General features: G+C 48.1%; 2 protein-coding genes across 3 annotated transcripts; both read right to left on the minus strand.

The window, feature by feature from the left end:
- Positions 1 to 293216: 293216 nt before the first annotated feature.
- Positions 293217 to 792507, minus strand: METTL16 (methyltransferase 16, RNA N6-adenosine). 2 transcript variants are annotated; one of them, XM_086954516.1, is made up of 10 exons: positions 792407 to 792507; positions 755899 to 756029; positions 608524 to 608723; positions 566434 to 566574; positions 558943 to 559058; positions 557891 to 558033; positions 502131 to 502200; positions 478592 to 478681; positions 309034 to 309207; positions 293217 to 295384 (listed from the first exon to the last, which is right to left on the minus strand). In XM_086954516.1, the coding sequence occupies exons 2-10, from the start codon at positions 756024 to 756026 to the stop codon at positions 294764 to 294766; spliced, it is 1683 nt and encodes a 560-aa protein (XP_086810642.1). In that variant the 5' UTR covers positions 756027 to 756029; positions 792407 to 792507; the 3' UTR covers positions 293217 to 294763. The 2 variants fall into 2 exon arrangements, with proteins under 2 accessions (XP_086810642.1, XP_086810641.1); XM_086954515.1 differs by lacking the exon at positions 792407 to 792507 and adding an exon at positions 791881 to 791993.
- Positions 775866 to 791980, minus strand: LOC147729629 (zinc finger MYM-type protein 1-like). Its single transcript, XM_086954514.1, has 2 exons — positions 791881 to 791980; positions 775866 to 782602 (listed from the first exon to the last, which is right to left on the minus strand). Exon 2 carries the CDS (start codon positions 782560 to 782562, stop codon positions 780163 to 780165), a length of 2400 nt encoding a protein of 799 aa, XP_086810640.1. The 5' UTR covers positions 782563 to 782602; positions 791881 to 791980; the 3' UTR covers positions 775866 to 780162.
- Positions 792508 to 1153433: the final 360926 nt, after the last annotated feature.

Consider the following 1153433-nt stretch of genomic DNA (forward strand, 5'->3'; position numbering starts at 1 on the left):
TGGTGGATCTATGGATGCGCGGAACTGCGGCGAGGGCTTAATTGGAGGATCTTAGTTGGCGGGTAGGAGTGTAGAAGGACAGTCGTGTGTTGAGGCATTCGGGTCCTAGTTTGTAGAGGGCCATGTGTGCGTGGGTGAGGAGACGAAACGCGATTCTCTTGTTGACGGGAAGCCAGTGGAGGTCTTTCAGGTGGCCGGTAATGTGAGCTTGATGCGGGATGTCCAAGATGAGCTGGCTGATGCGTTTTGGATGCGTTGGAGTTTGTTCTGTAATTTGGCTGTGGTTCCGGCGTAGAGGGTGTTTCCATAGTCCAGTCGGCTTGTGACCAGTGCGTGGGTGACAGTCTTTCTCGTTTCGGTGGGGATCCAGCAAAAGATTTTTTTGAGCATACGAAGTACGTTGAAGCAAGAGGATGAGACGGCGTTTACTTGTCTGGTCATCGAGAGGGAGGAGTCTAGGATGAAGCCTAGGTTACGTGCGTGGTCTGTGGGTATGGGTGCCGTGCTCAGGGCCGATGGCCACCATGAGTCGTCCCAGGCAGAGGGGGATGATCCTAGGATGAGGACTTCCGTTTTGTCCGAGTTAAGTTTTAGGCGGCTGTTTTTCATCCATTCGGCTACTTCTTTCATGCCTTCATGAAGATTGTTTTTGGCGGTGTTAGGGTCTTTGGTAAGGGAAAGGATCAGCTGGGTGTCGTCAGCGTAAGAGATGATGTTAAGGTTGTGTTGTCGCGTGATGGATGCGAGGGGACTCATGTAAACGTTGAAGAGGGTGGGACTGAGTGAAGATCCTTGTGGTACTCCGCAGATGACATCGGTGGCCTCTGATTTGAAAGGGGGGAGCGGACTCTCTGGGTACTTCCGGCGAGGAATGAGATGATCCAGTCCAAAGCTTTTCCTTGTATTCCGATGTTGCTGAGGCGTTGTATGGGGGTGCTATGACATACTGTGTCGAAGGCGGCGGAGAGGTCGAGTAGGATGAGGGCAACTGTTTCTCCGTTGTCCAGTAGTGTTCGGATGTCGACTGTTGCTGCAATAAGGGGGGTTTCGGTGCTGTGTTTGGCTCGAAAGCCGGACTGTGAGGAGTCGAGGGAGTTGTTGGATTCAAGGAAGGCGGCGAGCTGTCTGTTGACGGCTTTCTCAATGACTTTGGCAGGGAATGGAAGGAGGGAGATGGGGCGGTAGTTCTTAAGTTCAGAGGGGTCTGCCGTGGGTTTCTTCAGGAGGGCGCTGAGTTCGGCGTGTTTCCAGCTTTCCGGGAAGGTAGCGGAGTTGAAGGAGCAGTTGATGACGTCACGGAGATGGGGTGCGATGATGGAGTCTGCTTTGTTGAAGATATGGTGGGGACAGGGGTCGGTTGGCGAACCTGAATGGATGGAGTTCATTAGGCGGATGGTGTCTTCAGTGGTGATTGTGTTCCAGGCGTTAAGGATGTTAGAGTGTGGTTTAGGTTCGGAGGTGGGTGGAGTGGATTGTTCATTGGAAATGTTCTCAAAGCTGTTATGTATGTCGGCGATTTTGTTGTAGAAGAAAGAGGATAATGAATCGCAGAGGTCTTGGGAGGGAGTAATGTCGTTTGAGGCTGCGGAGGGGTTGGTAAATTCTTTAACGATGTTGAATAGTTCTTTGCTGTTTTGGGCGTTGTTGTTGAGTCGATCCTTGAATGCTGATTTCTTGGTGGATCTGATCAGTTGTTGGTGTTTTCGGGTGGCTGTCTTAAAGGTGGTCAGGTTGTCAGTGGTTGGGTTTTCTCTCCCTCAGAAAATATGTTTTTGTAAGAGAAACACTGCTAATAACAACACTATTCTATATAATAAACTGAGTATTTCCAAGTAATGTAAAAGACTCTAATTGTAGGTTAGACTACACTTTCATGAACTCTTGACAAGAAAATTGACCAATGGTAACACCGTCTGTTCAGTAAACAAAAGAATTCCATCAGTTCCTCCTCTACTCCCAGCAAGATATCTTTCCTGCTGAGGCAGCTAAAATATACAAAGACTGTGATTTAGGCCATTGTGGACTGACCACCGAGCCACAGATCACGTTTGCGCAACTTTCTTTTTGACAGCCAACCACTACATATACGGTCCTGTCCTAACCTGGCCCCTATCATTGGAACAGGCTACCCTTGCATATATGGTCCTATCCTGACATGGCCCCTATCATTGGAACAGGATACCCCTGCATATTTGGTACTGTCCTGACCTGGCCCCCCATCATTGGAACAGGCTACCCCTGCATATATGGTCCTATCCTGACCTGGCCCCTATCATTGGAACAGGTTACCCCTGCACATATGGTCCTGTCCTGATCCGGCCCCCCATCATTGGAACAGGCTACCCCTGCTTATACTGTCCTGTCCTGAGCTGGCCCCCATCATTGGGACAGGCTACCCCTGCATATACGGTCCTGTCCTGACCTGCCCCCCCCCATCATTGGAACAGGTTACCCCTGCACATACGGTCCTGTCCTGACCCCCCATCATTGTAACAGGTTACCCCTGCATATACGGTCCTGTCCTGACCTGGCCTCCGATCATTGGAACAGGTTACCCCTGCACATACGGTCCTGTCCTGACCTGGCTCCACATCATTGGAACAGGCTACCCCTGCATATACTGTCCTGTCCTGAGCTGGCCCCCATCATTGGGACAGGCTACCCCTGCATATACGGTCCTGTCCTGACCTGCCTCCCCCCCATCATTGGATCAGGTTACCCCTGCACATACGGTCCTGTCCTGACCTGGCTCCACATCATTGGAACAGGCTACCCCTGCATATACTGTCCTGTCCTGAGCTGGCCCCCATCATTGGGACAGGCTACCCCTGCATATACGGTCCTGTCCTGACCTGCCCCCCCCCCATCATTGGATCAGGTTACCCCTGCACATACGGTCCTGTCCTGACCTGGCCCTCATCATTGGAACAGGCTACCCCTGCATATACGGTCCTGTCCTGACCAGGCCCCCCATCATTGGAACAGGCTACCCCTGCATAAATGTTCCTGTCCGGACCTGGCCCCCCATCATTGGAACAAGCTACCCCTGCATATATGGTCCTGTCCTGACCTGGCCCCCATCATTGGAACAGGCTACCCCTGCATATATGGTCCTGTCATGACCTGGCCCCCATCATTGGAACAGGCTACCCCTGCATATACGGTCCTGTCCTGACCCCCCATCATTGGAACAGGTTACCCCTGCTTATACGGTCCTGTCCTGATCTGGCCCCCATCATTGGAACAGGCTACCCCTGCATATACGGTCCTGTCCTGACCCCCCCATCATTGGAACAGGCTACCCCTGCATATACGGTCCTGTCCTGACCTGGCCTCCCATCATTGGAACAGGTTACCCCTGCATATATGTTCCTGTCCGGAACTGGCCCCCCATCATTGGAACAGGTTACCCCTGCATATATGTTCCTGTCCGGAACTGGCCCCCCCATCATTGGAACAGGTTACCCCTGCACATACGGTCCTGTCCTGACCTGGCTCCACATCATTGGAACAGGCTAGCCCTGCACATATGGTCCTGTCCTGATCTGGCACCCCATCATTGGGACAGGCTACCCCTGCATATACTGTCCTGAGCTGGCCCCCATCATTGGATCAGGTTACCCCTGCACATACGGTCCTGTCCTGACCTGGCCCTCATCATTGGAACAGGCTACCCCTGCATATACGGTCCTGTCCTGACCAGGCCCCCCATCATTGGAACAGGCTACCCCTGCATATATGTTCCTGTCCGGACCTGGCCCCCCATCATCGGAACAGGCTACCCCTGCATATATGGTCCTGTCCTGACCTGGCCCCCATCATTGGAACAGGCTACCCCTGCATATATGGTCCTGTCCTGACCTGGCCCCCATCTTTGGAACAGGCTACCCCTGCATATACGGTCCTGTCCTGACCCCCCATCATTGGAACAGGCTACCCCTGCATATACGGTCCTGTCCTGACCTGGACGCCATCATTGAAACAGGCTACCCCTGCATATACGGTCCTGTCCTAACCCCCCATCATTGGAACAGGCTACCCCTGCATATATGGTCCTGTCCCGACCTGACCCCCCCATCATTAGAACAGGCTACCCCTGCATATACAGTCCTGTCCTGACCTGGCTCCCCATCATTGGAACAGGCTACCCCTGCATATACGGTCCAGTCCTGACCCCCCATCATTGGAACAGGCTACCCCTGCATATATGGTCCTGTCCTAACCTGGTCCCTATCATTGGAACAGGCTACCACTGCATATATAGTCCTGTCCTAACCTGGCCCCTATCATTGGAACAAGCTACCACTGCATATATGGTCCTGTCCTGACCTGGCCCCTATCATTGGGACAGGCTACCTCTGCATATATAGTCCTATCCTGACCTGGCCCCTTTCATTGGAATAGGATACCCCTGCATATACGGTCCTGTCCTGACCTGGCCCCCATCATTGGATCACTGACATAATATCGATTACACAAATATAGAATTACCAAAATATCGAGGAAAAAATATAGAATGCATAAAATATCGAATTCCTATCTCCAAACAGGTAAGTACAAAAATATCGAATCAAAAATGTCGTTGTAAAAATATAGTTAGTCAAAATATCGAATTTTTTTAATGTCTTAAAAGTAATTGAAAATTAATGAAATAATAAATATAATTAACTTAAACATACTTAAAATACTTAAATAACCTTAAAATTAATAAATAATTAATGTAAGTTAAAAAACAAAACATACAATTTGATTTTTTAATACATATATATATATATGAACGTAATATTAATACAAAATATACAATATTTTTACCGTAGGATAGCGGGAGGGTAACATTTACTATTACCACTCCTGTGAGTGCAACAATAGAGAAAGCGTTGGATAGTGTAGGGGTAAAAATTACTATTCCCACTCCAGTGAGTGCAACAATAGGGAAAGCATTGGATAGCGGGAGGGTAAAAATTACTATTCCCACTCCAGAGAGTGCAACAGTAGGGAATGCGTTGGATAGCGTAGGGGTAAAACTTACTATTCCCACTCCAGTGAGTGCAACAGTAGGGAAAGCGTTGGATAGTGGGAGGGTAAAAATGAATATTCCCACTTCAGAGAGTGCAACAGTAGGGAAAGCATTGGATAGCGTAGGGGTAAAAATTACTATTCCCACTCCAGTGAGTGCAACAGTAGGGAAAGCGTTTGATAGCGTAGGGGTAAAAATTACTATTCCCACTCCAGTGAGTGCAACAGTAGGGAAAGCGTTGGATAGCGTAGGGGTAAAAATTACTATTCCCACTCCAGTGACTGCAACAGTAGGGAAAGCGTTGGATAGCGGGAGGGTAAAAATTGCTATTCCCACTCCAGAGAGTGCAACAGTAGGGAAAGCGTTGGATAGTGTAGGAATAAAAATTACTATTCCCACTCCAGAGAGTGCAACAGTAGTGAAATAATTGGATAGCGTAGGAGTAAAAATTACTATTCCCACTCCAGTGAGTGCAACAATAGGGAAAGCGTTGGATAGCGGGAGGGGTAAAAATTACTATTCCCACTCCAGTGAGTGCAATAGTAGGGAAAGCGTTGGATAGCGTAGGGGTAAAAATTACTATTCCCACTCCAGTGAGTGCAACAGTAGGGAAAGCGTTGGATAGCGGGAGGGTAAAAATTACTATTCCCATGACAGAGAGTGCAACAGTAGGGAAAGCGTTGGATAGCGTAGGAGTAAAAATTACTATTCCCACTCCAGAGAGTGCAACAGTAGAGAAAGTGTTGGATAGCGTAGGAGTAAAAATTACTATTCCCACTACAGTGAGATTAACAGTAGGGAAAGTAATGATTTAATACATTATTAAAAATAAATTAAATATCAATACCAATAAAACATTAATTACAATTAATTACCAATTTAATATTATGTAATAATTAGTTAATTAGAAATTCAAATAAATATTAGTTATTAAAAATCAATTACCTATTCATAAATAATTAACAACTAATTAATTTTCAATAACAAACACGAATTATTAATAAAAATTAATACCAAATAATAATTAATTAACAGTAAATTAATTATCAATACACAAAAAGTATTTTTAATATGTAATTAATTACAATTACATTACTTCCCAGCCTATTCCCCTATAAGATGCTCCGGCGGATTTCAAGATCTCAACCAAGAGTAGATAACATTTTTGTATTTTTGAAACAGTAAAACAGACCGCATGTGGGTAAAATATTCTACATTAAAGTGCAAAGCTCTAATGCCCTACAGACAACAGAAGGAAGTGACTTGCCCGTGTTGGAAGTTTGGCTGTAAGGTTAAGCACATAATTAACTACCCATTTTAGAAAAGGTTCCAGGGCTGAACTCACATAGTAGTACAGAATCTTTGCACTTGTGCAAAAAACAATTGATTTTTTTGCTTATGTAGTAGGGGATGAAGCAAATACATTTTGTCAATTTCCACATTAAAGAGCAGAACTGGAGAAACTGGGTTACAATGAAGGTTACCATTACATTATTTTATGTGCTACAGAAATTGCAACAAAGAAATCATAGTTCAAAAATAACATTGGGTCAAGAAACTTTGAGCAAACTGATGTTACACTATTTTTGCTACTTATTTAATAAAAATGTATTAAACTGAATTTGACATAAGAAGCACACATATTTTACAGTTCTAAACTTCAGACATCATAGGTTCTCCATTTACTATATTAATACAGCAAACATAGGGGTATATTCACAAGGAGCCATCGCCAAATTAATGGCACAATATCGCAGCCAAAGTCGTGATAATTTTACCTCACCATTTACAAGCCGGTACTAATAACTCACAGCACCAGTTTTCCCGCGATAGTAGCCGCAAAAAACATCGCCACAGAGGACCCCCGCAACTATCGCTAATGAGATGAAGAGTAGGCATTCCGTGCAAAAAGCCGCGACAATACCACACCACACCATTCACAACGACCAGACAGATCGGCGATAAGAACACAAAACACGCGATAAGGAGCGTTAGCAGCAGGAAATTTATACCTACTCTGACCTGGTGTAAAGTCGAACAGCAGCCTGCACCACAAAAGGGAGCCCAGCTCAGGGCATCATCGGAAGGGCAACAGATGCAGGGAGACACTCATCATGCAGCCCGGACACCCAAGAGGGCCACAACACCCACCCAGCACACCCTCCCCCCCTTGACCACCACAGAGGCAGCGCAGACAAAGACAGCGGCCCCCCAGGAAACGCACCTGCCTCACAGGCCCAACATCTAACAATGTCACTTTCCACTACAGGCTGAAAGGGACAACCATCCTACGCATCCTGGCCATCATCGCCTAACAGGCCTACGGCACCAACACAGCGGACAACCAACATCCCTCCCCACACCAAGCTGCTGGTGGTGCTGCACCTGTTGGCCCCTGGCACACCCCAACCAACAACTGCCCGAGTCACCGGAGTCTCACAGCCAGCCACATACAAGTCCCCCACACCTGTCCTGGACATCACCAACACCCTGGCACCCCAGGCTCCATATGTCCAACACAATGCGCAGGAACCGCTGGAGACCAAGCAAGGACCATACACCATAGCCGGATGCACCCACGTGTTGGGGTCAATCCACTGCACACATGTCCCACCTGTGCCCCCTGATGACGCAGCACACAATCAGCGCAACAGGAAGCACATGTCACACATCAATGTGCAGGCAACATCAGAACACTGTGGGACCTTCACCAATGTCGCCTCCAAATACACAGCCAGTGTGCATGATCTCTTCACCCTCCGACAGTCCTTCCCAGGCTGGCACCAAGGGAAATTCACAGTCCCTTGGCAAGTTCCCAATTACCACCCCAGTCACGTCAAATCCACAACCATGCAATCCACAACTCTGGCAATTCACACGACACAAATTCACAACCAATATGCACAACAACATGCCCACCCACCAGACACGATAGAACAACTTACAATGGAAACCTGGGCAAGCCGTGAACATGACCAATCAACGGCATGGCACCCCAGCCACACAATACCCGAATGTGGGGAAAGGTGGCAAGCAGGCCTGTGTGAAGGTTGCAGTCGAACCATGATTGGGAAAGTACACAATGCCAAGAGTGGCGGCGAAGTGCTGGACAGACCGCCGTATGCAGAACACACCCATATCCACGGCGACATACACCTCTGGTGTATGGAGTGCAGTAGACAGTGGACTCAATCATGTCACCCCAGCCAGTGGGGGTCCCTGCGGAAATGTTCCCTGTTATGCTTCCCCTCCATATGCGTGAGCTACGCCAGGCCAGCGTAGCACGTAGCCCTGGGTGTGGTCCTCTTCCGGAAAGCCCAACGTCTCTGCCAGGGTGGTGCCTCCCACCCCGCCATGAGGCAGGCACTGTCCTCGTTAGCAGAGTTGCCTGAGGTCCTGTGCGCCTGCCATACCCCGGCCCGCTGGCCACAAACCCGTCAGGCCCGAGCCTACGCAGCCAGGCCACACTGATCTGCATCCAACAGCGGCATGTGTCATGGAGAGGCCACCACGAGCTTGTGTAAGCTCCAAGCCCGAGGCCCGTGACCCTGCTAGCCTCTCAGACCATTGCTGGCCCCGACACGGGCCCACATTACTCCTTCTCGTTGACATATTCTACTGTTCTCCTCCGCGGCCCAGTGGGTCACATATGTGTAACTGTGTGAATGGCAGTGACCCCAAATCCGGCCCAGCGGCCACAGCACCAGACCCCTCCCGATCAGTGAGGCATAGTTCCATATGGGCATCTTGTGACACGTGGTGCCATTAACCCTGTTCAAAGCCAGTCAGCGACACGTGCTGATACAAACCCTGTTCGACGCCAGCTGGCGACACGTGCTGCCACAAACCCTGTTCAACGCCAGCCGGCGACACATGCTGCCACAAACCCTGTTCAATGCCTGCTGGTGACATGTGCTGCCACAAACCCTGTTCAACGTCAGTCGGCGACCCGTGCTGCCACAAACTTTGTTCAATGCCAGCCGGCGACACATGGATGAGGGACCAGGACTACCCTGCGGACCAGTAGGTCTCACATCCAGCACCTAGTCGCCAATTACGAAAGGCAGATTCCACACCAGTGGATGCACGGAGAGGAATAAGAGGAAGATGCGGCTCAGTCCGGACGAAAGCCGGGTCACAGTCTTGGAGGTGACTGAACATGTGGTGCCACTGAACCTGAACTACGCAGGCCAGTGGGGCCACCAACCTATGCCGATGACACTCGGTGACTTGCCCGTGTTGACCGCTGCCTCCGGCCTACTCTGTGGTCCAGTAGGTCACAGAGTCATGATTCTGCAATGGCGGAGTACATTTCAGTGTACCGGCATCATCGCAGACTGCATCCCCACTTAGCCCTGGTGCCACTAAGTCTGTTCCCCGACATTAATGGACACTCTCTAGTCGATCTTTGGTGGCTTCTGAGTCTATGGTCTAGGGGGCAGTTTGCATCCCCATGTAGCTGATAACGAATTGGTTGTGGCAATGAGGCTGTCGCATTCCACTCCTCCATTTGCTGCTTCTGGATAAAATCAAACCTTTCGGCGTTTTGCCCTGGAGGACACCTTCCACTGTCCCCTGAAACCCTCCGCAACATACACCTTGGACATTGATGGTGACCCGCTCAGGTCGCATGGCCCATCTGATTGCACGGCAAGGCACCGTCCCATGGCTGGGTGCCTCTGCCAGCCGCAGTGCATCCGAGGCCACTAACTCTGTGCTGGTCAGGTCCGGGACCTTGTCTCCGGAGACATTGGCTGGCCCCTGAGCGTACTCCTTGGGGTCATCAACGCCATTCCTCTGTGGCCTTGAGCTGTACGCAGCCTCCAAGCCCAAACGCGTCCCACCAGGGCTCACACACCAAAGCGAGTCCAGACCGGCCCGGATGACGCATCACCCCAGGAGGCAAACGCAACGGCAAGGACCACCTCCAACCGTCATCTGCCAGAGTTGAAACGGTGGTCCTGACAGACTTACGGAGTTGCTCAGGCCTGTGGTGGATGGCATCATTGGCCTGATACCCTGCTCAGCACTCCAGGTGCCAACGACTCAGTGCACCGCAGGCCATTGTCCATTGCAGATTTTGTATTGTGTTGTGGAGCGATTGCACAGGTATGTCACCTCAAACAGTGTGGGGGCCCTGAGATGTTGATGGGAAAGATGATGCAGGTCTAGCAAGCACCACTGCAACTGCATCAGGAATATGTCGAAGTGACACAATCCGAGACTTTTTCTTCACATGAGCGTGCTCATCTCTGGTGTCCAAACCCCAGTGCACTGCAACTCACGGACACTTCTGTTTGCATATTGGCTGTCCTCTGGACTTTCTCCGGCTCCCTCCATGTTGCTCAGCAGTTGACTCTGTATTGCATGTGTTTTCTGTTTCCGTTGCACTGGTGTCCAATGTTCAAGTGGTTGCCAGCACCAGACATTCCGTGCGGAATGGCTTTCACTCACCCCACATACATCCAGCACAGGCGTCACAGTACATGTGGACCTGCCAATAAAGGTGCCGGGCGCATGTGCCCGTAGACAGTTCTACATGATATCTGCGTGTGTCCCTGTGGTCTTGTAGTATGCATGTGGACCCTGGGCCCTATGACATTACATTGTGCTGTGTACATCGGATGCAGACATGTCACCGCAGGCAGCGGGTTGGAGCTTAGACATGTAGCTTAGTCGTAACCCACTCAATTCGTTAGGGGAGTGGCCAGGGCCGTCGTACCAGTGCCAACATGGGTGTGTGACTGCTATTTGAGTGCCCCTGGGGTTGGTTCTGTGCTGCGAATGTGCAACTGCATGTGTCTCTATGGCAGTGTGGGTCTCCTTAGTGGGGTGTGGTGGGCCCTGAAGGGTGATGGACCCCTAGGTATCTGTCCTGGTTCACATACCATGGGTTCGCCTCCACTCACACCTGTTAAGCCACCTCCTTTTGGCGTGCTGACACATGGCATTGGGGTGCCATGTGTGGGTGGGTGAAGAGTCGTGAGCCAGCTGTGCTTGCGGGTGCTTCCTGCTGTGTGGCCTGTGCAGGCTCGGTTTTCCCCCCTGAGTGGCTCGGCTGGCCGGGTCCTGGTGGAGGGTTGCGTGAGATATCCATGGGCTGTTGTAGGGTGTTGGTGTCGACAGTGTGGTGGTCCTTTCCGGCATCACTGATGTGTTGTGTTCTGTGCTCTGCTGGAGGTGTTGTGTGCCCCTCTGCGATGTGAAGGGGAGGTGCATGTGGAATTTGTATTTACGCATTGTGCTGGTTTGCATGCAGACTGTATGGTAATGTACATTGTGACTGTTTGGGGGGTGCTGGATTCTTCTTGGGGACAGTGTACATTTGGACTACATGACGGATGTGAGGTCGTACATGTACATTTCCATTTCACTGTTTCCGACACTGTCAGATGCACTGGGCATGTTTCTGTGCATGTGCGGAGCCAGTTGTGTCCTCTGTTCTGCAGTGTCAGCTATGCGCATTGTTCCACGTTGTCCTCAATGTGGGTGTGCTGCACGTGCTACGTGTGTGTGCTGCAGTGTGCCAAGGGGATCTGGGACATGATCCTGGGTATTTGTGGCTGTGCAGTGTCCTACGCCTTGTTTTGCATGTATGCCATTGTGCCTATCTCCCCCCGTCCCCCCGTCCCCCTAGTCCCTGTTCTTGGCACTCCCTGTTGATGGTGAGTCGGGTCCTCTCGCGCTGTGTCCGTACTCCCTCCTCCTTGCACCATCTCCACACTGATGACTGTGGCCTGGGTTTCCTCCAACTCCCCAGGGGGCGCTGGACTGCCACCTCCTGTCGCCGTTGCTGCCTTCCTGTTGGAAGCGGGTTGGTGCCTGTTTTAGGTAGTCACGTCATGCTGTCGCCTATTGACCTCCTGGATTGGACTCCTCGGCACTCCGACTGCAATCCAGGTGGTCTGCTAGTAGGTCAATTGCTGGTAGTGTTCTGTCACCTCCGTGACGCTGGTCTTGTTTTTCTGTGGTCTGCACCCTGTCTTCCTCCCCCTCTTCTCCTTGGCCTTCCCCGACCCCATTGTTCGTTGCTGGTAGTCTGTGGGGGTTGTGGGGTTCGAGTTGGCCTCTGCGCTGGGTCAGGGTGCATCCATGTTGCTCAGGCCCCCTGTCCCCAGTCAATATGCATTAAAGGGCCGGCCCAGCGAGCGAAAGGGAGTGACACCTCTGCTGTTGATAAAAGGGAGGTAATGGACAGCCATCTACCCCCAAAAAGGCCAATCAGGCACCGACTGTACCGCTGGTGGCATTGAACAATGCAGAAACTGCCCAAATCGCCCCCCCTCCCCCCAGGCTGCTCAAAAAAGCAGCCCACAGCTGGAAGTCGGACACCGGCCCCTTGGGCATTGCTCGAGTGCCCGCGTTACCAATCCAACACTGGCTGACCTTTCATCAGTTACTGAGCAGTAAGTCCTACCTTGTGAGACAGCTGAAGTGGAATCAGGGCCGGACTGGCCGTAAAGGGTATCAGACGTTTCCCCGGGAGGCTGGAAGGGTGGGGGCCATTTTTGCACTGGTAGGGGGCCAGCTTTGTTACTGGGGGCAGATGTTACAGTGGTGCTGCATTATTGGCCCCCAGTAACAAAAGCAGCAAGCAAGCATTTCCAGGCTCCTGGGGTGAGGCAGTGCTTCCCCAGGGGCTGATGTGGTAACACTGCCAGGGCTGCTTTGGGTTCCCAGTCCGGCCCTGAGTGGAGTTTATACTCTTTGCCATGTACAGACCTACCAGTGCCTGTATTATGTATAGAACGCCCTCCCTGGTCTGAGCCACAGTTCACCTTTAACTGGGTGCACCGGTACAGACCAGGTCTGTGCACCCTATTACATTTAATGTGCTGCCCTAGTACAGCCACAATCTTGCACATGCCCTGAGGGAAGAGCATTAGTGAAAGGTGCACTGGCTATTTGAAGCTGCCGGTCCACCTATCACTACTGGCGTTATTCAGGCCTCCATTGCCAAAGGAAGCGGAGAGCCCCATGCAGGCGAATGCAGCGAGTGAGTCATATGTTAAATGTTGTTATGTTATGTTATGTTACATACTTTTGTATTGCGCACAGCTGCCCCAGCTAAGGGGCGTCCTGGCTCATGGCAGGTAATATGCAACACCTACAGGGAACACAACAGAAAGAGAGACAAAGGCGAATTATTAAAACAGAAAAGTTTTTAAAGCTTTGCGAAAGGCTAAAAGATCATCTAGCAACCGCATCTCTACTGGAAGAGAGTTCCAGAGCTCGGCCGCTCTGACCCGGAAGGATCGGCCACCGACCCGACACAGCCTGTATCGGGGGATCACAGTAAGTGCTTGGCCCAAAGATCTCAGGGACCGGGTAGGCACATACCAGGACAGAAGGTCCGCAAGAATTTGAGGACCCCCACCCCTCAAAATCTTGAACGCCAAACACAGCACTTTAAACTGGATTATTGCCCTGATAGGCAACCAATGCAGTGATCTCAATGTGCCGGAAACGGAACATGTTCGGGGTAAGCCAACAATGGCTCTCGCCGCGGCATTCTGAACGCGTTGGAGGCGGGTAACCTCAGCCAGATTGGTCCCTACTAGAAGAGAGCTGGCATAGTCGAGGCGTGATAACACTGTAGCCTGGACTATCAGCTGCCTGGTGCGATGGTCAAAAAACTTCAGGACGGGACGCAGCGACCGTAGGATACCAAAGCAACAGGCCGCGGTTTTCTTCGTATGGCCCACAAAACTGAGGGAGGGATCCATCCATACTCCTAAGTTCTTTAATTCTGTGACCGGAAGGGGGGCCGGCCCCAGCTCCGAAGGCCACCACCTGTCCCCCCATAATTCCGACCTCCTACCGACGATCATGATCTCCGTTTTCTTTGCATTGAGCTGGAGACAGTTGTTCTTCATCCAGCTCGCCACCGCCCTAAGTCCACTCTGAAACCTGGGGGCATCCCGGTCCGCATCCCCGCTGATCGTAACCGCTAGCTGAGTGTCGTCAGCATATGAGACCATGGTCATGCCCCATTGCTTGACGACCTCAGCCAGCGGTCTCACGTATAGATTAAACAACGTGGGACTCAGCGAGGAACCTTGCGGCACCCCCTGTTTCAAAGGATGGAATTGGGACTGGAACGGTGGAACGGCAACGCTAAAGAACCGATCGTCTAGGAAAGACCGGAACCACTGGAGGGCAGGGCCACCCAGCCCAATCTCCTCCAGGCGATGCAACAGGATGGGATGCGAGACAGTATCAAACGCGGCGCTCAGATCTAATAAAACGAGCGCCGCTGTCTGCCCCGCATCCATCACCGTGCGAAGATGTTCAGCCATGGAGAGAAGGGCGGTCTCCGTGCTGTGACCAGCACGGAACCCGTTCTGGGTGGGATCCAAGATGTTAGCATGTATAAGGTGGGCCGAAAGAACTTTGTTGACATGGGCCTCCAACACTTTGGTCGGCCACGGGAGCAAGGAAATAGGCCAATAGTTTTCAGGTTTCTCTGGGTCCAGAGAAGGTTTCTTTAAAATGGGAGAAACCACCGCCCGCTTCCAGCTAGCAGGTACCGTGCCTGACTCCAACGAGATGTTAATCAAGGAGTGTACCACGGCCCGGCCCACGAACGACTGATCTCTAAAAAGAGTCGGTCTGAGCGGATCAGCGGGGGACCCCGATTTAACCTGCTGAGCCAAGAGGTCAAACCCCTCAGATGTCAACGGGGGCAGCACGTGCAAAGTGGTATCTCCATAGATGTTAATCGGAGCCTCAACTGGAGGCCCTGTATAAGGGAACGTCTTATAGATGTTTTGGACCTTTTCCAGGAAAAATAGAGCAAGAGCCTCACAGTGAGTGGTGGAACCAGTCGTCGGGGCACAGGCTCGCTTTGCTAAAAGATCCTTCATCACTTTGAAGATGGTTTTGGAGGGGTTGGAGCTGTTGCCGAATTCAGCAGCGTAATAAGCTGCCCGAGCTCGGCAAACAGCCCGATGGTAAGTTTTGACGGAGGCGAGATAAATAGCTTTTTTCCCGTTATCGTACGCCTTCCGCCAAGCCCTCTCCGCTCGCCTACAACTACCCTTGAGTGTACGTAAGGCGCCATCGTACCACGGACTTGAGTCCCTGGAGCTGATCTTACAAGCGGTGATTGTAATAAGGGCGTCAAGCGCCTTGTAGATCCAGGAGCAGAACCTATCGTAACCTGTGTCAACAGTTACCAAAGGTTCTGATGGCTCCGCGGCGAGGACACGGTGTAAGTCCTCTAGCCGTAGTTTACTCCAATGCCGCCTCGTGAGCAACTTTGCAGGGGGAGCAGTAATCATTCCCGGCAAGGGGGTACAGATGGCAACCAAAGAGTGGTCCGTCCAGCCAAGGGGTGTAACGGCGGTGACAGAAGCGTCTGCCAAGTTGGTAAAAAAAGGATCTAAAGTATGGCCACCTGTGTGAGTAGGCTGCCGAACCAATTGCACAAGCTGGAGGGCCTCCAAGTCAGCAAGAATACCGCTTACCGTAGAGATGTTGAGATTATCGAAATGTAAGTTAAGGTCTCCCAAGATGGAAAAGTTGGGGCAACCTACCGCCAAGGAGCTGACAGGTCGGGGAAGGCAGCTCTAAACGCCACATCACTACCAGGGGGGCGATAGACCACCATCCCCGAGAGTGAAAAATGTGGGGTGACCAAAATCTTAAACACCGCACTTTCACACCCCGCAATGGTCAGACCAGACCAGCTACAAGTGAAACTGGATCGCATGGCAAGAGCAATGCCCCCTCCCCTAGTAGATCGATTAAGGGTAAAGACAGAAAAGTCAGAGGGGAATGCCAGATTGATAATAGCTGCATCGTCATCCTTCAGCCACGTCTCTGTGATGGCCACGATGTCCGGGGCCTCTTCCTGTATCAGGTCAAGCACGGCCTGATGATGCTGCACCAGAGACCTGGCATTAAGACTGAAAATGCAAAGGGCATGCTCGGGGCGATTGCTGCAAAGAGCAACCGTTGGATTTTCATGTAGGATCAAGGTTGGAGGATCCAAAGTCCACCTGCCACAAGCCCAATGATAGGGGCCAACTAAAGGATGTATAGGAGGAAGACTACAACTTACAGTCGAGCGTCCTATGTCCCGCAGAGTTTCGCTGGAGTACACGAACATGGCAGGGAGTGCCACGACCACCTCTCAGAGACAACAGGTGCCCGCTGAGCCCTGCGCGTCCTTAGCGCGGACGGGCGCAGACGGGCAGGACTCAGGCACGACTCCGGCTAAGCGACGGCGTCCCACTGCGCGTTCCCGCTGCGCGGAAGAGGACGACTTTAAATAGGCGTTCCTTGGAGCCGAGCGAGCGTCGATACGCTCCAAGATGGCGCCCGCCAAAAACGCCAAAGCCTTAATCCAAAATGGCGCCTAAAGCTGCGAAACAGGACCACCCTTGGGACCCGGAACTGCCAAACGGCGGTGCGTTTTTCAATTTTTATGTGCGGTAAGAGGGAGGTGGGGAATCTCTACCCAGGTCCTGCTAAAAGCAGGGGAAAATAGAACCAAAATACAACCAAGATACAAAACTGGAGGAATTAAAAACAGAGCGCTCGTTGCAGCGAGCTACAGCAAGGTGGTAATAGCAGTACCTGACCAATGTCCAAAAGACCGAGTCCGCCTTAAATAGGCGTTCCTTGGAGCCGAGCGAGCGTCGATACGCTCCAAGATGGCACCCGCCAAAAACGCCAAAGCCCCAATCCAAAATGGCGCCTAAAGCTGCGAAACAGGACCACCCTTGGGACCCGGAACTGCCAAACGGCGGTGCGTTTTTCAATTTTTATGTGCGGTAAGAGGGAGGTGGGGAATCTCTACCCAGGTCCTGCTAAAAGCAGGGGAAAATAGAACCAAAATACAACCAAGATACAAAACTGGAGGAATTAAAAACAGAGCGCTCGTTGCAGCGCGCTACAGCAAGGTGGTAATAGCAGTACCTGACCAATGTCCAAAAGACCGAGTCCGCCTTAAATAGGCGTTCCTTGGAGCCGAGCGAGCGTCGATACGCTCCAAGATGGCACCCGCCAAAAACGCCAAAGCCCCAATCCAAAATGACGCCTAAAGCTGCGAAACAGGACCACCCTCGGGACCCGGACCCGCCAAACGGCGGTGCGTTTTCAATTTTTATGTGCGGTAAGAGGGAGGTGGGGAATCTCTACCCAGGTCCTGCTAAAAGCAGGGGAAAATAGAACCAAAATACAACCAAGATACAAAACTGGAGGAATTAAAAACAGAGCGCTCGTAGCAGCGCGCTACAGCAAGGTGGTAATAGCAGTACCTGACCAATGTCCAAAAGACCGAGTCCGCCTTAAATAGGCGTTCCTTGGAGCCGAGCGAGCCTCGATACGCTCCAAGATGGCGCCTGCCAAAAACGCCAAAGCCCCAATCCAAAATGGCGCCTAAAGCTGCGAAACAGGACCACCCTCGGGACCCGGACCCGCCAAACGGCGGTGCGTTTTTCAATTTTTATGTGCGGTAAGAGGGAGGTGGGGAATCTCTACCCAGGTCCTGCTAAAAGCAGGGGAAAATAGAACCAAAATACAACCAAGATACAAAACTGGAGGAATTAAAAACAGAGCGCTCGTAGCAGCGCGCTACAGCAAGGTGGTAATAGCAGTACCTGACCAATGTCCAAAAGACCGAACCCGCCTTAAATAGGCATTCCTTGGAGCCGAGCGAGCGTCGATACGCTCCAAGATGGCGCCCGCCAAAAACGCCAAAGCCCCAATCCAAAATGGCGCCTAAAGCTGCGAAACAGGACCACCCTCGGGACCCGGACCCGCCAAACGGCGGTGCGTTTTTCAATTTTTATGTGCGGTAAGAGGGAGGTGGGGAATCTCTACCCAGGTCCTGCTAAAAGCAGGGGAAAATAGAACCAAAATACAACCAAGATACTTGCAAAGTGCACAGCTGTCCTAGCAAAGGGGCGTCCCGGCGCTGTATACCGCTGGGGAACCCATCCTGGCTTTACCTGTGAGATGGTCCCTCCTGGGCATCTCCAAGGTGAAAACAAGCATCCCTGGCGCTGATGGGGCCGTTAGTAGAGATTAAGCAAGCTATTGCCCAGAGTTGCTGAGTGGGACCCATGGTTGGAGTAGGCACCGAGGCGAGAATTATCGAGTCCGCTGACCATGGCCCAAGACCCTGCCGCGTCGGGAGTCGAACCCTGGTCCCGGGCCGACCTCTGCTTCCGGGTCTGCCGCCTCTAACCAGTGAGCCACACCACTCCATATCACTCTCATGTTGTTTGGTGATAGATCACCGGACGGATTACAGCATCATTTTCATCTAAACAGAATTATAACAAACTGCCCTGGCTTCTGTGAGATGTTTGTGCCTCACGTAAGCAGGAGATTGCCTCTCAGTACCTCCCCTCACCCCCAATATCTTGGAAGAACATTGTGATTACATACACAGAATGTCTGGTCTCAATCTGCAGGTAGATAAGCATATAAAGCCGTACATTGAACCATTTGAGTATTTAGAAAACGTTAGAAAATAAGTAAACTCTGGAAAATGAAAAATAAATGTTAAATCCATTTATTGTAGGCATGATTACTGATGACCAGAGCCGAAGGACACGTTTTCGCAGACTGGTATTTGTACTAGAACACTTCAAAAAATCCACCCCTCCACCCATTCATCCTTTCATCCACCCAATCCATAACTCACCCATCCATCCATTCATCCATCTATCAGTCCGTCACTACCTACCTTTGGAGTTGAAACTGACCCCTTGCAAGGCTATCAGGAGACTGGCAGATGGTGGCAGTATCTTAATGCATTGCGAATAGATATTTTAGCCTGAATACCTGGCTTAACCCAATCTACTTGTGTATCTTCACTGTCCCAATCTCTGACCAACCGTTTCCTGCGCACCCCAGAAGCAACTGACACCTCTTTAGCACATTTCTGGATCTCTCCTGCAACTACGGACTACAACAAAAACTGTTACACTCCATTCCTTCTACCACCCATCTAGTTCTAAACCTATATATAACTTTTAGATATCAGACTGCCCTACAACAGACTCAACTAGATATTTCAACATCTTCCCTTTGTTTTTGAGTCTTCCAAGTGCTGCACCAACCAAAATCACAAAGGATGCTTTTTCTGACTTGCTGGCCACAGCTGACTTTGCACAATGTCTGACACTGACTTTATCTGCATCATCATGACAAACTTCACCTGTCACTCACTGCATACGTCAAATGGGCTCACCACATTGCGCTGTATCACTTTTAGCCCACTCAAACAGCTCTAACCCACAAGTCATCTGAAGAACAATAAAGATGGTGAGTGGGTCCTTCAAGAACGTCCCTATAGATGCACTCTACAACAGCCTACTGGCACTGGAAGCCTCATCCAACCCCAACACAAGATAAGGACTCCTCCTCCAAAACTTCAACCACATTCTCTAGATAACTGCTGATACAAATTCCCAATCACATCTCCAACCATGACGTCCCATACGTCAGCTCTGTGGTAGATCTAGCAGCATGTAGACGAGATGTGCCATCAGACAACAAGAAAAGAAATGGAAGCAACCACAGACATAAAATGACCTGTCAGCTGCGAAACTCATCTGTATTTGACAGAGGAATCTCATCACTAAACACAAGACCATCTGCTACAAACACATTATCAATGACGCTTATGTCAATAGACCTGGCTTGGCAGTTCAGGCTGGACTGTTCCCATGAGAACCAGCGTCAAGACTGATTTGCATATGGCTGAGTCCAAACTGAGGTGGAGTGGTGAGCAAAAGAATGATCGATTAAACCCAGATCTTTGTGACGGGATGAATGTTTGCATTGTTCAGCCATTCGTCCATCATTTGTTCCTTTTGCTTATCCAGTGTTGGGGTATCATTCACAGATTCACATGCTTAGAATCATCCATGCCGCGTCTATGGCCGCCTGTGGACAAACAGGATAATAAACTGCCTTATTATGCTGTTTGTCCACAGGTGGCCATAGACGTTATAGAGCATGCGCTACGACACAGTGTTCAGACACTGCTGCCTGAAGTAGGTTGCACGCACGCATGCGTGAAGGATCAGCGCTGTGTTTAGCCGCGACGGAAGCTTTCATCATGACAGCGGCTTAGTGCGAAAGGGAAGGGAAGGAGGGACATGTGATATTACTTTAGTCCCGAACGCCGTGATAGGCGGCAGATCCAAGCAATCCGGATATTTAAATCAGGTGGGTGATCCCGTCGGCACCTTCCCTTCCGCTCGAATTCAGCGTGGGGTAACAACGGATAGGTAAGCCAGCAGATGCTTTGTTTATCTTTGTTTATCACTGGAATAAGGCGCCGTCTTGAGTCTGACATACATATCTAATATAAGTGAAGGATATCTAGGTGCTTATTTCCTCAGCTCTTTCAATAAGAACAAGAGACTAGGGTCCTATTTGCCCACATAGATATGGTAACCTTCTTCTTTTTCGGCACATGTTTACAATAATGCTGTGCCTTGCAGATTGCTGCATAGTGTGACCTAGATGCTCGCAAGTGGCCATATTTACTACACGACCAGAGCTAATTGTCAACTCTGAGCTACTGGTATGGGCCGTGTTTTTGAGGTATATATATAGAGGGGCAGTTTGGTGTCTATCACACGTTCTTTGGGGTAGATGTGTAGCACAATTTGGTGGGGTACAGAGGCTTTGTGCGTTGACTGTGCCCTTTCTTTCCTACACATCAGAGCGGGGCCTCTACTTCCAGAGCGGTTGCCGGGTGAGGTGAGGTCGTCACCCACACAAAGCTGGGTGAGTATCACTAGGAGGAAATGCCTCCGTGTGATTGAGCTAGTATTTTCGTTGTTATGTGGAACGCAAATTGTCTCCGCATGTGTGTCTTGTTTGTGCGGTGTCTGTGAGGTTATGTGGTTTTATGTGTACAATTTAATGTACGGTGTGTACTTTCTGTATTTTGTTAACAGGAAGAAGATTACCTTCCTGTCTCCAGCGGACCTTGAGGCTCCAAGTTCCTGGCAGATACTGATTCTTCCAAGTACACTTCACGTTATTGATTTTGATGCAAATATTTTTTTGCAATCTCACATATTTAGTATAGTTTGTTGCAGTAGCTTATTATTCATTAGGTCCTGATGAAAGCTGGAGTATTTTTCCATCAAGCTGAAACTAGTTGCCCACTCTGCACAGCGCCATAGTGTAGTTTTACTCCTCAACTACTAGGCGTGTTTTTAATCTTGGCACCCACACTTGTCCTTATTAATTATTATCTTGAGTTTGGGTAGTTATTCTTAGTTAGCACTATCATTAGAGCACTGCACCCATTCAGCATTACCCATTGAGCAACACTGTGGCCTAATGCGTCGCTTTCCTCTTCCGCACCGTCAGTTGATGGTTGGGCGGCATTTGGAGCGAATGCTTATTCCCATATGATGTAATTCCGCCACGAGGGTGGTCTGAAGGGAAATTTAATAGCCCAGTGCGACTCAATTATTGTCACACATGCATCCATGTGATCCTGTTTGCCGCACATTACAGCACACCACAATAGACCTGGTCTTCTTTCTTGTATTTGTGTACTTAGATAGAAGGGGCGTGAGTAGACAGGTCTTTAAATTATTTCCCCTTTGACCCCCCCGCACATTTGTTTATAGTATTAAGAGCAGCTTCTGGCTGCGGGTCTACCTTTCCTGGTTGTAAACTCAGGTTTATGTTTACACGAATTGCTCTCGCCAATCAAATTGTGTTTGACTCTTTCTGCCCACTATGTCTAACCTCAGTCTTGCGGACACTAGATGTATGCCACGGAATAGGATGCAGCTCTGTTCGACATCTTACTACTTAGTCCTGTCCCCAACTTAGCATTATTCCAATAATGATCTAGCTCCTTCATTTGGAGTACTGTAGACTTAACAGACACGTATATATCCCAATTGGGACTATGTTACTATATCCATCCTGGTGATTGATTGCCCATTGTAATGTGGTGAGGTGGTTTTGTGAGCTCCACCTTACATTGTGGGCGTTACTAGGGATTAGCACCACCGCTGTCATTTATTTACTACTTCTCACAATTACACGAAGAAACGTTATTTGTGTGCGTTATTTTCTATGCGTGTAGACTGGGCAGTGTATGGCACTTATCAAACGTGCTTCAAAACAAAAAGGGGAAGTGTAGAGGCAGTGATAGAATCACCCTCCTAAAAAATCTTGTATAAACAAAGAGATTCTATCAACGTGTAGTGGTTTTTATTTTTTATATTTTTTATGTTTATATTTTCAGTGGGACAGCTCTCTCTTAAACAATGGAAAGATGAGAGCGTTTATGTGCTTTTAAAATACCCCTCACACACTAAAAAAATCCAGTAGTGTCATGCTTCATCATGGGGGTCTTCCCGTCCCTCTACGGGGTGGGGCGTGCTGCGACCAGCGGACTACGCGGGAGCACTAGATATTTATGACAAAGGCTATGTGTAAGTGCAGAAAGTGTCAGTGAAGTGTAGGGACCTAACTAGTGAAAGTAAAAAATGGTTTTAAAAAAAAGGGTTAAAAAATTCCCTGGCTAGTAGAAAAAAATTATTTATTCATATCTCTAGCTGGGAATATTAAGAAGGGGGTTTTGTGGTAGAACAATTAATTAACTACCTGGTCAACATGTTTCCTAGACAGTCCCCTACTGTCTACTCATCAGGACCTTCTACTGGTCCCTACAGGAAATGCTCGGTTATAAATATGTAAGCCTATTGTCCTACAAACTAGCAGCAAAAATAAGCTGCCAGTTTGGACTAAGGGGCATGAGCTGGCCCCGTTGAGAGATCAATAGTTATCTCGTAGTTAAGTCAAAAATATTGAGTCAAAAATATTAAGTCAAAAATATTGACCTAATGCGGTCTCTGTAAAAGAAGAATGGAAAAAAGGGGGAGAAACAAAGCACAATAGATTACTGCGTGTGTAGGATGTCTATATCCTAAACTTTGTATCCAGAGAAAACCATATGGTTGCAGAATTGCACATAGGAAGCACACACTACAGGCTTCACATGTAAAGGAATGGAAATGTCTCACTCCTCTGTTGCATCATATTGTTTGCTTCATTGATATGAAGAGTATGTCAACTCCAAATCCACACACACACGTCACTCAATGCAAACAGACAGCACCATTAAAAAGGAAGAGTTCAGAGTAACGGAATGCCCTCTCAGTTAAAAAGAGTATATACATGTACATCCTAAGTTGATGTGTTTCACAATCCCTGTCCAAAATAAAGATGTTGATACATACTCATTAGACATAAGAGTCATGCCCCATGAGTCGGCAAGCGAAGGGTTTCTCATTCTGTGGTCTGTAAAAGAAAACCGCACCCTTCAGTGAATCGCCGATCTCTGCATAGTTAAACTGTTGCCACCATGACCAAAATTGTTAAAGACTCGTGGTCAGAGTCTATTACTTACATACACCTCCCGAGTCCAATGCCTCATTCCTACCCTTGTGCCGCTCCGTGAGTTACTGCCATTGCGCTGTTCACGGGTATTTGAAAACAGAACAGATCGTGTTGTCTGCCTCGTGTCAGTGAGAAACTAGACCGCTGACTCCAAAATGGCCGTCTGGAGTGGAACAGCCGGCGCGTGGATGCTTAGTTCCCGGAAGTCTTTCTTCTTCTTTTTTGTTTTAGAAAAAATTGTTATTGTTTTGCAAGCGCGACATACAAAATAATAAAATGATATTCAGGACCCACTAAAAGTGGAACGGACCATGATGGTTGAAAAAGGGGTCGCAAAGTGAATAAATACAGCTGATGTATTCTCAAATACTCAGGGGAAATGAGAGGAAGATGGTCTTTGATAAATACAGTGAGTTCCTAAGTTGACAGGCATTGGTTTATTCATGTCATTTATCGGCCTCACAAATATAGTGATCTAAAATCTCGGAGTGGGACCAAACAAGAGGATAAGTAAAAATAAAAATAAATAAAAATAGGATGTGCCAGAATTGTAGGTGAGGCATTGGTGAAAGTGCTAGTGACCTACACAGAACGATCTTTCTCTGGAGAGGTTAAAGCACAGCAGAGAGGGGGGTTATTTGTTAGAAATTGTGAAATCCACATTGTTAGATCATTCATGTTGCGGCCAGGTGCGGATGCTCAGGCAATAGTGATTTATGGCACTCGGTGTTACATATTGTTTATGATACAGGGATTGAGGTCAGCGCACACACTTGGAGACACTGCAGAATCCAGGTATCAAACTCGGTTGTGGCACCTTGATATTATATGTTATTTTTGATGCAGAAAAAAGAGTTAGACACAAGCAGATGAAATCGCTGCGGGATCCGAATGTCAGGTTAAGTTTGTGGCACTAGGAGGTACATGTTGTATTTAATGCAAGAAAAATGTTCAGCACAGGCAGATGAAGTCACTGAGGACTCCGATTTGCAGACTCGGTCACAGTTGGCCCCATGGTATTTCGTCGTTCAGACCATTCTTGTTGGATTTAATACGGAAAACCCATCTCTGTTCTTTTTCGTGAAGGTAGTTCTCACTTGCCACTTGCTCTATGACAGTCCAAGAGATGTCCTCAGGTCTGTGGCCCTTCTCTAAGAAATGGTTAGTTAGTTTTGTGCTGTTTTTTTTTGCATTTTATGGTGCTCTTGTGTTCGCCTATCCTAATCTTCACGGCCCGGCTAGTCATACCCACATATTCCAGTTTGCACGGGCAGGTGATCAATTACACGACATTCAGACTGTTGCAATGGCTGAAGCCTCTCTGTTCCCATTTCGTTCCATTATTGAAAGTTAGTGTCTTACTTTTTCTAGTTAGGCAGCACACCTTACATCCCCCACACGGGTAGTGTCCTTGTACAAAGTTGGAATTTCTTGATAAGTTGATCCTTTCCATCTTTGGTCTGGTATGGACCAGAATATCTTTGACACTTTGCGCTTTCTTGTGGGAGAAAATAGGTTTCGGTATCTCTAATCCACCACTGTTTAAGATTTTCCAATTCTTTGTAATGATTTTAGTCACCTGATCTGAACTTGTGTTGTACGTGGTGACACAGATGGGTCTGCGGTCCTCCTCTTTAGGTATCTTTTCTTCAAGGAGGCTCTCTCTGCAACTGTTTCTTGCCCTCTTGTAGGCCTGATCTATAATCTTGTTTGGGTATCTCCGAGTTTCCAATTTCTTTAGCAGGTCCTTTGACTGTTCCTTAAAATTACCTATTTCTGTACAGTTCCTGCGGAGGCGCAGGAACTGGCCATATGGTAGATTATCCCGTAAATGTTTCGGGTGGAAGCTCTGATACATGAGCAAACAGTTTTTGGAGGTGTTCTTGAAATGGGTTGTTGTCATCAGTCTGCCATCTTTTGGAAAGATATTTAGATCTAGAAATACAAGATTGCTGTTGGAAGTGACACTGGTGAATTTTAGAAATTCATCTTGGAAGTTCAACCAGGTTAGGAACTGTTTTGCGACCCTCTCATCTCCATCCCAGATGATAAGGATATCATCGATGTATCTTTTCCAAACCCTGATGTTTGTTCTGAAAGGGTTACTGTGGTGTAGTATATTTTTGGCCTCCAATTGATGCACATACAGACCAGCTATGCTGGGAGCAAATGTGCTCCCCATGCTGGTCCCGTGTCTCTGGAGGTAGAGGGTGCCATTGTACTCGAAGAAATTCTCTTTGAGCGCCAGAGAGCAACACTCAGCAACCACATTGCGTGGGGTTTGGTAATCCCAATCGTCTTCAAATAAGACGTCTTCGATTATCGCAAGAGTCTCATTGTGGGGCAAGCTCGTATAAAGACTCTCGACATCGCAACTGATTAAAAGTTGTGTGTTTGGGTCAAATGTCAAATCTTCAAGTAAGTTCAGCACATCCTTCGTATCTTTGAGATACGTAGATGTTCTTTGGACAATGGGTCTAAGGAAGGCGTCTGCGAACCTAGATACAGGTTCTAGTACCGACCCAATCCCTGAGACGATCGGTCTTCCCGGAGGGTTCTGCAGATTCTTGTGGATCTTTGGTAGGGTGTATAGATATGGTGTTTTCGGTTTCTTCTGACATAGGAATTCTCCCTCCTTTTGCGTGATCCAATTGTGGGTCAAGGCTTCCTCCACCATTGTTTTGATCTTGATGGTTATATTTTCGGTGGGGTCATTGCAAAGGACCGCATAATTGCGTTGGTCTTGTAACAGTCTGGTACACTCCTTGTCATACTGTTCTCTGCTCTGTATCACGATGGCTCCCCCCTTGTCTGCTGGCTTTATTACGATATTTGTGTTGTTACTCAGTTCCCGCAGTGCTTGTCTTTCTTCATTGGAAATGTTCTGGAAATTTTTTCTGTCTCGTGGGTCGAGGTCATCGAGGTCCTTCATAACCGCTTTTTCGAAGGTAAGAAGTTCGATGGGGAGGGTGTTATCCATTGGAGTAAAAGTAGATTTGGGTTTCAGCCCAGTATCACCTTGTTCGCTGTTATCCTCTTTGTCTTTAAAGAAGACCTGGAGTTTTAATCGTCTTATAAATTCTTGGATCTCTTTACAGAGATGGAATTTATCCATGTTGGCAGTGGGGACGTATCCCAAGCCTTTCTCCAATACTTTCCTTTGAGGTTCAGTTAATTCAGTGTTGGTCAGGTTGACCACTAGACTCATTTCTGGGTCCTCAATGCGCCCGTCATGCTTCTTGTTGACACCCTTGGGGTTTCTTCCTCTCCGGTGTTCCAATGTACAGTGGACCCCCTCCGGTTCCTCCCCTTGTTCCTTCCTTGGCGCGATCCTAAAAAAGGAGCCGGTTGGTCAAAATAGCTGAAGTCTTGCTGTTGGTATCCCCATTGTGGGAAAGATCCATGAGGATGTGGGAAAGGAGGTGGCCCGTATTGTTGTGGAGGGTACATCATAGGTTGTTGGTAATTATTCCAGCCCCTCATACCGCGGTAGTTGGGGCGGGTGAAATTTCTTCGCGGGCCTTGAAATCTTGGACTTTTATTTCTGCTCGAGTTTGAGCTGTTAGATCCAGTATCTGATGATTCATCATCTGTGGTGTTGTCACGTGATGGTTTGTAGTCATCTTTAATGTAAGGATATATCCTCTCCTTTGTCCATCGGCTGGTGTCTTTTTTTAGTTTCTCGTATTTGTTTTCTTTTAGTGTGATTTCAAATTCATTCAAGGTCTTGTTAAGTTCATCCAAGTATTTCTTCAAATTGGCGGGTGATTCGTAATTTTTGAGTCGTACTTCTATTGTTTGTATCTCTACCTTGAGATCAGTTGCCAGTCTGCTAGCTGTTTTTATTATGAGTACGATCCAGTCTCGTGTGCAGCGCCACGAGATTTGTGACCAGTCTATTTTAAATGTTTTATCATCAAGGAATATAAATGGTTCATTGCGAACTAATAGGCCCGCTGGGGCAGTGTTAACCTTTAAATATTCTGACATCAATAGCCCATGAATTGCGGTTTTGATCTGGGTTCTTCTTAACTCTTCCAGTTCATCCCAGTCATTATGTCTCGGTGATGGACCTGCTGTACTAAGTCCCTCGAAAGTACCCAACGTAGACATCAGATTAGAGGTCTCGTCTTCGGTAAAGGCAAGGCCTAGGTCGTCCATTGTTAAAAGAGAGATGCAAATGTTCCCCGACTCTTCCCTGGATCAGATGCTGCGGAAAGCAGAGTCACGGAGTGGTCATTGGAGTGATTGATTCCAATGGACTTCCACAGCTGCACGCTGCCAGTAATTCCAAAACAAAAAGGGGAAGTGTAGAGGCAGTGATAGAATCACCCTCCTAAAAAATCTTGTATAAACAAAGAGATTCTATCAACGTGTAGTGGTTTTTATTTTTTATATTTTTTATGTTTATATTTTCAGTGGGACAGCTCTCTCTTAAACAATGGAAAGATGAGAGCGTTTATGTGCTTTTAAAATACCCCTCACACTCTAAAAAAATCCAGTAGTGTCATGCTTCATCATGGGGGTCTTCCCGTCCCTCTACGGGGCGGGGCGTGCTGCGACCAGCGGACTACGCGGGAGCACTAGATATTTATGACAAAGGCTATGTGTAAGTGCAGAAAGTGTCAGTGAAGTGTAGGGACCTAACTAGTGAAAGTGAAAAATGTTTTTTAAAAAAAGGGTTACAAAATTCCCTGGCTAGTAGAAAAAAATTATTTATTCATATCTCTAGCTGGGAATATTAAGAAGGGGGTTTTGTGGTAGAACAATTAGTTAACTACCTGGTCAACATGTTTCGTAGACAGTCCCCTACTCTCTACTCATCAGGACCTTCTACTGGTCCCTACAGGAAATGCTCGGTTATAAATATGTAAGCCTATTGTCCTACAAACTAGCAGCAAAAATAAGCTGCCAGTTTGGACTAAGGGGCATGAGCTGGCCCCGTTGAGAGATCAATAGTTATCTCGTAATTAAGTCAAAAATATTGAGTCAAAAATATTAAGTCAAAAATATTGACCTAATGCGGTCTCAGGAACTGTACAGAAATAGGTAATTTTAAGGAACAGTCAAAGGACCTGCGAAAGAAATTGGAAACTCGGAGATACCCAAACAAGATTATAGATCAGGCCTACAAGAGGGCAAGAAACAGTTGCAGAGAGAGCCTCCTTGAAGAAAAGATACCTAAAGAGGAGGACCGCAGACCCATCTGTGTCACCACGTACAACACAAGTTCAGATCAGGTGACTAAAATCATTACAAAGAATTGGAAAATCTTAAACAGGGGTGGATTAGAGATACCGAAACCTATTTTCTCCCACAAGAAAGCGCAAAGTGTCAAAGATATTCTGGTCCATACCAGACCAAAGATGGAAAGGATCAACTTATCAAGAAATTCCAACTTTGTACAAGGACACTACCCGTGTGGGGGATGTAAGGTGTGCTGCCTAACTAGAAAAAGTAAGACACTAACTTTCAATAATGGAACGAAATGGGAACAGAGAGGCTTCAGCAATTGCAACAGTCTGAATGTCGTGTATTTGATCACCTGCCCGTGCAAACTGGAATATGTGGGTATGACTAGCCGGGCCGTGAAGATTAGGATAGGCGAACACAAGAGCACCATAAAATGCAAAAAAACCAGCACAAAACTAACTAACCATTTCTTAGAGAAGGGCCACAGACCTGAGGACATCTCTTGGACTGTCATAGAGCAAGTGGCAAGTGAGAACTACCTTCACGAAAAAGAACAGAGATGGGTTTTCCGTATTAAATCCAACAAGAATGGTCTGAACGACGAAATACCATGGGGCCAACTGTGACCGAGTCTGCAAATCGGAGTCCTCAGTGACTTCATCTGCCTGTGCTGAACATTTTTCTTGCATTAAATACAACATGTACCTCCTAGTGCCACAAACTTAACCTGACATTCGGATCCCGCAGTGATTTCATCTGCTTGTGTCTAACTCTTTTTTCTGCATCAAAAATAACATATAATATCAAGGTGCCACAACCGAGTTTGATACCTAGATTCTGCAGTGTCTCCAAGTGTGTGCACTGACCTCAATCCCTGTATCATAAACAATATGTAACACCGAGTGCCATAAATCACTATTGCCTGAGCATCCGCACCTGGCCGCAACATGAATGATCTAACAATGTGGATTTCACAATTTCTAACAAATAACTCCCCTCTCTGCTGTGCTTTAACCTCTCCAGAGAAAGATCGTTCTGTGTAGGTCACTAGCACTTTCACCAATGCCTCACCTACAATTCTGGCACATCCTATTTTTATTTATTTTTATTTTTATTTTTACTTATCCTCTTGTTTGGTCCCACTCCGAGATTTTAGATCACTATATTTGTGAGGCCGATAAATGACATGAATAAACCAATGCCTGTCAACTTAGGAACTCACTGTATTTATCAAAGACCATCTTCCTCTAATTTCCCCTGAGTATTTGAGAATACATCAGCTGTATTTATTCACTTTGCGACCCCTTTTTCAACCATCATGGTCCGTTCCACCTTTAGTGGGTCCTGAATATCATTTTATTATTTTGTATGTCGCGCTTGCAAAACAATAAAAAAAATTTCTAAAACAAAAAAGAAGAAAGACTTCCGGGAACTAAGCTCCCACGCGCCGGCTGTTCAACTCCAGACGGCCATTTTGGAGTCAGCGGTCTAGTTTCTCACTGACACGAGGCAGACAACACGATCTGTTCTGTTTTCAAATACCCGTGAACAGCGCAATGGCAGTAACTCACGGAGCGGCACAAGGGTAGGAATGAGGCATTGGACTCGGGAGGTGTATGTAAGTAATAGACTCTGACCACGAGTCTTTAACAATTTTGGTCATGGTGGCAACAGTTTAACTATGCAGAGATCGGCGATTCACTGAAGGGTACAGACCACCGAATGAGAAACCCTTCGCTTGCCGACTCATGGGGCATGACTCTTATGTCTAATGAGTATGTATCAACATCTTTATTTTGGACAGGGATTGTGAAACGCATCAACTTAGGATGTACATGTATATACTCTTTTTAACTGAGAGGGCATTCCGTTACTCTGAACTTTTCCTTTTTAATGGTGCTGTCTGTTTGCATTGAGTGACGTGTGTGTGTGGATTTGGAGTTGACATACTCTTCATATCAATGAAGCAAACAATATGATGCAACAGAGGAGTGAGACATTTCCATTCCTTTACATGTGAAGCCTGTAGTGTGTGCTTCCTATGTGCAATTCTGCAACCATATGGTTTTCTCTGGATACAAAGTTTAGGATATAGACATCCTACACATGCAGTAATCTATTGTGCTTTGTTTCTCCCCCTTTTTTCCATTCTTCTTTTACAGAGACCGCATTAGGTCAATATTTTTGACTTAATATTTTTGACTCAATATTTTTGACTTAATTACGAGATAACTATTGATCTCTCAACGGGGCCAGCTCATGCCCCTTAGTCCAAACTGGCAGCTTATTTTTGCTGCTAGTTTGTAGGACAATAGGCTTACATATTTATAACCGAGCATTTCCTGTAGGGACCAGTAGAAGGTCCTGATGAGTAGACAGTAGGGGACTGTCTACGAAACATGTTGACCAGGTAGTTAACTAATTGTTCTACCACAAAACCCCCTTCTTAATATTCCCAGCTAGAGATATGAATAAATAATTTTTTTCTACTAGCCAGGGAATTTTTTAACCCTTTTTTTTAAAACCATTTTTCACTTTCACTAGTTAGGTCCCTACACTTCACTGACACTTTCTGCACTTACACATAGCCTTTGTCATAAATATCTAGTGCTCCCGCGTAGTCCGCTGGTCGCAGCACGCCCCGCCCCGTAGAGGGACGGGAAGACCCCCATGATGAAGCATGACACTACTGGATTTTTTTAGTGTGTGAGGGGTATTTTAAAAGCACATAAACGCTCTCATCTTTCCATTGTTTAAGAGAGAGCTGTCCCACTGAAAATATAAACATAAAAAATATAAAAAATAAAAACCACTACACGTTGATAGAATCTCTTTGTTTATACAACACTTATCAAACGTGTACAAGAAAATATCTCTTCCTCCTCCTTATTCGCAGGTCTATCGGGGCATTTCTGACAACTGTTGTGATGTGTCCTCATAAGACACGTGACTTCTGAATATCAGCCCCAATTGCAAACGTCTATCTAGGATGTTTTTTTGTCATCAATACCACTCCGCCGTTGGGGTCAATGGCAGACTCTGCCTTATTATCCTGTTTGTCCACAGGCGGCCATAGACGTTATAGAGCATGCTCTACGACACAGTGTTCAGACACTGCTGCCTGAAGTAGGTCGCACGCACGCATGCGTGAAGGATCAGCGCTGTGTTTAGCCGCGACGGAAGCTTTCATCATGACAGCGGCTTAGTGCGAAAGGGAAGGGAAGGAGGGACATGTGATGTTACTTTAGTCCCGAACGCCGTGATAGGCAGCAGATCCAAGCAATCCGGATATTTAAATCAGGTGGGTGATCCCGTCGGCACCTTCCCTTCCGCTCGAGTTCAGCGTGGGGTACCGACAGATAGGTAAGCCAGCAGATGCTTTGTTTATCTTTGTTTATCACTGGAATAAGGCGCCGTCTTGAGTCTGACATATATATATCTAATATAAGTGAAGGATATCTAGGTGCTTATTTCCTCAGCTCTTTCAATAAGAACAAGAGACTAGGGTCCTATTTGCCCACATAGATATGGAATCCTTCTTCTTTTTCGGCACATGTTTACAATAATGCTGTGCCTTGCAGATTGCTGCATAGTGTGACCTAGATGCTCGCAAGTGGCCATATTTACTACATGACCAGAGCTAATTGTCAACTCTGAGCTACTGGTATGGGCCGTGTTTTTGAGGTATATATATAGAGGGGCAGTTTGGTGTCTATCACACGTTCTTTGGGGTAGATGTGTAGCACAATTTGGTGGGGTACAGAAGCTTTGTGTGTTGACTGTGCCCTTTCTTTCCTACACATCAGAGCGGGCCTCTACTTCCCGAGCGGTTGCCGGGTGAGGTGAGGTCGTCACCAACACAAAGCTGGGTGAGTATCACTAGGAGGAAATGCCTCTGTGTGATTGAGCTAGTATGTTCGTTGTTATGTGGAACGCAAATTGTCTCCGCATGTGTGTCTTGTTTGTGCGGTGTCTGTGAGGTTATGTGGTTTTATGTGTACAATTTAATGTACGGTGTGTACTTTCTGTATTTTGTTAACAGGAAGAAGATTACCTTCCTGTCTCCAGCGGACATTGGGGCTCCAAGTTCCTGGCAGATACTGATTCTTCCAAGTACACTTCACGTTATTGATTTTGATGCAAATATTTTTTTGCAATCTCACATATTTAGTATAGTTTGTTGCAGTAGCTTATTATTCATTAGGTCCTGACTAAAGCTGGAGTATTTTTCCATCAAGCTGAAACTAGTTGACCAGTCTGCACAGCGCCATAGTGTAGTTTTACTCCTCAACTACTAGGCGTGTTTTTAATCTTGGCACCCACACTTGTCCTTATTAATTATTATCTTGAGTTTGGGTAGTTAATCTTAGTTAGCACTATCATTAGAGCACTGCACCCATTCAGCATTACCCATTGAGCCACACTGTGGCCTAATGCGTCGCTTTCCTCTTCCGACCGTCAGTTGACGGTTGGGCGGCATTTGGAGCGAATGCTTATTCCCATATGATGTAATTCCGCCACGAGGGTGGTCTGAAGGGAAATTTAATAGCCCAGTGCGACTCAATTATTGTAACACATGCATCCATGTGATCCTGTTTGCCGCACATTACAGCACACCACAATAGACCCGGTCTTCTTTCTTGTATTTGTGTACTTAGATAGAAGGGGCGTGAGTACACAGGTCTTTAAATTATTTCCCCTTGACCCCCGCACATTTGTTTATAGTATTAAGAGCAGCTTCTGGCTGCGGGTCTACCTTTCCTGGTTGTAAACTCAGGTTTATGTTTACACGAATTGCTCTCGCCAATCAAATTGTGTTTGACTCTTTCTGCCCACTATGTCCTACCTCAGTCTTGCGGACACTAGATGTATGCCACGGAATAGGATGCAGCTCTGTTCGACATCTTACTACTTAGTCCTGTCCCCAACTTAGCATTATTCCAATAATGATCTAGCTCCTACATTTGGAGTACTGTAGACTTAACAGACACGTATATATCCCAATTGGGACTATGTTACTATTTCCATCCTGGTGATTGATTGCCCATTGTAATGTGGTGAGGTGGTTTTGTGAGCTCCACCTTACATTGTGGGCGTTACTAGGGATTAGCACCACCGCAGTCATTTATTTAACTACTTATCACAATTACACGAAGAAACGTTATTTGTGTGGGTTATTTTCTATGCATGTAGACTGGGCAGTGTATGGCACTTATCAAACGTGTACAAGAAAATATCTCTTCCTCCTCCTTATTCGCAGGTCTATCGGAGCATTTCTGACAACTGTTGTGATGTGTCCTCATAAGACACGTGACTTCTGAATATCAGCCCCAATTGCAAACGTCTATCTAGGATGCTTTTTTGTCATCAATACCACTCCGCCGTTGGGGTCAATGGCAGACTCTGCCTTATTATCCTGTTTGTCCACAGGCGGCCATAGACGTTATAGAGCATGCGCTACGACACAGTGTTCAGACACTGCTGCCTGAAGTAGGTCGCACGCACGCATGCGTGAAGGATCAGTGCTGTGTTTAGCCGCGACGGAAGCTTTCATCATGACAGCGGCTTAGTGCGAAAGGGAAGGGAAGGAGGGACATGTGATATTACTTTAGTCCCGAACTCCGTGATAGGCGGCAGATCCAAGCAATCAAGATATTTAAATCAGGTGGGTGATCCCGTCGGCACCTTCCCTTCCGCTCTAGACTGTGTAGACTGTGTAGACTGGGCAGTGTATGGCACTTATCAAACGTGTACAAGAAAATATCTCTTCCTCCTCCTTATTCGCAGGTCTATCGGGGCATTTCTGACAACTGTTGTGATGTGTCCTCATAAGACACGTGACTTCTGAATATCAGCCCCAATTGCAAACGTCTATCTAGGATGTTTTTTTGTCATCAATACCACTCCGCCGTTGGGGTCAATGGCAGACTCTGCCTTATTATCCTGTTTGTCCACAGGCGGCCATAGACGTTATAGAGCATGCGCTACGACACAGTGTTCAGACACTGCTGCCTCAAGTAGGTCGCACGAACGCATGCGTGAAGGATCAGTGCTGTGTTTAGCCGCGACGGAAGCTTTCATCATGACAGCGGCTTAGTGCGAAAGGGAAGGGAAGGAGGGACATGTGATATTACTTTAGTCCCGAACGCCGTGATAGGCGGCAGATCCAAGCAATCCAGATATTTAAATTAGGTGGGTGATCCCGTCGGCACCTTCCCTTCCGCTCTAATTCAGCGGGGGGTACCGACGGATAGGTAAGCCAGCAGATGCTTTGTTTATCTTTGTTTATCACTGGAATAAGGTGCCGTCTTGGTGCTTATTTCCTCAGCTCTTTCAATAAGAACAAGAGACTAGGGTCCTATTTTCCCACATAGATATGGCAGCCTTCTTCTTTTTTGGCACATGTTTACAATAATGCTGTGCCTTGCAGATTGCTGCATAGTGTGACCTAGATGCTAGCAAGTGGCCATATTTACTACACGACCAGAGCTAATTGTCAACTCTGAGCTACTGGTATAGGCCGTGTTTTTGAGGTATATATATTTAGAGGGGCAGTTTGGTGTCTATCACACGTTCTTTGGGGTAGATGTGTAGCACAATTTGGTGGGGTACAGAAGCTTTGTGCGTTGACTGTGCCCTTTCTTTCCTACACATCAGAGCGGGGCCTCTACTTCCCGAGCGGTTGCCGGGTGAGGTGAGGTCGTCACCCACACAAAGCTGGGTGAGTATCACTAGGAGGAAATGCCTCCGTGTGATTGAGCTAGTATGTTCGTTGTTATGTGGAACGCAAATTGTCTCCGCATGTGTGTCTTGTTTGTGCGGTGTCTGTGAGGTTATGTGGTTTTATGTGTACAATTTAATGTACGGTGTGTACTTTCTGTATTTTGTTAACAGGAAAAAGATTACCTTCCTGTCTCCAGCGGACATTGGGGCTCCAAGTTCCTGGCAGATACTGATTCTTCCAAGTACACTTCACGTTATTGATTTTGATGCAAATATTTTTTTGCAATCTCACATATTTAGTATAGTTTGTTGCAGTAGCTTATTATTCATTAGGTCCTGACGAAAGCTGGAGTATTTTTCCATCAAGCTGAAACTAGTTGACCAGTCTGCACAGCGCCATAGTGTAGTTTTACTCCTCAACTACTAGGCGTGTTTTTAATCTTGGCACCCACACTTGTCCTTATTAATTATTATCTTGAGTTTGGGTAGTTAATCTTAGTTAGCACTATCATTAGAGCACTGCACCCATTCAGCATTACCCATTGAGCAACACTGTGGCCTAATGCGTCGCTTTCCTCTTCCGCACCGTCAGTTGACGGTTGGGCGGCATTTGGAGCGAATGCTTATTCCCATATGATGTAATTCCGCCACGAGGGTGGTCTGAAGGGAAATTTAATAGCCCAGTGCGACTCAATTATTGTCACACATGCATCCATGTGATCCTGTTTGCCGCACATTACAGCACACCACAATAGACTTCTTTCTTGTATTTGTGTACTTAGATAGAAGGGGCGTGAGTAGACAGGTCTTTAAATTATTTCCCCTTGACCCCCCGCACATTTGTTTATAGTATTAAGAGCAGCTTCTGGCTGCGGGTCTACCTTTCCTGGTTGTAAACTCAGGTTTATGTTTTCACGAATTGCTCTCGCCAATCAAATTGTGTTTGACTCTTTCTGCCCACTATATCCTACCTCAGTCTTGCGGACACTAGATGTATGCCACGGAATAGGATGCAGCTCTGTTCGACATCTTACTACTTAGTCCTGTCCCCAACTTAGCATTATTCCAATAATGATCTAGCTCCTACATTTGGAGTACTGTAGACTTAACAGACACGGATATATCCCAATTGGGACTATGTTACTATATCCATCCTGGTGATTGATTGCCCATTGTAATGTGGTGAGGTGGTTTTGTGAGCTCCACCTTACATTGTGGGCATTACTAGGGATTAGCACCACTGCTGTCATTTATTTAACTACTTCTCACAATTACACGAAGAAACGTTATTTGTGTGGGTTATTTTCTATGCGTGTAGACTGGGCAGTGTATGGCACTTATCAAACATGTACCAGAAAATATCTCTTCCTCCTCCTTATTCGCAGGTCTATCGGGGCATTTCTGACAACTGTTGTGATGTGTCCTCATAAGACACGTGACTTCTGAATATCAGCCCCAATTGCAAACGTCTATCGGGGATGTTTTTTTGTCATCAATACCACTCCGCCGTTGGGGTCAATGGCAGACTCTGCCTTATTATCCTGTTTGTCCACAGGCGCTTAGAGCATGCGCTACGATACAGTGTTCAGACACTGCTGCCTGAAGTAGGTCGCACACACGCATGCGTGAAGGATCAGTGCTGTGTTTAGCCGCGACGGAAGCTTTCATCATGACAGCGGCTTAGTGCGAAAGGCGAAGGGAAGGAGGGACATGTGATATTACTTTAGTCCCGGACGCCGTGATAGGCGGCAGATCCAAGCAATCCGGATATTTAAATCAGGTGGGTGATCCCGTCGGCACCTTCCCTTCCGCTCTAATTCAGCGTGGGGTACCGACGGAGAGGTAAGCCAGCAGATGCTTTGTTTATCTTTGTTTATCACTGGAATAAGGTGCCGTCTTGAGTCTGACATATATATCTAATATAAGTGAAGGATATCTAGGTGCTTATTTCCTCAGCTCTTTCAATAAGAACAAGAGACTAGGGTCCTATTTGCCCACATAGATATGGTATCCTTCTTCTTTTTTGGCACATGTTTACAATAATGCTGTGCCTTGCAGATTGCTGCATAGTGTGACCTAGATGCTCGCAAGTGGCCATATTTACTACACGACCAGAGCTAATTGTCAACTCTGAGCTACTGGTATGGGCCGTGTTTTTGAGGTATATATATTAGGAGGGGCAGTTTGGTGTCTATCACACGTTCTTTGGGGTAGATGTGTAGCACAATTTGGTGTGGTACAGAAGATTTGTGCGTTGACTGTGCCCTTTCTTTCCTACACATCAGAGCGGGGCCTCTACTTCCCGAGCGGTTGCCGGGTGAGGTGAGGTCGTCACTCACACACAGCTGGGTGAGTATCACTAGGAGGAAATGCCTCCATGTGATTGAGCTAGCATGTTCGTTGTTATGTGGAACGTAAATTGTCTCCGCATGTGTGTCTTGCTTGTGCGGTGTCTGTGCAGGGGCGTAAAAAAGGCCCCCGCAGCCCCTGCAGTGCGGGGGGGCCTCCCAGCTCCAAGGGCCCCCTCGGGCCCCCCTCACTCAGTTTCAGTGGATCCTCAAGTCTGTGTGCGCAGGCGCACCATTTAATTCATGATTGAAGTTCAATCATGAATTAAATGGTGCGCACGAGGCGGCCTCCCCATTATTTAAATGGAGCGGTGCAGTTTTGGTACCGAGGCTTCTAATTGTTTGGTAATGGTGGTGCGCATGCGCACGCCCGGTCCCCGGCGGGGTGGGTCCACAAGGAACTTTCACCTCTTGGCGCGCGCGGGATGGTGAATTCAACTGTGGAAGAAGAGTCGGACTAAAAATGAAATGAAGCAACAGCGGACCTGGGGGGGCCCTGGCCTGGAATTGCTGCCGATTCACAGGTAAGACAGGTAGAAGAAAACTTAGTAGAGGATTGCCAACGCCTGTTCCTTCACAAAAATGACAAACTCTTCCGATATGAGAACCGCTTTAACTTATTCCAAGAGCGAGTGGGCAGGTATGATTGTCTGCTGGCTAACTCATATATATCTCAGAGGATTTGCGTCTGACTTTCCTACTTTGCCTCTGATGTCCGCTGCCTGATGATGCTCCAGCTGCCAAATGTTATTGTCTGTCTGCTTCCCCCCCACCCCCTTTTTACTCTCTGAGTCTTGCTTCTGGCTCTGAAGCAGCAGCAGGAGGAGGGAGGGGCGGCAGAGAGACATTCGGAGGACCGAGAAGGCAGCTGAGAGGCCACCCGATGAGGGAGGGGCAGGAAAGAGGCCAACATCGGAGGAGAGGCCAGCTGATGAGAGAGGTAAGGCATCAGAGAGTCCAGTTGAGGAGGGGAGGGCCTCCAGCCAGGGTCAGGTGAAAGTAAGAGCAGCAGAGAGGCCATTTGAGGGCCGATAGGTCAGCTGAGAGAGAGAGAGAGAGAGGTCATTTGACAAGGTACAGGGAGCAGGTCAGTAATGAGAGGCCAGCTAATAGGAAGAAGCAACAGCGAAGCAAATGGGAACCAAGAGGCCAGCCATAGTTGCCAAGGTTTCAGATTGCTATATGTGACATTTTCATAATTCCAATGCAATTATGAGTGACATTTTCAACGACTATGAGTGACACTTTCTTGTAATCAAAAGTAAGCAATTTAGACAACGGAAACATAAATATCACAAATGATACCCACTGGAGGAACGAGAAACTCCAAGAAGATTTTAAATCTTCAGCAAAGCATCAGGAATGGAAGAGCACCTAGATGAGAATGTGCAAGGCACTCTGCTTCTAAGGACGTCATGACACTGACTGACCCCTGCCATCTCCAACCCTCCCTGAGTTCTGAGGCGCTCCCTAAGTGGAGAGAGAGAGCGGAGAGAGAGTAGAGAGAGCGGAGAGAGAGTAGAGAGAGTGGAGAGAGAGTAGAGGGATTGGAGAGAGAGTAGAGAGATTGGAGAGAGAGTAGAGCGAGAGAAGGGAGATTAAAGAGAGAGAGAGGGGAGAGAGTGGATAGAGTAGAGTGAGTGAGAGGCAGTGGAGAGACAGTGGGGAGAGAGACAGTGGAGAGAGAGGCAGTGGGGAGAGAGACAGTGGAGAGAGACTGGAGAGAGACTGGAGAGAGAGTAGAGAGAGTGAGAGAGTGGAGAGACAGTGGAGAGAGAGACAGTGGAGGGAGAGACAGTGGAGATAGAGTGGACAGAGTTGAGAGAGAGAATGGAGAGAGAGAGAGAGATAGAGTGGAGAGAGAGTAGAGACTGACTGACTCAGAGTCTGAATACTGACTGACGGAGAGACTGACTGGCTGAGAAACTGACAGAGAGAGATAGAGACTGACTGACAGAGAGACTGACTGACAGAAAGAGAGAGATAGAGAGACTGACAGAGAGAGAGAGACTGACTGACCGAGAGAGACTGACTCACAGAGAGAGAGAGAGAGTGTCTGTGATGGAATTGGGGTCAAAGTGTGTATGAAGCTATGCAATGCCTCTTAAGATTGCTATTGTCTACTAATAAAAATTTATTATCAAAATTTGCTCTTTTTTTAACCCCTTCGCTGCGGCGGCAATTCCGCCGCAGCGCTAAGGGGGAGGCGAGGCCGCGCAGCGGTCCCGTGCTCGAGACGGAACCGCTCCGTCACGGCCCTAACGTGAGCTGTGCTTGTGACGGAACGGTTCCGTCACGTACCCGCCCGCCCATTAGAATGTCTGCACAGGCGCGGAATTCGGCGAGCGGGCCGTGACGGAACCGTTCTGTCACCAGCACAGCTCACCCGAGGCTCGTGAGGGAATGGTTCCGTCACGAGCATGGGAGGGGTTAAAACAGAAACGAGAAGGAGCAGTGGATCCACTTTTGTCAAAACTGAACGATGAGTGGGCCCGATGTATATCATGACAGGAGTCTGCATCAGGAAACCCACCTAAAATTGGGCAAACTTCCCCGGCCTACTAATGGCAGGGACCCTGTAATGAATGGACCACCACCTATGATATCCTGCTGGCAGACTAAGCCCAACCTTTAACTCCATCGTCCAGTGTTAATTATAACTGCTGTAAAGGTGACAGTAGTGTAACAATCGCCCCGCATCCCCTACAGTATGGCGGGTCGCTGGCCTGAGAGATCTAGACTGGCACGGAGGATGGGAGGGGGGCCCCCTCCATGTAGTTTGCAGGGGGGCCCCCTCAAGTTTCGTTACGCCACTGTGTCTGTGAGGTTATGTGGTTTTATGTGTACAATTTAATGTACGGTGTGTACTTTCTGTATTTTGTTAACAGGAAGAAGATTACCTTCCTGTCTCCAGCGGACATTGGGGCTCCAAGTTCCTGGCAGATACTGATTCTTCCAAGTAAACTTCACGTTATTGATTTTGATGCAAATATTTTTTTGCAATCTCACATATTTAGTATAGTTTGTTGCAGTAGCTTATTATTCATTAGGTCCTGACGAAAGCTGGAGTATTTTTCCATCAAGCTGAAACTAGTTGACCACTCTGCACAGCGCCATAGTGTAGTTTTACTCCTCAACTACTAGGCGTGTTTTTAATCTTGGCACCCACACTTGTCCTTATTAATTATTATCTTGAGTTTGGGTAGTTAATCTTAGTTAGCACTATCATTAGAGCACTGCACCCATTCAGCATTACCATTGAGCAACACTGTGGCCTAATGCGCCGCTTTCCTCTTCCGCACCGTCAGTTGACGGTTGGGCGGCATTTGGAGCGAATGCTTATTCCCATATGATGTAATTCCGCCACGAGGGTGGTCTGAAGGGAAATTTAATAGCCCAGTGCGACTCAATTATTGTCACACATGCATCCATGTGATCCTGTTTGCCGCACATTACAGCACACCACAATAGACCCGGTCTTCTTTCTTGTATTTGTGTACTTAGATAGAAGGGGCGTGAGTAGACAGGTCTTTAAATTATTTCCCCTTGACCCCCCGCACATTTGTTTATAGTATTAAGAGCAGCTTCTGGCTGCGGGTCTACCTTTCCTGGTTGTAAACTCAGGTTTATGTTTTCACAAATTGCTCTCGCCAATCAAATTGTGTTTGACTCTTTCTGCCCACTATGTCCTACCTCAGTCTTGCGGACACTAGATGTATGCCACGGAATAGGATGCAGCTCTGTTCGACATCTTACTACTTAGTCCTGTCCCCAACTTAGCATTATTCCAATAATGATCTAGCTCCTACATTTGGAGTACTGTAGACTTAACAGACACGGATATATCCCAATTGGGACTAATTTACTATATCCATCCTGGTGATTGATTGCCCATTGTAATGTGGTGAGGTGGTTTTGTGAGCTCCACCTTACATTGTGGGCGTTACTAGGGATTAGCACCACCGCTGTCATTTATTTAACTACTTCTCACAATTACACGACGAAACGTTATTTGTGTGGGTTATTTTCTATGCGTGTAGACTGGGCAGTGTATGGCACTTATCAAACGTGTACAAGAAAATATCTCTTCCTCCTCCTTATTCGCAGGTCTATCGGGGCATTTCTGACAACTGTTGTGATGTGTCCTCATAAGACACGTGACTTCTGACTATCAGCCCCAATTGCAAACGTCTATCTGGGATGTTTTTTTGTCATCAATACCACTCCGCCGTTGGGGTCAATGGCAGACTCTGCCTTATTATCCTGTTTGTCCACAGACGGCCATAGACGTTATAGAGCATGCGCTACGACACAGTGTTCAGACACTGCTGCCTGAAGTAGGTCGCACGCACGCATGCGTGAAGGATCAGCGCTGTGTTTAGCCGCGACGGAAGCTTTCATCATGACAGCGGCTTAGTGCGAAAGGGAAGGGAAGGAGGGACATGTGATATTACTTTAGTCGCGAACGCCGTGATAGGCGGCAGATCCAAGCAATCCGGATATTTAAATCAGGTGGGTGATCCCGTCGGCACCTTCCCTTCCGCTCGAATTCAGCGTGGGGTACCGACGGAGAGGTAAGCCAGCAGATGCTTTGTTTATCTTTGTTTATCACTGGAATAAGGCGCCGTCTTGAGTCTGACATGTATATCTAATATAAGTGAAGGATATCTAGGTGCTTATTTCCTCAGCTCTTTCAATAAGAACAAGAGACTAGGGTCCTATTTGCCCACATAGATATGGTATCCTTCTTCTGTTTCGGCACATGTTTACAATAATGCTGTGCCTTGCAGATTGCTGCATAGTGTGACCTAAATGCTCGCAAGTGGCCATATTTACTACAGGACCAGAGCTAATTGTCAACTCTGAGCTACTGGTATGGGCCGTGTTTTTGAGGTATATATATAGAGGGGCAGTTTGGTGTCTATCACACGTTCTTTGGGGTAGATGTGTAGCACAATTTGGTGGGGTACAGAAGCTTTGTGCGTTGACTGTGCCCTTTCTTTCCTACACATCAGAGCGGGGCCTCTACTTCCCGAGCGGTTGCCGGGTGAGGTGGGGTCGTCACCCACACAAAGCTGGGTGAGTATCATTAGGAGGAAATGCCTCCGTGTGATTGAGCTAGTATGTTCGTTGTTATGTGGAACGCAAATTGTCTCCGCATGTGTGTCTTGTTTGTGCGGTGTCTGTGAGGTTATGTGGTTTTATGTGTACAATTTAATGTACGGTGTGTACTTTCTGTATTTTGTTAACAGGAAGAAGATTACCTTCCTGTCTCCAGCGGACATTGGGGCTCCAAGTTCCTGGCAGATACTGATTCTTCCAAATACACTTCACGTTATTGATTTTGATGCAAATATTTTTTTGCAATCTCACATATTTAGTATAGTTTGTTGCAGTAGCTTTTTATTCATTAGGTCCTGACGAAAGCTGGAGTATTTTTCCATCAAGCTGAAACTAGTTGACCACTCTGCACAGCGCCATAGTGTAGTTTTACTCCTCAACTACTAGGCGTGTTTTTAATCTTGGCACCCACACTTGTCCTTATTAATTATTATCTTGAGTTTGGGTAGTTAATCTTAGTTAGCACTATCATTAGAGCACTGCACCCATTCAGCATTACCCATTGAGCAACACTGTGGCCTAATGCGTCGCTTTCCTCTTCCGCACCGTCAGTTGACGGTTGGGCGGCATTTGGAGCGAATGCTTATTCCCATATGATGTAATTCCGCCACGAGGGTGGTCTGAAGGGAAATTTAATAGCCCAGTGCGACTCAATTATTGTCACACATGCATCCATGTGATCCTGTTTGCCGCACATTACAGCACACCACAATAGACCTGGTCTTCTTTCTTGTATTTGTGTACTTAGATAGAAGGGGCGTGAGTAGACAGGTCTTTAAATTATTTCCCCTTAACCCCCGCACATTTGTTTATAGTAGTAAGATCTTAAAAACTTCTTCCTCTGAAGTAAGTCTCTTCTAAGGTAAAATCTAGAGATAAGGCGAAGGTTTCTCAGAAAACTGCCTCTAAATCTCTTCAGGGCCCTCCATTGATGGCTAAATCTTTTTCGTCGACGAAGAAATCACCACAGAAGGTGAGTGGATCTTCAACGTCGAAGAAAAATATACCGTCGACGAAGTCTCCGTCGTCGGCGACGTCGACGAGTGCCCCTTCATCGTCGAGAGCTCTCACCGAAGATTCTCCCGTTGACGACAAGCCTTCCGCCGTCGACGAGTCCGTCGATGAGCCTACCATCGACGACGACCTCACCGTCGACGATGATAATTGTTCCCTCATCGGCGTGTCCACCGTCGACGACGACTTCGACCATGACGTCGACGACCACCTCGTCGACGATGTCTTTTCCGTCGACAGCGATTATGATATCCACGACGTCAATGCCAATTGTTACTTCTATATCTGCAGAATATGAGTCACCGTCAACGTATATTTCTGCTACGATAAAGCGTGCAAGACCTGCGCCTTTACAGTTTACACCTGTTTTGAGCTCTAAAATGTCATCCAATAGACAATTTTTTCATGATGTGTCACACATTTCACCCTTGTCTCCTAGCCATTATTTGGAGGAATCTGAGGATGACTATGGTCCTTATGGGCAGGCATGTGACCCTTCCCAGCTCAGGATAAAGTATCATGAGGAGGAAGAAGAAGAGGAATATTACGAGCCTTGTGAGTCGTTTAGAGGGCCACAAGAAACTTTCCATCAGGAACCTATGGTTCAAATGCCAGCAGCTTTGCTACAAGATCTTTCGGCGATGCTTAAAGACTATAATAGTCGTTGTCCTCCAACTCCAGCTCCGCAACAAGTTTCTACTCCTGTAGATATACAACCTATAACACGTGCAACACCAGTTTCTGAGCCCCTGGTGACAATACCTTTGCATTTGTCACAGGATGAAGATAGAGACACGGTAGCAGAGGAGGGAGAAATTCCTAATTCACCAACTACCGTAGATGAATGGGTAGAGTATCTGATCCCGGATTCAGCTTCGCCTATTCCTCCAGCTGCAGACTCTCCTCCTGAGGACATAGGAGGTTTTCACGCCATCATGGAGAGAGCAGCTACAAGATTTCACCTGACCATGCCAGTACAAAAGACAGAGTGTTTTTTGTATGATTTTATAGACTTGAACAGAAAGTTTACTCGTTCCATTCCTATAATTGATCACATTTGGGAAATAGGAATAAAAATCAGGAAGACCCCATTTTCCATTCCTGCAATTCTGCCTCGGATTGCTACAAAGTACAAGGCACCAGCTAATGTCCCTGCCTGCCTTTCAGGTCACCCTAAAGTGGATTCAGTAATTTCTCAGGCAGCGCAGAGAAAATCTAGGAATCCTTCCACTCCTATAACAGCTCCTCCGGATAAAGATGGAAGGCGCCTTGATAACATAGGCAAGCATTTTACAACCATGGCAGGTGCTACAGTTCGGGCGATGAACTGCTTGGCCATTTTAAGCAGATATGACCGACAGTTATGGTCGGACATCTCGCCATACGTAGAGTACTTACCCGAAGACAAGAAAATGGAAGCACGGAAAATTCTGATGGAAGGTGAAAGATCAGCTTCTGAGATCATAGATATCTCTGTGGATATAGCATCGCTTGGATTTCGTTAGCTCGCTGGAGCAGCTACATTAAGACGACAAGGCTGGCTTAAGTCTACAAATTTTCGACCTGAAATCCAAACAAAAATACTTGACATGCCCTTCGATGGTGACCTCTTGTTCGGCAAGCATATTGATGATGCTCTTCAAGAGATAAAGAAAGACACAGATACTGCTAGATCTTTGGGTGCTTTGCAGTATAGGAAGACACCTTTTCGTGGAGCAAGCGGCAGAAGGTCTCACTCCTTTCGGGGAGGATACCAAAAGTATCAACAGCAAGGTAACCAAGGTCGTTATGGGTACAATTACCAACAACAGCAGCAAAGCTACAAAAATCCTCCGGCGGCTGCCTACAGACAACAAGGCAAGAGACGTCAGGCTCAAGGCAGAGATTCTGCCAGAAGGCAGTGACATTCTTTTGCACCTACACCAGACCTAGCTTTCAAAATTCCCAAATTTCTCAGCATTTGCACAACTGGAAGAAAATAACCAAAGATAAATGGGTATTAGATATCATAAAATTTGGACACACCCTGGAATTCACCAAATTTCCTCCTCCACATCTTTCTCTTCTCAGGAAAGAAGTGGAAGCTACGCTATCAATAGGAGCAATAGAGAGAGTCCCTCATTCTCAAAAAGGAAAAGGATTCTATTCTCGCTTTTTCCTGATAAAGAAAAAGTTTGGGGATTGGAGGCCAATTTTAGATTTGCGGATGCAGAACAAGTACCTTCAGAAAAAATCCTTTCCCATGGTAACACTCCAGGAAATTCTTCAGCTTCTGAATCAGGCAGATTTCCTGACAACCCTGGACCTCCAGGATGCATATTTCCATATCCCAATTCCTTACAAGCATCGGAAATTCCTGAGGTTCACTGTGGCAGGTGCACATTTCCAGTTCAGAGTTCTTCCATTCAGCCTACGTTCGGCTCCAAGAGTCTTTACCAAATTTCTAGCCCCTGTAGCAGCTCATCTCAGGCTACAAGGCATACAATTGTTCCTATATTTGGATGACTGGCTAATAAAGGCTCCATCCTTTCACCAGGCATCTCTGGCAACGACAAAATGCCTGCAGGTGTTTCACTCACTGGGACTATCACTGAATGCCCAAAAGTCAAGCCTTTATCTGTCCCAAGTAACACAATTACTGGGAGCGAAATTGGACACTATTCAAGACAAGGCATTCTTGTCCGCAGAAAGGATATCTTGCCTTCTCTCTCTGGCATCGAACTCCCAATAAGAAAGTCTGCTTCAGTGAGAATGATCAAATCTTTTCTGGGGATTTTATCGTCAGCAATCCTGCTAGTGCCTCAAGCAAGGTTAAAGATGAGACCACTTCAAGAGGAGTTGGACAACCAGTGGCTCCAAATATCGGGGTCGTTCGACGATATTGTTCAAGTGACTCCTGTTATGAAAGAAACGCTTTCTTGGTGGAGAAGTTCCAAGAATGTCTACGTAGGGCTCACTTTTCAACCTACATTTCCAGATTATATCATCACCACAGATGCTTCCCTAGAAGGTTGGGGGGCCCACCTTCAAGACCCCAGTATAAGGGGAAAGTGGTCTTCATCGATGGCAAAGATGCACATCAATTTTCTGGAACTTCAGGCAATTGCACTAGCCCTGCAATCTTTTCTTCCCAGATTGGGAGGTTCAACAGTTCTCATCAGAACCGACAACACCACTTGTATGCATTACCTGAACAAGCAGGGTGGTACGAGGTCTCACATTCTGTCTCAAGAGGCTCAGAGCATATGGAAGTGGCTTCTCTTGCACAAAATATCAATCAAGGTGGAACATCTACCAGGAGCACAGAACACCTGGGCAGACTGTCTCAGCAGAACAGCGAAATCTCGCCACGAGTGGGAACTGGATCAATCAGTGCTGGACAGCCTCTTTCAGAAGTGGGGCAAGCCGAAGCTGCAACTATTTGCCACCAGGAGCAACAGGAAGTGCCTTTTCTTCGCAAGCTGGGAACTGGAGAAGGGTTCTTGGGGAAACGCATTCATGATGAGGTGGACGGGAATCTTTGCTTACATATTCCCTCCCTTTCCTCTAATCCCGAGAGTTTTGCACAAAATGAAAAAGTAACCATGTTGCATGATTCTGATTGCTCCAAAATGGCTGTGTCAACTCTGGTTCACGGAGCTTCTCCTACTCTCCAAGTGCAAGCCGTTCCGCCTTCCGATACAGCTCAATCTGCTATCAATGAGCGAAGGTCCGATTCTTCATCCTTGCCCAGCTCAACTGCAACTCCATGCTTGGTTCCTGGACTCACAGATTTCAAGTACATAGAGATTCCTCAAGAATGCAGAGACATTCTAGACAGAGCAAGAGCCCCTTCCACATTGCGGACCTATGTCCTGAAATCGAAGAGATTCTGTCATTGGTGCTCTAATAATAAACTACATCCGTTGGAATGTTCCCCTGATAAGGTGCTACCTTACCTGTTGTTACTCTCTAAGTCTGGTCTAAGGTTCGCCTCGGTTAAATTGCATTTAGCCGCTATTTCTACATACAGAAGGTCTTCAGGGATGGGGTCACTTTGTCCAAATCGTCTTATTAAGCAGTTCCTGAAGGGACTTTTCAAGACTTTCCTGCCTGTTAAGGCTCCTCCTCCAGAATGGAAGCTAAATGTGGTTCTACAACAGCTCATAAAAGATCAATTTGAACCCATTCATAAAGCTGATATCAAATATCTCTCATGGAAAACGGCGTTACTGTTGGCACTCACCTCTTCTCGAAGAGTCAGTGAATTACAGGCGTTCACTATAAGGCAACCATATCTGAAATTCACTAATGATTACGTCCTTTTGCGGACTATTCCCACATTCATTCCTAAGGTTCCAACTTTATTTCATCTCAATGAACCTGTGGTATTGCGGACTTTCTTCCCCAATCCGTCTTCAGCGGCGTAGAAGTCATTACATACTTTGGATGTCAAGAGATGCCTAAAATTTTACATATCTCGGACTGTGTCCTTCAGGAAATTTGATCAGTTGTTTCTCTCGTATGGGGGACCCAAAAAAGGATCTGCTATCTCAAAAGCTACCATCTCAAAGTGGATTTTGTCTGCTATTCAATTTTGTCATTGCAAAGCAGGTCATCCATTATCAAGAAAACCGAGAGCTCATTCTACCAGGGCAATGTCTTCTTCTACGGCATTGTTTGCTGGTGTCTCCTTGGACAAAATTTTCCGAGCTGTGACCTGTAAGAGTGTACACACTTTCACCAGGGATTATTGCTTGGATCTGGCAACAGAGGCTGAATCGGCAGTTGGACAAGCAGTACTACGAAACCTTTTTAGATAAGGTAAGCCTGATGGCAAGAATGGATTGTAACTAATATTGTACAGTGTAATGTTATATATGACCATTATTATGTATAAGTATGGTTTGCTTTTTCACACAAGATGAACATGTTTGTGAATTTTGCATTGGTCTTGGCATGGTATCTCTTACACCTCTTATGATAACCACCGTCCACTATGCATATGAGTATTATTTACTGCTAGCTATTCTGGTTCTAAGCATGTGAATCTATGAAAGATACCCCAATACTGGATAAGAAAACAAGTTACTTACCTGTAACTTCAGTTATCCAGTATTGGTATCTTTCATAGATTCACATGCGACTCACCCTCCTCCCCGGAGAGGCTTACCTTATCATAATGAGATACTATATCACTTGTGCTACGAAAATATGAGGGTTTGCCTCTCTGTGGGGGTGGTTCTAGAGGGTGCTACTGCCTGATTGGCTGGTTTCCAAAGTGTTGTTCTTTTTACAAAAAGACTGAGATAGGCTATTGTAGTGACTTTTCTATACACTGTAGCCTATAGTATAATGTTATTATCACTATAATGTATGTGTTTTATTGTTCCGCGAGACTCCCACCTCGTCGGCGGGGATGATTCTAAGCATGTGAATCTATGAAAGATACCAATACTGGATAACTGAAGTTACAGGTAAGTAACTCGTTTCTTTTGTCGCCTTAAGTGGGAAGGGTATGCTAAGATGTGGGTCCCGTACCTACTGCGTAACTGGATTCAAGCTAGCATGGCTGATGAGGGGCGATGGCCCGAAACCGGTTGAAAGATGCATGTTTACTGTCCAGGGTGGACCTGGCTATGCAGTTTGGGCAGGACTGTTCCCATGAGGAACAGGGTCAAGACTGATTTGCGTATGGCTTGGTCCAAACTGGGGTGGCGTGGTGAGAAAAAGAATGATCGATTAAACTGAGAACTTTGTGACTGCGGGTGAATGTTTGTATTGTTCAGCATTCCGGCCATCATTTGTTCCTTTTGCTATTGTTGCCCTAAGTGGGAAGGGTATGCCCAGACGTGGGTCCGGTGCTCACTGCGCCACTGAATTTAAGCTCACCTGGCTGATGAGGCGTGATGGCCTGAACCTGGTCAGAGCATGCTTGTTTCCAGTCCAGGGAGGACCTGGCTCGGCAGTTCAGGCTGGACTGTTCCCATGAGGAACAGGGTCAAGACTGATTTGCATATGGCTGGGTCCAAACAGGGGTGGTGTGGTGAGCAAAAGAACGATCGATTAAACTCAGACCTTTGTGACTGGGGCATATGTTTGCATTGTTTAGCATTCCGTCCATCATTTGTTCCTTTTGCGTATGTGAAAAGAAAAGTACACTTTAAGGGCATGAAACACTGCAGGAACAACACAATAGACCCACCACTCACCCAATTCAAGTTGAAGTACAGAGCCATCTGTAGGAGAGTGGGGTCTGCAATCCTGTGGTCACCCCCGATTTTTGCTTTTTGCTTCACTGGTTTACGACTTTCCCTGGCTGTGGGCCTGCTAATAAGACCCACAGCCTAGCTGTCTCTCTCTAAATTGACAACCATGTACCTTAGGTGCATATCTAATTGGATACTGAGTCACCTTATCAGTCCCTGTACAGTGTACCCTAGGTACCCAGGGCATAGGTGCACTCAGGGCCTACCAGGGGCTGCAGCATGTATTATGCCACCCCTGGCTGGCCATCCAAATCTGACACAACTGGCTGATCAATCAGCTGGGGCAAGGTGGTGTAATCACCCTTTGCTTTAAATATAGTATCCCTATATCTAACCCTAAAATGGACACATATCCTCCCATCAGTCACTCCTATGGCAGGCCTTATCAATCCTGAAGGGAGAGTGCTTGGAATTATGTGAGATGGTGCTCTGGCATGAGCTGAGCCTGTCTGCAGCTTTCGGAACCAAGTCCTTTAGCTGTTTCCATGATAACGCTATTCCATATACTCTTAAGTGCACTATAATCCTCGCGGTTATTGCCAATTTTGGTATAGCATTATCAAAACATGTCGAGTAAGGTGTCATACGAATTGGAATACTACCCCCTCGCCAATTCTGGCGACGGCGGTAGCATTCAACCCTTCTAGAGGGACACGACATATATGTAACTGTGAACCCCGGTTAAAGTTAACTCGAGCCTCAGCATCACAAAATGGATGCTGCCACCACAGACACAAGTCTGACCTCCTGCTGCTGGGAGTCCTTCCAGCGAGGGAGGCTTGGACAAAGGGTTTCCTGCCTTGGGAGGTGCTAGCACCACCCCAGACAGGATTTTGTGTATTAGGTAGGACAGGGCTGAAAGGAATGAGACATGCCTGGGGCACACAAGGTGTCCCTGTGCATACACCGGTCTAAACCAGTTCCTGGGGCACTCCTGCCCCAGAGCTGGCGCAAGACAGGACAAAGGATAAGGGGTGTAACCACCCCACTTCCTGGTCCCACCCAGAGGAGGGACCTAGTCGTAGTACAGCCCCCTTTAGCCGGATAAAGGTGGGAGCTGGTCCCATTCCAAATTAGATTATCCTGAACAACTTTACAAGTAGAAACTCTGGACTTCGACGTTCTGCTCCACAGAAGACAGAAGAAATCTCCCTTGTGGGCAAGGAGTGTCCACCCTGCACAAGCAGGCACCATCAGCGTCCAGCGGCTTCCCTTTGTCGTCTTCCCTCGAGGATCCAGACTTCAGAGCCCGACGAGACCTGGATTCCCAGACCTCTCCGACCTCTACCTACATCTGTAACACAGCTGAGATCCGTGGGTGCGACGAGACACGTGGAGACCGGCCATCTTGAAAGAAGCAGCACTTCGCTCCAGCACGACTTCTGAGGTAACCTCGTCCAAGTGCTTTAGGGACTGAGAAGCCCCAACCCCGAGCAGCTCCTGCACCGAAGACCAGCCCTCCAGCATCCACGAGATCTGCGTGGGGCCCTTCTGCCTGTTTGCTGCTCAACGCGTTGTCTGGTCACTTGCCAGCTGGCTAGTGACCTCCTAGACGACTAACTCCGAAATCTTCACTCCTGGTCTGGTTGCTCCAGACTGGCCCTTGCTCCCTTCCAAAAGAGGAGCACCCCGGACCCTCCTGGTCCACTCCAGACGCCGTTTCCACTCATCGCGTGGGTTGCCTTTGCCAAAGCCTGTTGACTCCAAATCCGAAGCTGACACCGCCGACAGCGAGAGCCTGCGTGGGACAGCTTGTGCCTCCATCCTGGTTGTCGAAGACACCACCTGGTCCACGTGGCTGCAGAGACAAGCGTCCATCCTCACCTGATCGCTACGACAACATCTGGTTCCACTCCTGGTTCCACTCCAGTCACTGGCTAGTGACTTTGAACATTGTCCCCTCTGCTTTCAGGTTCTTCTCTTCACTGATCCACCCTTGGATCACACCGGACATCTTCCTCCTGACCGCCTGCAGCATCTTTTCTTCCAGGCTCCATAGACTTCAACGCCGGAACCCGACACGACTTGGCACCTATGCACCCGCAACCTGTGGGTGAGGTAACACAAGCATTTCGGTGCTCAAGGGTAGCTTGACTCTCCTAGTGTCCAGTTCCACAGTCGTTTTGGTTCTACCTAGTCAGGATTGTCCGTACTCACCTTTTTCTTGAACTGTACTGTCCATAGACACTGTTACACATCTCGCGTGTGAGTTCATACTCTGCACACGCGTTCCGCGGGCCTCCTATTACCTACCTAGAGTTAGTATAGCGTGGTCCCAGCGATCCTACAGCCTCTGGACAGCTCCATTCCTTTTATCGACTTTCACATTCCACTTACTTAGTATATGGTTTGTCGTGCCCCTAGGGCACCATTGTAATTTGTGCAACTTAAACGTATTTTTCCTAAAAGATTGTCATGTGCTTAGCCCTCTGATCTCATAAAGAGTTCAAAGGTGTATGTTAGTTAATAAATATATTGTTTATTTTCATAACAACCTGTGTGGTGTCCTTTCACTTGGTATTCAAGGGGTTATATGTGGTAAAACAGCTGGCTTCACATGACAAAAGAGTTTAGCCTAAGAATGCTTTATCCATGCTACCATTAGGATAGCTGGTCTATAAGGTTGACTTACAACCAATCACCATAAGGGTTGTTTGGACTGATACAAGGTGATCACTAGAACTAGTGAGCATCATATATCAGGCCAACTTCTCACATTGGTGTGCAGCAGTTGGGATTTTAGCTTGCTGTTGTTTTTGCCAAATATAATCTTGAGATATCATTTGAAAGATCACATAAGGTACCATAGGTACATATAACAAGCTTAGAAATACTCTGAGTTCTACTGAACCAGCTGTTGTAGTAGAAAGGGAGTAGCACACCCTGACTACAACTCTTAGCAAGGGATCAGTAGGAAAACCCATAGTGTAGGTAAGTGCACCACTTACACCTCACTAGAAAAGCATGTCTATCACAGGAGAGAGCACAATGGCTCCCCTTGGTGATATTGACCCTCCACAGGTCATGTCAAGATATGCAGCCCTTAGCTTCCAGGAGGTGAGACAATTGTGTACCTCCAGGAAACTAAAACAGGGTTCTAACCCTACAATTCCTTTTCTGATAGGTCTCTTAGAGACATTTGATGCCAGAAGAGCTTCTAATCCAGGCCCATCTCACCCTACAGGGGGAAACATACCCCCAGTAGAGGAGGACTCTAATCTCCCTGAAACTGATGAAGTGGAGGAAGATGGAGACTCATCTGATGGTGAGGTAAACCATGGTCAGGGAGGAGTCAGCAGACTTACCAGGGCCAACTTAAGCATACATGAGAATGGAACTGGGGGAGCCCCAGGCCTATCCTCAAGCAGGCTTAACCTTGGGAATAGACGAGTTAGGTCTCACTCCAGAGGCTCTAACAGATCTATTCACACCCATGTCTCTCAGGCATCTTCTCAGAGAGGGATGACATCCCCTCAGAGAAGAGAGCATGAAGCTAAGATGAGGGAAGTCAATCTGAGGATTGAGAGGGAAGAACTTGCCCTTGCCAAAGAAAGACTTGCCATTGCCAGAGAGCAGAAATTGAGTGGGGCAGACCCCACTGGTGGCAGCATTATCCCTAGAGATAAAGACAGGAGTTTTGATACTAGACACCTGAGTAAAATAGTGCCCCCCTTTAAGCAAGGGGATGACATCCACAAATGGATGACTGCTCTGGAGAGGGACTGCACTGTCCAGTGCATCCCCCAGAGTCAGTGGGCAGCTATATTGTGGCTCTCCTTTGAAGGTAAAGGTAGAGATACGCTCCTCACTACTAGAGCTGAGGATGCTAACAATTACCAAGTCCTGAAGAATACACTGATTGATGGGTTTGGCTTAACAACTGAGCAGTAGAGGTTGCTGTTCAAAGACACCCAGAAAATTCAGTCTCAGGATTGGGCTGACTTTGTTGATTGTGCCACTAAGGCTTTTGAAGGCTGGTTACTGGGAAGTAAAGTTACTTATTACACAGGATTGTATAATCTAATTATTAGAGAGCAAATCTTAAGTAATTGTCAGAATCAGTTGTTGCATCAGCACCTTATTGACTCAGATCTGACCTCTCTCCAAGAATTGGGAAAGAAGGCAGACAGATGGGTCAGGACAAGGGTCAAGCAGCAGAACCAGAACCAGGGTGGTGGCCAGAAGAAAGCAGACCAGAAGGGTAATGAGAATAAGCAAAATGACCAGAAGTCTTCAACAGGGCCCCAACAATCTAAGGAGGGTGGGTCCCAGAATTCCCAAAAGAAGAAGAATGATGGTCAGAGGAAACCATGGTGCCAATACTGTAAAAGTAAGACTCACTGGTTTAGTGAGTGCACGCACCAAGAAAGGCCCAGCTCCTACCACTACTGCCCCTAAGGCACCTGCACCCCCTAGTACAGTTAGTAGTGGTAGTGCTCCTCCCAAGGCTATAGTGGGGTTAACCCTGGGAACTGAGACGGGCTCTGACTTAGTCAGGGTACCTACTCAGGCTGTTCTTGTTTGTACTGGGGACATGGATATGACCCCTACAATAAGTCCCAGTACTCAGGGCAAGTACAGGCAAACTCCTTTAATCAATGGAAAGATGGCTCAGGCCTACAGGGACACCTGTGCCAGTGTCACTATGGTGACACCAGCATTTGTGGACCCTGGACAGGTAATACTAGGTTCAGACTACCTAGTGACCAATGCTAGCAATGTCACTACCAACCATAGTATGGCACTTGTTAATTTCTCCTGGGGAGGGGTAACTGGCCTCCAAAGGGTTGTAGTTAGTTCAGACCTCCCAGTGGACTGTCTTTTGGGCAATGATTTGGAATCCTCCTTATTGTAAGATGTGGAGTATAGGACTCTTGTGGAAATGTTAGGTTTGTCAGCACATGTCCTTGCTGTGACTAGGTCACAGGCCACAAAATGCCCAGCTGAACAAGTGCTGGATCCTGGAACAATGGACCAGGCACTTCCCAAGAGCAAGAGCAGTAGGGTTAAGGCAGTGCCGTCCCCCCTGCCTCAAGGTGAGGATCCGCCCTCTCAGGAGGCTGACCCAAAGTCCCCAGAAGGAACTGTCCTAGAAGAACTTGAACCTGAACAGGTTGAGTTTCTTGGGACAGGGGGACCTCCAGGGCAGACTTGAGGCACGCAAAGTTAGACTGTTCCTCTCTTGAACCCCTCAGACAGCAGGCTGCTGCTGAGGCTGCAGGGAATGCCACAGGTACCCACAAGGTGTACTGGGATGATGGACTCCTTTACTCTGAGGCAAGAGACCCCAAGCCTGGTGCTACCAGGAGGCTGGTCATCCCCTTGTCTCTGAGAGGTTTCCTTCTTACCTTGGCCCATGAGATTCCCCTTGCAGGTCACTTAGGCCAGAACAAGACTTGGGACAGGCTTGTCCCTCACTTTCACTGGCCCCATATGTCTGAAGACACTAAAGAGTGTTGTCGCTCATGTGTCACCTGTCAAGCCAGTGGCAAATCAGGTGGTACAACAAAGGACTCCCTTATACCACTACCTGTGGTGGGGGTACCCTTTGAAAGAGTGGGGATTGACTTTGTTGGACCAATGGACCCTCCCAACAGCATCTGGGCACAGATTTATACTGGTAGTAGTGGATCATGCCACCAGGTACCCAGAAGCTATTCCCCTTAGGACCAATACATCTCCTGTTGTGGCCAGGGCCCTACGTGGAGTTTTCTCCAGAGTGGGGTTTCCTAAGGAGGTTGTCTCTGACAGAGGTGCAAACTTTATGTCAGGATACTTGACTGCAATGTGGAAGGAGTGTGGTGTCAATTACAAATTCACCACCCCTATCACCCACAGTGCAATGGGCTTATGGAGAGATTCAACAAGACCCTTAAAGTGATGATAAAAGGGTTACCAGAAAAGCTTAGGCGAAGATGGGACATCCTTTTACCCTGCCTTCTGTTTGCTTACAGAGAGGTCCCACAGAAGGGGGTTGGCTACAGCCCTTTTGAGCTTCTATTTGGGCATCCTGTAAGAGGACCCCTGTGTCTTGTGAAGGAAGGATGGGAGTTACCTCTCAAAAAGCCTAAGCAAGACATAGTGGACTATGTACTTGGTCTCCGCTCCAGGATGGCAGAGTACATGGAGACGGCATCTAAAAACCTTGAGGCCAGCCAAGAACTGCAAAAAGCTTGGCATGACCAAAAGGCTTTCCTTACTGTTTACCAGCCTGGACAGAAGGTGTGGGTGTTGGAGCCAGTGGCCCCAGCAGCTCTCCAAGACAAATGGTCTGGACCCCATACTATCATTGAACAGAAGGGAGAGGTCACCTACCTGGTAGACCTTGGAACTCCCAGGAGCCCTCACAGAGTAGTTCATGTGAACAGGCTCAAGGCATTTGTCAACAGGGAAGACATGGGCTTGCTCATGGCTACAGATGAGGGACAGGAGGAAGAGAGTGACCCTTTCCCAGACCTGCTCACTCCGAACCCTGATGATGGGTCAGTAGATGGTGTAGTCTTTTCTGACAGCCTCTCTGAGCATCAACAAAAGGATTGCAAACAAGTTCTTCAGTCCTTTAGACAAATGTTCTCTCTGACACCCAGTCAGACAAACTGGTGCACCCATGAGGTGGACACTGGTGACAGTCTGCCTATAAAGAGTAAAATCTACAGGCAACCTGACCACGTCAGGGACTGCATAAAACAAGAAGTACAAAATATGTTGGAATTGGGAGTCATTGAACCCTCAAAGAGCCCTTGGGCTAGTCCTGTAATTCTAGTGCCTAAACCTCACACCCAGGATGGTAAGAGAGAGATGAGGTTTTGTGTAGACTACAGGGGTCTCAATGCTGTCACTAAGACAGATGCCCATCCAATACCAAGAGCAGATGAACTCATAGATAAATTGGCTTCTGCCAAATTCTTGAGTACATTTGACCTGACAGCTGGTTATTGGCAAATCAGCTTAGCTGAGGATGCCAAGGCCAAAATAGCATTTTCTACCCCAGGAGGTCATTACCAATTTGTGGTGATGCCCTTTGGTTTGAAAAAATGCACCTGCCACTTTTCAAAGGTTGGTGAACCAAGTTCTCACTGGGCTGGATGACTTCTGTGCAGCATATCTAGATGATATTGCTGTCTTTAGCTCCACCTGGGAGGATCACCTGATCCACCTGAGGAAGGTTTTGGAGGCCCTGCAAAAGGCAGGCCTCACTATCAAGGCTACTAAGTGCCAGATAGGGCAGAGTCAGGTTGTGTACCTGGGCCACCTTGTAGGTGGGGGCCAGGTTCAACCATTGGAGAGCAAGACACAGGCCATAAAGGACTAGGCTCCTCCAACCACCCAGACACAGGTCAGAGCTTTCTTGGGCCTGTCTGGTTACTATAGGAAATTTGTCAGAAATGATGGAACCATTGTGACTCCACTTAATGACCTGACAAGTAAGAAAATGCCCAAGAAAGTTCAGTGGACAGTTAGCTGTCAAAAGGCATTTGATGACCTAAAGCAGGCCATGTGCACTGCGCATATTCTCAAGAGTCCAGACTACTCCAAACCTTTCATTGTCCAAACAGATGCTTCAGAGTTGGGTGTGGGAACTGTTCTATCTCAACTGAATATTGGTGGTCATGACCAGCCCATTGCTTTTAGAAGTAGAAGGCTGACCCCTAGAGAGAAACGTTGGTCAGCTATTGAGAGGGAGGCCTTTGCTGTGGTTTGGGCCTTGAAGACGTTGAGGCCATACTTGTTTGGAACTCACTTCAAGATTCAGACCGACCATAAGCCCCTCTTATGGCTAAATCAAATGAAGGGTGAAAACCCCAAACTTCTTAGGTGGTCCATTTCCCTACAGGGGATGGACTTTACAGTGGAGCACAGACCAGGGACTGACCATGGCAATGCAGATGGTCTCTCCAGGTACTTCCACTTAGAACAAGAAGACTCACCTGGTCAAGGTTAGTTTAATGTCCCTAAGTTTGGGGGGGGGGTTATGTAGGAGAGTGGGGTCTGCAATCCTATGGTCACCCCCGGTTTTTGCTTTTTGCTTCACTGGTTTACGACTTTCCCTGGCTGTGGGCCTGCTAATCAGACCCACAGCCTAGCTGTCTCTCTCTAAATTGACAACCATGTACATTAGGTGCATATCTAATTGGATACTGAGTCACCTTATCAGTCCCTGTACAGTGTACCCTAGGTACCCAGGGCATAGGTGCACTCAGGGCCTACCAGGGGCTGCAGCATGTATTATGCCACCCCTGGCTGGCCATCCCAATCTGACACAACTGGCTGATCAATCAGCTGGGGCAAGGTGGTGTAATCACCCTTTGCTTTAGATATAGTATCCCTATATCTAACCCTAAAATGGACACATATCCTCCTATCAGTCACTCCTATGGCAGGCCTTATCAATCCTGAAGGCAGAGTGCTTGGAATTATGTGAGATAGTGCTCTGGCATGAACTGAGCCTGTCTGCAGCTTTCGGAACCAAGTCCTTTAGCTGTTTCCATGATAACGCTATACCATATACTCTTAAGTGCATTATAATCCTTGCGGTTATTGCCAAGTTTGGTATAGCATTATCAAAACATGTCGAGTAAGGTGTCATACGAATTGGAATACTACCCCCTCGCCAATTCTGGCGACGGCGGTAGCATTCCACCCTTCTAGAGGGACACGACATGTATGTAACTGTGAACCCGGTTAAAGTTAACTCGAGCCTCAGCATCACAAAATGGATGCTGCCACCACAGACACAAGTCTGACCTCCTGCTGCTGGGAGTCCTTCCAGCGAGGGAGGCTTGGACAAAGGGTTTCCTGCCTTGGGAGGTGCTAGCACCACCCATAACAGGATTTTGTGTATTAGGTAGGACAGGGCTGAAAGGAATGAGACATGCCTGGGGCACACAAGGTGTCCCTGTGCATACACCGGTCTAAACTAGTTCCTGGGGCACTCCTGCCCCCGAGCTGGCTCAAGACCGGACAAAGGATAGGGGGTGTAACCACCCCCCTTCCTGGTCCCACCCAGAGGAGGGACCTAGTCGTAGTACAGCCCCCTTTAGCCGGATAAAGGTAGGAGCTGGTCCCATTCCAAATTAAATGATCCTGAACAACTTTACAAGAAGAAACTGTGGACTTCGACGTTCTGCTCCACTGAAGACTGAAGAAATCTCCCTTGTGGGCAAGGAGTGTCCACCCTGCACAAGCAGGCACCTTCAGCGTCCAGAGGCTTCCCTTTGTCGTCTTCCCTCGAGGATCCAGACTTCAGAGCCCGACGAGACCCGGATTCCCATACCTCTCCGACCTCTACCTACATCTGCAGCACAGCTGAGATCCGTGGGTGTGACGAGACACGTGGGGACCGGCCATCTTGAAAGAAGCAGCACTTTGCTCCAGCACGACTTCTGAGGTAACCTTGTCCGAATGCTTTGGGGACTGAGAAGCCCCGACCCCGAGCAGCTCCTGCACCGAAGACCAGCCCTCCAGCATCCACGAGATCTGCGTGGGGCCCTTCTGCCTGTTTGCTGCTCAACGCGTTGTCTGGTCACTTGCCGGCTGGCTAGTGACCTCCTAGACGACGAACTCCAAAATCTTCACTGCTGGTCTGGTTGCCCCAGACTGGCCCTTGCTCCCTTCCAAAAGAGGAGCACCCCGGACCCTCCTGGTCCACTCCAGACGCCGTTTCCACTCATGGCGTGGGTTGCCTTTGCCAAGGCCTGTTGACTCCGAATCCGAAGCCGACACCGCCGACAGCGAGAGCCTGCGTGGGACAGCTTGTGCCTCCATCCTGGTCGTCGAAGACACCACCTGGTCCACGTGGCTGCAGAGACAAGCGTCCACCCTCACCTGATCGCGACAACGACATCTGGTTCCACTCCTGGTTCCACTCCAGTCACTGGCTAGTGACTTTGAACATTGTCCCCTCTGCTTTCAGGTTCTTCTCTTCACTGATCCACCCTTGGATCACACCGGACATCTTCCTCCTGACCGCCTGCAGCATCTTTTCTTCCAGGCTCCATAGACTTTAACGCCGGAACCCGACACGACTTGGCACCTATGCACCCGCAGCCTGTGGGTGAGGTAACACAAGCATTTTGGTGCTCAAGGGTAGCTTGACTCTCCTAGTGTCCAGTTCCACAGTCGTTTTAGTTCTACCTAGTCAGGATTGTCCGTACTCACCTTTTTCTTGAACTATACTGTCCATAGACACTGTTACGCATCTCGCGTGTGAGTTCACGCTCTGCACACGCGTTCCGTGGGCCTCCTATTACCTACCTAGAGTTAGTATTGCTTGGTCCCAGCGATCCTACAGCCTCTGGACAGCTCCATTCCTTTTATCGACTTTCACATTCCACTTACTTAGTATATGGTTTGTCGTGCCCCTAGGGCACCATTGTAATTTGTGCAACTTAAACATATTTTTCCTAAGAGATTGTCATGTGCTTAGCCCTATGATCTCATAAAGAGTTCAGAGGTGTATGATAGTTAATAAATATATTGTTTATTTTCATAACAACCTGTGTGGTGTCCTTTCACTTGGTATTCAAGGGGTTATATGTGGTAAAACAGCTGGCTTCACATGCCAAAAGAGTTTAGCCTAAGACTGCTTTGTCCATGCTACCATTAGGATAGCTGGTCTATAAGGTTGACTTACAACCAATCACCATAAGGTTTGTTTGGACTGATACAAGGTGATCACTAGAACTAGTGGGCATCATATATCAGGCCAACTTCTCACACCATCAGCAACCTCTTTAAGGACAGGATAGATAAATTCCTCCAGCACATCAACTGCACACTGACAACCATTGTCTCCATGGAGGTCCCACCCTCACAATGCAGCAATTTGTTCCCCCTTAATCCACCTCTCTGTTGATGACCTGCCTCACCTACTTCAACCTCTGACCACCACAGAAAATGTCCTCCTGTCATTATTGGTGAAGGAACTTCCAGTAAAGCCGTGACACAGCTACTGAGCATCCTCAATGAGTCCCTCAAGGATGGTGTTGAAACAAGTAAACAAGGTACAGTTTATGGAAAGAGATCTGGCACTGGGCACCATGTTAGCAAGGGCCCAGTGCTCTTTCAGTCGAAATCACATCATGTTCCAGACAAAAAGTGGGGGCTAACTGTGCCAAAAGATTCACTTTCCTACACTGACTGTTAAAAATATAGCAGCGACTTCCCCAGGGCAGACGTCAACTGTCATCATTCATACCTGCACTGGGGAGAGCACATTGTTCTGTAACTAGGTGCTCTGTCTGCGCTAGGTACACTCAATTAAAGACGTACGTCCTTTCTCCAGCTTTCAACACCAAGTCCCCATTGAGACCCTGAGTGCCTGAAGGGGCTTCTATGGCACCAATCGGCAATAGATTCAGTTATATAGCAGAGCCTACCAGATGAGCTCCATACACATCCATGTAACATCCCAGTGCTCCATCTTTCTGCCAGTCATTTTCAGTTTGTACATTGTAGTATTCCCATTAGTTTGTGATTACTGCACATGCTTGTAGAATGTGATGCACATGCTTGTAGAATGTGATGCACATGCTTGTAGAATGTTATTGTTCTCTCTGGGGTTAACATTCCATGAGTGGGAGTTGGGAGTAGGAGGATGTTCTTCATGGATTGTGGATGTACAAGCTGTCTGTTGCCATTAAACTTCATCTTCTTCATGAACACTGCTTATTGATTACAGCATACATGGAGCTCCTAGGATCCCTAGTGACATGTAAAGCCATCAGCATCCACCAGCACACAGATGAAACTCACATTTACCTGAAGGCCTCATCCTAATACATCATCAACCAAGTGAAGAAAAGCCTTGCTAGCATCAAATCCTGCTTGTCCAAGGCCTACCTCAAGCAGAACCTCCACCAATATAGTTAGTCTATATTGCCAATAATAGAAAGCTAGAGGTCCAGAATTGGCTCTTTTGAGGTAAATAAGGACAGCTTCAATCTTGAACCTAATTACAGTGGCTTCCACGTTGATTCCAAACATCTTCACACTGCACACTGTGTAAAAAACAAACACAGCCTGACACCATTTGGCCCTGCTCTGCAGAGTGAAATCCTTACTAAAAGCAGTGGATATTACAACTGGTCCTTTTTTTCTTCTGTATGGTGGCAATGTTTCTCTGGCTAGAATCCCTAAAATGCATCTGATACGCCGAAAGAGGATTATTTCTAATCGAGCTCTCTACAGGAGCTCGATTAGATCTGTGTGCCTGCCTGATTTCATTAGCCAACCCGAGGCTACCATTATGCGATAACCTTTTATTACTGCCCCAACATGCAGCCCTTTAAAGAATGTACACTACATCATGAATAAAAAAACATTCTAATAAGAACTTTCAAAACAGCATATAACTCCATGGTAACTAGGCATCTTCCTCTTTTATTCACTGCTCCTCTGCAGTTTAGTATGCCTTCAATTGTTTTAGCTTAGCTTGTGTTCATACTAATTATAACCGGTTTCTTACCTTAGATTACTCAGGTTGTTGTTGTTTTGTTCTTTTCATTTCCTTCCAATTTTTCGTAGGGTTAGTATTGTGGTTTTTATGAAGCATTTTGTGGTTTTAAGCCTCCCTATTTCGATTCAAAAGGGAATTTTCTTGACAATCAGCAGAGTGCTCTGGGCGCCCGGGCCGTTACCATCAGTTTCTGGCTATCCTCTCTTTTCCGGAATGCTTCCATCAGGGATGCGCAGGCTATAATCAAACCTCCCTCAGTTTCAGAAATCGGGAGGTAGAGAAAGCGCTGCGGGGGCCTGGGCTATTTCCCGTGACTTCCCGCTATTCGCTTTTCTTTAGCCGGCACGTCTTTCAAAGACTCGCGGGATATAGTGAAACCTCCTGGATTTGGGAGGCAAAGGAAGTGCTCTCGCCCCACTTTGGCAGTCAGCCAAGTGATCTGGGGCTGGGTTTTTACCCACAAACCTTTGGTAATCTGCCGTTCTCTACTGCACATCTTAAAAGATGTGCGGTCTATAATGGAGTGTTTTCAAACATTGACATAAAAACAGGACTACATTTATAGCAGCCATGTTTTCTCGGGCTTAGGCCCATTTAGCAAAACCTTCAGCGTGTAATGCGTTGCCATAGCAACGCGAGCTGTTAATCGTCTGTGAGGTGGCGCCCCCGCGGGCCTCCCAGGACGGCTGTTCTACCCCGCACCTACCTCGGTCTCTTCCACCACCAGGACTACAAAAGCGCACACCATATCCTATGGTAAAGACAGAACTCGGCAATCCAGCCATAACCCACGAGGCTCCGCCCTTCTCTCTTCCCCAGGGACCAACCAGAACCACGAGCCCGGAGGAAGTATATCCCTCCGACCCCGGAAGTCCCGCCTTAGCGGCAGAGTCAGCACAGGATAAAAGCGGGATCCGAGTGGAACACCCCGTCGGAGTTTTGTGGCAGGAGATTCGGACTGGAGCTGAAGAAGGAGAGCAGACGTGTGACGGAGAGGTGTGGACCGAAGAGTGGTGGAGCCCACAGGAGGTGGCTGAAGAGCGGCCGTAACTCACTTGGAGAGTTACGGCGGACCGGGTGAGTGTCTTAAGCCTTCCTTACCCCTACTCATTAGGAGTCCTGTTAACGCCCTGTAAATAAACCCTTCTCTTTAGCATCACGTACCCCACACTGTAGTATAGTTGTATAGCACTCGCACTGTTGGAAGTGGCCCCGTGTCCCCGTTCCCACACATCCCTTCCTGACACCCTTTCTAAAAACCCCCTTGTGTTCCGACCTCCCTACACCCTCCTTTCCTCACGATATCCTTTCTCTTCCCGCCCCCTCACGACCCGGGTGACGGTGTTCGGTATAACATCTGATCAAGGATAAGACTAACGGTCCTTTGTTTCTTCTCTTACTGCCCTCCGTGGATCTCACCTACACCGGAGGTGTCGGAGAATCCCAGACCCAGGACTACACCCAAGACCCGGAGCGGACTACGAACCCGGAACCCTCCTTGCATTCCTTTTGTTGTGACATTGATTCTGCCTCCTTGTATAAATAAACCTACAGAATAGCACACTACATACGGCCTCCTCGCCTGCTTTTCCGGCCCGCAGATCGCCCAGCATTACATCGTCCCAATCAGCTTGTAGTGTAGTTCCTATATTCCCAATAGGCTCTGCGCATTGGAATAGTATATACTATAGATTACACGTAGGACTAAGGTCGATTACGTCTCTATCGAATATACTAAACTTAATAGTGAGTGCCAGCTAGCTCAGAGGTCAGTAGAAACTTTCTTGAATAAACAAGAAGGGATTAGTTTCTGACAACTGCATAAACATGACAACTTTGTTTCCCAAGAATAAACGTATCTTCAGAGTCGTGGAAACAATAGATAGATATTTCACTCAGTCAATCGTGCATGCTTCGTTTCATCAGAGTTACAGAGAAATAGAGAGACGGGCGTTTTCAATAAAAGGTTTATTGAACAGTCTTCTTTCTCATGCAAAAGAAATGAACTGCTACAATTGTAATACTGGCTGCAAAGTATAATACGTACAGCAAGAAGAGTATTATGAAATAATACTGTAAAAGCATGGTATGGTTTCTAAGCCATAAAGTACATACATAAATAACAAAGACTAAAAGTACTCAACTGGTGCTTCTAAAATACAGCAACCCCAATGTACCTAACCTAAGTCTAGTACGAGGAAAGAAGTAAGTATTGTGTAGCATAGGTTTAGTTTTCTTTGCCAAGAATCTATCCAAGATTTCTCTTAGGGTCAATCAGCTCCATACCTTGGTTTTAGAATGAAGGAGGTCTGGTATCTCTGTCTAGTTTGACGTAAAGTCGGACATAATAACATCATCAAAGAAGCCCAAGGGAATGGTATTTCTTTGAAAACTCCATGAGTTCTTGGACAAATCAATATTCAAGCAAGGGAAGGTTCTTTAGCAGCTTAAGCCGATTTTCCAAGAAATCGTTGTGGCTTTTCGGAACTGGTGGAAGTAGCAATGCCTGTATTTGGACTGCATGGGCTATGTCTAAATATGGGTAGGATTTCTATGCCTATAATAGGGCAATGTGAATTGTACCTATATAAGGGCATGAATCGGGAAAATTACACTCGGGTCCTAAAACGCTACACAACAAGCTGAGCCGGTAGCAGACAATCGTTACTGGCAGCTGACTTTAGCATTTTGTGATTCTCTTAAAAATAAAAATAAATTATGGAACGAGTTAGGGGAAAGGAAAATGTTTATTCCGAAAGGCAGATTCATCCTTTGGTCCCCTTTATGGTAATTCTGTTTGATTAAGACATCATATCTGAGAATGAAATGCGGGGAACTGATGATCTTCCCCTCAATGAAAATATGTTAAGGAGGTTTTTTGAGAGGGATTTTTAGTCCTCCCTGAAGGAGGCAGTAGAAGCCGTTCTGAGTAACAGGAAAAGGCTTTCTCCTGCTTAGGAGGATTCTTTAGTTCTTTCAGAGGAGGAAAACCCTTTACTTGGAATAGGACATAGGACCTTAAAACAAAGGCCAAGCACATTACTAGTGAAGTGGTTTCTGTGGGCAACTTGAGCGCTTTAAAAGAGCGAGAACAATCTTTGGGTAGCCTGAGCGCTACAGATAACCCTGGTGTCAATAGCGGCACTATTAGTAAGAGCAGCCATGTTGGTACAATTTGCATGGGGGTCCCCCGTGGTAAAAAAAGAATGAGTGACCTTCATGGCCAAGAGACCACAGTTTTGAAACTGATAATGAGAAATATCCACTTTGAAAGGAGTTTGAGGAAGATGCTGATGAATATGTTTTCAATCCACTATAGGCCTTAGCTAATGCTTTACTCAATGAGGATCTGGACCAGCCTTCTAGTTCAAAGGCAATTAAAGACCCTTTGGGTGTTGCGATGTTTATTCCCACCCTCATCACATATCCAAGAGGGTTAGATTGGAGGCCTATGGACCACGTAACATCTTTTTTTACGTTTTGAGTTTGCAAGTCCCTTGATAAGGAGACACGAAATCTAATGAGAGTAGAGTGTCCGAGGCCATTCCTTGATAACATATCAGGAATGATGCCTAATGTAGATTCAGAGATGTTGATCTTCCTGTTTAAATGAGGAAGAGACCCTAAAAAAGGTCTTGAGGGCTGTCTTATGCAGTGTCAAAATAAAGTTTTAGACACTCTGGGTCCACTGACCAGAATACTAGGGGGCAGATTTACAAGCCCCTTCTGTCAATTTTGCGTCACTTTTGCATCACTTTTCCATGGTAAAGGTGACGCAAAAGTGGCACAAGGGGCTTGTAAATCTGCCCCTAGATTTGGCTGAAGAGGACTCATTTAACCCCTTCGCTGCTGATGACGAGCTCAGCTCGTCATCAGCCATGGGTAGCATGTGCTGATGACGAGCTGAGCTCGTCATGTAACGCGGTATTATGAAAAAAGCCGCACAGCGCAAAAATCGCTGCAGCAGCGATGCGGTTAAGGGCATCCCTGTGGACACTGAGCTTCTCCATGGCTGGAGCCATTGGGCTTTATGCCTCCTCTGGAATGCCAATGCTGGCTCAACTGCTGAGCATAGGAGGGATATTCTAGTGAGAATAAACCCAAAATTAGGAGCCCTTGCCAACAAGGGAACCCAAGGGGACCTGAATGGTCTACTCTACAGATAGAATATGATCAAGATACTAGGAAAATATGTCACGCCATTTTCTGCCTTCAGTAAGGCACAAACAAACATGAGGTTCATGTTCAACAATAGAGGTTGTGGAAGGGCTGACAGGACGGGACTGGCTGTCAGCCTTGGCTATCAAAGGTCCCAGTACTACCAGTAGGGCCAGCAGGGTTACAGAAGGAGTTTCTGTGCGAACAGCCGTTTCTTCCTGCAAAGAAGTTGCGCCCCCCACTCACGAGGCACCAGGGGCAGATTCTAGGGAGCTGGTCATCAAGGTAAGAGCCTCCATCCAATTGGTTCTTCTCACTCAAAGGTAGGGGGAAGGTTACATTTTTTAGCCCAAAATTAGTCAGCCATAACAAACGATTCTTGAGTGTTACAGACCGTAAGAGGTTTCAAGATAGAGTTCTGCCAGGCACCTTACCAAAGGTGTCAGCCCAGGAAGTTGGTCCTAAATCAGTAGAAATCAGCAATGGTAGATTCAAATATGGTACAATTGTTGCTCAAGAGAGCAATAAGCAAGGTGTCCAACTCAGGAAAGGGTTTTGTAAGTACTGTTTCCCTAGTAAAGAAAAAGGACAAGGGCTGGCGTCCAGTGATAAATCCGAAGGAATTGAACATGTTTTTAGTTTACAGGCACTTCAAGATGGAAGGAATCCATATTTTGAGGGACATTTTGCAAGAAAAAGACTGGCTTGTGAAGTTGGATCTAAAAGACGCCTACTTCATAATTCCTATGGACCCACATTCTCAGAAGTATTTGCAGTTCAGTTAGAGAAGTATACTTTATCAGTTTTGTTGTCTTCCCTTTGACTTTCTTCAGCCCGTTGGTGCTTCACCAAATTCCTATGGCCAGTAGTTGCCTTCTTGAGAAGGAGAGGTATACGTTCGGTGATTTACCCAGACGACATGCTACAGATGTCTCAAGATCAGGGTAAACTGCTGAAGCACATGAAGTGGACAGCGTATCTTTTACAAGCTTTAGGGTTCATTATCAATGTGAACAAGTCTGTTATGATTCCTACTCAGAGTTCGGAGTTCCTGGGGTTTCAGGTCGATCCCATTATGACTCAGTTGCGGCTTTCACAGAAGACGTTTTCCAAGATCAAGAAGGTGGTAGCTTATGTTCTATCAAAGGATTTAGTGAGTTTGCGAGGTCTGGTAAGATTGGTTGGCCTTCTGTCCTCTTCAATTCAAGTGGTTTTCCCAGGGCCATTGCATTACAACGATCCTCAGAGGCTGAAATCCTAGGGTTTAAGGAAAGGTCTATGGTACGCAGACACAATTCCTCTGTCTCAGGAAGCTCGGGAAGACCTTCTTTGGTGGTGGAGCAACCTGGACAGCAGGAATTACAAGGCCTTTTTTGGAAACGCCCCGGATTATATGGTAGAGTCAGATGCAAGCAACCTTGTTTGAGGTGCAAATCTAGCACAGACAGAAACTTGGGGGAAGTGGTCCCAGGAGGAACCTTCCTTACACATAAATTGCTTAGAAATGATGGCAGGTTTAAACGCTTTGATGAGCATCAGAGCCACTCTAAGAAATAGTGTTGTATTTATCCAATTATTTTATGGCAGAATCTTATATCAATCACCTAGGTGGTGCAAAGTGAAAGCAGCTTGCAGACCTGGCCAAGAAGATTTGGTATTTATATTGGAGTCAGAAGATTCTGTTGAAAACACAGTTTATTCCCAGTCATCAGAACAAGACAGCAGATTGGAACTTTAGGGTTTTAACTTTTAAGGGATTCCAGTGATTGGAAGCTGAGTCCAGGTTTTTCAAAAGGATTCAGAACCTGTCAGGTCCGTTTCAGGTAGACCTGTTTGTTGGCAGACTCCACCCAAGACTTTGGCAGTGGATGCTTTGCTTCAAGTTTGGAATGGAAAAAATTGTTATGTCTCCCCTCAATTTGTGCTAATGCAGAGGGTGTTACTTAAGGTACAAAGGAAGCAATGCAGCATCGTCTTAGTTACTCCGTTTTAGAACACTCTGGTTTGGTTCCAGGTGTAATGAAGTTGGCAGTGAGGATTCCACATTTATTCCAGTTAATTCAGGCCTTTTGGTAGGACAGCAAGAGGAAGAGCATCCTCTAGTGTACAAAGGAACCATGAACCTTCTTGTTTGGAGACTTTCAGGAGATCTGGCAGATAATCAGGCCTTTCATGAAAGGCTAGAGCCTACTTGATGTGTCGTGGGCACCAGGAACAAGAAAGAGATATACTTAAGTGTGGAGAAATTGGTGTAATTGGTGCTTGGAATGGTTGTTGGTCCCCGTGGAGGCTCCTGCAGTAGATATAGCAAATTTCCTCGCAGGTTTGTTCAAATCAGGCCTGTGCTATAGAATGACTTTGCTATTGGTAGTGATCCTTTGATCGCAGGGTAACAAAGGGAATAAGGTTTAGACATCCTCCTAGGGCTAGGTATCGGTGCAGAGAGAATTAATCTCTAGCGTTCGAAGTTGGCAGAGCAGTGTTCGAGCGAATCGAGCGTTGCAACTTCAAACGCTAGACATTAATTCTCCCTCCACTGATCACTGTTGGATCGGATAATGGATCTTCTCCAGTATTAGGGGTGTCTTTCATAGATTCACATGCTTGAATATTCCCGTCGTCGAAGTGGGAGTCCCACGGTAAATAAAATAGCAATAATGCTAATATATATATATATATGTAATATCATAATACATAATAAAACAGATAAAAATACACTGAAAAACCTCAACAATGGTTCCTACATAGGAATGCATTAGAGAGAGAAAACTCATTTGCAACATATCAGTGTCATTATGTTAGTCCAAACTGCAGCCAATCAGGCTCAAGCACCCTCTAGAACCTTCTCCTCAGAAGCTCAAGCCCTCAGATTTTCTACCGCACGTCGTGTGAAGGGAGTCTCCCTGAGCTCTGCTCAGTTTTCTTCATATCTACTCTTCTACTCAGTGTTTTCTCAAGATGTCAAGTAAGAAGTCTTTATTTAGACCTTGCTCTTCCTGTGGGAAACTGCGTTTATTTGAGAAGGACCCCCACCAAAAGTGTATTTACTGCTTATATCCAGAGCACAAGGTGGCTGACTGTAAGTTCTGTAGAAATTTCCCTGCTAAAACCCTCAGAGACAGGGAGGGTCGTCTGCTGTTATGGCTGAAGCGCCTTCAGGATAAGGACACAGTTTTGTCAGACGCAGAAAGTTTCCAGTCAGGTCCTTCTACTGTGGCTTCCAAGCGTGGCAGTGTTCAGGAGTTACCATCTCCTTTTCTAAAGAAGAAAAAGCTGGCCTTGACTATAGCTCCAGTAAAACCTACTGCTACTTTGACTGCTGTGTCTACGCCCACGAGACCTGGCTCTCAGGCGTCTTTTCCAGCCTCTAAGTGTTGTTACACTTATGACAGCGCGGTCGTGGACGGGCTCGTCGACGACCATTCCATCGACGAGATTGGCTGCTGTGGCTTCGTCGACGACTACTGTCACAACAACGTCGGCGTCGTCGAGGTTATCGTCGACGGCTTTCACGACTACGAAAGCCTCTACCTCTTCAGTCTCGTCGACGATTCCTATTATATCGTCGACGAAGAAGCCAACGTCGACGAAGAAGTCATCGTCGACGATTCCGTCGACGTCGAAGATCCCGTCGACTGCAAAGTTCCCGTCGACGTCGAAGACACCGTCGACGGCGAAGACCCCATCGGCGTCGAAGACCCCATCGACGTCGAAGACCCCGTCGACCAGCTCGTCGACGACAGCTTCGTCGACGGCGAAGATATCATCCAAGGATTCGACGACGATCCCGTCGACGAAAACACCGTCGACGGTTGTATCAAAGCATTCGACGTCGACGACTTCATCCAAGACATCACCACCTCCGACGACTGTTTCTAAATCATCGTCGTCGACGCAAATGTCTACGTCAACGGCTATGTCGACGACAGCTTTACCTTTACCTTCAGGGACACAGCAAGAGGACGCAGCATCCACTTCAGGATCACTGTCCTTCGCCAATATGCCCTTAGTGCCTTTGGACATTTCAGCCCCTACAGTCATTACGGAGTCTTCTGTCAGCAATGTTGAGGATTCTGCTCTCAAATTGCCAACTCCTACTCTTCAGCCACCTTCTCCATTGTTCGTAACAGACCATGAAACGGAATCCGTTCCGGACGACACTGTTTATGGTGATGCTCAAAGTCCATCGGATTTGATTATCAAGTGTCAGGACACTAGTTCTGAAGAGGACGAGGATGAGGCTGTAGACCAACAAGAAGAACAATATGTGCAGGTTCCTATGGCGACTTTTTCAGTATCGCTATTTTCCAACCTCCAACATATGTTGGATGATTACAATAAGAGATTTCCTCCTACCCCCCAGGGTACTCCGGGACATGTTACCTCTGAGACCACAATATCTTTTCAGCCTCAGCAAACTCCTCCTAGGCAGGCTACTCCATCAGAAGAGCCACGTCCAGCTATCCCCACTAATTCACAACGAGATGTGGATGATGAGTCGGAGCCGGAAAGAGAGGAAGGGGAAGTTAATCAAGATACAGATGATGAACAGGATCCAGATATGGCAGAATTCGATGACTATCGAATACAGACACCCTCGCCACAACAGGGCGATTCCAGTGATTCACCTCCGGTTGACATCGCTAGCTTCCATAAGTTGATGGATAAAGCGGCAGACCGCTTCAAATTACCTAGAGTGCAGCGAGAGGAAGACTGCTTTCTTTATGATTTTAAGAACCAGCCTTATAAGCACGTCCATACCATACCAATTATCGAGTTTGTTTGGAAGGAGGGAATGAAGATCATGCAGGCTCCTAACTCCTTGCCTGCTCAAATACCTCGATTAGAAAAGAAATATAAGGCCCCAGCGGGCTCGCCTGCCTGTTTGCTCTCGCATCCTAAGCCAGATTCCGTAGTGACTCAGGCAGCGCAGCGTCGGGCGCGCAACCCGGCAGCTCCTATCACTTCCCCTCCTGATAGAGAGGGTCGACGTTTGGATGCAATTGGGAAAAAAATTTCGTCCATGGCATCTACTTCAGCCCGTGCCGCTAATGCTTTGGCCATTTTAGGTCGTTTCGACCGACAAATGTGGTCAGACATTTCCGCGCTGATTGCGTTAATTCCGGAAACATCCAGAGCGGAAGCGCACCAAATCCTTCAAGATGGGCAAAGGGCTTCGGAGGAAATAATTGACTGTGCTGTGGACGTTGCGGGTACTGCCTTCCGTATCCTTGCCAGTGCTGCGGCGCTCCGACGCCAGGGTTGGCTGGAATCCACGTCGTTCCGACAAGAGGTCCAGTCAAAAATACTTGACATGCCGTATGACGGAGAGTCTTTGTTTGGTTCTCACATCGATGAGTCGTTAGAGTCCATAAAGAAAGATACCGACACGGCAAAGTCGCTTGGGTCCTTACAGTTCAAGAAGCAGCCTTTTCGTGGAGCGCGTGGACGGGGCACCTCGTCCAATTTTTCACGAGGAGGACAATCACAGTACCGCCAGTACAATCAGGGGAACCAGCGTTACTCAAACCAACAATCTTCTCGTCAGCAACACTCCAAGCCCTATAGAGGAAAGTCTAACTATAGAGGATCCAACAACAACAACAACAAACGTCAATGACTTTCAAGTTCAGCAGAAAGTTGGAGTGCGAATCTCGCAGTTTTACTCCCAGTGGTCTCTGATAACATCAGACCAATGGGTTTTGGACATTGTGCGCAAGGGTCATGCCTTGGAGTTCACAGAGATTCCTCCACATTCTCCGCCTTCGGGCCCGCCACCTCCCCATCTAGAGGAACTGCAGCATCAAGTTCTTCTTTTATTAACAAAGGGTGCAGTCAAAGTGGTTCCTGTCTCTCAGCGAGGGAAAGGTTTCTACTCAAGGTTTTTCCTCATTCTAAAAAAGGCGGGGGAGTGGCGACCCATTATGGACTTGAGAGCTCTCAATCTATTCCTCAAACAACAATCTTTCCGCATGTTGACGTTATCGGAAGTCTTACGACTTCTCTGCAGCGGAGATTTCTTAACGACAATAGACCTGCAAGACGCCTATTTTCATGTGCCAATTATCCATCAACATCGGCAATACTTGAGGTTCAAGGTGGGTCACGTTCACTATCAGTTCAGAGTCCTACCTTTTGGCCTCCGATCAGCTCCTCGTGTTTTAACGAAGGTTCTGGCTCCAGTCATGGCTCATCTACGTCTTCAGGGAGTTCAGATATTTCCTTACCTGGACGATTGTCTTCTAAAATCCCAATCCTTGCTACAGTTGGCTCACGACACACGTTTATGCCAACACCTGTTCAAGTCTCTAGGGTTGACCATCAATGTGGAGAAGTCACACTTCCCACCTCTGCGGAAAAGGAACTTCCTCGGAGCAATCCTAGACACAGACTTGTCAAAAGCCTTCGTCCCCATCGAACGGCGCCAGAAGATAGTTCATCTGGTCTCAATCATCAGGTCAAAGCAGTCAGTTTCTGTGCGAATGTTAAAATCGTTTCTGGGGATGGCATCATCTTGTATCGCACTGATCCCAAATTGCAGGTTACGTACCCGTCCTGTACAGGAGGAATTGGACCTGCAATGGCGGCAAGTGTCGGGGTCGTTCAACGATCAGGTGACGGTCACACCCCGCATGAAGACCAGTCTGCTCTGGTGGGAACAACCAGCCAATCTAGACGAAGGGATTTCTTTCCTTGCCCAGTCTCCGGATCTGACATTGACCACGGATGCGTCCATGGAAGGTTGGGGTGCTCATCTCCTGGACCTTTCCATCAAGGGAAAATGGACGGCGATTCAGCGAACCTGGCATATCAATTGGCTGGAGTTGATGGCAATCTTCCTAGCGCTCAAAGCATTCTTGCCCTTAGTACAGGGGGAGTCGGTGCTGGTTCAAACAGACAACACCACCAGCATGCACTACATGAAAAAACAGGGCGGCACAAGATCTCAGCCACTGTCTCATCTAGCTCAAAGAATTTGGGAATGGGCACTTCGTCACAACATTTCTTTGACGGCAGTCCATCTGCCGGGGGTATCCAACATACTGGCAGATTCCCTGAGCAGGTCCGCGTCATCCACTCACGAATGGGAGTTGCATCAACCAACTCTAGACCTGGTGTTCCGCCGATGGGGTCATCCCAGGATAGACCTCTTTGCAACCCCAGTGAATCGGAAGTGCCAATCTTTCGCAAGTTGGCATCCTCATCCAGAATCCAGCGGAAATGCCCTACTCATGGATTGGAGCGGACTGTTTGCTTATGCATTTCCACCGATCCCGTTGGTGCCAAGAACGTTGTGGAAGATGCGCAGGCAACCCTGCCGCTTGATTCTGATCGCCCCACGTTGGCCCAGACAGGCTTGGTTTTCGGAACTCCTTCTACTGTCACAATGCTCGCCCATTCATCTGCATCCACGTTCGGACCTCCTGACGATGGACGACGGTCAAATTTGCCATCCAGACCCATCGACGCTTCAATTGTCGGCATGGAACCTGAGTACGTTGAATTTGCCTCCTTAAGTATGCCCCAAGAATGTAGAGACATTCTAGCGTCTGCTAGAGCTCCATCAACCATCAAAACATATAAGCTAAAGTGGAAGCGTTTCTGTCATTGGTGCGCTGCATCCAATGTTCATCCAATTGACTCCACTCCGGAGCAACTTTTGCCTTTCTTTCTGAGCCTCGCTCAGTCTGGTCTCTCTCATGCCACCTTGAGAGTTTTTCTGGCGGCTATCTCACGCTACCGCCATGATGGCTCAACGTCTCTCTGTTCATCCAGAATCATCCGACAGTTCTTTAAGGGACTTTTCAGGAAGTTTCCTCCGATAAGGCGCCCTCCTCCGGCATGGCACCTCAACGTGGTATTGTCACAACTTATGAAGCCTCCATTTGAACCAATTCACCGAGCACACATTAAGGGGTCGATTCCGATTCGGGAAAAATCGCTCCGAATAGCCGTTCGGAGCGTTTTTCCCGTACGAATCGTACCCTGCAACGTCCCCCGTACGTACGACGAAGTACGATTCGTACCAGGAGCTGTACTCCGTACGAGTCGTACAAGACACCGTACGACTCTAATCTCCGTACGATTCTCCCTCGGAACCTGCTGTACGCGACATCTGTACGGTTCGCGGCTGGTTTTTACGACCCAGCAAGTACGATACGTGTTGGGTACGCACCTTGCGACCCTTTTTCTACGGGAGCTGAAAACAGCTGTAAATGCAGAGTTTGTGCCGAAACAGGTACGGAACGCCCCCCCGGTATGGTGCGTATCCCCCATGATCGCAGGGGTATGCACCGTACCCCTGCGATCATGGGGTGTACGAGCCGTACCCCCATTGTACGATCGGTGTACGAGCCGTACCCCATGTACGATCAGTGTACGAGCTTTACCCCCATTGTACGATTGGTGTACGAGCCGTACCCCATGTACGATTAGTGTACGAGCCGTACCCCATGTATGATCGGTGTACGAGCCGTACCCCATGTACGATGGGGGTACGGCTCGTACACTGATCGTACATGGGGTACGGCTCGTACTCCGATCGTACATGGGGTACGGCTCGTACACCGATCGTACAATGGGGGTACGGCTCGTACACCGATCGTACACCGATCGTACAATGGGGGTACGGCTCGTACACCCCATGATCGCAGGGGTACGTGCCGTACCCCTGCAATCATGGGGGGTACGCGCTGTACGGGGTGTATGTAATCGTGCGCTTTTCCGTACGAATCGCCCTTACCTGACGTGGACCGTACGAATCGCGTCCTGATTCCCCGGTCAGGATCGTACTCGTTGGGTCGTACGGCGTGTGTACGAGTCGTACGGTTCACAGTCTCAGCCTTGCAATACGTACGGATCGCGACGATTCGGACGGATTCACGGAATGCGGATCGTACTAAGCGACTCGGACGGACGGGTACGATTCGTACGGAAAGGGCTCCGAATAAGATTCGTACGGTGGATTTTTTTACCGGATCGGAATCGAGCCCTAAGTATCTTACCTGGAAGGTTGCTTTACTTTTGGTTTTAACATCGTCTCGTCGTGTAAGTGACCTTCACGCTTTCACGATCAAGCCTCCGTATTTACAGTTTAAGCCCGATGGAGTGTCACTTCGTACCAATCCTTCGTTTTTGCCGAAAGTACCTACTGACTTCCATTTGAACGAACCTGTCTTCTTAAAAACTTTTTTCCGGATCCTAAATCTCCGGCAGAACAACGACTACATTCTTTAGACATCAAGCGTTGTCTAAAATTCTACATTTCAAGGACCACAGTTGCAAGATGGCTCTCTTCAGCCATATCCTTTTGTCACCAGCAGGCTGGCAGGCCTTTACAGCGTCCAGTGAAGGCACATTCAACGAGAGCGATGGCGTCATCCACTGCGTTGTTTGCGGGGGTGCCTCTACACCAGATTTGTCGGGCAGCGACATGGTCCAGCAGGCACACCTTTACCAGACATTATTGTTTGGAAGCTGTCAACGAAGCGGATACCGCAGTGGGGCAAGCAGTGCTTCGTCATCTTTTCAATTAAGGTGAGCCTCTGTTCCCTCCTCCATTTCTTTTGAGATTGCTAATGCTTTTAAGCTATATGTTGTTCTTTTCAAATGTTAAGAATATATTGCAATCTCAGCTTCTAAGGAGGTTACTGCTATCTATTCTATTCAAGCATGTGAATCTATGAAAGACACCCCTAATACTGGAGAAGAACAATTGTTACTTACCTGTAAACAGGTGGTTCTCCAGTATTGGTGTCTTTCATAGATTCACATGCGACCCTCCCTCCTCCCCTCAGAGGCTCTTTTTTTCTCCTCATACGCTTTTATTACTTGTGCTACGAAAATCAGAGGGCTTGAGCTTCTGAGGAGAAGGTTCTAGAGGGTGCTTGAGCCTGATTGGCTGCAGTTTGGACTAACATAATGACACTGATATGTAGCAAATGAGTTTTCTCTCTCTAATGCATTCCTATGTAGGAACCATTGTTGAGGTTTTTCAGTGTATATTTTATCTGTTTTATTATGTATTATGATATTACATATATATATATATATATATATATATATATATATATTAGCATTATTGCTATTTTATTTACCGTGGGACTCCCACTTCGACGACGGGGAATATTCAAGCATGTGAATCTATGAAAGACACCAATACTGGAGAGCCACCTGTTTACAGGTAAGTAACAATTGTTCCTTCCTACCGGGGCTCCCCTTGCCATCCAGATTCACCCGTGCCCTCAGGCCACACGCGACCATAAGGATTTAATGGATTCACAACTTTAGCATGTCTGAAGTCTCTGCCAGCACTGACCCCAACCCGACCCAGTCCTGATGAAGATCCCGATTAATGAGGATCGAAACGCCGTCGACCTCTCAGCGCAATCATAGGCGCTACATTCAATGTGGTTTGTCAAAACTACAGCCAGCCCAAAGTAGAATCAAACTCCACAATTCAGCTGGAACCATATTGTTTCGTCTATTCACTGTATATATTTATGCACTAGTCACCATGCGCCGTTTATGCTGATCACATTGTTACTTGCGTCGCCGCCGTGTATTTGAATAATGAATGACTACGCACTTATATAGCGCATGGCTACCCGTAGGGCTTCACTCGCAGCAATCTGAGCACCAAGTACAATTAGGGTTGTTTTATTTGTTTACTGCAGTGCTGCTACAACTGCCATTTGCCCTTTCTTATTTCTATATAAAAATGATGCCATGAGCACATGTAATAATTTGACAGAGTCTCCTGGTTTCCTTTCTGATAATGTTGTATACATATCCTCTCTAATTGCCTTCAAAAAAGACCAGTTGGGATATCATATGTTTGTACCATATTCTCTACCCCAATCCCAACACGGTTGATGGGTTTTTGCTCCTGTGGTTTATACAAAAACCACTCTACTCTATGCCATCGCACTTTACTCCACTTTCCTCTACTCAGAGAATGTACTCTACGCCATTGCAGTCTATGCCAATCTATTCCACTCTGCGGCATTCCACTCTACACCACTGCACTCTAAGCCACTGCAATTTACTCTGCACTATCCCACTCCACTATACCCTACTGCGCTCTACGCCACTCTATTCTACGCCACTACACTCTACGCCACTATACTCCCTGCCACTTTACTCAAAACCAGTATACTCTCCGACACTCTAGACTGCATCACTCCTCTCTATGCCACTCTAATCTATTTGTCACCCCTGCACTCCACGCCACTTCACTCCACACCAGCATTACCGCACTTTACACCACTATATTCTGCTAGCAACACTCTACTCTACCCCTTTGAACTCTACAGCACTGCACTCTGACACTCTACTCTGTAAAGCTGCACTCTTTGCCACTGAACTCAACGTCACTCTACTCTGCATCACGGCACTCTACTCTGCACCTATCAACTCCACGCCACTGTTATGCCCCTGCACTCTACTCTGCCTCATTCAACTCTATGCCACTCTCCTGCACTCTACGCCAATGCCTTCTACTCTGCATCACTCCACTCTAGTCTGCACCACTGCACTCCAGTCTACTGCATCTACACCTCTTGACTTTATACCACTGCACTCTATGCTGCACCACTCCACTCTACCCTGCACCACTCCACTCTATGCCACTTCACTCTCCTCTGAAACAGTGTACTCTACGCCATTGCACTCTATGCCACTGCGCTGTACTCCACTCCAGTCTATGCCATTGCACTCTATGCCACTGCAATCTACTCTGTACTACTCTACTCCATACCACTGCACTCTCCACTATTTTACTCAAAACCATGCACTTTATACCGATCTACTCTGCACCACCGTACTTTACGCCGCTTCACTCTAGTCCACTCTACAACACTCCCGACCACAATAATTCACTCTATGACGCATTGCCCCATTAAATCTACTCCACTATGTGGCACTCTACTCCACTCTATGCCACTCCACTCTACAACACTATACTCCACTATGTGCCACTCTATGACACTAACCCCTCTATGACGCTCTATGCAACTCCCTTTATGCCACTTTACTCCACTGTTGTCTATAACGTGTTACTCCACTCCACTGCTCCACTCTACCCCACTGCATTTCATTCTAAGCCACTCTGACAATCGATGTCACTCCACTCTACAACACTCTATGCATTCTACTCTTACACTACTCCTCTCTATGCCACTCCACTCTACGACACTCTATGCTACTTCACTCTACAACACTCTACTCCACTCTGACACTCTATGATCTTCTACTCTAGGACACTCTACTCCCTCCAAGACACTCCACAGCACTCTACACCACTCCACTCATTGTCACTCCACGCCACTCATCTCTACAACACTCTACTCCATGCCACTCCACTCTACTCCTCTTTACAGCACTGAACTCGCCTTTAGCCGACTAACTTTTAGCAATACTGAAGAGCAGCCACGCTAGTGTACAGCATGGCTATAGCATATTGGCAAAGCCAATAGCTGTTGATTAGGCAAGATCTATTGACTTTACCCAATGCATGTTACTTGTATGCCTTCCTGGAGGATGGTTATTGGCCCTCCCCAGTTAAAAGTCTGTTCAGTTCCTGAAGTCTCTTGGGGAGAGGGAGAAATAGTGGGTGTGCGGGAGAGAGAAAACAGAAAGACAACAGATAGATAAAAGAAAGAGAGGGAGATGCAGAACGAAATAGAAGAGAGAGTGATGTCACAGAGCATGAACAGTCTGACAATAACAGGAAGAAGCACGGGTCCAGCGGCCGAGCATTCAAACATTTAAACATAGCAACAGGTTGTAGAATCTGACTTTCCACTTTGGCCACTAGCAGAGAATAAACACGTTTTCCATAGCATCATTCTGCAGATTGTATGGACACACAAGGGGCCCCAAAACATTTGTGGGCAGAGATATTTCCAGTAAGTGAATCAGGGTTGGGTTGCTGCTCTCCTTTCACCCGGTCTTGCTGTTATCACCTGAGTTCTTACACCACCAAGCTAACACCTCAACCATACTTGAGCATTGCCATCAAAGCCCTGACTAAATCATCATTCCTGAGGTATTGTTTGAGGATGTCTGCCACCACTTCCACTTCCACCACCATGGAGCTCTGCCGACTTTGCAGAAAAGTTCCTGCGACTTTGGTCTACCAAATCTGTACATGCAAAGCAGACATAAAAGATCAAACTATCCTAAAAAAGAGCGTGGAACCACAGGGGGAACGCCACTGCAGAGCGATCTTAACTTGTTTTATTTCGACGGACATACAGCTTAGCTGCAACCTTAAAAAAATACCTGATTAAACTTGACCAGAAAATTAATCTATCTGACACTATAACCCCTATGGCTACTCAAGTCCCCTGAACAAGCTTTTCAACAGATCTATGGCAATTCTTCAGGATCAGATTACCTAATCTATGACATAATTCATATGTTTTATTTCAGGTCACGTTTAGGGTGCGAAAATTGCCTACAATATGCAAGAGGTACAAGTTCTTATGCCTTGTTGCTCACTAATTAGGGTGATGTGATATGAGGGGACACTAAATAGATTTAGCATATGACACGCCTATTCGTAAATTTGGTGATCTGGTCCTAAAGAATTGCCATAGATCTGTTAAAAAGAATACGGTAAGAAACATGTCGGCCTTTTAGGTGGATTTAGGGGGATTATTTCCCAATTTATTCCAACTTTGTTTTTAACTATTAACAGGGACGTTTGCTATAAAGTCATTTCAGGGGGATACCTAGTTAATTTTAATATTTGATTTATCAGTCTACTAATTCAATCAACATTGGGTTTCTGAGAGATTTCTCAAATTTAGACAGAACACACAGATCTCTGGCAAAGAGCCTCTATTCCGGGGCCTGTTGGGCACTGGCACGCCGGCACATAGAGCAGTTAGCCCGATTATGAAGCATTCCACCTTTAGTAGTGAGTGAGGGCTCTTTCTTCGATATTTTCAATATCCCATCCAACCAGATCATCATTAGGGTACAAATGGTGTTAACCTTAATTTTCTGGAATGAACAGCACATTTTTCTATTGTGATTATATGTTTGGAATGTATGTGCTGTACCTTGATTACTCTCAGTCCCTCCGTCTTTGCTGACGGCTTCATATCCAACATAGCCTGAGTTCACTACCATACCAGAGACTGGAAGAGAGATCTGGGCATATTAATTAATGAGTGCAGAGCATGAGATTCCACCACATCCTTTAGGAACCTGTTATCTGTCAGTTTACAAACCAAGGGTAACACTATGTACCACCCTCACACCCAAGACCTAGGCATGGGCATGGTTGGCTGGTCTTGTAGTTGCTCGATCATTGTTCTGCGATCAGAGTGACACTGGAAACATTCATACAGCTGGAAATTGCAATTGAACATCCCAGTTGCTCATATATTATTATTCTGAGTTTTGTATAGCGCCTGGTTACCAATAGGCATCCCCGCGCTCACCAGAGAATAACACTACTAGAATAATGCAGGGGTTAAGCAGAAAACAAAAAAGTTTTTAAAAGTTTGCGGAACCGAAGAAGACAGGCTTCCGAACGTAGTTGTAGGGGAAGAGAATTCCACAGGGTGGCCACATTTATCAAAAACCTTCTGCCACCCGTTCTTGCCTTCTTCGCCCTCCCAACCTGAAGAAGATGTTGGTGGTCAGAACGGAGAGAGCGGGGGGCCTTATAGGGCTGGACCATCTCCCCCAGAATAGGTGGACCTACCCCATGCAGGACTTTATGGGCGATACAGAGTGACTTGAATTTCACCCTGTCCCTAACAGGGAGCCAGTGCAACGCCCTCAGCGCCGGGCGAGCAGACTGACGCTTGGGGAGACCCGTCAAGAGCCAGGCGGCCGCGTTCTGCACTTGCTGCAGTTTGTTCAGGGTAGATTCAGGTGCACCCAGGAACAACGCGTTGCTGAAGTCCAGCCGCGAGATAATAAGCCCCTGGATGAGAAGCCTCCTGGTGAACGCTGGGAGCAGAGGTAGAATCTTCCGGGCTGAACGGAGCAGGCCAAAACACACGCCAGCAGTCTTTTTAGCATGAGTTTTAAACGAGAGGTCCTGCTCAAGCCACACCCCCAGGCTCTTGATCTCCTGCTTGGGGGTGGGTACAGGTCCCAGACAATCGGGCCAGCTGCTGGGGGACAAGGATGGAGAGAAGTTCCCCAGCAGCATCAGTTCCGTCTTGGAGCCGTTTAGCTTTAGTGCTGAGCTGCACATCCACGTGTAGATCTTCTCCAGACACGAGTGCAGCCGGTCGGGATGGTGAGCCGACTGGGAAAGGCCTACCACCAGCTGAGTATCATCAGCATAACTGATGATTTTAATACCCAGCGGCAGTACCACGCTCTCCAGGGGGGGCATATAAACGTTGAATAAAGTAGGGCTCAATGAAGAGCCCTGTGGCACACCACACTGGAGAGGGATTGAAGATGATTTTTCATGGCCTTCCCACACCTCAAATGTACGTCCTTCTAAGAAGGAAGCAAACCACTTGAGGGCCAAACCAGTGAACCCCAACCCCCGACAGCCGTTGGAGAAGCACCTGATGGTCCACGGTGTCGAAAGCAGCACTGAGGTCCAGGAGGATCACTGCCACTGATCCCCCCGAATCCAGAATGCTCCTAGCATTCTCCACGACCGCCAGCAGGGCGGTGTCGGTCCCCTGACCGGGACGAAAACCCGTTTGGGAATCGCCCAGGAGGGAGTTAACCTCCAAGAAGTCGGACAGGCGACTGTTCACCACCTTCTCAGCCACCTTACTGAGACCCGGCAGCAGGGAGATAGGCCTAAAGTTGGCAAGGTCGGCGGGATCCAGGTTAGGCTTCTTCAAAAGAGCCTTAACCACCGCCCCTTTCCAACTAGGGGGGACTACCCCTTGAGTGAGGGACAAGTTTATGAGGTCCGTCACTGGGCCGCCGATGGTAGAAGCCACCTGTTTAAGGTGTTTAATAGATGCTGGGTCTTTCGGGGAGCCACTCTTCATGGTCCTCAGAACCGAAAGAGCTTCCTCCATAGTGACAGGACCAAGAGAGGCCAACTCTACTGATCGCATCCTAAGCTGAGAACTGGAATTATCATCCGAGGAAGATACCTCACCTTGCCGGGGAAGGGAAGCCAGTATGTTGTCGATTTTAGTTTTGAAAAAGGAAGCCAATTCTGTGCATTTTTTGCGCGGGTCCTCGTGGATGACCTGAGGTTCGGGGGTATTCAGTAGTTCCTTAATGACCCTGAATGACTCTTTAGAAGAGCTGACCGCAGAGCCTATTCTCTCTTCAAAGAATCCAGATTTTGCCACCCGAATAGCAGATTTGTACCTGCTCAGAGCCGCACGATATTTTTTCCGACTCGTTTCACTCCAGTCTTTCCTCCAGGACCGCTCTAGCCTCTTGCATCCCTTCCTCAAGGTTCTCAATTCAGACGAATATATGGCAATCTGAAGGAAAAAGTCAAACACCCACCATTCCCTATAAGCTTCTACTTGCAACTAAATCCTCAAATAAAGATTCTCAAACTGACTTCCATACCATTGGTGTAATGGAAGCAGGAATCCTGTCCTGTCTGGGGAAGCAAATTTAACAATGAATGTCCCTCAACCACTGTGAGTTTGCACTAGCGAGTTTCCTCCCAGCTGTGGGGGGCATTTTGAGAGTTTTTGTCAGACTGAAAGGGCACTGATAGAAATGGCGAGGGAGAGTTTGCCCATAATTGAGTGGCCCCTCCAATGCTATTTCCACCAGCGTCAAGTTCCTGGACATGGTGTCCCTGATTGCCGATACTGTGGTGGGCTGCCATAACGAACACCACTCTCCCCCACACTCGACATGAGGAAGGGGAGGCAAACGTGGCTGTTTGGGACACCCTTGGCTTTTTGGCGAACCCCATGTTACCGACCACCTTCAATTGAGACACGGAGTCGCTATCTTGAAACATGTCATTCTTTTCAAGAAGGGTTAGGCTCGGTGCAGGGAAGGTGAGGCTTGGATTTGCAGAGCCGATAACCTTTCTTAAAGTCACTGGCTAGGTTTGTTTTATGTCTTGCACACACTCAAATCTGACTTGTCTGACTTGAGGTCAAGTTATTAGAGTAGAAATTGAAAGATTGTACTCAGGTTCACTCCAGGCGTGGCATAATATTTTTTTCTAAATTCATAGAAGCATTCTTGGGAGCACTGGCCAATAGAGACACGTCCTCCATGCTCCACCATACCCAGTATTACAAAAACATAAATAGGTTTATTCCATGTTCAGGAGTAAGAACTGACTGCTCCAGCTTGTCATGTGATTTCCAAACACAGACATTGAGGAAGTTCCTCTGCATTCGATAGTGATCATGCTGTGTTCGGAACTAGGAGTGTTTAGTTTAATGTGTTTGGATTTGCTCACCGTGGTAACAGACTAACTGCCACTCGTTACTGTGGGTAGCAGCCTCACCTGAATGAGGGCTTCGCGGGTGCATGCACAAGACACACCTTAGGCCATCCGAGGTGAGCAGCAGAGAACTAGGTCAGAGAATGTAATAGTGAGCAGGCATTGCAGCATCAGCTGTACACCACAAAAAGGGAACATAAACACTGATGGTAAAGCTGGTAAATCTACATAGGTCTGAATTAAATCAGGGGGATATTCTGTCGAGCTAGAGGGGCAGGAGAGAGCCAATCATAGATTGGGATTTGAGAGCTGTCCAACCGTTTGCAATGAGTGTGTCTTGACTTTGAATACCAATGCCTGCAATTCAACTGGCTGTGAAACAAAATTACAGAGGAGTTGACGCTACCAGCAGAGATCCAGGTATAGGCTGTTTCCCCTTAAAAGTTCATTAAACAGGTCATGGTCTGACTCTTCTCCCAATTGATGATTAAATCAAGAGTAGCTGCCCAATATATTTAGCATCCACTGTAGACCCTCAGTAGTCAGAGCACATTCTAGCAAATCATCATTATAGTACAATGCATTCACCGCGCACCGTGAGGCCACTCAAATCGGTGGATGGAGAGAGGGGGAAAGCCAGCATCCTAAGGGGACAGGTTGCTATCGCACAAATAAATGTTGACAAGGGTGAGAGCTAAGGCACATCCTTGCCTAACGCCGGAATAAGATGGTATCCTGGGGGCCAAAGCTGGTGCATTAAAAATGGGAATGTGGTTCTAAGTATTTAGGTTATCCTCTAACCAGTCTCAGTCTCTAACATTGAACTAATTTGTGTTTTCAGTGTCTTGCCACTGTGCTTAACCTACCCGAGCTGAAGGTTTTCTGTCAGTACCTGATTTCTTCACCTGGCAGTCTTGCATGACCCGCTTTCACCAGATCTTTAGTCAGTACCAAAGCCTTCATTTCGCACGATCTGTCTAGCCAGGTCTTTCGTCAATATTTGATGTCCTAACTTGGAATTAATGCCTAACTTGCCTCTATCTGGGCTTACGTCTGTCCCCGATCTCTTGCTTGAATTTTCTGTATAACTTTTTTTGTCACGACCTAAGGCCTTAACTACTTGTGCTGTCTCAACGAGGTCTTTTGTCATTCCACAATGACTTAATGTCAAACTGTTGCAAGGCCTACGTCTGTTCTTTGCCTTTACATTGCTTGTCATTGTGACCACCAACTATTGCTTAACCTGCTTTTAGTCATAATCTGATATTGATACAGGACGCCTACTGCTTGACATCTTCAGACAGCTCTCAAATCCCAATCTATGATTGGCTCTCTCCTGCCCCTCTAGCTCGACAGAATATCCCCCTGATTTAATTCAGACCTATGTAGATTTACCAGCTTTACTATCAGTGTTTATGTTCCCTTTTTGTGGTGTACAGCTGATGCTGCAATGCCTGCTCACTATTACATTCTCTAACCTAGTTCTCTGCTGCTGGCTGTGCAATAGTTCTATTAATCTTCATTCCATGCTGTATTTCTGTAAAACTCTGTTTTTTCGCTCAGACCGTCGATTCATAAACCTGGCTGTAAAGGCCATGACATCATTATTTGTAATTTACCACAGAAAACGTTGTCTTGGAATTCTTTATTATATATATATATATATATATATGTATATGATATGCTTGTCAGTATTTTAAGCTGACAAATCAAACATTTTAAGTTAGACAAGAATGCAAGTTATTTACTGAAAATCAAGTGCAGGTAACAAAAGGAACATACGTGTACACGCCCCTGGAGGCAGTCAGCTGATGCACACACAGGAGAGTGTGTGAAGCTTTTCAGCGAGAGGCAGCTTTCACACAGACTACAGCCCTAGGAAATACACCACCTCATTTAGGCCACGGCATGCAGACAAGAGGAAAAATTAACTGTTGGGCGTGGAAGCTCACCTAGACAAAACCTCACACTCCAGCAACTCACCACATCCCTGGCACACTGGCATCACACAGCTGTGACATTGGCATGTGTTTTTGTGCTGTGCGTGATGGACCAAGCAGAAAAAACAACATACTATGCCACCTGCACATTTGGAAAAATCTCCCAGCTCATCAGAGAAAGTGAGTTTACTATTTCTAAAAAGATACTTCTACTGTGGCAAGCTCTCTTTAGCAAATTGAAGTAAATGATGGCTGTTCCATCATGGTGCTGTGGCCTGACAGAGGGGCCATCATTTTGTGTGTTTTACAGGAAGTGCTCCTGCCTTGTCATAGTGATCACTTTAGCCTTTTGGTAAAAAAAAGAAAAAAAAGAAAGGGCATCCGCGCTATCAGCAAATACTAGATTTGAGATGTGGCCTGAAGTGGCTTAACCGATGGCACCACCCAGTGGGTGGTTGGCTGGCGGATCAAACCTTCATCAAGCCCAAATTGGTCAATTTAGAGCAAATATTGCCACATGCTTTGTCTGCCAACTTGGCTATATATACTGGCCTATTTAGAGTACCTTTGGAGTGGTTGGTGACCCTGTGGTATCGCTGCCAAGTCCACCATTGCTTCACTGTTCAGTTGGAGAACATATTGCTGTCTCACGGCAGACTTCTCTCTCTACTAAGAGCAGAAGATCTACCAGAGGAATCATGGAGATCTGCCTCAGCTGGTTCTCTGCAGATCCACCACAGTTAGGATGGAAGAAACAATTTAAAAGGGTAGGTATGAACTAGAAAACACACAAAAATCAGAGATCACAACTGAGTAGCTAACCGATTGTCTGCTGTTGTTAACATCGAAAGGTAAGGACTGCACACCAGCAACACAGACAGCCTCAAGGATCACTCATACTTAGCACACATCTATTATGACCTTTTTATCAAAGAGAGAAACAGGATTAAAAAGCTGTAAAAATCCATCACAGAAATACCTGCGTAAATTCTGTAGCAGAGACGTAGATGTTCTGTAAGAGTACTGCACTGTCTTAGGTACAGTCACAATCAATCAAGGCTTTCGTGAAGGACGGAAAATCACTAATTTATTAATTTTATTTATTTATTTATTTATTTATTGCCATTTGTAAAGCGCGACAAATACCCGCAGGCGTCTTGGCGCTAAGCAATATTTGCATAGGCAATGCTCAGTGCGGCTAGCAACGTCAGGGATCGTTTCAGGGCAGGCACTATTGGTTAAACAACCAGGTTTTTAGTTTCTTGCGAAACTGCAGGAGAGTCGGGCTTAGTTTAATATCCTGCGGTAGAGTGTTCCATAGTTTGGGTGCTGCTGTCAAGAAACGACGATCACCCCAAGATACTGTTTTGGAACGGGGGATCATTAACTGGTTAAGGTTAGAGGACCGAAGCTGTCTAGGGGGGAGATATCGGACCAGCTGGTCCTTCAGAAATTGGGGGCCTTTATTATTTAAGGATTTATACACTATGCCTAGTGATTTAAACTATTCTGGATGGCCAGCCAATGTAATTGTTTTATTGTTCCGGAAATGGCAGCAAATTTTGGAGTTCCTGAAAGTAGGCGTGCTGCAGCATTTTGTATTGATTGCAGCTTTTTTAAAACCTTGACCTGGGTGTTTAAAAATAAGCCATTACAGTAGTCAAGTGCCGAGAGTACCAAGGAGCTAACCAGCGTTTTGGTGGCAGCTGCTGGTAGAAACTGACTTATTTTCCTGATCAAGCGCAACTTGTAGAGAGCTGTTGATGCCACTTTATTTGCATGGTCCATAAAAGTAAGGCCCTCGTCAAAGATGATTCCTAGGTTTCTGACCTTAGCTACTGGTGTAGGAGGTGCTCCGAAGGTAGATGGCCACCAGACCAGAGACCAGATGGTTGAAGTAGTCCAAAAATGACGACCTCAGATTTTTCCGAGTTGAGCTTTAGGCAATTTGATGCCATCCACTCTCCTATGTCCAACATGCCCCTTTGAAAGCGCTGGGCAACCTCCAGACCGCGTCGCCTTTTATGGCCAATACCAATTGCGTGTCATCTGCATATGAAGTTAGGCTCATCCCATCAACTCATGAGGGTCTCAAGGCGCTGGAGTTGCTGATTACTTCGTGGTGATCCGTTTATTCAAAGAGACATTTGTTACATGCAAATGCTTGAAATGTTACATACATAAAGCATGTCTGATGAAACAATAAGGAAACATTTGTGTAATGATATCCTGAGCTGACTATGAAGAAGAGTCGCTCTGCACATCAACACAACATCAACCACAATCACCTAGATGACAGCACACAGAAATGTGCCCATGTTAAAAAACAAAGAAACCAGGGACTTCTAATAATCACCACCACAAGGTGAAAGACAGAATGACTTCAGGGAACAAGATACCAACATAGGGAACTAGAACAAATCACTGAAACACCAGAAATATTATATTAATTCTAGAAATGCTCAAGTGCATGTGTCAACAATTTATACAGCGCTCCATTCCTACCTTACCATAACAACGGGGTGAATTTTTAGGAGTTGTCTCCCTGGTGGGCTTCTGGTGAACAAAGAGGCTTATTGTACATGAAATGACTGTTGAAGAAAACGACAACCTAGGACATGAAACAGAGTTAACATCAGACCCCAGAGCACCCAGCATTGAGTGTCTTGCACTATTGACCCACGTCATGTATCATCAAAACATGGTACACCAGTCCTCCTCAACTTCACACAAACATACATGCCATGCACATGTACCACAACCCTCCATGTGTCCAAACAGCACACACAACAATTAGAAGTAACACGGCCCAAAAAAGGCAACATTATTTTATTGTCAGGATGCAGTAACCTTTTGATCCGAATGCAGTCTTCCATCACACTGCCTCCACCAATCACCACATACACAGGAATGTGTGGGCAGCTGGTAGATAAGGGGAAAGAGGAATGGGATAGGAGGGAAACCAGCACTGCACACCAGCACTGTGACTCCTCACTTCTGCTGCCCAAGAACAGGTAAAAGGCCTCTTTTAGTAACTTGCAATAAAAGTTTTACACTTGACTGTAACTGTGAATGGAAGTATCTTAGCAATATCTCTGTCTAACTCACTATATGTACTTACATGTGAAACGTATGATTCCTCTAAACTAGGCGTATAAAAAATGAGTAACTGAAGTACATGGATGCTGCACTTTTTCCTAAGGCTTGATTAATTACCTAATTAATTAATTGCTTCGTCAGCAAGCTCTCTCAGTGGAAGACGAGTTATTTTTTTCAACTTGACTTGCAGCTCTGGGTGATAATTAACAGTGTTAATATTGTGCTACTTCCTAATTTTTCAATTTGTTCTAACATACTAGAACCTAATATTTTATACATTGTCCATACTAAGAACCCTCCTCTTCCATCACTGGATAAGTCTTAAAAATGTAACAATCTCAGTCTGGAAGAGTTTGCCTGTACGTTAAAAAATAATTCGTTGTTTGTTTCCATTAACAGTACAATATACCGAAATACTTTTCTGCATTTTTCCAATGGCCTTCACTAAAAATCCACATAACATCAGGTAGTTCTTGACAAAGAAATTCAAGACCTGCATAGCAAGGTCCCGGCATCAGCAACATTAGCTCACGATTGCCTAGCAGAGATGATGTGGGCCATAAAGGATGTTACCCGCGATTGTCAGAACCATATTAACCTACACAAGAGTTCATAGCCTGCTGGGAATTGTAGTTTATTGTTGGTACGTTTCTTTGTAGCTAGTTTTAAACAAGCATTTACAATGCAATGGTCTCGGCAATATTATAGGTAGAGCTATTGGTATTGCTCATTATTTTTGTATCTTTTTTGTATCCCTAAATAAATGGCATTGTCATTTGTATTGGCATTAGCTTTGTTTTTTGCATATGTGATAACTATTGCATTAGCAGAGAGAGTGAGGTAGTGAGATAGAGAGAGCAAGTGAGGTATTGAAATAGAGAGAGAGTGAGGTAGTGGAGAGAGTGAGGTAGATAGAGAGTGAGGTAGTGAGATAGAGAGTGAGGTAGTAAAGAGTGAGGTAGTGAGGGAGAGGCATGTTGTGAGGTAGTGAGATATAAGCATAGAGTGATGTTGTGATGTAGTGAGATAGAGAAAGAGGTCGTGAAAGAGAGTAAAAGTGAGTTAGTGAGACAGAAAGAGTGAGGTAGTGAGATAGTGATTGAGGTAGTGAGTTAGAGAAAGAGAGTGAAGTTGTGAGGTTGTGAGCTAGAGAGTGAGGTAGTGAGAGAGTGAGGTAGTGATGTTTTGAGAGAGAGAAATTGTGAGATAGTGAGGTAGTGAGATAGAGTGGAGTAGTGAGGTAGAGAGTTATGTAGTGAGAGATAGGTAGATAGAGAGTGAGGTAGTGAGAGACAGAGAAAGTGAGGTAGTGAAAGAATAACGTAGAGGGATGTTCTGAGGTAGTGAGATACAAACAGTGAGTGAGTTTGTGAGGTAGTGAGATAGAGAGAGTGAGATAGTGAAAGAGAGTGAAAGTAACTTAGTGAGATAGAAAGAGAGAGTGAGGTAGTGAGAAAGAGAGTGAGGTAGATAGAGTGAGGTAGTGAGACAGAGTGAGGTAGTGAAAGAGTGAGTTAGTGATGGAAAGTGATTTTTGGTGGTAGTGAGATAGAAACAATGAGTGATGTTGTGACGTAGTGAGATAGAGAAGGATTGAGGTAGTGTAAGAGAGAGTGAAAGTGACTTAGTGAGATAGAAAGAGAGAGTTAGTGAGATAGAGAGTGACGTAGTGAGTTGGAGAGAGAGAGTGAACTTGTGAGCTAGTGAGATAGAGAGTGAGTCAGCGAGAGAGTGTTGTAGTTATTTTTTGAGTGAGTGACTTGTGTTATAGTTAGGTAGTGAGAGTGATATCGAAATAGAGTGATGTTATGGAGAGAGTTAGTGAGAGAGAGAGTGAGATAGTGTTATAGATATAATTTGAGTAGTGATGTAGTTATTTTTGTTTTGTGGGAGAGTGAAGTAGATATAGAGTGAGGTAGTGAGAGACAGAGAGAGTGAGGTAGTGAAAGAATGAGGTAGTGAGGGTGAGAGTTGTTGTGCTGTAATGAGATAGAAACAGAGCGATGTTGTGAAGTAGTGAGCTAGAGAGAGAGTGAGGTAGTGTATGAGAGAGTGAAAGGTTGTGTATTTGAGAGAGAGAGAGTGCGGTAGTGAGATAGAGAGAGAGTGAAGTAGTGAGTTAGAGAGAGAGTGAAGTTGTGTGGTAGTGAGAGAGTGATGTAGTGAATTTTATAGAGAGTGTGTCGTGATATAGTGAGAGAGAGATAGTGAGATAGAAATAGAGTGAGGTAGTATATAGAGAGAGTGTGAGGTAGTGAGATAGAGAAAGAGTGAAGCCGTGAGTTAGAGATAGTGAAGTTGTGAGGTAGTGAGATGTTTTAGTGAATTTTTGAGAGAGTGTGTCGTGATATAGTGAGGCAGTGAGAGTGAGATAGTGAGATAGTAATAGATAGAGTGAGGTAGTGATGTAGAGAGAGTGAGGTAGTGAGATAGAGAGAGTGAAGTTATGAAGTAGTGTGTTAGAGAGATAGTTACTGTGGTAGAGATATTGTGATGCTGTGAGAAAGAGAGTTGAGTAGTGAGATAGAGATTGAGGTAGAGAGAGAGTGAATGAGAGATAGTGTAGTAGTGTGAGAGATAGTGAGGTAGTGAGAGAGATAGTGAGTTAGTGAAAGAGAGAGTGAGGTAGGGAGAGAGAGTGAGGTAGTGAGAGAGAGAGTTCGAAGGGACGGTATAGTGGAGCTGAGGAGAGAGTGAAGGGATGGTGCAGTGAGAGGCTGAGGAGAGTGCAGCAGTGAAGGGACGGTGCAGTGGGGATGAGGAGTGAGTGCAGTAGTGAAGTGACGGTGCAGTGAGAGGCTGAGGAGAGTGCAGCAGTGAAGGGACGGTACAAGGAGAGGCTAAGGAGAGAGTGCAGCAATAAAGGGACGGTGCAGTGAGAGGCTGAGGAGAGAGTGCATCAGTGAAGGGCCGGTGCAGGGAGAGGCTGAGGAGAGAGTGCATCAGTGAAGGGATGGTGCAGGGAGAGGCTGAGGAGAGAGTGCAGCAGTGAAGGGATGGTGTAGTGAGAGACTGAGGAGAGTGCACCAGTGAAGGGACGGTGCAGGGAGAGGCTGAGGAGAGTGCAGCAGTGAAGGGACGATGCAATGGGGGGCTGAGCAGAGAGTGCATGAGTGAAGGGACAGTGCAGGGAGAGGCTGAGGAGAGTGCAGCAGTGAAGGGACGATGCAATGGGAGGCTGAGCAGAGAGTGCATCAGTGAATGGACGGTGCAGGGAGAGGCTGAGCAGAGAGTGCAGCAGTGAAGGGAGGGTGCAGAGTGCAACAGTGAAGGGACGGTACCGTAAGAGGCTGAGGAGAGAGTGCTGCAGTGAGTGATGGTGCAGTGGAGGAGTGAGGGCTGCAGCCTGGATGGGGGGGGCTGAGCAGAGAGTGCAGCAATGAAGGGACGATGCAATGGGGGGCTGAGCAGAGAGTGCATCAGTGAAGGGATGGTGCAGGGAGAGGCTGAGGAGAGTGTAGCAGTGAAGGGACGATGCAATGGGGGGCTGAGCAGAGAGAGCATCAGTGAAGGGACGGTGCAAGGAGAGGCTGAGGAGAGTGCATCAGTGCACGGACAGTGCAGGGAGAGGCTGAGGAGAGAGTGCATCAGTGAAGGGACAGTGCAGGGAGAGGCTGAGCAGAGAGTGCAGCAGTGAAGGGATGGTGCAGGGAGAGGCTGAGGAGAGTGCAGCAGTAAAAGGACGGTGCAGTGGGGGGCTGAGCAGAGAGTGCTGCAGTGAAGGGACGGTGCAGTGGGGATGAGGAGTGAGTGCAGCAGTGAATTGACGGTGCAGTGAGTGGCGGAGGAGAGTGCAGCAGTAAAAGGACGGTGCAGTGGGGGGCTGAGCAGAGAGTGCAGCAGTGAAGGGACGGTGCAGTGGGGATGAGGAGTGACTGCAGCAGTGAAGTGACGGTGCAGTGAGAGGCGGAGGAGAGTGCAGCAGTGAAGGGACGGTGCAAGGAGAGGCTAAGGAGAGAGTGCAGCAATAAAGGGACGGTGCAAGGAGAGGCTGAGGAGAGAGTGCATCAGTGAAGGGCCGGTGCAGGGAGAGGCTGAGGAGAGAGTGCATCAGTGAAGGAATGGTGCAGGGAGAGGCTGAGGAGAGAGTGCAGCAGGGAAGGGATGGTGCAGTGAGAGACTGAGGAGAGTGCACCAGTGAAGGGACGGTGCAGGGGGAGGCTGAGGAGAGTGCAGCAGTGAAGGGACGATGCAATGGGGGGCTGAGCAGAGAGTGCATGAGTGAAGGGACAGTGCAGGTAGAGGCTGAGGAGAGTGCAGCAGTGAAGGGACGATGCAATGGGAGGCTGAGCAGAGAGTGCATCAGTGAATGGACGGTGCAGTGAGAGGCTGAGCAGAGAGTGCAGCAGTGAAGGGATGGTGCAGGGAGAGGCTGAGGAGAGTGCAGCAGTGAAGGGACGATGCAATGGGGGGCTGAGCAGAGAGTGCATCAGTGAAGGGACGGTGCAAGGAGAGGCTGAGGAGAGTGCATCAGTGAAGGGACAGTGCAGGGACAGTGCAGGGAGAGGCTGAGGAGAGAGTACATCAGTGAAGGGACAGTGCAGGGAGAGGCTGAGCAGAGAGTGCAGCAGTGAAGGGACGGTGCAGTGGGGATGAGGAGTGAGTGCAGCAGTGAAGTGATGGTGCAGTGAGAGGCGGAGGAGAGTGCAGCAGTGAAGGGACGGTGCAAGGAGAGGCTAAGGAGAGAGTGCAGCAATAAAGGGACAGTGCAGGGAGAGGCTGAGGAGAGAGTGCATCAGTGAAGGACCGGTGCAGGGAGAGGCTAAGGAGTGAGTGCATCAGTGAAGGGATGGTGCAGTGAGAGACTGAGGAGAGTGCACCAGTGAAGGCAGGGTGCAGGGAGAGGCTGAGGAGAGTGCAGCAGTGAAGGGACGATGCAATGGGGGGCTGAGCAGAGAGTGCATGAGTGAAGGGACGGTGCAGGGAGAGGCTGAAGAGAGTGCAGCAGTGAAGAGATAGTACCGTGAGAGGCTGAGAGAGAGTGCAGCAGTGAGTGATGGTGCAGTGGAGGAGTGAGGGCTGCAGTGTGGATGGGGGCTGAGCAGAGAGTACAGCAGTGAAGCGATGGTGCAGTGGGAGGTTGAGGAGAGTGCAGCAGTGAAGGGATGGTGCAGTGAGAGGCTGAGGAAAGTGCAGCAGTGAAGGGACGATGCAATGGGGGGCTGAACAAAGAGTGCATCAGTGAAGGGACAGTGCAGGGAGAGACTGAGGAGAGTGCAGCAGTAAAGGGATGGTGCAGTGAGAGGCTGAGGAGAGAGTGCAGCAGTGAAGGGATGGTGCAGTGAGAGGCTGAGGGGAGTGCAGCAGTGAAGGGACGATGCAATGGGGGGCTGAGCAGAGAGTGCATGAGTGAAGGGACAGTGCAGGGAGAGGCTGAGGAGAGTGCAGCAGTGAAGGGACGATGCAGGGAGAGGCTGAGGAGAGTGCAGCAGTGAAGGGACGATGCAATGGGGGGCTGAGCAGAGAGTGCATCAGTGAAGGGACGGTGCAAGGAGAGGCTGAGGAGAGTGCATCAGTGAAGGGACAGTGCAGGGACAGTGCAGGGATAGGCTGAGGAGAGAGTGCATCAGTGAAGGGACAGTGCAGGGAGAGGCTGAGCAGAGAGTGCAGCAGTGAAGGGATGGTGCAGGGAGAGGCTGAGGAGAGTGCAGCAGTAAAAGGACGGTGCAGTGGGGGGCTGAGCAGAGAGTGCAGCAGTGAAGGGACGGTGCAGTGAGAGACTGAGGAGAGTGCACCAGTGAAGGGATGGTGCAGTGAGAGACTGAGGAGAGTGCACCAGTGAAGGGACGGTGCAGGGAGAGGCTGAGGAGAGTGCAGCAGTGAAGGGACGATGCAATGGGGGGCTGAGCAGAGAGTGCATGAGTGAAGGGACAGTGCAGGGAGAGGCTGAGGAGAGTGCAGCAGTGAAGGGACGATGCAGGGAGAGGCTGAGGAGAGTGCAGCAGTGAAGGGACGATGCAATGGGGGGCTGAGCAGAGAGTGCATCAGTGAAGGGACGCTGCAAGGAGAGGCTGAGGAGAGTGCATCAGTGAAGGGACAGTGCAGGGAGAGGCTGAGGAGAGAGTGCATCAGTGAAGGGACAGTGCAGGGAGAGGCTGAGCAGAGAGTGCAGCAGTGAAGGGATGGTGCAGAGAGACGCTGAGCAGAGAGTGCAGCAGTGAAGGGAGGGTGCAGAGTGCAACAGTGAAGGGACGGTACCGTAAGAGGCTGAGGAGAGAGTGCAGCAGTGAGTGATGGTGCAGTGGAGGAGTGAGGGCTGCAGCCTGGATGGGGGGGGCTGAGCAGAGAGTGCAGCAATGAAGGGACGATGCAATGGGGGGCTGGGCAGAGAGTGCGTCAGTGAAGGGATGGTGCAGGGAGAGGCTGAGGAGAGTGCAGCAGTGAAGGGACGATGCAATGGGAGGCTGAGCAGAGAGTGCATCAGTGAATGGATGGTGCAGGGACAGGCTGAGCAGAGAGTGCAGCAGTGAAGGGAGGGTGCAGAGTGCAACAGTGAAGGGACGGTACCGTAAGAGGCTGAGGAGAGAGTGCAGCAGTGAGTGATGGTGCAGTGGAGGAGTGAGGGCTGCAGCCTGGATGGGGGGGGGGCTGAGCGGAGAGTGCAGCCCCCCCCGATGCAATGGGGGCTGAGCAGAGAGTGGGTCAGTGAAGGGATGGTGCAGGGAGAGGCTGAGGAGAGTGCAGCAGTGAAGGGACGATGCAATGGGGGGCTGAGCAGAGAGTGCATCAGTGAAGGGACGGTGCAAGGAGAGGCTGAGGAGAGTGCATCAGTGCAGGGACAGTGCAGGGAGAGGCTGAGGAGAGAGTGCATCAGTGAAGGGACAGTGCAGGGAGAGGCTGAGCAGAGAGTGCAGCAGTGAAGGGATGGTGCAGGGAGAGGCTGAGGAGAGCGCAGCAGTAAAAGGACGGTGCAGTGAGGGGCTGAACAGAGAGTGCAGCAGTGAAGGGACGGTGCAGTGGGGATGAGGAGTGAGTGCAGCAGTGAAGTGACGGTGCAGTGAGAGGCGGAGGAGAGTACAGCAGTGAAGGGACGGTGCAAGGAGAGGCTAAGGAGAGAGTGCAGCAATAAAGGGACGGTGCAGGGAGAGGCTGAGGAGAGAGTGCATCAGTGAAGGGCCGGTGCAGGGAGAGGCTGAGGAGAGAGTGCAGCAGTGAAGGGATGGTGCAGTGAGAGACTGAGGAGAGTGCACCAGTGAAGGGATGGTGCAGTGAGAGACTGAGGAGAGTGCACCAGTGAAGGGACGGTGCAGGGAGAGGCTGAGAAGAGTGCAGCAGTGAAGGGACGATGCAATGGGGGGCTGAGCAGAGAGTGCATGAGTGAAGGGACAGTGCAGGGAGAGGTTGAGGAGAGTGCAGCAGTGAAGGGACGATGCAGGGAGAGGCTGAGGAGAGTGCAGCAGTGAAGGGACGATGCAATGGGGGGCTGAGCAGAGAGTGCATCAGTGAAGGGACGGTGCAAGGAGAGGCTGAGGAGAGTGCATCAGTGAAGGGACAGTGCAGGGACAGTGCAGGGAGAGGCTGAGCAGAGAGTGCATCAGTGAAGGGACAGTGCAGGGAGAGGCTGAGCAGAGAGTGCAGCAGTGAAGGGATGGTGCAGGGAGAGGCTGAGGAGAGTGCAGCAGTAAAAGGACGGTGCAGTGGGGGGCTGAGCAGAGAGTGCAGCAGTGACGGGACGGTGCAGTGGGGATGAGGAGTGAGTGCAGCAGTGAAGTGACGGTGCAGTGAGAGGCGGAGGAGAGTGCAGCAGTGAAGGGACGGTGCAAGGAGAGGCTAAGGAGAGAGTGCAGCAATAAAGGGACAGTGCAGGGAGAGGCTGAGGAGAGAGTGCATCAGTGAAGGGCCTGTGCAGAGAGAGGCTGAGGAGAGAGTGCATCAGTGAAGGGATGGTGCAGGGAGAGACTGAGGAGAGTGCAGCAGTGAAGGGACGATGCAATGGGGGCTGAGCAGAGAGTGCATGAGTGAAGGGACGGTGCAGGGAGAGGCTGAAGAGAGTGCAGCAGTGAAGGGACGATGCAATGGGAGGCTGAGCAGAGAGTGCATCAGTGAATGGACGGTGCAGTGAGAGGCGGAGGAGAGTGCAGCAGTGAAGGGACGGTGCAAGGAGAGGCTAAGGAGAGAGTGCAGCAATAAAGGGACGGTGCAGGGAGAGACTGAGGACAGAGTGCATCAGTGAAGGGCCGGTGCAGGGAGAGGCTGAGGAGAGAGTGCATCAGTGAAGGGATGGTGCAGGGAGAGGCTGAGGAGAGAGTGCAGCAGTGAAGGGATAGTATCGTGAGAGGCTGAGAGAGAGTGCAGCAGTGAGTGATGGTGCAGTGGAGGAGTGAGGGCTGCAGCGTGGATGGGGGCTGAGCAGAAAGTACAGCAGTGAAGCGATGGTGCAGTGGGAGGTTGAGGAGAGTGCAGCAGTGAAGGGATGGTGCAGTGAGAGGCTGAGGAAAGTGCAGCAGTGAAGGGACGATGCAATGGGGGGCTGAACAGAGTGCATCAGTGAAGGGACGGTGCAGGGAGAGGCTGAGGAGAGTGCAGCAGTAAAAGGACGATGCAATGGGGGGCTGAGCAGAGAGTGCATCAGTGAAGGGACGGTGCAGGGAGAGGCTAGTGAGATAGAGAAGGATTGAGGCAGGGTAACAGAGAGTGAAAGTGACTTAGTGAGATAGAAAGAGAGAGAGTGAGTTTGTGAGATAGAGAGTGACGTAGTGAGCTGGAGAGAGAGAGTGAACTTGTGAGCTAGTGAGATAGAGAGTGAGTCAGCGAGAGAGTTGTAGTTCTTTTTGAGTGAGTGACTTGTGTTATAGTTAGGTAGTGAGAGTGATATCGAAATAGATAGAGTGATGTTATGGAGAGAGTTAGTGAGAGAGAGAGTGAGATAGTGTTATAGATATAATTTGAGTAGTGATGTAGTTATTTTTGTTTTGTTGTAGAGTGAAGTAGATATAGAGTGAGGTAGTGAGAGATAGAGAGAGTGAGGTAGTGAAAGAATGAGGTAGTGAGGGTGAGAGTTGTTGTGCTGTATTGAGATAGAAACAGAGCAATGTTGTGAAGTAGTGAGATAGAGAGAGAGTGAGGTAGTGTATGAGAGAGTGAAAGTGAGTTAGTGTATTTGAGAGAGAGAGAGTGCGGTAGTGATATAGAGAGAGAGTGAAGTTGTGTGGTAGTGAGAGAGTGATGTAGTGAACTTTAGAGAGAGTGTGTTGTGATATAGTGAGAGAGATAGTGAGATAGAAATAGAGTGAGGTAGTATATAGAGAGAGTGTGAGGTAGTGAGATAGAGAGAGAGTGAAGTAGTGAGTTAGAGAGAGAGTGAAGTTGTGAGGTAGTGAGAGTGTTGTAGTGAATTTTTGAGAGAGTGTGTCGTGATATAGTGAGGCAGTGAGAGTGAGATAGTGAGATAGTAATAGATAGAGTGAGGTAGTGATGTAGAGAGAGTGAGGTAGTGAGATAGAGAGAGTGAAGTTGTGAAGTAGTGTGTTAGAGAGATAGTTACTGTTGCAGTGATATTGTGATGCCGTGAGAAAGAGAGAGTTGAGTAGTGAGGTAGAGAGAGAGTGAATGGGAGATAATGTAGTAGTGAGAGAGATAGTGAGGTAGTGAGAGAGATAGTGAGTTAGTGAAAGAGAGAGTGAGGTAGTGAGTGAGAGAGAGAGAGGTAGTGAGAAAGAGAGTGAGGTAGTGAGAGAGAGAGTGAGGTAGTGAGAGAGAGAGTTCGAAGAGACGGTATAGTGGCGCTGAGGAGAGAGTGAAGGGATGGTGCAGTGAGAGGCTGAGGAGAGTGCAGCAGTGAAGGGACGGTTCAGTGGGGATGAGGAGTGAGTGCAGCAGTGAAGTGACGGTGCAGTGAGAGGCTGAGGAGAGTGCAGCAGTGAAGGGACGGTGCAAGGAGAGGCTAAGGAGAGAGTGCATCAGTGAATGGCCGGTGCAGGGAGAGGCTGAGGAGAGAGTGCATCAGTGAAGGGATGGTGCAGGGAGAGCCTGAGGAGAGAGTGCAGCAGTGAAGGGATGGTGCAGTGAGAGACTGAGGAGAGTGCACCAGTGGAGGGAGAGGCCGAGGAGAGTGCAGCAGTGAAGGGACGATGCAATGGGAGGCTGAGCAGAGAGTGCATCAGTGAATGGACGGTGCAGGGAGAGGCTGAGCAGAGAGTGCAACAGTGAAGGGAGGGTGCAGAGTGCAACAGTGAAGGGACGGTATAGTGGAGCTGAGGAGAGAGTGAAGGGATGGTGCAGTGAGAGGCTGAGGAGAGCGCATCAGTGAAGGGACGATGCAATGGGGGGCTGAACAGAGAGTGCATCAGTGAAGGGACGGTGCAGGGAGAGGCTGAGGAGAGTGCAGCAGTGAAGGGACGATGCAATGGGGGGCTGAGCAGAGAGTGCATCAGTGAAGGGACGGTGCAGGGAGAGGCTGAGGAGAGAGTGCAGCAGTGAAAGGATGGTGCAGTGAGAGACTAAGGAGAGTGCAACAGTGAAGAGACGGTATAGTGGAGCTGAGGAGAGAGTGAAGGGATGGTGCAGTGAGAGGCTGAGGAGAGTGCATCAGTGAAGGGACGGTACCGTAAGAGACTGAGGAGAGAGTGCAGCAGTGAGTGATGGTGCAGTAGAGGAGTGAGGGCTGCAGCCTGGATGGGGGGGCTGAGCAGAGAGTGCAGCAGTGAAGCGATGGCGTAGGGAGAGGCTGAGGAGAGAGTGCTGCAGTGAAGGGATGGTGCAGTGATAGGTTGAGGAGAGTGCATCAGTGAAGCGATGGTACCGTGAGAGGCTGAGGAAAGAGTGCAGCAGTGAGTGATGGTGCAGTGGAGGAGTGAGGGCTGCAGCCCTGATGTGGGGGGGGCTGAGCAGAGAGTGGAGCAGTGAAGCGATGGCGCAGGGAGAGGTTGAGGAGAGAGTGCAGCAGTAAAAGGACAGTGCAGTGTAAAAATAAAAATATGCCTTACCTCTAACATAAACTAAAATCAACATACATACCTGTCTGAACAACTCCGTGCACAGCGGTGCACATGGCTAAAGGGAATCACCACGGGCCATGTTGAACCTAGAAAAGAGAGAATAAACATAAGATTAGAAAAAAAAAATGGCTTACCTCTGAACGAAAACAACAACATACATACCCGTCTAAAGAACTTGAAATATAAAACAATTTACCCTGACCTGTAGTTCGCAGCACAGACGATGAAGTCTAGAGTCAACTAAAGATATCGCTACATGGAATTGAAATGTAAAATGTGCAAACACAGTCATATTAAATGCAAAACATTACTATCTCCTAAACACTTTGGTCCTGAGGAATCAATTAAAAAAATAGCTAAACAATAAATGTGCACACACACACACAGAGCCACCCACACAGAGCCACCCACACAGAGCCACCCACGCACAGAGCCACCCACGCACACACAGAGCCACCCACGCACACACAGAGCCACCCACGCACACACAGAGCCACCCACGCACACAAAGAGCCACCCATGCACACACAGAGCCACCCATGCGCACACAGCTTTCACAGCCCACACAGCTTTCACAGCCCACACAGCTTTCACAGCCCACACAGCTTTCACAGCCCACACAGCTTTCACAGCCTTCACAGCCCAAACAGCTTTCACAGCCCAAACAGCTCTCACAGCCCAAACAGCTCTCACAGCCCACACAGCCCACACAGCTCTCACAGCCCACGCAGCTCTCACAGCCCACACAGCTCTCACAGCCCACACAGCTCTCACAGCCCACACAGCTGGTATGCCTGAACCACTAGATGTGAGATTTCTAGTCACTTTAGTCTGAGCCCTGGCAGACGCTAGAGTGCTCTCACAAGGGCTGAACGGTGTTCTTAATAGCGTACATACTATTTATTAGACCCTTACTGCAAACAGGAACAATTCTCGTTGCACATGCATTCTTTTCTGCCCCAAAAAGCTTTTACAAGTCGAAATTTCAACCACCGTGTTGACAAATTAGTGAGCACTGTGCATCAAGGTCCATTAAACGACAACTCCAGCAAAGGAACGTCAGCCCTAAGTAAACGCATATGGGGACCTCAATCTTCACCTTGGATCTACCAGTAAAACCTGGTTCCTCCCTAGCCCCATTGTTTCTTAAACACCCATTTTAAGATGACATGTTGTTACAGGCACCTGATCCAAAAAAAGCTGCAGTGCAAGTAGTGTTTATCGATCCATCCAGTGTAGATGATTTGATCAATTTCCCATCTCTCAACTTTGACAGGACAGAAGTCTGAACAAAATGCAGGCTTATCAATAATGTTACGGTTAAATGTACCCATAAAGTACCAAGGAAGAGCACATACGCAAACAAATGAGAAATTGTGTACTGGTGGAAGTACCCTTATCGTTGGATACACATAAAAGGGGGGGTGGGGGAAGAGTATGTTGTGACGCATGTTCCGTTGGGTAAAACTGCTGGTATTCATTATACAGCACAAAACAATCTGGTCTTTAATCATGAACAAATGACACTCACCTGTCATGCGTAGCTAATCCATTCGCAGAATAGCGAACATCCTTGTCATACTTCACGACCAGGCACTTGTACTGTGCAATCTGAAAGCGGCGGACTCTGCGCATCAGCTCTGTACTGAAACAGGTGAGGTAGTGAAATCACGTTAAAAAGATGTTCATGGCTTCGGCAGCAAAATAAGCGTTCTATTTATCAAGTTTCTCAGACGGTATGCCTTGCCATAACATATGCCATGCTACATCCCACTTGTGCAATGGTAGTAGCCTTCCGAAGTGCTGTCTAGGTGGCACGACCAAAAGTGCCAATCGGGAGAGATAGGGGTATTTCTATCCCCAGCAGCAACCATAGGGCCAGCAATAAGACAGTCATGGCATACACGGCTCGAGTAGGTGGAGTTAGAAAATAAAACTCAACATCGTCTGTCCATCCGGCGGAAGATAAACACAACGATGGTTTCTATCGCTCAGAGGGGGCTACCATAAACAGGAAGTGCATGCAAGATATTCACCCTCCCCAGATGGGGTAACTGGCCCATCCCATCGACCATAGGCAAGAAAGAACGGTGTTATAGTTCCCAAGTAATACAAATGAGGCACAGCCACATAATGCATGGCTTCTCAATGACCTTATACAAATGGCGGGTATTTTCAACAGAAACCATGCAAGGAGGCTGAACTGGAAGCAAGCCACTCACCTCTTGCCAGAGAACATGGGTCCAAAAATCACCTGTAAAAGAAGGACAATCATTTTGGTTAACATTCGTGTTATCAGAAGTGCCGGTGCAAACTAAGCCCAACCACCCTCTGAATTATATGCAAATCCACCATTTACAGTCTGTGCGCCTTTTCGATTTTTGTAAATGGCAATGCTAAGCAGGACCGCACCAGCAGAGCGTCTAGCATCTACTTAATCGTCCTTCCCGCCCTAACACAGCCCTTGCACAGACTACACCTGCTAGTCAGAATTTCCTTGGTACCATAGTGTAGCCCGAATACAGAGATTATTGAAAATGAAACATTTTCACACCAACGTCGCAATTCCTTCTGATCGGCAATTATATCAGTACTACTCCATTACAAAAAAAAATAGCGTTAATCAAGGGAGTTTTTCATTAAATTACAACAACAAACAGTGTGAGAAATGAATTAAAACCTTCGCTTTGATTTCGATTTACTGCAGATTTCAAAACATAATCCAGTGGCAGCAAGAATTTTAGATCACCCAGCGTGGCAAAGTGAGCTAAAGGTAACGGACCACCCTCAACCAAGTATTTTACAAGCAGCCAGACTACTATCCCTCACGGGTGACCACTCCATCCCAGCTCCATTTTTTCTGATCAGTGCCCTTTCCTCTTCTAAACTCATCCCTTTTCTGGGACGTATGCCAGCTCCCGCTCTACCAGTACCTGGATCTATCCTCGGACCTTGCTGGGGGAGCCGGGGGTCACCTCGGGCATGTTAAGGCAGTTCATCCTGAACCGGAATCTGATCAGCTCTCTTGAAGTGGCGGACTCGGCTAAGCGCGCTCCTTTGATTGCAAGCTACAGGCGCAGCAATGGACTCAGGGAGCAGATTTTCCTCCTTTCCAACTTGCACAAATGCCCACTTTCAAAAAAACCCGCGCAATGCTCCCATATACGGAAACAGCCAGCCAATCGTTGGGCAGGCTGGCACTTCCTCAAAGAGAATGTGACCAATCAGCGCAATGTAAGGAAGGCGGGGTCCGGAAAGTTTTGGAAGTGAGAACTGATGCCCTAAACAGAATAGAAGAAAGACTAGCAGGGGTATGCGGTATTCCTAGTTTTGTTGCTGACCTGCCCCTTCACAGCACTTTCCCCCATTCAAAATTACTAAACAATCCTGCACCACAGCACCCACCAGAAACAGAAAGAAGGGACGAATAATCAACCAAGGCACACGCAGGACGGGTAACCACTAGTGAGAGCTTTAATCATCCATCGGACGCATTAGAAGCGGCGCCACGGCATTCACTTGGAAGAACCAATCATTATTTTTTATGAAAACTGTGTGAAACTGTGGCTAATATCGTGCTGTGATTGTCCAACATATAATAGTCAGGGCCACTGGCTTTATGTGCTTGCGCGACGTTCGCATAATTATAGATATGCCGCATTTAGGGGGGCGGGAGGGGGGCGGGAAACAGACAGGGGGAGACGCAGAGACGCCCACCGAAACAGACAGGGGAAAGAAGGCACAAACGAACAGCAAAAATACACGGAGAGCGGGAGGGGGGCGGGAAACAGACAGGGGGGAAGAAGGCACGGAGGGAAACAGACACGATCTTACCTTCACTGCGAAGGATAGAAAATGGCGGACACAAGCTTCCGGATTTTGAGGATTTGGGGGCGTGGTTTTGCTGTCCTGAGTGACGGACGACGTCACAGGGCTAAAGAATGCAAAAAATTACGCCCCCAAATCCGAAAAAGACGGGGCTTCTTTGGAGGGATGTCTCTCTCCTCCAATGGCTGGCCTCCGTTTAGGAAGCCAGCCAATGAAGGAGAGACAGGGCAGGGAGGCGGGACCTTCTGCGCTACTGAGAGTCATTAAATCTCCGGCCTAAGACTGCGCAAGCGCAGCCTTTTAGGCCTTCGACCTAAAAAGCATGAAGCCTCAGCCCAGATAGCGCCAACACTCTGCAGTGTCTGCCAGCCTTTCATTTCCTGAAAGTAGCTCAGCGTAAGTGGGTTTGTAGTCACTCCCCTGCGTTTTGATGCCGGCTTTAGGGGAGTGTGACCGGTGCAACCGCACCTTGCGCTGACCTTGGGAAAGGGGGGAGGGGTGCTGTGTTTAGAAATAACTATGGGTTTACAAGCACCTGCTGCAGGTTTTACTGTCGTCTAGAAGATTTCCGTCAACAACAAAAATGTCAAGATACATTTTCCTTCTGGAGAGAGATTGCAGATTTTTCTAGTGCAGTCTGACTCATCATAAACTAGTAGAGAGGGGGGCGTGGCTTGGACGGTGATGCGGACTGGTGTCTGAGTCCGAGACCACCTCCGCCCTGTTGCAAATAACAGCGAGCTAAGCACCGAAATAAGACCACAGTCAGCCAACAAACCACGGATCCTGGTGTCTGAACATCCCTGGCACAGATCGGAGACACGGAAACAGCCTGAAATAAACAGCGGAGACAAGTAACTTGAAAGACGGGAAGAGGCGGCGAAACCACAGAGACAAGGACAAGATGGCGGCAACCCGTGAACGGCGCTAAGAAACGAGCAGCACAGAGGATACGTTGGGGATAAGAGCAACCGGAGGGGGCCACACTCCCATCGCAAGCACCCCCTGCCCATCAAGAGCACTTTGAGGCGCCAGAACGGCACATAAGCGCGAACAAACAAGCTGTGACAGTAACGGAATCGAAACTGAAACCGAAGCACAAGGAAGGAAGGGGCCATCTTGCTTTCAGCCACTCCCACGAAAAGAAAGAAGCACAACAGCGGATAGAGAGCCGGAGGCGCCAGCAAGAAAGGAAATAGGAGGATACGCCCCGCCAATACCGGCACTCCACCATTTGAGAGGTAACACAAGCGGATGCACCCAAACAATAAAATACATAAATAAGAGGGGAAAAAAAGTGGAAAAAAGCGTAACAACCGCAGAGGCAAGAACGAAACTGGAAGCACGCTCGCTGGGGGCAGCCATCTTGGCCAGGACCCACACAAAAAGCGCGAATAAAGCATCAGGCAGAACTTTGGCGCTACCAAGCGATAGTACAGTTAACAACAAGATAATCAATAGTGGTCAGAACCGCAGAGGGGAAAACGGAAACAGGAAGAGCGTTCGCTGGGAGCATCTGCACTAACACACAGGGGGAAGCCTGAGAGAATAGTGACACCCGCCACAACACCAATAGGGAGGGGACCATCACCAGCAGGCCAGGATCGTGCGAGTCAACTCCCTAGACCCCCCAAATCATCACCCCAAAGGGAGGAGAGAGATGCGATTACAAGAATACAGGCCAGCTCCACAAGAGTAAACTAAGCAGCAGTAGGGCGGGAGGACCGCACACCGTGCTCACGGCACTCCCCGACCTACACCCACACTAGAGGCCCACAGGCTGAGCGCAAACATCAAACATCAAAAGGTGAGGAGTAAGTCACTACCAGCGAGCCAACGAGCCAAAACTCTCCCTACACAGGGGGCGTGGCTTGGCGGGCACGCATGGCGGTCGCAGCCTGAACGAGCTCCGTCCTGCCCGCTCATAATCCGGCAAGTTATCCTGTCCCCCCCACCCTTGCAGCTGCCTGAGACGACGGGGTGGGGAGTTCCTTGACCCGGAGATCCTCGGGTGGTGTTTCCCGGGCGCTGGGACCTCCCGGTGACGAGTGGCGGCGGAGAGCACGCTGTGGCCTAGCTGGACGCGGCCGAGCCGGGACTTCGATTTTCACGCTCCCCGGGCCGGAGGTGCCGCGAGCGGCCGCGAACATCGCGACCGGGCCCGGGGTGCGGGAGTGGCCAAGGTTGTCCTGGCGACTCGTGTGGAGGCATCCGCAGACGGATACCGGGCCTTCACCGGTGGGGCGTGTGGACCCCGAACATCGTGGTGAAACTGTGGAGGATTTGGAGCGGCTGGGCCTGGCTGCACATGTGAGGCCTGGAGATCGATTTTGGAGACGCTGAGTAGAGGTCCGGGTGACGACTGCCCTGTCCTGGTATTGTGGGGGCAGGGACACTGGATGGTGCCTGGTGGTGGACGACTGGTGCTTGACCCTGTGGGAGACTCAAGTGCACATTGATCCGCAGATAGGCTGCGGCTGCGGTAAAGGGCCCCCAGAGAGCGACATTGTGGAGAGGGAGCTTGGAGGGTACTAGGTGGGGCCAGTGCCTTGTACTACGTGCTCATCCCCTGGAGGCCAGTTGACACCGAACCTTGCTGTGGTGGGGCTGAGTGGTCCGAAGCCCAGTCGGAGTGGAAGAGGGGGCAACCTGCGGCGGTGCCATTTCTACTCTGCCGACTGCATTGCGAGGTCGGGGGTCAGGTCGGACCCCGAAGGAGGCGGCGGGAGCGCACACACCAGGTGCAGTGGACGCTGTTGACCCTAGGGCAGAGGTCTTCAAACTGTGGGGCGGGACCCCCAGGGGGGCCGTGGAGCGATGCAAAGGGGGTCGCGCCTTCACAGTGCCTCCAGGGCTTCAGCCCCCCTCCTACCCATCCTGTGTCTCAGCCCGGGCTGCTGCAGTGCAGCTCGCGCTCCTGGGACCTCGGCTGGTCAGTGTCTGGAGTCTTATCTCGGCTCAAGTTTTTCACAGGTCTTTAAAGACCATTAGCATATTTACATGCATTTGTTAACTGATTACCAAAGCTTAGTTTTTTTATGGTTCCAGTACCTCCCTCCCCCCTCCCCCCGGGGCCCCCACTCTGACTATTCCTTACATTTGTCTTTTTACACTTACTGCTATAGTGTGAGAATGCATTTCATGAAAAGAAATATAAAGTTGGGTTGCCAAAAGAAACATACCTGCTATGTGTTGTTTAAAGATCCTGCAGAGGCCTACTCTTGACACTAAATTGAGTTATAAATAAAAAAGTATGTATTAATTAGTTATGTGACTTTTCTGTCTCTTTAATTTTTAGTCATGGATCATTGAGGTATCCCTAGAACACAATTAAAAGTGCTTTCTATTTATATTTGCTGTTCTAAGTATTCACAAATAAGTGCAAAAAATACAGCTGTAGGTGACTGCTTATTTTTTGGGCCATCAAAATAATGAGCTGGTAACCCTAATCATTAGATGGGAAGTTTGTTGCAGCATCAGCACATTATTTATTTTCTCCACCCTCGAACCCTGATTAATGCCATTATAGCAATAGTTTAACTTATATCTGAAACCCTACGCTCCAAGTTTCTGGGAATGCACCCTGCTTTCAGTCTACTCACTTCTCATTTTCGCCTTCACTTTCACGTTCACCCTGCACTCCCAGCAATCACAATGCACTCACACTGATCACCATGCACTCATAGCGATCACCATGCACTCATAGCGATCACAATGCACTCACACTGATCACAATGCACTCACACTGATCACCATGCACTCACAGCAATCACAATGCACTCACACTGATCACAATGCACTCACACTATTCACCCACTCACCCTGCACTCACACTGATCACCATGCATTCACACTGATCACCATGCACTCACACTGATCACCATGCAGTCACACCAATCACCATGCACTCACACCAATCACCATGCACTCACACCAATCACCATGCACTCACACCATTCACCCGCTCACCCAGCACTCACAGTGATCACAATGCACTCACACTGATCACAGTGCATTCACACTGATCGCCATGCACTCACAACATTCACCCACTCACCCTGCACTCACAGTGATCACAATGCACTGACACTGACCACAATGCACTCACATCATTCACCCGCTCACCCTGCACTCACACCAATCACCATGCACTCACACCATTCACCCGCTCACCCTGCACTCACAGTGATCACAATGCACTCACACTGATCACAGTGCACTCACACTGATCACTATGCACTCACATCATTCACCCGCTCACCCTGCACTCACACTGATCACCATGCACTCACACCATTTACCCGCTCACCCTGCACTCACAGTGATCATAATGCACTCACACTGTTAACAATGCACTCACACTGATCACAATGCACTCACAACATTCACCCACTCACCCTGCAGTCACAGTGATCATAATGTACTCACAGTGATCACAATGCACTCACACTGATCACCATGCACTCACAACATTCACCCGCTCCCCCTGCTCTCACAGTGATCACTCTGCAATAAAAATGTGCTTGCATTGTTTACTCTGTACCTCACCCTGCAGTCACACGAGCACACTTCTCACCCTATACTCATGTGACACTCCACTCACCTCCCCCCTTACTGCTCAATCTGTAGCTCACTCAAACAAAGCCATCACTAACCATGCACTAATTCATCCCACTCTGCACTTACAGCCAAACCCAAATTCATGTGGTCACCTCACTTACCCTGCAGTTACTCCTTTTACTCTACTCTCACACTGTTGCATTGCTCACCGTGCAGTCATATGGGCACTCTTGTCACCCAAACAGTGCAGAAGTTTAAAGTGCCTGGTACAAAGAAGATGTACCATGCACATCACAGAACTGAGTGTGAGTAAACTATGAATAGCGCTATAAAAAACATGAAATGTTTGTCAGACAGGTGCTATAGAGAGATGAGGTGTATTGTTGCTGAGTGGTAGTGAGGGAATTCATGGAGAAGGTGGAAAGACTGTTGCCCCGTGTGCGACCAGTGCTTGGACAAGCCCTGGCTGGGAGTGTTAACCCCCCCCTGAGTTCGGGCCTAGTGGATCCCCTGCTGCTGCCTAATATTTACATTTGTAATGTGCTTCTGTTACCAAAAAGTGTCCTGGGGCTAATAACCATCTGCATGCAATGTGAGAGAGGGATCCGGGGAGTGAAGAGAGGGATGGAAGGAAGGGGGTGAGAGGAAAGGGGCATGGGTAAACTGCTTAACTCTGCACAAGAGCGCCACGGTTTGAATGCACCCTTGCTGCTCCCGGCCATGGCCAGGTGAGCTTCTAATGTGGCAGCGCGTATTCCTGCGGATTGGGAGGCCCTTCACAGAGGTTGACTAGACATCTTTCTGATGTTAATTGCAGTATTTTGGTTATAAACTGGTACTGATGGGGTGAAATCTTTCCTCAGTATTACTATGTTTAAAAAAATTCTAAATAATAAAGCAATGCTACCCCAAAATATGCTGCATTACAGAACATTATTTACATTTTATACTCACACAATTTAGTCAAGCCTGTCGCATAATTTGGTCCTCACCTTCCTCATAACCTAGAGGTTTAGAAATGTTTGTCAGGAGGGGGTCCTTATGTTTGAAAATGTTGACAGGGGGGTCTCGGCATCCAAAAGTTTGAAGACCTCTGCCCTAGGGTCAGAAGGAATCCGGAGGAACACACAGACACTTATCCGAAGTGTGGCCCAGAGCTCCCCGGTAGAGGCCACAGGGGATCCCCAGAGGCGGGAGCGTTAAAGGGACCGGACGACGCACCAGCACCTGCTTGACCCTTGGAGCATAGCTCGGCAAACCAAACACCTGGTGCAGGTATTCCGAGGCGCGGACGATTCCTCCCGTGACCAGCGCCCCAGTAGCCGCTCACGATGACAAGAGGCGGGAGTGGAGGTGGGACCTCGAAACAGGGTCCCATAGACAAATTCACGGGGCCGAGCGGGAGTGCTAGGGCCACTATGGGGCCAGCAGGGCTCGGGCCGGACAATGCAGCCCTGATGGCGGCGATCACTCAATCCCAGGATATGCTGGACCCAAAGATTGGCGCTGTGGGAGCGGATGTTACACTGCTACGTCAGGACCTGCGGAATGCAGTGGCCCGCATCACGGAGGCGGAAGCACGGATCTCGTGTGTGGAGGACGACGTGGCGACCCTAAAGCGAAAGGTAACAGCCATGGAGGGGATCCAGAAAGGCCTGACACTCCGGGCGGAGGATGCCGAAGGGAGGGCCCGGAGGAACAACCTGCACTTTGTGGGCTTCCCGGAGGGTTGCGAGAAGGGCAGTATGGAAAAGTTCCTGACTCAATGGCTGGAGGGCTGGATCCCACCGGACTCCCTCTCCAAATGCTTTGTGGTTGAATGTGCGCATAGAGCCCTCACACAGAGGCCGCCGGAGGGAGCGCGCCCAAGACCAGTGATTGCCAAATTGCTGAACTACCACGATCGGGACACCATCCTACGACAAGCCCGAGTAAAGGGACCCCTTATGTTCGAAAACCGACCTATCCTGATCTTTCCGGACTACACTCGGCTTGTACAGCAGCAGAGACAATCCTTTACAGCGGCCAAGGCACGACTGCGTGATCTCAAGCTTCCGTATGCTTTGTTATTTCCGGCCCGTCTAAGAGTGGTGTATAAGTCCCACACGAACTTCTTTGACACCCCGGAGGAGGTGTTCCTTTGGACGGATGAAACAGTGAGAGTGAGAGCACATACCCCTCCGGGCCGCGACTCAGATTCCTCCTCAAGCGGGACACGGAGGCAGGCCCCCAGACGCTCACGGAGTGCAAGCAATTACAGGTCCAGATCTAGGAGGGGCTCCATCTCAGGAGAGGCAGCAGATGGGAAGAAGAAAACTCTGGATCCACCACAGACTGATCCTTGAACAATTGGACGATGCCTAAGAAGTGTGGTGGCAGATATGGACATCAGTGATGCCTGGTAGGATGGGACTGTGTTGGGACGAAATGCTGGCACTGTCTGGAGAAATGGACAATGATTGCTGCATGAATGAGACAGTGTCCGATAAAGGTGGCGACTAAGGGTGGGGGGGAGTGGTCTTAGGGGCAGATGGATTCCCCCTTGGTTAAAGTTCACTTTTGGGGGGGTTGGTGGGAGTTGAGGTGGACTGTTCATGGGGATCCATTGGGGTAGGGGGTCCTCGGCCTCCCGTTGGGGGCTAGGCACCTGCTGTCCCGCGACAGGTACTTCAATGGTGTTGCTGAGGTATGGGGGGGGGCCTGGTGGGGGAGTTGATGAAGAGTTGAAGGCCGGGGTGCTTCAGTTGGTTTGCTGGGGAGGGAGGGGTGGGGGAAGGGGGGGAGACGGGAGGTTGAGGGGCTAGGGGGAAGGGAGTTGTACTGCACATGGTTGTCTCGAGTGGTGCTGCTGCTGTGCTCAAGCTTGCTGTGCCCGTTGCTGTGCCTGATGTTGTGTTTGCGTCTCGATGGTGGCTGAGGTTCCTGTGCTGAGGCCCGCAGGTGCCTCCATGAAGGTGTTGAGTTGGAATGTGCGAGGCATGCTCGATAAGATCAAGAGGAGTGCGGTGTTAAGGCTGGGGAAAAGGGAGAAAGCAGATATACTGTTGTTGCAAGAAACGCACCTACTGGGCAACAAAACGCTCAGCCTGCAGAGGTATGGGTACGACCAAGTCTATCATGCAGGGTTCACGAGGGGATCACGGGGGGTGGCGATTCTGGTGCACCGTAGACTGTCCTATGTCCACACGAAACAATGGCTTGACCCACAGGGTAGATATGTTTTCATACAAGGGATGCTGGGCACGGAGCCGCTGATAATTGGGAGTGTGTATGCCCCGCCCCCGCTACAATGGGCCTTAATTGAGAAACTATTCACGATATGGGCCGAGATCCGGGAGGGGCTGGCAGTGATTGGAGGTGATTGGAATGACGTTATGCAAAGCCGAGTGGACCGGTTTAGGCCCGGGGGCGAACCTCATACAGACACTCCCACCAAACTGGGTAACATGGTACAGAGCATGGGATGGGTGGACACATGGCGCTAACACCACACAGATGAACGTGAATATTCGTATGTCTTGGCGGTGCACAACTCGTTTTCAAGACTAGATTACATTTTTGTCCCTACCGCCGCGATACACAGGGTTACCTCAGCGTCCATCCTACCACGTGGACTGTTGGATCATTCCCCGGCCACGATAGAGGTCACTCTTGGCAAAGAGAGGCAGCCATTTAGATGGCGCCTCTCGCCTTGGACCCTACTGCAGGAGACCTATCAGCAGAAGATGGGGGAGGCTATTGCACACTACTAGGACGAGAACTGAGGTACTGTGTTAGACGCGAGGACGGTTTGGGAGGCCCTGAAGCCGACACTCCGAGGGGTGGACATAGCCTGGTGTGCGGCAGCACGCCGAGAACAGAAAGAGAAACTAGTCCAGGCCGCAGCGACCGTTGAATTGTTAGAAACCCAATGCGGAGTGGCGGGCCGTCAGGAGGAAGTGGGTCAGCTCCTTCTGGCACAGCAAACGTATGCGTCACTGCTGATGGATGAGGCTCGGCAGGTGTGGCTAGCAACGAGGAGCAGAATTTACCAGTGGGGCGACAAGTCCAGCATGATGCTATATAGACTCTGTCAGGCCACCTTCCAGGCTCAGGCACTACCGGGCCTCAAAGATAATACTGGGGCCACAATCTCAGCCCCGAGGGATTTGGCGGAGAGCTTCGTGCGTTACTTCGTGACCCAATATGCCCTGCAGGAACGTCTCCCAGCGCCAGACGTCGACAAATTCATAGTAGACCTTCCACCTGGAGTGCTCCCGGACGATATACGGGAGCGCCTCGAGAGCCCCCTGTCGGTGGAGGAGCTGGGTACTGCATTGGGGGAACTTAACACCGGCAAAGCCCCAGGACCTAATGGGTTCCCAAGCGAATTTTTCAAACGATACCATCTCCAGCTCAGATTGCACTATAGGGCGGCCCTGGAGGCGGCGAGGGAAGATGGCCTACTGCCAGCAGACTGGAGGCATGCGGAGATTGTGGTGTTCTGCAAGCCTGGGCGACCCCCGGACCGACATGAGTCTTATCGACCGATCTCCCTTCAAAATACTGAGGCCAAAATATTGGCCAAAGCGCTTGCGAATCGCCTCCTCCCTATATATCACGGACCTGATCCACCCGGATCAGGCGGGATTTATGCCTCACAGAGCAACAAAACATAATATTAGACGTGCCCATGTGTCAGTAGAGGCGATGAGTAGGACTGGGGACCAGGCGGCGCTACTATTGGCCGATATTGACAAGGCTTTTGACTCTTTGAGCTGGACATACTTGTTCGCTCTCCTGACACGGCTCAACCTAGGCCCACACTTTATATCATATATACGGTTGCTATACACCGATCTGACAGCATCTGTGAGGGTGGCTGGAGCAACTTCAGCGGCCTTCCCAATAGGACTAGGCACCCGACAGGGATGCCCGCTCTCGCCATACCTGTTTGCTCTCGCTATGGAACCGTTGGCGGCATGGGTCCGGGTGGACGCGCAGCTGAGGGGCTTCGAATGGCAGGAGGGACCGTCTGACAGAATAGCATTATATGCAGACGACGTCCTGTTTTTCCTTACCAACGTAAATAGATCTGGGCCTAGGGTTCTGGAGGTAATGAAAATCTTTGGAGAGGTTTCAGGATTGTACCTCAACCCCTGGAAATCCACACTTTGGGTGCTGGATAACGGCATGGAAATTGGGCCGTGGGCATCGCCACTGCAGATTGCGATAGGAGGTCTTCAATACCTGGGGGTGTTCCTGACGGTCTCACCGACAATTGCTTGGGAACGTAATGTCATCCCAGTGTGGGATAGGGTACAGCAGGATATGAAGAGCTGGTCTCGTATGCCCCTAAACATATACGGCAGATCAGCCATTTTTAAGATGGTTGCCCTCCCGCGCCTATTATATCAATTACAGAATCATCCATATTCAATTCCGATGCAATGGTTCCGACAGGTTAACTCGGCGCTGGGCCGATTCCTGTGGGCCGGAGGAGCGGCACGAGTGGCCCTGCGTACCTGTTTCTTGTCCACGTATTGTGGTGGCCTGGCGACATCGGATATGCTGTCATACTATCAGGCTTCCCACCTCGTAATTCTGAATGAATGGTGGTACAATGACAGAAGGGACCCTGCATACGCCCTAGAGAGATATCTGATGGACCCAGATACACTGCACACTATTCTGTACTCGGCAAGGCTGAGAAAGAGGCTGCCAGGGGCGACCCAGGTGGTCTTCCAGATATGGCGGCAGGCACTGCGTCGTATGGGATGGTGGGGGAAGCTGACGGAAGAGACCCCACTATGGCACAATGGGCAACTGCCGGCACTAACACAATTACGGGGCTTTCACGGATGGGACCTAATAGGGATATCCACACTGGGGCATGTCTTGGGGGGAACAATGCTTAAATCATTTCAAGAACGTAGCGAGGAGTTTTGTATGCCACGAACACAGTTCTTCAGATATTTACAATTTAGACATGCCATCGCACCTACACTGGAGGGATATGACACCCTGCCCGAATTCAGCCCAATAGAGGCAAAGCTGTTCATGGGGGACCTGGGGGAGAAAAAAAAATCCAGAATATATCAGACATTAATTATACACTGCTCTTCCGATCTATAGACACTGCGTGATCGCTGGGTGAGAGATGTGGGGGAACTAGAGGAGGAAGACTGGAGAGAAGCCCTTGAATCCCCCAGGGGAGCGGCTATTGCCATGCGCCTGCGCTTTATACAATTTAAGTATCTCCATCGCGCTTATTATATGAGGGAGAGGCTATGGAGGGCAGGCCTGATTGAGTCCCCGACGTGTCTGAGATGTAATCACGATCTAGGGGATTTTTTGCATACAGTGTGGGATTGTGCTGGTCTAGTGAGATTTTGGACGGGTGTGTGGAACCGTTTGTCGGAAGTGCTGGGTTGGGACCTCCCCCGTACACCTAAACTAGGCCTACTTCATGTCCTCGAAGGAGTTGGGGGTAACATCTATAAGAGACACCTACTTCTGTTGGGACTTACTGTGGCGAAAAGAGATGTGGCCCAGGCGTGGAAAGATCCCAGTGCTCCCAAAGTGATTGTGTGGAAAAAGGGCCTGGACTTCTGTATGGGTCTTGAGCGGCCGATATTTGAGGCCAGAGGCTGCCCCATGAAACATTATAAAATCTGGAAAAGATGGGCGGACTACAGAGGCCTGCGGCTGGAACCCCCGGCACCGACTAGAGATGTTGAAGGGGCGGAGGCGACGGGCACATGAGGGAGATGTTTAATATCTTACTGTCATGTATGTACACTAGCTGCAGAACGAGAGAGATGCATGGGATGGGTAAGGGAGGGGGTGGGTCAGGATAGGTGGGGTAAGGGGCTGGGGGTGGGGGGTTTCTTTTCCCTTTTTTCTTTATATATTACTGTAAACTGAATCGCTGATTGTGCTGTACTGTATTTGCCACAGCTCCTCCGGTGTACGGAGAGCTGTATCTTCTATGCGATTTGTCAATAAAAAGAGTTGTTAAAAAAAAAACTCTCCCTACACAGTGGAGTAGGGGGGGCGCACAGAACAAGAAAGAAAGGAAAGTACAGAACAAACGCGCAGAAGGCCCAAAGGTGGAAAACACAGCCGTAAGGGCCGGAGGAAGTCGAGCACCACACCACATGGTGAGGAGCAGCCACCCAGGCGAAGAGCCGGAAAGAAGCCACGGCAGCATAGCAGAGAAGCCAGGGGCACAGCACTAGGTGGGGAACTGGCGGGGGCAAAAACAAGAACAAGGTCCATCCGCGAACCCTGCAGATACCGCCTGGACAAGCAAAACACGGACAAGCTAAACCCCTCATACCTGGTGAGACGGGGCTTCGAAGAAATGGCAGGGCAGGATGGGAAAACAGCCAATGAGAACAAGAAATACAGGAAAGACCCACCTGACTCACCCTCAAAGCTCAAATCTGACCTCAAGAACGAAATAACGCTAGAGACACTCCTAAAAAAGATCAACGAAGGTAAGGACCTGGCCAAAGCAAAAAAGCAATCCATTGACAACATGCAACTGGAACTAGCAGCCGTAAGAGCAGACCAATGCAAAGAATTAGCGACATCGAGGACACCAGCTCCCAAACCCACAGGTGCCTAGCAGCTGTATCCAAAACCTCTGCCAGCCTTGAGAAACAACTTGCTGAACAAGAAGACCGCCTCAGAAGGGGCAACATAAGGCTCCTGGGAGTTCCCGAGGAAGAGGAAGATAAACCTGGGTCCTGTGCCGCTCTAATAGAGGAGCTAATACCCCAACTGACAGGCATCAAGTTCAACAGGCAGTTTGAAGTAGACAAGGTTTACAGAGTACTGGCGGCCAAACCACAACACAGCCGAGGACCACGCCCTATCATCCTCAAACCCCTAAGAGCGAATCAGACCGAGGCAATCTTTGCAGTGGCAAGGAAGAATCAGAACCTAACATGGAACGAGAGCAAGATAATAATCACACAAGACTACTCTAGACATACAGTGGAGATTAGAAAGGGATTCCTTGCATTAGGAGACAGGCTACGGAGAGACAATATAACATTCACCTTCGCTGGACCAGCAAGACTGAAGATAACAGATAAATGGCGCTCACTGACTTTCGACGACCCAAATGACCTAAAGAAATACCTGCAAGGGCCACCACCAGAGAACATGGAAGCCCAAAATACAGGAACAGGAAACGGAGAGCTCCCCTAGACAGCACTGATGCGAGCAACGGGAATGAGACATAGCAAGTGCCTAAATAGACGCCATAGGCACCCAACAATCGACCCTGAAACACCGCCAGCCTAATCAACCGACCTAACTGCAGACAACAACTACCACTACCTCAACCACTACCCTAACGGCCCATATAGAACAGAACATGGTACGAAGGGACCGGCAGAGACCACTTCCAACAGACCTACCTCAGTCTTCGGACAAGAGCTATAGACTAAACTGGCACACAAAATCCGGAGGACTTTTGTACAGAACCATAACCTTTAAGAGACTGTGATCACTATAAACCTTGGGGGAGAGGAGGGAGGGATCCTCACGGTCGCACGCCCAGTGGACAGTATGCGGGGGAGGGTGAAGGAGTGGGAGGGGGGATGGGGAGGCCGGGGGCATGCCAGGCACAGTTCTTTTTCTTTCCTATCTTTCTTACCTTTCTTCTCTCGACCTCACTCTTGAGGACACCCTATCATCTCCAGGACAGGGGGAGGCGATCACAGGAACAGGCAGAACGCCAGGGCCGACACGACAATGGTCAGGTATTGAAAAAGACTAGTGAGAAACAGACAGATATGAGTTACAAGTGTACGGATCCCCAGAACTTGGGCGACATCAAAGATAAGGGATGACACCGCCAACACACACATAAATACTCTCTGACATCAAAGTCGTTTCACTTAATGTCAAGGGCCTAAACCACCCGGTCAAAAGAAGGAAGGTGATAGAATATTTATCGAAACTAAAGAGCGATGTATGCGTCTTACAAGAAACAAAGCTCTCCGCAGAGGACGCGTTATGGATAAGGGCAAATTGGATAGGAGATCAGGCTTGCTCACCAGCAGTACACAAAAAGAGGGGAGCCATCACTCTGATCAATAAAAAAGCAAGACTTACAATATACCAGTCCTATGCAGACGAAGAAGGGAGGCTCCTGATCACCAGCCTTAGAAGGGGGGAGGACACGATCCACATAGCCAATATTTACGGGCCTAACTCGGACGACAAAGAATTTTGGAAAGACGCAGAAACCAAACTAGATAACCTCCCCCAGGACGACCTCCTAGTGGTGGCGGGAGACCTCAACCAAGTATTAGATCAAACACTAGACAGACACTCGCTTAGAACGAAGCTCGGAGTCCAGATACCAAGCACCCTAAAGAACTTATGTACCAAGCTCCAGCTTAGTGATCCGTGGAGATTGCAAAACCCAGATGCCAGGGACTACACATTCTACTCCCACCCACACAACTCGTATAGCAGGATAGATTACATCCTCATGTCAACCTCCCACACACACCTGATAGACCAGACAGAAATATCACCGATAACAATATCAGACCACGCACACATCAGCCTAACACTTAGTGGGAGACACAATGAGAGACCCAGTGGAAGATGGAGACTGAACAGCGACATACTCAAACACCCAGAAAATGTCAAATGATCAAGGGGGCAATTAAAGAATACCTCAAGTTTAACGACAACGCAGACACAGACAAAAGAACATTGTGGGAAGTCCTGAAGGCCACATTAGCCACATTAAGAGGGAAAATCTTAAGCCACGCTGAAAGACCCGAATATTGGGTCTCCACGATCAGAACGCGGATGCTCATCGCCAAAACTACCTCCACTCCTCATAGCTGTAAATTAACCGTGATTCTCCCGTTTAGATCAGTTGGTAGAGGCTATACAACCGTGACTATCTTCATCAATGGCACAGTCCTCATCCAAGCTAACAATGAGAACCTGGAAGCCTTCGACTCCCTATTTCCCTCACTTAGATCAGTCCTCCCTACCCGTCCCCACCTCGCCTCAACGCCCTCACCGACCACTCCCCTAGTTGACAGAGAAGACCTCGACACGCCCTTTATTGATCCACACACAGCCCGCCAGGCTCTCCCTCCCCCGCCATATCTCATCCCCCACGCCCAGCCATCCTCCACCAACAGGAATCGCAATTCTCACCCCTACCCCTCCCCCCAACCACCTCACCTCCCCCAGCCACAGCCACGACACCTCCTACGACAATCACCTCCCTGCCATCAGGCAGTCCCCAGCCAACGAGCCTCCCCTCGAGTCTCTCCCCAAATCTCAAACCTCCCCTATCTAATCCTCCACCTGTCCCTCTCCCTATCTCTCCCATGTCTAAACCTCCTCCTAGCCCTCTCCCCACCCCTCCCCCGCCCTCTACCCTCTACCCTGATCCCTATCTCCCAACCCATCCTCTCGAACCTTAACACGCTCGGCCCCACTCCAGATGCCCACAACCCCTCCCTTGATTCCATAACAAAGCGGCTCACAGCCCTTGAAAACCAGGTCGACACTATCACCCAAGGCTTAATAGAAACCCTCTTTAACCTTGGTATAGCCTGTAATCCCCACAAACCCCCTCTCCGAAGCCCCCTCCTCGCTAACGCCAACATCACCCAGGGGCCCACAGAAGCCCTCAGTGCCCAGCCTATCGATCCCTATCCCAAGGGCCTGGGTTCCGGTCCCCAAAAATCCGAATCAACCAGAGCCCCATGCATCAGGCCCTTGACCTCAATCTCTTCTTCCACCCTAACGGGCTCAAAACACCTGACCTCCAGGCCGCTTAGATCAGAAGCTCCCATGTCAGACAGGGAAGCAACCCTACTAGCCGCTACCAACGACTCTCCCATTTCAGATTCACCTAAATCTAAAATCCAAGTAATCACGGGTCACCGGAAAGATCCACCCACTCTCAAACAACAGAGATTGCCAGTCCTCACCGCTATACCTAGAGAGGCTAAAGACAAAACCACCAGCAATCAGGAGAAAATCACCAACTGCCTCCTAATCAATTGCAGATCGGCCTCACTACACGCAACGGACTTAGCCGAAGCTATCCTCACACATGACATTGACGTTGCGTTCCTCACTAAGACCTGGCTAAATAAGACATCCCCTCCCTGCCTAGACATGCTGGTTCCACCTGGTTTCTCCCTCATCTCCAAAGACAGGATAGAACAACGAGGAGGTGGGGTCGCTATCATCCACAAGGACAGCTGGAGCATCACAGAAACCTCCCCCTTTGAGTACGACTCATTTGAATGTCTATCCGCTGTCATCAAGACCAAAGACAACGACTCTCTACTGTGCCACCTACTCTATCACCCCCCGGGCAGAAACAACGAGTTTGGAGAACAACTATCCAACCTGATTGCACAAGACGCACTTGGCGATTCCAAAAACGTAATTCTTGGTGAGCTGAACCTCCGATGGAACAAAACTCATAACCCTCTAATCAGATCGCTATCCAGCCTCCTCGCTGATAACAACCTTACTCAACACTGTACTGAGGAGACACATTACAAAGGAGCCATACTGGACGCCATCATTGCACAAAAGAACTCAATCACGGTCAACCACATACTTCCCGTTGACTGGTCAGATCATCATATGATCTTATTTCACATCAATCACCCCACCATCCCGCTTAAACCTCTTCAAGACCCCCCCCCAAATGGTCGAGAAACCTCTCCCAAGTACCCCAAGACATCCTAGAAGGTCAGCTAAGTTCACTTCTGCCAGACAACTCTCTGCACCTTTCGACCAATGATCTCATTGACCACTATAACTCCGAGCTAGTCTCCATTCTCGACAATCTAGCTCCTCTAAAGCTCAAAAGAAGCCGTGCCACCTCATCTAGAACCTGGTTCAATCCGGACCTCAACGCAGAAAGAAGAACCCTGAGAGCCAAAGAAAGAAAGTATAGAAACAACCCAACAGCCATCCTTCGCTTACAACTAAAATCACCCGCAGGAAGTATAACAACCATATCAAAAACAAGAAATCCAGCTTCTTCCGTGAGGCACTAGCCAATTCCAAAAACAAACCCGAGGAGCTCTACAACATAATCAGACATCAAACATCCAAGCCTCTGTCCACACCCCTGCAGGCGTTCAAAGAACTATGCGATAACTTCGCCAGCTTCTTCAACGATACGGTCTTAAAAATCGAACTATCTCTAGACATCAACAACTTACACCTCCAGAAGAGCAACGCGGCTATCCCACAGGCCCTTCCATCCGGCTCCTCTCCCCTCCTTTGGCTAAGCTTCCGCCCCGTGCAGGAAACTGAGATAATCTCACTGATCTCGGCCTCCAAACCATCAGCACACATCTCAGACCCCTTTCCTCCCTCACTAATCAAAAAAAAAATGAAGCTCACCTTAGCACCTATCTGGGGCAAAATCATAGACAGCTCTCTACAAAGCAGAGTGGTCCCCGACTGTCTAAAAATGGGACAAGTCACCCCTCTGCTGAAAAAACCCGGTCTTGACTCAACTGACTTGAACAATTTCAGATCGATATCTAACCTCCCTCTGCTCGCTAAAACACTGGAACGCTGCGTACTCCTGCAATTGACGCATCATCTGGACAACATCAATCTCCTGGACCCCCTCCAATCCGGCTTCAGACAAGGCCGCAGCACAGAAACCGCGATGCTGAACATCATAGACGACATTCACGGTTCTCTTGACGCTGACAAGTGCTGCCTCCTCATACTCCTTGATCTATCCGCAGCTTTCGACACAGTGGACCACAAGCTCCTCATCAAGACTCTGCAAGTAAGAGCTGGCCTCGGCGAAGTAGTTCTTGAGTGGTTTTCCTCCTTTCTACATAACCGCTCGCAAATAATAAAAGTAAAGAACTTCACCTCCGAAACTCAGCAAGTCAACAAGGGTGTCCCCCAAGGATCAGTACTTTCTCCTCAGCTCTTCATCATCTATATGGAACCGCTTGCCAAACTACTCAGGAAAGCCAACATCCACTTCCACCTCTACGCGGATGACACGCAGATCTACCTGGAAACCTCTTCTCTTAATGTCATCCACAGACTAAATGCTGTCCTAAATGATGTTCAAGATTGGCTGACGAAGAATCACCTGAAACTCAATCCCGACAAGACCGAAACTCTTCTCATCTCAAACAAAGAAAACAACCCTCAAATCATCAAGTGGCTGAAGTCGATCGATGCTCTTAAAGGTACTCTCACGCTAGCTGACTCCGTAAAATCTCTGGGTTTCACCCTAGACCCCAAACTAACCTTGACAAACCACATTAAGAACTCGGCAAAAAGTGCATTCTTTAACCTCAGACTTCAGAACAAAATCAAACCTTTCATTCCCAACAAGGACCTTAAACTAGCCATGCAATCTCTAGTCCTATCCAGACTGGACTACGGGAACTCAATCCTAACAGGCATCCCCAAATCGCACCTGGCCCCACTAAAAACAACACTTCATGCGGCAGCGAGAATGATCACAGGATGCAAAAAATCTGACCACATCTACCCAGCACTCAAAGAACTCGATTGGCTCCCGGTGGAAATGCGTAGTACCTTCAGAACAGCCTGCCTAACCCACAAGGCCCTCCATACCGGAAAACCAGAATACTTGGCAAACAAGCTAAAAAAAAGCAGGCCAAGCTAGAAATTTGAGAAGCTCTAACTCCCTGCTGATCATCCTACCAAAAACCAGAAAGAAGAGAACTGCGGACTGCTCCTTCACAGGAAATGCCCCCAAAATATGGAACTCTATCCCCCCACACATCAGAACCATACCGTCCTATGCGGAATTCAAGAGCCAACTCAAATCCTTGTTCCTTATCCGTTCCCTAGGTCGTGGGTAACTAGGATCAGCAAGCATCCTCAGAACTATGTGGTATCTCTGTATCCTATTACCAAGAAGTCCTACTGTACGAACTTTTCCTCCCCCCAAATTGTCTTTGTTGATCGCCTTTACTTGTTACGTGTCTTGTTGTTCACCTTTTCATTCCTTTTACTGTAAAGCGCTCTGCTACCTTCGGGTCTTGTTAGCGCTATAGAAAACTTCTAAATAAAATAAATAAAATAAAGAATGAATAGGGAAAGAAATAAAAAAGTAACAGACCTAGAAAACCAAATTAAGGATCTGGAAAGTGGGCACCGCGCCAACCTAAAGGATGGTAACACCCTCACCTAGCTAACAAAGAAGAAGTACGAACTAAACAAAATCCTGAGCGAAAGAGCGGGGGCGTGGATTAACAAATACAAAGCAATAAACCTCTGCACGGCGAATAAAGCAGGGAAGGCGCTAGCCTCCTACCTAAAAAGCAAACAGAGACAACACGCCATTGCCGCCATAACAGATAGCAAAAACAAATCACAAACAGCAAATCAAGAGATCCTCAAGGTCTTCAGAGACTTCTATGAGGGGCTCTACAAAATAGACAAGGACCTCAATCCAGATGGGGGTGCAAGCCTTCTAGAAAAGCTAAAACTACCCAGATTGACAGTGGACCAGAAGGCATAACTAGAAAGCGACATAACGGGAGCAGACATCGAGAAGGCAGTCGCTTCCCTCAAGGACAACAAAGCGCCTGGCCCAGACGGATACACAGCCAGCTTCTATAAACACTTTCTCCACCTCCTGATACCCACGATGGTGGAGGTTTTTACGCACTGTATCCAAAAAGGGAGCCTGACACACTCCATGGCTGAAGCCAACATAATAGTCATCCCCAAGGAAGGCAAAGACCCACTGCACCCACAAAACTACTGCCCAATCTCCCTAATCAACGTAGACTGTAAGATCTACGCAAAAGTAATAGCGACAAGGCTAAACACGCAGCTCCCTAACCTGATCCACAGCACGCAGGTTGGGTTCCTCAAGAACGGATGGCCAATGACAATACGCGACTACTATGCCACCTAATCAACCATACCACGAACACTAGGGCCCCGGCAGTCATGATCACACTGGATGCCGAGAAGGCGTTCGACAGAGTGTCGTGGCCCTTCCTGGATTGCTGTATGACAAAGTTCGGGCTGGGGGAAAATTATAGGAAGATGGTTATGGCACTCTACAAAGAACCGAGAGCTAGGGTGGTAGTCAATGGAGGCACGTCTGAGCCACTGACACTAGGTAGAGGAACCAGGCAGGGATGCCCACTGTCCCCGGCCCTCTTTCTACTGGCTCTCGAACCACTGCTGACCATGATTAGGGACAATTCGGAAATAAAAGGCATCCCAATACGTGACACCACGGTCAAGCTGGCAGCATACGCAGACGACATACTAGTCACAACAGAAGACCCGGGCCCATCCATAGCAGCCCTAATGACCACCATTGAGGAATATGCGCAAGTCTCAGGATACAAGCTGAACAAGGACAAGTCGGAATGCAAGCCCATGAATATCCATACTACCAAATCAGTCCTAGGGAACTCAGGACTCGCCTGGCAAATGAAATTCCTGAAGTACCTCGGCCTGTACTTTGGCAGAGACCTCAAATCCACGCTGGACCACAATGAAAGCACCCTACTGAACAAACTAAAAGGGAAATTAGACACTTGGTCGCCGAGGTTTATTAGCTGGTGGGGAAGGGTAGAGTCAATAAAAATGATGATAACCCCCATGGTCAATTACATGCTCAGTATGCTCCTGCTCACGCCAACGGTCGACTTCCATAAACAGCTGGATAGATGATTAACAAATTCATATGGAGGGATAAAAGGCCCAGGATAAGCCTGCAGAAACTCAGACTCAACAAGAATCTAGGGGGACTCAACCTCACCGACTTTAAAACTTTCCACACCGCATGCCTGGCCAAACAAGGAATCTACTGGGTGGCTCCCGGAGCAAGAATACACGCCGGTCTGGCTGGCACTAGAGAGAGCATCCCTAGAAGGCCTTGACCCCATAGCTATGCTAACAGCAAACAGACACCCGGTAGCCAACAACACCATTCTCAAGAACACAAGGGCCGCCCTCCTCAAGGTAGACAAGAAAATGGAGAAAAGCATCAGACGCACGGGATGGGAATCCATCTGGCATAACACTGGGGCAAAATACAAAGATAGGACACTAGACATGAAGGCCTGGTACAGTCGGGGGATCTCCACCCCCCAACAGCTAGAGAAACAAGGCACACCACTTTCTTTCGACACACTCAAGCACCTGCACGACCTTCCAGACATGGAGTTCTACGCATTCCTAAAAATCAAAGCTGCATTATCTAGGGCAAACCTTAGTAAGCATTACCCAACCATCCTAGAATACATGGCCAACCTAAACAAGACTGGCCACCAGACAGACCACCTTTACAAACTACTCAGCACCATAAAAACGAGACTGACTGCTAAAGCCCTTGAATCCTGTGAAACAATGCGAGGCAGAAGCTCAGAAACTCAGCAGTCAAAAATAAAGTCTCCCCCAACTGGCACAAACCAAATACTGGCTAATTCACAAAGCGTTCTGGACCCCGGCCCGACTAGCCGCGGCCGGGATTCGTGAGAACGATACATCCTGGAACTGCCACAAAGAGAAGGGGGATCTAGCGCACCTGATCCTCAACTGCTCTAAAGTCAAGGCATTCTGGGCCACGGTCAGGGAAATCATAGGTAACATAGTGGGCTACCCCATACAAGATAACTTCATAGGGTTGATCACCGCATTCATGGATCCTGTACCCCAAACAGAGTAGGACAGAGACCTGATCGACCTCCTGCTCACCTCTGCAGTGAAAACAATTCTCACAAACTGGAAAGACACCGGGAAGGCAACCTTCAAAGGTTGGCTCAACTAGGTCACCTTCCTCAGGGGGGCAGAAAATATAACAGCGAACTACTCACCCAACCATTCAGCAAGCGGCGACATGTGGTGCGCCCTGGATAAACACCTGGTTTCTTTCAAAACCCTGTAGACAAGCCATACCATCACAGCACAAAGCCCGGACGCCCGGCCTACAAAGACCGAACCACCGGTCCTATCCCCCCGCCCCCCTCCCCACCACCTTTCTTTCTTCTTACTATCTTTCATCCTCCTCTACCTGAGGGTAGTACTGTAGCTCGTCATAGCTAGCCCTGTCAGCATGTCGCGCAGAGGTGCAAACACAGACCTATACCATGCTCCTGCAACACTCCTATTGTAACCCCAACGGCGTGAAATGCACAGCTGTATTACCCTCACTTTATAGACACTGTACTGTAAATATAATAAGCTTTTAAATAAAAATTGTTGAAATAAAAAAATAAATAAAAAACTAGTAGAGAAACAATGTGTACTATGCAGATCACAGAACTGTGGGGCAGATTTACAAGCCCCTTGCGCCACTTTTGTGTCACTTTTCCCGTGTTAAAAGTGACGCAAAAGTGGTGCAAGGGGCTTGTAAATCTGCCCATGTATTTTTTGTGGATAGCTCAGTGGGTTCCTGCTTTTTTCACAGAGAACCTTTTTGTACTTGCAGTTCATAAGTTACAATCCTAATATAGCACAGTGATTTATGAAAAGTCATCCACGAGCTGCATTCAAATTACATAGTATAGGTTAGGATATTATATTTTTTCCCTAGTCTTTCATGATCTGTTCCTAATGTTGCTGAAAACGTTTTGTTTTTAGTAGAAATGTATTCTTATTAGTTAAACCAAACCCAACCAGAGCTTTAAAACAAATGAAATGTATGTGAGAGAGGGTCTATGAAGAAATGAGGGGCACTGGTGGAGGTTGCTAGTGGGGGAATCCGTAAAGATGGAGGGCAATGGTTGGGGCGCCAAAAACAATTGTCGCACTGGGCGCCACCAGCGCTAAAATTGGCCTCACCTGCACTCCTGTTTGGAGAGGTCAGATGTAACTCCAGCCCTATTTACTGACATTTATGAGGACACACAAAGCAGCTTGACAACCCAACAAAAAAACTGTGGGTGCGGAATCAAAAAAGAAACAAAATAGAGACCATACTACTTGAGCAGAGGAATGGAAGTAGAAAATCATGAAAGCAGAACCAAAGAATATTATCTCACAAAACAATCAAAAAATGACAATGTCACAATGAAAGTCACAATGAACAATAAACTAAGTAAAAAAATAATGTCCAATACAATTAAAAAGTATAAAGACTCCTCAACAACCCTCCGATTAGTGAATGCTGTATTCCTGGCAATCAGTTTTGTTTTTGATGATGACCTGCACAAACTCATCATCAACAGGGTAGTTGTCCTGTTGATCCAGGACAAGTGGCACCACAGAAACCCGAGAACGAAATAGAAAGGGAAACCTGGGAGAGTAGAGTAATGACACTGCGACAGAATAATAGAATCAGAGGTCTGGTGGGAGGTTTCTGCATCTTGGGAGGTCACAATGCTACATCCAGCTCTGTACTGTGCATCATTAAAAGAATAGGATGGCCATTCCCTGGTTCATTCTATCCTTCATCGTGCTGTAACTCTGCAGAAATAGTGGTTCTGTCGGAACATAGAACAATTTCTTTGTTATGCTTGATTATTTTCGATAATAATTGTATATTTCACATTGTTATTCATGGAAATACTATGTGGAACATTTGTACATAGGAACACACACCACAGTTTTAGCTTTTGCAATGGTTTTCTTATTTTTAGATGTCTTGCATGAGTTAATCACAGGTAAAAGTAGGTTGTCCAAAGCAATAGTGATAAGGAATCATAAATTAGGTGAGGTGCTAAGGTGAGTGGTAGTGACAGGTGATGATCTAACTATGCAGTGACACAATAACATATAAAGACATAAATTAACATCAGTCCATAATTTGAAGTCACTGGTTTCAACAAAAATGAATACTCATTCTTTTCAGTTGAAACTTAGTATGGACAGATTGAAAATACAAAGCTGACGTTTCGACCCTAGTAATTGGTGCAGACTTTTTGGCAACCATATAGGGTCTTCATCAGGACTAGGAAAATAGGACAACCTGATGATTTTGAAGGTATATAGGTTTCTTTAGTAGCCTGTGCGGGCGGGGTGCCAGCCGACACCCTTGCAATAATTTCTCAATTCGTGGTATCTTTAGCAATGTATGCTGATTTCTTCACCAGCCGGTGAAGAAATGGGGGGAAGATGAGTGCCGCAAAAGCGATCACTGGAGAGTTGAACAGCAAGCGTCTGTCTCCGTCTCGAATCGGCGAACAAGGCTATTGTTCGCCGATTCGAGACTGAGACAGACGCTTGCTGTTTAACTCTCCAGTGATCGCTTTTACGCTTTTACCCCCCATTCCTCTGATCCCCAGATTTCTCAGGAAGCTCAAAGCAGAACCCTGCAAGATGATTCTGATAGCTCCTGTGTGGCCCCAACAGTTTTGGTTCACAGAACTGCGCCTTCTCTCTCTGGACCTTCCAGTTCCGCTGCTGCCGATTCCTTCGCTGCTGCCGATGTCCTAGAGCCAGTTTTGGCATCCGGATCCGCAGTCTCTACAGCTCTCAGAATAGCTCCTGAGCAGCGAGAATTTCTTGGTCTAAATCTTTCATCAGAATGTAGAGAAGTGCTTTCTCAGGCAAGAGCCCCAAGTACCAACACGACATACAGGTTGAAGTGGAAGCGTTTCTGCATTTGGTGCCAGCAAAACGGTGTCCATCCTTTTAAATCTGAACCACTTGAATGTTCTTCCATATATTCTTTCATTGGCAAAATCGGGGCTGGCTCACTCTTCCATCAAGGTGCATCTTGCGGCCATCTCTTGCTTCAGACGCACGTCTTCAGGCCTTTCCTTCTGGTCAGAAAGAATCATTAAGCAGTTTCTCAAGGGCCTTTTCAGAGTTTTCCCTCCCCTCAAGCCTCCTCCTCCTTTCTGGCATCTGAACTTGGTTCTCGCCCAACTTATGAGGCCTCCTTTCTAACCTATTTGCAGGGTAGAGTTTGAAATTCCTCTTCTGGAAGATAGCTCTTCCACTAGCTTTGACTTTGGCTAGACGAGTGGGGTATTAACAGGCTCTCACCATTCAGAAACCCTTTCTCCAGTTCAAGAAAGGTACAGTGATTCTGCATACCAACTCAAAATTCATACCTAAAGTACCTTCAGGAGAGTGCAATATCATCAAGCTCCATAATTACTTGCGAGACAACTTGTTAAAATTCCCACGGAATAAAATAATCCTTGGTGATTTCAATGCACATATCTGTGGAAATCCAACCGAGACAACCCTGGATTCTTTGGGATGTGGAAATAGGTCAGGACTTCATTTTGCTCATTGTCCGCGAGGTACCAACGAGAATAATTTAACAGATGACCTGAACCTGAGTGTCGCTATGTCCTTGAAGGATGACTCCTTTATTTTTGAAGTACCAACTTACAAAGGCTCTGAGCACGGCTCTTTCATAGACCATATTCTTCTCTCTGTTGAACTGGCAAATTTAGCCGTAAATTTCAAAATACACGAAAGCATCTTTAGTGACCACAACCCAATCTCAGTTGAACTAGGAGAGGGTCTTCTTGAATTACGAAAAAATTATAAAGACATGGGTGCTTTAAAACTGATCAACAGAAATTGCCGTTTGAAATGGTCCATGATAAACAGTGATACTTTGTACAAGTCTGTTATAATGAGCTGTACACAGGAACTCAATCTTTGTGTCTCCGATTCCACACCACCTGAATCTATTTTATCTGCCTTTGCTGTTGTAGTTCAAAGGATCGATCAACTGCTATCTGTTCCAATGAAAGGCCCAACTGTTTATCAACCAAGATGGTTTGACCACGCTTGTTCAGCAGCTAGTCGAAATTTGAAAATGGCTCTCAAGAAAAAGCCAAGGGATTCCGCACATATTAAAATCTTGCGATCTAAATATAAATCAACCTTGGCATCCCGCAAAAAGGTCATAAAAGCAAATATCTGGGAGTCTTTGCTTGACCCATCAACTCTGAGTAACAGCTCCAAGTTTTGGAGCATAATTAACAAGCCGATGTTTGATGACCCCAACGCTGCCAGCCTTAGAACTAATATACCCGAGAATGAGTGGGTTACCCATTTTAGCTTAATCTTTAAGAGCGATGATCAACAGATGATACAAGAAACTACATTTTCAGAAGAAGCATCCCTGCATTTCACAGTTGAAGAAGTCGAAATGGGGATCCGTAGCTTAACCAGTAACAAGGCCCCGGGCCCAGATGGCCTTCCCCCAGATTTATTTAAATCAAACATCTCACTTTGGGCCCCAATCCTCACCGCGGTCGTCAATGCTGGTGTTGTAATTGGGAGCCCAAAGTCCTGGGGGGCCTCAACTATAGTACCCGTTTATAAGAAGGGGCGCAGAAGCAATGCAGCATGTTACAGGCCCATTTCCCTGATAAACTCAGTTGCCAAAGTAGTGGGAGGAATAATTTTAAATAGGTTGACCACGTGGGCAAAAAACAACAACGTAATGTCGCCCGTTCAATATGGGTTCAGACCAGGGCACTCAACAATAACTCAATGCCTGAATCTATACCTAATCAGTGGCAAGTATACTTTGGCTAGAAATGGAACTATATACATGGCTTTTATGGACATTTCATCGGCCTTTGATTGTGTAGATAGAAATAAACTCTGGGATGTCTTATTAAAAATGGGGGTTGAGAAGAATCTGATTAACTTTTTAGCCGACCTCCATAGTGACACGCGAGCACATGTTCGTTATACCAAAGATCTGAAAGTTACTAGAGATTTTAAGATAAATCGGGGGGTTAGGCAGGGCTGTATTTTAGCGCCATTTCTTTTTAATTTATATATTAATGGTCTTGAGGAGCACCTCTCAAAAACAAAAACTGATTACCCACACATAGGGAAAAAGGGCTTACCTGTTCTGCTTTATGCAGACGACGCCGTCCTTATTTCCAGAACTGCACTAGGCCTCCAAATATTACTTGACTCTTTCTTCCAATTTATGAAATCACGGGGCCTGAGTGTGAGAAGGTGGCCTGATATGCAGTGCTCACTATTCTAGTGAACACTATGTATCAGTCCAGCAACCCTTATTGATGATTGGTTGTAAGTCAACCTTATAGACCAGCTATCCTAGTAGCGTGGATACGAGCAGTCTAAGGCTAAAGACTCGAGAGGGCGTGTTAAGCCAGCTGTTATACCACACATATACCCCTTGAACACCAAGTGAAAGGACACCACACAAGTGTTATGAAAATAAACAGTGTATTTATTAAAATCACAACAGCCCTGTACTCTTTATGAGGACAGGGTACTAAGCACAAAACAAAACTCTTACGAAAATACTTAAGTTAGCACAGTATACACAAATGCCCGAGGGGCACGGAAAACCATATACTCTGAAAGTGGAATGCGAAATTACTAGCAGGTAAGTACAGTACTAATAGGCTTTGGAATTGCTAGGACTACGTTACTGAACCTTCAGATTACTAGTAGGAGGCCTAGGGGACTCGGGTGCAGAGTGTGCACTCTCACGCGGGATGCGGGACAAAGTCTATGGTAGCTAGATTTCACAAAGTTAGTGTTCTCGGGCGAACCCGACCTGGTAGGAGGAAAACGAAAGTGGATTCTGACCCTTGGATAGTGAGGCTATGCTGGGGCACCGAAATGCCAAAGTCACCTAGCCCAGGGGCTGCAGCTGCATAGCTCTCAAAAGACGTCGGGAATCCTCGTAGTCGGACCAGGAGCCTGGAAGAAAGATGCTGGCAGGCGACCAGTGAAGAGAGTTCGAAGTGATCCAAGCCTGGATCTTGAAGACAGATGACACCTGAAAGCAGAGGGGACCAAGTTCGTGACTACTAGCCAGTAGTCAGGTGGCACCAGGAGGGCACCGGATGGTAGTCACCTCGACTAGGTGAGTGGGCGACGCTGTGCTCTGCAGATCTCACGGACCAGGAGGCGTTGTCGGCGACCAGGATGGAGGAGCGAGCTGTCCCACGATGGATGAAGCTGTCGGCGTCGCTGGACCCAGGATTGGGCAACAAAGCCTTGGCAAATTCAAGCCCACGCGGTGGACCTAAAATGGCGTCTGGAGTGGACCAGGAGGGTCCGGGGTGCTCCTCTCTTGGAAGGGAGCAAGGGCCAGTCTGGAGCAACCAGACCAGCAGCAGTGATGTCGTCGGGCGTCGTTAAGAAGGCCACAAGCCAGCGGGCTAGTAGCCAAACAACGCGGTGAGCAGCAAAAAGCAGAAGGGCCCCACGCAGATCGTGGAGATGCTGGGAGGCTGATCTTCGGTGCTGGAGCTGCTCAGGGTCGGGGCTTCTCGGACCCCAAAGCACTCACCAGAGGGATACTCGGCGGGCTTGTTGTGAAGAAGTCGTGCAGTCTTGGCGATCGTCGGTCCCTCGAGGTCTCGTCGCACTCACGGTTCTCAGCTTGGCTGTAGAGGTGAGTAGAGGTCAGAGGTGCCAGGGAAGCCGGGTCTCGTCGAGCTGTGTCGTCGGATTCCTGAGGAAGGACTTGCAGCAGACCGCAGTGTTCTTGATGGTGCCTGCGGATGCAGGGTGACTACTTCTTAGCCACAAGGGAGAATCTTGAAGAAGAAATCTTGATGTCCTTTCGCAGAAAGTCGTGTCTTGATTCCAAAGATGATCTAATTTGAACAGGGGGCCCGCTCCTATCTTTATACTAAGAAAAGGGGCTGACCCGGTGACTAGGTCCTGCCTATGGGTGGGACTAGGAGGGGGGTGGTTACACCCCTCTCCCATGCCGGACATCCCCCAGGCCAGGGGCTGGTGTGCCCCTGGAACTGGTTCTGACCGGCCTATGCGTAGTGAGCACCGGGGTGCCACTCAGCAGTCACCTTCCTGTAAATCCCTGCCTACCCAGGATACACAAAACCCTGTCTGGGATGGTGCTAGCACCGCCCCGGACAGGAAACCCTTTGTCCAAGCTCTCCTTGCTGGAAGGACTCCCAGCAGCAGGAGGTCAGACTCGTGTCTGTGGTGGCAGCATCCATTTTGTGGAGCTGAGGCTTCGTTTAACTTTAACCGGGGTTCACAGTTACATACATGTCGCGTCCCTCTAGAAGGGTGGAATGCTAACCCCGTCGCCAGAATTGGCGAGGGGTTAGTATTCCAATTCGTATGACACCTTACTCGACATGTTTTGATAAAGTCATACCAGAGATAGCATTTAACCGCGAGGATTATAATGCACTTAAGAGTATATGGTATGCGTTATCATGGAACAGCTATTAGGACTTGGTTCCGCAAGCTGCAGACAGGCTCAGCTCATGCCAGAGCACCATCTCACACGATTCCAAGCACTCTGCCTTCAGGATTGTCAAGGCCTGCCATAGGAGTGACTGATAGGAATCTGTGTGTCCATTTTTAGGGTTAGATATAGGTATACTATATCTACAGCAAAGGGTGATTACACGACTTTGCCCCAGCTGTCATGCAGCCAGTTGTGTCAAATTTAGGAGGCCAGCCAGGGGTGGCATAATACATGCTTCAGCCCCTGGTAGGCCCTGGGTACACCTATGCCCTGAGTTACAGGGTCTGATAAGGTGGCCCAGTACCAATTGGTAAATGCACCTAGGGTACATGTTGTAATTTAGAGAGAGAACAGCCAGGCTGTGGGTCTGATTGGCAGGCCCACAGCCAGAGAAAGTCGTAAACCAGTGAAACAAAAGCAAAAAATCTGGGTGATCATAGGATTGCAGACCCTACTCTCCTACATGACCCCCCCCCAAACTTTGGGACAAAAAGTTAACCTTGACCAGGTGAGTCTTCTTGTTCTAAGTGGAAATATCTGGAGAGCCCATCGGCATTGCCATGATCAGTACCAGGTCTATGTTCCACTGTAAAGTCCATCCCCTGTAGGGAAATGGACCACCTAAGCAGTTTGGGGTTTTCACCCTTCATCTGATTTAGCCACAAGAGGGGCTTATGGTCGGTCTGAATCTTGAAGTGAGTGCCAAACAAGTATGGCCTCAGCTTCTTCAGGGCCCAAACCACAGCAAAGGCCTCCCTCTCAATAGCTGACCAATTCTTCTCTCTGGGGGTCAGCCTTCTGCTTATAAAAGCAATGGGCTGGTCTTGACCATCAAAATTCAGTTGAGATAGAACAGCTCCCACACCCAACTCAGAAGCATCTGTTTGGACAATGAATGGTTTGGAGTAGTCTGGACTCTTGAGGATAGGTGCTGTGCACATGGCCTGCTTTAGGTCATCGAATGCTTTTTGACAGCCTGCTGTCCACTGAACCTTTTTTGGCATTTTCTTACTTGTCAGTTCATTTAATGGAGTCACAATTGATCCATAGTTCCTGACAAACTTTCTGTAGTAACCAGTCAGGCCCAAGAAAGCTCGAACCTGAGTCTGGGTGGTTGGAGGAGCCCAGTCCCTGATTGACTGTATTTTGCTCTCCAGTGGCTGAACCTGGCCTCCACCTACAAGGTGGCCCAGGTATACAACCTGTGTCTGCCCTATCTGGCACTTGGTGGCCTTGATAGTGAGGCCTGCTGCTTGCAGAGCCTCTAACACTTTCCTCAGGTGGACCAGGTGATCCTCCCAGGTGGAGCTAAAGACAGCAATATCATCAAGATATGCTGCACAGAAGTCATCCAGCCCACCGAGGACATGATTCACCAACCTTTGGAAGGTGGCAGGTGCATTTTTCAGACCAAAGGCATTACCACAAATTGATAATGCCCACCAGGGGTTGAAAATGCTGTCTTGGGCTTGGCATCCTCAGCTAACCTGATTTGCCAATACCCAGCTGTCAGGTCAAATGTGCTTAAGTAGTTGGCAGAAGCCAATCTATCTATAAGCTCATCTGCCCTTGGTATTGGGTGGGCATCAGTCTTAGTGACTGCATTGAGACCCCTGTAGTCTACGCAGAACCTCATCTCTTTCTTACCACCCTGGGTGTGAGGTTTTGGCACTAGAACTACTGGACTAGCCCAAGGGCTATCTGAGGGTTCAATGACTCCCAACTCCAACATTTTCTGCACTTCAGTTTTGATGCAGTCTCTAACATGATCAGGCTGCCTGTAGATTTTACTCTTGACTGGCAGGCTGTCACCAGTGTCAACCTCATGGGTGCACCAATTGGTCTGACTGGGTGTCAGAGAGAACATATGTCTGAAAGACTGAAGAACCTGTTTACAGTCTTTCTGTTGATGTTCAGAGAGGCTGCCACAAAAGACAACACCATCTACTGACCCATCATCAGGATTCTGAGTGAGCAGGTCTGGGAGAGGGTCACTCTCTTCCTCCTGTCCCTCATCTATGGCCATGAGCAAGCTCATGTCCTTCCTGTCGACATATGCTTTGAGCCTGTTGACATGGAGCACCCTGTGGGGGCTCCTGGGAGTTCCAAGGTCCACCAGGTAGGTGACCTCTCCCTTTTGCTCAAGAATTGTGTGGGGCCCAGACCATTTGTCTTTGAGTGCTGCTGGGGCCACTGGCTCCAACACCCACACCTTCTGTTCAGGCTGATAAACAGTCAGGACAGCCTTTTGGTCATGCCAAGCTTTTTGGAGTTCTTGACTGGCCTTAAGGTTTTCAGATGCCTTCTCCATATACTCAGCCATCCTGGAGCGGAGACCAAGTACATAGTCCACTATGCTGGTTGCAGGCTTTTTGATAGGTCTCTCCCATCCTTCCTTCACCAAGCACAGGGGTCCTCTTACAGGGTGCCCATACAAAAGTTCAAAAGGGCTGTAGCCAACCCCCTTCTGTGGGACCTCTCCGTAAGCAAACAGAAGGCAGGGAATCAGGACATCCCATCTACGCCTGAGCTTTTCAGGTAGTCCATGAATCATCCCTTTTAGGGTCCTGTTGAACCTTTCAACAAGCCCATTGCATTGTGGGTGATAGGGTGTGGTGAACTTGTAGTTGACACCACATTCCTTCCACATAGCAGTTAAGTAGCTTGACATGAAGTTTGCACCTCTGTCAGAGACAACCTCCTTAGGGAAGCCCACTCTGGAGAACACTCCAACTAGGGCCCTTGCCACTACAGGTGCTGTAGTGGTCCTAAGTGGAATAGCTTCAGGATACCTGGTGGCATGGTCCACTACCACCAGTATAAACTTGTGCCCTGATGCTGTCTGGGGTTCCATTGGACCAACAATGTCAATCCCCACTCTTTCAAAGGGCACCCCCACCACAGGCATTGGTATAAGGGGGGCCTTTGTTGTGCCACCTGACTTACCACTGGCTTGGCAAGTGACACAGGAGCGACAAAACTCCCTGGTATCCTCATTCATGTGAGGCCAGTGAAAGTGTGAGACAAGCCTGTCCAAAGTCTTTGTCTGGCCTAAGTGACCTGCTAAGGGAATCTCATGGGCCAAGGTAAGGAGGAAACCTCTCTGAGACAAGGGGATAACCAGCCTCCTGGTCATGCCAGGCTTGGGGTCTCTTGCCTCAGTGTACAGGAGTCCATCTTCCCAGTATACCTGTGGCGTTCCCAGCAGCCTCAGCAGCAGCCTGCTGTCTGAGGGGTTCAAGGGAAGGGCAGTCTAACTGGTCCTTCCCCAGGTCTTCCCTTGAGGGGCCACCTGAACCCAGAAATTCAACTTGATCAAGTTCGAACTCTTTAGGCTCAGTTTCCCTCAATTCCTGTAGGTCAGCCTCCTCTGAGACTTGATCTACAACCTGGGGCAAGGGGGAAGGCAATGCCTTAACCCTACTGCTCTTCTTCTTGGAAGGTGTCTGGTCCATTGTTCCAGGATCCAGCACCTGTTCAGTGGGGCATCTTCTGGCCTGTGACCTAGTCACAGCAAGCACATGTGCTGGCAAGCCTAACATCTCCATGTGAGTCCTCTGCTCCACTTCTGACCATTGTGATGACTCCAAATCATTGCCCAACAAACAATCCACTGGGAGGTCTGCACTAACTACAACCTTCTTTTGGCCAGTTACCCCTCCCCAGGAGAAAGCTACAATTGCCATACTATGACTGGTAGTGACATTGCTTGCATTGGTCACCAGGAAATCTGTACCTGGCATGATCTGTCCAGGGTCCACAAAGTTAGGTGTCACCATTGTGACACTGGCACAAGTGTCCCCATAGGCCTGAGCCATTTTTCCATTAATGAAAGGTGTCTGTCTGTATTTGCCCAAAGTATTGGGACTGACATCAGGGGATATATCCACATCCCTGTACAGACAAGGACAGCCTGAGTGAGTGTGCCAACTAAGTTGTCATACCCCTCAGAACCCAAGGTTAACCCAACTAAACCCTTGGGAGGTGCACTACCACTGCTGACTGTACTAGGGGGCACAGGTGCCTTAGGGGCTGCAGTGGCAGGAGTCTGCCCTCCTCCTTTCTTGGTGCACTCACTAAACCAGTGAGTTTTACTTTTGCAGTATTGGCACCACCTTTTAGATTGGCCTTCTTGATTCTTCTTTTTCTGGGGAGCCTGACCCCCACGCTCTTTCGGTTGTTGGGGACCTGTGGAAGACTTCTGGTCAGTTTCACCCTTAGAATCTTTACCCTTCTGGTCTGCTTTCTACTGACCACCTTGATTCTGGCCCTGGTTCTGCTTAACTCTTGTTCTGACCCATCTGTCTGCCTTCTTTCCCAATTCTTGGGGAGAGGTCAGATCTGAGTCAACAAGATGCTGATGCAACAACTGGTTCTGACAATTGTTTAAAATTTGTTCTCTCATGATCAAATTATACAATCCTGTGTAATCAGTAACCTTACTGCCCAGCAACCAGCCCTCCAAAGCCTTAGTGGCACAATCTACAAAATCAGACCAATCCTGAGACTGAGTTATCTGGGTATCCCTGAACAGTAACCTGTACTGCTCAGTGGTTAGGCCAAACCCATCAATCAGTGTATTCTTCAGGATTTGGTAATTGTTAGCATCCTCCACTCTAGTAGTGAGGAGCTTATCTCTACCTTTACCTTCAAAGGAGAGCCACACGATAGCTGCCCACTGACTCTGGGGAACACCCTGCACAGTGCAGGCCCTCTCCAAAGCAGTAATCCATTTGTGGATGTCATCCCCTTGTTTAAAGGGGGGCACTATCTTATTCAGGTGCTTTGTATCAAAACTCATTTCCCTATTGCTAGGTATATTGCTGCCACCAGTGGGTTTTGACCCACTCAATTCTTGCTCTCTAGCAAAGGCAAGTCTTTCTTTGGCCAGGGCAAGTTCTTCCCTTTCAATCCTCAGATTGACTTCCCTTTCCTTAGCTTCATAGATTCTCCTCTGAGGGGAGGTCATCCTCCTCAGAGCAGAGTTCTGAGAGCCATTGGTTTGAATGGATCTGTTAGAGCCTCTTGATAGAGACCTAACTCGTCCACTCCCAATGTTAAGCTGGCCTGAGAGGGGTCCCAGGGTTCCCCTAGTACCATTCTCATGCCTGCTTAAGTTGGACCTGGTTAGTCTGCTGACTTCTACCTGTCCCTTGTCTGCCTCATCCCCTGAGAGATCCTCATCCTCTTCCCCTTCATCAGTCTCAACTGTGAGGTGGATTAGGTCAGGATCACCTCGGGTTCCCTCTAGGGGAGGCATGTTCCCATCTGGATTAGAAGGGTCTGGGTTACCAGCCCTCCTGGCATCATAGGTCTCCAAGAGACCAATCAGAAAGGGAATTGTAGGGTTAGGACCCTGTTTTAACTTCCTGGATGTGCAGATTTGCCTCATCTCCTGGAAGCTAAGAGCAGCATATCTGGAAGTGGCCTGTGGAAGGTCCACAACCACAAGAGAGGTCTCTGTAGACTCTCCGAGGTTAGACATGCTTCTAGTGTGGTGTAAGTGATGCACCTACCTACACTATTTGTTTGCCTACTGATCCCTTGCTAAGAGTTGCAGCCAAGGTGTGCTAAGCCTTGAGGAGCTACAACAGCTGGTTCAGTAGAACTCAGAGTATTCTAAGCTAAGTTATATGTACCTGAAGTACTTATGTGATCTTTCAACAAGATATTCTTAGGATACGTGTGGTAAAACAACAGCAAGCTCAAATCCCAACCGCTGCTCACCAATGTGAGAAGGTGGCCTGATATGCAGTGCTCACTATTCTAGTGAACACTATGTATCAGTCCAGCAACCCTTATTGATGATTGGTTGTAAGTCAACCTTATAGACCAGCTATCCTAGTAGCGTGGATATGAGCAGTCTAAGGCTAAAGACTCGAGAGGGCGTGTTAAGCCAGCTGTTATACCACACATATACCCCTTGAACACCAAGTGAAAGGACACCACACAAGTGTTATGAAAATAAACAGTGTATTTATTAAAATCACAACAGCCCTGTACTCTTTATGAGGACAGGGTACTAAGCACAAAACAAAACTCTTACGAAAATACTTAAGTTAGCACAGTATACACAAATGCCCGAGGGGCACGGAAAACCATATACTCTGAAAGTGGAATGCGAAATTACTAGCAGGTAAGTACAGTACTAATAGGCTTTGGAATTGCTAGGACTACGTTACTGAACCTTCAGATTACTAGTAGGAGGCCTAGGGGACTCGGGTGCAGAGTGTGCACTCTCACGCGGGATGCGGGACAAAGTCTATGGTAGCTAGATTTCACAAAGTTAGTGTTCTCGGGCGAACCCGACCTGGTAGGAGGAAAACGAAAGTGGATTCTGACCCTTGGATAGTGAGGCTATGCTGGGGCACCGAAATTCTGAAGTTACCTAGCCCAGGGGCTGCAGCTGCATAGGTCTCAAAAGACGTTGGGAATCCTCGTAGTCGGACCAGGAGCCTGGAAGAAAGATGCTGGCAGGCGACCAGTGAAGAGAGTTCGAAGTGATCCAAGCCTGGATCTTGAAGACAGATGACACCTGAAAGCAGAGGGGACCAAGTTCGTGACTACTAGCCAGTAGTCAGGTGGCACCAGGATGGCACCGGATGGTAGTCACCTCGACTAGGTGAGTGGGCGACGCTGTGCTCTGCAGATCTCACGGACCAGGAGGCGTTGTCGGCGACCAGGATGGAGGAGCGAGCTGTCCCACGATGGATGAAGCTGTCGGCGTCGCTGGACCCAGGATTGGGCAACAAAGCCTTGGCAAATTCAAGCCCACGCGGTGGACCTAAAATGGCGTCTGGAGTGGACCAGGAGGGTCCGGGGTGCTCCTCTCTTGGAAGGGAGCAAGGGCCAGTCTGGAGCAACCAGACCAGCAGCAGTGATGTCGTCGGGCGTCGTTAAGAAGGCCACAAGCCAGCGGGCTAGTAGCCAAACAACACAGTGAGCAGCAAAAAGCAGAAGGGCCCCACACAGATCGTGGAGATGCTGGGAGGCTGATCTTCGGTGCTGGAGCTGCTCAGGGTCGGGGCTTCTCAGACCCCAAAGCACTCACCAGAGGGATACTCGGCGGGCTTGTTGTGAAGAAGTCGTGCAGTCTTGGCGATCGTCGGTCCCTCGAGGTCTCGTCACACTCACGGTTCTCAGCTTGGCTGTAGAGGTGAGTAGAGGTCAGAGGTGCCAGGGAAGCCGGGTCTCGTCGAGCTGTGTCGTCGGATTCCTGAGGAAGGACTTACAGCAGACCGCAGTGTTCTTGATGGTGCCTGCGGATGCAGGGTGACTACTCCTTAGCCACAAGGGAGAATCTTGAAGAAGAAATCTTGATGTCCTTTCGCAGAAAGTCGTGTCTTGATTCCAAAGATGATCTAATTTGAACAGGGGGCCCGCTCCTATCTTTATACTAAGAAAAGGGGCTGACCCGGTGACTAGGTCCTGCCTATGGGTGGGACTTAGGAGGGGGTGGTTACACCCCTCTCCCATGCCGGACTTCCCCCAGGCCAGGGGCTGGTGTGCCCCTGGAACTGGTTCTGACCGGCCTATGCGTAGTGAGCACCGGGGTGCCACTCAGCAGTCACCTTCCTGTAAAGCCCTGCCTACCCAGGATACACAAAACCCTGTCTGGGATGGTGCTAGCACCGCCCCGGACAGGAAACCCTTTGTCCAAGCTCTCATTGCTGGAAGGACTCCCAGCAGCAGCAGGTCAGACTCGTGTCTGTGGTGGCAGCACCCATTTTGTGGAGCTGAGGCTTCGTTTAACTTTAACCGGGGTTCACAGTTACATACATGTCGCGTCCCTCTAGAAGGGTGGAATGCTAACCCCGTCGCCAGAATTGGCGAGGGGTTAGTATTCCAATTCGTATGACACCTTACTCGACATGTTTTGATAAAGTCATACCAGAGATAGCATTTAACCGCGAGGATTATAATGCACTTAAGAGTATATGGTATGCGTTATCATGGAACAGCTATTAGGACTTGGTTCCGCAAGCTGCAGACAGGCTCAGCTCATGCCAGAGCACCATCTCACACGATTCCAAGCACTCTGCCTTCAGGATTGTCAAGGCCTGCCATAGGAGTGACTGATAGGAATCTGTGTGTCCATTTTTAGGGTTAGATATAGGTATACTATATCTACAGCAAAGGGTGATTACACGACTTTGCCCCAGCTGTCATGCAGCCAGTTGTGTCAAATTTAGGAGGCCAGCCAGGGGTGGCATAATACATGCTTCAGCCCCTGGTAGGCCCTGGGTACACCTATGCCCTGAGTTACAGGGTCTGATAAGGTGGCCCAGTACCAATTGGTAAATGCACCTAGGGTACATGTTGTAATTTAGAGAGAGAACAGCCAGGCTGTGGGTCTGATTGGCAGGCCCACAGCCAGAGAAAGTCGTAAACCAGTGAAACAAAAGCAAAAAATCTGGGTGATCATAGGATTGCAGACCCTACTCTCCTACACTGAGCATCAACAATACTAAATCATTTGTTATGAAGTTAGGATCTGGTTCAAAAAAGTCTTATCCCTTCCATGTCAACGGGGAAAAAATACCAATAACTAAGACTTTTTCATACCTTGGTGTATTGTTCGACCACAAACTGTCATGGGGCCCTGCAGTAAGAAAGAAGAAGAAGGGAGAAATAGCAAGGACTAATGCTGCAATAACTGATTTCGCGCGTAAAATGGGAAATACACCAGTGGTTGCTTTAATGAAACTGTACCAAGCTAAAAGCATCGCTGTGGCCTGTTACGGGAGCGATCTTTGGGGCTTTGTCTCCGTGGGCGACCTTGTAACAATTGAAAATAATTTCCTAAAACAAGTATTATGTCTACCCAAAGGCACAACCAACTTTTCTATTCATGAGGAATTGGGTATGCCTCACTTAGGGGACAAGATTGCTGTAAACCCCTTGCTGTGTTGGTTAAACTGCTGGTTGAACGATGAAATACCATTTACCCAAAATATCCTTTTTGAAGCACTCAACTGGGAAGCGAAATTTAAGATACCCTGGTTGAGATATATCAGAAACTGCCTTCGAGATCTGGGTCGGTTGGAACTTTTTCTAGCATCACAGCAAGTATCCAAACATGATGTAACCTATGTAAAGGACACCTTCCTGTTGAATCGACAGCTTGCTAGGGAAGAGTTAGAGTTGAAAAAGGGTAGTGTGAGGAGGCATGTCTTAACAAAATCATGTTTGCAAATTGAACCCTACCTATCCTGGCCCATTTCCAGATATGAGCGTTTCCTGCTGTCCAGATTTTGCTTTGATTTATTTCACTTGATGCTAGCTGTGCCTAATGGGGCCCATAGGGGACAAGTGTTGCAAGCTTGCGGCTGCGACAGTAAGTCTCCGCAAGATCTGGCTCACTTTTTATTTATATGCTCCTACTATATGATACCACGGAAAATGTTTTTAAAACCCCTTTTTAAACAGCTGAACTTTGTGCAAATAAGACCTGCATTACTCTATCTTCAAATGCTGCACTGTGAAAGCACCTTGTTTTTATGTAACTTCCTAAAAACAGCCCTGAAATTTAGAAAAAGTATGGAAGGTTAACCGCTTTTTTAATCACTCTTCCCCCGGAAATATGTCTTTGATAAACAGTATACCTATATTTGTTTTAGATATTATATGCTCTTCTGCGATTTCTTGCTCTTGATGAAATGTCTTTTTAATCCAGTTATGTATACATACGCTTTTTTATTGTACTTTTATGACTGCATTGCATACAGTCGAATAAAGGAATTTTGAAATTGAAATTGAAATTACCTTTGGACTTTCATTTGAATGAGCCGGTGATACTAAAAACTTTTTTCCCTGAACCGGCTACTCCGCAGAAAAGGCACTTCACTCTCTGGACATTCAGAGGTGCTTAAAGTTCTATCTCCAACCTACTAAGGGCTTCTGAAAGTGTTCTCAACTGTTTGTGTCCTTTAGTGACCCTTGTAAGGGTTTCCCCCTTTCCAACCAAAGGGCTTGCTCGTTGGATTACCATCGCTATCCAGTATTGTCACAGAGCAGCGGGCAAGCCCCTGGAAGGTCGAGTCCTTGCTCATTCCACAAGGGTGATTTCTTCTTCTACAGCCCTCTTTGCTGGAGTTCCTATTCGGGATATCTGCAGGGCAGCGACCTGGAGCAGTACCCATACGTTTACAAGGCTTTACTGCCTGGATTCTGCAACGCAGAGTGACCCAGCAGTCGGCCAGGCAGTCCTGAGGAGCCTCTTTCAGTAGTGGTGAGCTTTCCCTTTCATCCCTCCTTCCATGTTACTGTTTTTTCAGCTCTTGCGCATTTTTGAACCTCATGTGTTTATATTTTCTAAAGTTTCTAAGTATGTTATTGAGCATTGAAAATGTCATTATGGTGAATATGCTATTTCTTTGTTCTTGGTTTTATAATGGTCATGGTTCCAAAAATGTGCTGATAACTGCTAGCTACTCTGATACAAGCATAGGAATCTATGAAAGTTCCAATACTGGAGTAAGAAAACAAGTTACTTACCTGTAACTTTGGTTCTCCAGTATTGAAAACTTTCATAGATTTCCATGCGACGCACCCTCCTCCCCTGGGAAAGCTCAGCCTCTTCCATCTTCAGTGGTGTGGTTACCCAAAGGCTATGAAAATCTGAGGTTCTGAGCTTCTCTCAGGAGGGTTATAAGGGGTGAGGCTAATCTGATTGGTTGTTCATTTTTTTGGGGTCTCTTTTACAAAAAGAGGTGGATAGGTTGCAAAACAAGAATGGGTGTAGGCCTAGGTTCTGTTTTGGTAATGGTTTCTATTGCTATTTTATGTATACTGGGGACTCCCATTCCGATGACGGGGAATGATACAAGGATGGGAATCTATTAAAGTTTCCAATACTGGAGAACCAAAGTTACAGGTAAGTAACTTGTTTTCCTATTTCTCCTCGTTTTGTCCTCTTTCTATGTGTGATGCAGAACGCAACACACTTAGAAAGAGGAAAACACCTCTAAGGCTTGTTTGTTGTATAGGAAGTTGTCCCTTCTTGCACAAAAACAATCCTGCCTATAACACAGGCACCTTTGCATCATGACAAGGGTGCAGGCATTGACGCTAGGCCACTGAGTGCACCAGCGCAAGGAGAAGACAGGAATGCTCCATATCTATTAATATATGGTGCATTCCTGCTCTCTCGTTTGATGCAGCGCAGCAAATTAACTTGCTACATTGCGCTGCATCAAAGTTTATTAAATCAGGCCCCATATCACTAAGGAGAGTAGAATATCTGGTAAATTCTCTGCCTTCCAGAGTTGGCAGAGGATCTGTCAGAGTACACTGTTGCCCCAATATTGGAACTTTCATAGATTCCCATGCTTTTGTATCATTCCCCGTCGTCCGAATGGGAGCCTCGGTAACAAAAATAACACAGCAGTAGGTACAAAAGAGAAAGAAAAAGGCCTAGGCCTCATTCCCTTTTGTAGCATATCACCCTCTTTGTGTAAAAGAGACCAAATTAGGCAACAGCCAATCAAAAGAGCCTCACCCCTTAAAACCCTCTTGGAGGAACCTCAGAGCCTCAGATTTTCTACCGCACGTTGTGCTAGGGAGTCTCCTTTGAGCTCTGCTCAATATCTACTCTTCAGAAGTTTTTCTTCAGGTTTTTTCTTCAGGTTTTTCTTCAGATTGTTCGCTGATCCTTCCAGGATGTCTGACAAGGAAAAGAAGAAGGCCCTTTTCAAGCCATGTTCTACCTGTGGCAAGAAAAGACTGTTCATTGAGGATACGCATAAAGACTGCATCTATTGCCTCTATCCTGACCACAAGGCTGCGGACTGTAAGATCTGCCGCACCTTTTCAACCAAGACCCTCCGGGACCGTGAGGGTAGCCTTCTGACATGGCTCCAGAAGTTGAAGTCCAGGAAGGAAACTGTCTCCAGTGACAGTTAGGACTCTACATCTGCGTCTTCAACAAGAAGGTCAGTCAAAAGGGGTAGGGGTTCCCCTTCTCCTTCTGTGGAGCATCCTTCTAAGGCCTCAAAAAAGACCCCCAGAGAGTCTGAGAGCCAAGGTCCAGGCGAATCTCCTCACTATGGTGAAAAGGAGAGGGTGGGACCTTCTACGCCTTCTAAGGGTTTGAAGATTGAACCAGCCTTCAAGAAACCCTCTTCCCAATCTTCTGACAGGAGTTCTAAGTCATCGACGAGGAAGGCGTCGTCGACGGAGGCTCCGTCGACGAAGAAATTGAAGCCTAAACTGAAACTGGTTCCGTCGACGGGCTCGTCGACGGAACAATCGACGACGACGGGATCGTCGACGAGGGGGGAAGCGTCGATGACGGCTACAGCGACGTCGACGAGGAAGTCACCGACGGCTACAGCGACGTCGACGAGGAAGTCACCGACGACGGCATCATCGACGAGGAAGTCACCGACGACGGCATCGTCGACGAGGATGTCGATGACGGTAGCGGCGACGACGACGGTGTAGTCGACGAGGGCCACGACGACGACAACATTAACAACGACGACGGCTGGGATGTTGACAGTCTCGTTGTTGACGGCATCGACGATGCCTAACTCGTCGTCGATATTCTTGTGTCGACGATGCATGTTCCGTCGATGAAGCTGGCGATGGCTGTGTTTTCAGTACCATCGTTGACTGGAACGTCGATGATTTTGGCATCGGAGAAGAGAATCACTATCTCTATGACTAGAATTACACCTGCCATGACACTTCCTAGGAGGGTAACCCCCTTGCCACCATCTTTGCTATTGGATGAGGATGATTCAGATGAGGATGATCAGGACTCATATGGCTATGCTGACAGTCCCTCTCAACTTCAGGTCAAGTGTCAGGATACCGACTCTGAAGGAGGTTACGACCAAGAGGGTGGTTACCATCATCATGCTGCCCAACCACAGCAATATTCAGGTCAAGACATGGTTTCGGTACCATCTTCTTTCCTACAAGACCTGCATAAGATGCTGCAGGATTACAAATCTAAAGCTGCATAGCCTGCTCCGGCTCCAGTTGCGCAAGCCAGGCCTGTTTCGGCGCCTGCCTCCAAGGCTGTTCCTGTATTACCAGCTCAGGTGTCCCCTCAGCCACAGGCATCAATTTCACAAGAGCCTTCCAGACCAGCAGACACCCATGATTATTGCTCGGATGAGGATCATGATTCAGATAAAGGAGCTGATCAAGCTTCTGAATGGGATGAATACAGCATTCCGGACCCTCCATCACCATGTCCAGATCCGGTGGATTCCCCACCAGCGGATGTAGGGGGTTTTCATCAGCTGATGGAAAGAGCGACGGGCAGATTCAAGTTGGCAATGCATGCGGTGGCCTCCGAATGTTTCTTGTATGATTTTAGTTAACCTCATAGGAAAACGACAATGTCCATACCAATAGTGCAACATCTGTGGTAGGAAGGCCTTAAGGCAATGAAGAATCCAGCGACGGTGGTCCCTGTACTACCGCGTCTAGATAAGAAGTACAAAGCGCCGGAGGATGGTCCAGATGCCTTGACGGGCCACCCAAGAGCCGACTTGGTGAATTCTCAAGCGGCACAGATAAATCCCGCAACCCCTCAGCTCCTTTAACAACTCCTCCAGACAAGGAAGGAAGGAGATTGGACAATGCCGGGAAGAGATTCTCTTCAATGGCGAATCTTCTGGTGTGGGAAGCTAATGCCCTAGCAAGATTGGGCAGATACGACCGCCAACTTTGGTGTGATGACGCACCGTTCCCGGATCAGCTTCCTCCAGAATCGAAAGCAGAAGCAAAAAAGGTCTTGCAGGAAGGAGATGCGACATCAATGGAGGTCATTGACTGCGCCATGGGTATTGCCACGACGGCGTTTCGTTTGTTGGCTGGAGCTGCGGTCCTTCGTCGCCAGGGGTGGCTGAAGGCGACCTGGTGTTGACCCGAGATCCAAAATAAGGTCCTAGATCTTCCTTTTGATGGAGAAGCTCTATTCGGGAAATTGATTGACGACACTCTCCAAGGCATCAAAAAAGACACTAAGACCGCCAGATCGTTAGGTACATTTCAGTACCGAAAAACTCTTTTTAGAGGGTCCTGAGGCAAAAGTACAAGCTACAGAGGATCTTACCAACAACAAAGATACTCATCCTACGGTTCAAGTTCCCAACAATACCACCAGCCTTATCAACAAAGGCAGGGCCAATCCTCCAATTACTCCAGGCCTAACAACAGGGGAAAGCAAGCTCGCCAGGGACGTGATACGTCCAGGCGATAATAGCGGTTACTGGCTCTTACTACTGTACCCTCCTCCAAGAAGTCATCAGTTGAAGGAAGGGTGTCCCAATACCTTCAAAATTGGTCCAAGATAACATCGGACCGTTGGGTGCTCAACATCATTCGAAAGGGCCATACCTTAGAATTCACTCAAATCCCGCCAACCAAGCCCCCTGTATCCCTTCCATCAAAACACCTGCGTCTTCTGAGGCTCGAAGTTCATCAAATGCTCCTGAAGGGGGCTATAGAGCCGGTTCCCTCTGACCAAAATGGACAGGGATTCTATTCCAGGTTCTTCCTGGTAAAGAAGACGCTAGAGAAATGGCGCCCCATTTTAGATCGCAGGGAGCTCAACACCTATCTCATCTCCCTGTCTTTCGGATGGTCTCTCTTCAAGACATCCTGCTCAGGCTTGTACAAACATGTTTCAGAATCTAGGTCTCAAAACTCTCAAAGGCTTTTCCAACCCTAGCTGCAGACCATGGCCCGGGACTTACGAAAAAGAAGGCGTCTTTCAGTACGCCGCTACAAATCTCTGCTGGGGGTAATTTCGTCATGCATACCTCTGATTCCTCACTGCAGACTACGAATGCGTCCTCTGCAGGAGCAACGGAACATCCAATGGAAACTATTTGAGTGTGACTCCTGCAATTTCTGACTCTACCAGCCTTTGTCTTAAAACAGAGTGGAATACAGTATCAAAGGCTGCGCTCAGATCCCGCAGAATCATAGCTGCTTAGTCTTTCTGATCCAGAATTGCCCTCGAGTTCCACTGTGGCTGCTAATAGCGCAGTTTTGGTGCTACTACCAGGCCTGAACCCTGTGTGGGTTGGGTGTAAGATAGCGGGTGTCTCTGAAAATGAAGACAGGTGCTTCTTGACGCACTTGTCAAGAGCTTTGCTAACCCTGGAAGGAGGGAGATTCTATAATTCTCTATGCGCAGAGGGCCTGCAGAGGGTCTCTTCAGTAGGAGCGTGACCACTGCGAGTTTCCATGCAGAGGGTACACTCCCACTTTCCAGGGAGTATTTTAAAATGTCCGTCAAACTCGTCAGGATTGTATTGCTCCCTTTCCTAAGTATGTCTAATCTACATAGATGGCATAATTTTGTTCACCAACATGATGAGCAAGTCACCTGATGGAACCTTCACACAACAATTACACCAATACACCAGACACGCTTCTAACATTACACACTACCCAGTCTAACCAAAGCCACAGGGCACCGAATGAGCCCTGGCCACTGTTACCCTCAAAACACAAGAATGGAAACAGTAAAGTCTGCAGGCTTATCACTCACACAGACAGAAACAAGCATGAAACTAAAGAAAGTGTCCAGCGAGCTAAGGCATTACAACATCCACTCAGTGGATATCCATCAAACCCCACAAAAGATCTCCAGCGAGCTAAGGCATTACATAGTCACTCAGTGGATATCCATCAAACACCATCAATGCCCTTGTGAGGACGTGCAGTACTTGGAGGCCCTGTTAGAACACTTGCCCACTTATTTGTCTTCATCTTCCCTTCTATGTTTGCAGCCCATCTCTGAGGACTACTGTTCCTTTAAATCCCTCGGCTTTCCAGATCATGTGACAGAGTCACATGACTTCAGCGCTTCAAGACGGAAGACGCCGGAAGAGGAGGTTGTTCATTAGGACCCACCTAGACAGCGAGGCAGGAGGAGATGCTGGTAGAAACCTTCATCGTGAGGCCCTAGAAGCAATCTGAATATCTTCAGGACATCGAGGACGACGCAGGATGCGGAGAAGAACGCCTGAATCTGGAGGTGACCGAGGGAGGAACAGACGGGCAGCCAGACCCTACCTGGCAACGCGGAGACTCCCGCCACGGCCCAGGAGGGTCGTGGCTATACAAGGTACGGGGCGCCTAGGTTTTAACTGGGGGCGCATAACTGAGAACCCGAAGGGAGGGGATGTCGAGGAAGGAAAACCCTAACACCGTAACTGGGCTCCCTTTCAAAAGACCCCACGTGCATGAGAAGACACTGGTGACGGTAGTGGTGAGAAGCCTCCCTGCACCCCTTGCTTCCTGCGGCGTTCCGTAGAAGGCAAAACACCTTCCTTACAGTTTTCCCTTTCTTTTCTTTTTCCCCCACGTTCCTGTCTGTTAACGAGTTTCTGCGAGTCAAGCCACCCCTTTTACTGGATTACAGCCGACATCTTGAACCCACCAGTAAAGAAAAACCAACGACAGGACTACAACTCCCAGAATTCCTTGTGTTGCCTGAACTGTTAAATTAACCCAACTAACTTACCCTACCCACTTGTCCTGGTCTGCTTCTCCACCGCGCCACAGCCCTCCAGGAAGCTAAGGCATTACACAATCACTCAGTGGACCTTCATCAAACCTCATGAAAGACCTCCAGAAGCTAAGGCATTGCTCAGTCACTCAGTGGACCTTCATCAAACCCCATAAAGGACCTCCAGCAAGCTGAGGCATTGCACAGCCACTCAGTGGATATCCATCAAACACCGTGTACGCCCTCCATGAAGCTAAGGCATTACACAGCCACTCATGGACCTTTATCAAACCCCCTGAAAGACCTCCAGCAAGCTAAGGCATTACACAGCCACTCAGTGAACCTTCATCAAACCCCATGAAAGACCTCCAGCAAGCTAAGGCATCGCACAGTCACTCAATGGACCTCCATCAACCCCCATGAAGGACCTCCAGCAAGCTAAGGCATTGCACAGTCACTCAGTGGACCTTCATCAAACCCCATGAAAGACCTCCAGCAAGCTAAGGCATCGCACAGTCACTCAGTGGACCTCCATCAACCCCCATGAAGGACCTCCAGCAAGCTAAGGCATTGCACAGTCACTCAGTGGACCTTCATCAAACCCCATGAAAGACCTCCAGCAAGCTAAGGCATTGCACAGCCACTCAGTGGACATTCATCAAACCCCATGAAAGACCTCCAGCAAGCTAAGGTATTACACAGCCACTCAGTGGATATCCATCAAACACCGTGTACGCCCTCCATAAAGCTAAGGCATTACACAGCCACTCATGGACCTTTATCAAACCCCCTGAAAGACCTCCAGCAAGCTAAGGCATTTCACAGCCACTCAGTGGATATCCATCAAACACCGTGTACGCCCTCCATAAAGCTAAGGCATTACACAGCCACTCATGGACCTTTATCAAACCCCCTGAAAGACCTCCAGCAAGCTAAGGCATTTCACAGCCACTCAGTGGACCTTCATCAAACCCCATGAAACACCTCCAGCAAGCTAAGGCATTGCACAGTCACTCAGTGGACCTCCATCAAACCCCATGGAGGACCTCCAGCAAGCTAAGGCATTGCACAGCCACTCAGTGGACCTTCATCAAACCCCATGAAAGACCTCCAGCAAGCTAAGGCATTTCACAGCCACTCAGTGGACCTTCATCAAACCCCATGAAAGACCTCCAGCAAGCTAAGGCATTACACAGCCACTCAGTGGACCTTCATCAAACCCCATGAAAGACCTCCAGCAAGCTAAGGCGTTGCACAGTCACTCAGTGGACCTCCATCAAACCCCATGAAAGACCTCCAGCAAGCTAAGGCATTGCACAGTCACTCAGTGGACCTCCATCAAACCCCATGAAAGACCTCCAGAAGCTAAGGCATTGCACAGTCACTCAGTGGACCTCCATCAAACCCCATGAAAGACCTCCAGAAGCTAAGGCATTGCACAGTCACCCAGTGGACCCCCATCAAACCTAATGACAGCTTTCCAATGAGCTATGGCATTGCACAGTTAGTAACCCACCGGAACTCCATCAAACCTAATAAAACCCCCAGGGAGCTAGACATCGCATAGTCACTCAGTGGACCTCCATCAAACCTAATAAAAGCCCTCCAGCGAGTTAGGGCATTGCACGGTCCCTGAGTCCATCAAAATAAGTGTATTCCCGCCCACAGAAACACTGCAAAGGAGAGCTGCAGTACACATCTGGACTTCTACACCCGCCACTGATCATAGACACACACAACAGATCTTATGCTTTTTCTGAGGCACCTGTCCATCATTCGCACTGATAGCACCTCAATCTGCAACGTGTTAATCGAAAACAACCATGTTATAAACAATACTTACATACACTCTCTTAAGGGGTGAAAATTACAAACGCGCATTCTTGTTTCGTATTAAATGGGGTCATGCTAATATCTACATTTTCCCTTCAATCGACGGTGGAGTTTGCAGGTGAATATACTCTGATAGTCAACTAGTTTAGTATTCTTCTATGGAATTTTATCTATGTAAGAAGTATTAACATCCCACGTATCATCTTCAACACTTAAGAATCTGTTTTTACTACAATACTGCTAGTTTGTTTGATTATGCGGGCCAAGGTTGCCACCTACTGGACATACGTGAAAATGGTGTCTTTAAATTGAGGAAACATTGAGCAAAGAACTAGGATTGGCTATGGACTCACAGCGCCGTTGGAGGAGTTTGGGAAGCTTTATGTCCGGATCTTGAAATTCCAGTTTTCTCGTAATTTGAGCTGGATCATTGTTAGTGCGGAGGTGGGGATGGTATTGGCAGCTTACATGCACATGTTTGGTTGGATGTGTTGCAATGATTGGTGTTGTTTGGTATGAATGTAGTGCGAGTTTTTTTTAGCACATTTAATATAGCGCATACTCGACCAGAAGGTATTGGAGCGCTTTACATGAGCACCAGTTACGTTCTTCACCCGTTGAGGTACTTGTCATTGGACAGGGTTCCTATGAACGCTGTCCGGTTTTAAATAGGTTTTTTAGGGAACTGAGATATGGATGACCAGACCTGTGGAGCAAAAAAACGGGACAGGTCAGACATACGAATAGGATTAAAGACCTTACTTACAACTGGAATTTCCAGAATAAAAAAAAAAATGTTTTTATTTGTATTTTGCTAGAAACCAAAACGAAAAGAAACCATGACAAAATTGGTTTCAGTCATGCAGAAACATACATATACCGCAGCCAGAAACCTTAGACAGTGGATCGATGACTGCGCCAACACCCTCGCCCCGCTCAAGAAACCCTCCAACAGCCATGCCAACAAGAGAGCCACCTGGTTCACCGACGAGCTCCAGACCTCGAAACGCGCATGCCGGAAACTGGAGAAGACATGGCTCCACGAACGCACACCGGACAACCACGCAGCCCACAAGGACGCCACCCTCAGACACCACCACCTCATCAGATTAGCCAATAGATCCTCCTTTAAAGACCGCTTGGATAACAACACACACAACAGCAAAGAGCTCTTCAGCATTGTCATGTCGCCTCGCCTGATCCTGGCGTTGGTACAGGGCAGGGGGAGGAGGAAGGGAGGAGCCGGGGGCGGAAAAAGAAAAAGGCAGTATGGCGATCGCACCGGGAGAATGAAGCAGTGTTATACCGAGCTCCCATGTGCGAGTCTTCCTTGGGGGCAAAACGTTATACTGGCGACTAGGGTAGGATCCTGGTGACCCACCGCTTCTGCCCCCCTCGCTGCAGCGTCATTTGGTGAGCGCGCAGCTGAAGACCGGCTCATCCAGCGCGCCAATGTGGAAAAAAAGCGCGAGACGCGATCGGAATCACGTAGAAGGCAGCGCGCTGCTCGAGCGCCGCGTCAAGGGACTGGAGCCACGCCAAAGGGTGAGTCCAAATCAGCGACTGCCCTCATGAGAAGCAGCAGAAGAGACTCAAACAAATGCCAGAGATAAAGACCTACGTCCTTCCCGGCGGCCATCTTTGAGTCAGGCACCATGCATAGAATAACATTAGCTCCTACCACGGCGGCCATTTTGAAGTCAGGCAGTCATAGAAAACCTCATACAAACCTGCAAATTCCTGCAAATAAAGCCTTGCATGGCCAGTTGAGCCTGTATCCTCGCTCAAAATGTCAGTAGAAGCCGACACTTCACGTGCATCTGCCACAGGATCCACCCAGCAAGTCCCGCAACCGCATCCAATGCTGCTGGGAGTGTCATACCTGCGCCCGCCAGAGCCTCTAGAGTTGACGTCTGGGAACAGCACGGGGCCTAAATGGAAGAGTTGGGCTGAAGATTTCGAGGATTTCATGACGGGGTCTCAAGTGCAAGACTCTAAGCAGAAGCTGAAAGCTCTGCGAAACTTGATAGAAAAAGACATTGCACAGATCATTAAAGAATTGCCTGCTGCCAATGCCACCTCATATGAAGATGTGAAAGGAGCTCTAGATCGGAAGTTCCTTCACAAACGAAACTTAGAGCGGTATACGTTTAACCTTGCTTCGCTAGAAAAGGACGCGTCAATGTGTGACTGGACTGCTCGCATTCGGCGCCTAGCCCGATATTGTGAGTTCGACACTTTCAACACCGAAGATGCGCTTCGACTGCGCATTATTGAAGGGTGCCAGTCAGTATCACTACGCCACCGATTGTTAAAGAAACACTATACGCTTGAAGAAATAGAGGAACTCACTCGTATTAATGATCAAGCAGAAGACCACGCCAAGAAGATGGAAGCCAGCAAATCTGAAAAAAAGGAACAAGCCTTCCGAATACAGTCTCACACAGACTCGAAGCGCTGCTCCGACCGCCGCAAGTCTGGAAGACCGACGCAGGCCCTCCATGCGACCTCCTCGCGCAACGGAACCCGAAGCAGTCAGGCAAGCCGACCAGCCTCAAAATGCTACAGATGCGGCCAGGAATACCCACACTCAGGACAGTGTCCCGCCATAGGACAACAGTGTCACCGCTGTGGAAGAGAAAATCATTTCGAAGTGGCCTGTCAAACGCGACGGTCGGAAATCAAGACATCCAAGTGAAGCTCAGAAACCCGCCACCATGCAAGAGCAGTACGGGGAAGGAAAAGCCGCTCATCCAGCTCATCAAGGTCGAGCGTACAGTCAGTCAGCTCATACAGATCCCGGAGGTCGACGTCCTGGGAATCATCGTCTCACACACCTGTCTCGCAAGATAGCGACGAATATGTGTGCATGGTGTCAGATCCCGACAGACTAAAGAAATACCCAAAATTGAACATTGAAATAGGGAGCCACCCCGCCAACTTCATACTAGATTCAGTAGCGTCCCTGAACTACATCTGCGCCATGGAATATCTAAGCATGAAACCCCAGCCAAAACTGGAACCAGCCGCTGTCGGAGTCTACACCTGGATGTCCAGGAAACCCCTACAATGCCTGGGACATTTCCGCACGACTCTGACCCATAAGGACCGACAGATACAAGCCTACATCCATGTGATTGAGGGTCCTGACGCGGCGGATTGCCTTCTCAGTTTACCGACAGCAGAACGCCTCAAACTTGTCGAGCTTTTATACACAGTGGATGACTCCCCGGACATTGTCAACAAGTTTCCAAATCTCTTCAAAGGTCTTGGGAAGCTTAACCAGTTCAAAGTCAAACTACACATCAACGAGCAAATATCATCAATAGTGCAGCACCACAGGAAGGTGCCATTTCACCTGCAACAGGCAGTGGATGACGAGCTACAGGACCTGCTGAGGACAGATATCAGTGAACGATCCACAGGGCCCACTCCCTGGTAGTGCCCAAGAAAGGACAAGACAACAAAGTACGCCTGTGTGTGGACATGCGTGCCCTGAATACAGCCATTGAGAGGGAACGACACCCCGGACTCCTCATCAGTGATATGATTGCACGTCTCAATGGAGCAACTGTCTTTTCGAAGCTAGATCTCAACAAGGGATACCACCAGCTAGAACTACATGAGAAATCCCGCTACATTACCACCTTTACCACTCATCAGGCCTGTTCCGCTTTAAGCGCTTAAACTTCGGAATATCTTCAGCCGCTGAGATCTTACAAGTAGCCATCGGCGGGTAATCCAGGGCATCCCAAACGCTTTCAATTATAGTGACGATATCCTGGTCTTTGGGGAAAATCAAGCGGAACATGACAAAACCTTGGACTGAGTGTGCCTCGCCTTACTCAATGCTAACCTCACACTCAACCCGGATAAATGTGAATTCCACAAGTCTACACTAAAATTCTATGGACATATCTTTTCCAAAGATGGCATGAAACCATACCCTGAGAAAGTGTCTGCCCTTGCGGACACTCCACAGCCAAAGGACATCAGTGACCTCAGCTCTTTCCTGGGGATGGCAAGTTATTGTGCCCGCTACATTAATGACTATGCTACCATCAGCTACCTGCTAAGAGAACTCACTCGCCAAGGTCAGCAATTCCTGTGGTCACCTGCGTGTGAACATGCGTTCAATAAAATCAAGAAGGCAGTGAGCACCGCTATCAACTTAGCATACTTCGACACCAAAAGAAAGACTGAAATCACTGTGAACGCCAGTCCTGTAGGCCTGGGCGCCATACTGGCACAATACAACAATGAAGCAGACCAAAGTCATGTTGTCGCCTATGCCAGTCGCATACGGAGAAGGCTTACTCGCAGCCTGAGAAAGAGAGCCTCGCGGTTGTGTGGGCCTGTGAACACTTTCACCTGCTCGTATATGGGAAGCATTTCGCACTCATCACGGACCACCAAGCTCTTATCACTATCTTTGGCAACCCACGGGCGAAGATGCTCCCACGGATAGAAAGATGGGGTCTGCTTTTGCAAGACTATGTTTACACTATCGTCCACAAACCCGGGAAAGCGGAAAACCCAGCGGCCTACATGTCCGGCACCCACAGGCTCACACACTAGAACAATGCTCTGCAGCGGAGGAATACATCCACTTCATCATTGACAATGCATGCCCTCCTGCAGTGCCACAGGAGGCCATTCATGAAGCATCTGCTCAAGATTCCACCATTCAAGCCATCATGGCCCGGATACGCACCAACTCATGGAGACACCTGGACAACAGTCACCAGGACACAACCGTCGACACTCAAGAACTTGTAGCATTCAAACATGTCCAAGAAGAACTATCAATCAGCATGGATGGTCTATTACAGAGAGGGGTGAGGATAGTCATTCCTCAGCGATTGCGACAGGGAGTCATCAACTTAGCCCACGAAGGGCATAGAGGAGTCTTAGCCACCAAGAAAGCACTCCGGGAACGCGTCTGGTTCCCATCACTTGATTAAATGGTGGAGGCCACACTCAAGGACTGCGCCTCATAGCAGTTAGTGGGTCGAGACGAACCACCGGCCCCATTGCAGATGTCTGAACTACCAGAGGGGGTGTGGCAACAAGTTGTTATTGACTTCTTTGGTCCGCTAAAATCAGGCAAATATATCATTGTCATTATGGATGAATACTCTCGCTTTCCCATTGCTGTCATCCCTGTCATCGATGAAACGTTTGCAGCATGGGAAATCCCCATAGTGGTGAAAACAGATAACTGGCCACCATTCAACGGCCATGAATTTGCTGAGTTTGCAAAACATCTCAACTTTAAACATCGGAAGATCACCCCCTTATGGCCTCAAGCCAACGGAATGGTTGTACGATTTATGGGGACTCTCAAGAAGACTGTTCAGCAAGCAGAACTTGCACACCGCGACATTCAGCAAGTGTTAAACGAAGTGCTGCGAGCATACCGGACCACGCCGCACTGTACCACAAACCAATGCCCTGCCACCCTGATGCTTGGGCGAGTTCCCCGCACGCGGCTGCCCGCTGGGAACGCCGTCATGCAATCTCAAACCGTGACCACTGATCATGACACTCTGGGGAAACTTTATCAAGAAAAGAAGTCAAACATGAAAGGCTATGCTGACCAACGCAGACATGCATGACGGACGGACATTCATGAAGGGGACTGGGTACTGGTAAAACGCGACCGAAGAACAAAAGCAGACAGTCGCTACCTCGCACACCCATTGCAAGTCTCCAATCGGAAAGGGACTATGATCACAGCTGAGTCTGAAGGCAAACGGATAACACAGAACATATCCCACTTTAAAAGATGTCACCCCTCTGTCTACACTCGAGTCCAAGACTGTGGCTGAGGCACGGACTCGTCGAGTCAAGGAGGAAACAGTGATGGAGAGCGTCCCAGCTCAGTGATGCCTTAAGATGCAAGGGACCGCTAAGCTCCTGAACAGGCGCGAGCCAGCCGTCCACTGAGAACAACCAAGTGACCTGTTCGACTCATTGAAGAACTCTGAGAGACAGTAAGCACTATTGTACAAAAGGGGGAGGTGTCATGTCGCCTCGCCTGACCCTGGTGTTGGTACAGGGCAGGCGGAGGCGGAAGGGGAGGAGCCCGGGGCGGAAAAAGATAAAGGCAGTATGGTGATCGCACCGGGAGAATAAAGCAGTGTTATACCGAGTTCCCGTGTGCGAGTCTTCCTTGGGGGCAAAACGTTATAAGCATCGTAAAGGAACTCTCCAACCCCAGTGCCAACACCAACGACATCCCGCCCTCACAAGAACTGTGCGACTCACTAGCCATCTTCTTCCACCGCAAGATCGCTGACATCCACGACAGCTTCAACACCACGACCGCCCCGACTACGCCAGACTCCACCTCCCCTGTGAACACCACCAGCGCCAACCGTCTGACCTCCTGGTCCAACGTCAACGACAACGAGACATGCAAGGTCATGAACTCCATTCACTCAGGATCTCCGTCTGACCCGTGCCCACACCACTTATTCAACAAAGCAGACGCAGCCATCGCACCCCAACTATGGACGGTCATCAACATCTCCTTCAAAACAGCGACGTTCCCGAAAAGTTGAAAGCACGCCGAAATCAACGCCCTCCTCAAGAAGCCCAAAGCGGTTCCCAAGGACCTCAAGAACTTCCGGCCCATCCCCCTTCTCCCGTTCCCGGCAAAGGTCATCGAGAAAATCGTCAACATGCAACTGGCCTGCCACCTCGAAGACAACAGCATCTTGGACCCGTCCCAGTCCGGATTCAGACGAAACCACACCCCCGAGACAGCCCTCATCACCACCACAGACGATATCAGGCGCCAACTAGACAACGGCGAGACATCAGCCCTCATCCTCCGGGACCTGTCAGCCGCCTTCGACGCGGTCTGCCATCGCCCTCTAAAGACACGCCTCCTAGAAGCCGGAATCCAAGAGAAGGCTCTTGACTGGACCACGTCCTTCCTCTCCGGCAGAACCCAGAGCGTCCGCCTCCCACCCTTCCGATCCGAAGCCACCGACATCATCTGCGGCGTCCCCCAGGGCTCATCCCTCAGCCCAACGCTGTTCTACATGGCCCCCCTCGCACAAGTGGCCCGCCATCACAACCTCAACATCATCTCCTACGCTGACGGCACCCACCGACCATGCACGCAATCTAGGATTCATCCTCGACCCCTCCCTCTCCATGTCTAAGCAGGTCAATGTCGTCTCCTCCTCCTGCTACAACACCCTCCGCATGCTCCACAGGATCTACAAGTGGATCCCGACCGAAACAAGAAGAATGGTGACACAGGCCCTCGTCAGCATCAGACTGGACTACGGCAACGCACTCTACACAGGAATCCCAGCCAAACACCTACGACGACTACAACGCATCCAAAACGCCTCCGCCTGACTGATCGTCAACGTCCCCCGCCGCAGCCACATCAGCCCCCACCTGAGAGACCTACACTGGCTCCCCGTCGACAAGAGGATCACCTTCAAGCTCCTCACCCATGCACACAAAGCACTCCACAACGCCGGACCAGCCTACCTGAACAGCAGACTCAGCTACCACACCCCCACCCGTCATCTCCGCTCCACCAGCCTCGCCCTTGCAGCTGTCCCCAGCATCCAACGAACAACCTACGGTGGCAGATCCTTCTCCTACCTCGCCGCCAAGACCTGGAACACCCTCCCTACCCACATACAGCAGACCCAAGACCTACTCGCCTTCAGAAGACTCCTCAAGACCTGACTCTTCGAGCAGTAGCAGCACCCCCCCTCCCCTCAGCGCCTTGGGACCCTCACGGGTAAGTAGCGCGCTTTACAAGTACTCTGGTTGATTGATTGATTGATATACAGTCCATACATCATATAATTCCACATCACACCCTCTCAAGCCTTCGTGCACCTTCAAGTCCCACCCACTCACATTTCTCTGTTGTAATGTCCCATGTTTCCTCCCCGTCTGGAATGCGTAAAAACTGGAGAGCCATGACTTATTTTTAGAGTTAAAGGAGGGACCCTCAGAGGCCCGCTATCCATCACTCAGCCCCCCATCTAGGCCATAATAAGTCCTCCATTTGCCCCACACCTTGCAGAATTTCCTCAGGCACCCTCTTGCCTTATAGGTGACCCTTTCTGTCGCCATGTACATATCCAATCCTGCTTTCCACTCTCGGAGTTGGGGCGCAATTGCAGCCCCCCAAGATCGCGCTTCATCCCGTTATGCCACCACCAGGGCTAACTGAGTGAATATGAGCTGCGGTCGGCCCAAATCTACATCTCCGGGTATACCCAACAATATGAATTTAGGATCCAGTGGAAGTGTTGTGTCTAGAATCTTGCTCAATTCCCCCAAAACCTTCCCCCAATATGTGTGTATGTCGGTGCAGTCCCAGATGACATGATCGAAATCTCCCTGTTCATAGCCACATCTCTGGCAACTAGGGTCGCTAGCACGGCCCATTCGTTGAAGTTTGGCCCTATCATAGCAGACCCTGTGGAGTATTTTAAGTTGGATGAGGAGGAGACGGGATTTAATAGCCACCTCTCAATGGTGCATCAGGGCTGCTTCCCAGTCTATGTTTTCGAGTGCGCCCAAATTAAGCTCCCAGGTCTCCTTTGGCCTGTCTTGAATATGATGGGAGAGAGTGGGGGTTTGTGGTTCTGGGGGAGTTGAGGTGCGTGCATGTGCGTGCGTGCGTGCGTAATATATCCCCACATTTACAAGCTATGGCTACATAACATTAGCTACGGCATCACCAGTGGAGGAGTGTGGCTCACTGATTAGAGCGGCAGACCCTGATGCAGAGGTCTGGCCCAGGACCAAGGTTCAATTCCCGACGCGGCAGGGTCCTGAGCCCAAAAATGTCCACTGACTCGATAATTCTCGCCTCGGTGCCTACTCTAATCATGGGGTCCCAAGCTGCAACTCTGGGCAATAGCTTGCTTAATCTCCACTACGGCGGCCCACCCGCTGCGGGATGCCTGGCTTTCACCTTGGGGATGCCCAGTAAGGGTTATCTCACAGGGAAAAAGCCAGGACGGGTTCCCAAGGCAAGCGCCTTGATGCCTTCGGGTGATACGTGCGCTATATAAGTCGCAATACATTTACATTTACACCTTTGCCCGCACTCGGTCTCCGTCTTCTGCAGACTGTTTGCACCCTATCTCCTTCTCTGCTGCTTAAAACAGGCAAGTTACCTAACGAGCGCCCACCTTTCACTTCTCCTTTACAGGTTGACTTGACCTTGTCCCAAAACCGGGACATATATTTCAAATTGAGAAAAACGTTGGGACACCGGGACAGTACTCGGAAAACCGGGACTGTCTGGAGAAATCTGGAACGTCTGGTCACCCTAAACTGAGCGTGAGTTATGTTATGTTATTTTATTAGATCTTGTATAGCACACGGCTGTCCCAGCAAAGGGGCGTCCCCACGCTTTCAACAACAGAGACTAATCCTGGGTGCCACAGCTGAGGGACTCTAATACAGAAAAGATGGCAGAACAACTATTGTGATGGAAAGAGATAGGTTTTAATAGCTCTCCTGAAATCCGACAAACCCTCCAGGCCACGAATCTGGACTGGCAGTGAGTTCCATAGTTTGGCCGCCAAGCAACGGAAGGAATGTCCTCCTGCTCGACAGCGCTTCACACGGGGAACCGCGACCAGATGTTGCCCGAAGGAGCGCAAAGCTCGAGATGGAACATACAGGGTCAACAGATTGCAAAGCAGCATGGGCGCAGCAAGTTTCAGTATCTTAAAGGAAAGACATAGAGTTTTAAACTTGATACGCTCCGCCATAGGAAGCCAATGGAGTTTCCGAAAGTTGTCAGTAATGGAACAGAACCAAGGGAGCCCCAACAAGGTTCTAGCCGCCACGTTTTGGATACGCTGCAATTGAGCAATCTCAGCTTGATTGGCCCCCAAAAGCAGGGAGCTAGCATAGTCCAGTCGAGATAAAATAGTTGACTGGACTATCAGCTGAAGCGTTGAGGGTTCAAAAAACTTTAGAAGAGGTTTAAGACCTTGCAAAAGACCAAAACATGTACTGGCAACTTTTTTAGTATGGATCCGAAAGCTGAGGGAGGAGTCCATCCACACCCCCAAGTTCTTAACCTCCTCCTTAGGTTCGGGAGTCTGGCCTAAAGCCGTCGGCCACCAATGTTCACCCCACAGGCTTGCATTCTCAGTTTTACTTGCATTTAACTGTAAGTAGTTGGTAGTCATCCATTTCGCTACGGCCGTCAGGTGGTCTCTGAACCCAGAAGCGTTCAGGGTGGAACCTTCTATCAATGCCACCACCAGCTGCGTGTCGTCCGCATATGAGATGATGGAAAGGTCCCACTGCCTGGCGACCGCAGCCAATGGCTGGACATACAAGTTGAATATTGTAGAGCTCAGAGCCGAGCCTTGCGGCACCCCCTGTTCGATGGAATGCGCCTGCAATATAAAAGGGGAAGCAGTGACTCGAAAAGATCTTCCGGACAGAAAGGATCTGAACCATTCCAAAGTCAGGCCCGTAATACCTGCTTCCTCTAGTCTTTGTATCAGTATGCCACGTGAGACTGTGTCAAAGGTGGCACTGAGATCCAACAGGATCAGTGCGCCGTCTGACCCGCATCAAGAATGGTCCGCAGATGCTCAGTCATGGCCAGGAGAGCAGTCTCTGTACTGTGGCCGGATCTGAAGCCATTTTGCGACATATCCAGAATGTTATTGGACTGTAAAAAGTTAGTTAGTGTGGTGTTAACATGTGACTCTGCCACTTTCGCCACCCAAGTAAGGAGAGATATGGGCCTAAAGTTTTCAGGCTTGGCCGGGTCCAACACTGGTTTCTTAAGGATGGGGGACACCCAAGCCTGTTTCCACCATGTCGGCACCATGGCTGAGGAAAAGGAAGAGTTAATTCTCTGGCAAAGAGGGGCTAGGAAAAGCGAAAGAGACTCTATAAAATGAGCAGGCTTTAAAGGGTCAGCTGGGGAGCCTGATTTAATGTTTGTGCTTAACCTAATCAGCTCCTCTTGAGAAATCTCAGGGATAACCATGAGACTGGAACTGAGGCCTGGCCTTGAGGGAATCGGTCTGACAGGAGAGTTCATAGAAGGAAAGGACCTATAAATAGCACATACTTTTTCTACGATAAAGTAGGCCAATTCTTCATACTCCAATTCCGATGTAATTTTAGGCGCCGTATTTTTCCTAACTCTAAGGTATTTTAAAATCTTGGAGATACATTTAGCAGAATTAGGGCTGAGCTTAATCTCATTGGTGTAATAGGCCGCCCAAGCTTTACAGACAGCTCTATGATAAGATTTAAGTTTGGCCAAGTACTGTGCTTTTATTCTGGGGTCATACTCTTTCCACCATAGGTAAAACTGAAGGTTTCCTAAAGGGGGGTTTTGAATGATAAAAGGAAAGGATTCATCCTTTTGTAAGAAACCCCTCACTCACCAACCTAGTGGTGACATGCTTCATCATCGGGGTCCACCCTGGTGGCCTAGCGTCACCAGGGTGTGCTTCAACACCTGAAGTACAGTGGAGCAGGTTGTGAATGTAGGTGCAAAAAAGGCATGTTAAAAATTGTCCTGGTTTAACTTATAAAAATGTGAATTTTATTTTAAAGCAACTGGACAATGTTAAAAAGGGGTGGCGAGATACTGGGAGGGAAGTTACGACCAAAGTATCTCTATATGTGTATTGGTGGGTTGGTCAACATGTTTCTACCATAAGGGTGAGTACCCGGTATTCATCAGGACCATGAACAAGGAGATGGATGGTATGGGCCCACTAAAAGACACACCCTATCCTAAATCCTCGTGTACCTATTGGCAAAATCGCCAATGGTAAGATGCTCGATCAAAAATGGATGAGCATGAGTAATAAAAAGCAAAAGACCTGTGGAGAAGAGAGAAAGTAAACAGTTGTCAGGCCTGATCATTCTTACTTGCCTGAGGGCAAGGGTTGCACACTCTATGATGAATTGTTTCGGCGTGCGGTGGTTCCAGGTGGCGTCTTCCAAGGTTTTCTTGAGAACATTTATGGTTGCATCTTGCGGTATGTTGGTATAGAGGCTTTCGATATCAAAGCTCACAAGGATGGTGTCTTCCTCCATTTTGATGTTCTCTAAGAGTACCAGTAGGCTGTTGGTGTCCTTCAGGTATGTAGACTTTCCCTGTACTATGGTTTTGGAAAGAAATCGCAGAATCTGGATAGGGGTTCTATTAGTGAACCTATGCCTGATACGATCGGTCTGCCAGGGGGAGTAATTTTGCCTTTGTGCATTTTTGGAACCACATAAAAATATGGGATTTTGCCTTCAGTTTTGCTCAAATAGTCTGCTTCTTGTTTTGAGATGTGGCCTGCGGCTTCTGCTGTTTCCACCAAGTTTATGATTTCAATGCGTAGGTCTTCTGTCGGGTCCGATTGGAGTGGTTGGTAGTTCCTGGCATCTCCTAGTAGGCGTCTACATTCTGCATTGTAATCTGATTTGTCCTGGTTTGATTACTATGGTGTCGTCTGGCATTTTACCGCGAACCATTGCTATACCGAGGCTGGCACTCACCACGCCCCTCGGCTGTTAGCGGATCCGTCTCTCACTACCAGTGCATATTCCATATTATTACAGAATATGTTCCACTGCTTGATGAGCCTACCCCCTGCCCGCCGAAGCATTTGACAGCACTAAAAGAAGTAAGCCAAGTAAGTCATGCAGTACTTGTGTGCCTCTCTATGTTACATGTTTGTTAGTCCTTGTGTGTTATTTATATATACGGGCAAACTTTGCACTCCGATTTTCCTGACCACCATAGTTGGGTGAACAGAATGAGATATCGCGCCGCTTTTTGTATTAACAAGAATGAGTGGGATTGCGATAAAAATAATGCATGCGATAGAGCACGCACCTATTGATAAGCATACCTGTCCTGGCACTACAATAAGCCCCCCACGGACACCTGATTACCATGATTTTGATCACAAGAAGCTTTCCTAATTACAGTGGCATGAAGTATGAAAGCACAGAGACACAGCACGACGTAACAGGCTAGTAAGAATGATCAGGCCTGACAACTGTTTACTTTCTCTCTTCTCCACAGTTCTTTTGCTTTTTATTACTCATGCTCATCCATTTTTGATCGAGCATCTTACCATTGGCGATTTTGCCAATAGGTACACGAGGATTTAGGATAGGGTGTGCCTTTTAGGGGGCCCATACCGTCCATCTCCTTGTTCATGGTCCTGAGGAATACCAGGTACTCACCCTTATGGTAGAAACATGTTGACCAACCCACCAATACACATATAGAGATACTTTGGTCATAACTTCCCTCCCAGTATCTCGCCACCCCTTTTTAACATTGTCCAGTTGCTTTAAAATAAAATTCACATTTTTATAAGTTAAACCAGGACAATTTTTAACATTCCTTTTTTTACACCTAAATTCACAACCTGCTCCACTGTACTTCAGGTGTTGAAGCACACCCTGGTGACGCTAGGCCACCAGGGTGGACCCCGATGATGAAGCATGTCACCACTAGGTTGGTGAGTGAGGGGTTTCTTACAAAAGGATGAATCCTTTCCTTTTATCATTCAAAACCCCCCTTTAGGAAACCTTCAGTTTTACCTCTGGTGGTACTCCTCTCTTTGTTTTACTCAGTCCTTGACCAGGGGAATAGGAGTATTCTCCGTTCACCCCGGGTGAACACCATCCCTTGCTCTCCCCCCTGTTTTCAAGCGTCATACTCTTTCCTCCATGCATGTTCTGTTCTTTTGCAAGCCTTCCTCAACATAGACAAAGCTCGTTATACCAAGGACTAGACTCCTGGGTGCGACCCTTGCACCAGCGCGCCAGAATACGTAAGGCCTTTTGTTTGAGTGAAGAATATCCCTTTAAACAAGATAAGATGTTTGGTAGGATTTGATTTACTATGATTTGTTGCTAAAGACATATACATAATTCTTTATGAAGTGTAGTGCTGTTGTGAGGTCCAATTATGCGGTGCTTCTGAGCCGTATTAGATGTGAATGGATTCTTCTGACTATTGTCTCCAGATACGTCCGCAGGACACCAAGGAGGCTATTCACAATAGTAACTTACAATTGTGAGCAATTTCCTCAAGTAATTTACTCTTATACTTTGGAGTAACTTTACTACTTTGAGAAATTAATAAAATCAGAGTGTAAAGTTACTCAGAAGTGTACATTTACATGTCTCCACCACCTGAAAGAAGGAGTGGGGCGAAATTCACAGGTGTAAATTACTGTTGCCAAAAAGTAACAGTAGTAAGTCCATCACCACACATGTGCAACCACTGATACTGAAATAGCCTACCATAGAAAATAATGGCGATAGTGGCTTAAAACAAAACCATAGGAAAGAATTTATTAAGATTTAAATGATTTAAAATTGTTAAAATATAAATACATTTAATCTAATGTTAAGGAAATCTAAGAAAAAATAAAACATGTTATTTGATTATAAAATATTTTAAGAAATGTTTTTGAATTAAAAAACGTAACATTACATTTTAATAGAATATATTACTTTAAAGTTAATGATATCAATCTTTTAATCATTTTAAATGCTTTTAATTACATTTTGTAATATTTATTTATTTATTTGCAGGTTTATAACGCGCTAGGATCACCTCCCAAAGGAGTATCTCCGCGCCTTTGGCAACCTTCCAACACATAAACAGTGGGTATATAAAATTTACACTAGTTTTGGAATAAAAAAGTTTTAAACTGTTTTCTGAACGGGAGATACTCCTTGCAAAGTCTCAAGGAAAGTGGGAGGCTGTTCCACAGCGTTGGGCCAGCAATTGAGAGGGCTCTACCACCCTGTCTAGCCTTTTTTGCTCTCGGAACCTGCAACAGAGCTTGTTCACTAGATCTCAAGGATCTCAAAGGTTTATAGGGGAAGAATCTGTTAGACAAATACACAGGGCCTTTCTTCTGGAGACACTTGTATATAATGCAACAAGTCTTGTACTTCACCCTTTGCTTGATGGGAAGCCAATGCAGGGTGTTCAGGAGGGGTTTGGAGGGGGTGCGAGGGGGCTGATTTAGAACAAGACGGGCCGCGGTATTTTGGACTACCTGCAATCTGGCAGTTACTCCCTCATTTGCTGATAGAAGCAACCCATTGCAATAGTCTAAGCGACTCAACACTAAGGCCTGCACTAACGTCCTCCTGGTTGAGTTAGGGAGCAAGGGAAAATCTTTCCTCAGCATTCCGATGACATGGAAGCAGGACCCCACCACTTGCTTGCCATGTTGCTTCAGGGACAGCTCCTGGTCCAGACGCACACCGAGATTTTTAACCACCTGCTTGGGCTCTGGGACTGGGCCAAGATCTTGCGGCCACCAGTCGGGGGACCACAGGAGTTTGGCCTCACCGAACAGCATCACCTCCGTTTTTGCAACATTGCATTGCAGGAAGTTAGATGCCATCCAGTGGGCCACTGCCTTCATCCCCTGGGAAAAGGAGTTCCTGACCTCATCCGTAAAGTATTTAAAAGGAAAGAGGAGTTGGGTGTCATCCACATATGACACAGGGATAAACCCATGGGACGTCATGATGTTCGCTAGGGGGGCCACATAGATATTAAAAAGAGTGGGGCTCAAACAAGAGCCCTGTGGCACCCCCTTCGAGATCCCCAACTCCTCTGACCGATAGGCACCCAAGGTGACTGTTTGGGTGCGATCTGTCAGGAAACTCCTCAACCACGCTAGAGCCCCACCTTCCAGGCCGATGTTAATAAGCCTGGTGGTCATGATGTCATATGACACGGTGTCAAACGCCGCAGACAGATCCAACAGAACCAGGATAACAGAATGACCTTTATCCTGGAACATGTGTAGATCGTCTGCGACTGACAGCAAGGTGGTCTCGGTGCTATGTCTCGGCCTGAAACCCGACTGGGATGGATCCAGTCCATTTGTCTCCTCAATGTATCTAGACAAATGCCTATTAACAAATTTCTCTATCACTTTACCCATATAAACATCAGCAAAATAACTTATTTATGTAAATTAAAGATTTAATTCAAAATTAAATTAATAGTGCATTCGCGTGCTTTACCCTTTGGGCCACTGCGAGTATCTTGAATTTTTTCTTCTTGAGAAAAAATTAGAGAGTGCAAGGTCTAAGATACGATGAAGGCATCTGTCCTTCGGCAACAGGAAATAACAGGTTTCCATTTCCAATACCGGGACCCTCTCAATGGCTCCTTCGTCCATAAGAGCATGGACTTCCTTCTGTAAAATGGACAAGTGGTCCTCCGACAGTGGCACTGCTATAAGTGATATATGCAGCAGAGTTGAATGGAATGGTACTGCACATTCTTTTTTTTTATTTTTATTTTTTTTTATTAAAATTTTAAAACATAAACAGTAAAGAAACAAGGCAATACAATCATTCAAATGGGGAAGCGTCCTGTGAGGGAGGAAAGCATACAATTTTAATACGATCAACAACAGTACGGGATGGGGGAAAGTGAGGGGAATTGCAAGTCAGGAGGCATTTTAGCTGAAACAGCAGTAGGAATGTCGGGTCAGGGGGAACATGTGCGAAGGGAGGTGTACATATTTCTCCTCGGTAGGAGTTTATTTATTTATTTATTTTTTGCACTTGTACTGCGCAACGGCTACCCAAAAAAGGTTTCCCCGCGCCAGGATACTCCCCAGTAGCAGAGCGCGCTATAAAATGGTTTATAATAATAATAATAATAATAATAATCTTTGCTGTTTACAGATGGAAAGGGTCTTATTTATCGAATAACCAAGTTTTTAGCAACTTTCGGAAACTGGGATAGTTAGGTTCATTTCTCAGTGAAATGGGGAGAGAATTCCAGTGGGACGGGCCTAAGTAGGCAAAAGATTTTCCTCCTATGCGAGTGCGCTTAAATTTAGGGATACTAAAGCGACCCTGAGTGGCTGATCTGAGGTTCCTGGATGGGGTATAGCTATTTGCCAGTGAACAGAGGTACTTCGGAGCTATGTTGGCTTTTATTTTATACATATAAGTGAGTGCTTTAAATTTCACTCGATTCTCAATGTTAAGCCAATGAAGTTTACGTCGGAATGCAGGAACTGATTCCCTTTTTGGTACCTTACATAGTAATCTTACTGCCGCATTTTGGGCCATCTGTAGACGATGGAGGTTGGCCTTATTTGATCCTAGGTAAAGGACATTTCCGTAATCTAAGCGGGATGTTATTAAGGCATTCACCACCGTTTTTTTCGTTGATTCCGGGAGCATCCAGCAGATTTTCTCAGCCACCGTATGATAGAAAAACAGGTGGCTGCCACTCTAATTGATTGTGCATGCATGCTCAATGTATCATCTAAGAGTACCCCTAGGTTACGAACTTGCCAAACTGGGTTTGGGAGGTTGCCCATTTTCTCTGGCCAATGTTGTTGGCTCCATAGATGTTTCTGTTTCCCTAAGATGACAACCTCTGTTTTTTCTCTGTTAAGTTTTTAAAAGTTTTCCTTCATCCAGGTTGCGATGTTGTTCAGTCCAGTTTTGAGCGTGGAGATGTCATTTATATTTTGAGCCGCCAATGAGAAAATAATTTGCGAATCATCGGCAAAGGAATATATTGTGAGTCCCGACTCTTCAACTAACTCAGCCAAAGGCTTAACATATAGGTTGAAGAGAAGAGGACTCAGGATAGATCCCTGTGGTACGCCGTGACTGAAAGAATGCTTTTCGGAACATGCATTTTGAGAGAAGACTTGAAATGTCCTATTAGAAAGAAAATCCTGGATCCATTTCAAAGCATCCCCACTAATTCCTATGTCGCTCAGAGTGTTTAAGAGCACTTTGTGTGAGATGGTATCGAAAGCAGCGCTCAAATCCAATAGGATGAGCGCTACTGTTTCTTCTCTATCCAATTTCTGGCGGATCGTCTCTGTCACGCCCAGGAGAGTGGTCTCCGTTGAGAAACCCGCCCTAAATCCGGATTGTGACTGATGAAGCAATTGGTGAGTATCCACATATTGTGTCAACTGAAAATGAATATGTTTTTCCAAAATTTTTGATAATATTGGAAGTAAGGAAATGGGATGATAGTTTTTCGTATCCGTTGTATCTGCGTTAGGTTTTTTCAGCAAGGGGTGAATCATGGCATGTTTCCAAAGTGAGGGGACTTTGGCCTCTTTAATTGACATGTTAAGTACCTGTGTTATATAGTAGGTATCACCGATGGGTTTAACTGCTTAAGAATGTTGGCTGGGATAGGGTCTCTTGGTGACCCAGATTTGATTGAGTTTAGTAGGTCTTCAACCGTGTTCATAGTTAATAGGGGCCAATCTTTTAGTTCATATTCGATCTTTCCTCGGTTGGGAGTCTTCATACTATCTGATGCAGCGACCTTTGGTCTTGGGGCTTCCGTTTCCTGTAGGATGATATCTTGATAGATACCTTCCACTTTATTTATGAAGAAGTTCGCTAGTTCTTCACATTTAGATTGTGACAGAGTAGGTGGTTTAGCTATTGCATCAGATTTTCACTGTGTTAAACAGTATTTTTGCACTGGCCCCAGACTTTCCCCCATTTTCGAGGCCTGCCACGTGCAACGTATACCGTCTTCTCTCTGAACATACACCAGTCCATATTTTCCTTCCATGCCAGAATATTGGGCTGCCTCTGGGATCCCCATAATTGCGCTATATCTCTCTTGGCAACCATATTTCCGAGGGTCACCCACTGGGTCTGCACCACATCATAGTCAGTTGGCTCCCAAACATTCAACAAGCATCTCCTAGCTTCAGGCAACAATACAACACCCGTGACCTCTTCCATAACTTCATGCACTCGATTCCAGAAACGCACAACCCCCGGGCACTTCCAGAGTATGTGGAGAAACGTGCCCAAGAAGCCGCACCCACGCCTACGCATCCAGTCCAAGGAATATCCCATGCTAACCAGGCGAGGACCAGTCACGTAGATCCGGTGAAGGATTTTGAGCTGCACAAACCGAAGACGGGCCGGAATTGCAACCTCCTTTTTCAGCCGACTGCCAGTCCTCGTCGTCCAACTCCAGACCATCGTTGGTCCAGGCCTCTCTGAGACGATGTAGGAGGTCAACCCTATTATTTATCAGTTTTTTGTAAATTAGCGAGATCGTACTGTCGGGGACATACCCATCCAGTACCCGATCTTCAAGTGGGGATGCCTCCGGGACAGTAGTACCCGATGGAAAAACCGATGCCAGTGCGTGCTGAATCTGCGCATAGCGGAAAAACTCTCTGTCACTCAAATCATACTCCACCTTCAACTCCTCAAAAGTCTTGACCCTGTCCTTGGTCCATACGTCATTCACCCTGCATATACCAATCACGTCCCACCTGTTGAAGCCTTTCGTCTTCCACAGGGAGCCCAGTCTCTCGGACGCGTAAAGTGAAGTCGCTCGTGTCAATCTATCCTTCCATCCCATTGCAGCATTTGCGCGATACCATACTTGCACCGCTATCTTGGTTGGACCCGTGAGCATCTTCTGGCAGATTTTGTATAGAGCGCCCTGTTGTAGCCCCCGCCAGGCAACAGCCACTTGTCCATTTCGAACGCGGGATTCGACGCGGGACCATACGTACCATGATTAATCGCTCCCAGCTGGGAGGCTCAATAGTAGCTCTTAATATCCGGGAGTGCGATTCCACCATCGTACCACGGGAGTGTCAATTTGGCAAGGGCAATACGGGCTCGCCCGCCCCATATCAGTTGTCTCTGTAGACTTTCCACCTCTCGAAAGTAGCTTGCTGGGATAGTGTCAAATGTATTCTGTAACGCATATAAGAACCGGGGTAGCGACATCATCTTGAATAATGCCATTCGTCCGAGAGGGGACAACGGAAGCTTGCGCCATGCCTCAACATCGGACCTTAGGCGTTGAAGCGGGGGTAGCAAGTTACGTTCATAGCGGACCACAGGATCTAGGGCGATAAAGACCCCCAGGTATTTAAACCCCACCTGCACCACCTTTATGGGGCACCCACGTGGCAAGAGAGTTGACCCACCCGAAAGGACATATACACAGGACTTCGACCAGTTAATTACGAGGCCGGAGTTTTTCCCAAAAGAATTTAATACATCAAATAACACTATAAGCGACTTCCGAGGCGACGTGAGATACAGCAGGATATCGTCCGCATAGAGTGACACTCGGTCCTCGAAGTCCGGGGTCCATCAAATACCCTTCATCGATGGCTCCCACCTCAGCCAGGCTGCCAAGGGTTCCAAAGTGAGGGCAAAAAGAAGCGGAGACAACGGGCATCCCTGGCGCGTACCCCTTCCGAGGGTAAACGAGCCAGAAACTCGAACATTCACGACCACCTGGGCCAATGGTTCCTCATACAGTAATTTCACCCAGCCGATAAAAACAGGGCCAAAACCAAACTTAGCAAGGGCTGCCCAGAGGTACGGCCACTCTAGCGTATCGAACGCCATTGTGGCGTCCAAAGAGGCCAAAATGGCCGGCTCACGTAATGACGCCGCCCTCGCGAGGTCGCCATGTAAGCGCCGAAGATTCAATGCTGTGTTACGGTGTGGAATGAAACCGGATTGATCTGGATGGATCAAGTGGCCAATGACGGTTATCAAGCGGTTTGCGAGCCCTTTTGCGAGGATCTTGGGCTCAGCGTTTAAGAGCGAAATGGGTCTGTACGATGCACAACGATCTTGCGGCTTCCCCTCCTTGTGAATCACGACAATAGATGCAAGTCGTTGATCAAGAGGGAGGGAACCCGCCTCTAGCGACTCTAAAAACATTGATCGAAGATACAGTGCTATTTTATCCGAGTGCAGCTTGTAGAGCTCAATGGGGAGTCCATTAGGGCCCATGGCCTTTCCCGACCACACAGAGCGGACAGCAGTCGCCACCTCCTGGACGGAGAGCGCTGCATCCATCAGTTCCCTGCCTAAATCCGATAAGCGGGGCAGTGCGATGTCTCGTAGAAGCAGATGAGAGTCCCGCTCAGGCCTGTCTGATACAGGGGAATTATACAGTTCGGAAGTATTCCGAAAAACACTCCACAATCTCAGTGGGGTCAGTTACTCTCACTCCATCCACTATCTCAATCAAAGGAACCACACGACTAGCCCTCTCCTTCTTGTCAAGCCAAGCAATCAACTTTCCCGCCTTATCACCCACATCATACAGACGTCCTTGCGGCTCTCTGCTCATCACTTTAGCGGCATCCGTCACCAGCGCTCTATAGTCAAGTTGGTTAAGGCTGAGGAGGTGGACCTTGTCCTGGGCAACACCAAATTCCAATTCCCTTTCTCAAGTCAAAGGACAACTGCCTCGTATTTACGTTTCTTAGCGCTATTGATTAATGATAGCGCCTGGCCACGGATAACAGTCTTGTAGGCTTCCCATAGTGAGACAGAAGATGACCCAGACCCCACATTTTCCATGAAGTATTGATCCAGTGATTTGACCAACTCTGCACGGATCTGTCGCGGAGATACCAAGGGTTAATCGGGGCTACCCGGCCCTCAGTTCCCTGCCTTGTTTCCATGACTAGCCATAAAGGAGAGTGGTCTGAAATACCCCTGGCCAAATGTCTGATCTCTCTGACAGAAGAGGCCTGTTTCGCGGGCATAAGTATGTAATCGAGTCTCGAGAGACCACCGTGAGCACCAGAGTGAAAGGTGCATTGCAACTGCCCCGGATGAAGCGGTCTCCAACAATCTATTAATCCCAAAGTATCCAGGAAGCCACCCAGCTAGGACCGAGACTTCACGAGTTCTCCGGGGGGGTAGTGGTCGCTATTTCAAGGATACTACCGAATTAAAATCACCACCCACCACCAGGAAGCCTTCCGGGAGCCCCAGAATCACTCTCCCCAAGTCGGCAAAGGTCGTAGTCTGGAGGCCAGGCGGGACATAAACAGAAAGCAGGGTGATAACCTTCCCCTCCCATCTTCCAATAATGGCGGCATACCGCCCCCTATCATCAAGGATGATATCATCGACCTCCAGAGGGAGGGAACCCCTGACCAGGATACCCCCCCCCCCCTAGAGCCGGTAGTGAATCCAGAGTGCGCCAGAAGACGGTAGCCCCGTTGATTCATAGCATGGCATGTGTTTCCTATCAGGTGTCTCCTGCAGCAGCACAACATCAGGGGAGAGGCGTCTTAATAGTTGTAACACCACTCCACGTTTTATCCTGTCCCCCAACCCATTAACATTCCAACATAATAATTTCAATCCCCTACCCCCGTCCCAGGAATGATTGCTGCATCCACCCCACAACGAACGCAACATCCAAGTCCAGAAGTCTATCAATACATTGCCTTGAAATGAACCAAACATCAACAACTCCCCCCCCCCCTCCACCCTCCAACAAACTCCCAAAACCAGACCCACCACCCTGCACCTCTGCGTTAGACTCAAAAGCCACCCCAACTTGCAGTGTGCCTGTCACCCTAACATATAACTAATCTACGAGAAGAAACCCCAGAGGAGGAAGAGACCCCCCCCGCCACCCCTGGGTAACCACCTCTATCAAAGCAAGTTTAAGAATCATCAAACCACAGCTGGAAGGTCTATATGTAGTCCAGAGAACCAAGTCTGTTTCTCATTCCTGCTCCAACGGGCCACCTTCAGCTCCTCTAGAGTGTTCAGAGTGTTCCTGCTGCCTGGGCAGCGTGTCAAGCCAGTCACTCGCAGCCTCGGCATTATCAAAAAAGAACGTTCGATCTCCATATTCCACACGTAGCCAAGCTGGAAAGAGCATTGCGTATTTCATGTCCTTGTCTCTCAATCGTCTCTTCACCCCCTGGAACCCCATCCTTTGTTTCTGCACAAGCTGGGTGAAGTCCGGGTAAAAGCTCACCGTGGTGTTTTCGAATTTCGCAGGGCCACCCAAGCGCGACGCCTGCAGGATAGCGTCTCTATCGCGAAAGTTGAAAATCCTGGCGGTTATGGGCCGCGGGGCAGCACCCTGCTTAGGTTTACCTCCCGGCACCCTATGTGCTCGTTCCACAGCAAAGAAGTTGCTCAGGCCTTTAGGTGCAAGATGGTTTACGATGAGGTCCTCCACGAGGAGGTCAACAGTTGGGCTTTCTGGTTTTTCAGGGACACCCAGAATACGAACGTTATTTCGTCTTGCACGACTTTCGAAGTCCTCCAGTCGGCGAGAGAAGAAATTTTTTGAGGACTGCAGATTGCGGACCTCCGTTTGTAGATCGGAAACATCAGTCGTGAGGCTGGAGGTCTTCAAGTCCAGGGATTTGACTTTTTCATTGGTCTTAGCTAAATCCGCCCTGATCAAATTGACGTTGATCGCCACAGTATCACGTTTTTTGGGCCAGAGTCTCATATTGTTGGCCAATAGAGGTCTTCATGCCAGCAATGGCACCCATGACATCACGTAGAGTCAAATCATCTCTGGCCGTCGAGTCGTTGAGTGTACCTGTCCATAACGTTAGATTGTATGGTACCCCCACGGTGGACAGACTTGGTCTTTCGCCTCTCGATCTCCGGTTTGCCGGCCATCTTGAAAGCTGCGCCCCCGAGGGGACCTTGAGACCTGGTTAAAATGGCTACGTTCAAATCACCCAAAGGGGTTCGCTAGAATAACAGGTTACCACTCGCCATACAATGAACAGTGACATTCAATCACGGCACTAGAGCAAATTTGCGGAGTTGAGTAAACCCTGGGTATCAGGAGCAAAACCGATGTTGGGGAGGGTACGAGGCCAAAAGCGAAACCGAAAGCTAAGACCTGGGTAGAGAGTAGGATCAGGCTGGCCGATGTTGTTCAATTACTGCCCGGACAGGCCATTGACTCGAGCCCAGGGCAGTTCTGTGGAGCAGGCCACAAAAGTTCAGAGTTTCGTAAAATCGGTTCCCGGGGTCCAAATCGATTTCTTGAAACAGCTATCATATCAGCTGGGTTGCGTCTTCAATGACCCGTCGTCGTAACCAGGATAATAGTCAGGATAAGTGCTGTAGGTGGCGAAGGTCCGGGAGCCCTGTGCTCACGCGGCCATTACGGTTGCGCGCGAAGCTCCTCCTCCCCGGTACTGCACATTCTTGCTGAATGATTTGAAGCACTGATCTGTCGGATGCTATGCTCTGCCATCCAAGGAGGTAATATGTTATCCTGCCTCCAGCAGGATGGCCATGTGCCACAAAGGACAAGCTAAAGTGCTTTGGTGGTAGTGGCTCGAGAGATGGGGGACTGAGCAGTACATTGCCCCCGAGGGCCTGAATGTCGGTTGCCGGATCCCCGACCTAGTAAGGTCTAGGGGTATTGTTGTGGAGGTGCAACATTGCATTATTGCTGTGTCAAGCCTCGTATGGGTTGAAACTGCTTGGGATACTGCTGCATAGGCACAGAGAGGTAGAAGAGGGTGCTATGTGGCCCTTATCTCTTTGAAGCACTCCAGGGGCATGTGTACTTTGTCTCCGAAGAGACAGGTGCCATATAATTACATGTCCATAACTGATGTGTGTATATGTCCTCCAAGTCCACCCCTAAATTCTACTCTGTGACTCTCAGATGCCTTAAAAAAATACAGTCTCTACCAGATAAGGTGTTACCAAAGGTAAATAACTTATTTATTTGATTGAGAATTCTAGCTGCAGATGCCTTGACCTAGAACAGATACAAAAGCAATTCCTCCCTGCGGGTGGGTCTGTGAAGGGGTTCAGACCAGAAATTCCTGAAGGACTGAAAGGGCAAAGTGCCTGTCACGATGGACCCGACTGTCAAGGCTGTCGTGTTTGATAAACATGTGCAAGGACGACCACGTCGCAGCCTGACAGATGTCCAGGACAGAAACTCTGCATCCTAAAGGAGTGGATGCAGATTTGGCTCTGGTGGAATGAGCCATCAAGGGATAGCTTATTGGCAAAAGCTTAGCAGATCTTAATGTATAGTGCAATCCATCTGGAGATGGTCTGTTTATGAACTGCTTTCCCCTTGTTCACTCCAGTGAACCAAACAAAGAGCTGATCATCCATCTGGTTTTCTTTGGTGTGATCGATGTAGAATAATGCTCTTTTCAGGTACAAGCGGTGGCTGGCGTGGAAAGGTGTCACTACCTTTGCAAAGAAAGGGCCACCGGTGCAGAGAACCAGTTTGTCTGGAAAGAAGATTGTTAACACAGGGCCGCTGCAGCTCGCGGACATACCTGCCCAACGTGATGGCCATCAAGAAGACTGTCCTGATCGTGTGAAATCTGAGTGGGCACATATACAATATGCAAAGTTTCACTGGTTGAACACATTAAAAAAGTTTAAACCAAATTATGGTCCCATTGGGCATAGCCAAATGTTTGGGGAGAAAATAGATGTTAAAGACCTTTTAAAAAGCGTGTCACAACAGTTGACTTGAACTGGTAGGGTTGATCTGGCAACCGCAAAAATGCAGAGACGACTTAGAGATGCCCCTTAAAAATGCCCAGAGCAAGGCCTTCCCGGTCTAACGAAAACTCAAATTGCAACACTTCAGACAAGAGTGCAGAAAGATGGTAAACATGTTTTTCAATGCACCAAGCCACAATCTTGTCCCAACAGCAGGCATATACTGTCTTTGTGGAGGGACATCTGGCCACCAAGATGACCTCACAGACTTTGGTAGGGAGATAAAAGACTCTCACCTGCTGCCACTCAATCTCCATGCATAGAGGCAGGTTCGGGTGCAGACTGTGCTCTGTTGATGTGACCGTAGATCCTGCAGAAAAGACAGCCTGATCAAAGGACTTATGCTCATGGTTAGGAGTTTGGGATACCATACTATTCGTGCCCAACCCGGAGCCACAAAGATGATTTGGGCCCGGTCCATTCTGATCTTCCGAACTTGGGGCACGAGTGGTAGCAGTGGGAAGGTGTATTAGATTCCCGAGCAACAATCAAGACGAAATGTGTCTCTGAGCAAGACAAGCCTTGGAAGCTCCTGCATGCAGAGGTTCTAACATTTCCCATTCTCGGGGGTGGCAAATAGATCTAATCATGGTTCTCCCCAGTCATGGAAAAGACCTTGCACCACCTCCAGGTGTAGATGCCATTTGTGATTCGTGAGACATCGATGGCGGAATTTGACCAACAGTTCTTTCTGGACCAGGAAACTGTCCTGATATTCCAGACATGCCCGGAAGTGGCACAGGTTCCAAGACCCCTCCTGTAGGAAGCTGGCTCTTTATATTATATACTAAAAAGAGGTATATTGTGTAGGGAGTCCAGGTATCCCTTATGAGTAGACAGGCGCTTGCTTCAGCAATCCCAAGGTGCTCTCAAAATAAATCATTAATATCTAAGATGAACTTGAACTATCAAAATTAAAAAAAGGACTCTCCAGATGCTGTGTTCTCATGGGCTGATGAAGAGAACACACCTTAAACCACACTCACCGCCGCCGTTGGAATCAGACTTTTCCCAGGGCTCACACAGAGGCAGACAGAACAGAGGCAACTCGAAGTGACAGTACAGATCTCTTTCTAACTGGAGGTTTCCAAACCAGGATGTGGCGGCAGAGGGATCGTAGATGAGAAGGACTTTGAGGCATGATGCTCGGCCTGATGCATATGTATGCATTGTTTGCTGTGCAACCTTGGGGTCCATTACAATGATTTTTGGCCAGGAACGGATTGTCCATCCCCCGGAAATTTGGTGTTATGTTACATAATATTGGGATAGTTGGGCTCTTTTGGAGGTGCTCCCTGGGTCTTCCCGGTTGGGGCCCCAGCGAAGTTTCTGCCGCAACAGGTACTCCTTGTTTTTGGAAGTATTGGGGAGAGGGGTAGTGGGATGTGATGGGATTTGTTGGTTTTACCCTGTTTGTAAAGTTGTAGATGCCGAACACGTAACTAGAACATACATTGACGCACAAGTAATTGCGGACAATTACTCCATAGTGGCTAGATGACACATCACACACACAATTCTCCATTTGGGGGGACTGAACATAATATCTTGGAATGTTAGGGGGCTCTTGAATAAAATTAAGCGGAGAACTGTGCTTCATTTAGCAGAGCGGTATAAAGCAGATTTTCTCCTGCTCCAAGAGACCCATCTTCTCGGCAACAAAACTCCATTCCTCAGCAGGTTTGGATAAGGCACAGAGTACCATTCGCGGTTCACACACGGCTCTCGGGGTACGGCAGTCCCTATACATCGCTGGCTGCCATACATAATCTCTAAACATTGGATAGACCCAGGCCGACGCTATACTGTGCTTACCGGCATGGTTGCTGGGGAACAGTTAACTACTGGTAGCATATATGCCCCGCTCTCCTTGGGACAAACATTTGCAGACAAAATCACACAGCTATGGGGTCACCTTCCTGAGGGTTTGAAGATTCTAGGTGGGGACTTGGAATGATGTTTTGGCATCCCAGGACTGGTGGCTTGCCGCGAGACAGGACCCCCTTCCCACCAAATCCAGATTAGACATCCTGGCTCATACATTGTCGTGGTTGGATTCCTGGCAGGCCTTTAATCCCTCGACTAGTGGGTTCACATATACATCGGTGGTACACAACATGCTTTCATGACTTGATTACATATTCCTTCCCCATAGTTATATACACAGGGTGTCATACACGTCCATTCTATCCCATGGTCTTTTTGACCATTCGCTGCTTAAGCTGCGGCTGAAAGTTTAACAGTCTACATACCGATGGTGCATGTCCTACAGGCTCCTCCGGGATATTCGCTATCAGGAGGTTCTACGGCAGTCCATCACGGATTACCTTCCGTTCAACTTAGACACAGCCCAGTCAAATATTATTACCCTGTGGAAGCTCTTAAGCCTGTAAAAGGGGAGTGGATATAAGCTTCCGAACTGGTGAAAAACACGAACACCTAGCCCAGATACTGAAACTGTCTTTGCAGTTTTCTGCATTATTTTGACAACTTAAGAGATTATTTTTGATTGCCGGGGTCCACGCACATGGGCGGGACTATTCACTAGATTATGACTATAACAGAGATACCCCTACTACAGAACTGGAGTTACAGGACAGAAACTACTCCTTCTGTTTGACATTCCCCCCGTAAACTTTCCGATCAAGTTAGAGACATACTGGATGCCCCCATAACCTTATACAAATTAAGAGCAGCACTGACTAGTACGTACCAAGGTAAAGCGCCGGGACCAAATTGATCCTCCAGCGACATTCTGCGGTCGCATATGATGACCTTGGGCCCACATCTCTTAGCAGCATGACACGAAGCCCACGAACAGCACATCTTACCCACTGATTGAGGACATGCCGAAATTGTAGTTTTTCTTAAGCCTGGCCTTCCTCCTGAGGACCCGGCCTCGTATCGTCCTCTCTCATTGTTTAGTTTTGAGCTCAAACTCCTGGGCAAGGTCCTTGCGGACCGCCTTCAGTCATGTATCCAGGACCTCATTCACCCCGATCAGTCTGGTTTATGCCGCAACTTTCCAGCAGGCATAATATTAGGCGAGTCGATAACGCAATTGCAGGGGCTCATAGGTTTGGCCGTCCAGCGGCAATTCTGCTAGCTGACATCAACAAGGTGTCCGACTCCTTAAGTTGGACATACCTCTTCAAACTCCTCCATGCCATAAACCTAGGTCCCCGCTTCTTAGTGTACATACAGCTGCTCTATACATATTTATCTACATCAGTGTGAGTAGTGGGACATCAGTTGGCCCCCTTTCCCATCCTTCGGAGCACGCAACAGGGCTGCCCCTTATTTCTTCTGCTCTTCGCTTTGGTCATAGAGCCCCTGGCGGTGTGGGTACAACAGGACCCTCTGATCCGTGAGTTTAAATGGAATCAAGGAACACGCTGATAGAATTGCGCTTTACGCCGACTGTGAGATGTTGGCCTGATATATGATGCTCACTAGTTCTAGTGATCACCTTGTATCAGTCCAAACAACCCTTATGGTGATTGGTTGTAAGTCAACCTTATAGACCAGCTATCCTAGTAGCCTGGACAAAAGCAGTCTTTAGGCTAAACTCTTTATGGCATGTGAAGCCAGCTGTTTTACCACATATAACCTTTGAATACCAAATGAAAAGGACACCACACAGGTAGTTATGAAAATAAACAGTTATTTATTAACTAACATACACCTCTGAACTCTTTATGAGGTCAGAGGGCTAAGCACATGACAAACTCTTAGGAAAAATAAGTTTAAGTTGCACGATTTACAATGGTGCCCTAGGGGCACGACAAACCATATACTAAATAAATGGAATGTGAACGTCAATTAAAGGAATGGAGCTGTCCAGAGGTTGTAGGATCGCTGGGACCACGCTATACTAACTTAAGGTAAGTAATAGGAGGCCCACGGAGCGCGTGTGCAGAGTGTGAACTCACACGCGAGATGCGTACAAACGTCTAAGGACAGTACAGTTTAAAGAAAAGGTGAGTACGGACGTTCCTGACTAGATAGGACTGAAATGACAATGGAACTGGACACTAGGAGAGTCAAGCTACCCTTGAGCACCAAAATGCTCGTGTTACCTCACCCACGGGCTGCGGGTGCATAGGTGCGAAGTCGTGTCAGGTTTCCGCGTCGAAGTCTATGGAGCCTTGAAGAAAGATGCTGCAGGCGACCAGGAGGAAGATGTCCGGTGCAATCCAAGGGTGGATTGGTGAAGAGAGGAACCTGAAAGCAGAGGGGACAATGTTCAAAGTCACTAGCCAGTGACTGGAGTGGAACCAGGAGTGGAACCAGATGTTGTCGTCGCGATCAGGTGAAGGTGGACGCTTGTCTCTGCAGCCACGTGGACCAGGTGGTGTCTTTGACGACCAGGATGGAGGCACGCACTGTCCCACGCAGGCTCTCGCTGTCGGCGGTGTCGTCTCCGGATTCGGGTTCAACAGGCCTTGGCAAAGGCAACCCACGTGGTGAGTGGAAACGGCGTCTGGAGTGGACCAGGAGGATCCGGGGTGCTCCTCTTTTGGAAGGGATTCAGAAAAAGGGGTGGTGATGAACAGAGTGTCTGAATTAAGCAGACCACTCTTACCCAGTCCAAAGATCAGGGCTTGATCCATCACCGTTATTTAGCTCACTGCACCATCCCAGCTCAGAACCTGGCTACATGCAAATTAGTCTGTCCCTGGCCCAGTGCAACATGGGAACAGGGCAGACCAGACTACCAAGCCAATTCTTCACTGGAAAGGAGACAAGCTTCCGGGGACCGGTTTCTGGCATTTTAGCCGTCGTCGGCCCGGCTTGCTTGAATCCTGATGGTGCAGTGAGCAAGGGACTCATGTCTGAGTATACCCTGCCACACCTATTGTGGCCAAAAACGATTCAGAAAAGGGGGTGGTGATAAACAGAGTCCATCACCACCCCCTTTTCTGAATCGTTTTGTCCACCATAAGCGTGGAAGGGTATACTCAGATGTGAGTCTCTTGCTCACTGCACCATCAGGATTCAAGCAAGCCGGGCCGAAGACGGCTGAAATGCCAGAAACCGGTCCCCGGAAGCTTGTTTCCTTCCCAGTATAAGAATTGGCTTGGTAGTTTGGTCTGCCCTGTTCCCATGATGCACTGGGCCAGGGACAGACTAATTTGCATGTAGCCAGGCTCTGAGCTGGGATGGTGCAGTGAGCTAAAAAACGGTGATGGATCAAGCCCTGATCTTTGGACTGGGTAGGAGTGTTCTGCTTAATTCAGATACTCTGTCCATCACCACCCCCTTTTCTGAATCGTTTTGTCCACCATAAGCGTGGAAGGGTATACTCAGATGTGAGTCCCTTGCTCACTGCACCATCAGGATTCAAGCATGCCGGGCCGAAGACGGCTGAAATGCCAGAAACCGGTCCCCGGAAGCTTGTTTCCTTCCCAGTATAAGAATTGGCTTGGTAGTTTGGTCTGCCCTGTTCCCATGATGCACTGGGCCAGGGACAGACTAATTTGCATGTAGCCAGGTTCTGAGCTGGGATGGTGCAGTGAGCTAAAAAACGGTGATGGATCAAGGCCTGATCTTTGGACTGGGTAGGAGTGTTCTGCTTAATTCAGATACTCTGTCCATCACCACCCCCTTTTCTGAATCCTCTTTTGGAAGGGAGCAAGGGCCAGTCTGGAGCAACCAGACCAGCAGCAAAGTTGTCGGTGTTCGTCGTCTAGGAGGTCACTAGCCAGCCGGCAAGTGACCAGACAACGCGTCGAGCAGCAAACAGGCAGAAGGGCCCCACGCAGATCTTGTGGATGCTGGAGGGCTGATCTTTGATGCAGGAGCTGCTCGGGGTCGGGGCTTCTCAGTCCCCAAAGCACTTGGACGAGGATACCTCAGAAGTTGTGCTGGAGCGAAGTGCTGCTTCTTTCAAGATGGCCGGTCCCACGTGTCTCGTCGCACCCACGGGTCTTAGCTCGGCTGCAGATGTGGGTTGAGGTCGGAGAGGTCTGGGAATCCGCATCTCGTCGGGCTCTGAAGTCTGGATCCTTTGCAGGAAGACGACAAAGGGAAGTCGCGGTACGCTGGTGGTGCCGCAGATGCAGGGTGGACACTCCTTGCCCACAAGGGAGATTCTTTCTGTCTTCTGTGGAGCAGAACATCGAGGTCCAGAGTTTCTTCTTGTGAAGTTGATCAGGATAATCTAATTTGGAATGGGACCAGCTCCTACCTTTATTCAGCTAAAGGGGGCTGCACTATGACTAGGTCCCTCCTCTGGGTGGGACCAGGAAGGGGGGTGGTTACACCCCCTTTCCTTTGTCCGGTCCTGCGCCAGCTCCGGGGCTGGGGTGCCCCAGGAACTGGTTTGGACCGGCATATGCACAGGGACACCTTGTGTGCCCCAGGCATGTCTCATTCCTTTCAGCCCTGTCCTAATACACAAAATCCTGTCTGGGGTGGTGCTAGCACCTCCCAAGGCAGGAAACCCTTTGTCCGAGCCTCCCTCGCTGGAAGGACTCCCAGCAGCAGGAGGTCAGACTTGTGTCTGTGGTGGCAGCATCCATTTTGTGATGCTGAGGCTCGAGTTAACTTTAACCGGGGTTCACAGTTACATACATGTCGTGTCCCTCTAGAAGGGTGGAATGCTAACCCCGTTGCCAGAATTGGCGAGGAGTTAGTATTCCAATTCGTATGACACCTTACTCGACATGTTTTGATAATGCTATGCCAAAGTTAGCATTTGACCGCGAGGTTCATAATGCCCTTAAGAGTATATGGTATAGCGTTATCATGGAACAGCTATTAGGACTTGGTTCTTTGTGTGCTTTTTACTTTTCAGAAATTGATGTAATGCCCTCAATCTTTTAATGTGTCTTCTTGATAAATTGTTATTTACGTTATCCTTGGCCCTGAGGAAGGTGGCTCTCACCGAAACGTACGTCGGCCTAACATCATTTGTCTTGGATACAAACTAGTTAACTCCATCACAACTAGCAGAACCTTACCATCTTGGTTCCCATGTGTATTCAACTTAGTACACCTTAGAGTTGCCATTTGTATTAGTCTCTTGTTTTGTATCATTGAGTCTTTTGTGTTTGTAAGGATAGATATGCCTTTTTAGAATAGATAACAGTATGACTGATCTGTGAGCGTGTTTGTATGATTGCTTAGACCAGTTGTCATTAGAGGGCACTCTCAATGCTTCTTTTTTCAAAAAAGTATGTATGCAAACCTGATTTATTTCTTGCTAACTACATAATGAACAATTCAGTTGCAAAAATGTGTCTAAAAAATTCTCTTTTATAAAAATGTGAAAATATTAATAAAATTGTTTAAATAATTACTTTCAGTTTCTCTCTCTGGCATCTTTCATAAAAATTGATTAGATTTATTCTATGTAAAAAAGAAATATAGGTCTTTTATGAGGTTCTGTACATTTGTGCTTGGTTCCGCAAGCTGCAAACGGGCTCAGCTCATTTTTTTTTTTTTGAAAATAATTTTTATTGTAGTCATACCTGTAAGGGCCTTTACATACATAAGCAGCGTCATAAAATTGAGCAGATATACAATATGGTTTGTTGGATAGTACACAGCCGTTATGCCCACAAACCGGGGGTTGGGCGGCGATGATGTCTCTGCTCTTCCATGCCTGACGTTCAAGACAAAGGAGTAGTTGTTGTCCGGATCTTGTGCATGACTACTTTTACAGTCCTACCCAACTATGCGCAAATCCCCAACTCCCACCCCCTGCGCTAACCCTAAAACTCCCCCCCCCCTGCCCCACCCCACTCACCACCACCCATCTAAGGCTCTTATAGCGGACATTCCTGGAGTACTGGCGATAGCCCCCCTGCATGTCTGCTGCTCCTAGGTCCTCAGCTAGCCTCCACCTCCCTACCTGCCTCGGGGGCCTCCTCCTCCTCGTCAGCCTCGCTATCCCTGAGTGCTTGCACCATCACTTCCCACGAGGTCGCAGTGTCAGCCGCAGTCTGGCTAGGGGTCCTGCGCGCAAGCTGGTACCTATGTGTGCTGTCAGCCGCCGCCCATTTTAGGAATTCCTGCCGCCACCTCCGTGGAGTTGGCCCCACCTTCGCCTTCCAGTTCCTAGTGATCTCCCTCTTAGCCACCATCAACCCCATATCAATAAACTTGCTCGTGAGTTTGTTTTTGGGGGTATGGGGAAACCAGTGCAAGAGACATTCCGCTGGTCCATAGTCTATGGCCCTTTCTGTCACCTCATTCAATACCTCCCCTATGTCCTGCCAGTAACCCCGTAGGGCTGGGCACGCCCATAACATGTGCACTAATTCAGCCCCTTCCTCCGGGCATCGGGGACAGGTCGCTGTTACCGCACCGAAATACTGCCTGATCCTTCCCGGGGTCATGTACGCCCTGTGTAATATGTAGTAGTGGATTAGTTGGAATCTAGCGTTTCTCGTGCTGTTGCGAGCCCTACGGATAAGCTGTGCCCACGTTGTATCAGGTATGTCCTTACCCAGGTCCGCCTCCCACTTGGCTTTTAGGGTTGTAAGAGGAGGGACGGCCTCTCTAACCATTCGATTGTATAGGCACGTTACTGCCTTGATCGTGCCCGCCGCCATCATAGTGTACTGGCACGCTGCTGCCGTCTCAGGTTCCTCAAGTCCCGTACCCCAGTGGGCCTGCATGGCCCTGGTTACTGCCGCATGAAGCAAAAATCCCCCTCTCGGGATGCCAAAGCGGTCCATTAACTCCTGGAACGGGAGCAGCGCGCCATTTTCGTAGAGGTCCCCGACCACCTGCACTCCCGCTTCCTCCCACCCTTGTAGTTGCGACCAGTCGCCGCCATGTGGTAAGGCTGTTAGCATGCCCAGAGGGATCTTCGGTGCATACGGGCGCCGAATACCCGCCCTCCTCTGCGCCCGGTTCCAGCATTGACGGTACGTGCGCTGTTCAAGCGACAAATCCCGACTGTCCAGCCGTTGCTGGAGGGTAATATACGCCAGGACGTGTCTGGGCGTTCCCCGCAAGCTGTCGTCCTCCGGGCCCCGATACACTCTCGCTACCTCCTGCGTGAAGATCTGCAGTTGGGCCGCTAGATAATAAAGCTCAAAGTCCGGCACCGCCAGTCCCCCCTCATCTTTCGGGCGAGAAAGCGTGGCCAGCGCCACTCTGCACCGCCCCGCTCCCCAAATGAACGTCGTGATCAGAGATTTAAGTAGCCTAAAGAAGGAGCTAGGTAGCCAGATTGGGAGCGTCCGGAAGTAATACAACAATCTCGGCAGGGCAATCATCTTTAGCAAGGAGATCCGGCCCGCCACCGATAGCGGCAGCGTGGCCCAAAAGGCCATGCAGCCCCTCAGTCCTCGCACGCACCTCCCCAGGTTGCCCTCAAGCAAGTAATCCGCCTTATGGTAAATATGGACCCCCAGGTACTTAATACAGGTAGGTTCCCAGGCCGCCTCCGACCGGTGTTGTGGCTGGGCTGCGCCCTCCAGCAGCGGGAACAAACTTGTCTTGGGCCAGTTAACCCTCAGGCCCGACATTTCTCCGAAGCTCACTAGCAATGCTTCCGCTCCCTGCAAGTCCTCGACACCGTCGCGGAGGAATAGCAGTAAATCATCGGCATATAGCGAGATGAAATGTTGCCCGTCTCGGGCTCGCACTCCACGGAAGTGCCGCCCCGTCCGGGCCTCAGCCGCCAGCGGTTCTATAGCCAATGCAAATAGAAGCGGCGAGAGGGAGCAGCCCTGCCGAGTGCCTCGTTCTACCGGGTAGCGGAGGGACACCGTCGATCCCACCCTCACCCTTGCTATCGCCTCCGCATAAAGGACCTTCATCCAATGAATATAGCCCGCTCCCAGCCCAAACCGCTCCATTACAGCATAGAGGTAGTCCCACTCCAGGCTGTCGAAGGCTTTCTCAATGTCGACCGAGAGGACCAGCTCCGTCCCAGCCCCGCCGTCCAGCCCGTCCATGAGACGGACAAGCCTTCTGATATTTATTGTGGTGTTGCGCGTCGGTATAAAGCCGTTCTGGTCTTCGTGCACAAGGCCCGTCATGTGAGGTAGGAGCCTCGCCGCTAGTATGGAGCTCAGGATCTTATAATCTGCGGTGAGCATAGAGAGTGGTCGATAGGACGCGGGGTCACTACTCTCTCTGCCGGGCTTCAGCAGTGGAACCACTAATGCCTCCCGCATTGACTGTGGTAGCCGGCCCGCTGCTTTGGCCTCTTTATAAACGTCCAGTAGTCGCGGCGCCAGAGCATCTAGGTATTTGCTATAGAACTCTATGGGGAGCCCGTCAATACCCGGCGATTTGTTCCGTGCCATGCGCCGCACCGCCGACTTGATCTCCCCCAGTTCAATGTCTGAGCCCAGGTCTTTCGCCTGTTCTGCCTCCAGCCGTTGCAGGGGCAATCCAGTCAAGATGGGTTCCGCCAGCCCCGTCCTGTCGCCTGGGGAGCTCTTGTATAGTCCCTCATAATACTTCTGGAAGCCGTCAACTATGCCCAGCTGAGTGTGTTGCACCGCGCCCGCCGTATTCCTCAGTTGAAGTATGGGAGCGCACCGTCGAGTGGGGTTCGAAAGCCACGCCAGGAGGGTGCCCGCCTTATCGCCTTCCACGTGGGAGCGCAGCACATAACGCTTAGAGTCAAAGGCTCGGAGCCTCTCCACTTCAATGGCTACCGCCTCCCTAGCCGAGCAGAGTGTCTCCTGGAGTTCTGGGTGTCCTGGCCGCTCCCTCTCCGCCTCCCTCAGCTTGGCATCCGCCTTAGCCAAATCGCCCAGCAGCACCTTCCTCACGCCCACATAATCCCTAATACAGATACCCCTCACCACTACCTTAAAGGCGTCCCATTCCGTCGCCCTAGAGGACGCCGTTCCTTCATTCTCCGAGAAATATAAAGCCACCCCCTCCGCCAGGGCCGCCTCGAATAGGGGGTCTTCCAGGGTCTTGGGCCGCAGTTTCCAGATCGGGACCCTGGGTGTCTCCGCCACCCACGCTAGTCGGATCAGGAGTGGATTATGGTCTGAGATCGTTCTCGTCAGGTACTCAGATCCAGTAACGTATGGTAGCACCCCTCGGGAGCAGAGTATCGTGTCCAAACGGACATGCAAGTCATGTAGCCCGGAGAAAAATGAGTAATCCCGGTCAGTCGGGTGTTGCCCGCGCCAGACATCTGCAAGTTCCCAGCTCTCTTGCCACTCCCTTCTGCCTCTAGATAGCCTGTGGACCGGGGAATCGTGTAAGGGGGGGTTGGACCTATCCAAAGAGGGGTCCGCAATGGAATTAAAGTCGCCCCCCAGAGGGATCGGGCCCGCCAGGGAGTGAGCCAGCTTTATTGATAGTGTTGCGAGGAAAGCCAGCTGGTCCGTATTCGGGGCATATATACTAGCTAAGACAACATCTCTACCTTCCAGCTTCCCCTCCACCACCACATACCTCCCTTCCTGGTCCACCCATTGGCGCGTGAGCTGGAAAGGTGTGCCTGCTCTAATCCATATTAGCACCCCCCTAGCATAGGCTGAGTAGCTGGTGTGAAAAACCTGTCCCCGCCATCTCCTCTGTAGCGCCGCCCCCTCCTGTCGTGTAAGATGTGTCCCCTCCGCACTAAGTAGGCATGTACCTTGTGTCTGCGCTGCATGGTATGTAGGCCCCGCACATTCCAGGTAATACAGCTCAACTTATTCACATTAGCCATTGTCCCAGTGATCCGGTCGAAACACTCCCTCCAGTTCTTGCCCTTCGATGGTGGTGGTGCCCCCCCTGAACAAAACAAAGCATCTCAACAGTCCTACCCATGGTGTACCCAGGGTCAATAACTTCAAAAAGAATAAACAATCCCCAACTGTGGGACCCCCCCCTCCCCCAGAACAGGCCCCAATACCGAGATATCAGTCCCCATCCAAACTCCCATACCTGATTGACCCAGGTCTCAACTACACAGCCGCAGCTTAAGGGCCTACAGAGCGCGGCCTCGTCCAGAGGGGGGCTGCGCCGCCTAGCTCCTCGCCCCCTCCCCAATTACCCATGCCCTCCCTGCTCTGAGCACCCCGTTGTGCCCCGACCCCCGCTATGCTCGTAGGCATGGGTTCTCCTCCCAGCTCCCAAACATTACCCATCGTCTTCTGCCAGCAGTTCAGACATTCAGGATCTCGTCCGCCGTTTGCGGTGTCACCAGCGGCCCTCCAGTCCGATGAATCCCAGAGAGGTCCGACTCTGAGCCCGAGGCCGAGACATGAGTGTCCGATTCCGTGGCCCCTCTAGAGTCGGGGCCCTCCGCCCGTCCAAGCTTCCCCACTTCCAGTAACGCGGCCTGCCGTTCTGCTTCAGTCTGGGATGCCGTTGGCCCCAGCTTCCCCCGCCCCCGCTTCCTCAGCCTCTTCGATTTCCGCAGCCGTGTTGGCGAGCGTTCTCCCTCCTTCTCCCGTTCCTCTTGCGCCCTGGCTCCGTCAGTCCCAGCCTTGTATGTCTCCCACCAGTCCCAGGCCTCCGCCGACGTGCTAAAGAAGATCGCCTTGTCGTCTACCACCACTCGTAGCCTGGCAGGGAAAAGTAATGAGTAGGCAATACCTTCAGTCCGCAGTTCCTTTTTGATTGTAAGGAAGGAGGCCCGCTGCTTCTGTGTCTCGAAGGTGAAATCCGGGAAAAGTGTGACCCTGCTGTTCGCAATCTGAAAGGGGCCATCCTCTCGAGCTTTCCGTAGGAGGAGATCTCTGTCCCTGTGGTGAAGCAACTTGGCTATGATCGGTCTGGGCGGGAGACCCGGGCTTGGGAGGTCCTGAGGGGACTCTGTGAGTCCGCTCCAGAGTGAAGAATGGCGAAAGCCCTTCCGGTGCCACCACTGTTTTCAGCCATTCCTCCATGTAGGCAATCACGTCCCTCGTCCCCTCCGTCTCCGGCACGCCTACGATCCGCACATTACTGCGCCGGCTTCTATTTTCTGCGTCCTCCGCTCGCTTTTCCAGGGTGCGTATGCGGTCCAGGGCCTCCGTTAGCTTTCCCTCCATCACCTTGTGAGCTGGCGCTAGATCCTTGATCACCGTTTCAGCATCCTTGACCCTGTCCTTTAGTTTGTCGTGGTCCGCCCGGAGCAAGCCCAGCCCTGACGCCACCTGCGCTATATCGTTGTGGAGCGCGTCTCGAGTGGCCGTTATGGCATCCAATATTCGATCCTGCAATCGCTGCAGGTCCGTCTGCTCAGTGGGGCCCCCCTCCGCCGCACCAGACGTCGCCGCCTCCTCCGCCTTGGCTTTCGGCTTCCCCATCGTTGCAGGCCTCGCCGCTCACGTCCTTCTCAGTTGCTCGCGTCACCCCGGGCCTCAGCCACGTGGCCCACTCCTGTGCGCTATGGGGTCGCGCTGCGCTGAAACCGCATACCAGAGGAATCGCCTGCCTTGCTGCTCGTCCCCCGGGACCTGTAGCAGTCTGTCCTCACCCTCCTGGGTTAGCGTTCCTGGTGTGACGCGCCTCAGGGAGCCTGGCGCCGCCGAGGTCCCTCCGCTGGTCTTTGGGCTCCTCCGCTATGTCCCCATACACATCGATAGCCTCCGCGGCGGGGCGAGGGGGGGGGGGAGGGGGCCCCGAGATGTGTCGTGCCGTGCTCCGTCCCTCGAGGTCCATTGCTCAGAGTGGCCCCCTCTCACCTGCTGGTATGACTGGGGCCCAGGGCTGGGTCGCTGTTCGACTGCTCGCTCTCACGGCAGTGGGGGCCGCCCGCCAGCTCCGCCTGCATCGGCTTCCCTGGGCGGATTACCTCTTCCCGATTTCGCGGCCGCCGCGCTCCGCAGCCGGGGGCGAAGGAGCGTCTTCCGCTATGGGGGGTATCGCCGCTGGAGACGCCCGAGCCGGCGATCGCGCCCCTTCCGTAAGCTCCGGTAGCGCGGACCGCTATCTGGCCCCCGGACTCTCAGGGCTCCGCCGTGGCCGCCATCTTGCGCGCCGCTTTCGTTTTCTCCGCTCTGGCGGCCGCTGCGATCGGCGGTCGTTCTCGCCTCTGCCTTGCCGCTAGCAGCTCAAACTCTGCCCAGCTAGTCACCTTCAAGTTTTAGGTCGGCGCTGGGGCACACACGGGCTCTCCGGCCCCTTTTGCAGGATTATTGTGGGGAAGAGGCACGGAGCTCCGGGCTCACGCCGCCATTTCCCTCGGCGCTCAAGCCACGCCCCCAACGGGCTCAGCTCATGCCAGAGCACCATCTCACATAATTCCAAGCACTCTGCCTTCAGGATTGATAAGGCCTGCCATAGGAGTGACTGATAGGAATATATGTGTCCATTTTAAGGTTAGGTATAGAGATACTATACCTAAAGCAGAGGGTGATTACACCACCTTGCCCCAGCTGTCGTGCAGCCAGTTGTGTCAGATTTGGATGGCCAGCCAGGGGTGGCATAATACATGCTGCAGCCCCTGGTAGGCCCTGGGTACACCTATGCCCTGGATACCTAAGGTATGCTGTACAGGGACTGATAAGGTGGCCCAGTACCAATTGGTAAATGCACCTAAGGTACATGCTTGTCAATTTAGAGAGAGAACAGCTAGGCTGTGGGTCTGATTAGCAGGCCACAGCCAGGGAAAGTCGAAAACCACTGAAGCAAAAAGCAAAAATCGGGGTGACCATAGGATTGCAGACCCTACTCTCCTACACCGACGATGCCCTATTTTGTACGACTGACCCGTGGTCCCCGGGACCTCGCGTTCTTCAGATACTTCGGATATTAGGGAAACTACCGGGCTGGGAACTAACCCCTCCAAATCCACATTATTTCCTGTATGTGGCGACCAGGGAGGTCAGGCCTGGGCTTCACAACTATCCCACGCTACAGAAGGTTTTAAACACCTGGGTGTCTTTATATAGCCCTGTCCTTCGATCTCGTGGACACACAATATCATTCTGTTGCACCCCGCGGTCTGTAACAAGACTACTATATGGTCCCAGCTTTCCCTATTGCTGTGCGGGCATATGATGGTATCCCTACCACGTTTTTTATATCGGCTGTAGAACGTTCCATACAATATCCCCACTTCATGGTTCACAGAACTAAATGCGATCCTGAATAGGTTCTTATGGCAAGGAGGGGCGTTCCGGGTCGCATTCCAAACGTGCACACAATCAACATACTCTGGTGGCATTGCGGAGGTAGATATATATGCATATTACTCTGCCTCTCATCTCCTTGTAATCAATGAGTGGTGTTACGGGTCTCATTCCGATCCAGAATATGCAGTGGAGCGGCTGGCTATGACAGGCACTCCCTTGCAGAAACTTCGAGCGACTCTGTCTCCCCATGATGATTTCCTTGTGCGAGGGACAGTTAAAAGGCACGCAGCAGAGGATCGCAGTAGTCTACTAGGGGTATAACGCCCTAGGGACCTTCTTAGGAACTTAGGTCCTGAATTATTAACCGCTCTGTATGCTATACTGAGAGCTTTTAATTTATTTCGATTACTAACTGGCAACCAATGAAGCTGGCGTATTACAGGAGAAATCGATTTAAACTTTGGTGTGCCAGATAGAGTTCTTGCTGCTGATTGAGTACTTTTTCCTGAGCATTTAAAAAAAGACCATTACAATAGTCGATCTTGGATAAGATTAAAGTGCACATCAGGGTTTTCCCTGCATTCGGTGGTAGAAAAGGAAGGAGTTTTCTGATCACTTTGAGAGTGAAGAAGGATGAAGACAAAGAGACATTGCACAGAAATGGAAGGCATTTCGCTAAACAAAGACATTGGGGGTAAAGCTAGAGCCCCGTACTCACCCTGACCCAGGACTTGCTTTTCTGCCTGCCTGCCTGCCCGAGTCCTCCCGCTGCCGCGCACACCATCTCCTGCGGCCGCCGAGCGGAGGACTCGGTTAACCATCGACCCCTGCGGCGGCGCCACCTGAGGACGTCATTCAAGGCGCCCGAAAGCGCTTAAAGCCCGGGCCTCCCCAGCAGAGCGCTGCATTTCGCTAAACAAAGACATTGGGGGTAAAGTTAGAGCCCCGTACTCACCCTGACCCAGGACTTGCTTTTCTGCCTGCCTGCCTGCCCGAGTCCTCCCGCTGCCGCGCACACCATCTCCTGCGGCCGCCGAGCGGAGGACTCGGTTAACCATCGACCCCTGGGGACGTCATTCAAGGCGCCCGGAGGCGCTTAAAGCCCGGGCCTCCCCGCAAAGCGGGACGCGAGCGGGATGCCGGGCGAAGCCCGGGCCAAGGGAGGGCCCGTTTTAGCCCGTTATAGACTGGTAAGACTGGACTGGGCCACGTCATTTGCATTTTCCATTCCAGATCTTTTTCTGCTGTCTAAAGCCTGATATCCCTTCCACCTTGTTACTTTGCGACAGCATAACTCTGTGTATCATCTCTTGTGTTTAGTCATGACCAGAGGGACCAGAAGTAAAACGGCATTGAGCGCTGCACAGATAACAGGCCCAATAGATCTTTTTATCACTAGGACAAACGAGGTGATAGACCAGAGTATAATTATGTTGGAGCGTAGGGTATCCCAAGAGTTGGCAATAGCGAGAAGGTCTTCTATGAGTCCTCTCGCTTCTGCCCTAACCCCGACTCAGCCAGGGCCGATCACCCCCCTGTTATTGCCATCTGAAACTATAGCAGAGATCCACACTGTTCCTAGCACTGTGGATCTCTCTGCCACTCAGTTGTCCCTCGACTCGCATCTAACTGATGATTTAGAAAAAACACCTGATTTACATCAATGTCAAACTCATATAGAACCTCTGGAAAAAAATGCTAAGGGGAGGAGGGAGGGCGCCATAGCAAAACGGGCAAAGAAAAAGAAGATTAATCCCAACCCAAATAAATCCATATCTTCCCCAAACATCCACACACTGGGCTCAAACCAGCCCATCCAGTGTCCTTTAAAAGTTAGCAATAGCCCTTTAATTAATATTTCAGGAATGCACGAGAACCTAAACACCATGGGGGCGGTGGGGGGCACATGTAAAGTATGCGTATCTAACACTCAACTACTAAAGAGTGTGGGGGAGCTTCTTAAACGCCATTTACACCCAGTGGAACGAAGCCTAATGAATATTGAAAAACAACTAGCGAAGCTGAACACACCACCTTTCACCCGGAAAACATTAGGCCCATCTAATGCAGGGGGGGTGGAAACCCAAAGTCATCAGTACACCAGCCCAATCAGCTCAATCTGACTCCCGCGCAAAACCGATACAAGCCGCAAAAGTTGCAAATGTGCAACCACAGCGGAAAATAACACAAGATACCACCCAGGCTCCTTCAGGAGCTGGGCAGGCAAAGCCCAATATAACTCAAGACATCTCCCAGGCTACCCCTGGCTTGTCAAAAGGTCTAACTCAGACAGCCAAGTTGAAAGCTACACCAATCATACCTACTAAAGAGTTGGTTCCGCAGCCCTTGGGTGATGGAAAGACGGGAGTGAGGTTCAGGCGTCCGATACATCTACCACCTGAGGCGACCCCATATACTGTCATCCTTACTGGGGTCCCAGAGCTGCCTGAAAACACAGTCGAACCTTCCTGGTCCCTTCGAAATAAGGTGCTGCAGTGGTTGAGTATAAATAGACCTCTTCAACCACCAAATTCCAGCAGAATCTCTTCGGTACGAAGAGTACCGTGGATTGGTGAACTAAGAAAAAGCATACAGGGTGACTGCGTTATAATCAACTGTGACGATCCCGCCACGGTTGATTATATCTGCTCCTGGCCTACCCTGGCAAAAAAGGGAGGGATTGATGCCCACCGCCTCTCCTTTTTTTATCCACCATCGAACATCTTTGAATATGGAGAAATCCCAAGCTGGGAGGAAGGTCCAGATTGGACCTGGAACCAAGCAGGCCGTTGGAACAGGAACAGGAATAGGACTAGAGACTGGGAAGCTCGGTCTTGGTTTCCTAGAAGAGAACAGTTCAACTTGGAAGGCTGGAGGGACATTTCAACAAGAAATAGATACGACTGCCTAGATATGGTCGACTGACCACTAGGGTATTCAATCGGGGTAAAACAGGATCATAGATTCTTTTCTGCTTTTCCAACTTTAGGAAGAGCATCCAACCCGTGCAATAAAAAACACTCTCCCTGTCATACTAGCGTAACCCTGCCAAATACCAATCTTGCCCTCCCTCGGGCACCAGCATCACTAGCATCATCCTCTTCATACCAATTAGCTACGGGCTCCACATCTGTGGGGCCCGATGTTATAGACGCCAATGAGGAATATGACATAGCCTTCCTTGATGAAACAAACATAGGAACTCTAGATACGATAGGGCACATTGTAGGTAATAGTGTGAACCCACATTCACTGGAAAAAGATCTAACACAAACAGTGAGGAGAGCCAGTGTGAACCTAACATTGTGGAACATTGCGGGTCTCTCCAAGAAATCGAAGGACCAAACATTCCTATCCTTTGCCGATAAATTTGACATTATATGTCTTCAGGAGTGTTGGGATCAGGAGGAGTCCCATATAGAGGGTTTCAGTTCCCTCTTTACCTTGTCTATTCAGGGTAATCGAGGTAGGGGCTCTGGAGGCCTCTGTACGTATGTCTCTAATCTGGCAAACTTGACAGTGAAGAGATTTGAGAATAAGGGGGTCAATAATAGGGAGTGTAAATCCCTGCAGGGTTTTTCTGTTAAAGGGAAAGGGCGGAGCTTTCTTCTGATCAATTTATATAATAACGTCATGAAAGAAGAAGCCAAAGCACTCATAGACGATTTAACTCATATCTTAAATAGAGGAACTGGAGAGGCTGATTGTATCCTTATAGTGGGAGAATTTAAATGCCACTTATGCCCTCATAGTGGCTTAGACATTTGTGGCATAACAAATTTAAAAGGGGAACCCAGCACACATTTTGAACACACCATTTTTGGTAATATGCTAAACCAATTAATGCATGACTGGGACCTAGGCTATGCTAACGAACTTTGCGAACCTATGGTTGATTTTCAACCAACTTTCCATGGCCGAGGGTCAGGTATCATTATAGATTTTATGTTGCTGTCTAACAGCAATCAGGGATCTGTACAGGGCTGTGAAATAGAAGATCTAGGGCCAGATGTAGGTGGCCGTTTCAGGCCATTTAGCGATCGGTAACGGCCAATTTTGGCCGTTACCGATCGGTAAATGGGTGACAGGTATGTAGGGGGCATTTTTTTACAGATTCGGTAAAATTACCAAATCGGTAATTTTACCGAATCGGTAAAATAAAAATTCGGTAAATTTACCGAATCTGAGGCTCCCAGATGTAGGTGGGACTCTTCTGAGTCCCAGAGGCCTTACAGAATCGGTATTTTACCATCAAATCCAATTTGATGGTAAAATACCGATTCCGGTGTGCATGCACATGTGTGCATGCACACCTATGCCATGTGACAGGCAGACCTGCCCTTAGGGCATGTATGCCTGCCACATGGCACCCGTGCCTGTTTTGGGGGTGCCAGAGGGTGTCAAAGTGACACCCCTGCACCCTTGTGGAAATCGGTATTTACCGATTTGGTAAATACCGAATCGGTAATGCCCATTCATTCCTATGGGCTTCAAAGCCCATAGGAATGAATGGGCATTACCGATTCGGTATTTACCGAATCGGTAAATACCGAATACTTCCGATTCGGTATTCCAGCACATCTGGAATACCTACATGTCCACAGCTTAGATTTACCGATTTTTAATTACCGAATCGGTAAAATTCGGTAATTAAAAATCGGTAAATCTATTTTACCTACATCTAGCCCCTAGTAATGAGTGACCACTTTCCAATTAGTATCAGTCTTGATGCGGGCATCCATGATAGCCATGCATCAAGACTGTCTGAAACATTATATCGTCATTCAATTTCCCTGATCAGAAGAAATGGGTATGCCATTAAGTGGGCTAAGGTCGACCCTAAAAATTTCTTAAAGGAGGTAATCATGGAAGACCGTGAGCACTTCATGACATGTCTGGAACAATATCCCAATCCCCATAAGATCAGAGCGGCCTATGACAAGATAGTAGCCACTATTAATGATAAACTGACCAGGAAACGAAAAGATGGTGAAACGGTTACATCGAACGGCTGGTTCAATTCTGCCTGCACTAGAGCCCATAAAGCTCTCCTACAGGCTGTAAAGACCCTGCCGAAAGACATTAAGTTAGTCAGAACAGCCAGGCTGGACTATAAACAGGCACTGCAAAACAGGAAAAAAGAACTCAAAGATCTTGCCTGGGAGGCGTTAATAAAGGCTAGCCCCCTTCGGGACAATATTTCCTTTTGGAGAGAAGTCAATGCCCCGTTCTTCGCAGAGAGAAAGACTGACTCTTTGGAGGTAGCTATAGCTGAGGACGTTTGGGTGAGTTATTTTACGGCATTATACAAAAATGATGAATTACCTGCGGTAAACTGCCCTGCGATACTATCACACAACGCCTCTGCCCCGCAGTCTGAAGCATCACACACCATAGACACCTTTCCACTGAACATAGTCTTTTCTCTACTAGAGGTTGAGCAGGCCATTCGAGAGAGCGCTAATTCCAAAGCCCCAGGGCCAGATGGCATCCCTATTGACTTATTTAAAGAAAACATGGATCTTTGGGCCCCGCTCCTCACAAATGTTTTAAATGCCTATAGTCAAACAGGCTTCCCAACCACATGGCAGGAAGCCATTGTAATTCCTATCTTTAAAAAAGGAGATAGACAGGACCCTAAATGCTATAGGCCAATCTCTCTGCTCGACTCCTTGATGAAAGTAGCAGGGAGAGTTTTTTTTTTTTTTTATTTTATTTATTTTATTGGTTCACAACATAATACATCTCAATAACCTTATACAGCGATATCAAAGAAAAAGTGGAATAACTAAATACATTCAGACAAAGCATATCAAAAAGAAAGCCCCATAAATCATTTGAATACACAAAACAAATACAATTTTGGACTACATAACATTGAATGGCAATATATCAATCTTCATAATAATCTGAGAATGCCCCCCAAATTTTCTGTCCAATTTTTTTCCTTTTTCTGGACCCGGAAACCGAGAACAGGCCCCACTCCAGCTTATATAATTTGTACATTCGTGCTCGCCATTGCTGAAATAAAGGTGGATTTTCCTGAAGCCATTCTGAGGCAATACAGATCCGTGCAACAGTCATAGAAAATAAAACAAAATAACGAAAACTATATAGTCCATCGACAGAATTGTCTTTTGGGGTATTCCCCAGCAACAGCATTGAGGGAGTGAGCACCACTCGGACTTTAAGAACCAAAAACAAAAATGTTTCAATATCCTTTAAGAACCCTCTTAATCTAATGCAAGAAAAAAACATATGTAAGCTATCTGCATGGTCTGCCTTACACCGAAAACATTTTCCATCATAGCTATCTCCCCATTTAGACATACGATGTGGTGTGTAGTATAAATCAAACAAGGATTTAAAAAATTGCGCCTTTAAGTTAGCGGACATTAAGACTTCTTTAGAAAGTAGAATCAAATCTTCCACATCAAGCTCAGTATCCGCCAACTTATCAGCCCATTTTACCCTCGTTCTCTCCAAGTCGTCCGGTTTCTTCTCCACAAGCAGTCTATACATTGTGCCAATCTTCACGCGGCAATCTATTGCCTCAACAGCTTGACACTTTTGTAAACCAAGTTTATGTTTTAGGAGAAAATCTCTTATTTGTAAAAATTTAAAGAAATAACTTCTTGGTAAACTAAATTGATCACTCAGCTCCAAAAAAGATTTACACTTGCCATCCACCGAATAAAAATCCCCCAAGCATGTCACTCCCTTTTTTCGCCAATTCAAGGCCATGCCATCCATAAAGATATTAGGTAACAATCTTGGTGCACCAAATGGGGTATAATACGACAGCTTCCCTAAACCAGTAGTGCGTATCAACCATCTCCAAGTCTTATGAGCGCCTATCAGGATTTTAAATCGAGTCCGCTTGTAGTAGCTCCCATCTATTTCAATGAAAAAACTTTGTTTCACTTGTGTTCCCAACAAAATAGCAGGGAGAGTTCTCCTTACCAAATGACAAACCTGGGCCAAAACTGAAGGGGTTTTTTCTAAATTCCAATATGGGTTCAAGAGTGGGCTGGGCACAGTCGAGCAGGGACTCAATCTGGCACTAATAACCAGTAAATACATGGTGGTTAAAAAAGGGAATTTATACATGACGTTTGTCGATTTAAGCTCGGCTTTCGATTGCTTGAACCACAAAGTGTTATGGAATACCCTGACCAAGATGGGGATAGACCCACTTGTGTTGAATTTTATAAAGGAACTCTACAGAGGTGCAGGAGCAACAGTCCGCTATGGTAAAAATGGAGAACGCACCAAGAAGTTTCCTATAGAAAAGGGCGTTGGACGGGGCTGCATCCTTGCACCTTTTCTTTTTAATCTGTACATTAACGAAGTGGCAGACTTTTTGATTAATTTGGAAGTTGACTATCCCAAAATCAACGGCTCGGCGGTACCAATACTACTCTATGCCAATGACGCTGTAATAATGTCACGAACCCAGGTGGGCCTCCAGAAGGCATTAACCGGCTTTTCAACTTTTATGGGCTCTAGAGGTTTGAAGATAAACGTGGGAAAAACCTTTACCATGTGTTGCACGTCAAAAAATAATTCCAAAATAGACTGCAAAACTTTCGTCAACCAGACAAAGATAGGCTTGATCAAAACTTTCTCATATTTAGGCATCACTTTTAATAATAGAGGAACTTGGACCACAGCCATCGCTACACGCAACCTGGCCTTCTCCCGCACCATTGGCGCAGTAAAACAATTCGCTAAGAGACTGGGCGGAAAACCCATAGACACTCTGCTTAAGATCTATGCAGCTAAATGTATCTCTACTGCGACCTATGGGGCTGGTATTTGGGGCACGGCAGATTGCACACAAATCCAACTAGCGGAAAATGCCTTCTTCAGGTATTTGTTAGCTGTCCCAAGATCAATCTCTACAACCATATGTCATAAAGAACTAGGGGGCATATTATCAAGCCTGTGCGCTAAAATTATCGCCGCTTTATCGGCCGAAAACGGCCGATAAAGCGGCGATAATGGGCTTGATAATATGCTCTATGGAATTCCAATCGAAGCACATGTTAGATGTGAAGACATCTAACATGGGCTTCGATTGGAATTCCACAGAGCATATTATCAAGCCCATTATCGCCGCTTTATCGGCCGTTTTCGGCCGATAAAGCGGCGATAATTTTAGCGCACAGGCTTGATAATATGCCCCCTGATCGGGTTCATATCACAGACCTAATCAAGATAAGACCAGTCATGTTGTGGCATAAGATATGGTCCTCTAAGGACGCAGCTTTCAGCAGGGATGTGATTCAAGACTGTATGAACCAATCAGCGGTCAGCAAGTTTACCTGGCTTTATTATGTTAAAAAATTCTTGAATTCCATTGGCCACCCAGAACTTTATGTAACCCCCTGCTCATGTGCACTAATGTCGAAAAAAGTTTTAAAGGAAACCCGTCTTGAGCCGTTAGAAGATAGGCGGTGGTATCTGGATGGAAATAAGTCTACGATCATTTCTCATTGTCGCATTCTATATGGTCCAGGTCTACACTCATACCTGGCCCCGGTACTTCCCAGTTACCCTAGAATGCTGCTTACAAGGATGAGGACTGATTGTTTTTATAGGCTGTTATCCTTTCCCGCTCCAAATGACTGGTCTGCCACGCTAATAAACTGTCCTTGTGATGATTCATCTACTCAGTCAAATATTCACTGCATCTTTTTTTGCAAATACTACGAATGGGGCAGAAAGAGGCATCTGTTGCCCCTCCTAAAGATGTGGGGATTGAGACAATGTAAACCAGCTTTGATCAGACTATATATGTTACAAGATGAACTTACCATGGTCGCAGCTGTTACATTTCTGAAATATGTAGTAAGATGTAGAGGCTCGATGGCATAATGATTGTATGATTGTACTGTATACCAACATACTCAATAGTATATATTAATTATCCTGGACTCTTCCAGTGCTTTTAAAGAAGGTTTAATGTCCCCTTTTTTAAAGTTTTATGTAAAATAATGTATCAAATTGTACCATTGTATATTGTGGATGAAATAATTTTTTTAATCTTTTATGTGCTTTTATGGTCCATTAACAAATACCGAATAAAGCTATCTTTGACTTGACTTGACTTGGAATGCAACCTTCCCACCAAGCACAGCGGGGTGGAAGAAGGCAATGGATAGGTGTATGGGTTGTGAAATTCAGGTCTTTTAGGCGAAGGGATGCCCACAGAAGCACAGAAATATCTGGTCCCGCTGGGCGACATATAGTGACTTTGACTAACCCCCATTACCACATTCAGACTTTCCTAATCCCACTGAGTAATTTTCCACAACAACAAAACTGACCGCTAACAGACATATTTTTAGCAACACACAATTACAACTCTCTAGATGGGTTTGGTGTAGTTTGTCTGGTGTTCTACGAGCCAAGCTGTTATTGAATGTTAAAATCAGGTACTGTATGTCTTTTGCATCATATATAATGTTTTTGCAGGACTCAGCCCACTGTGTACGTTCCAAAACGAATAAAATTTGTTGTGAAAAAAAATCCCCAAAAAACTGCATGCTGCATCCCCCAGGTAGTGAGCCACAGTTGGAACCTCTTTTTACTCCAGAGTCTATAGATCAAGAATCTAACTTGCTCAAGGTTTTTCCATCTCTTACCCGAAATGGTGTAACAACGTCTTTTTTATACTAAGCCAGACTGAAATCGTACAGACCTGCAGTTTTTTACACAGTGGCTGGTACTGTTGCATGCCCTCTTGTGTCCTTAATGAAGAAAGCTATCTCCTCTGGTTGCTATCCGCGGCTTTGGTAGGAGGTGGTGATCAGGCCTCTTCTTTAAAGGTCCAGTCTTGATAACAAAGATCCAAAAAACGACAGTTCGATCTTGCTATTCCAGCTTCCTGGCAAGATTTTTGAGAGACACCTCAATAGCCACTTGATGGGGTTTGTGAAAGATCAGGGACAGTTGGACACATCTCAGTTCAGTTTCCGCATTGGTTTCAGCCCCAGACTACATTAAGCAGCTAGTGGCGGAAGGGCAAGGTGCGGCTCTGATTCTGCTAGACTTATACGCGACCTTCAATACCATCTCCCCTTCTCTACTGATTGAACGCCTACAAGAAATGAGTATTACAGATAGGGTTCTGGCACTGTTGTCCTCCTTCCTTAAGGACTGCTCTCACAGGGTGATACTTAATCAGTACTACCCGGACATATTTTCTTTGCCAGTTGCAGTACCGCAGGGCTCATCTTTGAGCTCTTCATTATTTACTCTTTACATCTCTCCACTTGCTACAATTATTCATTCTTATGGGCTGTAAGCAATATCATATGCTGACAACACATTGATCATTTTATCGATCTCCAAGAACTCGCCAGCTACCGCAGATCATTTTTCATATTGTATGTCTGCAGTTGCAGTTTGGATGGTGAAAAGACTAAGGCGTTGCTTGTTAGGATGCAAGCCTCAATTTGGAATGACAACTGGAGGCCGGACACTTGAGATACTCTTCCTGTGCCTGCTGAGAAGGCCAAAAATCTTGGGGAGATCCTAGATAGCGAACCTTCGCTTAGTCGGCAGGTGTAGCGTACGGTCGCGATCTGTTTCTGGCTAATAAGAAAGTTGAAGAAAATCTTCCCCTTCATCTCTTTTTCGGCATGGAAACAGGTGGCTCTGGCATTGCATGTCCAGAATGGATTATTATAATACCCTATATTTAGACTCAAATATTAGTACTGAGGCAAAACCGCAGGTAGCTCAGAACACTCATGTCAACATGTTTAGGTAATTTCTGTTGACTTGACATGCCTTCCGCCAGGATGGATGAGGACGACGTAGGTCAAGTTGCCGGGGGCCCACCGATAAACAGCTGCCATGATGCCCCGGCCTCACTGAGACCTATGTTGCAGATCAGAAGATCATCCAGAGATTATAGGCTCAATGAAATCCAACATTACTTTCCAACAGTTTATCTGAATGAAGACATGTGAGTAGTAGTCTTACGAGTCAATAGAAATTAAACAGTAAGGGACACATCAAACTTAGACTTTGGTCCTGAAAAAAGGCCCAGACCTTCTTGGGTAATAGAGGCCGAAACATGTTAACCATGACTGTTTAAGTGTATGTTTAGGACAATTAAACACGTTAGTATAACATTACCACTTCACTTTTTAATCTTACCCCTGTTTACCTCACCCATATTAAAGAATTTTTTTTAGTTTCATGATGTTCTTTTACACATCACCATATGGATCCCACCAGTACTTTCCTTCGGAAGGAGGTGGAATTCACCTAGGGAAGCAAGTACCTAGGTGCAAAACCCAATGATGATGGAGACCCAAAAATACATCATAGTGGTGATCATTTAACACCTCCTGTGGCAATAGAAATATCCAGACCCCACGGAACCAGCAAAGCTCACTCTCCTTTGATTATGGGTGCTAAAGGTATTGACAATTGGGGGAACAATTGGACAGTTTAGGGAAAAAGACCGGACACTGTGGACTTTGATAGCAGAAAGCCAGTGCACTTCTGTCAAAATGACATCAGATAGCAGTGGTGGTGACCAAGTCAAAAAGGGGCCCTTTCCTACACCACCCTATCCTGTTTGATGCAGTACCACATGGCGGTGTTGTTGTCCATGAACACCACAACAGGCCTTCCCTTAATGGAGGGGTGGAGTCCTTCATTGGCAAGTGAAGTACCCTCAACTCCAGCAAGTTGATGTGGAGCTGAGACTCCACTGGGGACCAGAGTCCTCTGAGCTCCACCTCTCGAAGATGGCCGTCTCAACCCAGAAGCGCCACATCTGTCACTACTTAGGGATATGGGTAGGGAAGGGAGAGGGGTCTACTGCTAACCCAATAGTGGTTCATTAGCCACCATTGTAGGTCTTTTGCAGTTCCCTCTGATATCTTGACCCGGTCAGAGAGATTCCCCTGATACTGCCCCGGGCCTGGGATGTCCGGTCTCACTGCAGAGCCCACATATGTCAGCATGCATGCTTTACCAGCAGAATGCAGGATGCAAAAGTAGACAGCAGCCTCAGAGTCAGTCTCCCCGAAATCAAGGCGAGAGGCTGAAACATTGGTATCATTATCCTGAAAATCCTGGACTCAATGCTCGGGAGGATAGGCACAGAATTGCAGTGTGTCCAGAATTACTCGGATGAAAGGGTGCTTCTGAGTGGGTGAAAAGTGCAACTTTGGCAAGTTGATAGTGAACTCCAACGTATGCAGTAGGTCCGACCTGGTATGGAGGAGGGTGAAAAATGCTTGACTCGTGCCTGCCTTTAACAGCCAGTCATAGAGGTAGGGGTAGGCTGGAATCCTTTACCTTCGCAGATGGGCTGCAATCAAAGCCATCACTTTCGTCAACATCCTAGGGCCACTGGTGCGGCCCAAAGGGAAGCACAGGGAACTGAAAATGCTCATTAGCATAAAGATAGGTCCAGAACAGGGAGCGCATCCAAAATCCAGTCAGGAAAACGTCCGCATCCATGGGGCTTAAAAGTGCTCCAGAGGGGTCTGCTTACCCAAAAATGAGGTGGAGTCTCACAGAATTAGGAAATTCTGGGAGGGCCGGGGCAGACTCAGTCTTAGGCTACGCGGTGGTAGTGTGGAATTGAGGCCTAGATTCTTGGCATCGTTCCCGGGCGGTAAGCAATGTTCTGCCGAACGTTGGTTAAATTAAATGACTACCTACTCAAATTTGAATTTTGCCGGTTATCGCAGTATATGGTAAATCCAACCATTTGATGGTGGCTCCACAACTGATAATATACAACAATAGCTCGCCACAAAGCAGGTGGTAAACCCTCAGAAATACCACCAGAAAGAGACCCAGTCACTTAAATCAACATGTCGGCAGCATCAAATACAATTCAAAAGGCTGCTGAATAGCTGCAGTGTTACTACATTCTGTTATGCACTGGTCCCAATCCACGAGTTTTCATTATTTTGAGTGCATTTGTTGAATAGCACACTTGCTTCAGGGGGATCTGGCACATACACTAATAGCAGTCTAGTTCCTAATTGTGAAAAGAATTACAATATTAACCTGTGAGGGAAGAAAGAACTAACAGACACTTACCAAGATTAAAAATATAGCGTCTCTCTTCCCAACAGCTGTCAATCTCCAGCACACAAGTAAACAAGCATTTACAATGCAATGGTTTCGCCTTTGGAAAAGTTTGAGCTATTGGCATTGTAAATGACAACATTTGTATTTATGTGTTGGTTTTGAAAACAGATAAATAAATGGCATGGTCATTTACATTGCCATTAGCTTAATCTCTCGCAAATGTGAGACCTATTGTACCCTACGGACGAGCTCAGTAGGCAGCAATTACTACCACACACACACACCCAGAACCAGCAACACACACACACACCCAGAGGCAGTCAGCAGGGCCCGGTGCAGCTCTTCCTGGCTATCACCTCCTTTCCCTGCTGGTCTTTCCTCCCCACTGACCTTCTCCTGGTTGGCCACAGCAGCACATATTCTCCAGTGCCAAACGTGGAAAGCTACCGGCAAAGAAGGACCAGTCGCTGACAATAATCTCTTCCAGTTGAGAAGCGAGGACTTCTCAAAGTCCAGGTGAAGCACCAGTTACTGGTGCAAAGACACTGATAACTATCCTACTTTGGGTGTGCAAAAGTCAAAAAATCAACTACCAATTCGGAGACACAGAGCCCTCATCGCCAGGCAACAGCCAGTAGTATAAGAAAATGAAGTGATTTTACCACACTCTCCAGTAAACTTTTACAGCAGTGAAAAGGAGGAGCTCTTCACACACCCTGATTTAGATCTAAGACAGGAGTCACACCTTAAACGAACTTGAGTACTGTTGAGCGGATGAATGCAAAAACAAAGCAGATCAGCGAAAAAAGTCACTTAGGACAGGACTGCCGTACTGAGAGGGTCTAGGTTCAGCAGTGCTTCCAGCAAGAGTCGCTACCCAGATTTGGTTTCTAGTGTGGTAGGATCAGCCAGCCTTACTCTTTCCCTGGAACTCCGTATTGCCTCAACTGTAAAATACAGCTAGGTCTGTGGACCTGAGGGAACCTGAATCAAAGTACTGGATACGCTGCCAAGTGCATACCCCCTGAGATACCCAGAACTAACCTTAGCTCTCTGGCATCTGCATTTGTTTTAGGACGCGCCACAAATCAAAGCACCTCATGATCAGATCATGCCAGGGCTACGGCACGATGAAGCACTCCTGATAATGTTTCAACCTGCTCAGGCACAGGAGTTTATTGGGACCAGACTCTAGTATGTATTACTTCAATTTACACAAATGAATGCTAAAGCCAGAGAATATCATGTTAGACTAATGTTCTGATGTGTTACCTTTGCCTCAAATTGTAAAGCGCTCTGATATTCTTCTGGATCAAGTTCGCGCTATATATAAAACTTTATAAATAAATAAACTTTGCCTTTCAGCCACTATCCTATTCTGAAGAGCAGACTTGTGGTTGGCCAGCTATCGGAAAGAGCACTGATAAATTTAAGAAGCGATTTGTCTCACTTTGTGCTCAATTGCTGGAGACCGATTTCGCAGGAGCTTGGGTAAAGCTAATAGATCTGTTTCAGACTGGGCTATCAAACTCGGAATCATGACAAGCCACCATACAAGGGAGAGAATTTCGAAATAAGCACTCAGTTTAACTGAGAATTACTAAAGTCTCCTTATTACTGGGGTAATGTGTTATCTTTTGTCAATGCCTGAGAGCAGTCTGCTAATTGCATTTGGTGGACATTTTGTAGTTCCAACAAACTTTACAGTAATTGACATTTAACCATTGCATAAAATCCATACTGATTATTTACAACCAACACTTCTAATTTTTCTTCAACCTAATGGGTGAATACAATAACCACTACTACGCAACATGTTTCTCTCCGTTACTGACACATCAGATCATTTGATTACGTTTAAAAACAAATTTCCTTTTGATTTACATTGTTTTGAGTCTATGGTCGATAAAGTCCGTGTTCAGTAAACGTGTGTCGCCTGTCGCCCCTCTTTGTCTGGTGGCGGCTCCTCCTCCCCGCCCACCCAGCGCCTCGTGCCCACCGCCAGCCGAGCTGGAGCTAACTGAGAAGCTCCACTCTCCACCTTAACCTTGCGCCCAATCCTTTAACAAATTAATTAACCCTAATGAATTAACACTTCATTTATTTAAACGCGCTACAGTTCATGAATTAAATTTTTATGCAGTGATTAAAGCCTGCTAAAATATGCATGATTTCGTTAAAATTTTATTATAAATCAGGGCAATGTGTTACATGACAAGGCAACTTCTGCTTCTGGGGCCCCTCTGTGTGTGCCTTGGTTTGCAAGGAAGGAAAATGGCACTGTTTTAGGGAAGTGTTTTTATCCGTTGTGTTTTTACCGCTCGAATTTCACACTGTGCTCCTTCTCGGGGCTAACACGGCTCTCGCTGTCGCTCTCATGCATTTGCTTTCAAAATGTGCTAATGTGAAATGGACGCATTAGTTATAAGATTTCTCTGTTCTAAGTCATTACGGTGTCAACGTAGAACAGGGGATTCCGTGTTCTAATCCCGGCTCACAATGTACCCAAAATGTGTGATCCTGGTCATTGCACTATCTCGCCGTACCTCGGTGGACTTAGCAAACGAAGCGCTTAGAATCGGTTTAACAACGTTGAATGAAAAAAAGAGGCAAATGTACTTGTTGTATTAATGCCACATACTAATGTCATTTGGGGCCGAGAGTGACCCAGCCGGCCATTCCATTTACGTGGTGAGGGAACTCCGAAATGAAAGCGAATTGGGACCTAGACTGGGCAAACACGTAGGCTTTATACTCGCCTAAGTACCAACGTCACACGTGTTTTGATTAAAAACCTGTGCTTGGAGTGGGCAGGTATGTCGGAAACGGAGCACCTGTGCTTCAGTAATTTGGAAGGGAGGACACCTGGACACCCCCAGCCAGAGCGCTGTGCCTTTAATAAGAGAGTACCAGCACTTCTCAAGTGCCCTGGCACATTGAATAATAGCACTTTTCTATGGTCGCCAGTATATAGGTATTATAACTTTTTAACCAAGTCTGTTCTGTTCAAGGTGCCCACGGAGTTAAAAACAAGGACATTCGCGTATTTATCCTGCCTCCAGTGCCCGTAGAAAACAAAAACAGGTGACGAACGTGCCCCTACCTCTACCGAACCCCGAGCAGACATCTCCCGCCGGCGCCACCGCCGACCTGCTGAGGAGAGAGGACCTGAAATCCGGCGGGGGTCTGACCGGTCAGCACCACGGGCTACAATATGCAAAATTCCCTCGAACAGCAGAAGCGGCATCAAAGGAAGTCCTTCGGGTCTGGGGTGTAACTGCGGGGCAGGGGATTAAGGGAGGGGTTTATACTTTTCCGGTCTCCCTCTCCACACGGGAGACCGGCAACTAACCACCAGCAGGCTTCCCCCGGGCAGGGGGAAGCGGAAATGGCCGCCTCGAGGCCCCGCCCACGTCGCACCACTGCGTGCCTGGCTTCCTGCGCTGAGGGCCGCCAATGGCAGCGCGGCCCTTGGCAGGGAGGCGGGCGCAGCTCCTCTTGCTCGATCTCCGGGCCAGCGGCGGTGAAATCAACACGGAGCAATGCCGGGTGGGCACCGGCCTCCAATAATTAAATAAAAACGGGGTGGCACCCGTAAATAAAAATATAATAACAAGCGGGAGGGGGCGGGAAAGGGGGAGGAGAGACGCTGACGACGGAAGGCGGGTGCCGGCAATGCCGGACCAGACACGGGGGCGTTCCCGGCGTCGCGTGACGTCGGCAAAAGCCAAAGAATCTCGGGAACGCCCCCGTGTCTGGTCCGGCATTGACGGACGCCTCTCTGTTCCAATGGCTAGCCTCCATTTATGGAGCTAGCCAATGAAGCAGAGAGGCGGGTTAAAGTCACCCATACTAGAAACTACAGATTTCGCTGGAGGAGGAGCCTAACGGCTCCGCCCCCCAGCGAAACCTAAAAAGGTTGTATTGGAAAACAAAGGTACCCCGTCAAATGAACCAGGGGTTATAATGTATTTAAAGAAGACAGTGGTTCAGTGGTGGCCTAAATAGGTCCTTAAGTACAAGAGAAGCATTTAGTATTGATATTAAATCAATAGCGGAGCAGAATATTTAGGGCAGAAAGTGACATTTTTAATAATTTCAAATGTATAAATATGTACAGGTGCTCACATTGGTGGTGGGGTGCATATCGTGACTTAAGTGAATACAGTGAAGTAGACGAGATATCTCAGATACAACAAGGGGTGATCCACAGAAATATATACATGGAGGAGATTTTCCTTGGGGCAGTTGGGTTTCTCAGCGATAACAAAGGAAAGACCTCTGCTCAGTAGAGCAATGTCCATTGAGTTCAACTGGTGGCGGGAAAGGTTGAATATCCGTATTGATTCCATATTGTTCTGCTTTTGGATCTCAGGGTCTAGTATTGGTACCCCCACTGATAATACCTGTACAGGTACACTAAGATCCAACCCACTACTCATTTGTCGTCTAAATTACAAGTAAGCGGAAAATTAATACATACAGACGCCTACTGCTTGCCCTGTATGACTGCTTCCACTAATAGTACTAGCACCAACTAGAATACCGAGCTAATCGTTTTCTTTTACCCGCAGGACAATTAGTGAAGTAACTGCAGTGACTAATGAACGGTCTACTAGGAATACTCCTCAAACTACTTAAACGGTGGCATTAGAACCCTCCTAAAGTAAGGAATTCAATTAAAACTGTTTAGTCAGTATAACTCGAGTGACCATTATGACTTACTGCAATTCTCCCACATAATAGGTCAACTCCTAAACTACAGGAAAGCAGCTTTTACTGAGACTGAGTGTCTTCTACACTCCCATTAAATGGCTCTCATGAATAGTAAGTCTTACTAATTCTAGAATTATCCACCTTTTTAAAAAGCGCGCCACTTGGACCAGAGTACTTAATTCCCAGTAGACACCCTGCAAGCCCCAACACGGTCCAGAAGTATATATATATATATGTACAATGTGCATGTAAAGTAAACCTATTATGCCACTGGGAGCACCAATTCACCTAGTTAGAATTAAATAATTAGGGCCAAATGCTAATGTAATCCTACTTACTCCAGTTTCAGGATGCCTCCCCTGTCCTGAGGATGATCTTGAGTAAACAAAGATCGAAACGTCGTCGACTGCCCAAAGGAACCTCTCCCACATTGTATATATTTCTGTGGATCACCCCTGTTGTATTCTGTGGTATCTCGTCTACTTCACTGTATTCACTTAAGTCACGATATGCACCCCACCACCAATGTGAGCACCTGTACATATTTATACATTTGAAATGATTAAACATTTCACTTGCTGCCCTAAATATTCTGCTCCCCTATTGATTTAATATCAATTTTAAATGATTCTCTTGTCCTTTAGGACCTATTTAGGCCACCACTGAACCACTGTCTTATTTAAATAAATAGAAAGTAGAAAAGGGTCAATTTCTTCGAATTGATCAATAGTCTCAATGCCATTACCTGTTAAAAGCAGCTTTTCCAGTGTTTTCAAAATACTGAGGGTGAAAGTAATCCCTGACAGTTACAGGAGGAAATATTTTTGCTTCTCCATCATCCAACACCACAGCCATGGCAATTCAATGGCATTCAGATGGTATTTAGCAGTATAGAAAGTATACTGACTAAGGGAGTTGTGAAGACTGTTAAAAGATCTATCCCTGCAAATCTTTAGGATTGCACCTTTCACTACATTCACCGCAGCTAATAATAGTCCTGATATAGTTTTCTGGCGTCCTTCTCTGGCAATATTCAAACATTCTAGATGTTGCAGTCCTTGGATATCAATCGGAAGACCTAGGAAGTTTATTCCTTTCTAAACTTGTGCCAGCAACCCGCGAGCACAAGCAGACACATTGCCACTTACCTTGGAATTTGGTATTTATTCCAGGGTTTCCAGAATAGGTTCATAGTTTTCGAATACTTTTTCTATAGCTTTTACACAGACCATCCAGCGAACTGGACACAATGGCTTTATTTTCAACATATTTGCAGGGCCTTCAATACACAAACGTCAAACATTTGTTGTCTAATCTATGAGAAGAGTCTTTGCAGACGGATTACATAAGAGTAGAGGAGATTCAAACTGCATATCTAGCACACAAGCATGAGAAGCCTTATGAGACAAATTTGCAGTAATAATAGGCTTCATGTTTGAGATGTTTGCAAAAATGAGAACAGTGTTTGCGTGGAAGAGAGATGCTTAAAAGAGCCTGCTGTGCAAGACAGATACGCATGAAGTGTTGTAAGGTATTTGCTCGCACTGAAGATAGGTATGGTGAGATATGCAGCCAGAGATGTTTGTGGGAGAAGCTCAGTAGTGAGTGTTAGTGAAGAACATAAATGTGAGGGGGTGAGTGTGATACTTTTAAACACTAGAAAATTGTGTTTGTGTGTGTGAAGCTTACAAATTATTGCAGAAGGCGGAAGGTCACAAATGAGTATTGTGTGGGATGCTCTAAAGCACAATAACTTATTATGTGGGATTCACACAAAAAGGAACAGTATATTATATAAATGCTGATTACAATGTATGATATCTGCAAATATGAAAAGCATGCCACATGAGATACATGCATACACAAGAAAAAGGGCACACACACAGGTATTCAGATTCAAAAATACCTTATTTAGACAATGAAGTCTGTCAAAGTGCATTAGTGCCAAATAGAATTAAGGTGATAGTCACAATTTTTCATAAGTGTAGATAATTCACCAGATAACCCATAGTTCATCCTCAGGTTTCCTCAACGGTTAACATTTTTTAGGTTTAAATCAATTTTATTGCAGCAGCACAAGAAAACATAACATACATTGCACAAGAGATACACATCTGCGATGGTTAGAAGCGTGTACAGGGTACTGAAGCTTCCTAAACAACAGTCTACATGAGTCCAGCCAGTAGAGTGACATAGACATATATATATATAACGTGTTGCAAGACTATATGAACCCCCCCTGTTAACTCCCCCGTCCAAACCCCAAACTCCCCTGACCCACCCTCCCCTCCCACCCTCCGTCCAGTGCGTAGGTCCATCTCACCCCTTTCCTCCCAGCCGCTACCCAGGGGCAATGTCTTATCCGAGGTCCGTTCCTGCATCTGTCCGCTCAGGTGCAGTAAGCCATAATAGGCGAAGATATTTCAGGCACGTGATTCCCCTAAATTCCGTGACCAGCAGGGAGTGGAACAGCTGCCAAAGTTCATCAAACTGATCTATATCACCAGCTAAGGTAAGGGACAACTTCTCCATCCCCTGTGCGTGCCACAACCTATGTAGCCATCCTGTAAGGGAGGGAACTGTGGGGGTGCGCCAGTGCGTGAGGATGTTCTGTACCGCAGAGCCCAGGGCGATGGCAATCTGTCTCCCCCTGCGGGAACGCAATGGGTATGTCAATCAGTTTGGAAGCCCCAGGAGAATGTATGCGGGAAATCGTGGCAGCTCGGTCCCAAAGTGCGTGTCAATGTCATCTATCGCCTGCTTCCAGTAGGAGTGCAGACGTGGACAATCCCATAAGATGTGTGATAGTGTGCCTACCTGCCCGCAATCTCTCCAACAGGTGTTATCTTTACTTCGGTCCATCTCATGTATGCGTTCTGGGGTATAATACCAGTAGGTCGTCACCTTGGTGAGTGTCTCTGTGAGCCCTGTGTGGTATGCAGAGTGACGAGCCCTGTGTGATATCTGCTCCCAATCTTTATGACTCAACGTCCTACCCAATTCTTGCTCCCAGTGTTCTCTTCCCGGGTTGTGAAGGTGTGTGGGCGGTGGTTGTAAGAATTTGTAGAGATCAGAGATCAGTTTTGCGTCTGATGTGCGGGTTAAGAGCCACCGTTCGTAGGGCAGCAGTGTCCTATCAGCCGCGTCCCTTACTTGTGGGTGCAGTGCCCAGTGGCGAATTGCATGTAGTGCAATCTTTCGGTCTCCGGCAGTCTGTATTCTTGCCTAAAGAGTGTGAAGGGAATGACACCATCTGGGCCATACATGTGGCATAGTGCTCGACACCCCGCAGGGCGCCAGTGTGTGAAGCCCCCTTCTCCATCCCCGGGGTGAAATCAGGGTTATCAACTAGTGGAGTCAGCGGGGAGGGAAAGGTGGTAAGCTCATGCAAGGTGTTAGTGGCGTCCCACGCTTGCAGGGGAACCTTCGTGATAAAGGAGGCATACAAATTAGCTGGTCGGTGGGCTTTGTGCAGAAAAGGTATGTCCTGTAAAAGGCGTCCCGCTACCGCCTGGTCCTGGAAGAGCCAGTGCTTATCCGATTCCCACCTCCACTCCACCAGGTAGCGCAACTGAGCTGTCTGAAAGTATTTCTTCAGATCCGGTATCCCCAGCCCTCCGGCCTCCGGGGCTAAAGTAGACAACGCTCTCTTCATTCTAGCTTTCCGCCCTTGCCAAACAAACCGCGAATGGTCTGCTTGTGTTTGCTGAAGCCACCCCGTAGGGGGCTGCAATGGCAGAGCTCTAAACAGATAGAGAATTTGGGGCAGAATAGTCATCTTGACCGCAGCTATTCTACCCAACCAAGATAGGGTACCGCGCCACCAACGACCCAACTCTTCTCGTATTTTCCCGCTTAGCGAGGCATAGTTGGCCTTCACCATGGCCGGCAAAGTGGGAGCCAACTGGATCCCCAGGTATGGTACCACGTCCGACGACCACTGCAAGGGGAAGAGGTCTTGTAAGTAGGCCCTGGTGGTAGGAGAGAGCGACAGATCTAAAGCTATAGATTTGTCCATGTTCATCTTAAAGCCTGCAACTCTCGTGAAGGTGTCCAGCTCCGCGATGCAGGCCGGTAGGGCCGCTCGTGGGTTCTCCAATGACAGTATAACATCGTCTGTGTAGAGACTGATGGTGTGGGTAAAGCCACCGAACCTCACCCCTGTCGCCGCCTTAGTCTGACAGATCCTCTGAGTGAGGGGCTCCATGTACAAAGCAAAGAGTAGGGGCGACAACAGGCACCCCTGTCTCCTGCCTCTCTCAATATTGAAGCTCTGCGAGCTGTACCCATTCACGCACACCACTGCCGAGGGAAATTTGTAGCAGTTAAATATGAAGGAGTGGAATTTCACTCCAATACCTACTTTTGTCAGGACCCTGTCCAAGTATGGCCAATGGACTCGGTCGAACGATTTTTCGGCGTCTACTGATAACAGCATTCTCTCTCCTGGGACCCGGGAGGCATTTTCTATGAGATGGACAATCCTCTTGGTGTTATCCACCGTTTGCCGTCCAGGGACAAACCCCGCCTGATCCAGGTCGATAAGTCCCGGCAGATGGAGGGCCAACCGAGCCGCCAGGATCCCAGTGTATAACTTAAGATCCACGTTCAAAAGCGATATCGGCCGGTAGGAGCCGCACTTAGTCCTATCCTTCCCAGGTTTGGGGATGACCGTTAGGGAGGCCCGCAGGAGATCCGGCGGGATAGCGCCAGGTGCCGAGAAGGAATTGAAAAGGCGGTGAGGATCGGTGCCAGCGTCGTGCAAAATGTTTTATAGAAGAGAGTCGTGTAGCCATCCGGCCCCGGGGCCTTGCCTTGTTTAAGCCTGGCAATAGCCGAGATCACCTCTTCAATGCGGATATCTCTATCCAGATACTCCTCCTGCGACGGGGCCAGCGAGGGTAGAGTGACCGAGTCTAGGTATGCCTCCCCTGCGGAGTTGTCTAGAGAGATGCCCATGTAAAGAGCCTCATAGATGTTGTGGAAAGTGTCCGCTATTTGGGCATCTTCTGTGACTAAGGCACCTTCAGGCTTCGCAATCTCCTTCACCAACTGCTGTTGTCGCGCGGCCCGGAGCCTACACACCAAGAGTCAGCCACATCTGTCCGCCCCCCGTATAGTAGGTATATCGCAGACGTAGAGCTGCGTACTCCGCTCGGTCCATATCCAGGGCCGCTAGGAGTTTCCTCGCCACTTTAAGTTGCTTCCTGTTAGAGGGCCTATCTCAGGAGGGGACAGATTTCGCACCTGACCACCCTGGGACCCACCTCTCGTAGGAACACAGCCGAGCACTGGCGGGAGACCCCCAGGCTGAGGACCTCAGATCTAGAATTGTACGCGCTGCGCTAGCACCACTTCAACAGAGAGACACCACACTGGAGATTTTAAGAGAACGTATTCTTTATCTCTTTGAATAAAAATGGATCTTTATGATCCGCAGAGTATTATGTACAGGCGAGCCGGGGCTCAAAGAGTCTTGGTAGGGATAGGGTAGCGGGACAGTCTCAAAGTTCAAGGTATCCGGTGCACAACTCTCAATCCTCGAGCTGGGGGGTACGGGATGATCTTGGGTCCAGCCGGACCAGAGTATTCTCTCGAGCCGCGATCGAATCAGCAGGGCTCACGGTGATCTTCTTGGTTGCAAAGGAGCCGCGAACGAATCAGCAGGGCTCAAGAGTTCTCCAAGTAGCGAGGGAGCCGCGACAGTGTCAGCAGGGCTCGGTGGTCTTCTCGGTTGCAGAGGAGCCGCGAACGAATCAGCAGGGCTCAAGAGTTCTTAAGGTAGCGAGGGAGCCGCGTCAGCAGGGCTCGATGATCTTCTTGGTTGCAAGGAGCCACGAATGAATCAGCAGGGCTCAAGAGTTCTCCAGATAGTAGGGAAGCCGCGACCAGGTCAGCAGGGCTCACTTAGTCCAGGATACAACTAGTTTGATCGGTCCAGAGCCACGACTGATATAGGACTCCCTTCCTTTGATGTCCGGAGTCCTCGCAGGCGGAGGTCCTAGCACCTGGGGGCTGGTTGTTGGGGGTTCCGCCTCTGCGGCTCCTTTCATCCTTTCAAGTTGTGTCTGGAGGGATCCCAGACACTCAGCAGGCCTGGAGCCAGCCCTCGGGAGGCCGGATGGGTGATCGAAACTCATCTCTCGAGGGGAGGTGGAAGGTGTGACCAAGCTACTCCTCCCTCTCTCGCTCACAGGGAGCGCTCTACCCCCTGGCTGGGGATGGCGCCGACGGTCGGGCTGAGGCCGGGGCGGCCATTTTAGGTGCAGGGACATGGGCCTCGGCCTCGGATGTCAGGAAAATGGGGGACGAGGACGGGAAGCCCAGGGTCGGGGATGTGTAACATGGCGGGAAGGGTCGGGTGGTTCAGGGTCTGGGGAAGTTATCTTGTTCAGGGGTGACCACGCCACGAGGCCGGGTCCAACACTTCCAAATTCTTGGAGCCCCCGTTCGTTGATGCATCTGTTCGAGTTCGCGCACTTGCTGGGTGAGCTCGTCTTGCTTGAATTGCCTATCCCTATTTTCTGCTGAGGAGAGGGCCAGAAATTCGCCCCTAATAACAGCTTTCATGGCCGCCCATTGTGTCGCTAAGGACGTGTCAATATTGGCATTGTGAGACAGGTAATCGCACATAGCGTCCTGAACATGCTTCACCACCGCTTTTCTATGCAGCAAGTTGTCGCGGAGACGCCAGACCCTGGGAGGGTATGATGTAGGTGGCAGTTGGAGCGTGGTAGTAACTTGCGCGTGGTCTAACAGGGAAAGAACTCCCATCTCCGTAGAAGTAGCTAAGGTGCCCACCTGCTCCGTGACCAGGAGGTGATCCAGCCTGTTTTGTGCGCATTTGAGTAATACGAATACTCCCTTTCCTGGGGGTGCCTGCGACACCAGAGATCATGAAGAACTAATTCTGCTATCCGGTCTTTACACCCAGGTGAAAACGCCCCGGTTTGGGGAGAGCGCTGAGCGGACCTATACAGGGCCGTGTCAAAGACCAAATTAAAGTCCCCCCCAATTACCATGTATCTATCCGACGTGGCTGTGACGTCCGTCAGGGCTGATTGTAGGAAGTGTTCTTGGTTCTCATTGGGGCTGTATAGAGACCCAATCGTGAACGTGAGGCCCCCTATCTTGAATCGGTAGGCTAATAGTCTCCCCTTTTGTTCAGCGCATTTGTGTAGGACCTCTCCCTTAAAATGTCTTGCCACCATAATCGCCACCCCTGCCGTCTCGTTGTTGCCAGAGGAGAAGAATTACGTCGGGAATTTGTGTGAGCGGAGTCGATGGCAGTCGCAGGACAGTAGATGAGTTTCTTGTAACAAACAGATGTAAGCTTGGGTGCTTTCCAATTGGGACAGTATTGCGCGCCGTTTGACTGGGTTGTTCAGACCCCGTACATTAAGGGTCAAAATCTTAAAGGTTGTAGGTGGCATGTGGGACATGAAGTCAACAACGCTATTGCCCAGTCTGGGCGGTGTCGGGTGCGGATCCACCTGCGGGGTGGTTAAAACCTGCGTGGAGCACTGGACGACCCTCCCTCCCTCCAACTCCCCTTCCGTCCCCTCCCAGAACCCACCCTAGCCCCAACTGCATAGTCCTCAACAACCCCCCCATCCCCAACCTGCCTCCCTCCCATCTCCCTCCCCCCAACGTGAAAACCCTGTTTGCAAACCATAGTCTCGGGCCTGATGTGACCAAGTTCAGGTCCGTAGTAAGTCATCATGTTGGGAGACGTGGCAGTGGCGGCCCCTGTCGTCTCCCAGCCCGTCTACCCCTTTCAAATTAAAGCGTTAAAGGCTGCCCCCCCCATGCAAGGCTTTTCAGGGAGGAGCTGTGGTATCTCTGACCACCTCCTGGACTGCTGCTGCACGTTCCTGTGCCATTGTCGTGGGGTCAGGTTTGAGGCGCGCTTTGGAGTTGCGCCGTCGACTAACCCGCTGCCAACCCTCGCGGGAGTGCTGACTAGATCCGTCCTGTGACCTGAGTGGGGTGACCCCTCCGGACTCCCCATCCTCTGGTAAGTCAATGTTCGATAGGGCACATGTATCGCTAAGAGAGCGGAGCTGGTGCAGCTTCCCCTGCCATTTAAAGATGATGCAAAATGGATGACCCCACGAGTATGGCACCTCGTTGTCGCGTAGAAATGTTGTGACCACTTTGAAAGCCCTTCTTTTCTGTGCCGTGAATGCCGACAAGTCTTGGAACAGAGCGATGGAGTCGCCTCGGAACTGCAAGGGCTGCTTTTGACGGGCTACCTGTAAAATCCGCTCCTTCAAGGGGAAGTCCGGGAGGTATGCCAGAATGTCCGGTGGCAGGGCTGGCGCACGTCTCGCCAGGCCCACTCTGTGCGTCCGATCAATGCGGATGACAAAGTCAGACGTTCCCCCAGTACCTCCCTAAAGAGATCCTGCAGGTAACAGGTGATGCTATTCCCCTCCGCCTTGAACGGTACATTCCTGACCCGAATGTTGTTCCTCCGGGAGCGATTTTCGAGGTCCTCCGCGTGCGCCTGTAGGTCCACTTGTTGCTCCTGTAGGCGAAGGACCTCTTTTAAAGGTGAGCCAGCTCCTCACTGTGGGCATGGCCAGCGTCCTCCACCGCGGCCACTCGCTCCCCTAGCCCGTCAATATCCCAACGGAGTTCCCTCTGCTCACCAGCTATGTCCTGCTTCAATGCCTGGAAATCGTCCCGCAGGGTGTTGAAGATGGATTCCAGGAAAGTCTTTGTGATGGGCGCTTCTCCATCCCCTTGCTGTGTCTCAGTAGTGGTGACTGTAGGTGGGGGGGCGCTTGAGTCTTCCCTCCTTTGGGGGTGGTTTTGCCGAGCATATCTGGGATAGTGCGGTTATTCCTGCGTCCAGCATTAGCCATGCCTCTCCCGGCAGCAGTGGTCCCCAAGGCAGCAGGGTCTCGCACCGACAACGCCAATGGGGGATTTTCCCCCTGGGATGAATGGGCTCGGGTGAAAGGTGCAGCAATTCTGGCGTGATAGCTATCGGTCGGTCGATCCCTTTATGCTGTGAGCCTGGTGCCCCTGGGCTCTGTCAGTACCGACGAGGTCTGTGCTTCCAGCCTTGTCGCCCAACGAGTCTGGGGAGCGCTCCGTCCCCTGGGCTTGCTGTTCGGGTCCACACTTCTCCTTGTTTGCTGTCGGGCCCCCCCCGGCCCCCTCCTGGTCCCGCCTCAATCTGCGCTGCGGGGTTCCGGTGAACTGGGCCGAGCCGGCCTTACTAGGCTCCGCGCCGGGAGCTCGATTTTCGCTCCCCGGTGCCGCGTTATCCCTGTGGGCTGAGCTCCAAACTCAGCGCTGGGCCTCCACGGAGCCCCGGAGCGATCTCGACTTCCCACTCAGTGGCCCTCGGGGATTCTTCCCTGTTGGCACCCGCCTTCACCGCAAGCAGCCGCCCGCCTCTGCCAGGTCCGGACGCTTCAGGCCTGGCACCGTGTGGGCCCCCTTTCTCCTCCCGCCGGGGGCTCGATCTCCAGGCCCCCAGAGCTAGACCCGAATCCTGCTCCTCACCTCTGTGGGGCCTCCCTGGCCAGCGCCCTCCGTGTCTCTCGGCCGTCGTGCTGTCCGCCGGGCGGTCCGCTCTGGCTCCCGCGAAGGCCTGAGCCGGGGCCTCAAGTAGTGGATTCCGGGCCCGCTCGCCGCCACTTCTCCGCCGGCTCAGTCTTGGCGGGCTCCTGCTTCTTTCGCCCTCCGGCCGTCCCTTTGCCACTCGGGTGGCAATCTGCCTCGGGCCAATCTCCCCTCGGGCTCCAACCTGCCCAGGATGGGGGCGCTCGGACCAGGGGGAACCAGCCAGTCCCGCCGTCTCCCGAGATCTTCTCCGGCTCTCTCTGGCACACGCCACTGGGGCCGGTCCCCGGGGCCACACCCGCTGCAATCCGCTCGTTGCCGGGGGCCAAGTGCCTGCGGCACCAGGAGATGCCGCTATTGATAAATAGGGGGGTCAGTTTATCTGTAAAAGGGCGCTAAGGGGGATCGGGGCGAGGAGCTTCTCGTTCACACGTCCGCTCCGGCCGCCATTTTGGCCACGCCCCTAAAAATTTTTAAATACAATTCCATAGACAACTATTAACTTGTTAAAATAGTCTTTGGTTAAAATTTCGCCGCGTCTAGCTAGCTATTACTGTTCTGTCTGTTCGGATAAAAAACAGTACTTAAAAAGAAAAACAACAAAACTATCTATTTGAAGGTAGTCTTTGAGGCTACTGAGATTCAAGGTTCCTCCCCTTCTTCATTTTGGGCTTCTGGGTTTATCCTTAGTTTCTTCTCAATACTCTCCAAAAAGTTGACCAGTTTTGTGATCACTGGCGGCTCCGCGTTGTTCAATAGGAAGCTGACAACAGATGGTAATGTCTGTGTAGCCTCCTTAGCCCACAGGAGCCGGAGCAATCTTCTGTCGTCTTTCAGAAGTATAGGGCATATACAGAGCAAGTGAGTTATTGACTCCTGGAATAGACCGCACAGTCAACATAATTTTGAACCTGGTTTAAACGCCCATTGTGGCGACAGGTCTGAATACGCAAAAGAGCCCATCCGAAGCTTCAGGTATTTCATTTTGTATTTCAATGGTTTGTATTTCAATGGTTCATCGATATATTTTTGTGGGCCTTTTCTGTTGTAACTGCTAAGGACCAGGTGTGCAAGTTCTCTTCTAGCAAGTGCTCTTTGGTCAGATTTAAGAGATGTAATTTTTACTTCTCTGTTCAGGCCTGTTTTAAACTGAAAGTGTGGTAATTTTAAATTCCACAGCTCCATTGAACATCTACCAGGAGCACAGAACACCAAAGCTTCGGAGAGGGCATGTGACCAGGCATTTGGGAGGATGGCACTTTCGGAGCACGCAACTTCGAGCCAGATAAAGTTTTTCAATGATCCTTGCTCAGCAGACCTTGTGGAGGGTTGGTATTTTATTATGCTGGCTGTCTGTACGAACAGTTGGTCCTGTAATGCAAATTCCATCCTAATCTGAGCTGGTGAGGTATTGCCTGGTAATTGTAATAAAGACCTGAACACTGTGCTCTGTGCCCTGTTCAAGTAGGCCCCCAGTGTCCCGGGGTAGGGCTCAGACCCATAATACAATGTTACCCCTAATTTGGCAGAGACTTTTTTCAAAAGTGCCTCAAAACAGAAGTTGTTGGTGCTCCTAAATATTGTTCGAAAGGCACATTGCAACAAAGCTAGTTTTGGTTTTAGTGAGTTCAGATGCAGTAAACTACCTCCTTTTTAGGTTTTGCCTCGCCAAAAAGATGCGCTCTGCGCATCTTTTTCGCGCAGGCGAAAACCTGATGAGAACTGTAGTGTGCTTTGGGTCGGCCCTCGTCATTCATTGGCTGGCTCCGTAAATGGAGCCTAGCCATTGGACGAGGGGCCTGTCCGTCAATGCCGGACCAGACACGGGGGCGTTCCCGACATTCTTTGGCTTTTGCCGACGTCACGCGACGCCGGGAACGCCCCCGAATCTGTCCCGGCATTGAGCCGGCACCCTTTCCTGCTTGCGTGAGTGCTTTGCCGTCCGTGTCCCCTCCCGCCCCCCCCGTAGGGGCTGTTTAATTTTCTGTTCTTTTCTTTCAGGTTGCACAGCGGTGACTTTGCGTCAAGAGCAACTTGGAGCAGCAGGTTTTCGAGGCATTTTCTCGTGGAGCGAGGGATCGGTGGAACCGGGCTGCAAGGGTGGAATTGCCTGGAGCGGCTGGCGAATATCGTATTTCAAACCTCCGGTCTCAAGGAGAACGAGCAGCGTCGTCGTCAGGGAGCCGGGCTCGGAGAGGAAGGAGCCACCTGGTCAATTTAAAGTTAAGTCGCGTGGTACGGGCACAAAGTATCTTGCGGTTTGGGTGCAATACGCTGATATGTGCTGTTAGCAGTGCTTATATTAAACGTAGACAAAACCTCGCACATTCTCTTGCAGACGCTGTTTCAGTAATCTAAATACGCTACCCTTGGTCTTAATAAGCCCCCCTGATAGCTCCGTCGGTAGAGCATCAGACTTTTAAGCTAGGGGTCCAGGGTTCAATTCCCTGTTCGGGCGCATAGCATCTTGCTTCCCTTTTGTCTTTAACTGCCGCAGCCATGTACTTAACAAACGATGGCATGTAATTAACTGCGTAAGTAATGTTTGTTTTCCTACACATGGGTGCATTTTCCAATTAATGTGTCTATTTTAAGGGCTCGTGTCTTCATACACGGAAGAGCATTATTAAGCGTTAAAGTGTGCGGTAAAATAAGACTTCCGTCCATAGCCCCCCATCGTCTATCGACAGTACCTCCCCTGCTTCCCACTCATTCCTTTCGGACCACATCGCCGCCCTCTCTACAGCTGAGGGAGGCTGGGCTATCGATCGCGAGTTTTATGCAGCTCGAATAACGAGCTTGGGTGTTAGGGGAGCGACGCTGGTGAGAGCTGCTCTCCGAGCCCAAAGAGGTTGAGCCATGTGTCCGTGGGGGCCGATTGCCCCCCCCCCCCTTTCTGAGGCTTGCTGGCGGCAACAGGGTGTCGGCCAAGCCCGTCTGGTGTATACCTTGGTTCCTGAGCATGTCCCCCGCGTATTTAAAAATGTAAGTGGAAAATATGCAATAATGGGGCCGCGGTTCGTGGGGGGGATGACAGGTGCGCAGCACAGAACATCTACCAGAGGAAAATTTCCTGCCCCTTTCTCGTTCAAGAAACGTGTCTGACAGAATGAGGGCTTAAAAGGCGCTAGGTTAAGGACGCAGTTAACCCCCTCCGCGTTCTACTCGGACCTCAGCGAATATCAATCCGCTTATAGCCTCTTGAAGGTAATTGCCACGTTTTAATAAAAAATGCTTCGGCCGGTAAATAATTAAAACAGAGCAAATTTAATGATACCAAGCATCAGAGCAATACCATGCATCATAATAAAGCCCGAACAGTCCTCTTATGGGTCACCTGGGGGACGTGAAATGAAAGGGAAAGAGGTAATGTAACTGGTGCTATCTAAGGCGATCTGATTCATGATTCATTTTCACGCTAGACGAACCGGGGATGTAGGTTCGAGCCTCGGTATCGACGCTAAACATCCTGTGAGTCATTGCAAAAATGAAAGGTGTATTTGTGTAATGTAAGGCGCTCTGATTCAGGTTTCATGTTTGCGCTATATAAAACCATAGCTGCCTGGGTTTCAGATTGCTATGTGTGACGTTTGAAACATTGTTCTTTCCACCGCCAGCCATGAGCCGGGCCGTTCTCACAGCAGCCCCCACCGCAGGCGGGGCTGGGCACGCAGAGCAGCCAGTGAATAGTCCTGCGCATCTAATATGTGAGCAGAGAATGGCGAATTGCACACAGTTATAAGCATTATCTTCCTAGCTGAAGCATATGTTGGCTTTTAGAAGAGGAGGAAAGACAGCCACTTTCACCACTGAACTACTGTCTTAATTGCCTTTTTTTAAAAATGAGATTGGCTTATTGAATCCTATTAGTTGTTGGCGACATTACCTGTGAGCAAGGCCATCTGTTCTTTCATTCTTGCTCATTTGTTTGTATTGTTTTCAATCAGTTTGCTATCAAGGAAAAAGCTACAGTGGATGGTTCTTCGCCTAAAAATAAACTAATGTGGATAATGTATAGACATGTTCAACAGTTTTGCTTAATATATGCATAGGAGAAACTTTACAGGAAATATACAACCAACTTTCCACTGTGCTTCGTTTCCCCCATCAAATGTAGGCAACATAGGCCATTGTCCTGGACCCACAGTTCTTCATAACGTTCCCGTCTCCACAGGACTGCATTTGCAAATAGTGCAACGCTTCCAATCTAATATTACGAGGGAATTGATGCAATGTTTATGATTATGGAAAAGCGAAACAGAAGGATGTTATTCATGCAACCGTGTTGGCTGGAGCAACAGCACATGCTCGTCCCAACGCGGATTTTAATCGGAAATCAGGTACAGAACCCACTTCGCGCCTGAGTGGAGGTCACAAGTTTGGTGCTAATGGTGTAATGCGGGAGTGGTGGCAATAGCGTTTAGTTAAAAATGTCCATTCGGTAAAACCGTGCACATATCGTGCTAGAGAGTAGTGTCAATTTCAGGCGTCTGCAATTGCTGCGCTATTCTCCATTTCTGAAACTCACTATGGTGAAGAAAGAGTGCCCCTATCTCACTTCGTCCCTCATGTGGTTTAAAGTGACGTTGGTGGGTGTGGCGAGACGCCAGAGATGGCAGACTTGTTAGCGAGCTCCACGCCAGGGCTCAACATTGCAAGATAACCTGGGATTGGGAACGCATGTTTGGGCCTGGGGACGAAAAAACAAAATGAAGTCTCAAAACCCCGAGAGGGTTGCTGCTGAGGTCCTTACCCATCTGAAGTGGGAGCCGCCAGTCCAAACGACCCTTATAGATGGTAGGTTAAAGACTACCTTATTGGAAAGCTAACCTAGAGGTAGCTGTGTAGAGCAGCCTTCAGGCTAAGTTTTGGAGGGATGTAAATCAGCCTGTGTTACCAATCTAAAGTCTCATGAGTGAGTAGATCACATCAGTTATATAGATGAAAGGAGAACCACATCAGTTATATATAAAATATATGTAGTTCTGAACACATCCCTCTAGCCCCTTTTCAAGGGTAACACCTAAATATAGCAATATGCAACTGAAAGGTCTTTTTGACTACAAGGCAACATCGACTGCTGCACTTTTTGTAACTTCTGATGGTTTGAGCTAGACACAATTGTGTTTGAAAAATCGGTAGAATAGGACCAGAGGCTGGATTATGTGTCAAATACAGCAAATATATAAATGTCCAGCGGCCCGAGTAAGAAGATGCTTTATGGAAACCATTGTGGTATCGGGACAGGAGGACCTACAGTGCTTGACGATATGAAGGTTACTAGAAAGCCTAGGCGATGCGGTTGCAAATATGTATACACTGCCCTGGCTATTGTAGTAGGCGATCATACAGGTTTAGGAAATAGAAGTCCCCAGACCGTCCACTCCTGACTCAGTCCAGGGAGTTATCTCAGGGTCCTTGGAGGGCCTTGTTAACGAAAGCCTTTCCTCATGAGACCCAATCCTTAAGGCTACCTGTTACTTTCCCGAGAATATCCTATGGCCCGATGCCATCCTGGTAAGAGCATCTGCAGTTAGCGGTGACTGTCTGGAGCCCCCCTCGATATACGGTCTAGAATACTGGACTGCCAACCGATATTTGGCATTCATCCAGACTTCCTATAAGCGGACTGCACTTCCAATCTTTGACAGGGTATTGGTAATTGTCTTTAAAAAGTTAATTTACAAACCGAGCATGCGGGTACAGGTTGAACAGTTCTTTGCTCAAGAGAAGCAGATGGTTGATCGCGTCACTACTTTAAGAGGTGATTTAACTTAGCAGAGGTAGCTAGGAGAGCCTCTTACAATGTCCTTCCAAACTGCGTGGGGGGATTATAAAGCTGGTCAGGGCAGCCGTGGTAAGTGACTACTCGTTGTACTCCCAGCAGCAGAGTTTGGAGCCGGCAGTGGGTCTTAGACAGCGTGACCCCCTCCCACCACCTGCCACCTGCCTGGGGGGGGGCTCCTCAGCACTTGAGTCCAGACGGAATTTATTCCTGGTTTATCCACTGCCTCCTCTGTCAGGATTGATTCAATATATTATATGGCAATGCCTCTAGTCACACGGTTTCATAGACTTTGTGTGTGGGTCTCGTAACAGGATCCAAGACCACAGTACAGGCAGGCGAGGGGAGGAGTCAGCCTACCAGCAAGGGTGGTCGATCTTCATACAGGGGGAACAGGGTTCGAGTCTTAGCAAAGAGGCGCAGCATACTGTGATCCTGGGCAGATCGCGTAATCTCCCCGCGCCTAACAAAAAATGAATGTGTTCTCAGGTAACGCAACTGGTACTCATGTAAAACTCTGATGCCATCATGGGCCTGTCTCATAGGTTCTTAAACGATATGTGCGGATTGACGTGTTGTAACGTGCAAGGTAACTCATGCCTGGTGTGTTTCTGGTTTTTTGCAGTTTCTCAAACCTGTCAACGCAGGGGAGGAACTCGCCGCGGAGCATCATCAGGCTTCAACAGCTCAACGAAAGCAGCAAGACGTGCGACGGACAATGGTGACTTGGTTGTGGGCCACTCATGTGCGAGGCGTGCCAAACATGTTTCTTTTTCCTTGCAAGCGAATGTAGGAGGAGGGCGGAACAGAAGGGGTTTCCGTCCACTTAGGGGGAGAGGGGGGGCATACGCCCCAGGCATTTAGTAATTAATTTGGTCTGAGCTACTCTCCTAACAACTTACTCCCCGTCAGGGGTGATACTTCACCTGGGGGAGAATGATTTGGCCAAACTGGGTGGGCACATCCTTATTGAGGAAATCATCTCTGCTGCGTGGTGGGCGGCCAAGACCTGTCCGGGTCAATGTTTTTCTTTCGCGCAGGCGAAAACCTGATGAGAACTGTAGTGTGCTTTGGGTCGGCCCTCGTCATTCATTGGCTGGCTCCGTAAATGGAGCCTAGCCATTGGACGAGGGGCCTGTCCGTCAATGCCGGACCAGACACGGGGGCGTTCCCGACATTCTTTGGCTTTTGCCGACGTCACGCGACGCCGGGAACGCCCCCGAATCTGTCCCGGCATTGAGCCGGCACCCTTTCCTGCTTGCGTGAGTGCTTTGCCGTCCGTGTCCCCTCCCGCCCCCCCCCGTAGAGTCCTTAGCTCCCTTAGTGTGCGAGACCACACCGCTCCTCCTCTTCACTGTTCCGTGTCCCCTCCCGCCCCCCCTCCCCCCGTAGAGTCCGTAGCTCCCTTAGTGTGCGAGACCACACCGCTCCTCCTCTTCACTGTATCTGACCCCAGCCGAAAAACCTTACTGTGTCTGTAGTTCTGCTGCGAGACCTCACACTGGCGTCCTTTTCAGAGCTCGCCCCAGGGCGTTAAACTGCCGCAACGTGCTCTACCGCCCCGTAGGCCCTAGACTTATCCAGGCGCCGCTGCCGTCTTTGGGGGCCCAGGTTCGCGCCGCCTTGCTCCGCCGTTCTGTCTGTCTGTGGTTCCTCCCGCAGCTGCGTCCAGTGTGACCGCAGGGAGACTCCCGTTCTTTGAGGCGTCCACCCTCTCTCCCGCAGTGGGAAGACTCCCGATGATGCCGTCTGCGTGGTGCCCCTGGAGTGTTCCACCAGATACAGCCCCCCCCCCCGTCGTCCATCGCCTCAGTGCCTCCGGGGCTCCACGCCAGCTCAGTCATGCGCCTGGACAATGTCTTTCACCCGCTTCTGCACTCAGCTGCACCGCCGGGCTCCTGGGTCAGATCTTCAGGCCTAGCTTTGTCGGGCCGTGTGGTACCCCCGAGGCGCAGCTCCGGCGATCTGGCTCTCGCGGTTAGGGCTGCTCAGCTGACTGTCCCGTCCCGTTGCTCCCACAGTGATATCGGGTTCTAGGCGGCTGTACTCCCTCAGTGCCTCTGGGTCCCTCACACCAGCTCAAATGTGCGTCTGGACCATATCGCTCACCCGCTTCGGCACTTGGCTTCACCGTCGGGCTCCTGCGTCCGCTCTTCCTGCCTAGCTTGTGTCGCGCCGTGCTTTGCCCCCGGGGCGCAGCTCTGGGTGTCGGCGGTCGGCCGCTGTGCCTCTCTCCCTATGCTGTTGTCTGCTGCCGCGTCTTGGTGGTGTAGTCTGGCTCTCGCGGCTGGGGCTGCTCGGGTGTCTGTTCTGGCCCTTACCTCTCTGCTGGTTACGCGCCCCTCGCCGCCATCTTGGGCCTTACTGCCCCCGTGTTTCCAGGTTCTAGGCGGCTGTATTCCTGTGTCGGTCCTCCAGTGGCGTCTAGACCTTCCGCCGGCTATTTACCCCGAAATCAGGACTTTTCAGGCAATTCCTAACGTCTGCTTCAGATCATCTCTCCGGAGCGGAGATGTGAGTCTTTACCGGCCATGCTGTTGGCAACGCCACCCCCAATGAATCTACTTTTGAGGCATAAAATGTGTGAACCATGTTCTAACGATATGAAGTGTAACCTGAAGAGGTTTTAAAAGCCCCCATGTCCAAAGAATTCCCATAAAGTAACGGGATTTAATTGAAGGCTGGGCCACCATTTTCTTACTGTGGATGGGCAAGAGATGCAAGATTTCTAAGATCCTGAAGCAGAACGTGATCTGCTGGCCAGTGGGAATTTTGAAATTAAAAATGACATTTGAATTAAGGGTCTGTATACATTTTGTGGCTCAAGATAATTGGGCTGTCAGCTTGTGGGTGTCTTTTGCACGTGTGTGCCCCTGTTGTCTGCTTGTGCCTCTGTGTGCCCCTGTTGTCTGCTTGTGCCTCTGTGTGCCCCTGTTGCCTGCTTGTGCCTCTGTGTGCCCCTGTTGCCTGCTTGTGCCTCTGTGTGCCCCTGCTTGTGCCTCTGTGTGCCCCTATTGTCTGCTTGTGCCTCTGTGTGCCCCTGTTGTCTGCTTGTGCCTCTGTGTGCCCCTGTTGCCTGCTTGTGCCTCTGTGTGCCCCTGTTGCCTGCTTGTGCCTCTGTGTGCCCCTGCTTGTGCCTCTGTGTGCCCCTGTTGCCTGCTTGTGCCTCTGTGTGCCCCTGTTGCCTGCTTGTGCCTCTGTGTGCCCCTGTTGCCTGCTTGTGCCTCTGTGTGCCCCTGTTGCCTGCTTGTGCCTCTGTGTGCCCCTGTTGCCTGCTTGTGCCTCCGTCTGCCCCTGTTGCCTGCTTGTGCTGTTGGTGTGTGTGGAGGGCTCTGTGTGGCTGTGTGTGTAGGAAGCTTTGTGTGGCTGTGTGTGTGGAGGGCTCTGTGTGGCTGTGTGTGTGGGGGGCTCTGTGTGGCTGTGTGTGCGGGGCTCTGTGTGGGTGTGTGTGTGGGGCGGCTCTGTGTGTGAGAGAGAGAGATTTGTTTAAATACCAGGATAATTGCCGGCAGCAGCACCCTTGCCGTGTAATGCCTTGTACTACATCTGTGTTAGCAGTCGCCTCAGGCTGTTGTTTTTTTTTATGCAGGGGACGGGATTTGATCATGCCCATTACGCCGTATTGCTTTTCAAAGGCAACTGTTGCAGAGCCAAGTGGGCTGTTGAAAATTGTGTTTTCTCCACCTGCCCCTGTTGCCTGCTTGTGTCTCCGTTTTCGTGCCCCTGTTGCCTGCTTGTGCCCCTGTTGCCCGCTTGTGCCTCCTTGTGCCCCTGTTGCCCGCTTGTGCCTCTGTGTGCCCCTGTTGTCTGCTTGTGCCTCTGTGTGCCCCTGTTGCCTGCTTGTGCCTCTGTGGGCCCCTGTTGCCTGCTTGTGCCTCTGTGGGCCCCTGTTGCCTGCTTGTGCCTCTGTGTGCCCCTGTTGCCTGCTTGTGCCTCCGTCTGCCCCTGTTGCCTGCTTGTGCCTCCGTCTGCCCCTGTTGCCTGCTTGTGCTGTGTTGGTGTGTGTGGAGGGCTCTGTGTGGCTGTGTGTGTAGGAAGCTTTGTGTGGCTGTGTGTGTGGAGGGCTCTGTGTGGCTGTGTGTGTGGGGGGCTCTGTGTGGCTGTGTGTGTGGGGGGCTGTGTGTGCGGGGCTCTGTGTGGGGGTGTGTGTGGGGCGGCTCTGTGTGTGTTTGTGTGTGTCATTTGCGATAGATAAAGCTAGTGGCATTGTAAATGACAATGCCATTTATTTATGTTAAAAAAACATAAATAAAAATAATGTCAAGAGCAATGGCAATAGCTCTAACTTTAACAAAGGCAAAACCATTGCATTGTAAATGCTTGTTATGTCTAACCAGCAGCCCAAGTATTTGTATTTGTTAGTGATAGTCAGGCGATGGTTGTCAAGATGCCAATGATGTGAAGATAACAATATTGTTTTATCATAGTTAATCTTCATCTCATTTGCCAGGCGATTCATATCTAAGGTATGCTCGTATACAGATTAAAAAGGCTGGGTGCTAAAATGCACCCCTGTTTGACCCCTTGCTCCAGGCTGATTTTTTTCCGAAACCTGAGTTTACTCTAGCCCACGTGTTTGAGTAGAGCATCGTGATGCCTTGTAATATTGGCTATGGGAGATTTTCAGGCTGTAAGTTTGGACCACAGTAAGAAATGGTTGACTCGATCAAAGGCTTTACTGTAGTCTATAAAACAGCAAAACAGCTCTTCCTTTTTCTGTATTTGTCTGGTTGCAAGCATCCTTATGGCCACCAGGTTGTCTGTGGCGCGGGCCTGTGTTCTAAACCCAGTTTGGTTGAAGGAGAACAAGTTGTTTGTCGTTGCCCAATCTTGTAAATCGAGTAGTAATGAGGAAAAATATTTTGCCTCAAACACACATGTAGTCTAGCCATGTGACACAAGACACAGACTAGCTCATCAGATCCCATCCTCTTCCCTATCTGCTGTTTAATGAGATGTGCATGAAACAGAACAAAAGGTATTTGCTTGGTGCCAGCTTTATGGTGGTATGACAGGCACTCTCGCAACAGGCAATAAGCGACGGAGGAGTGGGGGGTGCTGCAGTTCAGTTGTCAGTTGACTGGTCCCCTCTCAGTGGAAGCACATGGTGGTAAATCCACTTCTAAAAAAAAACAGCCTTGACCTTCTCTGTTTGAGTAACTACCGGCTGATCTCCCTGCTGCCAGGAGTGTTCAAGCTCCTAGAGAAGCACGTAAATAAACATCTCTCCACCTTCCTCAGTTCCAAAGAAGTCCTCTACCCCACCCAAACGGGATTCAGACCACAACACAGCAAAGAAACCAGGGGCAGCTCCTCCTTTATGGCGGGGAGCGCCGATCCACTGCTTCTAAGCAGTGAGAAAGATAAAATGACAATAACTTGGAGGTATTGTCATTTTATGTTTTGTATCCTGCTGCTTTGCTGCATGTGGGTGGGTGGGGCTGCTCTGCTCACCGAGCAGAGCAGGGGAGGAGTTGTTTGCCCAGAGAGGTGGGTGCATCGGCCAGGGTGCCTGACTCCGGACCATGACGTTCACGGGTTGATCTCCTGCGCCAAGTTAGCCTAGCACCATGTGACTCTAGGCAATAGCTTGCTTAATCTTCCCGACGGCCCCCAGCGCCGGGACACTTCTATGGAGGTAGCGGTGTGCTTTACAAATGCTGGTATTTCATTTATTTAATTTTTCCTAAGTTCACAATGACTGTTTGGTCGGCCGTCTTGGGCCGCCCAAACCAATCATGCGCACTTCCCTGTTTTTCATACATGCTGCATTACAACTTGCATGGAGAACATGCCCACCCCTCCAGTCCCTGGCAGAGCGCGCTGTGATGGCGCTCAGACCAATCACAACGCTGTATCGCAGCGTTGTGATTGGCTTAGGGGAGGGAGCCTAGCTGCCTCCCCGGGAGAGCAGGAGCAGATAAGACGAGGGACCTGGCCTCGAGGTAAGTTTTTTTATTTGCGAGCCCTCTCCCCCTCCCCGTGTGACACCCCCTCAAGCCATGCCGGCCACGACTGACAAAAACTGCTCTGCTGGCTGCAGTGGAGGATTGAGACAGGTACTGGACCAAGGTGGCTCCACAGCTATCATTCTCATAGAATTCAGAGTGGCCGTCAACACTGTTGACCACACCATACAGAGAATATATAATGTCGGCTTTGGAGGAAGAGCACTGAAATGGCTCATCACTTCCTATAGAATAGAACCCTCCAGGTACTAGACCAGCTCTGAAATTCTGATAGTCTGCCTTTGAGCTGCGGGCTGCTGCAGGGCTCGGCCTGAGGCCCCCCTCCCCCTTTATCTTATAAAGGCACTCCGTGGCTGAAAATGTACATTCCTTCTCGGATGTTGTTGGTCTACTACCCTGACGGTACAGTCATGTCAGCCCCCCCGCACCAGGCTCCAGCTCGAATCACCTTCCGTTGGGCCCCTATCTTCTGGAAGTGGCCGGCTGGATGACTGTCCGTTGAAGTTGAACAAAAGACAAGACAAAGCTTATGTTGTTGGGTAACAACATCAGAAGCCAGGCTGTGACTGTCTGGGAAACCGGCAGAACACAACAAAGCCTGCTAAAGTGGGTGGGGATGAGGCTGGATGACCAGCTCACCAATGAGCACGCAGCTAGCTGCTACGCCATTCCTAGACTGATGAGGAAGGTCCTTGACCTCCCACTACCATCCAGAAGGCTGTTTGTGTAGGCCTTGGTAACCTCACGACTCGACTATGGCAATGCCTTGTACTTCGTCTCTCCCTGATATGTGATAAACAGGTTACAGGTTATCCAAAATGCCCCTGCTCGCCTCCTCATAAACATCCTGCGGCACCGGTCTGCTAAGAAAGCCTTGGCAGAACTACACTGGTTCCTGGAGGAACAGGGGGTGCAGTCAGAGGACAGGTGTTCTCCAATGGTTTAATCTGCCTAACCCCAAAATCGCACTCTCAAGCCTTTTCAGTGTTGCATCATATGGGAGGAAACTGCCTGGTGCTTATAATACCCCTTTGTAAGTTTTATTGGATTTAACATCTGCATTTTAAGACTCACACCCATTCAATTTCTCCAGCGGGATTATTGTGCCAACTGTGCTTGGATCCCTTCAAAACAGTTTGTATAAGGCCCCCAGCTTTTGGTTAAATTAGCTCTCAGAGTGAATGACCCAGCTTTCAAGGAAGCTGCACCAAACTCAACTGAGTATGGTGGCTCGATATAAAACATATTAATGAGGTATTTTGATCAATGTTTCTCATAAGGTCCAAACTATCCCTATTGCGTCACTTCGAGTTTTCTTTGTGCAAATGAAAGCTCAAACAATGACATCAGAAGACTATATGCTGGAATTCTGCGAGTCAAAAGTTCACAGGACATGTTCAAAAATATATAGCAGTTTTAGGGTTGGATAAGATTGCTGGACACAAATAAAGACCATCTAGACTGCACACTGTAGTACTGACTGTATATAGTCAGAATTCTGCTGTGAGGGGTCCCTGATGTTGCAGATCAAGTGCCAAGCAGGGCGAATGACATCTGGGGGGGCCAAGCGTACCCTGTACCTCATTGTTTGCTGTTCTTGAGCCTGTCTATTTTTTTGTAATATATCAAGGGCCCCCTGGTAAGGATACAGATCCTGGGTCAGGGAAAAATGCAATGTGAAGGTATCAACCCAGGCTATCTTGAGCAAAGAACCATACTAGCTATGTATTTAAAAATAAAATTATGAGCATAAACTATAACACAACAGAAAAAAGTTGATATAAAAAAGGATATTTTTAATTTAAAAAAGAGAGAGAGAAAATGATTTCATATTTGCATCGTATATACATAATAAATTGATATAAAACATATATTTCTCAAGCTTAAAACATATATGATTAAAAAAGCATTCAACAAGTAATATTGTTGTCTTGTGTATTAAGTGTCAAATAAACAAAATGTAATCATGCACTATAACACTTCAGTTGCATGTAAAAACAAAAACTGAAAATGTCTTGTTTTTTCTAGAATATTGGGCTGCAAAAACTTTTGTCCTGAGGAAGACACCACGGCGTGTCGAAACGCGTTGGCACACTACTACCGCAGCGTTAATACACAAGACAACAATATTACTTGTTGAATGCTTTTTTAATCATATATGTTTTAAGCTTGAGAAATATATGTTTTATATCAATTTATTATGTATATACGATGCAAATATGAAATCATTTTCTCTCTCTCTTTTTTAAATTAAAAATATCCTTTTTTATATCAACTTTTTTCTGTTGTGTTATAGTTTATGCTCATAATTTTATTTTTAAATACATAGCTAGTATGGTTCTTTGCTCAAGATAGCCTGGGTTGATACATTCACATTGCTTGAGCCTGTCTATGACAACTTCTGGGAAGCATAACTCAGTCACATTTTCAACCAGACAGTGTGCGTTTGTTTGCTTCTTTTACTGTGTGCGCTAAGAAGGGGTGGGGTTGGCTTAGCTCACTCAGGTGCGAGACCTTCAGGACTGTAAATAATAAACAGGTCTTGGAAATAAAAGTGAACTTCACCCGATAGCCTTTTAGCAATATGGCAAAACTTTATAGCCTGCTCTGGATCATCTCGAGTTCCTCTAGGACCCAAGAGACGAAAGTCAGCTGATCCTTCGTATGGCTCTAGCCTGGGGCGCCAAGAATTACAAGACAAGGTATTAACCTTTGATATATAAGAGAAGGGAAGTAACCATCTAGTGGCTGAATTCCACAATGTAAAACTAAAAAACCTGAGGTCGATCCCGGCTTCACCGCTTGATCAACCTGCCTGATACCAAGCAGATTTTATTTCACTGTGCCTTCTTTTTTCTGCATTAACACATAAGGCAGCACCTTCAAATATGTGAGCTCAAGGTGTGTGGTGTACAATTAGTTATTGTGATTTAATAGACTATTTCTGTCTCCCCAGCCCCTCTGTGCCTTTGGAAAGATCATAGCCCTACCTTCAGGCCCTATGTACCCAGCCCAGGTCATCTGCCTCTCTGAACACCCACTGTGTCCAGGACACATCACCCCTCTCTGCTCAGAGCCTATGTGTTTGCATCAATCCTGCTGCACTCCTCAAGCAAATTAAAAATGCACTGGAGATGTCAAAAGCGATCAGGTACAACACTTGTAAACTGGCCCCGAGACTGACCCCTACTTCAAGACCCAAACATATCTAGGGCCTGCTATGTACCTTTTGAAGTGGAGAAGTGTGGCTCTCTGGTTAGAGGAGGCAGACCTTGAAGCAGAGGTCAGCCAGGGACCAGGGTTCAATTCCCGGCTCGGCGGGGCCTTGAGTCCTAAAATGTCCATGGACTCGACAATTCTCGCTCCGGTGGATACTCGATTCACACTCTGCGACTCTGGGCAATAGCTTGCTTAATCTCCACAACGGCCCCTCGCGGCGGGATGCCTGGCTTTCACCTTGCGGATACCCTGCCGGGGTTATCTCACAGGGGAATACCAGGACGGGTTCCCTAAGCAAGCGCTTAGAGACCGGTTGGTGATTTGCGCTATATAAATTCATTTACATTTACATTTTATTCCACGCTACTGAAGAGGACAACCCACATATTGGAGTAAGCCTTCTATGCCTGTGATATATATGCTGTCAGTACACAGAGATCTGGCAGACTACAGTACAATATGCCATCTAAGCAATGAGACGGTCAAACTGTATCTTGCTATTTAGGGCCTTTTGCACTCGCTCTTACGGGCTTGGACGGCACTCACTGTAGTTCCCTGTTACATTGTGAAATGTGTGCAGATTTATGCAGAAGCATTGATAGAACCACTGTACTGCTGATGCCTTGTTCGACTATAAACAATGTACCCTGACGTGTAACTGCTATTCTTTTATCAATTTATTTTCTGTCTGTACTCATAAAACTTGAAAATTAATATAATAAACCATGATGCAATTTAAATAAGAATATTAAAAACCACCAGCCGCAAATATGCTCATGTATGTAATGATATCAATAACATAAATAATGCTAGGCAATATCAAAGTTAAACGTGTCTTTTCCGTCACCCGCGCTGTAATCTAACCCTTCATTAATTAGGTAAAAACATTAGGCGTCGATGTTAGAAGGAGATACCCTTCTAGAAGCTGAATTGTGAAGTGTGAAAATGTCAAATCTGGTCCCAATCTCGGCTCCATGTTTCACCAAATGGAGTGATCCTAGGCAAATACTGTCTTTCGCTGAGCCTCCTTTTCAGCCTGCAGGCTTCAAGCTGAGTGGGACTCTGTCCCCTCTTTAGACCTTCTTCATTGCCCTGCAGGGCTCATCTTCAAAGTGGCAGGTGGGGGATACAGCCAAGCAATCAGGAAATACTGCTTTCTCCTCTCTCCCTTTGTACGCAGGCATGCAAAATGCTGGCACCTGTAAACAGCACAAACAAAAGGGCAGAGCGCCTAGGTGACCTCCTGAGTCACCTTCATTCTGTGGCCATCAGAATGGTCACAGATAACTAAGAGCAGATCAGCAGTTCAAGTACAGGCCCCTTGTGGGTAGCACTTTTGCATGCGAATGGCCCTGTGAAACATGGAAGTGAGAGGGGATATTCTTTTATCCCCTCACCCTTGTCCCCGCCCACTCCAAAATCTGGGGGGCTACATCCCCACACTTCCTATCCCATGAACAAAGGGCGGGCTCCAAGCCCGTTTTTAGGTTTCGACTGGGGAAAGGAGCTTTTAGCTCCGCCCCCTGAGAAATCTGTAGTTTCTAGTATGGGTGCCTTGAATACGCCCCTCTGTTTCATTGGCTAGCTCCATAAATGGAGGCTAGCCATTGGAACAGAGAGGCGTCCGTCATGGCCGGACCAGATTCGGGGGCGTTCCCGAGAATTTTTGGCTTTTGGCTACGTCATGCTACGTCAGCCAAAAGCCGGGAACGCCCCCGAATCTGGTCCGGCCGGGCCGTGCTTGCTGCTGTCCTGCCTTCCTCCGTGTCCCTCCTCCCGCCGTCCCCCCTCCCCCCTCCTCGCAGTCCTGTGCACGTTTCCGCCTCCCGTGTCCTCTCCTGCCCCCCTCGTCCTCTCCCGCCCCCCTCCCGCCGTCCGTGTCCTCTCCCGCCCCCCCCCCTGCTGAATCAGAATCCCAAACTATATGTATTTCGATCAAGAGTTGAACGAAGTTCTATTCTCCATCGATTACATTTCAGGAGGTGCAGGGAAGCCCGCTTTGTGCCGCAATTCTGGGAGCCTTTTACAGCTTTATTGTGGCCAGGTGGTTCGTTTTCGTTGGTTTCATGACGCTTTTGTTAAGCCACGTACCATAATCGTTCCTATTAACCCCACGTGGTCCGTCATCAAAGTTGGGTAATAGGTACATGTTTTCAGCCACCCATGCCTGCTCGCCAGTCGAACCCCAGACCGATCTTCAGCGTCGGGCGGTTTGTGGCTCCTTGGCTACTAGTTGCCCTGAATCCCCGGGGTCGTGTCTTGGGTTTCCTTGCCTGTCCGTGCTGCAGGGTTATGCCACGCTCGCGCTGCCTTTCGGGGGCACAGCAGGGTGTGGGTCGCAGCCGTCTAGTAACATCCATCGTGTGTGTGCCGGAGCCCTTCTTGATGTGGGGGGGGGGGGTCGTGAGGTCACACGGGTTTCCTAGTTAAAGCATCTTCCGCTGAGCTTCAGTGAGACCAAGCACAGCCCTTGTGTTGGAAGCGACCCCCCCCCCATCCTGCCGGGCAGCACCTTAGCAGCACAAGCCTGCGCACTGGGCGATCCTTCGTGGTGCAGAGGCACCCCCTCTCCGTGGGGCTGCAGGCCGGCCCTGGGGGCTGAATCCAGCCGGGCGCCGCCTCAGCAGTGCAAGGTTTCGCACTGCGCGATCCTTCTCTCTACAAGGCCGGCCCTGGGGGCTGAATCCGCCGATCGCCTCCTTGGCAGTGCGCGTTCCTTTGCTGTTCAGATGCAGGCCTCCCTCTCTCCCCAGCGGGGCTGCAGACAGTCCCTGGGGACAGGATCCAGCCGGGCGCCTCCCTAGCAGTGCAAGGCTGCGATTGGCACAGCGCTGGCCGGCTGCCACCTGGCCGTCAGAGCCGCTGCCTCTAATCCCCGGGGCCCCGCTTCCCACGCTGCTGCTGTGCGATGGGGCTCGGGCCAGCACTGCCGTGGGCCGCCCTCGTGGGGGTGTTGGGTCTGCGCTACAGGCCACGTCCGTCACACGTGGAAGCTCTGGTGTGGGTACCTGGGGTATACCTGCACACGCCCGACGCGGGCGGGAGATTGACGGCTTTTCTAACCAGGGTGTGACAGGTGCTTTAAGTGTGATTTCGATGGTGGCGGCGGCACGTTTTAATATAGAGGTGTTCCATTTGTAGGCCTCTGCTCTTCTGTCCGCCCCTCTAAAGCTGAAAATCTATTTCCCGGGATCCCATAACGTGGTACTAACGGGCTGCCTACCCTCCTGAAGCTTGCTAAATAAAGTGCTAACAATTCGGTACTTCTTTCGGAGCACGAGGCGCTGTAAGAATTGAGGCCAGCGGTAGGGGGGTGTGTAGTGATCAAATCTACCATGCGAGACTCTTGAGATCAGATCTACAAAAGACACTTTTCGTAGGGTGTTGTATTACATTTTGTGATTGCTCTCGGTTAAATTGTGTTCCTCGTCGCCGTCTGCACAGTGTAGCTCTCACGTCGTATTTGTCTTTGTGATTCAGGCAGAACACGCTTCTCATGTTTACCCACTGCAAAGATCAAATTTCCCCTCCTGGGCTGTGCGTTGTGCCAGCTTGTTCCCCATTCCCTCCTCTTTGATGACGTAAAGCAAGGAAAGAACCAGACCACTAAAGTACCCCCAACTTTTAACAATATCCCAAAATGACGGCGAGTAAAAACGCACCCGTCCACCCTTCCCTGCACCCGTCCACCCAGGCAGGATTCTCACCCCTCCCCCATTGCTCTTTCCCCTCCCTCGCTCCCTTCTTCCCTCACCCCACAGCGCTATCATCCTTTAAGCAGTGGTGATTGGGAGCATCTCCGATCAGAGTCAAAGTCCTTCTCAGGGCGCTATGGACGTAGGAAGTAGTTTTAAACTGGTGGCACAGATATGACGCATCTGGGGAGTGATCAGGGAAGTCCTGTCTCTGCATCGCTCCTTTGAAATAGTTCACCGATCCAGGCATCGCTTGTGTAAATCAGCAGCGCGCGGTTGTTGTTTATCCCGGCTCGGAGAACGTGATATCTGCCCGCCCGAGGCCGCGTGCTTTCATTTGTTTGCATAAAATGCCACGCCACGTTGTGGCGATAAATACTTCTGTGTCGAGCCTGGGGCGAGGTGCGGGTGGACCCGTCCTACGCGCCTAGAGTGAATTAGGGGACCCTTGCAGCGCCGGCCTGCGGGCTGAGGCGTGATCGAGTAGGGTCAGGCATGGTGGGAAATTAGCTTTGTGGGAGTCTATAAAAGGAACTGGTGAATAAACTGCTCGTTACCGTCTATTAGCGGTTTGTAAGTGAGCTCGGAGGGGAGTCTGTCGGGACCGTTTCATATGAGAGCTGTGTTAACACTGATGTATGGTGTGTGGTGTGCAGGCTAGTGGTAGCACGGTGTGGCGATGGGGCAGGGAAGGGCCCTTTTGATGGTCGAACGGAAATACAAGTGTTGTAAAATATGCTTTGCGGAAGCCAATGGATTTGGCATTTCTTTTTTTCTCGTTTTCTGATGTCTCTGGGAAGCCGATGCCTTTGGGCTCATAGCCGCGACCTGCTATTAGTCATTTTCTAGTGTTTTACAGCACTTCAGTGATCTTTTGCATTAGTAGTGCTTGAGTGGAACGTGTAATAGAGGGTTTAAATTAGAATCGCTTTTATTGATGGGCGCAAGGAATGCCTTACTTCCTGTAGTACAGCTATGGTACTCTGCACCCACCCATCCCCTAATGTTCCCCCAGTTGGGGCATTTCAGTCGGGTTTAGTTTAGTTACGGCCGCACAGTGAGTAATTCAGGCATTCCACCCATCACCTTGTTTTTGTTACCCTCAGAGGGGTGGCGGTGCCCTCCCCCCCTCCCCCGTGCTGCTGCCCTCGACTGCCAGTGAGCCTATGTGCCTGTGTTTCCTGGTGTCTGCCTCTGTTGGAGTAAGTGTGAGGCAGGTCCTGGGTGGTGAGCTTCTACGAATGATCAGGGCACTAGGAGGGAGTAGTTGGCCCGTTTGCTGCCCAACCTTTGTTGCCGGTAAGACATATGTTGATATATATTTATAGTCCACCCCAGAGAACTAACTGTTGGGTGTGTGGGCCAAGTGCAGTTTCTGGCTTCACAATTGATTATTACAAATCTACAGTGTGTCAGTGAGTTCTGTTGGGAGTCGTGATTTTCTTTACAAGATATTGAGGTGCTTTAATGCAAACACCTTCGTACAGACGAATGGATGATCAATGCCACATATGTAATTTGGAGAAATTATTTTCCTGAATCTGAGTTAGAAATGAAAGATTGAAGGGAACGCACACAGACAATTGAAGAAACTCCATGAGGCTTCGCCCTCAGCATGTGTGTAGCATTGTTTAATTAAGATCCCACGCAGAATAAGACCAATTTCCCTGCATTTCAGAAGATTTAATGCAAGCAAGGCGCTGGTAGGTTTGAGAAAGTTTAAGATTCCAGCAAGAAGTGTTTCTGGATATCAGTATATGGATTCTTACCCTGACCAAAGAGTATCTATGCGTTCCGAGTCCTGAGCACAACCCTCAAGCCTTTCCAGGGTTCGAAACGAGTCGACAAAGCATTACCCAAAGAGCATGGTCTAAAAGACATTTTGGGCACACAGGGATAATGAAGTTCATGGTGTAAAGAAAACACCCTGTAATGTGTCACAGAATTCAATTGTTTCTGCAATAAGCCCCCCAGTCCGGAGCTATGAAATAGTCGTAATTATTACAGCTTTTATAGATTAGACCAAAACCAGGATACAAACACAGTTATATGTTTACACATAGGCTAAATGGCATTGTAATATATTTTGTTACATGTTATATATTGTGAAATGTGTTGTGGTTTTGGATTTTTCAAAAAAAAAATTGTTTTCGAATGTTTGTCCAACTTCCTTGTATGATGCTGGTGTACATAAATGATTCATTTACTTTTTTTGGGGTGTTTTATTTTTAAATATAATGGGAATTAAACAGTGGCCATGGTAATTAAATTGTGCGGTCATTAAACCAAAAATCGGTGGTATTGTCAAATGATCATCAGCAATGTCATTTGTAGGGCCTTGCTTTGCTGACTGATACAAGCCCAACCCCTGCTTTCTTAATGACATATGTAACAGTCAAATGGAACATATAAACATCAATAAATGATTTTAATACCACACTCGTAGGTCTGTGATCACTCCGTATATTCGTGTTGATGAATCCAGGTTATACACAGAGTATGGGAAAAAGTCTCATATAAGGCTGTTCTACCATGATAGCAAACGTACTGACTTCATGAGAAGGTGACAAAGTGTGAACAAAACAACAATCGCCAACAAATATCAGCACATGACATAAACCTGATAAGTTTAGATCACACGTTATTTCAATCCCGTCAGCTCAAAGTCGCAGTCTGTTGTACTGATGGTTCACTCTTCAGGCTTGATGGCCGAGAGGACCAATCCTGATTATTAATGTTGTCGACGTTTCGACCCTGGGAGTGTTTTTATAAAAAAGCATAACAGGTGTCAAGGACGAAGGAAGTGTGAACCGCCTGGATAGAGGACAGCCAATCAATGGGCTTCCGAGTAGAAATGTTGGAGTGGACCGACAATATCCACAACCTGTCAATCAAGGGACCTCTTGAAAACCTGTGGTGAGGGAGCGTCAAATGTGCAGAGCCCCAGAGGATCCTGGAGGGATTCACTTAAATAACATCTGCCAAATATGCCTAATTGAAAGGAGCTTGGGATGCAATGCTCCCAGCGCAGTCCCATGGGATTCACTCTGTGGTAGCACAATTGGTTAAGCAAGAGTGTTCAGAAATGAAATGCGGTTTATGCTCCATGGCCTTCCTATGGCTTCTTCCTGCGTTAATCTGCTCGCCTGACCCAGGTGCGGTCTTGGCAGCCTGTCAAGGCATTTGCCTCTTCATGTTAACAAGACTTCAATTCAGAGCTCTTTCATCCCTGGTTTCCCCATACAAAGATATGTTGCATGAACTGATTAAGAGCTATTAACGTAAACAAATGCGTACGAGCAGTGTGGAATAATATAAAAGATTACTTTTTACTTCGGTGCAAGGAGTTAAAGTCCATATTTTCATTTCGGGACCCAAAGCAAGAAATTACATAAAATCTTCCAAGTAGTAAAATCTGACTCAGTTGGTGCATGTAAAGTGCCAGGCACCGTAGGAATTTTTTATTTATCCATACCGTAAACACTGTTTCTGATCTTAACATTTTCATTAAATAAGTTGGTTCCTTTTGGGAGTTATGGTCTGGTAGCTTCTTCTGACCCAGTTAATAAAGTGGTTTTATCAAAGGAAAGCCACCACTGCATATAGAGATGCCCTCTCTCTCTCTCTTTCTCGCTTTCATTCTCTCTCTCTCCTTCTCTTTCTCTCTCTCTCTCTCTCTCTCTCTCTCTCCTTCTCCCCCTCTCTCTCCTCTCTCTCCTCCTCCCTCTCTCTCTCTCCTCTTCTCTCTCTCTCCTTCTCTCTCTCTCCTTCTCTCTCTCTTTCCTTCTCTCTCTCTCCTTCTCTCTCTCTCTCTCTCTCCTCTCTCTCTCCTTCTCTCTCTCCTTCTCTCTCTCCTCTCTCCCTTTTGCTTTCCTTCTCTCTCTTTCTCTCACCTTCTCCTTCTCTCTCTCTCCTGCTCTCTCTCCTTCTCACTCTCTCTCCTCTCTCCTCTTTCTCTCTCATTTATTTATCTGTTTCCAAAACCAACACATAAATACAAATGTTGTCATTTACAATGCCAATAGCTCTAACTTTTCCAAAGGCGAAACCATTGCATTGTAAATGCTTGTTGTAAACAGTGTCTTGCAAGCGAGACGCGTGCTATAGCGCAGGCTCGACCCTAAAAAGAATCAAGATCTGAAGAAATCATTGGCAATGTCGAGCATTGGCACATCTGTTCCTAGCACTGAACTGCGCTTCTTTGAAGGACATGTGACACGTGATCCGGCAAAGTGCCATCGTTCACAGTGTAAGAGCAAATGTTTGAGAGGCACGGAGCCACTGTCCCATTTCTATGCTGTGGTGCATGGAAGCAAAATATGTTTGACAGTTTAAAAGACAAATGGATTGAAGAGAGCCTCTCTCTGTTCGTGTATATGTACGCATTTCTTTTATTTATGATTTTTCATTTACATTACACGAGGCTGGTGAGACTTTAAAGCTATTTTTGGGCCCTACATAAAAAGGTAAATGTAGTAATGTCATATTCCTTTATGGAATATGTTGTGTGAACACTGTATATGTAATTATAGAATGCACATGTTGAACCTTGTATATGTCATCACTTGTTCTGTTCTACTGTAGAATGTTATCATTCAATTGGTAATGCAGTCAGCTCCACTTGAGCTGCTTGTTTCCTTCGTTCCTGCAAATTACTTGATTCAATTAAACTGGAATATCTACTCATCTTGACTACATCTATTTCTTCAAGATACTACAATTTTTGGCGAAAGGATGGAATCACACGGATTTAAAAAAAAACTTTGGATTTTTTTTTTTTTTGGACTTGTATTTTCGTGAGTACTAAACCCAATTTTTCTTCGTGTCTACAGTTTAATCTTCACTGATAACATTCAGACTATTATCGATTTAAACACTGGTGTTATTTGAACTTTCTTTGACTTTTTAGCATGTTTTGCTACTCTACACGTGTTTGAAGATCAACAATGTAACTGACTGTAGCTTGAAGATATTGAAGTCCAGACTCATGCCCTTACGATTTAAATGATGTTTGGTACCATCATCTAATTCAACTGTGTTCTTCATAATCTTGGTAATGACCCTTGGGTTAGAAAACTTAGACTCTAATTTCCTAGATTTCCTACTGGACTTGACCCTAACACATTGTCCCACTTTGACACTCACCTCTCTAGTACCATGTTTCGTGTCAAAGTACAATTTATTCTTATCTTGAGACTTAATGATGGCTTGTTTAACATGATCAGGATCCCATTCATACTTCTCACTCCGGCCAATCCAACCTGGATTTAACCTACAATGAGGAAATCTACCTCTCATCAATCCAAAAGGGCTCTCTCCAACTGTATCATGAACAGTGACCCTATATGACCAAATCAATTTGTTAAGCTCATCATCCCAATTTCTATTTCCCTTCTTTGCCAATTGCAGAAGTAATTTCAAAACTCTGTTCATTCTTTCCACAACAGAATTCCCTCTAGGATGGTACAAGGCTGTAAATCTCTGTTCAATCCCTGTGTAACACAAACATTTTCTCATAAGTTCAGGCTTAAACTGCACACTATTATCTGTTAAAATTGAAACAGGAAAGCCTTTCCTAAGAAAACATTTATCCAAAAAATCGAGGACCACCTGTGTATTAACACTAGTGACTACCTCAACTTCAATCCACCTTGAAAATAAATCCACCAGAACCAAAATGTACTTGGAAATGCCATCTTGCCAAACCACAGGACCCATTATGTCCAACGCAACATGCTCCCAAGGTAAATTTGGACAACCTAACGAAGACAAAGGCGGATTAAGAGTCTTTAGTGACTTGTCTGCACTCTCACACAAGATACAGTCACGAACATGTCTTTCAATATCCAAATCGATTCTGGGCCACCAGTACAAAATTTTAATGTTCCTCTTGGTGCGAGAAATACCTTGATGTCCCTCATGACCCAAAACCACTGGAGTTCTGGACTTTTTGGTACTGTCCAGAGGTGTCAGGGACAACACCCGAAGACCCCTGAGTTCTACCTGTCTTGGTGCACAAATAAACAGAAAAACGGGCTTCTCGATGGTGGCGTCAAAGACCAAAGGTTTATTACTGCAGGGACACAGAAGTCACAGAAACTACACACGGGCAGATTCTAGGAGCCTGTTCGAATTGTACAAAGTGGGTTGCTCCTTAAATACGAATTATTTAGCTTGGGGCAACATTCTTCACATGCTAGTACGTTTCTAAACCTTCATGTCCTAAACAATAAATATTTGGCGTTACACAGGAATCGTCAACAATATCTGATGTCAAAACATTACGAACGAGGGGTTCCCACTGTTCCATCATAATCCCATGTCAACTTTTCATTCAAGAGCCGGACCGCCTCATCGTAAATTTCGTTACCTCCCCCTAATAAAGGCCCAGAAGGAAAGGAGAAGAGCCAGGTGCAGAAGATAGAAAAGCAGGATAAGAGATGTTTGTGGGTCGTAAATGGGCAAGGCTACCAGCTTCGGCCGCCTAATCATGATCAGGCCAACGAACACGAGAACCAGTATAGCAGGACTGGCCTCAGGCCGGGGAGGCAGCTTTTGCCGAGTCATGCGGCCACAGCGTTTCTGTCATAAGGTGCACGTGTCACTAGCAAGGTGAATCGCCGGCTAAAGCTTACGTGTCCTTAAGTGAAGTGAATTGATCAGAGGTCACTGTGTGTCCGTTGACTATGTGAGGGCAAGAATACAAAATGGCTGCCATAATCTAAGATGGATGCCATGGGTAAATCAGAAATGTGTTTATAACAAGAGTGCTCTTGCTCGTAGCATAGCGAAAACACCAGGATATGCTAAATGGATCATTTGCGGTTCACTGGTACCAAAATTATGAGTTTACGACAATGTTGAAAACACGGGTTCAAATCGTCACGGAACCTCAGACCCTCCTTTTGCCCTTACATAGGCAATTACTCAGTCTATGTCAGAGTCTATCTCGATGTTCATAAGGTCAGTGATATGTTGTTGTATCATCATCCTTTCTCGTACCTTGCCTCCAAACACAGGCGGTTTTCTGAAACAGGTTGCAGCACATAGGCTACACAGAGCGGGACCACATTGGATAATAAGGCAGCACGAGAACAGGAATACTAGGATAATACCAACGACCACCAGAACCTTCCATCCCCACGCTGATAGTAGAGTCCAAAGCCACTCCATTAAGGACCAATTTCCCTTGTCTACGTGAGTAGAGTCGGAAATCTTGTGTAGCTTAGAGATCGCTTCGTATACTGTCGGAGCATTATTGGGTATAAAAACGCAGCAGCTCGATTGGATCATTCTGCATACCCCACCTCGATCTGCAAGTATTACGTCAAGAACCATACGATTCTGCAACGTCATGAGACGATCCGCCTGGAGCTCAGCTGTTAAGTTACTAAGGGCACCAGCAGTTTCTGTAATAGTAGATTCAACTACCCGTGTTAGCTGATGTAGATTTCTACTATTGGCCATAGGCCCCCAGAACGGAAGAAAACCTTTGAAGAAGTCTCCGGCTTCCTGACCAGCGGTATCTTCCTTACTGAAAACACCTCTTGCTACTCTGGTCTTGTGATAATCTGGGGAAGCAGTGTATGTCGGAGGCAGCAGTCTAGCAATATAGCATGAACCTGAAAAGTCAGCAGGCAGCCATGTATATGCCCTATCCTGACAGATGAAGTAGGTACCCTTAGCAGTTAGGAAGGCAGGGGAGGAGTTCGACGGATACACGTAAGTCTCAACACAGTCACTCCTCCCTAGCCGAGCTCTTGGATTTCTTCCATTACCTTGCAAGCAGAATTGACCTCGGTGAGGTACGACCCAGACTGGAGTTGAGCTTTTACGCTTGCTTTCACCCAAACTAATACTATACTCCGTGGTATTCCAACTCAGATAAACCTGTAGTTCATCTCTAGGGACAGATGGGGAGTTATTGACGTCTTTAATCATGTCAGTTATTCCCTTTATCAAGGCTTTATTCACGGATGTATACCTAGCGGAACGTGGAGGACGCGGGGGATAGGTTTCGAGAGCATAGACAAATACAGTTTGGAAGGCCCGACATGATCCATTATAGCTAAAAGGCAAGACCAGATAGGGAATGCCTTTATCCATGGTGTGTGGTATCAATCCACATACCCAGCAGTCTGTTGTGTTAACTACCAGTTGGTGTTGATGCAAGAGTTGTACAAAGGTGTTATTTATGAATTCTGAGCGTCGAGCTTGCTCATGTTCAGGGAACGGGTGAAAAGAATGATAAGAAGCAACAGTAGAAGAAACAAGATCAAGGGGAGGTACTTTAGTTGTTATCGGTGCAAAAATTAAATGTATACCAAAGACGATTCCACCCACCAATGTTATTAAAACAATCAAAAACGTAATTGCACATTGCATCAGAAAACATTTGTTATGAAGAATCTTGTAGAGTCTATTTCTGCGAACATAAATTACATTCTCTCGGTGCAGTCCAGGAAGCTCCATCTTCTACAACCGCTCGCGACCACTGATGATATGTACGTAGTTGAAAATGCCTCTATCAGCCCTGGGAGTTCCCAGAACTAACAGAAAGACCGGCCTTGTGTCTGGCCCCCGCAGATTCAACTAGGCACAAAGCCACGACCCTACGGCTACCCAGACGGCAAGGTAATTAAAACAACATAATATACATAGAGAAATACAAAATATTAGCAAACTTCCTGGCTGGAGGCAATGTATCAGATTAAAATATGTAAAATAGGCAGTTTCCTGCTTTATTTGTACTTAGAATGAGAACGTAGGTTGTATCTCAATTTTCCTGGAGTTGTTTGATTCGGAAATAGTCTATCTTCAGCAGGGGTTACAATGTTCGAATTCGCAGATGGCAAATGTTCGTTTGATGCAGAGGACAAGTGTTCAGTGTTCAGAGGAGCAGTTTCAGAAGGGGAGTCAGAGTTCGGTGAATCAGTAATCAGTTCTGCATCGCTGAAAGGAACGTATCTAGGAACTGGTTCAGTTTCTGAGGCACCAATTCCTTTTCTCACCCAGTTATCATAAGGAAGTGGAAGGGGTACACGCTTTGCATGTGTCGCGTGGACCCAATTCTTTCTGCCAGTCACACGTATAGCAGTCCTTGTCGCCAAAAGAACTTGAAATGGTCCGACGAACTTGGGTTGGAGATTTCTGGTCCGTCCAAAGTTCCTGATGACGACTTGGTCGCCGGCTTCAGCTGGTGACCTGGACTTTCCGGTGGCTTTGGTAATGCATCGAAAACCTGTTGGTGAATGAGACTGAATTTAGCAGTCAAGTCAAAAAGGTAATCAATTAGCATTGGGTATTCCAGTTGCTTGAACTCCCTCGGTCTAGGTACCCCCCAAACATTTGCAGGCCGACCGAACACAATCTCATAGGGGCTAAGCCCTACTCGAGAATGTACAGTCGCTCTTGTGGATAACAGGGCCAAAGGTAAAGCATCTGGCCAGGACAAGCCCGTGGAGGCTTGTATCTTGGCCAGTTTCAGCTTGAGGGTGCCATTGTAGCCCTCAACTAAACCTGCAGACTGGGGGTGATTTGCGCTGTGAAATTTTTGTTTAATATTCAAACCTGCACACACACTCTGCATAACTTTCCCTACGAATTCACTTCCGTTATCTGACCATACAATCCGTGGCATACCATACCTGGGGAAATATTCTTTTAGAAGGATTTTGGCAGTGGACAAGGCAGTATTGTCCTTTAGTGGATATGCTTCGATCCACCTTGAAAAAGCACAGACTACCACTAGAACGTACTTAAGGTTGTTACAACGATCCATGTGGATGAAGTCTAACTGAATCACTTCGAAGGGGCAAGAAGGAGGAGCGAAGTGACCAGCGGGTGTGGGGATTCCCTTGCCAGGATTATGCATCAGGCATATCATGCAATTTTTCACCACTCTTTCTGCACACTTACTAATTCCATCATTCTTCCAGACTGGAGCCAACATCTTACAAATCCCTTTAGAACTGATGTGCGCTGCTCCATGCGCCATCGTTACTACCGCAAGCACAAACGCATCAGGCAACATCCAACGCTGTTGTTCCGTCAAATCAATCCAACATCCATTCAAATCCAATTTACCCGTATTCTCTTTCCATGCAAGCTTTTCCTCTTCAGTCGCCTCTTCCTGAATTGCTTTCACACTTTCCACTGTATCCTCACACATTCCTGAGTCAGTAATCCATCTTGCAGACGTCGCAACATACATTCTACTCATCGTATTCCTAGCTGTCTGTTTAGCGGTCTCATCAGCAAAAGCATTTCCACGACCAACATCATCCGTGATTGCTCGATGAGCACTGCACTTCACAATCGCAACTTCAGTCGGTAAGGTTAGAGATTCCAACAAGTCATGGACTAGCTGACCATGCTGGATCTTAGTCCCATGGGACGTAATGAAACCTCTTTCCTTCCACAAACGGCCAAAACTATGTGCTACGCCGAACGCGTACTGACTATCTGTGAACACATTCACTCTCTTTCCCTTAGCTAAAACACACGCTCTAGTCAATGCAATTAATTCTGCAGCTTGGGCAGAATTCTGACTCACTCTTGCAGTCTCCACAATCGTACTCAAAGTCGTTACTGCGTAAGCAGCTGTTACATCACCATTCTCCAATTTAAAACAAGACCCGTCAACATACAACGTGCCATCTGGATCTGATAATGGGGTGTCTTTAAGATCAATCCGTCCTTTTGTCTCTTCCTCGGTTCTGAAACAACAGTCATGTGGTTCGGAATCACTCGACTCCTGACTAGTCGGCAACAATGTTGCTGGATTCAATACATTGCATCTTTTAATCTGAATATGACTTGCTAGCAGTGCCAGCTCATAGCCTGATAATCTAGCACTGGTAAGGTGCTGTGTCTTGGTTCGGTTCATGAGCGTGTCCACGGCGTGAGGAACCATGACCACTAGCATGTTATTCATGACCAAACCAGCAGATTGTCGAATGGATGCTGCAGCTGCGGCTGTAGCTCTCAAGCAACTAGGCAACGCTCTGGCTACCGGATCTAATGTTGATGAAAAATACGCACAAGGGCGTTGTTTATCACCAAATCGTTGCGTTAGAACACTCAACGCGCAACCTTCTCTCTCATGGACATAAAGTGTAAATGGCTTACTGTAGTCGGGTGTACCCAATACAGGGGCTGAACACAGTGCATTTCGTAATTCAGAAAAACTTTGCTGACATTCGGCAGACCATGGCACCGGACTCGGAACACCTTTTCCAGTCAAAGCCACCAATGGTTTTGCCAAAAGAGAAAAATTTGGGATCCATTGCCTACAGTATGAGGTAATACCTAAAAAGGCACGCACTTCTCTCTGTGTGCTAGGAACATTCATCTGCGTAATTGCTTTTATTCTCTCTGGGGTCAACCTTCTTCCCTCCTTTGACAAGAGATGACCTAGGTAGGTCACTTCTTGACAACAGTATTGCATTTTTGAAGGTGACACTTTGTGATTTAAATGAGACAAATGATGCAGTAAGGAAATTGTAGCTGCTTTGCAAGTTTCCTTGTCATCGGCAGCCACTAGAAGGTCATCGACATATTGCACCAAAGCAGAACCAGGAGGAAGTACAAAGGAATCTAGCTGACTTTTTAATGCCTGGCTGTAGATGGATGGGCTTTCACAATACCCTTGTGGAGCACGTTTAAACCTAAAGCTTCGACCTCCTAAAGAGAAGCCGAAAATGTCTCTGCTTTCTTCGGCTATCGGAATGCTGAAAAAGGCATTCTTCAAGTCGATGACTGAGAACCATGTGGCTGTAGCAGGAATCAACGTTAACAATGCAGTAATGTCTGGAACCACAGGAAACTGTGGTATTACAATTTTGTTAACCTCTCTAAGGTCTATTACAAATCTATAGACTGGAGGTTTTGAAGGATCAGTGCGTTTTAGAATTGGCAGTACAGGACTGTTACAGACATTTACTCTAGTTTCCTCTATTACGTCTTTCTTGATCAAATCTTGCACGATCATAAGAGCGCACGTTCACCTTCACTAGAGATCTTGTATTGTGGGATTCGTGGAAATTTGACATTTGCTTTCAAAGTTACTACATATGGTGGAATTTCCAAAAGACCTACGTCGTTAGGACCAGTCGCCCAAAGAGTATCAGGGAGAGAACGCAGCTCCAGTGGGAGCGCATCCATTGACAAGTACATTGGGGAGATGATTCTCTTACCCAACGTAAGCTGTACTCCTGACGGAGAACAGTACAAAGTCGCGTACAGGCGTTTTAACAAGTCTAAACCAAGCAGATTTTCATTACAACCAGTCGTCAAAATCAGGGGTGCTTTCAATTGACGAGGTCCAACAGAAATAGACAAAGGACCGGATACGGGGTTGTGAACAGGGGCGCCTGAAAAACCTACTGAAACATTTGTTAAGCCAGACAAAGGTACGCCAGGGAGTTTCGCATGTATGATAGAACTTTTTGCTGCACCAGTATCCAACAGAAACGGTTCGACTACACCTGATGTGGCTACTGCGACATAAGGCCCACTCTGATCTACTGGAACTGATACTACTCCCTCTCTTTGTCCATGGCTGTCCTAGTACTCATTTTGCTGAAATTCCTCACTAACTTCACAGTAGTCTTCAACGTGATACTGTTGAGATCTAGTAGGTTGGGCAGACTGTCCGTTTCGCTGGTCAAAATAATTAGAAGGGCGATCATTCGTTTGTGGAGGCATAGCACCTCGTCCTCGACTTCTAGAATTTTGCGTAGAACCACCACGACCTCTCTGAGCTGCTGCAGCATTATTTTGTGCTAATACTGGACACTCATTCTTATAATGACCTTCCTTTTTGCAGTAAGCACACTGATTCCATTGATATTGCGGTCTCTGAGAACCATAGTCGGTCCTCTGATATGGCCCTTGCTGTGTATTTGTCTGATTCGTGCGAGGCGGATATGCCTGCTGCAAAAGGACTTTAGTTTTTAAATCTTTTGTTTTCTTTTCTGATTTTTCTTTCTCCTCCTTATCTCTATTTTCATAATACTGAGCAGTTGCAAGTATTTGCACAGTCGTAGAGACAGCCCACGCACTTTCAGAATCTTTTAATTTATTACTGAGCTCTGGTAACAGATTGTGCACAAATTTATCAACAAATAGTCTCTGTCCTCCCTCCGTGCTCATATCCTGCCACTGTGATCTACGAAAGTTTCTTCAAACCTTGTGAAAAGGTCGGAAACACTTTCGTCCTTTTTCTGTTTGCATGCGGACAACTTGTCCCAGTTAACGCGCAATGCTGGCATCAGAGTTTTCATTAAATCTATTATTCTACCAGGCAAATCAGCAATTAGAGGTTTGGGTTTAGAACCACCAATTTGTTGACCGTCTGCCGCTATTATAGCTGCCCAGTCACCACCTAGGGCAACCGGATGATTTTCTTTACGAATTTTAGCCCAAATTGGCTGTGGTACTACATTGCCAAATAACATGTCAATGTCCGCTAAGTTCATTACGCAGGCTTCAACCGTCTGCGCCAACTCTTTGTAATATCCAGCTGGATTTTACGCGGATCTGGCAAGGCCTGTTTTACTGCTAACACTTCAGCTCGTTTCCACAGAATGTGTATCCACACTCTCTGGAATTGGGCCGGAGCGGCTGCAATACCATGGACCGCATCAGTTTGCACAGCTTCGCGCCAAATTGGAGGAACTTCTCTCATGGGATATTGACGACCTTGTTTCGTACTAAGTTTGTCTAACTCTCTTGGTGAATGAAGGGAAGGATCGAATCTAAAATCTAAAATTAATTTCATTGCTTCTTTTATCTCCTGACCAACTATCATACCTGCAGCAAATTTTTGTTGAACTTGGATTAATTCATCCGGTACTTGTTCAGATTCGCTCTCCTCCCACTCTTCGCGTAAAAGAGAACACATGACATCAAACACATAGCGCTGTGTCGGTTCCTTCCATTGCATGAATGTGTCTAATACATCTCGTACATTATACCTTCCAACTTTCGAAATCCACCTAAGGGCAGTAGAATCTAATATTCCACGTTCTTCACTACTAGGAAGCTGACTACGTCTCTGAACGGAGTCAGAGACAGGACTCCTAATCAAAGTTTTGTAAAAGGGAGATAGAATGTTAGTGACAGAATCAGTGATTCTCAGACGAACAGAAAGCGGAGTCATATAACTTGCAGAAGTTTGGAGGAGAGTAGTAGTCGGGACAGAAGAAACAGCAACAGTAGGGGTAGCAGGCAAAGTAGCTTGTGAAACAACAGGTATCAGTGGTACAGGCATAGGCAGAGGAGCTGGCAACCCTGGAAGAGGGGGTGCCGGAGGAACATTGACCACAGGAAGTGCAGGAGCTTGATTCAGGGGAGCAGGAGCCGGTATACCAGGCTGTCCAGCAACCGGTAATTGAACATTCGGCAAGGGTGGAGCTGTAGCACCCTGTGCATACGGTGGGGGTGACCTTAACAAATAAGACAACAGGGGATCCTTTTCAGGGTCCTCTACTATCTTAGCTGTACTCGATGGCAAGGCAGGATAGCACTTGTCTATCGCTAAATTACGCTCTCTATTGGCCACCTCCATCGCTTTCTCAGATTCATTGAGTTGCAGCTGCTAGGCAGACTGTTCTAAAGTCAACTCTTGCTCTTTCTGTTCTTTCTTTAACTTTTTAGTTTCTCTCTGTTTGAATTCTTTTCGCCAACAACGGAAAGAATCAAACATTGCTGGCCGGGCTTTCTTCTTAAACAATTTCATTTCTAAATTATCAAGAATTTCGGGTTCAAAACTACCATGCAGTGGCCAACTAAGGACACCATCTTTCTCCGTGTATCGGATCCACACCTCATTATAAGATATAGGACCCACACCATGTTTACAGTACAGATCATAAAGAGGAGTTCCAATCGGAGGAACCAGACATGAGTCCTCCAACCGGGAATCCCTGTTGCAACCAAAACACGACAACATACAATTTTTCCGACTTACCATTTTAAACCGGAACACAGAACAGACACAAACAAAGGTGCGCACTCGAACCAAGAACTTAGGCCTACCAAAGTGATCGATACCCAAACTAAACCAAGAGATTATCGTAACTAGAACAACCAGTGATAATCTTACGAAACCAAACCAAACCAAGAACTAAAAAGGATTATCCAAACAGGAGCAAACCCTTACGAAGTAACCAAACAACTAGCAACCACTCAATACTTAACTGAGGCACCGAAGACGTCACCAAGGAGAAACCCGTCTCGTCTCGCCCTACTAAGGTCTGCACCTCGGGTCCAAGACAGGGCGACAGTCAAGGCAGCGGACCACTGCAGCCGTCCGAACGGGAACCCTCGTGGAAGAGAACGTCGGGCCACTTTTGCGATATGCCGGGATCGATGAAGTGGGGCGCCTCCCTCTGGAATCTTCACACGAAGCTTCTCGAACTCTTCAGGCTTTTGGACCGGTACCGAATGACGTCGCCCCACTTTGGGCGCCAATTGGAGTTCTGGACTTTTTGGTACTGTCCAGAGGTGTCAGGGACAACACCCGAAGACCCCTGAGTTCTACCTGTCTTGGTGCACAAATAAACAGAAACACGGGCTTCTCGATGGTGGCGTCAAAGACCAAAGGTTTATTACTGCAGGGACACAGAAGTCACAGAAACTACACACGGGCAGATTATAGGAGCCTGTTCGAATTGTACAAAGTGGGTTGCTCCTTAAATACGAATTATTTAGCTTGGGGCAACATTCTTCACATGCTAGTACGTTTCTAAACCTTCATGTCCTAAACAATAAATATTTGGCGTTACACAGGAATCGTCAACAATATCTGATGTCAAAACATTACGAACGAGGGGTTCCCACTGTTCCATCATAATCCCATGTCAACTTTTCATTCAAGAGCCGGACCACCTCATCGTAAATTTCGTTACCTCCCCCTAATAAAGGCCCAGAAGGAAAGGAGCAGAGCCAGGTGCAGAAGATAGAAAAGCAGGATAAGAGATGTTTGTGGGTCGTAAATGGGCAAGGCTACCAGCTTCGGCCGCCTAATCATGATCAGGCCAACGAACACGAGAACCAGTATAGCAGGACTGGCCTCAGGCCGGGGAGGCAGCTTTTGCCGAGTCATGCGGCCACAGCGTTTCTGTCCTAAGGTGCACGTGTCACTAGCAAGGTGAATCGCCGGCTAAAGCTTACGTGTCCTTAAGTGAAGTGAATTGATCAGAGGTCACTGTGTGTCCATTGACTATGTGAGGGCAAGAATACAAAATGGCTGCCATAATCTAAGATGGATGCCATGGGTAAATCAGAAATGTGTTTATAACAAGAGTGCTCTTGCTGGTAGCATAGCGAAAACACCAGGATATGCTAAATGGATCATTTGCGGTTCACTGGTACCAAAATTATGAGTTTACGACAATGTTGAAAACACGGGTTCAAATCGTCACGGAACCTCACCACCACCCTGTCTCTAATGCCAAAAGGAGGTACAATTTTCCCAGCTCTACACAAAAATGCACCATCCACACTTAACTCGTCACGGACCTCCCAAAAAGGTCTCAATTTAGGATCCAACTTACAATTCTTACCCCAACCTTGAATGACCTTATCTTTCACTGTTTGTAGAAGTTCATCCTTCATGTTCTCCTCATCCCACGTATCCTTAGATAAACCAGGGGTATCAGTAAAGATAGTAGCTACACACAAGTCATTCCAAGGGTCAGGATCGACCTCTTTGAGGGGCAAAGGAAGCCTACTGAGGAAATCTGCAATGACATTTTTAGCCCCAGGAACATATTGCACATCATACACAAAATTCTGAATTCCCATGGACATTCTTGCAATCCTCGCAGAAGCTTTGGATAAACCCTCCGTGGTGAGCAATTTTGTTAGTGGTTTGTGGTCTGATCTCAGTAGAAACTTCTTACCCCAAATGAACTTCCTAAAGTGTTCCATGGCCCATACACAAGCTAGAGTCTCTCGCTCTATTACTGAATACTTGGCCTCAGCAGGAGACAACGAGCGGGATGCGAAAGCAATGACCACTTCAGCGCCTTTTTCTGAGATCTGAGATAAAACACCACCCAAACCTGTTCCACTGGCATCAGTTGTGACAATATTTTCTGCATGAGGATCAAAACCCTGCAATGCAGGTGCATTCGCTATTGCATATTTGATGCCATGAAAAGCCTTCTGACAGCCCTCATTCCAAAGAAAAGGAACCTTGTTATGATTCAATTAGCCGCTGATTCTGGTTCACCTTTCACAATTGTGTCTTGTGTCACAGCATGTTTGGAAGAGTAAATTTGTCAACAGCATTGGAGAATGGTTGGAACCAAATGACATTGCAGCTGAAGGTTATACTGGTAAAAGCATAGAAATGTTGGGATATAGAACTTTGATCTTCCGCTTTAAGGAAAGACAGTGTACTGGTAAATTGTACATTTCCGAGGAAGGACCATCAGTTTTGGGATGGACGGACCAGAAGATGTTAGACAAAATTCTTAATCCCAATAGCAAGGAGCAGGTTCTGGTTTCCTGTGAAAGTGTAGACACTAAAAAGTGGGTTTTACAGGAGTTTCCTGAAGTATTTGAAAGTCGCATGGGTAAATTAAAAGGTTTCACTCATCAAATTCGCTTGAAGGAGGGGGCTTGTCCTAAAGTTCATAAGGCTAGGAAGCCTACTGAGGAAATCTGCAATGACATTTTTAGCCCCAGGAACATATTGCACATCATACACAAAATCCTGAAACTTCTTAGGTGTGACAACACGTCTTCCCCCCCCTAGTGGATTTGTTAACAGCCTCACCATCCGAAACAACCTGAGGACTGTCATGATGATAAACACCACTAGCAAGTTTGTCATCTCCCACACTAGTAGAAAAAGAATCCACCAAAACACCACCAAGAGCAGGGTGAGGATCAAGCGGATAGGAAGTTCATTTGGGGTAAGAAGTTTCTACTGAGATCAGACCACAAACCACTAACAAAATTGCTCACCACGGAGGGTTTATCCAAAGCTTCTGCGAGGATTGCAAGAATGTCCATGAGAATTCAGGATTTTGTGTACGATGTGCAATATGTTCCTGGGGCTAAAAATGTCATTGCAGATGGCTTCCTTTGCCCCTCAAAGAGGTCGATCCTGACCCTTGGAATGACTTGTGTGTAGCTACTATCTTTACTGATACCCCTGGTTTATCTAAGGATAAGTGGGATGAGGAGAACATGAAGGATGAACTTCTACAAACAGTGAAAGATAAGGTCATTCAAGGTTGGGGTAAGGATTGTAAGTTGGATCCTAAATTGAGACCTTTTTGGGAGGTCCGTGACGAGTTAAGTGTGGATGGTGCATTTTTGTGTAGAGCTGGGAAAATTGTACCTCCTTTTGGCATTAGAGACAGGGTGGTGGTTTTGGGTCATGAGGGACATCAATGTATTTCTTGCACCAAGAGGAACATTAACATTTTGTACTGGGGGCCCAGAATCGATTTGGATATTGAAAGACATGTTCGTGACTGTATCTTGTGTGAGAGTGCAGACAAGTCACTAAAGGCTCTTAATCCGCCTTTGTCTTCGTTAGGTTGTCCAAATTTACCTTGGGAGCATGTTGCATTGGACATAATGGGTCCTGTGGTTTGGCAAGATGGCATTTCCAAGTACATTTTGGTTCTGGTGGATTTATTTTCAAGGTGGATTGAAGTTGAGGTAGTCACTAGTGTTAATACACAGGTGGTCATCGATTTTTTTGGATAAATGTTTTCTTAGGGAAGGCTTTCCTGTTTCAATTTTAACCGATAATGGTGTGCAGTTTAAGTCTGAACTTATGAGAAAATTGTTGTGTTACACAGGGATTGAACAGAGGTTTACAGCCTTGTACCATCCTAGAGGGAATTCTGTTGTGGAAAGAATGAACAGAGTTTTGAAAGGACTTCTGCAATTGGCAAAGAAGGGAAATAGAAATTGGGATGATGAGCTTAACAAATTGATTTGGTCATATAGGGTCACTGTTCATGATACAGTTGGAGAGAGCCCTTTTGGATTGATGAGAGGTAGATTTCCTCATTGTAGGTTAAATCCAGGTTGGATTGGCCGGAGTGAGAAGTATGAATGGGATCCTGATCATGTTAAACAAGCCATCATTAAGTCTCAAGATAAGAATAAATTGTACTTTGACACGAAACATGGTACTAGAGAGGTGAGTGTCAAAGTGGGACAATGTGTTAGGGTCAAGTCCAGTAGGAAATCTGGGAAATTAGAGTCTAAGGTTTCTAACCCAAGGGTCATTACCAAGATTATGAAGAACACAGTTGAATTAGATGATGGTACCATACATCATTTAAATCGTATTGCTTTGTCTGGTAATTCTGGCGTGGTAGAGAAGAGTTTGTGTGCTAAGGAAAGAAACTATTGGTGGTTAGAAGTTTTGCCAAATTTGGAGAAAGGGGATGAGTCTGGACTTTCTGTTGTGAGTCAAAGGCAAGATCTAATTCCTTTGGAGGGTGGAGTTTCTGTAGAGAGTCAAAGGCAAGATATAATTCCTTTGGAGGGTCCGCTTGATCCTCACCCTGCTCTTGGTGGTGTTTTGGTGGATTCTTTTTCTACTAGTGTGGGAGATGACAAACTTGCTAGTGGTGTTTTTCATCATGATAGTCCTCAGGTTGTTTCGGATGGTGAGGCTGTTAACAAATCCACTAGGGGAGGAAGACGTGTTGTCACACCTAAGAAGTTTCAGGATTTTGTCCGTTTCTGATCTTTGTGTATTTATTTTAGGTACTGTTTTTAAATATTGTTAAAGAAAGGGGATGTGTAGTAATGTCATATTCCTTTATGGAATATGTTGTGTGAACACTGTATATGTAATTATAGAATGCACATGTAGAACCTTGTATATGTCATCACTTGTTCTGTTCTACTGTAGAATGTTATCATTCAATTGGTAATGCAGTCAGCTCCACTTGAGCTGCTTGTTTCCTTCGTTCCTGCAAATTACTTAATTCAATTAAACTGGAATATCTACTCATCTTGACTACATCTATTTCTTCAAGATACTACAGTCAACTACATTTCCAGGCCCACTGACTCTCAAAAATGTTTCAATTAACAATCGCAACTACCATCACTGTCCACCATTAAAGTCACTTCCTGCCTGTTTACCTCTCTTCTTCTCCATTACAGGTTAAGCCTAGACTGTGTGCTTAGTACTTAATACTACCCTGGACGAAGATATGTGAAACACAGACACCGGTCCTAGGATGCTTGTTTCAGTCCAGGGGGACCTGGCTTGGCAGTTCCGGCTGGACTGTTCTCGTGAGGTGCAGGGTCAAGGCTGATTTGCATATGGCTGGATCTAAACTGCAATGGCTTTGGGAGCAAAGAAACGATGGATTTAGGCCCAGATCTCTGTACTCGGACGAATGTTTGACTTTGTGCTGCATACTGTCCACCAATTGTTCTTTTTGCGTTTGTCAACCCGAGTGGGATGGGTTTGCCCAGACATGGGTCCCGTGCTCTCCAGGCGCCTGGACCTAGCCTGGCTGATGAGGTGAAGCTCAGAAACCGGTCCCAGGGTGCTTGTTTCTAGTCCAGGGAGGGCCGGACAGGCAGTTCGGCTTGCAGGATGCTTGTTTACAGTCCAGGGAGGGCCTGGCCTGGCCTGGCAGATCAGCTGGACTGTTCCCAAGGGGAGCTTGGTCAAAGAGTGATTAGCATATGGCTGGGTCTAAATTGGAATGGGATTCAAAAAGCATTATTACTTGGTACGGACACAGAGAGGAGAGGTGGCCATCACCTTTCACTTCATGAAATAGAATCTGCAACCCTTCCTCGTTCACAGATGGTGAAACCAGTTTTCTTTCGTAATTGTTTGCCACCAGCTCCCCTCTCCCTCCATCGCCTCTTCCCGGGGATCTGTTTTCACAGTTGTGGACTGTGATATATATTGGAATCATGTGGTTTTGCTGTAAAATGATTTCATTTTTGATGTACACTTTCACAGATGATGGCCTCTAAGTCTGAAATGCACGTGTAAGCACTTCATGTTGAAGGTTTGTCCTCTTCTTCAAAGATGATCAGATCTTTTACGTAAGGTCAAGACGGATTCTCACTTGACCTGGGGTCCTAAAAATCATTGAACAAACTGTTGTTGGAGTTTATCTAATGCAAATGCATTGCCACTGAAGGTTTTCAGCTCTTCCAGTCTATCGACCATCACCTTCTGTTGCACTTCCTGTGACTGGATCACTGAAGGAAACTCAGCCTTGGCACAGCCAGCTAGATCACCATCTACGGCACTAATGCAGCGCTAAATTACCTTTATTCCCGCATTGTGTTCGTCAATATGACTGCCTCTACGTCTCTAATTTTAACAGGGCACAACTTCCACCCACCTCCCTCTTTGACTCAGATGCTGTTTCAAAGCTCAGATACCCAGCAGCATTAGAGAGGCACAGCGGGATGGCAACCCTCACACCTCCAGCCCTTGATGACCTGTTAAGAGGTGCTCGAAGGTGACTGAGCGGGAGGAGCTGTGGCTTCAGGAAGGGGGGAGGGGGCATCCATTCAGATGCAAACAGCCCTGAATGTGTGTCATGGCAATGCAATTTAGAGGGGCCTCACCCATTCCGTTTCTGCACAGGGCCCCAAACATCCTAGACTCGGCCAGATTACACCAAGACAGCACGTAATTCTCTTCACAGCACAGAGCTTAATTACTGTCACTAAATTGTAAGCAAACCTTGGTTCTTCAAACATGCAGCCTATAATGTAATAAAATTAAGAAATGGCACAATCGCACCCACACTGATTAACAAAGCATGGAGGACAATCAGTTCTCTTAGAGTATCACCTGTAAGTACTGTACATCACAGTGGGGGATGGCATTTTGGACAGAGAGCCTGTCTTCTTGTTGTCTTGTGCAGAAGGGGGCGAGGAGCCCAAGATGATACGAGAATACTGCATGCCGACCCCGGGGTCCACCTTGGTGGATCCTGTTACCCCCTACCCCCCGCCTGTGATGGCTCCTGTTCTGCCCTAGGTGGCTTCTGTCCCAGTCCTGCAATGTCTCCTGCACCGAGGGTGAAGTTCCTCATGGGCCTCTTCTCAAAAGGGCTCAGCTCAAATTAATATGGAAAGGTAGGCAAGTAAGTAAGTGAAAGGATGGGTGGATGACTGGATGAATTAGTGAAAGGGTGAATGGATGATTGAATAGATGGATAATGAGAGAGGATGGATTGATGAGTGAGGTGAAGGATGGATGAGAGAAAATGTAAATAGCTGGATGTATAGGTGGAAGGGTAGCTGGATGGGTAAAAGGGTGGATGGAAGAGTGAAAGGATGGATGAGGGGAAAGATGGATGAGTGAAAGGGTAGATGGATGAGTGGAAGGATAGATGGATTAGGGGATGGATGGGTGGGTGAGGGGAAGGATGGATGATGGCTGAAAGGATGAATGGATGAGGGGAAGAATGGGTGGATGAGGGGAAGGATGGAAGGATGATGAGGGGAAGGATGGATGGATGATAAGTGGGTGGGTAGAAGGATGGATGGATGATGAGGGGAAGGATGGATGATGAGTGGGTGGGTAGAAAGATGGATGATGAGGGGAAGGATAGATGATGAGGGGATGGATGGCTGATGAGGGGAAGGATGGATGGATGATAAGTGGGTGGGTTGAAGGATGGATGGATGGATGATGAGGGGAAGGATGGATGATGGGTGGGTGAAAGGATGGATGGATGGGTGGGTGAAAGGATGGATGGATGATGAGGGGAAGGATGGATGGAGGATGAGGGGATGGATAGATGATGAGGGGGTGGGTGAAAGGATGGATGGATGATGAGGGGAAGGATGGATCGATGATGAGGGGATGGATAGATGATGAGGGGGTGGGTGAAAGGATGGATGGATGGATGATGAGGGGAAGGATGGATGATGGGTGGGTGGGTGGATGGAGAGTGGGTGGGTGAAAGGATGGATGATGAGTGGGTGGGTGAAAGGATGGATGGATGATGAGTGGGTGGGTGAAAGGATGGATGGATGGATGATGGGTGGGTGGGTGAAAGGATGGATGGATGAGTTGGTCGGTGGATGGTGGGTGAAAGGATGGATGAGTGGATTGGATGGTGGGTGGGTGATAGGATGGATGAGTGGGTGGGTGGATGGTGGGTGGGTGGGTGGGTGGATGGATGGTGGGTGGGTGGATAAGTGAAATGATGGATGGATTGATGGATTGATAAGTGCAAGGGTGAATGAATGGACGTATGAGTGAAGGGGTGGATGTAAGGATGGATGAGTGAGTGAAAGGGAGGGTAGATGGACAAAAGGATGAATAGATGTGTGAAGGAGTGAAATGATAGATGGATAAGTGATATGGTCAATGGATGGTTCACGAGTGGATGAGTAGATGGATGGATGGGTGGGTGGATAGATGGATGGAAGGAAGGATGGCTAAGTGAAAGGGTCGATGGAGAGAGAAAGGAAGGATGGATGGATGGATGGATGACTAAAAGAGTGGATGGGTGGAAGGATTAGTAAGTGAAAGGATAGCTGGATTGGTGAAAGGGTTAATGGCTGGATGGATGATTGAATGAATGGATGGGATGAAGATTGGATGGATAAGTGTACAGATGGATAGGGTGAATGGGTGGGTGGGTGGATGGATAATGGATGGATGAGTGAAAGGATGGATGAAGGGATGGCTGAAGGGAAGGATGAGTGAAAGGATAGATGGAAGGATACATGATGGATAAGTTTGCAAATGGTTGAATATGTTTGGAAATGGCTGGGCTTACTTATATACTATTGCGCGACCTCTGATGTGTCTGTAAAACTTACCAATTGTCCTGAAGTTATGTCCTGAATTTTGAACTCATGTCCTGAATTTGTGTCCTGAATTTTTACACTCACCGTCCTGAATTTGCACCAATGCCAGTTGGTCACCCCCTAAGGACAAGGAATAATTTGGGAATGCTTCCATCGTGTCTGCTTTGCCAAGCCACAACGAGGATGTACACCTGTTAACTTCAGTTTCCCTTGGGAGGAAGGTGGTGTCTCCCATCGTTGTTAAGGTGGGCAGTACCGAACCCCTGCACAGCCTATAAGGGCCCAGTGGAAGAGGGAACACGCTAACTGTCCAACACTTTCAAGGGGATAGGCATTCAGCATGTTCCTTTGGGCTTTGGCCATATAGCTAGCAGTAGCAGCTCCAATGACGATTTAGGGCAGCCTGCTATCTGGGAATATACGCTACACACTCAGCGAAGAGGTAAACACCTAAGGTTGATTGCAAACTTGCATACATTTCTCATTTTTAGAAAACACTGCTTCACTCGTCAGGAAGGACGGTCTTGGTGAAAATGGTAGACCAGCTCCACTGTCTCTTCCTGTTATAGGGCTGTAGCGTGTGAACCCCAGCTCTACATTCAGGAATTTAATTATGTACTAAAATAATGTATTTTTTTATCTAACCATTTCAAGAATCAAGTGTAACAACGTGTATGGGACGTATGTCGTTCACCAACCCACCATCCCAAAAGCCTTGCTTACCCCAGAAATGTAAATGCTCCTACTGCTCACCATAGCCTTTATTTATTTTAATGTGATTGGCCACCAAGGAAATGATGAATTTGATCTCTCAAATTCATTACGTTACACTGTGAGCCATAAATGTGTCCAATTTACTTCCAAAATCAAATACCATTTTCGCCAATTCACTGGTGCTCTAGTTTACCTCTCTTGATAACCTTGCGATGCAGCGTGGATTCAAGTGTAATCTTGCACAGGGGAGATGGTCAAGAGCACATCGGCCCCTATACAGGGTCCTGTTCAGGAAGAATGATCACAGGTGAATTTTAAATAAACACATTTTTTCTCAGACAGGCTAAACTGCATTCCTTTCCTAGCTTCTCCTAAATAGCAGGGTACAGCTTGAATTTCACCCCACCCAACCTCCAGTCACCGAGTTCAAATTACGACAGGCATTAATTTTCATGGAAGTTGGGGATTCCTGAAAGATCTCAAAGATACAGTTTAAAGGAGGTTCTTTTTACGCCCCCCCGCCCCTCCGCACTCCCTGTTTTTTTTCCTTGTGCAACACTGTACTTATAATTTTCCTGGTTCTCAATTATACCAAAGGGTTCATGGTATCAGGTGCACACTCCATTAACATTATGCGGTCTACTGCACAGAAGCAGAGTCCCTCTCAGGACTTTAAAGGAGGTAGGTGATGACCACTGGCACGCTGTGAGCTCCAGGTACCACTGGTCATAAAGAGAGTGGACAGTAGACCAAGCAGGAGTGTGCAGTTCTTGCAGTGCAGCTCCCCTTAAACTGCTGCACCTTTTGCATAATGAGAAAGATGGGTAAGGGAAATGCATTGTTCGCACCACCCACTCCCAGTAGGCATCTGGAACCACCACAAAGGCACATTTAAATATACATATCTCGGGGGCGTGGCTTGCAGCCGAGTGGAATGGTCGCGCTCTAAAGCAGCTCCTCGGCCCTCGCTGCTTGTCGAGCGTAGATCCTGTGCCTGTGCCCTTGTTTTGCTCTAGACTCAGAGACATTGCTCTGCTGACCACCTGGGCTCCCCCATTCTGTCCCCGCCGACTTGCCTCCGGAGCCCGGCTCTCATTCGGCCCAAAATGGCGGCCGCGATCAGGGGCCGATTTGCGGCAAACTCCGGAGCCGCTGCAGGAGTTTAGCTGCCACCGATCCATCTGCCCAGCCCAATCGAGGCTTGGGGGGGCGATTTTCTGCCAATCCAGCCTGTTCTCTACCTGGCTGGCCCCACGTGAGGCTCAAAAACTAACCAAATCCGGGCCCTCCCTGACGCCCGCGGCCATCTCCACACGAGTCCCCGGCTTTGAGCCTACTGCCGGGGACCGCCTACCGGCTAATTGAAAGACAGGATCCTGCCTGGAAGAGCCGCGGCCTACTGACCTGGTGTGCCGCCTGACTACGCTATCTCCCACCGCCTAGACGTGCTGCTGCTGCCACAAGGGAGATTAGCAAGACTAACAGGGACCGCACAGCAAACATTGACCCGAGGGGAGTTGGGCCCTAAATTGGGGTTGCGGAGTGCGGCGCTTAACATTCATCCTCCAAGGCCTGGTTGTGTGATATCTGCGCCCGCTCCAGCATCTGGTGCCTGTTGGGGTTCGAGTGGCTCTCACCTTGGGGTTTCCTGCCCTCTCTGGGTCGGAGGTGCCGACTGGCCGCTGTACCCCGGCGCCGCCTGCCTGCTACTTTGGGCCTACCCTTGGACTCCATCAGGGGCCCATCTTACCTTCATACCGACGGACGCTTCGGCTGGACCGCCCCCTGCAGATCAAGGGCGCCTTGCGCGGAGAGTTGGCCCCTGGGTGGCCCCCCTCACTCCTCCTGGCCGGACAGGTCGAATCTCCCCCGGATGTGCTGAAAGCTGCAGAGTGTGACCCACACACCGTAAAATCGTGAGTGGAGCTCCCGCTTCCCCCCCCTTCATGAGTCGGTCGCTTTGCTTCACCTCTCCCGGCCCCACGGGGTCCCTAGACTTTCTGGAGGTACTATCCCAGCTGGTGTGGGACTGCCCACATCTCCGAGGCCGCCGAAGGTCCCACCCCGAATGCACGCTCATCGGCCCTCCGCCATTACGACATATCTCACGAACCAGACTCCGTGATGGCCTCCAGTAAATGAAATAGGACATCCAACCAGCGACAGATCAACAAACTATTGTGGGGCTCTAAAGGAGAGCCTAAAGATGCTGGCCCCGATTCCGTATCTAAAAGTGCGACCCCTCCTCCTGCATCGAAGCCCCCCACTCTAGAGCACGTGATGGAGGCTATCGCTGGGGTCCGTTCCTCGTTAGAGACCCGTATCGACTCTATGAACATTGAAGTTACACTCCTACGTGCGGACCTTCGTAAAATGGACACTAAAGTGAAAGACATGGAACTCAAAACCACGGCGCTTATTGATGATACCTCCACCCTCCAGCAACAAGTGGCTCAACTCCAAAAACAGCAGTTGCAAATGGGGGCGCTCCTTGACAACTATGAAGGGTGCACGAGACGCAACAACCTCCGCATCCTAGGAGTCCCGGAGCATTTGGAGGAGCCGGCTACAGATCTCTTTGTGGAGAAATTAATACTGCAACATCTCCAACCGAAGCAGCTCTCCAACTATTTCTCCATTGAGCGGGCACACAGAGTCCCCGGGGGCAGGCCGAAGCCGGGCGCTCCCCCCCACCTTATCATTCCCCGTGTATTTAACTTTCGCGACCGGGATGTCATCCTTCAGACGGCACGCGCGAGACCGCCGCTACGAATAGACAATGCCCAGATCACAATCTTCCCTGACTACACGATGAAGGTCCAGGCTCGTCGGCGCAGTTTTCTTGAGGTAAAGAGGGCACTCCAAGCTCAATCCATCAAATATTCCATGCTGTTTCCCGCTAAGCTGCGCGTTGAATCGGATGGCAAGACTTGGTTCTTTGAATCCCCTGCTGAGGTGTGGGACTGGCTTGAGGGGTGGCGTCAGCCCTCTACCACTCAAAATGGTTGCAGATCGGCGGACCAATCCGGTCCAGAAATACTACCAGAAAGCCAGGATTTATTCACGGAAACTGAACACGGTGACCAGTGATGCTTTCGATCGACTAGACTCACTCCATGGGTCAACCCAAATGAAGCGTCCTATACTTCATGACCAGCCACTTCACTTAGAGTGATCCTACCTCGGGCCTTTTTGGCCTCAATGCTGGGATAAGCTCAGGTCCTGTTTTACTGTGGTGCTAGGAGACAGTCACGCCGGTCATTGTTGACTTCAGTCGCATTGGACAACGCCTCAGCAACGTCGGAATACAAGGAAAAGCTTTGGACTGGATAATCTCGTTCCTCGCCGGAAGAACCCAGAGAGTCCGCCTTCCCCCTTATAGATCAGAAGCCACCGATGTCATCTGCGGCGTACCCCAAGGATCTTCACCCAGCCCCACCCTCTTCAACGTATACATGAGTCCCCTCGCATCCATTGCGCGCCAACACAACCTCAACATTATCTCCTACGCAGACGACACCCAGCTGATCCTATCCCTCACCAAAGACCCAAACACCGCCAAAACCAACCTACACGAAGAGATGAAAGAAGTAGCCGAGTGGATGAACAGCCGTTTAAAACTAAACTCGGACAAAACGGAAGTCCTCATCTTAGGATCATCCCCCTCTGCCTGGGACGACTCATGGTGGCCACCGGCCCTGGAAACCGCACCGAGACCAACGGACCACGCACGTAACCTGGGCTTCATCCTGGACTCCTCCCTCTCGATGACCAGACAAGTCAACGCCGTCTCATCATCTTGCTTCAACATCCTACGTATGCTCAACAAAATCTTCCGCTGGATCCCCACCGAAACAAGAAAGACGGTCACCCATGCACTGGTCACTAGCCGACTAGACTACGGAAACACCCTTTACGCCGGAACCACAGCCAAACTACAGAAAAAACTCCAACGCCTCAGCCAGACTCATCCTAGACATCCCCCGCCAAGATCACATTTCCGGTCACCTGAAAGACCTCCACTGGCTCCCCGTCGTCAAGAGAATTACGTTCCGTCTCCTCACCCACGCACACAAAGCCCTCTACGACCTAGGACCCGAATACCTCAACACGCGCCTGTCCTTCTACACCCCCACCCACCAACTTCGATCGTCCAATCAGGCCCTTGCCACAATTCCACGCATCCAGAGATCCACCATGGGAGGAAGATCCTTCTCCTACTTAGCAGCCAAGACCTGGAATTCCCTCCCCCCCCCACCTCCGCCTCACACAGAACCACCTCTCCTTCAGAAAACAACTTAAAACTTGGATATTTGATAAGTAAGCTCCCCCCCTCCCTCAAGCGCCTTGAGACCCTCTGGGTGAGTAGTGCGTTATACAAATGTAAACTTGACTTGACTTGATTGGACTGCTCTTTGGGCGCACTCTAGGAGTGACCTCTTTGACTGCTCGCTCCATCTCAGCGGTCAGTACAAGTTGCGGTCCTGGGGCTAGCCTGATGAGACTGAGACTTCCCACTCCGGATCAGACTGAGTTCATTGGCTAGTGCCCACTCACGATCTACTCATATCCTTTTGCTGGTCCAGATACTATGGAACATCATGCTTGTTTTACTGTTTCCTATAAGATGCAAATGTTATTCTTGTTTAATCTGTTCTAAAGATGCACAAGGCTAGACAATCCTTTTCTCCTACAGCGAGGGCTCCCTTGGCTCTCCACACACCCCATAGATGTTCGGGAGGGCAACTCTGCCTAGTTGGGGAGTGGATAGTTTCAGGTCCGCAGGCAGGGGGGCAGGGAGGGGGGTCGGGCTGGGTGGGAAGGGGGTTTTAAGGGTTCCTGTTCGGATTTCTATCCATCTTAGTTGGGCCTTTTTGTTGTTTTTGTTGTTTGTGGTTATTGCAGAGTCCTCCTTGCGTATGGGCATAATAGACACAGCCGTCCAGCCTCCATTGCCTTCCTATCCTTTACAGATATCTGTCCTTGGCCCTGGTTCCCGACTGTCACAATTTTTGGCTAAGATCCGTCCCCCACTTCTTTCACTATACAACACAACATGATGCACACCCATACTAGGGCACTCACCCTCATGACGTGGAACGTTAATGGTCTTGGTAGTAAGATAAAAAAGGGGGGTGGTGTTGCAATACCTTAAACGTCACGCTCCTGACATAGTATCACTCCAAGAGACGCACCTGATGGGTAACACATGTCGAGCACTCCATTGAGGGGGGTACAAACTACTGATACATGCGGGGTTCACCTCGGGCTCCCGGGGTACCGGTATCCTCGTCAGGAAAACTCTTCCACTTACATGTACTAAAACATGGGCTGATCCACTGGGCCGCTTTGCGGTAGCTGAGACCACATGGGAGGGGCGACACCTTAACATTATCTTAGCCTACATCCCGCCAGCACTGAGCAAAGATGCCCTGACGACTCTAGAACGACTGTTGGTAGACCTCCCCCTGGGTACACTGGTTACAGGTGGCGACTTAAACATGACGATGGATGACGCTATAGATAGACACCCCCAACGCGGCTCCCATAAACAGTGCTCGGACCTCCTGGAATGTACACGGGCGATGGGTTTGGAAGACCTCTGGCGAGCATCACATCCCGTTGTCCCATATATTACACACTATTCCAACGCTCATAACAGTATGTCTCGTATAGACTATATCCTTTGCCATACGGCAGACATGGGCCTCTTTCGCAACCCAAGGGGCTCCCCCGAGGTATTTCGGATCACTGTCCCCTTACTGTCGAACTCACCTACCACCGACAGGTGACTAGGGGTCACATTGAGGAAATATAGATTTTTGGTCAAGAAATGTTCCCTAACGTGTACCCCACCGTCTCCATGTACTAGCTTGAAGTGCATGTAATTTCCCTCCTGTGCCAGCTATGAAGACGCAAATACATTTGCGTCCATCTTTAACATGTCCTCTTTCAGATCCGCCATGAACGGATTGAATATACAGTCTCTATATATGCTATGCCAATGTCTTTTTGTGGTATACTATACACGTTTTTCAGCTCTGGCGAAGTAGGCCCTGATTCTACCATCGAGCCTCTTTTTCCTGCCTTCTGACTCTGAGGGCCTCGGCCCAGGCTCCCTCTGTACCAGTGACCCCTGCCTTACTTCTTGCGCGGCTCACGGCGCTTGGCTCAGCCTACTGCCTGCCAAGACTGTATTCAACCTTCGAATTATCTGTTCCACTCCTCGAAAATACATTCCTGTCTCGTCGTTCAAGTAAACATCCTCCCAGCTGCAGGAGCAATGGGCCCGGTTTTTCTGTCTCCGTGCAAGTAATTCATAGACTCCGTTGCCATGGTAGGCCCATGCCCCCTCACCTCTCATGCAGACACGTAGACGCGTAGACACAAGACGCTTATACACGCATTCACAACCAGTATAGAATAGCCTCCGTTCGAGAGACCTTTCCCTTCCAGATACTACAGTTCCTTAAACATAAGATATCAGATACGATTTGGGATTAGGTTGATCTGACATCCCAGACTTATGTCTGCACTTGTAGAGCTAAATGTCAAGTCCCCTTCACCCTCCGGTTACACGTCAGTCGCACGTCATGCTGCTGCGCGCGCATTTCTGCCATGTAAATTCTGCTGACACTGTAGGATTCTCTTATGGATCCACCTACTTGTGACCTCATGGTAAATGACGTTTCTCGTACACGCCTTCATGCACGCCTATTGCAACGCCTTTTTCCTGCTACGTATGAGCATTTTATCTCTCTTCTCAGCTGTTACGCCTTCTGCATATGTTTTTACTGTAAATGCATTGACTATATATATATGAATAACTGTCAATAAAATGTTGTCTGTCAGCCCCTTCCCGAACCTGTGTGGTGACGGAATGGTATGCCACCTTGGCTCGAGCCAAATACCCAATTCCTTTTTAAGGAATAAAACCCTTTTGAGTAAACCTCAATATCACGGATTTTGCCTCTTATTTATCTGAGTTATTCGTATTGACTTTACCGTATAAATTAAGCATAGGTAATTAGATTTTACCACAGAACTGGCGCCCGAACAGGGACCCCTCCCCCATCTCACGCGCCGGCGGTGCGTTGCAGGCCTGGCCCCCTGCCACAGCCGGACGGACAACTACGCGTACCCGCAGGATTTCCTGTATCTCCCTCAGGCCAACGGAGGTGACTGAGGCTGCGATCGACACCCAGACGAGGCGGTGAGGAGTGCGGAGGATCCCGACCAGAGCCTAGCTGAGAGAGCAAGATCCGAGGTATACGGAGGCCCACCAGGTTCCGAAAATTCCGAAGTATCTGCGTCACGAGTCGAGTCCGAATCCAGTCCGAGTCCAGTCCAGTCCAGGGTTTCCGAGGCCTTCTGTTTCCGTGCTTCCCGGTGAGTACCGTTGCTAGGGACGCATCTAGACGTGCGCATTAGTTTGTGCCGGTCAAGACAGGTTTGGGTACACAGACCTGGTCTGCACTGTTTAGCAGTGTATCTGTACTGTTTAGCAGTATATCTAGTTTCACGCAGTTAGTAGGTTTTGTTATAATCGTTGTTCGTTGTGAAATGTTTTAATGTGTCATTCAAATGTCGTGGTATGAGTGAATGTTCGATCTTCTTTACTGTGATTATTGTGTTCAGTGTGTTCATATTTGAGTAAGGACCAAGTAGCTAGATTTCAGGATGCCGTTATTCTCCAAATTAAGACAAATAAAAACTAGAAAAGGAGTACTAGAAGAAGCCGTCCCATTCCACCTAGGGACACTCCAGGGTACTTTATGTACCACAAGCATGGCCTAGACGCCGTTTTATTTCTCGACTTATGGGTGGACTACACTAAAGACCTATCAGAGAATCAGAGATGGCCCGCTGCTGGGACATGGGATGCAGATTGTATCATGAGAGTCGAGGAAGCATTATGGAAAAAGAAAGCCAGACAGTCACAGAAAGATGCCATTGAACTATGGCGTAAAGAATCGCATAGACGCACAGAAAAAGCCCACAGACTAGAAGAGAAAAATAAGGAGGAGCCTGAAAAGACCCGAGAAAACGCATTAGTTGAGGAAGGTATCCGAGTAAAATTAGAACAAGTAGACAGACAGCGAAACACACTCATGAATGGCATGTATCCCCTCTTGACTGAGGGTTTGCCTAAAGCCACTGCGGAGGTCCCGAAAAACCTACCACCCCCACTGCTCCCGACTAAAAAGCACCCGAAAACAGCAAAGGACGTTTTCCTTTCTTCCTATCTAGACGATGTAGCTCCTGCATATGTTAATACCGTACCGCCACGCACACCTCCGCCTGGCGGCCAAGATGGTCAGGCACTACCTCCCCGACAAGCTACTCCTCCTCCCGCTGTTCCTCCTGGTCTTCCAATCCTCCTTCCACCTCTTCCTGGACCTGCACCCCTTGATATGGCCCGACTAATCCCTTCGGAGCCGGCGCCTCAGGTGGCGCGTCCGGAGGAGCGGTAGGTTTCCAGACCCCGCCACCCGCCCATCGGATGACTTTTAGAGAACAAGCACAACAACGTACACCTAGAACAGGCGATATTACCATCTATGGAGATCGTCTTGCAGACTGTAGATATGATCCAGTACCTGGTAAAAAGAATGATGAAAGAATGTTGCTCGCATCAGTACGATTGCGGAGAGTCACGAACTTCTTATTAACACTACCTGGAATGATGGATCATCTAGATCGAATATATCGGTTTGTCCAGACAGGAGTAGGGCCCGAAAGTATTAAGGAGGCCATGGCCTACCAGAAAGTAGATACTCAAGCCAAGATATTACGGTTTCTGATAAACTGTTTCATAAGAGAAGTGGATAGGCCGGGTATGAACCCGGATGATGTAAAAGCACTCCACAGGTGGGGCCAGAATATAGCAGATGGGAATCATGACAAACAGGCCTGTATAGAAAATATGTACCGAAGAATCAGAACTGCAATAAATAAAATGCATGAGAAAAGACAGCCACTACCGGAAGTAGATTCAGACAAAATTGAATCCTCAGAGGAGGAGAACGAACAAGAAGAGACACCAGAGCACACACAGTTACCAGCTAGAGAAATGATAGCTTATGTAGGTAAAGGAAGACCATTCAATAACTCAATGCGCCCAGTACGTCCAGAAAGTAAAAGGATTTTTCAGGAAGCCATGTGTAATCCGAGAACCCCCGAACACTTATTCCAGGCCACTGATAAAGTACTGCAAGAACGAATGGGGTACCATGTACTCGATTCTATGGACGAACAAGAACTAGCTAGGTCAGCCGTGCAATGGGCTGACAATTCTGAGAAATATGGTGATGATGCATTAGCACATACGTTTTTGAACCTGACACCGAGTGAACAGCGTTTAGCTGGTATATATATGATACAACACCTGCTCTTATTGTATAGAAGCCAACATTCCGATCCAGGCCCCCTTCCTGATATATTAATAGTACTGCTCATGAACAGATGGAGTGGTCTAGGTACTGATCTAATTAAAGTAATTCTAGAACATCGTCACAAGTATAGTACCTTCTTATGCCCACAGATCAACTCAACACATGTGATGGAAAGAAATATGTATTACATGGACAGACAGAATCCGCTGCGAGAAGTGCACCCAGTACAGAACGCCGACAATACACTTAGGCGCGTGTTTGTGTACACACCCATAACTAAAATGGAATTATTGGAGATGAAGAAATTAGTACCTAGTCATGACAAAGATCCCGCAGGTTTTCACCGTGAAATAAAGGATATGTTATTAATGGGTGATTACACTTTTCCAGATTACACTTTACCAGAATAGTAAAAGAGTGGGAGGTGGGAGATACAAAGATCGATTGGACTGCATTAGAAGGTGAAGAAAATACTCGAGTTCCAGGCCTAGGGCTTGGAGATAAAGTCAAGGCGTTACCAGGGTTGTTAGTTCAAGTATTGCCACGTTTATTGAGTACGAAAAAGGAAGATTGGGGTGCAATCTCAGCCTGCAAACAGAAACCAGATGAAGACACTAGTGATTTCTATACCCGATTTGAGAAATGTTTTGGTATTAATAGCGGTCTGAAAGCAAGTAGCGAGTCATATCCACATCTTTTTGTAACGAAATTAGTCGAGAATTCCCTGCCCCAGGTTAAGAACAGAGTACTGAAAGTAGAAAGCACTTGGCAAGCTAATACTCCTTCACAAATGTTACAAATGTTACAGTACCATCAAAATAGGCTTAGAGAAGAACAAGAACACGAACAAAGACGTATGAAAGATACGAAAATGAAAATGTTAGTTGCTCAGTCGGTTCCTGCCGACGGTCACAAAAAGGGTGCGACCCAGCCCAGTAATTCAACGGCTCCCGTTAAGGGAACATGTAACTATTGTAAGCAGCCAGGTCATTATATAAATGATTGTGCAGTTCTGAAACATAATATCGCCACGGGTAAGACCAAGGAGAGGCCGCGTCCACCCAGACCAGATCAGGTTCAACAACAAGTACCCCAGAATATACAACATATTCCGCCCATGCCAGCTTCATCACAGACCGTAGCGATACCACAACAACAGCCTATCACTGCAACACAAAACACGACACAACAGATGTACCAGTATGCACAAAATGATTATCCCGATTATCAACGATACACATGAAACAGCCTAGAGAGGGAATTCCGCTTGCCTCTCATTGAGGTTCCTGTAGGCCAAAGGGGTCCTTATGTACACAGTCAAGTATTGGGAAAGGACAGAAAGTCTCTCATTGATACAGGGGCAAGCAGAACCACGATAAGTCACAATGAAGTACCAGGGGCACCCCTCTCAGGCTCACAGAACGTGTCCCTTGGATTTTCAGGAAAACCCATTATTAATGAGGTATCACAACCTCTTCCTCTTGCAGTTGGTCCTTTGACACGGACTACAGATTTATTGCTCACGAAATCATGCCCAGAAAACTTGCTAGGCATAAAGACATTGAAAGCTCTAGGAGCCATTATATGCTGTTCTCCGGAAGGAGTACGATTGTTTTTGCGAGATTTCAAGGGCCATTATGTATTGAGAGACATGGATCGCAGGTTACGGGATGTCCCTGCACACTTGTGGGCGCAAGGCCCCACTGATGTAGGTTGTATGCACATTACACCATATCGAGTCACACTCAAAGCAGGAGTGATATTACCACGTATTCGACAATACAAGTTACCTCCGGATGCTGTAGTGGCTTTACTGAGAATCATTGACGAGCTCATTGCACAAGGAGTGGTTGTGGAAACTGACTCCAATGTATGTAATTCTCCTATTATTCCAGTTCTTAAACGTACCGACCCAAATGTACCTCCTGTTTATCGATTAGTTATTGATCTGCGCGAATTGAATAAATGTATTGTACCACAGTATCCTGTGGTCCCAGATATCTCTTCATTACTGACAGCTATTGATTCAGAAGCGACGTTCTTCACTGTAATTGACCTCAAGAACGCCTTCTTCAGTGTCCCGATCGATCCGGAAAGCCAATACTTGTTCGGCTTCAGTTTAAATGGACGATCATTCAAATTTGCACGCGCACCTCAAGGATTCACAGAAAGCCCCAGCATTTATAGTCAAGCATTGAAAAAACAACTCGACAGTATTCACATGCCAGTTAACACTGCCCTGCTTCAATATGTCGATGATCTGCTGATCACCGCTCGAAGCGAACCCGAATGTGAACATGCCTCACTGACTGTCTTGAACTTCCTGGCTGACAAGGGGCACAAGGTGTCCCCTTCGAAGCTACAATTCTGTGTTCAGCAAGTTGTGTACCTGGGTCACTTGCTGTCCAAAGTGGGGAGACAGCTCACTCCTGATCGCATTCAGTTAATTGTAAACATGTCACCACCCAGAACACAAAAGGAGGTGCGGGCTTTCATAGGCCTCACTTCATACTGCAGACAATGGATTCCCCAATATGCATTTCTAGCAAAACCACTCATTCAGTTGACAACACAGGAGGCAGCGACTTCGACTGTCCTCCCTTGGACTCAGGAACATACACAAGCTTTTGAAGACTTGAAGAAAGCCCTATGTCAAGCACCTGTTTTAGCAACACCATGTTATAGTAAACCTTTTACACTTTTCGTCACAGAACGTGAAGGCACTGCCTTGTCAGTCCTCACTCAGGAACAAGCAGGTTCACACAAACCGTGTGCTTACTTTTCTAGCACATTAGATCCAGTAGCCCAGGCCCTCCCGGCGTGTTTGAAATCAGTTGCAGCGACAGCTTTAGCAATTAGACAGAGTGATTCCATTGTATTAGGACATCCATTGACAGTACAGGTTCCACATTCCGTGGAAGTCCTTTTAAATCGAACACAGACTCAACACCTGACCATAGCAAGACTAACAGGTTACGAACTGACATTGTTTCAACCACACATAGAAATCAGACGCTGCAGCACATTAAATCCTGCCACGTTATTACCACTCAATGGAGTAGATCCATTGGCACATGATTGTATTGAAGTCATTACTATTACAACAAAACCCAGACAAGACTTGACAGATGTTCCATTATCAGATCCAGACCTGACACTTTATGTGGACGGTTCATGTATGAGAACAAGTACAGGAGAATTAGTGGCAGCTTATGCTGTCACGACAGACACCGAAGTTATTGAAACCAATTGTATCGACACCTTGTCAGCTCAAGCAGCAGAGCTCATCGCTCTGACACAAGCATGTATTCAAGCCAAGAATAAGAAAGTCAATATATATACTGATTCACGTTATGCATTCGGGGTCGTTCATGACTTTGGAGTCCTCTGGCGAGAGAGAGGTTACTTAACTTCTCACGGTGCCAACATCCAACACGGTCCCCTCATTCAAGCTCTGTTAGATGCAATACATCTACCCACTGAAATCTCTATCATGAAATGTAAGGCACATACAAAAGTTACCGATACCATCTCCCAGGGTAACGACCTGGCAGACCGAACAGCAAAACAAACTGCTCAAAACCAAACTCATGTAACTAACCAGACACGAATAGTAGTACCGACACACTGTATGTCAGTCAGGGATCCCGCACGTGATGTAATTGACATACAAACACATGCCACGCCAGATGAAATTAAGAAGTGGACTGAATTAGGAGGGATCCAAACAGACCAGGGATGGATGACGAAGGGAAAATCTACATGGTTTCTCCCCGACTCTATGGTTCAGGTTATCATTAACACGATACATAGTCCTGCACACCTAGGAGAGAAAGCAATGCTCGACAGCATTCAACACATATGGTTCAATAATAACTTACGAGCAGCAGCCAAGCAGAAAGTGCGTACTTGCATGATTTGTGGTCAGTTTAATCCAGGTAAAAGCATTCCCGTAGAGAAAGGTGGATTTCAGCCTCCCGAACATCCTTTTGAAGTCCTCCAGATGGATTATATCCAGATGGAACGATGTCGAGGATTCAAATATGTCCTCGTAGTCGTATGTGCTCTTTCCCGATGGACAGAAGCATACCCAGTCCCAGATTATACTGCTCCGACCACTGCTAAGCAGCTGGTTCGTGAATTCTTCCCACGGTATGGTTTGCCCCGTATCGTGTACTCAGATAACGGTCAGCCATTCTCATCCGAGCTTGTGAAACACATTACACTCCTGTTAGGCTATCAGTGGAAGTTCCACTGTGTCCGGCATCCCGAGGCAGCAGGTCTCGTGGAGCGCCATAATCAGACTCTAAAAATCCGACTTTCCAAGATCTGTAGAGAAAAGGGTGTGGACTGGATAGTTGCGTTGCCGGTTGCCCTCTTCTATATGAGGATGGTGGCCCATTCTCGAACTGGGCTATCCCCGTATGAAGTGGTCTTTGGCAGGCCACCGAATATGTGGGGGACGCCTATTCCACGTAAAATTACAGATGTTGACTGTATTATGCTGACAGATTACCTTGCCTCCTTGATGTCTGCACTACAATCTTGTCGTTCACAGGTAGCTGCAGCCTTTCCCGACAACACCGAGGTGAAGCCCCACGAGGTGGTCCCGGGGGACTTTGTCTTCGTGCGCAACTTCGATCGGAGAAGTCCGTTGGAGCCCCGCTGGCAAACCCCGAAATTGGTTCTGCTAACAACCAGGACAGCGATAAAAGTAGAGGGCAGGAAAGGGTGGCTGCATTCCAGCCACGTCAAGAAATTTCACGGACTTCCTTCGGACTTGGACTCTAAGCCCTGCCCTCCTACACAAACTGATTCAAAACTCCCTTTGGTTGAGAAAACTGCCTCTGAAGAATATAGACTGAAATTACGATCTAGCAAGTCAGACAGTTTAATTGTTTAAGTCCTCCCCTAGGTGAATCGGTTAAATTAGTTTCTGACATGTATCCCCTAGATCGAGATAGAGAGAGAGATAGACAAAGACAACAAAAGAAGCGTGCATATTGTAAATCACTTCGTAGTCACTGTATAGTGACGCTATTAATTATGTTTTTCTTAAGCCTTCTGATTATTGCTGCTAGTATCTTGCTGCACATCTACTACCCTATTTTCAGGCATGCACAATCTGCTTATAACGTCACTGCTGAACATTCTTTTAGTGAATTACCCCCCCATGAATTGTCTTATAGACTTGCGCTGCGCAACAACACTTTCATTAGTATGTTACATCACTCCCATCAGACTAATAACGCTACCAATTGTTGGATATGTGGCCGACTCCCTCCCTACCAGAAATACAAGGGAGTTCTGCCCCTCTTTCCGTACCCTTTCACTCACAATGGTTCATGTGGCGCATGGTTTAAATTGATTAATTCCCTAGATCCTGATATCGCTGTATATGAAGGAAGCTGGGTTTGGGGAAACCTGAACTTAGTCTTGCTTAAAGCCTGCTACCCGGACAAGGAGGGACTTCCCGTTGGGACAGGAACCGATTTAGAAAATGAAGTGTATGGGTTAGGGAATTACACCGTTAATTTCATGATTCTAACTATTGAATCTGAAGCTGCACCAGTCTTACCAGCTATGTCAGTATTACCAGTCACAGGCGAATTATGTGTCCGGAAAAATGGTTCAGTACATCTAGGTCATTGCAAATGCACTACTGTGGTCGAATTCAGTGACCAAGGCAAATCTACATTTAGAGCTTCACGTCATTCCTATTTTGTTTGCGGCCATACCGCATATATACGCTTACCTCTAGACTGGGATGGTACCTGTTACATTGCATTCCTTTTGCCACCTGTTTTCCTAGCCCCTCCTGATTATCATAGAAATACCAATCTAGTAAACCATCGACTCCGAAGAGATCTCCCGCTTGTCGATTACGCTGAAACGGCATGGGAGCAATATACAGATTTCAATAAAGGTTTCTTCCCCTATCTAGGTGCTGTTTTTAATAGTAAACTGATACGCAGACTAACCAGAACCCTCGAAGCAGTAGTGAATGAGACTACTTCAGCTCTAGGTAATCTAACGGAGGAGCAGTCCGCCATGCGGGTTGTTGTTCTTCAGAATCGTCTTGTTATTGACGTCATCTTGGCAGATAGGGGTGGAGCTTGTAAGGTCATCGGGTCAAGTTGCTGTGTTTTCATTCCAGAAAACGCGCCAACTGTATATAAAGCTATCACACGTCTTCATAAAATTGCAAGTTTGATACACCAGAATCCAGGCACCTGGACTTGGTCCGGTTGGTTTTGGACAACGTTGACTGCTTGGGGATGGAAGATCCTATCCTTCCTAGGCATTGCCCTTCTCATAGTATTCAGTTGCTGCCTGTGTCTACAATGTGGACCGGCGATTTGCGGCCTGTGTGCCACATCATGCATTCCGCATTCAAATTCTCATTCAAAACGCGAAAAGAAGAAAGAAGAACAAATGATGTTACGTGAACAGATTGATCGATTCATGAGGATCGATATATCATGAAGGGTCCGTAGGGAACAAGGAGGGAATGAGGAAATATAGATTTTTGGTCAAGAAATGTTCCCTAACGTGTACCCCACCGTCTCCATGTACTAGCTTGAAGTGCATGTAATTTCCCTCCTGTGCCAGCTATGAAGACGCAAATACATTTGCGTCCATCTTTAACATGTCCTCTTTCAGATCCGCCATGAACGGATTGAATATACAGTCTCTATATATGCTATGCCAATGTCTTTTTGTGGTATACTATACACGTTTTTCAGCTCTGGCGAAGTAGGCCCTGATTCTACCATCGAGCCTCTTTTTCCTGCCTTCTGACTCTGAGGGCCTCGGCCCAGGCTCCCTCTGTACCAGTGACCCCTGCCTTACTTCTTGCGCGGCTCACGGCGCTTGGCTCAGCCTACTGCCTGCCAAGACTGTATTCAACCTTCGAATTATCTGTTCCACTCCTCGAAAATACATTCCTGTCTCGTCGTTCGAGTAAACATCCTCCCAGCTGCAGGAGCAATGGGCCCGGTTTTTCTGTCTCCGTGCAAGTAATTCATAGACTCCGTTGCCATGGTAGGCCCATGCCCCCTCACCTCTCATGCAGACACGTAGACGCGTAGACACAAGACGCTTATACACGCATTCACAACCAGTATAGAATAGCCTCCGTTCGAGAGACCTTTCCCTTCCAGATACTACAGTTCCTTAAACATAAGATATCAGATACGATTTGGGATTAGGTTGATCTGACATCCCAGACTTATGTCTGCACTTGTAGAGCTAAATGTCAAGTCCCCTTCACCCTCCGGTTACACGTCAGTCGCACGTCATGCTGCTGCGCGCGCATTTCTGCCATGTAAATTCTGCTGACACTGTAGGATTCTCTTATGGATCCACCTACTTGTGACCTCATGGTAAATGACGTTTCTCGTACACGCCTTCATGCACGCCTATTGCAACGCCTTTTTCCTGCTACGTATGAGCATTTTATCTCTCTTCTCAGCTGTTACGCCTTCTGCATATGTTTTTACTGTAAATGCATTGACTATATATATATGAATAACTGTCAATAAAATGTTGTCGTCAGCCCCTTCCCGAACCTGTGTGGTGACGGAATGGTATGCCACCTTGGCTCGAGCCAAATACCCAATTCCTTTTTAAGGAATAAAACCCTTTTGAGTAAACCTCAATATCACGGATTTTGCCTCTTATTTATCTGAGTTATTCGTATTGACTTTACCGTATAAATTAAGCATAGGTAATTAGATTTTACCACAACATAGTTATCAACCCTTGGCTCCTGAAGATTCCTGACATCAGGGACAGCCTGCTCGAACACACCGAATACTATTTCGCCGCGAACCTTGGCTCAGTCCAATCGGCGGTTACAATCTGGGATGCATATAAAGCTGTCATTAAAGGGAGGGCGATCGCTCTTAAAATCCGATATCAACACAAGCAGACCGAACTGTTGCTTCAAACCGAGACAGAATTGCTCAACTTAGAATCTGACCTTAACGCTACCCCATCCGTTGAGTCCGCTGCCCGTCTCCAACTGAAACAAATAGAATAAAGAATGCTGGCCTTAGAAAAGGCTCAGGCGAAATTGTTGCAAACTCGACACCGAGTCTATGAGTTAGGAGACAGAGCGGGTAAAATGCTTGCGTGGTTGGAATGCCGCAAACAGGGATCTAGGTGGGTTCCACTACTGATTCGACCTGATGCCTCGCGTATCACAGACCCCAGGACATAGCCGAGGCATTTGCAGACCACCTAGAGAAGGTCTACTCCTCGAAAGCATACTACTCTGGGGACGAATCCCGCCTCCTTCTAGAGGAGATGCAACTACCCACTATCTCCGATTTAGATAGGGAAGCATTAGATGCAGCCCTCACAGCTGAGGAACTTACGAGTACGAGCGCCCTTTTTGCTATCAACTCGGGCAAGGCTATGGGGCCTAACAGTATCCCCATCAAATTCTTAAGGCCCAAGAAGTGATCCCGCACCTAAAAGCTATGTTTGAGGAGAGTCTTGAACGTGGCAGTCTGCCACTGGACCAGTGTCTAGCCTCCATTGCAGTCATTCACAAGCCCAATAAGCCGCCCACTGATTGTGACTCCTATAGGCCGATTTCTCTTATTAACGCTGAGGTTAAGATTCTGGCCAAACTTCTAGCCACCAGACTCCTCACAGTCCTCACCTCCCTTGTGCATGACGATCAGTCAGGATTCCTTCCAGGCGGAAACAAGGCTTTAAACCTCCGTAGTCTCCATAACGTAATGGGCAGGCAACCCTATATACAAGAGGATGCCGCGATTCTGTCCCTAGATGCCACCCTAGCGTTCGATTCCATAGAAATGTCCTACCTTTTTGAGGTCCTGAAACGTTTTGGCTTTGGCCCGGTATTTATCCAGTGGGTCGGATTGCTATACACCGACTTGTTAGGCCAGGTGCGAGTTAACGCTCATCCATCCAGACAATTCCAACTGCATTGGGGAACCAGAGTATGTAAAAAGGGTTTACCCAAACATAGTCACTGGGACCTGGGTTCAATAAGTACTAAGAGGAAGGGGTCCCAGCTAGAATGTGCATGCGTCCCTTGACCTGTGGATGAGGACAGGTCAAGGGACGCATGCACAAAGCGGACCTTCACACACAGGAGCAAAGCCTTGTGCGTGAATCCACCGGGCACTGTTGAAGCCTGGGGACCATAACTATTGGGTTGTCCGGCCCCCTTATCTGTCCTGATGAAGACCCCACAGCAAGGGCACAACTGATCCCTGCATCAGAGGGTCGAAACGTCGACAACCACCCACTGCGTCTTCAACTCCACTCCAACATTTGTTTCATTCATTGTTATCTATGGAGTATGATTTATTGATTCAAATGTGATGAACCTTTGGTCCACTACACTGTAAAAACTTGATAATACAGTATCCATGACCACATGATTTAACTGTCACGTACCTTTATCTATCACCTTATCCTCACCAAAGCACCTATCACTACCTCCTTCCCTACCCTTATTCTCCCTGGGGCACTGTACAACCAATTGTATTATTGATTTGCTCGTATATATATTCAGTATACTTGGTCCCGTTGTGATTAAAACAATGTGGACCCATTTATTGTTTGTGTAATTCATTGCTCGAAATTTTGCATATTACGTCACATTCTAGCTGGGGCCCCTTCCTCTTACTACGCATTGGGGAACCAGGCAGGGATGTCCCCTCCCCCCCTTTTATTTGTGCTTACATTGGAACCTCTGGCCCATTGGATCCGTACGGACGCTTCAATTAAAGGGCTGAAATGGAATGAAGATAGGCTGATAAAATTTCCTTGTATGCGGATGACATTCTGGTATATGTCTCTTCTCCCAGATCCTCCATCAACAGTCTGTTCCATGTCATTGGGAATTTCGGGAAATACTCTGGTTTTTCAATTAACTGGTCCAAGTCGGCCCTGTTTAGTCTCCACGGCCCGCCGCCCGTACTCCCGAGGGGGTTCTCCATTGCTGTGGCCAACGATGGTTTCAAGTACCTGGGTATTTTTGTAACTCCTGATCCCAAACTCTTAATCTAAAGGGTCTGCTCCAGAGGCTCCATAGTGATGTCTCCCACTGGCATACCCTGCCCTTGTCCCTCCCCGCCAGAGCAGCTCTCTTCAAAATGCTAGCACTCCCACTTTTTTTGTATGTCCTCCAAAATTGTCCCTACTCAATTTCTGATTCCTTTTTCCGTGCGTTGGAGGGTGATCTTAGACTCCTCCTATGGGATGATAAAGCGCCTTGTATAGCCCTGCTGAAAAAACTAACTCGGGGATGGTATGATGGGGGTATTGCCTTGCCAAACATTCGCCTCTACTATTGGGCCTCCCAACTCATAGCCACCAACTCCTGGATCCATGGGTTACTTGCCAACCCAGCATTCCATCTAGAACGCTGTCAGACGGGACGGGAGGGTGACTTAGGCGCGTTATATGGCAAATTCCCCCGAAATCGATATGTGGGACCCATGACACAAACTGTAGCTATCTGGCACCGAGCCACTAAAAGCCTAGGTTGTTCTGACAAATTTACTCAGGCCACCCCGCTTTGGGCGTCCCAAAGGCTGGGTTCCCTTTGTCACTTTAAGGGCTTTGACAGATGGGACATGATTGGCATTTCCACTCTAGGCGACTTGATTCATAAAGGGAAATTGTTGACCTTTGCCGAACTCCAACAGAAATACGACCTGGCCCAATACGAGGCATTCAGATACCTCCAGATTGCACACGCTGTCACGACCACTGTACCAGACCTCTCCTCCCTTCCAGACGCCTCTCCCCTAGAGGATAGGCTACTTTCAGAGCCACTCCAGATGAAGGCAATTTTGTGCACGTATCGTAAACTATGCAATAATATGCTTGACTCCTTCCAGACCGTGCGGGATAAGTGGCAGGAGGACGTGGGAGACTTAGACGACGAAGACTGGAGATCAGCACTAATGTCCCCTAGGGAAACGGCGATAAATCACCGCTTCAGATTGATCCAATTGAAAATTCTACACAGAACATACATGTCAGCCCCCCTCCTGGTTAAACTGGGAAGACGCCCTGATGAGATGTGTCTCCGCGGCTGTGGCCGCCCCGGCACCTTTTACCACGTCCTCTGGGAATGTCCAATTATCCAATGGTTCTGGGACAGAGCGGTACGTAAAATGTCTGATGCATTGGGGAAGCCTATTTCTCTTTCCCCTAAGGAAGTGCTTCTTAATATATGGGGTGCTACAGACCTCACTGAGATGGAGCTCAACTGGGTGGCCCTAGGTTTCCTGCTGGTGAAACGTGCAGTGGCAATGCACTGGAGTGCCCCCCAGAGGCCTCTCCTGGTGGGTTGGGTGGCGGAAATGGACAGATGCATGCTGGCAGAAAAATCTATATTTAAAGTCAGAGGATGCCCCAAGAAGTGGGATAAAAAATGGGGACACTAGGATGTCTATATAGGCGGAAATGGCAATGGACAGAGCTGGATCGAGACGATGTAATGATCTTTAAAGTGATTTTCTGTGTATACATGATTTATTGATTACTGACTCTGTATTTTGCTGCCTAATTTGCTGGATGAGGACTGATTTGTTTTTGTTTCTTCAATAAAATATTTAAAAAAATATATATATACATATCTCATAATCTGCACACACCGAGTATGGGATGCGTCACTTCGTTAGCAGCCTCGTGACCCAGTAACTCTTAACCCTAAGAAACAGTCAAATCAAATCAAATCAAAATTTTCTTTATTCGACTGACAGAAAAGCAGTCATAAAAGCACATAAGTACATTGTTATACAATTCATTCAAACAAATTATTACAGCAAACATTTCTAAAGTAGGCAAATCGCGAGAGAATTAAAAGGATGCAGTAGACCAGTATGAGTGTACTTAGTCGAGACATGATTACATATATAGCACAGTTCAACTTGGAATCATCCTTCCATACTTAATCTAAACTTCAGGGCTGTTTTTAAAAACTTGCAAGTAAAAAAAGTGCTGTCGTCGTGCAACATTTGAAGGTATAAAAGTGCAGGCTTAATTTGTACAAAGTTCATCTTTTTAAGCAAAGGTTTTAAAAACATTTTTCTTGGACTCGAATGGTAAGAACACAGGAATAAAAAGTGAGCCAGATCTTGCGGAGACTTATTGTCGCAGCCGCAAGCTGGCAACACTTGACCTCTGTGGGCTCCACTTGGCACAGCTAAGAGCAAATGGTAAAGGCCAAATCGGAATCTGCTCAACAGAAAGCGCTCATGTCTAGATATATTCCATGATAAATATGGTTCGGAGAACACACAAGTCTTTGTTAGTATGTGACTCCTTACGCTGAACTTCTTTAACTCAGTTTCTTCCCTGTCAAATTGTCGTTTTAGCATGAAAGTGTTTTTTACAAAATTAACATCTTTCTTGGTGGTGTGCTGGGGTGTTAGGTAAAGGTCCAATCTGCCCAGATCTTTACAACAGTTTCTAATATATTTAATCCAGGGTATCTTGAGTTGTCCTTCCCAAGTGAGGGCTTCAGCGAGGATGTTATGAGTCAGTGGTATAGATACATTGCGCCAACAGTTTAACCAGCAGAGCAGAGGGTTTACAGCGATTTTGTCTCCTAGGTATGGTGTGCCCAGTTCCTCATGTACAGAGAAATTAGCGATACTTTTTGGCAAACTCAAGACCTGTTTCAGGAAGTTATTTTCAGGAGTCACCAGGGCATCTGCTGGTAAGAAGCCCCACAGCTCACTTCCGTAGCATGCCACCGCAACGCTTTTTGCCTGGTATAATTTCATTATGGCGGACACTGGAGTATTACCCAATTTGCGTGCGAAATCCATTATTCCGGTGTTGGTCCTTAGTACTTCGCCTTTCTTTTTGGTTATGGCAGGGCCCCATGAAAGTTTGTGGTCAAACAATACTCCTAAATAGGAAAATGATTTTGTTAGCGGTATGTTTTCCCCGTTGACTGAGAAGGGGTATCGTTTTTTGGGAGTTAATCCAACCGTCATAACAAAGGATTTGGAGTTATTGATGTTCAGGCCACGTGAGGACATGAATTGGTAGAAAGAATCCAATAACTTTTGAAGTCCGAGTGCGGTTCTGGATAGCAGGACGGCGTCGTCCGCGTAAAGCAGGACCGGCACCCCTGTTTTCCCAATGCGAGGATAATCCGTGTCAGTTTTTACCAAATGATCTTCGAGTCCATTAATATACAAGTTAAAAAGAAAAGGTGCTAAAATACAGCCCTGCCTGACTCCCCGGTTGATATTGAAGTCTCTCGTTACTTTCAGGTCTTTTGAGTAGCGTACATTTGCACGGGTGTCATTGTGTAGGTCGGCCAGAAAGTTGATCAGATTATTTTCGACGCCCATGTTTTGCAAGATTTCCCATAGTTTGCTCCTATCAACACAGTCAAAGGCCGAAGACAGGTCCATAAAGGCCATATACAAAGTTCCATCTCTTGCTTGGGTGTATTTACCACTTATTAAATATAAATTCAGACACTGTGTAGTTGTTGCATGTCCTGGTCTGAATCCATACTGTGCAGGGGTCATTATATTGTTTTGTTTGGCCCAGGCGTTCAGCCGGTTTAGAAGTACCCCTCCCACTACCTTAGCAACAGAGTTTATCAGGGAGATTGGTCTATAGCAAGCTGCTTTTGTCCTGTCACCCTTTTTATATACAGGGATGATAGTAGATGCTCCCCAGGACTTAGGAGCCCCCACTTCAACCCCGGCGTTGATGACAGATGTAAGAATTGGAGCCCATAAAATGATGTTAGATTTGAATAAGTCAGGTGGAAGACCGTCAGGGCCCAGGGCTTTGTTGCTAGAGAGACCAAGTATCCCTAATTCGATTTCTTTAGTTGAAAAATGTAGGGGACTGGTTTAAGGGAGATGAAGTCGTTTTAGTGACTGTGGTGCATCGCTCTTAAAGATAGATCCAAAGTGAGTGATCCAGTCATTCTCTGGTATGACTGTGCCAAGATTTTCAGCATTCGGGTCGTCAAAAAGTGGTTTATTGATTATATTCCAGTCAAAATAACCATTCGAACTCAGTTATCAAAAATAGCTTTATTGCCAGTGTTTGCTCACCAGGATGAAATGTCAAAGTTCAGATACATACAACACGAACACTGTTCTAAGGCGTTTCGTAAATTCCAGCTCAACGTGTAACCAGGTTATTTCAGTTGCATTGTTTACCCGCAATTCTAAGAGGAATGTTATGTGTGTTGCCCCAAAAGCCAAATAAAGGGTGTATAAACTCTGCAATGGTATGACGCATAGGGATGCCTTGCACTGGCCCTGGGAATGCAGAGCTCAAATAAGGCTTTGTGAACTTGGAGGCAATTGAGAAGTGCATGACTAAACGGATCCAAAGAATGGGGAGCTATCGTACGAGGTCTGTGACAAAGAAGACACACAGCCGGGGATGCTTCACGACACCCAACACAAGGGCATTGTAAGGCTGACCCCTTCTTCCCCCTCGCTGATTCAGTTTCCACTGTTCCCCTTTTTCTGTACAAGAACTTGAATTTATTAATTTAATAAACAAATTCAAAAACTGGAACAAAGAGAACTAGGTAAGCAAGGGTAAAGTTGGAGGGTATATAACATCAAGGTAAAATATTTATCTGATTTGGGAATGCCACTCTGTTTACATGCACTATAGCCACTGATTATTTTGTTTGTAACTGGAGGAGTGCTGACATACACTAACAGAGTTTGTATGTGTCTGGTTATTAAATATGTGCTGCCCTAGTCTCGTAGAACTTGCTAAAGAAACTTTCTATGTGCAAGATGGCATTTACCTTTAGAAATCCAGTTAAACAATAGGGTAACTGCAATATTTTTTGGGGGTACCCCAAAAAATGGGATGCTGATTTTAATTGGAAACATGTTTTAAATATTACAATTATGCAATTTCCGAAATCTATTGATGCTATTTTTAGATTTGCTAAAAGACTGGGACATAAACCGATCAAGGAAATTTTATGCACCTACAACAGTAAAAGTATTTCTGTAGTAACCTTTGGGGCCGGGGTGTGGGGACACGTAAATTACAAATCACGCCAAGTAGATGAGAATAAGGGGCCTATTAGGATGGCGGGAGGACGAAAGTCCGCCCGCCACCCTAGCATTACTGGGACCAGCCGCCAGTGGTGTGGCGGTCCCGCACCGGAAATTAGGCCACAATCGCATCCCCCATCCACAACATTGTGGCGGGCGGTACACACAGCACAGCCTGTGTGCATTTGCATGCACAAAATGACAGGTACCGCGCGGTGCCTGCCACTTTGTGCATGCAAATGCTGGGGGGTATCATAGGTACCCGCCATGTGCAGCCCCCACCCCCCCAAAACCCTGGGGGCTTAATACGGGCCCCACATGCAGTAACTGCATGCCTTTCCATGGCGGCAACGCTGCCATCGAAAGGCACATCATCGCATGTATAGTAATATGGATGGCGGTGTCTTGCAGACACCGCCACCATATACAGGCCCTTTTCCGCCTGGTCGACTCGTTGACCGGCAGAAAACTGTCCCCCTGCAATACTAATGTGGCGGGTGGGTAATGGGATGCGGGCGGAGGAGAATCTCGGGCGGATCGCCACCATCATGCGGGCGGTGGCGATCCGCCAGACATTCTAATAGACCCCTAAGTTTCTAAGAAGACTTCTTTCAGTTCCTCAGTGTTCCGCTGTTTCTTTCTGTCATGAGGAAGTTGGTATGACTTATCTGAAAGACTATATAGCGATTCAACTGTTGTTGCTCTGGTTAAAAACCTGGAAGAATCCAGAGGCTGCCCTCTGCAGAGCAATACTGACAGACTGCATGAAACTGGATAATAGCTTAGACATACCCTGGCTTCGGTATATTAAAACGTGTTTTGCTAAAATGGGTGTCCCAGAGAATTATTCAAACCCCGATATGCTAAAAAATGTTTCACCAGTCATTATAAAATCACTGTTTGTCAAAGCTATGTCAGGGCTGGCCCAATATGCAGTAGGACTGATCAGTCAGAGCGCCTCTCACAACTGCAGAGAGCCTGTACTTGACAAATAGGACATTTTAGTTGACAAGGTTGCGTTTAAAAACTTCATTTTTTAGATGCTTTTCCTATCCGAAGCACGTGGTTTGCCTCACTCCCTGTTTGTCCATGTGACAATTGTTCACCTAAAAGCAATCTGCACTTTTTTCTCTTTTGTAGACTTTATACCCCCCAGAGGAAACAGATTATTCACCCTTTATTACTTGCTGCAGGGATTATGAATAACACATTGGCAATGGAGTTTTTACTCTCCCTAGGAACAGTTGACATCATTTACCTTGCTACCGCTTTTAAGATTCGTAGTAGATACTGATCATTTTAAAACCTGTGAATTTCGTGTATGTGCTGTTTTCACATGAAATTGTGTTTGTACAACCTTTCATGGCTCTTTTAGAGTCGAAATAAAGTATGTCTGACTGAACTGCAATATCTTCAAGTGCACTTGCAAAACTTTCCCAGCACTGTGCTAATTAAATCCCCTTCTAGGAGGGGTTTGACACACACACTCTTAAGTATAACAGTCAAAATGACCTCCTGCTCAAAATGGTATTCAAAGACCTGTTTTGGTGTATATCGAGAATGGAAAGTGTGGGGAAAATAAGCTTGCTGAGGCTATAGGGTAGGTTCACTTAAAGAGTTTGACGCTTATGTGTTTGTTCTCCATATTGCTCATATGCCTAAAGGAAGATGGATAGACTAAAAACATTTTTACCATAGGTCAGTACTTAATTTGTGCAGGTGGCTGCTGTGGGGCAACAGTTGCACTCATTTAAGGGGGCTGTCAGTAACTTTTATTTCCATGAAGGTCGAGGACACAGAAGTAGGACTATTAATACAGTGATCATTCACCCTTCAGTGTACTAACAGCTGCTCTTCTATTTCTACAAATCAAAGGTGAAATAAAAGGAGCACTGTTAACACTGTACATGTTGTGCCAATGGGGTGGCAGCTATCATCAGTGACTGAGGGCTCCAAGCGCTGATGGTGGTGCTGAGCTGCTGAACACAAAGTTAGGGACATTAGACCCTCTTCCCTAATTTGGGGGACTGGCACTTTTTGCATAAATTAAGCACTGCCATAGGTACACTGACAATGGAATGTTAATATAATGCCCAGCATCCCAGCTAGGTGAGCCTGGATACCAACATCCCTTGTGCAAATTTGATGCTGTCAGTCTAGGACAGCTCAGTTTGTCTTGCTCTGGTTTCTCAGTATGATTATTGTGTTTTCCAGGCTCCTTCCTCACCCCGAGTCCTTTTGTATAATGTCTTCTTTGTCTTGAACTCTTCTTTTGTATATGAATGTATACACATAACAACTAGATCCTACTACGGCTTGAAAGAACCTGTTTATTCAATAGATGTCTGCATGCCAGACAAGATAAGCTGCAATCGGCTCTAACCTAATTCCAGCTCAAAGGAGACCACGACTGTTGGTGGCTCTCGTTTTTTCTTGATTCCATTCTTCTAATCTTCCTCTATGGATTGACAAAGACATCGACATTGATTTCCCCAAGAATTGAAGAGCAGCCTTTACCTGCCCTTGAACTCAAGTGTTGGAAAACGCAGCTAGTGCAGAATGGGGGTCCGACACAGGGCAAGAAGTCATATTTAGCATCCTCTTCTGCCTCTGCGCTTGCCCCTTGTAGGAAAGAGTTGTTTTCAAGATACTATGTCTCAGACACATGGCCCACTGCGCTCTGATGCTTGCATTTAATGAAGTTAAATGGACTCCGATCTCATATCAGCTCTCGCAATTTCTCTCACCTGACTAATGGTCTGCGTCGTCTACCTGTTCTATAAAATGTGAAACTCTTTACTCTTGCATGTGCAATACACTACTGCTCATACCTGACTTTTGGAAGGTGCATTAAATGTAACCTTTTTTTTTTAAATCGTAGTTCCAGAAAATCTATTCTGTAGCAAGAGTTTCCACCAGGGTCAAAAGACCTTAAGTTGGTTTTAGAGAAAAAGTCACATGTCCCTATTTGCAATTTTCATTACATACAGGCACCCAGATGAGTTATGCATTCACAAGATGATGTTCTCTCATTTGGATGGCTATTTGCTCACAATGGAATCCTTTTACCGTGTGCACGCTGATGCGCCGAAGGCTAGGCAAGCAGTAGATGTGAGCCTTCTGAAATGCACGAGAGGGTTTCAGGGTCCCCTCCAGGAACACAATGTACGATGCACATATACTAACAATGCAGCAGAGACCACACCATTAGGATCTGTGCAAAGGTGTACAAGCCCATGAGAGTTTGCAAATGCCCTTTTCTTAGGACCGTTAAAACCCCCACAATGGTCGGTGGCCCTGTGATTGTTCCGCACATCGGTGCAAGTGCTTTAACACATATGCAGATGATTGTGTGTTTTTTTTTTTTTTTAGAAACGCACACAACCCAATCAGATTCAAGCGTACAAATAGGCCTACTCAACGCTTTGAGATTGTGTTATTTAAAATTTGAGATAAAAATGTAAATATATCAGATACAAGACGAACTCCAATACTGGTAAATTCACAATTGTTATTTTTTTAACCAGCGCTAGAAGCTTTTACCCCTTTAACATGAATGGGGGGGATATTTGTCAAGCCTCGTCCTGGACATGCGCAAAGACCACTTTGTGTGCCGGTTTTGCGTTAAGCTAACCCAGGTAATGCCACTGGAGAAGTAAAGGGTTTTAGAGCTTGACTCAAAGAGAAACGCGCTTGCACCGTACACTTACTTCAAAAACATTTTTCGACGGTTGCAAATGTTGGAATGTCTATACTACATCTTGACAAGTATCAGCCAGTCAAGATTAAGGACAATAGCTTCATGGAAACCACCGCACATATCCAAGCAGCATTATCCTCTTACTGAGACAGAGCTACCAGAGGCCAATGGCAGATTTAGAAGGGTCGAGAAGGGGGCATGACAAGGAACACCAAAGCAAGCCCTTTCTCGCCACTTTATGACTAAAGCAGAATGGCACGAAAGTGTGTCCAGCTGGAGCCTACACCGCTAGCCGTTCCCAGCATCGCACCATAGGGACCAGTGTCCTAAGCAGCATCTCCTAAGTTCTCTGCTATGTGTACAAAGAGAGAGAGGTCTTATGACCCAGAACCCATTCTCACAGCAAACCTGTCTCATTCCAAATTAACTGGATTGCACTTCTCTACCTAGGTTTATCTCTATATTAGGTCATGGTATTAACAGGTCAACATGTAGAAAAACTAAACTAGTAAAAAGCCCCCCAAAAAAAGATAATGGATAATTAAATAATAAACAATATGTAGAGGGTTGGCCAGGACAGTCGGCTTTCTGACACAACAGCATGTAGTAGGGGCACATGAGTATCAGCTGAAGTTATGGTTCTCCAAAAACATGCTGAGGCCTTATACTTGGGAGCACAGAGAGTACCAACCCTCGATTTCAAGGGCACAGCTCATACATTGCAGCTACCCAAACCCCAGAAGAGGCAGACCTCACAGGGCCCTCTATAAGTGACGACAGGTGTCATGGTGGAATCGAAGGCTTGTATCGTTCATATATTTCTGCATTTGATACTAAAGTAGTGGCTCAAAGACTGTCTTTTAGAAGGTTGGGGTTTAGAAACTCAGATAATCTAAACTTCACAAATGAAGTGAACAGGTTGTGGTTATTCATCCTCAAAAATCATTCTCTCTTACAAAAGTGCTTTCAAGAGATTGTCTAGAGAGTTGACAGCTTTTTCATTCTCTGCACCCAAAATGGTCCAGGGGGAGAAACACTTCTCTCAGATTGCTAGCAGTGGTTTGAGGATACTCCTCAAGTCTGATCAACTCTTAGAGAAGTAGCCAGTGCCACGTTTTGTTATGCTACTGGTTTCCTTACATGACTTATGTTAGTCTGCGAAACAACAAATGAACTGGGCTGTACACCTTCTGGTAGGTTGGACTTCCCATGGGCACCAACAGCTTCACGTCCTCTCTGTAGAACACCGTTCTTAGCCATAAAAGTGACCACATCACCATGGAAGTATAACTAGGATTCACTGTAAGGTCATTGTGTGTCACATCTCAAACCCATCTTAAAATATAAATAAGGCAAATAGAAAAGAACCAATGATACAGGTTTGAATGAGAATGTTTATAAAATGACTTCAGCTGCCACAGTGAGTGAGTATCTTTCCTGGAAGTAGCTATAAATAATATGAACACGCATACTGGAGTAATTTCTCACTGCAGAAATAGTGAGGACAGTGAGGCAGGCACATTTTATCTACCGAAATAGGTGCAGAGGCCAAAACTACAGCTAGAATCACTGTTACTGTTAACTGAGGTAATGAAATGCCAGTGGTGACTTTGAAGCAGTAATGTATATGCCTTCACCAGGTGCATACACAGGTACTAGCTAGGCTAACTGCATAGGCTCTTAGGATCCAGGCTCAAACAGGTGTGCCAGTGGTGGTCAATTCTCTGGTTTTGATAATCCTGGACGCTCAAACAGATCACCAAGGCTGGACAGAATTGGGACAGTGAGATAATGGTGTTGTCAAACAAGTGGCCCGCACACACCTCCGCTGTTTAAGGCCATTAACTCTTTGAGTTGTCTGCCATAGACTGGGGAGAGGGGTGTACGTACAGTGTAAACAACATGGGAATGTGGACCAAGTGAGGCTTCTTTAGACGCTGTTCCACCAACACAACTGCTAAACAATAAGAGGAGGTCTAAAAAAAAAGCTAACATTTGACTGCAGACTATGAGAACTACTCAGTATTCGAGGAGCAGAGACGACCCCGTCACTCTTAATGAACCAATGAAGAAGGTAAAACTCAGAGAGAATGTGCAAGAGCTGGTGTGGGCCAGGGGAACGTTTGTGGTGGAAAGCATAGCCATACTATCGATGTTTTATACAATCTTAAAGAATTCCAAGGTCCCTTTCATAGAAAAACATCCAGCTCAAAAAATGTAGATAGATACTGAGATTCCTGCAGGAGAGGACTGGCCTTCCAACTTGCCATCTCCTAAATGCCTAAAACCTTAGCTTCATTCACAGAGGGAGAGATCCACATAGGAAAGCAGGGCATCGAAAAATAGAGCATGGATGAATAGTACTATTTCTTTAGGTTCTCGAACTAGAAACAAGCATTTGAACAGCCTCGTGAGCTACCTCCACTCTGGCGGCGTGTAAAGTATTGCACACAGGATAACCTGAATACTGTTAAAATCAGTGACAGAAGAAACAGGATAAGAGACAAGGAAGGCTTCGGAGTTATGTTTACCTGTAGAAAAACCACCAGTGATGAGCTCAGGAGTCACAAACTCTATTGACAGCAAATATGTGCAAAGTGCGATGAGCTGCATTCTACAACAGAATACAAAATAACACTACATTTGTATTGAGATTCTGCTCTAAGGCACCCTTAGCAACTGATCTGTGAAGAAAGTTCTTAACACCATCTTTTCGAAATGGAAAACTGTGCGAGGTTCTGTGGTTGACAGTACTGAAGCTATCTGGCTCCTTTATGGTGGGGAATGAACCGATGAGAGGTGGCTGCAAACTAAGGAACCTGGGTTTAAAAAGGAGTCTCCAGAGCTCTTATGGTAAGATTGTTCTGCCGTCCAAGACCTTAAAAATGGCGTTATGCACATACTTAGACCCTGGGTAACTAGGATTCCAGTGTGCGCAAACCACACAATCAATGTCTACAAGCAACCATTTGAATGTCTGGCTCACATGAAAAACAGAACAAGGCAAATACCTTGGTTACAACCTGTTCCCTTCATCAACAACAAATGCAAGGCCATCTGTCGTTGTTCTGGCCAAGGTAGCACGATCTCTAGTTCACAACTGCGAAATGCATGTATTCTGGCAAGGAACCACTAGCAGTTACTGAAAGGTTAGCTTCAAGTGAACATCTAGATGAAGTTCAAACATGAATTTCCAAGTTTCCTGAACAGAAGAGGAAGAGCAGGCTGGACAAGAGAAAGCCTTTCTGAATTCCACTGGCTTTCAGAGAAATTACTTATGAAAATCTGGTTTATTTAAAGGGCTTCCAAGTTCATTACATTTGGCTGTAGTTTTTTACATGTATTAATAGCTTGCAATACTTTTATTTTTACAGTTATAAATTCTAACTCCACAGGGAAATGGTATTTAATGGGGTCAAATGAGCAAGGAAAAGGAGGTGGCGAGACAAACATGAAAAGGCTGAAAAAGCACAGGCACATAAGTGGAGTGGTTAGGACTAATGCAGACAGGATGGGATAAGCTGTTCTTCTCCAGTGGTAACCGTTTGTGTTTCTATTCCGTATTTACCAGGCCAGCCTTTGTGTTGCACATTATCAAATATGAATGATAGGTTGACTGTTCCTCCATCTTGGTTTGCACTAGACAAGGAGATGCCTGACCCTACTCTCACAGGGATACGAGGCTAGCTGCTGCTGTGCATAGATCAGGCAAGGTTTCTGCTTTGGAAGAGAATCCACCCTCATTCATATCTGGAAAAACTATTTGGGACGCATGGAGGAATGGAGGAGAGGTAGAACAGGGAAACCCTAACATGGAAAACCCACACAATTCTCCCAAGTAACAGGACAATGGCACTGAACGCTGAAAGTGGATCAAAAAGGAGAAAACAAAAAAAGAACAGGCATTGGAGAAGCCAATAGGTGTCACCTCTGAGATGTTTTAGCTCTACCAATACCTTTGGTTCATGCTGTACAGCATGGATATTGCGGACATTGGCCATGCGGCTGCTGTGGAACGTCTAAAGAAAATTGTACATGTGTCATAGCGCGTTTTAAGAAAAATAAAAAAACGTGCTGTATGCGCTCTATTCTCTCTCGCCTGACCTCTTTCCCCATGCCTCATTTCCAAATCCACACTTTAAACAAAAGGGGAAGTAGGTTGGGGGTTGGGGCAACACAGAGGGATTAGGGAGAGAAGGATCTGGGTGGAGAGGTTGAGCACAGGGATGAATGAGGGTGGGTGAGAGGGGCTGTGGCAAGCACACAGACTGCATAAGGTAGGTGGGAAGGCCTGAGGCACGAACATGGACAGCAGAGAGTGGGTGGGTGAGCCTAGGGCAAGCACCCAGCCAGCATGGATGTGTGGGACTGTGCTAGCAAGCACACAGACAACTGATGGAGAAAGCTTTGGGACAACAGATGGTTGGGCAGGAGAGAAATTGGGGAGAAGTACATGAGAGACAGCTGGAAAACACACATACTCTCAAGAGTGCTTAAACAAAATAAAAAAAAGAAAAGCCTGAAAAAGGAGGCAGTAGCAGGACACGTTATTGCGTCCATTCTCCAGGGTAGGGACAATCACAAGAAGAGGAAGGAAAGCCTACGAAAGCTGAGGAATTAGTAGCAAGCAAACAAGAGTGACATAAAGCCAAGCAATGGTAAGTAACGGGCGGCATCTAAGCCCACTCTAAGGTAACACAGTGTTTTGCAACAGACAGCATGCGCGCTCTCAGAGGTGAGACCTAAAAGCACAAGAGAGAGTACCCTATTAAGTTAAATCAGATAGCTTGAAAACCTCAAAATGCTTTATTCAGGGAGCTAGCTTACCACCATTCTCATAATTTGGTTACGCAAATAAGTACATAACTGGTTCATCAAGTCCCTGTTCTGCCCTTCCAACCAATGCATCTCCACAAGTACATCACAGTCTTCTTTCTTCGCATTTATCAAACACTTAAACAGAAAGTGTCCACCAACGGCTTTAGCACTCTGCTCCACTTCAGCAGTCTTACTGACAACCTCTGATACATCGGTTGCAATCCCTGCAGTAGTGCTGCCTTCGCGGCTCTGCGAGTGTGTACCCTCTGGCATTGCAAGTTTCATGTCCTCCTCCATTTTCTCAGAGTTCTTCTCTGTGTGTAAAGGAACCTCTGTATTGCTGCTGCTTTCCTTAGCTGAAGAGGTGTTGTACTGCGTGACTGAACTGGTTTCGGGGGCTTGAACCTCTCGTTTCTCCAACTCTTGGCTGAGGCTCGATCCCTTCTTAAGATGTCTCTCTTCTTCCACCACCTGCAATAGGTCCAGGGGAGCTCTAGGCAATTCTCTCAACTGCCTGCCTTTGTCCCTCTTCTTTCTTCTAATGTGAACCCAGGAGTTTTCTACAGCTGTCAGAAACAAACTTTTCTCTTCTTTTCCGCAGGGAACATGCTTATGTTGGACCTGTCATGGATAAAAACAAACAGACTTTATTAAATATTAATTATATTATGCGTTCCTCAAAATGATCATTAACATGGCAATGTCACCACCTCTGCCAGCCTCACCAGACCACCTTCATCATTTAAGTAACTTTGCATGTTCTGCTCTTGAGAGGATAATTTGAAGTTTCTAACGAATAGAAGTGCTGTTTGCCAGCCTTGTTTGAAACACACAAAAGGTGATGGGAGGAATACCTTCAAAAAGCATAACTACTCACCGTCGCTCAGGGTAGCCCTGGAACAGTACTCAAACAACCCAAGACCCAAGACCGGGTTCATCATGATTGGGGATTATCAGACAAGTGTAGATTGGCTCCACTGGCACCGTGAGTAGCTGACCCACGACAGGGCATAACCGTGCCACATAGGGCAGTACATCAAACACACAAATGGCAAAGGGAGGAATGTCTGCAGAAAGAGCCATAGCAACGAAATGCTTACTTATCTGTAGGAGTAGTTTTACTGCTTGAAGAATTTTATGGATCAACACTAGAGGTTGGGTCAAAACTAATCTCTTTTAAGCCTTTTTTTGGGAGTAGGCGTGGTCAACCATTTGTCATTTAAACTTTGAGGCATACTTCCTGGCTGGAAACTCCTCATCTCAGGCACCAGTTTCAGATTCTTTTTTTCCCCTTTTACTGGATGCCCTGGCGTGTTAGTGTTATGATGCGATGAAGGAAGCAACAGACATTATCCTTCAAGTGAGTCTATTTATTCAGAGGAAGACTCCAAACGTTGTCCCTGCCAGACACAGCTGAACCAACTGTCAATGATCTCCAGCAAGTGACATCATATTGGAATGTACAATGCATCACAGAGTTGTACCATTCCAGCCTAGCTGAAAGTATCTTAATAAAATATAACACATCTCCCCATCTTACACTAAAACAAAGAACTGAGATAAAACAGAAAAGGAAAAATAGAAATACAAGATACATCATGATAACATAGTAACAAGGAGAACAAAAAATGCATGTAAACAAAATTAAACCACATAATCGCTCAAATACACTGGAGCTCTTCTTTCCCCAGCCTCCCTCAAGACACAAGATGAATCCACCGACCCACCTCCCTCCCTTGCAACTGGACATTCTTCATCAGACCCAGAAGCTTCATCAAAAGACGAACGAACATCAGACTGTTCTCTTGTAAATTCAGCATCAGAGATCAAGAGGGTGAACACACACTAGACTCAGTCTCACGCTCAAAATTTTCATCATGATCACTATAACGCTTTTGATATAATGCAACACGTCTCAAATTTCATGTCTGGCCATTAACCAACTTGACCCAATTTCCTCCAACAGCCTTAACTTTGAAAGGCCCTTTGAATTTATTTAAGAAATTGCTGTGACCTCCAGGCTTAACTTTAACCCAATCACCCACATCAATAAAATGTCTGTGATTTTCTTTACTATCACTCGTATTTGAGCCTCCTAAAAACTGTTTTCTCACGCATCCATGACGGAACTAATTTGGTATGAGCTTCTTTTCCACGCATCATTACAAATGGACTCTTTCCCAAAATACTATTTGCAGTTGTACGATATGCCCAAAGCATATCGCTGACAGATCTATGGACCGGCAAACCTGCACTATGTGCCAATTGCATAGTGCCTTTCATTATTCGATTTACTCACTCAACCAATCCATTTCCCTGTGGATTATACAAAGAACAACATGAGTGTTTTACTCCTACAGAATCCCAAAAATTCTTCATCTCAGATGAAGCCAATTGCGTACCATTATCAGTAAGAAGTATAGAAGGAAATACTTCCCTCTTAAACACATCATGTAAGTCAGCAATGGTAGCAGCAGTGGTAATGCTACTCATGAAAGCAACTTCCACCCACTTTGACTTTGCGTCAACCAACACAAAAGCATATCTCTCATTGTCTGGTAGAAAAGAGAAAGGACCAATAACATCTAAACACACCTTCTCCCAAACCTTATCAGCTAAAGACCCATGTTGAGGCTCTTTTGAAGATCCCAGACCAACTCTCAACCTTTTTTCGGATTCCTTATAACCTTAACACCTCTCCACCCAATCCTTAACCTGTCGATCCATAGAAGGCCACCAATAGCTTTCCCTCAATCTCTTTATAGTCATTGTTTGCTCTAAATGCCCCTCATGCACCTAAGTAATGAATCTGGAACGTAATCCAGAAGGAGGTACAAATATATCCTGACGCATGATCATTCCATTATCAGTTATGGATAATTCATCCACCACTTTTAAAAATGGTCTCACGCCTTCTGGCAAAATGCTGTCTCTCCTGATACTACCTCTCAATAATCGAACCACACCAATCAAAACTGCATCCTCTTGCATCTCCTTGACCCATGTTTTTCTTGGAATAGCATTAGCAAACCCCTCCATAGCATCATCTACATTTGCCACCACTTCTTCAGTAGATAAGTCCGATACAATTGCTTCTTTATCTGGAAGCCTTGACAATCAGTCTGCAACCCTGTTTCTCCAGCCAGGAACATAATTAAGTTTGCAGTCAAACTCTTGCAATCGTACGGCAAGTCTTGCCAGTCTGCCAGAACAATTCTTTATCACTCCAGGACCCAAAACTTTCAACAAAGGTTTGTGATCTGTGCGCAACTTAAATGAACCATCCCACAAGAACACCCAAAGTGATTAGTAGCCCAGGCTGCCGCCAAAGCCTCCCTCTCAATCACACAGTAATTACGCTCTGCTTCAGACAAAGAACATGAGGCAAACACAACCGTCTTCTCTTCCTTGCCATGCCTTTGTGCTAGTACAGCTCCAATACCCACAGCACTGGCATCAACTGTAAGTATGCTATAAACCCCATTCTGAAATGAAGTCAACACGCCTGCATGTGCAATTTCCTCTTTGATCAAATCAAAAGCAGACTGCTGTAATTCTTCCCAAACAAATCTTTTCCCACGTCTCATTAGTACTTTTAAAGGCTCTGTCTTGTAAGCAAAATCCAAAACAAATTTTGAATATTATTCTACATACCCATTAAGGATCTTAAAGTATCTCTGACATGTGGTACTTGTGCATTCACAATAGCACTAACTAACTTTTCTTTTGGTCTTATTCCTTCCTTAGTAACTAAATGACCCAAGTACTCTACCTGTGGTGTCATGAACTTGCATTTCTCTTTAAGCAACGTTAACCCAGCTTTTGCAATCCTATTCAACACCTTAGCTAGAGTCTGATTGTGCTCACTAACATTTTTCCCAAACACTCGAACGTCGTCCTGGAACACAACAGCCTTTGCCACACCTGAAAGGACAGAATTCATTAGTCGCTGAAAGACACTCGCAGCAGAACATAAGCCAAATGGCAATCTGCAAAACTGTAATAAAAGAAGTTAGAGATTTAGACTCTGCACTAAGTTGAACCTGGTGATATGCTCTACTCATATCACGTTTCGAGAAAACCTTTTCACCATTGAGCATCAAAATCAGTTCATTAATATTTGGCAAAGGAACTTTGTCCATTATCACATTTTCATTCAGACTTCTCAAGTCCACACAGAACCTGAGGGATTCATCAGCCTTCTTCGTTATGACAACCAGAGATAGCCATTCAGCCGCCTCCACAGGTTCTATCACTTTATCATCCAAGAGTTGTTGAATGATCTCTTTCACTTTTCCCCTGGCTGCCATTGGAACCCTCTATGCCACATGCTGAACAGGAACCGAGTTCTTTTTTAATTTTATTACGTGTTCATAAGTAGAGTCTATTTATTCAGAGGAAGACCCCAAACGAAGTCCCTGCCAGATACAGCTGCACCAACTGTCAATGATCTCCAGCAAGTGACATCATATTGGAATGTACAATGCATCACAGAGATGTACAATTCCAGCCTAGCTGAAAGTATCTTAACAGGATATAACAGTTTCTCTTCCCTTTGTTGATTTCTCACTCTTAGATTCATTTATAAATACACCTCTATTAGCAGAGGTGGGTCACGTGAATTCAGAAAATTCCTCAAGCCACAAAACCACTTTAACAGGTTAGCAACCATTTAGTTTGGCAATATGATTCTTTTCTGGATTCACCTGCTGTGCATTGAATATGTAGCAGTATTTTACCCTGAGGATAGGCTGGGTTCTTTAGAGAGTACTTCCAAACATATGTTTTAGGTCTCTTTGTCCCACTTCTGCCTACTTGTTGACTTAGATGTCCCCAAAGTAATGCTTTGTGAAAGTGTGCACTGAAGACTATGTGGCTGCCGCACATATATAGCCTAGTGCCACACTTTCTGGGAAGGAAAGCGTTGCTCCCTTTTCCTTGTTGAGTGTGCATGAGGTCTTTCCTTGAGTGTTGCTCTTGCTGTTTTGTGACAGTCTCGCACTGTATGTACTAGCCATCTTGCGATAGTTCCCTTACTAACTGGGGAGCCCTCTCTTGCATGTGCAAAGGATAACGAAGAACTTTTCCGGTTTCCTGATGGGTTTTGTCCTCTCAAGGTAGTACATTATTGCTTGTTGCACATTCTGGTCTCTCTGCCTGTGTCTTTGGATGTAAGGAAAAGGTGGTTAACTCGGTGGCCTAATTAAGATGGAGTTTTGTTACCACCTGTGGTGGGAATCTTTGCTTAGATCTCATTATCACTCTGTCCTTGTATATCTAAAGATTTGGTTCTTGTGTCGTAAGCCCTTTTCAGTGAAGTGATCACGATTGGAACGTCCATCTTGGTAGTTAGGAACTTGAGTTGCTCTTTTTGCATTGGTTCAAAAGGTGACATTATTAGTTGAGGTATCACTACATTGAGATTACAAGTGGGAATGGGTGTGCTTCTTGGGGGTGATATTAACTTTCCTCCTCTAGAAAACATTTTATCAATGGTGTGTTGAAGAAACCTCTCCCTACTACTCCCCTTGTGTAAGCCATAATAGCTTCGAGGTGAACTTTTTAATGAGGCATAGGAGAGGCTTTTGTCCAACAGCTGCGTAAGGTATGTTATCAAGGTTGATTTCTGTGACCAATCTCTGCATTTTCCCTACTTGTTGCACAGGTGTAAGTATCCATGAGATAGGAGAGCCATTTGTGTCTGGCACATTGTAGGGCAATTAGGATTAGAGGGAAGTGTTTACTTCTGCACCTAAGTATTACTAGTGGTACCATAGGAATGGTGGAAAAGCATAGGCAAAGCTTCTGGACCTTTTTGTTGACAAGGCATTTCCCAGCGACCTTGGGTATTACAATCTGGATGCGAAGCTTTGGCATTTCTCGTCCATGTGTGTTATGAATAGGCTATGTGCGATGTCCTACACCTCTGGGAGATCTTTTCCAATACTTCCTGTTTTAGTTCCTATTCGTACATGGTGGTTGCTTGAGTGCTTAGCCTATCCGCTTCAGTGTTTGGTTCCAATAGTAAACGTATCTCTACTGGCAATATTGTGTTCCCTCATCCATTTTCATATTTCTTGGGCTTGTTCCCCTTATTTGTTCAAGTAAAACATTGTATTCATATTGTTAGTTTGGATTAATAGTCTTTCAGTCGAAAGCCTTCAGTGCTAGAGAAATCGTCCTCAATGCCAACACATTTGTGTGTCGTACAGCTTCCTTGGGCCTCCATAGACCCATGATGTTTAGATTATGCATATGAACTTCCTATCCTGTGTGTGATTCATCTGTTGTGATGATCATAGAGGGAGTTGGTAGTTTGAAGGGGTTGTGGTGTTCTTTAGGTTCCACCACTGCAGTTCCTTCTAAATCTTGTCTATAACAATCAATAGATCACCCCAACTCCTGGTTGCATGTGACCATTGTTGTAGCCAGTCTTGTAGTGGTCTCATGTGTAAGTATGCATGTGGCAGTAAGGAATTGTACTGAGGCATCATTTTCCTCACTATCAGGCATTGACACTTCTGGTAGAGGCAACTCTGCCCTATCATTGCCTTGACCCTCTTGTCTACCAAGAGGGCTCTTATGGTGGAACTCGGGATTGCAGGGTAGTTGATGGCGAGCCCCAAGTTGTACAATCGCCTGATGACATTATTCATTATGGTTTTGCATTGTTTGAATGGATTTGCCTTTACTAGCCAGTCATCCAGGTATGAGTACTTTTGTTTGAGGCATGCTGCCAACACGGCTAGGCATTCTCTAAATACATGCAGAGTGCTGACTTTATCCCGAATGGTAAAACCTTGAACTGATAGTGTACTTTGTCCACTATGAATCTCCGAAGAACTTCCTGTGTAGCTTGTTAATCGGTATATTAAGGTAGACATCCTTGAGGTGTATGTTTGCATTGTAGTCCCCTTAGCCTCCTTGGAAGGATGTCATCCTGAAGTTTTGTGTTTTGATTGACCTGAGTGTTCTTAGATCAGGTTTTGTTCTTTGCCCTGAACAGGGTTAGCAAAGTTACTGCCTTAATCACTGAGGCTGACCACATAGAAATAGAGCTTATTTAAGGATTAAAGGTGAAATAAATCATTATTTACAGTTTAGGGAGCCTGTTGAGCTCCGGTGAAGCTCCACATTCATTACACAGGTTAAAATAGCCAGGTAAACTAAATCAACCCTGCTTATGTGCATCTTTGCCAACACCAAATATAATATCCATTCCCTCTGTTTTATTCTGTTTTTCCACGGCTCCATTTCCAAGGCCGACTTGGTTCCTGAAAATGCTGAACCAGATACATGTTACTAAGTAACTAACTAGAAGCTTTTCTCCTCATACCTCGATCCTGGTTAACTGCTGTACCTACATCTCATTTGTTGCGGCCCATAGTCGCCCGCCACAATGTCCTGATTTGCTCCTGTTCTTTATTGCCTGGCTTGTTCACTTCTTTCACTCAGCTATCTTACCAGGTCTTCCACAACCGTATGTAAAGTGCTCAGATACCCGATTGGGTCATGTTCGCACTATACAAAACTTTAAATAAATAAATAAATAAGTAAGTAGGTAGGTAGAGTAGTCAGTAAACACCCCTCTCTAGTGGTGGACAGGTCATCTGCATTTTATAGTATATTTGAATTATCCCCACCCAGAAGTCTCTTTACCTTCTTTTGCCCTATCCTCCGTTGCCCCTCCCATACCTTTGAAGATTAATCTGGCCCTATTGCGAACACTCCACGGGGCAGATATAGCCAGCTCTACGAGGGGACGCGCCCCTTTTTGGTATAGTCTGTTGCTTAATAAAGAGAAAACCTTTGGTATTATTTTCTCTGAAGTATTCTTTCTTACATCACTAGCGACAAGGATAATCAGCTGCAGTTTAAATGACAGCTATCATCACTACTCTGTAATTTACTTTACCACTGTGAGTACCTGATTACTCCTACCTCAGATTATCCTCCCACTGCTTACGCTCTTCATATTATCGCCACAATTGTGCTCCATTATTGGTGTGTTTACACTTCTAATCACTGTTGCTTGTGACAAGCTTCAATGTGCCACTGTTGCAGTGTTGGTGCCTATGGTCTCTGCTTTGGTTTCGAATTTGCCTCCTTGTGACTATTGTGCTTCATTCATCTACCTCCATCTACCCTACCATCAGGCTGCTTAGAGATAGAAGACGTCTTGGTTTCAATTCAGACTGTGGGCCAGATGTACGAAATATTTTTGCATGCGCAAACGGGTTTGTGACCCGTTTGCGCATGCAATAATACCGAAGGGCCATGTTCAAACCCTAATAAGCGTGTCGCAATTTATTTGCGACTCACTAATTAGGATTTACGACGTGCTATTAAGAAGGGGCATTTCAAGGGCTTCCCTTCCTAATAGTGAGTCTGAGCCTTATGTAACAGTCGCAATTTACCACCTGCTTAAAGTAGGTGGTAAAGCCTTCGCAAATGGGAAGAGGTCCCCAGGCGACCCCTTTCCCTTTGGGAATGCATGGGAAAATATTTTTAAGGGCAGGCAACGGTTCCAGGGACCACTGCCTGCCCTGAAAAAATGAGACAAAACCGTTTCATTAAAAATTTTTTTTAAATCCAGCCCATTCCCTTTAAGGAAAACGGGCTGCATTTTTTTTTTAAACTTCTTTATTTAATAGCAGTCCCAGACATGGAGTTCTGCTGAGCCCAGCAGGCCACCATCCCTGGGAGTGCCAGTCATTCCCAATGGGGTCCCAAACTGCGAGTGGCTCATTAATATTCATGAGCCTCGCATTTTGCAACCTCATTGGGAATCGCTAACAGTGTCGCTGACACTGTTGTACATTTGCTTTTGCGCAATTTGCGAGACACAAAAGCAAATGGTCGTACATCTGGCCCCTTGGTCCCAGCTTGATGAAATGGAGAGCAGGAAGACTGAATTTTCCAATTGGAAATGTATCTTTGTCTTGCCCAAGGCAGACAATATAGGATAGGTTAATATTTATAGAGCACGTTTATACCCGAGGGTGTCAAGGCGCTGGGCGGACAGACGAGGAGAAAGAGAATCGCACCTGCAGCCATCTAAGATGAAAATAGCCATGTTTTCAAAAGTTTTTCAAAAACCGGTAAGGAGTCCGCATTGGAAATGAAGTTGGGCAAGGACTTCCTAAGCTTGGTGGCTGCTACAGAGAAGGAACGGCCACCCCATCTGGACCTGCGAAATCTAGGAGACACCAGTTTTTTCTGTGAGGAAGATCTCAAGGTCCTCCCAGGAGTATTCCATTGGAAAGAGTTTTCAGATGTGGCGGACTTTTAATATACATGACCTTAAACACCATGCTCAGAACCTTAAAGGAGATATGCTTCTTGATGGGGAGCCAGTGCAAAGAACAAATCCCCTTCCTGGCTGACTGATGCTTTGGGATATTAAAAATCAGCCTTGCTGCTGTGTTCTGTACCACCTGGAGCTTATTAAGGTAGACCGCTTATCCCCGCGTCAGCCATCATGTTCATGCCAGAGAGCGCAACTGCTCCACAACTGCCCAGCGCAACTGCATTGAGATGCTGATGCTCTAGCTGTTGATCTCCACACCTCTTGCACTGGCCAGCAGCTGTCAAGTTCCTGCTCAGAGTGATTGGTAGGGCACACCCTTTCTGGATGATTTGAAGCTCCCACTTGTCAGATGTTATCATTGACCAGTGGGGCAGGTGGTGCCAGATTCTGCTGCCAATGTGATGCATGAGCTGGATGAAAGGAACACTAAAGAGGTTTTGAGGCAGTGCAGCAGGAGGGAAGGGGGATTGAACAGCACGCTGGGACTGGCTCTCACGTCCTTTCTGGGCTTTGCTGCCTCGTCCTCAGAAGGGCAGCGCATGCTTTTGAACCGGTAATTGATTCGCACCCAACATTCCCCAATCCAGGTCCGCGGTAGGGACGAAAGTATTGCTCCTGCGGATAAGTAAAAGTGAAAGGCCAAGGGATCTAGCAGTGATCCTGCTCTCACGAAAGCGCTCGAGGGCTGCATCAGCCTTATTGCCAAATAGGCGGGAGCCATCGTAGGGCATGTTGATCAGTGAAGACTGGACATTCCCAAAAACTCAGTGGACCCTAGCCAGGCATGGTGAGGCAGTGCTACCATAGAAGCCTTGGCTATATCCAGATAGTCAGTGGTGTTCAGCCTGCAATGTATGGATAATTTTGCAGCATTCCTACCATCAACCACAGCAACCACAGCTTGGTTGAGAATGGCACAGTCTTCTTTGGGCATCAAGGGAAGCAGCTGGAAAGGCTAGTGGAAGAAAAATGGTATTTACCAAGGGTGTTCAGCCTCTTGGATTCCATGTTCTGAGGCCTGTACAAACAGACGCTCCAGGGAGGGGTGCTTGAAAGGAAGGTTGAGTCTCCTGGGTTGAGGTGGTGCTGACAAGCAATCATTGGGTGCACAGGAGCCCCTGTTCAAGGTTTCCTCCAGTTAGTGACGGTTTCATTAAATGGGAGGATTGGTTCAGATATACCCGCCCAGGTTGAAGCATCTCAATCAAGACGTTATGACCTTGGCCTTCCTCCGAACCCTGCCCCGGAGAGAAACCATACAAGAGCCTGAGGAGGTATCTATGCCACTGGCATCGCCCAGCTCCTTATACCAGTTGTCATCAGCATCAGGGCCCTCTAAAGGACTTTACACCTCCTCTTTCCATCACCTCCTTAGGTAAGGGTGAGTAGGGAAGTCCAGGGGATAGAATAGCCTGGGCGGCACCGACCAAGCAGCGCCAGTGGTGGCGCCTGGACAGACAGAGCCAGGGTGGGTGGAAGCACCCGTTTCTCAGTCAGTTCGAAACTGGGTACGGATTCAGAGGGTCTGGATGGCGTCATGGGCAAACCTGCTTTCGGTAACACAGTGGGGGATGCTTTTGCTCCATGGGACCCAAAGACGCTACAGACAGAGTTGGTGGTCCAAAAATGGCATGCTTGGTGCTATAGAACACCGCTCCGGATTTTATCTGCAGTGCCGGCTTCGTAGCACGGTGCTTGGTGGGAAAAGTCAAAGACTGCATCAACTTATTTTTCTTATGCTTCTTTGACTTACCTGAATAGGAAGTAGTAGTCTTGGAGTGATAAGACAACCGTTCAACTCTAAAAATGGACCTGTGAGCGGGCCAGAGAATGGTGTACAGCATCCTTCTGCTGCGCCGTTAGAAGCTTTTTTGTCTGGTCGCGAATTGCCTTGGGGTGCATCAACTTCACTCGCCGCAGGCTGTGACTCAACCTCAGGCCCCAGAGACAAACCAAATGGGAATCAGACATTGACATATGTTGGTAACATTCCCCACAAGGCTTAAAACAGGTAGATTTGGAAGGGGACATGTCCTTGGCTCACTGGGAGCAATAGCTCAAAAAAGACCAACAAATTGCAAAAAAGGTGGTCAAACAGTGACAGAGGTAGCTCTCCAGATCAGCTCTGTTTTTCATAGAACGAAAGGAACTGATGTCAGCGCACAGGGGTTAAGCCTATATAGTCATCGCAACATCCCTTCCAACACAGATGATGCCAACGGGGAGCAGAACAACAACCCCTACCAGCGTAGGAAATATTCTAAGGTGAGGAAACTGCAGTTAGAATTATCTATCAGAATTAAAGAAGCAATATCTATTGCAGAGAGTACTGATAACATGGCTGATCATGGAAAGCAAATTAAGAAACTGTCGATCGCAACAACACAGATTTTCCCAGGGTCAAATGTTTCAGAGGTGGAATTGCAGGCCACCTGACAACCAGAAGAACTTGATATGAAACTGCACCCAAGCAGAACTGATTTGGTTCGGAATGTAGAAGGAACTATATCCCAAAATAATATTTCTGAATTTCCATAGATGTCCACAGAACAACTTGGTGCCTAACGGATTAAGAGGATTGCATGAAGGCTGTTCTTGTGGTACACATAGCTCATCCCAGTCTTCATCAATATGGAACAAGAACTGGATAAACTTTAGAAACAAGGTGTCATTGAAAATAAGAATGTGTGCCAATTTGAGGGATCTTCATCCATAAAACATGAGTGGACAAACATGCCTTGCTGAATACTGCTGAAATGCCAAGTACAATTGAGGAGGCCACTGCCAATGGCCTGTCTTCTGCTTGTTATCAGATAAACTTCTAATGGGATCCCTCTCCACTGACCGAATTCATCACACCTCTTGGAGCATTCATGTTCCGCAAAATGCAGTTTGGCTTGGCCTCAGCTCCTCTAGCAAAAAAAGAATACTGTCCAGGAATGCGTTGTTAATATTTTATGTTTCCATGGTTATATTCTAATCTACGATTGATATATTGAATATCACAATATTGTCTTGGGAGAAATTTTAGTCAGACAGAGATGCCAATCTTACAGTCAGGAAGGACAAACGCCAAATTTGTGTAGGAGCTGTGACCTACCTGGGGCATATACTATATCAAGATGGGGGTCGAGCCACCAGAGGATCTTGTGGAGACTCTTAGGAAGAAAGGGGCACGCTATAATTGGTCTGATTAATATGATGCAGCCTTTAGCTAGTTAAAATATATTATGCGATGCTCCTGCACTAAGTAGATTTGACATCAACAAGAACACAATGCTGACCATCGATATGGCAGTTGTAAGGAGTTAGGGGCAACTGTGTCCCAAGTAGTTGATGGGAAATAAGTTCCAATTGCTCTTGTCTCTCAGTCTGTAAATGGGGCAGAAATATGTTATTCTTTAGTTGAGAGAGAAGTGCTGGGATTGTTTTATGGGCTATTCATCGTTTTAAATTCTATCTATGAAGTATACCATGTTTTGTCAGAATGTACCCCACCCCCTGCAATTATGGGTTTACTATGAAAGGGGTGGAATGCACCAATGCCCGAATCTTCATATGGTTTCTTGGATATTATCCGGTTAATTTCCAGATTGAGAACCTCTTGGAGCCAAAAAACATGGTGGCTGCCTGCCTCACTAGATCGCTGATGAACAAGTGTGAAGAAGATGAGGTGGAGGTTGGTGATGAAGCCATTGTTGCGGTATTATAGAAAAGATTGTCTCCAGAGAGTAGAATAATAGTTAAGCCGAGTATACTGCTGTCTAGCGTAGGTGCCCGATAGATGGCCTTGTAAAAGAAAAGTGGCGGAATCTAGTCTGGGTTGTTGGACTGTCAGGAACGAATTGAGTGTAGGAGGTAGCAAACTATTAACCAGAGGGAAAATTATTTTTGTAAGGCAGAAAAGGAGAGATCTTGACTTTACAGGGCATTTATGACGATACCTCATCAAGAACAGAGTTTGACAGCAGTATGGGTGGCCAAAGATGGATTCCTTGATGGAAAAGGTGGTGAATGACGTGCTGCAAGAGAAAAAGCACATCCTACTCCAAACTTACCTTGTCCTGCTAGGGTGCTGGAAAAGCCTTTGATTAAGGCAGCTCTTAAAATTACTGGTTCGGCGGGTAGGATAGGGGGGTGGAGGACATTTCAGCTTTGTTTATGGGTTGGCAATCATGCTAGGTGAATAGATGTCCAAGTGGCTGCTCAAGCATTGATTGAAGCACTTACTGATTTTCTGTGAGATTTATTTTATGAGAGAGGCATTCCAGAAATGTTGGTTACTCACAATGGTGTTCAGTTCACAGAGGAAGCTATGAAACCTTTTTGAAGGAATATTCCTTTAAATGGGACGAGCATTTTAAATAATTGGGAGACAGCTCTCTGAGGTGCCAGGTTCCCTTTTAGAATTTCTTAAAGGCTTAATAAAGAGAGCCTTTCTTGAAAATGTTCTCAGAATATCCGAATATCTGAGGAAACTAAGGCCCTAACCCCCAAGGGGAAAAAAATCCCTCACTACTGACACAACCAGAACACGAGGTCTTTTTCTGAAGGGTCCCGCCCTAGGGCCTTATCTAAGGGACTATAACTGACAACATCTTATCGGAAGGATCATGAGTGCAAGCCTTACATTTGAGGAACCGTTATCAAAGGGATGAGGATGGCTGTGGGTGATTGACAGTCCACTGGTCTGTCCCAGTTGGCCACTCCTAGGAAAGCGGTTAAGTAGTATTAGATGAAGGATGCCCTGGTCACTGCCTTCCTGGTAGGTGCAGTATGAGGGACTACAGTTTGAGACAGGCCTCCAGTAGAAGGCGCACAACCTGTTCCAGATTGTTTTTACCCCATTATGTTTCTTGGACAAGGAATGTGGCAACAGCCATACGGTCTGCAATCAATGGCGGGTACTCAAAGAGAAGGACAAGACAGCATTCTAGACTTTATTTCAATAATCATTTACCTTCAAATCAGTGAGTATTTTCTCAATCACTGTTGTAACAACTGTGATGTCCTCTGAGTCGGAAGCGCCCAGAGCAGACGCTTTGCCAAAGAGTTTCTTCACAGTGGATTCGAGCACGGTAAACATGATGGGCTTCCTGGCCTTTTCCAGCTTTCTTTTCTTAAACGGTGGAGACTGGGAAGAGACAAGAGAAAAGAACATTAAGACTGATACACACTCAAAAATGAAATGCTCTAAACATCCCAGAGAACGTCAACACAATTCAGTTACCTAATAAATAATTTATAAAATAATCATACCTAAATAGCATTAGTTCCCTCAATGCTCTTAACGCACTATCTCGAAGTGAAGGTCACCAAGCTCTGCTTCACTTAAAAATGCAAGAACATGTGCCTTGCAGAGAGGCAAAGCAAAGAGCAGCTAGCTAGGACCCAGGGAAGCAAGGTACAAGGGGGACCGAAGCCCAGATTTCCGGGCAGTTACAGCAGGAGACACTGCAGTTCTGATCCTTTTCATCACCATCACTTTTGCTTTTGAGTAGCTGGGCACAGGAGAGATGGCATCTGCTCTCCAATAGTCCTTTGGACTGAAGTCCCACTCTCCAGATGCATGTGCCCAATAAACACTGCAAGTGGAGAACAGTATTGCCTTCATCCCATCTGGCAAGTGTGCTGTGGATTAAGGGCAGTGGGAAGCAAGAGAGACTGCATTCTTCAACACCTGCCCCAGTAGAGCTTCGGTCTCGGGAAGTGGTGAGCACAGGAGATTGCAGTACCCAATCTGCACAGTCCGGAGAACTACGGGTCCCTGGAAGGACAGAAAAAGGTAGCCTACACCCACCCAATCAGGAGCACCTTGCATGAACATGCTGACCATCTGTCAGGACCACTCTGAACGGGGTAAGCGGGCACGTAGGAAAGTGCAGCCCTACTCTCTTCGGTGAGATGGCAGATTCCATCACACCTGGCAGCAGAAGTAAGGATTCAGAGCGAATTGGAGGAGAACAGAGCAGCCTCATCCTATCTAGCAAACGTGCTGTAGAACATGGGCAGTGGGGGTAGCTATGAGCTCTTTGTGTCAGAAACAGAACTGACAGACCGCTAAACTACCACAGACCCAGGATTAAGGAAGGATGCACCTCACCAGTACCTCTGCGAAGAACATTAAACTCGAGTGAGGAGGGTACATCCTTTTCCACATCCTGTACAAGATGTGAGGTTTAAGGGAAGGTGGAAACAAAATTGCACCAGTCCACTCTACAAAGATCAGTATGTTGATGATGAAGTAATTTATCACTGCGGATACGTACATATGGTTGTCCTGGCATCAGAACTGATAGATGCAATCCCTGATAGAACTTGAGGAAGTTTGATTCTTGCCAGAAATTATCCAACACTTACGGGCCAGGAACCAGTAGGCTTTTCCTGTCAAAAGCCCCCCGAAGGATGCAAGCCAGAGAGGCTTCACAGCACTTGATCCAGGAGGTACTGAGGATCCTAGTCTACCCCTCTGGCAGGAGTATAAAAGAGTTTGAGGAGGCCAAGACTCCACCTCCAAACTCTCTGCTAAGCTAACTGTACGAGAAGGGGTTAGACGTATGAGTTACTTACCTTCGGTAACGATGTATCTGGTAGAGACGATTCTAGCCGCAGATTCCTTAAAGTAGAATTACCCCCAGGCATGAGACTGGATCCAGAAAACTTTTATGCCACAGCATCCCTGTGCGCCGGGGGGACGGCACCACGTGACTCCGCCCTGACGTCATCCACGTTTGTGACGTCAGACAGGATACATAAGTCTTACCCCGGAGTGCGTACGTAAGTTTTCTTCAGAGAATTTTTCTGCGCCATCACAAACAAAACTGTGAGAATACTGAAAAAGTGTGCGAAGACCCAGCTATACAGAAGGGAAAGAAACGAATGGTGAGGAACAGCACCATCCAAAATAGTGCCCGGTACTAAGCCACTAAGTCATGAATAGAGTGCAGCTACTGCAAGCAAGCTTGAAACCAACATAACAGCCTCCCTGGAGGTAGAAAGCATGTGAAAAAGAAAGGGTACAGCTGACGAAGAAGGCTGAAACCACAGCCCAGGTACAGAAGGGTTCTAGGCCAGAATTGAAGATCAATGAAAGTCATCCCCCAACAACACTGGCAAGGGGGGGGGGGTGAGTTGGGGTCTACCTCAGGGACTGAGGATCGAGGCCCAGCCAGGGGACCTCTACCCCAAGGGCTGTAGAAGTCAGAAGCGTAAGCAACATAAGGTAGCATGACACAACGAACTCCACATTGGAGACCAAATGCATGGGCGCAGAAGTACCCAAGCATTTGCCCACTAATCACCAGAAAGGAAGGAATGGAGCAACAACAACAACAAGGCGAGCATCCCCCTAGGGAGGGAGTAAGAAAAAGGCACTTGCAGAAGACCGCCGCCCTGAAGCAGGCGAGTGCAAAAGACTGAGAAGGGTCCTTGCAAAAACGGGGAGGAAGGGGCGGGTCGTGAAGAAATCTGCGGCTAGAATCGTCTCTTACCAGATACATCATTACCGAAGGTAAGTAACTCGTACATCTGACAGAGACTACTAGCCGCAGATTCCTTAACATAGAATAGATACCCATGCTATACCCAAAGGGGAGGAGGGTCTGCGAGAGGACCTCTCCAGCTCAGACAAGCACAAGACCCTTAAAAGGGAACCAGTCACGGGGACAGGGAAAAATAGCCCCATCCATCACAACAGGGGATGAGTCACAGGCCCGAAGCTGAAAAGAACCTCAACATTGTGGAGGAACACCTGTCCCACAGGGGTCGTGTTAGAACGACAAAAGAGGCAAACCAGGAGAAAGCAAGGGCAAACGAAGGAGGCCAGAACACTGTCAGCCCAGTCAACGTACCAGGGACCTCCACCGGAAACCCCAAGGTACAGGCAGCGCATAGGATGAAGAGCCACCTACAGACTGCAAGGAGAAGAGGAAGAAGCACGGCAAGGCTCTCCACCGGGAAACATAGCCAGTGAAGAGGGCCGCCGAGCCCATCACAGCTTGAAGCCAAGGGACAAGACAGAACAACGCCTCAGCAATAAGGTAGTCAGAAGAATAAGAACGTAATCTCACAATGGCCCCGCAGGACAAAAAAAAACAGGGGCGCCAGGGCCCACGCCAAGGCCGCTGGCCACAGAACAGAAGAGTAGGTGTGGACAGCCAGCCACTGACAATACTATATCAATATCAATTCTTTATTATGTTTTGGAACTCCGAGGAGATCCACATAAAAACCATACACAATACCAAACCCATTCAATGCGAGAAAGACATCTACAATGTTTACAAAAATACAGAATAATCGGACTGACACACTACAAAAGCCATCAATAAATAGCTAAAAAGCATTTAAAAAAGTTAAAAACCTTAAAACAGAAAATTTCATTAGGGGGATTATACAATGTAAGTAAGAAAGAGTTAGCATTTAAAATACCCAATTGCAAACATACAAATCTTAACCACTTACGCCGAAATGGGCACAGTACAGGGCATATGAAGAGAACATGCAAGCGATCCTGGGTTGACAAGTTGCAAAAATTACAGATTTCCGGGGCACCATACCACTTTGCCAAAAGATTGTTTAATGGCAACAAATCCTGTCTTAGGAGAAACCAAAATCGCCGAATGCCATGTGGTAAATTCCAGGCGACATAAGGTTGCATAGCTTTCCTAACATATGAGTCAGTGAGATGGTTAGCTCCCTTCTTAAAATAAATAGCCTCCTTGTCCATTTTAAAGCGAAGATCCCAAGATGCCTCTTTCAAAAGTGACTTTAACTGTGCAGCGGAAATAGTAAAAAGAGAACTCTCTTCCAATTGTAGAAGGGCAACCGCCTTTCTGAAATTCTTAATAATTACAATACTATGAAACTAAACGCCTGGACCACGTTGGGCTTAGAACAAGAGCAAGGCCATTAAACCATCCCGGACAACGACCAAAGGGCACCGCCCCGTACAGAACCGATCTATAAAGCAGTGTGATCCGCTAGAGGATAAGAGGAGAAATAAGTAGGAGGGACCAGGCCGTCAACACAGGAAACTACGCCCTCAGAAATACCTGACAGAGGACAAGACCAAACGGCAGGCAAGGGGCAAAACACCGCAGCACAACGCCATAGATGGCCAAGCCATGCCCTAGTATGGACAAAAGACCGCACCATCATAAGACAGTGACACCAGGAAGGGCGAAGAACCCGCAAGGGGCAGTCCACATCCTTCCCGCGTAAGACAGGCTATACAATAGCTACCGGTACCCCACATAGGGTAGAACACGCCCCACGAAAGCATGGGAACCACTCTTAGGGAAGAAAAAAATCCTGCATCAGAGGACAAAATGATATACCTGCGGCAGAAACCACAGAAAGCTTAGTAATCAGCCAAAAAGCACATTCTTACCAAAAAGGGGGCTGGACAAGCAGCCAACTGAGGAAAGGGGCCAAAAATGGACCCAGAGGGCACAGTATTGTAACAGCCACTCAAAACCAAAATACCAGGGGTAAGTGGGATAACGCCTCCCACCAAGACCCGGAGGATCAGCAAACCAACCTACTGTGGAGGAGGAGGAGGACGGAGCCCCGCAAGAAGTCGCTGAATGGGGGAGTCTGCATGAGTATTAAACAGCAAGACCCCGTCAAGAGGGAGGCCCACCAGGCGCTCTCTAATATTTTCAGGAAAAACAGCACCGCATAGCCAAGTATGGCGAAGCAGAGCCACAGAAGTGGCCATGGCACGGCCGATAGCATCTGCAACATCCAAGGCCGCACGAAGAATAAAAGCGGTCAACTCCCTACCATCCAACACATGGCCCCACAGATCAGCACAGGCACCCTCATGAGTGACATGAGAAAGAAGGGACTCCACAAAGTCCCATAGGCTGGAAGCAGCCCTGGTCAACACACACAAAGTGTTAAGCACCAGCAAGCCAGCACTGGAAGCAGCAAAGACATTACATCCCCATGAACTAAACCACCGGGCCTCCCGAGATGGAGGAAACACCACCACCAGCAAGCACAGAAAGGCATTCAGCAGAAGGTCGCCTTGAGTAGAAGGGTGGAAAGAAAGACAGACCGGGTCGTGCGTAGCAGGACGGTGGTGATATAGTAGCGCCTGAGGCACCGGTCTCCTGTGGCAGGGTGCCCCCATAAGAGAATTATGAAGTGACGCTTCAAAAGGAAGAAACAACTCCCGTCCACCAGAGCCGTGGCGGAGAATCTCCAAGAGGTTGTCTGTAGGAAATGGAGTGACAGGTTCACCCATCCTCAGAATACCAGCAGCAGTGCAAATAGTCAGAACAAAGGCAGCACTGGCCTCAGTAGGGCGCCGCGGAAGTGAAAGTAATTCCTCCATGGGTGAAGGTTGCAGACTGAGCTGCCCATCCACAAGCCCAGGGGGAAGCGGCCAGCCCTGGCATATACGAGGATCCACAGAGGAATGGGGAACCTGAGGGGCCCCGGGGAGGGCGGAGATGCGGGTGGAGAAGCCAGCCACGAGCCCCGGAAGGGTTCAAGGATTTAGGACATGGGGACAGCGAAGAGCCTTCCCTGGAAGATGCCAGAAAAAAGGCAACTACACGGCACCCCGTCTACGGGGAGGAACACACCAGCGGGTGACGAACCTCAGGAGAAGAAGGTACTTCAGGAGATGAATCCAGAACCCGGCGCGACTCCGTGGAGTTCGCCATCGGTGCCTGAGCAGCGTAGACCGGTGCCGGAATGGGCCTACGTGGGGGCCGACTCCTGCCACCACGTGCTCTCCAGGAGAATGGGGCGAGGCAGACGCTTGACCGGCGAAGGCGCGGTGCCGAAACGGCATTGGCTCGACCTCAGATGAGGCAGCCACCCGCGCCGAGAACAGAGAGGGACTCGGTAAGGTGCCCCGGCCTCCAACCGCGACTCCACCGGAGCGGGGGAGGAAGGCTCCCGGCGCCAAAACGGCACCGGCTCAACCTCTGGTGAGGCAGCTGCCTGCTCAGAGAATCGAGAAGGACTCGGGGGCAAGCCCAGAGTCCCGGCGATCACCTGCGACACCAGAGGGAGCCCAGTAGGTATTTGCGGCGAGGCAGAGATGCTAGGTGCCGACGAGTGAAGCCCCAAAGGACTACACCTAGACGACGCCACCCTCCTACAACCTGAAGCCGAAACCTTCGGGCCGGAGCTGCCGGCAACGCCACTGAAGTCCCTGTGCAAGGCAAAGGATCCGCAGACATCACAGGAGGTGGAGGAAGGGCCAAAGAAGCCTGCAGCGCCGCAGCGTAGGCTGTCATTTGGGCCCCAGTCGTCTCCGTGCCGGGAAACCGCATGTAGGGAGGCGCCAGGCGGGGGCACGTGTCCCGGGTAGAGCCGGCGCGCACCGCGGAATGTGGACAAGGCCTCCGAGACATACTGAAATACCTATCAGCCGGTGAGCCACGTCCAAAGGGATGCGGCAAAAGGCGATTCCGCAGACGAAACCGGTGGTTCCTTGCTTCCGAGGTAGGGGACGGACACTGGGACGACACTGATCTGGAGAAGCGCGCCAACAGCAACTTCGTCCGGCGCTCCCGCCGTGACTTAGGCTTCAGGTGTTGGCAGGCGTCGCAGCTCTCTGAGTCGTGGTGCTCACCCAGTCACCATATGCATATTGGGTGAGGGTCCATCGCCGACATGGGACGTCACAGGAGGTACATGTCTTGAAGGACAAAGGCATTCACACACTGTTCCACTAAACACTGAAGCGTAAAAGAGAATGGAAGGCCTGAAAACAGACCAGGACAGTAATCTGGATCCTTGTTGTACGCGGAAAGGGAAAAAAATGACGTAGGCACGCCAGGGTGGGACTTATGTATCCTCGCTGTCGTCACAAACGCGGACGACGTCAGGGTGGAGTTAAGTGGTGCCGTCCCCCCGGCGTGCAGGGATGCTGTGGCAGAAAATTTTCCGGATCCAGTCTCACGCCTGGGGGTAATTCTACGTTAAGGAAGCTGCGGCTAGTAGTCTCCATCAGATTGTATCCTCATGGGGCCCTTGCAGCATTAACCCAATGTACATCCCAACACCTTCTGGTGCATGCGGTCTTCTGATGTTTGACTTGTAAGTCGAGGCGTAAGGCCATCAAACCAAATTCCACTAGTAACGAGACAGGATGTGACCGACCAGAGCTCGTGAACATACTCTACCCACCTTGACATAAGCTTCTGGAACCTCAGGCCTCACCTTCAACATACAGTCTCAGCTTTCTAGCTGATAAAACAGATTGTTTTGAACTGATCTGGTGTCTGTGCCAAAAAGACATTGGAGGAGGGAGGACATGAGATGGGAGGTGGTTAAAGGCAGCTTACTATCCTCTCCGCTTCACTCCACTTCTACTTGGAGTGGACAGATGACAACCCTATTCATCCTCCCTGTGTGGGGTAGAATATAGGCAGTGAGGAACACCTCACCCCTCTGTCCCAAGCACTTTGGACTGTGGTGGGAGAAACAAAAATGCCCCTCTTTCTCTCCTAACTGCTTGGCCACGAGAAATGTGCTCTCAGGAAAGGGATGGGAGGACACGCTCTTACTCCCACTGCCTCAGACTTTATGGACTCGGGGAGGAAGAGAAAACATTCCCCTTTGGCCACATATCCTACTGACTGATAATAGGAGGAGTGAAGACTCAGGATAAGGGGAAACGTGTATTAAAGATTCAGGAGAAGAGAAAAAGTGTATTAAAGATTCAGGAGAAGAGAAAAAGTGTATTAAAGACTCAGGACAAGGGGAAACGTGTATTAAAGAATCAGGAGAAGGAGAAACGTATATTAAAGAATCTGGAGAGGGGCAAATGTGCATTAAAGACTTGGGAGAAGGGCAAACGTGTGTTAAAGACTCAGCAGAAGGGAAAACGTGTATTAAAGATTCAGGTGAAGGAGAAACATATATTAAAGACTCAAGAGAAGGAGAAACGTGATTAAAGACGAACGAGAAGGATAAAATGTATTAAAGACTCAGGGAGAAGTGCAAACATTTATTAAAGTCTGGGAAGAAGGCCAAACGTATATTAAAGACTTGGGAGAAGGGGAACCGTGTATTAAAGACTTGGGAGAAGGGAAAACGTGTAGGAAAGCCTCTGGAGAAAGAGAACCGTGTAGTAAAGACCCGGGAGGAGAAACGTGCATTAAAGACTCAGGAAAAGAGGAAAAGTGCATAAAGTCTCAGAAGAAATGTAAACGTGTATTAAAGACTCGGGGGAAGGAGAAATGTGTATTAAAAACTCAGGAAAAGGATAAACGTGTATTAAAGACTTGGGAGAACTGAAATGTGTATTAAAGACTCGGGACAAGGAGAAAAGTGTACTAAAGACTCAGGAGAAGGAGAAACGAAACGTGCATTAAAGACCTGAGAGAAGGGGGAATGTGCATTAAAGGCTCAGGAGAGGGTGAAACGTGTAATAAAGACTCAGGAGAAGGGGAAAAGTGTATGAAAGACTCAGGAGAAGGGGAACCAGTATTACATATTCAGCCAATGGGAAAACAAGTACTAAAGTGCACCAACTGGGCCTGTGAAAACCCACAATTGACTTAGACGGGTAGAGGGGCTCAAACAGCTTAGAGCCAAGGAAAAGACTCAATCCATTCTTTCTCCGCTGCCACCACCAAGGGTTGCACCAGTCCATCTCCTCAGCCATGTGATTATGGACTCTGAAAGGGGGGGTGGCGTTTCCCCAGTCCCTCCACCAGAAGCACTACTGACTTAGAAGGGAGAAAGCCACACCCCAAGGTCCTTAGCCAGGAGCACTTAGTGCATGGAGGGATTTAGGGGTGTGAGTCTGGAACCCCTAAAAACTACAAAGTGGAGGTTCCTCCCCCTGCTAAACTAGCACACTTTCTTCTAGTTGACATTTTCAATCATCATAAAAGAGGTGCTTCATTGACTGTGTTCTTTGCAAATCCAGGGTACAAAGTGTGCTATCAAAACGTCTTCTGCAGTTTTAAGGAGAAGTAGATCTCAAAATGGGACTTCCTCCTCCCTCACCTGGTTATAACAGATCCACTTGCCTAATTCACTGGCTGGATCTCCAGCATCGATCATGAATACGTAAGCTTCTGAGTTCTCAGCCACTCAATTTATCAACGTTAGCGTCTACATATAGACAAACATCAATCAATCATGACACTTGTATAGCGCAATACTCACCCGGAAGGGTCTCAAGGCGCTGGGGGGGTATGTTACTGCTCGAAAAGCCAGATCTTGAGTTGCTTCCGGAAGGAGAGATGGTCCTGGGTTAGCCGGAGGTGGATGGGGAGGGAGTTCCATGTCTTGGCTGCCAGGTAGGAGAAGGATCTTCCGCCGGCAGCGAGGGCGAGGCTGGTCGACCGTAGCTGGCGGGTGGGCGTGTAGAAGGTCAGGCGGTTGTTGAGGTACTTGGGGCCCAGGTCGTGGAGAGCATTGTGTGCGTGGGTGAGGAGTCTGAACGTGATCCTCTTGCTGACGGGGAGCCAGTGCAGGTCTCTCAGGTGGCCGGAGATGTGGTTGTGTCGGGGGATGTCCAGGGCGAGTCGTGCAGAGGCGTTCTGGATGCGTTGGAGTCTTTTCTGAAGTTTGGCTGTGGTTCCGGCATTGAGGGTGTTTCCGTAGTCCAGTCGGCTGGTGACGAGCGCCTGGGTGACCGTCTTCCTGGTTTCGGTGGGGATCCATCGGAAGATCTTTCGGAGCATGCGCAGGGTGTTGAAGCACGATGATGAGACGGCGCTGACTTGTCGGGTCATCGAGAGGGAGGAGTCCAGGATGAAGCCCAGGTTACGTGCGTGGTCTGTTGGCTTGGGAGTGGTGCCCAGGGCAGGGGGCCACCAGGAGTCGTCCCAGGCGAAGGGAGATGATCCTAGGATGAGAACTTCCGTCTTGTCTGAGTTCAGTTTCAGGCGGCTGTTCTTCATCCACTCGGAGACGTCTTTCATCCCTTCGTGTAGGCTGGCTCTGGTGGTGGCTGGGTCTTTGTTGAGGGAGAGGATCAGCTGTGTGTGTCGTCGGCATAGGAGAGGATGTTGAGGTTGTGTATGCGTGCGATGGCTGCGAGGGGGCTCATGTAGACGTTGAAGAGGGTGGGGCTGAGTGATGATCCCTGTGGTACGCCGCAGATGACTTCGGTGGCCTTGGATCTGAACGGGGGGAGGCGGATTCCCTGGGTTCTTCTGGCAAGGAACGAGATGATCCACTCCAGTGCCTTCACTTGGATTCCGATGTTGCTGCTAGGGTGCGGTGGCAGACAGTGTTGAACGCTGCGGAGAGGTCCAGGAGGATGAGGGCCGCTGTTTCCCCGTTGTCGAGCAGGGATCTGATGTCGTCAGTGGCTGCGATGAGGGCGGTCTCGGTGCTGCGGTTGGCGCGTAAGCCAGATTGCGAGTGGTCGAGGGATCCGTTCGTCTCGAGGAAGGCGGCAAGCTGTCTGTTGACGGTCTTCTCGATGACTTTGGCAGGAAAAGGGAGGAGAGAGATGGGGCGGAAGTTCAGGAGGGCGCTGAGCTCGGCGCGCTTCCAGCTTTCCGGGAAGGTGGCGGTGTTGAAGGAGGCGTTGATGATGTCCCGGAGTTGGGGTGCGATGATGGAGTCGGCCTTGTTGAAGACGTGGTGGGGGCAGGGGTCGGTTGGGGATCCGGAGTGGATGGTGTTCATCGTGCTGGTGGTGCCTTCAGTGCTGACCGGGGTCCAGGCGCAGAGGGTGGTGGTGGGGGGCGTAGGTTCGGTGGTTGGGTGCGTGGTTGTTGCGCCAAAGCTGTTGTGTATTTCGGCGATCTTGCGGTGGAAGAACGAGGCGAGAGAGTCTCAGAGGTCTTGCGAGGGAGTAATGTAGTTGTTTCCGGCGCTGGGGTTGGAGAGCTCTTTGACGATGGTGAAGAGTTCTTTGCTGTTGTGGGCGTTGTTGTCCAGTCGTTCTTTGAATGCTGTCTTCTTGGTGGTGCAGATCCTTTGGTGGTGTTTGCGGGTGGCGTGCTTGAGGGAAGTCATGTTGTCTGTGGTCTGGTTGTTGTGCCAGGCTTTCTCGAGGGTGCGGCAGTTCTTCTTGGAGTTTTAAGTTCGTTGGTGAACCAAGAGGCTTTCTTGCTGCTATGTCTGCTGAGAGGGGTCTTCAGTGGTGCGAGGTTGTCTGCGCAGTTGGTGATACACTGTGTGAGGTTGCTGGCTGCTTCGTTGGGGTCCGTTGTGCTGCTGGGAGGGTTCTGGCTGAGGGAGGTGGTGAGCTGGTCGGTTGTGATTTTATTCCAGTTCCTGCGAGGAGCCTGTTGCGGGTGGTGGTGGGTCGTGGTTTTTCTGAAGCTGAAGTGGACGCAGCTGTGGTCAGTCCAATGAAGTCCGGTGGAGTCGCTGAAGGAGATGTACTTGCTGGAGGAGAAGACTGGGTCCAGCGTGTGGCCGGCGTAGTGGGTGGGGGTGTTCACCAGTTACTTGAGACCAAGGTTGGCGAGGTTGTCCAGCAGGGTGGTGGTGTTGCTGTCCTTGTTGTTCTCCAGGTGGAAGTTGAGGTCCCCGAGGAGGATGTAGTCAGCGGAGGGGAGGGCGTGCGGGCTGATGAATTCTGTGATGTCTTCACTGAATTGTGTGCGTGGTCCCGGAGGTCTGTAGATGAGGGTGCCTCCGAGTGTGGTCTTGGGGTCGGTGTGTATCTGGAAGTGGAGGTGTTCGGCGGCGGTGAAGGCGTCGTCGGAGCTGGTCGTGATGCGGATGGTGTTCTTGTGTATGATGGCAATGCCTCCTCCAGTCTGGTTTACGCGGTCCCTCCGGGTGATCTTGTATCCGTCCGGGATGGCGATGGCGGGCGCTGAGGAGGCGTTCATTCAGGTTTCCATGAGGAAGGCGACGTCTGGTGATGTTGTGTCGAGCAGGTTCCAGAGTTCGACGGCGTGTCTGTGGACGGAGCAGGTGTTGAGCATGTTGCACTTGAGATAGTTGCTGCTGGTGCTCGGCTTGGTGGGTGCGTTGCAGGTCCGGAGGCAGGAGTATTTGCAGGCTTGGCAGGTAAAGGGTCCGTGGGTGCGCTTCGGGGTGGCTTGGCAGCAGGCGGGGATTCGGCTGGCGTTGAGTGCGTTGAGGGTGGCGGCGTCGTAGGTCCGTCGTGGGGCCTGGCGTCGGCGGGGGCCAGGGGTCCTGGCGCTGGGCGCGGTCCAGGCGTAGACGGGCTTACCTTTGGCGCGCCCGCTGCACGTGCGCGCGGACTCCGCCATAAATGGCATAGTGGGAGGGGTGGAGTGGGAGGGAGGAGCAGCTGGGAGGCGGGAGCGGGGTGGCGCGGGGAGGGGATTGGGGTACAGAAGGCAAAAGGGGGGGCGGGGCCGCAGAGGAGCAGCGGCAGGGAGCGGGGAGGGCGAGAAAAGACAGCAAGAACGAAACAAAAACAAGCACTGGTAGCGAGCAGGTAGAGGCAGGTACGAAGACCGGGCACACTCACGGAGAGCCGCGCGGCGGGTGGAGCGACCGTCACCGACCAGGGTCAGGTCAGGTCAGTGCTTAATTTGTAAAAAAAGAAGTGCAGGTGCTGAAAATTCTGCCAAGGAAGCCACCACTCTCGTCTTCCTCCAGTGAGCTCCACTTTCAACACTCTCACTGCCTCAGTCTCTATCTTCCAACCTTGATCTGTTGTCTGTCTCCAAAGACTTTGCTCTAAGAGTCTATCCTCTCACCTCTCTAATTGTTTTCTATCATCTTTGTCACACCCTGTATTTCTGATCTGCCCTCTATTCATTTTAGCCCTGCCTTTTTTCTCTTCACTTTTATCCATGCTCTGCTATCTCCCCCCTTGAGCTTGGCTCTTTACTATCACTCTCTAGCAGTGTATTAGCTGTGACTCCATTTTATCATTTGTCTGCTTTTTTTCCTCTGTCCTGTCCTCCACATTCTTTCATTCTATCTTCTCTCTTCTTAATGCTCTATTCTTCACATCATGGCTGCTTCCTCTTTGTATCTGATTTGCTCTCCTCCTTCTCTTCTACTTTGCTCCGTTTTTATCTCTCTCCTCTCTTGTTGTTTCTTCTCCTCTTTACTCTTGCTGTCTCTCATCTCTATCACGGCTGCTACCTGTGACCCCTGTCGTCAACCTGTACATGTCTCTGCTATTTTGAACTCTGCGTTTTCCTGTTGTCATTCCTAAAAAGGAGGAAGATGACGTGTTTTACTTTCTTACCTACACCGAGTGCAAAAACAAAATGTTCACCAAATGAAAATGCTTTTTTGCATATATTAATCAGTGTTGTATGACTGGGTTTATTGAGGAACAGGCGGCTGCTTGAGCACAGAAGGTCATGTCACTGCTTGCTGCCTGTAATTAGTAGGTCCAGGGATGGCGACGACATCAGCATCCACTGCTCAGCTTGCTGTGACCATGCCTGCTCCAGCACAGGTATTGTCCCGAGCAGTAATGCTGCCAATGCCGGTAAGTATGGCTGTGGTGCACTGGACTCACGCATGCTCAGCAATTACCATGCTGCGGTGCAGCGCACCGATTCTACAAGTGACCCCATGGTGCACAAAGGTTGTGTTGGGCCACAGCCGCATCGAGCACATTGAGGATAGCACCAATGCAGGGCTGCCGGATATGCTACTCTGGCTACGCAACAAGTGGAAAGTCCAAACTTACTTTCATTTATTCTTCTTCAAGAGCCCTCACTCCCAAGTTCCAAATGCGCTCTTGCAGTTTCCTTGCCTCAACTCCGTCTTGAGCCAGCCGCAACTACAGTTATCCAATGGAAGGTTTAGGCTCAGGCAGTGCCAGGGTGCAACAGACTAGGGGAATAGAATGCAAGCCATAGTTTGTCGAAGACTTCTTGGATTTGTGATCAACGTGATGACATCATCACTAACGTGGTGATACACAATCATGCCTGCCTGGACAGGCGTATCTCGGCCTGCCCATGAAATTTACCAGCCAGTCACCATGCAATGTATGTTATTCTTTTTATTTTGAAATGAACAATGAATATTGAGACCACCACCTGCAGGTTCAGAAATTGTAGCCCCGGCCCTGTGAAAGAAGTGCAGGTGCTGAGCACCTGAAAGCACCTGCTCAAATTAAGCACTGGGTCAGGTCACAGCTCCCCGTTGCGATGGAACACCTTAAGTATCCGGAGGGAGGGAGGAGCAGCTGGGAGGCGGGAGCAGGGTGGCGCGGGATGGGATCGGGGTACAGAAGGCAAAAGGGGGGGCGGCCACAGGGGAGCAGCGGCAGGGAGCGGGGAGGGCGAGAAAAGACGGCGAGAACGAAACAAAACAAGCACTGGTAGCGAGCAGGTAGAGGCAGGTAGGGAAACCGGGCACACTCACGGAGAGCCGCGCAGCGGGTGGAGCGACCGTCACCGACCAGGAACAGGTCAGGTCACAGCTCCCCGTCGTGCTGGAACACTGTTAGACCCGGGACCCCGGGCTGGCCAAGGCTCACGCCAAAGTCAGTCAGAGATTACCATGTCTAAGGTCAGGGCAAGGGACTTACACACCAAGATAACCCCTGCTCACCCTCTAGGTAACGTGACGCGAGCAGCAAGGCTAATCTCGGAGGCGATGTGAAAAGCGTTTGCGCGCGCACCCAGCAACAACACCCAAGGTCCACCACAAAGGAAACTCCACACCAGGTTATATAAAAAAATTGCCTTTGTATTATAGTCAAAACACATTAGATAACACCACACACTTTACAATGTGCCAACAGGCACGGGCAGAATTTACAAGGGATTATGTACAGGACAGGGCCACATGGACCACTGTCAGGGGTAGGCACTTGTTAGAAATAATACTTGTAGGTATAACACTTAGCACATAAACATATGACTGTAGCACTAAAATAGTAAATGCAGCACACAACCAGTAATCACTGGTATGGGTAAATACCTCATACGCAACCCTAAACACTGTAGGAAAATCACGCAGGGAACTAGGACCTTATCATCAGGACCCATAGAAGGAAAACCATCACCTAAGCAGGTCACTTTTAACAAAGGGAAGGAAACCTAAACAATCACCTAAGCAGGTCACATTTAGCAAAGGTAATAACATAAACAATCCTCTAAGCAGGTCACTTTTAGCAAAGGGGATAAAACATAAAACACCTAAGCAGGTCACTTTTAGCAAAGGTAATGGGACATCAACAATCCTCTAAGTAGGTCACGTTTAGCAAAGGGGATAAAACATAAAACACCTAAGCAGGTCACTTTTAGCAAAGGTAATGGGACATCAACAATCCTCTAAGCAGGTCACTTTTAGCAAAGGTAATGGGACATCAACAATCCTCTAAGCAGGTCACTTTTAGCAAAGGGGAAAAAACATAAAACACCTGAGCAGGTCACTTTTAGCAAAGGGGAAAAAACATAAAACACCTGAGCAGGTCACTTTTAGCAAAGGTAATAACATAAACACATTGCACATGATGCATTAAAACACATTCAGAGGTGCAGGTAGAACATTTGCGCCGGAATCACATAAGCAAGTAAATCACAAATGTGCAGGGTGCACGTAGCACAACACTAGAACTGTCCCTCAGGCCAACTGGCCTCGCAAGGGCTGAAATGCCCTGAGTCCAAATATCAGGGAGGCTGCGCAGGCAGCCAAGAACACAAGCCTAAACGTAGCAACTGTCCACTAAGTGCTGGACAGTTGTAAATACGGATGATACCAACGTTGGAGCTTCGTGGGCTCAATAACAACGGTGAGGGCAAGTACTGCGTGGGAGCCTCGCAGGGCTCTAACCACACTCGTGTCCCCTAAGAGCCTCGCAGTGGAGAAGTGTGGCTCAAGTGGTTGGAGCGGCAGACCCTGATGGAGAGGTCTGGCCCGGACCAGGGTTCAATTCCCCGCCTCGGCGGGTCTTTGGCTCAAAATTTCCCCGGACCTGACAATTCTCGCCTCGGTGCCTATTCCAATCATGGAGTCCCACTCTGTAACTCTGGGCAATAGCTTGCTTAATCTCCACAACGGCCCCTCGCAGCGGGATGCCTGGCTCTCACCTTGGGGATGCCCAGTAATGGGTTATCTCGCAGGGGAATACCAGGACGGGTTCCCTAAGCAAGCGCTGGGACGCTTCCGGGCAGCCATGCGCTCTACAAATCCAATTTCATTTCATTTCATTTTATTTCATTTCAACGCAAATAGGCACTTAAGAGCTTCAGTGCTCTAAACAATAATGTGGGCTGTGAGCCTCTCTCAGGGCTCAAAGGACAAGGGTGCCGGCACTCGAGCCTCTCAGGGCTCGTACATCTCAAATTGCAGCACTGCTGAGCCTCTCGGGGCTCTGAATCAAACAGTGGCTGGATCTTCTCGAGGCGCGTAAATCACCATTTGCCCCCAGGAGCCTCAGGGCTCTTAATCACAATTGCGGGCTTCGTTGGAGTTCCTCGTGGGCTCAGAAGGGGACTTTGCACGTCAGAGTGGCCCGCTGGCTTCGGGGGCCGCTCTGTCACCCCCGGGATGCCTGGAGCCTCTCGGGGCTCAAAGAACAATGGGGGCCGCCCAGGAGCACCAACGAGGCCCACCCACACTCACCGGCTGCTCAAGGACGCTGGACGGGAGCTCCCTCTCCTCGGGGCTCCGGCGGCGTCCTGGCGCTTGGTCGGCTCTCCTCCTGGCTGCGGCAGAGGTCCGGGGCTTTGCCCTCACTTGGGAGCCCCGGCAGGATACGGCAGACTGCTTCCTGCTCCTTCGGCCTTCCCTCAGCCAATCCGAGCGCGGCGCTGGCGCTGGGGCCAATCCCAGCGCGGCGCTGCTCGTGACGCTGGGGGCAGGCTTCACACAGGCTGGGGAGACTCTGGCTTGCGGCGGTGAACACGGGTCAATGCCGGGTGGGGACCGGCTTTTAAAATAATTAAATCAAACACAGGGCAATGCCGGGTGGGCACCGGCTTCTAATTAAAATATAAAGCGAGGTGGGCACTCGCTCGGCCAGGCAAAGCGCTCCCAAGCACTATAGGTAAAGGAAAGCGCTGTCAGCGCTAGGCAGGCAGGGAAAACCGCTCACAGCGCTAAAAGGCACAAATAAAGCGCTCCCAGTGCTGAGGACAAGGGAGAGCGCTCCCCATGGCTAGGACCAAAAATACAGCGCTTCCAGGCGCTCTGGCAAAAGCAAAAGCTCCAGCAGGGTCTGGAGTCAGACAGGGGGGGCAAGGCTGGGCCCAAAGCCAGCTCACTGGGTCTCCAGGCAGGGAGACAGTCCAAGTAGCGGTCCTCCTGGCCCCAGCAGCAGCAAGAGCCCCCTCAGCTAGGATCCAAAAGCAGAACATTTTGTTAGGGGACACAGTCCCTTCTTATACTGTAAATTCCTTTGTCTGTAGGTGCAGGGTGGGGGGAAACCAGTCGCAGCTGGTTTTGAAGCACCCTTGATAGCCCAACCACCCATTTCATTCACTGGCAGGGCTAGGGTCATCAGTCGCACCACAGGGGCCGGAGCCAGCATTGTGTGGGGAAAGTCCAGCCCCATCAGGGACCAGGTTCACTCCTCCCCAGCCATCAACATGCTAATCACACACTCACCACCGGGCAGACCCATCCAGCCTTCCTGGAGCCAGGCTCACCAGCCAGCTCCAGCCAATCACACGCCAGGCATATTTTACATTAATATGCCAAGTCCTAGAAGTGGGACTTCTACACAAGACACACTCATGCCAAATACATCATCGCAAAGCATTCATTCTCACGAGTTCGCACATACCAAATTCGAGTCTGCACTCCCAACGCATCAGGAACTACCAGGGACAGACACATTCCCCATGCATCCCTATGGGAGAGCAGGCCAGCCTAACTACATGCACACACTTTACTCTGGAACACAGGGAAAAAGTGTGCAGAGACCAGAAAATCATCAACACAGAGCATAGATTAAAACCAAAAAGATTAGGGGTGAACCTGCCAGAAGGGCCAAGTCCAACAAACACCTTAAGTATCCGGAGGGAGGGAGGAGCAGCTGGGAGGCGGGAGCGGGGTGGCGCAGAGAGGGGATCGGGATACAGAAGGCAAGAGGGGGGGCAGGGCCGCAGGGGAGCAGCGGCAGGGAGCGGGAAGGGCGAGAACGAAACAAAAACAAGCACTGGTAGCGAGCAGGTAGAGGCAGGTAGGGAGACCGGGCACACTCACGGAGAGCCGCGAGGCGGGTGGAGCGACCGTCACCGACCAGGGTCAGGTCATGACCCTTTGAATTTTCTAATTGTATTATTCAATGTTTTGCTTACTTTTGATCAGATCAATAGAATTGTGCATCTCGTTCTGAACGTTAAGGATGTCTCCTTATGTCTCCCTATGTATGTGAACATATATCTTGCTCAGGCCACAACGTTCAGATATCTGCCACAACTTTGCTTGTGCAATATGAAAACGAATAAATAAACTTTTGTGCAGCTGTTGGGAATCTGTTTGTTCATTACTGTTTGAAGTTCCTGTTCTACCTCTGCCTCACTTCCCTGCCACCTACTGTGCCACACCTTAATTTCCACAAACACAAGCTCACGACTGCTGTGAAATTTAAACATTTTCATTCTATGTAGTGTTTTCATGTGCCAATGAGAGGTTTGGAAAATACTTTATTGCGGTTTTTGGGAGGTTTCCAAAAAAGATGCAGTTTTTAGGCTTGACAACAGACAGCTTTTGTAGTATGCACAAAAAGCTGACACCAGTAGTTTAAAATATACATAGAATGAGCTTTGGCTTTGGCTTGGCAGATGTTTAGAGCACTCTGTTTCCGACAGACTCTGGATACACTTTTTATTCTCACCCCCATAAAAAGAAAGTGAGGCTGGATTATTTTTTTATAGATGTGCCCCACTTGGCTAAAGTCAGAATGCAGATCTATCCGAGAATTGCATCAGACCATTCACCCATTGTTTTAAGACTACTTGGTTGGGGGGCATTGGGTACTGTAAGGAAATTTACCTTTGACCTAAAATTGTGTCTGAATGACGAGTTTATAGTTTATATGACAAGCTGGTTAAGGGAATTTTTTAATAACAATAGGGACACTGCCCAAATTAACACTGTATGGGATACTTTTAAAGCTTGCTTTAGGGGAGAGGTTTTAAGTTTTGGGCTTGCTCGGCAAAAAAAGTAAAATTAGAGATGGAGATGCTTTATCAGGAATTACAGGCTGCCGAGGAGAAGCTAACGGGAGGATAGCCACTCGGGGTAACATAGATACTCTAAAGGTTCAGGTGGCAAAGAAAAGGGCTACAATTTTGGGAGTATGGGATAGTGAGAATGCGAGAAAATATCTGGCACAGCGGAAAATTTGTCATGAGTATGGGGAAGCAGTAGGACGACCCTTAGCTTTAAAATTATGCATGAACGAAGCTAGCCTAAATATAGCAGCTTTGAAAGGTAACTCCGGGGTGTTGAAGACGGACCCTAAAGAAATTTTGGCCATCTTCCATGAATTTTATTCTACTTTATATAAGACGGAGCAAAGCACTACGGACGAATTACATGTCACGGCATTAGGGGAGTTAGATCCAGCAGCGGCTGACTTATTGGACGCCCCGATATCACTGGACGAGCTAACCAATGCAGTAAAAACGCTGGCAATGGGGAAAGCATCAGGCCCTGACCAATTACCAGGGGAGATCTACAAATTGTTTTTCGAAGAGGTAAAAGAGGTGATGTTGGATACGTTTAGGTCAGCTCAAACCGGGCTAGCGCCAAAGTCCTGGAATGAGGCTATTATTGTAGGCTTCAGTAAGAAGGGTAAAGAGGCTGAACTTCCGGGGTCATATCGACACATTTCACTTTTAAATTGTGATGGGAAGATATATTCCAAGATCTTGGCTAATCGTCTTTCTTAAATAATAGCTTCTCTAGTTTCTCCCGACCAACATGGCTTTATTCCCGGCCTAGGAACGGTGGCACATATAAATAAAGTTACTACTTTATTTGATATTGCGGAAGTAGAGAAACGCAATATGGGGCTGATTCTGCTTGACGCAGAAAAAGCGTTCGACCGCGTCAAATGGAAATATCTATGGCTACTAATGGAGAGTATGGGATTTCCTAGAAAATTCATGATGGCATTGCAAGTTTTATATGAGTCACCGATAGCGAGAAGAACATCCATGGGCATAATCTCAGAAATAGTACAGATTACTAGAGGCACAAGACAGGGGTGCCCCTGCTCTCCCTTGCTTTTTGCACTATATATTAACCCTTTTATTTTAATGCTTTCTAATAGTGGAGTTATTAAACCCTTCTTGGTACGCAATATCTCCCACATAGTTTTTGCCTTTGCTGATGATATTGCGATAACAACGGAAGACCCTGCCTCTGCTTTGAAAGAGATTGAACGGTTGGCCAAGAAGTTTGGCTTTATGTCTGGCTATAAGCTAAATGCTACAAAAACGCAGCTTGTATGTTCTGAAACGGTGATAGTTAATGATCCTAGAATAGTTGTGGAAGCAACCTACCTGGGAGTCAAGATAAGGGCAGTAATGTCTGAGGTAGTGGAGGCAAATTGGGGATCGCTATATAGAAACATAGCAGACTCCTTGAAGAAGTGGGGGAGGTTGCATTTCACACTAATTGGCCGGACAAATATATTAAAAATGAATGTACTACCAAGGGTGCCATATCTTTTTAGAGCATTACCACTAGAAATAGTACCAGCTCAGCTTCAGAAGCTACAGGCTTTGTGCTGTAGATTCATATGGGCCCCTGGGAAGCCGCGTAGAGCTAGGAGGTTAATTACATTATCTAAGGATAGGGGGGGGGGGGCTAGGGGTGCCTGATTTTGTTTAATATTATTACGCTTGCTTTCTTCAAAGAATGAGCATTTTATTGCTTGGAGTGGATGACAGCATTAAGCCCTAGTAGCTCTATTTATCATTTAACCCTAGGAAGGGAAGATAACCAGAGTTTATTTAGGGAGATAGAATGGAGCTACTTTAAAAGAACCAGGTTCAAGGCTGTAGCAACAGCTAGTAAAGTATGGAAGAAAGTGCGCAAATTGATTAATTTAGGAGTTCTCTCGCACTATACCCAAAAAATGCGTTAAAGTTGCTCCCATCCAATTTTGGGGACAATGTGGCTCGGGCTTGGCAAGGAAAAGGCATTAACCTATTAGGGGATTTATATGATCATAGGGGAGCCATTAAACAGTTTGAGATTTTACTACAGGCTCATAAATGATCGCAGTCACAGTTTTTTTAAGTTTTTACAAATTAGGGATTTCTTAGTAAAACGAAAATTGAAGTTAATTTATAATCCCTTGATGGAGGCTTTAAAGTTTAGGAGCAGAATTGGTGGGCTGTACAAAATTTTAAGTACTGGCAAAAAGGATGATCTGGAAAAGCATATGCTACAATGGTTGGAGATTTTGGGAGAAAATGAATTTGATATTCCAATAGAAGAAGCACTTATAGGAGCCAATGTAGTCCTTATGTCAGCAAACTTAAAAATAATTTTTTTAAAAACTTTATTTAGACTTTATTACACACCCGCGCGGATGAAAAAATGGGGCAGTCGGTACGACGGTAGATGCTTTCGCTGTTCTGCAGAAAATGCAGACATTGAACATATTTTTTTTAGTTGTGTTAAATTGCATCTGTTCTTAGAAGATGTGGAACGATTTTTATCCATTATCTTAGGGGATCCGGTCCGCATTACCCCTGCCCTGATGCTATTAGGGATGGGGCAGTTTGTTTCAAAGGGTGGATGTTTGTATCAACATAGATTGTTTTTATTTGTAGCAATGACTATAGCCCGATTATGGGGGGATTGGCTATGTCTCAACCTCTAAGTTTGAGGTTTGGAGGGCGAAAATGTATAGAATAGCTAGTCTGGAATTTAGTTTATACTCATTAAAGGGGGTTAGGAAACGGAAATTGGGCCTTATGATTTGGGATTTTTTTTGGCTCATATGAACAATTGAGGGCATTATTAGGTAAATATGTATGGATGTACGATTTGTATCACAAGACCTATGGTGGATTTAAGTGACAATATACATCATTGTGGTACCCTGATCAATCAATCAATCAATCAAAGACATTTATAGAGCGCACTACCTACCCATAGGGTCTCAAGGCGCTGGGGGGGGGGGGGGGGGGGGGGGTGCCGTTACTGCTCGAACAGCCAGGTCTTGAGCTTCTTTCTGAAGGAGAGGTGGTCTTGACGGGGTGGGGGGGGGGGTGCCGTTACTGCTCGAACAGCCAGGTCTTGAGCTTCTTCCTGAAGGAGAGGTGGTCTTGGGTCAGGCGCAGGTCGGCCGGGAGGGAGTTCCAGGTCTTGGCGGCCAGGTAGGAGAAGGACCTTCCTCCTGTTGTCGCTCTCCGGATGCGTGGGACGGCGGCGAGGGCGTGGCTGGCTGATCGGAGGTGGCGTTTGGGAGCGTAGAATTTGATACGGTTGTTGAGGTAGCTCGGGCCTTGGTCGTGTAGAGCTTTGTGTGCGTGGGTGAGGAGCCGGAAGGTGATTTTTTTGTTGACGGGGAGCCAGTGCAGGTCTCTCAGGTGTCCGGAGATGTGGCTGTTTCGTGGGATGTCGAGGATGAGTCTGGCTGAGGTGTTCTGGATCCGCAGGAGTCTCTTCTGGAGCTTGGCGGTGGTTCCGGCGTAGAGGGCGTTGCCGTAGTCCAGTCGGCTGGTGACGAGGGCCTGGGTGACGGTCTTCCTGGTCTCCGTGGGGATCCACCAGAAGATCTTCCGAAGCATGCGCAGGATGTTGAATCATGTCGAGGAGACGGCGTTGACTTGCTTGGTCATGGAGAGGGAGGAGTCCAGGATGAAGCCCAGGTTGCGTGCGTGGTTCGTCGGTTTGGGTGCGGTGCCCAGGGCGGGGGGCCACCAGGAGTCGTCCCAGGCGGAGGGCGAGGAGCCCAGGATGAGGACCTCCGTCTTGTCTGAGTTCAGTTTCAGGCAGCTGGTCGTCATCCACTCGGCTACCTCTTTCATCCCTTCGTGCAGGTTGGCTCTGGCGGCGGCGGGGTCGTTGGTCAGGGAGAGGATCAGCTGGGTGTCGTCGGCGAAGGAGATTATGTTGAGGTTGTGTTGACGTGCGATGGCCGCGAGGGGGCTCATGTAGACGTTGAAGAGGGTAGGGCTCAGCGAGGATCCTTGAGGGACGCCGCAGATTACTTCGGTTGCCTCTGACTTGTACGGTGGTAGGCGGACTCTCTGCGTTCTTCCGTCGAGGAAGGAGACGATCCATTCCAGTGCCTTCTCCTGGATTCCGATGTTGCCGAGGCGCTGCACTAGGGTGCGGTGGCAGACCGTGTCGAAAGCTGCGGAGAGGTCTAGGAGGATGAGGGCCGCTGTCTCTCCGTTGTCCATCAGGGCTCGGATGTCGTCGGTGGCGGCGATGAGGGCGGTCTCGGTGCTGTGGTTGGCTCGGAAGCCGGACTGTGAGGGGTCGAGGGACCCGTTCGTCTCGAGGAAGGCGGCCAGTTGTTGGTTGACGGTCTTCTCGATGACTTTGGCTGGAAACGGGAGTAGCGAGATGGGGCGGTAATTCTTGAGTTCGGTGGGGTCTGCTGTGGGTTTCTTGAGTAGAGCGCTGAGTTCGGCGTGCTTCCAGCTCTCGGGGAAGGTGGCGGTGTCGAAGGAGGTGTTGATGATGTCCCGCAGGTGGGGTGCGATGACAGCGTCGGCTTTGTTGAAGACGTGGTGAGGGCAGGGGTCGGTCGGCGATCCGGAGTGGAAGGCTATTGCTTGTATGATCTGACTTGGGGCTATCTGGTCTACTTAATTTCCTTGTGATATAGAGGATATGTTTAAATGTATTTTAACTTTTCTTTTGATGCATTAACTCTCGTGGTATCTAATTGCTATGTAATTTTTGTATTTTGCTTAATTCTTGTACTTCGGTATTGATGTACAGAACTTCAATGCAAGAGCATTCTTTTCTTTTTTTTTTCTTCTGTAATGTTTATTATTTATCATGTGTCTGGAAGTGTGGAATTAAAATAAAATAAAAATAAAAAAAGAATGAGCTTTGGCTCCACCCCAGATAAGGATCTCTCTGGTAGTTCAACAGCATGCTTCTGCCTTCCATTGCAATACACGAAGGACTATTTACATCTTGGAAGAAGACTCAATCATCACTACTTTTCTTTGAATACACCTTATTTTGTATTTCTTTTGTTAGCGCTAACGTGTGAGCCTGATCCTTAGATGGCCACTTATAATTTCTATAACATGATGACCTGACCGAAACCAAACACAAAACTCTTTCACTTGTTAGACTTCGGTGGCCAGTTAGATTGGAGTGTGCCCAACACATCCTTTTTATTCTACCGCCAGGCATCTGTTTATCCAGCACTCTCATCAGTTCCTTCTCATCCAGCTGTTTGGCCACTGGTTAAATACACAAGTAAAGGCTACAGCTGTTGCATGTAACTCAAAGTAAATGTCTAACCTATTGGCTTTGCAAATGCTTGTACTGCTTGGGTTACAATAGGAAAGGCTTCCTTTTAAGTGCAAAATGTGGCGTAGTAAATGCCTCTATACGTAGGCCGTACAAAAGACAGTGCCACTCAGTTTCTTCATCAAATTTGCACAGCCCAAGTGTACACTTTTTAGTGATGAGTTTGCCCAGTCTTTATACCCCGTTTGTGGCCAGTCAGGCAATATTTGAGGAAAACTTCATTTTACATCTTACACTACCAAGAAAAGTCTCCCATTTCTACATCTGGAGAATATCCCTAAGGATGGGAAACTCATGACACGGGTCTTTCATTAACCCATAGATAGGAACGGGCTCATACAGTTCGAGAGCTTTCATCCGAAATCATTGAGGGAAGACCTGCCAGTAGGACAGTTACTCCGTCTTCGGAGGAACTGTTCTGACACAGGGGACTTCAAATTAGAGTCTAATGCACTGGCAATGAAACTTCAGAACAGGAAAAACCCGGATAAAATCATCAAAAGAGCCCAGAAGAGAGCTCTGAATTGCAATAGGGGAGCCCTCCAGGAAAGTGTAGAAAAACCATCTGTCAACAGCATCATTTGCGTTACAACCTTCAATACCACTTCGAACAACATCAAACGCATTATACTAAGAAATCGGCGGATCTTAAATATGAATGGCCTTAGCCTGGAAAAACCTCTCTTCTCTTTCAGAAGAAACTCCAATATAAGGGACTACCTAGTCCATAAAAGACCACGACCAGAAACGCAACGTGGTCAACAGAGATTATGAGATCTTCCCCCAGTCACAGGTCATACTAGATGTGGGTCATGCGACGTTTGCAGCCTCACTGAAAATAATAAAAGCATTGATGTTGGCCTGTGCTACCCCATGGAACCCCGCTCCCTACCTACCATATTTTTCCTCGGGCGATCGAGAGGAACTTATCAATAACTTGAGGTGGGGAAGGGGGAGAGGGGGGAATTTGATGAAAAGTAGCATACTTCTACAGTACCTGTAGTAATCCGGGGCATTTGATATATATTTCATCTCCACTTGAGTGGTGGATGACATCACACAAGCATACACATATATACCTATATACTTATTGACTCAAGGTAGCTTACACTTTTATGGGCTGCTTCTATCAATAGGAAGGGTGGCACTGTGACAGGGTTCTAGGTCTCTTGAGCCTTCGTGACATGGTACTTGCAGGCCCTTTGCTGTACTGGGGTCAATGCCATGCATTCAATTAGAAAGAACACTCACCAACAATCCGGATCGGCCACACTTCCAGGTAGCCAGCTACGCTCTAGTCCTTTTTATTGACGGCCCGCATCACGTGACTACCTCTGGGTTCACGTGACGGGAAGCGTAGATGCCGTAAAAGAGAATCCGATCATTTGCTCTGAACCTTCACAGCGTATGGAGAGACAATGTTTTAGAGGCGGACTCACCTTGATGAAATAAGTGGGGATAATCAATAATTGGTTGCATGCACTGACTTAGTCTAGAGCGGCGGAGTTGTAAGTTTCTTTTAATATATGCACACACATGGAGTAGTTATGCACATTTTTTCACTTGAATATATTTTCCTATTCCCAGATTATGTCTGAAGTGTGAATACACGACCCATATGGAAATACAGGGTCAGTCCTTGATCCACTAACAAAAGGGTAGGAAAGGAGGATATGACAACGGGGATCTAGTGGTCCTGATGATAGCCCGAAAAGACACAACAACCAGCTGAAACATGTTGACATATGCAGGGAGGAGGGGTGAATGGTTCATAATTAACCCTGTTCACTACCATCCTCTGTTTCGTTCAAACCTTTTAATCCTGGCCTGGAAGTCCGGGAATAATATCGGGAATTGGATATCCCTGAGCTAGTTTTAACATTGAATTTTCTGCACATATTATTTGCTTGATCCCTACTCTTCTTTAGTATGTGTGCGCTTAGTGGTACTATGTGTATCAGGCGCGCAACACCCATTGGGCTCACGAAGCTTCAGACAGCAGCACTGGGGAGGTAGTAATATTTTTCGCCACCCTCCCCCCCAAATTTGGCTCTAGTTGCCCGCCTGATGTGTGTACTATATGTAGTGATACGTTTACCATGCAAACCTCAATGCGCACTAATGGAGTTTATTAGTAGGGGGATTTACATATTTCACAATGACGATACATTTCACATATTTAAAATTGCTTCAGTGATATGCCCAGAATCTTACAATTTTAAATAATGTGCTTGAGTCATGCCTAGAACCCAGCTCTCCAGAGTCAGCTTATCCACGAGACAGTTCCGTCCACAAGCCAAAAGATTAATACTCCTTCCCAGAGAATTGTAACATCCTACATTGTGCTGCCCGGGTAGCTCTCAGAATAGATGCTTAAAAAACACACACGGTCCCAAGTCCAAGCCAACTGCCACCTCCTACCTGTGGTTTCCTACATCATGCTCATGTGAAACCCCACTCCTGGGTCTATTGGGGAACGATTAGCAACCATCAAACCCGCTAACTATAATAAATCCATTACTTATTCTCTCAGCATCGTGTTGTTCTTGTTTACAAATATAGGTTAATATAACTATCGGGAAAATGATGACTGAAGTAAATGGATGCTCTGAAAATAAAAATTCTCAGCTCTTTTGGTATCAGTAGTACAACCTACACCATGGCTCTCAAAAACAGAAGTTCATTCTATAAAATATAGATTTTTCCTTTAATTAAATGTTGTTTGTGGAGTATAGCAGTCCACATTTCGTCCGCTGTCTAGGAAGGTTTGGAAGAAAGGGTTACAAGGAAAGAGTCCATGTGTCTTCGAAGTCTCAAGATGAGTCAGCTATATTGCAGGGGAAGACACATTATGTGTAGTATGGCGCATGACAGATGTTATTAGCATCCCATCTTTTATCAAGGTAGGGGCGTGTCACGCCAGTCTTGGGTGCTATACCAGCATGACACAGTACAGTACACAGTTCTAGCATTGAAAACAGAGCTCATCCCAAAGTTCCTGTGCAGTCAGTCAGATAAGCTTTGTTCGATTTTAGCATTGAACAGCCGGGCTGGATAAAACCCCTACAGACTCCTTGTTCTGAGGGGAGCCCGCTCAGGCCAATACCCATGCTGCAAGGGGCTGGGAGTCTGTCCATGGGCTCCTGGGACCAAGAAGAGGACAGGAGGTGCGACGTGGAAGGTGGCTGGCGGCTTCAGGTTAGTTTAAAAAAATATATATCTCTTATTAATAGCTCCCTGCATGCTCCTCCTTACGTTGTCCCTTCCCCTGCTCACCACCCTTTGTTTTGGAGGACGCCACTGCACTCCAAACCTCATTCTAATACTATGATCATATAACCCTTTCTAGACTCTTCCATCCTCTATCCATCCTTCACTTACCCACCCCTCATTCTACTACTGTGATCTCCCATATAACCCTTTCTAGACTCTTCCATCCTCTGTCCCTCCTTCACTTACCCAACCCTCATTCTACTACTGTGATCTCCCATATAACCCTTTCTAGACTCTTCCATCCTCTATCCATCCTTCACTTACCCACCCCTCATTCTACTACTGTGATCTCCCATATAACCCTTTCTAGACTCTTCCATCCTCTATCCATCCTTCACTTACCCACCCCTCATTCTACTACTGTGATCTCCCATATAACCCTTTGTAGACTCTTCCATCCTCTATCCATCCTTCACTTACCCACCCCTCATTCTACTACTGTGATCTCCCATATAACCCTTTCTAGACTCTTCCATCCTCTATCCATCCTTCACTTACCCACCCCTCATTTTACTACTGTGATCTCCCATATAACCCTTTCTAGACTCTTCCATCCTCTATCCATCCTTCACTTACCCACCCCTCATTTTACTACTTTGATCTCCCATATAACCCTTTCTAGACTCTTCCATCCTCTATCCATCCTTCACTTACCCACCCCTCATTCTACTACTGTGATCTCCCATATAACCCTTTGTAGACTCTTCCATCCTCTATCCATCCTTCACTTACCCACCCCTCATTTTACTACTGTGATCTCCCATATAACCCTTTCTAGACTCTTCCATCCTCTATCCATCCTTCCCTTACCCACCCCTCATTCTACTACTGTGATCTCCCATATAACCCTTTCTAGACTCTTCCATCCTCTATCCATCCTTCACTTACCCACCCCTCATTTTACTACTGTGATCTCCCATATAACCCTTTCTAGACTCTTCCATCCTCTATCCATCCTTCACTTACCCACCCCTCATTTTACTACTGTGATCTCCCATATAACCCTTTCTAGACTCTTCCATCCTCTATCCATCCTTCACTTACCCACCCCTCATTTTACTACTTTGATCTCCCATATAACCCTTTCTAGACTCTTCCGTCCTCTATCCATCCTTCACTTACCCACCCCTCATTCTACTACTGTGATCTCCCATATAACCCTTTGTAGACTCTTCCATCCTCTATCCATCCTTCACTTACCCACCCCTCATTTTACTACTGTGATCTCCCATATAACCCTTTCTAGACTCTTCCATCCTCTATCCATCCTTCACTTACCCACCCCTCATTCTACTACTGTGATCTCCCATATAACCCTTTCTAGACTCTTCCATCCTCTATCCATCCTTCACTTACCCACCCCTCATTCTACTACTGTGATCTCCCATATAACCCTTTCTAGACTCTTCCATCCTCTATCCATCCTTCACTTACCCACCCCTCATTCTACTACTGTGATCTCCTATATAACCCTTTCTAGACTCTTCCATCCTTCACTTACCCACCCCTCATTCTACTACTGTGATCTCCCATATAACCCTTTCTAGACTCTTCCATCCTCTATCCATCCTTCCCTTACCCACCCCTCATTCTACTACTGTGATCTCCCATATAACCCTAGCTAGACTCTTCCATCCTCTATCCATCCTTCACTTACCCACCCCTCATTCTACTACTGTGATCTCCCATATAACCCTTTCTAGACTCTTCCATCCTCTATCCATCCTTCACTTACCCACCCCTCATTCTACTACTGTGATCTCCCATATAACCCTTTCTAGACTCTTCCATCCTCTATCCATCCTTCACTTACCCACCCCTCATTCTACTACTGTGATCTCCCATATAACCCTTTCTAGACTCTTCCATCCTCTATCCATCCTTCCCTTACCCACCCCTCATTCTACTACTGTGATCTCCCATATAACCCTTTCTAGACTCTTCCATCCTCTATCCATCCTTCACTTACCCACCCCTCATTCTACTACTGTGATCTCCCATATAACCCTTTCTAGACTCTTCCATCCTCTATCCATCCTTCACTTACCCACCCCTCATTCTACTACTGTGATCTCCCATATAACCCTTTCTAGACTCTTCCATCCTCTATCCATCCTTCACTTACCCACCCCTCATTCTACTACTGTGATCTCCCATATAACCCTTTCTAGACTCTTCCATCCTCTATCCATCCTTCACTTACCCACCCCTCATTCTACTACTGTGATCTCCCATATAACCCTTTCTAGACTCTTCCCTCATCTTTCCACCATTCGCTCACCCAAACCTCACTTTACTACTATGATTGTCATAATAACCCTTTCTAGACTCTTACCCCCTTTATCCCTCCTGTGACTCATCCCAAACCTCATTTGTCTTATACGAACTCCCAACTAACACTATCTAGATTCTTCCTTCCTCGTTACCTACTTTATGCGATTCAATCAAACTAACAGCCTTGAATGTCTACCGCTCAAATTAACCCCTTACAGTTCCATATACAAACCCACCACTAATCCTTTGGGTTCCGGAATAGCTTGTTACTCACCGAACAGCACTTCAACGCTTCATCAAGGGTAGTAAGCTCTATATAAATACAATTACAAATGCAACTGTGGATGGTCTAATTATTAAACTCACTGTGAGGCACTTTGATCGAAAAAGTTAGCTTGCAGTTTATAATGTCAAATTTAGATGAGACGCAAAATAAATGAGCAAAGTGACCAGGCATTGCACGCCTTCCTTTTTTACTGCTTTGAGATCATTTGTGGAAGAGACTAAAACAGGGGGAATCGCAATTTCGATGCCGTCCCCCCATCTCCTCTCCCTTCTCAATGACATAACCTGAGGATATATATTAAAGATGAATGGTGAAAACTGTCATTATAGTATGGTAGAATTTAATGGGTGCCTTTTTGTGGCTAACTGCAATAAATAGCAGTACAAACGCGAAATTTGGTAAAATATCAATTCATCCTGCACTCAAAATGTTAAATGTGCGCAACAGTGTTTAAAACAAGCATTTACAATGCAACGGTTTCGCCTTTGTAAAAGTTAGAGCTATTGTCATTGTAAATGACAATTTTTTTTATTTATGTGTTGGTTTTGAAAACAGATAAATAAATGGCATTGTCATTTACAATGCCAATAGCTTAATCTTTCGCAAATGTGAGACCTATTGCATTTGCACCCACACGCACACACACACAGAGCCACCCACACACACACAGAGCCACCCACACAGGAGTGAGGGCGGAGGGATGGAGGGAGAGAGCAGCGTGAATCTCTCTGAATCTAATGAAAGCCCTTCCTAAGCCTGATGTATTGCACCTGGCAGTCACTTGGTCTGCTCTAGCTATTGAATAATTGAAAGGGTCTGATCGGGGGGAGGGGGGACCTTCCCGAGGAAGTGTCTCTACACATGTACATTTCCAGGCGGACCTGCTCGGCTCCCCCTCTCTGGAGCAGCTTTAAGTGTTCCACTCTTGGTTGTGTGTCTTTCCTTCCCTTGTTTATTCGTTTCCTGTCCCTTGCGCTCTTTCTATGGCGGGCGTTTTTGCGGCGGTGGGAGGCGCTGTCTCTTCTGGTGACCAGAGAGAGCAGACACGAGGGGCACAGATTGAGCGAGGAAAGAGGAGGGGTGAGAGGAAAAGAGACGGCAGGAGGGGAGAGAGAGTGAGAGAACGAGAGAAACCGAAACTGTAAGAGGGAAGAAAGAAAGCTGAGAGGGAAAGACTCACTACCAACATTGCATGACTCTCAGTGGAAGAGATTGCGAGACACTTAGGAATTTGCTAGCATACAAGAAAGAAAGTTAGAACCATGAAAGAATGTTGAAATCAGGACCTGAAAAGACTACATTCAATTACCTTGCAGAAATGTACACATTAACATATGATATTTCAGGAAACGATTGTTATGTGCTAGGAATTGGGTACTCAAGAACACAGCAGCCACAACACGGACTATTGTGACCATCTTTGATTATACCACAGATGTTAAGGCTACTTAACACACTAACTAGAAGTAATAGTGACATACAGGTCGTTGACAGAGATGGGTTGCATTAGAGGTATTCCCTCACATACGTCAATTTACATTACAGTCGGTGACAACTAAATAAACACTAAAAAAGTATTTCAGTTAACAACTGTATAGTTCAACTCAAACAAATTTAACAAATAGCACCTAATGTTAAGTAAAGCGGATGCCCAGGCAGAAAGTGAAGTCACCAACATGAACTCCATAATTAAAAAAAAAAAAAAAAAAAAAGACTTGCCGTGCTTTCTACATACATCCTGCCCTGTTAATCAAAAGGATCCATAGTAGGAGTACATGCCGCTGATACGCGGCGTTGGATGATCAAGACTTCGAGCCCCCTGTATTCACAAGTTTTAAAATGTCAGGTCCCAATATGAGCAGCAAGAAAGTGCCAAACAGCAGGGCACTGCACAAGATTTAAATAGCCACACTAATGCAAGTCCCGGGCACTGCCCAGAAAGGTCAGGTCAGAACTGTACTCTGCTTGTCCCGGCTACAGACTTCCTCTCTGCTTGACAAATGAATAAGAAACGTGGGATTACGCGTGGACGAGATTAATTCAATCCATGGCCGGACAATAAAAGAGTACAATCCAAACATACCAGATGGAGTCTGGCAAAGTTTTACAATCTAAGGATTTAGGTTCCGGTTGTTGAAAGAGAAATGACGGTCATATGTGGAATCAAGTTCCGTAAGAGTAAACTAGGAACAAGTTAAAAAAAGAATGATTATTTTCATTCAAAAAAAGTGTTTCCCTCAGTCTTTAATTTAATTAAAACGATCACTTGATTATCGGATAAGAAACGAAAGGCTTTCCTAAACGGGGGCCACAACAGGACCCGCTGAAGGAACCTAGTTTATAGATGACATATATAGTGACCTCAGCCTCAGCAGCCGGCAGGCCAGTGTTCACTCGCTGACCTAAGAGGGCTGCTGGCACCGGCTTGTGCGGGGGTGGGGAGGCGGCAGGCATGCGGCAGTACTTTAGGCAAGCAGACACACAGGGACATACAGCAAGATCGGTAGAGCGAAGATCGATTACATCAACTACCAGGACCACCTCTACCGGGTATAAAAGAAACAGGCCTAAGGCGGGTCGGTTTAAGACCCCTGCGCTACTAAATTTAGTTTAAGAACATTCTACGAAACCCACACTCTGCCAGTACATGCTTTCCCATAATAACACCGGGCGACGGAGGTTGGATGACCCTCCCACTCACTCCGTCCCGAATAGCGCGTGCTACCCCCTCCTCCTATCGGCTAACGAAGACTCACCGGTTCCACGGCCGCCATCTTACATCGATCTGCTCGCGCACACTACGGACCGGGACACCAAAGCATTCAAACCCGGTTGGTTTGAAGCTACCCACGTGACATACAAGGCCGTTGCAGTCGATGACTGAGGCGCGTGCGCGCATGCAGACTACTGGGTAGTGTAGTGCCCAGCGCTTTCTACTTCGCCTCCTGTTGCGTTCCACTTCCACGCGCTTCTCAGAAAATCGTGGCCTGGCGTGTGATCCAGGCGTCATGACGTTATTGCCCGAGTGGTGAAGACGTCTTTGAGACTGGTGTGGGTGATGAATTAAAGCGGCGAAAATATTTTTTGACCAAGAGTGGACGTGAGATAGTTTGCCAAGATAGATTTAAAGTGGCTGAGGTTCCGAACCTGGTGTGATCTACAGCAAAGTAAAGCACGCCGTTGAAAGAATAAAACACACGACCCAGAGCAATTCAAAACAAGCGGGAGGGGGAGCAAGGGAGGTGCCGGCAATGCCGGAACAGACTCGGGGGCGTTCCCGGCGTCGCGAAAAGCCAAAGAATCTCGGGAACGCCCCCGTGTCTGGTCCGGCATTGACGGACGCCTCTCTGTTCCAATGGCTAGCCTCCATTTATGGAGCTAGCCAATGAAGCAGAGGGGCGTGTTCAAGTCACCCATACTAGAAACTACAGATTTCTCTGGAGGAGGAGCCTAACGGCTCCGCCCCCCAGCGAAACCTAAAAAGCAGTAGGATGCAAGATTCCTCTCCATACACAGGCACAATACAGCCAGAAGCACTGGAAATTTCCCTCAGGCACAAGACAGGCAGCAAAAACACAAATCTTCAGAACAGACACAGGTGTCATAAAGGCAGGTATGAGGATAGTAGACTACTGTGGGAGACAGAGTTTATTGTAGGAGGTAGAGTCCTGCTACTGGACCTTTATGCTGGTTGCCAAAAGAGCCCTCAAGTCTGCCGTAGAGATTACCTGCTGGCTCTCAGAGGTACTAAGCTGGCCCTCACAGTGGCTCCGCCATTCCTCACAAACCATCTTCTGTCATCAAAAGCCTTTAACCAACCCTGAGATAGAATGTTAAACTCAACCGAAAGCATCTCATCAGCCACCCGAGAGATCCTCTGCCAGCCCTTACACACCTTTACCAGGCATGCAGACAGTGCTTGGGAACGAACATCCAACCTTCAGAAACTCTCCTCTGGCATTTAAATCCTACACTGGCATTGGGTCTCGAATGATCCTCAGCTGGAGCGGAGACCCACTCTAACTGAGCAGAGTCTATAAATCCCCTCAAACTGCGTTCGAGAGACACCCTCAACTAGGCCTCTGCCCAACGTATAATGCCCTTTACTGGCCTGCTGAGGACTGTACACTCCTTAATCCAGCTAACAGTGACCCATACCTAACTTCCTGAAGACATTTGCGGACCCTCACTTCCCTCGGCTGGCCCGACATCATGAGGAGTTGACCGACACCATCGTCTGGCATGCAGGGGTATGGCTATCAAAAATCTTCTGAAACCAGCCTAACGCTTGGAAGTTCAAAGGTAAGGTACCTGCCGCCAGATGTCTCTACCAGATACAAATGAATGTGCATGTTTTTCCACACTTCTAACAAAGAAAGGATCTAATTACTATTTATCTGTTTGTTCTTCTGGTACATTTTCATATCTCCGTTTATCTTATCGACCGACTTGTGAAGTGGCATGCAATGTGCATTTCTGTTTTCCCCGATGTCCCCATCTGAACTGGCAGTCAGGTATGCCTGATAAGATGGAAACCCAACAGAGCTCTCCCTGGAGGCCCAGCCGGCACTGAAGGCAAGCCATTGTATTTCTTTGACTAGGTGCTCATCCACGTCATAGTACCAGATTGATTAATTAAGTACAAAGAAGCCTGTCTGACATGTCACTCAGTTCACTTGCTGGCTGAGGAACTCTAGCACAAATCCAGGGAAAGCAACGTCACTCCAAGCATCCACCTTATAGAGCTCTTTGCCCCGCCCCTTCATCTGGAAACACACTACACAAAGTAATACAACAGACTGAAAACCTACCTCTTTCATCTAGTTTTTGAGTCAATGTAATCAACCCAATGGTTCTCTCACCTCCTACTTTATCCTACATCAGGTTCCTCCTTCTGCACTTTGAAGCAGTTTCCAACAATGCTAGACCTTTACAAAAACTAAAGAAAGTGTTGCAGCTCCCTTTCACTTTTGACACCACTCTGACAAAATGCATTCACAGACAGCAATTAAAGAGAAGACCTGGGGTGGATTCTTTCGCTACTTTCACTAACCATGGCTCTGGTTCAAAGCATGAAGCAGAGACTTTAATTTTACTGCAAGAGCGGCAGCACACAGCAAGGTGGCTCCTAATGATTCTCGAGCACTCCGCCGGGCCCAGTGCCGGACTGGGAACCAAAACCAGCCCTGGCAAAGTGCTCGGCCAGCCCCCCAGGGGACTTGGGGGTGCGACCGAGCTCTTTGCCAGGGCCAGTTTTCGTCCGATTTATTACAGGGCAGATTTTGTAGGTCCGAAACAAAATGGTCCCAAGGGGCCCAAAACCAGCCCCCACCCTAGCAGCCCACCGGGAAAACGCCCGGTGGCACGCCCAGGGCCAGTCCGGCCCTGGACGTGCCACACTCCAAAAACCATTGGTTAAGAGCCCCTGGATATTAGTTTTTTTCTACACCAAAGGTCTTCAAACTGGGCGGTGTCCCACTCCCCTTCTCCCCAGGGGTGGAGGGGCTTAATTTATCCCAAGGCGCACCAGGCTCTGGTCAAGAGAGGCATCATGCTGATAACCGTCAGTTAGCCACTCTGTAATGGGCCATCACTACCATTTGTTTGTCATTCATATCCTGGCTGCGAGTAGGTGTCAAAGGGGATGAGACTCCAAATAATCCTCAAACCTCCTCACCCTCATTTCCGATAAGGAATCGCATTATGGATACGTTTAGACCTGGATGGCCCGTACAGGATGTTTGGCAATCATGTATTTAATTGCATTTTTAATAGGGATAACATAACTTAACTGCAATGTTTAAATATGTTTAGACAAATTAAAACATTAACGACTTTATAGAATAATAGTGAAAAAATGTTCCAATGGGGGGAGGGGGCATGCGGGATGAGGGGCCATTAAAAGGTTTGAAGGCTACTGTTCTACACCAATTGAATCATTTATTAGAGTTTGAGACTCTTAGAATGCACATTGGTCCAATGATGCCATCGCGGCTGGCACTCTCGCCTACCGGGCTGACCAGATCACCATCTCCAGAAACTCTTGGCACACTCAAAGCCAGGATGCAATCAGAGTGGAGACAAAGAACCTTAAAAAACAACCCTTGCCCCAGTATTGGAACTTTCATAGATTCCCATGCTTTGTATCATTCCCCGTCGTCGGACTGGGAGTCTCGGTAATAAAAAATATCATAGTAGTAGGTACAAAAGAGAAAGGAAAGGCCTAGGCCTCATTCCCTTTTGTAACATATCAGCCTCTTTTTGTAAAAGAGACCAAACTCTAGGCGTCAGCCAATCAGAAGAGCCTCACCCTTAGAACCTTCCTGAAGGAACCTCAGAGCCTCAGATTTTCTACCGCACGTTGTGCTAGGGAGTCTCCATTGAGCTCTGCTCTATTTCTACTCTTTTGAACTCATTTATATAGATATTTCTTCAGATTTTTCTTCAGATTCTTCAGGAAACACCTTTCTTCATCAAAATGGCTGAAGTTGAGAAGAAAAAAGCCCTTTTTAAACCCTGTTCCACCTGTGGTAAGAAGAGGCTGTTTGTGGAAGACAAACACAAGGATTGCATTTACTGCCTGTTTCCTGATCACAAGGCAGAGGACTGTCGAATTTGCCGCACTCTCTCCACCAAGACCTTGAGAGATCGTGCTGGAAGGCTTCTGACATGGTTGCAGAGGCAGAAGGAGAGGAAACATGGAGTTTCCAGTGATGAGGAGGAATCAGTGTCCTGCGCTTCTTCTAAGAGGTCAGTGAAAAGGGGTAGAGGTTCCCCCTCTTCCTCTACTGGGCGCCCCTCTAAGGCTTCAAGGAAGACCCCCAGTGAGTCTGATGGCCGGGGTTCAGGAGGTTCCCCCCACCGCAGTGGGTCGGGCAAGACGGAATTGGTTTCGCCTCCTAAGGGTGAGAAGACAGACCCAGCCTTCAAGAAACCCTCTTCACATTCTTCTGAGAGGAGTTCCAAGTCCTCTACGACGAAGACATCGTCGACGGTGGCTCCGTCGACGACGAAAATGAAGCCCAAGATCCAATTGGTTCCCTCGACGGGCTCGTCGACGGGAGCGTCGACGGCTAAGGCGCCGTCGTCGTCGAAGAAGACCTCGACGACTGCAGCGTCGACGGACAGTATGCCGACGACATCGTCGACGAAGGTGAAGACATCGTCGACGAAGAAGCCGTCGACGGCGGTGGCGACGACGGCGATACCGACGACGACGTCGTCGACGACGGGCACATCGACGACGATGGTGTCGACGACGGTGTCGACGACGGTCATGTCGTCGACGAGTGCTTCAACGACGACAACGATTTCGACATCGACGGCGGGCTCGTCGTCGGTGGCGTCGACGACGACTTCCTCCATTCCTATCTCGTCGACGAGGATTTCACCGGCATCGACGGAGCAGCCTACAATATTGGCTGCAGAGAGGAGGGTGACAATTTCTCTTACGAGGATCACGCCTGAAATGACGTCCCCAAGAAGAGTGCCATCATTGCCTCCCACACTGTTGCTAGACCAGGAGGACTCTGAGGGAGACGGTCAGGATGGCTTTGATTATGCGAATAGCCCTTCGCAACTACTCATTAAAAGTCAAGAAACTGACTCGGAGGAAGCATATGAACAGGGTGGCGGTTACTACCCACAAACTGATGAGCCAAGGGACTATGAATCACAGGGCATGGTTTCAGTCCCGACGTCCTTCCTACATGACCTGCACAAGATGTTGCATGACTATAAATCCAAGGCTGAGCGCCCAGCTCCGAGAAGATCTATTCCATCAACTCCAGTTAGTGACCACTCTTCAATTGTCCCACCTATGCACCCGGTGCAGTCTCCTCCTCAACCACAGCGGCCACTGCCCCAGACTCCGTCTGATCCAGCAGATGATCCGGATAGGGATCATAATAATGACACGGATGTGTCTTCCGATAATCGTCCGGACTCGGATCAGGATGGAGATGAATACAATGATTACGTCCACCCGGATCAGGCATCGCCACACCAGGACCTAGGCGATTCTCCTCCTGCTGACATCGGTAGTTTTCACCAACTGATGGAACGTGCAGCCGGCCGATTTAAGTTGGTCTTGCCTGCGCAAACAACGGATTGTTTCTTGTATGACTTTAAAGACACTCACCGTAAGTCTACGAGGTCCATTCCGATTGTGGACCATATATGGGAGGAGGGGTTAAAGACCATGAAAAACCCAGCCACGGTAGTCCCTGTGCTACCGCGCCTTGACAAGAAGTATAAAGCGCCAGAGGATGGACCGGCTGCCCTGACAGGTCATCCCAGGCCGGACTCTGTAATCTCACAGGCAGCGCAAAGGAAGTCACGGAACCCTTCTGCACCCTTAACGGCCCCTCCTGATAAGGATGGACGTCGGTTGGATAGCACAGGCAAGAGATTTTCATCCATCGCTAGCCTTCTGGTTCGCGCAGCCAATGCTTTGGCGATACTGGGACGATATGATCGCCAGTTGTGGTGCGATATAGCTCCCTATTTGGATCAACTTCCTCCAGAATCGGGGCTGGAAGCCAAGAAGACCTTGCAAGAAGGTGAAGCGGTCTCCATGGAGATCATAGATTGTGCCATGGACATTGCCACTACGTCCTTTAGAGCTTTGGCAGGAGCGGCAGTGTTAAGGCGCCAGGGGTGGCTGAAAGCGACGTGGTTTAGACCAGAAATCCAAAATAAGGTCCTGGATCTTCCTTTTGATGGCGAGGCACTCTTCGGCAAACTAATCGACGACACCCTTCAGGAGATAAAAAAGTACACAGAGACGGCTAGATCGTTGGGAACGCTCCAGTACCGCAAAACTCCTTTTAGGGGCACAAGAGGCAGAGGTGGCACTTACAGGGGCGCATATCAACAACAGCGCTACTCTTCGACCAGCTCTGGATACCAACCAAATCGCCAATCCTACCAGCAGAGACAGGGCCAGTCCTCTGGTTATACACGGCCATACAATAAGGGCAAGCAGGCTGCCCGTGGACGGGACTCATCTAAACGCCAATAGCGGCCTCCTGGCTCTGCCTACTGTTCCCTCCTCCAAGAGATCATCAGTTGGAGGCAGGGTGTCAAAATTCCTTCTGAATTGGTCCCAAATTACATCGGACCGTTGGGTGCTCAACATAATCAAACGAGGACATACTTTAGAGTTTACGGAAGTCCCTCCACCCAGACCCCCATCAGCCATACCATCGCGTCATCTTCATCTCCTACGACTAGAGGTTCAACAGATGCTCCGCAAGGGAGCGGTAGAACCGGTCCCCTCCAATCAACGGGGCCAGGGCTTCTACTCCAGGTTCTTCCTGGTGAGGAAAACACGAGAGAAATGGCGTCCCATCCTCGACCTCAGGGAGCTAAATGCCTATCTCATCTCCCTATCCTTCAGGATGGTATCCCTGCAGGATGTTTTGAAGATGATCAACCCGGGGGATTATATGGCCACACTCGACCTGGAGGACGCGTACTTCCATGTCCCAATTCACCCAGCGCACAGAAGGTTCCTACGCTTCACAGTAGCCAAGAGCCATTTTCAATTCAGAGTCTTGCCATTCGGCCTTCGCTCTGCTCCAAGGATTTTTACGAAGGTGCTGGCACCTGTCGCAGCATTCCTGCGAAAACACCACTTCCAGGTCTTCCCTTACCTGGACGATTGGTTACTGAAGGCCCCAACCAAAACATTAGCGCAGGACGCGGTGCAGGCTTGCACCACTCTGTTCCACAATCTGGGTCTCACCTTGAACAGAGACAAGTCCACGCTGCTGCCGTCACAGAGGGCTCGGTTCCTCGGAGCAATGCTGGATTCGCAGCTTTCCAAAGCCTTTCCTACTCAAGAGAGAATTCAGAAACTGCAGACACTAGCAGGAAACCTTCAAAGAAAAAAGTGTCTTTCTGTCCGCAGCTACAAGTCGCTGCTGGGGGTAATGTCATCCTGTACCCCCCTGATCCCGCACTGCAGGCTCCGGATGCGCCCCCTGCAGGAGCAACTGAACCTCCAGTGGCAACAAGTGCACGGATCGTTCGACGACAAAGTGCTGGTCACTCGAGACATGAAAGATGCAATGCGTTGGTGGTCAAATCAACAGAACTTATGCCGAGGTCTATCCTTCGCAAGCGTTCCATCGCCTCACGTACTGACGACGGATGCGTCATTGGAGGGATGGGGAGCCGTGATGCAGGACCTGCAGGTCAGCGGCCATTGGTCCCCAAGCGACCAAAAGTTACACATCAACCTGTTGGAGCTGAGAGCAATAAGGCTGGCCCTTCAAGCCTTTCTTCCGCGTCTCCGGGGTTCACAGGTGCTAGTCAGGACAGACAACACCACGGCTATGCATTATGTGAACAAGGAGGGAGGGACCAGATCACTTCCCTTGTCACGAGAGGCTCAGCAGATTCTGGAATGGACGATTCTTCACGGAATTTCTCGGAGGGCGGAGCACTTACCAGGAGTGCTCAACGAAGGCGCAGACAGACTGAGCAGACTCACCTCAGTCACTCACGAGTGGGAGCTGAAGCAACAAGTTCTGGATCTAATCTTTCAACAATGGGGCACACTAGAGGTGGACCTTTTTGCAACTCCAACCAACAGAAAGTGTCCAGCCTACGCCAGCAGGTTCCATCACCAAGACTCGTTGGGCAATGCCCTGTCGATAGCCTGGACGGGGAGGTTCCTCTATGCATTTCCACCGATCCCCCTGCTTCCTCGACTCATCAGGAAGATGAAAACGGAACCATGCAAACTCATCCTAATAGCCCCGGCATGGCCAAGACAATTCTGGTACACCGAACTACATCTGCTATCGCTGGTACCTCCGATAACGCTAGAGGACGTTCCGGATCTCTTGGCAATGTCCGGAGGGCAAGTTTGGCATCCAGACCCAAGGTCGTTGCACCTGACCGCATGGCTCCTGACCAGCGAGAATACATGAATGTCCCACTTTCCACTGAGGTCAAAGACATCCTCTCTCAGGCGAGGGCTCCGTCCACGAACAAGACATACAGATTAAAGTGGAAGAGATTTTGTATTTGGTGCAATAAAGAAAAGATTGATCCTTTCATGTCACAACCTCATCAGCTCCTGCCTTACCTACTCTCGCTAGCTAAGTCTAATCTGTCCCATTCTACCATCAAGGTTCATTTAGCGGCGATTTCGAGATTCAGAAGGGCGGACTCGGGTCCTTCTTTGTGGTCTGCGAGAATTGTCAAGCAATTCCTCAAAGGCCTGTTCAGGGTTTATCCACCAGTGCGATCTCCTCCTCCAACGTGGCATCTGAACTTAGTCCTAGCTCAGCTAATGAAAAGACCTTTTGAGCCGATTCACCGCTCAGACCTAAAGTTCTTATCGTGGAAGTTAGCTCTACTCTTGGCCCTCACGTCAGCGAGGCGAGTGGGGGAAATACAGGCCCTGACTATCCAAGAACCATTTTTGCAATTCAAAAAGAACACTACCATCTTAAGGACGAACCCAAAGTTCATTCCAAAAGTCCCCACTGACTTTCATCTAAATGAACCAGTCATACTTAAAACATTTTTTCCGAACCCAGTCACTCCAGCAGAAAAGACATTGCACACTCTGGATTTGCAACGATGTCTAAAGTTCTACATAGACCGCACCAAGGACTTTAGGAAATCTTCGCAATTATTCATTGCCTTCGGCGGTCCAAACAAGGGTCTCCCTCTGTCCAAACAGGGGATCTCGAGATGGATTTCAAGTGCCATTCTGCATTGCCACCAGTTAGCAGGAAAACCTCTGGTGGGCAAGATCCGCGCTCACTCGACAAGGTCGGTGGCTTCTTCTTCGGCCCTCTTTGCGGGGGTACATGTCAAGGACATCTGCAGGGCTGCTACCTGGAGCAGCGTACACACGTTCACTAAGCATTATTGCTTAGAATCCTTGCAGCAGGATGATGCGGCTGTGGGCCAAGCTGTCCTGAGAAACCTCAAGTGATGGGTGAGCTTTCCTTTCTATCCCACCTTCCAGGGGTGACACATTTTGTAATTTCTTGCTAATGTGATAATGTACTGCTTTACAAAATGTGTTTATGATGTTTTACTGCTTGCTATTCTGATACAAAGCATGGGAATCTATGAAAGTTCCAATACTGGGGCAAGAAAACAAGTTACTTACCTGTAACTTTGGTTCCCCAGTATTGGTAACTTTCATAGATTCCCATGCGCCCACCCACCTCCCCGGGGAAAGCTCAGCCTTCAGCAGGTATGGTGTCTAGCACTCTACGGCTACGAAAATCTGAGGCTCTGAGGTTCCTTCAGGAAGGTTCTAAGGGTGAGGCTCTTCTGATTGGCTGACGCCTAGAGTTTGGTCTCTTTTACAAAAAGAGGCTGATATGTTACAAAAGGGAATGAGGCCTAGGCCTTTCCTTTCTCTTTTGTACCTACTACTATGATATTTTTTATTACTGAGACTCCCAGTCCGACGACGGGGAATGATACAAAGCATGGGAATCTATGAAAGTTACCAATACTGGGGAACCAAAGTTACAGGTAAGTAACTTGTTTTCTTCTCCATCAATTCACCTACGACCTAATGTAACACGAGTATCCACTCCTTTAAAGAGCACTACATCACAACGCAGAAGAACCCGGCTATCCCCCATAGTCAGCCCATTTTACCTTTGACCGAGTACAGCGCTTGGCTGACTTTCAGACATGTTAGCGCTGTACAAATACCACAAATACAGTGTCTGATATTCATTTGAGTTTTCCACCCATCACCTTTTCCTTTTCACACTGCGACGCCCTGATTGTAAAATGTCCCACGTGGATGTTGTGCGGACACTATGGAAGAAATCGAGCGGTACGTTACGGATGGGGCCTACATGGACCAGAGCCGTCTGTGCTCCCATCTGGATGGGCACGCTGAGCAGCTCAAGCTGCAAGGACCCTAGTGGAGCAGGACCAGGGCTGAGCTGCATATGGCTGGTCTCTACCTGGAATGGGACAGCGGGCAAAAACATGAAGGACCTAAATGCAGCAAAGTCATTACCAGAAGCTGGGACTGATTCAAGCATTCCGCCATCACCTTTTTAAGTTGAGGCCTGCCAGTATAAAAGAGACCGTATTCCCATGTTCAACTAAGACACAAAGCTTTTTTTTTTTAAACAAGTTACTCGAGGCAAAGAATCTCAAAAAATGAACAATTAGACGGGCGGCAGGCAAGCTTGTGAACAAGGCAATATGCCACGTGCAACAACTTCCACAGTGCTAAACTGAAATACATATCCAAGACGTGGGTCCACGTTTTCTGGGTTATTATTACCTGAACGTTTAATATTAGCAAGTATCAACAGTGAACTTATTAGCAAGTATCAAAAGTGAACTGATTAGCTCCGCTACCAGCCACAAGGTGGACCCAGAGACCACATTAAAGAGAAGCGTGTGCATTTCAATGTTACACTACTGATATGTAATCTCTTAAATGGAACTGCTTTCCCTGTCACTTCTAGCCCCAGGAAAGACCTCATACGAGGGTTAGTGCAATAACTAGCAGATAGGTAAACAAGCATTGGCAAAACCTCCTACGTCGCAGCAAAGGCCTGGAACGGGCTCCCAGTCAACATCAGACGCTCCCCTACTCTGCAAGCCTTCAGGAAATGCCTCAAGACCTGGCTCTTCGACTGATCCGGAGCTGCTTCACCCCCTCCACCCCTTCCCCCCAGCGCTTTGAGACCGTCTCGGGTGAGTAGCACGCTTTTTAAACCACAGATTTTTTGATTAATTGAATGAATAGGATTGGCATTAGCAAGCAGATGAGATGCAGATTTTCCAATGTTCTATTTCAAGCATATGCCACTAAAAGAAAACATGGCACAGTCTTAACATAGCAGTCAAATGCTTACAATAAAAGTGATAGCTTTAAAAATGCAAATATCTTTTAATAGACTTACAGAGTGCATTCCTATGAGGCAGGTGCATTTAGAATAGGTACATAAACCCTTTTTAGTTTTAATACCCATCACATGAAAATATTATTCTTATTGGCACATATAAAATATACTATTGACTATGAATTACTGGAACCTGAACACACAGTTTAAACACAGAAGGATAATTCAAAATGTTAAAGAATAGAACAAAAAAAGCAGATGCAAAGTAATGTATTGATACACCAAGCCTAGCACAGAAGTAGTATTTATTCACAGTGCAAGTGAGCCAATGGCTGCAGGGATTGACACACTTGCCCCTTGCTGTATGCTATGTTGGGTGGAAGCAAAATGTGAATGACAGCTTAATGGGCTTAATGGACCAACAGTTGAAGAGGGGAGACTAAATGGCCCCCTATGTATGAATATATGTATTTGTTTAATAAACGTATTTGAGCACATGAGACTAACAAAATACCTAGAGCTGTCTGGACGCCAGACATAAAAATGAAATGGTAACTAACTCCACCACAAAATGGCCACCAATAAGAGCAGCATTTACTGGAAACACATGTTGAACATACCACGCACCATGACCAAACCTTTGGCTCCACCCAAGGTGGTGGAAGTAGTGCAGGATTGTGGTGCGTAACTGTAGGCCTCTGTGTAATAAAGATTACATGTCCATATTCTGGGAATTACCCTCTCATCCACTCTTCCTAGTCACATTCTTCACAAATAAGGATGTGGCAAGCGAAAAATGTGTTTCCAGGGAGCACATTCATATAGCCAAGTCAGCTCAGAAAATACAATCACAATTACAGTAAAATCAGTCTAAATAGAGCAAGTAGAAAGCACACTCAGTACTGCAACCAAAAATAAACAGCAGACATCCAACTCTTAAAGAGAAACAGAACTAAACAGGAAGAACAATGTAGGAACTTTATAAATGTGAGGCATGGACACTATATGTATATCTCCTTTCTCGAGAAATGGAACAGAACCCCAGTGTAGGAAAGTAGGATATGCTTTCTTGGTTACCCCAACTTTTTGCTTGTGTTCTGTTTTATGACTAGTCGGACTGTGGAATGGAGTAGAGTGGCCTAGAGTAAAGTGGCTTACAGTGGCATAGACTGAAGTGGAGAGTCGTGGAGTGTTGTGTTGTAAAATGGAGCAGAGTAGAGTGTTGAGGAATGGAATTGAGTGGCTGTAGGAAAGTAGGATCTACTTTTATGGTCACCCCACTTTTTGCTGGTGTCATGTTTTGCTGCTAATCAGGACCCCAGTCACTGTGCTTTCTCCCTAAATTTGACAGTAGTAAGTACGTTGGTACTTTCCCAATTGTCCACTGGTGTACCCCTGTGAATCTATAGTATATGGTACTAAGGTACCCAGTGCATAGGTACAGCATGGGTATCCCCTGGGCTGCAGCATGTATTATGCCACCCATGAGGGGCCACTCAAACTGTGCCTACAGGCCTGCCATTGCAGCCTGTATGACTTACAACAAATATGTTTCCGTACATCTGAGGTCACTGCACTTGAAACATATAAGTCACCCCTAAGGCAGGCCTTTCAATCCTGAAGGCAGGGCGCTAGGTTATAAGTGTGAGGGTGTCCTGCATATGAGCAGGACAACCCTACAAACCCTGTAGTCGATTCTCCGGGCTTTGTAAGTGCGGTCAGCCATTTTGATACGTATAGTGGCCATGCGTCATTACGTGGGCTAACTATATATTGGCTGTGCAGAACCTGGGCATGTTTGGTATCAAAATGTTTGAATCATACCCTAACACTGTTACCGGTGTTAGAGGTATGATTCAATGCACTGGGGTTCCTCCGGGCAGCCCCCAGGGTCTGCCAGCAAGCTAGTGCTGCTGCCGACCCCAGACATGATTCTGCCCTCCTGCTACTGAGCCAAGCTCGAGCAGGGGAGGGTAGAACAATAGGTTTCCTGTCACAGGGAGGTGTGACCACCTCCCAGACAGGACTTGGTGTTTTGGGCTGGGATGGGGCGCTTGCCTGCGCCACCAGACTGCTTTGAAGGGAACATTTGGTGCCCTCCTTGCATACTTCCGTTTGAGCTAGATAAGGGAGCCCTGGGCTCCTGCTCTGGCGTGAAACTAGACAAAGGACATGGAAGTATCCTCACCTCTGCCTATCCCCAACACTGGGAGGGGCCCTTGAATCGTTTCAACCCTTTCTCTAGGGTACTTAAAGGCTTATCTGTGGGTGGCTCTTCAGATTCGTTGTGGGACAAGATTCAAATTAGAAACCACTTCAACTTCAACCGTCTAGGCACCCGGACTGTGCATGGAACAGAGACTGCACCAAAGAAGACTCCTTGCTGCTACTGGTCTCGCTGTTCTGCATGTCTTCATTGTCTATGCCTGTGCTTCTTCCAGTGGCATAGACTCGGTCCCCTCTGCTTGCAGGTTCTTCTCTTCAAGAATCCACCCTTGGATTCCACCAGACTCCTTCACCTTCTTCGTCAGCTGCATCTTTCCTGAAGGCCATCGTTGTGATCTACGGCGGTTTCCGACGTCACTGCGCATCTATGCACCCGGCTTCCCTGTTGTAGGTATCCTGGTCTCTTGGGTATCCACAGATGGGGTGACTCTCCAACCTTCTATCATTCACTGGGTTTCTTCAAGGTCCACTGGGAAGGGACCTACTTTAAAATTGAAACTGCGACTCACCAATTGACTTGACTTGAGTACGCGGTTGTGTTCCCACTCTGTGCACAACCTTTGTGGGGTTCCTAGATACTCACCTTGGGTGGTTCCTTGTGTCCCCAACTCTTCTGAGTCTTCTGCTCGAAGTCCCAAATTCGGTTGCAGTTCGCATTCCACTTCTTTAGTATATGGTTTGGTCTCCCCCGTGAAACCACTGTGTATTTGTGCTTACTGATCTGTTTACAATTGAAGTATTGGGTGTATTGTGTTGATATCTCCGGATAGGAAATTTACGAATGTGTTAGTGAGTGTGTGTAATAAATATACTTATTTTATAACTACACTGTGTGGTTCTTTTTAGTTTAACCTATACTATATGATTAGTTCTGGTATAGCAAGCTGCTTAACACTCCTTCTGGACTAACCCGAAGGCTGCTCTCCACAGCTACCACTTAGAGAGGTTTCTATGGTTATCTAAGACCACTAAAATCACCATAAGGGTTGTCTGGATTAGTGCAGGGTGCCTCACTTAAATAAGTGTGCACCATGTACTAAGCCAGCCGCCTAAACCCAGATGCAGCATAAGGTGAAGAAATGGCACTTGAAGAACACAGATGCCCCTTCTGTGTCCTCAAATGTGTCTGCAGCCATATAAAAAAGAGCATTTGTCTAAAAGAATGCATCGGTCTAGCCACATGCTCTTTAACTAAGTGCCCGACTGACATCCAACGAATGAAAGCCCTAACCAGCCAAACAAAATCCTAAGGGACCATCATCTGCAACACTATAGCCTGAAAAATATAAAACGTGATATGCCCAAAGGCCAGAACGCAGTACAAAGAAGAAAACAAAAATATGTCTGTCAACACAGAAAAGCATCGAAGCTCCCCAGTAACATATTAGTTGTGTAGTTCCTATAAATCTATATAAGATCTGAGCGTTTAGACAACATAAACTAAGGGATCGGCGTCCAGACTGATTCCAGATACCCCCAAGGATATGTTAGCCTTTAGACCAGCTAGCTCACAGTGCCACCATAAGCCCCCTAATCTTACAAAGGAGTGAATAGTTTCTGGCAACTATTGAACATGGCAACCCTTGATCCTGCAGGGATTGTGGAAACAGTACAGTACGTTTCACTCAGTCGATCGTGTTCACTCAGTCTCAAAGAGATACACAGAATAAACGGTATCATTCTAGTATAAAACATGCTTGCTGCAACAATAATTAGACAAAAACAGATGTATAAGATTACAAGCACCAACGGAGTAAATAAAAGGTAGAGTTCGACCATGGTGCTAAAACAGTGAATATACGCAGGCATATATATATGACAGTAATCAAGCGTACTCCTAATATGTAGACCCTAACTAAGTGTACCTAGCATGTATGTGCATGTAAAACCAAGAATCCCCTAGGAAAGAGCCAACTCTATTGATGGGAGAGAACAAAGGACCCTGACTTTGCCTCGAGTTGGACACCCCGCAAGGGATGTCAGACCATTGCGTGCTGGAGCTTCTGCGTGCAGGGCCCTCAGCGTCTTGTGTTAGATTCTCCTCTATTTATCTAAGGAAGGTATGGTACTTTTATACCATAAAGATAGCCTCGGGTTCCTTGCACAATCAATATGTTGTGAGAATGATTATGCAAATGAGTCTAAAGCAATACCTGCAATTATGCAAAGTAGTTTTTTCGCCCTAGGATGAAGATGACCATCGCTTTTAGACAGTATGTACATGCTGTTACTAAGAATCCTCATGCATAATAAACGAGGCACGTTTCAAGGAAACCGATCGACAGTTATTCAGCACATTCCTGGGTAAAAGGTCAGTGCTTAGAACCGTTATGCAGAGCAAGGTAGGACTGATATAGGTAAAAGGTTGTGAAGCTACCTAGGCCTACATTGGGGTACATAATGTGTCCTCATATGTTTCAGCAGGCATATAAAAAGAGCATTTGTCTAACAGAATGCCTCGGTCTAGCCACATACCCTTTAACTAAGTGCCCGACTGACATCCAAGGAATGGAAGCCCTAACCAGCCAAACGAAAACCCTAAGGAACCATCATCTGCAACACTATATCCTGAGAAATGTAAACCTGACATGTCCTCAGGCCAGAAAGTAGTACAAAGAAGAAAACAAAAGGATGTCTCTCAACACAGAAAAGCTCCAAGCTCTCCAGTAACATATTAGCAAGATCACACCTGTGAAAAGACACTCATCAAAAGGCATAAATATAACACTCATCAGTAAAATCCAAGAGAATACACCATAGGACAGGCTCTTATAGGGCTAACCTAAACCCACAACAGGTGGGACTTTAACAAGTGGCAAGTTCACTCAATGCTCTTTAAATATTGTTTTTGTTGACAACTGGGCACGCAAAGAAGGTGTGTACAGAGCCAGCTGAAAACCATCATGTATAAAGCACAAGACCCGCAAAGAGTCCCAGACAAAAGAATAAAGATTACAAGTCTAACACCAGAAGCAGAAAGCCAACCAATGTCGTACATAAGTTTAAAGAGACGCTTCGACAGTGGTAAAGCAGCTACCACTTCAATTGACAGCCCTAAATTTGCGAGGCCTTATCTTTTCAACGTTCAAGAGGTCAAACTGCACCACAGGCACCAAGACTGGCTTTCACTAACCACAACGGGAGTGAACCCCTCACAGTAATCCTGAGACCCTTGGTCAGAGGACTCCTCGATGTGCTGAACTAGAAGTCTGAGGGAAAGTCTTGTCCAGCTTCATATCATCCGGAAAGTGTCGACATTGATGGGCCGTGGTCATCTCAATAATCAGCAGAGCCATCAGGCAAGTGCAAAGCTTTACATGCTTGGCAAGAGGAAGAAATACACGACCTAAGGAGGTAATGAACAGTGTTCCAATGAATTCTCTCTGCTGGTAGTTAGATTTTTCTTTTGATTCTAGATCACACAAAAGGCTGAATCTTACGGCAGGTCATGGCCATGTGCAATAGGGCCGGGGAAAGAGCAGTTGCAAAAACTAGCCAATGGTCCAGGTACTGATGCACTGAACTACTCTCACATGCAGGATACCCACCAAAGGGAATGCCACCTTTGTGAACCTTCAGAGCTGACTTTAGTGCAAGAAGCATGACCACTTTCGAATGAAGTGGGTCAAGTGAATTGCAAATTTCAGGAATTTCAGATACCTTGAGTGAAATAGTACATGAAAATAGCCATACTTTGATCACTGGATGTTAGGAAAGGGCTACTATAAGTATGATTTCCTACAGAGACATTATTCACACTATTAATTATTAGGAACAGGTTGGAGAACAAACTCAGACTGCTCTCCTCCAGTGCATCTCGATTGAGTGTCCTCTTGAGCAGAGGGTGCGTCGCCTCTTCTGCAAAGATGCCTTCTAACAAGGTTGCTCAGCAACGCCATTGCCTGCTCCCTAAATCCGTAGACATGCATTAGACGTCTATGATATAGATGCTATGAACCACTTCCAAAACCAAAGCGTAAGAAACAAACTTCTCTTAAACCTGATCGACTGTACAAAGTCAAATACTTGCAGGCGAAATCTTGCACGCTCAGCGAACTATAGTCTATATAGCCATTCTGGCTTCTGCTTCGGGGGAAGGAAGACGGACGTTCACTTACTACATTCCCTGCATTAATAGGAGAAATAGCTTCTGAAAGAAAACTGGTGGGTGAACTGTAACCTGAACTCGGAATACCTCTCGAACAATGCTCGATGATTGGGATGAAAGGGCAAAGTCAAGTTAGCATCCACCATCTCCTGCTTCACCATCTCTTCTGTTGCCTGACCAAAACACATCTAACCCAGAAAAGGAAGCTTGAGCAACATACCTCTAAGTAGTCCACCCAGCCCCATTTGAAGGATTTCGTACAGTATGAGCTGTGCCTTGTCACAAAAGCCATCGCTCTTAGGGCAGATGTTGAAGCTACTTCTAGATACTATTGAAAATAGATCCACACTCATACTCTTTATCTAGGCAATTGAAGCAGGGGGTATCCCAGGGGTCTAGCCTCAGCCCTACTCTTTTTAATCTTTATGTGGCACGGGTAGCTGAGTTCACCGGAAAATATGGGGTGGAAGTTGTGACATATGCCGACGACACTCAGCTGAATGTGGCTCTCACACAGCCAGCAGAGAGTGCCGCCATCAACTTCTCCTCCTGCCTTCAAGATCTGGCGGTCTGGATGGCTAACAACTGCCTCAGACTTAACGGTGATAAAACCGAAGTACTGATTGTGGGAAAGGCTCCCTCTGTCTGGACGTCGGCTTGGTGGCCTCAGACACTTGGGCCTCTTCCTGTGCCCAGTGATCAAGTGAGGAACCGGGGGGTTTGGATCGATTCTAGGATCACATTTGATTACCACACCAGCCGTGTAGCAGGCATCTGTTTTGGCATCTTGCGGGGCCTAAGAAAGATTCTGGATTTACTTCCTATAACAGCTAGGAAAACATTGGTCCATGCTCTGGTAACTTCCAGACTGGATTATGGCAATACCCTTTATTTAGGGGACAACGTGTAAGGCCTACAAAGATTGCAGCGGATTCAAAATGCTGCCGCCCGCTGGTCCTGAGGCTACCCAGGAGAGCTTCCTCACTGAATGCTTTGGAGACGTTACACTGGCTTCCTGTCACAAAGCGGGTACAGTTTAAAGCCTTATGTGTCAGCCACCGGATTATCCAGGGGAAAGGCCCTTGCTTTCTTCTTAAATCTTTTAACGCCCCATATCCCGACTCGGCAATTAAGATCCAGCGGGGCGGGTCTTGTTCAGGTGCCCAAAGTTAAACGAGCCAGAAAGGGGGGCGCTCATTCCGGTTTTTGGCTGCCCGATCGTGGAATGGACTGCCCCTTAAGTTGCGGTTGGTAACCTCGGAAATGACATTCCTTAAAGAGTTAAAAACCTATCTTTTCCCTACAGTACGCCTTTAATGGTAGAGGATGCTGGGTGGGCTGCCTGGGGACGTATGTGAGTCGACACACTAGCGCGGGGACACACTGTCAGTGTAACCCGGCGCTTTAGAAATTCAGTTTACTTACTTACAAGTCCAGGTGAAGAGATTCACTCAGTTGTGTAAGCAGCACAGAAAAGGCGGCAGCAGAACGAAGCCTATTTAAAAAACATCTACTCTCTTATCAGCTGGGTCCAAGGGAGTAGCATCCTCCAAGGACGCAATCATCCGACATGCAAAACGGAATTACTTTGTAAAATGTTAGGAAACTCCTGCAAAGCTCAACAGAGGCTACAGCGTTTACCATGTCTTTGCAAGCACAACCTCCTGGGGTACCACCCATTCTTCACCAGGATCACAGACAGACTGATGATGGCTGAATCCATCATCAACTAGTCCAGGAGCCTCGGACGAGGAAGGAACTAGAAACTATTTAATGACTAAATCGTACTTGATAAGAGCCAAAACCTTACCCAGCACCAATCCTGTAATATCCTTCCCATGGAGTCAACCTCCACTTTACCTTCAGGCTCACCCACTGGAGGCCCAAAATCTCCTTCACTTCTAGAGTCTGCAGTGGCAGGCAGAAGGGCATGCTTTCTGCGGAGAAACCAAAAAGTGGTTTCAATCAACGACTGAAGCGGAGGGCAATGCCTTCTTGACTGCTTGAAAGACCCAGAGACATGCCTGGGCATGGACTTCTAAGAACCTTCCAGAGCGGTGTCACCCAACACCTCACCAAGAACTCCAGCCAAATCAATGAAATGAGCAGAGCCAACGTACGACGGCACCGGAGCATACACGCCATGAACAAGTCAAAAGAGACAGCCTGCCCTCTCCCTGCTGATCCACGCAACTTGGGGTCCCCCATTCGAAGAAACACCCTGCACCTGTGCCAATGACATCCTCCTCTATGCCTTGTATTATGTGCTGGCTAGGAGTCTACAGAGAAGCCATTCATCAGAGAAAAACCCAAGCAACGGCCCAACACAGTGCGTGGGGGGAGTCATGCCGTGGCAAGGGTGAGACGGTCACGCAACTGCGTGCTGGCACTGATTGGCGATTCAAAGTAGGGTCCACACGCCATCAACAGCCAGAAACCATGCTCCGCCTGACAGTGCAGGGGAAGCAAAATATTCACAAAACAGACCACAGAAAACATACGAGTGGGAAATGCCACCATTCCTGAGGTGGCTGTAAATAAGGAATGGGCGACAACCAATGTAAGTGGTTTACCTGCTCGCCTAGGTTAGACTTGGCAGCGCTCGACTGCAGAAGAAACATGCTCAAACTGGGTAAAGGCCAGAAGTGCATGTTATGTTTTGAGATGACTAATGTACTCCCCGTTCCTGGTGGTTTTTCCAGCAGCGGGGCAGTGAAGCTTGTGGCTATCCAGTCTCCGCAGCCATGGGCAGCAGCTAGGAAAACTATTGGCTTCAGCCGCATATCCTATAGCTTGAGGCAGCAGAAAGTCGGACAAGGATAATAAGAAACTCCACCCATTGCGCACAGGGTGACGTTTTCATACTTCACCTGATTTTAGGGGAAAATTCACAGATCCCTATGAAAAGTAGCCTCAAGAACACCTCAAAAAACGAGGAGTCCCTTAGCTGAAGGTCCCAGAATTGTTATAAGGTCCCAACATGGTAATGCAGTGCTCGCCGCTGATCATTACATTACCGAACGGAATGAACATTATTCCACGTCTTCACCATGCGTTCTTGCCACCCTCCTCCCTCCCACCCTCTGAGAAGTAACTTCAAATGGAAACCAGCATGGGTGGTGTTTCTAGAGGGTCCAACTCCGCCAAAAATCAGAAGAGAGATTCTAGCCATCCTGCTGGAGAATGGGCTCCTAAACATAAAGGTCTCGTGTGGCAAGGGACTTCATCGATTGGCAAGTTACCTTCCTCCGTCTAGATTTGTTTAGGCTGGTTCCAGATTTCAGATACCCTCCCTGACGGAGACACGGGTCAGGCTTTGGTACTGTGCATCATCAGACGCGTGACCTTTCCAGACCGCTCTATAGGAACTTCTGCACTTCATTGGCAGCCTGAGAAAGGAAATTAGCAGCCTGGTGGAAAAGGTCATGAGAGACAATTAGGAAGGGGAGGAGAGAGCGAGCAAAACAGCGAGAGAGAAAAGAAGACAGACAGCGAGAGGCAGAGAGAAAGAATGAGACAAAAAGGATGAAGACGACAGAAAAACAGCGAGAGCGAGAAAGAAAGGCACGGAGAGAATGAGAACAAGAGAGGGTAGAGAAAGAGAGAAAAAAGAGAGAAAACAAGCAAGAGGTACAGGCAGGGAGAGAGAAAACGAGTGAGATACAGAAAGAGCAACAGAGAAAGACAGAAAGTGGTATATGGAGAGCAAGCGAGAGAGAGAAAGAGGGAACGAAAAAGGGAGCGTAAGATAGCAAGCCAGTGAAAGAGAAAAACCAAGAAAGTGAGAGTGCCAGAGATATCCTACCCTCTGGGATGACTCTGTCTACTAACCGTAATGATTTCTTTACAGTCCGATTGTGGCCGGATACTAAACCCTGAAACTCGACTCAATTGGTGGCAAACGAATCAGCAGTGCGGTCACCTTCACGGGCAGGAAAAGCTTCTTAGCACTGTTGGTTCATGGAAACATGACCCGACAGCCATTCCTTAGCACCCGCTATAAAACTAAAAGGATGCTTCCAGCGTTGTGTAACATTGAGATGAGGAGAAAAGAAGACAAGCCAACCTCTACCTTTCCACTCCTCTGAACGGCACGGGGACCGGCGAGAAACTAAAACCACCTTTAAATGCCACCTGACCCGGGCCCAAACGAGTCATTCTCCGTTTCCTAGTTACTGCTCATAAAAGCTGACATGAATTCCAATAAAAACCAATCAACCCTCTCAAAAAGCCCATTAATGCAGCGGGAGGTCGTAAAGCGTCCTTCTGTGTCCCGCCGCCTTTCTTGTGTCTGTCGCTTCACTCAAAGATTGTTCACCATCGATGAATATTCCTGTGTGACACGCCCCCTCCCCAAGGATATTGCGATAGCAAACAAATATATTTAGACCGGCTGAGGGGAGGGGCTGTCGAAATCCGACCCTGACACATATAGTATTTTAAGTAGGCCGTGTAAATGCAAAGAATACAAGGAGCACTTCCCTCTATACTCCTCACCAAGGAATAAATTCCTATAAACACACTAAATCATAAAGGTTCAGCACTTTACAATGTAATCATACAACAATGTTCCCAGCAGTGAGCACACGAAGAGAGATCCAAAGTCCAATCGTTTTTATGGCTTGCCTGCTGATGCGCTTGCGCATAGCTGGCGAGCTATATTGCAGCTTAAACAGAGTTTACCCTAACTCGGCGATTTGTTGAAGTGCCTGAAGCGCGTGCACATCGCCACCGCCACCAGCCTCCTCGGCTTCTCAAGCTTCCCCCAGCCGGCATTTCTCCTCCCCTAATTATTCACTGCATGGCCGGCCGGTGTTCTAACTAAATTCGCACCCCCGTCGTTTTGTACACCCCCTACGTCAGAGGGGTGCCGATACATGCAGGTTCTGCCTGTCTATTCGTGCTTCCCCGTCTGTGCACACCCTACACTTGTCAGTCACTTTGCGCATGCTTGTTTCGGTGACTGTTTCCTGATGATGTAAGAGAGATGGTACAACAGCTGCGTGTTTTTCTGTGACTATCTGAATTTTCTTTTATTTTTATTTTTATTATTTTTTTATTTTTCCCCAGGCCAATTTTGTTAACAGGGCAGCAGGCGCTGCCCACCCTTCCCCGCGGGCCTCAGCGCATGGCAGGGGCCTCTCCATGGTATACGGGGGTTAACACTGCTCAAAGATGCCCCTTGGTTCAGCCACCCATTCCCTAGGGTGGGGGTAGTGATAGGGAATGGAGGCAGGGAAGGAGCTGGACCAGCAGACCACAGCACGGGGTCAGCTAAGTAATACATTTCATGTTAGGAATTCGGCAGGGAGATACGGTGGGTCATTTAGGCACATACGTCGGTCACAGGGCTCTCTTTCTCCTGGGAATTGTACCAGAGAAGAGAGGTGCTGGTTCTGCATCCTGTGAGGCGAGGGGTGGGGTGGGAAGAAGTGCCGATGAACAGGGCGAAAGGGTGGGAGAGAAGTGGACAGCTTGCATAGTGTGCTGATGGTCCAGAGCACACAGGCAAGGGGCAGCGTGGACAGTGCGATCGGGGGACGGGGTCTGGGGCTTTTCACTCTATGCAGGCATAGGGGACATGTGGGAAGGCTGTCGGTCTTTCGCCCTCAATCGATTGAGGGCTGGCTAACTTGAGTGGGGATGAGGAATCAGGAGCCGCTAGTGTCGTAGTTCATGCCCACTCTGGTTCAGTTTGCCTTTCACCGCACGCGCCGCAGGGTGTACATAGAGGGTACAGTGCAGTGATCACCACAAGATACGTTTGAAACGCTACAGTTTTACTTTAGTTCAGTGACTTTGTACAGTTTCTAGTTGCTCAAATGGATGTAATCTTATGTTTCCCTTGCCTTCATTGCGTGACTTTGCTCTCATAATGACACTTAAATTATAAAAATGTCACGCACAGCAACTTGAAACCCTGGCAGCTGTGGTTAACGCTGCTCAAGCAGGAGTAGTGTTCGCCGCTGGATCTTGAAAGCGCATGCGTGCAACCACACGCTTGCGCACTAAACGGCCAGGAGAGTGGGGAGCTAAAAAATACACGCAGCCAAGACATGGGCTTTTCACGCATGCACATAAATTTGCGCATGCTTGGAAACGCGGGGGGTGTAAAGACAGATGGGGTGGGTCTATTGATAGTACACCGGCACATTAAAGGCTGCTGCTCCCGGCCCCTATTCTTCCCTTCTTGCCTATCCCCGCCCCCCCTACCACCACAGCAATGCCGAGGGCTTGTGTAGATTGCAGCCTAACCATCTCCCACGCTGCTCTTGTAACAATAACCGTTGTTGGTAATGATATAATTAAAAGCTCTAATTATTTTATCAGGGCCACACAGAATTTTAAAAAGTCTTTTGCTGGCATTTTCGTTTTATGCGGATTGCTATTATTCACCTTTAACATGCTGGCGATTTGCTTCAAAGGAATACATTCATCCTGCATTTCATTACTAGAGCTTTCTCCTCTTCTGCTATATATGGGTTTTAGTTGAATTTCATTGATCTCTTTTTACTAATGATTTATAAAAAGTGCCACCCACCACACAGCTCCACCTACACAGCTCCACCAATGCACCCACCACACAGTCCACCGATGCACCCACCACACAGCTCCACAGAGGCACCCACCACACAGCTCCACAGAGGCACCCACCACACAGCTCCACCGATGCACCCACCACACAGCTCCACAGATGCACCCACCACACAGCTCCAGCGATGCAGCCACCACACAGCTCCAGCGATGCAGCCACCACACAGCTCCACCGACACAGCTCCACCAATGCACCCACCACACAGCTCCACCCATGCACCCACCACACAGCTCCACCGATTCACCCACCACACAGCACCAATGATTCACCCACCGCACAGCTGCACTGATTCACCCACCACACAGCTCCACCGATTCACCCACCACACAGCTCCACCGATTCACCCACCACACAGCTCGACCAAGGCACCCACCACACAGCTCGACCGAGGCACCCACCACACAGCTCGACCGAGGCACCCACCACACAGCTCCACCGATGCACCCACCACACAGCTCCACTGATGCAACCACCACACAGCTCCACCGACACAGCTCCACCGATGTACCCACCACATAGCTCCACTGATGTGACCACCACACAGCTCCACTGACACAGCTCCACAGATGCCCCCACCACACAGCTCCACCGACGCACCCACCACAGAGCTCCACCGACGCACCCACCACAGAGCTCCACCGACACACCCACCACACAGCTCCACCGAGGCACCCACCACACAGCTCCACCGAAGCACCCACCACACAGCTCCACCGATGCACCCACCACACAGCTCCACCGATGCACCCACCACACAGCTCCACCGATGTACCCACCACACAGCTCCACCGATGCACCCACCACACAGCTCCACCGATACACCCACCACACAGCTCCACCGATGCACCCACCACACAGCTCCACCGATGCACCCACCACACAGCTCCACCGAGGCACCCACCACACAGCTCCACCGATGCACCCACCACACAGCTCCACCGATGCACCCACCACACAGCTCCACCGACACAGCTCCACCGATGCACCCACCACACAGCTCCACTGATGCAACCACAACACAGCTCCACTGACACAGCTCCACAGATGCCCCCACCACACAGCTCCACCGACGCACCCACCACAGAGCTCCACCGACACACCCACCACACAGCTCCACCGAGGCACCCACCCCACAACTCCACCGAGGCACCCACCACACAGCTCCACAGAGGCACCCAACACAGAGCTCCACCGAAGCACCCACCACACAGCTCCACCGATGCACCCACCACACAGCTCCACCGATGCACCCACCACACAGCTCCACCGATGCACCCACCACACAGCTCCACCGATGCACCCACCACACAGCTCCACCGATGCACCCACCACACAGCTCCACCGATGCACCCACCACACAGCTCCACCGATGCACCCACCACACAGCTCCACTGACGCAGCTCCACCGATGCACCCACCACACAGCTCCACAGATGCCCCCACCACACAGCTCCACAGATGCACCCACCACACAGCTCCACAGATGCACCCACCACACAGCTCCACCGATGCACCCACCACACAGCTCCACCGATGCACCCACCACACAGCTCCACCGATGCACCCACCACACAGCTCCACCGATGCACCCACCACACAGCTCCACCGATGCACCTACCACCCAGCTCCACCGATGCACCCACCACCCAGCTCCACCGATGCACCCACCACCCAGCTCCACCGATGCACCCACCACACAGCTCCACTGATGCACCCACCACCCAGCTCCACCGACACAGCTCCACCGATGTACCCACCACACAGCTCCACTGATGCACCCATCACACAGCTCCACTGATGCAACCACCACACAGCTCCACTGCCATAGCTCCACGGAGGCACCCACCACACAGCTCCACCGATGCACCCACCACACAGCTCCACCAATGCACCCACCACACAGCTCCACCAATGCACCCACCACACAGCTCCACCAAGGCACCCACCACACAGCTCCACCGAGGCACCCACCACACAGCTCCACCGATGCACCCACCACACAGCTCCACCAAGGCACCCACCACACAGCTCCACAGAGGCACCCACCACACAGCTCCACAGAGGCACCCACCACACAGCTCCACAGAGGCACCCACCACACAGCTACACAGATGCATCCACCACACAGCTCCACCGAAGCAACCACCACACAGCTCCACCGAAGCACCCACCACACAGCTCCACCGAAGCACCCACCACACAGCTCCACCGAAGCACCCACCACACAGCTCCACCGAGACACCCACCACAGAGCTCCACCGAAGCACCCACCACGCAGCTCCACCGAAGCACCCACCACACAGCTCCAGCGATGCATCCACCACACAGCTCCACCGAGGCACCCACCACACAGCTCCACCGACGCACCCACCACACAGCTCCGAGGCACCCACCACACAGCTCCACCGACGCACCCACCACACAGCTCCACCGACGCACCCACCACACAGCTCCACCGATGCAACCACCAAACAGCTCCACAGATGCCTCCACCACACAGCTACACAGACGCCCCCACCACACAGCTCCACCGACGCACCCACCACACAGCTCCACCGACGCACCCACCACACAGCTCCTCCGACGCACCCACCACACAACTTCACCAAGGCACCCACCACACAGCTCCACCGATGTACCCACCACACAGCTCCACTGATGCACCCACCACACAGCTCCACTGATGCAACCACCACACAGCTCGACTGCCACAGCTCCACTGAGGCACTCACCACACAGCTCCATCGATGCACCCACCACACAGCTCCACCAATGCACCCACCACACAGCTCCACCAAGGCACCCACCACACAGCTCCACCAAGGCACCCACCACACAGCTCCACCGAGGCATCCACCACACAGCTCCACTGATGCACCCACCACACGGCTCCACCAAGGCACCCACCACACAGCTCCACAGAGGCACCCACCACACAGCTCCACAGAGGCACCCACCACACAGCTCCACAGAGGCACCCACCACACAGCTACACAGATGCATCCACCACACAGCTCCACCGAAGCACCCACCACACAGCTCCACCGAAGCACCCACCACACAGCTCCACCGAAGCACCCACCCCACAGCTCTACCGAGGCACCCACCACAGAGCTCCACCGAAGCACCCACCACACAGCTCCACCGAAGCACCCACCACACAGCTCCAGCGATGCATCCACCACACAGCTCCACAGAGGCACCCACCACACAGCTCCGACGCACCCACCACACAGCTCCACCGAGGCACCCACCACACAGCTCCACCGACGCACCCACCACACAGCTCCACCGACGCACCCACCACACAGCTCCACCGATGCAACCACCACACAGCTCCACAGATGCCCCCACCACACAGCTACACAGACGCCCCCACCACACAGCTCCACCGACGCACCCACCACACAGCTCCACCGACGCACCCACTACACAGCTCCTCCGACGCACCCACCACACAGCTCCACTGATGCACCCACCACACAGCTCCACCGAGGCATCCACCACACAACTTCACCAAGGCACCCACCACACAGCTCCACCGATGCACCCACCACACAGCTCCACAGATGCACCCACCACACAGCTACGGCGATGCAGCCACCACACAGCTCCACCGATGCACCCACCAAACAGCTCCACAGACACAGCTCCACCGATGCACCCACCACTCAGCTCCACTGATGCAAACACCACAGCTCCACCGATGCACCCACCACACAGCTCCACTGATGCAACCACCACACAGCTCCACCGACACAGCTCCACCGATGCACCCACCACACAGCTCCACAGTACACCCACCACACAGCTCCACAGATTCACCCACCACACAGCTCCACCGAACACCCCCCACACAGCTCCACCGAAGCACCCACCACACAGCTCCACTGAAGCACCCACAACACAGCTCCACCGAAGCACCCACCACACAGCTCCACCGATGCACCCACCACACAGCTCCACTGATGCACCCACCACACAGCTCCACCGATGCACCCACCACACAGCTCCACCGATGCACCCACCACACAGCTCCACCGATGCACCCACCACACAGCTCCACCGAGGCACCCACCACACAGCTCCACCGATGCACCCACCACACAGCTCCACCGATGCACCCACCACACAGCTCCACTGATGCACCCACTACACAGCTCCACCGACACAGCTCCACCGATGCACCCACCACACAGCTCCACCGATGCAACCACCACACAGCTCCACAGATGCCCCCACCACACAGCTACACAGACGCCCCCACCACACAGCTCCACCGACGCACCCACCACACAGCTCCACCGACGCACCCACCACACAGCTCCTCCGACGCACCCACCGCACAGCTCCACTGATGCACCCACCACACAGCTCCACCGACACAGCTCCACCGATGCACCCACCACACAGCTCCACAGATGCTCCCACCACACAGCTCCACCGATGCACCAACCACACAGCTCCACCGACGCACCCACCACACAGCTCCACCGACGCACCCACCACACAGCTTCACCGACGCACCCACCACACAGCTCCACATTAGCACCCACCACACAGCTCCGCCGATGCACCCACCACACAGCTCCGCCGATGCACCCACCACACAGCTCCGCCGATGCATTCACCACACAGCTCAGCCGACGCACCCACCACACAGTTCCGCCGACGCACCCACCACACAGCTCTGCCGACGCACCCATCACACCGCTCCTCCGATGCACCCACCACACAGCTTCACCGAGGCACCTACCACACAACATCACCAAGGCACCCACCACACAGCTCCACAGATGCACTCACCACACAGCTCCAGCGATGCAGCCACCACACAGCTCCACTGACACAGCTCCACCAATGCACCCACCACACAGCTCCACCGATGCACCCACCACACAGATCCACCGATGCACCCACCACACAGCTCCACCGATGCACCCACCACACAACTCCACAGACACAGCTCCACCGATGCACCCACCACACAGCTCCACTGATGCAACCACCACACAGCTCCACCGACACAGCTCCACCGATGCACCCACCACACAGCTCCACTGATGCAACCACCACACAGCTCCACCGACACAGCTCCACCGATGCACCCACCAGAGCTCCACAGATGCCCCCACCACACAGCTCCACAGTACACCCACCACACAGCTCCACAGATGCACCCACCACACAGCTCCACCGAACACCCACCACACAGCTCCACCGAAGCACCCACCACACAGCTCCACCGAAGCACCCACCAGACAGCTCCACCGATGCACCCACCACACAGCTCCACCGATGCACCCACCACACAGCTCCACCGATGCACCCACCACACAGGTCCACCCACCACACAGCTCCACCGATGCACCCACCACACAGCTCCACCGATGCACCCACCACACAGCTCCACCAAGGCACCCACCACACAGCTCCACCGATGGACCCACCACACAGCTCCACCGATGCATCCACCGACGCACCCACCACACAGCTCCACCGAGGCACCCACCACACAGCTCCACCGATGCACCCACCACACAGCTCCACCGATGCACCCACCAGACAGCTCCACCGACACAGCTCCACCGATGCACCCACCACACAGCTCCACAGATGCCCCCACCACACAGCTCCACCGATGCACCCACCACACAGCTCCACCAACGCACCCACCACACAGCTCCACCGACGCACCCACCACACAGCTTCACATTAGCACCTACCACACAGCTCCGCCGATGCATCCACCACACAGCTCCGCCGATGCACCCACCACACAGCTCAACCGAGGCACCCACCACACAGCTCCGCCGAGGCACCCACCACACAGCTCCGCCGAGGCACCCACCACACAGCTCCGCCGAGGCACCCACCACACAGCTCCGCCGAGGCACCCACCACACAGCTCCGCCGAGGCACCCACCACACAGCTCCGCCGAGGCACCCACCACACAGCTTCGCCGAGGCACCCACCACACAGCTCCGCCGAGGCACCCACCACACAGCTCCGCCGAGGCACCAACCACACAGCTCCGCCGACGCACCCACCACACAGCTCCGCCGACGCACCCACCACACAGCTCCGCCGAGGCATCCACCACACAGCTCCACCGATGCACCCACTACACAGGTCCACCGATGCACCCACCACACAGCTCCACCGATGCACCCACAACACAGCTCCGCCGGTGCACCAACTAAGCTCCACCGATGCACCCACCACACAGCTCCACCGATGCACCCACTAAGCTCCACCAATGCACTCACCACACAGCTCCATCGATGCACCCACCACACAGCTCCACTGATGCACCCACCACCCAGCTCCACTGGTGCACCCACCAAACAGTTCCACCTACACAGCTCCACCGAGGCACCCACCACCCAGCTCCACCGATGCACCCACCACACAGCTCCACCGACTGAGGAAATAGAAATTTTTAGGTAGTAGTGTGACCCCCACTCGCACCCTAGCCATGCACCCATGTTCCATGTATGTCATGTAATTCCCTTTCCGTGCCTGCCATGAAGACGCATTTGCATTTCCGTCCAATGTTAACATGTCAGTTAGTGAGCCCTCCATGTATAAAGTACTGATTCCGCATTAAGGCCTATGTTTCCAATGCATTTACATGGTACACTTTTAAATATCGCAAAGCAGCACACGTTCTCCACGTTTTTCTGGCTCAGTCGAGCCAGGCCCTTAATCGAGGCTCCGAGTCTCTTCTGTCTTAGAAAGCTGCAATTTAGGTATGCATCCCTGACCTCTACCTTACTTCCTGCCCAGGCGAGCGGTGCCCGGCTCGGCCTGGCCTGCCTGCCAAGACGGTATTTTGCCTACAGTTATCTGCTCAGCCTCCGCAAAAACACATTCCAGTCTAGTGAAATAGGTAAACATATTCCCGGCTGCAGAGCAAAGGGCCCGGCCTTCCTGTCTCCTTGCAAGTGATTTACTGAACCCGTTACCATGGTAGGCCCATGGCCCCCGTACATTGCATGAAGAACCATATGCACGCACTAGCATTCAGTATTGAGCGGCCTCTGCCCGAGAGACCTTTTACTTTAGATAATACATCCTCTAAACACAAGATACCAGATATGCTATAGGTGCAGGTCGTTCTGACAACCAGTCTCCTCTACTAGTGCTAAAGTCAAGCCCCCAGCTTTCCCCAGTTACACGTCTACACCACGTCATGCTCAGTTGCGCGCGCATATGTGGTAAAGGTTTCTGCTGACCCTGCAAACTTTCTCTAAGCATCCACCCACTTATGACACTTCTGTGACTCATCAAGTGCACGCCTACGTGTACGCCTCCTTACACGCCTTTTACACACATGTACTCTTATCTCTCTCTTTTCACTTGTCACGCCTACTGTATTCATTTCAATTATACAGTTTTACTATATATAATGTGTGATGTTAATAAAATGTTGAATATCCCTTCCTGAACCTTAGTGGTGATGGAACCCGATGTCCAGTGTCTCGAGATACTTAATTAAGGCCCGTATGACTCAGATACCACGGACTCTGCCTCTCATTTTTATTGAGCTATCCTTATTGTCATTTAATGTATAGAAAAATAGTCCCGGTAATTTTATTTACCACATAATCTGGCGCCCGAACAGGCACCCTCCCCTTCCCCACGCGCCGGCGATGTAACGCAGGCCCCTGACCCCTTCTACAGCCGTGACGGACTCCTGTGCACACCTGCGGGTTTTCCTGCTAACTCCCTCAGGCCCACGGAGGAGACGGAGACTGCGACCCGGCATCCAGACGAGGCGGTGAGGAATGCGGAGAGTCCCGACCAGAGCCCGAGCCGAGAGAGCAAGGTCCGAGGTATCCGGAGGCCCACCTGTTCCGAAGCGCATGCGTAGCAGCCAGACGCCGTAGCAGTCCAGTCCAGTCCAGTATCCGAGGCCTTCAGTTTCTGCTTCCCGGTGAGTACCGTTGTTGGGAACGCATATAGACGGGTTCATTAATTTGTGCCCGGTCAAGACGGGTCTGGGTACACAGACCCGGTCCAGACATGTTCACTTAGGTGGATACGGTATGACGTGTCTCTTTATGGGACCGGTATGTCTGTACTGTTTTAGCAGTGCATCTAGAAATTCAGTATTCTAGTATTGTATCTCGAGATTTTCAGAATTGTGTTTTTCTATGTACTAGGTAGTATCTGTCCGAAATGTTTTAATGTGTTTAATGTCGTGGTATGAATGATTGTTTGCAATTCATTACTGTGTTTATTGTGTTCTCGTTCAAGTCAGTTCAAATATGCCGCTGTTTTCGAAATTACGTCAGATAGGAACCAGGAAGGGGATACTCGAAGAGGCAGTTCCCGTCCCGCCTAGGGATACTCCCGGTCATTTTATGTACCATAAACATGGCTTAGATGCCATACTGTACTTAGATTTATGGGTGGACTATACCAAGGATCTGGAAGAGAAGTATAGATGGCCTGTCTCAGGGACATGGGATGCTGAATGCATCATGAGAGTAGAAGAAGCACTATGGAAAAAGAAAGCCAGACAATCTCAGAAAGATGCCATAGAATTATGGCGTAAAGAAGCGCATAGAAGAACAGAGAAAGAAATAAAGAAAGCAGAGAGAAGTAGAGAAGAATCTGAAAAAGCTAAAGAAAGAGAACTACTAGAAGAAGGTGAACGAGTTAAAGCAGAAAAATTAGACAGACAAAGAAATGCCCTTATTACAGGCATGTATCCTGTTCTTGCCGAGGGCCTACCCAAAGTGACCCCGGAAGTACCCTGTAACTTGCCGCCACCATTGGTCCCGACTAAACTGCGTCATAAACAGACCGCAGCGGAAAGTTTTCTTTCTTCCTACTTAGATGACACTGTCCCAGAGTATGCAAATACAAATCCTCCTCCAAATGTTCATCCTCACAACCCTGTTAACACGACTCCCCCTACTGTTCAACCTGTTACCAACCCCCCTCCCAATCCTTTTCACACAGTACCTGTAACTCAGGACCAACCTACAATACCGACACCTACTTTACCAGCACCAATATTACCAGTGCCAGCACTGCCTGCAAGCCCCGGCGGCTCACATCTAGGAGCCGCGGCAGGAGGTTTCTCCACCCCTCCTCAAGTAAAACGAATATCGTTACGAGACTTAGCACTGGAACAAACGCCAAAGGCAACATACGCGACCCTTAGAAAGAACCTTACTGATTGTATATATGATCCAGTACCGGGTGAGGATTCATTGGTCTTACACTCACTACGATTAAGGCGCGTTGCAGACTATTTGATCACTTTACCAGGCATGAAAGAGAAATTAGACAAGATATATCACTTCATTAGAACGGGGGAGGGACCAGAAAGTATACATGAGGCCATGGCACACAGAAAGGTGGAAACCCAACGAATGATTTTACAGTTCTTGATAAATTGTTTGATCAGGGAACAAGATCAACCACACAGAGAAGTGACCAAACGTATGTTAAATTGGAGTGACAACATAGCGGTCGGAAAGCATGATAAACAAAGTTGTGTAGAGTCAATGTACAGGAAAATACGTAAGGAAATTATTGACATACGAGAGAAAGAACGGGCCTTGGCACAGGCCGACGAAAACGAAACTGAGAAAGAGGACGACGAAGTTTCAGAGGACGAAGATGTAACTCCAGCGAACATAAGTAAAATAAGTTACGTAGGTAGAGCAAGGCCTTTTGATAGGCCAATACGTCTAGAATACAAGAAACGTTCTCTCTCTCCCCTTGAACGCATATTCCAAGCCACTGACCAAGAATTGAAAAAACGAATAGGGAGTAGTGAGCTTAGTACTTTGCACGAACGGGAACTAGCCCAGTCAGCAGTTCAATGGGCTAGCAATTCTACCATATATAAAGATGGCGCAGTAGCGCAAACATTCTTGAATCTTTCCCCAGACGAACAACGATTAGCTGGTATGTACATGATCCAGCATCTCATTACACTATATGAGAGTCAGCATTCTGACCCAGGTCCCCTATATAATTTATTGAAAGACTTATTGCTAGCTAGATGGAGAGGTTTGGGTACCGAACTAATTCATAAAATTTTGGAACAACGACATAGATATATGACTTTCCTAACTCCCCACTTCGTTCCTGTCCCTACTCAAAATCGAAAGACTTTTTTCATGGACAAACTGAATCCCTTACGAGAAGTTCATCCTGTTCGGACAACAGGTGGTGAACTTGAACGAGTATTTGTTTACACCCCCTTAACGAAAATAGAACTATTGGAAATGAAAAAATTAGTGCCCTGTCACGATAAAGATCCAGCAGGGTTCCACCGTGAATTGAAAGATATGCTCCGCATGGGGGAGTATACGTATCCCGATATTATTAAAATGTTAAAGGTACTGTTGCCAGCCGGCATTTACGAAAAACTTAAAGAAAAAGAGTGGGAGGTGGGAGAGAAAAAGATTGACTGGGCAGAATTAGAAGACGAAGACAATACACGAATCCCTGGTACTGGTCTTGGGGAAAAAGCCAGAGCATTGCCCGAGTTGTTAATACAAGTTTTGCCAAGATTACTAACTACTAAAAAGGAGGACTGGGATGCAATCTCAGCCTGCAAACAGAAACAAGACGAAGACACTAGTGATTTTTATTCCAGATTCGAGAAATGTTTCATTATTAATAGCGGCCTGAAAACAAGTAGTGAATCATACCCACATCTTTTTGTGACCAAATTAGTAGAGAATTCCTTACCACAGGTTAAAAATAGAGTACTGAAAGTCGAGAGTACATGGCAAGCAAACAGCCCTTCCCAAATGTTACAGTACCACCAGAACCGAATTAGAGAGGAACACGAACACGAACAGAGACGTATAAAAGACACGAAAATGAAAGTACTAGTTGCTCAGTCTGTCCCAGCTGATGGTCAGAAAAGGGGTACGGCACCGCCCGGTCATTCTGCAGCTCCTGTTAAAGGGAACTGCAATTACTGTAAACAGCCAGGTCACTATATAAACGAATGTGCCGTTCTGAGATACAATATCGCTACAGGCAAGACGAAAGAAAGACCGCGTCCTCCTAGACAAGAACATGTTCCACAAAACATCCCGCAGAACACGCAACCTCCACAGAATGCACAACAGACAGTAGCTGTACCCCAACCCCAACCCATTGCTGCCACACAACATGTCACGCAACAAACGTACCAGTATGCACAATCAGACTACCCAGACTATCAGCAGTACTCATGAAACAGCCTAGAGATGGAGGTTGGCTTGCCCCTCATCGAGGTTCCTGTAGATCAAGAGGGTCCCTATGTACATAGTCAGGTATTAGGGAAAGACAGAAATTTTTTGATTGACACAGGGGCGAGCAGAACTACCATCAGTCATGACGAGGTTCCAGGGGCACCCCTCTCAGGCTCACAGAATGTTTCCCTGGGTTTTTCAGGAAAGCCTATTGTTAACGAAGTGTCAAAGCCAGTTTCCCTAGAAGTTGGCCCATTGTCCCGTACTACAGATTTGTTGCTTACGAAATCATGCCCTGAAAATCTGCTTGGTATAAAAACGTTGAAAGCACTAGGAGCAGTGATATGTTGTTCTCCGGAAGGAGTGAGATTGTTTTTACGTGATTTTAAAGGACATTATGTTTTGAGAGATTTTGACCCCAGACTTCAGAATGTTCCACAGCATTTATGGGCACAAGGTCCGACTGATGTAGGTTGTATGCACATTACACCATATCGTGTTACACTTAAGCAAGGAGTTGTACTGCCACGAATCCGACAATACAAATTACCACCTGATGCTATAGTTGCCTTACTGAAAATTGTTGACGAGCTCATTGCACAAGGAGTGGTTGTAGAAACCGACTCCAATGTATGTAATTCTCCAATCATTCCGGTCCTTAAACGAACTGACCCAAATGCACCACCGGTCTACAGACTGGTGATTGACCTTCGAGAATTAAACAAATGCATAATACCCCAGTACCCAGTGGTCCCAGATATTTCCTCTCTGTTAACTGCCATTGATTCCGAAGCTGCGTTCTTCACTGTAATCGATCTCAAGAACGCCTTCTTTAGTGTCCCCATTCATCCGGAAAGCCAGTATCTTTTCGGATTCTGTTTAAATGGTCGAAGCTTCAAATGTGCACGTGCTCCTCAAGGGTTCACGGAAAGTCCTAGTATTTACAGCCAAGCCCTGAAACGACAACTAGACAGTATTCACATGACTACTGACACTGCCCTACTCCAGTATGTTGATGATCTATTGATTACAGCACGGACCGAACGTGATTGCGAACGTGCATCACTGACAGTCTTGTACTTCCTGGCCGAGAAGGGGCATAAGGTGTCCCCTTTTAAGCTGCAATTCTGTGCCCAGCAAGTGGTATACCTTGGACACTTGCTTTCCAAGTGGGGTAGACAGTTGACACCAGACCGCATCCAGTTAATTGCACATCTTCCACAACCCAAGACACAAAAGGAAGTACGGGCCTTCATTGGCCTCACTTCTTACTGCAGACAATGGATTCCTCAGTATGCATATCTAGCCAAACCACTCATACAGTTGACAACACAGGAGGCAGCGACTTCGACTGTCCTCCCTTGGACTCAGGAACATACACAAGCTTTTGATGAACTGAAGAAAGCTTTATGTCAAGCACCTGTTTTAGCGACACCATGTTACAGCAAACCTTTTACACTTTTTGTCACTGAACGCGATGGCACAGCATTATCTGTTCTTACACAAGATCAAGCAGGAAAACACAAGCCTTGTGCTTATTTTTCTAGTACATTGGATCCAGTAGCCCAGGCATTGCCTGCGTGCCTAAAATCCGTTGCAGCAACAGCTCTAGCAATCAGACAAAGCGACTCAATAGTGTTAGGCCATCCCCTGACAGTACAGGTTCCACACTCCGTGGAAGTTCTCCTGAACCGAACCCAGACACAACACCTGACCATAGCACGACTGACAGGATATGAATTGACACTGTTTCAGCCACACATAGAGATCAGACGTTGCAACATTTTAAACCCTGCCACATTGTTACCCTCGAGCACAACTGACCCTACACCACACGACTGTGTGGAAGTCATTAATACTGTAACAAAACCAAGACAAGACTTGACAGACATTGCATTGCCCGACCCAGACCTGACACTTTATGTGGATGGTTCATGTATGAGAACAAGCACAGGAGAGTTAGTGGCCGCATATGCAGTGACCACTGAAACTGAAGTCATAGAAACACATCGTATTGACACATTGTCCGCCCAAGCAGCAGAACTCATCGCTTTGACCCAAGCCTGCATACGAGCCAAAAACTTGAAAGTCAACATATACACAGATTCACAGTACACATTCGGAGTCGTACACGACTTAGGTGTTCTCTGGCAAGAAAGAGGTTTTTTGACTTCTCATGGCGCCAAGATACAACATGGTCACCTCATTCAAGCTCTGTTAGATGCAATACACTTACCTACAGCCATTGCCATCATGAAGTGCAAAGCACATATGAAAGTTACTGACACCATTTCCCAGGGTAACGACCTGGCAGATCGAACAGCTAAACTCACGGCCCAGACTCAAACAGACATACCGACTGACCCGACAAAGACTGAAGTATCATCACAGACACATTGTATGACAGTTAAGGATCCCACACGAGATGTACTCGACATACAGACACATACCACTCCAGACGAAATCAAGAAATGGACAGAACAAGGAGGGGTCCAGACAGATCAGGGATGGATGACGAAGGGAAAAGCCACATGGTTTCTCCCCGACTCTATGGTTCAAGTTATCATAAATACAGCACATAGTCCAGCACACTTAGGAGAAAAAGCCATGTTAGACAGTATACAGAATATTTGGTCCAACAAACATTTACGTGCAGCAGCAAAACAGAAAGTGCGTACCTGCATGATCTGTTGTCAGTTCAATCCAGACAAAGGCATTCCCGTGGAACAAGGTGGATTTCATCCTCCTGACCACCCTTTTGAAGTCCTCCAGATGGATTATATCCAGATGGACCGATGTCGAGGATTCAAGTATGTCCTCGTAGTTGTATGTGCCCTATCCAGATGGACAGAAGCGTACCCAGTCCCAGATTACACTGCCGTGACCACTGCCAAACAGTTGGTTCGTGAATTCTTCCCGCGGTACGGCTTGCCCCGTGTCGTGTACTCAGATAATGGACAGCCATTCTCTTCTGAGCTCATGAAACAGGTATCACTCCTGTTAGGGTACCAGTGGAAATTTCACTGCGTACGACACCCCGAAGCAGCTGGTCTCGTTGAGAGACATAATCAGACTCTGAAAACACGGTTAGCGAAGGTCTGTGCAGAAAAAGGTGTAGATTGGATGGTAGCCTTGCCGGTTGCCCTCTTTTACATGCGTATGGTAGCTCATTCCAGAACCGGACTATCCCCGTACGAGGTGGTCTTTGGGAGACCACCGAATATGTGGGGTACACCTATGCCGCGTAAGATCACCGATGTTGATAGTAATATGCTGACAGATTACCTGGCTTCCTTGATGTCTGCACTACTCTCTTGTCGTTCACAGGTCGCGCCTGCCTTCCCGGACAACACCCAAGTGAAACCGCATGAAATCGTTCCTGGAGACTTTGTTTGTATAAGGAACTTTGACCGCTCAAGCCCTCTGGAGCCCAGGTGGCGGGAGCCGAAGCTGGTGTTGATGACCACGAGGACCGCTGTAAAAGTCGAGGGAAGGAAAGGCTGGCTTCATTCCAGCCACATAAAAAGATTCCATGGACTGTGTCCAGAGACATTTCCCAAGGACTGCCCTGATTCCGATACTGACACTAAGCTCCCCTTGTTAGAAAAAACTCTGCAACAGGAGTATAGAAGCAAACTACGGTCTAGTAAGTCAGACAGCGTTTAATTGTTTAAGTCCCCCTCGGGTGAAGCGGTTAGACAGGTTTCTGACATGTATGAGATAGACCCAAATAGTGAGAGAGATAGACAGAGTCAAGAAAAACAAATACTGTAAGAATCTGCGTAGTAGATGCATTATTTTCTTAATCATTATGTTTTTTCTGAGTATATCGATTATATGTATAAGCTTGATACTACATGTTTTCTTTCCTCCTCTTGGTTCACATGTACATTCTTCTTTTAATAACACCACAGAGCACACATTCAGTGACCTGCCCCCTCACGAACTATCCTATCGATTAGCAATGCGCAACAACACTTTCATTCGTATGTTACACCATACTCACCAGACCAGCAATGCCACAAATTGCTGGGTATGCGGCCGACTCCCACCTTATCAGAAATACAAGGGAGCTCTGCCCCTCTTTCCCTACCCGTTTACACATAATGGTTCGTGCGGAGCATGGTTTGTTTTAATGTCCTCCTTAGACAGTAAGTCCAAAGTTTCCCAGGGCAATTGGATATGGGGGAACCTGAATACAGTCATGAATAAAGCATGTTTTCCAGACGCAGACGGTCTCCCCCAAAGGAAAGGGACCGATCTAGAAAATGAAGTGTATGAATTAGGCAAATTTTTCCCTCAACCTCATGATTCTGAACGTCCAGTCCGAGACTAATTCGGACTTGCCGTTTATAACAGTTCTACCAGTGAAAGGCGAATTATGCGTTAAAAAGAATGGTTCAGTACATCTAGGACACAGTGATTGTAATACTGTGGTCGAATTCAGCGATAAAGGAAAGTCTACTTTCAAAGCTTCTCGCCATTACTATTTTATATGTGGTCAGACAGCTTATGTACGTCTGACCTTAGATTGGGGTGGAACATGTTATATTGCGTTCCTTTTGCCACCTGTTTTTCTAGCACCATCCAATTATCATCGAGATACCCATCTTGTGCATGTTAGACACAAGAGAGACCTTCCTCCTGTTATCGATTATTCCGAGTCAGCATTGGACCAGTATAAGGATTACATCAAAGGATACTTCTGGTTCGTAGGTCCTGTCCAGAACAGTAAAATAATACGCAGGTTAACAAGAACTTTGGAAGCAGTAGTGAATGAGACTACTTCTGCCTTAGGTAACCTGACCGAAGAGCAGTCTGCTATGAGACTTGTTGTTCTTCAAAACCGCCTTGTTCTTGACGTCATCCTGGCCGATAGGGGCGGGGCTTGTAGAGTGATCGGATCCAGTTGTTGCGTGTTTATTCCTAATAACGCGCCATCAGTGTATAAAGCAATAACAAGGCTTCATAAGATAGCTCACCAGATACACCAGAATCCTGGCACCTGGACATGGTCCGGTTGGCTATGGAGTGTGATATCCGCCTGGGGATGGAAGGTATTATCATTCCTAGGAATAATACTGCTTATATTATTCAGTTGCTGTCTCTGTCTGCAATGTGGGCCAGCGATTTGCGGCTTGTGCGCCACTGCTTGTATTCCCCGTCCACGTTCATGTTCCCGTTCCAGAATGAAGAAAGATGAGCAAATGATGTTATACGAACAAATAGATGGTCTCATGAAGATAGATATATCCTAAAGGGCGCGGTAGGGGCCAAGGAGGGAATGAGGAAATAGAAATTTTTAGGTAGTAGTGTGACCCCCACTCGCACCCTAGCCATGCACCCATGTTCCATGTATGTCATGTTATTCCCTTTCCGTGCCTGCCATGAAGACGCATTTGCATTTCCGTCCAATGTTAACATGTCAGTTAGTGAGCCCTCCATGTATAAAGTACTGATTCCGCATTAAGGCCTATGTTTCCAATGCATTTACATGGTACACTTTTAAATATCGCAAAGCAGCACACGTTCTCCACGTTTTTCTGGCTCAGTCGAGCCAGGCCCTTAATCGAGGCTCCGAGTCTCTTCTGTCTTAGAAAGCTGCAATTTAGGTATGCATCCCTGACCTCTACCTTACTTCCTGCCCAGGCGAGCGGTGCCCGGCTCGGCCTGGCCTGCCTGCCAAGACGGTATTTTGCCGACAGTTATCTGCTCAGCCTCCACAAAAACACATTCCAGTCTAGTGAAATAGGTAAACATATTCCCGGCTGCAGAGCAAAGGGCCCGGCCTTCCTGTCTCCTTGCAAGTGATTTACTGAACCCGTTACCATGGTAGGCCCATGGCCCCTGTACATTGCATGAAGAACCATATGCACGCACTAGCATTCAGTATTGAGCGGCCTCTGCCCGAGAGACCTTTTACTTCAGATAATACATCCTCTAAACACAAGATACCAGATATGCTATAGGTGCAGGTCGTTCTGACATCCCAGTCACCAGTCTCCTCTACTAGTGCTAAAGTCAAGCCCCCAGCTTTCCCCAGTTACACGTCTACACCACGTCATGCTCAGTTGCGCGCGCATATGTGGTAAAGGTTTCTGCTGACCCTGCAAACTTTCTCTAAGCATCCACCCACTTATGACACTTCTGTGACTCATCAAGTGCACGCCTACGTTTACGCCTCCTTACACGCCTTCTTTTACGCACATGTGCTCTTATCTCTCTCTTTTCACTTGTTACGCCTACTGTATTCATTTCAATTATACAGTTTTACTATATATAATGTGTGATGTTAGTAAAATGTTGAATATCTCTTCCTGAACCTTAGTGGTGATGGAACCCGATGTCCAGTGTCTCGAGATACTTAATTAAAGCCCGTATGACTCAGATACCACGGACTCTGCCTCTCATTTTTATTGAGCTATCCTTATTGTCATTTAATGTATAGAAAAATAGTCCCGGTAATTTTATTTACCACATCAGCTCCATTTATCACACAGCTCCACCGATGCACCCACCACACAGCTCCACCGAGGCACCCACCACACAGCTCCACCGATGCACCCACCACACAGCTCCACCGATGCATCCACCGATGCACCCACCTCACAGCTCCACTGAGGCACCCACCACACAGCTCCACCGATGCACCCACCACACAGCTCCACCGACACAGCTCCACCGATGCACCCACCACACAGCTCCACCGATGCACCCACCACACAGCTCCACCGACGCACCCACCACACAGCTTCACATTAGCACCTACCACACAGCTCCGCCGATGCATCCACCACACAGCTCCGCCGATGCACCCACCACACAGCTCCGCCGAGGCACCCACCACACAGCTCCGCCGAGGCACCCACCACACAGCTCCGCCGAGGCACCCACCACACAGCTCTGCCGAGGCACCCACCACACAGCTACGCCGAGGCACCAACCACACAGCTCCGCCGACGCACCCACCGCACAGCTCTGCCGACGCACCCACCACACAGCTCCGTTGAGGCATCCACCACACAGCTCCACCGATGCACCCACTACACAGCTCCACCGATGCACCCACCACACAGCTCCACCGATGCACCCACCACACAGCTCCGCCGATGCACCAACTAAGCTCCACCGATGCACCCACAACACAGCTCCACCGATGCACCCACTAAGCTCCACCAATGCACTCACCACACAGCTCCATCGATGCACCCACCACACAGCTCCACTGATGCACCCACCAAACAGCTCCACCTACACAGCTCCACCGAGGCACCCACCACCCAGCTCCACCGAGGCACCCACCACCCAGCTCCACCGAGGCACCCACCACCCAGCTGCACCGAGGCACCCACCACACAGCTCCACCGATGCACCCACCACACAGCTCCACCGATGCACCCACCACACAGCTCCACCGACACAGCCACCACACAGCTCCACTGACACAGCCACCACCCAGCTCCACCGACACACCCAGCTCCACCGATGCACCCACCACACAGCCCCACCGATGCACCCACCACACAGCCCCACCGATGCACCCACCACACAGACCCACCGATGCACCCACCACACAGACCCACCGATGCACCCACCACACAGACCCACCGATGCACCCACCACACAGCTCCACCGATGTACCCACCACACAGCTCCACCGATGCACCCACCACACAGCTTCACCGATGCACCCACCACACAGCTTCACCGATGCACCCACCACACAGCTCCACCGATGCACCCACCACACAGCTCCACAGATGCACCCACCACACAGCTCCACAGATGCACCCACCACCCAGCTCCACAGATGCACCCACCACCCAGCTCCACCGATGCACCCACCACACAGCTCCACAGATGCACCCACCACACAGCTCCACCGATGCACCCACCACCCAGCTCCACCGACCACACAGCTCCATCGACACAGCTCCACCGATGCACCCACCACACAGCTCCACTGATGTAACCACCACACAGCTCCACCGCCACAGCTCCACCGATGCACCCACCACAGAGCTCCACTGATAACCCAACCACACAGCTCCACCGAGGAACCCACCACACAGCTCCACCGATGCACCCACCACACAGCTCCACTGATGCACCCACCACACAGCTCCACCAAGGCACCCACCACATAGCTCCACAGAGGCACCCACCACACAGCTCCACAGATGCATCCACCACACAGCTCCACCGAAGCACCCACCACACAGCTCCACCGAAGCACCCACCACACAGCTCCACCGGTGCACCAACTGAGCTCCACTGATGCACGCACCACACAGCTCCACCAATGCACCCACCACACAGCTCCGCGGAGGCACCCACCACACAGCTCCACTGATGCTCCAACTAAGCTCCACCAATGCACCCACCAAACAGCTACACCGATGCACACACCACTCAGCGCAACCACAGCATCACTCAGCGCAACCACAGCATCACTCAGCGCAACCACAGCATCACTCAGCGCAACCACAGCATCACTGGTTCAAATATGTTCTTTCAATGTTTCATGCTATTTTAAAGCTTTCACGCTTTATTACAAATCACAAAAAGATGTTAATATTTCACTTCTGTTCTTGGATTTTCGTCACAATAAAAAAAACTGAACATAATCTTCACAAAGGTTATTTACAAAAGTTTAAGCTATTGCCATTACAAATTAAATAAATTATTTAAGTATTAATTATTTAAAAAAATTAAAAGCCATTGTTATTTGTAATATCAATACATCTAAGTCACGTAAATACAAAACATGTTGCATTACAAATGCTATAGGTGTCACATTTGCGAAAGTTATAACTATTGGCATTGTAAATGACAAAGCTATTAATTTAGCTATTTAAAAAAAAAATCAGTTATAACACCAATAGTTCAAACTTTCCTAATGCGAGCCCTATTGCATTTCCAATGCTTGTTTCTTTTTTGTCCAAAGGCCGTTCTTTATTACATTTTCATTAAAACATAGCAACATTTCAAACAATGCGGCCTGTCGAAGATGACTCCATTTGCGGAAAGTGTGTTCCGCGCTTCACAATGACGTCACGTGATGCAGAGACGTTCATCTTAAGCACTGGATACAGCCATTGGCCTAACAAAAGAGACAGGGGAAGAGACCGAGAAAAAGACAGGGGCAGAGACAGAGACAGATGGAGACTTCAGGGGCAGAGAAAGATGGATGCTTTAAGTGGCCGGCAGTATTCAGAAGGGCACGGCCTCTTTCACCACAATGTTTATTTATGCAACGATGTGTTTAAAATATATCCTAGTACTAGTAATTCTAATAATTCTGACGTAGGGTCTCATTTAGATCTCGGTGACGGGTTAGTCCGTCACAACGGTGACGGATATCCCGTCCGCAGAAAAATAAATCTCAATATATCCTATGGGATTTATATATTGGCGGACGGGATATCCCTCACCGTTGTGACAGAGTGACATGTGCCCTAAGATCTAAATCAGGTTCAGTCGCAAATGCCCCTCTTAAGCATTTAACCGCTCCCGTGCTCACACACGCGGGGATGATTCCCCTGCTGTGCTGAGCGCTGTATGGGCTCGTTATGAGTACCGGGGTGCTGCGCGCGCCCCCAAGCACAGCGGGGGAATTACCCCCGCGGCAAAGGGGTTAAGCGCCTTTCTGGTGCACAGGAGTCACTATATTGGGAGGCTGCACATTAATACTGAGACGAGAGAACATCGACACCTCAAAGGCAAAATAAAATCCAACAATATAGGCCCCAAATCACGTGTAAAATACGTTTTCCATAAGAACAAAAAGTCTCAGAAGGGGAAATACTGAACACAGTTTGTATTTTGTATAGAGACAAAACTCGCACACCATTTGTCAAGTAGAACTAGCTGAGTAAGCATACCCTGCTGAAACCCATGCGCACGTGCCAACGCCAGTCTGGATGAACAGCAAAGTAAACATTTCTGACAGCCAAAGGGATATATGGAGCCCACTTCGTCGACTGAGATGCACTTTGGATGCACCCAGTAGTGGTAGGATCAGCATCAAAGTGTCAATGGTTGGGTCCAACAGAACCATGAGTGCAAAGACCGTCACCAGCGTACACCACTGGAGATATAGGATTCCTCCATCAATGCCCATGAACAAAGCACTCCAGAGCCAAGAAGAAAGCCGCGCCTGAGAAGGTGACACTTCTAGGTGATGCCCTACAGAATGGATCTGGGAATATATGGAAGACTGCGAAACAAAGGGGCCAGAGACTATTCAAGAGGTGACAGTCAAACGTGTGAGTCAATGTTTACGGGTGAAACTTTTGTTCACCACCAACCGGGTCAGTAGTGCTCAGGTAAAATGTACAAAAAACACAGTTGATGGACAGAATGCAGAACCATGTCTTATATTCAGCCCAGTACAAAGATCTGGGCCTAAATCCATCGTTTTTTTTCACTCCACACCACCCAGGTCAGACTGGCTATATGCAAATCAGCCTTGACCCTGTGCCTCATGGGAACAGTCCAGCCCGAACTACCAAGTCATGTCTTTCCTAGACCGGAATCAAGCATCCAAGGACCGGTTTCTGGCTATCAGCCTTCTTCAGCCTGGATAGCTTGACTCCAGTGATGTGGAGAGCATAGAAAACGAGATAAGTGAAGTGTAGAGGGGAAGGGGGTAATAGTAAACGGGTGGGAGGGAGATACAGCAGAAAGACGAAGGAAAATCTGCGCAAAGTCCGGCTGGGTAGGTGACAGTCGAGGGGGAAGTTCCAAAACCCATCTCCTCTATAGCTATCCGGTAGCTCCAAGGGGCTTCGGCCAAATAGCTAGGTTTCAATTGGAAACATTTACAGATCATGGAGGGAAAAATAAATGGAGCGTAGAGGGGAGGGGACAGGGAAGGTGAGAAAGGGAGGATAGGGGAAGAGATAACAAGGAGAGACGAAATGAAATCTGTCTAAAGGCCGACTGGGTAGGTGACGACCAAGGAGGGAGTCCATGGCCCATCTCCCCTATAGCTAAACCAGGTAGCTCCATCGGGCATCAGACAAAATAGTTCAGTCTCAACACAATGAGAGAGGAGAGAAGGAGAGACATAAATAGAGGGAGGATGCAGGAAGAGATGACAGGAGAGACGAAAGGAAGTCTGGCTAAAGACTGACTAGGTAGGTGACGTCCAAGGAGGGAATCCCCGACCTGTCTCCCCTATAGCTAAACCAGGTAGCTCAATCGGGCATCAGACAAAATAGCTGGATTTCAAATGCAGAGGGAAAATTCACAGATAAACAGGGTGGGGACCAGGGCCAGGACAGGTGAGGGCAGAGGTTAGTAGCAGGAAAGTGGAGAGGAGTAGAGCTGGGAGGGGTAGAGGGTAGGTACTTCGGTAAAAGTTCCCATGAATCTGCTTCGAGTTATTCAGAAAGCAGGCCCGGTCCTTCTCAGGCGCCATCTTGAGGTTAAAACGCCGGGTGAGATTTCACTGAGACTATAAGATGAAGGAAACACACGCCAGTTGCTGCCTCTGAAGGAGAGATGGCATTTGAAATGGACCTCCAGATGGTTTGATGCATTGGGTTTTAAAGCTGGGGTGACAAAGGAGGATGGCGGCACCTTCGCAGTCACGTCAACCGTTGAGGCCTGCAGCCTCAGCTTTGATGTGTCTTCACACTGGGTTCCAAGAGGGGAAGAAAGCCCTGAACTCCACTTCCGGGTGTAGGATGCAGGGATCGCAACAAGAAAGGTGGGCACGTGTGATCGCAGGGGGGTGCCCCAGCCCTGCGAGCTGCACCAGTACCATACCGATAAGCGGTGACCTTTAAATGGATGCTTCTCCCCTCTATCTCGAATGGATCTCTCTGGACACGATATCGCCTCCCCCCTCGCTCGCCTCGGCCCTGGACACCTGTCTGCAGCCCCCGCCGGACAATGCCTCGGCTGGGCCCGGCCAGCGCTCCTCGGCGTCCGGCTCTTGGCTCCTATTGTCTGCTTCTAGGCCCATTACAGCAACTCGTGCCCTCCTGACCTCGGAGGGTCACTCTGCGCAGGCTCCCACGCGCTCTAGGCGCTAGCATGCCACGCCGCGCGCCCTGGGACACACGTGATCACTCCGCCCCTCCGTAGGGAGGGACGCAGGCTCAATGGCTAGATTCCTACCTCCCTTATCACACCAACCCAGTGTGTGTGAATTTTATGTATGAGGCTTAATGTTACGGATACTAATCTATCGCCACCTCCGTTCCCTTCTGTCTGAGCACAAAGCCCCCCCACCCCCTCTTTGCCCCACATCTGCCAACAGCTATCCAATGTCTCTGCTGGAGCTCAGAAATGCAAGGGAAATGTGTTATGCTGCCTAGTGAATACCGGGAATACGACTCCAGCACCAGAGGGTGCTTTAAGGCCCTTCGCAGCGCTAGATAGGATGCCCTCAGCAGGGTTGACACTACTCACTGCCACCAGTTCAAGAAGCACTTTACAGATGACATACCAATCTCAACTGAGGCAGCAGCGGGTCTGTTCGGTTTGGTGTCAGTGAGCACTCGTGAGGGCACACCCTGTGAGACGTGTGGGCACCTCGGAGGTGGCAGGGACTATAGACATGCGAGAACCCACAGACCTGGAAGCAGGGTCTCTGCGGCCGTCCTAATGCGCAGCTTCCCAGCACTGAGTACGTCACGGTGAGGAAAGCGATGCTTAATGTGGCGGGTCTGCAGCTTCAGGCCAGTACCCTGAGTGCTGCCAGGCCACAGAAGGCCGATGGGGGCACCGAAGGGTGGGAGCGTCACTCTGACGTCTGGAAGGAAAGAGAGGGCAGGAGTGGTGGATGACAAGCAGTACTGCCCCCCCCCCCACCCCGTTCCTGTCCATACTTGAGATTTTAACACAACTCAGTGGCTCATGAAGACGCCAAGCTAATGGCAGACTTCAGTGTGGCAGAACCCACTTCGAACCAGTGACGCTGCACGGCCCCAACCATTTTTTCTCAATTGCATTTATATATTTGTTTGGACCATTTCAACTTGTAGTGATATGAGTGGGCAATGTGGCACATTACTGATGGATGACGGGCCTTAGGGGACAAGTGGTACCATAAGGAGTTTATAAAAAGCTGGCCATGGCCCATTCAGGCGTCCTCATGGAGGTGGGTCTTGAGCACTATTTTGATGGGATTTTATCCCTGGCACTTTCCACCGCACACTTCACTGGAAGGAAGGCCTCAGCATTGGTGACCTCACCTTGCGAGCGATGAAAAGCTCAGGTTTGTTTATCATCCCCCCATCGAGGAGGGATAAATAGAATTTATCAATAACATGAAATGACAGACGGATATTTCAGTGGCCATCATTACAACGAACGAAGGGATGACTAACACCAGATATCTTCCTCATGAAACAAAGGAGGACCAGTGTCAGTCATCATGCCCATCAATGGAGAAAGGACTAATGGCTGCCATTGACCCATCAAACGAGTGATGCTCTGGTCCCCATCCAACATCCAAAGACTAAAGCCAGTCATTATTCCGATAGGACAAGGGCTAACTACTGCTGGTCATTACCCCTCGAACGAGGGAGGACTACTGCATGCAATGGTCCCTATCGCAGCAGAAATGACCTGTGCAGTCAGCATTCCAAAGGAAGATGGAATAACCAAAGCCGGTAATCATTCCCTCGAACGAGGGATGACTACTGCATGTCATGGTCCCTATCGCAGCAGAAATGACCTGTGCAGTCAGCATTCCAAAGGAAGATGGAATAACCAAAGCCGGTAATCATTCCCTCGAACGAGGGATGACTACTGCATGTCATGGTCCCTATCGCAGCAGAAATGACCTGTGCAGTCAGCATTCCAAAGGAAGATGGAATAACCAAAGCCGGTAATCATTCCCTCGAACGAGGGATGACTACTGCATGTCATGGTCCCTATCGCAGCAGAAATGACCTGTGCAGTCAGCATTCCAAAGGAAGATGGAATAACCAAAGCTGGTAATCATTCCCTCGAACGAGGGATGACTACTGTATGTCATGGTCCCTATTGCAACAAAAATGACTTGTGCGGTCCTCATTACGAGGGAAGACAGAATAACTAAAGCTGGTCATCATTCCCTCGAACGAGGGGTGACTACTGCATGTCATGGTCCCTATCGTAGCAGACATGACGAGTGCCAGTCATCATTCTGATGGAAGACGTAATAACTAAAGCTGGTCATCATTCCCTCGAACGAGGGGTGACTACTGCATGTCATGGTCCATATTGCAACAGAAATGACTCGTGCGGTCCTCATTACGAAGGAAGACAGAATAACTAAAGCTGGTCATCATTCCCTCGAACGAGGGATGTCTACTGCATGTCATGGTCCCTATCGCAGCAGAAATGACCTGTGCAGTCAGCATTCCAAAGGAAGATGGAATAACCAAAGCTGGTAATCATTCCCTCGAACGAGGGATGGCTACTGTATGTCATGGTCCCTATTGCAACAAAAATGACTCGTGCGGTCCTCATTACGAGGGAAGACAGAATAACTAAAGCTGGTCATCATTCCCTCGAACGAGGGGTGACTACTGCATGTCATGGTCCCTATCGTAGCAGACATGACGAGTGCCAGTCATCATTCTGATGGAAGACGTAATAACTAAAGCTGGTCATCATTCCCTCGAACGAGGGGTGACTACTGCATGTCATGGTCCATATTGCAACAGAAATGACTCGTGCGGTCCTCATTACGAAGGAAGACAGAATAACTAAAGCTGGTCATCATTCCCTCGAACGAGGGATGACTACTGCATGTTATGGTCCCTATTGCAACAAAAATGACTCGTGCGGCCCTCATTACGAAGGAAGACAGAATAACCAAAGCTGGTCATCATTCCCTCGAACGAGGAGTGACTACTGCATGTCATGGGCAACCCCTCCCACTACCGTCCTGAGTCCCTATGGCCCCCCTGTATGGGCCCCCCTCCAATCCCCAAGAATGAAATTAAGAGTCTGGGGATTTGGTTGGACGAAGGCCTCACCTTCTCTGCCCAAGCAAGAAAAACAGTGGGCACCTGCTTTGGTCTCCTACGGTCCTCTAGGAAAATTCTACCACTGCGGCCCCCTCAATCTCAAAAACTCCTGATTCAAGGTCTAATATTGTCTCGCCTGGACTATGGAAACGCCTTGTACCTTGGAGCCCCTAAAAAAGTGATTTCGCAACTCCAGGTTGTACAAAACAAGGCAGCCCGCCTCCTTACAGGCACACGTAACCACTGTTCAGCTAAACCTTCCCTCAAAGCCCTCCACTGGTTACCAATTCAACAAAGAGTGCATTTTAAAGCTCTGTGCACTGTACATAAAATTCTGCATAAAAAAGCTCCCCCGATACTGAAGGAGCTCATTACCCCCCACACAACCAATAGAGTTCTTCGATCATCTCACCTCCACCTCACATCAGTACCCATAATTAAGAGAGCACGCTCAGGCGGCCGTCTCTTTTCCTACAACGCCTCTAAGTTGTGGAACACTCTCCCACTGGATATCCGGGCTCAACCGAACTTGCTCTCCTTTCGCAAACTTTTAAAGACATGGCTGTTTACCTGACTCACTTCCCTCTCACCTTCTTTTCTCACTAGCGTTGGGACACTCACGGGCAGCCATGCGCTCTATAAATCTGTAAACATTAAACATTAAACATGGTCCCTATTGCAACAGAAATGACTAGTGCGGTCATCATTACGAAGGAAGACGGAATAACTAAAGCAGGTCATCATTCCCTCGAACGAGGGATGACTACTGCATGTCATGGTCCCTATTGCAACAAAAATGACTAGTGTGGTCCTCATTACGAAGGAAGACAGAATAACTAAATCTTGTCATCATTCCCTCAAATGAGGGATGACTACTGCATGTCATGGTTCCTATTGCAACAAAAATGACTAGTGTGGTCCTCATTACGAAGGAAGACAGAATAACTAAAGCTGGTCATCATTCCCTCGAACGAGGGAGGACTACTGCATGTCATGGTCCCTGTTGCAACAGAAATGACTAGTGCGGTCCCCATTACAAAGGAAGACAGAATAACTAAAGCTGGTCATCATTCCCTCGAATGAGGGACGACTACTGCATGCCATAGTCCCTATCGTAGCAGACATGACAAGTGCCAGTCATCATTCTGATGGAAGACGGAATAACTAAAGCTGGTAATCATTCCTTCGAAGGGGCAACTACTGCATGTCATGGTCCCCATGGCAACAGAAATGACTATTGCGGTCATCATTACGAAGGAAGACGGAATAACTAAAGCAGGTCATCATTCCCTCGAACGAGGGATGACTACTGCATGGAGTGGTGTGGCTCACTGGGTGGAGTGGTGTGGCTCAGTGGTTAGAGGCGGCAGACCCGGAAGCAGAAGTCGGCCCGGGACCAGAGGTTCAATTCCCGACGCGGCAGGGTCGTGGACCAGGGTCAGCGGACTCGATAATTCTCGCCTCGGTGCCTACTCTAAACAGGGGTCCTACTCGGCAATTCTGGGCATTAGCTTGCCTAATCTCCACAACGGCCCCATCAACGCCGGGGATGCCTGGCTCCACCTTGGGGATTCCCAGTAGGGACCATCCCACAGGGAAAGCCAGGACGGGTTCCCTAGCGGTATACAGCGCCAGGATGCCGACAGGCAACAGTGCGCTTTACAAGTAAAACATTACATTACATGTCATGGTTCCTATTGCAACAGAAATGACTAGTGCGGTCCCCATTACAAAGGAAGACGGAATAACTAAAGCTGGTCATCATTCCCTCGAATGAGGAACGACTACTGCATGTCATGGTCCCCATGGCAACAGAAATGACTAGTGCGGTCATCATTACGAAGGAAGACAGAATAACTAAAGCTGGTCATCATTCCCTCGAATGAGGAACGACTAGTGCATGTCATGGTCCCTATTGCAACAGAAATGACTAGTGCGGTCCCCATTACAAAGGAAGACGGAATAACTAAAGCTGGTCATCATTCCCTCGAATGAGGAACGACTACTGCATGTCATGGTCCCCATGGCAACAGAAATGACTAGTGCGGTCATCATTACGAAGGAAGACAGAATAACTAAAGCTGGTCATCATTCCTTCGAATGAGGGACGACTACTGCATGTCATGGTCCCTATTGCAACAGAAATGACTAGTGCGGTCCCCATTACAAAGGAAGACGGAATAACTAAAGCTGGTCATCATTCCCTCGAATGAGGAACGACTACTGCATGTCATGGTCCCCATGGCAACAGAAATGACTAGTGCGGTCCCCATTACGAAGGAAGACAGAATAACTAAAGCTGGTCATCAGTCCCTCGAACGAGAGACGACTACTGCATGTCATACTCCCTATGGAAACAGAAATGACTAGTGCCAGTCATCATTCCCAATCAACAAGGAATGACAAGTGTCTGTCGTGGTCCCCATCGATCATACCCTTCAAAGAAGTCCTTGTTAGTGCTAAGTTACTCCATCAAAACAGGGGTGAATAACCCTGCACCTCAGACAACAGCAACACAGGGAATACCTACAAAAGCAGACAGTAGATAGACTCACAGCGACAAAGCATAAATTATATAAGGTGGGAGACAAAGCCGGTAAAATGTTGGCCTGGCTGGATAGGAGAGAGACTGGCCCTAAGGGAATACAACAACTACGGACGAGGGAGGGGCGGCTCCAAACACAACCAGAAGACATAGTACACACACTAGCAGAATATTTCAGGGAGGTTTATACTCCGCCTTTGGAAGTGACGGAGGCGGAAGTGGCGGGAACCCTCATAACTATAGAGATGTCAACCCTAACACCAGAAGCATTTTAAGGTCATTAACCAATGGATCCATGTACCTCAGGACGTTCCGACGTATAGGGCAGATAGAGCACAGTTGGGCACCAATAACATGCTAGCCATACTGCTAGCCATACTGCATAACAAAGGGTTGACACAGAGACTGGAGGGACCCACGAAACATACAACCATGTTGTGGTACACGGCTCAGGCAAAGTTGGCATGGAGAGGGACTATAACTAAACTTACGCCGCTCTGGGACAACCCCAAACTAGGGAACCTGCGGCACAGTAAGGGGTTCAAGCAATGGGACCCGATAGGCATCTTCTCGGTCGGGGATTTGTGGGGCAGAGGAACGGTGATACCATTTGCCCAACTTCAGCAACAATATGACCTTTGCCCGACTGAGACATATAGGTAGGTGCAAATAAGACATGCATTACTGGCAGTGATCCCGCCAAATACTGAAGTCCCCGAGGCCTCCCCGCTGGAAGACCGACTACTTAAAGACCACATGCATAAACGCGCCACATCACTTACATATAGGAAGCTACTTAATAACCTACCAGACCCGACAGCTACACTAGGGGGCAAGTGGGCGACGGAAGTGGGGGACATAGATGACTGAGTGGCAGGAAGCCCTGGCATCACCCAAAGAAGTGGGAATCTCTGCTAAGCTGCGGTTGGTACAGCTTAAGATCCTGCATCGAATATATTACACCAGAACCATCTTGCATAAACTACAGAGGGCACAACATCCATATTGCCTTAGAGGGTGTGGGAAGAAGGTACTTTTATACACACCATATGGGAGTGCTCAGCTATAGCAGACTGCTGGCGCCAGGTCTTACGAACTAGATCACAGACAGTGGAGGTGTCACTCCTACCGGAACCGCGTAGATGCTTACTTAACATATGGGAACCTAAAGATCTTTTACGCCACGGACAGATATGGGTCACGTTGGGCCTCATGATTGCTAAAAGGAATATAGTGCAGAAATGGGTGACAGGGGAGTTGCCCTCATTGACAGTCTGGTGTAGAGACATGGATCTTGCTATGATCACAGAACGGACGGTATACGCAACGAGAGGAACCCCCCGGAAATGGACTAAAATCTGGGTGGCCTGGAATATTTTTAGAGGTGAAATATGTGATCCATTGCAAGAACCTGATGTAGATAGTTCGGATGAGGATTCAGAGTAAAGGGGGGATTTTGGAAGGGAAAGAGGTATCGAGGGAACTGTTACGAGATATACAGTGTAATATTGGAACTGTAATTATACTATATTTGAAACTATGTAATCTAAACATGCTATACGAATGTCTGATTGCTGTCAATGTTGCCCATATATTGCTCAACTTCAATAAAAACAATTAAAAAAAAACTGGGGTGAATAGTGTCAATGTTCTTGCACCAAGCAACCAACGACGGCACTTTTCTGTGGATATACTACTGTACTTTAAATTATCTTCCTCGCAACAATGAGAACATTTAACACTTCTAATATAGGATCACGAGCACCAGAGAAATCAATCTGGAGATCAAAACATACAAATGGATGCAAGCTTTGTATCCTGAAGAAGGACCATCTTAAACTAATGTAATAGGCCAAAATAACCAACACTGGCTTAATTTTGATTGTGCGGTCTGGAGTCACTTAAAACTAGACAGTCACCCTCCTTATCAACTGAGGAAGGATCAGTGCTGAGAGCCATCATCCCTGTCAAATGATGCATGAAGTGTTCAAGAGTCCTCTTCCCCTTCATATGAGAGGTGAACAGTGGCTGAGAGTCACCGTTCTCATTAAATGAGGGATGAAAAGTACCCGAGAGTCATCGTCACCATCGCGAGAGGGATGGACAGTAACCAAGAGTCACATTTATGATCAAGTGAGGGATGAACAGTGCATGAGACTCATCGTCCCCATTGACTGATGAATGAACAGTGCCGGAGACTCATCGCCCCCCATTGAGTGAGGGAAGAACAGTACAGGAGACTCATCGTCCCCATTGAGTGAGGGAAGAACAGTACAGGAGACTCATCGTCTCCACAAAGCGAGGGTTGAACAGAACAGGAGACTCATCGTCTCCACAAAGCGAGGGTTGAACAGCGCCTGAAACTCATCGTCCCCAAGTGAGGGATGAACAAAGACTGAGACCCATTGTCCCCATCAAGGGAGGGATGAACCGCGCCTGAGACTCATCGTTCCCACTGAGTGAGGGATGAACAGTGCAGGAGACTCATCGTCCCCATTGAGTGTGGGATGAACAGTACAGGAGACTCATCGTCTCCATTGAGTGAGGGATGAACAGCGCCTGAAACTAATCCTCCCCAAGTGAGGGATGAACAGCGACTGAGGCCCATTGTCCCCATCAAGGGAGGGATGAACAGTGCCCGAGACTCATCGTTCCCACTGAGTGAGAGATGAACAGTGCCTGAGACTCATCGTCCCCATTGAGTGAGGGATGAACAGTGCTGGAGACTCATCGTCCCCATCAAGTGAGGGATGAACAGTGCCTGAGACTCATCGTCCCCATTGAGTGAGGGATGAACAGTGCTGGAGACTCATCGTCCCCATTGAGTGAGGGATGAACAGTGCCTGAGACTCATCGTTCCCACTGAGTGAGAGATGAACAGTGCCTGAGACTCATCGTCCCCATTGAGTGAGGGATGAACAGTGCTGGAGACTCATCGTCCTCATTGAGAGGGATGAATATCGACTGAGATACATCGTACCCATCAAGTGAGGGATGAACAGTGCTGGAGACTCATCGTCCCCATTGAGTGAGGGGTGAACAGTGCTGGAGACTCATCGTCCCCATTGAGTGAGGGATGAACAGTGCCTGAGACTCATCATCCCCATTGAGTGAGGGATGAACAGTGCCTGAGACTCATCATCCCCATTGAGTGAGGGATGAACAGTGCTGGATACTCATCGTTCCCACTGAGTGAGGGATGAACAGTGCTGGAGACTCATCGTCCCCATTGAGTGAGGGATGAACAGTACAGGAGACTCATCGTCTCCATTGAGGGAGGGATGAACATCGACTGAGATACATCGTCCCCATCAAGTGAGGGATGAACAGTGCTGGATACTCATCGTCCCCATTGAGTGAGGGATGAACAGTGCTGGAGACTCATCGTCCCCATTGAGTGAGGGATGAATATCGACTGAGATACATCGTACCCATCAAGTGAGGGATGAACAGTGCTGGAGACTCATCGTCCCCATTGAGTGAGGGATGAACAGTGCTGGAGACTCATCGTCCCCATTGAGTGAGGGATGAACAGTGCTGGAGACTAATCGTCCCCATTGAGTGAGGGATGAAAAGTGCTGGAGAATCATCGTCCCCATTGAGTGAGGGATGACCAGTGCTGGAGACTCATCGTTCCCATTGAGGGAGGGATGAACATCGACTGAGATACATCGTCCCCATCAAGTGAGGGATGAACAGTGCTGGAGACTCATCGTCCCCATTGAGTGAGGGATGAGCAGTGCTGGAGACTCATCGTCCCCATTGAGTGAGGGATGAGCAGTGCTGGAGACTCATCGTCCCCATTGAGTGAGGGATGAACAGTGCTGGAGACTCATCGTCCCCATTGAGTGAGGGATGAACAGTGCTGGAGACTCATCGTCCCCATTGAGTGAGGGATGACCAGTGCTGGAGACTCGTCGTCCCCATTGAGTGAGGGATGAGCAGTGCTGGAGAATCATCGTCCCCATTGAGTGAGGGATGAGCAGTGCTGGAGACTCATCGTTCCCATTGAGGGAGGGATGAACATCGACTGAGATACATCGTCCCCATCAAGTGAGGGATGAACAGTGCTGGAGACTCATCGTCCCCATTGAGTGAGGGATGACCAGTGCTGGAGACTCGTCGTCCCCATTGAGTGAGGGATGAGCAGTGCTGGAGAATCATCGTCCCCATTGAGTGAGGGATGACCAGTGCTGGAGACTCATCGTTCCCATTGAGGGAGGGATGAACATCGACTGAGATACATCGTCCCCATCAAGTGAGGGATGAACAGTGCTGGAGACTCATCGTCCCCATTGAGTGAGGGATGAATATCGACTGAGATACATCGTACCCATCAAGTGAGGGATGAACAGTGCTGGAGACTCATCGTCCCCATTGAGTGAGGGATGAACAGTGCTGGAGACTCATCGTCCCCATTGAGTGAGGGATGAACAGTGCTGGAGACTCATCGTCCCCATTGAGTGAGGGATGAACAGTGCTGGAGACTAATCGTCCCCATTGAGTGAGGGATGAACAGTGCCTGAGACTCATCATCCCCATTGAGTGAGGGATGAACAGTGCCTGAGACTCATCATCCCCATTGAGTGAGGGATGAACAGTGCTGGAGACTCATCGTTCCCATTGAGTGAGGGATGAACAGTGCTGGAGACTCATCGTTCCCATTGAGTGAGGGATGAACAGTGCCGGAGACTCATCGTCTCCATTGAGGGAGGGATGAACATCGACTGAGATACATCGTCCCCATCAAGTGAGGGATGAACAGTGCTGGATACTCATCGTTCCCACTGAGTGAGGGATGAACAGTGCTGGAGACTCATCGTCCCCATTGAGTGAGGGATGAACAGTACAGGAGACTCATCGTCTCCATTGAGGGAGGGATGAACATCGACTGAGATACATCGTCCCCATCAAGTGAGGGATGAACAGTGCTGGATACTCATCGTTCCCACTGAGTGAGGGATGAACAGTGCTGGAGACTCATCGTCCCCATTGAGTGAGGGATGAACAGTGCTGGAGACTCATCGTCCCCATTGAGTGAGGGATGAATATCGACTGAGATACATCGTACCCATCAAGTGAGGGATGAACAGTGCTGGAGACTCATCGTCCCCATTGAGTGAGGGATGAACAGTGCTGGAGACTCATCATCCCCATTGAGTGAGGGATGAACAGTGCCTGAGACTCATCATCCCCATTGAGTGAGGGATGAACAGTGCTGGAGACTCATCGTTCCCATTGAGTGAGGGATGAACAGTGCTGGAGACTCATCGTTCCCATTGAGTGAGGGATGAACAGTGCCGGAGACTCATCGTCTCCATTGAGGGAGGGATGAACATCGACTGAGATACATCGTCCCCATCAAGTGAGGGATGAACAGTGCTGGATACTCATCGTTCCCACTGAGTGAGGGATGAACAGTGCTGGAGACTCATCGTCCCCATTGAGTGAGGGATGAACAGTACAGGAGACTCATCGTCTCCATTGAGGGAGGGATGAACATCGACTGAGATACATCGTCCCCATCAAGTGAGGGATGAACAGTGCTGGATACTCATCGTTCCCACTGAGTGAGGGATGAACAGCGCTGGAGACTCATCGTCCCCATTGAGTGAGGGATGAACAGTGCTGGAGACTCATCGTCCCCATTGAGTGAGGGATGAATATCGACTGAGATACATCGTACCCATCAAGTGAGGGATGAACAGTGCTGGAGACTCATCGTCCCCATTGAGTGAGGGATGAACAGTGCTGGAGACTCATCGTCCCCATTGAGTGAGGGATGAACAGTGCTGGAGACTCATCGTCCCCATTGAGTGAGGGATGAATATCGACTGAGATACATCGTACCCATCAAGTGAGGGATGAACAGTGCTGGAGACTCATCGTCCCCATTGAGTGAGGGATGAACAGTGCTGGAGACTCATCGTCCCCATTGAGTGAGGGATGAACAGTGCTGGAGACTAATCGTCCCCATTGAGTGAGGGATGAAAAGTGCTGGAGAATCATCGTCCCCATTGAGTGAGGGATGAGCAGTGCTGGAGACTCATCGTCCCCATTGAGTGAGGGATGAACAGTGCTGGAGACTCATCGTCCCCATTGAGTGAGGGATGACCAGTGCTGGAGACTCATCGTCCCCATTGAGTGAGGGATGAACAGTGCTGGAGACTCATCGTCCCCATTGAGTGAGGGATGAACAGTGCTGGAGACTAATCGTCCCCATTGAGTGAGGGATGAAAAGTGCTGGAGACTCATCGTCCCCATTGAGTGAGGGATGAACAGTGCTGGAGACTCATCGTTCCCATTGAGTGAGGGATGAACAGCGACTGAGACTTATTGTCTCCGTCAAGGGAGGGATGAACAGTGCCAGGGACCCACCCTCCCCATCAAGTGAGGGAACGGTGCCGGGGATTTATCGTCCACATCAAGTGAGGGATGTGCTGAAGATAACAATATCGCTCCTCCAAAGGACTGATTCGGATTTGTTTCCATTTTTCGTATGTGTGAACTTTAGAAACATAATTACTTCAATCTTTTCGTGGCTTTGGCGCGATTCTGAAGCCCGTCCTCATTTGATCTCGTGTTGCTGTTTATTTATATCAGCACTTTGCAGTAGAGGATTGAGGCGTGGCACTCCTTCTGATTAGTTACACCCTTACAGCGTAGAACCATCGTCTCAGGCACATATGAATCATGCAGGGGCAAGAGGGGGCGTGAGGGTGGCCTGTCATTTAGATTTCCTGACTATATCCGTGACTTTCAGAGTGAGCTCGTCATGGGAAACGCTGCACACTTAACCTGCCCTGCCAGGGGACGTGCAGCTGTCGGGAAGCGCTGCTGACCGTGCTTTGCACTCAAAGTTTTCAAATACTTCTAAACTGAAGAAGCCAAAACTATATATATATAAAAAAACATTTAGGTGGGTCCAGTAAACTGCCATGCCTTCATCCCTCCCTGTGAGCATACTGAGGCGATACTGAAGGGCGCAGGAAGCCTGCTGGCATCCTACAATGCAGACTGTGAGGAGTGTGGGTGACTTAAGAAGGCTGCTGACACACCCCCATCCTTGACTGTGACAACTGCTGGTGTCTGTGTGCTGCCGCACCTGCATCCCTGAGGCCGCACCGAGATGGGTGGATGTGCTGTTACACCCCCATCCTTGACTGTGACAACTGCTGGTGTCTGTGTGCTGTCACACCTGCATCCCTGAGGCCACACTGAGATGGGTGGATGTGCTGTTACACCCCCATCCTTGACTGTGACAACTGCTGGTGCCTGTGTGCTGTCACACCTGCATCCCTGAGGCCACACTGAGATGGGTGGATGTGCAGTCACACTCCACCCTTGACTGTGACAACTGCTGGTGTCTGTGTGCTGTCACACCTGCATCCCTGAGGCCGCACCGAGATGGGTGGATGTGCTGTTACACCCCCATCCTTGACTGTGACAACTGCTGGTGTCTGTGTGCTGTCGCACCTGCATCCCTGAGGCCGCACCGAGATGGGTGGATGTGCTGTTACACCCCCATCCTTGACTGTGACAACTGCTGGTGTCTGTGTGCTGTCACACCTGCATCCCTGAGGCCACACTGAGATGGGTGGATGTGCTGTTACACCCCCATCCTTGACTGTGACAACTGCTGGTGCCTGTGTGCTGTCACACCTGCATCCCTGAGGCCACACTGAGATGGGTGGATGTGCAGTCACACTCCACCCTTGACTGTGACAACTGCTGGTGTCTGTGTGCTGTCACACCTGCATCCCTGAGGCCGCACCGAGATGGGTGGATGTGCTGTTACACCCCCATCCTTGACTGTGACAACTGCTGGTGTCTGTGTGCTGTCGCACCTGCATCCCTGAGGTCGCACCGAGATGGGTGGATGTGCTGTTACACCCCCATCCTTGACTGTGACAACTGCTGGTGCCTGTGTGCTGTCACACCTGCATCCCTGAGGCCACACTGAGATGGGTGGATGTGCAGTCACACTCCACCCTTGACTGTGACAACTGCTGGTGTCTGTGTGCTGTCACACCTGCATCCCTGAGGCCGCACCGAGATGGGTGGATGTGCTGTTACACCCCCATCCTTGACTGTGACAACTGCTGGTGTCTGTGTGCTGTCGCACCTGCATCCCTGAGGCCGCACCGAGATGGGTGGATGTGCTGTTACACCCCCATCCTTGACTGTGACAACTGCTGATGAGTGTGTGCTGCCGCACCTGCATCCACGAGGCCACACTCAGATGGGTGGATGTGCTGTTACACCCCCATCCTTGACTGTGACAACTGCTGGCGTCTGTGTGCTGTCACACCTGCATCCCTGAGGCCACACAGATGGTTGGGGGTGATGTCACACCTCCATCCTTGACTGTTTGACAACTGCTGAGTGTGTGCTGCCACACCTACATCCCACACGGAGATGGTTGGGCGTGCTGTCATACGTGTGTTCTAGACTGTGACCAAGCCGGGACAGGTGAATGTCTTCCAGCTGTCACACCTTCATCTATGTGACCACTCGGAGATGTCAGGTGTGTTCTGCTGTCATCCCTCCTTCTATGACTGTGCCTAGTCCAAGATGTGTGTACAGGACATCAACTGTAACTCCTCCACCATGACTGTGACCATGCTTAGATACACAAATGCACCGTGGCAGTGATCACGCTGTGATGCACAAATGCACCGAGGCTGTGACCACACTGAGATGCACAAATGCATCCAGGATGAGACCATGCTGAGATGCATAAATGTACCGTGGCATGACCATGCTGTTACGCCTCCACCCTGGACGGTTACAATTGCTGATGAGGCTGTGGTTTCAGGAGGCCTGCTGCCACAGTTTCATCCCTATGACCGCGTTGAGTTGGGTGGGGTGGGTGTGCTCAGTAATCCTGATCTCATACCTCTATTCTAGACTGTAACCATGCTGGGAAGGATGAATGTGTTCTCATAGCCACCAGTCATGGCTGTCTCTCTGGCTGTGATCATACAGAGGCGTGTGGTTGCGTTGAAGACATCTGCTGTCACGCTTCAATCTTGTAGAGCAGGAGTGTTCAACCTAGTCCAGGAGGGGAGAATCCAGGACAAATTGTTTCTGATATCCACATAACAAATTTATGGGGGAAAAAAATATAGTTGCTCTGACTGCCTGGCATGGATCCTCTGGACCAAAGCTGGAGACCCCCTGAGTTAGTAGAATACTGGTGCTCCCAATGTGACTGGGTTCCGCATAGGAGAGTCCCTGGTTGAAAGCTATTTAGGTAGGTGCCAACCAGACAGAGCAGCTGCCTGGTTGCAAAGACACCATTAACAATAGTGGGGTGACCCAGTAACCCTCAGAACCTGGGTAGGTATGCTAGCAAAAAAACAATGGTTCTGTTGGGAATCACGTGTAATAGATCAAGTGTATGCAATATGATTTATGGGATTACATTAATCATTTGAATGTTATATAGTAACACACACAACTTAGTTTTAGAGAAAAAACTCTCTTTTTGATTTTTTTTTAACTTTAAGGTTTAACTAAATAAATGCCTGTCCAAACTGTAAAAATACAATGTAGCATGTGGTAGGTGATGTAGTTAGTGACTGGTCGTGATCAGTGACATGGTGCTGTACATAGGTGACATGAATAACACATATTTACAAGTGAGAACGGTATTATACAAGTGTGTCCGACATGAAATGCATAAAGCCCAACAGGATGTAATGATTCCTTATTCTAGTTGGGGAGTTGCATGGACAAGTTGAGCAAACAATGTCGACGTTTCGACCCTAATAGTTAATGCAGATTCGTAATCGTCTGTAGCGGGTCTTCATCAGGACTGGGGAGGGTGAGACAGCCTAATGATTCAGGTGGAGTGGCACAATGATTCGGTGCTCCTATATGCTCTAAGGTGTAAGCCGACACTAGACACTCACTGCAATGGGTATTCTTTATTTACTTGTATTGTTTTCTTCACCAGCCGGTGGAATGATTGATTACATAGGGAGCCGCCTTAGTGATCATCCAAGTAGAAACCCTTCAACGTGGAGAAGTCTTATTCGGTCCGTGTATTTTCTAGAGTGTTGCAAAGACATACTGAAGACATGCTGAAAGTCTCTCTAGGAATCCATTCTGCCAATAGCTTAGCATTGGCTTTGTGTTTTCAGTGATTTAAATTTGCTGCCTTTATTTGTTTTCAGCTCTCCAGCATGTCCCTCTCGTGGAACATGCCATTTACTACCTCACTTGTATTCTTCCATGTGTGCTAGCTTTTTGGGAACTCTTTTTGTGAGGCACTCGACGAGAGTACATTTGTTTTAAGTTCACTTCAATGTAAGCTAGTTCAAAGCAGTAAACATGCTGTATTTCTATAAAAAGGTCTCCTGCCTGCTATCTTTCTGTTTGACGGATTCTCCTCATCTCTGCCATTGCCAGTTTATCAATCTTGCATGCCTGTGCAAACAATGTTTTATCTACGAGCTTGTTTATTTTGTGCAGTGTTCTTTACTAATAGCATAACTTAAACAATCCTCTTCCTCAATTTTATACCCATGCCATAGGTGCTGAAAGTAGGGAAGTGGAGGGTCCTAAAGCATCTGAGGTAATATGAATTTTCATGTTCAATTGTGTCCCCTATCGTAGACCCCACCGGCTCCATGTACGTGCTTTAAGTACATGTATGTTCCCTCCACTTCCAGCTATGAAGACGCAAATTCATTTGCGTCCAACGTTAACATGTCCTCTTTCAGATCCACCATGAATGGGTCAGATATTCCGTTCCTAAGTGTGCCTTGCCAACGTCTTTATATGGTGCACTTTTCATGTTTTTCTAGCTCTGGCGAGTTAGGCCCTGATTCTTGCCATCGAGCCTTTTTCTGCCTTCTGTCTCTGGATGCTACAGCCTGGACCTGCATCTGTATCCATGACCTTTGTCTTACTCCCTGCGCGGCTAGTGGTGCCTGGCTCGGCCTGCTTGCCTGCCAAGACTGTATTCAGCCTTCAAGTTATCTGCTCCGCTCCTCGAAAATACATTCCTGTCTAGTAGTTTACGAAAACATCCTTCCCAGCTGCAGAGCAAAGGGCCCGGCCTCACTGTCTCCATGCAAGTAACTCATAGCTCCCGTTACCATGGTAGGCCCATGGCCCCTCGCATCTCATGTAGACACGTAGTCGCATATGCACGCACTAGCAGTCAGTATAGAATAGCCTCTGCCCGAGAGACCTTTCCTTCTAGATAATACAGTTCCTCAAACACAAGATATTAGTTATGATTTGGGATTAGGTTGTTCTGACACCCCAGACTTCTGTCTCCTCATGTAGGGCTAAATGTCAAGTCCCCTTCACCCTCCAGTTCCACGTCAATCACACGTCATGCTGCTGCGCGCGCATCTCTGCCACATATTTCTGCTGACACTGCAGGATTCTTCTATGGATCCACCCACCTGTGATACGTTTCATGTGACGTTGTCTAGCACACACCTCCGTGTACGCCTTCATGCACGCCTTCTGTTACGTACATATGTCCTTATCTCGTTTCTCTCAGCTGTTACGCCTTCTGCATCTGTCATTACTGTAATGCATTGACTATATATATGATATCCTGTCAATAAAGTATTGTCTATCCCTTCCTGAACCTTCGTGGTGATGGAACATGATTGCCTGGTTCGAACCAATTCCTTTTTAAGGAATAAAACCCCTTTTTAAAACCTCAAATACCACGGATTCTGTCTCTTATTTTTGACTGAGTTATTCTTATTGAACTTTACCGCATAAATTAAGTATAGGTAATTTAAATTTACCACACATCCCAAAAATAAACATGCTGGAGTTCAGAAGTGAATTAACAATAAACAGGCCTTTACATTTTGTTTTTATCTTGTCACATTTGCTGTGTTTTCAAGACCGAGGTCAAATATTAGGCTCTGTCTTCTAAAGAGGTTGGACTTTACTCTTCCGTTTCTGGCTGCAAAGTGAAAGGATTTATGTGACAAACTTGCTGGGTACTGGGAGTTGAAAGGCATGGCTGTGGGATGTTATGTTTTTTCTAGCACGCAACAAAATTCAAATGTCAGTAAATGACCTGTGCAAATATTTCAGAATAGATCAGAATTAGGAAATTACAAACAAAGCATATTTTGTTGTAGTTCTGAAGTGTGCTGGAAACAAAGATTTTAATACTATCAAAACAAATCAATACACTAGGTGATGTTAATTTCCACACATTATCGTTTGCGTGCTGTATAGTTTTATCAGTGAAACTATATATCTGTACAAATCCAATGGTAATTTTAATTGAAAATGCGTTGTCTGTAATGGCAGTTTGCTACAGCACTAATCACCCGAGAAGGTATCCAGGCACTTGGGCAAGGTGTGTAGATGTATGTCCTGCATTGCTTATATGAAGAGGCAGGTCTTCAACTTCTTGCGGAACTCAGTAAGTGAGGAGGGGGCTCTGATGTGTTGAGGGTGGCCTTTCCATGTCCTAGGTGTGATGAAGGAGAATGAATGACCTCCAGTTTTGCTTTTGCAGATGGCGCATGTGTGTAAGTGAGGTAGAGCGTAGGTATCTGGTGGCAGCACCCCCTCTGGACGTGGACCCCGGTTTGCGGATTCCACACTGGGTGGCAGCACCCTCTCTGGACGTGGTTCACACTGGGTGGCAGCGCCCCCTCTGGACGTGGACCCCATTGTGTGGATTCCACACTGAGTGGCAGCGCCGTCTCTGGAAGTGGACCCCTGTGTGTGAATTTCACACTGGGTGGCAGCGCCCCTCTGGACGTGGACCCCTGTGTGCGGATTCCACACTGGGAGGCAGCGACTCCTTTGGAAGTGGACCCCCAGTGTGCGGATTCCACGCTGGGTGGCAGCGCCCCCTCTGGACGTGGACCCTTGTGTGGATTCCACACTGGGTGGCAGCACCCCCTCTGGACGTGGACCCCATTGTGTGGATTCCACACTGGGTGGCAGCGGACCCTCTGGACGTGGACTCCCGGTGTGCGTATTCCACGCTGGGTGGCAGCGCCCTCTCTGAACGTGGACCCCGGTGTGCGGATTCCACACTGGGTGGCAGCGACCCTTCTGGACGTGGACCCCGGTGTGCGGATTCCACACTGGGTGGCAGCGCCCTCTGGACGTGGACCCCAGGGGTGCTGATTCCACACTGGGTGGCAGCGCCCTCTCTGGACGTGGACCCCAGGGGTGCTGATTCCACACTGGGTGGCAGCGCCCTCTCTGGACGTGGACCCCTGGGGTGCTTATTCCACACTGGGTGACAGCGCCCTCTCTGGACGTGAACCCCAGGGGTGCAGATTCCACACTGGGTGGCAGCGCCCTCTCTGAACGTGGACCCCGGTGTGCGGATACCACACTGGGTGGCGGCACCCCTTCTGGGCGTGGACCCCGATGTGAGGATTCCACACTGGGTGGCAGAGCCCCTTCTGGACGTGAACCCCGGTGTGAGGATTCCACACTGGGTGGCAGCGACCCCTCTGGACATGGACCCCGGTGTGAGGATTCCACACTGAGTGGCAGCGCCCCCTCTGGACGTGGTCCCGGTGTGCGGATTCCACACTGGGTGCAGCGCCCCCTGGACGTGGTCCTGGTGTGCGGATTCCACACTGGGTGGCAGCGCCCCCCTCCGGACTTGGTCCCGGTGTGCTGATTTCACACTGGGTGGCAGCGCCCCCTCTGGACGTGGACCCCGGTGTGCAGATTCCACACTGGGTGGCAGCGCCCTCTCTGGACGTGGACCCTAGGGGTGCGAATTCCACACTGGGTGGGAGCGCCCTCTCTGGACGTGGATCCCAGGGGTGCTGATTCCACACTGGGTGACAGCGCCCTCTCTGGACGTGGACTCCTGGTGTGCGGATTATACGCTGGGTGACAGCGCCCCCTCTGGACGTGGACCCCAGGGGTGCTGATTCCACATTGGGTGGCAGCGCCCTCTCTGGTCGTGGACCCAAGGGGTGCGGATTCCACACTGGGTGACAGCGACCTCTCTTAACGTGGACTCCCGGTGTGCGGATTCCACACTGGGTGGCAGCGCCCTCTCTGGACGTGGACCCCAGGGGTGCTGATTCCACATTGGGTGGCAGCGCCCTCTCTGGTCGTGGACCCAAGGGGTGCGGATTCCACACTGGGTGACAGCGACCTCTCTTAACGTGGACTCCCGGTGTGCGGATTCCACACTGGGTGGCAGCGCCCTCTCTGGACGTGGACTCCCGGTGTGCGGATTCCACGCTGGGTGGCAGCACACCCTCTGGACGTGGACCTCCGGTGTGCGGATTCCACGCTGGGTGGCAGCGACCCCTCTGGACGTGGACCTCCGGTGTGCGGATTCCACACTGGGTGGCAGCGCCCTCTCTGGGCGTGGACTCCAGGGGTGCTGATTCCACACTGGGTGGCAGCGCCCTCTCTGGACGTGGACTCCAGGGGTGCTGATTCCACGCTGGGTGGCAGCGCCCTCTCTGGACGTGTAGCCCGGGCTGCTGATTCCACACTGGGTGGCAGCGCACCCTCTGGACGTGGACCTCCGGTGTGCGGATTCCACACTGGGTGGCTGCGAGCCCTCTGGACGTGGACCCCAGGGGTGCTGATTCCACACTGGGTGGCAGCGCCCCCTCTGGACGTGTACCCCGGGCAGCTGATTCCACACTAGGTGGCAGCGCCCCCTCTGGACATGAACTCCTGGTGTGCGGTTTCCACACTGGGTGGCAGTGCCCCCTCTGGACGTGGACCCCGGTGTGCGGATTCCACACTGGGTGGCAGCGCCCTCTCTGGACGTGGACCCCAGGGGTGCTGATTCCACACTGGGTGGCAGCGCCCTCTCTGGACGTGGACTCCAGGGGTGCTGATTCCACACTGGGTGGCAGTGCCCCCTCTGGACGTGGACCCCCAGTGTGTGGATTTGCTGACTGCAGCTTGCGCTGCCAGAGATACAGAGACAGCTCTGTAGTGCCTCCTACTTCCAACGCATCCATTTCCGAGAGCACTACATGTTGCCACCACCAGCCCACCGGGCAGGCCCTGGTTGCCAAGGCTGTTACCATGGTGAGGCGCTTCGCTTACACTAAAGGCGGGGGGCAATGAAACGAGGCCAATACTTCCACCTGGCCTGCTCTGCTCCTGCTCCCGCAGACAGGCCGAGGTGCCCTCTCTCTCCCAGGCAGCAACAAGCACTGAACACCCCCATGTCCCCGGGGAGTCCGCTGACGCGCACTGGAGCTCGCCGGCGCCGGGGCACTGTTGCTGGGCTACTACGAATCAGGGCCCAGCGCCTCCCGGCAGCAGGTTAAGTGCATTTAATGGAGCACTGAGGGATGCATTATTAAGAGGCGAGGCCTATAAACCCTTCTGCTGGCGGCGCGGCTGCAGCCCTGTGCAGAACAAAAAGGACCCGAGCACTCCCCTCCAGACACAGCCTGGGAGACTGGGCGCCCTCCAACCGCTGCTACCCAAACCACTGCTCCCCAAACCCCTGCCCTGGTTCTGCCCAGCCCTCCCAGGGAGGACACCGAACATGTACAAGGCACGTGAGGCAGCTTAAAATGTGCGTTTATTTTTGCTGGCAGTAATGTGCAGACGACTGGAGAAAGGATTGTCTTTAGGCATTGTCAGCTAGAAACTCTCAGGCGCCAGGCTGAAGTAACAAGCATGTGACAGTGAGACCAAAGAACGTGTCCATGTGTCAGATAGAAATCCGAGCCCACAACGAAGGGCTTGTATTCATAGCACTTGTTTACATATTGCAACCGCCCCAGGGCGCTAGCGTCACATGATGACCCTTTTCTAGACTTTTCTGTCGTGTCCTGCAGTACCTTGTTTGTACACGAGAGGGCAGGCTGGAGCCAAGACTGGATTGTATATTTGTGTTACTACCAAGGCCGCAGCAACCGAGGACCAAATAATGAGGTAGAGTTGATAAGATTTTGCAGCAACAAAAAACAAATTATGCGGCGTAATGCAGCACATTCTGTCCGCATTATTGCAGTATTATTCCAGTATTTTGTTATTTTAACACACATTGATAGTCAGTGCAAAAGTTTTATCTAAGTAACACTTTTACTTTTGACTACAGCAATCAGCAACTTACAGGCGACCAAACAACCTTTATGGCTTAAATCTTTTTTATTATTTTGAAATATCAAAGATAACAGTAGTCACCACCTACATCCACTGGCCGGTGGGGAACGAAACAATCAACACAAACTAAAAAGAGAATAAAAGAAAAGGGAGAGAGATGAGCCTGAGCGGTCTAGTGAGAGGAGGCAGCGTCAAGGTGTGGTCTGCAGTGGCCGCCTAGGGGGTTCACAACCCTGAGGGGTTTAGTTGTCTACAGGCGGAAGAGCTTTGGTAAGATACTCGTAGGTATCGCGGGCATGTAAGCTCCAAGAATTCTATGGTGGTACCCTTGGTGTCAGTAAATTTTGGGACGGGAGTGTGTGAGGCCTGCTGTAATCTTTTCCATACCCGCAAGTTCCAAACAATACAGAACATCACTGCCAGACTCGTCCTCGGGGTCCCTCGACACAAACACATCAGCCAACACCTACGCGGGCTCCACTGGCTCCCCCTCGAGAAAAGAGTCACCTTCAAGATACTCAACAACGCCTACAAATGCCTATACAACACCGGACCCCAATCTCTCAACGACAGAATCACCCTCTACGTACCTAAACGAAACCTCAGCTCCACCAACATCCTCCTCGCCGAAACCCTGCGCATCCGCAGAGCCAGAGCAGGGGGAAGATTCTTCTCCTACATTGCAGCCAGGACCCGGAACGAGCTCCCCGCCGACATCAGACGTGCCCCCTCCTTGAACACCTTCAGGAAGGCTCTGAAGACCTGGCTCTTCGACTGACACGGACCTGCTGACCCCCAGCGCCTTGAGACCCTCACGGGTGAGTAGTGTGCTTATAATTCCCCTGATTGAGCGACCTTCTCCCATAATCTGTGCAACCAATCCAGTAGAATCGGCGCCTCTTCTGAACCCCATCTGGAGAACAACGCCTGGTTGGCCGCCCCCAGCGCTAGGGTGATTGCTCTCCCCCGGCAGGAATTAAGGGCATATGTGATGGCATTTGGAGCCCTAATAATATGTAGCTGGGGAATTTGGGAATGTCTGTGCAGTATATGTTGTCTATGTCGTGTAGGATCGAGTCCCAGAATGCCGTAATCTTAGGGCAATACCAGAGAGGGCGCCTTGCATCCTGCATCTGCGCCAACATAGGTCGCTCCCTCCCGGTCTCCATCGCGCAACCCTATCAGGGGTGTAGTGCCAGTAGTGTGCTACTTTTAAAAACCATTCCTTGCCCGCAGTAATGACCGGTTACTCACCGGTAATATTCATTACTCCGAGTCGTAGCCCTCCCCGTCCTTACTAATGAGCATAGCTCCTCCCACCAGAAACTCCCAAGCAACTAAAAACCCATCCCTTCCCTCCAGGCCACACCCACACCCTAAGGCATATAATCATGTGACCCGCCCATCCACATCCTGTACTACCAAGCACAAGAAGCCGAACAGGGAGGGAGGGATGGGAACCAGGACTGGGACGGGGAGGGCTACGACTCGGAGTAATGAATATTACCGGTGAGTAACTGGTCATTACCTCCTCGTCAGCCCTCCCCGTCCCAGTCCTTACTAATGAGCAGATACCAAAGCAAGAATCGGCTTCACATAGCAGAAAAACAGACTCAAGCCGCACAAGCAGAAAGTCACACAACCTGAGCAGAACGCAAGCCAGCGTTCCCAAACCCAGGAGACACAGTCCCACATAACACTCAATGACTACAGGACATAAAAGCATGAGGAGAACACCCAACAGCATCCACACAGAACACGGCCAGGGAGCCCCATCCCGGAAGCAAGCCCAATGAGCAGCTACCCCAGAGGCGAGGAACCTCAAACCGACCCAGGCGTCAACACACCACAAGCCCAACAGCAGGCCGCACAGCCAACACAGCCACTGACGGAGAGCAGCCACAGAAGGCCCCAGAACACGACCAGCCAGCCTAAAGGCAACAAAAAGGGAACACCACCCCATAAAAAAAGGCACAGCAGGAAGGAGGCACACCGCCAGAGCCCGCACAACCGCCAAACAGAGCAGCAGCACCCAAACCCCAATAAGAGGTACAGGACAGAAAACAGGCAGAACCAGAAACTCCAACAAGGAGCAAAGGAACGAAAGAACGGCGCCAGGAGGAAACAACCCCACAACCATCCGGACGCCAAGGGGCGCACCAGCCCAACGCCCAAACCCCGAAAGGCCAACCATCCGCCCACAGAGCTCGCAGGGAGGATACAGGCCGACCCAAGTCGAAGCCAATCACCCAGAAACCCAAGACAAGCCCCGGAATCCAATGCAGACACACCCAGTGACGGCCAGCAATCCAGGAAAGAAAACCCCATGACAGGCACAGGACAGGAGAGGCGAAGGGCTCCCGAACTGAGAAAAAACTCAGCCAGAACACCCCAAAGCCAGGAGGTCCAGACACACCACAGCCAACCCGCAAGTGGACCAGACACCCCGAGACATAGGGTAAACAACAAGGGACCACCGGCAAACACCAGCAAGGCCCCACCGCCTACCACAACAGAGGGAGTCAAGGCCACCCAGACCAAACCGGAGCCACCAGGACAAACGAGGCCCGACCCAGTCCAACCCGCAGCAGGACCCATGGAACCAGCGCAAACGGGGGAAAAGCACACAGCAGGCCTCCGTACAACAGAAGGACAGGGCAACCACCCCGCAGACAGAGCCTGACCAAACCGGAGAACAACCCCAACCCAAGGCACTCCCCGGAGAAGCAAAACAGGCCCAACCACGAGACACTGAACCTGGACAGCAAGAGGCATAATTCGGACAGGGAGGGAAACACCCCACGCAGGAGAGCCGCCCCGGGAAGAAAACCCCCCCGGGAGACGAAAAGTCCAAGGGGCCACAAGGAAGAAACCTCCCCCCCCCCCCCGGCCGAACAGCCGAACCGTCAAGTGAAGCCATCCCAGCACAACAAAGGCGGACGACCAAACACACCACCAGCACACAGTCCGACTAGACCCCCACGAACCTCAGGAGGAACCAAGGCAGAAAGAGGCCAGGTCAACCGAACCGACCAAGGGACAGACTGAAAGCACAGGCAATCAGGCTTCAACCCCAGACCAGAGCGAGCCAGCGCCACCAGAGGCACAAGAGCAGCAACAGCACCCCGGGCCACATGAAAGCACCACCCGAACGCAACAGCACCCGGCATACCCAGGCGAACTCCCAACCAGGCACCAACCAGGCCAGAAACAGCAGAACCCCAGAACCTTCAAACAAGATCAGGTGCAAGCAAGGCCAAAGGCACAAAACCCCCATGGGACACTAAGAAAGCAGAGGCAGGAACGAACCCACCGTCCAGCGGGAGCCTGCGACAGCAGAGGCACAAAACACTCCACAGAGCACCAGAGCCCAGGTCAGAGAACCAACTTCTCTCAGGACCCAAATGGATAGCCCCGCAAGAGGCCCAGTGCAAGACACGCCAGGGGGAACAAGAGCCACCGGGCCCAAGGACAAACCTCACAGCAGCAGGAAACAGCCGCCGAACAAGGAGCCGCCGGGGAGTAGAGGAAGACCGAGCCCCCAACCACCACCGTAGTCTGCGGGGCACCGTCAGGAAAACCCCACCAACCGAGGTGCCGAAACCACCCCACGAACAGCAGCACATTCCAAACCGACGCAGGAGGCAGCAAACACCCATTGAAAGGGCCTAAACCGGAAGGAAAGAAGAGGAAGAACCAACCCACCGAACAAGGCAGGGAACACCCTGAACCCCCTAGTAGGCAAAGAAGCAGCGGGAACCGGCAAAAGAAGAATGTGTCCCGGAGAACCAGAAGGATCGACGAGGGAGACACAAGCGTGCAGCTGCCATAACCAGCACCGGACAGCAGACCCCAGAAGGGCCCCGGAACAGAAACAGGAGCGAGAACACCCCCCGACCCTGCCGAAACACTTGTACCCACAACACCGCCCCCTCAGAAACGAGACCCGAGCCCTGAGCAAAGAGCCCGCCACAGTGCCTGAGAAATGGGAAAAAGGGGCAGCACAGAACACAGCCAGTAGCCCAGCCCAACAAGGAGGGACAAGAAGAAGAGGAAGCACCCCGTAGACCCTGGGACAAGAGGAAGGAAGGGACACCCCGGCCCCATTCCATACCACCAAAGGGCAGGGCCACCAAATTAGAATGAAACGCCGCCCAAAAGCAGGCGCACAATCCCACGGAACCCAAAATAGTAAAGAGCCCGCGAAGGGAAGCACCACTAAGGGAGTCCCCCAAGCAGCACCGTCCTCCAAGGCAAAACCCAGCGAGCAGCCACAGAGGACCCAGCCACCGTCGCCATCGCACCAAGGGCTTCAAAGGAAAAAGACTGCCCAGAAATGCAACTGCAGTCCCAACCCGGAAAAAGAGGCAGAGGGACCCACAACCAGCAAACCAGCACAGAAAAAACGGACAGACACACGAAGTGACCGACCCAAACGCCAGGGCAAGACGCAGCCCGGACCGCAAAACCAGAGGTAGCACAAGCCAGCCTCAAGGTCCCCCATCCCGCAAGACCACAGGAGAAGAAGGAACCTCAACCACGGACACCATCAGGCACTGAGCTGCCACACCAGCCACCGGGATCCACTCGCTACCCAGCCAGGATACCCCAGCGAACCATTGTAAAGGAAACCCCAATCGTCCAGAAACCGGGGAAAGGCATGTCCACCAAACATCCCCCACACCCCCTCCTGCACAGCATACACAGAGATTGAGGAAAGGGGAGGCCCACAAGCCCCAACAGGTGAATGGTGAAAAAGTCCACAGACTGTCCACCCACCCAGGGCCTATGGAACCAAAAAGCGAACCGAACATGGAACAGAAAACCACGAAGGCTCGCCCCCCCCGGACCCAAGCAATCCAAGACAGGATCCACGCGGCAGAAGCAACCTGACCATGCCCAAAGGAAGGAGCAGCGGAAGACCCAGCGACCACCACCTCCCTGTGACAGCAGAGCCCATACATGCCAAAACCACACATCTCGAACAGGGGCACAGAACAGAGAAAGAAGTGCCCAGACCAAGCAATGCAAGATCCACCAGGGCCAATCAGGGAATGCCACCCCCCCCCCCGTTAGGCCAGCAGGCCAGTCCAAACAAGACAGAAAGAGGGAGCCCGGGACACCCCCAAACCCCATGGTCCCGCCAAAGCAGTAACACAAATGTACCCGAAACAACAGGCATCTAAGGGGAATAAAAAAACTGTTGCCAATCAGACCGACACACACGTACCTGAAAGGAGGCCAGACCGCCACGCCACTGGCGAGCAGAGAAGCCAGCCGTGCACAACACACCACCCTTCCCACCCTAGGCGAACATGCCAGGGCAGGGAACCAACCCGGAAGAGGGGAGGCCCCAGCAGGAAGACAAGTCGCGCTACCACCACAGGACACCGCCTCAAACAAAAGCAATGCCCCCAAAAAAGGGCAGAGAGCGACCCACGGCAGGAGAAAGAGGCCAGGGGAGGAACCAAGGACACGCAGCCCCAGCACACAGAGTCCCGACCCCCAAAGGTACCAGCCCCATGCGTGTGTCATGAGGCGCAGCCCAATATCCAGAACACCAGGGCGCCCCCAAACTGAAGGACAACGGAACGCAATGAAATGCATAAGGACACTTGCATAGCGCACTACGCACCCGCAAGGGCTGGAATAGGCACCGAGGCAAGAATAATCGGGTCCGTGGAAGTTTGAGCCCAAAACCCGCCGAGGCGGGCCCTAGAAAGAACAGGCAGCCCAAAACAGGACCGAAAGAGAGAGCAGCTTCCACATGTAAAGCAACCTGCCTCCAAACAGACACGGGAACACGAACTCCCGGACATTCCAAAGGAAGCATACAGGCACAGCATTGCCACCACGGCCCACTGTGTGAACCAAAGCGACGCCCCCTAAAAAGGGGCAGGGAGCGACCCGCGGCCAGAGGACACGAAGCCCCGGTAGACAGAGCCCCGTCCAATTAAATGAACAAAGCGTTTCCCCGCAGGGAAATTGCAGAGTCTGTTCTCGCAGCCGCTTTATACAATGCTCAGTGCGCATCCAGTACGATATCTGCATCGTGTACTGCCTCCCAGGTAACAAAAACAAAAAAGGGAAACACGGGCCCGAGACGAGCACCGAGCCCCCAAACACACCTCCCAGGAGGAGCCAAACCGCCACGCCACTGGCGAGCAGAGAAGCTAGCCGCGCCCAACACACCCCCCTCCCTCCCCGGGTGCACCCGCTAGGGCAGGGAACATACCCGGAAGAGGGGAGGCCGCAGCAGGGAGACACCACCCCACACCAGGCAGTCAAGGCCCCTCAACCCCACGGTCCCGCTAAAGCAGGGACTCAAAAGTACATGACAAAAACAGGTACAACAGGGGAACAAACGGCCGCCCAGCAGGCCGTTTCACACTCACCCGAAAGGAGGCACCGGTCCAGTACCCCCACGACGAAGTTGCCAGGAAATTAATTCCGCAGAAAAAACAAACAGGATGTGGATGGGCGGGTCACATGATTATATGCCTTAGGGTGTGGGTGTGGCCTGGAGGGAAGGGATGGGTTTTTAGTTGCTTGGGAGTTTCTGGTGGGAGGAGCTATGCTCATTAGTAAGGACTGGGACGGGGAGGGCTGACGAGGAGGTAATGCAGGAGGAAACGCTGGCTCTGTGTATGATGTCATGCCATTCCTTAGGAGAGAATTCTCGCTCAAGTTCAGTCGCCCACCGACGCTGAGCAGGGGAATTATTGTACTGTCTGGTAGTATTCAGGAAAGCATATATATCCGACAACAGGCGCCTTTCAGAAGTTCGGGAAATAAACCACCGTTCAAACTTGGTTAGTGGGCGACTAGCATGAGGGTGCACCTGCGGCTGGGTCACCCAGTGTCGAAGTGCAAGATATTGCCAATACGCATTTCGCGGAACCCCGGAGGCTGAGGCAGGCTGGCAAACTCCATCACCCCCTTTTAGTCAAATAGATGCCCTTTTGCAGTTAGTGTCTTTCCGGCGAACATCACTGGTCCCTGATCTCGCCGGGGGGAGGGGGTGGGGGGGGTGTCTGGGTTGCTGATAAAAAGGGGTCAGCGGGGACACGGAGATGTCACACTCTGCCTGCACTCTATCCCACACTCCAAGTGCGGTGCGCAGGACCGGGACACAAATACTCCCGGTGGGCGGTGTCGCTTTGGGAGCCAAGGTACTTTCCAGACGTGGAGACCCGCAATTGAGCGGTTGATAAAGCACCAATGCTTCTCTGATTCCAGGTTAAACCATTCAGTCGTGTACTGTAGTTGTGCCGACACCCCAGATGGGGAACGCCAGGTCCCCCCATCCTCCTGTCGCAGATATGTCAGGCGCTGAAGCATCCGTGCTCTCTTCCCCCCTATATATCCCTCTGAGATGCTGGAGCCGTGCAAGCAGCCTAGGTGGGGGCCGTAGCGGAAGTGTCTGCATTATGTATAAAATACGTGGCGGGATGGACATTTTCAGGGCCTGCGTTTTTTAAATAATAATTTCAAAGCCCTGCTAAAGGTTTCAATCTCACCCAACAGGGGGGACAGCGATGTCATGGGTTCCAACAGGTCATCCGCGTAACGCGATCCAAAGCACCTTTCCAAAGACACCTTTGGGTCGGACATCATGTTCTTTCTCCGTTGATCTCGAAGAGACTGGGGCCTGGACTGTCCCAGCTCAAACTCATCTCGCCTGTATTATCCCTCCACGACACCGCGCCCTTCTTTTTCACGATCGCTCCTTTGAACCGCAGCTGTCTGTCGTTTTATAAAGATAAAGACATATCTCTACTGGTGATACGCACCCGGCACCGTCCATGTTAAGGTTGAAAAGCGCTATATAAAAAAGGGAAATAAGGAAGTATATTGGAAAGACCTTACAACACAACCCCTGAATCCGGCTGCAAGCAACGGGAAGCCAGACTTGTGTGCTCTGTCACGACTGTCTACCCCACACAGGGGTCTGGGCCCCTCCATTACTCCCTCTCCCTTGGCTAGGGCACCCTTCGCTCTAGGGAGGCCAATCTTTACTGTGTGCCCAGGAAACAGCGTGTGACCGAATGGATGTGAATGCATGGATGAATGACTGGATGGATGTGAATGTGTGGATGGAAGCGTCAGTGTTTTAAATGAAAAAAATAATAAGTGCAGGTACTCACCAAAAGGAGTGGTGGACTCGGGGGTGGAGTGTGTGGCGGCTACAGGGGCAGAGCAAGGGGCGGCCTTGGTTTTCGACCTGTCCAAGCTTTATATGCAAACATCTGCATGCATCGCAATGAAGTCAGAGGTCAATTAATCAATCGGGTTTTGTAAAGCGCAGCTACTCACCTGTGAGGGCCTCAAGGCGCTGTGACACTAAATTATTTATACAGCATTTACTAATACGTGTTTATTACTACCCAAAGTGACCCTCTGTTATAGCAAGCTTAAAACAACACAAGATTGAGGAAAAAAACATTACGGCTCCAAATAAATGTCTTACTCTTATGCTTGACGCATGGTCACAACTTACTAAGCTAAGTGGTGAGGAATTTAACTGGTTAGTTGCAGGTAATACAAGGAGATTTTTGCAACAAAAACCGCAACCAACTGAGCTATCTGCAGAAAAATAACTAGTTCGCATGCCATGCTTTCCAACAAGCACATTGACCCTCAAGGCAATTTTATGGTGAGTTGAGCCTTTATTTTTATTTAAATGTATTTATTTATTTGATAAGAATGGGCTGTTCTCTTTCTAGGAAGTGCATGACCCCCCTCCTGAATAGGTGCACTTCAGGCATCAGAAGGGCCTCTAGTGCCAAGGATGCAGACTCTGCCAGCATAGATCTTATCCAGTATCTAACAGATGACAGGGGATAGAAGGATTTACTGATACTCCAGATGAATGAATAGCGCCTATGGCAGAAGCAATGCCCTGAAAGGATTCCTTATTCACTGTAATACAAAAGCCCAAACCATGGTTTTTGTTATTTGGAAGATGCATGTGTACACCAAAAAGATATATGAGCTTATAATGCTTGGTAGCTCCCAAGTGATTCAATGTTACATGACATGCATGTTCAAACCAGCCTGTGATTTTTGCCATCAACGTTCTGCATGCTGGAATTTTTAGAAACCCTTACTTATAATGAGTACTAGGAACTATAAGTCCCAGAATGCAAAAGTATTGCCAGCTAAAACCCAGAACGGTCTGAAAGTGGCAGATGTTCCAGGGAGCAGCGTGCCACTTTTGGGTTAAATCTGGTTTCCCATGCAAATAAGGAAGATAAATGTACCTAACCAATCTGCAAAAAGTAAAAAAAAAATTATATATATATATATATATATATATGTATTGCTTTTAGGTCCTTTTTTTCTTTGAGGTTAATCATAGAATTGGTGGAAAAGACAGGTATTTACATTCAAGTAACAATGTTTAATTTAAATTGCTGATGAGCTAGGATTTTCAGTCATTTAACACAATGGGCATGATAAAAAGCAGTAGTGCCCTGAAGAATGGCCTCACACTCTCGTCCATTAGTTGTCCATTAGATTTACGGTGGGTATGAATGCCTGGATGACTCTGTGCGACTGGATGGGTGTGAATGCATGGATGAATGGGTGTGACTGGATGGGTGTGAATGCATAGATGAATGTGTGTGACTGGATGGATGTGAATTCATGGATGAATGTGCGACTGGATGGGTGTGAATGCATGGATGAATGGGTGTGACTGGATGGATGTGAATTCATGGATGAATGTGCGACTGGATGGGTGTGAATGCATGGATGAATGGGTGTGACTGGATGGATGTGAATTCATGGATGAATGTGCGACTGGATGGGTGTGAATGCATGGATGAATGGGTGTGACTGGTTGGGTGTGAATGCATAGATGAATGTGTGTGACTGGATGGATGTGAATTCATGGATGAATGTGCGACTGGATGGGTGTGAATGCATGGATGAATGGGTGTGACTGGATGGATGTGAATTCATGGATGAATGTGCGACTGGATGGGTGTGAATGCATGGATGAATGGGTGTGACTGGATGGATGTGAATTCATGGATGAATGTGCGACTGGATGGGTGTGAATGCATGGATGAATGGGTGTGACTGGTTGGGTGTGAATGCATAGATGAATGTGTGTGACTGGATGGATGTGAATTCATGGATGAATGTGCGACTGGATGGGTGTGAATGCATGGATGAATGGGTGTGACTGGTTGGGTGTGAATGCATAGATGAATGTGTGTGACTGGATGGATGTGAATTCATGGATGAATGTGCGACTGGATGGGTGTGAATGCATGGATGAATGGGTGTGACTGGATGGATGTGAATTCATGGATGAATGTGCGACTGGATGGGTGTGAATGCATGGATGAATGGGTGTGACTGGATGGATGTGAATTCATGGATGAATGTGTGACTGGATGGATGTGAATGCATGGATGAATGTGTGTGCTTGGATGGATGTGAATGCATGGATGAATGTGTGACTGGATGGGTGTGAATGCATGGATGAATGTGTGTGACTGGATGGATGCGTGTGACCGGATGGATATGAATGCATGGATGACTGTGTGACTGAATGGATATGAATACATGGATGAATGTGTGTGACTGGATGGATGTGAATGCATGGATGAATGTGTGACTGGATAGATATGAATGCATGGATGAATGTTTATGACTGGATGGGTGTGAATGCATGGATGACTATGTGACTGGATGGGTGTGAATGCATGGATGAATGGGTGTGACAGGATGGATATGAATGCATGGATGACTGTGTGACTGAATGGATATGAATACATGGATGAATGTGTGTGACTGGATGGATGTGAATGCATGGATGAATGTGTGTAACTGGATGGATGTGTGTGACTGGATGGATATGAATGCATGGATGAATGTGTGTGCCTGGATGGATGTGAATGCATGGATCAATGTACGTGACTGGATGGGTGTGAATACATGGATGGATGTGTGCTGTGACTGGATGGATATCAGTTCATTGACAAATGTGTGTACATGGATGGATATGAATGCACGGATGAATGTGTGTTACCGGATATATATGAATGCTTTGATGGGTGTGTTTGATTGGATGGATATGAATGTATGGATCAATGTGTGTTACTGGGTAGATATGAATGCTTTGATGAATGTGTGTGACTGGATGGATATGAATACATGGATGAATGTGTGTGACTGGATGGGTGTGAATGCATAGATGACTGTGTGTGACTGGATGGATATGAATGCATGGATGATTGTGTGTGACTGGATGGGTGTGAATGCATGGATGGATGTGTGGGACTGGATGGATATGAATGTCCAATCCAATCCAATCCATATGAATGCTTTGATGATTGTGATTGGATGGATATGAATGCATGGATGAATGTGTGTGACTTGATGGATGTGTGTGACTGTGGATATGAATGAATGGATGAATGTGTATAACTGGATTGATGTGAATGCATGGATGAATGTGTGTGCCTGGATGGGTGTGAATGCATGGATGAATGGGTGTGAATGCATGGGTGTGAATGCATGGATGAATGATTGTGACTGGATGGATATGTATGCATGGATTAATGTGTGTGACTGGATGGGTGTGAATGCATGGATGACTGGATGGGTGTGAATGCATGGATGAATGTGCATGCCTGGATGGGTGTGAATGCATGGATGAATGGGTATGAATGCATGGGTGTGAATGCATGGATAAATGTGTGACTGGATGGATGTGAATGCATATATGAATGTGTGTGACTGGATGGGTGTGAATGCATGGATGAATGGGTGTGTATCCATGGATGAATGTGTGACTGGATGGGTGTGAATGCATGGATGAACGTGTGACTGGATGGATATGTATGCATGGATTAATGTGTGTGACTGGATGGGTGTGAATGCATGGATGAATGGGTGTGAATCCATGGATAAATGTGTGTGTCTGGATGGGTGTGAATGCATGGATGAATGTGTGACTGGATGGATATGTATGCATGGATTAATGTGTGTAACTGGATGGATATGACTGCCTGGATGACTGTGTGCGACTGGATAGGTGTGAATGCATGAATGAATGTGTGACTGGATGGATATGTATGCACGGACTAATGTGTGTAACAGGATGGGTGTGAATGCAAGGATGAATGTGTGTGCCTGGATGGGTTTGAATGCATGGATGAATGGGTGTGAATGCATGGGCATGAATGCATGGATGAATGTGTGACTGGATAGATATGTATGCATGGATTAATGTGTGTGACTGGATGGATATGACTGCCTGGATGACTGTGTGCGACTGGATGGGTGTGAATGCATGGATGAATGAATGTGTGACTGGATGGATATGTATGCATGGATTAATGTGTGTGACTGGATGGGTGTGAATGCATGGATGATTGTGCGTGACTGGATGGGTGTGAATACATGGATGGATATGTGTGACTGGATAGCTAGGAATGGTTTGGTTTGATGGATTTGTGTGACTGGATGCATGTGAATGTGTGAGTTTAGCTGGTTATCCTTCTTGTGTTTTACATTTTCCCACCTTGTGATGGTACAGGGCTCTTGGAGCCACAATGTGCCAATGGCTGTTCCCTGAAGGGCGTGACACTGTTCAACAGCATGGAGCGGCGTACAGTGATATTGAGAAGAACAAGGTAGAGTGACATAGGGTACAGTGCAGTGGCATAGGGTAGTGAGTCAAAGTGGAGAGGCATAAAGTGGAGTGGTGCAGAGTGGCATAGAGTAGAGCAGTGCAGAGTAGAGCAGCATAGAGTGGAGTGGCGTACAGTGGCATAGGTAAGAGTGGCGCAGAGCAGAATTGCATAGAGGGAGTAGCATAAAGTGGCATTGTGTGGGGTGGAGTGGCATAAAGTAGAGTGGCATAAAGTAGCGTGGCATAGAGTGGAGTGGCATAGAGTGGAGTGGCATCGAGTATAGTGGCCCGGTGGTGTAGCGTGGGGTAGGGTAAGTGGCTTAGAGTGGTGTGGAGAAGAGTAGAGTGGAATGACAGAGTAGAGTGGCTTAGAGTAGAATGGCGTAGCAGAGGGACCGCCGCGACTACTGTTCTGTTTCCGCAGAGGGACACAGCTTTAATAATTAATTGGGTGGCAAAAGAAAATCATTTTTGTTTCTTGCACTGGGTTCCTGGACATAAGGGTGATCTGCACTGCAAAAGACAGCTGTGAACAGAACAGTATCTACTTAGACCTTTGCAGCAAAGTTAATGCTATCAAAATGGATTCAGTTTGGAACTTCAGAGGACACAGGTGTGGTAATTGGAAGGTACCCGGCAGTATCTGAACTTGTCCTTCTATTTTCATTTCCCACCAAGTATTGTGGCATAACATGTTTTTTCCCTACCATGCAGGCAGTGCATTGGGGAAATGAGATTAACAACAGGCTACTATTAACAAGTTTATCTTGCCGGGTCCCTGCCCATGACTTTAAATGAGGAACAAGAAAGCCGCAGAGGGCATGTCACATTGCCATGCATGAGATAATGCGTTGTAAACAATTAAAACAGCTCTTCAGCCAAGCTGTGCATCCGATCTACTTTTACACATTTGAAGCTCTTTAGTGAACCAAGTTCGAGTCTTGGCGTCGGCTCAACATCCTGCGATTCTGCTCAAATCTCTATCTCCCCATGCATAAAAAAAAGAATGTGTCCTTGCGTAATGCCACTGGTGCTCTGTAAAGAGCGGGAGGAGGCAGAAATAAGATTTAAACTTATTTATTCTTAATGATACAAATAAGACCCACTGGTGCTAGAGTCCAGGCATCTCTTCAGTTCAGCTCCAACCGCTTCACTGAAGTAGAATCTGGATCACCAGGATACAATAACAGAATTCCATATTACATAGCTAAGAGTCTAACAAGGGAGAAGAACTACAAAACTAAATAAAGTAAACTACAATGGAAGTGGAAGACATACACCACATGTTCCTTTCTAAACAAAATGAAACAAACAAAATAAAGAAAACAAAATCAATCTAACACATAATCACAGAATTTCTTAGGCAATTTTACACTTCTTCTAGATAAAATAGGAGCATCCAGAACAGAGGAATTCAAAGAAATGTCATTTCCTAGATCAGTGCCCACCGAATCAGAGAGAGGTAAGCAAGCAGTGTCAGGAACAGGAAAAGGAGAATTCTCAAGATTGTCACTGGAAAGGACAGATGCAGGATCTGGAGGTTTCTCAGCATTGTCGGTGGAATGAACAGATCCAGGAACAGAACAAGCATTGTTATTGTCATTGGAAAGGGCAATATCATCAAACAAGACACCATCTCCCATTTTAGAAAAGAAACGCTCTTGACCAGGTTTAAGAATTATCACAGAACTCTTGCTCCACCAACCCTTATCCTTAAGCAAAACAGTGGTATTGGTGACATCCTCAACTTGAAAAGGTTCAGAGAACTTAGACGAACCCTTGGGGGTGAAAGATGGTTTAATAATTCTAACCCAATCACCAATAGAAACATTTTTGCCTTTAGAATGATGAGACAAATCATGATAGGCCTTACCAGACACACGAGCAGAATAAATATTGTTCCTAGCCTTAATGATAGAATCCTCCAAACTGATTTTATTAGGTTTGGCACTACCAATTAAAGGCATGAACATGCATCTAGGTTCTCTGCCTCTCATTAAAAAGTAAGGAGATATGCCAGTGCAAGAATTGGGAGTCAAATGGTAACTCCAAATTTTCTCCTTAAGAAACTGCAAAACATCAAGATTGCTTTCTAAAGCGGCCTGAACGCCTTCCTTAAAAAATCTGTTAGCCCTCTCCACCTGACCATTTGAGCGGGGACTGTAAAGGGGAGCTCTGATGGCAGTAACCCCAAACTTATTCAAAAAAACTTGCATCTTACTTGAAACAAATTGGACACCATTGTCCGACATCAAAGAAACAGGTGCTCCCTCAACCCTAAAAATGTTGTCCAAAAAACATACAACTTCATCAGTGGTGGGGTGTTCTACAAAAGAAAAATAAATCCATTTGGAGAAATCATCAATTAGTACAATGAGAAATCTCATCTCTCTACCCAGACACTCAAAAGGTCCCGAAAAATCAATGGAAAGCCTTTGCCAAGGGCCTGTGGGACCATTACCTAAGGACAACGGTTCAGAAGCAACCTTCCAGTGCTTATCAGAATTGATACAAACGGAACAGTTATCAATGAATCTTTCCACTGAAGCATCTAAACCAGGCCACCAGTAATGGCACTTTAACAGCTTCTTGGTAGCAGACACACCAGGATGCCCAGAATGCGCTAACTGAATAATTCTATCCCTGAGGCCAGCAGGAGGGATGAACAAATCTTGTCTTAGCAAAAAATCGTTTTGAATAGACAATTCCTCGGAGACCTGAGCAAAGCTTCTCAGAGGTAACTCTAAATTCTTAACAGAAGGCCACCCATTAGCAACATAAGATTTAACCTTCTGTAAAACACTATCATTAGAAAAATGATGTCTCCAATCCTTCTCCTCAACACCAAAACAACAGAATTCTAAAGCGTCAACAGAAGCTACGACACATTCGTGCAGATCAAGAAGTTCATCACCAGAGTCATCAGCAGGAGGTAATTTGGACAAGCAATCTGCGGTAACATTTTTCCCACCAGAGATGTGCTGAATGGTGAAGTTAAACTCTTGTAACCTCGCAATTAATCTAACTAACCTTGAGGAAGCATTACCACTTCTCACGCCGTCCATCATGTAGACAAGCGGCTTGTGATCAGTTACCAAAGTAAAAGGCCTCCCCCACAAAAAATTCTTAAACTTTTCAACAGCCCACACACAGGCAAGGGCCTCTTTCTCAATGGTGCTGTAGTGAGCTTCTGCACCCCTAATACCCCTGGAGATGAAAGAAATGACACGTTCTTTGCCCTCAACAATCTGAGTGAACACCGCACCCAAACCAACAGTGCTGGCATCAACAGTCACAAAAGAATCACCTTCAGGGTCAAAAGTGTTTAAACCGGGTGCCTTAGCAATGAGATTAACAACCTTCACAAAAGCAGAATCATGAATATCTGTCCACAAAAATTTAGCACCTTTCTTAAGTAATAATCTAAGTGGCTCTACAACCAAGGCATACCCCTTCACAAACTTGGCATAATACTTGTTCAAACCAAGAAATGAGCGCAAGGTATCCTTGTCTTTGGGTTTACTGCAATTTTCTAAACTGGAAATTATGTCTTTTTTTGGAAAGATGCCTTCAGGAGTTATTTTGTGGCCTGAATAATTAATTTCACTGACCAGAAACTTACATTTATCTTTACTCACTGTCATTCCCTTGTTGTTTAAGGTGCTTAAAACCTTTTCCAAGATAACATTATGATCAGAAATGGTCTTAGCAAAAATTAGTATATCATCCTGAAATGATTGTACACCTTTGAGACCATGAAACAGATTCTCAATCAATTTTTGAAAAACACTGGCCGCTGACGCTAAGCCAAAAGGCATTCTAAGAAATCTATATAGACCAAAAGGGGTGATAAAGGCTGTCAAGTCCTTTGACTCCTCTACTAAAGTCACCTGATGATAGGCGGATTTAAGATCAATAATGGAGAAAAACTTTGCCCCATTAACCGCCGCCAACATTTCCTGTATCCTAGGTAAGGGATAGGTCTCAATAACAATGTTTTTATTTAAAGAGCGAAGGTCAACACATAGCCTAATATCATTATTTTTTTTAAGAGCGATAACTATAGCAGAAACCCACTCAGAACTGTCCGTAGATTCTATGATACCCTGAGAACACAGGTCGTCTAAATGTGCTTTAAGTTTATCTCTCACTCCCAGAGGTACCATGCGGACTTTATGTTGGACAGGTAAAGCATCCTTCTTGAGTTTGATTTTATGAGAAAATCCTTTTACCTGTCCAACAACATCCTCAAAAACTTTTTCATGCTTATGAAGAATGGAAGACAGGGAATCATCCTCTAAAATAATACTACTGACAGGCATATCTCTTAATTGGATTGGGTGATCAGAACCTGGGCATAAGTTAATGCCAAGCTTGCCAAGGTCAAACCAACCCACAATATTCTTTCCGTCAATAGCCACGTAAATTTTAGTAAAGATTTGGCGAGTCTCAAATTTTAGAAAATCCTGAAAGAAACCCAACATTTTAATTTTAAAATTACCAAACGCCTTGGGATTTATGTCGGAAATGTTAAGCTTGACACCACTCCAATTTTCCTTGAAAAATACGTCAGATAAAATGGTTACTGGCGAACCAGAATCAGCCATGGCTTCAAACTCAACCTTTCCAACAGAAACAATACCCAAAGGAGCTTTGAAAGGGAGAATAACACTGTTAATATAATTCTCAAAAGTATCATCATAAATGGTGATAATCATATTGTGCATATCATTTTCAACATCAGAAACATAACTGACTGTAGTATTTACATTTCTCTTAACAGTTTTACAGAATGCAGAAAAATGACCATTTTTGCCACATTTGGTACATTTCTTTTTTAGAGCAGGGCAATAAGAGAAGTTCGCTAAATGTGATTTAGAACCACACCTAAAACAGCTTAAACCAGACTCCCTGTTAGTCTTGAAAAGATTTTTTACTTCGAGTTTGAACTGAGCAAATGGAAGAGACACTTGCATTTTTAACAGATTCCGCTTCAATGATTTTAGAAGATTCTATAGATCTTTCAATGCCTTTGGCTAGATCAATCACCTCTCCTAGCGTAGGGTTGCGGCACGCCAAAAGTCTTTCTTGAACCTTCTTTGAGAAGCAATTAAAAACAAATTGGTCTCTGATAGAAAAATCAACAAGTGCTCCAAATTGACAATTGGCAGCTAATACCCTCAAGGCCGCCACGTAATCTTCTACTGACTCATCGGACAATTGTTTTCTTTTGTGAAAAGCATGTCTCTCGATTAAAACATTAGGTTCATCTTCGAACTGCTTTTCAAGTCTGGCAACAGCTTCTAAAAATACATTCCAAACATCTCCTTCACCTCCCGGTGCTGTGATAGGTTCGAGATTTTTAAAAATCTCAATTGCAGCTGTACCTAAATAACTAAAAAGAATAGCTTTTTTCCTTTCTGGTGAGAATTTAGAACCATCAATTGCAACAATATAGTTTTCGAAGGACTCAAACCATTTTTTCCAAGATAACTTAGGTTTTCCAGGAATTTGCAGGAAAATAGAAGGTTGGTTGCAAATTTGAGAAGAAGCCATGTCAAACAAGAAAAGGAAGAAGAAAATATAAGAGAAACTTGTTTTGGTAGAAGTGTGCAAATCACTGAAATTAGCAGAAACTTGCACTAGTAGAGTAAGTGTGCAAATCACTGAATAGATGATTTGCACGTAGAATAAATGTGCAAACACTGGAGGAGAATAAAACTGAAAAGTGTGCAAATCACTGAAATTAACTGAAACTTGCACTCGTAGAATAAGTGTGCAAATCACTGAATAGGTAACTTGCACTTAAAATAACAGTGTGCAAATCACTGAAAAGGTAACTTGCACTTAAAATAACAGTGTGCAAATAGGTAACTTGTACTTAAAATAACAGTGTGCAAATCACTGAAAGGTAACTTGCGCTTAAAATAACAGTGTGCAAATCACTGATGCAAAATAAAAGAAAAGCGCAATGCTTAAAATAAATAATGTCTGAATGAATAACAGTAACTTAGAATAAATGCATGTGTTTAAAAAAAAGTAAGTTAGAAAGTGAGCGAATCACTGTGTTCGCTGAAAAATTAGCTTGAAATCCGCTTTAAATTCGTGATGAATGAAGGGCGAATCAAGGTTCATTGAGAAATGGAAACAAGTACGCGCTTAAAATAAGAGCGTGTGGACAGTTTCCATGACAACTTTGAAATGTGTTGTTAAAATGGCCGCCCGTTGCGTGCAAAGCGATGCGTTTCAATGAGCTCACACGTTCCAATACGTGAAGACGTGACTGCATGCAGCGTCACAGAGCTCAGAACTCAAAGAGACGTAGAAGAGTCTTGAGCGCATGAAGCCAGCGCGAGCGGCAACTAACGGCAAAAGAAAAAGTAAGGGCCGTTTTAAATCCTCAAAGTTAATTAATTCGTAACAGTACTTTAAAACGTAATAAAATTACGGAAGTTTCACACCGGATGCCTGGATCTTCAATAGGAGGACAGTGGTAGCCGGCACAACCACGCAGAGGTCCGAATCAAAGGGCTTCTGGAAAGTAGAAGTCTTCTTTTCTTTAGGATGGCTACACAGTGGGTCAGTAATTAATTAATTAACCTCGTCGCCATTGTAAAGAGCGGGAGGAGGCAGAAATAAGATTTAAACTTATTTATTCTTAATGATACAAATAAGACCCACTGGTGCTAGAGTCCAGGCATCTCTTCAGTTCAGCTCCAACCGCTTCACTGAAGTAGAATCTGGATCACCAGAATACAATAACAGAATTCCATATTACATAGCTAAGAGTCTAACAAGGGAGAAGAACTACAAAACTAAATAAAGTAAACTACAATGGAAGTGGAAGACATACACCACATGCTCCTAAAAGCACTCCAACACTTTCAGGTCGGGTCGTGGTCACGCTATATAAAGATGACAAAAAAAGAAGAAATAGTGCCTCAATCACAGCGCGCGTTGCGCATGGACATGAATTAAGTGAAATCAATGTGTACTTGGTTCATGCTCCACACAAAGAACCGTAAGTGGAGCCGGAAGTGACGCGTTGCACGCACTGCTGAATTAGAAGGCAGCAAAGAAGAGTGAATAGGATGCCAACGAATGTTAAGTAACGGGCGGACCAAGATCGTCACCATAGTGACAGCGCATGCCCGCTGCCTGCAGGCTCGAGCTATAAAGCGCTACAGTCACTTACAGTTACTCTGAATACACACATGGCACTTACAGAAGACTAAGAGAGCGGAGCTAAAACCAAGCACTGGAAGCATCAACTGGATTCCACCACCTGTAAGCATTTCGTTGTTTTTTGTCAGAGCTTGAAGCCTTCTTATTATTAACAAAATGGTAACTATCTGTCCACGTTTCAGGGGTTTGGGAAGCGCAGAAAGCACAATTTGTGTAAAAATTGATAAAACTATTTACGGCAAGAAGCAGCTCCTTTGAAACAAAATTAAAATACAGAAGAATAAGTCAATAGATTTTTTTTTTAATAAAACAAGCTGTGGAAAATACAACTGTTCTGGCTTATGAGAACATGCCTGAATACCTCTATTAATGCTTTACTCATCCACTCACCCATCCATGCACTCACTCACCAACCACGCACTTAGTCAGTCATCATTGCACTTGTGCATCTTTTCATTCACGCACTGACTCCTACTTTCACTCTGCCACTCACCTGTCCAGAACACCAAACACAAACTCACTAGTCAGTCAGGAGACACATTCAGCGGTCAGTCAGACCTCTTGGTTTTGCTGCTAGTCTGTGAGAGTGCTTCTGGTATTGTGAGACTATTGGTCTGAGGGCTGCTTGTATAGTGTTGGTATTTTTCGTGAGTGTTATAGTAGTGCCAGGCGGCTACTACATGAGAGGCATAAAGTTGCTTCCGGCAGTGTGTGACTTGTACTCTTTGAAGGGTGTGTCAGCACTGTCACTATTCAGGGTTTTTTAGGTCGAGGACCTTAGACTGCGCTTGCGCAGTTCGGTCCGAAGATTTAATGTTTTTTAATTAGGGGGCTAGAACCCGCCCCTCTTCTCCATTGGCTGGCTTCCTAAACGGAGGTCAGCCATTGGAGGAGAGGGGCGTCACTCAGTTCAAGCCCCGTCTTTTTCGGATTTGGGGGCGTTTTTTTAAGCTTCTTTCTTTCCTCTTCCCATTGGCTGGAAGTTTACCTTCCAGCCAATGGGACGAGGAGAGAACGAAAACCACACCCCCGAAACTGAAAAAGACTATGCTTTCTCTGAGGCATTTCTGCCTCGCCTCGGAGAAACGTGGACGTGTGGAGGCACCTCTCCTGCTTTTTGTGAATGCACACACAGTTTATCTGGTACTCATGTTTCACTACTGTTCCTATTGTGAAGCGCTCTGACACCTTCGGGTAAAGTCCGCACTTAATAAAAACGCATCAAATAAATAAAATAAATAGCAACGTCATGTGCACACTTTATTTCACATACTGGTGTTTTTTTTTTATTTTTTTTGTTTTTTAATTTCTGCAACACATCGATGTCCCGTGTTATGCCTTCATCCAATCGATTACAATGGGACAGCTCCGTCATCGAATGGTTTTGTGCAACGCATGCTCTGCTTTTCAAGTATGGGCTGATAGGGATGTTCTTCACTCCTACCGTGCCACCAGCTCCACTCTAGCCATCCTTGAAATCGTTGAGTATTTCTATTGGTTAAGGTTAACGTGACGTGGCTAGCTGGCAGCCAATCCGCTCTTGCCACACTCTGGATCCGGGAGTGAGTGTTGATACCTCCGGTGTTCTCGGGCCGCTGCTTTCCCTCTTCTGCAGAGTCCAGAGCTGAGGAAGCGGCGGAGCTGCAGTGACAGGACGGCGCCCCCCTAGCTTGCTGAGTCGTTCACCATGGCCCGCTTCGCCCTTCTACTCCCATCTGCCTTCGCCCTGTTGTTTTTCGGCGTCGCCTCAGCTTCTGACGTGCTCTAGTTCACCGATGACAACTTCGAGCCTGAAAACAAGCAGCGCAGCCTCATCCTGGTCGAATTCTACGCTCCCTGGTGAAGAAGAGCAGTGTGTTGTGGTGGTGAAGGGTCGAGATGGGGGTGCGGGGTTAGGAGTGGCACAGTCTGGGTTTCCCCTTCCTACTCGTGACAGGTGTAAGCTAGGTGCACTTCAACTGAACCAGCACACACGAAATGTTGAAGCAAAGTTCAGTGTTGTACACCGGATATTTTGCGACATAGAGTAATCTGAGAATCAAGATGAGAGGTAGAAAATAACTTCACCTGGGAGTGCAATGAACAGCCTTTGAAATGCCTGCATTTACGTAAGAGACGTCAGGCGAAAGTGGTTCAATGTGAGAGGCAAAAGCCCAATGATGTGAATTTTGTGGCACCTTTCAGACGAGGATGACGGTGGAACTCCAGCGAGGGCCATAAGAGGGTGTGGTGATGGGCAGAGAAACAGCACTTTTATACGTTTTTTTATTTTTATATATTGATCGAAGTGTTAATAGTACATGTATGTTGAAAAAAGTGCATGACCATGTTTGTAAAGTCACGAACCAGATCTATAACAACTTAAAAAGTACATATGAGCGTGAAAGTGTCAGATGTGGTGGCCCGACTAGGAAGCTTGATATAGTCGGTGTGACACATGGAGTGCATTTGGGATGTAACGGGGGCAGTAGTATTCATGCAGAGAACTGCAGGAGCTTGAACTGAATGGGCATTGAAGAGCCCAGAGTGATGGGACCCGCAGAGAGATTTGGGTATTCTGTGGTATTGGAGAGGAGGAACCTTCAATATGGGGCTAAGGCAGGCTTGCAGTAAAAGATACTAAAAAGCGTATTATAAGGGCTATTGCAAGGGCCGCGTGAAATACGAGGATAGGGTGAGCAGCGTGGTTTAAAGGAGAGGAGCATCTAGAGGAAGAGTTCGATATCTTGTCTTGACCGCTAAGGCCTACGGAAAGATCTCTTGACCATGCTACAAGGCCGCCACATAATGTAGTCGCAGATAGGCTATGCAGAGTGAGGCTCAAGAAGGACATTGCATCCTAAGCCAAAGTGCCCATTAGCCATGCTCTTGGTGTTGCGTTTCGCCTTGGGTGCTTCTTGTATACAGGAGACCGACAAAACTGAATCTTCGACAGTCCATAGAATCATCCGGCGACCTTGCATTATACAAATGTGAGACCCGTAAAGCGACAGGGACCTCCTTGCAATTATGTAATGTCCCCGCTGGTCTTTAGATGAAACGTAGTAGCATGTCTTAAATATAATTGAATCCCAAACTGAAATGTACTATTTAATTGTAAACTATTCTTTTCAGCATATCATTCCGTTGTGGAACAAATAGAGCGCTTAAATTAAAGTGCTTTTAGGTACTCATGATATCGTTTGAAGGCCTTTTGTTGCAAGTGGACCGAGCCTTATTGCACTTATACAACCATTCGGACCATGCCATTTTCTGTAAACGCCATGTGAAATGCATGTCTGAAATCAGGTTTTGCTCTGGATGACGTTCGGCCGCTGATTAAAATTGACTGGAGTTCACACTTTCCTTGTTTAGCATTTTCTTGGTGTGTTTAATTCCTAGTGTGTGTGTGTGTGTCTCTGTGTGTGTGTGGCTCTGTGAGTGTGTGTGGCTGTGTGTGTGTTGGCTCTGTGTCGATAGCTTTTTTTGTAGGTGGCTCTATGTGTGGATGGCTGTCTGTGTGAGGGTGGCTCTGTGTAGGTGGCTCTATGTGAATGACTGTGTGGGTGGCTCTGTGTGGGTGGCTCTGTATGTGTGTGGCTCTGTGTGGGTGTAAATGCAATAGGTCATGCATTTGCGATCGATTAAGCTATTGGCATTGTAAATGACAATGCCATTTATTAAACAATTAAGCTATTGGTAATGTAAATGACAATGCCATTTATTTATGATTTTAAAAAAAAATCACAAAAAAAATGTCATTAGCAATGCCAATAGCTCTACCTTTAATAATGCTGAGACCATTACCTTGTAAATGCTTGTTATTTTTAACCATATGAGCTTTAACACTCCCCCTTGAGTTTACATTAAGGTGATGGTGGAGAACACACTGTGTACTTATTACACAATGTGGTGGGGTGTCTTATTCTTGCAACCAGACTAGAGCACAGATGTTACGATGCACTTTAAGGGGAAGACTAGAACAACCGTTCATAAGTAGAGACGCTTGTGACAGCCTGCTTTCTACAATGAAGCTTCAGTTCCACCAGTGAACAGTCTCAGCTCCATCCCCTGCATCTTGTAGTGCTCTTAGACACTCATCCTCTGCTCTGGTACTCTACCTCCGGCCTCACATAAACAGCGCCACAGTGTCCAGGCGCACCTCGCTCCGAGATGATGCTGGTCGCAGTACAGTAGCTACTAACACCACATCATCCTCCCTGCACGCAAAGTGCCCATCAAGGACAGGGTGCATAAGCGGTACAGTGAGCTCCACCAGGCAATATCACTATTCTGTCCATATGACAAACACCACATATTGACACATGCATCAAAGGTGCATGTGGTCCATGCAGCGCTCTACACGTGCACTGAATAAACCAGCATAGCACTGCACAGACAGCATCCACCAATGTCATCATCTACTGGGAAGAAGGGGCAGCAGCTCTGGGGGGTGAGGTGTGCGAGTCCCACTGTTGTCAAAACTACATATAATGTGATAACCGCTGGGACACAGCCTGGGAGCCCGCCACAGGCGGTCAGCTGTTTTTTTGTAACAAACAGAGCTCACCAGCGCACTACACTTTACATCATTTTTCGAGACAGCTGCCATCTTTGGAGTTCAGAACTCAAAGAGCACCATAATGTGTTGTGCCACATATGCCAGCAGCTACCAAACTGCTACAACACACTGCTGCTGTCAAAACCTACCATACAACACAGAAGTCTGGTTCCCAAAAAACCTCTTGTGGCCATTCTTAAAGCTACTGTGGAAATGCATTCTGCCCATTGCTTTGTGGTTTGTAACTCACATTTTTTGATTTCTATTTGCAGGTTTTATTTGTTTTAGATTATTCAGCATGTCTTTTGTCCTTGCCCGGTTTACTGCATTGTTCCACCAGTGCTCACTTTCATGTCCTAAAATCTTGTTCTCATCTTGTCACATTTACTGTTCCTTCAAAGACAGAGGTCAGATGTCAGGCTCTGTCTTCTGGGGAGCTTGGTGTTTACTTTTCTTTCTCTGGCTTCAAGGACGTTACAGACTTCAGGCGGAAGGTCAATAGCTGTCAACTGTCGCCACTCGATCTACACGCAAGGAGGTGGAGGCTGGACAGGTTTGGGTAAAGAACCGTACCCTGTTGCTGCGACAGAAGATCCTTCCGAAGGGGCAGTCTGATCGGAGGATCGATGGCCATGCTCAGGAGCTCGGTGTACAGACTCTTCATGCCCAGTCCAGAGCCACAAGAATGACTTGGGCCCAGTCGCGCTTGATTTTCTTCAGCACTCGGCAGAAGTTGTACAGGAGAAAGGCGTAAAGGATGCCACAGTTCCACTTGTGACAAAAAGAGTCACAGAGCAAGTGCTGCCTTGTAAACTCCAACGTGCAGAACTGCTGACATTGCGCGTTCTCTACTGTAGGAACAGATCTTACTAAGGCTCTCCCCACCGCTAAAAGAGACCTTGCACCACCTCTGAGTGAAGACGTCATTCGTGATCCTACAGGCACCAACAGCGGAGTACGTCCACCCTGGAGTTCAGAGAACCTGCCAAGTGTTGAACCACGAGGGTCATGCCCTGGTGTTCCAGGCATGTCCAGAGGTGAAGAGCCTCTCGACATAGGGTCACCGAACCCACCCGTCCGGTTTGTTGCAGTTCCACATGGCGGTTTTGTTGTCTGCACATCTGCACTACGTTCCCCTTGAGGGAGGGATGGATTGCCTTCAGTGCCAGGCGGATTGCCAGAAACTCCAACAGGTTGATATGGAACCCGGACTCCGCTTGAGACCAGACTCCTCTGATCTCGGCCTCTCCCAGATGGCCGCCCCATCCCAGAAGTGAGGCATCCGTCAACACTTTTAGCTCTGGTTGGGGAAGAGAGAGGGATCTACCGCTGACACAATCCTGGTTCATTAACCATCCCTGCAGTTGTTGTGCAGTTCCCTCCGAGATCTGGATGTAGTCGGAAACATTCCCCTGATGCTGCGCCCACTGGAACTTCAGGTCCCACTGCAGAGCCTGCATATTCCACCTGACATGAATCACTAGCAGGGTGCAGGAGACCATGAGGCACAGCAGCCTCAGGGTCATTCTCACCAAATTCGGGATAGAGGCTCAAACATCAGTATCATAGCCCGAATATCCCAGACTCGCTGCTCCGTAGGATAGGCCTAAAACTGCACTGTGTGCAGAACAGCTCCAATGAAAGGGAGCATCTGAGAGGGAATTAGGTGTGACTTCAACACATTTATAGAGAACTCCAGCGAGTGCAGGAGGTCCACCATAGTCTGGAGATGTGAAATGACAGCCTGGGGCGCACACGCCTTCAACAGCCAGTCGTCGAAATAGGGCAAGACTGGAACCCCTGATCTGCGCAGATGAGCTGCTCCCACCGCCATCACCTTGGTGAACACGCGGGGGACTGGTATGGCCAAAGGGGAGCACACTGAACTGAAATTGCTCATGGCCTGCCGTGAACCGTAGGTAGCGCCTCTGGGCTGGAAGAACTGGAATATGAAAATAGGCGTCCTGCAAGTCCAGCACCACCATCCAGTCTCCAGGGTCGAGGGCAGACAGGACCTGAGCCAACGTGAGCATTTTGAACTTCTCCTTCCGGAGAAGTGGATGAGGGCCCAGGGGTCCAAGATAGGACATAGGCCTTTGTCCTTCTTGGGCACCAGAAAGTAGTGGGAGTAGCAACCACGACCTACTTCTGGCGTCAGTACCCTCTCTATTGCTCCCTAGGCCAGAAGAGCAGAGACTTCCTGGTGGAGAAGTGCCAAATGATCCTCCGACATGTGGTCGAGAGATGGTGGCATGGAGAGAGGGGTAGTCTCGAAAGGGAGGGAGTAGCCCGTGAGTCAGTGGTATCCAGTCCACATGGAATCGTGAATTTTGCCCGGTCTCTCCCATCTGCCACCCTTTGGGAGAGAAAAGCCCGGGCTTCCTCCGGGCACTGAGGCAGCACTTTTGCAACCGTACTCCAGATTGTATGGGAGTATTGGCACAAGAGGCATGTGGTATTCTCGGACCGCAGTGCCAAGCTTGAGGAAGAGAACATACGCTTCCTAAGATGATCCAGCCCTTTGGATTCCCTGTCTAGGGGAGCAGAAGGGACTGCAACCTTAGAAGAAGAGGCTTGGACCACAACGCTCTCTGGCGAAGAGTTTGGGTGAGGAAAACTTGGTCACCCTGAGCCGCGCGGTGGTAGCGGGCAATCGTCCGTTCCACAGGAGCCCCTGTGCTGGGCTTGGACCAGGCGCTCAGAAGGACATCAGTGAGGGCTTTTTTTTTTTTTTTTTTTTTGGAAAACCTTTATTGAAAGTCAAAAGCACACAGCTATTCAGCCTTACAACCCTGAGGCTAGGCAGCATTGTAAAAACGGATAAAAGGTGCGCACAAATCAGGTCAAAGAAACATAGGTTTAATTTTAAATTATAAGAACAATAAACCTATATAATAATAATGAAAAAGAAACACTAAGAGAAAGAAATTGGCAAGGGAAATACTAAAGCGACAACACATAGTTCCGGGAGGTGGGCAGGGCCACACCGCTTCTCAGAGCAACCGTACTGGAAAAAGCGATCAAATATGGGGGGAAGAAAGCCAGGATGTCACCCTAATGGTGAAATGGTTGGAAGGAAGGGCTAGGGAGAAAGACGAACCTCTATCGGATCAGTGTCTTGAGGTAAGCAAATGTCGCCCCTATATGCGTTCCAGGCCCCCCAAACCACTCTCCACCTCTTGGGTTTACCCCGGGCCACGTACACTGTCTTCTCACGGAGCATGCACCAATCCATATTGGTCTTCCACAGTTCCAGGGAGGGAGGAGATGGGGCCCCCCACTTCTGGGCAATATCCCACTTAGCCACCATGTTCCCCAGCGTGACCCATTGAGTTTGAGCATTATTGTAGTCCGTAGGACCCCAAACATTTAACAAGCAGCGCCGGGCCTCCGCTGGCAGGTCTACCCCCGTCACCTCACGCATCACTACATGCACTCCCAGTAAGAAGCTATGACATGACACTCCCAGATGGTGTGTAAAAAAGTGGCCAGTTCCCCACAGCCACGCCTACAAAGACCGTCCACTGAGACCCCCATATGAATCAGCCTGGGGCCAGTCACGTAGACTCTGTGGAGGATCTTCAGCTGAACCAAGCGCAATCTAGCCGAAATAGCCACTTCTTTGGGGGAAGACACCGCACACTGCCAGTCCTCATCGTCCAGCTCAATTCCATCACGCACCCACTGGTCTCTCACACCCAACAGAAGATCCGTGCGACCATTGGTCAACTTTTTATAAATTAGGGAAATGGCACTGTCTGGCATGTGACCGTCCAGCACCCTATCCTCAAGCGGGGACGATTCAATAACCTTCTCTCCAACCAGCAATACGGCCATAAGGGCGTGTCGCAGTTGAGCGTATCTAAAATACTCTGTGGCCCCCAATTGAAATTCAGTTTGGAAAGTGTCAAAATATTTTATCTCCCCCCCTGGCCATCATATCATCTACCCTGGAGATTCCAATGAGGTCCCACCGATCAAATCCCTTCGTATGCCACAGCTTGCCCAACAAGTCAGAGTCATAAAGTGGAGTGGCCATAGTAAGTCTACCCTGCCACCCCAGTGCTTTCGTGATGACCCTCCAGATGTGCACTGCAGTCTTGGTGGGGCCAGTCATTTTTCCATCCAGAGATCTCGAATATAGTGCCCTGTATTACTTCCCATCATCTAGGAGCCACCGATCCATGGCATACCCCGGGCTCTCAGCCGGTCCATAAAAGCCATGGTTGAGAGCGGCCAATTGAGAGGCCCAGTAGTACCTCCGGATGTCAGGCAAAGCGATACCGCCGTCATACCAAGGGATTGTCAGCTTGGCAACAGCAATACGCGGCCTGCCCTCCCATAAGAGGGCCCGCTGCAAACCTTCAACCTCCTTAAAATATTTGGAAGGGACGGGGTCCTGTGTGTTCTGGAGCGCATACAAGAATCTCGGCAGGGACATCATCTTAAACAGTGCCGCTCGTCCGAGCAAGGACAGCGGCAGCCGTTTCCAACCCTCCACGTCGCGCCGAAGGCGAACAAGAGGGGGAAGCAAATTGTTAGAGTATCGTGTACGGGCATCAGTTGATATATAAATACCCAGGTACTTGAATCCCTGCTGCGCAATCTGTATGGCACAGCCCCTAGGAAGACGTGGGGTGTCTCCACTAAGCACGTAAAGGTAGGACTTCGACCAGTTAACGACTAGGCCCGAATATCCTCCAAAAGTACTCAGCACGTCAAAGGCCAAAATCAAGGACTTACAAGGGGAGGTAAGGTAGAGCAGGATATCGCCCGCGTACAACGACACGCGGTCCTCAAAACCCGGCGACCACTGAATCCCACAGATGTCGGGGTGGGTGCGTATCCAGGCCGCGAGCGGCTCAAGCGCTAGAGCAAAAAGCAGCGGCGACAGTGGACAGCCCTGTCTGGTGCCCCAGCGCAAGGCAAAGGAAGCTGATACACGGCCGTTGACCGTTACATTGGCCAGCGGGGAGGCGTATAAAAGCTTAACCCAGCTGAGAAAGTCGGGACCGAACCCAAACCTAGTCAACACTGCCCACAGGTAATTCCATTCAAGGGAATCAAACGCCATCGTCGCATCCAACGATGCCAGGATGGTCGGCTCACTAAGTTCGTTAACACGTGCCATGACCGCGTGGAGCCTCCTAAGGTTGAGGGCGGTGTTGCGATGGGGTATGAATCCCGATTGGTCCGGGTGGACCAGATCAGCGATCACACCCACCAACCGGTTGGCCAATAACTTAGCCAGAATTTTAGGCTCGGCGTTTAGTAAGGAAATCGGGCCGTATGACCTACAAAGGTCCCTGGGCTTCCCTTCCTTGTGAATAACCACAATAGTAGCCAATCGCTGATCCAGCGGGAGCTCGCCAACCTCGCGAGCCTCCAGAAACATACGTCGCAAGGGTACAGCAATGGTATCGGCCTTAATCTTATAAAGCTCTGCCGGAAGAACGTTGGGGCCGGGAGCCTTGCCAGAGCGTAAGGAGCGTATCGCAAGCGCCACTTCGTCCGCAGTAATACCCCTGTCCATGTCATCACGCTCAGTGTCCGACAGGCAAGGAAGCTCAATCCCATCTAGGAAAGAAGCCGATTCCGACTCAGTCGAGTTAGAAACCGACGCGTAGACGGACTCGAAGTAGTCGGCAAAGGCCGTGACTATAGCGCTGGGGTCGGTAACAACTACCCCGTCATCACCCAACACCTCGGGCACCACGCGGGAAGCCATCTCCTTCCTATCCAGCCAAGCAATAAGCTTGCCTGCCTTATTCCCTGCGTCGTAGATCCTCCCTTGTTGTTCCCTGCCCATCACTGCGTCAGTAGCAGTGGCCCGGTACTCCGACTGCTTTAAGGAGAGAGCATGTAACAGGGCAGGCGACGGATCAGTTTCCAGTTGAGAATCAAGATCCTCAATCTCCGACTCCAAACGCACCACATCCTCATCCCTGCGTCTGCGCACCTCGGCTATTAAGGAGAAAGCTTCTCCTCGCAGGACAGTTTTGAAGGCCTCCCATAAGGATAAGGCCGACGTCACCGAGCCTGTATTCTCGGAGAAATACAGGTCAATGGCTTTAGCTAGGAGGTCACGAGTTTTAGAGTTACGAAAATAACATGGATTGACCGGCGCCACCCGAGAGGTTGCCATAACACCAAAATCAAATGAAACCCAGACCGGGGAATGGTCCGATATGCCTCTGGCCATGAGGCGGGCCCCGGAGACGGCCGAAGCCTGGGCAGCCGGAGTCAAAATGTAGTCAATCCTGGAAAGGCTTCCGTGCGCACCCGAGTGAAAGAAATATTGCCGCTGCGCGGGATGAAGAAGTCTCCAACAATCGACAAGTCCCATGGTACTAAGGAAATCAGGGAGCCAAGATTGCGCGCCGCGAAGATCTCTAGATGGAAAACGATCAAGGGCCCCCGACACAACCGCATTGAAATCCCCACCAACTATGAGTAATCCCTCCGGTAGGCCCAAAATGGCGCCCCTCGAGATCTTGAAAGGTCGTTGATTGTAGGCCAGGGGGAACATAAACCGAAACCAAGACCAGGGTACGCCCCTCCCATCTACCCGTGACAGCAACGTAGCGGCCTCTTTCATCAACCACACTAGACTCCACCTCCAACGGGAGAGACATGCGCACCATAATCCCCACCCCTCGGGACCCCGAAGAGAACCCCGAGTGTGCCACCATTTTGAACCCTTTCCTATTGAGCGCTCGGCACGCATTCCCAATGAGATGCGTCTCCTGTAACAATATGCAAACACAACAGGTGATGGACCGAATGTGGATCAATGTCACACACTCACCCCAGTCCAAAGATCTGGGCCCAAATCCATCGTTTCTTTGCACTCCACACCACCCTGGGTTAGACAATGGCGATATGCAAATCAGCTCTGACCCTGTGCCCCACGGGAACAGTCCAGTCCGAACTACAAAAGCCATGTCCTTCCCAGAACGGAATCAAGCATCCGAGGATCGGACCGGTTTCGAGGTAACACCTCTCATCAGCCTGGCTAGCTTGACTCCAGTGGTGTGGAGTGCCTGGGACCCACGTCTGGGCATCCCCAGCGCACTTAGGGCGGAATATGCAAACACAACAGGTGATGGACCGAATGTAGATCAATGTCACACACTCACCCCAGTCCAAAGATCTGGGCCCAAATCCATCGTTTTTTTGCACTCCACACCACCCTGGGTTAGACAATGGCGATATGCAAATCAGCTCTGACCCTGTGCCCCACGGGAACAGTCCAGTCCGATCTACAAAAGCCATGTCCTTCCCAGAACGGAATCAAGCATCCGAGGATCGGACCGGTTTCGAGGTAACACCTCTCATCAGCCTGGCTAGCTTGACTCCAGTGGTGTGGAGTGCCTGGGACCCACGTCTGGGCATCCCCAGCGCACTTAGGGCGGATTATGCAAACACAACAGGTGATGGACCGAATGTAGATCAATGTCACACACTCACCCCAGTCCAAAGATCTGGGCCCAAATCCATCGTTTTTTTGCACTCCACACCACCCTGGGTTAGACAATGGCGATATGCAAATCAGCTCTGACCCTGTGCCCCATGGGAACAGTCCAGTCCGAACTACAAAAGCCATGTCCTTCCCAGAACGGAATCAAGCATCCGAGGACCGGACCGGTTTCGAGGTAACACCTCTCATCAGCCCGGCTAGCTTGACTCCAGTGGTGTGGAGTGCCTGGGGCCCACGTCTGGGCATCCCCAGCGCACTTAGGGCGGAATATGCAAACACAACAGGTGATGGACCGAATGTGGATCAATGTCACACACTCACCCCAGTCCAAAGATCTGGGCCCAAATCCATCGTTTTTTTTGCACTCCACACCACCCTGGGTTAGACAATGGCGATATGCAAATCAGCTCTGACCCTGTGCCCCATGGGAGCAGTCCAGTCCGAACTACAAAAGCCATGTCCTTCCCAGAACGGAATCAAGCATCCGAGGACCGGACCGGTTTCGAGGTAACACCTCTCTTCAGCCCGGCTAGCTTGACTCCAGTGGTGTGGAGTGCCTGGGACCCACGTCTGGGCATCCCCAGCGCACTTAGGGCGGAATATGCAAACACAACAGGTGATGGACCGAATGTGGATCAATGTCACACACTCACCCCAGTCCAAAGATCTGGGCCCAAATCCATCATTTTTTTGCACTCCACACCACCCTGGGTTAGACAATGGACTGGGGTGAGTGTGTGACATTGATCCACATTCGGTCCATCACCTGTTGTGTTTGCATATTCCGCCCTAAGTGCGCTGGGGATGCCCAGACGTGGGTCCCAGGCACTCCACACCACTTGGAGTCAAGCTAGCCGGGCTGATGAGAGGTGTTACCTCGAAACCGGTCCGTTCCTCGGATGCTTGATTCCGTTCTGGGAAGGACATGGCTTTTGTAGTTCGGACTGGACTGTTCCCATGGGGCACAGGGTCAGAGCTGATTTGCATATCGCCATTGTCTAACCCAGGGTGGTGTGGAGTGCAAAAAAACGATGGATTTGGGCCCAGATCTTTGGACTGGGGTGAGTGTGTGACATTGATCCACATTCGGTCCATCACCTGTTGTGTTTGCATATTCCGCCCTAAGTGCGCTGGGGATGCCCAGACGTGGGTCCCAGGCACTCCACACCACTGGAGTCAAGCTAGCCGGGCTGATGAGAGGTGTTACCTCGAAACCGGTCCGGTCCTCGGATGCTTGATTCCGTTCTGGGAAGGACATGGCTTTTGTAGTTCGGACTGGACTGTTCCCATGGGGCACAGGGTCAGAGCTGATTTGCATATCGCCATTGTCTAACCCAGGGTGGTGTGGAGTGCAAAAAAACGATGGATTTGGGCCCAGATCTTTGGACTGGGGTGAGTGTGTGACATTGATCCACATTCGGTCCATCACCTGTTGTGTTTGCATATTCCGCCCTAAGTGCGCTGGGGATGCCCAGACGTGGGTCCCAGGCACTCCACACCACTGGAGTCAAGCTAGCCGGGCTGATGAGAGGTGTTACCTCGAAACCGGTCCGGTCCTCGGATGCTTGATTCCGTTCTGGGAAGGACATGGCTTTTGTAGTTCGGACTGGACTGTTCCCATGGGACACAGGGTCAGAGCTGATTTGCATATCGCCATTGTCTAACCCAGGGTGGTGTGGAGTGCAAAAAAACTATGGATTTGGGCCCAGATCTTTGGACTGGGGTGAGTGTGTGACATTGATCCACATTCGGTCCATCACCTGTTGTGTTTGCATATTCCGCCCTAAGTGCGCTGGGGATGCCCAGACGTGGGTCCCAGGCACTCCACACCACTGGAGTTAAGCTAGCCGGGCTGATGAGAGGTGTTACCTCGAAACCGGTCCGTTCCTCGGATGCTTGATTCCGTTCTGGGAAGGACATGGCTTTTGTAGTTCGGACTGGACTGTTCCCATGGGGCACAGGGTCAGAGCTGATTTGCATATCGCCATTGTCTAACCCAGGGTGGTGTGGAGTGCAAAAAAACGATGGATTTGGGCCCAGATCTTTGGACTGGGGTGAGTGTGTGACATTGATCCACATTCGGTTCATCACCTGTTGTGTTTGCATATTCCGCCCTTAGTGCGCTGGGGATGCCCAGATGTGGGTCCCAGGCATTCCACACCACTGGAGTCAAGCTAGCCGGGCTGATGAGAGGTGTTACCTCGAAACCGGTCCGGTCCTCGGATGCTTGATTCCGTTCTGGGAAGGACATGGCTTTTGTAGTTCGGACTGGACTGTTCCCATGGGGCACAGGGTCAGAGCTGATTTGCATATCGCCATTGTCTAACCCAGGGTGGTGTGGAGTGCAAAAAAACGATGGATTTGGGCCCAGATCTTTGGACTGGGGTGAGTGTGTGACATTGATTCACATTCGGTCCATCACCTGTTGTGTTTGCATATTCCGCCCTAAGTGCGCTGGGGATGCCCAGACGTGGGTCCCAGGCACTCCACACCACTGGAGTCAAGCTAGCCGGGCTGATGAGAGGTGTTACCTCGAAACCGGTCCGGTCCTCGGATGCTTGATTCCGTTCTGGGAAGGACATGGCTTTTGTAGTTCGGACTGGACTGTTCCCATGGGGCACAGGGTCAGAGCTGATTTGCATATCGCCATTGTCTAACCCAGGGTGGTGTGGAGTGCAAAAAAACGATGGATTTGGGACCAGATCTTTGGACTGGGGTGAGTGTGTGACATTGACCCACATTCGGTCCATCACCTGTTGTGCGTGCATATTCCGCCCTAAGTGCGCTGGGGATGCCCAGACGTGGGTCCCAGGCACTCCACACCACTTGGAGTCAAGCTAGCTGGGCTGATGAGGTGTTACCTCGAAACCGGTCCGGTCCTCGGATGCTTGATTCCGTTCTGGGAAGGACATGGCTTTTGTAGTTCGGACTGGACTGTTCCCATGGGGCACAGGGTCAGAGCTGATTTGCATATCGCCATTGTCTAACCCAGGGTGGTGTGGAGTGCAAAAAAACGATGGATTTGGGCCCAGATCTTTGGACTGGGGTGAGTGTGTGACATTGATCCACATTCGGTCCATCACCTGTTGTGTTTGCATATTCCGCCCTAAGTGCGCTGGGGATGCCCAGACGTGGGTCCCAGGCACTCCACACCACTTGGAGTCAAGCTAGCCGGGCTGATGAGAGGTGTTACCTCGAAACCGGTCCGGTCCTCAGATGCTTGATTCCGTTCTGGGAAGGACATGGCTTTTGTAGTTCGGACTGGACTGTTCCCATGGGGCACAGGGTCAGAGCTGATTTGCATATCGCCATTGTCTAACCCAGGGTGGTGTGGAGTGCAAAAAAACGATGGATTTGGGCCCAGATCTTTGGACTGGGGTGAGTGTGTGACATTGATCCACATTCGGCCCATCACCTGTTGTGTTTCCTGTAACAATATGACATCAGGCACACACCTCTTGAACATTTGCAATACCACCCCACGTTTTATGCGGTCCCCCAGCCCATTCACATTCCAACTCAGCACATTGAGCGTTTTACCCCTCATCATCAAAGCACGGCCCCCCCCCCCCCCCCCAGAGAACAGTTACCGCTACATAGCAATCAGAAGAAGGATCACCTTGCCTTGAAAAAGAGGAAGAAAAAGAACCACAAAGAGAACATTCAAACCAACCACCCCCCACCCTGCACCCCTGCATTAGACTAAAAAGCCCCCCCAACTAGCAGTGTGCCTGTCGCCCCAAAAAACTACTCTACGGAAAGCCCCCCAGAGGAGAAAGGAGACAGCCTATCCCCCCCGATCATGAAAGAACAATAATAAAAAGACAATGGTCCGTGACTGATTGCATGTGCAGGCCCATCCATCGAAGGAAGTCCGAGAAAAATCACTCATTCCTGAAGATCAGGTCCGCCCGACGCCCCCTCCGACTGATCCTCGGGGGCACTCCGTCGTTGAGGCAAAGTGTCCAGCCAGTCCCCAGCCGCCTCCGGCATGTCGAAGAACATCGCCCTGCCGTTGTGTTCTATCCGAAGTTTCGCCGGGAATAACATAGAGTACTTCAACCCCAACTCCCTCAACCTACGCTTGACTCCCATGAAGCTTTGTCGGCGCTTCTGCACCGCTTGAGTGAAGTCGGGGAAGAAGTTTACATCAGCGTTTTGAAACTTTAATGGTCCACCTCTCCTCGAGGCCTGCAGGATCGCGTCCCGGTCCCTAAAATTGAAAACTCTGGCAATGATGGGGCGCGGAGAGGCTCCCATTTTCGGCTGGCCTCCAGGTAGTCTGTGCGCCCGCTCCACCGAGAAGAACTTGCTCAGTCCACCGGGAGCTAAGTGATACAGTACAAGGTTCTCAACAAAGAGGTCGGTAGAATCTTCTTCCGCACCCTCCGGCACACCTATAATACGGACGTTCTGGCGCCTTGCCCGTCCTTCGAAATCGTCAAGCCTGCGGGCAACCCGAATCTCCGATTGCAGGTCGGTCACGTCAGAAGTCAAACTCGACGCCTTTATGTCGAGCGACTTGACTCTGTCATTAGTTTTGCCGAGATCGGCCCTGATGATATTGACTTCAATCGCCAACGTGTCGACCTTATGCGTTAACACTTCATGCTGTTTATGCATTTCGGCCTTGATGCCCGCAATGGCTCCCATGACATCCCGGAGGGTGGGTTCAGAGTCGTCCGGTGACACATCTCGCTGTACGTCTTTAGTACGGCCTGAGGCTCCAGGCGATCCCTTCGGGAGGGTGAATCGCTCAGAGATAGTGGTCTGCGAAAGGGATGGTTTCCTGCTAACCCTGGGCTTCCCTTTGTCCGGATCACCTCTGCCCCCCATTTTGGACGACGGGGTTAGCTCAACCCGGATAAGGACCCAGTCACCCCTGTAGCCCCAAGTCGGCAGAAAGCAGTACTCGCTTCCACCGCCACTCCAGCACTTCAATCCGCTGGGTAATCAGGTCCGGTCGCTAGTGCAGAACCGAGGAGTTTCCACCTTGTTCGACTGCCACCGTCGCCCACGTAATGCCAGGCTATTATGGCGTCGTCGTCCCCCAACCTTCCACACGATGCAACTCCGCTTAGGAAGCTCGGATCTTCGATCTGAGAACGGGTCTCGCATCAGCAACAGTTCAGCGACAGCTTCCCACTAATGTGGGACAGGATAGATAGCAGGATTAATGCGGAGGATCGGAGGGTCTTCGGAGCTCCGAGCTCACGCGGCCATCTTGGTTGCCCGCGAAGCTCCTCCTCCAGTGAGGGCTTTGTTGAAGGGCAATTGGGGTTCAGAGGAAGCACCTCTGTCAGGAGATTAGTCCTGACTGCCCCTGAAGAGAGCTCGAGGCCCAAGGCCTCGGCTACCCTGCGCACCACCACAGCGTATGACGCTCCCTCCTCCTGAGCCACAGTAGGGGGAGAAAGCATGTCACGGTCTGGGTTAGTATCCAAACCACTGGCGTCACCCAGGTCCTCTCTCCAATCCAGCTCTTCAAGCTGGCCTGCTAAAGGATCAGATGACCCCTTCCAGTCCTCATCACCACCCTCTCGGCGATAGGGAACACCAAGGATGAACAGGGGGACAAAAGTACCCGCCGGTGTCGGATTAGACGTTGGCCAACGCTAGTCCGGCTCTGTGTCCATCTCAGGGATAAAGAAGGGGACGGCGTCGACCGGGGACGTTGTTGTCAGAATCGGTGCCGGGAAAGATCAATTAAGATTGACCGGCGTCAATCCGGATCCACGTGGGCCATCTGGCACCGGGGACGGAACCGCCGGTATCGAAGATCCAAGACCCCTGACCGGCTCTGTGGGTCCCGAAGGATCGCTGACGGATTTGGGCTGCCCAAAGGTGCGGCGGAGGGCTTCGTAGAACATACCAAATTGGGCAGGGGACGCCCTGGCTGTGGGAAACAGGGGAAGGCACAAAGTCGACCCGGAATCAGGCACCGGCGACGGTGCCTTAGAGCGAAGATCTGGATCCTGAACCGCGTCAGTTGATTGACGGGGAGAAGGTGAAGAGTGACAGTGCTTCTTCACCGCCTTCTTGTGCTTCAACTAACTGGAAGACTTCAAGGACTCACAGTGCGAAGACGTGTGGGGGATCCGCGACCGGTCTTGAGACCTACCCCTCGAATAAGACCGGGAGCGACGCAGAACAGATCGGCGGGTCTCCAAGAGCTTTCGGGACCGCTCCTGTAAAGACTTAGGATTCATGGCCCAGCAGTCTGAGCACTACTTCGGGCTGTGGTCGTGCTCTAGACATCAAAGGCACACGAGGTGGTGGTCCATCAACCAACATCAGCCTGTAATAGGCCCTGTAAGGCTTGTAGCTGGTTCGACGATGGGGTATCCCTCACGCACCGGGAGTCGAAGACTCGAAAAAGAGGTTGAAAAAAAGTCAGAAATGTTTTGTCAAAAAGTGACTATGGTGCAGGTCGAATGCTAATTGTATAACAAGCATTTGCAATGCAATAGGTCTCGCATTATTAAAGTTAGAGGTATTGGCATTGTAAATGGCAATGCCTTTTATTTATGTTTTTGTTTTTAAAACATAAATAAAAGGCATTGTCATTTACAAAGCTTAAACTCTCGCAAAAGTGAGACCTATTGCATTGCAAATGCTTGTTTAAAGGACGCCCCAGACACTACTTCCCCAACCTACCAGCCTTCAGCGATAGGACAAAACGGCAAGCTTATCTTAACAAGTCCATACCCGAATACAGCGTGCTTCGAAGATCAGCACATGCGCTGCTCAGGAGCGACCTAAAAAGTCTCTGTTTTAATAGCATTATACAATATGGTCGGGTATACAGGGAAGAGCCGATTCTGCAGCTAGGATGGCTAGAATGTTCAGGCAGTGTTGGATAGTTGTCAGGGGCTATTCATTTGTTGGCTTTTAGAGGATAAAGAACATTCTTTTCTGTTCCTAAAAAATGTAATAGGTGTCAGTTATAAAGGGCTTTTATGTTAAGCGCTACACATGGAACATTGTTTAATGTAAATGATACCTAGTGTTAAGTGGTCCTTTTTTTCAATGACTTTGTGTGCGTGCGTGTGTATGTATGTATGTGTGCATGCGTATGTGTTTGGGTTTGTTTGTGTATGTTTGTATGTATGTATGTATGTGTGCGTGTTTGTTTGTGTGTGGGTGTGTTTGTATGTGTGTGGGTGTATGTATGTGGGTGTGTTTGTATGTGTGTGTGTGTATGTATGTGTGTGTATGTATGTGTGTGTGTGTGTGTCTTTCTCTGCAGATTATAGGTTCACATCTCTGCTGGGCAGCCTCTGCCTTTCATCCTTTGGGGTAATTCTCCCTCTGACACGTCATTGGTTTCACACGAAGAGTGACTTAATACCACTCAATCTTCAAAATCATTTCAATTGATGACTAATCTTCATGGTTACTTATTTGCTAGGGAATCACTTTAAAATATAATGGCCTAAATCTGCCAAATGATGAGAAATGGCACTGTACCATTAAAAGTACTGCGGTCTTGTTAAGAAATGTTAGTACTGTTAATCAAAAGTATACCAGGCCTCTTGAAACGAGCCGACTGCAAGATAGCTGTGCTATGATAGCTTCTTAAACTTAACTGTACCTGTCAAACTGCCTCATATCACGAAGCCCCATCACCTCTCCTCTCACAATGTCAGTGAAGAGCACCTCCATTTTATTTGTACTGATAGCGCAGGACATATTAGTGGGCATACTTAAAGCACCTAAATTACAAAAATATAGAAGTAACTTGCCCCTCTCTCCCTTAAAGCCAGAAGAAATGCGTTACTTACCTGTAACAGCAGTTATCCAGTATTGGTGTCTTTCATAGATTCACATGCCTGAATCATTCCCCGTCGCCGAGACGGGAGCCTCCGGTACATAAAAAAGTAATGTCCTAAGGACATACATAGAGAATATAGGCCGAAGGGCCTCCCCTTTGGGGCCTTTCCACGTCCTTATGTAAAAAGGACCGAACTCTCATCGTTAGCCAATCAGCTCCGACCTCCCTCTAGAACCTTCCCGGGAGGAGCCTCAGTCCCTCAGATTTTCGTACGCACCCAGATAGGGTGTCGCAATGCAGACATAGAGGTACGTGAGTCCTTACCGGGGAGGCGGGAGGGTTGCATGTGAATCTATGAAAGACACCAATACTGGATAACTGCTGTTACAGGTAAGTAACGCATTTCTTATCCAGTATTTGGGTGTCTTTCATAGATTCACATGCCTGAATCAGAGTAGCCAGCAGTTATACATGCATCGTGGTAAAGCACATTCTCACAACCAGCGGGCCTGCATAAATTACAGACAACGTGAGAAAAACATAGCAATATACAGTCATGCATATAGCAGAACAAAGCCATGAAGAATGTGCATACCTGGATGGCGGGACGAGGTAAGGCTCACCTTATTGGAAGAGATGGCGCAGCACCGCTTGTCCCACTGCAGCGTCCTTCTGCAGTTCGATGTCCAGGCAGTAGTGCCTGGAAAAGGTGTGCGGGGACTTCCAGGTCGCCGCTCGGCAGATGTCCAGGATCGTCACTCCAGCGAAGAGCGCCGCTGACGTTGACATCGCTCTGGTAGAGTGGGCAGCCACTCGGTCCGTCAAAGGCCGTCCGGCCTGATCATGGCAGAAAGCAATCGCTGAAGAAATCCAGCGGGAGATGCTCTGTTTTGTCAAGGGCAAACCCATGCGCGGGTTGCTGTAGGCTACAAAGAGTTGAGAAGACTTCCTGACCTCTTTGGTCCTGTCCAAGTAGAATTTGAGACACCTTTTAAGGTCCAAGGAATGCAGCGCCCTTTCTGCCGCTGTGGAAGGGTTCGCAAAAAATGACTTGAGTACAATTGGTTCGTTCAGATGAAAGTCTGACGGCACTTTAGGAATGAATTTAGGGTTGGGCCTGAGTACCACTCGGTCGTGCCTGAATTGGAGATACGGTTCCTGAATAGACAGCGCTTGAAGTTCGCTGACTCGTCTGGCCGACGTCAGGGCGAGCAGGAGTGCCGTCTTCCATGAGAGATGTTTGAGAGTGGCCCGGTGTATGGGCTCGAAAGGGTGTTTCATTAGTTGGTTGAGTACCAAGTTCAATTGCCAGGTCGGAGGGACTTTCCGAGGCCTCGGAAAGGATCTGTAGAGCCCTTTCAGAAATTGCTTTATCAGTCGACTGGACCATAGGGAAGGTCCAGATGAGGTCCTGGTGAATCTAGAAATCGCAGCCAGATGAACCTTAATGGAGGCGTGAGCCAGCCCCGATTGAGCCAGGTGGAGGAGGTATGGTAGCAACTGTACTGGGGTGACCCGGAGAGGGTGTAAGCCTTGTTCCGAACACCACAAGCAGAACCTCTTCCACTTCAGCGAGTAGGTCTTGTTCGTGCTGCCCGCTCTCGCTTTGGCTAGTACGGCCCTGCAGTCCTGCGGGATCTCTAGGTCTCCGAACTCTCGGTGCTCAGGAGCCAGGCCGATAATTTGAGCGAACGGAGGTTCGGGTGGAGTACCTGGCCTCCGGACATCGTTAAGAGGTTCGGGTGTTGTCGCAGGTGAATCGGGGGCTTGATGGAAAGGCGAAGCAGGTCCGAGAACCAGTGTTGTCTCGGCCAGTACGGAGCAATCAGGATCAGGGTGCACGGCTCCGTCTTCATCTTCCAGAGGAGCCTCGGTATCATCGGGAACGGAGGAAAAGCGTACGCAAACACGCTGAACCAGCCGATGGAAAAAGCATTTCCCAGCGACCCCCGTTGGGGATGCCAGCTTGCGTAGCTTGGGCATTTTGCGTTCCCTGCCGTCGCGAAGAGATCGATCTTCGGGGTCCCCCATTGCGAGAAGACGTGGGCCACCGTGTCGCCGTTCAGCTCCCATTCGTGGGAGAGAGAGGTCTGTCTGCTGAGGGCGTCCGCGATGGTGTTGTCCTTCCCGGGAACGTACTCCGCTTTGAGGGAGAGCCCGTGTGCCACCAACCAGTTCCAGATTTTTTGCGATTCTCTTGAGAGAGAGAGAGATCGCGTTCCCCCCTGTTTGTTCAGGTAGTGCATCGTCGTGGTGTTGTCCGTTTTGACGAGCACCGGGGAAGTCCCGATACGTGGCAGGAATGCCTGCAGAGCCAGATACACTGCCCTCAGTTCCAAGAGGTTGATGTGTAGTTGTTTCTCTTGGGCGTCCCATTTGCCGCTGACTCGAAGGTCCAACAGAACCGCGCCCCAGCCTTCCAGTGAGGCATCTGTCGTGATGACCAGAGGTGCCGGCGGCAGGAGGAACTGCAAGCCGGCCGTCAGGTGTGTCCGGTTCCTCCACCACAGAAGGGCCTTTGTGATGGCCGGTGTGATTGTGATGATGTCCTCGAAGGAGCCGGAACTCTGTTTCCATTGTCTCGCCAGCGCCTCCTGCAGGGGACGCATGCGGAGCCTGCAGTGTGGAATGAGGAGAATGCAGGAGGACATCATCCCTAGCAAGGAGGTGAATGTCCGGACTTTGATGCGAGGCTTCTTGGCCACAGCCGCGGCCAGAGACAGTATTTTGTTGGTCCTGTCCTCCGAGGGGAAAGCCTTTGCGCGCTTCGTGTCCAAGGTAGCCCCCAGGAAGGTGATCCTCGTTGATGGAGTAGTGCAGGATTTTTTGAGGTTGATCGTTAGACCCAGCTGTTGAAAGAGAGCGCTGCAGGCGTTGGAGGAAGCAGTCGCGCCCTCCGGGGAAGGCGCCTTCACCAGCCAGTCGTCCAGGTAGGGGAATACCTGGTGACCCCTTTGTCGCAGGAAGGCTGCCACCGGTGCCAAGCACTTCGTGAAGATACGTGGTGCAGATTTGAGGCCGAATGGCAAGACCTTGAACTGGTAATGTCTGCCTGCTATTTCGAACCGTAGGTACCTCCTGTGCCGTATGAGGATGGGGATATGGTAGTAGGCGTCCTGTAAGTCCAGGGAGACCATCGAGTCTCCTCTTTCCAGCGCCCCCAGGATCTCCTGGATTGTGACCATCCGGAAGGATTGACTCCGCAGGAAGGCGTTGAGCGCCCGGAGGTCTAAGATCGGCCTCCATTTGTCCCCTTTCTGCTGGACTAGGAAGAAGTGGGAATAAAAACCCTTCCCCTTCTGGGACTCTGGGACTTTTTCGATGGCTCCTTTGACCAACATGGCGGATACTTCCTTGAGAAGGAGGTGCAGGCGTTTGTGAGCACGCTTCAGCGGAGGAGTGTTGGGAGGGGAGTTGACCATTTCGAGGGAATGTCCAAATTGAATTATTTGTAGTACCCACCGATCCGTAGTGATTTTTCGCCAATTGTGGAGGAAGTGGGTCAGTTTTCCCCCAATTCGAAAGGATTGAGATGGTGGTGGGACTGGCTGGAGTAAATGGTCACTGGCGGCCGCCAGTGCCCTTCTTGGCGGATTTGCCTCTGAAGGACGACCTCCCATAGGACGACTGTCGGGTCTGTTGTTTGTGCTGGGGCTGGTTCCTGTTGCCGTAAGAGTAGGACGACCGATTTTGGTAGGAACCTCTGTAGGAGTACTGACCTCTGAGCGGCCCCCCCGAAAGGACTGGTTCCGGGACTGGAGGGAGCCCAGAGCCCTCGCCGTATCGGTATCTTTCTTGATAGCCTGGAGTGCTTCGTCTATCTTCTCCCCAAAGAGAAATTGACCATCGAACGGCATGTCCAGCACCTTAGATTGGACTTCTTGTCGAAAGGACGTTGCTTTGAGCCAGCCTTGGCGGCGGAGCACGGCAGCCCCGGCCAACTGGCGGAATCCCGTCATGGCTGCGTCGATGGCGCAGTCGATGATTTCAGCCGCGGAGTTTTGTCCTTCCGCTAGGAGAGCTTTCACTTCGTCCTGGACCGTGGATGGTAGGCCTTGCAGATAGGGGGCTATGTCTTCCCATAGCTGGCGGTTGTAGCGCCCAAGTAGGGCGATGGAATTCGCCACTTTGATGGTCATGGCGGACGTGGTAGAGAACCGTTTGCCAATGGTGTCCAGTTTCCTTCCTTCCTTATCTGGGGGTGCGGACAGCGGCGAGGAGGGGTTGCGGGATTGCTTTTGGGCCGCCTGAGTCACAACCGAGTCCGGTTTGGGGTGGCCGGTCAGGCAGGCTGGTGCGGTGATCGGGGCTTATATTTTTTGTCTAGGCGCGGAACCACCGCAGGCACCGAGGCAGGCGTAAGCATCAGCTTCTTGCCCTGTTCCCACAGAAAGTCTATAAGTGGAATAGACTTGGCCAATTTCTGGCTGTGCTCCTTGAAATCATGGAGGAAGCATTCCGTTTCCGTGGATTCCACCGCCATGTGAAACCTCTTTGCTGCCCTGTCCACCAGTTTGTGGAAACCCCCAACGTCCGCCGTCTCAGATTGGCGCGGTCGCGGGGATGCCGGTGTAGACGAATGGTGTGATGACGCAGCATCGGCATCGTCGTCTCTGTGGTCCGAGTCAACGTCTTGCACTTCGCCTTCCTCCAAGTCCGTCTCCTCCTCCTCGCCTTCCGAGGAGTCCTCCACCTGAGGCTGGGGCCGAGTGCGAGGCTGGGGTTGATTCCGAGGACGGGCCTGGAGAGCGGAAGGGCGCGAGACCGACGGTTGCGCTTGGGTGACCGGCACCTGGGTTCCGCTGTCGGCATCCGGGAACCGTTGTTTATAGTCCTGCACCAGGGAGCGCAAATCGTTGACCAGAGACAGGGGCAAACAGATCATCGGGGTGTTCTCCGTGGTGACGTTCAAGGAGCGTTCCTGATACATAACTTCGTCCTGGTCCTCGTGAACGTCCTGGTTTTCCTCGTCGGACTCCTCACTCTGCAGTGTCACCTGCTCTTGCTCGGGTGCCGACTCTACCGTTGGGGGAACCGAGGAAGTTGGAATCGAGTGAATGGAGACTTCGACCAATCTAGATTCTTTCCAAGATGGCGCCGGGGTCTCTTCCGACGACGTGCGTGAAGATGGCGCGCCCGCCGTGTGTGTTGGTGACTTGAACGCCTCCGTTAGTGTCGATGGCATCAAATTCTGCGGGGATAAGGGAATCGCCGACTTACTGGTGGTAGAGCCTTCGACTTGAGATTTCTTGGGTGAAGGCGGACCCTTTGAACTTGACCTCGACCGTTTAGGTGACGATCCTTCGGTTTGAGATGTCTTCGGCGAAGGCGTACCTTTAGATTTGGACCTCTTAGGTGACGATGACGCCGATGGTCCGGTATTAGTCTTGGATGAAGGCTTCGGAGGAATGGTCGAGGAGACCGGTGCGCCTGAGGACGCAGTGGTGGTCGTTGTGGCCGTCGCGGAGGGCGATGAGGCCGTAGTGGTCGACACAGTGGTCGAGACCGAGGTGGTCCGCTTAGTAGATGGAGCGGGTTTCTTGAACCTCTGGCCATCCTTAACAGACACGGAGGAGGTGGTGGAACGTGCCTCCGAAGGTTTCCTGTGCGCCTTCTTAGGAGGAGTGTCTGTCTCTCCAGGGGACTGCACCCTGGGTCTCTTCTTGGAGACTTTGGAGGTCACGGAGACACTACCCTCGGAAGATTCCAGAGTGTCTCGGACCTTAAGCCTGTCGAGCCATTCGAGAAGGCGAGCCTCTCTTTCCTTAACAGTCTTCTTTGGGAAGGCTCTACACACCCTACACTTGTCAGGGACGTGGTCAGGGTACAGGCAATATAAGCACAGATCGTGCTTGTCCTCCGCTTGAATCCGCTGCTTGCCGCAGGAGGAACAGGCCCTGAGAAGGGCTTTCTTTTGCGAGTCCGCCATGGATGAAGCCTTCTTATTGGATTCCGACATGGGAGACAGTAGTCGAAGATCGGATATGTATATTGTTTGTACAAGGTGTACTTCCAGCGAAGTTTGAGACTTCGAGCAAGAAAAACCTGAAGAGCTCAGGTTGGAGACTCCCTAGCACAACGTGCGGTAGAAAATCTGAGGGACTGAGGCTCCTCCCGGGAAGGTTCTAGAGGGAGGTCGGAGCTGATTGGCTAACGATGAGAGTTCGGTCCTTTTTACATAAGGACGTGGAAAGGCCCCAAAGGGGAGGCCCTTCGGCCTATATTCTCTATGTATGTCCTTAGGACATTACTTTTTTATGTACCGGAGGCTCCCGTCTCGGCGACGGGGAATGATTCAGGCATGTGAATCTATGAAAGACACCCAAATACTGGATAATTAGATCAATCCCCTGTGGAGTTTCTTGATTTCCATTCTTGAGGGAATTTAGCCAGTGCGTTTGGACTGAACTGTTGCTAATTGAGCAGAAGCTACGCTGATCTGCATAAGACTGGGCTCTTCAAATAGTGGGATAGAGGCCAACACTATGGACTGAAATACAGCCTAAAGTAATTTCCAGTGCTGAGTTTAATTCAAGCATTCACCCATCACCTTTTCTATTTTCGTCAGCGCACCGTGTATAACACTAAAGGTATCAAGCTGCTTTTCACTGACAAAGCCGCTGATAAGCCAAAACCGGTCTAGAAGTAGTAATACATATCTAAATACTTATAACTATATATTTAAAATATATTTAGGAAACAAAACATGAAAATATTTTTAAGTATTCTCACAATCTGTCCATATTCCATGTGGCATCCTGTAGTCCGCTTTTAATGTTCTTTTAAGTACTACGTTCAATCTGTGCAACAAAAAAAAACAAGCAATGTCTGCCAGTAACGTCAGACGGTTCGCGCAGTGATGCTTGGCCGTGCGTGCTGCCGCTAGCTCCAGCTAAAAGGGGCTGTGCACGGGAGGAGGCCCTGTCACGGCAGCTGTGGAACCGGAGAGGCAGCCGGGATCGCTGTGCGGGTGAGGGGTGAACGGGGGTGGGGGGCATAGGTCTCGCATTATTAAAGTTTGAGCTATTGGTGTTGCATTATTATTAGCAATGCCAATAGCTCAAACTTTAATAATGCGAGACCTGTTGCATTGCAAATGCTTGTTGGTTGGAGTAGCCTAACCGTGTATATCTGCATTCATAAATAACTGGCGTTAAAGGTCACCTCTCATTTTATAAACCACTTTTTAAACCATATCTTTTCATTACTGAAGCTCCAGGTCATCTGTGCAATCTCGGTTATCAAGTACACTAGTGAGGTGATTCTAGCTACGGACAACCTGCTTTATGTGTATTGTTTATAAAACAATGAATTATACAGATTGTGTACCTTTTAGAATTTCGCCTATTTTGTAGATGATATTGCATTGCAAGGCAAATAGCTAATCGACAATTAGTGCTTCTATTGGAATCCTAATATATAAAAGTATTTATGTGTAAACAGAAATATGATTTCTGTTCATTGAAACACACAACAATTAATACAAGAGAAGCGTTTTATTTTCCCAGCTTTTGAACGTACTTTCAGATTAGACTGGTGTCTGCGGTCTGCGCATGGGGGTTGTCGTTCGGTTAAACGATAGCAATCGTAAACCTGAAAATTGAAAGCTTGCCTTTCACACCGACGCTTCATCAATCACTACTTCCATAAACGCTGGTTTCAAGGGTAGGCCATAGAGGTGATTCTAGCTACGGACAACCTGCTTTATGTGTATTGTTTATAAAACGATGAATTATACAGATTGTGTACCTTTTAGAATTTCGCCTATTTTGTAGATGATATTGCATTGCAAGGCAAATAGCTAATCGACAATTAGTGCTTCTATTGGAATTCTAATATATAAAAGTATTTATGTGTACACAGAAATATAATTTATGTTCATTGAAACCCACAACAATTAATACAAGAGAAGCCTTTCATTTTCCCAGCTTTTGAACGTACTTTCAGATTAGACTGGTGTCTGCGGTCTGCACATGGGGGTTGTCGTTCGGTTAAACGATAGCAATCGTAAACCTCCAAATTGAAACCTTGCCTTACACACTGACGCCTCATCACTCACTACTTCCATAATCACTGGTTTCAAGGGTAGGCCATAGAGGACAGTGCTAATTTGAGCCCGTGGTAAATGTGAAAGCGTGTCTCTGTGCGCTCGTGTGCGTGTGTGTGTGTGCGGCGGCGGGGGGAGGGGGGTGGTGTGGTGGTGTGTGTGTCTCTGTATGTATGCGTGCGTGCATGTATGTGCGCTCGTGTGTGTGTGCGCGCATGCATTTGCGAAAGCAGGGGGAGGTGTGGCTGTGTGTGTTGAAGCTTCCCAGGAGACCGGAGATTTGCACACACGCGCGGCCCGCTCCAATCCCATTCTTGAAGATGCGCGTGGCCATCTCTTGTCTCCTGGGAAGCTGAGCCGGTGACTACAGGTCTCTGGCGAGACCGGGCTTTCATGCAGTAATCGCCACAAGACCTAAAAAAGATTCAAGACCCCAATTTGGAAATAATTATAACCCAGTCACAAGGGATAGCAGAGGTGTTTATGCGTCACTATAAAAATAATTACTCTGCCTCATGTGATACACCATCCCAAGCGGTAAGTAACTGGTTGGAACAGTTCAACATATTGACTTCGGTACGGAAGCAGGGGGAAGCATTGCATAATCTCTTCACTGTAGAAGAGGTAATGCAGACAGAGAATCTATCTATGAATGCAAAAGCCTGTGGTAATGATGGGATTTCCGTTGAAATATATAAAGTTATCGCTCCACAGCTCAATCAATTTTAAGTTAGATTATTAAATAACATTTTGGCTTGAGGAGCAATGCTAACTTCATTCACCAAAGCAGTTATTATCTTCTTAAAAAAGGATAAGCTTAAGCTAGATGGGAATTCTTGTCAGCTTCTTAAACCATGATCATAACATTTTTACAAAGATTTTAGCAAATTGTAAAGCCCTGGTAGTACCCACGATCATTGATAGGGTTCAAAATGGCTTTATTTTGGGGAGACAGATGGTAGACAATACACATTATCTAATTCAGGCGATAGATTACTTTTCAGTACTGAACATCAAGGCGGCTATTATAATGCTGGATGCAGAAAAAGCATTCAATAGCGTCCAGGGGAATATTTTGTTTACAATTTTTGATAGATTCGCTTTTCCAGCTGCTTTCATTTCAGTGGTAAAAAATTCATATGAGGGAGCAAAGGCGAGTATACTTGACAAAACAGCACAAAATATCACTATAAGCTGTGGGACTCATTAGAGTTGTCCCCTTTTGCCAATTTTGTTTCCCTGTTTATTGAACCACTGGCCTGCGTTATCCGTCAGGACTCTAATATCAAAGCACTGAATCATGTGGCATCTAAATTCAAGCTGTTCGCAGACGATATAGTGCTTTATCTAGATGCGGATAAAACTAATGTAGTAAACGTCGAAATAAATAGGAGAGTTTTCTAAATTGGTTGGGTGCAAGATAAATTATACTAAATCAGAGGCTTTTCTTTTTAACTGCACTGTGGATACACTGCCTCTCACTATACGACCTCAGTACTCCCCGGGTACACCTGTAAGATACCTAGGAATATTTTTATCCACTAATATAGATGATTTGTTTAAGCTAAATTTTAAATCCTCCTAGATAAGATTCATAGCATTTTAAGTCAATGGCAGAATGTCTCCATAACAATTATGGGATGAGTTGCACTGGTAAAAATGTGTAAACATCAGTTATTATTATTTGTGTCTGCAAACATTGTGACTAAAGTTTCACAGACATTTGGTATATCGATAGATTCAGCTCTTCGATATTTTATTTGACAGGGTAAAAACCCAGATTAAAAAATGGATGCTATCCAGATGGATCTTCAAGACAGAGGGTTGGCACTGCTACATGTGAAGTGTTATCAGGCATCATTTCTCAATTGGCTTGTGAGGTCAAATTCCAGTATTCCTAGCACCGCCAATTTTTATTTAGAACAAATGGTGGAACCATCTGAAATAGTTTAGCTCCTTTTTTTTTTTTTTTTTTTACAAATCACAAGACTTCCAAAGAGGTTCAGATGTATGACAACACGTGTTATTGTAGAAAGGTTCAATTGGATATTGAAAAAAATGGGACATTCCTAGGCTTCCCCCAGTCGAAAATAGCAGATTGTAGGCTTTTGGGTTTGTGCTTATCTACTCATATGTACATTAGTTGGGGGAGGCTGGGGTTTCAGAGGATTCATGATGATGCTTTTCATAATAATTAATTCTCGCAATGGCATCAACTGATTAACTTGAATTCTGCTTTCAGTCCCAGTTTTTTATTTGTTTTCTTCAAATCAAGAAATTTTGTGCAGACATTGTGATAAGGGAGGGGACTTTTACAGAACTCCTTAGTACAGCCTGTTTCACCTCTAAATTAATGGGCACAGGAAACTAGTATAGATTGCTGCATTCTAAAGGTAAAGACATTTTGATATTAGAGAATTTACAATGAACTGAATCTTCAATAGGGTCTAAGCTGGAGTTTTTGCAGTGGAATTTTTTTATCGTATCAGAGCTAAGGCAGTGCGAGCTGCCAATTTAAGAAGAATTTCTTTTTTTATTAAATGGATGTTGCATTACACTCTGGCGAAAATGCATAAACTTCATCCTGGGGATGAGCCTAAATGTTTTATATGTAAAAATAGGAATGGGGGAATTAGTGTGAAACTTAAGCTTAATATTTCACCAGACCCACATGGAGCATTGTATGGGACACTGGTCTACTCTGGAGGTATATCAATCAGTAAGTGTCAGCTAATATTTATCTCCATGTTGGTGGCCAGATCATTAATATTAGCAAACTGGAAATCTGACACAGTTCCCTCAATATCCCAGTGGATTAACAAGATGCATAGAGTGCATTCATATGACATACTATATGGTGGACGTATTGGGTCTAGCTAAATTTTGGTAAAATTGGGAGGAGTAAACAGGAATTTTGTATTTATTTTAATACTTCATGGAATCTGGGAAGGGATTATTGGAAGGACTGTATGGTATTGTATCATTTTTTTTATATTTGATTTGCTTTGTATTCTTGTAAATTGTAAATAGCTATTTTTTGTATCTAAGGATTCTGCTACATTTATATAAAATACATCTAAAAACAAAATAAAAAAAATAGACAATTGATGTCCAAATCTTGTACATTTGAAGTGAAGTCCGATTGCTAAAGGCCGATTGCAGTTTTTTTTTTAACCTCAGCATTTTCCAAAATTCCTATACAAACTTTCATACTGTTTTGAAGAATAGCGACACCAGTTGGGTAATGGTGTGCTGCACTAGGACGGTGCCTGCTATCTTCAATCTTTTGTGACACTGCTCTGTAGAGCAGGGAGAATGCTTAGCTGTACCGGTCAAGACTGATTTAATGCTTTGTTGTAAAAGGTGTGGGGGTTTCTTTCTGGTGGAGGAGAGGCTCAGTGCCACTTGCCGCTGTAGAACTCTCACAGCCAGTGTTGTGATTGTGAGCGTGGTTTTACAAGAAACTCTGGACAACAGTTGTGGCCTGCTTTCTTTGATTGCATGCCCTTCAATAAAACCCGTAGCAACAAGCATTGGCATAGCCAATAGGTCTCGCCTGTGGGACCTTATAAGTGTTTCGTTATCCAGCACAATATCCTTGGTGCAACAGCATCAAGTGTTGCATGGCTAAACACTTATAAGGTCCCAAAGGCGAGAACTATTGGCTGTGCCAATGCTTGTTTTGAGTGAGTGGCTCGTGCGGGTATGCCACAGAGTGGCTCGTGCAGGTATGCCACTGAGAGGTAGAGATGCTGCAAGTGCTTTTAAAGAGCCCCTGTGACATTGCGCCTCTTCAAAATGTATCTTGGGTCTGGTGTAATACTTCTAGCCCCTATTACCATCTTCTCGCACCCAATGTATCCTTAAATGTCCCATGTACAGCCAGGGTTGACACTCCTAATACCCCTGCCCTCCAGTGACACTTTACCCGTCACGGGTGGTGGTGGACGTGGTGGTGGACATGGACGTGGTGGTGGACATGGAGGTGGTGGTGGATGTAGTGGTGGTGGTGGATGTGGTGGCAGACGTGGTGGTGTATGTGGTGGACCTGGTGGTGGACGTGGTGGTGGTGGATATGGTGGTGGACGTGGTGGGGGTGATGGACATGGTGGTGGTGGACGTGGTGGTGGTAGACGTGGTGGTGGACGTGGTGACTGTGGTGGTGGTGGATGCGGACGTGGAGAACATGGTGGGGGTAGACGTGGTGGTGGACGTTATGGTGGATGTGGTGGTGGCCGTGGACATCATGGTGGTGGACGTGTTGGTGGAGGACGTGGTGGTGGACATTGTGGTGGAGGTTAAAGTGATGGTGGTGGTGAACGTGGTGGTGGTGTGGACGACTATTGGGTAGGAGGGAGCTGGCAGAATGCGAAAGGAGAGGAGGATCTTGAAGGGGGCAGGGGAGATCAGAAAGAGGCCGAATATTAAAAACTAAAAAATGGCGGGTAGATAGAACACAAATCAGATTTAACGGGGTGGTCCCTTCTTATAGCACATGTGAATGTTCCTTAGCACCCAGTTTTTAGTAAACAGGGGGACCATGGGGAGATTAATTGATTAATCACACATGATGATCGCGTGCAATTGATTAATCACGCATGATGATAGCGTGCGGAAGCTGGTGTTACAACATTTAGTAATCTAAATGTCAACAAATTACGTACAAGGTTACATCTGACGGGAGGTGAGGGAAGACCACTGCTTTCACTTTTCAAGCACTCATGCTTGTGGCAGCTTCCACCTTGCGGGTGCGAGCAGTGGCGCAGCCACGTCAATTACCAACATCGCACCGCTGATCGCTTCGCAAGGTGGATGCCGCCACAAGCACGAGTGCAAGTGCTTGAAAAGTGAAGACCGATTGCTAAAGGCCTTCTCCTGGAGCAGCGCATGCACGCTGCCTAGGCGACACCAAAAAATGGCACAACAGGGAAGAGACGCGTGTTCGGCGGGAGGGAATGTTGAAATGTGTTTGCAGTTCATGTGGTAGATTATTAAAACAAAACTGGACCTGTGTCACCCCAGTTGGCTGACAATCAGAAAAATAGGGGAAAACGGCTATCTGCAGGGTTAGACAAGACGACAGGCAGCTGGACCACCCCATGACGGTGGTAGAAGTATGGGGCAAGCCGGCATGGGGGCGCAGGAGGCAGCAGGCGACTGCAGGAGAAGAGTCTTAAAGAGCAGCTTTTAAAGAACAGAGATGGTGCAAGATGGGGACCATAAAACTGCTTCTTATGGCTGCACCCAGTGGGGAAACAGTTGTCCAGTATTACACTGACAGTGTTTTCTATTGGCCCGGCTGAGACCAATTACTGCTGAGATAGGAGCTCTAAAAATCGGGGGCCCAAGCTACCATGGTCAGAGATGGGCGAGCCAACAGCCTGCGCAAACCTGGGAAAGTGTTTGCAATGTAGATCATGCAACACACGTCACGTAAAATATGATAGGGTTTATAAAATACTCAAAGAGTGTATTTCTTTAACATGTGGAAACTTTGATATTAATGCTACTCATATGCGACGACACTGAGAGGTACTTGTTCAAAGTGATAGTTTTTAAAAGTTTAAAAAAAAATGCAAAGAGCCCTTACAGTCGGATGTTCAGAACAGGAGAAGAGAAGTGGCGTTAGGCCACAGCTGTTGACTACATAGCAGGGAAACCGGGTTCGATTCTTGGCACAACATCCTGTGATCTTGGGCAAATCACTTAACCTCTGTGTTCCTAAATAACAAACTTGCCCTTGTGAAAGTACTTGGCGCTCATGTAAAGTGCTTTAATAATACATTTGGGTGGTGTTCCTGCTATATAAAACTGATTAAAAAAGGGACGGAGCGAGTGAACTGAAAACACAAGCACTTTATGGAGTGCTCCAAGAAAAAAAGTAGTGCCCCAAATGGGATCATTGGATGTTTACAAGTACTTGGTCCATGCTCTGAGGGAGGGCTAAACAAAGGCGAGGGAGGGCCAAACAAAGGCGAGGCATGGCGCATTCATGCCATGGACAAATGGGGACAAAGGATTTGAGAGCGATGATGGAGCAAGCAAATGGAAAGCCAATGGGTGGGCTAACGCCCACAGACAGCACTCTCCACATCTCTTCGGGACAGCACATGCGCTGTCTAGCTTAGAGCTAAAAAAGCTTTCAGGGGTACTATAGGAGGGGTTTTGGCTCACCCACTTGTTGGTAGTCAGGAATACATCTTTTGATTGAGCAGAGGTTGGGTGCTACCTCAAAAAAGCACTTCTCCACATGCAGCTGTAATGTTTCTGCTTATTTATCCTGCTGCCTGAGCCAAGGGTAGTATGGCTGCCTGCGCCTGACCTTTCAGGGCACACACAGTACACTGGAATGTTGTTAAAGAACCCTAGATGACCGGGTAATTTAAAGTTGCTCTTGCCATATCCAGGCAACTACTCAAGGCAGTGATTTAGAACACTTCCTTCTAAGCACCACAGGGTTTATTGCTCTGCTTGCCTGTCATATTATTTAAAGCAGCGGCAACTGAGTGGGGGGTGGGAGGGCGGGGGATGGGGGGGGAGGACAGTTTATTATGGGTGAGTTCATTACACAAAAAAATTAAAAATCATAAATAGCCTAAGTTGGAAAACGAGGCAGTATCTGTGCGGCCTGCACAAATAACAGGACTACATTTGTCCCACACTGAGAACCAAACACCCAATTGTAGCGCCTGACTCTCAGAGGGTAGCGTTGGAGAGCAGTCTGAGGCTTACTCAAGGCAGGTGGTGTGGGCTAGTAATTGCCATTTGCAGGTGCCAGAAATAACACTCAATAATTGATTATCCAGTCTCTACTTTTCTTTATAAAAGTAAGAGTACATTTATTAAACACACACACTACTCAATACTGTGCACCAATTTACAAATATATATAAGCTGTTGGAATTACTTTGTGACATTTGCATAACCTCTCCACCCCTCCCGCAGGGGGGTTGGGGTCTATTACCACCACTCCCATGTATGCACATCATCTTGCCCCCAAATGCAGTTAGTTGAACATAACCTGGAGCGAGGGCCCTGTGCACTGGCACCATCCCAGTGGCAACCCCACCAACCCCCATTATCCCAACAAGCATTTAAAATAGGTAACCCTGCATTGGTGACACACAACCCTGACTGTGCATTTCCTATTGACCATGAAGTATACACCTGTACATCTTAACCCCTTGGGCGCGGCCGCGATTCTGCGCCTGTGCGGCAGAATCACGAGTGGGTGGGTTTATGACGGCCCCAGCCTTAATCAGCACACGCCCACCGTAGTGCATGGTGGCTGGGGACCGTCATCAGCATCGAAGGTGTTAAGGGCTAGCAGTCTGGGTCCTTCACCTAAGCACAGCAGCAATACTACATGGTTAAGCATCACTTTAGATTGACAGTACTCATCACATTTGTGGATCATTAGAATGCAATGCAATTACAGCCCATAGAGGCATCACAGGATTACGCATATACAGCCAAACACCCTAGCAGGAATGTATGGCAACATAACCCCACTTTGCTTATGACATCACCTTACACAGGCAGTTCACATTACACATGAGACCTTCAGTCCCTTTAAAGAAATAACATTAGCAAATGCACTAGAGAAGAGTGGAGAAGCGTGGCTCAGTGGTTAAAGGCGGCAGACCCGGAAGCTGAGATCGGCCGTGGACCAGGGTTCGATTCCCCGCCTCGGCGGGTCTCGGGCTCAAAAATCCACGGAGTCGATAATTCTCGCTCCGGTGCCTACTCGACTCACGGGATCACGCTCTGCGACTCTGGGCAATAGCTTGCTTAATCTCCACTACGGCCCCTCGCGGCGGGATGCCTGGCTTTCACCTTGTGGATACCCGGCCGGGGTATCTCACAGGGGAATACCAGGACGGGTTCCCTAAGCAAGCGCCTTGAGACCCCTGGGTTAAAGTGTTGCGCTATATAAATCGAAGCACATTTACATTTACACTAAGGGTGCAATTACACCTCTTCACCTCCAGGGGGTGCCCTTCTTCAGACATTCACTACTCAGCCCATCACTCCTTCATGCGTTTCTCCATACACCCTTAGCTGTAGAACAACAATTCCAGCCCACAAGGTGTTAAAATGCTGGCTGAGCCCTTGATGGGTTATTTCTTGGAAGTCCCCAGGACACGTAGGGTGGGACTTTTCTTCGTGCTTGGGGGAGACTGCGCTTCTCCAGCAGCTCCCCCGGGACCTTTGCACTCGTGTGGTGGTGACCCTGTTCGCCTGGGGCCACTACAAGCAGAGAAAAGCTAGCTTTCCCTTGCAGGCCGGTCCAGGCCAGCAAGGCATTATGGGCCTTTTTGCATTTCTGAACAGCGTCTCTCCCGCTGCTGTGGGGAGAGCCGTGATGTGGGCCTTCGGCCGCTTTAGCTTCCCGTTGGAGGGTCCGGTCCTACCCAGACCCCCAGGTAAGTGCTACGGCTAGGGAGCCCACCCCCCGCTGCTCATGTCCATTTTCGGGACCCCTGCATGCCTTCTCTGTTGGAGGGCAGCCCGGGAGCCCAACCCACTCGGCCAGCAACCTTGCGTGCTGCTGCGGGAGCCAACCCTGCAGTTCTGGTCTGCTCACTCCGGTGGGCAGACACGGAGGCCAGTGCGGCTCCCCTCTCCTCCTCTTCAAGAGGGGGGGGGGGAGGAGGGGGAGGGAAGCGACGGCACCCCCCTCCCCAACTTCTCTACTTCTTCGGGCCCGGGGATGGGTTCCCGGGCCCCTGGGCACATCTTCACGGGGCGCCTAAGAGCGCTCCCTGATTTTATTTCTTCCCGGGCCCCTGGAAACGTTTTTGCGTAGGGTGAGATACTCCCCCGACTTTCATCTTTGTGGGGGGCGCAACGGTGCTCCCCCGCCTCCTTCCACACACGAGGCCCTGAGTTGGGAACCCGGGCCCCTGCCTCTACACCTCTTCACGGGGACTCCCCGGCTTCATGTTCAGCGGGGCCAGGTTGGGCTACTGGCTCCCCGCCTTTACTTCTGTTGGGGGCAGCCCCCGCGACCTGACCCACCCCGGGGGGCAATTAAAGACAGACGGCGGAGCCCCACACGCTTAGTCGTCGGTCTTCTTGGAGGTCAAGGGTCACCTATCTTCTGGGGGCATATCTCAGCCCCCAGGGTATCGATCTGAGCGATTTATGCCTCCTCTTGCTCCTGGTGGCACTATCGAGCCAATGGGAGCACTCTCCTTCGCCCTCTGGGTCTCCCAGAGGATGGATTCTGCAGGCGGCTGTCTTCACTGGCTCACTGCGCCAGCCTTTCGCCTGACTCTACCCCTGGGCCTCTCTTCTCCCTGCGCAGAGGCCCCAGCTTCTGCGCATTGGTCCTGGACTCTTCTCCTGGCACTATTCAGTATCCTGGGGGCAGTCAGGGGGTTCCTCCTTCCAACTGCCCATTGCGCCAAGCTCCAGAACCCTCTGCTTCAGCAGACCACACCCCAGAGAGAGCTCCTCTTCCTGTGCAAGTTCTTTTAAGAAGTTGGGGAGGGGGCTGGCAGGAAGTCTCCGTTGGCCCTATCATACAGCGACACATCACTTCTCTGCCCCTGCTCCCTCCTTCCTCCTTCCTGCCCAGGCCTCTGGGTTGATTCTAGATGGCGTCTTCCAGGGTCTCTGAAAAAGCCCCTTTCCCCCAGAGCTGCCTTTTCCCTGGTGCAGCCTGGTGCCTAGCACCCAGTGATAGCTGCTGATGGATGACCCTGTAGCTCCACCCATCTTCTCCTCCTTGGAGAGGAGGCCTCAGCTCGGGGAAGAAAGCCAATCCAGCCTGCTGAGGTCAGCCCTCAGCCAGGCCCTGGATATGGCTGACTTAGAGAAATATGACATTTCTGGATGACCCAAAGGCAGTACAAATATGACTTAGGACTCTACAGAATACTACTACTCACACCCGTTAAAGTGGACTTTAGTGCGTGTCTGGAATCTGTAGGCCATATGAAAATTAATCTAGCCCATGGGCTCCATATCCCCATAGGGGAATAATGAAGTGAAAAACAGTAAAACACACTGACTTTCCCTGGCATGTTTCTTCCCAGTGTATAAAGCCTTTTCCATATCACCACCCCATTCTGCATAAGTCCTGCTCCTGGACTGCGCACGCTAGGAATCTCCCCTGCGCAGCTCCTACACGTGTGCACACGCATGTACACCTGTGTCTGCATGTAACCAGCCTGGTGTCCCTTACTCCAGCTGCTGCGCAGTGGCCTGGTCAAGCCAGAGGGACACCAGTAAAATCCCAATGCAGTCTCTTTCATCCTGAGTTCACGGTGGGTGAGTCCCAACTTATGAGGCTCCCCCTAAGTAAAAACTCAACAATTAGGTCCTGAAAAAGCAAAATATCCGGGCTGCCCATAGTGTCAGACCATTGGCTAACAGCCTATCACTATTCTGTAATTATTTTGGAAACTATTGCTACATACCAGGCTACTATCATGCTATATAATCTCTTTTGGAATAGAACAATAAAATCTTTATTTAAAAAAAAAAAGACATATGGTAGTGTTTCAGTTAGGGCATAAGATCACCATACCGCGTTGACATTTATTTGAAGTGAAAGTGTCTAAACATTAACTTTAAAACATTCATTAACCCTCCTCTTGACAACACAAGGAGTGAACAAAGTGAACCAATTATCTGGTGTCCCTTACATCATGGCCATTATTATTGTTATGGATGGTGAATCATTCTAGGCTAATAAAACATACAATTGAGTTTTTGTACACAGTTCATTTTAAATTGAATAACTTGAAAGTGCTTTCAAATGTCCGTATCAAGTAAATTCAATACATTAAGAATATAGATTTGATCAATATCACACACTTTAGCAATGCAGGAAATCCGGGATCTGAACAGAAGGTTCCCGGTCACACATAGTGCACGTAAGCCACTGACTAGATTAATTAATGTTTCTCAATCCCCTTTAACTATTGCCTTGATGGTTGCCTTGTGGGAAATATTATGCCCAGTATCGTAGACTGATTTGGTAATGGCAACGAACCAATGACAATAGCTCAAGACTTGATTTGTGTGCAGGGAAATATTATGCCAAATGCCTTACGTACAGCATGTTTATTATAAAATGTTATTACACAGGAAGATGGCCTGGCTTATTTAGTGTGAAAAGCATACGGTAAAGGCCTCCAAAAGTGGATTGTTATCACATTATGTACCATGCCGTAGAAAGGTAATTGGTAACAAGTAATCTCATGGATTACCAAAGTAGACAAGGGTTATGGTTTTAGACTCACACTCTTACTAACTCTGGGAGTAGAATTTTACAGTGATGGTTCTTGTTAAGTTCTATTGAAAGGGATGGTATATTGTTTTGCCAACTATAACTTTGCATATATTTGTAATTTTATAAATGTATGCCTGATTTTTGCCAACTTATCCACATGTCCGCATGCCTGTGTTGTATATGGTTTTAAGCCATTTGTAACGGCTGGAGACCTCATTGGTACATTTGGAAAAGTTATGTCAGAGTACATAGGTGTGATCTGTTAGTAATGAATAGTTATGCCAAAGCAAACATGCTTCACTTACTTACTGTGAAAAGAATGTGTTAAGGGTAGTAGACTTTCAAGGGTGGATTGTTATTTCACTGCGCTAAACCCTGTAGGTAGTTTTTTTTTTTACACATGAAATCTTGCAGATTACCATGGGTAAAGGCCATAGGATTTGCACTAGGGTAAACTTACTAGGCTCTTTGTAGGGATTTTACATTGGTTTGACAACTATATTTTGTGCATATTTGTAATTTTACTATTGTATACCTGATTGTTTCCGTGTGTGAAGGATTATGACCAACACAGAAAGCCTGAGTAAGTCATGGTGACAGGCCAATAATAAAGGCTATAGGCCCGAGCGTTTATAACGAAAAGATACAATAAAGGAAGTAGGCGTGACATATGGATTGTGGAATGCATATGTTAAAGTTAATAGGAATTTGAAGGTATTTTGCTATTACTCTGTATTAAATCCTATAGAGAGGTATTTTGTGACATGAAAATCCCAGATTACCTTTGTAGAGTAGGAGTTTTGTGTTGGTCTTGTCGCCTCTGTGTCAGGGTCGGCTGGCCAGTCCTTTAGCTCTCAATTTTCTCCTTTTAAAGTTTTTTTTTCTTTTCTTTACTTTTCCTCTTTTTCTTTTAATTTGTCTTAAGAAGATACTACAGCTCTCCAAAAAGCCCATACGTCTCGTTTAACTGACTATCATTTTATCTGCAGTGCGCCACATTCCACATGGCCACTTCCTTTAAGCCAGAAGACAATTATGGAATGCTGACGTTCATAGTGCATCATTGTTCACCATTCCAAGATGGCTAACACATTGGTTCTAAATATGGCGGCCATGTTGGAAACTAGACTACTATACCTCTGCAAGATGGACACTCACTGTTATGTATATGCCCCTCGTGTTTAGACAGCAGCATGTTTTCATTTTCCTACTTATATTCTTTTAATTTATCTTGCTTAAGTTGTTGAGACAGTGTGGGATTTATTTTAGTTGTCAGAAGGTGAATGCATACATGAGTAAGTGGATTCCCGACAGCAAAGACGAGTAACTGAATGCATGTATGATTACTGAGTGCCTAAACCCATCAATGACACAAAAGGCACTTTCATTCATAAGCCAGACCTATTAGTATTGCAATGTTTGTTGCTTAGTGTTTTTCTGCACAAGTATAAAAACAGTTTAAGTTTAGAAATTGTAGTAAGGTTGATGCAGATGCGGCTTTTACATTTCTAAGACCTCATTTACTGCTACAATTTTTCATTACTTTTTTATTGAGTAAATTCAAACAAGTATAGCCATATCCCAGAAGTGAATACTGGTAGGGTCGTAGAACAGTCTGGGTGATAAGGCTAAGTTATCATACTAAATCCACCTTAATTTCACCTCTCTAAAAATGCTGCCTTACTAAAGTATCCATCCAGAAGAACAAGGGCACAATGTCGAGACGGGAGAAGGTAAACGCACACAATAGATTTTGCTCCCATACAAAAGAGATAAAAATGCCTTCACCATCCTATTAATCACTGCTCCCCCCAGACTATTTGGGGGGTCGGGGGAGAGGTTGGATGGGCTGGGGAGTTGAACGTGTATTCAGACTTGTCCCAGAGCTGCAGCATCATTTGCCACATGTACACAAGTCACATTAGACAGATTTAGATCACAGTCCTAAACCGTGGAGGTAGATTATAGGCCAAACCCGGGATTACAAAATATAAACATCTCCCCGTCATCATGAACTTGCAACCAGGGTGGAACCCATAAAGAGGCCTCAATCCTATGGCACACGGCTTATTTCTGGATAACATGAAGGTCAGGAATGTGCTTTAGGGTTACAAGGTTGAGATCTGGCGGGAAATATGTGCTTGCTGGAACCCTAGACGGATATACTCCTCTTTGTGACAGCTAGAGTCACTAGTTCTTGCTGTGCTTTCTTTCTTTCCTGTTGAGTCTTTAACAATGCATATACTACAGAGTAGCCAAGTCACCATCAAAAATCCCATTGCTCAGAAGGTGCTGTACCTCTGTCTTTAGGGACCCACTGTCAGTTACAGTGGGCAGACCTTGGATGTCAACCTCTGCACTTTAGTCTTATTTGCTGTAAACCAAACCTTGGATTCCTATCTCAAGCATCTCCCAGCTTCTGCATGCCTTCTCGACTATCATCAGCCAATGGCTCAGGGTCCACACATCACGCTCCATGTCCGCCATATTTGCTCATCACTTTTAGAGCCCCTTCCAATGAAGATATTTTACTCCATACGATACCCAGAGCTCTGCAGTTCCTTCAAAGCGACCCTAATCAAACATTACATGAACGAGAGAAACCCCAGCATTCTCAGATCTACCACACATAAGCCCTAAAAGGCTGCAACTCTAGGGTAGAAACCATTGTCCATACTCCTTGTAAGGCTGCAACTCTAGGGTAAAAAACATTGTCCATACTCCTTGTAAGGCTGCAACTCTAGGGTAGAAAAAATTGTCCATATCCTTGTAAGGCTGCAACTCTAGGGTAGAAAAAATTGTCCATATCCTTGTAAGGCTGCAACTCTAGGGTAGAAAACATTTTCCATATCCTTGTAAGGCTGCAACTCTAGGGTAGAAAACACTGTCCATACTCCTTATTGAGTGTTGCTTACTCTTAAAGGGACCTATTTATTTAATAGATCTGGAGATTACGAGTATTTGAATATCACTCCAATTTTGTCACATTTTGCACTAGTGAGGGGAGGAGCTTACCCCTGACCTGTGACGTGAGCCACCCACCTGAAGAGACCTCACACACAGGCGTATGGTCCAGAAAAAAGCAAGAGGCAATTAAGCCTCAGAAAAAGCAGAAGGTAAAGAGAAACTGAGAGGTCAGTGAGGAACTGGTCACTTACAGTGATGTTTTTAACTCCTGCCCATGCAGGAGGAGGGGTTTCATCACTATTATATCCGTAACATCTCCACTGAACTGGACATACCATGTGGTTATAACGGAACCTTCCTAAAACCTACAAGCCACACCTCATCTATGGGTGGTTTGAAGTGCTCAGTGGAGTTCCCGAGTTGATCAATCTGCCATGTAGGTGGGGAAAGAGATGCACTCCCTGCTTTCAACTTAGTCGCCCCCACAATCCACAGCAGTTCGATCATGCCCAGGCAATAATCTAAGTACTTCTTGATCCATTCTTGATATGACACAAATGCAATCATCTTTTATTCAAAGTAACAACCTTATGTAATGTTTATTCTCCTTAGGGTATTTGTCAAATCAGTGCTTAGTCCTGAGAGCAAAAACCACAGGTGATGGACAGAATGCAGAACAATGTCATACATGCACCCCAGTACATAGATCTGGGCCTAAATCCATCGTTTTTTTGCACCCCACACCACCCCAGTTTGGCAGTTCGGGCTTGACTTCCCATGAGGCACCTGGTCAGACTGATTTGCATATAGCCATGTCTGAACTGGGGTGGCAGAGTGGGCTAAAGAACGGTGATCTTTTGACTGGGTGTGAGTGTTTGATTGGTTCAGATGCTTCGTCCATTACCACCCCCTTTTGTACCGCTAGTCCTGAGAGCAGCTTATCAGTTTTGGAGTTCACGTCCCACTGACTCAGGTCAACAACTTTAGCGAACTGAGTGAATACTATATATGAAAACTCTTTAAAAGGGATCACCAGCTGGACTCCGCTCAATTAGCATTAGATGATTAATCATCAATTAAGCACCAACAAAATAATTTAAAAATCTATTTAGAAATCTTCAACCCCTTGAGAAATAACTATTTAGAAGTACTTTCTTCTTGACAGTTTTAAACGCAAGTTGTCACAAATAATCCATAGTAAATACATTTAAAGCTTTGACAGGACATAAAGATGCTATCAATAAAAATAAACAGATAAAATAAAAATTGCAGAAAAACAAAGGTTGCGTTTGACTTGATTTCTATATGCTAAACACGTCATGACCTCTTTAAAGCAGGCCATCTGGAGAATGATATTACAAAAGGTCTCAAAAACCAGGAAAAAAGGAATATTCTAGAATGCCTATTAATGGGGACTGTTAGAAAATGCAGGAGTGGTTTAAGAAAATGTTTTTTTCTCTGCACTGGAAGGACTCTTTGAAGTCTATCAAGCAGTAACAATGCTGAAGGAGAGGTATGTAAGGGAAGACAAAAATATTAAATTGATATCAGTCATGCACTTAATTGTCAATCCCTTATTGGGATAATTTAATGTATGTGATTTTCAACCACTATCCTTGTGCATTCTACACATTTCAGTCCCACAGTGTGGGCTTACAGGGTTACAATCAGAATTAAACAGGACTATTTTCATGAAGTCACTGTGTTATATAATTACCATAATCAAAGAATAATTTAGTTACATGGCTATAAAGCAGTACAATAAATGTAATGTTGAAGTTACTGGCAGCTTTTTACAAACTATTAAAAAAACAAATAAAGAACAAAGATTTGTTTTCCAGAAGTAATGTGCTGAGATAATACATTTATGATTAAGAGCGGACGCGCTTGAGGAACGTATTTTCTTCATTTGACTAAGAGGAGCACCGGAGAAGGGCTCGCTCTCACCTTTATAATTGTCCTCTTTTAAAATAACTTGTACTTTAAAAAAAACATATTTCGTTCTTTTAAAAACAGAGTGTTGCACTATTTGTATTTCGCACTCTCCTACCTGTCCTTGATCCCCGATCCACCGCCAATTATTTGGTTTGAGTGGAGGGACGCAGGACGAGATTTGGGCTCCGGAATTGAATTACAACTTCCGGTTCCTACTGCCAATCAGACACTCGCAGCTGGCACCCCTCACACTACAAATCAGATGCCTTTCAAGTCGCACAGCGCACAAAAGGTAAGCCTGTCTGCGCCCGTCCGCGCCTGTGGACCACAACCCCTGGTAGTTCGTTGAGAGGCGTCCTTACCTACAGTGCCCTGACTCTGCGGAGCCTGGCAGGCCCTATGGACTCAAAATGCTTGCACTTAACAGACATTGCGACCGGCTCCACCGGCTGCTCCCAATGCCACTTCAAGTTCCAAGCGGGAAATGTATCAGCCCATTCCCCTTGTCCTCCCCTAAAACTGTATCTACTGAATTGCCGCTCTATGGTTAAACACTCAACTGAACTCCTACTAACAATAGAAGACCTCAGCCCGGATGCATTATTTCTCACTGAGACCTGGCTTCAGGATGAGTCAGACCCAGTTGTCACCCAAACCTTACCCCCAGGCTACTTAATCAAAAGAGCGGATCGCAAAACGGGTAGAGGGGGAGGGTTAGGGATAACCATTAAGGACCAGTTTCAATGCTGGTCCTCTACAGAGGACCTCCCGGCCTGTGAAAATATGACTCTTTCTTTAAAATTCTCGCCCACCAACACGTTCTCTGGCTTACTGCTCTATCGCCCCCCAGGACCGCCGGGCCAATTCATGAATGCTCTCCCAACTATGGTCGCCAATTTAGCTCTCTCCCCATCCAATTACACGATTCTAGGTGATCTCAACATTCGCTTCGATAACCCAGCTGATAACAGGGCTAATGAACTTGTATCCAGTCTATCAGCCTTACAATTCACCCCGAAAGGCTCCGCACCGACTCACATAAAAGGTCATCGTCTGGACGCCGTGTTCAGTAATTCACGTCATCTCCAGAGTGATAACCCCGTTCCCCTCCCGTGGACGGACCACGCATGAATCCCCCTCATCTAGACAATCCCAGCCAGCACCTCCCCTATGAGCAACACCAAGACTCATGACAGGAAATGGTCGAACCTCTCCGCTAGCCAGTGGTCTAACCTCCTAGAGAACACCCTATCACCCCCTAGCCCAGACCCAGAGAGTGCTAACAACAACTTTAACCTCTGGATCCAAAGCTATTTAGACACGCTAGCCCCCACAAGACCTACTCATAACAGACCGAACCATAGGCCTGCACCGTGGTTCTCCAAAAAGCTAAAAGAGCTCAAACAAACCTGTAGGAAGTTAGAAAGGAGCTGGAGATTGAACACTACAGAAGAAAGTAAATCAACCTACTGAGAGGCAATAAGGAAATATAAGGCAGATCTAAAAAGCGCACAATCCTCCTTCTATGAGGAAAAGATCTGTGCAGCAGCAAACTCTCCCATGGAGATTTTCCTTATAGCCAAATCTCTGATCACCATACCCCCAAAAATCCTCAATCAGGAAGATGCACTACCCAAGTGCAACAGTCTTGCAGAATTTTTCCACCAAAAAATCAAACTCATTGCCCGCTCCTTCCCTCCATCCCAGGACGACTCTGGGGAGACCGACACTAAGAGCCCTCCTCTCACTCCTCGCTGTTCCCTTGTAAAGTTCCCTTTATTAGATGAGGACTCCCTGAAAGCAATCATGCCCAGTGTGACATCGGGTTCCCCACGTGACCCTGCCCCTCCCCGATTCCTTCCCTTAGTCGCCAATATTATAAGCCCTGTCATCCTGGACACCATAAATGCCTCCATTTCAGCTAACACGGTCCCCCATGCCTGGAAGCGGCCCAGGTAAAAGCCCTGCTGAAAAAACCTAGCCTGGATCCCTCCAATCTGTCTAACTACCGCCCCATATGCCTCATCCCCTGGCTAAGTAAGATGACCGAGAGGCACAAACTCCGTCCTAGTTCAATACCTAGAACTCAATAATCTGCTTCACATATCTCAAACAGGTTTCCGGCCCCGACTAGGGACGGAGACTGCCCTCTTGGCCGTAACCGAAGAGGCCCGAAGACTTATGGACCAGGGTGGCTCAGCAGCTATTATCTTGTTGGACCTCAGTGCCGCCTTTGACACTGTTGACCACAAGATCCTGCTGAGCCGGCTAAAAAATCTAGGAGTGACTCATTCAGCTCTCGCCTGGCTACAATCATTCCTTAAAGACCGGGTCTTTCAGGTATTCGAAGGTAATGCCTTCTCCGATTGCTGGCCGCTCGGTTGTGGGGTTCCCCAAGGCTCATCCTTGAGCCCCACACTTTTTAATACTTATATGGCACCATTAGCAGAAGTAGTTCTACCCTTTGGCATACAAATAATAACATACGCTGATGACACCCAGCTGGTGGTATCCTTGAACCACCCAGAGAGTTCTTCGTGCTCCCTCGGCAGCTGCCTAGAGGCTGTAGCCGACTGGATGAAACTCTCCCATCTAAAACTAAACAGCAACAAGACCGAGCTCATGTTTCTGGGAAAACTACCATCCCCCACATCACCACAGCTATGGCCAATCTGTCTGAATCCAATGCCCACTCCAAAACAGCAGATTAAGAGCCTCGGCATATGGCTTGACAGCTCTTTGGGCTTCGGCCACCAGGCCACTATGCTAGCAGCTGCCTGCTTTGGCCTGCTTAGGATGCTCTGGAAAGTTCTGCCCCTGCTTCCCTTCAAAGCCAGAAGGATCATGGTACAGGCCCTAATTTTGTCACGTATTGACTATGGGAACGCACTGTACCAGGGCGCCCCACAGACAACCCTACAAAAACTCCAGGTCTCAGAACAGTGCAACCCGCCTTCTGCTTCAAATTCCCCAGAGACAATCGGCTAAACCTGCCCTAAGGGCGCTGCACTGGCTCCCCATCCGGGCCAGAATCCAGTTTACATTTTTGTGTCTGGCGCATAGAGCCATGTGGAAAACCGGTCCAGCCATCTCACGGGCCCTTATCACGCCCTATTAACCATCAAGAAACCTCCAGTCCAGTTCAGCCTTCCTGGCCACCACCAGGAAAGTCCGCCGGGCCAAGTGGGGTGGCCGCTCCTTTTCCCTGAACGTCTCAAATCTATGGAATTCCCTGCCCCCCTCTGCGCAGCGAACCTAACATACTGGCTTTCCGCAAGCTCCTCAAGACCCACTTTTTCCGCAGTGTCCCCTAATCTTTTGACATCCTCAAGCAATCCACAAGCGCTACGAGGCTTTAGGGTAGAATACGCTATATAAATACTATTTCATTCATTCATTAGTAAGTAAAATTACCTACCTGAAGAGAGAAAATGGTCAATTTCCTCAAAAATTACAGTGGCTGTAGGCAAGTGAGTTGGGTATTAACGATATAATCACTTTCAACAAAGGTTCAAGTTAGGTTTTGCAAGACACATCCTCCTAGAATACGGAAGGCCCAAGATAACACAAAGATTCAGAGCACTGCTTAAACTACCTGGTGATCCGAGTCCTGAAATAAAGTCATAAAGTTACCACTTGCTGCTAAGCTCTAGCATAAGAATTGATCAGCCAAACCAAATTTGATTTCATGAATAGTGAGTATTGTTGACTTTCAGTGTTTTACCTCCTGCCAGAGACACATTAACCCCTTGCATGCTGATGACGGCCCCCATCCGTCATGCACTACGGTGCTCGTGTGCTGATGACGGCTGGGGGCCGTCATAAACCCGCCCACTCGTGATTTTGCCGCACAGGTCCGGAATCGAAGCAGTATGCAAGGGGTTAAAAATCGAGAGACTCCACCCAACCCCCATATTTTCATGTTGTGGCCTTCTTTCGAAACTAGTGAGTAATACATCAATTTCCTCCTAAAATACCACAATACTGCAGAGGCACTAAATATGTAAGCTGCATACATACCGGTACTTTTACATCATCATAAAAACTCCAAGCCAAAGCCCATCTCATTGTTCGTCCCTGATAAAATTCTGTGTGAGCAACTTTAGGAACCTGTGGAAAAGAAGGGACATTTGTAGCCTTAATTTAGATTTCAATGACCATGGGGCTCATTCGCTCACACAAACGTCTTTAAACTACCAACAAGCTATCACAACATGTAGACTGAGCCAGCACACTCAAGCAGAATCCACTTTTATAAAAATATGATGCTAAAACCAGTACAATGGTCAGGTCAGGCAAATGGCAGCCATATGATCTCATCTTAGTAAGATCAGTAGGGTGATCTAATAAGTGGGTATCATATGCTTGATTGCGCTACTCATTAAAGACCATAGTAGGGTGTGTTAAGGTGGTGGGTGAAGATCTACTGTGGTACTGGAAGTATTAATGAGATGGGTAAAAGTATGAGTTACTTACCTTCGGTAATGGTGTATCTGGTAGAGACGATTGTAGCCGCAGATTCCTTAACGTAAAATTATCCCCAGGAGTGAGACTGGATCTGAAAAACTTTATACCACAGCATCCCTGCGCGCCGGGGGGACAGCACCATGTGACTCTGCCCAGCGGTGTGCGCGTACGTGACGTCAGCGAGGTCACATAAGTCCCACACCGGCCCGCCTACGTCAGTTTTCTTCTGAGAACTTTTCCGCGCAACAACGTGGAGCCAGCAGGCAAAACTGTGAGACTATAGGAACAGTGTGCGAAAGAGCAAAAAAAAAAAGGGGAAAAGGAATGGTGAGGAACAACACCATAAAGAGCAGTGCCAGGCACTGCAGTATCCAAAGGCAGGGAAAAAAAAAAGAACAGAGGCCAGCTCTGCCAGTACGGAGATAGCCCCCCTTGGAGACAAATAACGTATGTAAAAAATGTCATGATGACATGTACCAAGATTATAACCCCAAACACAAAGGGGAACCAGTACGGGACAAACCAGGAACAGCAAAACTCCAAGACAGCCCCATCACAGACTGTGACAACTGTAGGAAGGTGGATACTTGACTATGGTTACCCCAGATTTTTTTCCCTAGTGTTTATCTGGTTTTCGACTTATGTGGCCTGGGATCCTGCTAATCAGGACCCCAGGCTATCTGCTCCCACTGTAAAATGGACTCCATGTACTTTAGGTACATCTCCAATTGGATATTGTGTCACCTTATGAGCCCCTGTATAGTGTACCATAGGTACCCAGGGCATAGGTGCATCCAAAGCCTAGAAGGGGCTGCAGCATATCTTTTGCCACCCCTGGCTGGCCATCCAAACTGACACAACTGGCTGATCACTCAGCTGGGGCAAGGTTGTGTAATCACCCCTTGCTTAGATATAGTATTCCTATATCTATCCTTATATCTAGACACATATACACCTATAAGTCACTCCTATGGGAGGCCTTAACAATCCTGGAGGCAGAGTGCTTGGTTTTATGTGAGATGAGGCTCTAGCATGAGCTGAGCCTGTCTGCAGCTTTCGGAACCATGTCCTTATAGCTGTTCTAGGATATAACCATACCGTATACTCTTAAGTGCATTATGAACCTCACGGTTAAATGCTAACTATGGTTTGGCTTTATCAAAACATGTAGTGTAAGGTGTCATACGCTTTGGAATACTACCCCCTCGCCAGTTCTGGCGACAGGGGTAGTATTCCACCCTTCTAGAGGGAGAAGACATGTTGCTCCTACTAATCCCGGTTAAAGTTAACCAGAGCCTCAGCATCACAAAATGGATGCTGCTGCCACAGACACAAGTCTGACCTCCTGCTGCTGGGAGTACTTCCAGCGAGGGAGGCTTGGATAATAGGTTTCCTGTCTTCGGAGGTTCTAGCACCACCCCAACAGGCTCTAGTGTATTGGGGCTAGGAGGGCAGAAAGAAATGAGACACTGCTTGGGGCACACAAGGTGTCCCATGCATAGTCCAGTTCAAACTGGCGCTGGGGCACTCCAGCACCAGCTCTGGTGCGAAACTGGAAAAGGGGAAAGGGGTGTAACCACACCCTTCCCTGGTCCCACCCATAGGAGGGACCTAGCAGGTAATCCAGCCTCTAGATTTGGTATATAGGTAGGAGCTGAGTCCCAAGACTTTAGATTAATCCCGACTGAAACTTGAAACAAAACTCTGGACCTTCGTCGTTCTACTTGAAGATAGAAGACTGAAGAATCTCCCTTGTGGTCAAGGAGTGACCCCCCTGCACGAGCAGCACCATCAAGCGATCAACGGTTTGCTTTGTCGTCGCTCCCGCCGGAGCCCGAACACAGAGCCTGACAAGACCCGAACTTCCAGACTTCCTTCAGCCCGATCCACAGCCACAGCAAAGCTGAGACCCGTGGAGGCGACGCAAGACGTGGGACCGGGCATCTTGGAAAGCCAGCAAATTGCTTTCCGTGCAACTTCCGAGGCACCCTCGAAGTTGTGCATTGGGGATTGGGTAGCTCCAGCCTCGAGCATCATCCTCACCAAAGATCATCCCTCCACACTCCTCGAGTGCTGCGTAGGGCCCTTTTGCACTTTCCTGCTCGACGCGTCTGTCCGGTCACTTGCCTGTTGGCTAGTGGCCTCTGTGATGAAGAAACCTTGAATCTACACCGCTGGTCTGGTTGCTCCAGACTGGCTCTTGCTTCCCTGACAAGGAGAAGCCAATCAGACCTTGCTGGTCTGATTAAGAAGCCATCTTCGATTCCTGCGTGGGTTGCCTTAGCCAAGGCTTGTTGACTCCAATCCGGAAGCCGACACCGCCGACAGCGAGAGCCTTCGTGGGACAGTCCGTGCCTGACTCCTGGTCGTCGTTGACGCCTCCTGGTCCACGTGGCTGCAGAGACAAGCTTCACGACATCACCTGATTGCTTCGCGACACCGCCTGGTTCCTTCCTGGTCACTGGCTAGTGACTCAGACTCTGTCCCCTCTTTTCAGGTACTCTTCATCCTCAATCCGCCCTTGGATCCAAACGGACACTTCTCTCCTGGTCGCCTGCAGCATCTTTCTTCAAGGCTCCAAATGATTCAGCGACGAAACCCGACACACTTTGACACCTATGCACCCGCTTCCTGTGGGTGAGGTAACGCGAGTACTCCGGTGCTCCTGTGGGTATTAACTAGCCTAGTGTCTAACTTTCAAGTAGCTTTCTCCTAGTCCATCCGGAAGTGACCTAAAAGAACTAGTTTCCAATTCTTTCGTTCCCATTCTAACTCTAAGGTAGCTTGCGTGTGTGTAAAGACACTGCACACGCCTCCCGTGGGCCTCCTACTTCCTATCCTTTAGTAGTACAGTGTAGCCCCAGCGATTCCCTAGGCCCTAGGCCTATCTTTTGTTCATGACGTGGTTCTTATACCACTATTTTAGTATATGGTTTGCCGTGCCCCTAGGGTGCTACTGTATATTGTGCAACTTATTGTATGATAATTAAGTATCTTGTTATGTGCTTGTGCCTCTGATCTCATAAAGATCTCAAAGGGGTTGTTTAGAAATAAATACATATATATTTTATATATACCTGTGTGGTGTCCTTTTATTTGGTATTCAAGGGGTTCCATGTGGTAAAACAGCTGGCTTTACATGCCCTCTGAAGTTTTAGCCTAAGACTGCTTTGTCCATGCTACCTCTAGGATAGCTGGTCTATAAGGTTGACTTTACAACCATCACCATAAGGGTTGTTTGGACTGATACAAGTTGCCCACTAGAATAGTGGACATCGCATATCAGGCCAACTTCGCACAACAACCCTCAAAAGGAACAAAGGGCAAAGGCACAGCCAAAAGACCCCAACCTAGAGGATAGCATAGGGCCCAGAACCCTAGTAATAAAGGGGAAGGAGGGGGGGAGGGAGGAGGCGGGGTGGAAGGTAGGCCCCAACCTGGAGCTACCAGAGCATAAGGGCACCGAAGTACCTATAAACCTATCCTCCAATATACCAAAAGGAAAGGAAAGGGAACAAATAAACAGGACGAACATACCGTCAGAAAGAAGGGAAGAATGTACTCATAGAAGACACAGCCGCCCACAGGGAGGCGAGTGCAGAAGACCAAGCCAACAGTCCTCGCAGAACGGGGAGGAAGGGCGGGCCGTGAAGGAATCTGCAGCTAGAATCGTCTCTACCATATACACCGTTACCGAAGGTAAGTAACTCGTACATCTAATAGAGACTACTAGCTGCAGATTCCTTAACGTAGAATAGATACCGTAGCCATACCCAGATGGGAGGAGGGTCTAAAAGAGGACACCACCCGCCTGGACAGAACAGAGTTCCACAGGGGACGGTTCAAGCGGAAAGGGCGAAGAGCCCTGTCCCCCCACGCAAGGGGAACCCCTACACTTAGAGGACCACCGAGAGCCAGAGGGGACGCGAGAAGACAAGAAAGAGGTAGCCCGTCCTCACTCAGCAGAGGAAAAGAGGGCAAGAGGAAAGGAGGCCAAAGCACCCCACGCTCATACGAGGCAACAGAAAGTCCACCCAAGGCCAAGACAATAAGAGGAGCACCGAGGGTGAAGAATAACCTAGAGACTCCAAGGAAAAGAGGAAGAACAAAGGCAAGCCCCCCCACTGGGAACACATCCAGTGAAGAGGGAAGCAGAGCCTATCACAGCCAGAAGGCAACAGACCAGACAGAACGGCACCGTCAGCAATAAGCAGGCGGAATCAGACAGGGAAACCTGAGGTCACCCAGGAAGAACCATCCAATGCTCCGCAGGGACAGACTGCGCCTGAAAGGGGGACAAGAACACAAGAGCCATTTTATCCCCAGGGAGGAAAGACGGAACTGAATGCAGGGCCCACTGGAAGAAGCGGACAAGGCAAGGATGACTGTCCCACTAACGCGCCAAAAAGTCACAATGGTGCAGAAAGACAGTAGGTCGGCACCAGCAAGCACAACCAGACGCCAAGAGCACCACGGAAGGGGGCACTCAGGGTAAACCAGACATCAGCCGAAGATGGAGAACAAGAGGGCGCAGAAGGGTCCGGACACGCTCCAGGGAGGAGTCCACACACACAGCCCAAAAAGAAGTGGAACCAGACAGAGCCAAAACGCCAGGCCGCAGACAGCAGGCCAGACCAGGCGAACAGCGCAGTGACCCCAGAGAAGACACCCTAGGGCGCAACTCATGCCATTCCAACAAGAGGATTGAATCTGCAACATACTGTAATGCCACGGAGAGTACCGAAGGCGAGCACAGCTCCCTAGCGCATGACAGAGCTATATAACAGCTACCACTGCCTCACAGAGGGCATGTTACGTGGACAACAGAAATACTCGCGGAAAAACCAGCAGAAGGCTTGTCAAGCAGCCAAAGAAAAAAAACACAGAAGGCCTAGTCTCAGGGCCAGCATGGTGTAGAAACCTAAAGCAAAAACACACAGTCAAGAAAGGCCGGCCAGCAGCCAACAGAACCACAGTCCCAAGAAGGAGGACTCGAATGCACATGAAGCACACAGACCACACAACTGGGGGCGACCCGCCTAACGGAAGAACACCTACCAAAAACCAGATCAACTCACAGGTCACTGAGGGCGAGAAGGAGGAGGAGGAAGAGGAGGAGGAGGCCGAAGCCCCGCCAAGAATCTCAGAATGGCCGAGTCTGCAGGGGAGTGAAACAAAACAATGCGATCGAAAGGAAGGTCCACCAGCCGTTCCCCAACGTTATGTTATGTTATGTTATCCGGATTTATTACGCGCATAGCTGCCCCAGCAAAGGGGCGTCCTGGCGCGAGAACAGAACCAAGGGGACCGGACAGAAGGAAAGAACACAACACAACAACAACGGAACTAAGGCGCCAAGGGGAAAAGGAATGTTTTTACCGCCTTCCTAAAAGCGAGGAGCCCCTCGATGGCTCGGATATGGACGGGCAAGGAATTCCATAGCTTGGCAGCAAGGACTTGGAAGGAACGTCCGCCAACCCTAGATCTCTTAAAACGAGGAATTGTGGCAAGATGGAGGACAGAGGACCTCAGAGTGCGAGTAGGCACATAGGGAGAGATAAGTTGCTGGAGAATTGGAGGGGAAGAGAATTTAAGGATTTTAAAAGTCAAAATCAAAGTTTTAAATTTTATTCTCTGTGCCACTGGAAGCCAATGGAGGTTATAGATCGTTCTCCTAGCTGAGCAAAATTTGGGCAAGCCAACCAGAGCCCTGGCGGCAGCGTTCTGAACGCGTTGAAGGCGGGAGAGCTCAGCCTGGTTGACTCCAAGAAAAAGAGAGCTGGCGTAGTCCAATTTGGACAAGATCATGGCTTGCACGATAAGTTGGCGGGTGGGAGCGTCAAAAAATTTAAAAGTGGACCGAAGCTGACGCAAAATCCCAAAGCAAGATGCAGCAGTCTTTTTGGTATGGGTGGAAAAACTCAACTGGGAGTCAAACCACACCCCGAGATTTTTTACTTCAGTAACGGGGGTAGGAGTGGGGCCGAGCTCTTGAGGCCACCAGCTATCGCCCCACAGATGAGTTTGTTTTCCCACAATGAGCACCTCGGTTTTCTTAGCGTTCAATTGCAGGAAATTGTCATTCATCCAATGGGCCACGGATATAAGTCCCTCGCGGAACTTGGCTGCCTCGAGATCGGAAGCCCCACTAAGTGCAACAGCCAGCTGAGTGTCGTCAGCGTAGGACACGATGGAAAGGTTCCCACGCATGGCGACATCAGCTAGCGGCTGGACATAAAGATTAAATAGGGTGGGGCTTAAAGCCGATCCCTGTGGAACTCCCTGGGCAATCGCATGTGGGACACCCCCGCGCCGCACGGCCACCAGCTGCTGCGTGTGCCCCTCAGCCTTGTCCCTGCCGCGCTGCCTGCCTCGCCGCCGGCTGACTCCGTTGCCGTTTGTTTTGTTTTTGTTTTGTCCGACATTTGTGCTAGTCCAACTGTATCCTTGCCCGTGTTAGCGTTTTTTGTTTCCCATTAGTGCCTGTTTGTTTATTTCTCAGCTTGCGTCCTTCCTGTTTGCCCGCCTACCTCGCCGCCCTCCGTCTTCCCTCCCCGCTCCCCGCTTCCCGCCACCACCGCAGACCCCGACCCTTTTTTCCTTCTGTTCCCTCCCCGCTCCCGCCTCCCAGCTGCTCCGCCCACCCGCGCACTTGGCCTTTATATGGCGACCGTGCGACACAGGTAAGTGTGACCCACTTGTGGGACACCCCCGCGCCGCACGGCCACCAGCTGCTGCGTGTGCCCCTCAGCCTTGTCCCTGCCGCGCTGCCTGCCTCGCCGCCGGCTGACTCCGTTGCCGTTTGTTTTGTTTTTGTTTTGTCCGACATTTGTGCTTGTCCAACTGTATCCTTGCCCGTGTTAGCGTTTTTTGTTTCCCATTAGTGCCTGTTTGTTTATTTCTCAGCTTGCGTCCTTCCTGTTTGCCCGCCTACCTCGCCGCCCTCCGTCTTCCCTTCCCGCTCCCCGCTTCCCGCCACCACCGCAGACCCCGCCCCTTTTTTTCCTTCTGTTCCCTCCCCGCTCCCGCCTCCCAGCTGCTCCGCCCACCCGCGCACTTCGCCTTTATATGGCGACCGTGCGAACGCGCAGCGGTCACGCGCAGCGGGCGCGCCGATTGTGCGCCGAAGGCGCGCCAAAGGTAAGCCCGTCTGCGCGCGACCGGATCGCGACCGGCGCCAGGACCCCTGGCCCCCGAAGACCCCGACCGACCCGCCTGACGTACTCCGCCGCCACCCTCATCGCTCTCAACTCCGGCCGACTCACAGAATGCCATCAAGCCACACCACGACGCACCCACGGACCTTTCAGCTGCCACGCCTGCAAATTCACCTGCATCCGGACCTGCCTCGCACCAGCACCCGCCAAGTCGAACACCAGAAGCACCCACCTCAAGTGCATCCTGCTCAACACCCGCTCCGTCCACAGACACGCCATCGAACTCTGGAACCTCCTAGACGCCACAGCCCCTGACGTTGCCTTCCTCACGGAGACCTGGATGAACGCCTCTTCAGCTCCCGACATCGCCATCGCTATCCCAGAGGGCTACAAGATCGTCCGGAGGGACCGCAACGCCAACCAGATGGGAGGAGGCATCGCCATCATCCACAAGAACACCATCCGTCTCACGACCAGCACCGACAACACCCTGACCACCGCCGAACACCTGCATTTCCAGATCCACACCACCCCGAACACCACCCTCAGAGGCACCCTGATCTACCGACCCCCTGGACCACGCACACAATTCAGCGAGGACATCGCCGACTTCGTCAGCCCGCATGCCCTCCCCTCCGCTGACTACATCCTCCTGGGGGACCTCAACTTCCACCTGGAGAACAACAACGACCGCAACACCACCACCCTGCTGGACAACCTCGCCAACCTGGGACTCAAGCAACTGGTGTCCACCCCCACCCACCTCGCCGGACACACACTCGACGCAGTCTTCTCTTCCAGCACAGACATCGACTTCAGCCACGCCACAGAGCTTCAATGGACGGACCACAGCTGCGTCCACTTCACCTTCAAGAGAACGACGACCCACCACCACCAGCAACAGGCCGCCCGCAGAAGCTGGAACAAGATCACAGCAGACCAGCTCGCCACCTCCCTGAGCCAGCACCCTCCTGCCAGCTCAGCGAACCCCAGCCAGGCCGCCGACAACCTCACGAAGTGGATCAGCATCTGCGCGGACGAGCTCGCCCCGCTGAGGACCCCGTCCAGCAGACCCGGAAGCAAGAAAGCCCCGTGGTTCACCGACGAACTCAAGAGCTCCAAGAAGAACTGTCGAGCCCTCGAGAAAGTCTGGAGAAGGGAACCCACACCGGACAACAGGACCTCCTTCAAGCTTGCCACCCGGAAGCACCACCAGCTGATCCGCGCCGCCAAGAAAACAGCATTCAAGGAACGGTTGGACAACAACGCACACAACTGCAAGGAACTCTTCAACATCGTGAAAGAGCTTTTCAACCCCAGCGCAGGAAACAACGACATCACCCCATCGCAAGACCTCTGCAACTCCCTCGCTTCATACTTCCACAACAAGATCGCGGACATACACAACAGCTTCAACAACCAACCAACGCACACCATGACCGAACAACCACCCCCCACCACCACCCTCCACGCCTGGACCCCGATCAGCACCGAAGACACCATCCGCACGATGAACTCCATTCACTCCGGATCACCGACCGACCCCTGCCCTCACCACGTCTTCAACAAGGCCGACGCTGTCATCGCACCCCACCTGCGAGACATCATCAACACATCATTCGACACCGCCACCTTCCCTGAGAGCTGGAAACACACCGAACTCAGCGCCCTGCTCAAGAAACCAACAGCGGGCCCCACCGAACTCAAGAACTACCGCCCCATCTCGCTCCTCCCGTTTCCAGCCAAAGTCATCGAGAAGACCGTCAACAAGCAGATGGCCGCCTTCCTCGAGACGAACGGATCCCTCGACCCCTCATAGTCCGGCTTCCGAGCCAACCACAGCACCGAGACCGCCCTCATTGCCGCCACCGATGACATCCGAGCCCTGATGGACAATGGAGAAACAGCGGCCCTCATCCTCCTAGACCTCTCCGCGGCATTCGACACGGTCTGCCACCGCACCCTAGTACAGCGCCTCAGCAACATCGGAATCCAGGACAAAGCGCTGGAATGGATCATCTCCTTCCTCGACGGAAGAACACAGAGAGTCCGCCTACCACCGTACAAGTCAGAGGCCTCCGAAGTCATCTGCGGCGTCCCTCAAGGATCATCTCTGAGCCCCACCCTCTTCAACGTCTACATGAGCCCCCTCGCGGCCATCGTACGCAAACACAACCTCAGCATAATCTCCTACGCCGACGGCACCCAGCTGATCCTCTCCCTGACCAACGACCCCGCCTTCGCCAGAGCCAACCTGCACGAAGGGATGAAAGAGGTAGCCGAGTGGATGACGACCAGCCGCCTGAAACTGAACTCTGACAAGACGGAGGTCCTCATCCTGGGCTCTTCCCCCTCCGCCTGGGACGACTCCTGGTGGCCTCCCGCCCTGGGCACCGCACCCAAACCGACAGACCATGCACGCAACCTGGGCTTCATCCTGGACTCCTCCCTCTCCATGACCAGGCAAGTCAACAACGTCTCCTCGGCGTGCTTCAACATCCTACGCCTGCTACGGAAGATCTTCCGGTGGATCCCCACCGAGACCAGGAAGACCGTCCCCCAGGCCCTCGTCACCAGCCGACTGGACTACGGCAACGCCCTCTACGCCGGTACCACCGCCAAGCTCCAGAAGAGACTCCAGCGGATCCAGAACGCCTCAGCCAGACTCATCCTCGACATCCCACGAACCAGCCACATCACCGGACATCTGAGAGACCTTCACTGGCTCCCCGTCAACAAAAGAATCACCTTCCGCCTCCTCACCCACGCACACAAAGCCCTACACGACCAAGGCCCGAGCTACCTCAACAGCCGGATCAACTTCTACGCTCCCAAACGCCACCTCCGATCAGCCAACCACGCCCTCGCCGCCGTCCCCCGCATCCGAAGAGCGACTACAGGAGGAAGGTCCTTCTCCTACCTGGCCGCCAAGACCTGGAACTCCCTTCCGACCGACCTGCGCCTGACCCAAGACCACCTCTCCTTCAGGAAGAAGCTGAAGACCTGGCTGTTCGAGCAGTAGCGGCACCCCCCCCCCACCCCCCCCCCACCCCACCCCCCCCCCCCCACCCCCCCCAGCGCCTTGAGACCCTACGGGTATGTAGCGCGCTCTATAAGTGTCACTGATTGATTGATTGATTCGAAGGGGGGAGTGGTGACCCTGAAGGAGCGATCAGATAGAAAAGATCTGAACCATTCAAGAGCCAGCTTGTCCACCCCAGCCTCAACCAGACGTTGGAGTAAAATGTCATGGGAGACAGTGTCAAAGGCGGCACTTAGATCGAGAAGCACAAGTGCCGCCGTGTGACCCGAATCCACCAACATGCGAAGCTGTTCAGCCATATACAGGAGCGCAGTCTCAGTACTATGACCGGGCCTAAAGCCATTCTGCATAGGATCTAAAATGTTCGCAGAATGGAGATGGTTTGCTAGAATGGTATTGACATGAGCCTCAGTCAATTTGGCAGCCCACGGGAGGAGCGAAATGGGGCGGTAGTTTTCTGCTTTTTTGGGGTCCAGAGCAGGTTTCTTCAGAATAGGGACCACCTGCGCCTGTTTCCAGGCATGGGGTACCGAACCCGAAGTCAAGGACAAATTAATAAGTTCACGAAGAGGGGGGAGGCAAAAGGAAGGGGAATCTCTAAATTGTGCAGGCCGCAGGGGGTCTTTTGGAGAGCCTGATTTCACTCTGATAACAAGTTTATCAAACTCCTCCATGGAAAGCTCTGAGAGATGGAATAATGACATAGAGGTTTTAGAAGTAGCTGTGGTACTCTGTCGAGGGTCAGTAGGGTAGGGAAAGGCGCGATAAATACCTTCCACTTTGTCAACAAAGAAAGTGGCTAGATCCTCGCAATGGGAGGGAGAGCAGATCACAGTGGTAGAGGTTCTGCAGGTGGCTAGGTCTTTCAATGCTTTAAAGATAAGTTTGCTAGGGTTGTTGCTAGCATTGAACTCACGAGAGAAGTGGGAGGCTCGGGCCCTACAGATGGCTCTGTGATATTTCTTGGTGGTGGCGCGGTACAAGGCTTTCTTGACCGGATCATATGACTTGCGCCACAGTCTTTCGGCTTGTTTACACGATTTTTTTAGTAGCCGAAGAGTGTCATCATACCAGGGGCTGGAATGAGTGCGCTGTTGTTTGGACAGAGTGAGAGGAATAAGCTTGTCTAACGCATTGGTGAGCCAGCTACAATAAAAGTTGTAGCCGGATTCCACATCTGTAAAAGGGGCCAAAGGGACTTCGTCTAGCAGCTGATGAAAATCATTGAGTTTCAACTTTTTCCAGGGGCGCCTGAGAATGGCGGAAGTAGGGGCGACTGCAGGAGGATCCTCAAGTAACAGATGGCATTCAATTAGGTGGTGGTCTGTCCAGGCCATAGGTCTAGGGGACAATACTTTGGCCGATGTTATGGAAGTAAAAAAAGGATCTAGGATATGACCACCAATGTGCGTATTATGTTGAACTAATTGAGAAAGTTGGAGAGCCTCCAGATCAGCACATGTGCTACTGGCCGCCGAGGGACAGGGAGAGTCAAAATGCAGATTGAGGTCCCCAATAATATTAAAATTAGCAGTTTTCAGGGCCAAAGAACTAACCACGTCGGGAAGGGCAGCCCTGAAGGCAGCATTGGGGCCTGGAGGCCGGTAAATAAGTAGGCCAGAGAAAGTAAAATGCGGATTGACAGAAACTGAAAAGTAGGCGCTTTCGCATCCCGCAATATCCATAGCCTTCCATGTGCATGGATATCTAGTTTTAATAGCGGCAGCGATGCCGCCCCCTCTAGAGTCACGATTGAGGGTATAGATAGTATACTCTGGGGGGAGTGCAGAATTAATAGCAACTGAAGCGTCGTTATGGAGCCAGTTTTCGGACATAAAAAGAATGTCAGGGGACTCATCGAGTAGATCGTGGATGTCAAGGTGGTGTTTAACCAATGATCTAACGTTAAGATGAAAGACCTTAAAGGTTGTAGGCTCTGATGACACGCAGGGGGCAGGACAAAGAGTAGAAATAGGGGTCGGTGGCGGAAGCGTAAAAGAACAATCTGGACAACTGAAGGGGCCATGCAAGGGATAAATAGAATGGGGCAGACAAGGGGCAGGGGTAGGACGGAAATGATATAGATCGGATCTAGAGTACATGACAGCAGCAAAGCTGAAAAGAACAGCTATACGTACCGACCGAGTGCTGAGCCCTGCCCTAGCGCTTCCTCAGCGCTGACGGGCGCAGACGGGCAGGACTCTGGCGCGACTCAGGCGCAGAGAAGGCGCGTCACCGCTGCGCGCTAGAGCAGGGCTTAAGTAGGGCGGGCGGAGGAGGGCCGCAAGGCTAGAGCGCTCGGTCCGGCGTCTCTAGGACGGCACGTCCTCACCCAAGATGGCGCCTATGCAAATACCGGCGAGCTAGGAAACCCACGGAAACCCAGACCCGCTAAGTAGCGGTGCGGGAGCCAATTATGTGCAGTGAGGGCCAGGAGTCCCTATTAAAAACAGGGTAAAGTAAAACACAATGAACAAAAATAATATAAATGCGGTGAATAAAAAGCGCGAAGCGCTAAGCAGCGATGTGTTGCAGCGTCAGGGTCTCAGCCACGCTGTTCGTCCAGAATGATTCCAGCAGGCCAGATAACAATTAGCCTTAAGTAGGGCGGGCGGAGGAGGGCCGCAAGGCTAGAGCGCTCGGTCCGGCCTCTCTAGGACGGCACGTCCTCACCCAAGATGGCGCCTATGCAAATACCGGCGAGCTAGGAAACCCACGGAAACCCAGACCCGCTAAGTAGCGGTGCGGGAGCCAATTATGTGCAGTGAGGGCCAGGAGTCCCTATTAAAAACAGGGTAAAGTAAAACACAATGAACAAAAATAATATAAATGCGGGAACACACTGTCCCGAAGCCAGGCATGGTGATGAAGTGCAACCAAAGAAGCCATGGCACGACCCTGCACCTCCTAAATGTCCAGAGCGGAGGATGAATAAACGCTGCCAGCTCCCAGCCAACCAACACATGGTGCCTCAAATCAACACAGGCACCCTCCTGAGAAGCGGCAGACATAAGGGATTCCGCAGAGTCCCACAAGCAAGAAGTGGCCCTAGCCAAAACACACAGCGTGTTAAGGGCCCGCAGAGCCGCACTGCTTGAGGCGAATATATTGCGCCCCCAGGAGTCCAGCCAGCGGTCCTCCCGTGACGGGGGAGACAACAGCGGCGGCAGAGAGGGAAAGGCATTCTGAAAAAGAGGGCCTCTGGTAGAGGGGTGGAGGGAAAGACACACCGGATCACGCCGCTCCGGATGGTGGCGGTGCAGAAGGTGTTGGGGCACCGGGTCGGCGGGACGGCCCCAAGTCCCCAAAAGAGAAGAATGGAGCGAACCTTTGAAGGGAAGCAGCAGCTCCCTACCACCAGATCCCTGATGGAGAACCTCCAGAAGATGATCCATAGGGAAATGGGCAGCTGGATCACCCATGCGCAAAATTCCCACAGCCGTGGAAACTGTGCGTGCGAAGGACGCACCTCCCTCAGTAGGGTCCAGCAGAGGGGAAAGCAGCTCCTTGATAGGCGACGGCTGCAAGCTAAAGCGGCCATCCCCAAGCCAACCGGAGGAATGAAGGGCCAGGTCTGGAAAGTAGGAAGAGGGACCAAGGAGTGGGGGACCTGCGGCTCCTCTGGCGTAGGCCACGGAGACGGTGAGGAGCCGTCCTTAGACAATGTCGGGGAAAAAGCCACAACCCGTCGGCCTGTCTCCAGCGAGGATGACACCAGCAAGCATCGAACCTCTGAAGAAGAAGCGCCCGAGGATGAGTCAATGGCCCGACGCCGGCCTGGCGCCGTAGAGTCCGCAATCTGAGGCAGGACATCGTCGTTCGACGCCAGGGGAGACGCCGGAACGACTTCAGCCACATTGCTCGGCACAGGAGGCCGGGGCTGGGTCGGAGCCGGGGCAGCAAGGCAAAGGCGCCAGAAAGGCGTCGACCTGACCGACGAGGCAGCCGCCTGCATGGAGGAGCAAGAAGAATCCGGGGAAGGACGAGGGGTCCCCCGCCAACCTTGGCTTGTGACCGGATAAGAAGGGCCTTCCGCCAGCCCCTGTGGCGCCGCTAGGGCAGCAGCTGCCGGCGCTGAAGCAACGTCACCTTGGCCTCGGACGAGGCCACCGCCTGTCCCGAGAACCGAGTGGGACTCGGGGATGCGACCCGAGTTCCGGCGACCTCCTGCGACACCACTGGGACTCCCGTGGAAGTGTGCGGCGAAGCAGAGGCGCCGTGGTCTGACCCACGAAGGGCCGCACCGAACGTTACCACATCCTCCGAACCTGGATTCGAACCAGTCAGCGCCGGAGCCGCCGGCGATGCCGCGGAGGGCCCCGAACACTGCAAGGGATCGGCTGACATCCCAGGAGGGGAAGGAGGAGGAGGAGAAGCCAGCGAGGCCTGCAAAGCCGCCGCATATGTCTCCATCTGGGCTCTAGTCGCCTGCACACGGGGAAACAGCGGATAGTAGGACGACACGCGGGCCGCACCATCCGCGGAGAGTCTGCACCCCCAACAGACCGGGAACCAGCCCTCGGGGACAAACTGCAACACTTAACGATAGGTGAGCGACGCTCTTGCGGCCTGGGAGAAGGACAATGTCGAAGACGGACGCAGCGGTTTCTAGAACCTTCCGCAGGGGCCGGACGAGGCGACGATGCCAACCTGGACATGCGGGCTGAGAGAAGTTTCATGCGGCACTGCCGCCGGGACTTGTTTTTATCTGCTGGCCCGCCTCGCAATCAGTGGAGTTGTGGTGTTCGCCCAAACACCAAATGCAGATGGGGTGAGGATTCGTCAACGACATCAGGCGTCCACAGGACGAACAAGTCTTAAAGCCCCAAGGCATTCGCACACTGTTTTCATACACACGCGAAAGGGAAAGGCCTGAACAGGCCCGGAGCACAATCCGGATCCGCTTTGCAAGCGGAAAAAGAAGAAACTGACGTACTTCGCTGTGTTCAGCGTTATCGGCATCACAAACTCTGTTGTAGCCTCCTAATTCACGCCCCCGGGGCAGCCAATCAGAGCGGGTGAGGGGTGGAGCTGTCATCCACACCGGATACTTATGCCGGTAAAATCACGGGAGCACTCACCTAGAACGTATGTGCTACCCAGCATTCAGGGAGCTACTCTTGCTATTTTAAAACTATGAAAATTGTAAAATCTGTGTGCTTTTTAGGCTGTGCCTGTGTTTTTTAAAATTTGCACTTCGCTGTGTTCAGCGTTATCGGCGTCACAAACTCTGTTGTAGCCTCCTAATTCACGCCCCCGGGGCAGCCAATCAGAGCGGGTGAGGGGTGGAGCTGTCATCCACACCGGATACTTATGCCAGTAAAATTGCGGGAGCGCAGCGGACGTACGCAGCGGGCGCACCGAAGGCTCGCAAAAGGCGAGCCCGTCTGCGCCCGTACCGCGCACAGCGCCAGCAATGCTGCCCGCCCATCTAAGGTACTGTGCTATTCCAGTCAGGCACTTCGGGCGCTAGGTGAGAACGGTGGTGCTGGGGTGGGTATGCCCCTTTTTGAGACCTCGGCTAGTCCGAGGTCCGATTTCATCAGGACGGAATTACTGGTCTGTGGCCTACTTAATGTCAGGTCCCTCCCCAAACATGCGGTAGAGATACAATTACTTACTGAACACCATCTTGACCTGCTCATCATGACTGAGACTTGGTCCAGTATGAACTCTGTGTGCGAGTTAGGACTGGCATACCCGTTGGGGTATAAAATCTTCCATAAGCCCAGACCTACAGGTAGGGGCGGTGGAGTTGGTCTGATGTTTAAAGAAGGGTGGGACTTTGATCCTCTTGAGATTGACGCAGTGGAGGGATTTGAGCTTATGGGCTTTTCCCTAAGAGGTACTAGGGGCCATTTGCTGGATGGTATAGTGTGCTACAGACCCCCGGGTGCAGTGAATTTATCCCAGCTACAGGCGCTGGTAGATGTATTTAATAATATGGCTATCACTCACTCAAAATTGCTTATTGTAGGAGACTTTAACCTCTGGCAAAATGGGATCCTTGATACGGGTCAACATTTGCTAATCCAATCATGCGAAAACTTGGGACTCTATCAGGGGGTGACCAGTTTCACACATATAGGGGGACATATGCTTGACCTAGTATTAACTGAGGAAAGGATTATTGACCGTATGCAGATTCTCCCAGTAGACTGGACTGATCACTACTTGGGTAAATTTCCAATTGCAATCCCTAACCGTGGTGCCTCTGCCTTGAGGACGGCTGGAAGCTTTCTCGGTCGGGACTGGAAGAGACTTTTGGAAACAACGAATCGGTCCCTAATGACCTTCTCTGAAGAGGATTTTGGTGTACATAGCTCAGTGGAGGTGAACTATCTGCTCTTCTGTAATCATATAAATGCCACTGATAATCAAATTGCCCCCCAAAAAGTATGTAAAAACCAAGATAGACCCTCCGCTAGATGGTTCAATGAAAAACTTAAGGATCTGAAACTGAAATGCAAACAGGCAGAGAGAAATTGGAGAAAACACTATGCAGACGAGGATAAACTAGCCTGGAAAGTGGCTATCTCCCTTTATAAAAAAGAAATTGCTGCTGCCAAACAGGAGTACTTCGCTGAAGTTATTTTGAATTCGCCCAATAAGGCCAAATGTATTTTCAAACTTGTCGAGGATCTTGCCAATCCTTAATGTTTACACAATCAGACTTCGCCCTCCCAAGATCTCTGTGATAAATTAGCATTTTTTTTCCAGGATAAAATCACCACCATTATCGATGGGTTAAAGGATGACAGGTCTAGGAGGGGAGAAGGTATGACCCCTAAGGCAGCAATTCCAACGGCTAGCATGGGTATAGTGCCTCATGAAGACCCCTTGAGTGATGATGGGCCCGCTATAATGAGCTCTCTTGATCATTTTGAGCCCCTTTCGGAAGAGGAATTTGATAGGCTGGCCATGGGTGTGTCCTCGGGCTCCCAACTGGACTCTCTTCCACATAGAATCTGGAAGGAATTGGCATCAGAGCTCTTCCCTGGGCTCCGAAAGATTTGTAACCAATCACTCTCCAGTGGATTAGTACCATCCAGCTGGAAACGGGCGATAGTCACTCCACTCTTGAAGAAGGCCACCCTTGACCCCAACTGCCCGGAGAATTATAGGCCTATCTCGCTCCTCCCCTATCCAGTGAAGGTACTGGAATGTAGGGTTAGTAAATCTTTGTCAGCTTTTTTAGAACGCTCTGGCTGTCTGACAGATGTACAGTTCGGATTCCGTCCAGAGTACGGAACCGAATCAGCCTTGGTGACCGTAATGGACGACCTGCGTCAGATGGCAGACAGGGGACAATCAGCAATACTTGTATTGCTTGACTTGTATTGCCGCGTTTGACACGGTCAGCCACGACATTCTGCTGGCGCGTCTAGAGGAAGTGGGAGTAGTGGGCACAGCCCTGGCCTGGCTTTAATCTTATCTATCTGACAGATGTCAGGCAGTGGCCCTTCCCCCATTTCAATCAGCCTTCACAAGTATCTGTCACGGGGTTCCGCAAGGGTCGGCTTTTAGCCCAATTCTATTTAATATTTATCTGAGCCCTCCGATTGAAACCATCTGCTCCTACAATGTGAAGGTAGTGAACTACGCTGATGATACTCAGATCCTCCTATCCTTGGATGGAACCCACTCTAATGCTCTAGAAGATTTTCATGCATGTATGCAGAACACTGCGCAGTGGTTACGTGACAACGCCTTACAATTCAATTCGTGCAAGACCGAAATTTTACACTGCGCAGTTGGGAAGGCTGCCCGGCCTCTTCCTTGTAACTTCTGGCCTTTGGATACTTCCATCCACCTGACGCCATCCACGACAGCGCGTAACTTGGGTGTCATGTTCAACACCAACTTGTCACTGGAGACTCAAGTGAACAAGACAGTGGGATGTTGCTTTGGCCTCTTGAAGGCCCTAAGGAAGATTCTTCCACTGCTCCCAGCGATGGCTAGAGCTTTGATTATTCAAGGCGTTATTTTGAGTAGACCTGACTACTGTAACGCCTTACTATTAGAATCTCCTAAATATTTAATCTAGAGACTGCAGCGTGTCCAGAACACAGCAGCAAAACTGGCCCTGTCCAGACCAAGGGTTTCTTCTGCCTCATTGTGCCTAGCTGATCTTCATTGGCTTCCGGTACACCAAAGAATACTCTTTAAATCTTTGTGTATCGGATTCAGGGCACTGCATGGATTTGGCCCTAGGCCACTGCAGAAGAAAATGGTCTGGTACACACCCACCCGGAGTCTTCGCTCCTCCTCTGCCTACCTGGCAAATGTACCCAGGTTTCACAAGGCCAGACTGGGTGGAAGATCTTTCAGTTTTGCGGCTGCAAATCTTTGGAATGAGCTTCCGGTGGAAATTCGACAACGCAGGACTCCCTGTTTAGGAAAAAAATTAAAACATGGCTGTTCCCGAGAAATTAATTTTGCGGGGCCGTTACACTGCTCATGTTGGCTGCTTTCCTCTTTTAGCCATCTCTCCTGTTTATGCTGTTCTGCATCTCACGTTTCTTCTAGTGCCAGGGTACCCGTAGGGTGTTTGTTGAGCTCTATAAATACCATATACAATACAATACAATACAATACGTAGGTGCGCCAGGGTGGGACTTATGTGACCTCGCCGAAGTCACGTACGCGGACAAAGCCTGGGCGGAGTCGCATAGTGCCGTCCCCCCGGCACGCAGGGATGCTGTGGAAAAAAGTTTTCCGGATACAGTCTCACGCCTGGGGATAATTCTATGTTAAGGAATCTGCGGCTAGTAGTCTCCATCAGATATATATTTCTGGCTACTTTAGTACTTCTGGTCACTTGAGGCTCTTTCCTATATCTGACTCATGGCAACTTACAACGAGTCAGAAAAAGATTTCTGAAGCTGTTAACCTTATGCTCATGCAGCGGAGTCCACTCTTGAATCAGTACAGGTGGTGGAAGATCAATGCTGGCAATCGTAGACAGATAAGGGAGAGTTGTAACATTCCTACACTTGGATAGCTTCTACACCCAACTCACAGGAACAGTCCCAAGCATCATATATGGATACATTTATTCTGCACAGACTGTGAAACGCCATGCGTGCGGCATTACTGACGCTCCCAAAAGAACCTAAGGACTTTCCCCCGCTCACATCAATCACAACGACTGGGGCCCATCTTGTCTCCCGACTTAATCACTTATCTTTGACACTCCAACCAGCGATTAATGCAAGAGGCCGGGCAGCCTGGGAAAGAGATCTGGGAAGCACCCTGCCGGATCAAACATGGTTCTATTGCTGTGAACAGACGTGATATGCCTCATACAATCAGAGGCATACATTACTGCTTTTTAAGTATTTACATCGAGTGTATGTCACACCGAAATTACTAGCTAAAATGGACCTTCCAGATCACACAAATGCTCCGGATGTGCAGCTGAAAAAACGTGATTATTGATGTGTATGTTGTAAAAGCCCTGGATGGTTTCTCTCTTTTCAGTTTTTTACCTTTCCTCACTCTTTTTTTCACTTTAACTGTTTGTTCCTTCGAATGTTGTTCAAGTATTTATGCACTGTTGTGGAAAATTCAATAAACAAATAAAAAAAAAATATACAACTTTATACACTTGGCACGGAACTGCAGGCCTATATTGGCATACTGGAGGGGGAGGTATTTAGCCAAATGTCCCAGATGATGGACTATGAGCTACAACCCACTCCACTGATGGCTTGTTGGGGTATGTTAAACCCCTGAAGGCCGTAATGCGGCGATTTGCTGCTCTAGCTCTACTTATGGCTAAAAGACATATTTTGATATACTGGGGTTGGGGGCACTCCGGTCCAAACGGTTAAAGCATGGATCTGGGAATTGATTTACTGTAACACCACAAGTGACATATTCAACTCACTGCAGTCGATTTCAGCACGTCCAAAAAGCATATGGCAACCATTGAAGGATTACTTATTGATGTATCCAGAGGGAATAGAGTGAAATGTATATAGAATTATACTCCAGTAGAGGATCCTGCATATCCAGTCACACAAATAAAGAAGATCAATTGGCACATCTAACAGGTGAGTCTATATATAGACATAACGGACATGCGGGATATTGGCCATGTCCTGCGGACTTTTAAGCTACCAACTTGTAGAGGTGTATCGCACAAGATGGTTGCGGATGGGACTGGGCCTTTTGTTTGTTGATATCTTTTTTTAAAAAATATTATTTACCATGTGCTTGCGATTTTTGGGAGATACTCTGGCTTCGCAAGTAATTGGTCAAAATCGGTTCTTCTTGTACTCAGAGGGGACCCGCCGATAATCTCTCATACTTGCCCGATATGGATTGAGCCGGTAGTGTTTAAATACCTCAGCATTTATGTAACGCTTGACCCGAAGCTAGAGTTTGCCAACAATCTGGGGCCCCCACTTACTCGGCTGAGGGGAGATGTGGCGCGCTGGAAGGCGCTGCCGCTCTCCCTTCTGGTTAGAGCCGTGCTTTTTAAAATGCTAGCCCTTCCCCCCCTTTTTGTATGTACTCCAAATTGAGATGGACCCAGTCCCAGCCTCCTACTTTAAAGATATAGAGACCCTGCAGAGACAGCTACTGTGGGACGGAAGGCCCTCAATCGCGTTCACTAAGCTTACTCTCCAATGGTACGACGGAGGAATAGGTCTACCAGACGTACGTAAATATTATTGGGCTTCGCAGTCAGCTTCAGTGAACCACACTATCTACGGTCCCCCTGGGGACCCGGGATACGCCATGGACCGCTGGCAAGTGCCAGGGGGCGACTTCACGAGAGCGCTCTATGCCAAGCCCTGTTGATTCCCCCTAGCGGGACCCACGGCACACGCTGTTCAGGTGTGGCATGCGACTAACAGATATCTGAAATGGGAGGGGAGGCTTACACTTGCCACCCCGTTGTGGAGTTCGGAGAAACTGGGCAGCCTGTGGAAGTCTAAGGGCTTCAATAAATGGGACCTCATTGGGATCACACAGATTATAGATGTCTGGGGAGGGGGAACGGTCCACACATTTCAATCTCTTCAGCAGCAGTACCACCTTCACGACCAGGAACACTACCGCTACCTTCAGATTAGTCATGCACTACGCACACATATTCCCAAAGATATATCGGTTCCCGACTCCTCCCCCCTTGAAGACCGGGTGTTGGACGGTCACCTCCCTGAGAAGACCATCTCTTTAATTTACAGGAAACTCATAAATAACATAAAGGACCCGCTGGCACATATTAAAGCGCGCTGGAATGAGGATGGGCTGGAATTCGATGAGGAGGACTGGAGGGAGGCGGTTTCCTCTCCACGGGTGGTGTCAATACAGATGCGGCTCAGGCTGGTGCAATTAAAGATTTTACACAGGTCATATGCTACGGGGCCGAGTCTGATCCGTATGGGCCGTTCGGAGGGTGGGGAGTGCAGGAGGAGATGTGGGGAACTTGGAACGTTTATGCATATTTTGTCGCACAGCACAGGGGTACAGACATACTGAGATAAGATCCATGGTAAGATGCGGGTGGTCCTGGGGGTGGAGATGAGGCCGGAGGCCCGCAGGTGTATCCTAAATGTTTGGGAGCCCACAGATCTGAATACACACAGAAAGCAGTTGGCGAAATTAGCATGCATGATAGCGAAGCGTAATATTGCACAGCTGTGGGGAGCAAGTCAGTCGCCCCAAGTAGAGAAATGGGCAGAGGATTTGGATTGGTGCATGTTTAGAGAAACGCAGTATATGGGGCTAGGGGGTGTCCTGCAATGTAGGGGAACGTTTGGGAGGCTTGGAACCACTACCGTGGAGATATCTGTGATCCCCCGATACGTCAAGACGACGAAGAGGTGCACGAGTCCCCTTGATCCACTTTCACTATTCTGTATTGTATCTCCTGATGTATGGAAAGAAATGATGAAACCTGAACAGTTTAAATTGTCACCTGGTGTCCATTTATTATTAATGTTTTAATAAAAAGTTTTTCAAAAACAAAACTATTATTTACCACTGAACACATACATTTTAATGTGCTGTATCGATAAGCTGAACTGTAGGTGGTAGGTGAATGGTATGAAAATACATGATTATTGCTGTGTATGTTGTAAAAGCCCTGGATGGTTCCTCTCTTTTCAGTTTTTTACCTTTCCTCACTCTTTTTTCACTTTAACCGTTTGTTCTTTCGTATGCTGTTCAAGTATTTATGCACTGTTGTGGAAAATTCAATAAACAAATAAAAAAAATATACAATACAGAGAGTGGAGATATGGACAGAGGAAGGTGGAGGCATGAGGCAGTGGAAAGGCAGACAAGAGAGGTGAGAAAGAGACAGGAATCCTAAGCAAAAGAAATTAGATAGGTCAGTAAAGGTCAAGAGCAAGCTGTAAGAACTGAAGGACCACTTGCTCAGAGCAACCTAAAATTACCACTAATTGTGTGGCATGTCCGCTAGGGTGATACAGGCTGGCATGTCGACCAAGACTAATGTTTGAGGGCTCATTGTGATTCAAATAACACACTTCATACAAGAATAATGTCAAAGCAAGTTCAGTTTACTGCTACCAGACATAACATTGAAACACTCCAGAATCGCCCTCACTGGCCTTCACTCTAGCTCTTAAAATGTGTTTCTGCTTTTATCATCAGAACCGCATGACTCAAGTCTCGTATGCTGTTTCATACTCTTGGCAGTTCGCCATAATAAAATAAAAATAAAATAAAACAGCCTGGCAGAGAACACTATGAGCTCATCAATCACTGTTAAAGCTGCATTCCCATTAGTCACACTATCAATAGGTGTCAACTATGTAGGAAATATTCTACCACTTGGCAACATGAACAGGTCTGACCAATCGTAGGGTCCGATTTTCACACACCCACACACTTACAAATGCAAGCTTACCCCTTGAATTCGAAGTTCTTCTTTCAAAGGGGCCAGGCTACACTTCTTCCCTAGCATGCAACTGTACCACCTGCAAGAAACAAAGAGAAGAAATGATATACTGACCACTGCCAGACAAGGTCTGATCAAATTCACATGGCCCACTGGGACAGAACAGGCCTGTGTGGAGGCGGGTGAGATCTTCATCTGAATAGGAACGGAAGGATACATGTGAGAGCATCAGACAAGTCTGCCTACAGATCTGAGATCCGATTCATGTCTCTCCTTTGCTGAAAAGGATACCTCAGGCCTACACTGATAATGGGATGGAATGACCAGATCAGCGTTTGTAGCAGGAGTGGCTTTACTTAAGAAACACATTAATATCCTGAGTAAGGCATACTGTATCTTACCCACAATGCATGCTGTCACTTTTGGAATCCACTAAACGAAATGACCACAAACTCATGCATTGGTGCATTCAACAAGGTGGATTTCACACAAGACCTGCACTAATCTACATCAGAAGAACATTTCACACTGCAAAGCACAAAACTGAAACTGCATAACTAACTAAACATTAAATCACTAACACTGTTCTACCTTAGAATAGCTTACCACCGCAAAGAGCTTCAGCGCCTTGTATGCCCAGACCATAATATACCTTTGCAAGCTTCACAGTTTTGAGTGACCCCAAATAAGCAAGTGGGAGGAGTCAGAGATGGAACACATGTTCTGCTGCTAGAAGTTTACATCAAAGAAAACCCACTCATTCGTTGGAGCAGTGAAGGGGGTTGTTAAAAGAAGTTGTAAAGAGATGTAGTAAAATAAGAAGTGTCCAAAAGGAATTTGCTAACCTATTCATAGGTTTATGGAAAATATATATGTAGATTTGTTCCCCCATCCATGCCAATATTTTGTTTGGTGTGCTGGAGCCCAGGTGGCTTTCGGGTATGTGGGTAAACCCTCTTAGTTGGTGACAATATGTCATTCCAGACAGACACCAATTAAATGGAAATTAGCCTAAGTTCTGCTTCAGTGAAACCTGTCCAGCTCGATCTCCAAGGTCCAGGTCCCCGCCAGATGTGAACACTAGGAATTCTAGACAGATTTCAGCCTAAAACACAAATTGTTGTGGGGAGCTGTTATCAGCACATACAACAATATGTTTTCTCAAAACTGTTATATCAATTAACATTATTCAATTTTTGGTATAAAACACATATATAAATCCATAAAACATCTCTTCTTTCACATCACACAATCAAAATATGAAACATCTTTATTTATTTTTATTTAAAGCTTATAGAGCGCGCAGCTACCTCCAACGGAGGTGTCCAGGTGCTAGAACGGATAAAAGGAGGTGTAGGCAGATTGCCACAGGCCAAAGGCCAAATAAACCGGTTTTTAGAAGTCCACAAAAGACAGATTTGGAGTTGGCTTTCCTAATATGATCAGGCAAGGAATTCCAAAGACGAGTTGTTCTTATTGTGAATGACCGGCCACCTAACCTAGCTTTAGCAAAGCGGGGTGTGACTAGGAGTTGTTGGTGATTGGATCTCAGGCTCCTTGTCTGATGGTATTTACGGAGTCTTTTCCTCCAGTAATATGGACCCATTTCTCTGATTGCTCTGTATGCGAGAGTCACAGCCTTAAATCCTTTCCTCCTTTTTACTGGCAGCCAATGCAGGCTATGCAGCTGGGGGGATATGTGGTGTTGTAACTGGATATTTCTGATGAGCCTGGCGGCTGCATTTTGTATAATCTTGTGGAAGGGCAGGTCGGATATACAGACCCGGAGGCTGAATATATTTTCCAAAGGGTTGTGTTTTATTGTTAGGTGTCGCAGTATTAGGTTTTACTACCAGGGATGGGTCTTCTTCCTGTTCGGCTTTCTCTCTCTCGTGATGGGGGTGGGAGAGTGCTTGATCCGCTCCTTCCTCTTCAGGGGTGATGTTCAGGGGGGCTTGCTCCAGCTCGTCCGTTGTGCTGGTTTCCTCCCGGAAGTTTATATAGAGGGAAGAAAACATAAGCCGTCAGTGACACTGTAACGAGTGGAGTGAGTAGTAGTACCCATCACCTGCAACCGGGGATGCCTAAGGGTTGTCAGCTGTTCACTGTATCTATTGGTGGACGATAGACAACATAAACGGAATATGAGTGAAGTTCTGTGCTCAATGGGGTCTTGGCGGAAAGGGGTCACGAGGGCCGTAGTAGGAAAAACAACTAGCAAGGACATGTGATTTTTACAGGAAAATAGAAAAGAAAAGGAAAAGACTCATGCCCGAAATACTCTCAGGGTTCTGCTCTCTCAACCCGTGCCAGCTTTCAACCCTCCTCCCGCCTTCCAAGTATCCGCCCCACCTTCTCTTGAACTAGCTTCACTCACCGGCTTCCCCGCAACAATCCTGAGTTGTGGCCAATCTTGAGCCCCCTCCGGTGTACACCACCACTCTTCAGTCCAGCGGTCGTCGGTCTCCTCCTCTTCGGCGTAGGTCCGGTCTCAGTCGTCTCGTTCCGCAATCGGCTCCTCAAACAGCTTGTCTCCTCCACCGGTCAACGACAATCCTTCCTGTTCCTGGTTCCTTTTTAGTGGTTGCGAGCCACCGCTTCTGGGGTCAGCTCCTCCCCTTTTCGGCTCCTCGTCTCGCTGTGGGGAAACACGAGAGGTGGTTGTGGCTATCCTCCTTCTGACCCTTGCAGTTCCGTTCCCGGCTCGAGACGGAGTCTAGTCGCTGTTGGTTCCACACAGCAGGTAAAAATTACACCCCAGAGTCCACCCTCTCACAAATCTGCAGCTTCCTGATAAGGTAGTCTGGCTGACCCAAATACAAAATATCTGCGTAGTCCAGCTGAGACCGGATGAGTGCGTGGCCACCGTTTTTCTACAGTCCATAGGTAGAAGATGGAGAAATCTTTGTAGGAACTTTATTTTCTAAAAACATGAGGAAGAGACATGGCTTATCTGAGTTCTGCATGAAAGAGCAGTCTCAAACTTAAACCCCAGGTTTCTAGCAGAGGACCCAGGTTGAGGGGGAGGATTGAGCTCGTATGGCCACCATAAGTCCGATGGTGGAGGGGATGGCTCGTTAAAGAACAATACCTCCATTTTATCAGTGTTTATCGGTCATCCAGGCTGAGATGTTAGTCAAACACTGTTTAAAGTTCGAAAATGCTGCCTCTGAATAATCCCTAAACACAAACACAAGCTGGGTATCATCAGCGTATGAGATGACACTTACACCGTGCTGTTCAATTAGCGGGGCTAAAGGGGCAAGATAAACATTAAAAAGAGTCGGGCTTAGAGCCGAGCCTTGGGGGACTCCACAAACTATGGGACGCGGGGATAAAATGTGAGGATGCAGCAATATTTTCTGGGACCGGTCTTCAAGAAAGGAGCCAAACAAGGCTAGAGTGGTACCCATCACTCCCAGTTGTCTGTGTCAAACACTGCAGACAAAATTAAGCAGCACAAGCATTGCACAGTGATCATTGTCCGTGGTCTTCCGGACAGTCTCAGCTACTTCAAGCAGCGCTGTCTCGGTGCTGCACCCTGACCTGAATCCCGACTGGGAGTCGTGGAGAGGTTTGTTGGATTCCAGGAATTTGGATAACTGTTTCTGCACTTCCTTCTCCAGGATTTTAGCAGGTGCCAGCAGGAGGGAGATGGGCCTAAAATGTTTCAATTCTGCCCGATCTGCATTCTCTATTTTGAGAATGGGTTGGACAAGTACAGGTTTACAAACCGAAGGATAAATGCCTGTTTCCAGAGATGAATTCCAAAGTAGTTTTAAGTGAGGGTTGTGTAGTGGGGCCAGAAGTTTAAAGAACCTAGCTAGACATGGATCCACTGGAGATCCGGATTTTGTTTTTTCCAGCTGAGTGAGAGAAGCCCTGAGACTGAGGGGTCTAAAATCTGGCCAAGTATGAAGAAGGCGCGAAGGGGACAACGGTGTAGTTTGTAGTTCCTTCAAGGAGAATGAGGAGTAGATGGTTTGAATTTTCTCTTGAAAAAATACTGAGAGGCCTTTGCATAGTGTGGCAGAGGGTACTATATTAATTTGCATCGAATCAGGTTTAGTAAAATCTTGAACAATCTTAAAAATGTATTTTGCTGAGTTATTTGAAGATTTAATTTAGTTTGCGGCATAGTCCCTCATGGACATAAGCTTTAGTCTGTGAAAGTTTTTATAAAGCTATTCTGTACACATTTTAGACTCTATATTATAGGTTTTCCGCCAGACCTGCTCTAGCTTCTTCAATTGAATTGTGCTTCTATTGAGTAACAAATAGTTTCTTAACTGTCGGTGTAGTTTTGCAGCTTGAAGATCTTTCTGGATTCACTATGCTGTGCATTATTCCGCGGTCTAGTGGTTGGGTCATGTAACCCAGGTGGGCGTTGACGTCCCACCTTCTGGTGTACTTCCTGTGACGTCGGCACACTTCCTCCGGAAGCTCCCACCTTTGGGCGCCATCTTCGGATTTTTTTTTCTTGTTTTTTCTTTTTTTTTTGAATCCTTAGCAATGTTTTCAAGTTCTTCCTTAAGGAAATGATTTTCCACTTTGCCTCTTCGAGTGTCTGTTTGCATATTAAACCTTGCGTTTCCACCTTCTTCTCCTGCCTCATCTTTCTGGCGGAGGTGAGTGGGTTCGCTAGTGAATCCAGAAAGATCTTCAAGCTGCAAAACTACAAAAACAGGTAAGAAACTATTCGTTGTGCAGCGTGAATCTTTCTGTCCTCAGTTATGAGGCACAAGAAGTCGAAGAGGCGTCATCACTCTTCCGACTCCCCCCCCCCCCTCCCCTGCCCCCCCCTATCCCGACACTTGCGCGACACAGTCGGGGGTTCGGGCGACGCGGCTCCGCCAGAGCCGCAGGCGTCACGGCCTGCTCCATACCTACCGGTCCCTGAGCAGCACGCGACCCCGGAGGAGATCGAGGCGTTCCTCACGGCCATGAGGTCGCTCAGTCCTCCGTCTGGTTCCGCGGCGCCTTCAGGCCAAGCGGCCCCGACTGGGAGCCCAAGCGGGCCGGGTGCTTCGGCCACGGCGCCGTCGGCGACTTCGGTCCCGACGCCGCAGGGCCCGGCCGGATCCGGTTCCGGATCGTCGCCGGTCGACCTCACGACCTCGCCAGCACCGGCCCCCAGGGTGTCGCCCCCGGCACCGTCTCAGGACAACGTCGTCCCCAGTCCTCCCCTCGATCTGGGTCCGGCGCTGGTGCGGCGATGCTCGACGCCGCTCTCGACGCCGATGGGAGATTTCTACTTCTATGACCCGGCCCCATCATTTGACCCTGAGTACCAGGAGATGGGTGGCAAGGCAGATTGGGAGGGGTCTGAGGACCCTCTGGCACGTGAGTGCCAGCCTTATCAGGACTGGGGAGGTGAGCTAGGGGACGCCAGTGGTCTGGACACCTCGCCAGACACTGGTTTTGTCTCCCCTCCTACCACGGCTTTGGAGGAGGGGGCTGCCTATAGTATGGTGTTTCCGCGGGCGGCCAAGGCTTTATCCCTTGAACTCCCAGTTGCAGCCGTGAGGACTAACCTCCTCACTGATGTCCTTAAACCGCAAGCAAGCTCTTCAGAGCCTCTGTTGCCGTTTAATGAGTCCTTATCTGACGTTCTTTTGGGCACCTGGTCAAGGCCCGCTACAGGTCCCCCTGTAGATAGGAACGTGGCCAGACGCCAGCGCCTGGCTCCGGGCAACCCTTGCTTCCTGTCCACCCACCCCACCCCCGAGAGTCTGGTCATCCAGGCCTCCAACTCCCAGACCACATTCCCGACGGCTTCCCCCGATCTGGAATCCAAGAGGTACAAACAGTATGGCAAAAAGATGTTCTCCTCCCTGAGTTTGGGGTTGCGGTCCGTTAACACCCCGTGCCTCTAGGGCTGTTATACCCACTCTCTGTGGGATAGGGACACGGTCGCGGACGTGGTGCCACAATGTCCAGAGGAGGCCCGGAATAAACTCGCCCAAGCCCTTGCGAAGGGCCGAGATGTGGCACGGTACTCCATCCGATGTAGACTAGATACATCGGACTAGCTAGGTAAAGCAATGGCAACGACGGTGGCGATTTGTCGCCACGCCTGGCTGAGGTCCACCAACTTTTCGGCTGATGTCCAAAACACCCTTATGGACATGCAGTTTGATGGCCGTCGCCCTTTTTGGCGACAAGGCAGACAGTGCGCTAGAGCGCTTTAAGGACTCCAAGGCTACGGCCAAGTTCTTGGGCCTGTCGGCCCACGCCAGCAGCCTGCTGCTTTTCGCTCCTTTCGTGGCCAAGGAAGGGGCGCCCCCAGAAGTCCTGCCAGCCACGGGCCGCAGACTAACATCCAGCGCGGTGGCGGACATGATAACCACTGTGGCGGTGCCCGGGGACAGCGGCGAGGCCAGTCCACATCCACCCCTGCAGCATCCGCTTCAAAGCCCTCCTAGTCCGAGCTTTCAGGCCCACGTGACGCCAATGGGGGGCAGGGTTCGCCATCACCTCCTCCACTGGCGCAACATCACATCGGACAGGTGGGTGCTGCAAATCTTCCGAAGGGGCTACTCCCTCCCATTTGAGGCGACCCCTCCAGCCATGCCACCGCAGTACCACCAAGTGTCGGGGGATCACTTGAATTTTCTACGAGAGGAAGTTACGGCCCTCTTGGCCAAGGGAGCCATCGAGCGCGTTCCTGGGCCAGAAGTAGGGTGTGGTTGTTACTCCCACTACTTTCTGGTTCCCAAGAAGGGCAAAGGGGGCCTACGCCCTATCTTGGACCTGCGGAACACCAACGCTTCCACCGGAAGGAGAGGTTCAAGATGTTGACACTAGCTCAGGTCTTAGCTGCCTGGACCCGGGAGACTGGATGGTAGCGTTGGACTTGCAGGACGCTTATTTCCACTCCCCGTCCATCCGGCCCACCGGTGCTACCTGCGCCGTGCTCCCCTTCGGCCTTACCAGAGCCCCATGGGTGTTCACGAAAGTGATGGCGGTGGTCGCAGCTCATCTGCGCAGTTAGGGGTTTCAGTCTTCCCTTACCTCGACGACTGGTTGTTGAAGGCGGGCTCGCCTCAGACAGTCGTCAGCCACCTCCAGACTACGGCCGACCTCCTGCACCTACTGGGGTTCTCCATCAATGTGCCGAAGTCACATCTGTGTCCCTCTCAGAAGCTCCTCTTCATCGGAGCGTATCTAGACTTGGCGCAGTTTCGGGTTTATCCTCCCGAACAGCGGGTTCAGGATATTCAGGCTCTGATTCCGATCTTTCAGCCATTATCCCGAGTCTCGGTCAGGTTGACGCTGCGGCTTCTGGGGCTGATGGCCTCCTGCATCCTTCTGGTGCAGTGCATCACGCCAGGTGGCGGATGCGGGCTCTGCAGTGGGACCTGAAGTTTCAGTGGGCCCAGCATCAGGGCAAATTGTCCGACCATGTCTTGATTTCGGAGGGCACTGCAATACAGTTGCAGTGGTGGCTCACGAACCACGATTGGGTCAGCTGCAGATTCCTCTCCCTACCCCAACCGGAGCACGTAGTTGTGACAGACGCGTCCCTCCAGGGCTGGTGAGGCCACATGGGAGAGGCGGAGATCAGAGGCCTCTGGTCTCCGGCGGAGTCCCGGCTCAATATCAACCTTCTGGAGCTGCGGACGATCCTCTGGCAGTGGCTGGAACATCAGGGCGTGACCCTGGTGGTTCAACACCTGGCAGGTTCCCTGAACGCCAGGGCGGACGAACTCAGCCGTTGGTGCATGATGGATCACGAATGGCATCTGAACTCGGACGTGGCGCAAGGCCTCTTCTGCAGTGGGGAGAGCCTTGGTTAGATCTATTCGCCACAGAAGAGAACGTGCAATGTCATCAGTTCTGCGCGTTGAAATTTCCAAGGCGGCACTCGCTCTGAGACGCTTTTCGGCGCGAGTGGAGTTGCGGTCTGTTGTACGCCTTTCCACCTATACCACTTCTGCCCAGAGTGCTGAAGAAGATCAGGCGCGACCGGGCCCAAGTCATCCTTGTGGCTCCGAACTGGGCACTGGAGGTTCTGGTATCCCGAGCTACTCAGCATGTCAGTCGGTCCCCCGATTCGTCTGCCCCTTCAGGAGGACCTTCTGTCGCAGCATCAGGGGACGGTCCGCCACCTGAACCTGTCCAGTCTCCACTTACATGCGTGGAGATTGAGCGGCGGCAGTTGAGGCCATTTGACTTGCCCCCTGAAGTCGGTAATGTCATACTGGCAGCCAGGCGTCCCTCCACAAAATCGGTATACGCCTGCAGGTGGAACAAATTTGTGGCATGGTGCACAGCAAAGGCCCCCTTCTGCCCCCCTTTCTTTCTCTTGCCCAGCAGGGCTCTGCTCTGGGCACTCTGAAGGGCTACCTCTCTGCCATTTCTTAAGGCTACCTGATCAGCCCTCCTTGTTCAAGTCCCCAGTTGTAAATAGGTTTTTGAAGGGCATCACTCATATGTTTATTCCAGTTCCTTTTGTGATGCCTCAGTGGGACTTGAACCGTGTTCTAACTTTTCTGATGTGCGCTCCCTTTGAGCCACTTCATAACTGTCCTCTTCGCCTCCTTACTCTGAAGACCGCTTTCCTGGTTGCCATCACCTCTGCCAGGAGTGTGAGTGAGCTCCAGGCCCTTTCTTCTAAGCCTCCTTTCCTTTCAGTCCATCCGGACAAAGTTGTGTTGCGGACGCGACCCTCTTTCCTGCCCAAGGTAGTCACAGCCTTCCACATCGGGCAGTCCATCACTTTGGCCACCTTCTTTCCACTTCCGCATCCCTCGAAAGAGGAAGAGAGGCTCCACCGTCTGGACCCAAAACGTGCGCTCTCCTTCTATCTTGATCGCACATGCCAGTTCCGGGTGGATGACCAACTCTTTGTTGGTTATGTGGGCGCTAGGAAGGGACGGGCGGTGCACAAACGAACAATTTCTCGATGGGTCGTCTTGTGCATCAAGGCTTGTTACTCTTTGGCTCGAAAAGAGCCTCCTGTAGGGCTATGTGCTCATTCCACACAGGCCAAGGTGGCTACTACTGCCCTGGGCCGAGGAGTCCCCTTGCAGGACATCTGTCAGGTAGCTACATGGGCTTCGCTGCACACGTTCGCAAGACACGACTGCCTGGACAGCCATGTCCGGAGAGATGGCTTTTTCGGCCGTTCCGTTCTCCAGGACTTTCTGGTGTGATCATTGGTTCGCAGACCCACCACCGGGGTTGGTATTGCTGGGGTATCTATTCTAAGGTAAGGAATCTAATACTAACCTGTTTCTTTCAAATGCACAAGTTACTTACCTTCGGTAATTATATATCTGTAAGAAACAGTAGTTAGTATTAGATTCCCTACCGCCCCACCCATCCTCCACGTTCTGCGAACCGATATCTAGGGTTAAGGTCATCCCCTTTCAGAGCCCTAGTTTCATGGCACCAGTGTTGGTTTTTATCATGGCTCTGCGTTTCTGGTGCGGAAAAAGCTGTGTATAAGAACTGACGTCAGCACGCGAGGGCGGCGTCTAAGTACTCCGGCGACTTCATCCCGGCGCCCATGACGCCGACGACGGACGCGGAGCCGCAGAACGCCTACCGACGGGCAGGGATACTGCTACGCAAAAGTTTCCGGATCCAGTCTGACGACTGGGGGTATTCTAAGGTAAGGAATCTAATACTAAATACTGTTTCTTACTGGCACAGTTGTGAGCAGCGCAGGGCTATTGTGTTCAGTTAAGGCTACAAGCTAAATTGACAAGTTGCAGACTATTTGGGCCTCTTCAGAGAGATACTGGTGGACTCCTACAGCAAACTCAACACAGGAACCAAATGTGGGCCAGCCCGTCTCACTTAGGGTGTCACAGAGAGTAAAACAAAAAGATGATGGGTGGAATACTTGAATTTATTTCACCCACTGGAAATTACTTGAGCCGCATTTCAGGTCACGTTTTTTGCCCACTGTGCCACTCTCCGGACAAACTTCCAGACCATGCACACCCTGCAGACAGGAACACAAGCAACCGCAGGATGGTTTCCGCCTCGACAGCCCTCTTCAGTGTAAGTAAAGCTGGAATCCAGTGTCATGGTGAGCAGGGGAGCCAAGTTTGGCACACCCACAGCAAGATGAGAGATCTGGACGCCCAGTTTTCAATAGCACTGTCGAGAATGGCCAGTCCGTCCTGTTTGTGCCAAGAATGAGTAATGACTACCCTTTCTGTACAAAATATTTAGTCCTTGATGCTAATCCAGAGTCCTACGATGTTAATGATTTGATTTGTAAGAGTCCCCTTTGAATGATGTTTATTGCTCTCTCTTCTACTGTCAGCGGCTAATAGAGGGGTGCACAGTTTTCAGTGGCAGGTTTGTCCAGCATGTAAGGATCCACAAAGTCAGTAATATGCTTCTGAACAAGTTCTTACTTCATGTATACATCCACTTGTGTGTCAGGGCAAATCATGTCAAACAAATGTTTCCATAGCCTCTGGTTTGCCCTAAGACCTAGTGATGCGGAATGTTATGTTACACATTTTTTAGTTTTGGCCTTCAAGACCTCTTTAGCGCAACAGACTATTGCTTTTTCTGAAAACATCATACATAATATAAATAGTAATAAGGGCTTTTGGTCCGCAGGTTTCATCCATTGACCTGTTAAATTGTCACTCACATTTTGCTTCCCCCTTGAGCAGGTGGCAATGGCTCCGCCCACTTTACCCATTGGCTCTCTTCATTTTGAGGGACTGCACGATGTCTCTGCACATTGTTCACATCCAGAAACACATAAATCCTTTCTCTTTAGTTGCAAATTTGGTTCAAAGTATATTTTTTAATTGTATATATTTTTACATTAACCTGAAATACCAGCTATCCTTTTTAAATTTATGTCTGGTTTACTTTTGGGGAATTGAACAGCTGCATCAGAAAATATTTGCAAACTTACAATTTTTATTGCAGCCATAAGGGAGACTCTTTTAGGTGAGACAGCACACTTTATTTTTTTCCTTGTTCATTTTTAGGGCATGTGCTTGCAATAAAAAACAAATTTTAAAAGTCAACCATTGTACCAGCTTGGCCAGGCTATTGGCTTTGCCAGTGCATGTTGTACAGTGCAAGATGGTCAGTAAATTGGGCTCCCATCGCTTACAAATCATGAGAAGAGATTAGGCTAGACATTGTTGTAAGCGGCAATTCAGAATGAACAAAGAGCCATGCGTTGAAACGAAATGACGGCCTGGCTCGTTAGCTCTTAACTGCTGGCGTGTCCTACAACTGCAAGCCACAATTTGAGACAGGCCGGCTAACGATCATCGAGCATTGCTTCATGCGGAGCCTGCGGATGTACTAGCCCAAGGTTTAATGTCTTTAACACCCACTAGTACTCTGAAGTGGCTGCATAACACTATACAAAATTGTTAAATAAATAGAATATATCTATTCATGGAAAGAGAAGTGTATGCAGGAAATCACATCTAAGCAAAAGCAGCGGATCCAAAACAGGTAATTACATGAAGAAATACCCAGGCAACTTAGCAGAACAAACTGAAAAAAGGCAAAGATAAAGCTGGAGAATAGGGAGGGTCGGCGTGCAAAGAGAAAGCGTGGGAATGAGCAGATGTACCAGTCACGTGGCCTAAGTTGCTTCCATTGGATTTTTGCTGTTAAATATCCACTTAAAGCGTCTTCACATACACCGCAGACCAGGAGTCTCCCACTTTCTCTGTAATAAAAGCTAATTATGTAAAAAGAAAATCGTCCTGAGCTACAAATACTATTAGTGGTGTAACAGGGACAAGGTAGGACAAGATGGCATTAATGGTCACCCATTCACGAACATCAGCAGGGATCATTCCAGCTCGTCTGGCGCGCTTGCCAGCAGTAATATAAACATGGCTTTGTCCATGTGGATGCCTCCATGTGGGTAATACAGAACAGCCACAGCTGCATGCCCCGGGCACGAAGGTAGCAGTGTTTATGATAAGGCTCCCCGACATCGCATGGTTTATCAGTGCCTTGAGATCCTAGCGGGTGGGTAGTAGCGCTTTATAAGTCCTGGAATGATTTATTGATCACTTAAACACCAGCTTTAGGAAATTCAACCATTTTTCTCCAAACATCAGCTTATGAGTTCTGGCAGTACACACATTTCAATCTCCTGTAGTACATGTTTGATTGCTGTATAAGTAAATTAATTAATCCAAGCAAAAGCTAATTTAGTAGGTTGGCCTCTACAGAAGTATGTAGTCCTAGTTACCAGTAACTCAAAAGTTACTCGTTGAAGCAATCTACTCCACGGATAGCATTGCGCCCCCCCCATCCCTGTTCAAAGTCCAATTTTATAAGACACAATTGAAAAGACTGCCTACTAAAACCACACCTTCTCAATAATGGGACCAAGATAGGACAGACCATGCAGACAGATGTCTGAACCTGCAGACGCGTGGCCATAGGTTTTATGTTTTTATTTTATTTTTTGCAGTTTTGAGTAGCAGAAACTCAACCTGAAGGCACTGAATCGCGCCAGTTACAATACACATGGTCACATTCATTTTTTATGCACGAAGAGAGTGATTGTTCAGAATAACAGGATGTTGAGCCGGAGTCAGGACTCGACCCTGGTTCACTAGCTCCAACGCGGCAGCTCTAACCGCAGCGCCACATCCTCTGCCAGATGTTGGACCATGCAGCCGCTGCCTGTGTCTGAAACGGAACCCAGGAATCGAACACACTAACACGTGGTGGGAAGACAAAGGCCGCAGTGCGCTCTCAAGGACCGGTTCTGTGACCTTGGCCTCAGCATCCCCAGGTCTCATCCCGCCTCCACTCCCAGGGCGGCGGTTTACACTCCCCGGCCGGCTCCCTGCAGTTTTTAACGGGGATCGGGGAGTTCCCACCCCTTGGTAAGGATCTCTTCCAATCTCGAGATCTGTGCTCCCTGCCACGTGCGTGGGGATTCCGCACGCGCCTCAGACAGAAAACATGCGCTGCTTAAAACGTCCTCCTCTTCAAACATCACCCCCCCTCCCCCCCCCCCTCCTTGAAAGCAGCCGCCCCCTCGCCCTCCCTGCCAGAATCAAGGTGTAAACCCAATTAACGCCGAGCGGCGCGCTGTCCATCAGGCGCCGCCCGCGGGAGGGCGCCGTCCTCCATAATTAGCCTCCGGCAGGGGACGTCCTTAGCCCCGCGCTGGGGTCGGTCGGTGTGCGGGCTCCCCCTGGCTCCATTACCCTCTGACAGCTCAATGCGCCGCATCTGTTCCTGTGTTGCGCACTCGCCCAAGAACACACATCCGTCAGCGCGGGCACCCGGGAGCAGGCGCCATCTGTGGATTAATCAAAAGGCATCTCGGATGGGTTCTGCTCCATCACCGATCCGTGCTGGTGCCAGCCTCCGGCGGGCAGGACCGGGGATCTCCGACGCGCGGCCTCTGGGGCCCCATGATGACAAGTTCACAAAAACATCAGGGCACTCGAATTCAAAGACGTGGAGATCGTTTTTCAAAAATAGCAAACGTAAAATATTTTTTTAAACAAACTGTAAAAATGAGGAGGAAAAAAACTTTTTGTAAAAGGCATTTAAATAAATAAAGGACTACTAAAACAAGCACGGCTAAAGCCAATAGAACTCACCTTATGTAAATGTAAATGTATAGGCATTTATATAGCGCACTACTTACCCGGAGGGTCCCAAGGCGCTTCGACCGCTGCGAAACCCTTCCTGGCTTCCCTGAGAGATGGTCCCTTAATGGGTATCTCCAGGGTGAGACCAGGCATCCCCGGCGGTCTGGTGGGGCCGTTAGTGAAGATGAGGCAAGCTAATGCCCAGAGTTGCCGAGTGTGATCGCTGATCAGAGTGGGCACCGAGGCGAGAGAATTATCGAGTCCGCTGACCCTGGTCCAGAAACCTGCCGCGCCGGGAATGGAACCCTGGTCCCGGGCCGTCCTCTGCTCTCGGGTCTGCCGCCTCTAACCAGTGAGCCACACTACTTCACTTATGGACCCAGTGGTTCTGCCAATGCTGTGCCGCATCAAGAAAAACAAACGACCTTTTTGCCAGTGAAGTACATCACCAACAAAAAGAAAGAAAGGCGCAAAGGCATGGTCACTATTGACAGTTGCGCCATTCTAAAGGTGACACATGCGTCACCATGTATGAACACAGCCACGCGGGTGCCACTTTTTTTTCTTATTGGCCAATCTAAGATGGTGGGTGCCATCTACACTGGTAAATAAAAAAATAAAAAAAATAAAAAGCTGTGTACAAAAGAAATGTTTTTGTAGAAGCATACCAAGCAGGCAATGGCAGCTACCATGTTCTCCACAAAACAAGCATCAGCAAAGCCAATATGCCTCCGCCATGCAAGAGCTATTGGTTTGGTCTATGTGTTATTGACATGTTGCACTGAAGCACAGTTGCTGTGCAGCATGGCTAAAAAAGAAAGAAAAAAAAGAAAACACGCTATGATGTAACGACAGGGGAGGCAAGCAAGGGAGGGTGGGGGATTGCAAATAATGACAGTAGAGAAAGCAACGACGACGGAAGCGGATGGGTGCAAGCAACAATGGAAAATCGATAAGACGCAAACAACGAGGGTACCAAGAAGGGAAAAAGTACCCGAAACAGAGTGCGTGCAGCGGAAGGACACTAATAAAGAAATTAATCAGTACTTGGTCCATGCTTCATCAAAAGGACAAACATATGAAGACAAAGTGAAACTGGCATGCACCAATGAGAAGCAAGGCAGTGAGAGTGATGATGAAGCCAACCACTGGAAGTAGCTACTGGCAGGCTCTAAGCCCTCCTTACTTTTAAGTTAACAAAAGATCTTGCAAGCAACGGAGCATGCGCTGCCTCAGGCGAGACCTATAAATTCATAAAAGGAGCAATGGAGCACTGGCAAAACAGCACACGTGGGAGAGAGCAAATAGGGGTGGAGGACAAACAGGCAAAAGACAAAAACACGAGGGAGAGAACACTGCAGGTCGGTGTGGGAAGCAAACGAGGGAACAAGCAACACAGCACACAAAAGGGAAGTGAATGTTTGGTGGCGGGAAGCAGCAGAAGAGGGAAAGCACTACAAACACATGCACTCTCAAGGAGGGCTGAAAGAAATAGGAAAAAAGTCGTTCCCTAAATGTGAGCTGTGGAAGGATACAAGCCATCATATAAAAAAGAAAAAAAAGATGGTAGAGGCTATGCTCCTGGGAGGGGCAAACAGAAGAGGAAGGCAAGGCATCAAATAGGCAAGCAAAGCAGAATGGCATACACCCAAACACAGGTAAGCCCTGGATGGCTCCAAGCCCACTACAAGTTTTTAGTAAACCAACAATATGTTTTTGCCAACCAGACAGACTGCACTGCCTGGAAGACAAGACGTAAAAAGGGGTAAATCCCTGTAAAGTCACAGAATAAACAGGCAAACGAAATCAGGCTGATCCTATAAAAATATTATAAAGAACAATAAAAACAGGGTTATTACAGATGGGAAACAGGTACTCTGCTTACACAATTTAAATAACAATAGACAATTATTTACCTTTGGTAAATATATTTCTTTTGGATATTTATTATTCACACATTTTCCTCATCTTATGATTACTCCTTAAAGGCTTCGTAGTGACCTGGAAATTAAAATGTTACTTACCGTTTAAGCATCTGATTGTAGTGTCCTGTGCTGTAGATTTAGATGCTCTTCATACGCCTGCCACCTAGATTTGGGCTTGGACGTTTGCAAGTTGTTCTTCGAAGAAGAGGTTTAAGTTATGAAATGTGATGGGACTCATTCCTTAGTAGAAAATGCGCTTGGACAGACTCCACCCTGAGGGTTTTTCGCACAGCGGTGGAAAGTGTGTAGGGCATGTTGAGTGAGTAGCATGGTGCACCAAGCATATGATGCAATGTCAACTAGGTAATAAAAAAAGTGATCTGCAATAAGCACAGCTTCCGGGGAGGAGGGTGGGCACATATGAACCTACACACTACATGCTACGAAAAGATGCTTACAGGGTAAGTAACATCTTCCGTTTGTAACATGTGGCTGTAGACACACATGCCCTGCACAGAGAGTAAAACAACACCCTTCAAAAGCAGTGGTTAGCGTGAGTACGATGCAGATTTCTGTAACAAAGCACTTAGGACCGTCTGGCCAACCATAGTCAGCTAGCGGGCTAAGATGCCCACCCAGTGGTGCTTGGTAAAGCTGTGTGGTGTTCTCCAGGTGGCCATTTTGTAAATTTCGCTAGCAGGATGTTATCTAAGAAACCTGGTCACCCTTCCCTTTGGGTGGAGCTTGCCCTGGACAGACCAGATCGGACTTTCTTAGCTTCGTGGTAGCATTTTTGGATGCACTTGACTATCCACAGAGCTCTGCCTACTTTAGAGATGGAATGACCTCTACGGGGTCGCACAAAGACTATAAAGAGCTGGTCAGACTTGAGAATGGGCTTGGTCCTGTCGATGTAATTCATAGGAGCTCTTTCGACATTAAACATATAGCTCTCTCTCCGCTACTGAACGTGGCCGCAGACAGGAGACTGGGAGCTCTATAGTCTGATTAAGGTGAAAAGATGATACTACCTCGGGAAGAAATGTAGGATTCGTTGTGCAAATAACCCTATCCTTGTGAAACTAAATGAAAGGTGATTTAAGGGGAGTCCCTGCTGCTCACTAATGTGTCTGAGGGGAATAATAGCCACCAGGAAAGGCACCTTCTAGGAAAGGAACTGTATCGGACAGGAGTGTAAAAGGTTAAATTAGGTTTTTTTTGGTGGGGGGAGCTGTGTCTAAAAATAACTCTTGGTTTAAACCAATCAATCAATCAATCAATCAATCAATCATAACACTTGTATAGCGTGCTACTCACCCGGCAGGGTCTCAAGGCGCTTCGGGGAAGGGGTCTGCTATTGCTCGAACAGCCAGGTCTTGAGTTGTCTCCTGAAGGCGAGATGGTCCCGGGTCAGCCGAAGATGGATGGGGAGGGAGTTCCATGTCTTGGCCGCCAGGTAGGAGAAGGATCTGCCACCAGCGGTGGCTCTTCGGATGCGTGGTACGGCGGCGAGGGCGAGGCTTGTCGAACGTAGCTGGCGGGTGGGCGTGTAGAAGGTCAGGCGGTCGTTGAGGTACTTGGGGCCCAGGTCGTGGAGAGATTTGTGTGCGTGGGTGAGGAGCCTGAACCTAATCCTCTTGCTGACGGGGAGCCAGTGCAGGTCCTTCAGGTGGCCGGAGATGTGGCTGCGTCGGGGGATGTTCAGGATGAGTCGGGCGGAGGCGTTCTGGATGCGTTGGAGTCTCTTCTGTAGCTTAGCTGTGGTCCCGGCGTAGAGGGCGTTTCCGTAGTCCAGTCGGCTGGTGATGAGTGCCTGGGTGACCGTCTTCCTGGTTTCGGTCGGGATCCATCGGAAGATCTTGCGGAGCATGCGTAGGGTGTTGAAGCATGATGAGGAGACGGCGTTGACTTGTCTGGTCATCGAGAGGGAGGGGTCCAGGATGAAGCCCAGGTTGCGTGCGTGGTCTGTTGGCTTGGGGGTGGCGCCCAGGGCGGGGGGCCACCAGGAGTCGTCCCAGGCGGAGGGCGATGGTCCCAGGACGAGGACTTACGTCTTTTCTGAGTTCAGTTTCAGGCGGCTGTTCTTCATCCATTCGGCGACGTCTTTCATCCCTTCGTGTAGGCTCGTTCTGGCGGTGGCGGGGTCACTGGTGAGGGAGAGGATCAGTTGGGTGTCATCGGCGTAGGAGATGATGTTGAGGTTGTGCTGGCGTGCGATGGCTGCGAGAGGTCTCATGTAGATGTTGAAGAGGGTGGGGCTGAGTGATGATCCTTGCGGTACGCCGCAGATGACTTCGGTGGCCTCGGATCGAAACGGGGGGAGGCGCACTCTCTGTGTTCTGTCGGTGAGGAATAAGATGATCCACTCCAGTGCTTTCTCTTTGATACCGATGTTGCTGAGGCGTTGAACTAGGGTGCGATGACAGACGGTGTCGAACGCTGCAGAGAGGTCCAGGAGGATGAGGGCCGCTGTTTCCCCGTTGTCGAGCAGGGTTCTGATGTCGTCGGTGGCTGCGATGAGGGCGGTCTCGGTGCTGTGGTTAGCTCGAAAACCAGACTGCGAGGGGTCGGGGATCCGTTCGTCTCGAGGAAGGCTGTAAGCTGTCTGTTGACGGTCTTCTCGATGACTTTGGCAGGGAAAGGGAGGAGCGAGATCAATCAATCAATCAATCAGTGACACTTATAAAGCGCGCTACATACCCGTAGGGTCTCAAGGCGCTGGGGGGGGGGGGGGGTGCCGCTACTGCTCGAATAGCCAGGTCTTCAGCTTCTTCCTGAAGGAGAGGTGGTCTTGGGTCAGGCGCAGGTCGGACGGGAGGGAGTTCCAGGTCTTGGCGGCCAGGTAGGAGAAGGACCTTCCTCCTGTAGTCGCTCTTCGGATGCGGGGGACGGCGGCGAGGGCGTGGTTGGCTGATCGGAGGTGGCGTTTGGGAGCGTAGAAGTTGACTCGGCTGTTGAGGTAGCTCGGGCCTTGGTCGTGTAGGGCTTTGTGTGCGTGGGTGAGGAGGCGGAAGGTGATTCTCTTGTTGACGGGGAGCCAGTGAAGGTCTCTCAGATGTCCGGAGATGTGGCTGGATCGTGGGATGTCGAGGATGAGTCTGGCTGAGGCGTTTTGGATCCGCTGGAGTCTCTTCTGGAGCTTGGCGGTGGTACCGGCGTAGAGGGCGTTACCGTAGTCCAGTCGGCTGGTGACGAGGGCCTGGGTGACGGTCTTCCTGGTCTCTGTGGAGATCCACCAGAAGATCTTCCGTAGCATGCGTAGGATGTTGAAGCACGCCGAGGAGACGTTGTTGACTTGCCTGGTCATGGAGAGGGAGGAGTCCAGGATGAAGCCCAGGTTTCGTGCATGGTCTGTCGGTTTGGGTGCGGTGCCCAGGGCGGGAGGCCACCAGGAGTCGTCCCAGGCGGAGGGTGAGGAGCCCAGGATGAGGACCTCCGTCTTGTCCAAGTTCAGTTTCAGGCGGCTGGTCATCATCCACTCGGCTACCTCTTTCATCCCTTCGTGCAGGTTGGCTCTGGCGGCGGCGGGGTCGTTGGTCAGGGAGAGGATCAGCTGGGTGTCGTCGGCGTAGGAGATTATGCTGAGGTGGTGTTTGCGTACGATGGCCGCGAGGGGGCTCATGTAGACGTTGAAGAGGGTGGGGCTCAGGGATGATCCTTGGGGGACGCCGCAGATGACTTCGGAGGCCTCTGACTTGTACGGTGGTAGGCGGACTCTCTGTGTTCTTCCGTCGAGGAAGGAGATGATCCATTCCAGCGCCTTGTCCTGGATTCCGATGTTGCTGAGGCGCCGTACTAGGGTGCGGTGGCAGACCGTGTCGAATGCCGCGGAGAGGTCTAGGAGGATGAGGGCCGCTGTTTCTCCATTGTCCATCAGGGCTCGGATGTCATCGGTGGCGGCGATGAGGGCGGTCTCGGTGCTGTGTTTGGCTCGGAAGCCGGACTGTGAAGGGTCGAGGGATCCGTTCGTCTCGAGGAAGGCGGCCATCTGCTTGTTGACGGTCTTCTCGATGACTTTGGCTGGAAACGGGAGAAGCAAGATGGGGCGGTAATTCTTGAGGTCGGTGGGGTCCGCTGTTGGTTTCTTGAGTAGAGCGCTGAGTTCGGCGTGTTTCCAGCTCTCAGGGAAGATGGCGGTGTCGAAGGAGGTGTTGATGATGTCTCGCAGGTGGGGTGCGATGACAGCGTCGGCCCTGTTGAAGACGTGGTGAGGGCAGGGGTCGGTCGGTGATCCGGAGTGGATGGAGTTCATCGTGCGGATGGTGTCTTCGGTGCTGATCGGGGTCCAGGCGTGGAGGGTGGTGGTGGGGGGGGTGGTTGGTCGGTCATGGTGTGCGTTGGTTGGTTGTTGAAACTGCTGTGTATGTCCGTGATCTTGTTGTGGAAGTATGAGGCGAGGGAGTTGCAGAGGTCTTGCGATGGGGTGATGTCGTTGTTTCCTGCGCTGGGGTTGGAAAGCTCTTTCACGATGTTGAAGAGTTCCTTGCAGTTGTGTGCGTTGTTGTCCAACCGGTCCTTGAATGCTGTTTTCTTGGCGGCGCGGATCAGCTGGTGGTGTTTCCGGGTGGCAAGTTTGTAGGAGGTCCTGTTGTCCGGTGTCGGTTCCCTTTTCCAGACTTTCTCGAGGGCTCGGCAGTTCTTCTTGGAGCTCTTGAGTTCGTCGGTGAACCATGGGCCCTTCTTGCTGCCGGGTCTGCTAGGCGGATGGGGCGAAAGTTCTTGAGGTCGGTGGGGTCCGCTGTTGGTTTCTTCAGTAAGGCGCTGAGCTCGGCGTGCTTCCAGCTCTCCGGGAAGGTGGCGGTGTTGAAGGAGGCATTGATGATGTCCCGCAGTTGGGGTGCGATGATGGCTTTGTTGAAGACGTGGTGGGGGCAGGAGTTGGTCGGAGATCCGGAGTGGATGGTGTTCATCGTGCGGGCTGTGTCTTCGGTGGTCACCGTGGTCCAGGTGCGGAGGGTGGTGGTGGAGGGCGTAGGTTCGACGGTTGGGTGCGTTGATGGTGCGCCGAAGCTGTTGTGGATGTCGGCGATCTTGCGGTGGAAGAACGAGGCGAGAGAGTCGCAGAGGTCTTGTGAAGGAGTGATGTCGTTGTTGCCGGTGCTGGGGTTGGAGAACTCCTTGACGATGTTGAAGAGTTCCTTGCTGTCGTGGGTGTTGTTGTCCAGTCGTTCCTTCAGTGATTTCTTCTTGGTAGTGCGGATGAGCTGGTGGTGCTTGCGGGTGGCGTGTTTGAGGGCGGTCATGTCTGTGGTCTGGTCGAGGAGCCAGGCTTTCTCGAGGGTGCAGCAGTTCTTCTTGGAGTCCTTTAGTTCATCGGTGAACCAGGAGGCTTTCTTGTTTCTGAGTCTGCTGGTAGGGTTCTTTAGTGGCGCGAGGTTGTCAGCGCACTCGGACAGCCACTTCGTGAGGTTGCGTGCTGCTTCGGTGGGGTCCGTTGTGCTGGCGGGTGGGTTCTGACTGAGGGAGGTGGTGAGCTGTTCGGCGGTGATCTTGCTCCAGTTCCTGTGGGGAGCCTGTTGCGGGTGGTGGTGGGTCGTGGTTCTTCTGAAGCTGAAGTGGGCGCAGCGTTGGTCGGTCCAGTGAAGTCCTGTGGAGTGGCTGAAGGTGATGTGCTTGCTGGATGAGAAGACTGGATCAAGCGTGTGGCCGGCGTAGTGGGTGGAGGTGTTGACCAGTTGCTTGAGTCCGAGGTTGGCGAGGTTGTCCAGCAGGGTGGTGGTGTTGCGGTCGTTGTTGTTCTCCAGGTGGAAGTTGAGGTCCCCGAGGAGGATGCAGTCGGCGGAGGGGAGGGCGTGTGGGCTGATGAAGTCGGCGATGTCTTCGCTGAATTGTGTGCAGGGTCCTGGGGGTCTGTAGATGAGGGTGCCTCTGAGGGTGGTCTTGGGGTCGGTGTGGATCTGGAAGTGAAGGTGTTCGGCCGCCGTTGAGGGTGTCGTCGGAGTTGGTCGTGATGCGGATGGTGTTCTTGTGGACGATGGCGATGCCTCCTCCAGTCTGGTTGACGCGGTCCTTCCGGGTGATCTTGTATCCGTCCGGAATGGCGATGGTGATGTCGGGCGCTGAGGAGGCGTTCATCCAGGTTTCTGTCAGGAAGGCAACGTCTGGAGATGTGGTGTCGAGGTGGTTTCAGAGTTCCACGGCGTGTCTGTGGACGGAGCGGGTGTTGAGCAGGATGCACTTCAGGTGGTTACTGCTGGTGCTCGTCCTGGCGGGTGCGGTGCAGGTCCGGATGCAGGAGAAGTTGCAGGCTCGGCAGCAGAAGGGTCCGTGAGAGCGTCTCGGGGTGGCTCGGTAGCATCTCGGGGGTTCGGCCGGTGTTGAATTGGTTGAGAGTAGCGGCGTCGTAGGACCGGCGGATGGGTTGGCAGCCTCGGGGGCCAAGGGTCCTGGCGCTGGGCGCGGTCCAGGCGCGGACGGGCGCAGACGGGCTTGCCTTTGGCGCACAATCGGCGTGCCTGCTGTGCGTGCGTGGTGGCGTCATAAGAAGGGGGCCGGGAGGGAGGGTCCGCTGGGTGGCGTGAGCGGGGTAACTAATCGGCTGGCGGGGCCGCAGGGAGGCAGCGGTGGGAAAGCAGGAAGACGAGTGCGGGCGGCTCAGCGGCAGCTGGTTCGCCTGCAGCGGCAGCGAAATTCACATAAGGAGGTAGGCGGCAGAATGAGCAGCAGGAGGAGCGTGGGGGCGACCTGGCCTAGATAAGGCACAGTGGTCGCTCCCGAGTGAGGAGAGGAGTCCCCTTAAGAAGGGAGCCGGGAGGGAGGGTCCGCTGGGTGGCGGGAGCGGGGTAACTAATCGGCTGGCGGGGGGCGGGCCGCAGGGAAGCAGCGGCGGGAAAGCAGGAAGACGAGTGCGGGCGGCTCAGCGGCGGCTGGGTCGCCTGCAGCAGCGGCGAAATTCACAGAAGGAGGTAGGCGGCAGAATGAGCAGCAGGAGGAGCGTGGGGGCGACCCGGCCTATGTAAGGCACAGTGTTCGCTCCTGAGTGAGGAGAGGAGTCCCCTTAAGAAGGGAGCCGGGAGGGAGGGTCCGCTGGGTGGCGGGAGCGGGGTAACCAATCGGCTGGCGGGGGCGGGGCCGCAGGGAGGCAGCGGCGGGAAAGCGGGAAGACGAGTGCGGGCGGCTCAGCGGCGGCAGGATCGCATGCAGCGGCGGTTAAATTCACAGAAGGAGGTAGGCGGCAGAATGAGCAGCAGGAGGAGCGTGGTGGGGGCGACCCGGCCTAGGTAAGGCACAGTGGTCGCTCCCGAGTGAGGAGAGGAGTCCCCTTAAGAAGGGAGCCGGGAGGGAGGGTCCACTGGGTGGCGGGAGCGGGGTAACCAATCGGCTGGCGGGGGCGGGGCCGCAGGGAGGCAGCGGCGGGAAAGCGGGAAGACGAGTGCGGGCGGCTCAGCGGTGGCTGGGTCGCTTGCAGCGGCGGCGAAATTCACAGAAGGAGGTAGGCAGCAGAATGAGCAGCAGGAGGAGCGTGGGGGCAACCCGGCCTAGGTAAGGCACAGTGGTCGCATGTGAACTTCCTTGTGCATCCAGCAGTTTTAAGGCAACAATAAAAAAAATCAAGATAACTCTGCTGATTACTGTTCCTACTGGTGAGAGATCGGAATTTTGTCTTGTGGCATTTTTGGCTTATCATAAAGTAGAGCAGAGGGTTAATGTGCCTGCTGCAAATAATGTGGACCATGCAGATCACAGTACTGAGTGAACTATGAGTAACGCTATAAAAATAGAAATGTTTGTCAGAGAGGGGACATGGAGAGATGAGGGGCCTCGTTGGAAGAAGGTAGTCAGGGAATCCGTGGAGAAGGAGGCCATTGGATGTGTGGAGAAGGAGGCCATTGGGGGTGTGGAGAAGAAGGCCATGGGGGGTGGGGAGAGCACCAAAAATATTTTAACACCAGGCTCCACCAGCGCTAAAGCCAGTCCTGCCATTCCGGACGTATTTGCGGAAAGAAGGAACCCCATACCCAGAGGTCCTGAATCAATTTAAAATAATCTTTGCATCTACAAATCAGAATGTTATTGAGTCTGTTTATATGCACCACATTACATCAAATTCTGGAAATACAGAAGTAACTTTCTGTCATACTGTGACAACACTACGCTACCTGGTTTTGATGGTGACGTTCATTCCATTATTTGTCTACAACCCATTAGGCATACAGCAAACACCATGAGGACTTACATTTTTCATCCACCTATGATATATTGAGAACATTCTTTTGCCTTGGATATTCAAGTGTAGAATATACACCAATATCTACTTTGTCTCCATTGACCGCTCAACACGATTGGTCCTCCATATAACATCATTAATTCGTCAATTGTGTCTACTGTGGCCCTCTTCCTGATGAAGGCACCTCTGCTGTGCCAAAACCCGCGTAGAATAACACCAGACATTGAATTTGTGCCACTAAGTTTTTCACTGAAACTGCCTTTTATATATTCGGTCAATTTACATTGTTGAACAAAATGTTATCATATCAACAATGTTTTAAATTGTTTTCAGTGTGTCTGTGAGTTTGCATGATGGACATGAAAGTGAATGAATGAGTATTATATTTTCTCTAATTGCGTAATACTTAATAAATGCTAATTTTGTATTTTTGAAAAATAAATTGTTGTCTTTGGATCTTTTTGATTTTTTCAGTTTATTGACTAGCTTTAATTTTCTGTTTATTGAATGGTTAGCTTAAATCTATACATTGAGTGATTTATTTCCCTAATTTAAGGAACCTCATTTTAATTAGTGGGGGGCCCCTTCCTTTGCGCTTATCCACTAGCGCTAAAGCCAGCCCTGATGTTCTCTGTTGTGCATGTAGGCTGCAACATCATCTAGGTGTAAGTGTATTGATGAGTATTTTTTATTTATTTATTTATTTTTGAAACTTGTAAAGCACAACAAATTCCCTTGGGCGTCTCGGCGCTATGAACTGAGCAGGATCAAGAGCTAGCTGAAGGATAGATGGCCATGATACACTTCAGCTTACCGGAGAGCAACCGCTTATTGGTTAAACAGCGATGTTTTTATCAACTTGCGGAAATGCAGTAATGTCTGGCATGAGTGGAACTGTGGGGGCAGAGCGTTCCACAGTCTGGCCGCTGTAACTACTAAACGCCGATCTCCCCAAGATACTGTCTTTACTCTTGGGACCTGTAACTCTGTAACTCATAAGCAGTCATTGAGCAGAGTTGCTTATTAGAACAGTAGAATGATAAATGATCTTTCAGGAACTGAGGGCCCAGTTGATGTACAGCTTTGAATGCAATACATAGAGCTTTACATTTTACCCGGTTCCTGACCATTAACCAATGGTAATTCCTAATGACATGGGTTATGGGTGTAAATTTGGATGTCCCTGATAACAGTCAGGGACATCCCATTACAGTAATCTAAGGAGGACATCACCAAAGTACTGACCAACGTTTTTCCTGCAGTTTCTGGAAGATAGGGGATCAATTTCTTAATCAATTTGAGTTTATAAAAAGCAGTTGAGACTACTTGGTTAGTGTGAGATAAAAAATTGAAACTGTCATAAAATATGACTCCCAAATTCCTAGCCTTGGATACCGAGCTAGGTAAGGTACCCAATGGTGAAGGCCACCATGAGTAGGCGTGGCCTGACGTCTGCAGATGTAATCGACTGCATATGATGTTCTATATGTTAGGCCTCAGGTGGTCCGGGTCTTTGGAAATGCAGCAGTGAACAAAGCTCTTCAGCTTTCCAGCATACCAGGTCCAAGTAGTGAGACTACGCGCTATCTGCAGCATGGTCAGGTGTTCTTGAGGAAGATTTAGATCAGGCCAAATTCTAAGATCTTGGGTGCCAGATCAATTGGTCAAGCTGTCTGGGTGTCTAATCTGGCCACATGTCTAGGTGAGAAGGTCCAGCTTGAGAAGGAGCCTCTCGTGAGAGTTATAGACCTCTCAGAACATGGAGTACCAAAGCTGCCTGGCCCAAGTGGGAGCCACCAGGATGAGCATTAAGGGTGCTTGTCTCATTTTCCTCACCATGAGCGTGAGAAGAGGGAGATGGGGGAAGAGTGTAGGCAAAGGTCCCTGACCAATTCCTTCATAATGCATGTGGGAGTGGGTACCTGGAGGTGAAGTTTTGGCATTTTTCATTTCCGGGGGTGGCAAACAGGGCAATTTGGCCAGTGCCCCAATGCTTGAAGTACCAGAGAAAGACTTGTAGGTGAAATTCTCATTCATGCACTTGTTGATGCAGCCTGATGAGAAAGTCTGCAAAGTGATTATCTACTCCCAGAAAAAGTTCAGCTAAGAGCAGATTGCCCCATGCCAAATCCCCTGTGCTGGTGAAAACGGCTGGAGTGAGTGCCATTCTGTTTCTGCAGGTAGTACATCAATTATGCGGTCTTGATGAGAACTACCTTCGAAAGAATGACCCAGAAAAAGGCTATGAAAGCTAGGCATATGGCATGCAGTTCTAGGGAACTTATGTGGCGGCTCGTGCTGAGGGGACCAAAGCCCTTGTACAGTCATGTAAATGAGATGCGTATCCCAGCCTGTGAGAAAGACATCCATGGCAATGGTCACATGTGGAATTGGGTGTGAAAAAGGCCTGCCCTGCAACAAGTTGCTGCTGTTCCACCAATGCAGAGTGGCGAGTGCTGGCCCTTAGCAAAAATAGATCTTCCCAATGACCCTTTGCCTGTGACCATTGCCACAAGAGCCACTCTTGCAGAGGACGTATACGGAGCCTGGCATTGGATACACTAGAGCCCATCATTCCTAGAAGGAGCATCACTGTTATCACTGAGATGACAATTGAAAGGAGGCAGCAGCGGCTGAAATTCCAAATCTCTGGTGGTTGGGGTAGGCTTTACCTTTAACCGCATTCAGCGTGGATCCCAACAAGGGTAGAATCTGTTAATATTGAAGGAGGGACTAGGAGGCATTTAGGTGAAAACCTGAGGTTGAGAAACAGTGAAAATGCTGCTTGCATGTGGTGTGCTACCGCTCTTGATCAGCCAGTAATGGAGGTGGAGAAAGATGCAGGTGCCCCCAAACCCCCTGGCAGCTGTGTACCCATCAATGATCCCTGGTAGGAATTTTGTGAACACTCTTGGAGTTCTGGTGTTCCAGAAAGGAAGTACTTTAAATTTGTAGTGATACTCACTTACCACAAAGCGATGGTATTGGCGGTGGGCAGGGTGAATGGATATGTGAAAGAAGGTGTCATTGTGGTTCTGCGCCATCATGTAATCGCCTTGCTAGAGTAGGGGGAAGTCATTCTGCAGGGTTGTTATAGGGAAAGTTCCAACAGGATATATGTGTTTAGAGGCCTGAATTCTGAGATAGACTTCAGGGAGCTGTACCTTTTGGGAATGAGGATGTAAAAAGAGAAAATGCCTTTTCCCTGGTGGTGTGGAGGTACTTATTGCCCCTTTCTGATGGAGTGCTTGTACCTCTTCTTGAAGTAGGCAGAGATGGTCCCTGCTTAGAACGAGTGTGCAAGGTGAGATGTTGGCAGGGGTAGTGAGAAGTTCTAAACAGTAACCATGGTGAATCACTGCAAAAAAGCACTGGTCTGATGTGATTACCTCTAAGGTAGAGAGGAAATCCTGACGTCTTTCCCCAACAAGTGATGTGATTAGGGCAGGTAGGTCAACTCACTGTTTAGAGGTGGAAGCTCATTTACTGGAACCACATCTGCCATTCCACCTTGTTACCCATCTACGTGCCCGTGGTGTAACCTCTGGCAGCCTGCTGATGGAAGTTTGCTGCTGTCTCTGGTAAGACTGCAGCTGGTCAGGAGAAGTGAACTTGGCTCCTCCCCCTGGCTGTTGCCTACAAAATGAATTTGCAAGGAACCTACAGACTCAGCAATCTCTGTGTAATATTTTATTTTCTTAAGTATCTCGTCAGCCTTGCAGACAGCAAGATGCCCCCTGTCAAACAGGAGGTCGAGGAGATGCTTCTTGACTTAGGATTTGAACCCGGAGATGTGAAGCCGAGCATGTGTCTGAGGAGGATAGTAATGTTGATGTCGCTGGATGTTGTGTCTGCTGCATCGAGAGTGCAACAGATGCCGGTGTTCAAGATGGTTTTGTCCTTGAACGCTATCTTCTCCCTGTTCCCATAAACCTCTAAGAGGTGTTTCACAATTTCCTGCATCTCTTTCCACTTGGACCCGTCATATATCAGAAAACAGCCCAACAAAGCTGGCTATGTGCCAATGCTTGGCTGCCCTTGGCTTGGGCAGAGGCACTCTTGCGGGCAGTGTGGAATACCAAGGAGCCAGGGGGACCGGGCTATTGATGAGGGTTGGGTTATATATTTTTTTCCTAAATGACCCTTGCTTTAATTGGCTCCTTAAATTCTCTACGGAGAATTTGAGTATGTTCTTAAACAAGGGCAAGAATTTCACTGAATACTCTGACTTGTCGAGGGTTTCCATTAAGAAATATCCTTTCACGATGGCCGACTTTATAGTGCTCCCGAGATAATCAGTTGTGCCTGTGCTTAAAGGCTGGTTGTTAGACCTGGCATCTTTTGGCGTGTTTCCTCTCTTTTTGATTTCTGACCTCCTGGTTTTGGTGGTATGCTGGACTTCGTTTTGCTGGTTTAGAGTTTCTGCGCACTTTCTCACTGCTGTTCAGTGTTAAAGTGGAAGTGCTCCTACTGTAAATTGTGTCTGATTGGTGTTTCCATGACTGGCATATTTGATTTACTACTAAGTCCCTAGTACAGTGCACTGTGTGCGCCCAGTGCCTGTAAATCAAATGCTGCTAGTGGACCTGCAGCACTGATTGTGCCACCCACACAAGCAGCCTTTTAAAGGGTATCTCAGACCTGCCACTGCAGTGTCTGTGCACAGTTTTAATTGCCATGTCAACCTGGCAGGTGGACTCACTTGCCAGGCCCTAACCTTCCCTTTTCTTGCATAGAAGACACCCCCCTCAGGTAGGCCCAAAGTACACCTGTGGGCAGGGTGCAGTGTATGTGAAAGGTGGGACATGTACTGGTGTGTTGTACATGTTCTGACTAGGGGTGGGCGAAATTTGCGTAGTCGCAGAACGCAAAGCTCAGCGAAACGGTAAAAAATGTTCGCAAGCACGCAAAAGTTCTGCGAACACGCGGAATTGCTTGTTCCGCCTATTTGCAATGCTTTTTTCCTATTCGCGAACGCTGTGTGCATGCTCGGGGAGAAATATCTTGCGAACTCGCATTTTGAAAGCGCAAACATGTAAAAAATTCTGCGAAGCTGCAAATTGCAGAATTTTTGGCAATTCAGTGTTCTCCGCGGAACGCAAAATTACCCAAATTTCGCAAGCGGAGCGGAATTTACCGCCCAGGCCTAGTCCTGACAGTGTAATGCTGTGCATTTAGTTTTTACTGTTGAAAGGCTATCTGTCCCATAGGTTAACCTGGGGGTTGTTTTGTAACACTTTTACAAATGTAGCTGGCCAAGGGGAGCTGATAGAAAAGTGGAGTTTAGTATGCCTGAACTCAGGATATAAAAATACATCTTTTAGTAAAAATTGTGTTTATATTGCGTGTTTGGAAATACCACTTTTAAAAAGTGAGTATTTCCTTGTCCAACCATCCATGAACCTCTTTCTGTTTTGTGTATTAGCTGTCTGGACTTAAATCTGACAGGACCTGTGCAGCCACACTAGACAGACACAGGAGTAGTTGAGGTGTGTCCTGCCTTTCCTGGGTGACTCATAGCCAGGCTAATAGACCTAACTGCATTTAGAGTACTGGAAGGAGTTGTTGTTTGCACCTAAATGTACTGTGGCTGCTTCTCACAAAGCGGTCTCCTCCTCCTGGAGGGAACCTGGCCTGAACCAGGCAGAACTGATTAATTTATACCAGTGGTACTTTCTTTGTACCAAACGCAAAGGGGAAATGTGGTATAAATATTGGGGACCTGACCCCAGAACTATTTTGGATCAAGAAACCTGCCAAGAAGAAGAGCAGGAGAAGCTGTGAGGAGAGACTATGACTTTTCTCGGCGCCTTGCTGTGTTGGTCCGTAGTGGCTGCCTCTGTCTTGGGCAGTGAAAGGACTGGACTGGACTTTCTGCATCTGTTTTCCCTGAGTTTCTCCAAGGGCTTGAGGTAGAACTTGCCTCCTCATCAAGAGGTCAGGAACCACAAAGACCTTAAGTTTATCTGCTACCTGCACTGACAACTGAGTGTTTTTTGCTGCAACAGAAGAAAAAGCAACCCAACACCATCAACGGCGCTGCTGCGACTTGGAAGGCACAGCAGTGGGCACCACCACACTTTGCACCGCAACCCTGGTCTCACGGACGACATTCGACGCCGCCACCAAGCAGCGGCCTGCAACGTGTTCTGTGGGCACCGCACTCCGCACAACCGCTCAACACACCGTCGCCCTGGTATTCCCATCGACGTTGGGACACCGCCGCATGGACCGTGACCTGTGCACACGGAGCACCGTCCCATGTTGCACGTAGCACTGGTCTTACTAACGACTACGCTCAAAGCTAACACAAACGCTGCTGCCTGCATCGTGGTTTGGGGGCACCGCTTGTAAGTTTAACGCCGCACCATCGCGTCCCACACCGCAGGCTTGGCTCACCAACATCCGTGTCATCGACTACAGTTAGTCAGCCGACGACTTCGCTTTAGCAATGACGATGATGCTGTCAATGACGATGATGCTGTCAACGACGACGACGCTGTCAGCACCGTGACTTGCTAGCGCGGCAATGAGCACCACCCAACTTTCCACGGCAGCCATGGTCTCACCGAGGCCGCTAGAAACCATCACCGAGCCGCTGCTTGCTATGCACCGACAACCGCCGATGCTCCCGACTTCAACTGCACGGAGGTTGACATGCAAACCGCATGACTTCAAGGGTCCAGCAACTCCTGCACCGACCTCCGGAACGACGCCCGCTCTTCGGAGCTCACCATGAGGTCCCCCACACCCTGAATTTCTAAAGGTACTGTTTTGCGGTCCTTTCCAACACTGTAGCTGGCCTGCGATGCCACGGTCAGCCAGAACTGTTGGATTTGCTGGTTCACGATGCTGTGATGCCCTGGACAGAGCTATCGACCTCAAGGAACTGTTTTTAAAGTCTATTTCTGCTTTATGAGTATTTTAAATAACTATATGTTGGATTTTTATCGTTTTGGTCTTGTTTTACACAGAAAAATATGGGCTATTGTTCTAAAACTGGGTGGTGTCCTTTTGTGACGTTTTCACTACTTTCACTACAATACGGTTGGTTATGTGCGAATGCTTTATACACTGCCTCTGACATAAGCCTGACTGTTCTTGCCAAGCTACCAAGGGGCTGAGCAGGGGTTATTTTAATAGTGTAAAACTCCTTATTCTCAATAGGAAGAAGGGTCCCTACTTGGAGAGGGTAACAACCTGGCAACTATAGACCACCATTTCTAACACTAGCCATATGGGTCAATGAGGTTATATAGACTGTGTGGGTCTGAAAAGGTGTGTGGGGACACCTCAGGTGATTCTAGTGGATGAAAGGAAGAGATTAGTGTAATTGAGATGGTGGAGGAGGTTGAGAAAACAGAGGAGGAGGTGAAGGTGGAACATCACAAAGAAGTCTTGTGCCCCTGCCCCTGTGTTTCTTCGGTGCTAGGTTCCGAGGGGCCTCTGAGGGGGGTTCTTCAAAGGTAAGCCCTCCTCTTGCAAGGAAGTGTCTCTGATGACTTCAGCCGAAGTGGTTTCGTCAAGTTCTTCCTGGTGACGGGATGAATGAAGAGGCACTTCTGCGTGGTGTCGAGCTCATCCTGGTGTCACTGTAAAATCAGCACCTCAGATTCCTGCCAAGAGGTTTTTCAGCACTGGCTCTGGGTGTGAGTGGGGATGATTGGCACCCCTTGAACCGTGGGTGAGGGTCAATGCTCTGGGGTGGGGCCTAAATTGACTTTGAAGCCTTCTCTTGGTGTTGGCCAGAGCCCTAAGGCAATGGAGCTCATAGAAGCGACTGTGCCTTATGCTCATTCCCTTATCTTGATGCTAGATTCCTGAGGGAGCAGTGCGCTACTCAGCACAGGGTTTTCCATGTGACCTTGTCTTAGGGAGAGGTGAGGCGCAGTGGCCAGGGCAGCTGACTCCGGAGCGCAGGGCTCACGGTTTGATCCGCAGCGCCGGCGGCAGCGCAGCTCAGCACCATGTGACTGTGGGCAATAGCTCACTTAATCTCCCCGATGGCCACCAGCGCCTTGAGACCCTTTGGAGTGAGTAGTTTGTGCTTTACAAATACCAGATTTAGATTTAGTCGCATGGGTCTCTCAAAGATTGGTGTGACACTCAAGAAACTGGGTGTTAATTTAGTTCGATAATCAAAGGCAATCGGCTTAATGTCCTCCTCTTCCTCATGGTCAGACACACTTGAGGGTACAGTCTCCGGGCCGTGCGCTGCTTCGCCTGCCACCATACCGGATGGGCCTGCAACTTCACCTTCTTCAGTGCTTAAGGGATCTTCCTCCCTCAAAATACTTGAAGTTTCGTAGGATGCCTGTTGAAACATTTTGTGCCTCTCGCCTCTTCCGTTGGTAGCCAAAGATATTCTTCGAACAAAAGGTGAGGAAGGACTTCCAGGTGGGGTAATCGTGGAAAAGACGCATGTATCAGACATCATGAACTGACCATGGATATTTTGAGTTGCTCCATGCGTAATGTTGGAAGGGTGTCCGTTCCATCAACCCCTTCCAGTCTACATTCTCCAGTGTCGGTGGTCAAGGAAGGATAAACACATCCTGATGAGCGCAGGTAGGACCAGATGCCACGCGTCGAACATTGGTCAGCGATCTGCTGAAAGTTTCCAATGCAGTAGCACAACAGAGTAGTCAAGAGGCAGGCTGGTTTCCAAACAGTCAGTGCCGAAATTCAACCATCTAGGCCCAAAAATATGTTGGAAAACTCAACAAAATTAGTGTACGTCCAAACCAAATAACGGCATAAAATAATAAAAAAGTTGATACCCATGCTTAATGTCTACTATGGGACAAGCGCAAAAACCAAAGTGATGGACAGAATGCCGAACAATGTCATACATTCACCCCAGTACAGAGATCTGGGCCTAAACCCATAGTTTTTTGCACTCCACACCACCCCAGTTCAGACATGGCCATATGCAAATCAGTCTGACCCTGTGCCTCATGGGAACAGTCCAGCCCGAACTGCCAAGCCATGCCTTCCCTGGACCGGAAACAAGCTTCCGAGGACCGGTTTCTGGCATTCCAGCAGTCTTCAGCCCGGCTTGCTTGAATCCAGTGGTGTAGAGAGCATGGGACTCACGTCTGAGCATACCCATCCCACTCGGGGTGACAAATGCAAAAACCACAGACTATGGAACAAGCCACAGTACACTATGACTTGAAACGGCATCGAAAGAAAAACTATTTGTAAATGTCCGATTTGGAGGGAGAGTAGTGAGTAACCAGCAGAAAGATTATATATCTATCAGAAATAATTTTCCAATGTAAGGGACATTTTTTTGCAAGATACACCTTCCCATATATTCCTCACCTTATGAAAGACTTCCTAGGAAGAGGGATGAAGTATTTCCAGTTAACAAAAGAAATCATGCAACACAAGCACAGTACCTGTCCCTCACTACATGCTTGAGATATGACGCAATAGTGCATTGCAAAAGTATGTAAGTGCGACCAAGTAATGTAGCCATCTAGCAGTTATCAGCAAACGGAATGCCTCTAGAAAGGACTGTGGAAGCAGCTTTAGCTGTGGTGGAATGAGCACGTATGATCTCTGGAGAATCTTTCTTGCCAGGACATAGCAGATTTTGATTCAATAAATGATGTATTTACCCTTCTTTGCTCTTGCATAACCTGGAAAAACCTAGTTATCTACTCTGACATCTGTGACACTATACATACAGAATCCAGCCAACACAGCAATTCCTCATGTTTTGTTGGATGTCAAAGAGGAAAGAAAGATGGAAGGGCCAATATGAAAGGCAAAACCATCTTGGTTAAGAAGTATGGGCAGATGAGTGTAGCCAACCTAACCAGGTAGAGGAGATCAAATAAGACTAAATAGTCAATCTTGGCAACTGTGCATGAGGCTCAAACAAGTCTTTCATAAAAAACGTAAAAATAGGATTCAAATCCCATGGAAAAAAAATAAACAGAAGGAGTAGAAGGGAACTTGTAACAAACCAGTTACATACCTTCGGAAACACTCTTTCTGGTGGCTACTTAACCAAACCGCAGGTTCCTCACCTTTAGAATAGATACAAAAATGAATGTGTCCTCATATAATGCAACTGGTGCTATGTAAAGTGCTCCGATACCCGATTCGGGTCAAGTTTGTGCTATATAAAACTCTGCAAAAAAAAAAAAAAAAAAAGATACCAAAGCGGTACCGCCCCAAGTTGAGATAAAAAAGTCAAGCAGGACTGAACAGCCAAAATGGCCTTCCTGTAGAATTTGCATGTTGAGGTAGCAGTGCTTTATGAATGTGTGCACTGATGTCCATGTTGCCACCTGGCATAAATCCAGAACCGGCACTCAATGCAGTAGTGGGAGTCTAGCCCTGTTAGAAAATGAGCTCTTAATCCTACTGGAAGCTGCTTCTTCATTATCACATAGACGATTTTATACCATGCGACCCAACTACAGTGGTTTACAAAATGGATGGTGGGGGGACTTCGTAATAGGGAAGCCAACGGGGGCATGGACCCGGACCTAAGACAGCTTTCACGAGTACTGCTCTGGCTCCCCTTGCCTGAAAGAGAGGCTCCGAGGCATCTGTGGGTGATGCGTCAATGTTGAAACCGGGCTAGTAAAAGGGCCAAACAGGGGTCCACATAGGCACCCGAGATTCCGATGCTGGTTTGCGAGATATTGCCACATGGGGGAGACTGTCAGAGACTACGGGACTGGGAAGAGGCAGGAATATCCACTATCGGGGACCTATATGAGGACAATACCCTACTACCCTTTAATGATCAGCTAGAGAGATATGAACTTCTTAGGCGGGACATCCTCTTACATGCAGCACTGACGGCTGCCATTCGTAAGCATTGGAAGAAAGGGATGGAGAAACCGCTGACTTCTTTACCATGCCAATATGTGGCATCAGCGGCTGGGACGATCAAGGCGGTCAACTGCCTGTACAGGCGGCTCACCTAAGAGATCATGTGCCCCTTGGAGATACTACGTGTCAAATGGGAAACAGACCGTGGGATACCTGTGGAGGAGAAGCTGTCGGAAGCGCTGGTAGAAAGGGCAGGGAAGTGTTCCAGAAATACGAGATTCCAATTTTTTGTCCTCCACAGAGCATATCTCAACCCGCACAAAATGAACGATTATTTTGGGACCCGTACAGCCTGTCCGCGGTGTCGGTTGGAAAACGCCAAATTTTTGCATATGTTCTGGGAGTGTGCACTTTTGGAGGGGTTCTGGAGAGCAGTGACTACTAAACTAGGACAAATAACGGATAGAGACAGCTCACTGACCCGGGATATTGCTCATTACACTCGTTTCCTCATGCTGCCCGCAATAAAGTCACCAGCAAATTCCTGGCTAAGCAAGAAATTACCTTAGTCCTGGCTAAGCAAGAAATTACCAGTCACTGGAAGGCGGTCAGTGCACCGAATATCTCATGGTGGCTGCAGGAATTCACAAAATGGGCTGACTGTGAAGGGATTTTTAGATTACAGATGGCACAGAGAAAAGTAATAAAAAAATGCTAGAGACAGCGAGAGCATAGGTGGCGTTGGTGGACCTACTCAAGCACCCGGTTGATGATACAGACCCACCCCTAGAGTGAGGAGAATTATGTGAGGGGTTTGAAACATGGCCTTACCTGAGCAGGTAGCTTGGAGGTTGGCACGCATGTATTATATAGTGGCTCCCTCTTTGCGGACACCCTCCATTATGGAGCTAGATGCCTAACATGACTAGATACTATGGTCCACTGGGAACTAAATGATGGAGCAACATGCCTGACGGGGGTGGGGGCGCAGGGGATGAGGGGGCGGGGGGGTCTTGTTATTCTACTGGTTGCTGAGATAGTTATGAGTGAGGATGGGCACGGACAACTGAGATGCTGATCCCCCTGCATAGGGATATAGACCGCGGCTCTTCTGAGGACTCTGATAGGAAAAACGAACACAGTTGCCCGCTGAGGCGACAACCATGTGGTGAGAAGCCGTGAGCAGTAATGTATGACTATAAATATGATTGTCGCTAACCGCTGTCTGAAACTCATTTATCCCTTTGTAGTGTTCTACTTGATATGCTGAAATTGAAAAAAAATATGTTTACAAAAAAAAAATCACATAGCAGATTTTAATGCAGAGGACTATCCATCTAGGCAAAGTATGCTTCTGCACCACTTTACCTTCTATGCCCCAGAGCACCCGCAAAGGGCGAATTGTCCACACAATGGTCTTTGGTACGATCCATATAAAAACAGAAACACTGAGAACTGGGGTTCAAATGGTGGCGTCTCTACTCGTCTTTTGAGGGCCTATGGGAGGCAAAGAACTTTAAAAGAGTGTATGATTACCTACGTGAAATTAAGCCACAACTTTCATGAGAAAAGCCTCTCTGGTTCCCAGCACAAGCCTGTCAAGAAAGGTGGTGGTGTAAGGTGGCTGGACTGCCGGAGCTTGATGCTCACGTGACATGCTGAAGTTATCACACTGAGAAAAACCATCTTTGGGGTCAAGAGACATAGGGGACAGATGTAGAATGACGCAAAAGGAGTACACATGAGGAAAGTAACGCTCAAATTAAGGTCCCGCAGTTGCATCACAAAAGGTGTAGGGACAAACATGTGGATAAAACCTTTGACAAAACGCATCACATCAGGTGATTTGAACAAGGATGGTTAGTCCAGTAAATGCAAAAAGACAGAGATGAATGAGAAGTAACCTTAATAGTGCCCACTACAAGCCCTTGCTGGGCTACAGACAGAACAAACTGTAAACATATCTGACAGTTTGTGTTGCAATGGGTCTGTGTTACAGGTGCCACACTAAGCCACAAACCTGTCCAAGCATCTGGCATTGTCTATTTTATAGGGCGACGCTTGGCTATCAGGATGATTCAGAAAAGGGGGTGGTGATGAACAGAGTGTCTGAATTAAGCAGACCACTCTTACCCAGAATGACATCAAATACTTTGGGAGGTTGAGCGAATGCTGCTCAACTGCTGCTGCCTAATCTCTATGCATGGAGGTGTTCATTGTGCACGCCTAGGATCAAGATTCTTCCCTCCTTCTGTGGCAAAAGGATTGCAGGACAGGTGCCCATGAATAGAAGTTCCATGTACCCACTGAGCCACACATTGGAGAAGTGTGGCTCACTGGTTAGAGGAGGCAGACCTGGAAGCAGATGTCAGCCCGGGACCAGGGTTCAATTCCCGGCTCGGCGGGGTCTTGAGTCCTAAAATGTCCATGAACTCGACAATTCTCGTTCTGGTGCCTACTCGATTCACGGGTTCACACTCTGCGACTCTGGGCAATAGCTTGCTTAATCTCCACAACGGCCCTTCGCGGCGGGATGCCTGGCTTTCACCTTGCGGATACCCTGCCGGGGTTATCTCACAGGGGAATACCAGGACGGGTTCCCTAAGCAAGCGCTTAGAAACCGCTTGGTGATTTGCACTATATAAATTCCTGTACATTTACATTTACATTTACACTCTCCTGGCCCTAACTGGTGACACTAGAATGGGTTGGGCCTAGTCAATCATAATCTTCTTTGGAACTTTTGGCAGGAAAAGTAGAGGCAGGAAGGCATACAGGAGTCCTGTGCTCCACTTTGGGCAGAATGAGTCTCAGAGAGAGAGCCTGCTTGGGAACTCAAGCACACAAAAGTTTCAACACTGCACATTATGGGCAGGGGAGAGTAGATAGAACTAGGGCTCTCCCCATTGGTGGAAGACATCCTGCGCCACTTCAGGGTGTAGTTGTCATTCATGATCCACTAGACGTTGCTAGCTCAGTTCCTTTACCCTGGCATGTAAAGATCCTGCCAGGCGGTGTATGATTAGAGAGATGCCCTGACAACTTAGCCAAGCTCAGAGGTACAGAGCCTCTAGGCAACAAGTCAAGGACCCCACTACTCTCTGCTTGTAGCAAGACCACATGGTGCTGGTGTTGCCCATGAAGACCTAAACCTGTCTCTACTTGATGGACGGCAGAAGGACTTTTAATGCAAATGAATGGTCCCCAATTTAAGCAGGTTTGCTGTTAAGGAACGTCCCTGCCAGAATCCCCTGAGATCCACCTCTCCACCACCACCTCAACCCAGCAATGACATGTCTGTCACAAATATCAGCTCGGGATAGGAGAGGGTAGTTAGTCAATTGCAGCAGAGCAGCCACCACTACAGATCTTCTGCAGTCTCCTTTGAAACCTCAATAGAATCCGACAGATTCCCTTGGTGCTGGGCCCACTGGGACTTTAGGTCCCACTGCAGAGCATGCATATGTCATCTGGCATGAATGACTAGCAAGATGCAGTGGGCCAATAGCACCAGAAGCCTCCTAGCAATCTTCAGTGAGACCCAGGACTGAGGCTGAAACATTGGAATCATAGCCCGAATGCCCTGGACTCATCCTGGGGGAAGTCTTGGAAGTACGCCATAACCAGGAGGGCTCCAGTGAAGAAAAGAAGAAAAAAAACGAGCGAAGAAGTTAGGTGTGACTTTCCAATGATGTAATGAGGTTTGCCGTCATTTGAAGGTGGTCTACGACTGACTGTGGCAAACCCACCTTCAGCAGACAGTGGTCGAAGCTGGGGAAGACTGGTAGTCCCGACTCTGAAGATACGCTCTGACCATTGCCATCACTTTAATGAATACCAAGGGGCACTAGTGAAGCCAAAATGGAGAACAGCAAACTTAAAATGCTTGTGGCTCACCTTGAACTACAGATAGCTTCTGTGGGCCTGCAGGACGGAGACATGGAAATGTGTGTCCTTCAGGTCCAACTCAGTTTCCAGGATCCAGGGCAGAGAGAACCTGGGCCAGTGTGAGCATATTCAATTTGTCCTTAGTTAGGAAGAAGTTGAGGGTTCCAAAATAGGGCAAATGCCTCTTACTGTTTTAAAAGCTATTGAAAATGGTAGGAGGCCGGGACCCACTGCATGGCTCCTTTCTTCAAAAGAGCTTGAACTTCCTGCAGCTGAATGGACAAATGTTGCTCCGAAAGTAGCTCGGATGTAGGTAGAATTGTCAAAGAGATGTAAAAGAATGGCAGTGAGTAGCCCCTTTGTACTATGTGGTGGGCGCTATTGCTTGCCACTCCTTGGAAAAAATGAGTGATTGTCATCATGTACGACTAAGGCAAACTAAAGTGTCTCGGAGGCTGCTGTTGGAGTGACTGGGGCATTTGTTTCCCATATTGGCCTAGGCGTTGCCTGCTAAATTCCTTACCTCTGAAAGGACTGGGGTACTTGCTGTTGGGGTGGTGGGCCTTGATGTTGGTTGAAGCTAAAGCCCCTATCACAATCAGTGCCTCGAAAAGAGCAAAATTGTGTGGAAATATCAAGGGATCGCAATTTCTCCGTTTTCTTTAAAGCGCTCAAGTGTGGAGTTGGCCTTCTCACCAAAGAGGTGAGACCAATGGAAAGGCATTTTAATGGACGGCTATCAATAATAATAAGTCCATTTGTAAAGCGCAATGGTTACACTAATGCCAGTGTGTCCCGCGCTGCGGTAAAGTCAGCCAGAAATGTTATTATATTATGTTATGTTATTATAAGTTTGTAAAGCGCCTTATCACCCCGACGTATCTAAGCGCTAACAGTGGACACCAGTAGGAACACCACGCCACCCACTACAGTGGCCCCCATGCTTCCAAGAAGAGCACCGTCTTCAGATTTTTCCTGAAGAGAAGATTGGTTTCTTTCCTCAGTTTAGCTGGAAGGAGATTCCATGCTCGGGGGACCGTGCTTGAGAAGGCTCTGCCGCCCTTGGATACCAGGTTGAACCTAGGGTACATCAAGTTGCACGCCTCAGTAGACCGAAGGGTCCTGTTTGGTGTATATTTAGTCAGCCGATCCTTGATGTAGGTCGGGGATGAGCCGTGGACCGCTTTATGTGCAATACAAAAGCTCTTGAATTTAGTTCTTTGAACAATTGTCCGCCAGTGTAGGTCCTGAAGTAAGGGTGTTGCCCTAGTACGCCTAAGCTTATTAAAAATAAGCCTGGCCGCATCATTCATCACCACCTGGAGTCTGGCTAGAAGGTTATTTGGTAGCCCCAAATATAAGGAGTAACCATAATCCAGCCGCGCAAGAACCAGAGCGGAAACAGCCAGCCTAAGGGTGGAAACGGACAGCAGTAGGGATAGTTTCTGGAGCAGGCGTAGTAGACTAACACAGGTGCCTACCACCGCCGACACCTGCTGTGTCATGGATAACAGGGCATCAATTTTGATTCCTAGGCTTTTTAATGCTGCCGCTGGTACTGGACATGGCCCTAATTCAGCTGGCCTGAACAGATCACTCCATGGGTTGGCTGCTGTGGTAACTGCCAGGACTTCCGTTTTGTCCGGGTTGATTTTCAAACAATTGTCCGACATCCAGTTAATCGTAAATTTGAGAATGTCTTGCATTCTCAAATAGGCCGCAGGTGAGTGTTCGATCTGGATCAGAATTTGTGTATCGTCTGCGTAATTGTAGACCCTGCAGTCCATCTTGTTCAGGGCTGCAATCAACGGCTGAAGATATATATTAAAAAGCAGGGGCGAAAGGGCTGAACCCTGGGGCACTCCACATGTCAACTTAGCTGGATTTGACATGAGGTCAGACAGTTGGGCTCGTTGTGAGCGGTCTTTAAGAAAGGAGGTCAGCCAGGCCAGGACTGTACCCTGAATCCCTAAGTCCTCAACCCGCGACAGAAGTTGATAGTGATTCAAGGTATCACATGCCGCGGATAAGTCCAGAAGGACCAGGGCACATGGATTTTTTTTATCAGCCTTCAGTCTCAGGTCATCCAGCACGGAGAGCATCACCAATTCCGTGCTGTGATGCGCTCTGAAACCTGCCTGATTAGCCTCAAGAAGATGATTACTTTCTACGAAGTGTGTGAGAGAGTGCAAAACATGTTGCTCCAGGATTTTAGCAAGAAAGGGTAGCTGGGAGATTGGCCTAAAGTTCTTTAAGTTTTTAGGATCGGCACCAGGTTTCTTTAGGAGGGGGACCACCCGTGCTTCCTTAAAGTTAGAGGGGACAAGTCCCTCTTCTAAGGAGCGGTTCAAGAGGGTGAGGACTTTGTCCTCCATACCAGACCAACCCAGCTTGAAGATCTTGGGCGGACAGGGGTCTGCTGGGGATCCTGATTTCACCTGGTTCATTATAGTGAATAGAGACTCCTTTGTGAGGGCTGGCAACCCCGTCAGGGAGCCCAATATTGGCCCCGGGGAGATGAGGGGTGGCTCAATAGAGCAATGAAAGTGTGGGGTCTGCCTGATCTCTACCATCAGGTCCTTTATCTTATTCATAAAGAAGGCCTGAAAGTCTTGACAATCCTTAAGATTAAAGGTCGGATTTGGACCTTTGACAGTTCGAAGATCATTCAAGACTTTGAATACTTCTTTCTGCGGGTTGACTGCCTCCGAGATAGCAGCTTCATAAAAATCAGCTTTCCTCAAGCGGATGGCATTTTTATATACTGCAAATTGTGCAGTATAAGCATCCCGTGCAGTAGGCAAGCGAGATTTACGCCAAGCTCTCACGCATTTGCGAAGGACTTGTTTTTTTTCTCTAAGAGCACTATTGAACCATAGTGCTCCTTTGCCCTTGTCCCTCAGTCTAATTTTATGGGCCGGAGCAACTACTTCAATGGCCTCCTTAAGTGTAGACACCAAGGCAGTGCTTTCACTTTCCAAATTATCCACCAGCGGCGGGGGATAGTCAGATTGTGACAGAATAGCTGTCAGATCTGCAGCCTTGACCTGGTTCCAGCTACGCAACCATTTCCAGTCTGGTTTAACTTCCGGCCGTTTTATGGAAAGTGGGAAATGACCTTCGATCAAGTAGTGATCTGACCAGGGACAAGGGGAGATCACGAGCGAGGCTAAGAGTGGACAGGAACACCAAATCAGGTCCAGCGTGTGACCCCTCTCGTGTGTAGGTTCCCCCACCAGCTGAGTAAGACCTAGGGATACTAGGACCTCTTCCAATTGTTGAATCTGACCATCTTTCGGGGTTCTTTCCCAGTGAAAGTTAAAGTCACCAAACACCACCAGTCCTTCATAGCGGGAACGAAGGTCGTGCACCACCTTCAAGAAAGGTTCCATGAACCTAGCTGATGTACCAGGCGGGCGATATACTAACAGGAAAACCACACAGTCTGTAGGGGAGCAGAGCTTCACGCCTAGGACATCAGCCCCTTCAATACACTCTGAGCAGAGTAATTCAGTTTTCAGAGTGTCTTTAAAAAGGATAGCAACCCCCCCCCCCTCTAATGTTATCTGGACGGTTGGCATGAATGGCGAAAAAATTGGGTGGCAGAGCTGTCACCAGATCCGGCGTCGAAGATTCATTAAGCCAGGATTCGGTGACACAGAGAAGATCTAGGTTATCCTCCTGTAGGAGGGAAAAGACCTCCAGACAGTGCTTCTGTAATGAGCGAGTGTTGAGTAATGAAAACCTACACCCCTGCTTTGGCGGAGACGCTAGGGAAGGTGCCCTGATTACCAGCTTAGAGCTTACATGCGGTCTCAAGAGCCCTTCCCGCTTAGGTTTCGACAGTATTTTAACGGACAGTGGACTGGCCTCAGATTCCCAACGCAGTAGGGTCTGCCTAGCGTAGACCACCCGAGGGGCAGGGGTCCTGGCCCCTGGGCCCGACCTGGCGCGGACGGGCGCAGACGGGCTCGCCTTTGGCGCGCCCGCGGTGTGCCCACAGCGCGCGTCTGCTGTGCGACGGCGCTGCCATTCCCTCAAATAGTAATCACCCGGGAAGGCCCGCCTCCAAGAGGAGCACAGCTATAGGTCAGTAAAGCCCTCCACTTAAGCGGCAGCAGCCGTGGTGGAACGGGGCGGAAGACCAGAAGCCCAGAGCCCTCACCCAACTATACTTGGGGAAAGAGAAACGTTTTTAATTTTTTCCTGAAACAGCTCTCCTGAGTCTCCATCCGGAGCTCCGTCGGGAGGGCATTCCATTGTTTAGCCGCCAGTAGTCGGAAAGACCGACCACCCATCCTGGCCTTTTTGATAGTAGGAACGCACACCAAGCCTACCCCACCTGACCTCAGCTGACGTGTGGGAACATACGGGGACAGGAGTTCAGACAGATACAGAGGGTACTTTCCCTGCAAGATCCGGTGGCAGACGCAGAGTGCCTTGAAAGTGACTCTTTCTTTTATCGGGAGCCAGTGTAGCGCAGCCCGAGCTGCCCTAGCCGATGACCTTCTCGGGTGCCTCAAGATAAGGCGGGCGGCTGCATTCTGCACTCCCTGCAGACGGAGCAAGCATTTGGCTGGTGCGCCTAGATAAAGAATGTTACCATAATCTAGGCGCGACATCACCAGCGCATGGACCAGAGTTTTCCTAGCCGCCACGGGTAGTAGGTCCAAGGTTTTACGCAGGACCTTCAGAATCCCGAAGCAGTCACCTGCCACCCTCCTAGTTTCATAGTCGAAAGAAAGGCTGGGGTCCAATCAAACTCCCAGGTTTTTTGCCTGCACACAGGGCGTAGGTGTCACCTCCAAGTCCTGGGGCCACCATGTCGATGACCACACAGTCGGGGCCCGACTCACCACCGGCACCTCCGTCTTGTCGCCATTCAGCTTCAGGCAGTTCTTAACCATCCATGCAGCCAATTCTTGCATGCATGCCCTGAAGCTGGAGGCAGCTGACTCCGTTGCCTGGGTCAGGGAGACCAACTGCGTGTCGTCGGCATAGGATACGACCCTGATCCCAAACCCCTATGCAATCTCCGCCACAGGAGCTACATAGATATTAAACAGGGTTGGGCTCAGGGTCGAGCCCTGCGGCACTCCCTAGTTCAGCTTGATGACCCTGGAGTAGTGTTCGCCATGTCTCACCTGGAAGCACCGACCCAACAGGGAAGATTTTAGCCAGTCCAAGGCACTACCAGACACTCCATCCTTCTTTAGACATTGCACCAGCGTGTGATGAGCTACAGTGTCAAAGGCGGCACTTAGATCCAGCAGGATCAAGGCCGCAGTTTGACCTGCATCCACAAGTTGCCTGATGGATTCGGTGGCAAAAAGCAAAGCTGATTCTGTCGAGTATCTGGCTCGAAAGCCGGACTGGGTGGGGTGAAGAAGATCATATTCCTCAATGTAGGCCGTTAGTTGTGCATTCACCACTTTTTCAGCCACCTTTGCGAAGAACGGCAAAAGGGAGATAGGGCGTAGGTTGTCTAAACGATCTAACCCAAGGTGAGGTTTCTTAGGGAGCGGCAGAACCACAGCTTCCTTCCAGCATCCGGGGACGCAGCACGTGCCAAAAGAAGTCGCCACCAAATGTCTTATGAAGGGCTCCAGGCATTCCGAACTCCCTTTTAACCTTTTCGGAGGAGCCGGGTCCCTAGGGGATCCAGACTTAATGCTACTACAGATGTTAATCAGTTGTTCCGGGAGGGGCATCCTCCAGCCTTCCTCCCTTCACCACAGGCTCTCTATCTTCCAGCCCCACCTCCACACCCCTTGCCACTTCCGGGAAGGTGGAATACATTTTTTCCACCTTCTTGGAGAAGAAGTCAGCTATAAGATTACAGAGCACCTCTGAGCCCTCGACCGGTGCTGCTAAGCTGGTGATAGAGGTTAACTCCTTATAAACCTTGAAGAGCTGCTGGCTGAATCGATTCTCTCCAGAAAATGATCAGCCTTGACCCTTCTGATTAGTTTATGGTAACTCCTTAGCTCCTCTTTATAAAGCTCTTTCCCCTGCTCTGAGTAGTCTATCCTCATAGCGCAAAGCTGGTTGCGCCAGGTAATCCAGTATGCTGGACACAAAGCCTTTGGCGTGACCCGGTGGTCTGTAAATTAGGACCCCCTTTACAATGTATCTTTGGTCCACCGCAAGTGTGAAAGACCCTGCCTCGCAATCGGGCAGGCTAATATACTCTAGCGTGCAGTGGACGTTGTGTTTATAAATAATTGCAATACGGACATTATGGACATAGAGCTTTTCTGAGCCGCTACATAGAGTCCAGGACAAATAAAGCTATGATCCAGATTTAAATCTTTTGACTCCGGTATCAGAGAGAGCGGCTACCTGGCCTCATGCAGCCTGCTTGTGGACCACGCTAGGTGGCACATGCATGCTTCTGCAGTGGGATTTGAGGTCTAAGTACAAAGGGAACATTTCAGATCACATTCAGATGTGAAGGGAGACTGCAAAAGACCTGCTATGGTGGCTGGTAAACCGCAATTGAACAGGTGGCAAACCCCAATTCCTACCCAGACCTAACGGTTGGGACAAACGCATCATTGCTGGGTTTGGGAGGGGGTCATTTGGGAGATGTGAAGATCAGAGGGTTCTGTTCTGTGGTGGAAGCCCATTTCCTGATCAACTTGTTGGAAGTGCGGGCACTTGGTACTGAAAGTGTTCCTCCTGTCCATCAAGGGGAAACAGGTGCAGGTTCTCACAGGCAGCACTAATGTCATATGGTACTGCATACTGCAACAAAAAAAGGCTTGAGTCAGGTTGTGGTTTCTGCACCAGGAGAATCTGCACCTTTTGAAGTGGCAGAATCGTCTGGGCATCTCCCTGATAGTAGAACACCTAACAGGGTCTTTAACATGCCAGGGCGGACAAGCTTAGCCAACCTTGCCCAGTAAATGGCGATCTTACTTGGATAGGTCATAGGACGTCTTTCAGCAATAGAGAGAACTTTGGCTTAATTGTTTGGCCACATTGGAGAATGCAAAGTGTTCATGCTTCTGAGCCCCGAGGTTCCAAAGGATGCTCTTGCTTGGAGCTGTCTTTCACTTGGATTGGAGCTTGGGACTCTTGTACGCCTTCCTGCCTCTACCTCTCCTGTCTAGAGTCCTGAAAAATATCAGTCAAGACTGGACCCAAGCCATCCTTTTGGATGTGTACTGAGTGAGAAGTGTGGGGTACCCAGAACTTCTGGCTAAGAGTATATGTCATCCGATCAGGCTGTTCGTTTGGGATGAGCACATGATGTCCCTCCACCAAACATGTTTATGTGGTACTCTGTGATTTTTTTTTTTGCCTTGTGTTCCTCCCTCAACAATCAGCCTTTACAGCTACAGTTTGCGGACATTGTAATTTCCCCCTTCTTTAGCCCAGCAAGGACTTGATATGGCAACAGTTAAAGGAAAACATTTAGCAAGCACACCATTATAGTGATCTGAACACTGAACCTTGAGCATATGAAAGCAGAAAGGGCCGACAGATAGCGCTTATCTGACTACCCCAAGACCCTACAGTGCAAGGGGCAATGCAAATTGCAAGTTTTAAAGATGTTGACGCCTTCATACTAATAACACTGAATAAACACGGCCTCAGTAGTTTTGGTGACAGGTTTGGTGACTGATGGAAATTGTGACCTGGATAGGCAGATTAACTGGCTTTACTTAAACCTCCAGGATTGGCGCCAAAGCGTCTTAAGATTGTGTGGGGTCCCAGACAACTCTGCTGAAAAAGTAAGCTAACTCTGAGCAGGAGAGCAAGAGGTTGATGAATACAGAGTGCTAACAGATCGGTGCACCAGATTTTCCTTGCCCAGTCTGAGTCCATCAGAATTAACAATGCCCAATCATCTGCACCTTTCACAGGCCTTCAGACAAAAGCATGACTGGCAGGAATGCTAACAGCAGACCTGAGACCCAATGAACTTGAAGGCATCCCCCACGAAAACCATTTGGATGGCAGTATATGGAACAATAGTGAAGACGCTTCCTGTTCTTGACCATGGTGAACAAATCTATGAATGGAATCCCAAACTGGTGAAAGTCGCCTCAAAACAGACTAAGTGCACCTTGAGTACGTTTCTGTGCAGATGCTGCTCTGACATGAACCAAAGACCTATTTTGTCCTGCTGCAGAGGACAGCAGCTCATCAAAGAGTTGTTTGCGACCTTTGTGGCCTCAACATGACAGGGTTGAATTGGCAGCCCTGGGTTGGAGGGGTCCATCTACCAGTAAAGATATGGGTGCACAGACTATACATATGTGCCTGAGTTGAGAGGCTTTTACAGGGGCGAGGCTATTGCTAACTCAGAGACCGCTGGAAGGGTCTCATCTGTCATCTGGCTTGGGGCAACAACAGGATCCATGAGACCTTGCAGAGCTGGGAAACATTAACAAAATATTTGCAATACTCTGAAGGGGAGGCAAAGGCCTTGATGTGGGTAGTGTTAAGCACCTCCTGATATAAGTCAATCCAGTGTCATCTTAAGAATTCTGGGTGCCCCAGTGCAAAACATACTTTAGGGGCCTCTAATTGAAATAACTTTGCAGTTTATTACCCATCTTCGGCTAATTCAATTTCCATGATGCCAAATAAATATAAATCAATCAAGCATTTGTAGAGCACACTTAATACCCGTGAGGGTCTCAAGGGGCTTGGGGGAGGGGGGCCGCTACTGATCGAACAGCCAGGTCTTGAGTAGCCTCCTGAAGGCCAGCAGGTCTTGGGTCTGTCGTAGGCTCAGTGGGAGGGTGTTCCAGGTCTTGGCGGCGAGGTGGGAGAAGGACCTCCGGCAGGTGGTTGTTCTTCGGATGCGCGAGACAGTGGCGAGTGCGAGGTCGGCGGAGCGGAGCTGGCGGTTGGGGATGTAGAAGGAAAGTCGTTTGTTGAGGTAGGCTGGGCCGGTCTTGTGGAGTACCTTGTGTGCGTGGATCTGGAGCTTGAAGGATATCCTCTTGTTGACGGGCAGCCAGTGCAGGTTTCTCAGTTGGGGGGTGATGTGGCCGTGGCGTGGTACGTCGAGGATTAGTCGTGCCGAGGTGTTTTGGATGCGTTGCAGTCGTTTGATGAACTTGGTCGGGGCTCCCGCGTAGAGGCTGTTTCCATAGTAGAGCCTGGGTGACTGTTCTTGTATCTGTCGGGATCCAAAAGTAGATCTTGCGGAGCATGCGGAGGGTGTTGAAGCAGGAGGAGGAGACGGCGTTGACTTGCTTGGTCATGGAGAGCGTTGAGTTGAGGATGATTCCCAGGTTGCACGCGTGGTCGGTGGGTGTTGTGGCTGCCCCCAGTGCCATCGGCCACCAGGAGTCATCCTAGGCTGAGGTTTTGGAGCCGAGGATGAGGACCTCCATTTTGTCCGTGTTCAGCTTCAGTCGGCTGGTCTCCATCCACTCTGTGACGGCCTTCATTCCTTCGTGGAGGTTGGCTTTGGCAGTGATGGGGTCCTTGGTGAGGGACAGGATCAGTTGAGTGTCGTCGGCGTAGGAGATTATGTTGAGGTCGTGCTGTTGGGCGACGTGTGCGAGCAGAGCCATGTAGATGTTGAACAGTGTCGGGCTGAGGGAGGAACCTTGGGGTATGCCGCAGACGATCCCGGAGGCTTCGGATCCGAATGGGGGAGGCAGGCGCTCTGGGTTCTGCCGGAGAGTAAGGAGGTGGTCCATTCCAGGGCTTTATCTCGGATCCCAACGGCGTGCGCATAGTGTGCGGTGGCAGACGGTGTCGAAGGCGGCGGAGAGGTCCAGGAACATGAGGGCTGCGGTCTCACTGTTGTCCAGCAGTGTCCTGATGTCATCCGTGGCGGCGATGAGGGCGGTCTTTGCTGCAAAACCCTGACTGGGAGGAGTCCAGGATTCTGTTTTCTTAGAGGTATCGGGTTAGCTGTCTGTTGATGATCTTCTCGATGACCTTGGACGGGAACGGGAGCAGCGAGATGGGCAGAAGTTCTTGAGGTCTCTAGGGTCTGCCTTTGTTTTTTTGAGTAGGGCGTTGATCTCGGCGTGTTTCCAGCTCTCTGGGAAGGTCGCAGTCTCGAGGGAGGGATTGATGGCGTTGCGCAGGTGGGGTGCGATGGAGCTGCTGGCTTTGTTGAAGAAGTGGTGCAGGAATGGGTCTGACGGGGAGCCGGAGTGGATTGTGCTCATGGTCTTGATGATGTCATCGGTGCTCACGCTGGTCCAGGCTAGCAGGGAGTCGTGGTCAATGGTGTGCGTTGAGTCTGTTGTGTTGCTGTCTGTTGGGGCTGTCTGGCTGTTGAAACTGTCATGGGTGTCTGCTATCTTGCACTGGAAGAAAGTTGCGAGGGAGTCGCATAGGGCTTGCGATAGCGGGATATCGCTGGTGTTGGAGCTGGGGTTGGAGAGTTCCTTCACGATGTTTAAGAGCTCCTTGCTGTTGTGCACTGTTGTTGTCGAGGCGGTCTTTGAAGGAGGTCCCCTTGGAAGTCCTGATGAGGTGATGATGGTTGCAGGTGGCGTCCCTGTGGGCTGCGTGGCTGTCCGGAGCCTGTTCGCTGTGCCATTTCTTCTCTAGTTTCCGTCAGGCTCGCTTGGAGGCTAGGAGTTCTGGGGTGTACCAGCTGGCCCTCTTGCTGGTGTTTCTGTGGGGGGACTGGTTTCTTCAGAGAGGCGAGGATGTTGGCGCAGTCGTCGATCCAGAGCCTGAGGTTGTGGGCAGCGTTGTCGATGTTGGAGGGTTCGGTGGGTGGGCTGAGAGCGAGTGTTGCATGTAGTTGATCTGCATTGATTTTTCTCCATTAGCGGCGAGGGATTTGTTGGGCGCGGTGGTGTGTGGTGGGTTTCTGGAAGGAGAAGTGGATGCAGCGGTGGTCGGTCCAGAGGAGTTCAGTGGTGTGGCTGAAGGAGACGTGGGGGCTTGCGGAGAAGATGGGGTCAAGCGTGTGGCCTGCGGAGTGGGTAGGCGTTGTGACGAGTTGTGTCAGTCCGAGGCAGACAAGGTTATCAATCAGGGTTGTCGAGTTGCTGTCGTTGTTGTTCTCCAGGTAAAAGTTCAGATCTCCGTGGAGGATGTTATCGGTGGAGGTCAGGGCGTGCGTGCCGATGAAGTCGGCGATGGAGTGGCTGAACTGGGGTCAGGGTCCGGGGGTCTGTAGACGAGGGTGCCTGTGAGGGAGGAGTTGGGGTCTGTGTGGATCTGGAAATGCATGTGTTCGGCGGTGCTGAGCGTGTCGTCGGTGCTGGTCGAGACCCTGAAGCTGTTCTTGTGGACAATGGCGATTCTTCCTCCGACTCCGTTGGTGTGGTCTCTGCGGGTGAGCTTGTAGCCATCTGGGACGGCTATGGCAATGTTTGGTGCGGAGGAGCCGTTCATCCAGGTCTCTGTCAGGAACGCGATGTCCAGGGATGATGTGTCGAGCAGGTGTGTTTGTGTGCGGAGCGGGTGTTCAGTAGGATGCATCGGAGGTGGTTGAGGTCTTTCTTGGCAAGATGTTTGGCGGCCCTGAGGCTCGTGTAGCTGCAGTTTTGACAGGTGAAGGGACCATGTGTGCGTTTCGGGCGGCCTCGAAGCAGGTGTGGGTCCGTCCGGGGCTGAGAGCGTGGAGTGGGCTGGCATCGTAGCGGTGGTGGTCATCGTGGCGGGTGCGGGGACCAGGGGTTCTGGCGCTGGGGGCTGTCCAGGCACGGACCGCGGCAGACGGGCTTGCCTTAGGCGCACCTTCAGCGTGACACCGGCGCGGCCGGGCAGTGGGCACCATATATGGGGATGTGGGAGGTAGGAGCAGCTGGGAGGCAGGAAGCAGGGACAGCGAATGGGCGGGGACGCAGCGGCAGGATTGGGAGTAGTGAGGGCACCTGAGGGCAACCGGGCTCAATCAGGGGCAGCGAGGGGGAAGCAGAAGGCAAAAAACGGGCCCAAATCTGGGCCAGCGAGGGGGAAACAGAAGGCAAGCAACACGGGCACAGACAAAAATGCAGGCAATACAGGGAACAGACAGCGACAGACATACAAAACCTAAGGTCTACCACTGGCCACCAGGGATGAGGCGCGGGGGAGGGCCTCGACCTCTACAGCAGCTGCAGCGTCAGGGCACACAAGGCAGAGCTGTGTGGTGGGTGAGCGGCCTATCAGCAAGGTCAAGAGTCGCTCTCCTCACCGCGCTGCGGTCGCCATATATGGGGATGTGGGAGAGAGGAGCAGCTGGGAGGCGGGAGGCAGGGACAGCGAATGGGCAGTGAGGGGGCGGGGACGCAGCGGCGGGAAAGGTGAGGGCACCTGAGGGCAACCGGGCACAATCAGGGGCAACGAGGGGGAAACAGAAGGCAAAAACAGGCACAAGGCAAAAAACGGGCACAAATCAGGGGCAGCAAGGGGGAAACAGAAGGCAAAAATGGGCACAAATCAGCGGCAGCGAGGGGGAAACAGAAGGCAAGCAACACGGGCACAGACAAAAATGCAGGCAATATAGCAGCGGCAGCCTCAGAGCACACAAGGCGGAGCTGTGTGGTGGGGGAGCGACCTACCAGCAAGGTCAATGATCGCTCCCCCACCACATCGAATAATACTTTAAAGACTGAGATACAGAAATCGACTGTGGTGAGGTATAGAGAGTGTGAAAGTGAAGGATGGGGGCCCTGGGCAATTGCCACCTTTGTCTATGCCCTAAAACCTTTAAACTGAGTGGGAGAGCGACAGGATTTCGGAAAGTTGATGGCAGAACCCAGGTTTTAATGGAGTCATTGTCCGCTATAGATTCTGCTTGACCAGCAGTGGGGATTCTGCTTTCACCAGCTAGTCATCCAAGTATGGGAATATATGGACCACTGTCATAGTAAAGTTGCCATTAACTACCAGCACCTTCATACAAATGGTAGGACTGCACACTGGTAGTGCTGGGATACTACTGTGAACCTCAAGTAGCACCTGAGAAGTAGGAGAATTGGAAGGTGAAGAAGGCGGCCTCCATGAGGTCCAAGGACGCCATCAAGTCTCCTTAGTTACAAGGCACCAGGACCTGACTCATGGACAAACCCTGTCGGATGAACACGTTCAGGAGGTGGAGATCTAAACAACATCAGCCCTTCTTCCATCAAGAAATAGAGAGTGTAGAATGCCTTGCCCCTCTTATCCAGAGACACCAAGTCTATGGCAAAAAAAGGAAATACGTCTGCCTCTAGGATTGAATTATGTATTGAAAAGCACATTCTGAAGGAAGGAGGATATTGTGAAGTGAAGCAGAGGAAGGAAAGGGCATAGCCACGGAGGATTAACTAGACCTACTATCCGTCATGATTGCATCCCAATTTGCGACAAAATGAGAGATTTCCTCCCATCGGAAAATGGTGCTCTGACAGGGTAGTTATAAAGGTTTAGAAATGGCAGAGTCCTCAGAGGATGGTGAGAACTGGATCTCCTACTGCAGCTGTTGATGTTATACTGTAGATCACTCGTGGCCCAAAAGGAGTGGTAAAGCTGCTGTGATATTTGGATGAGTTGATATAGTTGCCTCCACAACGACTGTACTGTTCTGGAATAGCCACAAAATCTACAGTAATGCTGGGGAGGCTAGGCTCAAAGAGTCCGCCACAGACATGCTGTACTTAAAATGTTACTGGAAGGAATCCCCCTTCGGTATAGAGAGTAAGGATGACTAGAAGTCCTTTGATGGGTTTATAGGAAGTTTTATTGTGAATAGTACTAAAAAAAATGGAGCATTTCAGAAGGAACCAGGCTATTACACTCTACAGGAGGTCTTCAATATAAGAGTACTTAGACTGAGACTGACTACTCAGTTGCCCAGCAGTACTGTCTGACTTTGACTACATCCCGTCCAAGGTCTGATGTTCAGGACTATCCCAGAGGAATGCCTTGAAACAAAGTGATAGACTAGTTGACTCTTTTCTCTTTCGTTAGGATCGTCACCAACACCCACGGTTCGTGCAACAAAAAAAGCGGAAATGTGAGTGAGTGTTTTCCTTTCTCTGAACACCCTTCTCCCTTTCTTTTATCCTTGAAAAGGTTCCTTTCGGTCGATAAGCCCCACCACCAACACAAAAGTGCAACTTTCCTGTGGCCACGGCTTAAACTCAGAGCAGTGGCGTCTAGGGGCTGCTCGCGTTGTATACTGGTGTAATTTTGCCAGCCTTCTACGTCCCTGTCTTCTTCTTCCTCAGCAGCGACTGAGGATAAGTTGCCCTCCTCTACAGTCCTCGTCCCAGGCGGTGCCAACCTCCGTTTCTTGCTCCACCTCCTCATGTGTGCCGCTCCTTTACCTTTGATCTCCCCACAACGCCGAACCGGTGTTCACCTGAAGTTCTTCTTCCCTACTACTTTGCTCTGACGATATTTGGCGTCCCCCGTCAGAAGGTCTGTAAGGGATTCCTCTGGTCTCCCTCGTAGGCCATTTTATACCTTCTCTTCTAAAATCAACTTGCCATGAGAAGGCATGTCCAGACGCGAAAAAATGGGCATCTTCAGAGATGCTAGTGGAACGCATCCAGGCAAGTTGATACAGATTGTCAGCTGCACCAATATATCATGCAAAGATGTCCGCAGAGTGAAGGCCACAACATCATGATCTGTTTAGACACATTTTAGACCATCACTTTCCGAGTCAGAACATATTTTTGACATATGATCCGGCAGGCTGACAACTGTACGTTTTTTCCAACTCCCACAAGCACGTACGTATCAGCAAAAGAGGCATGTGTCATTAGCAGTGTGGAGGGCCAAACTGTCAGAGGAAAAATGTTTTGACCTAAGGAGTCAAGTTTCTTGGATTCCCTGTTCAGGGGTGCTATTGAAAAGGCATGGTGATTCCGCTTAGGCAGCGAAGTCTGAACAGACAGACTCTCTGGTAAAGGGTGAGAAAACACAATGAGAGTATCATCCGGAGCAGGTCTATGGCATCTGGCACTTTGTGGACTGATAGGCAAGAAATGGGATTCTCACAGTCCAACCTGTTATGGTCATTGAAAGGAGGAAATGGCTCTGCTATTGCTGTGGAGGACTTCAAAATCTGTAAGAATGTCCGACTTTACTTCATTGAAGGGCATGTCACCTTTATGGCTTTTTTAAACCTTCCACTGGCAGTCATAAATAATGAGATCTCCTCTGAGGTGGGCCCAGTGGGGTCGGGCATATTACTTCCTAGTGACATATCCAAGCCACTGACATTTTATAAATCAAGATCTATGTCAGCATCTGTATTATAAACTGGAAGGAGATTTGCCGCTTCTGTGTCTGCATAGCCTATGCATCCGTAGCCTTTACTTTCCATGGCTAAGACATCTGAATCAGAGTAAAAAATGTCTTCCAAACAGCTGAACCTCTGACCCTGATGAAGGGCTCTTTGCAGGATATGTGGTTCAAATTAGACAAGACCTTCTCTGTTGCCATATCGATAATTGTGTCTTGAAATCTTGGTAAGCACCTAAGTCCGCTCCAGGGACAGCATTGGCGCCAAAGGAATGCCTGAAGGTCTGGGGGAAACTCCGTAGCTAGGTTGATGTTTGTCTCAGGCGCCAGAGCATGTAGAAATGTGACATCAAGAAGTGTTGGGGGCTGAGTCATGAAGCCCAAAGCACAAAAGTGTTTTCGCCCTTGGGATGTAGCAAAGAAGAAGGTGGACAATACCTGAATATATCCAGCATTGCAAGCTGAAAGTCACCGACCTGCATTGGGGTCAGCCAGAGGGCCAGTAAACTCTGGCCTCATCTTTTTCGACACCAAGGTCTTATCGGACAATGAGGGAGAGTCCAGAGTCTGAGAACGGTGTCAAGTCTTCTAACAGTCCCTGGAGAGTAACTATTTCCTCGAGGAAAAAGAGGACTTTTCCTTTATATGATGCTTTTTTTTATTTTTTTGTGGGAAGATCTCTTAAGATGAAGATTCCTGGAGGCTAAATTAGTTTTCGGAGACGGCGAGTGCTTTGGCATCTCCGTACAGGTCTTAACCAAAAATAGCTTAGTATAATACGGTCCTTCTCCCTGATGGCCTTTAGGTGCACGAATGACGCTCAAATCAGCATTGTGCTCCTGCTCCAATCACAGGCACGACATTCAGATCCCAGAGAAATGTTTTTTGATTATTTACTACTAGTATGAGGAATTTTGCAAAGATAGCTGATCTAATCTCTGTCTGAATGCTGATGAATTTACAAAAACACAGTGTGCCAGATCTTGCCCAATATCCTTCGGTGATGTCACATCCAGAGATGGAGTCGCTGCTAAAGCTCTAAGGCACCACCAGGAAGAACTGGGCAGCCACTGCTGGGGCGAAGTTTCTGGATCAATCAGAAGACTAGAGAGGAGAATTCCAAAGGTAAGGAATCTATGGGGAAAAATATCCATTAGAACCAGTAAACTGGAAACAGCTAGGAGGATGGATTGTTAGGGACATAAACATCTGTAAAATCTGAGAACCTACCCTTCGGGAATGGTGGAGCCCGAACCCTACTGACTTGTCGTTTCCGGCTTCTCCACAGAATAACGAGTGGGAGCGCGGAAACGAGACTGCCAGCGAGTCCGAGGAGCCCTTTAAGTGGGCGTCAACATCCACGGACGAGGCCCCGGCTCTACACGACGTCACTGTGACCACATTGGTCAAAAAGGAGGAAATCCTGTATACCGGGTGTGGAAACACCGCGGAAAGGAAGGAGGGAGCTGGAGAGACGGAGAGCAGAACAGCCGAAGACGGAGACCGAGGAAACGGAGCTGAAGACTTCAGAGGAGCCGAAGGAGGAACCGAGTCACGAGGCGAGCCAGGAGGCCAACGACCCTGCGGACCGCCGTGCCACACTCCCGAGGGAGGAGTGTGGCTGTCACAGGTACGGCGGCGTTGGGCGGCCTGGGTGGGCAAACGTAATGCTAGTGCATAGAGCGTCAGTATACCTTTTGTTCCCGTTTCATTGACCCGTTCCACTCCCCTATTCTACTCCTACCCTCCAAACCCCCCACTTTTTACCTTCTCAATCCCACCTCTCTTACACGGAGCTCTGCAATTATTATAGAGTGTCACCGGGTGTACACCTCACACTCCCTGGGCCCCTGGGTGCAACCCTAATAGAGGACTGTGTCCTAACGGCCTTCCGTCTTGTTGGTCTTTCTCTTACATGTGGCAAGCCCCTCGGTGCCTGGAGCGAAGATCCATATTCCGGGGAAGGAAACCGGTAGAAGACCAGCGCCACGGACCCCAGTACCTTTGCACGGGAGAGACTGACATTTAGGACCAGAAAGACGTTTGTTACCAAACCCTTAAGATCCTTAAAAATAAAACCATCGTTAAACCCTACAGCTGGTGTCACGGTCGTCCCTTCACCCACGTCCACAACATCTTAAGACTTTATATTTGAAACTGTGTTGATCAAGCTCTGGGCTACTGGGGTAAACCCTTAAAAGCTGAGCCATGGTTGGAAATCCTGAATTCTACCCCAAAAACCTTGTTCTTGTCATCACTTACCGCAATCTTCTCTTGAGCTGCAGACTGTCGTGGATGATTCTCTTCACAAACTCCAGTTCTCCGCCTTCAGCCATGATCTCCGTAATGCCTCCAGTGTTAACAGAACTTGGAGGAGGTCTACGTGGATTTCTGGAGTTTTTCCCCTGTCCAGGAAACAAGATATTATATACATTTATAAATTAAGTTCTTTAAACAAAATGCTATTATACTAGAAGGAAAAGGGAAAGTCTCAGTGATAATGTAAAAGAAGTGATATGCGAGCTATAGTTACATTTCCTGTGTTTTAATAGTTCATAGATGGCTGTGCTTTAGGCCCAATGAAAGTCCAATGCATTGGGCTCAATGCTAGTGCAGTGGACTCTGGCTCTAGGGGTCTGCTATGGTGTGATGTGGTTGTCCTTTACATGAACCAACTGAAGAGAACATGCAAAGAACACTACCATAAACAAAGGAATATGCTGAATTCCTTAGTCTCAAGCACAACGCGCACAACTTCTTCGGCTCAGATGACTAGGGTGTGGAGGAATAAAGGATATATGCCCACTGCATGGGACACATTTTTTATGCCCTAAGTTCAGCAATATATCTGTGTATCCTAGTGGGCAGATATGACCGGGTGATTTCAGTCCGAAGAAACTTGAATCGTACAATGGCAGTACTGAACTATGGTTCCATCACAGCTTAATGGTGAGGATAACTTTAGTTGTTCCACCAAAGAGAATGTGTACAAATAATTGTTTACCATGGTATTAAACATGCAAAAATGCTTTTTTTATTCTGAAACCAGCAATGTTCATTAGCAAAATAATAATAAAATATAAACGTTGAAGACTGAAGTAATAGAACGTGTAAAGCATATGTTTATCTGTTCTGGTCTCTTGAAACAAAAGATGCTTTCTGTCACCCAACTCAACGGTACTCATTTTATCACCTTTGGAGGGACAAAAGACTGAGATGACTTGACAGGATTCCAAACTGTGATCAACAGGTCAGACAGAACTCTGGATTGGGTGCTTAGTCCACTGAGCCACCAGACCTATAGAGTACACTACCTTGGCTTCTAGCTGGTTGGCAAAAAAAGGGGGATTGCACATGCAAAAGTCATACACGATCTCAGACTCTTCCTTCAGTGCATCCATTAGCAGGGTCTTCTGCGGCACTTTGACCACTAGGAGAAAAAACAAAGCTGTGTGTGAGAGTTGGCTCAACAGGCACAAAAGGAAAATGCCAGTCATATGTAATTAAAGGGTCATTTTTGCAACACAGTCTGCATGCCTTAAATTTGAATTTAACTCAAAATCCCCAGGTCTGTACTTCCAAGGCACTCAATATTCCCAGGACATGTTTAACCAGCCTAGGCTGTTTATCCAGAATCACTTTGCATTTCAGAACTTCTTGGTATACTTTTACCATTGTAAGGATGGGCCTACAATGTAAAGTCAATTCATTGCTGCTGGCAAAGTAGGCAGATTGACTGGTGGGGTCATACACATTATGTGGCAACCTTGGGTCTAAGTATTGTAGGTTGTCTACACCCACCACAGTGAGCAATCATGCTTATAGAGGATACGCATAGATCCAAGTGTACAACAGTGCTATTCACTAGAGCAGCTTTTGAATCGGTTCCCTGATCTTGTCATTCTACTCATACATGTGAGATATTCGTAATGCAAGTTGGACTTGGAGTTATGAGACATTTTTGCAGTGGTTTTGCCTCACCAAGCTCAAGCTTCCTTCCTCAGTCTCATCCCCCCAACAGATATTATTCATCAGAAAACATGAGGAACTGGAATGTAGGACTACTATGTACAAGAAAATCACAAACAGGCACTCGATACTGCCTACACCCAGGTCTACCAAAAACACTGCCTTGTGGAAATTCAGTCACATAGTCGCCTATGCCAAAAGCCCCAGCAGCAGACAACAACCAGAGGATGGTAAAGAGTGGGCAGGATAATGAAGAGGAAATGGCAGGGTGCATTGCAAGACCCCATTCCAAAGCAGGACTGCTTGCAGGTGGAGCAAGAAAAACACTGCACTCCTGTACATCCCTCGAGGTGTGAAAATTATATCAAGTGTGCATTTAGTTGGTTCCAGAAATGGAGTAGAGATATGGACAAGGGCAGGCGGTAGCAGAGATAAGGCTGCGCCTTGCAGTCCAGTGAAGTTCTAGTGCACTGGCTGTCTTTTGTTTAGCAGTGATAAACATGGCCTTGCTTCTTGTACTGCAATGGTAAAATCTGGAAAAAACGAGATAGAATTTCCATCGAAGGACAAAGAGGACTTTTATCGAGCCAGGCAGAGAGAGGGCCTCATTTCAGTCCCTAAAATTTAAGAGGCAAGCACTGACTGGTCTAGCTGGTGCCCTTGACGGCTGTTTATTAGGGAGCTCTCGCTACAATCAAAATGCGGGAGAAAGCATCAGCACCAAAGAGTTACTAGAATGCATTCAACATATTCTGCCAGTCTGCCCATACTTGAAAATTCTGGCACTCCCACTATTCGTAAACTGTTTTTGGGGGAGTGCCCTTCAAGATCTTCATTTTTTGTGGTAAAATATTTTCGCACTTTTTCCATATGAGAAGCGATTCGCCCTTTGATGCTACTTAGTCTATTAGATATACTAGGTTCTCCCTCCTGTAGTCTGATGTCATGTTTGTAGGATATGGTGTTCATGCAGGTGTCTTGGGTGTACATCTTTGCTTCCATAGACATTACGCTGCTTTGCACTGTCCGAAGGATAGCCCTTATGTCCTACTCTCTGCTTTCTCCAGCACTGTATCTCGCTCCAGACGACTGTCAATCCGGCGCAAGCACTCATCCAGGCCTCAAATTGGAGCATGGTTTCTTTGGTGTCTATTTTGCTCTTTTACGAACGACTCCGCTTTGCTCCAGCGTAATTGAGGGGGTGCACTGACTTATGGATCAGTGGATGAACATGGCACACCGTGGAGCAAAGTCTCTCTCCTCTGCCTCTCCAAATAGTTTCTGTCAATATCATGCCCGGTGGTGCTCTATGGAGTTGCAGGCTGCTGGCGGAGTGGGAGCTCACGTTATAGTCTCCTGGCTCGGCTGCAGGTCTGCATCACCCCATGAACAACCTGCGTGAAGTACCGGAGGCACAGGGGATGAGGGCATGAGCAAGGTCCCAGTAGATGTATTTCCCAAGGCGTAGAGTAAATTTAGCGCATGTATTGTGGGCAGTCCTTTCGCTCTATCAAAGCCCACTGCAAGGTGTAAGATGTAGCAGGCCCGGACATTACCTCCTCCTCCGTCTCGTCTTCCAGGTTGCCCAGTGGTACTCACACAGGTGCTCGCAGCCCAACACCCAAAACACTTCAACCCACTGCCAGAACGTCTGACACCACTAGTCTCCCCAAAGGCTTGTAGATTCCTCTTTTGGGGGCAGCTCCGGAGACTGTTCTGCGAGGGATCTGCCCCCCTCTCAGTCTCAGCGGGCAGCTCCCTAAGCACAGTGCTCGTGTCAGACAATGGAGCCCCAGGATGAAAGCTTCACACCCCAGCTGGCCTGTGTTTGCAGTGCGGCCCAGCCATTAGTCTCGCCAGGCCACTATCTTGGAATCATGTGCGGTCGCGATTGGCACTGCTAACAGCAACATTGGGTGACAATTCTAGACTTAAAATGACAGCATTCAGATTATGCCAGATTGTAGCCGCCAGCCGCCAAAGCCTCACAGGAGTGTGGCAAGTTTGTGCGCGGTGTACAAGGCACCCCCACTGGTTGTCTTTGGGGCTCCATTCAAGGTGTGATAAAGCTGGGGGCTGAAGAAACAAGCTCTAGGTGGGGCTAAACCAGAAGAGCCTGTTACTCTTGCAGCCAAAGGAAGGAAGGCCCGAGGGGAGTATTAACTACACAGGAATGTATGGAAAGAGAGGCCTAGTGTCATAAATACACTAATAACTACCTGTGATCAATAAAAAAAGAGAAAACAGCACAAAGCGACTCTCCCTAACTTTGCAATCCCACAGAGAAGGGTGAGATCTCAGAGGAGAGAAGTGTCACTCAGGCAATGGGTCGAAGGTGCAGCTCCTAAAGCCAATGCCTAGTTCTCTTGGTCAGATTCAAGAGTGGGAACAGCCTTTGTAAGCCCAAGAGATCCACAACATGCAAGGACAAAAAAAGCTCTCTACAAAGAAGGGAGTATATGGAGATAAGTAAATCACATAGGAAAATGACAACATTGGTGATTCCTTGCTTAATGACAGGGGAACAGAGAAGTTGATGCCAGCTGCCAAGCAAAATAAAGAGGTTCAGAAAAGGTGTGCTATTAACTGTGGACTTGTTTGAAGGTTTTAAATGTTCCGAAGAGAGACCTATATAAAACCATTTAAGTGCTACTTAAGATTTGTAATTATGGGTTGTGAGGGAATGTGGTGTATTATATGGTGTGGTGGCGAGACTTCACCGTGCATTACACTCACAATACCATCTTGTGTCCATTCAGGCTCATCTGTGAACTCTTTAGCTCAACCCCGGCTAGCAGTGGCTTAGAGCAGCAAGACAAACAAAGAATCAAGTGTAAAGCATTTAGTAGTATCAAAACAATGAAATATAACAGAAACCCGACACCAATTTATACAAATTGATCTTATTTGTATGAATTTTTTTACACCATAATGAACAAAATACACCAGAAGGTTCCAGAGATTTAGATTTTTAAGTAAATCGTAAATCACTGCAAACTTCTAACAATCATGGGTAAACGTAAAGGTAAGAAACTTTGTAAAACTTTTAAAGAGTTGTGTTCAGCTACTCCAGCCTTCAATGGGTGACCAACTGCACCTTGTCACAAAAGCAGTTTCAATCTTTGTTCCAGGATCAATGGGGAAACCGCCATAGACTTTCACGGAGTGGTCATGATGCAAGATATATAGTATACTGAAGATGCTGTGTGGTCAACGGGGTGGGGTTGAGGGGCTTGCTGGGGGACTTGCCTCGGTCCATAGTCCAGTTAGGGCGACTTTGGCCACAGGAGTCGATGTCAATTAAATTCCTGGTCTAGCAAAACTGGAGTTGCCACTGGTCTACTGCTCTTCGGTCACAGTGGTTCCCTTTGGCGAAGACTAGTGTCCGTCTTGTGCAACCAAACTGCACCCTAGCGAATCTTTGAAGTCAAGAAGACTCAGGTGCAACTTTTGAGTGTTGGGATTTGGTCTTCCTGGCTGCACATAGGCGGTCACTGGTGATCAAGCAATTGAGTCGCCTGACTTGTCAAATCGGTTGGGGGGATAACCTTGAGGAAATTTTGGGATGTAACCCTACTAGAATATGCTGCATCTGCTGGGAAATGCATGCTTGTTTATGGTAATGTATCCACAATGAAGAACATTGACGGTGGTTATTTATCCCATTACTGAATTGTTATGTCAGACCGATTTATTGCTGAGAATATTTTGCTGCACACAAACCCTATCTTATCTGAATGTTCCCAGAGCAGAGATTTACATTTTGTATGTCTTTGCAGTTAAATTAAAAATCTAATGGAAAACATTGTCTGTTTAGATCATGAATAAGAAATGGCTCACAAAGAATTAAACCAAGCATGTCTCTTAACTCCCCTATCTAGTTGCAAGGGAGGGACATCTGTGCTCACCTAATCAGCAGGAAGACCAAAATGGAAGCACTCTATATGCAATTGTGAGGGGAAAGGGCATATTTTTAAAACCATTAAGTAAGGTCCTGAAATCTGTTGGCACCAAAAAGGTGTGATGTGCCTAAATTGGCACATCACAACTAAAGGCCTACACTACAGCACATGTAGTTTCACAATTCATCAATGCATGACTCTTTATCCAAGTAGGGCAATGTTATGTTATGTTATGCTATTAGTTTGTATGAGCGCGACAGCTGCCCCAGCAAAGAGGCGTCCCGGCGCTAGCGATCAATAAAGGTGGTATAGATGGAGCGGGCCAAACAGGGCACGAAGCCCTAAGAAGAGGAGAACAGGAAGGTCTTCACAGCTTTACGAAAAGCAAGCAGATTCCCAATACTGCGGATGACAACCGGAAGGGAATTCCAGAGCCTGGCTCCCAGCACCCGTAAAGAGTGTCCACCCATACGGCAGAGCTTGCTTTTAGGGACAATTGCAAGGTGCTGACCAAGGGAGCGTAGATTGCGTTGCGGGACATAAGGAGCCAAAAGAGGGCGCAAAATGGCCGGGCTCTGAAGCTTGAGAATTTTGAATGCCAGACAAAGTGCCTTAAATTTAATACGAGATTCCACTGGGAGCCAGTGCAATTTTTTTAATCGTAGTTCTGGCAGAGCATCTCGGGGGAAGACCAACCAGGGTCCTTGCAGCCGAGTTCTGAACTCTCTGAAAATGGGCTACTTCAGTTTTGTTGGCACCTAACAGTAAAACGCTGGCATAGTCTAAGCGTGACAAGATGATAGCTTGAACCACAAGCTGACGCATAGCGGGTTCAAAGAAGCCCAAGATGGGGCGGAGGCTCCTTAACAGGCCTACACAAGTAGCAGCCACTCTCTTGGTGTGGGTCTGGAAGCCCAGTGAGGAATCCATCCAGACACCCAAGTTTTTCACTGAAGCCTTAGGAACAGGCATCAGACCCAAAGAGGGAGGCCACCAGTGCTCGTTCCACAAGGCCGTATTCTTCCCCAACAGCAGAATCTCCGTTTTACCGGCATTCAGCTTGAGACAGTTGTTGGTCATCCAGTGAGCAACTGCAGCTATTCCGTCCCTAAATCTTATAGCAGCGACAGATGGACTCTCAGAGAGTGTGACGACCAGCTGAGTATCATCAGCATATGATACCAGTGTCAAGCCCCACTCTCTGGCAATCGCTGCAAGTGGCTGCACATAAAGATTAAAAAGGGACGGGCTAAGTGCTGAGCCCTGGGGGACACCCTGACCGATATGGTGAGACTTGGACAGGAAAGGAGGGGCAGTAACCCGAAAAGATCTGTCCTGAAGGAATGACCGGAACCATTCTAGGGCACAACCCCTAATACCAAATTCCTCCAGGCGGCAGAGCAGGATCCCGTGTGACACTGTGTCAAAGGCAGCGCTGAGATCCAGCAGGATCAGCGCTGCACTCTGACCGGCATCGAGGATCTCTCTGAGGTATTCGGTAGTAGCCAACAATGCAGATTCTGTGCTGTGGCCCGGTCTGAACCCATTTTGAGATGGGTCCAGGATGTCATTTTGGTGCACAAATTGTTCAAGCACAATGAAGCCTTGATCACAACCTCTTCAAATCTATGGGTCTAATAAAATTGTCAACCGTGCATTTCAAAAATGTAAGCTACCTGCTTTAGAAAACTTGTCTAAAGAGGGATGTCCAATTCTTCTCCGCGAAGGTGAGGGTCTTTCTGACCAAGAAAGGAATCTAAACTTTACTAAACAAACAAGTCTTTCATATGGTGTCAATGGTATAAAGATTTGCTAGCGGGACATCTGTCTGGTCTCTGCTCCCCACACACAACTTTCCAAAGTCACTCCCTACAGAAAACGTTTCAGAGGAAACAGAAGGCACACCACAGAATACTAACTCAAGCTGGTTTCTAAACATATCATTTGGGAAAACTATCACTGCACAAATTTGAACCTACTCTCATCATGAAGAAAAGAAGATTATCTGGGGGAAGAGCCCTGATGTCTTTTGGAAGCAAAATGTCCTCTCGTATCAGAATATACCAATACACCCTTGTTTTTCTGGACTTTGTCTGGCCCTACAGTATGATATCCTTGAAAAGGTCCAACTACATTGCTTGGGGGGGGGGGGGAGGGGGGGGGGGGGAGTGCAGAGGGAAAGACACACTTCCCAGATCCATTGGAAGCCTTTGGGGACCCCTGGGATTTTCCAATGAGGAACCGTGAAAAGGTCAGAAGGTGAGAATATTAATGTATGATAGGATTCAGCCAACTCAAGGAGCACTCAAGAGTAGAAGCCATTACAGATTTGATACCTCTGGTGAAATACGTTCATTGGTGGATACAAGACACTGCTCTTGGACGCAGTTGTTTTGCACCCACTGGCAGACATCTAAGAGGTCCCCTCTCTCCCTTGCAATCTAGGAACTGATGGCATCTCGCCCACTCCCGCCCCCAAGTTTCAAAAGACACAAGTGCCTATATTTAAGGTGAAATTTGTGAAATCCTAATACGGAATTAGCACAACCAGTAGATGGAAATGAAGGTTAAAAAAAGTGGGACACATGGAGCACCATGGCATCCCAATCTACCAATCTAATAATTAATTGTAAAATAATAGTGCAATGAGAATACGATCACGTATCCACTACATGAGCAGACCATGTGCAAACCAGCCTACTTTCTGTCAACCTTTTAGGTTTCCAACTGCAATTTACATGGGCTGCCCTGAATTGTGTTTTTAGACCCACAGAGCTGTCAACAAACAAGATAATAAGGACACAATAAAGAGGCCTTTAAGAAGCATCATCATGTTGACTTTAGTGAGGAGAGGCCAACGTCAATGAAAGAACAGAAGGTTAGTGTGCACAGATAGAAGCAGGAGAAGCTTGGGGCTCAGTTAATTTCATGTACCTTTTATGAGGTCAGAGAGGTTGTTCTGCTCCACATTTTTCTTGGCATAATTGAAGCACATGTCGTCTACTTCTGTAGCGAGGAAGAACCAGCCGTTCAATGTGGCTCCGAGCAAAGGGTAGATGCACGAAGCTCCTGTACCTGTGGGAATCACAAGAACGCGGTGAGAAATGTTCAATAAATACGTCATAAACGTGTTGGCCATGATCAGGCTACCTCACCCTGACTCACTAACAGCAGTCAACTAAGGCACCAGAGGGACATTTAATTCTACAAAAGGCAGAAGCACAGATTACTCTGAAGGTCAAAAAACTAGTCCTCATACCCGTAACATGGACTATTACTACATCTTTAACATTGTGAGCCGCTGGCCACCACTACAACACATCATCCCTCGCACCATCATCAGACCAACTCAGAATCTCCTCTCGTCCCTCGATAAACACCAGCTCACATACATCTACACTGTAAAAACTCACACATTGCCCCGCAATAACCTTCTACCGAAATGGGTAAATACTAGCCCTGTTTGGGAAAGTAAACAACCAACCTCCCACCTTAGCAAGCTTATGGCAGACCTCGCCAAACACCAACAGCACTATGCCAGCACAAAACGCATATGAACAAATGAGGGCAGCATGACAATGAAGTAAGACCAAACTCTATGCATTAAAGCCCATTTTATCCTGCCAGCCCAGTCAGTGGCAACGACACCATCCAATCCTCCAAAGCTCAGTACACAGCCTCCAAAGACTCCACTACAAGTGGCAAGTCAAGGAGAACATGCACAGAAAGGTGAAAAGAAACAACTTTCCTTTTGCCTCCTGTTCTCTAGAAGTTAGGCTTGTTTTCCCCATAGAAACAAGGGGTGATGCCAGAGGGCCGCACCTTTGAAGGGGGAGTGGGTTTTGTTTTCACAGTGGCACTGGAAGCTACTGGATGAGCAGCACTGCTCCACAATGAAGCCACTTTCCATACTGATGTATTAATACTAAGGATGCATCACAAGTCTTTGGGGTGTAGATTGGCACAGCAGCTATCTGCTAGACCTATTCTTACCAACTTACCAATTCTTTAAACTACCCAGAGAATGGCCTTTGGCTCCTCCCAGGGGAGTAATATTTGCTCACTCATGCTATTAGCTACATTGTGTATCATTCTGCTCTTCCAGTAAGTGCTTCCGCTGGAAAGAGTATTTTACATCAGAGACGTGTGCTCAACACTTACATTGTTTGTTACATTCAATTCTATATCTCCTATTTGTATTTTATACAAAAACCAATCCTTTACTACCAACATTGGCATAGCCAGTAGGGCAGGTTTTAATGTGAATCAGCATATGCGAATCAATACATTTACATATGTTGGCACATTATGTCAAATCTATTGCCTTTACTAATGAGTAAGAAATTGTTTTTTGATTCTCAAGCACAAACCACAATCCTTGTTAGGGAGAACCACAAAACCCACTAAATTAACCTGTACTCAACCTTCTGGTAGCTTGCACAAAAGCAGTCAAGAGTAACTTAGAGGCACTGTAAAGGGTATTTATGCCTCACACAAACAGTAATAAAGTGAAAACATAACAAGATACCCTACACCAATTTAGAGAAATGGAGTAAAAAATCATTCATAAAATGAGACCAGAACAACAAAACTCCAATTAGGAGAAATGGAGATATGCAATTTTAAAGGTTTAATTAAAAACAACGCCAAGAAGCAGAAATCGCCATCTGTTGGTATCTGGTCATACTTGACTAAGAAAAAGTCAAAGTCACGAGTTTAGGCAGACTGCGACAGAGTGTGGATGGTACAGGGACCAGAGTTAGTCATGCTGAAAGAGTTTTCTTCTCAAAGTCTGGTGCAGAGTTCAAAACTTCAGGATGTCACAAGAGGTGCTCAACTAATGCCAGCCAAAGGTCCAGGAGCAGTTCAGCTGGGAAGTTGCAGGAAGGCCTCATGAACTTGTTGTGTCCCTGTAGCTCAATACAGGAGGGCAGCGAACTGACCCTTCGAGTCACTCAGGTTAGCCTGGGATGAAGGGAGCAGGTACAGTCTTCCTTCTCAGAGAGCAGGGCAGGCCTTAAGCAGTAGGGAAGTCATCTGAAGATCAAGGCAGGCCTCAAGCAGCAAGGAGGTCCTCTGATAGCAGTAGGGCAGTCCTCCGGGGGAACAAGACAGGCCTCTAGGGGAACAAATCAGTCCTACCTCTGTAAGGTCCACAGGCCCCTTGAGGGTCTAATGAGGCAGCATCAAAGAGTGGAAGCCAAAGTCAGATTCTTTTTTCCCAGCATCTGTTTATTTGGTGCTTCATGGTCTTCCTCTTGTCTGTATATTTTTTAAGATCCTTGTTAACTTCTGCTCGCATCATTTCCTGGGGAAGCGGGTGTGTCATGTGAATCCAGAAAATTCTTCAAGCTGCAATACTATTCCTACAGGTAAGTAACCATTTCGTTTTGCAGTGTGAATCTTGTCTGGATTCACATACTATGCCCCGATTTTGTAGCGGTTTTCTGCACTGTGGCGGCTGGGCAAGAGAGGAGGCTGAGCTTGTACCCAAATGTTTCAGTACTCTCTGTCCCACTTGGGCCTCCCTGTTCATCTGCACGTCTATGCAGCAGTGCCTTGTGAATGTGTACTGAGGAAAAAGTAGCTGCCATACATATGTCATTTAATGGAACATTTGCCAGGAAGACTATTGCAGCTCCTCTCTTGCATGTCGAATGGGCTCTTGGCTTAGTCTCTAGTTGTATGCCAGCTGTCTGGTGACACATCTGGATTGGTTGAGTAATCCATCTTGCAATGGTGTTCTTACTGACTGGTTTTACTTTGATATTGTCGGAGAATGATACGAAGAATTGTTTTCCTTACCCGATTGGTTTTGTTTTCTCCATATAATACATTATTGCCCATCAGGTGTCTAGTGTGTGTAAGGCTCTTACAGCCAGAGTCTTTGGCTCTTGGAAGAAACTCAGTATTTGGATTGACAGGTTTATGTGAAACTGGGATACGACCTTTGGTAGGAAACGTGGGTTGGTCCTCTTAACTATCCTGTCCTTGTGTATTTTCATGCATGGTTCCTGAATGGTGAGTGCCTGCCAATCGATGTCATTGCAATTAGAAAGGCGGTTTTAAATGTGCTCAATTTTTAATTGGCCTTGCCGAAAGCCTCAAAGGGTTTTTTCATCAGTTGGGTGAGCACTACACATTTAAGTTCCTTGTAGGTGTTGGGGCACTCCTTGGTGGGGCTATACTTGTGGCCCCTTCCATAAATCTTTTAATACATGGAGTAGTGAAGAAGCTTCTTTCTATGTATCCCTTTGTGTATGCCTTTATAGCTGCCAAATTCACCTTTAATAAAGCATAGGTTAGCTTCTAGTCTAGCAGGTGTGTGGGGTATCTGATAACTGTGGTGTCTCTTGTCCCGTCTCTGGCACCACTTTTGTATCTCTCCCAACTGGCTGTGTAGCATTTTTTTGTCAGTCTTCTTGCTTCGCTGAGGACTGCTAAGAATAAAAAACATGTTTCAGACTTCTCCTTCTTCAATTGTACACCATACTTGGCTGCAGCCCTCTTTATTAGTTGGTTGAACATGGCAATATTGTCCGGATGCGAAGGACTCAACTTGTGTTTATTCCCATCTCCAGGTAATCAGCGTCTATGTCCTGCCATTGTGTCTCGAGGAATTCTGACACTTTAGTATCTTGAACAAGGCCCGGGACTCTGGGTCCTCTTCCTCATAGAAGATCTCCTGATCCTCTTCTTCCGGTGACTCTGGGGTCATTTACGGATCTAGTCCCCCCTCTCCCTCTGAGTCTTTGTCTTCTTGTATGTGCTATGTCAAAGCTTTGGACGGAATCCTGACCGGCGACCTCTGACCCTGCTCTCAGGGACCGGTTGCTCCACGCACCACGCGGCCCCGCCCGTGACTGCGCTCGCGCTGCTCCCGCTGCTGCCCTGAGCCCGCCCTGCTGGTGAGCTTGTGCCGGCTCTGCCCCTTTGCTGTACCCGTTGTGCTCGTGACTCTCTGGTTGTTTAGTCCCCTGCTTCTGCTCTGCCCCTTTGTTGTTCCGTTGTGCCTGTGACTCCTTTGGTTGTTTAGTCCCCTGCCTCTGCTCTGCCCCTTTGTTGTTTCCATTGTGCCTGTAACCCTCTTGGTTGTCTAGTCCCCTGCTTTCCCGCCTGTACACCCTCCCCGCTGCTGCCCCCCTGCGGCCCCGCCCCCTTCTCTTCCCGTGCCAGCTCGCTCCCGATTCGTGGCCCCGCTCCCGCCTCCCAGCTGCCCCGCCTTCCCACTTGGCCATTTATGGCGGAGTCCGCGCGTACGCGCAGCGTTCACGCGCAGCGGGTGCGCAGGTTGCGCGCCAAAGGCAAGCCCGTCTGCGCCTGGACTGCGCCCAGCGCCAGGAACCCTGGTTCTCGACGTTGACAACGCACCCGACAAACCTACGACGCCGCTACCCTCCGCGCACTCGACACCGGCCGGAACCCCGCCAGCTACCTGGCCGCCCCGAAACGCACCCACGGACCCTTTACCTGCCAAGAGTGCAAATTCACCTGCACCCGCCCAGGTCCAGCACCCGCCAAGCCTACCACCAGCAAGAATCACCTCAAGTGCAACCTGCTCAACACCCGCTCCGTCCACAGACACACAGTAGAACTCTGGAACCTCCTAGACACAACAGCACCGGACGTCGCCTTCCTCACGGAAACCTGGATGAACGCCTCCTCAGCCCCCGACATCGCCATAGCCGTACCAGACAGTTACAAGATCACCCGGAAGGACCGCACCAACCAAACCGGAGGAGGCATCGCTATCGTCCACAGAAACACCATCCGCATCTCGACCAACTTGGAAGACACCCTCACAGCCGCCGAACACCTGCACTTCCAGATACACACCGACCCAGGACTACCCTTAAAGGCACCCTAATCTACAGACCCCCGGGACCACGCACTCAATTCAGCGAAGCCTCCCGAGACTACATCCTCCTAGGAGACCTCAACTTCCACCTGGAGAACAACAATGACAGCAACACCACCACCCTGTTGGACAACCGTGCCAACCTCAGACTCAAGCAACTAGTGAACACCCCCACCCACTACGCCGGCCACGCTTGACCCGATCTTCTCCTCCAGCAAGCACATCTCCTTCAGCCACTCCACCGGACTCCACTGGACAGACCACAGCTGCGTACACTTCTCCTTTAAGAAAACCACAACCCACCACCACCCGCAACAGGCCCCCGCAGAAGCTGGAGCAAGATCACCGCCGACCAGCTCACCACCTCCCTCAGCCAGAACCCTCCCACAATCACGACGGACCCCAACGAAGCAGCCCGCAACCTCGCTCAATGGATCACCGACTGCGCCGACGATCTCGCACCACTGAAGAAACCACCAGCAGACCCCACAGCAAGAAAGCCTCTTGGTTCACGGACGACCTCATAAACTCAAAGAAAACCTGCCGCTCCGTGGAGAAAACCTGGCGCCAGAACCAGACAACAGAGAACATGACAGCCCTCAAGAACGCCACCCGGAAGCACCACCAACTGATCCGTACCACCAAGAGAACTACTTACAAACAGTTACTCAGAGTGCGGAAAACGGTGAGGGTTTAAAGACAGCAAAGACAAAAACTACATTTACGTTTACAATATTTAGAAGAAGGATTAATAATCCAAAGTCCGCTCAACACCTCAACTGGATCCACCGGTAAAATCCAGCAATGTCCTTGATGTGTACACAAAGAATTGAGGGAGCGACAGTTCACCACAAAATCAGAAGGTTCACAGATGTGATTTCCAAACATTATCCTTTTATTTGATGATTTTCAACAGAGATGATGATATTCAGATTAGTGGCAAATCTTCATTTTTTCATGATCAGATTCAGATTCTGACGTGTTATTTATCAATTACAGCCCTGATGATGTCCGTCTGTGGACGAAACGCGTCGGCTGTTTATGTTACACTTTGATTCATGAAAAAATGAAGATTTGCCACTAATCTGAATATCATCATCTCTGTTGAAAATCATCAAATAAAAGGATAATTTTTGGAAATCACATCTGTGAACCTTATGATTTTGTGGTGAACTGTCGCTCCCTCAATTCTTTGTGTACACATCAAGGACATTGCTGGATTTTACCGGTGGATCCAGTTGACGTGTTGAGCGGACTTTGGATTATTAATCCTTCTTCTAAATATTGTAAACGTAAAGTTAGTTTTTGTCTGTGCTGTCTTTAAACCCTCACCGTTTTCCGCACTCTGAGTATTTGTTTGTTAGGGCTATCAGCACCACAATAACAAGTGGTGATTTGTATTACTGTTTCTTAACAAAAATGGAAGATGATAGAGAGAAATTGGCAGCAGAGATGTTTCAGGTGAGTAAGGGCGCTACCCCAATATCTAAGAATAAGACAACTGTCAACAGTTTGAGAGATAAATTCCTGAAATTAGAAAGGTTGAAGAAAGCTGAACTTTCAAAATGGTGGGACGGGGTTACTTTACAGAATTACTTAGATTTGAGGAGAATTCCCAGAGGTCTACGGATATTAATTTTTCGACATTTGATGACCTTGACATTGATTTACTTAAAGATTGGCAGGTGTCCTATTGTCTTTTTTTGTTGTACTATGTTTTTTGACTGTCTAAATCTGACATGTGTTATTTATCAATTACAGCCCTGATGATGTCAGTCTGTGGACGAAACGCGTCGGCTGTTTATGTTACACTTTGATTCATGAAAAAATGAAGATTTGCCACTAATCTGAATATCATCATCTCTGTTTAAATTCATCAAATAAAAGAATAATATTTGGAAATCACATCTGTGAACCTTCTGATTTTGTGGTGAACTGTCGCTCCCTCAATTCTTTGTGTACACATACTTACAAACAGTGCCTGGACAACAACACCCACAACAAGGAACTCTTCAGCATCGTTAAAGAGCTCTCCAACCCCAGCACCTGCAACAACGACATCAAACCCTCGCAAGACCTCTACGACTCCCTCGCCTCGTTCTTTCACCGCAAGATCGCCGACATACACGACAGCTTCGGCGCACAGACCAACCACCCTACCACGGAACCAGCGCACCCAACCGCCACCCTCTGCACCTGGAACCAGGTCAGCACCGAAGACACCGCCCACACTATGAGCACCATCCACTCCGGCTCCCCCACCGTGTCCCATGCCCACACCACATCTTTAACAAAGCCGACTCCATTATCGCACCCCAACTCCGCAACGTCATCAACAGCTCCTCTGCATCAGCCACCTTCCCAGAGAGCTGGAAGCATGCCGAACTCAGCGCCCTCCTGAAAAAACCCACCACGGTCCCCCCGGACCTCAAGGACTTTCGACCCATCTCCCTCCTCCCGTTTCCTGCCAAGGTCATCGAGAAGACGATCAACAAACAACTCTCCGCCTTCCTCGAGACAAATTGATCCCTCGACCCGTCACAGTCCGATTTCCGAGCTAACCACAGCACCGAGACCGCCCTCATAGCAGCTAACGACGACATGAAGTCTATGCTCGACAACAGGGAAACTGCCGCACTCATCCTCCTAGACCTCTCAGCAGCCTTCGACACGGTTTGCCACCGCACCCTGATACAACGCCTCAGCGACACCGGAATCCAAGGCGCGGCCTTAGAATGGATCATCTCGTTCCTCGCCGGTAGAACCCAGAGAGTCCGCCTCCCCCCGTTCTGCTACGCGGCTACCGAAGTCATCTGCGGCGTCCCACAAGGATCCTCGCTCAGCCCCACCCTCTTCAACGTCTACATGACCCCCTAGCGGCCATCGCACGCAAACACAACCTCAACATCATCTCCTACGCCAACGACACACAGCTGATCCTTTCCCTCACCAACGACCCTGCCACCGCCAGAGCCAGAGCCAGCCTCCAGGAAGGAATGAAGGACGTCGTGGAATGGATGAAGCTCATCCGTCTGAAGCTGAACTCAGACAAGACGAAGTCCTCATCCTCGGACCATCCCCCTCTGCCTGGGACGACTCCTGGTGGCCACCTGCCCTGGGCACCGCCCCCAACCCCTCAGACCACGCACGCAACCTGGGCTTCATCCTGGACTCCTCCCTCACGATGACCAAGCAGGTCAACGCTGTCACATCGTCCCGTTTCAACACCCTGCGCATGCTCCGAAAAATCTTCCGATGGATCCCCACCGCAACCAGGAAAACGGTCACCCAGGCCCTCGTCACCAGCCGCCTAGTCTACGGGAACACCCTCTACGCCGGAACCACAGCCAAGCTCCAGAAAAGACTACAGCGCATTCAGAACGCCTCGGCAAGACTCATCCTGGACATCCCCCGCCACAGCCATATCTCTGCCCATCTGAAGAATCTGCACTGGCTCCCCGTCAGCAAGAGAATCACATTCCGACTCCTCACCCACGCACACAAGGATCTCCACGACGCGAGCCCCATGTACCTCAACAACCGCCTCGCATTCTACACGCCAACCCGCCAGCTCCGCTCCGCCAGCCTCGCCCTTGCCACCGTCCCACGTATTCCCAAAGCCACTGCCGGAGGAAGATCCTTCTCCTACCTGGCAGCCAAGACATGGAACTCCCTCCCCACCCACCTCCGGCTGACACAGAACCATCTCACCTTCAGGAGGCAACTCAAGACCTGGCTGTTCGAGCAGTAGCGACCCCCCTACCCCCCCAGCGCCTTGAGACCCTAACGGGTGAGTAGCGCGCTCTACAAATTCCATGATTGATTGATTGACATCTCTGAGAGATGTGTTGAAATCCTTCTTTTTCAGAGGTTCGCGGCCATTTTGGCTTCAAGATGCCTTTTCTTTTGTTCAATCTCGATTGTGCGCTCTTCGGCATCGAGTGTGGGTATCAATCTCTTTTTCGATGTTGAGACTTCTGCTGTTGGTGTTTTAAATTCCCCTTTTTTTAGCCTTTTCCAGACTTTGGTCATTATTTGATGTTGGTGTCTTTTCAGCGGTACGGCCGTCGGCAGTGTCCTTAGTGTGGGACCCGAGGAGCTCTTTCTACTTCTGCTTGCCTTCGGTCAGTGAGAACTATGATGCAGAGGCAGTTTTTGGGGTTCTAGAGTCTTGTTGAAGGCTCGCCAGCACTCTGCTTCTTAAACCCTACTTGCAGCGGCTTTGTGTTTCCAATGTTCTCGCTCGACATCGATGATCTCCTTTTTAAACATCTGAGCCCTCTCCCTCAGCGAGGTTGGCCTCCTCCTCGCTTGATAACACCAGGTTTCTCAGCGATGGAGTTCCTTCTGCCCCTGCATGGCGTAGTGTGCTTACCTTTGTTCCTTGCTTGCTCTTAAGGCCTTCGGTTTAATTCCACACAGGCCTAGCAGTTGTCGATGCTGTGGTCTCTTGGTAGGCAAAGTTTCCACAGCTGATGAATGTCCTTCTGGGCAAACTTTTTGGTGACACTCTTGACAGGAGCAAAAAGGTTTGTTCTCCATATCAATCAGAGCAGAGGGGCTCATTGCCTGAGTAATCTCCTGTCATCCTTCGATGTGTAGTCTCAAACTTCCCTTACTTCTCTATGGGGTGGAAAAAAACCTGACTATATTTTCCACAATTGGATTATAGTCTCAATGGTATCCCTCCGGAACTTCTGGGTTGTCTTTGACAAAGCTTTGGTATACTCACCCTTCTTTCAGCGATTTGAGAGTCTTCAGAAATGCTTTCAGACCCAAGGGCAGAGAAAGAATCTGAAGATGGCAACCATGCTTTGATGTTTCCAGGGACTGCTGTCAAGAGAGGTTGAATTAGGCACCAAATGGTGGGGACAGTCGACACCCAATCCCAAAAAAAAGGGAAAGAGAAGAAGGACTCTTAGACAAAAGGAGAGTTCCAGACGGCGGAATAATACACAGCATGTGAATCTGGAAAATATTCATGCTGCAAAACTGCTCTTTCAGAATAGACTGTATGGTGCATCATTTCAAACTCTAGGAAGGACTGCCATTAAAATGCATGGGAGGTTATTTTTTTATTTGTCAATTAGCTTTGTTATTACAATTGAAAACCACCTCTGACACATACAAGGGGTAAGAAATAAACATAGCAATTGGTTATGATGGACAATTTTACATCTAAATTGCACATTCAATCACCAGACTGCTTGCTGCACTGAATTATTTATCTCTAATGCACATTCGGTACAGAAAGCAACTCTTTTTTCCTGCTTCCTCCTCAGCTTTGGTAATGTTAATAGGTCCGTCTTTAACAAGTTAATTGGCATTTGCACATGTAACCCATCCAAACAGCATGAGTGTATGCCTGGCTTTGAAAGTGTTAGCATGTTGAAGGCACACGTATTGCTTTTGCCAAAAGTTGTTTTTACTTGGAGCATCTTAAACTTTGGCCCATGTACCCCATACTCCTCACAAACCGGTCCTAGGATGCTTGGTTCCAGTCCAGGGAGTATCTGGCCTGGCAGTTCGGGATGGACTGTTCCCATTGGGCACAGGGTCCAGACTGATTTGCATCTGGCTGGGTTCAAACTGGAATGGCATGGGGAGCAAAAAAGCGATGGATTTAGGCCCGATCTCTGTACTGGGGTCAATGTATGACATTGTTCTGAATTCTGTCCATTAACTTTTCTTTTTGCATTTTGTCGCCCCAAGAGGGACGGGTATGCCCAGACGTGGGTCCTGTGTTCTCCATGCCACTGGAAGTCAAGCTATCCTAGCTGATGATGGTTGGAAATCCGAAAAACCGGTCCTAAGATGCTTATTTCCAATCCAGGGAGGACCTGGCCTGGCAGTTCAGGATGGACTGTTCTCATTGGGCACAGGGTCAAGACTGATTTGCATATGTCTGAGTTCAAACTGGAATAGCATGGGGAGCAAAAAACGATGGATTTAGGCCCAGATCTCTGTGCTTGAGTGAATGTTTGACATTGTTCTGCGTTCTGCCCATTAACTATTCGTTTTCATTTCCATACTCCTCACAAGGCCTCATCCTGTGCAGCGTGAGTGTCTCAGCTAGTCTGTGCATGTTCTTCAAGCACCTCAAATGATCTGGACGTACACGCCAAGCAAGCTCCTCCCACAGGCTAAACCACCCCTCCCCCTCAAACTGCCAGTCCAGGCCCCACTCCCCTTAAAACGCCATATCATGCCCTTGCAGGCACCTCACGGTATCTGCTATGTACCTCCTGATCATGACACAGCTTGGTTGCCTCAAGCTCCTCCTAACCTTGGCCAGTGTACCTCCATCTCCTCGCGCCATCTCTGGTGGAACCAATGTTATCTAGGGGTGCTGTAAAGAATGCAGAAGCATTTATACAGAGAAAGCGCTTCGAGGAAGGGAACACTTGTGTGTAGGCAAGTCAATAAACGTTCCTTCAGGCCGGTCACGTCTCAGAGGCTGTGACACTGCGCCAGGTGCGTCTGGCTGGGATCACCACATGACAAAGATAAAGAGGTCAGATGGTGGGTACCTTGTTCCACAGACTGGGGTCTTCAATCCCCAAACAGCATCAAGAAATGCATCAATGGTAAAGGCGCCCAGCCAGCAATGAGCAGCGCTCTGAAGAGCGACACGCGAAAGTAGGCGCGCTACAGAATGCAGGAGTGGATCCCACGTGCGGCAAATCACAACCATGACGAGCCACTTACGCACTAAATGATCTCCCTCTTTCAAAATGATGTCAGATAGATTTTGTTCGCCAATTGCAGACAGGAACCATGTCAAGAAGGCTAAGCCCTTCGCGTAAACTAAAGTGACTGGCGGAAGAATTGTAATTTCACACCCTGTGATGTGGCTGTCCATGCCGGTCAGTTCCTTCCCCGCCTCCTTTAGTGCCACAAGCTGCCACTGATGGGGGAGACAGAGTGCGAGCATCAGAACAGACCTTTACAACCGGGGGAGAAACCTTTCTTCAGTTCTAAATGTGGAAGATTCCAACGCAGGGAATGGAGGAAGAGGGGACACAGCGCGGGTGCAGGTTACAGGAAAGTTGGATGTCTTCAATTGTGGGTACCTAGTATGGTAAATGTAGAGCGGATACCAGGGAGCCCGTTCGGCTGCATCGCAGGTGAATGCCATGGGGGCATCCTGGTGCTGCATTGGCTCTGGTGGGACTGGCACAGATGCCTCCAGGAGGAAGGCCCAGTCAATTAGTATCCTTCGATGTGGTTTGCAAACATTCAAATTCGGCTGGAGTCAGCACTTTCTCAGCGAGAGTAAACAATGCCCAAGTCAGCCGAGAGCCCTCCGATGCCTCGTGACATGAAAGCTCCGGCTGAGCAGTCCTGCGGCCTTAGGGGTGGATCAGGACATCACGGGAGGTTCAATCTGAGCCCAGTCTTTGACGCGGCAAAAACACAGAATATCTCCCCGTGCGCCCACAGCCTCAGAGAGGATGGAGACATCTCCCCGAGTGCCCCACAGCCTCAGAGAGGATGGAAACATCTCCCCAAGCGCACCACGGCATCAGAGAGGATGGAGACATCTCCCCGAGCGCCCCACAGCCCAGAGAGGATGGAGACATCTCCCCGAGCGCCCCCACAGCCTCAGAGAGGATAGAGACATCTCCCCGCGCGTCCCACAGCCTCAGAGAGGATGGAGACATCTCCCCGAGTGCCCCACAGCCTCAGAGAGGATGGAAACATCTCCCCAAGCGCACCACGGCATCAGAGAGGATGGAGACATCTCCCTGAGCGCCCCAAGGCCTCAGAGAGGATGGAGACATCCCCCCGAGCGCCCCAAGGCCTCAGAGAGGATGGAGACATCTCCCCGAGCGCCCCCACAGCTTCAGAGAGGATGGACACATCTCCCCAAGCGCCCCCACAGCCTCAGAAAGGATGGAGACATCTCCCCGAGTGCCCCACAGCCTCAGAGAGGATGGAGACATCTCCCCAAGCGCACCACGGCATCAGAGAGGATGGAGACATCTCCCTGAGCGCCCCAAGGCCTCAGAGAGGATGGAGACATCCCCCCGAGCGCCCCCACAGCTTCAGAGAGGATGGAGACATCTCCCCGAGCGCCCCAAGGCCTCAGAGAGGATGGAGACATCTCCCAGAGCGCCCCCACAGCTTCAGAGAGGATGGACACATCTCCACGAGCGCCCCCACAGCCTCAGAGAGGATGGACACATCTCCCCGAGCGCCCCACGGCCTCAGAGAGGATGGAGACATCTCCCCGAGCGCCCCCACAGCCTCAGAGAGGATGGACACATCTCCCCGAGCGCCCCACGGCCTCAGAGAGGGTGGACACATCTCTCCGAGCGCCCCCACGGCCTCAGAGAGGATGGACACATCTCCCTGAGCGCCCCACGGCCTCAGAGAGGATGGAGACATCTCCCCGAGCGCCCCCACAGCCTCAGAGAGGATGGACACATCTCCCCGAGCGCCCCACGGCCTCAGAGAGGGTGGACACATCTCTCCGAGCGCCCCCACGGCCTCAGAGAGGATGGACACATCTCCCCGAGCGCCCCACAGCCTTAGAGAGGATGGAGACATCTCCTCGTGCACCCCACAGCCTCAGAGAGGATGGAGACATCTCCCCGAGCGCCCCACGGCCTCAGAGAGGATGGAGACATCTCCCCGAGCGCCCCACGGCCTCAGAGAGGATGGAAGCATCTCCCCAAGCGCCCCACAGCCTCAGACAGGATGGACACATCTCCCCGAGCGCCCCCACGGTCTCAGAGCGGATGGAGACATCTCCCCGAGCGACACCACGGCCTCAGAGAGGATTGACACATCTCCCCGGGCGCCCCGCAGCCTCAAAGAGGATGGACACATCTCCCCGAGCGCCCCCACGGCCTCAGAGAGGATGGACACATCTCCCCGAGCGCCCCACAGCCTCAGAGAGGATGGAGGCATCTCCCCGCGCGCCCCCACGGCCTCAGAGAGGATGGAGACATCTCCCCGAGTGCCCCCAAACCCTTAGAGAGGATGGAAACATCTTCACGTGCGCCCCACAGCCTCAGAGAGGATGGAGACATCTCCCCGAGCGCCCCCACGGCCTCAGAGAGGATGGAGGCATCTCCCCGAGCGCCCCCACGGCCTCAGAGAGGATGGAGGCATCTCCCCGAGCGCCCCCACGGCCTCAGAGAGGATGGACACATCTCCCCGAGCGCCCCACGACCTCAGAGAGGATGGACACATCTCCCGGAGCGCCCCCACAGCCTCAGAGAGGATGGAGATATCTCCCTGAGCGCCCCCACGGCCTCAGAGAGGATGGACACATCTCACTGAGCGCCCCACGGCCTCAGAGAGGATGGACACATCTCTCCGAGCGCCCCCACGGCCTCAGAGAGGATGGACACATCTCCCCGAGCGCCCCCACGGCCTCAGAGAGGATGGACACATCTCCCCGAGCGCCCCACGGCCTCAGAGAGGATGGAGACATCTCCCCGAGCGCCCCCACAGCCTCAGAGAGGATGGAAACATCTCCCTGAGCACCCCACGGCCTCAGAGAGAATGGAGACATCTCCCCGAGCGCCCCCACAGCCTCAGAGAGGATGGACACATCTCCCGCGCGCCCCCACGGCCTCAGAGAGGGTGGACACATCTCTCCGAGCGCCCCCACAGCTTCAGAGAGGATGGAGACAGCTCCCGGAGCGCCCCCACAGCCTCAGAGAGGATGGAGATATCTCCCTGAGCGCCCCCACGGCCTCAGAGAGGATGGACACATCTCACTGAGCGCCCCACGGCCTCAGAGAGGATGGACACATCTCCCGGAGCGCCCCCACAGCCTCAGAGAGGATGGAGATATCTCCCTGAGCGCCCCCACGGCCTCAGAGAGGATGGACACATCTCACTGAGCGCCCCACGGCCTCAGAGAGGATGGACACATCTCTCCGAGCGCCCCCACGGCCTCAGAGAGGATGGACACATCTCCCCGAGCGCCCCCACGGCCTCAGAGAGGATGGACACATCTCCCCGAGCGCCCCACGGCCTCAGAGAGGATGGAGACATCTCCCCGAGCGCCCCCACAGCCTCAGAGAGGATGGAAACATCTCCCTGAGCACCCCACGGCCTCAGAGAGAATGGAGACATCTCCCCGAGCGCCCCCACAGCCTCAGAGAGGATGGACACATCTCCCGCGCGCCCCCACGGCCTCAGAGAGGGTGGACACATCTCTCCGAGCGCCCCCACAGCTTCAGAGAGGATGGAGACAGCTCCCCGAGTGCCCCACGGCCTCAGAGAGGATGAACACATCTCCCCGAGCGCCCCACGGCCTCAGAGAGGATGGAGACATCTCCCCGAGCGCCCCACAGCCTCAGAGAGGATGGACACATCTCCCCGAGCGCCCGAAGGCCTCAGAGAGGATGGAGACATCACCCCGAGCGCCCCCACAGCCTCAGAGAGGATGAAGACATCTCCCTGAGCGCCCCCACAGCCTCAGAGAGGATGAAGACATCTCCCCGAGCGCCCCTAGGCCTTAGAGACGATGGAGACATCTCCCCGAGCGCCCCACAGCTTCAGAGAGGATGAAGACATCTCCCTGAGCGCCCCACGGCCTCAGAGAGGATGGAGACATCTCCCCGAGCGCCCCTACAGCCTCAGAGAGGATGGAGACATCTCCCCGAGCGCCCCACGGCCTCAGAGAGGATGGACACATCTCCCCGAGTGCCCCCAAACCCTTAGAGAGGATGGAGACATCTCCCCGAGCGCCCCACGGCCTCAGAGAGGATGGAGACATCTCCCCAAGCGCCCCACAGCCTCAGAGAGGATGGAGGCATCTCCCCAAGCGCCCCACGGCCTCAGAGAGGATGGACACATCTCCCAGAGTGCCCCCAAACCCTTAGAGAGGATGGAGACATCTCCCCGAGCACCCCACGGCCTCAGAGAGGATGGAGACATCTCCCCCAGCGCCCCACAGCCTCAGAGAGGATGGAGACATCTCCCCCAGCGCCCCACGGCCTCAGAGAGGATAGAGACATCTCCCCCAGCGCCCCACGGCCTCAGAGAGGATGGAGACATCTCCCCGAGCGCCCCGCGGCCTCAGAGAGGATGGAGACATCTCCCCGCGCGCCCCCACAGCCTCAGAGGATGGACACATATCCCCGAGCGCCCCCACAGCTTCAGAGAGGATGGAGACATCTCCCCCAGCGCCCCACGGCCTCAGAGAGGATGGAGACATCTCCCCGAGCGTCCCACGGCCTCAGAGAGGATGGAGACATCTCCACGAGCGCCCCACGGCCTTAGAGAGGATGGAGACATCTCGCCGAGCGCCCCACGGCCTCAGAGAGAATGGAGACATCTCCCCGAGCGCCCCACAGCCTCAGAGAGGATGGACACATCTCCCCGAGCGCCCAACGGCTTTAGAGAGAATGGAGACATCTCCCCGAGCGCCCCACGGCCTCAGAGAGGATGGAGACATCTCCCCGAGCGCCCCACAGCCTTAGAGAGGATGGAGACATCTCCCCGAGCGCCCAACGGCTTTAGAGAGAATGGAGACATCTCCCCGAGCGCCCCACGGCCTCAGAGAGGATGGAGACATCTCCCCGAGCGCCCCACAGCCTTAGAGAGGATGGACACATCTCCCCGAGCGCCTCCACGGCCTCAGAGAGGATGGAGACATCTCCCCGAGCGCCCCACAGCCTTAGAGAGGATGGAGACATCTCCCCGAGCGCCCCCACGGTCTCAGAGAGGATGGAGACATCTCCCTGAGCGCCCCACGGCCTCAGAGAGGATGGACACATCTCCCCGAGCGCCCCACGGCCTCAGAGGGGATGGAGACATCTCCCCGAGCGACACCACGGCCACAGAGAGGATGGACACATCTCCCCAAGCGCCCCACAGCCTCAGACAGGATGGACACATCTCCCCGAGCGCCCCCACGGTCTCAGAGCGGATGGAGACATCTCCCCGAGCGACACCACGGCCTCAGAGAGGATTGACACATCTCCCCGGGCGCCCCGCAGCCTCAAAGAGGATGGACACATCTCCCCGAGCGCCCCACAGAGAGGATGGAGACATCTCCCAGAGCGTCCCCACAGAGAGGATGGAGACATCTCCCAGAGCGTCCCCACAGAGAGGATGGAGACATCTCCCAGAGCGTTCCCACAGCCTCAGAGAGGATGGACATATCTCCCCGAGCGCCCCACGGCCTCAGAGAGGATGGAGACATCTCCCCGAGCGCCCCCACGGCCTCAGAGAGGATGGAGACATCTCCCCGAGCGCCCCCACGGCCTCAGAGAGGATGGACACATCTCCCCGAGCGCCCCACGGCATCAGAGAGGATGGAGACATCTCCCCGAGCGCCCCACGGCCTCAGAGAGGATGGAGACATCTCCCCGCGAGCCCCACGGCATCAGAGAGGATGGAGACATCTCCCCGAGCGCCCCCACGGCCTCATCTGCGTTTGATATGTTCGAGGCGTGCCGTTTTTTGGAGCGGTTAAAAGCCAATGAAGAAACTTTGCCTGGAAGGGGGGTAGGTCCACGGTTTGCCCGTCGGTGGCTCTTCTGTGGACCAGAGCGGTCTGTACAGAAGGACAGATTAGCCATAATGTGATCTTCAGAAGCGCACCCTGCAATGATACAATGACAGACACAGCAGGTAACAGCACGGAGGGCCCTCGGGCAGAGGGCACCGTCCCCTGCCGGGGCACGTGGCGCAGGCCGTGCCGAGCCATGACAGACCCCTCCCTGGACCCATCACACGACCCCCGAGGGGCGCAGAGGACAAGCGCGCGCATCTGTGTCACATTCCCCAGGCTGAGGTCTCGTGCACCCGGGTCCATCAAACTCCAAGCCGGAAGTGGGATTAGCGCCCCCCTCAGTCCGGGCACCTGCTGCCCTCCACTCACAGGGGACAGGGCGGGGGACCCCACACACGAGGAGCCTTCAGAAAGATGTCCAGGGCCGTGATGGATGAGCCCCCTTTAGCCCCTGCATTCAGCGAGGGAGTCATCAGTTAATTACTGAGACAAGACGCAAGACTGATGTTTCTAACCAGGGACCGCCTGTGTGACCGGCCCTGACAGGCCAACAGGGCCCAGACTGTGTTTACATCTAAGGGCTGCGGGGAGGCTGACGTGCCACGATGTAATCGAATAACTACGGAAGCCCATGAGGAATTAAATGGACAGGGACAAGTCAAAAACTCCAAGCATTAGCGGAACAAAATGGTTCTAAGTTTCAAAACAATCAGCAAACACAAGTACTAGTGAGATAAGTGAAGCCCATTCCGGCTTGCCTGCCCTGGAAGGGGCCCTTGTACTGGACACCCTGTCCTCCCTCCTTAGGGCACTCGTATCTGACTGACTCTTTGCTTTTGAATGAGTGTAGGTCCAAGCTGGCCCCACAAAAAGCCACTGGTCCTGGAGCCACCGAGATGGTTGAGCTCACCCCAGAACCTTCCGAAGCCTGGTCTGGTGGCTTAGTGGACTAATGCGTCCACTGTAGGGGCCTGTGTTCGACCTCATGTTCACAGGTTCAATTCCAGGCAGGTTCACTCTGCCTTTCATCCTTCTGAAGTCGATACATTGAATACCACTGAGCTGGGTAACAATAAACGTGTTACTCAGTGCCCAGATACCCTTAGGTGAGCGTGAGCTTTACTAATACACGTTATGTTATGGAGGCTTATGAGCAGAGTCAGGAGATCTGCCCTGCAGCAGGAGGCTGAGAATAACATGGAAAGTGTGGACACCGTACACAGCTCACAATCTGGTGCTCTTCCTTATCCCTCTTCCAAGTTTGTGTTGGAAAATCCCAGGAAGAGCTAAAAGCGCCCTGAATGTCAAAAGATGGCATTCCCGGTGTCAGGCATCGGGCTCCCCTCCAGGACCTAAACTATGGAGAGTTTGTGTATTTCCATACTCCCTTTTTAGGTTTCGCCTACTCAGCGCTTGCGATATGCTTGTGAAATCTCTTGTATTTAATATATCTTAAAAGGGGGCTCTTATCAGTTCCCATGCCAAATTACTGTTTTCCTTCACTTTTGTGTGGAACTTTTTTGTTGTTGTTAACTACCCCTGGCTGCACGCATTTACAAAACTTCTACTAAAGCTGTTCACACCGTTTAAGCCCCATTTACTGTCAAGGTAAGTTCTTTATTTTATTTTAAAGTATCAGAGCGCTTACATACATACAGTAAACAGCAGAAAGACATTACATTACATTACATAGTAGGCCGGCAGTAAGGGAGCAAACCACAGAATGGGAAATAAATAAGCACTGCAGCGGAGGAGGATAGAGCAATGAAAGAAAAGGCAAGAATGACATAGTCCTGTCACCCACTATCATTGAATGTCCAGGAAGAGAGGCGACAACTGGGATAAAGAAGACTTGGTTAGTTGACGTTGGTCATGAAAGTATTTGTTTAGGAGATGGAGTTTCAGGTCCCTTTTGAAACAGCAGAAGGAGGGGTTGCATCTGAGGACTCCAGGGAGAGCATTCCATATCCTTGGAGCGTTGCCAGAAAACGATCGGTATTGGGTGGTTTTCTTTTTCAATTTCGGAGGAATAAGAAGGAGTGAGTTGGAGCTTCTTAGTGTTCTGGATTGACCTGCTCTAATCAGTTTGTTGTTTAAGTAGTTGGGGGCAGGAGACTGAAGGGTTTTGTGTGTGATGCAGGCCAGTTTATACATACATCTCCCTTCCGTGGGAAGCCAATTGAGGCAGTTGAGAGCTGGAGTGATGTGCTCAAATCTTTTAACTCCAGATACGAGTCGAGCGGACATGTTCAGCACTGCTCTTAGAGGGGCTAGGTGAGCTTATGGAGTCCACTAAGGATGGCGTTCCCGTAGGCGAATTTGGAGAGAACTAGGGATTGGACTACTGTCTTGAGGTCATCGTGGGGTAGAAAAGGTTTCAGTTTCTTGAGGTGTTTTAGAGAGAAAAGAGCACTTTTTTGCAGAGTTTTTGATGTGGGCCTCCACAGATAAGTTCTTGTCAAGGGTGATGCCTAGAGACTTAGCGGAGTCGGATAGGGTAAGGGGGCAGTTTAGGGCAACCAGATTCTTGAGCCACTCTTGGATTGGACGATGGTTACTTTTTGGAGAGAATAGGATTAGTTCCATTTTGTCTTGGGTTGAGCTTTAAGTGGTTAACGTAGAACCAAGTTTGGATCTCGGTTAGGGTGGTATTGAGGAGTTGGATGTCGCTGGGTGACTTGATCCTGAAATAGATTTGGGTGTCGTCCACGTAAAGGTGGTAATTCACTCCAGCTTTTTTCAATATGATTGTGAGAGGCTCCATTAAGAGATTGACGAGGGATGGGGAGAGGATCGAGCCTTGCGGGACCCCAAGTGTGACTTTAGTTGGCTTTGAGAGACAGGAGTTCATTTTAATTTGTTGCAGGAGGTGTTGAAGGAAGGAGGTGAACCATTTTAGTACGGTGCCATTAATGCCGGACCGTTTCGACAGGGTCTCCAAAAGGGCTGGATGGTTTACTGTGTCGAATGCCGCAGATAGGTCAATAAGAATGAGTAGGCAGGCATCAATTTTGTCTAGAGCCTTGTGAATGTCGTCGGAGACGTTGAGCATAGCTGTTTCCATGCTACAGCCTTTTCTGAAACCAGATTAAAAGGCGTGGAGGAGGTTGAACTCATCAATGTGTTTATTGAGTTGGAGGAGAACACATTTCTCCAATGTTTTTGCAAGGAATGGGAGGTTAGAGATAGGTCTGAGGTTGTTACGATCATTAGGGTCAGCCCCAGGTTTCTTCAAAATGGGTGTGATTTGTCCTAGTTGAAGGGAGTCTGGGACACAGCCTGAGGTGAGAGAGGCGTTGATGATTTTTTTCCAGAAAGGGGAAATGGTGCGTTTGAGTTCTTTTATGATTGTGGAAGGGAGGGGATCCATGGTGTGGTAGGAAGGTTTTGGATTGGAAATTATATTGAAGACCTCGTTTACCGACATTAGCTCAAAGTCGGACCAATGCGCATTGTTTTTTAGCTGGAGGAAGGTCTGATTGTCCTTGTTAAGAGCTCTTTCCAAGTGGTCCAGGGAGGTAGAAGGGGGCAGGTTAAGGGGGAGGGTGGTTAGCGGTTTGTAAGAAGGATTGATCAATTTAAGAGACTTTATTAGTGAAGAAGGTGGCAATTTCTTCACATCGCTCATTGGTGGCTTCGATTTCTTGAGAGGGAGTGCAGTTAGTTTGGCTTTTAACAATGTTGAAGAGTTCTCTTGGTCTGTTTTTCGCCAGAACTAGTTGGCTGCGGAAAAAAGATGCCTTTTCACTGAAGATGTGATTTTTTGTATGACCGTCGAGCAGATCTAAGATGTGTTAGGTGCAGGGACGAGGGGTTTTGTCTCCAAGAACTTTCCGTTTGTCTGAGTTGGCGCCATTCATCATTCAGCTCCACATTAAACTAGGGTTTTGATTTGGTTCTCCTCAGTTGTTTGAGTTTGAGAGAAGCTACATGGTCTAAGACCTCTGTCATTCTTGAGTTGAAGTGAGAAGTGAGGTCATCAGCCGTCAATGATGAGGGATGGAGTTGAAGATGGGGATGAATCTTAGCTTCAAGTTCGGATAAAGGTATTTCTTTGATGTTTCTGGTTAACAACACAGATAGGTTGGAGGCTGGCAAGTGTGTCAATCTTTAACAGAATGAGGTGGTGGTTGATCCAGTCAATGGGACTAATCTCTCTCAAGGAGATCAGATCGTTGTTTGTTATGATCAAATCTAGTGTTGCACCTTTGATGTGAGTTTGTTTATTGCAGAGTTGCTTGAGGTTATATATTTCCAGAAGGTTGGAAAGGTTCAGGACAGTGGAGTCTCCTGGGTCGTTCCAGTGGATATTGAGGTCACCCAAGAACACGTCTTTGGTGTCTGTCAAGGGGAATCGTGTTATTAGGTCTGTTAGTTCTTCGGGGAAAAGGGTACGCTCTCCAGGAGGATGGTAGATGGTGTGGAATTTGATGAGTGGGGTGCCCTAGGTAGTGAGTTTGACGCCTAGGTATTCAAACAATAGGTATTCTGCAGGTTTGAGTTTGGTAATCTGTATTCCATCTCTATGAATGATGGCTAGTCCCCCCCGCCCCCCCAGTTTTGATCGGCCTGTCTTGTCTGATGAGGTTGTACCCTGGAGGGATGAGAATGTCAAGATTGGGGGTGAAGTGGGCATTAAGCCAGGATTCTGAGAGGAAGGCGATGTCAATTTTTTCAGCGAGAAGACCTTCAGCAATGTGAGTAGCGTGTTGTACTGCTGATCTTCAGTTTAGGAGCGTGCAAGAGAGAGAGCGGGGAGCCTCGATGATGGGGGAGTTAGTAGGATAGAGGTGTATTGAGCAGGGGGTCTAGGCGAGTGGACAGTATTCGCGATTCTGTTATTGCTGATAATAACAGGGATGTGGACAGGGGCTGACATCTGGTCCAACGCGAGATGGGTGTCGTAGAGTTCAACAGGTTTCGGTACCAAAAAGGGTTGGCTATCAGAGTTGGGACTGAGGGTCTGGCTTGATGATGGGCTGGAGGGTCGAGGGGTGCTCTGTGGGGCTATGTGAGATGTATTGAGTGAAGTAGAAGCACAACACCTCGGGAGGAGGGAGCACGGTGGCTTGGCCCTGTTGAGAAGGGCTTGTTGTACGTGAAGGAAATCAGCAGCAAGGGAGTTAATTTTCTGCTCCATTCTGTCCAGCTGCTGTGCTATAGAGCGGAGGAAGTTTAAGGTTTTAGGCAGGGGCGAGGATGACTAGGGTCTCTGGAGGGAGGATGAGCAGGGGTGCGGGTTGGATGGAGTCCATGGGATTAGGAGAGGGGGAGGCGGTATGCGGGGAGGCGGTATTGTAATGTTCTATTCGAGGAGTTCGGTGTAGGAGAGGTGGGACTGGTGTCCAAGTGAGGAGGGAGAGAAATTCTGGGACGTATGTCAGGGTTTCGGGCATTGTCAGCGAGATTGGTGGTGGAGGCAGGTTGAGAATGCGGGAGTGCGACATCGGAGGGGGAGAATGCAGTGGTAGGAGAAGGGAGAGAGACCACAGGACTGGAAATTACGTTTGACAGGGGGTAAAGTAAGGGTAACAGTGTCAGTGTAGGTGGTAGGGGAAGATTTTTAGGGAGGGTTCCGATTATCAAGGGTAGAGGGGGAAGAGTCTGTGAGGTCCTTGGGATTAGGAGAGGGGAGAGGTTGGATGCAGGGTGCCGGATTAGTAATGTTCCCAATCGAGGAGTTCAGAGGAGGAGAAGTGGAACTAGAGTCCAGGTGGAGAAATTAAAGAAAGTCTATCGGAGTTCAGGGCGTGTCCGAGAGGATAGAGGCGGGTTGTGTATGGGGGGGTGTGACAGCGGAGGGGGATGGTGCAGTTGTAGAAGGGAGGATAGAGACCACTGGATTGGAAATTACTTTAGACCAGGGGGAAGTAAGGGTCGTGGGAACAGGGTCTGTGTAGGTGGTAGGGGAAGGTTGTGGGGGAGGGTTCAGATTCTCAGGGGTGGAGAGGGGAGTGTCTTTGGGGATAACAGTCTTAGGCAGGCTGAGGTTAGAGACCAAGCTGTTAAGATTGGCCTTGGGGGGATTGTTGGCTGTGAGTTTGTTGCGCCTGGAGGGATCTGTAGATGTGAGAATGGTGGGTGTTTGGCGATGGAGAGTGAGAATAGGGGTAGTGTGATTGTACTGAGTGATGGTGGAAGTCCAAGAGTTGATGAGAGGGTCGCCAGGGCAGGGAGATTGGATTGGTTCCATGATATTAGTGAGGGTGGTTGGGGATAAGGGAGAAAGGGGTTGATAGCTCAGTTGAGTTAGCAAGGAGAGAAGTGTGGGGAAGTGACGGTCAAAAGTGGTGAGGTGAGGGTCGGTGGCTTGTATGAAAATGGTTCCACTTCTGTAAATGGAAATGGTGCGATCCCCTTTGAAGGTCGGGGAGATAGTAGTAGAGATTTTTTCACCATAGGGAATTATCACTGACTTTGCGACTTGAAGGTGAAGAGAGAAGCTGTTTTTCCATTGAGCCGGGCGATTAGTGTAGAAATGAAGTTTGTTTTCGTGCTGCCGTTGGTAGCTGAGTGACAATTATCTACAATGAGTGTTTCAGGGTGTTTTAGAATGCTGTGCTTGAAGTTCTTTTTTGCATTACTGGTCATTTTGTTAGGGTAATTAATGTACCAAATGTTGGGTCCGTAGCGCACAAGATTAGAGTTCTGGGTGGGGTTAAATGGGTGCATGATTGAATGGTAAGAATGTTGAGACGTAAATAGCAATTAAGCAGTAGGCTGGATGCACTCTTGAGGAGCCACGAAGGTAGAGTGGAGGAGAGCACCCTAGAGATTATAAAATTTACACAGACTAGAGAGTAACAGCATGCAAAGTAGAAGGTCAACGCAAAGCACGCAAGTTATGTTAGGAAACCGAATGCACATCATCAATAACAAAATCAAATTATACAATAAAATTAAAATAGAAATAAAACTATAAAATATACAGACACTATGGGTCTTTTAAGTTTCAGACAGTGTTAAGGAATGTCTGCTTGTGCATTGTCCTCAGTGGGAGGACCGAAAGAAAGCATTACATCAATTACAAAGTCAATTTTAAAATATAATACAATAAAATAAACAAACAGACACACTGTGTCTAAAAGTTTCAGAAAGTGTTCAAGAATGACTGCTTGTCACTATCAAAGCACATCCTCACTCAAATGAAATGGTCTCGAACAGGCTATTAAGACTAATAAGATGGCCACTGTAAAGGTCTTCTTTCTGTTATTGAAGATAGCTTCAGGCCTAGTCCTCTTTCTATAGTTGTGAAAGTGTGGCATAGTCCTCCTTCAGTTACTATGCATAGGGCAAGAGAGGACAGCTTCCATTGTGCGAGGCAAGCGTCAAAGTGAATGAGCGCCCCAAAAATATAAGATGGCCGTCTTAGAGAGTATCAATCATAGGTTGTATGCAGAGCAGGCGTCTTTTAAATGGCAAAAATAGAGATCACTCCTGTAATCATAATGTCCTGCGAGGCGCTCACATTTCAGTAGAAACATGCAGGCATGTTGGCGGTTTTCTCAGAGCAGGCGAGCCAGGATCGGAAGTAAGGGACTGATGTGAGACGCCCTGGAACATGCGCCCCACTTCCAATTTGTACTTAGTATAGGACTCGCTTGTCGGGACCCCCGCAGCAACCAATGGCCGTTCCAAACACCAGCCGGCTGAATTTCTGGGGCGCCGTGAGGGAAACGGTATCAGCGGCTCGGTATCGTTATACCGCTCTGGTTATATACGGCACCACAGGCAGGCAGGCAGGAGGCGGGCTCAGGTCGGCATTGCATATCCGACTCAGCTCACGTTGAGTGCTTAAAGCTCAGCACCGTAGAGAGGCTGGAGACGACCGTATGCTGGCGGGAAATACCGGCCCCCAGACTTGGCATCAAATGCGGGTGGAGGGCGGGCTCTGTAGCGGCACCCACCCACCTGAGGACCTCGTAACAGGCGCTGCAACATAGAGAGGCTGGAGAAGGCCATATGCTGGCGGGAAATACCGGCCCCCAGACTCTGCATCAAATGCGGGTGGAGAGCGGGCACCGCAGCGGCACCCACTCACCTGAGGACTTTGTAGCAGGTGCGGCCACCTCTTCAACAGGGCATCCCTGAAGAGCAGTTGGACAATCGTTCCGCAGAAACCATCAGAAACACGCAGAAACACCAGAGGCCCTGCTACACAGCAGGGCGTGGCCTCGAATCCGCAATCAGAACGGTCGGCGACAGAGGGAAAGCGGCAACCCTCTCCCGGAGATCTTCGACCCTCTCCAGGAGATCTTCAATCCTCTACGGGAGATCTTTGACCCTCTCCAGGAGATCTTCGATGTAGGTAAGCTCAGGTAACTTGTTGCTCCTCGATCACAGCTTGCAGCATATCCCAGAGTACTGCAGCGCGATAGTAGATGGCAGGGTTATCCGGGGATAAACACCGATTAGGTGATCACCAACCCGGGAGCTCTGAAGCAGAGCTCCTACCTGGCGGCCTAATAAAATGTTGAATCCGTCCGTCTGTAATGTAACTGGTGCTCATGTAAAGCGCCCCGATACCTTTGGGTCGATTTCGCACTATAAAAAACTGCACAAAAAAAACCATTGATGACAAACGGCGAGAATTGCTGCCGCCAGTCAAACCCTTCTCCTGAAGTTAGATCCCACATTGTCACAGCAGGCACTCCACCCACCAGCCTACCCCGGGCCATCTCCGCCGAGCGCCCACGAGGCCAAAAGGGCCCGGTCAGCATGTGGCGCTCGGCGCCTCCTTCAATAAGCGCTAGATTCCTGCAAGGAGCACAGCTGCTCCCCTCTCCAAAGCAGCATGGAAAAGGGAGACAGCTACTAACAGTATTCTGGACTGCTTGCTTTTTATTACTTAGTTGTGTAAAGCAGATGCTTTCGCCTTAGAGCGTTTGTGGTATTTCCTATTCATGCCTCAGTACCTTTCTTTGCACTCTGTAGGCAGTATCAGATAGATTTTTTCAACTTCATCTATTTGGTCATTATGATCAAACTCTAAATGTAGTGATAAACATTGCATGTTAAAGAATATAGTTAATATACAAGAGCTTTAATACATTTTACTACTAAACAGAGAGTCACAATTACAGTTATTTTGCAGGCAACAGGGTCATTATTTCACTGGTGCAGCAGTTGCAGTGGAATCGGGCACAAAAGTTGTTAGAATTCCTCTAAACACCTAATATTACTATATTTTACAACTAAACAGGCAATCATACTTGCAGTTACCTGGCAGGCACTAAGGTCATGATTTCAATAGTGCAGAAGGTGCAGTGGCACCGGGACCAACAGCTCCAGCACCCCACTAAACACCTAACAATGCTACATTTTATCCCTAAACAGGCAACTACAGTGCAGTCACCTTGCAGACAACAAGGTCATGATTTGAATGGTGCAGTAGCACCAGGCCAAAACTTTGTCAGAACTCCTCTAAACACATTATTTTGCTATATTTCACTACTAAGCACCTTTCAGTTAAAAGGAACGTGGTTTGAATGGTGCAGCAGATGCAACGGCACTGGGGCCAAAAGCTCTAGTCTAGGCACTCCACTAAACCAAGATTATTGCTACAAGACAGTCACAAGTGCATTTATCTAGCGGGCAAGAGGGTCATGATTTGAATGTGCAGCAGGTTCAGTAGCACCAGGACCAAAAGCTTTAGGCACCCCACTGAACACCCAATATTGCTATATTTTACTACTGAATAGGAAGTCATAAGCGCAGTTACCTTGCAGACAACAGGGTCATGATTTAAACGGTGCAGCAGGTGCAGTGGCACGAGGCCCAAAAGTTGTCAGAGCTCCTCTAAACCACTAATATTGCTATATTTTACTACTATACAGGTAGACACAATTTCAGTTATACTACAGTTAAAAGGGGCTTGATTTGAGGGCAGTGGCACTGGCCAAAAGCTCAGGGGGCCCCACTAAACACAGAATATTGCTAAATGTAACTACTAAACGGGCAGTCACAAGTGCAGTTATCTAGCAGGCACTAGGGCCGTGATTTCAATGTTGCTGCAAGTGCAGTGGTACTGGGGCCAATAGCTGTCAGAACTCCTCTGAACACCAAATATTGACACATTTGACTACTAAATAAGCAGTCACAAGTGCAGTTACCTTGCAGGCACTAGGGTCATGATTTCAATGGTGCAGCAGGTGCAGTGACACTGTGGCCCAAAGCTCTACGGGGCCCAAAGGTCTACGAGCCCAACTGCACACCAAATATTGCAATATTTTACTAATAAACAGGCAGTCACAAGTGCAGTATCCTTACATGCAATGAGGTTATGATTTCAATAGTGCAGCATTTTTAACCCCTTCGCTGCTGGCGTCGGCCAACGGCCGTAGCACACACTACCTTCGTAGTACTACGCACATACGTTGGCCGACGCAGCCCCGCCCACTGCGCTAAGCCGCCACACTGCGGCGGCACCGGGGTCCAAACGTTGTCAGATCGCTTCTAAACATATAATATTACAAGTACATCAATTAATTCTTTTTCCTTTTTTCATTTGATTTTTCAAAATGTTGCTATTACTTACTCGCACTATACCACTAGTGAACGCACAATACATTGCCTTTTTGATCATAAACAAGTCATAACACCTTAACAGACATTTTGTAGAGGGGGCGTGGCTTGGACGCCGATCGGGATGGCGGCGTGAGCTTGCAGCTCCGCGCCTGATCCCGTATATTCTCCTGAAATCCCTACCATCAGCGCTGCCTGAGGTGCGGCTTCCCCGCACGAAGTATCGGAGGGTCAGAGGAGCGCGGCTGGGGGCCAGCGGGAGACCGAAAATAGCGCTGGAGTCCGATCCCGGAGTCCGGAGGAGCCGAGCCGGGGATAGAGAAAATGACGGCGCGTGGGAGCTGTGGAGACTGCCCGCGGGACGAGGCGGGTCGGAGCTGAGCCGGATTGCGTGCAATCGCCTAACAAGGTGAGCGGAGCGGGAGCCCGGCAGAGAGAGACTCCGGAGCAGGGCTGGAGACGTGAAGGGCTTCCGCCGACCCAGAGAACGGCGGACGCAGCGCCCATCCCCCGCTTCCCGACATGGCGGCCGTGTGACGGACGTCCCGCCCTCAGGCTACGGCCTCTACCTCCCGTGGTTGCATGAAGCCTACCAACGATCCCTCAGGGAAAGGGTGTGCGTAGAAGACGGTGCGGCCGCTTGTACAAAGGGCACCAAACACCAGCAACAGGCTTACTTATAGCCCTGGACGCACGCGGATTCGGAATCTGAGCATCGGTGGGAGCAGCTACTGCCGTGTGTACTGAGCCACGCTAAGTGAACCACCTGAGGCTGCAGGGAGCTGGCGATCAGCGGTGATTCACCCAACACTGTATGGCTCACTGTATGGTGGTGGGGCCGAGTCTGCGAGGCGTTTGGGACTGAGGCATAAGCCTAACACGGCGCAACGCCCGTGGGCGGGCAGCACATCCGGCTCTGGCCGACGCCCGCCTGCTCTGTCGGGTTCATGCTGCTGACTCCTCTGGCATCTGGATTGGACCTTCCCTGGGCCCTGCTGTGGGAGTGTGGTGGGTCCGCTCTGGAGACGGCGCTAAACTGTATGGAGAGACCCCTGGGCCATGAGCGATCTGCGGGTGCACGGGACGAGAGGCGAGTATATAGACGGCCATCTTGGCTACTGAGGCCGAGCCCTTGTGCTGACGACGACTCGGCCTTTGGAGGTGGAGATCACTGCTGAGTGAAACAGTTGGGACACTTAAGCGAAGACAGAGAGAAGAGAGCAGCTTTCCCACGACGGAGGGACGTGGGGACTGGTAAAGCCCCTAGAGGCGACCCTATGGCGACGCACGAGGCGACCAAGATGGCCGCTACTGGCAGTGATCTAACTATGAAGCAAGGAGGCTGAATCTGCGCCTAGACAGCATACTAGAAGCAATAACCGCGACAAAGGAGTCGTTAAACCAAGACATGTCGCAGGTCGCCACGGGACTGGGTCTCCTGAGGGCGGACCACGCTAAGCTCTCAGACGGAGTAAAAGAAAATGAACAACTACTTCAGGAGCTGAAGCCAGCGGTAGTGACCGCGGAACACAAATTGACAGATATCCTTGGCCGCCTTGCAACACTGGAGAGACGTGCAGAAGATGCTGAAAGTCGCAATCGGAGGAACAACGTGAGGGTGGTGGGCCTTCCGGAAAAAATTGAAGGGGATGATGCTGTGGCCTATATGGAGAACTGGTTTAAAACGGTTGTAGCACCGGAGGGTCTCTCTCCCTTCTTCTCCCTCCCTCTATCAGTGTTGGGCCGAGTAGCACTGTTGAAGATGGTGGCACTGCCGCGGTTGCTTTATTACTTCCGTACCCTGCCGATATGGATCCCACAGCGGATCTTCAAAGAATTGAAGATGATAGTAACTGACTTCCTTTGGGGTCACGGACGACGCAGGGTGGCATTGAATACTCTGACCAGACCCAAACTCGAGGGGGGGATGGCAGTCCCCAATTTTGAATTATATTATTTGGCGGCTCAACTGCAGATATTAACACAAAACATTGCCAGAGAGTTCAGGGGCCTGAACCACGAACGAGGGACTGGTATTTAACGTCATGTCTTGTCCTACATAGTCATGCAACAGAAACTAGATATGAGGTACCTCACAATGGAGGAAAGGACTCTCCGGTTGTGTTGGCACAGGAGTCTGAAGAGAGCGAAGAGAGCCCGGCCATATGCGCCAGAGATACCACTGGGGATGCTGACTGCGCTGCCACATGGGGGCGATTGGTCCCCGTTGTCAGAGTGGGAAGAGTTGGGCTTACAGATGGTGGGGGACTTATACATAGATGGGACGTTGGTCCCCTTTCAGACGTTGCAAGATCAGTTTGGCCTACTAGACGGGAATTATCTTCTGCATGCAGCAGTCGTTGCGGCAATCCAAAAGCACTGGAAGGGAGGGCTAGTTGAGCTAGAAACGACCATGGCCTGCCAATATGTGGTGATGGCTGCGGGCACTTTTAAAGCGGTGACCTGCCTCCATACTAGAATGTTACATGAGGGACTGGAACCACTGCAAGCGCTGAAGACGAGATGGGAGGACAGCATAGGTAAGCCCATACCGGACACGGTCTGGGGCCATATTATGAAACGGACGTGGAAGGGAACCAGGAATGCACGTTTTAAGCAGGTACACTTCTTCGTCATACATAGGGCCTACCTGACCCCGGAGAGGATTAAGTGGTACTTTCGGGTACACACCGCAATGTGCCCGAGATGCTTGGCGCCTGCAGTTGCCCTGGATCACCTGCTGTGGGGATGTCCGAAGTTAGGGAATACTGGCCTGAAGTGGGAGAACTCCTGAATGTGGTTACTGACTCGGAGGTGGACTTTGACATATCGGCGTGTTTACTGCTTTGGTTCCCTCACACAACGAGGACGAAAATCACAAGCAAATTTATCGACCTAGGGCTCATATTGGCTCAGAGAGAGATTACCTGGCACTGGAAATCCAAGGAGGGCCCATCAGTGAGGAGATGGATGAATGAGTTGTTGAAATGGTCCGGATGTGAAAGTGTAATTAGAATGCAACAGGGTGCCAGGACTGACAATGATAAAAGTTTGGAGATGGCGAGAGCATGGGAAATGATAGTTCAAGCGTTGCGTGACTACATGATAGAGGGTGAAGATTAGGCACATTGAAAGAATAGGGCACCATGAGGCCTGAGCGAACAATTGCAACACCCGACTAGTGGCGTGCTCCATTATCAGTACAGAATGACTATGCCCGCATCAGCAGCAGTTGGGGGGGGGGGGAGGGATGGTTTGAGGGGGGTTAATAGGCACCGCGGTAATATTATGGAGGGTGCCTGCAGCTGGGACCTAGGGCTGGTTTTACAACAGTGAAGTCCGCGAGCGGGATAAGGCAGGTTCCCGGGTGGCGGTAATTGTCAGACCATGGAGACGGCCACCATAGAAGAGCACTAGCAGGAGCACGTTGGAACGGGCGTTAGAATATCGACATCGCCCCCACAGGGCGCCTGGATGTGCTTGACGGTGTATGGGGGGTGGGAGTTTAGGGGGGTAAAAAAGCAGATACTAACAGTGTTATTAACCAGACACCCGCATGAGGTGGCCACTGTGGCATTTTTCTTGCAAATACGACTTGGTGCGCCGCCCGGCCTCCGGGATGTGGGCTAATTGGCTGTGTACGAATTTACTGTTATTCCTATGCTTTGTGATGTCATGAGTGTAATGGTTGACCTACTTCGAGGTCTTGTTTCTAATTCTGCAATAAAAACAAATTTTAAAAAAAAGACATTTTGTAGCTTCTATTGTAAAACTACACAGCAAGCTACAACAAAAAACCGCCTACTGATAAACAAATAGGCGAAACCTAATGCATTTACCAATGCTTGTTATTTTTGCGAATCATGATCTTCAGGATGTAGGCAAGTTCAAGGCGGACACTAGCTCCATGAGTCCATATTCATTCAACTAACCTCTAGTCAGGGCTTCGCTCCCCCACTAGGCCGCGCGCGTGCTTCCTTGCTTCTTCCAGCGCCCAGAATCTTTCTAGGGGCGCGCTCGGCGCTCCCAGGACGAAAAGACAACAGAGGGATCATTTGCTGACGCCAGCTTCATGTTTACAAAGATGCGGTGGGAGTGAAAACGTCCCTTTCTCTGTTGATGTGTGGCAGGCAGCACTCCAGGAGCCCCGAGACATCCATCGACAACAAAGGGGCCGCAGCTCCCAGGAATGTATTTAAGAATGAAGCGCTTGGGGCGCGCGCGCGATCCCACGGTGGGTGAAATGAACGCAGCAATGGAACTTTGAGCTGGATTATTTTTCATTTCTAGGCCATATCCCCTACAAGAAACATGTTTTAAATGTTCAACTAGATGCAGCTTCAGGGGCCAGTTGCATAGTCCTCTCCTAGACCCGTGCACGCGCCGAGCCCACAAAGTGCTGTTACACAAACAATACAAATATCAGGTAACGTAAGATCTCTTCAAAATTAAAAAATGTGTATTTCTTTACCATGTGGAAGCTTTGACATTAGTACTGCATATTATAGCGCTGCATTTATTATGAGTGATAGTTTTTAAACAAGAACCATTAGTTAACTAGGGGGCAGCAGTTGTTGTGTAAACGTTGTACGTGACCCAGATTATTATAGAGCAACATTATATTCTATTAAATCAAACACAACAGGGTTGTTGTTTGTTTTTTTGTTACAACTGGTACTCCTAAATCACATATTTGAAAGTGCTTATATATGCCATTATGAATAACAAGCATTTGCAATGCAATAGATCTCGAATTAGAAAAGTATGAGCTATTGGTATTGTAAATGACAATTTTTTAAATATGTGTTGGCTTTGAAAATATATACATTAATAGCATTGTTATTCACAAAGCCAATAGCTTATACTTTCCTAATGCGAGTCCTATTGGCTATGGCAATGCTTGTTGGTAGCAAGCAAGGACAGTGCTGTTGTGGTGCTGAGTGATGATGTGGTTGGGCTGAGTGATGTGGTGGTGTGTTAGAGTGATGTGGTGGTGCCCCCGAGTGATGTGGTGGAGTTCCCGAGTGATGTGGTGGTGTCCCCGAGTGATGTGGTGGTGTCCCCGAGTGATGTGGTGGTGTCCCCGAGTGATGTGGTGGGTGGTGGTGCCCCGAATGATGTGATGGTGTCCCCGAGTGATGTGATGGTGTCCCCGAGTGATGTGGTGGTGTCCCCGAGTGATGTGGTGGTGTCCCCGAGTGATCTGGTGGTGCCCCGAGTGATGTGATGGTGTCCCCGAGTGATGTGGTGGTGTCCCCGAGTGATGTGGTGGTGTCCCCGAGTGATGTGGTGGTGCCCCGAGTGATGTGGTGGTGTCCCTGAGTGGTGCCCCTGAGTGATGTGGTGGTGTCCCCGAGTGATGTGGTGGTGTCCCCGAGTGATGTGGTGGGTGGTGGTGCCCTGAGTGATGTGGTGGTGTCCCCAAGTGATGTAGTGGTGTCCCCCAGTGATGTGGTGGTGTCCCCGAGTAATGTAGTGGTGTCTTCCAGTGATGTGGTGGTGTCCCCCAGTGATGTGGTGGTGTCCCCGAGTGATGTGGTGGTGTCCCCGAGTGATGTGGTGGTGTCCCCGAGTGATGTGGTGGTGTCCCCGAGTGATGTAGTGGTGTTCCCCAGTGATGTGGTGGTGCCCCGAGTGATGTGGTGGTGCCCCGAGTGATGTGGTGGTGCCCCGAGTGATGTGGTGGTGCCCCGAGTGATGTGGTGGTGCCCCGAGTGATGTGGTGGTGCCCTGAGTGATGTGGTGGTGCCCTGAGTGATGTGGTAGAGCCCCGAGTGATGTGGTGGTGTCCCCGAGTGATGTGGTGGTGTCCCCGGCCCCCCGAGTGATGTGGTGGTGTCTCCGAGTGATGTAGTGGTGTCCCCCAGTGATTTGGTGGTGCCCCGAGTGATGTGGTGGAGCCCCGAGTGATGTGGTGGAGCCCCGAGTGATGTGGTGGAGCCCCGAGTGATGTGGTGGTGTCCCAGAGTGAATGAGGTGGTGTCCCCGAGTGATGTGGTGGTGCCCCCGAGTGATGTGGTGGTGCCCCCGAGTGATGTGGTGGTGCCCCCGAGTGATGTGGTGGTGCCCCCGAGTGATGTTATGGTGCCCCCGAGTGATGTGGTGGTGCCCCCGAGTGATGTGGTGGAAATTTGTCTGACAAAAAACTTTTTTGCATTTGATCAGCAATATTTTCAACAGGTCAAGGGTACTTCAATGGGGGCTATTTTTGCCCCCAACCTGGCGATACTCTTCATGGATAAAATTGAGACTGATACCATACTGACGCCATCCAACCCGTTTTCGTCTGCCATCTCCATTTGGAGCCGTTATATCGACGATGTTTTTTTAATTTGGAATAACGATTGTGACAGTCTCAACCAATTCATCCATTGGCTTAATAATAACTGCTGTGGACTCACATTTACCAGTACAGTTGACACCCAGTCCATTCCTTTCCTTGACCTCACCATCTATCAATGTGATGGTTCGTTACACACCCGATTATACCGCAAACCCACTGAAAGAAATACGCTGTTATGCTATAACAGCAATCACCCAAGAGCACTTAGGGATTCCCTGCCCTACTCTCAATTTCTCCGTATCAGACGTAATTGTTTTGCTAGAGAGGATTACTTTAGGGAAGCCGCAGTCCTATCTACTAAGCCGAAAAACAGGGGCTATCCAAGTAGATTGGTCAGTAGAGCAGTCAAACGGGCATGGTACTGCCCAAGGGAGGTCCTCCTCTGTCCCAAAGAAAAATAATCCAACTCAAGGATAGCATGTGTGACTACATTCCCACCTGCATCAAATGCTGTGAAAAAGAGTATAATCAAGCATTGGCCTATCCTCAATGCAGGTGCCTTGCTCATTGACCGTCCTTTGTTCGCTTTCAGGAAAAGCTTGAATCTTAAGGACCATTTGGTCAGGGCCCTTCTCCCAAGCCCCCCCACACGTGACACAATAGATTCCTTGTGGACTCAAACGCCGCTGGAGGGGAATGCCAAATGTGGATCATGTAATGTTTGTGATTTTACCATCGAAGGCAAATGTTTTGTATTTAATGATGTCACTGTCAATTGCAAAAGTTTCACCAACTATAATAGCAGCGATGTAATTTATTTGCTCCATTGTCCTTGTAAACTTATATATGTTGGACAAACTAGGCAAAAGATCAAAACAAGGATAGGTTAACACCGCAGTCGGATCCGCTGCAAGACCCCCAACGCTCCTCTGGTTGACCATTTTACGGAAAAAGGACACCGTGACAATGACCTCAAATGGACCGTCCTTAAATCTGTTAAGCTGCCGCCCCGTGGAGGAGACATTGGACATCTACTTAACAGAGAGGAGTTGAAAATGATCCTGCTAATGGACAGCATAAGGAATGGACTAAATCGCAATGAGGATAGGACTTCCATTCTTTAAACATGTACCACTATGTCAGACTATCGACAGCCTGCTTAAGCTGAAATCTCACTGCCTTGAAATTTTAAGAAATGCTCCTTTTCAATGTCACTTGCATGGCCAGTTGTAAATTATTTTATTGCACTGGTATCCTGCGCCTTATTCACTTACTTTCACGCTTATCACCACTAGCGCGTTTATAAACACTATTGCACATCCCCTCACTGTGCCGTCCACTAACCCCATTCCAATATGGCCGCCGTATCTGTAAACCTCTGCCCGTTCCAAAATGGCCGCCATATCTGGTTAGTCCCAGCAATTCAGCCCCTCGTTCTATGGCCGACCGTCTATTTCTATGATGTATGCCCATAGTCCAGCGTCTGACCGGTGCGATTCGGCCCTCCAGACGTCTGCAGCAGTTCCATTCGGAACTCCCAGGTAAGCGCTGTTCTAGATCTTGAGCTTATCCCTTGCCTCCATGTCTAGACACGCGGATATTTAACCCGTGGTTGGTTTTTCTTAACAGGTGCCTCATTGCAGGCATTCACCGCTTGCGGTACATCCTTCTTATCCTTAAATCTAGCCTCATCTGGGAATTCCCTGAATTTTGGGTAAGCGCTAACCGCTTTTATTGCAATTCTATTCGCTTATCCGTTTTTCATTACCGTAACCCCCTGTCCTCTCGACAGCGTTCCTGATCCGGACCCTCCTATACTAAAGGCAGCGGTTCCGCTGTAGATTCCTTCCGCACCATTTAGGTAAGCCCACCCCTTCAGATCCCCTTGCATCCCGGCATGGTTATTCATTGTTTAATTTGTCCCTCATTGTTTGGTTTCCTGTCACTAGATGTCGGAGCCCGGAATCCTCGCGGTCACAATTCCGCAGTTGTTCGAGGCTAACATATAATTGGCCTCCCTTGCTCATCAGCCTAGGTAATTGCACACTGCCGGCTCAGCCCGACCTAGTCTAAAGAACATATCTCTGGTCACCTGAAAAACCTCCACTGGCTTCCCGTCAATAAGAGGATCACTTTCCGGCTCCTAACCCACGCACACAAAGCACTCTACGAAATCGGACCAGAATGCCTCAACACACGACTGTCCTTCTACACCCCCTCCCGCCAGCTACGATCATCCAACCAAGCCCTTGCCACTTTACCTCGCATCAACAAAACCACCATGGGAGGTAGATCCTTCTCCTACCTGGCAGCTAAAACCTGGAACTCACTTCCCACTTACCTTCGCCTTACCCAGAACCACCTAGCATTCAGAAAGCAACTTAAAACGTGGATATTTGACAAGTAATTCCCCACCCCTCTTCAAGCGCCTTGAGACCCTCTGGGTATGTAGCGCGCTATATAAATTCTCTGACTTGACTTGACTTGACCTTATTGTATGTTTGACACTGGTCTGTATGACACTTGCTTGGTAAGCACCTACACGCATGATAGTCCATATCCCAATTCCCCCTTTTATTTACCCTTATATTGACACTTGCGCCGTGTTTGACTGGCACTGAATTATTGGCACTCACCTACACTTATGGCAGTTACCACCTTAAAGCATGGCGTGTAAATCGAAACTGCTCTATGCTATTGTTTGAGGTTAGGTGGTTAATCTATGTTCCCTATATGTTTTTATCTCTCCCTTGCAGGGCTTTAAGTGGGCCGGGTCTCAAGGGGTCTGAGCACCGGCAGTTTTTTTCAGGGGGCTTCAAAACGGGTCTCTATCGGGCTCTGTTTTGAGCCCTGACACAGGCAGTCCGTTTTTTTCCCAGACTGCAGTGACAGCTGTTTGCTGTCACTGCAGTCTGGAAAAAAGTGCCAGGGCGCAAAACAAAGCCTGATAGAGACCCGTTTCGAGACAGCAGGCACATGGATGTGCTCTGCTCACACTGCTCACTTCTCAGTAGTAGAGAAATTACAGCATGACGTCATGCCAGGGGAGCCTTGTGGGGAAGGGAAATCCTTCATTTTCCTTCTGGATTTCCCTTCTCTTTCTGAAACTCAGGAGCAGCAACATTGTGGTAGGGTCACCAGGGATTTAATTGGAAGTTTTGTCAATATTATATACAAGTCAACATAGTTGCAGCTTGTTTATCTTCTGCAAGTAATAACCACTGACAAAGCCAATATCCCTTACTTAATGTAGGTCTGATGTTACTTGTATCAAATATCTGGATGCAATGACAGAAACAGCAAAATACAAGTCGGGCAGCACACTATGCTAAGCACAGATTTTTTGCGTAAGTGATTTAAAGCCACGCCTCTGATTACACTGACCACGCCCCTTTGAGAGACCCCCCAGTTTTTTCATCCCACTTAAAGCCCTGCTCCCTTGTAATTACAGGCTTTTATATCCAAGCAATACATTGGTTGTCCTGATGATGATCCTTGATTTAAACAGGATCAAAACGCCGTTGACGGTAAATGTATTCTGAACATGAGTTCACTATTATGTGCCATAATTGCGTTTTTTCTACATGAGTTAAGCTAAACTGATTCCATCTATTTTCTAGCTACTCACAAATTGTAAATTGCCTGAGAAACTTCCTACCCCTTGTATATTGTTTGTCTAGCCTTGTTGGATACAGGATTGTGTCCCACTGTATATGTTTGTTTGATATTTTTTCATTACCGTATCGATTAAATTTGAGGTCCGGCTGAACTTCCTTTGTATTATAGCGCAGATTGTGGCCTATAATTATTTAACATTGTAACTCCCTTTTCTAAGGACCGTTGTTGCTTATTAATACTAATACCCTTGGTCCTTGCTTACCGAGTGGGTTCTCTTGTTCCCTTCAATACTTTCAGCAAATTGGGGCACAAACTTAAAGTAAAATTCCAACTTCCTGAGATATTTTACCAACTCCTCTTTACCCTCTGGTAAGGGTGAATGATAAGTTCCCAATTGCCTCTACATAGCTTTCCTTGGGCTGAATACCAGTGCCAGTTGTCAAAAGCCCTAAATGCTCTATTTCAGGGATATTAATTTGAATTTTTCACACTTTAATGTCAAACCAGCTTTTTGCTATCTTCCTAATACATCAGGCAACCTTCTATTGTGTTCACCTATATTAGATCCAAGCACAAGCACACTGTCCAGATTAATACACCTTAACACCTCTACTCCCTTTAATACTCTTTCCATAGCTCTCTCTGAAAGACAGTGGCTGCAGATATGAGTCCAAACAGCATCCTTAAATACTTATACATGCCAAAGGTAGTAATAAAAGTTGTTAAATGTTTTGAGGCTGAATCAAGCTCAATCTGATGATATGCCGAACTCAAATCCAATGATGAAAAATGTCTAGCACCGTTGAGAGAACTCAACATCTTATTGATATTGGGCAGTGGATAGTGATCCACCACCACTGACTTGTGGAGTTCCTTCAAGTCAACACACAATCTGGCCTCCCCATTGGCTTTGCGTGACATTACAACAGGCACAAGCCATTCAGAGGATTCCACCTCTTGTATTATACTATTTCTATCAACTTCTCTAGTTCTTTCCTCATGCTCTCCTTGATGGACAAAGGTACATTCCTCACCTTGGCAATCTTTGGTTTAGCACCCGCTTTGACCTTAATTGCATGCACATAATTCTTGAGACAACCCAAGTCCCCTTTAAATACATCGTGAAATTTATTTTGTAACCCATCACAGCCATCTGAGATAGAGCTTACCACTGGCATATCTCTCACTCTGACCGCTGGACTCTCATTAGGATCAAGCTAGGCAAGAAGACCCCTTCGGAGATACCAACTTATAAGGGATCCCCTTTGGTGGAAACATAGATTTTCACTGGTAGGAAACGGTTCTTGAACTCAATGGTGCCGCAAAAAATATCCTACCAATTTTATTGGCTCCCCCCCCCATATATTCTACGTTAAATCCCCTTCCTTTGCTGTTTTTGTTCTTAGAACACCTAGGGTATCTAAGTAATCTTGGCTCCAGAGTCAAATAGAATTATTACAGATTCACCATTAACCTCCACCGTTTCAAGGGGCCCCTCAGATGTGTGATCTTTAGTTTGCAAAACTACTACCTCACCTACAACATCATCTCCTTCACAGTCTATCTCGCTGACTTTCTTTATGCTGCGAGATGTCTTACAGTATTTTTAAAATTACCCTTCTTGCTGCAGTTCCTACACACCGTTTTCCAGCGTTGGCACTCTTGTAATTTACCATGTGACCCACAGTGCCTAAACAAAAACACCTACCCAAAAACACTTTAGCGGGCTTGCTGTGTGTACCCCCTCTATCTTGAGATACCTTACCGGTCACTGTTTTGTCTTGTAATGCATTTCCAACATTTGACCTATTTTGTACCAGTCTAACTACCACCTTTTCACTTTTGGTGACTCGTGATAACTCATTACGAATTATTTCTACACATGTCTTAGAATGCTTGTGAGTCTTTGCCGTGGTCAATACTTTTGACCACATAGATTCTTTGGCTTTTTCCAGAGTACAACCTAACATAAACTGATTCCTTAGACGTTCTTCACTGGATCCGCCAAATCTACAGGTTGAAGCTAACCTGTGTACCTCAGTTCTATATCGCTCAACCGTTTCTCCTTGACTTTGCATCCTGTTCCCAAAGTGATAATGTTCAAGAACTATGCTAATTTTAAGAAGGAAATCCAAGTCAAGTCTCTTGAGACATCTTTCATACTTATTTAGATTTGCTGTATCAGCATCCAACAAGTAAGGCGGATGTTCAAAAACATCTTGACCCTCAAAACCAAGACGGTGAAGCAATAACTACATTTTTCTTTCAGCACTAAGTGATGTGTCACACACTCTCACATAATGCATGAACACCTTTTTCCACTTCTTCCAAGGTATGGGTAGAAGACCAGGTGATACCAGAAAAAAACTGAGGAGCAGTGACATTCTGCATGACTAATAGCCCCTTTCTATTATACCTATTTATCACCTGCACTTTGAAGAAAATTCAATGGCTGAGGATTGTCAAATAAGGATAGCAAGGATAGCCAGTCAGTTAGAAAGAAAACACACTCAGAAAACAAAATACATGCATAAACACTACCATACACGAATTGCCACTTACTCCTGAAGCCTCACTACTCTCCAGTACTTGGCAGTAGAATTGTGTGCATACTAAGTGATTCACACAAAAGCATAGTGGTGGCAATGCCTACTTGCGGATGCACATCTACTAACTGAGTCAACCGGAAAGTCGTATAGACGTCTGTTTAGTAAAGTGTGGTGCTCTCCAGGCAAGGAATCTCTTTCCACCCTCAAAGAGACACACTCTAGAGAGAAACGTCTCCGTAGATTAACAAATGCATACACATATGCAGAGGCACACAAAATTAGTCCATCTTATATCATAGGCAGTAACCAAAGTAGTAATTTTCAAGGTCAAGAGGTATAAGAAAAACGACTGGCACCTTAAAGCACAACGCACCAGTAAGTAATGTGTGAAGGAAGATTCTGTATATCTGTTATCAGACGTAGGTTTTTCAAAACTATACCCCACTCTAATCTACCCCAATCTCAGCCACTCCAGTTTGCCACAACCTACCAAACTCCAATCTACCCCACTTCAATTCACCCAACCTACCCTTCCCCAATCTACCCACCTTCAATCTACCTCAACCCCATTTCCCCCCCCAGTCTCTAATCTGCCACAATCCACTCCACTACGATCCAATCTACCACACTCAAATCTTTCCCACTTCACCCCAATCTATCCGACTCAACTCCGCCTCAATCTATCCCATTCCACTCTACTCAATTTATCACACTCCACTCAAATCTACCCCACTCCAATGTACCCCAATACAACCCACTCCACCCGTTTCCAGTCCAATCTACCCCAATCTAAATTACCCCTACCAATGTCCACTCCAATCTATCCCACTCCACCACCATCTACCCCACTCCACCACCATCTACCCCACTCCACCACCATCTACCCCACTCCACCACCATATACCCCGCTCCACCACCATCTACCCCACTCCACCACCATCTACCCCACTAAACCACAATCTACCCCACTCCACCACAATCTACCCCACTCCACCACAATCTACCCCACTCCACTGTACTGCAATCTACCCCACTCCACCGTACTTCAATCTACCCCACTCCATCCACCCAATCTACACAAATCCACTCTATCACACACCAATTTAATCTTGCACACTCCTAAAATCTATCTACTCCACTCAAATATACTCCAGTCCGCTCCAATCTACCCCACCCAACCCCACCCCAATCCCCCCAACTCCACTCCAATACCCGCTCCAATCTACCTAACTTCAATTATCCCTCTTCAATCTACCCCACTCCAATATACTCCACTCAAATCTACTCCACTCAAATCTACCCCTTTACAATCCAATCTACCCAACTCAAATCCACACTATCTACCCCACTCCACTACTCTTTAAACTACCCCACTACACTACAGTCTTCCCCAATCTATCTCACTCCACTCCAATCTTGACTCCTATCCAATCTATTCAATCAATCTATTATAAGAGACCTACTGGCTTTGCCAATGCTTTTTTTTTTACCACCTTATTGTCTTTAAAACATACTAATACAGTAGTTAATCCAACTTTAGAGCAATCGTTTTAACTTTTAAAACAGTTATAATGGATTTTAATGTCAAATCAAACGCAAAACGTATTAATCCCATTGCCCAATTCAAACAGTCCTAGACTTAGGTGCACAAATACAGCGCTAGCTCGACCAAGTGCCCCTACTAGCATTGGTTGGGCTCCTACATTACCTATGTCAATGCCCCGCCGCAACATTTTCTTGTCCGACTCATGGTGTCCAATCATGTCTTCAACCCAGTGGATATAATTTAGCCTCAGAGGGACAGTAGGAATAAGTCGTTCCACAGGTATATCGATCACAAGTCCGAAATCTTCCTTCAGCAGCGTGCAAGTCAGAGCTCGGACAGCCTCAGGGTTCTTAAAATTTAAGCTGAAAAAACAAACATATAATGCACTTAATTAATTATGGTAAAAGTATATATCATATTAATGAATCATGGACGGCAGAATCTGGTCCTCAAGGGCAGTCAATCGTATAACATGCGCACAATATTATCAGAACCCATGAGTGCTGCATGAAACTGCACTCATGATAGAATCAAACCTCTTTAAACAAAGTGCATCCTGGAAGGACCATGTGCCATCTAACGGGTTAAGTTACCCTGATAACATACAGGGTTTATGATCAAGCAGAGGAGGTAGCACTAGGATCTTGGTAGGAGCTCAACGGATACCAGAATCCAAATAATATAGCTTTACACTATTTTTCCTCATTCGCCAGGACAACGGGCTCCAGGACCAAGGACACCATGCATGGCGAAAGTCTTGTTGAAGCCACTGGCATGAAGGTAGATGTGTTTGTCAATCATCATTATATTAAGCTTTATTCGGCTATATTTAAAACCATAAAAGCAACAAAAAAATACACAGAATATCACTACAATCAATACATTAAAACCTATCTCTACCCATAAAATCAATTCATAGATTCAATGCTCAATATAAGCACAGCGTTAAAAACACAGATCAACCATATTTTTTACGAATAAAAATAGCCTGCCTTATGAAAGTGGCAATTTCACGGCAAATCTTTAATGGACATAGTTACTGAAGAAAAATTAGAGTTGGTCTGCTTTGCCTAAAATTCCTTTACCTTAAAACAGGTGAAACACATTGGCTTCTCTGTACATCATAGTACATACAAACAAACAAAAAAGTGTATTGTGCTTAGTACTGAATGACCAGCACAAGGGTATTCCTAAGTGTAGCGGACCAGTCGTAAATCCCAGTTAATCTTACAAATCGATTAACAGTACTGAACCAAAATCTCGTTAAAACAAATCTGCCCTGAGGGTTATGTGCAATCTCCAAGCTAGGTTTGGAGGCTATTACAAGTTAGCAGTTATTAATTATAGATGGCACTAGGCTTAGCACATTCACTACTGAACCCTTCTACCTCTAGAAAATTCATCAAAAGCTTTTTTAAATCTCAGCTTACTTATTCCACCTAAGGTCTCGGAACTCCAAAAACTCTGCAAAAGTCCCAAAGCGCAAAAGCTTCAATATGCTGTATTCATGGAATATCCGCGGCTCAGTCCAGCAATAAGCCCTCCTCCTCCTGGGTTGTACCGCAAATAAATCCTCTATAAAGGGGAATACCCAGCTCTTGATGACAGCAAATGTTGCAAAGCCCTGGGTCACTGCAAACAAGCTCCTAAAACAGCCCTTTTCTGTTTTTAAATCTAGAAGGTTAGAGTAACCCCAAACCCCTGCTCTGGGCATTACCGTCGATTCGCATTTAACCCAACTCGCAATGGCTTCTTTCCCAGTTTAGCAGGAATATTGAATAATGCCGTAGCAGACTTTAAAAATTGAAGCTCTCTTGCCATAAGAAGATACTTTCAGGACTCTTGAATGTCGAACAGGACCCCAGAGATGTAAAAGTATTAGATTGAGATCATTTGACTTTCCCTACTTTAATTGACAGGATCTCTAAGCTATTATGGTCTCGCTGGGCAACATGCTCACTTTGCCACTGGATTCAAGCAAGCCGGGCTGAAGACGGCTGGAATGCCAGAAACCGGTCCTCGGAAGCTTGTTTCCGGTCCAGGGAAGACATGGCTTGGCAGTTCAGGCTGGACTGTTCCCATGAGGCACAGGGTCAGACTGATTTGCATATAGCCATGTCTGAACTGGGGTATCAGAGTGGGCTAAAGAACGGTAATGGATTAAACCCAGATCTGTTGACTGGGTGTGAGTGTTTGATTGATTCAGATGCTCCGTCCATCACCACCCTCTTTTGTACCGCTTTTGGCCGCCATAAGTGTGGCAGGGTATGCTCAGACGTGAGTCCCTTGCTCACTTTGCCACTGGATTCAAGCAAGCCGGGCTGAAGACGGCTGGAATGCCAGAAACCGGTCCTCAGAAGCTTGTTTCCGGTCCAGGGAAGACATGGCTTGGCAGTTCGGGCTGGACTGTTCCCATGAGGCACAGGGTCAGACTGATTTGCATATAGCCAGGTCTGAACTGGGGTGGCAGAGTGGGCTAAAGAACGGTGATGGATTAAACCCAGATCTTTTGACTGGGTGTGAGTGTTTGATTGATTCAGATGCTCCGTTTATCACCACCCCCTTTTGTACCGCTTTTGGACAACATACCACGGCATAGATTTGCCTCCCCTGCCGTCCCGAGACCCTCCTTAAACCAGGCAATCAAATCAAGACAGATCATAGTACGGTACAATGAGTCGGTCTGTCACCTACACACGTACACCTGAACATTTTTCCTACAGTGAAACATGTAGTAACCTGTGCCAGTTATTGGGCCTGAATGTTCACAGGCAATATTTTTGTTTGAATAAAATTGGTACTATCTCATACAAACTGTATCCGAAATATATTCTTCGGGCACCGCCTATCATGTACCGTAAAACTCAATAAAATCTGTTATTAAAAAAAGTGAAGAAATATGTGAGGCTATCATGGAATAGCATTCCAGGAAACACCAGCCCCAAATAGTATCCGGTTGAATTTTACAAACTGTTTGCTTCCGTACTAATGCCCACTTGCTTGGACTATTCAGAGACGCTATTCAAGACCTGCAGCCGCTGTGGGACCTGTGCAAGTCCACTGTAATCATGATCCCTAAAGCAAGGAGACCCCCAGAAGTATGTTCATCATACCAGCCTATATCGCTACTTTAAGAGATAGGGTTATGAGTTGTGAAGGATGATTGTCCTACACAAGTACTAAATTCACAACGTTCCCATCATTGGGAACCAAGTACCTTTGCTGTAGCACTGGACTCTCTCAGGGTAGAGTACTGCAAGGCTTACATGAGAGGTGGTGTGGGCTACTATCCCCAGCTGACTACTACACAACAGCAACACTCAATAAATCATCATCTAGTCAGTGCTCTTTCTCATAAAAAGGTAAAGGACTTTATTATAGACACACCACTAAATACTACACACTATTTACAAAAGTGTACAAGCAGCTAGATGTAAATAACATTTGTGTCACCCCTAGAACAGTTCACCTCCTCCCCCATCAACCTCTAGATTCACAATCACATCCTCCCACAGTTACCATATCACAATATAACGGGGTCTCATTATCAATAAGACAGGACTACTGGCTTTGTCAGGGTGTTACCACATTAGTAAACGCAAAAACATGTTATAAACCCCCAGTGCAACACCACTGAAATCAAAGAGGATAGTACAAACATTCAATACTATTCACAGAAGCTACAGGACCCACAGAGGTCCCCTCACTCCAGACCTATGTACAAAAGTACAGGATCCAGGAGTGCTTAAAAACATGACCAGCATCTCCTGGGGTCAAAGACGTAATCCCTTGGCAGACTTAGGGCGACTTTCTGGCAGCCTCCCAAACATACTTCTTTTAATTCACTGATGTGTCCCTGCTGGGACATTACAAGAACGCATACACAACGGTTGCAGCCCTCGTGTGGGTGCTTCGGCGCCTGAGTCTTTACTTTGAGATGAGAGGCTTTGCACTGCAACTTTTTCGTCCTTTTTCTCATCTCAAGCGGCTTCATGCCACACTCTTCATTTTGAAAAGGCCTGTGTGATTAGCCCTCTCGTGGGGCACTCACTATCCCACAGAAGGCTCAGCTGTGGAGGGCTGGCATCCTCTTCTGCCTCAGAGCAGTCTGGAGCAGCAGTGCTGAGTGCTTCCTGCTCCTCCAAGACACTGGAATGGAAAGAGGGGGCAGGCACCCACCAATGCTCTCATTGGTTCAGCCCTACTGGCAGCTTCACTGTGGGGAGTGAGATGGCTCTTTTTGTACTCCTGCTGTCCCATGGAGATCAAGACCCCCGGGGACAGGACTTTTGCAGCTGCCCCCGAAGGCGGCTCTGGGGAAGGGGCTTCACGCACACCCCTTATTCATTAAAAAAAATGATGAAGGTTGCACCGACCCCCTGGGTATGGCACTCCCCAGGCGCAGTTGAAGACTTACGGCGGAACGCTATGTACTTGGTTGTCTGCCCGGTCCCTCAAGGGGACCATGCATCTTGCTTCATTTTTGCTGGCTTCGTATGGCCGATTTGCTTAATTGTGCTCCTATGGACCAGCTCTAGCTTCTAGGAGCTCTTCTCCTCAATATTGAGACCAAGATCTTGTTGAAGATTCTCACAGGCAGATTGGTAAAGATAGTAAGAACCCTGGTGCATAAAGACCAACAGTATAGTGCTATGTCTGATGGGGGTACTAACATTGCATTAGACTTCTACACCTAGCTCTGGCCAGACAGCATGAGCTGAATGGCCAATTAGTTACTTCTCCTCAACTTTTAAAAGGCATTTGATTCCGACAATTAGAAATTCCTGTTTCAATTTTTGACCAAACTAACCTTTGGTCTCTGGTTTTTCGCCTGTGTGGAGACTCTCTATTTGGAGCCTTAGGCCGGAGTGAGAGCTAATGGAACTATGCCTGAACCCTCTCCTATTACGATGGGCACCTGAGAGGGCTAACTCCTGCCCTTCTATTGTCTGCCCTATCCATCGAGCCACTGGCAGAATGGATTAGGAGACCCATGCTGGTGTGGGCCTTCAGTACTTTTTTTTATAGGGCCCACCTGCAACAGGCCACTTGATTATGAAATTCCTTGAAACTTATGACTCAGACCTTACAGTCAACTTGGAGAAGTCGATTCTGGTTCCAATCGCAGTAAAGGGAGCAGGGGTCAGGGGAATCTCCTGTAGGAGAGTAGGGTCTGCAATCCCATGATCACCCAGATTTTTCGCTTTTGTTTCACTGGTTTACGACTTTCTCTGGCTGTGGGCCTGCTAATCAGACCCACAGCCTGGCTGTTCTCTTTCTAAATTACGACATGTACCCTAGGTGCATTTACCAATTGGTACTGGGCCACCTTATCAGACCCTGTAACTCAGGGCATGGGTGTACCCAGGGCCGCCAGGGGCTGCAGCATGTATTATGCCACCCCTGGCTGGCCTCCTAAATTTGACACAACTGGCTGCGTGACAGCTGGGGCGAAGTCGTGTAAACACACTTTGCTTTAGATATAGTAGCACTATATCTAACCCTACAATGGACACTCGAGTTCCTATCAGTCACTCCTATGGCAGGCCTTGACAATCCTGAAGGCAGAGTGCATGGGCTCGTGTGAACTAGGCTCTGGCCCGAGCCGAGTCCGGTTGCAGCTTGCGGAACCAAGACCCAATGGCTGTTCCATGATAACGCGTACCATATCGGTAACTTCGGTGTCGCGTTATCAAGACATGTCGAGTAAGGTGTCATACGAATCGGGGTGCTGCCCTCTCACCAACTCTGGCGACGAGGTTAGCATTCCGCCCTTCTAGAGGGACACGACATGTACGTAACTGTGAACCCCGGTTAAAGTTAACTAAAGCCTCAGCTCCACAAAATGGATGCTGCCACCACAGACACGAGTCTGACCTCCTGCTGCTGGGAGTCCTTCCAGCGAGGAGAGCTTGGACAAAGGGTTTCCTGTCGAGGGCGGTGTTCGCACCGTCCCAGACAGGGTTTGTGTATTCTGGGTAGGTAGGGCTTTTGCGAGAAGGTGACTGCGGAGTGGCACCCCGGTGCTCACTACGCATCTGCCGGTTAGAACCAGTTCCAGGGGCGACAGCCCTGGCCTGGGGAAAGTCCGGCAGGGGAGAGGGGTGGAACTACCCCCCTTCCTGGTCCCACCCTTAGGGCAGGACCTAGTCATGTACCCACCCCTTTCTTTAGAATAAAGGCCGGAGCGGGGACCCTTCCAAATTAGATCATCTTTGATTCAAGAACTACTTTCTACGAAAGGACATTCAAGACTCTTCTCAAGATTTCTCCCTTGTGACTAAGGAGTAGTCACCCTGCATCAGCGGGCACCACCTAAGAACCCTGCGGTTTGCTGTAAGTCCTTCCTCAAGGAATCCGACGGCCCAGCTCGACGAGAACCGGCTTCCCTGGCACCTCTGACCTCTACCCACGTCATCAGCTTAGCGGTGCTCTGTGGGTGCGACGAGACCTCGAGGGACCGGCCATCATCAAAACCTGCACGCTTTCTTAACCAGCACGACCATCGAGGTAACTCTCTGGTGAGTGCTCTGGGGTCCGAGAAGCCCCGACCCTGAGCCGCTCCAGCATCGAAGTGCAGTCTCCCAGCATCTCCACGATCTGCGTGGGGCCCTTCTGCTCGCTGCTCAGCACGTTGTCTGGTCACTAGCCGCTGGCTTGTGCCCTTCTGTGACGCCATCCGGAAATCAACACTGCTGGTCTGGTTGCTCCAGACCGGCCCTTGCTTCCATCTTTTCGAGAAGCACCCCGGACCCTCCTGGTCCACTCAAGACGCCATCTTAGGCCCACCACGTGGCCCTGAGATTTGCCAAGGCTTGTTGCCCCATCCTGGGCCCAGCGACGCCGACAGCATCATCCTTCGTGGGACAGCTCGCACCTCCACCGTGGTCGCCGACAACGCCTCCTGGTCCGTGAGACTGCCGAGCCTAGCGTCGCCCACTCACCTGGTCGAGGTGACGGCCAACCGGTGCCTTCCTGGTACCCTCTGACTACTGGCTAGTAGTACGAACTTGGTCCCCTCTGCTTTCAGGTATCAACGATCTCTGATCCAGGCTTGGATCTCTACGAACTATTTATCACTGGTCGCCGGCCAGCAACTCCTTTTCTTCCGGCTCCTGGCTCATCAGCGAAGACCCCGACGCCTGTAAGACTTGTGCAGCCGCAGCCCTCGTGGCTAGGTAACTCGGCATTTCGGTGCCTGCATAGCCTCTTTACTCTAGGGTCCCGAATCCCTCGCTTCCGACTTGCCTTATCGGGTCCGCCCGAGACCTTAAACTTTCCGTGTCCTCGGACACTTGTTTTAATTGTGCACTTGAAGTATTTTCCCAAGAGATTTGGTTTGTGCTTAGTACCCTGTCCTCATAAAGAGTACAGGGCTGTTGTGATTCTTAATAAATATCCTGTTTATTTTCATAACACTTGTGTGGTGTCCTTTCACTGGGTGTTCAAGGGGTACATGTGTGGTAAACAGCTGGCTTAACGCGCCCTCTCGAGTCTTTAGCCTTAGATTGCTCGTATCCACGCTACTAGGATAGCTGGTCTATAGGTTGACTTACAACCAAACACCGTAAGGGTCGTTGGAACGATACATAGCGGTCGCTAGAATAGCGAACGTAGCATATCGGGCCAACTTCTCACATTGGTGAGCAGCGGTTGGGATTTGAGCTTGCTGTTGTTTTACCACACGTATCCTAAGAATATCTTGTTGAAAGATCACACAAGTACTGTTAGTACATATAACTAAAGCTTAGAATACTCTGAGTTCTACTGAACCAGCTGTTGTAGCTCCTCAAGGCTTAGCACACCTTGGCTGCAACTCTTAGCAAGGGAACAGTAGGTAAACACGTAGTGTAGGTAGGTGCATCACTTACACCACACTAGAAGCAGTATGTCGGACAAAGGAGGAAACTCTGAGTCTCCCCTTGTGTCAGTCGACCCTCCACAGGTCATCTCCTCAAGATATACTGCGCTTAACTTCCATGAGTTACGACAAGTATGTACCTCTAGGAAGATTAAGCAAGGGGCTAACCCCACCACCTCCTTTCTGATTGGTCTCCTAGAGACTTATGATGCCAGAAAGGCTGAGAAGCTTCTTAGCCATTCTAATCCAGAAGGAGACATGCCTCCCCTTGAGGGAACCAGAGACGATCCTGACCTCATCCACCTCGCAACTGAGAACGAAGATGCGGAGGACGATGAGGATGAGGATCCCTCTGGGGATGAGGCAGATAAGGGACAGGTAGAAGTCGTTAGACTAAGCAGGTCCAACTTAAGCAAACATGATAGTGGTACTGGGGCGCCCCCAGCGCTACTGTCAGGTCCGCTTAACATTGGGAATGGACGAGCCCGATCTCTGTCAAGAGACTCTGGCAGATCCCTTCAAACCAATGGCTCTCGCAACTCTTCGCAAAGAGGGATGACGTCCCCTCAGCGGAGAGTGTACGAAGCTAAGGAAAGGGCAGCTAATCTGAGGATCGAAAGGGAAGAACTTGCCCTGGCCAAAGAGAGGCTTGCCTTTGCGAGAGAGCAACAGTTAAGTGGGGTAGTCCCCACTGGTGGCAGCAATGTACCTAGCAATAGGGAAAAGAGTTTCGATACGAAACACCTTGGTAAGATAGTGCCCCCCTTTAAACAAGGGGACGACATCCACAAATGGATAACTGCTTTGGAGAGGGCCTGCACTGTGCAGGGTGTTCCCCAAAGTCAGTGGGCAGCTATCTTGTGGCTCTCCTTTGAAGGAAAAGGAAGAGACAAGCTCCTCACCACAAGGGTGGAGGACGCTAACGATTACCAAGTCTTGAAAAATACACTCGTTGAAGGGTTCGGCCTAACCACTGAGCAGTACAGGGTGCTGTTCAGGGATACCCAGAAAACGCAGTCTCAAGATTGGTCTGACTTTGTCGATTGTGCCACTAAGGCTTTTGAGGGCTGGTTGTTGGGCAGTAAGGTTACTGATTACAAAGGATTGTATAATTTGATGATGAGAGAACAAATTTTAAACAATTGTCAGAACCAGTTGTTGCATCAGCATCTTGTCGACTCGGATCTGACCTCTCCCCAAGAATTGGGAAAGAAGGCAGACAGATGGGTTCGTACGAGAGTTAAACAGAACCAGGGCCAGAATCAAGGTGGTCAGAAGAAAGCAGACCAGAAGGGTAAAGATTCTAAAGGGGAACAAAATGACCAGAAGTCTTCGACAGGTCCCCAACAACCCAAAGATGGTGGGGGTCAGGCTCCCAAAAAGAAGAAAGAAGGCCAATCCAAAAGATGGTGCCAGTACTGTAAAAGTAAATCTCACTGGTTTAGTGAGTGCACCAAGAAAGGAGGAGGGCAGACTCCTGCCACTGCAGCCCCTAAGGCACCTGTGCCCCCTAGTACAGTCAGCAGTGGTAGTGCGCCTCCCAAGGGTTTAGTAGGGTTAACCCTGGGTTCTGAGGGGCGTGACAACTTAGTTGGCACACTCACTCAGGCTGTCCTTGTCAGTACAGGGGACGTGGACGTGTCCCCCGACGTAAGTCCCAATACTTTGGGCAAATACCGACAGACGCCTTTCATAAATGGAAAGATGGTTCAGGCCTATAGGGACACTTGTGCCAGCGTCACCATGGTGACGCCTAACTTTGTGGACCCTGGACAGATCATGCCAGGTACAGAATTCCTGGTGACCAATGCAAGCAATGTCACTACCAATCACAGTATGGCAATTGTAGCTTTCTCCTGGGGAGGGGTAACTGGCCAAAAGAAGGTTGTAGTTAGTCCAGACCTCCCAGTGGATTGTTTGTTGGGCAATGATTTGGAGTCGTCACAATGGTCAGAAGTGGAGCACCGGACTCACATGGAAATGTTAGGTTTGCCCGCACATGTGTTCGCTGTGACCAGGTCACAGGTCAGGAAATGCCCCACTGAACAGGTGCTGGATCCTGGAACAACGGACCAGACACCTCCCAAGAAAAAGAGCAGTAGGGTTAAGGCTGCGCCTTCCCCCTTGCCCCAGGTCGAGGATCAAGTCTCAGAGGAGGCTGACCTACAGGAATTGAGGGAAACTGAGCCTAGGGAGTTCGAACTTGATCAAGTTGAATTCTTGGGTTCAGGGGGACCCTCAAGGGAAGACCTGGGGAAGGACCAGTTAGACTGCCCTTCTCTTGAACCCCTCAGACAGCAGGCTGCTGCTGAGGCTGCTGGGAACGCCACAGGTACCCACAAGGTATACTGGGAAGATGGACTCCTGTACACTGAGTCAAGAGACCCCAAGCCTGGCATGACCAGGAGGCTGGTTGTACCCTTGTCTCAGCGTGGTTTCCTACTTACCTTGGCCCACGAGATTCCCTTAGCAGGTCACTTAGGCCAGACGAAAACGTGGGACAGGCTCGTCTCGCACTTTCACTGGCCTCATATGAACGAAGATACCAAGGAGTTTTGCCGCTCCTGTGTCACTTGCCAAGCCAGTGGTAAGTCAGGTGGCACGACAAAGGCCCCCCTTATACCAATGCCTGTGGTGGGGGTGCCCTTTGAACGGGTGGGGATCGACATCGTCGGTCCCATGGAACCACCTACAGCATCAGGGCACAAGTTTATACTGGTGGTAGTGGATCATGCCACCAGGTATCCTGAAGCTATTCCCCTTAGGACCACTACAGCACCTGTTGTGGCAAGAGCCCTAGTTGGAGTATTCTCCAGAGTGGGCTTCCCTAAGGAGGTCGTCTCCGACAGAGGTGCAAACTTTATGTCGAGCTATTTAACTGCTATGTGGAAGGAATGTGGTGTCAACTACAAGTTCACTACACCCTATCACCCACAATGCAATGGGCTTGTTGAGAGATTCAACAGGACCCTAAAAGGGATGATTCATGGACTACCAGAAAAGCTTCGGCGTAGATGGGACGTCCTGATCCCCTGCCTCTTGTTCGCCTACAGAGAAGTCCCACAGAAGGGGGTTGGCTACAGCCCTTTTGAACTTTTGTACGGACATCCTGTAAGGGGACCCCTGTGTTTGGTGAAGGAAGGATGGGAGAGACCTCTCAAAAAGCCTGCAGCCAACATAGTGGACTATGTGCTTGGCCTCCGCTCGCGGATGGCTGAATACATGGAGAAGGCATCTGAAAACCTTAAGGCCAGTCAAGAACTCCAAAAAGCTTGGCATGACCAAAAGGCTGTCTTGACTGTTTAACAGCCCGGACAGAAGGTGTGGGTGTTGGAGCCAGTGGCCCCAGCAGCACTCAAGGACAAATGGTCCGGGCCCCACACCATCCTGGAGAAAAAGGGAGAGGTCACCTACCTGGTCGACCTGGGAACTCCCCGGAGCCCCCACAGGGTGCTTCATGTCAACAGGCTAAAAGCATATGTCGACAGGAAGGACATGAGTTTGCTCATGGCCCTAGATGAGGGACAGGAAGAGGAGAGTGACCCTCTCCCCGACCTGCTCACTCAGAATCCTGACGATGGATCGGTAGATGGTGTTGTCTTTTGTGGCAGCCTCTCCGAACATCAACAGAACGACTGTAAACAGGTTCTTCAGTCGTTCAGACATAGGTTTTCTCTAACACCCAGTCAGACCGATTGGTGCACCCATGAGGTTGACACTGGTGACAGCTTGCCAGTTAAGAGTAAAATCTACCGGCAGCCTGATCACGTTAGAGACTGCATCAAGAGTGAAGTGCAGAAAATGTTGGAGCTGGGAGTCATTGAACCCTCGGATAGCCCGTGGGCTAGTCCCGTAGTTCTAGTGCCGAAACCTCACACCCAGGGTGGTAAGAGAGAGATGAGGTTTTGCGTAGACTACAGGGGTCTCAATGCAGTCACTAAGACTGACGCCCACCCAATACCAAGGGCAGACGAGCTTATCGATAGATTGGCTTCGGCCAACTACTTAAGCACGTTTGACCTGACAGCTGGGTATTGGCAAATCAGGTTAGCTGAGGACGCCAAGCCTAAAACCGCATTTTCAACCCCTGGTGGGCATTATCAGTTCGTGGTGATGCCCTTTGGTCTGAAAAATGCACCTGCCACCTTCCAACGGTTGGTGAATCAAGTCCTTACCGGGCTGGATGACTTCTGTGCGGCGTATCTTGACGATATTGCTGTCTTTAGCTCCACCTGGGAGGATCACCTGGTCCACCTGCGGAAAGCGTTAGAGGCTCTGCAAGCGGCAGGCCTCACTATCAAGGCCACCAAGTGCCAGATAGGGCAGACACAGGTTGTATACCTGGGCCACCTTGTAGGTGGAGGCCAGGTTCAGCCACTGGAGAGCAAGATACAGTCAATCAGGGACTGGGCTCCTCCAACCACCCAGACTCAGGTTCGAGCTTTCTTGGGCCTGACTGGTTACTATAGGAAGTTTGTCAGGAACTATGGTTCAATTGTGACACCATTAAATGAACTGACAAGTAAGAAAATGCCAAAAAAGGTTCAGTGGACAGCGAGCTGTCAAAAAGCATTCGATGACCTAAAGCAGGCCATGTGCACGGCGCCTATCCTCAAGAGTCCGGACTACTCCAAACCATTCATTGTCCAAACAGATGCTTCTGAGTTGGGTGTGGGAGCTGTTCTTTCTCAACTGAATTTTGATGGTCAAGACCAGCCCATTGCTTTTATAAGCAGAAGGCTGACCCCTAGAGAGAAGAATTGGTCAGCTATTGAGAGGGAGGCCTTTGCTGTGGTTTGGGCCCTGAAGAAGCTGAGGCCATACTTGTTTGGCACTCACTTCAAGATTCAGACCGACCATAAGCCCCTCTTGTGGCTAAATCAGATGAAGGGTGAAAACCCCAAACTGCTTAGGTGGTCCATTTCCCTACAGGGGATGGACTTTACAGTGGAACATAGACCTGGTACTGATCATGGCAATGCCGATGGGCTCTCCAGATATTTCCACTTAGAACAAGAAGACTCACCTGGTAAAGGTTAGCTTATTGTTCCGACGTTTGGGGGGGGGGTCATGTAGGAGAGTAGGGTCTGCAATCCCATGATCACCCAGATTTTTCGCTTTTGTTTCACTGGTTTACGACTTTCTCTGGCTGTGGGCCTGCTAATCAGACCCACAGCCTGGCTGTTCTCTTTCTAAATTACGACATGTACCCTAGGTGCATTTACCAATTGGTACTGGGCCACCTTATCAGACCCTGTAACTCAGGGCATGGGTGTACCCAGGGCCGCCAGGGGCTGCAGCATGTATTATGCCACCCCTGGCTGGCCTCCTAAATTTGACACAACTGGCTGCGTGACAGCTGGGGCGAAGTCGTGTAAACACACTTTGCTTTAGATATAGTAGCACTATATCTAGCCCTACAATGGACACTCGAGTTCCTATCAGTCACTCCTATGGCAGGCCTTGACAATCCTGAAGGCAGAGTGCATGGGCTCGTGTGAACTAGGCTCTGGCCCGAGCCGAGTCCGGTTGCAGCTTGCGGAACCAAGACCCAATGGCTGTTCCATGATAACGCGTACCATATCGGTAACTTCGGTGTCGCGTTATCAAGACATGTCGAGTAAGGTGTCATACGAATCGGGGTGCTGCCCTCTCACCAACTCTGGCGACGAGGTTAGCATTCCGCCCTTCTAGAGGGACACGACATGTACGTAACTGTGAACCCCGGTTAAAGTTAACTAAAGCCTCAGCTCCACAAAATGGATGCTGCCACCACAGACACGAGTCTGACCTCCTGCTGCTGGGAGTCCTTCCAGCGAGGAGAGCTTGGACAAAGGGTTTCCTGTCGAGGGCGGTGTTCGCACCGTCCCAGACAGGGTTTGTGTATTCTGGGTAGGTAGGGCTTTTGCGAGAAGGTGACTGCGGAGTGGCACCCCGGTGCTCACTACGCATCTGCCGGTTAGAACCAGTTCCAGGGGCGACAGCCCTGGCCTGGGGAAAGTCCGGCAGGGGAGAGGGGTGGAACTACCCCCCTTCCTGGTCCCACCCTTAGGGCAGGACCTAGTCATGTACCCACCCCTTTCTTTAGAATAAAGGCCGGAGCGGGGACCCTTCCAAATTAGATCATCTTTGATTCAAGAACTACTTTCTACGAAAGGACATTCAAGACTCTTCTCAAGATTTCTCCCTTGTGACTAAGGAGTAGTCACCCTGCATCAGCGGGCACCACCTAAGAACCCTGCGGTTTGCTGTAAGTCCTTCCTCAAGGAATCCGACGGCCCAGCTCGACGAGAACCGGCTTCCCTGGCACCTCTGACCTCTACCCACGTCATCAGCTTAGCTGTGCTCTGTGGGTGCGACGAGACCTCGAGGGACCGGCCATCATCAAAACCTGCACGCTTTCTTAACCAGCACGACCATCGAGGTAACTCTCTGGTGAGTGCTCTGGGGTCCGAGAAGCCCCGACCCTGAGCCGCTCCAGCATCGAAGTGCAGTCTCCCAGCATCTCCACGATCTGCGTGGGGCCCTTCTGCTCGCTGCTCAGCACGTTGTCTGGTCACTAGCCGCTGGCTTGTGCCCTTCTGTGACGACATCCGGAAATCAACACTGCTGGTCTGGTTGCTCCAGACCGGCCCTTGCTTCCATCTTTTCGAGAAGCACCCCGGACCCTCCTGGTCCACTCAAGACGCCATCTTTAGCCCACCACGTGGCCCTGAGATTTGCCAAGGCTTGTTGCCCCATCCTGGGCCCAGCGACGCCGACAGCATCATCCTTCGTGGGACAGCTCGCACCTCCACCGTGGTCGCCGACAACGCCTCCTGGTCCGTGAGACTGCCGAGCCTAGCGTCGCCCACTCACCTGGTCGAGGTGACGGCCAACCGGTGCCTTCATGGTACCCTCTGACTACTGGCTAGTAGTACGAACTTGGTCCCCTCTGCTTTCAGGTATCAACGATCTCTGATCCAGGCTTGGATCTCTACGAACTATTTATCACTGGTCGCCGGCCAGCAACTCCTTTTCTTCCGGCTCCTGGCTCATCAGCGAAGACCCCGACGCCTGTAAGACTTGTGCAGCCGCAGCCCTCGTGGCTAGGTAACTCGGCATTTCGGTGCCTGCATAGCCTCTTTACTCTAGGGTCCCGAGTCCCTCGCTTCCGACTTGCCTTATCGGGTCCGCCCGAGACCTTAAACTTTCCGTGTCCTCGGACACTTGTTTTAATTGTGCACTTGAAGTATTTTCCCAAGAGATTTGGTTTGTGCTTAGTACCCTGTCCTCATAAAGAGTACAGGGCTGTTGTGATTCTTAATAAATATCCTGTTTATTTTCATAACACTTGTGTGGTGTCCTTTCACTGGGTGTTCAAGGGGTACATGTGTGGTAAACAGCTGGCTTAACGCGCCCTCTCGAGTCTTTAGCCTTAGACTGCTCGTATCCACGCTACTAGGATAGCTGGTCTATAGGTTGACTTACAACCAAACACCGTAAGGGTCGTTGGAACGATACATAGCGGTCGCTAGAATAGCGAACGTTGCATATCGGGCCAACTTCTCACATCTCCTAGATCTAAATCCACACTAACAAGTTCAGATACGTCATATATTGCTTGTCTTCACACATGCTGAGGCGCCAATATACCCTCCTTCTTAGGGTACCGAATCAAGATTTGAAAAGATGGTTGGCTGTTCCACTATTTATCCTCAGCAAGATAGCTCTAAATTAAATGATCGCACTTCTCCGGTGGCTATACACCATACAGAACTTTCCATCTAAGGTGGTGCCTCGGACTTTCCACAGAATCCATGCTTCAATGCCTCACTCTGGGATATTCTGTTGGCAGGTAGGCAACTTACGGTATCCATGCCAAATGCACAGTTTCTACCTACACAAGCGGGCTAGGTGCAACAGAAATTCAATTCTATAACTGACCAATTGATCCTGGACTGGCTCTTCAGGGACAGAGATGATCTGGCTCATCGGTTACAGCTAGACCTGTTCTGGGAAAAGAGGGGGCCCTATTTCCTCTATGGCTCCAAGATCCATGTATCACTAACTGAGGCCACGGAAATGACATTACAGACTTGGCATAACACGTTCAGGCATGTTCGTTGGGCGGTACCAAAAACCCCTACAAGAAACCCCACTGTGGTCAGGTGACTATCTTCCATGCTCCACAAAATCATTAGATTTCAAGGGATGGGACTATGTAGGCCTTGCTTAAATGGGAGATGGCTGGGATGGTAGCCATCTGAAGTCCTTTGAGGGGGTTATGTGGTTCAAATCTCAATTATTCTGGTTCCTACACTCTCAAGCCTCTTCAGGGCCTCCCAGAGCTTAACCAACTGAAGACCAAGCTGTTGTTCGAGCCCCGTGGCAACAATGCCATATTGAGAATTTACTGTTTCTTCATAAGCAATATAACCAGGTGTCTGGACTACTACAAGACAAATGTTAGGAAAAGTTGAAAGCCTTGGATAACTGACAACTTGCAGGAGGCCAGAACGGCCCACATGTATTGTCCATTTTAGCCTGTCTTCATCTGATACTGTTCAACCATGTATAAATGGTTTATTACACTCATGAAATGCCTTAGAGAATGGGCACTGAATCCGAACTCACATGTACTAGCTGTTCAATTGCAAAAGGTATATTCTTTCAAATGGTTTGGAACTTCCCGGTTATTCAAAATTCTAGCCCTTTTATGAGGACTCACTGGTACCCATATTGGGCAGGCTCTTCAATTTACACATAAAGTGGCCCTCTTGGATTTACTTAAGGAACATGGGGGGCTCCAGAAGAAGTCATTTCTTGGCGTGGATTCTCACCAGGAGGGACATACTCCGCAGGTGGCGATCCAGAAAAGATCTATCCAAGTATGATGGTAGGACATGCACCATTGTTCCCTTATGGAGAAGGAAGTTTACAAGGCATGGGGCATCCCCAGAAGAATGATAAGATATGTGGAGCATGGTGGGTACACTTTCAGACACTATATTGCTGTTTCACACCTTCTCTGCCAGGACACTACGGGTATTAGCATTTGACAATCCCTTTGCCCACCTCTCGTCTCTCCCATTATGATCCTACCCTTTAGCCTCCGATATATCGCCATGCCTCAGGCCAGACACACTGTAGATGGAGCATTGCACTGACCGAGAGGAGTGTTCATACCCAGATTCATTTCAGGAGTTTACACTTAACTAAGCACATGCAGGTAGCGGCTGCTTTTGATCCAGTTCCTCAGGCGCTCAAAATGTAACCATCTGTCATAGATGTAAGATATGCCTGTCTTGCAGTATTGTTATTGTTAAAAATCGAATAGAAGTTTTAGGACAAGCATTTACAATGCAATGGTCTCGGCATCATTAAAGGTAGAGCTATTGGCATTGCTCATGACATTTCTTTTTTTTTCTTTAAAATCATAAATAAATGGCATTGTCATTTACATTGCCAATACACAGCACTCTGCACTCAACAGCACACAGCACTCTGCACTCAAAAGCACACAGCACTCTGCACTCAAAAGCACACAGCACTCTGCACTCAAAAGCACACAGCACTCTGCACTCACTACTCTGCACTCTGCACTCACTACTCGGCACTCTGCACTCACTACTCGGCACTGCACTCACTACTCTGCACTGCACTCACTACTCTGCACTGCACTCGGCACTCACTACTCGGCACTCACTACTCGGCACTACTCTGCACTGCACTCACTACTCTGCACACTGCACTCACTACTCTGCACACTGCACTCTGCACTCACTACTCTGCACTCTGCACTCACTACTCTGCACTCACTACTCTCACTCTGCACTGCACTCACTACTCTGCACTGCACTCACTACTCTGCACTCACTACTCTGCACTCTGCACTCACTACTCTGCACTCTGCACTCACTACTCTGCACACTGCACTCACTACTCTGCACACTGCACTCACTACTCTGCACACTGCACTCACTACTCACACACAGATCCACAGTCAAATGAGCCACCCAAGTTTTTAGCAGAATTTAACACTGTGAGCACGAGCAACACTACTATAACATCTGGCAAGCGAATAACATACCAGCCTAAACGTTTTATTTTTCATGATCAAGCACAAAAGACGTGATCGCATCTGCAGTAAGTTTTTTTAGGTTTAAAGCCCAAAAAATCCTTACTCGTGAACCTTGAACTGTTTACTCACAATTAAAGTAATGGTTCTGTGCAAATACTCTTTAAAATAGTACATATGTAATTGTGCCATTGACAATCATTCTTGTAATCACATCTGTAGCGTGTGTATGCTTTTTCATAACCACTGCCATGCCTCCCACACACTGAGTGAGGGTGTCTTCCTGCACTAGAGCCTGTCAATAGCGACTGTTACTTTTCTCTATCTATTTGGGAAGAAGCTGCACCCGCCCCTCGGAAATCTACCTGAAAGAAGAGTACAGGTGGATGAGGAACTTGCCGAACGCTTTAATATGCCACCTCTCACGATAGACGGCCCCATGGCTCCGGCCTATGCAGGCCGAGACCTAATTCAGGAATTCATAACATCGGCCTCTTTGCTTTGTTCTCTTGTACAGCTCTAAACCGGACTTCAGTACAAGGATATTTCCTTCCAGCAGATAACACACTTTGCTTTTAGGACGCATTTCCCCTTTTAATAAGAATTTGTTGAAAGTGCGGCGTACCAATCTCCGGCCGGTCAAACCACACATTATCTGGGGCACATGTGCATACTTCACCCGATTAAGCTGCGTCTGTGCATACTTCACAATAAAACGCTTTCAGAAGGAAATGAAACAAAGGCATAGAAGGTGTGCAGTGCCAGGCGGTGACTGGTGCCTTAACTGGGCTCCGGGTTCAAAGTCCTCGCCGCGGCGCGCACCGCTCCCTATCGTCTCTGGTGTCAGGCCGAGAACCAAAGTGACAGAGCGAATGAAAGATGACGCATCTTATACTTCAATCGAAAGCAAGACCGAAATAGGGATGGGCGCAAATTTGTTTTGAGCAAAGGTTGCAAATGCCCGTTTCTTTGAAGTTTGTGAAGTTTCCCAACTTTCGTTTTTCTTTGCCTGTGCTAACTTGTGCTGCTTATTGCATGATAATTTTCACAATACTGCAGATAATTACCATTGTACTAAAACTCAGCCAGATAAAAAACCAGTGCAAGCTGAGAGAGCATCCTAAATGCCCCCGGATTCCCGCCGCGGCCGCCCCGGAAGTCAGGCACGGTCGCCTGTGACGGGGGCGGGGCCACGTCCAGACCGGAAGAGGAGGCAGGCGAAGTCAAATGCGTCTCGCGCCCGGGGCTCCTGTGAGCGGTGTGGAGCCCCGGGGCCGCGCCAGCAGGAGGTTGGGCGCCGCGTGCTGAGAGCAGAGTCCCCGACATTGGCCAGGTAAGTTCCAAAAGGCTGGGGGGGCTTGGTGCACTTGTGTGTGTGTGTGTGCGTGTATGCTCGTGTGTGTATGTATGCGTGCGACGGTGACGGCGGGGGAGGGAGGGCCTCGGTGCACTTGTGTGTGTGCGCGTGTGTGTGTATGTGTCAGGGGGTGGTGTCTCTGTATGTATGTATGTGCGTGCGTGCATTGGCGCTTGTGTGTGTGTATGCACATGCGTGTGTGGTGCTTGAGCTTCCCAGGAGACAGCGCCTGGCCACAGCGCGCGTTCCAGTTTCAAATCGGCTCCAAGGATACGCGTGGCCGAAACTGTCTCCTGGGAAGTACACTCGCTAACAAAAGATCTCGGCGGAGACGCGCTTCCGCGCGTTTAGCCGAGACCTAAAAAGAAAAAACGAAGGATGGTAAAACAGCTACGTTCTTTGAGAGGATCAAACATAAGAAGAGGGAGGAAAGCTATTGGATAAGAAGCAAGCAAACAAGAGTGACAAGAAAGCCAACCAACCATGCGCAAAACCAATTACACGTTTTAGTATGGTCTGCAACAGGTCTTTTCAATGGCAGACAGCTAAAGGCCGCATACAGGCAAGACCTAAAGACCACACCCAGGTTTTCTACAATCTTCGTGGGGATTGGACAATTCTCTAAAGGAGCTGGCCACCAAATAGAGGTCCTTATTGAAGGTGGACCACCATCACCACTGTTTCATAAGAGTTACGTTTTAAGCAGTTTTCGGTCATCCAATCTGCCACTCTATTAGGGCAGTGTGAAAGTTTGGTGGACTTCCTCGTTATTACCATTCAGACTTAGGACAAGTTGTGTCGCATTGGACTTCCAGGACAGATTAAAAGAGAGAATAATCTTGGTCATAGGAAACAGATAAAGATGAAAGAGTTGGCCAGATGGGCAAACTTTTAGGAAACCCCACAAAAAGTGTGCTCAGGTGGACAAGAAAGGCAGTAAAATAACCATCTGACTTTTATTGGAAAGAAAGCACTGCATCCAATCCAAAACCATAGCTTTACTTATACACCTAGACTTAGCAGAAATAGATGATAGGCTGTTGTGACTAGATATTTGGTGCTCTGTTGTGGTGAGGGGGTCACTCGCTATTTCCCATCTCCTCATGACTCACTCAAGCTCCAGGAAAGGTCTGCAGCCTTGGAAGGGGTCAGCATCCCATTTACTAAGGAGCGCCGCCACCACAGGCACAAGTGAGACAGCAGCCTAGAATGCAAAACAAAGACAGGAAAGAAGACACTGAAGAATGACTAAATTCCCCTGTAACAAACTTTTACATCCACTAATGATCAGGCCGTTCAAAGCTGTGGGTGAAGCCCCTTTTGTTCAGAAGCATCGCCACATGCAACGTTATTGCAAGTGGATCAGTATTTGCACATCTGGTTTATTATTGGATTAACCACAAAAGGGAGTTGGATAAACATCAACGGTGTGGAAATGAGAGAGGGTGTAAGCAGACACAAGGTGTCTCAGGCTTACAGAAAAGAACTGGGCAACGAGGCTTGGGAATAGTGTAAAACAAGTTTGGCAGGAAGGGAGATCTCTTCAGGTGGAGTCAGGTGACCAGGAGATTACACTTCAGTTAGGCATTTTTTTAAGAGTAAAGTCTTTTGGAAAATCTGGATTGCCAAGATGTTTCAAAACAAGAGATGCCACTGCTGCAGGAGTTGTGCGACCTACTGCAGATGTTAATCCTGATTGCCAAATAAGGTGGTTTGTATGAGTTTATTTCCTTTGAGGCACCCCAGCAGCTTGGATTCAATAGAATTGTCGGGGGGGGGCTGTACTTCTGAGAAGCTGGGCTGCAGCATTTATTTATTTATTTATATTCTTATATAGCGCAGGACTCGACCCCCAAAAGTGTATCTCTGCGCTTGCGCTATTGCTTAAGGGTGCCCAATAAGGGATTTCCTAAAGATCTGGAAATAGATATTTTGTCTCAATGAATGAGGGAGTGAGTTCCAGAGTGTTGGGCCCTCATAGGACAGGGCTCGAACTCCCTGCCTAGCCCTCTTAATCCTGGGGACATGGAGCAGCAATTGGTTGCTCGAACGCAGGGAACGACCAGGACTATAGAGGTTGAATTTTTCAACCAGGTATTTAGGGCCTGAACCAAAGAGGCACTTGTGTATTATACAGCAAACTTTAAACTCAACCCGTTGCCGAACAGGCAACCAGTGCAGTTTAGCCAGCAGGGGACGTGAAGGGGACCTGGGCAGAGCGTTAAGGACCAATTTTGCCGCGGTGTTCTGGGCCACTTGTAGTCTATTAAGTTGTTCCTCATTGGCCAAGATGAGAAGGCCATTACAGTAGTCCAACCTACTGACTACAAGAGTCTGGACAAGTTTCTTTCTGTGGCTGTCGGGCAGGAATGGGAATACACGCCTTAAGAGTCCGATAACACGGAAGCAAGATCCAGTTACCTGATTAACATGTTCTTTAAGCAATAATGCCTGATCTAACCTCACACTGGTTAGAGGCGGCAGACCCGAGAGCAGAGGACGGCCCGGGACCAAGGTTCGATTCCCGGCGCGGCAGGTTTCCGGACCAGGGTCAGCGGACTCGATAATTCTCTCGCCTCGGTGCCCACTCTGATCAGCGATCACACTCGGCAACTCTGGGCATTAGCTTGCCTCATCTTCACTAGCGGCCCCACCAGACCGCCGGGGATGCCTGGTCTCACCCTGGAGATACCCATTAAGGGACCATCTCTCAGGGAAGCCAGGAAGGGTTTCGCAGCGGTCGAAGCGCCTTGGGACCCTCCGGGTAAGTAGTGCGCTATATAAATGCATATACATTTACATTTACATACACCAAGGTTCTTTACTATCTGCTTAGGACTTGGTACTGGTCCTAGGTCCAGGGGCCACCATTCTGGAGACCACAGGAGAGAGGGCCTCCCCGAACAACGTAACCTCCGTTTTGCCTACGTTGTATAGGAGGCAGTTTAAGGCCATCCAATCAGTACCGCCCTCATACCATCAGCAAAAGATTTTTTATTGCAGGTGTGAGGGACTGAAAGGGGAACAGAAGCTGGGTGTCGTCGGCATTCGACACCGGGGTGAACCCATATGCTCTCACAATGCCAGCCAAGGGCGCCATATACACATTAAATAGTGTAAGGCTTGGACATGAGCCTTGTGGCACTCCCTTGGTGAGCTCCCTAGAGATGGAATGAAGGGAGCCCAATCTGACACCTTGTGACCGGCCTGAGAGAAAACTCTCCAACCAGGACAAGGCAGCGCCTACTATACCCACCTCCCATAGACGGCCGAGAAGAATCTCATGTGACACCGTGTCAAAGGCAGCGGATAAATCTAACAGCACCAGAATCATAGAGCCCCCTCCATCCAGTGCCGTCCTGATGTTATCGGTCATGGAGAGGAGGGCGGATTCGGTGCTGTGATCAGGTCTAACCCCAGATTGTGAAAAGTCCAGACCTTCCGCTGCCTCGATGTATTTAGACAAATGGGTGTTCACATGTTTCTCGGTCATCTTGCTAAGGTATGGCAGGAGGGAGATGGGTCGGAGGTTAGAGAGGTCTGTCCATGGCAGCGCCGTGTTCTTCCGAATGGGATTTACCACCGCTTTCTTCCACTCCAGAGGCACCTGTCCCTGCTTGAGGGAGAGATTTATACACAGATTGAATCTCAGGTCCAAGCAGAGTGCTCAAGGAGGCAACCATTTTAGCGGGCAGAAAGTCATCAGGGGACCCGTTTTAATATAACTGATCAGAGAGGCAAAATCAGAGTAATTGACTGCGGGGAACATCATAAGTGAGTTGTCATCATGTATGGATATTTGAGTGGGGATGGAGGTATTATTCCTTTGACTGGAGGCCTTCGTGATTTTGTCATCGATAATCTCTATTTTGTTCTCAAAAAATAGAGAGATATCATCACAGAGAGACTGAGAAAAGTCATCAGGACTCTCACAAGCTATCGGTTTTACAAAGGCCTGTAAGATTTTATACAGTTCTTTGGAAGAATTGCCAGCCTCAGCAAGCTGCTGGGCAAGATAGTTCTTCCTTGCCAGTCTAATGTTTTTATAATAGCTGGACTGAGCATCTAAGTGTGCTTTCTTACTTTCCTCAGTACGTGTTTTCCTCATGGAGTATGCTCTTCAAGGAGTCTGTTGTGATGCTTCTTACGCTCAGGAAAGCAGGAGACTGGAGGCAGAGGCCTTGTTCAGGTAAGTTTATTGGAAGTAAGCAACCTGGCATCCGACCACCTCGACAGCGCAGGACAACTGTCAACTCTCGAGTGTCGTGTACCAGATGTTCCACACGGAACATAGAGAAAGAGCAGAGCGAGGAGAGAATCTTAAGTACAGGTAAGATTCCAACACAACACATCCTCTACCCTAGAAGAGAGTGAAACAAAGCAAAGCAAAAGCAAAAGATCTATCAAAACATGCAATGAATAAAAAGAAAACCTAACATGAAAAACATGAGAACCATACAGAATCCATCCCATTTCGGTGGAGAAAAAAAACAAACCAAAATATAAAAACATTAAGAAAGGACATAATCATTGAGATAAGCAGGAGTCTTATGCACTCTGGGCCCAACAGGCAAACTCACACTTGGAGGAGGACGAACAAGGGAATCACACGAAGACTCGCGGGCACCAGAAACAGAAGGACCATAGTCACAGACCGAATCTTGAGACAGAGAGTCTCTGAAATCAGAGTCAGGCATGAACATGGCACCCGAACACCCCTCACCACTTGAAGCAGGGATATGAAACGAACCACCCTTCTGGTAAAGAGTGACATTCCTAAGGTTCCACCTGTCACCACCTTCCAGAACAAGAGAAAATTTGCTGACAGAGACAACACGAAAAGGGCCCTTAAACTTATGCAGACCAGCCTTAGTTCTGCCGGACTTAACTTTGACCCAATCGCCAACAGCAATCCTCCCGGACACAACAACGGGAGAACTCACGCCATCGGACAGTACCCAATCCTTTAACCAAGCAGGGACATTTCTAGAACCAGGGGAACGCCCACGCATGACTTGAAAAGGAGACATCTTGGTGACACTGTGGGGGGTAGTCCGGTAAGACCAAACCATGTCCTGAACCAAACGTTTGGGGTCTAAATTGTTGGCTAAAGCAAGTTGGATGGTACCTTTAACAAGGCGATTGGACCTTTCAACCATTCCATTGCCCATGGGGTTGTACAAGGAAGTGCGAGAATGTTTGACACCACACTTCTCAAAGAAACACCTCATCTCGTTGGAGGTTAACTGGGTGCCATTGTCAGTCAAGACCATGTTGGGGAAACCCTCTGAAGAAAACAAATTCTCAAACACTTCGATGGTGGACTTAGTGGTGACATCTCTAAGAAACTCCACACAAAGCCACTTGGAATGGACATCAATGACCACAGCAGCAAAACGCAAATCAAGAGGAAGACCGGACAGAGGGCCAATGAAATCTAGACACAGATTATACCAGGGTTTGCCAGGATCAGAAATGTGGCCTTGATTGGCCTGAAGACCAACTTTCAACCTTTTTTCGCTCTCCTTGCAAAAAGAGCAATTCTCCACCCAAACACGAACAATATCATCCATACCCGGCCACCAAAACTCTTGCTTTATTCTCCTAATAGTCATGCCCTGGCCCAAATGTCCCAAGTGTGCCAGCTTGAAAATGTGAGATCTCAGGCCAGCAGGTGGCACAAAACGATCGCCCCTCATAATGATCTCTGAACCTGCCAGAGACAACTCGTCTAAGAGTTTCCAAAAGGGCCTGACAGCCACAGGCACCATGCTTTCTCTGGGAGCACCTCTCCTAATCAAAAGAATAACTTCTTGGAGGACAGAGTCCTTCATCTCAGTCAACCACTGGTCTTGAGAAAAGGCACCCACCGGAGATTCGCAAACGTCCCCAACCACAGCAACGGCCTCATCCACAGTACACTTTTCAAGATCTTGATCAACCAACTTCCAGTCAACAGACAAGCGAGAAAGACAATCCGCTTGAACGTTTTTCCATCCTTGAATGAAAACAATTTCGTAAGAGTATTCCTGGAGCCTTGCAGCAAACCTTGCAAGACGAGCAGCACCTTTTCCAGCACCACCACCCGATAACATTTTCAGCAATGGCTTGTGGTCGGTCCGCAACACAAACCTCACACCCCACAGATATACACGAAAGTACTCAACACTCCAAGCAGCAGCCAAAGCTTCTCGTTCAATGACCGAGTAGTTCCTCTCAGCTTGGGTAAGTGTTCTTGAAGCAAAAGCAACGGTTCTTTCAAGACCACGCTGAAGTTGTGAGAACACCACACCGATGCCCGTAAGACTGGCATCTACGGTCAAGAAGGATTTGCACTCAGGGTTAAAGGGGGCTAAAATACCAGCATTGTAGATATTCTCCTTGATCTGTTGAAAGGAGTCCTCTTGGGCTTTATCCTCAAACAAACTTGTTACCCTTTCTCAGTAACACTCTCAAAGGTTCGGACAGACAAGCAAAGCCTTGAACAAATTTCGAATAATATTCGACTAAGCCCAAGAAAGAGCGAAGCTGATCCCTGTCATTGGGTGCTGGGGCCTGGCTGATGGCAAGTAACAGATTTTTTTTTGGAGCAATGCCATCAGCTGAGATAGTATAACCTAAGTACTCGATCTTTTCAGTTAGGAAAACACACTTATCCTTGTTCACAGTTAAACCGGTGTCTTCTAATTTGAAGAGGACCTGACGCAAAGCTAAATTGTGATCATTCACACTCTTTCCAGACACTAGAATGTCGTCTTGAAAGTAGACAACCCCAGACAGACCTTTAAGCATGTTAGACATCATCCTCTGAAAGACACTAGCAGCCGAGGCGAGGCCAAACGGCATGCGAGTGAACTGGAAGGTACCCTCGGTGGTAATGAAGGCAGTCAAAGGTTTGGAGTCGGGGTGTAATCTGATTTGGTGGTACGCACTCCTCAAATCGATCTTTGAGAAGAATCTACCCCGCCCCCCCCACAGATTTTAACAACTCATTGATATTGGGAAGGGGAAAGGTGTCAGTAATAATCTCCTGGTTGAGGGACCTGAGGTCAATGCAAAATCTCAACCTCCCATCGGATTTCAACGTAATTACGACGGGAGAAATCCAGGGCGAGGCTTCCACAGGTTCAATCACTTTGGAAGACAACATGTCATGTAACAAATCCTTCAAACCCTGTCTGACAGAAAGGGGAACTCTCCTTAGTTTATGCTGCACGGGAGAAGCATTGGGCTTCAAAACAATTTTATGGAAATAGTCCTTAACACATCCTAACCTGTCAGCAAATACTCTATGAGCAGCATCTAAGATGTCTTTAACTTGAACATCACGCTCAATTGTCATAACCACATCCGGAGAACAGGGATTGATCACAATATTCAAATCAAACTGGTGCATCCACCCCAAGATTGGAGGACCTTCTTTAGCTATGTACACTTTCCCATTGACACTTCTGGATTTAAAAGCGATGACCCCAAACATGTACCCCAGAACATCAATTGGTTTTCCCTGGTATCCCACCGGATCAATGTCTTTTTCAGTGAGGGAAATATTGTGCCACAAGGAAGAAAAGGTAGATTCCGGAATGATGGTGAACAAAGAGCCAGAATCAACCATAAGCAAGACATTTTGACCACAAATAGAAAATATTGCGGATGGTCTAGATAACCTAGGGGAGTCACTTGTGGTACTAACTAAGTCACAACTTAATTGTTGAACAACTAAAATCCTGTTGTCAATTACATTCACTTTAGATTTGGGTTTGTCAAAAGTGTCAGAAGACTTAGCTTTATCAGGACCCTCGTTCAGTTTACACATTCTAAGGTAATGACCTTTGCGACCACATTTTCGGCAAACCTGGTCAAGAGCATAGCACTTCTTAAAATCACCTGAATGAAATTGGCTTCCACAACGCCAACATTCTTTGCTCCTGACCCTAGAAGGAAAATTGTTAGGGTTACTCTTGTTAAAACGTTTAGAGACAGCATTAACTTCATAACCTTCCACACACTCTTCATAATCAACACTGCCAATTTGAGAGGAAGGCTTATCTTTACGCTCTAATTCTTTGATACACTTCTGAGATTCTTCGATAACCTTCGCCATATCAATTGCCTCTTTTAAGGAGGGGTCTTTGGCAGCCCATAGCCTTTCCTGAATTATCCTATGGCGGCATTGTACTATAAGCTGATCACGAACTAACTCATCAGTCATGTTACCAAAACGACATTTGATGGAAAGTTCACGTAACCTGGACACAAATTCATCAATACTCTCGTTTTCAGCTTGAGGGTGAGTATAAAAGCGATATATCGCCATAACCAGGTTGACCTCCTTGGCAAATCTAGTCTCTAGTCTTTTCAGAGCCTCTTTGTATGCGTCATCCATGGGTTGGCCATTGGGACCTAGAGCCACTGGTAAATACTTAAATACTCTTTGGCCTTCATTGCCAAGAGTGCTTAACAAGAGCGCTTTTTTCCTTTCAGGGTTGAAGTTTTTCCCATCAAGCGCAGTGATATAATTGTCTAACATTTCAACCCAGTCCTCCCAATCTATTGATGGTGTACCTGGAGAGGATAGAAACATAGGAGGCATAACAATATTTGAGGCCATAGTGAAGAACAAATGCAAACAATATTAATAGACACTTTAAAAGTAATAATACCGTCAAACTTGCAAGCAAGGGTGTGCAAATCACCGTGAAAGTGTCTGCAGAACGTTGGGTGAATCAGCGTAATCACCGAAAGGCAGTCAGGGTGATGTCATAAAGCCCTTTAGAACGTGAGGAAGAGCTGCGGCGAAGAGCTGAAGAAAACAAAGGGAACTGCGAACGTTCAGTCCTTGCAGACGTAATAATGGAGGCTGACGATGCGTTCCAATGACGAAGAACGGGTGTCAGGAGACGTGGGAACGTCAACACGTCGACACGCCAGAACGTCAAAACGCAAAGCGTCAGAAGCGTTGCAACGACGTCAGATGCGGTGCAGTGACGTGGGGCAAACCGAAGAGCTTGGAACGTTGAAGTTCGACAAGCGAAAGTAATAAATCTTAAAGACAGTACCTTGAAGGTGGCCAAAACAGACGAAATCAGCGAGAAGAAATCCGGAAGGCAGGCGAAGGCAGCCGAAGGCAAACTCAGGGCTGGAGGAGACGTCGCAGAATTACCAGGTTGCTTTCCATACGATGAAATCGAGTGAGGCGGATCCAAGCATCAGGAAAGCGTCGCCAAAAATGTTGTGATGCTTCTTACGCTCAGGAAAGCAGGAGACTGGAGGCAGAGGCCTTGTTCAGGTAAGTTTATTGGAAGTAAGCAACCTGGCATCCGACCACCTCGACAGCGCAGGACAACTGTCAACTCTCGAGTGTCGTGTACCAGATGTTCCACACGGAACATAGAGAAAGAGCAGAGCGGGGAGAGAATCTTAAGTACAGGTAAGATTCCAACACAACAGAGTCACGTGTATCTCAGCGATGCTGACCAGCAGGACGCTGCTTATCCATGCAGGGTAGGCCCAGTTCATGTAATTCTGGTTCTTGTAGAAAGAGGTTCTCTTTTCATATTTGTCAGCGGCACTCATTCAGAGGTGGTGCAAGTCATCAACTGCACAGCCTACAGGGTCTAAATGTACTCTGCTGAAATGGATGAGGAGCATCGTATTACTACCCCACATGCTGCAAACACAATCTACTCAGATTAATCAGGGGAAGTTATTCACACAACCAAGAAAGGGACCAGAGCAGCACCTCACCCAGCACACATCACTGATTACCTGCCACCAGCAAGTGATTTGAGTAGACTTTCCACTTCAATCTACTCAGGCAAAGCTTGAACCGCCATAGAGGAGAAAAAAAAAGAAGTGGCAACATTGTGCCAAGCCACTGAGCCAACAAGCACCCCTGAACACTCTGAACTCTTCCAAATGCTTAGACAAAGCAAAGTCACCCAAGGTGTAGTATTCCATGTTAGTATAGCATTCCATGTCAGAATTGTTATTGTACATTCTCACTGTAACATTCTCTGTGTGGTTACCTGATCAGATCTTACTGGTGTTATGCTGAAGGTGGTTGTCTAAGCTGTCTCTCTGAATAAACTTCTCTACTCATCACTTGGATTCCTTGAAGTGATTTCTACATGAATTTGGCGACGATCGGGATCTATGACCCAGTTATCCAGAGAAGAATCTTGTGTTTATAAAGATTTACTTTGAAGAAGTTTTGAAAAACTGACAGCGTTCGCCTGTACAGCTCAAATTTAACCAGGTATTTACCATTTTTTTTTGTGTATGAAGATTGCACCAGTGGCTGTTTATAGTATCAAGTGCTTTGATTGCACCAGCGGGAGTTATACCCTATTTATTCTGTCTTCCGTTTTTTTTGGGGGGCTCTCTTTGACTGGAAAGCCGTTTTTTTCCTCCCGATATTGTTTGGACGTCTTCCCCGTTTTACACTGCCCCGTTGTGACATTGCGTTGTTCAATTTTGGAAGTTACTGAACACGCGCTGTTGTATTGCACCATCGCTGCATTATTTAAAAAGAAACAGAGAACTCACCGAACGCGCGCTGCGCGCTGCTTCCCGTGCTCTGCCGGCGCCGACCTGCAACGAAGGAACACAACTCTTCTGTGTGACGTCACCACGCATCGCGTCTCTACGCATGCGTCTCAGCGGCCATCTTGGTTATTAGCATTTCATCGTTTCCATAGCAACGAAGCCACGATCGCATTTCTAACCATTTTGACTGATTTTAATCCTTCCTCTTTCTCGTTTTCACTGCAGAGTACTCTGTTTCCTATAACAACTACTCTTTCTACATTTATTTAACTTTTTAAAAAAAAAAAGAAAACAGAAAATTGAAAGACTTGGCTGTGGATGTTTCCTGTACCTTCTTCACTACAGACAACGGTGACTACTTTTGTTATTTTGTGTACATTTCTACTTCTAATTTTGTCATTTTTGATATAGGTAAATATTGTTGATCTATAATGTCTAACAACATTACTTCTCCTGCGCATTTCTTACCTACTGCTGGAGATCCAAAAGTAGAATGGGATCTTTGGTATCCCACATTTTTAGCTTATGTAGATGTCATTGAAGAGGATGGTTGTTCTCCTAAAAGAAAGTTAGCTTTGTTAAAAAACTGTTTAGGTGGTGCAGGACTCAAAGAGTTATAAAGTTTACCTCCCATTGAGAATGTTGGTTCTGGTGACTTAAATGTTTTTGAAATAGTCATAAAACAACTAAGCACTAGATTTGGAAGAAAGATCAACGTTGTAATGGAAAGGTTTAAATTTTATTCCAGAATACAAAAAGATGATGAATCCATAGAAAACTACGTAGCTGCTTTACGCACCTTAGCTGGGTCCTGTGCTTTTGAAACTATAAATTTCTAACAGGTCCTTAGAGATCAAATTATGATGCGCACTAAAAGTAAAAAAATTCAAGAACGTCTCTGGGTGGGTACTGATTCTTCTCTCAGTGCTGTATTAAACATTGCTAAGGGCATAGAACAGTCTGAACTGTTTGTAAATGAAATCAGAAACCAAGATGTCAAAAATAAAGTAGCTATTCCTGAGGTATCTTTGGTAAAAAGTTTCAATAATTTTAAGAAAACTCCCATTCCTTTTAAAAAGGACTTTTCTGGGAGAGAGAATAGATTTCCTATCAAAAAGTCTCAAATTATTTGTTATAGATGTGGCGCAAATGACCACGTAGGCAACTATAGAGGATGTCCTGCGTGGAACAAAATCTGTGTCAAGTGTAAAAAATCTGGCCACTTTAGTAAAATGTGTAAGTCTCCTCAGAAAGTGAACTTTTTATCTTATGAAGAATGTGAGGATGCTGAACAACCTTCCGAAATCAACACTTTGTTATGTGTAGGTGATTCAAAATGCGAAGGGTTTCCCTCTGACATTATTACTATTAATGGTAAGGAGATTCCTATGTTAATAGATTCTTGTGCTTGGTACACTCTAATTGGCAAAAATGTTTTCAATCGTTATTGGCACACTACTAAGTTACTACCTCCTGATGTACACCCTGGGGGGTACACAGGTAAGAAGATTGATATTGAAGGTTACATGTGGGCAGACATCAAGTTTAAAGACAGGACTATTAAGGGGAAAGTTTATGTTTCTTCTAAGGGTGCATCTATATTATGCTGGCCTCATCAACATGATCTTGGCATCAAGCTTGATCCAAACGCTTCACCTCCTGTCTATGTTGTCCCTCCTGAAAATGACTTCATTATCCAATTGAAGCAAAAAATTTCATCCATTTTTTCAGATAATCTGGGAACCTTCACAAACTTCAAACACCGTATCATTCTCAAAGATTCAGCTATTCCCATCCGGCATAGAGTAAGAAATGTCCCTTTAGCCTACCGTGAAAAATTGAAGGGTATTTTAGCAGATTTAGTTGACAAGAAAATCATAGAGCCGGTGGAATCCTCTCCATGGGTTTCGCCAGTAGTTTTGTCCCTCAAAAGTAATGGCGAACTCCGTCTATGTGTTGACCTTCGAAGTCTAAACAAGGAAATTTGGATAGATAGACATCCTTTGCCCCATATCCATGAACTCATTTCTACTTTGTCAGGTGCCTCAGTATTTTCTACTCTAGATCTAACTAGTGCATACCATCAAGTATTGCTCCATGAAGAGTCAAAGTTTTTAACGACATTTATTACACCGGAAGGCATGTTTCAGTATTGCCGAATGCCTTTCGGCTTAGCCAGTGCGGCTTCGGTCTTCCAAAGACTAATGAAGACTGTTTTAGAGGGTTGTTTGGGTGCCATCGCCTTTCAAGACGATATTCTTATCTACGGAAAGAGTTATGAAGAGCATGATACCAAATTAGAAAAAGTCTTAAAATGTGTTCAAGAAAAAGGTTTAACTTTAAAGTTATCAAAATGCAAATTCAGGCAAAGCAAAGTCGAATACCTTGGTCACGAAATATCCTCAGAAGGTATCAAGCCTAAGTTCAATCATATACAGAGCATTTTAAAGGCACCAGCTCCGTTGAACAAGGAACAACTAGTGTCGTTCCTAGGTCTAACTGAATTTTTTTAGTAAATTTGTTCAGAGCTATGCTTCAAAAGTACATCCGTTAAGATCTCTGTTAAAGAAAGATGCAAAGTTTGTTTGGGGTGACGAACAACAACGTGCTTTTGATTTAATGAAGCAAGAAGTAGCAAATGCTCCTTTTCTTAAACCATTCAACCTGGGTAAAGAATGCATAGTATGTGTGGATGCAAGCAACGTAGGCTTGGGTGCTGTTTTAATCCAGAATGACAAAGGGGATGAATATGTAGTCTCATATGCTTCGAGGACACTGCGTGGTGCTGAATATAATTATTCCACTATTGAAAAAGAGCTCTTAGCATGCACCTGGGCCTGTGAGCATTTTAGGCAGTTTATTTGGGGAACTAGGTTCCGTTTAAGAACTGACCATAAGCCCTTGATAAAAATGTTGGCAGCTGGGGGTGGTAGAACCTTAACTGCACGTTTAGCCCGTCTTGCAGCAAAACTACAAGAGTTTCAGTGTATAGTAGAGTACATACCTGGTCGTCTTAATGTACACGCCGATTGTATGTCCAGGTTACCATTAATTAACTCTATCTGCCTCGGACAATGTGATTCTGATGTTGTATTTAACATTGATGATGTTAATGAATGTGGCACCTCTGGTTCATCTGATGGCATATCTGAGACTGCTTGGAGAGAAGCAATGACTAATGACACATGTCTATCTGGGGTGGTGGATTATTTGCAACATGGTTGGCCCCAAGAAAGGTATCTTTCTGGTGATGTTCTCTCGTTTTTTAAAATTAAGGATGAACTTATGTTTGACCAAGGTTTCGTTATCAGAGGTGACAAAATCATTCCTCCTTTTACTTTGAGGGAAAGAATTGTGTCTATGGCACATGAAGGCCACATGGGTATGTCCAGTACTAAAAGACGTATCCGTGAATTTTACTGGTGGCCTGGGATTGACAGAATGGTGGATAAATGGGTAAGTTCCTGTTCCCCGTGTGCCAAAAGTGACAAGACTGTCAAGCCTTTATCCACTAATGTTTCCCCTATCGAATTTGTAACATGTCCTTGGAAAAAACTTGGCATTGATATTATTGGACCTCTTTCTTTGTCTCCCAATAAGGAGGTATTTGCTTTAGTCTTGATCGACTACTTTTCTAAATGGCCTGAACTTAAGGTTGTGGATAAGGTTGGTTCGACACAGGTTATTCAGTTTCTGGATGAAGTCTTTTGTAAGGAAGGAATACCAGCTGAAATTGTATCTGACAATGGTCCACAATTTGTCAGTAGAGAATTTGAATCTTTTCTTGATAGATGTGGAATTGTGCATAAGAGAGTGTCCAATTATAATCCTCAGGCCAATGGTCAAACGGAACGCTTCAATAGGGTTATCAAGGAATCCATTCAACTGGCCATTAAGAGTAACCTTGATTGGAGAAAATCTCTACGTGCTACGCTGTTATCTTATCGAACTTCTCCTAATTCGGTCACAGGTTTGTCTCCTTTTGAGATGCTTAGGGGGAGAAAACCTGGTTCTAAGCTTCTTCCTTGGTGGTTGAAAACTAAACTCCAGTTTGAATCTTCTAATTGTGATGAGGTCAAAGATAGAGTTTTGAAATACCAGGAGAAAATGAAAAACAGTTTTTTGTCCCTAAATAGTCAGAGTAGCAAGATCAAGGTTGGTAACTTTGTACGGGTCAAGTTTGGAAGGTCTGTTGGGAACAAATGGAACAAATGGTCAGATCCTTGCAAGGTGATTGAAGTTTTTTCTAAAGCCATTCGTGTTGAAGGGGGTAAGGTATGGAATTTCAGAAGAGTGTCTTTATGCAAGAATCTAGTTCTGGATGATAATAATTCATGTCCATCTAACCCCTCTTTAGTCAACGTACCTAAGGATCCTGTTGTAGAAGATGGCACTTCTTACTCTGCTATGGTTGATACCTTCTTGCAGGAGAGCCCAGTTCCCAGCGTTTCTATTCCTGCATGTGATCCTTCCCCTCAAACTTCCCCGGTTGTTAATGAGCGTGATGCCAATAATTCCAATGTGCAAGAAACTGTTCCTGTTTCCCAATGTTCCTCTTCCCAACAAAATGTAATTCCTTGTCTAATACAAAGGAAAAGTTCTCGCATCAAGCAAATCCCTGTGAAGTTACATGATTACTTATGCTGAAGTTCTTCTTTCTGCTGAAGTTCTTCTTTTTCTTCTTTTGTTTTTATTTGCTAACTTTTCTAACTTGTTCCTTTTATTTTTTTTGGGTTTTTTTAGGGGGGAAGGTGTGTAGTATTCCATGTTAGTATAGCATTCCATGTCAGAATTGTTATTGTACATTCTCACTGTAACATTCTCTGTGTGGTTACCTGATCAGATCTTACTGGTGTTATGCTGAAGGTGGTTGTCTAAGCTGTCTCTCTGAATAAACTTCTCTACTCATCACTTGGATTCCTTGAAGTGATTTCTACACAAGGCACAGGGCACAGACACGAAATATGTGCTTAACCTTAGCTGGCAAAGAGTCGGTGAGTGTTTTTCTGCTGTTACTTGTACTTTGTAGAGCACGTGAAACACCAGAAGAGAAATAAGTCTGTTTTTAAGAGTTGTCATGCACTCCAGCGATTGATGCTCACCGCACATTCCAGGCTAAAATGAAGCTTCTGCAAGTTGTAAGCAAAACTGTATATTATCAAGTAACATATTTATAACAAGTTCAGCTTTCAAAGCGTCCAAACAGAAACTCATTGTGTCAAGTACTTCTTTGAATCCATTTGTTTGCTCAATGCAAGAAATTATTTTTAAATTGAAAATGCTACTTTGCCCTAGGGGCCAGAATTGTGCCAAAATATTTAAGACATTTATGACCACATGTACGAAGGATTTTTGAGTTCACAAATAGGCAGATTCCTATTTTGTGAAAGCAAAAAGGCATTTTAACATGTACCAAAACCAATATAAATTTGGTTACCTGTTAACGAATTGCAATTTGGGTTTGCGATTTGGTAGTAGGAAGGGGAGTGTTAAGAGGAGTCCCTTCCTTATACCAAATCGCAGTGGTAAGTATGAATGTTTTCAGACCGAAATGAGGACGCAAAACATTTGTATTTTATCAAATGGGAAGGTGTCCCCAAGTGAACCATTCCCCTTTCTGTATGTTTGTAGAAGCATTTTTAAGAGCACGCAGTGGTCCCACAAACTACTGACTACTTAAAAAAAAAATTAAAGAAAACTTTTCATTTTTATTTTTGAAACGCATCCCGTTTTTCTTGAAGGAAAACGGGCTGCATTTTAAATAAAACAATTTCTTTATTTAAAAGCAATCACAGACATGGTGGTCTGCTGACCTCAGTGGCCACCATCCCTGTGATTTTTTTTTGGTTTAAATTTGTTTACTGAGTTTTAATATTTTTGATACAGTTTTACAAGCTTCTGCTTAAATCGCATAACCACCATCCCACTGATTTAAAGGATTTCCAATGGGTCATAAACCAAGTCCTACCTCATTAATATTCATGAGATAGGTCTATTTGCAACCCACTGGGAATCGAAAATGAAACTGAAAAGAGTTTCATACATTTGAAATAGCGATTTACTAATTGAGGTTCACAGGAAATCGCAATAAGTAATCAATATTTAAAACGTTCGTACATGTGGCCCTTGGCACCACATGTGCAAGGGCTTTTTGTGGTCACAAACAGGCTAATTTGCAGATTCTGCCAATTTGTGAACACCAAAAGGCTTTTCTACATGAACAGAGCCCTATTTGTGATCTGGTAACCTATTACCGAATCACAAATTGGGTTCGTGATCGGGTAATAGAAAGGAGTGTCTAGTGCATTCCTTCCTAATATGGAATTTCAGTGGTAAACATGAATGTTTTGCAACCAAAATCCAGCCACAAAACATTCGCATTTTACTGCCTCCTTCAAGTAGGTAGCAACCCATTCGCAAATGGGAAAGGGTCCCTAAGGCACCCCTTTCCATTTGTGAATGTTTGTAAAACATTTTGCCTACTCTTAAATGAAAACTTTTTGTGTAAATAAAAACAGAATGCATTTAAAATAATAAAAGTAAAAAAGATTGCTTTTTTAAAAGCAATCACAGACATGGTGGTCTGCTGACCTGTGATTTTAGTGATTCCAAAGGGGTCGAAAACCGGTTCCTACCTCATTAATATTCATGAAGTAGGTCTTATTTGCGACCCACTGGGAATCGCAAAATGTTTCAAAGATACATTTGTACATTGGTGTTTGAAATAACCAAACATAACCTTTGTACATGTGGCTCCTCGGCATCATGAAAAAGCCGGCAACAGAGGCTGACAGAGGTGACAATTTACGAAAGGGTTGACTGGTCTGCAGCTGTCGCCTGTGGGACTTCTGAGTGATGGTGTGTCCTGTTTTGAAATATACTGGTGACTACACAAATTTGCACTTAATAAAATTGCACTTGTAGGATTTCGAGACAATCTGGTTTTTGTTTGTGTTTTTATAAGGGGTTTAAATAAATAATTGAAACTTGAGTACATTATTGATTATTGAGTAATTCTTGTTACACTTCGCAGCAACTTGTAATTTCATCTAAAAGGTTTAGTCATTGCTCTCTTTAGAGACAATATTAGTAGTTTTGACACTACAAGTACCTATACCACATGATCCAAACCTTGGGTGGGTTTTAACTTCTACTTGCATTTCCATTTTGTTTATATTTGATCTCTTTGAAAAGGGAATTAGTTGTCTTTGTGTTCCACACACGAACGACAAGGTAGACCAGAAATGCAATCACATCATACCTATTTTACAGGCCTTCGTTAGCTGGCCCTGCAGTCCTCCAGCATCTCAAGACTGCCTGTATCCCTATAATATGGCAACAGGAAACTCACCCGCGTACCTAGCCATAAAGAGGGCCACCTCTAGGAGTCAGTTAAACAGAAGAGGCCAAACCACCGCCTGACTCCAGCATCAAACCTAAAGAATGGAAAAGACAGGCACCTCAAAGGACCTTTCTTCAGTGACTTTGGTTCTGAGGGATGCTGGGTCCCCGTTGATGCAGCCACTGGAGTGGGACATTTAACAGTTTTCATGCTCTTGTGGCGCCACTCAAGACTGTAGCGGCAGGCGGACATTTTAAGCCACACAGACTAAAGGGAATGTTCACAAGGTACATGAGGGGAGATGAGCATGTGATGAAGGAACGTCAGGAGGAAACTCGGTTTCCACTTTAACCAACTTTACTGGAGGTACACAATGTATTTATTTCGAGTATACTAGTATGTAAATGCTCAAAAGCAACAGACATCATATTAGCCAATTTCAAGTATCACTGCAGAACCCGATTCTAAGCAACAGACAACAGTACACATGAGCAGAAAAAAACAGATAGCAATGCCCTACAGCAGACGCAGCCATGGACACAATTTCCTCCAGCACACGCTGCCATGGACACAATGTCCTTCAGTGGACACAGCCATGGACACAATCTCCTCCAGCGGACGCAGCCCTGGATACAATGTCCTTCAGCGCCTGTTGCCATGGACACAACATCCTTCAGCGCCAGCTGCCCTGGATACAATGTCCATCAGCCCCCTGTTGCATGGACACAATGTCTTTTAGTGACTGCTGCCATGGACAACGTCCTTCAGCGGACGCAGCCCTGGATACAATGTCCTTCAGTGCCCGTTGCCATGGACACAACATCCTTCAGCGCCAGCAGCCCTGGATACAATGTCCATCAGCCCCCGCTGCATGGACACAATGTCCCTTAGTGCCTGCTGCCATGGACACAACGTCCTTCAGCGGACGCAGCCCTGGATACAATGTCCTTCAGCGCCCGTTGCCATGGACACAACATCCTTCAGCGCCAGCTGCCCTGGATACAATGTCCATCAGCCCGCGCTGCATGGACACAATGTCCTTCAGCGGACACAACCATGGGCACAATGTTCTTCAGCGCCTGCTGCCATGGACACAATGTCCTTCAGCACATGCAGCCACGGGCACAATGTTCTTCAGCGCCCGCTGCCATGGGCACAATGTTCTTCAGCGCCTGCTGCCATGGACACAATGTCCTTCAGCACATGCAGCCACGGGCACAATGTTCTTCAGCGCCCGCTGCCATGGACACAATGCCCTTCAGCGCGCGCTGCCATGGACACAATGTCCTTCAGCACACGCAGCCATGGGCACAATGTCCTTCATCGCCCGCTGCCATGGACACAATGTCCTTCATCGCCTGCTGCCATCGACACAATGTCCTTCAGTGCCCGCAGCCATGGACACAATGTCCTTCAGCGCCCGCAGCCATGGACACAATGTCCTTCAGCGCCCGCAGCCATGGACACAATGTCCCTCATCGCCCGCTGCCATGGATACAATGTCCATCAGCCCCCGCTGCATGGACACAATGTGCTTTAGTGCCTGCAGCCATGGACACAACGTCCTTCAGCGGACGCAGCCCTGGAATCAATGTCCTTCAGCGCCCGTTGCCATGGACACAACATCCTTCAGCGCCAGCTGCCCTGGATACAATGTCCATCAGCCCCCGCTGCATGGACACAATGTCCTTTAGTGCCTGCTGCCATGGACACAACGTCCTTCAGCGGACGCAGCCCTGGATGCAATGTCCTTCAGCGCCCGTTGCCATGGACACAACATCCTTCAGCGCCAGCTGGCCTGGATACAATGTCCATCAGCCCCCGCTGCATGGACACAATGTCCTTTAGTGCCTGCTGCCATGGACACAACGTCTTTAGCGGACGCAGCCCTGGATACAATGTCCTTCAGCGCCCGTTGCCATGGACACAACATCCTTCAGCGCCAGCTGCCCTGGATACAATGTCCATCAGCCCCGCTGCATGGACACAATGTCCTTTAGTGCCTGCTGCCATGGACACAACGTCCTTCAGCAGACGCAGCCCTGGATAAAATGTCCTTCAGCGCCCGTTGCCGTGGACACAACATCCTTCAGCGCCAGCTGCCCTGGATACAATGTCCATCAGCCCCCGCTGCATGGACACAATGTCCTTCAGTGCCCGCTGCCATGGACACAATGTCCTTCAGCGCTCGCAGTCATGGACACGATGTCCTTCAGCACACGCAGCCATGGGCACAATGTTCTTCAGCGCCCGCTGCCATGGACACAATGTCCTTCAGCACACGCAGCCATGGGCACAATGTCCTTCATCGCCCGCTGCCATGGACACAATGTCCTTCATCGCCTGCTGCCATCGACACAATGTCCTTCAGCACCCACAGCCATGGACACAATGTCCTTCATCGCCTGCTGCCATCGACACAATGTCCTTCAGCACCCGCAGACATGGACACAATGTCCTTCAGCGCCCGCAGTCATGGACACGATGTCCTTCAGCGGACACAACCATGGGCACAATGTTCTTCAGCGCTCGCTGCCAAGGACACAATGCCCTTCAGCGCCCGCTGCCATGGACACAATGTCCTTCAGCACACGCAGCCATGAGCACGATGTCCTTCATCGCCCGCTGCCATGGACACAATGTCCTTCATCGCCTGCTGCCATCGACACAATGTCCTTCAGCACCCGCAGCCATGGACACAATGTCCTTCAGCGACGCAGCCATGGACACAATGTCCTTCATCGCCCGCTGCCATGGACACAATGTCCTTCATCGCCCGCTGCCATGGACACAATGTCCTTCATCGCCTGCTGCCATCGACACAATGTCCTTCAGCACACGCAGCCATGGGCACAATGTCCTTCATCGCCCGCTGCCATGGACACAATGTCCTTCATCGCCTGCTGCCATCGACACAATGTCCTTCAGCGACCGCAGCCATGGACACAATGTCCGTCAGCGGACGCAGCCATTGACACAATGTCCTTCAGTGTCCGCTGCCAGGGAGACAATGTCCTTCAACGCCCGCTGCCATCAATACAATGTCCTTCAGCGCCTGCTGCCCTGGACACAATGTCATCGGCACCCGTTGCCATGGACACAATGTCCGTCAGCACCCGCAGCCATGGACACAATGTCCTTCAGCGCCCGCAGCCATGGACACAATGTCCTTCAGTGCCTGCAGTCATGGACACAATGTCTTTCAGTGCCCGCTGCCATGGATACAATGTCCTTCAGCACCCACTGCCCTGAACACAATATGCTTCAGCACCCTCTGCCCTGAACACAATGTGCTTCAGCACCCTCTGCCCTGAACACAATGTGCTTCCGCACCCTCTGCCCTTACCATAATGTTCTTCAGCACATGCTGCCCTGGACAAAATGTCCGTCAACACCCGCTGGCATGGGCACAATGCTCTACACAGGTCCATAACAGAATACTGGTCACCAGAAAACCTACACAGTCCATCACTAAACAATAAATGATTCTAATTCAACGTATCCAGCGACTATCCAATATGGTTTAGCTTTAAACAAAATCAAATATAACTGCATCACCAACACCCAGTCATTACGAATATCAGAACTAACCAGCATTGGCTTTTGCCAGTAGGTCTTGCCTATCTAAGAGCTAGTGGCTTTAGCAATGCTGCTCAGCATCGCTAATCTAGTTAGTGGAGTAAAGGAGAGTTGCATGGAGTGGAGTTTCGTAAAGTGGAGTAGACCGGAGTGTTGTTATGGAGTGAGGTAGAGTTGAAGGGCACAGCGTAGAGTGAATTGGAGTGTCAGAGTTTTGGAGAGTGTAAGGGCATAGAGTGGAGTAGAGGTAGTGTCAGAGTGGAGCATGTGAAGTGGCACAGAGTGTTGTGGAGTGGTGTAGAGCAGAGTAAAGTAGCGTAGAGGGTCTTGTGTAAAGTGGAGTAGAGTTTTGTTGAGTAGAGTGGCGTAGAGTAGATTGTTGTAGAGTGCCGTGGCACAGAGTGCAGTAGTGTAGGAGAGTGGAATGGCATAAAGTGGAGCTGAGCGTTGTAGAGTAGAGTGATATAGAATAGAGTGGAGTGGTGTAGCGTGGAGGAGTGTTTTGTAGAACGGAGTAAAGTGGCATGGATTGGCATATACGGAGTTGTGTAGCTTGTAGAGAGCAGTAGTGCTGCAGAGTGGCATAGAGTGGAGTAGAGTGGAGAGTCATAGAGTGGAGTATCGTAGAATGTAGTGTTGTGGAGTGTCAGAGTGGCCTAGAGTGACGTGGAGTAAAGTACAGTGGTGTAGAGTACATTGGAGTAGAGTGCAGTGGAGTAGAGTACACTGGTTTTGAGTAAAGCGGTGTAGAGTGAATACAGTAGAGTGCAGTGACGTAGAGTAGAGTGCAGTGCAGTGACGTACAGTGCAATGGCGCAGGTATATTGTTGCAGAGTAGAGTGAAGTGGCGTAGAGTGCAGTGGTTCAGTATAGAGTGTAGTGGTGCACAGCAGAGTGCACAGGTGTGGAGTAGAGTGGTGCATAGTACAGAGGTGTAGAGTAGAGTCTGGTGACGTGGAGTGCAGTTGTGCAGAATAGAGTGGTGTGGAGTGATGCAGAGTGTACTGGCAGAGTGCAGTAGAGTTGCATAGAGTTGAGTAGTGCAGAGCTGAGTACTAGGGCATAGAGTAGATTGGTGCAGAGTATACTGGTGCGAAGAGCAGTTGCATACAGTATAGTGGTGCAGAGTAGAATAGAGTGCTAGAGAGCGCAGAGGCGTAAAGCGCAATGGTGTAGAATATAGTGGTGCAGAATAGAGTGGTGTTGAGTTCAATGGCAGAGAGTACAGTCTTGCAGAGCAGATTATTGTAGTGTGCAGTGGCGTAGAGTACAGTGGTGCAGAGTGGCATAGAGTGCAGTGACAGATTGTAATGGTGTAGAGGGGCCTTGACTTAGTGCTACGCTGCTCTAGCGCTGCGCGCATATTGTTCCCTGTCTGTAGAATTTTAAAGCTTACTTGCCTTGCATTGTTTTATGTAAATTGCGCCGAGCGCTTCGCGCTTTTAATTTTTATTTTCTACCGCTTAGGGGGAAATAAGGGAGCCTTACCCGCACCATAATCGCCACATTCCCACATTTGTGGGCTAGAAGGGACTCGGGGGCTCTGCAGCATCAGCGCGCCGGTTGTGAGCGCCATCTTGGAGTGGGGAGAAGTCCTTCCACTCTCAGCGCCATCTTGGTGAGGGAGAGACACTCGCCCTGCCAGGACCCACGCATTGGAGGAGGAGGTATTATAAGTAGGACCTCCTACCCCGTTCAGGCAGACCTTGACTTAGTGCTTAGTGCCACACTGCTCTAGCACTGCGCGCATATTGTTCCCTGTCTGTAGAATTTTAAAGCTTACTTGCCTTGCATTGTTTTATGTAAATTGCGCCGAGCGCTTCGCGCTTTTAATTTGTATTTTCTACCGCTTAGGGGGAAATAAGGGAGCCTTACCCGCACCATAATCGCCACATTCCCACATTTGTGGGCTAAAAGGGGCTCGGGGGCTCTGCAGCATCAGCGCGCCGGTTGTGAGCGCCATCTTGGAGTGGGGAGAAGTCCTTCCACTCTCAGCGCCATCTTGGTGAGGGAGAGACACTCGCCCTGCCAGGACCCACGTGACATCCAGTCGGCCATTTAAGATGGCCGCTAGACAAGTGCGCAGCGACGGTGCGCAGCGGGGGCGCCGGAGGTGCGCCAGAGGTAAGCCCGTTTGCGCCCGTTCACGCAACGGACGCGCTTAGGGCCGCTACCTCTGGCCCCCCCAGTTTAAACCGCATAGCTTACACTCGGAGTGAGCTCTTCGACCTCAGACCTGGTCAGGACCCGGTCAGACCTTCCACCTCCAAGCCAATTACCTGTGGTTTGCTTAATGTCAGATCCCTCTGTAAGCACCACACGGAAATAGCCTTCCTCATTGAGTCTGAACAGCTCGATGTCCTCTTTCTCACAGAAACGTGGACGCGGGAGGACTGTGAGGTCGAGCTGGGCTTAGCCTGCCCATCAGGATATAAAATCAGCCATTCACCGCGCCCACTCAACCGAGGTGGGGGAATCGGATACATCCATAGAGACTCGCTTTCCCTCTCCCAGTTAAAGATTCGAGAGGTACCGGGATTTGAACTGATGGGTTTCTCAGTCAAACAGCAGGAGTCGATCTGCTGCTCGGGTGTCCTCTGTTACCGTCCCCCGGGACCAGCACCATCCATTGCTCTTCTCATTGACCTGATTTATGAACTTGCCAGCTCCCACTCCAGGTTATTAGTTCTTGGAGATTTCAATCTGTGGGCAGGCAGCTCGCTGGACAATGCTTTTTTCTCTCTTAGCCAAGCTTGTACAGATTTCAACTTAGTACAGCTGGTGAACGCCTCCACGCATCAGAAAGGCCACACTTTGGACCTGGTGTTTGCGGATCCTCAATGGGCATCACTCGTGGACATCAAGTGCCAATATTGGACGGACCATTTTCTGATTAGGTTTTCCCTTTGGCCGGAGGACCCTACTTCGCGTAAGGCTGGACTACCTCTAGCTAAGCTAGAGAGACCTTGGTCCCGCATCCTAAACACGGTTCCATTGCCGAACATCTTAGACGAGGACTTCAAACTTGGCAATACAGTCGAAGAAAGTTATACCCTCTTCTGTCAGTCTATAGCCAGCTCGCTGGATAAGTTAGCGCCCCTTCGGAAGTCGCGAGGGAGGGTGAACCGAGCTAGCCCTTGGTACACAAGCGAACTTCGCCAGCTCAAACTCGACTGCAAACGCGCGGAAAGGGTCTGGAGGAAACAGTACCTAGACTCTGAGAAATCTGCATTTAGGTCTGCTATGCATAAATATAAAGCTCAAATTAAGATAGCGAAAGCAACCTTTCTTGAACTCACTCTGAATCAGGCCCCAAATAAGGCTCAGGCCCTTTTTAAAATCGTTAAGGACCTGGCTCACCCTACGTGCGTGGCCAGTGCTGTTCCCTCGTCGCAGGCTCTTTGTGATTCTCTGGCGGATGCCTTTGAGGAAAAAATCCGTAAAATCCTAGCTGGTCTGCAGGACCCACGGAATTCCACCACTGAGGCGGGAGCTCCGGAGGAGTTGGCCAGTCGACCCCTACAGAGGGTTACTAATCTCTGTCAGGAAGCTCCGGTCATGCCCTCCAGTCGACCCCGACCAGATGAGCAGCCCCCCAGCTTGGGAGCTCCGGCGGCGGAAGCCAGTCGACCCCTGCTGAGTAGCCTCCTCTCCTTCTTTTGGATCAGGCCCTCAGCTTGGGAGCTCCGGCGACTGCGGCCAGTCGACCCCAGCTGAACTGTTCTCCCCTCGCAGCCCCCGATCCGGCTCCCTGCTTGGGAGCTCCGGCAATTGTAGCCAGTCGACCTCAGCAGGGTAGCCTTCTTCTTCCTCCTGTGGAGCTGGCTTTCAGTCTGGGAGCTCCGGCGAGCGAGGCCAGTCGACCCCAGCTGAGTGGCCCCTCTGTCCCCACTTTGGATCAGGTTCTCTGCTTGGGAGCTCCGGAGACCGTAGCCAGTCGACCCCAGCAGAGGAGTCCCTTTTCTCCTTCCTTGGAGCCGGCCCTCAGCTTGGGAGCTCCGGCGAGCGAGGCCAGTCGACCTCAGCTGAGTAGCTTCCCCCTTCCATCCCTGAAGGAGTTCGGCGACTTAGCCCTGACGATTTCTTCTGGCTCGCCTTTGGATCCTCTCCCTCCAAGACTATGGAAGGTGTTTCAAGAGGACCTCTTCCAACCCCTGCATGCTATCTGCTGTCAGTCTTTTGAGACAGCCACTGTTCCAAGCTGCTGGAAGAAGGCAGTGGTGTCCCCGCTTTTAAAAAAACCTACGCTCGACCCTGCTTGCCTCTCTAACTACCGGCCAATTTCCCTGCTTCCTTTTCCGGTTAAAATTATGGAAAAGTTGGTCACCCGCGCTCTGTCCAGCTTTCTAGAAGGGAACAGCTGGTTGGATGAGACGCAATTTGGCTTTCGCCCAGCGCATGGGACGGAATCCGCGTTGGTGACCGTGCTAGACAATCTGCGGGCGCGAGTCGACAGTGGTCGGGCAGCATTTTTGGTGCTGCTCGACATGTCGGCCGCGTTCGACACGGTCAGCCATCCCACCCTGATTTCTAGGTTGGAGGAGTGCGGGGTCAGTGACAAGGCCAGGGACTGGTTAATCTCCTATTTGGACTGCCGTCAGCAACGGGTCTCGTTACCCCCCTTCAGTTCAGAGGAGCGGAGAGTGGGACAAGGAGTACCTCAGGGCTCGGCCATCAGCCCTATACTCTTTAATGTCTAACTCCGCCCCCTAGTCCAGCTCATCAAAACCTTCGGTATCTCCGCATTTAATTATGCGGATGATACCCAGCTGGTCTTTTCTCTGGAGGGACAGGACGCAGTCTCATTGGAGACCTTTCACCGGTGCATGCAGGCGACAGCAGAATGGCTCCGGCTGAACTCGCTACAGTACAACGGAACAAAGACGGAGGTCTTACACTGTTCCGCGGATCGGGTTCCTCGCGATCTTCCAGTGGACTTCTGGCCTCCGTCCTTCTCAGAGACAGTGTCTGCGGCACAATCAGCGCGCAATCTGGGCGTCACTTTTGGGCCTAACCTGCAGCTGGATCTACATGTGAATAAGATCTCTTCAACATGTATGATGCTGATCCGCATGCTGCGTAAGGTCCTTCCTCTCCTCCCTGCGCAAGCCAGACCAGAAGTAGTGCGTTGTACCATCCTAAGTCGACTTGACTATTGTAACGCACTACTTCTGGAGGCCCCGGTAACACTTCTGGGCAAGTTGCAAAGGGTGCAAAATATTGCTGCTAAACTCGCCCTTTCTCGCCCCTACCACAGCTCTTCTACGGCAGCACTGCAAGAACTTCATTGGCTGCCAGTTCATCTACGGGTGCGCTACAAAGCAGCGTGTATTGTGTTTAGGGCTGTTCATGACCTGGGCCCCATTCCTTTGCGGCGAATGTTTGCCTGGTATTGTCCAGCTAGAGCTTTACGCTCCTCGTCATCCAGGCTACTGGTAGTCCCGCGATTCCAGAGAGTGAGGATGGGGGGCCGCTCCTTCAGAGTAGCGGCATCCAAACTCTGGAACTCTCTGCCTATATCCTTGAGAAGCCTTGGAGATCTCTTATCTTTCAGAAAGGCTCTAAAAACTCATCTTTTTCCCAGGATAGGCTGAGCTACTGTTTTCACTGAGTACGGGTCAAAGCGCCAGGATGCCCTTTGTGGTGACAGGATGCGCTATACAAGTATGCCACAATACAATACAAAAAGGGGCGCAGCTTACAGTGGCGCAGAATGCAGTGCTGCAGAGTAGAGTTACTTTGGGCTCAGCAGCAGAGAGTGCAGTCTTGCAGAGTAAGGAATATGCTACTTACCAGTATGCATCTGTTCTTGGCATAGAGGGCTGCAGAGTGGTACATTATGAATAGATCGCCATCTGGTGTTGGGCTCGGATGATTGCACTTTGTTTTTCTCTTGGAGAGTCTTTTGTCTCTTGGTGACTCCTCCCTTGGTTGGTAGTGCGCATGGGCATCGGCTCCATCCTTAGATTGTTTTGCCATAGTAGGGTTAGATGGAGTAGTATAGTAGAATACAGATAAGAGTGCCCATGTAAGTGTATCTAAATAAGATAATGTTGGAACAGACACAGGTTTCCGGGGAGGCTGGGAGGGCATGTACCACTCTGCAGCCCTCTATGCCAAGAACAGATGCATACTGGTAAGTAGCATATTCCGTTCGAGGCATATGGGCTGCAGATGGTACATTATGAATAGACTATACAGCAGTTCTCTCCCTAGCGGTGGTCGCCCGTGTCTGTTGCAACTGTCTGAAACAATGTTTTTAATACTGCTTGTCCCACTCTAGCTTGTTGTGTTGTGTGCACATCTACACAATAGTGTTTTGTGAAGGTGTGCGGTGTAACCCAGGTAGCCGCTTTGCATATGTCATCTAGTGGAATGTTTCCCAGAAATGCCATAGATGTTCCTAGTTTACGTGTAGAGTGAGCTCTAGGAGGAACAGTTAATGTTCTCTTTGCCTTTAAATAGCATATTTGAATGCATTTTACAATCCATCTGGCAATGCCCGCTTTGGAGATGGGATTGCCTTTATGTGTGGGAGAAAACGCAACAAATAGCTGTTTTGTCTTTCTGAAAGTTTGTGTTCTTTCTATATAGTACAATATGGCCCTTCTAACATCCAGTGTATGTAGGGCTCTTTCAGCTACTGTTTGTGGTTTTGGAAAGAAAACCGGTAATTCCACTGACTGATTGATGTGGAATGCTGAAATAACCTTCGGTAAGAATTTTGGGTTTGTTCTAAGAACCACTTTATTTTGGTGTAGCTGCATAAATGGTTCTTGAATCGTAAAAGCCTGCAGTTCACTTACTCTTCTAAGTGACGTGATAGCTATGAGGAAGGCTACCTTCCATGTGAGGAATTGTATTTCACACCTATGCATAGGTTCAAATGGTGGCCCCATTAGTCTGGTAAGCAATATGTTGAGATTCCAGACTGGGGAAGGTGGTCTTCTTGGTGGAATGACTCTTTTGAGTCCTTCCATGAAAGCTTTAATTGCTGGTACTTTAAACAGTGACAGATGTTGCCTGTTTTGTAGGTACGCCGCTATGGCTGCGAGATGAACTCTGATAGAGGTATATGCTAGGTTACATTGCTGTAAGTGTAATAAATAGCAAATGATTTGTTTAGTGGATGCGTCCAGAGGGTTGATGTGCTTACTGTTACAGTGTATAGCAAACCTCTTCCATTTTGCTGCATAGCATGCTCTGGTGGTAGGACGTCTTGCTTGTTTAATGATTTCCATGCATTCTGGTGGTAAATCTAAATACCCAAACTCTATGACCTCAGGAGCCAGATCGCTAGGTTCAGTTGTTTGGGATCTGGGTGCATTATTTCTCCATGGTTCTGTGTAAGATGCATGGGTAATAACCTTAGCTTTTGATGTGGTACTTGTGAGAGTTGTAGCAGCGTGGTGAACCACGGCTGTCTTGCCCACGTGGGTGCCACTAGTATCATTGTCATTGAATGTTGCTGCAGTTTCCGAACCAGTAATGGAATTAGTGGTAGAGGAGGGAACGCGTAAGCAAATCTGTTGGACCAATTTATCCACAGTGCATTGCCCTGGGACCTTTGGTGTGGGTACCTGGATGCGAATTCTTTGCATTTTGCGTTCTGATGATTGGCAAACAGATCTATCTGTGGTTGCCCCCATTTTTGGAAGAATGGCTGTAGTATTTGGTCGTGCAGCTCCCATTCGTGTACTTGTTCTGACTGTCTGCTTAGGATGTCTGCTATTTGATTTTGAACTCCTGGTAGGTGTTCCGCTAACAGGTAGATCTTTTGAGGAATGGCCCATCTCCATATGTCCTGTGCTAGTCTGGACAGTTGGAGAGAGTGTGTCCCCCCCTGTTTTTGAATATAATACATTGCAGTCATGTTGTCTGTTCTGATCAGGACTGCTTTGCCTGTTATTTGCATTTGGAAAGCTTTTAGTGCTAGAAATATTGCTAATAGTTCTAGGTAGTTGATGTGCAGTTTCTTTTGCTGCACACTCCACTTCCCTTGTACTGTGTATCTGTCCATATGCGCTCCCCATCCGGAGAGCGATGCGTCCGCTGTTATTATCACTTGTGGAATTGGCTCTAGGAACGACCGTCCCTTGGAAATGTTTTCTGTGTTCCACCACTTCAGAGAGCGATACGTCCGGTCGTTTACCAACACCAGATCTGTAATCTGACCTTGAGCCTGATTCCACTGTGTCGCTAGACACTCTTGTAGTGGGCGCATTTGTAGTCTGGCATGTGGTATTAGCAGTATGTAGGAGGACATCATGCCTAATAGTTGCATAAACACTCGTGCTGGTAGTGAGTGTTGTGGTTGAAATCTTTGTATTAACCCGACCATTGTCTGTACTCTGATTGGGTTGGGGTATGCTATTGCCTTTTCTGTGTCTACTGTAGCCCCCAGGTATTGCTGAATCTGGTTTGGTTGCAGGTGTGATTTTTTGTAGTTCACCGTGAACCCTAGGTGGTGCAGCAATTGAATTGTCTTCTGTGTGTTGTGAAGACATTCCTCCTTTGACTTGGCCTTTATTAGCCAATCGTCCAAGTATGGGAAGACATGTATTTGTTGTCTTCTTAGGTGTGCTGCCACCACAGCTAGGCATTTTGTGAAAACTCTCGGTGCTGTTGTGACACCGAACGGAAGGACTTTGAACTGATAGTGTTGTCCTTCTAACACAAACCTTAGGTATTTTCTGTGGGCTTTGTGAATTGGGATATGAAAGTAAGCGTCTTTTAGATCCAGTGTAGAAAGAAAGTCCCCTTTCTTCAGTAAAGGGAGTACTTGTTGGAGCGTGACCATGTGGAAGTGCTCCGAATTTATGTAAGCATTGAGAGGTCTGAGGTCTAATATTGGTCTTAGGGACCCGTCCTTTTTGGGGATCAGGAAGTATAGAGAGTATACTCCTGTGCCCTGTTGATCTTTTGGGACCTTCTCTATTGCATGCTTTTGTAGAAGTGCTAGTACTTCTTCTCTTAACAATGTCAGATGATCTTGACTCATTGGACGCTGTTTGGGGGGGATGTTTGGTGGGGTAGCTGTGAGTTCTAGGCAATAACCATGTTGGATAATTTGTCTCACCCACTTGTCTGACGTGATGCTTTCCCAGACAGGTAGGAACTGTGATAGACGTCCCCCGACCGGTGTTATGTGGTCTGGGGGGGTTCTATGAAGTCACTGTTTTGGTGTTGAGGCGTTGCGGTTGTTATTATTTCCGCGGCCTCTTCCCTTATTGTTGTTACCTCTGTAACTGCCTCTTGAATTACCTCTGGGTGATGTTGGTGTGAAAGATGTGGATTGCTGATTCGTTCCTGTGTTCTTTGAGCCCCCTCTATAGGTGGATCTACGAAAGGAACCTCTGTGTGTTGGCTGTTGCAATGCTCCCATTGACTTAGCCGTTTCCGTATCTTTCTTCATTTTTTCTAATGTCTCGTCTGTGCTTGAACCAAACAATGTCTTCTGATCAAATGGTTTGTTCAGTAGGGCTGTTTGTACTTCTTGTTTGAATCCTGAGATTCTAAGCCATGCGTGCCTTCTTAGCATGACACTAGTGTTAATCGACCTTGCTGCAGTGTCTGCTGCGTCTAATGCACATTTAATGGAAGTATTGGTTATTATTTTACCTTCCTGTATTAATTGGTCTGCCTTCTTCTGATGTTCTTTTGGGAGATGTGTGAGAAGTTTCTCTAACTCATCGTAATGTGCCCTGTCGTAACGTGCGAGTAGTGCTTGTGTATTGGCTATACGCCAGCTATTCGCTGCCTGTGATGCTACTCTTTTGCCTGATGCATCTATTAACTTCGACTCTTTATCTGGTGGAGGAGCCTCTCCTGTAGATAATGAGTTTGCTCTTTTACGAGCGTTTGAGACCACCAGCGAGTCTAGAGGTACATGCCCTCTAATAAATATTGGGTCCTTTGGAGCCGCTTTGTATTTTTTATCGATTCTTGGGTTTAACACCCTGGCTCTCACTGGGTTTTCGAATATTTCCTCTGTGTGAGTAAGAAGACCCTTCAACATAGGAAGAGTACCTGATGTTCTCTGTGCATTAGGTAGAGTCTCTAACAAGAAATCCTCTATTTGAGGTTCTGTATGCATATCTAGTTTGTGATATTTTGCTGCCCTATTAATGAGCTGCACAAAACCTGTGTTATCATCAGGTGGTGAAGGCTTTGAGGGATATAGCTCTGGGTCGTTGTCCTCATCTGACCCTACATCATAATTTTCCCATGGATCCTCCTCATCTGGGATAGTTTCGTCATATCCTTGAGGTTCTCCCTCCCCTAGATCACTGTCTACATCTGACTGAGGTGTAGCTGGTCTTGGTGTGGAAGGTGTAGGAATATTTTGCCTATTGTGAGGAATAGGAGAAGAGGGTGTTACTCTAGGACGAGGAGAAGCAGGAGGAGTTATATTCGTCCCCATTGTTCTCTTTTTTGAAGGAAGAGGTTTATCTTCTGACTGTTCACTCTTTCTCTTCTTCGTGACCACTTTCCCACTTTGTGGATCAATAAACAAGATCTTTTGTTTGGGATCTGTCTGTTGCTCCTGAATCGGTACCGAGGGTCCTGGTTCCGAGAGGTGCTTTTGTTTTCGATCGTCAGATCTTGTTGTTTTCGACACCGAATGTCTGCTCGATTCCGACTTTCTTGGTATCGAGTGTCTCTTGGGCGATAAGTCATATTTATGTTTCGACATGGAATGTTTCGATACCGAGCTCTCCTTTGTATGTAGCCTCGGTGCCGAAGTCGATGTCGCCCTTTTCTCGGATCCGACATGGTGGGAGTCCGAGTGTTTCGGTTTCAGTTTCGGTTTCGTTGCCGGGCCCGAGGGCGGGGCGTCGGAAACTTTTTTCAGCGGTTTGACCGGGCCTGAGGGCGGGGTCGTTACCGCACGGGGTCGGTTTTTCGGTAAGGGGACGTCGTCACTCACGGTTTGTTGCTCGATGAGTTCTTCAACCTCCGACTGGTCCCCTTCCGACCCCGACTGGTCCTCTTCTTCCTCGATTTGTTCGTCTCCGAACAGCTCCGGGATCGCTTCCGCCTGCATTCTGGAAACCTCGTGTCTTCGAGCTCGACGATTTCTAATCGTTAGCTTGGAGGAGAATGCTGCGCAGGCTTCGCAGTCCCTGGATTCGTGTTCAGGCGATAGACAGAGGTTGCACACCTCATGTAGGTCCTTGTGTGGGAACTTAGCACCACACGTTGGACATTTTTTGAATGGAGTCCTTTCCATGGACTCCGGGCTTGACTGCGTCGAGAAAGGCCTCCTGTTCTTCGACGTAGATCCAAGTTTTTCTCTTCTATTTTGAATTTGTAACGCGTCGGAATGGAAATGAACGCGTTTGAATAACAATACCGTCGAATTGGAAAGGGAATACGCGCCGAAAATCACTTTTTTCTGAAGTTGATCTGGAGCGTCTCGATCTTCATCCGAACCCGATGGCGGAAAAAAACAATCTAAGGATGGAGCCGATGCCCATGCGCACTACCAACCAAGGGAGGAGTCACCAAGAGACAAAAGACTCTCCAAGAGAAAAACAAAGTGCAATCATCCGAGCCCAACACCAGATGGCGATCTATTCATAATGTACCACTCTGCAGCCCATATGCCTCGAACAGTGGCATAGAGTTGAGTGGCGCACAGTAGAGTGGCGCACAGTAGAGTGGCGCACAGTAGAGTGGCGCACAGTAGAGTGGCGCAGAGTAGAGTGGTGCAGAGTAGAGTGGTGCAGAGTAGAGTGGTGCAGAGTAGAGTAGAGTGGCATAGCATGCAGTGGCATAGAGTGCATTGGTTTTATGTAAAGTGGTGTTGAGTGCATTGGCTCCGAATGCAGTGGTTTGGAGTAGCATGGCAGCGTGGAGTAGTGTAGAGTACATTGTTTCAGAGTAGAGTGAAGTGGAGTAGAGTAGTGTGTGCAAGGTGGAGTTGTGCAGAGTGGAGTGGTGAAGGGTAGAATGCAGTAGCATAGAATAGGGGCATAGGGTGGAGTAGAGTGCAGTGGCATAGAGTAGATTGTTTCAGAGTAGAGTGAAGTGCCATAGCGTGGAGTGGTGGAGGGTAGAGTGGAGTAGTTCAGAATAGAGTGAAGTGCCATAAAGTGCTGCATAGAGTGGACTGGCGTACAGTGCAGAGTGGAGTGGCTTAGACAGGACTGGTGTATAGTGCAGTGGTGCATAGAAGAGTGGGGTAGAGTGCACTGGCACAGAGTGGTACAGAGTAGAGTAGAAAGGCATTGAGAGAAGTGGAATAGAGTGTTACACCAGACGCCAGTAGTGGTAAAGTTAACCCTGGTGGTAGGCCGTTGTTGTTTCAGTGGAACACGTTCATCTGTTTTATTGTTGACAACATAAGCATCCAACAAATAGTATAAAAACTACGTTTTACCATAGGCAGGATTTGCCTGGCTGTTGTGTAAATAATATAGTTGTTTCCTGGCTTCCGTTTGTAGCTATCTGGAAAGCAGTAATCTGTGTGGTCTAGGTTTTATGGCACGGTGCTACTGTACGTGTTACACATCCTGAAGCTATTGCTAATTAACTTTAGTTGTGTAAGCTACACCTTTTGGCTTTCCAATCAGTGTTATTATTATTATGGTATGGTACTCTGACTTCCTGACTGTAAACAGAAAAATCATGAGATTCACTTGAGGGTCACATTAAGCAAAAACAGTGGTTTGATAGAAGAACCTCAACATTAATATTTCTTGCCACAGAAAGTGTGTACACATCCTGCCTGCAGGCCTGTTTTATGGGTTATCTTATAGACTCAAACTGGATCACAGGAGGGGCACGAGTGGGCTCCATGGGGAGCGTAATCTCCATTCCTCTTGCTTTCCTATAAACACTCTCCCTTTGAAGTCACAAAAAGAGAAAGAAACACCAAGCTCCCTCGAAAGAAGAAGCCTGATATTTGACCTTTGTGTTTAAATGCACAGCAAATGTGACAAGATAAGAACAAGATTTAAATGTCGGTTTACAGAAAATGAAATCTCTGAAGGATACAGTAAACAAGATGTGGGCAAGAGAAGGGACGAACTCATGCTGGACAGCCTAAAACAAATACAGCCAGCAAATGGAAAGCAAGGAAATGTGAATTCCAAATCATAGGTGTGAGCTGGAGGAGTGGAAGGATGGAGCCTTAATAAATGTACAGGCAGTTGAGAACTGAAGGGGTGTCAACTCAATAGAGGCACAGGCGGGTGTGAGCTGGAGGGGTGGAGGCTCAATAAAGGCACAGGTGGGTGTGGGCTGGAGGGGTGGGCGCTCAATAAAGGCACAAGTGGGTGTGGGCTGGAGGGATGGACGCTCAATAAAGGCACAGACGGGTGTGATATGGAGGGGTGCAGGCTGAATAAGGGCACAGGCGGGTGTGGGGTGGAGGCTGAATAAGGGCACAGGCGGGTGTGGGGTGGAGGCTCAATAAAGGCACAGGCGGGTTTGGGGTGGAGGCTCAATAAAGGCATAGGCGGGTGTGAGCTGGAGGGGTGGAGGCTCAATAAAGGCACAGGTGGGTGTGGGCTGGAGGGGTGGACGCTCAATAAAGGCACAAGTGGGTGTGGGCTGGAGGGATGGACGCTCAATAAAGGCACAGGCGGGTTTGGGCTGGAGGAGTGGAGGCTCAATAAAGGCACAGGCGGGTGACAGCTGGAGGGGTGGACGCTCAAAGGCACAGGTGAGTGTGGGCTGGAGGGGTGGACGCTCAATAAAGGCACAGGTGGGTGTGGGCTAGAGGGGTGGACGCTCAATAAAGGCACAGGTGGGTGTGGGCTGGAGGGGTGGACGCTCAATAAAGGCACAGGCGGGTGTGGGCTGGAGGGGTGGATGCTCAATAAAGGCACAGGTGGGTGTGGGCTGGAGGGGTGGACGCTCAATAAAGGCACAAACGGGTGTGGGCTAGAGGAGTGGAGGCTCAAAGGCACAGGCGGGTGTCGGCTGGAGGGGTGGACGCTCAATAAAGGCACAGGCGGGTGACAGCTGGAGGGGTGGACGCTCAATAAAGGCACAGGCGGGTGTGGGCTGGAGGGTTGGACGCACAATAAAGGCACAGGCAGGTGTGGGCTGGAGGGGTGAAGGCTCAATAAATGCACAGGCGGTGTGGGCTGGAGGAGTGGAGGCTCAATAAAGGCACAGGCGGGTGTGGGCTGGAGGGGTGGAGGCTCAATAAAGGCACAGGCGGGTGTGGGCTGGAGGGGTGGAGGCTCAATAAAGGCACAGGCGGGTGTGGGCTGGAGGGGTGGAGGCTCAATAAAGGCACAGGCGGGTGTGGGCTGGAGGGGTGGAGGCTCAATAAAGGCACAGGCGGGTGTGGGCTGGAGGGGTGGAGGCTCAATAAAGGCACAGGCAGGTGTGGCTGTAGGGTAGGGGCTCAATAAAGGCACAGACGGGTGTGATATGGAGGGGTGCAGGCTGAATAAGGGCACAGGCGGGTGTGGGGTGGAGGCTGAATAAGGGCACAGGCGGGTGTGGGGTGGAGGCTCAATAAAGGCACAGGCGGGTTTGGGGTGGAGGCTCAATAAAGGCATAGGCGGGTGTGGGCTGGAGGGGTGGAGGCTCAATAAAGGCATAGGCGGGTGTGGGCTGGAGGGGTGGACGCTCAATAAAGGCACAGGCGGGTGACAGCTGGAGGGGTGGACGCTCAATAAAGGCACAGGTGAGTGTGGGCTGGAGGGGTGGACGCTCAAAGGCACAGGCGGTGTGGGGTGGAGGCTCAATAAAGGCACAGGCAGGTGTGGCTGTAGGGTAGGGGCTCAATAAAGGCACAGACGGGTGTGATATGGAGGGGTGCGGGCTGAATAAGGGCACAGGCGGGTGTGGGCTGGAGGGGTGAAGGCTCAATAAAGGCACAGGTGGGTGTGGGCTGGAGTGGAGGCTCAATAAAGGCACAGGCGGGTGACAGCTGGAGGTGTGGACGCTCAAAGGCACAGGCGGGTGTGGGCTGGAGGGGTGGACGCTCGATAAAGGCACAGGTGAGTGTGGGCTGGAGGGGTGGACGCTCAATAAAGGCACAGGTGGGTGTGGGGTGGAGGCTCAATAAAGGCACAGGCGGGTGTGGGCTGGCGGAGTGGTGGCTCAATAAAGGCACAGGCAGGTGTGGGCTGGAGGGGTGGAGGCTCAAAGGCACAGGCGGGTGTGGGCTGGAGGGGTGGAGGCTCAATAAAGGCACAGGCAGGTGTGGCTGGAGGGGTAGAGGTTCAATAAAGGCACAGACGGGTGTGATATGGAGGGGTGCAGACTGAATAAAGGCACAGGCGGGTGTGGGCTGAAGGAATGGAGGCTCAATAAAGGCACAGGCGGGTGTGGCTGGAGGGGTAGAGGCTCAATAAAGGCACAGACGGATGTGATATGGAGGGGTGAAGGCTGAATAAAAGCACAGGCGGGTGTGGGGTGGATGCTCAATAAAGGCACAGGCGGGTGTGGGCTGGAGGGGTGGGCGCTCAATAAAGGCAAAGGCGGGTGTGGGCTGGAGGGGTGGGCGCTCAATAAAGGCAAAGGCGGGTGTGGGCTGGAGGGGTGGACGCTCAATAAAGGCACAGGTGGGTGTGGGCTGGAGGGGTGGAGGCTCAATAAAGGCACAGGTGGGTGTGGGCTGGAGGGGTGGACGCTCAAAGGCACAGGTGGGTGTGGGCTGGAGGGGTGGACGCTCAATAAAGGCACAGGCGGGTGTGGGCTGGAGAGGTGGACGCTCAATAAAGGCACAGGCGGGTGTGGGCTGGAGAGGTGGACGCTCAAAGGCACAGGTGGGTGTGGGCTGGAGGGGTGGATGCTCAATAAAGGCACAGGCGGGTGTGGGCTGGAGGGGTGGACGCTCAATAAAGGCACAGGCGGGTGTGGGCTGGATGGGTGGAGGCTCAATAAAGGCACAGGCGGGTGTGGGCTGGAGGGGTGGACGCTCAATAAAGGCACAGGCGGGTGTGGGCTGGAGGGGTGGGCACTCAAAGGCACAGGCGGGTGTGGGCTGGAGGGGTGGACGCTCAATAAAGGCACAGGTGGGTGTGGGCTGGAGGGGTGGACGGTCAATAAAGGCACAGGTGGGTGTGGGCTGGAGGGGTGGAGGCTCAATAAAGGCGCAGGTGGGTGTGGGCTGGAGGGGTGGACGCTCAATAAAGGCACAGGCGGGTGTGGGCTGGAGGGGTGGACGCTCAATAAAGGCACAGGTGGGTGTGGGCTGTAGGGGTGGACGCTCAATAAAGGCACAGGCGGTGTGGGCTGGAGGGGTGGACGCTCAATAAAGGCACAGGTGGGTGTGGGCTGGAGGGGTGGACGCTCAATAAAGGCACAGGTGGGTGTGGGCTGGAGGGGTGGACGCTCAATAAAGGCACAGGTGGGTGTGGGCTGGAGGGGTGGACGCTCAATAAAGGCACAGGTGGGTGTGGGCTGGAGGGGTGGACGCTCAAAGGCACAGGCGGGTGTGGGCTGGAGGGGTGGAGGCTCAATAAAGGCACAGGCAGGTGTGGCTGGAGGGGTAGAGGTTCAATAAAGGCACAGACGGGTGTGATATGGAGGGGTGCAGACTGAATAAAGGCACAGGCGGGTGTGGGCTGAAGGAATGGAGGCTCAATAAAGGCACAGGCGGGTGTGGCTGGAGGGGTAGAGGCTCAATAAAGGCACAGACGGATGTGATATGGAGGGGTGAAGGCTGAATAAAAGCACAGGCGGGTGTGGGGTGGATGCTCAATAAAGGCACAGGCGGGTGTGGGCTGGAGGGGTGGGCGCTCAATAAAGGCAAAGGCGGGTGTGGGCTGGAGGGGTGGACGCTCAATAAAGGCACAGGTGGGTGTGGGCTGGAGGGGTGGGCGCTCAATAAAGGCAAAGGCGGGTGTGGGCTGGAGGGGTGGACGCTCAATAAAGGCACAGGTGGGTGTGGGCTGGAGGGGTGGAGGCTCAATAAAGGCACAGGCTGTGTGGGCTGGAGGGGTGGACGCTCAAAGGCACAGGTGGGTGTGGGCTGGAGGGGTGGACGCTCAATAAAGGCACAGGCGGGTGTGGGCTGGAGAGGTGGACGCTCAAAGGCACAGGTGGGTGTGGGCTGGAGGGGTGGATGCTCAATAAAGGCACAGGCGGGTGTGGGCTGGAGGGGTGGACGCTCAATAAAGGCACAGGCGGGTGTGGGCTGGATGGGTGGAGGCTCAATAAAGGCACAGGCGGGTGTGGGCTGGAGGGGTGGACGCTCAATAAAGGCACAGGCGGGTGTGGGCTGGAGGGGTGGGCACTCAAAGGCACAGGCGGGTGTGGGCTGGAGGGGTGGACGCTCAATAAAGGCACAGGTGGGTGTGGGCTGGAGGGGTGGACGGTCAATAAAGGCACAGGTGGGTGTGGGCTGGAGGGGTGGAGGCTCAATAAAGGCGCAGGTGGGTGTGGGCTGGAGGGGTGGACGCTCAATAAAGGCACAGGCGGGTGTGGGCTGGAGGGGTGGACGCTCAATAAAGGCACAGGTGGGTGTGGGCTGTAGGGGTGGACGCTCAATAAAGGCACAGGCGGTGTGGGCTGGAGGGGTGGACGCTCAATAAAGGCACAGGTGGGTGTGGGCTGGAGGGGTGGACGCTCAATAAAGGCACAGGTGGGTGTGGGCTGGAGGGGTGGACGCTCAAAGGCACAGGCGGGTGTGGGCTGGAGGGGTGGACGCTCAATAAAGGCACAGGTGAGTGTGGGCTGGAGGGGTGGACGCTCAATAAAGGCAAAGGCGGGTGTGGGGTGGAGGCTCAATAAAGGCACAGGTGGGTGTGGGCTGGAGGGGTGGAGGCTCAATAAAGGCACAGGCGGGTGTGGGGTGGAGGCTCAATAAAGGCACAGGCGGGTGTGGGCTGGAGGGGTGGACGCTCAATAAAGGCACAGGTGGTTGTGGGCTGGAGGGGTGGACGCTCAATAAAGGCACAGGTGGGTGTGGGCTGGAGTGGTGGACGCTCAATAAAGGCACAGGTGGGTGTGGGCTGGAGGGGTGGAGGCTCAATAAAGGCACAGGCGGGTGTGGGCTGGAGGGGTGGAGGCTCAATAAAGGCACAGGCGGGTGTGGGGTGGAGGCTCAATAAAGGCACAGGCGGGTGTGGGCTGGAGTGGTGGACGCTCAATAAAGGCACAGGCGGTGTGGGCTGGAGGGGTGTCAGCCTAACAAAGGCACAGGCGGTGTGGCTGAAAGAGTGGAGGCTCAACAAAGGAACAGGCGGTGTGGGCTGGAGGGATGGACGCTAAACAAAGGCACAGACGGTGTGGGCTGGAGGGGTGTCAGCCTAACAAAGGCACAGGCGGGTGTGGGCTGAAGGAGTGGAGGCTCAACAAAGGCACAGGCGGTGTGGGCTGGAGGGGTGGAGGCTCAACAAAGGCACAGGCGGTGTGGGCTGGAGGAGTGGAGGCTCAACAAAGGCACAGGCGGTGTGGGCTGGAGGGGTGTCAGCCTAACAAAGGCACAGGCGGGTGTGGCTGAAAGAGTGGAGGCTCAACAAAGGAACAGGTGGTGTGGGCTGGAGGGATGGACGCTAAACAAAGGCACAGACGGTGTGGGCTGGAGGGGTGTCAGCCTAACAAAGGCACAGGCGGGTGTGGGCTGGAGGAGTGGAGGCTCAACAAAGGCACAGGCGGTGTGGGCTGGAGGGGTGGAGGCTCAACAAAGGCACAGGCGGTGTGGGCTGGAGGGATGTCAGCCTAACAAAGGCACAGGCAGGCTGTCCTGGAGGAGTGAATGGGTGGAAACGTTATAAATGCACATGAACTGTCTGGCCGTGGAAATCTCGAAACAAACTAGATGGAGGTGAAGGGATGCGGCAACTCAAGTGAAGCCCCAGCAAGGCCGGCTTCCATGAGTACACGCAGCGCTGTAGTGTGGTCGGCGGTGCCGGGATGTGAGGGTGGTGGGAGGTGAGAGTCGGTGTCAAAAGATGAGACAACCTGAACCCCAGCGCTGCAAAGACCATGAGTAACCCAGGCAGGCTGGCCAGGAGGCAGCTTCCAGGGATGGGCGGGCTGAGCCCTAAGGAAAGAGCACACAGCATTTTGTATTGGCGCTAGTACAGTTTGTTACGGATCAGAAACATGTCCCTGGGACTCCCTCGGAACACAGAGTACTGGGACGATTTATGAGGCTCTCTTCAAAGCTGCTTTTAGCTGTTTTGGAAAACTGTGCTCGAGGATGACTCCGGTCGCACTGGAAAATCAATAGGTTTGGTGTTTTATGGTGTGTACATCGGGTACAAGCCATACACGTCAAACCTACTCGAAGAGCCGAAAAAAGGACAAAAACATGAAAAAATAACGCAGCAGAAAAAAAGCTGTTTACTTTCTACAGCATTTATTTTCCAGATGCTTTTGACCGCACTCGCTGCTCAGAGCTACCGCCCACTGTCCACTCAGCTCACTTGTAAAATAGCCCCTTGTGAACATCAATGGAGCAAAAGACACACACTGAAAACAATGAAACTGAAATACTCCTATTGCCTGGCCCAAGGTGTGTTCATTGGCTGGAGGAGGCCATGCTCGCCATGAATGCCGTGCCATGCACTCAGATCTACATGTAGGGTGGAAATCTCCTTAAATTCTCCCAGAAGGGGCAGGCACGCCAACTGCGCTTGCTCTGTGAGCTGGGACTGGTAAACCCACATTTTCATGGGCTGCTTTTAGTTCAAGGTCCAAACAGAGAAAATCACAAAACCGGACGGACCTGCCTAGACCACTGCACCCAACCCGGAGCTCGTCGGTGTAAGGGAGGCCATGGCTGGATTCTTTTATGACGCCTCCAACCTCCTTTCTCCCTGGGCGTGTAGCGCCTCGAAGGCCAGGGCAGGCTGGTAGCGGTACAGGCTGCAGGCAGCGTCGAGGCTCCCATCGGAGCGCACCGTGACCGCGGCAGCAGGACAGGGCCTCCCCGGAGCAGGCAGGCCTGTCAGGCCCGGCTCGGGCTGTCACGGTGACGGGGCTCGCCCCCCACCACGGGAGGGACGCGTCTCCATGGAGGGAGGCACGCGCCATCAAACATACGATGGCGGCAGACGAGACAAATTAGTCTCGGACATGTTTTGTGGTAACATGATCGACGATTACACACAGACAGATCAATGTCTATACCCCCACCCCTCCCCCCTCCCGCCCCCCGTTGCAGCTGCACGCTCTAGCAGTCGAGGCTAGGCACCACGCGCGGAAAGTGGACTATTTTACATCTATACAGTCCAAGGAATTGCTCAACTGACCCTATGCTCAGATGGGCGATCGCTCAAGCGTGCAACAAGCTCTTTAAACAAAATTCCAGGTCAGACTCGGTTTTAACGGTATTCGGTATTTTGAGGAAGCTGGTCGTGTTATTTGCGATCTACGAAACGGACTTCAGGATGTGTTTACGGTGCATCTACATGTTAAATGCGTCAGTATTAACACTGATGGTTAAGGACAGTTGGCACTGTGAGTGATACTGTGGCATGTTACTAGGACTAGATTTACCTCGGTATGAAGAAGGAGAAAACTACAATCTGTTAAAAAAAAAAAAAAAAAAAAAAAAACTTACAATCGATAGCAACCACGTTTTTGGAAGGTAGCCGGGCCCTACCATCCAAAAAATTAGAAAAGACTCCACTACCCTCTGTCCCCTCCTCGCCCCGAGTCTTCTTGATTAGTATGCGGATTTCAGTTATACATTTCCCATTTCCTCCATTTTGTTTCTGACTCCCAAAAACCATGGTATTGAATTCGCTAACAAATGTAGAGGGATGTTAACCACAATGGCAGCTGTCTATGTCATGTTTATGATGAATACATTAGTGGGCTTACATTCTCCTGCTGAGCATGCTTCCACTATAGCTAGGCCCAATTCTAATCACTCAGGAGGACAGCGTAGATTCTACATCAACATTTTACGAAGACATGGTTTCAATGGGAATGTTTCTAACCATGTCTACTTTAACCTGTTGCACGAATATTCTCGAGTCATGCGCATACATTGTTATACATGCGCCTATTTACCTACCTCTAACGCAGACTGACTGATCTACCATCACTTACCTCTAATTTATTATTATCTCATAGTGTCATTTTTAGCTACTTTATGATCAGGAACATTTTGAATATTATATTTCAAATTTCAATGTAGCCTTTGATAAAGTGTCTCTTCATAAATATTTGAATCCTCATTAATATGATAAATATAAGGATATGGTATGCCATTTCTTTAGATATCTGATAAAGGTAAATCTTCCGTACTCCCCAAAAGAAAGGCTGTCTTGTAAGTTGACTGGATCTGAGAAGGATTCTATTGAAGAATTGAACAGAAGGTAAGGAATCGAGTTAAAAGCAAAGAGATAAACTAACGAAGAAGAAAAATTAAGATTGCAGGGACACACCCGAAGTTGAGCGTAGACTGGCAACAGCCAGCTTTGTTTTATGATGAACAAGCATTTACAATGCAATGGTTTCGCCTTTGGAAAAGTTAGAGCTATTGGCATTGTAAATGACAAAATTTATATTTATGTGTTGGTTTTGAAAACAGATAAATAAATGGCATTGTCATTTACATTGCCATTAGCCTCTGCAGTCACTCTGCACTCCCTAGCACTCTGCAGTCACTCTGCACTCCCTTGCGCTCCCTAGCACTCTGCACTCCCTAGTCACTCTGCACTCCCTTGCGCTCCCTAGTCACTCCGCACTCCCTAGTCACTCCGCACTCCCTAGTCACTCCGCACTCCCTAGTCACTCTGCACTCCCTAGTCACTCTGCACTCCCTAGCCACTCTGCACTCCCTAGCCACTCTGCACTCCCTAGTCACTCTGCACTCCCTAGTCACTCTGCACTCCCTAGTCACTCTGCACTCCCTAGCACTCCCTAGTCACTCTTTAATCTGCACTCACTACTCTGCGGGTGACAGTGCTCGCCATGTCGGCCGGGTCTAAGGGGTGACAGTGCTTGCCTTGGTGGTATTCTTCATCAGAGAGTTCTTCCCGGCCGTTGCAGAACGAGGCGTGCTACAACCTATGAGATGCATGGGAGCACTGTTGGAAAAGGAATAGGGTATTGAGTGGGGGTAGGGTTAAACTTTAAAAATACCTGCCTGGTACACCTAACACTAATCTGGCTAGCAGCCAGTATGATTAAAAACAGGAAAAATTAGGAAGTCCCAGGGCTCTAGTAACCCCTACTTCCTCTTAGGGTCACCATATTTCTGCCACTTGTGTTTCCAAATGCTCAATCCACACTTATTCCATAATTCTGACGTAACTGATGAATTTAACATACATACGTCAAGCACACCTAAACACCTCTTCCAGGCAGCCCCTTCATCAGACACGCACACACCACCACCAGAGAGCCTGGAGCAGCAGCAACGCGACACCCTCCTCCTCCCTGCTCCTAGGAGCGAATCAGACCCTGAATCCAGCCCTTTCCCCCTGCAGGCCAACTTCTGAAAAGGAGGAGGAGGAAGGGGGACCTCTGAAGAATAGACCAAACCAAGCAATGCAATCGGCCGTGAAAAAAAGGAGGTCACCCTTAGCCCGAGCTTTTCCCAGGGCAGTGTTTTTCTCTCGCTCTCCTATACTGTGTCCCTTACTGTGTTTTGAGATCCAAGTCCACACAGAGACAACACACACTGCACACACCAAACCACCCCTGCCCGCAGCTCTACTACACACGGGATTTTCGCTATACCCGCTTATTAGTCTCTGTTAACCAATTCCTCCCATAAACCACTTCATGAAACACCAGCAGCGAGAAACCCCCCCAACCAGATGAACCATCTCCCGTTTGGACATAAAAAAGCCCTCCTCCCGCCGCGCTCGCTCTCCCAAAGCACGTGGGCTGCATTTATTTATTTAAATACACAATTACCAATCGGAAATCAGGATTAATTGCAAGGATCTTACAAGAGCTTGCCCGGGACGCCCACTGCTGCCGCTGCACTCAGGCGGGCTCTGCTGCTCCTACCGCTTTCTCTGTGGGGGGTTTTTAGCGGCTCCACGCAGCTCCTCGCCGGTGCTTTGTTGTTCTTTTTGAGGCGAGGGGAGCCGCCGGTGAAGTTTTGTGCGCTCGAGGCTTCTCGCGCAGGGTCTGCTCACCAGCGGAGGAGGAGTTAGATCGCCATCTTCCTCTCACTTCCCTCTCCTGATTCAGCAACCCCGCCCACCGTCAGGCACGGGCGCCGGCTCCTCTCTCTCTAAGGAAATGTTATGTGATGTGTTTCCTATCCCCGCTAAAAACGCACAAACCCCTACAGCTGATCACTTTTACACAGAACGGCGAGTTTCTAGTGCGTGTAGGAAACTGTCAACCGCGCTGCACTTCACATTCTCATGTACACCACCACAGGACAACCTTCTAATTGTTACGTACCGCCCTGGTAGCGTCCGCCATACCGCGACATCTTTGCTTGTCGGCTGGTCTCCGCACCACGGGCTCGCTCCTCGCACCCTAATGGCGCCAATAGCTAGTCGGTTACGCAAAAGATATGCGAAGAGCTTACAGCTCGCATGCGCCGAGACGCAGAAGCAGCCTGGCCCCGTGCTCGAGAACTCCGGTCGTTGTAATGTCACGTGACGGGCAATGCTGCGGCTGGTTTCCATGGCAGCGGAAGGGACTGTACCTTTGCCTATAAACTGACATGAAGTTAGGAAGCTTGTTAATTCACACTACTTGGCGGAGAGGCCGAATTGAGAGGGGATGTAGCTTACGCAGGGCTTTAAAGTGCGTTGAAAAATCTGGGGGGGACGTCTCTCAAAGTGATGTGACCGATGTAATTAAGGGCGTAATCAGAGAGAAGCGGGAGGGGGCGGGAAAGGGGGAGGAGAGAGCTGACGACGGCCGGCCGGAGCAGAAGACGGGCACCAGGAACAAGCGCGGGAGAGAACGAGGGGGCGGGAGAGTACACGAACGGCGGGAGGGGGGCGGGAGGGGGGCGGGAGAGGACGAGGGAGGCGGGAGAGTACACGATCGGCGGGAGGGGGGCGGGAGAGGACGAGGGAGGCGGGAGAGGGGCAGCTAGGAACAAATAAGGAGACCCGTCCCGAGCAGCAAGGGAGGTGCCGGCAATGCCGGAACAGACTCGGGGGCGTTCCCGGCGTCGCGTGACGTCGGCAAAAGCCAAAGAATCTCGGGAACGCCCCCGTGTCTGGTCCGGCATTGATGGACAGGCCCCTCGTCCAATGGCTAGGCTCCATTTATGGAGCTAGCCAATGGGACGGGGGGGCGTGTTCCATAGTGCTTACTGTACTCAATAGATTTCTCTGGAGGAGGAGCCTAACGGCTCCGCCCCCCAGCGAAACCTAAAAAGGAAAGAGCTGGAAACCATGAATTGATGGGTTGAAATAAATGTGTGCAAACATTTGAAGGTTTGGGCGATCAAGTGTCCAGTGCAAAGGATCCGGTTATTCCTGGAGATTATTTGTGTCCAGGAAGAATGCTTACTTTCAGCACCCTACAAATTGGGTAGGCAGTTGATATTTAGCGTTAGCGTTCCCTAAGGTGCATCATGTAGATGAGATAGATAAGGGAATAAAGCTTCAATGGAGGGCGAAGCGTAGTGCTTCACAAATAGCTGGTGACATCTTCAGTGCTAGGATTCCCTCTGTAGGGATACTTTTGAATGACCCGAGGATAAGATATGTGTCTATGTTGGAGGACTGTATTACCACCAGTGATGCAGGAGCATTTACAGCTATTTATTATTTATTTATTTAAGAAGCTTATAGAGCGCACAGCTACCCCAAGAAGGGGTGTTCCGGCGCTACAGATTACATACCAATAGAGAAAGGAAAGCTGCTTTATGAGGTAGTAAACCGCAGGTCTTGAGTTTGCGGCGGAACACTAGCTCCGACTCAATGAACCAAGATCCAGTGGGAGGCTGTTCCAAAGCTTGGCAGCAACAACTCCAAACGTTCTGCCCCCGCTCCTGGCACGGCGAAATCTAGGTACCACCAGGTGACGTAGGCTGTTTGATCTCAACGATCTGACAGATAAAGATAGTTTGAGTCTCTTACTCAAGTAGACCGGGTCTAGTCCGTTGAGAGCACGGAAGGCAAGGATCAAAGCTTTGAACTGGATGCGGCGGGAGATGGGAAGCCAGTGCAATTCTTTCCGGTAGGCTGCTACTGAGTGGCGGAAAGGGATATTTCCGATCAGTCTTGCAGCTGCGTTTTGCACAACTTGTAACCTTTCAATAAGGTAAAGGGGGGCGCCAGCATAAAGACTGTTCGCATAATCTAAATGCGACGTGATCAGGGCATGGACAATAGTCTTACGGGAGTACAAAGGGAGATAAGGAAAAATCTTCCTGATCATGCGTAGTTTGCCGAAGCAGGCAGATGTAACCTTATTGATCTGGGCCTTACAAGACATGGTATTATCAAATTGGAAGCCCAGGTTACGAGCTGACTGGACTGGGATCGGAGGGGGATTCAGAACTGTTGGCCACCACAGAGTAGCGGGAGGTGCTGTTTTTTGGTTAAAAAATAAAACCTCAGTTTTGTCAGTGTTCAATACCAGATGGTTAGAGGCCATCCAACAGCAAATGTTGCCAAGGCAGTTGCGAAAGTTGGTAAAATGGGTGTCAGAGTGATCTCTAAATGAAAACACAAGCTGCGTATCATCAGCGTAAGAGATCACTCTGACCCCCCACAACTCAACCACCCTGGCTAGCGGGCCTAAGTAGACATTGAACAAAAGAGGGCTCAAGGCCGAGCCCTGAGGCACTCCACACAGAAGAGGTTTAACCTCTGATTCAAAGGGCAGAAGAAATATCCTCTGCGTCCTCCCTGTAAGGAACGATCTGATCCAGGTCAGTACAGTGCCTCCAATTCCCACTGCTGCAGGCGGTCCAGTAGTATCTCATGGGACACCGTATCGAAAGCGGCGGACAGGTCGAGGAGGACCAACATGGCCTTCTCGCCCCTGTCCACACACTCACGAATCGTCTCCAATACCTCTAAAAGAGCAGTCTCCGTGCTAAAGCCGGTTCTAAATCCCGACTGGGAATCATGTAGCAGCTGGTTAGCTTCTAGATAATAAGCCAGTTGCCTCTGAGCCACCTTTTCCAGGATCTTAGCTGGCTTGGGAAGAAGGGAAATCGGGCGGTAATTACAGAATTGTGAGGGATCCGCATCCGATTTTTTCAGGATAGGGACCAGCATAGCCTGTTTCCAAGCTAAGGGAAATTGACCCGAGCTTAGCGAGGAGTTTCAGATGGAAAGAAGAGAGCAATAAGAGCAATAGATTTGCAGGGCATGCTTGCTATAGACTCTATACTTGCAAAAGAGGATGGAGTCTGCCACTTACGCATCCAACAGTCCTACACATATGTGCCTCACAAGAGTAGAGAGATTACAACTACTAATGCTTCTGATGTTCCTAAATATCTGAACGGGTTAGAAGCAACAGGTGCCTCGGAGGCAATAGGGAAAGGATGTTTTTGCAGTACGAACATGGGTTAGTTGCATTGATAACTGGTTATTGGTGACTATATTGCCCCTTATAATGAGTATTGCTATGTTAGATATACTCATGTTTCTTTTTGTAAGGGGCGTTAGATTGATGACTGGAAAGAAGAAACCAAATGGTAAGGGAGAAGAACTGGTGACAAAGTGAACAAGCATTTACAATGCAATGGTCTCGTCTTTGTTAAAGTTAGAGCTAGTGGCACTGAAAATGTTATTGTTTTCATTTTTTTTCAAACCAATAAATATATGGTATTGTCATTTGCAATGGCAATAGGTAAGCATTAGAAAGTAGTAGAGAGTATTAGCAGTTATTAATAGTTAGTAGAGAGTGACTACTTGATTAATAGAGAGTGTACTTGTATAGAGTAGAGTAGGAGTGAGTTGTAGGCAATAGTAGTTAGTGAGAAGTGTAGATTAGTGGGAAGTAGTATAGAGTGAGTAGTAGATAGTGTGTAGAGAGCGTGTAGGATTTAGTGAGTAGCAGAGAGAGTAGTAGTGAGTAATGAAAAGTAGTAGATAGAAATAGATGTAGTGTCGTGAGTTATAGATATTATATGGAGTAGAATATAAATTTAGTAGAGTGAGTAGCAATTGACTTTTAAAATAGAATATATATTAGAGAGCAGTAGTTAGTTAGTACTTTTTAGTATTAGAGTGTAGTAGAGAGTAGTAGAGTGAGTGTTAAATTGAGTCGTAATGAGTGAGTAGTATTTTGTAGATATAGCTATTAGAATAGTTTGAGTAGGGTATTATAAACTGAGTATTAGAGAGTTAGTAGTAGAGAGTGAGTTGTAGAGTGAGTAATAGTGAGTAGTAGATAGTTTTATATAGTGCGTAGTAGAGTAGTAGTGAGTACTATAGAGTAATAGGTATTAATACTGTAGAATGTTAGTAGTATAATTATTTTGAGTTGTAGAGAGTGTGTAGTAGAGAATAATTAATAGTGAGTAGAGTAGTAGAGAGTATTAGGATTAGGGTAATATAAAGTATTTGAGTGAGTAGTATAGAGTATTTGAGGTAAATCGTTTTTTGTTTTTACTTTTGATCATGCTGCTGTGCAGCACAGCTAAAAACATTGATAAAGGCAATGGCTCACATATTCGAGACCTATTGTATTAACCAATACTTGTAAAGGCCATGATGAAGTGTTCTAGAAGGTCAGTGATTAGGTAATCCAAATGACCACTGTGATAGTTTGTCAGGGAGCCAGCCCTCCTAGGGTTCTGTGTTTAAAAATGTTTGCAGATGCTTTGGAACGATCCGGTGAGTAGTGTCTCCTAAATGAATTAGCACCCACTTTCTCTCGCTTGTTTAATATGTTTATTTATGGGGTAAATCTCTCTTGAGGAAAGAGAAGCGATGGAGCACATCAGCTGCCTGTCATCTATCCTTTTGCCTTTCTGTAGTAGAGCAAATGACATGGCTTAGAAAGGATGTTCAAGGGCTGGGATCAACCGTTATAGGCAAAAGAAAACATGTGTTTCCAGTGGGAAATGCGTGCGGACAATATATATATATATATATATATATATATATATATATATATATATATATATCTATATATATATATTCACTGGAAAAACCATAGGTTATAGACCATATATAGTTAGGAATTAGCATTTACAAAACCTTATTTTACTCACACAAAACCATTGAAATTCGCATATATAGTTAGTTGCAATAACTATATATCGCGCACCCGCAATCCACTGCTGATGATGTCACATATTACATCATTCATGACATGGTCAGTGACATCACTGATGACATCTCAAATGCATCACTGATGACATCACTGATGACATCTCAAATGACATCACTGATGACATCACTGATGACATCTCAAATGACATCACTGATGACATCTCATTTGACATTACTGATCACATCACTGATGATATCAATCATGTGATAATACGATGAACCTCTTCAGACTCTAATATAACCTTAGATACAATCAGTGTAAACAGACACTCACAGACTGTCACTCATCCATGGAGTTACTCACACACCTAGTCAGTCATGCAAAGAATCAATCACACCTCCATTTCCTCAACTATACAGTTATACAAACTTTACTTATTCAAACATATACTAACACATATTTACTCTCTTATATAATCCCTGATACAAGTTCACAATGATCCATACAGCCACTCACACATTCACTGGCTCTTATGCACTTATGTTATTTATATATGTCAACTCTCACATGTACTGTGTTTTACATATGTACTTACTTTGACATGTAGCACTGAGATATCCATTCACTCACCAATACACTCATGCACACAGTCAACCACCCATACAGCTGTTTCCACATGCACTTTTGAACCCATACATCTAGTGAATCAACTGCTCACACATCTTTGCACAGAGTCATACACCTCCCAGCCACTCATACACATACTCAGTCTCCCATACAAATACTTGGGCAACCAATCAATAACCCATATAGTTACTCATATAGCTACTGATTAACACATTCAGCAGTTTACAGAACAACAGACATAATGATGCACAAAATTAAGACAGTTTAGTCACTAACCCATGCACTCAGTGAGACACATTTAATCACTCTCTCATACAATCAGTCATGCACCTACTAAATTCTTCATCCAGACACTTATACATCCACTCATTCTTCAATATGTAAGACATATTTAAACACACAGTCACTGGATGATGTCATCAGTGATGTCATCAGTGATGTCACTGACCATGTCATGAATGATGTAATATGTGACATCATCAGCAGTGGATTGCAGGTGCGCGATATATAGTTATTGCAACTAACTATATATGCGAATTTCTATGGTTTTGTGCGAGTAAATTAAGGTTTTGTAAATGCTAATTCCTAACTATATATGGTCTATAACCTATGGTTTTTTCAGTGAATTTCAATGGTTTTTTAATAGCAAATATGAAAAGCTGTAAAATGTCAAGTACGTGGTAGGTAAAAACATTTTCGTATTTATGCACGCTGATGTGCTTTGAACGCTGCCCCCCCCCTCCTCTTTTCTTTTAAAAATTGGAAGAAACAAAAAGTATTCCCTTCCATAAATAACCCAAGACTTTTATTTTGTTATGGCAAGGGAACGAAATAGAGAATAAACTATAGTTGGTCACCATGGGGTTTAAAGAAGGGATGGTTCTTCACCAGATTAGATATTTTCCCAGACCCTCATTCTCCAATGTGATGAACTAGGCTAAAATTCTTCTGGTGCCTGCACCCTGTCACAGAATATCACCCTAAAGCATGGAATCTCCCAAACACCAAATTGAGTTGAACCCCACAGTAAGCCTTATTTCTTCAGGGCCTCAGAATTTCTTTTGCTTTGCTCATGGAAATTGTGGGATATAGGAGAGATAAGGTGTCACCATTAAGAAAGGGTAGTATTTAAATTTGCATATCAATTATGTTAAACCTTTTAGACATATGATATGCTAGCTTGAACTTATGCATTACATTTGAAGCCGAATTCAACAGCTTAAGTAAGTAGGTTTTCGTAGTTGTAACTTTAAAGGGTGATCTAGCAAGCTGTAAAGATTTTCTAAAACAGTGGAGCGTATTTAGTTTTTTAATGTACATGTTTATGAAACGATTACACAAATGAAACATTTGTGAGTTTTAAATTTCCGGAGCAGTATAATTCACCAATAGCTTTCTCTGTAGATGTTTTTCCATTAACAATCCCAGTTCCATCACCCGCCCAGGATATCACTACTGTTAGTTGTCATTGTTGCTTCTGTTTTAATAAAAAATGTTTTAAGGTGTTTACTGTTTTTGTTACGATGTATATATTTATAAGTTATTAAAGTGTTATAATCCTACTAATTTTTTATCGATTATTGCTCTTTGAGATATTCCCTGTCTACAAACAGAGAAGAATAGGAATATTCTGTCTCCCTTTGCAGATAGTGAAGGATAGGTAATGCGGACTTTTGTCCCCCGTTGTAATCTGTCATGCTGTTTTTCTCCCCACTGATTGATTGATTGGCTGGACATTTATTGTTCAAGGAATAGTTCTTTCAAGGTATTCTCTGTTTGCAAATAACGTGGAATAGAAATATTCTGTCTAGTCTTTGCAAGTAGTGAAGGGTGGGTAATGCGGACCTTTGTCCCCCGTTGTAATCTGTCATGCCCATCTCCTCCCCACTGATTGATAAACTAGTTCCACCCGGACCATTTATTAGAGGTACATCATCTGGCTCAACCGGAGGGTACCCCTAATAAAGAAGACATATGTAAAATACAAAGTAATCACTGTATCCTGTTTGTGAGAAGTTGGCCCGATATGCAGTGTTCACTATTCTAGTGACCACTATGCACCGGTCCAAACGACCCTTATGGTGATTGGTTGTAAGTCAACCTTAGACCAGCTATCCTAGTAGCGTGGATACGAGCAGTCTTCGGGCTAAACTCTAGAGGGCGTGTTAAGCCAGCTGTTATACCATCACATACCCCTGGAACACCTAGTGAAAGGACACCACACAAGTGTTATGAAAATAAACAGTATATTTATTAGAATCACAACAGCCCTGTACTCTTTATGAGGACAGGGTACTAAGCACAGAACAAAACTCTTAGGAAAATACTTCAAGTGCACAATCAATACAAGTGCCCGAGGGCACAGAAAGTTTAGTGGTCTCGGGCGGACCCGATAAGGCAAGTCGGAAGCGAGGGACTCAGGACCCTTAAGTAAGGAGGTTATGCGGGCACCGAAATGCCAGAGTTACCTAGCCACAAGGGCTGCGGCTGCACAAGTCTTACAGGCGTCGGGGGTCTTCGCTGACGAGCCAGGAGCCGGAAGGAAGGAGTTGCTGGCCGGCGACCAGTGAAGAATAGTTCGTAGAGATCCAAGCCTGGATCAGAGATCGAAGATACCTGAAAGCAGAGGGGACCAAGTTCGTACTACTAGCCAGTAGTCAGAGGGTACCAGGAAGGCACCGGATAGCCGTCACCTCGACTAGGTGAGTGGGCGACGCTAGGCTCTGCAGTCTCACGGACCAGGAGGCGTTGTCGGCGACCAGGATGGAGGTGCGAGCTGTCCCACGAAGGTTGATGCTGTCGGCGTCGCTGGGCCCAGGATTGGGGCAACAAGCCTTGGCAGATTTCAGGGCCACGTGGTGGGCCTAAAATGGCGTCTTGAGTGGACCAGGAGGGTCCGGGGTGCTCCTCTCGGAAAAGGGAGCAAGGGCCGGTCTGGAGCAACCAGACCAGCAGCGTTGGTTATCGGATGTCGTCAAGGAGATCACAAGCCAGCGGCTAGTGATCGGACAACGTGCTGAGCAGCGAGCAGAAGGGCCCCACACAGATCGTGGAGATGCTGGGAGGCTGCACTTCGGTGCTGGAGCTGCTCAGGATCGGGGCTTCTCGGACCCCAGAGCACTCACCAGAGGATTCCTTCGGTGGTCGTGCTGGATTAAGAAAGCGTGCAGGTTTTGATGATGGCCGGTCCCTCGAGGTCTCGTCGCACCCACAGATCTCAGCTGAGCTGACGATGTGGGTAGAGGTCAGAGGTGCCAGGGAAGCCGGTTCTCGTCGAGCTGGGTCGTTGGATTCCTGAGGAAGGACTTGCAGCAAACCGCAGAGTTCTTAGATGGTGCCTGCGGATGCAGGGTGACTACTCCTTAGCCACAAGGGAGAAATCTTGAGAAGAGTCTCGAATGTCCTTTCGTAGAAAGTAGTTCTTGATTCAAAGATGATCTAATTTGGAAGGGTCCCCGCTCCGGCCTTTATCCTAAAGAAAGGGGTGGGTACATGACTAGGTCCTGCCCTAGGGGTGGGACCAGGAAGGGGGGTAGTTACACCCCTCTCCCCCTGCTGGACTTTGCCCAGGTCAGGGGCTGCGCGCCCCTGGAACTGGTTCTAGCCGGCAGATGCGTAGTGAGCACCGGGGTGCCACTCCGCAGTCACCTTCTTGCAAAGCCCTACCTACCCAGAATACACAAACCCTGTCTGGGACGGTGCGAACACCGCCCCTGACAGGAAACCCTTTGTCCAAGCTCTCCTCGCTGGAAGGACTCCCAGCAGCAGGAGGTCAGACTCGTGTCTGTGGTGGCAGCGTCCATTTTGTGGAGCTGAGGCTTCAGTTAACTTTAACCGGGGTTCACAGTTACGTACATGTCGTGTCCCTCTAGAAGGGCGGAATGCTAACCTCGTCGCCAGGGTTGGTGAGGGGGCAGCATCCCGATTCGTATGACACCTTACTCGACATGTCTTGATAACGCGATACCGAAGTTACCGATATGATACGCGTTATCATGGAACAGCCATTGGGTCTTGGTTCCGCAAGCTGCAACCGGGCTCGGCTCGTGCCAGAGCCCAATTCACACGGTTCCATGCACTCTGCCTTCAGGATTGTCAAGGCCTGCCATAGGAGTGACTGAGAGGAACTCGGGTGTCCATTTTAAGGTTAGGTATAGGGATACTACACCTACAGCAACGGGCGAGTACGCCACGTTGCCCCAGCTGTCGTGCAGCCAGTTGTGTCAGATTTAGATGGCCATCCAGGGGTGGCATAATACATGCTTCAGCCCCTGGTAGGCCCTGGGTACACCGATGCCCTGAGTTACAGGGTCTGACAGGGTGGCCCAGTTCCAATTGGGTAATGCACCTAGGGTACACACAGCAATTTAGCGAGAGAACAGCTAGGCTGTGGGTCTGATTGGCAGGCCCACAGCCCGAGAAAGTCGTAAACCAGTGAAACAAAAGCAAAAAGTCCGGGTGATCATAGGATTGCAGACCCTACTCTCCTACACTGTTAAACAGAAACTTTAGCATGAAACACACTTGAAAAGGAAGGGAAAGAAATCGAACAAAATCAGTAGGCCACTGATGAGTTTTTGACTTCGCTAGAAATAAGAAACATGAAAGTGGTGAGAGAAGCCAAGCTTGACGTTATGGCAGCCACGAGGTAGCTAGGCTCCGCCACCCCCCCACTGCTCCAAGCATGTCTGTCCCACCGCCCGCCACGCCCAATAACGGTAACATGAAATAGATACAAATCAGCAGATTCCGGAAACTCCCGAATTGCAACAGGTTTGCGGCTACGCCCATCCGGAAGACGAGGCCTTCGGCACGTGTAGGGCGAGTCCTGCTGGCAGCCGTCGGCCGGGGAGGTCGTCGCAAAAGGTGGGCCAGGAGAGGAGCCGAGGCCGACGGGATCCCTCTTCTTTCTTCAATAATGTCTGCGACAACAGGGGGGGGGATGTCTTGCACATGCCACCGACCCCCCCCCCTGGGCCAGGAGAGGAGCCGAGGCCGACGGGATCCCTCTTCTTTCTTCAATAATGGCTGCGACAACGGGGGGGCGGGAGGGGGATGTCTTGCACATGCCACCGACCCCCCCCTCCCCTCGTATCTCCTAGTCTGGCCCCGGCTTGGTTTGAGCTCCCCGTTCGGTCCTAAAGCGGCGCCCTGCAGGCCACGGGGGGGGGATGTCTTGCCTCTGCCTCCAACCCCCCCCCCTCTTATCGCCTGGTCCGGACATCACGGATATCAACGCCAGGTGTCGGCGTGGGGTGCGCTGGGAGGGAGAGGCGGCGCGAACGAGCCTCTCCCACCCCCCCAGGTGGGGGCCCCTCAGCTGCACCCCTAACGCTCCACTCACCCATTAAAAGGTCTCGTCCACTATTGCGAGGCAATGATGCTCCGCTCACCCAGCGGGGGTCTCGTCCACTGTTGCGGTGCAACGGCACTTCTGAGTTCAGCTAGAAAATGAGTCCTGCGTCCAGAAACGTTCTCCTCAACTTTGAAGATTCTATAAGAGCCACGGGGGCCCCCGACCCCCGCAGACACCCCCGATGGGGAATGACTGCCATGATCACCCACGCAACGACCACGACGTAGCAGCGGGACGTCGTCGCCGGCCTCAGTCTTGAAATGACCAAAATCCTGCAAGACTACCAACTTGATCAGTTCCGGTGGGACACCAGTATGACCCGGTAGGAGAGATTGTTGCCTCCAACCCCACTTTGACTGATGGTTCATGTCGCCAGTCCCCTCTGCTACCCTTCAACGAAAACTTTTGGACTGCCGAAAGAGGTCCCGGTCCAACCACGAGTTGGTGGAGACATTTTGACTATACTTGGACCTTCCTGACCTCACCCAAAATGGCGCCGGTACAAATGAAACTCTCAACTCCTTGTTGTGCCCCGATTGCTCAGCCTTGATATCATGAGATATGTATGCAGTTTTTAGCACATGAATTGATATGGGATAAGACTGATTATATGTTCGGACAATGAATTGATCCGGGATGGGTATTGATTATACGTTCGAACAATGAATTGACATGGGACGGGTACTGATTACACGTTCGGACAATGAATTGATATTAAGTTCTAATGCATCATTGATTACTGTATTTATTGAAGGTTCGAATTGTCGACACTTTTGGTACTTGCTCACAATGAATTATCGATATGATTTTGTTGCACTTGTCGCACTTTTTACTATGAAATCAACGACCACTGACTCTGTTATGTTTTCCACAAATAAATACCCCCCCCCCCCCTATTTACAGTTCCAGCCTGCTCCGTGGCCGGCCGACGGGGTTGTAGGCCCGTATTTGTGCACCAACATTTTTATTAAAGGTTTTTGAAAAAGCAAACTTAGTTGTAACGCGTAGATTGGTAAGTTTCGAATAAATGGCCACTGTTTCCGATTTAAAAAAAAAAAAAAAAAAAAAAAAAAAGCAGGTGAAATGAAGCAGCTCGATTAGTTAAGGGTTAAAAAGTATAGTACGCAGAAACATTGCAAATATGAATGGTCCAGGTTTGTTGTATATGTTTTTTATTTTTGTACAGCATAAAGCAATCGATAAAGATCCTGGTATTTAGCCTCTACTTTATATGCTACCTGTATCAGGGAAGTTGTTTTAAATGCCCCTAAGCCACCCCGAAGGAATGTCACCTGGCCCCCCTAGTACGAACGAAAACGACCCCGTACCACTGTAGGTTATCTCTCTTCCTCAAAGGAGAGCACGAGCTCGCCCCCACTTTACACCGACTGCCCTTTGTTTTGACCCTCCCCTGCACACGATCCGTAATGCCACACTTGGGCGACCTATGCTATCCACAGGCCTCCGATAATTATCTCTCCCACATTACCGGTCCCCCCTGGGCTTAAACGCCGAGATGGTAGGGACTGCATCCCGTGGAGATAGGCCGAGTATGTAGTAAGTAAAAGCCTTTTCGGGTTTATGCGCGCTGATATGTTTTAAACGCTGCCCTCGCCCCTTCTTTTTCCCTCTTTTCTGCAGGTCACTTCGGAACGTCGATTAAAGTACGGAAAAATGGTGACTTAACGGCCGATGGGATGAGAAAAGGGTTTGAATATGGTGCCTATACACGACGAGCAAACAATGACTATGTCTCTCTCTGAACCCAGCACTTGGGAGGGCAGCCTGAAGCAGAAACTTGACGGGTTATTACAGGATGACAAAATGTGACTTCGCTTGGCACCCCGAATAATACAACCAAGAATGACGTGCACCAATGAATAAATTCCTACGTTTAACTAAATAGGGAAAGTTTAAGGAATATTCCGAGGTGAGGTTTACCCAAGTACCCTCCGTCTGGAGGACTAGGAATGTTGCCAATGTTTAAGATTTAAAAAACAAAATACACAGGAGAGCAGACAAGGTCTGGAAATAAGGTGTACAGTTATGTTGGCGAATGTGCAACAATGGGTGCATGCGTGAACGTATGCTGTTGAAAACACAGGCTGAAAAAAATCCCATCAGACCACCCTTGATGGTGGATTTCACGTCATGTGGGATGTTTTGCTGATCATTCCATCTCACAACCGACCATATAGTGCCGCTGTAGAAATGGATGTCAGTGATCTAGCCGTGATGTCCATTGTGAAGTAGTGTTTACTAAAGTGCAGTGCCAAAATAACAGTGATAAATTAAAATTGACTACACAGGCGCTGTACAACATTCAAAACGCAATCTATGTGTCAAATGTTAAAACCACGCCGAGTAGTACGACTACCCCATGGCACTGTGCAGGACGGTCGACATGTTTCAGCCTCAGGGGCATTACCCCGGCTTTCTTCAGGACCATAGAACAAAGCTACTGCAACTAGGAATAATGTGTTTGAGTGGAAAGGACAAATGATGTACTAGAAAAGTTACATATCTACCAGGAACGCCCACTGGAAGGAGAGAAGAGCATCTTCTTCCCAGCTTTGTGTGGGTGAAGACCTCACCTCACCCGGCGACCGCTCGGGAGTATGAGGCCCCGCTCTATCCGTCGGTGCCCCCAACGGTGACTCGAGCGGAAGTGGAGGTGAATGTTTAAGATTTACCACCTCCTTCTCGCACCCTCATAGACATGAAACTCAAAGCTGCCCCATTGTTCTCCCGACTGACACCTACCGTTGCCTCAGCCTGGAAACCCATTCGCTAAAAATGATTCGAAGATCCCCCCTGAGTATTAGCCCGACCAGGTTAGTTCCCGACCAATTGGCAAAGGTGTAAGTATTTGCAACCAAAGCCACCAGCAAAGGCAGCCGACGATAAGAGAGAAGAAAAAGGTAAAAAGAGCTCAGCCCCCAGATGAATTAAGTAGGATGCTAAGGATGCGCAGCATGCAAGAAGAGATCTTTTTGGCCAGCAACTGTTCTATGTTTTGTCTTGGATTTTTGTATATAATACATGTACTGTCTCCCCCCGCCCGAGTTTGTGTGTATGTATGTATGTTTTGAAATGACCGGCTCTCCTCATGAGAAATAAAACTCTGTTCTTGTGTTCCTGCTTCCAGCGCCCGTCTCTTTAGTTGGTAACCGTTCAAGATGGGAAGTAAGTGGCGTCTTGTGCCAGCAGCCTGGGCATCGGTTGTAATCTGGGCTGAATTTTCCTCAGCACGGGGTGTGATTCTCAGGGAAGAGCAGCGCACATGGGAGGAGGTTTATGGCCCATGCATGAGAGAGAGCGTGTGTGACCAGTGCATGGGGGAGATGCTTGCGAAGGTGGGGAGCCATGCTGAGGATCGGCGGCGTGCAGAGAATGGGTCTGGTCAAGGCATCTAAAATGGCTGCTGTACACGACAAAAGTGTGGCATTGTTAAAAAAGCAAGATGGCGCAGACAATGTTTATCAATACGGATTAATTTATAACAATTATTTTTAACAATATATTTACTCGCACTGACACAATGGCGGTCAACAATTCCTGATTTCCTTCCAATTGAACGTTAACAGACGTCACACAGCAAAAAAAAAAAAACGCTCGCGCGCAGCCGCTGGAAGACAAGTATCAACATATATGAGCCTCCTCAACCACCCTCAGAAAACATAGGGGGTCAGGATACGTCTCCCGTACCCCCCTTATACCCATTTCTCACATTATTTTTCCTCCATCTTGTAATTTAATTAAATCGAAACACAAAATGGCAAATTCCCGTTTCGCTACCAGTTTGCGACCCGGTTCGCGAACCGGGAAGCGCTTCTACCGCGAAAAATCCAATTTTTTTTATTTGCCCCACGGGACCCTTTAATAACCCCAACATCATTCCTAGGGGGTCAAGAGGGGTCTACCTTCCCCCTTTCATTAAATTCCCCGTTCGTTTTTCTCCTCCTCTTGTCTCTCGATCCTACCGAGAGACAAGATGGCGGCCGCTCCGGACTGTTTAGAATGTTGACAGACACCGGAGAGCCAATCAGCTTCGCTACGCAAAGTTCCGTAACGAGAAAAGTACGCGAACGGGATCGCTACCCGGGACGCTGTCACAGATATATACATTTTTTTAAACGTTAATTTCTCAAAATCCACTGGAGCACATATATTGAGACCCAGCAAAGGCACATCGGGCTAACAGTCCCTATAATTTTGCCAAGTTTCGTGCAAATCCATTCAGCCGTTCGAGCTAAAAGTGAGGCCAAACGCCCTATGGAAAAATGAATGGGAAAAACGCGTTTTGGGACCCCCCTTTTTTTTCGGCCCTCCCTTGACGAAACCCCCCCAAATTTTCAAGGGCTGATCAGAAACAAAATGTGCCATTTTCCTGAAAATTTCAGCCGATTCCGTCCACAAACGCCAAAGTTATTAGACATAGAATTTTCAAAAGTTCCATAGAGAAAAAATCCTGGCGACTGCCAGTAGGATATATATATATATATATATATATATATATATATATATAAATATATATATATATAAATATAAATATATATATATAAAGGCTCCAAGTAGTCCACAAACAAGAGCGCACGCAGGCTGCAGCAACTCCCCTCAGACCTTCACCCACAGCGGGATGTCGCCGACGCGTTTCGGATAGATTCCTTCTTCACAGGCTGGGAACCACAGAACACAGCGTTTCATGCCACATCACTTTATTCAATTACAAGCCTCCTGATAGGCCGGTAAGCCGCTCCAATCAGCAACGTCCCAGGTCTTATGGGACATGTATTGCAGTGATTCTACCCAGTTGGGTGCAGTGTTCTGTGGGTCCCCAATCAAGCCCACGGATTGGCCCCGGAGTGGGAAAGGTCTATATTCACGGTGCTGCTGCCCCATATGCAGAGTTCGACTGGATGTCGAGTTCAAAGGCCCGCTGCCCTTAGAGGCGGTGGTGCGCTCTCCACGGCTGGACTGCCGTGTAAATACAAAGGCTCCAAGTAGTCCACAAACAAGAGCGCACGCAGGCTGCAGCAAATCCCCTCAGACCTTCACCCACAGCGGGATGTCGCCAACGCGTTTCGGATAGATTCCTTCTTCACAGGCTGGTAACCACAGAACACAGAGTTTCATGCCACATCACTTTATTCAATTACAAGCCTCCTGATAGGCCGGTAAGGCGCTCCAATCAGCAACGTCCCAGGGATTTGCTGCAGCCTGCGTGCGCTCTTGTTTGTGGACAAACTTGGAGCCTTTATATATATATATACTTTCACTTTAATTAGTCTTTATTCGATATATTTCAATCATAAAAGACATATATATATATATATATATATATATATATATATACACGTAAATGTAGGACCCAAGACAGTTCGTAAACAACTCGCAGCTGATTTATGTGCACATTAAGGAGAAGGCGGCAGGCAACACGCTCTCCCGTCCCCCGGATCCATTTAATATTGTTTACTTGGACAGCGCATAAGTATCGTAACATTGAGATGACGTGCGAGAAACGAGTCTATTAAATATTAGCTGCCTGTGACACTGAACATGTCACTGTGCTTGGCACACATATCCCTTACCTACAGGCAGGCCACAGTAATCGATTTTAAAGTTAGTTGAGGGGTCGGGGAGGCTGGGGTTAGGAGGGTTCTCACTTATCACCAATACAAGAGGGGCAGCATAGCCAACCACAGAGGGAGAGGATAGGACGTAATGGCCAGAGCAGCTGACTTTAGACCTGGGGAACTAGGTTCGAGCTTGGTGTTGGCTCAACATCCTGTGCCTACCAAAAATGAATGTGTGCTTGTGTAACGTAAGTAACCGGTGCTCGGGTGAAGCGCTCGGGTCGAGCTTGCGCTATATAAAACTGCAAAACCCCCAAAAAACTCTGGCTTTGTCTCTTTGCCTTCACGTGAACACGTCAATAGCGAAGGGACATGTTTATGTTGTATGGCCAGCACTGTGGCTTCTCGCCCGCTCCAGGCTCAAGTCCGTTTAACAGGTTTCTCACCGGCCCACGATCAATCCCAGCTTCTGAAAAGAGGCCGCAGCCGGACTCTTATCGGTAGGAGCAGCAGCAGCAGACCGAGAGGAGCCGGGCCCGGCAGCTGTACAATCAGAGAGCTCTGTGCAAATGCTGTGACTGGCGAAAGGTGATAAGGGGTCCTTGGAGGAGGGGGTGGGGTGGATAGGGAGAAAGAAGCAGGCTGGTTGGGGCAGTGGCGTCTGGGATGGGAGAGTCAGTCAACTGCTCTGCACAGCTCAGAAGGAACCCATGTGACGTAATCTGCCCAAGCAGTGCCAGGTATAGATATGTGCTGGTAACAAAGATCTTGCACAGAATTTAAAAGAAAGAACCAGAATCATAAATCCCCAAAATAAAACTATAACCAGTGACTACTGCTGACCTATCCAGCCATGCAGCAGGCAGCCGCGAGGCAGGCCAGACAGTAATGAGTGCATCATAAACTTTTAGAGAAGTGGCGCTGCCTTTCTGTTTGCTGTCAGGAAGCACAATCGATTTCTGCTCGCTTTACACGCTTCATGGCACACAAACAAAAAAATTAAAATATATGTTACCGTCTGCGTGTGCGAAAAGAATGGCGCCTATACTAATCCGATCGCTATGGATGCTTTGATAATAGCGTTTTAAGCTTGGTGAGCTGCTTTTCTCTCCTGTGGCTGTTTCAATCCTTCCATCTGCTCGGCCCACTCTCCAGGTCTCTTTCCCTTCGCCTCACCAGGCCATCCAGTCTCTGGCCCCCGTCTTACTCCCGCCACTGTTCGTCACGTGTTGCTATGGCGGTTCTCACCACTCCACCGAGTGCTAGGCAGGACACGTGACGCCGCCGCCCGCCCGCCCCTCCCTCCCCTGCCCCTCCCGCCACTCTATTATGGCTGCTCAGAGTGGAGTTATGTAATCCCGGAAAATTACCCACGGCAAGCCTTTTGTTTTGGGAACGGGGAAACGTCCACGCCCGCTGCCGCTGGGACGCGTGTACCTCAGTGCCACCCCAGTCATCCCATCCAGGCCGGACTCCTGATGACCAGCTGGTTCGTTTGCCTATTGTTCTGTCACGCGCCGGTAACTAGCCGTCTGGGCCGAGAGGGGCGGGAGACTTTAGTGCATGCAGGCTCTTGTGGCCACAGTTCGGCTATTAGGGAAATAAACAAGGAAAAGGGCAGCACCGTACAAGCAAACGGAAGAAAATAAGATATTGAATCAGAAACAAAAAGTCAACATAAATCCAGGGGGAAAAACATGGTTCCCCAATCACCAGAGTGATCTGCTGGCAGTGTGCCCAGCGGTGGAAGTAACTACCCTCTACTGAACGCAGATAAAACCACAGGCTAAATAATCTCAACAAAAGTATCCTGAAAAGCTAGTTTTACTGGCGAGGGAGCGGGCTTTACAAAGGGCTCTGGCGCTAAGAGATTTCTCCCGAGATAAACACGCGCTGGCCCTTTGCTCTAAGAACCGTCCTTTGCAGACTGGGGGGGCGTGTTTTTCTTTCTCCCCTCTTCTTCATTAGCTGGAATGTAAACAACGGGCGTGTTCTTGACTTGTTGTTTAGCATTCCAGCCAATGGAGAAGAGGGTAGAACAAACCTAAAAAACACGCCCCCCAATCCGAAAAAGACGGGGCTTAGAGCGAGACAATGACGTAACTTAGACCTCTTCTCCAAAGGCTGGCCACCGTTTAGGAGGCCAGCCAATGGAGAAGAAGGGCGGGGTTAACCCTCGCTACTCAGTCATTAAATCTCGCCAGCGAGACTACGCATATGCGCAGCCTATGCTAGCCGAGACCTAAAAAGGATAAAATGTAATAAAGAAGAATTGTAGCTTGAAAAAATGTTGAGTCAACCATATGATGAGACTTAGAAGAGTCTAGGCATAAAATAAAATTCAGTCACAAAGGAATTTATGAATGTAGAGTGCGATGACTCTTCAAGGCATTAGAGGGGGGAATTGGTGACACTGTCACTATTTTATGCTTTGCTATACACTTACATTAATCTGTTTTTCACACTTAAATATATAAAGCATGATTTTCATGTTAAGTTGGTCATGGTTAATGTAGGCCTCAGTTCTAGTAATCCCTGTTAAATAAAAATGTACTGTGTTTGATACTTATTTTGCGTACTCTCGTTTCAGAAGGCAAGCTGTAGTAGTTCATGTCAATCAAATGTTGAAAATTTTTTGGTTTCTCTGAGAATGTTTTTTCTTTATGTGTTGCATGGAGAGCTGAATAATTAATCTCTCCACCAGTGCTGTGGACAGGCTGACCTTGACGTATCATCCTGCTCCAAGATAACTTCTGAAGGCCGAGCAGCTGAAACCTTCTATTGTGTGATGTATGGAAATGGGATTTGAAATATCTTATCATGTAATGTTAGATTCTGATTGGTTCTCTTTATGTAAAGATTTGCGTGATTTAATTGTGCATTGCAGAGCTAGTTAGATTCAGATGCCCCTTTCCTCTTTCTTGAACCAAGACGCCTACCTTTACTCCTGCTCAAAGAGTTTGACTCCTGAGCAAATCCATTCTTACCCATGACAGAATCTTTATTTGATTCCACCTTATACAGCTTCTGCTTCATTCTTTCTTAAATCACTCGATTCCTTAGTTTAGCAATTAATTTTTCTTTCAACGGAAAATGAAATTGCTCAATTTGCTTCATGATAACTTAAAACATTTTGTCTTTGTATTTGCTGTTTTTGCGTTGAGTTACATTGATTTTGATGTATTACTGAAATATTCTACTGATCTGACTACATTAAACAATGTGAATGTGTAACTTAATGAATCTGTTAATAAAATGTAATGGTTTGCAAATCTACTAATACCTGTCACCATTGTGGGACCTAATGTGCTTCACTGTCATTTGTGAATTTTTAGTCTTGTGGTAGTAATGCCTCATTTTTGGACTAAAGTTCCGGCTGCTCTTTTGCATCTTGTACTTAAGTTTGTACCAATGATCTGCATAGTAGAAATCCACTGCAACACCCTCAAACCCGAACACCACATCTCACACCACAACTTGATGCCGGTGCCTTTTCCATTCTGTGAGCTACCTGATTGTCTTCCTCCCATTGGATTCCCTTGGCCAGGCGTTTGGTAGCCTTGTGCTTGTGGCAAGTGAGAGGACTTTAATTCACCACTCCTTATCTTCTGTCATAGTTCACCGCCAAGACTAGCTGTATGCCAATCAAATGTTGGCCTTCAACCCACAGAGATTATGGCTCGAAAGCAAAGTTCACAATACTGTGGTGTTCCAGAAAACAAAAAAAGAATGCAGTTAGTTTAGAGAACAGGGATAAGGAAGAAGGAGAGGCTGAGATTGTGGGGTAGCAGAAAGAGGTCGAGCAAGAAGTGGAGGCGAAACTGACTAAATGTTGGAAAAGACTATGCCGGAACCTGCCACCACTAGGAGACTTTACACCCGGCGAGACCTCCTCAGCCTCAGACCTTCGAAAAATAACATCTGTCATGCCATACATGACCTAAACGTCCCCTTCACTAGCTGTAACATCTGCAAACCTGGAAACCTTCACCTTCCCAGGACGGCCGCTCCACTCCCTGGACTCAAACTAGCGACACTCAACTGTAGATCGCTCCCCAAGCATGCCCTCCTCATAAATCACCTAATTGACGAACACGAGTTGGATATTCTCTTCTTAACCGAAACCTGGATCACCGGTCACTCTAACTCAGACATTGTCTCAGCCCTTCCCCCGGGATATCTCATCATGTCCCAACCTCGCCCTCTAGGTCGAGGTGGTGGTATAGCCATCATCTACCGAGACCACTTCACCTGCCGATCTACTGAGATCCAGAGCAAGGAGTCGGAGAGCTGCTTGTTCACTCTGACGGTCTCGCCAACCTACTCCCTGTCAGGCCTTCTGGTCTACAGACCTCCTGGACATTTCGGCCCCTTCTCTGCCGCCTTATTAGAATCCGTTTCATCCCTGGCCCACTTAACATCCAACTTCCTGATTACAGGCGACCTCAACATCCATTTCAATGATCCTACAGACACGGGGTCGTCTGACTTAATCAGTGAACTCGGCGCCCTCGGCCTCACCCTGATTAACTCAGGAGCCACGCATGTGAAAGGTCATCTACTCGACCCGGTATTCTCGAATATTCCCTCCCTCCAGTTCACCAATTGCCTCCCCCTCCCGTGGACGGACCACTTCCTGGTCTCGACCCATCTCCCAGGAGCCTTTAAAAACCCCCACAACCCCCCTACTTTCACCAAGGACAGATCCTGGGCCAGACTTTCGACGGACAACTGGGCATTGGCGCTTGGCGCTACTACCCCCAGTCTTGCAGCCGACCCCACTACTGGAGACATCCAGTTCAGAGACTGGATTTCCTCCTCCCTCGACAGCCTCATCCCCATCAAAAATCGGGAGGTGAAAACAAAAACCAAGGGCCATGCCCCCTGGTATAACTCTGACCTTAGAGCGCTCCGCAAAGTGTGCAAGAAGGCGGAGAGAGCATGGAGGAAAGATTGGCTCCATAGCAACAAGGACATCTATTACAACGCGGTAAGACAATACAAAACAGCTTTGAAATTAGCTAAATCAACGTTTTACGATAACAGAATAAAAACCGCGACCAACTCAGCCAAAGAATCCTATCAGATAGTTAAAGAACTACTAAATATCCCAACAGCACCCCCCCTCACTCCCCCCCCAGACAGAAGCAAGGATCTGGCTAATTACTTCGAGTCTAAAATTCTGCGGATACTGGACTCCCTTCCCACCGTCGGCCCCCCTCCCATCCTGGCTACGGCGGACGAAAACAACAGCCCACAGCTGGAGACTTTCAGGGCAGTTTCCCTCACCGAGGTGACGTCCACGCTAGAGAAAATGAAAAGCGGTTCCCCCCTTGACCCAGCCCCGGCTAGATTCTTAAAAAAGGTGTCCTCCACCATAGCCCCAATCATCAAGGACCTTATCAACTCTTCCCTCGCTGGTGGAACGGTACCCTCCAACTGGAAGAACGCAGTTGTGAAGGCTTTGCTGAAAAAGCCCCAACTGAACCCGGACGACATGTCCAATTACAGACCGATCTCACTGCTCCCTTGTATCAGTAAGATGGCTGAAAAACTAGTCAACTCGCAACTATCCCAATTTCTCGAGACAAACAATATCCTGCGCCAATCCCAAACTGGGTTTCGACCCGGCCATGGCACGGACACCGCACTCCTCTCCGTCATCGAGGAGGCAAGGTGTATCCTAGACTCAGGGGGATCAGTGGCAGTGATCCTCCTGGACCTTAGCGCCGCCTTTGATACGGTGGATCATCGTGTCCTTCTACACCGCCTGGCCAAGGCAGGTATTGTGGGTACGGCGCGAGCATGGATCGAATCCTTTCTTTCTCATCGATCCTTCCAGGTGTGGGACGGCAACTCCCGGTCAGAACCTCTTCTACTGAAGAATGGAGTTCCCCAGGGGTCGTCGCTCAGCCCCACCCTGTTTAATGTCTATATGGCTCCCCTGGAAGACGTAGTGGCCCCCTACGGTATAAAAATAATTAATTACGCTGACGATACCTAACTTGTTGTATCCCTGTCCCACCTGGATAACCATCCTGACAGCTTGCTGCACTGTCTCCAGGACATCCATACCTGGATGTGTGACTCGGCCTTGAAGCTGAACGGCGCAAAGACCGAGATCATGCTCCTGGGCAATAAATGGACGACCTTCCCACCCACATCTTGGCCCGACACCTTCGGCGAAATCCCCTCTCCTAGAAAGGAAATCAAAACACTAGGAGTTTGGCTGGAATCTGACCTTACCATGAAAACGCAGGCAGCCAAGACAGCAGGCACCTGCTTCGGTCTCCTGCGGTCCGTACGCAAGATCTTACCCCTTCTTCCCCTCCCATCCAGGAAATTACTTGTCCAGGGTCTGGTCTTGGCCCGGCTCGATTACAGCAATGCCATATATCTGGGGGCCCCTGAATACACCCTGGCCAAACTCCAACGTACCCAGAACGCGGCGGCCAGGCTCATTATGAACCTTCCCCCCAGAACGTCGGCCAAGCCTGCCCTCAAAGCCCTACACTGGCTTCCAGTCCGCCAGAGAGTAGAGTTCAAGGCCCTATGTACCACCCACAAGCTCATCAACGGAGCTGGCCCTGCCGCGCTTAAACACATGGTCACCCCTTACAAAGCCTGAAGACCCCTTCGCTCCGACGCCGAACACCTTGCTACGGTGCCTAAATTTAGGAAGGTCCGCACCGGCGGTCGCCGCTTCTCGGTCAAAGCCTCCACAGCGTGGAACTCACTCCCTCTCAGTCTTCGCCTGGAACCCTCCCACATGGTGTTCCGCAGGAAACTTAAAACCCTCCTTTTCCCCAAATAAAGCACCCCCCTACCCGCCTCTGTATCTTCACAGGTTGAATAGCGCGGGGATGCCTACGGGTCACCAGGCGCTTTAGAAATCGCAAAATAAATAATAAAATAATAAAATAAGAACAAAGAGACGGAGCAGGATGCAGAGGTGGAAGTGGAGGAAGAGGTAAAGTAGGAGATGGTGGTAGAACAGCAAGGCTAACTTCAGGAACAGGATGAACATGCAACTGCAGCTTTAGTTAGTCTGTTCAATGAGGGCCTGCCTCCAAAACCATTAATGATGTTCGAGATCACAAGTGAGAAAATCCCTCTTATGTTTGGAATCAAAGATGTGTCCATTACTGAGTAAGTAAAAGGATCACACACTATTCAGCGCAGGGCATAACAAAGACAGACCTGGCTGTTCCCACCGAGAGGAAAACTCCCTTAAGCTTAGAGGTGGATAACACACTAAACTAGATTTGCTCTGCCTCACCCTCCAAATGCACCCTTCCAATGCACCCAAGAGACAGACACAGCTTTATTGACCTAACTTTTCAAAATGAAGCAGCTTGCAGCGTACGCTAGATTATGCTTAACCACAGCAACAAGGTCACTGCAATACGCTTGCCGCACTCACCCAGTCTTCATGAACAACATAAATCTCTTACCGTTGACGACACATCCACACCCTCAGAATTGACCATAAAGGAATTAGCCGAACATACAAAGATGGTAAATGCACACAAAGTGCAAAGGTAGATCGTACTCTATGCAGCTACAAGTTCACAATGAGATGATTGCAGCACCTCGTCTGACCTCAGGCACAACATCAAAACTCCTTCTGCACAGTCAACATAATAAAACTTAATTCTAATAACCAAGTGCAATGAACGGAGTAGCTTCTAGCTTTAGTAGAATGAAGCGGGAAACAAATGCAGTATGTGCACTCTATGGTGCGGAAGATGACACTGACCACAACTAGGACTCCTGTGAAACTGGTCATAGCTTCGTGCTGCAAGAGTGTGTGTGTGAAATAACAGGAAAGCATCAAGGTCTGCAAGGCTCACCACAAATGACCGAAAGTTCTCGAGATAGTTCTTAAGAGTCCGACAGGTTTGCAGTCATCACAAAAAAAGTCTCCCCATCTTTGGAGAGCTCACTGAAATTTTGGTCCTTAAAACGTCAGTCTGTCGAGGACTTGTTCTGGTTCGGAGAGGCGTTTTCTGAGTTTTGTTTAACCAGAAAAGGTGGAGTAATTTCACAGCATCTGTTGAGTTAGATACAGAGACCTGAACCAAACCAGGCTTACACACCAACCTCCAGTGGAGACGTACAAGTGGCGAGGGGGGGTCTTTCTGTCTATAGGCACCAGCAGCTGTGTACACATAGCATAGTGGAGGAACACAGGAAACAAGTCATTTGGAGAATCTTTGTAGACTGGATAAACTGCTTGCTCTGACAGGACAATTTGTGTGCAAATGTTAACAAAGGAAAACCATTTCTACACGATCCTAAGGTGATAAGTGAGGACAAATAACAACGGTATGGGGGTCTGATGACTGTTTTATGCTTTATTAATTACTATAAATTTTCTTTAAGATTTCATCTGCACTGATAGTGTTGGTTTCTCTCAATGTTCGTTTATTCAAGATAGTGCATGGCTACGAATGGCCATCCGGCCTGGAGTGTTATCGTAATGGACGCGTACTGCAAATGCAAAAGTATATTGAAAACATTTTTGTGCAGTGGGGGTCCACACTGGGGGCATGTGTGAGCTGTTCTTAAAAATTCTAATAATGAAATAGGGAAGGAAAAAACCCCTCAAATTCCTTAAACTGTGCCCCAATGGAAACCGATAATCAATACCAAATCTGTACACTAACATCCGAGGTAAAAATGAAGACTCCATGTGAGTGAAAAAAGGAAACAATTGATGTCAAATAAAAACAAAATTAGGTAATCAGACGAGCTGTGTGACATTATCCCTACTAAGAGTTAGAGGCTTGGCAGATAAGCCCATCTGTGAACATACTCAAGAAAGGCAACTATCAATGTACATCAGTGCCACAATACAGCAGTCCTTAGATTCAAGAGAAAAGGACTAGTGTGCTCATGCACAGGTGACATTCTGAAAAGGTCCGTGACTCCATCAACATTTGCTAGTTATTGGATGCAGTCTGGAACAACACCACAGCTGGAAAGTGGCTACTCTACAAAGTGTCGTGGCTACTTGTGGTTTTTGCAAGTAGGGTCCATCGGGATATCAGACCTTAATACAGGGTCGGATTGGGATCACAATTCGGCCCGGGCACTGACGAAAAAAGTGGCCCACATTCAAGAGGCGTGGCCCATATTTAAGGGGCGTGGCCCACATTCAAGGGGTGTGCCCTTTCATGAAACACCATTTGCACAGACAAGGAATGAAAGTGGGAGGATACTGTTCTTGCACAGGACACAGGGCAAAGGTGCCAATGGCCTACATGCTGAGCAACTAAAAAAAATAGCAAGGCCCCTTTCTGTCGCAAAATTATTCCAGCCCTCCAGCACAGGAGCACCTGAAAAGCAGCAAAGCCCCTGCTATTACTAACCTACTTAGCCCACCCTAGACCTTCAGCTCAGGAGCACATGAACAGGTAAGGCCCCTGCAATTAGTAAATGAATCAGCCCTCCAGGCCTCGCGAAAATGTCCTGGCAGGGGAGCACAAAACACAGCTTACTGGGTCATCCAAGGTAGCCAGGGGGGAGGCTGAGGTGAAGCTGGTGCATGGGAAGTGCCTTCCCAGTGTGTTCTGGCAGTTTGAGTGTTTACCATTTACTGTAGTATTACCCTTGTACCTGTGTATGGTACCCTTTTGTAACTTGCACACGTCACTTTTCTTTGGTATCACACTGTATGCTACCTCTCACTTTTGTTTGCTTTAGATACTTGCACAAGTGCCACCATTGCCGACGTAACGTTTGTTCTTGTGCTGGAGTGTCTGCCATTTATTGCAGTATTACACCTCTACTTGTACTTTGTTCGCTTTTGTAACCTGCACACATATCACTTTTTCCTCCTGTAATGTACCGATTGCTACCTCATGTATTTTGGTTGCTCACTATTGTCACTTTTGATTCATGTAACTTAACTTTTGCTTTTGTAATTTGTCTACTTGTAATTTTTCTCCTCATGTATTATTGCTGTTCCTAGTGTGAAGCGCTCTGACACCTTCGGGTAAAGTCCGCGCTATATAAAATCGCATAAATAAATAAATAAAACAAAAAAAATCCAAACATCACCTTGCCCCCACAGCAAGACCCATTCTTCCTCGCCCACTATGCCCTGAATGTGAAGGGCTGTGGGCGCGGTGTTAAGACTAACACCGTTTCTGGGCTGCATGGGCCCCAGGGGGGCCGAGGTGAAAATGTCTCAAAGGCCTGAGAAACACCTGGCCCCCAGGGAGGCCGATTCTTGCAAACAATCACCCCTCCCGAGCCCAGCCTCAGCTCGATTGCTTGGCAGGGTAGGGGTGAAGGAGAGCCCACAGCTGACAATCGCTGTCCGGCCGCACAGCGAGGCTGCTTTCATTTTCTCTGTCTGTCTCCGTGCACTCTGTGGGCCGGTTTTTTTTCTCCCCTCTCCTAGTCCACTCTCTGTGGACTGGGACAGGGGAGAAAAAAACGGCCCACAGAGGGCACCGGCCCTTCGGCCCATTCCCGAATGCCCGCCTTGCCAATCCGCCCCTGCCTTAATACAATAATAAAGGGCCCGGTGCAGTGCAGAAAGTTGGATGGACAATGCCCAGGATTCGAGGTGCAGTTATGTCCATCAAACTCATGAAGATGTATCAGGGCAGTGGTCCACCAGAGAACAGATACTGGCGTTGCTCACTGGTGGAAGAAGAAAGCATTAGATGGACACAGAAAATGGGGCATTGTGCTGGTGATCTGCTGGCAGAGGTGGTAAATTATGGGATGTATTGGCATATTCCCTCGGCAACACCCAGTGGGTGGTTAGGCTGATGAATGCCTTGTCAAATGTTTGCAGCCTTGTGCAAAAACAAACATGATAACGAACCGAAGGGTTTGGGATTCAGAGAATTTACCAGCCAGGTACTGTATCCGAAATAGCAATACACTAGAAACACCCCATCTGTGCGCAGACAGATGTCTAAATTCTATCTGAAGGCCTTTTTGCAAGGTTTATCTTGACCTTCTAGTCGGTTTCAATCTACCTTGTTCTGTAGTCATTGTTCTAACTGCATTTCGCATGCAAGATCCATTTGGGGAGGAATGGGCAGTAGTTTAAAAGTGATGTGGTGGGGTTAAGCCAACCTACGTATACCCCATCATTTACAATTCCTTGCATACTGGGTAGCTTCACTTATTAAAGATACCTCTTTGGTCCATGAACTTCTAGCCAATATCATTAACTGAAATCCCTTTTCAGTCCCAATGGTAAAGAATTTGGTGAAGGATTTGGGCACCAAAACACTCAGAATTGTCTCTCCCGAACCAAGTCATGTCCCAACGAATCCTTTTAAATCTGCACACTAGTAACAGCACCCCCATAAATTGTTTTAACTTCAGTTGCAAGGTAAATATTATGAATGGATGAGTCCCACTGAAATGCAGTGTGCTTGGGCCTTCTGAAAGCATTAATCAGACAACGGCAGTGTGTTCAGAGTGCATTAGCAGGATTTTATGTAATTCCCGAACCCTATGTCCCTGTCTAACAAAGGCCGCTGCACCCGCCTCCCAACCCACTTCATTCCTACCCAGCCAGGCTCGCGGAGATGTCTACAACCAGGCAGGCTCACTTGGCCGCAGGGGGCTTTCGGTCCAGACAGCATGGCCGCAGAACGAGCTCACTGAATCCATCCACTTCTGAACAGTTAGCCAACATGTGAATGAGTCATCAAATACCCAGTAACAGGACCATGGTGCTTCTACTGCTATTGTGTGAAGTGCCCCCAAGTGTGTACCTTGCAAACTAAATTCAAACACCAAAACCACTTTACATGGAGCTTGAGCAACAGGGTCTGGATGTAAATAACGGTGTAAGGGTTCCACTGGACAGCCCCCTCAGGGAGGAGTCACTCATAAGGGGTGAAAAGGACTAGCATCAAAGGCTGGACCTGTGCTCCTGCCCTCAACATCTTCATATATGCACAGCGCAGGACGAGGACTACATGCTAACTCTGATCCAATCAGATTCATTATCTCCCCTCCATCTCTCCTCCCTCCTTTAAGAGACTAAGGGTCACACTTCATGGAAAAACACACCAATGAACAATGACCAATCACAGTGAGCAGCAAATGAACTAACCAACCCGACACTTTAAGATCATCCTCATCCTTATCCATTTGTAGAGCGCTTTGTGCTTCATTGTGGCGTCACACTTTATAAGTACGCGCGCAAGCTGCACTGTCACCGTTCTACACAAGGAAGATTGTCTATCAATCAAATCTGTGTCCTACTTTCCTGTCTAGCGAAGAGACAGCCAGAGGCCGTCTCTACAGGACAAGAAGCATTTGGTGCAGAGTAATAACTATACGTCTGTTTAGTGCTACTCTAGGGAAGTGCGGAGTATTAACAATGAAGAATAAGAGCCAAGAGCTGTGCCAACAAAGTGACACAATGCTGGCTTCAAGGAGGCCGGGTTCTCTGCCAGATAAAGTGGGCAAGGGATTGTACCATTAGACAGTTTGGTTGCGACAGGCCCTGGCTGGCAACCACTTCCAGACCCCAGCTGACTTGTGAATTGAGAGACATATGGACCAGTCACTCCAGGCAGACAATGTGCAGTGTGCAGCAAAGTGCTGCCAATCACAGCTGCCAATATTTTACTCACAGGCCTCGACCAGGGTACAGCCCGATATCTTTAGGATGGGCAGCTGATGGCACACAGCGGTTCTGACATCAATTTAGCGTAGAACAGTGAATGGTCGCTGCTGACACCCTTTCTTTCCCACAACCTGCACCACTGCACTGATTTTTGAGAGCAGCGTTTTAAACCTTCATCTTAGGAGGACTATTTACTACAAGAAAAGCCGAGGCCTGCAATATCCCTAAACAACAGAAGTCGCAGACTTCGCCCCAGTCTCAAGATGAGACCGAAACCCAATGGGCAATGCACATCAGCAGGACCACAGCTAAAACCTAAATGAGGTGGAAACAATGCAATCTACCCCACCGTGCAAGCCTAAATCAATCATTTCACTATGCACAACAGCCGCTAGCCCGAGGGGCGCAAACACCTCACCGCGTGACGTTAAATAAGATGCATCGATGGAAAGCCTCATCCTACCAAGTACCAAAGCAACTCCCATTCACAGGCACTGAAGAGTAATGTTTTCCAGTCTACAAATCCCTCGAAACAGACCTGGTCAATGCTCACGCCCCACCCAAAAAAACATGTATTTATTTATTTATTTATTTATTTATTTATTTAATGTTGGGTATTGATGTATCGAAAACGTGGTTCCAAGAAGCAGCAGAGCACATTACAAAGAAAGTTTTTATTATACCAGGAGCAGAGCCAACACAAGGTGTTGTGCACAGGATACTGCTGCTAGTGAGGTCTCCTACAGGACACAGGATGAGATGGAGAGGGCGGGAACATGCGCTTGCCACAGTTCTGGACAACACAGCTGTGTTTTTTATATCATAAATAATTTACATATTACACTATCACCACATTTATATTACATTTCACAAATTGAGGCACCAAGAGGCAGTGACTACCCTAGAATTTCAAACATTTTGGGCAAGAACCGGAGTAGGGATCAAAACCCAGCTCCCAAGATCTGAATAAGAAGCTACGTGTTCCCTTAAGAGGTAGAATGAACCAAAAGTGATCTCAACATTTCAACAACTATTTCCTCCAGGACCACAAAATCACCCACCGTGAAACTGCTAGAGGGAGACAAGCTGCGAAAGTGCACGAAGAAACATAACACACAGAAGAGCTGTGGAACAGCTCACGTTACCTCGAACGCCTGCTGACTCTTCCTCTGACTTAGTTCAAATCTGGCACATATCAAGACACATCCCTGTCAGAGAACATCACCCTGCCATGCTCCTCCAGACTCTAGCACAAGCTAACATCATAAAGGAGCACTGAACATCAAACATTTAATAGCCTGTCTTACCCCTGGAGCTCTCCCGTCAGAGTACAAAAATTCAGCAAGCTAGTTAATTGTCCTACCCAGTAGGACACATTTGTAATCAGAATGATAATCTTTAACTCAAGAGTCCATGGTCTTGAATATTCAACCACTAACTTGACCCGAGCCCTCCCAATTCACCCTAGTCAGGATCAATATTACATCACAGAACATAGCGCATCCTCAAAGCCCCTCCCTACACCCCCTCCTACACTCAAAGGCGTCCACCTCAGCCTTTGCAGAGCTCAGAATAAAGTAACCAAACTCACCTTCCAATACTCCCTCAACAAGAAACTACACATTCTATTATCAGGCATACACAAACTAAACCCTGTGGTCCAGGCTTGCACAGCTTATCTTGTCACCTTACTTTAAGAAATCTGTAGGAGGCACTGCTTTCTTTCTCAGTACAAGCCGCAAGGCTCTGGAACTCCCTACTAGCCAACATTAGACGCACCCAGGAGGATATAGACTTCCAAAGACAGTTGAAAACATTGCTATTTCCTAGATAACTGCACCTCCCACATCCTGGCAATGGAGCCCAAAAAACAGTCGCACCTTCAAAAGCAATCCTCTGTTTACAACCAAAAAATCGCCAACAACTCAACCAGCAATCTACTTTCAATATGCAGGTAAGCTAAGAAATGCTGAGCTATGGTTCGCAGTGACATTTTATAGTTATGTGCTTGCATGTAAACAGTTATGGCCCACAATAATGCAGAAACCAAAATATGCAGGAGTCAGCAACAAATTATAACTTCCACCTTTTAAATTGAGGTAAGACATATGTACTAGGAGTGTTGTCCGTCACCAGCACTGTACAGCCAAAAAACAGCCATCACCAAATGAACAGGCATGCAACAACTGAAGGGATCTGTCATACACTGCTGAGAAATTTGGAGGACTTTAATATAGTCCAGCACTACAGGTCCCAATTATCTGAACAATCTGAGTGCTTATTTACATCTCACAAAGACATTCACATATGGAATGAAAATAAAAATGTCCATCCCAACAGATCTCTCCACTTCTCTCTCCCTCCAACAGTCTGAGCTCAGGACCACAACTACACAAATGCTCAGATTGGACAACCCAGTGCAGTAACCAGCTAAGCAGACTATATCAATTTCAATTCAATTTCAAAATCTTTATTCGGATTTCAAAAATCCATAAAAGCACACTTTAAAACAATTGACATTTACAATTACAGTTACAATAGGTGCAATAGACACTATAAGGTACATTATTAGTGCATTTACTACGTCGCGCATTTCAAAAGTGCAAGAAAGAAACAATAGTCATTAATAATTCATGAGTATTCCATACTTCTACGTGCATTAAAAATAACTTTTAAAAAACAGCTTGTCCGAAATATGAGTTCATCATCCTCCAGTTTTAAAAGCATCAAATAAGACTGGTTCAGGGAAATGGGTCTACATTTTTTAAAATATGGAGCTAAAAACCATTTAATGTATTTCATATAAAACTTACACATGAAGAAGAAATGTACATCATTTTGTTTGCTGGTGCCGTCACAGGGACACGGAGTCTTGTCAGCTACGGTGTGTCCCAGAGGAAAACAAAGTAAAAATTTTACCGTTCCTGCTTTCAGTCTAAACAATAAAGATCTTTCCCAGTAGCACATTGGTAGAGTCAAATACAACGGAAGTTGCTGGGTTAATAGACCATTGTTAATATAGGACACAACAGTTTGTTTCTTTATCTCTTCTGACAATCTTTTTTCCCTGTAACTGGCATACAGTTCAAGTTGGACTACCTTTTTGTCTGCCCTCTGTATACAGGATGGGTTTTCAAAGAGGTTGCCCCTGTCTATACTAGACAGACTCTCTTGTATGCCACGGAACCATGGGATCTTATTCCATTTATCACAAGCCAGACATTCCCTCAAGATGTCATGTGTTAGGCTAGCATATTCGTTTACCCAGATAGCTAGCCAAAATAATGCAGGCCTGGCTGCAATAAAGTCACTAATATAGGGTGCATTCAGCTCCGAGTGACAGATAAACCCTGACGATGAAATGGGAGCCCCCAGTAGCTTCCTACAGAGCCGATTTTCTTCTCTTTGTATTGAGGGGGTTTTTACCGACCCCCAAATTTCGGCACCATAAGTTGCCACTGGGATGCATTGGAGCCTATAAATCTTTAAAATTGCTTTAGTTGCTCCAACTTTCCTCGGTTTGGGGAGAGATAAAATTGAGTTTATGGCCTTTGAGAACTTGCCTGTGGCGTGGGCAATATGCCCACTCCACAGGCCGTTCGCAGCAAAGACCATACCTAGATATGGGAAAGTTTTAGTTAGGAGCAACTTGTCAGCTCCTATTGTGATAGAATTTAATTGCTTAGCACCCGGCCCACAAGACATGATAAATGATTTTTTAAAATTTACTTTTAAATCCAAATTCCCCATATATGATGCGAAATCCCTGACTAGTGCCCGTAGGGCGTTGGGTGTTAATCCCATAAGCACAGCGTCATCCGCGTATAAAAGGCACGGTAGTTGCTGACCTTTAATTTTAGGGACATCTTGGGTAGCCTTTTTTAAGGAGTCTCTCAAGCCATTTATGTATATAATAAATAATAGGGGTGCTAAAACGCACCCCTGTCTCACCCCCCTCTCTACATTAATTGGACCAGAGAGTGTACCCTCCATGTCAATCCGTACTTGTGCCTTTGTATCTTTGTGTAAATAGGCAAGGAAGTGTACCAGGGGGGGATCCAGGCCATACGACAATAGAATCGACCACAATTTTGACCTGTTTACCAGGTCAAATGCGGACGATAAGTCCATGAACGCCAAGTAAATGGGAGACGCCTTAGCAATATTATATTTGCTAATTAAGAGGTTTAAATTTAAGCATTGTTCGATGGTTCCCACCTTGCGTCTAAAACCCATTTGGCAACGGTCAAGTACCCCCATTTCCTCAGCCCAATCATTAACTCTATTATAGAGTACCCTACCCAAGATCTTTAAGGTATTGTCCAAGAGCGAAATAGGCCTATAATTTGCGGGCTCAGATCTTTCGCCCTTTTTATAAATAGGCACTATTATGCTCGTGGACCAAGTTGCGGGTATTGGGGCAAACGGTAAACTATTAAAAAGGTTGACAAAAATATTTCCCCAGAGTTCTGGGTTGTGCTTAATTATATCTATTGGGAAGCCGTCGGGCCCAGGTGCCTTGTTGCCAAGGCTCTGATTTATGGCCACGATGACCTCCCCCACAGTGATTTCTAAGGATTCCACTGTTCCTGGGGTATAATCCTCTAAAACCACGCCAGGGCTGGCATATATTTTAGAAAAATGCAATTCCCATTGCTCGCTTGCTATGGTACAGCTGGTCGGAGTTAATTGCTTACCCATATCCCGCATCTTTTTAACGGCAGGCCAAAAGGTGGTGCTGCTCCCCAGGGTGGCAGCAGTTGTTAGTGCCTCCCATTGCTCAGTTAGTAGAGCAGCCTTCCTTGAGCTTGTAGCTGTTTTATAATTTAGTCTAGCGGTCCTCACATCTGTTTTACTTCTCGGTTTACAGTTTAAAGCTCTACGAAGAGCTTTATTTGCTGCCGAGCAGTGACGATCGAACCACCTTGGCTCAGGGGCGGTTTGTTTGATAGGGACACTTAAGAGGGATTTAATAGTAATGCAGAGTTTAGAAAAGTCTTTTACTATTCTGCAATGGTTCCCATCATCCAGAGAACATGATTCAAGTAACGGACCATGGTTGCTTATGATAGTGTCCGTTACTTGTCCACTATTTACCCCCCGCCATTTTAACCTCAATTTGTTAGTTGAAACCGTAATATCCCTTGCCCCCAGGGATCGAACAAGGGCATTCGGGGGGCCTAAGCCAATGTTGACCTCTAGAGCGTTATGGTCCCCAAAGGCAGTTTCAAGGATGCCAACCTTATTAACTCTATCTGTTAAGTCAGAGGACATGAAAATATAATCCACTGTACTAGAAGAATCTCTTCCTCTAAAGGTTGGAATATAGTTAAGTGGCTCCTTTTTGTCAACATCCATTATATCTATTAGGATGTGTTCATTAAGGAAGCATTCTAGTTCTTTGCCCCGTTTGTATGCCCTATCTATTTGTACATTGTTCGTTTTTGATGTTATGAACTTGGCATTAAAATCTCCTGCCAATATTGTCCTGGTGCTTATTTGATAATGGAACTTTTCCTCTATTTTAGATAGTTCTCCGAAAAGATCAATAAAATTCCTATTCGGAGTAGAGCTAAAATCATTATTATAAAAGTTAATAAGATAGTATGGTACCCTTCGAGTATACTCAATTATTTGAATATTTGGATTTTTTGAATGAATCAATTTTATGGATCCTCCTATGCTTATCTTAAACCCTGTCAGTAAACCTCCAATTGGGCGGCCAAAGACAGGCTTTCTGGCATTGATACAATAGCAGTGGAAACCCTCTATATGCACCGCTGTTGTAGCCCAAGTTTCCTGGAATAATATTATATCATTTCCGGAAATAACCTTTAACCATTCAGGATCGGAAACCCTTTGCTGTAATCCAGCAACATTCCAGCTTATGATCTTAAACTCCTTATTATGCTCCTTTGGGTATTCACTACCTTCATGTATTCCCAAATCATGGGGTGTGGCACGTTCTTCTTTTCCATAGAGCACTGGTTGCCCCAACACACCCAATGCATTGACCAATCCTTGTACTGGTGTGGCATATATCTCATCTATTTGTATGCTTCCTGCCTGAGCTTCATTGATATTTTTGTCCCTAACACTGGCATCTAATAGGTTATTTTGAAATTCGAGTGGTAATGGGAGTCAGTCTACCATATCCAAAGTATTAAAGGCATCGAATCTATTGGATGTAGAGAACCCCCAAGTTGGATCCTTTACTAAATGGGGTCTTCGGAAATTCCAATGATTGTTATTATTATTTTGCCTATGGTTATTTCTCCCCCATTCTCCCCAGTTGTTTCTCTGTCCTACCTGGGTCCACCCTTCATCTAAACCACAATCATGATCATCATAGCATTGTTGTCTGGGATTTCCTCTTGGCGGGTAGAAGTATGAAAGGTGCCTTGTCTCAATGCCCTCGGTATATCCCTCATTAACCCAGGAACAAATATAATCCACTGTGCGAGGGTCATTGAAATTAATAATAACACAATCACCTTGAACTCTCTTTTTTTCATGGCCAACCCAAGGTACTCTTCGTACTGTCAAGATTTTACTTACATAGTATGATGGTAAAGGCCTATTATTATTCAGCCAGTGTGTAACCTTGTTAAGAAGCGACCAAGATGGCTCATCTATATTATCGGGGGTCTCAGGTACTCCTGTCATCACTACAACATAGGGACTTGAACCTGGGGGTAGATTGGCTGCAAATCGTTTATTCTTCCCTTTGTGCCACTCATTTCCCTTATTTGCCTCTTTGGCTTTTTCTTTCCCAATGGTGGAATTATCCCCTGCAGTATTTTTGTTATTGTCTTGGGGTTTTGCAGTTGGGGTTTGTACCATTGGTTTTGTTGTCAAGTTCTTAGCCATCGGGAGTGCCTTAGAATTAGTTATGGCAGTAGGGGGTGGATTAGTTCTTGGCGTTGGCTGGGGAATTTTTTGCTGAGGAGGGGGAGGAGGTTTTAGGGGTTTAGCTGGGGGTCCTTTAATTATGGTGCTTAATTCATTCAATTGTTTTTCTATTAGTCCCAGTCGTGTATCTATGGTAGCAAGATGAGCAGTGACAAGTTCCCCAACCTTCATTATTAATTGACTGTTGGAGGTACAATCTTTACACAACAGGGCTAGGCTGGGCATTTCCCCAGCACATACAGAATCTGCAGTCCCTTTTTTACTCCCTTTCTTAAGGCTGTTCTTTGCTTGGTCCTTCCCCTGCTTTTTCTGAACCTGAGGATTCCCCTTAGAACTAGGTACATTTGTGGCTAACTTTTGTGGCGGTAGTTTTTGTACAGCCCCCTCCCTCAGACCTCTCAGATTTCTTGAAGTAATAGTTGAGTCATCCAGAGTATTACTACTGGTAACTATGGGTATGTCAGGAGTAAGGTTAGGAACAGATCGGTCCAAGTTTATGTTTAATGTGTCATTCACGATAGAGGTATTTTCAATATTAAAGATGGCTTGCGATGCCTCAATCATAATTGGGTCTAAACCATTGGCAAGATTTACCAACGGAATGGACTCAGTTACAATATCTAACTGTGTGTTAAAGTCCTCTATCAGATCTAAATTTGGTGACTTCTCCAGACTCAGTTGTAATTCAGATAATGACTGAGTAGCAGATAAATCAACAGTGTTTGGCATGCTGTGTATCTCCACTATGGCAGCAGGTTGATTAAGTATTCCAGGATCTCGATGGGGTGTTTTAGCATTGGCTAGCAGACCCAATGATGACCTTTTTGCTTCTGCCAACTCTAAAGAAACGCGTCGATTTAATAAAGATATACCCTGGTCTATTGCATCGTTTGCTTTCGCAATAAAATTGTCAATGGGTCCAATCACCTTGGCTCCTCCAGCTGCAGTTTTGCTCCGGCTGCCCCTTGTGGACATGGTCGCCGTTTAAACAGAACAAAAGCAGAAAAGTATATGTTACAATGGATAATAAGTTATTACTTATCCTCACAAATCACAGGATCCTAGTGTAAGGGGGGTGGCCCGTCCCGTCCCCGGTCGTCCACGGACGGCCACAGACGGTCCCGCCCTTGTCCCGGGCTTCTCCCGCGCGCTCCCGCGCCGCGGGAACGCTCTGTTTGCTTTATAGTGCCTGGGATAGGAAGGTGAGGGGCGTATCCTGCAGGGAGAGCGCCCAGGTGTGTTGCTTGTGGGCGGGCGGTCAGGCGGGCGCTCCTGGGACAGGTAGTCCTGCGCCTCCGCCTCCGCCTGCTCGCAGCCCTCACAGGATACTTTGGTTCTTCTGCTCGCCCCTTAATTAATCCTTCACAAAGCGAGTTACGACGTGATATGCAGAAACGCAGAAACGGGAAGGTTTTTCTGCAAGTCTCCCCTGTCGATCAGCAGGCAGCAACCAGTGCGCGAGGGTGAAAGTGATCCCGCTGTAGCTCCAATCCGGCAGCCTTTTTTTTACTCCACAGTCAGTTGGGGGCGTATCCTGCAGGGAGAGCGCCCAGGTGTGTTGCTTGTGGGCGGGCGGTCAGGCGGGCGCTCCTGGGACAGGTAGTCCTGCGCCTCCGCCTCCGCCTGCTCGCAGCCCTCACAGGATACTTTGGTTCTTCTGCTCGCCCCTTAATTAATCCTTCACAAAGCGAGTTACGACGTGATATGCAGAAACGCAGAAACGGGAAGGTTTTTCTGCAAGTCTCCCCTGTCGATCAGCAGGCAGCAACCAGTGCGCGAGGGTGAAAGTGATCCCGCTGTAGCTCCAATCCGGCAGCCTTTTTTTTTTACTCCACAGTCAGTTGGGGGCGTATCCTGCAGGGAGAGCGCCCAGGTGTGTTGCTTGTGGGCGGGCGGTCAGGCGGGCGCTCCTGGGACAGGTAGTCCTGCGCCTCCGCCTCCGCCTGCTCGCAGCCCTCACAGGATACTTTGGTTCTTCTGCTCGCCCCTTAATTAATCCTTCACAAAGCGAGTCACGACGTGATATGCAGAAACGCAGAAACGGGAAGGTTTTTCTGCAAGTCTCCCCTGTCGATCAGCAGGCAGCAACCAGTGCGCGAGGGTGAAAGTGATCTAGACTATATCATATAAAATACCATAAAGGGACTTTCAGAGCATGTCGCAGCTACTAGAATACACTAAACCATAAAACTGGGCATCTGTCTCTAACACTTCATCATCCAACACTCTGGTATGTGTTGCGTGTTAACACAATAACTGCACCTCGGAGGTCATCACACATGATGTGGAAACACTTCTCACAAAGGGTCAATAAAGGACAACATCCTTCCAACCACACACCCTACCTACATGATGTAGGAAACTACTCATGTAGGCAAGCGCTTCAGCGCCCGGCATAATGGTAGTAAGCACTATATAAATATTACAGTACCATGCATGAGGAAACCCGATCTGGCAGTAAATCTGATTAATAAATAGCATAAACGGATTTTGGCAAATCTAAAGAGATCAGGCATGAACCTGGAGTGAAAGTGGAAAAACACAAAGATAACAGGGAACAAAAATAAACACAATATAGGCCAGAGGAGTCAGCAGGCCAGCACATAGGAAATAGCTCAATAAATGACTTGAATACCGAAAGTGGGCAATGTACTGTGACATCACAGAGTGTGAGCTCCTAAACGACCCTCACTATGGCTGAGCACTCGAAAAGGTGGGGCCCTCAAGTCAGGAACCAAAGAAACCCACAGCTCTTCACACCGCTGAGCAGTTCAAGCCGCCACCTCACTCCCAATCCGAATAACTCTGTTAGTATTTAGACCTTCAAGCCGCTCACAAGACGCCCAAGCTACGGGGAAAACAAAACTTTCAATGTTTTTAACACAATTACTGGTCATCACATTCATGGAGGAGGACTGACATCCTCATGCCAAACATGACAGAAATGATTAAAAACCTCCCCCAAGGCTCACTACAAATAACTGACAACAGCAAAAAGCGCCCGTCCACCCTTTGCAAGTAAATACAAAACTCACCGCGGATACAACTTGTCTGACAAAATAGCGGCCATCTTCATTCAACCTGCTTACCCACAATCCTCTTTCGAAAACACAAGCACAATTATGGATTAGCAAACGCGCAGGTATTATTTAAACCGAGGAAGCAAAGGAGGAAATCCAAAGCAGGGGCGGCTCTAGGCTCAAGGCGGCCCTGGGCAAAGAAATGTCCTCTTGGGCTTACACCACAGGTGAATAAACATAGGCAAATGCAACGCGCTGAAGGAGAAAGAAACTGAATATCGATCGAGCCTGAAGTTTGCAGCCTTCAAAGAAAGCAATGATATTTTTCCAAATTCTTTATGTTGAACTAAGGGTGTTTTTCACCACTAAATTAGGTGCAGTGCAACTCCCTCTCAACTTAGGCTCCCTTTGCATACAGACATTTATGTGATTTACTGGGAAACTATTTAATGCAGAGGATTTCATTATAGTACTTTTAAATTGTTTTAAAAAGTTGCTTCTTTAACTCAACATATGCCTGAACACTATATATATATATATATATATATATATATATATATATATATATATATATATATATATCCGCCTCGCAAAGTGGAAGGAGTCACAGGGACAGCTTCGGCATCTGTTTTTCATCCAAGGTATTGGAAACTCCAACCCACCGTATCCCTCTCCAGTAGCAGCTGCTGTGCATTACAGTCCGTGACTGCACGGAGGAATTTCAGGACACTGTTTCTGTTAATTCCAGGCTCGAAGGGAAAAGGACTGTTACGGGTGAGGCGTACTGGGGGCCAGAGGTGAGAATCTTTTCTTCAGGGATTGCGCTTTCCAGAGCGCAAGAACCCCGTTTTCTAACTGAATCCAGGACCCAATGAAGGACACTTGCACCAGGCCCAGGTCACGTTCCCAGTTTGCTGTGAGAGGAGCATTCTGGGTACTGTAGTTTGCCGACGCAGCTACAGGGGGCTTTACTGACTTAAACCGGTGCACCTGGATTGTCCACTGATGACAAAACGAGGGGAGGTATTTAAAGTGCCCTGGCGTGAAAAGCAATATCGAAGCAGGCATCTGAGGAAGACATTATATTGAAACGCGTCATGCCATTGCTATATTGAATTAAAGACATCACCTGGAGTCCCCGCTGTGTCTCTCCAGTTCTATTAATTTTTAGAACTTTCGTGGCATATATATATATATATATCTATATATCTATATATCTATATATATACACACACACACACACACACACACACACACACACACACACACACACAGCTATTTATCAGCATTTCATTCATATCCAATACCTTCATATCACAGTGCAGGAGACACTCAATGTACAAAGTTATTTACTTGAAAGCACATTAAGCATTCAAATTTATGAATCACGGCTAAAACCCTAGCTGAGCCACAATTACCAACGTGGTCGCTAGCCACAGCTCCTGCTACGTACAGCTTTGCGGAATACCATGAAACTTCCCAACTGGAAAATTGCTAATAGATGATTAAAAGTTATCTTCCATTTCTTTTAAAAAGTCTAATTTAATGGTTAAAGTAGATTAATTGTATTACTTGGAAGGAAAAAAACAACTTTAAGCAAGTGTAGTTTGCGCAGACTGGAAAAAAACAGTTAAGAACTGGTTTGCCTCTCTGCCCTACTCCTTATTCCTTGCTCCTTACCCTGGCTCCTGGAAGACAATGGCTTGGCCTCTGGGCCCAGGAAGACAGGGGTGTTGTCAACATGCACCTACGTTGCTGGGATTAGGCTTTAATACGCGGCAAAGGAACAGTTGGCAGAACAAAGGGCATCTTTTATAGTCCTTTCTTTCACTTAAAGATGCCAAATGGGGTTGGCACCAACTGAAACCACTCATTCTCAGAGCCACCCTAGACTTTCTGGCTCCAACCCAGCAGAAGGGAGAACCCCAGCTGGAACAAAAGCAGTCTTAAATAGAGGAGGGGGGAGGGGCATCTTATCTCCACAAGTGGGGGGCTAGGGGAAAGACCAAAGCCCCTCCAGGTGCTCGGCTGGAGCCATTTTGTTTTAACCCTGATGGGATGGTTTCCAGTAACCCATGTGAGAAAAGCCTAAAAAGAAGGTGCGATGCTGGGGGAATACCGGGAGAGTCCTGACTATAAAGCGACCTGGTGCCTGGAAGCCAGTAGCGAAGACCCCTGGGCTGTAGGAGAGACCTCGGAAGTGGCTTTCTTGGTTGAGATCTGCATTCAGTCTATAGGCGTGCCAGCTATCAGAGTACACTCAGCTTTATATCCACCATCGATACAATAAAAATAGTGCAATAAGGTTGTTTAGGGGTGCTACCCTGAAACCGGTCCCAGGATGCTTGTTTCCGGTACAGGGAAGACGTGGCTTGGCAGTACGGGCTGGACTGTTCCCATGAGGCACAGGGTCAAGTCTGATTTGCATATGGCATGGTGTTAACTGGGGTGGCATTGTGAGCTAAAGAACAATGATGGATACAACCCAGATCCAATAGTGACTGGGGGGTGAGTGTCTGAAAAGTTTCAGCGCTCCGTCCATCAGCTCTTCTGTTTGCTTTGTTTAACAATAACACCTGGTATTTGCAGCGCCACAAAATTGCAGTAGCAAGCACTGCACTGAAGTACAACTTTAGGACGAGTAATACTACACTAATACACAAATCAGCACAAGTGGTATGAAGTTCTGGTTTTCTGTGAACTGTTCTGGCTGATTTCTTTATTAAAACAAAGAAGGAGGGACTGGGGCTTTTTGAAAGGTCCAGCACATGGGCCAAACCAGTGATGAAAGAATATAGAGAGTGCTGTTCCTGAGTGAGATTCTGGGTCTGGTAGAGGGAGGGGAGTGCTCCTTTTAGGAGCAAAAGGCCTCACAGGCCCCGAGGGATGCTTCATCATCGGGCCTCGTTGGGCCGGCGCGGCAATGCCCAACGCCCCCTTTGAGGGGGCTCTTTACTAGAGGTCTTTTCTTTTTTACCGATGTATGTTAGCATGGACGAGTGGTGAAAAGTGAGTAGAATGGGTGAGTGAAAAGTGTATTAAAATTGGCTAAAGGGATCCAGACAGGAAATTGTTTTTTAATACTCTGGTCCCTTTGTCAAGGTTAAAAGCATGATCTCAGCATAAAATAGATGTAATAATCTACTTAGCTACAAAAGTAGTGCATAGCAAGGTCAACATGTTTCAAGCCTGTTACAATCCATATTGGATCATGGCATTTCATCAGGACCAGGAAGACCTAATTCTACTCTTCACAGGGATGTGGGGATGAGAAATGTGGGAACCATGCCCTGTGAATAATATACAAAAGAAGAGACGTTAACAATGTATCCTGTATACTTTACACAGACACAAGGAAACCTCTTTTGTGGTTAAGCCGTGTCTGTAGTTTGTGGCGGCCCCAGTCGGACCGGACAGAGGGAGCACTGTGCAGCAGCGTGTTGTCGCTGCGCGTCGATTTTGATTTGCTGTACATCAAATCAGAGGCAAAATCAGGAGCTTAGCAAGAACACAATCTAATCTCCCATTCATCCCCTCGGCACGGGCAGTCACACAACAACTTCAGACTACGAGAGACTTAAATAAATGACCTCCGAGACACACAGGACTCAGCCACTCCAGGGTATGGAATCAGCAATGGCAGAGATTGTGTCCCTTTACTCAAGTGAATCGGACACCTTAGAATTGCTCACTTTGGCTGCACCCCACAAGATGCACTCTGGGGTGCCTGCAGAATGGAATAATTACCTTTGCCGTTTCTGAGGAGGAGAGGTCCTGACACCGACCACAGAGGTCTCCTGCTGCTCTTGGGGAATCAGTGACACTGTGAAGTGAGTTTCCAGCGGGCGCGGGACTGCGAGTCCCAGCAGGCGGAGCACCGCTGACACCAGGCGCACCTGCGACTCTTCCCGCCCCTCCCCCGTGGACACCTGAAAACGGCTCGCAGCCCCCGCCTCGCGGGAGCTGCTTGAAGCCGTGTGCGTGTGGAGAGCACTTTCTCCGCTAATTACCTTTGCCGTTTCTGAGGAGGAGAGGTCCTGACACCGACCACAGAGGTCTCCTACTGCTCTTGGGGAATCAGTGACACTGTGAAGTGAGTGTCCAGCGGGCGCGGGACTGCGAGTCCCAGCAGACGGAGCGCCGCTGACACCAGGCGCACCTGCGACTCTTCCCGCCCCTCCCCCGTGGACACCTGAAAACGGCTCGCAGCCCCCGCCTCGCGGGAGCTGCTTGAAGCCGTGTGCGTGTGGAGAGCACTTTCTCCGCTAATTACCTTTGCCGTTTCTGAGGAGGAGAGGTCCTGACACCGACCACAGAGGTCTCCTGCTGCTCTTGGGGAATCAGTGACACTGTGAAGTGAGTTTCCAGCGGGCGCGGGACTGCGAGTCCCAGCAGGCGGAGCACCGCTGACACCAGGCGCACCTGCGACTCTTCCCGCCCCTTCCCCCCATTAGTACATAGGCAAGCACGAAACCGCGCACGCGGGACGCGCGCGGGCGTTCGCCGGGCGAAGCCCGGGCAAAGGGCGGGCCGTCTGAGGCCGTCCGAGGTTGGCCAAGGTAGGGTTGGGCCTGGTCTCTTGGCTCGCTGCCCTGGAGCTGTCGTTGCTGAGCAGTGAAATTTGCCGACCAGACCGTTACGTAAGTTACATTGACTTTGGTTGCTCATAAAGTGCATTATGCCTCCTAAAAAGTTAACCACTTCTACTAATACCATAGAAAATTATCTGGTGCAGGTAGTAGAAAAAATTAACCTCGATAGAAGAGCCTCTTTGGGAATAGATTCATCTGCTCAATCTCCATTTATTGACATCGAGGCTGATGACCCCTTTGGCCTTCTAATAAACAACAGCACTAATAGTGCCACACCTGATTTGTTCCCAGATACCATTACTATACAGCCAAGTGGTACTGTTGCTGGAGTTGAAGATCTGAGTGCCAACGAGGTACTGGCTGATATTACTATTAGCCAGGATCAACCTATTTCTCCTCCAGCACCCGTTCTGGGTAAACGGGAATGCCTCAGGTCAGCCAAGAACAGAGTAGCAAACCCCCCGAGGAAATACTCTGAGGAAGAGGAGCATGATCTGACTAGTGAAGCGTACATTACACTTTCGAATGCCCAATTTAATAAATTACTAGCTTTAATGGACTCAAAAATCAAAGGTGCGATGAAACCCCTGGTTAGCAAAATAGATAAGCTAACTTCTGAGGTCAACCGTTTGGAAGGCCTACTACAAAAATCTATAGACGAGATAGGGAAACTTCCGGAAAGTGTCTCTGCAAAGATAGAGGAATCCGTAAACAAATCAGTAATTGCATCCGTTGGTGGTCTCATCCCTGTCCCTGTCCCTGTACCAAACACCCTAACGGCAAGTAATAACACTCTTCCAGGTGATTCTCATACTACCTCGATCCCTGCTCCTGCTGTTGAAGACCCGTTCATTGAAAATGGGACTTTCGAACTTGTGGTTGAAGCTTCCCCACTGGTACTTGTCCTTGCCAATGTTCCTCCCTTGGCTCAAGGTGAGAGGGAAACAACATCTTCTCTACGAAACAAATCTCTATCATGGTTAACAACCAACATGGTAATTACTCCTTGGGGAAAGCAGCAACTTTCTGAAGAGCTTGTCAAAGCAAGAAGGGTTAAGTGGATCGGGGATAGGGTAAAAAAGTTTAAAGGGGAGTGTGTTGTTCTCCACTTCTCTGACCCTGGGGTCTTGCCTAATATCCTACCAAATATTTTACCACCTCAAAGGCGAACGACTTCAATTGTTCCATTGACTTTGGACTTCTTCTACCCAAGAAAGGGAAGCGGACCAAACTCAAGTATTTTAAGAACTAAATGGAACATTGTGACTAAGAGGGGGAGGAAGGATGTTGCTTCAGTGGACTGGGGTCTGGGGCTAGAAAATCGATTTTCTTCATTATCTAATTTAAGTGATTGTGATTGACAACCATCTATCTGTAATGCTGTGTCTGTGCCTGCTTATGCTAAAAGTTCATCAGGTTTAGCTTGTAACCCTTCAACAACTAGCCCGCTGGGGCTTTTGATTGCTGATTTACCTGGGGTACCGAATGTCACGATTGTAGACCAGGTCACAGGGGGTAAGGTGTTAAACACGCATTCTACAAGCGATGGTATTCCTATGACACCAATTTCAGGGAATCTTCTGTCATGGAATGTGGCTGGTATATCTTCCAAAATGGACAGCGCAGACTGGTTTGAATTCATAAATAGGTACGACCTCTGTATTTTCCAAGAGACTTGGGCGTGTGAGCCTACTTTTGCTTTGGGGTATGTAAACTTTCATGTTCCTGCCATCAAGGGTCCCAAAGGGCGGCCTATGGGGGGCCTTACCATATGGATTAGGCAGTCTTTAAAGATTGATGTAAAATGTGTGGAACTTGACCAAAAAGATATTCAGCTTATACGATTGACCAGTGATCTACCCCTCTCCATGGATATATATAATATCTATGTCAGAAGTGGTAGTAAAGGTAGATCCGAGGTTCTTATGAGCCTTTCTACTATTCTTGAGATCGAATCTGCGGGAAAAAACATCTTAATTGCAGGTGATTTGAATCGGACATTCGAACCTCTAATCACTGGTGATTCTCCTCTGGGATCGGAGGAAGATAAACTTTGGGACATTCCCACACTTGAGTCCCCCCCGATAACTAGATGGACAGCTGACATCTTAGGTCTAAATGCCATGTGCTTGGAGCATGGGTTACGTGCCCTGAACGGCCGAACCCAATCAGACCGTGTTCCCGCCATGACGTTTAACAATGGGCGAAGCAAAAGCCGTATTGACTACGTTATCTGTAGTACATCGCTATGGCCATCCCTTATCGACATGGTAGTTACTACCAGAATAGAAAGTGACCATGACCCGCTATGCGTCTCGCATAATTGGTGGACAGCTAATGTAAACCCCCCAACTAATTGTCACTTACTTGTGCCACCAACGATCACGCAATCCAATAATATGCGTAGGTTAAGATGGTCTGGTGTTAAGACGGACCAGCAGGCCCTGGAAAAGATAGGTGCAGCGGCAGACAAGGCCATTCTGGCACTGGAAAATATCACTGATCTTGCAAATGGACTAGATGATGTCAAAAAAGTTCATACGTCTCTTTTTGACGAAGTCAAAAACTTTTTTTTAAAACCCGCACAAAACAACAGGGCTTGTCCATTTAAACCAGCAAAGTGGTATAACCAAGATTGCAGGATAGCAAGATCGAAATTAGGAGCTGCAATCAAAAATAACAATCTGAGTGAGACTCGGTCTGCTAGGAAGCACTATAAAAACTGTATCGCCAGGGCAAAAAGAGACTGGGACGAAGATCATTGGCAGAAACTGAGATGTGCTAGTGAAAGTAAAAATTCTAGACAATTCTGGCACATTGTCAAATGGGGTCATGATAGATCTCCAGAGCCTCCTAACAATAATGTCCCTCATGACGCTTGGGTTAGGTTTTTTAGCGAGCAGTACTCTTCTAGGGATCAGCTTGCTAGCAATTTTAACCCTACTTATCTGTTCGCAGACGAAGATGTTTTTATGTTAAGCGAAATCCTGTCTGCTTTGAAATCCGTTCATAGGGGCAGAGCCCCGGGTAATGATGGCGTTCCGGCGGATGTCTTTTTAGATGACACCGTCAGGTGGAGTAAGTACATCTGCCTTTTATTAAACCACATAGCCAGAGGTGCTGAAATTCCGGTATCCTGGCGGGGTGCCGTCATTATACCAGTATACAAAAAGGGGGATCGTGCCCAACCCTGTAATTATCGCCCAATCAGCCTAATAGACACGGTCCAAAAGGTGGTAGGACGTGTTATTGTCAATAATCTGCTTGATTGGGCTGAGGAGCAGAACGTCCTATCCCCTTTTCAGGCGGGTTTTCGCAGAGCAACAAGCACTGTAGACCAGGTTTTTCGCTTCCAACTTATACAATGGCGGACAGTGGTACTGGGCGGATGCAGCCTCTACGCAGCTTTTGTTGACTTACGGGCTGCATTCGACCTGGTGCCGAGGGCAAAATTGTGGGAGGTCCTGGCAGCCCTGGGGGTCCCGATGATTATTCTAACCTTGATCATGAGACTCCATGAGGGCACTTATGCTAAGATCCAATGGGGTGGCTATGGTAATGACACTATTGACTTCCCTGTCGAGCGGGGGGTTCGGCAGGGTTGTTCAATGGCACCAACACTGTTTACTCTTTTTATAAACGGAATTGTTCCCCTCATGCAAGCCGAGCCCGTAGATGCTCCCTCTCTTGCTGGTGCAAAAGTTCCAATTTTAATGTTCGCAGACGACACCCTAATTTTATCAAAATCCCCAAGTGGTCTGCAAAAGGCATTGGTAATCTTTGACAAATTTTGTTGTGATCATGGTTTGGAGGTAAATGCAGCGAAAACAAAACTCATGGTTTTTAATCCCAGTAGGAAATATAAATCTAAAATTACCATGAGTGGGCGCTGCCTTGAAGTTGTGAACTCCTTTACTTATTTGGGGATACATATCTCAAACAATAACAGATGGAACCACCACTTGGACTTGGCAATATTAAGACATAAACAGCTTGCTGGTACCATCATTAAGGAGCACACGAAATCTTTAACTAAGCCAATCAAACCGCCACTAATCATATATGAGGCTAAAGCAATAGGGTCTGCACTATATGGGGCAGAACTGTGGGGGCAAGAGAACCTCCAGGAGTTACAGAGGTCAGAGAATAGTTTCCTCCGTAAACTAACTGGCACCCCACAGAGTAGTCCCCTCTTGCCACTCAGATATGATCTTGGTAGGAAGGAAATTTCGGCTATGTGTAAACTTCGACCGATATTATATTGGCGTAGAATCTGGACCACCCCTGAGTTGTCACAATATGCAGAAGGATTTGCTGATGTAATTAAGGCAGACCGATTTCATGAAATTAAATGGTTTAGATCTCTGAGAACTGCACTAAGTGAACTAGGGTTGAGTGAATTGTGGTCGGATCCAACCGGGTCACCCTTTCCATCAAAGTTGTTCATAAAAAACCTTTATTGGGAACATGTTGAAAATATGAGTCTCCTTAGCAATAACAACGGGTCTATGACGACTGCCTTCCTTGAAGCTAAACTGTTTCCAATGTTTGAAATGTACTGGGACATCATAACTAAACCCATGGACAGGAAACTGTTTTTTCAAATGAGGGCTGGCTCTCTACCTCTTGGTAACTTAACATCTAAATGGAGAAATAGAGGTCCAGCAACTTGCTTAGTTTGTGGGGAAGGGAAAGAGACTCTGGGGCATTTTTTGTTTGTTTGTCAAGCATATTCTGTTCCGAGACGTGTCTGGTTGGCCCCCATGTGCAGAAATTTGGGAACTAAAAGCTCCATGGTAGCCTTACGCATTGTTAAAACTACCCCCTTAAACTGGATTATCATAGCGACTGCAAAGTATTTGGGGTGGGCGTGGGTAATTAGGCAGAGATTGCTAGTAGGGTGACTACTCTCTGCCTAGTTGTCCAGAGACTGCTAGTTTATCTATTCTCTGTTCCCATGCCTGGAGTCTATCTGACGAAAATTTACTTAAATTAATTTTTAATTATGTATGATTTTATAATATGAACTTTGCACCTTGATGGTTATAATTTGATGAAATCTGTTTTTAAACTCCCTTTTTAACGTGTTTGTGCTTAAAGTCATGCTGACTCTGTAATTTAATTGTATTTTATTATGTGTTTGTTTGTCTGCTTTTATGAGTAATTACTCGAATAAAGCACTTTTGAATTGAATTGGAACAGGGGAAACCCAAACATGCTTCCAGGGGTGCAACTCTTCCTCGCCAACTGAAGTCATCACTATATCAAGCTCTTTAGAGAAGAATAGCCTTTGCCAGTTCAAAAGCAGCTAGATCTTATCAGCATAATGCCTTCCTACCGGGGTAGTGGGGCATTTGTGTGCAAGAAAACCTCTCTTGATGTAACACTACTGGCCCGCAGGAAGCCACATCTAAACTGCACAAACTGGAATACTAATTCTCCTTACTCAAGGCCCCAAACCACCAGGCTCCCTACCTTCATTATTGAGCATATTGTTGACCTCTGACACCCTGCCATACATAATCAGATTCCCCAAAAGTCCTCTAAGCAGGAACTGACCCCAGAACACACCCTCAGCACCAGATAGGCCCACCACGACCAAGGACCAGCAATCAACCCCCGGGTAAGGGTTCAACTAAGTGCATTTAACCCCAAAGGGCTCCAACCCCTGCAGCCCCACACAGCACCCTGCGCTCCCATTGGTCCAAAGCACCGGTACTCCAGCACGGCTAAGTGGCCAAAAGCCAACATCAATCAATTATGTATTATTATTATCCGCAAAACATCATCAAATCACAAAAAAGACATCATCTACTACAGGGAAAATAATTTTAAAATGCTTTGAATAATTAAAAGGTGTGCCATGAGAAGCACTAGAGACACAACAATCTCCTTAGCTTAATTATAAAATATTATCCACTAGTTATTGAACCGGTTGGCTGAGATGCCATAATTAAACACCATGCACTGGGAGAGCGGGTTGTGTGACAATGTGAGAAAGGTGGCCCTTTATAAACCAAATAAAGAAACACACACATGCTGCATCTTTTTCTCTCTTCAATCAGGAATAATTGGGTAAGATTGCTTCTATACTCGAAAGAAATATGGTAACAGCTTTATTTAAGACATGGTTTACACGTGACACACTTTCACTGGTGTCTATCCTGGCACCAAGGGCTTCACAATTTATGGATAAAGTCTGCGCCTCGTCTGCTTGGGAATGATTCTACGGTGAATGCCACAGATTGCATCAAAGTTACGGCAAAAATATCTGGAAGCTGCACTTGTGATTTGTTGCGCACTATGACATTTCTGGAGAAATCCGATTATAACTTATCATGTTAAACTTATGTCTGGGCGCATATTAATTTACATCACAGTTAGCGGAGTCATTTTGGAAATTTGGTGTTACTACTTTAATGCGAAATTACGTGACTACACCAGTGCGTGTCATTAGGAGTTTTCTGCCAAATTACTCATGCCACAGGATCAACCAACTCAGCGCGCCTGAGCAGCTACTGGCTGCGCTATTCGTGTTCTGCTGCATTTAATGCTGTTTTCTTAATGTAAAATGCATCCCCAGGTACATTTTGGACGCAAGGGTGCACTTTGCACCAGGAAAACAACGTTAAATTCTGGGTAACACGCTTGCGTTCTTCTGTGCTATTGTACATCATTTTGCCGTCATTTTGTGTAGTTACAGCAAATTCTGTGAATTGATTACGCTCACCCCCTATTTAAACCCTTGCTTATGTAAAGGTGCCTATTGGATAAAAGCTCTTATACTATTAGGCAAGGGATGGGCCATTCAACGCTAAAGACGCTCGGTTGCCGCCCAATGATTCAAATAGCCTAAAGGGTATGTTTATTTGATTTTTTTTGTTTTTGTTTAAACACCTTGCGTAGGGAGGCTGCCCGGGACTCTGTGCTCCATGCAGCATACCCCAGAGCAAGGCAAGTTGCTCCAGGACTCTTTATACGAGGAAATGTAAGTGCCCTCATGCAAACAGTCTGCAGAGAGTGGCCGAAGGCTACTGAAGGCAGAGAGAGTAACTACGAAAGACAGATTCCAGGATTGTGGCAATAAGAGAAGGCGAGAGTAACTACAAAAGATGATTCCAAGATGATGCAATAAGAGAAGGCGAGAGTGACTACAAAAATGATTCCAAGATGAAGCAATAAGAGAAGGCAAGAGTGACTACAAAAGATGATTCCAAGATGAAGCAATAAGAGAACACGAGAGTGACTACAAAAGATGATTCCAAGATGAAGCAATAAGAGAACGCGAGAGGGACTACGAAAGATGATTCCAAGCTGAAGCAATAAGAGAAGGCGAGAGTGACTACAAAAGACGATTCCAAGATGAAGCAATAAGAGAAGGCGAGAGTGACTACAAAATATAGATTCCAAGATGAAGCAATAAGAGAAGGCAAGAGTGACTACAAAAGATGATTCCATGATGAACCAATAAGAGAACACGAGAGTGACTACAAAAGATGTTTCCAAGATGAAGCAATAAGAGAAGGCGAGAGTGACTACAAAAGAGGATTCCATGATGAACCAATAAGAGAACACGAGAGTGACTATAAAAGATGATTCCAAGATGAAGCAATAAGAGAAGGCGAGAGTGACTACAAAAAAGGCTTCCATGATGAAACAATAAGAGAAGGCAAGAGTGACTACAAAAGATGATTCCAAGATGAAGCAATAAGAGAAGGCAAGAGTGACTACAAAAGATGATTCCAAGATGAAGCAATAAGAGAACGCGAGAGTGACTACGAAAGATGATGCCATGATGAGAGAACGCGAGAGTGACTACGAAAGATGATTCCATGATGAACCAATAAGAGAAGGCAAGAGTGACTACAAAAGAGGATTCCATGATGAAACAATAAGAGAAGGCAAGAGTGACTGCAAAAGATGATTCCAAGATGAAGCAATAAGAGAAGGAAAGATATAGTGCTAGAGAATATGGGGAGTAATGCTAAAAATTCTCAAAATTGCCCTTAACAGAATTATAAAAGAAGTACAACATTTGTTGGGTAGACCTTTTAGGAGTATTTCAATGTATATTGAGATGTAACTCTTTTTATCTTTTGCTCCAGTGTTTTTCTTTTTTACATTCTGCCTTAAATCAACTGACTGTTTTATGCTCTTTTTAACAGCTGTACATCACTGGACGATCTGTATTTATTATCGTTTTTATAAGGGAATCAATTGTTTACAATGTGTCTGTTAAATTCTCAATAAAAAAATAAAATTTAAAAAAAAGACAACGCAAGAATGACTACAAAAGATGATTCCACGATGAAGCAGTAAGAGAAGGTGAGTGTGACTACAAAAGATGATTCCAAGATGAAGCAATAAGAGAAGGCGAGAGTGACTACAAAAGATGATTCCAAGATGAAGCAATAAGAGAATGCGAGAGTGACTACAAAAGACAGATACCAAGATGTAGCAATAAGAGAAGGCGAGAGTGACTACAAAAGACAGATTCCAAGATGAAGCAATAAGAGAAGGCGAGAGTGACTACAAAAGATGATTCTAGGAATGATGCAATAACAGAAGGCGAGAGTGACTACAAAAGATGCTTCTAAGATGAAGCAATAAGAGAAGATTAGAGTGACTACAAAAGACAGATTCCAAGTTGAAGCTCTTTGGAGAAGACCAGAGTAACTACGAAAAACAGATTCCAAGATGAAGTAATAAGAGAATGTGAGAGTACCAACAAAAGACAGATTCCAAGGTAAAGCAATAAGAGAAGGCAATAGTGACTACAAAAGACAGATTCCAAGATGAAGTGATTGGAGGAGGAGAGTGACTACAAAAGACAGATTCCAAGATGAAGCAATAGGAGAAGGTGAGTGTCAGCAAAAGACAAATTCCAAGGTGAAGCAATAAGAGAAGGCGAGAGTGACTACAAAAGACAGATTTCAAGATGAAGCAATAAGAGAAGGCAAGAGTAACTACAAAAGACAGATTCCAAGACAAAGCAACTGGAGGAGGCGTGAGTGACTATGAAAGACAGATTCCAAGAAAAAGCGACTGGAGGAGGTGAGAGTGACTACAAAGACAAATTCTATGATTTTCTTTAAAACCGAACTGAGTATCATCCAAAAGAGGATTATCCTCAATAAAGGAAGAAAGTTTAAGATTGATGATTTTTTCTGCTAGTTTGGCCGGGTAAGGAAGCGAGCTATGGGTCGATAGCTGTTCGGGTCCAGAATATTTAGATTGGGCTTCTTTATAAGAGGACGCACTGAGGCTGATTTCCAAAAAGGGGGGAAAATCCCTGTGTTAAACATGGTGGTGAAGATAACAAAAAGATAACACGCTATAACTTCTGGGACCAGGTGGACAATCTTCGGTGGGGGAGTTGCAGGGGTCGAGGGGAGATCTTGCTTTTAATCTTTGGAATAAGTTCTGCAATCTGCGTAATGTCCAAAAATTGCTGACTTAGTTCTTAGTTTTGTAGATATATTATCAGAGCAGCTGCTGGGGAAATATTTATAGATTCCAGACCGAATCGAATGGAAGAGGCGAGAAGGACTACTAAAGACAGATGCCAAGGTGAAGCAATTGGAGAAGGTGAGAGGGACTACAAAAGACAAATTCTAAGAAAAAGAGACAGGAGGAGGCAAGTGACTATTAAAGACAGATTCAAAGAAGAAGAGATAGGAGGAGGCGAGAGTAACAATAAACAATAGATTCCAAGAAGAAGCGGCAGGAGGAGACGAGAGTGACTACAAAAGACAGACTGTAAGAAGAAGAGACAGGAGGAGGCTATAGTGACCCTAAAAACAGGTTCCAAGAAGAAGCGACTGGAGCAGGCGAGAGAGACTACAAAAGATAGATTCTAAGAAGGAGGAGAGTGTGACTATGAAAGTCCGATTCCCAGAAGAAGCACCTCAACAGCTTGTTGCTAGGGAAAACTGTAACCATATTTGGCTGCTATACTTCTTATTGCAGACAATATCACAGCTGTCATCCAGGGAGAGGCCTCTGCTAGTTTGGTGGCCACTTTTCAGCTTTGGCAAAGTGAAGATCTCAAGAGGAAGATTCCCTTTGCCTTCACTTGCAAGTGAGGGCGGTCTCTGCCTCCCAGTGGTCATTCAGCTCCTCCTCTTCTGAAATGGAAGCAAAGGTGCTGGAATTGAGCATGCATGCCTCCTCCCAGCAACTGAGAGGAGCCAAACACACTGAAGGGATCAGCTCCTCTGGCAGCCACGCAAAGCTGGGCAAACCCATGCCACAAGACTCGGAAATGTACAGTGGGCACTCAATAACCATTATTGACACCGGGGAAACCATCTCCAAACCACACATGAGAAATTGTATTTTTGTTGTGGCTACCACTGTGAAAAGTAAGAGAGGCTCCCTTCTATGTAAACTGTACTGTGTTTACAACACTGCCAGACAAAAACACGATTCAGGTCTACCCCGATACTGGCAGACGGCCTATGTTTCCCCAGATATTGATGAACATATCATGTGCAGAATGTTAACTTTCTGATGTGATGAAAGTATTCCTAGAACTTTTTCTTTTCAAGTCAGAGCACTGTCTGGACAATGAACTGTTGGCGGTTGTTACCTTATGCGTATGGACTCTTTGATACCACCTCCTTCATTAAGCCTTGCACTGCTCTGCCTACCCACCCTGAGAGTCAAGTGAGAGAGAGGTGTTACTGAAGGCAACAGTAGAGTAAACTCCTGGATCACCAAAGGTAAAAGCCTGCATGGACACAAAAATGAGGACAGGAACCCCTGAATGCTCGGGGACTATGGATAAAAGTTCTCAAAACTGTGTATTTTATGTTTGTACTTTCTGTCTCCTGCAACCCCGTGCCTAGCAATACCCTGGGAAGATAGAAATCTGCACTTTTGCCTGGTAAGCTGTTGATCTGTTACAATGTAATGGTTATTAAAAGAAAAAATGGTATGCACCTAAAAAGTACATGCACATATTATGGAAATGACCTTGTATTCTGTAATTTTCCAGTTAAAATAAGCACAGCAACAAAAGCATTAGAAAACGGACAAAGGTTCGCCCACCTCCACCCCCGCTTCTTTCCTCGTTCCATCAACTACCATGGACCCTGCTCCCTACCAGCTCGCTCATTCACAGAAGAAGATTCCTCCTGGTCTCCCTACTGCCATGGCAGAAGGAGTGCCTATCCCCACTCTCGGTCTAGGCCACATGTCTGCTTCAAAGGCCAGCAGACCCGGTCTGTCTCATTCCAGGTTCTCGAACATCACTCTCTAAAAGAGACCTTGTCGTGGACTCTATGGCAGCGCCCCGGCATCAAAGCAAGGGAGACACTGCAAGGAGATTTTGGGGATACAGATGCAGCTTAGTGACAGGGTAACTTGATGTTTGTACCAAGGGAACATGGGACAAACAGGGAATGCTGTGGTGGACGAAGTATGTGGGTACTACGTTTAGGGACCAGGCACATGTGCTTCACTACTCAGGTTTCACAGGGAGGCTGCCCCACCAACAGGGGAGTACGCACTTTAATTCCTCCTCTATCTCGATTCAAAACTCCTGGGTACGATAAGGAGATATTTGAAGGAAAGGATGTAAGGAAGGAAAAGGAGGTAATCCTAGGCATAAAAGAGCAAACCATATCCATCAGACTGTTCTTCGCTTCTGACCCGCGCTCCCCCTCCCAACCCCCCAAAAAAGCTGATCAACCTCTGATCAGTAAAGATCTCTGCTCTCAGTTAAGACTTGCCACCTTTTGGGGAATGTCTTTAGCAACCCCCCTCCCCCTAACTTCTTCCCTCCTCTTGGCTGTTATTACCAGTTGTGAAGAATAAATGTTGACTGGTCCAGATGATGTTGCCTCAATCCCTTCTGTTTCCTGTCCAACACTCCTCCAGTAGGGTGTAACAATATCTACTCTTTAAAACATTAGACTACCCTCAGTCATTAAAAGCATGTATGCATGTATATGATACTTATAAAAGGCAAACTTAGTTTCTGATAATCCTTGGATCAGCCATGACAGGTTCCAATGGCAGTCACCTACAGTACCTCTTGACGCCATAAGTAATCTTGATAGCCAGTGAACTGTGTTCCCGGGTATGGGGCTGTACCATACACTGTTCAGTATTATCTGACTCCTAACTATCCAATGGCAAACACAAGAACTAACACCGTCATCGAGGTATATTTGAAAATCTGTTATGTTTGATCTTAGAGTACCGACTCTGAAAAACAGCCGCTACTGTGAGCAAAAAAAGACTAAGGCGTCAGTGCATTTGCCAGCATATGCGTTTTAAAAAATGTTGTTACATCCTTGCTTTCATAGGTAGGCGATTACGAGCATTGCCAATAAGGGTACAAGCATATAATGGTCCTGTCTCATTAAGAAAGCTACATTCAAACATTTTGTCCTTTTGTGTTTATCACCCACTTTTATGTATGGGGCGCAGCAGTCTGGGCACACCAGCCCTGGTACTGCGCAATATGTGGGTCTGCAATGGATTCATATTGGTAGCTTCCACTGGTGGCACCCAACAAACACCTCCATATCTAGAACTACAATCCCTTCATCATCACTGTAGCCAAGAGTCAGACAGGTATTACAGTACAGGTCTTCAACTCAGACACACCCTACAACAGAGGGAATCCGATTAAGAAGAAGGGTCAAAGGGCCTGCAAGATCTTGTTCATGCTGCAAGTAACCCACAATAGCCATTGTGCAGAGCGCAGTAGCACATCTGCACGCACAGTGCAGCGCACACCTTAGGATCTCCATGGTAGAGTCGCCTCATGTTTACAATCTCATCTACCTTGCGCTTACAGTCTCCTCCTCGTATAGGAGACACCCGTTTTGTGTCTATTATTGCCTACCTATAATAGGCACCTGCCTTGCGTTTTCTATCTCCTCTGGGACTATGAGAGACACCTGCCTTGCGTTTACAATCTATACACCCGTAGAAGAAACACCAGCCATGTTTACTATCTCATCCAATTGTATCAGTGAATCCTGTATCATAATTAGGGGTCCCGGTTTTATGACATTTATTTTTTTGACTTTTCCATCTGCATTTATTCATATTTATTTTTTGTTAATTGGATCTATTTATCCATATTTATTTAGGAGGTTTGTGAAAAATGAAGCTGAAACAGTTATAATTCCACTTTTACTGACCCAATTAATGTACACTCTTACTTGAATGCCCGACAAGTTCCAGTGGTAGGAACACCCACTGATGATCTAAATACTTAATTGAAAACAAGGAGATTTTAGTAACAAGTTTGTGCAGATCTACTGCTGTTTAAGCCACAATGCTAAAATGTATTCCTTTTTACCCTCTGTACCTTTGAATCCGCACTGCTATTGGCCTGGAATTCATGACGAGAGCATTTTGAATCACTCAAAAACAACCTAATTTCTATTTGTATCCACATTTAAAAATACGTGCAGACAGAAAAATAAATGGGGTTCCGTCTGTATTTATCAGTAAAATGGAAAACAGGGAGCCTAAACCATAATTACCATCTCATCAAACTGTGGAATCATCCAGGCAGGTGTAAATTCAGCAAAATGCACGAATCCTAAATGTCTTAAATCTCCACTTGTGTATTATTATAGGACCAACACCATCCACCCTTGTCAAAGAGACATGCCTTCTAATTCATTCAGTTTTATGAGCCAGACCCACCTCATACCTTTTATGCTAAACAAAAAACCTGGTTATTTTATATCCCATACAATTAGTGAGACCTGACTTGTATTTAATATTCCATTGAGATTTAGGAGTGCAAATGGGACTCATATTTATTATCACATACAATTTTATGGGTCTTGGCTGACATTTTCTACCACATTTAACTGAATGAAAGAGAACGGACTCAAGTTTGCGGTTTCAACTAACTGTATAAGATGGACCTATATCATGTCACAATCTCATCCAACAGAATGAGTAAGACCCACCTATGATGTAGCATCTTCATGACCCACCTATGGCCTTTAAAACCCTCAACGCCTCCTTGAGGAATTCATCTATCCTTACAGACTTATGAACACAACCTTCTTTAGATCTTGGCATTTTACTATATTTATTTTATTTTATTTTAACAACTTGTAAAGCGCACAAATACCCGTAGGTGTCTCGCCACTGTGAGCTGGTGGTACGCAGAAGCTGGCTGGAAGCCTATTGGTTAAAAAGCCAGGTTTTAATTTGTTTTCACAGGTCAAACAATAAATTCCCTTTGGGCGAATTAAAATCAATACAAGGGTACTTACAGACAGACAATAGACTCACCAATACCAAAAAGTAACAGGGAAGCAATGATAATAGTGAAAAATTCAATACACGTGAAAACACTATGGTAAAATTAAATCTTAGGACAATTTATTGACATATATTATATTGGTTAAAAATTGGGAAACATACACAGGACGGGATAATAAATAAAAACAACATTCCAATAAAAAGGAGCTACAGGAAAAAAGGACTGAACTCAAATAAAACAATTATTTTGAATTTTCCTTAGTTTCTTATTCCAAATTTACTCCTTGAGCATCGACGCGTTTCGGCGGTATAGTCAGTATATGACCGCCTGAGCGCGTCGGTTTTCGAGGGACTGCCAGAGGAACCTGTGAGGAGGAGCGCGGGGCAGGCAAGTGAACCAGCGGGGCTGCGAGCTAGCAGGGGACTCCAGTGACCAGGAGCCCCTGCGCGCCCAACTACCAACACCTTGGGCTGCTCTCCCCGCTGGCCACGCCCCCCCGCCAACGGACTAAAAAGCTGCTGTTGCCCACTTGCCTGTGGGACACTCTACCACGTACCTTGCTGTCGAGGGAGGAGCGTGCTGCATTGGCTGCATAGCGGACCTGCTGTTACCTGCTGTTACCCCTACGACTCGCCGGACCCGCTTCGCGGGTCCCGCAGCGCGTCGGTTTTCGAGGGACTGCCAGAGGAACCTGTGAGGAGGAGCGCGGGGCAGGCAAGTGAACCAGCGGGGCTGCGAGCTAGCAGGGGACTCCAGTGACCAGGAGCCCCTGCGCGCCCAACTACCAACACCTGGGCTGCTCTCCCCGCTGGCCACGCCCCCCCGCCTATCTCACAGTCGTAGTATCAAAAGGAGCGCCGGACCCCCGCTGCGCGGGAGCGCGCGGGAGCGACCGGGAGAAGCCCGGGACAAGGGCGGGACCGTCTTAGGCCGTCAGTGGCCGAAGGAGGCCGGGCCGGGCCCACCCTCTTGGTTTGCCATATCGTGCAGGTACTTACAGACTCTATAATTGTGTTGCACCCGCATTGGGTGGCTTAACTAATTGACTGACCCTCCTGGAGCTTAACTATGCCGTCACCGGTAAAGGAGAGCACTCCTCAGAAGCCGGGGGGTGCAAAAAATGGGACTCTTGAAATGTATTTTGCACGGGCTGCGGGGGAGGCGGATAAAGAGGGCAATTTGTCAAGGTTAAGGGCGGAACGGAGACGTTCAGTGGATAACCTGAAAAACACCCCCTTGGGAGATTTATCCATCACACTAAGGGAGGAGTTAACCCGAATTGAGGACGTTCCACTCCTATTAAGGGAGGGTATGAATACCTCCCCTATTGAAATCACGAGCACAGCCCTACCCATTAGTACCAGTCCCGTTAGGGGGGTTACAGTTTCAGCCTCTCAACCGACCACAACCCGTAAAGATAAACATCCCAAACAGAAAGTAGCCACCACACAAGTAATCCCAGGACCCCCTCCAAAAAAACGCAGGAGAAGGGCAAAGGGAGTGCAGGGGGGCAGTAAATCTAAGACTCCACACTTAGACTTTGGGAAATCCTTAATACATCCGGTTCCCACAGCTAAACCATCGCCAGAGTCACACCCTAAATCTAGTGTGCAGGAAGCCATAGCTCCCGTCTTGAGCACAGACGCAGGAACTAGTAGTAATAATGTCCCCCTCTCTGTTGTGCCACTGGGAAACTTGGAATTTCTTTTAAGGTCTCTGTTACTCCCGATCAGTGAAAGCGTAAAAAAGATCGAGATTAGACTAACTATATTGGAGGCCACATTGGGAAGTCTGAAAACCCGCGGTGGTCGGCAGGAAAGTGATTTAACACCTATCATCACCCCTGTAGCCTCCCAAGGGTCATTGCACGGGGCAGTTAATCCAACGCCAGTTCCTCCTCAGGTTGCAAATGGGGTTGTCCCTCAAAAATCGTCAAAACCAAATCCTGCAGCCACCAACTCACTTCACGCTAATACGCCTAAACCCCCCCTTGTATCAGTACCTCAGGTACATACGACAGATAACAACATCCCGGACATCCAAAAAATGCCCCCTATAAGACCTCGCCGCCCTAATCTACCACCAGAGACCAATGATCTCACAGTAGTTATGGCAGGGGTCCCCCAACTTGATGAAGGCGAAGTAGAGGACTTCTGTACTCTAAAAACTAGGGTCATTAAGTGGCTAAACAGAAATAGACCTCTTCCGAGACACCTTAACAATGAGATTATAATGGTAAGAAGGGTCCCATGGGTGGGGAAAAGTCAGAAATCCATCACTGGGGACTGTATATTGGTGAGTTTTAGAGACAAGGGTACGGTGTCGCACATTTGTCAAGGGGAAAACATATCAAGGGAATCTACTATCCATACCCTTCGTGTGTCTTTCTTCTTCCCAAACACCTCAGGCCTACAATATCCACCCCCACGACACGATAGATGGGAGAGAGTCGGAAGAAGAGGGCGTCATCAGGCTTCTCATCCCTGGCCAGTTTTGGGCAGACCGGCACCACTCTTCCCAACCTATAACCGGTTTAACTGTCTAAATGACTTGGAGGGGGTGGATTGACGTACAGATAAGGCCCCTAAGGAGGCCGTAGAAAAGGGCACCCAAGTAGAAGCATTAGTGGGGCAAATGCAACCGGCCCTGCAAACTCAACTAGGCAGTGTGGAGGATTCTATGCCTGTAGATAATGAACAATCATCATATAATCAGACACCAACTGCGGCTCCATTAGGGGAGGTGGAACAGACCCCATGTAGGTTTCTTAGCTGGAACGTGGCGGGCACTAGAGCAAAAAGACTAGATCCCACATGGATAGACTTCATAACAAGTAACCATGTAATTGCCCTCCAAGAAACATGGGATACCGTACCAACCTTCTGGTTGGATGGTTTCACAAGTTTTACTATACCAGCAATTCAAAGCAGCTCTGGTAGAGCCAAGGGTGGACTAGTTCTCCTCTTCTCACTTAAACTGACAGGGACGTTTAAAAAACTAGAGTCTGGCTCCCCAAATATTTTAATGGTAGAATGGACCATTTCACCAGGGCGGGTTTTAGTGGTCTCAAATTTTTATAATTCTTGGGCTAGACAAACAGATACAGCCCATGTGGATCATTTGGATAAAGTTCTTAATGATTATAGTCATAAATCTTGCACTAATTTCGATTTCATAATTTTAGGTGATTTTAATATTCAAAAATGTCCTTTAAATTGTAATTTAGGCAACTTGGACGGTCAAACAGATATTGGTTATCTGCATTTTGTTCACACCAAAGCGGGGGAGGCGCTGGAATTCTTCCTTGCTAGCCTTAATATGTCTGAACCCCTTAGCACTGGTAGTGATGAATCCCTGCCCACTTACAAAGGGTCCGAAAGTGGGTCTGTGATAGATTTTATCTTTGTTTCCCAAGGCTTAAGCTCTAAGATGGGGATCTATGAGGTAATTGCTTCCCCACATAGTGACCACAACCCAGTCTCTGTACAGGTTCACTGGAGTGACTTATGGAGCAAACACCTGGGTCTTCCCAGGGCTTGCACATCGACGGTGCCCAGTGACCAGGGCAGACGACTCAAGTGGGGTAAGGTGGTCCAGGAATCCTTTATGGCTTCCCTGTGTCCAAAGATAGAGGAACCCATGCTTATCTGCTTAGACCAAAACGCCTCCAATACAGAGATCGTTTCAGCCTTTAACTCTATCTGTTCCCAAACGGCTAAAGAACTTACAGTTCCTAATTCTAACTTGCCACCAAAGCCATATAAATGGTTTGATAGAAACTGCTCTAAAGCCCATAAAGAACTGAAAAATGCCCTTAAAGTAAAGCCGAGGGATAGAACCTTAATCTCTAAATTAAGACGAGAGTATAAACTGGTTGTCAAAAATAGGAAAAATATAATTAAAAAAAATGCTTGGAATGACCTGCTGGACGTAGATATTCTGCGGAACAGTAAAAAATTCTGGGAAATTATAAACAACCAATTTTTCTCTGGTGAGACTAATACTATCTCCGACTGCATTATCAGTGATGAGAAATGGGTTGATCATTTTAAAAATATATATGGCGGCAATGACCCTGTGAATAGAAACGAGACAGGACTGACCAGGGGTCTAGTGGCAGTAGAATTTAACGAGGAGGAGGTATATAAGGCCATAATGGACTCCACGAAAAATAAGGCTCCGGGCCCGGATGGAGTCCCTGTAGACTTCTTCATATACGCCCCAACCACCTGGTCTAAAGTTCTCACAAACGTTTTTAAAGCAGCAAATGATGGATGTTTTCCAGAAACCTGGAACACATCTATCATAGTACCCATTTTTAAAAAAGGAGACAGGGAGAACCCGGGATGCTACCGCCCAATTTCTTTGATAGACTCTGCCTTTAAGATTCTGGGCAGAGTACTTTTGACTAAGCTGAGAACAAGCCTGGAGATCTGTGGGGATCTCGCAGAGATCCAATATGGCTTCAGAGAAAAACGGGGAACCTTAGAGCAATGCTCAAATTTACATCTCCTAATATCAAAGTACACGGTGGCCGGGGAGGGTTCCTTATATTTGGCCTTTATGGACCTCTCCTCGGCCTTCGACTTGGTTAATAGGACCAAGCTCTGGGCCATACTGCGCGAGCTCGGTATTGAGGATCCCTTGGTGGCCCTCATAGCAAGCTTGCACCAAGGCCTTACTGCAAAGGTACGGGTAACCAGGGAAGGGCGATGTTCTGACAGCTTTAGTTCAAATAAGGGTGTTCGCCAAGGCTGTATCCTGGCCCCACTTTTATTCACCATTTATATTAACGATCTAGGGAAGTCCCTGTTAGCCGGCAATGCTGATGTCCCGCGGGTAGGTGGGAAGCAGATTCCGGCTCTTTTATATGCGGATGATGCTGTTCTCATCGCCCGCACGGGCATTGGGCTACAGACCCTTTTGGAACTTTTTGGTTCCTTTATGGCTAAACTAGACCTAAAAATTAATGTGACTAAATCGCATACAATGATTGTGGGCCCACAGAAAAATAAATCACATACAAAAACCTTCCTCTGCAATGGCGAGGTTCTCTCCAGGGTCCCGGTCTTTCCTTACTTAGGGGTCCTGTTTGATGAGAAAGGCTCTTGGGTCCCGCAAATCAAGGCCAAACATATTTCTTTAGCCCGGTCCACAGCAGCCCTGATGGATTTTACCAAAAGATTAGGGGCTAAACCGATGGATGCTGTGTTAAAAGTTTATAAAAGTAAATGCATTTCGATAGCCTCATATGGTGCAGCTCTGTGGGGTTATACTAATCTGGATAGTATGCAGATAGTAGAGAATAAACTTATCAGACGAATTCTGTCGGTCCCTAACTCCACACCTACCTACTCCATACATGAGGAAGTTGGCCTACCTTACATTATAGATGGATTGAAAATGGCCCCTTTACTTTTTTGGGCCAATACCTGGTTAAATACCGAGCTGTCTCTAAATCACACAATCCTTAAAGATGTGACTGCAAGGGAGGGGGCAATGAAAATAGCCTGGCTGAAATACATAAAGTCATCATTCACTGCCCTCGGGAGACCTGACCTGTACACAACACCGTCAATAATCAGGAAAGCTGACATTGCATGGATCAAGAAGGAATTCCAGGGGAGGACACGTTTAGAGAGAGAGGAGCTTGAAGCTAACAAACCATTAGTAAGAGCACATCTGGTTTTGTCCTCTTCCCCCTCGATGGAACCATACCTGCAATATGTCTCTAAACCCTTGCATAAATTTTTGCTAACCAGATTTAGAATGAATCTGATCCACTATTCATTAGGCACCTTTCCTATGTGGGGTAAACCGGAACATGCACCACCCTGTGAGTGTGACCAGTTCTCTAACCAGGACACTATCCATTTCTTGTTTTTTTGTGCATTTTACAATAGTGAGAGGAGTAAATATTTAATTCCCCTCTTGAAAACACTGGGCTTCATTCAAGTGAGACCAGCCTTGTTTTATCTCCAAAGATTACCTGATGCATACGTCACTTTTTGTGTAGCAAGTTTTTTAACAGCCGCATACAGAGGTAGAAATAAAAGAATCCCTAGAACTGCATTGTTTTAAACTAAAAATTAATACACTAACTGTTATTTTATTGTATATATCATGGTGATTAATTAAGTGACTCTTCTATGGATACTGTGTAAAAACCAAATGAATTGTGGGTACTTTTTAAAATGTTTTTATATATATGTATGTTTTTGCCTTTTATGATTTTAACAAAAATCGAATAAAGTGTATTTTGACTGACTGACTGACTGACTGACCGCCTTCATCAGGGTATTTGTACACCTGTTTCCCAATACTTCTCGGGCACAAAACAAAACAAATTTTTCAGTGCGTCATAAGGGGTATACTGCCTCCTTATCCTTTGCAGGAGATATTCGTCCAGCGAATTATCTTCTTAGCATATATTGTGTTCTAAATTAGAAGAATGGCGGAAGCATAGTCCTATTTTCACATTCGGTAGCACGTCCAGCTTAATAGCTGAGAGATAAAATTTAAAAATAGTATGGACCCAGCACGCGGTAAAGCAGCAGTAATGTGTCGGTTGGACGTCAGAAGGACCGGATTGTATCACGCGGGACGTTTGATAATTCATAAAAGGAGGACAAGCAAGGAGAAAATAATCCCGGGGTTTTGGCATTCATCCGTTTACCGGAACCATACAACGCTTTAACGTTTTAACGTCTTGGACCTACCGGGAATTATATATTGAGCGCACATTACTGTGAAAGTCCCAGAACCGGAAACCAAACTTGCGACCTCCAAAACGACGTTATCAGAACCACAGAGGCTCCCTGCCTGCGAACTTAGGCCGCCACCCGGGTGATCACGGAGAAGGGAGGAAACGCGTATCCGCTCTCCCGACTCCAGTCCTGGCTGAACGCATCGGATGCTACCGCCAGAGAATCCGGTCTCCAACTGAAGAAACAGGGAAGTTGCCGATTGAGGCGACACACAAAGAGGTCAATGGAGAAAGGGCCCCGCCGATCCTGCAGGGAACGAAAAATCTCAGAATCCAGCTTCCACACACTGGTGTCCCAGAGATAACGGAAGTGCCAATCCGCCACCAGATTCTCCTTTCCCCGGAGATATTCCGCTGTGACGGATATCTGATGAGAAAGACAGAACTCCCAAAACCGTTTTGCCATGTGCCTCCCAGGTGGTTGATGTACCTGACGGCCGACACATTGTCCATTTTTAGTAGGACCAAAGCTTGTACTCGGTCCTTGGTGCAGCACTGGACCGCAAAGGAGCCCACCAGAAGCTCCAGACAATTGATGTGAAGCAGTTGTTCTCGAGGAGACCAACTTCCGCAGGTGGAAAACTCCCCACACCGTGCTCCCCAACCTGCCCGGCTGGCATCCGACTCTATCACCAAGTCGGTGGCGGAACAGAAGTTTGCTCTTCCGTTCCAGGCCTCCATGTGAGAAAGCCACCACTACAATTCCTCGCGCACCTCCTCTGTCAGCGGGATCACCTGCGAGTATGTGAGACCTTTCCGAAGATGGTGGGCTTTCAACAGCTGCAGAGCCCGATAATGCAAAGGGCACCACCAGGTACGCGTCCTTTAGATCCAATCTTACCATCCAATCGAGTGGCAGGAGAACATCTCTGAGCAGGTGAATGCCCGCCATTTTGAAGTGCCTGTACACCAGCCTCTCGTTGAATTCTCGAAGGTTTATAACCGGTCTCCGACCTCCGTCGGCCTTGTCCACCAAAAAGATATTGCTGAGGAAACCAGAGGGGTGAACCGCCGTCCGACACTTCCTCGTCTATTATAGCCGCTTCTGACACGCAGAAAACTATTGGGTGGGGAGGACAGTCTTGGCGAGGTGAACCGTAAAACTCTACCTGGAACCGTCTGGAGTACCCAAGCGTCCCCCGTAAGCGCTTCCCAAGCGGGGAAGAACTGCGCCAGCCTGCCCCCAACTCGCACTTGCGCAGCGGGCAAAACACTCACCATTGGCATTTCCGTCGTTGCCTCTGTAGCCTCGGCCTCAGAAGCGCTGTCCCCTGGTCAAGTAACAGTTGTTGAAGCACTGGTCTGACTGATATTGTCTGCGCCCAGAGCCTTGCCCCTGCCCTGGGGCTGTTGGTTCTGGCCATGGCTGGGCGGGCAGCTACTGCTCCAACCGGCCCGCGGAAAACACGAGGACTAAAGACCCTTTTAATATTTGCCTGCGCTTTGTCCAAGGACATGAACGTGGCAACGAACGTCCCAAGTTCCTTTATGAAAGGTTTGCCAAACAGCCCTCCTTGTGCTGATGCCCCCGCCTCAGAACATGCCAGATACCCAAGTTTGGAGTACACTTTAATCAACAATGATCTACGCCTCTCTGTCGAGAGCGCGTAGTTCGCATTGCCCATAAAACAGATCGCACGTTGCGCCCATGCTGATAAGACCTCAGGGTCAATTAGGTAACCCGAACTAAGGGGACTCCTCAGTCATGTCCAATATCTTAGTCATTAGACCAATGGCGTCCAGAAATTTGTCTCGGCATGCGTGCCACGAACGTTCTCTCTCTTTCTTGGGATCCTTAATAAACTTGTCGAGGAACGTAGCCATTTTGCCCTCAACCTCGGGAGTGAGTGGCACTCAGCTCTCAATCTGCTCCGAGCCTCATTCTCCAAAGGCTTCTTGAGGCGAGACGCCACGTAAAAGGCTGCCTTCTCAGCGGGGACCCATTCCGCCGATCTATGATGTACTATATCATCAGGGTCCAACATATCTGAGATGCCCGCCTTCGGAGGGTCAGTTGGCCCCGATGGCCGCCACGATCGCGACAAGCCTGCCTCGTCGTCAGAAGCCTCCGGAGTATCCCCTTGCTGCGTCCCAGGGGAAGCCGGTGGAGTGTCCTCACACGAAGGAGTGGGGCCCTGAGGAAGTACTATCGGAGCTGTATGTTCCAGAAACAATTGTTTGAGGCGCTCGAAAGCGTCCGTGTCAACCCCCATGTCGCACTTTTTCTCAGGGGGAGGTCCCTGTTAGTCTGGCTGGGCCTGTACTGATTCGCCAGGCGGTCCCGGGGCCGCAGGGGGGGGCTGCCCTACCTTCGCACATAGTTGCCCTATCTTATGTGAATGTGAATGTAATGGTACTTGTATAGCGAACGAATCACCACGAGGCATCTCGGCGCTTGTACGAATACCGCTGAGGAACCCTTCCTGGCCTTTTCCCTGTGAAGTGCCCACTCCTGGGCACCCCCAAGGTTAAGCCAGGCATCCTAGCGTTGTTGGGCCGTTGTGGAGATTAAGCAAGCTATTGCCCAGAGTTGCAGAGTGGGACCCATGATTAGAATAGGCACTGAGGCGAGAATTATCAGGTCCGGGGAAATTGAGCCCAAGAGCTGCCGAGGCGGGAATTGAACCCTGGTCCCGGCCCAGACCTCTGCATCAGGGTCTGCCGCTCTAACTATTGAGCCACACTTCTCCACTTCTTATCGGCCAGCTGTTGCTCCATAGGGGTCATGAGCTCCGTGACTGCCTTGTAAATGGAGTTATCTACCTTAGCATAAAAATCATCGTCCCACTGTAAATACACTGTGGTGAGGATGAGGACTCAGCCACGCTCGATGACCGGAAGTGGAGCCTGTCAGCCGGTGACACTCATGACCTCCCGGAAGTAGCTGCCGGTCTAGTTGTTGTACGAGAAACTAGGCGGGCGGGGAAAGCGAGGAAGGAAGATAAAAGCACGGCACACACAGAGTCCCGGCGGAAACTACAGGAAGCGATTCCATGGTGCCCGGAGGAAGACGAGGAGCCCAGTGGTGTAGGAGAGGAGAGAGGAGCGGAGGTCGGAGGAGCCCAGCGGTGTAGGAGAGGAGCAGAGATCGGAGGAGCACAGCGGTGTAGGAGAGGAGCGGAGATCGGAGGAGCCCAGCGGTGTAGGAGAGGAGCGGAGAACGGAGGAGCCCAGCGGTGTAGGAGAGGAGCAGCGACCGGAGGAGCCCAGCAGACCCGGCAGGAAACAGCGTCTGGAGGAGCCCAGCAGTCACGACAAGGAGCAGCGTCCGGAGGAGCCCAACAGTACCGGAGGAGGTGCGGACCAGAACCCTTGGGAGTACACCCCAAGATTGTACAAGGCGCTCATGCCTGGCGGTCCCAGGAAGGGAGAAACCGCCCCGGGTCCGGACGAACGGCCCTGTGGACGGGCCGTGGCCCAAGGCAAGTGCCATTGAGGGGTGCTTTTCAGTGGGGGTGGTGGGAGTGTTAACTGTGTGTTTCACGTCGGCCTCCTTCCCACACACTCCCTACCTTCCCTTATAACCCCACTATCTCTGGTGACGGTAGCACGTAACTCTTTCAGGTGAAAAGCAGTTTTGACTGATCCCGACCCCTTTTCTTTTTTCTAATTCCTTCCGGGTAGAGCCAACGGTGAACAGACCAACGCCGGAGGAAGACGGTATCCTAGGAGCAGACCAGCCACCACGGAACTGACGCATCCCCTATTCCTGGTTGTTTTGATGAACTGAATCTATAAGAAAGAGAGTTATCCTGAAAAAAAACCAAGAACAAACGTTCCCAATAAAGACTCTCTATACTAAAACCCCGCATGACTAGTGACTCATTGCAACAACCACTCGACCATTCTTACACACACCAAGGAGTCTTCCTCCTCATAATACTCGTGCTCCATCCCCACTGTGATGCCTAAACTGCAACAAGCAATATAAGTAACTTATTATCGATTGATAACAGTCTCCGTGAAACTGGTGCTGGGAAACACCAAGGAGCACTCCCACGCATGGCGTGGCAATTCCGTAACTGAGGGTTCCTCTGGAGTATTTCACAGCCAAAGGAACAGCTTTAATGGGCCTGCAGCCAGAGGACACCACCACTCCCAACTATTCACAGAGAATCTGCCGCCTGTCAGGGTGTCCGTGAGAAACTTGACACGAGGGCCCCCACCCAGGTACGTACCCGAGAGCAATCTGGCATGATGGGACTGATCCCGCAAGGTTCACCGCAACACTACCTACCCACCGAGCGGGCGTGAAAGACATTACTACTAAAGGAACATGTAAATCTGGTGGCGGGAACCTGCTTCAGGACCATTGGGCTCCTAAGGCGTGTATTCCCTTTTCTGGATGATTGCTACAGGAAAACACTGGTTCAGACATTGGTCGTCAGTAGATTGGACTACTGCAATGGACTGCTCCTCTCAGTCAACGAGGAGCAACTGAGCCGATTGCAGGTGGTCCAGAATACGGCGGCCAGATTAGTCCTTGACGCTCCAAATAGGTCCCCGTCCCGCCCTCTCCTGCATAAACTCCACTGGCTGCCCATCCGCCAGAGAATTGAGTTTAAAATCTGTTGTATAATTCACAGATGTCTTTGTGGGTCTGGCCCAAAATATTTGGCTGAACTATTTCAGCCTTATATTCCGACTCGCTCCTTGCGATCTAGCAATCTATCATTGCTGCAGATCCCACGGATTAAGAAGGCAAAACAAGGAGGTCGTGCTTTGTCTTATAAGGGCCCCACTCTCTGGAGCACTCTGCCCCTAACTTTAAGACAAATCACCAATCTTCATGCCTTTAAGAGATCTTTAAAAACTCATTTGTTTCCTGCTGTGTAAGATCTAGGGTACATATGACCATGGCTTTATGATCTGGCATCTTGGTAGAACCTAAAGAGCGGAGATACCTCTTGGGGTCGATTCCGGCGCTATATAAGCAACAAAATAAATAAATAAACATTTGGGGCAGTACTGACCCAGAAAAAACCTGGGCAATTGACTAGGCGGAACGGGCACGGACATACACTAGTGACCAAAGCACGTTTCGTCTGTTTTTGACAGAAAACGCGCCATGGGACCTGAATCGTGTCACCCCCACAGCACCCTCTAGCGGGCGGAGAACCGCACCGCGGTCCCAGTACCAAAGGGAAACAAGCCGCTTAAGGAGCGCACAAGCGTTCCCGCGGCAGGAAGGGGATCTGTGGAGAAAAGCAGTCGGCAATAAAACGATCCCCACAAAACAAGTAAGAAGCCACACTACACAATTATCAGCAGAATAAGAAATGCACTTAATTTGAGCTGCCGAACAGCGAAGAAAGAGGAAGTGCAGGAAGTTACAAGCTGAGTTATGGGCTGATGTTCATGGACAGTGTGAAAGGACTTTGCAGAGACTGTTTTCATTTCCCTAGTGTTGTGGGAAATGTAGTTTTGTTGCTTAATGATGATGAGCTGCTGTTGGAAATTGTTTATAAAGGCGAAGAGAGAAGGAGCATAATCCTCGCCTCCGGTCCTGACATAGAATTACAATTATGTGGTGCCTAATTCCCCATATGAGGTGCTTTACACAGTGCAGCACATTCCCCCAGTTCACAGAGTTAGTAGGATTTTGGTTACTGGGATTAGTCTTGTGCTCTTAAGGAAAACTCCAGTTCCTATGTGGCATACTATATTAATAGGAGTTAGCTGTGATCTTTAGTGGAGAGGTGGTAAGTGACTTCAACCATCCGTTTTTTGGCTTTTTTATGGATGAACGTCCGGAAAAGGTATTGTTACAATGTAGAGGTATGACTTATAAAGCAGAGGCTGTGCTCCTTTAAATGAGGTGCGGGTGACCTGCACAGACACAATAATAGGGGTTGAGGCAAATCATCGATCAGGCTTAGAGTAGGCCCTGCTCACAGAGGAGAATGCAGATGTTATATTATGGGCCATTTGTATAGCGTACATTCACCAATAGGTCTGATGGGGCTGGGTTAAGGAGCCGTCATCTAGTCAGGCCTTTTGCTATTTGCTTGTGAGAATAGCCATGTTTTCAGCATCCGTCTGAAGCACATGGAGTTTCTGCTAGCCTGACTGCATCTTGCTGCTTGGTTTTAAGCCATTTCAAGTCTATGATTTAGATTTTTGGGAAGATGATGGAAAGGAAGGGGAGATTTGTTAAAAAGAAAGTAAAGTTGACAATCAGTAGTTTTAAGTTCAGATCAGTTTTCCTGCAAGGTTTTTATTAGGAATATTGAGGAGGCTTTTTATCACTAACTGCCACGAGACGGCCGCAGCTCCTTCACACACTGTGACGTCTCCACTGCACCATGGAGAGCGACAAGGAAAGAATACAAAATAAAACTAATCGCGACTGCGAACATCTCTCTTGGGGTGACTTTGAAAGGGGTAAAAAAAGCAACTCCTAGCATTATATAATTTGAGGCACTTGAAATAAAGCTTGTAAGTCTAATTACAAGATGTTTGCGTTGTATCCCTGGGGAACCCATTACTCTCCAGGAACTAAAGACAGGATTGTATTTATTATTTGCATTTAACAACCACAAACAGCTGAGTTAATTAGGTGGATACTAATGTACGCTACAAATTCGTATATCCAATACAGTGCACTGTCAATGCTACACATAAACTTACAAACATTAAGAGTGGAGATCAAGTAGTGTAAACCGTAGTGTTACTGAGGATAGCAAATGCAACACAAAAAAAGCACACACACTAAGCTGTCTAGACATAGGCAGACATACCCACACTTTTCACTGCACAAGTAGTGCCATGTGAACCTGACTCTGCCCGGTCACATAACGGGCAGTAGCTCCAATGGTGAAAGGCCCACAGAGAGTCGTTCCCGTGGTAGCCAATCCCCGTGGGCTCTATTATTTTGTCTCTAGAGTCAGCCATTAAGGTTGTTTACCTTTCCATTTGTAATAGAAATGCTTTTCTAAGCATCAGGTACAGATTTGGGTCCACTTCATTCCTTTTTCTTCCTGTCCCTTCCAAGCCAAGTAGTGTTTCCTAGCAATGGGGGTTCCGCTTGGTAACCATATGCACGAGCTCGAATGGACCTAGCTTTAGGCAGCCCAGTCTGTATCTCCTAGTGTTATCGCTGGATCCAAGTCATCTGATCACAAAGGATCCCTCCTATCCTCCTACAGACAAACCGCTCAAATCTATAATCCCTTTGGGCTCTTGTGATGGGGAAAGCAGCTAGTCTTTCTGACAGTCATCCTGGTTGCAGTCTGATGTAATCTGAATTAGCCCATGCTAATTAATCTCACTCTTATATTTCTGCAGCTTCTTAGATCTAAAGAGAGAGGCGCTGCTTGTAATTAACAAGTTGTTGCATTCTGCGTCTCTCCAGACAGTCATCCCTGATACTCCTCTGCTGTGTGAGAACGTCTCTATAATGCTTACCCTAAAAGAAGCAAGATCCAGGAGACTTTCTCCGTTGACGATGACACTACATCCACTGCTCTCTCCTAGGGCTCCTACTTGAGTAAGGCTAGGAAGGCTTCCACTCCATGATGCCATATACCGATTCAATACCGAATCCCTCATCTCCAACTATACAATTCTGTAACGCATGGAAGGTCTTTGTTGAACCTTTCTGGAACAGGAGGGCATAGATACAGACCAGAAGGGTCCACGTAACTAAGCGTTCAATACTAACCAAAAGGCCGGAGAGACCGGTCGCAAATTACAGGTTACCAGAGGACTGTGCTATAGCCACTTGCAGGGCCCAACCAGTCACATACCCGTAACACCAATGTCCAAATATGAAAAAAGAAAGTTTATAACACAGTGAGTATTGTCAAACATCCTTAACTGACGTTTTATAATGGCAACAGTATAAAGGATAACATTATTGCAACCTATCCAGTCAGATCTCGGATTACACCCACTCCCTCTCCACATCTCCAGCAGATCCATCAGATCAAGGACTAGACAACCTCCTGCTACAACCAGCGTAAGCAATGGGACTGAGACTACAGTGAAAGATTACTCAAAAAGCATCTACCTCATCCATCACTCTGCCAAGAGCAGCATTACATAACACGATATCCACACCGTCAGTGGTCATAATGACGTGGAAACACTTCCCATGTAGGCTCAAAGCAAAGAACACACCACCAGCCACACCTCCACCTAATGTAGTACTTGCATCTGTGTAGATGTGGAGAAGTGTGGCACAAGTGGAGAAGTGTGGCTCGATGGTTAGAGCGGCAGACCCTGATGCAGAGGTCTAGCCCGGGACCAGGGTTCAATTCCCTGCCTCGGCGGGTCTTGGGCTAAAAAATTCCACGGACCTGATAATTCTCGCCTCGGTGCCTATTCCAATCATGGAGTCCCACTGTGCAACTCTGGGAAATAGCTTGCTTCATCTCCACAACGGCCCCCGCAACGCTAAGGATGCCTGGCCTCCACCTTGGGGGTGCCCAGGAGTGGACGCCTCACAGGGAAAGCCAGGATGGGTTCCACAGCGGTATTCGTACAAGCGCCTTGAGACCCTTGCGGGTGAGTAGTGCGCTATACAAGTATCAATTTTTTACATTTTTAGATACGCACAACAGTGTCCCGCATAGGCATAGTAAGCCATACACAAATGCTATAGTACAACAGACGATCTCACGTGAAAATAATATTGTTCTTTCGGCATTCTTATATCCTCAAATTGCATGCCATATCAAAAAGCCTCCTCTTATTTTCCTAAAACCCTGCATGAAAAATTGTGCTTGACTTATACAATTGATTGTTTTCCTCTTCTTTCAAGTTACTGTCTCTTTCCCTTCTGTCCTCTAAATGCTTCCACTGTGTAAGTGTAGCTAAGTCAGATGACTGTCTACCTTATTCTCTCTTAGTGTATTTCTGCAATCGCCCATACCCCAGATCTAAGTTCACAACTTCTCCTTCTTGAAACCATCACCTTGAATCCTAAAAAAATGTAGACATACAATATCTATATTTTCACATCACCTTCCACCTGAAATACTTAAATATTCCCTCACTAGTGATCACACCTACCTCCTATTAAGGTAAACGTGCATGGTATGGTTTCACTTAAAGATTAAGACAAATATGAATAACCAACAACAACAAATAACCACTGGAGTAACTACTAACCCTGGGTTCAGAGTAGAGTGCTAGTCAGGACAAAGCTCTTCTGGGTCTCATCAGAGGTAATAAGTGCTATATAAATACAATTAGAAGACAACAGTTGACCTGAGTGATAAACACTGTCCTATTAGACTTAAGTAAGAGGCCTGTGGTTGCAGGTTGCTGCTGTTCTCTTTCTCCACTTGGCTCTTTCTCCCACTGCCAGAGATTTCTCCCACAGCCCGTGTGCAGTTACGGCTTGCATTAGGGACCCCCGCACACACATACACTTGTTTATTCTTCTTGTGTGTGTTTTTTTTCTAACAATAATTCTAGTACATGAAAGTAAAAATGTGCTGCGAGGGAGACAAAATATTTAAGGAACACTGGTGCACAGGGCTACAGTCTTGTGCTTATCGCCGCTTTACGTCACCAAGGTAGGAATGTCACCACTCTCCAGTCTGACGACCACTGCTTTAATGTCTAGTGCTGTTTTAAGTCATATCTAAAGGAGAGCCGCCATGCACCCACATTAATGAACATCCAAAACGTATATCCTGCATGAACAGTTAGCTTGAGAAGACGGGTGCGCTGCGGCAGTCATTGGGACAGGTCTACAGCACTGAGAGAGCATGGGAATCAACCTCTTTTTGAAGCATCGTGAGAAGAACAATTGTTCTTCTCCTGAGTGTGCACTTAGGCAATAGGAGGAAGTAGGGAACAGATGAAGTCCAGGCCAGGGAGAACTGTCAGGATGGTCCTATTTAGAAACAGAGTTCTGCTGCACAAATGCAAAAGAAGTACATTGGCACCCTTGCAAAGAAAACCACTACACCCTACAATTGAGAGCGAGCTAGGTTTTAAAAGTACAAAACATTCTTCAACTGAAGCAGGGTCCGGGGAGGCAGTAGTGGGAACAGATGAGGATAGATAATTTACTAGGGGAAGCCAAAGCAAATCTCGTTTACTTGCTAGGGAGATGGGAGAGAAGTAATTGGTGTCCAAGCGGTGGTTAAAACAAACCACCTTGACTTCCCCTTTGCCTTTTTAGCCCATCATACGTATTTTTCTCTTATTATATTATTGTACATGATAAGCTTGTTTATTTTTCTTCACTAGACATGATTATGCTTGCTGTAAAAATTATCATTGATTTTCTGTTTTTGTAACTCAATTCAGCGATTTTTCTTTATTATGCATTTTTCCTTTGTAATTGCAATTGTTTTTCCCCTTATGATGTATTCTGATCTCATATCCCATTTCCTGTTTCTTCATCCCTCCTCCCTCCCCTCCCCTCCTGATTTCTCTTTCTCTTAAATAAAATCAAACTTAAAAAGTACAAAACATTCTAATATGCATGAGTGTACTTAGAAAGAGGGGTGTGGCATTTATATCATTAATACAGGATGAGACGGGTACAAGATAAGTGGGTCTTGGGGGATTTTTGGAAGGGAAGCCGTTCAGATGAACCCAGAGTCTCTCAGCAGTTCATTCATTACACATGTTCCTTCAGGGATGAAGCTGCACATCCTCCAGGTGGAACCTTACATCTGAGGTTTGGTTTTCTTGTGGTATATCCCAAGTGAGATGGGATTTACTGCTCGCGCCTCTGGAGCCACCTGTGTAGTTTGCTTACTAAAGGAGTAGGCTTCTTGACATAAATGGGAACACAATGTTAAAGGAGGAGGTGAAAAGGGGATTCATTTCTCAATTTTAGTTCCCACAGGAAATTTTGCCAAAGGACAGAGTGAAGATCACTACATGGATTTATGCAAAACATCCATTTAAAGCAGAACTGAAAAACGGCTTGTTTTAATTTGGTGCAAACTTGTTCAGTCGTTTTTGCAATATTCACCTCAAAATAAGATGGCAGGTGGGAATTAGCTGGTTAACACGTTTGTATATCTTGCCGAAAAAGCAGAGTACATGTATTTTCAAATGTGCTCATTTGCTAATAAGTGTGGTGCTGTGTGGTGAATCTGCATAACATTTGACAAAAGCTAGGCAGGATTAGTTTCAATGTTGGGTTAAATTTTGTGTCAGTCTATAAAGGAGAGGGGTGAGAACATTTTCATTTGCTTATAACTTTGGCGCGGTTTCATCAATCTGTGGCAAGTAGTTAACAAGTGATACCGAGTGCACGTATATTAGCTTTCGTTAAGATTCAACGGGGGGGAAAGTTAAGAGGAGGGAGGGGGCAAAGATATTTTTGATTTACAATAACTTTAGCACCATTTGATGGATTTGCACGACATCTGGCATGGACTTCGCACGTTTAAACTTCTTTTGGTACTTTTAGATTTATGCTGATCAGCGTGGGGTTGGCGGGGGTGGGGGGGGGGGTTCAAAATGTTCTTTTTTGCTAACATTGGCACTGTGTGATCTGCACAAAAAGTAGTGGTGGGTGGAGAGTTTTGTGCCAATCCTTCAAGGTGGAGGCACAGTTAAGAGGTGATAAAATTTTCAATGGCTTTTAACTTTAGCGCGGTTTGATGACTCTGCATCAAATGTAGCAGGTAGTTAGTAGGTTACACATAGAGCACGTATTTCAGGTTTTACTTGCAGATTCAACCCAGTGCAAGGCCAATCAAGGGCTGCAGCCAAGCTCCACTGCACACAGCCGCCTGCCAGAAGAGTATATGGCGGGCTGTGTGCAGCAGGCGTTAGGTGGCCGTGGCAGGTAGGACATAGGCTCTAGCCCTGCAGCCAACTCTACCCCTGCAGCGCACAGCCGAAGACCGTGCACAGTGTGGGTTGGGTGCCATGACAAGCTGGGAGCAGGGCCTACTGCACTTGTCCAAAGGGTGCACACAGCAGGGGTTAAAAATGAAGTAAATCGTTAGATAATGACATTCGCTGGAAAAGCACCATTCAAAATTGAATTATGGTTCATGCTCAAACTCGTCAAACAACTGAAATTTTGCAAATATGATTAGCAACATGCACAGGAGTGGCGTGAGTTATGGCCTATGTTGTGTGAGTTGCTAATCGTGGCGAATTCCAGTAGATATCTAAATACACGCTAATTAGAACAACTGTACTAATACATGCACATTTGAACAATAAAACGCTAGAATATTACTGTAGTGCTGTGTACTTGACATGTGAAAAACATTGTTACTGCCTCATAGACTTTATGTTATAATTTCTTTAGGCATGAAACGACTGTGCTAATAATTATGAGGTATAATCAATTTCATTTTACCTTACTGCAAGCATTTAACCCCTTGTATCCTGGTTTTAAGTATCATGTTTTAAAGTAAATACTCCTGGATAACTACCACGGCATAAACAACAAATCACTTGCGCAGGAGCACAGAGTATGTTATTTATTACTATTGTTGAGAGAGGGAAGGGCATCAAGACTCACTTGATGGTTTGCCTTCCGCGAGTCATGGACCCTACCCCACTTAAGAATGGTGAGTGTATATATATATATATATATATATATATATATATATATATATATATATATATATATATATTATATATATATATGATTTAGATATAGATATATGGGGTTTTTTTCACTGAAAAAAACAAAGGTTTGAGTTTAAAATTATTTTTAAAGCGCACATACACCAGCGGTTTCTTGGCGCTACAACTAACAAAGATCTGGGGCCAGAAGACAGGGGAAACTGCAGGGGGTTTAGTCGAAGGACTTCATGAACAGATGGGCCTTGAGGTTTTTCCGAAACTGTGGGTACAGGGTGAGGGTTCGAAGTTCAAGGGGGAGGGAGTTCCAAAGGAGCGGGGCAAGGGTCGCAAATTTCGAGCCTCCCCACTTCTTTCTCCGGTAGCGAGGGATGGTGAGAAGGGACTGGGAGGACGAGCGTAGTTCCCTGGTGGGAACGTAAGGGGTGATCTCAGAAGAGATGAATGCCGGTGCCAAGCCCAGTCGAGCCAGGAAGGTGATGGAGGCGAGCTTAAATTGGACCCGAGCCCGTACAGGGAGCCAGTGTAAAGACTTCAAGAGGGGGGTGGAGTGGTGGAATTTCGGGAGTTTGAAGACCAGGCGGGCCGCCTGGTTTTGGATCTGTTGCAAACGCCGTAAGCTATATGCAGGAATACCTGCATATAGGGCGTTGCCGTAATCCAGGCGGGACACTACCATGGCCAAGATGATAAGTTTGAGAGCGGTAAAGGAAAAGAAACGGGACACCCTGCGTATAGTGCGCAGTGATAAGAAGGAAGAAGAAACCACAGCGCTGACCTGGGAGTGAAGGGTGAGTTGAGAATTGAGTTTTATGCCAAGAGTTTTGACTGAGGTAGAGGGAACAGGAGAAGGGCCAAGAGAGGGGGGCCAGAACAAAGAGGACCAGGGGCTGGATGAACCACCCGTCAACACCAGCTCGGTCTTATCGGGGTTGAGCTTCAAGTGGTTGTGGTTCATCCAGTCCCGGATATGGAGCATGATAGATTGGAAATTTAGAGCAGAAGAGGGGGAAGAGGACAGATTGAAAACAAGCTGGAGGTCATCCGCATAATTAAATACGGCGACCTCCATTTGTTGCAGAGAGAAGATAAGAGGTGCGATATAAAGATTAAACAGAAGGGGGGAAAGGGAAGAGCCTTGGGGGACCCCGCACTGAACTTTCCGGACGTCCGCAGTGAAATCACCCAGGCGGACGGCCTGGGTGCGGTCGCTCAGGAAGGAGGATAGCCAGACCAGAGCGGTACCCCCGATCCCCGCCGCCTTGACACGTGAAAGCAAGATGGTATGATCTACCGTGTCAAAAGCGGCTGAGAGATCGAGGAGCACCAGGGCCTGGGGCTGGTTGGTATCCATACCCTCCCTGAGGTTGTCCAAGACCGACATGACAACGGACTCCGTAGAGTGTGCGGGGCGGAACCCGGCCTGGCGGGGGGCAAGAGCTCCTTGCATCTCCACAAAGGAGCTCAGAGCGCAAGTGACATGGCGCTCGAGCACCTTTGCCAGAAATGGCAAGAGGGAGATGGGGCGGAAATTTGCAGGGATTGAGGGATCCGCACCGGGCTTTTTCAGGATAGAGTGACGTTATAGTTAGGTGAAAATGTCAGTTACAACACACCGTTTTAAATGAACAAAATCACTGAAATTCACCAGGTATAGCTACTAACTCAAGTAACTATAACTCACGCCCCCCGCCGTGCACAATTTTGTCATCAATAATTTCATAGCACATGTTGCAGTGATATGATCAATAATGATATCCCACAAAAGGGCCAGAGGAGATTTAAAGACCTGCACGGGTTGGCTCCCCTACTCGATATATGAATCACAGAAGAAAAGCACGGGTTTATAGAAGCTATTAAAACTGTAGACCTAGTGGAGTATCCCTTTTAAAAGGACTATTTCCCTCATTCTTCGTAGGTGGGATGCTTAATCATTGGGAACCTCTTCGTACGGTGATGCCTAGTCATGGTAAACATGACCCATCTCTGAGAGGGAGGATCTCAGGGATGTTTTTGGGAAAAAGAGGTTCACTAAATACCAGAATGATGAGCTAGGGATGGTGAGGGCAGCAGAGTAAAGTGAAAGTAATAGTTAAAACTAGCTACAGGGTCCGCAAATTCCTTTATTAGTGCATCTCTGGGACAGTATTAAAAACAGGGCATTGCAGGAGAAGATTAAACCTGTTTGTTTTTTTGCTTTGGTTTTTAAAAAAAATTATATAGCGCAAACCCGACCCGAAGATATCAGGTATCAGAGAACTTTACATAAGCACCAGCTTCGTTACAGAGGCACACATTCATTTTTGTTAGGCGTAGGGAGATTAAGTGATTTGCCCAGAATCACAGGATGCTGAGTGGCGTTGCCGAGACTCGAACCCTGTTCCCCAGCTTCGAGGTCGACAGAACATGAACGCTGGTATATTCATGGGATACAACAACTAGACGAGAAGGTGAAATAACATTCCACTTACCCTTCAGGTCAATTCATTAGAATGCATATTACTCCAGCTACAATAGCTGTTGCAGTGTGTCCATGTCAAAAGTGGAGACACAAGGGGGGCTGTGTATTAAAAGATATATTCACTAAGGGAAAATGAAATCCTTCACTTTTGTAAAACTGATTTCTGGTTAAAAGGCAGCTAGGATATCGCAAGCTCTGGTGCATCTTCGTACAATACACAGAGAAAGAAAAGCTGTAGTGGCCAGCGTTCTTACTAAGTTTAAACATTTTTGTAATTTACTGCGGTAATTCAAAGGGAGTAATATTGCCAATATATAAATTGCATAAAGATGGGCCCTGTCAGGGGATAAGGGAGCACACTATGGACACTGAAGTAAATGACATGCTGTGGGATTACATCCGGCGCATGTCCATGAATATTTAACATAGGGAGCAATGTTAGAAGCTGATGTTCAATTGTATTGTACTGTAATTGCATATATATAGCGCTTACTAACCCTGACGAGGAGATCAAAGCACTTTTTCGGAGACTAGCATGCTACTCCAGATCCCATAAAGGTTTAGTGGTGAATTAGTACAGTGAAACTATTAAAGTAATTTGAGTGGTGACTTGTTACTTAACACCAAAGAAGTAGACAATTATGTCACTTGGGCTGTCATGAGCATGCTGGCAATGGCTCCAACTTTCCAAATCTGTAGACCTATCAAAGAGTAAGCGCGTTTGGAAAGAGGTGCATGATCACACGGTACCTGATCACAGAACCACAGAGGGTGGTAGTGCTAGTTCTTGGAGTCTCTTAAGATGGAACCGGATGTGAGCGAATAGCATTTTTGGGTCATTTATTGACATCAGCGAAACAACTGAGTGCCTCTGCATGGAAGCAGACGCTCCTTCCCTGGAAAAGTGGTATTACAGATCACTGTGTGCTCGCAATGGAGAAACTGTCACCTAACAGTCTAGCTGTACCAAGCCTTTTAGATCCATTTGGAGACCAATACAATTTGACACTGCTGATTAAAGACCAATAACACTCGGGGTGATGCATCTGCATTCTTGAGACACATCAAGCTTGTGGTGCTCATGGCCTGGTAGTTTGCGCAGAACATTCACTTAAAATTGGTTGGATACAACCTGTTAGAACTGGGGGTCTCTAGTTGGCAGAGGTAGGTACCACTGTCCAAATAGGGACCCTTGCTTCTAGTCAGGGTAAGGAGGAAACCCTCTGAGATAACCCCTGCTCACCCTTTAGGTAGCTTGGCACGAGCAGTCAAGGCTAATCAGAAGGCAATGTGTAAAGTATTTGTACCAACACACAGTAATACAGTGAAAACACCACAAACTGACTCCACAACAGTTTAGAAAAATAAAAGTATTTAATCTAAACTACACAAGACCAAAATGACAAAAATCCAACAGTTCAAGAATATGATTGCGAAAGAGTTCTTAAGGTTGCAATAAAAATAATCCACTGTTGCGTGAAAACTTCACAGTTGCGTCACATTTAGCCAACAGTACCTTTAGATGAGACAAAGTTCCAAAAGCAGAACCGGATGCGGTAGAACACAAGTGATGCGTTGCTCCTGAGACTTTGGGGAGGCGATGCGACAACCCTGCTGCAGCAGCGGGCGTGTTGCGACGAATCCAGTCTGTATGAGGAGGAAGGCCACTTGTATGGATTCCGGTGCGTAGGTTCCGTAGGAAGTTTGTTCTCACAAAGGCACGATGAGACGATCTAGTGGGGGCTGCGGCGATCTCCGGGGCGACTATGCGCGATCCAGCTGCGATTTCTCTCTCGCAGCTCCTCGATGCGATGGCTCTGCGATGATTTTCGCAGCGATGTGATGCGGTCTGCAAGCAAGCGGTGCGGCGATCTCACCCAGCGACGACAGGCTCAGCGACGACACTCGCAGCGGTGTTAGTCTTCCCGCACCGGTCTGGTGCGTCCTGCAAACGAAGGATGCAACGGCTCTGGCAGCGGCAACAGGCGCTGCGACGATCTCGGCCTTCGTAGCGGCGGGAATTTCCTCGCACTGTCGGGGATGATCTCCGCAGTGAGCGATGAGATAACTTTTCTGTAGCGAAGTCTTTAAATCTTGGTTTCCAGCTTCCCAGCACAGGTACAATTTCCAGATGCACCACACATGGGCCACGCACTCTAGGAAGGACAGAACTCTCAGAGTAGAGCTCAGGGGAAGCTGGGGGTGAAGTCCTTTTGTTCCTGGGACTTCAGAACAGGGAGCCAGCTCTTCTCAGACACTTGGAGATTCCTTCATGCAAGGGGACACAGCACAAAGCAAAGTCCTTCCCCGCTCCTTGGCAGCAAAGCAACAGCAGGGCAATCCAGCAGAGCAACAGCGGGACAATCTTCCTTCTTCAGTTTCAGCTTTCTCCTTGGCAGAGGTACCTTGTTGATTCCAGGATGATCTAATTTTCTGTTGTCAGGGGTCCTGTACTTATACCCCTAAAAGTATTTGTTCCCTTTGTGCAGGAGGGCTCTGAGCCCGGTCTGAACCTGTTCTGGGTGTTCCTTGAGCACTTTGTTTTCGTGGCTTCTCCTTTCCTTTCAGAGTGAGGGGCAGGGTCGTCAGCCGCCCAGCAGGAGGTGGAGCCAGCATTGTGGAAGGCAGGCGCAGCCCTATTCAGGCCCAGGTGCTATCTCCTCCCACCACTCAAGTTGCAAATGCAGTCATTCAGCCTAGGGCTGACTCAGCCAGCCTCCTGGGGAATCCCCAGCCCCTATCACTCTCAAACCAGACAGTCAATACACAAACAGGCCAAGGCACACAGAAAGGTCAGACAAGAGTTTTCTAAAAGTGCTGTTCTCAAACACAGGATTTAAAAACCTTTCCTAAAAGATGTGTTATTAAATTCTGAGTTCAGGGATACCAGACTTTTATGTCCTATCTTGTTCCTATAGGAAGATCTGCTGGTAGCCACTGTAGCCAGCATCCCCATGATAGCCTATGGAGCAAGATAGCCTTGCAGCAGTGAAAAACGAAAATGGCTGTAATTCACTACCAGAGCATGTTACCTGCACAAGTACATGCTCTACCTTTCACATACACTGCACCCTGCCCAAGGTGGTACCTTGGGCCTTCCATAGGGGTGACCAATGTGCACAAAAAGGGACGGGTTAGGCCTGGTCAGTGGGGACACTGACCAGGAGGACATGGCAGTTCACAGACTGCACACAGGCACTGCGGTGGCAGGCCTAAGATACCATTTTAGGGCTACTCATGTGGGTGGCACAATCAGTGCTGCAGGCCCACTAGTAGCATTGGTCATCACCGGCCCTGGCACACCCAGTGCACTTTACTAGGGACTTTGTGGTGATACAAATATGCCAATCATGTATATCCAATCATAATAACCATTTACACAGAGAGCATATGCACTTTGAGCACTTTACCACTGTTGATCAGTGCTAGAGTCCTATTGCCAACAGCTATGGGTCAGAAAAAATAAGGGAGGAAGAAGCAAAAAGTTTGGGGATGACCCTGCAAGAAGGGCCAGTTCCACCACAACCTCACAATACTGGACTGATGGGTGCTTTGGAAAAGAGAGGGCATGGGAGCTGCTCATGTTTTCTTTTGCTTCACAAGCAAGACGAAGAGATGGGTCACAGAGTTGAAATGTTTTAAAATTGGGCTTTTAAGTTTTATCGACTGTTGTGATGTAAAGATTTCACTGTCTGACAGTTGTTTCACATACTGAATCTACATTCCAATAAAATGTGTGTAAGTTAAAATATAACTTTCGCGGAGAGGCATATAACATTGATATTGGATCTAGATCTAAAGCTTTCTAAAATATCTTACAAAAAGCAGTGATATGAACAACAACTATTAAACCATTTGTTATCATGAAAGTAATCAAAATAAGAGTTTCGGCCTCACTTTGAGCACACAGGGTGAGATTCCTACAACCAAATATAAATGTGGTGAGGCTAAAAGACATCTAGCAGGTGACATGATTAGACGTGTAATACGAGGCATGAAAACTGGCCCTGGCCTTCTGATCTTGTGAAAGCATTCTGGTTCTCAGAACTGTCCTACCTGACTTTGCCAGACAGGTTCATTTGCACATGCTGCTTGAATTCAGGATACTTGGAGGCCAAGTGCGCAAAATCTGGAGCTTTGTCCTTGTAGCGGTTTCGTGGATGCATGGATTTATTGAGGGCCATTCTCTGGAAGAAAACAAGAAGGCCAAAAAACAAATGAAGCCATTCCACACAAAGAACACACATTACTGTCTGATATTTGACACAGCTTTATAAATCCATTGAACATTGTAAAAGCAAACACAGGATGGCCCCAGTTCTGGAAAAAAAAAAATCCTCTTGCACTAATTTAAATACTTGATTTATAATATTCTACAAAGGGCAATCAGAAATCCGGCCAACTATATCACAAAATAAAACAAACAAGCATTGCTATTAACTTATCAACATATGTCTTTGTATATTATTGAGGACTGCGGCCACCCGTACAGGATGGGTGGATGCTGCTTTGCTGGGGGGTGAGGGGGGACTGGTGTAATGGGAGACCCACCAGCAAGCCAGGTTCTGCCTCCAGACCCTCTGAAAACAAGTGCAATCTGCCCAAAGTGCTTATTGTACCCACTCAGTGAGGCACTTTACTTTTGTCACCTGGAAAAGCTAACTTACCACACCCATCAAACTTGTAATAATGCTGCAGTGTTAATTTCTGTTTGTGGCCAAACCTGTACTGTGGGAAGTAAGAGGCAAAGGTTCTTTGAATTTAATCTAAATGTCTTGGTTATTTGTGTTGTGTTTTAGTTGGTGGTTGTGTTTTTTTTTAAAGATACATTCACTTCACTTTCCCTACCTGAGTGCAAGGCCTCAGAATGTCAGGTTCACCCCTGTACTCCAGAGGGTAGGTCCCAGAGGAGCCTATCCCCCTCTTGTTCAATTATTCTTCTCAGCTCAATGGGTCGAGTTTGTGTGTACAGGCAAAAAATGGACTGGTTAAGACCATCTTCCTGCAGCGTCTTCCCTGTTTTGGTCTCGAAGGGCCTTAGGCCACATTCTGTCTCTCCCTTATTCACACCAACACCCCACTAGAAGACTGATTCTCTTCCCACTATAGGCTTGGTAGGGCAAATGCCTCTCCTGGGGGTTGCAACTACCCTGCTCCTGGGTAACTGCATAGTCTCTTAAATCCCTGATTTTGTGGGGAAAACCATGGTTCTCTTGGCTGACATCTTTATCTCACAAACCGGACGCCTCTTTCTAGGATAGCATCAACGCCCCTCCTTGATGATTCCACACTCCATAAATGTGCCGGGGTGAGTACTTTGGGAAGCTCCATCTTTTTGTACCAACATCGCTCTTGAAGGTTTATAATCGAATTCCTCCTTCTAGCAATGTGGGGGGCTGCCTCCGGGATTAAGCCTCCGTCGCTCTTGGATTAGTTTAACGAATTGCTGCTGTTTTTGTGGGAAGCTGTGTTTTCCTGAGACTGTACCCATATCACACCTAGGTATACCCATAATTTACAAAATCTCTAGCATGGGAAAGTGTAAAGTTGTGTTTTCCTGGGACGGCACATTCACTGCACCCCTAAAATCCTCATCCCTCTGTGGTTTTGTCTTCCTGACCCTCTTAACCACCCCTATGATAGCCCTTAACAGAAGAAACTTACATATCTCATCCCGGAAAGCTCATCTTCTGAGACATTTCCCTGGCAGATTCCTATTTTCGCCTCTTCTTCCTTACTAATACTTCCTTGACCCAAATGACCCCCTTTTAAGTCCCATCACTATTCCCCCTTTTACCTTCAAACCAACCTGATGTTTCTTATGTTTATATGTGAGGACCCCTTGGAGGATCACTCCGCAACCGGAGACTAACCAACGGGAGGACAGAGAGAATATTGGCTAGCCTCCTTACGGCACCCAGCCAGAAATACATTGGCTTCCTGCTTCCGATGGCTTTGGGTGCAGGAAAATACACCCAAGAGTAGCAAGCTAACGGATTATGGTCAGGGCCCAAACACCACATGCAGATGCACCAAGTATGCTGATAAACTTCAGTTGTTATTTTGAGAAATTCAGTACATAAGAGAGAGCCGTCTTGTGTTGGTATTACACAAAAAAACATGAACAGTCCCCAGCATGCAAGGCAATGCAGTATGTAAGCTTTTGTGTTCACTTCCTTGGTGTGGCGCCAGCTATTATTTGAGGAAAGTACCCATATCCACCCTGGTGCTTCTGGATATTCATAAAGTGAGGAACCTGTAGGAACAAATATCTATCAGAAGGCTCATCTTTAAGGCTCTTGTCAATTCCAAGCAGTGGTTGGTTCACAGGAGAGGGAGGGCACTCCATAGTAGAGTAAGTTACAGCTAAATGCACTTGATGTCTGCACAAACTTTAGTTTGTGTATCCAAAGCTAGCTCCACTGGCTCCCAATAAACAAATGCACACATTTCAAACGCCTCACACACATTCAAGGCACTACACATCCTAGGCCTCACCTACCTAAACAGTTGCATCTCCTTCCACTAACCATCAAGACACCTCGGCTCCACAGGACTTCTACTCACACATATCCCACATATAAAAAGAACCATATCAAGAGGAAAGCTGATCTCTTACATTGCTCCAAAAGTGTGGAATGGCCTCCGACTCCACAGCAAGTACTGGCTTTTTATATTACCGCCCTACGTAGGCAGGGCTAGCCACACACACCTGCTCCGCGGCAGCATACCCTCGCAGGTGATAGTGCACTTCACAAATACAAATAGGATTGGCTTGGACTATGAGGACAACTCCTCATCAAGAATACTGAGGTTTCTGATTTTGTTTTTAATCCTTGTGAGTGGTGGTATTGAGAAAGTAGAAAGCCACTTGAAAGGAGATGTTGGCTACAATATCAGTGCTCTCTTCTTTGAAGCACATGAAGTTCGCATGACTAGCTGACGTGTTTTTAAGCTGAGTATTGTTGGTGTATATGTGGAGGTTTAACAGGTACCACTTGAATAAAGCAGATATGGTAGAAATTTCCCTTAAGGCAATCTTACTTACTTATGTTAAAAGAATTGCACTAACCCAATTGAAACTAGATGACAGGGGTTGGAGTGGAAATGACAGATCTAGAAACTCAGGGCCAGTCCTCAAGAAAAACCCTGGTTTAACACGAAGAGGTGGGTGTGAGTTGTCCAGGACGGGGCAGCGGAGTGCTGGAAAGGGTGGAATGGAAGGATTTCTAAAGCCAAGGTTTACCAGGTTTCCAGGATAGCAATCAGTGGCGGAAGGGGAGGAAAGGGGAAATGAAAATATCATTAATACATTGAAGAGACCACAGCAAATTAGAACTTATTTATTAGTGTGTATACTTGACAACAAATGAGGTAAAATGGCCTTCCAGGTGATGAAAAAAGCTTTAAGCAGAAGGAATCACCCCACAAAAGCCTGTTTACACTCCATCCCATGAACTCCATCACAAGAACCAAAGATATGACGGGATTATTGAAGCAAATTGTTTGAAATGGATAAAACAAATGAAAGTATCAATGCACTACATTGTCATTACCTTCACATCCACTTAGACATCAGCAGACTCCCTGCAGGCGAAATTACAAGCAAATTCAGCCACTGCTTCATAATATATTGAAGATTTTAATTGAAGGTGTTTTTCCTCCAAGTGAGAAATGGAGTGTTCCTCTATATATCCGGAAGTTTTATGTTATAACAGTGATGCCAACCCAAGATGACGAACTGTGTTTACATTACGATTCTTCTTTATTGTTAAACAAATATGTGATTATCAACATTCACTAGACTTATTCATGAAGAAGAGACATGTTCACAGCTATTTTCACTTTCTTGCAGTATTTATTGTGTAGTTTAAATTAAAAATCAATACACTAAATAGAAGATAAATAATCAAATAAATACTAATTAAAAGAAATATGCATCAATCAGCTAGCGGAGAAAAAATTCACTAGCAAATAAGATTGTTTTTTAAACTTTCAAATTCACCATGATCGAACTAAATTATTTCAACTGGTTAGGTCGAGCATGGGCAGAGCATGCGCTGCTCTCTGAGGTATGCTGTATTCGAGTATAGACTTGAAGCTCCTCCAACTCTACACCCATATTTTTCATTGCCTTGTGTCATTGTCCTTTGTAAATGCTGATTTCCTATTCGTTAATTGTCTTGCAAGTCCCTCCTTAGTATCGCCTCATCTTAATTTGTAACCTCCGAAGAGGACTGGCCTTTTTACTTCTTTTGTTACATGATTTGTCTTATTTAGTCTGTAAGCACTATTTTCTTTAAAGAGTTTCTCCAACTGCAACCATGACATGCTTTCCTGCAACATTCAGCGTGCCATGAACGCTTTGACTTTCCAAGCAGCCAGGAACAATGGTGGCCACTTCTTTCAAATGAAATAGGTCTCACATTAACAAGAGTTTGAGCTATTGGCATTGTAAATGACAATGCCTTTGATTTATGTGTTAATTATCAAAACAGATAAATAAAAGGCATTGTCATTTACAATGGCAATAGCTTAAACGTTCGCAAATGGGAGGCCTATTGCACTGCAAATGTTTGTTTTTTTAGATGCAAACCGATCAGTGCAAGAAATGTAGTAGTATACACAATTTTATTTTTGCCTCCAGCAAAACAATACATTATTGCATCTTTAAGTGTTCTTGTATCCGCTTCTCGGAAAAGTGGTTTTGTGTACTTGTTCTGCAAATCCTGTTAAAGATAAACAAAGAATATAGTGTGTCGTTTCTGAAGAAGAACCACAGAAGCAAAGCTGTCTAGTCTTATCAGTAAGATTATACCAAAACATAGAAGGGGGATGTAAGCATAAGAAGGCCTTCTTTATCCATGAATCAGAGTTAGTGTCTATATAAGTTTGCCTTCCATTTGTAAATGTCTCATACTCATAATGGAAATTCTTATATTTGGTTGCAGCAAACATGTTGCTCTCATGTGATGCTGAGGTTCCTAGTCATCTTGAGAAGCACTGCTACGGTAGCTAAGGAAGGCAGATGATAACTATTGAGTAAATAGTCTAAAGAAGTTCTAGTGGCCACCACTCGGATTCTTGGATGTCATTTCAAATCTTCTCTAATAAAGACAATCACATAAGTAATTGATTATATTAATAGGATTTGAACCAGCTAAATAACAGAGCAAATTCAAATCTAAACCGAGGATATGGTGCAGAGGGTCTTAAATTAAAGGTTTGCCGGATAATTTTAATAAAATGGTGTTTACTGCCTCAATCATTTATTCATAAAAAGCTAATGCCCTTATAAAATAACTGGGCACCTTTTCACAGTTGCATAGTAGGGCCAATTGTTCCTCCTCCATATAAACGTGCTAAGCAAGCAATAGCTTGAGCTGTTGGTATCGGTCTATTCATAACCCATTCTTTATGAAGGGACAAATTCAATTTTTAGTTCATGTAACTCCTAAATAAGTATATACCATTACTTGCTCTATTTCCACATCCAGTTGCCAATTAGAAGCAAGATTTTGATTTACCAAACAACATTATTTTTGTTTCACAGTAATTGATGGATAACCTGTTCTATGTGGTGTATTCTCCCATACATTGTAATTGTCCTTGAACACCAATATCGGTGGAAGAAATAAAGACAAGGGCATCAGCACATATTAAATGAGAATAACATTTTTTAGATTTGGGTGGATCGCCATCATCTTCATTGAGGATGAAGTTAAGTTGGCAATGTGGGTTGACCATTTATGTCGACCTTAGATTACGAGGAAGATGGGATGAACTAAGATTGGCTTCGGATTGCATACTGGGAATTACGTACCGCAATAAGGGCATTAATCTAACCCTTGCTAATTTCTATAACGCTATCACTCCTGGACAACCCCTCTTATGTTTAATTGATTTGGGGGCTCGGCTGGCAGGAATGAAGGGGCATCAAGGTCCCAGCTAGTATTAGCGGGGGACTTCAATTGTCATCCGTGCTCTTTTTAAGAATGAATGGGGGGGGAACTGGTCGGCCTGCCCAATGGTAGAGGGGTGGCACTTGAATCATAAAAGGGATGGAGGAGCGCTGAACAAGGTCTTAGGAAGACATGCACTTACACACACCATGGATCTGATTGGCGGGGAGGGAAACAGTATGGTTACCCCAACCTTCAAAGGTAGGGGAAAGGATTCTATAATTGATTTTATTTTTGTTACAATCACATTAAAGTGTCAAGTCACAAGGTTCAAGATAGAGGTCAGCATTTTTAGTGACCATAACCCGTTGCTCCTATGTATTAGAGACACAAACTCGGTAAACCAACTATGCCGAAGGGAATCCGGAGGTATAATTAAAGCCATTGAGATTAAGGTGGGTCAACATTGACAGCGAAGCATTTTACAGAACCTTACTGACACAGGATGAATCCGATTTCCGGAAGTGTTGATGCACTTACACACACCATGGATCTGATTGGCGGGGAGGGAAACAGTATGGTTACCCCAACCTTCAAAGGTAGGGGAAAGGATTCTATAATTGATTTTATTTTTGTTACAATCACATTAAAGTGTCAAGTCACAAGGTTCAAGATAGAGGTCAGCATTTTTAGTGACCATAACCCGTTGCTCCTATGTATTAGAGACACAAACTCGGTAAACCAACTATGCCGAAGGGAATCCGGAGGTATAATTAAAGCCATTGAGATTAAGGTGGGTCAACATTGACAGCGAAGCATTTTACAGAACCTTACTGACACAGGATGAATCCGATTTCCGGAAGTGTTTGGACCTAGAAGTCGAGGGGGTAGACCTGATCAGGATATTGGAGGGCGCCGCCCAACAAATTGATGGTTTACTTAAGAGTAGGAAGATTAATAGGGACTATAGTAACCCCGGGTGGTTTGACCATGACTGCACCCTCGCCCTGAGGGAATTGAAGTCAGCTCTGAAATGTGTACCCAAAGATGGGATGAAGGTGTCGAGTTGTAGGGCACGGACATTGAAATGCCGTAAGACCGCACTGCAGAATCAGGCATGGGAAAACCTGAGAGAAGCAGCCGAGACAAAGGACTCGACTGCGTTTTGGAAAGTCATCAATGAACCATGTTTTCAGGATTCAAATAAACCCAAGTTGGCCTGTCATATTCTCCCAGAAACCTGGTTCGAGCACTATCAGGGCCTTTATAACTATGGTAGTACTGCTAGTCTGATCATAGTAGAACCGGAAAGTGTGAGTCCATCGCAGATTATATTTTCCCTAGGAGAGATAAAGGCGGGTATTGAGGGGCTGACGCGTAATAAGGCACCGGGCCCTGATGGGATTCCCCAGACCTCTTCTTGAGCCAGAAAGAACTCTGGGCGCCCATACTCACCAGGGTAATAAACACTGCAGTGGAGACAACGATGCCAGCGTCCTGGTCTACGGCCACAATAGTCCCCATATTTAAAAAAGGGAATAGAAATAGCCCATATTGTTACCGGCCCATTTCACTTATTGATGTTACCATGAAAGTTTTAGGTAGGGCCATTCTTAACAGATTGCTGGATTGGGGCGGAGGAACATGAGATTATTACGGACACCCAGTATGGATTTAGGCATGGCCGCTCCACTACAGATCAGTGTCTCAATTTATATCTCCTGGCAGCCAAGTCCTCTGTGGCCAGTGAGGGGGACAGTGTACTTGGCTTTCATAGATCTTACGGCGGCATTTGATCGAGTAAATCGGAAGAAATTGTGGGAATTATTGGGGGCTTTGGGAGTCGACCCAGGATTGGTAAATATACTAAGAGCACTGCACCAGAATACCTCTGCACAGGTCAGATATGATGAGGAGTGAAATGTCACTGACCGTTTCCAGTGTTCAAGGGGAGTGAGGCAGGGGTATATCCTGGCCCCTTCCTATTTACTCTCTACATAAAAGGCTTAGCTCAGGCGCTGGTAGCCTTATGGGTGGACTGCCCACAGATAGGAAGGAGAGGGATTCCAGTGTTATTGTATGCGGATGGCGCAGTGCTTTTGGCTCTCACTGCGCGTGGATTGCAGCGCCTTATAGACGGCTTTGTCCAGTTTATGGATAGTCTAGACTTGTCACCGAACCTTACCAAATCATATGTTATGGAGATAGGGAAAGGACCAACTAGGAAAACTAAGTACACAATAGGCACACATGGACTGGAGAAGGTCAAGTCATTTTCATATTTGGGGATCCTATTTGATAGTCGACTTAGCTTTAAACCCCTTGCAGAGGAGAAATGTCATACACTAATTAACTCCACAGGGGCAACTATGAATTTTGCAAAGAGGTTAGGTCGATGGTCCCCCGAGCAAATTTTGAAACTTTACAGTTCTGTAAGCTGTGCCAAAGTCTTATATGGTAGCGAGATTTGGGGCTTTATAGACCCACATAAGTTACAAACAGAAGAAAATAAATACTTGAGGCGGGTATTGAAAGTCCCCCAGAGTACACCTTCTTATGTTGTTCATGAGGAACTGGGCATAGTCCATCTGTGTGACAGGTTGCAGTGGAAACCCCTTGCATGCTGGATCAAAACATGGACAGAGGCGACGTTAAGCCAGCAGATAATATTGGACTGCATGTCCCGGGCCAAGGGCCATAATATTCCGTGGCTCAAATATGTTAAGGAAAACCTGATGGCCATGGGTCATGTTGAATATTTTATACACCCACCAAAATTCTTATCTAAGGACAAGGGCCCCATTAAGTTAGAATTTTTAAATAGAGCAATATCTAATAGGGAAGACAGGGAGCTGATTAAGTTATCAGTGAGAACTCACCAGCTAACAAAGTCATGTTTGGGCTTGGAACCTTATCTGTACCTTATTTATAATCCCCAGGACAGATCTTTTATGACCTGTGTAGCATCGCGCTACAAATAACCACAGACACTGGTTAAAGTTCTACTGGAGCTTTATTCTACACATCCAGCATACACCCTGTCCCTACTCTAACTGTCCTCTTCCTGTGTCCACTCCTCCCCTTCCTCTAGCCCCCTAGCTCCAACCCACACCCAGCTACTAGAATGCACTCCAATACTACATCTCCCCCCTTGTTAACAAAATGAACTTAGCGTCTAACATATTTAGAGTTCCTGGGTCAGCCATACGAGTCCGTGGGCTGTTCGTTTGAGATATGTAGACGCATCTCAGCTTGCGTTGTGTGGCTCCTGCCTCCTCGACGAGAGCATCTTTTATTACAAGAGTGCATCTTTGCACTTGCACGACTTCTCGTGTGATGTGCATATGTTCAGATTCATGGTGGTTTTTACTCAACTTCTGAGTGATCCACTCACCTTCAGTGTCTGAGGTGCCTATGGAGAGCTCAGTTTGATATCTGCAGTCTGTCCTCCTTTGTGACCCTTGTTCAAGTGACGCTCGGCCTCTTTTCTGAGGGGATGTTGTCGAACAGGTGAACCCTGGGACCGGCTGGGTATTTGTGTGTTCCGTTCTCATCCGATGATGACCTGTCTCTCTTGGCAGGTCTGGCTTCCCTTGCAGATCGACTGGTTGGTCCATTTTTATCTGGGTGCTAATGGCCACGATATCTATTTTCCTTTTATAGGACCTTCGTGTCAACCTCGCTGCCCCTATCCGGGGTGACGGTGTAGTATTTGTGTCTTGATGCACCTGTGATTGATATGACAGGTTGTCTGGTGGAGTGATCGAGTGTGCATTGACGTTGGTGTGAGACGTGTCGCTTGGTTCTCTGATGTGTTCGGGTGCTTGGCGCCGTGGCCGTTGTCGGGACCATGACTCCGTCGACTCAAAGGATCGGACCGACATGCTTTCGGAATCAGAGGAGTTCTCCGTCAGTTCCCTCTGAGAATGTTCCTTTGAGAATGTCTTAACGGGTGGTCTTCGGAACTGGGTAGTCCGTGACGAGCTGCTTTGCACACCAGAGCTGTCTTTGAGGTGTTTCTCCGGGCATCTTTCTCGAGGTGTCTTTGTTGTCAATTCACTGGAGGGGTTGTTCGATAACCACGTACTTATGTCTTGAGTTTGATCCCAGGGTATTTCAGTTCTGTCTCTCTCGCATGATGAGAATGACTTCCTCTCAGTTTCTTCATTTGTTTGAGTGTCATGCACGCATTTGTCCTCCTCCTTTCGTTGTCTGGATGAATCAGTCCATCTTGTGCGGTCCACTTCCTCTTCACCCTTGTTTGGTGTACTGACATCTGTGTTACCAGTGTGGTGTGTTTTCCTGTTTGACGTCTCCTCGGACTCGTCTCTCGCCCAGTGAGATGCTAGTGTGTGGTCGTGTATCGATTTCCAGTGTTGACTTGATTGGTTCAGTCTTCTATGTTTTGCCTTTCTTGCGCGTTTGTTGGACAGACTGTCATTTGGTCCTTGGTGCGACCTGAACCACTTGATCCTTTCTCTGCTTCAGAACTGTTTGCACCATCTGTTGACTGACTTCTGGAGATTGAATAACTCCTTGAGGTTATATCAGTGTCACTATCGCAATCCGAACTCATCCTGGTCTTTCGGGTTGGTGACTGAGTAGTTCATGACGCTTTGTCTCTTCTTTTGTCTTGGCTCTGATCTGCCTTCATCTTCCCTTTTTTTGGTTCTGTTTGATATGTCTTTTACTTCGACCCGCACTCAGACCTCGGCCCCTCTGATAATTCTCCTTGGCGACCACTGCCCCTGAAGGATCTTGCGCTTCGTGTCTGCACTTGAACAGCCTTCAATTATCCGAAGTCGAACGGCTTCTTCATTTGTAAAGGTATTGAAGTGGCAGCTGGGTACTAGGCTCTGCAATCGGGCGATGAATTTTGGCAATGGTTCTCCTGGTTCCTGCCGTGCTGTGGTGAAGGCGATGAGAGCATGATCCACGTCTACCAGTGCATGGAAATGGGTACGTAGCTTCTTTTGGAGTCTCTCATAGGTCTCTGTGTCCTTTTCAGGGAATGTTCTGACTAAACTTCGACCCTCATGGCCTACCAGCTGGAGGAGTAGTGTCAGACATTTTCTATCTCTTCGTTCACCGATCGCGTCAAGGAAATCGTCCAATGATTCCAGCCACCGGTTCCATTTGGGGCCCAAACTCTGAACGTCAGTCTGGGTCACTGGGGGCGGTACTTCAAGGCAGGGATTGGGCCGATGAGTTTCTGTAATAACCATGATACAAAATCGTATTGCACACCTTTTTGTCTCAATCCCTTCTTCTTTTTATGAACCCAATGTTTATCTCATGCGTGCTCACCGTTGACGTGCTAAGCCCACAACAACAAATGTAGAATTAAACTCATCAAAACTTGGGGCAACTTTTGCCTCAACATCAGTGGCGACAGCTTTTTTTGAATATGCAGTTGCATCCATTTCTTTAACTTTTCCATTTTTTCAAAACTTTTTTCATCCTGTTCATCCTCTACTTATTATCAATTTCGTTCTTTTAACACCTCCAGCAAGAATCTGCAATTTTCTGGGTTTCTCATGTTACAGCGGGCCATCCGAACCTCTATCCAATAACACGTACTGAGGCAAAGTTCATTAAAAAGCAGTTTATTTAACCCAATGCATTTCAGACCCCACAGGTCCTTCGTCAGGGGTAACTGTAAAATCAATCAAACATACTTATCAGTAAATGCACGAGTATATACTAATTAAATTTCAAGAATTTCTTAAATCAGCATCATGTATTGCACTAATCACCGCAAGTTGTCAAGCTATCGTATTCACGATTAACCTCCCTTTCTTTGTGGCTCCATTCTCCCCTACCCCTTTCTATCTTCCTTCATAACCCACTGTCCCACCGTGAATGTCCTCCCTCCTTGTTCCAACCATTCTCCCATGAACCCTTCGCAGTCGAGCAGCTGAAACCCTGTGCTCAGGAAATTTTCACCTCTCACTGTGGCAATTCTAGTTAACCAACCAACACCCCCACTCTCCCCGTTGACGACAGTATTTACAGTTCCCACTCTCCCTCCTGCGTATATAAACTGGATCGAAATTCCTTTAACAAATCAAACCCTCTTCAAACCCTCGTCTTCCAACACTCCCTCTCAATTTCCACATCGCCTACCTGCTACTCCATCTCTATTCTCACTTCCCCGGCATGGATCGTAGGATGAACAGGATGAAAAAGAAGTTTTGAAAAAATGGAAAAGTTAAAGAAATGGATGCAACTGCATATTCAAAAAAAGCTGTCGCCACTTTCTGTAATCACCGCCATGAGGAAGGAAAGTTTCCGTCTGCTACCGTCGCAGGCTTGTTCACTTTGCTTCCTGCCTTATTTGCTGACCACCTTTGGCCGAGATCCTTGGTCTGGTTGTTTCCTCAGAGGTTGATGAGCTTCGCAACTGCCTCGATCTACGCTCGTTAATGAAGCTTGGATTTCTTGAGTTCCGAATGCCCACCACTTAGCTACACTATGCGTGACTCGTGGCTCGCTTTCTTTAGAGTTGTATGGTAGCTGCGGGTGGTTGGTGACTCTTCCGCGATGGTGCCTGGCACATTTGACATCCAGTTCACTCATGTGTCTTTTCTGGATTCGTGTAGGTTATCCAATCTCTTCGTTGATGAGAGAGGGCTTCCTTGACATTCCTCCACTCGTGCTTCTGGATCATTTATTTTCTTAACTCCCGTTACTTTTAATTGTTCGTCTTCACGTGGTGCTGAACGTTTGCTTTGGCGCTTGTCTTTGCTCGTGCTCGTTACATTCGGGGATCTGTACTTGCTTGTGCTCGCGGACTTCGGAGCTTGTGGTCATCCGTGCTTGCTTATGTTCAGTGCAGTCTTCGCTTGTTTCCGGCACTGGCTTGTGCTTGGCGCGCTGTGAACCGTGTATGTGCCAGTGCTCGTTGCTAACAGTTATTTTTGTTCATTCCCTTTCTTGCCACTTGTATCAGTGCTTGTTCGTGTTCACCGTTTGCTTTGCTTGTCTCTGGCATTTGCTGGTGCTTATTTCATCTGGCTGATGCGTATTCTTTCATTACGTTTGCCACTGCTTGTTCACTTGCGTTTGTCAATGCTTGCTCTGTTTCAGGTACCAGTGCTTGTCTTATTTCCGTTGCACATGCTTGTTTTGCTTCCTTTACCAAGGCTTGCTTGCTTGATACTTGTCTTGTATTTGCTAATGCTTGTTTGATTATTTCTCGTTGTTGCCAATGCTTGTTTGCTCGTTTCTTGCCTCTGCCAATGCTTTTCTTGCATTTACCAATGCTTGATTGCATGTCTCTTGTCTTCGCCAGTGCTTGTTTGGTCTTCGCCAATGCTTGTTTGCTTGTCTCTTGCCTACACCAATGCTTGTTCCATTACAGGTGCCAATGCTTGGTTTCATCAACTGGAGGTTGCCTGACTCCAAAATGGCCGCTTCTAGTTCTCACATAGGGGAATGTCTGTGGCTGCCTGACTCAAAGATGGCCGCCGGGCTTAAAATCTCGTGTCTCCCGAGATTTGGATCCCCCTATTGAATTTCAGCTATCGGGTACTGGCAGGCTTCAGGCACTCACCGGGCGGGCATGGAGGTCCACGCTGAATGCTGGGGTCTTTGCTCCTCTCAGCTCTCGCTCGCTCAGGATCTCCTCACATCAGGTAGGACCGGGGTGGGCTCCCGACGTCTTGCTGCTCTAGCTGCCGCAATCACGCTGCGACACGATGCCAAAGCTCACGCATCGGGCGTAAGATTTCCGATGCCAGCTGCTTTGGAAGCTCCGGTTCCACCGTGCTTGGCTGCACTCACCGCCGGACTTCTTTGGGACCACGTCCTTCACTCGAGGCGATGCTACTGCACTTCTTGGGGCACTGGACAGAGTCGGAGTGGGCTCCCGACCTCTGTTTTCTTCTCACACGCCGGATCATACGCATCCAGCGGGGTCACGTTTCGGCGCAAACTGCTCTTTCCCTTCGAGCGTTCCAGCGCTTGCTGCTGCGCCCCCTTTCAAGCGTTTCAGCGCTTGTTACTACGGCTCCCTCTTCACTCCCTGACCACAACTGGAGGGACAGGGTCACCGGCTGCTGGCCTCTCTCTTGGGCGGCAGGTCCACTCGGCGGCGTTTTCTTTCCTACGGCGCCAAAACGGGACAGGGCACTCTTGTGGGGTTCGGTGGGCTGTATTTATGCCCATCCCACTCTCGTCGCCAGTTGTAGCATCGCGCTACAAATAACCACAGACACTGGTTAAAGTTCTACTGGAGCTTTATTCTACACATCCAGCATACACCCTGTCCCTACTCTAACTGTCCTCTTCCTGTGTCCACTCCTCCCCTTCCTCTAGCCCCCTAGCTCCGCCCACACCCAGCTACTAGAATGCACTCCAATACTACAACCTGTTTCAGGCTAAACTTGTTACACCATATGTTGGCAGTTCCAGCAGGGTATATAACGCACCTGGAGACGAAGGGTCCTTGCGGCTGCGACCAACGGTCTCCGCAGGACAAGCTTCATTTTGTCTTAATATGCCCCTTTTCTGCTTACCCTAGGCGATTATTTTCAAAAGATATTTTAAGAAACGCTATGTTTAAACAAGCCACGGTGGCCCTATTGTTTTTTAAATTGTCTGCAGAGCCTCTAACGCTTTTCTGTACAATACATTTTCTAAGATTGGCAATGAAACTTAGAACCAGCAGAGGGGAGGAATAAAGGTCTGTGTGTTTTAATATCTGTCATTCTGAGAAAGGAAGAGTATCCCTCAGGTATTTACAATTGTTTATCCGTGTCGTGATTCTGTAATTGCTCATTGTACTATATTTTGGAGGAATTATTTATATTTTAGGACATTCTATGGTTGCTCTATGAAATGAACCTTGTGTTTAATCAATTATACTTCATGTATTATTGGTAATTGATTTTTAGCATGGTTTTTAAAAATGTTTGAGATACCTTTTTAACATTGTACTTTTATGGTATTGTTTTATGCCGAATAAAGTAATTTTGAATTGAATTGAAGTTGGCAATGTAAAGAGCAAACAAAAGAGGTGCCAATATACAACCCTGTTAGAGTCTTGAACTTGGTGTTAGTCTGTGGCCCTTGGTTAAACTGACTTGTTTCCAGGTGTTCGTATGGAATTCTATCAATAAATGTAAATTTGAACGATCATCGTCCCGTAGGGAGTGCTTTGACCAGAGTTTATGTCCAATAACCATCCTGAAGGGAGCTGAAAAAGCCACAAAACAAACAGACTATTTCCTATTAAATCTATTGTATGGGAGACTAAAGTATTTAAACAAATATATTGTCCATGGTCGAACAGATTACTGTAAAACCAGTTTGATTAATTGTTGGGCTCGGCTTGCCTTTTGACATAATGAATGACAGTAGGATCCTTTACAGGTAAGTAAAACTTGATCATGTAAGAACGTTTGATATAAAAGTAAACAAAGTATGTGGCTCCAGATTTTTGGAAAAGAACTGAAAACTGCTGCTGGAATTCCGTTTGGACCGGCACTCCAAGAGTCTCGACTGTTCCTTATTAAGAGTTCAACACCCTTAGCTGAAAACATGTAGGACTCAAAGTCTTTATCTTTAGCTAAAGCTGTTGTTGGAACCACAGTGTCTACGTAAAGTGATAAAATAAAGATCTTCTATTCACCACAGAGTATGCAATACCATAAATTGCAGCTAGGTTGTTCCAGTCTATGATTGACATGACGTTTTCTGGTACAAACTGCTGTCTGTAAAGCTAACCAGCTATCGAACTAGCTTTTTCATTCTTATTTGATTAATTCTTCTATTGTACTTCTGTGTTAATCTTTTTATGATTTACAAAGTTATTTTCAATTTCTTTGAGCTTTTACCCATTTCCTTTTCATTATGTATCAAATAATCCATGAAATAGATCTTTACATCCCTTTTGCTTGTTGGAGTAACAGCTCCAGGTATGAAAACAAAAGATATTATCTAATCATGACTCCCAGCTAGCGATCCAGCTTTTCTATTACATTGACAAGGGTGCAATCACTCATTACTTTACAGATATTTATTGAATAGGAAATTCATAATTCAAGATTATTCTTCTACGGGTTCCCTACATCCCTTGGTCAATAAATGTACCATTGTTAAAGAAATGCATTCCCAAACTAAAATTTAACCTTGAAAGTTGTGCTCTTTTTTTAATGATTTGAAAGTCAAAACATTTTTAGAGGTTTGACATATGGATCAGCTTGTAGTCGAATGAGCAGGTGCCAGCTCACAAAAACCTGACCACTGCAGATTAGTCCGAATTGAATCTTCCATACAATTGTTGAAAGCCCAAAGTCCATACCGAGTTATGAATAGATTTCCCGTTGATTGAGGTGTTATTTTTCCTAAAGACCTGCTCATCAAAGACAGTATTTACACTGTATGCTAATAGATTTGAGTTAAAGTCTACTGTTAGTAGAAAGAAGCCAGATTGTGAATTCTCTATTAAGGATTATAAATCTAATATAAATTGATGAATTTGAAGTTTATCCTTAATGGAAGTGTTCACCACAGTAAGCATGGTTTTGTTTTTGAATTTAAACGAAGTAGCTAGAAAATTATTAGTCTTCTAAATAGTCTTGTGTTCTGCAATAAGATCATCCCTTACTAGTGCTGCAAGCCCTCAGCCCAGTCTAGCTCTGGTTAATTGCAAGTAAATCAAACACACTAAAATTAGATAGAAAATAAAGTTAGTGTCTATCTAGGTTTCATGAAAACAAATTATTTGTTTTCATTGCTCTAAATAAAAGTATGAGAAGGTTTCTAACCATTAGAATGATCCAATCACTAAGCATGAAAACATACTAAATGTGATAAAAACACAACAAAAAATTAAGGCAACCCTTACCCCAATCAAAAGTTAATAATGGGAGAGGTATCAGTAATGCGATGAACTCACCAAATGTCTAAAAAGCAGTACAATGTTAGTGCAGTGAGTCCACCTAGAAAACAGAAGGTCTATAGGCATAGAGGTAGCTTTATTGGCCTGTCACTGAAATGTCATTCCATTAAGATTCAAAAAGGCTCATATCAGCATTTAGGACCCTGTGCTCATCATTTACATATAATTAATTCCCATTTATTATGAGCAAGCATATCACCCATAAAGGTTTCAAGGCACTGGGAGTCGTCAGGGAGATTAGGTGAGCTATTGCCCAGAGTCACATGATGCTGCCACCAGAGATCGAACCGTGAGCCCTGCGCAAATGATGATGACGCCAGAGATCGAACCGTGAGCCCCATGCACAGGCGTCAGCCACTCTGACACACCTCACCGGCAAATTAAATCTTCACATAGCACTATTACTTCCGGTGCATATTGTACCAACAAATACAATCAATCATATGGCTCAAGAATGGATGAAGTGCACGAAATTGCACCGAATATCTTTGTCCTTACTTTTTATTTTTACAGTGTACTAGCTTTAGGTGTGCATCTATACTAATATAATAAAGAGAGAGCCCAAACCTTTGAGGCGGGTAATCTCAGGAACCACAGCACCAATCACAACACCCAATACAGCATTGGAAAGGACAGTTGCAGCACATGGTCATAGGCTATACAGCTGCCCACCATATACATTAGAAACGTAAAAGAACCTTACCGGCAAAGTAGTCCCTTGTGGGCGTGGGCGGGGCGTGGCATGACAAAAAAAAACGTTCCTTAAAAGTGTGCGTTGTGCTGGGGGCGTGTGCTGGGGGCGTGAACAAGGCCATTGGGCGCGGCAATTGCAATTGTGCGGCACCAAGGGGTGTGTCCAATGGCGCGACAAACGGCAACAATCGCGCGGCACATCCCCCCAAAAAAACGTGCCTTGAGGGTGTGTGGAAAACAAAAGTGTGCGTTGGCCCGGGGACGTGGCCAAGGCCAATGGGTGCGGCAATTGTGCAGGAGCAAGTGGCGTGGCTAATAGACGCTGCAATTGCCGGGGCTTAGGCGGGGGCAGACGCAACTGATCGTGCCTGTGGGGACAATAACTGCACAGTATCCTGCGCGCTGTCAGCCAGTCAACTCTCTGCATAAAGGACCGTGCCTGAGGGACACTAACTGCAGCGGCTCCTGCGCGCTGTCACACACTCAACTCTCTGCATACACGAATTGACACCAGGCGCACAACATCAACCAGGGCTGGAGCCGGGCTCAGGCGGCGGATGACGCGAGTAAGCACGCCTGCTGGGACACTAACCTTTGAACTGACTGTACTTTCCCACACGCGCAGCGTCTCCAGCACGCGCTGTCACCCACTCAACTCTCTGCATCAACGACTTTACACCACAAGCACAACATCAAACAAAACTGGAGCCGGGCCTCAAGCGGGGAATGACGCGATCCAGCGTGCCTGCGGGACACGAAATTTACAACTGAATGCACTTTCACACATGCTTACCTACGGAAGTGGAGTACATACACACTAGAGACATCTGCTAATACTTCTTACTCCGAGGTACACACAGTATCTGCACACACATGCCTAACTATTGTGACACTTCATGCTAAAAATGTTGTCTACTGCGAGATGTTAAAATAAATTTCCCTTGCCTAATACACACATTACACACATTCCATTTCATACCCGGACAACGTCGGGACGGGCTGCTAGTATGAGCATAAAGAGAAAAACAGTCCAGCTACTAATCATGTTCGCATTCATAAAATAGGAAAAGGTATTATAAAAACATGACAAGTAGTACAAACGCAGTCTCTTGTCTGGCTTTATGCAGACCAAGACAGGCAGAAGCTGCCACACACTGTTTGCAATTCAATTCTATTAGTTGCACATTTCTATAATAGGCTGGTCAACGTCCCTACATTAACATATAATGCATGTGCTGCAGTTAACTAATTTCATGCATTTGTAGGTTGACCAATTTCTCTTTCTAATTCTATTAGAACCCACTGTGTAGATCCTTTAATAGCCTGTTTTTATGCTGTTATAAAAGGATGAAACTCTGAGCCGCAGCACAATTACAGTAACAAATCTTACAAGACTGCTGTCTGTACACCAGCAGTAAAGTCCGTACTTTGTAGTATGCATTAACTTCAAAAGAAGAGTAAGATTTTTAATACGTACTCAATAAAAGAATTAAGCATTGGCAAAGTAAACCGGTCTCTCCTGTACAAGAGCAATTGGCTTTGCCAATGTGGTTTAGCCATGTTTTTCACCAGCATGGCAGAAACTTTGTGTCGCAGAGTGGAGTGTCGCAGAGTGGAGTGTCGCAGAGTGGAGTGCCGCAGAGTGGAGTGCCGCAGAGTGGAGTGCCGCAGAGTGGAGTGCCGCAGAGTGGAGTGCCGCAGAGTGGAGTGCCGCAGAGTGGCATAGAGCGTCAGCGAGTGGAGTGCCATATGGTGTTGTAGATTGGAGGGGCACAGAGTATCGTGGCATAGACTGGTGTAGAGAGGAGTAGTGCCCTAGAGTGGAGTAGTTGGGTTGCAGACTTGCACAGAGTGTCACAGGGAGGAGTAAAGAGGCATACAGTGTCAGGGAGTGGGGCACAGTGCATCCTAGAGTGGGATAGAATGTTGTAGTGTCATGGAGTGGAGTGGAGAGTGGAATGTGATGTGATAGACTGAAGTGCCATGGAGTGATAGTAAATTGGGAGTAGAGTAGAGGTAGAATGGAGTATGAGCAGAATGGAGTATGAGCAGAATGGAGTACGAGAAGATTGGAGCCTCCAAGAGCAAAGAAACGTTCTTGTGCAAAATTACTACCGTAAAGAGAAATAAGCACATTTAGCAGCTGTTCATGAAGTCTAATGAGTGTAGCACTTCCCAGACTACAGGGGACGAGGTTAAAAGGCGACCTATGGTCAATAAAGGAGACAAAGATGATCCCTTCAGAACACACATTTCCAGTGCATCATGGTGAAGAAACACACCTGATCTATTGTGCTCACCCGAGCTCTAAATCCTGTTTGAAGGTCTGAAAATCAGCTTCTGTTCTGTAACCCACCCCTGAATCTTGCCTAGCAGCGGTTTACAAGCCAAAATGCCGCCAATTCTGCAGGTGGAACAGGACATCGCACCCACACCCATTTTTTGGACCAAAAAGAGCAGAGCAAGACAAAAACAGAAGGTTAAGACAGAACAGAAATAAATAAATTGCCTTTGTGCTCCAGTTGTATTGTACAGGTTTTATTTTGATACGTAAAAGACCAAAGGCCCACAGAACAAACCACTTGGGCCGTTACTGAAGGGTGCAGTGGATTCAATTGAGAGTTTACACCGCTGGCGCCTTCATGCTGGACATTAGTCCCTTCCCCTGGCAATTTCCGCTCTCTTCTACTCACAAATACTTGAAGTGTTTTTAAACTATTTTAATAGTCTAATGAAAATTTATACTGAACCATTATACTGCAGAAGATGTGTAATTGTGTGGCTCTTATCAGGAATGCCAATTAGAAGATTTGAAAATAGAAGGACATAACCCCCTAACTTTTTAACTAGCATCAATATTTTCCAGTATTAAAACATCTGCAATTTTTTTAATTCAGCAACTTTATTTACTCCAGTATTATACACTATGTACATAAAATACAAAAGTATACGGTGTTTATTGTTATTTACATTTATACATTTGTGTAAAATGACTATATTGCAAAATACTGTATTTTATTACAGAAACCCTTGATAGCTAGTTCTCTTTTAGTCGGGACCACAGGAATTATGCGATTCTGCAGCCACTGCTTTTTTTTCATAATTAAGATTTGCCGCATAATCTGAAATTTTAACAAAAACATTGTTTCATTTCAAACTGGTCAAAAGTTACTAAAAACTTTGTTCAATATATCCGAAAGCATGTAGTTGAAGGCCCTTCGTAAAGCATAACTGGTCATCTTTCAGTGGCTTATTTCGGCATTTGGTTGATAAACTGGTACTAATGAGGTGAAATATTTGCCCAGATAGTATTACTAGGAGTTAAAATTACAAAATACACAAAAAATTGAGCAATACTCTCAAAAAATGCCATCTAATTTGCCTTTTCTTGCCACACAATTTTGTGCACCCTGCTGCCTAATTTGGCACTCAACAGCCGCATTATTCAGTGGCCCTGCTTTTAAGTAAAGGGCTTTTCTGCTATAAGCACAGTTCAAAAACATTTTAGAAAGACAAATATAAAATATTCTACAAGTCTGCCTCTGGATCGTTACTTCATTGGTTGGTGGTCGAAGATACCCATTGTGTGCGCCTCATTTATTAACATTTTCCAATTTCCAAATCCTTACTTGTCACTCCAAAATTAATAGAGAGGGAAATGGTCTGAAACAGTTCCCTCCCTTTAACAGAGTAGCTGCTGAATAAATTGTGCTACACTATACATGTTGTACTGATAAAGACTGGACTTTTAAGTGACACTCTGGCAAGGTCCTTCATTTGATCTTCTAGTATAAAAACAGAGGACATCCATGTGTACACATGAGCACCTTTACGTCCCAGACGATACCAATCACTTGCAGAGTCCACCAGGCTTTCATCATGTTCCTGGTCCATCTTCAACCTGTAATGCAGCCTGTGGTACTCTACTCACCAACATTATCAAATTTCACCAGCACTGGAACAACACACATCTGTTTGAAAGTCTCCTCTGCTACAGAAATCAGATTTCTTAAACCCTACTTGTACCTCATCGGAACCTGATGCCCAGCACCCACCTAAAGTTGAACCGCACTTAAACAAACAACAGCTAGTGTCTACGACATGAATGAGTACACATCTGAATCCCATCTTTCACACAATGCTAAGTCACTCTGATTTGGCGTTGGGTGAAAAACGAAAAGTCTCGGTAACAGTTAACCCTACTTCAAAACGTGAGACTATTCCACCCAGAAAGAGATTTCAAAATTGCATCACGCCCTTATAGTCTTGAGTCTGGATGCAATGCTTTCCATAATTCCACACTAACTCTTCTTAAGAGCATCCTACATGCTTCAGCACACCTCACCAAGGGACTGAGGAATAAAGACCACATTTCCTCCTGCCCAAAGATAACTTAACTAGCTCCGCTTGTAGGACCACATCATCCTTCAAACCTTCTGCATCATCTACAAAGCCATCACAAAGAGTAATCACCTATCTGACTGGCAAGCTCACCATCTCTGGTGGATCTCGGTACATATGTGGCCAGTACACCATTACATGGGAAATGAAGTGCCCAAAAAGTTATTTAAACAAAAAAACACAAGGAAGCTTCCTTTTTTAATCCAGGATCTGAAGCTACATCCTCATGTCCGTTGGGGCTGTACCAATCCTGCTCCAATGTAGGAAACCTCTCTAGAAACACTTCTTTAAAGGATACTACATCACGAGCACATATATTAAAAAGTCTGCAGTCAGGTGGCTGCTATAAGTTTGCGCAATGTATTTCCAGTCTTGGCCTTGAATACGTTTTGAGGGACGCAAATGGCTATACATTGACTAGAGAAGCAACTATTTGCTTTAATTTGTTGCTATGGTACCCATAACTACGAAAAAGATGCATGTGTTTGGGGGGAAGATTCAAACTTAAAAGTTCTTAATCACCAAATTAGCCTGCAGAAATGCAAAGCATCTTGGGGAACCAGTTTACTGCACTAAAAAAGCAGGGCACTGAGCTTTTCCCGGAAGTAGGTAATATATGCAGGTCAACATATGCACACCAATGGTCTGGAAACAGTAATTTCCAGCCCAGATCATGGTGTGGATTCAGCTCCAGCAGTCAGAGAAATTTCTCTATACTCAAGATTGCAGGTCGGTTTTTAACCAGTCATAAGATCGATGCAGTGGTGCACATGGTTCCTTGTGGACCAACTTTGTCCGTCTCCTAGAAAGTGATTATTAGATTCTGCTACGTGGAGTCGGACTGGTGATCCTTCATGTTTGATGAACACAGATGCAGAGCGGTGGAGCAGTTGGGCTATGACCAGAAGCTAGACTATTCAATCCACAACTACATTCTAAAAATGTTTAGATTGATGAGGCAGAAAAAACTGGTTCTTCACCAACAGGTACTACGGAACAAGGGCACAGCTCGCCTCTTGGAAGGATGCAGGACCACAGACAGGCCACTACACCACTTGCCCCACTCAACGCACTATACAATGCATGCCAATCCTAAGATCGCCCCTCTTCCAACTCAAAGTACCCCTTCATATATCTGGATCTGGTTGGTCTGATCAACAATCCTAGGTGGTGAACATATATATAACAGAAAAATAGCATCATCGGAACCCGACAATTCCAAATTTCATGAGACAAAACACCTAAAGCTACAATGAAATGTACATCAGCAACCAAACTGGGCATGAAATCATAATGTGCGACAATAGAAATTGTAATTTCAGGGTGTCAACGCTGCACAACTTCCACAAAATATATAGCATGAATATCCATTAATGTTGCATGACCTACACACATTCACTGCCGCCTCAACAGCTACTGGGCTGATGCTGTATTTTATCGCATCTGTATTAATACAGCACTGCCCATCCTAGTCCTGCAATAGTGCATCCTCACTGCATTCCTATGCATCATTATGCCATGCCACTCATTTAGGCACACGGTTGCACACCAAGTGATAGCAGTGGGTAAACAAAGTCACTGAATGCAACATCTCACACACTACGCCATGCCAGCAAGTTGGCCTCCAGCCATCAGGAAAAGAGGAGGTGGCTATCAACGCATGGCTGCTACTCAATCAATTAAACCGATGCAACACTTAAATATGAGGCAATAAGATCTTAAATCAGGTAGAGTACGGTTAGCTCAGACAAAGGCTAGTTTCACTGAGGAAAATAATAGTCTCACAGACAATTTGGTAACCTACTACTTATTGCATGCCACAACCCCTGAAAGGTTTACCTTTTTTTAAGGAATCAAAACATAGCTTTTTTAGGCACATTTTCAATGTGTATTAGTAAAGAAGCAATTTGTTTTGGTTTTCAAAGATTGATTAGAGGTAATATTTAGTCCAAACACTACCAAGCCCCAATCACAGAAGAATTATTTCACTCCAAACAAATCTGTGTTCACCAAAAACCACCGGACGAACATCAAGAAACCACGTGGTCCAGAGGAGAATAAGGCCACATGTAGGAATCAGAAATGATAGTTTCTCCTTCCATGCCTAAATGTTTCATCCTTCACAGGTCAGGTGCTCCCCCTTTTGCCTTCACTGGCAAGCTTACTCAATAGGATAGGATGTTCTCTCTCGACATACACCTTAATCTGCCAGATATAGCACTACTGCATTACTCCACTTTGTTGTGCCTCCATTAATTTCACATTTCCTCATTTTTTCTGCTCTCAGTCCATCCTTCCACCCCATTTCTTTTCATGTCAAACTTATCATTTCTCTTGCATTTCCAGTGTTCGCTTCTCTTCTCTTTCTGGGAGTGCCTCCTTTCATTATCTCTTCCCATCCACAGCCATGTGCAGTGCCTACACATGCATGGAATTGCCATGTTTCATCTTGAAAACTTCCACACACTGGTTTAGATTTATGGACTTGCACAAATTCTGCTCCACGGACATCATCAGCAAGGCATCCAGTCGATCATGATACACTGCGGAATGTAACTTTGTTCTCACTAGCGCAAGCTTGGAATTGGATTGTCCTACACTAGTACTGGTGATGGGCAAAGTTAGAAACACACCCATTACTTTTCTGAAGACTGTGTACATTGCAGATGCAGGATTTTTCAAGCATACGAGAAGTTCATCAATCGAACTGTAACTTTCTTCATTGAACAGATTATCATTCCTGATTAACATGATTTCAGTACCTAGGTCACATTGAGAAACATTACAAAATTCAGCAACGAGTCGGATCTTCTGATCTGAAGCACGCCGCTTCAGTAGCACGTGTGCAAAGCCTTCCAAAAGAGAGACTACCTCTGGTGAGAATCTCTCATCGAGTTCGGACAGTGTGTTATTAAGCACCTCATTGTAATCCGGTCTCATACTTTCCTTAATGTTCAAATAGAAGTTTTCATTATCAGGATTCCGGCCATTCCCAAAACTAACGGTTCCATTCTGCACCAATGAAAATCCAGTTGTATCACAATGCTGTACCAGGCTTAAAAACAAAGAATCATATCCATCCCTCATATCATGGAGAACTGTTTTTAGCATGGATACTGCGTGGCAGACACAAAGTAGATCCTCTCTGGCCCTCTGTAATTCTTTGCTTGCTTTGCTAATGGCATTTAGAAGAGGAGCTAGCATTGTTAACCAGAAGAGAAAATTGAAAGACTGCATCGCTTCGTACAAACCTGCTGCTTGAACAGCAGTCTTGCTACAAAATGTTCTGTCCTCAATTTCTTTAAGAGCAACCCCTAAGGCCTGGATATTCCTCGAAATGGCATTAACTGCCTCCGCTCTGCATGGCCATCGTGCATCGGGCAACGGTTTTAGTGGACGAACTGCCTTCATAATGTTTTCAAGAACGCTGTGGTGAGCACAGTTGCTCTCAATGAATGTATACAAGTTTTCAAGGTGCCCAAAAAAAGAGAATGCTGGCCGTGTACATTTCATTGCACCCACCAGCAGAAGGTTCAGACAGTGGGTATAGTAATGTACATATGGAACAGCTCGTCCGCACCATTCAGTCACAAGAGCATGCACTCCCTTGTTCACGCCTTTCTTTGCTGTAACGCTGTCATAACAAAGAGCTACAATTTCTTTTTCTGTAACACCCACTGCAGCAAGGCTTGTTTTCAGTATAGTCATGAGAGACCACGAATCAAGTTCATCAGCTGGCTGGATGGATATCAGAGTCTCGTGGACATTCAGGGATGGATCGCAGAATCTTAGAAGTACAACAACGTGTTCATTATGGGAATAGTCTGTAGTCTCCTCCACCACAACACTAACCCATTGCACATCTTGTAGTTCATTTTTTATTTGATAACACATAACTTCAAATATTACATTTATGAGCTCATTTTGAATCGTTTTAGAGGTGTATGTATAAGAGGATGCAGGTTTGTAATTTGCCAGGACTGTATCAAATTCAGCAAGCAGTTCACACAACTCCAAGTACATCCCATGGAAGTCACAATCTGAAGTCTCCGAGTTCCCTGCAAACACAACACCTTGATGTCCTAAAATCTGTACAATACGAAAAAGGCGCAACATCACATCATGGTTTTCTATACTTTGGCTTTTCTCCTCAATAAGTTTCGTTTTAGTAGATTCTAGTAGACTTGCCAGAAACCTGGGTGATCGCTTGTAGTCTTCATGCAACTGTAAGGCTCGCTGGTGGTGCAGAGAGGTGCTATGCTTCCTAAGGGCTCTAGTTGGATTTGTCCAGTTTTTACATCCAGCAGTTGTGAAAGAAGGATCAATTTTTCCATGGCAATGGCTAACTTTCTGCCCAAAAATGCGACATGTAAAGCAATACATGCATTCAGTCTCAAAAGAATACTCTACCCATGGAAAATCTTTGTAGAATTCAGCCCTAAAACCTCTATGTTTCTCACCAATTTTCTTCCTAGAAAAGGGCCCGATTGGCTGATGTGGGCCGCGGAGAACTAATCTTTGAAGTTCATCTTCAGTTCTTGGGATTGGCCTTGAAGGATCCCAGGGGGATGTAATTGCTGTCTGGGAATTCACCATCACATTTTTTGATTGACAGATTTCTACCGCAGATATCGATAGATTAACCACGGTCGGTACAGACTTTTCACATCTAATGTCACTTTTTTCCATACTTGTCCGCTGTAATTTCTCACAGGTCTCAGATGATACAGCATCACTGTTGTCATCAGTCTCAGTGTTAACTTCAAGTCTTTCTCTTTTACAAAAAATGTCGTCAATTGTTCCCAGGTGTCTCTTCATTTTCTCGGAATTTTGTTGGTCTGAACTCTTGAGTCCAACCCTGGATGTAGATACAAAACGGAGAACTACATAATGAGCTCATAAAAAGGTCAATCATTTCCTAAATATCAAACAAAATATATTACCTACAAAAATGTTTTTTTTTAAATAATTTTGACAACGAAAGGGATGCTGTACTTTGAATGTGAAACAGAAGGTTTGGTATGTATATTACAGTTGAGGCTCACATCCTGGAATCACGGTATTTCCAACTGTGGCAGTCAACATCAGTATTATGGGTGTTAAAACAGGGGTATACCAATGCAGATACCCTGCTCCCAAATTTCGATCAATACAGCATATGGGCTTCTTCTTAATCTCGTTCTCCTCCACCAGAGGTAGACAACCACAGGATCATGCACACCACCATTTATACAGATCCTATTACAGTCTGATACAATGAAATTATTCATCCAAGTAGGTGCTGAGATAAGCACTACTAATGCATTTGGCTGTGCCTCTACCTGCGCAGTGTACCTAACCGAATCTTGAGCAGATGGAAAGAGAAACACCTGTAACTTTCTACAGACAGACAATGGACAATAAGACTGCTTGAGACTTAACAGTAAGATCTGTGCAGTGCTGCAAAGTGGCAACCAATGAATATTCTGTAATACATACAACACGTTTGGGATTTGCAGCCATGCACAACAAAGTGGAAGACTGTCACAGCAAAGGTACAAGAGGTCAGTGTATATCCAAGAAATTGATGAATAACTGCTCTAGGAAATAGGCTATGATTGAATACCCACAGGCAGTTTATCTTCTAAAACTCGATCACATATATTTTATTTTCACCACAAACTATAGATCATGGAGACCATGCACATGTTACGAGGATTTGAACACCATTCCACATGTTAACTGTATGCATCCCAAAAATACCAGTTAAGTTCCAGGGGTAATCGTAAACTGCTACACAGCAATTCATATATTAAGTGCCAAAACTATTCCATTGTTCTGGACATTGAAGTCACGTTCTCATGAACTTAAAATTGCACTAAAACTAGATATGGGAACAACAAAAGAGACTTTGCACTATCTGTTTTTTACGTTTTTATTTCAGAGGCATCATAACAGCTGAAGTCTACTGAAGTTCTGGGGCACTTTGCATGAAGTGCACTTTGGCTGATGTTCATTTACATCGCATATGTCACAGTGGACATCTAGAATGTGCCCCAAACTCTTCGCTGATGAGGCTTGTCTGTACCTTACCGCTGCGCATCGGCTCCCAGTCTCTGGCTGTGTGGGTGCATATACTCCGCTACTCCTCTGCTCACTGCACAGACTTTTACTTCAACCAGTGCCATCAGGAACGTGTTGAGAGGTATCAGGATTGTTGTTTACTTCTATACCTCGTTCAGGGACAGAACATATGTATCCCAAACAAGGAAAGCATACGCAGAAGTGAAGTACAACTAGAGGTTCAGGATGAGGCACAAAGAAGGCAACGAGCGGACACCAGCGGCAATCTTAGATGGAATCATTAAGTACCTTTATCATAAAGTGCCTTTGTGTGGTGAACAAGTTGTAGGTCACATTTTACATGAAATATGTGTTTTCATTTTACAGTGATGTTCCCATGGGAAACATTTAGTGTTTTTTACAGTGATGTTCCCATGGGAAACATTTAGTGTTTACCTAAGTGGGATATGCTTAGGGTGAATTATTCACACATTTTTACTATTAACTACCTTGTATTTCTTTACCATTAGAATATGTCACTACATCTGTTAATGATATACCAATTTTGCTAACAAACTACTGCTACACAAAACACTAACACAGCATCCAGGAAACATGTTCTCCAAGCTCACCACTTTACACTGCTGAGAATTCAGACTCTATGTTTAGACTTCCATATTCAAGCAACAGAGGAGTCACGAGTACCTTGAAGTGGTTTCCCCTGATCTTTCTTCAAAAGCAAACATCTTACAGGTAATCAAATACTGTAACTGCAACATAGAATGCAGCAAAGTGCCAGGACAGAGAAACTGATAATTATAAGTCCCCGGAAAACTGGAGGAAGATGAAAGGAACCATGTATCATCAGGCGGTAAAAACAACCCAGGTTCCATCAATGTTGTGGCACTGTAGCAGTGCTATCAAACATTCAAAGCAGCATTCTTAACATTCAGCTGCTTTCAACACCCTTGATCATCCTATGCCTGTGCTACAGCACTAAGGCAATACCTCACGAAAGAGACCTAAGTAGATCAAAACTGGTTTAGAGTTGCTTCTGTTCCCATCGGGTGGTGACTTGGCCTGGCAGTTGTGACTGGAATGTTCATATTGGAGTAGGAACTAGACTAATATGCATACCAAAACAGCAAGATGCATATACAAAGCCACCCATCAACCTATACCACCAACAACTACGAGACACAAAGAAAAAGGCCCTTTCTTTCAGGCTCGAAGCCAGCACCAACAACAGCAAAAAACTTTTCACCATTGTCAAGGAGTTCTCCAATCCTGCAGCTGCCAACAACGGCATCATACCATCCCAAGCACTCTCCAACGACCTCTCAAACGTCTTTGAACAGAAGATTGCCAAGATCTACAACACCTTCCTCCCTCAGCTTACCGATATGAACTCCCATGACCAGGCAGACACCTCCTTCATCACTAAACAATCTAGAAGACCCTCTTGAATGAAGACCACCGCCCTCATGAATACCATCCACTCAGGAGCCCCCTCAGACCCAGGCCCCCACTTCATATACAACAATGGAAGAACTACCATCTCCCCAACGTACACCATTATCAACACCTCCCTAACTACTGCCACCTTCCTGTCTTGCTGGGAAAAATGCAGAAGACAATGTCCTATTGAAGAAACCAACAACGGACCCCAAAAGATCCATCTTGCTTCTGCCTTTTCCAGCTAAAGTCATGAAGAAAAGCCATCAATACCCAACTTGCAGACCACCTAGAACGCCATCAACTCCTAGACAGCTTTCAATCAGACTTTCACACCAAACACAGCAGAGAAACAGCCTTCATTGCGGCCACGGGTGACTTCAGAAGCATCAGCGACCAAGGAAAAACTGACACACTCTACCTCTACCTGTCCGCAGCGTCTGGTGTGATTTCCCACAAGTCAGTCACCAGAAAGCTTCAGCACTTGGGTATCTGCGAACTAGCCCTCAAGTGGATATCTCCCTTCCTCACTGACAGAGCTCAACGAATTAAGACTTCCCACCTCAGTACCCAAGAAACTCATTTGCAGAGTCCCTCAAGAAACGTTGTTCATTCAAACACTCCTCAACATCTACATGAAGCTCCACCGCGCAGACATCGTCAGTGCCCACAGCATCAACTTAGTATGCTACGCCGATGTCACACAGCTCATTCCCTCCCTTATCGACTCAACCAGCACCGCCAAAGCACACTTAGCCAACAGCTGAGCAACGTCGCTGCTTGGATGAAAAACTGCCTAATTTTCAGCCATCAACCAATGGTTCGCCTCTTGGTGGCTCTCCGAACTTGACCCCCCACCCACCATACCAAGTACTGCAGGATCATCCCAGGAACCAACCTCTCCAAGAGCAGACAGATCAATGCCATCTCCTGATCATACTACCACTTCCAGAGGATGCCACACAAGATTTTCAAGTGGATCCGACTGAACACCAGAAGGTCACCCAGGCTCTTTTCAGAAGTAGAATTTATTTCTGATACGCCCTCTACATCGGAATCCCAGCCCATATCCTACGCCTACACCAAAGAACCCGGAACGCCACCAGACTTATCCTGAACATCCTACAAAATAATCACATCTCTCTACACCTCAATAATATCCACTGGCTATCAGTACAGGAAAGATGTAAGTTCAAGCTACTTACCCATGCCCACAAAGCTCTCCACAACACCGGTCCAGCTTACCTCAACTACAGCCTCTTCTATCAACCCACCAGACACCTTCGATCTGGATCCCAGGCAAGAACACATCTCCCTTGCATTAAGACCAGAAGGGGAGAACGCTCCTTCACATACCTCTAAGCCAAAGTCTGGAACGACCTTCATAATACGTCAGAACCTCTCCTTCCATCATTAACTTTTGAAGGAATCTAAAAAAGTGTCTCCTCCAGACGAAACAGGCATGATCTCCTCCCCTCCCACTGCCCCCCACCCAAAGTCCTGCCCTATAAAGGGTCTGGATACCCTCACAGGTGAATATACGCGCTGTACAAATTCACATAACGAGTCTGTCCAGAATGGCACAGTGGGCGAAAAACTGTAACAGGGCGTAGAGAGACACACAGTCGCAGAGATTAATTTGAGCATTCCTTTCATCGCCATGTTTTTCAGTAGACACCCTGAATACAGGCAGCCAGCCCTATGGCACTTAAGCAGCTGAAACAAGTTTATGAATTGGCTCTGGCTGAGGAACTGCATAAGATATAAACCACAAATGACTATTTTTTTGGGGGGCGGTTTTGTATAGCGCGAAAAAGACCCTTGTAAATGTAAATGTGCAGGAATTTATATAGCGCAAATCACCGAGCGGTTTCTAAGCGCTTGCTTAGGGAACCCGTCCTGGTATTCCCATGTGAGATAACCCCAGCAGGGTATCCGCAAGGTGAAAGCCAGGCATCCCGCCCCGAGGGGCCGTTGCGGGTATCAGAGCGCTTTACAGATCAAATATAGGTAATAGCATATAAACACATATAAATATAAATACAGTGGATTATATGAATACAGTACTGGGAACAATTAAAGATTAGCACATAACTGCAGTAGTGTCTAAGACAAGTTCAAGTGAATTTGGACATGAGAACCGATTTCACTTCTTTTTTTAAAAAGGCCGCAGATGGATTACCGTATTTTCTGGTGTATAAGACGACCCCCTACTTTTCCTTTTAAAATATAGGGTTTGGGATATATTTGCTTGCTTGTAAAATGACCCCGGCGTATAAGACGACCCCCAACTTTTGAAAAGATTTTCAAGGGTTAAAAAGTCGTCTTATACGCCAGAAAATACGGTAAGTCTCGTTTCTGGGGGTAGAGCGTTTCATATCCTGGGGGCCATTCCTGAGAAGGCACGACTATGTTTTTTTCTTGGAGAAACGTTGTGGTTTCAGTAGAAGGTTGTTAGAGCTCCTGGTAGACCTGTTGCTGCCTGATAGAACTAGTTTCTCCGCTAGGTATCTCAGGGTTTTTTGATGAAGTGCCTTATGTGTCATAAAGGCGATTTTAAACTGGATTCTGGCCTCAAAAGGTAGCCAGTTGAGGGCCTGAAGATCAGGGGAAATGTGGCACTCCCATAGTCAACTCTGGGAATCACTAGAGGTTGAACTGCCTGTTTGAAGTCATTTGCAGGTATGAAGAGTTTCAGTTTTCTTAGTGTGTTAATCTGAAAATGTGCACCATTTGTTGCAGCGCTGATGTGTTTCAGCATGTTTAGTTTATCAACTAGGGTTATTACCAGAGATTTAGCGACATCAATGATGAGAGGTTGACTGTCAAGTGCTGTTAGGTGCTCCATCCACTAGCGGATGATGGTTGTTTGGTTGGGAGGGGCGATTAAGAGGAATTCTGTTTTTAGTGTGTTTAGTTTTAAATGGTTCTTAGCTAGCCAGATCTGTGTATCTTGGAGCGTTGAGTTAAGGGACTTGATGTCTTCAAGAGATTGGACCTCAATGCAGAGTTGTATTTCGTCTGCGTACATGTGATATTGGATATTTGCAGAGTTGAGAAGCTCTGTGAGTGGTTCCATAAACTGATTGAAGAGTGTTGGGGAGAGAGAGAAGATCCCTGAGGTACTCCCAAAGTGACAGGGGTGGAAGTAGATAATGATTGGTTGATCTTGAATCTTTGTGTTCTGTTATGGAGGAAAGAGGTGAACCAGTTTGGTACTGTTCCAGATAATGCCATTCTATGCTTCAGGAGGTCCAGTAGGTTGTCGTGTTTGACTGTATCGAAGGCTGAGGAAAGGTCAAGGAGGATTAGCAGGCAGGCTTTGTTTTGGTCCAGTATTTGTAGTGCATCATCAATTATGTGGGTCACAGCAGATTCAGTGCTGTGTCCTGATCGAAAGCCTGATTGGAATTGGTCTAGTAGGTTGAAGCGGTCTATGCGGATACTAAGCTGCATGGACACATTTTTCGAGTAGTTTGGCAAGGGTAGAGATGTTGGATATTGGGCGATAGTTATTCAAGTCAGATGGGTCCCCTGATACTTTCTTAAGCTTTATGGGTGTCAGGGATGGTTCCTTGCATGAGGAAGGAATTTATGATATGATCCTCGTCCATAGAGGCACTAGCAGTGGCATGAAGGTCTTAAGGTGTAATGCTGGGAGGGGGTCTGTGAAATGGTTAGAAGGATTCAGAGAACTGAGCATGTTAAGGATAGTTTCTTCGTTGTAGAGGTTGAAGGTGGTCCAGGAGGCATTGTTTTTGAGGTCGAGTGTTGTGCAGCAGATGGACAGCGGCCCAACTGTGGTCAGTGAGGAAATTGCGTGTGTTTCAGGAAGTGATACTAGATCGTTGAGTAGGTCTGCCTTTAATTTTTCAGCCTCTGTTGTGAGAAAGGAGGCAAGATCCTCACATTTGGGGAGTGTATCCGAGTTGGCTTGGAGGAGGGGGGGCGGGGGGCGGGGGGGGGAGGGGGTGAGTAGTGGACACCCTTAAACTGAGCTTTGATTATTTCGAACAATTTTTGGGGCGATTCGCATCTTGGTCTAGTTGAGTGCGTATATAATCCGCTTTAGATCGTCTCTAATCCTTCTGTAGTTCGCATTTCTGGTGCTCCTTAGTAATTTGAGGTGGGCAGTGGATGGGACAGCTCTCCATTGTCTTTCAATAGTTCTCAATGATCTCCTGTCTTCATTTAGTCTACCATCATAACAAGGATTGGAGTTCTTTGTATTGACTCTTTAGTTATAGGGGGGCTACGGTATCAAGAACCCTGTTCATCGAGTGGAAGTAGTGATTTGTCATAGCCTGAACATCATTGGATCCATCAGGTGGGGGCGCGAGGGTGTGACTAGCTGATGAAAGATCGACCGGAATGATGTTTTCTCTGTTCCTCTTCCAGATTTTTGTTCTCGTGGGTTGGACAGAGAGTAGTTTAACTACTTCCTTGATATGGAAAGTGATAATGTGATGGTCGGACCAGTCGCACGGGAGGATCGTTTCCAGCTGGGTAGTCTGATTTGGAATATAAGACTTTAAACATAAGGTTATACTCCTTAGTGTGCACTGCCATGCCCATATCAATCACAAGTTTATTATATAATCGTATCTTGCATGTCACAGTGTAACTACCACAGTTACAAAGCAGCTGCTGAGACTTTAGAAGTGGAGCACTGTACACGTCCTACTCAGTTAGGTGTCGATAAGCTTGGGTTACAGCTGTTTGCCCTTACGCAACTGAATATGGGCAGTGGGAGGTCTGAATTAGCTAAACAATTGTCACCGACAAATGCGACAATCAAAAGCAGGAATACACTCACTACTGCACTAAAGGACTTAAAAAGAAATTACTGCAATATTATTTTATTGTTCTGATAATAATTGATTAAATACTGGATAGACAATCGCAAGTCGGTCATTGGACCAAGGATAGTAATAAAAGAATAAGATATAAAATTAACGTGCGGTGGGTAGTGCTTAGTGTGTAAAACAATAAGTGCCAGGGCTCTCATTTGCCCCACACATTGCCCCTGCTATGCTACCAGTGATAGTATCAACACAACTACTAACAATCACAATTGGGACATTTCAGACTTTTACAGGCCCCCAAATCTTTAAGAATGGTTTGGGTAGCAGGTAATTGTAATTTTTCATCTACACGAGCACATCAGCCAACACCTACGGAATCATCACTGGCTCCCCGTCGAGAAAAGAGTCACTTTAAAGATATTCTCCCACGCCTACAAATGCCTACACCACACCGGATCCCAATACCTCAACGACAGACTCACCCCCCACATACCAAAAAGAAACCTCCGGTCCGCCAACCTAGTGCTCGCCAAAACCCCACGCATCCGCAGAGCCAAAACAAGAGGAAGAGCCTTCTCCTGCATTGCAGCCAAGTCCTGGAACGAGCTCCCGATCAAAATCAGACGCGCCGCTCCCTGAACACCTACAGGAAGGCTCTCAAGACCTGGCTCTTCGGCTGAACGGACCTGCTGACCCCCGCAGCGTCTTGAGACCCTCATGGGCGAGTAGCACGCTTACAATTCCTCTGATTGATAGTTTCAGTAAACGCAACAGTCAATCCGTTTTTGGCCCCAATATACCCACTGTCCAAGCTCGGTTCCTCAATCCAGCTGTATAAAAGATTTATAGTGTGAACTCTGCTTAAGTTAACGTGGCACAGTGGTGCAATATGTTGCTTCTAAGTATAGTTTTAGAACTTCTTCCTTTCGTAGGCAGTAGGCATTAAAAAAAAAAGTCACGCGATTCTAGTGTGTTATTTTACAAATCGTAAATTGCGTTGTATTCTTTTTAGTATTAAACACTAGTACACATTACTAATTAATAACAATTCACTTACTACTAACTTTGAAAGACAGCAACACGCCCTAAATAATCAGAAAGTGGAAAGTCCTCAAAAGTAACAGAAAACAGAGCAAGGAGTAGAGTAAGTACATACACCGCACAAGTCACCGTTTATAGGTAACCAGTTGCAGTGCACTCAATGTCATATTGGGAAGAACAAGTAACGTCCTCATGATCCACACGGTGTCTTAAAAAATGCACAATTGCCACTCTGACCAGTTCTTCCACGAAGATGTGCACGCAGTAACGCACAAAAAATGAAATATCCAGAAAGGGGCGTTCGTTCCAAAGACCTGTTGCAACCATCGTAGCACCACGTGGTCTTTTAGGCATGGTAGCAAACTGTTCAGATTTCAAAACGTAGTATGCACGAAAAGTAATCCGAAATGCAGCAAAAGCATGCATTTGGAGTTTTAGTGGGAGATGCTTTGGGGAAAAGGATACTAATCAGAGCTCATCGGTGGTGAACTACAGGATTCGCTTACCACTAAACATCAAACTTTACCCTGCGTTAACGAAAGCCGCCAGGCTACAGCCCATAAATTGCCCGACAGCTCTATAGCAGATCCCAATAATCCACTAACATCCGTATCATGGCCTGCTGCTATCAGTTTGTAATCAAGAGAGAAGTTAGCAGTCTAGTTGTTTAATGTTGTGGCCCGAATGCTACAGCGAGTCCTGCACGTGGACTCGCGAGCAGGAGACGCCAGGGTGACTGGCGGTGTCTATGCACATACCCACCCCTTTCTCCCCGTCCCACACACACACCTACCGGAGCAGCAGAACAGCCCGGGCTGTTCGTTTAGTAGAGTTAATGCAGCCGTCTAGCCCCCACTGTGTCGTTCCGTATCCGTCGCGCGGCTCCACGTGACGTCATCAAAGCGCGCACAACAAACGGCGCAGACGGACGGTCATATTTTACGGCGGTAGTTTTTGCTAAGTGTAAAGAGCGTAGTCGTGCTGTACCAGATAACAATACTAACGTGGTACTTCCTGCACCAGACTGTGCTTTCCCGAGCTGACGCTCTCAACTGTGGATAATTGTATCTGACTGTCGGTGCAAGTGGTAAACAAACAAGGCATGGTACTTTACAAATCGGGCCGTACTTAGTTCACTGCGCATGCCCAACACAGGCGCCGCCATGCTGTACGGATTATTTCGCGTCTGCGCACACAACGAAAGAGATGCTGCCACGTCTGATGGAGTAGGAAACCCAACATAAAACGGAAGAAATTTTATAAACTGACATAACAACAGCTACCGGCTAGCAAAGGAAATGCTGAACGTTAACTTTCACCTGTTTCGCTCTCCTTTCGTTGGCTTTGCCGTTATTCCTTTTAGTTTTTTTACAGCTTCCCTTATTTACTGCTTCCTCCTCCTGTACCCTACATGGTAAATAGCTGCAAAGGTAGTCATGAATGGATTAGGGGGGTGGAATATACAATTACATTGCGATTGGTTGAGGGAAAGCTGTATGAAAGCGTCACCGCTCAGGAATGTTTTTCTTTTCTCACATGGTCACAAAATTGCTGTCGTTTCCCTTGTACTCTAGTAATGCACACTGGGTGACGCAAAGTGCTATTTATACCGTCAGCTCTTCGGGGCGGGCATGGGCCATGTGACTGAGTGAAGGTGAGGTCCTATTTCCGGAGCGGGTTTGTGCCTCTTACAGCTCTCACTCTTTTACAGAGCATGCTGCATGGAAGGGGTTGTCTGCAAGAAAACACCCTCCGAGTGCCCAGTAGTATACATGTCAATAGGCCCGATTTGTGAAGAAAAGCATGGCTTCATTTTGGCTGTCTCCCTCATGAAATTGCCCCTGCTTCTGACAGAGCGCGCGGGACCACTAGCTCAAATTTACCACTCACCTGGGCCCATACAACAGTCACACCTTTGAACTAGTAGTCCTGCATAACTAAAATTACTAATTAATCGCCTATCAGTAATTTGAGGTCCCTTTAGGACTTATACCTATACACTATGACTTACCAATCCTTGTCACCTTAGCTATAAGTTCTGTCGATCGTAAAGGGAGTTAGCATAAAACAGGCATTTATTTATAACATTTATCCTATTCTGAAATGTATTTATTTATTTATGCGTTTTTATATAGCGCAGACTTTACCCAAAGGCGTCAGAGCCCTTTACAATAGGAACAATAATGATACATGAGGAGAAAATTACAAGTGAACAAATTACAAAATCAAACGTAAAGTTACATGAGGCAAAAGTGACAATTGTGAGCAAACAAAATACATGAGGTAGCAAACGGTGCAATACAGGAGGAAAAAGTGACATGTGTGCAGGTTACAAGAGAAAACAAAGTACAATTGGAGGTATAATACTGCAATATATGGCAGACACTCAAGCACAAGAACAAACGTTACGCAGGCAATGGTGGCACTTGTGCAAGTATCTAAAGCAAACCAAATGTGAGAGGTAGCAAACAGTGTGTTACAAGAGAAAAGTGGCGTGTGCATGTTACAAAAGAGTACCAAACACAGGTAGAAGGATAATACTGCAATAAATGGCAAACACTCCAAACACAAGAACACACTGGGAAGGCACTTCCATAGTCATGGAGAGTAGAATTTTCAATAATGGGAGTTCTTCCTTCAGATAGTAGAGAGGGCGTGAATTAAATTTGGAGGTATCTTTAGAGGAGGAGAACTATGAGGTCCGTTTTGAAGGCCTGGGAGGAGGTGGTGGCCCGGAGCTGAGGCGGTGGTGAGTTCCAGATTCTCACTGCGTTGCCTGAAAAGGATTGGGTCATCGATCTTTCCTTCTTGAAAGTGGGAGGTTCAAGCAGTAAATTTTCCGCATTACGAGATGGTCTAGAGCTTCCAAAGAGTTTCAGTTATTCGCCAGGTAGCGGGGAGAGGAGGAGTGCAAGGCTTTCTGGGTGATCAAGGCAGTCTTGTAGATAGCTCTAGCCTCGATGGGAAGCCAGCGGAGGGTGGATAACATCGGTGTGATGTGGTTGCTTCTTTTGGCCCCATAAATGAAACGAGCTGCTGAATGGAGAACAGATTTAAGGGGGGACAAGTGGGATTTGGGGAGGCCAGTAAGAAGAGAATTGCAGTAGTCCAGTCTGGAGAGGAAAAGCAATTGCACCAGGGTTTTAAGGTCTTGTTCCGGGAAAAAGCGACAAATTCCCCAAACAAGGCGCAGTTGGTATTGAGCAGACTTTGCAATGGAATTGATGTGGGAGATTAGATTGAGTTTTTTGTCGAGTATGACACCAAGGGATTTTGCGCTGTCGACAATGTTATTTATTTATTTATTTGATTTATATAGCGCGTTATAACCCAGAGGTCTCTAAGTGCTTTGTCAGGATCGAACATCGATTACAGTGGAGAACAGCTAGACAATGATGGGTTTATTTTTAAGTAGATTCATTTGATCCATCCATGATTGAACCGGGGGAGGAGAAAGAGAGGAGGAGGAATTAGAAGACAGGACCCCCCCCCCCCCCCCCCGAATCGAGTCTCCTCAGCGTGTCATCAACCACTTGCAGTAGGGCTGTTTCAGTGCTGCAGTTTTAGATGAAGCCGGACTGACAATTGTCAAGAAGATCATTGTCCTTGATATGACAAGAGAGTTGTTTCGCTACACATCTTTCTGTGATCTTCGCAAGAAAGGGTAGGTTAGTGATGGGGCGGAAGTTGTTGAGGTAATTTGCATCAGCAGTGGGCTTTTTAAGCAGAGGGGTGACCTGTCCAGTTTTGAAGGAGACAGGAAGGGAGCCTTGACAGAGGGAGAGGTTGACCAGAGTGGTCCAATAGGAAAGAGAATGGGTATAGAGGTCAGTGGCAATGGCACTGGGGATGGGGTCCAGAGAATGGTTGGAGGGCTTTGTTTCGAGGATGCAATTGAGAAGGGCATCTTCAGAGATGGGGTCAAAGTTCTGCCCAATGGCTAAGGATTTGCGCTCCTCTGGAGGGGTAGGATGAGCGACCTGATCCACAAGGGATTTCACTTTTTCGTCAAAGAATATAGCGAAATCCGCTGCTTTCTTTGTAGAATAACCACAGACTCGGGAAAAGTTTAAAAGTTTTATCTATGCAGGGTTTAAGTGAGTCTTTGACCAAATCACAGAAAACAAGAAGTTCATGAGCAAGAATAGGATTAATAAAAGGTAAAGTTTGCAAGGAATCACAGCAACACCTTTAGACGTTGGTACCTGAGAATGGTGAGAAAAGGAAATAGCACAAGGTCATGCCACACAGATTTATATTTACCTAGAATAGAGCAATGACCAATCCTGGCCACGGGCTGGGGTAAAACCAGGACCAGGCACCCAACAAACCAGGCGCCCATGGGACAAGACAGGTGCAGTTCAGAACAGGTGACCTCCGCTAAAGTGCAACGCCAGCGTCACACCGCTCTCTCTGCATAAACCAATTAGATACCCTGATCGGGTTCTCGATAATTTCTCACAACCCAAATTGTCTAACAGAGTGCTCCGCCAGCACCTCTGATCTCGATCCCCTATAGCAGTCGTTGGGGCAGAGACAGGCCAGCTATTCGGACAAGTCGGACATTTTCTTTATCTAAACCTACCTTACTTATACCATTTTGAGGGCAATGTTTCACCCCTAAATGTTGCAAATCTATGTGTTCCCCTTTCAGTGATTGGTCAGAAAGACGAGGAGAGGTCATCACCCATACTAAGATAAAATCATTTCAATGATCTTGAATTGACTAAGTTCCCACCCACAATTTATTTTCACATAGCTTTATTCCGCCCATCAATATTATTTCAATTTTGCATACAATGTTAAAACAATTTGATAGTGTTCCTTTTCCCAGGTCAAGAAGTGTGGTTCCCAGGCACATCGAGGGGAGGGCAAGTGTTGGCTCTTGTTCAATGCCAATGCTTCAGCAATTTCGGAGACAGAGTGTGCTTGCGCAGAGCATTCAAAGATGGGGACTCTCACAGTATTCAGGCCCAAGGACGAGCAAGCAGCGAAATCAAAGAAAGACACATTAGAATACAAAAATAAATGATTGCACTGTATACCCCCTATCTCTACTCTAACCCCATCACTTTATTTTAACTTTTGCATTAATAGTTAAGCAGAACGAACAAGCTTTAGTTCAAGCAGCAGCATATGCATAAGTATGAGTAAGCATGAAGCCGCCATCTTGGCACTAGTGTGCAGAAGCAAAGATTTCCCACAAAAGCAAAAGAGGTCACACCTCGTGAGTGTGGCAGACGCATGCGCAGAAAAGTTCCTGCATTTCCGGCGGCCATATTAAGACACTCGGGTTACTGCTAGTAAAAGCACATTGACAAGCTTTTTCTAGATACTAGAAATGTCGTGTAATGTGATTATTAATTGATAAAACATGTTGATTAGTATATTACAAGTTATTTAGAGAGGGCTGAGTACAAGCAAGTTTCGATATATGTGAAACCTTGCTCCATCACTTCAATATGTAATGTAATGTAGTGTAAGTGAACATTTGTAGGAAGGTGGATATCTGACTATGGTTACCCCCACATTTTTTGCCTGGTGTTTAGCTGGTTTTTGACATAGTTGGCCTGGAATCCTGCTATTCAGGGCCCCAGGCTGATTGCTCTCTCCTTAAAATGGACTCCATGTACCTTAGGTGCATACACAATTGGAACTGGTTCACCTTATTGGCCCCTGTAACAGTGTACCCTAGGTACCCAGGGCATAGGTGTTTCCAAGGCCTACCAGGGGCTGCAGCATGTATTGTGCCACCCCTGGCCTGGCCTCCATATTTGACACAACTGGCTGATCACTCAGCTGGGGTAAGTTGGTGTAATCACCTCTTACTTAGATATAGTATATCTATATCTAACCTAACTGGACACATAGTAACCTATAAGTCACTCCTATGGCAGGCCTTAACAATCCTGGAGGCAGAGTGCTTGCTTTTATGTGAGATGGTGCTCTAGCATGAGCTGAGCCTGTCTGCAGCTGTCGGGAACAACTCCCTTAGCTGTTTCGGGATATTGCCATACCATATACTCTTAAGTGCATTATAATCCTCGCAGTTATATGCTAACTTTGGTTTGGCTTTATCAAAACATGTCGAGTAAGGTGTCATACGATTTGGAATACTATCCCCTCGACAGTTCTGTCGACGGGGATAGCATTCCACCCTTCTAGAGGGACACGACATGTACAAAGCCTTAACCCCGGTTAAAGTTAACCAGAGCCTCAGCATCACAAAATGGATGCTGTCACCACAGACACAAGTCTGACCTCCTGCTGCTGGGAGTCCTTCCAGCGAGGGAGGCTTGGACAAAGGGGTTCCTGCCTTGGGAGGTGCGAGCACCACCCCAGACAGGATTTTGTGTATTGGGCAGGACAGGGCTGAATAGATTGAGACATGCCCGGGGCACACAAGGTGTCCTCGTGCATAAGCCAGTCCAAACCGGTCCTGGGACTTTCCAGACCCAGGCCTGGCGAGGAGCTGGACAAAGGAAAGGGGGTGTAACCGCCCCCCTTCCTGGTCCCACCCAGAGGAGGGACCTAGCAGGTGATCCACCCCTCAGATTGGGAATAAGAGTGGGAAAAGTGCCATAGCACCTCAGATCATCCTGAATCAACTTGGAACTAAGAAGACGACTGGACTTCGACATTCTGCTGCACAGAAGACTGAAGAGCATCTCCCTTGTGGCCTAGGAGTGGCCACCCTGTGAACACAGGCACCAACCAGCAACTCGACGTCTGCTTTGCCGCCGCCTCCCGCCCGAGCCCAGAGCCTGACAAGACCCAGACTCCCAAACTTCTCACAGCCCGATCCACATTCCCTGCAAAGAAGGGACCCGTGGAGGCACCGAGAGACGTGGGACCGGACATCTTGGAAGACCCCCGAAAAGCTGACTGCGCAGCATCCGAGGCATCCTCGACGTTGTGCTTTGGGGACTGAGAAGCCCCACCACCGAGCAGCCCTTGCACCGAAGATCAGCCCCCCAGCATCTCCACGATCTGCGTGGGGCCCTTTTGCATTGTGCCACTCGGCGCGCCATCCCGGCCACTTGCCACGTGGTCAGCGGCCATGTTGGCGACGAAACCTTCAACTTACATTGCGGGTCTGGTTGCTCCAGACTTGCCCTCGCTCCTGTAAAAGGGAGCACCCGCTCTGGCCTTGCTGATCCGAGTGGTAAGCCTTTTTCGATTCCTGCGTGGCTTGCATTAGCCAAGGCCTGTTTGCTCCAATCAAGTTGCCGACACCGCTAACAGCGAGAAGCCTGCGTGGGACAGCTCGTGATCGACTCCTGGATGTCCTCGACCCCTCGTGTCCACGTGGCTGCAGAGAGAAGCTACACCTCATCGCCTGTTTGCACCCGACATCGCCTGGTTCCAATCTGGTTCCACGGAAGTCACTGGCTAGTGACTTTGAACATTGTCCCCTCTGCTTTCAGGTCTTCACAACTTCAGATCCACCCTTGTATCCACCGGAACTCTTCACATCGAGCCGCCTGCAGCATCTTCAGCTCCAAGCACCATCGACCAGCGTGACAAAACCCGACACTACTTCGACCCTATGCACCCGCGTCCTGTGGGTGAGGTAACTCAGCAACGCCGGTGTTCCCACACTGGTACATACGTCTAGTGTCTGTGTCTTAAGTTTCAGCTTTCTAGGTCACTCGGAAGGTTCCTAACTAACTTTATAACGTTTACGCACCATAGACATTGCATTGGTGAGTGCGTGCACTTTAAACATTGCACCCGAGTCCCGCGGGCCTTTCCCGACTTAGTCACTGCTAGTCCCGATCAGCTCCTGTTTCCTTTTCGATTGGTATCTCTTATACCACTTTCTTAGTATATGGTTTAGGTGGCCCCTAGGGCTCATCCATTTTGTGCAACTTTTGTGTATTTTAAACTGTGTTTTGTTTAACGCTTGTGCTTCTGTGCTCATAAAGAGTTCAGGGGATATTTATAGTTAATGAATATATATATATTTTCAATATATATCTGTGTGGTGTCCTTTCATTTGGTATTCAAGGGGGTTGTATATGGTAAAACAGCTTGCTTCACATGCCTTTCAGAGTTTAGCCTAAGACTGCTTTGTCCACGTTACCACTAGGATAACTGGTCTATAAGGTTGACTTACAACCGATCATCATAAGGGTTGCTTGGCATGGTACAAGGTGATCACTAGAACTAGTGAGCATCATATACCAGGCCAACTTCTCACAACATTTATAAAGCGCAAACTGTCGGTCCGGAAGGAGCCTCCTGGCACTATGTGGAGAGTCGGAAAGTCTTGCTCGCTGACGCCTTAAATTAAAGATAGGCATAGGCTGTCGGTTACTCAGAATATCTGTGTTTTGATTTACTTTCTAAAAAGGATTTCAGACTTAAGTTGCCTTAAGTCGGATGGCAGTTGGTTCCAGGCCTTAGGGCCTAGGACGCTGATGGTTTTGCCTCCTCTTGTTTTATATTTATTTTTTGACTGCCTGAGGAGGTTATCACACGAGGACCTCAATGTTCTGTTCGGGGCATAATGAATAATTCTTTTTGCCAAATATTTTGGACCAATATTGTTCATGCCTCTGAAAGTAATTAATACAAATTTAAAAAGAATCCTTTTGTGGAGCGGGAGCCAGTGTAGGCTTTTCAGGGCAGCTGACGCCAATGTTCTTCGAGGCAGTTTTAAAACTAGGTGTGCTGCTGCATGCTGTACTGCCTGGAATTTTTTCAGTGTTTGCTTTTTTATGCCTGTGAGGATGCTGTTACAATAATCTAGTCGGGAAAGAATTAGTGCCACTGTCACTGTCTTTCTTGTGGCCCCCGGAAGGGAAATCAACATTTTCTTTTAATGATTTCATAATGTTGAACCAAGTACCTGCTGTGATCTATGCATGGTGATCAAAATGCACTCCCAGGTTCCTTGCTGTGTTAGCTGTTTGTGGTGGAGGTGCAGCCCCTTCCGGCCACCAATCGATGGGATTAAATATCGTGTCTTTCCCGATAGGCACGATTTCCATTTTCTCTGAATTGCATTTTAAATGGTTTGTCCTCATCCATTTGAACACTTCAGAGAGGCATTCTTTAAAATTAAGTTCAGCCTCCGTTGAGTCATTTCCCATTGAGACAATCAATTGGATATCGTCGGCGTAAGACGTTACTTGAATTCCGAATGATTGGATCAGTTCAATGAGTGGGGTCATATAGACATTAAAGAGCAATGGACTCAGGGACAATCCCTGGGGAACTCCGGTTGTGATTTTGCATTCCCTTGAGGAGAAGGACCCAAAATGACTGTTTGGGCCCGGTCCTCAAGAAAGGATTTTAGCCAGGCCAGGACAGTGTCCCTGATACCACAGCTCTCCAGTCTGGTAATCAGAATGCTGCGTGATATGGTGTCAAACACCGCGGAGAGGTCTAATAATATCAGGACCGCCTTCCTTCCTGAGTCAGCTAAGTTTTTCAAGGTTTCTGTCAGTTCGACCAGAGCTGACTCCGTGGAGTGTCTTGGGTGAAATCCGGATTGCTGAGGGTGCAGGATATTGTTAGTTTTGATATATTTTGTAGGTTCCATATGGACAATTTTTTCTGTTTTTTTGCCTAAAATGGGAAGCAGTGAGATGGGGCGTAGATTAGACATAACTTGGTCTTCCATGTGTTGTTTCTTTTTCAGGCAAAAAACACAGTTGATGGACAGAATGCAGAACAATGTCTTACATTCACCCCAGTACAAAGATCTGGGCCTAAATCCATTGTTTTTTTGCACTCCACACCACTCTGGGTTAGACACTGGCTATATGCAAATCAGCTCTGACCCTGTGCCTCATGGGAACAGTCCAGTCCGAACTACCAAGCCATGTCTTTCCTAGACCGGAATCAAGCATCCAAGGACCGGTTTCTGGCTATCAGCCTTCTTCGGCCTGGATAGCTTGACTCCAGTGATGTGGAGAGCCTGGGACTCACGTCTGAGCATACCCAGCCCACTCGGGGTGAAAATAGCAAAAAACACAGTTGATGGACAGAATGCAGAACAATGTCTTACATTCACCCCAGTACAAAGATCTGGGCCTAAATCCATTGTTTTTTTGCACTCCACACCACTCTGGGTTAGACACTGGCTATATGCAAATCAGCTCTGACCCTGTGCCTCATGGGAACAGTCCAGTCCGAACTACCAAGCCATGTCTTTCCTAGACCGGAATCAAGCATCCAAGGACCGGTTTCTGGCTATCAGCCTTCTTCGGCCTGGATAGCTTGACTCCAGTGATGTGGAGAGCCTGGGACTCACGTCTGAGCATACCCAGCCCACTTGGGGTGAAAATTGCAAAAAACACAGTTGATGGACAGAATGCAGAACAATGTCTTACATTCACCCCAGTACAAAGATCTGGGCCTAAATCCATCGTTTTTTTGCACTCCACACCACCCTAGGTCAGACAATGGCTATATGCAAATCAGCCTTGACCCTGTGCCTCATGGGAACAGTCCAGCCCGAACTACCAAGCCATGTCTTTCCTAGACCGGAATCAAGAATCCAAGGACCGGTTTCTGGCTATCAGCCTTCTTCAGCCTGGAGTCAAGCTATCCAGGCTGATGAAGGCTGATGAAGGACTGGACTGTTCCCATGAGGCACAGGGTCAGAGCTGATTTGCATATAGCCAGTGTCTAACCCAGGGTGGTGTGGAGTGCAAAAAAACGATGGATTTAGGCCCAGATTCTTGTACTGGGGTGAATGTATGACATTGTTCTACATTCTGTCCATCAACTGTGTTTTTTGCAATTTTCACCCCGAGTGTGCTGGGTATACTCAGACGTGAGTCCCAGGCTCTCCACACCATTGGAGTCAAGCTATCCAGGCTGATGAAGGCTGATAGCCAGAAACCGGTCCTTTGATGCTTGATTCCGGTCTGGGAAAAACATGGCTTGGTAGTTCGGACTGGACTGTTCCCATGAGGCACAGGGTCAGAGCTGATTTGCATATAGCCAGTGTCTAACCCAGGGTGGTGTGGAGTGCAAAAACACGATGGATTTAGGCCCAGATTCTTGTACTGGGGTGAATGTATGACATTGTTCTACATTCTGTCCATCAACTGTGTTTTTTGCAATTTTCACCCCGAGTGTGCTGGGTATACTCAGACGTGAGTCCCAGGCTCTCCACACCACTGGAGTCAAGCTATCCAGGCTGATGAAGGCTGATAGCCAGAAACCGGTCCTTGGATGCTTGATTCCGGTCTGGGAAAGACATGGCTTGGTAGTTCGGACTGGACTGTTCCCATGAGGCACAGGGTCAGAGCTGATTTGCATATAGCCAGTGTCTAACCCAGGGTGGTGTGGAGTGCAAAAAAACGATGGATTTAGTCCCAGATTCTTGTACTGGGGTGAATGTATGACATTGTTCTACATTCTGTCCATCAACTGTGTTTTTGCAAGTTTCTTTTTCAGGGGCTTACCCTGCACCAGCTTCCACTCCATTGGGACTGTTCCTAATGTTAAGGATGCGTTCACAATTTCATTTATTATTGGGTTGACAGTATCGATGATTTTATGTAAGATCGTCGGCGGGCAGGCATCTAGGGGAGAGCCTGATTTACTAGATGTTATGACTTGTTGGGTAGTTACTAAGGAGGCCGGTGCAAAAGACTTTAGGACCAAGGTAGGTACAATCCTCTCCTGTATTACAGGTATGTTCATCTGGATGTCTTGGCCAAAGTTCTCTTGAATCTTGAGTATTTTATTTTCAAAATAATCTGCTATTTTGTCACAGAGATCCTGTGTGGGGCAAATTTCCTTCTGGAGACCTTTAGGGTTGGAAAACGAGTTTATGATGGTGAAAATTATGGGGGCGTGGCTAAGCAAGCCACGATGGCGGCTGTGTCTTGCTGAGGCTCCGCGATCGGGCTAGCATCCTGCCCATTACTTGTGATCGCCGGGAGCCTCAGCCTCCACGCATATCACCTGTGCTGACCTGGAGCATCCCCCAAGTGACCAGCAGAAGCAGCAGGCGGACAGCGCGCCCTGGGGAGTCTTCTACCGATGCCGTGCGCCGCTGTGAAAATGGCGGGCGCAACCCCGTCTCTCGGACACGGAACCCGCTGACAGCCGACACCTTCAGCGACGGCCACGGACGACACTGCCGGCTGGCGGCGGTGGGGAATCCCGGAGAAACTGTGGATCCGGCCCTCGAGGGTCCGCCTTGGACGGCGCTCAGTCCCACCTCTACACCCCCGGTGCGCAAGATGGCGGCCGCCTGCACCAAGGCTCCGCAACCCCGGCGCTTCCACTGATCAGGCCGTGACACCGACCGACCCGCCACAGCGGACCACGAGGGACCGGCGGCGGCACCGACAGAGCGGGGCTGTTCCTCCGGGGACCCGTGACACTCCTCGAGGGCGGTGAGTGCTACTCGCTCCCCCCCCCTCCCCCCCCCCCCCGGAGCCCCGACGCCGATGCCTGGCGGGGGCCCTCCCCACCAATACGAGGCCCTGCAGGGGTGCGCAGCCCACACAACCGCCGGACAGAGAGATCCGGAGAACTTTGCGCTGGGAGCTGGGTGGAGAGCCTGAGTGCCTGACCCTAACATGGCGCCCACGGAGACCTAGACGCCGGGAACAGCACGGACCTCGCCCCTGGGCCGATACTACCTGCCCCAGCCGGCCGGTCACTAACTCTGCACTCTACATCAGCGGGGGAGAGGGCGCTCCCACGACCCCCTGGTGCCGGGCGCTGCCAGCCCTGACGAGCCACCTCTGACACCCCCGGCCGGTGGGGAGCCCCACTTGAAGCCCAGGTGGACCTGGAGAGACCCACCAACAGTGGAATACCATTTACCCGGGCGCGCAGCGAGGTGAGGGCTGGACCACCGAACGGAGCCCTCTTTCGCCCCGGAGCCCTTACTCCCAAGATGGCGGCCGCCACCCCGGAGCCCCGACGCCCCGAGACTGTGTCCCTACCGGAAGCCTGACCGGCCCACAAGCCCGGACTGTTTGCCGCCGCGGACTACAGGGGCGCTCTGGAGACCCCGCCGGTGCCATCGGTGAGTGCTGTCCTGCCAGTTCCCCTCCTGTTCCCTGAGGATCTCCGGTTGGCACCCCGGTGACCCCCTCTTCACACCCACCCACGAGGACAGCCGCAGAGCACGCTGCCTCCCAACCAGAGCACCCAAGTCTGTGCAGACCTGCCACCAGGAACAGCCACGAGTCCCGCCTTGGGGACGAGAGCATCCCACTTGCACTGGAGACACTGTCGGCGCCTCCCCCGGCTCACGCCACCCGACCTTGCCCTGCCGGTCAGCGTGAGCACTGGACCCCGCCCGGTGAGGTGCAGAGACCCCCACACGGCCGAATCCACCGGCCCGGTAACTGCATACCACCCTTGACGCCCTTGGTGGTGGCCCCCCCCAGGGTGAAACGAACCTCGCCTTGGACCCGGAGGAACCGGAGTGGTGACCCACTCACCCGCCGATACCACGTGACATCGACCTACCACCCGCAGGACACAAGACGACCGAGGGGGGAAAACCCCCCCCCTCCTCCCCTCGGCAGCACCCATGGGGAAGCCGAGGAACACCCAGGGGACGGCAGTCCCAGAAACGGCTGTCGAGAAGATGCCCCAGACGAGGGCGTGGGCACAATCCAATGCGTCGCAAGCCGACCCTACGCTATCAACGAAGCTGGACCAGGTGCTGGCGGCAATAGAACTGTCTCGCCTATCGATGGAGGAGAGATTAGGCACCCTGGCAACAGACATTAGCCTGATCCGGGATGAGCACCGTAAACTGGCGGATAGAGTGAAGGAGGGCGAGCGGATCGTGACTGAATTACAACCAACGGTGCAATCGCAGGCAGCAGATGTGCAGGAGATCCTACGCCGCGTGGCGACCCTGGAGGAACGCACAGTGGACTTGGAAGGACGCTCGAGACGCTGCAACATTCGCGTCCTGGGCCTGCCGGAGGGGATAGAAAACTCAGACCCTCTGACCTACATGGAATCCTGGACTAAATCATTCACCCCGGACTGTGACCGGTCACCTTACTTCTCCATCGAGAGGGCACACAGGGTCCCGGCCCGGGCACCCAAACCTGGTCTTCCCCCGCGGCCTATGCTGGCCAAGTTTCTGCACTTCCGGGACCGAGATGCGGTGCTTCGTGCGGCCCGGACGGCGGGCCCCCTACAAGTGGAGGACCAACACGTTATGGTGTTCCCAGACTATGCCAGAGAGATCCAACAACGTCGATCCACGTTTCTAGAAGTCAAGAGGCGCCTCCGCGCAAACGAACTTCAATATTCCCTGCTGTTCCCTGCCCGCCTCAAGGTGATCCACAAGGGGAAAGCCCTCTTCTTCGACACGGCAGCGGACGCACAGGACTGGACCGAATTTCACTGCCCGCTGCTCCCTGAGCCCGGACCCCGGAAGGCACGCAATAATGACTCCAGACGATCCAGGAGACGTGGCGCTAACCATGAGCGATCTGGCCACCCCAAGAGCCAGAGGTCCTCCCCGGCGGGCTCGCCCGATCTCACCCAAATCATGCAGGAACGACGGGACGCCCTGCGGGCGGTCACTGAACTACATTCATCACCCCCTGCCTCGGACTTGGAAGGTCAGCCACACCTATTCACCCCGGAGAAAGATCGAGACAGCGATGGAACCATGTCGGGATTCGGCCCGATCTCCTCCCCCCTTGCTGTGGCACGAACTCTGGACGCTGCCCTCACCAACCACCCTATCACTTCCTCGTGAACAATTGAACTGTCACATGACATATCCTTTTCTTGATTGCCTGTGATGACGCGCGACGTCTAGAAGCCTAGACTGACCTGCTAGATAAGTGTAAGCGCCAGCGAGCGATAGATATTTCTCCTACTAGAGCCCGACCCGCGCACAGGCCCAGCGAAGACACATGCTGCCACCCCCGCAAATTACTGTTGACCTTCTCCCCTAGTGGGACACTAGTTTGGATATGCCACCCCCAGTGACAAATCCTCAGTATTGGGACAGTTACCCACCCGAAGTTCTAGTTCTTGTTCACCTCCCCGGTTCCCCCCCCACGTTTAAGGAAGCTTGGCGCGCAGGAGCATACACGACACACACACGTAGGCGACACGCGGGAATTGTAGAGGGGCCCCTCCCCCAACCACGTCACCCTAGCAATGGCTGTCCCCCACTCTGACATTAGTATCCTTACACTAAATGTACGGGGTCTGCACACACCCAGCAAGCGCTATTCTGTATACTCCTACATACGACGCATGTCGGCCAACATAGCGTTCTTACAAGAGACGCACATCAACGTTACTGAACTCGCTCGCCTACAAGCCAAATGGCGAGGGACCATTTGCGCCACGCAATATTCAGCGTTCGCACGCGGCGCATTAATCTGGGTGAGGCCTGGTACTCCCTTCCGGGCGCTCCGACGAGTAGTAGATAGGGAGGGCAGATACGTGTTTCTGGAGGGAATTCTTGATGGGCAAGGGGTACTACTAGGCAGCATATACGCCCCCAATACAGATCAGGACCGGTTCTGGGATCACCTTACGGGCGTCCTGGCCCAGTTCACCACTGTCCCGTGGGTGCTGGGAGGCGACTTTAACTGCACACTAGACCCCTCACTGGACCGGTCACATCTTCCCCCCGCGCACTCCCCGGCCCCTCGGCAGGCGGCCTTCTTCAGGGCTTGGACCACACACTGGGCGCTCACTGATGCATGGCGACACCTACACCCACTGGCTCGCATTTACTCCTTCCACTCGATTCCGCACAATCTTCGGGTCCGCCTAGACCGTTTCCTCTGCTCTGCTCCGATCCTCCCTAAGGTTACATCTACAGATTATCTGGGACGGATCCTCTCAGATCATGATGCCCACATACTGCGGCTTACCTGGCGCCCCCCGCATCCGCCGGTTCCCACCTGGCGCCTCCCCAGAGACTGTTTAACGGACCCGGTCTTCAGGGACGCGCACAAAACCAGCATAAGCGACTACTTTATGCACAACGAGAACACAGCGTCATCGGTACTAGTGGAGTGGGACGCGTACAAAGTGGTAGCGAGGGGAGAATGCATCAAACAGATAGTGGGGGTCCGCCGCACCTTGGAACGGTCGCTCTTACAGACGGAACAAACTCTAGCTGCTCTCACTAAACGGCCCGACGACTCGGAGGAACATGCCGTGCTCACGGCAGAGGCCAAAACGGAATACCAAACTGCCTGCGCTGACCTCCGTAAGTATAACTTCAGGGCATATGCCTCGCGGGTGCACAAAGATAGAGACAAAACCGGGGCTCTTTTGGCCTGGATGGCGAAGCAAGACACCGAAATCAAGCCGATCACGGACATTCTCAACCCAGAGGGTGTGCTGGTGCAATCGCAAGCGGAGATCCTCCTAGCATTCCAACGCCATTATGCACGAGTGTACGAAGCCCCGACATGCTGTACCGCGTTTACCGTAGATCAGTTTCTGGACCCTCTGACGCTGCCCACGGTCTCGGACTCCGATAAGCGCACACTAGACGCCAAGATAATCCCCTCGGACATTACCCAAGCGATACGCGCCATGTCCCGAAATAAAGCACCGGGACTGGACGGCTTCCCACTAGAATACTACGCAACATTCTCTCCCCTGGTAGTTCCCCGTCTATCACGGGTGTTCGGGGCGTCACTCCACTTGGGGAAACTACCCCAATCACTACGGGAATCCGTGATTGTCACCTTTCTTAAGCCCCACAGAGATCCGCTGCATATGGGGTCATACCGACCTATCACACTCCTGTCGGCTGATTGTAAGATTCTAGGGAAGATCCTAGCTGATCGTTATGCGCAGGTCATACGCCCGCTGGTCCACCCCGACCAATGCGGCTTCGTTCCCGGGAGGAATACCTCCCAGAACCTCCGCCGAGTCTTCCATATCCAAGATCAAGTACGCGACAGATTTCCCCGCGCTGCCTGCCTCATTATGGACCTAGAGAAGGCGTTTGACACCCTCACCTGGCCCTACCTATTTTCGGTCCTGCGGCGTCTTAATCTCGGCCCGACGCTCCTGGCATACACCCGCCTCCTATACACCGACCTCACTACTCGAGTTCGTATCGGGAAACGTATCTCACCGGCGTTTGCAGTCCGACGAGGCACAAGACAAGGTTGCCCCCTATCGCCCCTCCTGTTCGCGCTAGCGGTCGAGCCGCTGGCGGTTCGACTGCGTCAGGAGGGGATGGACTGGGGAGTGCCGCTTGCAGACGGGACCCACTGTGTGTCCATGTACGCGGATGATCTCCTCATATATGTCCGAGACATTGAAATGGACCTAACCCCCATAGGGGTCACGTTGACGGACTTTGCGACTGCCTCGGGTCTACAAGTTAACTGGGACAAGTCTACGGTTTACCCCCTACACCCGGACCTACCCCCCCGAGACATAGACCTTGGACCGCATAGGCTTTCATGGTCCACGGAGGCTCCCCGATACCTCGGCGTTCGCTTATACCATTCTCCGGCAGACATCTTTGAGGGCAATCACCGCAAGGTACTCGAGAGTCTGCGCCCGACGGTCGCCTTCTGGAATAAGCTGCCGCTGGCCCCTATAGGACGGATAGCCCTTGCTAAAATGGTGATGCTCCCCCGGCTCCTCTAAAATTTCACAAACCTGCCGGTGATACCACCCAGATCCTTCTTCCGCGACGTTGATTCCCTCTTAGGAACTCTCATCTGGGGAGCAGGCCGCCACAGAATCGCCCTGAAAACTCTTCAACTCCCCACAACACAGGGGGGACTCGGAGCTCCATCCTTCGAGGCATATTTCCTCGCAGCACAGCTCCAGTGGCTGTCCTACTGGACGGCGGACCGTTACCCTCAGGAGACGGTTACCCCTACCGGTAGAATCGTGACTCCGGAACTCACCCGCCTGCTCCTCCCGGGCACCAAGCCGCGGCGCACTTACCCCCTCCAGGTGACGATAGCGCGCCGTTGCATGCTACGGATTCACCGGCTGTCTCCTGCTAGACCCCCATACTCCCCGCTGCTGCCACTAATAGGCGGCCCCAAGCAGGATTCCTACTTTGCGGCCCCACTACTCGCCGACTGGTCCCGCTGTGGCATCACAGATCTAGAATCACTCTTCGAGGAGGGTCAGCTGAAACCGCTGGACCGCCTGGTCGCAGAATACGGGCTTCCCCCAGGCCAATTCCTCAGGTACAGGCAACTGCTCGACGGATACCGACCCCATTTCAATCTCCAAAATGGCGAGCCAGACACGCATCCAGTAATACATACTATCCTACATATGGGGGTGGGTCGCCACCTGGTCACATGGCTATACAAATCCATCCGGGAACTCTCACACACCCCCCTGACGACCCTACGAGCCACTTGGGAGGAGGACATAGGCCGTGCGCTACACGACTCGGAGTGGACTAAAGCTCTTGAGGCCCCTAAGCGCGTTTCTAGAAATGCCCGCTTCAAAAATATTCAATATTATTTATTACACAGGGCATATCTCACCCCAGCGCGATTACAAAAGTACTACCCCTCCACGCCATTCCTGTGCCCCAGATGCTGTTCCCCAGTTGCGAACTTCCGTCACATGCTTTGGGACTGCCCCAATCTCCAACCTTTCTGGCAGGGGGTGCACAACACACTACTGGAACTCACGGGTCTCACTACGCTAGCCACCTGGGAATCCAGTACATTAGGCATCCTCCACATCTCTAAACGTGAGCCGGTGCATAGGCGCCTTGTGTCCTTAGCGCTCCTACTAGCCAATAGATGTATAACCATGCGCTGGCGATCCCCAGAGGGTCCCCCCATAGCACACTGGCAGGGGGCGGTTAACAAATGGGCGGCAGCGGAGGAAGACGCTTTAAGGGAAGAAGAAGCCAAAGGCGCGCGCAAGCTTCCCATCTCCATGGAATGGGCCATGCTCCTCCACAGCTTCCGCCAGTCCACACAGGCTGGAGACCCGCCTGACCCTTCCCCTCCCCCCACCCGAGAAGACCGGTAGCCTTCACCTGCAGTGAGCCACCCCAGAATCGGACCCCGAAAAACCCCCTATATCCTAGGCGGACCTCTCGCAGGTCCGGCCATCCATGGGTTTCTCCCCCCCCAACCCCCCCCCCCCCTCGACACCCGCCGCCATTCTCTCCCGACTTAGACCCTGCTAGCGCCTACATGCTTCCCTCCCACAGTTTCGTTACCCCCCTGTTCACTGGTAACACTGCTGTGTGCACAATACAAATCTGGACCCGGCGCCGTAACGGCATGAAAGTACCCATCTGATCTTATTCATCGCCCCTATGGCGATACCGCCCCGTCACCTTTCAGCCTACGGGAGCCTCTACATGATTGTAATGCACTGATTCACCGAAGTCATGTATATGTATACCAGTTCTATATAGCAAGAAAACGTTGCACACATAGCTGTTCGTGGCCGAATGTTGAAGCCACGCCGGCGGTCTGATTATTCTGTGCTGAAATACTTTACTGCAACAATAAAAACAAATTTAAATAAATGATGGTGAAAATTATTTTTTGATTTTGCTTGGATTCATTTATTTTATTGGTGTAATATTCTTTTTTAGCTTGCTTTATCTGAGAATGGTATATCTTTCTATCATTTTGTAAATAGATTTTTTCTAGTACATCATAGTTCCTTCTCCATTTCCTATTGCTTTGTTTGCAGCTTAGATGAGCCTGAGCTAATTCTGGGGTAAACCAGGGGGCTCTGTGTTTTGTGACCTTTGGATTTTTGGCTGGGGGTTCTTGGTTTGTGATGTCATTAATTATTTCTTCCATCCAGGTATGAAATGTCCGAGAGTCGTTGGTTACATTGCCTGAAAGGATTGGTATTGCTGCTTGTGCCCGCAGTATTAAATTAGGATTTTTTGCTATTTTGTCCCAATTGGGTCTGCATTTTTCTTCAATTGGAATTTTTCCTGAGTGAGTTGTTTTGGGGGTTTTAAAGGAAAAGGGTATTACATAGTGGTCTGTCCATGTTTGGGGTATAGGGAGCATAGCTCTTAGTTCTATGAGAATGGAGCAGACCCCATCCAGAATGTGTCCGGCTATGTGGGTCGGACTGGCTATGAGCTGGTTTAGGTTAACGTTTTTTAAGGTTTATAGGAAATTCACCACACTTGGGTCTGTGTGGTCATCTACATGGAGATTGAAGTCTCCTAGGAACGTGAATTTAGAGTACCTGAGTGTGAAATTCCCTAAGGCGTCCCCTAGTGAGTCAAGAAACTGAGTGCATGTCCCTGGGGGTCGATATATTAGGGCTCTTGAGAATGAAAAGGTGCCTGTTAGTTTGATGCAGAAACCCATGCTTTCAGCATCTTTTAGTGTGTCCATATTAAAGGTGGTACAGCAAAAGGTTTCTCTAATTATAATAGCAACACCCCCTCCTCTCCCACTCTGTCTATCTCTTCTATGGAGTGAAAAGTTAGGTGGGACCGCTATTGAAAGGTCTGGGTTACACCACTCTTTTAGCCAGGTCTCAGTTATGAAGAGTATATCGAGTTGATGATCGAGGATCAAGTCTCTTATGTCTTGGGAGTGCCTGGGGAGCGACCGGGCGTTGAGTAGTCCTCCCTTAAAAGTGATGGAGGTAGAGGTGGTTTCCTCATGTGTGGCAGTTGGAGACGGCAGGGTCCATCTACAGGTCTTACAGGGGATTTGTCCTGTTGCTTTGTCCAAGGAGAGCTTGCTGCTACAGGTCTTCTCTATGTTTAACTTTTTTAAGCTTTCTGCATTATAGGTGATTCGTGGGGTGATTGGGGCATGGAGTCCTGCACCTGTCGCGATCTTGGCGCAGACGGGCTTGCCTTTGCCGCGCCTGCTGCGCGCCCGATTGCACAAGGGCTTTTAAGGAATTTGACGAGTGTCCGCCCCCCTCTCCTCGCTGCAAGCAGCTAACCCTGATTCCTCCTCCTCCGCCCTCCACTCAATCGGCACTTGCCGCGGTGGACCGGGGCTCAGGGGGACACACAGGCTAAGAAGCAGTCAGCAGTGCGAGTACAAGTGGGTACGACAACTTTTTTAAATGAAAGCAACTTGTGAGACAGTGCATTAAAAATTACTGGTATTCTAACAGGGAGCAGCAATAAAAGTCAATCAGAGTAATACATTCTCCCGAACATCTTTTTTCTTCTAAAATCCCAATTTTCTAAAATGTTGGCTAAAGACAACGTCTATTTATGCAGTTATAGGCTAAACAACAAAATCTTCCTCCTGTGACTATATCACTATGGGTGATTCATCCACATTATGTTAATAGCTGTCCCGCAGATGTTAGAACATTACAATATTTTATTTATTCATATTTCATTGGTATCAAAAAGGTAAGGCAATCACATATATATCCATAAAAAAATTATTACAAATCTCAAACAAGTGCAGTCAATAAATAGGCAGAGGCCCATTCACAGGAGGAAGATTTTGTTGTTTAGCTTGTGCTTCTTCCCTGCTCTCTTCCTCCCCATTGAGATTTCAGGGACCCTTTGGCTTTTACTTGTGTGTGTGTGCAGTTCTGTATAGCACAGACATTACCCAAAGGTGCTATATCGCTTCACAATAAAACCAAGAACGTTAAAAAAGGTCCAACATGGCAAAATAGCAGATCCTTACCTAAGGCACAAGAGTTGCAGCTCTTCAAAGACAGAGGTAGTATAAGGTACAGCAGTAAATTGGTGCCATGTTCTGCGTAGACTAGAGTCTCATGAAATTGAATGAGTGCAGTAAATCAGAAGCCAATGGTCAGAGGCTAAGACATAGAGATGAGAGAGAACATTCCCACTGGCAAGGTAAGCCAAAATGTCCTTAGCTAAAGTGTCTTCGAAGAAGAAGGGGTTTCAGCTCTGATGTGAAGATCACTAGTGAGGTGGTGGTGCATGTGTTCCGAGGTACGGACCAGGTTACGTTTATATTTTATAAGAGCTGGGTTATATAAATAAACACCAAGGGCCATATTATCAAGAATGGCACAAACATTATAAGGGGCTTGATAATATGCCCTAGAGAATTCCAATAGAAGCCAGGTTTGATGTCCTTGACACCAGAACCTGGGCTTCTATTGGAATTCTCGAGGGCATATTATCAAGCTCCTTATCGCCACTTTACGGAAGTTTCCTGCAGCTAAAGCGGTGATAATATTTGCACCGTTCTTGATAATATGGTCCCAGGTGTGTATATTTTGCACAGTAAAATAATTTGAAATCATTTTCTCAGTTTTTTCTCAGCCTTTTACAGGCCCCAAACCTATAAGAATTGTTTGGGCAGCAGGTAATTGTCATTTTTAATCTACATTGAATTAAGAATTAACTCCTCTGTAAATTAGCCTGACAGCGCCACCTTGTGGCAGACTGTCACAAGCACCGGTGTTGACAATTAAGTGCAAGGTCAAGCACCTGAAACCACTGGCTCAAATTAAGTACTGGCGGTGGGTACAAACCTCAATGGAAGGACCACGTGTAAAGCACTAATACAAGAGTCAGAACTGCATAACTGCCCTTATTTAAGTCTGTTACGACATTATTGTTTCGCTCTTCGCTGTGCCTGCTCCCGCTGGCCAGCTCACTCCAGCCTTTTCAGTGCCCCTCGCTGTGTCCTACCTCTGACAGCACTGTAAGTGTACTGCTCATTTTTTTTGGTGCATTGTTCAATTCTGTTTTAGGTAACTGTGCCAAGTTTTCTGTGCTGACCCTGCTCTCTCCCCGCCACTCCTGTCCCAGCTCTCTCTTTGTTGCCAAATGGCTCTTTGTTACCAAATAGCTGGTTTTATTTATTTTTATTTAATTATGCATATGGGGACGGGGGAAGCTCATATAGGTAGGTGATTTTAATTGTCACCTATATGCTAGTCTGCTAGATCATCGCAATGTGAGTTTGAGACGCATGATTAAGAAGGGTCTCCATATGGCATATAAACCCGAAGGCAGTGCACTTAATACTTTTTTTTTTTTCAAAACCAAGTTTATTGAGCATAGGAGTATCAAGAATGTGGTATCTCCACACACCAAGATCACCACAACAGTATCAATGTAACGATGACATAGACAGTAAAGGATGAAGCAAATGCCAAATAAGCTCAGTTTTAGGAATGCCCCAGCAGCCTACCCTAACCCCCAACTACACCCCCCCGTACCCAACACTCCCCCCCACCACACGTGTACAAAAGAACAGCAAAAAAGGAAATGCACAAAGAATAAGCAGGTATAACGCAACCAGGGCTTTGCCGCTTCAGGCCAGAAGTGTCACTGTGATCAAATGTCCTCCTCCTGCTCCGCCGGGGGGTCCAAGGACAGGCCACGGTAGTCGGCCCACCGCTTCCAGATCTTGAAATGTTTGCGCGGGCAGCCCCGCGCCTCAAAGACCGGCTTTTCCAGGCCCATGAAATAATCAAGCCCAGCCTTCCATGCAGACAGGGGGGGGGGGCTCACAGATTTCCATGCCCGAGCCAGGTCTCGTTTGGCCACAACCAGCCCCAGGAGCAACAGGTGATGCTTATATATGTTGCCCCCAACCCCTTCCATAATATGCAGCAGGCCCAGCCGGTGGGTACGAGGAAGATCCCAACCCAGGACCTCAGCCAGGCAACTCCACACGCCCCTCCAGAATCCAGTCAGGCGACCACACGACCACACCGTATGCATCAGGGAGCCAGGCACTTCCCCACAGCGCAGGCATTCCGGTGACGCAATCAAGCCAGCCTTCCACAGACGCTCACGCGTATAATAAGCACGGTGCAAGTATTTGAATTGGATCAGGCGGAGCCGAACCGCAACGGCGGTGCCGCGCGGGGATTCCATCGCCTCCCTCCAATCGTCCTCATCAAGGGCGCCCACGTCCACCTCCCACGCCTCCCGAAGGGAGCGGAGAGTGGAGGAGCAATGGATAACAAGTGTCTGATAAATCCTGGAGACTTTCTTGTCTCCCAAGTCTCCCATAAACACTTTTGCCTCAATCGGGCTGAACTCCGGCAGGGAGTCGAGGCCGGCAATGCTCGGGGCGAGGGCATGCCGCAGCTGGAGGTAGCGGAAGAACTGGGACTGAGGCATCTGGAACTCCGCGCGGAGTTTCTCGAAGGACTTGAGGGTGGTGCCGGACATGACCTGGCCCAGTTGTGTAATGCCAATAGCTTCCCAGCCCTCAAACCCAGCTAGGGCCGCCAGTTCCGGAAGCAGGCCATTGTGCCACAGCGGCGTTTCAGCTGTTAATTTGCCCCACCAACCCATGCGGCGCAGGGATTGCCGCCACACCGCAAATACCACTTTAGTGACCGACGGCAATCCACGGCGTATGCGAGCCGAATAAAGAATAGTGTGAAGTGTGCGATCTCCCATGAGCAGTCGTTCCAGGGCATAGGCCGGATCACCCCTGTCTCCATACCACCATTCATTGAGGACAAGTAGATGAGACGCTTGGTAATAGGAGAGGAGGTCCGAGGTGGCCAAGCCACCACAGTATGTGGACAGAAAGCACGTCTTCAAGGCCACCCTGGCTGCACCACCATCCCACAGGAAGCGGCCCAGCACCGAGTTAACCTGGCGGAACCACTCCATGCCAATAGGGTGTGGGAAGTTTTGGAGTTGGTATAGAAGCCTCGGCAGTGCCACCATCTTAAAGATGGCCGACCTCCCAAAGATTGTGAGCGGCATTCTGGACCAAGTTTTAACATCTGTCTGGACCCGTTCCCACACCGGCAAGACACCACGTGCCCAGGCCACGGCCCGCGAGTCCGAGAGAAAGACGCCCAGATATTTTAGGCCATCAGTCGTCACACGCAATTCGGCGGCCCACGGGTCAGCAACCACTCCGCCACCCAAAATCCACAGGGTCGATTTGTTCAGATTAAGGTGGAGCCCCGAGACCTCGCCAAACCCCGCATGATCTCCAAAACCCGGAGACCCGAGCGCCGCAGATCAGTAAGGAATAGCAGGACGTCATCTGCATACAGCGCAATCCTATCCGCCAGGTCATCGTTCCAGACAAAGCCACGTAGTTGGGCATCCGTTCGTATCCGCGACGCCAGGGGCTCCATGGCGAGAGCAAATAGGTAGGGGGATAGCGGGCAACCCTGTCGAGTACCACGACCGATACGGAAGCGCCCAGAGACAGCGCCGGCCACGCGGACCGAAGCCGTAACATTAGTGTAGAGGAGACGAATATATGACAGGAAGACAGGCCCTAGGTTAAGGCGGGCTAACAAGGTGAACAGATACGCCCAACTCACCGAATCAAAGGCTCGGTCCATGTCCGCAAGAAGGAGTGCTGCCGGTTCATCCCTAGCACCCATGGCGTCAACCGCCGCCTGCGCCCGTCGGATATTATGCCGGGTGGCCCTGTGCGGCATGAATCCAGCCTGGTCAGGGTGGACCAGGTCAGCAATGTGAGGCAAAAGGCGGTTCGCTAGGGCCTTCGCCAAGATCTTAGCCTCGATGTTGAGAAGGGAAATCGGCCTGTAAGAGTCGTGTCGGTCCGGCGCCCTGCCCGGCTTCAAGAATACCACTATCTCGGCATGACGCCAGTCCGGTGGCAACTCGCCCGAGCCCGTGCCGCCTCCAGGGCGCTGCGAAAGTGGGGTCCCAGCTGGACGTGGAACTTTTTGTAAAATTCACTAGGATAACTGCTCTGGTGCCGGGCGCCTTGCCAGTGTTTAATTGACCAAGGGCCTCCCCGAGTTCCTCAGATGTAAGCGGGGCCTCCAAGGCGGTTCTGGTCTCATCGGGGACTGCCTGCGGGAGCAGGTCATCCAGGTATGAGGCAATCTCGTCCACCATCAAAGGATCACGAGGAGCGTATTGCGCCTCGTAATAACGGGCAAAGCTAGCCGCCAGCAAATCTGGGTCGGTCATGACCGAGCCGTCGTCCGCCGTGAGACCAGGCAGCACTAGGGGCTGGAAAGTCGCCTGGCACAGCCTATGCAACATGGTGCAGGACTTGTCGCCCCACTGGTATACCCTGCTGCGCGTGGCGAGCCACGCCTGTCGGGCCTCCTCGTACAGGACTGAGGCATACATCTGTTGGGCCTGCAGGAGCTGTCTCACGACGCCCTCATCACCCCCGAGCCGACCACGCTGCTCCAACTCCTCAGCGCGGGCCGCGGCAGTCACAATGGCCTCCCGATGTTTTCGCCGCGCCGCCACACACCAAGCTATATCGACGCTCCGGAGCGTAGGCTTCAGCGCCTCCCACACAACCAGTGCGTCGATATCCCCCACCAAATTCTCGCGCCAGAAGTGGTCAATAGCCTCGCGTAAATGGTTCACATACTCCGGCCGCTGCAGCTGCCAGGAGGACATACGCCAGCGAAAAGGTTGTCGTTTAGAGGGGAGGGTCACGGTAGCCAGGACAGGGGAATGATCCGAGAGGCCTCTGGGGAGAATCACGGCATCCTTGACGCGACTCAGGCAGGCACCCGGCACAAACAAATAATCCAGTCTCGAGAAGGACCCATGCACCGCCGACACATACGTGAATGCACGCACCGCAGGGTGAAAATGCCGCCATACATCAATCCAGCCCAGACCACTCGCAGTCGCACACAATCTGGTGGGAGCAGCCGCGGGGGGGGGGATCAGACACAACAGGAGCTCGTCTCAGGCGATCCAGGCCCACATCCATAACCTCGTTCCAATCGCCCCCCACCATGGTCAGAACCTCCGGAATTTCGTCCCACAGCGCGAACAGCCGCTCGGACAAGGCCCACTGCAGGGGGGGAGGGGCGTACACACTACCAAAAACCACTGGCTCGGAACCCAACAGGCCCTTGATAAAGACATACCGGCCCTGAGGATCAATCCATTGTTTCTCATGAACATAAGCCACCCTACGGTGTACCAGTATGGCCACCCCCCGCGACCCCCTCGTGAAGCCCGCATGATACACCTGTTGATATCCAAACCTCTGGAGGCTAAGGGCCTTAGAACCCAGCATGTGAGTCTCCTGGAGCAGGAGCACATCCACCATCTCCCTCTTCCCCCATCGCAGCACAGCCCACGCTTGATTTTATCCAGGATACCCCTCACATTCCATGTCACAACCCGCAGGGTCTTTTGAGGAGACAAAGTCACAGTATCAGCCATTATCATCACAAAGTCTAGGATCCGGCCCTCCGTCCCACCCTGGCGCAACCCGCAATTCAACAAAAATCAAAGCCTCAGACACGTGTGGTCCCACCCCCCCAGCCCATACACTCAGCAACCCCCCCCCAACCCAGAACCCCCCCAACATTTGCAACACAAGAGCCTCCCCCCACACCCCACACCCACCACCCCAATACCTCAGAGAACTTTGAAGTATCTGTCGCGGCATGGAGAGACCCGGGTCCAAAACAGAGGACCCAGGGCCCGCCATACCAATGGATCCCAACAACCCAACCATGACACACACACCACCCCCCCAACAACACTCACATCCGTGAGGGTCTGAGGCCCACAAACGGTATCCCCCGAGCCCCACTGTGGCCCCATGAAAAACAACTGGAGTCCTCACATGGGAACCGACCGGCATACAAAAGACAGAATAGAACAGTCTCACCAGCCAAAGTAGGGCAACTCAGTGTTCAGCAAAAAGAGTCTAGTCCCAGCAATGTTCAGCTGCCCGCATCGGAGTGCTCCGAGTCCCTGGCACCACCCGACTGCGATGCACTGGCGGAGGCCGACCTCTTCTTAGAGCGAGACCTCCGATGTCGGCCCTTCCTGTTCGGGCGATCCGTCCGCTCCGGCGACGATCCCTGGGACCTGCCCGGGTCCAGTCCCGGCTGGGGGTGCGGCCTGAGTGGCACCGCTTCGTCGGTCCAGCGGAACACCTCCTCCGGTGAATCAAAGAAATGGGTCCGGGACTGATACACCACCCGCAGGCGGGCTGGATACAGGAGAGAGTATTGGAGCTTGAGGCCCCTCAGCTTAGCCTTAGCGTCCATGAAGGATTGTCTCTGCTGCTGCACCATCTTCGTGTAGTCCGGGAAAATCATGATGGTATGATTCTCGAAGGCGAGCGAGCCCTTGTTCCTCGCCTCCCGCAGGATAACATCCCGGTCATGGTAATTTAGCAGCCGGGCGATGACTGGCCGTGGGCGCTCACCCTCCGGCGGCCGCTGGGTCAGAGCCCTGTGGGCCCTCTCGATCACGAAGCACGTAGACAGTGCCCCTTCGGGGAGCCAGCTCCCTAGCCACTGGGTCAAGAACCCCACCATGTCGTCCTTCTCGCACCGCTCCGGAAAGCCGATGAAGCGGAGGTTGTTCCTCCGCGCGCGCCCTTCGGCATCCTCCACGCGGGCCGCCAGTGTCTTTTGAACTCCCTCCACCTCCGCCAATAGTTTCTTCAGGGCGCCAATGTCAGCCTCGGTCGCTGTGATGCGGGTCTCAGCCCCGGTGATCCGCTCCACTGCGTTGCGGAGGTCCTGGCGCAGGAGCGTGACATCCGCCCCGACCGCCCCAATCTTGGCATCCAGCATGTCCCGGGACTGGGTGATGGCCGCCAGTATAGCTGCATTGTCCGGTCCAGGGCCACCGCTGCCACCGGCCGCCCCAGAACCGCCACTCGGCCCGGTGAATTTGTCGATGGGGCCATGTTTAGGCGGGCCACCTCCTCTATCCCTGGTCATGGCACACGCCGGGCAGGGCGGACACCACCCCGGAACCGTCGGGCACTGTCGCAAGTCTTGGATGGAACGGCAGCAATGAAGTCTCAAAGGAGAAGGCGGGCCGGTCGGCACAGATCCGGTGTCGCGAAAATCGAGGTCCCGGCTTCACCCAGGTGGGACAGGCCTCACCCACACTCGTCGCCACGAGCGGCCGTCCAAAGCTCAGAAATAAGCTGCGGCTTCGTGATCCGTGGGCAGCCGTAGCCAGCGGGCCGAGCCAAGAGCGGTGTAGCGGACGTCACCACCGTCCGCCAGTCCGTCACCGGCCGCCTCGGAGCTCAAGGACCCCAGTCTCCAGCCGGTCACGAGGCCTCGCAGTGTCGTCGCCCCTCTCCGGTCACACAGGGAAAGAGTCGTCCTCCCGTAGAGTAGGAGCTGGTGGCGCCGTCCCGATCTCCAGGCGATCGTAGCTGTAAAGTTGAGCCAAGGGCGGCGCAGCGGATGCCACCCACACCCGCCAGATCGCAACCGCCACCAGGCGTCGCGAAACTCGAGGACCCCGGTCTCCGGCCGGTCACCAGGCCGCACGCCGCCGTCGCCTCCCTCCGATCACAGGAAGGGAAGAAATGCAGGATCGACACACCAAAGTAGACAGGAGACTTCGCCAGATCGATGCCAATCACTGGGTATCAACAGCGGGCTCGGGGGCCAGGATAAATGATCGGATTAAGTCCGGGCCGGCGGGAGCTCTACAAGGCTGCGACCGCCATCTTCGCCCGCCAAGCCACGCCCCCCACTTAATACTTTTTACAGATTTATAATTTGGTCTTTGCCCTAGAAAAGCTGGTAATATCAATTAATCCCAATATTATCCCAATATTCAAAGGAAGGGGTTGTGCGTCAATTAAAGATTTAATTTTTGTTTTAGATCCTTTGTTTTTGTTTATTTCAAGTTTAAGTATAATGCACAGCCCCTTCAGTGATCATAATCCTTTCATTTTATGTATTGGAGGTGTTAGATGGAGCATCAACCCATTACCGGCGACACAGGCTGGGGCCACCATTGTAGATCAAGGGAGAAAGCTAAAATAGTCTTTTGTGGACTCCAAGGCATTTAATTTGTTGCTCTTTAGCGAGTGCCAGCAGGAGATCTCAACTTTTCTGGATCTGGAGGATTTTAAAGGCATTCGCATTGATCGCATGGAATGTCTCAGTCCTGCGTACGGTTCCAGCAACTAACTCTAACTCTGACCATCCTTGATAGTTGAACTAAGCCTGTTCAAAGTGCCTTCACCTCCTGAAAGTCCCTCTTAAACAGCCTCCTAGTGAGAAGGAGCTTGTTAAATGCAGGAAAGACTATAAGATGACTCTTATTAATCATAAACAAATGTTATGTAAAGCTGCTTGGGAGGATGTAGCCCAGGCGTGCGAATTGAACGATGGCATTCTCTCTTGGCAGGTGATCAATAAGCCTTGATTTACTGAGGCATCAGCTCCTGCTTTTTTCCATCATATTTCGGAACAGCAGTAAGTTTCTCACTCTAAGGCAGAGGTCTTTAAACTTTTGGCTGGTGAGACCCCCTGTCAAACCTTTTTTGGCGTAAGGACCCCTCCTGACAAAAAAATTTAAAACTTGGCACTCCTCATCATCAACAACCATAAATGCTCCCAGTTCTTACAGCAAATCATTTTTACGGTGGGAAAGCATTATGAAACAGTGATTAGCAAATCAAAGTTTTGTGGGTGACTGGTTCGGAGCCACAAGTTTACACAGAAATCAAAAGTAAAAACAGTCCACTAGACCATAGAACAGGCCAGCAAGCAGCCAAAAAAGCCCATGCACTGACCTGAATGGCCACCCCTTTGGGCACTGCCAGGCTGCCTATAGACAGGGCTACTGGAATTATGAGGCAAGAGAAGACTAAATTATGCAGCTGTTTTAAACTTGTGAAGGCCAAGCTGTATAGGTGTTTTGCAAGGTATAGGAGACCATGCATTTGTGCTGGCTGCAGAAAATATTTGTGGTAAAAGCACATAAAACAAGAGTAAGCACAGCACACAGACCATAAAACAGGCCAGCAAGCAGCCAACAAAAAGCCCACACACTGACCTGACTGGCCAACCCTTTGGGCACCGCCAGACTGCCCAGTATTCAAGACTACTGGAATTATGAGGCAGGGGAAGACCACATTATGCGGCAGGGTCCACTAAATCGTGTAGTAAGAAAATGTAAATAATGCTATGTGATGCTGCATATTTTGAGGTAGTATTGCTTTATAATTTTGATTTTTTTATAAACACAGTAATCCTAGGCAAATATTTCACCTCATCAGTACCAGTTTGTAACCAAAACACAGCAATAAACAACAGAAAGATGTCTAGTCAACCTTTGTGAAGGTCCTTCCACTCTGCAGGAATACATGTCACCACATTAGAAGCTTTCCTGGCCCGTAGAACCTTGGCAGTCTTGTGCAAAGTTAAACAGTTAACCCACACCTCTTTCCTCCCTTCCATCCCTCTCACTTCTCTCCCGTTGCAGGCTATTTTCTTTCACCCCTTTTGACAACTTCTAAACTCTCCCCAATCAACCTCACACTTCACTTTTAATCACCTCTTGCCGTTCTGTCTTTTCACTCCCCTCATCTCTAACAGTCTCCTGCACTTATCTCATGGCCTATCTGGCCCGTCCCTTCTCTCATCCCTCAGCACTTCTCATTCACCTCATCTATTTGTATCTTACACCTCTCTAGTCCCCACATTCATCGTTCACATCTCTCATTTGTTCTTCCACACCTTCTTGAATCAACGTCCCTCTCCCGTGTCACCTCAGCACCCACCTCAGTACTGCCTCTCTTCCTCCATTCCTGCTGTCCCTCACCCATGTTGCATCAAATTCTCTTTTTATCTCCCTGATCACCACCAAGCTATCTTCTCTCCCCCTTTAACAGCAGCCCTCCCCTCTGGCCTCATCTTTCTCTCACCCTCCCTATCCTCTTCTGTTTCTGCACTTCCTTTGCCACTTTGCATTTCTCCTCATCCCTGACCTCTTAAATTGAATTCTCTTACTCCCTTGCCGCCCCTTCTCACCTCTCCCAGCTGTCTTCTCTCATCCCCTTTCCTCTCACCCTCTCATCTGTCCTCACCTCTCACATCCTCCCACTCATCCACGACTCTCACCTTGCCTCTCCTCACTTCACTCACAAAATCACCCCTTCTCTCAGGTCCCTCTTACACCCGCGTCCCAGCTCCCACCTCTGGCTCCACGCCTCCCTCTTTCCCGTCCACTCGGCCTCAAATACCCCAATCCCCCCTTCCACCCGCCCGCATGCCCCGGATAACTGGATATGTAGGCTTTCCTCAAGCTAGCACGGTATTAAGAGAGCAGCAACAGATAACAGCAAGTGCAGAGCAGAGGAATCCAAAAGACAGCAGTGGGAAAAGGTTGGACGTGAAAATAAAAGAGGGTTTTGGATTACAGATCAAGGCAGTTCCAGCCAGAAGTGGGGCCAGGAATGCGTGACCCCCTTTCTATAACTCCTCGCCCCCCCTGGGCTTGCGCCCCACAGATTGAAGACCCCTGCTCAAACGGCCTATATAATGTAGACTTCCTAGATGTTATATCATACCAAACATGCTTTACGTTGGGGAGAACTAACCTGATCTGGATGAAGTTTCCCAAGTTATCTTGGTCCTATCCTGCTATAAAGCCCCAGGCCCTGATGGTATACCCCCTGATCTATTTCGAGATAATATTGATGTCTGGAGGTCTGTTTCAACCTTGGTTTGGAATGCTGCAAAAAGGGACGGGGCTCCAAGTTCGTGATAATCTGTCATCATTGTACCGACTTTTAAAAGGTGGGGCAAGGATAATACACAGTGCTACCATCCAATATCGCTCACAGACGCTGTTGTGCTGGGTAGGAACCTATTAAACAGGCTCTTATTGTGGGTAGAGGAGAACAACATATTGTCTGAGGTTCAATATGGTTTTCTGCCTGGTAGGTCGACCACTGATCAGTGTGTCAGACTATATCTACGTATTAAAAAAATACACTGTTGCTCAGTCGGTTCGTTGCATTTAGCATTCATCGACCTCACATCTGTATTAGACAGGGTCAATCGTAATAAGCTCTGGGATCTGCTGTTGTCAATGGGGGTGAACCCAGAAATTGTTTCTCTCCTTTTGAATCTCCAAGCCAGCACCTCCACTGTGGAAAGGTACTCTTACGGGATGGAGCTTACAGAGTTTTTTGTCACCAGTAGGGGTGTTCGCCATGGCTTCATACTTTTATTTACCCTTTATATTAATGGGTTGCAACAAGCTTTGGTGCCAGCGCAAGTGGACTGCCCAAGGGTAGGTTCCATACCATTGCCGGTATTGTTAAATACCAGCGATGCAGTGCTTATGGCATGCAGGTCAATGGGTTTTCCATCCATGTTGGACAGGGTCACCACCTAAACAGATAATTTAGACTTGGCTGTTAATTTTTCAAGTTATATGACTTGGTAATTGGTCCTTGGTCCACACGCTCCAAAACCTACAGGGTTGAGAATCATATCCTAGCTAAGGTCCCAGCGTTTCCTTACCTGGGGGTATTATTTGAGGCCAAGTTGAGCTGGAATCCTATGGTGGAGGGCAAGATCTGTGATTTGACAAAGACCACTGGTACGGTTTCCAGCCTTGCCCAGAGGCTGGGCTCATGGCCTCCGGCTATTTTAATTAAACATTATCAGTCTAACTGCATCTCCAAGGTGTTATTTGGAAGTGAAGTTTGGGGCCACAGGCAGGTAGACAGACTTCAAACAACAGAAAACACCTTTTTGAGGCAGATCTTGCAGGTGCTGCAAAGCACCCCAGTGTTCTCGGTTCACGAGGAACTGGGTGTCAGATACATTAGTGATCTTATAGCTCTTTGGCATCTGCTTTGTTGGGTTAAGATAAGGACTAGTAATGGTTTACAGCTTAACAGATTGCTTTTGTTGGATTGCCTATTTCTTGACCACATGCATAACATCCACTGACTAGCAAGTGTATAGGCTACTTTAACACCATCGCTGCTAATGGTTTTCCCCTCCTGTGCTGACTGATGTGTAAATCCCATTGTTCATGACGAGCTCAGCTCGTCATCAGCACAGCTCAACCGTGCCTCATGACGAGCTGAGCTCGTCATAGGCGTCGAAGGGGTTAACTAGCCTAGGGAGGGCAGACATGTTTTATAATCATCACTTGTTGTGATCCCTAGAGAAATAAAACGGCTAATGGATCTATTCTTGCACGTGCCTCCATGCAACGTGAACAGCTGGAATCGGGAAAACATAAGCTCCAAGGGCATTTATTATTAAAGTTGGTGCAGAGCATGGAAAGTTATCTCTCCCAGTTATCTAAGGATAGAGATACATTTGTGGAGTCTCGTTTTAGGTTCACCTGTTAGCCTCTCCGAGTAGCTGAGTCAGCCCAGGTGCGTTAGGGCCCTGTGGCTGCGAGAATGTGTCTCCACAGGATACCCTTCATTTTGTATTGCTGTGTAAATATTTTAGCATTTCTAGGAAGCGTTTTCTTTTACCAATTCTGAAAGCTATGACTTTTGCCAATGCCCGCCTGGTGCTCATGTATTTACAACTACTTCCTAATGTATATGTTCTTGCCACAGGTACAGTTTTTTTGCGTGCGGCTGTAAGATCTAGGTGTTCCAGGCTGATTAATGGGGTTAGGGTCTTAAAGAACCATTTTTGATCTATATATTACTGTATTTAAATTGAAAAAAATGTATGCTGAAATATGAATGTAATTGGGGTTTTATTTGATTTTATGATTGTATTTACAATCGAATAACGATTTTATGATGATGATCAGTGCATATTTATATGGCACAAACATTACCCAAAGGTGTCATTGTGCTTTACAGAAGAAATGTTTGGTTACATGGCAGTTATAACAAAAGTATAAATAATTACAATGGTTGAAAATATACAGAAAGCAGAATGTACAAATATGCAGAGTGTACAACGGTACGTATGGCCGTAAAAAGATTGAGGTAGTATACAGTGTACATTTAATTTGTTTGAAGGCTGGAATATAAATATAAGTCAACAGGTTACAAACTTGCTATAGTTACACCAGCCAAGAAGATTTTAGTACTGATTCATCATTTTAAAAATGACTGCTCTTCAAGTTGTAGTCTCAGCTTCAATTGATTTACTGCATCCATTTTAAAAGAGTAAACCTTGATACAGGGATTTTGGTGTCCATACATTATTGTTAAAGTAATTAATGCAATGGCTTACAATGCTGCGAGTTGTGAAGTTGCTAATGATTAAGTGGATGCAAAGTAGACCTCAAATTATCTACTATCAACCCCAATCCATGCCAACACTTTTGATTTAGGTGCAGACTCATGATTTTCTAAACCAAAAAAGGCCGTTATTTTAACTTTTTACTTGGTAAAACTATCTCCAATCCAATTGAAGTTAAAGGGGTGTATGAAATTGGGTTGCTGATTGAAGAGGCTGAAACCCTACTCTAGCAAGAGCTATAATCCTTGTCAGTATGGACCACAAAAAGTCACTAAATTAACCTGTGCTTAATCCTCTGGTAGCTCGGCACAAAAGCAGTCAGGCTTAACTCAGAAGCAATATGTAAAATATTTATGCAGCACTTAAACAGTAACAAAGTGAAACCACAACACAAGAAAAATCCCATACTAATTTAGAAAAGCAGAGTTAAATGCAATACATTATTTGACACCAAAGTGACAAAACTCCAATCAGTAGACCTTGAGGTATGATTTTGTTAAAGTGTAAAATAGTGCATAAAAGATCAAATTACCAACCGGAACATCTGGTCGTGCGAGACCGGAGCCAAGCCGTAAGTTATGAAGTAAGGGTTGGCTCCACGAAGAGGATTGAGCCTGGTCTCCGCTCAACTTCGATCTTAGAATACATTTTAAAGAAAATGTCTGAGAAGGTAAAGTTCAGAAGAGCGCGGCAGGCGGCGATGTCCACAGAGGACATGTCATTGGGGAGCCACTGGACACAGTCACCTGAAGATTTCTACGTTTTGATTAAGACTTTTATTCGGAATTCGAAAATCTTCAGTGGGACTAAACTGTACACAGTAGCTGAAGAGTAATTCATGAAGCCGGATAACCCTTCTGCGAAGAGCTACTGAAGAGGATTTATTGCTATGGAGAAGAATGTAGCAGGAACTGCTGCAAAGTGAGGATGGGCTTTTGGGGTACCTTTAGAACCACTTCCAAGGATACAGGGCTGACAGGGAAACACTAGAAGGGTCAGGTCTCACTCAGGCTGGGTCTATGTGCAGGTTCATGATGGTTAGAGCCTTTTCCATACCTGAGGCTCCGATAAGGAGGCTAGCCAACAACACTGGAGTCACTTTGCAAGTCTTGGGTTCAAGGGGGCGGTAGGTGGCGCCAGACAGGAATGTCTGCCTTGGTGTAGAGCTCCCGCCGGTCCGGGCAAATTGTTAAGCATAAACCCCATCCTGCCTTATAAAATCCCACTGTGTCTGCGGCCGATCTCACAAGGGGGCCTCCGGCGGCTACGGAGCGGCTTATCGGCTGCCAGAAGCGGCAAATCACGGTTGGAATTCACAGCAGTAGAAACGAGCGGAGCGCGGCGTGGAGCGGCGGTGGCCAAGACGACCACGCGAGGCCGAGGCTGAGGAGGCCTAAGCGGGGCCCTGCTGAACTTGCCGGGCCGAGCCTGACCCTGACGCGCTCTGCCCTTGGATCGGCCTGAACTCGGGTACGGGTGCGGGCGCACAGCTGGGAGATTCCTCCGGGGCTGGAAAGGCACATCCCTGCGGGGGAGATACCACACGCCAGGAGACCAGCGGCAGCATCTTGAAGGTGAGGGCAGCTAGCCGCGGGACGCAAGGGAGACAGCTGCCATTTTGTAGTTAATCCCCCCGCCAGCGCTGGGATTCACGAAGCTTGCGCACTGGTTCTGGACGGCTGCAAACTCGCCACGCACAGATCCGGGGGACGCTCAGTCATTCAGATTCGGACCCTGTGAGGGGCTCCACATTCCTACTTAAATATACAGAGGCTGGGACACTGCAAGGAGCCTTTGTGGGGGTTAAAGACAGCCGCCATTTTGATGACGACAGCTTTCTAACGCTGGCAGATTGCACGTGAGTTGCACCAGTGAGGACACGGAAGTCAGACGTCGAGATTAACAGCTACAGGACTCTTGTGGCCAGGAACTATTACCAAGCAAGCTGTGGGCTCCTGAGATTGGGCTCAACAAGAGATACTGGATCGGGCGGCTTGCAGTGTTGGAAGGTTGGGCTCACACGTTCAGGACATTAAATAGGGGGACAATTCCACAGACTTGCAGCTTAGGTCTACCTTCGGACACTTTGCTGGCATGGGCAGAACGGAGCCACGACAGTCCAAGCTGGCATTTGATGCCCGAAAGACTCCCTCCTCCGCCCCTAAGGATCAGCATGATGGCGACCCTCCTGAGACGAGAGAGGAAGGGTGGAAAGCCTTGCTGGTGGGAATTCAGCAGACTCTCATCTCCATAGACTCGAACATTGACTCCATGAACCACAGGCTGGATACCGTCGTTGCTAAGCTGGACAAGCATGAGGAGCGACTGAAAGAAGCGGAACACAGGGTGTCGGACTTGGAGGATGAAGCAGGGACGAGTAGACAGCATATGTCACAAATGGAAAAGCTTTTGAAAGTTATAGCAGATAAAAACAAGGAGTTGGAAGCTCGCTCCAAGAGTAATAATGTACGCATGTTAGGCCTGGCCGAAACCACCAATACAGGCAGGCTGGAAGACTTCCTGGAACGCCTCATCACGGACCTATTCGGGAAAGAAGCTTTTTCCGCCCAGCTAGTCATTGAAATAGCCCATAGGTCGTTGGGGAAACCCCCCCCCTCCTCCCCCCCCCCCGGGTGCTCCTCCTCGCCCGGTAATAATGCGATTCTTAAACTATCGCGACAGAGACTCACTGCTGCGGCTGACGAGAGAAAAAAGGGAGGTGAAGTATGAGAATACAACTTTATCATTCTACCCCAACTTCATCCAAACGGTGCAAGAGGCCCGGCGTAAATTCCTTGCTGTAAAGAAAAAGCTGCAGTCCCAAGGCATTCAGGATGCGATGCTATACCTAAGCATGGGCGAATTTTGCGAATCTCGCGTTCGCGAATTTTGCGGATTTGCGAACTCGCAATCCGCAAAATCCGCGAATTCTCGCGAATTTGCGGATTTTTTTTTTTGTGTGTTTGCGCGGGTTTCTGCCAGTTCGCGAGGGTTTTGTACAATGTCGCAAATTGCGAACTTACCTGTCGGGTCGCAAGTTTCGCGAACTTGTTGTTTCTACGTGTCCAGCCTGTTTGGGACACTCTTCTTCATCACTGCCACTCTCTGTCACCACTGCCACTCTCTGACTACTCATGCCACCCTCTGGCCCACCCATGCCACCCTCTGTTTCATCACAGCACCCTCTGGTTGTCCAGTCGGTGTACATTATTGTGGCAACGCAAGCACACCTTCCCTGCCTCAAGTGACCTGAATTAATTTGGGGCTGATTAATGTGTCACAGAATATTTTTTTAGCTGGCACCTGCTTCCTTAGTGCTTCCTGATTAGTGAACTTTTGCACTTGCTAAGTGCTTTCATTGTTGCAAAATTAGTTACAACACCTGCCCTGCCCCAACTGACAATAATGAATTAGGGGCTGATTAATGGATTTGAACTGCCAGCCTGGCTCCTGCTTGTCTCCCTTAGCTGTAATTCAGGACCTTTGTGGCATATGTGTAACTATTCTGAGGTTCAGAGCAGGGTCACATAATAGTTGCAACTGGCAACTGAACTCTGGAGGGGCCCCTCAGCAAGCACTACAGGAAATGGCTACTAATGATGAGCCTGAACTTTTGAACCTGGTAAGTAGTTACTTTCAGTTTGCTAAAATCGTATTTCTGCAATTTTGCACTTATTCGCGGGGCGCGAACTCACGCGAACTCACGCGAACAGTGCGAGCAGTGCGAGCAAAATCCGCTGCTCGCGGATTTGCGGATTTTGCGGGAGATTCGCGAATCTCGCGGATTGCGAATTTCCCGAAAATCCGCAAAATCCGCGAGCGAAACGGATTTTCCGCCCATGCCTAGCTATACCCTGCAAGTTTGCGGATCCACCATCGAGGACACCAACACATCTTCAGCACTCCACAGCAGGTGGACGACAACCTCAAGCACGACAGGCGATCGACTTCCAGGGATGAGGAGGCAAGACGCAGTTCGAGATCCACCTCGCCGCTGGCGGACCCCTCCTGAAGATTACTGAACACGGAGGGCTGACATCTCTATGGCTGGACACGGAATCGTTCAAAGAACACTATGCTGACTGGTGATGTATAATGTTGGTGTGGAAATTAGCAAAATTAATGTACCTAAGCGGCGTTCATTTGCCCTCTCCCGTCCCCCTCCCTGTAGGCACCACGTATACCCTGAAATGTTGACCGCATCATTCTGCCAATGAAAGCCCGTGCCCATATGTACATGACAGCCATTTTAGGCCATGGCCTCTCTGTCCGTTTTTATAAAATCCCCGGCTTCCCTCCTGCACGCATTTGAGCACCCCCCCTCCCACTCTCACATGCATAGACCATGAAACCCAGCACTCTGCGCGACCCTGCTATGAAAGGCAACCCTCCTGCTTGACCCAGGCACCCCCCCCATTTCCCTCTTGAAGAAGCATCCTTCGCCTCAGCTGACATATCCCCCCAGCTGTATCTGACTGCCCCTGTTCTCTCATGTACGGGTCATAAGACCTCTCTCTCTCTGTGCGACTCTGACCCTGCGCGCACCCTGACCCCCTCCTTCTCCCTCACATGGACAAGTCATAAACCTTCCTCCTCTGCAAGACCCTGTCCTTGGGAGTCACGGCCGCGCCTGACCAACACCTCCTTTCCTTTCATGAATAACCCCTCTGTTAGCAAACCCTCCCTCCGCGATGGACTGTCCACACATGTCCGAGGCCATCGCCTAAGCCGGGAGATACTGTTTACTGCCCTTTATTGTATGGAGTCATTCCTCTTCAAAGGACCCACTATTGATCCTGGCCTCCTCACCCCCTGGGCTACGATCAGGCGCACACATCCTAATAATCAGCGGAACATTCAGCTGCGTCATTGCCCCCTCTCTTATCTACAGTTCAAGGGTCTCTATTGATAACATATGTGGGGTAGGATTGACACGAGGATTATAGGGATGTCTTTTCTTTGTGTCACAATGTCCTGATTGTAACGCCAAGTGTTTTGCAAGGTATAAAAGACTGAGTCTCAGCTCACTTGTTAGAGCACCTCCCGATGGCACCTTGTTTCGTGTCTGACATGACAGGCTCTCCTCATGAGAATTAAACCCTGTTCTTGATTCCTGCTTTCAGCGCCCGTCTCTTTATTTTGGTAATTATTCAGAATGGGAACTAAGAGGCGTCTTGCGCCAGCAGCCTGGGCATCGATGGTAATATGGGCTCCTGTTCCACAATTGGCGTCCCAACGCGGGGTCCATCAGTGACATAAGGTCCAGTAAGAGAGATCCAGACGATGAGGTGAACATCTAAATGATCGGAGTATACCTGCCTTGAGAGGGCCCTCGTCCGGCTGCCGATTGAATGAACTTCACCTATTCTGAACGGACCTCTCTTGAGTGACCTACTGTCCTGACTGGAATCCCACAGGACTGCTGCGGTAAAATCATGGAGTAAGAGAACGATCGGGCGCTGGAAGGAGGAAGGCGAAGAACTGCCCACACGGTCCGGTCCGGGTAAGGTCGCGTAAATGCGACAAAATTGTGAAATGATTGTTTGTTGGATAATACTAGTATTAGGCTTTGTTGAAACCTCTGGAGATTCACCGTCTGCAAACGGAGAAAACAACAGGCTCTCCCTTTGCAAGCAGTGAAGGATAGGTAACGCAGACTTTTGTCCCCATTGTAATCCGTCGTGCCTATCTTCCTCCCCCACTGTTTCCCGAACTATCGTTCGTGGATTATTGTCTGGAGATTCTTTGTCTGCAAACAGGGAAGAACAAGGTCTCTCTTTGCAGGTAGAGAAAGAGTGGGTAACGATAACTTTTCGTGCCCACTTATTCTCCCCACTGAATTGTTTGATTGACCGATTATTCGGTATTGGTTCGTTTGAGGTATTCACCGCCGCCAAACAACGGAGAATAGAAATATTCTGCCTAGTCTTTGCCCGCCGTGATAAGATAGGTAATGCAGACTTTTGTCCCCGTTGTAATCCGTCATGCCTATCTTCTCCCCACTGATTGGTAGCCTGTTTAGCCCGGACCGCTTATTAGAGATGAACCTTCCAGCTCCACTGGAGGGCACACCTAATAAGGACATGTTCATTAAGTGTGGACTAGTCGCTATAGCTTATAATAGGTTATGGCATAAAAATACAAGGAAAAGAGTTGAGCGAAATCAGTAGGCCACTGATGAGTTATCAACTTCGCTAAAAATAAAATAAAAAACGTTAGAAATAACCCGCAATAAGAAACATAAAAATGGCGAGGGAAGACAAGCTTGACACCATGGCAGCCACGAGGTAGCTAGGTTCCGTTGCCTATTCCTGCCCTAAACATGTCTGCCTCATTGCCCACCACGCCCAAATAACGGTCACATGAAATAGATACAAATCAATAGGTACCTACCCCTATTCCGGAAACTCCCGAAGTGCCACAGGTCCGCGGTTACGCCCATCCGGTAGGCGAGGCATGCGGGGCTCGCCTGGACGCAGTCGGAAGGGGAGGCTGTGGGGCGGACGGCCCAGAAAACCGTGATGGCCTCTCCTTCTCTCCTCTTCTGCTGCCCTGCAGGCCACGGGGGGGGCTGTCTTGCCTCAGCCACCGACCACCCCCCCCCTCTGTCTCTCGCCTGGTCCGACCCGCAAAGAAGGCCGAAGCCAAAAGCAAGAACGGCGGCACTTACAGGTAGTCCCGCCACATGTCAAATTCCTGCATAGTTACAGGTAGTCCCGCCACATGCCGACGCCTGGACAAGCGCAAGTAGCCCCGCCACATGTCTACCCCTGGAGAGTTGGAGGTAGTCCCGCCACATGTCAAAAGGGGGGGGGGGCTGTCTTGCCTCAGCCACCGACCCCCCCCCCCATCTTCAATAGCCGGCACGGCCAGTATCAAAGCGGCGGAGCCGAGGATCGGCGCGGGGTCGCTGGAAGGGGGAGGCGGCGCAAACGAGCCTCCCCCACCTCCCTCCAGGTGGAGGCTTCCAGCGACGCCCCAACGCTCTTACTTAAAGAGGGTCCACATCGAAAAGCGGTCCTTTGCCCGGGACGGGCACACGTCCCATGCCTTCTCTCCTCAACTTTGAAGATTCTATGAGAGCCGGGGGGCTACCCGACCCCTCCGCATGGGCGCCCCCGTCCCCCTCACTGGGAACCGCGACATCGACGCACTCTTGCCGGTGCCAGCCTCAGTTTGGAAATGGCTAAAACACCGCCAAGGTACAGACTTGTTCAGTTCCGGTGGAACACCAGAGTGACCCGGTAGGAAAATTGTTGCCGCCCTCCCCACTCTTTGAACTGATGGTCCATATTGTTAGACTGTTACCACATTGCGAAAAACTTTTTGAACTGCCAACGGAAGGTTCTGGTCCAACCATGAGTCATTGGAGACATTCTGACTATACCGGAACCTGCCTGACCTCGCCCAAAATGGCGCCGATACACGAAACGAAACTTTCGAACTCCCTGTTCACCCGGATTGCTCGAATATTGATGCTCTGAGATATGTATGCATTTTTGGGGAATGAAAGTCGATAAGATGGATAGTGATTATGTGCTTAGAGAAGAAAGCAATGTAAGACAGATATTGATCAGGTGTTTGGACAATGAACTGATTTAGGGTGGGTACTAATTATGATTTGGAAAATGAACTGGTGTAATTTAGACAGTGAATGAGCATTTGGATACTGAATTAATGAATTAATTGAAAAACAGAATTCTTGACATGCATCATGCTTGCTCTGTAGGGAAGTTCGATACGATTTTATTGCACTGCTGCACTTTATGCAATGAACTACCACCAACTTCGTTCTTCTTATGTACAGTTCCAATCTGCTCCGTGGCCGGTCCACTGGGTTGTAGGCCTGTATTTATACATCAACACTTTTTATTAAAAGTATTTTGAAAAAGAAAGCATAGTTGTAGCGGTTGCATTAATGAGTTTTGGATGTTTTGCTACTATGAGCAAAGAATAAGTATGATGAAAGCTGAGGGTTAAAAAGGACCAGATATTTAGCAGCTACATTATGCGTCACAGGCAGCCGGAGAAATGTTTTAGAACACACTTAATCGACACCACCGAAATGCCACCTGACCGCCACCCTTGCACGCAACCTAAAGGGGCCGCGACCAAGTGACTCATGTAGATACGCAGATCATCAATGATTATCTATCTGATACTACTGGTCCCACTGGGCTTAAACGCCGAGATGGTAAAGAAATGCACTGCGTAGAGATAGGTCGAGTATGTGGTAGGTAAAAACATTTCCAGATTACTGCATGCTGATGTGGTTTGAATGCTGCCCCCCCATCCCTTCTTTCTCCTCCCTTCTGCAGGTCGTATTGGAACATCGGCTGAAGTATGGGAGAACGATGATTGAACCACCGACGAAAAGGGAAGGAGGGAATATGTGCATAGTCCTTATGACGATAAGTTTTTAAAAGACGTAGACTTAAACATGACTGTTCCTCCTTAGAACGTAGCGACTGGGAGGATGGACTGACATAGAAACTTGACGGGTACTGTATGACGAAAATTGACTCGAAATAACACGTTAGATAATGTAACTAGACGTTTTGACTAGATAGGGAAAGGACAAAGAAGAGTGCATGGGTAAGGGTTACCAAGGCACCACCCGTCTGGGAAGTTAGAAAATGTTGCTGATGTTCAAAATGTACTGCCCCCCTTCTCACACCATTATAGATCTAGCCAAGCTGTCCGACTGATCTCCCGATCAATACTTGCCGTTGCCTCAGCCTGGAGAACTTCCCACCAAAGGAAGGAACTGAAAAATGGTTTAAGATCCAACCATGGGTAAATAGCGCGACCAGGTTAATTTCAGATCGACTGACCACGGTGTAAGTATTAGCGACTGAGAACACTCACGAAGATAGTAAATGAGAGAAAAAGGAGGAAAAAGGTAAAAAGAGCTAAGCACATTGATAAATAGGATACTAAAGATGCGCAGCATGCAGAAGTTCTCTTTGGCCAATAACTGTTTTATGTTTTGTCATGAACCCTTTTTGTATGTAACACATGTACTGCCTTCCCCTGTCTGAGTTTGTGTGTATGTAATGTACGAGTTTTATGTCCTCCCTCTGTCTTGTGTTTCCGTGTTACCTGACCCCTACCGTTCTGTGTTATGAATGCACTAAACGACCTGTTACCGTACACGTCTTTCTCTCTCTCTCCCCTCGATCTCTCTCTCTCCCTCTATCTGTCTCTCTCTCTCTCTCTCTTTCTCTCTCTCTCTACATGTCATATGTGTACTGAATAGCTCGTTTAGGTTGCGGACGACTCTCACTCTCTACGAGAGTCCCCCTGTTCCATCTTCCTTTTTGTATATATTTTGTGCCCCGCTGGCACCAGTCTGATTGGATACTCTGTGAGAACAAAGGTGTTCAGTGAAATTGACAGAAAATAAAATGATTGTAACTTGCCATATTACTACCTCTCCTTTCTGCAAAATGAATGAACTTGAATTGGCTAAGAAAGAGAGGACAGGTAAGACGACTGATATCCCCTAATCTGGCCCTTCTATAAGGGGGACTATATGTCAATGGCATCCTAATTTTTATTGTTAGAGACAAGCGCCAAGGTCCAGATTGACCCCCAATGCCCAGATTGCCCCACCCCTTTGCACCCAAGCGCGAATGCCCAAAGCGTCCCCGCCCCACTTGATTGACCCCAGCTACTGTCCCCGATATATATATCTGATGACCATGAGTAACTGCCGCCCCTCGAGAAAAACCTGTTCAACACTGTCTTTCGATAATTGCACCCCCGCTCTGCTTGAAAGAGTTAGCCAGCTCTAAAGGGAAATGTAAGACTGTTCAGGCTCGGGTTAGAAGGACGAGTCTCCCCTGAATGTTGTCAATCTTGGGGTTTTTGTTGAAATACGCAGGTGATAAGAGTCTGACCTCTGTCCATATATGTCATGAACGAACGCCGATTAGACTTGGTGCGAACGCAGTAGAAATACCCACCTACTTACTTCATGGTAATAGACTTCTGACTATGACCAATGAGCATAACGCCAGGTGCTAGGATTGCGAGTGGAATTCAAATGTAAAAATCTCTTCTCCTGCCAGTTCTCTAAAACCTGTTTTTACCCATTTAAAGATACTCAATCACCGGAGGAGAAGGGCCGGACGTGACGCACAGCCTGGCCGCAGATCATGGGACACATGCGACATCGACCAAAGGTGGAGCCGCAGCACAACAAGAAACGGGACGAGGCAGCACTTTCAAAGGCGGTAAAAGAAAGGATGAAGGGCTGTCCTGAAGCTCGCCGTCCGCCAACCCACGTGTGCCTGGAGCCTCCGTCCCCCTTTTCAAGCCCGATTGATGGGCCTGCTTGCTTGTTATCCATTGCTCCCTTGGTCCCTTTGGTGTGTCCCAGGAAATCTGCTCCCACTCCGCCCTCTCACTCCCATCGACTATTTGAACGACACACCCTCTTTTCCATGTGACTTCTTGCCAAAAAGGAAGAACAGCCTTCGGGTGGGAATAGGGTGTTGCCACGGAAATATAGGTGCCGAGCATAAGGCACCACTAAACGGATTGGTTAGGGAACAGGACTGTGGTCTAACAGCAGAGGACTGACTGCACCCTGCAACGCGTAAGGATAAGACCCGAGCTGGACCTATAGCTCCACCGCCGGTGCTCAACAGCGCCAACGAAAGGACACGGACTAGAGCCTACCAGTGATGGCTCACTGCTAAAAGACACTGTGACGAAGAGATCTTGTGTATTGAACTGAATTCCGCCCTCAACTGCTTGGTCAAAATGTTCATTGGTCACATTTTTAAGTCAGAAACATTTATGCTATGTAGTGCTTTTGAAATGATAGGAACTCGACAAATGCAATTTCCTATGTGCTGCATTCTGCCCATCACATCAACTGTTCATGATTTTTATGCAATATGTTAGTATTGACGAACGCTATTTCATCAACCACATGTTTATATGTACGCCCCTTAACTAGGAAGGATAGGAAAATGAACTGTTGTTGTTTATATGTACGCCCATCAACTAGGAAGAATAGGAAAATGAACTCGCTAATGTTAAAAGCGGCGACTGTGGAAATTAGCAAAATTAATGTACCTAAGCGGCGTTCATTTGCCCTCTCCCGTCCCCCTCCCTGTAGGCACCACGTATACCCTGAAATGTTGACCGCATCATTCTGCCAATGAAAGCCCGTGCCCATATGTACATGACAGCCATTTTAGGCCATGGCCTCTCTGTCCGTTTTTATAAAATCCCCGGCTTCCCTCCTGCACGCATTTGAGCACCCCCCCTCCCACTCTCACATGCATAGACCATGAAACCCAGCACTCTGCGCGACCCTGCTATGAAAGGCAACCCTCCTGCTTGACCCAGGCACCCCCCCCATTTCCCTCTTGAAGAAGCATCCTTCGCCTCAGCTGACATATCCCCCCAGCTGTATCTGACTGCCCCTGTTCTCTCATGTACGGGTCATAAGACCTCTCTCTCTCTGTGCGACTCTGACCCTGCGCGCACCCTGACCCCCTCCTTCTCCCTCACATGGACAAGTCATAAACCTTCCTCCTCTGCAAGACCCTGTCCTTGGGAGTCACGGCCGCGCCTGACCAACACCTCCTTTCCTTTCATGAATAACCCCTCTGTTAGCAAACCCTCCCTCCGCGATGGACTGTCCACACATGTCCGAGGCCATCGCCTAAGCCGGGAGATACTGTTTACTGCCCTTTATTGTATGGAGTCATTCCTCTTCAAAGGACCCACTATTGATCCTGGCCTCCTCACCCCCTGGGCTACGATCAGGCGCACACATCCTAATAATCAGCGGAACATTCAGCTGCGTCATTGCCCCCTCTCTTATCTACAGTTCAAGGGTCTCTATTGATAACATATGTGGGGTAGGATTGACACGAGGATTATAGGGATGTCTTTTCTTTGTGTCACAATGTCCTGATTGTAACGCCAAGTGTTTTGCAAGGTATAAAAGACTGAGTCTCAGCTCACTTGTTAGAGCACCTCCCGATGGTACCTTGTTTCGTGTCTGACATGACAGGCTCTCCTCATGAGAATTAAACCCTGTTCTTGATTCCTGCTTTCAGCGCCCGTCTCTTTATTTTGGTAATTATTCAGAATGGGAACTAAGAGGCGTCTTGCGCCAGCAGCCTGGGCATCGATGGTAATATGGGCTCCTGTTCCACAATGGGATATTGAGGACAAACCTCCATCCCGTCGGACAGATCCCCGACTTGAGGGGTCTTAGAGGGGTGAGAAAGTGAGGCTGAGTGGGAAAGGCGGGAGCCCCTTGCGGCCCCCATGTTGAGGGTACTCACCTTGAGGGTGCTGGCATTCTTTCAATGGGGCAAGGGCTAACATCTCTGCTGTTATGTTTATGGGGGGTAACGGAGGGGGGAGGGATGTCTTTTCCTGGCAAGTTGGGGCAGCCGGTGTGGGTGTTGGAGGGAGGGGGTGGAGACACAACGGGAGAGGATTCTGCCGCGAGTATGAAAGTGGAGTTATAAACAAAGATTTTACAAGGCTGGCACACCCTGACAGCCATGATTGATGTAAGTAGGGCCAGTACAGATCTCAACATAATTTCCTGGAACGTAAGGGGACTGAATGACCCCAGGAAACGGCGACAGATACTAGGGTACCTGGATATGCACCACGTTCACATTGCCCTCCTGCAGGAGACTCATCTGGCAAAAGGGAGCGCACCCCGTTTCGCAGCCCGATGGGCAGCATACAGCTGCTTTGCATCCTACCCCTCATACTCCAGGGGGGTGGCAATACTAATTAAACAGGGAGTTAGATTTGTGGAGGGAGGGACAGATTTAGACCCCGATGGGAGATATTGTCTGATGTGGGGCAGGCTTCATTCACACGACATAGTGCTTGCAAGTTATTATGGCCCGAACATTGACGACACGCATCACATGCTTACATTACAGGGCAAGCTGCATGCACTCAGCTATAAGTACACTGTATGGGGGGCAGACTTCAACACTGTAGTTAATCCTAGCCTGGATAGATCCCTTGCCATGGACGCGCACCATACCGCAGCACAGCGTACCCTGCAGGACATAGTAGCTACTGACTGACTTGTAGATACTTGGTGCCACGCACACCCATTCAGTAAGGAAGAGACGCACCACTCAGCCATGCATAACACCTGGGCCAGACTGGATTATGTGTTTGTCGCTAAAAGCATGGTGCACTGGGTGGTCAAAGCTACTCACTTGGCCAAAACATTCTCAGACCACTCCCCTGTACGAGTAAGCATGACACCACCTGTGGAGGTGGTTCCCTATAGCAATTGGAGAACCCTTTACATTTGCAGGATGCTGTGTTAAGGGCAGAAATAGAGCAGGAGATACTGGATTTTTTCCCTAGGAATACGGGATCTGTAGATAGCTTCACAACCGTTTGGGAAGCCTTCAAAGTGACAGTGAGGGGATGGTGTATAGCCAAAGGGGGGGGGGGGGTATTCTGAAAGACCTGCGTCGGACCTTGAGCACACTGGAAAAAGAGCTGAAAGAACTTGAGAGGGAAATACACAGTCGGGACTAGCCAGGGGCCCTTAAGGCTAAATTGAGGGAGAAAATGACGGAGTATAAAGAGACAGCCGAGAGAGAATGTAAACTCCGTGGGAAGCATTGCACTGCCTGGGTATACGGAGAAGGGGACAGACCGGGGAGATCTCTAGCAGGGTCGATAAGACCTCCTAGATTCCGTAATTATGTAGCTGAACTGCAAAATGAACAGGGTATTCTTTGTAGGGCCTTACTAGATCAATTTTCCACCCTCACCAGCTACTATAAAAGACTATACACTTCCCAGAGACAAGAGGCACTGAACCTAGGGGACTATTTCGAGGATATAGCGCTCGCCTGGCTCGGAGATACACAACGTAAATTCCTAGTGCTTGAGCTGGAAGTTGACGAAATCACTGAGGCTATAATGAGTATGAAGTCAGGTAAAGCTCCTGGATCGGACGGGATACCTATAGACTTTTATAAGGCCTACGTCTCTATCTTAGCCCCCATTCTCAAAGCGGTATTTTATGAGGCACTGGAGGAAGGTACCCTGCCTGAATCTATGAGAGAGGCTCATATACTGTCTCTTCTCAATCTTGGCAAGCCCCCTGAGCTATGCGACACCTACCACCCTCTATTCCTGCTGAATAGCGACACTAAGATCCTTGCGAGAGTACTCGCCACCAGGCTGAATCCCCTCCTAGAAAAACTAGTGCTGCCAGATCAGACGGGCTACGTGCCCAATAGGGCCACCACCCAGAACCTCCGGACCCTGTTGGCTATCGTACAGGACATAGACCCCAAATGCGCCGCGGGGGCAGGCTTCCTTGACGCCACCAAGGTGTTCGACTCGGTGGAGTGGGACTATGTGTTTGGCAATTTGGTCAAATAGGAATGCCGGGGTCGTTCCTCAGCTGGATCCAGCTACTATATACTGCACCAACTGCTAGAGTTCTCCTGAATGGGGCACGCTCGGATGCCTTCCCCATCCCCAGAGGGACTAGGCAAGGGTGCCCCCTTTCCCCTGTATTGTTTGCCATAGCGGCAGAACCCCTGGCAGCTAAGCTGAGACAACACCACAATCATAGGGGACTCATCTACCCCTCCATGCAAGTCCTGGTTTCCCTATACGTGGACGATATCACCCTTTACATACACAAGCCTCTAGTCAATTTAGATCCTGTGTTGCGGGAAATCACCAAATTCGGAGCTATTGCAGGAGTACAAATGAACTGGGGGAAGTCAGCTGTATTTCCATTAACAGACAACACTACCCCTTTTCCCTTGGATTACCCACTGAAATGGGAGGATGAGGAATTTAAATATTTGGGGATGTATATCGCCAGGGACAGGGATACTTTACTGAGAACTAATTATGGGCGGGTCATGAATAAGGTGACTGACAACATTGCAAGTTGGCTCAAATTGCCCCTATCGATGGCCGGGAGGTACTCACTAATCAAAATGGTGATTGTGCCCAAATTCCTATATTTATTCATAAACATACCCTACTATCCAGGAGCGCATTTTTTCACCACACTGAGAACGCAATTAATTAGGCTGATATGGGGAGGGAAACAGGCAAGGCTGAAGCTAGATGTACTAACGCTGCCATATAGGTACGGTGCATTTGACGTGCCTGATTTTGAGCAATACTACCACAGTGCGCAGGCGCATTTTGCTGTGTAATGGTATCACCCTCCTCCCTATATGCCCCACCTCATGGTGGAGGATGGACACATGGCCCCTATCCCCCATCGGGATATCTGTTTATGCCTTATAAGGAGAGAGATAGAGACCCTACCACTGTGGACTGCACGATTAGAGCATGGAACTGGTTAGCAAAAAAGGAAGGGGTCGCACAGCTCTACTCCCCAAGATTACCTCTATGTAACAGCCCGCACTTACAAGTCACAACAGAAAAAAATTGTCAGAATTTACTGACTAGATTACGATATGCTACCTGGGGAGACCTGTACGTTGAGGGAGAGTTCCGCACTAAGGAACAGTTCTTTGGGGAAGTGCCATACATGTTTATGGACCTAGTTCTGAACACCAGACTCAGGCAGAGCGTACGAGCCATAAGCATTGACTTCCCAAAGGAACCAGCAATATACACCTCACTATCTTTGATACTACAGGCAGAAGCCCCTGCACATGTCACATCAATGCTATATGCCCGGGTACGCTCGGCACCCCCTGATACGCGACTCAGGGCTAGGGCAGAGTGGGACAGGGACCTGACCGAACCGCTTACGGATGAGCAATGAGAGGAGGCGTGCCAGCAGACGGAATTAGTGTCTGGCAGTAGTAGATTACGAGTGCTACATTTTAGGTTTCTGCACCGACTATACCACATGCCAGCACGCCTACAGAGACTCCACCTAAGGGATGACGACAAATGCCTTAGATGCAAGCAAAGCCCAGCAGATTTCATGTACTTAGCCTGGGAATGTCCTGCAGTGGCAGCATACTGGAGGGAGGTCTTTGGGGGTCTTACTGACATGCTGGGGATCCATATTGAACCACTCCCCACCAGGGGTTTGTTGGGCCTGGTGCAAGATATCAAGACATCAAATCGTAAATTCCTTATAATGGGCATAATGCTGGTGCGCAGGCAGGTGGCGTGTAGGTGGGGCAGGGGAAGGGCTCCCAAATGTAAGCATTGGATATTAGACATGACCACCTGGCCGGAAAATCTTCAAGCCTACGCAGAACACCTGCTGTTAAAATCTCGACCGAAAGATATATGGGAGCCACTGATCACATTCCTTGCTAGGCAGAGAGCCGAGGATGATACTAGCGACACAGGGGATGGGGAGGGAAACACTGATGCGTGAGCACAGGCAGGACTAGACTAGGGACCGGCAATGGACAAGAAGAAGGGAAAGCTCATAAGGAGGGGAAATAGGGATTAAAATTGTACTGCAGAGAGATGAATGTTGAGAGGTGCATCAAGAAATATGTCATGCTCGCTACCACCCAGGGTATAGAGACAAAATATCGACTCCAAAATATCGACTGGACATAATATCGAGTTTTAAATATAGACTGGACAAAATATCGACTGGACATAATATCGACTACAAAAATATCGTTTTTCAGGTAAGTGAAGTAATATCGACTGTGTAAAATATAGATAGCAAAAATATCGATTTTTTAATAATATATAATATTTTATAGTGTATTTTTATGTAATAATATGTGTGAATAGTGTGTATTAATGTTATAAAATATTTTATTACATGAATTTTGTTTTGTTAATAATTGCGTAATGTAATTCTGTAGCGGGTTGTGGGTTTATAGGGGAATAGGGTGGGAAGTAATTTAATAATAATTAATTAATTAATATATGTGTGTTAATATTTTGAATTAATAATTAATTGATAATTAATTAATATTAATTAGTTAATTAATTAATATAATTTTGAATATATTTTGTATTAGTAAATAATTGTTAATTAATTAATTGTAATTAGTTAATTACATTAATTAGAGTACATTTTTAATATATATAATTTTGTGTTATTTTTAAGTAAATAATTTTGAAAAAATTATATTAATTATTAAAATAATTACACCTAATGTTCTAATATATTTATTTTATTGTTATTGTTAATTAATAATTAATTGGTAATTAAATAATATTGATAAATTTTGGGTAAAGGAGCATTTTTAGGGTTCAGGGTCAGTTTTCAGTTCATGGGTAAAGGGGTATTTTTAGGGTTCAGGGTCAGTTTTCAGTTCATGGGTAAAGGGGTATTTTTAGGGTTCAGGGTCAGTTTTCAGTTCATGGGTAAAGGGGTATTTTTAGGGTTCAGGGTCAGTTTTCAGTTCATGGGTAAAGGGGTATTTTTAGGGTTCAGGGTCAGTTTTCAGTTCATGGGTAAAGGGGTATTTTTAGGGTTCAGGGTCAGTTTTCAGTTTTTGGGTAAAGGGGTATTTTTAGGGTTCAGGGTCAGTTTTCAGTTTTTGGGTAAAGGGGCATTTTTAGGGTTCAGGGTCAGTTTTCAGTTTTTGGGTAAAGGGGTATTTTTAGGGTTCAGGGTCAGTTTTGGGTTTTTGGGTAAAGGGGTATTTTTAGGGTTCAGGGTCAGTTTTGGGTTTTTGGGTAAAGGGGTATTTTTAGGGTTCAGGGTCAACAAATAAGATTTTAAAAAATTATTTTTATTATTTTCATTTATTATTTAATTATTATAATTTAATTTAAGTCGTTTTAAGTATATTTTAGTAATTAAAATTTAATATTAATTTAATTTAACACTGTTTTTAATAAAGTCGATATTTTTTACATCTATATTTTTGTTAACGATATTTTGTACTCGATATTTTTGTACTTACCTGTTTGTAGATACAAACTCGATATTTTGACTGTCGATATTTTGTCCACGATATTTTGGCAAGTCGATATTTTGTCAGTCGATATTATTTCAGTGATCCACCACCCAGGACAACGAACTCATGTACTGAAATGTGTCAAGAACTTGAAGCCAGATGTTGCTTAACTCGCGGAGAATACCCTTTATAAGAGCTATAAGCATGGGAGAGGGGGGAGGGCACCGGGAGGGGGGGAGTTGTAATGTAAGTAATATTGTTGGGGGGGAAGCGCACATAGACTGTTATTGACCGACGTTTTGAACCAGAGGAGTTTAGATAAAAGATTGACGCTGCCTTACTGCATTGTCTTGATATATGTGTACTATGTAAGATTTGAAGAAAAATGCCAATAAATAAAGGTTTTTAAAAAAAGTCTTGGGTTCAAGCAGGAAAGCAAGTCTCAAGCAGCAGGGCAGACCTCTGAGGGTACAGGGCAGGATTCAGGCAGCAGGGTAGTCCTCTAAGAGTCCTTCCGCAAGTCCAGAAGCCAGCAGGTCCCTCGTGCCAGCTCCCCCTCTTCCTCCTGCTGTTGCAGCCTTAAAAACCCCTTATCACTGGTCTTCTTTTGTTGTCCATCACAGGTTAGTTGCACTGCTGTTGTCAATGTCTGTTCTTGTTTGCTGCAGTACTGCCCATCACAGTCATTACCTTTTCATGTTTTGTTGTGATTTCTTTTTTATTCCTCTCCACTGCTGTTGTCGATTATCTGTTGTAGCCTTTAGTTTAACTCTATTTCACTGCTGTTTTCTTTCTCCCGCCACCTGTTCGTTTTTTCCCTCTGTTGCCGCTGTTTTCCCTCCTCTTGCCAGCCCTGCCCAGCACTCCTCCTACCTCCCATTAGATATTTAATGATGGCCGCAGTGCTGCCACACAGTGGAAGCGCGCTGAAGGCAAGCCCATTCGCACCCAGTGTTAGTATTCATGGCTCTCCCTTAGGATACACCGCCACAGACCTCAGAGCCCAAGATCCCAGACGCATCGACAACAACAACAACTATTGCTGCACATCGACACTCACCACCAGGAGACCGTTCTCCTGCCAACACTACCGCTTCACCTGCAACACAGAAGCAACCAACAATACCAGAGGCACCACATATATGACTGCATTCACCGCTCGATTTGAGAACACCACAGTGTAAGAAATGGGGTTACCAAATCTCCAGGGGGTAGCATGGAACCAAGCGGGCAGGCCAAACTTCGGAGGACATGTGAAGCACTCACGCAGTACCCACAGACAACACACCAGGCACACCACAAAAGAGGCAGGACACCAGTTTGAGTTGGAAAATTAGTAAGTAGTTTAGTGTCTCCAACCTGCAAGGCAAAAATGCATCAACAGTGGTATCACAACACGGCGCCAACTGGCACCAGAGCCAAGTGTATCAAGGGGGATTATTTACATGGGAAGTAAGGGCGGAGTCCATAAGTCCATGGCTGAAATAAAGAAGGTGATTAAATTTATCATTAAACCTGGGGTCACTATGGCGGGGCCAACTCAGGCATTCATCCTTAGCAGTAGACTGTAATACAAAGTACAACATTGGCATCAGGGCACCCCATGCTTTATCACTCCAACCCGACCCCTGTAAAGGAAAAGCTTCATGACATCACAGCAAGTCTCAACAGACAGGAGCACCTATAATAAAGCAGCAGGCTTGTTCATTAACATGGGAAGTAACCAGGGCCCTGGAATGACACGTCAGGCCAGCACAGGGGCAGGACACCTGTAGTAGAAGGGCCCTTCAAGGTTTTACTCCACCCTCCACCTGTGGGAACAAAACACTAGGCAGAACTTGTAATGCCTAAACATGTGGGCATCCCACTTTAGGCACAACCTCACTGAACATAGGGCATCAACATTAGATATCGGTGTCACCATCTTAGGCCAGGGAGATGACCATCTCATCAGGTAAGTGGGCAACCATACCGCAGGGATCTATATCTGCAATGGGGGATGATGCTCTCCACCCCCTAATAGTCAATAAGGGCAACCTGCTTGCTCCCGAGTTGTCTGGCAAGGCAATTTGGTGCAGGAGAGTCAGGGCAGTTCAATACGTCTGGAGCCCAAGTTGCAGGTGCCCTCTGCCATACGGGCACCTGATAAGGCAACACAGTCCCCGGGGCGGGCACCGGCAAAGTACCCCGTTGCCCTCTCCAGCCCGCCACTCCGTCTGAATAAGGCCCCACTCACCGGGCTATTCCGGGGCTCTTCTCCCTCACTGCTGACGCAGGGAATACGCTGGGCACTCTCCTCAATACGGGAGCCCCGCAGGCAGCAACACCATCCTGGCAGCCGGACTTCCACTGCGGAGGGGCCAGGCACCAACAGTGTGCCTCGAGGCCCCCTCATCTTTCTGTGGGCTCTGCTCCTCTGCTGCGGGGGTCCTCCGGGACTATTACGCCAGGTGGGGGAGGGAGGGGCAGGCACCGACACCTGCCTCGAGGCCCCCTCCTCCTCTCGATGGCAGGGCTCCCCCTTCACATGGAGCCCTGCAGGTGGGTCAGTCTGGCGGGCAGCTCTCCGGCCTCACCCGGGCCCCTGCAACACAATCGGGGCTCCCTCTTCCTCACGGGAGCCCCGCAGGCACACTGCACCTTCCGGCCGGCTTCGGGCCTGCACCGGGCCCCTCCTCTCTCTCGGGGACCCGGGGGAACCCGTCGGCCTCCTCCATCTGGGGCACTCACCGGCAGGCCGGTTCACAGGCACAATCGGGGCTCCCTCTTCACCATGGGAGCCCCGCAACGCTGCCAGCTGGCTTCTTCCTGTCTTCCTGGGCTGCCCGGGCCGCAGCCAATCCCTCCGCGGCGAGGGCGGGGCGCGGCCAATGACGCGGCCAGGCGCCCCCGTCACGTGATGCGGGCCAGGCCAACCTCGGGGCCTAGCGTGGCCCTCTCCTCCCACCGGCGGCCCTCTCCTGGCACCGGGGGCCGCCGCAACGTTATCCACAACGGTGGGGGTCCCTCCAAGGCGGCGCCGGGCCGCGGCGGTGATTTTCGGCGGCACAAGGGGTAGGCTCCCTTTTATTTAATTATTTATCTTGCGGGGTGACACCCATCCAGTTCATGGGGCAAAAGCGTGCCAAAACACGGGGTAGGCTACCGTGGCGCTATTCTTCTCAGCAAATTGCGCTATTCACAGCGTATCGCTCCTCCCCCTCGGCCCATACAGCTCTCAGCTCCTTTCTCAGGCCACGCAGCGGGGGTAAGAATTCAGCACTTCTCCAGCGCTTCCAAATAATAGCGCTTCACAGGCTGCAACAGTCTTTGGACTCTCAGCACTTCACAATAGGCTCCTCACAGCTCAGAGCTCCCAAAGGGCCACACAATCCTCCAAGGCCTTGGGGCACAAACCTCCCTCTGCAGCGCTTGATAGGCAGTACCTCACAAGGGGCAACAGTTCCTCCAGGCAGCCCAGGAGCACACTCCTCACCTCCTGGGGCTTCTGTCGTGCTGCGCTGGCGCAGTTCCAGGTCCAAACAGCGTTAGTGACCTGGGTAAGGGCCCTCCCTTGTCAGGGGCCCGTGGGGACAGCAGAGGGGGGGGTTTAGGGGTGCAGGGCCCAGCTCACAGGCCCATGTGGCGGTAGCACCTCATAGCAGGTCCCCTCTCTTTCTTGTCCCAGCTCTGACTGACTCTCTGGTGGCACTTCCCCCTTACTTATACCCTCCTCCCAGGCAGTGCCAGAACCTTCCAGAATGTTGGCAAAGCTGACCTAAACTGGCTCAAGGGGAGGGGGTGAGCACCCTGGGTGCCAGGCTTTCCCTCCAAAAGCTAGGGGTAGCTGGGTAATATTATCTAGACCGCTGACCTATGGCAGTCATGTGGCAAAACCCATGGCCATGGCATCCATTTTAAACATAGGACATTTCAGTCAGGTGCATTTTTAAAATGGGGAAATTTACAAGTGCTTACACCATTACATAGCATTACAATTTTAACAAGGTGTCTCACACCACTCATGGCCTATACAGGTTTAATCCCATGGGGGAGACATCCTAGACAAGGGGGTCAAAAGCGAACAATTTTGGGGGAAAAGGCCAAGTCCAACACACAGCACAACTCCAGTGTATTCTACTCAACTCACAATCGCTCTGCAAACAGGCCGCAGAGATCTGGGACACAATCTAACCCCCAACCCCTGACTTCATCGTCCTCATAGAGACCTGGCTGAACGCTGTATCCGCGCTGACATCACCATCGCCACTCCCGAAGGCTACAAGATAACACACTGAGACTTAACCAACAATACACGGAGGTGGGATTGCCTCCGTCCACAAGGTCACCATATTCTGCACATGTGCACTGCTTAGTACACGTGCAGCTGTGATGTTCCCTCCAGCCGGCTCACTGATTGCTAATAGGAGAAGCAGTCTCTCAAGAGTGCATGTGGACCTGGACGGTGAAAGGCACCCACCCAACCGGACATGCGCTCTTTTCTACAGTGAGTGATCCGTGCGAGCCTTCATAGCCCACCCCCTGCCCTAACTCTGGAAATTGAGGCACCTACTCAAGACTGTAATCAAGCACCGCCGCTGCATTTTCTTTTAACAATTAAAGCAGGGTTTAGATTGCAACTAATATGGGGGGCAATGCCCTTTCAGTGGTGGCCGCTGCAAAACACAAGTGGCAGCGGCGGTGTTGGGATGGGGAATTAGGGAAGTAATATTACATAATTTAAATAAAATACATATCCTGCTGCCGATACTGCAGGTCGTCTTGGTGCTCCTCTTCTCTTCTGCTCCTGAAGGTGTCCCAGCTATCCCTGGGACACCAGCACAAGCTTCCCAACCAATCCTGGCGCTGCTCTCAATAGCATGACGATTGCTCAATAGCCAGGATTGGTCTGAGAGGCCTGGTTTGCCGCTCAGACAGTGCCTAAGACTCTGTGCTGTTTCTCCAATCCAGCTGTGCAACACAGCAGGGTTGGAGAAACCTTAGTGCGCATGTCTGTTTGGCTAGCCTAAGACAGCTGGACAAACCGACATGCACTGTTCTCCTCCCTACCATGGCTCGGCTGGGCCCAGCCCATTATTCCCTGGCTCAGTCATTCAGAGGAAAAAAATATATATATATATATTTTTTTTCATCCTCATTAGCCTTTACGCCACCCATGTTCGATAGTTTCCGCCCTGGGCTTTTATCTCATATGCTGGCTATAGACTTGGGTATATGCGGCTCTCCAGCCCGCACTGGGCCAAAATCCTCTGTACCGCCCTGTGTAGATAATGGCACAGCCACGCTGGAGGCCGCGGCCCGGTCTCCAACTCCGCCTTCACGAAGGACGGACCTGCTCCATATGCCTGCGAGATAGGCCAAGGCCTTAATCATAGGAATTTTTCATTTATGTCCTGATCTCTTACAATATACCAAGGCGGAGGCCCGCTCATTACCCATAATGTTGCAAAAAAAGTAACCAAAATCTGTGTTTCTTATTCATCCGACCATTGGAATCTAATGTCGCAAAGTATCTCATGCTTTTTAACCAGTCCATAAGTGTCGGTGTCATAGCTTCTACCCATACTTTACAGATTTCCCTACGAGCTAACAGAACCCCATAAAAAACTAACTTTGCTTTATCATTCATTCTATTATCATGTAAATCGTGTCTCCCGGTAATAATTAGTTCAGGGCTTACCTCTATAGTGCAGCCAATTGATTGTGATAAACAGTTGCTTACCGCCTCCCAAAATTCCCTGATGTTTAAGCACTCCACAAACATGTGCAGGTCGTCCACATTTATATTTCCGCATTTTGGGCACTCAACCCGTCCTCCAGCTTTAAACTTCGATAGTCTGCGGGGAGTCCAATAGGCTCTATGGATGGTAAACAGAACATTTCGCCTTAAATTTGCAGATTTTACTGTTTTATAAAGTATAGTCATCATTACTTGCCATTGATTTTCTGTAGCGATGTCCAGCAAGCAATCTCCCCATAGCAGTTCCGGCAATGTGAATGGGCCATCTTCCATCTCCACCATTGCCCAGTACCACATCGCAACTTCCTTCTTGAATAATTGTGAAGAAAATATTTTATCTTCAAAGTCATTCTGGAGACCGATAACAGTGTCCGACCTATTTGCCCAACTTTGCATCTGCAAGTATTTGAATTTAGATAACCCTTTACCCCACACCTGTGCCCCTTGTATCCAACCAATCAATTTTCCCTCTGGAAATAGGTCTCCCCAAGTTTTTAATCCTGCTATTTTCAACGGGACAGCCAATGCATCCTCTGCCCACGACGGTGATCCTGGTGTGTCCCAAATAGACGACCTATATCCATAATAACTCAACTTTGCTAGTTTCCTGATTTTATACCAGAGCTCTGCTGCTTCCTGTAGAGTTTTCAATTTCACCTTTTTGAAAAATTTTGGGTCTGAAAATTTATACATGAATCCGTCTTCATCATAGTTACTCAAACTTAACATAGCCAAGAAAATACGCCCGATGGTTGTAGCCTTCGGTACTCCCATAAACTCGCTCAAATTTTTTAAACGAAAAGCCCAGTCATATAACAAAAAATCTGGGGCTGATAGCCCGCCCTTGTCCCATCTTCTTCTAATTTTCTTCCAAGATAAGCGAGATCCTTTAGAGGCCCAAATAAAAGAACAAATCTCGCTTTGTAATCTCTTAAGCCCCTTCTTGTCAAAGTCCCAGGGAATTGTTTCAAACAGAAAAGTAAGTTTTGGTAAAATCACCATTTTAATCAAGTTAGTACGACCAAACAGAGTGAGAGGTAGATGACTCCAACTTCGCAATATCGCCCCTATTTCTTTCTTCACCCTAGAAAAATTAATTTTTGTTAAGTCTGCTATGTTCTGCGTTATTCTCACTCCTAAGTATCTCATCTCCTCCTTGCATTTAATGTCTTTAGTGTCCAAGTTCCATGCCATTAGCTCTGTTTTAGAATAATCTAAGAATAGGTTTTTTAAGTGTTCAGAAATTTTTGGCGCTCAACTTATCACGGTAAAGTATTTGGTTATCGTGGTATCAAAGTAGGTGCTTCTTGGACAGAGGAAAACCTTAACCTCTGTGAAGAAAAGAGGTACACAAACCTCTATCTTATTCTGATTGGGCAAGGATCCAGAGCACACTATACGTATTTCAATATTGTTCATATGTTCAAATATTCATTCCTTTGGGATAGATCAACCAAACGTGAATTGATCGAGGCGCGTGGTCGGGGAACCGGTGATAGTTCCAACCCGGTCCTTATCGGGTGGTTTATTATTTGAAAAGTTACGGCACCAGTCGGTATGTCCGGTTGCCGTCAGCGAATTGATTGACTGTGAGGTTCACAGCTGAAAGTTTTCATTTAGCGTTATTCAGGCCATGTTCAGCCCGTGAAGAAGCTTTTTCCAGCTTCGGTATCGGTCACCAAGTGCGGGAACTATCACCGGTTCCCCGACCACGCGCCTCGATCAATAAGATCAGCCCTGAAGAGTCACAGCCACATGCTGTGATGAAACACGTGTAGGCTTAAGTGACAAGCACAGTGATTCCCAAGGGGTGAACACTGTTGATAATAAAACTTTTTGAAAAACTCACATTTGGTTGATCTATCCCAAAGGAATGAATATTTGAACATATGAACAATATTTAAATACGTATAGTGTGCTCTGGATCCTTGCCCAATTAGCTCTGTTTTACTCTCATTAATTTCATACCCTGAAACTTTGCTAAATTCTTTAGTGAGCTTAAAAATGTTTCCCATTGACTCTTTCAAATTTGAAGTGAAAATAATAATGTCATCCGCATAGAGACCAATCTTCTTATTCCACTCGCCTGCCCTAAAGGGGACTATTGTGTCCATAGCTCTAATCCTACTGGCAAGCCGCTCTATATATAAATTAAATAATAAAGGAGAAATCGGGCATCCCTGACGCGTGCCCCTCATTACCTTAAAAGAGGGTGTCAAAATGCCGTTAACAAGCACTTTAGAGGTAGGGGAGCTGTACAGTGATAGCAAGGTGTTAGTATAGCTTGGACCTAATCCTAGATGTTGAATGAGTTTCTTCAGATGAAGCCAATTCACACGGTCAAACGCCTTGGCGGCATCGAGGGCAATGAGAGCAAGAGGGAGATTAAAAACTGTCGCCATGTCTATTGCGGCAACCACTGAGAAGGTAAGTTCTTTTAAATATCTACCCTTCATAAATCCCTTTTGGTCGTCATGGACTAAGTGCTAGATAACTTGACTCAATCTATCGGCCATAATTTTAGTAAACAATTTGTAATCATTATTTAATAATGATATTGGCCTGTATGTATCTAAATATTTAGGTGATTTGCCGGGTTTTGGGATCAAGACTATTACCGCCTCATTCCAAGACTCCGGCATCGCTATGTCTCCTCTAAAGATGTTATTAAAAACTCGATGTATAAAAGGGGCAATTGAGCCAATGTAGACCTCCAGAGGAAGACCATCTGGCCCCGGAGCCTTACCCCTCTTACCCTTCTTTATAGCTTTTTCCACCTCCATCAGTGAGATTTCTGAATTCAAAATCTGTTTGTATTGGATCAGAAGTGGCTTTATTAGCTGTGCCCATGCTGTCATCTCTTGTGGGTCTGGTACTAACTCCTCCTTGTAAACCGTGGAGAAATGCTCAAAAAAAGCTTCTGCAATCTCTCCACTGTCTGTGATGGCTGTGTCTCCTTCGGGCCCGTCTACTCTTATTTCTTTAATAAAGTTTCGAACCAGGTCTTTCTTTGCTTTCCATGCCAGAAGCTTGCCACACCCCTCTCCATAGCTAAAATGTGCCAGGCTGCTAGCATCCCATCTCTCTTTGTTTCTGGCTGCAAGAACTGTAACTAATTCAGCCTTCAGTTTTAAAATGTCAGAAAAGTCCTGGTCTCTTAGCTGCTGCTCTTTTTCTCCCAGATCTTTGCCTCATTTTGTCTGATCTTTTCTTCCAGATCAATAATTCTACTATAATATAACCTTCTCTTCTTTGCACCTAAGGCCCCCAGCCTCCCCCTCAAAAGGCCTTGCACGTGTCCCAAACCACATCTAGCTTGGCAAAATCTATGTTCGCAGTCAGAAAAACATCCAGTTCACCTTCTATAGTCTCTATGGCTTCTTGGTCTAACAGAATCGTACGATCTAATCTCCAAACTGGGTTGTGCGTTTTTTGGCCAAACGTCAGATGTAAGAGGATAGCTGAATGATCTGATAAATGTACACCTACATGCTCCACCATCCTTAGATCTAACAGAAAATAATCTATCCTTGACCTATGTCTATACTTTTGGTTATAGTATGTATAGCCCACCTTCTGGCCCGATTTAATACGCCAAATATCGCACATTCCATACTGTGTTAACAGCACTTTTACTCTGTTAGACATCTTAACATTCCTCTGCGCTCTCTTTCCTGAACGATCCAGGTCTTTATCCATAACCGTGTTAAAGTCTCCTGCCATAACAATGTTACCAGAAAAGCTTAATAATTTGGCTGCTAATTTATCCAAAGGAACCAAGTCATCAATATTTGGCCCATAATATCCAACCAAGACAAGATCTTTCCCAGCCACCATGGCCTGTACTATGAGCCACCTCCCCCAGGATCTGCCGCCATAGCACCAAAAGAAAACTGCACTCCTTCCCTAACTAAAATTGCAACCCATTTAGTCACCATAGTCTGAGGTGTATAATACTTATAAGCTATCCACTTCTGTGTTCCAAACATATCCTTGCTTTCTACTTCATTTAAATTATATTGTTTAAATATCATTTTCTTTTTCGCTGCCTAACTCAGTGGGGTGATGCTACTCCGCCATTAAGGAGTAGCCACCCTTTACGCTCCCATAGAGGTACCGCCCCTGATAAAAACGGAGCTTCTAGGCCTGGCAAGGGGTTTATTTTGCCAAGTTGAACTGTCAGTTGAAAACTGCATACAGACTGTGATGGAAGTCTACTAGTAAGATTTAATTAACAGGCCCTGGGTACATGTAGTGCCACTTTACTAGGGACTTGTAAGTAAATTAAATATGCCAATCAGATGTAAGCCAAGTTTACCATGTTTTAGGGAGTGAGCACAAGCACTTTAGCGCTAGCAAGCAGTGGTAAAGTGCACAGAGTCCTAAGGCCAACAACAACTCGGCAAAACAGAAGGGGACAAGACAATATGTTTGTGGTTGACCCTGCAGAGAGAACCAACTCCAACAAGGGGAAATTACCTTGCCGTGTTTTATTTTCTAATCGTCTCTTTTAGCTGTAGACAAATGTTACCATGTATTCATTCCTCTGTCCATTTGTCACTTATTTGTCACCTGGTTGTATCTTTGTTGTTTATAACTTTTTTTAGGTTATATGTTTGTCAGACTGTGTATGGGCCTGTGAACATTGATTGTAGGCTCTTCTTAGCTTGTCCTAGCATTTCTCTGGCAGTCTGCTATGGTTCCTAACTCTCCATCAGTACCCCTTCCACACAAAGTTTTCTTCCTTCCATTGATTTTTACCTCCTTCCCTCTACTGCTTCCTCCTTCCCTGTCCTGGTCTTTACTTTCCTCTCCAGCTTCTTCATCAGACTAGACACCACCGGCAAACCAGTCACTACCACACAGCTCTGTGAAATGTCGTTCCATTCACAAACCTCCTTTCTTATTCTCATTTATTCCTTTCTTTTTGAGCTCTTGTCAAATCTAGCACAGTCAGAAAATCCACAAAGCTCTGTACAAGCAATCAACAAACCAAAACATTCCTGTTAGTTTGTGTACGTGGGTGACTGCATATCTGGTGGTCTATGTGTGTGGGTGCCTGTATGTCATTGTGTATGGTTTATAGCTGTGTTGGCCTCTATCATGCAGTTCAGTTTATAAACTTTATTCGATTGTTTAAAAAAAAACATCATATAAGTATACAGTTTAAAACATTGCACATTCATGAATATATTCAAAAAATACAACCCCGGGGGGGGGGGGGTTGCAGTAAAGAAACATAAATCTGGGCTCGCGAGTGAGAATAATAGCCTCATTGCATTTCCTGTAGTATACGTAGAATATTTCAAAAACATAGGTTTAAGATAGCAAATACGCTGGTCTTTGTACAAAGGACAGAGTAGAAGAAAGTGCGGTGTGCTTTGTTTAGTAAAACCATCACACGGACAAGGGGTAACCGAGTGACATTTCATTGTGGGGAAGGCAACCAGGTTATGTGCTATGCCTAGTCTCAGTCTTGAAAGTACAAATTGATGGGACTGTCTATGGATAACATTAAGGTACATGGGTATACCAGGTCTGTCTTCTTTCAAAGAATAATGGAAAATATGGGTAGAATACTCTTTAGTTGCATTTTTCCGCAGATCAGATTTGACCCTCAAATATTCATTTTTGACTTCCTGTTTGGTCAGAGAATTCAAACAAATAGGGTCATTACATACATCCATATCAAACAGATCCTTAACAGTTGAAATCACATATTTTAACCGAGGAATATTTGAAACTTTTTCCAGAAGTAAACAGTCCTTAATAATGTCTTTGGTAAAGGCAGTTTCCGTCTTGGTAAAAATGGATTTCCATACCAGCAATGGCCTTAGTCCTGTTAGATCAGATAAGTAGTCCAGATCTAGTTCCAAGTGTGTTAAAACAGTGGATGCCGAAGATGGAAGGCAGAGCAACCGTTTGAGGAACATGTTTTCCATAATTTGCAGGGCCCTTACATTGCAATGTCCCCACACCCCAGAACCGTACAGTGCTATCGATGTACATCTGTGCTTGTAAATATTCAGCATATCTACAATACGGCGGCTTCCCACTTTAAAAGCAAAGCGGAAGATGCCTAGGGATGCTTTCCCCATTCTAGCTTTAACATTTGTCTGGTCTGGAGCCCACGAACCTCTGTTATTAAAAGTAACGCCCAGATAACAGAAATTGGCAACAGTCTCAATATGGTTTTCCTTAAAACAAAAGGGTTTAAGAAGTTTTGACTTTTTACCACACACCATAACAAAGGTTTTGGAGTTATTGATTTTAAGTTTCCTTCTCTGAATAAAATCATAAAACCCATTCATCAATTTTTGAAGGCCTATAGGTGTCCTGGAAAGTAAAACAGTATCATCGGCATAAAGTAATACCGGTATGGGAAGGCCTCCTACTTGGGGGGCATCGGCTTGGATTTGCTTTAGATCTTGCTCAACTGAATTAATAAAGAGCGAGAAAAGCAACGGGGCCAAAACACATCCCTGTCGGATGCCGGATCTTACCTTGATCTTTCGTGTACACTCCCCCGCTGGACCATAACGGATTTGGGCCGATAGGTTAGAGTAAAGTCTGGCTAAAAAGTGTATAATGTCAGGGGGGGCCCCCATGCCCAATAAAGTTGACCATAACAAAGCGTGGTCAACCAAATCGAAGGCGCTAGAAAGATCCGCAAAACACAGGTATAGTGATCCCGGTTTGGCATTGGTATATTTCCCAATTAGAAGGTTCAGATTAATACATTGTTCAATAGTACCAAGGCCCTTTCTAAAGCCGTATTGGGATGGGGCAAGGATATGGTTATCTGTGGCCCAGTCTTCCAATCGAGTTAACAAGACCCTGCTCAAGATTTTTAATGAGGAATCCAGAAGGGAGATAGGGCGGTAGTTCTTAGCCTCTCCTCTATCCCCCTTCTTGTAGATTGGAATTATAATGGATTCACCCCAGCTTGAGGGAGTCGTGTTATCCACAGCGGCATTAAATGCTATGGTTAATAATGGACTCCAAAGGGCCAGATCATGTTTAACAGTAGATAGAACTTCACTTTTAACTGGGGCAGGAGTCGGCTCCGGGGGAGAGGAAACAGGGTGTAGTCAGTCAACTCCCTCCAGACCTTCTAGGCAACCAAAGCGGTTATAATCCGTAAAGGGGTGGAATTGGGGCGCGTATTGGGGTTGTCTAGGTGGTCTGGTATCGTAAGGTCGCTGCCTGCCCCTACGTTCCACAACAGTCCAGTCCCCTCTTCTCGATTGATGGTAATTGTTAGTTGGTGGGAAGAAGTAGGAAACTGGAAGGGTCTGGATGGTGGAATCGAAAGATCTGTTGAAGCCTGCACATATGTGGGATACCGTACGGGGATCTCTGAAGCTAACGGTTATGCAGTCTCCATTGATATTTTTAGGAGTCTTACCTATCCAGGGAACCCTCCTGACCATGATGATTTCGTTATGTAAATGGGTCGGGAGGGGTCTATTCCAATTAAGCCATTTGATTATCTTGCTTTTCAGGGAACTGAAAGTTTCTGTCTCCCCTTTTTCTAATGGGGGTACTCCAGCTAGGATGACTGTGAACCGGTTAGCCTCTGGTGGAAGATCAGGCCGTCTAGGTCTAGGAGTATTGTGTACCTTAACCGGGGATCCCTGATTTGCCTCATCCATGTGAACTGGGGGATTAGATTGACTGGATTGATGACTCGCCACATGCTCGGCGGTTGTATTGCTGGGCATGGAAGGGGTCGGTAGACAGTTATTTAATGAAGGAATGGTAGGTTGATTCGGATTTAGAGGTACAGGGACCAGAGGAATTGGGACAATGGGCGGGATGATTTGACGTTGGGGAATACTCAGAGTAGCTAGGATAGAGGCAGTGGTTTTCTCTATGTTGGATATTCTAGAATTTAACCTATCCAATTTAGCCTCTAGTGGTGATATAATTGATTTAAGTAAAGCCACGGCCCACTCCATGGACACTTCTCTACCCGGGGGGGTAACATCATGGGGGTTGGTAATCTGGGGCGGCTCGCCCCGCACTTTGGCTGATTTTACAGACCTTCCCGTTTTAGTTTCTTTTTTATTATACACTCTTTTCCGTTTCCTAATTGCACCTTCTCTCTCACCTTGACTCTTAGTTTGAGTAATGCTCTCTTCAAGGTGGGACGAAAGAGAGACATTATTGCTTTCGGGGACATAATTAATGTCCGCCACAGTGTCAATTGTGGTAGCCAAGGTAGCCAAGGTGCCAGGGTCTTCTCTTGGCGGGGATGTTACCTCCAAGATAGCAGATTGTTCGCTATTTCTGTTAGGTGTTTTGGCATTAGCAAGAGGCCCTATGGATGAACGTTTAAGAGAAATAAGTTCGGTTGATAGACGTTTTTCCAGGATGACAATCTCCTTGTCTATAATATTATTGGCCCTTATGAGGAATTTCTCCATACCTCCTGCGGTTGAGAGACTTCCAGTTAGCGATGATTTAATCCTGGTATCTCTTCCAGCCATGGCCCCCGATAGAAAGAGGGGGCTTACACAGGTTAGAGGGGTAGCCCGGTCCGGTCACTCCAGGTCACGAACGGCCACAAACGGTCCCGCCCTTGTCCCGGGCTTCTCCCGGGCTTCTCCCGGCGCCCTCCCGCGCGCTCCCACGCAGCGGGAAAGATGCTTCTCTTTTATAGCTATGTGGTTGGTCACTGAGGGGGCGGGGCCGGCAGGGAGAGCAGCCCAGGTGGACACGGGCGCGCGGGGACTCCTGGTCCTTGGAGTCCGCCGCTCCAAGCTCGCAGCCCTGCCGGTCGGTTTGGAACAAGCCCCTTGCAGTGAAGAACTGGCCGCTGCTGACCGCGAAGCGGGTCCGGCGAGGCGTGGTGGCAACAGCAGGCTCTTTCGGCTCCCTCTGGAGTACTCTGGTCCGCTGGTCCGTGGAGGGGTTCGCCATTAGTGAGGCAGGTAAGGCAGGACAATCCACAGTTTGGTAGGCAGAACGCCGCTTTAGCCTGCCGAGGTGGGGGCGGGGCCGGCAGGGAGAGCAGCCCAGGTGGACACGGGCGCGCGGGGACTCCTGGTCCTTGGAGTCCGCCGCTCCAAGCTCGCAGCCCTGCCGGTCGGTTTGGAACAAGCCCCTTGCAGTGAAGAACTGGCCGCTGCTGACCGCGAAGCGGGACCCGCGTGGCGGCAACAGCAGGCTCTTTCGGCTCCCTCGGGAGTACTCTGGTCCGCTGGTCCGTGGAGGGGTTCGCCGTTAGTGAGGCAGGTAAGGCAGGACAATCCACAGTTTGGTAGGCAGAACGCCGCTTTAGCCTGCCGAGGTGGGGGCGGGGCCGGCAGGGAGAGCAGCCCAGGTGGACACGGGCGCGCGGGGACTCCTGGTCATTGGAGTCCGCCGCTCCAAGCTCGCAGCCCTGCCGGTCGGTTTGGAACAAGCCCCTTGCAGTGAAGAACTGGCCGCTGCTGACCGCGAAGCGGGACTCGCGAAGCGGGTCCGGCGAGGCGTGGCGGCAACAGCAGGCTCTTTCGGCTCCCTCGGGAGTACTCTGGCCCGCTGGTCCGTGGAGGGGTTCGCCGTTAGTGAGGCAGGTAAGGCAGGACAATCCACAGTTTGGTAGGCAGAACGCCGCTTTAGCCTGCCGAGGTGGGGGCGGGGCCGGCAGGGAGAGCAGCCCAGGTGGACACGGGCGCGCGGGGACTCCTGGTCCTTGGAGTCCGCCGCTCCAAGCTCGCAGCCCTGCCGGTCGGTTTGGAACAAGCCCCTTGCAGTGAAAAACTGGCCGCTGCTGACCGCAAAGCGGGTCCGGCGAGGCGTGGCGGCAACAGCAGGCTGTTTCGGCTCCCTCGGGAGTACTCTGGTCCGCTGGTCTGTGGAGGGGTTCGCGGTTAGTGAGGCAGGTAAGGCAGGACAATCCACAGTTTGGTAGGCAGAACGCCGCTTTAGCCTGCCGAGGTGGGGGCGGGGCCGGCAGGGAGAGCAGCCCAGGTGGACACGGGCGCGCGGGGACTCCTGGTCCTTGGAGTCTGCCGCTCCAAGCTCGCAGCCCTGCCGGTCGGTTTGGAACAAGCCCCTTGCAGTGAAGAACTGGCCGCTGCTGACCGCGAAGCGAGGCGTGGCGGCAACAGCAGGCTCTTTCGGCTCCCTCGGGAGTACTCTGGTCCGCTGGTCCGTGGAGGGGTTCGCCGTTAGTGAGGCAGGTAAGGCAGGACAATCATGCTTGTCTCTAGGTATGTGTGCTGCATCTGGAGATGAGTTGTGGTGGTTCAGAAGGAGGGACTCGGACACAGAGCTCGGTAAATGAGGTTTTATTTTTATGAACGTTTTCTTCTTCCTCTGAGAGTGTCTTTCACGAGCTAAGGTTGCAGGGTCCAAGGTGTCAGCGAGGGTGCGGAATCTTCGGGGACTGGTCCGCCTTCTCTCCTACTCTGGTGATACCCGTTCTCTCTCTCTGAGTGAGCCACACTCCTCCGTGGGTGTGGCTGGGCGATGCTTGGGAACGTTGGCCTCCAGGCACTGCTACTCACGTTCTCCGCTCCTCCGCAAGGTCCTCACTCGATCCTCCTCCGTCCTCCACAGTCTCCCGTTGCTCTCCTCTCCTTCTCCAGGTGTCGAGACACACGGATTCTTTCACTTCCTGCTTTTTGACCCCTCCTTGATTCGGCTCGTCATTGGGGGGCGTACATTGTTCCTCCAGTTGATTCGCTTGGCACAGCAGCGCATCATAGGTGGGAGTGTCTTTAAAGGTACAGTCCTCATTTCTGGATGGTAGCTGATTCCACCACTCTTCGGACTCCGTTTCCCAGTTGTCCTGAAGCGGTGAAAGAGAGGGGGTATCAGGTTTGTCTGTCGACCACCAGTCACTCTCAGTAGCATTCCCCGCCACCCCGCTACATGAATATATGATTTACATCAATTTCTGAATGCATTATAAAAAAATAATAACTAATGGCTTTGCCAATGTTTATTCTCAATCACTTGTTTCATGTACATGCCAACAATCCTATTTGTTTTTACCCAAAACTATTTCCTCCTCCTCTCTAGTGCACTTTAACGCTGAGAATATAATTCTCCTGATTTCTATTTCTGACATCCATCTTAGTTGACATAAAACATTGACATTATGCTAATTTGTTTGTGCTTTCATTTCTTTTTTTTCATCTAGCCTCATTTAAAAAATAATGTACAGCGAGGGTGCAAATATCTGCGAGAATGTGATTCACAGGCAATGTCTACAAATGACTTTGAAAATAAGGTATATGAATGAGAATATGTATAAATTTGTATGAACTTTATTCATATAAGTATGCATGTACAGTATTCAATGTTCTAAATGCAAATAATTTGACTTGAGGACAAGTGACAGCTCTGCAGTATAAGGGTTTCGTAATGTCTTCTGTAAAAATTAAGCGTTTGTGAAATCAAATATTTTTGATGGCAATAACGTTTTAAAATTTATAGCAAATAAAATTAAGAAAGCCAGCTAAACAAAATCGAAAGACAATGTGGTAACCCTGAAATCCTGCTCTTCTTCCTCCCTATTGCCTGTTGTTTCATTTGACCCCAATTCAGACAAACAATTTGCAATGTGATTTAAAAAAAAAATGCATGCAGATTTATATAGCGCAAACTTGACCCGAAGGTATTGGAGCGCTTTACAAGAGCACCGGTTATGACACATTCAGGCACGGGGAGATTAAGTGATTTGCCCAGAATCACAGGATGTGGACGCGACTCAGAGACTCGAACCTTGGTTTCCAGCACCAAAGTCAGCAATCTAGCCGACGCACCACATCCTCTCCCCCGATTCTTTGCACTCAGAATATGAACTAGTTTAAAATGATATTTTTCTAGAGAGACCACCCATTTCACAACTCTGCTGGACAAAGAATCAAACCCTTTCTTGGTGAAAATCTCTTTAAGAGGCTTATGATCAGTTTTTTTTTTAAACATATTTTATTGAGTGAGAACGACACAGTACATTATTAAGCATTACACCATATATTTCCATATCTAGGCGACGCACCCCCCGCCCGTAAGTAGAACACAACCAGGATATATCTGCCAGTAACAGCCGTTGGGACATCCTGTGATGCAGGTAAAACATTGTTCATTCGAATAGTACTGTGTCCTTGGTCCATGAAGCCATCATTTTCAGAGCACCGAGAATAAACAAAACATATACAAAACCAAGAACCTCCCCCCCCCCCCCCACCCCCACCCTCCCTCGGCTCAGTAACCCAGACACTATATAGCATTATGCATCTTTAACCTCAGCATATCCCCTCTGGTGTCAACTACATAACTATATATCACCCTCGGTCGAAACCGCAGCCATCCAGCGTTGCCCGTCATATATGCTCTTATTAAAACAGACTTCCATCGCATAGGACTCCTGTAAAGAAGCACTCCATAGGTGCAGGGCTCTGCATTATAGAGACCACTGCCGCAGCCCTATAACGAGCACAGGTGGGCGCATGGCCGGTATAGATATATTCTAGGTCACCAGGGAGCTGAATCTATTGAGCCACTCACAAACAGTAATCCCCTCTTCCCCCCCCCCCAACTTGCGCAACATTTTACTGGGTTCAGGCCACAGGCAAGAATAACAAACAGGCACATAGATAGATCCACAGAACTGCATTTACCCCCAAGATCCCACCTACCCCCGGCCACTCCCTTCCGCCTGTTCCAAACCCCTGCATGTAGGTCCATTCGGTCAACCCCCAGGGAGATGAGTAGGTGCAGCCGGAGCATTCTACCACAATCTCCTATAATCAGCCCACCTCTTCCATATTTTATAATGTTTACGTGGGCATCCACGGGCCAGGAAAATGGGTTGCTCCAGCCCCACATTAAAGTCGAGGCCATTTTTCCATGCCGCTAGTGGTGGAGCCTGAGCATCCCTCCATCTCCTCGCAATATCGTGCTTCGCTAAGGTAAGCCCTAGGAGCAACAAATGGCGCTTGTAGACATTGCCCTGGGCCCTGACCCCCTCCATAACATGTAAGAGAGCAAGCTGGGGCGTACGCGGGAGCGCCCACCCGAGGACCTCTGTCAGGCACGAGAACACCCCCAACCAGAATCGGTCTAACACAGAGCAGGACCACACCGTATGCAAGAACGTGCCTTCCTCCCGACCACACCGAAGACATTCCGGGGAGGCCACCATTCCTCCTGCTTTCAGCCCCTGACAAGGTAGCTGCTGCTGCGAGAGCGCTTGCGCGTTTTTGCAGTAAAACTGCTGTTTTAAAAACGTTATATATTATTTTTGTTTGTTTTGGTCATTTTGACCCTTTTTTAAATTGCCCCTTACCTGCACCATAAACTGTGCCCCTTCACCTCCGTTTTGGCGGGTCTGGTCCTGGGGTGGGTGCCTGGTTCGTTTTTGGCGGACATCTTGGAGTGGGGTGAGTGGAGTGAGGCTTTTCCAGCTGACAGCGCTTGAATGCACATGTGACGCCTGGGAACACCTATTTAGGGCGAGTCCCTCCTGCTTTCAGCCCCTGACAAGGTAGCTGCTGCTGCGAGAGCGCTTGCGCGTTTTTGCAGTAAAACTGCTGTTTTAAAAACGTTATATATTCTTTTTGTTTGTTTTGGTCATTTTTACCCTTTTTTAAATTGCCCCTTACCTGCACCATAAATTGTGCCCCTTCACCGCCGTTTTGGCGGGTCTGGTCCTGGGGTGGGTGCCTGGTTCGTTTTTGGCAGACATCTTGGAGTGGGGTGAGTGGAGTGAGGCTTTTCCAGCTGACAGCGCTTGAATGCACATGTGACGCCTGGGAACACCTATTTAGGGCGAGTCCCTCCTGCTTTCAGCCCCTGACAAGGTAGCTGCTGCTGCGAGAGCGCTTGCGCGTTTTTGCAGTAAAACTGCTGTTCTAAAAACGTTATATATTCTTTTTGTTTGTTTTGGTCATTTTGACCCTTTTTTAAATTGCCCCTTACCTGCACCATAAATTGTGCCCCTTCACCGCCGTTTTGGCGGGTCTGGTCCTGGGGTGGGTGCCTGGTTCGTTTTTGGCGGACATCTTGGAGTGGGGTGAGTGGAGTGAGGCTTTTCCAGCTGACAGCGCTTGAATGCACATGTGACGCCTGGGAATACCTATTTAGGGCGAGTCCCTCCTGCTTTCAGCCCCTGACAAGGTAGCTGCTGCTGCGAGAGCGCTTGCGCGTTTTTGCAGTAAAACTGCTGTTTTAAAAACGTTATATATTCTTTTTGTTTGTTTTGGTCATTTTGACCCTTTTTTAAACTGCCCCTTACCTGCACCATAAATTGTGCCCCTTCACCGCCGTTTTGGCGGGTCTGGTTCTGGGGTGGGTGCCTGGTTCGTTTTTGGCGGACATCTTGGAGTGGGGTGAGTGGAGTGAGGCTTTTCCAGCTGACAGCGCTTGAATGCACATGTGACGCCTGGGAACACCTATTTAAGGCTCCTCCCCTAGCGCAGCGGGCGTGTCCTCGCGTGGCCGGAGTCGTGCCAGAGTCCTGCCCGTCTGCGCTCGGTTGCGCTGGCTTCGCGGCGATATTTACATCAGGTGCATCTCTAACCATGCTTATGTATACCAAGGATAGTCTCCTGGCATTTAACACCTGTCTGCCTCCCTGCGCCGAAGTCCGCGTTGACCCTTTGTGTGGCCCCCATCGCTGTGCTTGTGGCGGCTGGCTACTCGAAGCCCCTTCCTGTTTGGGGTCTTGTATAGTGCAGCCTGCCATAAGCAGTAAGGTCTCTTCGCGACATCTCACCATCTGGAATTTAAACGTCAGATCGGCGGTCAAGCATTATCAGGATATTGCTGATCTTGTGGACAATGACCCCCCTGACATCTTTTGTCTGACAGAGACATGGCTGCAAGACACCGATTCTACGGTATTGAATCTGGCGTTCCCCGTTGAGTATTCCATCTACACGCTCAACCGCTCTTCGAGAGGGGGTGGCGTCGCTCTTGCTGTTAAATCGTGCTATTCTTGCGCCTGGAGTGTGCAGAACATCACGGGCTGCGAAAGCGCCCTGTTCAAGGTTGCGGTTACTCCGCATTTTACCTTGTCAGGATTGCTGATTTACCGTCCACCTGGTAGCTCAGTGGCATTTCGAGAGGCTCTCCCTGAGGTGGTTAGTTCACTAGCAGTAGGGTCTGCCAATTTTTCTATCATTGGTGACTTGAATCTCCATTTTGACACTTTGTGTCTTTCTTCTGTGGGAGGGATGGTGGCGGACCTTGAGGCCCTTCAATTGTTCCAGCTGGTCTCGGACCCCACTCATAGTGGTGGCCACACTCTGGACCCCTTTTTTTCTAACTTAGATGGGGTTACAGTGCCCCCCCCCTCCCCCTGACCTGGTCAGACCACTCACTCGTGACCATCCACTGTCCTCTTGATGAAGCCCCACTTAAGGTGCCACTGCGAGCCATGCCCAGACGGCGCTGGAGCAAATTAAAGGCGGAAGATCTCCACCGCCTTCTCACTGATGACCCACTGGGTGCAGTGGAGAACGTGGAGTCTGGTTATGACCATTTCTGCGGATGGGTAACCAGGGCCCTCGACTCCCTTATCCCGATGGTTTCCAGTAAGTGTGGCTCCCGCGCCCCCAGTCCCTGGTATGATGGCAATCTGAGGGCTCTGAAAAGTGTCTGCAGACGTGCAGAGAGAGACTGGAGGAAGAGGTATGACAGCAGCAAAAAAACCCTGTATATGGCTGCGGTCAAGTCTTATCACCGCGCGGTTTGTAGAACCCGGGCTGAATACTACGCTCTGGAGTTTCGCAATAGTGGGAATCCTGTTAAAACCATCTTTAAGGCCCTTAAAGACCTTGTGGCAAGGAAGCCGGCCGGTAACTCCATCAGCTCCAATACTCATTGTGAAGCGCTGGCGGCTTTCTTCCTGGAGAAGGTCCAGACCATATATAGGGCCTTCCCCTCCTCCACTGCACAAACCAGTATGGGGCCTCCCATCCGGTTGGATCAGGTGGTGCTAGACTCTCTCCCCTCTCTCTCTTTGGAGTCTTACACGGCCTTGGCTCTCCGAGTTAAGTCGGGGTCGCCGGACGACCCGCTCAAGCCACCTATGTTCAGAGACCAGGTTTTTGCTCGCCCGGTTTGCGACTTAATCAACACGTCGCTATCATCAGGCCAGGTGCCTTTGAAATGGAAGCATGCGGTAGTAATGCCCATTTTGAAAAAAACATCTCTCGACCCTACAAAATCGGAGAACTACCGCCCGATTTCGCTTCTCCCGTGGCCAGCCAAACTCGCGGAGGCGCATGTCAACACCGCCCTCACTGGTCATCTGTCGCGTGCCAACATTCTGGACGACACCCAGAATGGTTTCCGGGCTGGCCACAGTACGGAGACAGCACTGTTATCTATGGTCGAGCACCTTCGGGTAGTTCTGGATGCAGGTCAAACGGCGGCGCTTGTTTTGTTAGACCTAAGCGCCGCCTTTGACACGGTCTCCCATGACATTCTCCTGCAACGTCTTGAGGAGATAGGGGTGATCGGTACTGCACACCAGTGGTTCCGTTCGTTTCTCAGGGATCGTTCCTTCTGTGTAGCGTCCCCGCCCTACCAGTCCAAATGTCATCCTCTGTCTCTTGGGGTCCCACAGGGTTCCTCACTGAGCCCCACGTTGTTTAACATCTACGTGAGGCCGCTGGCTGAGGTTGTGAAGCTCTGTGGTATGACCATGGTGTCGTACGCAGATGACACCCAGCTAGCGGTCACGATCAGCGGGGACTCTGGGGTGGATGCCCCAAGATTCAGAGAAGGACTCAGGGCGGTGGCTGGTTGGATGACGTCCAACTGTCTCCAACTAAACGCCAAAAAAACGGAGGTGATGATCTTTGGGAAGCGGACGGACCTATGGGGAGATACTTGGTGGCCCTCTGAGCTGGGGCCGACCCCCACTCCGGTTGCGGAGATCAAAAACCTTGGTGTTTGGCTGGACCCTTCCCTTAACTTCGTTGGCCACACCAAAAGGACGGCGGCTTGCTGCTTCGGCATCCTGCGCAATCTGCGCCCTGCCCTTAAATACTTCGATGCCGCAACTCGTCAATTGGTGGTGCAAGCAACGGTTTTGGCGCGGTTGGACTATGCCAGCTCCCTTTTTATAGGATTAAACCAGGCTGAGTTAACCCGACTTCAAAGAGTGCAGAACGCTGCGGCCAGAGCGATCGTAGGTCTTCCTAGGTTTTGCTCGGCCGGTCCATCTTTGCGAGCCTTGCATTGGTTACCCGTTAGGCAGCGGATCCACTTTAAAGTTTTGTGCCTTTCCTTCAAAATTCTGAAGGGCCTATCACCTCCCTTACTGCACCAACTCTTGCGCCCTTACATCCCGGGCCGCACTCTGCGCTCGCTAGACCAAGAATTAGCAGTAGCCCCTCGGTTCAAACTCAGTCGGGTGGGGGGTCGCTCTTTTAAGGTGCGGGCAGCCGCACTCTGGAACGCTCTCCCTTTGAAACTCCGGACCTTTGGTGACCTGCTCTCCTTCCGCAAGGCCGCTAAAACTCATTTATTTTCTGAGCTTTGTTAAATCCTTCACTCCCCATTTTCTTAATAATTATTTCTGTTCCCCAGTTGTGTTGTGTTCGCCACCTTGTCGGTGCGCCGGGACGCTCCTTCGCTGGAGCAGCCATGCGCAATACAAATAGCACTAACATAACATAACATAACATACCTGCCTGCCACAGCAGGACCCTTGTAAAATAGACCAGATGTAAGTATTTAAACTGAATAAGTCGGAGACGCATGGCTATTGCAGCCCCCCGCGGAGCAGCCAGAGCCTCTCTCCAATCTTCCTCTTCTAAAGTGCCTATGTCCCCCTCCCACGTCTTTCTCAACTCATCCAAGGTCGGCGCACTGTGAGTGACTAGTGATTGATAGATCTTTGAGATCTTCTTGGGCTCCAGATCTCCCATGAAGACCTTGACCTCCAGGGGGCTAAACTCCGGAAGGGTGGCAATATCCTCCAGACAGGGGGACAATGCATGACGGAGCTGTAGGTAGCGGAAGAACTGAGTCCTAGGCATGCCAAACTCCCTCTGGAGCTCCATGAAGGACTTAAGGGTCACATGACTGACCACATCACCCAGGGTCGAGACCCCTATGGCATCCCAACCCTTAAAGCCCTGCAGGGCCGCCAGCCCTGGCAGGCGCCCATTGGACCACAGCGGGGTCTCCCTCGGAAGGGTATTCCACCACCCCATACGCTTCAACGTTTGTCTCCAAATGCGGAAGATCAGCCTTGTAGCCGGCTGTAACTCTTTTAGTAGAGGTGCAGAGTAGAGCGTGGTATGTAGGGTATGTGGATCCATCAGATGGCGCTCCAGAGCGTACGTCGGGTCCCCTCTGTCCCCATACCACCAGTTGTGAGAAGTTGGCCTGATATGCAGTGCTCACTATTCTAGTGAACACTATGTATCAGTCCAGACAACCCTTATTGATGATTGGTTGTAAGTCAACCTTATAGACCAGCTATCCTAGTAGCGTGGATACGAGCAGTCTAAGGCTAAAGACTCGAGAGGGCGTGTTAAGCCATCACATATACCCCTTGAACACCAAGTGAAATAACACCACACAAGTGTTATGAAAATAAACAGTGTATTTATTAGAATCACAACAGCCCTGTACTCTTTATGAGGACAGGGTACTAAGCACAAAACAAAACTCTTACGAAAATACTTAAGTTAGCACAGTATATACAAATGCCCGAGGGGCACGGAAAACCATATACTCTGAAAGTGGAATGTGAAATTACTAGCAGGTAAGTACAGTACTAATAGGCTTGGGAATCGCTAGGACTTGACTATAGAATCTTTAGATTACTTCTAGGAGGCCCAGGGGACTCGGGTGCAGAGTGTGCACTCTCACGCGTGATGCGGGACAAAGTCTATGGTAGCTAGTAAAAGCAAAGTTAGTGTTCTCGGGCGAACCCGACCTGGTAGGAGGAAAACGAAAGTGGATTCTGACCCTTGGATAGTGAGGCTATGCTGGGGCACCGAAATGCCGAAGTTACCTAGCCCAGGGGCTGCAGCTGCATAGGTCTCAAAAGACGTCGGGAATCCTCGTAGACGGACCAGGAGCCTGGAAGAAAGATGCTGGCAGGCGACCAGTGAAGAGAGTTCGAAGTGATCCAAGCCTGGATCTGGAAGATGGACGATACCTGAAAGCAGAGGGGACCAAGTTCGTGACTACTAGCCAGTAGTCAGGTGGCACCAGGAGGGCACCGGATGGTAGTCACCTCGACTAGGTGAGTGGGCAACGCTGGGCTCTGCAGTTCTCACGGACCAGGAGGCGTTGTCGGCGACCAGGATGGAGGAGCGAGCTGTCCCACGATGGATGAAGCTGTCGGCGTCGCTGGACCCAGGATTGGGCAACAAAGCCTTGGCTAATTCAAGCCCACGCGGTGGACCTAAAATGGCGTCTTGAGTGGACCAGGAGGGTCCGGGGTGCTCCTCTTTTGGAAGGGAGCAAGGGCCAGTCTGGAGCAACCAGACCAGCAGCAGTGATGTCGTCGGGCGTCGTTAAGAAGGCCACAAGCCAGCGGGCTAGTAGCCAAACAACGCGGTGAGCAGCAAAAAGCAGAAGGGCCCCACGCAGATCGTGGAGATGCTGGGAGGCTGTACTTCGGTGCTGGAGCTGCTCAGGGTCGGGGCTTCTCGGACCCCAAAGCACTCACCAGAGGATCCCTCGGCGGTCGTGCTGGAAAGAAGTCGTGCAGTCTTGAAGATGGCCGGTCCCTCGAGGTCTCGTCGCACTCACGGTTCTCAGCTTTGCTGTAGAGGTGAGTAGAGGTCAGAGGTGCCAGGGAAGCCGGTTCTCGTCGAGCTGGGCAGTCGGATTCCGGAGGAAGGACTTGCAGCAGACCGCAGTGTTCTTAAGATGGTGCCTGCGGATGCAGCGTGACTACTCCTTAGTCACAAGGGAGAATCTTGAAGAAGAAATCTTGAAGTCCTTTCGCAGAAAGTCGTGTCTTGATTCCAAAGATGATCTAATTTGGAAGGGGGCCCGCTCCTAACTTTATACTAGGAAAAGGGGCTGACCCGGTGACTAGGTCCTGCCTATGGGTGGGACTAGCAGGGGGGTGGTTACACCCCTCTCCCATGCCGGACTTTCCCCAGGCCAGGGGCTGGTGTGCCCCTGGAACTGGTTCTAGCCGGCCTATGCGTAGTGAGCACCGGGGTGCCACTCAGCAGTCACCTTCCTGTAAAGCCCTGCCTACCCAGGATACACAAAACCCTGTCTGGGATGGTGCTAGCACCGCCCCGGACAGGAAACCCTTTCTCCAGGCTCTCCTCGCTGGAAGGACTCCCAGCAGCAGGAGGTCAGACTCGTGTCTGTGGTGGCAGCATCCATTTTGTGGAGCTGAGGCTTCAGTTAACTTTAACCGGGGTTCACAGTTACATACATGTCGTGTCCCTCTAGAAGGGTGGAATGCTAACCCCGTCGCCAGAATTGGCGAGAGGTTAGTATTCCAATTCGTATGACACCTTACTCAACATGTTTTGATAAAGCAATACCAAAGATAGCATTTAACCGCGAGGATTATAATGCACTTAAGAGTATATGGTATGCGTTATCATGGAACAGCTATTAGGACTTGGTTCAGCAAGCTGCAAACGGGCTCAGCTCATGCCAGAGCACCATTTCACACTCTGCCTTCAGGATTGTCAAGGCCTGCCATAGGAGTGACTGATAGGAATCTGTGTGTCCATTTTTTAGGGTTAGATATAGGTATACTATATCTATAGCAAAGGGTGATTACACCACCTTGCCCCAGCTGTCGTGCAGACAGTTGTGTCAGATTTAGATGGCCATCCAAGGGTGGCATAATACATGCTTCAGCCCCTGGTATGCCCTGGGTACACCTATGCCCTGAGTTACAGGGTCTGATAAGGTGGCCCAGTTCCAATTGGAAATGTACCTAAGGTACATGGAATCCATTTTACAGAGAGAGCAGTAGGCCTGGGGTCCTGATTGGCAGGGTCCCAGGTCGACTATGTCAAAAACCAGCTAAAACACAGGGCAAAAAGTTGGGGGCAACCATAGTCAGGAGGTACCTTCCTACACCAGTCATTCAGCACAAGGAGGTGGGAAGCATGGTAGTAGGACAGGATATCAGAAGTCGCCAGCCCTCCGCAATCAGTGGAGAGAAAGCATTTGCGTATTGCCACACGTACCACTCCACCCCCACAAAGGAACTGCCCCAGCGCAGAATTTACCTGCTGAAACCATTTAGGCGCAATCGGATATGGGTGGTTCTGTAGCTGATACAGCATCCGGGGAAGTGTGACCATTTAAAAAATTGCCGTTCGGCCATAGATGGTAAGGAGCATGTGCGACCAGAGCTTCATATCAGCCTGAACTCGTTCCCACAACGGCGCCGGATCCCTCTCCCTTCCCACCTCCGGCTTGTCCGAGAGGAACACACCCAGATACATAAGACCTCCATCGACCAGCTGCAGCGCAGAGGCCCAGGACCCCACCATCCCGGGGTTTCCCAGTATCCACAGAGTGGACTTCCGGGGGTTCATATACAGTCCTGGAAGATTCCCCGAAGATGCGCATAATCTCCAGGATCCTCGGACCCGAATTGTCCAGCTCAGTTAAAAAGAAAAGGACATCATCGGCGTATAGCGCGATCCTGTTGGAAATACCAGGTGCCCAATCCGACCCCTTCAGTTGCGCATCCATTTGCACCCAGGCAGCCAGCGGCTCCATCGCCAAAGCAAATAAATATGGTAACAGAGGGCAGCCCTGTCTGGTTCCGCGCCTCACCGAGAAGCTGGATGATGTAGCCCCGACCACTCTGACGGATACCGTCAGATCGGTATATAAAAGAAGGATATACGACAGGAATCGGGGGCCGAAATTGAGTCTGCGCAATAGGGCGAACAGGTAGACCCAGCTGAGGGAGTCGAACGCCCGGTCCATGTCCGCGAGTAGGAATGCTGCAGGGACTCGAAACCTCCTGACCGTCGTTAGTGCCACATGCGCCCTCCGAATATTATGCCGTCTCGCCCGTTGGGGCATGAAGCCCGCCTGATCCGGGTGCACTAAGGCTGATATATGCGGCAAGAGGCGATTTGCCAAGGCCTTAGCCAGCACTTGGCCTCCACATTTAACAGGGAAATAGGGCGATATGAGGCGTGCTGCTCGGGCGGCCTGCCCGGCTTTTGAAACACGACCACCTCCGCATGCCGCCAGTCCGGGGAAAGCCTGCCCGCCTCCGTGGACTCCTCCACCACAGCTCGATAGAGTGGAGCTAGCTGGAGGAAATACCTCCTAAAGAATTCACTGGGAAGCCCGTTCAGACCAGGCGCTTTCACGGCATTGAGCTCCCCCAGAGGCCCGCCAAGCTCCTCATCCGACAGGGGAAGTTCCAATTGCTGTCGTATCTCGTCAGAAACCGCCTTGGGCAGAAGTTCTGCGATAAATCTATCCACCCATTCCTCAGCTATGCACTCTTGGGGGGCATATAGGGCAGCATTATAACCTGCAAAACTGCCTGCTATCGGCTGGGGGCCCACTAGTGGTGCTCCGCTATCATCAAGTACTCCCGGAAGGGCCTGGGGACCAAAGGTGCCTTGACAGAGCCTATGCAACATTTTGCCGGATTTGTCTCCCCACTGGCAAATTCTGCTACGCGTCGCCAGCCATACTTGCCTCGCCTCCTCCAGAAGGAGGGCGGCGTAGGACAGCTGCGCCTGTAGCAGGCGTCTCACCCCTCTACCCCGTCCGCCTCACTACTCTGATGTTCCAGCTGTTCAATCTCCACTTCTGCCCGGACCAGTTCCTCCCGGCGCTGCCGGTGAGCTGCCGCACACCAGGCTATATCCACACCCCGGAGGGTGGGTGTAGCGATTCTGGAGACTACCTGCAGGCACAGAAGCGAAAGCATGTTATCCAGAACTCACCGCACTACAAACCCAGCATGCCCTGGGTCCTTGCAGTTAGGAAGCAGCGAAGGGCAGCCAGTGATTCCGTACTTAAGCACCTCCCCCTGAAGAGGAAGGTGCTTGTCAATCGATCCGGATTCCTTGCCCTTGGAACCTCGCCTTAGAGATTCTCCATTACCTGATAGAGACCCGCTGCGCGGACGCTTTCCTTCCCGCTGGGCGGACCTCATCAGACCCGCTGCGCGGACGCTTTCCTTCCCGCTGGACGGATTTCTTCAGACCAGCTGAGTGGACGCCTTCATTCTGCGCCTCAGGTAGGATCGCTCCACCTTTGCCTCACCTTCCCGATAGTGCGACTGCGCTATAGAAACAGCATATCCAAGTTTGCATTACTGTATTGCGGAACCCGTACTAATTCCGCAAGCCTGGTACCGCCTTTTTGTTACAAACTATTTATACGCAAGAGCACATGGCTATTTCCTTTTGACTACCAGGCCCTCGCTCACTGCTATGAATTCAACAGCGGAGAGCAGACATTTGGCTGACTTCTTATTTGGCTCCAGCCCTATTGAACGTTTCAAGGAAACACATTACAGGCCCTTGAGTGAGTACACGTTTACAAATACCTGGTCCACTGTACATGCATCTATCTTGTTTTGCTGCCTCAACCTTCCTGTTGACTCAACCTTCTGTTATGTCATTCTAGTGCCTTTGTATCTCGAGGACCCTTACGCCTTAGACCAGACCGAGGACGAGTTTCATCGCTAGCAGTGCTCTTTTCTTATTTTATCTCCTTCCCTTTTCCCAGGGGTGCAGCTTGTCTTAGTGGGGTTTTACCCCCTGAGGTGGGTTGCGTTTAAGGGAACTGGGGGGCTCAACTTCAAGCTGTGGTCCCTGCTGGCATTACAAATAAGGTTAGTGGTGTATGCGTACCGATTTGGGCTGCTAACATTCTGACAAGAATTGACAGATTGACAAACCCAAGTTACACGCCTAGCCCGGACCATGGACACCAGCGCGGTATTGGCTTCACTGCTGGAGAGCTTTAATGCACTGCAGCAGGAAGTACATGCCTCTAGACTAGAGAATCATGACCTCAAGAAAGACGTGAATACATTGCGCAGAGAAGTAGCCGGTATATCACGCAAAAGCCCAGGAGCAGGGTCTTATATTCGGGAAGCTACCCTTCCTCCTCCAGGCCAAACGATACCCCTTCCGACATCCGCTATTGCATCAGGGGGTGGGTTCTTCACAGCCACTTCTATTCCTCCTTCTTCCTCAGAACACACACCCACGGTCCATGTAATACAAAACACTGGTATACCCTTAGCCCCTCCTGAACGTTTCTATGGGGATCCCAACAAGTTCGAGGCATTCCTGAATCAATGTAGACTCCATTTCCTATGCAAACCTGCTGTTTTCCAGGACGAAGCCGCGAAAACAGCGTTCATGATGTCGTACATGGGTGGGAATGCTGCAAGTTGGACCATACCCCTGATGGAGCGCAACGATCCTGTGTTGCACCGATTCACGGAATTTTGTATCGAAATGAGAAAACTATTTGACAGGAAGTCACACATGATGACCCTGGACCGGGAACTCCTTACCCTACGCCAAGGGTCTCAGGACCTCTTGTCCTATATCACAGCGTTTAATCGCCTCGTGGTCGAGACGGATTGGCCCCAGGAAAAACGAACAACATTGTTTTACCAGGGATTGAGAGGGGAACTCAAAGACGTTCTGTCGCAAATGGTCCAACTACCTCCGACCTGTGAGGAGATGATCAATCTTACTGTTCAATTAGACCACTGCTTGACGGAACGACGCAGCGACAGGAATAAGGGAGAAACTCGAGGATGGTACCCAAGACCAAGACCCCTTGTAGAAGAACCCCCCCAAAACGACGGACGGGGCCGAACCGATGCAGATAGGGGGAATTCGAGGTCCACTCACATCGGAAGAACGCGACAGAAGAAGAAAGTTGAAGCTATGCTTATATTGCGGTAAGAGTGGGCATTTCCTCAAGGAATGCAGGGCGAGGGCCCAACAACCAGAGAGAAAACCACCTTATCGCAGACAGGCTGTGATGGGAACCAAAGAGGCATCGGAAAACTGAAGAGCCCGAGCCAGATAGAGATCCCTGGGTTGGGCGAACAACGTGCTTCGATCTCATCACAAATCGCCAATACCTTGATGCCAGCTGTAGCTCATATGACCATGAGAGTGTCTTTATGGGTCTCGTCCGAAACTGCCACCCGAGTGGATGCCTTGCTGGATTCCAGAGCAACCGGAAATTACATGGACATAGACTACGCATCCGCTCTGGGAGTGTCATGGGAAGAGAAAAAAGTTCCTGAGAACGTAAAAGCCGTGGATGGGTCTATGTTGACCTCTGGACCCGTAGTCCGGCATACCCTGCCTCTTCTGATGCAGAACGGAGTGGACCACTTCGAACATGTCCAATTTGATCTGATTGCGGCGCCTCAGTTCCGTTTGATCCTTGGAATGCCTTGGCTGACTTTACATGACCCCCTCTTGAGTTGGACGGCTCGCACGGTGTCCTTCCACTCCGTATACTGCAAAGAAAATTGTATGCATCCGATCGTCCCGACTACAGAAGAAGGAAAAACCTGCGCTTATTTTCTGGCCCTGGCATGCGCACCGGATTCCTCTTGCGGTATTGCCGTTCCTACCTTGCCTGATGAGTACTCCGAGTACCAGTCTCTCTTCAGTAAACAAAAGGCCATACATCTACCCCCTCTACCCCCTCACCGGGTCTATGATTGCTGCATCGAATTACTTCCTGGAGCTCCTATTCTTTGCAGTAGAGTCTATGCCCTTATGGAAAAAGAAAACCAGTATCTGAAGAATTACTTAGACGAGAATTTGGCCACTGGATTTATTCGACGCTCCTCTTCCCCAACATCCTTGCCTTTTTATCCCGAAGAAGGACTGTGCAGAATTGAGGACATGCATCGACTACCGTGCTTTGAACAAGATTACGGTTAAAAACCGGTATCCCCTGCCCCTTATTTCAGTACTTATGGACCAGCTGAAAGGAGCTCAGTACTTCACAAAACTCGACCGGCGGGGGCGTACCATTTAGTTCGGGTGCAACAAAGGGACGAATAGAAGACTGCCTTCCGGACCAGATTCTGCCTTTTCGAATACAAGTTGATGCCATTCGGGCTCTGCAACGCCCCAGCCGCCTTCCAGTATTTCATGGACGAGGTGCTAAGGGGATTGCTAGGTACCATCTGCATGGTCTATATTGACGACATTCTCGTTTATTCACCCGATCTCCTGGAACACGTTAAACACGTGAAAGAAATACTGGGGCGACTGCAGCAACACTCGTTATACGCCAAACTGGAGAAGTGCGTGTTTCATGCACGCGAAGTTACCTTTCTGGGATACGTCATCAATGCCCAAGGCTTCCAGATGGAAACAGGTAAAGTGGAGGCCATCACACCATGGAAAACTCCTCAGAACGTCAAGGCCGTACAGAGCTTTTTAGGCTTTGCGAACTATTACAGACGTTTTATCAAAGATTTCTCCAAGATCATTCACCCAATTTCCTGTCTATTACGGAAGAATGTTCCCTTCGTTTGGGGAGAAGAAGCAGAACAGTTGTTCTGGTACCTAAAGGACAAATTCACCCAGGCTCCCATCTGACGTCATCCTGATGCGCAGCTCCCATACATACTGGAGACCGACGCCTCACAATATGCCTTGGGAGGTGTCCTGTCGCAAAGACATCCTTCAACAGGACAAATCCACCCGGTTGCCTACTACTCTAAAAAACTGATCCCCTGTGAGGTGAACTATTCGATCACAGACAAGGAGCTGTTGGCCATTAAAAGAGGATGCGAGGAGTGGAGACACCATCTTATGGGAGCCAGTCATACCATCGAAATCTACACCGATCACCGGAATTTGTTGTTCTTGAAAACAGCCAAGGCCCTCACCCCAAGGCAGCTGCGTTGGACTCTCTTTTCCTCGGATGATGATTTTGTCATAAAATATCGCCCTGGACCGCCGAACGGAAAAGCAGACGCTTTCTCCCGCAACTTGGACGTCCGAGAAAACCCAACACCAGATGACATCGAGTCTCCCTCGATCTTGTCAAAGAAGGCGTTCCCATTACACACGGTAGCCTTACTCACTTCTCCGGATTTTCTTGAGGATGTCAAGGTATCATTGGCGGATGTCGATGCCTGGCTCCGAGAGGATCCTTAGAGGCGGTCACAGAACGAGGACTTATTGTACTATTGCCATGCTTTGTACGTTCCTGACTCTGGTCTACAATTGCAAATCCTGAAATGGGCACATGACTCTGTGTTGGGGGGACATTAGGGTGCGTACAAAACCATAGCCTGTATGGAGCGTTCCTTTTGGTGGCCTTCCTTAAGAGATGACACAAAGAAATATGTTGGAAACTGCTCTGTGTGCGCCCAAGGTAAATCTCGATATACAAAGCCAACGGGGCTACTCCGTCTAATACCCATCCCGCCTAAACCTTGGCACACGGTGTCGATGGACTTCATTGTAGAGATGCCCCAGTGCCAAGGAAAGACTGTGGTGCTGGTGATAGTGGATCACTTAATGAAAATGGAACACTTCGTGCCGTTGAATGGTCTGCCTACATCGGCTGAATTGGCTCTTGTGGTTCTACAACACCTTGCCAGGGCACACGGTATTCCTAGCGTTTTTATAACGGATCGAGGTATGCAATTCACGTCTCGCTTTTGGAAATCTTTGTGCAAGACACTGGAAATCGACGCCAGGCTCTCAACGAGCTATCACCCCCAAACGGATGGTAAAACAGAACGCCTCAACCAGACGGTTGAGCAATACCTATGATGTTTCACGTTGCAAAACTCCACAGACTGGGTTACCCTATTATGGTTGGCTGAATTCACATACAACAATTCTGAGCACTCGACCTTGGGCTGTTCCCCTTTCTTCTGTCTTTTGGGCTATCATCCTAACATACTACCCTTTGAGTGGCCTGTTGTCTCTAATCTCCCGAGTGTACAGGAGCATCATGCTCATCTCCGGGCAGTCAGACTAGATGCCGAACACCACTTAGCTGCAGCTCAGGTCTCACAGAAAAACTTTGCAGACAGGAAACGCAGCCAGAAACCAGCTTACCAGGTGGGGGACAAGGTGTGTCTGGCTACCAAACACATACATCTGAAGGGCATCAATAAACTGAAGCCAAAGTACATAGGCCCCTACAGTGTGGAGGAAGTGATCAACCCTGTGGCAATGAGACTGCCTCACCTTCCCGATAGTGCGACTGCGCTATAGAAACAGCAGACCCAAGTTCGCATTACTATATTGCGGAACCCGTACTAATTCCGCAAGCCTGGTTCCGCCTTTTTGTTACAAACTATTCATACGCAAGAGCACATGGCTATTTCCTTTTGACTACCAGGCCCTCGCTCACTGCTGTGAATTCAACAGCAGAGAGCAGACATTTGGGTGACTTCTTATTTGGCTCCAGCCCTATTGAACGTTTCAAGGAAACACATTACAGGCCCTTGAGTGAGTACACGTTTACAAATACCTTGTCCAGTGTACATGCATCTATCTTGTTTTGCTGCCTCAACCTTCCTGTTGACTCAACCCTCTGTTATGTCATTCTAGTGCCTTTGCATCTCGAGGACCCTTACACCTTAGACCAGACTGAGGACGAGTTTCATCGCTGGCAGTGCTCTTTTCTTATTTTATCCCCTTCCCTTTTCCCCGGGGTGCAGCTTGCCTTAGTGGGGTTTTACCCCCTGAGGTGGGTTACGTTTAAGGGAACTGGGGGGCTCCTCTTCAAGCTGTGGTCCCTGCTGGCATTACGAATAAGGTTAGTGGTGTATGCGTACCGATTTGGGCTGCTAACATTCTGACAAGACTTGACAGTGGGCTTCATTGCTTCCCAGACCGTTGCCGCTCAGACACCGAGCCCACATTTGTGGCCAGGAAGTCCGCAATCGCCTCCCTCATGTGATTGTCATTCAGTAGATGCCACACCGAGAGGCGCCATCGGAAAGGCGACCACCGCCCGTCCATTTGCAGCACCACATAAATTGAGGAGTGGTCGGACAACCCCGCGGGTGAATACCAGCGGACCCCACCCCCGAGGCCACCCCTCTAGGGACAAAGAGTTAATCCAACCTGGAAAAGGACGCATGCACCAATGAAAGGTAAGTGAACCCTCTCTCATTGCCATGATGGAGCTGCCACGTGTCCACCTAAGCAAGGCTGTGGGCCAGTGTGTGTAACTACGTGGGTTGAGTGCCCCCCCGGCACTCACCTGTCCCACGTCTGTCTCGGGAGAGGTCCATGACATCATATCAGTCCCCCCATATGGCTGAAATCCCCTCAGGCATGTCGGACCATAATGTCAGCAACCTCTCTACCAAATGCCACTGCAGAGGAGGTGGGGCGTAAACACAACCCAGTACTATCGGAACCTCCCCAATGGTTCCCCGGATAAAAACTAACCGCCCCTGCCCATCCACCCACTGTTGTACATGTACATAAGGGACCTTACGGTGTATAAGAATGGCACCCCCCTGGACCCTTGCGTAAGGCCTGCATGAAAGATCTGTTGGTAGCCATAGCGCTGCAGACATAGAACCGTAGAACCCATCAGGTGAGTCTCTAGCAATAGGAGAACGTCAGCCCCCACCCTCTTGGCCTGGCGCAACACCGCTCCCCATTTAATTTTATTGAGAAGCCCTTGGACATTCCAACTGACAATGCAGAGTGTACCCACGGATCCCGGGACAGTCAGCAACTCACTAGCCATCTAAGAGCATGCAATCCTTCAGCCCAATCCTGCAGACCAAATGAAGAGTGGACCCTCCAAATGAAACCCATCACGGAAGCGCAAATCAACCCCACAACCAAACCGCCTCAACCCCCAACAACCCCCCCCCACCTCATACCTCAAGAAACTCTGAAGTACCTGTTGCGGTGAGACGGGGACCAAGCCCCCAACGGGGGGACCCGGGCCCATCCCACCAATGGATCCCTAACCTACCACCCTTGACAGTCCAACCTGCTTCCTACAGGTGTTGAGTCAGTAGGGTACGAGCCCACATTGGAGCTCTCTCAAAAGATCTGGAAAAGGTGTTACACAAGGTCCAGTCATGAGGAGTCTTCCGCACGGTGACTGCCTGCAGGGGCGGATGCGCCAGTGTCTTGTAACTGTGACCCGCGTCTCCCACCAGCGGACTACAGGACAGCGACCGCCTCTGGGAACGAGATTGTCTGTTGCCGCGCCTACGCGGTCTCTGTGAGCCTTTCCGCATCCCCTCGCTCAATGAAGAGTCTGAGTGCAGGCCAGGCGGTGTGTGGGCCCTCACTTGCACAGTTTCATCCGTCCACCTGAACACTTCCTCCGGGGAGTCGAAGAACATGGTGCGGGACTGAAATACCACGCGGAGGTGCGCCGGGAAAAGCAGGGCATAGGGCAGTTTGAGATCCCGCAGCCGGGCCTTGGCAGCTAGGAAGGACTGGCGCTGCTGCTGTACAAGGCGCGTATCATCTGGGAATACCATGATGCAATGGTTTTCATAGAGCAGGGGTTCCTTGGCTCGAGCCTGTTTAAGGATTGTTTCCCGGTCCGATTAGTTCAGAAGCCTCGCTATGACCGGGCGAGGCCGGGCTCCCACCGGTGGCTTCTGAGCGAGCGCCTCGTGTGCCCGCTCGATTACAAAGCAGCGGAATAGGGCATTCGGAGGGAGCCAGCCTTCCAACCACTGCGTGAGGAACCGCTCCATGTTACCAGATTCACATGCCTTCGGAAAACCCACGAAGCGCAGGTTATTACGCCGGGCCCTCCCTTCGGCATCCTCCATCCGCAGCGTCAGGCCCTTCTGTGTACTCTCCAGCTTCGCCACCTTCTGCTTGAGGATGGTGACATCGTCCTCCACACCCGACACTCGCGCCTCCGTTATGTGGGACACTGTGTTGCGCAAATCCTGTCGCAGCAGCATCACATCCGACCCAACTGCGCCAATTTTAGTGTCCAGCATGTCTCTCGATTGGGTGATTGCTGCCAGCAACGCTGCATTTTCCGGCGGGGCCACCTGCGTAGGGCCGGCCGCACTGCCTGCCATCCCCGGGCCAGTGAACTTGTCGATGGGCCCATGCGTGGCTGGGCCACTACCTCCTTTGCCCCTCGTCATTGCAGGCGCCTGCAGGCACCCCGCCGGGGTCCTCCGGGGCAGATCGGCCACCAACTCACTTGACCACTACAATCCAGGGCAACCGCCTGTCACAGCACCCACACGCGCTAGCAGCCAGCGCCTCCAGTACCTGGTGCAGGAGCTTATCGCGGTCAGGGCCGCCTCCAGAGAGCAGGCGTCGTCGTCCAGCAGGGGAGATGGGGAATCCTCGCCACCAATGCCTCCTCTGCAGCCACTTCTCAGCACAGTCACCAGCAACTGCTGGACGGCGTCCCCTCCAGGGCCCGCTTACCACCGCACTGCCGCGCCTCAAGGATTCAGGGCTCGCCGTTGGCCCCGGTGGCCCCCACCGCCCTTCAACGCACCAGCGCGGCCTGATCTAGCCGCCGAACACCAGACCAGCCAAGAAAGGATGCCAAGGTAGAGGGAGCCCCCACTCTCCACTCTCAGCTGCGCAGCCACCACCACCGCAGAAATCAAAATGAAGGCCGTGCCCCTCCGAGCCCCTGCCTCCGCTGGGACTCCGTCAGGGCCAGTCCTGGCCCAAGGCGCTGGACGGGGCACTCCCTCGTCGGCTCCACACCAGGGGGGCGTCACCCGAAGGGGCCTGGGGCCGGTCTGCCCCCCGCAGAGACCCACCGCCACCAGGCACCAGCCACTGTCCGGCCGCCGTCACTCGTCCACCGGCCGCTGCCCTCCGCGCCCTCCCGGGTCTCCAGTGCGGCACCTCCCGGCTTCACACGCGGCTACTAACTAGGCCGCGACCCTCTGAAGCAGCCGCGCTGGCTCAGACTCGCCGGCCGCCCAAAACAGGCATCAAGGTGTCGCCGCCGGTGTCGGCAGTCAAAGCGCTCCCTCCAGGACCAAAATCTCGTCCGAGGGAGCCAGGATAGCAGAAGGATCACTGAAGCGCTGGACGGAGCTCTTTAGCACACGTCCGCCATGTCGGCCCGGTACGCCACGCCCCCACTTATGATCAGTTTTAATTTGAAAGACGCTACCAAACAAAAAGTAACGCATATCATGTCCCCTCGAACTGAGCAAAATGAACATGATGCTCCTCCCTGATTCAACCTTGGGTGTGCCACTAGGGACTGCAGGTTATGCAATGTTATGTTTTACCGTATTTGTATAGCGCACATACACCAAAACGTTTCTTGGCGCTGAGGTAAAGAAAGTCAACATTTAATCAGGATTTTAGCAATATGCTTGTGTGAATAGCCAAGTTTTCAGAAGCTTCCTGAAGCTCACATAATTTGCTGGCGATCTCATTTCTGGCAGAAGTGAGCTCCAGGTCGAAGGACTTCTCCCAAACTCTTTTCCTCCCAGCCGATTTCGCTTGAATCTCAGTACCATTAAGAGGTTCATGTGGGCTGATCTGAGATTGCACTTTGGTGTATTGCTAAGGATTCTCGTGGCTTTAAAATTCATCTTTTATTATGCAGTGATTTAAAAATGATGCAGCCTGTTTTGACGATAGTTTGTTGAACTACAGGAAGTCAGTGCAGCTTCTTCATCAATAGCTTAACATTACAAGGCCTACGTTGTCGAAAGACCAGTCTCGTCGCTTGATTTTACGCCATTTGAGGTCTGTGGTTTTAGGTCAGTTGGAAGTCCCAGATAGAGGGTGTTTTCCTAGTTGATTCTTGATAGAACTAATGCTATAATGATTTGAATGACAACTTCAATCAAGACAAAGTTAAAAAATGTCCTTAGTTGAAGGTAACACGAGGAAGTTACAGCGCCTATCTGTGATTTCACAGATAATTCCTCATCGATTTGGATACCCAGGCTTTTTTGGGCTTTCTTGGGTATGGGGGTGGGGGTGGAGATCCCAACTCCGGCGGCAAATAAGAGGGTTACCAGTAGTTAAGCTTGTAGTTGGTGGCGGCAATCTGTGTCTTATCAGAGTTCAGCTTCATCTGATTATTGTTCATCTAATCTTTGATGTATAGCATGGTGATTCCAGTGTATCTCCAATGGATCTCCGTCAGCATAATTATAGATTTTCACTGCATCTGTTAAAAGAGTCAACTTCGCACTCGAGTCAAAGCATCATTAACCAAGGACAGAAGTCAGTTCAATCTTCAAGTGACAAAAGTCTCCCTAGCAGTGTGTAACTCTGCCCCTTGTTTTAACGGACTTCCCATGCTGTCCGTTGTTCTTGCAAACCCAAGTATCTGATTTTGTGTCTCAAGTAAGTGATAGCTTCTCTCCTAAACTTGCACTTCTCATCCTAATTCATAAGTTCTTTTCACTCAGCTTACATAGTACACACCTCAACCTCTTGCCATGTTCATTCTTATCACACAAATAAGCTAGAACATCATCTTCCTATACCTCTAGCACCAATACCTTATAACACCTTCTCCATTGCCCTCTGAAAAACTGATGCTGCAGCCCGAAACCAGTGCTAGGATGCTTGTCCAGGGAGGACCTGGCCTGGCAGTTCAGGCTGGTATGTTCCCTTTGACCGCAGGGTCAAGACTGATTTTCATATGGCTGGGTCCAAACTGGAATGGCATGGTGAGCAAAAAAACAATGGATTTAGGCCCAGATATCTGAACTGGTGTGAATGTATGCCATTAGTCTGCATTCTGTCCATCAATTGTTCTTTTTGCATTTGTCACCCCGAGTGGGACAGGTATGCCCAGAAGTGGGTCCTGTGCTCTCCATGCCACTGGAGTCAAGCTATCCTGGCTGATGAGGGCTGAAAGCCTGAAACCGGTTCTAGGATGCTTGTTTCCAGTCCAGGGAAGACCTGGCCTGGTAGTTTGGGCTGGACTGTTCCCATTGGGAGCAGGGTTAATACTGATTTGCATATGGCTGGGTCCAACCTGCAATGGCATGGTGAGCAAAAAAACAATTGATTTAGGACCAGATCTCTGTACTGGGGTGAATGTACGGCATGGTTCTGCATTCTGTCCATCAATTGTTCTTTTTGTATTTGTCACCCCGAGTGGGAAGGGTATGCCCAGACGTGGGTCCCGTGCTCTCAATGCCACTGGAGTCAAGCTATCCTGGCTGATGAGGGCTGAAAACCCTAAACAGGTCCTAGGATGCTTGTTTCCAGTCCAGGGGGGACCTGGCCTGGCAGAAAGGGCTGTTGACCCAGTTCCTGAGGCGGAAGCCGGGAGCTGGAGGTACGAGTGTTGGCAAATACTTGGTTTTAAAATACAAAGCTTACCTTTTTATAATTGCGTGGTGTCACATAACGTGCTGTTTTTAAACTGCACCAACGCCAGGACTTGATTGAACTTAGCGCACAGCTGCTCTAAACGCTGTTGACGCTCCTCACCAGCCCCAGCGGCCGCCATCAGACGAGGCGTGCATGCTGACCACGCCCACTTAGGCCACGCCCCCCTTGATCGCACTATAAAAGCGCTGAGCACCAGCGCATCTGCAGGCTGTTGACCCAGTTCCTGAGGCGGAAAGCCGGGAGCTGGAGGTACGAGTGTTGGCAAATACTTGGTTTTAAAATACAAAGCTTACCTTTTTATAATTGCGTGGTGTCACATAACGTGCTGTTTTTAAACTGCACCAACGCCAGGACTTGATTGAACTTAGCGCACAGCTGCTCTAAACGCTGTTGACGCTCCTCACCAGCCCCAGCGGCCGCCATCAGACGAGGCGTGCACGCTGACCACGCCCACTTAGGCCACGCCCCCCTCGATCGCACTATAAAAGCGCTGAGCACCAGCGCATTTGCAGACTGTTGACCCAGTTCCTGAGGCGGAAAGCCGGGAGCTGGAGGCACGAGTGTTGGCAAATACTTGGTTTTAAAATACAAAGCTTACCTTTTTATAATTGCGTGGTGTCACATAACGTGCTGTTTTTAAACTGCACCAACGCCAGGACTTGATTGAACTTAGCGCACAGCTGCTCTAAACGCTGTTGACGCTCCTCACCAGCCCCAGCGGCCGCCATCAGACGAGGCGTGCACGCTGACCACGCCCACTTAGGCCACGCCCCCCTCGATCGCACTATAAAAGCGCTGAGCACCAGCGCATCTGCAGACTGTTGACCCAGTTCCTGAGGCGGAAAGCCGGGAGCTGGAGGTACGAGTGTTGGCAAATACTTGGTTTTAAAATACAAAGCTTACCTTTTTATAATTGCGTGGTGTCACATAACGTGCTGTTTTTAAACTGCACCAACGCCAGGACTTGATTGAACTTAGCGCACAGCTGCTCTAAACGCTGTTGACGCTCCTCACCAGCCCCAGCGGCCGCCATCAGACGAGGCGTGCACGCTGACCACGCCCACTTAGGCCACGCCCCCTCGATCGCACTATAAAAGCGCTGAGCACCAGCGCATCTGCAGACTGTTGACCCAGTTCCTGAGGCGGAAAGCCGGGAGCTGGAGGTACGAGTGTTGGCAAATACTTGGTTTTAAAATACAAAGCTTACCTTTTTATAATTGCGTGGTGTCACATAACGTGCTGTTTTTAAACTGCACCAACGCCAGGACTTGATTGAACTTAGCGCACAGCTGCTCTAAACGCTGTTGATGCTCCTCACCAGCCCCAGCGGCCGCCATCAGACGAGGCGTGCACGCTGACCACGCCCACTTAGGCCACGCCCCCCTCGATCGCACTATAAAAGCTCTGAGCACCAGCGCATCTGCAGACTGTTGACCCAGTTCCTGAGGCGGAAAGCCGGGAGCTGGAGGTACGAGTGTTGGCAAATACTTGGTTTTAAAATACAAAGCTTACCTTTTTATAATTGCGTGGTGTCACATAACGTGCTGTTTTTAAACTGCACCAACGCCAGGACTTGATTGAACTTAGCGCACAGCTGCTCTAAACGCTGTTGACGCTCCTCACCAGCCCCAGCCCCAGCTATGTAAGGTCGCCGAGCTGTAAGTTCTGCTCTGGATAGGGTGGGAACCAAGGGTTGTGGCCCCGGGTCCCGGCTGGTCGCGGACGGGCGCAGACGGGCTTGCCGCTCCTCACCAGCCCCAGCGGCAAGCCCGTCTGCGCCCGTCCGCGACCAGCCGGGACCCGGGGCCACAACCCTTGGTTCCCACCCTATCCAGAGCAGAACTTACAGCTCGGCGACCTTACATAGCATAGGCAGGACTACTTTTCCCCAGTGCCCTCATACCTTTAGACCCACAGAGCTACCTGCCCGATGTTCAGGGTGCAAACACTCCTTCTGCAAAACCCCTTCGACCGCGGCTCAAACGTACCGTATGTACGCGCTAAACTGCCGTTCCTTACCTAAACACAGCACACAGATCTCCATGCTGTTGGAGGAGGAAAGAGCAGACGCGGTATTCCTAACAGAAACGTGGCTCACTGCCCACTCCGAGCCAGACGTGGTAAAAGCCTTACCCGTAGGTTACTATATCCTCAGAGTGGATAGACCGCTAGGGAGAGGCGGAGGTCTGGCGATCATCTTAAAGGACCAGTACCGATGCCGTTTTACAGCAGAAACTATCCCTGAGTGCGAGAGTGCAGAATTCTGTATAGAGTTTAATGCCAACAGCACATTTTCTGGCACCCTAATCTATCGCCCCCCCGAGCCTGCAAAAGAGTTCCACAGGTCTCTTCCAGAAATTATAGCGCAAAGAATCCTTTCCTCTGCCAATCATACAATCTTGGGTGACTTCAACCTTCACTTTAACTCCCCCTCAGACCACATTGCTCATGAACTACAAGAGGACCTGGAAGCTCCCCAACTGCTCCAACTGGTTGCCGCCCCATGATAAAGGCAATTTACTCGACCCTATATTCAGTAATTGTCTGAATCTAACTGTGGATCCACCCATTCCCCTCCCATGGTCGGACCATTTTTTAATCCCTTTTTCCTGGGTAAAATACAAGACCCCCCAGCTACCTCCCCAAACCGCTACCAGGAGGAACTGGTCAAAACTCCCACTGGAGCTCTGGATGAACAACCTAGACTCCACTCGTCCGCTACCCTGTCCAGACCCTAACGTGGCAAACGCCCACTATGAGAGCTGGATCACTCATTCGCTAGACGTGATCCTCCCGCATCGTAGGTCCTCCGCGAAGAGACTACAGAAATCCGCCCCCTGGTTTTCCGACTCTCTAAGACAATTAAAACGCCTTTGCAGACAACGAGAGAGAGCTTGGCGCTTAGACTTCCTCCCAGACAAGAAGGCTGCCTACAAAGAGGCGATCAGATCCTATAAAGAAGCGATCAGATCAGCCCAGGCAACCCATTACTCCGAGAAAATACTAGAAGCAAAATCCAAGCCAAAAGAAATCTTCCAAATTATAAAACAGTGCTCCAATGTCAACATGGTCCCTCCACCTAACAAAACCCAGGACCAATGCAACGAGCTCGCGGACTTCTTTTACGAAAAGGTTCAAAAAATTTACTCCACATTCCCTATTGCAGCCACATCCCTGGACTCGAGCAACTCACTCCCCCCTAGGCCACCCCTTCACCCAGACCAGCCTTCCCTTGAGCACTTCCATCCCCTGGACCTCGACACCTTAAGCAAGGTGGCACAACAAGTCAAGTCGGGCTCCCCCTGTGATCCTGGCCCCCCAGAGATCCTGATGCAAGCTAGTAAAACCACCTTGCCCACAATTCTAGACCGCCTTAATACATCCATATCTGCTTGTTTAGTCCCCATGGCTTGGAAAGAGGCCATGGTACGGGCACTGTTAAAGAAACCCAGTCTAGACCCAGACGATCACTCCAGTTATCGCCCCATTTCACTTCTCCCTTGGGCGAGCAAGGTGCTAGAGAAGCACATAAATGTGCAGCTGGTCCAGTTCCTGGAGGACCACTCTCTACTACATACTTCCCAGACAGGCTTCAGACCGAAGCACGGCACGGAAACCGCCTTACTAGCAGTCACCAAAGAAACTAGAAGGATACTAGACCAGGGAGGATCAGTGGCAGTGATCCTCCTTGACCTAAGTGCCGCCTTCGATACGGTCAGCTATACCACCTTGCTAGACCGTCTCTATAACATCGGAGTTTCAGGTGACGCCTTAAGGTGATTCGACTCCTTTCTGTCTGGGAGGTCGTTTCAGATCTTCGACGGAAAGACAGTATCCTCCAGGAAACCCTTGAGCTGCGGAGTGCCACAGGGCTCTTCTATGAGCCCTGTATTGTTTAACGTGTACATGAGGCCGCTGGCGGGTGTTGTCGAACCATATGGCATTAAAATTGTGTCATATGCCGACGACACCCAGCTTGTGGTCTCGCTGGCAACGGAGAACAACACTCACTCCCCAGCAGACCTGCTAAACTGCCTAGAGGACGTGAAGGGATGGATGACCAACTCCTCCCTTAAGCTAAACGGAGAAAAGACGGAGCTCATGCTCCTGGGCCCAACCTCTCCTGTGTCTTTCACCTTCCTGTGGCCCAGTGCTCTGGGTCCCCCGCCCACTCACAAAGAAAGTGTCAAAAGCCTGGGAGTATGGCTAGACAATAAACTTTCCTTCTCCACCCAGGCCAAAAAGCTGTCCGCCACCTGTTTTGGCCTACTCAGAATTCTGAGGAAAGTGCTCCCGTTACTTCCCCTAGAGGCCAAAAAGGTGGCAGTCCAAGGTTTGATTCAATCCCGCCTGGACTCAAACAATGCTCTATACTTGGGGGCCCTGGAGATGACCCTCAGGAAATTGCAAATTGTTCAAAACTGTGCAGCACGCACCCTGCTGAAAATTCCACGGACCCAGTCGGCCAGACCTGCTCTAAAGAGTCTCCACTGGCTGCCAGTGAAGCAGAGAGTGTCCTTCAAAGCGCTATGCTTGGCACACCGCGCCTTTTGGAAAACGGGACCTGTCATAAACACTGGCCTGGTTACCCCCTACCACCCTAAGAGGAACCTTCGGTCTTCGGAGGCTTTCCTCGCCGTTGTGCCTAGAGTGAAGCGAGCCAGGTCTGGAGGTAGGCTGTTTTCCTTGAACACCGCTAGACTATGGAATGCTCTTCCCATCGCACTCCGCTCCAACCCAGACCTTCTTGCATTCCGGAAAAATCTAAAGACTCCGCTGTTTGCTCAATCCTATGTACCTTAGCTCCTTCTCAGTCACTTTCCCTTCAATCCAGCGCTTGGACGCCTGCGGGCAGCAACCGCGCTCAATAAATACTTTTACAATTACAATTACAATTACAATTACGACTATTCCCATTGGGCGCAGGGTCAAGACTGATTTGCATATGGCTGGGTCCAAACTGGAATGGCATTGTGAGAAAAAAAACGATGGATTTAGGCCCAGATCTCTCTACTCAGGTGAAAGTATGACATTGTTCTGCATTCTGTCCATCAATTTTTCTTTTTGCATTTGTCACCCCGAGTGGGACGGGTATGCCCAGTTGTGGGTCCTGTGCTCACCATGCCACTGGAGTCAAGCTATCCTGGCTGAGGAGGGCTGAAAGCCCGAAACCTGTCCTAGGATGCTTGTTTCCAGTCTGGGAGGACCTGGCCTGGCAGTTCGAGCTGGACTGCTCCCATCTGCGCAGGGTCAAAACTGATTTGCATATGGCTGGGTCCAAACTGGAATGGCATGGTAAGCAAAAAAACGATGGATTTAGGCCCAGGTCTCTGTATTGGGGTGAATGTATGCAATTGTTCTGCATTCTGTCCATCAATTGTTCTTTTTGCAGCTGCAGAGATCAGGCCAATTAGCATCCTCACGCACCTAGATGTACCAAACAGCGTGATGACAGTAGTCTCCCTCCTCAACCATTGCTACCTAGCTTGCATGTCCTGTCTCACTGTTAGGGGCATACCTCGTACCTTACTGGACTTCGGCTCAGCATCTCTGCTCAAGTGGATCCAATGTGCATACCCTATCGAGCATTATAGTCTGTTCTGAAAAACAGCCTGTACTTGTGCTGGCATAATGACTTTTCTTCCCACACACTTTGTGCTCCACCTTCCCTGCAGGACATTCTTAATTGTTCGCCTTGTGTCCCTTGGTGCCACACCTGAAACACTTGCCCTGAATTTCTCTCACTTGATCCCAACTAAGAGTTATTTATTTCACAACTTCTACCTTCTGAAGTGATTTTTACTTGATTCACTAACACCTCATCGAGGCTTTGGTCGCATTTCTACTTTATGTCATCTTTGACCTCCTCAGTTACAATACAGCCTGAAATGGAAATGGATCCTTTCCTCAACGGCATCCCAAAATGTAGATAGGTTTCTTAAATCAGTTACATAACTCTCAACTGTCACCCTCTCTGTCTGCGCCCTCTTCCCTTAACATGCTACCTATTAGAAGATAATACAGATCAGGTTTTTTGATGTATATTTTATAATCGTTGAGACAAGTGGCTACACGACTATGAAACAAATCAGGGAGATGATCAAAAACCTCCTGACACTCTGAACCTAGAGAGTAAAGCACTAATGCCCTGATTTTATTGCATATAACAAGTGATACAAAAGTATTGCGAAACAAGAAAACTTGACATTCACAGGTTCCCACTCTAAGGCCCACATGCATCAAGCACTTTTGCATTCGCAAACGTTGCGATTCCTTAAAATCGGCCGTTTGCGAATGCAAAAGTGCTTTTTCAGATGCATCATTACTTTTGAATGAAATTCGCTGATTTTGCGACTTTCCAGAATGCGATTGCATTTAAGGAATCGCAAATTTGCGATTCCTTAAATGCAATGCATCATTCTGAAATCAAATTGCGAGAACAAGGTTTGGAAGTGCAAATTACCACAAGGTTGAACCTCGTGGTAAATTGCGAAAAATGTTTAAAATGTACTAATTTACATTTTAAACAATGTCATGTTACAGACACACATGTCCTTAGGACATGTGTGTGTGAAACATCCATTTAAAAATACATTTCAGGGGTGCAGGGGGGGGTCCTTTGGACCCCCCCTGCACCCATGAAATTTTCTAAGTGCCACTCGCAATTTCCATTGATTCCTATGGGCCTTTTGGCCCATAGGAATCAATGGGAATAGCGAATTCGCAATTTTGAAGTCACATAATATTTGCGATTCGGTAAAAATTGCGATTTTTACCGAATCGGAAATATTTTGCACTTTCTATGATGCATCCCGTTTTGCGAATCCATATTTGCGATTCGGTAAAATTCGCAAATTTGGAAACGCAAAACGGGAGTTTGATGCATGAGCCCCTAAGGCTCTTCTGAATATTCTGTATTCTATAATGCTTTATACAAGTACATTCAGAGGCCCAAGTACCAGCTCTGCACATTTCTTCCAATGAGACACATTAAAACTCAGCACAAGAGGCAGCCACGCTCCCAGTGGAATGTCCTTGGACCTGTCTTGATGCTTATTCATCCAAATTTGAATGATAATCAAAATTGTTTTCTTTATCCAATGACTCAAAATTATTTTAGAAGTCTTCTTACCTTTCTCAGGAAGACCAAAGATAAAAAATAAAGAATCTGTTTCCTAAATTCATTAGATCTGTTAAGATAACCAGATAGAACATGTTCAACATTTTAGTAACCTTTCTTTATTAGCAGAGGGAGAGAAAAGGAAAAGGGGAAGGACATTTCCTTAGAACTATGAAACTTGGAATTCACCTGTGAGGAAAAAAGAAGGATCAGGTTTCAATACAATGTCCCTATCCAAAAAAAGAAAGGACAACACAATAGAGCATAGAGCTCACCCAACCTTTAAACTGAAGTGATTGCCACCATAAAACATACTTTCAAATAAAGAAATTGCAAATCAGCAGTGTCAAGAAGTTCAAAAGGAAAAGACTAGTAACACCTCAAGACTAATGGTAGATCCCAAGGAGGAACTGCAGAATGAGACATAGGACAAGAGTTTAATTTGAGCCGGTGGTTGCTGGTGGGGGCCAAAGCATTCCTTTTGGGGACCAGCACTTATTATTCTTCATCAACCATATACTAATCTCAAGCGAGGCAGAAGGATGGAGGGAGAAAAAAACCAGAGAAACCATTTTAATGGGAGAATCTTGGAACCTGCAAGAGTGAGATAAAGGCACAGGGAGTGTCTGGTGGTGGATTAAAGAGGCTTGAGGCGAATTTGGCACATCGATTTATCACACTCACGAAAGGGCTTGCTAGCAAGTCACAGCAGTTTAAGAGTAATATTAGAAAGATTGTTGTTAAACCTATCCAATACAAAATTGCAAGATTAGAACAAGACACTTAAGAAAGTTTGTGCAATAAACACGAAGAACAAATGTGGTCAAGTGTCTAGAATAAGACTTGAAATGTGGAGATCTTCTAGAACTCTGCACCTCTTCTATCAAATGCGGCAATAGCCCCTTTTTCAAGAGCTTTTACCTTTCAACCTCTGGACCACAGATATAAATCGGAAGTATATTCTCTCCAATTCAACAGCATCGATGCTTCTGCTGGGGCCATGCTTGTTCGAAGAAAAAGAGGTTCCAGAGTCACACCCCAAACAGTAGTGCTGGCATCTGTCATCAAGACTTGAAGGCAGTTCTAGATGAATTGGTACTTCCTTGCTTAAATTGTCTGATGCCTACCACCGTTGGAGTGTCACTCTGGTGTCTTCTGTCGCAGGAGTCATCAGCCCCAGATCCTGGGATGTGGGAGACCAGTACTAGTGAAGAAGCCACAGGTGAAGCTTTCTGAGTTGCACTGTGAACACACACAGCACCCTGTACCCCTGGATCCCCATCCAGCTGCATGATGATGCTTCCCCTAGAGGAAGGAGAGATAGTAGCAGGTTCTGCAGGTGGACTGCTCTTTGTGGTGGGAGAAGAACTTGTTCCAACTGAGTGGTAAAAGAGTTTGATTGAGGGGTTAACTAACACCATTACAATAAAGCACACCCACTGAAATGATAAAAATAACAACCATTACAAAGTATCAATAATCATTTTATATTTCAGCGCTTGTTCTTGTGATCAGTTGATTATCCTTTTACAACCGATATATAAGTCCTCATTGCCCTAAGATAATGATGCTTGATGTACCCTCTGCGACAACTGATAGCTTATTACAAAATGTGCATGAAGTAACCTGTGCTCATGATTGTTTCTTTGTTATGATTATTCATCCAGTTAGTAGCTCGGTTTAAAATGATAGATATTTCCAGTAATTCGTTTGCCCGGGTAGTCATTTGCGGACCTCTGAATCTTATGTCCCGCAAGTGCACATTCTACTCAGTGCAATTTATTGCAACTTAATTGAGGAAAGGAGGGCGTTTGGTGCAGAGTGCAAGTCGGAGCATGGAGAAGTGCAATGGCTTTGTCTGGTATCTGTAGAGCTTCCTCAATTCATTTGGAGAGGGGACCCATAATCTGGGCGCCAATGCCATCCAGGCAGTCGTTCAATGCTCCCTTGATCGATCTAATTCCAGTCTGATAAAGCGCCTACACAAGTACCTTCTTAGGGGCAGCAAAGCAGTACATATGCAGATCACATGCTCTAATGATTCAATTCTATAACTACAGCTCATGCATCAGGTGCAGCCCTGAACACACTTCCATGGTTGAAAGGTCTTTAGTGGTAACAAAATGAATCTCTTGTTTACCGGTCTTTGTCGCAGGGATTGTTTCATGCTGTTTCAAAATATGAATGTGGCGACAATGCGCTGCATTAAGATTCCATATATTGATCTCTTTTTAACTTGGAGAATGCTGACATGTTTTTCTTTAATGATAGCTGTTTTGCATCTGACTTGACTGCCGCCTTCAGATAGTTGTCGTTTTTATTTAATACTTTTTTAACCCTAATTCCTTTAGAATTATAGGGCCAGATGTAGGTAATCTCAATTTACCTATTCTTAAACACCGAATTTTACCGATTCGGTATTTAAGAATAGGTAAATGGGATGTAGGTAATTTTTCGTTAAAAATTACCGAATCGGTAAGATTCGGTATTTACCGATTCGGTAATTGCCATTCATTCCTATGGCCTGTAGGCCCATAAGATGAATGGCAATTACCGAATCGATAAATACTGATTCGATAAAAGGGGGAAAACATTGAAGGGTCTCAGGGTGTCACTTTGACACCCTGTTGCACCCCTCAATTGGGTATGGGTGCACATGTGGCACACATACATACCCTAATGGCATGTATGTCTGCCACATGGCACCTTTGAAAATGCACTGATTTGCATTTTCAAAGGTATTCCTTATTTACCACTAACTTATAGTTGGTGGTAAATAACGAATCCTAAAATGGGAAAAGCACTCATTTTAGTGCTCCCTACATGACAAATTCGGTAATTTACCGATTCGGTATTTTATGGAATCAGTAATTTACTGATTCCTTAAAATACCGAATCAGTAAATTACTGAATTTGCAATTTAGGCCACCTACATCCCAAATGCCCAATACCGGTCAGTAACGGCCGAAATTCGGTAATTTCAGCTGTTACCGACCGGTATTGGGCCACCTACATCTGGCCCCTAGTTCGATAATGTTGGACAATCTATGCGTGTATTTTGGAGGATGCCATAAGATCATTCCATACTAAGGGCCAGATGTAGGTGGCCGTTTGAGGCCATTTACCGAGCGGTAACGGCCGATTTTGGCCGTTACCGATCGGCAAATGGGTGACAGGTATGTAGGGGGCATTATTTTACTGAATCGGTAAAATTACCGATTCGGTAATTTTACCGATTCGGTAAAATAAAAATTCGGTAATTTTACCGATTCTGAGGCACCCAGATGTTGGTGAGACTCTTCAGAGTCCCAGAGGCCTTACCCAATCGGTATTTTACCATCAAATCCAATTTGATGGTAAAATACCGATTCCGGTGTGAATGCACATGTGTGCATGCACACCTATGCCATGTGACAGGCAGACCTGCCCTTAGGGCATGTATGCCTGACACATGGCACCCAAGCCTGTTTTGGGGATGCCAGAGGGTGTCAAAGTGACACCCCCTGCACCCTTGTGAAAATCGGTATTTACCGATTCGGTAAATACCGAATCAGTAATGCCCATTCATTCCTATGGGCTTCAAAGCCCATAGGAATGAATGGGCATTACCGATTCGGTATTTACCGAATCGGTAAATACCGAATTCTTCCGAATCGGCACATCTGGAATACCTACATATCCACCCCTTAGATTTACCGATTTTTATTTACCGAATCGGTAAAATTCGGTAATTAAAAATCGGTAAATCTATTTTACCAACATCTGGCCCTTAGCTATTTAATGAATCTTTGTTTTTATTTTTCAACGTTGCGCTGTAATTGATAAAGGGGGAATCTGCATTATTGTTAAATCCAGCAACCCAAATTCCATGCGAAGTTGACACCATGGGGTACGATTAGGTAATCCAAAAACCTTTCTAATTGCCCCTGAGTACATCTTTTCCAGATCTTTATGCAGTTTGAAACCCTGGATTATAGACCCATAAAGAATAGCCTGTGCCAATTTAGCTCTGAATATTTCCAGGATGCATGGCCCTTTAGAATTTCTCAAATTTGTGTTCATATATCGTAGATTATTTTGCAAGATGCACATACGGGTGCTTATAGCCTTTAGCTGGTATTTGGACAAACGTTTTGTGTCCATCCATACTCCCAAATATTGATATTTTTTAGCGATTACATATTTTTTGATCACCAATTTGCATGTGTGATTGGTCTTTGTTTTTCTAAATTGAAGAATTTTATTCTTTGAAAGATTCAGTTTTAACTAATTGTTGAGCTTATAAAGTTATAGAGTGTCTAAGGCCCTTTGAAAGCCTACTATTGTTTGATCCAGCAATGTTGTATCTGCATACTGTACCACTGGTACATGTTCTCCCCCAAGTTTTGGTGGAAATGTGTTTTGCCCGACCATAAGGGAAAGATGGTCAGCTGTGTGTAGGATGAACAGTACTGGTGCCAGCACACAGCCTTGTTTTAAGCCTATGTTTGTTGGATTTTTTTGGGGGGGATGGTGTTTCAGTTGGCCAGCTTGATACAAACCCATGTATTCATATGTATTATTCTGATTGCCTTAAGAAGCCGTTCCGGAATATTCAACTTTCCCCATGGGTTATTCCGGTTAACTGTATCGAAGGCTCTGCTATAATTTAGGAAGCATACGTACAGGGCGGATCTTTGTTTTGTTGCTTTATTGGCTAGTAGATTAACAGCTGTAATATTATACAGGGTTTTACACCGTTTTCGAAAGCCTGTCTATAATTTTGGCAGAATATTGTGTCTGTCAAACCAATTCTCCAGTTCCTCCAGCAAATACTTTCGACTCCACGTCCAGGAGTTTTTCACGGGCCACTTCTTGTGAATTGGATGAAGAATGAATCCCCTCCAAGCATCATTGATTATTACTGCTCCCAGAATACCATTAATGAGTGTTAATAGCAGGGTTTTCCATAAATTTAGATCCTGGTTAAAACCTTTGGTGGAACTCTGTTCGGTCCAGGAGCACCTGCAGGCTGTTTCTGATTTCTCCACTTCCACGTCTTTACTTGTTAGTGACAGCACAGTGCCCCCGCTGTCTGCTAGTTGACGCGGGCCTTCTCCATATGCTACGGGATTGTCCACAATTGGGTACATACTGGGAGGATGTAGTGGTATTACTATGTAATATTACAGGGAGCCAGATTACTCCGGACAAGGGTACCTGCTTACTGCATTGGTTCCCTGACACTAGCAAGACCAAAAAGACCAAAAAGGCACCCGGACCTGATGGGTTGACAGCTAAATTTTATAAAGCTTTTCCCTCTCTTCTGGTTGAACCTCTGCTCCACCTAATTCAAGAGATAGAAGATACAGGAGAAGTCAAAGGGACACTGGCTGAGGCCATAATCGCGGTGCTTCCAAAGGATGGTAAAGACCCCTCTCTCCCAAAAAACTATAGGCCCATTTCCCTCATTAATCTTGACTGTAAGCTTCTAGCCATGATCCTCTCTGCTTGCCTCCAATGAGCCCTCCCCAAACTGATCCACCCCTCACCGGCAGGGTTCCTAAAGCACAGACTGTCCAGTGACAACACTAGGGTATTGGCGCATGTACTGGAAAAGGCGAAGCTCCTTGACACACCTACAGCTGCAATAACCCTGGATGCCGAAAAGGCTTTTGACATAGTCGACTGGACCTTCCTGGAAGCAGTCCTAAATAAATTTCATCCGGGGGCAACATTCACGAAACTAGTAATGTCCCTTTATTCTTGCCCCGCGGCGAAGGTTAGGGCGGGTGGATCTTTCTCCTCCTCGTTACAGCTGCAACAGGGAACACGGCAGGGGTGTTCGCTATCTCCTTCTCTGTTTCTGCTGGCGATCGAGCCATTCCTTTACCACATAAGAAATAACAATGCTAATGCCGGCATTCCATTTCAGGATTGCAATATAAAGCTCACCGCTTACGCGGATGATGTACTTGTCTTGTCAGAAAGGGCAGGTGAAGCCATACCAGCGCTTATGACATCCATCGAAGAGTTTTCCCGGGTATCGGGTTACAAATTAAATAAGGATAAAACGGAGGTCAAATTACTCAATAACATAGGTGGTAAAGATATCCTTGGTAGTTCGGGTCTTACTTGGCAGCCACACTGCTTTAAATATCTAGGTTTAGATTTTGATAAAAATCTAATATCCACACTAAAATCCAATGAAGCATCAACCCTAAAGAAGATCTCCACTTTACTGGATGGATGGTCACCCAAGTTTCTGTCCTGGTGGGGCAGGGCAGAAATGCTTAGGATGATGATCACCCCGTTGGTAAATTACTTGGCCAGCATGTTGCCTAAGACATTCACGGATGACTTCATCTCCAGAGTGGACAAGCTGTTTAGTGGCTTTCTGTGGCCGGGCAAGAAAGCAAGGATATCACTGAAAAAGCTACAACTAGCAAAAGAAAAGGGCGGCATGGGTCTTCCCTCTTTCAGGAACTACCAAGCAGCTTTTCTCTGCAAACAGGGGGCACAATGGCTAGTTGACACCCCAGCTTACGTCCCAATGTGGATAAATATTGAAAAATGTATTATCGAACACTCACCTTTGCCGACCCTACTCACCATGGACCTATCTCACTTGCCCCACTCCAAATACATTTGACTGAACACAAGGCGTGCTTTATTAATATTAGACCAAACTAACGAATCTAACTTAAAAATTAGGAAATCCACGTTCATGGCCTTATGGAGGAACCATTACTTTAAACATGAAGGGAAAACCCTTTACCTGGAATCCTGGTCCAAGAAGGGCATTAATATGGTGACTGACCTTTATGACGGGATACAACCCCTTCCTTTCTCCTCACTGCAAAAATCACATGATCTACCTCCCATGGCCTTCTATGAGTTCCTGAAATTGAAAGCCATCATTTCAACGCGTGATCTCAATCCCCACACACCCTGGCTCATGTCCCATCTACCACGTCTCCTTGCGGCTGGCCAGTTTTTCTCCAAAGTGCACAAATTACTCCTTCCTATGCCCAGGAAAACACACAGGCAGGTAAAACTCAAATAGGAGTCAGAACCCAACTCTACGGGTATTGCGATTGACTGGGATACAATTCACAGAACTGCTTTCTCCAACAAAATATCGCCTATCCTTGCCCAGACAAAATGCATGTTACTGAATAGAATATTCTGGACCCGGATAGACTCTTTAAGTGCCAACTGAAAGACACCCCCTTGTGCTGGAACTGCATGTCTGGGACTGGTGATCTAGCCCATATGCTCTTTCACTGCCCCACCCTACAAACCTATTGGAGGAAAATCTTTGACTGCATTCAACATGTTTTCAAACTACAACCGGTGAGGGAATTCATATATGTCACACTGGGGGCTCTTGAGCCAAAATTAAACAATGTCCAGGATCGCCAGCTCTTAGACTTGATGCTCACTCTAGCGTGTAAGGTGCTTTTATGTAAATGGAAAAATACCACAGAGGTTAATTTTAAGATTTGGCAGGAGTGGCTTTCCTTTCTGAGAGGAGCGGATAACCCGGCATTGCATTCCTCCACCTGGCGAAACTCTAACAAGAATCTCTGGAAATTACTCGATAGGTCTTCATTTCAATTCGATCCACCGTGATGTATCTCCTACTGATGCATATCCTCAAGGCACTGATGTATATCTTTGGGGCACTATTGTGTTTTTGCGACCTCATGAACTTGACTTTCCTACAGACAGTTTGGATTTGCATGTAACTGCACAATTATAAGTTACTTCTTTTATTTTATTTGATTGCTTATTTATTTATTTCTGCATATGTAGTCCTGATATCAAGCATTATTATTATGTATTTCCATATTTGTTTCTAGTTTTGTATTGTGGCAGGTCAGCTATCTTGATCCCATCTCTGTGTATGAACCTTACTGTATTGTCTTCTTTTCCCTCTTTTTCAATAAAAACGATTTGAATTAAAAAAAGTAGTAGTGCTACAGTGTATGCAAGAATCATCTTACGCCATACATGTTATGGAAACACCCGCCAACTTAATACATAATAAGGTAGTCGATAAACATATTGCAGCAAACATCATTATTAAATTCAGCGCATGTTTATCAGATGCCATTTATTACCTGCTTTGGAACGGTGCCAGTCATTACAAGCAAGTGCTGTCCCCGGCCCTGTATGAAGAACTCCAATATCCCCCTTGCCTCGTCCTGAGACACACCTGGCCTTGAACACATTTTCATTAGCAACATTTAAGTACAAACTGGTATATTGCACACTCATATTTTGGGCAAAAATACTAAAAACTTTACTTTCCACACATATATTAGATACACAAACAATTGCTGTTATTAGTTTATTGATCCCATTGCTGATTGAAGTTTTCTTTAGGTGCAGGGGTTTCCCTCCTGAATGCAGAGGTATCTCAGCCGCATGCTGCAGGTTCCCTCCTGCATGTGGAGTCTCTGACCCGCATGTGGAGTGGGGAGCTTCACAGTCAGGTTGGACATCCCTATCGACTGCAACAAACAGGAAATAATATACAGGAAGTGGAAGTCAGCCATTTTGTGCTCATTTTGAACCACCCTCCCAACACCACAACATCTTCCTTCTCCATTTGTGCTGCTCCTTTTTGTATTCTTACCTCCAACATGCTGAGGGACAAACTAACCCCCCCTTTCACCAATGAAGAATTGTAGACCATTTGTGAGGGGGTCCTCCACAGTTACCCTCAGCTTTGCCTGGCCGATCATCAATGCACAGCTTGAAGAATCTAAGCAGCAAATAGACAGTAATTCTATTTTTGGTTTCTTCACTTAACAGTGTGTTGTGAGAGAGACGTCCAGTCATGTGTTCATTCTGAGCTTTGATCTAACGTTGCTTGTATTTAAACTCTGCTATTTGTGGGTAATGAATAGAAAGACAGTTTACAATTACTAACAAGCATGTATTGTTTTAGTTATGGTTGATCATCTGATCATGACATAATGGAAATGCTTTTCAAGTTCTATATTTTGAGATTACATAACAGTTAAAACATAAATTGATCATTTTGGACCTGTTGCTCTTCCATTTTGTCAAAGTTAGTTCATGTGATGCTGACATTGTGTACCTTTAACGTACTTTCTAGCCACTATACTTTTTACAAAAATAAAAATTAACACAATAAAAAAAAAAATAGTTTACACTAAAACCATCAATAAAACATGGGGCCCATCGGACCGAGAGACCAGTGACTCAGACCAGGAGGAGGACTGATGACTCGGGACTGCATAAAAGAAGTTGGGTCTCTTGTGTTATAGAAAGGTATATTTGTGACTTTGTAATACTTCATGATGTTTTTGACAATGGGGTGCTGGGATGTGCGGCATGTTTATGCTCCAGATTGTTTACTGTGTTCGTAGTATGAAAACAAATAAAAACTGTTTTAAAAAAATAAAAAATAAAACATAGGGCCAAATGTACAAACATTTAGTTTTGGTAGTCTCTAATTGCGATTTTTATAACTCGCAAAATTAAATGTACTAGTGTGTCTCAGAATCACAGTGCGGTTGCAATTGACCTGCCTAATCAATATTCATGAGGCAGGTCACAGTTTGTGACCCATTGAGCATGGGCACTTACACAGGGTTGGTGGACTGCTGGGTATAACAGACCACCATGTCTGTGTTTGCTTTTAAATAAAGCAACTTAAAAAAAAAAATGTAGCCCATTTTCCTTAAAGGAAAATGGGATGCTTTTCATAAAGAAAAATGTATGTTTATGTTTTATTTTTTAAGGGTAGGCAGTGGTCCATGCTCTTAAACATTGTTTTCGCTACCATTCCCATAGGAAAAGGGGTCCCCTCGGGACTCCTTCCCTTTTACGACTACCTTACCACCTACTTGAAGTGGGTGGTAAACTGCAATTGTTTGTCGACTGCATTCCTGTGGCTAATTTATTGTACAGAGCACTGCGACTAGCTATTAGGAAAGGATGCCCTTGGCATGCCCCTTCCCGTCCCTTTTTTTTTTAGTAGATTCTTTATTAGATAGTGATACATATACAAAATGCTACAAACACGAGAAATATATGGACATGGTTGTCAGCATCATGTTCTTGAAGGATCAAATACCTTCCATACAGTTATGTCACATAAATTAACCTAAAATGCCAACGTAAATTAAAAAGAGAGGTGTAAACAGTACAGAGATGGGCGGGTGGGGGGGATGTGGTCCACCATGTCTTCAGTACGTTCTAGCGTTTCGGTTACTTTGGAGATTTTTGCGTTATCACTAAAACACTTCCCTCATTTGTGTTTGAATTGTATGGGAAAATAACTAATACTTCATCTGGAACGGCAGGGAGCATGCTTATGACCATTGCGTCACTCATGGAGATGCGGGTAGCGAAGTCGCGGATGGGGATCTCTCCGGCTCTGGCTGTAGTGTGGGAGAGGAGGTCGGTGAGACCTGTTGGGCCGATTGTAAATAACAACGGTAGATATGCCATAGGTCTTTCGGTCGGGAGGCAGGGGGTTGGAACGTACCATATATTTAGGTTTGCTTATTGCAATAAGTCATGCTTCGCAGCCATGCCTTCTGCCCCATGACATCACTATCTCTCTTTTTGCCAGCAGTAGTGCTATGGCGAGAAATCTGTAGTAGCAAGGTTTCACATCGCTAACTATGCCCAACAAAGCTAACTTTGGAGAGGGAGGGAGCTGTATGGAAAGTATAATAGATAGCGTTCTGAACACTTCTGCCCAATTGACTTATATACCCTAATGTACAATATGTCTTTGCCCCTGTGGGCATACCGCTGCAACGCACTGTGGAGTTTAGGTGAAGGGGTTCATTTTGGTGTGAAATGAATATTTTATTTTTATTTTTTCTATTGCAGTCACAATGAAGAATGCAAAAGAGCTAAAATATCTTTTGCAGTAATTCAGCCCACAGGATCGGGATTGCATGTCATACAGGTACCTTGTTGATATTGACCCATAGGTGTCCTAACTTTACTACTCCTAAACTGAGAAAAATCCTAACTTTAAGACTTTTGGTATTCACAGAAGGCTTTTAGGAGTCCTAAAGCTAGGACTCCTAACTTCTGTGAATACCGAAATGAGTAAGTGCCTTCTGTGAATACCAAAATGAGTAAGTGCCTTCTGTGAATACCAAAATGGTAGTAAGTTTAGGATTTTGTCTTAAGTTAGTTATGTGAATCGGGCCCCTGGTTGTATTTCATTATGTGGGATGTCTGTGCACTTGTGAGGAGTCATAGCTTTAAGTGGGATTGGATATGCATTATTGCTTTCTAGTACCACATGCCTGGTATATCTAGTGGAAAATGCAATAGGGAGCAAAGTGGGCTTGTGCGTAGAGAAATTACAATTGCAGATCGGGGTCCCCAAATCCTCCTTGATGGTGTGGCAGTATGGGCGCATCCCAACTGACTTTAGGCTGTTTGCCTGCCCAAGGTAGAATAATTAGAAGTGAGTGTGCAAAAAAAAGCCTGGGTTAGGAATATAGGGATATTCATAAACATGTACAGTAATTTCGGCTATATTATCATTTTCATAAGTGCCACTCAATCTGCGAGTCACAGTGGAAGGCCGAACCAGCGTAATACCTGGTCTTCAAGCTTGGATTAAGCTCTACCATAATTATAACTTATGACTAGCTCTGCATCTCTGTGCACCCACACACCCAAGTATTTGACAGGTTTGTCACACTACTCGAGAGGGTATCCCAATGTGTGTCGTGATCTATGTTAAGGGGAAAATTGTCGTCTTCGACAGTTAATGCTTAACCCTGAGCGCCATTCGTATTGTAGATATTTGTGTTTAATGGGTTCCAGATAAGTGGTGGGGTCCCTGACATACAGAACCATATTGTCTGCGTACAACGAAATGGCCAAAGGCCACTGACGCAAACGCAGTGCCGCATCTGCATGTCTCTGCCATATTATACATGCCAAGGGTCCAATGCCACTGCAAAAAGGAGCGGCAACAGGGGGCATCCCTGACAAGGGCCCTTACAGATAGGAAAGGCCTCATTACTCCATTTACTCTCACATTAGCTGCAGGAGTGGTATATATTAATTATATCTAACGCAAAAAAGGCCTGTGGAACTCTAATTTGATATAGTATTCCAAACATATACTTCCAATGAAAGGAATCAAATGCCTTGGTGGCTTTTAATAGAATGACTGCAGCTGGGAGTGTGGGGTTTTAGCTGTGAAGTACCACAAATAGTGTGCATAGGTTTTGAGTCGTGGAACTCACCGGCATAAGGCCTGACTGGTCCGGCAATACGATGTTTGGGAGAAAAAAGGTCTAAACCTGGCAGCCACTATTTTGGGTAGTATTTTGTCCTCCGTATGAATGAGAGACAGTGGTCGATAACATTCGCATTTCTCTGGGAGTTTGTCAGGTTTCAATAGTGTGATTATAAGGGCCTCTCATAAGGTCAGGGGAAGAATTTGCTTTTGATAGACCTCTTGATAGATTGCATATTCTTAATAAAGTTCACTCAGCAATACATTGCTGCCAGAAACCTTTTCATTAGGTAATGCGCGGATAGCCTCTTTAATTTCCTCAACTATGATAGACTGTACCAGAAATTCTCGGTTTTCTGATTGAGATCCATGCTAAGGCTATGTCATCTAGATATTTTGCAGTTTCAACCTCTTCCTCAGACACACGGTCCGTGTATAGACGTTCAAAGAAATGTACAAAGGATGCTAGTACCCCCGGTGTATCATGACAAGCCGTACTATCCTCAGCCAATGTCTCCACCACATGTGACCGTGCCCGGGGTTCTTTTATTTTGGTAGATAGGCTTCGGCCAAGTCTGCGCCCTCACTATACGCTCTAGCCTTCCAGCGCCTGAACATGTTTTGAATCTCCTGTTCTTCTGTATCATTGTAATTAGTTACCTGCTCACTTATCTCTGCTAGTGTAGCTGGGCTCGGATTAATTTTGTACTCACTTTCAAACTTCATGAGTGGGGTTTCTATGATCTTGAGTTGAGTGCGTGTGGATTTCAAAACTCCCGCCTGGAGACCTATGCATACATCTCTAATGGTCACCTTGAACGCCTTCCACTGAGCCCAAATGGTTTCAAAGTATTCTATCACTGCTGTCTTCACTCCCTCTTTGAAGATTTGATCTAATAGGGATGTGGCCTGTAAATTGCGGTACGGTGCTTGTAGGTATAGTGACATCCAAAAGGACAGGTGTGTGGTAGGATAGTGTTTAATGGCACTCATCCCTGCATTCACTTCTTTTGTCACTAATCATTATTCTAATCTAACCACGAGCTGTGAACAGTTGAGTGAAATGTGCCCTCTTTACCCTCTGGATTCCTTAACCCCCATAGTTGAATAAGACCATGGCCCTACAGGCCTTTGCGTATCACTTTCGCTGCATGCTTACCACTCGACATCAAAGTAGCCGATCGTTCTCTGTGGGGGTCTAGATATGTCTTTAAGTTCCCGCCCCAGATAACAGCAGATGGTGTTAGCATGTGAAGACAATGCCAGATTCATACATAAAACTCGGGATCGTCTGTATTGGGCACCGTACACATTAACAATGATTATCAGTGTGCCTGACCTGGTTGTCTGTCTCCGAGTGGGTCAGGTTGAAGGGTACACCCCTTATAATCAGCACCATTAACCCCGTGAGTATAATGAGTACGATGAAGTCACTTTGACACCAGCCCATCTGGTGCCTGTCGCGTTCCGTGTGCCGAGTGAGATGTGTTTCCTGTATAAACACAACTTGTATGTTGTGTCTATCTAGATATGCCAGTGCTTGCCGCTTTTTTGTTTGTGTTGTTAAGCTGGTAGCTGGCAGCTGGTGTGGTGTCACCTATTGGCTTAGCCAGTAGCAATAAGCAAGGACTGTAGTAATGTTGCTATGGTAATGTAATATTCCTGGTGATACATCAGCATACTGGAAAAACAGTTGGGCAACACAAGCTCCCACCCCACCCACTTTAGCATCCGAGTCATGCTAAAGCCAACCCCATTTGCCATCAACAACAAACTAGCATCATGTTTAACAAGACAAATCATGCTTACACAGTTGTCGAGAACGTAAGGCGTAAACATACGGAGTGCACCCTCTAAGCGCCGCTAGATGCCGAGTCCCCCCCAACTCAAGAGTGGGGGTGGCCAGGGTCGTATTTTGTGGACTCCGTACTTCACACGATGCTTAAGTGGAGAATAACACTTGTGGATAGCAGTCCAAACCAATACATTAAATCATGGTCTATTATGCTCAATTGACATTTAACAATAAGCAACCATTTCGCTCAAATGGCAGCAATATACATCACAAAAGTTAAACTTTACTGAACATCAATTGCAAGTCAATGTGTGGCCCAATGTCTCAGTTCCTGGTTCTTACCATTGCCCATGTTCTCTTACTACTTAGATACCTGCATGGCCGACCGCCATCTTGTTTAATTTGCGTTGTTGTCAGAGTCTGAATTATGGTGATTATTGTCAGGGTGGGCAATTATTTTGATGAAGTTCATGGCTTTTTTCAGTGTTGTAAACATTTTGAGCTTACCTTTGTGCTGGATCTGCAAGTTGGTCAGGTGCAGCATTCCATAATGCAAGTTTGAGTCTTGCAATTTCTTTTTGACTGGTAGGAACTCATGTCTTGCTGCCTGAACTGCAGCTGTAAAATCAGAGTAAAACACCAACTAATTTCCTTGATATTTCGTGCTTTGTGTTTCACATGCCTGACGAAGCTCTGTGTCTCGATCACAGTAATTCTGTAGTTTAGCGATAATGGGTGACAGCGCTGCCCCCAGAACAAACCTGGCCATGAGTGATCTGTGTGCTCGTTCGACAGTCAAAACTGCAGAGAAGTGTTCCACGCCAAACATCTCTTTTAGCATACTTTCCATGTAATGTTCCAGCCTGCCGGTGTTCTTGGATTTCGGTATGCCTGTGATCCGTAGATTACTCCGGCGCAATCTAGCTTCTAAATCCTCATTTTTGGCCTGAATAACTGCCAGCAACTTCTCCATATTTAGATACTTGTTGCTAACAGAGTTATGCCCATCTTCCGCAGTGGAAATGCATTGTTCTGCTTCAGTAATGCGAGTGCCCTGCTTATCTAATTTGATTGCCATATGGTCCATATGGAGATTCAGTGCGGCAATGTTGCCATCCATTGATTTCAGACTTTGCTGCATGACCAGCAGTAGATTTTCTAGTGTGGTGGTGCCCCTCGGTGGCAGGTCTTATTCCAAATGTGACAGCGCATGTTGTTGGACTTTCGTTGTGCGCCGAGACTCAAACATGAGCTGCGATAGTTGCTTGTCAGTTTTCCCCATCTCGAGGTTGCACACCTCTGGCTACCAGACCCTTAAGCACTAGTATTGGGCCAGTGCCTGCAGAGCGATATGCACTCCTGGATCAGTCACCCCTGGGTAAGTCAGGTCGCCGCATTCCCCTATAGGTTCTAGTTAGTTGTATTTCCGCCCTGAGTCTTGTGCTGGGGAGGGCGATGCAGTAATAGTCGTCGCTGTGGGTGTTCGAGTAAGCGGCATGTGTCTGGACAAGTGTTAGGGCCGTCTCTGATGGATTTCTGATGTAGTCTGGGTACTGAAGAGGCCCCAGACACCTGTCTCCACCTGTGTCTCCACCATAGCCCAAGACTATTCAGCCTACTCTCCTGCGTGTGGGCCCTATCAGCACACACCCAACACAGATGTACGCTCCCGGTGAGCCAGACACTACTTATGTTTAACATTTAATGCCTCCTCACAGTCTCTCCACTCCGTCAGGGCAATCACTAATACACCTGGGCATAGTGTCTGGCCTATAGTTGACCCTCTGTAAACTGTATTACAGTATGGTATTGTGTGGTGATGTCCCTGGGCAGTATCACAACTTGTTGGACAGACTTCTTTTAAGCCCACAGTTGTAGTTACTTATGGTAGACAAAACCCTCACTTCAATGTCTCTTGTCAGCAGACGTTTATAGCTCAGGCCAACCAAAATGTAGTACTCACTGTTTATTGCTTCCACATGCTTTGAGCATACTGGCAGCAGGCTCCCCCAGTATCTCATCCATCAATAATCACCCACACACACCAGATCTAGTGGCCACCGCCAGTATGCACGTTGGGCCCGCGCCGCGATCACTTTTTTACCAGTGTCGCTGTCCAATCGGTGCTCTGTTGATGCAGAGCAGCAGCCCGACCACGAGCTCCTTGCCACCGCAGCCTCTGCTTGTCTTCTACAGAGCCCGCCATCATATCTGGGCGCAATCGTCCAGGCGTGTAGCGCGGAGCCACACCGGGGCATCCCACGTCTCCTTTCACGTTAGAAATACATACTTACAAGGAAAACACTCAACACCAATAAAAAGAATTATAACTTATTATATAATTTAAAAAAGCAGATAAAAAGTTATTGAAAGGACTAATGAGGAGATGTAAAAGTTAATATCAGAGGCTCCCAGACCTATCCGATTGATGGATGGTACAGGGTGTATTTGCTACTGCCAGAATGTCTCCTTATGTCATTAGTGTTGATATTCTTAATTTATCATTTTTATTTCTTCAGTTTTACAACCTACAGGCATAAAAGAGAGAACAAGGGGAAGGCAGGGGGAAAAATGGTGCACGCATAGTACTTATATCTGTTCAGATATTACATTTCAGATTGAGGATTACAGTAAAATAGCCACTCAATATCCAGCATATGGACCGACAGTAAATCCATGGTGATCTCAGATAGAACCATGGCCCGGCAGCTCTCCCGAGCTGGACAGCCCACTCGTGGCCAAGATTACTCATGAGTGTTCAGCATTAGGTGGTGGGGATAAATACGATTGCGTGGAGTCTTCTTACCCCTCCAGGCTGGACTCTGTGCCTGATGCTATCTGCAAGGTTAGGTAGACGATCAGTGGGGCCCAAATGTCTTTAGGCCGTGATTGTGCCGGCATGCTGGCATAGGATCCCAGTAAACTGCAAGCTGCTCCTGGCCGCAAGCCGCGTTTTGTAACTAGCTGTTAGTTTGAGGGGCAGGGTCAGGTGTACAGGCACTGTGCGCTTAGCCAGAAGAAGCAACATTGTGGTCAGTCATCTTGCCTCAGGAGGGACCTCCTTCATGTAGAACTGGAGGGCAATCAGGGGCGACTGTTGTGAGCAGTGACCTGTGATCAGCGAGGTGCAGGGATGTGGCTCTAGGTGCCACACAGCGCAGACATCTCGTTTCCCCCACAAGTCCCATTCTGTGTACTTGAGCAAGTGTGTGGTATGTCTTTTGTAAAAGGTTGAAGTGAATCAATCTAAGTCTGTAATTTGGAGAGCGGGAATCAGATTTGGTGCAACAGTGGCGCCATTGCTCCTCTGAAATGGGGGGTCCTCCCAGGTGGCCAGAGCCACATGGACATACACCGGAACCCTCCCTTGCATATCTGCGTATAGGCAGGTTATTAGCTTGTGAGGTGACGAGTGCATCAGTTTGTTGACTTATGCATGTAGTTTGGGGGAGGGGGAGTTTTGGGAATGTGCTGTGCAGGGCACAGAAGGCCGCTCGAAGCTAGTGATATAATAGAATATCCAGGACGGTATGTGATTGGTCTTCCTTTAAGCTATGTAATTGGAGGAAATGTTCTTTAAGATAAAGGTTCACCAAGCAGGTTAGTTCCAGTTGGTGGGCTTGTTGGCAGGCTCTCTCGTTATTCATGGAGTTTCTGGCCAGTGGAGTGTTCGGCATGTAAAGGCTGCTCTCCTGGGCTTGTTATTGAAGGCCACCCCATGCCAACAGCGTGCATGCTGATGTGTAAAGGCAGGGGTCTTCACTGTCTGCTTCTATAGCTGTGTGTGGCTGCAACAATGTGAGATGTAAGCAAAAGTGAGCAAACTGGGCTTTGGCGCTATAGAAATATAGGTCAAAGTCAGGGCTGCTAAATCCGCCCTGTAAGAAAGGGAGAGTCAATGTTTCCCACACAACTCTAGGCTACTTGCCGGCCCATGTCCGGGCCACCAAGTTAGAGCATAGCCGCTTGAGGAAGTGTCTTGTGAGGGGGTCTGAGATATTGATGAGGTAGAGGAACTTAGGGTGGATAACCATTTTGACAATTGCAATCCTCCCTGCCACAGATAAAGGCAGTCTGGACCAGGCCGGAATCCTACTTCCACTCAGACCATCGTCCTGCCATAATTCGCTCTCCATAGTTCATCAAGATCTGTGCTGAATCAGAGCGCGGACTGGTTTCGTTGCCCACTGAAGTGGGTCCTCGGATTTAAACTGGACCCTACCAAGGTGAGCACAACCAGGACTGACGTGGACCAGTTAATGAAGATCCCAGCGTGTCCATTGAAGTGAATCACCTGTTGAATAATCAGGGAGATATTGGTCTGTGTGTCGCGGACATAGAGGGTGACATCTTCCGCGTGCAGGTACACCAGAATCCTAGCAGTGAGGGATAGACCTCTGTGTGAGTGGTGTTGCCACAACCTGGTCGCCAGAGGTTCCATTGCTATCACAAACAGGATTGGCAACTGCGCACCCCTGTCTGGTACATATGGACACCCGGAAGGGGGCTGTAATGGTACCATTAATGTGCAGCAGTGCTGTAGAGGGAAGTAAAGAGTAGGCTGATCAGGTGGAGGAATCTGGAGGTAATACCAAGGTGAATTAGTAGCTGGAATAGATCTGGCCACTCCAAGGAATCCAATGCCTTTGTGGTGTTGAGTAGTATGGCAGCAGCGCTTAGCTGGGGATCTAATTTGTGTATGAGGTCAAACATTGTTTTACGGTTAAGTGCTGTGGAGCTGCCAGGGATGAAACACGATTGGTCAGGTCGTACTTTGTCTGATGGAAGGCGGAGTAAGTGACTCGTGATCCGTTGCCTAGATTGTTTTATCGACATTGATCATCTGTAGGAGTCACATTTGTTCGTTATCTATCAATGTTAATAGTCTCAAGATGGACTTCATGCTCTGTTGTATGACAGGAGCTGACAGGCGAGTGAGACATATATAGGGGATTAAGCTATCCTAAATCGGATAATAAGATGCTATTTAAATGGTTTAAATACTCATATGGAGTAGTCCCACAGATTCCAATCATGTATGTTAAGACAAGGCCTACTGGATATCTTACATTGCTTATAGAGGTACTAAGGGCATTTTTATAAGACAATATATAATTATTTGAAAATTGTGTTACGTGTTGACCAGGATAAAAATAGAGATGTGGGACAAGAGACATACAGCTGCCCTGTCAATAACAAATAAAGAGGTTAGACCCAGAGCCAAAAGAGCAGGCTTACCAGTCTCTAACTTCTTTATGATGTGTAGGGATGAATGGAAGAATAACACAGGGCCTTAAAAGATTTAAAAAAAAAAAAAATCACAATATAAAAGTCAAGGTTAGACTAAAATTCTAAGCTATTAGAAAAATATAGTGTTATGGTTTTACAAGCAAGTGATAGAAATGCCCTATTGTAGTGGTCCTTTTCCCTTCTATAGAACGCCCTTAAAAATTGCTTGAACCCGGGGTCCCCCATGAATCATTATTGGAATCTGGTGAGCCCCACTGAGTCATTACTGGAAGCTGGGGACCCCAGCTTAAACATTTACGATTATTTGTACCGTAAAATAATGCAAAGACAAGCATTCATCAAGCAAATTATGATTTTTTTTTTAATTCACAAACAATTGTGATAAACACAACATTTTTATTCTTATGGGAAGGATGGAGCTATTCTAAATTCAATGGAGGTCACTCATCCGTCATACTGTATTCTGTTTGATGCCCTTGTATTGCTCCCATGAATCAATCTGAGATTGCTGACTTAATTTTTAGCCTCCAATTTCAAATTCCTTCACATTTATAGAATATTTTAAAATTTAAATTTTTACATTTTGCCTCTTTATTTACATGGACTTTATTAATATTATTTAATTTTCTAAGCAGTCGTGGACACCCTGAGAAGACTTTACAGACCCCTGTCGTGGCCCTCCAGGAAGAGCTTGTTGGCGGCATAATCCTGGAGATCTTTCTCTTCCCCCACCTCCTCTCACCTTGCCATTTTTCAAATATCCGCTATAGTATATGTCTAATCACCCTTTGTATTGACAGAGCCTGTCACCCCCACCGTAATGTTGCCTTCTGTGTTACACTGAGGATGAATGGAGGAAGTCCATCTAGTTTTTGCAATGTTTTAACATAAATTGTACTACAAAGCTGTCGGCTTCTCAGTGAAATGTCTTATCCTTTATAGAAGTGGGGTCTTCATTCTTCAAGCAGAATGTGGTGGCTGCAGGAGCTGAAAGATGTGGATGAAAAAAGCTGATCCGATGGTGTGGCTCCTCTACAGATCTGTGCAAGACCACACATCCCAGCAGCCTCTGCTACTGGGAGGAGACTTGCTGACGTTTTCCCACCTCCACCGCCATTTAGCAGGGCACCACCTCCGGCATCGCAGGACTCCTCTACAGACCCTCACAAGACTACACCTTCCAGCAGCCTGCCGGAACTGCTGCTTTACCTGCATCACCAAGGACACTACCCACGCCACTGCCATTGCCAACATCGCGTCATTCCAACCCACTACAAGGCCTACTCCAACACCTCCGGAGAGATTAACTGCCTGCTTATCAATGCATGCTCACTACGAAAACAAGCCACATAAATCTGGGAAATCATCACGACCTAAGCCCTGGATACCGTCTTCATCAGAGAGCCTGGGCTGAACACTGCATTTGCACGGGACATCGCACCAACCACCCCCGATGGATACACAATCGCACACCAGTACTGATCCAACAAAAGCGGCGGTGGCCTAACCATAATCCACAAAGAGAACCTCAAATGCTTTACTACTTCAGATGACACCACCCCCTTCATGGAGCACCTCAACTTCCAGCATCCGAACAAACAGCACAAGCACAATCCGAGGATCCCTCACCTATAGACCCCCAGGATCCTGCCCTGCCTTTTGCAATGCCATCGCCCCGATCGCAACCGACTCAAATATGTACATCGTCCTAGGAGACCTCAACTTTTACTTCGAGAACACAGACAATGCTAACATGGTCGACCTCCTAGAAATCATGGCTAACCTCAGACTCAAGCAACTGGTCACTGACCCCTCCCACACCACAGGACACATGCTTGACCCTATCTTATCAGCCAGCAACAGAGTAAAATACACCCTTACGAAGTAGCTCACCTGGACCAACCACCACTGCGCCCACTTCATTATCTCGGAACTCCCCAACAAACCCACCTCTAACGCCAGCTGGAAAAAGGTATCCGAGCAATTATGGCCCAATGCCCTCAACTCCTGCCTACCCACCACCACCACTGAAGACACAGAACAAGCCGCGGTCCAAATGTATGTCTACAATTTGTAGTAACTTTACACTCGGAAATGGTGAATAGCCAAAAGTAGTAATGTGGATTACAAAGAGTAAGAATAAATTTACTTGTGTAGATTTGCTGATGTGTAAATTTACCTTTGTGAATAGGTCCCAATATATTTATACCCTATCTGAATACATATCTTTTGTCTGGCAACAGCATTTCTTGTGAATCTTTGCAATTTGCTATACTTTGCACTCAGCTTATTGCATCCCTTTCACTTTGTTTTTTTCCCTTGTTCGGTTCCCTTCGGTCTTCTAGTTTCCTTACCTGCTGTTTGTGATTACCTGCTATGTTACCGCTTTGTCTAATTGTCTTCCTGTCCAGACGTCCCCCCCTTATGGTGCAGCATTGGCGTTTCATCTTGGTCTTCTCAGCTTTACGCGCTGTAGGCCAGCGCTTCGCTGCAATGTCCCTTCTGCTTGCACTAGGTCAGTCTTGAGCTCTCTTTCCTTTAAGCATCAGTCATTTCCTGTTGTATCAAACCTCTAGTAATTTGTGTTCTAGCACCCGTAGGTGGTACCTTCATGTTCATAGTTTGGCTTTGAGATGCCCCCAGAATCCCGTCCAGGTGTTCTGAACACCAGCCTACAGGAATATGCCCTATCATTCCTCACCCCTTTGTGCCCTATCATTCCTCACCACTTTACCCTTAGTCTGGTCTTTGTTACCGACCGTGACCTATTACAAGAGGTTGAGCTGACCCCTCAGTAGAGATGGGGGATTGGACTTGACAACCCAACGCCCAAGTTGCTGTATTCTCAACAAATTGCCAGACTTGGAGTCTGAGGCCAGTCCCCTACAGGCAATAGCAACCTTGGTCAGTAAGGTGCAAGGTGATATTTTTTGTTTTAGAATTTTAATATGGCAGCAAGTACTAAGTAGTAGAACACAGGTGTGTAAATGAGTAGAACAAATGCAGGTATTAGTATATTGCGTGTCATGTTGTAAATAGAGATATCCACTTGGAATTGGATATCCACCTAGCATTAGGCATCTCAAACACAGCAGCATACTGAAGTCGAAAATGAATGAATGAATGAATGAAATATGATTTATAACCGCGCAACTTAGCCCAGTGGGCGTCAAGGCGCCTAAATGCACAATCAGTGGAGGCCAGTGTGTTCACTGAGGCGCCCGGGATCAGGCCCCACTTCTCTTGGGCGTGACGTCCATGTGAGAGTGGATGCACAAACCTTATATTCGCTGCACATACATCAGTCATCGAACTGTGAAGGCCTACCCCTTCCCCAGGTTATAACAATTCTGCATTTTTCCAACAGCATGACTGTAGCATATCTTTTACCTATCCAAGGAACGTAGTGAATGGTGCAAGTGCTGGAGAGGAGCCAACCCACTGCCAGGATAAGTTAATTTTACGACAGCCCCACGCCAGATGCGTGACATGGAGTCTGTGTTAGGCATGCCACATCCCCAGCACTCCGAGTTCACGGCTAAGCAATATCGCGCCGTGCTGACTGGCATAAATACGCTTTATGAATGGATTTAGGCTAAAGTAACCTAAACCTTCAGTTAGTGGAAATATCTTTTATCTGTTGTTAAATGTAGGGCCATTGTGCATCCTGAGCCCATTTATCCCTGGCCTGGAGTGACCTAACCCTCACTCTACCCACAATACGTTTGTACATTTTTGTAATTGATCTTGCAGGGGATGTGGATTGTGATGATCCGAGTAAACAACTTCCATTCCATCAGTTCCTTTGGCATAGGATGAAAGATCCCATTCATTGCGCGACACAATCTCTGATGTGTCAAAATGTCTAGCGATGAGCACAGAGCCTCTTGTAGATATCCTGCCATAGACCCAAACTAGTCATTTAGAAATAAGTCACCCAGGCACATAAGTGTCTATTTGTAAGCTGCCTAATGAGGCCCATCAACTTCCATGCATGGATTATTAATCAATGGAAACCTGGGGAGATATATCTCCTGCACTTCGTCTAATGCTGCCAACCCTGACCAAGCCCAGATGGTACATTTAAGGTCATTTATCTCCCTCCTAGGTCTGTGTGATGGCAGCATGAAGAAAATGTTGTGCAGGATCAGGGTGGCAGGCGCATCTCAAAGCAATGAAGCGGGGATTGTCTTTCCTTGTGGAACCACAGGTGTGCGAGTCGCACTTGTGCAACTAGGTGATACATTTCAAGATTCGAAGCAGAAAACCTGTCTACCTTGTAAGGAAGTTGCACCTTGAGAATGACTATTTGATAGAATCAAATGCTTTAGCCACATTCAGAAATGTAGCTACCATCGATATGCTTGCATCCCTTTGATTGTCTGCCGTGAATCTACCAGCAATAAACCCTGACTCTCCCTAACCTAATCAGCAGGACACACGCTCGACCCCATCTTCTCCGTCAGTGACAGCATCACCTTTAGCCACTCTACGAAGCTCCAGTGGACCGACCACCGCTGCGTCCACTTCTCCTTCATCAAACCTACAGCACACTACCACCATGCTCGCAGAAGTTGGGACTAGGTCACCACCTCCCTTATAAAAACCCCTTCACCGACATCCACAGATGCCAACTCCTCAGCGCGCAACCTCCACTGGTAGATCTCTGACTGCACCAACTCTCTGGCTCCCCTGAAGAAAGCCCCAAGCAAGCCACACTCCAAGAAATCCAGTTGGCTCTCTCCCGCCTTTCAGGAGTCCAGACGCACTTGTAGTCAGCTCAGGAAGAGATAGAGGAGCAGCAATATCCCGAAGACCACTCACCCTTGAACCCCGCTGTCACCGCACAATGTCACCGCACACCACCACCTCATCAAAATAACAAAGAAAGCAGCCCTACAATAAAGGGTCAACACCAACGCACTCAATAGTAACTAGCTCTTCACCGTGGTCCAAGAATTCACCAGAGCCAGCACACAGACAGCTGACATCCCCCTTCACCTCTGCACCTACTTCCACTGCCAGATCAAGGAGATATATAACAGCTTTGACAGCCTCGATACTCAAGACCCTCCCACCTCACTCACAACCACTGCACCCTACAACGCCGGACCCCAACAGACCGTACTAAGCTGAATTCCCCTCACCCCGGATGACACCCTCAAGATCATGAAGAGCATCCACTCCAGAGCATCCTAGTACCTCTGCCCACATAACACCTTCAACAGAGCAGGCACTACCATCGCCCCAGGACTCTGCCACACCATCAACTACTCCATCAACTCTGCCACCTTCCTTAAATACTGGATACACCCAGATATCACCCCCATCGCTTAGTAAACCCTTTGCCAACCAGACGGACCTCAAGAACTTCAGACCCATCTCTCTTCTCCCTTTCCTAGCCAAGGTGTTTAAGAAGGCCTTCCACTCCCTACTTTCCGAGTTCAACAAAGAGAACCACATCCTGTACCTCTCCCAATCTGGCTTCAGAAGCAACCACAGCACCAAGACCGCCCTCCTCTCTGCCACAGACGGCGACCTTGCCCTCCTCGACCGAGGTGAAACAGCAGCCTTCATCCTCCTGAATTTCGAGGCCGTTTCAATACCGTCTCTCTCAGTGCAACCCATGCACAAGACTCCACGATGCCGGCATCCCCGACAAAGCCCTGAAATAGATCCGCTCTTTCCTCACCGGCCGAACACAGAGAGTCAGACTTCCTCCTTTCCTCTCAGAAACCACAGAAATCAGCTGCGAAGTGCCTCAGAGCTCCTCCTTGAGCCCCACAGTTTACAACATCTACATGGCCCCACTCGCGGCCATAGTCATGAACCACGGACTCAACATAGTCTCCTATGCCAATTACACTAAGTGGATTCTCTACCTCACCAATGAACCCACAGTCGGTAAAAACAACTCACACAACCGAAGGAAGGCTGTCACCACTTGGATGAAGAACAGCTGCCTCAAGCTCAATTCACAGAAGACCGAAGTCCTCATCATGTGCTCCACATCCTCCTCCTGGGAAGACTCCTGGTGGCCCGCAGCACTTGGAACCCCCCTCCCCAACCACAGACCACGCACAGAACCTCTGCATCATCCTGGACTCCTCCCTCACCATGAGCCTCCCGATTAACGCTGTCTCATCAACCTGCTTCCACACGCTATGCCTGCTTCGAAAGATATTTAAGTGGATCCCCACCGAGTCCAGAAAGACGGTCACCCATTCACTCATCAGTAGCAGAATCGACTACGGCAACGCATTCTACTTCGGCATCACCCAGAAACTCCTCAAGAAACTGCACAACATTCAGAACACCTCCGCCAGACTCATCTTCATTATCCCCAGCCGCAGCAACATCACCAGCCACCTGAGAGACCTCCACTTGTAGATCCAATCTGCTTGCTTTTAAGTGTGTGCTGTCTATTGAAAATAACATACATTTGCATTTTTAAAAACATGTTCGGTTCATGTTGTTTATTCGTTGAATGAATGACAATTCAACTGTTGAAAAGGATGCAGAGTTCCAGTCAGCCTGAAGGATGAAGAAAGGGTCATCGATAACGCAAGCACCTTAGGCCTATCGGAGCCAATTAGCATGCTCTCTGTTTTTGGGCCTCTGAGACACATTCTGTTCTAACTTCACCATGTCCTAATATGGGATAAATGCAAAAACCACAGTTGATGGACAGAATGCAGAACAATGTCATACATTCACCCCAGTACAGAGATCTGGGCCTAAATCCATCGTTTTTTGCAATCCACACCACCCCAGTTCTGACATGGATATATGCAAATCAGTCTGACTCTGTGCCTCATGGTAACAGTCCAGCCCAAACTGCCAAGCCATGCCATCCCTGGACTGGACACAAGCTTCCGAGGACCGGTTTCTGGCATTCCAGCTGTCTTCAGCCCGGCTTGCTTGAATCCAGTGGTGTGGGGAGCATGGGACTCACGACTGAGCATACCCATCCTACTCGGGGTGACAAATGCAAAAACCACAGTTGATGGACAGAATGCAGAACAATGTCATACATTCACCCCAGTACAGAGATCTGGGCCTAAATCCATAGTTATTTTGCAATCCACACCACCCCAGTTCAGACATGGTCATATGCAAATCAGTCTGACCCTGTGCCTCATGGGAACAGTCCAGCCCGAACTGCCAAGCCATGCCTTCCCTGGACCGGACACAAGCTTCCGAGGACCGGTTTCTGGCATTCCAGCCGTCTTCAGCCCGGCTTGCTTGAATCCAGTGGTGTGGAGAGCATGGGACTCACGTCTGAGCATACCCACCCCACTCGGGGTGACAAATCCAAAAACAACAGTTGATGGACAGAATGCAGAACAATGTCATACATTCACCCCAGTACAGAGATCTGGGCCTAAATCCATCGTTTTTTGCAATCAACACCACCCCAGTTCTGAAATGGATATATGCAAATCAGTCTGACCCTGTGCCTCATGGTAACAGTCCAGCCCAAACTGCAAAGCCATGCCATCCCTGGACTGGACATAAGCTTCCGAGGACCGGTTTCTGGCATTCCAGACGTCTTCAGCCCGGCTTGCTTGAATCCAGTGGTGTGGGGAGCATGGGACTCACGACTGAGCATACCCATCCCACTCGGGGTGACAAATGCAAAAACCACAGTTGATGGACAGAACGCAGAACAATGTCATACATTCACCCCAGTACAGAGATCTGGGCCTAAATCCATAGTTATTTTGCAATCCACACCACCTCAGTTCAGACATGGTCATATGCAAATCAGTCTGACCCTGTGCCTCATGGGAACAGTCCAGCCCGAACTGCCAAGCCATGCCTTCCCTGGACCGGACACAAGCTTCCGAGGACCGGTTAATATGGGATAGGCAGTCTTTGACAGAGAGGCATTTATTTATTTATTTAAAAGGTTTTATATAGCGCTGGCTATACCCTAGGGTATCAGAGCGCTTTACAAGGTAGCATCAAGATCAGCATAACATAACAGTGTTACTAGAATGAATTCAAGAGAGTTGAGGAAAAATGTAAGTACAAGGTATGCTATAATGACTATAACTACAGTGAAAAACAGCGAAGTGTACGAGAGCCAAGGACTAAAGATAACAAAATGACAGGATAGTATGGCTCAGAGAGAAAGGGCAGGAAGAATGACAATTGAGACAAAAGAAGGGAGAGAGGGAAACTTTTGAGAGTGGAGGAATAAAATGGGGAGGATGAAGAAGTGCAGGGATCGTGTGGAAAAGATCAATGAGCAAAGGGAGAATAGGCATGAGTGAGATGAGAAGGAGGAGATGAATGGTGTGGACGTAGAGTGAGGGGGGTGAGGGAAGTTTACAGTAGAAAATCGGGGAGAGGCCAGGTCAGAGAGAAAAGGTCCAGAGATCTAGCCTCATCTAAATGAGAAAAGAGGGTAAGGAAGTAGGATAGGGGAGAATTAAGAGGGAGGGGAGCGGGAGGTGAAAGCAGAAAGAAGGGAAGGTAAAAAAGAAAAACTGAGAGACGCAGAGTAAAAATGGACGAGTGTTAAGCGCAGGGAATTAAGTGCCCAAGTAATGGTTGAGACGGTGCGATTTCAGGGCTTTTCTGAAGCTATAGTAGGAGGGGTTGCAGCGTAGTTCAATGGGGAGTGAATTCTAGATGGATGTCACATTTCCAGTGAAGGAGCGTGATTGGGTGGCTTTTTTATTTAGCAGAGGAGGGATGAGGATTAGGTTGTCAGTGCTTCTCAACTCTCTAGAGGTGCCAGCTTTTAGTAGTTTCTCAGATAGGCACTGAGGGGTGTCTTGGTGAAGTGCTTTATGGGTGATGCAAGCGGTTTTGTAGGTGGATCTGCCTTCAACGGGGAGCCATTCGAGGGATTTAAGGACAGGAGAAATGTGCTCGAAATGTTTGCAATTCGTGAGGAGCCTTGCCGCAAGATTGAGGACAGATTTGATTGGAGCTAAATGTATTTTAGGAGTTCCCGTGAGGATAGCATTACCGTAGTCAATTCTCGAAAGGACAAGTGATTGGACCACAGATATAAAGTCCTCATTAGGGATAAAGGGTTTTATTTTCTTGAGGTGTTGTAGTGTGAAGAGGGCACTCTTGGCAGCGTTTTTTTATGTGTGGTATGAGACTGAGGTTCTGGTCAATGCTGATCCTGAGGGATTTAACTGAGCTGGATAAGGTGAAAGAGCAGCTAAGAGCCTTCAGGACTGAATGGAGAGTAGGTTGTTTTTAGGCGATGAGAGGATGATTTCCGTTTTTAGGGTTAAGTTTAAGGTTGTTGCAGTGGAACCAGGATTGAATCTTAGTCAAGGTGTCATTGAGGTGTAAGATATCAGAACGTGATTTAATCTTACAATAGATTTGGGTGTCGTCAGCATAAAGGTGGTAGTTGGTGCCAGATTGCTTAAGAATGAGGGTAAGTTGCTCCATGAAGAGGTTGAACATAGCGGGACAGAGTATAGATCCTTGGGGGACACCAAGGGAGATGGGTCTAAATTTGGAGAGGCATTCAGAATTTTTTATTTTTTGGGACCTGTGTTGGAAAAAGGAATAAAACCATTGGCGACAGAACCATTGAGTCCAAAACGGTCTTTTAGAGTGTTAAGTAGGGCCAAATGATTGACAGTATAGAACACCGCCCGCAGAGAGGTCAAGAAGGATAAGAAGAGAGGCTTTGCCTTTGTCAAGTGATTGGTGTAAGTTGTCAATTATTTTAATCATGGCAGTTTCAGTACTGCAGCCTTTTCTGAAACCTGAGTGAAGGGGATCCAAAAGATTGAAGGAGGTGATATGGTTGTCTAATTGTAGAAGGACGCTTTTGTCGAGGAATTTGGAGAGCAAAGGGGGTTAGTAATAGGCCGGAGATTCTTAAGGTCATTAGGGTCTGCCTGTGTGTTTTTGAGGATGGGGGTGATTTGACCAAGCTGAAGGGAGATCGGTACACACCCAGATGATAATGAAGAATTAATAATGTTTGTCCAATAGGGGGAAATGATGTGTTTTAAATCTTGAACAAGGTTAGTAGGGAGTGGGTCTTTGGTGTGTGAGGAGGGTTTGGCCTTAGAAATAATGTTAAGGACCTCGCGTTCAGATACCGGTTGGAAGTTATGCCAGGAGGCGTTACTTTTTGGTGGGGGTAAGGAGGGGTCGAGATCAGGCGGGGGAAAGCTATGGGGGAGAGGAGAGGCGGTGGAATTGGAAGTGGCGATAGAGGAATCCAAGTGGGAAGGATAGGAGGAGGGTAAGGTAATGGAGGGGAGAGGGGATGAGGTGAAGGATTGGTCAATCTTGTTGACTTTGTCATTGAAAAAGTTGGCGATTTCCTCACATTTATCGATTGAGGCCAGTAATTTTGGGGGAGGAGACAGAAGCTGTTTGTTTTTTGACAATGCTAAACAGTTCTCGGGCCTGTTTTTGGCACATCTAATTGAGAGCGGAAGAAGGAGGCCTTTACATCAAGAATGTGTTTTTATATTTGGACCTAGCAGATCTTAGGAGGGTCAGATTAGTTGGGGACGGGTTTTGTCTTCATGCGCGTTCAAACATTCTAAGCGAACGTCTATCACTGTTGAGGTCAAAATTGAACCAGGATTTTGAGGAGGGTTTTTTTGTGTTTTTAAATTCGCTGGGGTAATTTGGTCATGGACCGCAGTTATGGATTTGTAAAAAATGCTCGTTGAGGTCATTTGCATTTAGGGCGAGGGGGATGTGCGGTAGTTGGTCCTTGATTTTGGATTCTAATACTTCAGGGGGGATAAGGTGAAGGTTTCTAGTCAATTTCTTTACTTTAATGGGTTTGGGGGGGGGCATTGTGTTAGTGATCGGAAAGAGGATGAGGTGATGGTCTGACCAGTCAATAGGGATAATGTTGATCAAGGAGGTCAGATCTTTGCCAGCAATGACACAGGAGGATATTACACAGCTTTTAAAATGGGGACCTCCAGAGAATGTATGCCAATCCGCTCCAATATGGTTATCTGAGGGGCTCCGTCACAGGCATCCATGCCCCAGACCACTGGTTATTCAGTACTGAGTGAATGATGTCAAGTCTTCGAAGAACTTAGCAATGCTCATGAACTCCTGGACAACCCACTGCACGCTCTTGGTAGGAGTGAACTACTGAGATCAACTAGTCACCCTCCTGATGTGCCATGACAGTGGCAGTTCTTTGGAACTGAGGGCAGAGGCCCAGCCTAATCGCCATAGGATGAAGGAGTCTTTTCTTGCGGAGTTTCTTTGTTGAAAGTGAAGGCAGATGGCTTTGAGGGCAAAATGTGCTATTGGGGGAGTCGCTGGTGTGGAGCGCATGAGCGATGGGAGGTATTGGGAGATATTAAAAGTATGAGGTCACCAAAAATAAAGATCTAGAATGGACACTACCAATCTTGGTGTTTCCACCTGTTTGAAAGCAGAGGAAACAAAAAGACTGTAAAGGGGCAGGGGGATTTACAGGCCTCGACTCACTCACATAGCAGAGTGAAGTAAGTGATGGTGGGCACTCACTCTCTGTCATGATTCGTGGCCCTGATTTATCTGTGTAAATTGGCCAGCCAAGCAGGCATGATCCTGCGAACTTTAATGGGTAATGAACCTTCCGCTACAGAGGCGGTCAGTGGTACATGCAAAGTGCAGGCGCTGCTTGGTGTGACACCATGTAGCGGCAACACTAGCACTGCAGGTAACATGCAAGTGCAGTCAAGCAGAACTTCATTTCCCAGAGCACCACAGGGCTCCTTCTAGACTGCAGTGGTGGCAGCCATCTAAGATCCATCGAGTACAAGTTCCTTGTGGTTCAGTGTGCTGCTGCAGTTGTTAACAGGAGAGTGTGCTTCATAGCGGTTTCTTTGAGAATTGTCAGGGACCTTGCCATCAGAAAAGATTATGGATGAACATTAGAGAGACCACTGATTTGGACTTTGATTTCCATTTTGGTATTACAGTTATCCTTTCAAAGATTATGAACTCTGTAAACTGAGCTCAACCATTCTAGGATTACAAACTCTATTGCACCTATTCTCGGGAGGAGCCAATGAACCTGCTATATGGTATAGACTTTGTTTAAATCACTTGAATCACCTATGTTACTAAGGTATTGCCTGTGTTGGGAAAGTGAATGTAAGTTGCGATTCTATGACATTACAACGCATGCTTTTACTACGCATGCCTTTACATCGAAATTTTACAACGCATGTTGTTACAACGCATAGTGTTGAGGGGTGCTGGATAGTGAATAGTTTAATTTACTATTCCAACTTCAGTCCCCGTGGATAGTAGGGAAGGTGTTGGATAGTAAGTTAAATCTATTCCCTATCCTAGATCACCCCCCAGCGCAATGCGTTGTAATGACATGCGTTGTAAAACTTGCGATGTAAAAGCATGCGTCGTAAAAGTTGCGTTGAAAAGGATGTTCCCCGTATGTTGCCAGTGGTGAAAGGACAATACTAATAGTATTCCTTATGTTACAGCTGATGAACTATATCTATTGACAGTCATTCAGCTCATATCATTCGATTTCTGACTCCCTCAAGGTAGTGTGATACAATTGTAGTACATTTGGGCTGAGAAAGAACTTTAAGATAACATAACCTGTGATGTCACTGAGTGGGATATTTGTGGGATCTAGAGCGTGGTGGTTGAAATAGGGCCCTGGTAGAATGAGATGCTGTAAATATATGGATTTAAGCTTATAGCTTCATTAGCTATGAGTCTGTCATTGCTGCCTTTTCACAGGTAGTTGTAGATATGAGAATATGTATTGTAGTTTAGGTTATTCCACACATTATTTCCAAAGGTTATTTAGGAATTTATAGAGTTGTCAGCATGCGCAGATTGGAGGTTTACAGCGATTGCCACAAGATATATCAGATATCAAGCAGAAGTAGTGTACTCAAATATCCTTGACTAATACTAAAATAATTATTCATTGTTGTAGATATCAACATATGTACATATGCAAGTGGTATTTGTATTCCGCAAATTTTGCCAGAAAGGCTGTGGAGCATTGTACGGATTCCAATGCAAGCATACCACCAAGGAGTGATGTGAGTGGTGTCTAGTTATTGGATTGTTTTGGCATATAATGTTGCGTACATTTAAGAGAAGAGTTAGGGTGATCCTTATGGATATGGGGATGTTGTTCCCAATCCTGGGTACATAGATGGAAAAGTCTAGCCGCCATGTTTCTTCTTTTTTACGCTTGTTAGGCCCTCATTACAAGTGGCCCATTCTTTTTCGATCCTTGTGCAAACTACTGTCTGCTCAGGAATGGGAATTACGAGTTTTCTGGTAGTTATCACATGCCTCAGAATTTTCCCTTGGTAAATTTCAACAGGTGAAACCTGCCAGATTTTACCAGGAGAAAATGCCCGGTAAATACCTATACTGTGGAATTTGGTTCGCAAAGTACCTAAAATCCATATGGCATGCCCCATTTTAAAGGTAAAACTTGTAATAGGCGATAATTATCACACCTTTTAAATTCAGATCCTGTGGACTCATGTTTTAGAATGTGTGATAAGAATCGCCTTCCCACGAGGGCACTCGTAATGAGGGACATAGTCTCCACTCTTAACGGTGGCCTGGCGGCGGGTGGGCAGAGCGCCACCAACGATGCTGAGCGTGTCTGCAGTGCAGGTCGAGCCTGGCAGTAAGAATTGGCATGGGGGAGATATTCAGTATCTCTGTTTCCCACTATCTTTTTCTATTCCCCACCGGTATAGAAATTCCATGCATTGTCATTAGTGGGTCAAGAGAAGTGTGGCTATTAGCATCACTCCTGTTGGATATATTACAGGTTATTATAAATGTGACACTCATTGTCAAAACTGTAATGTTTCAGGTCAACAGCTCAAATGGTTTATGCATCAGCCAGCCTAGGACCAGGCTGAGGTCTTATGTGTGAAAACAGGTGTATCGTGCCAACCTGGTGTCTGTAGGATTCTGCATTCCTGTTATATGCCCTGATGGTTACACACTAAGTATCACAGGTGTCCACCTGCATTCCTGTTTCAAGCACGTGACGTGAAAAATATGTCAAAATATCCACCAAGGATGTATGCTGGTTGATATCCTTCACCGGTACCCAAGGGCAGAATCTCAGCCGCCTGTAGGTGCCCTGGAAGACATTCTAGCAAACATCAGGCTGTCAAGGTTCTTTGCAGAGAGGCTTAAGTTGATGAAAACGAACTCTACAGGGACCACGCAGTGAAGTTTTTCCAGTGGAAGAAGTGATACAGAACTCTCCGTCCCTGTATGGACAGGTCTTTTCTCTGGAAGAGGTTGATGTTGTCACTGTGAAGTAGAAGGATGAAGTCTTAGAACCGTACTTGGTGAGGCCAAGTGAGGGTACTAGGCATCCATGAACTTCTTCAGGACTTTCTGGATGAGTGAACCCAGGTAAGGCCTGTATAAATGTCCAAGTCCAGTCCACCTTCAAGCTCTTCACAGGGGCTTTCAGGCTCCTTGTCCTTCCAGGAAATTAACTGTTTGAATTTTGAGTTCAAATGAGTGGCAAAGATGTCTATTGTCAGACCATAAACCCCTCTAAAATAGACTTCCCAGAGATTTACCCTCTCAGAAGGGAAGTGGAGACAGCTGTGCAGAGGTTTTGCTTTGGTATTGTTGATCCCTGCTATGTGGAAGACTAACAGGGACATGCTGTGCTACATGACCCATTTACAAGGCAACATTACAGGTAGGAAGCTGGTAAGCCATCAAAGGTGTGGTAGTGAGTGTTTCTTTGCTTCTTCACATAGAATAGGGCCATGGTATTGTGCATGTGGATCTTCACCACTCTGTATCTTACCCATGGAAGGAATACTTGTGCTAGAAACATCACCTCAAGTCCAACACGTTTAGGTAGACGAATAAATCTGAATCATCGCAAAAGCCACCAATGGAGTACCCTACAGTGGGAAACAACACTTACAACGCAACTTTTACAACGCACTACCTTTACAACGAAACTTTTACAAAGCAACATCCATTACAACGCATGCCATTACAACGCAACCATTACAACGAATGTCACTACAACGCATACCACTACAACGCATGTCATTACAACGCAGTCATTACAACGCATACCATTACAACGCATACCTAAATTATCCAACACTTACCCTACTGTTGCACCCCCTGGAGTTAGAATAGTAATTTTTACCCCTACACTAGCCAACACTTACCATACATGGTATGCGTTGTAATGGTATGCGTTGTAAATGTAGTATGCGTTGTAGTGGAATGCTTTGTAAAGGTAGTTTCAAAAAATTTGTTGTAATGGCATGCGTTGTAATGGAATACGTGTAATGGATGTTGCGGTGTAAAAAATGCATTGTAAAGGTATGCGTTGTAAAAGTATGCGTTGTAACAACATACATCCCCCTAAAGTGAACCACCAACTAGAACTCTGAGTCTTTGTGACCACCAGTTGTGGGCAGAAGAAGAATCCGTCCGAAAAGCCGAGCGCATGCTCACGCCGTCTCAAAGTTAATACCAAGAATGGGAGAACCTCGATAGGTTTGGAATCGTTGCCTTGTAGCTTATCCTTGTGTCGCACACGCTGATTTGCAGGTAACGTACATGGAGCTCAACATGAGGGGCCACCTCTAGATAAGATGCCTGTTGTTTAAACAGCCACTGGAACCAACAGGTTGAACAGGTCTCTTTCTTCAGGAAGAGGACCAACACAGGGCTGGATTGGCCATACGGGACAGAGGAAAACCCGTCAAGCTTAGGATAAGCAGGCAACTTTTAGGGATGGATGGATCAAGCAATCATCAGCTTTCAAGCCTAGCTAATAGTCTAAAAAAAATACAATTTATTTACAGATGAATGCATGACTTGCTTCTTCTAAATCTTTCTTGAGTCGATGGATTCACTTTCTGAGGTGTGGGATTGGTATGAACCCATTGTTTCCAGGCATTCTTTTAGCTCCTAGTTAACTAACCTTTAGTTGATGACTATTATTCTCTGCGAATAATTGCCCTGATCAGCTGAATACTCAAGGGAGGCACCAACCAGGACTTAGGGTAGAAAGTTGGAAACTGGACAGACTAACAGTGAGATTGGCTTCCTCTATTGATGCTACTCTGATGTGACAATTGTCCATGCAGGGATAACAGTGGATTTTCTGCTGCTGCATACAGACTGCCGCTGGGGCTATGATCTTACTAAAGACCCAGAGGGGACATTGAGACATTGAGTTGCAGCGTCTCAGTGGCTCTGGTTCTCTGCATTCGTCTACCACGGCGCTCAACTGGAGCGTCTTGGTGGCTCCGGAGAACCGGAGCCACCGAGCGGCTGCAACCCGCATGAATGTAGCTCGACTAGACCCAAGTAGAAGCCTGGTTTCTCATTCCAGCCCGTTATAAATTGTCACAGGCTCCATGTAAAAGTATTCTGAGCCAAGACCTTCCATTCAGAAACGTAGGACTCTAAATAATCTCCCAGTACATCAGCATTTGTTAACATAATCTGAGCTATTGTTGTAATGAACTACACAGTGTTAATGTACTTGAAGCTTTGTTAGTAGACAACCCCTGGATCAAATCTTTGTGGACTTTCAGCGTGATTTGTCGTAGCCTTTGCTTGATTTGACACTTGGTTCTAAATACAGATTTACTAATGGATACTCCTGTTGTAATGACTTGTTCTTTTGATTATAAATATGTCATACTTATCTCATATGTATTGAATTGTACTCAGATGTAAGTGAACGACGTCATCGAATAACAGTGAATCATATTAAAAAAGATCATAATATCCCTTGTTGGCACCCTTACCTAGTAGAATTTCAGTACCCAAGCCCACCAGGGTAGATTGGGTTGCCCTTTTTCTGTCATTTATGAATTCAGATAGAGAGCACAAAAAGAGATGGGTGCAATCCTACAATTAATCTTAACCACCTGTGATCACACTTGGTCCCAATCTAGTCCATCACTGTATAGCACATCTGTGCCATTACAGGCAGGGACAAACCATATGCAAATCGGGCTAGACCCAAACCTAACCTCAAAAGGAACAAACTAATTAGCCAATTTGTTAAGTCCAGACTTCAATGAAAGGCAGAGATGAAGCTGGTGAAGTATAGGTTCTTTAATTGGTAACCTTCACAGCAAACACGAAGCAACGTCAGCTCTGTACAGAAACCAGGCAGTAACTGACAAAGGTAGAATACTAAGCATAGAACCTAAAGAGAGCATTCTAAGCAATAGAGACAGGAGAGAGTATAGATAGACAGAACCATAGATACCACACATCTCCCTTCTCCAAAGAAAAAGAAGAAGAAAGAAGAAAAAAGAAGAGAGAAATAAGAAACAGATTAAAGATAATAGTCCTTTAGATAAGCAGGAACACAAGTGTTACGAGAACTCCGCCTGAGAACAGGAGGAAGATTGAATTGAGCAGAAATGACATTGGAGGGAGAGTCAGAACCATCAGGAAAAACATTAGAGGCACAAACATCATTGATGACGTCAGAAGGAGAACATTGGTCCAACAGCAAGGAAGAAGGACCTGGAAGATCCAGATCATCAACACCAGAAATGAAGGAAGAGTCTCTTTGAGGAGAAGACGTGGAGGGCTGAATATCCAAAGATGAGGAAACTGAAAAGTTGCTGTCCTCCTGGCCTTTTAAGTCCTTGGAAACAAAAGGATTAACAATAACGACATTTCTCTTGCTCCACCACTTCCCATTAGAAAGTAACACAGCATTCTTGGAGACTCTGATAACTTTAGAAGTAGGATAGAATTTTGAAGAATGATTACTGTTTTTCAGAGGTCTTTTGACTTTGACGGAATCACCCACATTGAAAGAAACCACTTTAGTTTTGAATTTGTCATCATAAGCAATTTTCATCTTGTTTTGCATAGAAACAACCCTGTTGCGAACCTGATCAACAATGGGTAATTTCCCATCCACCTTTGTCTTGTCAAGGACCCAGGGAGGGCAAAGCTTGGAAGAGCCAAAACGTTTCTTTAACAAGACAAAAGGGGTAATACCAGTTGTGGAATGGGGTGTGTTGTGATAACTCCACAACCTTTCTTTAACAGCTTTGGAAACATCCAAATTTTGCATGCAGGCTAACTGGATAGTGTCTTTTAGCATTTTGTTAACCCTTTCAACCATGCCATTTCCTTGTGGACTGTAAAGGGCAACAGTCAAGTGTTTGATGTCAAGATTGGATAAGAACTTTTGAGTGACATGGGACTTGAACTGGACACCATTGTCAGAGACTAGAAACTTAGGGATACCTTCTCTGTGAAAGAGGTCATCCAGAAAATCAATGATACCAACCGTGGAAGGATCAGACATGAACCTGCACTCAACCCACTTGGAAAAATAATCCACCAAGACTATGGCAAATCTTAAATGAGGCTTCAGGTTGTACATGGGACCAATAAAATCAATGCCCAGTTTCTCCCAGGGGCCCTGAGGGTAAGGAACAGGAATAAGGGGAGTGTTCCGCAGCTTGAGAGACTTGTCAGCTTCAAAACAACAGGAACACCTACCCACAAAATTTTCAACATCAACATCAAGATTAGGCCACCAGTAGTAGAGTCGTAACCTTTTCTTGGTACCGGTGATCCCTAAATGACCCAGATGAGCCAAATTCAACAATTTCAGTTTGAGTTTGTTAGGAGGAATTACCAAAGAGCCCCTCATCAAAAAATCATCCTCAACAGTAAGTTCATCTTTGACTTTAGCAAATAAACGTAAACCAGAATCAAGATTTCTGTCATCGGGCCAGCCCTTGATAACATGACCCTTGACTAAATTTTGGACCTTGTCCAATTTAACACAATCCAACCACTCATCCTTGCTGATGATATTCTCAGAGAACAACAAACCATCAACCATACCTACAACACATTCAGAGTCCTCACAAAGGGAAGAAGAGTTTTCAGAATCCTTAAGGGGACACCTAGAGAGGAAGTCAGCACGGGTATTTTTACCACCAGGGATATGAGAAATAGAAAAATTAAAATCGTACATCCTTGAGAGTAACCTGACTAAACGAGGACTGAGATTACTGTGGTCTTTGTTGGACAAAAGGAACACCAAGGGTTTGTGGTCGGTCACCAAAATAAATCTTCTACCCCAGAGGTAAGTCTCGAAATGTTTGGTAGCCCAAAGACAGGCCAGAGCTTCCCTCTCAATGGTGCTGTATCTGCGCTCTGCAGAAGAAAGGGATCTGGAAGCAAAGCCAACAGTCTGTTCCACACCATCAACCAACTGAGACAAGACAGCCCCTAAACCGATGCCACTTGCATCCACCGTGACAATAGATTGAATATCATCTCTGAAAGAATGAAGAGAGGGGGCTTGAACAATGAGGTTCTTTAAGTGCACAAAAGTCTTGTTAAGAGAATCATCCCAAACAAACTTTTCACCTTTCCTGAGCAATTTTCTTAAAGGTTCAGTTTGCAAGGCAAAACAATCCACAAATCTTGAATAATACTCGCAAACACCGAGGAAAGATCTAAGTTGATCTTTGTTTTCCGGACTGGGACTATCGACAATGGCTTTGATAAGATCTTGTTTGGGAGAGATGCCACTGCTAGAGATGTGATAGCCAAGATAATCAATGCTATCAACCATGAACTTGCACTTTTCTTTTTTTACAGTAAAACCATTGGTTTCCAGAATGTTCAACACCTCAGACAGTTTCTTTAAATGGTCATCATCACACTTAGAATAAATGAGAATGTCATCTTGGTAAGCCAACACATTGCTACAATTGCCAAACATTTTATACATGAGCTTCTGGAAGACAGAGGCAGCAGACGCAAGCCCAAAAGGCATGCGTAAGAATCTATAGGGACCAAAAGGTGTATTAAAGGAAGTCAAATCACGGGAGTCTTCACAGAGTTCAACCTGGTGATAGGCAGACCTTAAGTCCAGACATGAAAAAACTTTAGAATCACCAAGTTGAGCCAACATGTCTTGGATTTTGGGTAGGGGAAAGCAATCTATTAAAATGTTTTTGTTTAAGGACCTTAGATCAATGCATAATCTTATGTCTTTGCTACCCTTTTTCTTCGCGATAACAATGGGGGCGACCCATTCTGACGAATTTATAGGCTCAATAACTTTGTCAAGGCATAGCTGCTCTAAGTGTAATTTGAGTTGAGACCTAACAGATAGGGGGACACTCCTGACTTTATGGACAACAGGAATGGCATCCTTTTTGAGAACAATGCGATGCTCAAAGTCATGAACAAGACCCAGCTTGTCCCTGAAAAGAGCACTATGTTTGGCTAAAAGTTGGTGTAGGGCAAGATTAGAGGAGGAACAAACATCAACTAAGGAGATAGGACAAGAAGTGCCAGGTCTTAAAACCATGCCGAATTTGCCCTGATCTTTCCAACCCAAAATGTTGTACCCATTTTTAGCAACATATATTTTGGTAGCAATGGACCTGTCCTCAAACTTTATGGTATCATTGAAGAATCCCAGCATGTCAATGGAATGCCCACCAAAAGAAATGGTGTGAATATCAGGAGGGAATAATTGGGAAGAATTCCAGTGTAAATTAAATAAAATGTCAGTGACAAAGGTGATCGGAGAACCAGAATCCACCGTCACTTGGATTACTGTATCACCAATGGTGATATCGCAGATGGGACCACCATCATCCAACTCAGCATCAATGTACAAAACAATCTTTTTAGAAGAGACAACTGTACATACATTCTCAGGTTCAGAAAACTCAACATTTTCAATCGCATTAATTTTTACAGGATTTCTGTTACATACTCTGGTAAAGTGACCAGTACGTTTACAATTAAGACAAGTTTTACTCAGAGCTGGACAATTTTTGAAATTGGCAAGATGTGAAGAAGAACCACACCTGAAACATGCAAAGCTTTTTTTAGGTTCCCTGGAATCTTTGTTTTTAAATTGGGAAAGCTTTGGTTTGATGTTTAGAGCATTGACAGCTTCAGTTACAGTATCACTTTTATTTTTGTTCAAAACCCTTTGAGAAGAGACAGATCTCTCGATTCCTCTCGCAAGCTCAAGAGTTTCGTTGAGAGATGGATCCCTACAACAAAGCAATCTCTCTTGGACCTTTTTGTTATAACAGTTAACCACTATCTGATCTCTGAGGTAAGAATCAATATTACCATCGAATTCACAAGTTGCTATCAAAACTCTAAGTTCTGTCAAGAAAGTATCAATTGACTCATACTCAAATTGATGTCTGGTATAGAATTTGTGACGCTCTACCACAACACTAGTTTCGTCAATGAAATATTTGGCTAACCTAGAAACAGCTTCTTGAAAACAATCCCACTCAGTTTCATGAGGTTGAGGTGAAACAGGTAAATGGTCAAAAATGCGTTGACCTTCTGCTCCAAGACTGTTATAGAGTAAGGCTAATTTCCTATCTGGTTCATATTTCTGACCATCTAAAGCAATAATATAACTGCCAAAACCCTTGAACCATTGTTTCCATTTAGTTTTAGGTACACCAGGATCAGGAAGAAAATAAGGAGGTGTGACAATATTTTGTGACATGTCAAGGCAACAATGTGTGCAGAGAACACAATAAAACAAACAGAACAAGTAAAAACACAAAAAACGAAAAAAAACCAGTGTCTGTCAATTAAGGGTTAAAGTACTTGGTAAGATGTGCACATCATCGAGTAGAAATCAAGGAGATGTGCCGTGGGAGAAGCAGAACCAAAGACTTGAATAGACCAAAACCAAACCTGAAAGCGAATAAGCTGCTTGAAGTCCAGGACAGCGTAATGAAAAAAATAGGATAAAAATGAAGAGAACGCTGTAAATATGATGAAGAATGCGTTGTTCACCGTGACAATGAAATGCGATGACTTTGAAGAAACGAGCGCATGAAACTGACTGCGCATGCAAATGAAGGAGAGGAGACTTGCGTGAACTTCACCAAGATGGAGTCACGTAGGAGTCACGTAGAGTGAAACAACGTGAGGCGCGTCACTCCGTCACGGACCAGGAGGAGGACTGTGACGTGCGCGGAGGCTGACTGGGAGGAGGGACGAAGATGGCCGGAATAGAAGACTCAGTCAGGTACGTTCGAGTGGAATCCTCAAGCTGAAACTCGCTCGAGGAAGAGGAACGTAGAGTCTATGGCGCTCGAGGAAAACTCGCTCGAGGATAAGGAGGTGCGCAGTGGAGATAAAGGTGGCGCAGGACCGGTAAGAACAGTCGAAAATTAAAAGTTTACATACGACCTTTTGAAGGATGCGCGTTTCTTGTTGAAGAAGTTCTTGCGCATTCAGATGGTCGAGAAGGCCTCCCAGTGCTTCTGTGGATGCTGAGGATGTGAAGGAAAATCCAGGAAGAAAATCCCAAACGTCGCCAAATGTTAAGTCCAGACTTCAATGAAAGGCAGAGATGAAGCTGGTGAAGTATAGGTTCTTTAATTGGTAACCTTCACAGCAAACACGAAGCAACGTCAGCTCTGTACAGGAACCAGGCAGTAACTGACAAAGGTAGAATACTAAGCATAGAACCTAAAGAGAGCATTCTAAGCAATAGAGACAGGAGAGAGTATAGATAGACAGAACCATAGATACCACACAATTCTTCTCTCAACGCATACACAAACAGCATTAGAAACACTTTCAGGGCCTTTGTCATCAGTCATTAGTAGTGCCCTGTCTGTTGCAGGGTGTTGTGGTCTGTGTTGTCCAGATTTCCCAAGCATGACCTTTTGCAATAATGAGCTTCGGATATCAAACCATGAGAACATCCCTCTGGGCACAGCTGGCATGGTTGAGAGCAGGGCCATGAATTTGTTTTGACTTAGTAGTGCCAAATGAGACGGGGAACTTAGAGCTTGCTTTTGGCAGCTGCAACGGGTGGGAGCACCGAGTTTGTCAGAAGCTGCATATGTATTTGGAGAGTTACACTGGTACTAGAGGATCACTGGTTGGACCAGACACCCATGTCATCTAGAAAGGAGAATGTGCCGATGATTGAAAGCGGCATTGGAATAAAGCCGCACCTTAGCCTGAGGAAAGCTAGGATGGGCTTGGCAACTCTTGCCCTAAATATTCCTGGTACAAACAATCAAACAAGCTTAACCTGTCTTCCAAGCAGTCCAGTTTTCCTACAAGATCTGGACGTGGTTGGACTGGAACTACAACAACATCTGCCGACTGAAGGAGCTGTGCTCAACGTCCCACTACCAGCCAAGGAGGGAACATTGGGCCTTGTTTAGAGTTGCCTTACCAGATATTCAATCACAAGTGTATTATAACCAATGGCACTTGGAATACGGTGGATGGGATATCCGCCACATTTTGGGGGGTATTCTGCCTGTCAAACTGTAAATAAGGCCCATAGTTCTCAGAAGGCGTTCCCTCCATACCCATAGGAGGGCAGCACCACTTGCTGAGAAGTTGGTCACTGCTGTCCAATAGGAAGGCAGTCCCTAGTTCTGAGAATGTACTCTCTTCTTCCCAGCATTACATATTTCTGAGACGGCCTCAACTCTTTCCCCATTGGAGGACAACACATAGTTCTAAGAAGAAGACCACTCCTTCCCATAGGAGCACAGCTCATAGGGCCAAATGAACGATTACACTGCTTGCAAAAAGCAGTCGCAATAAGCAACCTGTCTTATGGCAACTAAATTTTGTGAACTGACTGTATAGGTTGGTTTGTACAATTCTGAATTGGAGTGGGTCGCAGTCTGTCCTACCTTATTAATATTCATATAGTGGTTTACACATTGCGACTCCTCCCATTGGAGAAAATCACAAGCATGGTGGCCTGCAAAGGTCAGCAGACCACCACATCTGTGACTGATTTTAAATAAGGAGTTTAATTTTTTTTTAAAAAAAATACAGTCTTAGAGGAAATGGGGTCACTATTTTGAAATCTCACTAAGAGTTGGCAATGTCCCCTGTACCACTGCCTACTCCCCTAAAAGTTTTACAAAAATTCACAAAGGGTAATAGGTCCAAAGGGGCCTCCCCCATTGCAAATCAGTTACCAGCCCTACTGGGAGTCAGTAACTTTTTATTAGTTTGCGACCGCAATTTTAGCTGTTAATCATTGATACATAGGTTACCGCTTCAGTATTCGGAAGAGACGACTACAGCAAAGCCCTTCCAAATACCGACTCTGTATCCAGTTGCAACCCCATTATATGGGATTGGTACATATGAAAAATCTTGTTTGGGGTTGCGCACTCAGATTCAGTGTGTTTCCGACTGTAAAAAAGGTTTGTGCACCTGACCCATAATTCTAAAGTGAACATTGCTTCCCGCTGGGAGGCCGACAAATAGCTGAGAAGGTTCCAAATCATCGCAGAAAGAAGCATCCTGTGAAAACAATACAGTTCTTTTTATCTCTGGAAATCATAAGCATATCATAGAAGGTGGATACTTGTCACCTATACGAAGGCAGCATCTATTGTAAGGACACATTTTCTCGAGGATAGGGCTATTCAAAATATATAAGCAGCAAGGGATGATTAAAGCCGCACAGCTCAGATAGTCACTTTGATTTGTTTAGACCAGAAAATTCACAGATAATATCGTTGCCCACCTCCAAGGTCTGCTGCTTGTAGACCTTACAATTAGATTATACACAACATAAGGCGAAAAGAGGCAACAAAAAAACAATTAAGCAGTCAAAAGAATTTTCTCGAGTCTTCGGTAGAGAGAGTTCTTCCATCAATGGTTTCAAACAACTGTGCATGCAGCCAACGTGTTTCTCCCTAAACAGGGCTTCATCAGGGCAATATGAGCACCACCAAAAGGTATGGCGGGGTGCCTGATGTCTCTTCAAGGGATTTGTTTCGCGCATGTTAAAAGGTCTTGGGGTTTATATACGCAGGGTCACGTAAGAACCAAACATGAACGTCATCCAGCTGCGTAATGTAGTCGTGTAGCGGTCGTGTAGAATGGACTTGCATAAAAGTCAATTACTCCCTCAACACTAAAACAGCGTGTAGGGTGAAGTGCTAGCATCCTGGAGCTCCCTTGTCCGCGTAAGGCAGGAGTGTGTAGGACAACAAGGCGAACAGACTGGAGAGTAATCAGTCTGCAAGATATTCACGTTTGGATGCCTGATAGGGGAAGGGAAATCCTTCACATCAAATAAAGGAGAGGAACAACTCATCAAAATCATAGTGGTAGTAGGGACAAAGCGCCCCCTCTGGCTCCTGTTGACAACACTGGAAGTGATATCACCTGACTTTTGATCCAGTGACAGACTGGTATGTTTTTTGTGTTTCAAACAAGTTAATTGACAACGTGACGCTGCAGTAGGCAATAAATAGGGAGTGCGGAGTGAGCACAAACAACCAGGGGCCACATTATGTATACCCGCACTTTTCCTGTTTACGCCGCGGCGCACCTTTCAAAAGGTGCACGGGACACAAACAGGGACTGTGCGCCGTATTACAAAAAATGCACTTCCCCCAGGGCAGCCGTGAACTGGTACTGCCGTGGGCGCAGTGCGTTTAAGTGTAATACAGAGCAGCTGCTTCAAATACAGGGTGCTTGCACTTTAAAGAGCGATTAAAGATCCACTTGCAGTAGCGTGCAGTGAGAGACAGCATCCGCCTGCAGGGGGATGTCTGGGGGGGTCCATGGAAGCCACTTCCCCCTCAGTGGACTGCCTTTAGGAGGTGCTACCACTTTTTTGTGGCGCACTTTGAATGCTAATCCTGAGGGCATGTTTGTCTTTGCACCCGCTTCCATAGTACGGCATGGGTGACTAGACAAAGTGATGACCACATTTGCAAAGGGCCACGCCCCCATGCAAATGAGGGAACGCGGCGCGCTCTCATTATAGCACTGACCCTGCATGTGCGCAGCATTACAAAAGGGACGCACACACGTCTCCAGCACCTTCTGTAATACCATTGTGCAAACAAAGCGGCACCCCCGGTGCACAACGCATAATACGGCCCCAGGTATTAAAATGATCGGCACCCACCTCTCCAGGGAGAGAAGCGAGGGGCGCGTGCCAGCGGGCACAGCCATTCCAGCTCATCCATGCAGCCATCGTCTGTGACCAGTAACGACAGCGCCATTAACGCCCTGGAACGGCCTCTGCGTTTCATGGACCTATAACTCCTCGTCACGTGGTCAGGAGAAGCAATGTTGTCCCACGCCTGGCAGGGTTCTCCCGGGAGAGACCTGGGTATAAATCAGTTCCCGCCTCCGGATGAGTCTCAATAAACCGGAGTGTTCGAGCATAAAAAGCGTCAAATGGGGGTGGGGTAATTGTGCGCATCACAGGGTGTCTTAGCTCTGCTGCTCTAGGAAACCTCCACTTATATATTTATTTTAAAGGCGGTGCGCACAGGTGTGTGAGCCGCAAAGGGTTAACGTGTTAAAGGGTCAAGAAGATATGAAGGGCTCTGAGGGTGGGCACGAGTGAAGGAGACGTGCAGAGGGAGTGAAAGAACGCACCCAACGTTGTCTGAGTGAAAAGGAGACCGCAGCCCCGAGTGAGAGAGCCGTGGCCCCAGCACAAGTGCCCTGGCAGTGAGGCTCGGTGACACCGGGCACAGCATCGCTGATATCCGGCGGGATTCCCACAGCTTCACCGGGCCTTTGCCAGTTTTAATATCTGGAATAGGGGAATTGGTCATTCCGAGTCAGATTTCCCTTGTAATTCCTCATTTTTACCCGGGTAAGAGTAAGGGATGTAGTCCACAGGGGCCTTTATCAGATTTACCGACCCCCCTCAGAATAATTGAGATCAAGAAAGTGGTATTAGAGGGGAAAGGAGACAGAGCTGTACTTGTGTTTGTGCGAGCAGAGACAACTTTTTGAAAGAAAGTGACACATCTGTATGAGGGAAAATACAGCTCAATGACTGAACATGCAAGCAGGGCCTACATGCAGGATGCACTGTTCCTGAGAGAAAATATTCTCACAAAGTAAACATGAAGTAACCTGCTAGTAAATCAAAAGATATATGCATAAATCTTATCAACATAAATTTTATTTTTTACAGTGATTATTCAGTAATAATCCTGCCTTTTCAGCTCATCTAATGGAACATAAATAATGACTTTACATAAATCTGTATGATTGATAACTATAGCAAATATACAAATATATGTGTGACTTGATGAGCCACTATGTTTCAAGTTCATCCATATGTAGAAATGACATTAAATGTAGTTGCTAGTTGTCGCCCGATGCATTTCGGGAAGCCCTGTTCCCTTCTTCAGGGGCGAGTACCTAGAACAAATGTAATACAAAGAAATATATGTATCAAAAAAACTACTGTAGCAAATTCATACACGCTGTACACAGAGAGGAAAAAAGAAATCACTAATACATATTGTCATTAGGTAGATATTCAGTCATTGAAGTATATCAACTGTGTTGCGCTAAACTATCAGACTGCATATCCGATAGTGTAAACACATAAAGACATTCATATTATGTTGTTATACCGTCCATCTGATGGTAAAAACAGAGTATTGGTAGTCCAACGTAAATATACATAGATGGAAAACACTGCTCATTATTCACGAACAATAACATATAAAGCAACTCAGAGTATGTGTATGATTAATGGATAAACGGAAAAAACAGGCAGATTCCATGTCAAATAGACCAATATAATAGTCTCATAACCTGTAGTGACGGTCACCAAGTGTGAATAACCAACAGCGCGTTAATGCTAAGATCAATGAATTCGTACGAGTAAATAGGAAAGTAATAACCTACCAATAGAATAATGGTGAATGGTACGTTATCTGGGTAATTCCCTGGTTAGAGTCACGAGCAAACGCTACAGAAACATGGAGAGAATGAATGACTTGTAAGCTTGCGGTGTTCCATCAAAATCTAAGTCTATTAAAAAATGTGCGCATCACAGGGTGTCTTAGCTCTGCTGCTCTAGGAAACCTCCACTTATATATTTATTTTAAAGGCGGTGCGCACAGGTGTGTGAGCCGCAAAGGGTTAACGTGTTAAAGGGTCAAGAAGATATGAAGGGCTCTGAGGGTGGGCACGAGTGAAGGAGACGTGCAGAGGGAGTGAAAGAACGCACCCAACGTTGTCTGAGTGAAAAGGAGACCGCAGCCCCGAGTGAGAGAGCCGTGGCCCCAGCACAAGTGCCCTGGCAGTGAGGCTCGGTGACACCGGGCACAGCATCGCTGATATCCGGCGGGATTCCCACAGCTTCACCGGGCCTTTGCCAGTTTTAATATCTGGAATAGGGGAATTGGTCATTCCGAGTCAGATTTCCCTTGTAATTCCTCATTTTTACCCGGGTAAGAGTAAGGGATGTAGTCCACAGGGGCCTTTATCAGATTTACCGACCCCCCTCAGAATAATTGAGATCAAGAAAGTGGTATTAGAGGGGAAAGGAGACAGAGCTGTACTTGTGTTTGTGCGAGCAGAGACAACTTTTTGAAAGAAAGTGACACATCTGTATGAGGGAAAATACAGCTCTACATGTAAGCAGGGAGACAGCTGTATGTGTGAGCAGAGAGAGCTTTATGAGAGAAAGGGAAACAAATGTACATGTAAGCAGGGAGGCATAGCCGTACAAGGGAAGGGAGACAGCTGTCCGTGTGAGCAAGGAGACAACTGCATAAGGGAAGGGAGACAGATTTACAAGTGAGAAGGGAAATATGAGGGGAAGAGATTGAGCAGGGAGACAGATGTATGAAATAAAGCGAAACAGCTGTATGTGTGAGCAGGGAGACAGCTGAATGAGGGAAAAAGCTGTTCATGTGTACATGCGAGCATAGAGCTGTATGAGGGGTAGTGAAACAGCTGTACTTCAGGGGCGGCTAGTGACATTTGAAAGTGGTGGGGCGTAAACTAATTTGCATATTGCACCGCAGCGAGCGAGCGCAGCAAGCGAGCCGGAACCACCTTGCATCCATCCATACATCATTCATGCATCCACCCATGCATCCACCCACCCACCCATCCTGCATCCATACATCATTCATTCATGCATCCACCCATCCATCCATCCATCATCCATCCTGCATCCATTCATGCATCCACCCATCCATCCATCCATCCATCCTGCATCCATCATTCATTCATGCATCCACCCACCCATCCATCCTGCATCCATCCTGCATCCATCATTCATTCATGCATCCACCCACCCATCCATCCTGCATCCATCATTCATTCATGCATCCACCCATCCATCCACCCACCCATCCATCCTGCATCCATTCATGCATCCACCCATCCATCCATCCTGCATCCATCATTCATTCATGCATCCACCCATCCATCCACCCACCCATCCATCCTGCATCCATCCTGCATTCATCATTCATTCATGCATCCACCCACCCATCCATCCTGCATCCATCCTGCATCCATCTTTCATTCATGCATCCACCCACCCATCCATCCTGCATCCATCATTCATTCATGCATTCACCCATCCATCCATCCATCCACCCATCCATCCTGCATCCATCCTGCATCCATCATTCATTCATGCATCCACCCATCCACCCATCCATCCATCCACCCATCCATCCATCCATCCTGCATCCATCATTCATTCATGCACCCATCCATCCATCCACCCATCCATCCTGCATCCATCATTCATTCATGCACCCATCCATCCACCCATCCATCCATCCATCCTGCATCCATCATTCATTCATGCACCCATCCATCCATCCATCCACCCATCCATCCATCCATCCACCCATCCATCCTGCATCCATCATTCATAAAGGGGTGGGGATCGTGGGGAATAAACATTGCATGTAACACTGACAAACACAAATGTTGCAGAAGGGCAGCAAAACGAGTGTAAATGAGGGCAGAAGGGCAGCAAAACGAGTTGCAGAAGGGCAGCAAAACAAGTGTAAATGAGGGCAGAAGGGCCAGCAAAACGAGTCTAAATAAGGGCAGCAAAACGATTCATTAGCAGTTAGATTGCCGACAATGCTACACTCATTTGTACCAGCGCGCCAAAAACCGCCATTCCAAGCGCGTGCATAACGACGTTACTTCCTATAGTGTGTCTTTAATGAGTTAATCAGGTATTTATTTTTCTATCACCACATTTCATAAGCAAACCTGTGCTGCCTAACTGGCGATTGCTACTGCGGCATAATTTAATAAATAAAAATCACTCGGCATCTATATTTCTCAAGGTCGGATTTCACTTTCCGTGTACACTACACTACTACAGTGAACCCGTTTAGTAAACAATCTTCCTTCATAGCACTCTGATCATACCTGAGCTGGAGTGAACGCCGGGTCTCCCTGGCCGAGCGGTTCCTTCGGGACTTGACTGTCGCAGTGTCGCCCTCTCAAGCATTCCTTCCTGGGTCCGGTCAGGTCAGGTCTGAGGTCAAGTCTTCCATCAAACGAACCCCATAAACAAACAGAGGCCGCAGTACGAGGGAGGGAGAGAGCTCTGGCCCCCCAGACAGGGGGTTATGTACCCGGGCTAGGTATTGACCAGCCAATCCTGGCGCTGTATGGTGCCCACCCAGCCAGGATTGGCTGGGGGGGCACCATAACTGCTCGCCCAGTCGCCCTGTACAACCCCGGGGGCTGACGCCCGCCCCCATGTCCTCTCTCCAAAGGGAAAATCAGGGGGGAAACAATCTGCCCATGCGCGGGCATGTTTGTGCCCAAAAGTCGACATGCGCAGCTTTAGCAGGCCCATCAGGCCCCCACCCCCCCCCTGCACACTCCGGGAAATTCGGTGTCTCCCGGATTCCCGGCGGCAGGTAGCGCGATTTTTAAAAAAAATTGTATGTGGTTTAGTGGCGACGCGGTGGGTCCATGGGGCTTAGTGGGGCTACGCCCCTACGCCCCAATGGACGCACCGCGCCTGCTGTACTTGTGAGCAGGGAGCAGTGTCCGCTGGCACGGATTGAGGGAGTCCAGGGTGGAGGGAAGGGGAGGTAGAAAAGAAAAAGAAAAAGAAACGTACCTCCTCGCCACGTTTCCCCTCCGTCGTGTCCCCGCGTCCAGCTGGAACAGGTAGCACTAAGGCTCCCCATAGCCAATCACAACGCTGCAGTGCTCAGATGGAGAATGGGAGCCCGGGCATGTTCTCCACCCAGGCCGTAATACAGCCTGGGTGGAGAACATGGAAAGTGCGCATGACTGTTTGGATAGCCAAAGACGGTCAGCCAGACATTCATGCACACTTACAGAGCGCCCACCACTGTGAGCAGAGCAGCTTTACCCTGACCCACAAAGCTCCAGCAGTGGGAAAACGTCAATAATAGCATTGTTATTATCTTTTTATTTTTCCTTTATTTACACTGTGAAAAGCAGTGGGGCAAAGCTCTGCCACATTAGCAGAGGAGCCACCACTGACAGGGAGACAGATGTATGAGGGAAAGGGAAACAGCTCTATGGGTAAGCCGGGAGACAGCTGTATGAGGAAAGGGAGACAGCTGCCCATGTGAGCAAGCAGACAACTGCGTAAGGGAAGGGAGACATCTGTATGAGAGTATGGCGACAGCTGTAAGTGTGAGCAAGGGAGATGGCTGTATGAGGGAAAGAGACAATGTACATGTGAGCAAGGAGACAGATGTATGAGGGTAGGGAGACAGATGTACTTGTGATCAGGGAGAAAGCTATATGAGGGAAAGTGTGTCGATGAAGGCAGGACGACAGCTGTTTGAAGGAAGGGAGACAGCTGTACGTGTGAGCAGGGAGATAGCTGTATGAGGGAAAGAGGCAGCTGTTCATGTGATCAGGAAGGCAGCTGTATGAGGGAAGGGAGAGAGCTGTATGAAGGAAAAGGAGACAGCTGTGTGTGTGTGAGGAGGAAGACAGCTGTTTGAGGGAAACAGCTGTATTTGTGGCCATGGATACCGCTGTATGAGGGAAAGGGGGACAGCTGTATGTGTGGGCATGAAGACAGCTGTATGAAGGAAAGGGAGACAGCTGTATGTGTGTGTGCAGGGAGACAACTGTATAAGGGTAGTGACAGCTGTGTGTGTGGGCATGAAGGCAGCTGTATGAGGGAAAGGGGGACATCTGTATGTGTGTACATATTAGCAGGGGGTCGTTTTATGAGGGTAGCGAGACCTGTACATGTGAGAAGGGAGACAGTTGTATGAGGGAAAGAGAGCTGTATAAGGGAAGGGAGACAGCTGTAGGTGTGAGCAGGGAGACAATTGTATGAGGGAAAGAGACAGCTGCCCATGTAAGCAGGGAGACAGCTGTGTGAGGGAAGGGATACAGCTGTACATGTGAGCAGGGAGGTAGCTGTGTGAGGGAAATAGACTGCTGTACATATGAGCAGGAAGGCTGCTGTATGAGAGAAGGGAGAGCTGTATGAAGGAAAAGGAGACAGCTGTATGTGTGAGCAGGGAGACAACTGTATGTGTGAGCAGGGAGACAACTGTATAAGGGAAGCGACACAGCTGTACGTAATAGCAGGGAGATATCTGTATGGGGAAAGAGACAGATGTGCATGTGAGCAGGAAGGCAGCTGTATGAGGGAAGGGAGAGAGCTGTATGAAGGAAAAGGAGACAGCTGTGTGTGTGTGTGTGATCAAGGAGACAGCTGTATAAGGGAAGGGTCACAGCTGTACGTGTGCACATGTTAGCAGGGAGATCGTTTTGAGAGGGAAGGGAAATGAAATGAAATGAAAAATTACACTTGTATAGCGCATAACTACCCGGAGGCCTCGCAGCGCTTGTGACTGATTGCTTAAGGCGAGCTCAGGGTAGTTCAGCAGGTTTTGGCAAACAAGTGAGTTTTCAAAGCCTTTCTAAAGGGCATACGGTTGCTGTTCTCTCGAAGAGGGAGAGGGAGAGAATTCCAAAGCTTTGCCGCAGTATGGGAAATGGAGCGGCCACCCCAGCGGGCTTTGTTGACTTTGATGGCCGTTGCCAGCTGAAGGGAGCAAGAGCGAAGGGATCGGGACGGGACATATGGCGTAACTATAGGGTGTAGAATTGCGGGGCCTTTTCGGTGGAAGGATTTGTGTAAAATACACATAGCCTTAAACTGCACTCTGGCCACCACTGGGAGCTAGTGAAGTTCCTTTAGGACTTTCTTCGCTGACTGCCAGCAGGGTATGTTGTAGAGTAGACGAGCGGCGCAGTTTTGCGTAACTTGGAGCCTATAGATTACGGAAGCCGGGGCTCCCATATAGGGGGCATTACCATAATCCAGGTGAGAGAGTATCAGGGCCTGGACCATCACCCTCCTCGCCTGGAATGGGAGCAAAGGGAGCACTTTGCGCAACATTCTCATCAGCCCGAAACATGCACATGTGAGCAGGGAGACCGCTGAATGTGTGAGCAGGGAGATGGTTGTATGGGGGAGGGAGACAGATGTACATGTGATCACGGAGACAGCAGTATGAGAGAAAAGGACACAGAGCTGTACATGCGAGCAGGGAGATAGCTGTAGGTGTTAGCAGAGAGACAGCTGTATGAGGGAAAACGAGACTGAGCATACGTTATATAACATTAAAAAATATTGTATTCACCACAATGGATAAAGTAGTACATCACAAGGTATGCCTAAGTAGATGTGGAGGTAAGAATAGGAATTAAATACTTTCCTTGATGATGTAGTGGTAGGATGATATGATCGATCTTAATGGACTGTCTATTCTAACACTGTTGTTCAATAGCTCTTGCTTACACTAAGACACACCACAGCAACAGTTTGCAAACCTCATGCCCTTCCCTCAATACCTTCCATATCTACAACCGCCACCCATTCAAATCACTATCGCGGATGGTGCGGTACCAGAATATCGCCTTGTCTGACATAAACCTCAAGCCCTAACTATCGTTTACAAAATATTCCCCCACAGGAGTTAATAATAAAAAATCTATACCCAATGGGACGATATTTAGCAAACAATATTTAAGCCAGATGAGATTTCTGATGATGATATCCTGACACAAAACCTACTGGACTGACACACACTCGAACACTGCTCTGTCCATCACACAGTGGGTGAGGAGTAAGTGTGTGGTACCAGACTGAAGGAGTGCGCAGAATGAGCAAGGAAGAGCCAAGTCAGCTCAATAGAGTTACGGAATAAGTCCTGTACCTCTACGCAAATTATGTTTGTAAATGGTAGGGCTCTATATATATAAAAACGAAAGTATGTCCGTTTGTCCTTTATGCATTACTCCACCATTCATCCGATCAGCATGAAACTTTGGGAAGTTGAGTACACTCCCGCGAAGGTTTCTGGCAAAAAAAAAAAAAAAGAAAAATTTGTTAAATATCGGCCCCCCAGGGCCCTCATAATCTTTCCAATACTGAACGCTTACAGTTTCCAGTGCGACTCGCTTTTGCAATGACCATCAACAAAGCACAAGGACAATCGCTGCAAGAGTGTGGACTAGATTTGGAGAATCCGTGCTTCTCACATGGACAACTGTATGTGGCCAGCTCATGTGTCGGAAAACCTTCTGATTTATTTGTGTACGCACCAGACGGAAAAACAAAAAATACTGTGTATCCACGAGCACTCGAATAAATAAACAGAATTAAAACAACACTTTAAAATGTTTTCCATATTAAAATGAATACGTTTCAATAAAAAGGACACAATGTAAATTAAATGTTATTATAACAAGTTTCCTTAAATTTCCTTTCTTCTGAGATTGCAGCAACGCGCAACGGGTAAGGAAGCATGTTTATAAAATGTCACTTTTTTCAGCTGTGCCACATTCATGTCAATTCGCAGTCAAATGTTGTGACTGAGATTTTAGTTTGTGAGGGCAAGTTGAAAAAATGAAAAGTTATACACATTTCACAATTACATGTCCTAGAGAGTGGACCTAGACTAATCTGCAAGGCAGATTCAGTAAACACTACATCACAGTGACATGGGGCTTCCTTGATCAGGTACCCTATAGGTTATGCCCATCTTATATGCTCTGACTTTAGCTATCAAGTATAATATTATGAAAGCTCCACCAACATTAATGATGAAGTGCTCCCATACATGCTATTAAATAATAGCCATAGCAGTGTGTGCCCTCTGATAGCAAGGAAACAAAATCAGCAAAAAGTGTCCCAATCTCAGCATGAATGATTGCTCAAATATCAACTAGAAAGGCTTGCCAAACATTTCATGAAGGAATATCAAACTAATTTTGAATAAATAAGCACAAATCTCCCAAGCAGACATGTCACTTTTATAGCAAAAAATTACTTTTGTCCCAAAGTATCGCATATTTATTCTTGGCAAATACATGTGAAGTCCCTAAACATCTGTTTCCTATTTTTTCACTGAACATGAACTGGTACTGATTTTACCATTCATTCCACTTTATCGTCATCAGCCAAGACCAAGGATGCTCATAACATATCAAAGATTTGACAACTATTCTAAGAATAACCAGAATTATGATAAAATGACCCAATAAATCTGGGATGGGCACTACTGTTTAATATGCGGCACACGTCTACATTTATGTTGAGTGCCCACAATAGGTCAAGCATATGACATTTTTATTCTAGGAATTAACAGAATGCTGTCAAGGATGCTCACTGTTACTGTATGTCAGAATATTGAAAACAAAAATATTGTACTACCGTATTATCATGGTCAAAATATCAAGGGCTAAAATATGTTGACGGTAAGTATATAAAGGTATGTTAGACTTGGCATCTTTTGGCGTGTTTCCAGTGAGTTTTTGCTTCTGACCTCCCGGTTTTGACTCTGTTTTTGCTGGCGTAGTGTTTCTGCACACTTTTCTTACTGCTGATCTGAGGTGAAGTGCAAGTGCTCCTGTGGTAAATTGTGTTATGGATTGGTGTTTCCATGATTGGATATTTGATTTACTTGTTCGTCGCTAGTAAAGTGCACTGAGTGTGCCAGGGCCTGTGAATCAAATGCTACTCGTGGGCCTGCGGCACTGATTGTGCCACCCACTTGAATAGCCCTGAAAGGTAACTCAGATTCGCCATTGCGAAGTCTGCGCGCAGTTTTTAACTGCCATGTTGACTTGGCCAGTGCACACACTTGCCAGTCCCTCACCATCCCTTTTCTTATATGTCAGCCACCGCTAAGGTAGGCCAAGGTACCCCTGTGGGCTGGGTGCAGTGTATGTGAAAGGTAGGACATGCACTGGTGTGTGTGGCATGTCCTGATAGCGAAATATGGGGAAATATGGGGAATTTAATTTTTTGCTATTGCAAGGCAACCTGTTCCCCATTGGACAGAATGGGGAGTTTGTTTATAACATCTTATAAACAAACACAACTGGCCCGGGGAATTAGGTGGGAAAACAAAGTTTAGTGTGCCTGAACTCAGAATCTAAAGATGCATCTTTTAGTGAAGGTGATTTTTACATTCTGTGTTTGAAAATACTACTTTTAGAAAGTAGTTATTTTCTTGCTCAGTCATCCCATACATCTCTGCTGGAATGTGGATTGCCTGTCTAGGTTTTGGATGACAGAAGGCTGAGGAGCAGGAGTGGCTCCAGATAGTCTAGGTGGGTCAGGAAAGGGCTGAATAGACCTGGGCTGCAATTGGGGAAGGGGAGGAGATTCCCTTGCACCTCAAAGGGCCTGGTCTGCCTCTGACCATGCCGTTTCCACTTCCTGCCAGGAAGTCACACCAGAGAAGACAGAACTGGTTCTGGCTGGGCACAGACACTCTCTGCCTAAGAGATTAAAGGATTTTGGGATATAAATATTGGGTCCCAGACCCCTGAACTTTAGAACTCTTTTGGACCAAGAGGACTGCCAAGAAGAAGAGCTAGAGAAGCTGTGAGGAGGAACTACCACATTGCTGTGTGCTTTGCTGTGTTGGTCTGCAGTGGCTTCTTCTGTCTTGGGCTGTGAAAAGGACTGGAGTGAACTTTCTGCAATCTACTTTTGTGAGCTTCTCCAAGGGCTTGAGGTAGAGCTTGCCCCCTGTTCATGAAGTCTCAGGAACAACAAAGACTTCAAGCTCTCCTGAACTCAGCACTGGGGATTGTGCGTTTTGTGCTGCAACAGAAGAAGAAGCAACCTGACGACGTTGACGATGATGCTGCCGACTCCGTGTCCTGAAGGCACCGCAGAGGGCACCGCCGCAACGCCACACTGCGACCCTGGTCTCACTGATGACGCCTGCTGATGTGCCACCAAGCCGCTGCTCGCATTCCGACCTGTAGGCACGTACTCCACACCGCCTTGCTTCACGACAATGCTGTGGTATCCCCGACGACCCTCTTCCACACCGAAATCTACGCTGCTGCTTGCACCGTGGTTCAAGGGCACTGCTCGTAAAGTTGCACGACGCACCGCCCTCATCCCGCACCGCAGCCATGGCCTACCGATGCCAGCGCCATCGACTCCCGTTTGTCAGCCAACGACAGCTCTTCAGCAACGAAGACGCCACTACTTGCACTGCGACCTGCCAGCACAGCGACAAGCACCTCATTCACTTCGCCCTGCGACCCTGGTCTCACTAACGACGCCATCTGATGCCGCCACCGAGCCACTGCTCACACCGGGACCCCAGGGCACCGCACGCCATACCCGATGCCAGAGCTCCTGACTTCAACAGAGAGGAGTTCGATCTGCAACGTGTGTGACCATGAGGGCCCTAACGACTCCCGCACCGACCTCAGGATCCAATGCTTTCGGACGCCGTGCTTTCGGAAGCTCAACTAGAGGTCTCCGACGCCCTGCATTTCTAAAAGGTACTGTTTGCGGCTCTTTCCGACATCGTAGCTGGCCCGTGACGCCGCGGTCAGCCAGAACTGTTTGGATTTATTTGTTCACGACGCCGTGATAGCCCCGGACAGAGCTATCGACATCAAGGAACTGTTTTTCAAGCATATTTTGATAACTGAAGCTTTTTAAGTACGGTATTGTGGATTTTTATCGTTTTGGGTCTTGTGTTAAGTACATATAAATATTGGATATTTTTCTAAACTGGTGTGGTGTCCTTTTGTAGTGCTTACACTGCATTACTGTTGGTTATGTGCAAATGCTTTACTCACTGCCTCTAAGATAAGCCTGTGTGCTTGTGCCAAGCTACCAAGGGGGTGAGCATGGGTTATTTTAAGAGTGTAACTCCATTATCCTGACTAGAATGGTGGTTGCTGCCTGGCATTGGCACATGCCCTAGCCTACCAAAAATCCAATTTCTAACAAGGTAAGTATAGATGCACTATTATTAACTCAAGTTCTATATCTATGTCTTGAAGATCTATATTGTCAAGGTATATACATGTGGAGTTATATAGATAAGATATTATGACTACAGCTTCATGGTGGCGTGTTATTGTCTCCTAAGTATTCTGGTGGAATAACCCCACTACATTTCAAGAGATGGCCACTGTATGGCAGTGATAGGAAGAATGTTGTCAGTAGTGCCCATAAAAGACTACAAATGGAAAAAAGGCTCATTTGAATAAATTATCCACAAAACTACCTTTAATAGAAATACAAGTTGATTTTAAATTAAATAAAAAATCAAACATCAAGAGCAATAAAAGAAGATTTCAATCCATTGAATACATTAATTGCAAACAATACAACCACTTCACAGACATACATTTACTCTTGGTGTTCTGAACTAATTTAGCTATTGAATGTAAACTCTGTAAATGTTTATAGTGTATAGGCCTCTTTGGCAACCGGGCTACTTTGTCAAAACGTGGCGGGTATCCCAACCATCGAAATAGAAGTGCCATATATTATAATGTACTTTCGTGTTAGTGACAGAGCATGCCAGTTGGTAAACTCTAAATGAGGCCCTGTGTTCTCTAATTCTTTTAGCCAGATCTATGGCTAAATATTCTGTTGATTCCTTGCTCTCCTGATGAAGTTCGCCAGTGTTTCAAATGGGGTCAAAACGACGATGATTACGCCAATTACATATTGCTAAAAATATAAATCACTACTGTAATAGTGTCAATTATAGAGGCAGAAAATGTGTTTGTAAGTTGTTTAATACAAAACAAGTTTGTTATCAAACATCACTTTTGCGCTCGGATAACTCTGCCATTTCACTCTGTTATACCACCTTTCTGTTGAAAATAAATATAAGGTACACATTACCCGGCTCTTTTGCCATTTTTACATCGGGCATCCGAGACCTCTTGTATATTCTTCAGTATATACTTAAATGTGTATGTATTTTGTGCGCGCTGGAGATCAGCGCTAGGACTTGTCTGCTTCTGCTTAGTACTTTTTTCTGTTCAACAGCCTCTGTTTAACTGTCTTGAAACAAAACGATCAGTAGAGGTCAGGAAAATACCAGAATTGCTTTTTGCTGAGGGACTTTCTGTTTTTATTTTCTGGTAACTGCCTCTATTTAACTTTCCCGATAGAAAACGACCAGCAGAGGTCAGTAAAATACCAGAATCACTTTAGCATTCTCTAGATTCCAGTCAATAGAAATTGTCTTCCACAAGCACTTGTAGACAACAATATTTTTTTCAACTCTTGTATTTTCAGTGAAATGACCACCTAAGGCCCTGATTTTATATTAAAAACAGAGCTTTAGGCTATACCATTTCCCGCTGAAAGGCAATATTTCTCTCCATGTGTTCCCATACCTGGCGTGTCACGCAGTTTGGTGCTTACTTTCCCTCCTTGTTAAAGAACAGTAGCTGTTTCAGCACCCAGGCTAATGTGCTGCATAGCTAAATACATATAAGGTCCCAAATGCGAGACAGGTTGATTGCAAATGCTTGTTTTTATTTCTCAGAATCTGTCTGCATGGGCTTACTTGGTGTGGGGTTTGTTCATAAATCAATTCTTTTGAAACAAGGATCGCAATGCAGTAGGTCTCACATTTACTCGAATTTCAGCTATTTGCACTGTAAATGATATTGGCTTTTATTTTTGGTTTGGTTTTTAAAACAAAAATAAAAGGCATTGTCATTTACAATTCCAATAGCTTAAACTCTCGCAAATGCGAGACCTATTGCATTCCAAACGCTTGTTCAAAAGTGTGTGTGTATGGGGGGTTGCAAACAGAAGGTAGCAGAAGGAATACAGATGGGGAGGGTGTGGGGAAGCAAAACTCAGGATGCGGGTGTGGGGAAAGCAAAAATGATGGCGCGGTGGGGGAAGGTGCAAACAAAACAGGTGATGGACCGAATGTGGATCAATGTCACACATTCACCCCAGTCCAAGGAGCACGGAAGGCAAACGATAGACAGACCAATGTGGCGGGCAGTGGAGGAAAGCAAATGAGCAAGAGCAATGTTAAGCTTGGGGTGCAAGCACACCCTGTACAGGTAATCTGAGCCGAGGAGGAAAGTGCAGTGAGCTGCCACTTTGAGAACTGCTCAGTAAAGCGCTCCAATACCTTCCAGTCGGGTTCACGGTTGTGGGAGAGTGTGTCCAAAGAGACATTTGCAGCCAAAGAGTTTCTTTTTTGGACCATTTCATAGAGGTACAAATTGATTTAAGAGGGTAAGAGACCTCTGTTGAAGTCATATTTTTAGCAAGTGAGCAGAGGAGCACACCTAAAGCAAATTCATGTTTAACATAGATGTTCGTTCAGAAAATAAACACGCCATATCTAGCGGAATTTAACTTAAGCACCTTTGACCTCTCTAATGGCATCACTTAATTGCCCCCTTCTGTCTCCCATGGCCCCTGAAGTGCTCACCGTTTACTATGAGGTAAAGATGCTGGTGGTCAAAACTGCAAATGAGAGACCTTCCTGCAGTAAGAGAAACTCATTAACCTTTTTGATGCGTCGGATGGCCCCCGGCTGGCCGACGTCATGGTGAGAGTGTGCGTCGGACTGCCGGGGGCTGTCCGATCTACACACATGTCGGATTCGGCCGCACCCCAGCGAAATGTCCGCCGCGGCGAAAAGGTTAAAGAAAATAGTGCTTACAAACTAAAGAAGAAGTAGGTGTAACAAACAAAGTAAAAGGGCCAGTCCTCATGGGAGGTTACAGATGAAGACAAGGCAGTACTAAGGAGGGACTAACAAACCTAAGCCAGCATTTACGAAGAACAATGACACAAGCCAATGACAAATATGGTTGGAGCGTGGGCGGGGCTTCAAGTACATGCTCCAGTACAGCATGGCTCGCAGAGCAGCACATGCACTGCCCAGGTAGGGTGACCAACCGTCCGTAAATTTCACGGACAGTCCGTAAATTGGACCTCATGTCCGTTGTCCGTTAAGATCCCTCTTACGGACGCCCTTTGTCCGTAATTTGGGGGTTTACTGTGACATGCACATGCTCACCTTTGTGGGGCCGCCTTGCACTCCTCTCGGCTCAAGAGCAGCCCCTCCCCAGCCTCTCACAGACTGTGATGGGCCATTGTCATTCTGTATGCCAGCTGATTGTCGCATACAGAATGACAATGGCCCAGTCTGGGCAATTAAGGCATGTGGTAATGTGCCGTTTATTATGTAAGTAAGACTAAAGCTGAACACGATGTTTGGTCTAATTTGCAAGGGTGTTTCCAGATTACATGCTGTTTTTATTCACCACCATAAAGGGATTTAGTTTATCACCTTTAGGCAAAGTGTAGGCACGTTATTTCACACTGCTCATGGGCGCTGTGCCAGATGTATCGTTAGTGTCCTTTATAAAATGCAAATATTTTCAAACAACATATTTAGGAATTTTTTTTGCAGAATAAAAAGTCGGCCCTATTTAAATAAATATCTTGGTGTTGTGGGTTCCACCTTCTGTCCCAAGCCCTTTCATGGAGGGCCATTCTTGCTCATAAACTCTGTGCAATATGGGTCTGCGCTTCCGGTGCTGCCTTTGGCTGCTTTTCATTCTTTGATGAGGTGACCGAAAGCACAAAAACTGCAGAAGGACCACACTATCTATTCCTCATTTGTTGCTGATTCGAGGGCAGAGTATGGAACGGTGTAAGGATTTTTAGCGTTCCAAGCAAAATAGGAGTTTGTTTTGGTGTGCTCCCTCTACAGAAGAAATAAGGCTGTTTTCAGACCTTTATTGTTTTTGGTGTAACGCAGTGGCAGTTCTTGAAGGGTCCTGTCTTACCTAGCTTTATGAAGTGCCGGCCCTGCCTCCTGGCTCCATGTTTCCATTCCTGATCTTTTCATTTGCAAACCATTACTATCGTTTATGTTAGTCTAAATAGCAATAACAATAGTTATTAGTAAAAGCAATCCCAACCAACATGTTAGGTTTTAACTTCTGAGTTTCTATAGTTACCTAGGCCACCCACTCTTAAGATATAATACCTACCAATATAGATGACATTCGACTCTTACACCTTGTAGCCTCATTGTCTTATGTAACATTTCCTATACATTGACTTATACATTTATATGAGTCATTGTCTCAATATAATTTGTGTGTGATTTAACGTGCTCTGACACCCTGCCCTACATACTTGGCATGACAAGCACTATGTATGGGTTCCAGCGTAGCGTGCTACTCGCCGAAAGAAAACACTTCAACCCCCCATCAGGGGTAGCAACCGCTCTATAAATGCAAACCTTTTTTCCCTTCTCTATCCCTCCACTATCCTTCTCAATCCAAATAATCTGACTGACATATCCACCACTCAAATTACTTTCATATTTTCACTATACGAATTCACCACTAATCCTTTATGGGTTCCGAAGTAGCATGCTACTCACCAAAAAAGCGCTTTAACACCCCATTAGGGGTAGCAAGCGCTATATAAAGCAAACCGCTTTCCCTTCTCAATCCCTCCACTATCCTTCTAAATCCAAATAACTGACTAACATATCCACCACTCAAATTACTTTCATATTTTTCACTATACTAATTCACCACTAATACTTTATGGGTTCCGGAGTAGCGTGCTACTCGCTGAAAAAGCGCTTTTACAGGGGTAGTAAGCGCTATAAAATGCAAATACGATACAATATAATACAAGAAATGAAATGCCCATGAGAGAAGGTCTAGGTGAAGGTGAAGGGCACCATTGGCAGATGGGCCGTACCAGGCATCAGGATTTTCCACAGGAGGCTGGAAGGGTAGGAGGCTGGTTTTGTTACTGGGGGGCGGTTTTGTAGCAGTGTAGTAGTTTTGAAAGCATTGCTAAGTTCCTTGTATATCCAGCAGTTTTCAGGCAACAATAAAAGTGTCACAATAACTATGGTGATTAATGTACCTGCTGGGGAGAGATGGGAGTTTTCTCCAGAGGCAGTTTTGATAAGGTAGTGCAGAGGATTAATATGCCTGCTGCAAAAATGTGTACTGTGCATATCAAAATACAGTATTTTATGTACGCAGCTCACTGGGTTACTGCTTTTGTTACAGAGATTCTTTAGTTATTGTGCAGTTCATAAATTACTATCATGATCTAGCACAGTGAGCTATGAACGGCCATCAAAGAGCAGCTTTGTATAGGTTAGAAAGTTATGGCTTCTTCCCAGTCTTTCATTAGCCCGATGTTGCTAAAAAATGCATGTTTGGGTTGAAATAAATTCATATAATTAAAGTCAACCCTAACCACGATGTTATGTTCTGAATCCTGAGTTTGTGCTTCTACAGACCAAACACACTTACAAAAATGCCTACCGGTATGGGTGACATGTGCATCCTACACCTTGTAGTCTCCTTTGCCCTATGTAGCATTTTTTATACACTGATTTACACATGTATGATTAATTGTCTCTGTATGTGTGTGTGATGTAAAGTGCTCCAACACATTGGTATGAGAAGGGCCATAAAACAAATTAAATGCATGTGAGAGAGGGACTAAGACGAGTTAGGCGGTAATGTTGGTGATAGTGAGGGAATCGCTGAAGAGCCCCAACAAAGATTGTCCTATCCTGGTGCACAGTAATGTCATCATTTACTATGCTTTAGAAGATAATACAGTTGAATATCTAATGACAAATGTGTTGTAGAATGCACCATGCAATCCCACATTTTCTTGGGGATGTGAACACAAAGGCTGTAAGCTGTCAGTATTTTGTAACACTCAACAACCTTTGAATACCTGTAAATCAAATCATACAATCAAACAGCAATTGTAAAGAGCAACACTGTCACCCCCAGGGGTATTTAGGCGCTGTGCCTCAGTCGAAGAGCCAGGTCTTGAGTCTCATTCTGAAGTGTGCCAGCGAAGGGGCTGTACGGAGCTGGTGGAGAAGGTTGTTCCAGGTCTTGACAGCGATGTAGGAGAAGGAGAGGCTACTGCTGAGGCTGCAATGGATTTGAGGTGTGTGTACGAGGGCGAGTGAAGAGGAGCGCAGGTGTTTAGCGGGTTGGTGGAAGTTCAGTTGATGGTTGAGGTAGGCAGGTCCTCAGTCCTGGAGAGCTTTTCAGCTATGCGTGAGGATCTTGAACTGGCATCTTTCCTGGATGGGGAGCCAGTGGCGATCGTATGTGAGGCGAGGCGAGTTAACTTGTGGAAGTCCAGGAGGACTCTGGCTTCAGCGTTCTATATGGTTTGGAGCCTTATGAGAAACTTGTTGGAGATGCCGGCGTAGAGGGCGTTGCCATAGTCTAGGCGGCTGGTGACGAGGGCCTGAGTGATGGTCTTTCTGGTGTTGATTGGGATCCATCTAAAGGTTCTGCTTGTCACATGAAGTGTGTGGAGGCAGGAAGAGGCGACTGCATTGACTTGTCATTTCATGGTGAATTGGCTGTTATGGATGATGGTGAGGTTGCGTACATGGTCGGTTGGTCGGTGTGGGCATGGGTCACAGTTCTCCAGGCCAACAGCTGTGGTCTAATGCGAAGGTGTTCTTCCCGAAGACCGGTACTTCATTTGTGTTGGAGTTAAGTTGGAAGCAGTTGTCTCTCATCCATTTGGCTACGTTGGTCATGGCGTTGCAGAAGTTGGTTTTGGCATTGGAGGGGTGCTCGGTGATCAAGAGGATCAGTTGAGTGTCATCTGCGGAGGGGATTATGTCGAGTCCATGGGATCTGCGGACGTCTGTAATGGGAGTCATGTAGGCGTTGAACAGGGTGGGGCTGAGAGAGCATTCTTGTGGCACACCGCATATGATGTCTTTGGGTGCGGGTGTGAAGGGAGACAGTGGCATGCTCTGTTTGTGTCCTGCAAGGAAGGAGGGGATTCACTTGAGGGCGCCTTGGCGTATGCCTGTGTTGTAGAGTCTGTTGATGAGGGTGTTGCGGGAGACTGTGTCGAAAGCTGCGGAGAGGTCGAGGAGGATCAGTGCCATGGTTTCTCCACAGTTGAGGAGTGCTCTGACGTTGTCTGTGGCGCCAATCAGTGAGGTCTCAGTGCTGTGGTTGGCACGGTATCCTGATTGAGAGGCGTCCAGTAAATGGTTTTGTTACAGGAATTATGTGAACTGTTGGTTAATGGCTTTCTCAAGAACTTTGGCCAGGTAGGGATCAGGAAGATTGGATGATAATTTTTGAGATCGTTGTGGTCAGCGGAGGGTTCTTCTCGGAGGGGTTTGAGGTCTCGGGTTTCCATCTGTCTGGGAAGATGGATGAGTTAAGGATGCTGGTGAGTTGCGTGTTGATTGGGTTCATTGCCAGGTTCTAGAGGTGGTGGAGGCTGCAGTTGGTAGGCGTCCCTGAGTGGATGGTAGACAAGATGGCTGAGGTGGTCAGGGTGGTGAGCGGTGACCAGGTGGTGATGTTTTGGCTGGTTGGTTGAGGTCGTCGTGGTTGAGGGTGGTAGGTTGGATGTTGAAATTGTTGTAGATGGTGGTCTTGCTGTGGAAGTAGTCTGAGAGGGGTGAATGGTCTTCATGGCTGTCGTTTTGGAGAATTATTTGACTATTTTGAAGAGTTCCTTTGTGTGGTTGGCTGTGGAGTCGATGAACTGTGCAAATTTCTCAAAACATGTCAACAGTTAGGAAACCACAAATGGGCCACTTGTTTGTAATTCAGAAGTGTGCTCACAACAAAGTTTTAATAGGATAAAAACAATCAAGGCACTTTACTTGGTGATGTACAAATGATACATATTTGCTGAAACCACATTTCCAAACATTATTATTTGTGCACTATATGGTTTTATCAGTAAAACTGCATGTTGGCATTGTTCTTCTATTTCAAAAGAAAAAAGAAAGTGTCTCCTTCTGACCTACAATAATGCCTCAACAACGTATACAGTTTGTAGTCTGTGCATTAGTGAGAATCTGCAGTCTAAACCTTACAGAAATGAAACGGCCCAATCATATATAGGTAAAATAAGGAGGGCTAATATATGGCTAGCCAGGACATTATATAGTAATGTCAACTACTATCTAATCGTTCTGGCCCACAATAATGCCATACCACTCAGCAGTGTGCAGCCAAGCATAGCTCATGCAGGGTGGTTAATAACTCTGTTTTCCTGCTTCATGCTCTTACCCTCACATAAGACCTGTGCGCTACAGGTCTTATCCATCACTCAGTACTGTACCAGCCCCTTAACCAATCATCACCAGCTGAACAGAAATGGAATACCTGACGCGATCTGAGACATAATGCTGGCCACTCAGAGGACTGCACTCTAGTCCAGCACTGCAGATCCCAATTAGTTACATTCTATGCGTGCTGCTTTACATCTCACAATGGAACTCCGATATGAGATGCTGGTAACGAAGTCCATCCATCCAACCAGTTCTGTCACCAAACATGCCTTCTCAGGACCATGAACTGTAAACGAAATATCAGACTGGACAACCCAGCGCAGTAACCATATAAATAGATCTTGATCATATGAAATACCACAAAACACCTACCCAGTTGCTCAAAGCTGCACGAAAAACTGTGACATGCACAATTGTCTCAACCTAATATAAAAATATTTTAACTTGTACTTATGTTGGTTGTCTATTTCCTTATATATTATTGCGCTACCTCCTCTGATGTGTCTGTAAAACGTACCTTTTGTCCCAAAGTTTTGTCCTGAATTTTGACCTTCTGTCCTGAATTTTTATCCTGAATTTTGACCCTTTGTCCTGAATTTTTACACTCCCCGTCCTGAGTTCGCACCCATGCCAGTTGGTCACCCTATGCCCAGGCTCGACCTAAAAAGTGTGTGTGAGGCCCTGAGACACCAAAAGTGAAAACTAGTAACCAGTGACTACCACAGACTCAGGGAAAGGGCCCCACACAGAGCGCGTACGCCCTCAGTAGCATTTGGCTTCAAAAGTTGTCAAGAATCCAGGTAGTCTGTCTGTCATGTCCTACTCTCCACCATGACTCATTGGCTGCGACTTGAGAGACGGGCACCGTGCACCCAGCGGTGCCAGCAGCCTGAAACCTAGCCAGCAGCCACCTGCCACTTGGTCAGCACCCATCCAGTCCTATCCAGCACTCAGCTGCCAAGGGGGCACCGTGCACCCAGCGGTGCCAGCAGCCTGAACCCTAGCCAGCGTCCAGCTGCCAAGGGGCACCGTGCACCCAGCGGTGCCAGCAGCCTGAACCCTACCCAGCTGCCAGCCTCGGCCAGGCCTCGGCAGCCGCCTCCTTTACTGGAGGGTGGGGGTCCGGGTCAGGCTTAATAAAGCTGTCAGACCAGAGACCTGCGCGCGCCTCGTGAGCCAAGAATTACGGCCACATTCAGAGGGTACCTGGAGAAGCCATTCAACGAGCCAGTGGTCGCCTCTCCGGGCTGTGGCCGAGGGGCCGCAAATCAGCTCTGCGCGGAGATTGCATGCGCCTGACAGACAATAGCGGGGCTCGGAACGGACCAGTAGCCTCGGTGGCGATAACTTGCCCTCTGGGGCTCGCAGAGGTCATACGAGAAGGCTGTGCTTGACTTTCCAGCCTGTACAGAGAGTCCTCTCACAGGTGACGTGCAGACTGTAAGGCTACCCATTGTTTAGGGCCACCAAGGCTGTCCGAATACTATTATACAGCGCCGCATAGCGCACTTCTGCCGTTTCTAAGCGCCTGAATATCCGAATATCTATTTTGCTCCGTTTATTGACCTTTTCGAGTTGCCTTTGTTAGAGTTCCCACCGTGAGGTAATGACCGTCAGTGGGGACCGTCAACTCACCGAGCGATTTTGTGATTTGTCCCGTGTAATAAAGGTGCACTTTAAAGAAACTCGCAGAACTAAAACAAAGAAAACAGAAAACCAGCCAAGTAGGACGTCACAGGTAAACAGCCCAGGAAACCGCAAGACTGCACTGGACACCATCACAGGCCCAGGGAATGGGGCCGGGGGCCTCATTCCAGGCAGGTGGGGGCCCGAGGGAGGGGAGGCGTCCTGACTCCACACAGTCTGGACCCCCATGCCGTTGCGCGGTGTGACTGACGTCTCTTCATACTGCCGGCCCTGGACCACCACTGCCAGCAACAGTGCAGCGCAGCAGCTAACGCTGCGTGTGACCTTTGACACATTTTGTAAACAAGAAGGGAAAGCGCTGCTTAATAATTCAGGAGGAAGCGTCGGCTCAGCAGGGAAAGCCGGAGCGCGGCTTCCAGGAAGAGATCCAGTGACTTCTCGAGTTCCCCCGTCTGCGTCACCTGGGACGAGGGGCGAGAGCTGAACCGAGGCCGGACTGACTGGGCCTGCCGAGGGCGTCCGAGAGAGATAGGGATAGCCTTGCGGGGAAAGAGCCCACCAGAGCCAGTGATACTCAAAGTACGGACCGCGGGCCGCATGCGCCCCTCCCGACCTTCACATACGGCCCCAGGTCAACAGCAGCACTGCGCAGCAGTTTACTCGACATAGCACTATTATTAAACAAGCACTGGCAAGGCCAATAGGTCTTGCTTATAATAAAGAGCTATTGTAATGCATTTATATAGTGTTTACTACCCCTGACTAGGGGTCGGCGTCAAAGCACTTTTTCTGGGAGTGGCACGCTCTTCCGAAACCCAAAAAGGATTAGTGTTGAATTAGTATAGGAAATATGAAATGTATTTGAGCAGCGGACATGTTCATCAGTTATTTGGATTGAAAAGGATAGTGGAGGGATAAAAGAGGGAAGGGTCTAGAAAGCTCATAGCAGTAGGAGGAGGTTTGGGATGAGTAAAAGGAGAGGTGGAGGGCAGTGACATAACAAAAGCCCCCACAGCCCCCGCGGCGCTAGGGGGCCCTTGAACTCCAGGGAGCTCCTCCGGCACTGGCAGGCCCCTGGCCTGACGGCTTCGGACTGGGTCCAAAGCATGGGGGGCCCCCTGCATGTGCTGTGCAGGGGGGCCCTCTCAAGTTTTATGTCAATGGTAGAGGTTGGAAGAGTCAGAGGGAAGGGTTTAGAAAGGCTTGTTGGGAGATCTGAATAGTAAAAGAGGTTTGAGAGGATGCACGGAGGGGTAGAGGAGGAAAGAGTCTAGGATGGGTTATTTTGTGGCTCGTAGGAGAATAGGGTTTGAGATGAGTCAGAGAGTGGAGGTCGAGGATATACTGAGTGACAGTGCTTAATTTGTGCTGGTGCTTTCCGGTGCTTAGCACCAGCACTTATTTCTTAGGGTCGGGTCTACACGCAAAAGATGCCTAAGTCAAGTCAAGTCATAAATTTGTATAGCGCGCTACTCACCCAGAGGGTCTCAAGGCGCTTAAGGGAAGAGGGGTTTGCTACTGATCGAACAGCCAGGTCTTGAGTTTTTTTCTGAAGGAGAGGTGGTTCTGTGTAAGACGGAGGTGGGTGGGGAGGGAGTTCCAGGTCTTGGCCGCCAAGTAGGAGAAGGATCTTCCTCCCATGGTGGCTCTTCGGATGCGTGGAATCGTGGCGAGGGCTTGGTTGGACGATCGTAGTTAGCAGGTGGGGGTGTAAAAGGTCAGGCGAGTGTTGAGGTATCTGGGTCCTAGGTCGTGAAGGGCCTTGTGCGCGTGGGTGAGGAGACGGAACGTGATTCTCTTGTTGATGGGGAGCCAGTGCAGGTCTCTCAGGTGACCAGATATGTGGTTGTGACGAGGTATGTCTAGGAGGAGTCTGGCGGTAGCGTTCTGAATGCGTTGAAGTCTATTCTGTAATTTGGCTGTGGTTCCGGCGTAGAGGGTGTTTCCGTAGTCCAGACGGCTTGTGACAAGTGCTTGGGTGACCGTCTTCCTTGTTTCGGTGGGGATCCAACGGAAGATCTTTCGGAGCATGCGCAGGATGTTGAAACATGATGATGAGACGGCGTTGACTTGTCTGGTCATCGAGAGGGAGGAGTCTAGGATGAATCCCAAGTTGCGAGCATGGTCCGTTGGTTTGGGTGCGCTGCCTAGGGCCGAGGGCCACCAAGAGTCGTCCCAGGCAGAGGGGGATGATCCTAGGACAAGCACTTCCGTCTTGTCTGAGTTCAGTTTTAGGCGGCTGTTCTTCATTGACTCGGCTACGTCTTTCATCCCTTCGTGTAGGTTGGTTTTGGTGGTGGTTGGGTCGTTGGTGAGGGAGAGGATCAGCTGGGTGTCGTCTGCATAGGAGATGATGTTGAGATTGTGTTGGCGTACGATGGATGCGAGGGGACTCAAGTAGATGTTGAAGAGGGTGGGGCTGAGTGAAGATCCTTGTGGTACACCGCATATGACTTCGGTGGTGTCTGATCTGAAAGGGGGGAGGCGGACTCTCTGGGTTCTTCCGGCTAGGAATGAGATGATCCAGTCCAAGGCCTTATCTTGTATTCCGACGTTCCTGAGTCGTTGTACAAGGGTGCGGTGGCAGACTGTGTCGAACGCTGCGGAGAGGTCCAGGAGGATGAGGGCCATTGTTTCCCCGTTGTCGAGCAGTGTCCGGATGTCATCTGTGGCTGCAATGAGGGCGGTCTCGGTACTGTGGTTGGCTCGGAAACCGGATTATGAGGGGTCTAGGGCATTGTTAAATTCAAGGAAGGCGGTCTTCTCTATGACTTTGGCGGGGAATGGGAGGAGCGAGATGGGACGATAGTTCTTAAGCTCGGTGGGGTCTGCTGTAGGTTTCTTCAGGAGGGCACGAAGTTCGGCATGTTTCCAGCTTTCCGGGAAGGTGGCGATGTTGAAGGAGCAGTTGATGATGTCCCGGAGTTGGGGGGCGATGATGGAGTCGGCCTTGTTGAAGATGTGATGGGGGCATGGGTCTGTTGGCGATCCGGAGTGGATGGAGTTCATCGTGCGGATGGTGTCTTCGGTGCTGATCGGGGTCCAGGCGCGGAGGGTGGTGGTGGGGGGCTTCTGTTCTGTGGTTGGGGGAGTGGTCAGGTCGCCGAAGCTGTTATGTATGTCAGCGATCTTGCTGTGGAAGAATGAGGCAAGAGAATCGCAGAGGTCTTGAGAGGGATGAGAGGGAATGATGTTGTTGTTGCCGGCGTTGGGGTTGATGAGCTCTTTGACAATGCTGAAGAGTTCTTTGCTGTTGTGGGCGTTGTTGTCTAGTCGCTCCTTGAATGCTGATTTTTTGGTGGTGCGGATCAGCTGGTGGTGTTTGCGGGTGGCGTTCTTGAGGGCGGTCATGTTGTTTGTGGTTGGGTTTCTTCGCCATGCTTTCTCGAGGGTGCAGCAGTTCTTTTTGGAGTTCTTGAGGTCGTCTTTGAACCAAGAGGCTTTTTTGCTTCCTGGCTTGTTGGGAGGGTTTTTCAAGGGTGCTAGTTCGTCAGCGCAGTGGGTGATCCATTGTGTGAGATTGATGGCTGCTTGGTTTGGGACCGTTGATCTGGTGGGAGGGTTTTGGTTTAGAGATGTGGTGAGCTGGTCGGTGGTAATTTTGTTCCAGTATCTTCGGGGAACTTGTTGCGGGTGGTGGTGGGTCGTGGTCTTTCTGAAGCTGAAGTGGACGCAGCTGTGGTCAGTCCAGTGGAGTCCCGAGGCGTGATTGAAGGAGATGTGCTTGCTGGAGGTGAAGATTGGGTCGAGTGTGTGTCCGGCGTAGTGGGTGGGGGTGTTCACCAATTGTTTGAGTCCGAGATTGGTGAGGTTGTCCAGCAGGGTGGTGGTGTTGCTGTCATTGTTATTCTCCAGATGGAAGTTGAGGTCTCCTAGGAGAATATAGTCCTCGGAGGGGAGGGCGTGCGGGCTGATGAAGTCAGCGATGTCTTCGCTGAATTGTGTGCGGGGTCCTGGGGGGTCTGTAGATGAGGGTGCCTCTGAGTGTGGTCTTGGGGTTGGTTTGTATTTGGAAGTGGAGGTGTTCAGTGGCTAAGAAGGTGTCGTCGGTGCTGGTCGTGATGCGGATGGTATTTTTGTGAACGATGGCGATACCTCCTCCTGTTTTGTTGCGGTCTTTTCGGATGATCTTGTATCCGTCCGGGATGGCTATGGCGATGTCGGGCGCTGATGAGGCGTTCATCCATGTTTCCGTGAGAAAGGCGACGTCCGGAGTTGTGGTATCGAGTAGGTTCCATAGTTCAATGGCATGTCTGTGGACCGAGCGGGTGTTGAGCAGGATGCACTTCAGGTGGTTGTTGTTGGAGCTCTGCTTGGCATTTGTGGATGCAGTGTGGGTTCTGATGCAGCAGAACTTGCAGGTTAGGCAGGTGAAGGGTCCGTGGGTGCGTCCTGGGGCGGCTTGGTGGCAGTCGGGGAGTCGGCCGGTGTTGAGTGCAATGAGGGACGCGGCGTCGTACGTTAGGCGGGTGGAGTGGTTTTTGCGGGGGCCAGGGGATATGGCTCTGGGCACGGTCCAGGCGCGGACGAGCGTAGACGGGCTTACCTTTGGCGCGCCTTCGGAGCGCATGGGGCGCACCCGCTGCGCGTGAACGCTGCGCGTAAGTGCAGCTGTCATAAGTGGAGAGTGGAGGGGGCGGAGCGAGGGAGAAGCAGCTGGGAGGCGGGAGCGGGGTGGCGATGTCCAGGGAAGCTCGAGGGAACGGGGGTGGGGCCGCGGGGGAGCAGCGGCAGGGAGCTAGGACTAAATGGCACAGTACAAAATGCAGTGGGGGGGATCGGGGGCACAACCAGGCGCAAGCAAGGCAGAACAGTTGAAAAGCAACAATAATACGATACCAGATACAGCAATACGATCACAGGCGAGATCGGGAGCACAATCAGAGATCAAGCAGCAGAGCTGAGGGCAATATCAGTCTCCAGATGATACCAGGCGAGATCGGGGGCACATTCAGGCGCAAGTAGGTCCAGGGAGCGAGTGGAGCGACCGTAGCAAATAGATTATATTACACGGTAAAGGGTAAATCCATACCTGCCTGGGTTCAGTCAGTGGTGCCTCATTGGGCTGTATTTGTTCATGCTGTAAAATATTTAAATTTGGATGGAGCGGCTGCCGCCTTATCACGAGGCACACGGACGGCACGCGCACACCTCCAAAAACTGCCTGGCTGGGGTGATGTCTGCCCCGTCCTCCCTCCTTGACTTTGAATCGTCAAGTGTTTCCCCCGAGTCGGATGGACCAAAGCTGATCAGAGTCCCCGCTTTTCGCCCGCCCCATCATAAGTATCAAAGTTGGGGTTGCCAGTTCACACGGCTGGGAGAGCAGTCAGAGTCTAGCTGGCAACCCAAAGTTTGATAATCAGGGATTTGGAAAGGAGGCCTACAGCGGGAGGGGATCTGAACCTGAAGACAATGCAGCACAACAGCCGGAAACAACATTCACCCTCCAAATAGTGTTTAGGGTGAAAAACACAATGGATCAATCTCAGGGTTCTAGAGCAGCGCTTAATTTGAGCCAATGGTTTCCGTGCTCGGCACCAGCATCTAATTGCCAGCACCGGAGCTATGACAGTCTCCCACATGGTTAGCATCATAAGGTACATTCTACAGTGCATGAAGCACTACACAACTCCAATGCCCTCATGCCTTGCCTACACTGCTGCAGTCAAAGAAGCTGGGTGGCCTCACCCTTGAGGGCCTTCTTCCCCTTAGCAGCATTAACATGCTTCCCAGGGGTAGACCCGCTTCACGGGTCTTTGTGCTAACAGGCAAGATACCACACCCACCCATTTTATTTGGAAAAAGCGTAAGCTTGTAGCAGATGTAGGCATGGAGTAGAAGGCATTCACAGTGATACTGTGAGCAAGGTGTATGTCATGGTTGAAGACAAGGAGCACACAAAATGTGAAAAGAGGAGTGCTAGCAAATAGTCTAAACCACAGGCAATAGCTCTGGGTAGCATTCCAACCAATTGTTGACTTCGCAGTGTGCCACTATAGAAAGAGGCCTACCGTATGCAAATCAGTATTGACCCTGCTCCTCATTTAAAAGTCCATCCCAACCTGTCAGGCGCAGACCCCTCCTGGAGGGTTCACTAGCAATCCCAGACCAGTTTCGCCTTATTTGGCTTCGTCAATGAGGTATAGCTTGAATCCTATGGTATAGCAAGCAAGGGCCATGTCCTCGCATACCTGCTGCCACTTTGGGAATTACATCAGACACACAAAAGATGATGGTAAAAATGCTTGACAACCAATAGTAGCATTCCAACCTGTTGTTTTTCACCCACGACAGAGGCCCATCTGATGCAAATCAGTACTAAACCTGCTCCTCAATGGAACGGTGCATCATGAGCTGTCAGTTGTGGTTCCCTCCCGAAAAGAACACAAGCAACTCTAGGTCGGTTTCGACATTATTAGACCTCGCCAAAGAGATATTGCTTGGATCATATAGCACAGCGAGCTGTAGTGTTCTAATCTAGGACCCTGATCGATACTGTGACCTTATGCCCCTATTCGGCTATAAATCCATTTATTCCCTATATTGGCATAACCGTTCAAGTGCGATATTCAGAAACTCGTCTCTGGCCTCACACGAACAGAGCCACATTCCAGAATAGCTTTCTCTGCCACTTCCTTTGCAACCAATTAGTGCAATGACATAGCAGAAGTTACTATCTGAGATTCCTAGATTAACACTCCGAGTTCTTCAACAAGATAAAAACTCAGCAACCTGGAAATCCCCGCTTGCTGTGTTTTGATTAGTAATAGAACTCTAATGAGCACTGATAGACGATCACTTCCTAGTGACATCTTTATTGACGTCTTATGTCCAAAAACTTACGTCAAACAAGGCACCTTTCAGGTATAAATATTACCAACGTTGCCTTAAGCAAACACTGCTGTCTCGTTGCTGTTTCGCTGAAGCTGATGCTGCCAGCTATCTCGCTGCTGCTGAAGAAGCTGTCATGCTGATGATACCATAGCTGCTATCGCTGCTAACTAGCGAACGATGGTGTGGTGAACTTAGGAGCTGAACAGCCGTCCCCCTGCAAGAGCCCAGCAGATGCAAGCTGCCCGTGGACGCTGCCCCTCCTCCTCCTCCTCGACGCGCTGAGAAGAGACGCTGTCTCCGGCGTTTCTAGTCTACCCTTGCGGGTGACTGGGATATCGACCCCCTGAAGGAGATACCAGACCTCCATCATTCTATTCCAGAGGTATGGTGTTGACTAAACCCTTAGAGAGAATTCTTGAAGCAAACCTTGGCAAAACCAACTTAAACTAAAGCTACTTACTTACTCCCCTCCCAAGTATTAGGCTTAGGTCAGGTACACTGGGGTAGGCGTAGTTAGAAGCACCAGTTGAGTATTTTAGCCTAATGTATATATGAATGTATATATGTTTTATTCATTTTAAACCATTGTATGGCTAAGAAACCATATCAATGCTTTTACAGTATTATTTCGCAATACTTATCTTACTGTACGTACTTTTCATAATAACAAGTCTTGCAATTGTGGCAATTCATTTCTCTTGTACGAGAAGAAAGACTGTTCAATAAATGTTACCCTTTATTGAAAACGCCCGTCTCTCTATTCTCTACATATTGTGAAAGTAAACTGCACAACCACTGACTGAGTAAAATGACTGTCTATTGTTTCACACGACCCTAGAGATTGGCTCTTGATCTGAGGAGCAAAGTTGTCATGTTGCACGGTTGTTGGAAAACTGAATCCCTTCTTGGCTGTGCCAGGGAAGCTGATCACTTCCTATTCAGTCAAGAAAGTTTCCAGTGACCTCTGAGCTAGTTCGTAACAACCCCAATTAAGTTTAACATAGTCAGTGGAGGCCTGGAAGATCCGCACTTCTACGTCGATACTACTGTTTATGTTATTCCAATGCGCAGGGCCTATTGGGAAAATAGGAACTACACTACATGGCGCCCAAACGTTTGGTAAGGCGATAAAGTAACGCAAGACGTTAGAGTAACTCAGTCGTGCATATTTCACACAGACCCCTTTCTCCCTTAAATACTCCAATAGACGTCTGGAGTGGGTGAAAGGTTAAAATCCGCCCGACCTTAGTAGGAAGAGATTCCTATGTAAAGCTCTGGTTTATTCAACATTGAAGGATACAGTGTTCCATAATATTGTGCACCTAATCTTTGTCTCCTTGGAGACCTACTCTGCAAAAACCTTCCTGACAATAAAATGTCAGACAGTGAAGAAGAAAGGGAAGCAGCTAGGCTGGCAACCCTACTAATAGAGGAAGACTCGAGTCTCCTGCAGACTGACCCGGATGCTATCGACATCCCGGTACATTTAAGAAAGTCTATAACGTTAAAACTTATAGAAAACGGACTGACACCACAAGGTGGTACAGTAATTTTCGTGATAGAGGCACACGAATATCGGCAGACAGAGGTATTCTATTCATGGATAAACTTTCCAGCGGCAAACGCTAGAACAAAAGAATTTCACTATTACAAAATAGAGAAACCACCGGAAGAGTACGCTCCTTTCGAGGAGACTGAAATCCCACTAAAATTCCAAGAGCACCTGCTCTGGTTTAATGGCGCCCTAAAACATAATGATCATATTACCAGGCTCGGTCCACTAGGGAGACCAGGAGCAACGTGGCCGGTTCTAGCCAGCTACACACCACATCCGGACATTGCAAAAATGTCAAAGGAAGAGCTGTTAGTACAGCTAAAAACACTTATAAAAATACATAGGCAATTAGTCCAATATGTAATGCGGATTGCAACAGTCCAACCAGCTGTTAATGTACCACAGCTGACCCCTCATCAGGGGAACACTATTAAAATTACACCACAGAACATACAATCAGGTCTTGGTAAAACACCCGTAAAACGGGAACAAATTCCTTTCTGGTTAGCACAGACAATCACTCAAATAGAGGCAGTATTTCTGGATACTACCCCTATCGAGAAACACAGAATCTTGACCATCTGCCTTCCTATGGGAATCGCACCACACGTGGAGGACTGCGACACTTGGGTTACAGTCTTTGCTTCCATTTACACAAAAACACATGGTGCTCCGTCTATGGCGGTAATACCAGATGTACTAAGACAGATTCAAAATGAATACGGTCCTGAACCTGCTTTAACTCTTGGTATGAAATTACTGAAAGACTTCAAGCAGGTCTCGGCTATATTATTAGCCAATATAAAAGGAGAAGCAGCATCTGTGGTGATCCACCAGAAGTTGAAGGAAACAGATATAACAGATCAGCCAATTGAGCTTGCCAGAATCATAGAGAAATGCTATGAAGAACTAGGTAGAGACAGCTTGGGTGGAAAACCAGTAAAGCCCCAACTGCTCAAAAATCCTGAAAAATTATTTATTAAAAATAATTTAAACACTCCTAAAAAGAGCTGGGATGGAAATAAACAATCCACTCCCAAGGAAAAAGTTTTCCAGTCCAGAGGAAGGTCTCCTCGACGGAGGGAAAGAACTCCGACTCGAGAACACCAGTCTCCCCAGAGGGAGCCCTCTGAGAAAAGATACAACCTTAGAAATAGGGATAATTTGAAAAAACCTGATAGATATCAAAGTATTGATACACGTCCCTCTTGATCTTTTTCGCAGAAATCGGAAAGAAGAGGACGGTCAGACCCAGGAGAGCACACCAAGTCCAAAGACAAGGAACCTGCTCAGAGTAAAAAATCTCAATTTCCAAAAAAGAAGGTAGCCAGTATTAGAGTAATCAACCATGCCGAGAATACTGAGGACACAGTTGAAAAACGGGGAGTGGGCACAGACAATGTTAGACAGTGCAGCAGAAATCAGTATAACCCGCAAGATCTTGATGAGTCATCTGGAGACAGTGGACACGAATGAATACATTCAGGTTGAAACTGCCGACACCAGACTTAGCGAGCCCCATAAGATATACGAAATAACATTGCGTATAGAGGGTGATAAGACTAGGAAAATAAAGGGTCTATTTTGGGATAAACTCTCAAAAGGCTATGATATTCTGTTAGCTGAAAAAGATTGGCCCCCAGAGTTTGTCAGGGAGTGCCCTCGTTGCGAAGAAATGATTATGCCTGCCTTCTCGAATCACATTCCGATTCACAAAAAATATACTTATGCAAGGAAATGGGCAGTAGCCCAGGCACCGGCATTATATAAAAATCATGTAGGATGGGATGAGGACTCACCTCCTCACAAAATCCAGTTAAAAAGTGAACCAACTGCCCAACGGCAGTATCCCATTAAGCAAGAAGCTAAAAAACAAGTCAGGGAGATCTTAGATCAACTTGAATACCAGGGGGTGATTGAAACATGCACCTCTCAAATGAACAATCCTTTGTTTCCTGTCTCCAAGCCAGACAATTCATATCGTCTAGTTTTGGACTACAGACACCTTAATGCATGTTGCAAAACATTTGCAGTACAAAACTCGCATAGTGCAGCCCTAATGAATAACATAGTTAGGAAAAAATATAAAACGACATTAGACATATCTAATGGTTTCTTTTGTCAGAACATTGCACCAGAAAGCAGATACTTGACCGCTTTCTCAGCATTTGGGTCGCAGAAAAATTTCTGTCGACTCCCACAGGGGTTCAAGAACAGCCCAGGACTATTCTCAGCTAGGGTAACAGAGTTACTACAAATATATGATGATGAGGCATTATCTTACGTAGATGATATCTATCTCACAGACGACGACTTGGATACTCACTTGAAAAGAGTGAACACCATTATACTTGGGTTCGCAGCAGAGGGTTACAAATTCAACTTTAAAAAGTCTCGAATTGCCCATCTGACAGTACTATTCTTAGGGTACGAATTATCAAGTGAAGGAAAAAGCCTAGCGGACAACTTCTTAGAGAAGTGCGCTGTACTCCAAGCTCCAAAAACGCTGAAGAATTTACAATCCATACTAGGTTTTCTGAATTTCGGAAGAACTTACATTCTAAATTACGCGGAGAGGGTTAAACCTCTCTACGAACTAATTAAACCTGATTTTAAACAAATCAATTGGACTCAAAAACACACAGAAATTTTGAGATCACTGCAAACAGACATGTTAGCTAAAACAAAATTAGATACACGTGACAACACACGCGATCTTGTAATCCGAGTCATCCCAGGAAGATGCGGATTCACGTACCTAACCTCTAATGAGGGAGAAAGGGTACCAATAGCTTACAAATCACATTTGTACACAAAGGCTGAAATAAAATTCAGTTCAACGGAGAAAATTCTAACTGTGGTTCAGACTGCTGTAGCAAAAGAAAGGCCCCTAGCACAAGGTAAACGAATAATAATTGTAACACCTATACCGGCTTTAGAAGCGGTAACTAAAGCAAGCATTCCTAATGCTAAAGCTTTGCATCCGAGATGGATCCAGTGGGTTAATTCGCTTGCTGCAACAGACGTAGTTTACGAATTTGATCCTAATTTAAAGACACAAGAATTTTTACAATATGAATATGAATGTCCTCTGCCAATTGAAATCCTGCCTCTCGAAGAATACGGAAGTATTATATATACTGACGGATCAGCACAACCCGCAGTTGGGGGCAAACAAGCTTATAGTGCTGCGTGCGCAATTGTTAAAGGTCGCTGGCACGAAGGTAAATTTAGACCAATGGTCACTAAAACACAATCTCTAGGAGATTGCTCAGCTCAACGAGTTGAATTAGTAGCATTTAAGATGGCGCTAGAAAATACCGATCGCGAATTCCCCACACTAATAGTGTGCGATTCTTATTATTGCGTACAATCTTATAATGAATACTTGCAGAATTGGGTGGAAAATGGTTTCAAAGATGCAAAAGGTGGCACAATAAAGCATAAAATGCTTTGGGAACAGGTAGTTCTTTTACAGAAAGAACTACAAAAGACTCACGTGATACACACTCTGAGTCATCAACGTGATGGCGTTCACGTTGCAGGGAATTCATAGGCTGATGAAGCCGCGAAGGCAGCTGCGCAAACGGCTTCCGTAGCTGCGATAACTCGGTCACAAACAAAAATAGACAGCGACATTCTACAAGCTGTCAGTGCATCAGTAAAAGATGATGAGAAAACACTCCCAAAAGGCTTTCCAGAAAAGTACTTATATTCAACAGATACGAATAATGTTCCTTTTGCTCGAATCCCTGGAGTGGGGGATAGGGTAATTCCAAACATGGAACACAGGTTAGGACTAATCAAAGCGGCACACAAAGGGCTTGCTTCTGCACACGCTGGCGTTTCCGCAACAATATCACTATTAAAACAGAGATATTGGTGGCCTCGCTTGAGAATACAAACTAAAAAGTATGTATTAGAATGCGATACATGCCAAAGGATAAAAGTATCAACAGTAAAACGACCAGCGCAGACACCCCTTCTCATCTCGGATAAACCATTTGCATGTGTTTACCTGGACCACTGTGGTCCCCTGCAAAGGGACGGCAACTATAGATATATCATGGTAGCAGTGGATTCCTGTACGAGGTTCATATGGATGTGGCCCCAGCGCTCGGCTGACGCTAGAACAGTTATAAAAAATCTGCGAGTCTTTATCGGCACATACGCAATAGCCACGTTCCATTCTGACCAGGGTCCTGCTTTCAGCTCTCGAGCTTATAGGGAGGCCATGGCCAGCATGGGAATTGGGTTGCGGTATTCTTGTCCGTCGCACCCCGAAGGGAATAGTGTGGTAGAAAGAAAAAACCGAGACATAAAGCGATCTATAACAGCGAAGGTATTAGGTTCAGGCGCTGGGTGGGTCAAACATTTAATAAGTGTCCAGACCAGTCTTAACAATTTGCTAAGAAATTCTCTAAAAGGTTTCAACCCATACGAACAATTGTTCGGAATTAGAATGAGAATTCAGGACTTAGATAGTCAGGTATCAGTGGTACAAGATAATAAAACAGACTTTGACATCAAAGATCGTTTGGCTGTTTTACAGGAACTGAATGAAACAAGAAAATCCTTAAGCAACATAAAGTTAAAGCAACAGCCAGATACCACTGACGAGGCACCACAAGCAACAGCCCCAGCAAGGCCTGTCTGGATTCCAAAGATTGGGGATCTAGTCAGAGAAAAAATAGCGGTGAAGAAGGAATTTGGGCCTTCTTACAGAAAAGCAGTACCTGTCTTGGCAGTCACCGGAACAAGATCAGTAGTACTACCGTCCCTTGCTGGGAAAAAGGAGCACAGAGTTGTATCAATCGACCTGGTAAAACCACAAGCATTTGGCCTATAATCAACAGTAGGCCCAGTGGACTCCCAAGAAACAACAGAATACCCAAACTTGCAACAATCCAAGAGGTTCAAACTGAAAGACTAATCACATTCGATCAGCCTGCAGTGCACAGAGAAGGACTATGCAATAATGCCATGGAACTCGTGCCTCTTGAGACACAGATTGAAACAGTTGGCCAAGAAACACCAGTCTACAATAATGTGGCATCAGAAAATGCTACCGAGAGACAGATTGAAAGAACAATCCCAACAATTGACAGAACTGCCTCTGGTTATTTCATCGACTTCGACAACTTTTCCGAGGATCAAAGTAACCCCGAAGTGATGCCAGAAACAAAAAAGACTCTTAAAGAAAATACAATAGAACTCCTTCAACTAATCAAAGAATTATATCTGGATACACCGTTGATTGAGCATTGGATTATTTCAGGGGTACTCATACTCCTACTATGCCTAATTTTAGTTTTAATTTTAGGAAAGTTTATTACAATTGAATGGACACAGCAAGTCAGAACATCAACCTAGTCCTCAAACCACACAGATCATCCCACGTGAAGAAAAGAGAACTGTCAACAGTAAATGTCACAGCCATTCCAATACCCGGTGGGGTAGTATGGGAGAAAACTGACTATGAGATCTATGGTCCGGTCGAGATCCTGAAGTATCCTCATCAACTGAAGGTTTCCTTAAGTGACTTTGTAAAACCTAGTACATTCTCTGATGATTGGGACTTTAACAGTATTAATGACATGATGTCTGATTTAGTAATGTCAGCTAGATTCACAGAACATGATTATTTACAAGGTTCGTCTAGTTATGAACAGTTATTCTGTTTTACACATTATGGCGATCATTATTTGCATAAATCTGCACAGCCTAGAAATGTTTTTAAGTATAATCAATGGGAACATTGTGCTACACCACCTAAAAACAGTTCTAAAACATTCTTTGAGAAATTCAAGTACTTCTCAGGGTTTAACACCAGTGATGCAGAAACGTTTTATTACAAACTGTTAGATAAAACAGGAATGAAAACAATGCTGACAAACACTAAATTGATATATTCAGAAGCATTTTATGAAAAAATGATGACATTTGGTTTTGATTATTGGAAAAATAACATTGAAACAAAAACAATTTGGGGTACGAAAGATTGGCAGGTACAAGGCCTAGAAGCATTATTCAGAACCTGCATGATACCAGAACAAATGATGTTTTTAAATGACACAATTCACCAAACATCCTGTCTTGGCCTAGCTAAGATCAAAGACCTAAACAAACCGTCTATTCCAAAACCAATACCTGAGAATACAACAACAGATATTGAGATAGACGTATCAAAAATTTTACATTTTAACAGAACACATCCTGATTGGAAAAAGTGGTTAATCTGGCCTACTGACACAAACAACTGTCAAGATAGATTCCTGAACAAAACACAGGGGTTAAAAATGACCAGACAAGACCCTAGATACTCCCAGAGACAACATCCAGGGATAGTAACAACATACAGTGTAGGGAATCTCTGCCTCGAATGGCTAGGATCATCCACACTGGCTGAAATTAAGCAACACTTGTCTTTACTAAAAGATGGTGCTGATTTGCGCAATTTCATTCTTGGTTCACGCAAACAGCGTCAAAAACGTTTCATAGCGGCCAGCATCTATGCTGCGTACAACGAGGCTTGGAAAGTCACACAAATTGAAACAGCAGAAAAAATACGAGAAATTGATCGTATTAATTTGGAAAAATCACTTTCTGTTGTGGACAATGGGTTAATGACTCTGTCCTCCAGAATATATTCGTTGGACAATATTGTATCTTCTGCCTTTGACATAATAGACAGAGACTTGCTAATGTTACAGCATGGCCAATCTCAATTACGTTCTATTGTACAATTAGGCTGGACGCTGCAAAATCTTCGTTCAGGCTATGTGCCTTGGCGTTCAACACAACGTCATTGTTTTCCATTTTTAACCTTACTGATAAACAAATCAGCTTGGCACAGAAAGGAGCAGACTATACAATCCTTGCATCGAAAAACTTGAGAGATTACCATTGACAATGTCAGAAAGTCCTGTCACTGAATGGATAATACACGGAATTATCACTATTCCGATAACAACTTTCCGATTTAAAAAGTGCCTTGAATACATACCTACTGGCCAGTATGAACGATTGGGTAAAGGTTATGTTAAATCAGCATGGAAATTACCATACACACATTCATGCTATAGTGACAGCGACAAAAATGTATTTCTTAGTGGTGAAAACTGTAAATGTTCACTAAGCTGTATACTTTTGTGTCAGGGTATTAATTTACACGGCGCCTGTGAAGGTAATTCTAACAACCTTTCATGCCACCAGCTTGTCACACCTGCAACTCAGATAGAGCCCTTTTTTATGCAACTCGCGAATGGGAGTTACATTCTAAGAACGGATCACAGATGTTGTGGCCTAGTGCCAGGGAAAAGTTATCTCGTAAGTGTAACTTCCATGGTCAAATGCTGTATGCAAGCATTGTTCCCGAGCGGGCCTGGAGACATAGAGACTCCCATCTGGCCTCGTCTGAATCTCTATTCTATACGAATTGATACTTTAAGCAAAATGAAGTCTGTGCTTTTGCACACAACAGTGCCCATAACGTCATCAAAAGAGACGTATGATCTCCTAGTTGCAAGGACAGCTACGGAGGTTCATGACCTTTTATCAACAAATTGCCCCGTGCATTTCGTAGAAATGTTGAGCCAACTCCTTAACATGTCTAGTGCCACAGGCATCCCAGGCATATTTAAGACGATTTTTACGGGACTGCTAACACCATTTCAAGCAATGCTGGGAATCGTTCCAAATTTTGTCCACTCTGTTTTTGGCGGCATACCCCTATTTTTGGGACTTGTAGCAGGGATTTTATTTTTGACCCTCCTGCTTCGTTATGGCAAGCCACAGCTCAGACATGACTCCTATGGGAATGGAAGAGACAATCCTAGCAATCCGCTACCGGGACAGAATAACTAGAGTCCTTGGATTGGCCAGGCTGAGAGATCTAAACATGACCTGGTTCCTTTCATTCAGACCGATATGGCAAAATTGCATCTTACCTGTACTACGATGTATGCTATGCGGAGATGAGTGCGTGTTGGACACCTGTCTTTCACTTCCATCAGCAGTACCAATGGATATCAATACTTTGCTAAGTCCGATAACGGCTCACGCATTGTGTTGTCCCCAGCGGCTACCAATCCTGATGACGGCATTCGTTGAGACTCCTGTGCTACGACTAGGTGGTAACAGTGGAGCGAGTGACAAAAGCAACATCACCCAGGTATGACCTTCTGTGAGCATTGCTGATCCCGACTTTGATGACAGCAATCATTCTCACACCTGCCAAGTTACAGCACTATCAAATTTGGTCGAACTGTCACCTGATTTTGTAGACCAATTCTTTGAAAGCCTGTCTGATATGATGTTCTCGCCCGAACAGAAACAATAACTTTAGAGAAGCATTCCGACACACAGCGTTCCCATGAACTCTGAATTCGGCCTTCAGTTTTGAACAACAAAAACTGCTAAATGCGTTGGAACTCTAATTTCCCTGTTCAAGCAATAATTCTTTTGAGTTGAACACTTTTTAATATTCACCCTTTTTCTGGCACGAAAAATTCTTTGCTTAAAGTAAAACTATTCATAGAGAACAGAAGCTTCAACTTCTATTTCTAAACACATCTAGAAGTTACATCCACTGATCAATGTGACACCTAGAACAAGCATAAAAGTTGGCGATCTGATCAGAAGCTATGCATGCCTGTTGAGGAACCATTCCAGGTGTTGGCGATGAGTTCATATGGTGATAGCCCACCGATCTGAGCAGATTCTATTTGTGCCTGTTAAGGAACCGTTCCAGGTGTTGGCGATGAGTTCATATGGTGGTAGCCCACCGATCTGAGCAGAATCTATATGTGCCTGTTAAGGAACCATTCCAGGTGTTTGTGATGAGTACATATGGTGATAGCCCACCGATCTGAGCAGAATGTACTTGTGCCTGTTGAGGTACTGTTCCAGGTTTTGGCGATGAGTTCATATGGTGATAGCCCACAGATTTGAGCAGAATCTATTTGTGCCTGTTAAGGAACCATTCCAGGTGTTGGCGATGAGTACATATGGTGATATCAAAGTAACAAAAAAAGGGGGAGCATAGAGGTTATGGATAGAACCTGCCTCCAGTAAGACTATGTATAAACAACGGGATTCTATCCTATTTCTTATTTTTCTTTTGATTTTACTAGTGATGTGAGAATTAGCTGTTCCCTACAAATGTAAGGGAAAAGCACTATGTGTTTTTAAAATACCCCTCACACACTATGAATCCCATAGTGTCATGCTTCATCATAGGGGTCTTCCCGTCCCTCCACGGGGTGGGGCGTGCTTCGACCTACGACTACACGGTAGCACTTGATTTTATTTGGATAGACTATGTGTGTTGTGGTGTGGGTTGTGGAAGTGGTAGGGAAAGTGCTAATTTACAAAAAATGTAAGGTATTAAAAATTCCCTGGCTAGTGGAAAAAATACACTTTATTCCTATCCCTGGCTGGGAACGTTAAAAAAGGGGAGGAGAGAGTAAGTGGGGGTAAGTATTACTCTCTACTTGGTCGACATGTTTCGTAAGCAGTCCCCTACTGCTTTACTCATCAGGACCTATTGTGATCCCTACTACAGTCTAAGATAATAATTTTATATATGTTGTATGCCTATCGTTTCACACAAAGCTGACCGCAAAAATAGGCTGGTCAGCTAACATAAGAAGGGCTAAATAACCTGTCAAAAAGTTTTACCAAATTGGTACCTGTGAAGGAAACGGAGAAAAAACAACAAAACAGAATGAACAACCTAATGGTTGTTAAGTATTACACATCATCATAGTGTGGATTTTTACAAAAAGGCTTATTTTGTATAAATGTTTTTCTTGGCGCCCAGTGATGAGAAATTACACATTTTGTGATATATTTTTCATGATATTGGGCTCGGTTTTTAGACCATGTCTGGCTGTTTGTCATGCCATTATCTCAAATCATTGGCTGAGGGTATTTTGCGTTTAAGAAGTAGACATAACCTTACATTCATGCGCACATCTATATAAGGCCGACATACATCCATACATTCACCTCAAAAAATCATAAGTGCTGTAGTGTGTCCAACAGCTAGGATAGTCAGTTAGAATGAATACATACACTTTGTTCACCGTGCCACATTAGCTAGCGCCGGGGGGAGGGTTTCTTATTAAATTCAGTCACTGTGGAGTAAATTACAAATCTAGTTGACTACCTTCGAAAAATAGAAAGGGGGAGCCAGACCTCATCTCATGGTGCCTCAGCCGGGAGATTTGAAGACTTGGCCAGAGTCTGACTTATGTATACAATGATAATCCCTTATCATTCCAATACCTCAGTGCTGCTCCGTGGTCTGTCGGACCGGTAATAGGCAATCGGTATTTATATGTTGCTTGATTGGGAAAATATCTGCCGGCTCATCGCAATGGCTTGCACCTTATCGTTAGTTGATATGTGCAGGGAGGGTCGCTTGTGTGATGACACTTGACTAGGATAGAAAAAAGACTGACCCGATAACAGAATGTTCGCTTATCAGATCGTGAAAAAAAAACACTTCCTGTTATCTATGCGTGGTCTATTTTACAGGTAGGGGTATTGTATATAATGATCCCAACATTCTGGGGTTAGTTACTGTAAGATCATTACGAAGTGTTGACAGTGAACTCGTAGGGATCGCGTGAACGTGAATGCTTCATTTAGTGGCAAAAAGCCTAGAAAGATGACAAAAATGGCGCCGTACATGGCTCATTGAGTCCAATGGGAAAATACCACTTCCTGTGTGTCCGATTTTCTTCCAAAAACGAGTTGGTTTAAGCCTACACCACTGTTTTCAAAAAATGAACATCCAGTGGTACCAATTGAGCTGGCACTACTTTACCTAAGTCCCATTTCAAATCCCATGATTTTGGAGAGTCATATGCATTGCAATTATGCAAATACACAACAAGGTTTATATTGAGTACAACACCAATTCAACCGCCTCTTTTCGAAATGTTAAAGACTTGGCACCCGTTCTGTATACATAAGCATTCCTGATCGGAAATTGCTAAAACCAACATCAAAAGGGTACTGCGCAGTCTCCGTATACAGGGCCCAGTTGATAATATCCAGTCCGAATTAAGGTGGCTCAAGGCCAAAAAATGTTGGCTCGCCAAAAAAGAAAGTGACGAATCAACATGGGCTAAACCGACATACAACGCAAAAAACAACAACAGCGCCAGGTTTTGGCAGACCGTCAGAACCCTTGAGAACCCATCAGCTCCAGGAATTAACTCATACATAACTGAGGATATCTGGGTAATGCACCTATTGAGACACTTCAATACAGAAGCCGGTGAAACCACGGAAGTCTCATTGGTGCACCAAAGCGACCAACAGCACCCCAGATTTGAAGGACCGGACCTTACCATCTTCTTTACAACCAAGCAGCTCGTGGGTAGAATCACGAAATGTCAGAAAGACGGAGCTCCTGGGCCCAATGGCCTACCACCAATCATATATAAGCAGGACTCAAACTATTGGGTTGAAGCACTATTACCCCTCTATAACAACATCCTGGAAATTGAGAGAATTCCCGATTCCTGGAAAGGATCAATCATTTCACCGATCCACAAAAAGGGCGCCACGACTGACCCAAAAAACTACAGGCTCATCGCTTTAATTGACATTGAAGCCAAATTCTATGCAGGGCTTTTATTAAATTAACTTACAGTCTGGGCTCAGGAAAAAGCCCTAATTCCCATTAACCAAACTGGCATTCAGGAAGGTCTGGGGACCACAACAAACATTCTCGCCCTTTCTCTCTTGATAGACACCTCCAAAAACATCAACAAGCCGCTATTCATCTGCTTTATTGATTACAAAGCTGCTTTTGACAGCATCGATAGGGGGACACTCTGGTCCAAACTTGCAAGGTGGGGAATTCCCACAAAACTTCTAAACCAGCTAATTCTGCTCCACTCTGAAACGTGGGTCCAGATTAAAGTCGGAGCGGGAGACACCCTGTCTAGGAGAATACCAACCACCAAAGGGCTGAAGCAGGGCTGTGTTCTGGCCCCAACCCTGTTCAACCTTTTTGTCTCAGACCTCTCCACTGAGCTGGACAAGTGCAACCATCACGGCCCGAACCTAGGGGACCCAACCCTATCAAACCTCTTGTACGCAGATGACCTGCTACTAATCAGCCGTACTCCAATCGGCCTCCAGCATTTGATAAACACCACAAGTATCTTCGCCGATAAGAACGGGCTGAGCATAAACCTGGAAAAATTCAAGGTAATGGTATTAAATAAAAAAATCAACAAACGCCACCCGCGATGGTCAATGGGGGACCGGACGCTGGTACCAACAGAGGAGTACAAGTATTTGGGAGTTATATTTGAGAATAACGGCTCTTTCACCAAACAGAAAGCAACCATCAAAGGCAGAGGGATCGCACTGGCAGTTGCATTAAAAAACACCAAGCAAAAAATAACCGTGCCTAGTCTTCTCCCATTATTAGAAGTGGTTCGAGCGCGACTGCTACCTTCAATCACTTATGGAAGTAAATCAATGAATGAGAGGAGGAGACGAGGTTACCTTGGACAAAGTGGTCGCCAAGGCGTTAAGAATAATATTCAATCTTGCGCAATTTACCTCACCAGCCCAAATAAGGCTAGAGTTTGGACTTCAAAAGAAGCAAATCTCACGGAAGGGGGCCTACGCCAAGTGCTGGATTAAAATTTAGGGTGCCGAGCCTGGCACATTGAACTCACACCTGTGGATGGAAATCACAAGGAAAAACGATAGTCCAGCCATGAGTTACCTTCAATCAGCAATCAGGCTGCTAGCTCTACAGGACCTATGGGATTCCTGCTCATCCCCAAAAAATTTCAAGGCCCTGGTAAACAAATCAGTAAAGATTGCATCTCTTGTAGAAGACAAAGCTGCCCTCAGTAGGAGGGCCCACGGCTGGTTTGTAATCCAGAGTTACTTGTCTACAAACCCCCAATCATATCTAGGAATAGGTTTTTCAAGAATTACAAAAGAAAGGTTCCTACATCTGAGGCTGGGAATTCTACCAGCAAAGTGCCACCTCCCTCCGTGGAAACGAACAGTCATTTCAAACTGTTGCAGACTGTGTGGAGACCAAAATGAAGATGTAATACACCTACTATGCATCTGCAACAGCTTGGAAGCAGAAAGAAGACAGTTTCTAAAGCTTCTCCTGATCGCAAGCCAGGTTCGATCATGCAGGGGGGCGGTAAAGGCCTGTTTTGAGGGCAGCAACATCCGCTTTGCTTGCAGACTTGTCCGGTTTATGAGAGAAGCAAACACAAAGTTAAGCCTGGAAGGACCACAAGATACCGGTCTTCAGGCCACGCCAATTGGTTTATGAGACAAGTACAACTACAACGACCATTAGACCGGATCTCTGCCTACTGCCACGGTCCTTAAGTTGTCAGCAGTCATCCTGGGCCAGCTACCAGTTCATCGAACTAAAAATGTTTCATATACATTTCTTCACGGGGCGCAACTAACCATGAGAATAAGCGTTTTGATGAACTGCCTCACCTATTAGTTTTTATTCCACCACAATTTTATAGAATCACTGCACATCTGCAATCTCTTTTAGCATTATTTAATGAAGCCGCTTTTTGTGAATACATGATTTACTTGTTTGCGAAGGTTTTAAATAATCATGCAATAAAGCGATTATTATTACTCTCAATATATACAATACCCCCACCTGTAAAATAGACCACGCATAGATAACATGATCTGTGTGAGAGACTGCCTACCCGATCCCCTCAACTACGGTATCCAGACTCCTCTCATCTGTCTTCGCAGGGATGCGAACGGGAACACAACCCGGAAGTCCCACCTTCGAGCACCGGAAGCAGTTACCCAGGACCAATAAGAAAGGAGTGGAACAACCGTTACATGAAGGAAGTCGGTGGAACGAGTGCAGCGTGGAAGGAAGACGCGGGACCCGGTTTCAAGCAGGAAGACGCGGGACCCGGTTTCAAGCAGGAAGACGCGGGACCCGGTTTCAAGCAGGAAGACGCGGGACCCAGTTTCAAGCAGGAAGACGCGGGACCCAGTTACAAGCAGGAAGACGTGGGACCCGGTCTGCAGGAAGAAGATGCGGGACCCGACCAAGAGAAGACCTGGACATCAGGAATTATCGAGGACGAAGACGAAACGTGGTCCGAAGATTGGTGGTGTCCAGAGGTGGCTGGAGAGCGGCCGTGACTCAGGAGAGTTACGGCGGAGCCAGGTTATTGATTGGGAACTGGGAATAGACGGGAGAGGGTGGAAAAGAGTGGGTGGGGGTAGCGTACAACAAAGGGACTATACATATCTTTGAATCCTTTGTGACTGAAAACGCCGCCTTAGTTAAACCACTTTGTCCGTACAAACGAACATGCGCACCCTTCTTTTTCCAGTCGTGCACTAGATGAACCTATGAACAAGCAATACGTATAAAGTTTCGGTTACTTTTGGAAAGCCTGATCTTTCCTCTTTTCACCTTTACTTTGGTTGTGGGACTGTTCTCAAAACACTTCAACACACCTAGTGCACCGAGGTGTAATAACGGTATGACATTTTGAAACAGTAATATATTATTCTGACGGCTCCTTCTATTTCTTTGTTCTTCTATGAGCCTCCGGGGAGAACACCACAGTCAAGGACAAACCGAAGACCGGACTTCTTCATCCTCGTCAGACTCAGATGAAGCTGTAATTCTATTCTATTCTGGGTTTGGTGAAGCGCAACAGCTGCCCCAGCAATGGGGCGTCCCGGCGCTGAGAGAAGTCACACACCCTACCAGGAGGAGAACGGGGGAGGGGGGGGGGAAAGGGAGCAGCACTAGTCGGGAGGAAATAGAAGGGTCTTGATTGCCTTACGGAAGGCAGAGAGGCAGTCTATGGAACGTATATGAAGAGGAAGAGCGTTCCACAACTTGGGTCCCATGACCTTGAAGGAGCGACCTCCAGTGCGACAGAGCTTTATTCGGGGTACTTTCAGAAGGAGTTGGTTGGAGGAGCGCAGCTCACGGCTATGAGCATAGGGGCAGGTGAGGTTTTGTAGCAGAGGGGGGTTTCCCTGTTTGAAGATTCTAAAGATCGTAATGAGAGCTTTGAATTTTACTCTGTTTTCAACGGGCAGCCAGTGAAGTTTGCTGATGCTGGCTCTGGCTGAGCATCTGCGGGGAAGACCGACCAGCGTTCTTGCCGCCGCGTTTTGGACTCGTTGAAACCTAGCAGTTTCTGCTTTGTTTGCACCTAGGAGGAGGACGTTCGCGTAGTCCAGGCGTGATAAGATGGTTGCCTGGATAATCAGCTGGCGAACCTTCGAATCGAAAAAGCCGAGTATGGGCCTAAGATTTCTCAGAAGACCTATACAGGTGGCTGCCACTTTTTTGGTGTGTGTCTGGAAGCTGAGAGTGGCATCCATCCAGACTCCCAGGTTTTTGACGCTGGATTTAGGGAGTGGGGTGGTACCAAGGGATGACGGCCACCAGTGCTCGTTCCAATGGCTGGTGTTTCTGCCAAGAAGGAGCACCTCAGTTTTCCCGGCGTTCAGTTGGAGATAGTTGTCCGTCATCCATTGTGCCACTGCTGCCAGGCCATTTCTGAACCTGGACGCCGCGATGGAAGGGCTTTCAGTGAGGGTGACGACCAACTGGGTGTCGTCGGCGTACGATACCAGCGTGAGCCCCCACTCTTTGGCCACTTCCGCAAGAGGCTGAACATATAAGTTGAAAAGGGAGGGGCTCAGCGCTGAGCCCTGGGGAACTCCCTGTGCTATTGGATAAGGTTTTGAGAGGAAAGGGGGAGCTGATACCCGAAAGGATCTGTCCTTAAGAAAGGAGCGGAACCAGGTTAGAGCAAGGCCAGACACACCGGCCATCTCCAGACGCTTCAGAAGAATGTCGTGTGATACCGTATCAAAGGCTGCGCTGAGATCGAGAAGAATCAGCGCAGCACTTTGACCGGAGTCTAAAATCGTCCGGAGATATTCGGTGGTGGCCAATAGGGCAGATTCCGTGCTGTGACCCGGTCTGAAGCCATTTTGGGATGGGTCCAGGATGCCATTTAGGTCCACATTTTTAGAGAGAATGCCGTTGACGTGGGCTTCTGCTATCTTAGATATCCAAGGGAGAAGGGATATAGGTCGGAAGTTTTATGGCTTCGAAGGATCCAGGGTGGGTTTTTTGATAATGGGTGACACCCAAGCCTGTTTCCAGGCAGTAGGTACAGTGGCGGATGTGAAGGAAAGATTGAGAATTTCGATCATGGGGGGTAGGAAGAAGTCAAGCGAGTCCAGAAAATGAGAAGGGCTCATAGGATCCCCAGGGGAGCCAGATTTCACTTTTTTGCAGAGTTTAATCAGGTCGGTAGCAGTGATATCAGGGATTTGGGTGAGAGGGGTGATAAAGGAGGTTAGGTTGTTGGGTTCACCAGGGTGAAGAGGGTTCTGCAAAAAAGTTTTGTAGATGTTCTGGACTTTCTCTATGAAGTATGTGGCAAGCTGTTCGCATTGTTCATTGGATGCAATTTTGGGAGAGTGTGACCTGGGACTCTGAAGTTCTTTGATAAGTTTGAAAATCATTTTAGTTGGGTTTGGGTTGGAGCTGATTTTGTCAGCATAGAAAGCTGCGCGGGCAGTACGGATGGCTTTATGATATATTTTAAGTTTGGATAGATAGTTAGCTTTATCCTGACAGTCAAAGTCTTTTCTCCATTGACGCTCGGCTCTTTTGCAATCCTTGCGCATGGCTTTAAGGGTGTCATCATACCAAGGGTTAGAAGGTGTGGATCGTCCTTTGGTTAATTTGGCTGGAATGAGAGTGTCAAGTCCACCTGTGATCCAGTTATTGAAGGAGGTATAGGTCGTGTCAATGTCTTGATTGGCTTCCCGATGAAATACTCCTAGGGTTTCATGGAAAATAGGGGTGGAAAGTTTGTGCCATGGTCTTTTAAGGCGACGGTTGGATTCAGTTTTGTACTGACGTCCTGGAACTGGGACGGTTAGTTTGATGAGGTAAAACAACCAATACCAATAACCCAACAACCTACCACTTCTATACCTTTTGTTAATAAACCTTCCTTTAAACCTATACTTCAGCCTCCTCACCTGTTTATCAAGCCTGCCCTCCCACAATCTGATAAGCGAACATTCTGTTATCAGGTCAGTCTTTTTTCTATCCTAGTCAAGTGTCATCAAACAAGTGACCCTTCCTGCACGTATGAACTAACGATCAGATGCAAGCCATCGCAATGAGCCAGCAGGTATTTTCCCAATCAAGCAACATATAAATACCGATTGCCCATTACCGGTCCGACAGACCATGGAGCAGCACGGAGGTATTGGACGGATGAGGGATTATCATTGTATACATAAGTCAGACTCTGGTCAAGTCTTCAAATCTCCCAGCTGAGGCACCATGAGATGAGGTCTGGCTCCCCCTTTCTATTTTTCGAAGGTAGCCAACTAGATTTGTGATTTTCTCCACAGTGACTGAATTTAATAAGGAACCCTCCATCCCCGCGCTGGCTCATGTGGCACGGTGAACAAGAGAAAGTGTATGTATTCATTCTAACTGACTATCCTAGCTATTGGATACACTACAGCACTTATGATTTTTTGAGGTGAATGTATGAATGTATGTTGGCCTTATATAGATGTGCGCATGAATGTAAGGTTATGTCTACTTCTTAAACGTAAAATACCCTCAACCAATGATTTGAGATAATGGCATGACAAACAGCCAGACATGATCTAAAAACCGAGCTCAATATCATGAAAAATATATCACAAAATGTGTAATTTCTCATCACTGGGCGCAAAGAAAAACACCTATACAAATTAAGCCTTTTCTGTAAAAATCAACACTATGATGATGTGTTATACTTAACAACCTTTAGGTTGTTCATTCTGTTTTGTTGTTTTTTCTCCTTTTCATTCACAGGTACCAATTTGGTAAAACTTTTTGAGGGGTTATTTAGCCCTTCTTATGTTAGCTGACCAGCCTATTTTTGCGGTCAGCTTTTTGTGAAACGATAGGCATACAACATATATAAAATTATTGTCTTAGAGTGTAGTAGGGATCACAATAGGTCCTGATGAGTAAAGCAGTAGGGGACTGCTTACGAAACATGTCGACCAAGTAGAGAGTAATACTTACTCCCACTTACTCTCTCCTCCCCTTTTTTAACGATCCCAGCCAGGGATAGGAATAAATTGTATTTATTCCACTAGCCAGGGAATTTTTAATACCTTACATTTTTTGTAAATTAGCACTTCCCCTACCACTGCCACAACCCACACCACAACACACATAATCTATCCACATAAAATCAAGTGCTCCTGCGTAGTCGTAGGTCGAAGCACGCCCCGCCCCGTAGAGGGACGGGGAGACTCCTATGATGAAGCATGACACTATGGGATTCATAGTGTGTGAGGGGTATTTTAACAACAAATAATGCTTTTCCCTTACATTTGTAGGGAACAGCTAATTCACACATCACTAGTAAAATCAAAAGAAAAATAAGAAATAGGATAGAATCCTGTTGTTTATACATACATATGGTGATATACCACGGATCTGAGCAGAATTTATTTGTGCCTGTTAATGAACCGTTTCAGGTGTTGGCGATGAGTACATATGGTGATATCCCACCGATCTGAGCAGAATCTATTTGTGCCTGTTGAGGAACCGTTCCAGGTGTTGGCGATGAGTACATATGGTGATATCCCACCGATCTGAGCAGAATCTATTTGTGCCTGTTAAGGAACCGTTCCAGGTGTTGGTGAATAGTACATATGGTGATAGCCCACTGATCTGAGCGGTATCTATACGTGCCTTTTGAGGAACTGTTCCAGGTGTCACGATGAGTACATACGGTGAAAGACCACCTATTTGACCAGGATCTATGCGTGCCGGTTTAGAAACCGTTCCAGGTGTTGACGACAAGTACATATGGTGATCGCCTGGCGATCTGAGTGGAATCTATGCGTGCCTGTTGAAGAACCGTTCCAGGTGTTTGTGATGAGTACATATGGTGATAGCCCACCGATCTGAGCGGAATTAATCTATGCGTGCCTGATGATGAACCACTCCAGGTGTTGGCGATGCGTACATATGGCGATAGCCGCCCGATCGCCAAGAGAAATGTGGCTGCGCAGAGTTTTGTTACACCAATAATTTACAAGCCTGTGTGTAGTGCCATATCCCAAGCACGAGGGCCTCATTTATGAGGCTATTGTCGTAGGGCTTCCCTACGGCAAAAGAAAAGGGCAGGAAGGGGCCGTATCTATAAGATACGGAGCATTCCTGTCCTTTTCCCCTGCGCCGGCGCTCAATGGGCTGCCGTGCGCCAACACAGGCACCTTTGCACCAGAAACCTTTCTGTACAAAAGTAATCACAAGAGACTTTTTTCTCTTTCCATGTGTACTGCAGCACATATAGAAAAAGGTGCCTCCCTTACGTTCCCCTTGGGGAGGCGTCAGCTTTTGGCGCTGCCTTAGATTTAGGATTTCTCGTAAATCTGGAGCAGTGTCAAAAGGTCATGGATGTTGCTGGGAACACCCCCAGCAACACCCATTGCACCCCCTTTAACGTAGATGACTGCGTTAAAGGGACTGATATGTATCAGGCAGCATTAGCCAAAAAAAGTGTCTTAGTTCGGCCTGATAAATATCACGCAGGCTTCTGCGCCACGGAGCGTGACGCTCCGGAGGCGCAAGGAGTCTCATAAATGAGGCCCTGAGACATGGATGATGCAGCTTTCTATTGCTAGAGCAGAGAAATGTTCTAGGAGGGACGTGGAACATTTATTATGAGCATTTCTACTTGTCACAGCCTTGGTTTGAGGGACTTTCGGATACGTTCACGCACTGGAAGGAGTTAGGGGATTGGAAACACACAAGAGAAGGGGCATATTGTGCGCTTTGTTCTCGACGCATTTCCCCGTTACTAATGGATTACTTTGGCTGCCGAGGAGCAGTGGCCGGCGCCCTGCAGGGACACATTTGTTGCCAGCTCTTGTTGGCAGGCGCCCAAAGCCATTAGCCTCTGATGAATGCCAGGCTGGCATTGTGCGGGTGCTTCGCGGGGTCAGACGGCGTCCACAGCTGTGTGCCAGGCACGTGTGCGGAGCAGGGTTGGCGTTGGTGGGAGTGGGACATGAGTCAAGCTGCCCTCTTCTCCAAATTTACAGGCATCTCTGCTCCCAGGCTGCATCTCTCCTGTTCTTCCCACTTCGCAGATGTCTTTACCTCTACGCTGCAGCTATGCTGCTCCTCCTGCAGCGCCTTAATGCACCCTCTTCACAGGTGGGAGCTATTCTACCTGATAGGGCTGCTACTAACACTAATCCCAGGCTACGGTTTTACACCCTCCCACCTTTTTACTATCCCTCCTCCCTGCTTTCAGCTGTCTGTGTCTCCAGGTCACAGCTACAGCCACATTCCAGCCGTTTCTCTTTCTAGGTTCCAGCTAGCCCTAATGCTCGGGTGTAGCTGTTCTTCCTCAGCGATAGCAGATGTCTGGCCTTCTAGGCTGCATGCATCCATTAATCTATTCCACCAAGCTTGGTAGCAGATAACCCTCCCAACAAGTTACATTCTATCCACCCTTCTAGGCTGCATGTATTACTGTTTCCAGGATGTGGTTAATCTATTCCACCACCCATGATGGCAGGTAACACTTCTAACAATTTGCACTCAATCCATCTCCCAGTGTGCAGCTATTCCTCCAACATTGCAGCCACTACCTCTCCTCCCAGATTGCAGCAACTACCCATCCTCCCAGATTGCAGCTCCTACCCATCCTTCCAGATTGGTGCTATTCCTCTCCAGTTTGATGTTATCCACAAGGACTCAGAGACTGGAAGGGAACATGGCTACTGCTGTGTTGTGTCTCTACAGATGCTTCATCAGCTCTGCCCTCTGGTTCCCTGGCTGTCCTTGAATGCTGTCTCCAGTATCTATTGATACTATTATCTTTTGCTTTTTCAATATTTTATCTGTGGTACTGCTGATTGTGTTTATATCCAACATTATACAAAATACTTTATTTGCATGATAAATCAGAGGAATATTAATGACGTAGGTATCTATGATTTTGCTAAATGAAGTGCACAAGAGGCGAAACGGATCCCTGTAACTTCTGCCACTTTCTGCCTCCAGCATAAAAGGATCTACTGAAGTAAGCATTGTGTAATGATCTTTCTGTACTACTTGATGATCCACCATTTTGAAATGATGCGCGTGCTCCAGATGTTGCCTGTCATAGTCTTTCTTTCCTTGGTGCGACGGTCTGCTGTTATTTCAAGAGGCTGGGAGGCACCGAATGTGGTTGTGACAAACAGGAGATGGACAGTATTATTCACTTTTTTCAGACGAGCACTGGCAGAGCCAATAGGTCTCGCCTATGCAAGAGCTATTGTCTCTGCCAATGAGTTTTAGCCATGTTGTACATTAGCGTGGCTGCTGTTCAGCTTGGCTAAAGGTTAGTGGCAGAGAGGACAGCAGCGTGAAGTGTAATAGAGTCAGTGGCAGAGAGTGTTGTGTACTGGAGTGGGAAAGTGTGGAGTTGCATAGAGTGGCATACACTGAAGTGGCAAAGCATAGAGTAGACTGGTGTAGACTGAATTGGCTTAGAGTATTGCAGAGTATAGTGGCATAGAGTGCATTGGCATTGAATTCAGTGGCATACAATGCAGCGTTGTAGAATGCAGTGGCAGAGATTAGAGTGGTGCATAGTAGAGTTGAGTGGTGCGGAGTGAAGTGGAGTGGCGCATAGTAGAGTGCAGTGGTGTAGATTAGAGTGGTGCATAGTAGAGTTCAGTGGTGCGGAGTGAAGTGGAGTGGCGCATAGTAGAGTGCATTGGCGTAGATTAGAGTGGTGCATAGTAGAGTGGAGTGGCGCGGAGTGGAGTGGCGCAGAATAGAGTAGAGTGCTGTGGCATTAGAGTGTAGTGGCATATTTATTTATTTATTTGTTTGCATTTGTATGGCGCACAGCTACCCAACAAAGGGTTTCCCGGCGCAACAGATCCCAGTGTCAATGCGGTTACAGGAATTAGATGTTGAATAGCCATGTTTTTAGGGCTTTCCTGAATTTGATGTAGCTTGGTTCAGACCGCAATGTGTGTGGCATTGAATTCCAAAGTGTGGGTCCTAGGAATGAAAAGGATTTGCCACCCATGCGTGACAGCTTGATCTTTGGGATTTCAAAATTATTTGCCGTAGAGGAACGAAGAGATCTAGAGGGACGGTAGGGGCGCATCAGACTTTGCAAGTAGTTTGGAGCGGTATTGGTGGAAATCCTGTGCATGAAACATAGGGATTTGAATTTGACCCGATTTTCAATTTTTAACCAGTGTAGTTTCCTAATGTATTTGGTAGTTGGAGTGGTGATGGGAATTTTCCAGAGTAGTCTGGCTGCTGCATTCTGTACTGACTGTAACCTGCGGACAGTAGCTTTATTTGCCCCCAGGTACAGAGCATTGCCATAGTCTAATCTGGATGTAATTAGGGCGTTGACAACTGTTTTCTTGGTGTTTTCAGGTAACATCCAACAGATCTTTTTGAGCCATTTCAATATGGCGAAGCAGGTAGATGAGGTTTTTACTGCTTGCTGGTGTAAACTGAGTGAGTCGTCAATAATGACTCCCAGGTTGCGAGCATGCGCGACAGGGGTTGGGGGGGTACCCATTTCAGTTGGCCAGTGTTGGGGTCCCCAGAGTTCTTTGTTTTTGCCCAACACGATTAACTCGGTTTTCTCGCCGTTTAGTTTTAGGAAGTTTTTCTGCATCCATCCAGCGATTTTACTAAGTCCGAGTTGTAGGGAAGAAGAATTGTCAGAATCTGCCGCTGATAGTGAAAAAAGCAGCTGAGAGTCATCAGCGTAAGAAAACATTAAAAGCCCAGTGTCTTCCACAATCTTGGACAGGGGACTCATATAAACATTAAAAAGCAACGGTCTAAGAATGGAGCCCTGAGGTACTCCGTGTTTGAATGTCCTTGTATCAGAACAGGCAGTTTGCGAAAATACCTGAAACGTTCGATTTTCTAATAGTGATCTGATCCAATTAAGAGCTGCCCCGCGGATGCCTAGGGAGTGGAGAGTCTGGGCGAGGACCGCATGAGACACGGTGTTGAATGCCGCGCTGAGGTCGAGTAGCACAAGTGCTACTGTTTCGCCCTTATCCACCATGCGACGGATGTTTTCGGTCACCCCTAGCAATGTAGACTCTGTGGAAAAACCTGCACGAAATCCCGACTGGTGGGATGGTAACAGATCATGAATGGTGATGAAATCTGTAAGGCAACAATGAACATGCTTCTCTAATAACTTCGCAAAGGTGGGTAGCAATGATATTGGGCGGAAGTTAGCTGGCAGGTTGGGGTCTGCGCCAGCTTTCTTCAAGAGTGGATGAATCATCGCATGCTTCCATTCACTGGGTACGGATTGTTCCAGTAGCGACGTATTAAGAAGATCGGTAACAGTAGTTAGAACGTTACTGCTAAGTTGTTTTAAGATTGAACATGGCAGTGGGTCTCTAGGAGAGCCCGATTTGATGGTTTTTAGCAGCCCTTGAACCATATCAGGATTCAGCAGGGGCCAACTATCTAGTGTGGCAAAAGATGTATCAGCCACGGAAGGGCAATCAGTAATACCTATGGTATTACCTGAAGTATGTGATGAACAATTGGAGGTAGCTTCAGGAGTGAAGTCATGTTCATTGGAAGCGTAGTTGATATCTTGGTGGATTTTATCAACTTTATTAATAAAAAAGTTGGCTAACAGGTCACATTGCGTTTTGTTTAACTCAGGTGGAAGTTGGGACGTATTGGAGCCCGCCAGCTCTTTAACTAACTTGAAAAGTGTTTTAGAGTGATCTAAAGCATTTGTGATTTTCGTGCAGATGAATTCTGCTTTGACTTTGCTACACTGTTTTTGGTAAGCTGTTAGCTGAATTTTATATTTTTCCTTATCTGCAGGTAAGTAAAACCTCCTCCATTGACGTTCGAGATTCTTACATTTAGTTTTTTCATTTTGTAAAATATCATCTAACCATGGTGCAGGAGAGCGATGGGTGTTTTGTTTTAACTTTGTTTTAGGCAGAATGGAATCAATGGCTGAAAGAAGCCAGTTTTGTACTGTGGAGGAGAGCTGTTGGACAGTAGTCTTAGTGCAAGGGCGATGTTTTTCCAGTAGGGCATTGAGACTGTCAATATCAAGTTGTTTCCATTTCCTTATGAACTGAGTGGGTAAAGGTGTATAGTCATTATTTGATATGTCAACCTGAAGATTAAATTTAACCAGGAAGTGATCGGACCAAGGCAAAGGCTGGGCAGACTGCGTCTCAATGTTGTTGAGGTTGGAAAAGATCGGATCTAACAGGTGTCCTGCACGGTGTGTGGGGCCAGAATTCTTTAGAATAGAGTACCGCAGCGTAGAGTGGCATAGAGTGGTGCAGAGTGGAGTGGTGTACAGTTGAGTGCTGTAGAGGGCAGTGACGCAGATTAGAGTCCAGTGGTATAAAGCGCAATGGCGTAGAGTGCAGATTAGAGTCAAGTGGCATAGAGTGGTGAAGAGTAGAGTAGCATAGAGTGGTGCAGGGTAAAGTGCATTTGCACAGTGGCATAGAGTGTGATGGTGTAGTGTAAAGTGATTGAGAGTGCAGTGCCATAGACTGCTTTGATGCAGAGTAGATAAGAGTGGTGTATAGTGGATTGGAGTAGAGTGCAGGGGCAAAGAGATGAGTGTTACAGTATAAAGTGCATTGGCATAAAGTGTACTGGCATAGAGTGCAGTGGGGTAGAGTACAGTGTTGCAGAGTGGCGTAGAGTGGGATTGTGCAGAGTGGATTGGTGAGGCCGGGCTGGATTGGTGTACAGTGCAGTGGCTAAGAGTGCAGTGGTATAGAGTAGAGTGGCTAAGAGTACATTGGCATCGAGTAGAGTGGTATTGGGTAAAGTAGAGAGGCGTGGAGTAGAGTTGAATGGAGTGGCATAGAATGGCATAGAGTGGAGTGGTGCAGAGTGCAGTGGCGTGGAGTGGTGTAGTGCAGAGTAGAGTGGAGTGGATTGGAGTGGTGTAGAGTAGAGTGGAGTGCAGTCTTCATGGTGTTAGCCACTGCCATTACAGACAACACATTTTCAATTGAAATGACCATTACATTTGCACATACGTACAGTTTTACAAGTAAAACTATACAGTGCACAGGCGAAAATGTGTGGAAATTGTATCACCTAGTGTAATGATTTGTTATTTAAGATCATATTACAGTAGTTGTTTTCAACACACTGCAGAAATAACAAAAACTGTGCTTTATTTGTATTCATAATTCTGATATATTTTGAAATACTTACACCGTTCATTTAAATGTTATTGTGTGATAACAAAAACCTCTTTCCCACTCCCTGTATCCAGCAAGCTAGTTACATAAATCCTCTCACTTTGAAGTCTGAGAACAAAAAGTAAATAAGTGCCTTTGGAAGACAGTGCCTGACATTTGACCTCGGTCTTTGAATGCACAGCACATTTGATGAGATATGAACAAGATATGAACAAGATTTATAGGCCTGTTTAAAGAATGGAGGGCTCAGAAGGATACTATAAATAAGGTGTGGGCAAAGGAAGGTACAAACTAAAGCTGGACAATCGGAAACAAATAAAGCGGCAAATGGAAAGCAAAAAACATGAGTTACAAACCACAAAGCCAATGGCAAGCAACAGGCAGAATGCATGAATGTCCCCAAAACTTTCTTTAGCGAACCAGACACCTCTGCTCTCTGGTAGGCAGCGAACTAAAAAACAGTCAGAGAAGGAAGCACCAAGCCACTGCCCTGTTGCCTCTGCACCCCTTTGCCGGCAGATATAGGAAGAGTGGGCTGGATCTGTGGGGACCTCTATAGAGACTGAACAGTTGTGAGCTTTTCCAAGATAAATCTGTCTCATCCCTTTTGCGTGACATGGAACCCCTTTCTGCAACCTCTTGCAAAGAGCACTGCTTCTCATCCCCTACCTGAAAGTTGTGTCCATGTTGTTCTAGCTCTCCCCAATTCGCCCCAAATCCCTTCAGGCTGGCAGGGACTCCTGCCAGGTAAAGCCAGAATGTAGCCAAGAATGCCCAGTGTATATCAAGGGTGGGCCAGCAATTATGACCAGGGACAAACAGAATATCTCTTAGAGGATGCTCTACTATTATGAAAAGGATGGCCAGAGTGTCACCAGGAAACCTATGAAATGTAAGTGGTAGCCAAAGATATGCCAGAGATAAGCAAAATGTCACCAAGAGTGACTACGCTATGTCAAGTCAGAGCTTCTTTCATGTTACAGTTTGCAACCATGTTCACAATATTTTGAGGATGGACCATTATGATGTCAGGCATAGCTAATAGTATCTTGAATTCCCAGAATATGTCAACATACTGGTTTCAACATCTAAGGGAGGAACACGCGCAGTATGCAGTAAACGTGTGACCCAATTAAAAATGTCTATCCCTACTTATAAATCACAAAGGGCCTCCGGCCATGTCAGTTCGATGATTAACTGTCAGCAGCCACACAGCGGTATAGACTTAATAATAATAATATTAAGAGGCATTTATAAAGCGCACGGCTACCCCCAACGGATGTGTCCCGACGCTAAATACAGATGACCAGAGACAAAAGAGGGGAGAGAGCTACAGGAGGCTAAAAAGCCAGGTTTATTGTGCTTTCTTAAATGCCAGTTTAGACTCTACAGCCGAAGTTGGGTAGGCAAGGAGTTCCAGAGATACACCGTTCTAACCGAGAAAGCTTGGTCGCCCATCCTAGACTTTAACTTTCATGTATGATCCTCTACCCTAGAGATACAGCATAAGTCACATATGCGTCAATTGTTGCTTACAGTCAACAGAGACACCTGATGAGTTGTATAAATGTGATGCTACATTTTCAATGGTTCTGATTCAGATATTGAATTATTTGATAATGCAAGTGATAACTGGCCTAAAAGAGAGAAGTTGGCAAATCAGCTTGTGACATAACCCAATCCTCCCCTGTGTTTATCGGTGTAGGTAGCGGGTAATCTGGGGGGGGGGGGGGTTGGGGGGTGGTCTGCCCCGGGTGAGTTTTTGGGGCGGTGGCCTCCCTCCTGCCGTCTAGGGGCAAATGCTCGTCCGCACCCACCCTGCCACTCTTCACTGCGGCTGCCGCGGGGCAGCAAGCGTAGAGACCACCACAGGCGCCAATAGGGCTAGCTATGCCACTGTAAACATCCTAATTCCTCAAAGTGGCACCTTCAGACCACATAGTAGAGTTAATTAAGAGTAGACGGAGGATCACTTTAGATAAATCCATCAGGTCTAAAATGTATTCTTAATATGAAGCAGCCCTTTTAGATAGAACAGTTCAGATCGTAGATGCTGTGGGAACACAGGAGATTTTTTTTTATCGAAAAGATGCTCCAGGAGGAGGGGTCTCAGCTACCGTTTTTTTTTTAAAGACTGCAAAGCTTCCAGAAAAGACAAGATATAAGGTTCCCCATGAATATTCCACCCAACCTCAATCATAATATGCCATAAGGGGACAATTCTTAGGATATAGATATCTCCAATTAGATTAATGCCAGGCCTTGGAGTTACAAATTCCTAAAAATCATACGAGGTACTGGTATATGAATGGATTTAAAGATTTAGGACATTTTATGATAAGAAGCGGTATTATTTCCTGGCAGAACATTCAAGGAAACTGAAGCGATCGTTGTAAGCTGTTTTATTTTGAATACCTGCAGATCGAGCTCCATCTCTTCACCAACAACAGCGACTCATTTTAAAACGAGAATGAAGGGTATAGAAAATTTGTATAGGTTATTAAGGGGTCAAACGGAATGTCTATTACATCTTTAATGGCTCGCTCCTTGATCCTCCAGAATTGGAGGACTAATAGAATATCAATTTATCAGAAATGGTATAATAAAATGATTTGAACTCAAAAGTTTGAGGAAGCATACGTTAGCAGAGTGGGGGGGGGGCTTAAAAGGTTTGGCGCTTCCTGGCAATTTATGATAAAGATCTAGAACTGCATGTCCGGACCTTCTCCCAAAACAATAAATATTATTTTCTCTAAAAGGGGCAGAAGCACTTTATATGATATAATCGTATGGAATCGATTGCTGCTACATTTTCCATCTTTGCACTTTAAGTATTACATATGCTATATATGCACTTATGAACATTTGCACTTTAAGTATAACATATTCAAGGTTGGGACTTATGCATATATACACTTTCTAGATATATTTAGGATTAGATACATTTACGAAATTAGAATGATGAAAAAGATTGTATTGTATTGCATAATTTATTTACATGTTCTTATAACTTAGAATATTAAAGACACTAAGGGTAAGAAAGGTCTGATAAATGAATTGGAGGTATATTTCGATTGTATTGCAAATCCAACTGGCTTATCTAATAGTGTATGTATACTCTGCTATTTTATCGAAACATTTGGATGAACCTCTTGTTGAAGCTGAAATAACCATGACAACTTTTATGTATCTGTTTTCTCTGCTTATTTTAAGGGGAAAAAAAGGAAAAAAGAGTCTAAAATAATAGTCGAAAGCCTGAGACCTACTATTCTCAACAAAGTTGTGGCAACACCAATTCTTTTTTGCTATTTTTATTTTATTTTCAATTGACTTTAACAACTTAGAAATGGTATACCGTCTTTGTCCACAAAACAGATTAACTTTTGCAACACCATGAGTGATCCTTGCTGTCTAAATTCATATACCTTCCACAAAGTCCTAAAATAACTTCTCTTAGGTCCGTTCAATATACAGTCCGTCCTACATCATTAATCCCCCTTCTTCTACTCCTCCTTGTCCACTTGTGTGTGTCCCTACCAATTCCGATATTCCCTCATTTGAAATGTTCTGGATTCTGTAGTGATCCCTACATCATCACCCCATTTTAAAATCGTTCTTGGAACAACCTCTAGCTTTATAAACCACTTTCTCCACACCCAGGTATAAAACCATCCTATCCTGTCACTCCTTCTTCAGAGGAACCCTGGACACCCCAGGCCTTTTCTAAATCTCTCTTTGCCACTACCAGGGCTAACTGATAGAAATAAAATGTTGATCCACGTAAGTCAATATCATTAGGGATCCCTACCATGAAAAATTGAGGTATAGTTGGTATTGTGCAATCTAGTATTCTACCCAGTTCGTGAGGTACCTTGTGCCAGTATTGTTGTATAATATTGCAAGATCAGATAGTGTGTATGAATCTTCCTTCCACTCTGTCACATGTTTGACAGTTTGGTCAGAGGGCCCTTCCCATCTTAAATAGCATATGTTTATTATAGAAGACCCTAAGAAGAGCATTAAAGTCAATTAGCCGTAGTCTTCTCTTGATCACCACTTCCCTGGGATGCATCAGAGCTGCCTCCCAGCCCACATCTTCAATTGTCCCCACATCTTCCTCTCATTGCGCTATTAGTTTCTGTAGCCTATCTCTGTTTTGTAATAAGTGTTTTGTATGACAATGAAAAGCCCTGGGGGCTAATTCACCGAAGAGTATTCTAGTTTCCATCTGGGATTTTAGACCACTCTAAACCCGTGGCCTGCAGAACACATTTGAACTGGGCATACTTGAATATTTGGTTCCCTGTTATTTTATATTCAGTTTGTAGTGTGATAAATGGCTTGATGACTCCCCTTCCAACACCTTTCAACGTCTCCCAGCTTGGTAATGCCTATTCAGTTCCAAACTTTGAAACCCCAAAGATTTTCGAGCACTTGTATCATTTAACGCTCCCAAAGTGGAGTTTCTTCTGTGATCTTTTCATGCCACCCTATATATCAGGTAGCTTTATCCCACCCAACAAATGAAAATCTGGGTTGCAGGTAGTAGGTGGGACATTCCCCTGCCCTTTTAGAGGTAAAGGAATTAGGACGGTCTTAGTAGCGTCGACCCTTCCAGTCTGATCGAGGGGTTGTGCCTATGTACATACATCTAAGAAATTATTACTAATAATTAGGTGGCCCAATAATATACTCTCGTATCCGGGAGTACAATCCCGGATACAATCTCTCCATTGTATACTGACCTCTGTCACCTTTTTTAATGCTATAATTGAAGGTCCCCGAAATATTTTGCCTATGCGTTCAAAGTACCCTTCTAATATTTTATAGGGTGTATTTTGGAAAACGTACCAGGATTTCGCCAGCATATTAATTTTGAGGATCACTGCTTATCTAAGCAGTGTAAGAAGGAGATATTTCCACCACTCAACATCTGAGGAACATCATGAGAGTAATATCTATGTTGTCTTCCCTAATATTTCTACTCTCGTAGTTACATACATTCTCTGGTCAAGGTGGGAAAGTGCCCTTCGGGATCCATTCGATATTTTTGTAGATAGTGGATTTATCCCAATTTATCTTGTACCCCAAATAGTTTCCAAACACTTTAAATGTGTAAAAAAACTGCAGTTATTTTGTTATGGAGACATGCAGCGAAAATGACTGCATTGCGTGTCTTTTCTTCTTTTTGATGTTAGTTGCGATGATGCTGCCAGTTATCTGTGAGGAGCGCTTCTTTCTGAGGCCATTTTTCATCCCCTCTGACTGACTGTATCTGAACTTACAATGTCGCATACCCCCTGCCTGAGTTCTAGATGGCAGACTCAGTGAGACCCTCAGTGATGTTTTCGTTCCTTCCCTAGTATTTAATCATTGATCTCCTCAGAACCTCAACCAGCCTTCGTTGTCCCTGTCCCCGCCCACCCACCTGGTCCTGTTGTTCACTGCTCACTTCCCTAGACAGCTGAGACCTAGCTACTTTTGTATGATGCCCGGTGGAGCTACCCCGCGAGCTATAGGGGAGATGTACTTTGGACTCCCTCCTTTGACTATCACCTACCCAGCCGGACTTCGGGCAAACGCTCCCGCGTCTCTCCTGACCTTATCTTCCCCCTCTACCTTCCCCCAACCCTCACCCCTCTCCGCTCCTACTCTTTCCAGCTTCTGTCCTCTGCCCTCACCTGCCCTTGCCCTTTGTCTCCACCCTGTTTTCTGTGAACCTCTTCCCTCGCCACTTGAGACCGAACTATTTTGTCTGATGCCCGATGGAGCTACCTGGTTTAGCTATAGGGGAGATGGAGTGTGGATTCCCTCCTTGGTCGTCACCTACCCAGTCGGTCCTTAGACAGACTTACTTTCGTCTCTCCTTGTTGTCTCGTCCCTTATCTTCCCTTTCTCACCTCCCCTGCCCCCTCCACTACTTTTCTCTCTCCTTTCTCTCCTCTCCTAATTGTATTGCCTATTTTTTGATGTATTGTGAAATTGTTGAACTTTTTTCTGTTACATTGTTGATTCTCATGTAAAGCGCTCTGATATCTTCGGGTCTAGCCAGCGCTATATAAAACTCTTTAAATAAAAATAAAATAAATAAATACAAAATAAATAAATAAAGATTTGTTCTCTTCGTCCATCTGTCATCCACACCACATCACACAATGTCGCTGTTGACCTAACCCAGTATGATAATGGTTCAATGCACAGAGCGAATAATAGCGGGGACGGTGGGCATTCCTGCCTATTCCCACATCTAAGTGGGAAGCTACCTGATATCCTACCATTTACTCCAACGCCCGCCGTTGTTTTTTCATATAATAGGGCTACCCAGCTACAAAATTTAGGGCCAAATCCCCTTTTTCAAGGATTTAAAATAAATAAAGCCAGTGGATACAATCAACCGCTTTTTCAGCGTGTAGCAATATAATTGCCATGTGCTCAGTTGTGTCAGCCATCTTTCCCTTCCCGGTCACTTTTTCACACCTGTGAGATTATGGAGGGAGGAAGTACCCTGACATCATTTCCTTTCTCCTGCCCAGAAAAATTAGTGCAGCGATGAGGTGTAATTTGCTTTCGAACTTCTGTAGCTACTGTTGAATAAAGCGGTCAGAGAGGAACGCATAATATTCACCCTTATGCCTTTTAGTAAAAGCAGAATTTTCCTTCACTGCGAAGTTAGGAACATCTGAATTACCCATCACCCGCCTCCTCATTCTAGTCCTGGCTATGCTGGTTGGTCCTGCGATAAACAACTAAAGTCTGTTAGTCTCAGGTCAGTCATAGTTCCCTTCCTCCTGTTTCGTCATTGGTTGGAGGTCAGAGAAAATGAGGGTCGGCTTTTTTTAAACCTTTTTATGAAATGCCTTTTTACTGTGACAGTAGCACATTTTGCTGGGCATGTGGCTTATTTTGTAGCACCACTCCTTAGCGCGCTTCCATATGTAGGGCTGGGGCAGGGAGAGCATATCGTGCTAGGAACAGGCCAGTAGTGCTGGGGCAGGGAGAGCATATCGTGCTAGGAACAGGCCGGTAGGGCTGGGGCAGGGAGAGCGTATCGTGCTAGGAACAGGCCAGTAGGGCTGGGGCAGGGAGAGCATATCGTGCTAGGAACAGGCCAGTAGAGCTGGGGCAGGGAGAGCATATCGTGCTAGGAACAGGCCAGTAGGGCTGGGGCAGGGAGAGCTATTGTGCTAGGAGCAGGCTAGTAGGGCTGGGGAGGGAGAGCGTATTGTGCTAGGAACAGGTAAGTAGGGCTGGGGCAGGGAGAGCATATCGTGCTAGGAACAGGCCGGTAGGGCTGGGGAGGGAGAGCATATTGTGCTAGGAACAGGCCAGTAGGGCTGGGGAGGGAGAGCGTATTGTGCTAGGAAGAGGTAAGTAGGGCTGGGGCAGGGAGAGCATATCGTGCTAGGAACAGGTAAGTAGGGCTGGGGCAGGGAGAGCATATCGTGCTAGGAACAGGCCAGTAGAGCTGGGGCAGGGAGAGCATATCGTGCTAGGAACAGGCCAGTAGGGCTGGGGCAGGGAGAGCTATCGTGCTAGGAGCAGGGCAGTAGGGCTGGGGAGGGAGAGCGTATTGTGCTAGGAACAGGTAAGTAGGGCTGGGGCAGGGAGAGCATATCGTGCTAGGAACAGGCCAGTAGGGCTGGGGAGGGAGAGCATATTGTGCTAGGAACAGGCCAGTAGGGCTGGGGAGGGAGAGCGTATTGTGCTAGGAACAGGTAAGTAGGGCTGGGGCAGGAAGAGCATATCGTTGTCGGGATTGAGAGCAGCGCAAGAACACGCAAGCGCCACTAACCTTACTCTGATGGCCAGCAGAGACGATAGACGATAGTCCTTCCGACTCCGTTCCACACAAACCCCTACAATGGACTTTACCCACTGTTTGAGCTTGTACGAATAGGGGCCGGGAGGTGGATTGGCATCGGGGAAAAGGCACTTCTGGTATCGTCTGGTCGTTACACCATGAGGTTACTGGTACAGGGACACTGCAGGTAGAGGAGGAGACAGAGAGCAAGAGATTAGTTCTGCAGCGAAACTTATGTGACCACAGTATTCTTCCCCTGTCTTCCCTACTCACCAGTTTATCCACCCCATGTATCCTTAAAGGAATTCCAAGCTAAGTACAGAAATGACAGTTTAACCAGAAGTACGGAGAAGTTAACTTCACTCCTCTGCCTACTAGGTCGTAAGCACAAACATAAATCTCTGGACTACAAATGATAAGAGTGGAAGGCACAACGCTTCTATGAACCACAATCCTCCTTGTGGAACGGAATAGCCCAGTTATCAGATAACGTCAGTAGCCACTGACGTATAACACAAACTTTTCCCACAAAGTAAACAAGAAATGGCGGCAGCTTTGATACCGCTTTAAACAGAAAGAGTATACAAAAGAAGAGGAGGCGAGCCCGCACTCCTCTGGGTACTTGCACGACTGAATAGGACTCGGAACAGCGAATCTCCAGGATATCTGACCACGCTGGCTGTTCATCGGCGTCGTGCAGATCAAGGTAATGACCACGCTGGCTTTTGATCGGCGTAGTGCAGAAGAGGGTACAACTGACCACGCTGGCTTTTGATCGGCGTCGTCCTCAAGATCCTACTCGCAGCGAGAAGGCTCATCCACTATGAGCGAATACAGAACACGATTGACAAGCCCCGTTGTGTTCCGAAGGTGGAGCTTATATAATGTCCTCCCATTGAGCCAACCCCCAGCGCCGGATGGCCTTCTGGGACTTGTAGTGTTTCCGCCATGGACTGGAAATACGGAATCTTTTATATTTGGCCTTGTCGATGGTAGCGATCGCTACAGAACCCCCTCTCGTGGACCGCCGTCCCGGCGGACGCCCCGGCTTTCCGGGGAACTGCTCATGGAATTGTTCTACCAAATCGGGACAATGGAGATGGTCCAAGGGTTCCCAGGTCCTGTCTTCGGTGCCAAACCCTTTCCAATCCACCAGGTATTGGATCCGGCCTCGGACCAAGCGAGAGTCCAGAATAGATCGCACTTCATATTCTTCGTGGCCCTCGATTTCCACTGGAAGAGGACGATCAGGCAACCTCACGCTCGGAAGACACGGACGTAGGAGCGATACATGAAATACAGGATGAATCATCCAAGACACTGGCAACGAGAGTTTCATGGCTACAGCGTTTATCCTCTCACAAATGCCATAGGGACCAACATACTTAGGCTTCAACTTCGTAAGTCCTTTAAGATGCAGGTTGCGTGTAGAAAGCCACACCTTGTCCCCCACCTTATACTCAGGTTCAGGGGTACGTCTTTTATCTGCGAACATCTTCTGGGCTGCTTGGGCTTTCTCCAGATTGTTCCGAGCCTCGATCAGAATAGCCCGAAGATGAGCATGATGTTCATGTATGGCAGGAACCAAAGATTCGGCCGGCCATTCAAAGGGAAGCATGTCTGGATGGAATCCATAGAGGCAAAAGAAGGGGGAACATCCCAAGGTTGTATGTACTGCGTTATTGTAGGCGAACTCCGCCAACCACAAGAGGATGGTCCAATCTGTGGCGTTCTGTAACGAGAAGCAACGCAGGTATTGCTCCAACGTCTGATTTAGACGTTCCGTTTTGCCATCCGTTTGCGGATGATAGCTTGATGAGAGACGAGCATCGATCTGCAAAATGGTACATAGAGCCTTCCAGAAACGGGAGGTGAATTGAGTCCCCCTATCCGTAATCACCACTCTCGGCAATCCGTGTGGACGGACGATGTGTTGGAGGAAGACTTTGGCTAATTCACTGGAGGAAGGCAGGCCAGGTAAAGAAATGAAGTGGCCCATTTTCGTAAGATGGTCAACTACCACCAGCACGACCGTTTGCGTCTCACACGGGGGCATCTCTACGATAAAGTCCATGGACAGAGTGTGCCACGGCTTGGGTGGAATCGGTAATGGACGTAACAGTCCAGGTGGTTTGATGTGACTGGCTTTCCCCTGGGCACAGACCGCACAGTTCTTCACATATTCTTTGGTATCAGATCTGACACCAGGCCACCAGAAGGATCGTTCCACGTTAGCGATTGTTTTGTAGATGCCCATGTGTCCCCCTAAAACAGAATCATGCGCCCATTCCAGGACTTTGCGTTGCAACGCAGAGGTGGGGACATATAAGGCCTGGAAATGATAGGCCAGCTTGTCCTTTTCGCATAGCTTGTCGGGCTCATCCTGTACCCAAGCATTGATATCCTGGTCCGTTAGGGCGACTCGAACGTCATCCAGAAAATCTTCGGAAGTGATCAAGGCGATAGCTGTTTCTGGTGGTTCTATCCCTTTTAGAATAAAAGGGGGTTCTGTCGAGGTTGCCGCTTCTTCCTCTCCCAACCTGGAGAGCGCATCAGCTTTTCCATTACGAGTTCCCGGTCTGTATTTGATCACAAAATCAAAGTCCGAGAAGAAGAGGGTCCATCGCAATTGTCGAGGAGTCAAAGCCTTCGCCGTCTTTAGGAACAGTAGATTGCGATGGTCTGTGATGATTTCTACAGTATGCAACGCCCCGAGGAGGTAGTGTCTCCATTCTTCGCATGCTCTTTTGATGGCTAAGAGCTCTTTGTCTGTTATCGTGTAGTTTATCTCGCACGGGGTGAGCTTCTTAGAGTAGTACGCCACCGGGTGGAGTTGACCCGAGGTGGGATGGCGTTGGGACAGGACACCACCCAGAGCAAACTGAGAAGCGTCAGTTTCCAATACAAACGGCATCTTGGGGTCTGGATGACGAAGGATGGGAGCTTGTAAAAACTTCTCTTTTAGGAGTTGAAATGAGGTTTCGGCCACCTCTCCCCATTTGAAAGGAACATTTTTTCTCAAGAGGGACGTGATGGGATGGATGATTTTGGAGAAATCCTGTATAAAACGCCGATAGTAATTGGCAAAACCGAGAAAGCTTTGCACAGATTTAACGTTCCGTGGCGTTTTCCATGTGAGGATGGCCTTCACCTTACTCATGTCCATTTGAAATCCGTGAGCGTCAATAACATATCCCAAAAAAGCTACCTGCTGGACATGAAAAAGGCATTTCTCCAGTTTGGCATACAGGGAGTTTTGTTGGAGCCTTTCCAACACAATTTTCACATGGGTAATGTGGTCTGCCAGAGACACCGAATAGATCAAAATATCGTGTATATAGACCACGCAAAATGTCTCCAAACACCCTCTTAACACTTCGTGCATAAAGAACTGGAAGGCGGCTGGGGCGTTGCAGAGGCCAAAGGGCATTACTCTATATTCGTAGAGACCAAACTTAGTTCTGAAAGCAGTCTTCCATTCATCTCCTTTCATCACGCGGACCAGATGATAGGCCCCTCGGAGATCGAGTTTCGTGAAATAGCGCGCACCTTTCAACTGATCCATCAACACAGGAATCAGGGGAAGAGGATATCGGTTCTTGATGGTCACCCTGTTAATGGCTCGGTAGTCAATACATGGTCTCAATTCCTCACAATCCTTCTTCGGTATGAAGAACATGGGTGACGAGGCCGGGGAGGTGGAGTGTCTTATGAACCCAGACGCTATATTGTCCTCGATATAGGTTTTGAGATACAGTGTTTCTTTTTCTGTCAGGGCATACACCCTACTGCAAGGGATGTCTGCACCCGGAACGAGGTCAATCCGACAATCGTAGGTGCGATGAGGAGGTAATTGGGTAGCTTTTTGTTTGTCGAACAAGGCATGAAAGGACTTGTATTTATCTGGTAATGTGGTGGCACAACAATAGGAATCAACTGTACATTCGCTTGCTAAGAAGGTAGCGAGAGAGGGAACAAGGGGGAAGTCTTGGTGTATGCCTTCTCGACAATGTTCCTTGCAATACTCGGATGTCATACTCACGGTACGGGAAGCCCAGCTCACCAACGGATTATGCAGTGTCAACCAAGGCATACCTAGAATGAGTCGGAACTGAGGGGCATCAATCAGGTCAAACTGGATGAACTCACAGTGATCCTCACCGAATCTCATTAATAGGGCCAGCGTATGGTAGGTGACCAGGCCTGAAGTTAGTACCGTGCCATCCACTGTTTTAACTGTTTCAGGTATTGGTTTCTTTTCACAGGGGATACCCATGCGGAAGGCATAGGTCTGGTCTATATAATTTCCGGTTGCCCCTGAATCTAACAAGGCATCTACCCTTACAGGGTTCTGATTGGTAACCCAGAGCGAAACACTCACATTCATATGGGCGACTGCAGGGTGTAGGGTATTGGCTACATAGGGGGAGACCGTATCTAGAGGTCGTCTCGAATCAGAGGTCTCTATATGATTCAAGACCGTCAGTTTTCCGCTGGCTCACTAGAACTGAGAGCAGCCTGCCCTCTGGGAAGGGGGTTTTTCCCGGGAAAGTAATTCCTAGCTCTACAGTCGTTAATAAAGTGCCCCCCTTTGCCACAGTATAGGCAGAGCTTAAGCCTCCGTCTCCTGTCTCTTTCTTCCCGGGTGAGAGGCCCACGTATTCCCCCTATTTGCATGGGTTCCGGTCCTTCTGGTGTCTTTGCTTTTTCTTCAACCCCCTGCCGGGTTTTAAATAAGGGGTAAGAGTATCGATAATCCCCCCCTTTTCTATCCCCTTTTCGCTCCAGTAACCGGTGATCTAGTTGGACGGTCAGGTCTATTAATTCCTCACAGGTAGTAGGTAATTGCACCACCTGATCTAATACATCCTTCAGTTTACCCCTAAGTCCCTGGTAAAACAAGGAGATTCGTTTCTGAGCCGGCCAATCTGTTTCTACGATAAGGCGGTTAAAGGTGGTGATGTAGGACAACAGATCTTGGGACCCCTGTCTCAAGGTCATTAATTCATGATCAAGTGACATGTGAGACTTTCTATCAAACAATTTCCGGAGTTCGATGCAAAAGGCACAGAAATCATGTAAAACAGGTTCATCCTTTTCCAATAAGGGAATAGTCCAGCTGGACGCGTTCCCCCCCATATAGGACATCAGAAAAGCTGTTTTGGACGCTTCGTCCTGAAAGACCATAGGTTTGCATAAAAAATGCAGACGGCATTGATTCAGAAATGTTTCGAATTTCCGTGGATCCCCATAAAACCTTTCGGGGGGGGGGCTAGGGGTATCCCATGATTTTGAATTATATGGACCGTCGGAGTGGTTTCGGTAGAAGTGGACGGGGCTGCTAATGAACCCCCGGGTTGGAAGGAAGGAGGAGGCTGCAGGGTGGCCGGTCTAATCAATGGTTTCACCACAGGCTCTCTCATGGCAAGGTCTGACACGTCTTTGCGTAAATCAGAAATCTCTTTATACAAAGCCTGGTTCTCTATCCGGGAGTTCTAAACCTCTTGTTGAAGGCCTGTAAAGCTCTCCAACAGGGAGGTGAGAATAGTATTTGTATCCATCGTCTAGGCTGGGGGGTATTCTTGGGCTTGTCAATCTGTCGGGATTGAGAGCAGCGCAAGAACACGCAAGCGCCACTAACCTTACTCTGATGGCCAGCAGAGACGATAGACGATAGTCCTTCCGACTCCGTTCCACACAAACCCCTACAATGGACTTTACCCACTGTTTGAGCTTGTACAAATAGGGGCCGGGAGGTGGATTGGCATCGGGGAAAAGGCACTTCTGGTATCGTCTGGTCGTTACACCATGAGGTTACTGGTACAGGGACACTGCAGGTAGAGGAGGAGACAGAGAGCAAGAGATTAGTTCTGCAGCGGAACTTATGTGACCCCAGTATTCTTCCCCTGTCTTCCCTACTCACCAGTTTATCCACCCCATGTATCCTCAAAGGAATTCCAAGCTAAGTACAGAAATGACAGTTTAACCAGAAGTACGGAGAAGTTAACTTCACTCCTCTGCCTACCAGGTCGTAAGCACAAACATAAATCTCTGGACTACAAATGATAAGCGTGGAAGGCACAACGCTTCTATGAACCACAATCCTCCTTGTGGAACGGAATAGCCCAGTTATCAGATAACGTCAGTAGCCACTGACGTATAACACAAACTTTTCCCACAAAGTAAACAAGAAATGGCGGCAGCTTTGATACCGCTTTAAACAGAAAGAGTATACAAAAGAAGAGGAGGCGAGCCCGCACTCCTCTGGGTACTTGCACGACTGAATAGGACTCGGAACAGCGAATCTCCAGGATATCTGACCACGCTGGCTGTTCATCGGCGTTGTGCAGATCAAGGTAATGACCACGCTGGCTTTTGATCGGCGTAGTGCAGAAGAGGGTACAACTGACCACGCTGGCTTTTGATCGGCGTCGTCCTCAAGATCCTACTCGCAGCGAGAAGGCTCATCCACTATGAGCGAATACAGAACACGATTGACAAGCCCCGTTGTGTTCCGAAGGTGGAGCTTATATAATGTCCTCCCATTGAGCCAACCCCCAGCGCCGGATGGCCTTCTGGGACTTGTAGTGTTTCCGCCAAGGACTGGAAATACGGAATCTTTTATATTTGGCCTTGTCGATGGTAGCGATCGCTACAATCGTGCTGGGAACAGGTAAGTAGGGCTGGGGCAGGGAGTGCATATTGTGCTAGGAACAGGCCAGTAGGGCTGGGGAGGGAGAGCATATCGTGCTAGGAACAGGCAAGTAGGGCTGGGGCAGGGAGAGCATATCGTGCTAGGAACAGGCCAATAGGGCTGGGGAGGGAGAGCATATCGTGCTAGGAACAGGCCAGTAGGGCTGGGGAGGGAGAGCATATTGTGCTAGGAACAGGCCAGTAGGGCTGGGGAGGGAGAGCGTATTGTGCTAGGAACAGGTAAGTAGGGCTGGGGCAGGGAGAGCATATCGTGCTAGGAACAGGTAAGTAGGGCTGGGGCAGGGAGAGCATATCGTGCTAGGAACAGGCCAGTAGGGCTGGGGAGGGAGAGCATATTGTGCTAGGAACAGGCAAGTAGGGCTGGGGCAGGGAGAGCATATCGTGCTAGGAACAGGCCAGTAGGGCTGGGGAGGGAGAGCATATTGTTCTAGGAAAAGGCCAATAAGGCTGGGGCAGGGAGAGCGTATTGTGCTAGGAACAGGCCAGTAAGGCTGGGGCAGGGAGAGCGTATTGTGCTAGGAACAGGTAAGTAGGGCTGGGGCAGGGAGAGCATATCGTGCTAGGAACAGGCCAATAAGGCTGGGGAGGGAAAGCATATCATGCTAGGAACAGGCAAGTAGGGCTGGGGCAGGGAGAGCATATCGTGCTAGGAACAGACCAGTAGGGCTGGGGAGGGAGAGCGTATTGTGCTAGGAACAGGTAAGTAGGGCTGGGGCAGGGAGAGCATATCGTGCTAGGAACAGGCCAATAGGGCTGGGGAGGGAGAGCATATCGTGCTAGGAACAGGCCAATAGGGCTGGGGAGGGAGAGCATATCGTGCTAGGAACAGGCAAGTAGGGCTGGGGCAGGGAGAGCATATCGTGCTAGGAACAGGCCAATACGGCTGGGGAGGGAGAGCATATCGTGCTAGGAACAGGCCAGTAGGGCTGGGGCAGGGAGAGCATATCGTGCTAGGAACAGGCCAATAGGGCTGGGGAGGGAGAGCATATCGTGCTAGGAACAGGCCAGTAGGGCTGGGGAGGGAGAGCATATCGTGCTAGGAACAGGGCATATCGTGCTAGGAACAGGCCAGTAGGGCTGGGGAGGGAGAGCATATCGTGCTAGGAAAAGGCCAGTAGGGCTGGGGAGGAAGAGCATATCGTGCTAGGAACAGGCCAGTAGGGCTGGGGCAGGGAGAGCATATCATGCTAGGAACAGGCCAGTAGGGCTGGGTCAGGGAGAGCATATCATGCTAGGAACAGGCCAATAGGGCTGGGGAGGGAGAGCATATCGTGCTAGGAGCAGGCCAGTAGGGCTGGGGAGGGAGAGCATATTGTGCTAGGAACAGGCCAGTAGGGCTGGGAAGGGAGAGCGTATTGTGCTAGGAACAGGTAAGTAGGGCTGGGGCAGGGAGAGCATATCGTGCTACGAACAGGGAAGTAGGGCTGGGGCAGGGAGAGCATATCGTGCTAGGAACAGGCCAGTAGGGCTGGGGTGGGAGAGCATATCGTGCTAGGAACAGGCAAGTAGGGCTGGGGCAGGGAGAGCATATCGTGCTAGGAACAGGCCAATAGGGCTGGGGAGGGAGAGCATATCGTGCTAGGAACAGGCCAGTAGGGCTGGGGAGGGAGAGCATATTGTGCTAGGAAAAGGCCAGTAAGGCTGGGGCAGGGAGAGCGTATTGTGCTAGGAACAGGCCAGTAAGGCTGGGGCAGGGAGAGCGTATTGTGCTAGGAACAGGTAAGTAGGGCTGGGGCAGGGAGAGCATATCGTGCTAGGAACAGGCCATTAAGGCTGGGGAGGGAGAGCATATCGTGCTAGGAACAGGCCAGTAGGGCTGGGGAGGGAGAGCATATCATGCTAGGAACAGGCCATTAAGGCTGGGGAGGGAGAGCATATCGTGCTAGGAACAGGCCAGTAGGGCTGGGGAGGGAGAGCATATTGTGCTAGGAACAGGCCAGTAGGGCTGGGGAGGAAGAGCATATCGTGCTAGGAACAGGCCAGTAGGGCTGGGGCAGGGAGAGCATATCATGCTAGGAACAGGCCAGTAGGGCTGGGGCAGGGAGAGCATATCGTGCTAGGAACAGGCCAATAGGGCTGGGGAGGGAGAGCATATCGTGCTAGGAACAGGCCAGTAGGGCTGGGGAGGGAGAGCATATTGTGTTAGGTACAGGCCAGTAGGGCTGGGGAGGGAGAGCATATCGTGCTAGGAACAGGCCGGTAGGGCTGGGGCAGGGAGAGCGTATTGTGCTAGGAACAGGCCAGTAAGGCTGGGGCAGGGAGAGCGTATCGTGCTGGGAACAGGCCAGTAGGGCTGGGGAGGGAGAGCATATCGTGCTAAGAGCAGGCCAGTAGGGCTGGGGAGGGAGAGTGTATCGTGCTAGGAACAGGCCAGTAGAGCTGGGGCAGGGAGGGCATATCGTGATAGGAACAGGCCAGTAGGGCTGGGGAGGGAGAGCATATTGTGCTAGGAACAGGCCAATAGGGCTGGGGAGGGAGAGCATATCGTGCTAGGAGCAGGCCAGTAGGGCTGGGGAGGGAGAGCATATTGTGCTAGGAACAGGCCTGTAGGGCTGGGAAGGGAGAGCGTATTGTGCTAGGAACAGGTAAGTAGGGCTGGGGCAGGGAGAGCATATCGTGCTAGGAACAGGTAAGTAGGGCTGGGGCAGGGAGAGCATATCGTGCTAGGAACAGGCCAGTAGAGCTGGGGAGGGAGAGCATATCGTGCTAGGAACAGGCAAGTAGGGCTGGGGCAAGGAGAGCATATCGTGCTAGGAACAGGCCAATAGGGCTGGGGAGGGAGAGCATATCGTGCTAGGAATAGGCCAGTAGGGCTGGGGAGGGAGAGCATATTGTGCTAGGAAAAGGCCAGTAAGGCTGGGGCAGGGAGAGCGTATTGTGCTAGGAACAGGCCAGTAAGGCTGGGGCAGGGAGAGCGTATTGTGCTAGGAACAGGTAAGTAGGGCTGGGGCAGGGAGAGCATATCGTGCTAGGAACAGGCCAATAAGGCTGGGGAGGGAAAGCATATCGTGCTAGGAACAGACCAGTAGGGCTGGGGAGGGAGAGCGTATTGTGCTAGAAACAGGTAAGTAGGGCTGGGGCAGGGAGAGCATATCGTGCTAGGAACAGGCCAATAGGGCTGGGGAGGGAGAGCATATCGTGCTAGGAACAGGCCAATAGGGCTGGGGAGGGAGAGCATATCGTGCTAGGAACAGGCAAGTAGGGCTGGGGCAGGGAGAGCATATCGTGCTAGGAACAGGCCAATAGGGCTGGGGAGGGAGAGCATATCGTGCTAGGAACAGGCCAGTAGGGCTGGGGCAGGGGGAGCATATCGTGCTAGGAACAGGCCAATAGGGCTGGGGAGGGAGAGCATATCGTGCTAGGAACAGGCCAGTAGGGCTGGGGAGGGAGAGCATATCGTGCTAGGAACAGGGCATATCGTGCTAGGAACAGGCCAGTAGGGCTGGGGAGGGAGAGCATATCGTGCTAGGAACAGGCCAGTAGGGCTGGGGAGGAAGAGCATATCGTGCTAGGAACAGGCCAGTAGGGCTGGGGCAGGGAGAGCATATCATGCTAGGAACAGGCCAGTAGGGCTGGGGAGGGAGAGTGTATCGTGCTAGGAACAGGCCAGTAGAGCTGGGGCAGGGAGGGCATATCGTGATAGGAACAGGCCAGTAGGGCTGGGGAGGGAGAGCATATTGTGCTAGGAACAGGCCGGTAGGGCTGGGGCAGGGAGAGCGTATTGTGCTAGGAACAGGCCGATAGGGCTGGGGCAGGGAGAGCGTATTGTGCTAGGAACAGGCCAGTAAGGCTGGGGCAGGGAGAGCGTATCGTGCTAGGAGCAGGCCAGTAGGGCTGGGGAGGGAGAGCATATCGTGCAACGGGCGGGCCAGTGGCAACTGCGGTGGTCAGTGCTCAGGCCCGGTTCCACGACTTGGGATCTGGGAGGGCCATTGATAAGCATGACTGGGCCATAAAGATAAGTGGGTTTGTCCAGAGTCTCCCAGGTGTCCGAGAGTTGGGACAGGGAATGCCCGATGGTCGTGTATGGATGTGAGCTGCATACCATACCTACTACCGGCTTCTGTCCACTCATTTCAACTATTTATTTGTAGAGGGTTAAAACTAGAAGCCTTAGCTCTTCTGTTTTCTCCACCTCATGCTTCTTTTTCCCTGTCGCTCACCTCTCCTGACGTCACCCTCCTTTAACTCTGCTTCACCCTGCTGTCCTGCTCACCTCACCTTCTAATTCCTCCCAGCTCTTTTATTCTCCTACCCGCTCTCCACCTCATCCACTTGTTCCCCTGCTGTGCTCTTCTTTCTCCTTTGCACCCTATTTCTCTTACCTCACCCTCCACTCTTTCTGCCTTATTCTACTTTCACTCTCTCCTCACCTCGCCATTCTCTCAATGTGCATCAACTTATTCTCAACACCGCTTCACCCTTCTCTTTCCACATCACCCTTCTCCCTCTCCACCTTACCTTTCACTCTCTTCCTCGTTCTTCTCTCACTTCCTCTTAGTTGATTGATAGGCTTTATTTCGGTAAAAAAAAATACCATAAAAGCTTGTACAACAAAGCAAGTTACAATAATTTATCAAATACAATCTAATTACACACAAGGAATTAAAACAGAGAAAGAAATGTTTAAAACAATTAAAACCGGATTAAATAGACAAGGAAAGCCTTCTTGTACGAATCAACCAGGCCCATTTTAAAAACTTTGACACAGCACAAACAATTACAGAGGATTTGTCAGTCATTAAAATACGCATTGCCACTGTGCACTGGCGGGTGCCTAAGAGTCTGCATAAAGGTTTTAGCCACCGGGTCCTCGGTGCACGATAGTCCGGACATTCAAAGAAAATGTGAGCTACAAACTCTACTCGAGTAGGACAGGACGCACAAAGAGGGGAAAGTTGGTAATACCGGTTCCAGCGGGCGACTACCTCGCCTACTGGCAGAATCCCCACTCGAAACTTGAAGTACAAGGTACGATCAAACGGAATGGAGATAATATCTAAGTAGGGTTCATAGGCACCACATCCTTGATCCTCACAAAAGCTACAGTAGAGTTGCAATGACGTGAATCTAGATGTAATTTTGCAGAAACCCATTTCCAGTACAACTTTTTAATCGTAGCTTTAGGTAGGGCAGTTTTCAGAGTCCATGCGTCAGATAACCCTATCTCCGCCAATAATCGTTTGACATCCCTCAACCATTTGATCTTGGACCATCCTACGGTAGACATAACCTCAGATAATGCTTCTGCATAGGAAGCTAGTTCGGTCACCCGCCATAACCGTGCCCAAAGGAGCAGGGGGCGAAGTTGCGCTTGATCCCTAATAGATCTGCAACCTAAATCTAGTAGCACTGGGACTGTTGGTGTGCTCCAGGGGAGAGCCATCAGATCTTTCAAGAATTTGCTCTCTGATTTAGCTAGTGCATCCAGGTTACAGGTGCCCTCACAGCTCAGCCCCATATAGTGCGGCACTGACCCCTCTGGCTTTGTATATTTCCTCAACTGGGGCTAAAGGTTTGCTAGATGAGAAGCGTTGTTCCTTAAGTAAAGTGCCTCCCACCCTTTTGTGGCCCAGTAGCATTTTGTGGATGTGCGGGTTCCAAGAGAGGGAATCATTAAGGCGAATACCTAGGTAGTCAAACTCAGAGACCCTCTCCAATGGCTCGGAGTTCAGAGCCGGAGGTCGGCCAAGTTTCTTCGGAGGGTTCATAACTAGGAACTTGGTTTTATCGGTGTTAATTACCAGCCCTCTCAACAAACAAAACTCCTGGAAAGTATTCAAAATGCTCTGGAGACCCATAGGGGACTTTGAGATAAGAAGAGTATCATCTGCAAAGAGCAGTGTGGGATCCGTTTACCCGCCAAGGAGGGAGCGTCCGAGGGATTTCTCAGCAGATGTTCAACCACGCCGTTTAGATAAAGAGAAAACAGGGTGGGTGCTAGCACACATCCCTGTCGGACGCCCCTTCCCACGGGGATCCTTTCGGTTTTTTCACCCATCGTACCCCAGCGCACCTGCGCAAAATTGCCATTGTGTAGTTTTACCAGAAGGGAAAGGATGTACGTGGGCAGCCCTAAGTCTAGCAAAACCTTCCATAGCTCCTCCCTGGGAACCAGGTCGAAGGCAGTCTTTAGGTCTATAAAGGCCAAATATAGACTGCCCCCTCCCAGCACCACCACCTTCCAGTGGAGGAGGGTCAATCTGAAGGCTTGTTCGATGGTCCCAGTGCCAGAGCGGAACCCAGCTTGAAGGTCCGACAAGATATTATTGTCGTCCATCCACTGGAGCGCCCTTCTCAGGATCACCTTCCCTGCCACTTTTTGGGAGGAGTCAATAAGACTTATTGGCCTGTAGTTGGCAGGGTTGTCCCGACACCCCTTCTTGAATATCGGGACAACCTCTGCCCCCTTCCAGGATTCGGGTACGGGCGCACCTTCACTAGTGGCATTTAACAAAGATGATACTAGCTTCCCCCAATCCTTGGGACTTGCCCGCAGTAGATCGCCCGGTATCCCGTCAGGCCCTGCTGCTTTCAATGGCACCAGTGTCTTAATTACATCCTCCACCTCTCTAACAGTAAAGGGAACGTACTCTGGTCCCGTTAGGCGAGCACTCAGTGAGGAAACAGTATTGGTAGCTTGCTCGATTGAGGTATAGAGATACGAGAAATGATTGAACCAGCTCTGGGCAGGGATGTTACACGTTATCAATGTGCTAACTGGCCTATCCCTAGATCTTATAAGGTTCCAGAAGCCTCTAGCATCCCTTTCCAAACTCGCTTTCCTGAGATCCGCCCAGAACCTGTCCTCTCATTCTCTCTTTGTTGCAAGCATAGTCTGTGAATAGTCTTTCCTTGCCAACCTTATATCAGCCAAGGATTTACTCTTAACAGCGCCAATCAGGGAGTTTTTCTTCTCCCTACATTTTTTCGTGTACCAACCATATGGATTTGTCCTATTCTTGCGCTTATCGACTCGAGAGGCCTTATTTGGAAGATGGAAAAGTTCACTCAAGGCCTTGGTAGTAACACAAAAAAGCGCTGAAACTTCCTCGGGATGTGGGATCGGTGCATCTAACTTAGACTGGGCGGTAGCCAAGAGTGTTGTAATGGATTGGACTTTCTCTTCGTCCATGATAAGATTACTCCATTTTAGGCGCCTACCACAATTGGAGGGAAGAGCCTCCTGGTGGGCATGCGTCAGAAGGGACGTATGTACCCCCAAATTCTCCGTCCAGAAAGGGCGGAGGGCAAGGGAGAGCGGGTTGTGGTCACTCTCTACTGTGGGGAGTATCTCCATATCCAACAAATAGCCCCAGAGTTTTACATCAAGGAGGATGTAATCTATCCTGGATGTATGATCCACCCTGTTGTAGGTATGAGCTCCAGACGGATCCAAAATCGTCCTGCCATTCACAGCCCTAAGGTCGAATTCCAGGTTTAAAGAGTAGATTTGGACCGCCACTTGAGACCACCTTCTAATGGGAGGTAATATTAAAGCTGGTATACCTCTCCTAATATCATCTTCAGCAGTCCCCAGAGAGTCCTCTATTCCTAGGGGCTAAAAAACGTGCAGTTAAAGTCCCCTGCGACCAGGACATGAGAGCTGTTGGTGCCCCTGCTTAGCAAGGTTTCCAGCTCTGACACTATGGGTGAGTTTATGCCTCACTTTGTACCCCTAACATAGATATTGAAAATATCTAGGGTCAACCCTCTCTTGGGTCCTTTAAGTGTTATACTCAGGAGATCGAGTGAGTCAGTCACATGCTGGATAACCTGGCAACCAAGTGAAATGGCGACCCATATGAGAAGTCCTCCTGAGGGGCGACCCTTCCCAGAAGGGGATGGTACTGCTGGCTGGAAAAAGGATGAGTAGCCTACCTTATGGCAGGGCTCCCTACTCCAAGTTTCTTGGAAAATAAAAATGGAGTAACCCTCCACAAGGGTATTCCATTCCGGTACAGCCAGCTTCCTTGTAATACCCGCAACGTTCCAACTGAGAATCCTTAAGACAGGATCCGCCACAGGTGGCTCGCCGTGAGGTACAAGGTTAGGGACCCGCTCCCCCTCGGGGATTAGACGAGGTGCACATTCTCCCTGCTTAGACCCACAGCTAAGATCAACACACTGTACTTGGGGGCCACCTACAATTAAGGAGGGTGTCAGACTGATGTTAGTGGTCTCCAAGACACAGGGTTCCATCCAAGCACTCAAGCCCGGAGACGGAGGGAGTACCCCAGGAAAGGTATCGTTTCAATAATCTGGCATCCTTCCATATGACCCTAACTATGGAACTTGCTGGTAAGACATAGGGAAGGGGTCGTACCCGGGGAAGGCAAAATTTTGCCATCCTCTATCATCCGAGATAATACCATGATGGTTGCCAACTGGTCTCGGGTAGAAGAAGGCCAGATCCACTACTCCAATGCCTGCACTACTGGACCCTAGGTTCTGGTTAGAGATTAACTGAGCAACCTTGGGATCCTTAAAATTAACCACCACGCAGTCTCCCTCAGAACGCTTACGATCACGTCCTACCCACCCTACCCTTCTGACACCCAGAATCAACCCATCTAATTTTCTGGGCAGTGGTCTATTAACCCTTAACCAGTGCATGGTTTTGTTTTTTAGCGTCTGGTAGGATTCTTGCTGCCCAACCAACAAAGGTGGTACGTTGGTGAGAATAGCAACAAAAGGGTGACAGTCTGGGGGCAGGTTCATAGGAGGTATTCTGGGAGCCTCTCTAGGTGGAAAAGCATCAGGCTGGGTAGTAAGGGGATGGATAGAGCTGGTTATTCTGGGCTGGGCTGACTCAGGACATTTGCTGGTTCCGGAGTTTCTCGATTTAACATAATCATTGATGCCAGTAACCTCAACACCTACGTGCTTCTTGACAAGGGTTTTAGTAGCCCTAGGGGTGTCTGGAAGTTTGATTGTATTCTTTGTGGCCTGACCTGGGTTTCGATCACCCCCTTTAGCAGTGGCAACTGGAAGAGGAAGGGCCTCTAGTACAGACACCCCATAGACCGTTCCACTTACATTAGATGGGTCCTGTGGAGTGGTAGAGGTCACCCTAACAGCCTGTTCCCCCCTTAATCATCAGCCCCAATCCTAGTGTGTAGTTTAATTAAGGATTTGGTAGAGAAGAAGTTATCAAGTATTGCTTGTTCAAAGCTGTCCAGTCGATCCGCTAGCCTTTTGACCCGTTCTACGACCGGAGTCAGTAGAGATTTCATAAATTTCTCTATCTGGACGCTCAGGGAGATATCTGGGGGTATGAGCACGACAGGTGCTGTAATCGGAGTGTCATATGGTTTAACTAATGACGCACCGAGAGACGCCCCCTCCGTGTCACCCTGAACGCAACCTACACCCACCCCTTTGGACTTTTGGATTGCTCCCTCTCTTATTCCAAGTTTCCTAATTTTCCTATGGGGTTTAGGATGACAACCTTTGCGGGGGCTAATATTCCTTTTCCTTTTGGAGTGGAGGATTCTGGCTACTGCATGAGATAACACGACTGGTGAAGTAGTGGATTCCCCATTACTAGGAATGGTGTTTGAGGTAGGCAAGAGGGAAGGGACATTAATAGGCTCCACAACCGGGGACTCTTCTTCAATAGGGGGATCTAAATCTAAAATGCTCTCCACCCTATCAGAGCTAGGCGACGGAGCTGTTTAGATATGCTTTTCCAGGGGTGTACAAACATTCAAGTCAGGGTCAGTTGTTTATGGTGCAGAAGAAACCGGCGCCAGAAGACCCAAGGACGCACGCTTCTCTAAAGGGAGTTTGAGAAGTTCAACAGATAGCCTGCGCTCAGCACATCTCTCGGCTAGGGCAATCTCTCTATCAATCTCACGAGTAGCCCTGGAGAAGTATTTGTCTAGGAGCCCCAGGATTGCAACCCCTACCGTAGAAGGTAAGGGATTAAGTGAGGGAATAGATAAGTGCGAAGACATATTTCAAACAAACTTACTAAAGTGAAAAGAATCAATTTAACTATAAACCACAACAAAGGGGGCACACGCCACTAAGAGTCACTTATGATAGTATCCGTATGTGATGCACAGCAGGATGACAAATCACTAAACCCTTAAGTAATCAAGTCCGGTATTTTTAGAGCAGGATGTCAGAGAGTGGGCCCAGCCCAGCTTCCTGCAGCCCCTGACGGCCACGAACGGCCCGCCCTTGTCCAGGGCTTCTCCCGGGACGCTCCTGCGTGCTCCCGCGCAGCGGTATGCTGTTCCTGTTATGAAGGGTGGGGAGAGGAGGGGAGCGTGGCAAGCAGGGAGAGCGGACCAGGTGTGTCAAAGTGGTCGTGCAGGGACTCCTGGGATACGAAGTCCCTGCTGCACAGCTCGCAGCCCTGCTGCAGATGAAATCCTCGCCCCTCACGCTCCACTCCCAATACAGTCAGTTACTCTCCCCACGCTGCGAAGCGGGACCTGCGGAGCGGGTCCGGCGAGCAGTCAGCAGCCCCAAGGGAGACAACAACAAGCGGCAATCCGAACAGGCAGCTCCTCCTCACCAGGCAAGAACAAAGTTTTGAAAAGTATCCCACGATGGCTTCAGGTATCACTGCTTATCAGTGCTTGAGGACGGGGGGCGTGGCAAGCAGGGAGAGCGGACCAGGTGTGTCAAAGTGGTCGTGCAGGGACTCCTGGGATACGGAGTCCCTGCTGCACAGCTCGCAGCCCTGCTGCAGATGAAATCCTCGCCCCTCACGCTCCACTCCCAATACAGTCAGTTACTCTCCCCACGCTGCGAAGCGGGACCCGCAGAGCGGGTCCGGCGAGCAGTCAGCAGCCCCAAGGGAGACAACAACAAGCGGCAATCCGAACAGGTAGCTCCTCCTCACCAGGCAAGAACAAAGTTTTGAAAAGTATCCCCTCTTAGTAGCAGCTGCTACTGGACGGGGGTAGTGGGGCAGGAGGTGCGGGGTAATGAAAAAAAATTACTTACCTGGAACGGCCGGCCGCAGCCTCTCCTCCGTACTCTTCCATCTACCCTCATCCTGTCTCGGCCAACAACTGTTAAAAGCACCCGGGCACACAGGTTCCCTTGAGCCAATCACAACGGTGCAATGCAGTATTGTTTTTGGTCTGAGCACCATGGTTCGGCGCTCAGACAGGGACAGCAAGCCTGTGCATGCTCCTCACTAGGCTGTGTAATGCAGCATGGTGGGGAACATGCATAGTGCACAAGACTGTTTGGCCGGCCCAAGAGAGCCGGCCAGTCATGTCCCCTGAGGGAGTGCAAACCCCTCCACCCCCTGCTCTGGCCAACCCCGCCACGCCAGTGACTGCAATAGAAAAAATAAAATGATAATAATGATATGTTATTATCCTTTTATGTTTCCTTTTGAGCAGTGGGGCAATGCCCCTCCGCCTTAGCGGAGGAGCCGCCACTGCTTCCTCAGCCTTCTCTGTCTTCCTTGCCCTCCTGTCAATCTTGCTCTCCCTCCTCGCCCTCCTGCTTGCGCTCTTCTGTCTTTATAACTGACCTTCTCTCCCCCTCACATCCTCCTTTTTTTCTCACTATCATTCCTCGTGCCTCAGCCTCCCCCTTACTAACCTCCTGTCTCTCTGCTTCACTGTCCCCTCTCTTCGCCTCACCCTTCTCTCGCTCTCTCGACCACACCTTGGACTTTCCACCTCACTCTCTTCTGTTAGCCTTACCTTCACCAGCTGAGATCACACATGAGTAGATGATGGGTTATGTGGCCACAGATACAAATCCATAAATAAGTACAAATTGCTACAGCTGCAAAGACGCATAATTCCAGAGGCCCTGACGATAATCAATTTCTGTCTATTTATGTGACACAATGAGAGAATTTGCTGGAAGAGGATAAACACAGTCACCAATGCCCCAAAGTTGGGTGTCTGTTCTCTAAATTCTTTCAAACGATATTAGCAACCTCTTCCTTCTTTGAGCACTACAGATGATTCAGAGTATGCAGGACAGTGGCAGGGATGTATGACGTTACGACGCATACTTTTACAACGCCTACCTTTACAACGCAATTTTTACAACGCAGGATCCTTTACAACGAATGCCTTTACAACGCATGACATTACATCGCAGATGCTTTTACAACGCATGCCATTACAACGTAAGTATAGGTAAGTATATAATTTAATTTATTATAATTAATTTATTTAATTTATTTATTTTTGTAATTATTTTTAAATATATATATATATATTTAATTTAACAATAATGTAGGTGTTTATTAATAATATTCTAACTCCAGCGAGGAGTAATAGTAGGGTAAGTGCTGGATAATGTAGGGGTAAAAATTACTATTCTAACTCCAGGGGGGTGTAATAGTAGGGTAAGTGCTGGATAATGTAGGAGTGAAAATTACTATTCTAACTCCAGGGGGGTGTAATAGCAGGGTAAGTGCTGGATAGTGTAGGGGTAAAAATTACTATTCTAACTCCAGGGGGGAGTAATAGTAGGGTAAGTGCTGGATAATGTAGGGGTAAAAATTACTATTCTAACTCCAGGGGGGTGTAATAGTAGGGTAAGTGCTGGATAATGTAGGGGTAAAAATTACTATTCTAACTCCAGGGGGGTGTAATAGTAGGGTAAGTGCTGGATAATGTAGGGGTAAAAATTACTATTCTAACTCCAGGGGGGTGTAATAGCAGGGTAAGTGCTGGATAATGTAGGGGTAAAAATTACTATTCTAACTCCAGGGGGGAGTAATAGTAGGGTAAGTGCTGGATAATGTAGGGGTAAAAATTACTATTCTAACTCCAGGGGGGTGTAATAGTAGGGTAAGTGCTGGATAGTGTAGGTGTTAAATTACTAATTTTTTAAGTACTTTTTTTAATAATAATTATTTTTTTATATTTAATAATTTTTTAATATTTAATTAATTTTTTTTTAATTAAATAAAAGTTTAATTAAAATTATATACTTACCTATACTTACGTTGTAATGGCATGTGTTGTAAAAGCATCTGCGATGTAATGTCATGCATTGTAAAGGCATTCGTTGTAAAGGATCCTGCGTTGTAGTAGTTGCGTTGTAAAAGTAGTTTGTGGTAAAAGTTGCGTTGTAACAGTTTTTTACCAGTGGCAGCAATGCTGCCTGTGCTGCTGTGGAATTGTTGCCAATGCCTTTCTCTGTATATTAGGTACTAACAATGCTCCTTCCCATTCTGCACCTGTGTTGTATTAGTGAAACTTAACATGTATTTTCAATTAAGAACAGTCAAAACGTTGCCTTCATCAGTGTTTTTCTACTTAATATAGTGCCATAGCAAAAGACACACAATTGATGGACCGAATGCAGAAACAAATCAAAACATTCACCCCCAGTCAAGAGATCTGTGTTAAATCCATCACTCATTCTTTGCTCACCATGCACCCCAGTTTAGACCTGCCCATAGGCAAATCAGTCTTGACCCTGTGCCTAATGGGAACAGTCCAGCCCCAATTGCCAAGCCAGGTCCTCCTTGGAATGGAAACGAGCATCCTAGGACCGGTTTCGTGGTTTCACCCCTCATCAGCCAGGATAGCTTGAATCAGTGGTACAGTGAGCCCAGGACCCATGTCTGGGTTTACCCGGCGCACTAAGGACAAGAAAGCAAAAGACACACAATTGATGGACGAAATGCAGAACAAATCAAAACATTCACCTGAGTCAAGAGATCTGGGTTAAATACATCATTCTTTTGCTCACCTTGCCACCCAGTTTAGACCTGGCCATATGCAAATCAGTTTTGACCCTGTGCCTTATGGGAACAGTCCATCCCCAACTGCCAAGCCAGGTCCTCCATGGATCAGAAACAAGCATCCTAGGACAGGTTTCGTGGTTTACCCCCTCATCAGCCAGGATAGCTTGAATCCAGTGGTACAGTGAGCCTGGGACCCATGTCTGGGCATGCCCGACACACGTACATATGGCGTTATCCCGCAGGTGAAAACCCTACATACCATCACCCCGCATTTTTCATAACGCAAGTGCTATAACTCCAACATACCATGACCCCGCAAACATTCACTCCGTGGTGAAGGCATAATCTGTGTGAAAGTGCTTAAATTAAAAAAAAATATATATATATATATATATATATACATCTATATATATATATATATATATATATATATATATATATATATATATATATTTAACTTAAGTAGGTCTGGCATGCTGCAGTCTTCCTGAATTATAAAGTTAAAATGCTGTGTGGGTGCCTTCGTCTTTCTTGTAACTGCATTTTAAATATATACATATTTGTGTATATATATATATATATACATATATATTTATATATATATATACATATATATATATATATACATACACAGACACACACACATATATAAATATATATATATTTTTAATATATTTATATAAATTATGTTTTTTATAAATTACCCCCTAAAACACATATTTGCCCATTTCTATCCCCCAGAAATGTTAAATTACACATACCATCCCAATGCCCATTTCCACTAAAATCTTTAAATACCCTTTGCACCCCAAAACTACCCTCTACCCTAAAATTTCCCTTTGCACCCCAAAACGTAGACCCACCCTGAACCCTTAAAACTCCCCCTTCACCCCAAAACCCTAACTCAACCTGACCCCTAAAAATAACCCAGGACCACAAAACCGAATCGCACCCTGAACCCTAAAATACCCCCTGCACCCCAAAACCCCAACTCACCCTGACCCCTAAAAACACCCCAGCACCCAAAACCTAAACGCACCCTTAACCCTAAAAATACCCCAGCACCCAAAAAACCTAAACACACCCTGAACCCTAAAAATACCCTCTGCACCCCAAAACCCTAACTCACACTGACCTCTAAAAGTACCCCACCCCTCTAAACCTTAACGCACCCTGAACCCTAAAAATACTCCCTGCCCCCCAAAACCCTATCCCACCCTGACCCCTAAAAATACCCCAGCACCCAAAAATACACTTTACACTATAATTTCCCCAGAACCCCAAAACAAATACCCCTATACCCATACTTACCTTATCATTTCATATGAAAAGAAATATGCTTTTTCCATTCATGCATTTATCACGAATTTCGTTGTAAATGTATGCGAGGCAAAAGCATATAAAATGTAATGCAATGCATTGTATTGCCATTGCGGAGTCATGGTAGATGCGTTATAATAGTGTGCCGGGTAATGGTATGCCGGTTGAAAGATTTTTGGTAATGGGTGTTTACCCCGGCGCACTAAGGGCAAGAAATCAAAAGACGCACAATTGGTGGACGGAATGCAGAACAAATCAAAATATTAACCCCCAGTCAAGAGATCTGGGTTAAATCCATCATTACTTTGCTCCCCATGCCACCCTAGTTTAGACCTGGCCATATGCAAATCAGTCTTGACCCTGTGCCTCGTGGGAACGTTCCAGCCCTAAATGCCAGGCCAGGTCCTCCCTAGACTGGAAACAAGCATCCTAGGAACGGTTTCAGGGTTTTACCCCTCATCAGCCAAGATAGCTTGACTCCAGTAGCATGGGGAGCACGGGGCCCACGTCTGGGCATACCCGTGAAATGAAATTAAATGAAAATAGCTCTTTTATAGCGCATGGCTACCCGGAGGCTTCCCAGCGCTTGAAGCTGCGACAGAGAGGATCTGAAGGTGAAACAAGGGATCAATTATTCGTTAGATTCCAGGGAAGAGCCAAGTTTTTATTTTCTTACGAAATGAAAGATGATTGGGCTCCTGACGAAGTGGGAGGGGCAGAGAGTTCCATAGCTTAGAAGTGTTATTGGAGAAGAGGCGGCCACCTGTACGAGCCTTGTTGATTCTGTTGACTTGTGCCAGGTTAAGATCGTTGGAGCGGAGGTTTCTGGTCATTTTATGTGGTTTGATCAGATTTTTATGGGCAATACAGAGGGCTTTGAAGTGTACCCGTTCTTTTATCGGTAGCCAATGGAGGGATCTTAGCGCTGGCTTGGCTGAGGAGCGGTGGTTAGTGCTCGTCAGCAATCTAGCTGCTAAATTTTGGACTACCTGGAGTATCTGGATGACAGAAACTGGGGCTCCCAGATAGAGCGCATTACCGTAGTCAAACCTAGATAAAATCATGGCTTGGACAAGGATTTTTTTGGCTCTATCAGGAAGTTGAGGGAGAATTTTACGTATGGATTTTAGCAAGCCGAAGCAGGTGGCCGCAGTTTTCCTGGCTTGTACCTTAAATGAAAGATCATCATCTAACCAGAAACCTAAACTCTTAATCACGCTTCTAGGGGTAGGACCAGCACCCACAGAAGGGGGCCATAGCGTGGGGGAGTTGAATGATGCCTTCTTGCCCAATAACATCAGTTCAGTCTTCTGGTTATTAAGTTTGAGCTGAGACTGGCCCATCCACTTTGATACCTCCTCAAGACAGTCACTCAAACTTGTGTGGGACAGATCAGCCTGATTCAGAGAGACCACGAGCTAAGTGTCATCAGCATAGCTGATTAATTCAATTCCGTAGGGGGCCACAATCTGGCTAGGGGGGACAAATACACATTAAACAGTGTGGGGCTAAGGGAAGAACCCTGTGGAACCCCACACTGCAAGGGTAACGGTTATGAGTGGCAGTCCCCTTCAAATACCTTTAAAAACCTCTCCCGAAGGAAGGACTCAAGCCAAGAAAGGGCTTTTCCTGAGACTCCAATTTTGTTTCGGCGGGCTAAAAGGATACGGTGGTTTACCGTATCAAAGGCGGCACTGAGGTCTAGGAGGATGATGGCCACATTGCCACCTGTGTCCAGGATCCTCCTAGACTCTTCCACCACCTTAAGAACTGCAGTCTCCGTCCCTTGTCCCGGGCGGAAGCCTGTTTGAGAAGGATGGAGTAGATTAGAGGCTTCCAAAAATGAGGACAGTTGGTGGTTTACAAATTTTTCTGCCAATTTACTAATGCCCGGGAGTAGGGAGATGGGGCAGTAGTTGGATAGGTCTCCAGGGTCAAGGTTGTTTTTTTTTAACAGTGGTTTGACCATGGCCATTTTCCAGTCCCGTGGGACTGTGCCTGCTTCAATAGAGGTGTGATCAGATTGATGACTGAAGTCGCAATAATAGGCAGGGCTGATTTCAAGATGTTAATTGGAACAGGGTCGAGGGGGGAGCCACTTTTAATTGAGTTGAGGAGGGGGGTAACAATTCCTCAGTGAGCGGGGTAAAAGAAGAGAGTTCGGGAGAAGTACCTTGAGAGAGAGGTTTAGGTAACGGAAGTGATTCGGGGGTGGTGATGGGTGGGAGACCCAGGAGAATTTTTTGGATTTTAGTATGGAAGAAAAGTGCTACTCGGGGTGACATTGGCAGAAAGAACAATTGATGGACAGGATGCAGAACAAGGTCATACATTCACCCCAGTACAGAGATCTGGCCTAAATCCCTCGTATTTTCCTCCCTATGCCATTCCAGTTTGAACCCAGCCATAGGAAAATCAGTTTTGACCCTGTGCCCAATGGGAACAATCCAGCCCGAACTGCCAGGCCAGGTCCTCCCTGGACTGGCAACAAGCATCCTAGGACTGGTTTCGAGATTTCACCCGTCATCAGCCAGGATAGCTGGACTCCAGTGCCATGGAGAGCACAGGACCCACGTCTGGGTATACCCGTCCCACTCGGGGTGACATAGGCAAAAAGAACAATTGATGGACAGAATTTAGAACTATGTAATACATTCACCCCAGTACAGAGATCTGGGCCTGAATCCATAGTTGTTTTTGCTCCCTATGCCTTCTAATTTGAACCCAGCCGTATGCAAATCAGTCTTGACCCTGTGCCTAATGGAAACAGTCCAGCCCGATCTGCCAGGCCAGATCCTCCCTGGACTGGAAACAAGCATCCAAAGACTGGTTTCGGGATAGCCAGGTTAGCTTGACTCCATTGGCCTGGAGAGCACGGGACCCACATCTGGGCATACTCGTCCCATTCGGGGTGACATGATTGGGAGGTTGGTATGTCTGCTTTCCCTGCGCTGTGTTTGGCGAATTCTTTGACCACCGCAAAATGTTCCTTGCTATTGTGCGCGTTGTCATTGATCCTTTCTTGTAGGGCCTCTTTTTTCATTGTTCTGATGAGGTGGTGATGTGCGGTGATAGCCATTTTGAATGTTTGCAAGCCCAGTGGCTCCTAACCCTGTTTCAACATGGGAGCTGTCTATTGTATTGAAGGGTCTTGAAGAGGCACCTTTTGAACCGTTGGGTTTGGAAAAATTTCCATGGTTATTGGCAAAGATGGCTTTCCTAAGAGCCCTTATCTCTGCAAGGAGATTGGGGGAGTTTTATTCCTTAGTCGTGTCTTGGCCCTACCTGAGGTTTTTTCCTGACAAGTGGTTTTAAAACCTGACCCACAGTTTGTTCCAAAGTTAAACTCAAAAATCCTTATATTGCAGTAAAGTATTCTCACAGGTGCCAATCATTTCCACATACTGATGAACCATAAACACTAGATGTGGAGAGATCTCTGCTGATTTACCAAGAACACACAAAACCATTTAGGCCAGCCAATTCTTTGTTTCTTTTGGTACAGACAACAAATGCAAAAAACTGTCAACTCATACACTCAGTAAAGTTAAGCTAGCAAGAATTCCAAACGTACAAATCAACAGAGATGAGTCTAGAGACTATTCAGGGGCAATCGAAGAGGTCCATTACAGCTACATGGGTGGAAGCTGGGGGGGCTTCCTTAATAGAACTTTGTAAGGCAGCAACCTGGACATCCCAGCAGACGTTCATTAATCATTATAACAGTAGCAGTCGATGGTGGGAGTGCTGCCGGACGGTGACGTGGGGCGGGGAGGGGCAGGGTGAGGGGTGATAAACTATGGAATACGGCCAAATGCAGGTAAGTAAACATATAAATAAATAAAACGAATTTTGTTGCGCGCACTGCATCGAATTTGGCGTATTCCATAGTTTACTACCAACGCCCCACGTCACCGCCCGGCAGCACTTCCACTACCAACCACTACTGCATTATAGACTGGGTATGACCCATACCTTAGAGAAGAACTTAGGTTATGTTATCATTGATTCAGCAAGGAAGGAATTGTTGTATCCATAATAAATCCTTCTGTTTGTATCAGCATCAATGTGTAGTTGGTGCAAGTTAATAGTCTCTGAACTTCCTCAACATAGTTATTACTGGGACGGATGATGGGTAGTGAAACCAGCTACTTATCTGTAACCTTCAGGACTCCTGAACATAAGCATACTCAAGACTGGGATAAGGAAGAATGTCATTCAGGGTAATGTATTCTTTTAAATGTATTAAAATGTTTTACCTGGCGCCAAACAATGTGACGTCGCAGTTCCTCTAGGGCTCATACCATCTCTTTGTAAAAGGGACAGTCAATAGTCTTTTTCAAATAGAAATGCAATGTTTCTGTATTTCCTAACTGTCCGGCTCCCAAGTGTGAGGGTTGCAGCCAGACCAGGTTGTAAAGGGAGGGACAGATTGGCCAGGCCCTCCAAAGTAGCCCCAAGACCCACCCAAGGCCCATTTAGAATTAGAAAATAATTTTTCAATCAGTCACCAGGGCCTGCAGGCTCACCTTCTTAGCTTGATTGTTAAGCTTTTATGAGTAACAGCAATGCCTTGGGCTACTTGAAGTGCCTGGGAGAAGTTTGAAGTCATTCGGGATGGTGGCTGTTATCAGGCATGTGTGTTTGCTGTTATCAAGTGAACAGCCGGGGAACCTGTGACAGTCATACTGCATCAAAAGAGACTAACCCATGATCCCATCACACAGTTCTTAAGAGAAACCATATAGTTGAAACAATCTGATAGGATTGTGCCGCTCCAAGAAAATTAATAAAAAATGTGTGCACAGTACATATATGAATCAATGAAAAAACAAAAGGTTTAAAGTTAGTTATAGTTAGGAGCATTTAGTTTATTATTTCTATACAATGCCACCTTAAACTACACAAACTTTAGAAATGTAAAAGTTATAGTTATAGCTTAATTAAGTTAGAATTTGCTCCCAGCCCACATCTTACTATAACTTTACCACCACCTTACAGAGCGTTGTCAACTGGCTAGCCAGACATAATTAACTATAACTCGGACCTCTACCATGCATAGTCTTCTCGTAAATGATGTAATTTAGCATGAGTGTTGTTAACATGCTTTAAATGATGCAATATGAAAGGGTTTAACCAGTGCATGGCGAATGCACGAGTTATAGTTAATTTAGTCTGGCTAGCGAGTTTACAACACTGTACGGAGCTGTGTGAATTATAGTAACTTTTGTGTGGGGCATAAATTCTTACTTTAAGTTATAACTTTGGTATTCCTACGGTTTATGTAGTTTAAGTTGTTTTTGTATATACATAATAAATAAAATTTCCTAACTATAACTAATCTTAAACTTTTTTTCATTGAATTTGTATGTTTTAAAAAAAATAATTTGAATCATATAATGTTTATTAAGATATTAGGTGATGGGTCGAAGTTCATTATGAACATCAGTATCGTCTGCGTAATCGTTTTGCTTTCAGTAGCAGTTCCTAAACAGTGTCACCGTACCTTCATTAAATGTTAAAATTATATTTAAATCAAAGAATAAGTTTTTTATTTAAAATTTAGATTCAGGTTTTCATGAATAGTTTTGTTTTTAAATGGTTTATGTGTTAGTATTGTAAATGTAGGTTGTGTTTATGACCTATACAGATATCTCAATAGAGATGAAGTAGTATTGAGATACTATCATGGTTCTTTTGCAAAACAGCATTTACATTGGCTTTGAACTCTGTCAATTATAGGAAACACGAAGTGCATACCCTTTATACCCATTCAATTTGATATCTTCAAAGGAAAAGGTTGTGCTCTTTGGAAGAGAGAAATCTTTTGGTCAAAAGCCACCTGGAAGTTTTAGACAACTGCAATGGCCGAAAAAGATGATCCTGTGCTGCTGCAAGAGGAGGAAGAAAAGCTGGCACAGATGAAGAAATTGAAAAACTCCATTGTATTGAATTTTTTTCTTTGCCACTTTGAGGGAGAAAAGTACATTCTAAACTTGTTATTTGCAACGTATGTAAAAAAGCTATTTCCTGAGGAGAACATTGAACAATAGTCCTTTGGGACCACGGAATGAGAGAACACCTGCAGGCAACTAATTCCACCAATTTGGCATGTGCAGAAATGAGGCATCAGAAGGAGATAGAAGAGGCCAAAGTAGGAAGATCGGTAGTGGCCTCTTCAGTTACTGCAACACCTTTGACTTCTTCTGCTTCATTAGCACCTCCGCCAACACCCAGCGCACCTGTCCCTCCTAGTACAGTGGTGCCAATACATCTTTTGAGACAGAATCCCGAGATAATTGAGCAATATGGCAGTCCAGCGACATACTTTCTCCTCTGCGATACTGTCATTGTTGCAGGAAAGAAACATATGACCATATTGTGAGGTGTCATGGTTCACCATTGTCCTCCCCAATAACCATACTTTTTTTTCTTTGTTATCCTCCAGTTTTCTGTTGAGACTATTGTTTTTGTTGCTCCTGTTTACCTAGTAAAAACTTAAATACTTTCAGAAAAAAATCTTTAAAATGAATAAAAAAAGTTATTTTTAGAACCAACCAAATGTCTCAAAAGATAAAGAGTTTCTACCAATATGAACCATATTTTTTCAAGTATCATAAATACTACAATGGAGTTAATATAGAGATAAGTGGTAAGTGTAAGGTACGTTAAATATATGCCTTAAGGTTGCTTCATGATAGATGGTTAGTTAATTACAAACTACTACAGTAATATCTGATTGTATTTAATAAATATAACACAAAGTCAATCTTTCATTGTTTTCCGTTCTATGTTTTCAGACAAAATTACCATTTACCTTACATCACAATGTCATCATTTAGAACATTTACAGTTGAAGATGTTCATATGGTAGTAGTCATCATAAACCACTGACTGAAAACAAATCAATTGTGTTGTGAAAAATGTCCATAGATGTTGAGCATGTCCAAATGTTATTATATCTAACTAAGTAGAAAGTAGTAAGTGTGAAAGGATAGAAGACAACAATACTTACAGCAGAGTTTTATAGATGTTATCACCCATGCCAGACCACATAATGATATATCTCCTGAATTATCTTATTACAACTCGTGGAACAGCCATACTGATCCTTATATAAATGTACCTGTCCTATGTAAAAATATATAGTTCGAGATGATGAGGTGTAATTTTTTTATTTCTCTGTTATGTCTTTGAATAAGAAATAGAGCCCTATTGCTCTCCAACAGTCAGCAGAGTTGCTGATGGTATTTAGTAGTACTGGGCTGTGTTTATAGCCCACTTTGTGTTTTAGCCAATCACATAATGCTTTACTTCTTAATTGTATTTCCTGTTTTGTTTTCTATTCGATTTCATTGTCATGTGACCATAAATTTGTGTTTCAAATGCCTTTCTAATATTTGTTGAATGTCACTGCTGCAGACTAGCTTATTTTCTTAACTCATTTTGATGTTTGGTACAATTGTGTTATATCAATAGCCCAACTTGTTTTCAAGCCAATAACCGTCCTCCTTTAAAAATTAAGTTGTTGGTTGTTCAAAACACACATTCTCAAATATTTGTCAGACACAAAAAAGGAAGTGGTTCACTATAAATGCTGCTAAGTTTGATAAGACTCAGACATGTGAACAAGGCAGTGTCAACATTCCTTCACAATCGTAATATGTTTTCCATTGTTTATTTAAATATAATATATGTCAATACAGCACAGTATCTGTTGCTGTACATTTTTAACCTCTGGAAATTATATTTTCCTTTCAAACCTAAAAACGTGGCTTGACAAACATATATAACTAGGTTTTGTAATCAAAACAAAAACCCAAAGGCTCTTTCAAGAGTCATCCTATCTTAGGTCTAGGTTGTATCATATATAATTTTCTTTACATTTCAATAACTACCACAGTACTTCCAAGATACTTTTGAGAAAGCACAGTGGCACATTGTAAACATAAAAATATATTCCAAAGGGAAACAACTGGGTTGAACATGGACTACTTACCATACTGGTGTACTTTGCACATGCTTTTTCAGTATTTAGGCTGGAATATTGCACAATTAAATGCGGTATATCAAATGCATATGTATATAATTGTATAGATATATATACATAGATATATATATATTTTTTCATTGTACAGGATATTTTATCATGTATATAATTGTAAATAATTTTAAATGTGTATCATTATTTACAGTGCAAAAATCATACCATGTTAAATTATTTGCGTATTTATTTATATGTGTGCTAAAAACTTCATTAATGCATTGATGCTGCTATAATTTGTGGATATAATTATGCCACGCTTGAAATCTTTTAATACAAATCAGAAATGTAATTGAATGTTGCTCACAAAGATAGATTGCCGTTCTCATCACAAACACCAGTATGTTTTCACTTTCTATTGTCACGTGGTGTTCAAATTGTAAAAAATTAGTATTTAATGGTATCTCGTACTACATGACTGTTATGTGATCAAGGGTAGTGTCTACCCGAAAAGGGTCATCCCAAACGAAACAAAGAGGTGATAATAAACTTACCTGTGTACTGGAAAGCTGCCTGGTGGTCCGTGATTTCTGCATGCCGCGCTGGAGAAGCAGAAAGTTGTTGGGATATATATATATATATCAATCAAAGAAAACACTTTTCCCTTACTATAAAGACTTTCCTTCCTAAATGTTACAAAAGGAGTAATAAACTATATTTGTTGTTAAAACACAGAACAAAGCCAAAGTGTGGTCTAAACAATATGGGTGTCTTCTTATTTTGTAAGGGCTCGGATTAACCAATATTATTGTGTTCTGTCACTGCAAAGTACCATGGTATACTGCAGCCCAATATATCACAAAGCTGTTGTCCCTTATCACTTAAAAATAACTGAACAAATTCAGATCAAATAACAAAAAGGAGGCTTTCCACATCATAATCTATATTCCAGCCAAATTTTATGTAAATACTTTGAGCCATTGTGTTGCTATGCCTGTTTAAAAAGTCTATGGAAAATACATTGGTGGAAAAAGTGTTTTGGGACCCCCTTTTTTCTTTGGACCCCCCTAACTAATCACCACAAAACTTTGCATCATCAGCCAATTAAAAAAATTAATAGATCTGCAAAGTTTATTGGATATTTAGCAAACGGTGACAAAGTTATTAGCAAGCACAAAGCTGAGGAATTCTTTCTCTCTGAATCCTAACTATAACTACCAGCACCCTATAATATATGTGTATATAAGAAGCAGAGAACTCTGTGCAGTTCCCAAGTTTTGGTGGAGAGCAGCTCCTGTATAGAGCACCCTACAACACCAGCGACGCTCTGAATCTGTTCACTTCAAATGGCTGTTTTTCCAGCAAAGTTTTTAAGCATAGGATGAGCACAGTGCCAGCCACATGAGCTGTAAAATGACAAAAGCCTTTTACAACTCCAGGCACAGTATTTTGGTTTGGATTGGTAAAGTAATATCCAAACCTGCATGGAATGAATAGGAGCAACCCCTCACATGTGTTTCTATATCATTATAGCTCTTCAGAGAGACTTAGCTGTGTCCAGACACAAAAGAGCACCCAGTGTAAGTCATGAAAGATTCAACAACATGCCAGTCACTATTTTGGAGTCAGTCAGATCGGAGATGCTCGCCTTAGCTGTACGTTACTGTCAGGAAACAGTAGCATGGTGCCTGCATTATCTCAGCGAGGACGTTCACTGGGAGATCTTGCTTATTTTTCGTCTGGCCCCCAGTTGTACAACACATCCGATGAAGTAATGAGAGGGTTTGTAGTTTTGACGCAGCCTATCCGGAGGCTTTAAAACCGGACTAAGCACGTCGGTGGGTGTGCGTAATTCTGGAAGATACTTTGTTTCTTTGATGTCTCCGTTACGGGTTCTCTACCCGTGGGATGTTTCTTCGCCTGGTTGACAGGTGATGGCGAGTTTAGGAAGGAGCTAGTTTTCCAGTATTTTCCGCACCTGCAGTTTCTGAGTTCCGGAGGACACAAGCAGAGATTCTGCTCTTCGCATCCTGTTGTAGGTGAGCGTGCAGTTTCTGAGTGGCAGCCTCATTTTCCAGATGTCAGTGCACGGAGCCTCTGGCTAGAGTAACCTTGTTGTTTGCAGTGAGGTAACTGCTTTTGATTAGTATTCCCATTCCGATGTTTAAAGACAACAAAACACTTGCTGTGATTTGCATGGAACAATCTGAGTTATGACGTAATAACTTGGATTAGGAGTTACATTTCCTGTTGTTTTCTATTACTCATGCCAGTCTTGACATTTATAGCACCTTCCTGGATTGCTTGTGCCTCTGCATTGAAAAGAATAAGATATCATTGAGTTGTGTTCACAGAGTTAGTGTCACAACCTTTTCTATATCCAAACTTTATTTTACACCTTCTTCTTGCTACTTCGTTATTTTTGAACTAGAAGGCTTCTGCATATTTTTTGGATTCCTTGTACATATTTTGGGTTATGTATGACAAACGGCCTGATTCACATTCTTTAAGTGTTTATGGTTAAATATGTGTGAAGTCTAATGGATTTTCCTGTGTTCTGATTTGAAGGATAGAGAACATAGCTTTGGGAAAAAAAGGCTCTGTCTATATGGGAGAAGTGAAGGACTACCATAGTCTGGCATGAGGTATGTGAATCGCTCTTATTAGTGAGGTTTTTCGAGAGTAGTTTATTGTGGTGTGTTAATCATTATTTTCTCTTCTTTCAGGTTTTCTTTCTTTTCCCAGCTATTCCCCTCCTATCCCTTCTCTCGCTTGATCACCCTATTGCGGGACCACGCACGCAATTCAGCGAAGACTTCACAGACTTTATCAGCCCGCACGCCCTCCCCTCCGTGGACTACATCCTCCTAGGGGACCTCAACTTCCACCTGGAGAACAACAAGGACAGCAACACCACCACCCTGCTGGACAACCTTGCCAACCTCGGTCTCTAGCAACGGGTGAACACCCCCACCCACTACGCCAGCCACACGCTTGACCCAGTCTTCTCCTCCAGCAAGCACAGCTCCTTCAGCCACTCCACCGGACTACGTTGGACTGACCACAGCTGCGTCCACTTCAGCTTCAGAAGAACCACGACCCACCACCACCTGCAACAGATCCCTCGCAGGAACTGGAACAAGATCACCGCCGACCAGCTCACTACCTCCCTCAGCCAGAGCCCTCCCGCCAGCACAACGGACCCCAACGAAGCAACCAGCAACCTCACACAGTGGATCACCAACAGCGCAGACGACCTCGCACCACTGAAGACCCCCCCAGCCGACACGACAGCAAGAAAGACTCTTGGTTCAACGACGAACTTAAGAACTCCAAGAAGAACTGCCGCACCCTCGAGAAAGCCTAGCCCAACGACCAGACCACAGACAACATGACTGCCCTCAAGCACGCCACCCTCAAACACCACCAGCTGATCCGCACCACCAAGAAAACAGCATTCAAAGAACGACTGGACAACAACGCCCACAACAGCAAGGAACTCTTCAGCATCGTCAAAGAGCTCTCCAACCCCAGCGCCGGAAACAACGACATCACTCCCTCGCAAGACCTCTGCGACTCACTCGCCTCATTCTTCCATCGCCGAAATACACAACAGCTTCGGCGCACCAACCTCGCACCCAACAACCATACCAACGCCCCCCAGCACAACCCTCTGCGCCTGGACCCCGGTCAGCACCGAAGACACCACCCGCACGATGAACACCATCCACTCCGGATCCCCAACCGACCCCTGCCCCCACCAGGTCATCAACAAGGCCGACTACATCATCGCACCGTAACTTCGGGACATCATCAACGCCTCCTTCAACACCGCCACCTTCCCGGAAAGTTGGAAGCACGCCAAGATCAGCGCCCTCCTGAAGAAACCAACAGCGGAACCCTCCGACCTCAAGAACTTCCGCCCCATCTCCTTCCTCCCTTTTCCCGCCAAAGTCATCGAGAAGACAGTCAACAGACAGCTTGCGGCCTTCCTCGAGACGAACGGATCCCTCGACCACTCGCAGTCCGGCTTCCGAGCCGACCACAGCACCGAGACCGCCCTCATCGCAGCCATTGACGACATCAGATCCCTGCTCGACAACGGGGAAACAGCGGCCCTCATCCTCCTGGACCTCTCCGCAGCGTTCGACACTAGGGTGCATCACCGCACCCTAGTGCAGCGCCTCAGCAACATCGGAATCCAAGAGAAGGCACTGGAGTGGATCATCTCGTTCCTCGCCGGAAGAACCCAGAGAGTCCGCCTCCCCCCGTTCAGATCCGAGGCCACCGAAGTCATCTGTGACATACCTCAAGGATCATCCCTCAGCCCCACCCGCTTCAATGTCTACATGAGCCCCCTCGCAGCCATCGAGCGCCAACACAACCTCAACATCATCTCCTACGCCGACGACACCCAGCTGATGCTCTCCCTCACCAACGACCAAGCCACCGCCAGAACCAGCCTACACGAAGGGATGAAAGACGTCGCCGAATGGATGAAGAACAACCGCCTGAAACTGAACTCAGACAAGACGGAAGTCCTCATCCTGGGATCATCGCCCTCCGCCTGGGACGACTCCTGGTGGCCCCCTGCCCTGGGCACCACTCCCAAGCCAACGGACTATGCATGTAACCTGGGCTTCATCCTGGACTCCTCCCTCTCGATGACCAGACAAGTCAACACTGTCTCATCCTCGTGCTTCAACGCCCTGCGCATGCTCCGAAAGATCTTCCGATGGATCCCCACCGAAACCAGGAAGACGATCACCCAGGCACTCATCACCAGCCGACTGGACTACGGAAACACCCTCTACGCCGGAACCACAGCCAAACTTCAGAAAAGACTCCAACGCATCCAGAACGCCTCCGCACGACTCGTCCTGGACATCCCTCGACACAGCCACATCTCCGGCCACCTGAAAGACCTGCACTGGCTCCCCGTCAGCAAAAGGATCACGTTCAGACTCCTCACCCACGCACACAAGGCTGTCCGCGACTTGGGCCCCAAGTACCTCAACAACCGCCTGACCTTCTACACGCCACCCGCCAGCTACGGTCGACCAGCCTCGCCCTCGCCGCCATTCCACGCATCCGCAGAGCCACCGCCGGAGGAGGATCCTTCTCCTACCTGGTAGCCAAGGCATGGAACTCCCTACCCATCCACCTTCGGCTAACCCAGGATCACCTCTCCTTCAGGAAGCAACCCAAGACCTGGCTTTTCAAGCAGTAGCGGACCCCTTCCCCCAAGCACCTTGAGACCCTTCCGGGTGAGTAGCGTGCTATACAAATGCCATGATTGATTGATTGATTGATTATTCTGTTTATATATCTGAATTGGGGGTATCAAGAGGTGGACCCAATTGAGCGTTGTTCGGCTCCTGAGGAGTTCTTTCTTCCATCGTTTGCCAGTGGAAGCGGTGACAGTTTTCTCTTTGTTCCCCTCAAAATACAATCTTCTCTAGAAACTGACAAGCAAATATTCTTTGAAACATAGCCACCGAATGAGAAGTCCAGATGTCACCCTCAGGAGCTGTGCACTTGGGACAGTGGCAGTTACAGGTAGAAACAGGCCTGTCTTTGATGTTTGCTTCGCACTCCATTGGGTTGCCAACTTTGTTTGTTTCCATTTGTTATCCCTCTTTTTGGAGTAACTGCGCAGCAGTGGGCACTATCCCCAACTCTATAAAGTTGCACGCCTCCTCACTATCTCTTTAAAATACACATAGCTCTCAGAATACACATAGATCTCTTTAAAGTACACAGAGCTCTCAGAATACACATAGATCTCTTTAAATACACATAGCTCTCAGAATACACATAGATCTCTTTAAAATACACATGCTCTTGTGCATGCTCACGCACTCGCTCTATATATTATCCAAGCCTTGGTGCTGCAGCTGTTCACATGTTGAGAGCTACCAGTGTAGACCATGTGAAGGGCAGCAGGAGTGTAAGGTCTGAATACTCACACCTGCACACCCACACAAGTTCACACACACGTTTACGGTAGCAGATCAAGCTTCCTTTACATACACACAATTGTTACCCCATATGCACCAGCAGTGAAGATGATGCTGATAGAAGATGGTGAGGTGGGGAGAGGGGAAGGTGAGGTGGAGAGAAGAGAAGAGAAGAGAAGAGAAGAGAAGAGAAGAGAAGAGAAGAGAAGAGAAGAGAAGAGAAGAATTTCCTTCATGTCCAGAGACAGGTCTCAGACACCTGTGAGGTGCGAGGCTCCCTCAGTCCTTTTCGTGACCCCTGCTGCTTCTTTGTGACCCTCCCAGACCCCGAATCCTACTTTGGGGCCTGGCTGCAGCGAGTCTTACCTAAGCCCGAGGTTCCTGCTTTGGACTTCTGTCGAGGCTGAAGGTTTCTGAAGGGCTGGAAGACGCGGTGCGGTCCCTTCGACTGATCTATGTAGCTTCCGGGACATTCCCTGTGAGTGATGTGCGGAGCGCGAGGCCTCCCTCTGTGAGTGACGTGATGAGCGCGAGGCCTTCCTCTCTCTGTGAGTGAAGTGAGAAGTGCGAGGCCTACCTCTGTGAGTGACGTGATAAGCGCGAGGCCTCCCTCTCTTTATGAGTGATGTGAGGAGCGCGAGGCCTCCCTCTGTGAGTGACATGATGAACGCGAGGCCTTCCGCTCTCTGCGAGTGATGTGATGAGTGCAAGGCCTCCTGCTCTCTGCGAGAGATGTGATGAGCGTGAGGCCTCCCTCTCTCTGTGAGTGATGTGAGGAGCACGAGGCCTCCCTCTGTGAATGACGTGGTGAGTGTGAGGCTTCCCTCTCTGTGAGTGATTTGAGGAGCGCGAGGCCTCCCTCTGGGAGTGACGTGATGAGCGCGAGGCCCCCCTCTCTCTGTGAGTGACGTGATGAGCGCGAGGCCTCCATCTCTCTGTGAGTGATGTGATGAGCGCAAGGCCTCCCGCTCTCTGCGAGTGATGTGATGAGTACAAGGCCTCCCGCACTTTGCGAGTGATGTGATGAGCGCGAGGCCTCCCTCCCTCTGTGAGAGATGTGAGGAGCGCGAGGCCTCCCTCACCAGGCGGGCAACTAGAGCCAAATTTCGGGGGGGCTGAATTTTTTCGGGGGCGGGGGGGCTAATCCTTCCAACTATAGACAGAGTGACTGAAAGAAGGGGTGAAAACACATCAAACGCTTAATTTACACGTAAATGGTCTTTTAAAGACCTGTTAAGCACTCGGGTGCGGCTGCAATTAGATGGCCGTCAGCCTGCAAAGCTGAGTCAGCCCGGGCTGACACACATGACGGGGTGGGGCTGAAGCTCCGTGACCCCAATGGGCGTTGCGCGCCTGTCCCTCACATCATATGACCCCACGGAGAAAGAAATATACAGGGAACTGATTACACACTACATAGAAATTATTCATTAAACTAAAATCGATTCTTTTTCAGAGGAAATTAAAGCAGCTCATAACAACACTAAAGAACTGTTTGTCACGGTTCAGAAACTCAGAGGTATCCAGGAGTCTAGGAAAACGGCAGTAGATCAATTGTTTTGTAATACCATTCAATCTTTCTTCTGTGAAAAGGTATCTAGCATCTATGATGCGTTTGCCCTGTGGCCCGTAAAGGACATGAGAAGTTATGTCACACAAAGTGACGTAGAGATAGTCGAGTCAATAGCTTCCGACATTCCAACATAAAACCGTAGTTGTACTTTTTGGCAGAGATCTGTTCATTTGGTTCTCCATATGGTGGCCTCAGGAATTAGGCCACCTCCCTACTCCGGTCACAAAGGCAAAATGTGGGAGTTATTTTCGATACTATAGTGTCTTTTACCCATCAAGTAAAGGCTCTTACATCATCCACGTTTATCACACTGAAAATTCTGAGAAAAGGCTTCCCTTTTATACCACCAGATCTGGAAACAACAGTGGTCTCGGCGCTCATTCTATCCAGGTTGGACTATTGCAATACCCTCTTGGTTGGTATACAGAAGAACTCCTTATTAAGATGCAGGTTCTTCAAAATTCTGCGGCTCTCATGCTTTTCAGGATCCCTAAACACTCCTCAGCCAAGCAAGCTCTTAAATCCTTGCACTGGCTACCCGTAGGAAAACATATCAATTTTAAGGCTCTCTGTATTGCCTTCAAAGCCCTTCATACCCATGGTCCTGATTATCTGATAAACCACTTTCGCTGGTATGTTCCCTCCAGAAATCTTCAGTCCTCATCACACAAGCTTGTAGAGGTGCCCAACTCTCGACTCTCGAACTGGGGAGGTAAAAGCTTTGTAAATATCACAGCCAGATTATGGGACCATTTGCCTATTAAGCTAAATAAGCTAAATAACTCCCCTGATCTGCTCTCTTTTAGAAAAGGTCTTAAGACATGGTTATACACTCTTTAGCCCTCTCTATTAGTTAGGTTTTTAGATTCTCTGACTGCTACCTTTAGGTTTCTGATGCCAAGCGCCTAGATGCCCCAGGGTATTAGTTGTGCTATACAAATAAATCATTTTATAGGGACATTGACCTTGACAATACATATGGAACTCCACAATTCACAGTGACAGGGAAAAGCCACAAGAGACTCCACAATTCACAGGGACATTAAAGAGCCTTAAGGGACCCCACAATAAACAGGAAGGAGCCATGAGGGACCCCACAATACACAGGAAGGAGCCATGAGGGACCCCACAATATACAAGGACAGGTAAGAGTCATGAGGGACTCCATAATAGACAGGGAAGAGCCATGAGGGACTCCACAATAGACAGGGAAGAGCCATGAGGCACTACACAATTCACAGGGACATTGAAGAGCCTTGAGGGACCCCTCAATAGACAGGGAGGAGCCATGAGGGACCCCACAATAGACAAGGACAGGTAAGAGTCATGAGGGACTCCCAATAGACAGGAGCGATCCATGATGGACTACACAATACACAGGGATCCGGAGGAGCCATGAGGCACTACGACATTCATTGGGGCAGGAAAGAACGACGAGGGACTCCACAATTCACAGAGAAGAGCCTTGAGGGACTCCACAATTCACAGAGACAGAGAAGAGCCATGAGGGACTCCACAATGCCCAGGGACAGGAAATAGCCACGAGGGACTCCATAATTTACTGGGACAAGGAGAAAGCACATGAAACTCCACAATTCACAGGGACAGGGAAGAGCCATGAAGGACTCCACAATTCACAGGGACAGGGAAGAGCCATGAAGGACTCCACAATTCACAGGCACAGGGAAGAGCCATGAGGGACTCCACAATTCACAGGCACAGGGAAGAGCCATGAGGGACTCCACAATTCACAGGCACAGGGAAGAGCCATGAGGGACTCCACAATTCACAGGGACATTGAAGAGCCATGTGGGACTGCACAATAGACAGGGACAATTAGGAACCATGAGGGACTCCACAATTCACAGGGATAGAGAAGAGCCATAATGGCTCTACAATTCACTGAGACAGAGAGGAGCTATGAGGGACTCCACAATAGACAGGGAAAGGGAGGAGAGAGCCATTTCCAATTGCTGAATGGATCAGTCTTACTGCCCGCTGCTTGTGAAATCCTCATGCTCAAAGGTAGACAAAGCACAGCCACCGCCCCTTTTGAGACAGTTTCCGCCTACCGCAGTGATTTTAATTTTGAAGAAGGTCCTGAACTCCTCTTTGAGAGTGGCCCTCAGAAGCCCTGGCTGTAAAAAGCTGGTGCCTGAGTCTAAGCTTGCACAAAAGCACCTCAAGCAAGCAGTATCGCTGAGAAGTCCAGACGCACTGACCAGTTCTGGATCAGACTCTGTATGAGAGCAAAAACAGGAATTTGAAGACCTTGTGGTCCATGATTAACCGGCAGCTAAATGGAGCAGGAAGAGCTGGTTGAGCTAACACCTCTGAATTCGAGTGGTCATCTTTTCTGAGAAGACACTTCACACCCAGTGATTTGCAGAAAGCTCAGACTGTCATGAAGTCAGTCCAAAGAAGTCAGTCCTGCCTCACGAGCCCTGTGGCAGCTTCTAGCTCTTTTAGCAGAGGGTTCATCCTCCCCTACCAAGGATTTGACCTTTTCAATGCAGCAGCTGAACATATTCTGGCAAAAGACAGATATGATTGGGCCCCAGGGCCAAACGGTCTCCCACAGGCCCTATTTAAGCAAGATATATCTCTTTGGGCCAGTAAACTCTCACCACGATTTGATTATTGCCTGAGAAGCTCATCAATTCTGGAATCTTGGCCTGTTACCCATCTTCTGCTTATTTATACAGTTGGTTCCAAATAAGCCCCCAGTAATTACAGGCTGATAACGCTGTTGGACAAAAATCCTAATTCTTTGTCAGTCTACTCCTCGAGTAGCTGCGGTAATGGACAATGTCCAGAGATCTCATCCTGAAGAATCAAACAGGGTTTACTGAGAACTCCGGCACCCTGACAAACCTGTTAGCCATGTCTTTATTATCAGTGACGGTAGTAACATCTCGTACCATGCTAAACTGCTGCTTTGTGGATTTCAGGCCAACATTCAACCACGTCCCTAGGAGGGCCCTGTGGAAGAAGTTAACGAATTGGGGTATCCCACAGTGTCTCCTTGAGGCAGTCATACGACTACACACCGACACGTGGATTTGTGTTAAACTCAACGAGGGGTCATGTGTGTCAAGGAAAATTAACACCTCGTTGGGGTCAAGCAGGGGTGTGCGCTGGCACCATTACTCTTAAAAGTATACATTTCCGATCTGTCCAGCGCTCTTGACAACACAAATAGTCACCCACTACCAAGATCGGGGGAGAACATATTAACAAGCTGCTGTACACAGATGACCTTGTTCTGCTCAGCAACATGAGAGTCGGACTCCAGCGGTTGCTTAGTGAAGAATTAATAAGGTGGGTAGCTGGCATCTTAATGGCAATAAGATCTCGAAAGAACAGACATACAAATATTTTGTCATTACAATCCACACAAGGTGCTCCTCTGTCCACCATAGGGTGGCCCGAGGAACCAAGGACCTGGCCCTCTTGTCCTCCTTCTCTGTGGTGGATGAGCCTTAATCCACATTTGAAGGTAATGAGGGCTAAAATCATCTAATCCGTGGTTTGTGGCAGTGATATCCATCTGGGGAGGGATGGTGAGCTCCGAAATAATCTGACCACCAAAATTTACAAGTCCTCTCTTCGCTTGCCGAGATCCTCATAAACTGCATAGATCCGATTAGAACTCAGCCTCCTTGATCAACGGGTGGCACGGGCTGATGCCTTATAAATATCTGTTACAAACTCCGGCTGGCCAGGAGAGGAACTCTGGAGGCCCTATTTGTTGTAATCAAATATGTATTCTTTTAGGTTACAAAGTAAGTAAGTTTATTAGGTTCGGATCAAGTTACAGGTCAATCAGGTAAAACCCCACAAAAGCAGCATCCTGCTGCTCAGCCCTTCTCAATCCAACTCTTTACTGATCCAAGCACAAAGACTCTCAACATTCCAACCATCCAATGACCTCCCTCACTAGATGAGCAGCAGGGACTTTGAACTCTGGGAAGGATGTATAGTAACTGAGACAAGCCTCAACACATCTCCCTCTGCTAAAGAAACAATAGAAAATTCAAATAAAACAATCAACGAGTCATATAAATATTCCTTCTAGATTAAATTCAAATCAAAAGGACAAGAGGGGGCACAATATGATAAAACAGTCCTATGAACATTAGAATATGTAGATAATCAAATCATGCAATCTTCAGCAGAATGTAGGAAACTAGTAACACTCCTAAGTCATTCTCCTTACAACATCATGGTGCAACACACATGCTCCTATAACACACCCATAAGCACTCAGGAAGGACAATACTAACATAAGGGTTCAATCACATACCCCTACACTACATCCACAACCACTCAGGAAGGACAACAGAAACAATATAAATCAGTGTCTCTAAACACTTACAGCAAGACTAGGGACTACACACCCTCTACTGTATCCACTTTTTCGGCAGGACTAGGGACTCCAAACCCTCTACTGTACTTACACCACACATACAGGAGCCACATACCCACTACTGCACTTACACAGCTTATGGCAGGACCAGGGACTACACACCCTCTACTGCACTCACACTTGGAACCTCAGAAAAATGTGCCATGAGGTATCTTCAACCCATCACGTATCTTCAACCCATCACAATCACAGAGTCTCCTTGAACCCACCACATTCCCACTCACACAGGGAATCTCTGAAAAATATAGCAAAAGGTATCTTTCAACCAATCCCATCACAGGGTATATTTAAACCCATCATAATCACGGGTATCTTTAAACCCATCACAATCACGGGGTATCTTTAAACACATTACATTCCCACTCACAGGGAACCTCGGAAAATGTAGCAAAAGGTATCTTTCAACCCCATCACAATCCAAGTCCCACAGGGATTCTCAGAAAATGTAGCAAAAGGGTATATTTCTGCAATCACATTCCCACTCGCACAGAGAATCTGAAAAAAATATATCAAAAAGTATCATTCAACAGATCCCCCAGGGAACATACAACAGAAATAATACTACATCATCAATATAATTCATCGCAGCCAGACAAAAAGTCTTGCCCATTCTGCTGCTGATGTAAATCAAGGCTGCAAATTTCACTCATTGCTGGAACCGCAGCCAATTCCCCAAACATCAACACTATAGGTTCCCAACGCTGCTGGATCCCAACAACGTAAATGCTGCCAGTCGGGTCGAAGAGCACACACTCCATGGCACATGCCAGTTCATTAAACAATGTCTAAATCTTTACCATGGACAATACCTGTACCAACACAACAGCACAGTACAAGCAAAGAACACTGGTTCATTTGAAGTAAATACTGCCTGTACCACTAAATCCAAAGCAGAAAGTTCACTAGAATGTTGCCGGTTCCTGTGAAATACCCGCTGCCGGTACTCATTATTTGATACAGTCGTAAAGCCAGTCAGAGGCACGCCGGTATATATGCCCTGGATTGCAGGCTGTCAAGTGTAAATAGACACTGGTGAGGCTGCCAGGTGCAATTGTTCCTTACAGCCTTCAAACCCTTTTACTTTGTAATCCTCTAGGGCCTCATTTATGAAGGCCTTGCGCCACCGGTGCGTCACTTTTTCCCATTTTAAAAGTGACGCAAAAGTGGCGCAAGACCTTCATAAATAAGGCCCCTAGTTTCTTCTTAGTTTCTTTAATTCCTTTTTAATTTCTTACTCCTCATGCGTAGTTTCACACAGTTTCTTTTCCGCTCATCGCCAGCGTTGTAATTAATGAGGCAGACTTGTAGGTTACAAAAGTAGTAGGTTTCTTGGGTTTAGATCAAGTTACAAGTAAATCAGGTAAAGCCCCACCTGGAGCAGCATTCTGCTGCTGAACCCGTCTCAATCTACCTGCCCACTCATCCAAACACAAACACTTTTAACATTCCAACCATCCAATGACCTCACTCACTGGCTGAGCAGCAGGGACTTGGACCGCTGGGGAGGATGCATAGTAACCAAGACAAGTCACAACACAATTATGGGATGAAATTCAATCAGGCGGTGCCAGACAACCTCACTCCCTGTACTTTGAGTATTGTAATCAGCTGAATGCCAAGGAGCTCTGGGCTCACTTGTGACCCACAATGCCTTCAAGCAAAGCATTCTTTCATGCCAGGTTGACATGGATACTCTGGCAAAGTGAAGGCCCTATTGGGCAGTTATCAACTCTTACCAGCTGAGGCATCAACAACCTTGCTTGACCTGCACGTCCTCTAAATATAAAAAAACTAAAGTTTATGGCTCCTAGGCTAAGGGAATGGCCATTTTTTAAACACCTGGCTCAGTGGCGCAGGCCTGCAAGGGTTGCAGTGCTTACAATGAAGCGGTCCAACCTATTGCCTGGAGCTGCCCTGCACTGTTAGAGAAATGCAAAGAACTCTTAAGGCCAGAATGGAACACATTTGTCACTTGTACCTGCCAACAGGCTATCATTACTGCACCTAATCCAGCTAACACCACTATGAGCATCCTGCTGGTCAAGTTAGTGGCCAAGCTATTGGAAAAATAAGCAGGGAGGACCCATTCCGTGGTGTGGCATTAGCCACAAATTGAGGACCCATTCCGTGGTGTGGCATTAGCCACAAATTCAAACACCTTACATGACAGCGAGTCTGCTCTACAGCACACTGAGACACACTTGCCCAGTTAATCAAATTAAGAACAGAGGGTCTGGCTCCTAGGAATAGCCGGCCGGCAGTGTATTCGAGGTGCCTGGACTTTGTGCTAGTTTGAGGACCTCTTAATGTGGGTAGAACTTTGCACCTTGCTCAGCACAACCCCCTCGGAGTCTGCCCCCTGCTCCTGTGTTACTCCTTTTTAACCTTTTTTTTAGTGGGGCTTGTTTATTAAATTCCAGCTTAAAAGTGTCATGCGAATAGTTCTGTGTAGCATATTCTGAGTTTTTAGGTATTTTTTTTCAGGCACACTGAAACAAACGAGGCTTCAGCTTCAACGAGAATAACTGGCCCCCACAACCAACTCCTGCCGGAAAAGGTTTGCTGCTATTTTGCACTTTGTTTCTATTTTTAATTGAAAAAGCCTGCTGCTATCTTGAACTTTGCACTTTGTAACCTTGCACAACTCTGCCTTTCGCTTTTTCTTGTTGGATTCTTTCTTTTCTTTAATCTAACCATTGACCTTGGAGTTGGTTGTAAGGTGGTTTGGTGCCTGAGCCTTACTGTAGAAGTAAAAATTGTTTCATTAACTATAGAGCATTGCTGATAAATTTGAATGCCTCGAGGTTTTTGAATATGAAATATTAGTGCTGGGTAATGAGGTTTTAGTTGTGAGGGTTTTAAGTAACCAAACACTAACATTAAATACTTAAATATGAGGGACTCCACGGTTTACTGGGACAGAGGAGAGCCATGCGGGACTCCACAATAGACAGGTACAAGGAAGAGCCATGAGGGACTCCACAATAGATTGGGAGGAGCCATGAGGGACTTCACAATAGATTGGGAGGAGCCATGAGGGACTTCACAATAGACAGGTATAGGGAAGAGCCATGAGGGACTTCACAATAGATTGGGAGGAGCCATGAGGGACTTCACAATAGACAGGTACAGGGAAGAGCCATGAGGGACTTCACAATAGATTTGGAGGAGCCATGAGGGACTTCACAATAGATTGGGAGGAGCCATGAGGGACTTCACAATAGACAGGTATAGGGAAGAGCCATGAGGGACTTCATAATAGATTGGGAGGAGCCACGAGGGACTTCACAATAGACAGGTACAGGGAAGAGCCATGAGGGACTTCACAATAGATTGGGAGGAGCCATGAGGGACTTCACAATAGATTGGGAGGAGCCATGAGGGACTTCACAATAGACAGGTATAGGGAAGAGCCATGTGGGACTTCACAATAGATTGGGAGGAGCCATGAGGGATCACAATAGACAGGTACAGGGAAGAGCCATGAGGGACTTCACAATAGATTGGGAGGAGCCATGAGGGACTTCACAATAGATTGGGAGGAGCCACGAGGGACTCCACAATAGACAGGTACAGGGAAGAGCCATGAGGAACTCCACAATAGACAGGTACAGGGAAGAGCCATGAGGGACTCCACAATAGAGCCAAGAAAGGGGTGAAGTGTCACCCCATCAGACGCACAGCATTAAATAAGCATGACTCAGATGCCAAACTGATCCATTTTCATCACGTTTATTCCAGCTTAATCAAATTTAAACGTTTTCATCCTTAATCCTTTTGTCACATGAGAGACAACTTATGTTCTTTAAAACCTTATCAACTGCTGACATGCCAATCCAGGCCTTTTCCTGTAGCGCGGCACATAACATAAGTCATCCTTATTATTTGATCCTGATAACCCAATGCATTTCGAGCCTATGTCTGGCCCTTTGTCAGGGGTAATCTACAATTTAAAAACATTGTTGTCAAAAACCTGCATTTACATCAATACAACACATTAACATCCCCACTGGACTATCCGTTTTTTTCTATGTAAATTAACGTTTTTCCCGCTAAAAGTAACCCTAGAGCTACCCCTAAGTTGATACCCAGAATCACCTCTATCAACCTCCCACCATTCAAACCTTTCCATCCCCAAACATTTTCGTGTCACCCCTTCATGAACAAAATATTGCCCGACAAAGTTTCCCGAACCTTTACCTTCAAAATCAGCTGCCATAACCATCTCACGATAGCATTATAAACATTCACGTACTCCGTGCTTGCCTCGACCTGTGCTTTTAACACCTGTGCTCAGTGTTTAATCTCCTCCTTTCCGTGACGTCCTCTTTTAACCCTATATCACCCTCATCCATACTGCATTTAGCAGTCACATTTCGGAGCATAAGCTTAACACTCGTTAATGGATCCTTTCAAAGTGCCCACCTCAATTTATATAATAGTAACCTCCCCTTCATCTTTTCCTGGTTCACCTAATTGTAATCAAAATGGCCCCACCATTCTAATTCGTCGAACCTGATGTTTGCCAAAAACCTAATCTACTACAAGTACCAGAATCCCCTGCATGTGCCCACGTGAAATGTGACGATATTTTATCTGAACAACTGCCTAATTAACATTTTCTCCCTCACTCGGCATCAAACTCATCTCTTGAAATTAGGACTCCACAATAGGCAAGGACAGAGAAGAGCCACGAGGGACTCCACAATAGACAAGGACAAGAAGAGCTTTGAGGGGCTTCACAGGAACAGGGAAGAGCCACGAGGGACTCCACAGAAGACAGGTACAGGGAAGAGCCATGAGGGACTCCACAATAGATTGGGAGGAGCCATGAGGGACTCCACAATATATTGGGAGGAGTCATGAGGGACTCCACAATAGACAGGTACAGGGTAGAGCCACGAGGGACTCCACAATAGACAAGGACAGGGAACAGCCACGAGGGACTCCACAATAGACAAGGACAAGAAGAGCTTTGAGGGGCTTCACAGGGACAGGGAAGAGCCACGAGGGACTCCACAGAAGACAGGTACAGGGAAGAGCCATGAGGGACTCCACAATAGATTGGGAGGAGCCATGAGGGACTCCACAATATATTGGGAGGAGTCATGAGGGACTCCACAATAGACAGGTACAGGGTAGAGCCACGAGGGACTCCACAATAGACAAGGACAGGGAACAGCCACGAGGGACTCCACAATAGACAAGGACAAGAAGAGCCACGAGGGACTCCACAATAGGCAAGGACAAGAAGAGCTATGAGGGGCTTCACAAGGACAGGGAAGAGCCATGAGGGACTCCACAATAGATAAGGACAGAGAACAGCCATGAGGGACTCCACAATAGATTGGGAGGAGCCATGAGGGACTCCACAATCCACTGGGGCAGGGAGGAGCCATGAGGGACTACACAATTCACTGGGACAGGGAGGATCTGTGAGGGACTACACAATAGATTGGGAGGAGCCATGAGGGACTCCACAATTCACTGGGGCAGGGAGGAGCCATGAGGGACTAGTCAAGTCAAGTCAAGTCAAAGATTTATATAGCGCGCTACATACCCGGAGGGTCTCAAGGCGCTTGAAGAAGGGTGGGGAGTTACTTGTGGAATATCCAAGTTTTAAGTTGCTTTCTGAATGCTAGATGGTTCTGAGTGAGACGAAGGTGAGTGGGGAGTGAGTTCCAGGTTTTAGCTGCGAGGTAGGAGAAGGATCTACCTCCCATGGTGGTTTTATTGATGCGAGGTACGGTAGCAAGGGCTTGGTTGGAGGATCGTAGCTGGCGGGAGGGGGTGTAGAAGGAAAGTCGTGTGTTGAGGCATTCGGGTCCAAGTTCGTAAAGTGCTTTGTGTGCGTGGGTTAGGAGGCGGAAAGTAATCCTCTTATTGACGGGGAGCCAGTGGAGGTTTTTCAGGTGACTAGAGATGTGGTCTTTACGCGGGATGTCTAGTATGAGTCTGGCTGATGCGTTCTGGATGCGTTGGAGTTTTTTCTGGAGTTTTGCGGTGATACCGGCGTTAGGGTGTTTCCGTAGTCCAGGCGGCTTGTAACCAGAGCATGGGTGACCGTTTTTGTGGTGTCGGTGGGGATCCAGCGAAATGTTTTTTTGAGCATGCGAAGAATGTTGAAGCAGGATGATGAAACGGCGTTGACTTGTCTGTTCATAGAGAGTGAGGGGTCCAGGATGACGCCCAGGTTCCGTGCGTGGTCTGTCGGGATGGGTGCTTTTCCGAGGGCCTCTGGCCACCAAGAGTCATCCCAGGCGGAGGGGGAGGTACCTAAGATAAGGACTTCTGTTTTGTCTGAGTTCAGTTTCAGACGGCTGTGCTTCATCCACTCGGCTACTTCTTTCATTCCTTCATGTAGGTTGGTTCTGGCGGTGTTAGGGTCTTTGGTGAGTGATAGGATCAGTTGAGTGTCATCCGCGTAGGAGATGATGTTGAGGTTGTGTTGGCGTGCGATGGCCGCGAGGGGGCTCATGTATACGTTGAAGAGGGTGGGACTGAGTGAGGACCCTTGGGGTATGCCGCAGATGACTTCAGTGGCCTCTGAGTTGAATGGTGGGAGGCGGACTCTCTGGGTTCTTCCGGTGAGGAACGAGGTGAGCCATTCCAGTGCTTTTCCTTGGATTCCGATGTTTCTGAGGCGCTGTAGAAGGGTGCTATGGCAGACTGTGTCGAAGGCTGCGGAGAGGTCGAGGAGGATGAGGGTGACTGTGTCTCCATTGTCCAGTAGAGTTCGAATGTCGTCTGTTGCTGCGATGAGGGCGGTCTCCGTGCTGTGTTTGGCTCGGAAGCCGGACTGTGAGGAGTCGAGGGATTTGTTGGTTTCGAGGAAGGCGGCGAGCTGGTTGTTGACGGCTTTCTCAATGACTTTGGCCGGGAATGGAAGGAGCGAGATGGGGCGGTAGTTTTTGAGTTCAGTGGGGTCCGCTGTGGGTTTTTTCAGAAGGGCGCTAAGTTCCGCATGTTTCCAGCTTTCTGGGAAGGTGGCGGAGTTGAGGGAGCAGTTGATGACGTCTCGGAGGTGTGGTGCTATGATGGAGTCTGCTTTGTTGAAGATGTGGTGAGGGCAGGGGTCTGTGGGGGATCCTGAATGGATGGAGTTCATCAGGCGGATGGTGTCCTCAGTGGAGATTGGGTTCCAGTCATCAAGGATATTCAAGGGAAGTGAAGGTCCTGCAGAAGGTTGGGTGGGTTGGTCTCCGGGTCGGTTGTCGAAGCTGTTGTGGATGTCTGCGATTTTGTTGTGGAAGAACGAAGCTAGGGAGTCGCAGAGGGTTTGAGAGGGGGTGATGTCGTTGGAGTTGGCTGAGGGGTTGGTAAATTCTTTGACGATGTTGAATAATTCCTTGCTGTTGTGGGCGTTGTCTAGTCGGTCTTTGAATGCGGCTTTCTTAGCAGATCGGATTAGTTGGTGGTGTATGCGGGTGGTGTTTTTGAAGGCGTCCCTGGTGCTGGTGTTTGGGTCTTTTTTCCAGGCCTTCTCGAGGGAGCGGCAGAGTTTCTTCGATTTCTTAAGATCATCGTTGAACCAGGAGGCGTTTTTGCTGCCTAGTTTGATTTGACGTTTTTTCAACGGTGCTAGGATGTCGGCGCTGTTGGATAGCCATTGGGTAAGGTTAATGGCTGCTTGGTCGGGGTTTGAGGAGTGGGCAGGGGGGTTTTGAAGAAGCGATGAGGAGATCTGGTCGATGGTGATTTTGTTCCAGTTTCTTCGCAGAGTAGGTTGAGGATGGTTGTGAGTTGTGGTCTTATTGTAGATAAAGTGTACGCAGCTGTGGTCCGTCCAGTGGAGAGTAGTGGTGTGACTGAAGGAGACATGTTTGCTGGAGGTGAAGATAGGGTCGAGTGTGTGACCTGCGATGTGGGTGGGCGTAGTGACAAGTTGTTTGAGTCCGAGGTTGGCGAGATTGTCCAGAAGGGAGGTGGCGTTGCTGTCATTGCTCTTTTCCAGGTGAAAGTTGAGGTCTCCCAGCAGAATGTATTCCTCGGAGGGGAGGGCGTGTGGGGTGATAAAGTCAGTGATAACGTCGCTGAATTGTGCACGGGGTCCTGGAGGTCGGTAGAGGAGTGTGCCTCTGAGTGTGGTCTTGGGGTCGGTGTGGATCTGGAAGTGAAGGTGTTCGGCGCTGGTAAGGTTGACGTCTGAGCTGGTTGAGATGCGGATGGAGTTCTTATGGACGATGGCGATGCCTCCTCCTGTTTGGTCGGTGCGGTCCTTACGGATGATCTTGTATCCTTCCGGGATGGCAATGGAGATGTCTGGGGCTGATGAGACGTTCATCCATGTTTCTGTTAGGAAGGCGACGTCGGGAGAAATGGTGTCTAGTAGGTTCCAGAGGTCGATGGCGTGTCTGTGGACTGAGCGGGTGTTGAGCAGGATGCATTTTAGGTGGTTGGAGTCAGATATCTGTTGTGTGATCGTGGATGAGGAGTTTTTATTGGTGCCGTCGAACTTGCAGGAGTAGCATGTGAAGGGTCCATGGGTGTGTCCAGGAGCGGCTTGGACGCAGTTGGAGAGTCGGCCGGGGTTAAGGGCTAGGAGGGTGGAGGCGTCGTATGTAATGCGGGAGGGCTGGGCATTGCGTGGACCAGGGGGTCTGGCGCTGTGCGCGGTCCAGGCGCGGACGGGCGTAGACGGGCTTTCCTTTGGCGCACCTTCGGCGCGACTGGGGCGCGAACGCTGCGCGTAAACGCTGCGCGCAAATGCTTCTGTCATAAGTGGATAATGGGAGGGGAGGGGCGAGGCAGGCTCAGCTGGGAGGCGGGAGCGTGATTGGAGGGACGGGCTTGGACGTCACAGCAAGCAAATGGCTGCAACAATAACAACAACTTTACGCAGGGAGAGGTTGTGGCGAGCAGTGGAGCGCTATTACTGAAACAATAAATATACAAATGAAATGGCTGAGTGGTGGACGCTGTGAGGGGTCACAAAGCAGCGCTATGAACACAGCACTTTAAAAGTATAAAGCGGCGCTATGAAATTGAACACAGTGCAATCAATAATCAAAGCAGCAAAGCAGTGCTAAGGTAAGAGCCAGATTAAGACACTATGCGGCGCAATGATGTTATAGCAGGAAGAAAGCACAGAGCACAAGCAGCGTACGAGTAGCGCTACGATACCCAGGAGGACAGAGGGGAGCAACCGGATCTGCACGAGTCAGGACGGTCACAATTCACTGGGACAGGGAGGAGCTGTGAGGGACTACACAATTTACTGGGACAGGGAGGAGCCATGAGGGATTCCACAGTTGACAGGGAGGAGCCGTGAGAGACTCCACAATTCACTGGGACATGGAGGAGCTGTGAGGGACTCCACAATTCACTGGGACAGGGAGGAGCTGTGAGGGACTCTACAATTCACTGGGACAGGGAGGAGCCATGTGGGACTCCACAGTTCACTGGGACAGGGAGGAGCCATGAGGGACTCCACAGTTCACTGGGACAGGGAGGAGCCGTGAGGGACTCCACAGTTCACTGGGACAGGGAGGAGCCGTGAGGGACTCCACAGTTCACCGGGACAGGGAGGAGCTGTGAGGGACTCCACAGTTCACTGGGACAGGGAGGAGCTGTGAGAGACTCCACAGTTCACTGGGACAGGGAGGAGCTGTGAGAGACTCCACAATCGCTGGGACAGGGAGGAGCCGTGAGGGACTCCACAGTTCACTGGGACAGGGAGGATCCATGTGGGACTCCACAGTTCACTGGGACAGGGAGGAGCTGTGAGAGACTCCACAATCGCTGGGACAGGGAGGAGCCATGTGGGACTCCACAGTTCACTGGGACAGGGAGGAGCCATGAGGGACTCCACTGTTCACTGGGACAGGGAGGAGCCGTGAGGGACTCCACAGTTCACTAGGACAGGGAGGAGCCGTGAGGGACTCCACAGTTCACTGGGACAGGGAGGAGTCGTGAGGGACTCCACAGTTCACTGGGACAGGGAGGAGCTGTGAGGGACTCCACAGTTCACTGGGACAGGGAGGAGCTGTGAGGGACTCCACAGTTCACTAGGACAGGGAGGAGCCATGAGGGATTCCACAGTTGACAGGGAGGAGCCGTGAGAGACTCCACAATCGCTGGGACAGGGAGGAGCCATGTGGGACTCCACAGTTCACTGGGACAGGGAGGAGCCATGAGGGACTCCACTGTTCACTGGGACAGGGAGGAGCCGTGAGGGACTCCACAGTTCACTAGGACAGGGAGGAGCCGTGAGGGACTCCACAGTTCACTGGGACAGGGAGGAGCTGTGAGGGACTCCACAGTTCACTGGGACAGGGAGGAGCTGTGAGGGACTCCACAGTTCACTAGGACAGGGAGGAGCCATGAGGGATTCCACAGTTGACAGGGAGGAGCCGTGAGAGACTCCACAATCGCTGGGACAGGGAGGAGCCACAATTCACTGGGACAGGGAGGAGCTGTGAGGGACTCTACAATTCACTGGGACAGGGAGGAGCCATGTGGGACTCCACAGTTCACTGGGACAGGGAGGAGCCATGAGGGACTCCACAGTTCACTGGGACAGGGAGGAGCCGTGAGGGACTCCACAGTTCACTAGGACAGGGAGGAGCCGTGAGGGACTCCACAGTTCACTGGGACAGGGAGGAGCCGTGAGGGACTCCACAGTTCACTGGGACAGGGAGGAGCTGTGAGAGACTCCACAGTTCACTGGGAGAGGGAGGAGCTGTGAGAGACTCCACAATCGCTGGGACAGGGAGGAGCCGTGAGGGACTCCACAGTTCACTGGGACAGGGAGGAGCCATGTGGGACTCCACAGTTCACTGGGACAGGGAGGAGCTGTGAGAGACTCCACAATCGCTGGGACAGGGAGGAGTCATGAGGGACTCCACAGTTCACTGGGACAGGGAGGGGCCATGTGGGACTCCACAGTTCACTGGGACAGGGAGGAGCCATGAGGGACTCCACAGTTCACTGGGACAGGGAGGAGCCATGAGGGACTCCACAGTTCCCTGGGACAGGGAGGAGCTGTGAGAGACTCCACAATCGCTGGGACAGGGAGGAGCCATGAGGGACTCCACAGTTCACTGGGACAGGGAGGAGCCATGAGGGACTCCAAAGTTCACTGGGACAGGGAGGAGCCATGTGGGACTCCACAGTTCACTGTGACAGGGAGGAGCCATGAGGGACTCCACAGTTCCCTGGTGTAGGAGAGTAGGGTCTGCAATCCTATGATCACCCAAATTTTTTGCTTTTGTTTCACTGGTTTACGACTTTCTCTGGCTGTGGGCCTGCCAATCAGACCCACAGCCTGGCTTTTCTCTCTCTAAATTACAACGTGTACCCTAGGTGCATTACCAATTGGTACTGGGCCACCTTGTCAGACCCTGTAACTCAGGGCATAGGTGTACCCAGGGCCTACCAGGGGCTGAAGCATGTATTATGCCACCCCTGGCGGGCCTCCTAAATTTGACACAACTGGCTGCATGACAGCTGGGGCAATGTTGTGTAATCACCCTTTGCTGTAGATATAGTATTCCTATATCTAACCCATCTAACCTATCTGGTCCCCTCTGCTTTCAGGTGTCATCCATCTTCAAGATCCAGGCTTGGATCACTTCGAACTCTCTTCACTGGTCGCCTGCCAGCATCTTTCTTCCAGGCTCCTGGTCCGTCTACGAGGATTCCCGACGTCTTTTGAGACATATGCAGCTGCAGCCCCTGGGCTAGGTAACTTCGGCATTTCGGTGCCCCAGCATAGCCTCACTATCCAAGGGTCAGAATCCACTTTCGTTTTCCTCCTACCAGGTTGGGTTCGCCCGAGAACACTAACTTTGTGAAATCTAGCTACCATAGACTTTGTCCCGCATCACGCTTGAGAGTGCACACTCTGCACCCGAGTCCCCTGGGTCTCCTAGAAGTAATCTAATGATTCTATAGTCAAGTCCTAGCGATTCCAAAGCCTATTAGTACTGTACTTACCTGCTAGTAATTTCGCATTCCACTTTCAGAGTATATGGTTTTCCGTGCCCCTCGGGCATTTGTATATACTGTGCTAACTTAAGTATTTTCGTAAGAGTTTTCTTTGTGCTTAGTACCCTGTCCTCATAAAGAGTACAGGGCTGTTGTGATCTTAATAAATACACTGTTTATTTTCATAACACTTGTGTGGTGTCCTTTCACTTGGTGTTCAAGGGGCATATGTGTGGTATAACAGCTGGCTTAACACGCCCTCTCGAGTCTTTAGCCTTAGACTGCTCGTATCCACGCTACTAGGATAGCTGGTCTATAAGGTTGACTTACAACCAATCATCAATAAGGGTTGCTGGACTGATACATAGTGTTCACTAGAATAGTGAGCACTGCATATCAGGCCACCTTCTCACATTGGTGAGCAGCGGTTGGGATTTGAGCTTGCTGTTGTTTTACCACACGTATCCTAAGAATATCTTGTTGAAAGATCACATAAGTACTTCAGGTACATATAACTTAGCTTAGAATACTCTGAGTTCTACTGAACCAGCTGTTGTAGCTCCTCAAGGCTTAGCACACCTTGGCTACAACTCTTAGCAAGGGATCAGTAGGCAAACATATAGTGTAGGTAGGTGCATCACTTACACCACACTAGAAGCATGTCTAACCTCGGAGAGTCTGCTGAGACCCCTCTGATGGTTGAGGACCCTCCACAGGCCTCTTCTAGATATGCAGCCCTTAGCTTCCAGGAGATGAGACAAGTGTGTACCTCCAGGAAACTAAAACAGGGGTCTAACCCCACAATCCCATTTCTGATAGGTCTCTTAGAGACTTATGATGCCAGAAAAGCTGAGAAACTTCTTAGCTCTTCTCATCCAGAAGGGGACATGCCAGCCCTAGAAGGAACCAGGGGTGACCCAGATCTCATCCATCTCTCAGCGGAGGAGGATGATGATCAGGAGACATCTGGGGATGAGGCAGACAAAGGTCCAGAAATAGTTAGTCAGCTAACTAGGGACAACTTAAGCAGGCATGAGAATGGTACTAGGGGATCCCTGGGACCCCTCTCAGGCCAGCTTAACATTGGGAATGGACGAGTTAGGTCTCTATCAAGAGGCTCTGACAGATCCATTCGAACCAATGGCTCTCAGGCCTCTGCTCTGAGGAGGATGACCTCCCCTCAGAGGAGAGTTTATGAAGCCAAGGAAAGGGAAGTCAATCTGAGGATTGCCAGGGAAGAACTTGCCTTGGCCAAAGAAAGGCTTGCCTTTGCTAGAGAGCAGGAGTTGAGTGGGTCAAAACCCACTGGTGGCAGCATAATACCTAGCAATAGGGAAAGGAGTTTTGATACAAAGCACCTGAATAAGATAGTGCCCCCCTTTAAGCAAGGGGATGACATCCACAAATGGATAACTGCTTTGGAGAGGGCCTGCACTGTGCAGGGTGTTCCCCAAAGTCAGTGGGCAGCTATCTTGTGGCTCTCCTTTGAAGGTAAAGGTAGAGATAAGCTCCTCACTACTAGAGTGGAGGATGCTAACAATTACCAAATCTTGAAAAATACACTGATTGATGGGTTTGGCCTGACCACTGAGCAATACAGGTTGCTGTTCAGGGATACCCAGAAAACTCAGTCTCAAGATTGGTCTGACTTTGTAGATTGTGCCACTAAGGCTTTGGAGGGCTGGTTGCTGGGCAGTAAGGTTACTGATTACACAGGATTGTATAATTTGATCATGAGGGAACAAATTTTAAACAATTGTCAGAACCAGTTGTTGCATCAGCATCTTGTTGACTCAGATCTGACCTCTCCCCAAGAATTGGGAAAGAAGGCAGACAGATGGGTCAGAACAAGAGTTAAGCAGAACCAGGGCCAGAATCAAGGTGGTCCGAAGAAAGCAGACCAGAAGGGTAAAGATTCTAAGGGGGAACAAAATGACCAGAAGTCTTCGACAGGTCCCCAACAACCCAAAGAGGGTGGGGGTCAGGCTCCCCAGAAGAAGAAAAATCAAGAAGGCCAATCTAAAAGGTGGTGCCAATACTGCAAAAGTAAAACTCACTGGTTTAGTGAGTGCACCAAGAAAGGAGGAGGGCAGACTCCTGCCACTGCAGCCCCTAAGGCACCTGTGCCCCCTAGTACAGTCAGCAGTGGTAGTGCACCTCCCAAGGGTTTAGTTGGGTTAACCTTGGGTTCTGAGGGGTATGACAACTTAGTTGGCACACTCGCTCAGGCTGTCCTTGTCTGTACAGGGGATGTGGATATGTCCCCTGATATAAGTCCCAATACTTTGGGCAAATACAGACAGACACCTCTCATTAATGGAAAAATGGCTCAGGCCTACAGGGACACTTGTGCCAGTGTCACAATGGTGACACCTAACTTTGTGGACCCTGGACAGATCATACCAGGTACAGATTTCCTGGTGACCAATGCAAGCAATGTCACTACCAGTCACAGTATGGCAATTGTAGCTTTCTCCTGGGGAGGGGTAACTGGCCAAAAGAAGGTTGTAGTTAGCTCAGACCTCCCAGTGGATTGTTTGTTGGGCAATGATTTGGAGTCATCACAATGGTCAGAAGTGGAGCAGAGGACTCACATGGAAATGTTAGGCTTGCCAGCACATGTGTTTGCTGTGACCAGGTCACAGGTCAGGAAATGCCCCACTGAACAGGTGCTGGATCCTGGAACAATGGACCAGACACCTCCCAAGAAGAAGAGCAGTAGGGTTAAGGCTGTGCCTTCCCCCTTGCCCCAGGTTGTGGATCAAGTCTCAGAGGAGGCTGACCTACAGGAATTGAGGGAAACTGAGCCTAAAGAGTTCGAACTTGATCAAGTTGAATTCCTGGGCTCAGGGGGACCCTCAAGGGAAGACCTGGGGAAGGACCAGTTAGACTGCCCTTCCCTTGAACCCCTCAGACAGCAGGCTGCTGCTGAGGCTGCTGGGAACGCCACAGGTACCCACAAGGTATACTGGGAAGATGGACTCCTGTACACTGAGGCAAGAGACCCCAAGCCTGGCATGACCAGGAGGCTGGTTGTACCTTGTCTCAGAGAGGTTTCCTCCTTACCTTGGCCCATGAGATTCCCTTAGCAGGTCACTTAGGCCAGACAAAGACTTGGGACAGGCTTGTCTCACACTTTCACTGGCCTCACATGAATGAGGATACCAAGGAGTTTTGTCGCTCCTGTGTCACTTGCCAAGCCAGTGGTAAGTCAGGTGGCACAACACAGGCCCCCCTTATACCAATGCCTGTGGTGGGGGTGCCCTTTGAAAGAGTGGGGATTGACATTGTTGGTCCAATGGAACCCCAGACAGCATCAGGGCACAAGTTTATACTGGTGGTAGTGGATCATGCCACCAGGTATCCTGAAGCTATTCCACTTAGGACCACTACAGCACCTGTAGTGGCAAGGGCCCTAGTTGGAGTGTTATCCAGAGTGGGCTTCCCTAAGGAGGTTGTCTCTGACAGAGGTGCAAACTTCATGTCAAGCTACTTAACTGCTATGTGGAAGGAATGTGGTGTCAACTACAAGTTCACTACACCCTATCATCCACAATGCAATGAGCTTGTTGAAAGGTTCAACAGGACCCTAAAAGGGATGATTCATGGACTACCTGAAAAACTCAGGCGTAGATGGGATGTCCTGATTCCCTGCCTTCTGTTTGCTTACAGAGAGGTCCCACAAAAGGGGGTTGGCTACAGCCCTTTTGAACTTTTGTATGGGCATCCTGTGAGAGGCCCCCTGTGTTTGGTGAAGGAAGGATGGGAGAGACCTCTCAAAAAGCCTGCAACCAACATAGTGGACTATGTACTTGGTCTCCGCTCCAGGATGGCTGAGTACATGGAGAAGGCATCTGAAAACCTTAAGGCCAGTCAAGAACTTCAAAAAGCTTGGCATGACCAAAAGGCTGTCCTAACTGTTTATCAGCCTGGGCAGAAGGTGTGGGTGTTGGAGCCAGTGGCCCCAGCAGCACTCAAAGACAAATGGTCTGGGCCCCACACAATTCTTGAGCAAAAGGGAGAGGTCACCTACCTGGTGGACCTTGGAACTCCCAGGAGCCCCCACAGGGAGCTCCATGTCAACAGGCTCAAAGCATATGTCGACAGGAAGGACATGAGCTTGCTCATGGCCATAGATGAGGGACAGGAGGAAGAGAGTGACCCTCTCCCAGACCTGCTCACTCAGAATCCTGATGATGGGTCAGTAGATGGTGTTGTCTTTTGTGGCAGCCTCTCTGAGCATCAACAGAAAGACTGTAAACAGGTTCTTCAGTCTTTCAGACATATGTTCTCTCTGACACCCAGTCAGACCAATTGGTGTACCCATGAGGTTGACACTGGTGACAGCCTGCCAGTCAAGAGTAAAATCTACAGGCAGCCTGATCATGTTAGAGACTGCATAAAAACTGAAGTGCAGAAAATGTTGGAGCTCGGAGTCATTGAACCCTCAGATAGCCCTTGGGCTAGTCCAGTAGTTCTAGTGCCAAAACCTCACACCCAGGATGGTAAGAGAGAGATGAGGTTCTGCGTAGACTACAGGGGTCTCAATGCAGTCACTAAGACTGATGCCCACCCAATACCAAGGGCAGATGAACTTATAGATAGATTGGCTTCTGCCAACTACTTAAGTACATTTGACCTGACAGCTGGGTATTGGCAAATCAGGTTAGCTGAGGATGCCAAGCCCAAGACAGCATTTTCAACCCCTGGTGGGCATTATCAATTTGTGGTAATGCCCTTTGGTCTGAAAAATGCACCTGCCACCTTCCAAAGGTTGGTGAATCATGTCCTCACTGGGCTGGATGACTTCTGTGCAGCATATCTTGATGATATTGCTGTCTTTAGCTCCACCTGGGAGGATCACCTGGTCCACCTGAGGAAAGTGTTAGAGGCTCTGCAAGCAGCAGGCCTCACTATCAAGGCCACCAAGTGCCAGATAGGGCAGACACAGGTTGTATACCTGGGCCACCTTGTAGGTAGAGGCCAGGTTCAGCCACTGGAGAGCAAAATACAGTCAATCAGGGACTGGGCTCCTCCAACCACCCAGACTCAGGTTCGAGCTTTCTTGGGCCTGACTGGTTACTACAGAAAGTTTGTCAGGAACTATGGATCAATTGTGACTCCATTAAATGAACTGACAAGTAAGAAAATGCCAAAAAAGGTTCAGTGGACAGCAGGCTGTCAAAAAGCATTCGATGACCTAAAGCAGGCCATGTGCACAGCACCTATCCTCAAGAGTCCAGACTACTCCAAACCATTCATTGTCCAAACCGATACTTCTGAGTTGGGTGTGGGAGCTGTTCTATCTCAACTGAATTTTGATGGTCAAGACCAGCCCATTGCTTTTATAAGCAGAAGGCTGACCCCCAGAGAGAAGAATTGGTCAGCTATTGAGAGGGAGGCCTTTGCTGTGGTTTGGGCCCTGAAGAAGCTGAGGCCATACTTGTTTGGCACTCACTTCAAGATTCAGACCGACCATAAGCCCCTCTTGTGGCTAAATCAGATGAAGGGTGAAAACCCCAAACTGCTTAGGTGGTCCATTTCCCTACAGGGGATGGACTTTACAGTGGAACATAGACCTGGTACTGATCATGGCAATGCCGATGGGCTCTCCAGATATTTCCACTTAGAACAAGAAGACTCACCTGGTCAAGGTTAGCTTATTGTCCCAAAGTTTGGGGGGGGGGGGTCATGTAGGAGAGTAGGGTCTGCAATCCTATGATCACCCAGATTTTTTGCTTTTGTTTCACTGGTTTACGACTTTCTCTGGCTGTGGGCCTGCCAATCAGACCCACAGCCTGGCTGTTCTCTCTCTAAATTACAACGTGTACCCTAGGTGCATTACCAATTGGTACTGGGCCACCTTGTCAGACCCTGTAACTCAGGGCATAGGTGTACCCAGGGCCTACCAGGGGCTGAAGCATGTATTATGCCACCCCTGGCGGGCCTCCCAAATTTGACACAACTGGCTGCATGACAGCTGGGGCAAAGTCGTGTAATCACCCTTTGCTGTAGATATAGTATTCCTATATCTAACCCTAAAAATGGACACACAGATTCCTATCAGTCACTCCTATGGCAGGCCTTGACAATCCTGAAGGCAGAGTGCTTGGAATCGTGTGAGATGGTGCTCTGGCATGAGCTGAGCCTGTCTGCAGCTTGCGGAACCAAGTCCTAATAGCTGTTCCATGATAACGCATACCATATACTCTTAAGTGCATTATAATCCTCGCGGTTAAATGCTATCTTGGGTATTGCTTTATCAAAACATGTCGAGTAAGGTGTCATACGAATTGGAATACTAACCCCTCGCCAATTCTGGCGACGGGGTTAGCATTCCACCCTTCTAGAGGGACACGACATGTATGTAACTGTGAACCCCGGTTAAAGTTAAACGAAGCCTCAGCTCCACAAAATGGATGCTGCCACCACAGACACGAGTCTGACCCCCTGCAGCTGGGAGTCCTTCCAGCGAGGGGAGCCTGGACAAAGGGTTTCCTGTCGAGGGCGGTGCTAGCACCGTCCCAGACAGGGTTTTGTGCATCCTGGGTAGGCAGGGCTTTACAGGAAGGTGACTGCTGAGTGGCACCCCGGTGCTCACTACGCATAGGCCAGTCAGAACCAGTTCCAGGGGCACACCAGCCCCTGGCCTGGGGAAAGTCCGGCATGGGAGAGGGGTGTAACCACCCCCCTCCTAGTCCCACCCATAGGCAGGACCTAGTCACCGGGTCAGCCCCTTTTCTTAGTATAAAGATAGGAGAGGGCCCCCTGTTCAAATTAGATCATCTTTGGAATCAAGACACGACTTTCTGCGAAAGGACATCAAGATTTCTTCTTCAAGATTCTCCCTTGTGGCTAAGGAGTAGTCACCCTGCATCCGCAGGCACCATCAAGAACACTGCGGTCTGCTGCAAGTCCTTCCTCCGGAATCCGACTGCCCAGCTCGACGAGACCCGGCTTCCCTGGCACCACTGACCTCTACTCACCTCTACAGCCAAGCTGAGAACCGTGAGTGCGACGAGACCTCGAGGGACCGACGATCGCCAAGACTGCACGACTTCTTTGCAACAAGCCCACCGTGTGCTCCACTGGTGAGTGCTTTGGGGTCCGAGAAGCCCCAACCCTGAGCAGCTCCAGCACCGAAGATCAGCCCTCCAGCATCTCCACAATCTGCGTGGGGCCCTTCTGCTTTTGCCTGCTCACCGCGCTGTGTGGCTACTAGCCGGCTGGCTTGTGGCCTTCTTCACGACGCCCGACGACATCACTGCTGCTGGTCTGGTTGCTCCAGACTGGCCCTTGCTTCCTCCTTCAAGAGAAGCACCCCGGACCCTCCTGGTCCACTCCAGACGCCATTTTAAGTCCACCGCGTGGGCTTGAATTTGCCAAGGCTTTGTTGCCCAATCCTGGGTACAGCTTCATCCATCGTGGGACAGCTCGCTCCTCCATCCTGGTCGCCGACAACGCCTCCTGGTCCGTGAGATCTGCAGAGCACAGCGTCACCCACTCACCTAGTCGAGGTGACTACCATCCGGTGCCCTCCTGGTGCCACCTGACTACTGGCTAGTAGTCTCGAACTTGGTCCCCTTTGCTTTCAGGTGTCATCCATCTTCAAGATCCAGGCTTGGATCACTTCGAACTCTCTTCACTGGTCGCCTGCCAGCATCTTTCTTCCAGGCTCCTGGTCCGTCTACGAGGATTCCCGACGTCTTTTGAGACATATGCAGCTGCAGCCCCTGGGCTAGGTAACTTCGGCATTTCGGTGCCCCAGCATAGCCTCACTATCCAAGGGTCAGAATCCACTTTCGTTTTCCTCCTACCAGGTCGGGTTCGCCCGAGAACACTAACTTTGTGAAATCTAGCTACCATAGACTTTGTCCCGCATCACGCGTGAGAGTGCACACTCTGCACCCGAGTCCCCTGGGTCTCCTAGAAGTAATCTAACGATTCTATAGTCAAGTCCTAGCGATTCCAAAGCCTATTAGTACTGTACTTACCTGCTAGTAATTTCGCATTCCACTTTCAGAGTATATGGTTTTCCGTGCCCCTCGGGCATTTGTATATACTGTGCTAACTTAAGTATTTTCGTAAGAGTTTTGTTTTGTGCTTAGTACCCTGTCCTCATAAAGAGTACAGGGCTGTTGTGATCTTAATAAATACACTGTTTATTTTCATAACACTTGTGTGGTGTCCTTTCACTTGGTGTTCAAGGGGCATATGTGTGGTATAACAGCTGGCTTAACACGCCCTCTCGAGTCTTTAGCCTTAGACTGCTCGTATCCACGCTACTAGGATAGCTGGTCTATAAGGTTGACTTACAACCAATCATCAATAAGGGTTGCTGGACTGATACATAGTGTTCACTAGAATAGTGAGCACTGCATATCAGGCCACCTTCTCAAACCTGGGACAGGGAGGAGCCATGAGGGACTCCGCAGTTCACTGGGACAGGGAGGAGCTGTGAGAGACTCCACAATCGCTGGGACAGGAAGGAGCCATGTGGGACTCCACAGTTCACTGGGACAGGGAGGAGCCATGTGGGACTCCACAGTTCACTGGGACAGGAAGGAGCCATGTGGGACTCCACAGTTCACTGGGACAGGGCGGAGCCATGAGGGACTCCACAGGTCCCTGGGACAGGGAGGAGGTGTGAGAGACTCCACAATCGCTGGGACAGGGAGGAGCCATGAGGGACTCTACAGTTCACTGGGACAGGGAGGAGCCATGAGGGACTCCACAGTTCCCTGGGACAGGGAGGAGCCGTGAGAGACTCCACAATCGCTGGGACAGGGAAGAGCCACGAGGGACTCCATATGTCACTGGAGGAGCCTCGAGGACTCCACAATTCACTTGTCTTATTTCTGACCTGAACAGGACTTGAACACAGACTGATTACACCTAATCAATAGGGAAGAAAACCAGGCAACTGCTGTACCTCTGCTGCTGACCCCCGACAATCGACCGATCAGAATAGAGTGGTGGAGAGTGAAGAAGGCTGCTGATAACCCGGGTAGGAAAAGGCCAGCCTGCCTGCCTTCATCCAGGTTTACTCTCATGTCATTCAGGACTGAAAGCAAAACTGTTTCAGTTTTCATTCCTAGTCTGATCGTGAAGCATCCAGGAAGGTGTTCTTCCAGATGTTTCACAAGCCACTGAGCCGGGCATTTCTCGGCTATCTTGGTCATAAAGAATACCAATGATGTGGGTCAGTAATTAACCGCTAAAGCGGGGTCAAGGTGTGTCATTAACAGTAAAGCTTTGACTGCACTTTCTCTCGATGCCTCTAGAAGAGCCTCGTAAACAAAGATCGTTTCTAAGTCATCCGGGTCCTGGATCTGATAGAGGCCAGTCTCTGATGAGTCACATCCTCTTCAATGCTAGGGATGGTGTCCAAAGAAGGGACTTCAGACAGGGAGAGCTCCAGACTCAAGGGCTGTTCTAGGTAGGCTGAGTCTTCCTTTTGCGGCAGTGTAAACCTTGTACTCTATTTGTGAAGTAGAACAGTTCCTTACCACATACGTCGTGGGAGGGAGGACGCTCTGTGAATAGGCATTGAAGGTTAGTCATTTCTCAGACCGTCTTCTAAAGAGTGCTGGAACAATTGGAGGTTTCCTGAATCATATTCCAGAAATAAGCACCTTTCGTCTTCTACTTCTTTTTCCGAATGGAGCAATGAATGAAACAATATAAAACACAACAATAATCACAACATCGGTTGTCCTGGTGCTAAAGGACTTGAAACAGGAGTAGAAAGATGCTGATTTTTCCCAGCAATGCCGGATGATGGGAACCGAAATGATCTGCCACCAGTCTGGCAATACTAGATGATGGGAACAGAAATGATCTGCCACCAGCCTGGCAATGCTAGATGACGGGAACCGAAATGATCTGCCACCAGCCTGGCAATGCTAGATGACGGGAACAGAAATGATGTGCCACCAGCCTGACAATGCTAGATGATGGGAACCGAAATGATCTGCCACCAGCCTGGCAATGCTAGATGACGGGAACAGAAATGATGTGCCACCAGCCTGACAATGCTAGATGATGGGAACAGAAATGATCTGCCACCAGCCTGACAATGCTAGATGATGGGAACCGAAATGATCTGCCACCAGCCTGACAATGCTAGATGATGGGAACCGAAATGATCTGCCACCAGCCTGACAATGCTAGATGACGGGAACAGAAATGATGTGCCACCAGCCTGGCAATGCTAGATGATGGGAACAGAAATGATCTGCCACCAGCCTGGCAATGCTAGATGACGGGAACCGAAATGATCTGCCACCAGTCTGGCAATACTAGATGATGGGAACCGAAATGATCTGCCACCAGCCTGGCAATGCTAGATGACGGGAACAGAAATGATGTGCCACCAGCCTGACAATGCTAGATGATGGGAACCGAAATGATCTGCCACCAGCCTGGCAATGCTAGATGACGGGAACAGAAATGATGTGCCACCAGCCTGGCAATGCTAGATGATGAGAACAGAAATGATCTGCCACCAGCCTGACAATGCTAGATGATGGGATCAGAAATGATCTGCCACCAGCCTGGCAATGCTAGATGATGGGAACAGAAATGATCTGCCACCAGCCTGACAATGCTAGATGACGGGAACAGAAATGATGTGCCACCAGCCTGGCAATGCTAGATGATGGGAACAGAAATGATCTGCCACCAGCCTGGCAATGCTAGATGACGGGAACAGAAATGATCTGCCACCAGCCTGGCAATGCTAGATGATGGGAACAGAAATGATCTGCCACCAGCCTGGCAATGCTAGATGACGGGAACAGAAATGATGTGCCACCAGCCTGACAATGCTAGATGATGAGAACAGAAATGATCTGCCACCAGCCTGACAATGCTAGATGATGGGATCAGAAATGATCTGCCACCAGCCTGGCAATGCTAGATGATGGGAACAGAAATGATCTGCCACCAGCCTGACAATGCTAGATGACGGGAACAGAAATGATGTGCCACCAGCCTGACAATGCTAGATGATGAGAACAGAAATGATCTGCCACCAGCCTGACAATGCTAGATGACGGGAACAGAAATGATGTGCCACCAGCCTGACAATGCTAGATGATGGGAACAGAAATGATCTGCCACCAGCCTGACAATGCTAGATGACGGGAACAGAAATGATCTGCCACCAGCCTGGCAATGCTAGATGATGGGAACAGAAATGATCTGCCACCAGCCTGGCAATGCTAGATGACGGGAACAGAAATGATGTGCCACCAGCCTGACAATGCTAGATGATGAGAACAGAAATGATCTGCCACCAGCCTGACAATGCTAGATGATGGGATCAGAAATGATCTGCCACCAGCCTGGCAATGCTAGATGATGGGAACAGAAATGATCTGCCACCAGCCTGACAATGCTAGATGACGGGAACAGAAATGATGTGCCACCAGCCTGACAATGCTAGATGATGAGAACAGAAATGATCTGCCACCAGCCTGACAATGCCAGATGATGGAAACCGAAATGATCTGCCACCAGCCTGACAATGCTAGATGATGGGAACCGAAATGATCTGCCACCAGTCTGGCAATGCCAGATGATGGAAACCGAAATGATCTGCCACCAGCCTGACAATGCTAGATGATGGGAACAGAAATGATCTGCCACCAGCCTGACAATGCTAGATGATGGGAACAGAAATGATCTGCCACCAGCCTGACAATGCTAGATGATGGGAACCGAAATGATCTGCCACCAGTCTGGCAATGCCAGATGATGGAAACCGAAATGATCTGCCACCAGCCTGACAATGCTAGATGATGGGAACAGAAATGATCTGCCACCAGCCTGACAATGCTAGATGATGGGAACCGAAATGATCTGCCACCAGTCTGGCAATGCCAGATGATGGAAACCGAAATGATCTGCCACCAGCCTGACAATGCTAGATGATGGAAACCGAAATGATCTGCCACCAGTCTGGCAATGCCAGATGATGGAAACCGAAATGATCTGCCACCAGCCTGACAATGCTAGATGATGGGAACCGAAATGATCTGCCACCAGTCTGGCAATGCCAGATGATGGAAACCGAAATGATCTGCCACCAGCCTGACAATGCTAGATGATGGGAACAGAAATGATCTGCCACCAGCCTGACAATGCTAGATGATGGGAACAGAAATGATCTGCCACCAGCCTGACAATGCCAGATGATGGAAACAGAAATGATCTGCCACCAGTCTGGCAATGCCAGATGATGGAAACCGAAATGATCTGCCACCAGCCTGGCAATGCTAGATGACGGGAACAGAAATGATGTGCCACCAGCCTGACAATGCTAGATGATGGGAACCGAAATGATCTGCCACCAGCCTGGCAATGCTAGATGATGGGAACCGAAATGATCTGCCACCAGCCTGACAATGCTAGATGATGGGAACCGAAATGATCTGCCACCAGCCTGACAATGCTAGATGATGGGAACCGAAATGATCTGCCACCAGCCTGGCAATGCTAGATGACGGGAACAGAAATGATGTGCCACCAACCTGGCAATGCTAGATGATGGGAACCGAAATGATCTGCCACCGGCCTGACAAAGCTAGATGATGGGAACAGAAATGCATTGGGATATGATGTCATTATGTACACAATGAATTTGGATTTACAAATGAAATGGAACTTCATGGATTTTGATGAGAGATTCATGTGAATTAAACATGAGGAACATGAAAACAAATTTGGTTTAATTTTTTGCGATATTTGGAACACTTGTTAAAGAAACTTGTTTGTTTCACTGAGGTTGTGCTCAGAGAGCTGGCACCTATCCTAGGTGTCACTAACCACACAGATGATGGGAACAGAAATGATCTGCCACCAGCCTGGCAGTGCTAGATGATGGGAACAGAAATGATCTGCCACCAGCCTGGCAATGCTAGATGATGGGAACAGAAATGATCTGACACCAGCCTGGCAATGCTAGATGATGGGAACAGAAATGATGTGCCTCTAGCCCAGCAGTGCCAGATGGGGGGAACAGAAATGATCTGCCACCAGCCTGGCGATGCTAGATGATGGGAACAGAAATGATCTGACACCAGCCTGGCAATGCTAGATGATGGGAACAGAAATGATGTGCCTCTAGCCCAGCAGTGCCAGATGGGGGGAACAGAAATGATCTGCCACCAGCCTGGCGATGCTAGATGATGGGAACAGAAATGATCTGCCACCAGCCTGGCAATGCTAGATGATGGGAACAGAAATGATCTGACACCAGCCTGACAAAGATAGATGATGGGAACAGACATGATCTGCCACCAGCCTGGCAATGCTAGTTGATGGGAACAGAAATGATCTGCCACCAGCCTGGCAATGCTAGATGATGGGAACCGAAATGATCTGCCACCAGCCTGACAATGCTAGATGATGGGAACCGAAATGATCTGCCACCAGCCTGCCAAAGATAGATGATGGGAACAGAAATAATCTGCCACCAGCCTGGCAATGCTAGATGATGGGAACAGAAATGATCTGCCACTATCCTGGCAATGCTAGATGATGGGAACAGAAATTATCTGCCACCAGCCTGACAAAGATAGATGATGGGAACAGACATGATCTGCCACCAGCCTGGCAATGCTAGATGATGGGAACCGAAATGATCTGCCACCAGCCTGCCAAAGATAGATGATGGGAACAGAAATAATCTGCCACCAGCCTGGCAATGCTAGATGATGGGAACAGAAATGATCTGCCACTAGCCTGGCAATGCTAGATGATGGGAACAGAAATTATCTGTCACCAGCCTGACAAAGATAGATGATGGGAACAGAAATGATCTGTCACCAGCCTGGCAATGCTAGATGATGGGAACAGAAATGATCTGTCACCAGCCTGGCAATGCTAGATGATGGGAACAGAAATGATCTGCCTCTAGCCCAGCAGGGCCAGATGGGGGGAACAGAAATGATGTGCCTCTAGCCCAGTAGTGCCAGATGGTGGGAACAGAAATGATCTGCCACCAGCCTGGCAATGCCAGATGGTGGGAACAGAAATGATCTGCCACCAGCCTGGCAATGCCAGATGCTGGGAACAGAAATGATCTGCCACCAGCCTGGCAATGCCAGATGATGGGAATAGAAATGATCTGCCACCAGCCTGGCAATGCTAGATGATGGGAACAGAAATGATCTGCCTCTAGCCCAGCAGGGCCAGATGGGGGGAACAGAAATGATGTGCCTCTAGCCCAGTAGTGCCAGATGGTGGGAACAGAAATGATCTGCCACCAGCCTGGCAATGCCAGATGGTGGGAACAGAAATGATCTGCCACCAGCCTGGCAATGCCAGATGATGGGAACAGAAATGATCTGCCACCAGCCTGGCAATGCCAGATGGTGGGAACAGAAATGATCTGCCACCAGCCTGGCAATGCCAGATGATGGGAACAGAAATGATCTGCCACCAGCCTGGCAATGCCAGATGATGGGAATAGAAATGATCTGCCACCAGCCTGGCAATGCCAGATGATGGGAACAGAAATGATCTGCCACCAGCCTGGCAATGCCAGATGATGGGAATAGAAATTATCTGCCACCAGCCTGGCAATGCCAGATGATGGGAATAGAAATGATCTGCCACCAGCCTGGCAATGCTAGATGATGGGAATAGATGATTGGCAAGCCGAAGAAGACTTCAGAGCCCGAGAAGGTTGATACTGGGCGAGTTTTGTTTTGAAGTACATCAGGCCCAACTTGTAGAAGGCTCAGTAAATGAAACACAGGGCCTTAAAAGTGATACGTTGTTCATTTGGCAGCCATCGAGGAGGCGCGCCAGAGGCAAGCCTGTCTGCGCCTGTCCGCGCCCTGCAGCGCCCAGCGGCCAGAAACCCTGTCCGTGACGAGGCAGAAACCCGCTGTCCTGCCTCATACTCATACTCTGCTGAGGAGCTGCGCCGGTTTGGAGGTACTTTCCCCACTTGCCCTCCCCTTGACCTATCAGCTAAAGTCCCGGCAAATTGTCCCCACTGTCATCTTGCTCTCAGGAACGAAACTGGGTTTTCAGTGCAATCATCTCAATCATATAAGTTTTGTAGCATTAACTGCCGCTCACTGCCAAAAAATAGCGATCACATTTTTGACCTACTTACCTCTACCCAGCCTGACGCCCTGTTTTGAACAGAAACCTGGCTTCATACCAGTTCCGGACCAGATGTGGCCAGTGCCCTGCCTCCCGGCTACGTTATTGTTAGACAAGACAGAGACACTGGGAGAGGGGGAGGGTTAGCGATTATTTTTAAGTCCACTCACTCCTGTCATCTGGAAGCTCTCCCCTTCCCTGACTGTGAAGCCGGTCTGTTCAATTTAGCTTTGTCCCCCCAACTGACATTGTCAGGAATACTGATTTATTGTCCCCTTAACAAACCAACCCAGTGGCTACTAACCTTTGCGGAGCAAGTAGCTTCACTTGCTCTGAAGTCAGCCAATCTTACTATTTTGGGGATCTGAATCTCCATTTAGAAGACACCCAAAATAGCGTAAGCAATATGTTTCTATCTGACTGCGAAGCCATTAACTTAATACTATGACAACCAAGGCCCAACCCACCAGGCGGGACACTTACTTGATCCCATCATTTTTAATATCTTTTTTGATTGTAGCGTGCCCGCTCTTCCCCTTGACTGGTCTGACCACTTTGCCATTTATTTCAGTCTGGCCGCAGAGAGTGCTAAAAAAGCGACTTTTTCTGGAGCTAATGGGCAATTCCAGGCCCTGGATCAAACTGAATATCCCGTCGTTTAATGCCTCACTATCGGCTAGCCGCCCAGACATGAAGTTAACATGTACTTCTCTGAATCAGGAAGTTTCCCACTGGTTGACCTCTAACATTAACCGCCATTTGCTATTATGCTCTAGACGACCCATTACACACCTCCCCCCGGCCCTGTGGTTCACGGACGACCTGAAAAAATTGTAAACATCAGGAGAGAGCCTGGAGAAAAACATACACTCCAAGTGACAAACTGACATATCATTCAGTTCTCAGGCAGTACCATTGAGCCTGTAGAAAGGCGAAGGCCCTATATGTTTCGGAGACCATCAATAGTGCCACCAGCCGGCCGAAAGCCCTTTTTTCAATGGTGAAGAAGCTAGCTGGCTCAAACACTTCCCCTACCCCATCGGTTTTGGGGGAACCCAATGCAATGAAATCGCCGACTTTTTCATATCCAAAGTCTACACAATTTATAACTCTCTCTCAACTGCTTCCACCGGGTTACGTCATGACCCTCCCATTTTGGGAACTCATGGTTTTCCATCTTCTACGGCACGGGTCACGGAGTGGCCCCAGTTAGATCAGAGTTCGCTTCGGAACTGCATGGCCAGGGTAAATTCAGGTTCTCGCCTAGATCCTATTCCAATCGATATTCTTCGACAGCTATCGCCTGATATACTCCTGGTCATTCAAGAGCTCCTCAACTCCTCATTACGGGAATCCATCGTCCCGGCTGAATGGAAAAGAGCCATGGCGGTTCCACTCCTAAAAAAACCTGGCGCAGACCCTAAGACGCTTTCCAACTTCCGCCCCATCTCTCTGCTGCCAATGTTCTCAAAGTTCTTGGAGAGGCACGTTAACACACATCTAACCTCCCACGTGGAGACTACTGGCTTCTTGCATCCATCTCAATCTGGGTTCCGTACCCACTTCTCCACGGAGACCACTCTCTTGGGGGTCACTGAGAGCCTTCGCTCTCGCCTCGATCAACGTAAAACCTCGGCGCTTATACTTTTAGATCTAAGCGCCGCATTTGACATGGTCTCGCACCCTGTCCTCTTGAACGCTTTGAAGGCGGCTGGGGTGTCCGGTTCTGCGCTGGCCTGGCTGTCCTCTTTCTTGAGCGGACGATCATTTCAGGTTGTTTCTTTTAACTCCTCTTCCTCTGCCCGCTCGTCTGCGCATGGGGTGCCCCAGGGGTCCTCACTGAGCCCTATGCTCTTTAACATCTATGTGAGGCCCCTGGCAACCATCGTGGAAGACGCTGGTCTTTCCCTTTACTCCTACGCAGACGACACTCAAATCACCTTTTACCTTTCCTCGGCTGAGTCAAGTGCTCCATCTGCTCTCAAACAGGGACTCAACCGAGTGGCAGAGTGGATGCAGTTGAACCTCCTGAAACTGAATGGCGACAAGACGGAGGTGGTCATATTGGGCAAGCATAAACATCTCTGGGGCCCCCAACACTGGCCGCCTGAAATGGGCTCGCTACCCATGCCTCTTACGCAGGTACGAAACCTTGGTTTTGTTCTGGACGACTCGCTTTCTATGCGGCACCAAGCGGTCAGAGTGGCAGCCACCTGTTTTTCCATCTTAGGGTGGCTCCGGAAAATCCTCTGGATGCTCCCGGACTCAGCAAGGCGCACTGTGGTCCAGGCCCTGGTCACCTCCCGCCTGACTACGGCAATGTGCTCTACCTTGGAGCCACTGTGGAAATCCAGAGGAAACTCCAGCTTCTCCAAAATTCAGCTGCACGTCTCTTTTGCAATGTCCCCTGGAGATCCTCCATCTCCCCCTATTTAAAAGACCTACACTGGCTCCATATAGAAAGCCGAGTTTAAATTTAAGGCCCTCTGCTTCATGTTTAAGATCAAGCAGGGGTCTGCTCCGGCATACCTCCAGTCCCTGGTCCAACAATACTCTCCACCTCGTCTTCTTAGATCTTCATCTTTAGGGAACTTTTTGATTCGACGTTTTAAACTGACGAGAATGGGTGGACGCTCCTTTTCCTGTCTGGCTCCTAAGCTATGGAATTCCCTCCCTGTTGCGCTGAAACTCGAACCTTCTTGGATGAAATTTCGAAGAGATCTTAAAACCTGGCTCTTCCCTCTGTGATAACTGTTGGGACTTTAACCCCACCTCTATCGGCGCCGGGAGACCCCATGTGGGTAGCTGTGCGCCCTACAAGTTTAATTACAAATACAAATACAAATACAATGACTGGAAATAAAGGTATGAGTAGAAAATTTAAATAATAGTTGTGCTGCAGCATTCTGGACTATTTGAAAACTCTTCAGGAGGTACACAGGAAGACAAAAAGGGTAAACTCATTTCAACGACTTGCTGTAGGGGGCACGCTGGACTTAGGAATAGTATAACTTACTATTAAAACTCCAGGGAAGGTGTTGGATTCTAAATTTAACACCAGTGCGCCCCCTAGAGCAATTCATTGAAACCAGTTGCGATATAATGGTTCGCGTTGTAACAAAGCGGTCATTGTAACAAGCGTGTTGTAAAGGCATGTGATGTAAGGCATGCGTTGTTAAGACTGTTTCCCACCGAGGAGTGATCTCCACAAGTTTGCAGATCACGGAGGAGTCCGATGATCCAAACAAATAAAAATGTAAACAGTTGCTAACCTTTCTCGCTCATCTCGCCCACCTGAGAAGGTACTCGCGTGCTGCATCGCGCTCTGCGCCTTACGTGCCGCGCTACTATTTTAAATCATCCTGTTTGATTATTTGGGTTTTTATTAGTTGCATTCTCCCTTGTTTTTACTGGGACTCTCTAAACCCCCCTTACCTGCACTGTAATCGGTTCCCCACCGCTGTTTAGCGGGTCCGGTTCCTGGGGTGGGATTTTCTCTGGGCGCCATCTTGGAGTGGTGTGCACTCTCATTGGGTGACATTGACGAGCGCTCTAGCGCTCCGGCTGAGGTGAGGGACGCCTATTTAAAGCTCCCTTAACCGCGCAGCGGTTTCGCGCTGTGCCTGAGTCGTGCCAGAGTCCTGCCCGTCTGCGCCCGTCAGCGCTAAGGAAGCGCGGGGCGCGGCAGGACTCCATGCTTCTTCTTCCTCAACATGACATCGCCTACTATTAGGTACCAAAGGGATGACTTGTTGGCTATTCGGGGTCTGATCACTGCCTATGCTCTCCCTCCAGTGGCTCCGACATGTGGTCCTTATCGTTGTACTTGAGGTGGCTGGACATTGACTACCCCTTCTCGCATTCGATCTTTAGATTTACCATCTCGGCAGAATTGCATGCCAGGAGTGCGTGATCTAAACATCTGGAACTTGAATGTCAGGTCTCTGGTAAAACACCATTTGGAGATTTTTGATCTTCTTACAAACGAGTCCCCTGATGTGCTTTTTTTTAACTGAAACCTGGCTGCAGGACTCGGATCTCTCCATACTTAACTTAGCCTTCCCCCCTGACTACGCTATCTTTACTCTTAACCGTGGTACTAGAGGGGGTGGAATTGCGATGGCTGTTAAGTTGTGCTACCCATGTGAATGGAAGGCTCTAAAGCTCTCAGGGTGTGAATGTGCCCGCTTTAAAATTTCATTCAACCACCATTTCGCCTTTTCTGGCCTTTTAATATATCGCCCCTCAGGTTGCGTGCTGCCTTTAGGGCTGCTCTCCCGGACTTTATCAGTACAGAGGCACTAGGATGTGCGAATTTTAATGTCCTTGGCGACCTCAACCTTCATTTTGACTGTCCATCCCTGCCCTCTATCCGGAGCTTCCTGGCTGATTTAGAAGCCTTGCAGCTCTTCCAGCTGGTGACCTCTCCCACTCATCGAGATGGGCATATACTCGACCCGCTCTTTACTAACTTGGAGGGAATTAGAATACTCTGCCCTACTCAGCTGATCTGGACTGACCATAGGCTGGTGAAAATTACTGCTCCCATGTCCGAACCTCCTTTTATATCCCAGGATAAAACCATTCTTAAACGACATTGGAACAAATTAAAATTAGAGGACTTTTATCATCTGTTGGAGAAAGCACCCCTGGGTCCTATCACTAATGTTGATTGTGGCTATGACTCTTTCTGTGAGTGGATCTCCCGCGCCCTCGACTCCTTGATTCCCTTGGTCTGGTCTAAACCTCGTTCTAAAGACTATAGTCCTTGGTACGACAGTACCTTAGCGTCCCTTAAGAGAGCTTGCAGGCAGGCTGAAAGGCGATGGAGAAAATCGTTTGATCCTGTGCTCAAAGCCTGTTACTTTGCTAAAATGAAAATTTATCATAGAGCGGTATGCAGAGCTCGCGCAGCCTACTATGCTCAAGAGTTTCTGAACAGCCCCAATCCCTCTAAACTGATATTTAAGGTATTAAAAGACCTCATGGCTAAGAGGGTTACTGCAGCAGAAATATGCTCGGAGTCCCACTGTGAGAGTCTGGCATCTTTTTTTCTCGAAAAAGTGCAAGCACTTTCCCGACTGGCTCGTTGATTCCAGAGCGAGCAAGCTGTATAATGGGTGATAGCGAGTGCTTTGACACCCTGCCTTCCTTTTCAATGGAGGCCTTTGATTCCTTGAGCCTAAAAAATCAAGTTGGGTTCCCCTGCGGATCCGCTTAAACCGGTTCAGCTTAGGAACATGCTGCCGCTTTGTCGTACCCCAGTGCTGTCTCTTATTAACCTGTCTCTGTCCTCAGGTATAGTGCCTTTTAGGTGGAAACAGGCTGTAGTCACACCTATCTTAAAGAAGGCTACCCTGGATCCTCTCAAACCTGAGAACGACCGCCCCATTTCTTTGCTGCCCTGGGCCACAAAAGTTGCTGAGGCCCATGTGAACGGTATCCTGGCAGACCATCTTACCAGAGCTAACATTCTAGACCCCACCCAAAATGGATTCCGTGCGGGCCACAGCACGGAGACGGCCCTACTTTCCATGGTCGAACACCTGCGCTCTGTGCTTGAGGTTGGTCGGACTACGGCACTCTTGCTATTAGATCTGAGTGCCGCGTTCGACACGGTCTCGCACGGGATTTTACTTCAGCGACTTGAGGAAGTGGGAGTTAAGGGGTCTGCTCTGTGCTGGTTTCGGTCTTTTCTTACGGATAGATCGTTCCAGGTTGTGATTCCACCTGGCAAATCCAAATCTTACCCGTTGGCCCTGGGGGTCCCACAGGGGTCATCACTGAGTCCCACTTTATTTAATCTTTACGTAAGACCGCTGGCTGCGGTCGTCAAACGATGGGGCCTGACAATGGCCTCGTATGCGGACGACACGCAGCTGGCGGTCACGTTGAGTGGGGACTCGGATGTGGAGGCCCACAGGTTCCGCGACGGTGTACGGGCTGTGGCTAATTGGATGAATTCTAACTGTCTCCAATTGAATACTAATAAGACAGAGGTCATGGTGGTCGGAAAGCATGCGGGGCTGTGGAATGACAACTGGTGACCTCATGAACTGGGTATGACCCCTTCTCCAGTATCGGAGATAAAAAACCTTGGGGTCTGGCTTGACCCGGCACTCAGTTTTACTTGCCATACCAAGAGGGTGGCAGCCTCTTGCTATGGCATAATCAGAGGACTTAGGCTAATACTTACATTTTTTGATGCCCCCACCAGACAGCTGGTGGTCCAGGCATCAGTGCTGTCCCGGCTGGACTATACCAGCTCGCTCTTGGCGGGGATTAATCAGGCTGAACTCACCCGATTGCAGCAAGTGCAAAATGCTGCAGCTAGAGTAGTGGTAGGTTTGCCCCGGCGGTGCTCAGTTTCCAAAACGCTGCACTCGCTTCATTGGCTTCCCGTAAATCAGAGGATTAAATTCAAGGTGCTCTGCCTTGCATTTAAAATCCTCAAGGGTATGTCCCCACAAATTCTGGTGAATCTTTTAACACCTTATGTCCCTCTGCGATCCTTGAGATCCTTGGGCCAGAACTTGGCGGTGGTTCCGCGCTTCAGGCTGAGTAGAACTGGCAGCCGCTCCTTCCGAGTGTTAGCCGCGAAGTGGTGGAACTTCCTTCCTGCTGAGATTCGGGCAATTGATGATCTACTTCAGTTTAGGCGTGCCATTAAAACTTTTCTGTTTGTTTAATTTCAGGCTGCTTCCTTTCTCTTTTTTTATCGGTGTTGTGTTGTGTTTACCTTCTCAGAGCGCCAGGACGCCCTTCGCTGGGGCAGCTGTGCGCTGTACAAATAAAAATAACATAACATAACATAACATCCATGCATAATCTCTGCCTTATTTTCGATCTAAATTTCTCTTTTATTGCCTCTCCGGCTCTCTCTCTTTGAAAAGGAAATAAATAAACACAAAAAATATGCAGACGCCGACATTGTTGGTATAGACAGTTTTGATATAGGGGATTTCATACCAGAGTCATTTTATAATTATTTTTACAGCGGGTTGTTGAACCAAATGTCTTTTTAGCGCAGCTCATGGAGAATCAGAGGGAGCATTTTGAGGTTTGTGTCAATGCTGAACAAAACCCGGGGAAGGTATTAGGGGCCGTCTTTGAAATCTGTAAGAAGACTAAGAGGGAGTTCTTTTTTTGTTGTTTTTGGACCTCAGTGCAGCTTTCGATAATGTATCAAAGGGGACGCAGTGGAATATGTTGATAAACAAAGGCGCCAACCGTAAAATCATTCTTCAGCTATCCTAGCTGCATGTGAATGTAGAAGCCAGCATTAAGTTTTGGCCAAACGTGGAATGCACACCATATATAATGATCAAAGAATGGGTTAGGCAAGGCTATGTGATGGACCCCTTGCTTTTTAGTCTCTACATCAATGACTTAGATGATTTTCTGGTTAATGCAGCAGCAGATCCCCTCAGAGTGGGGACCCGACAGTGACCCATACTCATGTACGCCGATTGCGCTGTGCTCATGGCCAGAACAGGTAGGGAACTCCAGAAGCTTTTAGATGGGTTTGTAGTTTTTATGTCTGATCTGAGTCTCTTTACGAACAAAGCTAAATATTTCGCCATGGTATGTGGTCGCCCCAGGAGTAGGCTAACCCCTTTTCACATTAACAGTACTGCTCTTAAGTGCATGTCCGCGTTTACCTACCTGGGGGTTCCATTTGACAGCATGAGTACTTGGAAGCCCTTGAGGAATGTGAGGGTAACGCAGTTTGAACAAGCCACAGTGTCATGGTCCCTCAGAGGACTCTCAGGATCGGCTCGTTGCTCAATGGGGATCACCTATATGACAACCTCAATTCCGAATTGCCTTGATGGCACAGAAGATTATGGGGGTCAATCGGGGGAAGGAAAGGATGGGAACAGCGGGGTGGGAGACCTGTGAATAAAAAAGCAAAAACAACAATTGATGGACGGAATGTTGCACAATGGCAGAACATTCACCCCCAGTCACAGATCTGGGTTTAATCCATTATTATTTTGCTAACCTGGCTGATGACGGCTGAAATGCCAGAAACCCGTCCCAGGATGCTTGTTTCCGGTATAGGGAAGACATGGCGTTGGCAGTTCGGGCTGGACTGTTCCCATGAGGCACAGGGTCGGACTGATTTGCATATGGCCATGTCTGAACTGGGGTGGCGGAGTGAGCTAAAGAATGGTGATGGATTAAACACAGATCAGTTGACTGGGGGTGAGGGTTTTATTTGCTCAAGCGCTCCGTCCATCATCTCATTTTGTATCGCTTTGTTCGCCCTAAGTTGGCAGGCTATGCTCAGACGTGAGTCCCTTGCTCACTTTGCCACTGGATTCAAGCTAACCTGGCTGATGACGGCTGAAATACCAGAAACCGGTCCCAGGATGATTGTTTCCGGTCCAGGGAATACATGGCTTTGGCAGTTCGGGCTGGACTGTTCCCATGAGGCACAGGGGCAGACTGATTTGCATATGGCCATGTCTGGCCATGTCTGAACTGGGGTGGCGGAGTGAGCTAAAGAATGGTGATGGATTAAACCCAGATCAGTTGACTGAGGTTGAGTGTTTGATTTGCTCAAGCGCTCCGTCCATCATCCCTTTTGTATCGCTTTGTGAATAAAAAAGGGTATTTAGACACACTGCGCTCACACCTTTATTCATCAATTGAATCTCAACAACAAGAAGGACGATTTGGTAGTCATCAAGACCTTCTCTGGGCTACCCTGTATTGGTTTTAGTCCTATGGCAAACACATGTGATGGCAGGCTGAACACTGGGAATAAATGAACAAGAAAAAACCACGGTATCCTGTACAAATTACACACACTTAGGGATGTCTACATTACCCACCGATCAGTGTATGGGTGTGGGCCTCACAAGGGAGGAAGGATAAGCTTAGTGGCAGCTACCTCTCTACTTCCCCTGCTAGAAGACAAGAGCAAACACACACACACTTAGTTCACATGTAACGTCTTTGCCAAAAAAAACCTTCTTAACAATGTTGCCACAAAGTACACACTGCAATCAGCCCAAGTACTGTACTAAGCAGTTGATATTAAGGAATATACCACCTGGTAAAAATACCAGAAAATGTTCATGTTGGCTCAAGGAGTGTAGACCTCGAAAACGGGTGAACTCCAAATGTCACCGTGTGATTTTAAATAAGGTTTTGTCACAAAAAAATTGTAAGTTGCTAGCGCAAACAAAGTAAGAACAGGAGATTGACTCATGGCGGCATCACCGACACCATTACACCACCGGGATAGGAAGTAGCCACGAAATCTCCTTCAGCCAAGCCTGAATAATCACAAATTTGCTAGCATTCGCGACAAGAATTTGCAATTCTATTAAGGACACGGAGGCGAGGATTATGCTTCTCAATCTTTACTAGAAGCTCACAGCAGCCAATGAAAATGCTTGCTTTTCATTCCAATAAAACGTTAAACTGCATATCCCATCATGCTTTACACATAACACGCCCCCTTAGTCCATAAGAGGCCTTAGCCTGCCGCCATCTTCCTCTTTCTTGCGGCGAACAGCTCCAACCGAACTTTGTAAACTCCAGAACTCTTCCAACAGGAAGAAGAAACAACCTCAGGCGAACCATCTCGGCATTCTTCGAGGCTCAGTCACCTTTTTTATCAGAACCTGAAAGAAAGGATAAGAGACCGTAACCACCGTAACCATCTGGGTGGGCAAGCATTTTATAACGTCATATACAATGCCGGGTGGGATAATCCTCGCCTCCGTGTCCTTAATAGAATTGCAAATTCTTGTCGCGAATGCTAGCAAATTTGTGATTCTATGTCAGGACCGGAGGCTTCTGATTATGCACGTTTAACGCTTATTGAAAACAACAGAGGTAATATCCCCCACCGGCTTATAATAATACGTTTTGAAGGTTGATTCCGACGACCAATCAGCACACTGCATGATATCATGGATGTTGGATCCCAACATGAACGATTTCGATGCCATAGCACCCCTGACAGAGTGCGCACCAAACATGGTGATGTCAATGCCAGCTTCTTCCATCACAAAGCGAAGCCATCTGGCAATGGTGGCCGCAGCCACAGCTTTGAACGGCTTTTGTAAGGCTATCAACAGCTGCGAACAGCCCTGAGGCCTAACTGCCGCAGTACATTCCTCATAAGTCTTTAGACATTGAACGACACATAATTTCTCATTCTCCTGAAATGCATTGTAAGATACATGTGTAGACAATGTTTTAGTACGCCTAAAAATCTGAAAAGAAACTCCTTCCGGAGTAAATACTCTACCTGTTATGTCCAGTGCTCGTACGTCCGACGATCTCCTGCACGCTGAAAGGCAAAGCAACATGGCCAGCTTGGCTGAAAGCTGTTTTCTGGAAAGGTCCTTGTTAGCAGGCCATTTGTCAAACAGGTCTAAAACTCGCTTAACATCCCAAAAGCCAGAATACTTAGGTTTAGGGGGATTCTCAACCCTAATACCCTTCAACAACTTGCACACGACCGGGTGCATACCAATTGGTCTCCCATCCAGCTGAACATGGCCCGCTGAGATGGCCTACCTGAAACTGTTGACCGACCGATAGGCCAGGCCCTGTGACGCCTTATCCGTCAGGAAGTTTAGCACATGGGGTAAGCCGGCCCCCACGGGATCCAAATGTCGTTCCATGCACCAACCCACCCAGCCTTTCCAGGCCGAGGAGTACCGCTTCCTCGTGGAAGGAGCCCAGGCTTGCTTGATGAAATCTGCAGCCCTGCTCGAAATCCCTGGCACTTGCCACTGTTGCCTGAAAGCCTCCAGGCCATCAGCCGGAGCCTGCCCTCCATGATCAATGGATGTTTCTCCTGATGAGGGCCCAGCAACAGCATTGTCGACTCCGGGAGGAGTCTGGGTAAGTCGCAGCTCCACTGCATCAGCTTGGGGAACCAAGATTGGGACGTCCACCAAGGTGTCACCATGACCACTTCCGCGTTCTGTCTGATTACTTGTGACATCGCCCTTGGGATCAGCAGGAAGGGGGGAAACGCATAATGAACCCCCACTGACCAGTCCTGGAGAAAGGCGTCCGTCGCCTGAGCCAACGGATCCGGTCTCCAACTGAAGAATCGAGGGATCTGGTAGGTCAGCCTCGATGCAAATAAGTCCGTCTCGAACGGACCTCAAATGCTCTCCAGCCACACAAACATCCTCGGGAGCAACTTCCAATCGCTGAAGTCCCGGAGGTACCTCGAGTTCCAGTCCGCTACCTGATTGGACTGGCCCGGGAGATATTCCGCAATGACCGAAATCTGGTTGCGGAGGCAATAATGCCAAAAGTCTTTGGCTATTTGCACAAGCATGGACGACCTCGTGCCTCCCAATTTGTTGATGTACCTCACTGCCGAAATATTGTCCAGACGCAGGAGGATACAACAGGACGTCTGCTGTGGGGACAACGTTCTCACCGCGAACGACCCCGCCAGTAGTTCCAGACAATTGATATGGAGAGAAAGTTCCTCCGGGGACCATCGTCCTCCCGTGGAGATGTCTCCACAACGCGCGCCCCAGCCCCAACGGCTGGCGTCGGACTCTATCGTGACTTCCGAAAGTGAACCGAAGATCGCTCGACCATTCCAAGCGTCGACGTGTCCCAACCACCACTGCAACTCCGTCCTCACCTCTTGCGTGAGGGGAATGCTGTCCGAATACGAGAGACCCTTCTGCAGGTGTCTGATCTTCAACTGTTGCAGGGCCCTGTAGTGCAGCGGGCCCGGGAAAATCGCTTGGACTGAAGACGCTAGAATTCCTACCATTCTCGCCAACGCTCTCAAGGAGACAGACTGACTGCTCAGCAGTTTCCGGATCTCCTTCTTCAGATCCCGGAGTTTGTCTTTCGGAAGGCACAATTGGGCCATCACCGAATTCACCGTGAAACCTAGAAAATCTATAACCTGTGAAGGAACCATGACCGACTTCTTGGTGTTTATAACAAAACCCAGATCCTGTAAGATAGTCGTGGTCAGTTGGAGGTGTCGTAAGAGATTCTGCCGACACTGGTCCACTATCAGAATGTCGTCGAGGTATATAATGAGACGAATACCTCGTTCCCGAAGGTACGCCACTACCGGCTTCATCACCTTGGTGAAGCACCAAGGAGCCGAGGAGAGCCCGAAAGGCAGAACCAAATATTCGTACCATCGGCCTCTCCATTGGAATTGAAGAAACCTGCGGTGCGGGGGAAAAATCGGAATAGACAGATACGCGTCTTTCAGGTCCAGCCGGACCATCCAATCACCCACCTGCAGTAGATCCGTTAAAAGATGGATGCCTTCCATCTTGAAATGGTTGTACGTCAGGAATTGATTGAAGTCCCTGAGATTTAACACCAGTCTGTTTCCACCCCCTTTTTTCTGGATTACAAATATGTTGCTGCAGAAACCGTGAGGGCAGCGCATACTTGGTGCAATCGCGCGCTTCTGCAGCAAGGCCTCTATCTCTTCGTCTATAAAACTGGCCTCTAGTTGGGAAAAATGGAGAATTGTGGGTACGTCTGCCTGAATAGGACGTGAGTAAAACTCCCGGTGAAAACCCTGAACTGTCTGCAAGACCCAAGCGTCCTGTGTAAGGTCCTCCCACCGCCCCAGGCAGTGCTGAGTCCGACCCCCCAGAGGAAGAAGGGAAGTATCTGAAAGTCTCACCTGAGCTCTCCTGGTGCTTAAACTTCCCCCGGCCATCTCCGGTTTGATATCTGTTTTTGTTGAACCTCCTACGGGAGGGGTAGAATGTTCCTCCTCGTGTTGAGTCAAAATCATTCCTGCCCCTTCCGAAGTCGCCTCTGTGGGGGCCAGGAGGACCTCCTCGGCCTGACGAGCGACCCCCGCCTCATCCGGCCCTGTGAAAAACACCCTGGCTGAGGGCGCGCTTGATGCCCGACTGGGCCTTGTCCAATGCCGTAAAGGTACCGACATATTTGGAGACGTCCTTGACGAACTTGTCACCAAAAAGAAGACCTTCTGCAAGGGGTCCCGGTTCCGCGTCAGCGAGCTCCGTTAGATTCGAACCCATCTTCATAAGCAAAGATTTTCTTCTCTCTGCAGAGACGGCGCAGTTTGCGTTGCCCAAAAAACATATGGCTCTCTGGGCCCATCCAGCTAGCACGTCCGGATTCATGATGACAGAGGTCTCCTTGGCCACAAAGGCCATTTCTAGGATCTTTGCCAAGGGGCCGATGGCATCCAACATTTTGTCCTGACACCCCTTCCATGCCCTATCAAGACCCCTCTTCGGGTCCTTGGTGAACTTCTTCAGAAAGGTGAGAAGGTTAGGGTCAATCTCCGGTGTTTCCGCCACCTGATTTGGGATTTCAGGTCTAGGGCACTCTGAGCGCAGACGGTTTCTCACTTCCCTAGGGAAGGACTTACGCAAATTATCATGAATATAAGCTGTGACCGCTGCAGGCGGCATCCAATCTTGCGATCTGGGATGTACAATTTCCAGTGGATCAAAGGTGAAAGGCGTATCTTCCGACGCGAGGCTCCTGGGCTGCGCCGCCTTTGCCTTCTTTGGAGGGTTGCGATCCTCTGAGGTGTCGGTGTCTGTGTCAGTGTTCGTGCCAGTATCCGTGTCCGTGTCTGTGTCATGGACCCTGCGTTTAGCTGTGGCCTTGGCCCCTGCGTAAGAATGGTCCGCCGTGTCCGGCAGGGTAGCTAGAGCCTGCATGTGAGGCCAAGTGGCAGAGTCCCCTGAAGGACCCGAGGTGGATGCATCACCCTTCTTCTTCTGGGGTTTGGTAAAGCCATGTCTTTTGGCAAAACCCTCTAGTTGTCGTCGGATAGGACGAAGGGCTGTGGCCAGTGCCTGGTGCACCGTCTGAGGAACAGTAGTTTCCATTGCCCTGTTGACAGAGGACTGGACCGAAGCGTCCAAAGCACTGACAAGGTTGTCCTCCAAGGCAGCCGACTGCCTGTTCTCAAATTCCTCCTCCTCATAGTACCCCTCATGAAACTGCTCTTCAGACATTCTGATGCACTGGCAATCCTTTCAAGGTTGAGTTTATACACACCAGGTACAAGGAGGGTCATGGGGGGGGTCAGCCCACCAAGCACACAAACTTCTACTACCTTCAACCCCCTCAGCAAAGCTGTAGTCAAAGCGGGCCAGAGACCCAGGCCACTGCAATACCTTGAGCGTGTGCGCGCTCTAAGTGGCCTTTGTTTTGTATTTTACCACCTCACCAGGCGATCGGTAAGGCAGAGGGATCCTTCCTAGCACTCCGACGTGTAAAACACGTTTGAAAAACTAAAACGGGTTCGCGCCGCGACGTGCAGCCCAAGCGCGACTGAATCCTACCAAAAAATAGCCCAATTCAGCGCGCTTTGGGGCGCACGTCGCTGCCGAGAGCCACCCGGCCTGAAGACGCGTCAGCGGCGATTAGGGAAGCCGTCTGTGCATGCGCTAAGCGCGTGAACACTACGGGGGATCACCGGGCTCAGCAGGCTCAATAAACAAACACACAGGCCTCCGTCTGCCTCCGGTCAACGACCGAGCTACCCTCGCGCCTAAGAAGCGCGCTCAAGCCACATGAGGAATCGAACAGAACGACGGGCACAAAGGTGCTCCGCCAAAGCACCGCTACCCCCCCTAAAGAGGTAACAACTTCAGCATGCCCAATAAACACAGTGCAAGCAATATAAGCAATATGTACAGTGTCATATAAGCAATATGTACAGTATCAATTAACCACAACTCCACATAACATGTGCAATAGAAACACAGAGGGAGTAAACAAGGTGTACTTAGCTCTGTGAGCAGCAAAGAAAGAGGAAGATGGCGGCAGGCTAAGGCCTCTTATGGACTAAGGGGGCGTGGTTATGTGTAAAGCATGATGGGATATGCAGTTTAACGTTTTATTGGAATGAAAAGCAAGCATTTTCATTGGCTGCTGTGAGCTTCTAGTAAAGATTGAGAAGCATAATCAGAAGCCTCCGGTCCTGACATAGAATCTGCGAGCTTCCTCCCTCCGGCTCTGGTTTATTTGGCCGGCCAGAGGCTCCTTGACGCGTCACTTCCAGTACACGTTTGTCTTCGCCCGCACAGACTGCTGGGTATTGTAGTCCGGGAGCTCCGGACTCCCAAAGCTCACGCATTTCGCGGAGAAGGACGGCGGTCCTCTCCCATAGATATATCGGGTCCTAAATATGTATTTTGAACTTGACTTGACTTATACCGATTGCTGCTTATGGTGCTGGGGTCTGGAGATACACGGACTGCTCTCAACTGCAAATTAGTGAAATACGTTTCTGCAAAGACTTTTGTCACTTTCCTGCCGAGTTCCTTGAACAATAGCACATTAGGTACTAGGACAACAGTATCTGGGAGATGTAATAAGGCTGGCACCAACTATGCTATGGTTGTTTGTCTGGTCCAGGCCTGAAGCAGTGTTGACACAAACTGTGCTCATAGATTGTTTAAATCTGCCAGGGGCACGTATGTAAAGGATGATTTTCAATCGATAAATTGACTGGAACTTTTTTTAAATCTGTCTTGTAGTGACTAACTGACTAAGAGCGATTTACTTAGGTCTATTGCTGAAAAGAGGTTTGAGGATGAATTGAGGAAAAGGACAGTATCTCCCATTGTGCACTACACTTAGTATTCAGCCAAATTTGCTTAAGGTTCCTCACCAGCAGATATTTTATTTGATAAGTTTTAAGCTTAGCGGGGGTGTGGCTTGCCAAGCAAAGATGGTGGACGCACTCTGAGAATGTTCCCGGACCCCTCCGCCATCCGCCCGTAATCCTCACCTAATACGAGCCATCCAGCTTTGATATTCGCTGAGTACCTGGCGCGGTAGCCTTGACTATGCCCCCGGGAATGCAGAACCTTCACCGCGTCGTCATGCTGCTGCGAGCCGGCCCATCGCGCCTCTCTCCAGAATGGCAGTGCCCTTCTGTTGATCGTGGCGCTGGCCACCCCCGGAGTGCCTTCCCCAGCTCTGCGCATGGTCCTTTAGGTGAGCTAGAGGCGCCTCGGCCGTAAATCCTGCAGGGGAGCGGCTGCAGGCCCCGGGTGACTCTTCTCCCCACCTCCTATTTCCCCCCATTGGCACTGGTGGAGGCGGGCCTGGTGTGTGGTGCCTCGGCGGTGTAGATTTGTTTGTGCCCCAGGACCCTCCCAGCGGCGCAGCCCCGACATCGGCTGCTGCATTGGGCAGCGGAGGCGGAGGACCGAGGCTGAAATCACGCATGCACCTGAGGAACCTCTGAAGATCCTGAGGTTGTGTGCAGGAAGCTGTGGAGTGGGTCATTCCCGGTGATGGTGGGGGTCCAAGACAGTTGCTTGGGGTCCGGGACAGTTGCTTGGGGTAGAGGACAATTGCTCGGGGTAAAGGACAGTTGCTTGGGGCCCCTTCACGCGCGCGGGAAGTCGACGGGTGGTGGCCGGCCCCGTGTGGCCTTCCATTTTGCCTGGAATCCCCCCAGGGCTGAGTGACGCCTGAGCCGGCCCCCCGGACATTGCCGGTATCTAGGCGAGACGCCCTGGGCCGCATGGCACTCCCTGAGCGGGAGTGGCCGGAAAAGATCCTCTGCCGCATTAATCGAGCAGCGGAGGTCCTTGATTGAGCCCTTCACCTGCTTTCTGGCCCCAGATTGCCATCTCTGTTGGAGCGGGGGCGGGTGGGGGGCCCTCCCTGGCCTGTCATCCATCTTGGTTCCCCCACCCTGGACACACCAATGACTGAACACTCAGGGCTTTCAGCTACGCATTTCGAGTGGTGCCCGGCTGTGTGTGAAGACCTCCACTGGGGGCCCCCTGTCCTGTGCCGCTTGTGCTGCAAGTCTCTCCCGTTGCGCTGGGGTTGGCATCATTCCCCCCACCCATACCATCACCTACTGAACTGCTGACCTGGGGGGGCTGAGGCTGCCTGCTGATACCCCTATTATTGCCCTGGAGGGGTGCGCTGTGGCCCTGGCGGGTGGGTCCCACTCGCGGCCCTGGTTCTGGACTCTCTCCTTCCTTTCCTCCTCCCCCCTCCCTTGTTCCTGAAGGGCCACCTTATCCAGAGTAGCGGACACATATCGGGCGACGGCGAATTGGCCTGGGCCTCATCTGGGCGCTGGCTGCTCCCCCTGCTTGAACCCGGCCTACCTGAAGAGATTTGCCGGTACCCTGCTACGGGGTCTGCCTGCGGCCCCTCGGGGAGTTACCATGAGCAGAACGGATAGGTCAAAGACCCCTGCCACCCAAACAAAAATGGATCGTTTCATCACCTCGGAAGTGGGGGCGACCATGGAAGCCACGGAACAGGAGCCCCCACCATCCGCGGACTTGCCCACTATCTTACAAGCCATCCAGGCCTCACAAACCTCGGTTGAAGGCAAGATTGCGGAGGCGCGCGTGGACACGACTATCATCCGGCAGGACCTCAGAAATGCCACGGCTCGGATCAAGGAAACCGAAACCTGGATCTCCACTGTCGAGGACAATGTCCAACAACTCAAGGGGCAGGTGGCCAATCTCCAGTCGCGCACGCAGGAATTGCATCGCTGGGCGGAGGACGCAGAAAACAAGTCCCGGCGCAACAATCTCCGCCTGGTGGGCTTCCCGGAGGGGGCGGAGCGGGGCGACACGGTGGACTTCCTGGAGAAGTGGTTAAGATCGTGGGACCCTGAAGGCTCTCTTTCTCCATGGTTCGCGATTGAGCGGGCACACCTGTGTCTCGCCCCCCTCGCGCGGCCCCCGACCAGTCATAATGCGGGTCCTTAATTTCAAGGATCGTGATGCCATCCTGTCTGAAGCTCGCAAACAGCAGTGGCCACTACGAAAACCATGCAATCATGATCTTCACGTGTTATACCCGTGAGGTTCAGGGTCAGCGACGCTCCTTTGGTGAAGTTAAACAAAAACGGAGGGCACTCAACATCCAGTATCGGCTCCTTTTCCCGGCATGTCTGCGAGTGGTGTTTGCTAACAAGACCTTGTTCTTTGAGACTCCTACTGAGGCCTGGGCTTGGGCAACGGAGGAGCGCCCCCTGCGCACTTCTGACCAGTTCTCGCTTCTGGGGGGAGATGAGAAGCATTCCCGGTCCGCACCTTTAGCTCCCCAGCCTCACCACCACCGCTCCCGCAGACGTCATGGACAGAGACGGGCCCGGTCAGACTACCCCCCCCGGGCCACTCCCCACGACAGCCAATACTACTTTCTTTTGGATCTCGTTCATCTGGACACCTGGACCGCAGGGGTGCCTCGTCCCGGCCTTCTTTGCCCGATCTTCTGGACACAGACGTCTCACGTAGCTCGATGCTCCTGAAGGACCCTGCCTGAACTGGTCTCTGCCTGCCAGGCTTGGCTCCGCAGCCGGAGACCGCGCTCACATATTCAATCATTTCTTCCTTCCCAATTGACTTGCTAAAGCACATCCTGACATGAGGAGGGGTCCTCCAAACTTTCCCATTTCCAAGCATTATAGTTTGGTTGTTCATTCATTGGTTTATTGTTAGGGTGAGAGATGCCTCCATTCCTGTTTTCTTTGTTCTTTAGTTTCGTCACACCAGCACTCACAAAGCACCCTGACTTGCATACAGAATGCCCTTCGGACACCTCGCTAAGCCAGTTGACATCCGTTTTTGCTACCCCACCTCCCCTTGGGGACTCATTACCATACTGCTACACCCGCCAACATGCCTGACACACCTTCGTTAAACACTTCCCTGTGCATCATGTCCTGGAATGTTAATGGCCTCTTGGATCATTTCAAACGCAAGGCTGTCTTACGCTATGCACAACGCCTAGGGGTGGATATTTCACTGTTACAGGAAACACACCTGTTGGGTAATCACTGCCCCTTCTTAGCGCGCTATGGATACGACAAGACTTGGCATTCGGGTTCACTTGGTGCTCCCGAGGGGTGGCAATTCTGGTGAAATGCTCCCTTCCCTTCATGACTGTCTGGACGACCATTGATGCCCAGGGCACCTTTGTGGCCCTTAGTAGCACGCTAAATGGTAACCCCTTCAACCTTATGTCACTTTATTCTCCTCCTTCAATGCTGACGGCAGCCCTAGCCAAATCTGACGACCTCTTGGCATCCTTACCCCTGGGCCCCACATTCCTTGGGGGTGACCTCAATGAGGTCTCTTCACCAGACCTTGATACGACCGGTCCCCCTTCCCACAGTAGGATTGCACAGGCAAAACAGCTGACGGCGTGGGCTGAATATTTGGGTTTATGTGATGCATGGTGTGTATGGCACCCACACTCTAAACAATTTACACACACCTTGGGGGCTCACCACACACAGGCACGCATTGATGCCATCTTCGTTCCATCAACGGACTGCTTACTGATTCAGGATGTCTCACTCCTCCCAAGACAACATAAATGGAACAACATTATGTCCCAGATCTCTGGCACAGCAAAATGCAACATGTACTCTGTCGCAATCCACAGGTTCGGATGGCCCATCGCTAACATAAGAAACTTGGGAAATTGCCATAATCTCTCACCTGTGGATTGCGACAGAGTACATGTTGAGTTGGACTAATGAGATGAAAAAGAGTGATGAAATAACTGAGAAATTAAAAAAATTGATTAAATGTGAAAAAATAGACTGCCAAAGTGGCATTTTGCTGTGCCAGAGATCTGGGACATAATGTTGTTCCATTTATGTTGTGTAGTTTGAACACGTGAAGGTTGGGCTGAGCACGTTTTTCTTTGAGCACGCACAGTTTAAAGTGAAAAAGTGAACTTGATGAACTTTTGAGAACAAATGAACACGAGCGGAGTGCAAACCCATCCCCATTTGATGTCACTCCTCCCAAGAGGCATCTCCGATCATTCCTCAGTGATGCTCTGCACGGGTCCCCCATGCCTTTGCCCAGCAAACATGGAGGCTAAATTCCTGGTTCATTCAAGATAAGGAGTTTCGGAAGATGGTGGAGCGGCAACTTAAACATTATTTTCTTTCTAATGAAGGGTCTGTTTCCTCTTCGGGTACCCTATGGGAGGGGGGTGAGGCCACGATTAGAAGGGTTCGCCAAGGGCCAGCTCAAGATGCGACGACGGGCCCAATTGGAACAAATTACTTCACAGGAGGTGCAGGCTCTGCGCCTTGAGTGTATCTCTGCCTGTTCCCCTGACTCACACGAGACATCTTACCCGGCTTTGCTCGGAGATCAAGCAGTTGTCGCTGGATGCGGCCAAACTCCTTTGGCGGTCATCCGTGGCCAGAGTATATGGTTGGGGCGACAAGAATGGATCACTCCTTCACCGCCTTGCCACATACCCTAGGACCAACCGTATCATTCCCGATATTGTGGTGCAGGATGGTTCGATGTGCCGTTCCCCAGTGGACATGGCCAGTGCCTTTACCACCTATTATCCTCAACTATACGAGGCCAGACCTCCAACCCTTTCTCTCGTGGACCTGCTAGAGTTCGGAGGTGGCTGCCTTCCATGTGTAGACCCTGCTACTCAAACTGATCTAGATCGTCCCATCACCCTTGAGGAGATCGGGGAGGAGATTGGCCTTATTTACTCAAGCAAGACGCCGGGTCCGGACCATCTCCCTGAAGAATATTGTGTACATTATCGTGACACTCTTGTCTCCCACCCTGCAGGACTGTTTCGGGAAGCTGTGGAAAAGGGCTCTTTCCCTCTGGAGACGGACATGGCCACCAGTGTGGTTCTGCCTAAATCCCAACCACCCTCGTCACGGTGTGCTGACTACCGCCCTATCTCCCTCATTAATACAGAGGTCAAACTGTTTGCCACAATCCTCGCCCAGCTCAAACTCCACCTGTTCACGCTGGTTCATCCTGACCAATGCAGGTACATGCTCTCATGCGGCGCCCGGCATTGTCTCCATAGACTGCAATCTGCCTTGGCCCACCGTCATCTCCTCACCTCGTATCTGGTGATTCTCCTTATAGACTTTGAGAAAGCCTTTGATTCGGGGGATTGGGGGTTTCTTGGGGATGTTTTGGAAGGGATGGGACTCGATCCCCAGTTTTGGGCCATGGTCAAGGTTCTATACGCCCTCCCGCGGGCTTGTGTCCTAGTAAACGGGGTCCTATCGCATCCCTTCTCGATTCGCAGGGGAACGAGGCAAGGCTGTTCTCTTTCCCCCCTGTTCTTCGTTTGGAGATGGAGCCCTTGGCATCCCTGGTGCGGTCGTGTGCACACGTGCGGGGATGGAAATGGCCCAATACCGAGCCAGACAAAATTGCCCAGCAGACCCCGTCCGGTCAGGTCCACATTGTCTTCGAATTCTGCATTCCTTGGAACAAGCCTCTGGACTCCAGTTGAAGCCTGACAAATCGGTTCTGGTTCCCCTCCACTTATCCCAGGACTGCTTCAACTGGCAATCTGATATACCTCTTTGCCATCAATCCTTTAAATATCTGGGGATCTGGATGACCTTACTCCTTGAGCTGAGCTGGGCCCTCAACGTTACTCACCTGGTGAAACGTGGCAAGGCGGACCTCCAGAAGGGGCAGTCGCTGCCCCTGAACCCCATGGGGAGGGTGGCTCTTTTTAAAATGATGGTGCTTGCCCGCTTCCTTTACGTTCTTCAGAACACCCCCATGTGTTTTCCTATGACTTGTTCTGCGAATTGAATAGTATAGCCAACAAGTTTCTGTGGGGGAAGGGTAGGTCCCGACTGGTGCGAAATACCTGCAGGATCCCTTCGTTTGATGGGGGTCTAGGAATGACTCATCTATATTTATATTATCTCACCACGCAAATTCTCTCCCTACACAATTGGTTCAACGGGGGTTGGTCTGATCTGACTCAAATTAGGAGAGTTGGGCCTCATCAGGATTCAGTCCATGTTGTATGGGGCCCCTATTCCTTTCTGTCTACCAGAGGTGACGCACTCTGTGTTACTGGCCTGGCGGGCTGCACTGCAGCACACCAAATGGACACCCACACTGACTCAATGTACACCCTTGTGGCATGGGACCTGGCTCAAGGAAGTTAATGAGCCGCAAGGCTTCAGGGCATGGGACCTTATAGGTATTTCACAATTAGGCGATGTTTGGGTGGGGGACCATATGCATTCCTAAAGAGACCTCCAAAACAGATACTGCGGTTTTATTTTAATAAAGGTATTTTTCTTTCTTTGTGTTAGTCTTTCTCTAGCTAGGGCGGCAGGGTCCAAGGTGGCAGCTAGGGCGCGGGGTCTTCGGGGACTCGTCCATCTCTGTTCTCTCTCTGGAGAGACCCGTTCTTCTTCCCTGGTTGGGTTCCAGCGCCACATGCGGGAGAGAGAGAAGACTCTTAGTGTGACGCTCGATAGTTGCGCTCTCCCAAGGGGAAACCAGGGGGAGTGAGGATGCCGGTGATCGTGTAATACTTTTTACAGAGTGGAACTAGACTGTGCAAGACAGGTGAAGGGTATTCGGGGAGGAGAGGAGGTAAGGGGAGGTAGGGAAGAAAAGGGAGGGTAGGCTTGAAACAATATGTACACTTTTTACACTGCGGCTCCTCGCCTCCCCAACCAGCCCGACACACGGTCACGCACCTGAGTGAGCCACACTCCTCTGTGAGTGTGGCTGGGAGCCGCGCGGTATTGTTGGCCTCCTGGCACAGCTTCTATCGTCTTCTTCTCCTCCGCAAACTCCGTACTCCGTCCTCCTCCGTTTTCCACGCTCTTGAATCGCTCTCCTATCTTCTCCTCCTCCGAGGTGCAGGGACACACCGCTCCTTCTTCCTGCTTTTTGACCGATCCCCTGGTCCGCGCGTCACCGAGGGGCGTGCCTGTTTCCTCGAGGCTGTCCATTCGGCATTAGAGCGCGTCACAGGGAGAAGTGCTTTCTTCGATACAGCCGGCCCCGTAAAAGGAACATCCCTTGTTTTTCATAGCTTGCTGATTCCACCACTCTTCGGACTTCGATTCCCAGGTGTCCTGAGGTGGTTACAGAGAGGAGGTGAAAGGTATGTCAGTATACCACCAGTCTTTTAGTGTGGTATCGTCCGTATCCCTTCCCGCCTCCCTGCTACAGATACTCACTGCACCAATCACATTTCTATGGGTATCTGTAACTACGACACGCCCTCCAGACACACCTTACAACAGGCACACAGCTACCTGACTACAGCCCGCCCGAAGCTCAGATAATGATTGGGGACCTGGAGAAGGGTGGCATCTCCCGTATTTATCGTACACTGATCAACAATACCCCTACTTCCTTAGACCGACTGCGGGCTCAGTGGGAGGTCTGGGTTGGCCCCTTGGAGGAGGAGGACTGGCGTAATGCCCTTATGGCTCCTAGAAGAGTCACTGCATCCGCTAGGCTGCACCTGGTGCAGCTCTATTACTAGCACACTGCATATCTCACCCCGGTGCGCCTCCATCGGGCAGGGATTAATCCAACCCCAGCCTGTACTAGGTGTAGTCATGACCCGGCCGACTTCCTTCATATGGTGTGGGCCTGTCCCCGCTTGACGCGGCTCTAGAGGGAAATTGAGGAAGAGCTCACCGAAATCTTGGGGTGGGAGGTCCCCCATGACCCAAAACACACGATCCTGTGCATCACTGATAGGTTGGATGGGTCTCGGAATGAGAAGGTGTTTTTAACTACAGCTATGGCTGTCGCCAAGAGAGACATCGCGGCCTCATGGAAACGCCCTGAACCCCCGAGTATCGAGCGATGGCGGACTGGGGTGGATTAGTGCACCACACAGGAGAAAGTCATGTATAAAGCTCGTGGGTGCCCCAAGAAATATCACAGAGTATGGGGGAAATGGTTGGAGGGTTGTGTAGTACTAAAGGGGATTATCTAATTTCAAGTAATTGTGTTTTAATAGTGTCTTTAAGATGGGTTGCGCAAATTCCTATATGTAAACCTGATTTTCATGGGTTAGTGCTGAATGGCTGGTGTACTCTTTCTGTAAATCAATAAAAATGTGTTTATCAAAAAAAAGATTTAAGCTTAGCTTGGCCTATTCTTTGCAGTCCTATCCCTCCAATGTGTATAACGAGAAAGACTTGATACTGTGCCCTTGTAATTCTCTACAGCCTCAGTCTCAACTGCATATGTTCTTTTTTTTTAGATGTATAAAGTACAGAGAAAACGAATACTGAGACCTCTCTTGAGTCATTTAAAAATCAGGAAATGTAAAGCTGCTTTGAACTATTTTCATTTACTCCAAACTGAGGAGGTATGTCAAACTGGTTGTAGATTTAATGACTCCGTGGTTAAATACGTGGTTTGCAATGCTACCACTCATGATATCTCATTCAATAAATGTGCCAAAAGCCTTTTGAAGACGAAAGCAGCTGAAGCCGGTCAAATATAGTGGTGGCAAATGCAGTGAGATGAAGAGATTTCTCAACTGACAGCACCTTACGGTACAATGCCTTCAAGTCCAGTTGTGAAAACTATATTATACTTTGCAAAGCTACTGGATCTAACTGGTAAAGTTTTGTATGACATTATGCAGAGAAAAACAATATTGACATACAAAAATATTGCCAACAAAATATAGAAAAGATAAATATTGTGACCCTATACCTAATTATTAAAAAGACCAATGACACAAATATTAATAACATAAATATTGTGGAAATAGTATCTTCGGTACAATAATATAGTAAACAAAAATAAAGAAATAACAAAGATCGCCAGGTCAATAAAACTAAGGAAGCATAAAAAAGATCATAAAACCAAAATATCAAACAGTAAATCAGCATAATTCTAAATAAAACAAACTATAGTACTTTAAATATATATAACCATCTCAAATAAAATTACTTTTATATACATTAAATATATAATGAAAACACCAATTATAGAACTACACTCCAATCAACCTATCAAATTCAACTTAAAAAGGTTAACAAATAGTTACTTTTCAGATTTAAAAAATAGTATAAAAAGGCCATAAAAATGCACAACAAAATGCTTCTTGGAGAACAATTTCTGCATGACAGTGCCGTTCTGCTGTATTGCAAACCTACAAAAGAAGATTTAACACTGCAATAAACCATAACAAAAAATGTAAGTTTTAAAAAGCAATAAATAAGAAAAATTAATTTAAGATTACAAATAATTAAACTATGCTTCATATTTATTTCCCCGAAATATAGGTTCACCCGCTACAGCAGAGGTCTTCAAGCTGTGGGGCAAACCCCAGGTAGCCCTTGAAGTCATGGGATTGGGGGCGCACATTCCCCATCATAACTTCTGCCTCTAATCCAAAACGTTTGCTTTAGTTTTGGATTAAAAATGTTGTGCATCTCAGGGGGCTCTCTGATTTAGGACATCGTAAAATGAGTCAATCATAGTGTGGCAACGTCATCAGCGACTGTCCTCCAATTAGAGAGAGTACAGCATGGATATCAGGAAGTGCCCGCGAACTGCGTACATAAAGATGCATCTCTGGAATACGGGCTAGACCTCATCAGGGCTCGAGTCGGGGTACCATGCGGGTGAACGGCGTCCCCCCACTTATTTTAGCGGGGGACGCCATCCTCCCTGCCAAACAGCTGGACTTCACTCTTTGGCCTCTCTGGCACGAGGAGCTCGGCACCGTTCGTGACGTCACTTCCGGTCGTGACGTCACTTCTGGTGGCAGCGTCCCTCCACTTCTTTTTTACGACTTGTGGCCTGGACCTCATGGTAGTTCTTCTTCGTCTCTGCTGCCTTTCATTCAGTTCTGTTCCTTTTCTTTGTCGGCGTCGCTGCTGCTGTGTTGTCATCCGGTGTTCATTTCGTGCTTTATCCTCGTGGATGCCTCTGCACTGGGATTTCCTCGCAGTTTCCCCTGTTGGTTTCTAAGGAAACTGAAGCTTTCCAGATATACAAGGTAAGCTTCTTCTTCACCTCTTCCCACACCTCATCCACCATACCCTGGCTTTTCACCTCACAGACACGCCCACAAACTATCATACACACACAAAAACATGAATTCTCGTTTGTTTAACTCAGGGGTCTCCAAACCGGTCCTGGAGGGCCGGATCCATGCCAGATTTTTTGGATATCCCCATTGAGATACATGTAGTTATTTTAAAAATCTGGCATGGATCCGGCCCTCCAGGACCGGTTTGGAGACCCCTGGTTTAACTGATTGATTATTCACTTAAAGAACTGGCCATGCGGGCGTTTGGGGGCAATGCATTACAATGTGGTGAACTATAAGTGGTGTTTTTGTTGTAGTAGCAGCATGTGTGACAAATCAACAAACCACATTTACCATGTTATACTGCACCAGATTAGGAAAGCCAGCATTGTAAAAATACAACATGGAAATTGCCATTTGTAGTGTAGAAAACCACACTTGGACATAGATCCAGATTTTAAATTGCCCATACTTTTCCACATAACTCTTAATATGGGCTAATGAGCATTACTTTTCTCTACCAGCCAGCCAGGGCTGACCTGTGCGCACATTTACTTTTTGCCACCGAGTTGTCTGGGTCCCCCCGACCCCAAAGAAACAAATCAAGAGTTTGGGAGTCTGGCTAGACCCCTCCCTCGGTTTTCAAGTGCAGGCAAGGAAGGTAGCCGCAACATGTTTTGGCCTGATTAGGGTATTAAGGAAGGTTTTGAACCTTCTTCCTCCCGATTCCAGACGGCTCCTGGTCCAGTCCTTGATCATCTCCCGATTGGATTACTCTAATGCACTCTATCTTGGCGCCCCGATAGGCACTATCAAAATTCTGCAGTCAGTCCAGAACTGCGCTGCTCGACTTCTGGTCAAAGTCCCCAGACACAGTTCGGTCAAGCCTGCTCTTCATGCTCTACACTGGCTGCCGATCCAGGAGAGGATAAGTTTCAAGGCCATGTGCATGGTTCACAAATCCATCACAAACAACGGTCCTGATATTCTTTGCCCACTCTTTTGTCCATACCGACCCTCTAGAACCCTTAGGTCTAGTGAACTCAATCTTCTGACAGTCCCTAGGATCAAAAGATCCCGCACGGGGGGCAGGCAGTTTTCTTTGCAAGCAGCCAAATTCTGGAATAATCTTCCTGAGAGCATCCGACTCCTACCGAACCATCTCATGTTCCGGAAACAATTAAAAACCTTTCTTTTCCGATGAGTGATTGTGATGTGTCCTGGGTCAAAGCGCTGGGATGCCTTAGGGTAGCCATGCGCTATTCCAAGTGTATATTCATTCATTCATTCATTCATTTTAACCACCCTGTTGCCTACTGCAATTACTCATTCTGTCTACTAATCATAGCTCCCCTATCTTGGTTTTGGGGAGACACCTGTGAACCCTAATCTTTTCAGAGACCTCTATGATCCAACTCTCAGTTACTGTCTTTATGGAAAGTGTTGTTTAAGCCACTCTCTGTCACAAAAGGATTAATTACAAGCCTATCTACGTTCTGATGGTACCCAGAACTAAAAAAGTCAACTGGGGTGACAGAAGCTTCATAGTGGCTACATCTGAACTGTGTAACTCTCTCCCCCTGCAGATTAAGGCCAGTCCTACACTGCTATCTTTCAGAAAACAAATAAAAACGTGGTTCTTCAAGCAACAGGCTTTCTCCAGCTTTCTGCTTATCCTTCCAGTACATAGCGTCGAAACACCTATGGTTATTCGCCCGCTTTATAAATTGTTAAAATAAAAATAAATAAATCTATGTATATGCTCATCCATCTGCTCATGTGCGGGCACTCGTCTGTTTGCTCACATTGCAATAAAAAACACCAAGGGACATATTTAGCCATTGGCTGTCTGTCCTCCATTCCTCCAGGTCAGGAGAGGAGTGCTCTTGTGAACTACAGTTCACCACATTTGGAGCTCCCCACCTTCCTGGTCGGTGCATCGGTATCTACAGAGAAGCTGCCACCAGGCGGCTCCTCTAAAGGCACTGAAGCTTCGTTGTGTGTGAGGGCACCATGTTTAGTGTGCCTGCATATCAAAGGTGTTTTTGTTTTGCCAAAACCAGTTTCCTAAGTGTGAGTTTGTTGTTGAAAAACAGAAATAAACATTTCTAACACACTGAAAGATTTCTCCCTCTGTGCATCCCTGACATGCTGGAAGTTTTCTCCCAGTGTGTGGGAGTCATTTATTTATGTTTCTGTTCTAAACCACTAGGCTTTTCCTCATGGTCCCAAAGTTCAACCAAATACATCAGAGAACGGCCCTAAATAGGGCTGATGATCTGAGGTACTTTGACTGATAACCTAATGGTGGTTGGGCCGTCAGGCAAACGTTTCCAGTGGCGTAGCCAGCGGAGGCTATGCCGGTAGGACATGACAGTTTGCCCAAATCTAAATAGAACACATTTGTGGCAAAAAAACTCAGTACTCCAAACTCTAAATAAAGCCCTTAGTTCCTTACAGGGTCAGTACGAGACAGCAGACACATAAACAATTACAGGTGTTTTTGCATTGATGTTGCAAAACAGCATCTTGTGCCAGTTGCTGTCTCAGAGAGAGTGAAAAATGTCTTTAGAAACATTATTCCTTTGTAGCAGCAAATGCATTTTTGTGGCCATTTGAAACGTATGTATTAATGTGCCATCCAGAGACCTGCCAGTAGACAGGAACAACAGGGAATATACAAAGTAAATGCTATATCAGAAACATTCATTAGTAGACATAATGCAGCTTATAAATTTACTGTGGCAGTTCCTTATCAACAAATAAACCCATCAAAGCTCATATGCCGGGTAAACTGAGGCTTATAATTAATTAAATATACGTCTTAAAATCTCTGTCAGTAACTAATGCTCATCCCTGTGCCAGCCATTATGACTATTAGAATTATTGTTACAATTATTGTGCCATCAGTACTACTTTCCCTTTAACTACCCTTATCAAGTCAAGTCAAGTCAAAAAGGCTTTATTTCGATAAAAATTATCATAAAAGCTTCACATAAAATTCATGGATACATTTAAAAAGACAAAGTAAACAAAGTACAAGAAATTTATGTACAGACAGTTTTAAAAAAAAAATTCAGTATTTTTAAAAGGAATCATTTCATAGATTATTTAAGAAAGAATTAAACAATTGATTTAAGCCTTTTAGCTCTGATGGACCAAGCCCATGATAAAAATTTAGCGAGAGCACAAGCATAAATAGTGCGACTATCAGACATTAATATGCGTATTGCGTCCGCATGACACCTAGTGCCCAGCTGGCGGCATAAATGTTTGAGCCATATCTTCCTGGGTAAGGTATACTCTCCACATTCAAACATGAAATGCGCCACTGTCTCTGGTCTGTCTAAGCATACTGGGCAGAACTCTGTAGTTTGTGCAGGCAGTTTCCACCGTGATGAAAAAGCATACAAAGGGAGAGTTCCTGCTCTAAATTTAAAATAAAGGGCCCTATCAAAAGGTTTTTCAATAACATCTAAGTATAGTTCCCGTATTGGTAGGTCCTTAAACTTCAAAAAATCTTCAGTGAGTCTGCCCAAGGAAACATTAGTATTCCGTTGTAGCGCAATCCAATTCCAATAAAGTTTCTTGAGAGTTGCCTTTGGGGGAGAAGATCTGTTTGCCCACGCTTCATTTAGGCCCAAGATGAATAGCAAGGTTTCCATGTCGCTCAGCCATTTAATTTTGTGCCACCCTGGTAGTGACATAATTTCTGAGAGTCCTTGCGCGTATTTACCAAGTTCCTGCACTCGCCACAGGCGTGCCCATAATAGCAGTGGTCGGAGTTTTGCTAAATCGTCAATAGGGCGACATCCTAGATCCAACATTAGTGGGACCATAGGAGTGCCCTGTGGGAGTGACATGATCGCCCTACAGAATTTCCTCTCAGATCTTGGCAAGTCGTTGGTAATGGATGAACCCCATAGCTCCGCTCCATAAAGAGCAGAACTAACCCCTTTGGCTGTGTAGATTTCGAGGACAACAGCTATCGGTCTAATTGCACAGGAGCGTTGTTCTTTCAAAAGGGCTCCTGTTATCCTCTTGTGGGTTAATAGCATTTTATCAAGATGTGGGGTCCATTGCATTTTGTGGGATAAGCGAATGCCAAGGTAGTCAAATACTTCTACCCTCTCCAAAGGTTCTGCGTTCAGAGTAGGGGAGCGTACTGGCTTTTTTGGGGTGTTCAACACAAGGTATTTCGTCTTACCCGTATTAATTACCAGGCCCCGTTCAGAACAAAAGGATTGGAAATTGTTCAGAAGCCTTTGGAGGCCTATTGGGGTTTTCGATATTAATAGCGTGTCATCCGCGAAGAGAAGGGTAGGTATACGTTCTCCAGCCAGGGATGGTTCGTCTGAAGGATGTTCCCGAAGGTGCTCAACCACCCCGTTGATATAAAGGGAAAAGAGGGTGGGAGCTAACACACATCCCTGGCGGACCCCTCTCTAGACCGGGATACTGCTAGTTTTTTCCCCTCCTGAACCCCACCTTATCTGGGCAAAACTATTTTCATGAAGCCTGACAAGTAATGAAAGTATATAATGTGGCAACCCCATATCGGCCAAAACTCTCCACAGGGTCTCCCTCGGTACAAGGTCAAAGGCAGTCTTTAAATCGATGAACGCGAGATAAAGACTGCCTTTGCCTATAACCACGACCTTCCAATACACCATCATCAGCCTAAAAGCTTGTTCAATTGTGCCAGTACCCACTCTAAAACCTGTCTGGTAGTCAGAAAGGATTTTATTTTCATCTATCCAGTCCAGTATTCTGACCAGTAGAACCTTGCCGACTACTTTTTGACTAATGTCCAGCAGACTAATAGGTCTATAGTTGGACGGGTCTTCTCTGGCACCTTTTTTAAAAATAGGGACCACCTCCGCCCCTTTCCAAGATGAGGGAATCGGAGCACCCCTGCAGATGGCAACAAGTAAGCAGTGAATGAATTTCCCCCACTTCGGGATGTCTAATCTCAACAGGTCACCAGGAATGCTGTCCGGGCCAGCAGCTTTTTGAGGGATGATGGTACTTATAGCATACTCCACTTCTTTTATTGTGAAGTCAAATTCTTCGGGGTAAGTGCCCCAATCTAATTGAAACGTAGTTAAGGTCACTTCCCTCCCTTCAGCATCATTGGGGGCATCAGTGGTAGTGTGATCATCTTGGCGGGTATATAACTTTGAAAAGTGATTAACCCACGCCTGGCTTGGAATATTGCATGTTATAAGATCACTATCTGGCCTGTTTCTGGCTCTAATTGTATCCCAGAAACATTTTGGGTCTTTTTTGAAACTAGCTTCTTTAAGAGTACACCAGTACTCCTCTTCCCACTCTTTTTTTGCATGTGCCAGTGTTCTCTTATGCTCTTTCCTGGCTATCTGAATCAGGGATTGGGATTTACCTTTAACGGCCTCTATTAGAAGAGACTTTGCCCGTCTGCATGATGGTGTATACCAATCATGCTTTCCCCTGGGTTTATGGTGAGACGAGTTCCTCCCTGCAGAGCCCATTACCCAAAAAACTTCACCTATGGACTTAACAGCTGCTTCAAAAATGGATGTTGCCTTTTCGGCTAGCAAAGCTGGGTTAGTATTATCTAGTTCTATATGTGAGGCCATAAGTAGTTCGTCTATAGTGGAAAGTTTAGCATCATCAGTAGCAATTTTATTCCACTTTAGACATCTTCCGCAGGAAGATACAGTGGTTTTATATGGGCAATTAGGTGGGGCTATAAATGCATTACTAAGCCAGGGATTCGTTAGGGATAGGGAGAGCGACTTGTGGTCGCTCTCCACAGTAGGTATAACTACCATATCTTGTACCAATCTCCAAAGTTTTAGGTCCAACAGAATATAATCAATCCTTGAGGTATGATCGACTCTGTTGAATGTAGGAGCACCCAGACGATCTGAAATTGTGCGGCCATTCGTAGCTCTTAAACCAAACTCTAGTGTCAGCGCATTTAGCTGTATTGCGCTACGGGACCATCTTTTTATCGGGGGAATAGTGAGTGTTGGGATACCCCATCTACTGTCATCCTCACCTAAGTCTGGGGTGTCCTCCATGGGGAGTGGCTCATAGGTGCAATTAAAGTCACCTGCTACTAGAGTATGGTCAGCTTCAGCATGGTCTCTAAGTTGTGCTTCGAGGTCAGATATCACCAATGAGATACACCCATTTTTTGTACCTCTGGCATAGATATTATATAAGACAAGGGATAAGCCCCTACTAGGATTAGTCAATAGGATTCCTATTATATCTGGGCTATTAACCTGCTTAGATGTTATACAGCAGTTAAGAGAAATGCTTACCCAGATAAGAAGACCCCCCGAGGGACGTCCCTTCCCATGCGTGGCTTTCTCGGCAGGCACAAAGTGGGTTACAAATCCGACCCGATGGAGCGGTTCAATACTCCAGGTCTCCTGAAACAGGCAGATTTTATGTGCCTCAACCAGGTCATTCCATTCAGGCAGGCCCAATTTCCTATGGATGCCTGCAAGGTTCCAACTAAGAATTTTTATTGATTCCTTGGCGGGTTTACCGTTATTTTTGTTAATATCAGTGAAGCTTTGGGGTTCCAGGCACTCACTTACCAGCATAGGAGATGATAGCTGGATTGTACTAGAGACTATCATGGTTGGAGGATTAGAGCACGCGAGTTGTGATACACTCGGCGCGTGCTTCTCCTCGCCCTGGGTCAAGTCCAAATGTGGGACGTTAGTTTCCTCGAGAGTGAGTCAATCTACCTCATCAAGGGCACAGAATCTATTCCAATGTGCAAACTGAGATAAGAAAGGGTCAACTACAGGGGGGCCTTGCCAAGGTGACTGCCAATGGTGGAGAGTATGATGGGGGGCATGTATATAGGCCCTATTTGTTGGAAAGCTAAATCTCGGAAATTGTTGTCTTGGTGCCACAGGGTAGAAATAAGAAAGAGGGAATGGGTGGATTTGGGTATCAGGTCCACTACTGGGTGCATTACATATGTAATTTACTACCTCTGTGTCCCTAAAGTTAACAGTTATAACGTCCCCTGCTATAGTTTTAGTGTTTCTTCCAACCCACTCTCCTCTTCTAACTGCAAGTATTTCACCAGACATGTGATGGGGTAAAGGTCTATGTAGCTGCAGCCACTGTGCACATTTATTTCTTAGCTCAGCAAAGGATTCCCTTCTTCCCTCCTTCAGAGGTGGTACACCCGCTAGCACAACCACAAAGGGTGAAGCTTCCGGTGGCAAATTGATTGTCTTAGAACGAGCCGATCTTGTCTTTGGCTCTTGATTTTTATTTGGAGAAGAGGCTAATGTTGCATTTTTACCAGTGCTTTGGACACCCTTTGCTGATTGGTTAGTCGGTTTTCTAGTGCCTAAATCCTGTTGAATCTCCAGAATAGGGCCAGTAGTGTTAGGAATTGGAGGAGTGGCAACAGCTTTTTCCCCAGTTTGAGTCGGGTGTTGGGTAGCTGCTCCTGTAGTTGCTGGAAGCAGTTTAGGCTTAGTGGGAACATCTTTTGACGGTTTACTAGTGATTCCTCCCAATGCCATCCCTTTCGAATTTCCATGAGATACTGTTGCCACATTTCCGCTTGATTTGTTAGAGCCAGTCCCTTTGGTGTTAATTAATGATGTCAGTCTATCAATTTTAGACATTAGAGGCTTAATGTGAGCAATAATCGTGGCTTCAAGATCTAATTTTAGATCAGCTACCATGTTTACTACCCAACACGGTATGCCTGGTGCGGAATTAGGAGCGGGAGTCACTAAATTATGATTCTGTGTGTTATTTTGGGCTTTTTCCTTGTCTTTAGTTCGCTATTTATAGGACCTATACTCCCTTTTCCTGACAATGTGTTACTTGTCATTTCACCATCCCTTGTGGGACTTAGGTCAGGCGGGGTATTTTGTGAGCCCCCTAATTGTTCAGTGAGAGGCTGGCCGCACGGAAGATCGGCAAACGAGGCAGTGACTCCAAGGCTTAAGTCCAGCTCATCAGTAACATCTTGAGATAGAGCGAAGGGATCAGCTGCTACCTCCTGGGAGTCAGGCACAAATATTGTTGGTGGCAAAGATAACCTCCTTTCTGTATTAGCAATAGCGGAAGATACAACCCCTATAGTCTGTTGTAGCATAATATCGATTGCAGTGAGGGTGGGAACCGATTGAGGGGTAGATTCTTTTTGTCTAGTTTTAGATCGTAGGATGGGCATTCTTCCGGGTTTCATACCATTCCTCATACTGTATCAAATCAAGGGGGTAGAGACAAAGTGCACAAGGGATAGAGTGTCTTAGAACAACAATAGATCCTGACCTTTTACGCTCGGCGATTGAAGAGAAAGAGGGGGGGCCCGGCCCGACCTCCTCTGGCCGCTGAGGGCCGTAGAGGGCCGGCCCTTTGCCTGGGCTTAGCCCCTAGCATCCCGCTCGCGTCCCGCGACGCTGGGGGCTCTTCGTCTTATTGTCCCCTCCTGGCGCTTTCCTTGCGTCAGGGCTACGCGCCGCCGCAAAGGCTGCCGGGATATGTAGTCCCGGAGCGGCGGCGCGGTCGGTGGTGTTATGCCCTGCTGCGCTCCTGCGCTCTTCAGGTACTGGTACTGGTTTCACAAGGGTGACGGTTGCTGGACTGCTCCCACTAGGCTCACAAAGATAGTGCTATCAGCTTGTGGTCTCCCCCCGCTCCACTGAGGGCTCTTCGTCTTATTGTCCCCTCCTGGCGCTTTCCTTGCGTCAGAGCTACGCGCCGCCGCAAAGGCTGCCGGGATATGTAGTCCCGGAGCGGCGGCGCGGTCGGTGGTGTTATGCCCTGCTGCGCTCTTCAGGTACTGGTTCTGGTTCACAAGGGTGACGGTTGCTGGACTGCTCCCGCTAGGCTCACGAAGATAGTGCTATCAGCTTGTGGTCTCCCCCCGCTCCACCGAGGGCTCTTCGTCTTATTGTCCCCTCCTGGCGCTTTCCTTGCATCAGGGCTACGCGCCGCCGCAAAGGCTGCCGGGATATGTAGTCCCGGAGCGGCGGCGCGGTCGGTGGTGTTATGCCCTGCTGCGCTCCTGCGCTCTTCAGGTACTGGTACTGGTTCACAAGGGTGACGGTTGCTGGACTGCTCCCGCTAGGCTCACGAAGATAGTGCTATCAGCTTGTGGTCTCCCCCGCTCCACAGAGGGCTCTTTGTCTTATTGTCCCCTCCTGGCGCTTTCCTTGCGTCAGGGCTACGCGCCGCCGCAAAGGCTGCCGGGATATGTAGTCCCGGAGCGGCGGCGCGATCGGTGGTGTTATGCCCTGCTGCGCTCCTGCGCTCTTCAGGTACTGGTACTGGTTCACAAGGGTGACGGTTGCTGGACTGCTCCCGCTAGGCTCACGAAGATAGTGCTATCAGCTTGTGGTCTCCCCCCGCTCCACCGAGGGCTCTTCGTCTTATTGTCCCCTCCTGGCGCTTTCCTTGCGTCAGGGCTACGCGCCGCCGCAAAGGCTGCCGGGATATGTAGTCCCGGAGCGGCGGCGCGGTCGGTGGTGTTATGCCCTGCTGCGCTCCTGCGCTCTTCAGGTACTGGTTCACAAGGGTGACGGTTGCTGGACTGCTCCCGTTAGGCTCAACTACCCTTATCATAAATCCTGTGCCAGTTGATATGTTCAAAAGAATTACTGTGCCAGTGAGTATGCTCATCAAATTCCTACGATAGTGACTATGCCCATCAGAATTCCTGTGCCAAAAGTATGATCACCAGAATTTCTGTGCTGGTTTTTACAATTCTAAAGATATTCCTGCCACTGAATACCCCTTTGTTAGAAATAGGGGTCTCTAGTTGGCCGAGGTAGGTACCTTTGTCCAAGCAGGGACCCTTGCTTCTAGTCAGGGTAAGGGAGTTACACACTTTTGATAACCCCTGCTCACCCCCTTGGTAGCTAAGCACGAGCAAACAGGCTTATCCCAAATGCAATGTTTGAAGTATTTATACTAAAAATATACAGCAACACAGTGTAGACACCACGAATGAACACCACATCCCTTTAGAAAAATAAAGTATCTTTATGTAAAAAAAAGACCAAAACGACAAAAAAACAACATACATGTATCAAAATAGCACTTAAAACAGTTACTTGCAAAAATAGCACTTGTAGAAACAAATAACTCCACCTGGTATTATTATGACGTCATGACAGACATAAATCCAAAGTACGGCACTGACCCCGATTTGCGCGGCGTTGTGCATAGAGTAGCACGAATGCCCAAACAACAGTACCTTTAAAAATGAAGTCTATGGACTCTGCACATGCTATGGTGTCTTGGGGTGAGGCGTCGGTGCCTTGGTTGAGGCCGATTCCCTGGTTACCACAGGGGAGGCAAAGTATTGTGTCCTCGAGGAGGTGACGTGTCAAGTCCAGGACAGGGGAAGACAGTGGCGTCGGCAGTGAGTCAATGAGTTTGTGAAGTCACCCTCATTGGTGATCGACTTCGCAATAACGGGATGCAGGCACGGGTGGTAAAGTCTTTGTGTCCTTGAGACTACAGAACATGAGTCGAGCACACACAAGCCCTTGGAGATGCTTCTTCAAGCAGGTTCACAGCAAAGTTCCAGTCTTTGTCCTTTTCCTTGGCAGAAGCAGCAACTTCAGTCCAACACAGCAAGGACACAGCAAATGGGCAGTACTCTTCCTTACAGCTCTCCAGCTCTATTCATTGGCAAAATATTCCTCTTGGGTCCAAAAGTGATCTAATTCTCTGGGGTCAAAGGTCCACTAGTTACACCCAATTTTGACTTTGTTCTCTTTGTGGCAAAGGTCTCTGAGCGCAGTCCAAATAAGTTCTGTCCTCTTTAGTGCAGCATCACTACAGAAGGTGGAGACAGCATTGTGCAGCGAAGACTCTGTCTATTCAGGTGTAAGTGAAACTCCTCCCATCACTCTAAATGCAGCCAAGGTCTATTCAACCTGGCTATGAGTCGCCCAGAAAAGGCACGACACACCTCAACCCCCCTCTGGTGGCCATCTACAGTGAATGCACATCCCCAACTCCTTTCACTCCAAAACCAGACAGTCAATACACAAACAGAAGGGGCACACAAAATGGTTAAATACGAAAATGAAATCTTTCTAAAAGTGGCATTTTTAATTACACAATTTAAAAATCATTCCCCTAAAAAGATGTGTTATTAAAATGCGAGAGCAGAGAGCCTAAACTCCATTTCTCTATCTTGTCCCAATAGAAAGTTATATTTGTAAGATGTTACAAAGTAACTTCCATTTTAGCCTATGGGACAGATAGCCTTTCAATAGTGAAAAACGAAATTGCCAGTATTTCACCACTAGGACATTTCACACCAGTACATGTCCTACCTTTCAGATACACTGCACCCTGCCCATGGGGGTATCTTGGGCCTACCTGAGGGGTGCCTTACATGTAAGAAAATTGAAGGTTTGGGTAATTGCAAGTAGGTGCACTTGCCAGGTAAACATGGCAGTTATAAACTGAGCGCAGATGATACAGTGGTAGGTCTGAGACACATTTACAGGGCAACTCATGTGGTGGCACAATCAGTGCTGCAAGCCCACTAGTAGCATTTGATTTACAGGCCCTGGCACACTTAGTTTGCTTTACTAGGGACTTACCAGTAAATATGCCAATCATTGATAACCAACTATAAAAGAGTTACATAGAGAGCATGCAGCAGAGGTAAAGTGCTCAGAGTCCCATAACCAACAAACACAGGTCAGGAAAAATAGGAAGAAGCAGCAAAATGTTAGGGGATAACCCTGCAAAAAGTGCCATTTCCAACACCTTTCCAAATACCTGTAAGAATGTAATAATGAACTAATTGGAAGCCTTGTGTTCATGAACACCACCAAGAACTGATGTGGCAGTGAATATTTCAAAAACAACAAGTGATGGACTGAATGTGGATCAATGTCACACACTCCCCCAGTCAAAAGATCTGGGCCCAAATCCATCGTTTTTTTGCACTCCACACCACCCTGGGTTAGACAATGGCGATATGCAAATCAGCTCTGACCCTGTTGCCCCATGGGAACAGTCCAGTCCGAACTACAAAAGCCATGTCCTTCCCAGAACGGAATCAAGCATCCGAGGACCGGACCGGTTTCGAGGTAACACCTCTCATCAGCCCGGCTAGCTTGACTCCAAGTGGTGTGGAGTGCCTGGGACCCACGTCTGGGCATCCCCAGCGCACTTAGGGCGGCAATTGCAAAAACAACAAGTGATGGACTGAATGTGGATCAATGTCACACACTCCCCCAGTCAAAAGATCTGGGCCCAAATCCATCGTTTTTTTGCACTCCACACCACCCTGGGTTAGACAATGGCGATATGCAAATCAGCTCTGACCCTGTTGCCCCATGGGAACAGTCCAGTCCGAACTACAAAAGCCATGTCCTTCCCAGAACGGAATCAAGCATCCGAGGACCGGACCGGTTTCGAGGTAACACCTCTCATCAGCCCGGCTAGCTTGACTCCAAGTGGTGTGGAGTGCCTGGGACCCACGTCTGGGCATCCCCAGCGCACTTAGGTCCGGTCCTCGGATGCTTGATTCCGTTCTGGGAAGGACATGGCTTTTGTAGTTCGGACTGGACTGTTCCCATGGGGCAACGGGGTCAGAGCTGATTTGCATATCGCCATTGTCTAACCCAGGGTGGTGTGGAGTGCAAAAAAACGATGGATTTGGGCCCAGATCTTTTGACTGGGGGAGTGTGTGACATTGATCCACATTCAGTCCATCACTTGTTGTTTTTGCAAGTGAATATTTCAGACAAAATGCTAGTGTTGGGAAATACGTCCATTGCTATGCTAGTTGTACTGTTGTAATTTTAGCACAGAGATTTTATGTTGGTGGCTGTGATACTAGTTGTATGATGTCCAAATGACTTGTGGTAGTGGGGATGTTTGCTTACACACACTGTCACTGAGGCTACACAAAGGTATCAATCTCCTGCTTATCCTACTGGTATTTTATAGACCACAAATCAAAAGCTTTGTAAAAAGGATGGACTGTGAAGATGGAGCAAGTGATGGCCAGGCATTTCTTGAAGCACACATTAAGGGGTTCTCTCCCAAAAAGAACATAATTCTGGGCTGCAAAGTTTGCCACAACTAGAATGAACAGCTCAACTTTTTGGGCATCTCTAGGAGTACCGCCACTGGGGTGTTCCCATGAAAGGGAGCTGCAAGGATTGCCATCAGATATTTTTTGGCAATTTTGATTGTTTTCAGTAAGCCATCTTACTCGGCGACCAGAACAAGGCACATCACATAAGAGTATGATTGAGAAGAAATAGTAAACTGGAGTGTCGAAATCTGGATCCATTCTACCATTGATCGGCTTGGAAAGGTCTGCATTATTGCTGTCTGTTATGCCTGCCTTTCCTTTCAAAATGCCGCTCTTCTGGCAGTTACTTTTAAAGCATCTCCTGATGCAACCAGAATAGGACATTTACACAGACAACTTTAGCCTTGGCTACAACAATCAACATTCACCCTCTTGTTACCTCACTCTCTTTTCCCCTCCTGTCCTTCTAGAGCTGTCAGCCAAGATGAACTGAAATACCTGTGAGACAGAGCTATGCCCTTGTGTACGTAAAGAGGTCCTCGAGACAGCAGGCCAATCTTGTCTATTCACAAAGCCATTTACTCTTAGGTGCTCAAATGGCTCGATTCCACTAGTTCTCATCCTATCCCTCCAACCGAGGTAGAATGATGAACATTCGTTCACATAGGCTCCTCCAGATTCATAAGCTTCCCATCACCTGCTAAATTCCCCAAGGATCCATGTTCGCAGCCATTTGCACCTCTACCCAAAACCCTTTAAAACTATAGTCACCGGCATCAGTATAAGAATCCATCAATATGCAGACAAAGCACAACTTTGTATGAAATTACCCTCTTCTCTAGATATTGAATTTCTCAAGCACTGTCTTCACTTCAACCATACCTACCAGCACCTACCTGAAACTTAACCCCACCGAACCAAATAACTCTGATTCACAAACAACAAGTAAATAGTCCAACTCTGGCTTGAGACATGAACTTGAATAGATTCAAAGCCCGACATTTGGCCAACCCCTATTTAATCGTATTCACCTTTGCCACCAATCTCACAATCAAGCAACTCATCACTGAGAAAACCAAGATGGTTTGGTAAAAGGTCTGTCGCTTAAACAAAGTGGAACAATTTTTTCCAGGAAGCGACTTGAGATTCCTATTTGAAGCGTCTGTACTCTCACATCTGTTTGGAGCCAACGCCATAGGCTTTCCAGACTTCAGAATTGCCCCTTGAGTGTATCCTACATGCTGAAGGATGCCTTATGAAGGGTGTAAAGAAATATGGACAAATCGCCCCCAGCCTAACAGAACTCCACTAACTTGCCATGCTGGCCAGCACCAACTTCAAGGACAGCTGCATCATCTACAAACCTGTCACGACCGGTACTCGGCCTTCTTGGCTGATAAAACCCCATTTCCAGTGGCCCTCTGCACACCGAGCCAGGACACCAACAGACTAGAGACTAAAAAGTTCAAGATAGAACTAGGCAATAGGCTGCAGTAATGATATTCACGCAGGTAAGAAGTAGTTCAAGATGTTTTATTGTATTAAGTTACATGTTCTGTAACTCAGGGAAGACATAAATACTGCCCTTTGGATCTCAAAATCTGTTTTCCCCTAAACAATGGTGGCCTAAGGATGCTGAAGCTCCTCCTAATACTATTTCCTCTGCGCGAAACCTGGGCATCAAGTTTGATGGCCAGTTATCATTTAAGCAGCAAGCAGTAGGTGTGGCTAGCACGTGCTTCAATATTATTAAATCACTTAGGAAGTTCTTTGACCTTCTTCCTCTTGCAGCCAGGAAAACAGTGGCAGTAGCATTGATAACATCTAGACTGGACTATTGCAACAGCCTGTATGCAGGTACCAACAAAGCAGTGCTCCACAGGCTGCAGATAATCCAGCATGCTGCTGCCCGTCTAGTACTTCGCTGGTCAAGAAGGTCATCTGCTTCGGCTGCGCTTAAGACCCTACATTGGCTACCCATCCATAAGCGTGTCCTATTTAAGGTCCTTGTTATTACCTTTAGAGCCTTCCAGTTACAAGGACCGAGATATTTGTCTAATGGCTTCAAACGCTATCTGCCAGCACGCTGTTTGAGGTCTGCTAATCAAAATCTCCTGGTAACCCCCAGATTTAGATTGGCCACTAAAGGGGGGAAATCTCTCTTTGTATTAGGCTCTAGAGCTTGGAACAAATTGCCACCTCAGCTTCGGCTCATAGCTAAGGAGAGTCATTTCAGGAAATCTTTGAAGACATGGATCTTCTCCTTCACTGATGCGGCCTGTAGGGCACTGGTGTAAATCTTGTAAAACGTTTGAAGTTGCCTTCAGTCCACCTACCTTTTCCAGCGGGGTTGGGTGTTGAGCGCCAAGATGCTCCCTGGAGCGGTAGTAGCGCTATATAAGTGTGATCTTACATTACATTACATTACATTACATCAGCCCCACCAGGAGCAGCCTGCATCCTGCTCAGCCCATTCTCAACTGTCGCACTTCACCTTACAGGCTCCCAACATTCCGAAGCGTATCATCACTCCAACATTCCATGCAGCACACAGCACAAACACACTGGAGCACATCATCACTCCAACATTCCATGCAGCACACAGCACAAACACACTGGAGCGCACCATCACTCCAACATTCCATGCAGAACACAGCACAAACACACTGGAGCGCATCATCACTCCAACATTCCATGCAGCACGCAGCACGCAGCACAAACACACTGAAGCGCATCATCACTCCAACATTCCATGCAGCACACAGCACAAACACACTGGAGCCAGGCCCGGACTGGCCGTTGAGGGCACCGGGCAATTCCCCGGTGGGCCGCATGGTTGGGGGCCGGTTTTGGGCCCCTGGGGCCGTTTTTGTTACAGGGCCGTTATGCTGCAAAAACGGCCCTGTAACAAAAACGGCCGAAAACCGGCCCTGTCACAGAGCGCGGTCGCACCTCCCGGAGGAGGGGGAGGGGGGCCGACCAAGCACTTTGCCAGGGCCGGTTCTGGTTCCCAGTCCGGCCCTGACTGGAGCGCATCATCACTCCAACATTCCATGCAGCACACAGCACAAACACACTGGAGCGTATCATCACTCCAACATTCCATGCAGCACACAGCACAAACACACTGGAGCGCATCATCACTCCAACATTCCATGCAGCACACAGCACAAACACACTGGAGCGCACCATCACTCCAACATTCCATGCAGCACACAGCACAAACACACTGGAGCGCATCATCACTCCAACATTCCATGCAGCACGCAGCACAAACACACTGGAGCGCATCATCACTCCAACATTCCATGCAGCACGCAGCACAAACACACTGGAGCGCATCATCACTCCAACATTCCATGCAGCACACAGCACAAACACACTGGAGCGCATCATCACTCCAACATTCCATGCAGCACACAGCACAAACACACTGGAGCGCATCATCGCTCCAACATTCCATGCAGCACACAGCACAAACACACTGGAGCGCACCATCACTCCAACATTCCATGCAGCACACAGCACAAACACACTGGAGCGCACCATCACTCCAACATTCCATGCAGCACACAGCACAAACACACCGGAGCGCACTATCACTCCAACATTCCATGCAACACAAAGCACAAACACACCGGAGCGCATCATCACTCCAACATTCCATGCAACACACAGCACAAACACACCGGAGCGCATCATCACTCCAACATTCCATGCAGCACACAGCACAAACACACTGGAGCGCACCATCACTCCAACATTCCATGCAGCACACAGCACAAACACACCGGAGCGCACCATCACTCCAACATTCCATGCAGCACACAGCACAAACACACTGGAGCACATTATCACTCCAACATTCCATGCAGCACACAGCACAAACACACTGGAGCGCATCATCACTCCAACATTCCATGCAGCACACAGCACAAACACACTGGAGCGCACCATCACTCCAACATTCCATGCAGCACACAGCACAAACACACTGGAGCGCACCATCACTCCAACATTCCATGCAGCACACAGCACAAACACACTGGAGCGCATCATCACTCCAACATTCCATGCAGCACACAGCACAAACACACTGAAGCGCTTCATCACTCCAACATTCCATGCAGCACACAGCACAAACACACTGGAGCGCACCATCACTCCAACATTCCATGCAGCACACAGCACAAACACACTGGAGCGCACCATCACTCCAACATTCCATGCAGCACACAGCACAAACACACTGGAGCGCATCATCACTCCAACATTCCATGCAGCACACAGCACAAACACACAGGAGCGCATCATCACTCCAACATTCCATGCAGCACACAGCACAAACACACAGGAGCGCACCATCACTCCAACATTCCATGCAGCACACAGCACAAACACACTGGAGCGCACCATCACTCCAACATTCCATGCAGCACACAGCACAAACACACTGGAGCGCACCATCACTCCAACATTCCATGCAGCACACAGCACAAACACACTGGAGCGCACCATCACCCCAACATTCCATGCAGCACACAGCACAAACACACTGGAGTGCTCCATCACTCCAACATTCCATGCAGCACACAGCACAAACACACTGGAGCGCACCATCACTCCAACATTCCATGCAGCACACAGCACAAACACACTGGAGCGCACCATCACTCCAACATTCCATGCAGCACACAGCACAAACACACTGGAGCGCACCATCACTCCAACATTCCATGCAGCACACAGCACAAACACACAGAAGCGCATCATCACTCCAACATTCCATGCAGCACACAGCACAAACACACAGGAGCGCACCATCACTCCAACATTCCATGCAGCACACAGCACAAACACACTGGAGCGCATCATCACTCCAACATTCCATGCAGCACATAGCACAAACACACTGGAGCGCATCATCACTCCAACATTCCATGCAGCACACAGCACAAACACACAGAAGCGCATCATCACTCCAACATTCCATGCAGCACACAGCACAAACACACAGGAGCGCACCATCACTCCAACATTCCATGCAGCACACAGCACAAACACACTGGAGCGCATCATCACTCCAACATTCCATGCAGCACATAGCACAAACACACCGGAGCGCACTATCACTCCAACATTCCATGCAACACAAAGCACAAACACACCGGAGCGCATCATCACTCCAACATTCCATGCAACACACAGCACAAACACACCGGAGCGCATCATCACTCCAACATTCCATGCAGCACACAGCACAAACACACTGGAGCGCACCATCACTCCAACATTCCATGCAGCACACAGCACAAACACACCGGAGCGCACCATCACTCCAACATTCCATGCAGCACACAGCACAAACACACTGGAGCACATTATCACTCCAACATTCCATGCAGCACACAGCACAAACACACTGGAGCGCATCATCACTCCAACATTCCATGCAGCACACAGCACAAACACACTGGAGCGCACCATCACTCCAACATTCCATGCAGCACACAGCACAAACACACTGGAGCGCACCATCACTCCAACATTCCATGCAGCACACAGCACAAACACACTGGAGCGCATCATCACTCCAACATTCCATGCAGCACACAGCACAAACACACTGGAGCGCTTCATCACTCCAACATTCCATGCAGCACACAGCACAAACACACTGGAGCGCACCATCACTCCAACATTCCATGCAGCACACAGCACAAACACACTGGAGCGCACCATCACTCCAACATTCCATGCAGCACACAGCACAAACACACTGGAGCGCATCATCACTCCAACATTCCATGCAGCACACAGCACAAACACACAGGAGCGCATCATCACTCCAACATTCCATGCAGCACACAGCACAAACACACAGGAGCGCACCATCACTCCAACATTCCATGCAGCACACAGCACAAACACACTGGAGCGCACCATCACTCCAACATTCCATGCAGCACACAGCACAAACACACTGGAGCGCACCATCACTCCAACATTCCATGCAGCACACAGCACAAACACACTGGAGCGCACCATCACCCCAACATTCCATGCAGCACACAGCACAAACACACTGGAGCGCTCCATCACTCCAACATTCCATGCAGCACACAGCACAAACACACTGGAGCGCACCATCACTCCAACATTCCATGCAGCACACAGCACAAACACACTGGATCGCACCATCACTCCAACATTCCATGCAGCACACAGCACAAACACACTGGAGCGCACCATCACTCCAACATTCCATGCAGCACACAGCACAAACACACAGAAGCGCATCATCACTCCAACATTCCATGCAGCACACAGCACAAACACACAGGAGCGCACCATCACTCCAACATTCCATGCAGCACACAGCACAAACACACTGGAGCGCATCATCACTCCAACATTCCATGCAGCACATAGCACAAACACACTGGAGCGCATCATCACTCCAACATTCCATGCAGCACACAGCACAAACACACTGGCTGAGCAGGAGGTGAAAATGGCAGAACATTAACATGGACAGGATACTACATAGGCCTTCTCCATTGTAAAGTAATACTCCGGTTTCAAAAGTAACTGTCCTCCCCAAGAACTCCCACTCCCCTTAGTTCTATCATACCTCACTGTGATGTAAGTTACATTCCAGACGTGGAATGCATCAACACCACATCCATCTATGTACTAAGCCTTTGAACAACATTTCTTAACCACCAGGAATAGCCCTAATTTTCCATTGAAGAAAGAGCTGAATACAGTCCGAATACCCAATGCTATTACATCCTCCCTTACCACAACTGTCAGGAATTCCAAAGAGAAGCAAGGTGCCTGGTCTACCTTCCCTTCTCAGGTAGGACTGGCCAGAGAACAAGGTCCAGTGAAGGGTGTTGTGTATCCCTCCTTTACTCAGCTTTAGCAAGGGTTAAAACTGGATTCAATGCAATATTCATTATTGCCCCTCTTATCTTTGATCTACTGAGCTCTCTGCTCAGCAGCTTCTAGATGCAAGTGTATGCAATGGTGAGCTGTGAGGGCGGACGGAGGGTTGCCAGACAAGGTAAGCATAATGGAGAGAGAACAAGACCTTATAAAACTGACGAAGAAAAACATGAGAAGGACAATACAATACAAGGCTGGGATTCAAAGCATATTCAAACTCTGGAAGAAACAGTATGCACAGCCCAAGTTATGGAGGCTTCTCCCTTGCACAACATGGAATGGGTCTTGTCTGCACACAGCAGCCATGTGTCCGGGCTGATTATGTCGGGGCATATGAAGTTATTTCCTCACTCCCGCTGGACTTTAGAGAAAGTGACATGAGTTGGCTTCCTGCTCTAGGCCCAAGAGCCAAGAATGTGACAGAGAAGCTTCATGGATATGCTTGTGTCTGGGGTTACCTCACTATGAGATCTGCAGAGAAGGCCGCCATTTTATAGTGTCCTGTGCTCTACATGGAGGAAGGCAATGCCACGCCCTCCCCCAAGTTTGGCCTCATATAAACGCTAGAGTGCACCACAGAGTATGGATTATTTCCTTCCGCTGTGGCCCCCTGAAACTAATCCAGTAATGTGTGCATGGGAACAAAGAATAGTATAATATAAAAAAATTATGAATTTCATTAAAACAAAATTTACCCAGACATCCATCTGTGGTAATCCACCACCTGAGCGTTTGGTGCCTGTCTGAATGCAGCTACACCCCCTCCACTCCCCCATGTTCTATTGCCCCCTTCAGAATACTCAGTGATGTCATCATTATAAAGTCATTCTTCCCACTGGTCAGACAGCTCTCATGGAACCTTCCCCACGCTCCCCAGCACACAGAGACAGAACAATACCTCTATGTTCATTCTGCAAAAGTGGGACAGGTGGCAGTCTTCTGGGAAGTTAACCTTTGACCCCGAGGAGACTCGGGTGGCAGCAGCCTGAGGCTCCCATCTAAACCCGTGCTGCTGTATCACCACCCACAACTCTGGCCTTTCATTGGAGGCCTCAGGTGCCTGAGGTGTTCAGTCTTGGCTTGTTTCCATTATGCAGTGGCACTTGTGTAGAGCCCCTTCTTAAACTGGCATGGCCTGGCGGGACTATACATTGACTCACTACACTTTTGACAATAATAATCAATCATAAAAAAGAACAGACCTAGAAATATTGTGTCCTTTCGATATGGAGTGAGGTGGCAGCTCTATGCAGTGCAGACTGTAACTCACTGAGCTACCTCCCCGGCTCCAGAAAGAGCCCATAAAACGTTATATAACCCCACATAGCCCCTTCTGGGATTGCAGTGAGTGCACCATGGCTCAGAAGGGCACCTGGTTGCATCCTTGCTAACACCGAGTGCCTTGTAGCGCTGTCTCGCCTCAGTATCACCTTTTGGCGCTGAGCCTCACGCTGCACAGATGTTAAAGGTCCACACGTACCTGTGCTTCTGTGATAACACGTGACCAAGCGCCTGCCCCGCCCACCGCGCTGAGGTCACTGCCGGCTGACGTTCGGTCCCTGGTTATTGGCTGTTGCTACCAATCTTCTGCCTTCTCCCCAGGCCTCGCAGTCACACCTGATGGGGATTAACTGCTATCTTTATTATAGGTATCTCTGGACAGTAGGAGCACCTTGATAGTTGCTTGGCAACCATTTATGGCCCCGATAATATAGTTCAAGCTCTTCTCGCATCACATCAGCAGCTTGGACAGCCGAGGGCGGGTCGAGAGGGGACTCAACATGACAACTCTGCAGCCTTTCTGGTCAGGGGACATGTTTCGGGGTACCTGGCAAATGTCATGATGTCACGTATGCATGGGTGCATCCGTGAACACTCCTACGATCACGTGTGCTTAGGGCCAGAGTGTATTTATTTGAGGATTTTAATTAGATGTCTGAGAGTGTTTGGAGGTGGAAAGGCAGGGTGTGCAGCTAGACATTTTTTCTATTTGAACATATTAAAACTTCCGACCAGGATTCAGTGAGATGCTGTAGGAAAGGGTACAAGTTGTTTTGTTTCTCATAACCGGTCCATTATGAAAGCACTGGATAGAATGTCACCTTCAAAAATGTTATCTGAAGAAATAATTGAAGAAAAAAAAACATTAACCTAGATGGTATCTTATTTTTAAAATGGGCAGTCTTTGAAGGAATGTGTAACCTGGCTATTATTCTAAGGCTGACAGTCTGAGCCAAAGCAGCTACCAATCCACAGCAGACTTCTAAAGAGACTATGAAGAAATATTATACTGACCCTGCTCAGCTCGCGTCATCCATGGTTAAACCTTCTTTAGATCTCATTGAGAAACCTTCTGCTTTTCCACCACTAAAGTTGATAAGATAGAAAAAAAACGGAATCACAAGACATATTCCATCACAGGACTGCCCCAGAAAAGTGACCCCTGGCCCTGCTTGCAGGCCAGGTCGCCCCCCTACTGACGCACAGCTCTATCTGTGTGTCAGCCCCCGCTGCCGCTCCGAGCGTGAGTTCGCTCCTGCTTTGCCCCCTGCTCGCCTCTGTCTGCCGCTGTGCACTTTGGTCTACTTCAGTTCTGTGCAATTGTTTTCCTGTACTTTGTGTATTTTGTGCATTTTGTAGCGTTACTGCCTTCGTTCTCTGCCAGCTCGTTCCTTCCCCTTCCCCCTTTTTCTCTTCTGTACCCTGTTATTCCCGCCGCTGCCCCCCTGCGGCCCGCCCCCTCGCTGCCCCGCTCCGCCTCCCAGCTTCTCCTCCCTCCCTCCCCGCCTTAAATGGTGGCCGCTGCACGGCCACGCCGCTGGCGCGCCAGTGGCAAGCCCGTCAGCTCACGTCCGCGCCTGGACCGCGCCCAGCGCCAGAAACCCTGGACTCTGCGTACGCCACGACGCCCGACTCCGATATGACGCCTACACCCTCCACGCTCTCAACACCGGCCGAGACCACCACTGCTTCCAGGACGCCCCAAAACGCACCCACGGACCCTTCTCCTGTCACACCTGCAACTTCACCTGCGACAGAACCGCCAAAACTCCAAGGACCAGACCCAACCACCTTCGCTGCATACTCCTCAACACCCGCTCCGCACGCAAACACGCCATCGAGCTCTGGGACCTGCTCGACACCTCCCCCCTAGATGTTGCCTTCCTGACCGAGACCTGGTCGGACGACTCCTCGGCTCCCGACATCGCCATAGCCATCCTGGACGGCTACAAGATCACCCACAGAGATCGCACCAACGGAATTGGAGGAGGCTTAGCCATCGTCCAGAAGTCCACCCTCCAGGTCCACACCCACGCTGACAACACCCTCAACACTGCTGAACACCTACACTTCCGGATCCACACCGATCCCAACACCACCCTCAGAGGAACACTCATCTACAGACACCCTGGACCCCGGGCTCTGTTCAGTGACTCCATTGCCGACCTCCCCAGCACCCACGCACTCGCCTCCACGGACTACATCCTCCTCGGGGACCTGAACTTCCACCTAGAGAACAACACCGACACCAACTCCGCCACCCTGATCGACAACCTCGCCAACCTCGGCCTCAAACAACTCGTCACCGAACCCACCCACGCTGCCGGCCACACGCTTGACCCCGTCTTCTCCACAAGCACCCACGTCGCCTTCAACTACACCACCGAACTCCACTGGACCGACCACCGCTGCATCCATTTCACCTTCAAGAAACCAACCACTCACCGCTGCACCCACAGCTGCCTCGCCGCTGCTGGAAAAAAGTCACCGAAGACCAGCTGACCTCCACCCTCGCCCAGAACCCACCCACCGACCCCACCAATCCAGACTCCGCTGCCCGCAACCTCAGACAGTGGATTGACAACTGCGCCAACACCCTTGCCCCTCTCAAGAAACCCTCCAGCAAGAAAGCCACCTGGTTCACCGAAGAGCTCCAGAGCTCCAGACCTCCAAACGTACATGCCGGAAACTGGAGAAGAAACGGCTCCAAGATCGCACACCGGACAGCCACGCAGCCCACAAGGACGCCACCCGCAGACATCACCAACTCTTAAAAACAGCCAAGAGATCCTCCTTCAAAGCCCGCCTGGACAACAGAGCACACAACAGCAAAGAGCTATTCTGCATAGTGAAGGAACTCTCCAACCCCATCGCCAACACCAACGACATTCCGCCCTCGCAAGATCTGTGCGACTCACTGGCCATCTTTTTCCATCGCGGACATCCTTGACAGCTTCAACACCCGACCGCCCCGACCACGACAGACTCTGCCCCCCACGAACACCACCTGCACCAACCGCCTGACCTCCTGGTCCTACGTCAACGACGACGAGACACGCAAGGTCATGAACTCCATCCACTCAGGATCACCGTCAGACCCCTGCCCACACCACGTATTCAACAAAGCAGACACAACCATCCCACCCCAACTAGGGAAGATCATCAACATCTCCTTTGAGACAGCGACATTCCCGGAAAGCTGGAAGCATGCAGAAATCAACGCCCTCCTCAAGAAGCCCAAGGCGGACCCCGAGGACCTCAAGAACTTCCGGCCCATTTCCCTGCTCCCTTTCCCGGCGAAGGTCATCGAAAAAATCGCCAATATACAACTAGCCCGCCACCTCGAGAACAACAACGTCTTAGACCCGTCCCAGTCCGGATTCAGACGAAACCACAGCCCCGAGACAGCCCTCATCGTCGTCACAGACGACATCAGGCGCCAAATACAAAACGGCGAAACATCAGCTTTCATTCTTCTGAACCTGTCAGCCGCCTTCGACATGGTCTGCCACCGCACACTAAGAACACGCCTCCAAGAAGCCAGAATCCCGAAAAAGGCCATGGACTGGACTATATCCTTCCTCTCCGGCAGAACCCAGAGAATACGCCTCCCACCCTTCCGATCCGAGTGGATGGAGAGCAGCCGTCTGAAACTGAACTCGGACAATACGGAGGTCCTCATCCTCGGCCCCACCTCCTCTGCCTTGGACGACTCCTGGTGGCCGACCACACTAGGAACAGCACTGACACCCACGGACCACACACGCAACCTAGGATTCATCCTCGACTCCTCCCTCTCCATGTCAAAACACGTCAATGCCATCTCCTCCTCCTGCTGCAACACCCTCCGCATGCTCCGCAGGATCTACAAGTGGATCCTGACTGAAACCAGAAGAACGGTGACCCAAGCCCTCGTCAGTAGCAGGCTCGACTACAGCAACACACTCTACGCAGGAATCCCGACCAAACACCTACGACGACTGCAACGCATCCAAAATGCCTCCGCCCGCCTAATCCTCAACATCCCTCATCACAGCCACATCACCACCCACCTAAGAAACTTGCACTGGTTCCCCGTTAAAAGAGGATCACCTTAAAGCTCCTCACCCACACACACAAAGCACTCCACAACACCGGACCAGCCTACCTGAACGGCAGACTCAGCTTCTACACCCCCACCCACCAGCTCCGCTCCGCTCCGCCAGCCTCGCCCTTGCCCTCGCCGCCGTCCCCCGCATCCAATGAACAACCTCCGGTGGCAGATTCTTCTCCTTCCTCGCCGCCAAGACCTGGAACACCCTCCCGACCCAACTGCGGCAGACCCAAGACCTGCTCACCTTCAGAAGACTCCTCAAGACCTGGCTCTTCGAGCAGTAGCAGCAACCCCTCCCCTCAGCGCCTTGAGACCCTCACGGGTAAGTAGTACGCTTTACAAGTGATTGATTGATAGAAAACTATAGGCTGGCATCCCCTGGCCCTTGCAAGAAGCACCATTCATCATGCAAACCTACCGCTTGCCACTACAACCCATGTGAGGCAATGCTCCTGAATGCCTTGCAAGATGCATGCCATCTCTGTATTTGTAAAAACATCTTTAGTTAAGGGTGGCAGTCCTCATGGCTCTTTGACAATGTCACTCATCCGGCTTTCTCCAATGCCTTCCTGGGCTCAGAATCTACCGACAGGCATTGAGCTGGACTGAGTCTTTTTTTTTAATTCGGGCTCAATCTGTAAAATTATGGCATTTTGCATCCACTTGTATTTGTCCCCTCCTTTGTTTAGGGTCTCTCTGTGGCCCTTGGACCCCTAATCTGTTCTAGGTGAAATATGTCCCGTTTGCTGACAGGACATAGTTCATTTGCAGCCTGAATACCATGGTGGTGAGGAAGACTACAGTTCTGGTGGGTTCAAACATGCCTCTAGGATCTCAGAACTTGGCCGTTTGTAATAGATGTTGTTTTTTAGGCTAAACAATAGGGGTGGAGCCTGATTTTTCAGTTTTTCCCTTCCCTGATTCAGCTGCAAATGTGTTTCCAGTGCTGGATTACAATTTTGGTCCTACACAGATCGGTCCAGTTCTTCTTCCCTGCATTTGAAGTATGTTCAAAATAGAGCCCTCTGAGTACCATTACCTTCCATTGACTTTTTTAAGTGTTGCTCTAAAATGTCAAAGTGATGGCAAATTGAGCACTATAGAAATGTCAAATAACGATAACAACGTGAAAAAATCGATAAAAAAACCAATGATAACAAAATAGAAGACCTTTTAATATAAAACACTCTGGTTGCTGGTAATTTTATAACACAAGACCTAAGTTACTGAAAAAATACCTCAAAAATATCTTTCCGATAGTTCCTTGAAATTATCCTCCAATAGCCAAGGGGACTTTATCCCCTACTAGTAGTGCACCAGGAGGCACGTTTGCAGAGTGGTGGAGAAATGGGGCGTGGCCTCCTACGTGGTTTCAGCAATCCCGCTGAGTGGGACTTACTGGAGGTAACAGGAGGGGTAGTTGCTCCCCATGGATAGACTTGGGGCCAACAACCCCTCCTCTTATCTGAGCCACACATTTACTCACTCGCCCATACAGCCTCCCATTCACCCACTCACTCACTAATACAGCCACTGACACATTCACTCATACACCCTTGCAGCCACTCACACACTGTCAGTCACCCTTAGAGCTACTCACACACCTACTCACTCACCCATACAGTCAATCACAAAGCCACTTACTCACTCATACACTTATACAGACACCAACTCACTTACTCATACAGAGACTAACACATACTCACTCACCTAAACTGTCACTGACACAAGCACACACTCATCCATACAGCCACTCTCACAATCACTCACTCATACATGCAGTCCCTCATATATCCCAACACTCACCTGTACTGCCTTTCACATACGCAGTTACTCACACTTATACCACTGACACGTCCGCTCACTCATCGACAGAGCTGCACACACACTGTCTCACCCATACAGCCCTTCACACATGCATTCACTAACACATTCAGCCACTGAATCACCCACTCACTCATCCATACAGACAGTCACACACCCCCTCACCCACCCACATTGACACTCAGACACCCTTAGAGGTACTCAGACGACGAATCACTCACCCATACAGCCACTCACGCACCCACTCACAAACCTATACAGACACTTAGACACCAACTGACACACTGATACAGACATTCACACAACCAGTCACTCACCCATACATTCACTGAGACACCTAATCACTCACTTATACAGTCAGTTACGTACCCATTGAATCATCTATACAGGCATTCATAAACCCACTTATTTACCAATACACCATGGTATATATTTAACACTCATATACTTTTTAAAAACACTCACACTCACTGGATGATGTCATCAGGGATGTCATTTGAGATGTCATCAGTGATGTCACTGACCATGTCATGAGTGAGGTAATATGTGAGGTTATAAGCAGTGCATTGTGCAGGCATGAGCTGAATTCCTCTAGTTTTGCATAAGTGAAATGTCAGCCTAACTATAACGTACCTGTAAACTTTGGGTTTTCAGTGAATTTTTAAGTTTAAAAAAAATCAATTTCTTAGCTATAATGTACCTGTAACCTATGTTTTTCTCAGAGAATATGTGTTTATACATATATATATATATATATATATATATATATATATGTATATATATATATATACATATATATATATATATATATATATATATATATATATATATTTATATATATATATATATATATCTGCAATACCTCGCAGCAGCTACGCTTTCCATCAGCGAAATACGAGGCAAGGACCAACTTTTCTACAGCATACTCTATTTAGCCAACAGACCGATATATATATATACACACACACATATAGTTCAGTTTATAAAAATAAAAACGACAAAGAAATAAACCAATTAGGCACTTGCTCATTGGTTTACATCCAACCATTTATATACTTAACAATTGTTAAGTAAACCGCTCCATTACACAAAACAGAGAGTGCATTTAACCTTGTAGTCTGTTGTGACCATGATTATATAATATGGTGAAGGCTGCAAATTTGTGCCAGAAAAATGCCATCTCAAAGCAATAATAAACATGCATAGGGACAAGAGGCAAATGTGACCCTTGCGCTGGTGTTTATTTCAGGCTCCATTGACAGTGGCCTACAACATGTACTTTTTTATACAGGGTTTCTAATAAACCACTTCAGGTGGGGATTATTAAAAAGAACATGGGTATTAGAAAAAGAGTACAATGTCTTTCTTACATGATGGGTCCAAAGCTAACTAGGAAAGATTATGTTTTTATTCTGTTTTTCTTACAAAAAGCACATGTGCAATGTTCTTGTTGGGAAAACAGCTAGAATTATGAAACAAGACAATATACATTTATAGGATTATTGTATTAAATGCTGAAGGCAGCGGGGGAGGAGCCGAGCCGGCGACCAAGATGGCCGCTTAGAGCCTCGACTCCGCCGGCCTTCCTTTCCTGCCTCAAGATCCTGGCGTAAATCCCGAGCTTCCGCCCCGCTCCCGCAAAGAGGAGCAGAAGCGACGCCTGTGCACCAGACCCGGAGCGGCATCCGAATCCAGACGGCGGAGAAACTCCGTCGAGAAGATTGCGGTTTACGCCGGCCAAAAGCCAGGGCCGAGTGTCGGCGCGGCCGGCCAAGAGTGTCACAACAGCGGCTGCGGTGGGTAGAGAGAAGCCGGTGGACCCGGGAGTGAAATCGGGTCCGACCCGAGATACTGGGCGGGTCCCGCAGCTTCCTCACAGGCATCGGTGGCATGAGTGAGGGACACGGACTACAGCAATTCTCCCCTGAGGACCCTGCACCCATATATCGATGATAGCTCCGGCTGCTCTGGTGTTGCTCTGGAGGGGGCTGCCATCCGGCTATGAGGACTGGCCCTAGATGCTGTTCGGGGCGCGCCTGGGGCACTTTCTGAGACGGACTGTCTAGGGCATGGTCACAGAGGCCCAGCGGGAGTGCCCCTGAGGTGCGGGTATAATACTTTGAAGCAGTGTGGCCCGATACAGCGGTGAACCCTAATCCTGCCGAGGGGTGGAGAGTTTGGTGCTTCTCCCCAACCGATCCTGGATAGGAGCTGATGTTGGGTTGCCCCCGTGGACGGCATCTGTTGGGAAAGACCCCCGGATACCGGCAGTAGTGGCCTCCTGAGGAAGTTTGGGTCCCTTGGGTTCCCTTGTTGGGGGCGGGGAGGAGCCATCATTGGAACAAAAACCAGCTGACACGTGGTAGGCAGCCCAGAAGACCCAACACCCGGGGGGTTTCCATCGTCTTGGCGTTGACTATGGGCAAGAACTGCATCTGAAGCCGCGCAGGGCCTTCGGAGGACTCAACGCCTTCCCGTGAGCCAGACAGTGTGCGGAGAGCGAATTGGACTGTGAGACTGTGGGTGCCCTGGAGGGCAACGAGAGACGCAACTATAGGAGGCGAGTGATTGACCGCTTGAGAGGGGCGAAAGAGTGTCGCGTTTCCCTCCCGGTGGGGGGTGTAGACTACGTCTCTTGGGAGGCGAGATGGCGACTAAAATGGACTCGGAGAAGACGCTGCCTCAGTCCTCCAAAGGGGCTAGAAATGTTCAAACTAATACACTGGACCGCTACTCTAAGCCCAAGGGGTCCCCAGTGGACGGGAAAAGGGCCTTCGTCGGAGGTGAGGAGATGGCGCCTGCGGGAGACGAACCAACACTGAAGGACCCAATGATGGCTATTACGGGAGTTCAGTCGTCCCTCGGCCAAAAGATGGAGGCCCTAGACACTAAAATAGACACTGTGACTATCGAAATGGGGCTAATAAGAGCAAACCTTGGGAAAGCAAATGAAAAGGTCAAGAATCTGGAACTCAAAACTGCCAGCTTAATAGACGACGTAAATCTATTACAGCAGGAGGTGCGTGATCTTAAAGCCTCCCGTGTACAGATTGATCGCAAGTTGGACGATTATGAAGGGCGGGCACGAAGAAACAACGTCCGAATACTGGGGGTGGCAGAAAAATCAGAAGGCCAGACACCGACCTGTTCGTGGAAAACTTCATACTCAACCACTTAAAACTCAAGGGGCTTAGCAACTTCTTTACGGTTGAGTGTGCTCACAGAGTTCCGGGGGGTAAGCCCAAGCCCGGGGCGCACCCCCGCCCAATGATCGTGAGGGTCCTGAACTATCATGACCGCGATGCAATCCTTCAGGCGGCCCGAGCTGGGGCTCCGTTGAAGTTTGAAAATGCAACTCTTTTTTTCTTCCCGGATTTTACCCAGATGGTTAAAAAACAACGCCAGAGTTTCTTGTTGGTTAAAAAGAAACTAAGAGTGTAAGGGCTAAAATATGCCATGATTTTTCCGGCTCACCTTAGGGTGGAACTCAACGGACGGGCCAGGTTTTTTGATAATCCCGAGGTGGCGACAGACTGGCTGGAAAGCAATGGTGCGCTGGGCCCAGAAGATCGGGACCGGGGAGAAGCGGACAGATGAACAATGACTCTGGTGCACGGTGCAGTTGCAGGGAACTCAATAGTATTCTAATGTAGCGGGGTGGGGGTGGGCAACCATGGTTCCCCAGACCTGTATAGAACAGCAGATATTTCTGCGGATTAATAAGCAACGGGTTGTGATGGGGATGGGCGGGGGGAGGGCCCTCCTCCAGTTTCTACCTTTAGTTAGTAGGAGATTAGATTGGGGGCGACAGGCACACTGCTAGTTGGGGATGAGCATATGGTACATGCAGGGGTGCAGGGTGGGGGGTGGGGTGGGTCGTGGTATTGTTTTTCTTATATGCACATAAATTGGCGATTTATTTGTGTTTTGTTTTAGCATCGGGCGACCTTGACAAGCATTATCATGGTGATGGCAACCGGTAGACGGGGACTGGGGATTACGGCGCTAAGCTGGAATGTGAATGGCTTAGGTGATAAGATCAAAAGGGGGATGGTCAACCAGATGATTAGGAGGCACTCACCGGATGTGGTGTTGTTGCAGGAAACGCACTTGATTGGCAACCGTTGCATGGCCCTGCATAGGGGAGGTTATAAATTGGTAGCACATACTGGTTTCACGACTGGGTCTCGGGGGATGGGTATCCTAGTACGGAACACCTACCCACTCACTGTCCAGGCCACATGGGCAGATAAGAGAGGGCGATACATTGGTATTTCAGTACTATGGGAGGGTAGAGTGGTGATATTATTGTCAGTCTATGTCCCGCCGGGGCTACTGTCCGACACGTTCTAGGACCTGGCCAGAATTTTCTTATCCTTGCCTGTGGGGTTGTTGATAGTGGGGGGGAGACTTCAACGCTGTAATGGATGGCGAAATGGACAGGTAGCCAGCCTGACAGTTGAAGCCGTCCCAAGGGTTTTTGTCGGATTTTGTAGAAACCACTGGTCTTGTGGATGGGTGGAGACTTAGGAATCAAGGGGATATGCACTATACACATGCCTCTGCGGCGCATCATTCCTTCTCCAGAATAGATTACATTTTGGTGCCGGCACTGCAGGTGGCTTGGATCAGAGAGGTGAGGCACTTGGGTAGAGGGATTTCTGATCATTCCCCGGTCTGGCTCAATCTGGAAGTGAGGCAGAGAGATGTGGGTAGGATAGCCCCGATTAGCGCTTGGCACTTAAAAGACCCTGATATCAAGAAAGAAGTGACACAACTTACAGACAGATACTTCCAGGACAACGTGGGCTCAGTGGAATAGGGGCAGTCCTTGTTGGAGGCCTACAAGACAGTTATTAGAGGGGAGGTATTGTCATTGATCGTCGGCAAGAGACGGAAAGCTCGAGCTGAAGTAGACAGGGTGGAGCTTGAGCTTACAATACTGGAGGGTGAAGTTGCGAGTGTGGCCACCCCGGAGGGAATGCACCGATTGAAACTTCTCCATGAGGAATACACGAGTCTGGCTCGGCATAAGGCTAGGGTCCAGATTGCTGACACGCAGAGCAGGATCTACGAACATGGTGACAAGGATGGGAATTTGCAAGCGTGGTGGGAAAAGGGGGAACGGGCATCGCGGTTAGTGCCGGAATTGCAGACGGTGGAATAGGGAATGGTGACGGACCCGCAGCAGATTGTGGCCCAGTTTTTTCTTTATAATGGACTGAGATGTCAATTGGCGGGGACCTATTCAGAGGCCGAGAACGCGGCTATGATACATGATATCCCGATGCCCAGCCTCTCGGAGGAGGATATGAAGTATCTGGACTCCCCCTTGACAGATGACGAGGTGGCACAGGCTATCAGGGGCATTCATTCCGGGAAAGCCTCCGGCCCAAACGGAATCCCCATAGAGCTATATAAACTTAACGCAAATAGGCTCGCGCCATTTCTCCGTGCCATGTTTGTCGATAGTAAAGAAACAGGCCAACTCCCCTATGACCAATGCGTAGCAAACATCGTCGTTATTCATAAAAAAGGCAAGCCTAAAACGGAGTGCTTTTCCTATCGGCCGATCCCACTACTTAACACTGAACCTAAAGTGCTGGCTAAATTGTTAGCGACTAGGCTGGTTAAGGTAATATCAACCCTGGTCCGCCTGGATCAGTCTGGCTTCCTGTCCCGCCGAAATACAGCCCTCAATCTCAGAAGATTGCATGGGATTCTGGGTGGCGCATCGAGCATCCACGAGCCTACAGTCCTGTTGTCACTAGATGCAACCATGGCATTTGACAGGGTCGAATGGCCATATTTGTTTGCGGATCTCGCGAAGTTTGGTTTTGGGACGGAGTTTATTGGGTGGGTCCGTCTCCTATATGCTAGTCCCCTGGCGAGGGTTGTGGTAAACAACCACAAATCCGCGGACTTCCCCCTGGGTTAAGGTACAAGGCAGGGATGCCCCCTTTCCCCATTGCTGTTTGCGTTGGCGATTGAGCCACTCGCTGCATGGGTCCGATGGGACCGGTCGATTCGCGGGCTGCGCTGGACGCCTGAGTGGGAGGACAAGATCTCCCTCTACGCTGATGATGTTCTGCTTTACCTCTCCAGACCCCGGGCCTCGGTGGTCGCTTTCATGGATGTCCTGGCGATATTTGGACGATATTCTGGTTTCGCTATTAATTGGGCCAAGTCAGTGCTTTTTGTCATTAGTGGTGACCCCCCGGTTATCCCGAGTTCCTGCACACTGCGGCTTGAAACCACAGGATTTTGGTATCTGGGCAGATTTCGGAGAGATGTGGTGAGATGGAAATCATTGCCACTCTCTTTGTTGGGCCGTGCAATGTTATTCAAAATGATGGCTCTTCCTCGTTTTTTGTATGCGCTCCAAAATACAATGGATCCTGTGCCCCCCTCGTATTTCCGGGATATAGAGTCCCTCCAGAGACAACTTCTCTGGGAGGGCAGACCCCGTATTGCTTTTTCCAGGTATGATGGAGGGATCGGTTTAATGGACCTCCAGAAATACTATTTGGCTTCCCGGCTGGCGGAGATAAATCACGCGATTTATGGGTCCCCTTTGGACACCGGCTATGTGATGGATCGTGGGCAGATACCTGGGGTTGATCTTACCAGGGCACTCTGCGCTAAGAATAGGCGCTTCCCCCTCGTTGGACCGACGGCACGTGCTGTTCATGTATGGCATGCCGCTAATCGATGTTTGCAGTGGGATGGGAAACTTACTATGGCTACCCCAATGTGGAATTTAGAGAGGATAGGCAGCCTATGGTAGACGAAGGGATTTGATAGGTGGGACCTCATTGGGATATCACAAATAAAAGACCTGTGGGGGAAGGATGGGGTGCTAACGTTTGAAGCACTGCAGGAACGGTACCAGATGCAGGAATGTGAGCGCTTTCAATATCTTCAGGTCCGACATGCCTTGCTGGCAAATACCCCCTGTGACACTGAGCTTCCGGACTGGAAGGACTGAGTATTAGATAGTTTACTACTGACCAAAACCATATCACTGATATATAAGAAATTGATTAATCATATGAGTGACACCATGGTGAATATTAGAGAGAAGTGATGCGAGGATGGCCTAGTATTGGATGATGAAGACTGGAGGGGGGCAGTTTCCTACCCCAGAGTTGTAGCCATACAGATGCGACTCAGACTGTTGCAGTTAAAGGTTTTGCACAGGGTGTATGTCACGGGCCCTCGGGTGGTACAGATGGGTTTGGCGGACAGCGGCCAATGTAGGAGGGGTTGTGGGGAGATCGGAACGTTCATGCACATTCTGTGGCACTGCGGGGCAATACAGGACTACTGGGGTAAAGTTCACGAGAAGAACCGAGAGGTGGTAGGGGTGGAACTGGCGATAGAGACACAACGTTGTATTTTGAATGTCTGGGAGCCAACTGATCTGACTTCGCACTGGAAGCAATGGGTGACCCTAGCATGCATGATAGCCAAACGTAATATAGCCCAGTTGTGGGGGGCGGGTCAGGTGCCACAAATTGGGAAATTGATGGAAGATCTTGACTGGTGCATGTTTAGGGAAAGAGCGGTTTACATTGCCAGGGGCCGGACCAAGAAATGGGGGAAGATTTGGGGTGCATGGAATAGCTACAGGGGCAATATATGTACTCCAACAAGTTTTGATGAGGAAACAATGGCGCTGGTGTCCCAGTAACCCTTACATTCGTTCTAATTGTATTCTGACTAATGGAAATGTGTAATTACCTAAGGCGAAAAGAGATGACACCTGATGCTTTTTGTTTTTTCAAAATAATAAAAAGATTTTTAAAAAAATAAAAAATGCTGAAAGCTACACTGAACATATTCAATTGCCAGACAATAAATGTAAGTTACTGTGTAATCCAATTTATGCTAAAGTGTTGTGCATAGCAGAAACCACACTCAAAGACCTCGAAGGAGTGTTGACTATCAGTACATAGGCATCCAACAAAAAGGCATCCCAATAGAAAGCTAAATTGAACTGTTAATCAACGGAAAGTATAAGTAAATTTCCCAAGGAACTATGAATGTGTGATCATGTGATTTCTTTCGTGTTAGAGGAACACATTTCGTTACCAGTGTTAGGAACTTTAAGAGCAAACATGATTAGAAACAGAAAACATTTAAACAATGTATATATTTTACTGTATATTTATGCCACTGGGCAAGCAGCAAATTGCACAGGGATTGTTTATTGACATGCTATAAATATAGCACCATACTCTCTTCACAGGCTAAATATCCTACAAATGTTAGCAGAACAAAACCAAAGCTCCTGTCATCCCTGTGGAAAGCATGCTGTGGCAGCTAGTGAAGCATGCACTCAGAAAATCGGCCTCTAAATAATACACTTTCATGCATAAAAATGTGCCTCAAAAACAGAGGCAAAACAAAAACAGCTTTTAGTAAAACTGACTGCAGAATCCACAAACCTTACAGAACCCAAGAATACTAAGCAGTTTCAAGTAATCACATCGGGTAAACGCTCTTAGGAAAAATGCACCGTATTAAACTAAAAAAAGACATAAGTGTGGAAAAGCAAGGGTGAGGGGGTGGAGGAATACAGAGAGTAGTAGAGTGGGAGAAGCATGCGAGGAGAGAGTGACAGCTGTAAATCATGCACTCTCATGTAGTGCTTCACAAAAAAGAAAACAAGCTTTGGCGATGCCAATATGTCTGGCTTTAAAAGAATGTTGTATGATTATATGCAACATTGCAAGTAAGTTGCATGGAAATACATGTGTATTTGTGTAGAAGCAATGAACTGCGGAATGATAGTGGTGCAGGTTAAAAGGTCAAATGACAGTGGCAAATGCTGCCTTTAGAGCATAGCACAAGGCTAGAAACAAGGAATCAATGTCAAAAAATCGTAATTCCCCTGGAATTACTAAACACCACAGTCATGTTCACTAATTCGCACTTCACTCCGTTCCCATACTTAGTGCCACAACAGGGAGAATCCAATAGTTATCAATGCAAGCACATCACAATCTCAAAAGGACCCAAAAAAGATTTTTTAACGAAAATATGAGTTTATTATCAAAGAATAAAACCTTCAAAATTTCATCAATACATATTATGCATCTAATCATATTATAGAAGACCTAAAAAATTGACTTTTCTTGCATTAAAAACACACAAAAGTATACACAAAAAGAGACTGGAACCAGTGATATTGTAGTAAATCATCAGGATGTTAATTCGTTGGAATCTTTTGCAACTAGGTCAGGATCGCATTGACAAGTACTGACAAAGTAGTTCCTCGAATTTAACTACAGTTGTTGCGTCGACGCGTTTCGATGTATTGCTCAGTATGCACCACCTTTGTCAAGACTAGTACTGATACTTATTTCTTTCACAAACAACACTTGTTTTCCTATGTATCTAAATAAAAACACACAAAAATAAAAATAATATTAAAAATGTATACAAATCCATATTAATCAAAATTTAGGGCCTTTGAGCATTTTCTATACAACATTATCTTATTAATGACCCCTTTGTTAAAATCAACAATTCATATTGTGCAAAATCATACAGTACCAAGATTCACTCTGTACTTGAGTATCGTACCCTACTGGATCAGTGATAATCCCCATCTCACCGTAAAACCCACCCTCAATTTCATATTCCTACATAGTAAGCATTCGGGGGGTTGTTTTCATAACTATTTTGAAATTCTACCCAATTGGCATCTTGAAATTCTACCCAATTGGCACTAGGATCAATTCCACACTCATATAACCACATCCATCCAGCCAATCATTCATCTGTCTATAAAGCAGCAACATACCTAAATTGGGATAGTCCTAGATAAGGGCCACTATTCCACGATGTTCGTTGCTTCCTTAAGGAGTGGCGGCCTTCTGTAAAACAATTAACCCACCCTAAGGTCCATGTTATCGTATCAATCTAGTGGTATTGATCTGTATTGTATTCTACAAAGGGCGGACCCACTGGTAGAAATCCTCATACGAAATCTTCTGTGCTTATGCTTAAAACCTCATATGATAAAAGGCGGCCCATCCTCTTCTGCACATAAAGATTCCACCAATCATGAATCTACAATGGTCTAATCACAAACCATATAGTTATGACCAGGTCCAAAACCAAACAATGGCTAAAAACCAAAACCTCTTGTTAGGCCCACCACATAAATACCTGGATTTTATTTTGGAGGTTTGCGGTTAATGCTCAACGTCTTGTGATGACATAAAATAATGTCCGGGTTTCCACGTCAAATCAATAATAATTCACCACAGTAAGGTCCCCATGTATGGAGAACCCTGTATAGGACAAAACCATAATGCACAGAGAGTCTGATCAAATAAGTATCTGGTTTTGTCAGACCCAATCAAACAAATAAAATCGACAAGAGGGAAGAACAACTTTACTTTTTTGCTCCAATAACTGCCAGAAAGAATCAAAACAACAAAGGATGAGAGTATCATGGCTGCTGACCCAATGATGGAAGTTCTTTGGAAATTAGAAGTGTCTACGGAAAATAGGAAAAAAAATTGACAAAGTGATTGATGAGTTACAAACCCGAAGAAGACAAAAACTATGGATGCCTGTCTGATGACAAGATAGATGTAAAATCAAACTCATACAAGAACTTAGGTCTGAGTGGAAGACTTGGAAGATTTAGCTGGAATTAAATACATTTCTAGAAGTGCCGGTGAGCGCAGAGGGAGATGAACCTGTGCGATTTACTGATTGGTGGATGCCTGACCTTTTAGACCAGATATGGAGGAGGGTCTCCTTCACATTTATCAATGCTTTAGGACAAAGGTTTCCAATAAACTGTTACGTAAACCCCACAGTGATCCTTAGAATCCCTGGTGCTTGATGAGAAAGGTAGTGAATTCTGCTGTCGACTACGACTTAGGCAACCCAGTAGTTTGTAGAACACAGGATCTTTCTTTTTCCGCATTTAGGGTATTAAAAAAGGAAGAAAGCGCGGAACGTGATTAAAAAAAATATTATATTGCACAAGGAGTGAAAGCAGATTTTCTTCATACACACAAACAGAAACATAAAAAGTTGCATTTACAATAAAATGATCTTCAAAGTTGTCCAGCATTTAATTTGTTCTCAATGTGTCAATGACAACGACTCACCTAATTGTATCAATTTTGTGTTTTGTAACAAGGAGAAGGAGGTGGACAGAGGAATAAGGAATATAGAGGGAAGAGTCGGTGGAGGCTGCGGAATTAGACTTTAGTGGATTTAGCAGCTTCTTAATCATAAAAACAACTTTTAATGAGTATCCCTGTTCAGATGAGACTAATGATATGGGGTTCAGATCTTTTGTAGTTTAAGATGTTGAGGCTGCAAATGAATGAGAAAGAAAAATGATACAATCTCTATTTAAGATGTCACGACTCCCTTCTGAATCATAAAGCGGTACTAATTAAAGTGCTTTAAATCAGATACCAATGTGAAGTTCCCTTTTCAAGATCCCAGCCTGAGAGTTGTTGTGAGGTTGAAAAGAGGAACCAGAGAACAGGATTGAAAGAGCAAGGTAGACTGTGTGAGAAATGAGTCTTGTGGTTGGAGATTTCTGCGGAAAACTGCTATAATCTCACCATTTGAAGAGTGCATTGTGGGTAGCCGGTCTTAGGCTCTGGGAGAAAGGAGAGGTAATGGGGTCTACAATATGAAAGTGCAGAAGATTGAAGTCAGAGGGTGAGGAGTGCAAGTGAGAAGAGACAGAACATTAAAGAGCTAGATATCAGGGCCCACTGTTAAGCTGCTAATGGGCCAAGTAATGTTATGTTATGTTATGTTATGTTATGTTATGTTATGTTATGTTATGTTATGTTATGTTATGATTATTTATTACGCGCACAGCTGCTCCAGCGAAGGAGCGTCCTGGCGCCAGACAAGGTAACAACATAACACAGCTAAAGAAAAAAAGGAGATAAACTAGGATACAATGAATTTAAGGAAATAAGAAAGTCTTAACAGCCCTGCGAAATGAGAAGAGATCGTCAAGGGCACAGATCTTTGAAGGAAGGGAGTTCCACAACGCCGCAGCCCGTACTCGGAAGGAGCGTCCACCAGCACGGCTAAGCTTAAACCGGGGGACTACTGCGAGTTCAAGGTCCGACGAACGTAGAGGGTGAGCCGGCACATAAGGGGATAGGAGATTCCGAAGGATCTGAGCAAAGGGGCCCTTGAGGATCCTATAGGACAAACAGAGCACTTTAAATTGAATCCTCTGCTTAATCGGCAGCCAATGGAGAGAGCGCAGAGTGTTAGCGGCGGAGCAAAACCTGGGTAGGCCCACCAGTGCTCTAGCGGCGGCGTTCTGCACACGTTGCAGGCGAGTGACTTCGGCCTGGTTTATCCCTACCAGGAGGGAGCTGGCATAATCAAGCCGAGAGATCACTGTCGCCTGCACCACAAGCTGCCTGGTCGAGGCGTCAAAATTTTTTAGCACAGGTCTTAGGCCACGCAGGATTCCAAAACAGCAGGCTGCAGTTCTCTTTGTGTGGCAGACAAAACTGAGGGCCGGATCTAACCACACTCCGAGATTTTTTATTTCCGAAACCGGAGTCGTGGTGGGACCAAGCTCAGAAGGCCACCATATATCGCCCCAGAGCTCCGCTTGCTTGCCGACAATCATGATTTCCGTTTTTTTCACGTTCAGCTGGAGACAGTTGGAATTCATCCAGCTGGCGACCGCCTGGAGTCCACTCTGGAATCTTGGGGCATCCGAACCGGAGTCCCCGCTGAGAGTGACCGCCAGCTGAGTGTCGTCAGCATATGACACCATGGTCATGCCCCACTGCTTGACAACATCAGCCAGCGGCCTCACGTATAGATTGAACAACGTGGGACTCAGCGAAGATCCCTGAGGGACCCCAAGATCCAGAGGGTAAGATTTTGACTGATGGGGCGAAACGGCCACGCAAAAAGATCGGTCAGCAAGAAAAGAGCGGAACCACTGGAGAGCGGAGCCAACGACGCCAGCTTCCTCCAGGCGCTGCAAAAGAATCCTGTGTGTGTCAAAGGCGGCGCTAAGATCTAATAAAACGAGCGCCGCCGTTTGACCCGAATCTAGCACAGTGCGCAGGTGTTCCACCATGAAGAGGAGGGCCGTCTCCGTGCTGTGCCCAGCACGGAATCCGTTCTGCGTGGCATCCAGAATGTTGGCCCGCGTAAGATGGTCGGAAAGAGCAATATTGACATGCGCCTCCGCAACTTTTGCCGGCCACGGAAGGAGTGATATTGGACGATAATTCTCGGGTTTACGAGCGTCAAGAGACGGCTTCTTCAAGATGGGCATAACCACTGCCTGCTTCCACTTGGCGGGAACCACACCAGATGCAAGCAAGATGTTAATCAAGGAACAGACCGGCAGAAGATCGAAAAATGCCGGGTCTCTAAGCAAGGCCGGTCTCAAAGGATCTGCCGGAGACCCAGACTTAACTTGCTGAGCCAATTTCTTGAAGCTTTCAGGTGGAAGGCAGGGAAGAGAATGTAGAACATCCTGCACTGGGGGCTGGAAGGCCCACCGCCATGTGGCATCGCCAAGGGAAAGGCTTGATAGATGGCCTGGACTTTGCCAAGAAAAAAGGCCGCCAAGGTGTCTCAGTGTGATGTAGAAGACGTATCATTTGTGGAAGCATGGGAGTGAAGACCCTCTAGTCACAATGTCTCCAGACACTCTTCACACTGGCATTCCTTAATAGACAATTTTAACCATATGAACACAGCTGGCGCTGTTAGAGAAGTGGGAAGCTGGAAGGGGATACTTTTTAGTTAGATACTTGGGCTTCTAGGAGGTGTGAGAGTGTCACCAGGACTGGGCTTTTCAGTGCTCAAGACACTCTAGGTGGCCCTGGTGGCTGTCCCAAGATTCCATCATTGAAATTAGTCTGATGATGGCTCGAGGTACTCACTCCTGATGCATGGAGGACACAGGATGCAGAGCCCTGCTTGTTTCTCTACATAATTTGTGGGCTAACTGGAGAGTGAGATGACATTGCAGTACAGAGCAGAATACGTCAGTGGCTTGACAAGTCAGACAATCTTGCCAAATTAAGCTCATGGGATACCCAAGATCGTACATGACCCATGGTTAACATGCTGCATCCAGGATGTTTTGGGTGGAAGGGTTTCTTTTCATTGCGTCAAGTCTCTTCTGCTGATGTGCAGAACCAAAGTGCACTGACATTTGCGAACAAATGTATTTTGTCAATTGCCAGAATAGCCCTCCCATGACGCCGACACATAAACACAACACTGTACAGCTAGAGCCCCAACACAAGCTCCTCTTTAACGAAGTACATCATTTGCCTGGTGCTGCTCTTGGATGACGAGGAGCAAAAACTCTTTACCACATGGTTTTTTTCCAGGGACATTAAAAGACAGGACAGAATATAGCTCTAGGAGGGGTTGCGGGATCCTTTCAAAGGAGAGTTTCATTGTCATAGTGAATGTATAAATAAATAAATAATCTTAGCCCTGACACAGTGTTTTACAATTCTCCTCCATGGTTGCGTCATGCTACCAAGTTCTTGGCTAAACTGAGCATAAGGTAATCCTCACCCCTTCTGTTTCTTTCTTCCCTTGCAGTCAAGACTTTGATATACATATGAGGACATATTAGCAGGCGGTGCCTATGCTCACCTAGTTGGCCCAAGTCAGCCCTTGCAATTCCTCCTTCTTGTTTCCTTCATCAGTCCAAAAGCAACAACTTCCTCCCATTCTGACATGTCTCTGAGAATTGTTAATCTTAGAGGTCCTCTTCTGAGTCAGACTCAGTATAAGGCACATCTGGATAGACTTTCTCATGCAACGATATCCAATGTTGGTTCTGTGCCAACGTGTTGCTTCCTTGTGCTTGGACAACAAGATGCAATTGGTGCCCTAAGTAGATGTGTGGAAAGTGCTTTGCTTTTGGACAGAAAGGCAGTACACTTCACACAAGGTTGTACCTTCTGAGCAAGGTTGAAAAAATAGAGTTTTGGTGAAATCAGAATTTTTCCCGACTGCCACCTATCTCTAGTCTTCCTTGGTGCACTCATGTGGTGATGGTGCCGGAGGATGTTCATTGGTGATGTCTTCTTTGGTAGTTGTGGCACCCCAGCATGTCCCTGTGGGTGTTTTTTTTGGTAGCAATGAGATAGTGCTGTCCATTCAGGCGCAGTGAGATGGTGATGTGATGGAAGAATGCTGGATGTCCTCAGATGCTGGTGGCCACCAGAACAAGTGGCAGTGCTGGAGTGCTGGAGATTCAAAGCTCGTGAATGATTTTTTCCCCGTCAACAAGAGGATCACCTTCAAGCTCCTCACCCATGCTCACAAAGCACTCCACAACACCGGACCAACGTACCTCAATTAACGACTCACCTTTTACACCCCAACCCGCCTGCTTTGCTCCGCTGACCTCGTCCTTGCCACCGTCCCCTGCATCCATCGAGCAACCGCCGATGGAAGATCATTCTCCCACCTTTCCGCAAAACCTGAACACCCTCCACATCTGCCTACGATAGACCCAGGACCTCAGGACAGACCCAGGACTGTTGGCCTCAGGAGATTCCTCAAGACCTGGCTGTTTGAGCACTAGCAGTCTACACCCCCCCGCCACCCCCCCCAGCGCCTTGAGACCCTCACGGGTAAGTATTGCGCTCTACAAATGATTGATTGATTGATTGATTTCGACTTTGGATGCCCTTGTATGTATGTATGTAGGACTTTTTTTTAGGGATTTCAAGGCTTTATTCGAGGAATATATTCATAAAAGCACAAACATACATTTAAAATACATAATAATAAAATTGTCCTTGTTTATAAGGACTATTTAAAACATTTGTACATACATGAGCAATAAAAGAAATTATTTAGTATACATTTGCACATTTGCACAAATATCCCTTGATACCCTGATTATGTTACATTGGAAGAGATTGTCCTCCGTCTAATAGACCAAGCCCACCCCAGATACTTTGCTGTTCCTAAAACGATAGGCATATCAGTGGTGGTACAAATGATTTGTAGTGCCTCAACACCCCTGGATGTCCCTAGGTTTCTGCAGACAGGAGTTAGCCAAACTCTTCTCGGGGTGGCATAAGCTTTGCACACGAATAAAAAGTGACCTGTGCTTTCCTTAATTACACCACAAACCGGGCAGGACGAGGTAGTTAAACTCCTCCACCTACCCGTCTATGATCTCCGAGGGAGGGCACCTGATCTCAACTGGAAGAAAAGCTTCCTATCCTCTGGGTTTGTAATACTGTCCCAATATAGTTCCAGTATAGGACACAGTTTGATTTCTAGGAAGTGCCCCGCCATTGTATCTGACCTCGTTCTACTCCAAAGTTTACCATCTATCCAATCCCAGTATACACTTTTGATTGTATTTTTACTTGGAAAGGGTTCTCCAGATGGATTGTCCCATAGTTTAGAGAGTCTGAGGTCCCCTAAAGCCGCTCTAAGATTTTTTAACCACACTATTTTGTGGAAGATGTCAGCTTTGATTATGGCAAGGAACCCCTCTGCGTAGTGCCTTATCTCCGGGGTAGTCCAGAGGCGTCTCCAGTAAAGGATCGGGCGCAATCGCGCTCGGTCACTAACTGATCTTCTCCCTAGATCAAGACCAAGCGGGATCAGTGGTGTACTCTGGGGGAGACCTGTGATTCCCCTTAGGAACCTATTCTCCGATATCTGTAGAGGGAGAAGCCTATCAAAGCCCCATAACTCTGCCCCATATAGAGCAGACCCAATAGCCTTAGCGTCATATACTGCTAGGACTGGTTTTATGGGCTTTGATTTTGACTTTTTGTGTTCCACCCGGAGTACCCCCGAAATCTGTTGGTGCCTCAATACCGCCATTTCAACATGCTGGGACCATTTTAGATTATTTGCTATCTACACCCCTAGATATGTAAATACAGAAACAGCCTCTAACTCACAGTTATTCAAAAGTATTTTGGGCCGGGGTCTACGCTTAGATGAGAAGGCCATCAGCTTGGTCTTACCCACGTTAACTTCCAGGCCATGTTCCCCACAGAAGAGATCAAAGATGTTTAGGGCTCGCTGCCAGCCTGCCGGTGTTTTAAATAAAACCAACGTATCATCGGCGAACATCAGGATCAGAACCCTGACGCCCGCCAACGAAGGTGCGTCGACACTGGCATCCAGCATCCTAGCCACAATTCCGTTAATAACAAGCATTGGAAATGCAATAGGGCTCGCATTAGGAAAGTTTGAGCTATTGGTCTTATAAATGATTTTTTTTTATTTATGTGGTTTTTTTTAAATAGCTAAATTAATAGCTTTGTCATTTACAATGCCAATAGTTATAACTTTCGTAAATGTGACACCTATAGCATTTGTAATGCAACATGTTTTGAATTTACGTGACTTAGATGTATTGATATTACAAATAACAATGGCTTATAATTTTTAAAAATAATTAATACTTAAATAATGTATTTAATTTGTAATGGCAATAGCTTAAACTTTTGTAAATAACTTTTGTGAAGATTATGTTCAGTGTTTTTTATTGTGACGAAAATTCAAGAACAGAAGTGAAATATTAACATCTTTTTGTGATTTGTAATAAAGCGTGAAAGCTTGAAAACAGCTTGAAACATTGAAAGAACATATTTGAACCAGTGATGCTGTGGTTGCGCTGAGTGATGCTGTGGTTGCGCTGAGTGGTGTGTGCATCAGTGGAGCTTAGTGGGTGCATTGGTGGAGCTGTTTGGGGGGTACATTGGTGGAGCTTAGTTGGAGCATTGGCGGAGCAGTGTGGTGGGTGCCTCGGTGGAGCTGTGTCGGTGGAGCTGGGTGGTGGGCGCATCAGTGGAGCTGGGTGGTGGGTGCATCGGTGGAGCTGTGTCGGTGAAGCTGGGTGGTGGGCGTATCAGTGGAGCTGGGTGGTGGGTGCATCAGTGGAGTTGTGTGGTGGGTGCATCGGTGGAGCTGGGTGGTGGGTGCATCGGTGGAGCTGTGTGGTGGGTGCATCTGTGAAGGTGGGTGCATCGGTGGAGCTGGGTGGTGGGTGCATCGATGGAGCTGGGTGGTGGGTGCATCTGTGGAGCTGTGTGATGGGTGCATCTGTGGAGCTGTGTGGTGGGTGCATCTGTGGAGCTGTGTGGTGGGTGCCCCGGTGGAGCTGTGTGGTGGGTGCCTCGGTGGAGCTGTGTGGTGGGTGCTTCGGTGGAGCTGTGTGGTGGGTGCATCGGTGGAACTGTGTGGTGGGTGCATCGGTGGAGCTGTGTCGGTGGAGCTGTGTGGTTGGTGCATCGGTGCAGCTGTGTGGTGGGTGCATCGGTGGAGCTGTGTCGGTGGAGCTGTGTCGGTGGAGCTGGGTGGTGGGCGCATCGGTGGAGCTGGGTGGTGGGTGCATCGGTGGAGTTGTGTGGTGGGTGCATCGGTGGAGCTGGGTGGTGGGTGCATTTGTGGAGCTGTGTGGTGGGTGCATCTGTGGAGGTGGGTGGTGGGTGCATCTGTGGAGCTGTGTGGTGGGTGCCTCGGTGGAGCTGTGTGGTGGGTGCCTCGGTGGAGCTGTGTGGTGGGTGCCTCGGTGGAGCTGTGTGGTGGGTGCCTCGGTGGAGCTGTGTGGTGGGGGCATCTGTGGAGCTGTGTGGTGTGTGCATCTGTGGAGCTGTGTCGGTGGAGCTGTGTGGTGGGTGCATCGGTGGAGCTGTGTGGTGGGTGCATCGGCGGAGCTGTGTCGGTGGAGCTGTGTGGTGGCTACGTCGCTGGAGCTGTGTTGTGGTTGCATTGGTGGAGCTGTGTGGTGGGTGCATCGGGTGAGCTGTGTGGTGGGTGCCTCGGTGGAGCTGTGTGGTGGGTGCATCGGTGGAGCTGTGTGGTGGGTGCATCGGTGGAGCTGTGTGGTGGGTGCTTCGGTGGAGCTGTGTGGTGGGTGCATCTGTGGAGCTGTGTGGTGGGTGCCTCTGTGGAGCTGTGTGGTGGGTGCATCTGTGGAGCTGTGTGGTGGGTGCCTCGGTGGAGCTGTGTGGTGGGTGCATAGGTGGAGCTGTGTGGTGGGTGCATAGGTGGAGCTGTGTGGTGGGTGCATCGGTGGAGCTGTGTGGTAGGTGCTTCGGTGGAGCTGTGTGGTGGGTGCCTCGGTGGAGCTGTGTGGTGGGTGCATCAGTGGAGCTGTGTGGTGGGTGCATCGGTGGAGCTGTGTGGTGGGGGCATCTGTGGAGCTCTGTGGTGGGTGCATCGGTGGAGCTGTGTCGGTGGAGCTGTGTGGTGGTTGCATCAGTGTAGCTGTGTGGTGGGTGCATCGGTGGAGCTGTGTCGGTGGAGCTGTGTGGTGGGTGCATCGGTGGAGCTGTGTGGTGGGTGCATCGGTGGAGCTGTGTGGTGGGTGCATTGGTGGAGCTGTGTCGGTGGAGCTGTGTGGTGGCTGTATCGCTGGAGCTGTGTGGTGGGTGCATCGGTGAAGCTGTGTGGTGGGTGCATCGGTGGAGCTGTGTGGTGGGTGCCTCGGTGGAGCTGTGTGGTGGGTGCATCAGTGGAGCTGTGTGGTGGGTGCATCGGTGGAGCTGTGTGGTGGGTGCATCGGTGGAACTGTGTGGTGGGTGCATCTGTGGAGCTGTGTGGTGGCTGCATCTGTGGAGCTGTGTGGTGGGTGCCTCTGTAGAGCTGTGTGGTGGGTGCATCTGTTGAGCTGTGTGGTGGGTGCATAGGTGGAGCTGTGTGGTGGGTGCATTGGTGGAGCTGTGTGGTTGGTGCCTCGGTGGAGCTGTGTGGTGGGTGCCTCAGTGGAGCTGTGTGGTGGGTGCCTCGGTGCAGCTGTGTGGTGGGTGCCTTGGTGGAGCTGTGTGGTGGGTGCCTCGGTGGAGCTGTTTAGGTGGAGCTGTGTGGTGGGTGCCTTGGTGGAGCTGTATGGTGGGTGCCTCGGTGGAGCTGTGTGGTGGGTGCATCGGTGGAGCTGTGTGGTGGGTGCCTCTGTGGAGCTGTGTGGTGGGTGCATTGGTGGAGCTGTGTCGGTGGAGCTGTGTGGTGGCTGCATCGCTGGAGCTGTGTGGTGGGTGCATGGGTGAAGCTGTGTGGTGGGTGCATCGGTGGAGCTGTGTGGTTGGTGACTCGGTGGAGCTGTGTGGTGGGTGCATTGGTGGAGCTGTGTGGTGGGTGCATCGGTGGAGCTGTGTGGTGGGTGCATCGGTGGAGCTGTGTGGTGGGTGGCTCTGTGGAGCTGTGTGGTGGGTGCCTCGGTGGAGCTGTGTGGTGGGTGCCTCGGTGGAGCTGTGTGGTGGGTGCATCGGTGGAGCTGTGTGGTAGGTGCCTCGGTTGAGCTGTGTGGTGGGTGCCTCGTGGAGCTGTGTGGTGGGTGCCTCGGTGGAGCTGTGTGGTGGGGTCATCTGTGGAGCTCTGTGGTGGGTGCATCGGTGGAGCTGTGTCGGTGGAGCTGTGTGGTGGTTGCATCAGTGGAGCTGTGTGGTCGGTGCATCGGTGGAGCTGTGTTGGTGGAGCTGTGTGGTGGTTGTATCAGTGGACCTGTGTGGTGGGTGCATCGGTGGAGCTGTGTCGGTGGAGCTGTGTAGTGGGTGCATCGGTGGAGCTGGGTGGTGGATGCATCAGTGGAGCTGTGTGGTGGGTCCATCGGTGGAGCTGGGTGGTGGGTGCATCTGTGGAGCTATGTGGTGGGTGCATCGGTGGAGCTGTGTGGTAGGTGCCTCGGTGGAGCTGTGTGGTGGGTGCCTCGGTGGAGCTGTGTCTTGGGTGCATCAGTGGAGCTGTGTGGTGGGGTCATCTGTGGAGCTCTGTGATGGGTGCATTGGTGGAGCTGTGTCGGTGGAGCTGTGTAGTGGTTGCATCAGTGGAGCTGAGTCGGTGGAGCTGTGTGGTGGTTGCATCAGTGGAGCTGTGTGGTGGTTGCATCAGTGGAGCTGTTTGGTGGGTGCATCAGTGGAGCTGTGTGGTGGGTGCATCAGTGGAGCTGTGTGGTGGGTGATCAGGGGGGATCAGTGGCAGTGATCCTCCTTGATCTAAGTGCAGCCTTCGACACTGTCAGCCATGCCACTCTGCTGAACCGTCTGCACAACATCGGTGTCGGAGGCGACGCACTAAAATGGCTGGAATCATTCCTGCATAACAGATCCTTCCAGATCTTCGATGGGGACATAACATCAGTCAGAAAACCCCTAGACTGTGGAGTACCACAGGGCTCCTCTCTGAGTCCTGTGCTCTTCAATGTCTATATGAAACCATTGGCTGGGCTCGTCGAACCGTCAGGCATAAAAATTGTATCATATGCCGACGATACCCAGCTAGTGGTTTCATTGACTCAGGAAAGCACCGGCCACACCTCAGGAAACTTGATGAACTGCCTAGAGGATATAAAAAAGTGGATGACAGGCTCTTCATTAAAGCTGAATGGAGACAAAACGGAGCTCATGCTCCTAGGCTCTGCTTCACCCACTTTACTACCCTCCATGTGGCCTGGATGTTTGGGCACACCTCCCACCCCCAAAGAGAGTGTAAAAAGCCTGGGAGTATGGCTGGATAAAAACCTCTCCTTCTCCACCCAGGCCACTAAACTATCCGCCATCTGTTTTGGCTTACTTAGAACACTAAGGAAGGTCCTCCCCCTCCTCCCAATGGAAGCCAAACAAGTGGCAGTTCAGGGCCTGATCCAGTCCCGGCTGGACTCAAATAACGCTCTGTATGTGGGGGCCCCAGAGCTGTCCATGCGAAAACTTCAAGTCGTCCAGAACTGCGCAGCCCGCGCGTTGTTGCAGATTCCGAGGACGCAGTCTGCAAAACCCGCCCTGGTCGCCTTACACTGGCTCCCAGTAAAGCAGAGAGTGGCATTTAAGCCACTATGCATCGCCCATCGAGCTTTCTGGGGGTCTGGTCCAAGGATTCTTAACAAACTGGTCACTCAATACCATCCTAACAGAACCCTCCGATCTACGGAAGCCTTTCTGGCCGTAGTCCCAAGAGTGCGGAGAGCCAGGACCGGAGGAAGGATGTTCTCCTTAAACGCCGCGAAGATGTGGAACACACTCCCGCTACAAATCAGGTCCAATCCCAACATACTCTCATTTCGCAAGCAGCTGAAAACTTACTTGTTTGCTAGGTCCATCTAAAGCTCGTTTCCATCACTCATCAGTTCTGTTTTTTGTGCCTTAGCGCTTGGACGCCCATTGGGCAGCAATCGCGCTCTACAAATCACAATACAATACAATACAATCAGTGGAGCTGTGTCGGTGGAGCTGTGTGGTGGGTGCATCGGTGGAGCTGGGTGGTGGGTGCATCAGTGGAGCTGTGTGGTGGGTGCATCGGTGGAGCTGGGTGGTGGGTGCATCTGTGGAGCTGCGTGGTGGGTGCATCGGTGGAGCTGTGTGGTGGGTGAATCAGTGGAGCTGGGTGGTGGGTGCATCTGTGGAGTTGTGTGGTGGGTGCATCTGTGGAGCTGTGTGGTGGGTGCATCTGTGGAGCTGTTTGGTGGGTGCATCTGTGGAGCTGTGTGGTGGGTGCATCGGTGGAGCTGGGTGGTGGGTGCATCAGTGGAGCTGTGTGGTGGGTGCATCGGTGGAGCTGGGTGGTGGGTGCATCTGTGGAGCTGCGTGGTGGGTGCATCGGTGGAGCTGGGTGGTGGGTGCATCTGTGGAGTTGTGTGGTGGGTGCATCTGTGGAGCTGTGTGGTGGGTGCATCTGTGGAGCTGTGTGGTGGGTGCATCTGTGGAGCTGTGTGGTGGGTGCATCGGTGGAGCTGTTTGGTGGGTGCCTCGGTGGAGCTGTGTGGTGGGTGCATCGGTGGAGCTGTGTGGTGGGTGCCTCGGTGGAGCTGTGTGCTGGGTCCATCGGTGGAGCTGTGTGGGTGGAGCTGTGTGGTGGGTGCATCTGTGGAGCTGTGTGGTGGGTGCATCTGTGGAGCTGTGTGGTGGGTGCCTCGGTGGAGCTGTGTGGTGGGTGCATCGGTGGAACTGTGTGGTGGGTGCATCGGTGGAGCTGTGTGGTGGGTGCATCGGTGGAGCTGTATGGTGGGTGCCTCGGTGGAGCTGTGTGGTGGGTCCATCGGTTGAGCTGTGTGGGTGGAGCTGTGTGGTGGGTGCATCTGTGGAGCTGTGTGGTGGGTGCATCTGTGGAGCTGTGTGGTGGTTGCATCAGTGGAGCTGTGTGGTGGGTGCATCAGTGGAGCTGTGTGGTGGGTGCATCAGTGGAGCTGTGTGGTGGGTGCATCAGTGGAGCTGTGTCGGTGGAGCTGTGTGGTTGGTGCATCGGTGGAGCTGGGTGGTGGGTGCATCAGTGGAGCTGTGTGGTGGGTGCATCGGTGGAGCTGGGTGCATCTGTGGAACTGCATGGTGGGTGCATCGGTGGAGCTGTGTGGTGGGTGCATCGGTGGAGCTGGGTGGTGGGTGCATCTGTGGAGTTGTGTGGTGGGTGCATCTGTGGAGCTGTGTGGTGGGTGCATCTGTGGAGCTGTGTGGTGGGTGCATCTGTGGAGCTGTGTGGTGGGTGCATCGGTGGAGCTGGGTGGTGGGTGCATCAGTGGAGCTGTGTGGTGGGTGCATCGGTGGAGCTGGGTGGTGGGTGCATCGGTGGAGCTGTGTGGTGGGTGCATCGGTGGAGCTGGGTGGTGGGTGCATCGGTGGAGCTGTGTGGTAGGTGCATCGGTGGAGCTGGGTGGTGGGTGCATCTGTGGAGTTGTGTGGTGAGTGCATCTGTGGAGCTGTGTGGTGGGTGCATCTGTGGAGCTGTGTGGTGGGTGCATCTGTGGAGCTGTGTGGTGGGTGCATCGGTGAAGCTGTTTGGTGGGTGCCTCGGTGGAGCTTTGTGGTGGGTGCATCGGTGGAGCTGTGTGGTGGGTGCATCTGTGGAGCTGTGTGGTGGGTGCCTCGGTGGAGCTGTGTGGTGGGTCCATCGGTGGAGCTGTGTGGGTGGAGCTGTGTGGTGGGTGCATCTGTGGAGCTGTGTGGTGGGTGCATCTGTGGAGCTGTGTGGTGGGTGCCTCGGTGGAGCTGTGTGGTGGGTGCATCGGTGGAACTGTGTGGTGGGTGCATCGGTGGAGCTGTGTGGTGGGTGCATCGGTGGAGCTGTATGGTGGGTGCCTCGGTGGAGCTGTGTGGTGGGTCCATCGGTTGAGCTGTGTGGGTGGAGCTGTGTGGTGGGTGCATCTGTGGAGCTGTGTGGTGGGTGCATCTGTGGAGCTGTGTGGTGGTTGCATCAGTGGAGCTGTGTGGTGGGTGCATCAGTGGAGCTGTGTGGTGGGTGCATCAGTGGAGCTGTGTGGTGGGTGCATCAGTGGAGCTGTGTCGGTGGAGCTGTGTGGTTGGTGCATCGGTGGAGCTGGGTGGTGGGTGCATCAGTGGAGCTGTGTGGTGGGTGCATCGGTGGAGCTGGGTGCATCTGTGGAACTGCATGGTGGGTGCATCGGTGGAGCTGTGTGGTGGGTGCATGGGTGGAGCTTGGTGGTGGGTGCATCTGTGGAGTTGTGTGGTGGGTGCATCTGTGGAGCTGTGTGGTGGGTGCATCTGTGGAGCTGTGTGGTGGGTGCATCGGTGGAGCTGGGTGGTGGGTGCATCAGTGGAGCTGTGTGGTGGGTGCATCGGTGGAGCTGGGTGGTGGGTGCATCGGTGGAGCTGTGTGGTGGGTGCATCGGTGGAGCTGGGTGGTGGGTGCATCGGTGGAGCTGTGTGGTAGGTGCATCTGTGGAGCTGTGTGGTGGGTGCATCGGTGGAGCTGGGTGGTGGGTGCATCAGTGGAGCTGTGTGGTGGGTGCATCGGTGGAGCTGGGTGGTGGGTGCATCTGTGGAGCTGCGTGGTGGGTGCATCGGTGGAGCTGGGTGGTGGGTGCATCTGTGGAGTTGTGTGGTGGGTGCATCTGTGGAGCTGTGTGGTGGGTGCATCTGTGGAGCTGTGTGGTGGGTGCATCTGTGGAGCTGTGTGGTGGGTGCATCGGTGGAGCTGTTTGGTGGGTGCCTCGGTGGAGCTGTGTGGTGGGTGCATCGGTGGAGCTGTGTGGTGGGTGCCTCGGTGGAGCTGTGTGCTGGGTCCATCGGTGGAGCTGTGTGGGTGGAGCTGTGTGGTGGGTGCATCTGTGGAGCTGTGTGGTGGGTGCATCTGTGGAGCTGTGTGGTGGGTGCCTCGGTGGAGCTGTGTGGTGGGTGCATCGGTGGAACTGTGTGGTGGGTGCATCGGTGGAGCTGTGTGGTGGGTGCATCGGTGGAGCTGTATGGTGGGTGCCTCGGTGGAGCTGTGTGGTGGGTCCATCGGTTGAGCTGTGTGGGTGGAGCTGTGTGGTGGGTGCATCTGTGGAGCTGTGTGGTGGGTGCATCTGTGGAGCTGTGTGGTGGTTGCATCAGTGGAGCTGTGTGGTGGGTGCATCAGTGGAGCTGTGTGGTGGGTGCATCAGTGGAGCTGTGTGGTGGGTGCATCAGTGGAGCTGTGTCGGTGGAGCTGTGTGGTTGGTGCATCGGTGGAGCTGGGTGGTGGGTGCATCAGTGGAGCTGTGTGGTGGGTGCATCGGTGGAGCTGGGTGCATCTGTGGAACTGCATGGTGGGTGCATCGGTGGAGCTGTGTGGTGGGTGCATGGGTGGAGCTGGGTGGTGGGTGCATCTGTGGAGTTGTGTGGTGGGTGCATCTGTGGAGCTGTGTGGTGGGTGCATCTGTGGAGCTGTGTGGTGGGTGCATCTGTGGAGCTGTGTGGTGGGTGCATCGGTGGAGCTGGGTGGTGGGTGCATCAGTGGAGCTGTGTGGTGGGTGCATCGGTGGAGCTGGGTGGTGGGTGCATCGGTGGAGCTGTGTGGTGGGTGCATCGGTGGAGCTGGGTGGTGGGTGCATCGGTGGAGCTGTGTGGTAGGTGCATCGGTGGAGCTGGGTGGTGGGTGCATCTGTGGAGTTGTGTGGTGAGTGCATCTGTGGAGCTGTGTGGTGGGTGCATCTGTGGAGCTGTGTGGTGGGTGCATCTGTGGAGCTGTGTGGTGGGTGCATCGGTGAAGCTGTTTGGTGGGTGCCTCGGTGGAGCTTTGTGGTGGGTGCATCGGTGGAGCTGTGTGGTGGGTGCATCTGTGGAGCTGTATGGTGGGTGCCTCGGTGGAGCTGTGCGGTGGGTCCATCGGTGGAGCTGTGTGGGTGGAGCTGTGTGGTGGGTGCATCTGTGGAGATGTGTGGTGGGTGCATCTGTGGAGCTGTGTGGTGGGTGCCTCGGTGGAGCTGTGTGGTGGGTGCATCGGCGGAACTGTGTGGTGGGTGCATCGGTGGAGCTGTGTGGTGGGTGCATCGGTGGAGCTGTATGGTGGGTGCCTCGGTGGAGCTGTGTGGTGGGTCCATCGGTGGAGCTGTGTGGGTGGAGCTGTGTGGTGGGTGCATCTGTGGAGCTGTGTGGTGGGTGCATCTGTGGAGCTGTGTGGTGGGTGCATCGGTGGAACTGTGTGGTGGGTGCATCGGTGGAGCTGTGTGGTGGGTGCATCGGTGGAGCTGTGTAGGTGGAGCTGTGTGGTGGGTGGCACTTTTTATAAATCATTAGTAAAAGAGATCAATGAAATTCAACTAAAACCCATATATAGCAGAAGAGGAGAAAGCTCTAGTAACGGGATTCAGGATGAATGTATATCTTTGAAGCAAATTGCCAGCATGTGAAAGGTGTAAAATAGCAATCAGCATAAAACGAAAATACCAGCAAAAGACTTTATAAAATTCTGTGTGGCCCTGATAAAATAATTAGAGCGTTTAATTATATCATGACAAACAATGGTTAATGTTTCAATAGCAGCGTGCGAGATGGTTAGGCTGCAATATAAACAAGCCCTCGGCATTGCTGTGGTGGGAAGGGGGGGCGGGGAGAGGCAAGAAGGGAAGAATAGGGGCCGGGAGCAGCAGCCTTTGATGTGCTGACCGGCCGGCCGTGCATGACTAATTAGGGGAGGAGAAATGCCAGCTGGGGGAAGCTTGGGATGCCCGAGGAGGCTGGTGGCTTTGATGTGCACGCGCTCTCGGGCACTGCAAGAAATCGCCGAGTTGGTTTAACTCTGTTTAAACTGCAATATAGCTCGCCAGCTATGCGCAAGCGCATCAGCAGGCGAGCCCTAAAAAGGGAAAAAAGCAGGGGGGCCATAGCACACCCCAGTCGTACTCCGCTTCCAATTGGGAAATCGGCAGATGATTCGCCATTCGTGCCCCACTGGACTTTGGCGAAGTTACATTCATGTAGCCTCATTATCAGGGTGAGCAACTCAGCTGGAAGGCCTATATCACTCAGGACTGCCCAGAGCTTTCTCCTTGGGATCAGGTCGAAGGCAGCCCGCAAGTCAACAAAAGCGACATACAGGCTGCCCTCGCCAAGCACCACCGTCCCCCAATGCAGCAGAGCAAAACGAAACACCTGATCGACGGTGCTTGTTGCCCGCCGGAATCCAGCCTGATATGGGGACAGGGCATTTTCCTCATCTACCCAGTCCATTATCCTGTTTACCACCATTCTCCCCACCACTTTTTGTATAGTGGCAATCAAGCTTATCGGCCTATAATTGGCCAGAAGGGACCGATCTCCTGTTTTATATATGGGTATAATAGTTGCTCCCTTCCATAATTCCGGGACTACTGTTCCCTTTGCAATTGCATTTCCTAGGAGAAATATATACCTAGCCCACCTCGCCTTGTCATTTATAAAAACATCAGAGGGTATCTCGTCTAAACCCGGGGCCCTTCCCCCTTTGGCAGCGCCTATTGCAGCTTCAGTTTCTTTGATGGAAAATAAATTCCCTATGGGGAATACAGCTGAAACTACCTTCACGTCATTAAACTCCGTTGACTCAGCGTACTGCGGTTCAAAATAATCCACCCAGGCACCCTCTGCGACATTGTTATCAGGTTTGTTTGGAAGTCCTCCTCTACCCCACTTGACAATATTCCAGAACAACCTGGAATCATTCGCCCCTGCGGCCTCCTTTAGCTCAGCCCAGTGGTTTTCATCCCATGTTTTTTTTGCCAGTAATACACAAGCCTTATAGTGCTTCCTGGCCTCACCAATCGCTAACTTATCCCTATTCCTAATTGCACATCCCAAGCTTAGCCAGGCTTCCCTGCACTGGTGGTTATACCAACTAGCTGGTTTAGGGGTTTTTTCCTGTTTGTATTACTGGACCTCAAAAAATGCGGTTTTAGAGTGGAAAAGAGCTTGTTATGTATGTCTGTTATTTCCCTTGAACCTGGGGTTACAGGATTTGCAGCCTCCATAGCAGCGATTGCAGTATCCACTTCAGAACTTATAAAGTTCATAGCCTCTGCATTCGCTAGTACCCTCGGCCAGTTAAGTCTGCGCATGTCATTGGCCATAGTAGGCATTAGGCCATTACTTAATTGGGGGTTCCCTGATGTGGCCATCCACCAATCATGAGACACACAGAGGGGATTATGGTCACTTTCTAGTCTACCCTCAATTTTCCTGTCACATACCAACTGCCACAAGTTAAGGCTGCAAAGGACATAATCTATCCGACTTTGACCATGACCATTGTCGAATGTACAAGCACCTTCCCTGTCGCCCTTCGTCCTCCCATTTAGGGCTCTCAAACCATGTTCCAAGCAGATGGCATTCAGTTGTAATATATCTTTCGTCCATCGCTTGACAGGAACCAGATGTAAAGTCGGAACACCCCACTGTGTATCTTCTTCATGCCCTAGGGGATCGTCCGAACTATCCAATGGTTCAAAGGTCCTATTTAGGTCACCAGCTACTACAACTTTGTTACCCAAAGACTGAGATTCCAGGGAAGTGGACAGTGCCTCTAAAATGGAAGAGCTCACAATGGTACTACCCCTGGTGTGGTAAATAATTAATTACCCAGTCATAATTTCTATACATTAATAAGGATTGCTCATAAATTGAGAGGCAGAGTCCGTGGTGTCCGATTCAAAAGGGCTTTAATACAATAGCTCGAGCTACAGGAGAATCGGGTTCCATCACCACTAAGGTTCAGGAAGGGTCGTCATCTAAATCTTTATTCATATAACACATTATATATAGTTAAACCATACATTGCATTGGATAGAGAAGGCGGAGTGCTCCAGGCGGAGCAAGTGAGAGAGATAAGAGCACATGGGCGTGAAAGAGGCGTGAAAAGAGGTGTACACATGGGTGTTCACTTGATGAGTCATAGGTGTGTCATAGGTGGGTGGATGCATAGAGGGGGTCTGCATGGTCAGCAGGAACCTTTACCCTACTTGTGCGCGCAAAACTAGTCATGACGTGAAATTGACGTGTAACTGGGGAGAGCTGGGGGGAGCTGACTTTAGCACTAGTAGGAGAGTCTGGGATGTCAGAACGACCTGCACCTTTGGCATTATCTGGTATCTTGTGTTTGGAGGATGTATTGTCTGAAGTAAAGGTCGCTCGAGCAAAGGCTCCTCATCACTGAATGCTAGTGTATGCATATATTTCTTCATGCATTGCGTGGGGCCATGGGCCCTCTATGGAAACGGGTTCAGTAAATCACTTGCATGGAGACAGAAAGGCTGAGCTCTATCTTCTGCAGGCGGAATACGTTTATCCCTTTCGTTAGTTAGGAATGTGTTTCCGTGGAGCGGAACAGATAACTGTAGGCAAAATACTGTCTTGGCAGACCATGCTGGCTGGGCACCTCTCGGCTGAGCAGGAAGTAAGGGAGAGGTCAGGGATACATAACTAAACTGCAGCTTTCAGAATATCAAGAGGAGGCTCGGAGCCTGAATTCGGGTCCTGGCTTGGCTGTGGCACAAAAACGCGCGTATCTAGACTTTTAAACGTGTATCATGTAAATGCATTGGCAACATAGGCCTCAGTGCAGAATTAACATTTCATTCATGGAGGCCCTTATAACTGACATGCTAACATTGGACGGAAATGCAGAGGCATTATCATTACAGGCATGAGAAGGGAATTGCATGACGACATGGACATATATGGGGCATAGGTACATACATAGGGTGCATGTAGGGGACACACTGGCCACGTAAAATTTCTATTTCCTCATTCCCTCCTTGTTCCCTACTGTGCCCTTCAGGACACGTCTATATTCATGAGACCATCTATTTGTTCATACAGCATCATCTGTTCGTCCTTAGTCATTCGCGGATGTGAACGTGGACGGGGAATACAGGCAGTGGCACACAAGCCGCAAATCGCTGGGCCACATTGCAGACAGAGACAGCAACTGAATATGACTAGTAGTATTACTCCTAGGAATGACAGTACTTTCCATCCCCAGGCTGATATTACACTCCAGAGCCAACCGGACCAAGTCCAGGTGCCTGGATTTTGATGTATCTCGTGAGCTATCTTATGGAGTCTTGTTATTGCTGCATATACAGATGGTGCGTTATTAGGAATAAACACACAACAACTGGAGCCGATCACTCTACAAGCCCCGCCCCTATCTGCCAGGATGACGTCAAGAACAAGGCGATTCTGAAGAACAACAAGTCTCATAGCAGACTGCTCCTCTGTCAAGTTTCCTAAAGCAGAAGTAGTCTCATTCACTACTGCTTCCAAAGTTCTTGTTAACCTACGTATTAGTTTACTGTTTTGGATAGGACCTATGAAGAAAAATAATCCTCTATTGAAATCTGTATATTGCTCCAGAGCTGTCTCAGTCTGATTGACAACAGGGGATTCGGTCTCCCTCTTGTGTCTGACATGTACTAATCGTGAATCTCGGTGATAGTGGGATGGGGCTAGAAAAACAGGTGGCAGGAGGAACGCTATATAACACGTCCCACCCCAGTCTAAGGGCAGACGTACATAGGCTGTCTGACCGCAAATAAAATAGGAATGACGGGAAGTTTTGAAAGTAGACTTTCCTTTATCGTTAAACTCGATCACAGTATTACATTCACTGTGTCCTAAATGTACTGAGCCTTTCTTTCTAATGCATAATTCACCTTTCACCGGTAAAACTGTTATGAACGGTGAACCTACATTTGTCTCGGATTGGACATTCAGAATCATGAAGTTAAGGGAAACATTTCCTAATTCGTACACTTCATTTTCTAGATCTGTTCCTTTCCGTTGGGGAAAACCATCTTTGTCTGGGAAACATGCCTTGTTCATTACTATATTCAGGTCCCCCCAAGTCCATTCACTCTGGGAATCTGTAAACTTTCTGTCTTGTGTTGATGACATTAAAGCAAACCATGCTCCGCACGAACCATTGTGTGAAAATGGATAAGGAAAAAGAGGCAGAACTCCCTTCGTTTTCTGATAAGGTGGGAGTCGGCCACATACCCAGCAATTCGTTACATTGCTGGTCTGGTGAGAATGGTGTAACATACGAATAAAAGTATTGTTGCGCAGTGCTAGCCGATATGACAGTTCATGGGGTGGCAGATCACTAAATGTATGCTCTACAGTGTCATTGAAGGAAGAATGTATATGTGAACCAAGAGGAGGCAAGAAAACATGTAGCGTCAAGCTTATACATATAATCGATATACTCAGAAAAAACATTATGATCAGAGTTACTATGCATCTACTGCGTAAGGATTTGCAATATTTTTCTTGTTTATCTCTCTGTCTATCTCTCTGTCTATTTGGGTCTACGATCTTATACATGTCAGGAACCTGTCTAACCGCTTCACCCGAGCGGGACTTAAACAATTAAACGCTGTCTGACTTACTAGACCGTAGCTTAGATTTGTACTCTTGTTGCAGAGTCTTTTCTAGCAAAGGGAGTTTTGAGTCACTGATATCAGGGCAGTCCTTAGTGTCTTTTACTGATCCAAGTCCATGGAAGCGTTTCACGTGATGGGCATGAATCCAGCCCTTCCTTCCCTCGACCTTGACGGTGGTCCTCGTCGTTAGTAGTACCAGCTTCGGCGCGCGCCAGCGGGGCTCGAGAGGACTTGAACGATCAAAATTTCGAATGAAGACAGTGTCCCCAGGGACAATCGAATGCTCCTTCACCTGGGTGTTGTCGGGTAAGGCAGCTGCAACCTGTGAACGACAAGAAAGGAGTGCAGACATCAAGGAAGCCAGGTAATCTGTCAGCATATTACTGTCGACATCAGTTATTCTTTTGGGCATAGGCGTACCCCACATATTCGGTGGTCTACCGAAAACAACTTCGTACGGGGACAGTCCTGTTCTGGAATGAGCTACCATTCGCATGTAAAAGAGGGCAACCGGCAAAGCTACCATCCAATCCACGCCTTTTTCTGCACAGACCTTCGCTAACTTGGTTTTGAGTGTCTGATTGTGTCTCTCCACGAGACCTG

The sequence above is a fragment of the Lissotriton vulgaris genome, chromosome 2_1, assembly GCF_964263255.1.
Source record: "Lissotriton vulgaris chromosome 2_1, aLisVul1.2, whole genome shotgun sequence".
Classification (NCBI taxonomy): domain Eukaryota; kingdom Metazoa; phylum Chordata; class Amphibia; order Caudata; family Salamandridae; genus Lissotriton; species Lissotriton vulgaris.

Excerpts from the sequence above, each read along its gene's own strand:
- LOC147729629 (XM_086954514.1), bottom strand. The coding sequence starts at position 782,562 with ATGAAGAGACACCTGGGAACAATTGACGACATTTTTTGTAAAAGAGAA.
- METTL16 (XM_086954516.1), bottom strand. The coding sequence starts at position 756,026 with ATGGCCCTCAATAAATCCATGCATCCACGAAACCGCTACAAGGACAAA. Across the intron at positions 608,724-755,898 it reads AACCTGTCTGGCAAAGTCAG|CTTAAATTTTAAGAACCCTG; the intron begins GTAGGACAGTTC and ends TTGTTTTTTCAG. Across the intron at positions 478,682-502,130 it reads AAGAACTTCGAATTCAAGGG|GTTCCTAAAGTTGCTCACAC; the intron begins GTAAGCTTGCAT and ends TCTTTTCCACAG.